This window comes from Asterias amurensis, chromosome 17, assembly GCF_032118995.1.
Source record: "Asterias amurensis chromosome 17, ASM3211899v1".
Classification (NCBI taxonomy): domain Eukaryota; kingdom Metazoa; phylum Echinodermata; class Asteroidea; order Forcipulatida; family Asteriidae; genus Asterias; species Asterias amurensis.
In genome coordinates, this window is record NC_092664.1 from 4,746,118 (window position 1) to 5,899,550 (window position 1,153,433).

At 38.8% G+C, this 1,153,433-nt stretch overlaps 33 protein-coding genes, 3 long non-coding RNA genes and 3 other non-coding genes across 71 annotated transcripts; 19 read left to right on the forward strand and 20 right to left on the reverse strand.

The window, feature by feature from the left end:
• Positions 1–21,884: 21,884 nt before the first annotated feature.
• On the reverse strand, positions 21,885–23,645 carry LOC139950081 (uncharacterized). The gene has a single exon (XM_071948713.1). The coding sequence runs from the start codon at positions 23,643–23,645 to the stop codon at positions 21,885–21,887; it is 1,761 nt and encodes a 586-aa protein (XP_071804814.1).
• A 10,866-nt stretch (positions 23,646–34,511) lies between these two features.
• On the reverse strand, positions 34,512–41,295 carry LOC139949431 (uncharacterized). Its single transcript, XM_071947759.1, has 2 exons — positions 41,183–41,295; positions 34,512–38,703 (listed from the first exon to the last, which is right to left on the reverse strand). The coding sequence occupies exon 2, from the start codon at positions 38,670–38,672 to the stop codon at positions 36,963–36,965; it is 1,710 nt and encodes a 569-aa protein (XP_071803860.1). The 5' UTR covers positions 38,673–38,703; positions 41,183–41,295; the 3' UTR covers positions 34,512–36,962.
• Positions 41,296–118,502: 77,207 nt separating this feature from the next.
• LOC139949771 (uncharacterized) lies at positions 118,503–147,546 on the reverse strand. 4 transcript variants are annotated; one of them, XR_011787572.1, is made up of 18 exons: positions 147,429–147,546; positions 144,319–144,649; positions 133,882–134,006; positions 132,396–132,513; positions 130,535–130,624; positions 129,732–129,859; positions 128,924–129,051; positions 127,855–127,959; positions 126,968–127,092; positions 125,471–125,597; positions 123,643–123,766; positions 122,599–122,702; positions 120,717–120,840; positions 120,236–120,356; positions 119,925–120,011; positions 119,508–119,631; positions 119,180–119,274; positions 118,503–118,946 (listed from the first exon to the last, which is right to left on the reverse strand). It is a non-coding gene; the product is annotated as an uncharacterized lncRNA (long non-coding RNA). The 4 variants fall into 4 exon arrangements; XR_011787575.1 differs by lacking the exon at positions 125,471–125,597; XR_011787573.1 differs by lacking the exon at positions 122,599–122,702.
• A 1,682-nt stretch (positions 147,547–149,228) lies between these two features.
• LOC139949849 (uncharacterized) lies at positions 149,229–155,503 on the reverse strand. 5 transcript variants are annotated; one of them, XM_071948397.1, is made up of 3 exons: positions 155,386–155,503; positions 154,574–154,712; positions 149,229–151,975 (listed from the first exon to the last, which is right to left on the reverse strand). In XM_071948397.1, exons 2-3 carry the CDS (start codon positions 154,599–154,601, stop codon positions 151,692–151,694), a joined length of 312 nt encoding a protein of 103 aa, XP_071804498.1. In that variant the 5' UTR covers positions 154,602–154,712; positions 155,386–155,503; the 3' UTR covers positions 149,229–151,691. The 5 variants fall into 5 exon arrangements, with proteins under 5 accessions (XP_071804498.1, XP_071804500.1, XP_071804502.1 ...); XM_071948399.1 differs by having other exon boundaries at positions 155,378–155,495; XM_071948401.1 differs by having other exon boundaries at positions 155,382–155,486.
• Positions 155,504–155,673: 170 nt separating this feature from the next.
• LOC139949846 (uncharacterized) lies at positions 155,674–168,172 on the forward strand. Of its 2 annotated transcripts, none has more exons than XM_071948393.1 (6): positions 155,674–155,850; positions 157,538–157,867; positions 158,600–159,025; positions 159,961–160,353; positions 161,734–161,793; positions 162,768–168,172. In XM_071948393.1, the coding sequence occupies exons 2-6, from the start codon at positions 157,711–157,713 to the stop codon at positions 164,543–164,545; spliced, it is 2,814 nt and encodes a 937-aa protein (XP_071804494.1). In that variant the 5' UTR covers positions 155,674–155,850; positions 157,538–157,710; the 3' UTR covers positions 164,546–168,172. The 2 variants fall into 2 exon arrangements, with proteins under 2 accessions (XP_071804494.1, XP_071804495.1); XM_071948394.1 differs by having other exon boundaries at positions 157,541–157,867.
• A 9,778-nt stretch (positions 168,173–177,950) lies between these two features.
• LOC139950083 (uncharacterized) lies at positions 177,951–184,775 on the forward strand. The gene is made up of 3 exons (XM_071948714.1): positions 177,951–178,008; positions 182,458–182,468; positions 182,997–184,775. Exons 1-3 carry the CDS (start codon positions 177,951–177,953, stop codon positions 184,773–184,775), a joined length of 1,848 nt encoding a protein of 615 aa, XP_071804815.1.
• Positions 184,776–191,884: 7,109 nt separating this feature from the next.
• On the forward strand, positions 191,885–198,988 carry LOC139950008 (uncharacterized). The gene is made up of 2 exons (XM_071948626.1): positions 191,885–192,015; positions 196,651–198,988. The coding sequence occupies exon 2, from the start codon at positions 196,678–196,680 to the stop codon at positions 198,466–198,468; it is 1,791 nt and encodes a 596-aa protein (XP_071804727.1). The 5' UTR covers positions 191,885–192,015; positions 196,651–196,677; the 3' UTR covers positions 198,469–198,988.
• A 10,689-nt stretch (positions 198,989–209,677) lies between these two features.
• On the forward strand, positions 209,678–230,874 carry LOC139949847 (uncharacterized). The gene is made up of 2 exons (XM_071948395.1): positions 209,678–209,893; positions 226,653–230,874. Exon 2 carries the CDS (start codon positions 226,680–226,682, stop codon positions 228,480–228,482), a length of 1,803 nt encoding a protein of 600 aa, XP_071804496.1. The 5' UTR covers positions 209,678–209,893; positions 226,653–226,679; the 3' UTR covers positions 228,483–230,874.
• LOC139950084 (uncharacterized) lies at positions 223,358–224,890 on the forward strand. Its single transcript, XM_071948715.1, has one exon. The coding sequence runs from the start codon at positions 223,358–223,360 to the stop codon at positions 224,888–224,890; it is 1,533 nt and encodes a 510-aa protein (XP_071804816.1).
• Positions 230,875–233,702: 2,828 nt separating the features above from the next.
• On the reverse strand, positions 233,703–330,187 carry LOC139949845 (twitchin-like). Of its 3 annotated transcripts, none has more exons than XM_071948391.1 (72): positions 326,153–330,187; positions 321,318–321,656; positions 319,369–319,446; positions 317,161–317,295; positions 316,742–316,848; positions 315,641–315,776; positions 311,364–311,408; positions 308,721–308,769; positions 308,096–308,174; positions 307,408–307,675; positions 301,664–301,675; positions 297,411–297,686; positions 296,805–297,068; positions 295,605–295,877; positions 294,886–295,170; positions 294,002–294,301; positions 293,270–293,572; positions 291,584–291,886; positions 290,542–290,823; positions 289,328–289,515; positions 288,333–288,447; positions 287,407–287,594; positions 286,708–286,822; positions 285,376–285,657; positions 284,200–284,502; positions 282,258–282,560; positions 281,518–281,805; positions 279,954–280,253; positions 279,009–279,311; positions 276,984–277,147; positions 276,306–276,459; positions 275,237–275,518; positions 274,060–274,356; positions 272,652–272,954; positions 272,069–272,238; positions 271,765–271,888; positions 271,051–271,202; positions 270,253–270,400; positions 269,525–269,673; positions 268,979–269,129; positions 268,152–268,256; positions 267,431–267,628; positions 266,382–266,493; positions 265,283–265,455; positions 264,146–264,274; positions 263,614–263,760; positions 262,950–263,105; positions 259,332–259,624; positions 258,826–258,985; positions 257,597–257,708; positions 256,624–256,796; positions 255,645–255,923; positions 254,309–254,599; positions 253,308–253,355; positions 252,489–252,542; positions 251,655–251,739; positions 250,205–250,405; positions 249,091–249,229; positions 247,466–247,665; positions 246,688–246,825; positions 245,677–245,797; positions 245,047–245,146; positions 244,551–244,668; positions 243,657–243,829; positions 243,204–243,237; positions 242,349–242,487; positions 241,565–241,748; positions 240,164–240,349; positions 239,741–239,827; positions 238,128–238,415; positions 237,111–237,227; positions 233,703–236,183 (listed from the first exon to the last, which is right to left on the reverse strand). In XM_071948391.1, exons 1-72 carry the CDS (start codon positions 329,841–329,843, stop codon positions 235,951–235,953), a joined length of 16,677 nt encoding a protein of 5,558 aa, XP_071804492.1. In that variant the 5' UTR covers positions 329,844–330,187; the 3' UTR covers positions 233,703–235,950. The 3 variants fall into 3 exon arrangements, with proteins under 3 accessions (XP_071804492.1, XP_071804491.1, XP_071804493.1); XM_071948390.1 differs by lacking the exon at positions 301,664–301,675 and adding an exon at positions 304,051–304,125; XM_071948392.1 differs by lacking the exon at positions 301,664–301,675.
• On the reverse strand, positions 329,942–362,829 carry LOC139950085 (muscle M-line assembly protein unc-89-like). Its single transcript, XM_071948716.1, has 14 exons — positions 362,673–362,829; positions 356,165–356,486; positions 355,412–355,442; positions 354,172–354,476; positions 344,697–345,018; positions 343,705–344,006; positions 342,391–342,509; positions 337,874–338,066; positions 336,859–337,109; positions 335,374–335,447; positions 333,966–334,132; positions 332,775–332,837; positions 331,011–331,117; positions 329,942–330,190 (listed from the first exon to the last, which is right to left on the reverse strand). The coding sequence occupies exons 2-14, from the start codon at positions 356,466–356,468 to the stop codon at positions 329,942–329,944; spliced, it is 2,487 nt and encodes an 828-aa protein (XP_071804817.1). The 5' UTR covers positions 356,469–356,486; positions 362,673–362,829.
• Positions 362,830–367,486: 4,657 nt separating this feature from the next.
• Positions 367,487–376,888, forward strand: LOC139949567 (uncharacterized). 3 transcript variants are annotated; one of them, XM_071947962.1, is made up of 7 exons: positions 367,487–367,600; positions 368,403–369,057; positions 369,436–369,501; positions 370,999–371,097; positions 372,301–372,417; positions 372,857–373,031; positions 373,539–376,888. In XM_071947962.1, exons 2-7 carry the CDS (start codon positions 368,467–368,469, stop codon positions 373,637–373,639), a joined length of 1,149 nt encoding a protein of 382 aa, XP_071804063.1. In that variant the 5' UTR covers positions 367,487–367,600; positions 368,403–368,466; the 3' UTR covers positions 373,640–376,888. The 3 variants fall into 3 exon arrangements, with proteins under 3 accessions (XP_071804063.1, XP_071804064.1, XP_071804065.1); XM_071947963.1 differs by having other exon boundaries at positions 367,488–367,600; positions 368,407–369,057; XM_071947964.1 differs by having other exon boundaries at positions 367,492–367,600; positions 368,439–369,057.
• A 149-nt stretch (positions 376,889–377,037) lies between these two features.
• Positions 377,038–398,614, reverse strand: LOC139949566 (uncharacterized). 3 transcript variants are annotated; one of them, XM_071947960.1, is made up of 16 exons: positions 398,485–398,614; positions 394,702–396,448; positions 394,035–394,206; positions 393,207–393,380; positions 392,345–392,423; positions 391,571–391,722; positions 390,513–390,675; positions 388,965–389,009; positions 387,656–387,859; positions 385,402–385,793; positions 384,233–384,698; positions 382,705–382,971; positions 381,725–381,926; positions 379,807–380,557; positions 379,030–379,408; positions 377,038–378,484 (listed from the first exon to the last, which is right to left on the reverse strand). In XM_071947960.1, exons 2-16 carry the CDS (start codon positions 396,399–396,401, stop codon positions 378,348–378,350), a joined length of 5,283 nt encoding a protein of 1,760 aa, XP_071804061.1. In that variant the 5' UTR covers positions 396,402–396,448; positions 398,485–398,614; the 3' UTR covers positions 377,038–378,347. The 3 variants fall into 3 exon arrangements, with proteins under 3 accessions (XP_071804061.1, XP_071804060.1, XP_071804062.1); XM_071947959.1 differs by having other exon boundaries at positions 392,315–392,423; XM_071947961.1 differs by lacking the exon at positions 388,965–389,009 and having other exon boundaries at positions 392,315–392,423.
• Positions 398,615–403,255: 4,641 nt separating this feature from the next.
• LOC139949861 (stromal cell-derived factor 2-like) lies at positions 403,256–411,845 on the reverse strand. Its single transcript, XM_071948419.1, has 6 exons — positions 411,724–411,845; positions 409,258–409,373; positions 408,027–408,109; positions 406,744–406,883; positions 405,230–405,311; positions 403,256–404,123 (listed from the first exon to the last, which is right to left on the reverse strand). The coding sequence occupies exons 1-6, from the start codon at positions 411,812–411,814 to the stop codon at positions 403,976–403,978; spliced, it is 660 nt and encodes a 219-aa protein (XP_071804520.1). The 5' UTR covers positions 411,815–411,845; the 3' UTR covers positions 403,256–403,975.
• Positions 410,253–410,335, reverse strand: Trnal-uaa (transfer RNA leucine (anticodon UAA)). Its single transcript has one exon. It is a non-coding gene; the product is annotated as a tRNA-Leu (tRNA).
• Positions 410,647–410,729, reverse strand: Trnal-uaa (transfer RNA leucine (anticodon UAA)). The gene has a single exon. It is a non-coding gene; the product is annotated as a tRNA-Leu (tRNA).
• Positions 411,041–411,123, reverse strand: Trnaf-gaa (transfer RNA phenylalanine (anticodon GAA)). The gene has a single exon. It is a non-coding gene; the product is annotated as a tRNA-Phe (tRNA).
• A 5,035-nt stretch (positions 411,846–416,880) lies between the features above and the next one.
• Positions 416,881–485,469, reverse strand: LOC139950191 (calmodulin-regulated spectrin-associated protein 1-B-like). Of its 7 annotated transcripts, XM_071948834.1 has the most exons (20): positions 485,375–485,469; positions 484,104–484,316; positions 452,367–452,465; positions 451,312–451,527; positions 448,870–448,955; positions 447,359–447,515; positions 446,499–446,640; positions 444,617–444,841; positions 442,632–442,806; positions 440,357–440,518; positions 438,028–439,421; positions 436,046–437,541; positions 433,938–434,065; positions 433,271–433,367; positions 428,991–429,135; positions 426,560–426,670; positions 424,507–424,842; positions 420,032–420,150; positions 419,206–419,369; positions 416,881–418,173 (listed from the first exon to the last, which is right to left on the reverse strand). In XM_071948834.1, exons 2-20 carry the CDS (start codon positions 484,218–484,220, stop codon positions 418,050–418,052), a joined length of 5,493 nt encoding a protein of 1,830 aa, XP_071804935.1. In that variant the 5' UTR covers positions 484,221–484,316; positions 485,375–485,469; the 3' UTR covers positions 416,881–418,049. The 7 variants fall into 7 exon arrangements, with proteins under 7 accessions (XP_071804935.1, XP_071804928.1, XP_071804929.1 ...); XM_071948827.1 differs by having other exon boundaries at positions 436,046–439,421; XM_071948828.1 differs by having other exon boundaries at positions 436,046–439,421; positions 485,371–485,468.
• Positions 485,470–486,835: 1,366 nt separating this feature from the next.
• Positions 486,836–487,534, reverse strand: LOC139950086 (uncharacterized). Its single transcript, XM_071948717.1, has one exon. It carries the CDS (start codon positions 487,532–487,534, stop codon positions 486,836–486,838), a length of 699 nt encoding a protein of 232 aa, XP_071804818.1.
• A 97-nt stretch (positions 487,535–487,631) lies between these two features.
• On the reverse strand, positions 487,632–488,504 carry LOC139950087 (uncharacterized). The gene has a single exon (XM_071948718.1). It carries the CDS (start codon positions 488,430–488,432, stop codon positions 487,632–487,634), a length of 801 nt encoding a protein of 266 aa, XP_071804819.1. The 5' UTR covers positions 488,433–488,504.
• Positions 488,505–490,815: 2,311 nt separating this feature from the next.
• LOC139949568 (uncharacterized) lies at positions 490,816–515,087 on the reverse strand. Of its 3 annotated transcripts, none has more exons than XM_071947966.1 (13): positions 514,898–515,087; positions 508,511–508,657; positions 506,870–507,618; positions 505,598–506,809; positions 505,271–505,407; positions 503,806–503,906; positions 502,569–502,705; positions 501,773–501,964; positions 500,802–500,939; positions 500,003–500,138; positions 499,501–499,592; positions 498,714–498,844; positions 490,816–497,604 (listed from the first exon to the last, which is right to left on the reverse strand). In XM_071947966.1, the coding sequence occupies exons 1-13, from the start codon at positions 514,977–514,979 to the stop codon at positions 497,454–497,456; spliced, it is 3,405 nt and encodes a 1,134-aa protein (XP_071804067.1). In that variant the 5' UTR covers positions 514,980–515,087; the 3' UTR covers positions 490,816–497,453. The 3 variants fall into 3 exon arrangements, with proteins under 3 accessions (XP_071804067.1, XP_071804068.1, XP_071804066.1); XM_071947967.1 differs by having other exon boundaries at positions 505,598–505,801; positions 505,898–507,618; XM_071947965.1 differs by having other exon boundaries at positions 505,598–507,618.
• Positions 515,088–515,340: 253 nt separating this feature from the next.
• On the forward strand, positions 515,341–543,253 carry LOC139949710 (kelch-like protein 17). Of its 2 annotated transcripts, none has more exons than XM_071948205.1 (9): positions 515,341–515,436; positions 527,820–528,014; positions 528,814–529,201; positions 533,612–533,740; positions 534,446–534,954; positions 535,616–535,847; positions 536,846–536,986; positions 537,888–538,080; positions 538,609–543,253. In XM_071948205.1, the coding sequence occupies exons 3-9, from the start codon at positions 528,919–528,921 to the stop codon at positions 538,829–538,831; spliced, it is 1,710 nt and encodes a 569-aa protein (XP_071804306.1). In that variant the 5' UTR covers positions 515,341–515,436; positions 527,820–528,014; positions 528,814–528,918; the 3' UTR covers positions 538,832–543,253. The 2 variants fall into 2 exon arrangements, with proteins under 2 accessions (XP_071804306.1, XP_071804307.1); XM_071948206.1 differs by having other exon boundaries at positions 527,820–527,994.
• Positions 543,254–543,452: 199 nt separating this feature from the next.
• LOC139949713 (E3 ubiquitin-protein ligase RNF217-like) lies at positions 543,453–567,167 on the reverse strand. Of its 3 annotated transcripts, XR_011787566.1 has the most exons (7): positions 567,045–567,167; positions 554,452–555,217; positions 553,645–553,837; positions 552,325–552,526; positions 551,243–551,441; positions 544,493–550,626; positions 543,455–544,288 (listed from the first exon to the last, which is right to left on the reverse strand). XR_011787566.1 is itself a non-coding variant. In XM_071948211.1 (6 exons), the coding sequence occupies exons 2-6, from the start codon at positions 555,192–555,194 to the stop codon at positions 550,509–550,511; spliced, it is 1,455 nt and encodes a 484-aa protein (XP_071804312.1). In that variant the 5' UTR covers positions 555,195–555,217; positions 556,277–556,423; the 3' UTR covers positions 543,453–550,508. The 3 variants fall into 3 exon arrangements, 2 of the variants coding, with proteins under 2 accessions (XP_071804312.1, XP_071804311.1); XM_071948211.1 differs by lacking the exon at positions 567,045–567,167 and adding an exon at positions 556,277–556,423 and having other exon boundaries at positions 543,453–550,626; XM_071948210.1 differs by having other exon boundaries at positions 543,455–550,626.
• Positions 567,168–570,409: 3,242 nt separating this feature from the next.
• Positions 570,410–577,516, forward strand: LOC139949714 (E3 ubiquitin-protein ligase RNF217-like). 3 transcript variants are annotated; one of them, XM_071948213.1, is made up of 6 exons: positions 570,410–570,549; positions 571,379–572,158; positions 572,408–572,606; positions 573,207–573,408; positions 573,737–573,944; positions 574,511–577,516. In XM_071948213.1, the coding sequence occupies exons 2-6, from the start codon at positions 571,401–571,403 to the stop codon at positions 574,587–574,589; spliced, it is 1,446 nt and encodes a 481-aa protein (XP_071804314.1). In that variant the 5' UTR covers positions 570,410–570,549; positions 571,379–571,400; the 3' UTR covers positions 574,590–577,516. The 3 variants fall into 3 exon arrangements, with proteins under 3 accessions (XP_071804314.1, XP_071804315.1, XP_071804313.1); XM_071948214.1 differs by having other exon boundaries at positions 570,416–570,553; XM_071948212.1 differs by having other exon boundaries at positions 570,416–570,553; positions 571,383–572,158.
• A 107-nt stretch (positions 577,517–577,623) lies between these two features.
• LOC139949719 (uncharacterized) lies at positions 577,624–584,773 on the forward strand. Its single transcript, XM_071948219.1, has 5 exons — positions 577,624–577,719; positions 578,617–579,477; positions 581,465–581,512; positions 582,252–582,394; positions 582,880–584,773. Exons 2-5 carry the CDS (start codon positions 578,635–578,637, stop codon positions 582,956–582,958), a joined length of 1,113 nt encoding a protein of 370 aa, XP_071804320.1. The 5' UTR covers positions 577,624–577,719; positions 578,617–578,634; the 3' UTR covers positions 582,959–584,773.
• LOC139949709 (scoloptoxin SSD14-like) lies at positions 583,359–608,816 on the reverse strand. Of its 2 annotated transcripts, none has more exons than XM_071948203.1 (14): positions 608,560–608,816; positions 601,701–601,891; positions 600,332–600,483; positions 599,527–599,650; positions 598,596–598,663; positions 597,238–597,311; positions 594,883–595,079; positions 594,094–594,181; positions 592,939–593,069; positions 592,526–592,602; positions 590,240–590,395; positions 589,097–589,211; positions 587,991–588,231; positions 583,359–587,637 (listed from the first exon to the last, which is right to left on the reverse strand). In XM_071948203.1, the coding sequence occupies exons 1-14, from the start codon at positions 608,636–608,638 to the stop codon at positions 587,471–587,473; spliced, it is 1,860 nt and encodes a 619-aa protein (XP_071804304.1). In that variant the 5' UTR covers positions 608,639–608,816; the 3' UTR covers positions 583,359–587,470. The 2 variants fall into 2 exon arrangements, with proteins under 2 accessions (XP_071804304.1, XP_071804305.1); XM_071948204.1 differs by lacking the exon at positions 608,560–608,816 and adding an exon at positions 603,844–604,197.
• Positions 608,817–609,198: 382 nt separating this feature from the next.
• LOC139949708 (nucleolar transcription factor 1-like) lies at positions 609,199–627,374 on the forward strand. Of its 2 annotated transcripts, XM_071948201.1 has the most exons (20): positions 609,199–609,492; positions 612,513–612,593; positions 613,235–613,407; positions 613,959–614,039; positions 614,488–614,643; positions 614,788–614,852; positions 615,360–615,489; positions 615,914–616,024; positions 616,703–616,830; positions 617,018–617,165; positions 617,860–617,901; positions 618,549–618,635; positions 619,600–619,758; positions 620,345–620,400; positions 620,677–620,782; positions 621,045–621,155; positions 621,636–621,688; positions 622,280–622,469; positions 623,368–623,472; positions 624,272–627,374. In XM_071948201.1, the coding sequence occupies exons 1-20, from the start codon at positions 609,477–609,479 to the stop codon at positions 624,731–624,733; spliced, it is 2,460 nt and encodes an 819-aa protein (XP_071804302.1). In that variant the 5' UTR covers positions 609,199–609,476; the 3' UTR covers positions 624,734–627,374. The 2 variants fall into 2 exon arrangements, with proteins under 2 accessions (XP_071804302.1, XP_071804303.1); XM_071948202.1 differs by lacking the exon at positions 619,600–619,758 and having other exon boundaries at positions 609,200–609,492.
• Positions 627,375–627,517: 143 nt separating this feature from the next.
• On the reverse strand, positions 627,518–638,835 carry LOC139949715 (KICSTOR subunit 2-like). Of its 2 annotated transcripts, none has more exons than XM_071948215.1 (12): positions 638,750–638,835; positions 637,605–637,773; positions 635,807–635,950; positions 634,600–634,763; positions 633,437–633,523; positions 632,208–632,400; positions 630,938–631,036; positions 630,103–630,197; positions 629,500–629,665; positions 628,911–629,006; positions 628,159–628,270; positions 627,518–628,033 (listed from the first exon to the last, which is right to left on the reverse strand). In XM_071948215.1, coding segments are annotated over exons 1-12 (1,392 nt in total). In that variant the 5' UTR covers positions 638,752–638,835; the 3' UTR covers positions 627,518–627,968. The 2 variants fall into 2 exon arrangements, with proteins under 2 accessions (XP_071804316.1, XP_071804317.1); XM_071948216.1 differs by having other exon boundaries at positions 638,421–638,829.
• A 322-nt stretch (positions 638,836–639,157) lies between these two features.
• On the forward strand, positions 639,158–647,377 carry LOC139949716 (DDB1- and CUL4-associated factor 13-like). The gene is made up of 10 exons (XM_071948217.1): positions 639,158–639,550; positions 640,325–640,524; positions 640,973–641,080; positions 641,815–641,904; positions 642,239–642,394; positions 643,208–643,368; positions 643,703–643,867; positions 644,743–644,878; positions 645,328–645,491; positions 645,725–647,377. The coding sequence occupies exons 1-10, from the start codon at positions 639,481–639,483 to the stop codon at positions 645,810–645,812; spliced, it is 1,338 nt and encodes a 445-aa protein (XP_071804318.1). The 5' UTR covers positions 639,158–639,480; the 3' UTR covers positions 645,813–647,377.
• A 633-nt stretch (positions 647,378–648,010) lies between these two features.
• Positions 648,011–661,881, reverse strand: LOC139949711 (T-complex protein 1 subunit alpha-like). The gene is made up of 12 exons (XM_071948207.1): positions 661,716–661,881; positions 660,775–660,860; positions 657,823–657,951; positions 657,374–657,471; positions 656,714–656,824; positions 656,093–656,274; positions 654,779–654,905; positions 653,868–654,043; positions 652,571–652,694; positions 651,811–652,003; positions 651,255–651,418; positions 648,011–650,278 (listed from the first exon to the last, which is right to left on the reverse strand). The coding sequence occupies exons 1-12, from the start codon at positions 661,783–661,785 to the stop codon at positions 650,098–650,100; spliced, it is 1,641 nt and encodes a 546-aa protein (XP_071804308.1). The 5' UTR covers positions 661,786–661,881; the 3' UTR covers positions 648,011–650,097.
• Positions 661,882–662,557: 676 nt separating this feature from the next.
• Positions 662,558–670,877, forward strand: LOC139949720 (enoyl-CoA hydratase EchA19-like). Its single transcript, XM_071948220.1, has 7 exons — positions 662,558–662,798; positions 663,344–663,508; positions 663,994–664,088; positions 664,648–664,792; positions 665,338–665,487; positions 666,118–666,258; positions 666,990–670,877. The coding sequence occupies exons 1-7, from the start codon at positions 662,672–662,674 to the stop codon at positions 667,079–667,081; spliced, it is 915 nt and encodes a 304-aa protein (XP_071804321.1). The 5' UTR covers positions 662,558–662,671; the 3' UTR covers positions 667,082–670,877.
• A 145-nt stretch (positions 670,878–671,022) lies between these two features.
• Positions 671,023–684,440, reverse strand: LOC139949718 (SH3 domain-binding protein 5-like). The gene is made up of 7 exons (XM_071948218.1): positions 684,355–684,440; positions 677,434–677,496; positions 676,523–676,651; positions 675,983–676,144; positions 674,897–675,027; positions 674,634–674,676; positions 671,023–673,978 (listed from the first exon to the last, which is right to left on the reverse strand). Exons 1-7 carry the CDS (start codon positions 684,394–684,396, stop codon positions 673,310–673,312), a joined length of 1,239 nt encoding a protein of 412 aa, XP_071804319.1. The 5' UTR covers positions 684,397–684,440; the 3' UTR covers positions 671,023–673,309.
• Positions 684,441–709,699: 25,259 nt separating this feature from the next.
• Positions 709,700–808,466, forward strand: LOC139949707 (regulating synaptic membrane exocytosis protein 2-like). Of its 2 annotated transcripts, XM_071948198.1 has the most exons (20): positions 709,700–710,129; positions 730,018–730,225; positions 735,466–735,501; positions 753,229–754,825; positions 756,438–756,709; positions 770,105–770,324; positions 774,132–774,255; positions 774,670–774,758; positions 775,633–775,787; positions 776,677–776,810; positions 777,303–777,468; positions 778,331–778,571; positions 782,830–782,976; positions 783,476–784,387; positions 785,067–785,364; positions 794,556–794,782; positions 796,277–796,415; positions 797,625–797,842; positions 798,451–798,590; positions 798,799–808,466. In XM_071948198.1, the coding sequence occupies exons 1-20, from the start codon at positions 709,906–709,908 to the stop codon at positions 799,003–799,005; spliced, it is 5,754 nt and encodes a 1,917-aa protein (XP_071804299.1). In that variant the 5' UTR covers positions 709,700–709,905; the 3' UTR covers positions 799,006–808,466. The 2 variants fall into 2 exon arrangements, with proteins under 2 accessions (XP_071804299.1, XP_071804300.1); XM_071948199.1 differs by lacking the exon at positions 735,466–735,501 and having other exon boundaries at positions 775,609–775,787.
• Positions 808,467–810,006: 1,540 nt separating this feature from the next.
• LOC139949712 (uncharacterized) lies at positions 810,007–813,345 on the forward strand. Its single transcript, XM_071948208.1, has 2 exons — positions 810,007–810,107; positions 810,586–813,345. The coding sequence occupies exon 2, from the start codon at positions 810,850–810,852 to the stop codon at positions 812,410–812,412; it is 1,563 nt and encodes a 520-aa protein (XP_071804309.1). The 5' UTR covers positions 810,007–810,107; positions 810,586–810,849; the 3' UTR covers positions 812,413–813,345.
• A 1,818-nt stretch (positions 813,346–815,163) lies between these two features.
• On the forward strand, positions 815,164–823,628 carry LOC139949920 (uncharacterized). The gene is made up of 3 exons (XM_071948496.1): positions 815,164–815,328; positions 817,082–818,318; positions 819,496–823,628. The coding sequence occupies exons 2-3, from the start codon at positions 817,179–817,181 to the stop codon at positions 819,832–819,834; spliced, it is 1,479 nt and encodes a 492-aa protein (XP_071804597.1). The 5' UTR covers positions 815,164–815,328; positions 817,082–817,178; the 3' UTR covers positions 819,835–823,628.
• Positions 823,629–825,938: 2,310 nt separating this feature from the next.
• On the forward strand, positions 825,939–841,282 carry LOC139950009 (chitinase domain-containing protein 1-like). The gene is made up of 12 exons (XM_071948627.1): positions 825,939–826,263; positions 826,902–827,057; positions 828,503–828,635; positions 829,902–829,946; positions 830,876–830,982; positions 831,940–832,001; positions 833,330–833,422; positions 835,328–835,423; positions 836,028–836,183; positions 837,589–837,663; positions 838,881–838,923; positions 839,767–841,282. Exons 1-12 carry the CDS (start codon positions 826,141–826,143, stop codon positions 839,863–839,865), a joined length of 1,188 nt encoding a protein of 395 aa, XP_071804728.1. The 5' UTR covers positions 825,939–826,140; the 3' UTR covers positions 839,866–841,282.
• A 167,197-nt stretch (positions 841,283–1,008,479) lies between these two features.
• Positions 1,008,480–1,012,599, forward strand: LOC139949804 (uncharacterized). Of its 2 annotated transcripts, XR_011787581.1 has the most exons (7): positions 1,008,480–1,009,423; positions 1,009,808–1,010,030; positions 1,010,218–1,010,416; positions 1,010,604–1,010,802; positions 1,011,216–1,011,414; positions 1,011,828–1,012,026; positions 1,012,440–1,012,599. It is a non-coding gene; the product is annotated as an uncharacterized lncRNA (long non-coding RNA). The 2 variants fall into 2 exon arrangements; XR_011787579.1 differs by having other exon boundaries at positions 1,010,218–1,010,802.
• A 214-nt stretch (positions 1,012,600–1,012,813) lies between these two features.
• Positions 1,012,814–1,014,904, forward strand: LOC139949805 (uncharacterized). Its single transcript, XR_011787582.1, has 4 exons — positions 1,012,814–1,013,049; positions 1,013,235–1,013,429; positions 1,013,764–1,013,892; positions 1,014,161–1,014,904. It is a non-coding gene; the product is annotated as an uncharacterized lncRNA (long non-coding RNA).
• A 14,477-nt stretch (positions 1,014,905–1,029,381) lies between these two features.
• On the forward strand, positions 1,029,382–1,047,840 carry LOC139950089 (chitinase domain-containing protein 1-like). Its single transcript, XM_071948719.1, has 14 exons — positions 1,029,382–1,029,583; positions 1,030,024–1,030,181; positions 1,033,166–1,033,351; positions 1,033,604–1,033,759; positions 1,035,202–1,035,334; positions 1,036,607–1,036,651; positions 1,037,578–1,037,684; positions 1,038,563–1,038,624; positions 1,039,902–1,039,994; positions 1,041,899–1,041,994; positions 1,042,582–1,042,737; positions 1,044,143–1,044,217; positions 1,045,435–1,045,477; positions 1,046,327–1,047,840. Exons 1-14 carry the CDS (start codon positions 1,029,382–1,029,384, stop codon positions 1,046,423–1,046,425), a joined length of 1,611 nt encoding a protein of 536 aa, XP_071804820.1. The 3' UTR covers positions 1,046,426–1,047,840.
• Positions 1,047,841–1,153,433: the final 105,593 nt, after the last annotated feature.

A 1,153,433-nucleotide genomic window follows, 5' to 3' on the forward strand; every position in this document is an offset into this window, starting at 1 on the left:
AGTTGAGATCCATTTCCTTATTCTTAAGTAGAATATCTTTCTTTTTTTTTGACCACCTCATTGATGTGTGATAAGCACTGTATACTCACTACTTTCAGAGTCATGTGGGGAGAAAAATGAACCTCGGACAGAAGATGGTTCTCAATTAGTTCTCATGAATGAGATTCTGAACATGGTGTAAGGATCATCATTGGTTGGAATCCCACTGGATTTCACTTTCACCTCATCTTACTCTTTCTCATCTTTGTTCTTTACAGAAGGAGAACTCAAGTCTAGTGCAGTGTCTTGAGGATGAGGAGTGTGGGAGTCTAAAGCTGAAGCAGATGATGTCACTGCTGGAGCATGAACTAGACCTAAGAAATCAGATATGAGATGAGAGGAACCATGTGGTATGTCTTAATTAGAGTCAAGAAATAGGAGTGCAGACAAATCCACTGCAAAATGACATTTTGCTCATTCTAGAGTAGATCTTAACTGCTAGGCTAATGAGCTCACCCAGTGACAAGGAGCAAGTTTGAATCATATTGAAATACTGAGGCAGTTGGGATGGTAGTCCACCTTCCTAATTCTAGAGTAGATCTTAACTGCTAGACCAATGAGCTCACCCAGTGACAAGGAGCAAGTTTGAATCATATTGAAATACTGTTGGGATAGTAGTCCACCTTCCTCATTCTAAAGTAGATCTTAGCTGCTAGGCCTATGAGCTCACCCAGTGACAAGGAACAAGTTTGAACCATATTGAAAAACTGAGGCTGTTGGGATGGTAGTCCACCTTCCTCATTCTAGAGTACATCTTAACTGCTAGGCCAATGAGCTCACCCAGTGACAAGGAGCAAGTTTGAATCTCATTGAAATACTGAGGCAGTTGGAATGTTAGTCCACCTTCCTCATTCTAGAGTAGATCTTAGCTACTAGGCCTGAGCTCACCCAGTGACAAGGAACAAGTTTGAATGATATTTGTTAACTTTGGATAATGATAATTATTTTTGTAATGAAAAGGGGACATTTGGTTTTATCTTTGTGATGCTTACACTCTGTGGAGTTTGCTTTGTTCTACATATATTTAAGAAAAATCATTTTCTTGAACATTGTAAAAGTTACTGTGTTGACATTTGAAAGTCCTTGTAGTTTTTCAATGCTGTACATTAAGTGGACCTCTTTTGTTCCTCATTGTTCAAGCTTGTATCACAAGCTGTCTCTGTCTTGGTTTTTATTCTTGTTTTCAAACATTATTGCACAAACTTATCATTCTAGTCTACTTGTCTAACCTCAATCCCAAACTTCTTGACCCCAACAGTTAAAGTTTGGTCGTCAGGGAACCAATCAGGCTGTGGACTGTGGTGCCTGGGATACTCATTGGTTGCAACTCCGGCCAGAAGTCCAACGAGATTATTGCTGCAGTTTGGGTGAGAGGAGAGCACCAGGGTTTGAGTCTCTAATTGGAATCTGGATGAAGCTGTTCATGCATCAACCAATAACTGAGTTTGTGCTGCTGGAATTGGATTAGCAATGAAGGCGTACCATGGACCCCAAAGTACTCCATAGCCATTGCTGTAGCTGAGAAGGCAACTGTAGTGGTCTTGCAGCAGGCATTGCTGCAGTTGCTGGTGTTGCTGGCATTGCTGCTCAGAATGCCAATAAAACAACACAAGATGAGGATACTAAAGATGACAACCATGAAGCCTACATGGTAGGGATTTACCTTTTTACACTCATGTGTGTTAGCACTGTATACTCAGTACTTTCCCGAGTTCTTTGGAAAAAAAATCACAGGCATATTACTCGGGTGGGATTGGAACCGACAACCTGTGTAATTCTAGAGCAGTGTCTTTTACCAACTAGACCATTGAGATAGCCTGGTAGCTAATATGCTGAGTAAAAAGCCTGTGATTTTTTTTTCATAGAACCCACTGAACATACAGTGCTGCTAACACACATCGGTTCATTAGGGTAAGCAAAATAAATATTAATCAATATTCTTTATCCTCGATGCAAATTTCCATCTATGGTACAATATAATATTAAAGACACCAAATAAACCAAAAACTAATGATGCACCATCCCTTTATGATATGTTTCTTGACTACCAGAGGAGTGAAATGTACTCTTCCAATAACCAATGATTCTACAACCCCTTTAAGATATGTTTCTTAATAACTAGAGGATTGGAATGAATGTACTCTTTCAAAAACCAAAGGTGAAAAACCCCTTTAAGATATGTTTCTTGAAAACTAGTATAGAGGATTGGATGAATGTACTCTGACAATAACCAAATGTTTCATGAAATCTAGAAGACTTGACTACCACACCCCCCCCCCCCCCATTAAAAACCTTGTACATAGTTAGTCTTAGATGTATGCTAATATTTATGTATTTACATTATCAATGAACAATTGGAGGGTGTAAAGTAATGAAGTGTTGATTTGTTTACACACTAGGTACCAATTGTTTGTGTAGCTCTTGTTCTAAAAAGGGCTTTTTTTAGTCCGAGTGTTTTCCGACTTTTATCTCTGGCTTGTTCCGAATCTAAAGAATATAGATCTTGACCCACTTTCATAAAGACGTGAACAGTTGCCAAGCACAAAAAAGCTTGCTTAACAGAAAGTGGTTACCAGCCAAAATTCCATAAAGTTTCGTTGCTGTAACTGGTGCCCAACTCGTGTTTTAAGCAGTATTTTCAGCTTGAAGGCAGTGGACACTATTGGTAATTACTCAAAATAATTATCATAAAACCTTTCTGGATTACGAGTAATGGGGAGAGTATAAAAGTAGTTGATAGTATAAAATATTGTGAGAAACAGCTCCCTCTGAAGTGGCATAGTTCTCGAGAAAGAAGTAATTTTCCACGAATTTGATTTCGAGACCTCAGTTTTAGATTTTGAGGTCTCGAAATCAAGCATCTGAAAGCACACAACTTCGTGTGACCCTGGCGCAACAAGGGTGTTTTTTTTTCTTTTTGTCGCAACTCCGACAACTGATTGAGCTCAAATTTCCACAGGTTTGTTATTTTATGCATATTATGTTGAGATACAACAAGTGTGAAGACTGGTCTTTGACAATTACCAATAGTGTACAGTGTCTTTAAACAGCTTTATAAATTGAAAGGTTTTTTTTGTCAGGGCGGTGGTTTAGGAATGGTTCTTGATTGTACAGTGCTTACCAATAAGTTTCATATTAGACAATAAAGGACTCAACACTGGTGTTCATCACTGGTGTTAATGTTACCTTCAAGGCCCAACTTCATGGAGCTGTTGAGCAGAAAACACTGCTTAACAAATTTCTTTTCTATAAGCATAAATTGAGTGGGGCAGCAGTCTAATGTAATTTTGGCTGGTTACCTGTTTCTGCTAAGCAATACTTTTCTGTGCTTAGCTAATTTTGTTGTGCCTTGGTAACTTTTGACTTAATTATACTGCTGTTTTAATGTCGCTGTTACTAGCATTTACCACTATCTTTGGGGTTAAGGTTAAATCAATCAGCAATTCATCATGTCATGACACAACAATTTTATTTGTCTTTAATTCAAACCAGAGTAAACCAATAACAAGATAAACAAGACTATTAGACTGTGGGCGTCGGGGACCCGACTGTTGCAGCAAAGTCAATAATGCCATAAACATTCTCAGGTTGGTCTTAATTTAAACGATCAAAGTTCAGTCATTCAACAGTTTTCTTTTATTTAACCCGGTTCGGTTTCTTTACAAACTTTATCGAAGTAGCAAGAAATTATTGCTGTGCCGAATTGATTGAATTTAAATAAATAAGAAATTCACAAAGTTGTTTTTGTTTTCCCCTCGTGGTTATTTTCTGTATCGGAAAGCCAAGCCGTTTTTGTTCTTCCGTTTTGTTGATCTTTATTGTTGATTTTGTTTTACTTTTTATTACAATTTTAGTAATCTTAGTTGCTATTCTCTGTTGTTTGGCTATTGAGTTATTCTTGTTGTTTTATCTGGTTCTGGGTTTTGACGTTTCATTCTCGGTTTTGTTTCGGTCATTGGGGAGGAGTGAAGACGCCGTCTGAAAAAAACGGAAGGAGAAAAAAAACTTCGTTGAGCATAGAGGGAGCAAAAAGTTTCAGTTGAATTTAAAAACCTTTGAATATTTCGATTGTTCCATGAGCACTAAATATAATTCATCACTACAACTTCACTACAGATTTAATTGTACGTTATTGATGACTTGTATACACAACTAAGTCAGCCTTCTGTGTGTGTTTTCATTCAAACGAGGACTTAGTCAAATCTGGAAATATACAATTTTTATACTACTACGATTTGATGTATACACTGTATGTTATTTTAATGAAACTTGTTATTCATCAACTAGAGAAATGGGTTTCAAAAGTCTTCAAATTTAATTATTACCTTAGCTACACGTCTATAGACTGGCCCCTTCTTAGTCATTTAGACCCTTTCCCATCACACATGCGTAGGGAACCAGACCCAACGTTCTATGGCCATTGTAAACAACGTGCCTGCATCCTGTCTGTTAATTTTCGTATAGAATGCAATGTTTTCTGAGCTGACGAAGTGTTAAACTGGGAGGAGGAGAAATATGAACGTAACTTGCTTCAAACCAGATGGTTATATCTCAGTGTGAGTCAAGTAAGGTCCATGGAAGAGAGCAATTGAAATACATCAGGTACGTGAATCAAATTCAATTTGTAGAAATGTGCGCGCGCTCAATTAACAACTCAAAAGGGCGCCCTCTGTTTATTACTTTTTCGTAGGTACTTTTTTGAAACATGTCGTTGGTTCAAACTTAAACCCCTCCCATCTATTTGAAACCTATACCGAATGTGCACGTTTTCAAACTTACCGAGTAAGCCAAGCTTTTGAAAATGTCCTTAGAGTGTTTATCTATAAGTGTGCATCTTAGTAGCGCCAAAAAAAACAAGTCCATAACGTCAGATGCTGGTCTTGTTTAGAGTGAAGCAGTTTGTCCTTGAGACAGTTCCTTCGCTTAGCATGCTAAGGAACAGGAGGTAACTTTTTAGCTTAGTGGTGGTCATTGACGTAACCAAACATTTCCAATTGGAAGGGCGGGGGAGGGGGCAAGCGGGGGCAAAGACATAATTCACGGGTTGGGGCTTTGATGTATTGGACCATTCATGTTGAGGTGTTTTTGATCTCTTTTGGGGTGGGTGCACGGGGCCAGGGTTCTGCTGCCGCCCTCACCTTCATTGCGCCGCGGGTGCTGGTTAACATTTTTGGTAATCTTTGAAACTTGCCTCGGAAGACATCAGGTTAGAGAATCAAATCCTAAAGTAAACATTGAAATGCATTTTCGTGTAGACATATTAAGTGCATGGACAGACCTATATTTGCTGTATAAAACAATATTTTAATTGCACGAAATAAAACCTTGTAAAAACTAAATATTCCGGAAAAAAAGTTTACTTCCAAAAAAGTATTTTAGTACAATAAATTACTAAACCTTAAAATATTTTAAAAACGCTGGTCCATTAATGAATTTTTCTTCTCCAGTGTGGCTTTGTATTTTGGTAAATAGATTGATTTCTTTTTAAGTAAAAAAAAAATACTGTAACATCAAAAGGAAATTTGTCTTTTCGGCGAGAACGGCATTCGAACTCGGACATGTCGTCTGAAGTGTGATAATCACTGCACCTTAACTCATTGAGCTAGTGTGGTAGTGCTTTTACTAGAGTATTATTGAAGTCTCTTATGGTCTGTTGTTCACGTCCCAGTGATCAAACGACCCTCCCATAATGCACCTGGATTTATTTGCCTTTATCAGATTAAAAACCGGGTCTGGCAAGCACCAACGTGCTAGGGCGATTCGTTAGGCGCTGGTACTGTCTCTGAATTCCGAATCGGTATGAGCCACCGGTTCCGAGTTCGATCCCGGCCCCTCGCAATAATACGAAACAAGGCATTAATTACTGGGAAAGACACCAGTATGGTTTGGGAGCCGCTTTGTTTACCCTGAGCGAGGGGGGCAAGGACTGCTAGGGTTGAGAGATAGGGAAGGATATACTGTGAAGTCGGTTGTCATACCAGAAGGGTGCTATATGGAAGCCGGTAAGGGGCCTCTGTTAGTGGTTTATGTGTTGCGCGGACCATAAATTGCAATGGGGGAATAACCCGAATCGCGGCTCCTGAATACCTGACAAATCGCAGAGTAACTTTTTGTTTTTTATTTTGATAATATTTTTCTATTCCGTGTTGTATGTTTTATTTAACTAGAAAGATCGACGGCTAAGAGAGACACAGTCCCAAACATACATCAATTGACGGGGAAGATAAAAAAACAAATTAAATAATAATTATCTCGTCGCGACAATTTATTTTTAATGTTTGTTTGGGTATGTTTGGTGTAAAAAAAAACAATTAGGCGTTTACCACCTCAAGCAATTATCGAACAAACAGATGTTTAAAGACCTTTTGTAATCCTTTGTCGTTTTTGGACTGTTTTAAAGTTTGAATCATATAGTATAAAACAGAACTCGGGTAAGTACTGAGTGAGTATACAGTGCTAACACACACCGATTGGGTAAAAAACCAAAATTAATATCCTTTATCCTCGATGCAAACTTAACTTATATTAAATTGTTTGCAGTACCAGCTGCTAAAACATTGGATTCGAAATGCCTCAAACTACCGGGCAATGTCGGTGGTCTAGTTGGTAAGACACTGCGCTAGGATGTCAAAGATCGTGGGTTCGAATCCCAGCCGAGTCATATGCATTTATTTTTATTCTATTTTTTTAAACAGAACTTGGGTATGTACTTAGTTTTTTTTACAGTGCTAACACACATCGGTGTATATGGGTAAAAACCAAAAATAGTTAATATTTGTTATCCCCGATGCAAATTTAACTTCTATTATATATTATAGGGTTGTACAAAATATGTGAACACTTTATTTCATCATGGGTTTTTCTTTCGAGATATTCTCGAAACTCTGGTGCAAATAATGTCCACTCAAGAAGAATAATCCTTTTAGGAATACACAATCTGAGAAGCGTTTTTAACTCATAGGGAGAAAAAGTAATAATTTGTTCCATTTGCAGTACTTTGAAGTAAAACTACTCTGAAATGCATTACATACTACCCAAATCTGCTTTACTTCTCTTTATACCACGTAAGTTTTCATGCAAGCATTTTATAAGCATAATACTTACATCCTGTTTTCTATACTTTCCACCCAGGTTTAATTAAAAAGGAAAACCGTTCTTTTTAGAACTTAGAAGTCTCCCGAAAAATCCGATAAATCTACTCTGCGGTAGTATAACAATAGCAAGGCAGTTCTCTAAAAGAACAAACTCCATCTGGTGTGTAGACACACACATGATGTTACAGCAAACCAAATTGATACCTCATCACCATGCAATGCCTCAAATCATATATTTTATTTGTTCATTATTATATTTCCAACAAACGTATACTCAGCAAGGAATATTTATTTTAGCATTTCCGTAATGAGCAGAAACTACTTGACTATGACCTCCAAATTCCTAACAACGTTACCAACCTACCCCCCTCCCTTTGGTCGCGAGTTTTAACGAGCTAAAAATGCTGTCCCAAACAAATGTCAAAACCTTCTCATCAGTATAATTTACATGGGGAATCTGGCATCCTAGACTGTAGCCGGAAAAAACTTAAACCAAGGGTTGACAACATTACAACATGTAAGGACTGAATCTGTCTATGTCCCCGTTAGATACCCTGTATAACGAAGTAAAAATGAGACCGTTAAGTTGACATAGCGCCCTCAATTTGCTCTGTTTTCGTCGACTTATGTATTGTTCTTTTCAGTCGTAGGGAGTCATAGAGTTGTATGAGTCCTACAATGACCAATGTGATGATGAGTTGAAATTCTGGAATTCTATATTATTTAATTATTCACAGTTTCAATTCTGCTGTTGCCAGTACAAACAAGCTTCACACAAATAATTGCCAGTAAATTAAACAAAGTTTATATTGGAGAAGATGCTATTAGGCAAACCAATGAGCTTTGCACACCGTTACGTGCAACGACGGGCCGAGCACAAAACAAACCATTTACTTAGTCTCGTTATAAACACAGTTAGAACTATATTTATGGAAAGGAAGAATATTCCTGAATTAGTAACGTGAGACCTTACCGTAGGCTGACGTTGCCAGTAATGGGTTAACACAGACTGACCAATGTTCACTCGATGTAATGTGTTTGTGCACGGAAAGTAGCCTATGGTTTTACATTGCCCTCATTGTAATGATTTTGCTGCCAATACTTTTAAGATAAATCTCCCGAAGAAGTTGCAAATCCCGATATTTACACCCTCAAATTAGTTATTAGAAGGAGAAGCTGTCAGGTACGAGTCGGTCAACTTTGCGACCTCCCTTATACCAGCCCGACTTCTCGCCGTACACAACGCAAAAACCACGGCGCTCGGACTCGCTCAATCAAACCTGAGTAATTTCAAAGTCTAACCATACTCTCATAAAAAAAACATGTTTTGTGGGAGAATACGGAAATATCAAACAGCTAATGTAACTTAAATCATTGTCACAAAAAAGAAACAAACAAAAAATCATTGACTATGACCACCAAAATCCAAACTACGTTACCCCCCCCCCCCCCCACCCTTTTACGGCCTAAAACGGTGTCCCAAACCAATGTTGTCAAAACCTTCGCATCAGCTCAATGCTTATTTTAGCACTTTTATTACATGAGGAATCTGGCATCCTACACTGTAGCAGGTTAAATCTTTAACTAAGTGGTTGACAACATTACAACATGTAAGGACTAAATATGTCTATGTCCCAGCTAGATACCCTGTATAACGTTGTAAAAATGAGACCGTTAAGTTGGCATAGCGCCCTCAACTTGCTCTGTTTTCCTCGATTAATTCATTGTTCTTTTCAGTCGTAGGGAGTCATAGAGTTGTATGAGTCCTACAATGACCAATGTGATGTTGAATTGAAATTCTGTAATTCTATATTATTTAATTATTAACAGTTTATATTCTGCACTGTTGCCAGTCCGAACAAGCTTCACACAAATAATTGCCAGTAAATTAAACAAAGTTTTTATTTGAAAAGATGCTATTAGGCAAACCAATGAACTTTGCACACGGTTACGTGCAACGACGGGCCGAGCACAAAACAACCCATTTACTTAGTCAGCAAATGTGATTTAAATCATTGTCACAACAAACCAAAACAATAACTACTTGACTATGAAATTCTGGAATTCTATAATTATTCACAGTTTATATTATGCGCTGTTGCCAGTCCAAACAAGCTTCACACAAATAATTGCCAGTAAATTAAACAAAGTTTATCTTGGAGAAGATGCTATTAGGCAAACCAATGAGTTTTGCACACGGTTACGTGCAACGACGGGCCGAGCACAAAACAAACCATTTACTTAGTCTCGTTATACGCAAAATTAGAACTATATTTCTGGAAAGGAAGAATATTCCGGAGTAGGAACATGAGACCTTATCGGTGGCTGACGTTGCCAGTATGGGTAAACACAGATTGACCAATGTTCACTCGATGTCATGTGTTTGTGCACGGAAAGTAGCCTATGGTTTTACATTGCCCTCATTGTAACGATTTTGCTGCCAATACTTTTAAGATAAATCTCCAGAAGAAGTTGCAGATCCCTATATTTACACCCTCAAATTATGTTATTAGAAGGGGTAGCTGTCAGCTACGAGTCGGACAACTTTGCGATCTCCCTTATCACAGCCCGACTTCACGCCGTTCACAACTCAAAACCCACGGCGCTCATGCTCGCTCAAACCTCAAGTAATGTACGTAGTCTCTTACCATACTCTCAAAAAGAAACCTGTTTTGTAGTAGAGTACTGGAAATATCAAACAGCAAATGTGATTTAAAGCATTGTCACTAAAATAAACTATAACAAACTACTTGACTATGACCACCAAAATCCAAACTACGTTACCCCCCCCCCCGGCCCTTTTTTACGGGCTAAAACGCTGTCCCAAACAAAGGTTGTCAAAACCGTCTCTATATCAGTATAATGCTTATTTTAGCACTTTTTTTACATGGGAATCTGACATCCCAGACTGTTGCCGGCAAAAACTTAACCAAGGGTTGACAAAACTACAACATGTAAGGACTGAATCTGTCTAGGTCCCAGCTAGATACCCTGTATAACGTAGTAAAAATGAGACCGTTAAGTTGGCATAGCGCCCTCCCTTTGCTCTGTTTTTCTAGATTTATTTATTGTTCTTTTAAGTCGTAGGGAGTCATAGAGTTGTAGGAGTCCTACAATGACCAATTTGACGTTGAATTGAAATTCTGTCATTCTATGTTGTTTAATTATTCACAGTTTATTAGACCATGTATTTTATATCCATCTCTAAGCTTGCTCAACGAATTAACAACCCTGGCTTACAATCTAAACCGTATAATTTCGTTCTTGTAATTTTTAAATTTTCAAAAAGTCCGGATTGAGATACGTATCATCTTGAAGCGATTAAGTTTCCCATCAGACATACCGACCTTCCAGGCCCCTTGCTCACGGTCAAGGAAATACTGTCGCTTTTTGAGATTTTCAGGGCAGTAAATCTAAGATGTCTCGACTAGATAGTCGTACTTTTTTGGGACCGTTTAACTGACATAGCTCCCTCACCGGGCTAAGTCATTATCCATTGTTCTTGTCGGGGCTTTTTGTTCAAGAAGTTGATGGAGTCCCATGAGGTCCAATGTGATTCGGACTTTAAGTTATATTTCATTCTAAGGGAAATCATTAGCTTGGCCTCCATTGTTTTTTCCTCTCAGCCTCGATATGAAGGTGCTAAGACAGAGTGAAAAAATTGTTGTTTTTTATAAGTAAATGAAGAAGTGGGAAACTTTCTGTAATGTGAAATGGAATATATGCCGACTGTATACGTGTGTGTACTTCTGAAGAATTTAACTGGTATTTGAAAAACTTATTGTTCACGCCTTAAAAGAAAACAAAACAAAACAAAGTTTCCAATAATTTTGCTCATCAGCAAATTAATACGGGGCGACCCTTCATAAATTTGGCGAATTTACTGCTAGTATTACTTCAAAAACATAGCAATTGGATAGTTAGAAACTGCTAGTGCTAAAACCAATTGTAATCAAACCGAGGCAGAAAGGGAAATTGGTCTGGTCCCTTAGTTGTAACTTCGAAATCCGTATATGTTATTGTTATTGCAGTCTGGATCACGGGGCGACAAAGAAAGATGGAAGGTGCTTCGGTTATGGCTCAATGGAGATTGGTTGCTGTTGATACTTATCATGTGGTAAGTCAAACAAGATTTTTTATTTTACAATATGAAAGCCCAAAATAATTACATATCTAGTCAAATGCTGAATGCTTTGGAAAGTATAGACTTTAGAATCCCACTTTGAATCTTATTATTATATGCAATGAAAGTTATATAATACTAGAATGAATGTTTCAGTTTGCATTGTTCTGATGTAGCAGTCAGTCTGTACTATTCTGAGATCGTACAGCAAGCTATTGGTTAGCCCGGTATGCTTGCGTTCATTGTGAATAGCATCCAGTGCCAATTGTATTTTAACAATGGTCTGTCTGCCAAGAGTGCCAGCTCTACATTACTTCCAATATAGCTATGTCAGCCACTGCTAGTACCAGAAAGGGTTCTTAGGCTGGCTCAGGTGTTTTGACCCTTAACCTCAAAAGAGCAAATAAGTGTATCCAAACTTATATGGAAGGAATAATGTCTGCCCCCCCCCCCCTTTTCGTTCATAACAAAAACAATTAATTTAAAACAATGCTTAAAAGCTTTAGTTATGTTTTAATACAATTAGTTGTCAAAGTATTTTCCTGGCGTAAAATAAAGGTATCCAAACCTATAAGAAAGGGATATTGCCTGGCCCTTTTCTTGTTATGTATTTGACACTTGCGTTTGCTTCGAGGGACCGTGTTCACATAGGGACCGTAACAAACCTTTTGTGGATATGATTAAAGGTTGCCTGAACATAGCATTGTACTGGTCTGGTCTGTTATATAACACTACAAAAGATGGTTTCAGCTGGCATGATGTGTTGCCAGTTCCTCTGTAACTAGGCTTTGCTTCCTATAGATATGTAGATCACTGCCAGTAGTACGAAAAGGCACTTTGGCTGGCTTGGATATATATATGAACACAGAAAAAGGAAGATACCAATGTCCACTGATAACTATACATCTTTGAAAGTTAATTCATAATAAACATTGAATTGTACTCTCAAGCTTGTTTTTTTCCTTATAAATCACTCATAAATTAAAACAGTTCTTAAAAGCTTGAGTTTAACTTTGCAATTTTTTTTTTGGTCTTGTTTTTTTTCTCCCATGAAATAAGTGATATCCAAACTTATATGGAAGGAATAATGCCTGCCCCCCCCCCCCTTTTCGTTTATTAAAAAACATTAGTTTAAAACAATGCTTAAAAGCTTGTATTACGTTTCAATATAATTTGTTGTCAAAGTAGTTTCTGCGTTGAAATAAATGTATCCAAACCTATATGAAAGGGATATTGCCTGGCCCTTTTCCTGTTAAGTATTTGACACTTGCATTTGCTGCGAGGGACCGTGTTCACATATAGGGACCGTACCAAACTTTGTTGGATATGATTAAAGGTTGCCTGAACTTAGCATTGTACTGGTCTGCTGTGTTATATAACACTGCAAAGGTTGGTTTCAGTTGGCGTGGTTTTTGAACAATGGTGTGGTTGCCAGTTCCTTTGTAACTAGTCTTTGCTTCCTATAGATATGTAGATCACTGCCAGTAGTAGGAAAAGGCACTTTGGCAGGCTTGGATTTAATAACACAGAAAAAGAAGAAACCAATGTCCAATGATAAACTCTTTGAAAATTAATAGCAGATTAAAAATCGAATTGTACTCATGAGCCTTTGCTTGCAAAAATCACTAATAAATTAAAACAAATCTTAAAAGCTTGAATTTAGTTTTGGAAATAAGTGTATCCAAACTTATATGGAGGAAAAGTGCCTGCCTCTTTTTTTTGTTCATGAAAAAAACCTTAAATTTAAAACAATGCTTAAAAGCTTGCGTTTAAATATAATTTTTTGTCATAGTATTTTCCTGGCATTAAAATAAATGCATCCAAACCTATATGAAAGGGATATGACCTGGCCCTTTTTTGTTCAGTATTTGACACTTTCATTTGCTTCGCGGGACCGTGTTCACATAGGGACCATAACAAACTTTTTGTGGATATGATTAAAGGTTGCCTGAACATAGCATTGTACTGGTCTGGTCTGTTATATAACACTACAAAGGTTGGTTTCAGTTGGCGTGGTTTTTGAACAATGATGTGGTTGCCAGTTCCTTTGTAACTAGTCTTTGCTTTCTATAGATATGTAGATCACTGCCAGTAGTACGAAAAGGCACTTTGGCAGGCTTGATAATAACACAGAAAAAAAGAAACCAGTGTCCACTGATAAAATCTTTGAAAGTTAATTTCATAATAAACATTGAATTGTTCTCTCAAGCTTGGTTTTTTTCCTAATATAAAATTACTTATAAGTTAAAACAGTTTTTAAAAGCTTTAATTTAATTTTGCAATATATTTTTGTGTCTTATTTTTTTTTTCTCCCATGAAATAACTGATATCCAAACTTATATGGAAGAAATAATGCCTCCCCCCTTTTTTCGTTTATTAAAAAACATTAGTTTAAAACAATTATGCTTAAAAGCTTGAAGTACGTTTCAATAAATTTTGTTGTCAAATTAATTTCTGCGTTGAAATAAATCTGTCCAAACCTATTTGAAATGGATATTGCCTGGCCCTCTTGTTAAGTATTTGACACTTTCATTTGCTGCGAGGGACCGTGTTCACATATAGGGACCGTACCAAACTTTGTTGGATATGATTAAAGGTTGCCTGAACTTAGCATTGTACTGGTCTGGTCTGTTATATAACACTACAAAGGTTTGTTTCAGTTGGCGTAGTTTTTAAACAATTGTGTGGTTGCCAGTTCCTGGTAGCTAGTCTTTGCTTCCTATATATATGTAGATCACTGCCAGTAGTACGAAAAGGCACTTTGGCAGGCTTGGATATAATAACAAAGAAAAAGGAGAAACCATTGATAACAATTTTGAAAGTTAATTTCATGATAAACATTGAATTGTACTCTCAAGCTCGTTTTTTTCCCAATAAACCACTTATAAATTAAAACAGTTCTTGAAAGCTTGAATTTAATTTTGCAAAATATTTTTTTGTCTGTTTTTTTTCTCCCATGAAATAAGTGATATCCAAACTTATATGGTAGGAATAATGCCTACCCCCTTTTTTTCGTTCATTAAAAAACATTAGTTTAAAATAATACTTAAAAGCTTGAATGACGTTTCAATATATTTTGTTGTCATAGTAATTTCTGCGTTGAAAAAATGTATCCAAACCTATATGAAAGGGACATTGAACCCTCAAAACACCATAGTTAGCATAAGGGATTCTTCTATGCATGCGTCTATGTGAAACCATAGCTAGCAGGAACACGTACAGAGATTCAGTCTTTATGGATCTAATATTACAATTTGACAAGCAGACCATTGTTTAGCGAAGAATGCTACGATTCGGAATTCTATAGATTGAACACTGCATAACCATGCCAACTGACACCACCCATTGTGTTGTTATATAATTATCATAGCATCGAACTGTGCATGTTAAGGTGACTCAGGGAAATGCTGATAAGTTTCAGCAACCTTTAATCCTATGATTCCACAAAATGTTTGGTATTGTCCCTATGTGATGGACAGGATCCCCAACAGCAAAATACAAAGTGTAAATCACTGTACAAATCTAGTGTCAGGCCCTGAGATTCGTTCCAATGTCGGTTTCGATAAATTCGTTTAAAGAGAGAATACATGTCATAACTATTCAAATATTATATTCATAGCTTTGAAATACGACTTGAATTTTTATACATTTGATATCATTTTTTAACACACTTTTCTGTGAGAATATAACGCAAATATTTGTAAAGCTTTTTTTTCAAATAATTTTGTTGATGGTTTTCTTCCCCTTTTCTCATAAACAAAAAGTCGGTAAAATGTATCCCTTTTGCAGACCCCACCGACAGAACAAATTGTACATAAATTTCAACTTTGAATGGTCTTCAATGATATGTTCGTTGATAAAATCTAAATACTTTTTATCAAAAACAAACTTATTGAAACTTCTTATTGAATCTTTTTAAGAAGTATAAATATGTCAAGCGATTGTTTCTTTAGAATTTCCTACATTATCCAAACCGAGGTTGGAAGGAAGTTTGCCTGACACTACGTTCAGTAACTAATAATTGACAGTTTTAATTGCTGTGAGGGACCGCGTTAAGGATCGTAACAAACTTGTGTGGAGGCGTAGAATTAAAGGTTTTCAGAAACTTCGTATGTCACAGGTCCTTTCACGAACCCACGTTCAATGCATGGTACATTTACGTCTACATATTATATGCAATGATTATATGATAGATACAGACTACAATAAATAAACTTTAAAGATCGAGTTGCCGCTGTTATGCAGTACTCAATCTACAGAACTCTAAATCTTGACTACAAAGAGCAATCCTGGGTTAGCTTTGACCTGACGTGCCTTGGTTCATTGTTAATAGCATCAAACAACAATCTATTGAAGGAAATTCAACCACAATGCATTCTATAGAGGTCTCTAAACAGACCGCTTGCCAATTGCAATGTTCATCTGAACCAGTGTAACCAATATCTCTACGTGTTCTTGTTTCATCTAGCTCATCCATTGCATACAAAGACCAAGCTCTTTGCAGAACTTTTTTTTTCTTGGGTTCACAAACTTCGTCTTCATTTTGTCAGCCCTTTTTGTTGGAGAAATCTCCTCCCGTATACTGAGCCTGTTTCTTTCTTTTTTTCTGAAAGTCCAAACACAATTGTAGAATCACTTAAACTTGTTTAAATTGCTGATAACTAAATGTATTAATGATTCAGTTTTGATAGCTACGGTAATCAAAAAGTGCTCATTAACGTGACCGGCTTACTGTTCCTTTAACCCCCCCCCCCCCCCCCCCACACACACACACCTAGTGGATGGTGGCGGGTACTCACCACACACAATAAACTCCCATATCAACCAACGATATTTAAAAATATTCAACCAATATTTAAAGTCTCCCAGCCTTTTGAAAACCTGTCGAACATTTTTTTTCGACAAATAAACTACAAATTTCCTTTAAACTTTTGGGGGTCAGCCGTTTTGAATGTTTGCTAATTACCCGAAGAAAAGAATACCGAAAAACTTTAAAGTCTAAATTAAAAATGTATCCAGTCTTCTCAAAAGTTGAAGCACAGAACTTCTTCAGGTTTGGATAGATTGTTGTACATCATGACCCCAAAACGTTATTATTCAAAAGAAATTCTTGTTTGTGTTAGTTTGGTGCGCCCCTGGATGGAGAATCAAAGCAATTTCAGTATACCTCCCTCTAGTGGCGCAGCAAGGCTGTGGGCAGGGGACCAGTCTACTGTCAGACGTGGTACCCCGCCCATCTTGTCTAGCTTGTTAACATTACACTACTAGTATGGTAGTAGTACTACTCAATGGTCATGTACATGTGCACAAACAGAAACACACGGAACAAATGACACCATCACACGCCACTTTTTAGGAGTTTTTACGCTAAGTTGAGAGACTGCAGCCAACATTTTAACTGAAACTACAAATGGTATGTACTTGTACTTTTATTTGTACATAATTCTCTGCCCCTCCTTGTCACGTTTAGACTACTTTTTTAGTAAGGTTTTGTGTTGGACTACCGACCTAGTCCCTCGTTGCATAACGCGGCCGTCGTGCATAACGCGGCCGTCGGAGTTCAGCAGTTGTAAATGTGATAGTTCTCTTTCCCCATACCATAGAGCTAGGACCCCACTGGTACTATGGTAGCTGTAGTGGTATTTGTAGGCTAGCAGTAGGACGTCTAATGTTATTGATCTGATGTTCTGTCAAATATTCTCTACAATCTGACAATTCACGGCAATTTGTTTATATTTGTACCTGTTTGATGAGAAGGTTAAAATTCTGTTTATTTTAAAAGGAAGGAATCTTCTTTTTTATATCATATAGACCATGTTGACCACTCGTAAGTCTGAAATTCGGACCTTGATTTTGTCACAAGTGAAAGCTATTTTGTTTATTCATACATTGAAATGAGGTATCTGGCAAGATATCATACACAATGTTGACAGCCCATGCCTTTCCAAATCGACTGTAGAATATTTTGAGCATGGAATGTCAGCATTGTTAAATAAAGTATTTCCAAATGATCTAATGTTCATGTTTGCAGCAAAAGAAAATACAAATCTGACAATTAAAAAATGTCAACAATTATATTAAGAGACATGTCAGTTAACCAATGTTTAAACATTTCAAAAGAAATGCAGTTAAGTAAGGATTATTTTGTAATAAAAAACTTCTGCAACACCTGGTCATCACAATAAGAGTAATCTGTGTTTCAAATTTCCAGAGAAGTATTTTCCCTTAATCATCAAGGTTTGCGTGATGTCCCTGAATTTTCCAATAACCTGTAAGTTAACCTTTGACACGAGTCGTACCCCCTCTGTTGTGTGGTGATAACAGGAATAACAGCGTTTTGGGGATTGTTCATAATTATTTTTTGGGATTGTTGTAATTACATTTGTTTAGAAAAATCTAGGAAACCACTAGGCTAAAATAAAAACAACTGTTTTTCGAGCGATAAATCAAGGAAAAATTTGACACCTCGTTCGACCACTAGAGGTCGACTGTCAAATGGCTGTCAAAAACGGGCATATGTGTTATTTACCAAATTGTTATTTTCTTGTTGATTTGTTGCTCAATGGTTTGTGTTACATTCACAACAAGTAGCAAACCTTTCATATTATGACCTAGTTTTGTCAACGTTGTTGTTTTAATAGGTGAGCTTGGTTGTCAGTTTGATGCAAGTTTCTGCATCTGGAATGGGTGAGACTCAAGAGACTGTGGACTGGTGTTGGGCGCTTCAATGCCAAGATGTAAATGTTGAACCTTGCTGAGGATCCAGCCTGTGATTCACACAGTCATATTGACCAGCAACATCTCCAGTATACCTCAGGTGAGTTTAGATTATTTTATAGAGGTCTTTTCATTGGTTATGAAGCATTTTTTTGTCACATTCTGTTTTTAATTTGGAATCATGTACAGTGGTAGCAAGAAACCCATGAGGGTTTACTTGGACCCTTCATGTACATGTACATGCACTAGATAATGTCCAAATGTTATAAAAGTGTTGGTCAGTCCAGTAATGTGTTGCGATGCGTTTCTACTTTATTGTGTTTAAGATCAAACAAGTGTCACACGCTTTTCGAGTCTTGGCTGGTCTTGGCACTGATTCACTCAGTTACATTGTTTGTAACTGACTCATTGTTACAGAGTGATACCTCATTTTGTACACAGGTCACCGCCTTTCTGCAGTTCAACATGGTTATTTACAATGAATGTGAAGTAGACAACTCTGTGTAAATGCACTTTTTTATGGAAACATTTAATCCGTTGAACATTCCTTTCACAAGTAGTGGTAGGGAAAATACATCATTAGATCATGCAAACAATAGACCGATCAGAGCAAGAGGTTGTTATTTTCAGTGAATTATTTCAATTCTGATGTGAATGTTGCCTGATGGTAGATGGGGAGGAGGTAACACCAGACAGGCACTCCAGAGTTGTGTCAAACCAGTATCTGAATTAAGCACATGAAAAGCATGACTGTTGCAGTCGAAAGATTGACTCTGGAGCGCCTTGGTTTCAGACGTTGATCTTGTCATGAGCCGAACCTACATGTGTGTATGTAAATGTTATGTTAAGTTCGCCTGTCTGAAACCAAAGTTTACTTGGGTCGACCTAGAGTCGCTCCTAATCTTTTCGGTGCGTCTCTGGAGCGCCTGTCTGAACCGGGTGTAAAAGTCACTGAAATGGCGTAACAACATTAAAAGGATTGATATTCTAGAGACCAATAATCAATTACTTGTGTGTCACCTAGAGAGGTGAGATCTCACAGTCAGTAGTGTTCATCTACATTGTACATTGTACAGTTGTGAATGTGTTGTACATGTACACTAAAAATTAATGTGGATACATGCAAGGTTGTAGCTAGGGCAAACTGGATGCCGGCTAATTTTGTCGAAAGAACATGGTCGAGAGGGTTGGTGTACATGTAGGGGCAGCGTAGCGCCTCACAACCCGGTGGGATCAACAGGGGCAGCGTCTTTGGAAGCTGAAGATTTTTAGGTTTTGTTTAAGCTTTGATGGGTTCCCCAGGCTCTCTCTTGCCTATTTGTGCCTTGACATAGCCATTGTCAATGGAAAAAACATGTCCAGGGAGCCATAGAAAATAAATACTTACTAAGTTTTAAAGTAAAATGTTAGGGTAAAATACATAAAATTAATATTCTGTTTACGATTTAAATCCCATCTCAAAATAGGGTAGGTAGACTACTAGGCAGAATTTGTGAGTGTTGAATTTATCAATTGAAAAGCTTGCAGTTGCATATATTCATCAGAAGGCAATGCAGAGTTGAGAGACAAGTTCAGAAACATAGGATGACGGGACACATGTCCGATCACTGTCGCAAAATCTAGACTATTCCATTTCAAAAAGGAGCACATTAGTAAAATAGAAAAGCCATGTTTCACTGAGTTGTATTCATTGACAATTTCTTAACGAAGTGCATTCAATAAACTCAAAAATTGATTCTTGTCTTTTCCTTTTTTTTTTCCAACAAGTATTAATAGACAGGAAAATCATCTAAATAAAATTCTAAATAAAAATTTAATGCAACTTCGACGACTCCACCAACATGGTCCGCCCATCAGAATAACTTTGTTTTCAACCGCCCGCCGGGCGAGTCAACCAAAATTCTTGATCGCCCGCAGGTTTTTTTCACTAGCCTGCTGCATGTATGGTACAAAAAAAAATTGAAACTAAAAAAAAATATTTAAAAAAACACGGAAGTGAAGTCCCTAAAATTGGACGACTTTATCTCTTAATTTATGCCCTAAATTATCAACAACCATTTGAATGAACTTGTTGTTTGAGAATTGTTTGTTTTGAACATGTTCTGATATCCGTTTGCAACAAAATCTTCGTGAATCAACGATCGGTCAACAACACACATTGAGAAATAATTCAATGAACTTTGGCCAGCAACGCCCTCTGTTGGCAGAAGTTGTCCATGTTACTAGAACTCCTCCAAGGCTGTGCATTGTGCATACAGTCTGCAGGCGTGATGCACAACGTTTGCCAATTCTTTACTCCGTTCGTGAGCGTGTGTTGTGAAGAAGGCTAGCCAAGAAGATCATGAATATGGATTTATTAACAGCCATCAATGGCCAATCACAGCGTGCGGAATCTTGGTTAAGCTGGACTTCGGACTGTGTGTGTTATGTGCTGTGCATGCTGCATGAACCAGTGGGTGACCGTGTGAGTATACCATGTGGTTTTGTGCATCATGGATACTACACGCACGCCGGAGATTGTGCGTGCTTTTTTCAGTACTCCATGAACTCGCAGCATTCAAGCGGCTTATTTTTAAGCAACAATCACGGAGAACATCGCGGTTTTGGAGAGAAAATTGTTTTGATTGTTTTTACAGAAATAAAATACACACCTAATTAGGAGTTTTACAGGATTGTTTTCTTTATTTTTCACTTATTTCAATGGCATTTAAAACAGTTTCACATAAATTTATGCCGGTCGGAGTTTGATATTTTTTGTTGGATCCCGGTCGGCAAAAGCTGGGGCCGGTGATAGCCGACCGGCTCCGACCGTGGTAGCTACAACCTTGGTCCACTGCCTTTAAAAGGATTGATATTCTAGAGACCTAATCAATTACTTTTGTGTCACCTAGAGACCTGAGGTCTCAAAGTCATCAATAGTAGTAACATGGAGCTTGTACAGTTGTGTACATAATTAACATTACTGTGGAATGTGTACATTCACATGTTCTTAATATAATTTAACTTGTGTATTTTTACTTGTATGCATGGTGTACATATATTGTACAGTGTACATTCAAGTGTGCTTCTAAAAAACAGAATATCAAATCTTTTATTTTGGGAATAACAGTGTGAGGACTGGTTGGTGGCTGGCCGCTGTTAATGGACCAAGTTGGAGGCACAGTCCATTTACAGCGGCCAGCCACCAACCAAAGTCATAACCATGCAGTGAAGACCAGGTCCTCACACTGTTGTTCTCATTGATAAAATATCTTTTCATGAAAAACCAGTTAAAACTCGTCCAATGTAAAAAAAATTCTTTGTGTTTACTGTTGAACTCATGTTAAGGAGCCACATTTTACTGTCAACACTTTACTGTACATTGTAAACAAGATCATATATGGACATGGGTTTTTACTCGCGCACCTGTTACATCAGAATTGCTACAATTCCTTTGCGTATGCGCATGTGCACGAATAAAGATGAATAAACATGCGATACACTGCAAAGAGCAATACTAGTTGTACACAATGTATGCTGGTTTAGAGGCATTTATTTGCTAGTTTTCAGAACCAGTCTTTATATTATATGTTAATAAACCCCCACACGATTGGGTTTTGACCAATTAGAGTATGTTAACTGTTAACCTTGGCTGTTCTTGGTTTGGTCGTGTTTTGAATTTGGCACTGTTTTCCCCCAAAACTGAAGTATATTAATATTTCGACTGGTTTCAGAAATAAATGCGAAAACCCAAACCCAAGTGGTTAAAAACAAATAGTTTTATTTGCTTGTAATCTCTCACATGTTTGTGTATCTGATGTGAGTGAATGTATACTTTTGTAGGAGGCTAATATTTATTAATTTATATGTTGTCCAAATGTTTACTTCAGCTTGAAAGTTAATGTGGTCCAGCATAGTGTTTGTTGATGTCTTTACTCATGTTGATAGATTTGAACTGAATTGTATGTAGCCACAACCAGATCACCAGCTGATGTGAATGTGATACCGTTGGGTTTAGCACAAGCCTTGATGATACATCCAATGAACTTGCCATAAGGACTGTAATAATGGATATCACCTGATGATGAGAATGGTCCTCTCCTTACAGCAACATAGATGCTCCCATCCTTGACACAACACACACCATGAGGCCACCCAGATTGATTGATATCTACTGAGAATACAATTTCACCATCGTAGGTTACTGATACCAACTTATTGTCATCCGAGTTGGTGTAGATGAGTTGCTGTTTGTAGGTAGTCAAGTATTCACCAATACCTGGAGCAGGCAGTGTTCTGATGAGGGATCCATCTGGTTTGTGTAGAGAGATCTTGTCTTCATGACCCACTGCTATCAGATTGATGTCATCCACTGCAATACATGATGGTTTACTGCCTGGATTGAACTGATGGAGGAGCTGATAATTCCTGCTGAAGATCTTGACAAGTTCATCATCTAGAACAATGAGCTCATCATTCTTATTCACAGTCACACAGGTTGGTCCGGTAATACCTTTGATTTGTAGTTCTTGTGGAATGAAAAAGGAATGAGGATTGCTCTCTGCTGGTATTGTAATTAAGCTTTTATTGTGCCGGTGTAGAGCAACAATATCACTATTAGAGTATGCAGCAACATGCCTTGCAGGAATGCCAACTAATGCTTGTTGTTTGATGTTCTTGTATTGTTTAATTTCTGTTTTTAAGATCCACTTATCTTGTTTGAAGTGTTTCATGGATTGAAATGATGGCTTTCTAGCCTTAGCAGAATTTGCCTTCAGCACCAGTTTCCCTAGTGAGTTCTGGCCTTCTTTAAAGTCTATATAAGTCAACCCATCAGGTACTTTTGTTGATTTCTTCTCTCTGTATTCTTTGAGGTCTTGTAAGAGTTGTTCTATGTGATGTACAATCTTGATCTGTTGATCCATGAGTTGATTTACCTCATCCTGCTTGTGCTCTGCTTTGTTTATCTCTTTGCTGTTTGTAGCTCGTGCAGTTTGCATTGTCTTGACTCTGTCTTTATAAATCTGTTCTGCCTCTTGTATCAGTTTCTGCTTCTCCTCTCTGATCCTGGCAGCCTCTTTGGCAATCTCCTCATCAGCCTTCTTGGAGATTTTCTCTTTGGTGGCAGCATACATAGAGTCTAATGTCTTACGGGACATGTCTATTTCTTGAATAGCAATGTTGTAGGATTTGATTGTCTGTCTTAATTCTGCTGCAAGTTCTTTGGCACTTTGTTTGCATTTGTCTGAAGCTTCATTAATTTCCATCAGAGAATGGGATTGATGGTCTCTTATGATGCAAGTTGTGCATATCAACTTGTTGCAATTGTTACAAAACATAATGACATCTTTGTCAGTATGCTTGCTACATTTAGTATCAAGTTGTTTTCCAAGAAGTTGTTTCAGTTGAGTTTCCTGTTGTTTAAAAGCTTCTATCAGTGAAAGGGTTTTAAAGTCTGCTTTCAGACCATCAATGCCATTTTGTTTTAACACAGTTTCTTGCCGACACACCGGACATGTCAGTTTATTAAAGCTTGGACTATTCTGTCTGAGTTGTTGAAGACATTCAAGACAAAATGAATGAGAACACTCCAGTAGTTTGGGTTGCTTGAAGCGTTCACTACAAATTGGACATTCAAGATGATCCTGACTTATCTCTGCTAGCACTGACTGAGCTGTTATATTGGATGCCATTTTGTTGGAAGTTGCTTCAAGGATGATCTGTGAAGTAAAAGAAGAAATTTACTCAATTAGATGAGATCCTTCTACATATCCCAGTAGTTTCCTATTCAATGCAAGACTTGAATTCTTGAACATATTACAATCCTTGGCATAACAGATTTTTAGATTTAATGTTTTCACAAGAGGTTGTTTTGTTTTGAGCTGTTATATTGGATGCCATGCCACTTGCTGAATTGTTGTGCTGTGAATTAAAAGAGAAACCTAGCTTAAATAGTTCAGTGTTTGATACCATCAGTGGAAGACTCAATTACAAAGTAATATTCTACTTGGCATTAGGCATTAGCTGATTAGGGCTTGAATTTCACACTGGAATAACATGCCAGAGGATGGTAGTTTTGGTATCGAGCCATTAAACTTTTGACAGAACAAGCTCAGTAGTCTTGTGTTTTTTAATTGAACATCAATGAAGCATATTACCTCACTGTGTAACATCTTAAAGGAACACGTTGCCTTGGATCGGACGAGTTGGTCTATAAAAAAGCGTTTGTAACCGTTTGTTATGAAATGCATATGGGTAGAAAGATAATTTAAAAGTAGAATACAATGATCCACACAAGTTTGCCTCGAACTTGCGTGGTTTTCCTTTTACTGTGCGAACAAACACGGTCGGCCACTTATGGGAGTCAAAAATTTGACTCCCATAAATGGCCGACCGTGTTAGTCAACGAAGTAAAAGGAAAACCGTGCAATTTCGAGGCATGTTTGTGTGGATCATTGTATTTTACTTTTACAGCATCTTTCTACCCATATGCATATTATAACAAACGCTTTTCAAACACCAACTCGACCGATCCAAGGCAACGTGTTCCTTTAAATTGCTGACTTTGAGTCTGAGGCAACTTATTTCAGTTCTACTGAGTAAAGTAGGCTTTACTTCATACTTATGAAGACAAATGAAACCAATCTTCTCTAAAATGTCTTAGCGCTTGGTCGAATTAAAAAAATATGTTACCTTCAATAAGGGAATAAAAGGGTAGCGACGAGTTCTTAAACGGCCTTTTAGTACTGGCAGGGTCGTTGCCGTGTGATTATCGCACGGCAAAGACCCTGCAAGATTGTAAATAAGGAAATAAAAGGGTAGCAACGAGTTCTTAAACGGCCGTTTTAAACCGGCAGGGTCGTGGCAGTGTAATAAAGGCCCGAGCCAAATGCGAGGGCTTTATCTCATGGTCACGACCCTGCAAGGTTTTAAACAGCAGTTTAAGAACGAGTCATTACTCTTTTTTTCCCATTCATGAATGCCTTTTTGGTTAACAGGTGTACTAAAGTAAGAGACTCTGTGAAACTTATCCAATTGCCGATGTCCTTGATCTCTGTACGTGTGTTGCATTTTTATGATTGAGACAGTTTTCGGATATGCTTCTTGCGTGTAGCAGTCTTGGTGCAAGACGTTTCACGTTTTCCTTTCACACACAGTACACAGCGCGGCAAACACACAGGGCGGCCAACTTTGTAATTTGCTTTATTTTCTTCTTATACATTTTATAAATGGATGCTTTTTTTTTCTTCTTCAATTTTCCAAAGAGGCCATCATATTTGTTTACCCGTACATGCCTTACTGTGTAGAGGCCTTTTTGCCTACAGGTGACCTCAATCCTCCAATATCATTCTATCCTATGTCACTCTGTTCCTATTGGTTTGGACTTGGATAAGATTGGGGTGTCATGCTAGTGGGGCTGATAGGGATTCAGGGGGAATGTTGCCTTTGATGATCCAAGCGAAGAATGTTGCACATGTCATGAGTAACGCTTACTAAAACCTGGTCCCATTCTTACATGAACCATCCCCCCTAATGTTTCACTCAGTCATTAACGGTTTGCAATGGTTCTTAATGTATAGTCCCATCTAAGGATGGACCAAGGAGTTCTGCTAGACATGTGACTTGAACGAACGGTTCTAACAAACCTGGCAGCCTTGATCTATGCATGGAGGTAGAACTATTTCTACCTCCACACTTGGCCACTGATCACTGCATCGAATGCACCCGGTCTTGTTGAACAGACAAATTTTCTTAAAACAATATGGCGGCTCTGATGGGCGGACAAGGTTGGTGGAGTCGTCCACGTAGCATAAAAACTGTTTATTTTTGAATGATGATTTTTCCTGATTTTACTTGTGCAAAAGAAATCAAAACATAAAAAATGAAATGACAAGAGTCAATTTTGGAGTTTATTGAATGCACTTTGTTTGTAAATTGTCAATGAATATCACTCAGTGAAATATGGCTTTTCTATTAAACAAATGTGCTTCCTTTTTTAAATGGAATAGTCTTAATTTTCCCTACCTACCTACCCTATTTTGAAATGAGACGTAATGGAAAACAGAATATTTTATTTACCTTTTAAGTAATGACTATGTCAAGGGCACAAATATGGCCAGGAGAGAAGAGAGCCCCGGGAGTCAAACACAAAAATCTAAAACCCTTCAGCTTCCAAGGGTGCTGCCCCTTGACCCCACCAGGGACCCTTAAGCAGACCCGGCTTGTGAGGCGCTACGCACCCCCAATACACCCCAACCTGGACAAAATTAGCCAGCATTGCCCTATGCTACAACCTAGGACTTGCGTGTGGGTATTTTTTGTGTAATCCTGCTCTCTGATTATTGGCAGTCTTGCCTTTTGCCTTGCTGTTTGTTTCAACATAAAATTGTCACCCTCGGGCCCCTGATGGTTAAGGTACAATAGTTTCATCATACATGTAGGGCGGGGTCAACTCAAGTATTGAGTCTTGGACACAAGGTTCCATGCATTGGCTAAAAATGTAGTCAGGTTGCCATCCAACACAATGAAAAAAGCAGGCGAAATGCGATTGCAAAGTAGCTGACTTCTGGGTACCAGTCACTGCACACTTTTTACACCAAGCATCGATCTTTGATAAAATACTAGCGTGTAATTTCAAGGTGCACTGAAATGGTGTATTGTGTTTATAATTTTGTAGTTTTTGTCCGGGCACTGACAATTTTGCCAAGCAGCAAAACGACCAAAGTTGTTCCATGATCTGTAATAGATAGCGCTCGAGCCGCTGATTAAAATTGGGATTGCCCAATTGCAGACAAGCGACTGATATTAACTGATGAACTGCATTGAAATACATCTACCAGGCAATCCATGAAGCTTCTTATGGGCCTCGTGTTGATAATTATTCAACTTAGCCCAACAAATAACTTGGTAACAGAGCTGTTGATAGTTGAAAACATTCTGAGAAACGGCTCTCTCTGAAGTAATGTAGTTTTTGAGAAAAAAGGTAATTTCTCTTTCAAATATCAAAAGACTTCGGGCCTGGAGCCTTTTATTGGGTATCTGACGCACACATTTTCCTGCAACTTGGATGTCAGCTTGGTCTCAATTTCCACAGATTTGTTATTTTGTACCAATGTACTGAGAATACTGGTCTTTTACAATTACCAAAGGTGTCCGTGGCCTGTAAACATACTCAAACAAAATAACTTTTCAAGTAGCAAACCACAGGGGAAACTGACTGGCATCTTGCCATCGTATGTTTAAGTCCCGCTCGTGTAAATCTTTCTTTTTTCGACCCAAATTCTTTGAACATTACCGAGTTGTTTTCCCCTGGGGTTTATAATTTGACAGTTTATGCCAATGTTCTGATAACACTGCAGTAATTATCAAAGATCATGGTCTTTGATAAATACCAAAGGTGTCTGGGGCCTTTAAACATACTACCAACAAAAAACAATTTCAAGTAGCAAACCACAGGGGAAACAGACTGAGCATCTTGCCTTAACTTTCATCCTAGATAGTTTAGTTGTTAAAGACTGCCACTTTAAACCAGAGGCTGCATTTTTAAGTCCTGCTCTTACAAATACATGTAGTTCTTTGTAGGACCCAAATTCTTTGAAATGAGACCCCCTTTTCCCTGTGCTTCATCTTGATAATTGACATAATTTGTCACATCCCTTTAAAGTGATCCCGTTGCTGCAGCTTCCCAGGTTGTATTTAAACTGAGATTTGATTCTTGGCTCAACTGCAGTTACATGTTGAATGGCTTCTGACTGGCACCACTAAATTTCCCTCCGTGTGCAAAGTTTACAAACTTTAATTCCAAATATTACTTACCAGTATTTGACAGAAGAATGTAACATAAAACACAGCAAAAATCCTTAAAGTTGAAGAGGAAATTCCAGCAATGATCTGTTTAATGTTGGCACAACACACTGAATGGTGTCACACTGTATTTCCATAGAGTTACATACATGTAGTTCATAGTTGCACTTTGGAAAACACGCCCCTATTCATTACTGTAAATGTGGAAATTCCAGTTTCTTAATTTAGCTCTTGTTTGTAGCAGTGTTATGGTAGTGTACAGTTCTACTTACACGTATACTGCACTTAGCGCATATTTACACACTGAAATGATATCAATCTGAAAGTTCCTGGTGTCTACATGTGAGAGTGAAAGTTCTACATGTACATTACTGGGACTCAGTAACTAATCAATAACAGGTTGTTGAACATTGGACCAAAGCATACTGCAATACTGTCTTGTTTTACATTCAGATAGCATCTTTTTAATAAAAGCGTTCATTAAGACACTTCATTCAATGTTTATTCATCTTGGCAGACTGATTCTAATGTATTTGATTGAAAATAAGAAACTGTAAAATGTTACTCTTGTTGCTTGAGTTAGCTATTGAATATAGACTTTCATTATTCATGTTTGAAAATCACATTTATAATGCACTGCTGTTTGCTGCTTGCTCGAGTTTATTTATTTTTTACAGCCACATCAAATACTTAAAATGTTTTAAATATTTCAAAAATAAATAAAACAAATGCAGTTGTCTGATTTGAAGTCCTTTAGCGTTGCGCTTAATTTCATGACGGAGCATAGACATGATTGTTGGTTTTGTACAAATCATTTGTTGTGGATGTTAGTCTTGTGTTACCCATAGTCATTGGCAATACACATACACACTAAAACTGTGGTGCATACCATGAATACCAGTTTGACAACCTTTGAATCCCTTATTTGAACCCTTCTTCTTTACTCTGATCCTCTTTTATCTCAGGCTTTGCTCCTCATCTTGGATGCCCATAACCATGGTAACCCAAGACCCATAAGATCCTACTCAGTCTCAGACTCCCAGGGTAGATGCTGAAGACTCTGGCAATGAAGCTCTGAAGACACTACAGGGAGAGTTGAAGATGTACAAGAAACAGGAAGCTCACAATGAGAGGTAAGCAATAGTCATCATTTACTGTGAATGTTTATTTCATGTTGACATCTCTCATCACAGACTAACAGATCTTCTTGTTTGTCACAGACATTTTTATTCATAGCCAAGAAATGTTTGTTTGTTTGTCTTTGACATATCTTAGAGGATGATATCTAGAATTGGTTTGATTTTAGAAACTTCTCAAACAAGAACAAACTGAAAAGGTTATTATGAGGTGCCTGACTGCATGGCATAATAAAAACTGTTTTCAGGTGTACTCGTTTTCTGTTGTAAGTAGTTGGTAACTGGTAAACATCATGAAACATGGCTTGGAACTACACATGTATGCAGACGACACTCAGATTTACACATCTATCTGCCCTGTCAAGTCTTCTGAAGTCCTTCAAAATGTATCAAAAGTCGAAGACTGCATAACTGAGGTACAGGCCTGGATGTCAACTAATTTCTCAAACTCAACGCTGACAAGACCGACGTAATAGCGATCGGTTTCAGAGCACAACTCGCCAAGTTTCATCTTCAATCAGTTAAAGTTGCAGGAGTTGATGTCTTAGTCGAAACCAAGCCAGTCAGAAATCTTGGAGTCATGTTTGACCCTGCAATGACTATGTCCGCGCAAGTTTCAAGCATCATCAAGACTGCCAACTTCTACCTCACTAACATCGGCAGGGTCCGCAGACTACTGACTGTCGACGCAACCAAGCTTGCAGTGCACACTTTGGTCACTTCAAGACTCGACTATTGCAACAGTCTTCTGATTGGAATCAGCCAAAAACTCAAAAGGAGGCTAAATAGAGTGCAACGAACAGCTGCCAGACTCATCACAAAGAAATGCAAGTTCGACTCTATCACCCCGGAACTCATCAAACTACACTGGCTCCCAATCCAACAAAGGATCGACTTCAAGGTCATCGTTCTCATGTTCAAGGCCTTACATCAACAAGCCCCTCATTACATCATAGAAGTTCTGCAAGTTGGTGCTGAACGGAGACTCCTTCGGTCAAACAGCTCCTGTTCACCATACTTTGTAGTTCCAAGAACAAGTCACATCACTTTTGCCGATAGAGCCTTCTCGGTATATGGACCCAAACTCTGGAATAAACTTCCCAATCACATCAGGGACACAACATCACTCAACACATTCAAGGCACTTCTGAAAGCCCACTTGTTTCAGGTAACGTCCATTACCGATATATCGAAAATTTAATATCGAGTATACTCGATATATCGAGTATTTCCCGCGCGCAAGATGAAGCCTAAAAACAGCACTTGGTATACTCATGGCGAGTAGACTGACAGTTTAATAGGGTTACATTTAAACCTATTTTTGGGAGCACCGACCTTGTTTGTAGTTAAAAAATTTCAAATTGCGTAGTCCCGCGCCCCGATTATTTCTGGTTTTACAACAAAGTATGATCGCCGCTACCGCTGGCTTGGCCAATATTGGTGAATGCTCACCACAATTCTCGATTCGTGATTGGCCATGATTGACCGTCTCAAAATGACACAGAGCCTTTGTGAGTTGCGTGACTCGCCGACATTAAGGTGTCAGTTGCCGATGCACTGACGTAAAAGTGTCAATCAAGTTGTCCGACGGGCGCGCGGGCGGGCGGCTTTGGGTTGAGATCTTTGGTACGATGTGGAAAAAAAAATTGGTGCGACAGGCCCGCTGTTCTATGTGGAGAGTGAAGTGTGTTAGGGGAGCGTGGCGCTTCAAACTTCAACACTAAATGAATTAGTTACTAAACTTTTTCAGAGTCTAATGCCCTCAAAAATAACGACAATTCACGGCAATATTGTTAGATACATTATAAATGTCCACTGGTATGTTACACTACCTTTACGGTTGAAAATGGTTGAGATAATCATCGAAAAAAAAATCACTAGAAAGTCCCGCAAAACACAGACCTACCATTCCGCGCTCACAATATACAACGCAAACAGCATGCAGTCACATAGTCTCCAATAAAGGCTCGTAGCACTTAGCATTCTATAAAGGCATGAAACATTGAATGCTAGAACGCCCTCTATTGTCAAAATAACGCAGTGCATCACGCGATACCGCGTTGACAAAAGACTGCACTTGTCTGTGCATGCTTGGGCAAACGGGTTTTCCCCCCGAATTGCAATAACCACACACGCTGGTGTGCACGCTTAAACCGTACAACACCATAGTCTTCGCTGGTACGCACGGAATAGCCGCCGACAACGTGGTCTGCGAAGCATAGTTCCTCGGAAATGTTAGCTTGTTTACGAACACAACGTGTAGGCTTTGTTTGACCAAAATGACGCCATTACGATACCTTGGATTGATAGAAAGATTATTTTTCTGTGTAACGTAAGATTGTTTTCTTCCTTATTTTGTTATGTCTTATTGATTCGGGGATTTTTTTGCGGGGTATTTTTGCAAAGTAGCGGTGGTTTCTTTTGAGGTTTTATCGTACGCTCGCCGCGGGGTCGTGAACTTCTGCGGCGGGCCAGCGGCTGATGGCGAAATCCCAAAGAACAAGCAGACATTCTTGGTTGTAAAACGTATTTTATTTAATACGGCAACTCAAAATGATGAAACTACATAACGACGACGGCTTTTCTAATACTCAAACACAGATTTCTCTTAAATAATCGGACACTCTTTTGGTATTTTCGATATCATTTAAGAACATCGAAATTTTCAAAACATCAAAATTTTCGATATATCGAAAATCCGATATTACGATATGATTATAAAAGTGACATCGGCGATTTCGTTGTTAAAAAAATATCGAGTTTTTGAGTATTTTCGATATATCGACGGACGTTAGTTTCAGGAGGCCTACCATCAATGACTTGTTATTTCATCTGTGCCTCAGCGCCTCTGAGCAAACTTTTGATTTAGGCGCTATACAAATTACCTTTGATTGATTGATTGAAAAATGTGTAATAAAATACTTCCCAAAGTCCTGTTATTAGTCCTGGGTGGCACGGTTGGCTCGTGCGTAAAGCGCTCGCCTCTCACCAAGGTGACCCCGGTTCGATTCCCGGTCGGGGCCATATGTTAGTTGAGTTGTGCGTTGGTTCTCTGCTGTGCCAGGAGGGTTTTCCAGACTATCCGGTTTTCCTCCCTCAGGAAAAAATCAAACACTTTCGATCTTGGCTGTGCTCCTTGGTCATAATGGGTTGATGTAGCTGGCAGCTGAATGCGCCCTTGCATGCCTGCTTCTCGACCACGTTGTAGCCGCGTCCTTCGCAATTCAGCTCTTAGCTATGAGTAAGGACTAGCCCCCCAAATTATTATTAATTATTATTATTATTAATAGAAATTGAAAACTCTGAATGTGGAGGGCAAAGTTCAAAGTGTTGTCGACTTGTACGTATTTGCTACGAAATGTTGTGACTAAGTGCACCACAATCCAGTGCTTGTGTTTCTGATCAGCAGAGTGTTGATTTGAGTCCCAGTCTTGTGACTTGTGTAAGCAAGTCAGTCTTGTGACTTGTGAAAGCAAGTCATGTAGCTATTGTTGGATCGGATTGGTTTTGGGAATCAAATGTAGGCCGTATGAACTGTGTTTGGGGGAGGGGAGGGGGACTGAATATGAAAGCAAACAGTTAGCACTTAAATAATGTTGGCCACAATTCAAGTTTTATACAGCTTCAGCTTGGAGCGTGATGTTTTGATTGTTATGGTAGTATTTCGTTTGTTAATAAAGCCGAGTACAGCTTGTCAGCAGTAAGCTTAGGCGGTTCCAGAAATTTGGGGCTCGGTTCCGGTTCCGAAAAAAAGCTCGGTTCTGAGACATACCCGGTTCCAATTCAATATAAAACATAAGTCGCCCGTCCCGAGCTCACACACACACAATTGAGCCGATCTATTTTAACTGAAAATAACCAAGTTAATCAGAAGTCGGTCCCAAGCTCACACACACACAATTGGAGCCGATCTATTTTTAACGAAAATACCAGAATACCCACCCCAAGTCAATCAGACATCGTGCCACCGAGCACCTATTCTCCCTGCATTTAAACAAGTCTTTGATTTAGCCGGCAGTACGTCAATAGTACAGTACGTCCGTAGTGCAGTACATCCGTAGTGCAGTACATCCGTAGTGCGGTACATCCGTAGTGCAGTACATCCGTAGTGCATGCAGTGTGTCGTCTCTGTACATACAAGTGTACATGCCTGTACATGCCTGTACATGCATACAGTACTGTGTGTTTTGTGCATGGGGCAAGCTTTTATGAATATGGATATATCGGCAGCCAATCACAACGTGTTGTCTATACATGTACATGTATATGCATGACATGTACATGCATACATGTGGTGGTTGTAGAAGATGCCTATGTGTGTGCACTGTGTATGCAGCCACATGTGATTGTTGATACTCATGTCGGCTTGAAGCCTTTGCACACTGTATCTGCGGTCACCGCTTTCAACATCAAGCCTCAATTTCTAGAGCCGGTTCGTGGCAGGATCGGCTCCACAGAGCCTTTTATAATTGAGACTCGGTCTTTTAAAATCGGAACCAACAAAAGCGGGTACCCGGTTCCACAGAAGAGTGGAACCGCCCGTCCGAGTTTCAATTTGGAACCGGGTAGAACCGGGTAACCGAAGGAGCCGCCCAAGCTTAGTCAGCAGTTTTGGGATATCATAACAAAGCAAACCTTAATTTAACCACGACTTTTGTCCCGAGTTGAGATTTTTATCTTACTAACTTCTTTTTTAAAGGATCTGTATTTGTTTTTGTAATGACTCTAAAAGATTAATGGCAATAAAAACTTCCAACAAAAAGTATAGATTATAGATAGTATAATGCATTTGGAGAAAATAAGTTCACTTCAAAGTACTGTAAGTTTGGTAAAATATATCACCATTTATCCCCAAATAACGTGGAACAAATTGTCTACATGATGACTTTGTAAATAATATGTGAATAATATTGATATTTATTCCTCCAGTCTATCCTTACTTCTCATAACTGTAAATGGTTTCAACTTCCTCAAATTCTACCCAGAGTTTCCCTTGCCCTCGTTAGAGCATAACTTAAGCTACAAAAAGGACTGATTGTGCAAACTGTGAATCCTTTTAAAATGTGACACAATGTACAATGTATGTTCCTGAGATTGTGTTTCCAGTCAAAATGGCATTTAAAGGCACTGGACACTAATTGTTAAGTAACTCAAAATAATTGTTAGAGTTCAAAATTTCTTGGTAACAAGCATTGGAGAGCTGTTGATAGTATTAACATTTTGAGATTCTCGCTCTGAAGTAACATAGTTTTTGAAAAAAAATAAAAAATTCTCGCTAAAATATTTGAATCGAATTCGTGATCTGAGCAGCTGAGATCTCGAATTCAAGCATCTGAAAGCGCACAACTTGTGCGACAATGGTGCTTTCCTCCATTATTCTCTCGCAACTTCGATGACCAATTGAATTCAAATTTTCACAGGTTTGTTATTTTATTTATATGTTGAGATACCCCAAATGAGAAGACTGGTCTTTGACAATTACCAATATATCCAGTGCCTTTAAGAATGAAAAACACGTGCATGTATGTGTACTACAGGGCAATATAAACTGTGCACTCTAGAGCTACTTGCTGTTGTAGACAAAGATCAGACAAACAACCATTTATATAGATCAATGGCCAGATTATCAGTTTATTGGAGTATGGCTGCTGATAATGAACTTGGACTTAAATCAAAAACAATTTGAAGTACATCTAGCATAAACAAACATGTAGTACAGTGAATAGGTAAATATATGTAGCTGTACTTACATGTAGTCAGATTTCTGCATTTTGCAATACTTTTACATAGGCGAGCAAATTGAGGTGAATTTTTATTTATTTATTTATTTTGTTTTTTTCGGGGGGAGGGGGCACGGAATGTTAAAAACACCAAAAAGCGAGCACTGAAATATTTTAAATAAGACTTTATAAGATAAGTTTTCTTTATAAACTCAATAACAATATGACAATGATTTCAATAAGAACTTCAAACTGTTTTTATACGTCAACACTTTGTGTTGTGTAAACTTTGCTTCAGTGTTTTTCATGCATGTTGACAAATGATACAGGAGCTTATACATTTATGTCCAGAATGGATACCATTTAGCTGATTTAGTTGTGGATTAAACTAAATTAGTGCCTGCAAAATTGCGCTATTATTACGCACAATGTGCTCATGTCACTCCATTACCATAAACCAGCAATTTTACTTTATACATAAAGTAAAATTGCTGGTTCATGGTGAAGGAGTGAAATAAAAATAGAAAACAAAAGAAAACCAATACATTTTCCCTCAAATAAACTTGTATTTTACATAATTTTAGACCAAATAAAACCACTTTATATTTTGTTAATACATACATTGCTCTTGCTTAATCATTTTAACTACGTACGTTAGGTCACTCAGTTACATTGTTTGTAACTGACTCATGGTTACAGAGTGATACCTCATTTTGTACACAGATCTGCACCTTTCTGCAGTTCAACATGGTTATTTACAATGAATGTGTAGTGTACAACTCTGTGTAAATGCATTTTTTATAGAAAAACTGAATCCCCTGAACATTCCTTTCACAAGTACATGTAGTGGTTGGGAAAATATATCATTAGGTCAAGCAAACAATAGACCAATCAGAGCAAGAGGTTGTTATTTTCAGTGAATTATTTCAATTCTGATGTGAATGTTGCCTGATGGTAGAAGGGGAGGAGGTAAGTCACTGAAATTGCATAACAACATTAAAAGGATTGATATTCTAGAGACCAATAATCAATTATTCTTGTGTCACCTAGAGAGGTGAGATCACAGACTCATCAGTTGTAGTTGTACATTAAACAGTTGTATACACAAACTTAATGTGTGTGTACACAGTACATGTACATTCACATGTTCATGATATACACATAACTGCATGGATGTATATGTGGTAAATTGATCTACAGTGTCCTTCTAGAAAAATCTGAAATCTTATACTCCACATTTCAATTTTGTTTTTCTTATTAGTTTGTTTGTTTGAATCAATTACTATCACTATAACAAGCCATCTTGTTTTTTGACTGAATATGTAATGCCGTTTTAGTTTTGTTTGATTACACTTTACACTGGCATCCAAATATACAAATAGATCAATTAAGATACAAATAATAAAAATCTGTAGTCTGTAGAATCTGTAGTGAGAATGATTTAGAAAAGTAAAACACAATGTGGCCCAATATCATAATTTAACTTTGTTTGCTTTCACCAAGGTACACCCTTCATACCAATTTATTTAAATTTCATGTTTAACATGTTATAATATCACTTCTTCATGACACATTGTTTTGGGGTTTTGAAATATTCATTAGTGGATTCTAGGCTGGACATATAGTCACTCAGTTACTACCAAACACAACATTTCTTTTGGACACACTAGGATCGGTCGACCCCCTGTTGCTGCATTGCCCATGTTCGAGTTGGACTAAAACGGCATTTTGATATAACACACTACATGTACCAAAACAAATTCAGAACCACCAATTGAACTTTGGGGGAAATTTGGTGAAAACCATTCCAGAACCAAACTGGTTGAAATATACAATTCAATTTCTTTCTGAAAAGCATCAACAATATCTTTTTGCTTTCTTGTTAGTACATTTTTTACTTCCCTGGCCAAAAGATAATTTTTATTATTTAGTATTGATCAAAGTACTATTTGAACAAATTATTCTCATGATGATATTACTATTCTCAATAATGAAGTATAAGTTGAATCAAATAATCAGGATATCACAATCTATAAACTGTATCATTAAATTTGGGTTGCAAAATATTTGTCTTCTGAGTAAGTTTTTTGCTGCATTGAACTCTTCATGCCATGAATGACATTGCATTTTATTACAAAAATTGCTGTCTTTACTTGATGTAGTATTTTTGTCATTTTCAAACCCATGCGGTGAAAGTTCAATAACGTTTATTTTGTGTTATTTGTCACATGTTTTCAGAGCTGATGTGAATGAAATAATATTTTGTCAGAAGATAATGATTTTTGTTTTATCCAAATGTTTATCTCAGCTCAAATGTTATTGTTGTCAAGCATAATGTTTGTTGATGTCTTTACTCATGCTGATAGATTTGAACTGATTTGTCTGTAGCCACAACCAGATCACCAGCAGGTGTGAATGTGATACCATGGGGTTTAGCACAATCTTTGATGATACATCCAATGTACTTGCCATCAGGACTGTAATGTTGGATATCACCTGATGATAGGACTAGTACTCTCCATACAACAACATAGATGCTACCATCCTTATCACAACACACACCCTGAGGCAACCCAGACTGATTGATATCTACTGAGAATACCATTTCACCAGTGTAGGTTACTGATACTAACTTCCTGCTATTCCAGTTGGTGTAGATGAGTCTGTGTTTGTAGGTAGTCAAGTATCCATCAATCCCTGGAGCAGGCAGTGTTCTGATGAGGGATCCATCTGGTTTGTGTAGAGAGATCTCTGCCTTGTCATAATAACCCACTGCTATTAGATTGTTGTCACCCACTGCAATACATGATGGTTTACTGCCTGGATTGAACTGATGGAGGAGCTGATAATTCCTGTTGAAGATCTTGACTGCTCCACTTTCTAGAACAAAGAGCTCATCATTCTTATTCACAGCCACTCTGCTTGTTCTGGTAAGACCTTGGATTGACAGTTCTTGTGGGACAACATAGGATTGAGGGTTGCTCACTGCTGGTATTGTAATCAAGCTGGTATTAATCCAGTTTGCCACAACAATATCACTATTAGAGTATGCAGCAACATCCCTTGCACGATTAACCCTCACCATGTTTTGATTCATGTTCTTGTATCTATTAATTTCTGTTTTCAATGTCCATTTATATTTCAGCACCAGTCTCCCTAGTGATTTCTTGTCTTCTTTAAAGTCCATATAAGTCAACCCATCTGGTACTTTTGTTGATTTCTTCTGTCTGTATTCTTTGAGGTCTTGTAAGAGTTGTTCTATGTGATGAACAATCTTGATCCGTTGATCCATGAGTTGATTTACCTCATCATGCTTGAGCTCTGCTTTGTTCTTCTCTTTGCTGTTTGTAGCTCGTGCAGTTTCCATTGTCTTGACTCTGTCTTTATAAATCTGTTCTGCCTTTTGTATCAGTTTCTGCTTCTCCTCTCTGATCCTGGCAGCCACCTTGGCAATCTCCTCATCAGCCTTCTTGCTGATTTTCTCTTTGGTAGCAGCAAACATAGAGTCTAATGTCTTACGGGACGTATCTATTTCTTGAATAGCATTGTTGTAGGACGTGATACTCTGTCTTACTTCTGCTAGAAGTTCCGTGGCATGTTGTTTGCATTTGTCTGAAGCTTCATTAATTTCAATCAGAGGATGGGTTTGATGGTCTTTTGAAATGCAAGTTGTGCAAACCAACTTTTTGCAACTGTTACAAAACATAATAAGATCTTTGTCAGTATGCTTGCTACATTTGGTTACAAGTTCTTTTCCAGGAAGTTGTTTTAGTTGAGTTTCCTGTTTTTCAAAAGCTTCTATCAAGGAAAGGGTTTTAAAGTCTGCTTTCAGACCCTCAATGCCATTTTGTTTTAACAGAGTTTCCTGTCTACACACTGGACATGAAAGCCTTGTAGTACTTGGACTATTCTGTCTGAGTTGTTGAAGGCATTTATAACAAAATGAATGAGAACACTCCAGTAGTTTGGGTTGCTCGAAGCGTCCACGGCAAATTGGACATTCAAGATGATCCTGACTTATCTCTGCTAGCATTGACTGAGCTGTTATATTGGATGCCATTATGATTGGAAGTAATTGCTGAAACGTGAAACTGTGAATTAAAAGAGAAAAAAAAAACTAAGTAAGTTCAATGTATAATACTATCAGTGGAAGACATGATCTTACCTGCCTTAAGTAGTTAGTCAACACTTTATACAATCACTGACTACAAAATGAGACATGCTTGTCAGAAATAACTTTCTACTTTGTTTATTTACTTCTCATAAGTTTAACAAAGGTCAGACATTTTTATTGTCGTTTTTGTAATTTTACAAAGAGGCTATTCAAGCATATTTGTTTACTTGTACATGCCTTACTGCGTAGAGACCTTTTGCCTACAGGTGACCTCAATCCTCCGTTATCATTCTATCCTATGTCACTCTATTCCTAATGGTTTGGACTTGGATAAGATTGGGGTGTCATGCTAGTGGGGCTGATAGGGATTCAGGGGGAATGGTGTCTTTGATGATCCAAAAAAAGAAAGTGGCGCAGAGATTTTGTCATGAATTAGAATAAAAAGTAATTTTTGAAGTTCAAACTAGCTGCCATTGATTGTTGTTATACATTTCCTGTTTAAAAAGACAAATATGTGTTTGTTTTTTTGACAGTAAAATCTCTCATGACACGCTCTGTGTGCCACATTCCATCAAAGGCACAATTCCATCACCATTCTGCCGTACTTAGCCTGAACCAGTGTTGCGTGATAATTTATTGTAATTTTGGACAACAACGCCTTAGTCTTTCTGAATCCGTTACACACACTAACACGAATCATTGTTATTTAATGTATGATATATTGAAGACAGTGTTGGTTTCTACACTAGCTTTAATTAAATTTAAAATCTGAGTATTAAAATCTGAGTATTAAACTCCGAGTAGAAAAATCAATTACACTAGCTGAATTAACTACTGTTTTTAAAAGCGTAGTGTGTAAAAACTCTGTTTCTGTGCTAGACAGACACGCAAAAATGGTAACTTGCAAACTGAAAGTTGATTTCAAGTTCAATATTCAGGATACAATACACCCACATAGACATACAACAATGGCGCATGTATAATGTAGGCCTACCATGTACCAGTTGGATATTTAGTACACGGTTCGGTTATTTTTTTGTATGCTGCACCTAGCTGTTGGTTGTTTCTTTGTATGCTGTACCTAGCTGTTGGTTGTTTCTTTGTACGAGTCAACCAGCCTAAAGTACTCATTTTGTGACTCTAGGAGGTAATCAAAGTTTGAAGTGAAGTGAAAGTTGAAGTTTTAAAGTTTATATTTTTGAGTTCAACATTACAACAGACATGTACATTGCACAGTCAAACTAAAAGACTGAACCTAACGCTTGTTTCACTTTCTCCTAAGTAATGAGTTGAATGAGAAACTTTGAAAGTTCTTCAGTCGTTTCCACGAGCGATGGACTTTCCTTTTTATGATGATGTATCAACTTGGAACTTTGGCCACTTACAGGCAGATTGATAAGAAAGAATGAGTCTCAGAAGTATGACACTGGTGCCTGTTGAATGAGCTAAAACAGCTTTTGCATAAAATCTTCTTGTATAAAATATTGCCCCTGACACTGACAGGCAGATTCATTTAAAATAATAAAACTCATCATGAAAGCATTGAGTGTCCATAAGTTCTCTTTCAACTGATGTATCAACATGAAACTTGTATCAAATCTTGCCACTGACATAGTATAATATAACTCATCATGACAGCAATAAAGTTCTCTTTGAAATGATGTATGGACATGAAACTCGATCAAATTGTGCCACTGACTGGCAAATGTGTATGAAAGAGTAAAACTCTTAAATTAAGACAATGGTTCTGGTTGAATGAGCTAAAGCAATAGAACAAGTGCAACTTGCATACATTTATGATTATCTTACTACCAAGACGGGGAAATTATAGTTCATGTAGTGTTAATTATTTTCTGGCTGAGTACATTTCTAAGATTTGTGACTCTACCTGTACAAACAAACTGCAATCACCTGATGTATGCAATGTATTAGGTGTATGAATTTAATCATATGTTCCTTGTCTATGTGTTTCTCTACTTAGTCTACCCATGGAGGTAGAATTAGAACAATTCAACCTCCATGGTCTACCCTACTGTACAAGACTGTAGGGATTCATACAGACATCATCATTGGTACTGTTCAGTATCACTTTGAATGCTGCCCTCATACGGCAAATATATTGACACCATAACTTTGCTGTGCTGATTTTGGTGCCCTGCGGCCTATACACATATCAGCTTATAATGCCACAGATTCGGCTTTCTGCAATTCATGTGTCTACTAAAACAAACTCATTATCCTTAAACAAAATCTGACAAAATCAACTCTGATAATAATAAGCTGAAAATAAGAGTAAACTGTTGGGTAATGTACTAATCCTCTTTTGAGGTAGTGTTGGCTTTGAAAAGCCCTTTAGTTTGGTCTTGACTTTTCAAACAGTTCACTCTGCTAGTCTAGAGCAAAGAACATCACTTTAACTCGAACCCTGATTCTGACTAATCTTATAATCAACTTACTTGAATTATGACAGAAGAAGATGGCTAGAAACACAGCATCCAATCTGTTAGATGAGTAGGATATTCAAGCAATGATCCGTTGGACTATTACACAGTGACACTCCCTACCTGGTACTAGTATAAGTCTGACTGTGAACATTGCAAAATGTGGAAATACCAAATTCTATATTTAAGTCTTTGTGTTGTGTGAATGAAGTGTAGTATGCATGGATAACTTTGAGTCAGCTTTTCAGATTCAAACTAGGCAGGGTATTCTTATGATAAATACCAATATTGTACTGTTGTGTTCAGGTCACTAAGGTCTTACATGTATATACGCTGTTTCTATGGTTTTTGAAATGAGTGGGTGTATGGGGCTTGGGTTTGTTATTGTAGGATCACCTCATTGGCTGTACATTGCGCATTGTGTGTAGGTTCTGTCCCAACTTAAGAGTCATCCCAACTATAGTTGGGACTAGTCCAACTTGTGTTATGATGGGTGCATTGTGCCTGTTTCTTTCACACAAGCAGGCAAACCCAGTTATACTCAAGTTGGGACTGGTCCCAACTATAGTTGGGTTGATTCTAGAGTTGGGACGGGACCAACTTGTGTTATGGCGGGTGCATTGTGCGCAGTTTCTTCACACAATCAGGCAAACCCAGTTAAACTCAAGTTGGGACTAGTCCCAACTATAGTTTGGTTGATTCTAGAGTTGGAATGCAACCCCCATGTACTTGGTTTGTACTACTAGTACTACTGCATTGTGCGCCTGGAGCATCAAATCAATGTTGGCTGTTGGTTATTAGACCTTGTACCAAATGCAAAACTAAGTCTAATTTCACAAAATGGGGTGATATTTTGAAACTTTTATGCATATCTAGACAAAATTATTAGACAGACAAGGAAGATGTTTGGGACACAACAAGTTTGAATCATATTGAAATACTGAGGCAGTTGAGATGGGCTAGTCCATTTTCCTTATTCTTGAGTAAAAAATTACCCGCAAGGCCAAAAGGCTCACTCAGTTACAATGAGCAAGTTGTAATCATATTGAAATACTGAGGCAGTTGAGATCCATTTCCTTATTCTTAAGTAGAATATCTTTCTTTTTTTTTGACCACCTCATTGATGTGTGATAAGCACTGTATACTCACTACTTTCAGAGTCATGTGGGGAGAAAAATGAACCTCGGACAGAAGATGGTTCTCAATTAGTTCTCATGAATGAGATTCTGAACATGGTGTAAGGATCATCATTGGTTGGAATCCCACTGGATTTTACTTTCACCTCATCTTACTCTTTCTCATCTTTGTTCTTTACAGAAGGAGAACTCAAGTCTAGTGCAGTGTCTTGAGGATGAGGAGTGTGGGAGTCTAAAGCTGAAGCAGATGATGTCACTGCTGGAGCATGAACTAGACCTAAGAAATCAGATATGAGATGAGAGGAACCATGTGGTATGTCTTAATTAGAGTCAAGAAATAGGAGTGCAGACAAATCCACTGCAAAATGACATTTTGCTCATTCTAGAGTAGATCTTAACTGCTAGGCTAATGAGCTCACCCAGTGACAAGGAGCAAGTTTGAATCATATTGAAATACTGAGGCAGTTGGGATGGTAGTCCACCTTCCTAATTCTAGAGTAGATCTTAACTGCTAGACCGATGAGCTCACCCAGTGACAAGGAGCAAGTTTGAATCATATTGAAATACTGTTGGGATAGTAGTCCACCTTCCTCATTCTAAAGTAGATCTTAGCTGCTAGGCCTATGAGCTCACCCAGTGACAAGGAACAAGTTTGAACCATATTGAAAAACTGAGGCTGTTGGGATGGTAGTCCACCTTCCTCATTCTAGAGTACATCTTAACTGCTAGGCCAATGAGCTCACCCAGTGACAAGGAGCAAGTTTGAATCTCATTGAAATACTGAGGCAGTTGGAATGTTAGTCCACCTTCCTCATTCTAGAGTAGATCTTAGCTACTAGGCCTGAGCTCACCCAGTGACAAGGAACAAGTTTGAATGATATTTGTTAACTTTGGATAATGATAATTATTTTTGTAATGAAAAGGGGACATTTGGTTTTATCTTTGTGATGCTTACACTGTGGAGTTTGCTTTGTTCTACATATATTTAAGAAAAATCATTTTCTTGAACATTGTAAAAGTTACTGTGTTGACATTTGAAAGTCCTTGTAGTTTTTCAATGCTGTACATTAAGTGGACCTCTTTTGTTCCTCATTGTTCAAGCTTGTATCACAAGCTGTCTCTGTCTTGGTTTTTATTCTTGTTTTCAAACATTATTGCACAAACTTATCATTCTAGTCTACTTGTCTAACCTCAATCCCAAACTTCTTGACCCCAACAGTTAAAGTTTGGTCGTCAGGGAACCAATCAGGCTGTGGACTGTGGTGCCTGGGATACTCATTGGTTGCAACTCCGGCCAGAAGTCCAACGAGATTATTGCTGCAGTTTGGGTGAGAGGAGAGCACCAGGGTTTGAGTCTCTAATTGGAATCTGGATGAAGCTGTTCATGCATCAACCAATAACTGAGTTTGTGCTGCTGGAATTGGATTAGCAATGAAGGCGTACCATGGACCCCAAAGTACTCCATAGCCATTGCTGTAGCTGAGAAGGCAACTGTAGTGGTCTTGCAGCAGGCATTGCTGCAGTTGCTGGTGTTGCTGGCATTGCTGCTCAGAATGCCAATAAAACAACACAAGATGAGGATACTAAAGATGACAACCATGAAGCCTACATGGTAGGGATTTACCTTTTTACACTCATGTGTGTTAGCACTGTATACTCAGTACTTTCCCGAGTTCTTTGGAAAAAAAATCACAGGCATATTACTCGGGTGGGATTGGAACCGACAACCTGTGTAATTCTAGAGCAGTGTCTTTTACCAACTAGACCATTGAGATAGCCTGGTAGCTAATATGCTGAGTAAAAAGCCTGTGATTTTTTTTTCATAGAACCCACTGAACATACAGTGCTGCTAACACACATCGGTTCATTAGGGTAAGCAAAATAAATATTAATCAATATTCTTTATCCTCGATGCAAATTTCCATCTATGGTACAATATAATATTAAAGACACCAAATAAACCAAAAACTAATGATGCACCATCCCTTTATGATATGTTTCTTGACTACCAGAGGAGTGAAATGTACTCTTCCAATAACCAATGATTCTACAACCCCTTTAAGATATGTTTCTTAATAACTAGAGGATTGGAATGAATGTACTCTTTCAAAAACCAAAGGTGAAAAACCCCTTTAAGATATGTTTCTTGAAAACTAGTATAGAGGATTGGATGAATGTACTCTGACAATAACCAAATGTTTCATGAAATCTAGAAGACTTGACTACCACACCCCCCCCCCCCCCATTAAAAACCTTGTACATAGTTAGTCTTAGATGTATGCTAATATTTATGTATTTACATTATCAATGAACAATTGGAGGGTGTAAAGTAATGAAGTGTTGATTTGTTTACACACTAGGTACCAATTGTTTGTGTAGCTCTTGTTCTAAAAAGGGCTTTTTTTAGTCCGAGTGTTTTCCGACTTTTATCTCTGGCTTGTTCCGAATCTAAAGAATATAGATCTTGACCCACTTTCATAAAGACGTGAACAGTTGCCAAGCACAAAAAAGCTTGCTTAACAGAAAGTGGTTACCAGCCAAAATTCCATAAAGTTTCGTTGCTGTAACTGGTGCCCAACTCGTGTTTTAAGCAGTATTTTCAGCTTGAAGGCAGTGGACACTATTGGTAATTACTCAAAATAATTATCATAAAACCTTTCTGGATTACGAGTAATGGGGAGAGTATAAAAGTAGTTGATAGTATAAAATATTGTGAGAAACAGCTCCCTCTGAAGTGGCATAGTTCTCGAGAAAGAAGTAATTTTCCACGAATTTGATTTCGAGACCTCAGTTTTAGATTTTGAGGTCTCGAAATCAAGCATCTGAAAGCACACAACTTCGTGTGACCCTGGCGCAACAAGGGTGTTTTTTTTTCTTTTTGTCGCAACTCCGACAACTGATTGAGCTCAAATTTCCACAGGTTTGTTATTTTATGCATATTATGTTGAGATACAACAAGTGTGAAGACTGGTCTTTGACAATTACCAATAGTGTACAGTGTCTTTAAACAGCTTTATAAATTGAAAGGTTTTTTTTGTCAGGGCGGTGGTTTAGGAATGGTTCTTGATTGTACAGTGCTTACCAATAAGTTTCATATTAGACAATAAAGGACTCAACACTGGTGTTCATCACTGGTGTTAATGTTACCTTCAAGGCCCAACTTCATGGAGCTGTTGAGCAGAAAACACTGCTCAACAAATTTCTTTTCTATAAGCATAAATTGAGTGGGGCAGCAGTCTAATGTAATTTTGGCTGGTTACCTGTTTCTGCTAAGCAATACTTTTCTGTGCTTAGCTAATTTTGTTGTGCCTTGGTAACTTTTGACTTAATTATACTGCTGTTTTAATGTCGCTGTTACTAGCATTTACCACTATCTTTGGGGTTAAGGTTAAATCAATCAGCAATTCATCATGTCATGACACAACAATTTTATTTGTCTTTAATTCAAACCAGAGTAAACCAATAACAAGATAAACAAGACTATTAGACTGTGGGCGTCGGGGACCCGACTGTTGCAGCAAAGTCAATAATGCCATAAACATTCTCAGGTTGGTCTTAATTTAAACGATCAAAGTTCAGTCATTCAACAGTTTTCTTTTATTTAACCCGGTTCGGTTTCTTTACAAACTTTATCGAAGTAGCAAGAAATTATTGCTGTGCCGAATTGATTGAATTTAAATAAATAAGAAATTCACAAAGTTGTTTTTGTTTTCCCCTCGTGGTTATTTTCTGTATCGGAAAGCCAAGCCGTTTTTGTTCTTCCGTTTTGTTGATCTTTATTGTTGATTTTGTTTTACTTTTTATTACAATTTTAGTAATCTTAGTTGCTATTCTCTGTTGTTTGGCTATTGAGTTATTCTTGTTGTTTTATCTGGTTCTGGGTTTTGACGTTTCATTCTCGGTTTTGTTTCGGTCATTGGGGAGGAGTGAAGACGCCGTCTGAAAAAAACGGAAGGAGAAAAAAAACTTCGTTGAGCATAGAGGGAGCAAAAAGTTTCAGTTGAATTTAAAAACCTTTGAATATTTCGATTGTTCCATGAGCACTAAATATAATTCATCACTACAACTTCACTACAGATTTAATTGTACGTTATTGATGACTTGTATACACAACTAAGTCAGCCTTCTGTGTGTGTTTTCATTCAAACGAGGACTTAGTCAAATCTGGAAATATACAATTTTTATACTACTACGATTTGATGTATACACTGTATGTTATTTTAATGAAACTTGTTATTCATCAACTAGAGAAATGGGTTTCAAAAGTCTTCAAATTTAATTATTACCTTAGCTACACGTCTATAGACTGGCCCCTTCTTAGTCATTTAGACCCTTTCCCATCACACATGCGTAGGGAACCAGACCCAACGTTCTATGGCCATTGTAAACAACGTGCCTGCATCCTGTCTGTTAATTTTCGTATAGAATGCAATGTTTTCTGAGCTGACGAAGTGTTAAACTGGGAGGAGGAGAAATATGAACGTAACTTGCTTCAAACCAGATGGTTATATCTCAGTGTGAGTCAAGTAAGGTCCATGGAAGAGAGCAATTGAAATACATCAGGTACGTGAATCAAATTCAATTTGTAGAAATGTGCGCGCGCTCAATTAACAACAACTCAAAAGGGCGCCCTCTGTTTATTACTTTTTCGTAGGTACTTTTTTGAAACATGTCGTTGGTTCAAACTTAAACCCCTCCCATCTATTTGAAACCTATACCGAATGTGCACGTTTTCAAACTTACCGAGTAAGCCAAGCTTTTGAAAATGTCCTTAGAGTGTTTATCTATAAGTGTGCATCTTAGTAGCGCCAAAAAAAACAAGTCCATAACGTCAGATGCTGGTCTTGTTTAGAGTGAAGCAGTTTGTCCTTGAGACAGTTCCTTCGCTTAGCATGCTAAGGAACAGGAGGTAACTTTTTAGCTTAGTGGTGGTCATTGACGTAACCAAACATTTCCAATTGGAAGGGCGGGGGAGGGGGCAAGCGGGGGCAAAGACATAATTCACGGGTTGGGGCTTTGATGTATTGGACCATTCATGTTGAGGTGTTTTTGATCTCTTTTGGGGTGGGTGCACGGGGCCAGGGTTCTGCTGCCGCCCTCACCTTCATTGCGCCGCGGGTGCTGGTTAACATTTTTGGTAATCTTTGAAACTTGCCTCGGAAGACATCAGGTTAGAGAATCAAATCCTAAAGTAAACATTGAAATGCATTTTCGTGTAGACATATTAAGTGCATGGACAGACCTATATTTGCTGTATAAAACAATATTTTAATTGCAAGAAATAAAACCTTGTAAAAACTAAATATTCCGGAAAAAAAGTTTACTTCCAAAAAAGTATTTTAGTACAATAAATTACTAAACCTTAAAATATTTTAAAAACGCTGGTCCATTAATGAATTTTTCTTCTCCAGTGTGGCTTTGTATTTTGGTAAATAGATTGATTTCTTTTTAAGTAAAAAAAAAATACTGTAACATCAAAAGGAAATTTGTCTTTTCGGCGAGAACGGCATTCGAACTCGGACATGTCGTCTGAAGTGTGATAATCACTGCACCTTAACTCATTGAGCTAGTGTGGTAGTGCTTTTACTAGAGTATTATTGAAGTCTCTTATGGTCTGTTGTTCACGTCCCAGTGATCAAACGACCCTCCCATAATGCACCTGGATTTATTTGCCTTTATCAGATTAAAAACCGGGTCTGGCAAGCACCAACGTGCTAGGGCGATTCGTTAGGCGCTGGTACTGTCTCTGAATTCCGAATCGGTATGAGCCACCGGTTCCGAGTTCGATCCCGGCCCCTCGCAATAATACGAAACAAGGCATTAATTACTGGGAAAGACACCAGTATGGTTTGGGAGCCGCTTTGTTTACCCTGAGCGAGGGGGGCAAGGACTGCTAGGGTTGAGAGATAGGGAAGGATATACTGTGAAGTCGGTTGTCATACCAGAAGGGTGCTATATGGAAGCCGGTAAGGGGCCTCTGTTAGTGGTTTATGTGTTGCGCGGACCATAAATTGCAATGGGGGAATAACCCGAATCGCGGCTCCTGAATACCTGACAAATCGCAGAGTAACTTTTTGTTTTTTATTTTGATAATATTTTTCTATTCCGTGTTGTATGTTTTATTTAATTAGAAAGATCGACGGCTAAGAGAGACACAGTCCCAAACATACATCAATTGACGGGGAAGATAAAAAAACAAATTAAATAATAATTATCTCGTCGCGACAATTTATTTTTAATGTTTGTTTGGGTATGTTTGGTGTAAAAAAAAACAATTAGGCGTTTACCACCTCAAGCAATTATCGAACAAACAGATGTTTAAAGACCTTTTGTAATCCTTTGTCGTTTTTGGACTGTTTTAAAGTTTGAATCATATAGTATAAAACAGAACTCGGGTAAGTACTGAGTGAGTATACAGTGCTTACACACACCGATTGGGTAAAAAACCAAAATTAATATCCTTTATCCTCGATGCAAACTTAACTTATATTAAATTGTTTGCAGTACCAGCTGCTAAAACATTGGATTCGAAATGCCTCAAACTACCGGGCAATGTCGGTGGTCTAGTTGGTAAGACACTGCGCTAGGATGTCAAAGATCGTGGGTTCGAATCCCAGCCGAGTCATATGCATTTATTTTTATTCTATTTTTTTAAACAGAACTTGGGTATGTACTTAGTTTTTTTTACAGTGCTAACACACATCGGTGTATATGGGTAAAAACCAAAAATAGTTAATATTTGTTATCCCCGATGCAAATTTAACTTCTATTATATATTATAGGGTTGTACAAAATATGTGAACACTTTATTTCATCATGGGTTTTTCTTTCGAGATATTCTCGAAACTCTAGTGCAAATAATGTCCACTCAAGAAGAATAATCCTTTTAGGAATACACAATCTGAGAACCGTTTTTAACTCATAGGGAGAAAAAGTAATATGTTTAAATAACTGCAGAACTTTGAGGTAAAATTACTCTGAAATGCATTACATACTACCCAAATCTGCTTTACTTCTCTTTATACCACGTAAGTTTTCATGCAAGCATTTTATTAGCATAATACTTACATCCTGTTTTCTATACTTTCCACCCAGGTTTAATTAAAAAGGAAAACCGTTCTTTTTAAAAATCCGATAAATCTACTCTGCGGTAGTATAACAATAGCAAGGCAGTTCTCTAAAAGAACAACTCCATCTGGTGTGTAGACACACACATGATGTTACAGCAAACCAAATTGATACCTCATCACCATGCAATGCCTCAAATCATATATTTTATTTGTTCATTATTATATTTCCAACAAACGTATACTCAGCAAGGAATATTTATTTTAGCATTTCCGTAATGAGCAGAAACTACTTGACTATGACTTCCAAATTCCTAACAACGTTACCAACCTACCCCCCTCTCTTTGGTCGCGAGTTTTAACGAGCTAAAAATGCTGTCCCAAACAAATGTCAAAACCTTCTCATCAGTATAATTTACATGGGGAATCTGGCATCCTAGACTGTAGCCGGAAAAAACTTAAACCAAGGGTTGACAACACCACAACATGTAAGGACTGAATCTGTCTATGTCCCCGTTAGATACCCTGTATAACGAAGTAAAAATGAGACCGTTAAGTTGACATAGCGCCCTCAATTTGCTCTGTTTTCGTCGACTTATGTATTGTTCTTTTCAGTCGTAGGGAGTCATAGAGTTGTATGAGTCCTACAATGACCAATGTGATGTTGAGTTGAAATTCTGGAATTCTATATTATTTAATTATTCACAGTTTCTATTCTGCTGTTGCCAGTACAAACAAGCTTCACATAAATAATTGCCAGTAAATTAAACAAAGTTTATATTGGAGAAGATGCTATTAGGCAAACCAATGAGCTTTGCACACCGTTACGTGCAACGACGGGCCGAGCACAAAACAAACCATTTACTTAGTCTCGTTATAAACACAGTTAGAACTATATTTATGGAAAGGAAGAATATTCCTGAATTAGTAACGTGAGACCTTACCGTAGGCTGACGTTGCCAGTAATGGGTTAACACAGACTGACCAATGTTCACTCGATGTAATGTGTTTGTGCACGGAAAGTAGCCTATGGTTTTACATTGCCCTCATTGTAATGATTTTGCTGCCAATACTTTTAAGATAAATCTCCCGAAGAAGTTGCAAATCCCGATATTTACACCCTCAAATTAGTTATTAGAAGGAGAAGCTGTCAGGTACGAGTCGGTCAACTTTGCGACCTCCCTTATACCAGCCCGACTTCTCGCCGTACACAACGCAAAAACCACGGCGCTCGGACTCGCTCAAACCTGAGTAATTTCAAAGTCTAACCATTCTCTCATAAAAAAACATGTTTTGTGGGAGAATACGGAAAGATCAAACAGCTAATGTAACTAAAATCATTGTCACAAAAAACAAACAAACAAAAAATCATTGACTATGACCACCAAAATCCAAACTACGTTACCCCCCCCCCCTTTTACGGCCTAAAACGGTGTCCCAAACCAATGTTGTCAAAACCTTCGCATCAGCTCAATGCTTATTTTAGCACTTTTATTACATGAGGAATCTTGCATCTTACACTGTAGCCGGTAAAATCTTAAACTAAGTGGTTGACAACATTACAACATGTAAGGACTAAATATGTCTATGTCCCAGCTAGATACCCTGTATAACGTTGTAAAAATGAGACCGTTAAGTTGGCATAGCGCCCTCAACTTGCTCTGTTTTCCTCGATTAATTCATTGTTCTTTTCAGTCGTAGGGAGTCATAGAGTTGTATGAGTCCTACAATGACCAATGTGATGTTGAATTGAAATTCTGTAAATCTATATTATTTAATTATTCACTGTTGATATTCTGCACTGTTGCAAGTCCAAACTAGCTTCACACAAATAACTGCCAGTAAATTAAACAAAGTTTATCTAGGAGAAGATGCTATTAGGCAAACCCATGAGCTTTGCACACGGTTACGTGCCACGACGGGCCGAGCAAAAAACAAACCACTTACATAATCTTGTTATACACAAAATTAGAACTATATATCGGGAAAGGAAGAATATTCCGGAGTTAGAAACGTGAGACCTTACCGCTGACTGACGTTGCCAGTAATGGGTAAACACAGATTGACCAGTTTTCGCTCGATGTCATGTGTTTGTGCACGGAAAGTAGCCTATGATTTTACATTGCCCTCATTGTAATGATTTTGCTGCCAATACCTTTAAGATAAATCTTCCGAAGAAGCTGCAAATCCCTATATTTACACCCTCAAATTATGCTGTTAGAAGGGGTAGCTGGCAGCTACGAGTCGGACAACTTCGCGACCTCCCTTATCACAGCCCGAATTCACGCCGTACACAGCGCAAAAACCACGGCACTCAGGCTCGCTAAAACCTCCGTAATTTACGTAGTCTAACCATACTCTCAAAAAGAAACCTGTTTTGTAGTAGAATACTGGAAATATCAAACAGCAAAATGTGATTTAAATCATTGTCACAAATAAAAAACTTATTGACTATGACCACCAAAATCGTACCTACACCTCCCCCCTCTTTTACGGGCTAAAACGCTGTCCCAAACAATGTTGTCAAAACCTTCTCATCAGCTCAATGCTGATTTTAGCACTTTTATTACATGGGGAATCTGGCATCCTAAACTATAGCCGGCAAAAACTTAAACCATGGGGTTGACCACACTTCAACATGTAAGGACTGAATCTGTCTATGTCCTCGTTAGATACCCTGTATAACGAAGTAAAAATGAGACCGTTAAGTTGACATAGCGCCCTCAATTTGCTCTGTTTTCCTCGCTGTATGTGTTGTTCTTTTCAGTCGTAGGGAGTCATAGAGTTGTAGGAGTCCTACAATGACCAATGTGATGTTGAATTGAAATTCTGTAATTCTATATCATGTAATTGTCCACAGTTTATTTTCTGCACTGTTGCCAGTCCAAACAAGCTTCACACAAATAATTGCCAGTAAATTAAACAAAGTTTATCTTGGAGAAGATGCTATTAGGCAAACCAATGAGTTTTGCACACGGTTACGTGCAACGACGGGCCGAGCACAAACAAACCATTTACTTAGTCTCGTTATACGCAAAATTTGAACTATATTTCTGGAAAGAAAGAATATTCCGGAGTAGGAACATGAGACCTTATCGGTGGCTGACGTTGCCAGTATGGGTAAACACAGATTGACCAATGTTCACTCGATGTCATGTGTTTGTGCACGGAAAGTAGACTATGGTTTTACATTGCCCTCATTGTAACGATTTTGCTGCCAATACTTTTAAGATAAATCTCCAGAAGAAGTTGCAGATCCCTATATTTACACCCTCAAATTATGTTATTAGAAGGGGTAGCTGTCAGCTACGAGTCGGACAACTTTGCGATCTCCCTTATCACAGCCTGACTTCCCGCCGTTCACAACGCAAAAACCACGGCGCTCATGCTCGCTCAAACCTCAAGTAATGTACGTAGTCTCTTACCATACTCTCTAAAAGAAACCTGTTTTGTAGTAGAGTACTGGAAAAATCAAACAGCAAATGTGATTTAAAGCATTGTCACTAAAATACACTATAAAAAACTACTTGACTATGACCACCAAAATCCAAACTACGTTACCCCCCCCCCCGGCCCTTTTTTTACGGGCTAAAACGCTGTCCCAAACAAATGTTGTCAAAACCGTCTCTATATCAGTATAATGCTTATTTTAGCACTTTTTTTACATGGGAATCTGGCATCCCAGACTGTTGCCGGCAAAAACTTAACCAATGGGTTGACAAAACTACAACATGTAAGGACTGAATCTGTCTAGGTCCCAGCTAGATACCCTGTATAACGTAGTAAAAATGAGACCGTTAAGTTGGCATAGCGCCCTCACTTTGCTCTGTTTTTCTAGATTTATTCATTGTTCTTTTAAGTCGTAGGGAGTCATAGAGTTGTAGGAGTCCTACAATGACCAATTTGACGTTGAATTGAAATTCTGTCATTCTGTGTTGTTTAATTATTCACAGTTTATTAGACCATGTATTTTATATCCATCGCTAAGCTTGCTCAACGAATTAACAACCCTGGCTTACAATCTAAACCGTATAATTTCGTTCTTGTAATTTTTAAATTTTTTAAAAGTCCGGATTGAGATACGTATCATCTTGAAGCGACTAAGTTTCCCATCAGACATACCGACCTTCCAGGCCCCTTGCTCACGGTCAAGGAAATACTGTCGCTTTTTGAGATCTTCGGGGCAGTAAATCTAAGATGTCTCGGCTAGATAGTCGTACTTTTTTGGGACCGTTAAACTGACATAGCTCCCTCACCGGGCTAAGTCATTATCCATTGTTCTTGTCGGGGCTTTTTGTTCAAGAAGTTGATGGAGTCCCATGAGGTCCAATGTGATTTGGACTTTAAGTTAAATTTCATTCCAAGGGAAATCATTAGCTTGGCCTCCATTGTTTTTCCTCTCAGCCTCGATATGAAGGTGCTAAGACAGAGTGAAAAAATTGTTTATTATAAGTAAATGAAGAAGTGGGAAACTTTCTGTAATGTGAAATGGAATATACGCCGACTGTATACGTGTGTGTACTTCTGAAGAATTTAACTTGTATTTGAAAAACTTATTGTTCACGCCTTAAAAGAAAACAAAACAAAACAAAGTTTCCAATAATTTTGCTCATCAGCAAATTAATACTGGGCGACCCTTCATAAATTTGGCGAATTTACTGCTAGTATTACTTCAAAAACATAGCAATCGGATAGTTAGAAACTGCTAGCGCTAAAACCAATTGTAATCAAACCGAGGCTGAAAGGGAAATTGGTCTGGTCCCTTAGTTGTAACTTCGAAATCCGTATATGTTATTGTTATTGCAGTCTGGATCACGGGGCGACAAAGAAAGATGGAAGGTGCTTCGGTTATGGCTCAGTGGAGATTGGTTGCTGTTGATACTTATCATGTGGTAAGTCAAACAAGATTTTTTATTTTACAATATGAAAGCCTAAGATAATTACATATCTAGTCAACTGCTGAATGGTTTGGAAAACAACTGCGTGGCGTGTTTTTTCCTTAGTGACAATCAAGAGCGTTTAGGGACTGTGACAAACTAGTAGCCGTATGGCTATGTATAGACTTTAGAATCCCACTTTGAATCTATTATTCTATGCAACGAAAGTTATATAATACTAGAAGGGATGTTTCAGTTTGCATTGTTCTGATGTAGCAGTCAGTCTGTACTATTCTGAAATCGTACAGCAAGCTATGGGTTAGCCCAGTATGCATGGGTTCATTGTGAATAGCATCCAGTGCCAATTGTATTTTAACAATGGTGTGTCTGCCAATAGTGCCAGCTCTACATTACTTCCAATATAGCTATGTCAACCACTGTTAGTACCAGAAAGGGTTCTTAGGCTGGCTCAGGTGTTTTGACCCTTAACCTCAAAAGAGCAAATAAGTGTATCCAAACTTATATGGAAGGAATAATGTCTGCCCCCCCCCTTTTTCGTTCATAACAAAAACAATTAATTTAAAACAATGCTTAAAAGCTTTAGTTATGTTTTAATACAATTAGTTGTCAAAGTATTTTCCTGGCGTGAAATAAAGGTATCCAAACCTATAAGAAAGGGATATTGCCTGGCCCTTTTCTTGTTATGTATTTGACACTTGCATTTGCTTCGAGGGACCGTGTTCACATAGGGACCGTAACAAACCTTTTGTGGATATGATTAAAGGTTGCCTGAACATAGCATTGTACTGTTCTGGTCTGTTATATAACACTACAAAAGATGGTTTCAGTTGGCATGGTGTGTTGCCAGTTCCTCTGTAACTAGTCTTTGCTTCCTATAGATATGTAGATCACTGCCAGTAGTACGAAAAGGCACTTTGGCTGGCTTGGATATATATATGAACACAGAAAAAGGAAGATACCAATGTCCACTGATAACTATACATCTTTGAAAGTTAATTCAAAATAAACATTGAATTGTACTCTCAAGCTTGTTTTTTCCTAATAAATCACTCATAAATTAAAACAGTTCTTAAAAGCTTGAGTTTAACTTAGCAATTTTTTTTTTGGTCTTGTTTTTTTTTCTCCCATAAAATAAGTGATATCCAAACTTATATGGAAGGAATAATGCCTGTACCCCTCCTTTTTCGTTCATTAAAAACATTAGTTTAAAAGCCTGAATTACGTTTAAACATAATTTGTTTTCATAGTATTTTCCTGCCGTGAAATAAATGCATCTAAACCTATATGAAAGGGATATTGCCTGGCCCTTTTTTGTGAAGTATTTGACACTTTTATTTGCTTTGAGGGACCGTGTTCACATAGGGACCGTAACAAACTTTTTGTGGATATAATTAAAGGTTGCCTGAACTTAGCATTGTACTGGTCTGGTCTGTTATATAACACTACAAAGGTTGGTTTCAGTTGGCATGGTTTTTGAACAATGGTGTGGTTGCCAGTTCATTTGTAACTAGTCTTTGCTTCCTATAGATATGTAGATCACTGCCAGTTGTACGAAAAGGCTCTTTGGCAGGCTTGGATATACATAATAACACAGAAAAAGAAGAAACCAGTGTCCATATACTCTCTGAAAGTTAATTTCATAATAAACATTGAACTGTACTCTAAAGCTTGTTTTTTCCCTAATAAATCACTCATAAATTAAAACAGTTTTAAAAAGCTTGAGTTAAATTGTGAAATATACTTTTTTGGTCTTGTTTTTTTCTCTCCCATGAAATAAGTGGTATCCAGACTCATATGGAAGGAATAATGCCTGCCCCCTCCTTTTTCGGTCATTAAAAACATTAGTTTAAAACAATGCTTAAAAGCTTGAACTACGTTTCAATATATTTTGTTGTCATAGTAGTTTCTGCGCTGAAAAAAATGTGTCCAAACCTATATGAAAGGGATATTGCCTGAACCTATTCTTGTTAAGTATTTGACACTTGCATTTGCTTCGAGGGACCGTGTTCACATAGGGATCGTAAGAAACTTTGTTGGATGTGATTAAAGGTTGCCTGAACTTAGCATTGTACTGGTCTGGTCTGTTATATAACACTACAAAGGTTGTTTTCAGTTGGCGTGGTTTCTGATTGGTGTGGTTGCCAGTTCCTTTGTAGCTAGTCTTTGCTTCCTATAGATATGTAGATCACTGCCAGTAGTACGAAAAGGCACTTTGGCAGGCTTGGATATATATAATAACACAGAAAAAGAAAGATACCAATGTCCACTGATAAACTCTTTGAACATTAAATGCAGATTAAATATTGAATTGTACTCATGAGCCTTTTTTTGGCAAAATTCACATATAAATTAAAACACATCTTAAAGCCTTGAATTTAGTTTTGGAAATAATTGTATCCAAACTTATATGGAAGGAAAAATGCCTGCCTCTTTTTTGTTCATGAAAACAAAAATTAATTTAAAACAATGCTTTAAAGCAAAGCTTGAATTACGTTTAAATATAATTTGTTGTCATAGTATTTTTCTGGCGTGAAATAAATACATCTAATTGCTTGGCCCTTTTTTGTTCAGTATTTGACACTTGCATTTGCTTCGAGGGACCGTGTTCACATAGGGACCGTAACAAACTTTGTTGAATATGATTAAAGGTTGCCTGAACTAAGCATTGTACTGGTCTGGTCTGTTATATAACAATTCAAAGGTTGGTTTCAGTTGGCGTGGTTTTTTTAACAATGGTGTGGTTTTCAGTTCCTTTGTAACTAGTCTTTGCTTCATATAGATATGTAGATCACTGCCAGTTGTACGAAAAGGCACTTTGGCAGGCTTGGATATATATAATAACAAAAAAAAAGGAAGAAACCAATGTCAACTGACAAACTCTTTGAAGATTAATTGCAGATTAAATGTTGAATTATACTCATGAGCCTTTTTTTTTTTCTTTGCAAACATTCACATATAAATTAAAACAAATCTTAAAAGCTTGAATTTAGTTTTGGAAATAAGTGTATCCAAACTTATATGGAAGGAAAATTGCCTGCTTCTTTTTTTTTGTTCATGAAAACAAAAATTAATTTAAAACAATGCTTAAAAGCTTGAATTACTTTTAAATATAATTTGTTGTCATAGTATTTTCGTGGCGTGAAATAAATGCATCTAAACCTATGAAAGGGATAGTGCCTTGTCCTTTTTTGTTCAGTATTTGACACTTTCATTTGCTGGAGGGACCGTGTTCACATAGGGACCGTAACACACCTTTTGTGGATATTATGATTAAAGGTTGCCTGAACTAAGCATTGTACTTGTCTGGTCTGTTATATAACACTACAAAGGTTGGTTTCAGTTGGCGTGGTTTTTGAACAATGGTGTGGTTGCCAGTTCCTTTGTAACTAGTCTGTGCTTCCTATAGATATGTAGATCACTGCCAGTAGCGCGAAAAGGCACTTTGGCAGGCTTGGATATATATAATAACACAGAAAAAGAAGAAAACAGTGTCCACTGATAAAATCTTTGAAAGATAATTTCATAATAAACATTGAATTGTACTCTCAAGCTTGTTTTCTTCCTAATAAATCACTCATAAATTAAAACAGTTCTTAAAAGCTTGACTCTAATTTTGAAATATATTTGGGATTATTTGTTGGTCTTGTTTTTTTCTCTCCCATGAAATAAGTCATATCCAAACTTGTATGGAAAGAATAGTGCCTGCCCCCCTCCTTTTTCGTTCATTAAAAAACATTACACTAAAAACTTGAATTACGTTTCAATATATTTTGTTGTCATAGTATATTCTGCGTTGATTTTTTTTTTATACAAACCTATATGAAAGGAATATTGCCTGGCCCTATTCTTGTTCAGTATTTGACACTTTGGTTTGCTTCGAGGGACCGAGTTCACATAGGAACCGTAACAAACTTTGTTGAATATAATTAAAGGTTGCCTGAACTTAGCATTGTACTGGTCTGGTCTGTTATATAACACTACAAAGGTTGGTTTCAGTTGGCGTGGTTTTTGAACAATGGTGTGGTTGCCAGTTCCTTTGTAACTAGTCTGCGCTTCCTATAGATATGTAGATCACTGCCAGTAGTACGAAAAGGCACTTTGGCAGGCTTGGATATAATAACACAGAAAAAGAAGAAAACAGTGTCCACTGATACAATCTTTGAAAGATAATTTCATAATAAACATTGAATTGTACTCTCAAGCTTGTTTTTTTCCTAATAAATCACTCATAAATTAAAAAAGTTCTTAAAAGCTTGAGTCTAATTTTGAAATATATTTGGGATTATTTGTTGGTCTTGTTTTTTTCTCTCCCATGAAATAAGTCATATCCAAACTTGTATGGAAAGAATAGTGCCTGCCCACCTCCTTTTTCGTTCATTAAAAAACATTACATTAAAAACTTGAATTACGTTTCAATATATTTTGTTGTCATAGTATATTCTGCGTTGATTTTTTTTTTATACAAACCTATATGAAAGGAATTTTGCCTGGCCCTATTCTTGTTAAGTATTTGACACTTTGGTTTGCTTCGAGGGACCGAGTTCACATAGGAACCGTAACAAACTTTGTTGAATATGATTAAAGGTTGCCTGAACTAAGCATTGTACTGGTCTGGTCTGTTATATAACAATTCAAAGGTTGGTTTCAGTTGGCGTGGTTTTTTTAACAATGGTGTGGTTGCCAGTTCCTATGTAACTAGTCTTTGCTTCCTATAGATGTGTAGATCACTGCCAGTAGTACGAAAAGGCTCTTTGGCAGGCTTGGATATATATAATAACACAGAAAAAGGAAGATACCAATGTCCACAGATAAACTCTTTGAAAATTAATTGCAGATTAAAAATTGAATTGTACTCATGAGCCTTCTTTTTTGCAAAATTCACATATAAATAAAAACAAATCTTAAAAGTTTGAATTTAGTTTTGGAAGTAAGTGTAGCCAAACTTGTATGGAAGGAAAAGTGCCTGCCTCTTTTTTGTTCATGAACACAAAAATTAATTTAAAACAATGCTTTAAAGCAAAGCTTGAATTACGTTTAAATATAATTTGTTGTGAAAGTATTTTCCTGGGGTGAAATAAATACATCTAATTGCTTGGCCCTTTTTTTGTTCAGTATTTGACACTTGCATTTGCTTCGAGGGACCGTGTTCACATAGGGACCGTACCAAACTTTGTTGAATATGATTAAAGGTTGCCTGAACTAAGCATTGTACTGGTCTGGTCTGTTATATAACACTACAAAGGTTGGTTTCAGTTGGCGTGGTTTTTGAACAATGGTGTGGTTGCCAGTTCCTTTGTAACTAGTCTGCGCTTCATATAGATATGTAGATCACTGCCAGTTGTACGAAAAGGCTCTTTGGCAGGCTTGGATATATATAATAACACAGAAAAAGAAGAAAACAGTGTCCACTGATAAAATCTTTGAAAGTTAATTTCATAATAAACATTGAATTGTACTCTCAAGCTGGTTGTTTCCTAATAAATCACTCATAAATTAAAACAGGTCGTAAAAGCTTGAGTTTAATTTTGCAATATATTTGTTGGTCTTGTTTTTTTCTCTCCCATGGAATAAATGATATCCAAACTTATATAGAGGGAATAATGCCTGCCCCCTTCCTCCTTTTTCTTTCATTAACAAACATTAGTTTAAAAGCTTGAATTACGTTTCAATATATTTTGTTGTCATAGTATATTCTGCGTTGATTTTCTTTTTTTTCCCAAACCTATATAAAAGGAATATTGCCTGGCCCTATTCTTGTTAAGTTTTTGACACTTTCATTTGCTTCGAGGGACCGTGTTCACATAGGGACCGTAACAAACTTTGGTTGGATTTGATTAAAGGTTGCCTGAACTTAACATTGCACTGGTTTGGTCTGTTATATAACACTACAAAGGTTGGTTTCAGTTGGCGTGGTTTTTGAACAATGGTGTAGTTGCCAGTTTCTTTGTAACTAGTCTTTGCTTCCTATAGATATGTAGATCACTGCCAGTAGTACGAAAAGGCACTTTGGCAGGCTTGGATATAAATATGTAATAAAACAGAAAAAGGAAGATACCAATGTCCACTAATAAACTCTTTGAAAATTAATTGCAGATTAAAAATTGAATTGTACTCATGAGCCTTCATTTTTGCAAAATTCACATATAAATAAAAACAAATCTTAAAAGTTTGAATTTAGTTTTGGAAGTAAGTGTAGCCAAACTTGTATGGAAGGAAAAGTGCCTGCCTCTTTTTTGTTCATGAAAACAAAAATTAATTTAAAACAATGCTTAATAGCTTGAATTACTTTTAAATATAATTTGTTGTCATAGTATTTTCGTGGCGTGAAATAAATGCATCTAAACCTATGAAAGGGATAGTGCCTTGTCCTTTTTTGTTCAGTATTTGACACTTTCATTTGCTGGAGGGACCGTGTTCACATAGGGACCGTAACACACCTTTTGTGGATATTATGATTAAAGGTTGCCTGAACTTAGCATTGCACTGGTCTGGTCTGTTATATAACACTACAAAGGTTGGTTTCAGTTGGCGTGGTTTTTGAACAATGGTGTGGTTGCCAGTTCCTTTGTAACTAGTCTTTGCTTCCTATAGATATGTAGATCACTGCCAGTACTACGAAAAGGCACTTTGGCAGGCTTGGATATTTATAATAACACAGAAAAAGGAAGATACCAATGTTCACAGATAAACTCTTTGAAAATTAATTGCAGACTAAAAATTGAATTGTACTCATGAGCCTTTTTTTTTGCAACAATTCACATATAAATAAAAACAAATCTTAAAAGTTTGAATTTAGTTTTGGAAATAAGTGTATCCATACTTGTATGGAAGGAAAAGTGCCTGCCTCTTTTTTGTTCATGAAAACAAAAATTAATTTAAAACAATGCTTTAAAGCAAAGCTTGAATTACGTTTAAATATATTTTGTTGTCATAGTATTTTCCTGGGGTGAAATAAATACATCTAATTGCTTGGCCCTTTTTTGTTCAGTATTTGACACTTGCATTTGCTACGAGGGACCGTGTTCACATAGGGACCGTAACAACTTTTTTGTGGATATCAGTAAAGATTGCCTGAACTTAGCATTGTACTGGTCTGGTCTGTTATATAACACTACAAAGGTTGGTTTCAGTTGGCGTGGTTTTTGAACAATGGTATGGTTGCCAGTTCCTTTGTAACTAGTCTTTGCTTCCTATAGATATGTAGATCACTACCAGTTGTACGAAAAGGCACTTTGGCAGGCTTGGATATATATAATAACACAGAAAGATGAAAACAGTGTCCACTGATAAAATCTTTGAAAGTTAATTTCAAAATAAACATTGAATTGTACTCTCAAGCTGGTTGTTTCCTAATAAATCACTCATAAATTAAAACAGTACTTAAAAGCTTGAGTTTAATGTTGCAATATATTTGTTGGTCTTGTTTTTTTCTCTCCCATGGAATAAATGATATCCAAACTTATATGGAAGGAATAATGCCTGCCCTCCCCCTCCTTTTTCTTTCATTAACAAACATTAGTTTAAAAGCTTGAATTACGTTTCAATATAGTTTGTTGTCATAGTATATTCTGCGTTGATTTTTTTTTTTTTTTATTCCAAACCTATATAAAAAGGATATTGCCTGGCCCTATTCTTGTTAAGTATTTGACACTTTCATTTGCTTCGAGGGACCGTGTTCACATAGGGACCGTACCAAACTTTGTTGGATATGGTTAAAGGTTGCCTGAACTTAGCATTGTACTTGTCTGGTCTGTTATATAACACTACAAAGGTTGGTTTTAGTTGGCGTGGTTTTTGAACAATGGTTTGGTTGCCAGTTCCTTTGTAACTAGTCTTTGCTTCCTATAGATATGTAGATCACTGCCAGTAGTACAAAAAGGCACTTTGGCAGGCTTGGATAGATATGTAATAAAACAGAAAAAGTAAGATAATTATGTCCACTGATAAATTATTTGAAAATTAATTGCAGGTGTAAATATTGAAATTTACTCATGAGCTTTTTTTTTTTGCAAAATTCACACATAAATTTAAACAAATCTTAAAAGCTTGAATTTAGTTTTGGAAATAAGTGTGTCCAAACTTATAATGGAAGAAAAAGTGCCTGCCTCTTTTTTTGTTCATGAAAACAAAAAAATTATTTAAAACAATGCTTAAAAGCTTGAATTACGTTTAAATATAATTTGTTGTCATAGCATTTTCCTGGCGTGAAATAAATGCATCTAAACCTATAAAAGAGATAGTGCCTTGCCCTTTTTTGTTAAGTATTTGACATTTTCATTTGCTTCGAGGGACCGTGTTCACATAGGGACCGTAACAAACTTTGGTTGGATATGATTAAAGGTTGCCTGAACTTAGCATTGTACTGGTCTGGTCTGTTATATAACACTACAAAGGTTGGTTTCAGTTGGCGTGGTTTTTGAACAACGGTGTGGTTGCCAGTTCCTTTGTAACTAGTCTTTGCTTCCTATAGATATGTAGATCACTGCCAGTACTACGAAAAGGCACTTTGGCAGGCTTGGATATTTATAATAACACAGAAAAAGGAAGATACCAATGTTCACAGATAAACTCTTTGAAAATTAATTGCAGACTAAAAATTGAATTGTACTCATGAGCCTTTTTTTTTACAACAATTCACATGTAAATAAAAACAAATCTTAAAAGTTTGAATTTAGTTTTGGAAATAAGTGTATCCATACTTGTATGGAAGGAAAAGTGCTTGCCTCTTTTTTGTTCATGAAAACACAAATTAATTTAAAACAATGCTTTAAAGCAAGGCTTGAATTACGTTTAAGTATATTTTGTTGTCATAGTATTTTCCTGGGGTGAAATAAATACATCTAATTGCTTGGCCCTTTTTTGTTCAGTATTTGACACTTGCATTTGCTACGAGGGACCGTGTTCACATAGGGACCGTAACAACTTTTTTGTGGATATCAGTAAAGATTGCCTGAACTTAGCATTGTACTGGTCTGGTCTGTTATATAACACTACAAAGGTTGGTTTCAGTTGGCGTGGTTTTTGAACAATGGTGTGGTTGCGTTCCTTTGTAACTAGTCTTTGCTTCCTATAGATATGTAGATCACTACCAGTTGTACGAAAAGGCACTTTGGCAGGCTTGGATATATATAATAACACAGAAAGATGAAAACAGTGTCCACTGATAAAATCTTTGAAAGTTAATTTCAAAATAAACATTGAATTGTACTCTCAAGCTGGTTGTTTCCTAATAAATCACTCATAAATTAAAACAGTACTTAAAAGCTTGAGTTTAATTTTGCAATATATTTGTTGGTCTTGTTTTTTTCTCTCCCATGGAATAAATGATATCCAAACTTATATGGAAGGAATAATGCCTGCCCTCCCCCTCCTTTTTCTTTCATTAACAAACATTAGTTTAAAAGCTTGAATTACGTTTCAATATAGTTTGTTGTCATAGTATATTCTGCGTTGATTTTTTTTTTTTTATTCCAAACCTATATAAAAAGGATATTGCCTGGCCCTATTCTTGTTAAGTATTTGACACTTTCATTTGCTTCGAGGGACCGTGTTCACATAGGGACCGTACCAAACTTTGTTGGATATGGTTAAAGGTTGCCTGAACTTAGCATTGTACTTGTCTGGTCTGTTATATAACACTACAAAGGTTGGTTTTAGTTGGCGTGGTTTTTGAACAATGGTTTGGTTGCCAGTTCCTTTGTAACTAGTCTTTGCTTCCTATAGATATGTAGATCACTGCCAGTAGTACAAAAAGGCACTTTGGCAGGCTTGGATATATATGTAATAAAACAGAAAAAGTAAGACAACTATGTCCACTGATAAATTATTTGAAAATTAATTGCAGGTGTAAATATTGAAATTTACTCATGAGCCTTTTTTTTTTGCAAAATTCACACATAAATTTAAACAAATCTTAAAAGCTTGAATTTAGTTTTGGAAATAAGTGTATCCAAACTTATAATGGAAGAAAAAGTGCCTGCCTCTTTTTTTGTTCATGAAAACAAAAAATTATTTAAAACAATGCTTAAAAGCTTGAATTACGTTTAAAAGCTTGAATTTAATTTTGCAATATATTTGTTGTCTTTTTTTTTGCCTCCCATGAATTAAGTGATATCCAAACTTATATGGAAGGAATAATGCCTGCCCCCCCTCTTTTTGTTCATAAAAACCCATTAGTTTAAAACAATGCTCAAAAGCTTGAAATACGACGTATCAATATATTTTGTTGTCATTCAATTTCTGCGTTGAAATAAATGTATCCAAACCTATAAAAAAGGAATATTGCCTGGCTTTATTTTCTTCAGTATTTGACACTTGCATTTGCTGCGAGGGACCGTGTTCACATATAGGGACCGTACCAAACTTTGTTGGATATGATTAAAGGTTGCCTGAACTTAGCATGTAACTGGTCTGGTCCGTTATATAACACTACAAAAGATGGTTTCAGTTTCATGGTTTTTAAACAATGGCGTGGTTGGCAGTTCCTTGTAGCTAGTCTTTGCTTCCTATAGATATGTAGATCACTGCCAGTAGTACGAAAAGGCACTTTGGTAGGCTTAGATCTAATAACAGAAAAAGAAGAAACCAGTGTCCATTGATACAATCTATAAAAACTAATTGCACAATAAATGTTGACTTAAGCTTGATCATTGGGAGGTGGGGGAGGATTTCAACCCTCAAAACACCATAGTTTGCAAAAGGGCATCTTCTATGCATGCGTCTATGGGAAACCATAGCTAGCAGGAACACGAACAGAGATTCAGTCTTTATGGATCTAACATTACAATTTAACAAGCAGACAAATGCTTAGCGAAGAATGCTACGATTCGAAAGTTGGTAAAATGTATCCCTTTTGCACACCCCCACCGAGGGAACAAATTCCACATAAATTTCAACTTTGAATGGTCTTCAATGAAACGTTCGTTGATAAAACCTAAATACTTTTTATCATAAACAAACTTATGGAAACTTATTATTGAATCTTTTTAAGAAGTATAATTAATATGTCAAGCGATTGTTTCTTTGGGATTTCCTGCATTATCCATACCGTACCGAGGTTGGAAGGAAGTTTGCCTAACACTTCGTTCGGTAACTATGGGTGCGTTCGTTTAGCTTCCCTGGGTCGACCCCGGTGTGTTGCGTTTTTTTCTTCCAGGACGAACGTGGGTAATTATCTGCACACATTCGTCCTGGGAAAAAACCGTCACACACCGGGGTCGACCCAGGGAAGCTTAACGAACGCACCCTAACAATTAACAGTTTAATTGCTGCGAGGGACTGCGTTAAGGATCGTAACAAGCTTGTGTGGAGGCGTAGTATTAAAGGTTTTCAGAAACTTCGTTTGTCACAGGTCCCTTCACGAATCCACGTTCAATGCATGGTACATTTACGTCTACATAATTTATTATATATTAGATATAGACTAAAATAAATACACTACAATAAATGATCGAGTTACCGCTGTTATGCAGTACTCAATCTACAGAACTCTAAATCTTGACTACAAAGAGCAATCATGGTTTAGCTTTGACCTGACGTGCCTTGGTTCAAAGGAAATTCAACCACAATGCATTCTATAGAGGTCTCTAAACATGCCGCTTGCCAAATGCAATGTTCATCTGAACCAATATCTCTACGTGTTCTTGTTTCCTCTAGCTCATCCGTTGCGTACAAAGATGAAGCTCTTTTTTTCTTGATTTCACAAATTTCGTCTTCATTTTGTCAACCCTTTTTGTTGGAGAAATCGCCTCTCGTATACGGAGCCTGTTTCTCTTTTTCTGAAAGTCCAAACACAATTGTGAAATCACTTAAAATTATATGTTTAATTCTTTAAGCCCATTGAATATAAACTTGTTTAAATTGCTGACAACTAAATTTATTAATGATCCAGTTTTGATAGCTACGGTAATCCAAAACTGCTCATTAACGTGACCGGCTTTCTGTTCCTTCAACCACGCCCCCCACACCTAGTGGGTGGCGGGTTCACCACCACACAAAATAAAATCCCATATCAACCAACGATATTCAAAAATATTCAACCAATATTTAAAGTCTCCCAGCCTTTTGAAAACCTATCGAACATTTTATTCCGACAAATAAACTACAAATTAATTTCCTTTAACTTTTTGGGGTCAGCCGTTTTGAATGTTTGCTAATTATATTACCCCAAGAAAAAAATACCAGAAAAGTTTCAAGTCTAAATTAAAAATGTATCCAGTCTCCTCAAAAGTTGAAACTCAGAACTTCTTCAGGTTTGGATAAATTGTTATAAATTATACACAATCTATTATTTACATGACTCAAAAACGTTAGTACTAAAAAAAACCTATGGTTTGTCTTAGTTTGGTGCGCCCCTGGTTGTAGAATCAAGGCAATTTCAGTATACCTCCCTCTAGTGGCGCAGCATGGCTGTGGGAAGGGGACCAGTCTACTGTCAGCTGTGGTACCCCGCCCCTCTTTTCTAGCATGTTAATCAATGGTCATGTTATTGTACAACTACTCAATGTACATGTACAGTACATGTATATGTACGCAAACAGAAACTCAAGGAACAAGTGACTCCAAAATACACCTCTGTTTTTATGAGTTTTGACGCTGAGTTGTGAGACTGACATTCAACAAAATAACAGTTGACAATTTAAATGGTAATGTACATGTACTTATTTGTACGTAATTCTTTGTTCCTTGCCTCTCATTGTCACGTTTTAGTTTTTAGCTATTAGTTGGACTACCGACCAAGTCCGTGGCATAACGCGTCGGCAGCAGAATCCCATCTACATGTAGCCCTAGTCCAGTACTTTACTGCAGAAAATCCAATGTAGATGTAGTGGCATGGTATTGGTAGGCTAGGAGTAGGACGTCAATGCCATTGCACTGACGTTATGAGAATAAATATTCTCTGCAATGTGAACACACAATTCATCGCAATTTGTTTATGTTTGTACCTCCTGTTTAAGAAGGTTAAAATTGTGTGTGTAAGCCATTGGACACTTTCGGAACAGAAAAAAAGTTCACAGATAACTTCAATTCAATTCAATTCAACTCAATTCAATTTTTATTTGTCCCACCATGTAGGAAACTCTGTTTGAATACATGCAATACAGAAATAAAAATAAAAAACACACAATCATATATAAACTACTGGAAATATTAATTAATCAGAAAACTACATTACTAATAAACCACAATTTAATTATACTGAAAACTACATCTAAGCAGAAAGTAAACAAAGTAGTTAAACACGGTTGAGGAGACGGACGGAGTATGGGATGAAGGAGTTGAGGTACCTGTTTGTTTTGCACCTAAGTGACTGCCATCTCCTACCACTTCTAAGTTTGATGAAGAATTTGTTTAATGGATGGTTGGTGTTACATACAACTGCCTCTGCTTTAGATAGAATCTTATCTTTGCAAGTTTCATCAAGATTGATGTCTATCCCTAGGATTGTTGATGCTTGTTTCACAACCTGTTTCATTTTACCAGTATCTTGTTTTCTTGCTCCATTGTACCAAACCACACAATCATGAGTAATAGCACTTTCAATAACAGATGAGTAAAACAGAATCATAATGTCCTTGTCTACATGAAAATAATTCAATTTACGCAAAAAATACATTAACCGACAGCCCTTTGTGATGAGCGCTGAGAAATGATTACTCCAATTCAATTGATTGTCGATTATTGTACCCAGGTATTTGTAGTTTTGCACAATGTCAATATCCTGTCCAATGAGGCTAATACTGTTTGCTGAAGGTTCACCTCTCTTAATATGCCTGAAATCAAACACAATCTCTGTTGTTTTTTGAGGATTCAGAATGAGATAGTTATCATTACACCACTGGCTAAAGTTCTGTATCGCTTTCCTATATTCCCCCTCCTGCTGGTTGTTTATGAGTCCAAGAATAACTGTGTCATCGGCATATTTGAAAATTTTCACTGAACTGAGGTTGGATGTACATTCATTTGTGTAAATGATAAACAATATGGGTGAAATGACACAGCCCTGAGGTGAACCAGTGTTACGAACTATAGAGTCGGAAAGAATGTTGTTTACTTTAACCTTTTGGACTCTTGCTGAGAGAAAGTCCCTTATCCAGAGAATTAAAGATGGTTTTACGCCTAAGTGTTCGAGTTTCTCCAGTAACAAAGTTGGTTGCATCGTGTTGAAAGCCGATGAGAAGTCAATAAACAGAGCCCTTGCATAGCACTGTTGTTTGTCCAAATGTTGGTAAATTTCGTGCGTGAAACTCAGAACAGCATCCTGGACTGATTTATTTGGCTGGTATGCAAACTGGTAGATGTCGAGTTTCTCCTGAATAGGCTGGATGAGGTTATGTAGAATAATCTTCTCCAAGCATTTCATCACCACAGATGTAATTGCTACAGGGCGGTAGTCGTTGTTCTCCGACGCATGTGGTTTTTTAGCGACTGGTGTTATGATGGCTGTTTTCCAGCATAGTGGCAATGCTTGTTGATCAACTGACATCTGAAACAACTCTCTATATGGAGTTGCGAGTTGTCGTGCACAGCATTTGAGAGTTCTTCCCCGTATTTCATCAGGTCAAGTAGCTTTATTTGGGTTGATTAATTTGAACTGTTTGACGACTTCCCTCTCCTCTATCGAAATTGGCGTGTCGTCCATTTGGCGTAAATCATCGCTAATCAGATCAAGTGTAGTCGACATGTCGATATTGTCAAATCTGCAATAGAACTCGTTTAAGTCGTCAGCTTTCTGTTTTGAATCATCAATATTTTGAAACCCCTTATTCTTTGGCGTTTTATAGTCTGTTATCATTTCCAAGCACCTCCATGCTCCTTTAGGGTTATTGTTTTGGAAGCAGTGTTCAAGTTGTTGACGATATTTTACTTTGGCAAGTCTAACCTCTCGTCTAAAGATCCGATTAAGATCCTTAACCTTTGCATGATCCCCAGCTCTGTGTGCTTGTTTTCTTTCTTGCAGAATAAGTTTGGCTTCCTTGGTCAGCCAAGCCTTATTGTTGGGGTATTCTGTAATAGTTTTCGTTGCAATGTGCTGACTTTCGCAAAAACGGACATAGCAATTTACCACATCAGTTTGTTTGTTGATATCTCCACCTGAACTCAAAAGTACATCCCAGTCAGTGATTTCAAAGGCCGTTTGGAGTCTGTCCACAGATTCGGTGTTCCACAGTTGAACTGTTCTCTTAATCTGCTTTTCCCTTTTCAGTTGCTGCTTGTACTTTGGCAGTAGATGAATAACCTGGTGATCCTAGTTACCAAGACTTGGTCGTATAACTGCTTTATATGCTTCCTGTATTGAACAATAGCACCGATCTAAAATGTTTTCCCCTCGTGTTGGTCTATCGATGAATTGGTGGTAATGTGGTAAGCACCGATCAAGGAGACAATGATTAAGATCTCCCAAAACAATTGTTGGTGAAAGTGGAGATTGATTTTCCAAGTGCTGTACCTGATCATGTATCACGTTTGCTGCTTGTTCTGCATCTGCATCAGGGGGCACGTATACCAGACAAACATGAACTTGTGGAAATTCTCGCGGGAGGTAGAATGGGCGGAATGAAATGCAAAGAAGTTCGATATTTGCACTACAGAATGACGATCTCACCGTAAAGTTATTGCACCATAGTTTGTTGATGTAAACACACAAGCCTCCACCTTTAGTTTTACATGTATCCTCGTAGGATCGATCCTGTCTAATTGCAACAAAACCAGGAATGTCGATCAGGTTAGTAGGGGTGTCTTTATTTAGCCATGTTTCTGTAATGCAAATTATCCCAGAGTTGCGATATTCATTTTCATACCTCACGTTACCCCGTAGTTCATCCATTTTGTTATTGATCGGTCTGGCATTGCTGAGCGTAATGGCAGGTAGCGGTGGTCGTACCCGTTGTCGTATTCCCCCTCTCCTACCTCGACGATGTTTATGTATTGGTGGTTCATCCCCTTTCAAGGGGACCCAGTCTGGCAGATTGGTAGGTTTAATCTTCGAGAGAGACTCATCGGCAAGATGTAGTAGGTCATGGCGGCCATATTGAATCAGTCTATGCGATGGGTCTGGTAATCCATAGCAAACAGCATTTAATCCTGGAGCTGCCAGGAAGCTACAAACTACTCCAATCCAGATCCAGAGGGTTGTCAAGTTGTAAATGAACATACTGACCAGAAAAGTTTCTCCATCCAAAACGTAATAAATAGGAAAACAAGACAAAAACGACAGACAGATTGTTGCATGTATCCTGGTCGCCGTGGAACAGCGCCCTCCGGTTTACAGAAGGCTTTACGTCCTGTCAAATGGACCCTACCGAGTTTACAAGTAGAAGTAGAAGGTGAAATTTCTCTTGAAATATTATTCCATGAAATGCGTTACTTTTTTAGAAACGCTAATACAATATAAATTCTTGGAATTGAGAATTACATATTTATTTTAAACGCATGTCATGACACGACGAAGCGTGCTGAACGTGCGGAAACAAGGGTGGGTTTTCCCATTATTTTCTCCCGACTCCGATGACCAAATGAGCCTAAATTTTCACAGGTTTGTTATTTTATATATAAGTTGTGATACACGAAGTCACGTGTGGACAACACTGTTTACCGAAAGTGTCTAATGGCTTTAAGGCATATTCTTTTTATAGTACATGGACCATTTGTAAGTCTGAAATTCTGACACTGATATTGTCAAAATTAAAAGCTATTTTGTTTATAAAAATAAATTGTAATGTACTAAGAGCTACATGGCATGATGCCATACACAGTTTTGACAGCCATAGCCTTTCAGTTTCAACTGATTTTAGGTATGGAAGATTTTGAGTATTGAACGTCAGCATTGTTGACGGACTTCAACAACCACTTAGATAATAGAGGTCACATGCGCAGTGGGGGATGTTGACAAATACTTAAAGTCACCTGGAAGTGGTATTTTGTCAATTTAAAACAAAGCTTTTGTCACTATTCATTGTGTTTTGATGAGTGGAATGTGAATAAACAGTTAACTAAGGTTCTAACAAGTTAGTTCTTATCTGATTTACAAATTTAAGAGTCGGCCCCCAACCAGAGAGGTCACTGTTCGTGACGTCAATCGAGGAATTTGAAGAGAAAATGCTGCACAGCGTTGATAAAGACATAGGACCGGACCACTAGGCACTATTGCTCTTGTGAGGCTGACCAGCCATGCAGACTGACCCATCTTTAGTTGTGTTGCTGCATCCAGCAGCAATACACTTGGTCGGCATTGCTGGGAAAATGCAAGAAACTATTTTTTTAGAAACCTACAACCTCACAACTTGGACTTCGGTACTTTGCTTGTGTGTTTACTATATGCATCAAGGCGAAGTCTGCCTCGATTGACGTCACAAAAGGGGTAAGCAACAGAAAATCAAAATTCCGACAAAAAAAAAATAAAAAAATCGGTCAAAAATGTCATGTCAATTAACTAACTTTTACACATTTAATACTGTTTTGGGTTTGAATGAATATTTCAAGCAGTCTTTGCTTGTGGGGAACAGTTGGTATGTCTCTTGCATACTATGAATTGTATCTGGATTGGCGTGTTACCTGTTGTTATGTAGATACATACATACATACATACATACATATACATGTAGGGCATTTATATAGCGCCACTCTGTCAAGAACGCAGCGCATTAGATGGGATATAGAGAATGTTTGGTACACTTCTTAAATGTTCGAAGAGAGTCGGATTTCCTGATCGAGGGGGAGAGTGCATTCCAGGTGTGTGGAGATGTGCGCCTTGAGGCCGACTTAAGAAGCTTGATTGAGTTAGGTTCCATGAGATTATTCCTACAATGTACCAGGAAAAAAGCTTGACCATGGCATGGTGGAGCGTCAAGCAACTTAAAACTACCCCATGCACAGAAGTGACAGAAAGTTGATGATAATCACATACGACGGGGAAGTAATTGCGTATATTAAGAGCGCCCTCACACTGTCAAACATACAGGGAAGGCTGAATGGTTTGTGTAACCTAGACTAGTCTGGCCTGTCGTTATCCGCAACATCAGAATCAGTGATTCCATTGCTTACAATGATGTCATTGGATAAACGTGCAGTGACTAAAAGCTTACTGTATCTGTTTTTTGATTGGCCAGAGGTAATGTTTGTGCAGCTGACAAACATCACCTTGAACCAATCAAAACACTGATATGGAAAGCTTACTTTCGGTCGTCTGCATGCTGTGTCCGCGTGTTTTATGTACAGTACATGAACATGCATGTGTGCAGTACTTGCATGTAAGGTTGGTGTAGAGTTGACGGTGTACATGTTTGTCTATGTGAAATTAATGTAGGTGAAAGGTAAAATTTGACAGGGATTACCCTTTGCTACAGTCCACTCTCTGGTGTTTGTTATGAGCCTTTTTTTCTTTTCTTTTTTTTCTTCAGTCGTGCCACGCATCTGGAACTCTTTACCACTGAATCTTCGATCTTGTCTTTGTACCGCAAAATTCAAGTCTCTTCTCATAAACTTATCTTATGTCACAGGTTTTCAATGACTAATTTTGTTGTGTCTGTTTTTCTTTGTGTTGTGTTTTGTTTTGGTTTTACTGCGCCTTGAACACCCAGCAGGGTGGATATTTGCGCATTACAAGTCTTATTATTACTATTAATATTCAAGAGTGACGTCAGGTGTTAAAGGCAGTGGACAACTGTTGGAATTAACTCAAATGTAATTATTAGCATAAAACCTTACTTGGTAACAAGTAATGGGGAGAGGTTGATGTATAAAACATTGTGTGAAATGGCTCCCTTGGAAGTGACGTAGTTTTTGAGAATGAAGTAATTTTCCAAGAATTTGATTTCAAGACCTTATATTTAGAATTAATTCGAGGTCTCGAAATCAAGCATCAGAAAGCATACAACTTAAAGGATGTTTTTTTCTTTCATTATTATCTCGCAACTTCGACAAACAATTGAGCTCTATTTTTTACAAGTTGGTTATTTTGTGCATACACGGATGTTGAGATATACCAAAAGAGAAGACTAGTCATCGACAATTACCAATAGTGACCACTGACTTTAAAGCTATGTGTAACCGTGCACAACAATTAGCAAACTTTTTATTTATGATTTTCTCTGTAAACGTTGTTTCCATAGGTTAGTTTGGTCGTCAGTTTGATGCATCTGGAATGGGTGAGACTCAAGAGACTGTGACTGGTGTTAGGTGCTTCAATGCCAAGATGGGGAACCTTGCTGAGGATCCAGCCTGAGCCTCACACAATCACACTACATATTGACCAGCAACATCTCCAGTAAACCTCAGGCATGTCAGGTGAGTTTAGAACATTTCATGATTTATCTCTTTCAATACAGTGAACACGTTTGATAATTGTCAAAGACCAGTCTTCTCACTTGGTGGGTGTATCCCAGCATAAGCTTAAAATAACAAGCCTGTGACAATTTGGGCTCAATTGGTCATCGAAGTTCCGAACAAATTATGAAAAAAAAACCACCCTGAAGTACTCCATGTCACCTCACAGTTCCGAACAGCACAACCTATTGCACACATCTCCGTTGTCCACGACAACATCACCCCATCAAAGACGGTTAGAGATCTTGGAGTCACCCTTGACCACCAATTCACTTTACAACAACACATCAAGAAAACATGTCGCTCCGCTGCCTTTGGAATCCACAAGATCGGAAAGCTTAGACGCTACTTGGACCAAAGTACCACTGAACGACTGGTTCATGCTTTCACCACATCCCACGTTGATTAATACAACAGTCTCTACCTCAATCTTCCTCAATCCCATATTGCTCCCCTCCAACGAATACAGAACTCAGCAGCTCGTCTAGTTTCTCGCACAAAGAAATCAGATCACATCACTCCTGTTCTGCGCTCCTTACACTGGCTCCCTGTGTCTCAAAGGATCCAATTTAAAGTTCTCACTCTTGCCTACAAAGTTAAACATGGTCTAGCCCCTAAATTTATCTCAGAATTACTTAGTCCCAAAAATCAACTTACAACTCGTCTTCTTTGATCATCTTCTACCGCCCACCTGGAATTCAACTCTGGTCCTATCCCTCGCACTCGCTATGGAAACCGATCCTTCTCCATCGCCACTCCCACTCTTTGGAACATTCTCCTTCATATTCGACGTTGCACCATCGAATAATTGCATTGACTGCCCAATATAACAAAAGGCTTCACCTGATAAACTGTAATATGCCAACCGCCTGTGCTGCTGACATCACCGAAACCAACGATTGCATTGACATTGTTGGAGAATACATAGCTTCAAAACCAAGCTGTGACATAACAGCATTCATTGGCGACCTCAACGCTGATCTTCCACCTAACGGATTGACTGTTAAGAACAGCTACCATCGTCCAGCTCGTGCCAAGCGAATGACACCTCATGTTGAAGCTGTCTTGAACTTTGTTGTTAGCAGTGATTTGGTAGCATGCAACGGCTTTATGCGACAACCTCGTACCCATCTTCCAACCTTCTATGGGCCTAGGAAATGTAAATGTCGTCTAGATTACATATTCATTAACAAGAAATGGACACGTCTGATACGCAAGGTGCGCAACATCAGGCCACATTGCGTTCGATCTGACCACACACTTGTAACGTTACTGCACACTTAGTCTTCGACTATGGAGGACGACGAAACATGCCAAGAAAGAATGCCACCTGTCTGGTCTGCTTTGAGGAAGCCTGCCATTCGACACGGCTTTGTCAACGAAGTCTTCCGGAAGCATGACCGAATGCTAGGATACGCGGACTACACTGAATTGGTTAGATACACTGCCTCCAGAGTTCTACCTAAGCGCCGACCTATGCCAAGGGTCTGCTTATGGGACACAGATCCAGAAGTGGAACAAGCCAGACATCAACTTATAGCTGCACACCAATCAAATCAAAACTCAAATCACGGACAGTTTGAGTCAAAACTCGAAAACACCTACAAGCGACGAAAGGATGATATCATAAACCAAATATCCACTGAGATCTTACAACATCATGAAGCAGGTTGAAGCCAAGCAGTCTGGCAAGCTGTCAACAAGATCACCGGCAGAAAAGAGCGGCCCAATGCCATCGTTGCTGCTGAGTCTGTGGCTAACCGATTGACAAAGATTGCTGGCTACTTCCGCAGGCTCCTGAACGTGCAGCCCCTTGACCTCGAACTGTCACCACTCACTCACCTACCCGCGTCACCTGTTTTAAATATTGGTGAAATTACAATTGCAGAACTCCACAAGGCCGCCCAACAGACTCCCCCTGGCAAGGCGTCTGGTCCTGATGATCTGCCATCCGACAACGTTGGCGTTCTACCACTGCTGGAATGTGTTGTGCCCATCATTAACAGCGTTCTAGCCGGTAGCGACCCTCCACTGGAATGGCGCTGATCTGTCATCGTAGCCATTCCCAAAAAGGGGAACAGCTCGCACCTAACCAACGCGGACTCAACCTCATGTCAGTTTAAGCCAAAGGCTTTACTATTCAACCAGCTGCTACTGGTCTGTCTTCGAGAGCGGCTAGAGACCCTCATCCTACCATTGCAGTCTGGTTTCCGACCCAATTGCAACACTGCTGAACAGATAGCATGTCTTCAAATGGCAATTGATGCGTGCCGCTCATAAAAGCGGAGTATGGTGGTAAGCTTTGTCGACTTTTCCAAAGCATTTGACTGTGTCGACCGCGGAGCCCTGAGACAGATTCTATCAATTCTACGGCATACCAACAGCTTTCATCAACGCAATAATGTCACTGTACACCAACACATCTGCATGTGTGCACACATCCTCTGGTTGCACTGACGAGTTTAACACGACATCTGGTTTGCTCTAGGGAGATACTTTGGGGCCCTACTTGTTTGTCATCGTCACGGACTACATCCAATAAAACTGATCCTCTAAAAACACACTTATTTAAATCCATCTAGTCTATTCAGTTTCTGCTATTTCATCCCACTTTCAATTGTCTTTCTTTTGTTATCATACACTTCCTGTTCAGCGCTTAGAAACCTTGTATTAAGTGCTATATAAATGCATGTTATAACTATTATTATTATTATTATTTTCAGATAGAAATGAAAGACCTCTGGCTAGAAGTCTTTTAATATTTTAGTGAGAAATTACCTCTTAAGTATTGCATTGTGTAAATTTATCAAATGCCGCCCCCCCCCTAGTTTTTGACCACCTTTGTAATGAAGCTTAAGTATTGCTTTGTGTAAGACCAAACCCTGTGTCCTGCCATGGACATCAATCCTTTGGGTGACGGGAGACACACGTCCCCCACTTTTTAAAGGGTGGGGGACACTTTAACAAATGCCGCCTCCCAGTTTTTGACAAGCTTTATGATGACTCTCAGGTGTTGCACTGTGTAAGACCAAACCCTGTGTCCTGCCATCCGCATCAATCCTGGATGAATCAAAATTTCCCTATTAACCAATTCAAATGTAACCATCAGTGATGTTTTGCAGCTCATTAAGTGACAAGAAGTACATGTATCAATACATCACTGCCTATGATAGCCTGGCTGGGATAATGAATAATCTTATATTGGTTTGACCCTCTCATTGATGTGTGATAAGCGCTGTATACTCACTGCTTTCAGAGTGTTGTGGGGAGAAAAATGAACCTCAGACAGAAGATGGTTCTCATGAACAAGATTCTGAACATGGTGTAAGGATCATCATTGGTTGGAATTCTACTGGATTTCACTTTCACATAATTTTACTCTTTCTCATCTCTGTGCTTTGATCGTCCAAAAGACCGTTTACCGGATATGACTGAAACGCTACCTCCCCCATTTGAAATAACACTCACAGACACTCGTCGTGTCCTACGTCAGCTAAAACTCAACAAGGCACCTGGACCAGACGGCATCACCCCACGACTTCTCAGATCTTGTAATGACTTTTTATGCAATATTTTATGTAAATTATTCAATTGGTCTTTGAAAACTTGCCATGTTCCAAATGTTTTTAAAAAATCGACCATCATTCCTGTGCCAAAACGTTCACCAGTTACTTGCCTTAATGACTACCGCCCTGTAGCTCTAACTTCAATTGTTATGAAATGCCTTGAAACTTTAATTAGCAACTTCATCCAATCTCAGCTGCCGCCTAAATTAGACCCTTTCCAGTTTGCGTACAAGGCTAACAGGTCAGTTGACGATGCAGTATCATGGTCTTTATTCAGAGCATCTCAGTTCCTCGATAAGAACGTCCCTAACTATTGCAGGATTTTATTTGTGGATTATAGTTCGGCGTTTAACACCATATCTCCTTTTAAATTGTATGATAAACTTATAACTTTGAATTTTAACCATTCTTTGTGTCGTTTTTTATTGGATCGCTCACAGAAGGTTAGAATTGGGCAATGTTTCTCTAAGTCACTTGTCCTAAGTACAGGAGCGCCACAAGGATGTATTTTATCTCCAATGCTGTACTCATTGTTTACGCATGATTGTGAAGTAAACTCTGTTAATAATTTTATGGTAAAATATGCTGACGACACTACATTAGGTGGACTAATTTTTAAGGACAATTCCATGTATTGTGATGAAGTTAATCATTTAGTTCAATGGTGTCACGAAAATAACGTAGAATTAAATGTTCAAAAGACTAAGGAAATTATTGTAGACTTCAGAAGAAATCCAGACAAAGTTGAGCCGCTAAATATTAATGGATCCGAAGTGGAAATTGTCGACTCTTTTAAACTTCTAGGAGTGCACATATCAAACGATCTTAAGTGGGTGACTCATGTTGATTCCATTGTTAGGAAGGCCCAGCAACGGTTGTTCTTTCTTAGAAGATTGAGGAGTTTTCGTGTCAGCCAAGATTTGCTGGTAAAGTTTTATCGGGCAGTTGTTGAGAGTATTTTGACACTCTCGATCACTGTCTGGTATGGCAACACCACGGCAGATGACCGAAAACGCCTCAATCGTGTAGTCGGTACTGCTAGCTTTATCATTGGTCGTGAGCTTCCTGCTTTGGATAAACTTTATACTGCTCGGGTTCTGAAGAAATCTAGATCTATTATTTCGGATGAATTTCACCCTGCGAACAGTTTGTTTGAATTAATGAGATCAGGTAAGCGATATAGAGCGATCAGAGCCGACTCCAACCGTACTCGCAATAGTTTTTATCCCAGTGCAATAAGGTTACTTAATGATTAATACTTTTTAATTTGTTTTGGGGGTTTGCAATTTTGTTACTGTTATTGTCTCTCTGCATATTGTGCGCATACTGTTTATTTGTTCGTTATTGTATGCCTATGTGGTTTCAGGGTTTTCTGTATTTTTTGTAATTTTTGATTGTTAATATTTTTAGACTCGCAAGCCGAAGTGAATTTCACTGTATATATATTTATATGTGTGACAATAAACAATTGAATTGAATTGAATTCTTTACAGAAGGAAAACTCAATTTTAGTTCAGTGTCTTGAGGATGAGGAGTGTGGGAGTCTAAAGCTGAAGCTGATGATGTCACTGCTGGAGCATGAACAAGACGGAATAAATCAGGTATGAGATTAGAGGAACCCTAAATAATAATAATAATAGTTCTTATATTGCAAATTATTTCACAATAACAGTATCAATGCACTTTACATAAGTGCCCTGGGGTGGATTGCACAAAGAGTTAGGACTAGTCTTAGTCTTATAACGAGTTAGGACAAAGAATAGCTATACGTTTTTAATATGTCTTAGGACTAGTCCATAGTTAGGACTAGTCCTAACTCTTTGTGAAATCAACCCTAGGTCATTGGGCCGATACAACTCCTTTAATTTTGCTCAGCTTCCTGGGGAGTACAAACCGGGGCAGTTGTAGCATTGGAGCGGCCTTTTCATACACAATATCCACCAACTCCCGCAGGTACCCATTTATACTACTGGTTGAAGAGAAGCAATTAAAGTGAAATATCTTGCTCGAGGACACAACTGTCATGTGACCAGGATTCGAACCCGATGGCTTAACCATCCAAACTTGAGAACCTGTGATGGTGTGTCTAAGAGTCGCGGAATAGGAATGCAGACAAGTCCACTGTCAACATTCTGCTGCTGAGAGTATTGGTGATAAATATTTGTTAAACGTAACATGTAAGGGACAAAGTTTAAGTTCCTTCAAGCAAATCCTGTGCTTCCTAGACACAACATATCTGCAAGTACAGTTTCAATACCACTAAAGAAGACTTGTGCATTGTCAGTAAAATTGTATTGTTGGGAGTAGATCTTATCTGCTTGGCCAATGAGCTCACCCAGTGACAATGAGCTCACCCAGTGTGGAAATGTAGTAGCTGAGCGGTTAAGAGCATCAAATTCAAATGCTGGTGTTTCTGATCAGCAGAGTGTGAGTTTGAATCCCAAACCGTGACACTTGTGTCCTTAGTCAAGACAATTAACTATTGCAGTCCTTCGGCTGGGACATAGCGCCGTTGGTCCCATGTGTTGTGTAAACGCATGTAAAAGAACCCAGTGCACTTATCAAAAAGAGAAGGGGTTCGCCCCAGTGTTCGTGGCTGGATTGGCCGCATATTGCAGCATAGTGCACCACAGCACCTTGTAAACCATTACATGGTGCTAAGGATTAGGTCATATATCTCAAACTTCATCCCACTCCTTGCAGTAATAATGCTTGGCGCTTTGTAACCTTTGGCAAAAAGGCGCGTTATAAATACGATTATTATTAAGGAGCAAGTTTAAATCAATGAAACACTATGGTAGTTGAGATGGTAGTTCATCTTCCACATAGTTGTTCAAGTACCTACATTGTGTGGACCTCATTTGTTCATCACTGTTCAATCATTTATCACAGTGTTGCCCTGTCTTGGTTTCTCTTCTTAATGTCAACCCTTATTGCACTAACAACATCGTACTAGCATGACTAGAGCAGGTTCGAGTGTGCACCATGGTTAGTTAAAGGTTTGACTCAAACCCAGGCTGGTCGACCATTGGTTGACTACTGTGGTCCACCATTTTGAACCAGCCTCGAGCCAATGGTTTCTTTACTAGTCCCAACAACATACTCCATTATAACATGTGTAAAGCTCAGAGGGGAACCAGTGTCACTTTAGCTAAAAGGCGGAAGGTTGACTAGACTTCCAAAGTGAGTCGTTTGAGTGAGTGCGTCACTGCGCATGTACAATGCTAGTCAGTAGTCAATCACAAGTCGACTAAATATGCCCACTCAACTTGCTCCTAGTGTACTAGTCTAACCTCAGTCTCAAACTTCTTGACCCCAACAGTTACATGTCAGAGCATTATACCTTCAGAGAGAAGAAGGACGTGAACTATTGGACTGATGATGAAGTTTATGAAGGTGGATGAGGAGACACAACTGCATCACAAAATGAACGAGGTACATACTTCCACAGTTTATGCTTAGATTGTGAGAAATATGTTCATTTCTGTAGAAAGAAGTACACACAAATTCTCATCTTGTGAGAAACAAGTTCATTTCTGTAGAAAGAAATACATAAACACTATGGGTCTACTTCTCTCATAAGAACCGAGTATTAGTACTAACTGGTAGAGTCAAATTACTATTTGCATATTTACTATGCCACCGAGTAAATTTGCTGAGACTTTTGCATACAATAGCGCCCTCAACCTTCTTACCCACAATGCCTCGCGACATGCAAGCTACGATATTTTCCTCTTTTCTCTTAGCCACATCAATGAGACATTGTCAAATAATAATGCCTCAACTTATGACATTAACCATGTCAAACTTGTTTTTAAGTACTGCCAATATGCATTCAAATTTTTGAAGGTGAAGTGTACCTTTGGTTTTTGGAGCTGTGAAGTGTATCAATCCTACACAACACAATAAAACTAACCCATGAAAAATTCATGACAAAAGGTTGTCTAGTTTTTGAGATATGGCTGAAAATCCTGAGCGACTGCCGTGAAGGAAGAATAATCCCTGATAGAACACAATCTGAGAAGCATTACTGTAAATGACGCTCCTTATGTTCAATTTGTTACTCATTGCCTTGGTGCCCTTGAAATTTAAATTATCTTGATAGGGTGCCCTTTACCAAGTACACAATGCCTTGGTGTCCTTACCTTTTTAAAAATGAAACATACAGCCCGGTCTTACCATACGTCTTTATTGTCACTAATTTTTAGAGCCAATACAAATCATAACAGGACCCTTTAGATCAATTAAAAAACATGATCAGCCTATCTAAAGCTATAAAGGTGAATCCTTAAAAGATTTAGATTTTATATTTTCCAGTAAGTTCTTATTTCATTAACGTTCCTTATGTTCACAGGTTGGTGTACAAATTGATATTATGAAGAATGAGATAAACCGCCACACTAAGTATGGTCATCAGAGAACCAAACAAGTCTGAGGACTGATTGACTGAAGTGCCTGGGGTACTCGTTGGAATGTATGTACTCTCCAACAAAACAATTTTGTTATACCTTGGTAACATAGTGTAAAGTTTGATTGGTCGAGAACCAATAACGTGCTGTGCAACAAATACACACGTACCACGGCTGCACAGCGCGGCGGGTAACATGAGTGATGTTAACCGGTGTACAGTACCTTGATCGTTCCCAGCGTTGGTCGATTTCAAGCGCTTAGTACAAAACAGCCGCAGGTTTCGAGGGAACAGTGAAGATTAGTTTCTTGTTTGAACAACTGTATACTGTTTGTCTGCTATTAAACTTTTCATACTCCTGGGAATTAATGTTTGAAGATGACAACATAACTTTGAGAAGAGGAATAATCATGTTACCAAGGTATAACAAAACCATTGTTGCACGCTGTGATTTGGGGTCCATGGGTTTTGTACACCCTCAGGGGGAAAATGGCACCCTCAACTTCGCCACTATTGCCATTTTCCCCCTCGGGTGTGAAAAACATAATGGACCCCTCTCACAACGTGCCACGATTGTATAATGTATCATAGAGGATTGGAATGAATGTACTCTTCTAATAACCAATGATGTACCAGCCTTTTATGGTATGTTTCTTGAAAACTAGAGGATTGGAATGAATGTACTCTTCCAATAACCAACGATGCACCATCCCTTTATGATATGTTTCTTGAACACTAGAGGATTGGAATGAATGTACTCTTCCAATAACCAACGATGCACCATCCCTTTATGATATGTTTCTTGAACACTAGAGGATTAGAATGAATGTACTCTTCCAATAACCAATGATGTACAACCACTTTATGATATGTTTCTTGAAACTAGAGGATTGGAATGAATGTACTCTTCCAATAACCAATGATGTACCATCCCTTTATGATATGTTTCTTGAACACTAGAGGATTGGAATGAATGTGCTCTTCCAATAACCAATGATGTACCATTCCTTTATGATATGTTTCTTGAAAACTAGAGGATTGGAATGAATGTACTCTTCCAATAACCAACGATGTACCATCCCTATATGATATGTTTCTTGAAAACTAGAGGATTGGAATGAATGTGCTCTTCCAATAACCAATGATGTACCATCTCTTTATGATATGTTTCTTGAAAACTAAAGGATTGGAATGAATGTGCTCTTCTAATAACCAATGATGTACCATCCCATTATAATATAATTCATGACAATTGGAGGATTGGAATGGACCAATCTTCCAAAAATTAATGACGTACCGTCCCTTTATGATTTTATTTTGAAAACTCGAAGATTGGAACGCATGTAATCTTCTAATAACCAATGATGTACCATCCCTTTATGATATGTTTCTTGAAAACTAGAGGATTGAACTGAATGTACTCTCCAAAATTACAAATCATAACATGCACATTAACAAAGTTTCAAAGACAAAGTACTGGTTATTGGTAATTGGATAATTTGTTTCCATCTGAAGCTCACTGATTCTTAAGTTCATGCCAGTACCATTGCAACCTTCCAGAAAAATATTTTTATCTGAAATCTTACTGATTCTAAAATTCATACCAGTACCAATCCTCCGGAGAATTATTTCCATCTAAAAGCGCACTGATTCTAAAGTTCATACCAGTACCAACCCTCATGAGAAATGTTTCATCTGAAAGCTCACTGATTCTAAAGTTCATACCAGTACCAATCCTCCAGAGAAATATTTCCATCTGAAAGCTCACTGGTTCTAAAGTTCATACCAGTACCAACCCTCATGAGAAATGTTTCATCTGAAAGCTCACTGATTCTAAAGTTCATACCAGTACCAATCCTCCAGAGAAATATTTCCATCTGAAAGCTCACTGATTCTAAAGTTCATACCAGTACCAATCCTCCAGAGAAATATTTAATCTGAAAGCTCATTGATTGTAAAGTTCATACCAGTACCAATCCTCAAGAGTAATATTTCCATATGAAAGCTCACTGATTCTAAAGTTCATACCAGTACCAATCCTCTTGAGAAATATTTCCATCTGAAAGCTCACTGATTCTAAAGTTCATACTAGTACCAATCCTCCAGAGAAATATTTCCATCTGAAAGCTCACTGATTCTAAAGTTCATACCAGTACCAATCCTCTTGAGAAATATTTCCATCTGAAAGCTCACTGATTCTAAAGTTCATACTAGTACCAATCCTCCACAGAGAAATATTTCCATCTGAAAGCTTACTGATTCTAAAGTTTATACTAGTACCAATCCTCCAGAGAAATATTTCGATCTGAAAGATCACTGGTTCTAAAGTTCATACCAGTACCAATCCTGAAGAGAAATATGCCCCGGGCATAGTCAATCGACTATGCCTGCCCTGAAAATAACGGTCGCAAATAGTTCGCTCCTGTGTACTGTATGATATGTTGTACATGTATGACTAGCGTTCCGTGATGCAGACGATCTTTCATGTAGTCAGTGTTGTTGATTGGAAGAATCTGTGTTCGGTATATAAAAGAAATATTGACTGCTTAATAATCGGGGCACTGTTAAAATTATAGGCCCTCGGTGATGTCAAAACCATGACTATGCCCTCAGCTTTGCTTCAGGCATAGTCATGGTATTGACATCACCTTGGGCCTATAATTTTAACTGTGCCCCTCATAGCAGTCAATATTTCCATATTAATACATGAAAAGTTTATGTAGAATTCCTACATTAGTGTTAACTGCATGTTACAGAACCAGTGCAAACTTTTGAGTGAACAAATGTAATGTGTTTTTAATACTATTTCAATGTTTTTCAGCCCAGTGTAGGAAATAATATAGTTTCTATGAAATTTGTTGATTCAATGTATCGACATTATATCACTTAATATTTAGGTGAGAAAATTGAATAATCTGTTGCCCACCGTTCTTACCAAACAAAAAATACCTACATGGTATTACTGCAAAAATTAGTTAATGGCTTGACGTTTTGACTCGTGCAGAGTCTTTCACAAAGGCTAAAGACAACAAGACTCTGCTAGGGTCAAAATGTCAGGCCAGTTACTAAATTTGGCAATTATTATAAATACAACACCGATGTCATATGTTGCTCAGATTTGTTCTTTTTTGCCAATAAGTATGAAACGTATGTTGAGAAATTTATGAAAATGGACAGATCAGCCAACACATTCGATTCGGCTGTGATTGAAACTACAACTTTTCTAAAGTTTTAGCACCCGAACATGCTCCAACCTAGAGTGATTATGTTGTTCATGGAGCATCTTTACTTGTATATTGTAGATGCAATATCGCTAACAATAAGGGGTTTTATAAAGACAAGAGGAGATCTGTTTGCTGATTACAAGGTTGTTTATTTTGATGCCAACAATTGATTTAAATTGATCTTTTTTCTTAGATTTTGTTAAAATTTGTGTGTACCTTTAATGTTTATTAAATCGAAACTCAAACTGCAATGTGGTTGTTTTAATGATTTTAAATAAACCATAAAACATGAACCAACTCTTTTGATTGTCAGATCTCTCTCTACTTTAAGTATTGTCTCCAGTCATTTGCTCTTTAAAAATAGTACAAAAATAAAAAGATCAAAGGTAAAGTAAACCATCTATGAGTAAATCAATGGTTTCTGAAAGAGTACATTTATTCCAATTCTCTAGTTTTCTAATCCATATCGAAAAGGAATGGTACACTAATGGTTATTGGAAGAGTACATTCATTCCAATCCTCTAGTTTTCAAGAAACATATCATAAAGGGACGATACATCATTGGTTATTGGAAGAGTACATTCATTCCAATCTCTAGTTTTCAAGAAACATATCATAAAGGGACGATACATCATTGGTTATTGGAAGAGTACATTCATTCCAATCCTCTAGTTTTCAAGAAACATATAAAGGGATGGTACATCATTGGTTATTGGAAGAGTACATTCATTCCAATCCTCTAGTTTTCAAGAAACATATCATAAAGGGTTGTACATCATTGGTTATTGGAAGAGTACATTCATTCCAATCCTCTAGTTTTCAAGAAACATATCATAAAGGGATGATACATCATTGGTTGTTGGAAGAGTACTTTGAACAATCACCATTCTCTGCTTACGTGCAAGTGCTGAATCCCAGCGCTAGCTGTTGAATGCCTTGTAACATAGAGTATGCAGGAGCGCAAGCCACGTTTTCCTGCTAACCTGTGAAATACTATTGACGTAATCACTGAATTCCCTTCTTCCACAAGCGCCAATTATTTGCTTACAATTTAGTGGAAATTGGGTGCTATTGTAAAATAACTTGACATTTTGATCAGTATGCTCTGATCGTATTTGACACATCCATACATAGTTCGCTGCTAGATTCAACTAACTCTAGCTACCGGCCAATCTCAGGCTTTTTCAATCACAACATGAACCTACTCCTAGCAGATACCCATTTAAGTCCAATTATAGTGAAGCTCAAGAACACAAGTGTTATGACCAAGAGTTGAACCCACATCCAGGGCCAAAATGCATAGTAAACTTTGCTGTGCTTACTGTAGCAGAAAAATGGCTTAGGTGTAAGCATATTTCACAAGTGAGCAAGAAGATAAGGCAGATCCAGCTTGCCCATTCACAATGGATTTGTTGGAAAGGTACAGAAACTTGTACTGATCATTCCCATCCCTTTAACAAAACACTCCGTACAACCAACCTGTGAAAATCACATGGGAACACTGGCAAAATTTACTCGGTCCACAAAACAGTAGAACAAAGATTTACCAGGGTAGAACAAAGATTTACCAGGTCAGCCAAGGCGTGTTTTTGTAGAAAGGGTGGGAGGGGGTGTAAAACTTTGTTTGATGTACTACGCTACGATCTACACCTAAATGTACCTGTTGCATTCTACTAAATCTCATGAGAACACGCGGAAGCAATCATTTTTTGGTTTGGCACTTGTTAAGGTCTTTTTGCAGATATCCAAAATTGACTGACACACTGGGGGCCAATGTAGTAAAATAATATACTGGGCACCACAAAATATATTACTCATATCAGCAAACAGAGAGGTTATAGGGCCCATTTTCATGACTCGCTGCTTAACTTATGTAAAGAATCGATACTTTCAAAGCAAGGAATTCTGCTCACAAGTCAAGCGAATTTCACCGGTTAGCAGGTTTTGCTTGTGCTCATGAGTATACTCTATGTTACTAGGTATTTTGCACTTGCACAGCTTGTGCAGAGTTTTTGTGGTTTTACATGTACAGTAATTGAAGAATATTGATCCTGAATGTAGAATCCGGCCTTATCAATGCCACGAAATTGGGCCCTAAGGCCCTTCTTAATACAGCTTGTAAACCCGAACACTTGCTAACCACAGACAAAAAATTGCTAGGCCAAGATTCTTTTTAAGCAGTGTTTTCCTGCTCAACAGCTATGTGAAAGTAGGCCCAGGTGTGTAGAATTATGCTTAGCATGGAACAAAGTTCCTCAGAAAAGACAGACATATAAGGAGATCAGGAGCCCTTGATGCGTACATAGTCCCTAAAGGTTTATATTTACAGCAAGTATTTACTTCTTTGTGTAGGATTCATCTGACTCAATTGTTTGGCTGTGGTTTCTTACGATTCTGATATTGGAATTTTCCTCGCCCGGCCGCACTTGACATCTCATTGTCACTCTTGGGATTTCAAGAAGGAGCAATGTCAACTCATCATCTGAGGTATGTACATTGTAGGTCTTATGTCATGCAGCTGATTAAAGGCAGTGGACACTATTGGTAATTACTCAAAATAGTTATAAGCTTAAAACCTTACTTGGTAACGAGTAATGGGGAGAGGTTGATAGTATAAAACATTGTGAGAAACAGCTCCCTCTGAAGTGACGAGTTTCTCGAGAAAGAAGTAATTTTCCAGGAATTTGATTTTGAGACCTCAGATATAGACTTTGAGGTCTCGAAAACAAGGGTGTTTTTTCTTCCATCATTATCTCGCATTTTCTCTGACCAATAGAGTCAAAACTTACTCAGGTTTGTTAATTTATGCAAATGTTGAGATACACCAAGTGAGAAGACTAGTCTTTGACAATTACCAATAGTGTCCAGTGTCGTTATGTAGTGGCGATAATCTGAACTCGGATCATTCAAACAGGCATAGTATGATGAAAGTTAAAGCGCTGAACTGTAGCAGCACTAGTTGTACTGATTAGTAACTTCACTCCTATGCTCCAGCCACTGTAGGTCATCCATGTGATGGCACTGGTTGCGCTGATTAGTAAACTCTCTGATTAGTAAACCTTATACCAGCCACTGTAGGTCATTCATGTGACGGCACTAGTTGCGCTGATAAGTAAACTCACTGCTACACTCCAGCCACTGTAGGTCATCCATGTGACGGCACTAGTTGCACTGATTAGTAAACTCACTGCTACACTCCAGCCACTGTAGGTCATCCATGTGACGGCACTAGTTGCACTGATTAGTAAACTCACTGCTACACTCCAGCCACTATAGGTCATCCATTTGACGGCACTAGTTGCACTAATTAGTAAACTCACTGCTACACTCCAGCAACAATAGGTCATCGTGACGACACTAGTTGAGCTGATTAGTAAACTCACTGCTACACTCCAGCCACCATAGGTCATCCATTTGACGGCACTAGTTGCACTGATTAGTAAACTCACTGCTACACTCCAACCACTGTAGGTCATCAATGTGAGGGCACTAGTTGCACTGATTAGTAAACTCACTGCTACACTCCAGCCACTGTAGGGTCATCCATGTGACGGCACTAGTTGCACTGATTAGTAAACTCACTGCTACACTCCAGCCACTGTAGGTCATTCATGTGACGGCACTTGTTGCACTGATTAGTAAACTCACTGCTACACTCCAACCACTATAGGTCATCCATTTGACGGCACTAGTTGCACTGATTAGTAAACTCACTGCTACGCTCCAGCAACAATAGGTCATCGTGACGACACTAGTTGAGCTGATTAGTAAACTCACTGCTACACTCCAGCCACCATAGGTCATCCATTTGACGGCACTAGTTGCACTGATTAGTAAACTCACTGCTACACTCCAGCCAGTGTAGGTCATTCATGTGACGGCACTTGTTGCACTGATTAGTAAACTCACTGCTACACTCCAGCCACTGTAGGTCATCCATGTGACGGCACTAGTTGCACTGATTAGTAAACTCACTGCTACACTCCAGCCACTGTAGGTCATCCATGTGACGGCACTAGTTGCACTGATGAGTAAACTCACTGCTACACTCCAGCCACTGTAGGTCATCCATGTGATCTCACTAGTTGCACTGATTATTAAACTCACTGCTACACTCCAGCCCCTGTAGGTCATCCATGTGACGGCATGAGTTACACTGATAACTAAACTCACTGCTAAACTCCAGCCACTGTAGGTCATTCATGTGATGGCACTAGGTGCACTGATTAGTTAATTTGCTCCAGCCACTGTAGGTCATTCATATGACGGCACTAGTTGTGCTGATTAGTAAACTCACTGCTTCACTCCAGCCACTGTAGGTCATCCGTGTGACGGCACAAGTTGTGCTGATTAGTAAACTCACTGCTTCACTCCAGCCACTGTAGGTCATCCTTGTGACGGCACAAGTTGTGCTGATGAGTTAACTCACTGCTACACTCCAGCCACTATAGGTCATCCATTTGACGGCACTAGTTGCACTGATTAGTAAACTCACTGCTATGCTCCAACAACCGAAGGTCATCGTGACGGCACTAGTTGAGCTGATTAGTAAACTCACTGCTACACTCCAGCCACTATAGGTCATCCATTTGACGGCACTAGTTGCACTGATTAGTATAATAAACTCACTGCTGCCCCCCAGCCACTGTAGGTCATTCATGTGACGGCACTTGTTGCACTGATTAGTAAACTTACTGCTACACTCCAGCCACTGTAGGTCATTCATGTGACGGCACTAGTTGCGCTGATAAGTAAACTCACTGCTACACTCCAGCCACTGTAGGTCATTCATGTGACGGCACTAGTTGCACTGATTAGTAAACTCACTGCTACACTCCAGCCACTGTAGGTCATCCATGTGACGGCACTAGTTGCACTGATTAGTAAACTCACTGCTACACTCCAGCCACTATAGGTCATCCATGTGACGGCACTAGTTGCGCTGATAAGTAAACTCACTGCTACACTCCAGCCACTGTAGGTCATTCATGTGACGGCACTAGTTGCACTGATTAGTAAACTTACTGCTACACTCCAGCCACTGTAGGTCATTCATGTGACGGCACTAGTTGCGCTGATAAGTAAACTCACTGCTACACTCCAGCCACTGTAGGTCATTCATGTGACGGCACTAGTTGCACTGATTAGTAAACTCACTGCTACACTCCAGCCACTGTAGGTCATCCATGTGACGGCACTAGTTGCACTGATTAGTAAACTCACTGCTACACTCCAGCCACTGTAGGGTCATCCATGTGACGGCACTAGTTGCACTGATTAGTAAACTGACTGCTACACTCCAGCCACTGTAGGTCATTCATGTGACGGCACTAGTTGCGCTGATAAGTAAACTCACTGCTACACTCCAGCCACTGTAGGTCATTCATGTGACGGCACTAGTTGCACTGATTAGTAAACTCACTGCTACACTCCAGCCACTGTAGGTCATCCATGTGACGGCACTAGTTGCACTGATTAGTAAACTCACTGCTACACTCCAGCCACTGTAGGTCATCCATGTGACGGCACTAGTTGCACTGATTAGTAAACTCACTGCTACACTCCAGCCACTGTAGGTCATTCATGTGACGGCACTAGTTGCGCTGATAAGTAAACTCACTGCTACACTCCAGCCACTGTAGGTCATCCATGTGACGGCACTAGTTGCACTGATTAGTAAACTCACTGCTACACTCCAGCCACTGTAGGTCATCCATGTGACGGCACTAGTTGCACTGATTAGTAAACTCACTGCTACACTCCAGCCACTATAGGTCATCCATTTGACGGCACTAGTTGCACTAATTAGTAAACTCACTGCTACACTCCAGCAACAATAGGTCATCGTGACGACACTAGTTGAGCTGATTAGTAAACTCACTGCTACACTCCAGCCACCATAGGTCATCCATTTGACGGCACTAGTTGCACTGATTAGTAAACTCACTGCTACACTCCAACCACTGTAGGTCATCAATGTGAGGGCACTAGTTGCACTGATTAGTAAACTCACTGCTACACTCCAGCCACTGTAGGGTCATCCATGTGACGGCACTAGTTGCACTGATTAGTAAACTCACTGCTACACTCCAGCCACTGTAGGTCATCCATGTGACGGCACTAGTTGCACTGATTAGTAAACTCACTGCTACACTCCAGCCACTATAGGTCATCCATTTGACGGCACTAGTTGCACTAATTAGTAAACTCACTGCTACACTCCAGCAACAATAGGTCATCGTGACGACACTAGTTGAGCTGATTAGTAAACTCACTGCTACACTCCAGCCACCATAGGTCATCCATTTGACGGCACTAGTTGCACTGATTAGTAAACTCACTGCTACACTCCAACCACTGTAGGTCATCAATGTGAGGGCACTAGTTGCACTGATTAGTAAACTCACTGCTACACTCTAGCCACTGTAGGTCATCCATGTGACGGCACTTGTTGCACTGATTAGTAAACTCACTGCTACACTCCAACCACTGTAGGTCATTCATGTGACGGCACTTGTTGCACTGATTAGTAAACTCACTGCTACACTCCAGCCACTGTAGGTCATTCATGTGACGGCACTTGTTGCACTGATTAGTAAACTCACTGCTACACTCCAACCACTATAGGTCATCCATTTGACGGCACTAGTTGCACTGATTAGTAAACTCACTGCTACGCTCCAGCAACAATAGGTCATCGTGACGACACTAGTTGAGCTGATTAGTAAACTCACTGCTACACTCCAGCCACTGTAGGGTCATCCATGTGACGGCACTAGTTGCGCTGATTAGTAAACTCACTGCTGCACTCCAGCTACTGTAGGTCATCAATGTGAGGGCACTAGTTGCACTGATTAGTAAACTCACTGCTACACTCCAGCCACTGTAGGGTCATCCATGTGATGGCACTAGTTGCACTGATTAGTAAACTTACTGCTCATTCCAGCCACTGTAGGTCATTCATATGACGGCACTAGTTGCACTGATTAGTAAACTCACTGCTACACTTCAGCCACTGTAGGTCATTCATGTGATGGCACTAGTTGCACTGATGATTAAACTCGGTGCTACACTCCAGCCACTGTAGGTCGTTCATGTGACGGCACTAGTCGCACTGATTAGTAAACTCACTGCTACACTCCAGCCACTGTAGGTCATTCATGTGATGGCACTAGTTGCACTGATGATTAAACTCGGTGTTACACTCCAGCCACTGTAGGTCATTCATGTGACGGCACTAGTTGCACTGATTAGTAAACTCACTGCTACACTCCAGCCACTGTAGGGTCATCCATGTGACGGCACTAGTTGCACTGATTAGTAAACTCATTGCTACACTCCAGCCACTATAGGTCATCCATTTGACGGCACTAGTTGCACTGATTAGTAAACTCACTGCTACGCTCCAGCAACAATAGGTCATCGTGACGACACTAGTTGAGCTGATTAGTAAACTCACTGCTACACTCCAGCCACCATAGGTCATCCATTTGACGGCACTAGTTGCACTGATTAGTAAACTCACTGCTACACTCCAGCCACTGTAGGGTCATCCATGTGACGGCACTAGTTGCACTGATTAGTAAACTCACTGCTACACTCCAGCCACTGTAGGTCATTCATGTGACGGCACTTGTTGCACTGATTAGTAAACTCACTGCTACACTCCAACCACTGTAGGTCATCAATGTGAGGGCACTAGTTGCACTGATTAGTAAACTCACTGCTACACTCCAGCCACTGTAGGGTCATCCATGTGACGGCACTAGTTGCACTGATTAGTAAACTCACTGCTACACTCCAGCCACTATAGGTCATCCATTTGACGGCACTAGTTGCACTGATTAGTAAACTCACTGCTACACTCCAGCCACTGTAGGTCATTCATGTGACGGCACTAGTTGCACTGATTAGCAAAATCACTGCTACACTCTAGCCACTGTAGGGTCATCCATGTGACGGCACTAGTTGCACTGATTAGTAAACTCACTGCTACACTCCAGCCACTGTAGGGTCATCCATGTGACGGCACTAGTTGCACTGATTAGTAAACTCACTGCTACACTCCAGCCACTGTAGGTCATTCATGTGACGGCACTAGTTGCGCTGATAAGTAAACTCACTGCTACACTCCAGCCACTGTAGGTCATCCATGTGACGGCACTAGTTGCACTGATTAGTAAACTCACTGCTACACTCCAGCCACTGTAGGTCATCCATGTGACGGCACTAGTTGCACTGATTAGTAAACTCACTGCTACACTCCAGCCACTATAGGTCATCCATTTGACGGCACTAGTTGCACTAATTAGTAAACTCACTGCTACACTCCAGCAACAATAGGTCATCGTGACGACACTAGTTGAGCTGATTAGTAAACTCACTGCTACACTCCAGCCACCATAGGTCATCCATTTGACGGCACTAGTTGCACTGATTAGTAAACTCACTGCTACACTCCAACCACTGTAGGTCATCAATGTGAGGGCACTAGTTGCACTGATTAGTAAACTCACTGCTACACTCCAGCCACTGTAGGGTCATCCATGTGACGGCACTAGTTGCACTGATTAGTAAACTCACTGCTACACTCCAGCCACTGTAGGTCATCCATGTGACGGCACTAGTTGCACTGATTAGTAAACTCACTGCTACACTCCAGCCACTATAGGTCATCCATTTGACGGCACTAGTTGCACTAATTAGTAAACTCACTGCTACACTCCAGCAACAATAGGTCATCGTGACGACACTAGTTGAGCTGATTAGTAAACTCACTGCTACACTCCAGCCACCATAGGTCATCCATTTGACGGCACTAGTTGCACTGATTAGTAAACTCACTGCTACACTCCAACCACTGTAGGTCATCAATGTGAGGGCACTAGTTGCACTGATTAGTAAACTCACTGCTACACTCTAGCCACTGTAGGTCATCCATGTGACGGCACTAGTTGCACTGATTAGTAAACTCACTGCTACACTCCAGCCACTGTAGGTCATTCATGTGACGGCACTTGTTGCACTGATTAGTAAACTCACTGCTACACTCCAACCAGTATATAGGTCATCCATTTGACGGCACTAGTTGCACTGATTAGTAAACTCACTGCTACGCTCCAGCAACAATAGGTCATCGTGACGACACTAGTTGAGCTGATTAGTAAACTCACTGCTACACTCCAGCCACTGTAGGGTCATCCATGTGACGGCACTAGTTGCGCTGATTAGTAAACTCACTGCTGCACTCCAGCTACTGTAGGTCATCAATGTGAGGGCACTAGTTGCACTGATTAGTAAACTCACTGCTACACTCCAGCCACTGTAGGGTCATCCATGTGATGGCACTAGTTGCACTGATTAGTAAACTTACTGCTCATTCCAGCCACTGTAGGTCATTCATATGACGGCACTAGTTGCACTGATTAGTAAACTCACTGCTACACTTCAGCCACTGTAGGTCATTCATGTGATGGCACTAGTTGCACTGATGATTAAACTCGGTGTTACACTCCAGCCACTGTAGGTCATTCATATGACGGCACTAGTTGCGCTGATTAGTAAACTCACTGCTGCACTCCAGCTACTGTAGGTCATCAATGTGACGGCACTAGTTGCACTGATTAGTAAACTCACTGCTACACTCCAGCCACTGTAGGGTCATCCATGTGACGGCACTAGTTGCACTGATTAGTAAACTCATTGCTACACTCCAGCCACTATAGGTCATCCATTTGACGGCACTAGTTGCACTGATTAGTAAACTCACTGCTACGCTCCAGCAACAATAGGTCATCGTGACGACACTAGTTGAGCTGATTAGTAAACTCACTGCTACACTCCAGCCACCATAGGTCATCCATTTGACGGCACTAGTTGCACTGATTAGTAAACTCACTGCTACACTCCAGCCACTGTAGGGTCATCCATGTGACGGCACTAGTTGCACTGATTAGTAAACTCACTGCTACACTCCAGCCACTGTAGGTCATTCATGTGACGGCACTTGTTGCACTGATAAGTAAACTCACTGCTACACTCCAACCACTGTAGGTCATCAATGTGAGGGCACTAGTTGCACTGATTAGTAAACTCACTGCTACACTCCAGCCACTGTAGGGTCATCCATGTGACGGCACTAGTTGCACTGATTAGTAAACTCACTGCTACACTCCAGCCACTATAGGTCATCCATTTGACGGCACTAGTTGCACTGATTAGTAAACTCACTGCTACACTCCAGCCACTGTAGGTCATTCATGTGACGGCACTAGTTGCACTGATTAGCAAAATCACTGCTACACTCTAGCCACTGTAGGGTCATCCATGTGACGGCACTAGTTGCACTGATTAGTAAACTCACTGCTACACTCCAGCCACTGTAGGGTCATCCATGTGACGGCACTAGTTGCACTGATTAGTAAACTCACTGCTACACTCCAGCCACTGTAGGTCATTCATGTGACGGCACTAGTTGCACTGATTAGTAAACTCACTGCTACACTCCAGCCACTGTAGGGTCATCCATGTGTCGGCACTAGTTGCGCTGATTAGTAAACTCACTGCTGCACTCCAGCTACTGTAGGTCATCAATGTGAGGGCACTAGTTGCACTGATTAGTAAACTCACTGCTACACTCCAGCCACTGTAGGGTCATCCATGTGATGGCACTAGTTGCACTGATTAGTAAACTTACTGCTCATTCCAGCCACTGTAGGTCATTCATATGACGGCACTTGTTGCACTGATTAGTAAGCTCACTGCTACACTCCAGCCACTGTAGGTCATTCATGTGATGGCACTAGTTGCACTGATGATTAAACTCGGTGCTACACTCCAGCCACTGTAGGTCGTTCATGTGACGGCACTAGTCGCACTGATTAGTAAACTTACTGCTACACTCCAGCCACTATAGGTCATCCATTTAACGGCACTAGTTGCACTGATTAGTAAACTCACTGCTACGCTCCAGCAACAATAGATCATCGTGACGACACTAGTTGAGCTGATTAGTAAACTCACTGCTACACTCCAGCCACCATAGGTCATCCATTTGACGGCACTAGTTGCACTGATTAGTAAACTCACTGCTACACTCCAGCCACTGTAGGTCATTCATGTGACGGCACTAGTTGCACTGATTAGCAAAATCACTGCTACACTCCAGCCACTGTAGGGTCATCCATGTGACGGCACTAGTTGCACTGATTAGTAAACTCACTGCTACACTCCAGCCACTGTAGGGTCATCCATGTGACGGCACTAGTTGCACTGATTAGTAAACTCACTGCTACACTCCAGCCACTGTAGGTCATTCATGTGACGGCACTAGTTGCACTGATTAGTAATCTCACTGCTACACTCCAGCCACTGTAGGGTCATCCATGTGTCGGCACTAGTTGCGCTGATTAGTAAACTCACTGCTGCACTCCAGCTACTGTAGGTCATCAATGTGAGGGCACTAGTTGCACTGATTAGTAAACTCACTGCTACACTCCAGCCACTGTAGGGTCATCCATGTGATGGCACTAGTTGCACTGATTAGTAAACTTACTGCTCATTCCAGCCACTGTAGGTCATTCATGTGACGGCACTAGTTGCACTGATTAGTAAGCTCACTGCTACACTCCAGCCACTGTAGGTCATTCATGTGATGGCACTAGTTATACTGATGATTAAACTCGGTGCTACACTCCAGCCACTGTAGGTCGTTCATGTGACGGCACTAGTCGCACTGATTAGTAAACTTACTGCTACACTCCAGCCACTGTAGGTCGTTCATGTGACGGCACTAGTCGCACTGATTAGTAAACTCACTGCTACACTCCAGCCACTGTAGGGTCATCCATGTGACGGCACTAGTCGCACTGATTAGTAAACTCACTGCTACACTCCAGCCACTGTAGGTCATTCATGTGATGGCACTAGTTGCACTGATGATTAAACTCGGTGCTACACTCCAGCCACTGTAGGTCATTCATGTGACGGCACTAGTTGCCCTGATTAGTAAACTCACTGCTACACTCCAGCCACTGTAGGGTCATCCATGTGACGGCACTAGTTGTGCTGATTAGTAAACTCACTGCTGCACTCCAGCCACTGTAGGTCATCAATGTGAGGGCACTAGTTGCACTGATTAGTAAACTCACTGCTACACTCCAGCCACTGTAGGGTCATCCATGTGATGGCACTAGTTGCACTGATTAGTAAACTTACTGCTCATTCCAGCCACTATAGGTCATTCATGTGACGGCACTAGTTGCACTGATTAGTAAACTCACTGCTACACTCCAGCCACTGTAGGTCATTCATGTGATGGCACTAGTTGCACTGATGATTAAACTCGGTGCTACACTCCAGCCACTGTAGGTCGTTCATGTGACGGCACTAGTCGCACTGATTAGTAAACTTACTGCTACACTCCAGCCACTGTAGGTCGTTCATGTGACGGCACTAGTCGCACTGATTAGTAAACTCACTGCTACACTCCAGCCACTGTAGGGTCATCCATGTGACGGCACTAGTCGCACTGATTAGTAAACTCACTGCTACACTCCAGCCACTGTAGGGTCATCCATGTGACGGCACTAGTCGCACTGATTAGTAAACTCACTGCTACACTCCAGCCACTGTAGGTCATTCATGTGATGGCACTAGTTGCACTGATGATTAAACTCGGTGCTACACTCCAGCCACTGTAGGTCGTTCATGTGACAGCACTAGTCGCACTGATTAGTAAACTTACTGCTACACTGCAGCCACTGTAGGTCGTTCATGTGACGGCACTAGTTGCACTGATTGGTAAACTCACTGCTACACTCCAGCCACTGTAGGTCATCCATGTGACGGCACTAGTTGCACTGATTAGTAAACTCACAGCTACACACCAGCCACTGTTGGTCATCCATGTGACGGCACTAGTTGTACTGATTAGTAAACTCACTGCTACACTCCAGCCACTGTAGGTCATCCATGTGACGGCACAAGTTGCACTGATTAGTAAACTCACTGCTACACTCTAGCCACTGTAGGTCATCCATGTGACGGCACTAGTTGCACTGATTAGTAAACTCACTGCTACACTCCAGCCACTGTAGGTCATTCATGTGACGGCACTATTTGCACTGATTAGTAAACTCACTGCTACACTCTAGCCACTGTAGGTCATCCATGTGACGGCACTAGTTGCACTGATAAGTAAACTCACTGCTACACACTAGCCATTGTAGGTCATCCATGTGATGGCACTAGTTGCACTGATTAGTAAACTCACTGCTACACTCTAGCCACTGTAGGTCATCCATGTGATGGCACTAGTTGCACTGATTAGTAAACTCACTGCTACACTCTAGCCACTGTAGGTCATCCATGTGACGGCACTAGTTGCACTGATTAGTAAACTCACTGCTACACTCCAGCCACTGTAGGTCATTCATGTGACGGCACTAGTTGCACTGATTAGTAAACTCACTGCTACACTCAGCCACTGTAGGTCATCCATGTGACGGCACTAGTTGCACTGATTAGTAAACTCACTGCTACACTCTAGCCACTGTAGGTCATCCATGTGACGGCACAAGTTGTACTGATTAGTAAACTCACTGCTACACTCCAGCCACTATAGGTCATCCATTTGACGCCACAGTTGCACTAATTAGTAAACTCACTGCTACGCTCCAGCCACTGTAGGTCATCCATGTGACTGCACTAGTTGCACTGATTAGTAAACTCACTGCTACACTCCAGCCACTGCAGGTCATCCATGTGACGGCACTAGTTGCACTGATGAGTAAACTCATGGCTACACTCCAGCCACTGTAGGGTCATCCATGTGACGGCACTAGTTGCACTGATGAGTAAACTCACTGCTACACTCCAACCACTGTAGGTCATCCATGTGACGGCACTAGTTGCACTGATTAGTAAACTCATTGCTACCCTCAAAGTTGCATCATGATGGAAGTATTTTTTTAAATCAATATTACGAGACAAATCATGCATCTAGTGTAAAATTGTAATCGCTTTTGATTTCATATTTTCTGCAGATATCTTGTTCAAGAAGTTATTTGGCTGTTGCCGTTGACTGATGTTACATCTTTAAGGAGATACTGAGCTGCCTCTCTGAGTGAATTCAATTTTCTTCACTGCTGGTAAGTCTTGCATTAATTTGTTTTATGTACTAACGCTGTGTCTGTCTCTTTTGGTTTTTGACTCAATACAATTTGATCTGGTCATGAGCTAAACTTATAATGTCAATATTATGTAAAGTTAAGACAAATTTTTACTTGGGTGGACCTATAGAGTCGCTCCTAAACTGTTTGGTCTGTCGTTACTCTGGAGTAGCTATCTGAACCGGCTGTAAGGTCTTCCTGTACTAGTTTAGCCCCATCTCTACCCGCTTCCACCATCATCTTCAAAATTCTGAGAAGGATATGTTTGGTCTCAACGCTATGACTTAGCTGCTCTTGTCATCAACTGGCGACTGACAAATTTAAAAAAGTAATGCCAACTTTTTATAACGCAATTTTAAAGAATGACCATCGCGCTTCAAACACTATAACCACTTTTCACTGGGCCATTTATTTCATTCCCTACACCATCTCAGCTCCTTGGGGAGTATAGAGGCGGTGCTGACAAGTATGTATCATCTCAATTTACTGTTGGGTGGAGAAAAGCAATTTATGTTAAGTGTCTTGCTCAAGGACACAAGTGTCATGACTGGGATTCAAACCCACACCCTGATAACTCGGCCATCGGAACTTGAGTCCGTTGCCCAGAAACCTGTCAGCCACCTCACGCGAATACATAGGAGTGAGCAGGAAAAGCCTCGTTCAAGCAGTTACTTATCTCACTAAGGGAATGTTCAGATAGATAGGTGGACCCCCATGACTGGGAGTTGAACCCAAACCCTGATGACTAAGCCATCACAACTCGAGTTTGATGCACTATACAGCTCGGCCACGACTTGGCAATACATAATTAACAGAAAATTTTATTTCAAATGTTTTCTTATCGCACTTAGTGTTCATTCAGATCATTCTGAACAGAACAAATCTACTCTGCAGAAGTGCCTCAATATGTAGGATGAGTTTTAATGAGAAACACTTTCTACTTGGAGACAGTGGAAAATACACAGTATTAACACAGACTAAAAACACTCTATGCAATGCATCAAATGTAAGATATCAAAGTTACATCATGATGAAAAGATTGATTGAAATCAACCAGTTTACAAGACATATCATTCATCTGTTTGGTTATCAATTGTTAACAGCTTTTTATGTTTTCATTTTTTCCAGACATCTCGTTCAAGAAGTTATTTGACTGTTGCCATCGACTGATTTTACATCATGAAGGAGATACTGAGCTGCGTCTGAGAGTGAAGTCAACTTTCTCCACTGATGGTAAGTCTTGCATTAATTTATTCCATACACTTAGGTTGTATATCTCTCCATTGGTTTTTGACCCAATACAATTTATAAGACTGTTTCAGTCGTTTGGAACAACTCTGGAGTGTCTTGGTTTCAAACAGCGGTCTGGTCATGAGCCAAACTTATAATGTCTGGTGCACTATGCAGCTTGGCTATGACATGCCAATACATAGGAATTAGCAGTTAAAGTTCTCTCAAACGTTTACTTATCTCACTAAAGGATTCAGATAACAACAAATCTATTCTGCAGGAGTGCATCAGTTTTCATGATGAGTTTTTATCAGAAATATTTGATACTTAAAGACAGTGGACAATACACAGTGTTTAACACAAACCAAAACCACTTGGTTTTGCGGAGCATCAAAATTTACAAATCAAAGTTGTACCATGGTTGAAATATGGAGTGAATACAACCCGTTTACAAGACATGTTATGTATTTCTGATCAATTATAAACAGCTTTTTATGTTTCATATTTTTCAGACATTCTGTCCAAAAAGTGATTTGCCTGTTGCCATTGACTGATGCTACATCATAAAGGAGATACTGAGCTGCCACTCTGAGTAAAGTCAATTTTCTTTACTGTGGGTAAGTCTTGTATTTATTTATTCCATTAACTTCGGTAGTCTTTCCTTTGGTTTTTGAACCAATACAAATTAAACGACTGTTGCAGCCGTTTTGAACGACTCTGGAGTGTCTTGATTTCAAACAATGAACTGTTGATGAGCCGAGCGTATATTTTCAATATTGTGTAAAGTTTGCCTGTCATGAACAAATATTTATGTGGTCTAACCTAGAGTCGCTCCTAATCTATTTGGTTTGACGTGACTCTGGAGTGGCTGTCTGAACCGGCTGTAAGATCTCCCACAGTATTAGTTTGGCCCCATCCCTACAGACATCCACCATCATTTCATAATCATGCTCAACATTCATGAGTAGGATATGTTTAGTCTCAATGTTTTGACTCACCTGGTCCAGTCACTGTCAGGAGACTGACACGCCTACACCTCGACAGTAGTAATACCAACTTTAATATAGCGTATTTACAGAGAATATTGCACTTACATTACATGTATAACCTCTGGTCATTCTCCTGAAGATGAGCTGAGTATACTGTTGGGAACGTAAAGACCAAGCCAGCTCGTTTCAGAGCAAAAACTCACTTAAAAGAGATTTACACATCGTTGTATCCGCAAGCGTGCTATTTATTTATAGTTTCTTCTTATTTATCCACACCATGCAAAGCTTCAAACTAAACTTATTATAACAACTGGTCACTGGGCCATTTATTTCATTCCTCAAACCATCTCTGCTCTCTTGAAAGTATACAGCCTGTGCTGCCAAACATTTAGCACACTAAGCTTAATTAATCTCCCTGCTCTCAAAGGTATCCATTTACTCCTGGGTGGAGAGAACCAATTAAGGACAACGTCTCGCTCTAGTACCACAAATTAATTGGTGTAGTTTGTAACATTTACATAAAACACAAAAATGGTTTGAAAAGATGTTACCCTTGGGTGCTGAGAAGCAATGATGGTTAAGTGTCTTGCCCAAGAACACAAGTTTGAAACCCAAACCCTGATGACTAAGCCACCATAACTAGAGTGTGGTGCACTATACAGCTTGGCTATGACATGCCAATACATAGGAATTAGCAGAAAATCTCTTTCGAACGTTTACTTATCTCACTATGTGATCATTCTGATAGTGATGTCAACCCCCCCTCTAGAGAACATATCTATTCTGCAGAAGTGCATAAAGTTTTAGGATAAATTTGTTTCAGAACAATTTTCTACTTGCAGTCAGTGAACAATACACAGTGTTTAAACAAACTAAATAAAAACACTTGGTTTTATTGCGGAGCATTCACATTTACAAACCAAAGTTTTACCATGGTTGAAATATGGAGTGAATACATCCAGTTTACTAGACATGTCATGTATTACTGATCAATTATAAACAGCTCTTCATCATTCATATTTTGCAGACATTCTGTTCAAAAAGTTATTTGACTGTTGCCATTGACTGATGTTACATGAAGGAGAAACTGAGCTGCCTCTCTGACTGAAGTCAACTTTCTTCACTGCGGGTAAGTCTTGTATAATAATTTGTCCATATCTCTCTCCTCTGACAACTCTACTCTACGTAGTAACGATACCTACTTTTTGTTAGGACATTGTTACCCCTGGTCAGTAAACTCACTGCTACAATCAAGCCACTAGAGGTTACCATGTGACGGCACAAGTTGCGCTAATTAGACAACTCACTGCTACACTCCAGCCACTGTAGGTCATCCATGTGACGGCACTAGTTGCACTGATTAGTAAACTCACTGCTACACTCCAGCCACTGTAGGTCATCCATGTGACGGCACAGGTTGCACTGATAAGTAAACTCACTGCTACACACCAGCCACTGTAGGTCATCCATGTGATGGCACTAGTTGCACTGATTAGTAAACTCACTGCTACACTCCAGCCACTGTAGGTCATCCATGTGACGGCACAGGTTGCACTGATAAGTAAACTCACTGCTACACACCAGCCACTGTAGGGTCATCCATGTGACGGCACTAGTTGCGCTGATTAGTAAACTCACTGCTACACTCCAGCCACTGTAGGTCATCCATGTGACGGCACTAGTTGCACTGATTAGTAAACTCACTGCTACACTCCAGCCACTGCAGGTCATCCATGTGACGGCACTAGTTGCGCTGATTAGTAAACTCACTTCTACACTCCAGCCACTGTAGGTCATCCGTGTGACGGCACTAGTTGCACTGATGAGTAAACTCACTGCTACACTCCAGCCACTGTAGGTCATCCATGTGACGGCACTAGTTGCGCTGATGAGTAAACTCACTGCTACACTCCAGCCACTGTAGGTCATCCATGTGACGGCACTAGTTGCACTGATTAGTAAACTCACTGCTACACTCCAGCCACTGTAGGTCTTCCATGTGACGGCACTAGTTGCACTGATTAGTAAACTCACTGCTACACTCCAGCCACTGTAGGTCTTCCATGTGACGGCACTAGTTGCACTGATTAGTAAACTCACTGCTACACTCCAGCCACTGTAGGTCATCCGTGTGAGGGCACTAGTTGCACTAAGCTTAATTAATCTCCCTGCCCTCAAAGGTATCCATTTACTCCTGGGTGGAGAGAAGCAATTAAAGGCAATGTCTCGCTCTAGTACCACAAATTAATTGGTGCAATTTGTAACACTTTTATTAAACAAAAATGTTTAGTTAAGATTGTTACCCTTGGGTGATAAGAAGCAATTCTAGTTAAGTGTCTTGCCCAAGAACCCAAGTTTGAAACCCAAACCCTGATGACTCAGCCACCATAACTAGAGTCTGATGCACTATGCAGCTTGGCTATGACATGCCAATACATAAGAATTCGCAGTAAAAGTTCTTTCAACGTTTACTTATCTCACTTAATGATTCGTCAGATAGTTATGTGCCCCACCTCCTCAAAACAACAAATCTATTCTGCAGCAGTGCATTAATTTTCAGGATGAGTTTCATAAATATTTGATACTTAGAGACAATGGACAATACACAGTGTTTAACACAAATATGGATTGAAATCAACCAGTTTACAAGACTTGTCATGAATCTGTTATCAATTTTTAACAGCTTTTAATGTTTTGTATTTCTGCAGAAGTCTTGTTCAAGAAGTTGTTTGGCTGTTGCCATTGACTGATGTTACATCATGAAGGAAATACTGAGCTGCCTTTCTGAGTGAAGTCAACTTTCTTCACTGCAGGTAAGTCTTGCTTTAATTTATTTCATGAACTTCGGTTGTATCTCTCATCTTTATATCCCTGTTGCAGTCACTTGAAACAACTATCTTGAGCGTTTTGGTTACAGACATCGATATGGCCATGAGCCAAACTTATAATTCATAATAATAATAATAATAATACACGGTTTTTATATAGCGCTTTTTCACGGGGTGTCTCAAAGCGCTTCCGACATTATTACCCCTGGTCACTGGGCCTTAAATCATTCCTTAAACCATCTCAGCTCCCTGGGGAGTATACAACCTGTGCGACGATTATTTGCGCTACTCGGCTAAACCAATCACAAAAACTATCTCTGCCCTCACAGGTACCCATTTACCCCTGGGTGGAGAGAAGCAATTATAGTTAAGTGTCTTGCTCAGGGACACAAGTGTCAAGACCGGGATTCGAACCCACACTCTGCTGAACATAAGCATCTGAGCTAGAATTCGGTGCTCTTATCCACTCGGCCACGACACCCCACAATTACAATTCAATGTCATGTAATTTTAGTGTTAGTTTTAAATGAAGTGTTATTTTATTGAAGTGTCTGGCTCAAGGATACAAGTGTGATGACCTGAGTATTATAAGTTTGGCTCGCCTGTTCTGGTCATCGTCAGGAGACTGATGAATCAGAACATGAGAACCATGCACTTAACCACTCGCCCACAAACTCATCCTACACATTGGTGCACTTCAGCAGAATAGACTTGCTGTTCCAGTATATAGAAATTAGCAGGAATAGCTCTTTCAAGCGTTTACTTATTCACACTTGGATTGTTAAGATAGCTGTATGGATCCCCCTTCAAACAACAAGTTCTTTTCTGCAGCAGTGCATCAACCTGTAGGATGAGTTTGTACCAGAATTGTTTTCCACTTGGAGACAGTGGACAATACATAATGTTTAACACAAACCAAAACCACTTGGTTTTGTTATGAAAAAGCCGCTTCGGAGTTCCAGCTGCGCATGTCTGTTACTGCTGACAACGGACTTTGTCTATCTCCCGTGACTTTTTGACACTACCAGCGGGTATTGACATTCCAAAGTGGGTTATGAACGCTGATCAACGCTGATCTAATTGATTGAAATAATTAGCCAGTTTAAAACAAATGTTATGCACTTGTGATCAATTGTTAAAAGAACATTACAGCATTGGTAAGAGAAAAATTTGTCTAATTGTCACAGGTTTACATAAAATATAAATGGTCTACTGATGAAGAAAACTTCCCTTCAAATATGTTTGTCTGTAGTATCATATTTGATGAGAAATAAATAAAACTAATTTTCCTGCTGGGGTTTATCGCTCAGTGAGCATTTTATTCTTTTAATCGATGTCATTCAAAATGTGTAATCATTTTTTTATACTATATTCTCGTGACCCAGATGGCTGATCAGTCCCAAACTTCTACATGTTTTTCAAAAGTGTAACACTGTCATCAACTGTTATGTTTATAGCAAAAACCAATTCTGTAATGATCCTTTACAACTCTTTTTATGTTTCCTACTTTCGCAGACATCTTGTTCAATAAGTTATTTGACTGTTGCCATTGACTGATGTTACATCATGAAGGAGATACTGAGCTGCATCTCTGAGTGAAGTCAACTTTCTTCACTGCGGGTAAGTCTTGCATTAATTCAACTCTATCACCTCTACACTCCCCAGTAATAATACCTACTCTTATATAGAGCATTTCCCAAAAGATTATCAATGCGCTTCGAACATTATAACCCCTGGTTACTGGGGCATTTATTTCATTCCATAAACCATCTCAGCTTCCTTGGAAGTATAGAGCCTGTGCTGACAAGTATGTAGCACACCAAGATTAAACAATCTCTGGCTTACAGGTACCCATTTACTTCTGGATGATGAGAGGCAATTATAGTTAAGTGTCTTGCTCAACGATACAAGCATCATGACCTGGATTGGAACCCAGATTCATAATCATCTGAACAATCTCTTAGTATGGTAAGATTGGTCTGTCCGCTCGCCTTCTGTAGTCGTTGTCAGGAGACTGACGAATCCAAACTTGTGTCAAATGCAATCAACCTCTCTGCCATGGAGAAGCCAGTACATATATATTAGTAGGAGAAGCCTCTTTTCAAAAGTTTACTAACCTTACTTTAGGGATCATTTAGACAGCTATGAAGGCCCTCCCCCTCCTTACAGAACAAATCTTCTGTGCAGAAGTGCCTCAATTTGTGGGATGAGTTTGAACCAGAAAAGTTTTCTACTTAGTGTTAACCAACACAAACTAAACTAAACCTACTCCTTTTTAGAACCACCCAAACCCATCTCAAACCTTTCTAGATCGAACTTCCATTATGCAAAGTTTAAAATCAGACAAAACTACTTGCGGTTTTTGCAAAAGTTGCATTATGATAGAATTATTGGTGAAAATATTGATTAAAATTAGCCAGTTGACAAGACATGTCATGCATCTTTAATAAATTTTTTAACAACTCTTCATATTTTCATATTTTTCCAGATATCTTGATCGAGAAGTTATTTGACTGTTGCCATTGACTGATGTTACATCATGAAGGAGATTTTGAGCTGAGCGAAGTCAACTTTCTTCACTGAGGGTAAGTCTTGTATTTATATATATTTCATACACTTCGTTTGTATCTCTCTCCTTTGTTTTTTTTTACCCAATACAATTTGTATCCCTGTTGCAGTCACTTGGAACGACTATCTTGAGTGTTTTGGTTTCAGACGTCGATCTGGTCATGAGCCAAACTTATGTAGTCAATCTTATGTTATTTTAGTGTTATTTTAGTGTAGTATTATTTTAGTGGCATGTCTGGCTCAAGGATACTAGTGTGATGACCTGGATTCAAACCCACTTCCAACTGGAAATCATCTTCACATCCCTTAGTTTACTAAGTTTGGCTCGCCTGCTCTGGTCATCGTCATGAGACTGATGAATCAGGACATGAGAACCATGCACTTAACAGCTCGCCCACAAACTCATCCTACACATTGGTGCACTTCAGCAGAATAGACTTGCTGTTCCAGTCTAGAGGAATTAGCAGGAAAAGCTCTTTCAAGCGTTTACTTATTCACTCTTGGATTGTTAAGATAGTTGTATGGATCCCCCTTCAAACAACAAGTTCTTTTCTGCAGCAGTGCATCAACCTGTAGGATGAGTTTGTACCAGAATTGTTTTGTACTTGGAGACAGTGGACAATACATAGTGTTGAAACAAACCAAAACTACTTGGTTTTGTTATGAATCAACGTTGATCAAAGAAAGACTAATTTATTGAAATAATTAGCCAGTTTAAAACACATGTCATGCACATGTGATCAATTGTTAAAGGAGCATTACAGAATTGGTGAGAAAAACATGTTGTCTTATGATCACAGATTTACATAAGACTTTAGACGGTCTACTGATGAAAAAAACTTCCCTTGAAATATGTTTGTCTGTAGTGTCATATTTGACGAGAAATAAATAAAACTAATTTCCCTTCTGGAGTTTATCGCTCAGTGAGTATTTTATTCTTTTAATCGCTGTCACTCAAAATGTGTAATCATTTTTTTGTACTATATTCTCATGACCCAGATGGCCGATCAATCCCAAAGTTCTACAGGTTTTTTAAAAGTGCTTTACAATGTCAGAAACTGTTACGATAGCAAAAACCAATTCTGTAATGTTCTTTTACGACTCTTTATGTTTCATACTTTTGCAGTCATCTTGTTCAAGAAGTTATTTGACTGTTGCCATTGACTGATGTTCCATCATGCATGACCTGGATTCGAACCCATATCCAAATTCATTATCATCTTCACAATCTCTTAGTATGATAAGATTGGTCTGTCCGCTCGCCTTCTCTAGTCGTTGTCAGGAGACTGATGAATCCAAACTTGTGTCAAATGCAATAAACCTCTCTGCCACGGACAAGCCAGTACATATAAATAAGTAGGCAACGCCTCTTTTCAAAAGTTTACTAACCTTACTTAGGGATCATTTAGATAGTTATGAGGACCCCCCCCCTTCCTTACAGAACAAATCTCCTCTGCAGAAGTGCCTCAATTTGTGGGATGAGTTTGAACCAAAAAAGGTTTCTACTTAGTGTTAACCAACACAAACCAAAACTACTCCTTTTCAGAACCACCCAAACCCATCTTAAACCTTTCTAGATCGAACTTCCAATATGCAAAGTTTCAAATCCTACAAACTACTTGGTTTTGCAAAAGTTGCATTATGATAAAAATATTGCTGGAAATATTGATTTAAATCAGCCAGTTTACAAGACATGTCATGCATCTTTAATAAATTTAAAACTCTTTATGTTTCATATTTCTGCAGACATCTTGGTCAAGAAGTTATTTGCCTGTTGCCATTGACTGATGTTACATCATGAAGGAGATACTGAGCTGCCTCTGTGAGTGAACTCAACTTTCTTCACTGCGGGTAAGTCTTGCATTAATTCATTCCATACACTTTGGTTGTATCTCTCTCCTTTGACAACTCGACATTATGCAGTAATAGTACTTCTCTTAGATAAGGACATTATTACTCCCTGGTCATTGGGCCATTTATATCATTCCTTTAACCATCTCAGCTTCTAGGGGAGTATACAGCCAGTGCTGCCAAAGATGTAGCGCACAAATTTAAATCTCTTGAGCAAGACAGTTAACCACTTGCTTCTCTCCACCCAGGGGGTAAAATGGGTACCTGTGAGGGAAGAGATGGTTTATGTGAATGATTAGCTTGGAGCGCAGTTACTCGCAGCACTGGCTGCACACTCCCCAGGGAGCTGAGATGGTTCAAGGAATGAAAAATATGGCCCAGTAACCAGGGGTAATAGTGTAAAAAGCGCTTTGATACGCCTTTTGGGCTGTGATAAAGCGCTATATAAAAATCACTTGTTATTGTTGCAGACAAATTTACCCGAACCTAATTGTTTCATATTAATTTTGGCATACCTCAAAAGTGCTATTGGTGTTAATACAAACCAAAAACACTCTGATTTTACGATGTATCAAAATTTAAAAAAATCTAAGGTGCATCATGATGGAAATATTGATTGAAATCAGTCAGTTAATAAGAAATGTCATGCGTCTTAGATCAATTATTAACAGCTTTTAATGTTTCATATTTCTGCAGACATCTTGATCAAGAAGTGTTTGCCTGTTGCCATTGACTGATGTTACATCATGAAGGAGATACTGAGCTGCCTCTCTGAATGAACTCAACTTTCTTCACTGCTGGTAAGTCTTGTATTTATTTTTTCCATAAACTTCAGTTATATCTCTCTCCTTTGGTTTATGATCCAATACAATTTATAAGAAACATAGTCAGGCATGATATTGAGTAGGACATTCCAAGGGCTGACTACATTTACAAATGGTTTATGCTTGATCAGACATTTCAGGGTAGTATTTTGTCACAGTTTTCCAGTTTTTTCCAAGAGCAAAATGTTAATTTGAAATTGGACGAAAGTAGGAAGATTATCATGCCTGAATAGTTGGCCAAGTTCAAGTGGAATTAAAGCATATGTAAACTGCAGTAGTTGCCAAAGAATAGTATTTGTTTGTTATGTGAATGAACCAAGTGTACATGAATACAAACCTGTGAAAAGTTAGGCTCAATTTATCAATAGCCAATATGCACAATAGCCATTCAAAAAATATACTGCAAAGTTGGCAAGTAAAACAGGCTGCCAAAATGGCCACCATGCTGTAGTTTACATGCAACTACATGTATGGCAGGTTTTATAGTTTTGTACCACATTGTTTTAAAATCAGTGCACAATGATGGTTGTTGGTGTTGTGTGCACAAACGCCATCTACATGGATATTCCTAAATTAGGACGAGTAACTGGTCCTAACTCGAGATAAGACTTGGTTTTACTGCGCCTTGAACACCCAGCAAGGTGGATATGTGCGCATTACAAGTCTTATTATTATTATCATTATTATTAGTCCTAACTCTTTGTGAAATCCACCCCAGGCTGCCAAAATAGTCACCATCCTGTAGTTTACATGTAAGGCAGGTTTTATAGTTCTATACCACATTGTTTTAAAATCAGTGCACAATTGTTTTGGGGAAAATGTATTCATTATCCCTGTTTTCGAAAAAAGTATGGCCACGTCAGCAAAATATTTCATGGAAGGTTTCCTTCTGCAGCTGAAATCACTGATGTCTTTCAGAGTGCTTCAGGTTGGATTAATGACTTGGACATTTTTAAAAAAATTGTTATTGGGTGTATTAAAAAGGTATTTATCTGAGGGGTTTTAGACTATTTGAAAGGGATTATGTTGACCATTTAAAAAAGATTGTCTTCACCTACAATAATTATTGTACACTAATAGCACATAATAGATCTAGTCATTCAATTGAAAGACTACACTGTCATACTGTATATTGCCATTCAATCTGTTCTGACACTCCAAAATGTAATATATGAGTTCTCTATTAATACATATAGGACGCTTGGGACACGTCACAGCTAGACTTTGCACTTTAAAAAATGTTTTATTATGTTCGTTATAAGTACCATTATAAGCTCGCACCCCAACATGCGAATGGCTACGAATGTCAAATGATTTTTAGCCAACAGATCTTAAAAGCAACTGGACACGTTTGTAATTATCAAAGACCAGTATTCTCGCTTGGTGTATCCAACTTATGCATAAAATACAAAATCTGTGAAGATTTGGGCTCAATCGGTCATCAAAATTGCCAGAAAATACTAAAGAAAATATACCCACAAATGAGTAAGGCTGCAGGTCTTTCTCAGATTCCGATATTTTTGTGAGAATTTACCTCTTTCCTCAGAGGGAGTCAATTCTTCACTAGACATTTCATGCTATATAATCACAGTTTTTCAGATTTTTCAAAGGGCAAAATATTAATTTGAAATCGGATCAAAGTAGTAAAATTATCATGCCTGAGTAGGTGACATCCCCCTGCCAAAACTATGCAGTTCAAGTGGAAATAAAGCATTGTAAACTGCGGTAATTGGCATAGACTAGTATGTGAACAAACTACCCTCTCCCTGTCCCAAGCTAAATTGAACATTGTGATATTTTCATAAGTTCAAGGTTGCATTCATCAGTTCACGATATTTCTATTTATATCAATCAATTGTCTCGAATATGAGGTGAATATGTACTTTTATGATTTCAAGTTTTTATTCTGTCTAGTGCTTTTAGAAAAGTTTTTCAAATGTCACCAATTCAGCAACTTTTTAACAGTCAACACATGGGGTATGTCTGAGAATATGCTGGGGAAAAATAACAACGCCAAAGCTTGAATTTCAGTAGCCAAGGGTTGCTGTGAAAAATTCCCTTTAAATTCACGATTTTTCTGTATAGTTATCAATTAATTGTATCGAATTCGTGGTGAATTATGATCATGTTTTACACTGCTTGCTCCTCGCCGCAGCGGGCGCTATTTGTGTAAACAAACCAAGCCCAGAACCTGACGTCATCATGTAAAAACAAGTTGTTACAATGTATAACAAAACATCGAATCTATTGATGTAATACATTTACATGTTGCGGTCCATGTGCGGCACGCTGGTCTTTGATGTGAAAATGTGGCCGACAAATTTGATCTTTGCGGTTGCTACTGTTTCGTTCCCGCTACGCACGAAAGGTTACTTTGGGGGTACGAACGTTTATCATTCAACCATCTTCTTTACTACAAACAATCCTTCTTGCAAAACTAAAATAGAACCCAAGTACAACAGATTTCATGTACCGGAAAATACAGTATCCACCCACCCTTCGCTTTGAAACACAACTCGAGAAAAACATATAGGACAAACTTGTATCTACTGTGCCTACTTTGCCGTGCTCCGACATGTCCGAGAAGACCGTGTTTGCACCAAGTCAGTGCCCCGTGCAGAAGCCCCCCAACCCAGCCGGGCGAGGGCCCTGCCAGCCCACCCTCGGTCGTGCTTTAAGAACATGTTAACAAAGCAGCAGCACTTCTATACAAAAAAACCCAAAGTGAAACAAAAAGGCCATCGCTTCTGTAACAAGCCCCGGCACTTATTTATGTATTTATTCATTGTGTTGCTATAAAGTATTTTGGGAGAGCTGTCAAAAAACGCACCCCCCCCCCAACAAATAAATAAAATAAAATAATTGTAAAACGGAGACGATGTTTAATTTTGTGTACACCCCAAAACGTTTTAGATAGTTTGAAATTATTTATTTTGTCCTGAATAAGTCATAATAGTTTATATAGTAATTGATTACTTGTTAATTATGACATCATCATTAAAGGATTCCACCGCGCCATCCAATGTCATCACGTCTAAACAAGTTGTTACAGTGTATAACAAAACACAACTCCAAATGCTTGCCGCGCCGCCAGAGAACTTAAAATTATTCATAAACTTATTCCCGGGTTTCCGCTGACTGGTCCAACATTCCCAGATAAAACCAATCAGTTTAAAGAACAGCAGCTTAGTTTGCTTATGAATAATTCAACAGCTCCCAGATCTAACCAATCAGTTTAAAGAACAGCAGCTTTAGGATGCTTCTGAATAATTCAACAGCTCCGTCATCTAAGTAACCAATCAATTTAAAGAACAGCATATTAAGGATGCCTCTGAATAATTCAGTGGTGAACTCCCATCCATTACTGCAATGAAAAGAGCATTGTGTTTGAGTATGTCTGGCGCTCGGTCGGAAAGGTTGAACAAGAGCTGCAACCGTTTACCGCTTTAATCCTATTGAAGTCTCTCTAAAAATAGCCTGGGTTTCAAATGAAGTTAACTTCTTTACTTTGTGTTACAGACAGCTGGTTTTCGAAAACGCCCGTTTTGAAAAGGTGTCCTTTGTGTGGAAGAGGGCGCTTCACCGTGCGGAGACCGTATAAAATGCCAGGTCCTTGGCCCATTGGTTTCATTCTTGTTCTGATGCTGGTCGTGTACGGTGCCTTGCCGATGCTCTTGATGTCCTGAGCATGATGATGTCAACCTTTGGGTCTCTAACGGTCTCAGTCTGTACCATTGACACCCAAGCTACACCAACATGTAAGTTTCTCTCCTCATTTATTTTATCAACTTGTTTATTCTTCAATATTTTAAACATCTATACTATCTTTCTCGTACCGTACTCAAGTGTAGCATTCAATATATCAACTTGTCTATTCTGTAATATTTTAAACACTTTATACTACCATTGCATTTGCTTGAATAAAATATCTTGAAACTCTGCAACCATTTTGAAACTTTGCAACCAATGTTTTTGGTAGAAATGTCTTAAAACTTTGTAACCACTTGCATTCATTAATGTCTGAAATTGCTGCTCTTCGCTGTCAAGCTTGTAAATTTCTAATTATCTACAATGCCTCTTCAGTGAAGTTGTACAAGTATATCGCAATTAAATATACTTGTTATTTGCAATGGCATTCACTGTACTTTTCTGAGCTTGATGGTGTTGGCTTCAAACTGCATTTAGATTTGGTTGAAATTGCTCTGAAACATTACCACAATTTGCATTTAATTTTGTTTGAAATTTTAAAAATTTAGTTGAAACTCCTATTGCTGCGACTGTAAATGCATACTAAACTGTATTTTTCTGGCCGACTTGTGAACCAAATTGTCTGTGATTTTACTATGCTTTAGTGAGATTGTACAAATGTATTGAATTGCAATGAAATTCACCATGTAATTTCTTTTTCAATTTCAGCCGACCCTCTGCCCTGAAGGATGTCCGCCCCAATCCAACTTCAAAACATTGTAAGTTATTTTTCGTTTTACATCACACAATGCGCATCAACTTGCAACAAATTGCATTTATATTTGCTTGACATTGCTTTTACTGCATATACGTTATATTGAAATTGCTTTGAAAAATACCGCAGATTGCTTTGAAACATAACTACAGATTGATTTTGTTATTTTTTATTTGCTGTGAACTGCATTTCTATTTGCCAAAATTGCTCTTGTTGCCATGCGCATGTGAAATTACTTTTGAAACATAACCAGACTTTGCATTCAAGTTTTTTTTTAATTTGTTTATTTTACTTTGCACCAACCTATATTAATATTGGACTGATATTGCTTTCAAACCCAACTACATATTGCATTTAGTGTTAAACTTTGTTACACACTGCATTTATATTTAATAATTGGTTAAAATTGCTACCGCTGGAAACTGCATTTCTAGTTTCAGATTGCTTTAAAACATGGCTGCAAACTGTTTTTTTGTTTTTCTTGTTTGAAATTTGTATTGCTGCATTTGTGTTTGGTCGAAATTCCTATGCTTTTTATATTTGCATTGAAACATCACTACAATTTGCATTTCAACTTATTTAAATTGTAAGCTTAAATGCTTTTTTTCTCTGTTGATTTTCTATTGCTGCGAACTGCATTTATACTATGCTGATATTGCGTTGAAACATTACCACATATATTGCATTTGAAACTGGTTGAATACTTTGCGGCCACTTGCATTTGAATTTGGTTAAATTACTTTGAAATCGCCTTCAAACATTACCACTTCTGAATTTTTTTGAACTTGTAAAAACTTTTGCTACAAACTGCATTAGTGTTTGGTTGAAATTGCTTTTGCTGCCACTTGCATTTAAATTTCGTTAAATTACTTTCATATAGCTTTCAAACATTACCACAGATTGCTTCTGAATTTGTTTAAACTTGTAAAAACTTTTGCTACAAACTGCATTATTATTTTCTTGGAATTGCTTTTGCTGCCACTTGCATTTTAGTTAAATTACTTTGAAATAGCTTTCAAACATTACAACAGATTGCGTCTGAATTTGTTTGAACTTGTAAAAACTTTTCGTACAAACTGGATTATTGTTTGGTTGAAATTGCTTTTGCTGCCACTTGCATTTAAATTTCGTTAAATTACTTTCATATAGCTTTCAAACATTACCACAGATTGCTTCTGAATTTGTTTAAACTTGTAAACTTTTGCTACAAACTGCATTATTATTTTCTTGGAATTGCTTTTGCTGCCACTTGCATTTTAGTTAAATTACTTTGAAATAGCTTCAAACATTACAACAGATTGCGTCTGAATTTGTTTGAACTTGTAAAAACTTTTTGTACAAACTGCATTATTGTTTGGTTGAAATTGCTTTTGCTGCCACTTGCATTTAAATTGCGTTAAATTACTTTCATATAGCTTTCAAACATTACCACAGATTGCGTCTGAATTTGTTTGAACTTGATAAAACTTTTGCTACAAACTTTTGTTTTGTTGGAATTGCTGTTGCTGCCACTTGCATTTTAATTTAGTTAAAATACTTTGAAACGGTTTTAAACATTACCACAGATTGCGTCTGATCTGTTGAACTTGTAAAATACTCTGCTGCAAACGAAAGTTAAATTTGTGCTAGTTGCATTTGAATTTGATTGAAATATTGTTAAACTTTGGTGCAGACTTGTTTTGGTTGAAATTGCTATTGCTGCAAACTGCATTTATGCTTACTGCACCTTCTTAATATATTTGGCTGAAATTGCTTTTGCTTCATTTGCACTTGATTGAACTTTCATTGAAATATCTCCTCAGTTTGTGTTTTAATTTGTTTGAAATAGCTTTTGCTGCAATCTGCAATTATACTTGGTTCAAACTTTGCATCTAAAAATTCTGCTAAACTTCCACAGAAATTGCATAAAACTTCGCTATAAATTTGTTTGGATTTGCATCAAATTTTGTGGAAACTTGTGTTATAATATTGCTGAAAAATTTCCAAAAAACCTTGCTAGAAATTGAAACTTTGTCTCTTTTCAGTAGGCTTTGCTTGCATTAATTATACACTGGGTACAACAGTTTTCTTTATTGTTAACTGGTTTCTATATTCTATCATACAGGTGGTATTGAAAAATGCTGACTTGCAAATGTGTTGTGGTTCTGGTTCGTCATTAACCCAAGCCATCAAGAACTTGCTGTTGAAGAGATGAACAAGACTCTACAACTGTTGCAGTCCAAGATTTGAATGTAAAACTTTTAAACATTTAATGTCTATATATTTGTATCTAAAAATGTTTGGATTTGTATCGCATTTGCTAGAAATGGCTTTAACCTTTGCTGAAAATGGCGTCAAACATTGCTAGGAACTTTGTTAAAAATGGCCCCAAATTGTGCTACAAATTGCTAGAAATGTTGGTTAAAATATGCCACAAACTTTGCATAAAATAGCGTTAACCTTTGCTAGAAATTGCATCAAAATTGCGTCAAACTTGGGTATTGCATCAAGATTTCCTTAAAATTGCATATAATTTGTTTAATAAAATGCATGATCATTTTGATTACAAGAGACTATGCCAAAAACTTTACTAGAAACTTCACTTTGCTGAAACTTGTGTCAAACTCTGCTGAAAACAGCATAAAACTTGCCGCTAGAAAAATTTTCACAAAAATGCTGTTAAACTTTGGTTAACATGGCGTCTAATTTGAGAAGTTGCTAAAAACCATGCTAAAACCTTTGCTAAAAATTGCTACAAACTTTGTTTACAATGGCGTGAAACTTTGCTGAAATTGCATCAATTTTGCTAGAAATTTTGCTTAAAAATGGCGTCAAACTTTGCTAGAATTTGCAAGAAACTTTGCTTCAAACTGCATCGAACTTTGCTAGAATTTGCAAGAAACTTTGCTTCAAATTGCATCGAACTTTGCTAGAATTTGCAAGAAACTTTGCTTCAAATTGCATCGAACTTGGCTATTGCATCAAAATGTGTTTGAATTTTGTTTAAAAATTTCTGTTAATTTTGAATTAAGAAACCATGCTAGAAACTGTCAAACTAGAAACTTTGCTGAAAATGGTGTTAAACTTTCCACAGAATTTTGCGTAAAATGGTGTAAAACTTTGCTAGAAATGTTATTAGACTTTGCAAGATACTTTGCCTAAAATGGCGTGAAACTTTGCTAAAAATTTGCATCAACCCCTGCTAAAAATGGCGTCAAACTCTGCTAAAAATTTACATCAAAATCTGCTCGAAATTTTGCTTAAAAATTGCGTACAACTTTGCTAGAAATTTTATAAGACTTTGCAAGATACTTTCCTTAAAATGGCGTGAAACTTTGCTAAAAGTTTGCATCAACCTCTGCTAAAAATGGCGTCACACTCTGCTAAAATATGCAAGAAAATTTGCTTCAAATCGCATCGAACTTGGCTTGGCTATTGCATCAAAATGTGTTTGAATTTGGTTTAAAAATGTGTGTTAATTTTTAATGTAAGAATCTATATGCTAGAAACTGTGTCAAACTGCTAGAAACTTTGCTGAAAATGGTGTAAAACTTTCCCAAGATTTTTTCTGAAAATGGCGTGAAACTTTGCTAAACATTTGCATCAAAATCAGGCATCAAACTCAGGCATCAAACTCAGCTAAAATTGCGTCAAACTTTGCTTAAAAATTGCATCAAACTTTGCCAAAATGTGTTTGAATTTTGTTTATAAAATGTTTGATTTAATTTTGATTGAAAAATTCCCTTCATTGTATTGTAAACACTTTGTTTAATTTTGCATTTAAATTTTGCCTAAATTTTGACTTTAATTTGAATATACTTGTAACTACTTGTCTTTAACTTGTTTCACAAAATGTACTTTTTGAAACTACAATAAACTTGTTACTTTTCACTCATGTCCTAGCACTTTATTTCACAAGTCTGACTAATTTCCAGAGTAGTTCCGCCAAATCAGCAAGTAACTTTTCCAAAAGTTACTTGCTGATTTGGTGGAACTACTTCAAATAATTTTAAATAATTTTTTAAATAATATAATAATATATATATACATACATAAAATAAAATAAAATAAAATAAAATAAAAATGAAAATTAAAGAAAAATAAAACGGAAAAACACCAATAAATAGCCTAAAAATTTTTTTTCCAAGAACAATAGGGATTAAAAATCGCCGCGCCCTTCGGGCGCATCCTGCGGGGCTTCGCCCCGCCGCCCCAGGGGGGCTCCGCCCCCCTATCCCCCCGGGCTAGGATGGTGGGAGGGGATGGCTAGGATGGTGGGAGGGGATGGCTAGGATGGTGGGAGGGGATGGCTAGGATGGTGGGAGGGGATGGCTAGGATGGTGGGAGGAGATGGCTAGGATGGTGGGAGGGGATGGCTAGGATGGTGGGAGGGGATGGCTAGGATGGTGCTATTACGCTTTTTAGACAGTTGGCATTCCTGTTCCCGATGGCCGTGGATAGTGTACCGTCGCTTTTTAGACAGTTGGCATTCCTGTTCCCGATGGCCGTGGATAGTGTACCGTCGCTTTTTAGACAGTTGGCATTCCTGTTCCCGATGGCCGTGGATAGTGTACCGTCGCTTTTTAGACATTTGCCATTCCTGTTCCCGATGGCCATGGATAGTGTACCGTCGCTTTTTAGACAGTTGCCATTCCTGTTCCCGATGGCAGTGGATAGTGTACCGTCGCTTTTTACTCGGTTTGTATTCCTGTTCCCCATGGATAGTGTACCATCGCTTTTTTTTTCCCCAGCCGTTTTACCCATAATGCACCCTGATTTTAAAACTTCTCCATTCAATTGTTCTTCCCATTACTGGCACATTTAATATAAATTAAGTTTTCACACAACATATTCAACACTTCTCATTTCACTTGTTTATACTTCATTATTATTTATTCATTTTTTTATTACTACTCATTACAATCATTTCGGTTTATTTTACAATGGAAAATTACTTTAATCAACTTAATCGTCATATTCCTGTGTAGTGCTTGCGTTATTAATCCTCTGTCCGATATTCACGTTCTGCCTTGACTGTTTCACATCATACTCTGACAATGCATTATTCATCTTACAGTTACACATGCCTTAACCATGTTCTCTAAATAGTTCAAACTACATTCCACTATTAGTTCACAGGTAACAGGCACCTTGACGGCTATGTTCAGTCTACGTTTCCAAACTATATCTGACAGTTGCGGAGTCATCCGTTGCAATCTCTCTTGTACAAACGTACTCTTCCATTACTCAACAATCTGCAAAGAAAATAACACACGTATTTAGACAATTGATTGCAATATTAACATAATCATCGCCTTTTGGCAGAAGTCTTTCAGTACTTAAATCCATCGGAGTTCAGCAAATAAACTCACACTTTGTCAACTGTTACTTTAGAAGCACCAGACACAACGGTCATCTCTGTTGGTTGTCGTCACAAGTCTTTAAGGTTCGCCAGGGGACTGGTAACTAATCGGGAATTTTAACATACCTCATGCAAGGAACCAGTGACGCATGGAAGTCCAAGACATAACGATCCGGGTTGATCACAACATCTTCGCTTGCGGCCTTGATAGTATCAACAATCTGCAAAAGAAATAACACACACTTTTTAGATACTTCATCACAACATGACGATATTCAGCAGTTCTACAGCTACACACACAATTTGTCAACTGTTTCTTTAAAAACAGCGGACTCGGACCCAAAAACAGTCATCTCTTCTCTGTTGGTTGTCGACGCATGTCTTTGCAGTTCACCACTAGCAGGGGACCGATGATAACTAATGGGGTATTTTAACTGAATTGTTTTCAACATACCTCATGCAAGGAGTGCCCCATCGAGGTCCAAAACGTAACGATCCGGGTTGATCTTGATAGCAACATCTTCACTTGCATAAAGCTTGTGGCCGTAATAGATATTCTTCATCAATTACTCAACAATCTGCAAAAGAAATAACAAACACTTTTAGACACTTCATTGCAACATGGAGATAGCCATGACGTTTCTGCATCAACTCTTTCGATACTTATGCCCAGTGAAAGCAATGTTCAGGAGTTCAACAGCTACACTAAGGACATGCACTATTTGACGTTGATTACTTTGAAACAGCAGACTCGGACCCAACAACGGTCACCTCTTCTCTGTGGGTTTTCGTCACAAATCTTTGCATTTCACCACTGGCCGGGGACCGATGATAACTGATGGGGCATTTTAACTGAATGGTTTCAACATACCTCAGGGAAGGAGTGATGCATAGCGGTCCAAAACAATCTGGGTTGACCTTGAAACATCTTCAGTCACTTCATCAATTACTGAACAATCTGCAAAAGAAATAGCAAACACTTTAAGAAACTTCATCGCAACATTAAGATAATCATAACATTTCGGCATTTAGTATTTCTACACTTGTGCCGAGGGAAAGCAACATTCAGGAGTTCAACAGCTACACTAAGGACATGCACTATTTGACGTTGATTGTTGTCACAAATCTTTGCCGTTCACCACTAGCAGGGTACCTATGATAACTGAATGGTTTTCAACATACCTCGTGGAAGGAGTGATGCATAGCGGTCCAAAACATAACAATCCAGGTTGACCTTGATAGAAGCATCTTCACTTGCATAGAGCTTGTGTCCGTGATAGATGCTCATCAATCAAACCATAATCTGCAAACAAAATAAGATACACCATAATAAGCAGTACGACAATGTTTGGCAGAGAGAGTATGCCTCTGATAGGCCAACAGGGACGCTGGCACAAGCGTCCCCTCGCTCAGAGAATCCTGCCCCATGCAGTAAGTAAGAGAGAGTGTGCCCTAGGGCAAATAATGTGCCCACTGCCAAAGTCGGGCCAGGAGTATGCCTACGTTGGGCCAACAGGGACCATCAGAGGGCTACCACTAGTGGTCTGGGGGTCCACCCTCAGCAGCTGACTTAGGTCCAACGGCGGTCAGAGGGCATTTGTTTGAGGTTCACCACTTCCAGCTTACTGAAGAAGGCCAAGTACAAGCAACGGTTTCAACATACCTCATGCAAGGAAGGAGTGATGCACAGCAGTCCAAAATATAACAATCCAGGTTGACCTTGACAAGCATCTTGTGATAAAGCATGCTTTTGTTCCGTGACAGATGGTCTTCAGTCAAACCATAATCTGCAAACAAAATAAGATACACCGAAATAAACACATTGAAAGAAGATATGAGAGTATGCCCTCCGCACAAAGTAGGGCAGAAACCTGCCCCATGAAAAAGCTTGAACAGGGAGTTCACCCTTTGCACAAAGTCTGATAGAGAGGGTGCCCTCTGCACAAAGTTTAGCAGAGAGTGTGCCCATTGGACAAAGTCGGGCAGAGAATGTGTCAACTGCACAAAGTCCGACAGAGAGTGTACCCTCAACATAAAGTCAGGCAGAAAGTGTGCCCTATACACAAAGTAGGGCAGAGAGTGTACCCTCAGAACAAAGGTGGACAGAGAGTCATGCCCTATGCACAAAGTAGGAGAGATAGTGTGCCCTCTACACTAAGTAGGGCAGAGAGTGTACCCTCAGAACAAAGTGGGACAGAGAGTGTGCCCTTTGAACAAAGTAGGGCAGACAATGGTGCCCTCTGCACAAAGTAGGGCAGAAAAGTGTGCCCTCTGCATAAAGTCAGACAGAGAGTCCTGCCCTATGCACAAAGTCAGACAGAGAGTCCTGCCCTATACACAAAGAAGGGCAGAGAGTGTGCCCTATACACAAAGTAGGGTAGAGAGTGTACCCTCAGAACAAAGTGAGACAGAGAGTCCTGCCCTATGCACAAAGTAGGGCAGAGAATTGTGCCCTATGCACAAAGTAGGGCAGAGAGTGTACCCTCATAACAAAGTGGGACAGAGAGTGTGCCCTCTGCACAAAGTCAGGCAGAGGGTATGCCCACTGCACAAAACAGGGCAAAGAATGTGCCCTTTGCACAGAGTCGGACAGAGAGTGTACCCTCACCACAAAGTCGGACAAAGAGAGTCCTGCCTTATGCACAAAGTAGGGCAGAGAGTGTACCGTCAGAACAAAGGTGGACAGACAGTCATGCCCTATGCACAAAGTAGGAGAGATAGTGTGCCCTCTACACTAAGTAGGGAAGAGAGTGTACCCTCAGAACAAAGTGGGACAGAGAGTGTGCCCTTTGAACAAAGTAGGGCAGACAATGGTGCCCTCTGCACAAAGTAGGGCAGAAAAGTGTGCCCTCTGCACAAATGCCGACAGAAAGTGTACCCTCAACATAAAGTCAGACAGAGTCCTGCCCTATACACAAAGTAGGGTAGAGAGTGTACCCTCCGAACAAAGTGGGACAGAGAGTCCTGCCCTATGCACAAAGTAGGGCAGAGAATTGTGCCCTTTGCACAAAGTTGGACACAAAGTCTACCCTCATAACAAAGTGGGACAGAGAGTCCTGCCCTATGCACAAAGTAGGGCAGAGAATTGTGCCCTCTGCACAAAGTTGGATAGAGAATTGTGCCCTCTGCCCAAAGTCGGGCCGAGAGTGTGCCCTCTAGACAAAGTAGGGCACAGAATGGTGCCCTCTGCACAAAGTGGGACAAAGAGTGTGCCCTTTGCACAAAGTAGGGCAAATAATGTGCCCACTCCACAAAGTCGGACAGAGAGTGTGCTCTTTGCACAAAGTAGGGCAGAGAGTGTGCCCACTGCCAAAGTCGGGCAGAGAGTATGCCTACGATGGGCCAACAGGGACCATCAGAGGGCTACCACTAGTGGACTGCTGGCACAAGCGTCCCCTCACTCACTAGAGGTCCACCCTCAGCAGCTGACTTAGGTCCAATGGCGGTCAAAGGGCAGACATTTGTTTGAGATTCACCACTTCCAGCTTACTGATGAAGACCAACAACAAGCAATGAGGCATTTTAACTGAACGTTTTCAACATACCTTGTGCAAGGAAGGAGTGATGCACAGCAGTCCAAAATATAACAATCCAGGTTGACCTGGACAGAAACAATCTTGTGATAGATGCTCTTCAGTCAAACCATAATCTGCAAACAAAATAAGATACACCGAAATAAACACATTGAAAGACGATATGAGAGTATGCCCTCCGCACAAAGTAGGGCAGAAACCTGCCCCATGGAAAAGCTTGAACAGGGAGTTCACCCTATGCACAAACTCTAATGGAGAGGATGGGGCTGCACAAAGTTTAACAGAGAGTTTGCAAAATGCACATTGACGAGTAGAGAGTGTGCCCATTGCACAAAGTCGGACTGAGAGTGCTGCCCTAGTACAAAGTAGGGCAGAGAGTGTACCCACTGCACAAAGTCCGACAGAGAGTCCTGCCAACTGCCCAATGTCGAACAGAGAGTGTGCCCTCTTAGTACACAAAGTAGGGCAAACAATGTGCCCTATGACAAAGTCAGGCAGAGAGTATGCCCAGTGCTCACTGCACAAACTAGGGCAAAGAATGTGCCCTTTGCACAAAGTAGGCCAGAGGGTGTACCCTCAGAACAAAGTGGGACAGAGAGTCCTGCCCTATGCACAAAGTAGGGCAGAAAATTGTGCCCTCTACACAAAGTAGGGCAGGAAATGGTGCCCTAAACCCAAAGTAGGGCAGAGAATGGTGCCCTCTGCACAAAGTCAGACAGAGAGTGTGCCCTTTGCACAAAGAAGGGCAAATAATGTGCCCACTGCACTAAGTCAGACAGAGAGTGTGCTCTTTGCACAAAGTAGGGCAAAGAATGTGCCCACTGCCAAAGTCGGGCAGAGAGTATGCCTACGATGGGCCAACAGGGACCATCAGAGGGCTACCACTAGTGGACTGCTGGCAAAAGCATCCCCTCACTCACTAGAGGTCCACCCTCAGCAGCTGACTTAGGTCCAACGGCGGTCAGAGGGCGTTTGTTTGAGGTTCACCACTTCCAGCTTACTGAAGAAGGCCAAGTACAAGCAATGGGGCGTTTTAACTGAACGGTTTCAACATACCTCATGCAAGGAAGGAGTGATGCACAGCAGTCCAAGATATAACAATCCAGGTTGACCTTGACAAACATCTTGTGCTAAAGCATGCTTTTGTTCCGTGATAGATGCTCTTCAGTCAAACCATAATCTGCAAACAAAATAAGATAAACCGAAATAAACACATTGAAAGAAGATATGAGAGTATGCCCTCCGCACAAAGTTGGGCAGAAACCTGCCCCATGAAAAAGCTTGAACAGGGAGTTCACCCTATGCACAAAGTCTGATAGAGAGGGAGCCCTCTGCACAAAGTTTAACAGAGAGTGTGCAAAATGCACATTAACGAGCAGAGAGTGTGCCCATTGGACAAAGTCGGACCGAGAGTGCTGCCCTATGCACAAAGTAGGGCAGAGAATGTGTCCACTGCACAAAGTCCGACAGAGAGTGTACCCTCAACATAAATGCAGGCAGAGAGTGTGCCCTATACACAAAGTAGGGCAGAGAGTGTACCCTCAAAACAAAGTGGGACAGAGAGTCCTGCCCTATGCACAACGTAGGGCACAGAATTGTGCCCTCTGCACAAAGTTGGATAGAGAATTGTGACCCCTACACAAAGTAGGGCAAAGAATGTGCCCTCTGCACAAAGTCAGGCAGAGGGTGTGCCCTATGCACAAAGTCAGACAGAGAGTCCTGCCCTATGCACAAAGTAGGGCAGAGAATTGTGCACTTTGCACAAAGTTGGACAGAAAGTGTGCCCTCTGCACAAAGTTGGATAGAGAATTGTGCCCTCTGCCCAAAGTCGGACAGAGAGTGTGCCCAGTGCCCACTGCACAAAACAGGGCAAAGAATGTGCCCTTTGCACAGAGTCGGACAGAGAGTGTACCCTCACCACAAAGTCGGACAAAGAGAGTCCTGCCCTATGAACAAAGAAGGGCAGAGAGTGTACCCTTTGCACAAAGTAGGGCAAAGAATGTGCCCTTTGCACAAAGTAGGGCAGAGAGTGTACCGTCAGAACAAAGTGGGACAGAGAGTCTTGCCTATGCACAAAGTAGGAGAGATAGTGTGCCCTCTACAATAAGTATGGCAGAGAGTGTACCCTCAGAACAAAGTGGGACAGAGAGTGTGCCCTTTGAACAAAGTAGGGCAGACAATGGTGCCCTCTGCACAAAGTAGGGCAGAAAAGTGTGCCCTCTGCATAAAGTCAGACAGAGAGTCCTGCCCTATACACAAAGAAGGGCAGAGAGTGTGCCCTATACACAAAGTAGGGTAGAGAGTGTACCCTCAGAACAAAGTGGGACAGAGAGTCCTGCCCTATGCACAAAGTAGGGCAGAGAATTGTGCCCTTTGCACAAAGTTGGACGGAAAGTGTGCCCTCTGCCCAAAGTCGGGCCGAGAGTGTGCCTTCTACACAAAGTAGGGCACAGAATGGTGCCCTCTGCACAAAGTGGGACAGAGAGTGTGCCCTTTGCACAAAGTGGGGCAAATAATGTGCCCACTCCACAAAGTCGGACAGAGAGTGTGCTCTTTGCACAAAGTAGGGCAAAGAATGTGCCCTATGCACAAAGTGGGACAGAGAGTGCTGCCCTATGCACAAAGTCGGGCAGAGAGTGTGCCCACTGCCAAAGTCGGGCAGAGAGTATGCCTACGATGGGCCAACAGGGACCATCAGAGGGCTACCACTAGTGGACTGCTGCCACAAGCGTCCCCTCGCTCACTCGGGGTCCACCTTCAGCAGCTGACTTAGATCCAATGACGGTCAAAGGGCAGACATTTGTTTGAGGTTCACCACTTCCAGCTTACTGATGAAGACCAACTACAAGCAATGGGGCATTATAACTGAATGTTTTCAACATACCTCATGCAAGGAAGGAGTGATGCACAGCAGTCCAAAATATAACAATCCAGATTGACCTGGACAGAAACAATCTTGTGATAGAGAAAGCTTTTTTTCCGTGATAGTTGCTCTTCAGTCAAACCATAATCTGCAAACAAAATAAGATACACCGAAATAAACACATTGAAAGAAGATATGAGAGTATGCCCTGTGCACAAAGTACGGCAGAAACCGGCCCTATAAAAAGGTTGAACAAGGAGTTCACCCTCTGCACAAAGTTTAACAGAGAGTGTGCAAAATGCACATTATGAGCAGAGAGTATGCCAATTACACAAAGTCGGACCAAGTTGCTGCCCTATGCACAAAGTAGGGTAGAGAGTGTACCCTCAGAACAAAGTGGGACAGAGAGTCCTGCCCTATGCCATAGTAGGGCAGAGAATTGTGCCCTTTGCACAAAGGTGGACAGAGAATGGTGCCAAAAGTCGGACAGAGTGTGTGCCCTCTACACAAAGTAGGGCAAAGAATGTGCCCTCTGCACAAAGTGGGACAGAAAGTGTGCCCACTGCACAAAGTCGGGCCGAGAGTGCTGCCCTATGCACAAAGTCGGACAGAGAGTGTACCCTCAACACAAAGTCAGACAGAGAGTCCTGCCCTATGCACAAAGTCGGACAGAGAGTGTGCCCTATACACAAAGTAGGGTAGAGAGTGTACCCTCAGAACAAAGTGGGACAGAGAGTCCTGCCCTTTGCCATAGTAGGGCAGAGACTTGTGCCCTTTGCACAAAGGTGGACAGAGAATGGTGCCCTCTGCCGGGCCGAGAGTGTGCCCTCTACACAAAGTAGGGCAAAGAATGTGCCCACTGCACTAAGTCAGGCAGAGAGTATGCCCAGTGCTCACTGCACAAAGTAGGGGAAAGAATTTGCTCTTTGCACAAAGTCGGACAGAGAGTGTACCCTCAACACAAAGTCAGATAAAGAGAGTCCTGCCCTATGCACAAAGTAGGGCAGAGAGTGTACTGTTTGCACAAAGTAGGGCAAAGAATGTGCCCTTTGCACAAAGTATTGCAGAGAGTGTACCGTCAGAACAAAGTGGGACAGAGAGTCCTGCCCTATGCACAACGTAGGGCAGAGAATGGTGCCCTCTGCACAAAGTGGGACAGAGAGTGTGCCCTTTCCACAAAGTAGGGCAGAGAGCGGTGCCCTCTGCACAAAGTCAGACAGAGAGTGTGCCCTTTGCAGAGAGTATGCCTACGTTTGGCCAACAGGGACCATCAGAGGGCTACCACTAGTGGACTGCTGGCACATGCGTCCCCTCACTCACTGGGGGTCCACCCTCAGCAGCTGACTCAGGTCCAACATCGTTCAGCTACTAGTCTATCATCGGTCCTCTGGTGGCTGCTGACACATGAGGACCGTTGGTCAGCGGTCAGACATTTGTTTGAGGTTCACAACTGGCACCTCACTGATGAGGGACCAATTACAAGCAATGGGGCATTTTAAGTGAACGGTTTCAACATACCTCATGCAAGGAAGGAGTGAAGCATTGAGGTCCTAAACATAACAATGCGGGTGGACCTTGATAGAAACATCTTCAGTTGAATAAAGCTTTTGTTCATCATAGATGCTCTTCATTCACTCCATCATCTGCAAATAAAATAAGATACACCATAATAAACACTTCATCCAAATGGTCCAATATCAGCTGCCATCAGAGTCAGGCAGAGCGTATGCCTACGATGGGCCAACAGGAACCATCAGAGGGCTACCACTAGTGGACTGCTGGCACAAGCGTCCCCTCACTCACTGGGGGTCCACCTTCAGCAGCTGACTTAGTTTATAATCAGTCCTGCTGGTCAGCGTGCAAAACATTTTTTGGACAGAGAGTGGGGCCCTCTGCACAAAGTCGGGCAGAGATTGGCCCTTTGCACAAAATAGAGCACACAGTGTACCATATTCACAAAGCCCCATAAAGAGTGTGCTATTGGAACACAGTAAGTTAAAAAGTGTGCCCTCTGCAAAAATTCAGTCAGAGATTCTACCCTCTTCACAAAGTTTGGCAGAGAATGTGCCCTCTGCACAAAGTTTGGCAGAGAGTGTGCCCTCTGCACACAGTTTGGCAGAGAGTGTGCCCTCTTCACAAAGTGGGACAGAGAGTGTGCCCTCTGCATAAGGTTGGGCAGAGAGTGTGCCCACTGCACACAGTTAGACAGAGAGTGTGCCCACTGCACACAGTTGGGTAGAGAGTGTGCCCTCTGCACACAGCTAGGCGGAGAGTGTGCCCTCTGCACAAAGTTGGGCAGAGAGTGTGCTCTATGCACAGTGTCAGAAAGAGAATGTGCCCTGTGCTCGCTGCCGGTGGACCAATGACAAGCAAAGGGCCATTTTTACTCAAGTGTTTCAACATACCTCACACCAGGAGTGATGCATAACAATCCAAGTTTAAGTTGGTAGAAACATCTTTAGTTGAATAAAGCTTTAGTCCGTGATAGACGTCTTCAATCAAACCATAATCTACAAACAAAACAAGACATACCGTAATAAACACTTTCAAAGAAGACACAACAAATTTGTTGTTGACGAAGAATTTAGCCACTACAACAAAGACCTGGTACACTATCGACTGTCATTAGAGGTATACCACTAACAGACGTTTTTCCACTCAATGGTGGTCCGGCAGCAGCCTGCGATGGGCCAACGGGAACCATCAGGGGGCTACCACTAGTGGACTGCTGACACAAGGGCCCCTCGTTCACTGGGGGTCTACCTTCAGCAGCTCACTTAGGTCCGATGACAGTCAGCTAAGTTTACACAAAGTTGGGCAGGGAGTGTGTCAACTGCACAAAGTCAGGCACAGTGTGCCCTCTGCACAAAGTCGAGCAGAGATAGTGCCCTCTGCACAAAGTCAGGCAGAGGGTGTGCCATATGCACAAAGACAGAAGGAGAGTGTGTTATGCACATAGTCAGATCAGAGTGTGACCTTTGCACTTAATCAGGCAGAGAGTGTGCCCTTTGCATTTCCGTTTGACTATTTAGTCAAACGGAAATGTGCCCTCTTTGCAGAGTTGAGCAGAGAGTGTGCCAAGTGTATAATGTTTGGCAGAGATGTGCCCTATGCTTAAAGTTGGCCAAGAGAGTGGCCTTTACACAAAGTGGAACAGAAGTGTACCCTCTTTGCAAAGTCGGGCAGAGAGTGTGCCCTCGGCACAAAGTTGTGCAGAGAGTGTTCCCAATGTCGGGCAGAAAACGTTCCCTCAGCCAAAGCCAGGCAGAGAGTGTGCCCTGTGCACAAAGCCAGGCAGAGAGTGTGCCCTGTGCACAAAGTCGAGCGGAGAGTGTTCCCTTTGCACAGAGTAGAACAGAAATTATACCATTTGCAAAAGGCGTTTTTGTGTTGGTGGACCAATGACAAGTAGATCCCATGTGGACTAGATGGGGCTGAATGGTATGATATGGTAAGTATAGAGTTTTAATATACCTCAGACAAGGAAGAAGTGATGCATAGCAATCCCTAACATAACAATCCAGGTTGACTTTGATAGACACTTCTTCAGATTAAGAGACCTCTTGTCCATAATAGATACTGCTGCTCAACCAGTGAATAATCTGCATAAAAAATAAAATATAGTGATATTAATATTACATCAAATGTCATAATGCTTGAAGACAATTTTAAAAACTTGTTTGGAAATGATTTGGTTGCAACTTGCAATGCCCTAGAGTAGTGGCACAAAAAATAGTGGAAAAGGTTTAAACATTACAACAAAAACTATGAGTAGTTTTGAGAGTTGACACAATCAGTTCCTATGAATTGAGCACTACAACATCAACTTGGAATGGTCCAGAGAGATGGCAAACTAATAGCCTTGCAACTTAAACTTCTAAATAATTTGGGCATGCTTTCAAGAGATGGAAAACAATTATTCCGGGAAAGATTTGACACTTCAACATCAACTTGCACTTGCAATGTTTTCAGAGATGGTAAACCTAGAAAACATGAGCCTCAAGGAAACTAAGACAGCACAATGCTGGCTCTTGAAACAAATTGAGAATGAAATGAATTCAAGAGATACTGGTCTGATATTGCTTTTTATAGCACAAAATTGGGTGAGTTGAATTGTAAACCATAATTTCAACACAATTTTCCAGAAAATGATGTCCCACTTTTATCTTATGACATTCAGTCTTGAATACATGTTGAGGATCACTATCTTTTAGCAAGTGTACATGACAAGTGTAGCCGTCATACACGCATTCAATGTGTTTAGTGTAGGGTTTCAACTTACCTCAGACAAGGAGAGAGTCATGCATAGCGATCCCAAACATAACAATCCAGGTTGACCTTGATAAAAACATCTTCAGATGAAGAAGGCTTTCGTCCATGATAGATACTGCTCTTGAACCAGTGAATAATCTGCAAACAAAACAAGAAACACTGTCAATAAACATTTCATCAAAGGTCATCATGCTTCGGGAAAATTTAAGAAACAACATCGGCAATAATTTCTGGAACAATAAGAGCCTCCAGAAAAACCAAAGACAGCACTACAACTACATGTGTTTTAGGAAAATTCAAGAGACTGAACAACATCGACCTTTGAACCAATTTACAATTAAAAACAAAATTTGGATTGAATGGTTTCGAGAGATGCCACAATATTGGTTTGAAAAGGGTTTGTATACTACATAATTAAATTGGAATAGTTTATTATAGAGAGTACAGATGGTAGAAAGCTGGTTGAAAGAATCTGGAAACTAAAACACAAACCAACAGGAACAACCAGAGGGCTGTCGCTAGTTAACTGCCACAACAAACGTCCCCTCGCTCGCTGGCGGCCCACCTTCAGCAGCCCACTTACATGTAGGTTCGACAACAGTCAGCTATTAGTCAATCAAAGGTCCTCTGTCGGCTACTGACACAGGAGGGACGTTGGTCAGCGGGCAGACATTTGTTTGCGGTCCACCAGTGACAGCCACTGTCAGCACACTGGCAGTGCCGTCAGTGGACCAATGATGAGCAGATTGCGGCTTGCAAACTGGGTGGGGCTGAATGGAAATTGGGCATGTTATGCGTAGGGTTTCAACTTACCTCAGACAAGGAAGGAGTGATGCATAGCAATCACAATCATAACAATCCAGGTTGACCTTGGTAGATACTGCTCTTCAACCAGTGAATAATCTGCAAACAAAATACAGTGACATAAAAAATTGTACCAAATGTCATCACGGGAAAAATTTAAGAAACAGTAACTAGTTTTGTTTGGACATTAGTTTTACAGTACAACATTCACTTGGAAAGATTTTGAAAAGTTGCAAAAGAAAATGGCTGATGAAACAGCAAACAACCAGCACAAACTTTTGCCTGCTCACTGGTGGTCCACCATTGGCTTGCCAATGGAGGGCTAATGCTGAGGGCAACAGGGGGACTATCAGAGGGCTACCACTAGTGGACCATCGGCACAAACTTGTGCCTGCTCACTGGTGGTTCACCATCGGCTGCCAACGGAGAGCCAATGCTGAGGGAAACAGGAAACTATATCAGAGGGCTACCACTAGTGGACCATCAGCACAAACTTGTGCCTGCTCACTGGTGGTCCACCATCGGCTGCCAACGAAGGGCTTATGATGAGGGCAACAGGGGACTATTAGAGGGCTACCACTAGTGGACCATCAGCACAAACTTGTGCCTGCTCACTGGTGGTCCACCATCGGCTGCCAACGGAGGGCTTATGATGAGGGCAACAGGGGACTATTAGAGGGCTACCACTAGTGGACCATCAGCACAAACTTGTGCCTGCTCACTGGTGGTCCACCATCGGCTGCCAACGGAGGGCTTATGATGAGGGCAACAGGGGACTATTAGAGGGCTACCACTAGTGGACCATCAGCACAAACTTGTGCCTGCTCACTGGTGGTCCACCATCGGCTGCCAACGGAGGGCTTATGATGAGGGCAACAGGGGACTATTAGAGGGCTACCACTAGTGGACCATCAGCACAAACTTGTGCCTGCTCACTGGTGGTCCACCATCGGCTGCCAACGGAGGGCTTATAATGAGGGCAACAGGGGACTATTAGAGGGCTACCACTGGCAGACCATGCACCAGCACTAACCTTTGCCTGCTCACTGGTGGTCCACCATCGACTGCCAACAGAGGGCTTATGACGGGTCAACAGCAGACCATCAGAGGGCTGCCACTAAGGGGACTGCTGGCACAAATTTGGCCTGTTAATAATAATTATAATAATAATTTGGGGGGCTAATCATCCTTACTTGCAGCTAAAAGCTGAATTGCGAAGGACCCGGCTACAGCGTGTTCGAGAAGCAGGCATGCAAGGGTGCCTTTGGCTGCCAGCCACATCAACCTATTATGACCACAGAGCACAGCCACGATCGAAAGTGTTTGATTTTTCCCGAGGGAGGAAAACCGGATGGTCTGGAAAACCCTTGTGGCACAGCAGAGAACCAACGCATAACTCAACTCACATATGGCCCTGGCCGAGAATCGAACCGGGGTCATCTTGGTAAGATGCGAGCGCTTTACGCACAAGCCAACCATGTCACTGGTGCTCCGCCTTCGACTGCCAACAACATCAGCGGACTGTCAGAGGCCTGCCACTAGCGAACCACAGGCACTAACATTTGGCCTGCTCAATGGTGGTCCTCCCTCCAGAGTTGATTAGGGCTTATGATTGGCCAACAGGGAAAATCAAAGGGCTAACACTAGTGGACCACCGGTCAGTTGTTAGTCCATCAAAGGTCCTCTGTCGGCTGCTGACACAGGAGCACCGTTGGTCAGCGGGCAGACATTTATTTCCGGTCCAAAAGTGGCAGCCACTATCAGTATGCTGGGGGTGCCAAGGGTGGACCAATGAATAGCAAATCAAGGCTTGCGAACTAGGCTGGGCTGAGTGACAATGGAGCATACTAAGTGTAGGGTTTTAACTTACCTCCCACGAGGATAAGCAAATTCCAAACATAACAATTCAGGTTGACCTTGATAGAAACCTCTTCAGATGAAGGAAGCTTTTGTCCATACTAGATACTGCTCTTAAACCAATGAATAATCTGCAAACAAAATAAGAAACTGTGTTAATAAACTGTTCATTAAAGGCCATCATGCTTCCAGAAAGTTTTGAGGGGACTAGACAACATGAGCCTCCATCAAAACCAAGAATAGCACAACAGTGGCTCTAAAAACAAAATTGTGTTTGAAACGCTTATGAGAGGTGGCAGAATATTGACTGGAAAGTGATTTGTTCAGAACAAAAGGGTTCAAGGGAAAGCATAAAACAGATTTTGGAAATAAGTCTGAGGTTATTGGCTTTCACACTTTATCTTTGTAGAGACAATTGTCAAGAGATGAGACATTCAATTTTTGAAAGGATTTGAACAAAAACTTGGATTGGTTTCAAGAGATGGCACAAACATTGTTCTTGTGGTGTAACATCAACTTCAAATGATTTTAAGGGATAAAACAAATTGGATTGGGATTTGGAATGGTTCTATAAAAGCAGTGGACACTTGGTTATTTCTCAAAATAGCATAAAACCCTTACTTGGTAACGAGTAAAGGTTGGTAATATAAAACATTGTGACAAACGGCTCCCTCGAAAGTTATGTAGTTTTCGAGAAAGAAGTAGTTTTCCACGAATCTGATTTCGAGAACTCAGAATAAGATTTTGAGGTCTCGAAATCAAGCATCTAAAAGCACACAACTTCATGTGACACGGTGTTTTTTCTTTCATTATTATCTCGCAACTTCGACAACCAATTGAGCTCAAATGTTCACAGGTTTGTTAAAAGACTGGTCTCTAACATTTACCAATAGTGCCCAGTGTCTTTAAGAGATGCAGAAAAATGGTTTGGGAAAGATTTGTACAGTACAAGATAATATTGGAGTGTTACAAGTGATGTTACAACATTATTTAGAAACTGACTTCAGCAGTAAAACATGAACTTGGAACAGCTTTGAGAGAAGACACAAAACATTTTTTGAGGAAAATACTTGGACACTACAACAAAAACCTGGTCCACCAACGACTGCCGACAGAGGGCTCAAGAGGAGCCAACAGCAAGCCATCAGAGGGCTACCGCTAGCGGATAACTGGCGAGAACTTTTGCCTGCTCAATGGTGGTCCACCGTCTATGATAGGCCTATGATGAGCCAACAGGGACCATCAAGGGGCTACCACTAGCTAACCACTCGCTCGCTGGCGGTCCACCTTCAGCAGCCCACTGAGGTCCGACGACGGTCAGCTATTGGTCCATCATCAGTCCTCTGTCTGCTGCCGACAAAGGAGGATCGTTGGTCTGAGGGAGGACATTTGTTTGCGGTCCACAAGTGCCAATGAGGGGCCAATGAGGGGCAGATTGCTTGTGGACTGGGTGGGGCTGGGTGGCAAAGGGGCAAGTTAAATGTAAGGTTACAACATACCTCATGCAAGGAAGGAGTGAAGCGTGGCAGTCCAAAACATAACAATCCAAGTTGACCTTGATAGAAACATCTTCAGTTGAATAACGCTTATGTCTGTTGGCAGATACTCTTCATTAACTCCATATCTGCAAACAATATAAGATACACCATAATAAATGCTTCATCCAAATGGTACTGCGTGAAGATGAAATGTTTTTAAGACATGGCACACTCTTAGTTTGAACATTATTTGTACTGTATAACAACAATCGGTCCACTGTCGATTGTCGACAGAGAGCTCATGATTGGCAAAAAGCGAACTGTGAGAGGGCTGCCACTAGCGGACAAACTTTTGCCTGCTCAATGGTGGTCCACCGTCAACTGCCGACAGAGGGCTTATGATGGACCAACAGCGGACTGTGAGAGGGCTGCCACTACAAACCACCGGCACAAACTTTTTCCTGCTCACTAGTCGTCCACCGTCGGCAGCCGAAAAAGGGCTCATGATGGGCCAACAGGGACTATCAAAGGGCTACCATTAGTTGACCACTGGCACAAATGTTCCCTTGCTCACTGGCAGTCCACAGTTGCAGGTGCGCGATCGACCGCGCTCCTCCGTGATCATTACGGTGTATTTTATTTATAACACAAAAGCAGATTTCACACCAGTCGTAAAGAAACATAAAAGAAACATTGAACGCTACAGGTCGCTTTGGAACGATGCACTAGCGTGATATTAAGCGCCCTCTATTGGTAAAATCTACGCGAACCAGCAATAAATGCATTAAGACAAGACTCGACGTGTCACGTGGGAGTTTTAGCGCATTTCCAGGCGGCGCAAATGCAAGGGCGAAGCGCATATCATCAGCTGCGTAGCTCAATCAACATCTGCAGCGCAATTAACAGATTGCTAGCTTAACGAACTCGCAGCCGGGTACATTACGACACGTACGTACGTACATACACACACACGATGCTGTATACACGCGGTCCGTGCAATACTAGAACCACTGCTTACTAGATCAACCATGGATCAACGACGTATTTTCACGTAAGAAAATGTGAATTTTCTAATGCTTTATATCAAATGTGAAAACATTTTAGAAAAAAGGAAACAAAAAACCTCAAAAGCGGTATTTTGTCACACGGGAGTGGGATCGGGGTTGTTTTATTTTATTTTGTCTGTAAATTTTGTTTGTGTACGTCCGAGTCCGATCCGACCTGACCATTTTTTTTAGTACAAACTGAGTATGCAAGTCAAACAAATTGAGCTCCTGGACAATCTGAGAAGAGTGATTTTTTAGGAGCTCAAATTGAGCTCCTGAGTATTCTCAGAAGAGCGACTAAAAGAGCTCCTTCTATTTCTATAAACGAAGGTCTGTATCTACTTGCCATGTAGAGTTTGTTCTTAGAGAACTGTCTTGCTTTTTTTCTACTAACGCGGAGTAGACTGTTCAGGTGTTCGGGAGACTTCTCAGATCTGAAAAGAACTGACCTGCTTTTTAACTTTTACCCAGGCGGATGGTATAGAAAATAGGCTGGGACTACTACTTTAGCTTATAATCACATACTACCGCGGAGTCAGTTCTTAAATTGGTCTCAACGTTTCGACTAGCTTGCTCTAGTCATCGTCAGGATGACAATGACTAAAGCACAATTACAAACATCTGGATTGATTTCAAGGATGGCACAATATTGGTTTCAAAATTATTTGTAAAGTATAATTGTTAATTTGAATATAGACCTGGGGTGCGCTCCACTCGCGCAAACGACTCGCAAATGTTCGCGCAAACGTTTTTTATCTTTTGAACGATTGGTGCGTATACGCGATGTCAATATGGCGGCGCCCTGGAATGAAGATGGCGCGCACCATACGTTTTTTTTTTTTTTTTACTTTGTTTTTGCTGCAATAGTCCTCTCTTTGACATCATTACATCAACTAATTAACTTTGTTATTCCAAATCTGCATTATCATCCACCGAAAATAATATCTAATTATGTTTGTGACAAAGAAACAATACGGTATGCTTGTCCGCCATTTTAAAAACCACTCGCCAACACCTCCGAAGTATGTTCGCCTAAAGTTGCCAACGTTCGCCAACGGTGGCAGCGAACAACTCGTTCAACTTGAAATTGTTGGCGAACGTGCGCAACTGTTGGCAACGATTGCGCGAGTGGAACGCACCCCTGGACAAGTATCAAGAGATGGAATGTAATTTTTAAGAAACAGATTGAAGAGCCAACAAAATTGAATTGTTTTGAAAGATGACACATACATTGTAACTTGTTTGGAAAGATTTTAGACAACACAACTTCAACTTGGAGTAGTTTTTGGAGGTGGCACAAACTATGATTGGTTTTGAGAGACAACACATAATTTGTTCGGACACTGCATCAAAAAAAAACCTTTAATGATTTTGAGAGATGGCTTAACATTGGTTTAAGAAATGGCTTAATTTGTGAGAGTTGACACAGAAGTAGTTCCGAGATGATACAACATTGGTTTGGTAATGAGTTTAGCATTATACAACATCAAGTTCTGGTTCAGAAATTTGTTTAACAGTACAACATAAACTTGCAATGGTTTCAAGAGACAGTGCAAAACTGGTTTAGGAAAGATTTGCACAGGAAGTATAACATGAAGTTGATGGCACATGATTGATTTGTTTTGAAATTATTTTTACAGCAGGCCCCGCACTTCAATCTTGAAGGGGCACAGCAATTTCCTTCAGGTAAGGGGGCACCTCTATGGGAAAAATGTAAGTTTGCATTGAAACTTTGCAAAGGGCACCACAGTAAAAGAACAGGGCACCACGGCAATTGCTGTGGGTGTCGTGGGTAAACTCAAAGCTTCGTACAGTCAACCAAAACTTGGAATTGTTTTGATAGATGGCATATCATTTTGGAAATGACTTTGATACTAACGTCCGTCGTAGTGATTTTTTTTTTACCGATATATTGAAAATTTAATGACGAGTAAGTATACTCGATTGTAACAACAAATTGCCTTGTGCAAGATTAAGCCTAGAAACAGCGCTTAATAATACCAAAGACCGACAGGTTGCATATTGGGTTTTTTGACTTGAACCTTCGCGTTATCCTTCGCACTTGTTGTTTTTCCAAACAATACCAAATTGTGCCGCCCCGCCCGGCTTAACTTGGTATTTTGAGAACAACCCCATCTTGGAAAAATGTAATGTAGTTTCAAGAAATGACAAAAAAAATGATTTGAACATAATTTTGAATAAACCTGGATTGGTTTTAAGAGATGGCAAATAATTGGTTTAGAAACAATTTGTACGATACAAAATCAATTTGGAATGATTTTGAGAAATGGCACAGTACTGTTTGAAAATAACTTTAACAGTAAAACAAAAACTTGGAATGGTTTCGATCGTTTGCACAATTGGTTTGGAAATCATTTGTACAGTTCAACCTCAACTTGGAATGGTTTCCATAGATGATGCAAAATTGGTTTGGAACCGTTTTAAACAACATAACTCATCTCCGCCTAGCTGTTCTGTGTACATGCCTAAAAGTAATGGTCTTAAGCTCTTTTTCACGCACACAAACAACGGAGGGTCATACAGTAAATTACATAAAATTTATCATGTTTCAGAATGTCAATAGTACAATCATTACAGTAGAACAGTGGCTACAAAATGTTGATTCTTAATTTAAAATTCTCTGTTTGTTATTGACAAATGTTTTTATTTAGAGTATCCGATTTTATAGGCCTTAAAATGGTGGATTACATGTCCTGTAACACAAAGCAGCTTACCTAAATGAGATCTTTTCAAAGTTGAACAAATTTGGCCATTTGATTTAAGAAAGTGTCAGGAAAACACATTTGTTATCTCCGTCGATAAGTGTGTTTTTGTAGTGTATTATCCTAAAGTATTCCTAGTGTTGTCCCGCTCGCCTTTCCTTTTATTTATTATAATCACGGCATTTCCGCTAAGCAGCCAAGACAGTGGGCATTGGCTGCTTAGGAGATTCTCGTAGTGAAGACCGTAGGGTTATTTCTGATCCTGTTTCCTTTGAGTTCAGTTCGAGTTTTATTTTAGTTCTGCTCATGTCATTTTTGTGAGTCATCTCCCAGAAGTAACCTTTTCTTGTTTGCAACTGTGTTATTGACTTTCCTTATGTATAGATATCTTTATTAAACCTTCCCAGACAAAACTTTCCGTATGTACAAATTTCTCTGTTCGGTAAGTTCGGCAAGTGATGAGAGCTAATATATCGATACAGCCTGATGCAATGGTAGCGAGGCTGTTATACAATTAACTGATGAGCCTAATATTGGTACTTAAAGACACTGGACACTATTGGTAATTGTCAAAGACCAGTATTCTCACTTGGTGTGTCTCAACATTTATGCATAAAATAACAAGCCTGTCAAAATTTGGACTCAAACGGTCGTCGAAGTTGCGAGAGAATAATGGAAGAACAAACACCCTTGTTGACAAAATGTGCACTTTCAGATGCCTTGAATTCGAGCCCTCGTTACCATACAAGTTATAATGTACAATTATTTGGAGTAATGGCCATTAGTGTCCAGTGTGACTTTAACTTTGAATAAAACACTATGAACAGATTGAAACAAAAGAAAACAATATTTCAAGTTTAATTTGATTCTTGGTGAATTGAGTTTTAGGTTTTCAGAAGTTTCTGCTTACATTTAAAGGCTGTGGACACTATTGGTTATTACGCAAAATAATGATTTTACTTGGTAGCAAGTTATGTTGAGAGGTTAATAGTATAAAACATTGTGAGAAAAGGCTCCCTCTGAAGTGACGTAGTTTTCGAGAAAGAAGTAATTTTCATCGAATTTGATTTCGAAACCTCAGATTTAGAAATTGAGGTCTCGATATCAAGCATCTGAAAGCGCACAACTCCATGTGACAAGGGTGTTTTTTCTTTCATTATTATCTCCCAACTTTGATGACCGATTGAGCTCAAATTTTCACAGGTTTGTTATTTTATGCATATGTTGAGATACAGCAAGTGAAAATACTGGTCTTTGACAATTACCAATAGTGTCCAGTGTCTTTAAGGTGTTTTAAAAAACTTGCACAGTACAACACAATTTGGAAGGGCTTCCGGAGATGACACATATATTTTTTGGAAGTTATTTGGACACCATAACATAAGGCTGAATTGATTTCAAGAGATGGCATAATATTGGTCGAAAACGATTTGTTTAACAGTTCAACAGAATACTTGGAATGGTTTCAAGATGGCACAAAGTGAGAAATTATTTGTAAAATTTTACTTAAACTGGGAGCAGTTTGAATTGTCATGAATGGTTTGAAAACAATTTGGACACTGAAACAAAAACCTGGAATGAATTTGAGTGATGGCACAATATTGGTTTGGAAAAGATTTTTAGCACAACCATATACGAACTTTGGATGGTGTTGAGAGATGAAACAAATGTTTAATTAGTTCAGAAGAAAATTTGAACAGCACAACTATAGCTGGAGTTGTTTTGAGAGTTGTCAAAGAATTCATTCAAAGAATTCATCCATATCTCAAGAAATACACGGCCGTTTTATAGACTGTTTGTAGTTATAGACTCCTTAGGGATAGGAGATAAGATTAATTAGTAGTTAAAAAGCAGGACACTTCTTTTCAGAATTGAGAAGTCTCCCGAACATCCGATACATCTACTCCGCGGTAGTAGAATTAAGCAAGACAGTTCTCTAAGAACAAACTCTACCTGGCAAGTAGATACACAAATGGTGTTACCGCAAACCAAATATATATTGAATCCTCACCATGCAATGCCTCAAATCCTACATTTAAAGTCCAATGCGAACACAGCTTTACTCCAGTGTTCTATTTTATTTGTAGTGATTCAAATGATTTCAGACTTATAACGGCTTTATAAACTTAAATTACATCGATCTAGAAATCAAAATGCCGTGCAAGTCGATCAGCCTGGTTTGGAGTAGTTTAGAAAAGATCAATCAAGTGTGAGGTGTTAAAGACACTGGAGACTATTGGTAATTGTCAAAGACCAGTCTTCTCACTTGGTGTGTCTCAACATAAATGCAAAAAATAACAAACCTGTGAAAATTGTAGCTCAATTGGTTGTCGCAGGTTGCGAGATAATAATGAAAGAAAAAACACCCTTGTCCCACGAAGTTGTGTGCTTTCAGATGCTTGATTTCGAGACCTCAAAATCTTAATCTGAGGTCTTGAAATCAAGTTCGTGGAAAATTCTCGAAAACTACGTTACTTCAGAGGGAGCCGTTTCTCACAATGTTTTACTCTATCAACAGCTTTCCATAACTTGTTACCAAGTAAGTTTTTATGCTAACAATTATTTGGAGTAATTACCAATAGAGTCCAGTGCCTTTAAACCTGCAGCGCTACTCAAAGCTTCAGAGGAGGATCTACCGGGGCTATGCCGAACCACCTAAAATGAAACATCCCTCTGGGCAATTCCAAACAAACATGGACATGACACCAACAAATCAATTTTGTGTCACAACTTTCTTTCCACTTAGAAGTTATAGCTAAAGGCCCTGTCACACCTACATGAAGACGTTTTAGCAAGCGTATGAGAACGTAAGACAATTTTGGCGAATACGCCGAATAAGTTACGGGTAAGTTTTTTATAAGTTACGAGCTCGCTGAAACACACTGTACGTCGTAGTACGGCGAGGTCGTCCACAAATTTTGTGCATGCACAAAAATTCTCGACATGTGCCAGCGTGTGGTTCATAAGTCTCGCATAAGTTGTAGTTGCGTTAGACGATCATTCACACACTTACTTGTAAGTTAATCATAAGTCAATGAGACAATGTCTAGCGTACCAAAAACGTATCTCTAACCTATAAGTAACGTGCTTTGAACCTCAGCGAACGTATTAGACGTGTTCCGGACGACCAGAGAATTTACTAAATAAGTTTCTAACATACAGCTACCCTATAATGGCGTATTGGCAGCATTTATGTTAATCGATTTATAAAAAATGGGTTCGCATGAGGATTACTACGATGCAGTTTTTATTGCAATCGTCGAGAGGTACCCTCTTCATGTGATCGTCGGCAAAACGCTGCCACGCGCTATGCAGTAGTCAGACTACTGTAGGACATGAGTTGTGAACGCCGGAAACACGCTGAGCGAAGCGTTCTTTGTAAGTTGCTAATACGGTATGCATCTTATAGGTCCAACTCGTTATGACTACGCTTTGTATACGCTCAACGCTGAAAAATTGATTGAAAGTTCAGCATATGCCAGCGATTTAGAGAAATTTGTATACGTCGGCACACGCTTGCTAAAACGTCTAGGTGTGACAGGGCCTTAACATATAAAATCAATTTATTTAAATTGTTGACAAATAACGAACCCAATTTTGCCAAATAAGTACTCAGCTTGGGCTCAACGTAGGCTTGGCTAAATTGAATGGAAAAACTGTGATGCGACTGACCGTAATACGACTAACAATGGTTTTGACGTATACCTAAAAGTTCAAGCTACTGACCATATTTCATAAGTATCCTGTTTGAGACTCCTGTATAAGAGTTGTGTTTTACATGTAGTAAAACTTTTGCAAGTTTTTTTAGTTTGCGGAAACTTTTGAATTTTGATAAGTGTATTTTTACCATGTCCTTTTTGTGTAATGCGACTGACCGCTTTTTACAGTGTTATAACATGCAGAGCACAAAGCCCACAACATTTCTAGTATCATCACTTCAAAGCCTTGGGTGTCAACAAATCAGTCTAGAAACTAAGTGGTAAAAATATCTCACAAAGAACTACACGCACTAGCACCAAGATCAAGAAATGACACAGAAAAGTGGAATGTGACTGACCATAGAATTGCCCCTTTGCATCTGCAGCCAGAGAGAAAACTGCAAGAAGTACGAGTAGCGAGCTACTTTAGGGTCGTTTCTGAGGCGGGAATGGTTGTAATCATACAAGAACTAATTAAATTACCAAACTGATTCCAGAAATGATAGCCGGTGAAAGTTTAACAATGAGCTTGGTGGAAGCTGGGGGATTACGAAAGTTGCTGGAATATTTGGAACCAGGTTGTACCGAACCATGTCGTAAAATCAATGACAGCCCAGCTCAAAATGATGTTCGAGAAAAAAAAGGAGAGCCTTGGAATAAAGTTAGAGGATGTTGAGAGCACTGCCCTCACAGTTGACTGCCGGATAGAGAGGGGTACATGACTGTGACAGCTCATTATGTTCAAGACTGTCAACACCACTCCGCCGTCTTGGATACGCCCCCAATGGCCAAACTCGACAACGATAACACCTGCGACAAAGGGGCACAGCGACACACAGCACCAGCACAGCAGTTGAAGACTGTTGCAGAACGGTGACAAATAGCCAACAAAATCAGTGCTGTAGTCCATGACAATGCATAAAAAAAAAAAAGGATGTCGGAAGCCTGGCCCAAGATGTCATTAGAACAGTCATCTGTGGGGCAAACCGCCTCTCTAGGCATTTCAAACAAAGCGCAGTGCAAACAAAGGCTTAAGAAGCAAGACAACAACAAATGGACAGTCCCAAGCATCAAAACAGTCATGGGTGGGGCAAATTGCCTCGCTGGGCATTTCAAACACAGCGCAGTGTAAACAAAGGCATTAGAAGCAAGACAACAACAAATGGACAGTCCTAAGCATTGAAACAATCATCGTTGGGGCTTATCGCCTCGTTGGGCATTTCAAACACAGCACGGTGTCAACAAAGGCTTTAGAAGCAAGACAACAACAAATGGACAGTCCCAAACATCAAAACAGTCATCTGTGGGGCAAACCGCCTCGTTGGGCATTTCTAACACAGCGCAGTGTCAACAAAGGCTTTAGAAGCAAAACAACAACAAATGGACAGTCCCAAGCATCAAAACAGTCATTGGTGGGGAAAACCGCCTCATTGGGCATTTCAAACACAGTGCAGTGTCAACAAAGGCTTGAGAAGCAAGACAACAACAAATGGACAGTCCCAAGCATTAAAACAGTCATCGGAGGGGCAAATCGCCTCGTTGGGCATTTCAAAAACAGCACAGTGTCAACAAAGGCAGTGCGGTATAATGGGACACTTTAAAACTGGGAAACCGTCAAAGCCGGTGTCCCATAAGGTACCAAAATTGGACCGATCGCCTTTTTGGTCATGTTTAATGATTTTGTCACTGATCATCAAGAGGTTACTCACTATAAGTATGTAGATGACATGACCCTTAGCCAGTCTTTTAAAAACTCTGAGAATGCTATTGGTTTGCAAAACGAATTAGACTGTCTCCAACAGTGGGCTGACACTAACAACATGAAAATTAATCCTCCCAAGTGTCAAGCTTTGAGCATTTGTTTCCAACGCACCCCAGCTGTACCACCTAGTTTCCATATTGGTAATTCAGCCATCACTAACACAAGCTGTATGAAAATTCTTGGGGTTCACCTACAGAGTAATCTTAAATGGGATACCCAGATAAGTTCAATGTGCAAAGCCTTCAACTATAAATTGTACCTTCTGCGCCAATTAAAACGGTGCTGCACTTCTATTGCTGATTTGTTGAGTGTATATATTATGTATGTTAGACCAACTACTGAATATGCTTGCCCAGTCTGGTATTCAAGCCTCACAAAGTCTCAACTTGGATGCCTTGAAAAGTTGCAGCGCAAGGCTCTTCGTATTATCTTGTCCTACGATTACTGTGAAACTAAGTCTTTTGCTGAAATTTATTCCCAGCTTGGCCTCCCTGCCATGGATGTTAGACTTGAGCAGCTCTTCGTTAATTTTGGTAAATCCCTCCTCACTTCTAACAGATATAAACAATGGCTTCCCCCACCTAGAAACAACAACCTGAGAAATTCCAATAAACTTTGTACAATTACATGTAGGACTAACCGTTTCAAAAACAGTTGCATCCCTTCCCTAGTTGAGCTGCTCAATCACCAATAATTGTTCTGGCCTGTAGATAACTTGTTTTCATTGTGTAAATATTTGTAATGTATATACTTACAGTTTTTAAATTTTATATTCTCATCTACTCTATTTTTATAATCTCGTATTGTATATTTGCTGGTTTTTGATGTTTGAATGTATTTTTATATTGTAAACCTAAACACAATTCAGCCTTTTGGCTGCTACGTTTGATTTTTAATAAACCAATAATAATAACAAAGGCTTAAGAAGCAAGACAACAAAAAATGGACAGTCCCAAGCATCAAAACAGTCATCAGTGGGGCAAATCGCCTTGCTGGGCATTTCAAACACAGTGCGATGTAAACAAAGGCTTAAGAAGCAAGACAACAACAAATGGACAGTCCCAAGCATTAAAACAGGCGTCTGCGGGGCAAATCGCCTCGTTGGGCATTTTAAACACAGTACAGTACATTTTTAGACATCAAGGCCTATTCAGTTAGTAAATGACTCGTTTCATGCTGTATCTGGGGCGGTCATGAGTCAATGATATTTAATGAAACATTTGACTTACCTCTTCATGTTGGATTGGGAGCCAAAGCTTGAGTTCCCTGCAAGCATGTTCCCTGAACAGTCATCAGCCAGGGGTCACTAGGAGCCGTACATCATGGAGCTTGGTGACCACTGATCCATACAGCTATCATTGTGCGTTGGATCCAGCCAAGTGTCTTGAGAACTTCAGTTCATCTTCTACACACCTTACTGCATGTCCAAGATTCGTTAATTGTTCGATTTCAGCTTCTCAAACTGTGTTTCCACGTCTTCATATCTTCACCCTCCTGCATGTCCAAGATCCGTTAACTGTTTCATTTCCATTTCTCAAAATGTGTTCCACGTCTTTATATCTACAATGAAAGCAAATAACGGTTCAATTTAGCTTTCAGTTAACAAAACAACACATTAAGAATTTGACAGGCCTGATACTTCAAGGAGGCAACGAAGGCGATTGCCCCCATCCATGACTGGGAAAGAACCACAAGCGGGACCTGCGGGACACTGGAAAACATGAGTTATGGGCAAACAGTGGAAAGCAAAGAACAAACCCAACGCACCTCACCGATTGCGCTACCAACATCACGTGACCTGAGAAAGGTAATACACATCAACAGACACGGTGTACTGCATATCAAAGTGGGTTAAAACAAACAATATTATTGTTGCATTTGTTTGTTCAATCGCTGAACAATGCAGTTCCACCAACTAGGAAATTCTACGAGAATGTTCTCACGATGCCATTGAATGTCTGGAATCCAAATAAGGAACGGAAACCGAAAAAGCTAAACAATTCAGCAACTGTGCAAAGGGCACCCTCAATATGTAAGTTTAACACAAAGTAAAAATGCAAACTTTGAAGAGTTTAGTACAAAAAGTGTCAATAAATCAAAGTGCTGTAATCATGCACTCAGTGCATTAACACTGTGGGTGATGGTGCATGCGCGGGTTGTATATATTGTACAATGTGAAAATGTCAGGCATGCACACAATGCACGCCTTAAGTTACACTGCATCTGATTGGACTAAAGTTTTGATGTTTTCACTGTTATCTCCTGTCCGACGAAAATATTCAACCAATCACAGCGAAGTTGATAAACAGTGTAGAATAATTAAAGTGGAAAATGTCGGAAACCCCACCTACCCAAGTTATTTAGTTATTTATTTATAAATAAGGGCGTCTCACAATCAGTGTGCAGAGTTGTTTATTGGTAGTGTGCCGTGTAGCCCACTTTATCTAAAATGCTGCGTTTTTGAATTGTTTTGAAAAAACATTTTGCATGATCGTCTGATGAGTTCTTGTAATCATTTAAAATGAAATCACAATGATTTTGAAGACAAATGAATAAAGTTAGGAACACCAAGCACTCCGTTCTTGTACATCTTTTTAATTTTTTGTGACCACTTATTTTGTGTAGAGATACTGATTTTCCGAATGTACTTTGAGTGCGTATTTATTACCGAGCGCAAAAAAGAGACTACTTTTCTATATGATGCGCGCAATTTCCAAAGTTGCACAATTATGTTTTAACTTGTGCCGATTATTATTTTTCGCTCGAAATCTACGGCATTGGATTGGTCTAAGGAAAACTTTACGTATAGCGCCACCATATTTTAGTTCGATATGAAATAATGTAGTATATAATTTACCTCAATAAGATATCCCTTTTTGTAAAAATAAGTAAAACATTAGGCGCAGAAATGTCCAGGTGAATTATCAGTACTCAGTAATTAAAACGCCTTATTCAAGAAACAAATGTATCAATCGTTAATACGTTTACGTTTACATTGGTTTAGGCCAAATAAATAAAAAATACCAGTTGATCGTCCGGATTTATCAAAAATGAGGAGGATGAGGGCCTTATTATTTACTATTCACTATTTTTTTCCAAGATGACCGCCAAGTATTCCAATTTCAACAGGCAACCAAATCTTCAGTTTGAAATCACCGCTAAATTCCTCTGTTTGTTGCACTAGGCCCCGGGTTAACAGGGATTATTACACTAAGGCCAATTAAAAAAACATCAGATGATCGTCCAGATTTTTCAAAAAAGAGGAGGATGAGGGCCTTTTAGTCACTCCCAACTTCACTCCAGTCCAGGCTAGGCGCACGCACACTTTCAGAGGGATGACGGAAACTTTGTACCTTTGCCACTTCCTACCCTGGACACTTCGTACCTTCGGGACACTTCGTACCGTAACCAAATTGGTCACTTTGTACCGTGGGCGGGGTACAAAGTGACCATCAGCTGAGTCACTTTGTACCCAGTAGCCGAGTCACTTCGTACCTTCATTAATCCTCAATAATTTAATGTTCGTTGAGAAAAATATTAATAATATTTAATGAATTATAATTTTTGTCTGAATACGTGAATGTCATTTTTAATGTGTAATTAATATTTTGTATTTAAGTTAATTACCGCCAAGGACAACATCTTCCGCCAATATTTTTTACGAATATTTTAATGTCGAACAATCACGCAATTGTCAAAATGGTTCGTTGGTCCCAACAAAATAGTAACAGTTGGTTTGATTTGATTTTACAAAATAATCATAGCACAAAATAATCATAAATAATGCAGAAATCCTGAATTAGTACGAAGGTAGGAGGTGACTCGTAAGAAGGTAGGAAGTGACTCGTGAGAAGGAACGAAGTGACTCGTGAGAAGGTACGAGGTGTCCAAGGTACGAAGTATCCAAAGTCACTTCGTACTTTTCAAGCATGGAGGTAGAAACAGAGGAATGCCACGGTACGAAGTGGCAAAGGTATGAAGTGTCCTGACACCTTTCAGAGAAAATGTATTTGTAAACAAAGTAAAATTATATAATACTAACATGACACATTTTGTTGGTTGCTCAACCTCCCCTGTTTTTATTATTATGAAAAAAATACCTTTATAACCCCAATCACGGTATAGGGTAACCCGATCCTCCTGTGTACAACAAGTAACTTTGGGCTGCACGTAGTATGACGTACATGTACTGACATACTGTCTGTACGCTTACACAACAAAAGTGCACATATTGAGAAGCAACGCATCGCAACTAATCCGAGGTTTTTTTGTTTCATATTTCACGTTAAATAAAGCTTTAACTTGACAACATACAACTCAAAATGATTCCTCAACTTACATTTTATCCATGAGACAAACAACTGGACGTCAACTCGCTTGCTGAAACCGGGAAATTCCAAACCAAAACGGCAAACGAAATCAGCGGTTTCTCCATTCACGGCGGCCATGTTGTAAATTCTCGAAAAAAACGACTACGTCACCAAACGTCACAATGAAGACAAAAGATAGCACCGACCTCGTTCCACTGGAGGGGGCCCGGGGTCGATCTTACCGCGCCCTTTTCCCCCACGCATGCCCTTTCTCGGTTATACCCCCCCCCCCCCCCCCCCGAGTATATAGCGCTGCTTTTGCGATGTGTTAATTTGGGTCAGGGTGGGGGGGGGGAGGGAGGACCTGATCCCCACATATAAGTGCAGATACACTAAGTGTCGCCCCCTATCAACAAAACCCTTGGCCCGCCCCTGCAAGCAACTTCAAGAAAAAGGGTATATGGCCCAAAGATAGGACTCTTTCTGCTAAGCAACAAATAATAAGCGAGATGTCACAGATAGTGACATGTCAAATGAATTCTGTTCGGCATATTTGTGTTAAAGCAGCTCATTGAAATTACTATGATATTATGTTTCAGCTGGAAAGCTTTTTGAAATTGGGGCCCTAGCCTGTGCCTGATCTTTTGAATAAGGCCTGTAGACTGAAAAACTTTCTTTAAGCACATTAAAATCATGCTTAACAGAAATAGCTGGTTATCTTACAAAATGCAATCAAGTTAGTGGTCCCTCTCTCATTTCTTGCTTAGCAAACACTTTGGCTGTAAGTAATTCCCTGGTCTTTTGTTATCTATAACATAGGTGTTTTTATAGGAGCCAAAACATTATTTGTGTTGTAGTAAAACAGCATTTGACTGCATTAAATGCTGACTGAAGTTTCTGTTTCCGGCTCATTGACCTAAAACAGTTTTATTTAAACTTTAACTGTTTTTTTTTTATAGATTAAAGAAGGTTAGTTTTCAGACCATTCAAAACCACAACAGTGAATGGTGAATCAACTTGTTCAAAAGAGCCACCAAAAGTAGGAGGGTTAAAGAAAGTTAGCTTTCATTTCACATTGTACATGTTTTGCCCAACATTTTCTCATAATCATCAGCCAACTACAAAGAATTGCTAGATTGTAAAACACTACTTAAATTTAGAGAAATCAAAGAAGATTCTAGACACAATAACTGCAGTCAATGCACACACATTTTCAAAGCTGACTTCATTATCTTTATTTTGGTCACATCTTGAACTTCAACATTGGTCAATTGAAGATAAAAGTGTTGAGTTGTAACAGTGTAACAAATTCAATTAGAGTTTGTTTAGGAGAAGGAATCAGCTCTATTAAAAGGCACTATTTTGAAGCATACTTGAACTTGACATCACTTATTATTATTAATGTTTTTTAACTAATACACATCGACCTTACTTTAATTACAAATTGTAAACATTTAGCTTCACAATAATTACAAGAAAATCATTCTTTAAACTTTAATACCTTTTCATTGAAATGTGTACCTAGCAAAATATAGACTGTTCTTATATTTTGTTTTCTCTGTTGTTAAAAATATACAACTATGAAACTTGGCACTAAAGTTTTTAAATTTTGAGTAACATTTCTTGCTTGAATGAATGTATTGTAGCGAACATACTCCTTCATTAATTTTAAGAATGATTCAGCTATTGCAACAATTACCGTTAACAAGAAACAAAGAAATTGCAAAGGGAATATTAATTATGTAACAATTAAGGCTCCTAGTGTAACAATGTTAAATCTCTGAACTCTTATTAATTGCATTGTACAAAGTTGATTTTAAAATTGATAAGTGTCAAGCTAACCAAATTCAAGAACAAGCGCTTATATGACGCAGGGAAATCAGAGTTTACGTCAAGCATATTTCTCAGGTTAAAGGGAAATTTTGATTTGCCAGTGTGCGTGCATACTTCACAACACTAGGCATTCTTTGCTTACACAGCTACTGCAGAAACTTGGCACTTGCACAGTAGCAATGGTTGATTGTAAGCACAGAACTTGGTGGTAAGCAGAGCCATGAAATTGAGCCCCGGTCAACAGCAGTAAGTGTTTTTACTACACTCAATTTATAAGTTGCTTCTCCAAGTTCATCATTTGCTATTCAACTATATATATGTTTCTTTAATTAACAAATTTCCTGAATATAATAAAGTAGGAGTGGGGGGAGGGTTACAAAATCAACAAGATTGGCTATGTCCTGTGCCCAATTTCATAAAGCCTGTAAGCAAGCAGGAAATAGTATTGCTTAGCAGAAACAGGTTTCCAGTCCAAGTTACTTTAAGTTTGTATTGTTATGGCTGTGCCTGACTCATTTTATGCTTAGCATAGAAAGTTGTCTACTCCTAACAATGGCAACTGTTTATCGTTTACCTTTGGTGACTTTATATGAAAAAGGTAAATTTAATATAGTATTTAAAATTGCATAATGCACATGATGCCCAAGTGATTATGAATTATAGATTTTGAAACAGTAAACAAGTACATTACGTTACCACGTCTAAAACTGGATACGTACATATCAAATTTAACTTTAACTACAAAGAAACCTCTTGTATATCTTATTTAAAGGCTCTGGACATTATTTTTCAAAATCCAGTATTCTCAATTGCTGTATCCCAACGCATTAAATAACAAACCTGTGAGAAATAATACCTGTTTCTCAAAAACTACATTATTTCAGAGGGAGCCATTTCTCACAATGTTTCATACTATCAGCAGCTCTCCATTGTTCATTACCAAGTAAGTTTTTATGCTAACATGAGTAATATTACTAACAGTGTCCAGAGCCTTTTAAACATAATTCATGTAAACATAACATTTCAATCAAGACGAACCACTCAGAGCTCTGCAACATTGCTGGTTATGTACAACTTTTTGCAGGCAGTCAGCAGCAATAAGACAAGCAATGTAAAGTAGGTATGATGTGTCCGTCATTATAACATATCAAAGTCTTATATAGCCGCGTATCTACCAAACAAGGTACTTAAGGCAGTAAGTATATACAAACTTTCAGAAAGATAGGTTATTGCAGTGATGAATTTTGAGACCAAATTATGTAGCACCTTAAAGGGTTTACAAGGTGCTACAGCAGCCTAAGCCAGTAACACCGGAACGAAGCAATGGTTAAGTGTCTTGCTTAAGGACACAAGTGTCCTGGCTGGGGATTCGAAACACCAGAGTTTGAATTCGGTGCTCTTAACCGCTCAGCAACGACACTTCCAAGCGTTAAAGTTGTAATTCTCTTTTGTTTTATGGCAAAGATGATATTTTGTGAGGCCGATCTGTGTTTTCAAATCACCAGGGCCACTTTTAGGTTCCAAACTTGATTATTAGGTTATGAAACTGTTGTCTGCATACATTTTCTAATATAAACATGAAGACAATTTTATAAAGGACATTATGATTATTATTATTATTACTCAACAGCAAAATATACTGATATTACACATCACATTTAAGATTCAAAATGATTATAATAATTTGTGCTCACATCAAGCCAGCATTATTGCAAGCCATGCGTCCTAGTATTGTTCAATTTGAATCAAACTTGTTTCACTTCAAACTCCTTTGATTCTTTCCAAAGAAATAACACTCACTTCTAACCTAAGTTACTCCAGTTTGTATCATTGTTAATTGTGTCATGCAAAATGTGCAATATTTTTTTTTCTCTATTTTCTCGTAATCTCAAAATTCTACAGGTTTGTCATTTGATGTATATGGTGAATTACATAAAGACCTTACACTACCAGCAACTGTTTTGTTAGCTAAACACTTTTCTGTGATGTTCATTTAAGGATACTCAGTTGGATGAATAATAGGATTTGAGGCATTGCATGGTGAGGTATCAATATATATTTGGTTTGTGGTAACACCATGTGTGTATCTACTTGCCAGGTAGAATTTGTTCTTAGAGAACTGTCTTGCTTTATTCTACTACCGCGAAGTAGATGTTCGGGGTTAATGAGACTTCTCAGTTCTGAAAAGAACTGTCCTGCTTTTAACTATTACCAGGGCGGACGGTATAGAAAATAGGCTGAGACTACTACTTTAGCTTATAGGATCGAGATTAACTGTACTACCGCGGAATCAGTTCTTAAATTGGTCTCGAACATATCGACGAGCTTGCTCTGGTCATCATCAGGAGACTGACGATGGCTAGAGCATGAATAATGTTTACAAACAACTGAGTGCGATTATGAATGTAATTTCAGTGCCAGGACAAAGTGTCAATGTATTTCTCATCCAGAAACTTTGTTTAGCCACGAGGTGGAGATTGGCGGCGTATTTTGATTTCAGTCTTTGCAATACGAGAACCATTCCATTCACTAGCTCTAATGACTCGTTTGAATGGACCAATAGTATCACCAGGTTGGATATATTCAGCATTAAGGTTATTGTCTACACCAGGTAAACCAGAGCATCTATTAAACCACCAACCTCCTTCAGTATTCAGACTTGGGAAGTTTGTTTCATCTTGGTTAACGTCTGTGTTATGGTGAATGCTGAAGGCTTGATTGTTGGCCATCTCAAGAATACCACCTGAAAAAAAAAGAATTGTACAAAAACAAACAGACTTTAAATGAATTTGGACAATTAAATTTTATTTATAGTGGACACTATTGTTAAAGCCATTATACACTTTCGGTAAACAGTGTTGTCCAAGTCCCACACTTCGTGTATCACAACTTATATATAAAATAACAAACCTGTAAAAATTTAGGCTCAATCGGTCATCGGAGTCGGGAGAAAATAGCGGGAAAACCCACTCTTGTGTCCGCACATTTCGCCGTGTCATGACATGTGTTTAAAATAAATCCGTAATTCTCGCTATCGAGAATTGATATTGTTTTACTGTTTTCTCAAAAAGTAAAGCATTTTATGGACTAATATTTCAAGAGAAGTCTTTCACCATTACCTTCTGTAAACCCTGTAAATTATTTGTAAATCTGTGAACTTTAAAAAAAATTTCTGTACCGAAAGTGTATAATGGCTTTAAAGGAACACGTTGCCTTGGATCGGTCGAGTTGGTCTTTGAAAAGCGTATGTAACTGGTTGTTAGAGAATATATATGATTAGAAAGATATTTTAAAAGTATAATATAATGATCCACACAAGTATCACTCGAAATTGAGTGGTTTTCCTTATACCTCGTCGACAAACAATGTCGGCCATTTATGGGAGTCAAATTTTTGACTCCCATAAATGGCCGACCGTGTTAGTTCGCAAAGTAAAAGGAAACCCACGCAATTTCGAGGCAAATGTGTGTGGATCATTGTATTCTACTTTTTAAACATCTTTCTAACCATATGCATTTCATAACAAGCAGTTACAAACGCTTTTCAAAGACCAACTCGACCGATCCAAGGCAACGTGTTCCTTTAGTTACTCAAAATAATTATTAGCATAAAACCTTACTTGGTAACGAGTAATGAGGAGAGGTTGATAGTATAACATGTATAACACATTGTGAGAAACAGCTCCCTATAAGTGACCTAGTTTTCGAGAAAGAAGTAGTTTTCCACGAATTTGATTTTGAGACCTGAGAATTAGAATTTGAGGTCTCGAAATGAAGCATCTGATCATGAAAGCACACAACTTCGTGTAAAAGGGGTGTTTTTTCTTTCATTATTATCTCGCAACTTTGATGACCAATTGAGCTAAAATTTTCACAGGTTTGTTATTTTATGCATATGTTGAAATACACAAAGTGAGAATACTGGTCTTTGACAATTACCAGTAGTGTCCAGTGCTTTGTATGACATCAGATTGTCACAAGTTGTAGACTGGGGCTCTATGTTCATAACTGTATTATTCCTGAGTGCAGTCAGACTGCAGACTTGGGGGATTTATTTTCTCTCTCAGCGTTTCAAGCCACTTTTAAAAACTGATGAACCAAATCAACTCAAGTAAGACCAATATTTTTAAACTGCAGGTTTTTTTTTATGCCTTTGAAGTGTTCAAAACTTTGTGTAGAATCAGATTAGATTTTACTCATACTATTTATAATGGTGCAAGTATGCTCTTGCAACATCAAGGTATGGTACATGTTTACAATCAAACACCCTGTACAAACTCCTAGATTTCTCAATCTCATAAGGGCTTCAAAAGTTGAGTGACAACATGAATTTTGAATTGGGACTGTAATAATGCTAGCTTCTTATATAGCGCTTTATCACAAACCATATGGGCATATCAATGCGCCCGGTATTTTGTACAGCAAGGAATGTTGAGGTAAGTTTCGAAGTTTGTGACCATGTCCTTTATATTGACCCATTTCACCTGACGTCATCATCAGAATAATCTTGGATGCGCCATTTTGGTGGTCAATGTCAACGTGTGTTATTCAGAGAAGTGCGCATTTTAGGCGAGGCGGCGTTTACACGTAAACCTATTGACCACCAACATGGTGAGCGTGGCATCAGTCGCCGTGTGTGACGCACGTGCAAGGGGTCAATAGCAGCATGTAATGTTTTACAAGGTGCTGTGGTGCAATATGCTGCCAATCAGACCAGGGGTCGATTTCACAAAGAGTTAGGACTAGTCCTAGGGGATTAACAAAACGTGTGGCTAGTTCTAAGTTAGGACGAGTAACTCGTCCTAACTCAAGATAAGACTAGTCTTAACTCTTTGTGAAATCCACCCCAGTAACACTGGGGCGAACCCCTTCTCCTCACAATTTAAGTGCACTGGGTTCTTTTCTGTGCATCACACAACACACAGGACCAACTGCTGTACGTCCCATCCGAATGACAAAGCAAAAGTGTCATGCTGAAGGACAAAAGTGTCAAGACCAGGGCTGGAACCGACCCTCTGCTGATCAAAAGCATAAGCGACACACACAACTGTAGTCATGATCATAACGACTGTCCCCTGTGTCTCACATGGAATTATGAACTCTAACCCAGTTACAGCATGCAGGCCTTAGAGCACAAAGGGTGCAGTCATTACTATATTGTGATGTACTGGTCAGCAAGCACACATAGTGACTGGGTTACAGTTCATAATTCCATGTGCAGTCACAGCCTGTTGTGACAAAACAGTCCCCCTTTTAAACAGTGCCTTTATAGGTCGAGAGATGAAAACACCAACAATGAGCAAAAACAAAAAACATGGATTAGAATTAAATAATAAACCTACTTCTGCATCCAATGAGTTCAATACGCATTGCTGGATGTCCCTTGTAGTTGATTGGTCTAATACGGATGAAGCGTGCTCTGATTGGCTGCTCAAATTTGTTAGTAACCGGTGTTGATTGGTCAGTGTTACCACGAAATGTCTGCAAAAAAACACAAAACGCGTGCATGTTCAGTGAAAATTATCAAACAGTTAAACATATCATCAAAGACTGGTTCATGAAGTTAAAACAACCTTGTTATTTACATTTCCCATGCAGACTTTTGACATCTTATAATAATAACACCATTTATATAGCGCCTTTGCCTACAGGTTGCAAAGCGATCAGTGAATGACAAGAAAAAAACAACAACAATGGGAATGAAATAAAAAACCAAGTGAAAACCATGACCAGGCAAAGCCTCAGCATTGAGCTAAACAAAGTCCTGCAAAAGCCTGTCTCTCTGGGACGAGAACGTGCAGGCCTGGCTGGGTGAGATTTCTGATAATACCTTCCCATCACACCAAACTCATCCCCACTACGTTTTGAAAATTGTAGTCTCAGTGCGAACGAGTTCGGAGTGATAGGGGTGTAAACAGCAATGTTTGGTGGAAGAAATTTACTAATTCAAAGTTTTCTTATGCGTTTTTGTTTTTAAATCCAATCAGTTTCTGCACTTGGGATCAAAGCATAACTAGTGTTCCATGTTTACAATGAGTTTACGGAAGAAGTCATGTTCAAGAGTCAGATTTACAGAGTCGTTTGCTCAGTTTCAATTTCATTTAAATTAATTACTTACTTGATCTGTCCTTACATCACTTACTTACTTACTTACATCACTGATCTTACTTATTCCGGGTCTTACGATGTGTACTCATTCTGTTCAAGCTTCTGCTCAAGGATCTGCTCCTATGCTTTAACAGTTTTACACACGCAAGCCCCATACACTCATTCATTCAATAAGTATAGAACCAGCCAGTGTAAATACATGTAAGACCTTAGTGACCTGAACACAACAGTACAATATTGATATTTATCATAAGAATACCCTGCCTAGTTTGAATCTGAAAAGCTGACTCAAAGTTATCCATGCATACTACACTTCATTCACACAACACAAAGACTTAAATATAGAATTTGGTATTTCCACATTTGCAATGTTCACAGTCAAACTTATACCAGTACCAGGTAGGGAGTGTCACTGTGTGTGAAGTAGTCCAGCGGATCAATGCTTGAATATCCTACTCATCTAACAGAGTGGATGCTGTGTTTCTAACCATCTTCTTCTGTCATAATTCAAGTAAGTTGTTTAAGTTTAGTCAGAGTCAATCAGGGTTTGATTTTAAGTGATGTTTTTCTCCCAAAGACGAGCAGCCAGAGTATACTGTTTGAAAAGTCAAGACCAAACTGGTACTTTTCATTGCCAACACTACCTCAAAAGAGAATTAGTACATTACCCAAACATTACTATTATTTACATATTCTTAGGGATGATTCTGTCCAAATTTTGTTTGAGGAATAATTAAATTGTTTTAACAGAGACTCCAGAAAAGAACGCTGAATCTTTGGCCGAATAAGCTGCCAGGTGTAATAGGCTGCAGGACACCAACATCAGCACAGCAAAGTTATGGTGTCAATTTATCAGCTACAATAGGACACAATGTTGTACCCAATTATGTCTGTATGTTTTTATTAATGAATCCCTCCAGTATTGTCTCACTTTCGAACTACTATATTTAGCTACATGTACCGTTGCGGTCTGTCTGTGTGGTTGTATTGTAGGATGGTGTGGTTGTATTGTATGATGATTATTGAACTTGATGTCAACTTTCATTTTCCAAGTTACCATTGTTGTCTACTGTGTTGCACTCCTATACAAATCCTATACAATTATATACACATCTATGGATGCAGTAGGACCTCTAGCTTCAACATAAATTAGAGCAGTCAAAGAACATGTAGGTTGTGTTGTCTCATGTTTTAGTATTTTTAACAAGGGGTTTTGTTTCCAAATTTCACTTTTGACTTTAAAAATTAAATATTAATTCATGGCACTTCCTAATACCAGTGTAAAGAAGAATACATGATACACCTAGCCCTATATAGGACTCTTCCTCTGTACACAGATACAGAGTCCTAACTATTGAGGCCTGTTTCTGGGGCGGACAAATTTCAAAGCTTTATAACTCAAATCTTACCTGCAACAAGCCACTAATTTCAACCGATTCACATTCCATGGCAGCATACATTTTTCTGCGGTGGGTTTTGGTCCTCATATTTTCCTCACAAATCCGTCATTTTCGTGAAATAATGCAGCTCCCAACTTTAAAAAATTCCCGTTTCGATCGTTTTCTCACAGTGTTGTCTGTTGTCGTGCGTGTGGGTATACATTTGCGTGCAAGACGCATGATGCAAGACGCATGAATTCTTGGTCACTGTATCTTGACTGCACAGCGTTAACACGCAACACAATTCAAAATTAGCGCGTCGTGCGTCTTGCGTACACACCGCAGACTGTGAGAGTACGAACAAAAATGGGAACTAACTTTGGGAGCTGCATTATATTTCATGAAAATGACGGATTTGTGAAGAATAACTTACGATCAAAACCCACCGCAGAAAAAATATGCTGCCATGGAATGTGAATCTGTTGAAATTGGTGCTTTCTTGCAGGTAAGATTTGATTTATGAAGCTGTGAAAATTTTCCGCCCCAGAAATGTTCTTAGATGTCCAGGACGTCACTGTAGTACAATACGAAAGTGTAAGGCCGCCAGGGCTAATGATACACCATTCTTTGTCTTCTTCCGAAACTCAAAAGCTGAAACTATGGAAACTCAAAGTTTGATAATCAGTACATGTCATGGAGCTAAAAGTATGCAGTGTTATAACTCATGCAGTTGCATAATGCATGCATGCAGTCTTACCATACGTAATCCAAAAACACTTTTGATTCTTGATTCTTTATTTCATAAGTTCTTGTTTTTAGCAGATGCTGATAGAAGAGTGCAAAATGCCCAGCTCATCCCTGGAATAGCTCAGTGCTTATTCCAACCTAGAGCTCTGACATCAGCAAAATGGATGGACTAACACAGAGATTGAAACTGAGCAGTGTATTGGAAGTGCTGTAATTTCCAGTAAAGAATACTGCATCAATTAATAATGTCTGAAGGCAGTGTAATGGATCTACCTGGTGGTACAGCACAAGTATCAACAAAGTCTGCCCGGCCAGCTATCACTGCTGTCACCACAAATGTGATAATTGGTGACAGCAATCATTCCTTTGTTTTGGTTCAACGTGATGCTTTAAACATAGTTGGTGAGTAAAAAGAAATCGTCACATCACAGGTATGCGATTTTTATTGGATTTAGGGGAAGTCATTTTACTTGTTGTTTTACTTGTTGCCTTTTATTCACATGATCGACAAAGAAACTTCATAAGGAAGTTGAATTTTGAAGTGCCATTTACGCTATAGGTACCACTGGTTCAAAAAGGATGCTATTGGAAACCTGTCATTAATTTTGTGGTGTCAAGGAAAGGAAATTATTAAAGATTCACCACCAATCCACCGGTAAATTTTACGTAATTATTAAAATTGTTAAATCAAATGCTGCTAGTGGGGCTGTGTGTGTGCGCGCGCGCATGCGCAGACAAAAATGGGAGTTGTAACACAAATGAAACCTTTTGTTTAGAGCCATTCAGCCATGGCAGACTCTTGATATCAGAAGATTTACTCCAAAGCATTAAGTGAATACCTTGCAGTAAAATATTAAGTTTATTCACACAGAATTTAGAAGAGGCTGTTGTTAAATGCTTCTATTTGGAAAGTGATGCTTTTACTTTTTACTTATACTTGTCAGTATTTACTACTTTTTATTCAACTGACCATTTGGGCTTAAAGAAAATTTGTTGTTGTTGTTGTTGTTTGTTTATTTGTTTGTTGCTTTTTGGGAGTGGGGGAGGCTCCAGGGTGAGATCAACCTTTTCATATTATGATCAACGCCAAACACATATTCAACTTGTCAATATTTCAAATTATTATTATTTTAGAAACAGACAGGAAGGACCAAATTATATCTTCTGGTGACCCGACAAAGAGATTTCCTCCACGCATGTCAGAATGGACGAGGGATGATGTCAGCAATTGGATGAAAAACTGCCTTGCAATACGAGAGCCCCAAGCAGAAGAATTTGCTGAAAAAGTTACTAATGGCAATTTGTTGATATCGTACAATGCAGTAAACCTACAAAGAGATGTTGGGTTTACAAAAAATGAGGTGGATCGTTTTGTGGAGTCAAGAAATGCTTGGTTATCTAAAGACACTATGTTGAGCACAGTTTCTGAAACAGCTGGTGGGGCTTCCAGTCTGGGACATCAGTTGAATGTGACATATAACATCGCAATGCAAAATGCTAAGGACTGTATTGTCATCATTGGGGACAACCAACCGGAAAACCAGGACCGACCTTTCGTGGGTAAGATAAAGTTATTTGTAATTTTTACTTGTGCAATGGCTGTAAAGCAGCGCCCTTAGTGTTTATTTGGATGATTTGAGTTAGTTCTGCAATGAAAAGTAGAACTCCATGCTCTATTGGTTTTATAAAACTGATTATTAAAAACTATCACATAGTGTAACCGTGTGTGTATGTTAAGGTAAAGTTAAGTTATTTTAAAGTAAAGTTTAATAATGTCTACACAGAGATAAATGTGGGGTCATCTAAAAACAGTTAAATTTTGGCTTGAAGTTGTTTTACTTAGTGTTTTATTAAGGGTCTATGTCTAATGCATTGGGCTTAGAAGTGATTAAGTTCTCCACAAAATACATTAAACAATAATACCAAACTGACACTCAAGAAGTCAACCATAAACGTAACGGTGTAATTATCTTTGGATGATGTCACGCACGGTTAAGACCCTAGGGCAAAGACAGGTTTGAAGTTTTTTAATTTTGAGAATCAGTTTGGTAGCGGCCTCCCTGAAGGTCTGTAAACTTAAAAACACAATTTGGGAGATTACAAGCAGGGTCACTCTATTGATTTTATCCTTACACTAACATGTTTGGACCAAGTCCCTGTCTAATGTAAATACATCTTTGTTTTGGGTGAACGGCCTTGTGTAACAAAACGATTATTACTGGGTTTGGCACAAGTTTGTTGCTGGGAAAGAAGCCTGTTATTATGAAGAGTTGTTTTAGTTGTGTCGTGATTACTGGTACAGTCATTTGTAATTATATGAAGCAGTGTATCAGGTTGCCGGTAGATTTGCGCAAAAGATCTATTAATCAATCTTCATTTATTATTCTTGAGTACAAGTGTTGAGGGAAGTACAGTACCGTAAATAAAAATAGCTCATCAGTCCCAGTAACACATGTTCCCCTTCTTTCTTTCTTGCTTTCTTTTTTTCATTACAGACACACCCGTCAAAATGCATGTCGCAACTGATCCAGTAGACTTTGCAAGGCAAAAACTAATTTACCAAACTACCTACCTGTTTATGCAGAGAGCAGCGCAACAGTTGGGCATTAAGGGGGTCCAAGGAATCATCAACGCCATTGAACATGAAGGTGGATGTTCACTGAAGAGGATAGAACGGAGTTCAATAAGATTCATTGTACGGTTTTATTCTCAAGAAAGTCTGGCCAAGTTCAATGGGCAATGCTTGAACGGTGAGCTAGCCAAGACATTTACAGCTCACCTGATTACCGATGGTGACATAAGGAAAGCTTCTGGAAAGGAGCTGAATATTCGCTTGACCATCAGAGACACTGACTACAGAGAGGCACTGAGAATACTACACCCAAGCAGTGAGTATAAATCTAGGTTATTCTTAGTGTATGTTACATATGTTTATGAATATTCTCCATCATCCAGGTATAATATTGAAAGATTTTAGAACTGGACAGACTGTTTTGTGACTGACGACAGTTTCACACACATTCCTGGGTGCATCATCAGGCGGACTGATGTTTTCTAGCAGCAAAAGGTTGGTGACCCATTTCGGGGTCACTGAACCGTGCAGACGTCAAGGGATCTTCTTGATATCTGCAGTATAGCCCCCGCCATCGGCACAGACCACCTTCTCTATTTAGCGATGGTGCCTCTCTATTCACGTAGATCACCTCTTTCACCCCTCTTTCAAACCACCTTGACTCTCTGTCCAAGATGACACTGTCCTCGTTGTTAAAGGAGTGGTTTTAGGTGTTTAGGTGCTTAAAGATGCTGAAGTCTCCACAACCTGAGCTTGCCATCTGTGTTGACACATACGCTAAATAGCAAGGGTCTGTTTAGTTTCCCTGTTATGTACAGCTCTTCACATCCACGATCTTTAGACAGAGAGGCAAGGTGGTTTGAAAGGGGGGTTTAGAGTAGAAGTGGTCATGAAAGCAGTATCAGATCACGTGCTACAGCAGCGGTAGCACTAGTCGCTGCAGCGCTGCAAAAATAAGCTTTACAAACAGCAAGAAAACTATCGTAGCAACCAAGGGCTCGAGTTAAAGCTGTGTATTGAGAGGGTTCGATAGACGCCCTTTTCAATCCAATGTAGTGCAATGGAGCACAGCCAGATGTGAAGTCCTGTCTGGCAGTGGCACCCGGTCTGCATCTACAGCTTCTTATCGCAAGCTGTTGCAAATCTCTCAATAAGGCACTGGTCAAAGTAACAACTTCAGCAACTATCTGGCAATAGTAATATATATAGTCAATAAATAGTTAAGATGCTTTTTTGTGTCCTATAATTGTATTAATTTTGGTTTTTACCCATACACCGATGTGTGTTAGCACTGTATACTCAGTACTTCCCCAAGTCCTGTGAAAAAATATCACAGGCATGTTACTCGGGTGGGATTCGAACCCATGACCCTTGCAATTCTAGAGCAGTGTCTTACCAACTAGACTACCAAGGTTGCCCGGTAGCTAGAGGCAGTTCGAATCCTATGTTTTGGCAGCGGGTACCACAACGATATAATAGATGTTAAGTTTGCATCGGGGATAAAGAATATTAATTTTGGTTTTTACCCATACACCGATGTGTGTTAGCACTGTATACTCAGTACTTCCCCGAGTCCTGTGAAAAAATATCACAGGCATGTTACTGTTACCCACCCGGGTAAAAACCAAAATTAATATTCTTTATCCCCAATGCAAATTTAACATCTATCCTATAATTGTGTTTCATGTATGTTTAGAACCAGAAATTGACCATACAGAAGAACCAATGAGCTCAGCTGGCATCCCCTCAACAGAAGGTAAGAAGACATAAACACCCTTGACATTGGTTTTAAGCATTTTAAAATGCACCTTAGTTGCAGCACAATTACTACAAACATCAATAACATAAGCAATAAAGGCATTTTTATCCTGTGGCTTGTGGGAGCAGATGGTTTGGGCAGTTGTAGTGTTTGTGGTGTTTTTTTATTTGGTTCTTAGTTTGTTCTAAACTTATCTTTCATCAGTCTTCTTAGAGTTTAAAACAGGGTTAGATAACGTTGTCCTCTAATCGCTGGAAAGGGGATAAATGCAGTGATATAGGTTGAGATGATCTGTTGGTTACTCGTTTTTTATTTCTTTGATGGTTTGGTTACAGACCTTTAACTATTTTTGTTGTTTTTCTTAAAATATTTTTAAATAAAAAAAGGTATTAAAATACTTTTTGTTTTTCGCTGTAAAATTGTATGTATAAATCTAGTTTTATCCTTATAAAGTTCTGTATTTTTTATTGTTCTGTTTTGGAGCTGTCATCAATGGTTAGACATGTAAATATTGTCCAATTTCATCTTCATATCGGACAACAAATGAATTGAGTTGAATAATTAACCAAGAGCAGAAATATTATTGGTCACCAGCAGTATAACCACTCTTAAAAATCTCCCACATGACCTGGAATCTTGGTCAAAATGACCCAAAAATTCATCATTGTGATGCAAAATTTGAGTTGAAATTACATTTTTCAACATTCCTTAGGTCAGAGTGACCCACAGGTCAAGACTTCCTGGGAACCAGAATGGGGGTCATTACTTATAGTCCGAAAAGAGTTAGATCATCAAGGCCAAAGCCTGAAAATAGCTCAAAACAGATAGTTTCAAAGCAAGAAACAGAAAAAAATTCACAAAAACCCCAATGTGTCATGAAATCAGTAATTCTAATTTTGCTTATTGACAAGAAACCAATATTGTCATCAGACTTTGATCTTTTTTGGTAAATTTTCTCTTTTAAATCACAGCTCAACATCACAGCAAAGTTACGATCAAAATGGCATCCAATATACCAGCTGAGTCAGTGCTAGACGAGATAAGTCAGGATCATCTTGAATGTCCAATTTGCAGTGAACGCTTCAAGCAACCCAAACTACTGGAGTGTTCTCATTCATTTTGTCTTGAATGCCTTCAACAACTCAGAGAGAATAGATCAAGTACTACAAGGCTTTCATGTCCAGTGTGTAGAAAAGAAACTCTGTTGAAACAAAATGGCATTGACGGTCTGAAAGCAGACTTTAAAACAAGTTCACTGATAGAAGCTATTGAAAAACAGGAAATTCAACTGAAACAACTGCTTGAAAAAGAAGTTGTTACGAAATGTAGCAAGCATACTGACAAAGATCTTACTATGTTTTGTAACAATTGCAAAAAGTTGATATGCACAACTTGCATTTCAAAAGACCATCAATCCCATTCTCTGATTGAAATTAATAAAGCTTCAGACAAATGCAAACAAAGCGCCACAGAACTTGCAGCAGAATTAAGACAGAAAGTCGAAACCTACAACATTGCTAATCAAGAAATAGACGAGTCAATCAAGACGTTAGAATCCAAGTATTTTGCCACCAAAGAAAAAATTTCCAAAAAAGCAAATGAGGAGAAGCAGAAACTGATGCATGAGGCTGAACAGATTTATAAAGACAGAGTCAAGACAATGCAAACTGCAAGAGCTACCAACAACATAGATATGAACAAAGTAGAGCACAAGCAGGATGAGGTAAATCAACTCATGGATCAACGGATCAAGATTGTACATCACATAGAACAACTCTTACAAGACCTCAAAGAATACAGAGAGAAGAAATCAACAAAAGTACCCGATGGGTTGACTTATATGGACTTTAAAGAAGGCCAGCAATCACTAGGGAGACTGGTGCTGAAAGATGAACAACAAGTAGAATCAGCAACTTCTGCTCAGTCTAGAAAGCCAACAATGCAATCCATGAAACACTTCAAACAAGATAAATGGACATTAAAAACAGAAATAAATAAATACAAGAAACAACGGATGGTGGAGATTTGTGCATTGGTTGTTGCTGCATACTCTAATAGTGATTTTGTTGTGTCAGACATGCTGAGTAAAAGCTTGATTACAATACCAGCAGAGAGCAACCCTCAATCCCCTTTCATTTCACAAAAACTATCAATCCAAGGTATTACCATCAGATTCAGCAGTATAACTGTGAATAAGAATGATGAGCTCATTGTTCTAGATAGTGGAACAGTCAAGATCTTCAACAGGGATTATCAGCTCCTCCATCAGTTCAATCCAGGCGGTGAACCATCATGTATTGCAGTGGATGACAACAATCTCATAGCAGTGGGTTATTATACCAAGGCAAAAATCTCTCTACACAAACCAGATGGATCCCTCATCAGAACCCTGCCTGCTCCAGGCATTGGTGTATACTTGACTACCGACAAACATCGACTAATCTACACTACCTTAGATGACAGTAAGTTGGTATCAGTAACCTACAATGGTGAAATGGTATTCTCAGTAGCTTTCAATCAGTCTGGGTGGCCTCATGGTGTGTGTTGTGACAAGGATGGGAGCATCTATGTTACTGTATGGAGAGAACCAGGTTCATCATCAGGTGAGATCCATCATTACAGTCCTGATGGCAAGTACATTGGATGTATCATCAATGATTGTGATGATCCCTCTGGTATCACATTCACACCAGCTGGTGATCTGGTTGTGGCTACAGAAAATTCAGTTCAAGTCTTTCAGCATGAGTAAAGACATCAACAAACATTATCCTGAACTTTATAAACAATAGCATCCTGCAAAAATATCATTTCACTCACATCAGATAAGCAAGCATGCGACAAAAAACTTGAAAGAAACATTATTGTACTTCATCACTTGGGTTCAGAATTCCCAATTTTTACAGGAACAACCCCCAAGATTAATTTTATGAACCAATTTGTTATTTTTGGGGAACACAGTGCAAAAAAACACAAAAAAACCCACTCTTAACCAAATTAAGACAGCAAGCATTCTTATAAACTGCACCTCCATTCATGGCATTAAGAGTTCCATGCAGTAAAACTGTTGGATTTGTAAATTTTGATCTTGATATTTTGATTATTGGGCAAAGCAAACACAGTACAACTTTTACTTCATCAACGAGAATGGTTTTAATAGCTTGACAATAATCTCATAATGCAATAAGTGTTTCTTGGAAACATTTGTTTAAATAATCCACTGAGCCTAACAGGTTTCAAATAATACAGTTAACTTTACACACTGGTTTGTAAAAAGAAAATGTTTTTGCTATAAAAATGATGTTTTGGCCGGAGAACCATGAAATGCTGAGTAAAAACATTTATTGACAAGAGAGCAAAAAGATGTTTTTCATAAATAAATTACATTTTATATTCGCATAAATTTCAGAAAGAATGATAACATTTTTGAGGATGACATACAAATTCTAATTGTTTTTAAGGAACAGAAACAAATTTCAACTAGACATTGAGAGTTTGTCATGACACAAACTCTAGGTGTTCGGTTTCCGGGAGTAAAATAAGGGCTTGGTATAAAACGGAAATATTGCACCTTGCTTTGTTCACAAGATTTGTAATAAATGATGAAAATTGCAAAAGTTGTCAAAACAACATCATGACGTCATTTAGAATTCAAGAAGTTAATGTCCTTGACTATGGATACACCAAGTTTCCACTCAGTCAAACTTTTGGTTTGGCAGAAATACATTGAAAAGTACTCTTGACGTCATCAAGCTAAGACTCCACAGATAAGTTGCTGTTTTAAAGGAGATTATAGGTATGCCAATTTTGAAACAATTACCATAAACTCTGCCACAGACATTACAGTAGAAGTGTATTTTGAGATGTTTTTAATCTGCTGTTAGAGAGCGCTCTTACATTTTGTGACATCATCCGTACTATTTTTTTAAACCATACCTTTGGGGCAATGTTTTTCAGTAGAAACCAATCAGTGGGGCAGCCTGGTGGTGTGTGTTGTGACAAGGATGGGAACATATATGTTCTTGAACAGAAAGGACTCATATTCTAATAATGTCATCACTTGATATCCATCATTACAGTCCTGATGGCAAGTACATTGGATGTATCATCAAGGATGGTGCTTTTCCCTACAGTGTCACATTCACACCAGCTGGTGATCTGGTTTTGGCTACAGAAAATTCAGTTCAAATCTATCAGCATGAGTTAAGACATAAAAAAAACTATGCTGGATCACAACAACTTTCAAGCTGAGATTTACATTTGTGTGACACGAAGTTATATAATATAAAGCATCCAGACTCAATACCATTTCACTTCAGAAAAAAAAAAGTGAAAAATAAAACTATGGTAAATGTTTGATTTTTTTTTTAATTTGTGACTGGAACTAGTATAGCAGGACCAATTTGTCGTGTAGGGAACATCAGTGCTCATATGAAAACATGACTAAAACAGGCGAACCTAATCACTGTGACTAGGTGATACAAAAGGTGTATCATAAGTTATAATACTCCTATTGCTTCATAGCCACCAATTGTTTCTGAAAATAGAAACTTTGCTTGGCTGTTATTCTCCCGCTTCTTTCTGGATCCTTCCCTTAATCCCTTTCCACTCCCTTTTTCTATTAATGGATATGTATTTGTATGTACTTGTTTTATGCCTCTGAAGAAGGTCCGGTTTGGATCAAAAGCTAAGGCCATCTACCCTATTCATTATATATATTCCCGGTCACCAGGATTTTTCTGTCTGCAACTCAACGGTTTCAACAGACCCTCCACAAGTCGTAGTAAGAAACCTTTATTTCTCTGTTGTTGTATCCCTTCGGGGTGATCCCATTGATTTGCTTGTATTTTGTTTTTAATTGTCCTAACCATATCCATTTTATCTTTTCCCACTCCCTACCTGTTCTTTTCAGAACAATTTCTAACATTTTTTCCTGACTCTACATATTATTAATAAATCATTATTTTTCACCCTATAGGTTTGTAAATACAACTTAATATTTTTTGTTGGCAGGTTTTTAACCCATTTGTTTTACAGGATTGGGTTAACCCCCATTTGTCACAGGTTTGTGTTAACGTTTTCCTTTTCAGGTTTGTACATAACTTATTTTTTTGCAGGTTTTATAACCCTTTCTTTAACAGGGTTGTATTTACCCCCATTTTTTCACAGGTTTGTGTTAACATTTTCCCTTTCAGGTTTGTACATAACTTGATTTTGCAGGTTTTATTACACGTTCTATTACAGGGATTTGTTAACTCCATTTTTTCGCAGGTTTGTGTTAACTTTTTCCTTTCAGGTCTGTCAATTAATTATCAATTTTGTTCAGGATTTATAACCCGTTCTCTCCACAGGAATGATTTAACATATTTCCCCTTGACTGCATTCCCCCTTATCCATTATGGCACTTGCTCCTGACACCAAGTGCATTTTCCGGAAAAGGAAAAGAAAAGGAAAAGAACACCCGTTACTTGTCACATCTTGATAACAACCATTTTTATCGCTTGTCCCGTATCATTCCTAAAGGCCTACAGATCAAGTGTACCCCTTTCTTTTGGGACCTTGACCCATCCTTTTTGAAGAAACGAAACAAGACACTCACTAACACGTCAATTCATTGATAACCAGTTGCTTGAGATAACAGACACTGAGTCTCAACTCCAGGAGTCATGCTCTATTGAAGAGTATGAACAGTTACAAGAAACCATACTGTCTAACGTCAAACACTTAAGGTCCACTCTAATGGACAAACAGAACAAGAAACGTACGAATGTCCAGGCTAACCATAAGAAACACATTCATAGACGTTTCCACAGTAAGAGAGCAACCATTGCTCCTCCTACTGTTAGGTCGCAAGAGACCAGTACTGTAGTTAACCTGTCTGACATGAAGTAAAGCAGCTTTTGACTCTATAAAGCATTTTGAGAATCATTTTATTTTGAATCTGAGAAGCCCTGACAGTATAATGGTTTACAGAATATGTTTTATTTTTAACTTCATGCCTGGACATAATCCCTGGCGATATCTCAAAAACATGACCACCCATTGAAATGAAATGTTCACAGCTTACATGTCATTTTCTTGAATATATTTAAGTTGGATATTAAGTATTCAAGAGATTGTCCCAAATAAAAAAATGACCACCCATTGAAATGAAATGTTTACAGCTTACATGTCAGTTTCTTGTATATATTTAAATTGGATATTAAGTGTTCAAGAGATTTTGCCTACAACAATACAGGCATTAACAAATACGTATAGACTACACAATCCCTGTACTGCAGAAACATGCAGATTTGTGTAGTTAGTTTTCAACAAGATGACTCTCTGTTACCATGATCATGGTAACAGAGAGTCATCTTGTTGAAAACTGTTACCAAAAGAGTAACAGAGTGAACTTTTTAACTAAGTTTTTATTACCAGGCAACAGCAATACGAAGTGTCCAAATTAAAAGTAGTTTAATAAGGTCTATAAGTGAAGTTGATTTTTTGAAAGAAAAATTGATTGGTCTCATATTAAAAAAAGGCTTTTTGGTAACAAAATGAAACATTTTTGTTAATAAAAACTACAACCTGGTATGTAAACAAGTCTACATGGAACTTTATTACCCATGGTTTAGCGTCGAGTATAAGCCACGCCTGCAAAGCATGTTTAGCCAATCACAATTGGTCGCTGGTCGCAAGTGCTAATCAGCATATCTGTCGTAACCAGTTACTTTTGGTCGCAAGCGCTAATTTGCATTACAGTAACCAATTGCTTTTGGTCACTGGTCGCAAGCGCTAATTAGCATTTTTTGTAGCAGCCAGTTACTTTTGATCGCGAGTTTAATTTGCATTACAGAAATCTATAAAAGGCGAGCGTTTTACGGCAGCCGTTTGTTGTTAGTTCATGACTTGGACAGACCCGGTGAAGAAATAGGACGGTCGCCGCATATGTGACAGCCGCTAGCAAGACATTTTACATGTAGTTCTTCATCGTCATCCCCTAGATATACTACCAGTTAATTAATTGTGTTTGACTGAATAAAGACCCTTCAATATATAAAACCCTGTAGAAATGGAAGAATAATTAAAGAGAAGAGAGAATAAATGAGCAGATATTCCGGTTGAATTGAAAGTAAACCCTTACGCTTCGGAGTGAACAGTCTCTTAAGAGTTCTAGGGCCAATAACACTTCAGCCTTTAGTCAGCCTTTAGTCAGCCTTTGCAGCCTTCATCTTCAGCAGGAACCAGTCGTCGTCCCACCCCTTCCCCCCTTCTATGATCAATTCTCCCGTCCCTTTTACTAAGTGATCAAATAATAGTGACTGTTGTCCACCCCTCCCCTGGGCCCAATAAGTCCCAATATTCCCCGAATACCAAGAGAAGTTTGACGACCGGCAGCCTGCCCTCTGACGTTGTGGAACTCAGTAGCCTGAAACTTCACTGCTCGACATTAACGGTGCGGACGTGCCCGTTACAATACCTTAGAATTTGTCATCCTCTTTCCAAAAGAGGACGTGCATAAATCAAATTTTGAAAAAAATAAATAAAAATTAAACCCTTTAGTATGATTTGCAGCCCAATCTGTAGAAGCACCTGGGAGTTTTTGTAACACAAACAGACACGTTACTTGCATTAGTTTATAAACTAATAATTTTATTGTGGATTTAGCATATCAATTTCAAGCTGCAATTATCTTGGTTGTTTTTTAATATCAAATATTAGGCCATAATCATTTGGAATTTGTTATCTCCCCTAACCATAGATTCTAGTAATTATGTTTAAATTTTTTTAATTTTAGATACATGTCCTAACAAAATAGTTTTGAAGCTTAGATTGATGTAAATTGTGTAACAGACAGCTGTAAATTTGAAAAATGGTGTACTCTTATTTGACTTATGACTTATATGACTTATTTGATGCTGGACTGCCTAATAAATTTTTTGTTAACATTTCCGAGGAACATTTAAAAAAAAATTAAATTCTATGCTGGAGAAAGTCATTCCATGCATGTGACTCTTGTTACTGTTGTTAGTCATGATAGCCTAAACCAGGGATCGACCTTGCCAGTGGTCCGCTGGCCAAATGGCAGTTGAAACTGCGGCAGACCAGCTGAAACACCTTCCTGAAAATATCAGCAGCAGTACTACAGAACTCTGACTATTTATTTATTATTTTAAGGTTTGGATAAAATGTAAAAACATTTTACTTGATGTTCAGATAAAACGTAAAGCCAATCACTCGGATGTGCCGCGGAACGCTGGCAAACATTCAATCACATACACAGCGCAAGATCCTATGCGACAGCACACACACAGAAATCGTTTTTAATTTACAGGCTTGTAGTCTTTCTATTACTTTACGTGTGACAATAAATATAGGATTTGAGGCATTGCGTGGTGAGGTACCAATATATGTTTGGTTTGCGGTAACACCATGTCTGTATCTACTTGCCAGGTAGAGTTTGTTCTATTAGAGAACTGTCTTGCTTAATTCTACAACCGCGGAGTAGATTGTTTGAGTGTTCGGGAGACTTCTCAGTTCTGAAAAGAACTGTCCTGCTTATTAACTATTACCTGGGCAGATGGTATAGATATAGGCTGGGACTACTACCTTAGCTTATAGGATCGTAATTAACTGTACTACCGCGGAGTCAGTTCTTGGGTTGGTCTCAACGTTTCGACTAGCTTGCTCTATATAGTCATCGTCCAAAAACATTCAATGCTATGAGGGCATTTCAGAACAACGCGATAGAATGTGAAAATAGGCGCCCTCTATTGGTGAAGTTACGTGATCATATACAAAACTAGTTTCAACCACCTTGACAAAAGAACCCACACAGCAATGTCACGCACATTCTGTCAACAACTTAGTCAACGGCGGAGCAGAGTTTCGTGGGAATTTCACGAAAAATCTAAATTTTTTACGAAAATGTTCATTCTACAAAAATTACCAATGATAGGAACGTTTTGTCTGAATCCTTCTTCTATACTTCTATTAAGACAGCATAAAACATCATGAAATAAGTATTTAACTATGCTCACCTCCATAAATGGGTTAAAACAGTGACATTTCCGACGTTTAAAAAAAAAATATTACGAAAGTTTTCCTTCTACACATAGAGTCAATCACGATATCAAAAGAAAAAAGGATTTGCCATCTTTAAATTAGATCTTTTTTATGAATGAACCGAGTGACACTGTCAAAAACTAATATCAATCCGCCCATACGCCACCCGGTTTCCTAACACACGGTCACAAGATCTCGATCACAAATTGACAGCACAAACGAACACATCCTCTAGCAGCAACAAAAACCCACAAAAAACAGTGCCCTCTATCACTATTAAGCACGGTTAATTTCGGATAGTTGGATTGCGGTTAACCGAACACTTACAGTTGCCTAAACTATCCTTTACGAAGGGGAAACCATTAACAGACTTAGGAAAGTTGAGGAAATGCCCAAAATATCCTAGGACAAGAAACACAGTCACTATACTTGTATTCCTAATGATAGTTAAGGAAATGCCCCAACCATCATAAGAGGAAAAACACAGTAAACATGTCTTTATTATTCATAGGATGGTTGAGGAAATGCCTCAACCATCCTAGGAGAAAAAAACACAGTTGATATGTCTTTTTTAATCCTAGGGTGGTTAAGGAAATGCCTCAACCATCCTAGGAAGAAAACACAGCTAGTTTGTGTTTGTTTTTATTCCTAGGATAGTTAAGGAAATGCCTCAACCAGCCTTTGATAAAAACATGGTTGATATGTATGTGCGTTTTTGTTTCTAGGACAGTAAAGGATATGCCTCAACTATACTATAAAAAAAGACTTTGATTAAAAGTTTTTAAAATCCTAGTTGAAATATTTGATTACATGTATTATCAGTGTAAGTTTAAAGTAAATCTTTGGGCGTTAATGTTTTGTGTATTTAAAAAAGTACCCAAACCCTTTATCAAACTGTGTCCTGACGACAGTATGAAACAATGACTAGATAGCATAAACAGCTAAGATTGATCTTTGCTGTGAACAATCTTAATTGCTAAAGACCCTGTCACACCTTGACGTTTAAGCCAGCAAATACCGACGTATGAAAATTTTGTCGAACACACTGGCGTACATCCAATAAGTTATGGGTGAGTTTTTAATAAGTTAAGAGCACGCTGAAACATGCTGATATATCGTTGTAAGGCGAGGTCGTCGAGAAATTTTGTGCATGCACAAAAATTCTTGACGTATGCTAGCGTGTGGCTCATAAGTTCCGCATCAGTTGTAGGTTGTACGATCGTTGACACACATTCACACACGTTACTTGTAAGTTATAACAACAAGTTGATGTACAACGAGATGATACATGTATCTAACCATGTAGGAAGAAAGAGAATGACCCAAAACTTATTCTAACCTATGAATAAAGTGCTTTGAACCGATATCGAGCATATGACGTGTTCCGGACGACCACAGAACTTACTGAACGTCTTTCTATCTGTCAGCTACCGTATAATGGCGTAGTGGGTTCGCAGGAGGATTTCTACGATGTCAAATGCAGTTATTATTTCAACTGTCCAGAGGCACCCTCTTTGTAGGCTACTACATGTACATGTGATCGTCGGCAATACGCTGCTGCGCGCTGTGCAGTTGTTAAACTATTGTAGGACATTATTTTCAATCCTGTCAAAACTTAAGTGCATGTTACCCGCAGCAGAAATCTCAATCCTCCTATATAACCCTAACCTTAAAGCCGTTGGTCCCATGTGTTGTGTAATGCATGTAAAAGAAGCCAGTGCACTTTACCTAAAAGTGAAGGGGTTTGCCCCGGTGTTTCTGGCTGTGGATGCTGTATGCCCTGTAGCACCCAGTAAACCCTTATTAGAAGTTGCTAAATAATTGGGTCTCAGAACTCATCACTGCAATAACCTATCTTTCTGAAATTTTGTATATACTCAGACGCGCTATATAAGACTTAAACATTATTATTATTAGCTGTTTCCTAGCTCAGCACAGCGAAACAGCTCTTGTTTTTGTTTGCGGGATTGGGTTGGAATAAATCAGGTCTTCATTTTATTTCATGTGCATGACCTCACATGACCTCTACTTCCGGTCCATACCGGAAGTGCCGTCTAATTAAAAAATGTCAGTGTCTGGCAATGGTGGGCAGTTAACAAAATATAATGATGACGTCACAATACGCAACAGCGCCCTCAAATTCAGTTTACTAATTTGAAAATGTTACAAACGAAACAGCTATGCACAAATGCAATCATGTCTAGTTATTATTTACACTTTTCTAAAACAATCCCCTGGCTTTGAGAAATTAATTTTATTAACAAGAAAAAACTTACCTATTGAGCAGTCATCTCCTGTGTAGGCATCGTCACAGTTACAATAAAAGGTACCAATAAAAAAAACCTCATGACACGTTCCTCCATTCATACATGGCTGAGATGAACACACATCTGATGAGTCTACACAAATCAAACAAACATTGGTGATCAAATATTTATTTTCATGAATAACTTGCATATCCTGAAACTTACAATTATTTACAAGTAACAATTGTTGATTTTGAGTCTGATAAAATACCTTTCATTTCTATATTGAGTGCTGAAAACAAACAAAATCATTCTTCTCTTTTTATTCTCTTTTTACCCTAAATTTGGGAAAGGTTGTTCATTACCACAAAATTAGATGTCATGTTCATGCCCTTGCTTAGTAGAGCAACCTGAATAATGTTTTATGCCTGTTGTTGGTAGAAGTTCCTGGTTCTCTCTTCATCTTTAATTTCTTTTATTTTCACTTTTGTTATGAAATATTAAAAGACTGGAAGACCACCTTAAGGTGAGAGCAGAACGTTTCAGTAGAACCAAATCAACTGTCACCAAGGACACATTGTCACCTACTTATGTTGTATAAGATCTAATCTTAGTGTAAATTTGTATTACTCAATCATTGTACGTTTGTTAAACCAACTCGGTATATGAAGTGGTTGATAGTTTGGTCATTAAATCACTTTGTTGCATCTGAGAAAAATCAGGCTTTTTGAGTAATTTATGTTCACGGAGAGTTTGGAGATTTTTTGGATCGTAACACCCCCTTCACAGTATCTACAGTTAGCCAATGGTATTATCCATGAATGCTTCGATGTTGACAGGGTGTTGATGTTCTTTTAAAATCAGTTGATTGTTCCTTTGCTTTGTCTTGTTTGGTGACATTTCTCCGTGTAAGTTATACTGAAATAACATTTTTTTAAATGGTGTTTGTACTTTTCAACATGATAGCAAAAATAAAAATGTAACCCGAGACAATAAAGAAGCGCTCAGTTTTAGATGCAAACAGAATTTCCCAATGTGGGGAAACCCACAGAATCAGGTAGTGGCTGAAAAACCTTTCAACAAGCAAGGTTTGTATACCAACTACGGTCTACTTAAAGACCTGCTTGAACGAAAATGTCAAGTTGTGAACTTTGCTGAATTCCACTTAAAATGTTTTTGATGAATAAGGAAATCGAGTCATATGATTATAAATAGGTTTCAATTGTGTAAAAAAAACAATCATTTTGTATGCCCTTGTCCAGAGCTTTTCTGCGAGATTTGCGAAAAGCCCCGTTACGTAATCACCCTCAAAACGTCATAATTAGATAAAGCCGCTTTGTTGCAGCGTGGATGTATAACAAAGCAAACTCCTACAAATGACGTCAGCGGCATTGTCCTTTGACGCCCGCTCTCAACGGCAGAAGTGTTTTTAGTTTTTCAAAAAACCTTTAGGTAGGGGCCTGATTTTTTAATCGATAATTATGAAAAGTTCAGAAGTGTACACATATCACAATTACATTAAAATGGTGAACAAGTGCATTATAAACAGGTAAAAATACCATTTCTTTTGAAAACATTCCGCTCAGGTAGCTGTTTTAAGGTGAGGCAAGAAATGAGCAACTAAGCCAACCACCCCACCCCACCCCCCATAAAAAAATAATAAAGATAAATAAACAGGAAAAAGATGTAGGAAAATCCCCTGTAGTTTAATACAAAAGATCTGGGCCCACTTTCATGGCTCTGCTAACCACATGTTTCTGCACTTAGGACCACCATTGCACGGCAAGAGCCTTATTTCTACGCTAGCTGTGTAAGCGTAGAATGCCTAGTATCGTGGAGTACGCATGCACACAAGCCAAAATTCCAAAAATGATATACGCTCGATGTAAGGCCAGAATTCCCTGCTTCCGAAAACATTGATACTTTATGAAAAACAGAGCCATGAAATTGGGCCCTGGTCTGAAGAAGGATTTCAACAGGGGAGGGTCAACTGATGCAGAAAGGCAAGGAAAGGAATCACTGGGTTAATGACACTACGGGTACATTCTCAATATAGTTACAACAAACTTCATCAAGCTTACCTTTGTTGTAGACTCGTCTTACTTGACTTGACTCCTGGTGGTTTTTTTTTTAATTAGAGGTTGGCACCTTCTTCACTTTCTGTAAAAAAAAAAAAAAATGTGTTTATATAAAAAGTGATTTATGTATTAGGCTTAAAGGTACCAAACTCAAATTTTACTTGGCGCTCGCTTCAATAAAAAAGTTCCCTCTACCGCTGGAGTCGGTGCAAGTTCAAGAAAATGAAAAAATCCTATGTCTATGGAAAGTTACTGAAATGTAACTTCCATGGTTGTTTTTCTGTAACTAGAGTATATGCATACACACAGACATGTACCAATGCTGTTTATCTGTATGGTTGCGGTTTGCAAGTAACCTTTGCTGCATGTCTGTGTTGCACTAATACACAGTTCCTACACAAAGAGTAAATATATAGCAACATGCTTAAACAGTAGTTGAAGCAGGTAGTATAGGTTGCGTTTTCTGATGTACTGGATTTTTCTACTCGGAGATTTAAATTCATTATATTATGAGCTGTTCAGATCTTTTTGACGTGTCTTTCATCAAAGAAAGTAGCGTCATCCTCTCAAACATGTGACATTTCTAAAGGAGCATGAACAAATGATGTCACGGCCACGCCCGCAATCCGACGCGTTGCTTAGCGTGACAACTAAAACAAAAGAAAACCTCAACCAAGTGCCATGCGTTTCCCGCAACCAACCAGTCTTAGAATCATGTATAACAAAGTAACAGTGGTGTTGGCCAAATACCAGTGTTTAGTATGGTAAACCTGAGCTACACTGTAGACAGCAAAAGACACCAACAATAGAGTTCAATTCATTTTTTTCTTAACCTCCAGATATTTTTCTACAAATCTCTTGGACTATTTTTAAAAGTTTGCTTAAAGGCAGTGGACACTATTGGTTATTACTCAAAATAATTATTATCATAAAACATTACTTGGTAAAGAGTAATGGGGAGAGATTGATAGTACAAAACATTGTGAAGTGACGTAGTTTTCGAGAGAGAAGTAATTTTCTACAAATTTGAGGTCTCACAATCAAGCACCTGACAGCACACAACTTTGTGTGACAAGGGTGTTTTTTCTTTCACTTTTATCTCGCAACTTCGATGACCAATTGAGCTCAAGATTTCACAGGTTTGTTGTTGTATGCATATGTTGAGATACACCAAGTGAGAATATCGGTCTTTGACAATTACCATTAGTGTCCAGAGTCTTTAATGAGAGGGCTATGGAAAGGATTAAGATAGGAGTAATGAACAAAGAAGGACAGGGTGACGAATGGGGACGAAATCAAGAGTACAAGATATTATTAAGACCATTAAATCAAAGAAGTGGAGATGGGCAGGTCACCTAGCAAGGAGGCATGACAACAGGTGGGCATGCAAAACAACCAACTGGACTTCAAGAAACTGGACAAGAAAAAGAGGGCGACAAAACAGATGGAGATAATAACTTAGTACATACAGGGGTATTGCTTGGCAACAGACAGCGCAGGATAGAGTGAGATGGAGAATTGGTGAAGAGGTTTTCCTCCTGCAGTGGAGTGAAACAGGCTAGACAGACAGACAGACAAATTTTATGTTGTTTATTATTTGTTTCAAAAAAATAAACAAGTGACAAGTAATTCATGATTTTATTTTGTTTTATTGCTATAATTAATTAACAACACTATGAAGCAAACAGAAAAACCAAGATTCTTTATTTCACTTGTATTTTTCTTATTTGTTTCTTCAAAGGTAACATGGAAGCGGCTGATTAAGTTTCAACATAAATGCAGTCTGGATAAATTGTTCAGAGATGAATTCAAAATCATAAAACACATTCAGTAGGGTTTTCCAGTGTTCTTCAATCCAACAAGCAACAATATTTTGATATGCTACCAAGTCAACATTTAACAATGTATAACTTCCAATGTTAAGGTCATTGTCAAGTCAGTGTGTATTGCAGTATGACATGTTGGCTACCAGTACATATAGACTGATTCAGTATTCTTATGATAATAAGCTACATGGCCAACTTGACAGCACAAAGGCTTAATATAGAAACAAGAATTTCACATAACAGTATATAAAAGGGCTTGGTGTGTCATCGCTGAACAATGTACAGAAAGAAACCACTCAGTGTATTGTGCCAACATCTAACGGATCAATGTTGGAATTTACTCTTCAACTACAAGATTTGATGTTTTATGCCATGTTCTTTCATTAACAACCTGTAAGTTATATTTGTCCTTTTGTTTTGTCCAATACAGGATGACATTTTAAAATGTTTATGAGATAATATTACTTACGGCATTAATTTGTTTCATAGTGGTATCGAAAAACCAAATTCAAAAACATACAAATGGGTGATTCCAAGCAAACATGGCCATGACACCAAAAAATAAAAATTGTGGCACAACTTTCTTTCCACGTAAAAGTTATAGCTAACATATGAAAGGAAACAGACATTAACTTTTTTTACACACTCATGCCCTACCCACAATGCATTTTTCCATGCTGAAAACTATAACATGTGTTGTACATGTGCCACTCCAATCTAGTTTCATCATTAACATATGAAACAAAATAAAGAAAAGCAACATTTCTGATTTACTCAACAAATTGTGGACATATGTACATGTTGTGCCATTGCCTAGGCTGAAAAAGCAGAATGATGTTAAAATACAAGGAATTCAAGAAGAGCACAGAAAAATCTCCCAAAAGAGCAAACAAAAGCAAAAAGCTGATGTCCTCTTGCCACCATTTTCCTTCAGAAAGAAGAAACATGATAACTACAAAATGGGTAGCAATGCATGGTCAGTGGTGTGTGGTGTGACATGCAGTGAAATGTATCCAGGTAAAGTCGAGGAGATGGGTGATCAAGAAGGTTTTTTGTTTTGTTTTATACACTTTTTCGACACAAAACAAATTGTTTGTTGCATTGAGGAACCTGTGATAACCAACAAGGCCATTTTAAATTCACAGTCCACTTTTAAACAATAACCCAAACTTTGATTTTTCAGGGACATGGTTACATGTATGTAAGTCACTTTAAATCTGCGATTTTATTTTTGTTCAATTCCTACATACTCGGCAAGATATTTAACATTTTATGTTGAATGCACAACTCTGAAAATAAAGGTGGTCAGTAAAATGGGAAATATTAATATTTCCGAAAAAAGTAAGTTTGCTTTTCTAATAATACACATTTCAGCCTTGTTTCTATGATTTTTAAGAGAAAAGGCGTTATCATTTTAGTTAAAACAAGTGAAATTAGTTTATTTTGTTTGTTGATAAGGAATGAACCCAATTTTGCCAAACAAGAACTCAGTTTGGGCTCCATTGGGCTTGGCTTAAGTGGCCGGACAAACTGTAATGCGACTAACCGTAATGCGACTAACCATGGTTTTGCCAAGTAAACCTAAAAGTTCAAGTTGCTGACTATTTATAAGTATCCTGTTGGATACTAATGTATAAGAGATGTGTGCTAAATGTAGTAAAACCTTTGCAAGTTTTTTAGTTTGAGGAAACTTTTGAATTGAGACAAGTGTATTTTTTATCATGTCCTTTTTGTGTAGTGCGACAAACCGCTTTTTACAAAGCTATAACATCCAGAGTACAACGCCCACAACATTTTTAATATCATCACTTCAAAGCCTTGGGTGTCAAGTACAAATCAGTCTATAAACTTAGTGGAAATAATATCTCACATAGAACTACTAGCACCAAGATCAAGAAATGACACTAAAAAGTGTAATGCGACTAACCATGGAATCGCCCAAATGCAAGCCAAGTATGATCTGTATTGTTTTTAAAAATCAACACTTTTTTTTACAAACATCATATATAGCAAAACTCCCAACCACTATACCTTGACTTGTACAGTCCCTTAGCAAAAAAAGGTATGCAATGATGATGGCTATATGATTGCAAATAAACCAACTACTCCTTTTGGAAATGTTTTCGGTTTTAAGAGCTAACAATTTGGAGGGCTAATCATCCTTACTCGCAGCTAAGAGCTGAACTGCGAAGGACGCGGCTACAACGTGTTCGAGAAGCAGGCATGCAAGGGCGCCTTTGGCTGCCAGCCACATCAACCCATTATGACCACGAAGCACAGCCAAGATCGAAAGTGTTTGATTTTTCCCGAGGGAGGAAAACTGAATAGTCTGGAAAACCGTCGTGGGCTGTCGTGGCACAGCAGAGAACCAACGCACAACTCAACTCAAATATATGGCCCTGGCCGGGAATCGAACCGGGGTCACCTTGTTGAGAGGCGAGCGCTTTACGCACAAGCCAACCGTGCCACCATGTGTGTTTGAGAAAATATCTGCTATCCTTGAGTCAGGGAGAACATGTCTGCGACTGTATATTCAGTTTGTGATGACACCATGTGTACAAATGTATAATACACTTTGCTGGGTAGATTTTATTTGTTGAGAACAATTTCTTGCTATTTAATCTACTGCCACATAGCAGATTTTAGGAATTTTGGAGACTATAGGGCGCTTGCACAGCGTTCGGGGTCACTGGTTCTGGAGGCTGGGGGAGTGCGTTTTGGCGACCCAAACCAAGAACAGTACATGTGTGTGATACAGCGTGGAGCTAGCTTTGCTTGTCCTCCACAACGCAAACACAATGGCAAAGGTCAAACAATTGACCTTTTGACCTTTCGTGCAAGGGCCCTATAGTGAGTTCTGAGTAGTCTCCTGAGTCTACTCTACGACAGTAGAATACATAGCAAGACAACTTCTGAAAGAACAAAATCAACACAGCAGACCAACTACATTCAAATTTCCTTTGCTGAGTAAGAATTGAGTGGGGCACTGGTGGCTACAGGAAACTTGATGAAACATTGGCTGGAATTCAGTTTCTGCTAAGCAGGATTCGTATGTGTTTAGCAAACTATTGTGCTTACTGGTTCATTGAAATTAGGCAGGCTACAGTATAGAATCATGCTAAGCATTAATACATACTCAGTTTAACAGCTTTGAACAGATTTTTCGAATCTACACTTGACTTCTTAAACTATCGATTTGTTACAAACTATTGTAAACAGTACACACATAATGACTGGCAATGAGGTAGTAACTAGTGTACGTCTATTCCCCACAGGGACTTTGATTGACCAAAAGAGGGACCTATTTCCCGAAGCCGAAGGACAAGGGAAACAGGCCCTTCTTTTGGTCACTCATACAGGCCCGAGGGGAAAAAGACGTACACTAGTTACCAAATTAATCCAGTCAATACGTGTTTGACTTAAATGTGAAATAAGAACAAAACTCTGGAAAAGAAAGGAAGTTTTTGTAGTTGCTGTTCATGCTTCAAGTTAAGAGAGGGCGCTGTAACAAGGCACTATTTTCAAAGACTAGTGCCAGGCGGGCACTATTCCCCCCCAAAACAGGCGTGCGATCAGTAGACTATAATTATTAGTTCACCCCAGGTGACTGGTTTTTTTTAATCAACCAGAATACAGCCCAAGCATGAGGTGTGTTATAATTCAAATTATTGCCTTTTCAAATTGAAAGATAACATGATGTGCAACAAAACACAGCTGAAAACATGTTTCAAATTACAATAACATTCTCCAGTTACAAAATTTCTTTTTAGTAAAAAAAGAGTTAGAGTTAATTGACTGGGCAAACTGACATTGTACTCGATAACGTTGCAAGCACTATAAAGTATGTGTATATATATTTTTCAAAATAGTTATTTAATGTGACAAACCATTGTTTGAAATTAGATAACCAATCAAGTGTTGTTATTGTTATTGTTATTTATAAAGTGTAGATTCATGACAACAATGTACACTCGCCTACAGGTCGTACATTATACCCATGAATCAACACTTTCTTGTCCGTTCTCTTTAAAGGCACCGAACACTATTGGTAATTACTCAAAATAATTGTTAGCATAAAAACTTACTTAGTAACGAGCAATGGAAAGCTGTTGATAGTTTAAAACATTGCGAGAAACAGCTCCCTCTGAAGTAACAAATGTTTTGAGAAAGAAGTAATTACTCAATAAATAATTTGAATTGAATTTAATTCAAGACCTCAGCTGAGGACTCCAATTCAAACATCTGTAAGCATAAAACTTGTGCGACAAGGGTGTTTTTCCTTCTTCTATTCTCTCACAACTTTGACGACCATTTGACAGGTTTGTTACTTTATGCATATGTTGACATGACTGAGATATACCAAGTGAGTGAGAAGACTGGTCTTTGACAATAAGCAAAGGTAGGGGCTTCCAACATATTTCTGAGGGGAGGGGGGGGGGGGTGCAACCGGTGCACCCTAAAAAAACAAGGTTTAACAATCTTTATTTGAGTACAGACAAGATCATTCATTGGTTGTTTTGGAAAAATTAAGCTTTGATTTCTCTTTGTGTAGATCATTTCCTCCTCTGTAATATTTTGTTGTAGACTGACTGTATGTAAAACAAGTTCATGTTATGTAGGGTTGATCTAGTAATATTTTTATTACTGTAAAATCGTCAGTAGTTTCACAAAGGGCCATGCAGTCAAAAGTGTATTTTGGGGAAAAACAGTGTTTGAAGTCAAGCTAGTTTTGAAAAAAAAAACGGTTGTTAGACTATTCAAGCATTAATCTTTGAAACTTTTTTGGGGAAGTAGACAGCTTGTAAAAATCCTTTTTCAATTTTGTCCAGAATAGATTAATTAATGAGTGTTCATTTATTTAACAAAATTGTCCCTTGTTAAAAAAGTGCAAAAAATTCTCCTTCATGAAAAAACTGTAGGTGAAAACGCGAAAAGCCAGAGCACCCACTTTTGGCACAGTGCCAGCAGTAAAAAACAAGGCGAGAGCAGTACACTTTTTTCTATTCTAATGAGAATGTATTTCCAGATTTTGGCAATTTATGGGGGCCATGCGTAAAATCCTTAAAGTCACCTGGAAGTGGTATTTTTTCAAAATAAAGCTTTTGTCACTAATATATGTGTTTTGATGAGTGGAATGTGAATAAACAGTTGACTAAGGTTTTAAAAAATCAGTTCTTATGTTATTTACAAATTGAAGAGTAGACCCCGACCCGAGAGGGCGCTGTTCGTGACGTCAATCGAGGCAGACTTTGCCTGTAATGCGTAGAGTAAACACAATTGCAAAGTACATGTACGGACCAAGTCTGCCTCGATTGACGTCACAAAAGGGGTAGGCGGAGTCAGCCCCCAAACAACTTTATATATTTATTAAACATATAAATCGTGACAAACAATTACTATAAAAATTGTTTTATTGTTCGTAAGCATATACTCTTATGTTTGAAAGAAAAAAAATTCTATTTCCAGGTGACTTTAAGGTAAAAGTTTTCGGCCTTTTATGAAAATCCCAAAGCCAGAGCACTCATGATTGGCACTGTGCCAGCCACATCTTCAACACGGGTGCCTGACAAAAATCTTTTTGGCTTTTCATAAAAAATGCTATTCCAGAATCTTTTAAGCTTTTCATTTTTCATCAACAGAGCATAATTAAGAAACTAGACGATTTTCGATCTTTACCTTTGTAAATTCTGATAAGGTGCAACTACATAAATAACACCAACAAAATCAAAACGAGATTTGTATCAATTTTTCATGTTTTTGGCTCTTTGTGAAATTGCTGACGACATATGCAGTTTAGGGTGAAAACATTGATTAAGCATTGATAGAATATAGAACAAAAATACAGTTTAAAACAATGTGTCAGGAAAGTAGTGAATTTTAAAACCCTTAAATGTATGAACAGGAGTTTATTATGTTAAAAAAATCACATCTTGCATTGATGAAGAAAGTACTGGCATGTAGAAGGATCTCATCTAATTGAGTCAATTTCTTCTTTTACTTCACAGATCATCGTTGAAGCAACTTCCAACAAAATGGCATCAAATATAACAGTTCAGTCAGTGCTAGCAGAGATAAGCCGAGATCATCTCGAATGTCCAATTTGCAGTGGACGCTTCACGCAACCAAAACTACTGAAGTGTTTTCATTCATTTTGTCTTGAATGCCTTCAAAAACTCAGACAGAATAGTCCAAGTCCTAGAAAACTGTCATGTCCAGTGTGTAGAAAACAGACTTTGCTGCAACAAAATGGCATTGATGGTCTGACAACAGATTTTAAATCCATTTCCATGATAGCAGCTTTTGAGATGCAGGAAACCCAACTTAAACAGCAGGAGTGTAGCAAGCACACTGGCATGGATCTTGTGCTGTTTTGTGAATCATGCAAGAAAGTGATATGTACAACTTGCATTGCTAAAGACCACAAAATGCACCCTGCAATAGAACTAAATGAAGCTTCGGAAAAAAGTAAGCAACATGCCACAGAACTTCTAGCTAAAGTAAGAGAGAGTATCAAAGCCTTCAATATTGCTATTCAAGAAATAGATACGTCTCGTAAGACATTAGACTCTATGTTTACTGCCACCAAAGAGAAAATCACCAAGAAGGCTGATGAGGAGATTGCCAAGGTGGCTGCCAGGATCAGAGAGGAGAAGCAGAAACTGATGCAAGAGGCAGAACAGATTTATAAAGACAGAGTCAAGACAATGCAAACTGCACGAGCTACAAACAGCAAAGAGATGAAGAAAGCAAAGCTTAAGGAGGATGAAGTTGTTCAACTTATGGATCAACGGATCAAGATTGTTCATCAAATAGATCAACTCTTACAAGACCTCAAAGAATACACAGAGATCAAATCCACAAAAGCAGTTGACGGGTTGACTTATATTGACTTTAAAGCAGACCTGAAATCACTAGGGAGACTGGTGCTGAAATATGAACAAGTAGAATCAGCCAAGGCCACAAAGCCAACAATTCAATCCATGAAACACTTTAAGGATAAGTGGACATTGAAAACAGAAATTAATCAACAAAAGAATATAAAACAACAAATTCACGATACATTTCCATTTCGAGTTGCTGTACGCTCTAATGGTGATATTGTTGTGCTAGACACGCCATTGTTAATGGGTCCAGTTTTGTATATAATATCAACAGAGAGCAAGTCACAATCCCCTGTCATTGGACAAGAACCAACAATTAAAGGTCTTAAAGGAACAACCAGTTTGGCAGTGAATAAGAATGATGAGCTCATTGTTCTAGATGATGAAACAGTCAAGACCTTCAGCAGGAATAATCAGCTCCTCCATCAGTTCAATCCAGGCAGTAAACTATCATGTATTGCAGTGGATGACAACAATCTGATAGCAGTGGGTTATCAAACAAAGGCAGAGATCTCTCTACACAAACCAGATGGATCCCTCATCCGAAGACTGACTGCTCCAGGGATTGGTAAATACTTGACTACCTACAAAAAGCGACTCATCTACACCAACTGGGATGGCGGGTTACTAGCCATAAACCACAATGGTGAAATGTTATTCTCGGTAGATATCTATCAATCTTTGTCGCCTCGTGGTGTGTGTTGTGATAAGGATGGGAGCATCTATGTTGCTGCATCGAATCATCTAATGTCAGCTTGTATCCAACAATACAGTCCTGATGGCAAGTTCATTAGATGTATCATCAAGGATCGTCAGCCTCAACCCTATGGTCTCACATTCACACCAGCTGGTGATCTGGTTGTGGCTACAGACGAAGCAGTTCAAATCTATCAGCATGAGTAATAAACAATATGATAGACCACAACAACATTCAACCTGAGATAAACATTTCGGCAACATAAACTTATTATTCAACATCCGGAAAAAATATCATTTCACTCAATAATAATCAAAGTGATAAGAACTTTTTATGTGGTGCATTTTAAAATAATAATACTAATAATAATGATAATAATATCAAAGTCTTATATAGCGCACATATCTACCAAACAAGGTACTCAAGGTGCTGAGTATATACAAACTTTCAGAAAGATAGGTTATTGCAGTGATGAATTCTGAGACCCAATTATTTAGCACCTTATAAGTGTTTACAAGGTGCTATGGCGCATACAGCAGCCACAACCAGGAACACCGGGGTGAACCCCTTCTCTTTCTGATAAAGTGCACTGGGTTATTTTACATGCATTACACAACACATGGGACCAACAGCTTTATGTCTATTCGGAAGGACAAAGCAATGGTTAAGTGTCTTGCTCAAGGTCACACGTGTCACTGCTGGGGATTTGAACCCACACTCTGCTGATCAGAAACACCAGAGTTTGAATTCAGTGCTCTTAACTGCTCGGTCACGACACTTCCAAGTAACCGTATCAGTAATCGTATCAACGAGAAATAACCGTATCAATGGGATTTACATTAGTGCCCTGGTCATTGGGCCAGTAACGTTCCTTCAATCTTGCTCTGCTCCCTGGGGAGTAAAACAACCCTGGGCAAGCTTAGCACTTCAAGGCTTTTTCATAAAAAAATATCAATCTCTGCCCTCGCAGGTACATTTGTACCTCTGGTGGGGAGAAGCAACTCAAAGTAAAGTGTCTTGCTGAAGTACACAAGTGTCATGACCATGACACTTGGATCTTGTCTTTGTACCACAAAATTCAAATCTCTTCTCAAAACTTATCTTATGTCATCCCAGGTTTTCAAGAACTAATTCTTTTGTGTCTATTTTTCTTGTGTTGTCTGTTTTTCTATTGTTTTGTTTTTGGTTTTACTGCGACTTGAACACCCAACAGGGTAGTTGTGTGCATTGTTGTACTATATAAAGATAAATATATTTCACCTCTCTAGGTGACACAAAAGCTGTATCATTTATAAACATAAGTAAGTTCCCCTTGTGGTTTATACTTGAATATAATTTGTAGTTATATAGGTTAAATCAAGTTTTAATTCTTTACGATTTAGTGGTGAAATTTTAGTCACTTAACTCCCCCTATAGCGCAAGTAAAACTCATCAAAACATTAATGGAAGGAATACAATTGATTATCACTTTATAAAACTATTGGCAAGGAAAACTTATGGTTAGAAAGTAAAGCAGCTTTCAATTGTATAAAGCTTTTAAAGAATCATTTCACTTTGAAGTTATGTGGTCAAGCAATATGAAGTATAAGAATCTTAAGCAGTTTTATTGATCTATTATGTGGTTTTGAGAAAGATAAATTCATTGGTCTCATTTTTTTACACTTTTCCCACCAAAACACACATTTTGGTAACAGAGTGTCAACTTTTGTATAGGTTAATTTCAATTTTTTCAATAATAACAACATCTGATACAAAGAAGAAGTTGTTTCAGAATTTATTATCGTTTCACTGTGGATAAAATTAGTTTGTCAATTACAGTTTGGTCAACTGTTTGGTTGTTTTTTTTTAATACAAAAAATTACTGATTTGGAATGGGTTTTTTTCTTCAGTAACCATAGATTCTGATAGTTCTGTTTAAATTGGTTTAATTTGAAATACATATCCTGACAATGTAGCTTTTCAGCTTGAATTTGATGTCTACTTTTAAACAGACTACTCTAAATTTGAATGTGGGATACTTGGTCCTACGATTCTGGACTGACTCTTAATAACATTTTTGTTTGTATGCAGATTGTTTTTTTTTTTCAAATAGTTAAAAAACAAAAGTAGGTATTAATGTTTGGTGTTGAGTGCAACACTGAAGTCATCCCATGCATGTGACTCTTGTTACTGTTGTTGGTCACGGCAGCCTTAACCAAACTGTATGTTATTGCAGTTTGTTTGTTTGTTTGTTTGTTTGTTTGTTTGTTTGTTTGTTTGTTTGTTTGTTTGTTTGTTTGTTTGTTTGTCAATGGTTTAGTCCATCTTTGATTTCATCACCCTGGTGTTCTCTAAAATTAGTTAAGGATCAAGTTGTTTTGCCTGAGCCAGAGAACTTTTGTTGCTACCCTTTAATACTTTTTGGACCATACTACATTTCATGTACCTTTATTTAGTAATGATGTTATTCTTCCATTTTTTTTCTTATATTCTAAGAGATGTACATCACACACAATCGTAGTAAGGACATAAAAGGGTAGCGACGAGTTCTTTCACACCGGCAGGGTAGTGGCCGTGGGATAAAGGCAAGGTTTTAGACGGTAGTTAAAGAACGTGTCACTACTCTTTTAATCCCATTCATAAATGCCTTTTTGGTTAAAAAGCATAATAAAGGAAGAAACCCTGTAAAACATGTACGTATTCCGACAACCTTGAGCTCTGTACGTGTGTTGCATTTATGACTGAGACAGTTTTCAGATAAGCATTCATGCGCATAGTAATCTTGGGGCTAAATGTTTTTCGCATTCCTTTCACACACACCGCAGCCAACTCACCGACAGCGCCTGTAACGAGAAACGTCTTGCACCACGACAAGCGTGTAGTATCCGACATCGGAGCAAGGGGAAATGACGACAGTGAAATAAAATGCAACTTGTTAAGTTTGTTCACGTGTTGGATGTTGCTACAGCTATGTTCGCTTGTGTGTACAACAGTACCATGATTGAAAGTGCATGACAAGTAGACTAGCGCCCGGGCTGACCGGTCGCACAATGGTGAATGCGCATGACAAGTAAAATAGCGCCCTGGCTACCCGGGCACTATTCTACTTGTCATGCTCATTTACCATGTGTTTGAATACTCTTGAAAGTAAATAGCCAAAAAAAAAACTGGCGTGTGATGATAAATGGACCAGTGAGAACTGGACTCTCGGTCATGAACATGTACATGTATGAGATATAGTAACATCAGTTAAATAATGATTTGGTTCCCCTTACCTGTTTCCATGAGTTAGTCTTCATCACCAGCAGTTTGTCAGCACAATAAATCTCCAATAGCACATCATCATGCACAAGCAAATCCATCACTGAGTGTCACTGAACACAACTGTTGGTTTGAGAGGTTAAGATATAATCAATTACATTATCAGTAACTTATTAAATCAACTGGTTTGGCAGACATTGAAACATTGCAAGGCTCTAAATTGAAGTGCATAAAAGTGTGGTGACAATTAAGTCTCTAACAACACAGTCAAATAGTAAAGATTGCATACTCTTCCAGAGCAACTGTAAACATTGTCATAAAAATCATCAAAACCAGTCGGGTCTGATTTTTGGTGTCAGTTGAAAGGTTAAATTCAATGCAGTTTTAATTGAATATCATGTCAAAACTCAGGGTTGAACTGGACATTGTCTGTACCAAAATGTACATTAAAAAAAACATTCCCTAATACACAGACCATCCCCCAGTTGTTGCACAAACAAGGATTAAAACATTACCAGAAATTTGTGAACTGTACCTCTGCGCATGCGCCGACTTCCCTCAAGCATCCCCATTGGGTTTACACAAGTGTGTACATAAAACGACCGCATGATCGCTTTAGACGCTGAAACTACAAAGTGTAACTAGCCTACGTGAAAGACAGATGTTTCATGAAGTTCCTTTGAAATTTTTGGGAAAATCGGAGGAAAAAACTAATTGTACATCATGTGTTTGAAATTTAACGAGCGTATTTCAATGCAACCGCAGTCAAACCAGGCCTAGAACAAACCAAAACATAAAATTACACTTTTTAAAGTAAACAAAGCCATATCAACGACTGTTTGGGTTGTTGTTGCAATAAGCGAAGTTGAGGCCAATATTGTAAATTGTATTCACAGGATATTTTTTTACGATTTAAAGAAACTTCATCATTGTACATCGGGATGTTGAAAATGGGCTATATTCTCAAAGGTAAAGTTCTAGAGCTCTTCTTTTTTAGACCCCAAAGTGCATCAAAGCGCCATGTTAACCGTTCGGCAGCAACAACCCTCGATACTAAAAAAACATGTAACTCGAGGTTTACACATGCTAGTGGACTACATCAAACAGCCGTAGATAGAGCGCAATCTGATTCTTACGTTGGTCTAAAAATATCATGGTCACCATTGAAAAAAAATCAACTTACAAAGGTTCAAAGGTCAAACATAATATCCCACATTCACTAGCAACGCACTTTATCCCGACATGTCTCTGTGTGTGTATGGCAGTATCTAATGTACAATGTATTTCACGCACAATGTACACACACCAATGTCGACGACGAATGTCCTAGCTTTTCACAACGTTACTGGTTTTTTTACACACGGAATAACATGAATTGAAAGGAGATGAGATTGAAATATAGGTAACGAAGTTATCCCTATAGCATTGGATTTATTTCAAAGGTACAATTGATCGGTTTCAATAACTTTTTGAACATTAAATTAGGATGGATGAAAGTTTATAAAAGTTTATTGTGCCGTTGTGGGCGCCGCCATTTCTTTTTGATTCGCTAAGCCCTGCACGTGACCAAATACGCAGCGCCCTTTATCGGATGGTCCAGTTCACAAACTTCTGGTAATGAGAGCTGCCTCCATTGTTTTTTAATTTTATTCTGTTTAAGGGAGGCAAGTTCAAAATGCTAGTATACATGTACCATGACAGGTTATTGGCACCAGACACTAATGGTAATTGCTCAAAGTATTTGTTGGCATAAAAACTTTCTAGGAAACAAGCAATGAAGAGCTGCTGATAGTTTAACATCAGAACATTGTGAGAACTGGCACCCTCTGAAGTAACATAATTTTTGAGAAAGAAGTTATTTCTTACTAAACTATTTGAATTGAGTTCCAGACCTAAGTCGAGTTCTCAAATTCAAGCATCTGAAAGTGAGATGACTGGTCTTTGACAATAATCTAAGGTGTCCAGTACCTTTAAGGCCAAGGTTTTCACCTAATAACAGTGAGACAAATCATAAGTTCTCAAAGAGAAACAAAACTCAACCAAAGATAATTGTTTGATGTTTGTTATCTTTAAATCAAGTAAGGGTTTCATTGTGACAGAAACTTCCTCAACTTTGAGAATTTTTTGGAAAGCTCAACAAAATAATACTGTGCAGAGACCCCAGTAATAAAGTAAATTTTTTAAACTAGTGCTACGGCTGCATGGGTTTAAGGTAAGGGCTGGGTCTAAGGCTAGGGTTAGAGTTTGGGGTTAAAAGTTTGGGGGAAAAAAACGTATGTTTATATTAATTTCCATGTCCTGTAATGTGGTGATTGCAAGTTCCATGAGTTGTGGAAGCATTGAGACTAAAGAGAGGTGCTAAAAATTCATACATAATGAATTGTGGAAAAGGTGGTTCACTTATTGCAGGGGTATTGAAACCTTCCAGTATGTAGGATGAAAATCAACTGATGCAGTCACGCAGTATGCAATTGTATGTTCTAAACTGGACACTGGACATTTATGATGCCATTTGCAACCCCCCCCCTTTTAAAGCCTTTCCACATGGACCATCCTTTTATTGGCTGCATCTCAACTTTTTTGTTACATTCAGCTGCTGCTTTTTTCATACCATTATTTGGCCATTGTTTTTTAGTTTGTAATTTACTCATCAATGACCCCTTGATCCATTCCCACTTTGTCCACTGGTTCATCCAAAGCAAGTTCAATTGCTGCAATGGACAAAAAAAGAAAACAGAATTTGTTTTAAACTTGTCTACGGTGAAGATTCACATGTTCAAAGATAGATGAGCCTTTAAAGTCACCTGGAAATAGAATTTTTCTTCTTTCAAACATAAGAGTATATGCTTATGAACCATAAAACAATTTTTTTAGTAATTGTTTGTCACGATTTATATGTTTAAAAAATATATAAAGTTGTTTGGGGGGCTGACTCTGCCTACCCCTTTTGTGACGTCAATCGAGGCAGACTTTGCCTGCAATGCGTAGAGTAAACACACGTGCAAAAAACATGTACGGTCCAGGTCGTGAGTTTGTGCGTTTTAAATAAGTGATTTTCTGCATTCAGCAGCAATACTCCTGGTCGGCATTGCCGGATAAATGCACCCAAAAAAATGTTTTTGTAATGTACAAACTCACGACTTGGACCGTACATATACTTTGCAAGTATGTTTACTCTACGGATCGCAGGCAAAGTCGCCTCGATTGACGTCACGAACAGCGCCCTCTCGGGTCAGGGCCTATTCTTAAATTTGTAAATGACATAAGAACTAATTTTTTTAAACCTTAGTTAACTATTTATTCACATTCCACTCATCAAAACACATATATTAGTGATAAAAGCTTTATTTTGAAAAAATACCACTTCCAGGTGACTTTAATAAGCACAGTATGGCCCAGAACGCTTTCACACTTGCTTTCCTAAGAACAACTTGCATCAACCTGGCCCACAAATCAACAGTCACAGATCATTCATTCTACAACTTATGAGGAGCTAAAAATCTACATGGAAAACAGTTACTGTCATCTTGAGAAAAAACCAAAAACCAAAACATGGATTTCTAAAGATACGGAGTGTAACTGTAGAGTTAGGTCTAGCAAAGAGTGGGAGTCAACTTTGGGGATAGGATTAGGGCATAAAGAGCTTGGTCTGGGCCTCTGAGAGCTGCATGGACAAAAGTTTTTTATATTTGTTTTTAATAATCACCCAAAACTGGGGATACAAATTATGGTAATCAGTTTGGCACCCCAATTTAGGCCTATTTAGTGTTTGTTTGGTTGTCTGCTGCTTAGAAAATCTTCCCATTAAGGGAACTCTGCGAGCTCCCACAATAGAATACACGTAAATTCTAAGCTGGAAACAGCCAATCTCTTTCACAATACACACACAGTCCCAGTTTTATATGAACCGGTCAGAGGTTAAGGTTATTGTCAAGTTAATGTGTAATGCAGTGAGTACTGTACAGTTAATGATAATACATCACACAGCACAGTGTACAACACAAAAGCTAAATATAGACACGGGACATCCTACATATGAGAAATACATAGGGCTTGGTGTGGCATCGTTGAACGATATACAGAAAGCAACCATTCAGTGTGTTGTGCCAACGTCTAACGGATCAATGTTGGAATTTACTCGTCAACTACAAAATTTGATGTTTCATGCCAGTTGATGTTCATGCCATGTTCTTTCATTAAAACCCAGTAAGTTATATAAATGTGTTGTATTTTGTCAAAATAAGGGTTTACATTATAAAATGCTTTAGATATCATTTCTTTCACAGCAATAATTTAGTGTGTATGAACAACCAAATATAAAAACTTAGAGACTCCATCCAAGTAGTGGCCTGTTGCTTTTTAAAACAAGTTGTACAGACATGTACTGCATCTTAGATGAAACAGCAAAAAACCCTCAAACACCACAGCATGACTTGTACAGCCGATATCGTGCAGCCGATATTGTGCACCATGTACAAACAAGACAAAAACCTTGAGATAGTGGCTTTCAATGAATACAGAGATGATGTATTATTGATATACAATGGCAACAGAAACACAGCAGATTTTATTAACTTGTAGTATGATGATAAGTCTGCACCCAACTTGTTTAGGAGTATTCTTTCACTTGGAGAGCTTCATAATATCATTTACAAATAAGTCTGTGAAGGGAAATGTACATAATAATTATTGCATATGACATGGAAATATTCATTTACTTATAAAGGTAATTTTTGTGTTTCAACACAATATATTATGGTACACGATAAGTCCAAGACACTGCTCTAGAATTGCATGGGTCGTGGGTTCGAATCCCACCCGAGTACATACCTGTGATATCGTTGCGGTACTCGCTGCCAAAACATAGGATTCGAACTGCCTCTAGCTACAGAGGGCAACCTGGGTAGTCTAGTTGGTAAGACACTGCTCTTGAAATGCAAGGGTCGTGGGTTCGAATCCCACCCAAGTAACATGCCTGTGATATTGTTTCACAGGACTCAGGAAAGTACTGAGTATAGTGCTAACACACATATCAGTGTATGGGTGAAAACCAAAACTAAGTTAATGTGTATACTTTAGAGTATACAGGTAGTTATAATGTAGGTAATTGATAGTTGTCATGTAGGTACAGAGACGATTGATATAGGCTTGAAACAATGGTTAAAAAACTACAGTATACTTTGCCTTATTTTTCAAACATTTTTTTCTTCTTAACGCACTGGTTCCCATGAATTCCCATTTAATTTCCCCTAATGATCTCAACCAAGGATCTAGTTTACAATTCTGAACCCATCAATCTTAAATTTGTACACTGGACTTGTTTGCATTGTTTAAACGGAGAGAAGTCCAACGTTTAAGCCTCATACAATATCCCAAAACCTGTTAAACAGAAAATGCTGCTTAGCAAATTTCTTGACTGAGCAAAAAATGAGTGGGGCACGTGTTGCAACAGTATAAACTAATGATGGAATGTTGACGGGTAACTGACTTACTTATGTTTAAGGAGAATAGGAATACAGTACAAATTATGCTAAGGAATCAAAATAACTGTTCAGCCAATGCAGCTCATCAAACCTCCAATGAACTGTTGGCTGGTAAACAGTTTCTGCTAAGCAGGATTGTTCTGTGTTTAGCAAAGTTGTATGTTAAGGTTTTTAGAAATTGGGCCCTAGGCTACACCAGACAACTACATGTATGCTAGCATTCAAAAATACTCAGTCTAATAACAGTTTTGTTACAGTAAAAGGAAACTTATCCATTGAATTCAAAATTGTTGTCCTCTGCTCAATTTGACAGGGGTGTCACAAGGCTCATTGAGTTATTCTCCCTTCAAATATAAACACCTTTTCACCCATGTAAATTTCCAAAGGTTCCAGCATCAACCTTGAACAAATGTCCCTACAACTCTTGGTTAAGACATGGAGGAAGGAAGAGAAGGAGTATGAACGACCCGCCAACCGCAAAGTAACAAAAGAAACGCTGCACGACCAATTAACTAGAGGGATTAGATCTCTTTGTACAGAAGGCTTGGTACCGCCATTCTGCACTGTTGCCTGCATGTAAAGTTTAATCACTGGAGAAAAGAATTGCGAAAATACACAGTTTTCGCATGCGCAGTGTGTTTTCTTTGTCTTTCATGGATGCGCACATGGTAGAAACGATTGCGTTGCTTTTTCCCAGTTCTTTTGTTTTTTTTTCACATGAAAATCGGAGTTGTAGAAGGTGAGTTGTGATTGACTTCTTCATTTACCGTTTGTGGTGTTTTCGTAGAAATATCATAGCATATTTTTACATTTTTGGAAACTTTCCGGTCACTACTGGTGGATCAAAGTTTGGGTATAAGCACACGAGGGTGGTTGGTATTCAATTGTGTTTTTCGTTTTGGTGACCATGAGTGGCCAAAAATTTTATCAGGTCTCCAAAAACTAGTCTTTTCTGTATTATATCCATACGACATACAACTCCATAGTTGCGGGAAGAACCAAGTGCGCACGCACAAACTCACATACACCAGGTCGCCCATTGTTTGTGTAAGGTATGTGGGTGATTACGAGGCCTCGTTAAGCGACCGCGGTACCACAGGTTCGACTTTTGAAGTCCCTTCGTTCGAACTCCTTCTCTTCCTTCCTCCATGGTTAAGAGTACTATTTTTTTCAGGTCATTCAAAAACAACCCATGTCAACAACCCCAAGCTTTAATATCCAGGCCAAAATGCTTTGGGCCACCCATTCACAAAATTACAATAAACATTCTCTGTCCACTTCCCCCATGACAACAAACATTCTTCCCCCCCCCCCCCCCCCCCCCCCCCGTCCCCTCGCTCAATGTTGATGGGAGCGCCAAAGACTGTGCAAGGAGAGCCAGAAGAGCAAACATTGAAAGGGGGGGGCATGGGGCCATGGTGCAGGGGCCCAAACGAGATATGGCCTAAATTGTCTCAGATTTGTCAGCGTGAAGTAAAGAAGTAAAAAAAGAAAAAAAGAAAAAAAGAAGACAAAAAAAGGCTTTAACAGACAATAAAAGTTTATGATGAGTACAGCGTTTACCCTTTGGGCACAGATTAATTTTTCAAACAGCACAAAAAAAAAAGAACATACTCAACCATGTTTTTTCCCACAAAAATTCAATAGCACCCCATGTTGACCACCACACCAAACAAAAACTCAACAATCGCTCGAAACAACCAGATGAGGGCGGTATGTACAGTATGGGGGTTGTAGTTTTAAAGTTATGACTGTTTATAAAAGTCCAACTTGACGTGTTTCGTGGTGGTTGCTCTGATCGCCATGTGCACCAATGGGTTAAAACAATATTCAAAACAGCAAGAATGTTTTGTTGGGGGGGGGGGGGTTATCAATGTTCCTTTCTTGCTGAGACTGGCAAAGAGAGCCAACATTGAATAGGGGCATGAAGACCGTGGTTTGGGGACCCAAAGAGATTTGGCCGGGATTAAAGGTCACAATTGGTCCAAATTTGACATTGTACCCTTTTTATTTTCGCTAGTATAAGTATCGGATTCTTTAGGGTCTACAAATATTCATGAGGCAGTTGTTCGTTGTCTATCTATATTCGGGGGGGGGGGTGTAAGTGCACCCTTCATGGAAGGAAAAAAAGTAGCACTCTCTATGTTTAACGAAATAGAATATATTTTCATGGACCATTTTGCGAATTATAATTTCTTTTGGTGCATGCTATATTTGCAATCAAATTGGCCCAGTGGTTTTTTCCCTGTCTTTCACCCTCTGTGGACCAATTTGTACCCGACTCCTCCTGGCATATCCCTGCATCCAAGTTTAAAAAGGTTATTGGGTTTTTGTGCACAGAGCTGTCAAATAGAAATCACAACTTATAACTGGTCAATTGACCCAAGACTCGTACATGTACCCAACCTGAACAAGTTTGGCACCATCGGATGGCGATTTTATAGGGCTTTCATCTTGTACAAATTGTCACCTGGAAGTGGTATTTTGTCAAAATAAAGCCTTTGTCACCAAAATATGTATTTTGATGAGTAGGATATGAATAAACATATAACTAAGGTTCTAAAAACGTAGTTTCCATTTTATTAACAAATTTAAAAGTAGGCCCGACCCGAGGGGGCGCTGTTCGTGTTGTCAATTGAGGCGCGATATTTGAAGCTTGACGCTCGAACCGTTTGCTGCACAGCAATGGAAAAGGCGTCGGGCCAGACCACTTTGCAAACTGACCCCATTTTTAGTTGTTTTGCTGCCTCCAGCAGCAATACACCTGGTCGACATTGCCAGAAAAATGCAAGAAATAAACCTTTTTTTGAAACGTAAAAACTCACGACTAGGACTTGCATGTACTTGCACGTACGTGTGTTCGATGTTTGATCGAAGCAAAGTCGATTGACGTCACAAAAGGGGTAGGTGGAGTAACCCCCAAACAACTTTATCTATTTTTTTAACATATAAATCGTTACAAACAATTACCCAAAAAATTCTTTTATTGTTCATTAACATATACTATAATGTTTGAAGAAGAAAAGAATTCTATTTCCAGGTGACTTTAATATTATGACAATTCTCTAGGCGGGGCCAGCAGACAGGAAGTGGACCTACTACCCCTCCAAAATGTATCCACTTGGTGTATGCGTAGGGGCCATACACACAGTGCGTGTGACACAATAGAAAAGCCTACTTGATTGGTCGTCATAGAAAACAAAACAAAAAACAATGCGATATGCAATCCTTAAATCTAAAAAATCTTTAACTTTATGCCCAGGATTGTAATATGTTAAAGAAATCATTGATAAGGAAACTACTGGGATATGTAGAAGGATCTCATCAAATTGAGTCAATTTCTTCTTTTACTTCACAGATCATCGTTGAAGCAACTTCCAACAAAATGGCATCCAATATAACAGCTCAGTCAGTGCTAGCAGAAATAAGTCAGGATCATCTTGAATGTCCAATTTGCAGTGGACGCTTTAAGCAACCGAAACTACTGGAGTGTTCTCATTCATTTTGTCTTGAATGCCTTCAACAACTCAGACAGAATAGTCCAAGTACTACAAGGCTTTCATGTCCAGTGTGTAGACAAGAAACTCTAATAAATGAAAATGGCATTGATGATCTCAAAACAAATTTAACAGTCCTTTCATTGATAGAAGCAATTGAAATACAGGAAACCGAACTGACACAACAACAAAGAAAACCATTACACAGTCAGGAGTTTGTTTCCAAGTGTAGCAAGCATACTGGCAAGGATCTTATCATGTATTGTGAAACATGCAATAATCTGATATGTACAACTTGCATTGCTAAAGACCACAGAATGCACCCTGTAATAGAACTGAGTGAAGCTTCAGACAAAAGTAAACAACATGCCACAGAACTTCTAGCAGAAGTAAGACAGAGTATCACAACCTTCAACATTGCCATTCAAGAAATAGACATGTCCCATAAGACATTAAACTCTATGTTTGCTGCCACCAAAGAGAAAATCACAAAGAAGGCTGATGAGAAGATTGCCAAGGTGGCTGCCAGGATCAGAGAGGAGAAGCAGAAACTGATGCAAGAGGCAGAACAGATTTATAAAGACAGAGTCAAGACAATGAAAACTGCACGAGCTACAAACAGCAAAGAGAAAAACAAAGCAAAGCTCAAGCAGGATGAGGTAATTCAACTCATGGATCAACGGATCAAGATTGTACATCATATAGAACAACTCTTGCAAGACCTCAAAGAATACAGAGAGAAGAAATCAACAAAAATACCTAATGGGTTGGCTTATATGAACTTTAAAGAAGGCCAGAACTCACTAGGGAGACTGGTACTGAAAGATGAACGACAAGTAGAATCAGCAACTTCTGCACTGGCCAAAGATCTAACATCACTATCAAGGAAACACTTAAATCAAAATAAATGGACATTAAAAACAGAAATTTCTAAATACCAGAACAAAAACCAAAAGATGGTGAGAATGCGTGCAAGGGATGTTGCTGCATACTCTAATAGTGATATTGTTGTTCTAGATCAATACCGTAGCTTGATTATAATACCAGCAGAGAGCAATCCTCAATCCTATGTTGTCTCACAAGAACTATCAATCCAAGGTATTACCGCACCAAGCAGAGTGACTGTGAATAAGAATGATGAGCTCATTGTTCTAGATGATGAAACAGTCAAGATCTTCAACAGCAATTATAAGCTCCTCCATCTGTTCAATCCAGGCAGTAGACCATCATGTATTGCAGTGGATGACCACAATCTGATAACAGTGGGTTATGAAGACAAGGCAGAGATCTCTCTACACAAACCAGATGGATCCCTCATAAGAACACTGTCTGCTCCAGGGATTCGTGGATTCTTGACTACCTACAAACAGCGACTCATCTACACCAACTGGGGTGGCAGGAAGTTAGTATCAGTAACCTACAAGGGTAATATGGTATTCTCAGTAGATTTCAATCAGTCTGGGTTGCTTAGTGGTGTGTGTAATTGTGATGAGGATGGAAGCATCTATGTTGCTGTAGTAGAAGGACTATTCTCATCAATCCAACATTACAGTCCTGATGGCAAGTACATTGGATGTATCATCAATGATTGTGAAGATCCCTATGGTCTCACATTCACACCAGCTGGTGATCTGGTTGCGGCTACATCCAACTCAGTTCATATCTATCAGCATGAGTAAAGAACATCAACGAACATTATGCTGGACCACAATCACAATAACTTTCGAGCTGAGATAAACATTTCGACAACACATAAATTACAACTGATCATCATTAGATGATCAGTTGTATCGTTTATAAATAATAGTCAGTTCTGTGGTTATCAGTTTACATAGTATATAATTATAAAAGCTCAATCAAATTTAAATCCTTTGAGGTTTTGTTGTGGGATTTCTGTGACTTAACAACCCCTCTAGCAACAGTAATACTCATCAAAACTTTAGTGAGAGGCATACGTTGGTAATCATTTATAAAATTATTGGTACTATAAACTTTCAGCTAGTAGTAAAGCAGATTTTGATTCTATGAAGCATTTTGAGAAGTTATGTGGTCAAGAAAAATATGTCAGTATTTAAACACCTACCTGACCGGAATGTTTTCAACGGAAATGGTATTGTAACTTGTTTATAATGCACTTGTTCACCATTTGAATGTAATTTTGATATGGTACACTTCTTAATTTTTTGTAATTATCAATTACCACCTGATAAATATACACAGACACAAGGATTTGTTGTTGTAGTGAACTCTGCCAAGAGTTAATTTATTCCGTACTCTGAATTCGGTGGTAAAACGCCCATTCATAATAATATAAGGGATTTCCCTTTATTTAATTCCATCCAGTGATATCCACACTCATAAAGAAGTATACCAGTTCCCATTATAATACACTTTGCGACCAATTCGCAAAGGGTCCCAATCCCTCACTTTGCGAACGGTAAATTTCCAATCCGCAAAGGTTCCCACTTCTCGGCGATTTGCCAAAGAAGGTACCAGACTAATTACAATTATTATAATTATAAATGCACTCATTGACTGGAGAAAACTCCGGGTCAATGAGGTTCCCACTTCCAGCGAGTTGCCAAGAAGGTACCAAATTAATCTACTTCTTTATATACAATCACATCATTTTATTACCACCATATTTATCCATATCAATTCACATAAATGAATTTACCACTTCCTCACAGGCTACAATGCCTATTAGCTTCTTGTTGATAGGAACAACCTAAACTTACCGCCAAAGCAAATTTTGATATAAAAATTTGCCCAAACACCCCCCCCCCCCTTTTTTTTATTTTTTATTTTTTTTATTTTTTTTTTTTTTTTTATTTTTTTTTTTTTTTTTTACAAAACTTTCTCCGAGTGTCAACCCGTCTGATAAATTTTGATGGAACCAAATGAATCATGTCTTGCCAGTACGCACCTTCCGGGAAGGGTTAATGAGATGGGGGTGTTTTATAACAGGTGCGTTTTGCATCTCCCGAAGTATCTTCTTTGCATACATATTTAAATCCCAAGTGCAGCGTTTTTCTGCCCTCCTTTAACTTTACCTTGATACTTCACCCTTAACAAAATGTCTGACCAAATTAACCGTGTGTTGGGTAGGATGTTCCTAATTACCTTTAGGCTCTCTTTACCCTATGTCTACTCTGTCCCGAACTTTCCTTCAAGATATCTTTGGTCCTTAGATATAACACTATTGTCGTCGGGACCTCGCCTTTTGCCAGGTATCTACTGAGCCTAGTACCAGCCGTCCAGGCGTGCCCCAGACACGTCTTTCCATGTCACTTGTACCACCACTGTGTCGCTGCTGTGGCAAATTATACTGTCCCGGTATCCACGTTCTTGCTTCGGATTGATGAACATCTTTAGGCTCTCTTTACCCTATGTCTTATCTGTCCCGAATTTTCCTTCACGATATCTTTGGTCCTTATATGTAACACTATTGTCGTCGGGACCTCGCCTTTTGCCAGGAGTCTCCTGAGCCTAGTCCCAGCCGTCCAGGCGTGCCCCAGACACGCCTTTCCATGTCACTGTACCTCCACCGTGCCGCTGCTGTGGCGAATGATACTGTCCCGGTACCCACGTTCTTGCATCGGATTGATGAACATCTTTAGGCTCCCTTTTACCCTATGTCTTATCTGTCCCGAATTTTCCTTCAAGATATCTTTGGTCCTTAGATGTAACACTATTGCCGTCGGGACCTCGCCTTTTGCCGTATCTCCTGAGCCTAGTCCCAGCCGTCCAGGCGTGCCCCAGACACCCCTTTCCATTTCACTGTACCACCACTGTGCCGCTGCTGTGGCGAATGATACTGTCCCCGATAAACATCTGTATAAAAACAAATTCAAAGAAAAACAGCCTGGGTAATCTGTTCTGACCAATATTTTATCTTGTCAAAGTCTTGTATGTAGTTGAAAATGTTGTACACAATTTGTTAACAACCAACTCAACATTCACCAATCTTGTAAATGATTATTTATCTTAAACGGCAATATGCTAATTAAAGAAGCGGTTGTCTACACTGCTTATTTATGACCTTGCTACAAGCTACCCCTTTTTAGACAATTGAAAACATTAAGTCTGGCCTAATGTAGGATTCAAGTGCTCCAGACTTCCATCTCCCCATACTTTTGATTTGTTCCTCCCGAACCCCAAACATATCCTGCAACTATGAAATGAAAAGGGTGTGGGGTTTACCTGAAGGCCTTAATCCCTACTTTAAGATGTGATTAACTTGTCTGGCTGACATAGGGTCCCCCCTCAATGTACAAACGGTGAAGTATTGGCATTCCTGTCAATAGAAATGATTGAACTTTACCCACTTGATCCGTTTTTGAATATCTTAGAACTACTTGCAAATTCCCTTCCTGATTAAAGGAAATATCACCAATACGCAACGCCCGGGAATTTGCCATCGTGAGTTGTAAACTCACTCACCCTCAGAATAACCGAAAAGGGCAACCAAGAATGCTGCTTTTAACAGCAGAGCTTCATATGCTGATTATACTTTAAACATTAACTATGCTACTTTAATAAAGGTCATATAAGTCAAATATGGTATGTCTGCAAGCTATGCTGCAACCGGATGAAGATGTCTGCAAGCTATGCTGCAACCGGAGCAACTCATAATCATTCATCTTCTCTTTTCATCTTCACACTCTTCTACGTTTGCATCGAACATTTTTGTCTTCACTGTAAAAATTACACCCTGTAATTGAACCTATTTTTAATCATGCATCTTGTCATTTCATGTGTATGCTCTGTTACATTTTAATCCAACATTATAATGGGTTACTTTTTGTAACCACTTTACGAATTGTTATCTTCACTGCCAATAATTACACCCTGTAACTTGAATAACCGGATCACTCGATCATTTTTAATCATGCGTCTTCTCATCTCATGTACATACTCTGTACGTTTAGTCCCACATTATAATGTTTGTTACTTTTTGTAACGACCGAATTTTCGTCTTTACTGACAATAATTACACCCTGTAACTTGAATAACCGGATCAATTGATAATTTTTAATCATGCGCCTTTGTTGTTCAAATACGTAAGCTTTACGGTTTAGCCCGCCTCCATTGTTCGTTACATTTTGTACCGACATTTTTACGACACAACGTGTCATTGCCATGGAACATCAGTGCTGTGTTGACCGCCAGATACGAAAAACCAACCGATATTGGAAACGTACACCTGATCTATGCAAATCAACGCTTTCAGGTTCAAGCTAGTACTGACCTCCCTGCTAAGCTATGGTAGCTGCTACTGTTACCGATGATACTTAAACTATATAACGACTAAAAAAAAGACTAAATTAACAAAGCTTTAACGTGTATATTGATAGCATAGCCAGATAAGCCTTACCCTGGGTACCGCACCCAGTCCTATTCAATGTTCCCGCCAAACCATTGAACCGTGTAACTCTTTATACTTAACAAGTATAAAGCAGATTTATTCTAATTCGCCTCAGGACCCAACCGAATAATTCAATATTTTGCAGACTGGCGGTAAAAACTAACCAGACTGCTCAGCACTGGAAATGTAATGGAACATCTTGAATCTTGCCGAGGGTCCAAGCGTCTACAATCCTCTTTCATCTTGGAAACAATGAAACTACCCTTGGGATCCTCCCATTTGTGCAATTTATGAACATATGAAATATAACTGCAAGCATAGCGAATCACACTGGATTCACCAACTCAAGACAGTCAAGTCCTTTGGACTAAACATAAACACTGGTGTTAAATAAATTCCCGTTACCCCCACTTCACTTCTGCTTGAGAACTATAATGTTGTTTATATTCTGTAACTCAAGTATAAATTAATTTTTTTTTAAAGTTGTTCTTATATATTTGTTACTATAACTATCTCATGTAAGTAACCCCCCTTTTTTCCACAGGTCCCTCATACCTATTTTTAATACCATCGTACTTTTGATCTTGCTTTTCTCTATGAATTGACCATTGTTAATTGCATCATGATGCAACTTGTTCTCTAGTTCTACCCTTTCATGTTTCCCTGCATTGTTAACGAACGATGCATTTACCACTTTTATGGTCCAGTAATCCATCCTTTCATATGAAACCTCCTTTGTCCTCGCCACTCTACTCGTATTGGTTCATAGCCCCCAATTGTTTCTGAAATAGAAACTTTGATTGGCTGTTATTTTCCCGCTTCTTTCTTTCCCGCTTCTTTCTTTCTTTAATCCATTTCCCCTCTCTTTTTCTATGAATGGATATGTATTTGTTTGTACTTGTTTTATGCCTCTGAACTAGGTCCAGTTTGGATCGAAAGCTAAGGCCATCTATACCACCCTATTCATTAAACATATGAAATACCAGATACGTATGTACAAATGGAAGAAGATGCAAAGGTCTTTAATTTTAATATTATGCAATAGGCTACCCCTTGATTTATGGAAGCTGGCCATTTAGTGCCTAATAATGATCAATCATTCCGAAAGGTCATAATGAAACTTGGTATTGCCCTTCTATTCTTTATGTACCCTTTGTTCTAGAGCTTGATTAACACATGGTGCTGTGACGTGCAATGCCCATAATTCATCGTCAATTATGCCCATGATCTAACTGGTGTTAATTGCTGCCTCATTCTAAAAGTGCGCCATCCCCCCTTATTGGACGAGCTGCTGCTCTCTGTGCGTACGATCTGACACTATTTCAATAATTCTATGTGTTCTATGGAGATGAGCTCGCAAATACACTGCTACATAAGTCAAAAATGCAGAGGTCCATGTAATGTATAGAAGTAATTGGACGCCTGTGTTTATTATCTTTCCATATTATAAAACCCCCCTCGTTTACAGCCAGCAAGAATTATTGTGTCTTGACCGCTATTTGTACTAATATAGGGTCACTCTGCTTTATAAGATCACAGCGAAATCCACAAACTCGCTATGAATAATCTTAAAAATTTTAAGGTTAGCGGTAGGCTATTTGTACTACTATAGGGTCACTCTTCTTTGTAAGATCACAGCAAAATCCACAAACTCGCTATGAATAATCTTAAAAATGTTAAGGTTAGCGGTAGGCCCTCGCCCAATTCGCTACAAACCGATATCAATGGATTAAAGGGAGTTGACGGTTAATTCATATGCTGCATGTTATCCGCCATCGGTATGCTTCAAGAGCCCGCTGTGCAATCAATGGACCCCCACATGCAACTGCTCCCTACTGTACTTATTTTGCACCCTGCATTTGAAAGTTGGGCACCACCCAGTTCTATTGAAGATGATGTCCCTCCTAACCTACTACATGCCCCATCCCTGTTATGTATGGAATACCCTGAATATTGACTAGAGTTTGCCAAGTTGTACACTAAACTACTAGGCTTACTTATTCCTGATTGGCCTGACTGACACAAGCTCTGACTAACTTTCATATTAAACGGCAAGCTGCCAGAAAAATTATGATTGTCCGCCCTTTCTTGTCCTTGTGTACCTGTACTCATGCTTTGAGAATGTTGGTCCGTTATACACCGAGTTACGTGTAAAGGCCATGAAATATCCTGACTATTAATCTGTGGGATGTTCGCAATTATTGGCCCTTTATACATACTAGATGTTTGAAACCTTTCCGTATTCACGGTACTCGTGTTACCTACTAGCGTTACTGTTGGGGCTGTACTTGCCCCAGCATTAGGTCTGAAAATGTAGCGACTCACCCGATTTGCCCGGCTAGTAAGCCATCGGCTTCACCACTCTCTGTAGCCGCCCATCTTCGCCCTCCTCATCAGGTATCACTTGGATTTCTTCAATGCGGTTCCCACTTCCAGCGAGTTGCCAAGAAGGTACCGAATTTTGCGAAACTATACAATCTATCTTAACTCCTGGGTGGCAGAATATTCAATGACGGTTCCCAGAAAGACATGCACCCTTTCCCCAAATGCATTGCTTTGGTTGGTTGAAAAGAACAATGGAACCACGTCTGAATGCGCCCTGACAATCCCAATCGCTTATAGCCCCGACTGTGCAACCTGACTATAATTATGCATATTTCCTGGTGTTAAATCGGTTTACTGCGTTACGCATTAAACCCTATTAAAAAATCAGGCCACAACTAAAAACATTTCTGCCAATGAGAGCACGCGTCGAAGGACAATGCCACTGACGTCATTTGTGGGAGTTTGCTTTGTTATACCTCCATGCTGTAACAAAGTGGCTTTACAAATTGAAGCTCCTAACTATAACAATCTGTGGTTGATTATGTAACAGGGCTTTTGGCAAATCTCTCAGAAAAGCGCTGGACATGGGCATTCGAAATGATTGTTTTTTTACACAATTGAAATTTCTATTTATAATAATATGACTCGATTTCCTTATTTATTGAAAACATTTGAAGTGAAATTCAGCAAAGTTCATGACTTAAAGCAGGTCTTTAAGTTTGAATTTGAGAAGAGATACTGACAGTAACGGTTTTCAGATTATGTGTTCCGAATATGGATTATTCATCCTGTCTGGACATAATCACTCTGAATTTAGAGCGATGTTTCAAAAACAGGAATATTCATTGAAATGAAATGTTCTAAGATTAAATGTAGTTTTCTTGTATATATATCTGTAACAGAGTGACCTAATTGACTTAGTTAATAATAATCATAACAACCGTATTTATAGAGCGCCTTTTCCAAAGAAAATTATTACCAATTTATCTCCAGTAACCATAGATTTTTTTCATTATATTTAATATTTTTTACTTTTGAATACATGTCCAGGCATTGGTGTTTGAAGCTTTGCATGGTGTGGAGAATAAGAGTGCCTAAAAATAAAAATAAGAATAGTAAACTTGCCGGTACAACCATGAGTAAAATCTCTTTTAAAGGAATGGTGGCTCCGAAAAGAGTCGGTTTGGTTTTATACGTTTCAAACACTATGCTCTGCTCATCTTCAGGAGGAACATTCCTCATTCTCATGAAGATGAGCAGAGTATACTGTTTGAAATATCAAGACCAAACCGGCTCTTTTTAGAGCCACTACTCCTTCAAATGAGATTTTACTCATTGTTTGCCCGCAAGTTTATTATTCTTATTTATATTTAACGTTACTCTTATGTCCGGGCAATATAGCTTTGCAGCTTTAATTTGATGTCAACTTTGTAACAGGTAAAATGTTTGGTGTTGAGTGCAACCCTGGAGAAAGTCATCCCATGCATGTGTGACTCTTGTTACTGGTGTTACTCACAGCAGCCTTAACAATTAATTTCGGATCAAGATTTTTTGCCTAAAGCTAGAGAATCTCTGTTGCTACATTTTTAAAGGCACTGAACACGTTTGGTAATTGTCAAAGACCAATATTCTCACTTGGTGTATCCCAACATGTGCGTAAAATCACAAGTCTGGAAAAATTTGGACCCAATTGGTCATTGAAGTTGCTGTACAAAATAGTGTGCTTTCAGATAGGAATAAAAGGCTTCTGGCCAGCAGTCATTTTATTATTTAAGTGAGAAACTACCTCTTTCTCAAAAACTACATTACTTCAGAGGGAGTCGTTTCTCAAAATGTTTTATACTACCAACAGCTCTCTGTTGCTTGTTACAAAATAAGGTTTTATGCTATATTTTTAGTAATTAACTAACGTGTACAGTGCCCTTAATACCCTTTTGGACTATACTGCATTTCACGTACTCTTATTTAGTTTGTATATATATTTTTCTTCCAATTGTTTTTTTTCTGAATATGTTCATGGCACACAATCTTTGGTTAATGTAACAATAATCAGTCATTAATTGTTTTACCTACATATATAATTTAAGTAATTCTTAATTTGTATGCTATATTTTTTTTCTATCATAGTTATAACTAGCAGAGAGTAAACATTGAAATAAATATTATAATACAAATCACCGCTTTGTTTAATTTCTCTTGTCACTGGGTGAGCTCATTGGCCTGGCAGTTCTACTCTAGAATGAGGAAGGTGGACTACCATCTCAACTGCCTCAGTATTTCAATATGATTCAAACTTGCTCCTTGTCACTGGGTGAGCTCATTGGCCTAGCAGTTAAGATCTACTCTAGAATGAGGAAGGTGGACTACCATCTCAACTGCCTCAGTATTTCAATATGATTCAAACTTGCTCCTTGTCACTGGGTGAGCTCATTGGCCTAGCAGTTAAGATCTACTCTAGAATGAGGAAGGTGGACTACCATCTCATCTGCCTCAGTATTTCAATACGATTCAAACTTGCTCCTTGTCACTGGGTGAGTGCATTGGCCTAGGAGCTAAGATCTACTCTAGAATGAGGAAGGTGGACTACCATCTCAACTGCCTCAGTATTTCAATATGATTCAAACTTGCTCCTTGTCACTGGGTGAGCTCATTGGCCTAGCAGTTAAGATCTAATCTAGAATGAGGAAGGTGGACCACCATCTCAACTGCCTCAGTATTTTTCCCAGCATGACTACGAAGGTCTTTATTGAAAAATTATAAGTGTATGTGCAGGTGCTTAGGCAAGTACAATCTTTTTGTAAATAAACGTTTAAGCGAATATAGAAACTCAATGCAGTTTTAATTGAATATCATGTACAAATTCAAGGTCGAACAGAAATGTACATAAAAATCCACATGTAAAGCCTAATACAATACCTTCTCCCTGTTGTTGCACAAACGAGGATTTAAAGAGATCAATAAACTGCCTCCATTGCTTATCATTCTATTCTGTTTATGAGAGGCTAGTTCAAAATGCTTTTATACCATGGCAGATTATTGGCAACGGACAATAAGGGAATCAAGTGTGGTAAAGAGGTTTTAAAATAGTGGTTTAAACCCGCCGAACGATTTTATGAGTATTGGTTATTACTCAAAATATTTGTTGGCATAAAAACTTTCCTGATAACGAGCAATGAAGAGCTTATGTTAGTGTAAAACATTCTGAGAAACAGAACACTCTGAAGTAATATAGTTTTTGAAAATGAAGTAATTTCTCTCTAAAATATTTGAATTATATTCAAGACCTAATAAGCTGAGTTCTCCAATTCAAGCATCTGAGAGCACACTTGATCAACAAGGGTGTTTTTTCTTCCACTATTCTCTTGGAACTTTGACAACCAATTGATTTCAAATTTTCAAAGGTTTGTTATTCTATGCCTATGTTGAGATACACCAAGTGAGATGACTGGTCTTTGACAATAACCAGTGGTGTCCAGTGCCTTTAAGGCCAATGTTTTCACCTATCAACAGTTAGACAAGTGATAAATTCTCAAAGAGAACCAAAACTCAAAACAAAAATTGTTTGACACTTGTTGTCTTTAAATCAAGTACAGGTTTCATTGTGACAAAAACTTCCTCAACTATGAGAATTTTTTGGAAAGCTCAAAAAAATAATACTGTGCAGAGACCCCAGTAATAAAAGTTATTTTTTTTAAACCAGTGCTACCGCTGCATGGGTTTAAGGTAAGGGCTGGGTCTAAGTCTAGGGTTAGAGTTTTGGGATTAGAACTATTTTATATTAATTTCCATGTCCCGTAATGTGGCGATTGCAAGTTCCATGAGTTGTTGAAGCAATGAGGCTCAATAGAGGTGGTGGAAATTCATACACAATGAATTGTGGAAAAGGTGGTTTACATTGCACTGCAGGGGTATTAAAACCTTCCAGTATGTATAACCAACTGATGCAGTCACGCAGTATGCATCATTGTATGTTAATAACTGGACACTGGACATTTATGATGCCATATGCAACCACCCTACCCCTATACATGTACTCCCCTTTACATAGCCTTTCCACATGGACAGTCCTTTTATCATGGCTGCATCTCAACTTTTTGTTTTACATTCAGCAGCTGTTTTCTTATACCAATCTGTGCCCATTGTTGTTTAATTTGTCATTTACTCATCAACAGCACCTTGATCCTCTCCCACTTTGTCAGTCATAGATTGATTAAGATAAATCCCAAAAGGACCACTTACCCTTTCATGGAATGGAGCTCCAAGAGATCGCAGTGCCATCCATCTTGTGAACAACCAACATGCAGACTCTATTATCATGAAGTGTGAAGTTGCTGACTGCCCCATATCCACTGGTTCATCCAAAGCAAGTTCAATTGCTGCAATGGACAAAAAAAGAAGACAACATACGTTTTAAACTTTTCTAAGGTGAATATTTACATGTATAAAGATAGATGAGCCTTTAACGAACACAGTGTCGATCAGATCGCTTTCATACTTGCTTTGCTAAGAACAACTTGCATCAACCTGGCCCACTAATCAACAGTTACAGGTCATTCATTCTACAACTTATCATGGGCTAAAAATAAAAACGAAACGAAAACAGTTACCTGTAAAATGTTTTAAAAATCAGCTTTACAAAAAAGAACCTGAAACATGGAGTTCTAAAGAAACAAAGTGAAACTGTGGGGCTGGGTCTACAAGGGTGAGAGTTAACTTTGGTCTGGGGGCTAGGGTAGGGCCTAAAAGGGCTGGGTCTGGGATTCTGGATGAGGGCTACATGGACAAAACTTATTTTTCCAAAGTTGTTAATATTCCCCCAAATATGGGGATACAAATTAGGGTTATCAGTTTTGCACACATCTGGAAGATCTTTCTATATAAAGAAAACTTAAATCATTATAATAATATAATGTAAATTAAATCACTTTTCTTTGTGTGTGGTAAAAATAAAATAAATTAAATGAAATTAAATGAAATGAACTTGGCAAGCTTTAATGTTAGCAAGCTCGTAGAACAGGATAGGCCTACATGTTAATGCCAAGCTGGCAACAGCCAATCTCTTTCACAATACAAACATACACAGTCCCACTTTAATATGAAGCGGTCAGAGGTTAAGGAATGTCAAGTCAGTGTGTACATGAAATGCAGTATGAATATCTGTACAGTAAATGACAATACATCACATACACAGTGTACAACACAAAGGCTAAATATAGAATTGGAATTCTCACATAATTTATGTTAATAAAGTAATACATAGGGCTTGGTGTGGCATCGTTGAACACACAGAAAGCATCCACTCAGTGTGTTGTGCCAACTAGCGGATCAATGTTGGAATTTACTCTTCAACTACAAGATTTTATGTTTCATGCCAGTTGATGTTTCAAGCCATGTTCTTTCATTAAAAACCAGTAAGTTATAAATATGTTGTTTTGTTAAAATAAGGGTCACATTTTAAAATGCTTTGGGATATAATTCGTTACAGCAATAATTAAGTGGGTATGAACAACCAAATTAAAAACAATGGCCTGTTGCGTTTTAAAACAAGACATATAACGAGTGTACCGCATCTTAGATGATAAATTGTACACATTGTACATGTACAGCAAAACCTTCACACACCACAGCATGACTTGTACAGCCGATATTGTGCAGCATTTCCATGTACCTGTACATGAACAAAAAGGACATAAAACCATGAGATAGTGTATGGCTTTAAATGAATACAGATACATGTTTGATGTATTATTGATATGGCAACCAAAACACAGCTTTGATGGATTTTATGTTTGGGAGTATTAGTTTGGAGAGCTGCACAATGTCATTTTCAAGTACATGATAAAGTCCGAAGGGGATCGTACATAGAAATTATTGCGTATGAAAATGTACAAACTATTGTGTATTAATACAATATATTATCATACACAATAAGTCCAGAGTCAACGTGTATACTTGAGTGTAGTTATGATGTATGTGTTGTCATCTATGTACATAATTATTGTCATGTATGTACATAATTTTTATAGGATTAAAACAATTAAATGGTTTAACCATTTTAAAAAAAAACAAAAAAAAAAATGTTTACTGTGCCTTTAATGAAAACTAGCGGGATGCCGCGCTTCGCGCGGCACCCCGCTAGATGATGGAAATCCTTTACACAAGTATTTCGAAGTGTAATGTGGGTGAGGGTGTTATACGTCTCTCTCAATATTTATGCATGGCGTCATAATTCTAACCCAAAATGAAGCTATTTCGCACATCCGCCACAACTTGCAGTGGCTGCGCCCACCTCGTTTTGGGTTAGACGACGTACCTTATGCATACTTCTAGAAACTATAAGGCTCCCCCGTGAGCCTTATAGGGGTCTAATATTTTGGGCCTCCTTAACACTACACGTTTTTCAAATCAGCGTTGATAGGTGAAACTGACCGTTAGCCAGCAATAACTAGTAGTCCAGCTGCTAAGGCCCATTATGTGGACAAATTGTGCACTTTGTGGTAAAAGCATGAAACTTCCTACAATTGTCATATACACCCTGGAGATCATTTTAAGACTTGGACCCATCTTGGATCTCACCCATTTTAGGGGTGGGGCTAAGTTTTAAGAAAGTGGGGGGTAACAAATTTAATATGTCAGTTTTGACTATTTGAAAAACAATTCTGCTCATTTTTTAGACTAAAATACATGATAACAGTTCAATAATTATTTGGAAATTAATAACTGTCTTGAATTCTGCCCATTTTGTGGGCGGAGTCATATTTTTAAGAAAGAAGGGGGTACAAAAATGTAATAATGTTAATTTTGACTAAATTTGCTTTTCTCTGCTCATTTTTTTTAGACTAAAATACATGATAATAGTTCAATAATTATTAAAAAATTAATAACTGTCTTGAATTCTGCCCCTTTAGTGGGCGGAGTCGTATTTTTAAGAAAGTGGGGGTAAAAAAATGTAATATGTTAATTTTGACTAAATTTGCTTTTCTCTGCTCATTCTTTTAGACTAAAATACATAATAACAGTAAAATAGTTATTTAAAAGTTAATAACTGTCTTTATTCCTGCCCCTTTTGTGGGGGAGTCACATTTTTTGAAAGTGGGGATAAAAATAAAACATGCCATTGTTGTACTGATACATGCAAAACCGTGTAAATTTTGTACTACACTACCAAAACTTTCCCCACACACTCAATATACATTCATAATGCTTGCATTTCCTTTTTAAAAAACCTCGTCAAAAAATGACATTTTCACGTCCCACGATACATAGCGTTGCTACAGCACTATAAGTAAAGCGAGTTTTCGGAACATGCTGTGTGCCACAAATCTAATTTATTTTGTTTTTGGTTTTTTTTTCAGGGGGGGGCGGTAAGAGTGTAGGCCTCTTTTTAGTTTATTCTCATCTGAATTGGTCTTGTAAACTTTCTGGTCAATAGGCTGCACGTTACGGGAGCACTTAACTTGAACGTCAAAAAAGTGTTTTGTTTATTGTCACTTTGGGCTTATTGCATCTCGCGAAATTTTAACGACAAACGACACAATTTCTGACCGCGTTCATGTTCACGCTGCTCTAGGAACAAACCTCCATACATCCATATCTCTGGAACCCTATATCGTACAAACTAAATAAAAACGATAAATTCGTCCTCACTCCTTAATTTTCTCTTACCAATTTCACTTTCAGAAAGCATGTCAAGTTATTTTTAGGGTTTGTTACGTCCAGTTTGGGTCAGTAGACAAACTCCTAAAAATGTACCCCATTCAGCCGCATGAGGTCTCTTTTGTTAATATTATCTCCAGTAACCAACCCGACAAGCCGATTGCTAAATTAGGCTACAAAATGGATTAGGCAAAATGTACATTCTGAGACCTGACCGACACACTGCTCTAACCAATGTTGTGAATGGACTTATTCAAAAGGAAACTTATTGTCGTTTTGCTTAACAACTTTGACCAAATGCAAAGTTCTTTTTTACAGCTTCAAAACAGCCTTTGACATACATGTATAAGTTTCATAAACTTCCGTGATGGGGTAAAGTCTGAAACTGCAACACTATACCTCCATGAACAGACCGTATTCTAAAACAGTATTCATGTACTCATTTGAGTTTACTGGCAAAAGATAGTGTCCATAGTTTTAAACAGCAAGATACGTTTTGCATCAATAGTGCAATTTCTGTATGGAGATTTTTGTAAGTCCGAGGTCGCCACCCAATTTCAACTTAAAGTGGTCCCACGGCCACCTCCTTCACCAAGCAACAGGTGGCCTGTCTCAAAACCAGACAACACACCACTCACAATACACTGACCAGAATGTAAGGAGAGGTTAGGCTCTTTGTGTAAGCCCCCCCCCCCCAACCCCAAAATGTTATTAATTGTAAAGTTCCCTTAGACACCTTCCAACCTATAACCGGCCCTACCCAATGTTTCAAAATTATAAAGCTTCCGTTTGATCCCATCCTTGTCCATCATGATAATTCTCATGCCGTTTGGAAGTGAATGTTTTTTTATCAATATTCTCCATTTAATCTTTTCAACAAATGAGTCACCTACTTAAATGAGTCACCTGTCAGAAGGATTTCTAGGAAGTCTGATAACAACATCGACCAGTGGTTGACACATGGTCGCCTGCGAAACATCAATCTGTGAGTTACTTCATTCATTCATTCAATGCAAATTTGTGAGATTTGTTTCGGTTTTGTCCTGGCACCCAGCCTCTTCGACCCTGTGCGTCAATGAATGCACCAATCCGGAGAACCATGCTTAGTACAACATGAAAGTAACCCGACCATGCAAAAAGGGCGGATCGAATGGCGGGTGGGCGGGCAAGGGGCAATGAGTGAACCAATCCGGAGAACCATCTGCGAAACACTGTCCAATGAGCCGCCTGTCAGAAAGATTTCTAGGAAGTCTGGTAACAACATCGACCAGTGGTTGACACACGGTCACTGCCCAAACTTTCTCCAATCAGATGACTTGTAAGTGGGAGTTTGGGTCAGGGTTTTATAGACTTGCAACCCGACGTCTGAAACCACACAAACGTAATGAATTCCACACACTTAATCATGTTGATTTCCACAAGGATGCCATGCCACTGGACCTTCTAATTTCCAATCCAAGATGGCGCGGGTTACGCTTTTAATAGTATAGATTTGAAACATTTTAATTTTTTATTTTTTCATATGACAATATCGGATCCCATCAGTTTCCATTTTATTTTCAAATATGATCTCAACCGAGGATCAAATTAACAATTCTGAACCCATCAGTCTTGGAATTCTGAACATAAGGAATATTTAACCATCGCTTCAAATTCCTCCATCAGGTATAATTATGAAAATAGTTTGTCTTTATCAAATGTACTGTTTGCACTTGTATAGGACCTTTATGCCCTGGACTTTTCTGCGTTGTTTAAAGACAGAGACAATTCCAACCTTAGCCTCATACAATATCCAAAAACTGTTAAGCAAAAAATGCTGCTCAGCAAATTTCTTGGCAGAGCAACATATTAGTGGGGCACGTGTTGCAACAGTATAAACTTATGATGGAATGTTGATGGGTAACCGGTTTCTGCTAAGCATGGTTTTTCAGTGCTCAGCAAGATATTGTGTTAATAGGCTTTATGATTTGGGATACAGTACAAAATATGCTAAGCAATCAAAAATACTGTCCAGCCAATGCTCAGGAAACTTTTTTGCTGAGAAAAAATTGACACCGGTAGGGCACCAGTGGCAACAAAGCTTAATGAACTGTTGGCTGGTAAACTGCTGCTAAGCAGGATTTTTCTGCGTTTAACAAAATTGTATATTTACAGGTTTTAATAATTGGGCTCTAGGCTACACCTGACAACTATGCTAAGCATTCCAAAATATTCAGTCTAGCAGCTTTTTACAGAAAAATAGAAACTTATAATCCATTGACTCCGAAATGTTTGTCCTTGAAATCAATTTGACTTAGGGTTAGCCCGAATCTCCCTTTAAAGATAAAAACTTCTTCAACTGTGTAAATCTCAAGAGAACTTTTTTGAGGGCGTACATGTAGGTCATCCAAAAATAACCCCAGACAACAACCCAAAGCTACAAAATCCCGACCAAAATGCTTGGGCCACCCATTCACTACATACCAATAAACATTCTCTGTCAACTTCCACCATGACAATAAACATTCTGTTCCCATCCCCTCACTCAATGTTGATGGGAGTTCAAGGAGAGCCAGGAGAGCAAACATTGAAAGGGGGCAAGTGGGCCCATGTTATTTCTACCTCCATGCTGGGCCATGGTGCGGGGGCCCAACGAGATATGGACCGGATTGTCTTGAATAAAAATGAACAAAAAAATAGAAAAGAAGGCTTTAAAAATAGTATCAACAGTAAATCTTCATTCATAATAATACCCAAGATAGTTTGCTATTTCTATTGGTGGAGAGCGCGTCACGTGGGGTGTCTAAACGACTGATAAAGACATACATTAGCTAGAGCTGTTTAATTAAGACCATGGCCCAATTTCATAGCATGCCTTTCCGTGTGCTTATGGTTAGCAACGCCATGAAATGGTAATCGCACAGTAAGCACAAAATCGGCTACTTATAAGCAGTGCTATAATATTAGGCCCAGCTGGCTTTGCGTTATGGGTGCACAAGCTCATGTCTGCCAATAAACTAACGCGGAAAGCACTTCATAGCTATTAGTACCAGCGCCTGATCTCATTTGTAAAAAAAATTATGCGAAAAAAAAAATTAAAAACTTGTCTATAATTATTTCTAAAATTGTCCACTTTTTTACTAAAGGCCATTTTTAAGAATGGGAGTAAAAAAGTAGTGACTTTGTCATAGACGATCGTTTAAAACCTTATAGGGCACGACCCTGCCTGTTTTAAACGGCCTTCTTCAGGAACTGGTCGCCTAGTCTTTTATTCCCTTATTTGTTGCTGAGTATGGCGCTAAAACATTATTCAGAACAGCAAGGATATTCTTGTTTGGGGGGGGGGGGGCTGACTATGAATGTGAACAACGGTCAATGTTCATTTCTTTGACAGTGTAGAATTATTTAGGGCCTATGAATTGTTCCAGAGGATGTTTTTCTGTTTTCATTTTATTTAGGGGAGGGTGGGGGGGGGGGTGTGGGCTAAGTGCGCTCTTCATGAAAGGAAACAAAAAGTAGCACCATTTAAATGGGACCCTGACAAAAGCAAATAAACTACAACAGTCTGATCATCTCACCTCTCTATGTCCCACAAAAATTGTATCGTTTATAAATATTAGTCAGTTCCCATTGTTTATAAGTTAATGTAGTTTATACGTGTAAGTATAGAAGTAAGTATAAAAGTTAAATCAAATTTGAATCCTTTGAGGTTTTGTTGTGACATTTATGTGACTTAAAGACACTGTACACTGTCGGTAATTGTCAAAGACCAGTCTTCTCATTTGGTGTACCTCAACATGTGCATAAAATAACAAACCTGGGAACAAGATAATAATGAAAGAAAAAAACACCCTTGTCACTCGAAGTTGTGTGCTTTCAGATGCTTCATTTCGAGAACTCAAAATCTAATTCTGAGTTCTCAAAATCAAATTCATGGAAAATTCTTTCTTTCTCAAAAACTACGCTACTTCAGAGGGAGCTGTTTCTCACAATGCATTATACTATAAACAGCTCCTCATTACTCGTTTTCAAGTGAGATTTTATGCTAAACATTATTTTGAATAATAACCAATAGTGTCCACCACCTTTAACAACCCCTCTCGCAGTAATACTCATAAAAACTTTAATGAATGGCATACTTTAGTAATCAATTATAAAATTATTGGTTTTTATAAACTTTCAGTAAGAAGTAACAAAGCAGATTTTGATTCTATACAGCATTTTGAGAATTATTTCACTTTGAAGTTATGTTGTCATGGAAAATATCTCACTAATTTAGCTCAACAGTTTGAATTTGTGTGGTCTGAATATGGATTATTCATCCTGCCTGGACATAGTCATTCTGAATTTTAGGGCGATATCTCATCAACATGAACACTCATTGAAATGAAATGTTCGAAGATTACATGTAGTTTTCTTATATATATATCTATAGTTAAATTAGATCAAATGGAATGTTCAAGAGATTCAATTTTCATCCAATACATGCAGTAATACAAATAATTGTAGACTATACATTCACTGTAACTGAAGAAAAACGCAGAATTGTGTAGTTTTTCAACGAGATGTCTCTCTGTTACAGTGACTTTGTTATCAAAAGAGAAACAGAGTGAACTAATTGACTTAGTTGTTATTACCATTTTATCTCCAGTAACCATAGATTATATGGTAATTAAGTTTGTAAGAATTTAACTTTGGAACACATGTCCGGGCCATATAGCTTTGCAGCTTTAATTTGATGTCAACTTTGTAACAGGTAAAATGTTTGGTATAAGAGATGTCAAAACATAGGATTCGAACTGCCTCTAGCTACCGGGCAACCTCGGTAGTCTAGTTGGTAAGACACTGCTCTAGAATTGCAAGGGTCGTGGGTTCAAATCCCACCCGAGTAACATGCCTGTAATATTTTTTCACAGGACTCGGGAAAGTACTGACTATACAGTGCTAACACACATCGGTGTATGGGTAAAAACCAAAATTAATAAAATGTTTGGTGTTGAGTGCAACCCTGGAGAGAGTCATCCCATGCATGTGACTCTTACTGTTGTTAGTCACAGCAGCCTTAACCAAACTGCATGTTTTGGAAGTTTGTTTCGTTTGTTTGTTTGTTTGTTTGTTTGTTTGTTTGTTTGTTTGTTTGTTTGTTTGTTTGTTTGTTTATCAATGATTTGCGGATCAAGATTTTTTGCCTAAAGCTAGAGAATCTCTGTTGCTACTCTTTAAAGGCACTGAACACGTTTGCTAATTGTCAAAGACCAGTATTCTCACTTGGTGTATCCCAACTATGCATAAAATAACGAGCCTGGAAAATTTGTATTCAATTGGTCATGGAGTTGCAAGAAAATGATGAAAGAAAAATACCCTTGCTGTACAAAATAGTGTGCTTTCAGAAAGGAATAAAAGGCTTCTTCTGACCAGAATAAATTTAACTAAAAAATTACCTCTTTCTCAAAAACTACATTACTTCAGAGGTAGTTGTTTATCACAATATTTTATACTATCAACAGCTCTGCGTTGCTTGTTACCAAGTAGGGTTTTATGCTTAATTTTGAGTAATTACCAAACATGTACAGTGCCCTTAATACCTCTTCGGACTACATGTATACTGCATTTCATGTTCTCTTATTTAGTTTGTATACGTTCATGGCACAGTCATAATCTGTGGTTAAAGTAACAAGAATCAGTCATTAACTGTTTTACCTATTTTGCTTTTCTATATTTTAAGTAATTCCTAATTCGTATGCTATAATTCCAAGTTATAACTAACAGAGAGAGAGAGTAAACATTGAAATAAATATTATAATTCAAATCACAGGTTTGTTTAATAGCTCCTTGTCACGGGGTGAGCTCATTAGTCTACATGTAGTGGTTAAGATCTACTCGAGAATAAGGAAGGTGCACAACCATCTCAACAGCCTCAGTATTTCAATATGATTTAAACTTGCTCCTTGTCACTGGGTGAGCTCATTTGCCTAGCAGCTAAGATCTACTCTAGAAAGAGGAAGGTGGACAACCATCTCAACTGCCTCAGTATTTCAATATGATTTAAACTTGCTCTTTGTCACTGGGTGAGCTCATGGGCCTAGCAGTTAAGATCTACTCTAGAATGAGGAAGGTTGACTACCATCCCAACTGCCTCAGTGTTTCAATATGATTCAAACTTGCTCCTTGTCACTGCCTAGCAGTTAAGATCTACTCTAGAATGAGGAAGGTGGACTACCATCTCAACAGTCTCAGTGTTTCAATATGATTCAAACTTGCTCCTTGTCACTGCCTAGCAGTTAAGATCTACTCTAGAATGAGGAAGGTGGACTACCATCTCAACAGTCTCAGTATTTCAATATGATTCAAACTTGCTCCTTGTCACTGGGTGAGCTCATTGACCTAGTAGTTAAGATCTATTCTAGAATGAGGAAGGTGGACTACCATCACAACAGCCTCAGTATTTTCCCAGCAAAACTAAGGAAGTCTTTATTGAAAAACATAGACAAATTGATTATCTTTTGCAGTTATAATATCCAAATATAGCTTACTAAATACATGTATAATACTGTGCATAGACCCCAGTAAAGTTTTGTTTAAACCAGTGCCACGGCTGCATGGGTTTAAGGTAAGGGCTGGGTCTAGGGCTAGGGTTAGAGTTTGGAGTTAAAAGTTTTTTTGGGGAAAGCGTATTTTATTTATTAATTTGCATGTCCCATTCTGGGGCGATTGCAAGTTTCCATGAGTTGTTGAAGCAATGAGGCACCAGAGAGGTGGTGGAAATTCACACACAATGAATTGTGGGAAAAAGTGGTTCACTTATTGCAGAGGTATTAAAACCTTCCAGTATGTATGATGTAAACCAACTGATGCAGTAACGCAGTATGCGTCAACATTAATATTCTTGGGGTTGAACAAAGAATTGACTAGCTGTCGCTTCCAAGGTTGTATCGTAATTTGGGTGTGATCCCTGGCTACACAGCTATACGGTTGTATGGCTTCTGACTGGCACCCCCAAACAAAGATATTGACAAAATAGGGACACAGCCAACATAGGGCTAGATAGCTCAGTTGGTAGAGCGCCGCCACGTTAATCCGGAGGTCGTTGGTTCGAATCCCACTGTAGTCAATTCTTTGTTTAACCCCATAAATCATTTCAAAATTTACCCAGTCAGTTTCCCTTGTGGTTTATATTGATAACATCAATATTCCTCTTCTCGAAGTTCTGTTGTTATCTTCAAACATTATTACGACGGAGTATTCATTGTTTAATAAGCACATCAACTCCATGCAAGAACTAAAACAGTCAGTTCAGAGAGTTGTGCACGAATTCCTTGTGCACGTGCATCACGTGCGTATAAACATCATGGCACAACATACACAACACATGAGTCACATCAAGAAAAAGTCCAAGACAATTGTTTGAAACAAGTATTGAGAATAATCACGTAATGATCGATAGTTAACACATCTTGAGAGCAACTGAGAAGTAGAGAACAGTGTTTTTTTGCGCATGATTGTAATGACTGATCTTAACTTACCAAGTTTACTAAGTTGTTTAACTGCGAGCCAAGATCAAGTCCAAGGAGGAACGAACGAGGGTCAAACTAACCAAATGTAAACACTGACAACAAAGTTCAGAAGCAAATAAAAGCAGCAAACACTACGAGTCGTCGTGCTTCGAGAATCCGGAATAAACTACACATGTTGACATGAAGAGAAAAATTTTTATTGAAAGATGTACCTGAAAGACGTAACAAACCAAAAGGAGACTTTGTGTCATGTCACGAACAGCGCCCTCTCGGGTCAGGCTTTTTTTCAAATTTGTAAATAACATGGATTTTTTTTTTTTTAACCTAAGTTAATTGTTTGTTCATATTCTACTCATCAAAACACATATTTTAGTGACAAAAACTAAGCTTATTTTGACAAAATACCACTTCCAGGTGACTTTAAATAATGTATGTAATTTTGAAACCTGAGAGGTTTACTAGGCAGGGTTTAATCTTCCCAAAACTTATAGGCCTGGTGTATGAATAATTGTTATAAACAATTGTATTTACTGGGATTACTCAGAACAGCAAATTGAAGAAACACATAAGAAGCAAATAAAAGTGACTTACAATGTGAATAGTTAATGATATGTACACCACCTTAAACTGTGAATGACTTTAATTAATGTCCGGAATTTCCAGGGAGATAACCGAAAAGCTAGAAGAGACAGCTTTTTAGGTGTTCGGGCCAACAGCCTGGAACACCTTCTATTTTTGTCTGGTTTTTTTTGTTTTTTTTATTTTATTATTTTATTGACACTTCTTCTTCTTCTCTACGTCCCTTGTCCGCTAACAGAAACATCTTTCCAAAGAACTGTTTTTCATGCGTATGAGCGCAGCGAAGGAGCATGAAATGGATAGTTAAGGAAATGCCCTGTTTATCCTAAGAGGAAAAACACAGTTAACATATATCTCTGTTATGCGTAGAATGGATGAGGAAATGCATAAACCATCCTAGAAAAAAAACACAGTTCACATGTCTTTTTTCTTCCTATGATGGTTGAGGCATTTCCTGAACCATCCTAGGATTAAAAAACACGTAGCAACTGTATTTTTTCTCCTAGGATGGTTGAGGCATTTCCTTAACCATCCTAGCAAGAAAAAACATTGTACATGTATTTTTTATTCCTATGATGGTTAAGGAAATGCCTCAACCATCATAGGAGGAAAGATACAGTTGCTATGTGTTTTTTAATTAAAGGATGGTTTAGGAAATGCCTCAACCGTCATAGGAAGAAAAACAGATGTTCACATGTATTTTATACTCCTAGGATAATTAAGGAATTGCCTCCACCAACCTAGAAGGAAAAAACACCTACTCTGTATTTGTTTTTACTCCTTAACTAGGATATAGTTAAGGAAATGCGTCAACCATCCTACATGTATGCTATAAAAAGGACTGTGAAGTTTTTAAAATCCTAGTTTACCTGAGCAAGTTATATTGGATTATTATCTTTCAACAGTGTAAGTTTTAAAGTAAATCTTGAGGCTTCAGGGTTGAAGTCTTTCTGACAGATTCAAATACTTTACTGCGCAATTACCTCTTTTTTCAAATCCTACGTGACTTCAGAGGGAGTCTTTAATTCTCACAATGTGTTAGACCATCAACAGCTCTCCATTGCTCATTATCAAGTAACTTGTTATGCTAGTATGTATTTTAACAGCTTCGTTACAAGCCTAGCTTCTGTAGTGTGGGGTCATCAGTAAAAGAGTGTAGGGGCACCGGTAAAGAGTATGGACAGCTGTTTGTTGGACAAAAACAGTTTTTAAAAAAAATGTTTTAAAACGGTCAAGCTGTCCCAGTTCACACATCAAGTGAATTGTTTGTAGTTGTATTTTGTCGTGCACTTTGAGGCATTCTAGACTTGCTGTCAAAGCCCAGTCCCCTCTTCACCACACATTCATAACTGGACAATGGACATTTATGATACCATATGCAACCCCCTCCCCCTCTCTATACTCCCCTTTACATAGCCTTTCCACATGGACCATCCTTTTGATAGTTGCATCTCAACTTGTTGTTACGTTCAGCAGCTGTTTTCTTATACCATTACTTGCCCATTGTTTTTTAATTTGTCATTTACTCATCAACAGCCTCTTGATCCTCTCCCACTTAGTCAGTCATAGATTGATTAAGATAAATCCCAAAAGGACCACTTACCCTTTCATGAAATGGAGCTCCAAGAGATCGCAGTGCCATCTATCTTGTGAACAACCAACATGCAGACTCTATTATCATGAAGTGTGAAGCTGCTGGCTCCCCCATTTCCACTGGTTCATCCAAAGCAAGTTCAATTGCTGCAATGGACAAACAAAATTTGTTTTAAACTTTTCTAAAGGTGAAGATTTACACATGAGCTACATGTAATAACGAACACGTGTCGATCAGAACGCTTTCATACTTGCTTTGCTAAGAACAACCATCAATCCTTATTGATTTTCTATTGTTTTTTTTGTATAATGTTTAATATATTGCTTTTTCTATTATAAACGCTGTGATATGGTTTTACTATGAATAATAATACTAATAATAATAAAAATGACGGAATGTTGATGAGTAACCGGTTTCTGCTAAGCAGGGTTTTTCAGTGCTCAGCAAGATTTTGTACTTACATTTGTATATGCTCTATGAATTGGGATCAGTACAAGATATGCTAAGTAATCAAAAATACTGTCCAGCCAATGCTGCTCAGCCAATGCTGCTCAGCAAACACCAGTAGGGCACCAGTGGCAACAAAGCTTAATAAACTGTTGGCTGGTAAATAGTTTCTGCAAAGCAGGATTTTTCTGCGTTTAGCAAAATGGTATGATTACAGGTTTTTAGAAATTTGGGCCCTAGGCTACACCAGACAACTACATGTATGCTAGCATTAAAAAATAGGCAGTCTAACAGCTTTTTACAGTAAAAGGAAACTTATCCATTGACTCCGAATTTGTTGCCTCTGCTCAATTTGACAAAGGGGTGTCACAAGGCTCATTGTTAATCTCCCTTCAAATATGAACACCTCTTCACATGTACATTTCCAAAGGTTTCAGCATCAACTTTGAACTTATGTCTCTACACATTTAACACACGGGCGCTGTTCTAGCTGCTGCCACTTTTTCTGCTCTGATACATCTAACAATGTTCACCTACTTTGCAACTGTTATTTATCTCATCATTAGAACATACTGTTTGTGTTCACACAGCCCACCCACGGGACAACTTTCACTGCCAAGTTTTGCTGTTGAAATGATGAAAACAAGATGATGATTTTGTATATATGTCTTGGTGTGAGTTTGCTATATCTACGCAGTGTCCACCATAACCAGTGTGCAAATACCACCCATTGTGCAACTTTGATCAACTGTGACAAAGGACTGGACACTGGAGTCAACCCTACTGGAGTGTACACCTAATGTCTTCAAAATTCCTTGGACATCAAGACAATGTGTCCTAGGCTATTTCAGTATTTCCCGGCAGAGTTGAAGTCTATGAAACATATGAACCATGGAAGTGACTATTCAATTGCACCTGACGTGGTGCTAACACTGAAAGACTTAGGTATTTGGCATCCCCGAAGCCGCCGTGCTGGCAAAAGAACTCATAGAACTAAGAGACACAACAAAAATTCCTCTGTGTCATCATACAATAATGACACAATCTGTCAAAGATCAACTGTGTGGACCTCTGTTTCTGATCAATGTCAAGCCAGATTTTGTGCTATGAATGCACAATCTCTTCGCAACAAAAGAACCGAGTTTGTTGACTTTGTGTTAACCCACAAGTTGGATTTAGTAGCTATTTGCGAAACATGGTTCAAAGATGGGGATAATGTTGTTATCAAAGATATTACTCCTGCAGGTTGCGAACTCAAACAAGTGCCACGCCCAAAACCAAAACGTGGAGGAGGAGTTGCTCTACTCTACAAGAGTGGTTTTACAGTGCGTTTTCCTGTCATCGCTATTGAACCAACATCGTTTGAGTTCCTGTCAACTGAACTAATTAGTTCAAACCAATCATTGTCTCTTACTATTCTCTACCGCCCTCAGCAAAAATCAACTGGATGTACTTTCACTGCATTTTTGGAGGAATTCTCACTATTGGTCGAAAGTGCTGTGATAAACCCAATGCCACTAATCATTGCAGGGGACTTCAATGTACACGTTGACAATGCTAATGACAGAGATGCTAACACTTTCAAGGAGCTTCTGTATGGCAGTGGCCTTCAACAGCATGTTGACACTGCAACGCACAAGAAGGGGCATACCTTGGACCTTTTCATCACAAGACTTGCCGACCTGCATACACCTATGTGGAGTGATCTGAACATAATTGATGGAACTTCAAGTCATTTTGCTATCACTGCCAGGCTTCACCTTAAGCGACCAAGCAACACCAAAAAAGCCATACCTTCTCGCAATATCTGCAATATTCAACTCGCTAATTTTTGTGATGATATTGAACCCTTAAACGATATTGTCAATGCAGGAAAAAACCACAAATCATCTGCCCAAGTTGAACAATACAATGGTATTCTATCACGTGCTCTTGATAAGCATGCTCCAGTTAAGCAGAGGTCTATAACCCTTCACCACAACTCTCCATGGTGCACTGACGCAGTCAGAGCTGCCAAGAAGAAACGTCGCCAGATCGAAAATAAGTGGAGACGCACACACTTGGAAATTGACCGCCAACTCTACTGCGAGCAAAAGAAATTGGTAATTCATCTAACCGAACGAGCCAAATCCAATTACTACAATGAGCTTTTTGCTGACCATCGCAAGGACCAGAAGCAGATTTACCGCCTAACTGACAAACTTCTTCACAAGAACAAGAGCTCGCCCGTCCCTTTTGCACGAGTCCAGTACAACCTTGCCCATGAGTTCTGCACTTTCTTCACTGACAAGATCAAGCGAATCCGTGATGGTCAGGAGACTGTTCATACATGTGAGCCACATGGCTCTGATGGGCATGCATCATCAAAACTTAATGCATTTGACGACGTGACTGTTAAAAATGTTCACGCCACTCTCACAAAGTCACCACCCAAGTCGTGTAACTTGGACCCCATCCCAGCTAAGCTTCTCAAACAATGTGAAATTGCCATTCTCCCTGCTAAGACTACAATAATCAACACCTCTCATAGATCAGGACAAGTACCTCCCTCATTGAAAGTAGCCCAAATTCAGCCCACCCTCAAGAAAGCAACATTGGATCCCAATGAAATGAGCAACTATCGGGCAGCATTGGGTTAATTCGCAAGTACATAAACACACAGACTGCGGAAGTACTCATTCACTCCCTTGTCATGTCAAAGCTGGACATGTGCAACTCCCTCATGTATGGTGTAAACAAAACACAGCTCTCTCGAATGCAACGTCTGCAAAATATGGCTGCTAGACTGGTAACTCGGTCACCCAAGAGCTCACACATCACCCCTATCCTAAAGCAACTCCATTGGCTTCCAGTTGAGCAAAGGATAGTCTTCAAACTCGGTCTCCTGGTCTTCAAATCATCGCACAACATGGCACCATCCTACATCTCAGATCTCATCACTCCATATGCACCTTTCCGCAGTAACCTAATAGATCAGCCGATCAACGTCTCCTCGTAGAACATATGGCAAAGAACACATGGGGAGCACGTTCTTTCTTGGTTACTGCGGGGAAGGTGTGGAATAGTCTTCCCTAACACATCAGGACTGCAAATACAATATCTTCATTCAAAACTGTCCTCAAAACCCACCTCTTTGCAGTTAAACAATGACCAGCGACTCTCTACAAACTTTTTCTGTTTCCTTTCTTTTGAACTGTTTATTTTGTATCCTGAGCGAGCGCCATGAGCGCCTTTTGGTGGCGGATACCGGCGCTATGTAAGACTCCACTATTATTATTATTATTACACCTCTTGGTTAAGAGAACTATTTTTCAGGGCGTACATGTAGGTCATCCAAAAACAACCCCAGTCAACAACCCCAAGCTACAATCCTGGCCAAAATGCCTGGACCACCCACTTACTACATTACAATAAACATTCTCCCCTCGTCCCCCTGCCCTGCATGTTGATGGGAGCAACGTAGACCGTGCAAGGAGAGCTGAAAGGGGTCATGGGGCTGAGAAGCGGGGACGCAAACAAGATATGGCCGGGATTGTCTGAAATTTGTCAGCGTGAATGAAAAATAGATACAAACAACTAGGAAAGAAGGCTTTAAAAATAGTATGAATGTGCACAGACAATAAACATTTATATCTTGCTGAGTACAGCGTTAACACCCTTTGGTGCACAAATTTTTTTTTTCAAAAGCCCCCAAAACAGAATACATTTAACCATGTTTTTCTAAAAAAAAATAATCAATAGCACCCCCTGTTGACCATCACATCAAACAAAAACTCAACAATCGCTCGAAACAACCAGATGAGGGCGGTATTTACAGTACTACGGTGAGTGCGCCCTTCATGGAAGGACGCAAAGTAGCACTCTCTATATTTAACCAAAGACAAGATTATTTCTATGGATCATTTTGCGGACTATGATTTCTTTTGGATTTGAAATCAAATTGGCTCAGCGGTTTTTTTCCCTTTCTTTTACCTTAGTGGACCCTGATTCAAATCATCGGCCAAAGCCTTGCATGTGGAATGTGTTTTGTGTCCCTACCTCATTATATGGGTTTTCCCTGACTGGGGTTTCCCTCCCACATCTCCAACTTTACATACCTGCTCAAGTATGGCAACCTGCTAAAGAGGCACCAAGTCTTATATTCTTTGATCTTGTGATATGTCTGTAACTGTATTGACATGCAGTTTAGGGTGACAGTGTAAATTACCTATGTGATTGGTCATCATAGAACGTAGAACAAAAATCAAAACGTGTTATGAAATCAGTCTATTTAAAAATCTTTAACTTTATGCCCAGGATTGTAATATGTTCATGAAATCACATCTTGCATTGATGAGGAAAGTACTGGGATATGTAGAAGGATCTCATCAATATGAGTCAATTTCTTCTTTTACTTCACAGATCATCATTAAAGCAACTTCCAACAAAATGGCATCAAATATAACAGCTGAGTCAGTGCTAACAAAGATAAGTCAGGATCATCTTGAATGTCCAATTTGCAGTGGACGCTTCACCCAACCCAAACTACTGGAGTGTTCTCATTCATTTTGTCTTGAATGCCTTCAACAACTCAGAGAGAATAGTCCAATTACTACAAGGCTTTCATGTCCAGTGTGTAGACAAGAAACTCTGTTAAATGAAAATGGCATTGATGCTCTCAAAACAAACTTAATAGTTCTTTCATTGATAGAAGCAATTGAAACAAAGGAAACCCAACTGAAACAGCAACAAGGAAAACAAGTACCCAGTCAGGAGTTTGTTTCCAAGTGTAGCAAGCATACTGGCAAGGATCTTATCATGTATTGTGAAACATGCAAGAAACTGATATGTACAACTTGCATTGCTAAAGAACATAGAATGCACCCTGTAATAGAACTGAATGAAGCTTCAGACAAAAGTAAACAACATGCCACAGAACTTCTAGCAGAAGTAAGACAGAGTATCAAAACCTACAACATTGCCATTCAAAAAATAGACATGTCCCGTAAGACATTAGACTCTATGTTTGCTGCTACCAAAGAGAAAATCTCCAAGAAGGCTGATGAGGAGATTGCCAAGGTGGCTGCCAGGATCAGAGAGGAGAAGCAGAAACTGATGCAAGAGGCAGAACAGATTTATAAAGACAGAGTCAAGACAATGGAAACTGCACGAACTACAAACAGCAAAGAGAAGAACAAAGCAGAGCACAAGCAGGATGAGGTAAATCAACTCATGGATCAACGGATCAGGATTGTTCATCACATAGAACAACTCTTACAAGACCTCAAAGAATACAGAGAAAAGAAATCAACAAAAGTACCAGATGGGTTGACTTATATGGACTTTAAAGAAGGCCAGAACTCGCTAGGGAGACTGGTGCTGAATGATGAACAACAAGTAGAATCAGCAACTTCTGCTCAGGCTAGAAAGCCAACATTTCAATCCATAAAACACTTCAAACAAGATAAATGGACATTAAAAAGAAAAATTGATAAATACAAGAACATGAAACAACAAATGGTGAAGATTGATCGTGCAAGGGATGTTGCTGCATACTCTAATAGTGATATTGTTGTGGCAATTTGGAAAAATACCAGCTGGATTACAATACCAGCAGAGAGCAACCCTCAATCATCTGTTGTCTCACAAGAACTATCAATCAAAGTTTTTACCAAATACACCAGTATGGCTGTGAATAAGAATGATGAGCTCATTGTTCTAGATACAGAACCAGTCAAGATCTTCAACAGGAATTATCAGCTCCTCCATCAGTTCAATCCAGGCAGTGAACCATCATGTATTGCAGTGGATGACGACAATCTGATAGTAGTGGGTCACCATACCAAGGCAGAGATCTCTCTACACACACCAGATGGATACGTCATCAGAACACTGCCTGCTCCAGGGATTGGTGGATACTTGACTACCCACAAACAGCAACTCATCTACACCAACTGGAATGACAAGAAGTTAGTATCAGTTACCTACAATGGTGAAATGGTATTCTCAGTAGATATCAATCAGTCTGGGTGCCCTCTTGGTGTGTGTTGTGACAAGGATGGTAGCATCTATGTTGCTGTATGGAGAGGACCATTATCATCACCAGGTGATATCCATCATTACAGTCCTGATGGCAAGTACATTGGATGTATCATCAAGGATTGTGCTGCTCTCAATGGTCTCACATTCACACCTGCTGGTGATCTGGTTGTGGCTACACTCAATTCAGTTCAAATCTATCGGCATGAGTAAAGACATTTTCTGAACAACAACAACATTCAAGCTGAGATTTACATTTGTGTGACATGAAGGGTATGTTCAGTCAGCGTACTAAGTTAGACCCGAACCGTTTTAACTTTTACGAGCAGCAGGGGGTGATCGTAAAAATAACACCCCTTTGCGTCCAGACAGCACTGAGTTAAACCCGATCCGGTTTATCTTTGGTTTTAAGAGGTCAAAGAAAACGCGACCGGGTTACTCTAACATCCTGTTTATTGTCCTGTTCATTGGTCACCGTGTGTTTACTAGTGATTCTGGAGGTCAATGGGTTGCCTGTTGTGAGTTAAACCGGATGTGGTCTTTTTTATTCTGTCCACACACAGTGTTAACAGATAAACCCGAAGCGGTCTAAAGATAAACCCCCTCCCTGGACGGTTTATCTTTTGTGGATTGAACTCAATTCGGACTAACTTTAGATCCGTTCAGACACACTGAGTTGAACTTGATCGAGTTGAACCATGAGTTAAACCAACTTTAGTACCGTGTCTGAACGCACCCCTAGAAGTTAGTTTGCATCCAGACTAAATACCATTTCACTTCAGACAAAAGAAAAAGGTGAACAAAAAACCATGGTAAATGTTTGATTATTTTTATTATTTGTGACTGGAACTAGTAGCAGGACCAATTTGTCGTGTAGAGCACATCAGTGCTCATATGAAAACATGACTAAAACAGGCGAACCTAATCATTGTGACTAGGTGATACAAAAGGTGTATCATAAGTTATACAGTTCTTACACGGCCGTTTAAAACACAGGGTCGAATTGCCTTTAGCGCACGGCTACGATCCTGCAAGGTTTTAAACGGACGTTTAAAGGCAGTGGACACTATTGGTAATTGTCAAAGACCAGTCTTCTCATTTAGTGTATCTCAACATATGCATAAAATAACAAACCTGTGAAAATTTGAGCTCAATCGGTTGTCGAAGTTGCGAGATAATAATGAAATAAAAAAACACCCTTGTCACACGAAGTTGTGTGCTTTCAGATGCTTGATTTTGAGACCTCAAATTCTAAACTTGAGGTCTCGAAATCAAATTCGTGGAAAATTACTCCTTCCTCGAAAACTACATCATTTCAGAGGGAGCCGTTTCTCACACTGTTTTATATTATCAACCTCTCCCTATTACTCGTTAACCAGTAAGGTTTTATGCAAATATTTATTTTGAGTAATTACCAATAGTGTCCACTGCCTTTAAGAACGAGTCACTACTATTTTATTCTCATTCATAAATGCCCTTTTGTTAAAAAACGTAAAAAAACCACTATTACAGACACTTTGACAGTTGAAAATTTGATTATGCGTGCATGCTTAGAAATATATTGCGCGTTGTTACTAATAGCTATGAATTGTGTTCCGCGTGATAATCTTGCGCGCCTGACACGCGGAACCAGCCGGTTATAAACACTGGTCATTATCAACCGTTTAAACACCCCCACGTGACGCGCACTCCACCAATAGGAGTAGAGAAACTGTCTGGGGTATTTATGAATAGATATTATTCAGTCTCCCTTGTGGTTTATAACTTGAAATAGTTTATAATTTTATAGTTTAATCAAATGTCAATCCTTAAAGATTTGGTTTTAACATTTGGGGACTTAACTATCCCTCTAGCGCCAGTAAACTCATCAAAACTTTAATGGAAGGTACTTTTTAAAGTTATAGGCAATGAAAACTTTTGCTTAGAAGTAAAGCAGCTTTTGATTCTATAAAGCATTTTGAGAATCATTTCACTTTGAAGTTATGTGGTCACAGAAAAAACGAAAGTAATTATGCCCAAAATTTTGAATCTGAGAAGCTGACAGTATAATGGTTTACAGAATATGTTTTATTTTTAAACTTCATGCCTGGAAATAATCCCTGGCGATATCTCAAAAACATGACCACCCATTGAAATGAAAAGTTCACAGCTAACATGTAGTTTTCTTGTATATATTTAAATTGGATATTAAGTGTTCAAGAGATTTTCCCCAACAATACAGGCATTAACAAATACGTATAGACTACACAGTCCCTGTAACTGCAGCAACATGCAGATTTATGTATTTAGTTTTCAACAAGGTGACTCTCTATTACCATGACTTTGTTACCGAAAGAGTAACAGAGTGAACCTTTTTAACTAAGTTTTTATTACCAGGCAACAGCAATTTGAAGAGTCCAAATTAAAAGTAGTTTTATGAGGTCTATATTATGTGAAGTTGATTTTTGGAAAGAAAAAATGATTGGTCTCATATTAAATTTCTCAATCATGTCAATCAATAAGGAAAAAAGCTTTTTGGTAACAAAGTAACAATTTTTTGTTAGTAAAAACTACAATTTTTTATATAAAAAAAGTCTGATGAAAAGAGCTTCTTTAATATGCACTCGCGATGGCGTCCTTTCACGAGGCCAGGCCCATAACCTGGACTTTTATAAATTTATTTTCTATTTAACTTTATTTTATTTGTTTATATATTTTATTTTTTTTTTGGGGGGGAGGGTCGGCGTTGAAATGAAAAAAGGGTAATAGGCGCGTTAGGGTAAGAATTGGGCGTTTCATGGGCTAAAGTAGCAGCTTGGCCCCCAAGCGAAGTGAAGGTCGTAAAATTGCGTTTTGGACGATCTTTCTCCTTAATTTCTGCCCTAAATAAAAGTGTTTCCATCAACAGCAAATTTTATGGATTAGTAATTTGAGGATCGGTTTAATAGAAATGGCCAGGCATGAGAATCTTCTGGTTTTAACTGGGATTCCAGTATTTTTCCCTTTCAAATTTGTGGTCTTCAAGTACAGTGTGAATATGATATAAAACAAAAATTGAGGGCAGGGTTGGTTGTATGGAATTTGTAAGTCCGCCCCAAACAAATTCTGATGACGATGCAATTTAACCTAACAATGCTGTTTTTATTGGAAACTACTTGGGAAGTGGATCAGCTGTTGAAATTTAATAGAAGTATTTGGTTGATAATCATAGTAAAATATAGTACAATTTTTCTATAAACCTGATGATTACAGGTGAGAAATGTTTGAAAGATATAAGGAATTAAATGTGTAACATTCATCTCGCTTGCAACAAGCAGGTGCGTCACTCACCGATGCTTTCACTAGGCAGGCTTCATCTTTGCAGTGATCTGAAGCTTTTTACGCTTGTAAAAAAGGCAACATTTTTGATGAGCCAGGCATTATCGTACACTAGAGGGTTGAAGTAAACCATGAACGAGCCACTAGCACCCGAAAGGGGCGATACTACAGTCTCGGTGATTGTGATGGGGATGTAGCCTTGATGGCAAAGACAGGTTTTAACTGAACTTGAGACTCTCGTGGTGAGCGGTGACAAACGGGGCCTAAATTTCCTTTGTTCTCTTTTAATGTGTGAGAAACCTCATACATAGCCAGATTCTACAATCTTACGAATCCCAGTCAAACTTCACTTCACCATGCGTTTAATAGGGGAACTTTTCCTCACCAATTTGTTGGGAATATCTGTGTCAATATGAAAACATGACTAAGCCATGTAAACTCAAGTAAAAGACAACGAACATTCTCTTAAAATGCACCACTTCAAAGCAGAAAAAAGCCATACAATTTTGGTAAACAATATTTCTTAAATAAATGCACGGACGTCACCGTTCAACTACCTGCCAACAACGTGGTGTCTGTGAGCGTTTGCAGTGTGTAAGCCATCATAGAAATCAAACAAGGAATGTGTGCATTGATGTCAGTCAATGCACACATTGAATGTGTGCATTGACCGTCAGTACAGTCACACTAAAGTAAAAGCCACAAAGGAGTTATTTGGGAGTCCATTATTTGGTTTGTATGGTTCGTATGGTATTAAAAAATCTTCATCTCCACTGGTACTCACAACTCAGCAAAGTCCACACTGTCACTACAGACATAACACTTGACAGATGCGGACAGTGACACTGACAGTGACACAGGCCAGGGGGCAGGGACAGTTTTAGCCCCACTTGTGTGGCCAATTGGCCAAAGGCTAGCTGAATCCTAAGAATTCAAGGATTCAGCTAGCCTTGGCCACACAAGTGACAAGTGGGGCTACTTCTACTTCTACTTTTAACTTTTAGGACCTACATGTACTATTCTGACAGTTTTTGCTTAATTTTTAAGTTTGGACTTGGTAAAGTTTTAATGAATAAAATTCTATAAAAAGTAATTCCTCAACTAACCTTTTTTTCCATGAGGTAGAAACCTGGCCGTCACTTCGCCTGCTGAAGCTGGGAAGTCTCAAACCAAGACGGCAAACGTAGTGAGCAATTTTCCGGTTTGCATGGTTGATCCTCTCCTGCCATGCGGCCACACTGTGTGTGTGTGACTGTCATCCATCATTGTCCATGGTCCAATCCACATGATCCAATTCCAAGTCCAAAACGAAGCAATGAAAAATCAGGGATTAAACGACTTAATAGCGACTAAATTGAGTGCTCGTGTTACAAAACCGACTTAAGAAGTTCACCATCATGGCAGGTCTTCATAAATCCACCTCCATGAAGAAAAAAACAAATTAAAGATTGACATTTCGGAGACTGATGTTTACGTTTGTAGCTTACTTCGCTGACGGTCGTTCTTCTCTGATAATTTAATGGTCAGAATTAATTGAAGGCAGCGCACTGTTCACTGTTAAAACGAGAAATGGCATAAAGACGTCTGGGCCTAGTCTGTCAGAAGCAGACGACATTTCGCTATCATTTTGCAAGACTGGTCCCCCGTCTTTAGCCACATAAAGACTGGTACTTGCATTTTAGAACCAGCGATTTTATTGGATACAATGATTTCATTGGATAAACTTGCAGCGACAGCTGTCCATGGGTGTGTTTTGATTGGTCGGAGGTGGTATTGGTTCAGCTGACACTCATCACCTCGGACCAATCAAAACGCAGATATGGAACGCTAACTTTCGGTCGTCTGCATGCGCTGCAGTGTCGATCTATGTACAGTACATGTACTTGCGTGTAATGTTTATGTAGAAAATCAATGTAAAAATTTTAATAACGAATTAAATCAATGTGATTTAACATTTTAACTATTAAGCATTTTAAAATGATTTCTTAAAAATGTGAGCACTTTTTTTGAAGAATGTTACTGATGCATTTGGCTTTAATTTGGGGTTTTTAAGCACAAGGACGTTGAACAAAAACCGAAGATAAACTTTGCCTTTAAAAAATAGTTAAGACAAAAAACTCTTTCAGAAACACAAAATGTTTTACTGTTTTTTATATTTAATGTATGACTATATTTTTTAATTTTTGAATAAATAGTTATAATATTGCTGCATCAAACACTGCAGTACTTTTTAGAAAGCTTTGAGTTAAAATGTTACCACCTACAAGAGGGGCTATTTACAATCCCAAAAATTGCTTCTTGTGTCGACTAAAATACTGGCCGCTGAGGGCATTAACATCAGCAGCAATTTGTTATGTTTCATTAAAGGGAAGACGAATAAATTTGTCTTGACAAATACAACAGAAACACTGCTTATTTTGTTTTTAGGTGAAAATGAGCACCCTGAGTTTTGCATAAAGGGCGCTGTGCAAAGAATTTCTACTACTACGCAATAAGTAATATTTCTATGCATCCGAACTGTTCCTTTAACTTCCTTATCTTTCCTAATGATTTTAAGAAACCTTTTTCCCAAAAATGAGAAGAAAAAAAAAAGATTTCCGAATCATGATTTACTGGCAATTCCAATTGAATACCACACAGAAAATACAACAAACCATGTTTTATTTCTACCAACTACTCTTCAACAGTCGAATCTTAGCCAATAAAATATTCCAATGTGCCTCAAAGATCTACTACGCATTTCCTACACAAACCATTCAGTCGCAGGTATACTTAATTTACTCTAAATTGCAGTTACATAGCAAAGTGTATGTAAGAGCAGCCTACACAATTTGCACGAATCATTGACTCGGTAAAGACTTATGTCACAGAATCTTTTTCAGGCTTTCTTCATAACATCAAATCTTGTATGATCTTTAAGGCATGTTACTCCGCCTTTCTGCACCTGTCAACCTCCTCAGATGATAAAGAAGGTGCAATATTATTTCAACACATTAGTATTAAAGATGTAATTACTTTCATAAAAGACCTCTGAGGAAGTTCTTACCAGCCTTTCTTATATCCATAAGCACTCAGTCCAAAACAATGAACAAATGTCCGAAATGTGACAAATGCCAATAAAACCAAGTCAATGTTCACAAATAAGCATTGCACAGCAAATTCAATATATTTACTTCTTTTTGTAAATATTCATGAAAAACAACTCCTCAAACTCAACTTTTGTTGTCAAACATTTAACTGAGTTTGAGTACAAATGAAAGTAACAACAGAAAGACAAAGAAATAAAACATTCAAAACCTGCGTTATGCAAGCTTTGTAAGATTTCATCAATATTTTTTTTACAACAAAATTGTTACTGCACTTTTTCATTCCTACATGCAGTTTTCTTCTAAAACTGTTTCCAATAGTTGTAAAAAAATCCATCACAAGTTGAATGCATCATATTGGGTTGTGAGTATAAACTTCAAGCTGTTGGTTTTATGTGTAAATATTTTCTTTCTTTTTTAAATAAAGAATTACTGTACTGTTCACAAAAGTACCAGCTAGGCATTTTACACAAAGCCTCACCACCAACTTTGCCAACACAACTCAAATGAGTGAGCAGTCACCATGTGATGCATTCTTGATATTATTTCAGCTATTTCTATTTTGTTGTCGTCTTTCCTCACTCATCTACCAAGAAGACAACATCGTTTTTAGTTTTAGGGAGGTTGTGACTTAAATAAAACACTTCAGTTTCATTTGCTGAGTGCATTGACTCATAGACGATTATTGTCACCATACTCTCTCAATGGAAGCAGTCTTGTACCCTGAACAGAACCCCTTTCACCCAATGAGGGTATACAATGGGTCTCGATCAAGGTATACTGAACAACTATGGATAGTACACTGGGGGCTTATGTATCATCCATAATTCCACTCACAAGTTCTGCTACAAAAACTACCCAATTTGGGATATTGGTCGACCCTGATTGGTACTCCTGTCCCCTGATTGAGATATAAATTATTCACAATTGGGATATCGATCAATCTAATTGGTAATCCTATCCTCTGATTAAGATATAAATTATTCTCAATTGGGATATAAATAAATCCTAATCGATACTTGTATCCCTGATTGCGATAAAACTTATTCCCAATTGGGCAGGCTTAAATCCAGTCCTTACATGTACATCTCCAGATGTAAGAATTATGGTGACACTACGAGTTGAATAACAACACACAATCAACAAAAGAAATTGTAGCGTTGCTACAAGAATTTCTAAATAACTACTCAAATACCAATGGACGGTTTTCAGAAAATTTCCCAATAAGGGTGTCCGCAAAAAACCTAGTTAAGATTTCGTGCGAATAACTTTTTTTCTAAGAAGGACAAGAGGCGGAGTTACTCGACAGATTTGAGCAACTCCTCTATGTTGACAGGCTCAGCATCATCAAGAACCACCTGAAGAGAGAAGGATGTCTGACATTCTCCAAATGCATTCTTAGCTTTGAAGGTGTACTTGCCAGTGTCTGTTGATAACGCCATCGGGATCTCAAGACGGTACTCGTTGTCTTCGGATACCAGAGAGAAACGACCGCCATCTTCAAGAGCGCGGTCATCTTGAAGCCAGAACACTGCAAGAATGAATCAATATTATACATTAGGGCATCGGGTATCATCATACCCACATTCAGATCATTAGGGACCATTCAGAAAAGTTTTGTTCTTGAAATTGCGGGTGGGTGGGTCAAAAGATAAAACTTGTATCAACATCCATACAGCCCTAGCTAGGAATTTGAACCAGAGCCAAAGTGGTGAGAGGCGAGTGCTTTATGCACTTGCTACCAATGCCACCTAAGGAATGATGTCTCTAGCCCAATGACTGGGGTCACATTGTTCATGTGCTATGGGTGCCAAAAACTGGCAGATACAAGCCCAATATAAATATTCATATCATCAATATTCATATCATCATGTTAGTATATCATTCAATTCAATTAATTAATTGTCCATTAAAAAGAGAAAATATTGATAAAAGTTCCAAAAGAGAACACTAAAAAATAGTTATAATGATCAAACTAAATTTACACAAACAATGATGAAAAATAAGCTAAAAACTTATTTGGGGTTGAACAAAGAAAATAACTTTGGTTCAAAAAGTGAGCACATGCAAATTTCGGCTTGCGCGAATTTCAAAACAAGCCATCTTCAAAGATTGCATCACAACTACAGTTGTTTGAAACGTCACGACTTTGACGTAATTTCGGCGCAACCGATGTCGTGGATTCGATGTCACATCAAACACAAATAAGGCTCGTCAACGCTTTACCCTTTTCATCAACCTTATAGGTAACGCTTCACACAATTGTTCAAAAAGAACCTAACGGCTTAACTATAAAAACAAATAATTGACCTCAGGCTTCGACATAGAAACGGCGTCGATATTTTGCGACCTCTGAGGAGGGTGGGTCCACGCTTCAAATTGACCCCTGCATTAGAGTTCTGAATCCCAAACCATATATTCCAAGAACCAAACACTCATTGATAACGGAAAGCTTTACCTTCATCAGCAGCTTCCATTAGCTTACAGTAGAACTTGGCACTCAATCCTTCATCTACACTAACAGGCTCTGGCTGGACGACCATCACTGGACCTTTATACCCCTCTGCAACTCCAGCTGAAAATGGTATATGAATATTCAGTTATGTAAATTTATTAGGGCTCTGCATGGTCTCCATGAAAATTATCAGACCTATCTTTGCGCGTCTAATCCCGTTTGTGTGTTATAAAAAATTATATCCCCACCAGCGGTATTATTGGAATGTTTTTGAGTAATCCTTTTCCTTTGAAAATATAGTTGCAACACTGATATCCTGCTTTCACAAAAGACAGACACCAATCACTCTCATAATTAGATCCAGGATTTTTTGTTGTGTATGCCACATTTGTAGGTGCCTACCCGAGCACTCTACACTCTATACTGTTTATCTCTACGACCTTCTTATATTTGCTTGTTACATGTTCCTAAGTGAAGTACTCCATTGGGCGATAGGTTTTCACGGGTTGGACCCACACTCTTGAATGATTTGCCTCTTCAAGTTTGCAACATCTCTAGTGTCGATACATTCAAGATTAAGTCGAAAACCACCTTGTTTAATGTCGCTTAATATGTAATTGCTGGTTGAGAATACCAGTCTTACATTTAGGCTTTGCAGCTTCCATAACAAATATAGGATTTGAGGCACTGCATGGTGAGGTATCAATATATATTTGGTTTGCGGTAACAGCATGTGTGTGTCTACTTGCCTGGTAGAGTTTGTTCTTAGAGAACTGTCTTGCTCAATTCTACTATCGCAGAGTAGATTGTTCGGGTGTTCGGGAGACTTCTCAGTTCTGAAAAGAACTGTCCTACTTATTAACTATTACCTGGACGGATGGTATAGAAATAGGCTGGGACTACTACTTTAGCTTATAGGATCGTAATAAACTGTACTACCGCGGAGTCAGCTCTTGGGTTTGGTCTCAACGTTTCGACTAGCTTGCTCTAGTCATTGTCAGGAGACTGTAACAAACTTACCAGATTCATTTTCTCCTGCTTGCTCATCCATCGTTGCCTCCTCTACATTAGCATCATCCTGTATAATGATCTCCATCTCTCCAGTATCCTGTACCTCTTCAATGAAGCCTCCTTCTTCATCTTCATGTCCTTCCTCATCTTCGGCCTCCTTCTTACGGGCCATCATTCCCTTGAAGCCGGCCTGGATCGTCAAGGCAGCCTTCTCTGTTTCAGGATCTCCCAAGTCGATGTCTATTTCTGCTGATGCTGAGATCTCAAACTGGCCACCGCTCTCTTTTCCTTCGGCATCTGGATAAAAAGTGTTTTAAATGCAGTGGACACTATTGGTAGTTACTCAAAATAATTATTAGCATAAAACCTCGCTTGGTTGTTTGGTAACAAGTGAAGTAATGGGGAGAGGTTGATATTATAAAACATTGTGAGAAACAGCACCCTCTGAAGTGACGTAGTTTTCGAGAAATAAGTAATTTTCCATAAATTTGATTTTGAGACCTCAGTCAGATTTAGAATTTGAGGTCTCAAAATCAAGCATCTGAAAGCACACACTTTTGTGTGACAAGGGTGTTTTTTCTCTTATATTTATCTCGCAACTCTGACGACCAATCAAGCTCAAATTTTCACAGGTTTATTTTACGCATATGTTGAAATACACAAGTGAGAAGGCTGGTCTTTGACAATTACCAATAGTGTCCACTGGCTTTAATATCATGACTTGCTGGCCTTTGTTTCTTTCTTATCCTAGACTCGAAACCTTACAGATTTGATTTGAGATTTGATTCCGCAATCCTGTATGGAATGTATCCTAATAAATCAAAGGCTGAGTTGCAAAATCTAAAACAGTTATTATGAAAAAAAAATTAAAAAACACATTTTTATGTCGTTTTTGTCATTGTGCCCTTTTGTGCCTTTGTTATTTTTATTGTCTGGATCGCATTTACATAGTGATTATTGCCTGGAAATAAATAAATAAATAAATAAATAAATAAATAAGGTTATTAAAGGGAAGGTACACGTTTGGTAATTACTCAAAACAAATATTAACTTAAAAACTGACTTGGTGACGTGCATTGGAGAGCTGTAAATAATATAAACCTTGTAGGAAACGACTCCCTCTGAAATAACGTAGTTTTTGAGAGAGGTAATTTCTCACTAAAATAACAAAAGACTTCTAGCTAGAAGTCTTTTTTTTCTATCTGAAAGCACACAAATTCGTCCAACAAGGGTGTTTTTTCTTTCATCATTTTCTCGCAACTTCGAGATCGATTGAGCCCAAATTTTGACAGGCTTGTAAATTTATGCTTATGATGGGATACACCAAGTGAGAAGACTGGTCTTTGACAATTACCAAACGTGTACAGTGCCTTTAACAAACAGCAAATACAAAATAAAATACAAGAAAGCAAACCAATATATGAAGTATCACTAACAGTGATATTACAACTCAGGAGGTTTACAAACTCTGTACATCACTAGAAATTAAAAGGTTTGGACACAATATGGACTGTTTCTTTCTCCCGTTGGTAACATCTTTTACGAAAATCTGTAGGCTCACAACGATGTTCAAAGTATCCTGAAGTCTCGAAGAAAATCCTGAGAACAACCTTTCAACTTACCTTTCTCAAATGTTTCTACTCCATACACTTCTTCTTGTTTCTCTTTCCTTTTCTCTCTCTTTGTTCTTTGTCCTCCATCTTCCGTCTCTGCATCAAAAAGATAGTCAAGAAAAATTTAAAACTCACTTTCTAGAAGTGTAAACAATTCGTCGGTCGCACAAAGCTAACTGCTGATTACACAAAGACTAGAAGAAGTATTGCGTCTAGTTACTGAATCATAATTCTTTGATTTGTGCAAATCTTAGGTGTTAAACCAATGTTTGTATGAGAGAGATTGGCTGTTGCCAGCTCATTGTTTATATCCCCTTGTGGGAGTTTGTGGAGTTCCCTTGATGGGAGATCATATCAAAAATATTTTAAAAATAAATAAAAAAATCACATTTTTCAAGAAAATAATTTGGAAGGCACTGCAACTTAACTTACCCACAATGGACTCAGAGGAACTTTCTTTCTTATGCTTGTACTCTCGGAATCCTTGTTGGATTGTCTTAGCGGCAGACATAGTATCATCTTCTGTTAGTTCCTCTCGCCTCTTTGAACGACGTACTGAAGAACTAGAACTAGAACTGTACTCAGTGGTGCTGCTGGCACCTCCTCTTCTAGAACGATCTGTTAGGAAAGTCGCAAAAAGTGATGAACTAGAACTAGAACTATATTCAGTAGTACCACTGGGATATCTCTTTGATGGCTATCTGTTAGGAAAACCGCAAACGATGATAAACTAGAACTAGAACTATTCTCAGTAGTATCACTGGGATATCTCTTTGATGGCTATCTGTTAGGAAAACCGCAAACGATGATAAACTAGAACTAGAACTATACTCAGTAGAACCACTGGGATGTCTCTTTGATAGCTATACCTATTAGGAAAGTCACAAATAATGATAAACTAGAACTAGAACTATACTCAGTAGAATCACTGGGATGTCTCTTTGATAGCTACCTATTAGGAAAACCACAAACGATGATAAACTAGAACTAGAATTATATTCAGTAGTATCACTGGGATGTCTCTTTGATGGCTATCTGTTAGGAAAACCGCAAATGATGATAAACTAGAACTAGAACAATACTCAGTAGAATCACTGGGATGTCTCTTTGATAGCTATCTGTTAGGAAAACCGCAAATGATGATAAACTAGAATATATATTTGTGCTATATATTTAAGTGTGAATTAATACAAAAATACATACATGTATGCTCCATACCACCACTTTAACAGATTGCAAAACAAGTTTTTTTAAAACTTAGACTCGAATTTCACATTCGAATCTAAGGTCCAGGTAAAAGTGTCTCCACTTAATGAAGTAGGTTTTGATAATCAATCTAACTAAAATCTTGGGAAATTTGATTGAGCAACACTAATCAAGTTTACATTTACTTTAAGCCTTCAGGCATGTTTTCTCAATACTATTTTAATGGTAAAAGTTATCCCCTCTTTTATATTTTATAATAATAATGATTTATCCATTTATTATGCACAATTTCATAAAAATACGTACAGATGTGCATCACACAAGTGCGCGAGGGATACAGAAAAATATAGCGCTTCTACGTCCCATATCCAACCAGGCGAGCTACATATCATTGTATTCCATGACCCTGAGTGTGATTACGTATTTATCTTCAAGCAAACTTGGCGTGCAATTAGAACACACAATTGGGCCGTGCAATAAAGGCTTATACATGTACCACACTTCTTGTTGCCATGGATCGACCAATCAGAATCAAGGATTCAAGCCTACCTGAAGATTACTTGTATTATAGGGAGTTTGTGAGAGACTGACAAGTCAGGAGCTTGGTGGTGGGGTTAGTTTTATTACCTTCCACACTGATGACACATTCCGTTTCTTCAGTACCCATACAGTTCTGTGCGATACATGTGAATCTACCGCATGTTTGTACAGTAGCACGGTCAATCTCCAGTACAGCCATACGATAGGAGTATTCCTGCTTGAAGTCTGGATGAGCCTTAGGAATATCCTCACCATTTCTCATCCAAGTTACCTGAAATAAATCAATGGTCATCATCATCATTATCATCACATCGGTGTTAAACACATTGTCAAGTCTGTTCTGGGTTGGCCTACTTTCTCCTTGTGGCCCTCCTCCACTTGGCCCTGTCCATTGCGTCCCTTGCAGCAACTCCAAGCAGTTGCATGTCATTATCATTCGACACCTTCATGCTTGCCCCCCAGCTTCCATCAGCAAGGCCATAATGGAATAGGTTCTCTTCAGGTTCTGAGTGGCCTCAATAATAACAAGGTCTTATATAGACGCTTTTTCACAATAACCGTCTCAATGCACTTTACAAAAGTGCCCTGGTCATTGGGCCAATAACAATCGTTTAATATTTCTCAGCACCAAATTGTGAGCGACTGTAGCACTCCAAAGGAATTTTCATACACAATATCAACCTTCACCCTCGTAGGTACCCATTTATACCCCTGGGTGAAGAGAAGCAATTATAGTAAAGTATTCTGCGCAAGGACACAAGTGCCATGACCGGGTTTCGAACCCACACTTCGATGACTCAACCACCAGAACTTGAATTTTGATGTTTTTAAGCAAATGAATTAGGTTCCCTTCAGATCTGAGTGGCCTTACCTTAGGCTCTGGGTAACCAGCAACGATACAGCTCAATCTGACGCTAGTTCCTTCTTGGATGGTCCGTGGTCGAAGACGGAATGTGAAGAGTGGTTTAGAGTCTGGCCGAGCTGGTGGCAAGGCTTGCTGCTCAACGCGTCTGCCATGAAAAAAAATCAATTGATATCATAATTTTACCTGCAATCACCATATGAGATAAAATACTGTAACAGGTGTCAGCGTACTTAAGAACCCACTCTGCAGCAGGGAGGTTATTAACAAGAAGTTCCCTCGACCCACTTAAGCGAAAGAAGTAGTCCTGGCTGATTTCCTACCCTCGGTCCAGGTATAGACGATGTGACCTCTGACGTCACACGAAAACCATAACATGATTCGCGCGCATACCGCCGGGCAAAACCTTTGTGTTTTGGCAGCCAGCTAGAAAGTGTATGCAATCTTACTATTACTACGCAACTCAGTGCCCGGCGAAACATGACGTATGTAGTGTTTTGTCAACAGAGGGCGGTTTGAATGTAAACATAGGTCACATCGTCTATAGTTTAATTCAGGACTGAGAAGTCTTCTGAATTAGAAACAATCTACTCCGCGGTAGTAGAATACAAAGCATGACAAGTTCTCCAAAGAACACAATTTACTTAGCAAGTAGATACAAATGAGTGGAAAACCTATACTGCATTGTGCGAGTTGAAACATATTGCAGCTCCTAAAATAGCGCTGATGTACAAGTTTGAAGTTGTCAAAATGCATTTTTGTGCAAGATCAATATTTTGTAAAATCAGTATACAATGTTTTTGCCTTCACACAACAATTTCTTAGTTTAATTTCTATAAGGACATTATAAAAATAAATCATTACCTTTTTCTTGTGACTGGATGCTTCATTGGATCAGCTGAAAAAGAGGTCAAATTTATAAGCGTTAAAAACTGAAAAATCAGACAAATCAATGTATATGTGAATTTTGTTGGTCGACTTGAGGCTTTTCCCTTGAAATTAATATTTCTTTTTGGTTTTCCTCCCACATCTTAAAGTGAAATTTCCTTCCTACTTCCTTCTATCCAAAAACTGTCTCATAACATGCACCACACATAACAGAGCTCAAGAACGTCGGAAAACAGATAAGTTTTTACGCCTTTTAACCAACATGGCATTTATGGATAGGATTAAAAGAGTAGTGACTGGTTCTTAAATGATTGTTTAAAACCTTTCAGAATCATGACCATACATTAAAGGCCTGGCCACGACCCTGCCAGTTTTAAACGGCCGATTAAGAACTTGTCACCACTCGTTCATTCCCTTACTCATACTTACGTTCAACAGCCAGATGAGATTCCTTAGTGAGTTCTCCGTACGAGTTGACCGCTCTAACCATGTACTGACCAGCTTCATCCAGCTGCACACGACTAACTACCAGCTGGTAGTTCACATCATCATATTTAGACTTGTACTTGAGGCTCTGCTTCAATTCCTTGTTATCCTTGAACCTAGGTTTGTACAAAAGTAGACAATCTGTTAGTAATAGTAATAACTTGTCCTAACTTAAGATGGATTTAATGCATTCTAAAGTCTATAGAGGCAGAACTTAACTCGTTCGAAACTTTTAGATTAATCCTAAGTTTGAAAGAATTTGGTAAAATTAACGGCTGGTCAGTGGGCCTTAAATCATCTCAGCTCCCTGAGGAGTATACAACCTGTGCAACAAATATGCGCTACTCTGCTACATCAATCACAAGAACCATCTCTGCCCTCACAGATACCCATTTACCCCTGGGTGGAGAGAAGCAATTCACCAGCAATTATTGAAAAAAAAATCAGGCCCCAACCTCAAGATTTTGAAAAACTAAAAACACTTCTGCCATTGTGGACGCGCGACAAAATGACAATGCTTTGACGTCTTGCTTGGGAGTTTGCTTTGTTATACCTCCACACTGCAACAAAGTGGCTATTAAAATTGGAGCTCCCAACTATGACGTACAGTATAATGAGTGATTACATAACAGAGCTTTTTGCGAAACCTTTAGAAAAGCGCTGGATAAGGGTATTCAAAATCCTTGTTTTTTTTACACAATTTAAATCTACTTATAGTCATATGACTTGATTTCCTTATTGATTGAAAACATTTTAAATGAAATTCAGCAAAGTTCACGACTTGACATTTTCGTTCAAGCAGGTCTTTAAAGACTGACACTGATTTGTAATATTTACCATGATACAACGGGATCTGATGGTGCAGCGATGACGCAGTTGAATGTAGCATCACGATCCTCCATTGCAAATGTATCAATGGGTCTACGGACAAAGCGTGGACGCGCTTCTTTGCGTGCTACAAGAAAAGTCAAACAAAAAGGTTAAGTTTCGTCAACAATTTCACTGTTTACTGCATGTAAGTTTTGATGTTTTTATTTCTATTGTATTTATTATTCTTGTGTAAATTTTACTGGAGTTTTAATGCATACTCTGCTCATCTTCAGGAGATGGGTTTTAGTTTATATCAATAATTGATGAACTGAAAGTTCAGGAGATGGTATAATGTATAGAGAAAACATACATGTAGCACAGCTATTAAGTTGCAATAAGCATATTGTGTGCATATTGTAATGAATTACAGCATTGAAATAAATGTTACTGATGATATTCTGGTACTAAAAAAGCATCTATGTTTTTTTATTTATTGATTTATTTGTCATCACATCAGACTCACACATTGAAACTTCAATGACGAAGTCGGTGTCCAGGGGTCTTCGTCTTCTATGTCCACTTGTGTTGGAAATCCGTCCAATACCAAGGGATTGGGTACCGGGCTAAAAAAACAATAACATAATTATACAGGTAAATAATAACCATGGGTACTTTTAAAGCATTGGTCTACGCCCAAAAGGCACTCATGGCGCTCACTCATGATCATGTTGATACAAAAAAACAGTCAAAAATAAAGGGACAGAAGTAAGCCTGTTGAAAGTCGCTGGTCAACATTCAAAAGGTTGAGTTTTTAGGGCAGTTTTAAAAGATCATGTTGTATCAGCAATCCTGATGTGGTAAGGAACACTATTCAACACTTTTCCTGCAGTAACTAGGAATGAGCATGCTTCTAAAAATACTGATGTTGGAGATCTTCAATTCAATTCAATAATTTGTTGGCCATTAAGAAGATAAAAATGGAAAATTTACATGTCAAAACATTGATAAAAAGCTCCGAGACGGAAAACAATAAATACAGAAATATGTAAAAAACTATGATTTAAATAAACACTAATGAAATATCTAGTTTATATGAGTCAAGGGTCGCTACTACAAAGAGGGTTTAGATACAATGAGTTGACCTTTGACCTACCATCCATCCAGGTCGTTCTAGAAGAAGCATATGTCTATCTATAGGAATACGATTCCTGTTCCATTTACCGCAGTCTTTCAGCCATGGATGATCCAGAGCTTCATAGGCTGGGATTCTCTGCCTGTAAACACAACAAGTTACTTTTGAATCAAATATGCCCAGAGGTAAGTGTGGTATAGTAGCTTTAAGTTGCGTGCCATTTTAAAATTTGCGCACGCGCTGTTGAGTTGTTGTAATCAGTTATAAGAGTTGAGTTGTGAGAAAGAGTTCATTCCAGCCATGGAACAATAAAGTTGACTTTAAATGTTGTAAACGTACATCAAAACTTGCGTCAGTCATTTTCGGGATTAGGACATAAACATTAGTCACCTTAAAAAAGCCCTTTTCACACTTCTCTATTCTCGTAGATGCCCCCAGGGAATAACGGCAGGCCTTTTCATGCTATGCTCGCTTTACCCCTGGTCTGCTCCAGCAATGGGCATACCCCAGGGAACTGCCACCCCTGCTCTGGAGTAGGGGTAAGCGGTTAAACCCTGGGGTGTTCTTATAGATCGTCAACCGAAACCCCGTGGCATATAGGGACACAGTGTGAAAGTGAGCTGGGGTAACCAGGGGGTAAAAAAAAGTCCTGGGCTCCTAGGGCTGTATTCTACAGTGATAAGAGGTACAGCCAGAAAAAGGGCTTCCCAGCCCATTTCATATGGGCCTTGTCGCAAATACCCATTGCGCAAGTGCTAACTGTTGAATGGGGTGCATGCTGGTCTAGCTAGCGATCAAACTTGATTGCTAGCTAGACCAGCATGCACCTCATTTCACGCCTCACACGGGAGTACCGATTATTTATGAAAAAAGTCAATGGGCTTATGAGGGCACTGTGTCAAATGAAACTCAGCGATTTAGACCTTCTGGAAAGGAAAAATGAAATTGCGAATGAGCAAGTAAGAGGGGTTGTGTGTACTTTCTTAAAGTTCATCACCAAATATAAAAATAACAAACTTGTCATCGACTTACTCTGTGTCAACAACGAGGAGTTTGCTGATGAAATCTTTAGCTTCATCTGAGATGTTACGGAAGGCTCCTTGGTCAAAGTCAAAGCGCCCTCGCTTGATCTTCTCAGCATCATGATCGAAGGGGTGGATGCCACTCAAGCTAAGAACAAACAAAAAAGGAAAAAGGAATATTTTTGTAATGTTTGCAAACTGGCAGAATGTAGATTTCAAGCTACATGTGATTAGAATAAATTCAACCTGTGGAGTGACATCACTTGAAGGCACTGGACTTGCTTAGTAATTGTCAAAGACCAATATTCTCACTTGATGTATCCCACCATACATGTCTGCACAAAAGAGAGTTGACACCAAAAATTATGCGGGTTGTTCATTGGCGCGTTCTGTATTGTGTAAGAAACTTTGAAAGTTTCACTGGAAAAATTTTGACCATACAGGCATGGTCGATTTTTTTCCTTTTGGACCAAAAATCCAAACTCGCCAAATTCTCTATCAATCTAAACATTTTGGTTGTTTACCCAGTCTCAACTGATAAAATGTCTTCGGTAGTCCGTTCTGTATCACTTGGAACTATTAAAACAATCAGTAAGCTGAGGCTACGCGCACATTTTTGAGCACAGAGAACAGCTATTGTCCAATGAACTGCCTCCTTTTTAAGAGTGTGACGTCATATGCAATGGGTCTATACCCCCGTGTGGGAGTTGCCCTTGACTGGAAGACCTAAACAAACAAATAAACAAACAAACAAACAAACAAACAAATAAACAAACAAACAAACTTACAGCATGTAGACTATAACTCCAACCGACCACATGTCATTAGAAAAGCCGACAGCTTTGCCGTTGAGCAGCTCAGGTGATGAATATTCAGGTGACCCTAATGCGACCTTTACCCTCTCCTCTGGGTTCAGCTTGGTGGCCATACCAAGGTCAATGATTCGGATGTTGCTGCTTTTCTTTGTCTCGTAAATAATGCTTTGAGGCTGTGTGAACAAAAATCATCAATGGATAATTGTTGAGAAAGAGTTACAGGTAAAACAACACACATGTACAAGTAGGCACTGTGTACAACTTTGGTAATTGTCAAAGACCAGTTTTCTCACTTGGTGTATCCAAGATATGCAAAAAATAACAAATTTGTGGAAATTTTGAGTCCCTTGGTCATCAAAATTGAAAAATAAAAGGGGGAAATGTTAAGGTCCAATGAGATTCAGAGAAATTTCCCCTCAAAAACAATAGAATCTATGATGAATAATTTCTTAGAATTCTGCAGATTGGTGCGACCAGAGAAGCAGTTGGTCACCTCGCACAGCATGATTAGGTTTGACATTCTGTAAAAACACTTGGACAGTTCAATAATAATAATAGGTTCATATAAAGCGCACAAATCCTATAGAGGTACTAGATCGAGCACTTGTGAGACAGAATAGGGAGTTGGAATCAATACAATTCAATTTTGAGCAATTTCTTGATTGTAGCAGCTAAGGTAGAAGCCAAGATGTTGTAGGGAAGATCGGTTCAAAGGGTAGGGGCCAATATAACCAAAGACTCCTCCGGAGCAGGTACATGTAGGATTATTAAGGTGAGTGGGTCATGAATTGATCGTAGTCTACTGTCCCCGTGATAAAATGGTACAAGCCTAGAAAGGTAAGATGGAGCCTGGGAGTTGACGGATTTCAAGATAATCAGGAGGAATTTGAATTTGATTCGTTGTTGGTCAGGGAGCCAGGGATACTCAGAAAGTAGACACTGCATTCAACTTATCTTTCGCATGTGACTGTTATAAACTGCTCACAAAAAGTAAGGAAACTTTTTTCAATCCAGTATATTTGTTATTATTTAATACTCTCTTTGTATGTGGTATATATCATTGCAAAGCTGAACTGTTCCTCTTTAAAATGATACCATTTCTTTATCAATTTGCCTACAAATCAGCATTAAGTTGACAAAAACCAATCTATGACCTTACCCAGTGGAAGTGTCCTGGCTGAGCTGTTAAGAGCACCAAATTCAAACTCTGGTGTTTCTGATCAGCAGAGTGTGGGTTTGAATCCCCAGCCGTGACACATGTGTCCTTAAGCAAGACACTTAACCATTGCTTTGTCCTTCAGATGGGACGTCAAGCCGTTGGTCCCATGAGTTGTGTAGCGCATGTAAAAGAACCCAGTGCACTTATCAAAAAGAGAAGGGATACGCCCCGGTGTTCCTAGCTGTGGCTGCTAAATGCGCCGAAGTACCTTTCACACCATTATAAGGTGCTACATAATTGGGTCTAAGAATTAATAACTTTCAATAACCTCTCTTTCTGTATAAATGTATATACTAAGCGCCTTGAGTGCCTTGTTGATAGATACGTGCGCTGTTTAAGACTTTGATATTATTATTACCGCTAAAGCTGTACAACTTACTTTAAGATCTAGATGCATGTAGTTCCTAAGATGAAGGTAGTTGAGACCCTCCAAGACTTGCTTAGTGTATCTAGCAACCTCCTCTTCCGATAGTTGGTCTCTGTCTTTAATTCGGTCAAAGATGTCACCACCACTCAAGCTGCAAAAGAGGATTCACTTATTAATTTAAGCCCCTTTGAGTCTATGCCTTCAGCTCCAGATTGAAGCCATGGTTTTGAAAAGCCATAGTTGCTAAAGGAGCTACCTTTTTCCTTGCAATTTAGGGCCTACATGTATGCAAGAAAAGTTTTGAAATTGAACTTGGCTTTTTCCTCCAGTCGTCAAAGACTATGTTCTTCTCAGAATTTAAAGTGTATATCATCACAAACACTTTTGACCAATGAAAAGGTGACTTTGGTAGAATTACACCAACAAAGCATGCTAGGACGAGTGATATACATGTTAAGACATCTGGGCCCTATTCATAGAGCTGCTCAGCACAAAAATTTGCTTAGCATGAAATGTCCTCCTTGATGTAAACAGGATTACCAACAAAATTTCCATTTGTTGCATATTTCTTGTTACTGGTATTCAGCTGTTGTTTGCTTATCCTGAAAATCATGTGGAAATTTGGTTGGAAATCCTGTTTTTATCAAGGAAGAAATTTCATGCTAAGCAAATTTTTGTGCTTAGCAGCTCTATGAAATTGGGCCCTGCTCTTGAATGGCACAGATCGGGAGTTGGAATACCACCCAAGTTATATGCCAGTGTTTTTTTTTTACAAGGACTGGGAAACAGCTACAGTACATACAATTTATTGGATGTTAAATTTGCATCGGGATATAGACAACCTTTCAGTTTGAGACATACATTACCAGCTGCTACATGTATAATGTAGGATATAAACTAACTCTACAATCTTGATGGTAAAGTGCTCTAGAATGGCAAAGGTTATGGATTAAAATCACACCCAAGTGATATGCCTGTGGGTTTTCTTTTCTTCACAGGACTTGGGCAAGTACTAAGTATACAGTGTTTACGACACTGCCATGTGTGGGTAAAACAAAATAAGTGTCAAAAAAGCATGGCAATCTTTTGATAGTATAAGAAGTTCCTATGACAAAACACTACTTACAAGTCCATGATCATGACCATTTGATTGTCAGAATCGTAGGCATCATGAAGCTGTAGAAGTCGCGGATGCTGGAGGGCGCTCATCGTGTCCATTTCATGTTTGATGTATTCTTTATCGGATGATTCAACATCGATGAGCTTCCCGGCAAAGTTACGCCCGGTCGGTTTCTCAAGACAGCGTTGGACGACTCCATAATCACCCCTAAAATAAAATCAGTTTAGTTTTTAAATCATGAGATTTATATTGGCCAGTAGAAAAAAAAACCAGGAGAATTTTACTGTAAAAAAGCTTAAAAGGAAACGTATACCTCGGGAACTGTTCGGTCTTTTTATCCTATATAAATGTAGATGTATGCAATAAAGCTAATTTGTAAAAACTTCCTTGCTTCTGAATTCAATTATATTAAGTCAGTTTTCCTTGTAGTTTAATATTTGATATTTGATATTTGAAATAATACACATCCCTTTAAAGTGATCCCCTAGCTGCTGCTTCCGAGGTTGTATCATAAACTTAATAATAATACTAATAACCAGTTTCAATACAGCGCTGTTCACACCCGAAGAGCATTTCAAAGTGCTTCCAACATTACCACCCCTGGGGTCGATTTCACAAAGAGTAAGGACTAGTCTTATCTCGAGTTACTCGTCCTACCTTAGGACTATCCATGCAATTTGTATATCTCCTAGGACTAGTCCTTAGTTAGGACTAGTCCTTAGTTAGGACTAGTCCTAACTCTTTGTGGAATCGGCCCCTGCCGTCGATTTCACAAAACTTTTTCTAACTTAAGACTAAAATTAGGACGATTCCCAACCCTGCACTGTACTATATGCAGACCTTACGATAAATCCTAAGTTAGGACGAGTTGACGAGTTACTCGTCCTAACTCGAGATAAGACAAGTCCTAACTCTTAGTGAAACCGACCCTTGGTCACTTAGGTGTGATTCCTGGCTACATAGCAGTTACAGGTTGTAAGCTTCTGACTGGCACCCCGAACAAAGATACTGATAAGATAGCGAGACCACTAACATAGCGCTAGATAGTTCAGTTGGTATAGCACTGGTACATTAATCCAGAGGGTGTTGGTTCAAATCCAGCTCTAGTATTTTCTGCTTTTGTTCAATCCCAAATTATTTTACAGTACACCCAGTCAGCTTCTCTTGTGGTTTATTAACCCAATTCACATGACGTCATCATCAGAATAATCTTGGATGCGCCATTTTGGTGGTCAATGTCACTTTGCGTTCATCAGTGAAGTGTGCTTTTCAGGCGACGGGCTGTTTACACTTAAACCTAATGACTACCAAAACTGTGAACATGGCACAGTCGCCGCGTGTGACGTAGTGCAAGGGGTCAATATCTGAAGACCACAGGCTCAAATCCCACTCTGGTCAGTTTTCTTTGTTCAAACTAAAATTAGCAAAAAGAAACAAAGGTCTTCAAAAATCTTACCGTCCAAGTTCTTCCCCAAATTCATAACGATCTCTTGGAGATGTCTTGCGCAGTTTGACTTTCTTGGGTGCGAAACTCTCGTCAACTGTAAACATTTTGGACAAGTTTTGAATGTGTTAAAAAGTGGGTTGGATACTTCATATACATGTATGTAATAATTCATTCATGCTAATAATAAAATCAGTACAAAATAGTTTAAACGATGAATGAAAATCAAATTAATTAATCCTTTAAGTTACAAAACAAAGTGCCGAAATTGGAAGATACTATAAATAAAAAAGTTACCCTGCGGGTACAACCATGTGTAAATCTCTTTTGTGATAGTGTTTTTACAGAATGTTGCACATATTCATTAAATTTGGGATCTGAAATAAGCACAGGTTATTTCAATGACTTGTGGGGTTTCTAAAATTTCCCTAGAATTTGAGAGTATTTCAAAATGGAATAATATTTCTCTGGAGGATTGGTACTGGCATAAACCTTACAATCAGTGAGCTTTCAGATGGAAATATTTCTCTGGAGGATTGGTACCAGTATGAAATTTAGAATCAGTGAGCTTTCAGATGGAAATATTTCTCTGGAGGATTGGTACTGGTACGAACTTAAGAATCAGTGAGCTTTCAGATTGAAATATTTCTCTGGAGGATTGGTACTGGAATGAACTTTAGAATCAGTAAGCTTTCATATGGAAATATTTCTCTGGAGGATCGATACTGGTATGAACTTTAGAATCAGTGAGCTTTCATATAGAAATATTTCTCTGGAGGATTAGTCGACTTTCAGATTCAAACTAATAATCTACTTGTTTTTGTAACACTCTATTTTATAACTCACCAATTGAATCATAGTCGTGAACTTTTGGCAATCTGCGCCTTTGTGGTTGCATCTCTGAAAAGAAAGAGATAATCAAAATGTAAAGAATGAAAAACTTTAACTAATCTCTACACAGACTTCTATAATAGTATTGTATCTCTAACCCAGAATTCTAAAATAATATTGCAACTGCAAGCTAAGAAACACAACAAGCAACTGAAGAATATTTGCAAGTATTACAATATATTGTAAAACAAATATTTTAAAGCATAGATTTGTCAATAAATGTGACAGAAGTCATGTTATACTGTTAAAAATAGATGATTTTATTAACTGACTCAGATCTGAGTAGCTTAGTCAGTAATGATGACTATCTTTTAGCCAACTTGGCCAGCCAGGTATTTTGTCTTCTTCTATTTTATTTGTCAATATAAACCACAAGGGAAACTGACTTGGTAATTGACAAAATTGACAAAAAAGGGAGACTGCCAAAGGGCTAGATAGCTCAGTTGGTAGAGCGCCGGCACGTTAATCCGGAGGTCATATGTTCGCATCCCACTTTAGTCAATTCTTTGTTCAACCCCCCAATAAATTATTTTTTAATATTACATAATAATAGTAATAAGCTGGCATTTGAAGAGTGCCTTTCCCAAAGGTTGTGTCAGTAAGAAAAAGTTATTTAACAAAATCATATATGTATTTTTTTTTAAGAAAATGAACTTTGATTTGTTTTGATTCACCCACCCACAACTTCCAAAGAAAGACTAATTGAAAGATTTTAACATTGAGTATTCTGAATGGCCCCTTGTTTTATAATTTCTCTCTAATAAATAAACTCACCCGATTCTTCTTCAGCTACAATTTTCATCTTGATCGGCTTCTCTGGTTCTACAAACAAAAACAAATCAAGAAACGGTTATCATGTCTGTATAAAATAAATTGCTGTTTTGAACTAATAATTGTTTTATTCTTATTGCACAATTGGAAGCTGAATTTCTGTTTTTTTTTACAATTCGGACAATAAAACATTATAGTGCTAATTCTAATTCTAATTCTAATCTGTACCCTTTTCGAGTAATACTAATTAAACATACATGTATACAGAAATTAAAGTGCTTTACAAAAATAACAACAACAATAAATAATAACAAAGTTTAATAAAGTGCACATATCCACAAAAGCGCTCAGGGCGCTATTACAAAGAAAAAGAAAAAAAAAATCAGATTAAATACAAAGGAACGACATGAGGTGTGTTTTGAGAGATGCTTTGAAAGAGGGAATAGAAGTAGATGTTTTGATGTGAAGAGGTAGTTGATTCCAGAGATGTGGTGCTGCCACAAAAAAAATATCTGTCCCCCCAAGGTTCCATGAGATTTGATTTCTTGATGAAGATATTTAACAAAGCAAGTAGGCAAAGAAGCAAACAATAAGAAAAACAAAAACAAATAGTATTTAAAGGCAGTGGACACTATTGTAACTACTCAAAATAGTTATTAGCATAAAACCTCACTTGGTAATGAGTAATGGGGAGAGGTTGAAAGTATAAAACATTAAAGTGACGTAGTTTTCGAGAAAGAAGTAATTTTCCACGAATTCGATTAAGAGACCTCAGATTTAGAATTTGAGGTCTCGAAATCAAGCATCTGAAAGCACACAACTCCGTGAGACAAGGGTGTTTTTTTCTTACATATCTCGCAACTTTGATGACTGATTGAGCTCAAATTTTCATAGGTTTGTTATTTTATGCATATGTTGAGATACACCAAGTAAGAAGACTGGTCTTTGACAATTGCCTATAGTGTCCACTGTCTTTAATGATTGAAAACAAACTCAAACCTTACCTGGCATAGTGATAGTATGAGACACCTCAGCGTGTTCACTGGAACCAATCGTATTCTCAGCTCGTACTCTGTACTTATATTCCTTATTTGGAGTTAGCATGATAACTACATGGCTCGTCAGACCGGATGTGAATCCCGCGCGACTCCATGACTCTGCTCCCCTCTCTCGTTTCTCTAAGATATACGCATCGATACGACAACCACCGTCATCAGCGGGCGCTGTCCAGTTGAGTTCGACTGACTCATGGGATACGTCAGAGGCTTGGAGATCAGTTGGAGCTAAAGGAACATCTAAAATGAAAGGAATATGGAAACTTAAAAATAAAGTCTAATATTTTTATTCATTGATGCAAACGTTGCAATAGACCATATCGAATACGATGTCACCGTTCAAATATCTGCCCTATAACATGGGGTCTGTACACGTGTGTGTGCATGCAGATGCTGTAGAAATCAAACTGGGAATGCTTCGTGCTGCATGTTTCACTGATATACGCGTTTGGATGCGATACGGTTTGCCCTACAAGATGGCGACTTTTATAGCAAAAAAGGAGTTCTTCAATGTAGTCTAAAGACCTTTCCATTGTTGATAAACAAACCGCGCTGGTTGGCATGACTGGCCGAATGTTGGCAAAACATTCAATTTTGTTAACATATGTTCGACCAAATTCCAAATTTGTTTGCAAACTTTCAATAAAATATCTCCTATGATTGGTTGCTTTGTACCCAACAAATTCAACACTGATTTGTGAATAGTTGTGTGACATTGTTACAAACTGTGGCCATCTTTTTTCGGTTTGCATTTTTAGGCCTTGCAATAGTTGCAAACCTCAATTGGCAACAACTCAGGCTGTAAATGTTGCAATAAAAACGTCTTTCAGCCATTTTTGCAACATATACTTTGAATATTGTTCGGTACATTGACTTGATTGGTCAGAAGTGAACACTTAAATTAAAATTCTCCAGACTAAAGACAGTACTTGTTGGATTGTTTGTTTACAGCCATCAGGTTCCAATTTCAAAAAATCCTGTAAGCATAAAAACTTGCTAAGCACAGAAAAGTCATGCTTAACAGAAATTGAATCAATTTTTAACCATTACACCCACTCACTTGGTTCTTAGCAAAGAAATTTGCTAAACAGTATTTTATGCCTAACAGCTTTATGAAATTGGGCCCAGAACTTTGAAGTTTGATGCACTGAACCACTTGGCAATAATTCGCCACAAGACGGGCCAGGACGAAAGATTTAACCAAGATGATGACAGAATCACAACTATGTTACATAATAAACCATTTTATTGAGTAATTAAAGCAAAATCCAACTTGAATCCTTACCATGAACGGATACATGTATGACTGCAGAATCGCTACCGACTTCATTCTCAGCAATGATCTCATACTGTCCGCTATCCTTCCTGGTTGCACTAGCCACAGTCAGGATAGAGTGCCTGGTAGCATCTTCAATACCTCTGGAGATGGATCTACCATTCACAGTCCATGAGGATTCAGGCTTAGGATAACCAGTGACGGGGATCTTCAGTTTGATGTCTTCAGTCTTCAAGAAGGTTACGACAGTGTCTTCAAGTCGGGCTGGAAGTCGGATTCTTGGGGCAACTGTAAAAAAAAAAATTAAAAAATTAAAAATAATGATAGTAATAATAAATTTTCATCACAGCCCAAAAGGCGTATAAAAGCTTCTGCAGTGTTACCGCTGGTCACTAGGCCATACATGTATATTTCATTTCTTAAACCATCTCAGCTCCCTGGGGAGTGTGCAGCCAGTGCTGCGAGTAACTGCGCTCCAAGCTAATCATTCACATAAACCATCTCTTCCCTCACAGGTACCCATTTTACCCCTGGGTGGAGAGCAGCAATGGTTAAGTGTCTTACTCAAGGACACAAGTGTCACGACTGGGATTCGAACCCACATCCCGCTGACTTTACCACCAGAACTTATTCCGATGCTCTTATCCGCTCAGCCACGTCACCCCAACATAAATAAATACATCTTGGAATGAAGCGTTCATAAAAAAGCAAACACAAAAAGGAAGTGTTTATAAAGTTGGGTTGGTGTAGTGGTGTCTTGCCTCGCCTTCCACCTGTGGGATCCTGGTTCGAATCCCAATAGGGGCACTATGTGGATTGGGTTTTCAGTCCCTACTTGACTGTGTGGGTTTTCCCTAAAATACTTCTCAGAGCCACCACTACTCACTAAAGAGATTTTTACAAGATGGGTCACTTAACCTTACTTACTTAGTATTTTGTTTTCACAATGCATAGCCTTAAGTCTTATTATTATTAGTTGTTATCTTACATTTGACAACGAGCTGTCCTCTGCTGAGCTTGCGTCCTCCTTTGTTTCTAATCTCACATGAGTATTCCTCGGCATCCTCTGGTTTGACATCGTTGACAGTCAGTGTGGCTGAATTACCGTCAAGCTCACCCTGATACTTATTATTATTGAAGATTTCACGAGTTCCTTTGAACCTAATGCATGAATACAGAATCAATTCAAAAACATGAATGTAATAGTTAGGGTACAAAAGCCAAGGCTTCCCGTATCTTAAAGGGCCACGTTGCCTTGGATCGGTCAAGTTGGTCCATGAAAAGCATTTGAAACCGTTTGTTATGAAATTGATATGGTTGAAAAGATGTTTTAAAAGTAGAATACGTAAAACGATCCTATCAAATATGCCTCGAAATTGCATGGTTTTCCTTATACTTCTTGAACTAACACGGCATGCCATTTTGTGAAAATGGCTGATCGCGAAGTACAAAAGGAAAGCCACGCAATTTCAAGGTTTGTTTGTGTGGATCATTATATTCTACTTTAAAAAAAACTTTCTAACCATATGCATTTCTTAACAAATCGTCCGATCCAAGTAACGTATCCCTTTAAGTTTGCCCTTCTGACTTAGTTTTGCCTACTGTTTATAACTGTCACTGTTAATATTTATATAACACCAATGATAAACATATCGTATCATAACAGAGCAACACGAAATACATGTTTATTGAATTAAAGTTGAATTTTATTTAATTCGGTTTTAACCTTGCATATTATGTATAAAATTAGCACTGTACAATCAGTACTTTCCACACTTCTGAGAAAAAAAATCCTGCCCAAGTAATTTGCCTGTGTGCTTCATTTTTGAAAGGGCAAGGGCATCAAGGCATTTTCTCCTTGGTAAAGGGCACCCAACAAGGAAATTGTAAAGACATTTGTATACAATGGTGATGATCTTGTAAACATTTGTTGATGGTATAACTATTATTAACAAACTTACCATTTGACGTCTGGTTGAGGTTTACCGCTGAACGTACATTCAAAAGATACGGTCCTACCCTCATGGGCTGTGATGTCTCTAAGACCTTCAACAAACTTAGGTCTTATCACCTCTGAAGAAATCAAACACAAAGTATTGATGTTGATAAACGTACTACTGTACGTAAAAAGCAGCAAAATCACAAAAACACTTAAGACATACATACAAATAAATAGTGGCAACATCAATAAGGAGTCGTTCACAATTATCAAGATTTTTACAAATGTACAAACTACACTAACATGTATGCAACATCCCCCCCCCTCCCCCTAAAAGTGTTTCAAGAACTATTTGGGTTTTTTTCCCCCAGACTATTTTACATCTAGATACTTGAATGCAAACACCGTTTATTATACATAAATTATACAAACATCTTAAAGCCATTGGACCCTTTCGGTAAACAGTATTGTCCAAGTCCCACACTTCGTTATACTGTTATCCCTGCGTATAAGCAGGCTTATCGGACTTTCAAAAGATTAAACAAACATTTATAACAAAAATCACTGCGTCTATTTTATCGGGGCAAAAAAAGGCCATGAGGCTATATGTAAGTTTTAATAGTTTTAAAACAAAAATTCAGAAAACGGAAGTGTACGGTAGGCATTTACCCGTTCCCTGCCAGTGTACGATTTGTACCCTTGTAAAAATGTTGATAATTGTAATAAATAGTGGCAAAAACACTCATCAAAACACAATAATAATGTGGCTTAATAAATAAACACTCACTCACAAAAATTGAAGCAATTTTTTTACTGATTTTGCAGCTGTGTATTTGTAACTTTATTTATTTATTTATTTCTTTCTTGTTTATCCTGGGAAATCCATCCAGTAAGAAAAACTCACAGATCTCCCATGGATCCCAGCTAATAACAATCTACAGAAGTGCACTTAAGATAAAGTATTACAAACTTTAACATTGCAGATCACTTTTATATCTCATAACCTTTTTCACACCACAGCAATTTAGAAGGAGATCCCTCACTTAATATGAGCATGGTTGCACTTTGTGTGAAAGGGCAACAATGTCTTGAATTTCCAAGCTCCCTCGTGAAACCTCAAAATTTGCCGTCCTTTATGGACAGTATAAACCTGGTTGTCATGTAATACGTGGTGCAATTTCACAACCATGCTAAAATTAAGCGAGGCTCCCTTGCTATATTGCTGTCGTGTGGAAAGGGCTTTAGTCTCACCATTTGGATCTTTGACCAGGACAGGGTTGCTTCCTACAGCAGGCTCACTGATTAATCCAGCCTCGTTGATTGCAAAGACTCTAAAGTCATACTCTCGATCCTCAATCAGATTAGGGATGGTGTAGACTAACTGCATGACTGGGCCACGGGTCACTTGAACCTAGGGATTAAAGTCAGATTAAGAATGGAGAAGAATATAATAATATTAATAATCATAATGGGAGGCTAATCATCCTTATTCACAGCTATGAGCCAAATTGCAATGGAGCAGCTACAACGTGTTCGGGAAGCGGGCATGCAAGGGCGCCTTTGGCAGCCATTTACATCAACCCATTATGACTTGGAGCACAGCCAGAGATCGTAAAGTGTTTGATTTTTCCTGATGAAATTTTGCCAAGATCAACCATGGTAAGGTTGTGCTTTTCAATTTGGAAGAGTTAAGTAAAATCGACGACAGTTCACTTGAGCCTAAGGGATTGGATTAAAACAAGATCAACGTTTCTTACCCATCTATCATTTCCACTCTCAGTCTTTTCAATGGTATACCCAGAGATTGGGCTGCCACCATCTGAATGAGGCCTGGTCCACGTCAACACCACAAAGTCCCTACCAATAGAGCTGACGTCTGGCTCCCCGGGTTTACCTGGTGCATCGTAGGGACTCTTAGCAACAATTGCTCCATCACCAGAGAGTGGTTTACCGACACCGATCTCGTTCTCCGCTGAGACACGAAGCTCGTAGGGTACGCCCGTTTGAAGGTTGGGTACTGTGAAGTGAGTCTCGGTCACATAACTGGAAACTGAAAAAAAATAATGGTGGTATTACAGTTAAGCCCAGTCAGACTTCCTGGGAATGCGAATGCGAAGCAAATTTTGGTGACAACGGTAAAATGCGCTTTGCACAAAGCGTTCGCAGGAAGTATCAACTGGACTTAAGACAGTCCATGGATAAGAGCAAGACTGCAGCAACTATCAGTCAACGCTTCTCCTCTTATTTACTCATTTCATCCCATCACATTCCAAATTCAACTCCAAAATCCAAGTGGATGATTTGACAAAGTTAAATAAGGTATTAACATTCAGAGGACTTAAAGACTGTATACTTATTAAAAACAACGAACTAAGGGTTCTTGGTCTCGATTCCCTTGGTCTCGATTCCCTTGGTCAAAAAAAGTCGTTCAATGTGGATTTCCAGACTCTCTACATCACCACAAACACATAGAACATACCCTTGGCCTTAGTCTCCCTTTAGTCTGGAGGATGAAGCCCCATAAACCTCCTGGGTGCTACATACACAATTCACAGGATTCACAAACACTCTACATAACCACAATACTCTAATATTCCAATGATGTACATTGTAACATACTCTTTCGGTAAGATGTCAAGCTTTACAAGTTAATGTACCTTGCTTTGTCAAATTATCCCTCAAGATACTCGTTTGAGGAACGTGAGATGGGTGCCAAACTGACAATAGCAGCTCCAGTTCACACAAACTTCTACGGTCAACGTTCCTTCCAATATGCTTCACCTAGACTATGGAACTCTCTCCCCAACAATCTCAAAGACTGTGCCACACTAGAACAATTTAAATCACAACTTAAAACCCATCGCTTCAAGCACAGAAGCGCTTAGAGACTTTATTTTGTATTATGCGCTATATAAGAACTGTTTATTATTATTATTATTATTAATAGGCTCAATAGTAATATAAAAAAATAATACTAGTACCGTAATTTTCGGATTATAAACCGCGGTTTATATGTTGATTTTGACATTTTTTTGAACTCCTGCGGTTTATTCTCCGGGCGGCTTGTAAGCCGACGTATAAATATTTAAGAGAAAAAACGGCATTTTTAAAAAGAAAGATCGTTTGTAAAATATTCTAAATAATGTTTTTTTTTTCTTAAACGAGAACAAAAACCTGCCTGTGTGATGACAAAAACCTGTTGAAAATCCCACCACAATTGTATTCCATGTTTCCTTTGTAAAACCATGTAAAACGTTTATCAACCGCCCTCAGCTAGCTAGCTCCCCCTCTCAGCGCAACTCGGGTTAGACTAGATTGGTGCCCGTCTATTTATCCTAGCGATCTCTACATGCTGACGTCAGACATTCAAGCTATACTCGTGTCTCAGCGAAATAGACTCGTCCCCTGTCTATTTTTCCCACGATCTTTATATACTGACGTCAGACATCCAGGCTACACTCGTGTCAGCCAGCGGTTTCTTCAGCTCAACCACGCACACCGCAACAGCAGAATGGTGAATGGACGTACGCAAAGAACTATGCCGCTCCGGGGGGATCAAACAAAACGTTTTCAACCTGCCCTGATTGTTGAGTCCAGTAACATTGGGAATTTTATTTCCAGGTGGCGCAAATGCGAGGGCGTAGCGCAACCCGTCGGCGAACATCGCTCAATACGGTGCCACCAACATCTGTTGTGCAATCTCGAGATTGAGCAGCGCAATTAACAGATTGCTAGCTTTACGAACTCGCATGTGTGTACATGTGCTTAATGTGCACGCTGCATGATACATTACTACATACACACACGCTACGTCCGTCCGCCCGTCCGTCGTTGCAATAATCTGTTGTGTGGATCCTCGTTGTGGGACTACAATAAAAGGGAGGGAGAAACACCGGCCAACCACCCTACTTTAATTCCCTTATTGAAAGACCCATTTCAACCTTATTTCCCGTCTACTCCGATGTTTAATAAAAGTGAATCCCCTGTCCTTGTGATTACGCAAACAATAAGGTAGCGCATTTTGTTTCATTACTACCGCTATACGATAAAGGTGAGGGAAAAACTTTAGCCGTCCACATTGTTATTTCTTTTATAATTATTTTATAAAGGAATTTTGCATGTTTAAAAAATGTTCCTATATACATTGTAAACAGAATTAACAGTCATATACAATACTCTCGTTTGTGTTGTGGTAGCCCTGAAAAGGACCGTTTGGTTTTGGTTTTGTCTATTTTCTATTTAAACAAATAATAAACGTATTTTCAGTTGTAACTTTCATCCATAATTATCCAACACAAACAATGATGTGGTCCCGCAAAGGGGGTGCTGCCAGCTTACAAAAAGAATGCTATCCTATAATAGATCATTTCAATTACGATCAATAGTGTAAACTTCAATACATTTCCACTTTAATTACGACGCAACTCCCACTTTGCGGCAACTATACAATACTGACTGATGTGCCGCCCGCCTGTCACTGCACATCGCCACACAAAGAGGACCGCAAACAAGCACGGCCCCTAAGTGTTCACGCATGCGGTGATTGGCCGTTTGATGATTGGCCGTTGTTGATTGGCCGGTGATAGTTCCATTCATAAAATCTTGGCTAGACTTCGGACGGATCGAGTAGAGCGGCTGCCCATTGTACAACGGGGAGCTTGAACGTCTGACCCACGCTTTGAGGCTCGGGGCCCAGTCTAATCAAACATGAACAACTTTTGTCAACAGAGGGCGATGCGATGCAGGGCAAAGTTCAACTATTTCTCGGTGTGCGTTGTCGACCGATCTTTGATTCACGGAGAGTTTGTTGCCAATGAAGTTCACAAAACATGGCCAACACAACCGATCATCAAATCTCAAATTCTTGAAAAGGGTTGTTGATGGACAAAAAATATAACTCAGGACTGATAGTATGAGATAAAAAAAATCACCCGTAACGCGGCAGGTTTGCGTACTTCACTTCCGTGTTTTGAGGTTAGTTTTTTCATGTTTTTTTTATTTTGATCGCGGTTTATACGCCGCGCGGCATATACGCCGACATCTAAATATTTTTTTGTATATTTTGAGGAAGTGCGGTTTATACGCCGCGCGGTTTATAATCCGAAAATTACGGTAACAATCCTGTCACATCACAGTCCAGCCAGGGCCAAACTTCATAGAGCTGCTTTTAAGCGTAAAATGCAAAATAGCTAAGCATAGACAAATTATGCTTATCAGAATAACGTAAACAGTCAAACTAACATGTCACAAGTTGTGACTGGTATTTTTTGAATTTCTGCTTAGCGAAAAGGTGTTAAGCAATATTTTCTGCTAATCAGCTCTATGAAATTGGGCTCAGACCTCATTATCTTTCCAGTTTGAGGTTACACCCCTACCTGGGATCCAGTCTGATGTTCCTTCTTCCTTTTTCTCCACAACGTAAGACTTGACTGGGAGTCCTCCATTATGAGATGGGGGTTTCCATGATATTTGAATGGAGTGGTTAGTCACTACACCAACCTCCAGAGGGCCTCTTGGTGCACCAGGGGCATCTAGAATCGAGAAGCGAAAAGGCACGTTAAAGGCATTGGACACGTTTCGTAAATACTCAAAATATATTTTGTTGTAGTTGCTTACTCTTGGGACTAGGCAAATTCTGAGACTGAGCTTTTGCAGCAGCAGCAGCAGAATAATAAACAGTATTCCTGACAGTAAAAAACACTTTGATTCATTACGCGCTATACAAGAATGGCTCATTATTACCTACAAATTTAACTGTTGTCTTTATCCATGATAAATTCTCTACACTTCTCCAATTTGATAGAATAACTAGTAGTTTGTCTTCTTGTTGAGAGAGACACACCCGATCTGTTAACATTCAATCGCAACCTCAAGACTTATCTTTTCAATCTGACCTTCAATCAACCACCATAGGGACTTCACAGCAACCAGCGTCTTTGAATGGTCTTCAGATACTGTGCGCCTTATAAATGTTATGCTATTATTACTATCTTAAACAAAAATGTAGCATTATATATTTACAAGTAGTTAAATATTTACCCAGGACTTTGACGGTGAAGGAAGCCGTGTCCATTCCAGCATCGTTACTGATGTTAACCTTAAAGTTTGCATTATCAAGTGATTCTGCCTCCTTGACGCTCATGACGGCGTAATCATCAAAGACATTCACCTTCACTCGGCCTTCCTCTGAAGAAAAAATGTTACACATATTATATAATTAAGGGAATCAATGTGTGGTGAAGAGGTTTCAACTAGTGGTTTAATCCCAACGAGGTCTGGTTCTTGATAATTTTACCGAGACGAAGTCGAGGTAAATTATCAAGAACCAGGCCTCGGCGGACTTTTACAAAATGAGGCATGAGACCCTTTTAACGATATTTTGTGTGATAATTCTATGTAGTCCTATTTTGGGGGGAAATTTTCTCTATGAAATATAAGCATTTTTGGCATATCCACCACATGTGCTGCAAATAAGAAGGATGCAATAAGAGTCACAACACAAACCACCCTGGCGCCAATTTACTTGTTTTCATTTTCGAGAAAACAAAAATAAAAAAATAATAATAATTACCAACTGGTTCGCCATCCCTCGTGCAGCGGGCAGTGACCTCCCCTGTAGCAGTGAATGGAATCTTCATCTTGAATGGCTGGCCTACTTCAACTGTGATATCACGGGGGACCATTCCAACTGAAGGAGCCACTGCAGGGGAAATAAATAAATAAACGTTTATTTCAAAATGAATGCTCTTTTGAATCAGCATTCAACAGACAAAAAGGTAATTAAATTTCACCAGTTTAGCATTCGCTGGTCAACTAAGATCTCCCAAAAGCCAAAAGCAAGAGATTGATTAAAAACAATCAGTTTCATCAATTGTAAATTACAGTAGAAATTGAACTGAAGAAAAGTGAAAAGTAGTCTTGAATGTCTTTATATGAAGTATAATGACTAAAAATTTACTTGGATGAGTAGAACCAAATCATGTGTACACTAAACAAACTTGAATCCAGTAGTAGCTTTAAGCAAGCTCAAGGAACATTGTTTTTCAGAGAGACAATTTATTAAAACTCCTGTAGAACACATCATGTAGAGAATACATTCACTGCTTCATGTTGGCGTGTAGTTCCATTTAATTGCATTTATTAATTCTGGTTGTGAAGCCAAGGACTCTCAGAAAAGCCAAGAACCCAATTGGGAGAAGACAATAATGGTTTGGATGGTCGAGCAGAATGCACTACCTTCCCAACGAACATTGACGTCAGAGGTTTTTGTATTTTTTAAACTACGCAAGTTCGCCCCAAACAGGGCCAAAAGCCACTCTTGGGTATGGGGCTAAAAAAAAAGGGGGGGAAAGAACTCAAGGGAGCTGAAGGAATGAATTGAAATTCCTCCTAAAACATTCTAGATTGTAGGATGGAGGGAAACATGCACAAGGCGGGAGTACCAAAGAGATGCACTACGTGGAATAAAGCTGCTGGAATGGCTCCTTGTTCTACATGAACATCTCAGCAGATCAAAGAGTGTATGGGTGAGAAGAAGCAGAAAGTCTGGTTTATAGCTCAATAAGGTTAAAACTTACTGTGACCAACAAGTTTAACTTTGCATTTCTCAGTGCAGTTCTTATTGCTAGCTTCACATGTAACCCTACCATCCCAACTGTTATACCAAAAGTAGACAAATGAAACTTTGATGTCAGAGGTTATAACTTACTGTGAACAACAAGTTTAGCTTTGCATTTCTCAGTGCCGTTCTTGTTACTAGCTTCGCAGGTGTACTCTCCAGAATCGGCATCTTTGAGGTCATTCAAGGTCAAGAGGAAGACTTCATCATGCTGCCGAGCACTCACCCTCGCACCAGAGAAGATCTCAAGACCGTTCTTATACCTGGTGTCAAGAAGATTTGTGTAATCCTTTAAAGGCACTGGACACTATTGGTAATTACTCAAAATATGTACAGGTGTATTAGCATAAAAACTTCCTGGGTAATGAGCAGTAAGAGCTGTGTGGTTAGTATAAAATATTGTGAGAATTGGGTCCCTCTGAAGTAACAGAGTTTTGGAGAAGGAGGTAATTTCTCATTGAAATCATACAATACTTTAGGCCTGAAACCTTTTATGAGGCATCTGGGAAAGCACACAAAATTGTGTAACAAGAGTGTTTTTTCTTTCATTATTAAAGCACACAAATTTGTGTAACAAGGGTGGTTTTTTTTCACATTACTTTCGTGCAAATTCAAAGACCTATTAAGTCAAAATTTTCACAGATTTGTTATTTTGTGCTTATGTTGGTGAGGATACTCGTCTTTGACAATAACCACAAGTGTCCAGTGCCTTTAATCATTTGTTTCTCTTTTCATAATAGGTACATGACAAAGATTGTCAATATCCAAGGATATTAATTTTGGTTTTTATCATACACCGATGTGTGTTAGCACTGTATACTCAGTACTTTCCCGAGTCCTGTGAACAAATATCACAGGCATTTTTTACTCGGGTGGGATTTGAACCCACGACCCTTGCAGTTCTAGAGCAGTGTCATACCAACTAGACTACCGAGGTTGCCTGGTAGCTAGAGGCAGTTCGAATCCTATGTTTTGGCAGCGGGTACCGCAACAATATAAGAGATTTTTGCATCGGGTATAAAGAATATTAATTTTGGTTTTTACCCATACACCGATGTGTGTTAGCACTGTATACTCAGTACTTTCCTGAGTCTTGTGAAAAAATATCACAGGCATGTTACTCGGGTGGGATTCGAACCCACGACCCTTGCAATATCCAAGGAGTAATGTCCAACTTGGTGAGACTTACCATTTGACAGTCGGTTCTGGATTACCACTAACAGCAACTTCAAACCTTGTTGTATCCCCTTGACATCCTGTGATGTTCTCAGCTCTTCTATCAAAGAATGGAGCCGTTCCCTCTGTAACAATCGACACAGCAACATATCAATGCAAAAAAAAAATCAATAAAAAAATCATTTAAAACTAGACATGCGATTGTCACCCCCCTTCCCCCCCCCCCAAAAAAGGGGGGGGGGGTTCTGTTGGTGGTACAAAAAAAAAAACTTGAATATACAAAATGCTCAGTTTAGACAAAAACCCAAAAGACACTTTTTGAAATTGCCATTTGGACATGTTGAACCTTATGAAGAAAGACCATAGCGGGATATGACGACAGTGGGTTTCATGATACATGGGTGTTTTAAGTTGGATCTGCTGGTCCTACAGTTAGAATGTTTTCTTAGCTTTAATGTGTGACTCTGAGTATGTTACTCACTTGGAGTAGTTACAATCAACCTATTGTACTCATATCCAGTAACTATTCAATTACTCAAATACTCATTGAATGCTTCCTTAGCCTTGATGGGTGATTTCCAGTTGTTAGCTTACTCAAAATTGTTCTATTCTACAGAATTTAATTCGTTTTACCAACTCATACTGAGTGAGTAAATTACTCAAATACTCACTGAACGCTTCTTGAGCCTTGATGTGGGTTTCTGAGTACTTAGCTCAAATGAAGTAGTTTTATCGTATCAATCAATCAATCAAACGTAATTTGTATAGCGCCTAAATCAAAGGTTTGCTCAAAGGCGCTGAGGCACAGAAGAAATAACAAGTCATTGATGGTAGGCCTCCTGAAACAAGTGGGCTTTCAGAAGTGCCTTGAATGTGTTGAGTGATGTTGTGTCCCTGATGTGATTGGGAAGTTTATTCCAGAGTTTGGGTCCATATACCGAGAAGGCTCTATCGGCAAAAGTGATGTGACTTGTTCTTGGTACTACAAAGTATGGTGAACAGTACACAATATAATCCGCTTAACCTACTCATACTGAGCGACTCAATTACTTGAATACTCACTGAATGCTTCTTTAGCCTTGATGGGTGTTTCTGAGTGGCTTGGCTCACTTGGTCCTGCAGCATTCTCAGCAATAACTCGTACCTCATACTCTTTCCCATCCTCGAGCCCATCCAGGGTGAATTTGGGTTCCTTGAGTGGGTACCGGTTTGCCTTTTGCCATGTGGGCGCACCAATCTCACGTTTCTCAACCGTGTAGCCTGAGAAACAAATTAACAAAGTTGAAGTTTATTTACAATGCAAAGCTTTAAAGGGACACGTTTTCTTTATTTTAATTTTTTTTATGCAAGTCGCCAGACACACAAGGCCTGAAGGCCACTTCAAGGTGTGGGCTACAATTATTTTGTTCCAGAGGCCGTTGCCACGTACTCCTAGGGCTGAAACAGGGTTACCCCTTTACAGTCCATATGGAAGTAGGCTTGTTTATCATCAGTCTGAAGCCTGGCCGGTAGAGTAGAAAGCACTACCTCCCCAATTTTACGTAGCAAGTGTCACAAACGGGATTCAAACCCACACCCTGGTGATCAAACACCAGAGCTTGAATCAAGTGCTCTGAATCGCTCGGCCATGACACGATCTTGGATCGGGCAAGTTGGTCTATGAAAAGTATGCGGCGAGAGCAATGTGTTTATGAATATGAAGTTATTCTTTGGAATAGGAGATCTCAAAAGTCGCAAGAATCTCATCTCTGCAAAGTTTGTCTTTATAAGCGAAGTTACTTACCAGAGATACGACTGCCACCATCTGAAGCTGGTGCTGACCAAGTCAGATCAGCAGAGTTTGGAGTAACACTCTCTACTTCAGGTACACCTGGCTTGTCAGAAACAGCTACACGCAAAAAACAATAACAAGTCTCAAAGGGTTCATTACGAAAGTGAAAATTTTAACTTGAAGCTGAACCTAGTGTATAAAGCTGTTAATTCCAAAGTTGTCTTATGGGAAGAAAGGCATGCCAACTTTCCAAACAGTAATATCCATGTTTACAGTGCAGAAACAGAACTCACACCCGGTGCTAATTCAAGCTGGACTAAATTTTGGTCTCAAGTAATAAACCACAAGGCAAACTGACTGGGTAGGTATTCACTGATTTGGGTTAAAGACACTGGACATTATTGGTAATTGTCAAAGACCAGTCTTGTCACTTAGTGTATCTCAACATATGCATAAAATAACAAACCTGTGGAAATTTGAACTCAATTGGTCATCCAAGTTTCAAGATAATAATGAAAGAAAAAACACCCTTGTCACGCAAAGTTGTGTGCTTTCAGATGCTTGATTTTGAGACCTCAAAATCTAATTCTGAGGTTTAAAAATCAAATTCCTGAAAAACTACTTCTTTCTTGAAAACTACGTTGCTTCAGAGGGAGCCGTTTCTCACAATGTGTTATACTATCAACCTCTCCCCATTACTTGGTACCAAGTAAGGTTTCATGCTAATAACTATTTTGAGTACATGTAATTACCAATAGTGTCCACTGTCTTTAAACAAAGAAACGTTTGTGAGAGTTATTAGATATTTTGAAAGAGACAAAACCTAACAGTGAACTTACAGTATTGAGGTTTAGGGATGACAGCGTTGGATGGTCTACTCGGGGGACTCAGTCCAGCCGAGTTCTTAGCAATCACTCGGAACTCATACTCATTCGTCTCTTTCAGATTACTCAAGGATAGCTTGGTGTCCTTTACCAAGTAACTATTGCACTGTTGGATACAATCGAAAGAGAGTATTACCAGGCTTAGTTACTTAAGATAAATTTTGTTTTCAGCAGCGGGTACAGCAATGATTTTAATAGCTGATTTGTTTTTATCAGAATAAATAATATCTTCATTTGTTTTTACCAATACTTGAATGTGTATTATTACTTGAAACTTTCTTGAGTCCAGTGTAAAAAAATCCCTAGAATTAATTAGGTGGGATTCAAACCCAAGACCTTTGTCATTCCAGACCACAACTATACACTGTGTTTACAGTGCTTAACACAAATCAGTGTATGGGTAAACTCTGATAATAGTACCAAAAAATTGTTATTTTCTTTTTTTTGTAACCCAATCCAGATATCATTGATGCAGCCATGATGACTTAAATAGTAACCTACCTGAACCCAATCCATATCTGGTTCTCTCTTCTCAACATTATATCCAGCGATCTTTGCTCCTCCATCATTAAGAGGTGCTTCCCAAGACATGCTGACGAACCCTCGATCTACCTCCTCAATCACAGGCTTACCAGGGGCATCAGAAACATCTGAATATCAGAAATGAAGATCAACAACCAAATTGTGGTAACAACATTTTAAGTTACATGTATCACACAAGCCTGAGTGGAATACAGGAAAGTAAAGCGCTTCTGAGCACCATATATCCAATACGGCCGAAGGACGTGTTGTATATTGGACTCAAACGCGCTATAATTCCAGTGCCTGTGGAATAACAATTTGACACAATTGCGCAACTTTTGAATTTTTATTAACTTATAAGCTCTATCAGAAAAACAAGCCTGCATGAAGGTAAATAATCGTTTCTACTTTCATGGTGTAGAATGAGTTTTTATGTACTTTTTTTGTATGCAAGTTCGCCCCAAACAAGGCTAAAAGCCACTCTTGGTAAATGGCTTCTAAAAGAACAATACGAAAGATAAAACTAAGTCATGAGTTAAAGGTAGGAATTGATGTTGCTCTTTAAACATTTTAGATTGTAGGATGGATAGAAAAATGCACAAGGCAAGGAGTTCCAAAGAGATGCAATACGTGGAATAAAGCTGTTGGTTTATCAATTCAGTTAAATTAATTTTACTGTCAAATTGAAACTACGTCCAATAATTTACCGTATGGGTTCTTAGCGACTACTGCTGTGGATTGTTCCAATGGTTCACCGACACCATACTGGTTCTCCGCTCTGACACGGAAGAAATACTGCTGCCCTTCATCGAGATCTCCGACGTTGTAGTTTGGTACTCGAACAAAACTAGTCACCTAGAAAGAATCAAACAGAAAACAGTAACAAAAGACCTCTAACACAGTAGTTTTTCTAACACAGTAGTTTTGCTTTGCAAAAAGATTTTACAGAATGTTTTTGTTTAAGCAGCTGGGCCCAACTTCAATGAGATGCTTAAGCACAAAAAGAAGCTAAGCACAAAACAATAATGGCTACCACAAACAGGTTTCCAGCCCAAATACCAATCTCATATACAATTAATGAATGGTTTTCTGCTAAATTGTTTTAGCAGAAATTTTTCAGCCATCATTTTCTGTTTTAGAAGATCTTAAAAAATCTTGCCAAAGGATTTGAAACAAAATGATGCTAGAACAAGCAGCACTGCCTGACTGCTCGATTCAGACACACTGTACATGTATATGACATGAACCCAATTTCATAGAGCTGCTCAGCACAAAAGATTTGCTTAGCATAAAATTTCTTCCTTGATAAAAACAGCATTACCAACCAAATTTCCTTGTGGTTTTCAGGATTTATAAGCAAACAGTTGAATACCAAAAACAAGCAGTATGCAACAAATGGATATTTAGTTGGTAATCCTGTTTTAATCAAGGCAGAAATTTCACGCTAAACAAAATTGTGCTTAGCAGATCTATGAAATTGGGCCATGATCAGACCAAAATCCTACCTTGTTCCAGCTACGCACACCTTCTCTCTTTTCCACCACGTAGTTGGTGATACGGCTACCTCCATCATCCTTGGGTGGGTTCCATGCCAATTTGGCTGACTCTGCTGTGACATCAGTTACCTCTAACGGGGCCTCTGGAGGACCAGGCTTGTCTATAAACACAAATAAGCAGCAATGATTGAACAAACAACTTCCAGAGTCATTTTCCATTAGTCAATCAGGGTGAACAAAGAAGCATTGACTAGAACAGGATTTGAAACTGTGACCTCTTGAATAAAGGGTTTGATACCTTTTGTAGATAACAATTATGGCCAAGACATGAATCCCTACTCACTGTAAATGAAGATGTACGTAATATAATTCACCTGAAGAAGTTTCAGCTTCTTAAGTACATGTAGTCGAGTTTTTTAGAGAACAAAAATTAAAAAACACAGACCAATGTTTTTTAAGAGTCGAGTAAATCTGTTGTACATGCTATAATAATTGTTGTCGCAATTCGTGAAATTGTTTTACTCATTTCTCAAAAACTAGCAAGTAATATTTCAAGGGAAGCTTTCTACCATCACTATATTTCAACCGTGTAAGTTTAAATATAAATGAAAAGTCAATACATAAAAAAGTAAAAATTGGTAAGAACTCATCACATAGTTATATAAGAAAAGAAAATTATAAAGATCATATATCGATAAGTCTAGTACCTAGTTTCCTACTTACCTACAACAGTGACTCTCAGACTGCATGTATCAGCACCTTCATTATTTCTCAATGTAACTGTGTATTTCCCGCTGTCAGAGCGCTCAGATCTCTTGCATGAAATGGTTTCTGTTTCAGGGCTTTCCTATAATAAATGAACAAGAACATTTTCATATGTTCATATTTTCAGGTCCACCAAATGTAAGATGCCTATGATTTTTTTTCACATAGCTCAGGAAAGTACCGAGTATGCAGTGCTCAATAGACATCAGTGTACGGGTAAAAACAAATTAAAAGCACAGATTTGTTGTAATATTTGACGTACCTCTACATTGAAGCGACCACCAAAGGAGACCTCGGCACCACCTTTATCGTCTTGTGTCATAGTGACATGAGGTGCTGGAGTACTCTCAAATGGTATATCAACTCTGAATGGCTCACCGGCTAGAACGGTCACGTCTTTACTGCGGGAATCACCACGAATCTTAGGTTTCACTGTAACAATAAAACAATACATTGAGCTTTTAGATAAAAGCTGCTGTAACAGTGAAAGTCAGAATATCTGAATTATATTATTGAAAACTATAGAAAATAATAGGACAAAAAAGGGACAAATGTGAGGGTAGATCAGTTACAGAAGGCGGCGCTTTCAAGAACAGCAAGGATCCTGAGAAAGACCCTTGAGATCTAAGGACTACGAGCATAAGAAGACCTAGCCTTGGAAGAATTGTTAAAAATCTGACTAACTAGATTTAGTTTGAATGTGGACAAAATACCATTGATCTTCCCTAAATTCAGACCAGTGCCTTTAAAGATTTGTTATCTTAGGCATATGTTCGGATACACCAAGTGAGAAAACTGTTCTTTGACAATAATCGAACACATCCATTTCCTTTAAGGAATGGTACCTGAGGGTGGAGCAGCCGTGATGGCTTCACTAGCTTCACTCGGTCTTCCCGGTCCAGCCTCATTCTGAGCAGTCACTCTGAACTCATACTCTGTTCCTTCGTTCAGCTTCGGCACAGAGCAACTCGTGTCCTTCACTGGCGCCCTGGTAGCAGGGGACCACTTTGTCATACCAGCTTCACGTTTCTCAACGATGTAGCTTGAGATGGGGTTGCCACCGTCGTGGGTTGGTGGCTTCCATGCGATGCTGATGGCTGTGCGGTCGGTGTGGGTTGCTTGAGGGGCTTGGGGGGCTCCAGGAGCATCTGAAGAGAAAAGCAGATGTCAATCCTAAATTATTATTCTACTTCCCTTAAATGGTTTGAAGAAAACTTCCCTTGAAATTAAACTAGTGCTGCAGTTTTTGAGAAATGATTAAAACAATGTCACAAAAATGAGTTTTGTCTCATGACACGATAATCATTTGAGCATGTACAACGTATTTACCAGTACTGGTATTTATGCGACTCTCCTGAAAACTTTTAAAGCAAGTCTCATTAACCTTATTTATTTACTTATTTATTTACTTATTAATTGTGAAGCCAATGACTTTCAGAAAAATGACAAAGAAGGAAGTTTCAGTTTTAAAAATGGCCACAGGATCTCCTCTCACCCCATAAGAATGGATAAACCAGTGGTCGGGTTGGCGTACAGGTATCTTTCCGCACCTTCCACCTCTAGGACCCCGGTTCGAATCATGCCAGGGGCCCTGGATTGGGTTATCAGTCCCTACCCGACTGCTTGGGTTTTGCCCTGGAATACATCTCGGGGGTTTTTCCTCCAACATCTAAAATGGAAACTTCTTTCCAGGCCCCAATTTCATAAGCACAAACAGTAGCTAAGCATGAAAAAAATTGAATACGCTTACTAGAATAAGGTTACCAACGAATCTACCTTGTCACAAAATGTTTATTTTCCGAATGGTACCTTGCTCATTTCTGCTTAGCAGGTGGACACTACTGGTAATTACTCAAAATAATTAATAGCATAAAACCTCATTTGGTAACAAGTAATGGGGAGAGGTTGATAATATAAAACATTGTGAGAAACGGCTCCCTCTAAAGTGAGGTAGTTTTTGAGAAAGATGTAGTTTTCCATGAATTTGATTTCAAGACCTCAGATTAAGAATTTGAGGTGACAAAATCAAGCACCTGAAAGCACACAACTTAGTGTGACCAGGGTGTTTTATCTTTCATTATTATCTCGCAAGTTCGAGTAAAGTGATTGATGTCACTTTTTTAAGAGTCAATGGCTTTGTTACCAGTACGAATGAAAACAAAAGAAATAAAACAAAACCTATCCCAGGTATTTATGAATGTAATTTCACTATTTCACTATAACTGCCTGATTTTTTTGTCCAAAATAACTCACCAAATGGATGTTTAGCAATGATGGGTTCACTCAGCAATGGCTTACTAGAGCCATACTGGTTCTCAGCACTGACTCTAAACATGTACTCAGTCCCTTGTTGTAGATTGCGTACTTTGATGTTCGGTGTAGCGCAGAAACTGCTGACCTTACTCCACGTGCCGGTGTCGCCATCTTTCTTCTCCACGATGTAGTTCTCAACGTCGTCTGGGCCGTCTTTAGGTGGTCTCCAGGAGAGGGAGGCAGAGTCTGGGGTGATGTTGAACACCTTGAGGGGACCCTCGGGGGTATCGGGCGCATCTGGGGGTAGGAATGGGATAAATTGTGTGCCATTGTTTAAAGGGTTGGGGTACATCTGGGTTTAGAATGGGATCAATTGTGTAACAATAGTAAACCGCTTGAGGGGACCCTCTGGGGTATCGGGTGCTTCTGGGGTAGGAACGGGATAAATTGTAAGTCATTGTTTAAAGGGTTAGGGTACATCTGGGTTTAGAATGGGATCAATTGTGTAACAATAGTAAACCGCTTGAGGGGACCCTCTGGGGTATCGGGTGCTTCTGGGGTAGGAACGGGATAAATTGTAAGTCATTGTTTAAAGGGTTAGGATACATCTGGGTTTAGAATGGGATCAATTGTGTAATAATATTAAACCAATTGAGGGGTTCCTCAGGGGTTATGGGTGCATCTGGGGGTAGGAATGGGATAAATTGTAAGCCATTGTTCAAAGAGAAGGTATACCTTTGGTAATCACTCTCAAAATAAATGGCAACAAAAACTCACTGATTAGAAGCCTGCAACAGCTTTCGATATTACAAAGCATTTTGAGAATCATTTTACTTTGAAGTAATGTGGTTGTACCCCCAAATTTAAATCAGCGAAGCGCTTCTGTCAAAAACATCTCATAGATTGTGAATTCCTATTAGGGATTATTCTCCCTGTAAGGACGTAAATATTCGCTCTGAATTTTTTTAGGTATCTCAAAAATTGCAGGTTAGTTTTATTGTAAATTGTGTATAGGATTAAAACAATCGAACAGTTAAAAAAACCAAAGGTATACTTTGCTCTTAAAACGCCTACTGGAGCAAACAACAAAAATGCTACTTTACTCGTACATGTATATAATATAATGTTTTTGTTTATACTTTCTTTCAATCATGACGACACAGCTCCTTTAACTTACCCAGAACAACCACTTTGACCTTTCCAGTATCACTCCCAGCGCTGTTCTTCAGCGTGATAGTATAGCGCCCTCCATTAGAACGACGCGCGCTCTCAACAATCAATGCAGTCACATCATGAGTTGATTTAATGATCGAACGACCATCCTCCTTCACTGGAGCCCCGTTCAGCTCCCAGGTTATTTCAGGTTTGGGTACTCCCGTGAAGTTAAGCTTGAGGTCGAAGCTATCACCACCTTTGACCTTGATGTCTTTCAGTGAGGAGATGTCCAAGACGGGACGCTCTGAAAAGTAGAAAACAAAGAAGAAAGACATTGTAACGGCGGTGCCAATCAGCCAACAGAGGGTGCTAAAACAACTCTACAGAGCCTCTACAAGGGCCGTAGCCTGAACATCTGACGTCACATTTCGAGACTCCTGATTTACTCCACACCTCTGCTGTTGAGCCGACATACATAATCACCTTTGACCTGGCTTAATTTCACATGGCCTTCATAATCCAGAGATTTGCAGTCAAATCCGATGTACATACAAATAAAGCCAACAGATGTCCTTATCCTTATCTTAAATGCTGATTTGGGAGCCAATGCCAAGACCAGAGGCAACTGAGGCCATGACCTCCTTCCCCTCCCTGTAATGTCAGGCTGGTTTTGTTCCCTTTTTTCAAGTACTAACCAATATTAATAACCAGTTTTTATATAGCACTTTTCACACCCGAGAGCTTCTCAAAACGCTTCTGACATTATAACCCTTGGTCACTTAGCCTTAAATCATTCCTTAAACCATCTCAACTCTCTGGAGAGTATACAGCCTGTGCAACAATTGTGTGCGGTACTAGGCTAAACCAATCACAAGAACCATTTAGTACCCATTTACCCCTGGGTGGAGAGAAGCAACTATAGTTAAGTGACTTGTTCAGGGACACAAGGGTCACGGCTGGGATTCGAACGCACATTCTGCTGAGAATTACAGTTCCTAGTTCTTTTATGCCAACTAGGAATCAGTGCCAATAAGGAATATTCTATCATTGCATTAGTGTAAGGATCCCATTTGGGCTGTTGTTATCTTTACCTGGTCTATCTTCAGCAGTCACAGCTGGTGTTGGTGTGCTTGGTTTGCCCGGCGGCCCAGCCTCTGTATTGGCTCGTACTCTGAACTCATACTGTTCCCCCTCTTCAAGATCAGGTACTATAGCTTGCTCTTCATTTGGTGATACTTTGACAGCCTGCAATAAAAGTAAACAATGAGCTGAATAAACTTATGTATTGATGTCATCCAGCTGCCATCTTAGAGTTAAAACGATGACCAACGGCGCACAGGTTTGGCCAATGAACGGCCGCTTTTTTACTTCTAGGTAATGGCGCCCTACAGATATGACTCATGTGCATAAGGTCTATAGATTGATTGCACATAGCGTCATTGACTGCCATGTTTGATTATTATAAATAATGGAAAAGTTTCACCCAATGATAGCCTTTCGTGCGTGCGTGTTTCATAAATTTGCAGTCCATCTATTGAAGCATAAAACTAAGGCAAAACACTACACTAGGGCCAATATAACACAAAAACGCGTGAGGTCTGGAAATCAATTCAAATATTTTAATGAGAAATTACTACTTTCTTGACACAATGTATTCTACTATCAACAGCTCTCCATTGCTCAATAGTTTTTATGCTTACAATTATTTTCAGTAATTACCAATAGTGTTCAGTACCTTTAAACTTGAATGAATGTTAAGTTTTATTTACCTCTACCCAGTCACCCTTGTGACCACTGTCTGGAACCTTGCGTTTCTCAACCACGTAGTCAATGATTTTAGATCCACCATCAGACACTGGTCTTGTCCAAGAAACACCAACGTGATCCTTGCGGACTTTATCAACTGATGGACGCCCTGGTGCATCAGCCGGCACTAAAAGACAAAATATGGAACTTTATTATATATAATGAGTAGGGTAAATGGCCTTAGCTTTCGATCCAAACCGGACCTTCTTCAGAGGCATGAAGAAGAAGAATTTTATTATGTAACATGGGTCAAGGGATGAATAGTCGATATTAGCTCCCCAAGGTATTGGAAAATGACAAACTAGTTTCTGAGGCGAAACTGAGAGAAACTAGTTTGTCAACTCCCAATACCGTTCCATGATCATACAGCACATGACAAGTAGAATATCACCCAGGCTGCCCAGTAACGCACATGGTAAATGTGCATGACAAGTAGACTAAAAAGACAGTTTCTCTACTCCTATTGGTGGAGAGCGTGTCACGTGGGAGTGTTTAAACTGACCAGTGTTTATAACCGGCTGGCTTCCGAGTGTCGGCGCGCAAGATTATCACGCAGAACGCGCAATTCATAGCTATGTAACATTTATCAATATAAACCACAAGGGAAACTGACTGGGTAACTTTTGAAAAGATTTTTGGGGTTGAACAAAGACTTGACTAGAGTGGGATTCCAACCAACGACCTCCGGATTAACGTGCCGGCGCTGTACCAACTGAGCTATCTAGCCCTATATTGGCGGTGTCCCTATTTTTCAATATCTTTGTTCGGGGGTGCCAGTCAGAAGCCATACAACCGTTAACTGCCGTGTAGCCAGGGATCACACCCAAATTACGATACAACCTGGGAAGCGGCAGCCAGGGGTTCACCTTAAGGGGATGCGACTTTTTGTTTCAGATATCAATATAAACCACAAGGGAAACTTACTGGGTAACTTTTGAAAAGATTTTTGGGGTTGAACAAAGAATTTACTGGAGTAGGATTCGAACCAACGACCTCCGGATTAACGTGCCGGCGCTCTACCAACTGAGCTATCTAGCCCTACATTGGCGGTGTCCCTACCAATATAGGGCTAGATAGCTCAGTTGGTAGAGCGCCAGACTCCGGTGAATCCACACCATCCTGTGACTGCAACAGAAGTTGAATTCGATGCTCTTAACCACTCAACCATGACACTCTATACTCCATGCATAGAAAATGGATTTTTTTTAAAGTCTAAGAAAGAATGACTCTATGTAGAATTTGCGCTTATGGCTAAGGCTACAACCGGATCCCCGCGCCATCATGTGTTGAAGTATAGGATGTCCTTAGTAACACCCTCAGCAACAGCCCCATCTTGGCCCCTTCATGGCAAAACAGCCCAACTAGAAAAATGACATTTTTTAGGGCAAAACAGCTTATCTGCATTAGTTCATGCAAAGGACGGATTTGTGAAGAATATATGAAAACCATAGAGTTATAAGAATGAGAGGGCGCACTGGCCTATATATGTGACCCGGCATGCGCGCAGGCGGCCATTTTTTACGTTGACAAAACAGCCATCTCACAGCGGCCATTTGTAAGTTGAACAAACAACATCGCGTTCAATAAAAAAACCTCAAACGTGTATTTCATATTCAACGCGCATATAGAATGGCGCGCTTGTCATCTTGTGGTCCCGTCGTGTTTGTGAAAGCACCATAACCAGTGCGCCCTCTAGTTCTTATATAACTCTATGATGAAAACCAAAACCCACCGCAGAAAAATGTATGCTACCATTGAGTGTGAATCTGTTAAAATTGGTGGCTTCTTGCAGGTAAGATTTGAGTTATGAAGCTTTGAAAATTTTCCACCCCAGAAACAGGCCCTAATATGAAGCACTCTGTATCTGTGTACAGCACAGTGGAAGAGTCCTATTATATAGGGATACATGTAGGACGACCCCCAGACCATCCAGACAAAGTAGTTAACAAAAGGAACAAACACACACAAAGTATAAAAAAATATCTTACGAATTGGTGCTTTGGCAACGACGGATTCCGTAGCTCTGCTTGGCTTCCCTGGTCCTGCCTCATTCAAGGCAATCACTCTAAACTGGTACTCTTGCCCCTCTGCAAGACCAGGTACAGTGTAGTTCTCCTCCTTGGTTGGGTAAGAGTTAGCTGGTGACCATTTATTGCTGTCTGTTGGCCGGTACTCAACGATGTAACCAGTAACTGGGCTACCACCATCATTGAGAGGGGACGACCAGCTGAGGGCCGCTGAGTTACGATCGACAGCATCGATCTTAGGTACACTGGGTGAATCAGGCTCATCTAGAATAAAAGTTGAGAGTTCTCGTTATATTTAGGACTTGAAACTTTGCATAGTGGAAGTATAACTAAGAGAGATTTGCTGTAACACCATGCGAAAGTCTCTTTTCTGAAGAAAAAAACCCCGATGTTAAACGACTCAACGTTTCAATCAATTTGTCTGACCGCCTTCTTCGTTCTCCAATGGTTCTCCTAAAGATTATCAGAGCATAAGGATCGAAACCTTAAGACAGTAACCACCATTTTATTTCACTGGAACCAACACTATTCAAAAAGAGCTATTAACATGGTGTTAAAAATTTCAGTGGGCATGCAAGCCTAATGAAACAAGACCCATGAGCAGAAAAACAGGCTACCAGCCATAATGGTATGTATTGTTCATTTATACTTGGTTCCTGCTAATCATCATAACTCATACATGTATGTTCAGCAAATCTAGCTTATGTTCCAATGGGCTGGGGTAAAAACAAGCATGATACTTGGTCATTGGAAAAAAGGTAGGTATGTTTTATCAAGTACAAGGGCTGGCCTACTGTACACAAGGTTTAGGCTCTAACACACTTGTAAGGGCCTATTTATAATAAACAAAAATTAAGGGTATATAATTTTTGCCTATCCAACAACAGAGTTCAAGGGGTCACTTACCGAAAGGCAGTTTGATCTTGACCTGTCTACCATCCAGAGGCTCGCTGACTCCGTACTGATTGACGGCAGAAACACGGAACGCGTAATCGTTATGATTGATGAGATTCTTGACGGTGTATCCGCCCTGAGATGCCGAGCTCGTAACCTTACTCCAGTTGTCACGGTTACCGTCACGCTGCTCGATGACGTACCCGGTGATGGTTCCATTCCCATCATGCTCTGGGGGATTCCAAGTCAACTTGACCGAGTCCTTCTGGAACTCGGAGTAATCTAACGGAGCCTTGGGCGCAAGAGGAGGGCCTTAGAAGGAAAACACAACATCAGAAATTAAATACTTCACACTTTTTATCTTTGGTTACAAATTGTACAGTTTGGGGTGAATAAAGAAAATTCGACAACAACAGGATATGAACCAGCAACCTCCAGATTATCAACTTGACCGAGTCCTACTGGAACTTGGAGTAATCTAATGGGGCCTTGGGCGCAAAAGGAAAACAAAAAACTACTTCACACTTCTTATGTATCTTTAGTTACAAACTATACAGTTTGGGGTATATCCAGAAGAGGAACTTGAACCAGCAACCTCCAGATAATCAACTTGACCCAGTCCAACTGATCTAGTGGAGCCTTTGGGCGCAAGAGGAGGGCCTTAGAAAGAAAAACACAACATTAGCGTTTATATATTTAACATTTCTTATCTTTGCTTACAAATTATACAGTTTGGGGGTACATGTACATATAAAGTAAAATTTACTAGAAGAGGATTTGAACCAGCAACCTCCAGATTACCAATCTCTAGTGTCCTACCTACGGAGCCATTCTGCAAAAAATGCTTCATTGTACACTAGAGTCAACATTTCATAAATACTGAACTGTATGGCAATGAACCAAATCTATCCACTAAAATACAACAGTGCATCTGAGACTCGCAGGGCACTCATACAGAAACATCAAAGAACTCAGATTATCACCTGGGGCCAATTTCATAGAGCTGCTTAAGCAAAAAATGTTGCTTAAGCAAAATAATCCACGCTTAGTAAAATCAGAATGCCGGCTAAGACTCCACTCAATTGTTATGCTAAGTAAACAATAGCCCAATACCAGTCACAAGCAGTGTACATGGCATGAAATTTTGGGCAGTAAAATGTCTAAAATAAGCAAGCTATTTTCGTGCTTAACCAATTCTTTTGCTTAAGCAGCTCTATGAAATTGGCCCCTGGTCACCAAAACATGGAAGGAGAAATATGGGAAGACAGGAGCTCAGCTATGGGTGCATTCCCTTATCTTCCCTGTGTCCTATATTTAAAGGAACACGTTGCCTTGGATTGGTCGAGTTGGTCTTTGAAAAGCGTTTGTAACCGTTTGTTATAAAATGCATATGATTAGAGAGATATTTTAAAAGAAGAATATAATGATCCACACAAGTATCACTCGAAATTGCGTGGTTTTCCTTTTACCTCGGGGTTGGGGGAGGACAAGAACAAAACTAAAATTCTTTTTTTTTTAGGGCAAAACAAAACGGAGAGACCACATCTCGGTTATTTATTAAAAATGAGACACTTACTGAGGACAGTGACTGTGAGAGAGACAGAATCCGTCCCTGAATCATTCTCCAAGGTGACCTTATATTTCCCGCTATCTCCTCTCTCTGATGCTTTGTTTCTCAGTGTAGCTACCTCCTCCGTTATCTCAACCTCTACGTTTGGTGAGGTCTTCAGCTCACGGTTGTCTTTGTACCAGATGGCGTCAGGGGCAGGGCTGGCTGTGAAGGGAACCTTGATATCAAAAGGCTCTCCCTGTTTGACTTTGATATCACGAAGGCTGAAGGCGTTGGTGTCGATGGTAGGTTTCTCTGTGTGTGGATCAAATAATTATATCGTCAGATCTAAGGGCCGTGTGATAGCAGGCAATGCATTCCGCACTGATGCTAGAGATACCTAAGAAGCTAAGTACCTGGATTGCAGACAAAAGTGTCAAATTTCCCTAATGCGTGCTTACGTCCAAAGTGTATGTTTACTCGCGACTTACTACACTACTAGTGCAGTTTGGCGCATCAATGATGCAGTGATCCCGTAGGTGGTGGGGCATATTCGTTTGACTTTGACTTTTATCTACTGTTTCAATTTTAGGGGGTCAAACTGGCACAAAAGGATGGTAGACATGTTTATGAACGAATGCGTAAGCAAACATGTGCACCATCATTTTGTGCATGTATTGGAGGAAAGAAGACGCGCGTGCATGGAAGTGTGCTGAGCATCGTGCAATGGGTTTATAGGGACACAAAAGAATGTAAGAAGTATTTACCGAATTCTGGTTTGGCCGTCATGATATCCGACTCAGCACTAGGTTGACTAGGTCCGGCCCGGTTCTCAGCAACAACTCTGAATTGATACTGACGTCCTTGTATCAAGCCAGGTACACTGAACTTGGTGCTCAGGATTGGAGACTTGTTGACCCGAGACCAGCGAGATGCTTTGGGTTCCTTCTTCTCAACAACGTAACCAGTGATGGCATCCCCGCCGTCGGAGACCGGTTCGGACCATTGGAGGTCGGCGCGGTCGCGATCATAACTGACGATCTTTGGCTTTCCTGGGGCATCAGGTTCATCTGGATTGTAAGGGTGGGGTAGGGAAAGTAGGTCGATCAAACCAAGGTCCATTACATGAATGCCCCATTAAAAGAGAGAGGCTAAAAATGCACATCCTTTTTGCCTGGCGACTTACACCTGTTATCGCCATGTTATTTCAGTTTTAAAACATGTGATTTAATAAGATTATGCACAAGCAAGTAGTGCTGCAGATTGCACCAGGCAGATTAACAACTTATCTACACTGTACTAAATGTGATGACCCAAGTAATTAAATGTAAACGCTGAAAAGGCTGTATACTTTCTGCGGCCAAATTTGGAAATTAATTAATTTTAATGGAGCTATCCCGTAATGCATACTATATATTCACTCAAGAGCTTATTGGCTCAAAAACAAGTTAGGATGTTAGGAAACATTTATTAAGATGTTCAATGCAAGAAAACTCATGTTAGGAGAATCTAGTGATCCTTTTAGGATTTAATTTAATTATTTAAAAATGAATAAAGGCAAAGAGTGTGTTAGTAGAATTAATCTTACACATTATACATGTAGGCCCTTTCGAATCCACGGCTTCGACTCAGGCTAGCTTTGCTCAGCGGTTGTTTTGACAATTGCACATGCTTTGAGACGTGTCAGGGCTTCAAACGAGAGGACGTAGCCTGAAGCCGAATCCAAAGCCGAAGCCGTGATTTCGAAAAGGGCCATAGAAACAACACAGGAAGTTCTAATAACATTGAATAAGGGCAAATATTGTTTGAGAAAAACAGGTTGTTTGAGCAGAACCGATCTTTCAAATAGAGAGATGCGGGAACTTAAAATAAAGGCAACGATTGTGTTAATTGAGCAAGTTCTAACAAAGGTAAGATTTTTTTAGTAGAATAAGTTGTGTTAGTAGAACATCTAATAAAGACAAAAAATATTTTAGTACAACAGGTTATGTAGAAGCGATCTTACAGGCGTAGAGATAAAGAAAGTTTCAATAAAGGAGAGGATTTTTTTAGTAGAGCAGGTCAGGTTAGTAGTACCAAACTTACACTTGTTGAGAAAAAGAAAGTTCTAAGAAAGGTTATTTTAGTTTTTATAATGGTTATTTGAGCTCTTGAAAATGTTATTTTAGTTCTTATAAAGGTTATTTCAATAGAACAGGTTGTTAGTAGAACCAATCTTACAGATGTAGAGATACAGGAAGTTCCAAGAAAGGTTATATTTTAGTTCTTATAATGGTTATATTAGCTCTTGTAAATGTTATTTAAGTTCTTATAAAGGTTATTTTAGTAAAACGGGTTGTTAGTAGAACCGATCTAACATATGTAGAGATACAGGAAGTTCAAAGAAAGGTTATATTTCAGTTCTTACATGTATAATGGTTATTCTAGCTCTTGCAAAAGTTATTTTAAGTTCTTATAAAGGTTACAGTAGAACAGGTTGTTAGTAGAACCAATATTACAGATGTAGAGATACCAGAAGTTCAAAGAAACTTTAGTTTTAGTAGAACAGGTCGTGTTAGTGGAAGCAATCTTACAGATGTAGAGATACCAGAAGTTCAAAGAAACTTTAGTTTTAGTAGAACAGGTCGTGTTAGTGGAAGCAATCTTACAGATGTAGAGATACAGGAAGTTCTCCCGATAAAGGCAAAGATCGCCCTTGATAGAAATTACCGTATGGATTCTTAGCCGTGATTGGCGCCGATTCCAATGGCCCACTGACTCCACCATGAGCATTCTCTGCCATTACACGGAAAACATACTCCTTCCCTCTGGACAGCTTTGGCACGGTAAAGCCGGGTGATTGGACGAAACTGCTGCACTTTGTCCAATAGTCATCGTCAGATTCGCGTTTCTCAACGTGGTAGTTGGCGATCTCGCTACCGCCATCGTCTGCTGGTGGGTTCCAGCTAAGGCGGCAGGATTCATTGGTGATGTCGGTGACTTGGAGAGGGCCTTCGGGTGGGGAAGGCTTGTCTGAAGTGAAGAATAAAAATATGATTAATATTTATCTTATGGGTTATGAGGCATTGCATGGTGAGGTATCAATGTATACTTGGTTTGTGGTAAAACCATGGGTAAGTCAAATAATCTTTATATTACTAAATAATTGCATATTATATATTTCTCGCCATAACTCTTAATGTTTTGATATGGAGCTGATCAACTCATGTAATTGCCTTTTAGGATAATTCAATTTTTTTTAAATGAATTGAATGAATGTCTACTTGTTCGGTAGATTATGGATTCTTATGGTTTCATATAGACGATGACTGTAAAATACATTTTGTCTATTTTAATGATTCAATGCTGTTTTCATTATAACATCTAACACGTTTGCCCAATATCTCACCTCTGAACTTTGATTCAATACTTGTGTCTGTAAACTCACAAGCAGAGACACCCTTTACCACGCGTGTAGCCTCTTGATTTTTTCATCAGATTTGATAGATTACATTTTTGAGGATTTTTATGATCTAATTTATTTGTTTTATTGTTTTATTTCCAGGCAAACAGTACATACATATCTAAACACCCAAACGTATCCATTCTTGGACCAATCTAAGTACATGAACTCTCCGAGGTATTTATTAAAGGAATGAATAGATTACTCGCTTTAATTAATAGATATCAATTGTATCCCACGATGTAAATTCAAAGACATGAGCTTGCACGCCTTACGCGCGAAGCCAGCCAGTCTTTAACAGCTCTAGCTATGTCTTTATCAGACATTTAAACACCCTCACATGACACCTTCTCCACCAATAGGAATAGCGAAATCGTGTGGGATATTTATGAATAATCGTTAATAATCAGTTATTTAAATTCTACTGAGAAAAAAGTTCTCACCAAGAATGTTCACATTGCATTTGGCGTTCAGTGTTCCAGAGTCGTTAGTAAGAATCAACTCATACTCTCCAGTATCGTCCCGTTCCGTTTCACGTACTCTAACGGTCGTCAATTCATCGGAGTTGTCGATGACTACACGGTCTGATGGCTGGAGCTCGCTGCCATTCTTGTTCCAGGTCACTGTTGGTGGTGGGCTGCCATCGAAGGGGACTTGAAGTTTCAACTCTTGACCGGAGCGGATCTTGACATCCTTCAGACGGTCAATGCGAAGAACAGGTTTGGCTGCAAGAGTTTGAAAAAATGTTATAAAACATCGGGACCAATTTCAAAGACAAACTTCTTAAAGGGAGTGTACACTTTTGGTAAAAACTCCAACAATTAATAACTATAAAAAACTGACTTGGTGAAGGAGCACTGGAGATCTGTTGATATTATAAAACATTGTGAGGTAGTATTACAGAAAGAGTTTATTTTCCATCATGAAGCCTTTCTTAAATGAAAGCATACAAGTATTTGCAACAAGAATGTTTTTTCTTTAATTATTTCTTGCGACTATGATGACCAAAAAGCAAAAAAAAAAGCTTTGCACAAATCAATTATGGTTACCAAATTAAGTTTACCTGGACATTATTGGTAAGCACTAAAAAATAATAGTTAGCACAACATTTTAAGTGGTAATGAGTAATGGAGGGTTGTTGAAAGTATAAAACATTGTGAGAAACGGCTCCTTCTGAATTAACAACAGTTTTTGAGAAAGAAGTAATTTATCACTGAAATATTTGAATTGAATTTAAGACCTCAGCCGAGGTCTCGAAATCAAGCATGTGTACATTGTATGAAAGCACACAACTTGTGCAACAAGGGTGTTTTTTTCTTCCATTATTAACTCGCAACTCCGACGACCAACTGAGTTCAAATTTTTACAGGTTTGTTATTTTATACATACGTTGAGATACACCAAGTGAGAAGACTGATCTTTGACAATACACCAATCCATCAAGCCAGGCCCAATGATCATTGACCAATCACAACGGCGAAATCTGATCACCATTTGAACCGTTTGGTGATCTTTGCACTAATGGTGATCGGGTTTCGCGGTTGTGATTGGTCAACTGGTAAGGAGGCGGGGCGTAATGGATCGGTCTATTACTAAAGGTGTCTGGTGTCTTTAAAGAGACTCAACCATTTTATTTCAAATATCAAAGAATAAACCACATGGAAAACTGCCTGAGTAAATTTAAAGAAAAATGGGTTGCACTATTAAGAACAAGTTGCAAGAGTGGGACTTGTACAGATTTAGTAAGCATGATAAACTTTGATACGAATACTTACAGAATTTAGCCTTGACGAGTTTGGGTTCTGAGACCTTGCTTGGTTTGCCTTTGCCTGCCTTGTTAACGGCACTGACACGGAACTCATACGTACGACCTTCACCCAAATTAGGAACCTGTGAATAAAGTACATTAATAAATCAAAACCAAGTAGGATTTTGAACTTGAAGGGAACACAATCTAGAGAAGTGGTTGGGTTGGTGCAAAAAAGGATTTCTGAGCTATTTCTTTATCAAGTTTTTTCAATTCTGAATAGTGGTAACGGAAAGCGTGCCTTCACAATTGCCATGTCCACTCTCTGGACAACCTTCGCGTCCACATCTGGTCACCAGCATGCAGACACATGACAACACGCAATTGCTCAAGAATTGTTCCGGTTGCTCCGGTGGCACGATGGCTTAAAAGCAGTGATTTTTAGGTTGGCGCCTTTGTTTGTTCAGATTACACGGACAAGGCAGCGCTTAAGTAGCCCACAAAGGAGTGAAGAATTAGTGTTTGCGATCTAGCTCAGGTCAATACTTTGCTGTGGTATTTGGCCAACACCTTTGTTCCTTTGTTATACATGGATTCTCCCTGTAGACCGGGCGATTGCGGGAAAACGGGTGACACTGCTAAGGTTTTCTTTTGTTTGAATTGTCACGCGAAGAAATGCATCAGATAGCGGGCTTACTCGTGACATAATTTATCCATGCTCCCTTACCTTGAAGTGGTTTCCTCTAATTGGTTTATCCGTTGCATCCATCCAGCGAGTACTGGCTTTTTCTTTCTTCTCAATGACGTATCCTTCGATATCAGCCCCACCGTCATCCTCTGGTGGGGACCATTCCAACTCCACAAAGTCATGGTCATAGTCAGTCACCTCTGGCACACCAGGCGCACCGGGCTCATCTGGGCACAAACACAATAATATTAAGAAGTGATTTCTGGCTACATGTAAATGGGTGCCCTGGGTTCAACTGGGTTAAAACACAACAATATTAAGAAGTGATTTATGGCTAAATAGGTGCACTTGGCTCATCTGGGTACAAACAAAAAAATATTAATCAGTGATTTCTGGATAAATAGGTGCACTGGGCTCAACTTGGTTCGAAAACCAAACTATTAAGAAGTGATTTCTGGCACACTAGGCCCACTGGGCTCATCTAGGTACAAACATAATAATATTAATCAGTTATCTGTGACACACTGGGCTCATCTGGGTACACATAAAAACATATTAATCAGTGACCCCCGTCATACCAGCGCACCAGGTTCATCTGGGTACAAATACAATAATATTAAGAAGTAATCTGTGGCACCCTGGGCTCATCTGGGTACAAGTAAAAAAGTATTAATCGGTGACCTCTGGTACACCGGGTGCACCAGGTTTATCTGGGTACAAACGCAAAAATATAAGAAGTGACCTCTGGCACACTAGGCGCACCAGGCTCATCTGGTCACAAACAAAACAATTTCCATCAATGATTTATGGCCAAATGGGTACACTGGGCTCATGTGGGTACAAAAAATAAAAATATTAAGAAGTGATTTCTGGCTAAATAGGTGCACTGGGCTCAACTGGGTTCAATTCAAGCTTGGGATTTACACCCATAACCCAACAATTGAAAGGACAACATAGAGACTTACCATATGGGTTCTTCGCAAGGACAGTGTGTGGAGTCTCTAGTGGTTTGCTAACACCAAAGCTGCTCTCTGCTGCAACACGGAACATGTACTCAGTTCCCTCCTGCAGCTTGGTAATCTGTCAACATCAACAACAGAACAATTAGTTTTAGTTTAGGGAAAAGCAAATTATTCATTCCAATCTTCCTGTAAGCGAAGTATAAAGGCCTGCCGCCGATTTCACAAAGAGTTAGGACTCGTCTTATCTCAAGTCAAGACGAGTCTTAACTTGGGATTTATCTTAAGGTCTGCATGCTACAGTGCAGGGTTGGGACTCGTCCTAGTTCCTAAGATTAGTTTTAAGTTAGGAAGAGTTTTGTGAAATCGACGGCAGGTCACATGGGGCAGTCTACAGGCAGACAGTTCCAGGCAATTTCCAAAGAAAAAAACATTCAAGTGTTGATTTTCACATATTGGCCTTTGGAATAAAAAGATTGAGATAAAAAAAACTCTTTAGTACTGCCAAAGTGTTAGTTGCCTCCAATTTCCCTGTACAAATTGCCCGGTGTACGTAACAAGGCATACAGGTGGCCAACTTGTTTATAATAGTTTGTGTTCTCCTATAAACCGATGTGTGTCAAGCATTGTATATACTCAGTGCTTCAGCTGCCTGCAGAAGCAAAAATCCACAACCATACTACTCAGGTTGGAATTGAACCCTAATACCCTATATTATAGATCAGATATAATAATAATAATAATACCAGAGTCTTATATAACACGTACGCATCTAAATGTACATGTACAAATAAGATACTCAAGGCAAATTCCAATCAGCCAGTTTCGATCCTGCAAATATATAGCAGCACTTACTGCAAGTTGAGTATAGAATGCTCATCACACGACACTGGTATGGTCATGATGGTAAAACCAAAATCTAGTTCTTTATCTTTCATGTACATTGTCTTTTTCTACAATGACATTGTGACAACATGTTAAGAAGCAAGTATCCACTATACCTTGACTGTGGTGTCTTTTGTGGTGTCATTGACAACTGACCAACCAGATCGCTTGATGTCTCTCTTCTCAATAACGTAGTTGCTGATTGGTTGACCGCCATCGTCTGCTGGTGGTTGCCATGTCAACACGCAAGAGCTGGCTGTGACATCACTGACATCAATGGGACCTTTTGGTGGACTTGGTTTATCTTTTTGAAAAAATATCAATGAATGAAAATAATATTTGTATATTGTCCGACGTAAGAGACCTGAGATCCCGACCAAAATGCTTGAGTTATTTGACAACCCAAGTCAAAATTCCAATTGAACCGTGTTAAACTGGGTTGAACCAGTTGGGTTTAAAGGCACTCAACACTATTGGTAATTATTAAAAACAATTGTTGGCATAAAAACTTACTTGGTAGCAAGTAATGGAGAGCTGTTGACAGTATAAACATATTGTGAGAAAGGGCTCCCTATGAGGTAACATATTTTTTGAAAAAGTAGTAATTTCTCACTAAGGTATTCAAATTGTTTTTCTTACATTATTCTCTCGCAACTTCAACCACCAATTAAGCTCAGATTTTCACAGGTTTGTTATTTAATGCATATGTTGAGATACACCAAGTGAGAAGACTGTCCAGTGCCTTTAACCAGTTGGAAACCACTTAATAAAATAGTTTACACAGTTAAAGGGATGGTACCTGTTTGGTAATTACTCAAAACAAATATTAACTTAAAAACTGACTTGGTAACGAGCATTGGAGAGCTGTTGATAGTATATTAAAAGACTTCTAGCTAGAAGTCTTTTATTCCTATCTGAAAGCACACAAATTCGTCCAACAAGGGTGTTTTTTCTTTCATCGTATTCTCGCAACTTCAATAACCAATTGAGCCCAAATTTTCACAGGCTTGTTATTTTATGGTTATGATGGGATACACCAAGTGAGAACACTGGTCTCTGACGATTACCAAACGTGTACAGTGCCTTTAAAACCAGGTGGGTTAATATGGACAAAACAAGTTGGTTTATACAATTAAAACATAAGTTGACACAGTTCAAACCAGTTGGTTTTATATGGAAATTGGACACTATCAAGTTAAACCAGTTGACCCAGTTAACTGGGTTCAACATGCCATTTTGACTGGGGAATATTCCATTGTAAAAAAGATCTGTTTACTAAATGCACTTTACAAGAATTTACTTCAGAACCAAACATTAAATGGAAACTCACCAAGAACATTTACATTAGATGTTCCTTTCTCGGTTCCAAACGGATTAGTCACAACGACCGTGTACACGCCGGTGTCGCTGCGTCTAGCGTCCATGACAACCAGCTCAGTACTGGTTGGTGCCCCGCGTACTTTGGTTCTCTCATCAGGGATGATCTCATCCTCATCTAGGGTCCATGATGCCTTGGGTGTTGGGGTACCAGTGAAGGCTACTACCAGTTTGATGTTCTGGCCGGCTTTGATGGTCAGGTCCTTGAGCTGGGAGACGTCCAAAGATGGAGGAACTGGGGGCGCATTAAGAAATTTTATTGATAGAGGGCGCTGTCCAGCTGCTGCTCGTTACATTTTTCATAGCCTGAACATCTATTGTCCAATTTGAGGCTTGTGAATTATTCCAGATACCAGGCTTGAGCCAGCATCCAGATCTTTACGAATGTGCCATTGATAACCCTTCCATTTCACATGGAGATTTGCAATTAGTTCCTATGTATATCAGTGGGGGGGCGATCACAGGGATCACTGACCGAATCAGACTAGTGTCAAATGATACAGAAGATACTAATGAGTACATTTTGTCAGTGCGGACTGGGTATTAGCAAAAGTTTAAGATTTATAGAGAATTTTGTGAGTTTGGGTTTTTGGTCAAAAATCAAAAGAAATCTGTGATGCCGATATGGGTCGAATTTTCAGATTTGGGATGAAACAATTTTCGGTGATTTTTTGCTTTCAAAATGATACAGAAGATACTACCGAAGACTTTTTATCAGTGCGGACTGGGTATATAAGCAAAAGTTTGAGATTTATTGAGAATTTTGCGAGTTTGGGTTTTTGGTCAAAAATCCAAAAAAATCTGTGATGCCGGCATGGGAATGTATATTATGCATAAAACAACATAACATGCATACATGTGTTTTGGGGTTGTTTTTTTTTGCTCTTGTCTGGTGAACTTCTTTATTCAACTTCTTGTATTCACTCCTTTGTAATTGTTATTTGTTTGTGTTTTGGTTAAATAAATGAACAAATAAATACAAATAAACAACTTACTTTCTGGATCTTTAGCCACAACCGGCGGTGACACAACGCTAGGCTCACTCATCCCAGCCTCATTCTCAGCCAAGATTCTAAACTCATATTCCTCCCCTTCAACAAGATCAGGCACTTTGAACTTGGTGTCTTTGATGGGCTTCTTATTGACTCTCTCCCATTCGCCGGTCTGAGGATTCTTCTTCTCAACGTAGTAGCCTTTGATCGGGCTGCCTCCGTCGTCTTCAGGTTTATCCCAGGAGAGGGTGACGGAATCTTTAGTGACGTCTTCAATAACGGGTTGACCTGGTGGTAAGGTCGGGTCTGAGGGCAGAGGAAAATCAAGGTTCAAGTAAAATATCAACCTAGCAAGTGACGTCTTCAATAACGGGTTGACCTGGTGGTAAGGTCGGGGAGAGAGGGATTTAACAAGGATCAATACGTGGCATTATATTATGGAATGGTTTGAATTACTCGCTTAAATCTTCAATCTTTCTACCTGCATTCAAAAGAAAATTGGAAGAAAGAAAAAACTTCTTGATTTTCTGACCTGGTGTTCATCAAATTCACCTTCTTACATTCTCCTAATGTAATAATCTCTATAGACTGTAGAACCTTTGTTTAAATGAGACAATATAATTAGCTGTTGTAAACTGCTTATGTACCAACCAAAAGGACCTTTGGTAAAAATGCAAATAACTAAATGGCTAATGACAACACAACAAACATCAACTGGTATTTAATTGCAATGTAAGCAGTCAAGTGGAAGCCATCATTTACAGATAGAATGACCTTGTATATTCCAGTGCATTTCTCGGTAGGCAATACAATACTGGCCGTATGGGAAAGTTTATCTTTTGAATCGCAAGTTATGAAAAAATGAAAGCTGTACAACATAATATGTTCAGCTCCCTGGGAAGTCCACAGCCCTGGGGCTCTGAAAGCTTTTTCAAACACAATATCATCATCTACTCTCACAGGTACTCATTTATACCCCTGAGTGAATAGAAGGACTTATACTGAAGTGTCTTGCTCAAGGACACAAGTGTCATGACAGGGATTCGAACCCACACTCCGATTAATAAACCACCTGGGCCAAACTTTTTAAAGCCTGTAGTGTAAGCACAAAAACTTACTAAGCACAGAAAAGAACCATTAACAGAAATAGGTTATAAAACAGCCAAATTCACATTGAGTTTACATTGGTGACTGGTGCCCCACTCAATTTTTTGCTCATCACAGATGTGTCAAGCAGTATTATCTGATGTTAAATTTGCATCACAGATAAATAATACTCATTTTGATTTTTACCATTACACCAATGTGTGTTAGCACTGTAAATACTCACAGGCATATTACTCGGGTGGGATTCAAACCCACAAATTATCTGCTTGACAGCTTTAGGAAATTGGGCCCAGCTTGAATTTGATGTTCTAAACTGCTAGATCATGACACCCCATAAATGAGTTGGGGTGGTTCTGAAAAGAACCGTTGGATTAACTCGACGTTTCGATCAGTATGCTCTGATCGTACAGAGCATACTGATCGAAACGTCGAGTTAATCCAACGGTTCTTTTCAGAACCACCCCAACTCATTTAGAGACGGTCATTACATGGTGTTACCGCAAACTCTTCTATGTCTTATTTCCACCATGCAAAGTTTCAAATCCTACTTATGACACCCCATGTTGGTCATTTGAAACTTACCGATTGGTTCTCGAGCAAGAGCTGGTTTGCTTGGTTTACTCGGCTCACTCTCACCAGCCTTATTCACAGCAATCACTCGGAACTCGTACTCAGCCCCTTGACTGAGCGACGGAACCTCGAATGAGTTTCCCTTGATCGGTTCCTTCTTAGCCTTAGACCAACGTGGGGAGCCCACTTCACGTTTCTCAATGATGTAGCCAGTAATGGGGCAGCCCCCGTCAAAGTCAGGTGGGGACCATTTGAGCTCGATGCTACCGTCGTGAGTATCAACAACGACGGGTGGTTCCATTTGATCAGCGGGTTCTAAAGTAGGAAAGAAATGCCGGTCCAGGGTGTAAAGGGAAATATAACCTTATTTTAAACAGGGTTTGATTTGGTTACTAGACCTTTATATAGACTGTGCGAGTCTCACATGTATAAAAAAAAAAAACATCTTGAATGAGACTATATTTTACTATGAAATCAAATCTTCTTTTTTAATTCAATTCTTGAAGTTACAAAATACCGAAGCACTTTTTGTATAATGCAAATAATTTGTTCAAAGTAACAATGACACAAAATTTTGGAGCCTGGCTTGTAGAGCAGAAAGCACTATACCTCCCCAACCAAATATGTTTTAATAAGTGCCTTGATCAATGGCATGACAGGGTATTGAACCCACACTTTGCTGCTGCCAACACCACAGCTGGTGTTTGATGAATTCGACCAAGATAAAATAAATGAAGAGCTTACCGAATGGTTCCTTGGCGACCTGAGGCCTGTCACACTGAGTCGGTTCACTGGTACCCACTTCATTAACCGCAGCAACACGGAATATGTACTCTTTCCCTTCAGTCAGATCGGGAACAGTGAACTCCGGCGATGGCACACTATCATCGGCGATTGCCCAATCACCACGCTTTGTTTCTTTGTACTCGACGATGTAGTGCGAGATCTGGCAGTTACCGTCATCTGTTGGGGGCTTCCAAGAGAGGGAGACAGAGTGCTCGTCGTAGCCGACGATTTTAACATTCTCAGGTTTCTGTGGTTTGTCTAGGTAATAATAAAAGCAAAACTTATAACCTGCACATCCACTGATTGAGTGCCAAGGGTGCCTACAATTATACAACACAAAACTTACAATAAGTTATGAAAAGAGCCAGTGTGATCTCAGAGTTTTGAAAGGTACATGATGCTCTTCTTCCGGAGAAACAAAAAATGAGCAGAGTGTACTGTTCGAAAACGTCTAGACCCCACCAGCTCCTTTTAGAGTCATTTTTTACACAAACAAAACTGAATACAAGGCTGTACCCGCAAGTTTACTATTATTAGTTACATCTTACGCTAAAGTTTTTCTATATAAATAATGTTTTTGTAATGGATTTCATAATCGCGCTATTATGTACCTAACTGGTGGATTGCTATTTGTTTTGTCTATTTAAAATATGTTTGTTCATTGGTGTTTGTGCTTGTTTTTTGATACAGTGCTTTTTTAAAGTCTTGTGTAATTTTCTGTTTACTTCTGTGTATTGCTGTTTTTTTTACCAACTGTAAACCACTGTGCAGCTCAGCCTTCAGGCTGCAAAATGGTGTGAATAAACCAATAGTAATAAGAAGAAGAAAACCTATCAACGTACCAATGACGGTGATCTTGAAGTTGGCTGTCTCAGTGCCGTGCTTATTAGACACATTAACCGTGTACTCATTGGTATCGTCACGATCCGTGTGCGTTATCAACAAAGTAGCGTTCTCAGGCATTGTCACCATCTGTGTGCGGTCATCTGGAACCAAACTCACTCCTGGTTTACTCCATTCTACTTTAGGTGCTGGAGAGCCGGAGATGTCTAAGTTGACCTCTACGGGTTCACCGGCTTTGACGACGATGTCTTCCATGTCAAGAGGCACTTTGAGGGTCGGTGGTGCTGAAGAAAATAAAAACCATATTTTTGTTTATTAAATTTGGTTTCATCACTTAAACCGATGTGTGTAAGCACTGTATCATCAAAACTTTCCCCGAGTTCTGTGACAAAAACGGGCATTTGAACCGACGACCCTTGCAATTCTAGAGCAGTGTCATACCAACAAGACCACCATGAGTGCCTGTAGCTAGAGGCAGTTCAAATCCATGGAGATCGTTGGTTCATATCTTGCTCAAGTCACTTCTTCTCTGTCTAACCCAAACTCACTCAAATTTACAATGTCACATTACCTTAACATTGTGTAAATTATTATTTGATGGTTAATCCAAAGGACATACGTAGGTTCAAAATCCTGCTCTAGACCCAATTTCTCTGTTCACTTGTATAATAATAAAAAAAATTAAAAATAAAACCTGTCTTCAATCTTCGCTTCTTACCTTGAACTTTGAGGTTAGAGCGTGTGGCCCTAGTCTCATCCAGAGCGCAGGCGTAGTTTGCTTGATCCGATGGTCCCACATCTTTGATAATCAGTTTCCTGGTGTTACCGTCTGCAATCACCTCGTACTTGTCATCGTCAGGCTCCAGGGGTTGCCCGTTCTTAAACCAGAAGACCTCGGCTTCAGGACTGTCAACCTCGGTGGTGAATTCAGCGTCTTCGTGAGCAAAGGCTTCGGTTTCTTCTGGGAGATTCCCGGAGAAGTTTGGTGGCTCTGAAAGCAAATGAAATTACCATAGTTTACCCTTAACTTGCCTCGGCTTAAACAGCATCCTTACTTTTTATATTGCTACATTTTTTCAGTATCATTGTCCTAGGTCATGTTTACTGTTTGATTGTTTGTTTGTCCTACTATAAATATGTCCTAATGATTCTGTTTAATCCTTGGGGGAAGCATAGGAAAATGTTACTGAACACAAGGGCAGACCAACATAGCATAAGGTTTAATAAGAGTTTTTAGGCTATTTAATGGGAAGGTATATTTGGGAATTGTCAAAGACCAGTCTTCTCACTTGGTGTATCCCATTTTTAGCATAAAATAACAAGCCTGTGAAAATTTGGGCTCAAGAAAAAACACCCTTGTTGGACGAATTTGTGTGCTTTCAGATAGGAATAAAAAACTTCTTGCTAGAAGTCTTTTATTATTTTAGTGAGAAATTACCTCTTTCTTAAAAACTACGTTACTTCAGAGGGAGTCGTGTCACACAATGTTTTATAATATCAACAGCTCTCCAATGCTCGTTACCAAGTAAGTTTTTAAGTTAATATCTGTTCTATCAAACGTGTTCCTTCCCTTTAATCATATTTTTTACTTTAATACCAAGAGCAATCAGAACAATCAGACTTAAGTACAAAGAATGTCATGCCTGTTTTAGTGAGTACGGAGATAAATATTTCAGTATCAACATGAATTGGTGGCAGTGTACTATCCATTGTTCTCGATAATGTGTGCATGCTCAGAACTACACACCGGAAGTTTACCTGGTAAGTTTGCTGCCACCCAGTATCTCAAAGTAACAATTAACTTAGTCATTCCAAATGATTCTGTCTTTTTTTCTTTTTCTTTTTTACGGAAAATAAAGAGGGAATTTCAGAGGGAAATATTTGACAAACGAGTGTCCGATAATCTACATGTACGCACCAGTAACTGATAACTTTGCCTTGGACTCCAAAGTGGTGAACTTAACGGTGTACTCCGCAGCATCATCAAACGTTGCTTTGTAGAAGACCAACTTGCGAACACCTTTGTCCGACTTACTGACCACTTGATCGTTAAGAGTGACCGGCTTGCCGTCTTTGAACCACTTGACTTCCGAAGTGAAGTCCGAAATCTCACATTGAAGGGCGCAGGATCTACCTTCGACTACAGATACTGGGGATAACTCCTTCACAAACTTGGGCTTTGCTGAAATACAGAGGAGAAAACTATTACAAGTGTGTGTCTTATATGACTTTAATATCAGAATAATAATCATAATTTGTGAGGCTAATCTTTACTTGCAGCTGAGAGGCTGAATTGCGAAGGATGCGGCTACAACATGTTTGAGTCACAAAGAAGCAAGGGTATCTTTGGCAGCCAGCCACATCAACCCATCACAGCCCGAGATTGAAATATTCAATTTTTCAGGAGGGAGAAAAACCGGGGGGCCCGGAGACAAACCCTATCTTAATTGTCTCAACGTTTTGACTTGCTCTAGTCATCATCAGGAAACAATAATTATTACTATTTTTATTTTTATATTCTTACTTTTGACAGTCAGATCAGCTCGACTGTATAATCCAAACACACTGATAGCGATCTCCCCTTGATCCGCCGCTCTACAATCCTTCACAATCAGAGTGTGTCTACGACCCAGACGTTTCACCTCACACTTTTTATCTCGAGGTGGGACCTTCTCATTGTTCTTATACCAGGCCAGATCCATGCAATCTCCAGACAGCTCGCAGCTGAACCTTGCATCTTGCCCTTCGTGGACTTCGATGGGCTTCAGGAGAGTCACATAATCTACCTTTGGTTTGCCAGCTTCAAACAAAAAGAGAACCGCTATGTTACTTTTTACGCTTACTAGTATTTGGTCTCACTCCTCATGCTGTGTGCTGGTTATTGAATTTCTGTCATGATAGATGAAATTGGTAAGCATGAGTCTCTGCTAAGCATGTTTTACCAGCTGTAAAGCCCATCAATTACCAGGTATTTCACACTGGTAGTAGAAAGACATGCTTAGCAGAAGCCCATACTGTTTGAAATCACAAAGCGAAAAACATGCGTCCAAAATAAAATGTTATTGGAATAGAGTGGTATCACGTCGTCGGTGCAGGGGAAAACCGATTAAGAAATGGCCATGTCCGAATCAATCCACTACGGCTACAGCTACATGTATGACTAATGGCTGCAACAACAATGATAGCTCTTTTCAGCATTCAAGCCATGTCCAAGTTGGCGGCTTTGGCTGTTGACCCCTTGCGCACACAGCACACGCGGTGACTGTGCCACGCTCACCATTTTGTTTGGCATTTGGTTACCGTGTAAACGCCGCGTCGCCTTTAATGCGCACTTCACTGTATAATGCAGTGACATTGCCCACCAATATGGCGGTTCTAAGATTATTCTGATGATGACGTCAGGTGAATTGGGTCAATAGCTGGATTACTGTGTCATCGTACAGTGAAGTATAGTAAGCCATAAGCAACACTCTTAGCAACAGCCATAGCCGTAGCCGCCCATTCGGATCTGATCTAATACTCTTTATCCTGATGCAATTGTTTCATCTGTTAGATTAGACTGCATCCTATAAAAAGAATCCATGGAATGAAAAGGGGCTGAGTAAGGTACTAGACAATCGACCTGATGATGCAAACAAATCCACTTCATGTAATTTCTTAAAGTGCAGTTAAAATTCAAAACTCAAATTTGTGTTTAACGAAATGATGTAAGAAGTTTGTCTAAAAAAGGAAGGTGTAAACGTATGACTGATAAAGAAAGTAAGGAGTTGAAACCAACGGTTCTTTTCAGAACCACCCAACTCATTTAGAGATAGTCATAACATGGTATTACCGCAAACCTTTCCATAAAGAAGGCTTTGTTTCGATAGAATGTTTTGAAGTATTTATTTCCTCTTTATAAAATAATGTGTGAGTTTTATGTGTGATTGGAGTGGTCAACTGTGGATAATTCTTCGGTTCAAACAAACTGTTTTCAAACCATTTGTATAAAATATGATAAGATATTGAATATAGTGTATGTAGCATCAGGCCTAGAAAATCATCTTTGAGAGGGCAAGGCAATGTAAAGTATGAAATTTCAGACAGAAATATTTCAAGGGATGTTTTCTACTATCATCATCATTAGACCGCGTAAGTTTTATGTAAATCTGTAAATCTTCACGATTTTTGTTTCTTACCAATTCTGTAACGTTCCTTTAAGAGGGCAAAGCAATGTTCATTTTGCAAAGAGCACTACCATTGACAAAATCTTAAAGTCTATGGGAAACTTTTGACTGGGCACCAAGGCCAAGTCCAGGGGCAATAGAGGTATCTGTGGCCTCTGTGTTATTCCAGCAGCCGATTTCACGAAACTTTACGCAACTGTGTAAGTCCACTTGGCGCAAGTTGCTCCATAAACATAAAAGTTGCGTAAAGTTTCAAGAAATCAGCTGCAGATCTGTAACTTGGACTTAGCAAGTGCAGATGTAAAAACCAGAGAGAAAAACCATTCAATAATTACCAGTATTATTACTAATATATCACACGTATGCGCTTTCACTGCAGATTGCATTGTTGTGCATGAAAATGTGTTGAGTGCTAAAACCGTGTTTGACTTTTAAAAAAAACGCCGGATTGGTGGAAAGGAGAAAGGATAGGATGACAGGAGGGTAGGTATAAAGAAGATGAGGAAGACAGTAGTAAATGATTAGAGAAAAGCTGGGGGAAAAAAACAGGAACAGAAAGGGAGGAAGATGGAGAACTATAATGGAAGAGATATTTAACCACTTTACGCCTATGGCATATATCCCTTAAATTAGTCTTCACCTGGCTTATGGCAAAGATTTTTGTCACCCTGAACAACTTTGGAGAACTCTAATTTTGTTGCAGTTATTTCAACGGTAGACTTGTATACCCACCCAGACATTCCATTGTTTAGCATACACAGGCATTCACCAACTATGATGCATGTACATGTATGCTTCATTTCCACCATACAAAGAGGGACAAAAGTTCTGGAGTTCATGTTCGCAATCTCCCTTTTTCTGGAAGTAAGTGTGTAGTGCCCACTTCCAAACCGTTTTCTTTTTATTATACAATTGTGACTTACAAGAATGGGCAAGCTTTCACCATTGTTGTATTTGGCTCAAAAGTCTGGGTGTTCTGAAAAGGCAAACTATCGGCCGTGTCTTACGGCCGAGGTCTGGCAAATCATTCCTCATGCCTCTCGCACGAGAACAACATTTGCCGTCTTTCTGAAAAAACACTAACACGGGGAAATTTTTTCGGAATAGCGCCTAAAAAAGATTTAAAGGGGCAAGATGAGTGAGGGGATTAGAAGGAGAGGACAAAGGAGAGGAGAAAGAAAAATAGCAAGAAGGATAATAGGAAGGAAAAGCAGGTGACGCGTGTCATGTATAAAAATAAAAAGCTAATAATTTAGCCTTTGAGAAAGACTCTGCTAGGGTCAAAGCGTCAGGCCATTAACTATTTTTCGCAAAATAAAAAGCTGTGTATGTGTGGCACTGTTTGTAGAATGTTAAAAAGGATCTCCATGGTCAAATTCAGTTTTGTGATGCACTCGTTTTCAAATAGATAGTGTCGTCAATGTCAATTCTCCAATCTCACACTAAATTGGTGCAAAATATCATTTTATTTCTACTCATTGTGAACGAAGTTTGAAACATGCCATCATCAGAAAGCAAAACCAAATAGGTCTGAGGAATTTGTTGGCGCCAGTTAAAAGGTAAAATTAGATTGTATATTATCACAATCCAGGAATGCACTAAAAAGAAAATGTAGATACAAGTTTAGACCAAATATTTGAAATATGGTATCATCAAATGTTTTGGGTTTTGACAAAAAATACATGTGAAAGGTAGCGGGTGGCATTTCATACCATTTTTACATGAGGTTGGAAACTAAATTTGACCTAATTGGAGCCCCTCTTTAAGGTGCTAGTGAGATAAAAACGCTCGCGTGAGAATGTGACCTAATACATACAGCAGCCATCTTGGTTCTATATCAAAGAGTACAATGTAACAACGATGAGGTTACAAAGATAAAATAGTCAGGACCCTTTTTTGTATCATAAGAATAAAGCATAGGACTGACATGAGGTACCTGACATGCCTGACAAGAATGAACTGTGTCTGTTGTATTACATTACTGTAAGGCCTACATGACCTTGCTGCAGAAGCCAATAGACTTCGGCTGTGGCTTGAGACCAGTGTCTCTGTATAAACCCATGGGAGACTTTTGGACAGTCCTTTTTTCACACTTCTTGCCAGTAGTGCTTGTGCTCAGACCTAACGCGCGCAATACTGACTATGTGCGTGCGTGCTCAGAGCCGCAAAAGGACCGTTATGTCTGCTGACGCCAGCGTCTCAAAAGTCTCCCATTGATCGGAAATCAGACTGCAGCAGGAAGAATGTCATGTCTGCAGCCACTACAACCTAGCCAAAGCCAATAGACTGGTGCCTAGACACTGATTGATGAGTTGACTGTATGCTTTGAGAAGGGAACTAGACTACAGTCTAAAGCCATTTACAACATAGCCAAAGCCCTTTCAATAGACTGGTGCCTAGACACTGATTGTCTGGTTGACTGTACTCTTTGAGAAGGAAACTAGACAACAGTCTAAAGCCATTTTCAACATAGCCAAAGCCTTTTCAATAGACTGGTGCCTAGACACAGATTGTCTAGTTGACTGTACTCTTTGACAAGAGAACTAAGATAGCTGCTGTATAAAGACTTTGATTGACTCAGATCAAACACACACTTTAAGAAGATACTTACGTGGTGGGGCCGCTGTGTGGATTGTTATTAATGGTATCAAGAGAGAGAGAGAGTTATTTGGAATAGAGGAAAGGATAGGAAGAGACATGGATAGAAACAATCAGAAATTATGAAAGAAAAAAAACAAGAATAAGACAGGAAACACTCTACAGGAAAGCTTCATTTACGAATTTGGCCAACAAACTCACAAGCTATACTTTGAGTGAGTGGGTGTTTTACATTGTCATTACTTGGGTCATTAAAGTTAATGGATGAGCAGTTAATCTTCTCAGCAGCACTATTTGATCCAATTATAAGATTAGGATCCATTGGTTGGACAATGAGTTACATGGAGATAACAGGTGTGAGTTGGTAAAGATTAAAAGGATGTATTATTCTGGCCTCTTTCTTTAATGGAGCTTTCCTGTAACAACAATGGTACAACTTTGACCATCACATTAGCAGTTTTTCTATTTGCTTTTGTTTATTTTTTAGTACAGTTCCTGTGGCTTCAGGCAGTTGCAAGAAAGCCATTACTAAAAACCATTGAAGTAACTGCTAATGTAACAGATGTAAAGTGACCTTTTATTATGTTTCCTGTCGTAAACAAACTAAAAATAGATGGAAATAATGGCCAGTTGTCCAGATGATTCCCTGAGAGACATCTAATATTTCAGTTTACTTGGAAAAAAATGACATCGCTAACAATTGTCAAAGAAATCTATCAAATATGGTCACCTTTTGTCAATTGTTTGTTTTCATTTTATTGGTTTTTTGTAGTGGGTCACTAGAAAATCTTAAATGAGCCACAAACTATGGTTAAGTGTGGTTATTTTCAGGGTTTTTCCCCCCCAAACTAAGCCTCTCAACAACTTTACAGGAATGTCCTTTTTCCAAAAACCAACACGATTCTTTTACAAGACATAAAATTACCTTATGTATAATTTGATTCATGAAGTGGGACTTAGTTGCTTTTACCCAAACTCTTTAAATTTGTTTATATTAAACAGCAAGAAATCATTTTCATGTGTACAACTGGCCATTTAAATCAGATCAGCGACAAAATAGTTCAGAAAGTAGAAAAATACTGTCAAGATAAAGATTGATAAAAGAACAATAACTTGAAAGTGTCAAAATAACAAACCTTAACCCGTGACATCATGTCACCTCATGCATATTCATCAAGACAAAGCAGCATGCTCATCATCAACACAAAGCAGCATGCATATTCATCGAGACAAAGCAGCATGCATATTCATGAGCAAGCTGGGGATATTATGAAGGCACAGATAAAATGGATGTAAGCATTTAAAATAAGAACAAACTACAAGCAAAATGGCAAGCAATCAGACAGTTTTCAGTTTGTTTTTTCTTCTTCTTTTGCCCAAGGAAATTCATTTCAAACTATTCCTCGATAGGATTTTATCCCTAAGAAAAAACCTGTTAAGCTAATTTTTAATTTAGGAAAATTTGTTAACCTTGTTCTCAAATGGTTTCCGAGATTACTTTGTCTACAAATAATCTTTGATACCAGAGGGCTCAATTTCATAGAGCCGCTTCAGCAGAAAATAAGTGCATTAAAACGTTCTGCTAAGAATAAGTAACCAGGATACCAGTCACAGATTGTGCATATTATGACACGTTACTTTGACTGGTAATTCCTGTAAGCATAACGACTATTGTTTGAGACAGTTCTCCATTTGTTGTTTCTTTAACATGCCTTTTTGATACACATGTACAATACCAGCAAAGCACACACACAAAACAAGGGCCAAATTCAACAGTTTTCAGCCAAATTTCAATCTCTTGAGGATTGTCAAACCTTGAAAATAATGACTTCGCTCAAGAATTACACTAAGAATTTCGAAATCGACCCATCGACTGACTTCGACCCATATAACCACGAAGCACAGTCAGATATTAAAGAAAAACAAAAAAAATCCAGAGGAAGGAAAATCTAGAGGGCTCTGATAATAGACCCATGACATAAGAGAGAGCCATTGATTAACTCTTCTCACATAATGGCCTTTGCTGGAAATCGAACCAAGGTCACACTGGTGAGAGGTGAGTGCATTATGCACTAGCAAATAAGCAACCCAGACAAAGATGCATAACTTATATTTTTGCGATAGTATTGTATCTTGTACTGTTTGTTAAAAAATCTTGGCCGAATAAATAATAATAATAATAATAACTTCAACATGAACTATATCAGCAAAAGAATTGGTACATGAACCTTCAACATGACACAGTAGACAGTATTGGTATGCTCGTTTTCACACAAAACATGTTTGGTTTAGCTCGCAGAAGTCCATCACAAAAATCCACTACTTTTTAGATTTGGGATTAAGTGTGAGTTACCTTCAAAGATTTGACAACCCTCTCTGAAATCAAAACAAGGATCGTACCCCCCTTCGGCAAAAACCCCTTAGCAACCATAGATGAATACTCCCTGTCTGATATGGTTGCTAGGCAACGGTGCACTGTGGGAAGAGAAAGCAGCCAAAAGCAACAACGTGGGAAGGGTTCAGCCAAGGACAGACAAAAGCAAAGAGGAGTGTAGAGTGAGAAGGAAAAAGCAGAATGAAGCAAATTAAATTAGTTAATATTTAAAAGCAGATACAATCATTGCACAGCCAGAGTGAAAAGTGCTTAGCTATAAGAGATGTTGCACAGCCAGTGCGGGGGAAAAAATGCTTAGCTTTAAGAGATGGTACACCATTGACAATCAACAAGAAAACCTCTTCTTATTAAATCATCAACTTCTGCCCTATGTTTAGCTGATGCTTTACTATTAATTTATAAGGTAAAACATATGTAACTACTTAGTGTAATAAGTGGAATGCTCAGTTTCAAATCCTACTTTTGGGAGATATTCCAACAACTCATGAGGGATAAAGCAACCTGGCACCATTTCATCAAAGCTGCTTCTACTATTCCGTCCAAGGACGAAGGATGATGTTACCACAAATTTTGTATCTCTACCATGCAAAGTTTCAAAACCTACTCATGGGAGATATGTCCATGGTGTTACCACAAACCTATCTAGATTGTATCTCCACCATACAAAGTTTCAAATCCTACTCATGGGAGATATGTTCATGGTGTTACCACAAACCTATCTAGATTGTATCTCCAACATACAAAGTTTCAAATCCTACTCATGGGAGGTATGTTCATGGTGTCACCACAAACCTAATCTAGATTGTATCTCCACCATACAAAGTTTCAAATCCTACTCACGGGAGATATGTTCATGGTGTTACCACAAACCTAATCTAGATTGTATCTCCACCATGCAAAGTTTCAAATCCTACTTAAGAAAATATTATTATTATTATTATTATTAATATTATTATTATTAAGGTAGATATTTCCATAGTGTTACCACAAACCTAATCTAGATTGTATCTCCACCATACAAAGTTTCAAATCCTACTCATGGGAGATATGTTCATGGTGTTACCACAAACCTAATCTAGATTGTATCTCCACCATACAAAGTTTCAAATCCTACTCATGGGAGATATGTTCATGGTGTTATCACAAACCTAATCTAGATTGTATCTCCACCATACAAAGTTTCAAATCCTACTCATGGGAGATATGTTCATGGTGTTACCACAAACCTAATCTAGATTGTATCTCCACCATACAAAGTTTCAAATCCTACTCATGGGAGATATGTCCATGGTGTTACCACAAACCTAATCTAGATTGTATCTCCACCATACAAAGTTTCAAGTCCTACTCATGGGAGATATGTTCATGGTGTTACCACAAACCTATCTAGATTGTATCTCCACCATACAAAGTTTCAAGTCCTACTCATGGGAGATATGTTCATGGTGTTACCACAAACCTATCTAGATTGTATCTCCACCATACAAAGTTTCAAGTCCTACTCATGGGAGATATGTTCATGGTGTTACCACAGACCTCTCTAGATTGTATCTCCACCATACAAAGTTTCAAGTCCTACTCATGGGAGATATGTTCATGGTGTTACCACAGACCTCTCTAGATTGTATCTCTACCATGCAAAGTTTCAAATCCTACTCATGGGAGATATGTTCATGGTGTTACCACAGACCTCTCTAGATTGTATCTCCACCATACAAAGTTTCAAATCCTACTCATGGGAGATATGTTCATGGTGTTACCACAGACCTCTCTAGATTGTATCTCCACCATGCAAAGTTTCAAATCCTACTCATGGGAGATATGTCCATGGTGTTACCACAAACCTATCTAGATTGTATCTCCACCATACAAAGTTTCAAGTCCTACTCATGGGAGATATGTTCATGGTGTTACCACAAACCTATCTAGATTGTATCTCCACCATACAAAGTTTCAAATCCTACTCATGGGAGATATGTCCGTGATGTTACCACAAACCTATCTAGATTGTATCTCCAACATACAAAGTTTCAAATCCTACTCACGGGAGATATGTCCATGGTGTTACCACAAACCTAATCTAGATTGTATCTCCACCATGCAAAGTTTCAAATCCTACTTAAGAAAATATTATTATTATTATTATTATTATTAATATTATTATTATTAAGGTAGATATTTCCATAGTGTTACCACAAACCTAATCTAGATTGTATCTCCACCATACAAAGTTTCAAGTCCTACTCACGGGAGATATGTCCGTGATGTTACCACAAACCTATCTAGATTGTATCTCCACCATACAAAGTTTTCAAATCCTACTCATGGGAGATATGTCCGTGATGTTACCACAAACCTATCTAGATTGTATCTCCAACATACAAAGTTTCAAATCCTACTCAATGGAGATATGTCCATGGTGTTACCACAAACCTATCTAGATTGTATCTCCACCATACAAAGTTTTCAAATCCTACTCATGGGAGATATGTCCGTGATGTTACCACAAACCTATCTAGATTGTATCTCCAACATACAAAGTTTCAAATCCTACTCAATGGAGATAGGTTCATGGTGTTACCACAAACCTATCTAGATTGTATCTCCAACATACAAAGTTTCAAATCCTACTCAATGGAGATATGTTCATGGTGTTACCACAAACCTAATCTAGATTGTATCTCCACCATACAAAGTTTCAAGTCCTACTCATGGGAGATATGTTCATGGTGTTACCACAAACCTATCTAGATTGTATCTCCACCATGCTTAAGATGGAGTTGATAAAAAATCAATTCCATAGGTCCTAAATTTCGATATCTTAATAACTCAAGTAGTTGTGTACCCCCCTCCCCCCACTCTCACTTATAAACCATGGAGATTCTAATTTTTAAACGATTGACTTCTAAAAATAATTATTTGAATGAATATCTTTAGTCATCAATGTACCATCTCTTTACATTTAAAAAATAAAATCAACATTCAGCAAAAAAAAAAAAAAGGCAACATAAAATCTGCTCAGCAAGATAATGATCAATAAATAGTAATTATTTTATGCAAACAGACAAAGCCCACAAAGAAAGAGAAAAAGTTTCATTCCAAAGAAAAATACATGTTTATTGTTATCAACAGTTTTGCTTTGACGAAGTACAGCAACAATCAGTAGATTTCAATGCTATTCCAAATCAGTAAAGCATCTGTAATGCTTCGGAAAAAATGTATTTGAAATTAAGAAAATGATTTTGTCATTCCAAAATGCTTAACAACAGAGAGCAGCATTGCAAATTCATATCTTTCATTTATTCAACAAAAAACCCACTTAATTGAGTAAAAAGGACAACACAGAGGATCTCGAAACTTACCATCAACGACGACATTACATTTGGACTCAGCATAGTCACCAAACTTCACCGTATAATTTCCGCTGTCGGACGTTTTCAAGTCGACAATCGTCATCTCATAGTCATTGCCAGCACTTTTGATCTTGTACTTCTTACTGGCAGTGATTTCTTTGTCATCTTTGTACCATGTTGGTTTGACGCCCAGTGCCCTAGCACCGATCTCCAGCTTAATTCGACCGTCACGCTCATTTGCTCTGGTGGACTTCAGCGGTCTCGTTATCTCAGCCCCCTGTCATTAAGAAATAAGGCCACTTAAAGGTGTGGGCTACAATTATTTTTTCCAGAGGCCGTTGCCACCTACTCCTAGGGCTGAAACAGGGTTACCCCTTTTACAGTCCATACGGATGTAGGCTTGGGTATCATCAGTGATCAAACACCAGAGCTTGAATCTGGTGCTCTTAACCGCTCGCTCATGACATGCAGAGTTTGTTCAAGTCCGGTCAGAACACTTATTGTTGTGCCTTCGGATGGGACGCAACGGTGTAGGTTGTGTTGTGTAATGCTCGTAAAAGAAACCCAGGTGCACTTATCCAAATGAGAAGGGGTTCGTCCCGGTGTTCTTGGTTTAATCGGCAGCATCTTTGACTTCAGCTTGTCTTTGACAATAACCAATAGTGCCCACTACCTTTAACAAGAGCCAAATGCTTACCTCTTTCTCAACTACGTCAGTATCTTTGAGTGTTCCCCAGTCTGGTACCTCAACCTTAGACTCTCGACGCTCTACCTCTCTGAAAAGGGTATCAAACAAACAAGTTGTCATCAGAGTAAAGTGTTTTTCGAACAATGATTGAATAAATTTAATGAGAACATGGAGTGTCATGGCCGAGCTGTCTAGAACAGGGAATTCAAGTTCTGCTGGTTTAGTCCATTGGAAAGTGGGTTGATCTTAAATACAGACCTTTCTATTACAACCTCACAGCCCAAGACTGCCAACCGAGGTTGGAAAACTATGAAAACCACAAATGCAAAACAAAAACAGATGGCAATAGTTTGTAACAATGTCACAAAACTATTCAAAAATAGTGTTGAATTTGTTGCAAACAAAGCAACCAATCATGGGATTGTTTTTATTAAATTAAAAGTTTGCAGAAAATGTTGAAGCTGGTTAAAGCATCTGTTAACACGATTGAGTGTTTAACTAACATTCAGCCAGCCAAACCAACCAGCGCTGTTTGTTTATGAGCAATGGAAAGCTCTATAATTGCTTCTCTTCACCCAGGTGTATAAATGGGTAAAGATGGCCACTGTATACTACAATTATTCTACTTGGATACCTGTGACGTAGCATAGCACGGAAGTCAAGCTCTTCAGTGGCAGGTTTCTCTAAAAAATGGAGAGGAAAAACATATTATTTTTAATTAATCATCTTAATTAGCCATCTCAATTAACCAGCTTAATACTATTTATTATTCAACTGTGTGAATACAGATTCCCCACACAGCAAATAGTTTTGCCATTTCAAGATATAGTTGGATTTAAAACTTTGCATGGAAATACTCGCACAATCTATTAATGTTCAGCAGCACCATCATTTACATTAAAATCGCTCATAAAGTGTGGTGTTTCAGATATCAACCTTTTGTTTATTTTACTCAAAGAAAAATTCACAAACTGATCATAAGAAAGAAAGTGTGTGCGACATACTTTTTGATACCATTTGATGCTCTTTCAGAGCAAAGTTTGAAACTAAACACATCGGACATAAACAAGTATTTAATCTGTACATGCCAAAGAGGAATTTTTTCACAAGTCAAAATGTCACAACCGATACCATTTTGATTGAATATCATCAAAAATGGAATGAAATGAAAAATCTCTATAAAATATAATGCACAGATTATATTTGAAATTTGACATCAAACAGTTTTTGGACATCCGAAAAACTGTACCTGAAGGGTATCAAAATATTTGAAATGTGAAATCATTGAACATTTGTGGATGCGAAAACTGAACTTCAAGGGTATCAAACACAGTGGCATTGTACACCATCTTGAAATGAGACTAGAGATTTGAAATGCGTTTCCAAATTTCCATAAGGAATCTTATTGGGAAAAAGAGTGCATTACAAAACTAAATTTGATCTTGGACGCCCTTTTTAAAAACACTTTCAATGTGTTTGAGATGTGTATACAAACACAACAAATTAAAAAGGAACAAATTAATGTGATTAACAGATTGTGTGACTAATCTCGTTTTGAGTTTGTCGCGTGAACCAAGAACAATTGACTATAGACTGGGATTTGAATCAGCAATATTCTGGGGTATGTTCTGGTGCTCTACCAACTAAGCTATGTAGATGTCCGCGGCCACTATATTTTGTCAATATCTTTGTTCAAGGGCACCTATTCTGATCTGATACATAAATTAAAAGTTTCAACACCCTTCTCAAAATAACTTTGTAGGGTTATAAACATTATTATCGTCAAGTACGCGCTAATCCTCCAATCAGATTCGCAGAATGGAGTGGTGATAAAAACCTATATTGCACGGCTAATATCACTACCATGCGTCTTGTGTGTTCTATGTCATGCGCCAAGTTTGCTTGAAGATAAATACGTTATCACACGCGCGCCCTCGTGGAAGTACGGAAAATATAGCGCTTCTGCGTCCCAAATCATGAGACGCAGAAGCGCTATATTTTTCCGTATTCCACTCGCGCTTGTGTGATAACTTATATTTGCAAAACACTTTAAAAATTACTTACCACTTTTTAAATTTTATCTTCAACAGTAACATTGATATGGACAAACCAGCAAAAAGCTTTTGTTAACCTTAACTTGCTTACGGTAAATACATGTAAAATGCCAGATTGTAATGACAGAATCAGCACCTTCATATGTGCTGCATTTTCTATTTTATATTGGTTGTTGGTTATTAAAAACCCCATCAAATGCGGTAGCTTTAGTCAAAGTTTTATGGCGAATAAAAGAGAAAACCATGAAGAGAAGACAGTATTAGATGTGGAAGGAAAAACCCCCAAAAATTATTCCAGGGAAAATCCTCGCTATCAGTTTAAGATTGAAAATCCAATCCTCATAGTGCCCTGGGAAGATTCGAACCAGGGTTCTTGAGTTGCCAATCTCCAAAAGCATGTTTTGTTCAAACAACATCGTACAGGACAAAAAAAGGCTTTTTGCTGACTTACCCTGACTTAAACTTAACTTCATTCTTAAGGCAGTGGACACTTTTGGTAATTACTCAAAATATATATCAGCATACAACCTTACTTGGTAACGTGTACATGTATGCATTACAATGTAGTTCTATAATATTGTGGAAATGTTTTGTGGAAATAAATGTAAATGTAAATTGAAATTGAAATTGAAATTGAACAGGCAACAAAGATCTATTTGTGACGGTCATAGAAATTGTACCCCCCCCCCCACTGTTATTTTTATTGCACTTACTTATTATGTAACATTTAATTATTCAAGAGAAGCGCCCTCTCATGAGAAGCATTACAAATTCGCGCGCTTCCGCCACCCTCATAATGATTCCAGCGAAGACCTGACAACATGTATTTTGTCTTCATCTGTTTCAGGTAATAATCTTTTGGTTTATTTTCATACATTTTCCCTCTAAATAGTATAAAACAAAGTTTTTGAGAAAGGTAATTTCTCACACTTGAATCTGAGAAAGACTTCAGGCCTGAAGGCCTTTTTAGGCATCTGAAAGCACACACAAATTGCGCAACAAGGGTGTTTTCTTTTACTATTTTCTTTCATCCTTGATGACCAATTGAGCCCAAATTATCACAGATTTTCGATGTTGTGCATATGTTGAAATACACCAAGTGAGAATGCTGGTCTTTGACAATTACCAAACATGTCCAGTGCCTTTAAATCAGTCACAACTTATATTAAAAATAGGAAAATATTCATACTTTATTTTTTTTACATAATTATTTAATGGCACACCTTCATCCTCTGCTGCTTGCTCTTCCTCAGTCTTGTCCGGGTTGTCTGTTTTTTTTTTCACAGGGCAAAATTCGGCAACAGATTTCAAAAATGAACAGGCCTCAGTTTTACAACAATGGGTTTATTTGTAAGCTGGTTTGAGTTTTGCGAAAACTCAGCCCCATTTTGGCAGCATTAGTTTATTTGTAATTTTTGATTTTAGCAAAAGCTCAATAGTAGCGGGTTTAAAAACTTCTTCAAAGTTAATGTCAGCCATCCGTGACCTTGTGCCGTTTTGCTGGAGACACACTCTAAAAACTCTGATTTAAACTTCAACCATTTCTGGGTCAAATTAGACCAGAGTCTGTGTCAAATTTACCCAAAAATGTGTCAACCTGATGCAGAATCAGAACTAAAATCCTATTTGATAATCAGTTTCCAGGTCAGTCTGATCCAGAAATGGATCAGACATCTTTGGACCCAGAATTTGGTAAATTCTGACCAAGGAATGTTTAGAGTGCATACTGCCTGGAAGCTAAGCTTTAAAAGCTTGACTGACAAAATGATTCAGAAGTAACGAAAAAATAGTAAAACTTGCGGCTACAACCATGTTTTAAATCTCTTTTGTGTGACTGTTGGCTCCGAAAAGTGCCGGTGTGTTGGTCTCAAAGTTTCGAACAGTATACTCCGCTCATCTTCAGGAGACAAAATGGTGCTCGGTTTCCAGTTACAAATTTAGTTAGTTGTAAAAAATTTGATCGAAACTATCAGCAAAGAAGTTTCTATTTGCTTTCTGATAGCTTCATAACAGTGTAAAACTGAGACCTGTCGTATCTGTGCACTGTGCATAGTGGAATCGGTGCCAAACGCGTATCTTTCATTTCATACTACTCTCAACTAGACTTCACTTCCTCCTTGTTGTATTTTAATGTCGCGCCATGGTGTTAGCCAGAATGGTGCCTTTTGTCACATTCAATTTGACATAGACAAAATTTATGTTCTTAAAATTAAAACAGCCATCATTTTTTTTCTTCAAGTAATGGAACTTAAGTCTTTATAATTTTATCAAAATTATTTAATTGTTATGCTTAACGGTATTTCATTTCTAAAAGAATTCCATTGAAAGTTTCAAATCTTTTCTTTCTTAAGTCAGCCATCTTGAAACCAAGCCTAACAGACTCAACAAGTCCACTACTGTTTGGTCAGAAAAGCCTTGTCGTCACGAAAATGCTCATTCAAACTACGCTATCCTCTTCAATAGATGTTAAAGGCCATGTAAAAGGGTCCAAAGTAACGGCTTCTGCAGTCTCTATTGACCCCTAGCAATAGCGGCCATTGCTGTGGTCAAAAAATGGAAATGTGCAGTGCGTACTCGCCACACACATTTCTCAGCCAGTGATATGTCATTCTTTGACCTCAGTGAGAATGCTGTTTGAGCTTGTGATGCCATATGCAAGGGGTCTATAGTCGGAACTTCAAAAGGAACTTTAAAAACTCCAGGTACAGAATTGCAGTTTCTCAAAACAAAAGACAACCCCCCCCCCTTCTTCTCTGTTCCTCATATTTGTAAAAAGTAGGGTGTTGCTGTCCCAGACAACTTCCATAGCCAAAGCGGATTCGTTCGGATTGGCTAATGGGCTTGAAACATCAAGCTCTTCCAAGCTCTTCAATTCAAGGTGATTTTGTAAATAATATTTAATCATTCCAGCTAACACCATGACGCGACGTTTACATCACTAAATGAAGGATCTTTTCTTAAGACACAGCAGTTATTATTAGTACAAGATCCCATTCTGATTTTGAGTTTCATAGACCCTTTGCATTGGCCGACGTCACTGTAGCCAAACAATGGAAACGTGCATGCGTGTACGCGATGCGCACAACTCTCAGCCAATCGTTATTGACCTCAGTGAGGGCGCTGTTTTTGGCTTCTGACGCCATAATATGCAAAGGGTCTATTTAAAGGAACACGTTGCCTTGGATTGGACGAGTTGGTCAAAACAAAAGCGTTTGTAACCGTTTTTTATAAAATGCATATGGTTGGAAAGATGTTTTAAAAGTAGAATACAATGATCCACACAAGTTTGCCTCGAAATTGCGTGGTTTTCCTTCTACTGTGCGAACTAACATGGTCGGCCATTTATGGGAGTCAAAATTTTGACCCCCATAAATGGCCGACGGGTTAGTCGACGAGGTAAAAGGAAAACCACGCAATTTCGAGGCATGTTTGTGTGGATCATTGTATTCTACTTTTACAACATCTTTCTACCCATATGCATTTTATAAAAAACGGTTACAAACGCTTTTCAAAGACCAACTCGACCGATCCCAGGCAACGTGTTCTTTTAAAACAAAACGCACTGGAGGAGAAATCTGGCTGATTATAGTACAAAATTGCGGTGCAAATTGCCACAGCAATATGCTGGTGTCAAAAATGAAACACATACCATGCAGTTTTTACCTAGAAGCAATTAAAACATACTTTCTTTAATTAAATAACCAGATTTTAATCTGGTTATTTGTCTTCAGTAACTCGAACCTTCTTAGTGAGTAAAATACAGTTCCAGCAACTGGTAACTTCTCATTGGTAACTCAAAACTCACTGATGAGTAAATCACATTTTCAGATATGGCTAAACCACCTGAACAGTTTTTTTTGTATTTTTCTTGGCGAGTAAAATTCAGTTCCAGAAACAGGTAACTTCTCTTTGGTAACTCAAATCTTATTTAGATATGGCTAACTCGCTTCCTCAGTTTTGACTGTGTAGTTTTATTAATTTTTTAATGAGTAAAACTCAAACTGGATCAAAACTCATTCTGTCTTAGTACAACGGGACTCAAAACATAACTTGAGATGACTCTATGAAAACTTCAAATCTCATACTCATACGCTTCTGATAACAAATCGGAAACCAATTTCTCAACTTGCAAAGTCATAACTCAGTTGAGTCACATAAACATCTTTATAACTCAATACTCATTTTGTGACTCGATACTGACTGGTTAGTTCAAGTGGTTACTCAACACAGCACTGTATCAGATTGTTGCATGGTCCTCAACATGCAATGGCTACCTCGCTAACTCTTGCACACAAGGCAATGTAACTCAAAATGAGGCCAACTTCCATACTAGACTGGTACCTATAAGGTTGTGATATGACATCGCAATATGCTATAGGTACTAGACTAAGTTATTTACAATGTTAAAACCCAGTTGTGTTGATTGGAAAAACCTTGCGGATGTGATACAAGCTAGCTGAAAATAAAGCCCACACACGGTCTATAACTATTTTAACCATTTTTTAGCTGTGTATGTGCCATTTCCAGTTATTATTCACAGATCAGTGCAAAAAAAATGTGCATTTAGTCACTGTTTGAGGACACGTTTCAATTTTTACAGAAGTTCAATGAAAGATTTGAAACATGATCATTAAAATTTCAAGACGTTTGCAGGATGTCTAGTTTTTGTTTTGCAATTTTTTTGAAACTTCAACATTGAAAAGTGTCCTCTTTTTAGTTTTCTTGAATACCTGTTGGAAAGAAAAGGGAAACTTGTAACAACAATGTTTACTTGTTCAAAAAAGTCAGTCCACAGAAACCCCTGATACTTCAGATGAAATCTCTTACAAATTGTTTTTGAAAAAACTAAAATCAAATTAGAAAATACCCCAAAATGTTTATGAAAAACTTGGGCACCAGTTGAAGAAAAAAGAAGAAAAAAAAGAATAAGCTTTCAAATTTCTTGGCCTGGTGTAACGTAATGAGCAAAATAAAAAAGGAACCCTGACCCATGATTCAATGAATTTCCTGGGGTGGGGGAAGGGGGCAGAATCACATTTAGGTGGGGTGAAACATTTAATCCACCAACATCCGGCTCTAGAATACCAATACAATCCATAATCCATAATCATAATAAAGAGCGCCCTCAATACAATTAAAGCCAAATGCAAATACATTGAGTAGAGTCAATAAAAGGACAAGCAAAATCTTTGATGAATAGACCCTTTCCAAGAAATATGCTAAGTACATTCACCCATGCGTACAGACACTATTGGTTGCCAAACGCCATAGAGATGTGCACTAAGCAGACGCACAATCGCGTCTTCATCACGCCACCATTAGCCGCATACAAAACAGTGCATTAGTTTCTCATTTTTCCACCCAGATATTCGATTGACATAATTCATAGGAAGGGTCTATTTCCTCCATCGAGAAGAGTGTTTCTAAAATCCTTCCAACGATACCATAGATCCCTGTTATTAATAAATCTTAGAACGAGGTCAATCTAATAGGTACTTACGGGTCACCATGAGGGAGAAGACGCGTTCATCCTTGCCATTAGGATTCTCAACCTTACAGCTGAACTTCCCGGTATCCGACATCACCGTCTTCTTAACTTCCAGAACATGGACATCGCGCTGGTCAAAGTATTTGACCTAAGGTTGAAAGAAAAAAGGAACAACTCGCATTATAATAAATGAATATTCATGATTCTGATCAAAACCTCATGAATATTCAGATTATGAATATGGATCATTATTAAACATTAACCAAAGTATTTGACCTAAGGTTGTGAGGTAAAGAACAATCTCTCATTATAATAAATGAGTATTCATGATTCTGATCAAACCCTCATGAATATTCAGATTATGAATATGGATCATTATTAAACATTAACCAAAGTATTTGACCTAAGGTTGTGAGGTAAAGAACAATCTCTCAATATAATAAATGAGTATTCATGATTCTGATCAAACCCTCATGAATATTCAGATTATGAAATTGAATACACATTCACAAAAGTATATGTTCCTCATTATCCCTCATTATAGTAATTGAATAAATGGCAGGCACTACTCGCTGCTGATTGGATAGCCAATGTGACAAAGTGGAATGGCGGAAGTGTGCCAGAGCTGAGAAAAGCGGCGACTGAAAGAGAACAGTTGACACCAGGAATGCACCCCCATTACAATCTGAGGACGAGGCACCCACAGACCCAAGTCTACGCCAAATGATGATGATAATAATAACATCTAGTTCTTATAATGTAGACAGTACATTTCACAACAGCGTCCCAATGCGCTTTACATTAGTGCCCTGGTCATTGGGCCAATAACATTCCTGTACAACCTTGGCAACTCTAGCACTCTGAAGGCTTTTTCAGTCAAACAATATCAACCTCTACCCACGCATGTACCCATTTATACCCCTAGGTGAAGAGAAGCAATTAAAAAAGCATCTTGCTCAAGGACACAAGTGTCATGACCAGGATTTGAACCCACACTCTGATGACTTAACCACCAGAACTTGAACTCATTGCTCTCAACCACTCAGCCATGGCACCCTCAGCGTGTGATGATCAGTAATGTGAAAAAAATGATTTATTAAATTTTTAACTTACAGCGTAGCGATTCTTAAAGCCGTCATTAATGACGTTGGTACCCTTATACCATGTGACCTCAGGTTTAGGGTTGCCTTCAACCACAGCTTCAAACTTCACCGACTGACCTAATGGTAAACAAAAAAATGAAAACAATACATCTAATCCTTTTCCAGGATATTGAAAAAAAATGTAAACAAAAAACACAGGCACATTACTCTGGTGGGATTCATAAATTCCTTACAAATCCGTCCTTTTCGTGAAATATGCAGCTCCAAACATTAAGAAATTCCCATTTTAATCGTATTCTAACAGTTGTCTGCCTTGCGTACGCATGCATTTGCATGTAAGACGCAAGACATAAACAAACTGACTCTGTATCTGTGTACTATACAGAGAAAGAGTCAGGGCTAGCCCCGAACCATGTGACAAAAGTTTACCTTCCACAACTTGTACTTTGCAGGGTGATTCAATGAACGAGGGCGCAAATCCCTCATCCTTCATCTTCACAGCTGGTGGAGGAACGGCAGGTTTGATGGCAGGTGGTTTGACTGCTTGACCTGACCTCTTGAACCCTGACACGGATGAATAATAAACAATACAATTTGCATATTAGTGGAACAGCAAACAAACAACCATGCTTCATAATAAAACACAAACACACACACCTAGTCAACCTGAAAAAGCATGGTAGCATGCATATTCAAAAGCCAATTCAAATTCTGCTTGATCATCCTTTCAAACAAAGACTACATTTTGTGAAACAATAAAATAATGATCAGCTTCTTATGAATGATTCAGGTCATGTTTAATAGCAGCTTTGTTGTATGAGACTAATTAGAATAATTTGTTTGATGAACAATAATGATAATTGCTACATTTTGATGTTTCTTAAGGCTCTAAGAGTGGTGATTTTGGGTTCACATCCCATGTTATCAAAATATTTACAGTAATTGAGGCGACTCTTATCCAATCATGTACTGTGAGCAAGAGGAAACTTTTCTTGCAGCTGTTTATAACCTTTTTTCTGAATTATCAGTTAAGATTATTTTTAAATCTCACAGAATCCAATTAACGAGTTATGGAAAGAACACAGATCGGTAAAAACCCTAAAAATTTAAAGTTTTTTTCTCAGCAAATAGCAGTGTATTCAGCTCAAACTTTCTTGACTTTGACTGCATCTTTTTTATTAAAATTCTTAACAAATAAGCATTACGTTGACAAAAACCCAACTATGACCCTACCTCAACACAATTAAACGGTCGATTTGTAAATACTTACCCATGAGGCGTTTTTTTCACCCTACATCTATGTTACATAATCTCACTACTTCACCACGATGTACAACACAACAAAAAATTAACAGAATTTCTCAATCACAAATATTTTTCAACAAAGTTGACAGTTCTTCGTCTAACACATGAAAGAAGACAACATTATTTGTGGGACTTTTCACACAAAATATTGATGAAAAGTGTTTTGCAGCAGCTAAACACATTGGGATGACACACGGCGAGGATTTTTGAAAAGTCAAGAAGCATTTTAAACAACTCATTTCAACAAACATACAAAGTTTTTGGGGAATTTGACAAACTTTCAAGTGTGGCTCAACTTTACATACAAACTGTTTATTCCAGCATTGTCACTTAATTTCAAGAAATGTTTTAAAAACAATAACGAGTGACAAAGATCATGTAACCTGTGACATCATTTGTTTACAAAAGAGCCACACAGCTTGGACTTCCTGCAGGCACAATTTGTACAAAGACCATTGGAAGAAAACATTAAATCTTATTTAATATTTTAGAGAGATGCACTGTATGATTTTTATCAGGCCAGAAGTTTCATCTGAGAAATTTGGTAAGGACATGTTCGTTTTGCAAAATGTAATTCAACTGGTAAATTTTTATAGTCTGCGGAAAGTTTTTGAAGGGGCACTAAGGCAAAGACCAGGGGCAACACAGGTCATGACTTTAGTGGCCTTTACGTTATTTCAAGCATGACTTTCGAGGGGGCAAATCTTCAAACTTTTTCAGCTGGTATTTGTATGTCTCTTGAGTTGATGGAGAAGTTAAGCCACCAAATGTCAAATTTCCCATAATGACACGTGCAGTATTTTGCCTTGCTCTTTTTGTAAACAAAGGAACCGTGGTCTATAGGTCATCACTAGTTACAAAAAATTGGCTGGAATAGTTAGTTCCATCTACTATTCTTTAAGCAAACGCCTAACTGGATTTTTCTTAATTTTGCTTCTCCAATCATTTTCTTATCAATCATTTTCGTGAAGATGTTAGCAAAATGGTAAAAATGATTTCTGATGACAGGTACTCCTACCAAGGTTTCAGCAAGTGACATTTAAAATTCTTAGCAGATAGCTTTTGAAAGTAACTTGTTAGCATTGCTTTCATAATCATCGCATAAAAATACAAACCAAAAACAATGTTGATTCCATGGCCATGGCAACGCAATCTAATCTCTTCATTCAATGCCAACAAATACAATAACAGAAGCATGCAAGGATGTCTTTCGTGTGTGTATTTATGTCAGTGTTTGGTTGTGTGTCTGTCACAGGGGGTAGGGGGGAATTCCACACCACCACAAAGTAGCATCAAACAGTTGACGTTAGTCACACCACTGGCAAAATTCACCTTCGTCTTCTGTGGGGGTCTTATCAAGGGGGGCGCTCTCTTCAATCCCTGGCTTTGATTCTTGGATGGGCTCTTCATCTGTTATCACATGAGGGCAGCAGACAGGTTTGGTTGTAAGCAATCACGATTATTAAATGAGATAAAGTATGACTTCTTTGGGGCCAATCTCTATGGCTATGACATTTTTGTGTCAGAGTAACTTGTTTTTTGTAAGTTTAAAGGGAAGGTACACATTTGGTAATAACTTTTAACATTAAAGGGCAGTACAAACCTCTTGCTTAGACGTACAGTAGCTCTGATACTTGTAGTACAAAGCATTTTGAGAAACATTTCTCTTCTAAGTACTGGGGTTGTGGAAAAACATATAACGTTTTTCTCCCCCCTAATTTGAATATGAGAAGCATTACTGACAGTAGCATCTCTCAGATTGTGAATTCCAATAATGGATTATTCCTCCTGCGTCGACATAATCGCTTCAGATTTCCAGCGATATGAAAATTTTACAGGTTAGTTTTATTGTATTTTCTTTACTTATAAATGGTAAAAACAATCAATTGTTTCAAAAACCAAAGATGTACTTTCCCTTCAACTATGGAATGTAAAGAAAGTTTACAGGCAACTTGCACGAAGGGAACAATGCAATTTACATTTCAGAGAACAATATTTGTATAATGCATTCGTAATGATAGAAAAACAATGAAAAAGGAGAAATGCATAAATATGTTTAAGTATTACAGCCGAGAAAAGGAAATATAAACAAAAGAATAATTGATAAAGCATAAGAATTCTCGTTTTAAGGTTGTCTAAGCTTTATAAATGTTACAAAATGCATAGAATACAAGCAGAATAAATAGAGTTTCTGTAAATGATGCAATTTTTCATTCAACTGTCGCAGCATTCAAGAATAGGAAGTTTTCGTTTTCGACGACAAATGGTTCTGCAACAGTATGTAGTTTTTCAGCCATCATTGTCGTTTTCAGCACACTGCATATTCATCCCAAGTACTGTCGTAGAAATTGAGGGACAACCGTCCTCAAAGCCGATGCATGCGCAGAAGACGCCAAATGTCATCATTACCATCTTAAAACCATCCGTCGTCCAAAACCGAAAGCTCCGTACTGTTAAGCATATATCTACATAAGGTAAGCATGGTGATAATGATGAAGCAAAGTACCAGCCAGGCATAATGTGTGCATTTCAAGTTGGTAACCTATACCACCGTGGTAGGTTTCCATTCACTCAGTGATTCCGCAAATATGAGATTATTTTGTTCTTCTATGAAGCAGTTTTTCCGAAGAATGTAAGGACTTTATAGACATACCTGGGTGTCATTAATCTGTGTTTTGTTTCCCATGTCTACCATGTCTATAAACCAATAATGGTTGCTGGTTCTAAAAGGCATCTGGACATGTTTGGTAATAGACCTTTTCGCAAATACTGGGGCGCGCGCGTTATGCTTGGAATTAGGTGCATTGTGGTCTAGCTGGTGATCATATTTGATCCGTATCTATCCCACAATGCACCTTATTCAACAGTCTGCGCTTGCGCAATGGTATTTGCGAAAAGGTCTATTGTGAATGACCAGTTTCTCACTTGGTTTTTCTGAACAAATGCATTAAAATAACAAATCTGGGACATTTTTACTCAATTGGTCATCGAAGTTGCAGGAAATCAATGGGGAAAGAGCCATTGTTGCAAAAGTGTTGTGCTTTCAGATGCCTCAGGAAGGCTTCAGGCATGAAGTCTTTCTCAGGGTCAAATATTGTAGTGAGAAATTACCACTTTCTCACACAAACTATGTCACCTAATGAGGAAAACGGAGGGCAACCCCTGAGTGCTTTGAGACTAGACTGCACGAATTTAACAAAGGGCGGTATATAATATAAGTGATAAAATTGTACATACATGTATCATGAAAGGTTTGATTACACACATTGTTATTAACATACCTAGGTAGTCCGTGGCAGACATCCGCCGCTGTTTAGGAGCTGAATGGGTCTCTTGTACCTGCTGGGGAATGATTCCACCCTCTGGACTGATCTCAATTTCCATAGGAGTAGGTGCAGATTCAGCAGGGGTTTGATCCATTGGTGTAATAGCCTCCTCAACTGGGGCGGTTTCAGGCTCTGGGGCGGTCTTTGGCTTTGGGGCAGTTCCTGGTTTAGGGGCAGAGTCGGGGGCAGTTTCTGGTTTAGGGGCGGAGTCAGGTGCATCACCAGGGCGTGGCTTCTTCTCTGGTGGAGCTTCTTCATCTTTCTTCGCGGGTGTTTTGGGTTTGGGTTTGTGATCTAATCAAATACAAAAATAGTGAAGCAAGTTTCAATATGGTAACCAGGGAAATTATGCAGTGATTTAGAAAGGGCATTCATGGGAGAATTTGTAAGACCATGACACAGCAGTTTTACCAGGTAAATTTCCATTGTTTAAGTAGTTTTCAGAAACGAAGGAATCAGCTGTTAAGTCTGATGCCACCTAGTGTCACCAGAAGTCTCCCACAAGAAACCAATGAGCATGTTTAAAGGTAGGGTCATAGACTGGTACATACTCAATAATTAATTACCCTAAAAATATACTTGGTGAGAAGCACTGCAGCTGTTGAGAGTAATAACTATTTTGAGAAAGGATTCCCTTCGTAGTTTTATGGTTTGGATAATTTTTCTCCCCAAAATTTAATCTGAGAATATTTCTCAGACTTCAGAGGGTTGGTGTCCTTTTACTAAAGCTACAGCCAGAGAACCGGATGGTACCTGCTGTCACCTACCTACACATTGATGGAATCGACACTCGTATGAAAATACCATGTACACACTGTATACAAATGAGTTACTTTTACTGCATCTTTCACCGTAACTTTGCCTATTTATTTTTGTTGACAAATCAAATCTTTGACCCTACCATTAAACTGTATCTCAATGAATCAAAATAGCTTCTGACATAAACCAAATTATGCGCTCAACAGCTTTGCAGGTAAAAGGCTTCAGCCAGTAACAGCAAGCCTGCAGCAACACACTTTGCTCGTTTTTTCAAAGATTTCTAATTCTAACAAATTTTCAGATTCCTCCATATAAGCTGCAGTACTAAAACAAGGTGTGCACTTCTGCTGATCAAACAATAACATTCATCAGTAAAGTTCCTTGATGTACTCTTTGATCAGATACTAAAAAAGAGAGGAAAATTTAACTACATTTTTCATAGATGAAAATAGCGACTTAATCATTCATCTGAACCTAGTGCAAAATTGGAATCTACGAATGCAAAGAGAGACACGGAAGTCATACATAATGCATTTTATTGTTGTGTCAGTCTAGTATCTTGATTTTACAGAAATGTGTATCGCGCACAAAAATGCTCAAACAAAACTTTTGTATCTCGGCATGTACTTGTTTTGTGCTTACATCCAGGCTTTTAAATAAATATTATGATATTATTTTGATAATACAAATCTTGGGTGTATGATGAAAGTTTTTTTTTTGAAGATACAAGGTTATTGCACTGACACAACGATGTCTTTGCATTTTTACCAAATAAATACACATGACCTCATAACATTTTAACAAACTGATTTTTGGACAAGAGTGTAGTTTTTATGACCTTGTTTTAATAATGATGTGAATATGGATTTGGTGACTTTCTGAGCAGAACAGTGACCATTATCATTGAACATTTTAAACATAAAATAGCTTTGAAAATCTGACAATTTCATTAAGGGAAAACCCCAAGAAAGACGCTGGAATAAAACATCTGTTTCATCGCACCTCCTATCTCTATGTAATTTCTTTTCCAAACATTGGACTTAATTGGATCATGCACAAACCAGAAGGACTGCTGACAGCCCCATGCAGATTAACTGCTCATCCATTAAGTTTTGACACAATTTAGTCCATGAAAACACACCCACTAGTGAAGAGGACGAAAGTTTCTGAGTTTTTGTGGCGAAACTTGGACAATCTTTCATGGAGCTTTCCCAAAATGTTAATCACCAACGAATCATAATTGACAGCCATATTAACATACCTGCCAGCTCTCCTAGAAAATACAAAGAAGGTTATTTAATGCTATACTTACAGCCATTTTAATGACAATTATTCAGGAATTATAATTTGGTCATTTTATAGAGTGCAGTTTCGTGTGCTGACATGCAAGTGCTGCATTCACTGTTCCTTAAGTGCGATACATAACCGTATGAGAAAAATGTACATTTTGTGGTCTTGGTTTTTACAAAATGAATAATGGCATCAAGATGCTGATTGGGTATATGTTAGTTTGGATTGTTGATTGAGGATTGATGACTTGGATTGTTGGTTATGAATTATTAATTGTGGATTGTGGAGTTTGAGGCATTGCATGGTGAGGTATCGATAAACCTAGCTAACGGGCAACCTCAGTAGTCTAGTTGGTAAGACACTGCTCTAAAATTGCAAGGGTCGTGGGTTCAAATCCCACCCGAAAATGCCTGTGATATTTTTCCACAGGACTTGGGAAAGTACTGAGTATACAGTGCTAACACACATCGGTGTATGGGTAAAAAAGAAATGAATATCAATATAATGTTGGTTTACGGTATTAACACCATGCATACCTACCAGGGCCCAAGTTCATGGCTCTGCTTACCGTAAGCATTGAATCGGCGCTTACGGAAGCAGGGAATTCTGTGCTTACGGCAAGCATATTTCACGGGTTAGCGGTGAATTTTGACGTCTGCACTTGCGTACTCCACGTTACTAGTCATTCTACGCTTACAAGGCTAGCGCAGAAATTCGGCGCTTGCACGTAAGCGGGGAATCGTGATCGTAAGCGCAGAAGTTGGTGGTTAGCAGAGCCATGAAATTGGGCCCAGATAGATTAAATCTCCCAAATTCTGAAAATCTACTCCGCGTTTATAAAAAAAGCCAGACAAGTTTTCAAAAGAACATAATATACCCAAGTAGGTGCACCCATGGTGTTACCGCAAACCAAATATTAATTGATTGTGGATTGTGGATCAGGAAGTATGAGGATTGGATAGTTGATTGTAGATTGTTGATTGGGAAGTGTGGATTGTGGATTGTGAATTGTTGTGGATTATTGACCGAGAGGCAAGGGTTTTTTATGTTTGATTTGGGAGGCACAGGGTTAGAACTCATCATTGATTATTGATTGGGAGGCACAGGGTATGATTGTTAATTTGATCTGTGAGTAAGTAATGTTGATGTTGAAATTTGATTGGCGCAATGTGTGAATTTGTGATTCAAAGACAGTTGATTCTAAATGAACTAGGTACTGGATGGTTGATAGATGAAGAGTGCGGATGTTTGTTGGTTTGAGTACTGGATGGTTGCTGGATGAAGAGTGTGGATGTTTGTTGGTTTGAGTACTGGATGGTTGATAGATGAAGAGTGTGGATGTTTGTTGGTTTGAGTACTGGATGGCTGATAGATGAAGAGTGTTGATGTTTGTTGGTTTGAGTACTGGATGGTTGATAGATGATAAGTGTGGATGTTTGTTGGTTTGAGTACTGGATGGTTGATAGATGAAGAGTGTGGATGTTTGTTGGTCTGAGTACTGGATGGTTGATAGATGAAGAGTGTGGATATTTGTTGGTTTGAGTACTGGATGGTTGATAGATGAAGAGTGTGGATGTTTGTTGGTTTGAGTACTGGATGGTTGCTGGATGAAGAGTGTGGATGTTTGTTGGTTTGAGTACTGGATGGTTGATAGATGAAGAGTGTGGATATTTGTTGGTTTGAGTACTGGATGGTTGATAGATGAAGAGTGTGGATGTTTGTTGGTTTGAGTACTGGATGGTTGATAGATGAAGAGTGTGGATGTTTGTTGGTTTGAGTACTGGATGGTTGATAGATGAAGAGTGTGGAGGTTTGTCGGTTTGAGTACTGGATGGTTGATAGATGAAGAGTGTGGATGTTCATTGATTAGTTGCTGATTGGTCGGTTGGTTGGGTAGGCACTTGATTGGATGGTAGGAAGGCTGGATGCTGGGAGGGTAGCTGGCTTCCTCAATTAGAAGCGGCGCAATAATTAATTCAACTTAAAAGCTGCAAAAAAGATACTGCTCAGAACAGCAATGTACCATGTTAACAATGCATTTTATATCCAAGCTAATATTTTGAGCATGATAAAGTCATCAGCATTTCTGAAATAAAAAGTTTGACATTAAAACAATACATCATGCTCAATTGTTTCTGTAAGAAAAAGATTAATCATCCAGAGTGTGCAACTTGCTTGAAAAGAAAAATGAAGTAATTGCAACAAAAAGATGAGTCATTCAATTACTTGTATGAATTTTTCAACAACAAAACAGATTAGGTTGGGGGACAGGCAAGAGGCTTATTGGATGTTGTTTAGAAAGGTAATTTCCATTGGTCAAGAATCTAGCCAGGTCAATGCAAGGTCATTTAAGGTCAGAAAAGAATGACCTGTATTGCTCACATTAGGGTCATATATTGCCGGCAGCTCTTGAACATTTAGAAACAACAAAATAACCAAAGAGAAGTGGAAAAGTAAAAAAATAATAACAATAATAAAGGCAGATTGACTCAAAAGTACTTAGACCATTAAGTCTTGATGTATTGCTTTTGATGCATTTCAACATTCAACATTCACTGGCATTTAACAAGAATCAGACAACATGCTACCAGCCTCAAAATAAAAATGACAAGAAATTAAACAGAATACACAAGGCTAGAAAAGTAAGAAATGCATGGAAAGAAGCATCCGGAACAAAAGTTGCCATTGCCAAGCAAGTTTGTAACATCCATGCCGTGACCTATAAACTTGATCCTGCTTGCCTTTTTCCTCAGGTTTGATCTTTTCAGGGGTTGGCTTGGCGAACTTATCAGGTTTTAAATCCTCTGGCTTAACCTTGGCTTGTTCCGGCTCTTGTGGCTTGGGCTTTTCATCTTTTGGTTTGAGCTGAGGCTTGGCGAATCTGCCAGGTTTGGCTTCTTCTGGTTCTGGTTTTGCAAACTTTCCAGGCTTAACTTCCTCTGGCTTAGCATCCTTTGGTTTGACACGTTCTGGCTCTTGTGACTTGCCTGGCTTCTCATCTTTTGGTTGTAGTTGGGGCTTGGCAAATCTACCCGCTTTGACTTCTGGTTCTGGGACTGGTTTAGCAAACTTGTCAGGTTTCACCTCTTCTGGTTTAGGTTTCTCATCTTTTGGTTTGAGCTGAGGCTTGGCAAATTTGCCAGGTTTTACTTCTTCTGGTTCTGGTTTTGCAAATTTTCCAGGCTTGACTTCCTCTGGCTTAGCATCTTTGGGCTTGGCAAATCTACCAGGTTTGACTTCTGGTTCTGGGACTGGTTTAGCAAACTTGTCAGGCTTCACCTCTTCCGGTTTAGGTTTTTCATTTTTTGGTTTGAGCTGAGGCTTAGGGAATCTGCCAGGTTTGGCTTCTTCTGGTTCTGGTTTTGCAAACTTTCCAGGCTTGACTTCCTCTGGCTTAGCATCTTGAGGCTTGGCAAATCTACCCGGTTTGACTTCTGGTTCTGGGACTGGTTTAGCAAACTTGTCAGGCTTCATCTCTTCTGGTTTGGGTTTTTCATCTTTTGGTTTGAGCTGAGGCTTAGGGAATCTGCCAGGTTTGGCTTCTTCTGTTTCTGGTTTTGCAAACTTTCCAGGCTTGACTTCCTCTGGCTTAGCGTCTTGAGGCTTGGCAAATCTACCCGGTTTGACTTCTGGTTCTGGGACTGGTTTAGCAAACTTGTCAGGCTTCACCTCTTCCGGTTTGGGTTTTTCATCTTTTGGTTTGAGCTGAGGCTTAGGGAATCTGCCAGGTTTTACTTCCTCTGGTTCTGGTTTTGCAAACTTTCCAGGCTTGACTTCCTCTGGCTTAGCATCTTTGGGCTTGGCAAATATACTAGGTTTGACTTCTGGTTCTGGGACTGGTTTAGCAAACTTGTCAGGCTTCATCTCTTCCGGTTTAGGTTTTTCATCTTTTGGTTTCAGCTGAGGCTTTGCGAACTTTCCAGGCTTGACCTCCTCTGGTTTGACTTCTACAGGTTTAACTTCCACTGGTTCTAGGACGGGTTTGCTGGGTTTGTCATCTTTAGGTTTCAGCTGAGGCTTAGCAAATCTGCCTGGTTTTTTTTCTTCTGGTTCTGGAGCTGGCTTGGCAAACTTGCTAGGCTTAACTTCCTCTGGTTTAGCAGCTTTTGGTTTGACCTGTTCCGGCTCTTGTGGCTTGTTTGGCTTCTCATCCTTTGGTTGTAGTTGGGGCTTGGCAAATCTACCAGGTTTGGCTTCTGGTTCTGGGATTGGTTTAGCAAACTTGTCAGGCTTCACCTCTTCCGGTTTAGGTTTCTCATATTTTGGTTTGAGCTGAGGCTTAGGGAATCTGCCAGGTTTTACTTCTTCTGGTTCTGGTTTTGCAAATTTTCCAGGCTTGACTTCCTCTGGCTTAGCTTCTTGGGGCTTGGCAAATCTACCCGGTTTGACTTCTGGCTCTGGGACTGGTTTAACAAACTTGTCAGGCTTCACCTCATCTGGCTTGGGTTTTTCATCTTTTGGTTTCAGTTGAGGTCTAGCAAACTTTCCAGGCTTGACTTCCTCTGGTGTAACCTCGACAGGTTTAACTTCCACTGGTTCTGGGACGGGCTTGCTGGGTTTGTCGTCTTTAGGTTTCAGTTGAGGCTTAGCAAATCTACCAGGGGTTTTTTCTTCTGGTTCTGGAGCGTGTTTGGCAAATTTATCAGGTTTCACCTTCTCTGCCGGTTCTGGTTTGCCTGGTTTTTCATTTTTCGGTTTTAGCTCAGGTTTTGCAAACTTCCCTGGTTTTACCTCCTCTGCTTTGACCTCTGTTGGCTTGATTTCCTCTGGTTTGGGTTTGTCTGGTTTTCCATCTTTCGGTTTTAGCTCAGGTTTTGCAAACTTCCCTGGTTTTACCTCCAAGGGTTTGACCTCTGTTGGCTTGATTTCCTCTGGTTTGGGTTTGTCTGGTTTTCCATCTTTCGGTTTGAGCTCAGGTTTTGCAAACTTCCCTGGTTTTACCTCCTCTGGTTTGACCTCTGTTGGCTTGATTTCCTCTGGTTTGGGTTTGTCTGGTTTTCCATCTTTCGGTTTGAGCTCAGGTTTTGCAAACTTTCCTGGTTTTACCTCCTCTGGTGTGACTTCTAAAACAAGCTCCACTTCTTCTGGCTTGTCAGGTTTTTCTTCCTTAGGTTTGAGCTGAGGTTTTGCGAACTTCCCAGGCTTTACCTCCTCTGGTTTGACCTCTGTTTGCTTGATTTCTTCAGGTTCCAGTTTGCTAAGTTTTTCATCCTTTGGTTTGAATTGTGGTTTTCCAAACTTCCCAGGTCTGTCCTCTTCTGGTTTAACTTCCAGTTCAAGTTCAACTTGCCCCAGTCTTCCTGATTCTTCAGCTGTCCTTGTCTGCTGAAGTTTTTGAAACTTTCCTGGTTTGATCTCCATCTCATCTGATCTGATCTCAAGTAGTACCTCTGTTTGTTCTCGTTTGCCAGGTCTGCTCTCTTCTGGTCTGGTAAACTTGCCAGGTTGGACCTCCATCTCATCTGATCCGAACTCCAGTAAGACCTCGGGTTGGTCTCTTTGGACATGTCTGGTCTCTTCAATTCTGGTAAATTTGCTCGGCTGGACCTCCATCTCATCTGATCCGTACTCCAGTAAGACCTCAGGTTGGCCTCGATGGACATGTCTGGTCTCTTCAATTCTGGTATATTTGCTAGGTTGAATCTCCATCTCATCTGGTTTGATTTCTAGGAAGACCTCTGGTTGGTCGCGTTGGACGTGTCGGGTCTCTTCAATTCTGGTAAATTTGCCTGGCTGGACCTCAAACTCATCGGTTCCGAACTCCAGTAAGGTCTCGGGTTGGCCTCGCTGGACGTGTCTGGTCTCTTCAATTCTGGTATATTTGCCAGGTTGAATCTCCATCTCATCTGGTTTGAATTCGAGGAAGACCTCTGGTTGGTCGCGCTGGACGTGTCGGGTCTCTTCAATTCTGGTAAATTTGCCTGGCTGGACCTCAAACTCATCAGATCCGAACTCCAGTAAAGTCTCGGGTTGGCCTCGCTGGTCGTGTCTGGTCTCTTCAATTCTAGTATATTTGCCAGGTTGAATCTCCATCTCATCTGGTTTGAATTCAAGGAAGACCTCTGGTTGGTCGCGTTGGACGTGTCGGGTCTCTTCAATTCTAGTAAATTTGCCTGGCTGGACCTCAAATTCATCGGATCCGAACTCCAGTAAAGTCTCGGGTTGGCCTCGCTGGACGTGTCTGGTCTCTTCAATCCTGGTAAATTTGCCAGGCTGGACCTCCATCTCATCTGATCCGAACTCCAGTAAGACCTCGGGTTGGCCTCGTTGGACATGTCTGGTCTCTTCAATTCTGGTAAATTGGCCAGGTTCAATCTCTGTCTCATCTGGTCTGATTTCTAGGAAGACCTCTGGTTGGTCTCGCTGGACGTGTCTGGTCTCTTCAATTCTGGTAAATGTGCCCGGCTGGACCTCCATCTCATTCGATCTCATCTCTAGGAAGACCTCTGTTTGTTCTCGTTTGCCAGGTTTGCTCTCTTCTGTTTTGGTAAATTTGCCAGGTTGGACCTCCAACTCATCTGATCCGAACTCTAGTAAGACCTCCGGTTGGTCTCGTTGGACATGTCTGGTCTCTTCAATTCGAGTAAACTCACCAGGCTGGACCTCAGTCTCATTCGATTTGATCTCGAGTAAGACCTCTGTCTGTTCTCGACCACCATCTTTGCGGTCTTTTGGTTTAGGAGCAGGTTTGGGAAATTTGCCGGGTTTACCCTCTTCAGGTTCATCTTCGTCAGGTTCTTGACGTCGTTTAGCAGGTTTTCCAGCTTTGCCAAAAAGATCTGTAGAGGGCCATTTGTGAATGCATACACTGAGAAATATTCTTGTATTCTTTGTGTTTCAGTCTTATTTTCCAACCTTGAAAATTTGAAAATTGATTTGTTGATTCTTGAGGTAGATAACTGTGACAAGTGTAAAAGCGATTGACAGACAACTAAGTGAAAGTGGTGCATTGAACGATTACTTGTGAACTAACTCAACAAACAAAACACCTAAATCAAGGTTCAGCCATGTGGTCAAAATAGTATGGTCCCCTCTTTGTATTGTAACAGTAATCTTTACTGTGATTGCATACAGGGACTAAGACAACACTAGGTGAAGCATGATTAGGGAAAATTGCAGTAAATTCTGCCTTCCACAGAAAGAGTGCTTTGTGAACTACAAAAGAAATTACTAACGTTAATGCTTGGTGCCCAGCAATAGACAATTACACACACATCAGTTTCTCTGAAATGAACTAACTTTCTACAGGATCACCCAATGCCATATGTACCACATTTGTAACAGACAGTTGAGGTTGAAGCCAGTACAATACTAAGCAATTAGCATGTACTACACTCAATCCCTCACATGAGCGCAACACATTTGCATTGCAGCACAGAGAAAAAAATAGCACACCAAGTAAAACTTTGTTTTTACAGGTTGTTTTGCTGGGATTTCTTTAAAATCTCATCAACTCTTCTGGTTCAAAATGACTACACGTAACTTTGTGAACCCAGAGAATGTGACATCTTGAAAGAATTTCTTTCCTTTATTATGAACTTTGGGCTTGTTGTAATTTGCAAGCAGTGTGTGTAATTGTCTCAACTGAATTAAGACTACACTGATCTCCTTTGGAAGAAAAAAAATGATGCAATGCTTGCCTGATTCATCAAATTCCATAAGGACTTCTTCTAATGTGTCAACTTTCTGTACTTTGTTGACTACATCTGTGAATAATCATCAATGCAATCAATATTATAAACTAAAATATAGATTAAAATCAGCCCATAGATTGTTAGCAATGCTTTGAGTGTCTTCCTCATAGAATCACAAACTGCACAAAATCCAACCATTCTGAATTTGAGAAATGATCACTATCCTTGAGAAACATTTTCCTAGGGCAAAATAAATTGCTGCAGAACTTTTGTTTTTTGTGTACGAAATGTTTCAATACTCTTTTATATTTTGCCAAATTTAAGCTTCTTTTGAACTCTTATGTTAGCAAATTACTCTCATTTTCATAGGAGGAAGAAAGTGTTAGAGTAGTTAAGTCAGATTGACTAAGAGCTGAATGGTTTAATGACTGTTAAGGATTAGAGGGATTCACAGAACAGAGCACCACAGAGAGTCTGCTTCAGGAAAAACAAAATCCCTCACTAAAACATATTGAACCTGCATTAGTTCAATAAGAGAAACTCATTTATACATTGAAAGATACAGTTCACCTTGACCAAACTGAACCCTCATTTTTGACAAGCTGTTTTCTGTGGCGCAGAAAACAGTACCTATTGACCCCTTGCACGCGCGTCACACGCGGCGACTGGTGCCACGCTCACCATGTTGGTGGGCAAGTTAGGTTTACGTGTATTAACGCCACGTCGCCTAAAATGCGCACTTCACTGCATAATGCACAGCATACTCTATGCATAGAGTTATATATGAAAACGCACAGTGAAAATACCCACCAGTATGGCGCATTCAAGATTTTTCTGATGATGACGTCAGGTGAAATGGGTCAATTGTGCCTTTCATTGGCCTCACTCATGCCTGACATTTCTATTATCGTATGTGTTAGCTTTCACAGCATATTGACTGCCTTTGCTGCAAAACAACTTCTCCTGTAAAAAACTCTTGGTGGTGCTCTATATTATTAGGGGAGACATCCTTCACCAACCACTGGATATCCACCAGTGTTCTGTAGGAGCCGATGGTTTTCAACAAAAGGGTTTGCCAGCTCATGAATATTTAAGCATAAAAGAGGCTCATCCCAGCTTTGGAGGGCTCAAACCACAGGTTTCAGTTACCACACACAAAAGAGTTCAGTAGTTCTGGTAGGTAAGCCTCTTCTTCTGTCAAGGGATTGTTTGATAAACAGAACCCTGATTCTGGCTTATCAGAGGATTACAACAGTTTATCATGGGTGTCCATATCATGAGCTGAATAGCTGGACATGTAACAGTCCTGTTATCTGAGTTTGACTCTGTCTGGCAGTGTGAATATTCTCACAGCTGTGACCACTGATCTGTAGGGAATGGGCTCATTTTAGAGAAAGTAAAACCCCTTTCACAGCAAGGGCCCCCCTGCTGAGTTGTAATATGGTCGTAAAAAAGAATCAAAATGCACCTCTTGTGAAAGGACAACAATTTTTTCTGCTGTCCAAGTTCTCCTGCAAAACCTTGTGAAACTTGGCTACATTTTACAACCATTCTAAAATTAAGCAAGGGACCCCGATTAAATTGCTGTCGTGTGAATAGCACTTCAGTAACCAGTGGAAATCCAGGGGTTGGGGAAGGATGTCTCCCCTTATGAATCCTGAATGTATGATTGGAATGGAAGTGTCATGAAGAGTGGAATGAAAGAATGAAATATGAGACGCCATCTTGCCTTCAGGTTCCGGAGCAGGTCTCTTCATTGGTTCATCTTCAGGCTTCTTCGTTGGCATGTAGTCTTCAGATAAAAATTACTAGGGTTAGTTTTAAACCTATCTTCTCAACTTCAAACAGGAGACAAATTCCATGACTAAATATCGGCACATAAACATGGTTTGCCCTTAACGTTTTCAGTGACTAGCCAACAGGACCAGTTTGCTTGGCATCTCACCAGTCCAAAACCTTTTTCACTAGTCAATATTTCAAAGGAAATAGGGAAGCTTTTTAAACCCGATCTTGCCAGCCGGACCAGTGAATTTTGCCTGGTCCTCTGGTGTTTTAACTGGCACTTGGCCAGTGGACCACTGTTAATGGAGAACGTGGATAAAACGCTCATTATATTCATACGCTGGATTTCTACACTCAAGAAATCTTCAGTTATTCATTTTACAAAAGGTCCATAGAGCTACATTGGCTAGAGCACTAACTCCCTGTTAGACACATACACATTTATTTCTAGGTCCTGAAAACACAGATGTTTCATGTATATGCGTGACTACCGAATGTGTTAATTTCAAGAGAACATTTTTACCGCAAGAATTTAGCAATAAATTGTTCACATACATGTCAGTTTGCTACGCAACTCAATGTAACTTTGGGAGCGTTTCAAGATGGCACCTAGAAAAAGTTCACAAGGAAAAGCTAGCTACATCAAAAGGGGATACAATTTGGTAGCAAAACTCTATCAATAGGTGGTGACTTATCAAGCAAACTCTGGAATGTTTCTTTCTTAAATCTAAAATGTGTGCAAGATTGTAGAAAACTGTATTGAAACCTCAGGCAGATTCAAATTTCATGACATTTTCTACAGTAAACAATGAACATGCATTAAAAAAGCTGGAGCAATAAAGAAAGGAAATGTGAGTATGCAGCACTCGAGCATGTCAACACACTTTGGGTTCAATAACTAAAAGTTTAAGATTTTTATCGTCTTTTAAAATACGGAAAACAATTTACATTGATTTACACCTTAACTAACTTTATCGAGAACTAATTTGCAGCAATGATAATCACAATATACAAATTTCATATACTGAAGTATAAAGTCAATATTTAAAAATAAACGGTAACAAAACCCTAACACCTTTCGAATAGTATAGAAAATAATAATTAACAGAGAAAAAAATAAAGATGATTGATTTCTTACCATCAACGTAGAGTTCTGCAATGGACTTGGCTTCTCCTTTAGGACCAAACGCAACAATGGAGTAATCTCCACTGTCTCTAGTTGAGGTCTTCAAGATGCGCAAGATGTAAACGTCGCCCTCTTTTGTCTGCTTGATAGAAGTGGAAGGTCGGATTTCCTTTCCATCTCTTCACAGAATAACAAGCAAAATGTCAGATCATTAACATTTCTATTTTTCCAAAAAAATTATGCCAAAAGGAAGGTAATATTACAGCAAAACTGTGGGGCCTTCGCGACCAAAATTAGTTTGACCAAAAGGTGCTGAATAGAAACAAGGTCTTTGGTATGTTTTATACTTTTCTACTAATGTGCAATCTTGAGCATTATAACGGCCGGCCTTGTTACACTATGATCGCCTTACCCCCCAGTCTGCCCCAGCATTGGGCATACCCTGGGGAATAGCCAGCCCTGCTCTTGATTAGGGAAAAGCTGTAATACCATGGGGTATTCTTGAAATGTGTGGCCGGAACCCCCTGGAATAGGGGCATGGGGAGAAAGTAAGCCGGGTTAATCACATAGTAAAAAAGGTCCTACGGCCTCCCCGGGGCTGTATTCCACAAGGAAGAGAGAAAGGTCTTGTGGTTTTTGTCTTGATGGTTTTTGTGGAACTAGTAATTTAAAAATTTAAATATAAATTTACTTTTTTGCCTATCAGCCGAAATATGCGTGTATTGGTTCAATTTCACAAAGAGCCAAGATTGATCGTAACTTCAAATCAATCAGAGTTGCTTAGTAAAGTGTGATGTCACAATGTAAATCACTATGGTGATACTGACAATTTGTCTTGCGATGGATTTCATTGCTTTGTGAAATTGACCCCTGATTCACAGGTATTGACTAGATACATGTACACTAGCTGGTGGATGGGGAGAACCCTGGTTACGTTATACAATTGTTACACGCTGTGAAGGGGGTCCGTGGTTTTTTGTACACCTGAGGGGGAAAATGGCACTCGAGGCGAGGCCAAACATTCCTCTTCTCAAAATTCTGTTGTCATCTTCAAACATTATTACGACAAAGTATGCATAGCGTAATAAGCAGACGAACAGTTGTTTGAATAAGAAACAAATCTTCACTGTTCCCTCTAACCAGTGGTCGTTTCATACTAAGCGCTGGTAATCGACCAACGGTGGGAACGATCAAGTTGATGCACATCGGTTAACAACACTCATGTTACCCGCCACGATGTGCAGCCATGGTACATGCGTATTTGTTGCACGGCATGTGATTGGTTCTCGACCAATCAAACTTCACAATTTGTTACTGAGGTATAACAACTGTCTTTGTATCACATCATGTCATTGGTTCTCGACCAATAACACTTCATAGTTTTTACTGAGGTATATAACAAATAAACTTGTTGACTTACCTGTACCAGATGACCTTGGTTGGTTTGCCGCTGACCTTACATCTGAACTCAACACTCTTGCCATCTTCCACATCCTACAAATAAAAAATAAAAAATAAAAAAATGAATTATACTTTATCTTATCTTCATTTACTTTATACATTATCTTGACCTTGTCACACTTTTTAGTCTCGGTCTTAGTTTTAGACCTGTATGTTATGAGTGCCATTGTCCATCAAGTAAAGTCTATGTTACCATGGGCATAAAACCCACAGTTGGTGACACAAATTTACACCATTGTCAGGTACAGTCTTCAAGTTTGTCTCAATGATGCATTTTTTAGGCTCAGTCAAGGTTGAGGTCTCAGTGTGTGTTGGTCAATAGAGCTGGTTGGTTCAGTCGCTTTTTAAAAATGAATAGACTGATATAGACTGATATTGAATTTTATTTCTGTCATCCTAAGGTCTCATTGTTTGCCTTTGATCTACAGGTCTCATACAGTATTTGTCCTAATTTTTTTGAGCTACAATTACAATCTTTATTCTCTTGACATTTACTCTCAGTCTTGGTCAAAGTCTCATAATTTGTTTTGGATTGATGGGTTTCAGTGCTAATAGACCGATCCATTAAGCTCCACCTCATTGCGTATTGACCAACCACAACCCATTGCACAACCAAAAGTCTGACAAAATAAAGTCTGACATGCGTGCGCATATGCTTGGCGCTCGCGTCAGAGTTGTGCAGAATGGCATTGGAGAGGCTCACGTGTTCTTGCTAACACGTGCGTCATGGGCGGAGCCTAATGGATCGGTGTATTGTCTCAGACCTACAAATCTCAGTGTTAACTTACTTGAACCCACAGGTCATGAGTGTTATTCAAGCTAACACCTACATGTCTCAGTTTTGGTTGTTTTGGTCTTGGTCCTACGTGTACATGTCTCGTTTAATTGCCTCCTAAAAGTATGAAGGTCATCTGTCTTGGACCGACAGCCAAGAGTGCTAATTACCGAGGACCTACAGGTCTCTGTGTTTGTCCCAATTGTGTAAGTTAAAGTGTTGCTTCTTAAGCCCTTTTCACACGACAAAGTCGAACTAGGGCCCTTGGTCTCGGGCGCCACTTGTCTTGACCAAGGACGTTGCCCAAATTTAAACAGGACCTTTCACTGTGGTACTGTGGTGCTAAAGGTCAACATTGTTTATTGTCCATTTCACTGATATCCGCAGCGCTAGCATAACATCACTAATGCACGTGTTGGTTATCAATAATTTTCTTGCGCTGTCATGAAACGGCCGCCCCCCAAAAAAAAAAACATTTTTGGGGACAAAGAATAAATGTGTAGTTATGATCAACGCCCGAAATATTCTATCCAAACTTGTCCCAATTCTATAAAGCTTAGTCGTTGATGTTGACGTAACCTGAACGTCTCAAGCCTACATGTATTGGCTAGAACACCATCTCTTCGTCATCAGTGATATAATAATCCCACATGTCTACCATGCACTCACCTGATCCTTCAGTTGCTCAGTGATAACCAGACCAGAGTCCGTCTCTACTTTCACCTCAGTCACGTCAGGTCCTGTACTACTCAGCTCAATCTCCATGGGACCACTGGGTTCTTTATCAGGCATCAGAAGCTCCAACATCCCAAAGTCTGGCCCTAGATCAATCATCTCAGATGCTCCAGGAGCAAAATCCATATGGACTCCCTGGATTTGGGTTGCTAGCTCGTATTTGCGGGGGAAACGTTTGTCTTTCACTGAAGCAATGAAAAAAAGGAAAGTTAGATAATTGTTACAGTTGCAGTTGATCTTTATGAGTGTCAATCTTGAATCACTGGAATATATTAAAAACAACTAATAATAACTACATGTAGTTCTTACAAAGCGCATTTGACGTAGCAATGTGCTAAACATTAGTGTCCTGGTCATTGGGCCAATAACATTCCTGTAATCATTCTCAGCTCCCTAGGGAGTATATAGCCCCGGGCAACCGTAGCACTCCAAAGGCTTTTTCAATATCAACCTCTACCCTCGCAGGTACCCAGTCTTGCTCGATAACACAAGTGTCATGACTGGGATTCGAACCCACACTCTGATGAGTTAACCACCAGAACTTCTTCTTTTATAATGTTCCTAGATGTACCCTGTGGTGGTGCAATTTTATGTATTTCATCTGTGCAATTTTTACCAACATGTTTACCTTGTAATGCCACATTATTCAGCTTCAGGCTTCCAGTTGGTTTTTTAATCAAAATGAATGAATGAATGAATGAATTAATGTATTTGAACTCAATGCTCTAAACTGGCCAAGACACCATACAATGTCTTCAGGAAACTCCTTTGGTTTCTTGATGGTTTTCTTTCAGTTTAATCTAAAAAAATCCAGCACTGAATATCTGCCCTACCAGTGTAAGCGAGAAATGCCTAATAATCTGCATACCAGTGAAATATTGAGATGAATTCCTCAAATAGAACAGGCACTTGATAAAAAATAATATAACAGAAAATAATTGTAAATTACCTTCAAAGTTGACACTAATCGTCGATGAAGCTTTTCCTTTCTCATTCTCAGCGACCAATTGGTAGCTCCCCATGTCTTGGTTGGTAACCCCAGACATGTCGAGTACCAAGACATAGATCTTTCCCTGCTTGGTGGTACGAGTGCGGTAACGACCAGCATCTTTCAACTCTTTGTTGTTGTAAAACCATGTCACCTATTCATTTCATTGAAACAAAAGAGATCATAATGAGTATTATAACACCCCTTACAAATAATCTGCCTTTTCATTGGTTTAGAGCGCGTCACATGATATGTCTTAGTTTTACTAGACGGCGGCCGTGTGATAGTGCATCGTTTGCTGTTTGATAGTCCGACGACTATCACACGGCGTGCAGTACCCAGACGTCTTTTTTACCCACCTCGAACCCAATCAGTTGTGCATCTGTGTATCTGAAACGCGTGTACGAACGTTACGTGTACGAAGATGATAAATAGTCTGTTTGGGTGTTATAAAATAAATATTGACTGCTTTAACTTGTGCTATGGCTAAAACTATGACTCCCTTGGTGATCCCCGGACCGTTCCGTTTTCCCTCGGCTGTGCCTCGGGAAAATAGAACGCTCAGGAGACCACCTCGGGAGTCGTAGTTTTAACCATAGCACTCGAAGCAGTCAATATTTCTATACTATTATACTGAGTAGAATTATCAATTATTACACCAATAATAATTTTACATTATTAAAATTTCATCCTCTGAAACTATATTATTTCTTTACTATAAGGGCCTATTATTCAGAATAGTCCGATTGTAAAACAAAATTGATTTTCTTTTTCCCTCTTTTCTTTCTGAAACTGTACACTTGACTTTGTAACTTTGTAATAATTGAATGAAGACTATCATGCAGCCATTAGTGTGGCTGAAACTGGTAAGCAGTGTTGTAGTTAGGGCAATTGTAGTGGTGGGGATTCTGATTCGAAAGTTGGCAAAGTCTAGAGATGTCGAGCATCGCACGCAGCATGTCACGGACTGACCATGCAGGCATAGGGAATGGGTATGGCCTCTATAGGGGTTCAAGTGACAACACAGTTTGCTGCTGGTTTGTATTACAATAACACACTAGACTTAGTAACAGCTTGAATGAAGACTATGATTCGGCCTGTAGTGTGGCTAGACACTGGTTTGTATTACAACCCTAAACTTTACAATAAACTTAGTAACAGCTTGAATAAAGACTATCATTTACCCTGCATTGTGGACAGCATAGACATTGGTTTAAATTACAACCCTTATTAAAACTAGACTTTCCAACGACTTGAATGAAGCTGTGATTGAGCATTTGAGCCAGCAGTGTGGCTAGACATTGGTTTATATTACAACCCTAAACTTTACACTAGACTAAGAGACAGCTTGAATGAAGACTATCATTCAGCCTGTGTTGCAACCCTTCGACTAGACTTAGTAACGACTTGAATAAAGAGTATGATTGAGCCTGCAGTGTGGCTAGACACTGGTTTGTATTACAACCCTTAAAACAAGAATTAGTAACGGCTTAAATAAAGACCATGATTGAGCCTGCAGCATGGCTAGACATTGGTTTGTATTACATGTACACTATACTTGGCAAAGGCTCGAATGAAGACTATGATTGAGCCTGCAGTGTGGCTAGACACTGGTGTATATTACAACCCTTGAAACAAGAATTAGTAGTGGCTTGAATGAAGACTAACATTAAGCCTTCAGTGAGGCTAGACATTGGTTTGTATTACACTATACTTGGCAAAGGCTTCAATAAAGACTATGATAGAGCCTGCAGTGTATGAGTGTGGCTAGACTTGAGTTTGACTGTACATGTACATGTACACCAGTTGAACCATCTGGCATCCCTGCAATGTGAGTTATCTCTGGAATGCATTGGCCACCTCATCCCCAGGGTAGGGATAAACCAGTCATCTCTCTGCTTCTCATCATCATTGAATTCATAGGAATGTAAGGATATCATCATCGTAAGGGGATGAAGATAATGTGGCATCCTCATAGAAGTGACTGAGGAGATGGTCCCACTGAACAATTTCCCTTGTATAGCAGAGCAAAATGCTACACAAATTGTATGCAACTAAAAATCCACATACACTACTCAACATTAGCATTCTGTGTACACAAATCAAGTTCAATCTAAAAAAAATTACAATTCAATATTAATTTTGCTGATTTTTCTGAGAGCCCAAAGTTTGGAAATCAGACTAAGGTAGAAAGAAATGCTTCTAAAAGGAAATGATGGGTGTTTGCTTCTTGAGTTGAAGCACAATATCAGAGCACAAAACTTGAACTGATGTTCCGGATGTTATAAAATGTCAAAAACTCGATTGACAAACAGTTTTAGAGAATCAATTTCAAGTATCAAGTTAATCAAATAACCATCATCTAGCTGAAACGAAACTGTTTGTGAAATTGTCTCATTTCATGATTGATAAAAAAAAAAGGGGGGGCTCTTAAGGAATTCACTTCAGGGAAAACAAATTCTGCGGTTGCTCTGTCACCGAATGACTGCTAAATAATTGACCAGCCGTCGATTTCACCAAACTCTTCCTAACTTAGGATCAATCTAAGGACTTAGGACGGGTTCAGTTCCGTATCAAAATACGTAGGACGCATTGAAATCATCCTAATTTAGGCAGGTTACTTGTCCTAACTCGAGATAGGATTGATCCTAGCAATTTCGTGAAATCGGCTGCAGGTCCAAATAATTGACCAGGTCAGACGTCCGTTATAAACAGGATACAGGGCTTCCAATATTCATTATAATAAAACGTATTTGTATAGAGCCTACTTCAGGCCAGCCTCTAAGCGCTTTTAGAAGAGAGTTGTAGATTAATGTTATAACCCCTTGCAATCAGGGACCAATTGCATGGCTCTGCTTACTGCCGAATTCTGCGTTTACGATCACGATTCCCCGCTTATGTGCAAGTGCTAGCCTTGTAAGCATAGAATTCCTAGTAACGTGGAGTATGCACACGCAGAAGCAAAAATTTGCAGCTAACCTATGAAATAAGCTTGCCGTAAAGCACGTAATTCCCTAGCTGCTCCTGTAAGCGATTTTGTGCTTATGAAATTGGGCCCAGGGCAGTCGTGTACACTCATCAAGGAGATAATTTCAGTTGCATTCAACGAAATAGAAGGTCTCCATAATCAAAGAGACCCTCAAATCTGTTCCTCAGAACGTGGAAAGATTGGTTTATTTTCAGTGAATTTTCTGCAGAATCAGGAAGAGTTGGGAGCTCTGTATACATCAACCCATTATTTTAATTTTGTTTCAGGAAAAATCTTAACGAGTACAAAAGGCTGACCTAAATGTGCTTTAATGCAGGCTTTTGTAAATTTTTCAGGTAAATCAATAAAACAAATTCCTGCTGATGCTTCTGAGAGCAAAACAAAATTCCAGTGGCTCAGCAATGATCATCAGGGTACCAGTTACAGATAATATACAGCTATATTGACTGGTGTCTTTTTCTTCTCCCTAGCAAAACCACATGACTGTGTTTATATCGGATCTGTCTGTGAATTGGCTTTTGCTCAAGGCGTTAACATTCTTGTTTATGCAAGTGGGTCACATATCTCCATGACTTATTTCACTCCACACATTATAGCTTTTCAAAACATAAGATAACAGCTGCTTGAGCAGAGACTATGATACCAATGGGACATTATGGAACGTTAAGTATGCTAACTTAATATGGTATGTCGCCTTTGATGCCACTATCTGGTTTCACAGAGGACTTCAAACAGCTTCAAGTTTTACAGATGTTCTAAGTACACATAAACTTACGTGCAATGATTTACTTACTAAAGGATTCTAATTGTATCTGATTACTTCATTAAAAGTAACATTTAACAATATTGGTTAAACTGAACATTGAATAATTTAATTTAATTAAACTCTTGTTAATTTAAACTTTGATTCAATACACTACCACACCTTTACCATGTTAACATTATTTAAGAAGAATCTGGTAATAAATCCATATTTAGTTAAACTCTGGTTACCTAAACTTTGACCAAGTTCAAGCAGCGACCATTTGTCAATCAAGCGCTTCAAGACATGGTGTATAAAGCGCTATATATATAAAAACCGAATATTATTATTACTAGTTGATGATCCAGCATGCAATACATCCTGGGTACCAGGCAAAATCACACAATGGACGACAATTGTCAACTATTGTGATCTTGCTCTTTGATGAAACTTAATTCTAGTTTTAACTTGGTTATAACTAGAATGTTCTGTTTTAACACTAAAATTTGGTAGTAGATGAGCTTGAGTTAAATTCATTCTAGTTTAACTTGTATGTTTTAGTTTCAACAAACATGGGTTTAAGTAAACTTGAGTCGAACACAATATTGGTTTAACTAAATGTGTCTGTATGGTTTTCAGTAATTTCGGCTGAACTAAATTTTTGTTTAATTGGGCTTGTATGTTTTGGTTTCAACAAACATGGGTTTAGGTAATGTGAGTTGACCTCAGCTTTGATTTGAAACTAACCTTTGGTTTAGGGTCAGCCATGACTTTGCATTCCATCACAAGACGCCGTCCTCCATCTTCCTGTTTAATCGTTGGCTTCTCAATGAATGTAGGGGCTCCATCTTTGTTAGCTTCACGTACTGTTTGCAAACAAAAACAACAAGAAAGTCAAATTATACCATCATCATTTCCTGAAGATGACCAGAGCCCAATTTCATGACTCTGCTTACCGTAGAATCAACGCTTAGGGTAGCAGGGAATTCGGCACTAATACATAAGCATATTTCACGGGTTAGCAGGAGATTTTTTGCTTTTGCGAGTGGGTTCTCAATGTTACAGAGAATGGTGACCGTAAGTGCAAAATTCGGTGGTAAGCAGAGCCATGAAATTAGGCCCAGAGCACTCTGGTCAAGACATCAAGACTCTATTGCAGGTTCCCTCCATGCACAAGCTGGCACATCGGGCTGATACCCATGATTTGTGTGGCACTACACGCCAGAGTAGTGGCGCGTATACGCGCATATTTCGACAGACACGCAACAAAAGAAAACCACATACAATGTTCCAAATTGCAATTGGCTTTCAAAAACCAAGATAAACACCAAGAACAACAGATTTTTAAAAAAACTTGTTTTCAATTCAGAGTGCTTTGGCCTAACTTTCTTCCAGAATTTTGGTCCAGAATGCCCCCAGTTTTGAAAAACTCTTGGGAGAATTACTGTTTTTAACCCCAGGCCTTCTCAGAACCCTAACTACTCACAAATGAGTCTTTTGGAAACTTTTAAAAGTTCAGCAAGGCCAAGACCAAGACAGAGACAATGGTCGCCATGGCCACCGTGTAATTCAAGGCATGCATTGTGCTTTGAACATCATCACCTGGTAACTGGGCCACTATTTTATTCCTTAAATCGTCTCAGCTTTCTTGGGAATATGTACAGCCTTGTGCTGCCAAATAGAACACCAAACTATAGAACACCCTCACGACTTTGGCCAACAAAAGTTGAGCCTGATGCACACTATGGATGTAACCACTCGGACAGGATAGTTTAAGTTTTATTAAAGTTGAACAAATTAACTGTGGTCATTGCTTTGTGGAGAGATCACTTCTGTTGACAAAAGGTATAACCTTGCGCGCCTAGAATAACCTGGAGGCAAAGAGGTCATGGTCTCTGGTCCTGACCTTAGTGCTCACTTCAAAAGTTTCCTATAGATTTTAAAATTTTCTAATGGAAGTGCTCTTTGCAAAATGAAAATGGCCTTGCCCTTGAAATTCCTGGCCTTAACCGGAACCTGAGTTGTGGAAGATTGAAAATTAAAGAATTTTGATTAACTTACCATCAAAGTTGAGATTGATAGTTGTTCGGTGTTCTCCAACCTCGTTTTTGGCAAACACAAGATAGGTGCCTCCATCTTTAGGTGTGACATCACTGACGCTCAGCTCCAGGGCGTACATATTGACTCCTTTAGGCGTTAGCTTCATGCTATAACGGCCACCTACAGGGATGCGCTTGTTTCCGCACAGCCAAATGATCTCTGGTTTAGGATCAGCAGTTAGCTGACAATCGAAGAAGACCGTTTGGCCGTTGTCGGATTGACGCATCATTGGCTTGCCAATGAAGGAAGGGGCGGTTCCTTTGCTGTATCAAAGAAAAGGAGTCAAAAATCACAAATAGTTGATTTTAAAATCAGACTAGCAGGCATATATTTGGTACCAAGAAAAAAAAGTAGGAAAACCTATTTAGTATACATGTGTATGCAGGGTGTAGGCTTAAATAGTTTTAAGATTTTTCCAAGGGCGAAAGAAAATCGGACATCAGACTAAAGTGGGAAGAATTCCATGCCTGGACTAGGCAGTGTGCCTCGAGGAAAGACCAATTCCTCAAATGTTCTCCCCTCCTATGTCACTCCACAAAAGATTTGAATACCTGACGCTGTGAAACGAACTTGTTAAAGGCAGTGGACACTGTTGGTAATTACTCAAAATAAGTATGAGCATAAAACCTTACTTGATAACGAGCACTGGAGGACTTTCTCCAGAGAACGATCAGAGCATACTGATCGACACGTCGAATGAGTTTGGGTGCTTCTAAAAAGAACCGTTGATTTCAACTCAACGTTTCGATCAGTATGCTCTGATCGTCTTCTGGAGAAAGCTTGGCTTTGATGCTGCATACTGCTTCAGTAATGTGGATGCTGAATAGCTGAAAAGTATTTTTTTTTCTGACAAAATTGTTTGTACAAAACAGACCCAAAGTGGTTAAAGGTTGATTTGAATTTAAGATAAAATTGAAGGATATGAGTTTTACAGGAAGGCAAGAAAGACTCACACAGGAGGCTTAGCTGGCTCTTCCCCTCCTTCAAAGTTGAGGTCAATCGTTGATTTAGCGTCGCCGTGCTCGTTCTTGGCCATGATCTTATACTTCCCAGCATCCTTTCCAGACACGTCGGTAATCTCCAGCTCGATGAAGTAAACGTTGTCATCCTTCTTGACCTTCATGTTATAGCGCCCTCCGTGTTTGATGAGGACGTCGTTCTTGTACCAGGTCAGCGTGGGTTCAGGGTCGGCGGTCAGCTCACACTGGAAGGTCAGGTGGCGACCGTCGGGAGATTGATCTATCTTTGGTTGCACGGTGAAGGACGGGGCACCAGCTACCATAAAGACAAATGGAAGCATGAATGAATGAATAAACAATAACATAGGGGCCTATGTTGGTATCAACAACACTTGGTTCCACAGATCACATATCATTCATTGATTTAGATGGCACACAGGTTACTTCGGTCAGGAAGTGTCGTAATTTGGGTGCAATATTTGATGATAACTTCACTATGGACAGTTTTGTTTCACAGAAATGCAGATCAGCATCTTTTGTACTTCACAAAATTGGGAAAATTCGCAATCTGATAGATAAACTCACTACTGAACGCTTGATTCATGCTTTTGTGGTGTGTCATCTTGATTTTTGCAATAGCCTCCTTTCTGGGATTTCGGCTCGTCAAGTGCAAAAGATGCAGGTTGTGCAGAACTCTGCAGCTCGTCTTATTTATCGTATTAGGAAACATGAATCTGTGTCTGTTATTCTAAGAGACTTACACTGGCTACCTATTCACTCTCGCATTTCGTTCAAAATATTGTTGTAAGCAAATGGATGTTTTTATGATTTTGCGCCTCCTTATTTGACAGAGCTGTTAAAAAAACATTGTACACACCTTCTAGAAATCTTCGTTCTAATAAGAAAAAGTTGTTTGTTATTCAACCAGTAATGACCAAATCATATGGTGAACGCAGCTTCGTTCACACTGCTTCTACCTTATGGAACAGCCGGACAGCCTCCCGGAACATATAAAAAACATTGACTCCATTATTAAGTTAAAGATTGCTTTAAAGACGCACTTATTTAACATTTAATTCATCCATTTTGTTTGTTACCCAGTACATCTTGTCTTTGTATTCTGTTGTGTTTTTCTCAAGAGCGCTAAGGGACATGTTTGATTTCTATGTGTTATGTGCTATATAAGAATGGTTAATTATTATTAATTATGTAACGTATATGTATCCTGGGCCCAATTTCATAGAGCTGCTAAGCACAAAAATTTGCTTAGCATGAAATTACTTCCTTGATAAAAAACAAGATTACCAACCAAATTTCCACATGATTTTCAGTGTAAGCAAACAGCAGCTGAATACCAGTAAAAAGCAATGCAACAAATCGACATTTGGTTGGTAATCCTGTTTTTATCAGGGAAGAAATTTCATGCTAAGCAAATTGATGTGCTTAACAGCTCTATGAAATTGGGCCCCTGGTGGCTAGATCGCATTACAATATCATTATCCCAACATCTTTATTAGATAGAGTGCAGAATATCCTGGGGATGGGTGGTAGGGCTGAGCTGCACTGTGGGTATAGGGGAGACTCTAATTCCTGGGGATGGGTGGTAGGGCTGACCTGCTCTGTGGGTAGGGGAGGCTCTAATTCCTGGAGATGAGTGGTAGGGCTGAGCTGCACTGTGGGTATAGGGGAGACTCTAATTCCTGGGGATGGGTGGTAGGGCTGAGCTGCTCTGTGGGTAGGGGAGGCTCTAATTCCTGGGGATGAGTGGTAGGGCTGAGCTGCACTGAGGGTATAGGGGAGACTCTAATTCCTGGGGATGTGTGGTAGGGCTGAGCTGCACTGTGGGTATAGGGGAGACTCTAATTCCTGGGGATGCGTGGTAGGTCTAAGCTGCTCTGTGGGTATAGGGGGGTGGACACTTATTCTCAAACGTTTGGGGTTCATTGGTACACACTATTAGTATCCGAAGTAATAAGGCTACACTAAACTGGCAGCAACAGTCCTTACACTTCCCACGATTGGCCGTGTACACAACACAGCGTATAATGAACACGCACGCTAAGTGCATATAAAGACCCCACTAATATACCCTTCACAGAACCCGTCCTCATAGTAGTTAAACCTCGACGGAATTTCTTCAAATTTTTAGAATCTATTAATGAAGAATGTAGCTTAATAATTAATATTTTTTCATATTTTTCCTATGTATAGTTGTCAACTTATTCAAAGTTAAAGTCATCTCAAACGTTTGGGGCTCATCGATTTCCAAGTACCGCCAATACAGCGTATAGTTAACAGGCACGCTGACTGCATGAAAAGACCCCACTAATATACCCTTCACAGAACCCGTCCCCAACGTATTTAAACCCCGGTAGAATTTCTTCAAAGTTTTAGAATCTATTAATGAAGAATGTAGCTTAATAATTAATATTTTTTCATATTTTTCCTATGTATAGTTGTCAACTAATTCAAAGTTAAAGTCATCTCAAACGTTTGGGGCTCATCGATTTCCAGTACCGCCAATACAGCGTATAGTCAACACGCACGCTAACTGCATGAAAAGACCGCACTAATATACCCTTCACAGAACCCGTCCTCAAAGTATTTAAACCCCAATAGAATTCCTTCAAAGTTTTAGAAACTATAAATGAAGAATGTAGCTTAATAAATATTATTTTTTCATATTTTTCCTATGTATAATTGTCAACTTATTCAAAGTTAAAGTCATCTCAAACGTTTGGGGCTCATCGATTTCCAGTACCGCCAATACAGCGTATAGTCAACAGGCACGCTAACTGCATGAAAAGACCGCACTAATATACCCTTCACAGAACCCGTCCTCAAAGTATTTAAACCCCAATAGAATTCCTTCAAAGTTTTAGAATCTATAAATGAAGAATGTAGCTTAATAAATATTATTTTTACATATTTTTCCTATGTATAATTGTCAACTTATTCAAAGTTAAAGTCATCTCAAACGTTTGGGGCTCATCGATTTCCAGTACCGCCAATACAGCGTATAGTCAACAGGCACGCTAACTGCATGAAAAGACCGCACTAATATACCCTTCACAGAACCCGTCCTCATAGTAGTTAAACCTCGACGGAATTTCTTCAAATTTTTAGAATCCATTAATGAAGAATGTAGCTTAATAATTAATATTTTTTCATATTTTTCCTATGTATAGTTGTCAACTTATTCAAAGTTAAAGTCATCTCAAACGTTTGGGGCTAATCGATTTCCAAGTACCGCCAATACAGCGTATAGTTAACAGGCACGCTGACTGCATGAAAAGACCCCACTAATATACCCTTCACAGAACCCGTCCCCAACGTATTTAAACCCCGGTAGAATTTCTTCAAAGTTTTAGAATCTATTAATGAAGAATGTAGCTTAATAATTAATATTTTTTTCATATTTTTCCTATGTATAGTTGTCAACTAATTCAAAGTTAAAGTCATCTCAAACGTTTGGGGCTCATCGATTTCCAGTACCGCCAATACAGCGTATAGTCAACACGCACGCTAACTGCATGAAAAGACCGCACTAATATACCCTTCACAGAACCCGTCCTCAAAGTATTTAAACCCCAATAGAATTCCTTCAAAGTTTTAGAAACTATAAATGAAGAATGTAGCTTAATAAATATTATTTTTTCATATTTTTCCTATGTATAATTGTCAACTTATTCAAAGTTAAAGTCATCTCAAACGTTTGGGGCTCATCGATTTCCAAGTACCGCCAATACAGCGTATAGTTAACAGGCACGCTGACTGCATGAAAAGACCCCACTAATATACCCTTCACAGAACCCGTCCCCAACGTATTTAAACCCCGGTAGAATTTCTTCAAAGTTTTAGAATCTATAAATGAAGAATGTAGCTTAATAATTAATATTTTTTCATATTTTTCCTATGTATAGTTGTCAACTAATTCAAAGTTAAAGTCATCTCAAACGTTTGGGGCTCATCGATTTCCAGTACCGCCAATACAGCGTATAGTCAACACGCACGCTAACTGCATGAAAAGACCGCACTAATATACCCTTCACAGAACCCGTCCTCAAAGTATTTAAACCCCAATAGAATTCCTTCAAAGTTTTAGAAACTATAAATGAAGAATGTAGCTTAATAAATATTATTTTTTCATATTTTTCCTATGTATAATTGTCAACTTATTCAAAGTTAAAGTCATCTCAAACGTTTGGGGCTCATCGATTTCCAGTACCGCCAATACAGCGTATAGTCAACAGGCACGCTAACTGCATGAAAAGACCGCACTAATATACCCTTCACAGAACCCGTCCTCATAGTAGTTAAACCTCGACGGAATTTCTTCAAATTTTTAGAATCTATTAATGAAGAATGTAGCTTAATAATTAATATTTTTTCATATTTTTCCTATGTATAGTTGTCAACTTATTCAAAGTTAAAGTCATCTCAAACGTTTGGGGCTCATCGATTTCCAAGTACCGCCAACACAGCGTATAGTCAACAAGCACGCTGACTGTAATAACAGATCCCACTATTATACCCTTCACAGAACCTATCCTCATAGTATTTAAACCTCGACAGAATTTCTTCAAATTTTTAGAATCTATTGTTGAGGAATGTAGCTTAGTATATAATTTTTTTCATTTGGGGCTCATCGATTTCCGTGTACACAGGGGGCTATTTTCACTCGTGTCACCTAAGAGCTTCAACTTTCCGAAAACTTTGACCAGCCGTCTTCAAAAGTTGAAATATCGTCATCGGCCGCAGTAAGCACAAGCATAACACTTATACAGTCGATTCGATATCTTAAAAGCACATCATTATTCTGATGGATGAAAACAAAGTGTCAACGCTTGAACAGTCTTTTGTGGGCCAACAAAATGAAAAAGAGAGGAGGATTAACTAATAATGCAGCGTTCTTACTTTGTATGATTCAATGTATACATTGAAAAAAAAAATGATTAATAAAATATTGAAAAAAGCGTTCACATTATTATTGTTTTTTATTTTGTTTCTATTATATTTTATGAAAAATTTCCAGACTTCCACAACATTTTTGGAAACAACTATTTCTTTGAGGGGCTTGTATTGAAATGAACTTCTTAAAAATTAGGCTTAAGACTAATACAACATTATAAGGTTTTTATATAAATACGAATCCTATATTTTACCTAATGTTTACAGGTAAACAAAAAATAATGGGATGCTTTCAAGATTTGTTTTCATATGGTGCTAAAACATTTCGTTAAAATAGCTATAGTGTCCGCTAGTCATACGTCCTCCACGAAGGCGGTGTGGACCGTCAAATATTGATAATTTTAAAATGCAAGCTTACGAAGTTGCAACATTACAGGATTCTCCATTTTCCTTACAGATACCAGTACTTGACAGACGTCTTGGTTTTAGAAGCCATAAAGCATCTTTTTCACAAGGTTGCAGTCTTGACGTCTCTGACCAGAAATGCAGTCAGCGTGCCTGTTGACTATACGCTGTTTTGCGGTACTTGGAAATCGATGAGCCCCAAACGTTTGAGATGACTTTAACTTTGAATAAGTTGACAATTATACTTAGGAAAAATATGAAAAAATATTATTTATTAAGCTACATTCTTCATTAACAGATCCTAAAACTTTGAAGAAATTCTACCGAGGTTTAAATACTATGAGGACGGATTCTGTGAAGGGTATAATAGCGGGGTCTTTTCATGCAGTCAGCGTGCCTGTTGACTATACGCTGTATAGGCAGTACTTGGAAATCGATGAGCCCCAAACGTTTGAGATGACTTTAACTTTGAATAAGTTAGCAATTATAAATAGGAAAAATATAAAAAAATATTATTTATAAAGCTACATTCTTCATTAATAGATCCTAGAAATTTAAAAAAATTCTGCCGAGGTTTAAATACTATGAGGACGGGTTCTGTGAAGGGTATATTAGTGCGGTCTTTTCATGCAGTTAGCGTGCGTGTTGACTATACGCTGTATTGGCGGTACTGGAAATCGATGAGCCCCAAACGTTTGAGATGACTTTAACTTTGAATAAGTTAGCAATTATAAATAGGAAAAATATAAAAAAATATTATTTATAAAGCTACATTCTTCATTAATAGATCCTAGAAATTTAAAAAAATTCTGCCGAGGTTTAAATACTATGAGGACGGGTTCTGTGAAGGGTATATTAGTGCGGTCTTTTCATGCAGTTAGCGTGCGTGTTGACTATACGCTGTATTGGCGGTACTGGAAATCGATGAGCCCCAAACGTTTGAGATGACTTTAACTTTGAATAAGTTGACAATTATACATAGGAAAAATATGAAAAAATATTATTTATTAAGCTTCATTCCTCAATAAAAGATTCTAAAAATTTGAAGAAATTCCGTCGAGGTTTAAATACTATGAGGACGGGTTCTGTGAAGGGTATATTAGTGCGGTCTTTTCATGCAGTCAGCGTGCCTGTTAACTATACGCTGTATTGGCGGTACTAGGAAATCGATGAGCCCCAAACGTTTGAGATGACTTTAACTTTGAATTAGTTGACAACTATACATAGGAAAAATATGAAAAAATATTATTTATTAAGCTACATTCTTCATTGATAGATTCTCCAAATTTGAAGAAATTCCATCGAGGTTTAAGTTTTATGAGGATGTGTTCGGTGAAGGGTAAAATAGTGGGGTGTTTTTATGCAGTTAGCGTGCCTGTTAACTATACGCTGTATTGGCGGTACTGGGAAATCGATGAGCCCCAAACGTTTGAGATGACTTTAACTTTGAATAAGTTGACAACTATACATAGGAAAAATATGAAAAAATATTATTTATTAAGCTTCATTCCTCAATAAAAGATTCTAAAAATTTGAAGAAATTCTACCGGAGTTTAATTACTCTGAGGATGTGTTCGGTGAAGGGTATAATAGTGGGGTGTTTTTATGCAGTTAGCGTGCCTGTTAACTATACGCTGTATTGGCGGTACTGGGAAATCGATGAGCCCCAAACGTTTGAGATGACTTTAACTTTGAATAAGTTGACAACTATACATAGGAAAAATATGAAAAAATATTATTTATTAAGCTTCATTCCTCAATAAAAGATTCTAAAAATTTGAAGAAATTCTACCGGAGTTTAATTACTCTGAGGATGTGTTCGGTGAAGGGTATAATAGTGGGGTGTTTTTATGCAGTTAGCGTGCCTGTTAACTATACGCTGTATTGGCGGTACTGGGAAATCGATGAGCCCCAAACGTTTGAGATGACTTTAACTTTGAATAAGTTGACAACTATACATAGGAAAAATATGAAAAAATATTATTTATTAAGCTTCATTCCTCAATAAAAGATTCTAAAAATTTGAAGAAATTCTACCGGAGTTTAATTACTCTGAGGATGTGTTCGGTGAAGGGTATAATAGTGGGGTGTTTTTATGCAGTTAGCGTGCCTGTTAACTATACGCTGTATTGGCGGTACTGGGAAATCGATGAGCCCCAAACGTTTGAGATGACTTTAACTTTGAATAAGTTGACAACTGTACATAGGAAAAATATGAAAAAATATTATTTATTAAGCTACATTCTTCATTAATAGATTCTGAACATTTGAAGAAATTATACCGAGGTTTAAATACTATGAGGACGGGTTTTGTGAAGGGTATAATAGTGGGGATCTGTTCTTGCACCGCGGAGCCGTGCTGGCGCCCTCTACTGGCTGATATGTGTAACATCGCACTGTGACTGTTGCATGAAAGGCAGACAAATAGGCAGCGCCTAACGACTTGTCATCAAGTCTACTGGCTGATTGGCACGCACGAATGTTACAGTATTCACTATACGCTGTATTGGCGGTACTTGGAAGTCGATGAGCCCCAAACGTTTGAGATGACTTTAACTTTGAATAAGTTGACAACTATACATAGGAAAAAGCTGAAAACAGACTATTTATTAAGCTACATTCGTCATTAATACTTTCTTAAAATTTGAAGAAATTCCGTCGAGGGTTAAATATTATGAGGTTGGGTTATGTGAAGGGTAATAGTGGGGTCTGTTCTTGCAGTCAGCGTGCCTGTTGACTACACGCTGTATTCTGACACGGAAATCGATGGGCCCCCAAACGTTTTAGTTGGGACTAGGTGAAGTTTAGCAATAACATGGGACATGGTCAATATTTCCTTCGGATACTTATTAGTGTGTACCAATGAACCCCAAACGTTTGAGAATAAGTGTCCACCGTATAGGGGAGGCTCTAATTCCTGGGGATGGGTGGTAGGGCTGAGCTGCACTGAGGGTATAGGGGAGGCTCTAATTCCTGGGGATGGGTGGTAGAGCTGAGCTGCACTGAGGGTATAGGGGAGACTCTAATTCCTGGGGATGTGTGGTAGGGCTGAGCTGAACTGTGGGTATAGGGGAGACTCTAATTCCTGGGGATGGGTGGTAGGGCTGAGCTGCTCTGTGGGTATAAGGGAGGCTCTAATTCCTGGGGACACATGGTAGGTCTAAGCTGCTCTGTGGGTATAGGGGAGGCTCTAATACCTGGGGATGGGTGGTAGGGCTGAGCTGCACTGAGGGTATAGGGGAGGCTCTAATTCCTGGGGATGGGTGGTAGAGCTGAGCTGCACTGAGGGTATAGGGGAGACTCTAATTCCTGGGGATGTGTGGTAGGGCTGAGCTGCACTGTGGGTATAGGGGAGATTCTATAAGTGTATTGTTGATCTTGTTGGTGAAGGGTTGAGATCAACTATACAACCTCAATCACAACACATTTCTATAACCAGACCATTGTAACACTGAGCTGATGCATTTTAGTGAGAAACAAGTTTGGGGTAGAGAGTTACAGACAACAGTACAATACTTTGTATTCATATCAAGTGATCCCTCTGCTGCGGTTTCCTGGATATTTTGAAAAATTTTGTGTGATCCCTGGCTGTATGGCAGTTACAGGTTGTATTGCTTCTGTCTGGCACCCCAAACCAAAGAAAATTATTGATAAAAAAGGGACCGTAACTAGATAGCTCAATTCGTAGAACTCTAGTGGTTCGAATAAAGCAAGACACTTAACCATTGCTTCGTCCTTCGGATGGAACGTAAAGCCGTTGGTCCATGTGTTGTCGAACGCATGTAAAAGAACCCAGTGCATGAACTTATTGAAAAGAGAAGGGGTTCGCCCCGGTGTTCCTGGCTGTGGCTGCTGTATGCGCCGTAGCACCTTGTAAACCCTTATTTAGGTGCTAACTAATTGGGTCTCATAATTCATCACTGCAATAACCTATCTTCCTAAAAGTTTGTATATACTCAGCGCCGTATGCGCCGTAGCACCAGGTGAACCATTACATGGTGTGCTAAGGATTAGGTCTCATAATTTCAAAATCTTCGTCCCACTCACCTTGCAGTAAAAATAATTGTCGCTTTGTACCCTTTGGAAAAAGTGCGTTATAAATATGTTTATTTGTTATTATTAGTAAATATTTCTTTCATCAACCCAAACTTACTTTGGAAGTTCAACTTGATAGTATTGGTTGCCGTTCCGAGTTTATTGGTAGCAACAATCTTGTACTCTCCCCCATCTTTCTCCGTGACGTCGGTGATCTCTAACGACATGAAAAAATACTCCCCATCCGGGTTGCACATCAGCTTAAAGCGCCCGCCATTGCGTAGAACGTTCGTACCGCGATACCATGTGATCTCCGGCTCAGGGTTGGCCATTAGTTCACACTCGATGGTCAGCTTGAGGCCGTCATCAGACTGTCGCATCTTGGGCTTCATGGTGAAGTTTGGAGCCAGACCATCGGCATCTCTGTAAAGTTATAGTTTTCAGAAGGATTTAAATACTTAAATTCTAAACAAGTGCAGAAGCTTTAAAGGGATGTGCCTTTTCATTTGTGTTTTTTTTTAAAACAGAAGTTTATTCAGTGCTTTGTGTCATATTCATTGTGTACTGTTTAACTGTCAGTGAAATAAGGTTACAACTCCATAGTGCAACAAAGTCATGTAAAGTCATATCTCGCAAGAAAACACACAACAAAGTCACATTTAGGTATCCATTGACTATGGGTGTCTATCTGGGTAATCAAAATATTAAGTTTTCTAAAACTCTTGTTTTTGCGTAAACCCTATTTTAGGAGATAAGACATTAAAAATAGGTCCTGACTAAAATACTAATGGTGTTCATTGCTTGCATTGGTCTTTGCAACATTTTAGTTAAAATTAAATTACTATTACTTAAATGGAAACTGCTGAGGCTTTTGGTGAGATTTTGTTCACAAGATTCTTTTCTTAAAATATAGGATTTGAACTTCCTCTACTTGTAGCTACCAGGCAATCTCGGTAGTCTAAAGCCCTTTTCGTACGGCAGCAATTCAGCAGGAGTCCCTTTCATAATTTCAACATGGCTGTAAAATTTTAAAAGTACATTATTGTCCTTTTACACAAAGAGCATTTGGTCAAATGTCGTAACCATGCTAAAATTAGGCAAGGCACCCGCATTTTATTGCTGTCGTGTGAAAGTACTTTCGGTGAGACATCTGCTCTAGAGAGGCTTTAGGATGTGGGTTTGAATAATTCATGTCCACCTGTGGGTTTTATTCACATGACTATGGAAAGTACTGAGTATATAGTGCTTTCACCCATGGGTAAAAACAAGGCGCAATACTTTGTATACTAATTAATGTTCCGAGGTCAATAATTAAAGATTAAAATAACAATTTAGCTTAGGACAAAAATTAAACTCACCCCTGTTTTCCTTCCCCTCCTTCTTCCTCCTCTGTTGAAAATAAAAACAAAATCACACATCAATAAAGCATTGCCAAGTGGGGTTGGGGTTAGATAGTAACCTTTTCAGGCATGATATTTGCTCCTTGCTGGAACTTTTTTTTGACTGAAAAGTACACTTATGGTGTCAGCCGAAGTAGAAATAATATCAATGCTTGCCTTTTAGTGGTAACTTTAATGGTAACAGTTGTTTTGTGCTCAGCTAGTAGGCTTTAGTGGCAACTTAAGTGGGCAAAATTTTGTTTGTGCTTAGCTGATAACCTTCAAAAAATTGTGTACTTCTAAGTAAATCTAAGTGAGTTGAAGGCTTGCCTCAAACAATCTGACACATGCTTAATACTTCTTAGGATTCAATCATGAATAATCATCGAGTATGTTAACACTTCTTATGATTCATTCATGAATATTCATCAGGTATGTTAACACTTATTAAGATCTATTGATGAATATTCATGCAGTATGTTAATTATTATGATTCATTCATAAATATTCACTATGGTATGTAATACTTCTTAGGATTCATTCATGAATATCCATGAGGTATGTTAACACTTCTAAGGATTCATTCATGAATATTCATGAGGTCTGTAACCTCTTTAGGTTCAATCATGAATATTCATTAGGTATGTTCTTACTTATTAGGATTTATTCACGAATATTCATTAGGTATGTAATTTATACTTCTCAAGACCCTAAACACTACTTTATACTCACCGCCAAACTTGAGGTTGATAGTGGCGCTGGTGCTGCCAGACTTATTCTCAGCGACGATCTTATAATTCCCTGCATCCTCCCCAGATACATCCTCAATCTCCAAAGCAACCACGTAGTCGTCCTTGTCTGGTTTCGTTGTCATGAAATAGCGCCCTCCATCGCGTAGTGCGCGATCGTTCAGAAACCATTTGAAGTTTGGGCGAGGCTCTCCGGCGATGCGACAGGAGAACTTCAAGACGCGACCGTCGTCGGATTGGTCGAGGATTGGTTTCTGGACGAACGTGGGTCCTGATTCTTTCACCATTGTGACTGATGAGATAATCTGTAACAAGAAAGAAATATTGGTCATGATCCCTGTTTGACACCCTGGGGGATAAGGTTTATCGCAAATAGCAAAATATCTAGAGAGGGCGCTGTTGAACCCACACAAAGGTATAGGCGTTGCGTGCGCGAATCGTAGAAACTGCATTCCTTCCCACAATGCATTGTGTTTCTGAATCGCGATAAACCTTACTAACACATCACAGATACTCAGGGCTCGAAATTAACACTGAATCGCAGGCCTGAGGTCAAAGTTTTTAGCATCGGGCCAGTAAACTCATGACTGGACAAGTCCGATGGTCTTGTGTTTTTGTTCAAATTTTGTCCGTCAGTCTAATAAAGATCTTTTGTTTCTGTTGAGCAGTGAAGAATACTTGCCCATTGATAACAAATGAGACCAATCTTCTGTTAGTGCATCTAGTTGAAATGAAGTAGTTCCCAGACGCGTGTCCATATGTTTGTACACAAAGCACGGATTGGGGAACCATTTTTTGTAGTTCCCAGACGCGTGTCCATATGTTTGTACACAAAGCACGGATTGGGGAACCATTCTTTGTAGTTCCCAGACGCGTGTCCATATGTTTGTACACAAAGCACGGATTGGGGAACCATTCTTTGTAGTTCCCAGACGCGTGTCCATATGTTTGTACACAAAGCACGGATTGGGGAACCATTCTTTGTAGTTCCCAGACGCGTGTCCATATGTTTGTACACAAAGCACGGATTGGGGAACCATTCTTTGTAGTTCCCAGACGCGTGTCCATATGTTTGTACACAAAGCACGGATTGGGGAACCATTCTTTGTAGTTCCCAGACGCGTGTCCATATGTTTGTACACAAAGCACGGATTGGGGAACCATTCTTTGTAGTTCCCAGACGCGTGTCCATATGTTTGTACACAAAGCACGGATTGGGGAACCATTCTTTGTAGTTCCCAGACGCGTGTCCATATGTTTGTACACAAAGCACGGATTGGGGAACCATTCTTTGTAGTTCCCAGACGCGTGTCCATATGTTTGTACACAAAGCACGGATTGGGGAACCATTCTTTGTAGTTCCCAGACGCGTGTCCATATGTTTGTACACAAAGCACGGATTGGGGAACCATTCTTTGTAGTTCCCAGACGCGTGTCCATATGTTTGTACACGAAGCGCGGATTGGGTATCTTTTCTTCCCAGGACGAACGTGTGCAGATGGTTCTACAAGTTTGTCCTAGGAAAAAAATCTGCGCACGGTCGGGAGACAATCGGCATATCGGCATTAGCGGTAAAAGAGCATTAGTTGAGAAAATTCACATGCAAAATTCACTTGATTTTTACTCAAAATCTGTGATACCTATTTGAACAATTCCAAGTGTAGTGCTATCTGCAACTTCTGAAGCATTAGATGGGTAAGTTTCATGATGCAGAACGTTGCAGATGGTTTTTCAAGAAAGCGAAAGGTTTTGATATCACTGGTGCTGGGGCCAAGGATACGGAGTGGATTGGACCGATTTATGGGGCTAAACAAAATCATGCTTACCAGAACAGTATAAATTTAAAAAATTCGACCCCAGGCTACTTCTATCTAGAAACTATAAGGCTCCCCTGTGAGCCCACAGGGGAGCCTTATAGTTTCTAGAAGTAACCCCAGGTTACTCCTAGAACTATTTCGGTTTCGTCCGGCTATCGTCTCCCGTAACGGGAGACGGACGGAGTAACCCCAGGCCTAGACCCAGTAACTGGGGCGCTGTACTCCTTTTAAACAATTTTTGACTTCATCTGTCGTACTAGAAGTCAAAAATTGTTTAAAAGGAGTACAGCGCCCCAGTTACTGGGTCTACCCCAGGCCAACCAACATTCAACAAGCCAGGGCCACGTTTAGCATTCTTTACTGAAACCGCTCAGTTTAACGAATAAAAAAGTTGTGGCGGGATACGGGAATTTGTCAAAACAGATTCTGCGTAAAATGTAAAATTTGTGAAAACAAAGACACATTAAAATAATTTTTCACGAAACTGATTCAACGTAATCTTCAACCAAAATAAGAAGAGGAACCTACCGGTACCGTTTGTGTGTGCTGAACGAAACCACCGAATTAACAATAGTATTTCCATCTTAAATGAGACACCAACACACTCTAAAACGTCTTCAAACATTTCAGTAGTCATTCAAGGGTTTGTTTCCAAGCAGCAAAGAACGTCAAGAATAAAAGTTGAGGCTAAAATTACAGTTTACAGCTGGTTTTGTTCTCGTGTTGTTGTTTTTTAAGAAACGCGCGTGGTATTTGTATGGTGACTGGCTATTGGACTCAACACCGTTAAAAAGAAACGGATATTAAAAAATTACTTGGGTTACCAGACTACATGTGAGCTGTCAGTCGCGCTGTCAGTCAGAATTAAAGGAGCAAACGGTCAATTCAAGAGCCAATTGTTTTTAGTCCTCTCTTTGTACAAATCGATAAATTTAAGCGGCGGCCTTTTCAGTTCAAATGGGCCCAGTTTCATAAAGTTGTTAAGCAGAAAACACTGCTCAGTAAATTTCTTTGCTAAGGAAAAACGAGTAGGCACTTTTGCACAGTGTCAATTACATTGACAATTATGATATTTTTGCTTTAACCAATTTGATTTGTTCTTTTTGTGCATACAGGCTCTATGGAATGCGGCCTCTAGATTTGCTTTAGCAGAAAATATGGAAGTTATGATCAGGGTTTTTATACCAGTCACAAATCATGATTTGACCGGTAATCTTATTCTTGTAAGCATTTTTCTTCTTCTTTTTTGCGTGTTTTTTTATTTTTTGCGTGTGCTTACTGAGTTCCATGGCATTGCATGGGCACCTCGTTGAGTTTGAATACTATGTTCAATGTCTGTAAACATATAGTAAGTGGAACCCTTTGGAAATCTTTAATTGCCGGTGTTACACTAACGCAGCGAGCAGCTCGACGTGCCTGATAATGGCCCAGCTGGTTGTGATTTAGGCTAACCGTAAACATTTTGACAATTTAATGTGTATTTTCCTTCATTCATGCTACAATTGAATAATCAGAAATGTCTAGGTATTTTGTAATGATCTGTATTTTTTTTGTATCCGAAATAGCTTAATAATGATCTTCAAATAATCGAGAGGAAAAAAAATGTGGGGAAAAAAATGGGGAAAGATGGGCTTTGTTTTAAGAGATGTTTAATTTGGGATATATGCCTAGAGGACATTAAAGGAACACATTGCCTTGGATCGGTCGAGTTGGTCTTTGAAAAGCGTTTGAAACCGTTTCTTATAAAATGCATATGGTTAGAAAGATGTTTTAAAAGTAGAATACAATGATCCACACAATTTTGCCTCGAAATTGCGTGGTTTTTCTTTTACTTTGCGAACTAACACGGTCGGCCATTTATGGGAGTACGATTCCCATAAATTGCTGACAGTGTTAGTCGACGAGGTAAAAGGAAAACGACGCAATTTCGAGTGATACTTGTGTGGATCATTATATTCTACTTTTAAAATATCTCTCTAATCATATATGCATTTGATAACAAACGGTTACAAATGCTTTTTAAAGACCAACTCGATCGTTCCAAAGCAACGTGTCATACACCGATGTGTTACTGTATACTACTCTTGTTGTAATTTCAAACGGTATGAAGCCGCACTCTATCGCAAAGGGTTGGGTATTCAACAACAATATTTTTTAGAATTTTCATAACCATATTCATCAACATTCATATACACAACAGTCATCAGTGGAGTATGGGCTGGTTCCAGCGCTTCCCAGTGAGTCCATACCACACATAACACGATGTGTCACATCTCACTCATAATAATCATGGAGCCTCTGTCGATGAAAGGAATTTTGGTCGGCAATAATTTTAAGTAATGTGAACGTTCTACAAAGAATGCGAAAACAATCGCAGTTTATTCAATTTGTCTCGATACTCGGAAGTTCATATAGTTTTTGCTAAATTGACGGAAGTGCTGACACAGATAATTTTGCTTTTAAATAAGCTATAGTTCCTTTAATCCATGTTTGACCTCTATGAGCTGCACCATACCGAGCGAAGTGTTTACGAAGTAAGACGCTTCCAATTAAGGAAATGGGGGAGGCATTGCGCTTTATCAAGCGGTCTGAACTAACATTGGGTTATTCTTTGACTGAAAGTAGTGCTATTTCATAATTTTGCCATAGCTTTCAGCCCCTTTAATTATGGCACAGTGTTTACAAAGTAGTTAGACGCTTATTAATTAGGAAATGGGGGGCGCCTTGCGCTTAATCAAGTAGTCATGAATCACCTTGTTGAACCAAACGTCGGGGTTTGAATAAACATAGCAGTTGTTTAAAGGAACACGTTGCCTTGGATCGGTCGAGTTGGTCTTTGAAAAGCGTTTGTAACCGTTTTTTATAAAATGCATATGGATAGAAAGATGTTGTAAAAGTAGAATACAATGATCCACACAAACATGCCTCGAAATTGCGTGGTTTTCCTTTTACCTCGTCGGCTAACACGTCGGCCATTTATGGGGGTCAAAATTTTGACTCCCATAAATGGCCGACCATGTTAGTTCGCACAGCAGAAGGAAAACCACGCAATTTCGAGGCAAACTTGTGTGGATCATTGTATTCTACTTTTAAAACATCTTTCCAACCTTATGCATTTTATAAAAAACAGTTACAAACGCTTTTGTTTTGATCAACTCGTCCGATCCAAGGCAACGTGTTCCTTTAATAGAATGTTAGTCGTGCTGTTTTATATTTTCTACATAGCTATAGGCCCTTTAATGCATGTTTCACCTTCACGAGCTGCGTAGGCCTACTGTACTGAGCAAATAGCTTTTGTTTATTTGACTGAAAAGTAGTGTACTTTTCATTGTGTTATAGCTTTACAGTCCCTTTAATTTACGTTCGACCTCTATGATAAGCCGCACCAAGTACAATGTTTACGAAGTAAGACGCTTCAAGGAAATGTGGGAGGCCGGCCCAGTGCATATTCAAGCAATCCGAACCTGACCTTGGGTTGTATACACAATAATGGGAATTCATGTTTAAGTCTCTAAGTAGTACCTTTAAGCAATCGGTGATTAACCAATTATGGTCAGCAAGTTTTTAAATTGGTCCAGGGTATTATGCCATCAGGGGGGATATAAATCAACTTCTCCAAAATATTCTTTGCAGATGTTAAAATTATTTTCAATTACAAGATATGATCAGTTCGTGTGGTCCATTAGGTAATATTAGCACCTCTCCAAATAATAATTTGTAAGAAAGAATATGCGTTTTCATTATGTGAATGTTGCGTAAAGTAGGGCTATTAAGTTGTTTGTGCATTTTAATATTTCAGACACGCAAACCAAAAATAAGTTTCACTGTATATTTTAATTGGAAATAATGTGACAATAAAACAACTATACTATACTAAATTATTTAGTTTGATTGTAAATAATGCTGTATAATACTGAACGCCAAAAAATGTCTGCCTAAAATATCCAAAGTTTCAAATTGGGTGAACTTTCCTACTAAATAATGATATTTTGAATGCGCATAATGAACTTAGATTCTGTAAACAATATTTGATATATCATTGGTGAATGCTTCGAAAATAATGTTTGTGGAAATTCCCATTTTATTTTTAGAGAACAACTTTTATTAGTATAGTTACTCTCGGCTATAAATATAACGCTAAATATAGTTTGCAACAACAAAATGAGTGACGCTGGTATTTGACATGAAATGAAAGTCATAAAAATAATACACAGATTTAAATCGAATATTGTGATCCTCAATTGCCCCCCCCCCCCCAACTACATTTTTATTTGAGTGATTTTTGCTCACATTCAGCTCTCTATTGATGCCAAAAGTAGATCAAAAGTTGGATTTTAATTTGGTTTAGAAAGAGGGCGTGTCTTCTTCCTCAAGTTCCATACATCTCACCTTCAAAATGTTGCTAAAAACTTTAGTGAAAAACAAAATGAAGTCGGTATTAATTCTAATGAATACTTTGTTTTCGTACAGCTGAAAAGAACTATAAACTAGTTCCTAATCTCTATTGATGCATGCACTTTGTTGAAATATCATCAAAAATGATGCCCAATGGCTTGTACATAATAGCGAGCTGCAAATTCCAAGCATAGTTTAAGCCAAGTCATAGGGGAAAATCGTACACACCCAAATATCAGACGTGTACAAAATATAGACTTGTAGTTTTGTTCAACTTACCGATTGGAGTTGTTTAGAATCTCCTCATATCCAATTATAAAATAGAAGTTTGTGTGTTAAATATCCAAGTTGTTGAGCTTTCTTGAAGATGCTGAGAAGAAGACGGACGATGAGCAAGCAGAGAGAGCATCCAGAGATGGTCTCAGACACACAGAGAAGCAAGACGATGCGCAGAACAAGGGAGAATTCCTGTGGAATTTTCTTGGCGGCCCTGGACCTAACTGCGCATGTTTCTTATAGTGATACCATTAGGTTTGCTGAGATATGCTCGAGCTTACCTTAAATGGTTCGCGCGCTGCTGGACGGTAAGACACGGTCATGTATTAAAGATAAGACTCATTTTGTAACTTTGATATCCGTGTATTAACCTCACAATGATAGTGTAATTGCTTGTGTTTGTGTTTTAGTTTGTGTGTACAGTAAAACATTAATTATGCAACGCCTTTGATTGAGGGGTTTCATCATATTTTTATCATGTATTTTCTATTGTAAAGCTTTTAATAACTATTGTAATATTTTAACGTTTGTGAATTGTGTCGCAATTCAGAAGTATGCTGCGATGACATTTTTAAATAAATAAACCATAAACTAATAATTTTAATTTGTCTTAAATGCCTGTAATGTTAGACATCAGCTTGCTGTATATGGAAGCAGTTTACCCGTGAATTTCTATAACTTAATCCAAAACAGTATTATACAGAATGTTTATGAATATTGTTCAACTTCGATCCCTGGTAGTAGTGTTGGAAAGGCCTGAGGAGATACGCTGGGGGAATTTAGTGTCAACTTACCCTCTAGCGCTATAAAGGGTGGTGATTGCTCGCAGACAAAAATCTAAGACGGGGAACTATGGTATGAAAAACTTGGTGCGTGTTTCAAGGCTATGCCCTGTTGCCTAGGTCGGTGAGGGAACATTATAATTGTTACCGTGACAATCTATTTTCCCCAAATATACGCTACCTTGGTGGGGTTGATCGCAAAAACACTTGAAAATACACCACAATGTGTATAAAATAACTAATGTCGTTTTTACTATATTTTTCTGCTTCGCAGATGGTAGAAGAAGAAAAAAAGTATATTAGCTCGATTTGTTGCACTGTACGAAAGGAACAGGAATGAATGATGTCATTTAATTTGCTCCATGATCTAATCGACCCCCTTTTTTTTACAAGCTAGGCCCTTATTACTTCATACGGCCGAAAAATAACCTGAGACTCTCAATATTGCATTAGTTTACTTAAAGGCATTGGACAATGGACACTATTGGTAATTACTATAATTTTTATCATAAAATCTTACTTGATTACGAGTAATGTGAAGCTGTTTATAGTATAAAACATTGAAGGAAACGGCTTCCTCTGATCTGAAGTAGCGTTTGATTTCGAGACCTCAGATTTAGAATTTGAGGTCTCGATATCAAATTCGTGGCTTCTGAAAGCACACAACTTCGTGTGACAAGGGTGTTTTTTCTTTCATTATTATCTCGCAACTTCGACGACCGATTGAGCTCAAATTTTAACAGCTTTGTTATTTTATGCCTATGTTGAGATACACCAACTGTGAGGAGTTTGACAATTACCAATACATGAGTGTCCACTGTCTTTAAAGTTAACAAAGCACGGCATTGCATGCATTAACAGCTTACAGCATGCCATAAAATTGTCTTCTCTTTAATATTATAGTTGCTCCCTTATTCTGGTCTTGTCCAATCGTAGAGGATTAAGAAATTATATGCTAACCAGAATAAGGTTTCCAGTCAAAATATTACATCATTTTATACGCACCGTTTTGGGACTCGTGGTATCCTGCCTATTTTTGCGGTGGCAGAAAATTATTAACACATTAGTATAAAGCATTTTAAGAAACTTTTCACAAGGTTCTGCGGCATAGGCCTAGACCTTCCATTCTGCCACCATATTGGTCATGTTCCCTGCTGTTTCCAATGACAATAATGAATGCTAACATTCATTGCGCATGGCACCAGACTATTATATCGTCCAGCCTCAGTTTGGTTACAATGAGTTGGTGTGGAGTAAAATCAGCAGTCCTTGCCCCCCCCCCCTCTCGCTCAGGGTAAACAAGGCTTTCAAACTTTCAAAGGTTTGTTATTTATGCATATGTTGAGATACACCAAGTGAGAAGACTGGTCTTTGACTACCAATAGTGTCCAGTGTCTTTAAATAATGTTCACTAACAGCACTGCCAGATTAGCTCAGTGAGTTGAGAGGCAGTGATTGTCAAACTTCAGATGACGTGTCTGAGTTCGATTGCCGGCCTCGCCCCAAATCGGCATGAATAAATTAACATTTTAAATTACAGTAACTTCTTTTAATTAAAAGTCCCAATATATTTACAACAACACATATCTACAAGGAAGAAGAAAAATCTCCTCCTAAACAGACTAGAGTTTGTTTAAAAATACACGGCTTAGTAATTAATTGGGTTTCTGGAAGTGTATTTGGAAAACTTACAAGGTATTAATTTACAATTGATGTTCAGCAAATTAAATAGGCCTGTTCGCGCACTGGTGTCAACTAGAAAAAACACAAAATGCCTTTATTATGTTTTAGGATTTTAAACCACCACCTATGGCGCAATGGAGGTGAGGGCGGGGCAGTAGCAGAACCCTCGCCCAACCACCCAAATAAGATCAAAACACCCCAAATAAATGGTTTAATAAATACATCAAAAGCCCCCCCCCCCCACACCCCACCGTAAATTGCGTTTTTGCCCCCTGCCCCATGAAGATGTCACAAACAAGTAAAAAGATACCCGCGTTTTCCTTCAAAACATCAGATGTTACGTTTATAAGCGCTACCAAAATGTGCACCTACCCCTTACAGAATTGGGTTTTTGGCTAACAAAACGGTTGATGGCAGTAGGAAGTTCGTGTAACCAGTATATACTGTACATAAACTGACAAACATGTAGAAGTTTGAGATCTATCAGCCATCTGGGTCACGAAAAGATCCAATAACCGATTAAATATTTTGCATGACATCGATTCAACAAATAATAATAAAACGCTCACCGAGCAATAAGCTCCAAACCGTAAATTAGTTTATTTATTTATTATCAAATATTACATTTCAGACAGAAATGTTTCAAGTGATGTTTTCTAATATCATCATCATCAGACCGCGTAAGTTTTATATAAATATAATATGTGGTCTTAGACGAGTTTTTCTTCTTGCCAATTCTGTAATAATTCCTTGTTTAAGCACTCTTCATTATTTTCAGCGGTACGCACACAATTCATGTGACTTCTTCTGAAAATGTTTTTAATTAAAATGTTGGTATTGTGAGCCTCAAATCGATAAAAGTGTTACACGATTATGGCCTACGAGTTCTGCAAAACAAAAAGTTGCTGAAGCCTGGACAAGCTAAATCAAGAGAGGGCGCTATGTAAAATTAACGTTCATGAAAACATAATAAGACAGTGGTTGGTTGAAGGTATCCAGGTTGATTGCATTGGGCTATTAGGATAAATACCGTTGTAATTGTAAGTCCCAAAAGCTCTCTGAAAAATTGATTTAATTGTAAAGATGACCAATGTGTCAGGATAGGGGTAAAGTAATAAATTAATAAGGTATTGGTTCTATTTCACTGTTATGTTTGCTCTTGGTTTTTTTGTGTTTTTTTTGTGTTTTATTTTACAGATGTGTTTAATCTCAGCAAAGTGAACACAAAACTTTGCAATGTTCTGAAGACGAACGTTGAAACTTCATTAAATTGTAGGTCTCTGTTAAAGGCAGTGGACACTATTGGTAATTCCTCAAAATAATTACATGTATTAGCATAAAACCTTACTTGTTAACGAGTAATGGGGAGAGGTTGGTAGTAAAATGCCTTGTGAGAAACGGCTCCCTCTGAAGTGGAGTAGTTTTCGAGAAAGAAGTAATTTTCAACGAGTTTGATTTCGAGACCTAAAGTTTAGAATTTGAGGTCTCGAAATCAAGCATCTGAATGCACACAACTTCGTGTGACAGGGGTGTTTTTTCTTTCATAGTTATCTCGCAACTCCGATGGCCAATCGAGCTCAAATTTTCACAGGTTTGTTATTTTTATGCATATGTTGAGATACAGCAAGTGGGAAGACTGGTCTTTGACAATTACCAATAGTGTCCACTGGCTTAAAAGGCACTGAGCACCTTTATTGTTAAAGACCATTTTTTTCACTTGGTGTATCCCAACATATGCATAAAATAAGAAATCTGTGAAAGTTTTGGCTCAAATGGTCGAGAAAATACTAGAAAATAATGATTAGAAAACACCCTTGCTGCACAAGGTTGTGTGCTTTCAGATGCCCAAAAAGTATTAAAATGCCCCAGGAGGCCTGAAGTGTTTGAATATTCGAGTTAGATTACCTCTTTCTCGGAACTACATTATTTCAGAGGGAGTGGTTTCTCACAATATTTTATACTTTCAACAAGTTTTTTGTTAACAATTATTTTGAGTAATTACCAATTTAGTGCCAGTGCCTTTAACATTGCCTAGTCAATAAACAATCATGCAACAAAATTAATAAAACTTGTGGTAAAAAGTGGTTTTGTACACAGAGTGTCTGTTCGTGTCGTCAGTGACAACACGGCATGGACGTGGTAAACACTATCATTAAAAAATAACACTATGTCGCCATAAACCTTCAAACATTGCATTACAAACTTGACCTTTTGTCACAGAGTCATCGAACTCTTCCATATCAACGTAACAACACGACAACTGCGTTTCTCTCTTTGAAAGTGCGGGACAAAGTCCAACAATTTCCGCCCTTGTTCGGGAATTCGTGATTAATTTTTTACTAATCAGTCTGTACAAGCAGGTACAGCCGACATTTTGTTTTTGCGCAGTTAGCAACTACTACCCCACGATCAGTGACTAGTATTATAACCAATGCCTTAAGACTCTGTGAGTCTTCTTTGAACACGGTAAGTGTTATTCTTTTTGGACATTTTCAGCTTTGATACTACTTCCCCCCCCCCACGGGTATGGTTTGAAAATTACTGAATTTGGTTGATAAATTATTGATAAATATTGACATTTAAAACAACATCAATTAGTCATCCAAAATTGTTCTTGTTGAGAAAGTGAAACGTAAATTGTAATAGGACATAGTATTTTTGTCAATAAAAGTGCATTTATTTTTAGCATTATTAGCAGTTGGGCTAAGCAAAGGGGTTGTGTAGTTGTTATAAAGCTGTTGAATGAGTCTTCTATTATACACGGAAAGTGTTATTACATAATTTATGAACAGATTTGGTCGCCATGATAGGGATTGAAAATTACAGAACAAATTAAAGTTTATAAGTGATCAATTTTGAAAATTCTAAATAGCACCAACGGGTGAACTCTATTTGTTTTCTTTCTTTTTTAGTGTGAAACAAAGTCGGCCAGAGGTAGTTTTAATCATAGCGTGCACTTAATTGTGCATTGTAGTTACAAAGTGTACAAAGTGTGTTCACGTATGTCATTTGGTCATGTTCTTGTAAACCACAAGAGTCACGAATGCATTATTAAAAATTAAAAAAATAACACAACAGGTAAAAGCAGACTTCCCCTCAACTCAAGCCTCGGTTTGGTTATATTGATTTGAGTGGGGGATCAAGATGGCCACACCATGATAAATGTCTATACGCATACAAGTGAATATTTAACGTAAACCTATTGATTTATTAAGATCAGTGGAAGTAACTTTCAATCATAAATCTTAAAACCTCTTTATATTTTTAGGCAGTTACTTGTTTACTCGTTTACATCGATCCTTAGCCTTTTAACGAAGGCAAATTAGTCCACAATGAAACCACCATCAGAACTAACACAGATTGAGCTTGACCATCCAGCCACGCCTCAACACCAACGAGCCTCACGTAACCTACAACAGGCCCCGCCCATACAACAGGTCCAACCCATCTTCCAGACACCGCCCATCAACCAACTGACCGCACCTAGTAACCCTCATGACGCCCCACCTAATCACCAACCTCCGTTTGTTGCTGTGTCGTGTGAACCCCCGTTTTCTGCTCAGAATGTGATGTCCTCATCAAACACACAGCAGCCACGGTATAATATACCACACTACTCCGTCGCTCCAAATCAACTGCAGCAGCAGCAGCTGCAGCAACAGCAGGTTTGTTTAATGCAACAGCCCTACCAGGTGACCACATCAGCACCTATTGGTACACAGCAATACCAAGCAAACCAGTCAGCGGGTATCCTCTACAGCCCGGTCATACCTGAGGCTTTACGATACCAAGCTAAGTCAGCTAAAACCCTGGGTATTCTACAGATCATCACGGCTGTGATGTTCGTGGTATTTGGAGTCATTGCCATTGTGATGGGGCAATGGGTCGCTTGGATATGTATTCCAATCTGGACGGCCTTTTTTGTAAGTAAAATAAATCAAATAATTATAATTTTTCCGTGCTACACTTTTACTAGTGAGACCCTTCATCCAACTGTCCAAGACTGATGATTTATTTATTTATTGTCCTTGAATGATTATTATTGTGATAATTTCTTTTATATTACGCAAACGAGTCCTTATAAATTAAAGAATTTTTGTCATCTTTCCAAATCAAATTTATTTTAAAAACCGTATATCCTATACGTGTTATGAATTATCGGCGAGGATAAAAACAACCCTTTTGTCAGCTCTACCGCCCGCTGTAGGCTTACCTTGTGACAACTCAAAAGACAGACAGATGTCTATAACTGTTTAAAATCATTGACATTCTTTTATTTAGCTAATTTCTTTTGTTCGTAGCTTTACCTGCCGGCAGGAATACTTGGTGTTATTTCAGCTAAACCAACGAGCATGCAAAGTTATGTGGTAAGTAGGAACAAATCGCGCGCAAAAGTTCAAAAGTCACTTCTTTATTGTTAGTGGACAACGTAAAGGGCGCCATCTACAGTCTGTACATCAAGATGTTCCGTGTTCTTAATGAACTTTAGAAAAGAAATTCACCCACAGAACGGCAACACTAGTATGACTAATATTAATTTGATGCATTTCTACGATTCTACAGACGGCAAAGAATAAAAAAAAAAAAAAATGCGGACATGTGATAACAGAAACGGCCCCAAAAGCCCTTGTATGCCTTGATAAGTGTGCAAAAGCAGACATTTTGAAGAACGGATTGCACATCCCACAGCGCCATTGTAAATTTACGGTATTGTGCATTCTAAATTGTTACGTAACCAGATAAAGATTAAAATAGAAAGCAATAATCTTCATTTGATGTACATGACATAAGGCACTGTGTCACAGTCTGCGTGCCCCTCCCCCATTCCTACTACTATGTTCTGTGAATGTCAACATTTCTTTACAGGTTGGTGGAGCATGGTGAGTAGGCCTTTAGTCCTTTACAACAGGAAAATAGTGTGGTCAAAAGTATTGACACATTTTGAGAGACACTCGCTGAAGCTAGTGTCACAAACCTGGCATAAAATAGCAACTTCTCAAAAGACAGAAACTATAACAACTCAAAAATACTCACTGTGTGTTCCTAACGATGTGGTCTTGCACATAGTGTATCCTTTTCCAACGGAGATAGTCAAACTCACACGCAAAAAGAAGACATTTTGAGTTCCAATCATTGCTAAACTTATTCTTTGCATGATTCAGCAAATTTATAATGTGCCGGAAAATGGATGTCAAACATTACTACGCCAATTTTGGGAGTTTTACAGAAACCCTTTTTTCAAAACGTAAATAATAGCAATACAAACTTAAACTATGAACAAAAATAACCTATGAATAATAGGAGTCTATAAACTAATTGCGATGAAAGACCAAAACCACATTTTAAAAGTTAATTTGGAACTATTTTGTGGTAACACAACTAGTGTGCTGCGTAAATCGCCCGTGAGCGGGAGGTTCAAAGGTCAAACAGAAAACGCACGAAGTTGGCCCTTTTCGAAACGACGGTTTCAATTTGGGCTCTGGCTTAGAAGCAATCACTTATTTTGGAAGCATGTGCTTTCGGTATAGGGTTTTGAAGAGACGGACAGAGCCTGTGAGCAGGACACTTGCTTTTCAAAAAGGGTAATTTCTGTTTGATACAGCAGTTTCTTTTTGTGGAACTTGTGCAGTGCTGAACTTGGGGATCAAAAAGTAATCACAGTTCAAACAAATTAAACGGGTAGGCCTAGGCCTAAACCAAAATTAATATTAATAAAAAAATATTGCGAACAATGTTCTGCTAATCAGAAATGAGCAGGATATCAGTCACAAAGTGTACATTGTATTTGTGGCAGGTAACCCTATAGGTGCTTAACTGCTTTTTAGGCCCTATTTTTTAACAGATTTAAGTTATTTTGTTTTCAGATTTCTTCGTGCATGTTCTTGTCATGTTTGGCCGCCATAGCAGCAGTTGGCACCGCCATTGTGATGATCATCAGTGGCTTCAATGACTTTTATTTGATTGTAAGTAAATAAGATATTGATTTATACATAGGCCTATTTAAGTGTGGACAATGGTGTAAAGCCTTTGATGCAACTTTTCGGATGCCCACAACATGTGTTTTTTGGGGTGTGCCCGCCATTTTACTAGTAAAAGTTTGTTTACTTCGTTAAACTTTGTCACTTCCATGCTCACTCTCTTTGAATCAAGATAAGGTACATTAGACCTACTGGTTATATTGATAAAGTGGATAACAATGCTCCATTAATGCGTTTAAATACTTGTTTCCATCAAGTTATAGGTCCCTACATGTATAGTAGTTGTTTTACTGGTAATATTGATAAAATCGATAACTTTGTAATTCACAGAAGCTTTGATCTTGTTTGAATGAAGATAAGGTACAATTCGTGATATTGATAACACTGTTGATTCAAAGATGTTTTAAGTGCATTGGTAATATTGACCAAAATCGTTGCTTCATGAAAATGCATTACCACCCACATGAATCAAGATAAAGTGCAGTTTTGGTAAAACCTAAAAGGAACACGTTGCCTTGGATCGGTCGAGTTGGTCTTTGAAAAGCGGTTTGTGACCGTTTATTATAAAATGCATATGGTTAGAAAGATGATGTAAAAGTAGAATACAATGATCTACACAAATATGCCTCGAAGTTGCGTGGTTTTCTTTTTGCCTCGTCCAATAACACGGTCAGCCATTTATGCGAGTCAAAATTTTGACCCCCATAATAGTTCGCGACGTAAAAAGAAAACCGTGCAATTTTGAGAGATACTTGTGTGGATCATTATATTCTACTTTTAAAACATCTTTCTATTCCATATACATTTCATAACAAACGGTTTCAAATGCTTTTTATAGACCAACTCGTCCGATCCAAGGCAACGTGTTCCTTTAATAAAAATCAAATTATTGCTTCAAAAAATCACAATGGTAATGAGCTGATCTTATCACCAGAATAATCTTAGATCTGCAGTTTGGTCAATGGAAATAATGTGTTATACAAGGAGTGCGCACCTTAGGCGAAGGAGATTTTACACAGTAGTTACCATAATTTTAACATGCACTTCAACTCCCAAAATGGCAAGCTTGACAGACTTTAGCAAGTGAGGTTGCGGTGCAAAGGGTATTACATAAGTATTTTACTGTCTTTGAATCAATATAAAGTACAGCCTTTTTAACTAATGTAAAATATGTTTGTTTTTTGACAGCCTGGGAATGTGGTCATGGACACACTGATTGCTCTCCTTGCCCTGGGGGAAATGATCCTAGCCATTATGCAAACATCCTACTGCTGCAGAGCACCGAACAAATGCTGTGGAACAAAGGTAATTCAAGAGGTATATATACCTCAAAATTAAAATACAGACTACATGTACATGTACACATGTATACATGTACACTACATGTACATGTAGTCTGTATTGTAACCTTGTTTCAAACTGAAAGAGGTAGACAAAACTGGGCAACCAAGGTGACCTCAAGTTATGAAGGGCGTAAGAACACTATGTGGACTTACATACGTCCACAGTGTTTTGGCAGTGGTGGAGAGTGTTTTCATTAGTGAACCACTATGTGGACTTACATTTGTCCACATAGTGTTTTGTACAGTGTTGAAGATTGTTTACCTTAGCGTATAGAATAAAGGAAGGTCCACTGAGTGTATGCAACACGAGCTGTGTGAACGAAAGGCATAACTCCATTAACTCCACCCAAATAGAATTTCTCAAGTTTGTCATGTGTTTTCATTGTTTTTTTAACGTTTAGGGTCAATATGCACCCCAAGTTTACCACACAAATCCATGTAATCAGACAATGACACCAGTTGCCCGGTATCCAGCAGAGGTTATGCAACAGCAACGCAGAAACTACCATGTCCAGAGTACAGTCCAACTAGCCCAATGGACAATGCGCTCACCTAACAGTGGTGAGCAAAATCAAGGTAACACAAATATTAGAAACTTTTTTATTCATTTGATTTGATTTGACCAACATCCAGATTAAAATGGTTGAAACTTTGACTGATTCATGACATTCTTAACCAAGGCCAAATCATCCGAGTGTGGGTTCAAAGCCCAGTCATGACACTTGTGTCATTGAGCAAGATGCTTTACTATAAATGCTTCTCTTCACCCAGGGGTATAAATGGATACCTGCAAGTGTAGAGGTTGATACTGTGTATAAAAAAAAAACTTATCGCCAAACAGCTGCTATGGGGTGTATACTTCCCGGGAGCTGAGAGCGATTTAACAAAATGTTGTTATTGGGCCAATGACCAGGGCACTAATGTATAAAGCACATTGAGACAGCTATTGTAAAATACGCTTTATAAGATTTAGTTATTGAATCAAGATAAGGTATAACAAAGTTTACTGCTTGGAAAATCTTAATTAGCCAAGTTCTTTCATATGCATGTTCATGATGTTTTTGTTTTGCGTTTGATACCTAGACTTCTTGACGAACCCTAATGGGAATGCTGATGATCTAACACAGCCTCCGAAGTATACGGACGCCCCACCAGCCTACAGCAGCAGCGTGGCAAACATGTAACAATCTTGACTAGAAGTGGAATACTAACTTGATTGGGGAACAGGTACCCAAGGAAGGTATACGAGTACCAAAAGAAGGCATATAAGTATCCAAGGAGGGTATACAAGTACCCCAAAACGGCATACAAGTATCCAAAGAAGATAAAATATATCCCCATTTAGTTCTATTCTCTCCACCAGTAAGCAATTTGAGTTTGATTTTGGCTAATGTCTGGTACACTGACTTGATTATGCATCTTCTGTATAGGTGCTTTGTAACATTTGGAAAAAGGCACCTCATATAATAGAAGTTATCACACAAGCGCTTCTGCGTCCCATATCCAAGAGGCCGAAGGCAGAGTTGGATATGGGACGTGACTCGTTATATTTTTTCGTGTTTCACGAGCGCGCGTGTGATAACAAATTTATCGTCCAGCCTCACTTGCAACGCGCAAAATTAAAAATTTCAGAGCTTTATTTCACGCGCACAAAGTTTAGAATGTAATTTTTGCACTGTCCGTATACGGAGCGTGACAAAATGACATTTCACAATACGCACTGTGTAATAAAAACAGAGGAAATAGGATATAAAACAGAGGTCGTAGCATATATGTTTTTATCCCCCTAGTAGTTCGAGCTTCTGATTGGTGATGGTGGATTAGCGCGTACTGGAAGATAAATGCTGATATGTATGTATGTATGTAAATGAACACTCAAAATTGGATTCTCCAGACTAGAAACTCTTGCCATGTATATGTATTGATGTGGGCAAGCTAGATGCAAGAACCAAAACTCAAACAGGTCACACAAATTCTACTAACTGGCTAATGTTCACTACTGTTGAGTTTGTACCTAAAAGATGGCGAACATTGAGACTTTCAGAGAAGATTGTGGGAAATTTGTGACGCCATTGCAATCCACCTATGAAACAGGCCCACTATGGTTCAATTGGTGTGATGACAGTTATAAGAAATGTGAATTTCTGCACCTGTACAAAAATTAATAGCTTTATTTTATGAGTAGCTAAAAATTACTCAAAGAATTATTTATTTTTCGAAAGATTATTTTAAATAATCTTTAATACCAGAAAAAGAAATACAATTCACTGAAATTTAAGAGATGTGTGTAGTATATGAAGTGTGTAAAAGACAAAAGGTTTCAGTCAGTGAAATATTTATCATTCATTTTCAAATTGGCAAATTTAAGTTGCTTGGGATTGAACTTACGAACTGAAGATAGACTAATCTTGGTGATGGTTCAATGCATAATCAAGACACTAATAACCATGATTGCTTCTCTTCATATTGGAGTATACATAGGTAAGAAATCAACAATGAGGTTTTAACACTGGTTTGGCATTGAGCAAATGAACTAAAGATAGACTAGCCTTAGTGATGGTCCAATGCATAACCAACATTGAGCTCGTGTTTGTTAGCAGGACACTAATAACCATACTTGCTTCTCTTCATACTGGAGTACAAATAGGAAAGAAACCAACAAGAAAGTTATTATAGAGAGAAAAACAAAGACAAATTTACTTTGTAACCTTATCAGTTATAGCATGGCATATATTTATCAATCCTTTTTCAAATCAAAACTGCTAAACCGAGCGCAATGGTTTGGCATTGAACTAATGAACTGAAGCTAGACTAATTTTGGTGATGGTCAAATACAAAACCTTAAGTCCCTTTGCTTGTACTGTGTCTGTAAGCAAGACACTAATAACCATACTTGCTTCTCTTCATACAGGAGTATAAATAGATATGAACTCATCAAGAGAGTTATACCTGAGAGAAACACAAAGAAGAATTTACTTTAAAATTTTATAAATTATAGCATGACATTTATTTTTTACTACAGTTTCACTACCCTTGTAATAAAATACATACATCATCCAAACTTGAATGTATTTATTTTGTTTATTTCACCGTTGTAGTCTGATGCTTTTTTGGTTAAAGCAACAGAAAATGCTTTAAAGTACAAAATTTATACAAAAGCATTTACAAAAAAATACAGTAAAATATTGTGACTGAGGCCTAATTTACTTACAATCCAGTAAGCTGGTAAATCCTATTCAGCAATAATGAGCTTTTCAGCCATTATGCTTTGTACATTTACACCAACACAACCGCTGTTTAACAATAGCAGTAAGCAAAGTTGTGCGAACTATAACAGAAAAATTTGCGACAATATCTTTGTCAAATACACATTATGCACAGATGATTGCCATTGTAGGTAGGGCCATTTAAAACTGTGTATTAGACCCTTCTCATGAAATTTTTATGCTAATTACATTCACGCATATTGGTTAAAAAACGTCATAGAGATGTGTACTCGGCAGACGCACAATAGACCCTTCCCATGAAATATGTAAATTGCACATAGCGCGTGCGCACTAATGTTTTGGTTGGCAAAATGACGTTTGCCAAACAACAGGGTCTGTGCGCATGCGTGAATGTGATTAGCATATTTCATGGGAAGGGTCCATTGCATCAGCGTCATGCAGACATTAATTAGCCTCATACAAAGCAGCGTGATGTTCCCTCATTTGCTAAATAAATGTTAATGCGCACGCACTATGTGCAATTTACATATTTCGTGGGATGGGGCTGTTCTTTCTAGGCACAGGCTTACTGAAAAATGAATATGTAAATGTATAACTGTTTCATATTCATGACCATTATGCATATTCATGAATGACAGAGCTTGTACTTGGTTTATCTCTACATGTTGTACTTTGGCTATTGCTACTTGTGTAAATAAATGTTCAAGCACAAATACAACATGCATAAACATGTTGTGTATTTATCACTAAAAGTTTGTTCTCTGACTGTTGTTATACAAGAACATGCATATACATTATCGTCCAGTTTCAAGATTTTGTGGATTGCACAAAAAATTTACTAGAGTGGGATTCGAACCAACGACCTCCATATTACCGAGCTGGCATTCTACCAACTGAGCAATCTAGCCCTATATTGGCGGTCTCTCTATTTTGTCAATATCAGTATCAAGATTGTACAAGAATGTTGTATCTCCCATGGAAATGCTCCGCGTGAAGCTGCATATCTCAGTGCCTATTGTTTTCTGTGTACATTTGATGTATTTTCAGTAAGATACAATGCTTTGAAACTAATGTGATGTACATGTAACTGTTATTTATGGGGGTAGGAAATGGACCCTTCCCATGAAATATGGTAATTACATTCACGCATGCGTACAGACCCTGTTGGTTGGCAAACACCATAGAGTTGTGCACTAAGCAGACGTGCAATCGCGTCTGCGTCACGCACCCATTACCCGTGTACAAAACAGCGTGATGTTCCCTCAATTTGCCAACCAAAACGTTAGTGCGCACGCGCCATGTGCAATTGACATATTTCATGGGAAGGGTCTATTGGCTGGGACTACTACTTGTGCTTAGTGGATCGAGGGGACTTCTCATTATAAACTCCACTACTGTGAAATGAGTTTTCTCAATTTAGCTCAACATTGGACTAGTATGCTCTAGTCATTGTCAGATGACATAGTACTCACAATATGATACATTTCACCCTGTGAAGTGTTTTCAAACATATCATATTTCTAATTGCCTTGATGTATGCTTAAAAAAAAACATGTGACGAGAAGTGTTCCTCAAAAATCTATAAACAAAAAGGTTTGCAATCAATCAAAACTTTAATGTATAAAATAATATTTACAAGTATTTCAGCTTCTACTTGAAGCCCCTTCATGTCAGCTCTCTAGCTTAAAATGAAAGCACGCTTAATTGGTCCAGATCATTCTGAAAACAACTGGCCCCAATTTCATAAAACATGTAAGCAGCCATTTTGTGCTTATGGAGCGTCCCTTAGCAGAATTTCTTTTTTATAAAGCTGTTTACCGCAAGCAAGGGTAAATGCTGGCTATTGAGTGGTAAACACAAGAGTGATGTAACAGTGCAAATCTATGGTAAATTTTCTGCTTACTTGAGAAATCATGGTGCAATACAGTTTCTGCTTGGTTAACCACCAGAATTCCAAAAAGTTTGCATTGTTGAAACTGGTGCCCCACCATCTGTTTGCTTAAAGCCATTATACACTTTCGGTAAACAGTATTGTCCAAGTCCCACACTTCATGTATCACAACTTATATATAAAAATAACAATCCTGTGGAAATTTAGGCTCAATCGGACATCGGAGTCTGGAGAAAATAACGAGAAAACCCACTCCTGTTTTCGCGCGTTTCGCCGTGTCATGACATGTGTTTATAACAAATCCGTAATTCTCGCTAACGAGAATTTGTATTGTTTTACCGTTTTCTCAAAAAGTAAAGCATTTCATGGACTAATATTTCAAGAGAAGTCTTTCACCATTACCTTCTGTAAACCCTGTAAAATATTTGTAAATCTGTGAACTTTTTTTTTTCTTCTGTACTGAAAGGGTCCAATGGCTTTAACAAAGGAATTTGCTAAAGAAGTATTTTCAGCTATATGGAATTGGGCAATTTTTGTGCCGACAGACTTTTATGAATTTGAGCCCATGGCCAAGTTTCATGGCTCTGCTTACCATAACCAGAGAATCAGCTCTTACAGAGGCAAGGAATTCCATGTTTACTTCAAGCATATTATTTCTTGGTTTAGTAGGGGAATTTTGCTTGTGAGTGTTGTCCTCCATGTTACTAGGCATTCTCCACAGCTTTATGCAATTGGGCCCTATTTTCTTCCTGAATCCCAGCAACAGGGTCAACTCTAAATGGAAACAAGCTTACTGACTTGGTCTAGATCATTCATAATGACACGGATTGTCTTGGTCATCAGCACTGGGTCAGTTGGAGTATACTTGACGTCCTTGGTTCCTGTTGACTGTGCAAACGAAACCTCCATCGCTGAAACACAAAAACAACGATTTGTTGTTGTTAAAGCCCTAACTTAAAGACAAAAGTTACTTCTCTTAATTAGTAAAAACACCAGGGTCCAACGATTCTGTACATGCACAAACTAGCGTACCTGACCAATACACGTACATTTCAGCCGATGCAGAAAACACAAAAACACATTTTTAATTTTTTTTTACACTTAACTTCCTAAAAATCATCGAGAGAAAACCATATAGAATGCTTCAGTTTGCACACTAGGACTTTTAAAACCAAGATAAACACAAAGAATAAAATTATTCCAAATACCTCGTTTTAATTTAACAAGTTTCGACCAATCATCCAAAAATGTAAGCCCAGAATGCCCAACAGTTTTGAAAATCCTTGGGATAACCCTGAACACATGACCACAAAGAACAGCCAAACACATTTGACTTTAAAACAAAACCCAACAAGTATATCATCTGCAAAACTTTTAGTTTTAGTGCATTCTTAAAGTATATTCTCATCAAACTCTGCCTGCAGCCAAACATAATCTTTCAAAATATCTTTCTTACCTTCTATCTGTTCTTCTACCAAGTCCATCCTGCGTTTTAACTCCTCCTCAACGCACACAATGTGATGCAACAAATGCATCTTACACGCTGTGACTGATGCAGTTTGGTCACTTGAGGGCGCTGTGACAGATCCGCCGTCCACAATTTGTTCACCAGTGGGAAGTGTTAGTGATTTCCCTGCCATAGTTTGATTGAGAGAAAGCGGTGTGTTGTGTCCGCCTGACACAGCTTGGCCACTAGAGGGCGGTGTGTCTGTCTGGCTTGGCACTGTCTGGTCACTAGAGGGCAGTGTGACTGGTTTGCTGGATGCGGTTTGGTTACTTGAGGAAGGCTTGGTGTCTACTTGGATGGCTTGTTGTTGAGGAGTTTTAACTGGCGACTGTCGAAATAAAATATTGATAATTATATTTATGCCACTGAAATATTTCCATCTGAAAGCTCACTGATTCTTAAGTTCATACCAGTACCAATCCTCCAGAGAAATATTTCCATCTGAAAGCTCACTGATTCTAAAGTTCACACCAGTACCAATCCTCTGGAGAAATATTTCCACCTGAAAGCTCACTGATTCTAAAGTTCGCACCAGTACCGATCCTCCAGAGAAATATTTCTATGAGCTCACTGATTATAAAGTTCACAAATCACACAAATGCCTGACATTCATTTTGATGTAGAGTTGGATATTGAAGAGAACTGTAATTGGAGCAGCTCTTCAGAAAGTAGCAGATAAATAAAAATTAAAGTTATTTCCGAATCTAAGCTGGTACTCTGCCTTACCTTAACTGGCGTCCACACACTGCTTCCTTTCACAGTCACACCAGATGGCATCAATTTACTGACGTAGTTAATAAGGGGCTCGTCATCAGATAAATCCCCACTTCCCTTCTCAGCATACTTTGGGGCATTGTTCACTTTCCCATCATGCTCTGATTTCACTGGTGCCCCTCCTTCACTGGTGACATTTATGTCAGTGGCAGCATCGGGAACGAAACAGGCTGTTGGAATCCCAGTGGGTTTTGTAACGGAAGGTTCACTCTTAGGTATGTGCGTTAAAGGCTTAACCTTGTGAACGACGTTGCCAAACGATTTTACCAAACCCGAACTTCCCGACGGTCTATTCTCATCCGACACTTCGTTAACAGTTTCTGGGCCAGCAACAGGGCCACCCGGTCTCTGACTATACTGCCCCGAGCTCAACATCGACCGCAGACTTTTGAAAATATTCCGTACATCTTTTGGTTTGTCGCCCTCTTGTGTCCGAGCATCATCAGCCTGCTTTGGTTTCTCACTATTGCTCACATCGCTAAGACCCCCTATGCTGGTATCATTTTGCGTCAGACTATCCATCAGTACATCACTTCTAAGCGACTCAGTGAGGGCGCTATTTTCAGCTGATGTTAACTGAAGGTCGGTGTCATCCAAACTGCTGTGCAGAGTCAGGCTCTGACTGGATTCATCCAACTTGGAAGTCTCGTCTTTAAGGCCCCAGTGATACGACCATAACTTCAAATCTGGGTGATTAGTGCTCCTGTTGGTCAGAAAAACAAATGAATAACACTTTGAATAACACTTTTAGAAAGCTCTGGAAGTGCTATAAAAATATTTTGAGTTTTTGAGATAAACCCCTGCAGGATGAAAACTTAATAAACAAAAGATGACAACAACCTGATATGATTTTACTTGGGATAAGGACATCCTTTAAAAGAAAGATGTCGTGGCCTGATATATTTTATCTAGGGTAAGATGTCGTCATCCCAAGACAAATTATCTCGGGATGACAACATCCGGAACGTAGGGTGTCGACTTCTCAAAATAATTAATCACAGGAAAAACAACCTTCAATTTTTCAGAATGTCGTCATCCCAAGAAAAAATATATTTGGAAGTAAAATTCTACTTCCAAGATGTCGTCATCCTGAGATAAAATTATCTCTGGCTATCATCATTCTATTTTCAAGAAGTCGCACTCCTCAGATAACAATATCTTGGTGATGAAAGTCTACTTTCAAGATGTCATCCTGAGATAAAAATTATTTGGAAGACCCACACGATAAACATTTTATAATACAGCTATAATCAGAAAAATGTTATCCTTTTTTCAAAGTGCGTGCATGAACACCTGTTAAACCATTGTTAAAGGCAGTGGACACTATTGGTAATTACTCAAAATAATTGTTGGCATAAAAACTAACTTGGTAATGAGCAATAAAGAGCTGTTGGCAGTATAAAAAGTTGAAAAACGGCTCCCTCTGAAGTAACGTAGTTTTTGAGATAGAAGTAATTTTCCACAAATTTAATTCAAGACCTCAGATTTAGATTTTGAGGTCCCGAAATGAAGCATCTGAAAGCACACAACTTTGTGTTTACAAGAGTGTTTTTTCTTTCATTATTATCTTGCAACTTCGACGACCAATTGAGTTCAAATTTCACAGTTTTGGCATTTTTTCTTCCATTATTATCTACCAACTTCGACGACCAATTGAGTTCAAATTTCACAGGTTTGTTATTCTGTGCATGTTGAGATACACCAAGTGAGGCGACTGGTCTTTGACAATTACCAATAGTGTCCAGTGTCTTTAATGTGCATGCAATACATGGAAACCTCGATTACGCGTCAGGTGAACATACAAAGTTGGTGAATCAATTTATGCATTCGTAGCCATTCGTTAACCTCTCTAGTATTTTGTGCAACTTACTTTAATATTTTGATTTTATGCTGCAGAGTATCCAGTGCCTCAGTGACATTCAACATGTCTGCCATGAGCTGATGAGTCTGAAGCATAGACTCAGTCAGGCTCCCTGCTTCCTCATCAGGCTCTTTGGGTTTGATTAGACAGGGTAGCTTACCAGTCTGAAACCAGTCTATATTGTAGCGATGTCTGGCATGAGTACGAAGGTCTAAATAGAGTAAGAAATTGAAAAACGGAAAACAAAGTTGAATAGATGTTAAATTTGCATCGGGATAAAGAATATTCATTTTGGTTTTTACCCATATTCACCTACGTGTGTTAGCACTGTATACATTTACTCAGTACTCGAAAAACAAAGTTATTATTAAGAATTCTTTGACGTATGCATCTACGATAAAATTAAAAAAATTCTTTAATACTTTGTAGGAGTAAAGGAGGGTGGAGGTTGATTTTGTGTTTGTAGAAGCCAATAGCCAACGCCATACTGCAGCTCAGGGCTGTATATGTATACTCCCCAGGGAGTTGAGAGAGATTAAAGGAATGTTATAGGCCTAATGACCAGGGCACTAATGTAAAGCGCATTGAGGCGTTATTGTGACTGCGCTATAAAAGAACTAGTTACTTCTACTACTATTGTGGGGTATCGTAGCCAAGTGGTTAAGAGCACCAGATTCAAGCTCTGGTGTTTGATCAGCAGAGTGTGGGTTCGAATCCCAGCCGTGACACTTGTGTCCTTGAGCAAGACACTTAACCATAAGCTTCTCTCCACCCAGGGGAAATTGGGTACCTGTAAGGGCAGAGATGGTTCTTGTGATTGATTTAGCCGAGTAGCACATTTGTTGCACAAGGCTGTATACTCCCCACCAGGGAGCTGAGATGGTTCAAGGAATGATTTAAGGCCCTGTGACCAGGGTTAGCACTTTGGGATGCCCTTAGGGCATGAAAAGCGCTATATAAAAACTAACTATTATTATTGTAATACTTACTCTCCGGGTGCGTGCAGAAGTTACAGATATACTGCTTAGGAATAGTATGCTCTGTTAATCCAACACAGCCGCCATGTTGCCAACCAAAACACGTCTCACATTGAATCATAAAACCTTCCTCTTCTGGGTTACGACATATACAGCTAATCATCTCCTTGGGTCCCCCATCCTCTGTAGCGGAAGAGTCCACACCGCCTGATGCAACCAGCTGACTTGCATCTGGGACATCAACACTTTGAGCTGGGAAACGGGGGAGGTTTTTACCACCTGAGAGTATGAGGAGGGGGGATAATAATAATAATATAATCATATAATATTGAAGTCTTATATAGCGCACGTATCTACCAAACAAGGAACTTAAGCACTGAGTACATACAAACTTTCATAAAGATAGGTTATTGCAGTGATGAATTCTGAGACCCAATTAGTTAGCACCTTATAAGGGTTTACAAGGTGCTATGGCGCATACAGCAGCCACAGCCAGGAACACCGGGACGAACCCCTTCCCTTTTCGATGAGTGCACTGGGTTCTTTTACATGCGTGAGACAACACATTGGACCAATGGCTTTATGTCCCATGGGAAGGACGAAGCAATGGTTAAGTGTCTTGCTTAAAGACACAAGTGTCACGGATGGGGATTCGAACCCACACTCCGCTGATCAGAAACACCAGAGTTTGAATTCGGTGCTCTTAACCGCTCGGCCACGACACTTCCATAAGAAACATAATCAAACAAAACTTTTAACAACTTTTCTATCATTAAAAGAAAATAAATTAACAAAGATAAAAATTTGATTGAAAATAATGAATACAGTTGTAGGGGAATTAAATTACGAAACATTCCACCAACTTAAGAGATATCAACTTAAGAGATATCAATCATTCTCCCTAGATAATATCTGGGGCTAACATTTTTAAGAAAAGTAAGGTCCCTTTATTTTTCTAATGTCAGCTTCATTTTATCAATAAGAAATTGGCAAACAGATTCAAAATGTTAAACAGTTAAAGCCCCAATCACACTAAACTCAATCTCACTACGTTCTTAAAAATGTAGCCAAACAGGCTTAAGCTGTATGCAAACGGATTGGACTTATTAGCAATTTTTACTGTCTGATTCTTAAACTTCATGGATGGGCTCGGACAGGTTTGATCTTGAAGGTGCTTCAAAAAAATTTTGGGGAACCATCCCGTTCTGCAATTAGACGGAGTGGCAAAAGACTGAAAATTAGAAGGACGTACTATGAATTGCCGTACTTGGATCGTACTATGGAAGTGCTTGACCTGGTGCGATCGGGAGTCATGTGGATGTACATTTACACACTGACCAGGTCCGTTTGTAGCAACCTTTATTATGTTGTTGACAGACAGACCCTTCTCTGACCAGAATTTAAGTAATTAGCATCACATTATAGATATTTCCAGCCAGACCAAACCCGTTTTATGATTTTCTTAGGACGGGTTCGGACGTTAAACATCCCAACCCTACTTGATGAAACTTCAAAGTCCATGAGTATGAATCAAACGTACCTTTTGATGGTCTACCTTTTGATGGTATATACTTTGAGGTCCACTCCATGACGCTATCTGCGCTCTGTTCCGGTAACTCCTGCGATCCTTTACTTTGCTTCTGAAGTCGCCGTTCCTTCGCTCTGTCTGCAATCCGCCGTCGATTGCTACGACTTTGCTCTCGAGTACGACGATCACGACTCCTTGCCTTGTGACGCTTGTGCTTCTTATGTGTCTTGTTGCGCTTATCCTTCTTGGAACCACCGGATGCAACGGCGTCCTTCAACGCCTGGATTATATCTTCATCCGGGATTTGACCCTTGACCTCTTCCTTGACCTCGGGCTCTACTTTGACCTCGGGTTTGACCTCAGGGATGACCTCTGGGGTGTCAGAGGGCTTTGGTTCAATTGGTTCTAATTTAATTTCGTTTTCTACGGTTGGAGCTGGTGCGCTGGGTGGAGGTTGAATATCGTCTTTTACAACGTCCTGAAACAGAACCACAAGAAATAGAACCTTATCATGATGAAAATGATTTTACAAAAATAAAAATAACAAGAGATGTAGTGTTTGTGAAAAAAACACTAGGTGTTCAGGCTTCATCAGGGTCAGTGTTTGAATGAATGAAAAGATTGTTAGCATGTCAAAATTCAAAGAAATCAAAGTAAAAAAACACTACATTTATACCTTTAGTTTTTAATTCCACATTTGAACAAAAAAAATGACTGGTCGGCATTTGAACCAACGACCTCAGATTTAACGTGCTGGTGTTCTACCAACTGAGCTATCTAGCTAAGTTGCATCCCCTTAAGGTGATCCCTCTGCTGCCACTTCCTAGGTTGTATCATAAACTTGGGTGTGGTCCCTGGCTACAATACAGTTATCAGTTAGTACTGTATGTCTTTTGACTGGCACCCCCGAACAAGAAGTCAAAATAGTTGACCTTTAGTTGAGCATGGTGTACACTCGAACTTGCACAATGTACAAAGTGGACAAATAGTCAGGAGAAAATGTGGAGTTTTCTTCAACAAGATTTGGCATTACGTATTTGATAGTTTCCAAATAAGAAAATAGAATTAGCCGTTTCAAACTGCTTACCAACCAAAAAAACCTATGGTATAAATGCAAAAATGACCCGACGTTTCGACCCTAGCAGAGTCTTTCTCAAAGGGCTAAAATGTCTGACACACACCTTGCTTACAATGGGTTTATCATCCTTCACAGTCCCTGAAACCCTCCGCGACCTCTCGCTGACCTTTGGCGTGACCTCCGACCTCTTGGGTGATACCAATGCAGGAGCGGGTGAAGGTGGGAGCATTATTGGATTAGCCGCAGGTTCCTCGATGGGGACTATTGGTGGCTCTTCTTTCTTAGCAACAGCCAAGAGCTTTTGTTTTATTCGTGATGATTTAATGGACTGGGCAAGACGCTTTGTTGTTGTGTCTTGCGTTGATGATAGAGGGCGCTTGTAGACGCTCGTCATGATACCAGGAGCTGAAGATCGTTGTCGACTGGTGACCTTCGCTGGTGCAGAATCTAGACTCTCATGACGACGGATCTTAGAAGCTCCTGTAGCTATGGTTGCTATAGACAAATGTAAGGAATGAAAAAACAAAGTTAAAAGTAGTTCCATTTTGAGTTTGAACAAAGAAAAATTTACTAGAGCAGAATTTGAATCAGTGACCTCCGAATTAATGTGGCAGTCCTCTACCAACTGAGCTATTAAGGTGGGTGGTCTCCCTATTTAGGTGTTTATGCAGCAGCATAAACACCCATTAGTTTTTTCCAGTATCTTTGTTGGGTGGGGTTATTGACAAAACAATTACATGTATAAAGATTAGACAAATTAAGGAAACCACAAATATTAGGAATAGAAAGCCTAGTTGGTAGAGCGTGGGCACGCTAATCCGAGGGTCGTTGGCAAGTCCTACTACAGCCAAATTTTCTTTGTTACACCCAAAATTAATTTAAACTTACTAAGTCAGTTTCTCCCAGTGGTTTATTACTAGATTATGAACAAGTTGTTTGTAAACCACATATACATGTATGCTTTAATCTAGGCCGACAAAAGAGGTAAGGAAAGATATGATATTATGATACAGTAGGCCTATAATTACAACATTAAATAAGACACTTCTGAAAAAATCTGAAAATAAAATACATGTACAGTGTACACCAAAAGAAAGAGTATGTTTAAAAAGGTATTTGACAAGACAATGAAAATTGTAAGCATTTAATTAAAAACTACTTTGAGACCAAAACAGTATGGAAGGAAAAAAAAGTCTGAGCAAAAAACTGACTGAGACAGTGATAAACCATAAGTGATTATAATAATATACATATTAGGCCTAAGCATAAAATATTGCTCATATGATCAATGCGGTATCTTAAAAGCCAGAAAAGCTCCGGCAGGAAACCGATTTTGTAAACAACGATGACAAGTTCATAATATATAGCGCCAAAAAAAAACATCATTGTGAGCAGGTATCAAATCATTTCACAACAACGTTATTGACAAATAATGATAAAAAAGAAACAATGTAGAAATAGAAAGTACATGTAAAATTCATGTGAATTCAACAATTATGCATAGTATAAGTCTGCATTTAAAAGTAAAACAATGCAAACAAGTTTGTAACAATTGAGTTTAGGGAAGAATATTATGGAGAGGGATGGTAGAAAAGGGTTGTGTAGAACAGTTGGGGATAGTTCGCTCAATTGAAAACATGATAATGAAACAATGAAACTTTAATTGTCAGCAAGTAGAAGGAACATCAAACAACATTATAGTGGTCAAAAATAATGATAAAAAGAAGCACTGTAGAAATAAAAAGTACATGTAAAATTCATGTGAAATTCAACAGCAATGCAAAGTGTAGGTCTGCATTTATAAATAAAACAATGCAAACAGGTTTATATTGATTGATTTTAGGGAAGAATATTAGGGAGGGAGGGGGGTGGAAGTGGATAGAACATTGGAGGAAAACCAGTTCAATGATAACAACAAGTAGAAGGACATTTTTAAAAACAATATAGCGGTCAAATTCATTTCACACATAAAAGATAAAACAATGCAAATATTAAGTCGGTTACAATTTATTTTAAGGAAAAACTTTGGGGAGGGGACGGTAAACTAGCGCTCTATGAGAAGTAACTATAATTTATTTCTTAAAGGGGAGTACCCTTTGCAAAATGAAAATGGCCTTGCCCGTTCAAAAATAAACTGACATACAGACCCGAATTAAAGGTTGAATGGTGGATAGATTTTAAAGTTAATTTTGGTTTAACCCTTAAACAGATGTGTGTAAGCACAGTAAACTCAGTACTTTCCCGAGCTCTGTGAGTATACAGTGCTAACACGATCAGGTAAGGGTAAGAACCAAAATTAATATTCTTTATCCCAATGCAAATTTAACATCTATTAGACTTCAAATGAGCATACTTACATGTTGATAGCCTCTTACGGCTTCTGGTCACGGCATTCTTAGCAGCGGTGTGAGCCGATGTACTAGTAGCCGGCTTGTTGATGTGGTAATACTTCTTGTGGTACTCTAACAAACTGGCTTTACGGAATCCCTTCCCGCAGTCCGGTACCTCACACTTGTATTTATTGTGATCCAAATCAATCACTAACTCCTTAGGGGCAATCACTGGGGGAATGAAGGTCAGAATATATTAAATAAAATAATATTTAATAACACTTTAAATTTATGCCGCGATTAAAGGGTTTGGGTACTTTTTGTATTACACAAAACTCCTTAGGGGCTATCACTGGGGAGTGAAGGTTAAAATATATTAAATCAAATAATGTAATTTAATAACACTTTCATTTATGCCGCGATTAAAGGGTTTGGGTACTTTTTGGAGGACACAAAACACAATGTCCACAGATTTACTCTAACATTATTTTTGTGACGTTGCAGGCCTGTATGCTTTGTTTTGAAAGGGCGAGGGCACAAAGGCATTTTCTCCATAGTAAGGGGCACCCTATGAGGAAATTGTAAATTTCTACTGAAGCATTTCAAGGGCGCCAAGGCATTGACCGGGGGGCACGGTGGCATTCGTCTTCGTTGCCTCCGTGAAGTATCAGGCCTGCAACGTTCACTCATTCCTCAAAAACTACAGCACCTCAGCAAGTAACATTTTTAGGGAAGCTGGTAGCCAAAGTATACGTAGTATTAATTACTACTGTATATAAATGTAGATGTTTACAATAAAATTCCAAAAGGTGGTCAACGAAAATTAGGAGCAAAAATATCCATTCAGTAAGAATAATCCTTATGAGAATACACAATCTGATATACACATGACTGCGGTAGCACTTTGAAATGTGAAGTCATTGAACAGTTTGAGATATAGACAAAAAATGCGCTTAAAGGGTATCAAACACAGTGGCATTTTACACCATTTTTATGTGAGCTTAGAGTAGAGACTCCACCTCCCCCCCCCCCCCAATTTCACAAGGATTCTATCTATAGGAAAAAAAACCATAAGAAAACCAAATTTGACCTTGGAGTCCTAATGTTATTCATGCAGCAAAATAAAACCATGCAAAACTACATTAGAAATATTAAAAGAAATAATATAAAACATGCTTCGCAATTATAAGTTACAGCATGCATTGATTAAAGTAAATCATAAGTTTTATAAGTTTGTCTTTCCACTTCCTGAGACAATTATGACAAAAAAAAATAATCTGCATATTAATGTAAATATATGTCTAATCATGTGTTTACAATTAGCCAATCAACTTACATCGTCTGGGGTCTCGGATGAGTCCAGAGTTTTTGTCGAATATCACTGAAAACAAAAAACAAAAATAGACTTAATAAGGTGAGGCTTGCGGTAACATCACGTGAAAATCTCTTTTGGGAGTTGAAAAGAGCCAATGGTTGACAAATCAGTGTTTCGATCAGTATGCTCTGATCGTCTTCAAGAGAATGCTGGACTTTGTTTCTAACTATGCTGCTAAGCTGCAGAATCCAGAATTCTCCTGAAGACGATCAGAGCATACTGATCGAAACTACCGGTTCTTTTCAGAACTAACACTACTCAAAAGAGATTCACACACCGTACTACCGCAAACCTCGCCTTATTATACTTCCAGCATGCAAAGTTTCAAATCCTACTTAAAAAAAAAAATTGGCTCGGTACAGTCCTCAAATATTAAGGAACGTTATAAGAAAATAACAGAAATGTATTTCTTATTTGGCAATAATAATTTGGGAGGCTTATCATCCGTACTCGCAGCTTAGAAACTGAATGACAAAGGACGCGGTTACAACTTGTTTAAGAGGCAAGTAGCAATGGCCCCTTCAACCCATGAACACTAAGCACAGCCTGAGATTGACAGTGTTTGAGGCAAAGAAAACCGGAGCCGGGAATCAAACCAGGGTCGCATTGGGGAGAGACGAGCTTTATCATGCACTAGCCACCCATGCCGACCGGAATCTATGTTTAAACTGTGTTTTTATCATCTATTGTTAAAACAAATTTTTTGAAACCATTATTTGTTTTGATTAAAATAGCCAACCACAGAACAATAAAAACAACACAAACAGAACACAAATATTAATACCCAGTAACAGAAATAGGGTCAAATTCAAACAATACCAGCATGAATCAACGAAGCAAATCAATTAGCAAAGCAACATTATTGAGTTATCATAAATTGACAATGGAAGTGGGGGTCAAAAAGACATTTTTTTTTAAATCAGTAATATAAATTTTAATTTGTGATAATCATCACACAGTTACATTTCAGTTTTTGAGAAGTTAAACGTGCAATCCAACAACATTTCTAAACAAATCAAATAAAAAATATTTGTTAAAGGTTAAAGGAGCACTCCATCAAAAATGCAAGCAAAAATTAAAAACTGCACATTTTTTTTAAAAATAAAACAGCATTAACCAAGACATGACAATAATACTCATGGTATCTGCTAGAATAGAAATTCTGCTAAGCACGAGTTTGAAATTGTCAAAAGATCACCCGCATGTACACACAAAATTTGTACATTGTACAATAAAGTATTTTCTTCGCAGAGCTTTTTCATGCAAGATACATGTACTATGCTTTCAAAATGGAGATACAACTTTTGCACTTATGTGATGATTTTGACAAATTAAAGGTGCACTCCGCCCCGGGTGCTTAAAAATGAATAGTGTTATGATACAAAACCATCATTATTCTGGAAAAAAAAATAAAAAATACTCCAACAGAAAGAAAAATAATAACAATAAAAAAAATGTTTTGGTGAAACAAAATTTATATGTGACAGGATAATATGTGAAATGACTTACATGGTTCCCGATAGCGTTTCTTTTCCGATGCTCTATAATCTAATGCCGACATTATGAGCTCATTGGTCTCCGACGATGTTGGGGACGGAAGATCAACCAATGCTTGAGGAGGAGTAGGGGGATTAATGACGGGATCAGCAGCCGGCTTAGTAACCTTTGGTACCTTTAAGGGATTAAGATGTTGAGAAAATAAAATTAGCTGCATAAAATATTTAATGGCCTGACGTTCCGACCCTAGCAGAGTCTTTCTCGAACGCTAATGATGTTGTTTGAATTACTACCTCAACCCTCCTACTAACTGACAGTTTAGCCAACTTCAAGTCAGATGACATGTTGCAGCGCCAAATTTTCTGCACTGGCCAACAGCGAATGTTTTTCAATGTCCAGAGCAACTTCAGAGCGCCCTAAACAAATTTCAACAACCTTCCTTCTGTCTGACCAAATAATATCATCCACTGTAAGCCAGCCTGCAATATGATTTTATGTGGTGAATATATCAACCAATAAACAGCCAACCCTCCTACTGTCTGACCATTCAATACCACAGTCTTGAATGATAAACTACGACAGCCTGCCATTTAATGTTATGTAGTGAATGTATCAACCAGTTTACAGTCAACCTTCCTACTGTCTGACCAATAAATACCATCCACTGAAGTTTTGATTAATAAACTAAGCCAGCCTGTGATATGATATCATGTGAAGGATGCATCAACACAGTACACAGTCAACCCTCCTACTGTCTGACCATTCAATATCATAGTCTGTGTTTTGAATGACAGATAATTTATGACAGCCTGTATGATACCATACTGTGAATGCTTCAACACAGTACATGGTCAACCCTCCTACATCTCTCTGAACATTCAATTTCATCCGAATGACAGATAATTTAATTTATGACAGCCTGCAATATGATATCAATGTGAATGCATCAACACAGTACACGGTCAACCCTCCTACTAACTGACCTACTATCTGACCTCCTACTGTCTAATGGGTTTCAAATTATATTGTTGAATGATAGCCAAAGTTTCTTTTTTGAATCTCTAACGTACCTTAGTCGCTACTGGCGGTTGCGCTTTTAGAGTTTCAGGACGACTTCGTTTGATTGGTTGAGAAGTTGATGATGTAGAGGAAGTTGTTGATGGATGACGTCGTTTCTGGGCAGGGGGGACAGGGCTAGAGGGTCTGCTACCAGATAATGAACCTGATGATTAAACAAAATTCATTTGAGTGAATGAAACTTATGGCTTGGATTGGGTCTATGAAAAGCGTTTGAAACCGTTTGTTATAAAATGCATGGTTAAAAAGATGGTTTAAAAGTAGAATATAATGATCCACACAAATATGCCTCGAAATCGCATGGTTTTCCTTTTACTTTGCAAACTAAACACGGTCGACCATTTTACAAAGTCAAAAACTTGACTTAACAATGTTTTTTGTTTTAGGGTTTGTACTTTATTCAGGCATGCAACTCTTCAGCGGACAAAAACGCTGAAAATAATTTTCCAATTGATCGCATGTTCTGCAGCAACATGAAGCTAGGTAATGGGCATTTTCGTCTGGTTCACCCCGCATCCCAATATACAACAAGCAATAAAAACACTAAGGAGCCAGACTGTACAAAAAATGGTGTGGAAGGTATGCTGTTACGAGGAGAGCCTGTGTTTTTTCGTAGCAGCTCCATTTCATGAAACTCTGAGAATCGCGGATCTGCGAAAGAGTTGCATGCCTGTTTATTGTTTAAGATTCTAAATGATTTTGCTATTCTTTTCAGGGGGGGGCATCTCAGCGGATACCTTTTGAAACTTGGTCTCTCCTAGATTTACCCTCAGGTTCCTCTTTATGTGACTTCCGTTTCTTGTTCAAGAGAGCTCTGAACTGATGCTCCAAATTACTGAAGAAATCCTGTGTGGAATAAAAACAAAGGGTGTCATTATTCAGGGCTGGAATGTGGCGGGAAAATCCAAAAGATCGCAGGGCTTGAAAAAAAGGGGGAAAAAGGACTTCTACACAGTTTAACAAATAATCTTATTTTAGTTGAAAAAGCAGTTAGATAAAATTGATCTCATTTGCTTTCAAATCTCTTATTTGGTTTATAAGTAGGTATACTTCATAGAGTTATATAAAAGAACTAGTGGGCGCACTGGTGATGCTTCTTGCACAAACACGACGGGACCGCAAGGAGACACGTGCTACATTCTGTACACGCGTTGAATATGAAGTACACGTTGGAATTTGTTTTTATTGAAAGTGATACTGTTTTGTCAACTTGAAAAATGGCCGCACAAACACACGCTGTGCGTTGCCTGTTTTGCCAACTTAGAATACGGCTGCCTGTCGGGTTGCGTATAAAGGCCAGTGCGCCCTCTAGTTCTTATATATAACTCTATGGTATACTTCCATACTCGCCGGACTTGTCCAGTGATGAGTTTGCTAGCCCAATGCTAAAATAACTGGCCTTGAGCCTGCGATCCAGTGTAAGATCTTGTACTCAACAAACTAAAGGACTTTTTATTTATCATTGACACAGAGTTTGTTTATTGATTATACAGTCACAACATTGAGATGTCTGCTACATCAGTGGTGTTCAAACTGTTGTTCATAAAATGGACACAAAAATATTGTGTACCAATGATTGTGGTCGAGCACAAAGACAAACTTTTAAGTCTAAAGTTAGTATATCTTCACCTGTGATTTGAGGGAGTCCGGCATATCTCGTACATTAATCCCCATGACAACCTTCTCAATCCCATCATAGAATAAAACACGGTATGAGCCATTGGTTTTTATTCCTAGGATCTTGGCTGGATAGTAACGGCAATCAGACCAACGAGCCAAAACTTCATTTCCGATCTTGTAGCCCTGAAAAAAGAGAAAGCAAAAACGTTTGTAAAGAAATTTTACGGAAACAACCTACTTCAGTTTAAAGACACTGGACAACTTTAGTAATTGTCAAAGACCAGTCTTCTCACTTCGTGTATCTCAACATAAGCAAAACATAACAAAACTGTAAAAGTTTGAACACCCTTGTCACACAAAGTTGTGCGCTTTTCAGATGCTTGATTCCGAGACCTCAAAATCTAATTCTGAAGTCTCAAAATCAAATTCGTGGACAATTACTTCTTTCTCGAAAACTAAGTTACTTCAGAGGGAGGTGTTTCTCATAATGTTGTATACTATCAACAGCTCTCCAATGCTTGTAACCACGTAAGTTTTTATGTTACAATTATTTTGTGTAATTAACAATAGTGTCCACTGCCTTTAAATGCACATGTAGAAATAAAACATCACTACATGCACAGAACGTTGTAATTTGATTGGTAAAACAAAATCATGTACAGTGTATCATTCTTTATTCTTTATTAATTAAAGGTCACCTATTTTACGGAGGAAATAATGGCAATTGTCTTAAAAACGAAGCATACAGTCCTTGGTCAGTACAAACCCTGTCTAAATTTAAATCAAGTATACAGTGAACCATTAATAAGCTTTACAACACTAGCTACATGTACATACCCCTAATGCTTTGACTTCTTTAGCGACTTCTTTACGAGCAGACACTCTCGCTAAAGGTCGCAACCGGTCACTTTCAAACCCCAGCCATTCATCAAACCGGGAATTCCATCCTTCAAAGTGAATCAGGACTGTTTTATCAACTTCATCTAGGTTGACAATCTTGGCTGTGTACCTAAACAATGTCATACAGAGAGAAACAAATTATCAAGGGTAAAGCCCTGTTCACACGACAGCAATTTAGCAGTGGTCCCTTGCTTGTGAGCAATGGCTAAGAAATTCCATCATTCAAAGTGAACAAGGACTGTATTATCCACTTCATCTAGGTTGACAATCTTTGCTGTGTGAGAAACAATTTATTAAGATTATGTGTCTATGCTCCCGCATTCATTTCTGAGGGCCGTAACAGGCCTTGAAATTATTGTATTTGGCAACTGTCAACTCAAGTTCATACCTTGATGGAATTTGTTGCATTTGACTGAGTTCATGGTCCCTCAGTCATAGCAGCCAGGTATCCACTTCTGTGCATACTGTTGCACTTAATAGCAGGGCAAACACCCTTGCTCAGTTTTAACAAAAACAACATGCCTGCACAATGCAACAAAATCCCTTGTTAATGTAGAGGGACCCGAATGGAGGTAAAGACAAACATAATGAAAATGCCTCTTACCATTTCTTAGAGTAGTCCATGGCTTCGACCTTATTGCCCGGTTGCAGAAGAACGCCACTTTTAGAGATCCGATACTTCTTGCCAGTTAATGTCCGCCCTTCATCGCTCTTGGATCTCTCTCGGGGTACAGACCTCATTCTAGACCCTCCTTCTACCCTGGTCTGCTCATCGGATTGATCCGTAAAGTATCGCCTTCTGTTTGTATCTTTGGTCTTCGGTGACTGATTGAAAGTAAGTCCCTCAAAAACTTTAAAACCTTCAATGTTCTCTGCTTTCTGACTCTCCAAGAATATAGATTTTCTTGATCGCCGTCGCAGTTCAATACTGCCTTGCTCTGATTGTGGACTTTCCTTCTTGACTTGCTTGTTATCTTGGGAGACTGTGGGTTCACTTGACGTCTCCATCTTGTTCTTTTTGGGAAACCATGGCGCCCTATCCTTGCTGCTTAATTTGGTGTCAGAAGCGGGATCAGTGGATTCAGGCTTTGCTTCACCAACATCAGTATCGATTTTGAGTTCTGGTTGGCTGGTTGTCTCATTCGATTTAGAGGTCGTGATTTGGTCGGCTGATTTCATAGGAACTTCTTCTTCAGTGGATTCTTTAGCGGCTTGCTCAACATCGATAATTGTAGAAGAGGAATCCGAGCTGAAATTATCAAGTTCTGGTTGCTTCGAAGAATCTTCTTCATCATCTGTCAAGTCGATGATGATGACATCTGCTTCCTCCTTCTCTGGAAGGGGTTTAGAATCGAACTTGAAGAGTAGCTTACTAGAGGGCTCCTGCTTAATATCTTTTTGCTTTTTCTGTTTTGAATCATCAAGATTCTTGTAAGACGACACTACTGATTTCTTGCTATCCGTCAGGTCAATAACCCCAGTGCTAACGGTCTTCTTAGGGGCTTCAAGGTTCTGCAGCGTTGCTTTGAAAGCATCTTCAAAAGATTTCAGCCGTCTGGAAAATATCTCTTCAGGTGGTGGGACAACGTTTGGTATAGACTGGGTGGAAGTTGAAGCTATTGACGTCTTGGCTTTGCTACTTGGTACTGGAGTAGTCTTTATGGTGCCCAACCTAGACTCTAGACTCCTGGCCCCAGAGTCAATCTTGCTACGTTTCTGCGTCTCTGAAGAACTTGTTCCTTGGGCATCTTTCGTTGTATCACTGCTCTCACTCTGATTTGCTCTCTCCTTTTTACTCGTATTTTCTGAGCTTTCGTCCAACACACTCGATGAACCATCCGTCTGATTATCCAAGACATGTTCTTCTGATGAAGTTTTCGACGCAACTTGTATGGAAGAATCTAAGTCATTAGTTTCAGAACTTTTCTGATCCAAAGATCTGTCAGTGTGTTTATCATCATCAAGGCCTTCTTTCATGGTTTCTGTCTGAACCAAAAGAATGTCTGGAACCGTTTCCTGAGTAGATCCAGAACTTGGCATCTCAGGTGCTTTCTGATTTGAGATTCCCTTTTCCGAACTGATCGACTCCATATCTGCTACGACTACATCATCCTCGGTAGATTTGACGTCATCAATACTGCTCGATTTTTTAGCCACTTCTTCTGGTTCAATGTCTGAAGTGGCCTCAACATCAATATCTCCGGCCATTTTTTCAGGTGAGGAAACATTAATTAGGCTTTGATCATCCCTTGGAGAAGGTCTAAGCATTCCACTTGCTCCCAAAACGTTGGATTCAGCATCCATATTGTTTGCTTGGAATGTCTGGTCAGCAAATTCCTTTACAGTTTAACCTAAAACAGAAGAAGAAAAAGAACTTCAAAAGCACATGTACAACATTGGTAATTTTCTGCACTGTGACAGTAAACTAACATAATGAATTAACAAACCTGTGAAAGTTTAAAAAGAAACATTACAGAATTGGTTGCTGGCACTTTATGTTATCCACCATACATAAACTGACAAGCCTGTAGAAGTTTGAGATCAATTGGCCATCCCGGTCAATAAAAAATAGTGAAAAACTGATTACACTTTTCGCATGAATAAGTGAAAATGAATAAAACGCTCACTGTGTGACAAACACCAAACGCGAAATTATATTATTTATTTCTCATAAAATATTAAATTTTAGACAAAAATATTTCAAGAGATGTTTTTAACTATCCTTATCATTAGACCGTGTAAGTTTTATGTAAATCTGTGATCTTCACAATTGTTTTTCTCTTACCAATTCTGTAACGTTCTGTTACATGACTAAAGCTCAATCCGTCATGTATCAGAGTCATGAGAAAAATAGCTAACACCCCCATTAAATATTTCCATTGTTTTCAGACACCAGGGCCCAATTTCATGGCTCTGCTTGCTTACCGTAAGCAGGGAATCGGCGCTTACGGAAGCAGGGATTTCTGTGCTTACGGCAAGCGTATTTCATGGGATAGCGGCGAATTTGGGCTTCTGCGCGTGCGTACTCCACGTTACTAGGCATTCTACGCTTACATGACTAGCGCAGAAATTCGGCGCTTGCACGTAAGCGGGGAATCGTGATCGTAAGCGCAGAATTCGGCAGTAAGCAGAGCCATGAATTTGGGCCCAGGTTTTGGCCAGACAAGTGCGATAAAGAACAATTGTTCGACTTATTTCCTAAAAACTAAATCATTTCAAAGAAAGCTACCTCAAGGAAGGTTTCCTACTATAACAATATTTTATAAAAAAATCAGTGAAATTGTTTTCAATCTTGCTGATGTTTTACAAACTGGCATGTCATGGCTGAGCGGTCAAGCACACCCTAACTTGACCCATGTGTCACCATTATTGCTTCATCCTTCGGATTTGAATAAAGTCATAAATAAAAACCTGATCACCAATATAGAATTTATAACTCTGATATTTTTACTGAACACTTCGTCTCAAACATGCGAGTGTGAAACTTTCATTCAAAACAAGCAGAATTAATCAAATTATTATGTGAGAAAGAGCAAAAAATTGTCAATTGTCTGGGGAGATGGCACTGCAACAGCCATGTTTTTGCCATGCACTAACTATCTGTGTTGCCTGGGATGGCATGCAGGTTGTGACTAATGTATTATATATGCACCGATCTAAACTTTGCTGTGACAGAGCCAAAAGCTGCAATAAAAGTGGTTATTCATAATGGTTTAAAAGTATTCTGAGATAATACATGTAAAGCGAATTCCATGTAAAGTAGGGCCTGGATCTAGAGGAGCTGCAATGAAGAAAATAAAAAAATTAAATTTCCACAATCCTGCCACCACTTTTTCATTCGCTAATCATCATGAATTGAAAAATTGGTGTCAGGATAAGAAAATCTTTCTAAAAAATGGGGACTCCAGTCAGACCTTGAGTCCATGTCACTGACTGAGCTGACTAAAGACACTGACGATACAGCTAGCACTGTCGCAGTCGACCAGAGCAAACGGAGTCTTTAACATAATTACAACTTTTAATATACTTAATAATAGTAATTATACTAACTAAAATTAAGAACATGTCGTCAACAGTCACAGTGTGACTGTGTGAGTGAAACAACAAACTACAACTTCATCCCAATTAGTAAGCCCAGTTATCAAAAAACCCATTTCCACATACATCATTAAAATATTATTTCAGATTTTCAGGTGGTTTGGTCGTCCAAAAATTGGTACGAGTTGGTACAAGCTCCATGGTACAAGATACCCCCGTGCCGACCGAGTGATGAACAGAGTCAGACGCGTGACGTACCTTTTAGTAAAAGGACATTTCGTCTCCCGTGTGCCTTAACAATCAAAATATGTCATTTTAACACTTTACAAAGACATTTTGAAATACTCACAATGTACTCAATCATGAACTCTTTCTTATGAGTGATTTAAACTCCAGTAAGTGGGACTATTTTCAAGGAAACTATCCAGAGAATGGGGGAGCTCTTTCCCGCGACGCGAACACCACTTTTTATTGCACCGCCATGTTTAATATGAAAGACTACAGGATTTCTGACGAAAGGTGGCGCTGTTCATCGCCAAAAGCATAATTTCCACCTTTTGCTAGTCCACCTATTTCCACCTTATGCTGAAGCTAGTCTTTTAAGGAGTGTATTAAATGTTAAATAAAATAATCGAAATGGTGTCTATGGACAATTTACACATCTCAAAAACGTTGTTTGTAAACCATAAAAAAAAGTGCACTTACAAATCATGGTTTATAAACCATGATTTTTGAGTGCACATTTTTTATGGTTTGTAAACCATGTTTTGTGAGTGCACGTTTTTATGGTTTATAAACCATGATTTTTGAGTGCACGTTTTTATGGTTTATAAACCATGATTTCTGTAGTGCACATTTTTTATGGTTTGTAAACCATGATTTGTAAGTGCACTTTTTTTTATGGTTTACAAACAACGTTTTTGAGATGTGTAAATTTTCATGGTTTATAAACCATGTTTTTTAAGAAGTCTCAATTTTCATGGTTTATAAACCATGTTTTTTAAGAAGTCTCGATTTTCATGGTTTATAAACCATTGTCACAAACCATGATTTTATGGTTCATTTGTTATGGTTTATAAACCATGATTTGTAAACCACGATTTTTATCTTAAATTTTCATGGTTTATAAACAATGTTTTTAGATGTCTCAATTTTCATTGTTTGTAAACCATGATTTGTAAACCATGAATTTGCTTTATTTTTTATGGTTTATAAAACATGTTTTTAAGATGCGTAAATTTTCTTGGTTTATGAACCACGATTTGTAAATGTTTTTTGTATGTTCATGGTTTGTAAACCATAAACTTAGACACAACAAATACTTTACTGGTATGTAAACCATAACAGGATTTGCCAACAGTTTCTATGGTTTACATCTAATTGCTGTAAACCATGGTAAAAACAAGCCTTAAAAGTGTCAAACAATTAATGGACAAACGGCGCCCCATATATGAAGCGGTCATTGGAGTCCATGAAAAAAAAAAAAGGAAAAAAAAACAGGGCAAAATTTCATAAAGCATGCAAGCACAACAATTTGCTGTGCAGGTTTTTTAAGCACAGTCAAATATTGCTTAGCAGAAACGGGTTCCTAGCCAAAATTCAATACAGCTTACACTGTTTTCATTGGTGCTTCACTCATTCATTGCTTACGTAGACATTTCCTGAGCTAATAGTTTAGGAAATCGACCCTATAGGTATTTTAACTCAGTTTTAGTCAATGAAGTTTTAGTTTAGTTTAGTAAGATCAATTGTTTTACTCACATCTCTCAACATATTGAGCATTCAAGCAAAATAAATAAAGTCTTTTATATGTAAGAGGCCATTCAGATGTTGTCCCCAGAATTGTGGGGTGTCAAAATAAATAACGGAAAACCAAATTTTAATTTATGATTAAAAATACAGTATTTCCCAGATTTTCAAGAGGAAACTTTATTAAAGCAAACCAAAACTTTAAGAAAAAGATAGCAACACAAAAGCTTCTAAGTGATGATATATTTATTTTGCAAATACACGGTGTTACCAAGTGGAAAAAGGAAATAATAACGTATTAAATAAAGGTTACTCCTCAACAGAATTACATTCCTAAGCCCACATGTAACACCTTTACGTTTTTACTTTAATCGAAAGGATGACGTACATAGGGTAAACCGGAATAATGTTAAACAAAAATGCTGATAAGTATGACAATTCAACAAACTTAAATAAACAGAAGCTTCCAAAGCCTTAAACTGGACCCCTGTCTTTAACCTTATGGATAAAGACATGTATTGGCTTTACAGAACCAGTAATTTCATTGGATAAATAATGATTTATTTGGCTATGAGGTGCAGTGACGAAGCTTCTATATCTGTGCTTTATTGGTCCGAGGTGATGTTTGGCAGCTGCACTTTTGGTCATCTGCACTAAGCAGACATTGTTTTATATGTATACATGTACATGTACATAGGAGTTCACTGTGAATCTCCATGTGAAATGATTGCGAGGTCAAAGGTGCTTATGAAAGGTGCTCTTTGACGTTTCTGTTAATCTGGATTAACTGGACAAGTCTACTTAAAACTGAACTCATATTAATGTAGTTATTACTAGGTTAAAACTGAACCTTACACAATGAAACAAACCCCAATGCTTTATGCTTACTTAAAGACAGTGGACACTATTGGTAATTGTCAAAGACCAGTCTTCTCACTTGGTGCATCTAAACATATGCATAAAATAACAAACCTGTGAAAATTTGAGCTCAATTGGTCGTCGAAGTTGCGAGATATGAATTTAATAAAAAACACCCTTGTCACACGAAGTTGTGTGCTTTCAGATGCTTGATTTCGAGACCTCAAATTCTAACCCTGGGGTCTCGAAATCAAATTCGTGGAAAATTACTTCTTTCTCGAAAACTATGTCAATTCAGAGAGAGCCGTTTCTCACAATGTTTTATACTATCAACCTCTCCCCAATACTCATTAAGTGAGGTTTTATGCTGATAGTTATTTTGAGTAATTACCAATAGTGTCCACTGCCTTTAACATCCAAACTGTCCTCTTGTCACAATTTATTTAGTTTCCTCTGGCTGGCTAGTTCAGTCTTGGAAAATAGCCCTGTTCAATATGAATTATGAAGCGCAAAAGTTGACAGACAAGTGAAATGAAAATCTAACTGTTCCTGCTGGCTAGTCACTGAAAAAGTTAAAGATAAACCCTGCTTTGGTACATTATACACTTGTGAAAAAGTTGCTAAATGTCTGTCGCGGTGATAGCATTCCGACTCTCTCTCCGCGCGATTCCAACTTTCTCTGCGATTCCTGCGACACTGGCAGTATTCTTGCGAGCTTGCTGGCCCCCGCGAGACCACTGCTCTCGGGACTACAGTCCCATTTAATGGGGGAGTAGTAGTTGTGCAAGAGCAGTGATCTAAGGAAACCTGAATTATTACGCCACACCACGACTCGACTATCTCACCGCGACAGACCATTAACGACCCGTCCACAAGTCTAGTACATTAAGGTATAACCTTTGACCTACTGCTGGCGAGCTGCATCAATAATGAGTTATAAAATGTAAACAATCACATACATCCAAGTATAAAAACAAGTATATGTATGCAGGACCTTGGCACCAACTTTGGCTTCAAAAATCTGAGTCAAGAACAGGTCAAAAATTCAATGCACAAAACGCTTAAGTAAAAACTACAAGACAGAACCGTTAGTGAACTCTACGCTCTAGAAAATGCTGAACAAAAACGTTAGACTGAACTATCTGAGGGAATAATAAACCATTGGTTAGCCAATTCTCTACAACTCTACAAGACAAACGTCAGGTTTGCAAGGCACAACGGCCTGGTCTAGTTGGTGTCAGAAACAATGATAATAAACAGTTACGTTTCATAGCTCATCATTTTTAATAACTAATTAGAACTTTTGATGCTCTGTCCAGATCCCAATTTCATTACTCTGCTTACCATGAGCAAAGAATCAGCGCTTACAGAAGCAGGGAATTCCGCACTTACATCAAGTGTATTTCACGGGTTAGCATGGAAGTTTGTCTGTGCACGTGCATACGCAAAAGTTACTAAGCATTCTTCACTTACACAACTAGCGCAAACATTTTGCACTTGCACAGCAAGCTGAGAATGGTGAAGCACAAAATTTGACACTGAGCAGAGCCATGTAATTTGGCCCAGGTCTTCTGTTGCCCAGGTCTTGGGCAAAAATTGTTCCAATAGAAGTGCCTTTTTGCAAAACGAAAACAGCCTATTCCTTTCAAAGATGAAACTGTTCTTACCTAGTTGCGCAAACACAAGATTTTAACTCGAAAAATTCTCAACTATATGATGGAATAGCAAATTGCAACAAAACAGAAGGCATTTTGTGGTATTAAAACTCTTTATGAAAACACAACAAATTCAAAGTCAACTTGCTCCTTCTGATCACGACTAAACAAATCAAAATTTATTTTTAGGTTTGTGAGGAATAAAGTCTCGACCTAAAACATCAGTGATCCATAGTGGATTGTTTATGCCAGCTCATAGACCTTATCGCAAATATGCCATTATGCATGGAATGAGGTGCATGTTGGTCTAGCTAGCAATCGAGTTTTGTCGCTAGCTAGATCAGCATGCACCTCATTCAACAGTTACCCTTGCGCAATGAGTATTTGCAAAAAGGTCCATTGTCATTCACAACAGCGCCCTCTTATGGCATGATTTAACCACTTCGACCAGCTTTTACTAACCCTTTGGGGAACCTACAGCATTGAGTTAACTTTTCTTTTTCTTTTTTTTCTCCAAAGACTTTCCTAGGGAACTAACCAGTGCGTGATCAAAGAAGAAAATTTACATAAATTGTTATTGTTAACATGCATGATCAAGAGTCAAATAATAATGTATGCACATATAATTGATCTGACAAGATTTTCAATAAAAACACAGGATTATACACCAAAAAAACAAAACAATTTATAAACCGAATCCTACTCAGTGTGCATTCAAAATGAAATATTACATCACGTTAGTCAACCCAGTTATACTGTGATGAACTTTTGTAAACAATTATTGTATTTGCATTTTTTTCAAACACCCATTTTTCATTTCTTTCAAGTCCAGGGTCAAATTTCAATGCTCTGCTTATAGCGGTTTTCTGCACTTACAGCTCCATGTAAGACACATTTAAGCCATTTTGAGATAGAGTAGAAATATTATTATTGCACTTTTTGTTTTGGGAAAATCTGTCAGTACACACCCACACAAGATCGTCTTCTCCTATAAGCGTTCACCATATCTCAAAAAGGCTTATTGGCTGTAAGCGCAGAATTCCACAGTAAATGGAGCTGTGAAATCAATCCCTGATCTGGGGCTCAGTTTCAGCAAATGTTAGGGGAGGACCAGTCAATAACAATATACAAGACGCGGTATTTTGGTAGGTTACCTGTTACTAGCGAGCATGATCTTTTTGTGCTAAGCAAATTTGTACATATCTGCTTAGCAGCTTGATGAAGTTGGGTTACGGTTAAAAGATTGGAGGACCAGTCAATAACAATAGTATACACGCCATGGTACTTTGGTAGGTTACCTGTTTCTAGTGAGCAGAATTTTTCTGCACTAAGCAAATTCACACATATCTGCTTAGCAGCTTGATGAAGTTGTGTTGTGGTTAAAAGATTTGATGTAATTTGTTAGAATTTATCATCGTCTCGAAGTTCTCTATCCCTGTCTAGTCAATAAGCACTAAGCAAACTTGTACATATCTGCTTAGCAGCTTGACGAAGTTGTGTTATACGGTTAACAGATTTGATATTACTTTTTTAAAGGATTTATCATAACTCATCTCGGAGTTCTCGCTCCCCGTCTAGTCAGTCACGGCCGCTCGTCTCCGTTGGTTTCAAGTAAACTCCCTCCATTGCTTTCCAGAAGTTGTTCTGGTTGGCGTTCGGTACTGTTACAATCTCTCTCTGACCGTGGATTGGCCGGCCGTACACATCACCGGATACTGTTAAATAACTGGTAGGGAACAAAAATAATAAGAAACTGTTATGGCACTTCTTGAACTTTATTCGTCTTCTTCAATTATCGATTCTAATTGTGAAGCCAAATACTTCCAGAAAAAAATAACTTTAATCACTACACTAACCAAGAACCACATCATTGGGAAGCTGTTTTCAGATGCCATTTCTATCCCAGTGGTAAGTGTTAGAAAGTATCTCTGTTTTATTTGAAATATGGACTATTGAAAATGTGATAGACTATTGAAATAACAAGTTAACTGGTTCTGCTGGCCAGTCACTGTTAGAGGTTAAGATCAAATCGTGCACTAAGTAATTGTCGACCATCAACCCATATCTGGTTTCAGAGGGCATCCCAGAGAGAGATGAAAGGCTTTATGACAGTGTAGTTTAATCCATCTTTACAAAATACTGGCAGTATGTGAAAGGAACAGGTCTTCATTAAAGGCATTAGGCACAAGTCCATCTGAGTAAATCCACGACAACCGAACTATTACCATAGGGACTCCATAAAACAGTGGCCAGTGTACACGCAATCCTCAACAATGTCTCACCACATGTGGCTTGTTACATGATTACCGCATGATTTTACGCATAATTATGTCCTCCGAATAAACAGGTAAACTTTATTCACTAATTTTATTGTATAAAGAGTATAATGTCTTGTCAAAGCTAGGGTCATAGATTGGTAAATGCCGTTGCTACCAGGAATGCGGTTAGTACCCGCTGGCACCTCGTTGAAACTGGATGAAGTCAACATTCTTATAAATACAAATACTATGGTGAGAGTTTGTGGCTGTTTTCTCAGCAAGTAGACACTGTATGGACCTTATGCATTGACCGCAATCTCGGAGGTAAAACGGTGACGAAACAATTGACACCCACAGATTTGTATGCGCGGCACACAGGATTGGCCAATGAACAACCTCCTTTCGACCTCTATGTGAGGGCGCCCTACTGAAATGACGTCATGTGCATTAAATCTGTTCAGCTGAAACTTTCACCTTTTATTGTATCTTTCTTTGTAGTTTTGCCTAATCAGCATTACATTGTCAACAACTATCTAAATGTGTGACCCTACCTTAAGGTCATTCTGCTACCTACCTGTTTGTGACGACATGTTTCAAGCGTACCATAAGATCTCTCTCCCAGTAGGTTGTCGAACATGTGATTACCCAGTTATCACCTTCATGAGAAAATAAATTATTAACATTTTTATACTCAATAATATATTTGACAGACTTAATAGGGGACGGTTTATCCAAGGAGGTCAAGGGACAAGTTGTCCTATAACGCAGCCAAGTAAGTAATAAAATAATAATAATAACATATATTTTATACCGCGCTTAAAGGCAGTGACACTATTGGTAATTACTCAAAATAATTATTAGCATAGAACTTTACTTAGTAATGAATAATGGGGAGCTGTTGATAGTATAAAACATTGTGAGAAACGGCTCCCTCTGAAGTGACGTAGTTTTCGAGAAAGAAGTAATTTTTCCACGAATTTGATTTCAAGACCTTAAATTTAGAATTTGAGGTCTCGAAATCAAGCATCTGAAAGCACACAACTTCGTGTGACAAGGATATTTTTTCTTTCATTATTATCTCGCAACTTCGACAACCGATTGAGCTCAAAATTTCACAGGTTTCTTATTTTATTTGTAGGTTGAGATACACCAAGTGAGAAGACTAGTCTTTCCCAATTACCAAAAACACTAACTATTTAGTTAGTGTTTCCAAGCGCTGTGGTGCTGGTGTCCTAGAAGACGCAAACCACCGCAACAACACCAAATACAAAGCTCCAAATTAAACAAGTAATATATTTTTTGTAATTTTTTTTACACAGGGCTCAAATTTTACACTGGATCATAGGCCCCAGGCCAGTGGTTTTAGTGTGGAACAAGTAAACTTATTACTCGACAAGTTAGCCTGTCTTGTGTTTTACAATTGAATAACAACTCCTCGAGCAATAATGCAGTAACACTTCTCAGGTTCAAACTTTAGGCATAAAAACTGTTACCTCTTTACATAACCACAATAGTTCTAGGTGATTGTTTCTCAAAATACTACATACAATCGGAAGCTGGTGTGGGCTTTTAACCAAGGGTTATTCTTGCCATTAATTTTAAGAGTGTTCACTAAACAAACACCATCCCTTTAAAGGGGAGGTACACGTTTGGTAATTACTCAAAACAAATATTAACTTAAATACTGACTTGGTAACGAGCATTGGGGAGCTGTTGGTAGTATAAAACATTGTGGGAAGCGAATTCCCATGAAGTGACGTAGTTTTTGAGAAAGAGGTAATTTCTCATTAAAATAATAAAAGACTTCTAGCTAGAAGTCTTTTATTCCTATCTGAAAGCCCACAAATTCGTCTAACAAGGGTGTTTTTTCTTTCATCATTTTCTCGCAACTCCGATGACCAATTGAGCCCAAATTTTCACAGGCTTGTTATTTTATGCTTATGATGGGATACACCAAGTGAGGACACTGGTCTTTGACAATTACCAAACGTGTACCTTCCCTTTAAGCAGCCCTATGTAAATGTGCCCAGATTTACTCAACATTCATACGAGAGTTTCCAAGATTTCTTGAACCCAAACTGAACTTACCGTTGTCTCCAACTCCTTCTTCACCGAAGCCACTGACTTCTTGATTATGAGAAAGCGGAGATGAGAAAGTATGACTATGAAGGTTACGTTTGGTCTGTAGATGCATTAGCCTGATCGTACTGCCACATTTAACTGGGGTCCTACAACAAGAAAAAACACATCTTATTATAAATAACTGAGAAGGCCTAACTTATTTCCTTTATGAGTTCTCAGGCTAAAACTATTATGAATTGTGCTGCGAAGTACATATTCTGTGCTTTTAAGTTAAAGGAAACCCAAACATAATTTAATATTTGTTTTTGCTAACCTCTCCTTCCTTGTTTTATTATAAGTTTAAATTGTGTTATTGTTGTAACCCTTCCCCAGGATATGGGGTTTGTTTAGTTTTTTGGAATAAAATTCAACACAAGACGATGCAATACAATTTATAGAAATAACACAGCATTTGTAGAGCACACTTTCTCTGTTTAACATTCAAAGGCACCAGTCTAGGTCATTCAAAGATTTCTCAGTGTGTTTAAATGACAATTTGAAAAGATGTGTTTTAAGAGAGTTTTGGAAGTGAGAAAAGTCGCATGTATCTCAGATATTTAAGATATTTAGGCAGAGAGTTCCAGAGGCAGGGAAGGGGGAGGGGCAATGTTTGAAAAGGCCCTATCACCATAAGTGGCAAGGCGAGTCCGGGGAACAAACAGCATGCTGCCCGATGACCTCAGACGGTAGGGTAGGGAGGTAGGGAGGCAGCTCTGAAGGTAGGGAGGGGCTGAACCATGTAGAGCTTTGAATGTCAGGAGGTTGATCTTGTACTGAATTCTGAAACTAATGGGTAGCCAATGTAGATTGTGTAGGATGAAAGAGATATGAGAAGACAATTACCAAACTGGAGTCCAGTAACACTAGGGTCCTGTGTCATAATCACACAGGGGGCATGTCATAAACACTGGGGTCTTAAATTATAATAACAATAATTTATTACATTTGAAGTGCACCCACATCATCCAAGGATTTTCAAAGACACATACCTTTACAATAAAAAATTCTTTTAAAATTACATCAAAATATGAAAATATAACCAAATAAAAAAATTCAACCAAACATAAAATTACACTTCAATGAAAATGAAAACCATGGTCCTACATGGGGAAAACTACAGTTAGTGTTATAACTTCGAACTAACGCACTTGCGTAAAGTTTCATGAAAATCGGCTTAAGGGTGCTACGTAAAACTAGACATTCCCATGGAGAGGAATTTTCCAATCAGTGATTCTGGGTACCAGACTTACCCTCTACTACATGGCTGATCCTGTTTGCCTTTTACTTGCCAAAAACTATTTGTATCTGCAACTGGCTCAACTCCCGTCACCGACTACAACAAAAACACAAACATTATTTTAAATAAAAAAATGATACACTCAGGCCTGCTGCTTTCCCACCATGACTTAGCCACTACAACTTGAATATGGTACACTAGAGGCCTGGGCAACTAGTGCAACTAGGACCTGTCTAAGGAATGCCACAAAAACATCTTGAAAATTAGGACGAACAACATATTGTTATCATGTAAGAATTGTGGCCTATGTTTCTGTTAATGCTTTGTATGTCGCTGCAGTGCATAGCCTGTTATGTTATATAGACTCCAAGCGCTGGCCCAAAATCCGACATGTTTTCCGCTTTTTTTCTCCCTTGACCCGCCCACATGCCTAATTATGTTGCAATGCATATTGGGTATTAATTTTTTTTTGAAGCCATGTAGTAAATTTCACTAGTCGCTAAGGAATAACTAGTGCACTATCTCTCAATTGTATGTAAAACGATTTACCAGTTGTCGTTTCAGCTTCATTAGTCATCAAGTTTTTGTGGAAAAGAAACCACGAAGCAGTGATTTCAGGAGAGTCACATAAATACGCTGTACACGTTAAAACAATTTTTGTCTCACTGAGACAAAAATTCATTCCGTGAAAATGTCTTACTCATTTCTCAAAAACTACATGAGCACCTCAGCAAGAATCATTTTAAGGGAAGCTTTCTACATGTACCATCATTATCTTCCAACCGTGTAAGTTACATGTAAATCTGTAGCATTTGTGTTTTGTGTCCAACAAAAAGTACCCTATGGCAGTGGACACTATTGGTAGTTATTCATTATAATTGTTAGCATAAAAACTTACTTGGTAACAAGCAATAGGGAGCTGTTGATAGTATAAAACTTTGTGAGAAACGGCTCCCTCTGAAGTAACGTAGTTTTTGAGAAGGAAGTAATTTTTCACTTTGTTTATTTTGAGACCTCAAAATTAGATTTTGAGGTCTCGAAATCAAGCATCTGAAAGCACACAACTTCGTTTGACAAGGGTGTTTTTTCTTACATTATTATCTCGCAACTTCGACGACCAATTGAGTTCAAATTTTCACAGGTTTGTTGTTTTGCGCATATATCGAGATTCACCGAGAGAGATTTGTCTTTGACAAATTACCAATAGTGTCCACTGCCTTTAAGTTCTCCTAGTTGTAACTCACCTGTTGTCCACTTCCTGAGCCATATCGTATGTCATGTGAATGAAGTCTGACGTTATGTCTTGTGTTAAGAAGTTTAATAAGGGACCCACAGGTTACATACTCATACTCAAAATCATCTGCAAGAAACAAAAACGAGAAAACCAAATAATGACATGAAATATACACATACTTGAATAGTCAGAGCAATTGTTGCATTACATCAATTTGAATGGGTATTTTTTGTCGAAAATCTTAACTCCAACCTAAACCACAGGGTTAGAAAGCAAATCTCACAATAGACCTTTATCATGGTGCAGCCTTCTTGAATTTCTCCCATTGATATCAATGTTACCAAACTGAGGCTGGAAGAACAAAATAGTCTGGTTCTTAATTGTCGTTGCCTGTGCATCGCTCACTATTCTTGATTATTACCATTCATTATCATTATTCGATACGGGGTACATGTACATGACCAAGATGGAGGCATTAGGATAAAGGTCTATTGAGCAAATATCAAATTTAGCCCATTTGTCGGACTATTGACCATATTTATCAATTTTTTGAGACTTTTTGCGACAAAGTCGCGACTATTTAAGGCGCGACTAGTCGAGTAGTAAACTTTACTAGTCCAGTTGCCTCCCATGTCGTTGCCTGTGCATCGCTCACTATCCGTTCTTCAAGCATGACCAAATAAACTTGAGTATTCCAAAACCATGGTGTGGTGAGTTTGTTTATTTCAATAGACAAATACCACAACCACCTTCCTCAACACAAGGAAAAGAAGATATTTCGAATTAAAAAAAAAAAAAAAAAAAAACACTCAGAGGGCAGGATTCGAACCTGCAAGCAAGGGGCGAACAACATCACCAGTAAATTTCACTCAAATAAACTTGAATTGAATATTCTGAAACCACTATGTGGCGAATTGGTTTGTTTCAAGTGTAGACAAATAACACAGCCACCTTCTGCCACACAAGGAACAGAAGATATTTCGCTTATAAAAAAAAGAAAATACACACAGAGGGCAGGATTCGAACCCGCGAGGGGAGAACCCCATCAGATTTTAAGTCTGACGCCTTAACCACTCGGCCACCTCTGCAACTCTGAAACTTCCTGTAAATTTTTGATATATATGGTTGTTTCCATTTGAGAAGAGAGGGTATGGAATAGTAAATCCAAAATCTCAACCATATTGTGTTTTATTTATTATACACACAGAGAACAAGATTCGAACCTGCGAGTGACGAATCCCATTACCAGAAAATTTCACTCAAATATTAAACTTGAGTATTTCAAAACTATTGTGTGGCGAATTTGTTTACTTCAAGTGTAGACAAATACCACTTGTGGTAACCACCTTCCTCAACACAAGGAAAAGAAGATATTTCACTTATAATAAAAAAAAAAACACGCAGAGGGCAGGATTCGAACCCGCGAGGGGAGAACCCCATCAGATTTTAAGTCTGACGCCTTAACCACTCGGCCACCTCTGCAACTCTGAAAATGCCTGTAAATTTTCGATATATATGGTTGTTTCCATTTGAGAAGAGAGGGGTATGGAATAGTAAATCCAAAATCTCAACCATATTGTGTTTTATTTATTATACACGCAGAGAACAAGATTCGAACCTGCGAGGGACAAATCCCATCACCAGAAAATTTCACTCAAATATTAAACTTGAGTATTTCAAAACCATTGTGTGGCGAATTTGTTTATTTCAAGTGTAGAAAAATAACACTTGTGGTAACCACCTTCCTTAAAACAAGGAAAAGAATATATTACGCTTATAAAAAAAAAAAAACACGCAGAGGACAGGATTCGAACCTGCGAGGGGAGAACCCCATCAGATTTTCAGTCTGACGCCTTAACCACTCAGCCACCTCCACAACTGGAAAAACTTGTCAAAAATGGTATGATATATTCAAAATTTCTATCCACCACTTTGTTTGTGTCTTATTTATTTATTTTTAACGTGCAGATCAAATTTGTTTGTATTTATTTTCTTGACATAAAAACCTGTTGGTTTTTTCATGCAGAAATTGGTAAATCTGTACCACAATTTGAGTGTCTAAGAAGCGCCCTCTGTTTAATAGTTGACTGATCCTACAATCCCTACATCAGTACGTATTATTATTTCTTTTTTGGTCATGTAATTGTTTTGTAATTTCGAATAATTTCAATTTCTAACTAACAGATCATTTTCTATATTCATCATAACCAGAATACAAATGATAATCGGATTTCCGTATTTTGCCACCACTTTTTCACAAATGTTTACAAAAAAGGAACATCAATTGAGTAAAAAAAAATTTTTAACGACGACTGACGAGCGGCGGTTGCTGCGTAGTTGAATGGAAAACGAAATACCACCCTCAAGCAAATTGAGAAATGTTGAGTTGAGGGGAAAAAATCAACACATTTATCACTGAAAGAAAAGGACAATCCCAGTCCAATAGCATTAAAAAGAAAAGTAACATAATACTTACCAGCTTTGGCTACAATAAAGTTATTTTCTGAGAATAGAACGAAGATAAAAAGAGCGCAAAAGGCGCTGAAAATTCTGGTCAGTTCCTCCATTTTGTCGGTTTCTGTGGGTGTCGAAATCTATCTCCTGGTACCCGCATATCACGTTGCCAATTACATTACGTGTAGTACACGTGTTTGCTAACCAACGAACCGGTTTTTTTATAACAGGTTTAAAACACATAGATGATGACAATAAAAAAACCTTCGAATTACACATTAAAAATTGATCAACCAAACAACAGCATTTTATTTTCGAAAACAAATGCTCATTACAGTACCATTTAAAAGAAAAAAAGAGGTTAATTTTATTATAAATATGTTGAATTGTTCAATTTGTGTTTTACCAAGAACTACTTGGTGATATATGAACTGAAGGGACACGTCAGGTTGAACTCTGACCTATTTCCGGGTCAAAGGAGCAAAGGAGGTGTGTGCTGCGCATACGTCGCATTGTTGGGGTCACAAAATGTAAACAAACCCCCAAATATTGTGCACCGAGATCACCCAACACGTGTGGAATGTTCGTTGAAATGGACGTCTGTGTTCGTATTGTACCAGCCGCTATGAGTTAAACATGTACTGAACTTCAAACCTGCGTATACACAAAAAGATGTGAATAAAAAAAAATCTTGGGTTGCTAATGCTAGCCACTAGCTAGCTAGGAAGCTAACTCGAGAGAGCATGCATGGTGCAAGGGATGCAACATGTACATTGCAAATCCAAAGAAGTTACACGGAGTGACAGACATGACAAGATTTGAATAAGCTCACTAAACCATGCTAACACAAGTGTATTATTCCTTCCTCCATGGTGTTATTATAGACTCAACTTGAGTAGGTAAGCCTAATGTGAACGAGTTGTTTTGGCTGCTTATGACTGATAACTCTCAAACTGCCAACCATTTCATTCCAATTTAACTGAAACAACAAAGTGATGCGACAGACCTCCTTGCTCCTATAGCCTACTTTACTGTGACTGAAAGTACATCTGCAACAAAAGATTAAAGATGGCCGAGTCGGATTATTCTGAAAATGAGAGAACCACCACTAGCGGCCAGTGCGAACAGATCCAAAACAGAATTGCAGCCTGGAAGCCGTAGAACAGAAACACAAAGACAAGCAACTCATAAATCCCTTCTCAGAGTGGGAAGGGGCATCAACTCGCCAAAAGCTTCGTCCAGATGATCCCGAATACGCACACCCCGTTTCTGGGAGTATGACCGCCATGCGAGGGCAGGCTGCTGGACAACGCATCTCGGGCGAAATCCAAAATCTAATCCGTATCATTCGGAATGTCGGACAGAAAAGCAATGACGATGGATTGTATCGGGTGACGTTTGGGAAACTTTTTGAGGTGTATGTTACAATCTCGAACAAGCTGGTGGGAATTTTACTGCGTGCGCGGAAACAAGGACAAGTTCAATTTGAAGGAGAGATGCTCTGGCAGGGAAAAGATGATCGTGTGGTTATAACACTTCTGAGTACCTCAGAGGAAGATAACAGTTAATCTTGAGCATCAGAGAGCAACGTACCACCCAGAAGAACTGTTTGGTTTTATTTGTCCACTCATCCTGATCAGATATTAGCACTCTGCACTAGGTCACCTTGGTCCATCCATAGCAACGGAGGAGTCCAACAAGGGCTACTTGGTCCAGTGGTTAGACTGCAGGATCGACTTGCAATTACCAGAACGCTAACCGCTGATTTCACAATAAAAAGATTTTAAGTATAGTCGCCTAGTTAAGTATAGATCGTGAGCATCAAATGTTTGATCTAGCCATGCTACAAATTAGAATGCAATTGGGGTTTTTATCGTAAAATGTAAATCTTGCATGTGAGTTCAGGCCTTGAAAATCCGCTCTTGAAGGGCAGGCCTGGAATTTCATCTTTGAACATGTTGGAAGGGCAAGGCCGATTTCATTTTGTAAAGGGCACTTCCATTGGAAAATTTAATGTCAATTCCAGACCTGGAAGGGGGACAGCATTCAACAGCCACTGCCAGAAACACCGGGGCAAACCCCTTCTCTTGGCGATAAGTGTTCACTGGGTACTTATACGTGCATTACAAAACACACAGGACCTACGGCTTTACGTCCCATCCGAAGGACGAAATGCTAGTGCTTAAGTGTCCTTAAGTTTTTATCTTGCCCGATTATTACAAAGTATTTTATAAGAAAACCAAGTTTCACACATGTATTCTTTAATATCACAGACTTTTTTATTTAGTTGGCCAAGCCATAACAAAGTATATACATAAATCAATTTGAAGCCGATGTATTTTTATTGTACGTTTCATCTTTCTAACCCTACACATTTTGCTTGCTTTATATACAAATGCTTTAGTGAACTCAAAACCCTGAACAAAATGTATAATTTAGAAATGATATTTGCAATAAATTTATAGGCAATTTTTAATACAATTTTAATAAAGTTAAAAAATACAACTGCAATCTGTGCAATTTGTTTAAAGCTCCAAAAGAAAACAAAGAAATAAATAGTAAACACTTTAAGAGCCACAGAAGTAAACACAACAACAATTTATCATTTTTGTTGACGTTTTACCTCTTTCATTGAAACTTTGGTTTCCTTCGAACTATTCACACAAACATCGTTTAAACACTCTAGCATTAACATATGTTATACATTTCATAATAGCTGTCTCATACATATTTATGAGCTGATACCATTTACTGATTGGTTGGTACAACACTTTTCCTCAATCGTACATATTTTAAGTTAGCATAACAATACTTCAAATTCCTTCAACGATACTACTATTATTTTAAAGAATTTCTTTGGGAAATGGAATATGCGTTTACTTAATAACCAAATACACAATATTTTATTTTGATATTTTAAAAACAGACTTGATATATAGCCCAGCTTATGAACTTGTAAACATTTTCTTTAAGCGTGGAGTAATTTTAATACAACAGAATCCCCTCCCAAAAGACGGCTTCACAAAAATGCAACTTTTTGCCAGGGCCCATTTTCATAAAGCTGTTGAGCTGAAAATGATGCTTGGCAAGTTGTTTTGCTTAGCAAGAAACTAACAGGGTACCGGTTGGTGCAATGGTAACTATATGGTTTTCAGTCTGGTACCTTATTTTTGATTAGCAAATTTTTGTGTGCTTGTATGCTTTATATTCTGTGATGCAATCAACTTCTACTGACTGTAATAAACGCGTTTATTGTTGTTGAATTCAATTTGTGTATATTTCTTCGAGAAGTTGGTGTGATTACATGGTCCCATACATTTTTTTCAGTACATAAGAAACCTAACAAAAAGACACATTGAAATACTCCACAGTGGCACAAAGCAAAAACTATGCTGATTGGATGGGAAATACCATTTCATAGATCATGGGTGTGTCATTTGTTAAAAGTAAAAATTCACAATTTTGTGGAGTATTTTCAAAAAGTTTTTTACAAATTGAGCAAATGCCCTCTCAACATTGCTAGTGATAAGAAATTCATTAAACTCTACTAGCTTTGAACTTGGTAACCTTTAACAGGCAATCTCATCCCACTTGCTAGATCCAGGCCATCAATATCTGATCTACAAATAGAAATAGAACGCGGAGAACAGCAAGTGTGACATTGTGCATGCGATGTCGTTGTGAGACCAAATTTGTAGTTGCGCGTGTATGGCACAATTAGCATATTATGTACATGACTGTTTTGCCAAACACATCCGTCAGTGATATTATTTTGCCATACAGTAGGCGTCATGAACATTGACCAATAACGTACAAACGGTTTATGTGCATTGCCATACCCGATCATTTTGCCATACATGCGTGTCACCTGGTGCGATATGCCGCGTCCATAGACGACCCACTGGGCGGTCGAGCTTGGCGTTCTCCGGGTTTTATTTCTATGGCTCTATGCCAAAATCGCCGACCCCTATTTAAAGAGACCAATTCAATGCATAGAATGGCTGAAAGAAATCGGAAACTTCTAAAACCAACATACAAACGTTGTCGTTGTTGTATAACAAACTAAAAAAACAAAAATTCTCAAAAGACTTGCATAAGCCTAATAGCCAACACCTTCATCAGCCTCTGTAAAATTATACGGAAAAAAAAAAAAAATTCTTTTATGTTTTTGTCCATTGACCTTTTCTTAAAAAATCAGTGCATGCTGGTTTAGCTAGCGATCAAGCTAGACCAGCATGCAACTCATTCAATGCCACGAGTATTTGCAATAAGGTCTATCAAAGGTCTAACTTGTATGTGAGAAATTATAATACACAATCCAATTATAATTGACCATAATTTTAAAAAACCTTGTGTTTTATAGCAAACTTTGAGGGACCTTCAAAAATACCCTTTTTAATGATTGAAGTTATAAATATTACTTTAGACCAAAAAAGACTATAATTCGCATAAATAATGCCGAAATAAATTACCAAAACGGGGAAGGGTTTTTACGCTGGTATATAGAATCTACCATAATGCCTGACCAATAACTGCTTACAAATCTAAGCCTTTTTGAGATATGGCAGACACAGCACTGTATGGTTTGGGTAAATTTGTGTCAGTGTATACACCCAAAACAAACAGTACACTCCCATCACGTCCGCCATACTGTTCAACTAACCAAGAACTATCAGGAGCCTGACCAATAGAGTATAGGTCAGGATAAGTCAGGCTGGATCCAAATTTATGGCTACGGCTATGACTGTTGCTAAGGGTGTTGCTAAGGAGGATTTATACCTCACTTGCATGATTGAGCCGCAATCCACTCATAGCCATAGCCGTCTGAAGTCATTAAGCCGAATTACAAATGCTTTTACATGTTTAGAAACTGCTTGTCATTTGTATTAAATTTATTTTTAAATTGGCAAAGTTTTCTTCCAAAATACCAAATAACTTGATTGTACAATACCTTGTTTACAATTCTGCAGCAGAAAACTATAAAATATTTTAAAGTTCGCTATTATTTTGAACAATCTGTTTACCGTTTAATATAACAATTACGACTTTGCAACAACTATACAACATTGCACTGGCATATATGTATTATGTTTTATGATATATGGTAAGTTATTTGTTAATGTTAATTTACTAAACGGCACTTGAACAAAGCATTTCTTTTCTTTTTTAGAAAACTCACAGAAACAACTTGGAATATTTTGTTTATTTGTATATTCATACAACTTCTCCCTTTAATACAATGAAATTATTTGTTAAGTGTGCCTTCAACTTTATTCTTTGAATGTTTGTTTAGAGCTTACAACCTCGAACATTTTGTTTTTTGTATTTATAATATTCATATAACTTGTCCTTGTATTGAGAAACTTTTTACTGTGTTTTAATGCAATGAATTTGTTCTTACAGTGTATCTTCAACTATTTTGTTTTATAATTGATACGGCATACAACAGCTTCAATGTTTGCTTTATTGCAGACTACAAAATGCCACCAATATAATTTTCTTTTAAACACAATGAATAGAGCTGTTTAAGCAGAAAATGTGACGTCATGCACCTCGAGCCAGCCCCAAGTGACCCGTTCCACAAGCAGGGCACTTGGGGCTTACCCAGGTGATTCCCTGGAATGACGTCAAAGCTATTCGAATGTACCGGGGGCAGACCGGGGCCACCCAGGGAAGCAAATCGAACCCACCCTGTATCGCCACCATGCAAAGTTTCTACTTTTGTGTGGCATAGAACTAGAAGCCTCTGAACACAAACACTTTCAGAAGACTGATGGATATTCACACTTCCGACAAATTGTCAAAAATATTACCTCAAAATGTATAGAAGAAACGTTTTGGAAAAAAAATCTGGACAAAAATAATGAAAAAAGGGTTCAACAAACAGTGTATATATCACTATAATTATGCGCTAAATGTTATCAAGCACAATACAATTACTGGAATCTGTTTACCAAGTCAAGATGCAAAGTCTTTACAAAGTCTTTAAATTCTTACTGGCTTCGAGCTAAACTTGATAACAAAAAAATCAGCTTAGCAAATTTTGTGATATTGGGCAGTGGGTCAACGAGCAGTTTATCATAAGAAAATTTTGCTTAGCACAAATTATCTTGCTTAGCAAATGACTTGTCACCAGTCAAAACATCATTTAATTCACTGGTAGTGACTGGTCCCCTACTAGTTTTATTCTTAATGAATTATTTGGCGCATGGTGTTTTTCTTAACAGTTTTTTTTTATGACACTGAACCATTCCACCTGGAGAGACTGATGCAAGTTAAATATTCTATTACCTTAAATATATCTACAATGAAACTACAGCAACTGTCTGACCAATCAAAGTCAGTGACTCATCTTTTCTTTGGCGGTCCTTTTTTACTCAGCCAATAGGAAGATCCGATGGTTAGACCATCGACCGATACAGACATTGTCTTGGAGGGAATCTTGCTGAACTGTTTACTTCCGGAATTGTATCTGAATGTCACAAACGAAAAACAAAATCAATAAACGTGTGAACAAACTATAATAATAATAATAATATTGAAGTCTTATAAAGCTAACGTAACTACCAAACAAGGTACTCAAGGCTCTTAGTATATACAAACTTTCAGAAAGATAGGTTATTGCAGTGATGAATCCTGAGACTCAATTATTTAGCCCCTTATGAGTTTACAAGGTGCTACGGCGCATACAGCAGCCACAGCCAGGAACAACGGGGCAAACCCCTTCTCTTTTCAATAAGTGCAATGGGTTCTTTTACATGCGTTACACAACACATGGGACCAATGGCTTTACATTGTTCGTCCCATCCGAAGGACGAAGCAATGGTTAAGTGTCTTGCTTAAGGACACAAGTGTCGCGGCTGGGGATTCGAACCCAAACTCTGCTGATCAGAAACACCATAGTTTGAATTTGATGCTCTTAACCGCTCGGCCACAACACTTCCATTTATCTCATCGAAGAAAATGAGAAAGAACAAAATCAGGGGAATGCCTTCTCCTAAGGAGGAGCATTAGACTCTACTACATCTAAACTCTGACTTAATATTTGAAATAAAAAAGTTGCAACCCCTTAAGTTGATTCCTCTCCTGCCGCTTCCCAAGTTCTATCGTAAACTTTGGTGTGATCTTCGACTACACGACACGACGGTTGTATGGTTTCTGACTGGTGTGTCCAAACTACTTCTGATAGTGCCTTCTTTTGAATCAACCCCTTCCAACTATGTTAAATTTCTATTTGGTTGGGTGACGGAATCGAGTTAATCCCAAGGTCGTAGATTCGTATACCGCTCTAGCAATTTTTTCTTGTTCAACCCAAAATACTTTCAGCCAGTTTCCCTTCTGGTTTACTATTATTAGTGTAAAGAGATTTCACTAACATTGCTAATAAAAAGTTTTCCACATCTTTCAGGTTCTACAGAGAGCACTACTTTTGAGGACCCCCTCCCCAAAGTAGTACTTCTCAACAATTTTCTCAACATGAAAGATCTCATGACTGACTACTCACTTGTATAGATTCTCATACATCTTTTGAGTAATATGTCTGGGACCGACACCAAAGAGTTTCCAAAGCTCTTCAGTGTCTGGTGAGTAGCTGTAGACTGAGCGGAATTGGAGCTGGGCGTCACGGAATAAGATGATGAAATGTTTAGCATCAGCCTTGGCTAGCTCCTGAGAAAACAATTTAATAAAAGTAATAATAGAATACTTTAAAAGAACAATATACATACATGAACATACAACAAACACCCGTAAAATGTCAAAACCTTAAAACCTTACTTGGTAACGAGTAATGGGGAGCTGTTGATAGTATCAAACATCGTGACAAACGGCTCCCTCTGAAGTAACGTAGTTTTTGAGAAAAAAGTATTTTTCCACAAATTTGATTTTGAGACCTCAGAATTAGATTTTGAGGTCTCGAAATCAAGCATCTATGAAAGCACACAACTTCGTGTGACAAGGGTTTTTTTCTTTCATTATTATCTCGCAACGACGACCAATATTGAGCTCAAATTTTCAAATGTTTGTGATTTTATGCATATGTTGAGATACACCAAGTGAAAAGAGCCGTCGTTGACAATTACTAATAGTGTCCAGTGTCTTTAAACCATCTCAGCTCCCTGGGGAGTATACAGCCTTGTGCAACATTAATATGCGCTACTCGGCTAAATCAATCACAAGAACCATCTCTGCCCTCACAGGTACCCATTTACCCCTGGGTGGGAGAAGCAAGTGTCAGGACTCCCGAACCCACACTCTGCTGAACAGAATCACCAGAGCTTGAATTTGGTGCTCTTATTCGGCGCTCAGCCACGACACCCTACACGACTTACCTCTAAGACTTTATCTTTATGGTCCTTATTGACCTCTCCAGCAAGCACACAATGAGAGATAGCATTTGTGATGATATGACGATTCGACTTAGTGGTTGGTTTCACGTATAACTTGGGACCTGTCAAATTCAAACACACAATCAACAAATAAATAACTATACAATAAACCTGGCTCTCGGTACCATGTACATGTAAATGCTTCACGTAGCTACGGTGTCATTAAAGGCCAATTGGAAGCGAAAGTTTCTTCGAGCAAGAAATATAAATTAGACAAATGAGGGAATCTTGCATTACTTAAGCCGTACCCGAATAAGCCATTTGCGAGTTAGATTTGAATAATGTATGGTACAATGACTTGCTTAGTCACAATCTGTCGCTTACTTTTGAATTCCTCAGACTATAGAGACAGTTGCTATGTTAAATGGTTCGGTGGCAAACCTTTGCATAGCAACCTCCAGATGAGCAAACCCTAGAGACATTGTGCTATGCACATCCATTCAGGTAGTGTATGGATGTTCGCCGTCTCTTACGTAACTACGCAAAAGCTTGCCCCGAATCATGTGACATACATGTAGTAACCGTCTCTATAGGCTGAGGAATTCAAATTTATGTGTAACAGACAATATTCCAATCTAACATGCAAATTGCTTATTGGCAGCTACAGCTGTGGCTCCAACTGTTACTAAGGGCGTTACTAAGGACCTGCTACAGACAATGTGACCTGTGACATCACATGTTTACAAAAGAGCCACAGAGCATGGACTTCCTGCAGGCACGATTTGTACACAGCTCAATGGAAGAAAACATAAAATCTTATATTTTATGGAGATTGCACTGTCTAATTCTTATGATGGAAGGGGGGCACATCTCAAAACTTGCCCAGCTTTTACTTTTATAACTCTTGGATTTACAATGTATGTGGAAATTATGACAAAAAATGTCAACTTTCCCATACGACCAGTGCAGTATCTTGCCTGCCAGAATACCCAAATAATGCACAAGGTCACACTTAATGTAAATAAAGTTCAGATGGTCTATACTTCAATGCATGATGATGAGGTGATAGAGTCAAAGGCATAAATGTAGCCGCCAATTTGGACTTGGACTTAGCTTCATGCATCTCTTCATGCAAGGGATAAACTTGACTTGGTTTAACAAACGAGGTATTTCAGTTCAATGTTCACATAACTTTTAAACAAAGAGAGTGATGGGACTTGTTATAGAGGGAATGCACAGTACGACATTAAAAATGGATGGATTGCACATGTAGCATCATCGACCGAATGGAAAAGTGCACATGTGAATGCGCTGTGCAAGACTCTCAGCCAATAGACCTTTATCACACTGTGACCAGCTTGGTCATGTTCCCTGTTTCCAATAACAGTAATGAATGCTAACATTCATTGCGCATGGCACCAGACTATTTTTTTGGTCCAGCCTCAGTTTAGTTACATTGAGTTGGAATGGAGTGAAATCAAGATGACCACACGTGATAAAGATCTATGATAGCCTTTCACGCGTGCATGTTTCATAAAAGTTGGCAGTCAATGACATCATGTGTAGTCCATCTATGTATTGTTCTATTATTCCCTTTTCTAAATCCTTTTTTATTCACTTTGCCCCTTTAAGGGACCCAGTTTAACAAAGAAAAAGCATTGGGTAAAAGTCCCCACAGCTCTGTTAAGCCAGAACACAAGTTTATGTACACTGATCAATTTATTCGATCATGCGTGGACATGTATTCAATCGGGAATTTCGCAAAATCTCAAAAACGAAACCACCTTTTTAAATGAACTTTTTACATGTTAGTTTTGTTGTATACATGTACATCTACGTTTATTAAAACAATCAACTGGTTTGAAAAACCAAACGTATACTTTGCCTTTAAAGGAAGATACCGTACAGCTTAGGTTGATCTACCATCTTGAAAATGGCAGTAATGTGTTTGTTACAAACGTGGTGATTGGTCAAATACTAAACACTGAAACAGCTGATTGGTGGAAATAGTTTGAATGCTGGGAGAGTCTGAAGGCATAGCATGAAGAGAGGATGTACAGGTAGAGAAATAGACAGCAATATGAGCCTTGTCTGGGGTTTCTTTACACATGGGTTTATATTATAGGTAATGGGTATAATGGGTGGAAAGGGGAAATCAAGATCACTGGTGTCTAAATCATGGGTTACAAAGTGCAGAATGGGTATAATGGGTGGAAAGGGGAAATCAAGATCACTGGTGTCTAAATCATGGGTTACAAGGTGCAGAATGGGTATAATGGGTGGAAAGGGGAAATCAAGATCACTGGTGTCTAAATCATGGGTTACAAGGTGCAGAATGGGTATAATGGGTGGAAAGGGGAAATCAAGATAACTGGTGTCTAAATCATGGGTTACAAGGTGCAGAATGGGTATAATGGGTGGAAAGGGGAATTCAAGATCACTGGTGTCTAAATCATGGGTTACAAGGTGCAGAATGGGTATAATGGGTGGAAAGGGGAATTCAAGATCACTGGTGTCTAAATCATGGGTTACAAGGTGCAGAATTGGTATAATGGGTGGAAAGGGGAATTCAAGATCATTGATGCTGGTGTCTAAATCATGGGTTACAAAGTGCAGAATGGGTATTGGGTGGGATTGGATATTCAAGATCATAGGCGCTGAGGTCTGACTCATGGGTTATTAGGGGACAAAATGGGTATTGGGTATAAGGGGAATTGAAAAATCATGGGTGCTTACTAATGTCTGAATCATCGGTTATGAGGGGACAAAGTAATAATAATAATAATAATAATTTGGGGGGCTAATCATCCTGTACTCCTAAGAACAGAATTGCCAAGGACGCGGCTACATGTTCGAGAAGCAGGCATGCAAGGGCGCCTTTGGCTGCCAGCCACATCAACCCATTATGACCACGGAGCACAGCCAAAGATCGGAAGTGTTTGATTTTTTTTCCCGAGGGAGGAAAACCGGATGGTCTGGAAAACCCTCGTGGCACAGCAGAGAACCAACGCACAACTCAACTCACATGGCCCTGGCTGGGTATCGAACCTTGGTGAGAGGAGAGTGCTTTACGCGCAAGCCAACCATGCCACAGAATGGGTATTGGTATAAGGGGAATTGAAAAATCATGGGTGCTTATGTCTGAATCATCGGTTATGAGGGGACAGAATGGGTATTGGGTATAATGGGTGGAAAGGGGAATTCAAGATCATGGGTTCTGACGTCTGATTCTTGGGTTAATAGGGGACAGAATGGGTACTGGGTACAACAGGAATTAAAAATCATGGGTGCTTATGTGTGAAGCATGGGTTATGGGACAGAATGGATACAGGGTATAATGGGTGGAATTTGGAATTTGGAACTCAAGATTATAGGTGCTAATGTTTGAACCATGGGTTATTAGGGGAGAGAATGGGTATTGGGTATAAGGGGTGGAATTGAGAATTAAAGTTCCTGGGTGCTCATGGGTTTCGAGGGGACAGAATGGATACTGGGTATAATGGGTGGAATTTGGAATTTGGAACTCAAGATTATAGGTGCTTATGTTTGAATCATGGGTTATTAGGGGAGAGAATGGGTATTGGGTATAAGGGGTGGAACTGAGAATTCAAATTCCTGGGTGCTCATGGGTTTCGAGGGGACAGAATGGGTACTGGGTATAAACAGATGGAATTGAGAACTCGGTGAAATCTGTCTTTATAATTTCACTCAGTTTCGCCTTGTGTAATAAAATGTTCCAGATTTCACCTTTCGATTATATTCTGCGTCCATGCACTCATGCATCCAATATTTCTATATATAATAAGAGGCAAAGAACTTTCTGGGGTAAATGGGAAAAACAGGTAAGACCTTTATATTTGAAAGACGGATGTGGAGGGATATAGGGATCAATACGTTTAAAGAGATGCAGTGTCTAAAATGAATGCATTCACTGGGAAACCATCAAGGAACCAGACTACCACAGGGGGCAAAGGTCAAACACTAATTTGAAGATGTATTTTGGGGCAACGCTTTTGCAATACATCAAGCGTGCATGTCTACCACTGATACAAGTATGCACACAAAATAATGCAGCATAGTCACAAGCGTTTACATGCAAGGTTTAGGGTGAGGTAAAACGGGACATTAAATAACACTTTGATTGTCTCTGTAGGGTTCTCTGTGTGTTCAGCCAGACTCTGCTCTCAGGTTCCTGTATATACACATGTTCCCCCTACTTTTGTTGTATGCTATAAAGGTGTAATGTAAAGGCAAAGCTTGCTACACAGCGATATTTGGATATGGGGGTCCTGTACAACAGAACAAACATTGCAGACAACTATAGGGATCACCAGTAAACCATAATGAAGCTCAACCATGCAAATCAAATCAACTCAAAATGGCGTCAAAGGCTTTTACATGCAGGGGGTTGGGAGTCCAAAACACACAGGGTGACAAAACGTCGAATTAGCAGACACAATAAATCACGGTCCACAAACCCTGGTAGTCCACGGCTGCACCACCGCCTCCCGAGCCACTACTGTCCAGCGAGACGACACTGGCCGCACACGACCCCGTGACCTTCTCCTCCAGATGACCTTTGACAAGCGGCAGTTTCTCCTTCTTACCATTGGGCTCCGGGCTATTGGGCTCTTTGACCTTAATGACCTTAGGGGATTCGGGCGGTGGTTGCTTGGCAACCTTTTCGGGAGACAGTTGAGGAGGGGATTTCTTCACCGCTTTTGGGATTTTAGTACCAGCAGCGCCTTTTTTAGTTTCGGGCGGGACAGTCTGCTGATTGGGTGGTGAAGTGGTTGGCTCAGGCTCAGTTTTTTCTGTGAGGGTTGTGATATGATAGTGAAAGTTAGTGCAAAATGTGTAAATAAATATGCATAGGCAGAGGTTATGAAAACCCATTCTGAAAGTGTGTCACCCAGCAGCCTGTCTTCCAACTTCCAAACAAAAACATGTCCTGTAAAGTGAGAGTCTTTTACTTGAAATGTGCCAGACGATGACAATTTGATCTCTAAATGGAGCAACAAACGTTGTCATTATTTACAAAGGACTATTCTTCAGGTTTCTAGGCCATTCGAATATTATTAGTTCAGGCAGTCAGAGTGAAGCAAATGACAATGAGTAATGAAATGAATTAACTTGTTCAAGATGAGCAGAAGAATCTGAAGTCATGGTGACATAGGGTGACAGTTGGTGACAGTTGGTGAGAGATGGTGACATTTGGTGACATTTGGACAGTACGTCCAATGAGTGAGTTTTATACCTTTTTATTAACTCTTAGTTTGAATGACAGCTTTTGGGATAAGTTTACTCGAGATAGTTTGACAATGAACCCTGAAACAGCCCAGGAATACCTCAAGCTGAGGTGTTTTCAACCTGATTTATTTTGCGATTCTTGCTAAAACAGGTTATGTTCCCGTCAGGAAGCCTGATCAGAAACACCAGGGCCAAATGTAACAGAGCTGCTTAAGCACAACAAATTATGCTTACCAGAATATGGTTACCAGCCAAACGACCATGTCACATGTACAATTTGTGACTGGCTCATTTCCGCTTAGCAGAAAATTGTTCAAAAATATTTTCTGATAAAACAGCTACAGCTGGGCCCCGGACCTGTCTGATGTGCTTGACCACTCAAAAAAACGACTCGCCAATTAAGCGGCACCATGATTTGAAAACGCTGCTTTTAAAGCGAACACTCCTGAACTTTTCACATTTACTCAAATAAGGAGCACACTCATTTATGCAAATATATTGAAATGAATATGCAAATATTTAAATCAGTAAATGCAGATTTTGGCAATGAACTTTGTTGCTTTGCAAAGGAATTTAATTTTGTGGCAAACTAAAAGTTAACTTAAAAGGAAAACAAATTAATGTTAGAAAAATATGGGAAAAAGTATGGACGACATTTTAAAACACTCTTTATTGGGATGGTTTCGATAGCATCATTGAAATTAAGACTAAAAGTCACTGGACACATTTGGTAATTGTCAAAGTCCAGTATTTTCACTTTGTGTATCCCAACATATGCATACGAATAATAACAAATCTGTGAAAATTTGAACTCAAATGGTCATCCAAGTTGCAAGAGATTAATGAAAGGAAAAACACCCCTGTTGCACAAATTTGTGTGCGTGTAGATGCCTATAAAAGGGTTCAGGCTGAAAGTCTTTTAATATTTTAGTGGGAAATTACCTCCTTCTCAAAAACTACGTTGTTTTATACTGTGAACAGCTCTCCATTGCTTGTTACCAAGTAAGTTTTAATGCCAACACTTTTTTTGAGCAATTACCAATAGTGTCCAATGCCTTTAAGGCACAGTCAACTAAAGTCACTGTTCGGGCTGAAACGGTTAATTCTGTACACTGAAGACTGCACTGATCTTCAAAAACCTTCATTTAATGAACCCAAACATGGGCAACGCAATGGAGGAAACAATGTTAGAAACATGAAAGAAAAACTCTGTTAGTATGAAAATAACGATGACTTGTGAGTGGATTAGCGATGAGCTGAAAGCACTCCACGCAAACATACCCGGCGCTCCGCCACCACTTAAACCCCCATGTGGCGCTTGACTGCCACGCGAGGGCCAACCACTATCGTCACTAGAGGGCGCACTCAGTGTGAAGGATTTCTTCTGGACACCTGGTAGTTGAAATGGATGTAGAAGGCCATATTGGAACTTAATATCTTCTTGCTTTGGGCTATGGCTGTTTGGTATAGCCAGAATGCTGATGCAGTGATCTGGATAAAAACTGTAGCCAAAGCCGATGCTTTCAGCTAGCGCTGTATGTTGTATGCAATTTCATGAATTTGTGTACTTCAGAATTCTGTACCTATTAAGCCCATGAAATCACATGCTTTAATGGAAGATATGTGTTCGGTCATCACCTAATCATTTATAGCAATAAAAATTGTTGGTTAGAAGTCTATAGCAGCGATTGAGAGTATATGTAATAAAGCATTTTGAGAAACATTTCACTTTGAAGTAATGAGGTTACATGTATGTAAAAAGATAACAGTTTTTATACCCCAAATTTGAATCTGAGAAGCGTTACCGCGTAACAAATCTCAGATTGTGAATTCCTATTAGGGATCATTCTTTCTGCATGGATAGTTTCACTCCAGATTTTCAGCGATACCTAAAAAAAAATCACCACCTTTTGAAATGACATTTCCAGATGTTAGTTTTATTGTATAGATCTTATTTTTATAGAATCAAAACAATCAAATAGTTCCAAAGAAACAAAGGAATACTTTGACTTTCAAGGGCGCTAAAAGCGCAGAATTCGGCCCATAAAAACACACGCTTTACAGGGCGCAGCACGCTGCAGAAATCTGTGGTGAGCAGTGCCATAAAATTCCATCCATACCTACAATGTAGGCACATAATTAATTCATTTGATAATTCCTCATTCCAACAATTTGCAAATTATTCTCCCAAAAGTCATTTCCTTTCCATCGCTCCAAATCCATAACTGTGTTTTGTTTTCCTCTTCAAAAATGCAGATTAAAAAGAAAAATCACCAAAATGCGTAAATGCTTTGAAATGCAACATACAAAAAATAAAGGGAAGGCAGCTGGCATTCAAGTACAAATGACCTTTGACCTAATGAAGTGTGTCAACATAAATTATTATTTAAAATTATGTGGTTAATAATTTGTAATTTTTTCTGTACTTATAAAGGATTGTTCACTGTTATTTCTGTCGGCGTGTTTGTGACACAGTTTTGTTAAATTGTCCAGTTTTTGGTTCACCAAAATAAAATTTTCAATATGCCCTGACTTGGCTTGAATCCCAATCGAATAATATGCCTGGATTTTTTTTTACACAGAACTCGGGAAAGTACTGAGTATATAGTGCTATAGGGTAGAAACCAATTAAAATGCCCTGACTGATTGCAATGCAAAATGTTGTTGCCAGCCTCGCTACCATGGGCAGCAGCGCGCCATATCGATACCTCTCGTCACTAACCCCTGGAAGGAATGTGCTGAAAAACAACGGTACCAAAAAGTGACTGCTTTGTGCGCACACTTGTTAAAAACTTTCCAGAAGTTGTGGGGTGCTTGTAGGATGCTTAGTTCACATGTCAAACTCATTTTCACGCAATCCACTTCAAACGAATCATGTTTTAAACAGTCAATCTACACTGCACGCTATTAGATATACAAGTATAAGATGAAATAATGAGAGGCGACCAGTTGCTCTTTGACTTGATGCGTCTTTTGACAGCGCGCTCTGCGTAGACTCTAAAGCCCGGTTCATACTTCCTGCGAATGCAAAGTCGAAGCGAATGTTGACGTCACAAATTCGCAACAAATAATTCGCAGCAGTTCAACTCTGCTCAACTCACTTGGGAATATCGCTGCGAAAGGAAAGTTGTGACATCACACTCACGTCAAGTTCACGTCGCATTCGCATTTGCAGTTCATGAAGTATGAACCGGGCTTAACACAGAATGGATCAACAATAGGACGAATTAAAATATCCAAAAAAGTTGGATATTATTTAAAGGCACACTTCCAGGGATTGTAACCGAGCAAAGCATTCTTGGAAAAAATTGCGCTGCCACATTGTACACCTATAGCATTGAGGTTGGGCTTCTGCTGATCAAAATGGATATATGACCTTTCACCTTTGACATGATATGAGGTCAATGGTGACACACAGGGTGAGGAGAATTTTTTTTTACAAGACCAACATTCTGTTCTGAAAAAAAACAAAGCGATTCTGTTTCAAACTTTCTTTCGGAAAACACGAACGAAACTTGTTGAAGAATTGCAAGACAGGACACCTTCACAATTTCCTCGGCTAAAACTTCTTCTAAGTATAATATATGACCCTGAATGCAAATTCGTGACTAAGAGGTCAAAAGGGGTCAAAAGGGGTCAAGAGGTCAAATCGGGGTCAAGAGGTCAATTGGGTTAAACGTCTCTGACATTTGACCCAACATAAGGCACTTACTGTATTCAGCGATGTCTTTGTCATGGCCGTAGCGGCTTGTTGCCGGCCGAGCATAGTCAGTTTGATCCTCTACAACGCAAGATTTAGGGCGTGGTTTTGACGATGACTTCGTCCGCCTCACTGGGGCAGGTGGTTCATTCTCTTGCTGTAAAATAAAAAGGTACAAGAAGATAGAATCAACAGTACGTTTTTTTTTATATAGAGTACTCTGCATAAGTCTCGAACACAGATGGATCAACCGCAGGACTACCTGAAGATACTGTACACTATTGGTAATTGTCACAGACCAGTCTTCTCACTTGGTGTATCTCAACACATGCATAAAATAACAAACCTGTAAAAATTTGAGCTCATTTGGTTGTCGAAGTTGCGAGATAACTTTTTAGATGCACTAATTTTATAAGTAATACATGTCATTCCTCATGTGAATGCACAGTGGTTTAGGACCAAGACATTTCATCAAAAAAATATTCCCAGTTTTTGTTCATGCTTTTACTGGACATATCTAATAAAACTTTTCAACTTTAAAAACAACTAGACATGATTGCATTTGTGCTCAAATGCATAGCTGTTTTGTTAAAAACATTTTCAAATTCCTCAACTGAATTTGAATTTCTTTTTTGTATTCAAATGCAGTTATGACCAATCCAGTCTTTTTTTTATATTTTTTTTTAAAGTTATACCATGTTCAGGTAGCAATTTTTGACTTAAAGGTGCAAAATTGAAAAATTCTTAAAAAATCAAGTGATGACGCCATTATGACGTCATTTCACAATTCACAAGAACTTGCCAATATCTAACAGCCTATTAAGTTTCAACATGATCGCATCATTACTTCGGGTGTTATACGAGTTCAAAAAGTGCACCTTTAATGCCACGTCACGTGAACCCACATGACGTCATTGATCTGAAACTTCCCACATTATGATACCTGCCTGACAATCAACATACATGTAGTGCATAACTTTTGAAGTGATTACACAAAACTTCACCATACACATCTTCAAAAAGTCTATTTTGAAGAGTTTTCAACCGTCGCTAGAGGACGCTAATGCGTTTTGTGAACTGCCCAGACACTAAGACCCCGTTTCCATTGGACCCCGCATTGATCTCCCAATTCGAGAAAAGGGCGATCAACACCCCGAAAGGGCGATCAAAGGGCGATCAACGAGAAACAGGCTCTAGTGGGAACGCGAGGGCGATCAGGATCTGACCGTGCAATTTTGATCCTCCTCAGGAGTAGGATTAAAGCGGGATCTGATCGCCTTTTGGATTAATGGGCGATCAAAAGTTTAGTGGGAACGCAAAGGGCGATCAGACCCCGCAGCTTGCTAGCGAAACAGTGTTCTTTTGAACCCACTTCCGTTCCCAAAAAGGGGGATTAATGCGCGATCATACTCAAGTGGGAATGCTACCGCGATTTCACGTCTGCAACAAATTTGTTGCGGGATCCCGATCTCGCAATTGTGGATCCAGTGGGAACGCGGTATAACAGCATTGAAAGCAACTTCATAACTTTTGCCACTTTTGAATTAGAGGGCACTTCCGGTTTCGACCGAAAGTAGAGGTCATGTGAGGTCACGCACACAAAACAAAATGAAGACCTAATTTATCCCTACCCAATCCCGCAAACAGAAACCTTGTGGCTGAATTGATATAGATTCTCAAATATTTAAAATAAAACAGCTTTAAGATGAGGTCATGTGACAGGTGATGACGTCATCATGACATCATTGCTTAAGGATCATCATACCACCAATACTTTTCATATGCCAGCTTATTTCTAAAATTGTCATACGTCGGCATATGCTGGCGTAAACATCAAGGTGTGAGCATTTAAGATTGACTCACAGTTATGATCAATCTGAAAAATAATACGAATACCAAAACTCATTTAGCACCCTAATAATGTAGACATGGTCTAGGACGCTGACCATAGAACTATAGCAACGGGAGTAAAAGTTCTTAGAAACATTCAACCAGTTAATAAACGAGCTCTTAGCTCTTTATGATATCTAGTCATGAATTGTCGTCAAGACACAGTTTAATAAAGGGTTTGGGTACTTTTTGGAAGTCACCAACAATAAATGTCCAAAGATTTACTTAAAACTTACACTGTTTTAAGATGATAAGCAAATAATACTTGCTCAGGTACATGTAAAACTAGGATTTAAAAAACTTTTAATCAAAGTCTTTTTTATAGCATAGTTTAGGCGAACCCTTTACTGTCCTGGAAACAAAAAAACACATAGATATCAACTAAGTTTTCCTCATAGGATGGTTGAGGCATTTCCTTAACTATCCTAGGAATAAAAACAAACACATAGTAGCTGTATTTTCTTCCTATGATGGTTGAGGCATTTCCTTAACCATCCTGGGATTAAAAAAGACATAATAACTGTGTTTTTCTCCTATGATGGTTGAGGTATTTCCCTAACTATCCTAGGAATAAAAAATACATAGCAACTGTGTTTTTTTTCTAGGATGGTTGAGGCATTTCCTCAACCATCCTATAAATAATAAAGACATGTTAACTGTGTTTTTCCTCTTAGGATGGTTGGGGCATTTCCTTAAGTATGTTTCTCCTCCTAGGATATTTTAGGAATTTCCTCAACTTTCCCAAGTCTGTTTATTGTTCCCCCTCCCCCTTAAAGGATAGGTTAGGCAGCTGAACTGACATTTATTTTATCCTGGAAGAAATTTAATTAAATAAGGTGGATTCCGTATAGGATAATGCCCGAGGTGCGCGTCATTCGTACCCATTCACCGAGGGCATAATGCGACTTAACCCACACCTGTGACGTCATGCTATTGTTAAAATCGCTCCATTATTTTGCATGAATGGCGCGATATTGTTTAATTTTTAAGTCAATTGTTTGTATGTATTACGTAAGCTTGTTCACTCCAGTGAACACCACTGGTGGTGTGTGAACAATGGACGAAGACCAACATTTAGGAAATAATGCTCATTCCTTCGATAGCGGCATCATAGATCGGGAGCGAAAGTGGCAGCAGATAAGTGATTTTGTTTCTTGACTTTAAGTGAATTTATACAAGTTAGTGATAGAAACAGACTATCAGATGATGTTGTAGCCGACTTTCTCGGTCTACAAAAAACCCAAAAGGTGAAGATAAAAGAAGTGACCTACCCGCATACAAGCCTGTAGTTTCAGATTTGTTTTTAATAAACAAATTTAAGCTACCTTTATGATCAACAATTTCAGTTGAATTCCTGTTATTTTATGATATTGAAAAAAGTATCTTTGCAATCTTAAATTTTAGGGACTTTACTCACCATGTTATGTATGATAAATTAAGCATTTTGAATTAATAAAAACAAAAAACAAAAATACTGGTTAAAATGAAATTGATTTATCTGACTTTAAGACCTGCTTAAATTACTGTTGTAGTTCTATAATTATTTTTTAACATCTCAGCTAAATTATAACTTAATAATGTAGCTGTTCACTTGTGGAAAGTGTTAACGATCATTTTGCAATACATGTGTAGCTCTATTAACCTGTGTTAAAAACCATTAAAAACAAAATAGTATATGGTCCATGGCGTCATTGACTTCATTTACTTTATTCCCTAACTCTTTTATGCACAATGGGTGAATAGATGTACCCATCGCGCCATTCGTGCAAAATAATGGAGCGATTTAACAATAGCATGACGTCACAGGTGTGGGTTAATAAATAATAAATGTCTTAATACTATACCAGTTTTTATCGAGTCAAGAATAATTGTAATATTTATATGCCTTTTAAATTTGCCTATTTGAGATAGATCGTGTAGGTCGATCAGGATAAAATTGTCTTCCTTAAGCTTTTATCAGCCATGTGAAATTATAGTGGTGCCATTTTGTATTATACCATGTTTTGCAACACATCGTAGGTGCTGCAGTTTTTGAAAAATGAAAAGAAAAAAAAAAAACAATTTCACCAAAATAATTTTCACCCAGTGAGTCAAAAATTATTTTAGCATGTACAGCACATTTACACGACTATCCTGAAAACATTGCCCTGTGATTCTCACTTTTTTTCTTCAAAAAAACACTTAAAGCTGAAACTTCCACAAGTAAATTATAATTTATCACATACATCTTAATTTCACTCACAGTAAGTATGTTACTGTGAGTGATGTTTATGTTACCGAACCAAGGCTGGAAGAACAAAATAGTCTGGTTCCTACTTGCAAAATGACTATTAGCATTCATTATTCTTATTTCGATACGGGGATCATGACCTAGATGGAGGCAGCATGATAAAGGTCAATACCTGTTCCTGTAGTTTGCGTTTCTGGTAGTTAAGTCTGATCTGCTCCCTGCGTGCTTTCTCTTCAGCCTTCTTGGCTTCTATCTCATCTTGCTTACGCCTATTAACATAAATATAACAATATCAAGTTTGGTTTGATTTTTTACGGCCTACCATTATTATGTATTTTGTGCTATAAAGTATTGGAGAATTAAAGTCAGTACAGGAGATTATTGTTTTTTAGTTTTTTTTTTACTTAATGATTCTTTTGAGTATTTTGGTGAGAGCTTGTCCTTTTTAAAGGAACTGGACACCTTTGGTAACTGTCACAGACCAGTCTTCTAACTTGGTGTATCTCAACATATGCATAAAAAACAAGCCTGTGAGAATTTGAGCTCAATTGTCGCACAAGTTCAGATGCTTGAATTCAAAACCTCAGCTGAGGTCTCAAATTCAATTCAAAAATTTCAGTGGGAACTTACTTTTTTCTCAAAAACTACCATACTTCTGAGGGAGCCATTTCTCACAATGTTTTATACTATCAACAGCTCCCCATTGCTCGTTACCAAGTTAGTTTTAATGCTTACATATATTTTAAGTAATTACCAATAGTGTCCAGTGCCTTTAAATAGACAACCGCCCTCCTTCCTGTGACTCTACAGTAAACAGCATTATGTTCTACATCTATTACCTTTGTTGTTCTCTTTTCTTCTCCATGTCCGCCTCTCTCGATGCCCTCTTAGCTCGCTCCTCTTCTTGCTTCTTGAGACGATTCTGAAGAAACTGCATCTTCCGTTTCTCAACTTCATCCGCCTGATCCTAAAATAATAATAATAAATAATAATAATAATAATTTTTTGTTGATAAAGCGCCTTACATAAAAAAAAATCTCAGTACAGAATTTGTTTACATATTATAAACATTAAAGGAACACGTTGCCTTGGATCGGACAAGTTGGTCTATAAAAAGTGTTTATAACCATTTGTTATAAAATGCATATGGTTGGAAAGATGTTTTAAAAGTAGAGTACAATGATTAACACAAATTTGTCTCCAAATTGCTTGGTTTTCCTTTTACTTTGCGAACTAACACGGTCGGCCATTGTCATTCGTCGAGGTAAAAGGAAAACTGTGCAATTTCGAGGCGTGTTTGTGCGGATCATTGTATTCTACTTTTACAACATCTTTTTACCTTTTGCATTTTATTAAAAATGGTTACAAACGCTTTACTTTTCAAAGACCAACTCGACCGATCCAAGGCAACGTGTTCCTTTAAGCCAAAAAGAATTAAGCAAAATACAGCAAGATTACATTGTACCGACAAAAATGCAAACAATGAGATACAACAACGAGATACACCAACATGAAATTCAGTCAATACATGTACATTGGGATTTAAATTTCCAAAACTCAAAACAGTGAGAAATTTGTCTTTTTCAACCAAGGGGCCATTCAGAATAGTCAATGTTAAACAAATTTTATTTTAAAATTGTTTTAAAGGCAGTGGACACTATTGGTAATTACTCAAAATAAGTATCAGCATAATACTTCACTTGGTAACGAGTAATGGGGAGAGGTTTATTATAGTATAAAACAGTGTGAGAAACGGCTCCCTCTGAAGTGACGTAATTTTCGAGAAAGAAGTAATTTTCCACGAATTTGATCTCGAGACCTCAGATTTAGAATCTGAGGTCACAAAATCAAGCATCTGAAAGCACACAACTTCGTGTGACCAGGGTGTTTTTTCTAACATTATCTCGCAACTTTGAAGACCAATTGAGCTAAAGTTTTCACAGGTTTGCTATTTTATGCATATGTTGAGATACACCAAGTGAGAAGACTGGTCTTTGACATTTACCAATAGTAATAATAATAATATCGAAGTCTTATATAGCGCACGTATCTACCAAACAAGGTACTCAAGGCGCCGAGTGTATACAAACTTTCAGAAAGATAGGTAATTGCAGTGATGAAATCTGAGACCCAATTATTTAGCACCTTATAAGGGTTTACAAGGTGCTATGGGGCATTAAGCAGCCACAACCAGAAACACCGGGGCGAACCCCTTCTCTTTTCGATAAGTGCACTGGGTTCTTTTACATGCGTTACACAACACATGGGACCAACGGTTTACATCCTACGTCTTTAAACCAACCGCATACCCCAAATTTTGATTTTTAAATATTGAACGGCTTCATAATATAACATACAGTGAACAAAGAAATACCTCAACTGAACCAGATATTTTAGATCAAAGGTCTCCAACATCAGTAGTTTTCAATGGTTTTTCTTGGCTTGAACAAACAACTTTGTAGTTTAAACGGGAATGAAACTGTTGTTCTTGGCAAGTTAGGTATTTTTACTTCTTCTTTTTCTTTTGTTAATTAATTATAACAAAATAACAATTTATAAACTGAATTTAAAAAAAATTGTACTTTGACTTTTGTGAATGGCCCCTAAAGACAATCCACTGAAACAGGACAGTTGGGTGACTTGCTTTTTCCAATAGACAGAGTCCTTATGAAAATGGTGAAAAAATACAAGTATCTAACCTCACGTTAAAATGGTGTAAAATGTCACTGTGTTTGGTACCCTTCATGTGCACTTTTTTGTCAAAATCAAAAAAAAATTCAAACATATGGTCTGCACATTTTTATACCAAGAATTTTCAGTTCATTCAAGAATTCTGATGCTATTCAATCAAAAGCAGCATTGAATTTTAGCTTATGACAAGCGCATAAAATTCTCTTTGGGATGTACAGACCATTATATTTTTGCCACAGAGAAAAATACAACTCACTGATTCTGCAGCGACCACAAATCCCTTTGCCTTCTGCTCAGAATCGTTCGTTACATCAAGAGAGATATTTCCAGACAGGTCTAGCGGACGGACAACCATTTTCTCTTCGTCTGTACTATAGTCATCATCCTCTTCACCCTCTCCGACAATTTCATAAACAGAGTTTCGCTTCTTCTGCGTCGACGAACTTGAATCTTTACGATTCCTCTGCCTTTTTTGTACTTTGGGGGCGTCTGGTGATTCAGGGGATTTCTCAATTTTGGATATTTCCGCCATCTGATTGGATAAACTTGCCACAGTTGGGAGGGGTGGTTGATGCTGATTGGTCAATGAGTCGGCATTTCGCGGCTGCTCATTGGCTGGAGTGGATGCTAAGATCTTGGTTTGATTCTGCGGGGTGTCATTTTTTGAGATTTCAATATTGTGTTTGATTGGGGATGGTTGGGATGGGGGTATGATGTACGTGTTGTCTGGTTGTTTGGACGGGACTTGATTGGCCGGGTAGGGAGATTTTATAACTTGAGATTGGTCGATGGATCTTGTGATTGATCCTAACCCTTGTTGGGGAGGTAGCCTTTGTACTGGGCCAACGGGACGAGGGCTTTGGGCGTCTGCAGGACGAGGGCTTGGGATGTCTGCGGGACGAGGGCTTGGGATCTCCGCTCCGGCCATATCATAGAGGGGATTCTCATGAAGGACGAACGATTCAGGTTCTTTGTCGGCTTGTGATAAGTAAAAGCCAGAGGGTTCAGGAGGCACTTCACTACCGGAGTGTAAAACGAATGGCTTAGAGTCTACTGGAGGGGCTTGTTGTGGGGAGATACTTCGCTCACTTGGGGGTCGAGGAGACTCCATGACGCTTCGCATCTGCTCCTGACGCAACGATAACCTCTGGATTTCATTCTGCAATTGGGATAGATTGGCGTTGAGTTTCTCTAGAGAGTTGTTGTACTCATCTGAAGTCATATGCGGTGAATGTGATCCCGAGCTTGAGCCCGGGCTGGCTTTACCAGTAGGAATGTCTGGGATACTCTGGGGCGACTCAGGCCGAAGGGGTAAAACCTCAACGGGTTGGGGCGTCGGAGCAGGCTTCTGAATTCGGGGGCTGTCACCCGATTGGCTTGGGACAAGTTTCTCTTTATTCGAGCCGAGATCAGCAAAGGTTATTTTGCCTTCTTGTTGAGAATGGTTAAATCTGGATTTCGCGATTGAACTTTCGATCTCTTCTCTCGAGTAAAGGTCTTTCGGTTTTTCACCACGAAATTCCTCAGCCGCGATTGGTTGATCTTCAATAGCATTGTCTCTCGGCTTCTTCTGATTGGCTAGGACCTGCATGAAGGCAGCTTTTCCAATACGCTGCCTTTGTTTACTCCACTGGCGCTCCAACTTGCGTTTATCAGAGTCCATGAAGCGTCGCTTCTCTTCCAGCTTGGCCCGGAGTTGGGAGAATTCGCCAAGGCCGGACTGATTGTTATGCTGGCTAGGGTTCCCACCACCTGTGTTAATGCCACACAAAGGAGTTTGTTTTGAGTTAGCACCCCAGGTGGTAAGCACCTGGTTGTCAAGCTCATGATTGGCTGAATCTAATGGCATGCATGAATTCTCTACTATGATTGGCTGATTAGAGGGAGTTAAGTCTGCTTTTGAATGCATAACTAATGAGCTATTAGGAATCACACTAGGCTCTAATTTGTCAATAGTCAGATTAGTGTCCAACAGGAGGGAGGGCTCTAATTTCTCAGTCTCTTTTTCTTCAGTGAGATTATCTTGATCAGCATTGGCAAGTGAGGAGGTAGATTTTAATTCTAGTTCTGAGATAGAGGTTGACACTTTGTTAGGGCTCAGGTTGGTGTCAAAGGTCATTAAGACTGGTTTGGGGACACCATCGCCTGATTCCTTCTGTGTCTCGTCTGCATGCAATTTAGAGGACTCTGTCTCCATGCTTGAGGGTTGGGGAATGTTATCATTGGAAGTTACCATACCTGCGTTAGGCACCCTCGGGGAATCCGAAAAGGATTTGCCGTGCCCGTCACCACCTGAATGCAAAGCGTTAGGTTTGAAAGCGGTTTCATGCACATGTGGATTGGATTGATCATGCGTTCTTGGGGAAGAATGAGGATAGGGGTGTGGGTTGCTTGAAAACCTTTCGGTAGGGTGAGAAGCTGAATTAGGATTTTGTGAAGGTGCAGCATGCAAGTTAGGGTGAGCGGAGGAATGGCGGGGGCTTGCTTGGCGGTTGTAGGATTCTTCGTCCTCATCCTCCATCCCCTGAAGCTCAGCTAAAGAAGAGACGACTGGAATGCCGGCTTCAAAAGCCGTAGATGCTGTGTGCTGTTTGTCAGAGACAGTAAAGCTACTACCGGTACCAGTCCTAGTAAGAGAACTACTGTCTACGGATTGCTCAGGCTGAAGAAGGTGAGTGTGGATGAAGAAGGCTTCCCCATGCTTAGCCTGAGTGACATGCGGCTCTTGAGAGTTGGTGTCAGGAGTGGGATTGCCCTGTGGTGCAAAGGCAGGTCTTGGCTTCTGCCAGGCAAAACGCTGCTGCTGCTGTGCGTAATCCCCAGCAAGGGAATCTGCAATACTCTCACCACTCAGTGGGGTTGTAGCATCGAGACTCTCTGGCGACTCCTGATCCGGACCTCCTTGCTTCCGTGACCAGGTTGTCATGCCACCTCCGTTAGCATCTGGCAACCTCCCATGGTTGTCCTCTCGAGGGTTACGGCCAGTCCGCCGACCCTCCCCGCTTTCTTCTTTCTTATTCATGCTGTTTGACTTCTCCTTCAGAGGTTTGACAACAGCAGGTAGGAGTCTCTCAGTCCGTTTCATTTCAACCGGCTGAATATCAAGTTTCAAACGTCTCCTGGAGGGTGTCTCAGAACTCTTTAGCAACTCCTGCTCGACAGACTGCTCAAACTCTCTATTATTAGCTGTTCTGAATGTTTCATTCCTCAAAAGTGATGAATGGTTGCCATTTCCTCGCCGCGAGTCTGATTGGCCATTTCTATTCCAATCGCTACTATCCTTCGACGACATACTACTCAGAGGTGTCACTGTGAACTCTGGATCAGTCAGACGCCCATTTTCCTCCGTGGATGCTCTTTGTTCTAACTCCTCATTCACTTGACGGGCTACCGGCTTCTCACTCCGCTGTGAGATCCGAGACAACGCAGACGTCAAACTCTCAACCTCCAAGTCGTCTTCGTTCTCAAAGTGAGATGAGGACTGTTGGTCGTGATCGTTCACTTTGGGTAAGCGTCCATTTCGATTGGAGAGAGAGTTTAGTTCTGAGAAGCTTTGGCTGTCGTTGAGATCACTGTCAATGCTGACATTTGCCAGGAGGCTGCTGGTGTTGCTGTCTCTCATAGACTGCGATCTGAAAACACAGAACAAAGCAAAACCATTATTAAAGTGAAACACCAACATGCAAAGTGATAAAGAAATGCAGAAAGAAACAATATCTTTGAGCAATCATTTCACACAGAGATTCGCAGTCAATTCACACGTACATGTACACAAAAATAGTGAGTCAAACAACTTTACAAGATGTACAAACGTTTATTCACATGCTGCATGCAGACAATTGACAAGTGCAAGCTCACAGACTTTATAACCTTGAACCAATCATAGCGCAGATTTGGAAGAGCTATACACCACAGCCGTTTATCCAATGAAATCATTGGGCTTGTAAGACCAGTGCCTGTCTTTTATCTTCTGAACAAAGACAGGGGACCAGTCTAAGGACTCTCATGCACTACTTGTATCACCCGTGAACCAACAAGGACTACTCGTATCACCAGAAGGTCAACTAGACTGGTCCCCTGTCTCTATTTGGCATTATATACAAGCCTCAAAGTATGACAGCTAAGGGCTAACATGCACTACTCCTATCACCAGGGCCCACTTTCATAGCACTGCTAACAGTAAGCAAGTTTCTGTGTTTACTGTGCTTACTGTGCTTATTCCTAAGGTTAAAGTGTATTTCTCAGGTTAGCAAGAAATTTGGTAGCCAGCTTACATCTTCACCATGGATTGGTATTATGATGTTATCATTTTTATGCAGCTAGCACTGGTAGGTTAGCATGCCTTTTAGTGTGCTTACGGTCAGCAGCGCTATGAAATGGAAATTGCACAGTAAGCAGAAGATCAGCTGTTAAGCAGCTCTATGCAATTGGGCCCAGGCTTAAAGGTCAACATGCAATACTCCTATATCAAGAAGTTCGGCATGCAATAGTTTAAACAAAGAGGGCTTGCATGGACCAGTTTTCACCACTAGAGGGCCTGATTAGAAATGAGGAGAGTTAGCTGTACCTATCCCTGGATTCATCATGACCTTGCCAAGCCAGTATGGACTGTTTAGCTTCTAGATTCTCCAGAGAGCTCGCCCGTCTTATACTAGCAAGGTCGTCTTGGTCAGAAACGGCGCCTTCTCTTTGCTTTCTGTCACGCTGGATTAGCAGTGAGTGGGATCTCCTAAGGAGTAAGTAGATAATTCAAAAAAAAATTTGCTGATAAAAAAAACTAGGTGAGAGTGCTTTATTTATACATGTGCAGGCCTTGCCAACGATACCACATCAACTGCTGTGGTGGCTAGGGTCCGATGTCATAGAGCTGCTTAGACAAATATTGCTTAACAAATGTCTGCTAAGCAACAATAAGCATACCAGTCACATTTTGTATAAGGTGAAAATCTATTTTAGCTATTCATTATGCGTTTTACCCATATATGTATTTTACCTGGTAACCTTTTTTCTGGTAAGCATTATTTTGTTGTGCTTAGCTAGTTTGTGTGCTTAAGCAGCCCTACAAAATTGGTTTTGCTGTGGTGCCCTTTGCAAAATTTTGTTACACATTTGCATTTTCCTCATAGAAGTGCCCCTTCTCAAGGGCAATATTACAGTGCCCCTTCCAGAGGGAAGTTCAATTGGCCTGCATATGTGTGAGTGTAGAAATGGTAGTGTTTGGATCAGTGATAATAATAGTAGTAACTTGTGAGGCTTAACATTCTTACTCGCACCAATAGACCTTATGTACATGACGTCATTTCAGTAGGGCGCCCTCACCTAGAGGTCAAAAGGAGGTTGTTCATGGCCAATCCTGTGCGCCGCGCGGACAAATCTGTGCATTTAGATTGTTTCGTCACTGTTTTTCCTCTAAGATGGCGGCTGGATGACGTCAATGCATAAGGTCTATTGGTCGCTACAGCTACGGCTACGACAGTTGCTAAGGGAGTATCATACTAGCTTCAAGTTATTAGGTGAAAAACTTTATATTTGTCTACGTGATCATTCAGTTCCACATTATTACCATTGCTGGTCCGGTCTAGGGACAATAAAATTTATCACAAGACAAATTTTCAGTATCACCAAAGTGATTTGTATTGTGACATCACACTTTTCTTAGCAACTACGATTGATTTGCAGTTACGATCAATCTTAGATCTTTGTGAAATCGGCCCCAGGGCCCAATTTCATGGCTCTGCTTATTTGTACATGTACATGTAAGCAAAGAATCGGCAGAAGCAGGGAATTCTGTGCCTACGGCAAGCAATTTTCACAGGTGAGAAGGGAATTGTAGCTTGTGCGCATACGTACTGTACTTCCTGCAGTGAAGCAGATGATGTTGGTGAGAGGTGTACTGTAAATGTCAAATTCAGTTCTGTCTTAACCTTGTTCCTAGTGGATCGATCTCACCACATTGTTTTTGACCAGCATCCCTTGCTCGCTCATAACCCATGGAATGGATTAAAAATATGCAAAAATCTAGCACATTTTAAGTAGGTCTATAATCAATCTCTACTCTACCCTCTCGCTCAAGTGTGGTTCCCTCCAATTCTTCTTTGATCATGTGATATGTCAGTAACTGTGTGCAGTTTAGGGTTACCGTGTAAAAACAAGATTCATCTTAAATGGAATCGCGTCAAAATGCTGGCTGTTTCACACAGGCATACAAACTGTCCTACAAACGCCATTCAATCGCTCAAAGGTTTTGAACGAGCGTGCATGCAAAGTAGTCACTTTTAGGAGCCAATCAGCTTTGTTTGTCAGTACATCCCTACCAGGAGTTAGTAATGACAGGCATTGATACGGCGCGCTGCAGCGCCCTCTAGTGGTTATAACATTCTAGTACTCACAATTCTAACTAACAGGCTGTGGGGAATTATCTAAGAACACGTACAATGTAACAGTACAATGAATGCTAAATATCCAAACAAAATGTGAACTCAGCCAAAGATCTGAAGATACAATAAAAAAAGGTTAAATACAATTCAATATCAGGGGCCATTCAGAAAAGTCAATGTTTAAAAGATTTGTTGTCTTTGAAATAATAAACTCAAAATTAAGTTTAATGATATATGTAAAAACAAAAAGAACACAAAATATCAAGCTGGCCAAGATTGTCAATTTCGTTAATGTTTCAATTACAAAGTCGTTTGTTTTAGCCAGGAAAATGCTGCATGTGATAAAATAGTATCTGAGCGCATACTTGTATAAATGCAGAAATCCGTTCCGTTATGAAGATCTGATATCTTTGCACTAACACAAAAATTTCAAAAGTTGAAAAGTTTGATCAAATGAAGACTTACTGCGGAGTTCCTGAGTTGATACGATTGACCTCAGGGTTACTAGCAGCACTGCGGAGTTCAGTCCTCGCATACGGAGACTCACTTTGGAAACTCTTCTTGGTCGCTGAGCTGATTGGTAGAGGAGGTAACTGCTGGACCCTCGACCTTCCTTCTGGGGTGGCTGGAACTTTTTGTCCTGAGAAAAAAAGTGAAAAGCTTCTTGTTAAAGGCAGTGGACACTATTGGTAATTACTCAAAATAATGATTAGCATAATATAACCTTACTTGGTGACGAGTAATGGGGGGAGGTTGATCGTATAAAACATTGTGAGAAACGTCTCCCTCTGAAGTGACATAGTTTTCGAGAAAGAAGTCATTTTCCACAAATTTGATTTCGAGACCTCAGATTTAGAATTTGAGGTCTCGAAATCAACCATCTAAACGCACACAACTTTGTGTGACAAGGGTGTTTTTTTCTTTTATTATCTCGCAACTTTGACGATCAATTGAGCTCAAATTTTCACAGGTTTGTTATTTTATGCATATGTTGAGAAGACTGGTCTTTGACAATTGTCTAGTGTCTAGTGTCTTTAATAAGTAATTTGCGAGTTAGATTTGAATCATGTCTGGTACAATTACTTGCTTTATAGTCACAAATTATTGGTTACATTTGAATTCCTCAGACTATTGACCCATTTCACCTGAGGTCATCAGCAGAAAATCTTGAATGCGCCATACTGGTGGGCAATTTCACTGTGCTTTTTTGGTATACAACTCTAAGCTGCGCGTTATGCAGTAAAGTGTGCATTGTAGGCGACGCGGCGTTAGTACACGTAAACCTAACTGCCCACAAACATGGTGAGCGTGGCATTGGTCGCCATGTGTGATGCGCGTGCAAGGGGTCAATAGAGACAGTTGCTATGTCAAGTGGTTCGGGGTAAGTTTTTGTATAGCAGTCTCCAGATGATGAGCAAACCCTGGTACCATTGTGCCATGCACATTCAATCAAAATGGTGTGCGGGTGTTCACCATCTCTTACATAACTTTGCAAAAGCTTGCCCCTGAACTATGCGACATATAGCAACTGTCTCTATAGTTTGACAAATTCAAAATTAAGTGGTAACTTGTGACGAAACAGGTCATTGTACCAGACAATATTCAAATGCAAGAAACAAATAGTGAGCGCTTTGAGACGCCCATCGGGTGTGATAAATTGTTGAATATAAACTCAATATTATCGTAATTATCAATATTAACTAAAAGAAGTCGCGGAGGGGTGAACATCATGTTTCTACGCTCTCTGCTCTCTACGCCAAAGTAATCCACTGCTCTAGATCTATGAAACATGGCTAGTAAAATTACTAGGAAAGAGGCAGTGATTCAGGAAAAAACCAGTGACATTCAAGATATTTTTGCAGTAATTATGGACTTTAAAACGTTACACAGCTGGAAGGTTGCATAGTTGAGAGGATTGACGGATTTGCAGCTGACATTAAAGACACTTGACACTTTTGGTAATTGTCAAAGACCAGTCTTCTCATTTGGTGTATCTCAACATATGCATGAAATAACAAACCTTTAAAAACTTGAACTCAATCGGTTGTGGAAGTTGCGAGATACATGTAATAATGAAAGAAAAAAACACCCTTGTCACACGAAGTTGTGTGCTTTCGATGCTTGATTTCGAGACCTCAAATTCTAAATCTGAGGTCTCGAAATCAAATTCGTGGGAAATTACTTCTTTCTCGAAAACTACGTTACTTCAGAGGAAGCCATTTCTCACCATGTTTTATACTATCGACCTCTCCCCATTATTCGTAATCAAGTGAGGTTTTATGCTAATAATTATTTTGAAAAATTACCAAAAGTGTTCATTGCCTTAAAAAACCTTACACAGCTGGAAGGTTGCATGGTTGACAGGATTGACAGATTTGCAACTGACATTAAGCGAACACTAGAGGGGGTTACAATACAATACAATAAGTAAATTACAATTATTATTTTACCTTGTTCCTGATTGTTATCTAGATGCGGAGGTCTCTCGACCTCAAAATAATGAAAGAGTTCAGAGAAGAGAGCGAGAATGTTGACTCTCAGGACCTCTGGGGAATATAAGAGATCCTCAAACGTGAAATGGTGCGTATCGGGAAGATTCTTTTCCAAAAACGCTTCTATTTGCTCCAAGTTGTGGACTGATTCAGCAAACGAGACACTTTCACGAAGGTCGACATCTAAGATGTGAAAAACCAGAACGCATTAATCATCATTAATTTGTCCAAATGATAGATCCTAGAGCTATTCTGAGGAATTTCTTTTCTATGTTAAAATGCTACATTGGAAAATGTCATATTCAGATGTAACCTTTTCTTTGACCCCTTTAGGTAAATGAAGTGGATCCAATCTTGCAGACATTTTTGGTACAAGTCGCTGATGATCGCTATGGCATGTATGGTTTTTACCGTGTTTAAAGACTCACTTTAACAAATTGCTTCATGCATTTCATTATTTTAGATTGCGCACAGAGGCTCCTGCATTATGCGCTGTACAAATGTCTTGTATTATGATTATTATCTAAATGACCAAGACTGGGGCAGAGCGATAATCACATGTAGGTAACTTTCTCATGCATCACTGATTTAATGATAAGTGCATCCTATTCTTTAATCCATTGGGAAATCGTTTTTCCTTTTGAATTCAGAGAGGAGGGAGGGAGCTGGTGAAAAAGTACCAATTGCTCAAATTTTATGACGAAACCATATTTATGTCCGTACCAGGTTATGTCCTGAAGTGAAAAGGAACAAATACATGTATAGTTACATCATGCATGACGTCACGCTTCAGTGGTTTTATGATAATTAGACACTCGTTAATGGACATGATGGATGTCATTGGGAAAGCCTTTGTGGAATTGCCCAGTGTAGTCCAGGAGAGCAACCGGAAAGCAGGAAAACCGAACAAAGGTCTCTGGGTTTTTAATGCAAGCCATAATTTGTGTCGTTGACTTGATATATGAAGGATGTCTCTTGCTATCCATTAAGAACGGGTACAATAAATTGTCTTGAGAGGGGTGGGGGGGGGGGATAAAATATGTAGAATGAATCATGCACAGACGGAACAGCCTGAGATATTATTGCCTTGTTACGTGAACAACTTAGGATTTTTTATGACTTGCTTTTTTTTTGTGCTTTCTAACACCCTCTCTCTCTCTCTCTATTCATGAATTTCCACTTCACTGTTTATGTTACACTTTAATACCTGTTCTTGTTTGTTGTGTTGTCATTTAGCCTTTGAGAAAGACTCTGCTAAGGACAAAATGTCAGGCCATTAATATTTTGTTTTTTTAAAAACAGTTTTATTTTGCAGTTAATTGAAGGTATTACACAGGATTGGTAGAGCTGGCAAAACAATAGTAGAGAGTGTTCAGCGTGCTTCGGCCAAACGTCAAAAAAATTGGATCCGGAATACCCTATTTTTGAAAAAAAAATCCTGCGGAGAACCCTGATTAGTCAATAAGCACAATCATGTCTCTTGTTTGAGGTGGGATTCGAACTGAGGTTCACACTGGTGAAAAGGCAGGGAAACAAACCACTGACCCAACCGGGGCCCAATTTCATGGCTCTGCTTATCGCCATATCCTGCGCTTGTGATCACCATTCTCAGCTTACAATGCAAGCTGTGTGAGCGAAGAATGCCTAGTATCGTGAAGTACGCAAGGGCACAAGCAAAAAATCCTGCTAACCCGCGGCATACACTTGATGAGAGCGCAAAATTCCCTGCTTCCAGAAGCATCGATTCTTTGCTCATGGTAAGCAGAGCCATGAAAATGGGCCCCGATTCCTTGCTAAGTGACAATTTGAAATCAGGAATGTGATGATTGTTGTTACTTACCGTCCAGTGAGAAGAGATGCGGACAGTAGTGATGGATCAGCAGACATAAACACCGACCATCTGATATATCTTTAGTTACATTCTTAATGGTTGGAACACACGGAGGCTCCTTGGGTTGAAGCTGTTGGCGTCTCATACGAACCTAGAAAGAAAAAAAACATTAATTCTTTATTAATAAATTCTGCCTGTGAAACTATAAACACTATACTAGCCAAGAACCCATTGGAGAGAAGACAAGAATCCTTCCTTTAATTTTGAGATGTCGAAGGAAAATAGTTCGAGGGAAAACCCATGCAGTCAGGTAGTGACTGAAACCCACTCAACACAGTGCCTCTAGTGAGATTGACTATATGGAAGCATGCACTGGAGCAAGGTCGACTATGGTCAATTCGAGGGCTCGGGAACAGTTTCTGGTCAAGCCTAGAGCAAGTTTGAGTGTGCACAGTGGTTAACTAAAGGTTGACCATTTTGACTCGAACCCAGGCAGGTCGACCATTGGTTGACTACTGTAATCGACCATTTGGAATCAGCCTTGAGCCCATGGTTTCTTCACTGGTCCAAACAGCATGTTCCATTCTAACATGTGTTAAGCGCAGAGGGGAACCAGTGACACTTTAGAGAACAGGTGGAAGGTTAACTAGACTACCAAATGAGGCGTACCGGTGGGTGCGTCACTGCGCATGTGCGTTGCTAGTCTGTGGTCGACCACTGGTGACTAAATGTGCGCACATGAACTTGCTCATAGTCGCTCACCCGAACTTGCTCATAACAGTTGCTTGCTAAAATGGCGCCAAGTGCACCTTTCACATTACAGCCTGAGTTCCCCCTATAGATGTATTTTGTTCTTCTAGGTTTAATACCTTCTGTACTTGAGCCTGTGATTGCTGTTCCTGCTGACTCCGTCGTTCTCTTTCCATCCGGTAAATCTCAGCTGTACATACTTTATTCACCCAGAAGATCAGGGCATTCTCGAGGTCGAAGGGCAACTCACTGGATGCATTGAAGGTCGTAATACGCCTACGGAATCATTCAAAAAGTTAAACACTTGTTTCACTAAAAAGTTGTTGACTACTTCTTTCGAGTTCAATATCTACTCTTCAAATGTTTGGGGCCACTCTAAATAAAGTAATACAAAGATCATTTTTGAAATAAAGCTGGTACGCACTTGAAACACTTGCTTCTTAACACAGAAGACACTTCATAAAATGCCTGGATGAAAGACTGAGCGAAAGTTACCAGAGAAGGGGCATAAGCAAATCATATGCAATTAATAATTACTTAGCAAAAACTTGTGAAGTAAAAAATTCTGCTCAACAGATACATGTATTTGGCCAACACTGGCCCATTCGAATTCCTGAAAACCATTTCTGGGTCAGTTTTAAATAGTTTTGGGTTAAAGGGAAGGTACACGTTTGGTAGTTACTCAAAACAAATATTAACTTAAAATCTGACTTGGTAATGCGCATTGGAGAGCTATTGATAGTATAAAACATTATGTGAAACGACTCCCTCTGAAGTAACGTAGTTTTTGAGAAAGAGGTAATTTCTCACTTAAATAGCTAGAAGTCTTTTATTATTGTCTGAAAGCACACAAATTCGTCCAACAAGGGTATTTTTTCTTTCGTCATTTTCTCGCAACTTCGTTGACCGATTGAGCCCAAATTTTCACAGGCTTGTTATTTTATTGTTATGATGGGATACACCAAGTGAGAACACTGGTCTTTGTCAATTACCAAACATGTACAGTGCCTTCAAACAAAGAGAAACCAACAAGAGTTAGTTTTCGACCTATGTTGACAACTCCCTTTTTTGTCTGTATACTTCGGGGTACCAGTCAGAAACCATACAACCTTTAAAGGGTTTGGGTGCCCACTGATTTACATGAAACTTACACCGTTTGAAGATAATGATGGTAGAAAGCATAATGTACCTTAAAATATTAGATGCTGAGGTTCTGTAGTTTCTGAGAAATGAGTAAAAAAATGTCATGAAAATACGCTTTTACATGCTAAAATAGTTTTTGTCTCATTATCAGTGAGACGAAAATTACTTTCATGACATTGTTTTTCTCATTTCTCAAAAACTACAGCACCTCAGCAAGTAATATATTTTCAGGGAAGCTTTCTTCTATCATTATCTTTAAACTGGGTACGTTTAGTGTCAATCTGTGAACATTGTTTTTTTTTTTCCTAATAATAGTACAAAGACCCTTTAACCGCCGTGAAGCCAGGGATCATACTCAAGTTTATGATGTACAACCATTTGCCCCCATTTTACTATCTATTAAAAAAGTGCTTCACACAAATTAACTTGACCTTTGGGCCCCTCTTTAATAAAGAGTAATGAACAATGAAATGATTGCCGTAGTTACCTGACAGCTTGCACGATCTTCTCTATATTGACTACTTCTCCAGTGAATGCCGTCATGATGGCATCCATTACAGCTAGATGAGCATTCTAGGATCAGAAATCAAGGAACAAGGAGATCAATTACATGTGATACAAACGGAGTAAATGCACAGCTTTATCAGACATCGGTGTTGGGCATAGAAAAGAAATAAAGAGGACAACGGTCTGGAATTGGGGAAAACACAATAATAATATTGAAGTCTTATATATAGCGCGCGTATTAAACAAGGTACTCAAGTCACTGGGTATAAGTATACAAACTTTCAGAAAGATAGGTTATTGCAGTGATGAACTCTGAGACCCAATTATTTAGCACCTTATAAGGTTTTACAAGGTGCTACGGTGCATACTGCAGCCACAGCCAGGAACACCGGGGCGAACCCCTTCTCTTTTCGATAAGTGCAATAGGTTCTTTTACATGCATTACACAACACATAGGACCAACGGCTTTACATCCCATCCGAAGGACGAAGCAATGGTAGGACACAAGTGTCATGGCTGGGGATTCGAACCCACACTCTACTGATCAGAAACACCAGAGTTAAGACACTTCCAATAACCCCGGGAAAAGGGAGGTTAATGAGTAATTTTTTACCCTCTTTCCGTTCTCTTTGAACTGATCAGGCAACAAAAGGATACCCAATATTGCCACACTGTACACTAATGTACATGTTATAAACTATTCTAGTCTTAGCGTGAAAGTTCATCTGTGTTGGTAGTTAGATACAATTTGGTTTAAAATTTCAGGTATGAAATTATTTTCAGCGTTGTGATCAAGAGTTAAACCAAATTGTAATCATTCTAGTCATTGTGAAAACAGTGGTTTTAGCTTGGTATGATTCAAACCCACAACCTTGTGATTGCAAGTCCGGCAGTCTTACCACTCAAGAGCACAGTGAACTAAAATCGAGTAATGACCCCATACCAAATACTGCCACACTGTACACTACATGTTATAAATCATGTAAATTGACCCATAACCCCCGAGGGCTGTATGTAGTCAAAGCTAACAAGATCTAACAATCTCTTCATCTGGTCCTTCGCATTGTCAGGATGTTCAACTCTTCTTTCACAGGAAATTATTATCCGACTAATGGGAAATCCAATCATCAAGAAGTAGGGCAATGATACCACTAGGTTGGCATTTGTCTAGGGCCCAGTTTCATTGATCTGCTTAAGCAGAAAATATTGCTTAATGGTTTTCTGCTTAGCAAAAATCACCAATCATAGATTGTACATGTAGTATGTTGGCTGGTAACCTTACTCTGGTGAGCATAATTTTGTTGTGCTTAGCTACTTTTTAGGCAAAGCAGCTCTATGAAATTGGGCCCAGGAATCACAACCAATTTGAAGCGCACTTAAAAGGGTTTTTTTCTTGAGAAAGGGGTACAGGCCTCAAAATAATCCACAGCACCCACAGCAATTGCTGTGGTGCCCTAAGCCCAATTTCACAATGCCGTTTAGCAGAAAGTTCTGCATTTGACACATTTGTTAACTAAGCAAAATTTGAGTGGGGCACCAGTTTGAACCATGTTAACTTTATTTAATTTCACTGGTAACCAGTTTCTGCTGAGCAATTTTGTCTTTGCTTAACACATTTTTTTGTGTACAGGCTTAATGTTTTTTTGCAAAATTCAAATACAAAGTAAAATTTTCCTCATAGAAGTGCCCCTTCAAGAGCAAATTTCAACGCCTGGGGTGTGTTCGTGCTTTTACCAAGTGCTTGGATTACAAATGGGATTGTAATGTTATAAGGTGGCAGATGTTTTCTTGGATCTGAAATTGGGTTCCTGTAGTCCATTGTGATGAAGCTGGCATGTTTTTCTTAATAGCTACATTTGTACCTACATGTAGGCTTAGTCATGTACAAAATTTGCCCTTACAATGCGAAATCATGAGCTAGTATGTCTTGGTTTGTAGTACAATAGAGTCAGGTGTGCCCTGGGGCTTCTGATATGTACAAGCTTTTTACCACATGGGCTTTATGAACGTGACCTACTCACACTGATGAGCAAGCACCAAGCCCCAAAGTGAGTAGCAAATGGGGGGGGGGGGGGGCTGAGCGAGCGCGTGGTTTATAGTGTGGTTTAGAGTCCCGGTCGTGACACTAGTGCAGTATAGCAAGACACTTTTAAACTATTATTACTGCGCCCTTCAGATGGGACATAAAGCCGTTGGTTCCTGTCTTGTGCAAAAGAACAACATCAGGCCCCAGTTGGGTGGCTCTGCATACCGTAATACCGTAAGCAATAATTGCCATTTACGAGCGCAGGGAATTCCGCACTTACACCAGGCATCACATGTTAGCAAGAAATTTCTACTTATGTGCGTGTGTAGTCCCTGCTTACACAGCTAGCCCAGAAGCAATGAATGGCGATCATTTTACCAAGTTCTCTTTATTTACCAATTTGATTCTTTGCGTCTGAGTCAGGACGGCTTCAGTCACTGGGATCCGTTTGTCGTCCGTCACGTAAATCCCTCGTCTTGCTAGTCCTTGTATGACACTCCAATGTCCCTGCCATTGATGCACTGAGGGAGGGAAGATACTGGCACATGCTCGACTGTACAACTCTCCTGATGATAGCTGGTAGATGACTGCTGGACGAAGGTGATCCTCACCCTAAGGAGAAAAAAAATATAAACATTTAAAAAGTAAAAGAGGGCATTCGTCTTTTTTTTCAGGATGCTCTAACAATGTACTATCCCGTGGCAACCAAATGCTTTACATATGTACCCATCTGCCCATAGCAATAGCAGCTAAGTGGCATCCGATCTTCAAGGCACAGTATATGGATGGGATATTATCAAACAAATATTGACTGCTTTTACTGGTGCTATGGTTAAAACTACGACGCCCTCAGTTATCCCTGGAGCGTTCCATCGCCCCAGGGATCACCTCAGGTGTCGTTGTTTTCACCATAGCACCAGTATAAGCAGTCAATATGTGTAAACTAGTTACTGAATCACAATTTCTTGATTTGTGCAACATGAATCATGAAAATAACCTACGTTTGTATGATAGAGATTGGCAGTGCCAGCTTGGCATTTATATCCCATTGTGAGAGTTTGCAGAGTTCCCTGGACAGAAAGATCATTAAGACAGACAGACAGAAAGACAAACAGACAGAAGTGGACATTGCTGAGTACCAGCGTACTGATGTAGTCTAAACACTCGAAGTCACACCTCAAGGCTCAAGAATTTATCAAGGTCAATCCCGCCCATAATCACCTTTAACCTACACTCATTTTGCAAGGAGAAAGCACACCGCCAAACGTCACCTCGGACCAATCAAAGCACAGATCTATGGAAAACTTACTTCACTGCACCTTTATCCAATAAAAACATTGTGTCCAATGAAATCCAGTGAAATCAATAGTTCTTAAAAACAAGACAAGGGACCAGTCTAAAGAAGACGTAGACATGAAACAATGCTCTGGGGATGAGGTTGATAACCTTACCTCTTTATCTTTGAAGAATGGTGTTCTGATGTCTGGTGGTACAGTAGAGCTGCTGTATGCTTTACATACTAACCATCGTATTGAAGCACAAAGCTTGGCCTGTGTAGCAAGCAGAAAACACAAACAAATTAACATCAACGCATTTTTAAGGGTTTGGTTTTTGAACAGTCATTACCAAGCATGATATTTTGGTCCTTGAAAAAAAAATAGGATGATTTTGTCAAGTACATGTTCAAGGGCTGACCTTCAAGTGTACATCGTAAGGTGTATGCTATAAAGGAACACATTGCCTTGGATCGGTGGAGTTGGTCTTTGAAAAGCTTTCTGTTTTAAAATCGATATGGTTAGAAAGATGTTGTAAAAGTAGAATACAATCTTAAACAAATATGCCTCGAAATTGCAGGGTTTTCGTTTTACCTCGTCGACAAACACGGTTGGCCATATATGGGAGTCAAAAATTTGACTCCAATAAATGGCCGATCGTGTTAGTTCGCGACGTAAAATGAAAACCATGCACTTTTGAGTGATACTTGTGTGGATCATTATATTCTACTTTCATAACATCTTTCTAACCATGCTTTTCATAACAAACTGTTTCAAACGCTTTTCATAGACCAACTCGTCCGATCCTAGGCAACGTGTTCCTTTTATAGACTTTTCTGGCATAATTAATCATAATTTTTCAGGGCAAACAAATTCAGAAGTGTAGAAATATAAAAATTACATAAAAATAATAAACAAACATTACAACAATAGGTTGATATTTAATACCATTTCCGTTAACATTTTTTTCTCTATTGGATGTTTAACCATTCCATTGCATTATGCAACTGTAAATGTTTTAATACCATTTTAAAGTAAAAAGCTTCATGTGATATTTGTACAGGACACACAAGTTCTGACACAATATTATTGTGCCAATTCATCAAACGAGGTCCACATCTTGCTTAGTAACATGCATGGCCGCGACAACAAATGGTTACCATAGCAACACGATGCCCTAGACCTGAAGTAGTTTGTCTGGTACTCATGGACGCCAAGTCACCATGAAGGTTACTAGCCATTAATTGTTCAGATGATTAGTAAAAAATGACAAAGTACTTCCGTCCAGTCTGTCCAGCAGGCCAGTACATGTACAGGCAATAGCTAAATAATTTGAGGGAAGAATGCAGAATCTACATTTAATTTCTAATTTGGCATTCTTTATAACGAAAATATTACCCTCAAAGAAATCAATATTAAATATTTCTACTAGAGGTTAAGAGAGTGATGATTCAATTAAATTATTATTTATGGTTGAACAAAGAAAAATTTACAACATGTTCGTAGTGGATTTGAACCAACAACCTCCGGATTAAAGTGCCAACTAGTGGGGTCTTGTATTAGTGAATATCTTTGTTCGGGATGCCAGTCAGAAGCCATACAACAGTTAACTGCCTACAGCCAGGGATCAAACCCAAGTTTGTGATACAACCTGGGAACGGCAGCCTATGGATCACTTTAAGGGGAAGCAAAAGCTTTGATCAAACCAAGTTTCCGTAGACTTTTAATATTTTCCAATGGAAGTGCTCTTTGTAAAACGAAAATGGCCTTGCCCTCTCAAAGATCAAATTACCGTCTTCAAAAACCTGTCTGGAAATAAGTAATGATGTACAGTACGCTTTATGTAGATAAAGCACTTCATATAATATTAATATTAATTTTCAACAGGGTTTTCATCCAATAAGAAAACTTTATTATTTTTGGCAACTGGATTAATTTAAACCACTAATCATCTCTCTACAAATGCGGTTTTAATCATCATGTCTTTAAGACTGTTCCCATGACAACATCTGTCTGGTTGCCATAGGATTGTCTTAATAGATTAGTACTATACAAAGGTGATTGTAGTTATCATGCACATATCCATGCCATCTACACAGTACATTGTTACTTTGTTTTTGAAAGGGCACAAGCACAATTGCATTTTCCCCTTGGTAGGCTTCATGTTAAAAGCAGAGGACATTGTAGCCCTGGCGGCCTTACACTTTCGTTTTGTACTACAGTGACGTCCAGGACATCAGGGTACATTTCTGGGGCGGATGTTTTTTCACAGCTTCATAACTCAAATCTTACCTGCAAGAAAGCACCAATTTCAACAGATTCACATTCCATGGCAGCATATGTTTTTCTGCGGTGGGTTTTGATCGTCATATATTCTTCACAAATCCGTCATTTTCATGAAATAATGCAGCTCCCAACGTTAAAGAATTCCCATTTTTGTTCGTACTCTCAGTCTGCCGTGTGTACGCAAGACGCACAACGCGCAAATTTTGAATTGTGTTGTTGACGCTGTGCAGTCAAGATACGGTGACCAAGAATTCATGCATCTAAGCTTGCATCATGCGTCTTGCACGCGAATGTATACGCATACGCATGACAACAGACAACACTGTGAGAAAACGATCGAAACGGAAATTTTTTAACGTTGGAAGCTGCATTATTTCACGAAAATGACGGATTTGTGAGGAAAATATGAGGACCAAAACCCACCGCAGAAAAATGTATGCCGCCATGGAATGTGAATCTGTTGAAATTAGTGGCTCGTTGCAGGTAAGATTTAAGTTATGAAGCTGTGAAATTTTTCCGCCCCAGAAATGGGCCTCAATAGTTAGGACTCTGTTCCTGTGTACAGAGAAAGAGTCCTATATAGGGCTAAGGACATTGGTAATTATACAAAATAATAATCAGCACCAAACAATAAGTAATGGGGAGAGGTTGATAGTATAAAAACATTGTGAGAACGGCTCCCTCTGAAGTGACGTAGTTTTCAAGAAAGAACAAGTAATTTTCCACAAATTTGATATCGAGACCTGAAGTTTTGAATTTGAGGTCTCGAAATCAAGCATCTGAATTTCTGAAAGCACACAACTTCGTGTAACAAGGGTGCTTTTTTCTTTCATGTATACTCGCAACTCCAACGAGCTCAAATTTTCACAGGTTTGTTATTTTATGCACATGTTGCGATACACCAAGTGAGAAGACTGGTCTTTGAAATTTACCAATAATGTCCATTGTCTTTAAGGGCACACTCTCAAGTCTACGAGGAGATTGCAAAAATTTCTACTGGAACATACATGTAAGAGGGACACCAAGGCAATGGCCAGGGGCAACGGAGGCAAAAATGCACCTCTGTTGGCTACATGTACACTGTACATGAAGCATCAGGCCTTCATTGTAGTTTAGGACTAGTCTAATTTTTAACAAAACAATACAACAAAAAGACAAAATTTAATGGTTATTTCCATTGTTATTTCGATGGAAATTTGAGAGTTAATTAAAAAATAAATAATTCTATCATCATGTCAGATTCTCTTTAGTATACATGTAAGCCTGCTTACATACGTACATTCACATATTGAAACACATAGTCAAAATGGATACAGGTACCCAGACGGTGGCATAATCCCCATACAGCCAGTGTTGGACAAGACAATTTAGTCAGGTCCCCTTTAATACCATAGAATCAGAATTCATATTTGAAGTTGGATACAGGGACCCAGATTGTGGCATAACGCCGGCAGTGTTGAAAAGACAACAGTCAGGTCCCTTTTTGAATCATAAGAATAAAATTAAAAAAATGTTCACAACATAAATAAAGGGACCCAGACAATGGCATAATGCCCCCAGTGTTGGACAAGACAATAGTCAGGTCCCCTTTCGCACCATAAGAATTGGTATTCATATTCAAAATGGATGTTACAGGGACCCAGATGGCGGCATAATGCCCACAGTGTTCAACAAGCCAATAGTCAGATCCCCTTTCATATTTATAAGCAGAATTAGTTATTTAAATTGGATTATGGGGTCCCAGACGGTGGCATAATGTCCAAAGTGTTGGCAGTTGGACAACAATATAACCAGGTCCCATTTTATACCAGGGCCCAATTTCATAGCGCTGCTTAGTGGCCAATTTTGTGCATACTGCGCAATTTCTATTTCATATCGCTGCTAACCGTAAGCACAAGAAAAGGCATGCCAACCTTTTCGTTGTCACAATGCAAATCCACGGTAAACATGCAATATGGCCGCCCAATTTTTCTGCTAACCTGTGAAATACGCTATGGCTTAAGCAAATTTTTCTGCTACAGTAAGCACGCAAATTTGCTTACTGTTAAGCAGCGCTATGAAATTGGGCCCAGAGCTGCCAACATACGTACATCTTGCAAACAGGGAGATTTTGTACAACATTCAGTGAGATATTTAAAATACATTCAACATACTGTAATAGGGTAAAAGTTTCCATAATCACAGAGATTTTCAATTTTTTTTTCATCAGAGCATAGAAAGATTGGTTAATTTTCAGGGAGATTTCTGCAGAATCAGGGAGAGTTGGAGGCTCAGTCTGTCATACTTGCCATCAAAATTATAATTCATATTCAAAATGGACACAGGGACCCAGATGGTGGCATACGTGTAGTACGCACACAGGCTAGTAAACAATACATGGTTAACAATTCCTAACAATCGCACAGTGGAATGTGTCCATGCAGTACACATGTACAAGGCCATCCCCATCGATAAACAAGCGGAGTTTAATTGAAACTGAATGTGGCTTGGAGATTGAAGAAATAATATCCAGTCTATTGCCGTACAATAATATGGCCTGACAACCTCCGGGTTTACCACAGTCTGCTTTGGTCACATCTGTGCAATCGTGAAATATGCACATTTAAAAATAGAACAGGGCTCATTCTTAAAGGGAAGGTACACTATTGGTAATTGTCAAAGACCAGTGTTCTCACTTGGTGTATCCCAACTCAAAGGCATAAAATAACAAACCTGTGAAAATTTGAGGTAAATTGGTCATCGGAGTTGAGAGAAAATTATGAAAGAAAAAACACCCTTGTTGGACGAGTTTGTGTGCTTTCAGATAGGAATAAAAGACTTCTAGCTCTAGAAGTCTTTAATTATTTTAGTGAGAAATTACCTCTATTTCAAAATCTATGCTACTTCAGAGGGAGCCGTTTCTCACAATGTTTTATACTATCAACAGCTCTCCAATGCTCGTTACCAAGTCAGTTTTTAAGTTAATATTTGTTTTGAGTAATTACCAAACGTGTACCTTCCCTTTAAAGGGAAAGTGTGTTCGGTAACCACTCTAAAAATGAATGGCAATCAAAACTTATAACTATTGGTTAGAAACGTACAGCAGCTTTCGATAGGCGTAGTACAATGTACATAAAGCATTTTGAGAAACATTTCACTTCAAAGAAAAGTTTGTATGCACCGGAATTTGAATCTGAAAAGTGTTACTGCAGTAATAGGTCTCAGATCGTGTATTCCTATCAGGCCATTATTCTAACTACATATTCACTCCGGATTTTCAGCGATCTAAAAAGTGACCACCTTTTGAAATGAAATTTGTTAGTTTAATAGTGTGTACAATTAATAAATTTATAAATAATGTAGGATTGAAACAATTTAAAGCCATTGGACCCTTTCGGTATAAAAAAAAAAGAAAAAAAAAAAGAAATCACAGATTTACAAATAACTTACAGGATTTACAGAAGGTAGTGGTGAAAGACTTCTCTTGAAATATTATTCCATGAAATGCTTTACTTTTTGAGAAAACAGTAAAACAATATCAATTCTCGATAGCGAGAATTACGAATTTATTTTAAACACATGTCATGACATGGCGAAACGAGCGGATACAAGGGTGGGTTTTCCGGTTAGTTTCTCCCGACTACGATGACCGATTGAGCCTAAATTTTCACAGGTTTGTTATTTGATATAGAAGTTGTGATACACAAAGTGTGGGCCTTAGACAATACTGTTTACCGAAAGAGTCCACTGGCTTTAACAGTTGAGTTCCAAAAACCAAAGGTGTACTTTGCAGTTAAAGGTATTTTACGGGATTGGTAAGGATAACAAAATCATTGGTATGAAAGCTTCCTGATTGTGAAGTTCATACACGTACTAGAACCAAATCACAAATCCGACACAAAAAGTCTCAATTCAGACTAAAAGTCTGAAATTTCTCACCCTTGGTTACATGTGTATAAAAACATTTGCCTCACAACCAAACACTCTAGACTTGCTTTGTCAAATCAAATTTCACAAAATTTGTCGAAGTTGTTTTCCCCTTCCCTTTTTTGTGGGGAGTAGTTCTTACAAATTATAGAAATCCACTTCTTAGTAAGATTATGTTAGGCCTAAGCTCTATATAATAGAACACTTGTTGATATAGCACCACATAATGCGTATTGGCACACCTAAACGACCCTACGTAAACAAAACAAGGCCAGTAGTATTAATCTCGCAGCCAATATATCTGCTAATCACAACAATTGGTGTTGTTCATGATTGACCTCTGACCTCTAATATACATGCGCAATAAATTGAATCATAAAAGCTGCAATACATTTCTGGGACGAGTACAATACAGCACCTACGTGTATGCAAATGAATCTAATGTGAGAACTACATGTATTTAATATGACGAATACATTATGGCGTTGAATCTACCAATAGCTTGTTTGTTGGAAATAATATTTTCCAATTGAAATGTACAGTACACACCTTTCTATGTACATGTACACAGTACAGCAATGTCAGAGCCCACGTTTTTGGCAACCAAGGTTGGCAAACTATTAAGCGAAGCCATAAATGCAAAGCAAGTTTGTGACAATGATACAAATATTTTTTTTAAATGTTGAATTTGTTGTAATGCGTACAATGTACAGGTACACTGTACACAGATATTTTTTAACTGAAAGTGTGCATAAATTTTTAATCTATTTACATACTATGTAGTAGGAACGGCTGGTTCTACATTTTGCTAAGTTTGGCAAAATGCATAAATTTAAAGAGTACAGACAATTTAAAGTCATGGAAAATATAGTTAATGCTTCAATTGAAAAAATCCACAAAGTGGTTGTTTTTTTATAACTTTTTGAGTTATGGTGTTGGATTTTATGAGGGTGAGGAAGGACCCTAGTAAATCACTCAATGGAAAAGATTAAGGAACAATACAAAAATATTATATATAGTCCCAAAAAGTCATTAAAGACAGTGGACACTATTGGTAATTGTCAAAGACTACTCTTCACAGTTGGTGTATCTCAACAAATGCATAAAATAACAAATCTGTGAAAATTTGAGCTCAATCGGTTGTCGAAGTTGCGAGATAATAATGAAAGGAAAAAACACCCATGTCACACAAAGTTGTGTGCTTTCAGATGCTTGATTTCGAGACCTCAAATTCTAAAACTGAGGTCTCGAAATCAAATTCATGGAAAATTACTTCTTTCTCGAAAACAACATTACTTCAGAAGGAGCCATTTCTAGCAATGTTTTATACTATCAACCTCTCCCCATTACTCGTAATCAAGTAAGGTTTTATGAAATAATTATTTTGAGTAATTACCAATAGTGTCCACTGCCTTTAAACAATCTCAGTACTATGGGACCTGTTCCAATTAAAAAAAAATTAAAATTTTAACAAGATTTTTGTTTGGTTTTTAATCTCTCACGATACAGTAACCTGGTTGCCAAAACTGCCCCAAATACCTGAACACTGTAGAACAAAAGCTGATCAATGGTCTTGCAGAAGTTAGTGGAGAGCATTGTTTGACGTTGTTTGGTAACAAAATATTGAAACTGTTGATGAAATGAAGCGTGTGACGTGGTTGAGGTCAGAGTGGTTTTCGCTGTCAATGAAAATTTGAGGACGTTTTGTGGGTAGGTTTTTTCTGCGGACTCTGCAAGAAACTAGACAGCTCTGGACCAAATTGCCTAGAGCCTCTTACAGGCCAAATACTTCATGGAGGAAACGAAGGCTATAGCCTCCATGCCCCCTGGTTATTGCTTTGGTGCCCTTGAAATGCTCCAGTCATGAGAAAAATGCCTTGGTGCCCTTGCCCTTTAAAAGAGAAGCATACATGTACATGCCTGCTCTTAAAGGGAAGGTTCACGTTTGGTATAGTCACTCTTAAAATTAGTGGCAATAAAAACTTTTGGAAGAATACAACACCTTTCAATAAAGAAAGCATTTTGAGAAACATTTCACATCAAAGAAACGTTTATGTCAGGTACATTTATCAGACTGTGTTTTTTAATTCTGGAATTACCATTCCTGCATGAAAATAAACGCTCTAGATTTTTGGGAATATCTCAAAAACGCTATCATCTTTTGAAATTAAATTTTCACAGGTTAGTTTTATTGTAAAAAAAAACAAAAACAAAACATGTGGACAGTTAAGCAAACAAGGGTACTGTAAGAACTCTTTAATGAACATAGAGGCTCCTGCATAAAAGCAATGTGTCATGATTATAAAAGTCTCAGGACTATTGGGCTACATGTATGTATGTCTAACGACTGAAGTATTGTTACATGATCAGGAAAATGAAAGCAATAAGCCTTTTTGAGGTATGACGGACGTGATAGGAGTGTACTGTTTGGTTTGAGTACATACACACAAATTTACCCAAACCTTATAGTGTTGTAGCATTGTGTCCGCCATTCTCAAAAAGGTTTATGGGGGGGCCTATCCTTCATCATGGTACATGTAGAACATTATGTCTAGACCTTGAACTCCACTCTTGAAGGGGCACATAAATTCACCCTTGGTAAGGGGCACCTGTACATGTATGAGGAAAAATGTCAATTTGTATTGGAATTTTGCGAAGGGCACCACGGCTGTGAATGCCGTGGGTTAGTTCAAGGCCTGAAGTCTGAGTATTGCATGGTGGTTGTACGTCACACACATGTACTGAATAGTTGTGTGCATGTTCATGATTTGAGGACACGTACACCGTATGGTGATTGCTCAGACAGCGTAATTAATTCCTGATGAACAATGACTCACGACTACTCGCTAGATATGGATATCTAAATACAGCATCTCAGACTTGATAAACAAATGTAACGAATAACAGAATATAGGAAAAACACTCATACAATTAGTATTTAGGGTGTTTCTCAAATGACTGCTGATTAATTCAAATGACTAATTAATTCAAGTACGAGTAGACCTTGTGGGATTTATGAAGCACATAGTACTACATGTACCAGGCGTTGCGCTTCATGTAAGGTTTTTGTAATGAAGCCACCATGCTACATGTAGTAAAAATTTTCTTGGCCACAGTAAGCCAGATTTTAAGCGTGTATTTTCATAATTGTATCTTTCTTATGGTAGTGATCACAACCAGTTCAATGGTCAAATGAGGTTAAATGCATACTTATTCAAACACCCACAAATAAATTAAGACTTTTCAACAAATCATTGTTCATTCTGAAACTTAGGAAAAAATGTGGGCATTTTGAACAAACACATTGCATAGATTTTTGACAGTTGAGAAGTGAATGTTTACTAGTTGCCCGCAGCAGTTTCATGTAACACCAGGCTAAGTGTGAGACATGACTGTAAACTGTGCATGAGATTGAAACGGAAGTCCATGAAAATGGATGTGTAAAACAAACATGGCTTTAAATGGGGAAACTTGGTCAAGCTCCCTGTCTACAAACACACAAGAATACATACCTGTACAGTGTATAACAAGTGGGGACCAGACTTTTATATTTTAAACGTCTGTTTTGCTGTATTGCTTTAAATGTTAAAAAAAAAAAAAAAAAAAAAAACAGTCACATCTATTTTAGGTTATGATTAGAGTTAATTTAACACTGAAGGCCAATGTAGATCTAGGTTACTGTACATACTGTACTTGTGTAACATGTTAATATGAATACCAAATGAATCATGATGACAGAAAACATGTCAAATGAAGAATTGGTTTACACTGATTTCTAGCCTTGATTTTGTTCTACTGCATTCTAGCCTTGATTTGGTTTCACTGAGAGTTCAAGCCTTGATTTGTTTACATGTACGTTAAATTCTAGCCTTGATTTGGTTACACTGAATTCTAGCCTTGATTTGGTTATATTGATTTCTAGCCTCGATTACTTTGCACTGAATTGAAGCGTTGATTTTGTTACATAAAATTCTAGCCTTGATTTTGTTATATACCTTGACTTGACACAGAATTCAAGCATTGATTTGGTTACACTGAAATCTAGCCAAGTTGATTTCGTTACATATAGAATTCTAGCCTTAATTTTGGTTACACTGAATTCTAGCCTTGATTTGGTTACATTGAGTTCCAGAGTTCATATTGAAATAAAGAGTTCTAGCCTTGATTTGGTTCGTTGAATTCAACTCATACCTTGATTTGGTTACATTAAATTCAAGCCTTGATCTGGCTCTAAAATTTAATTCAAGTCCAATTTGGTTACATTATTGGAGTGAATTTTAAGACTCCATTATAAGTAGTTCCACCCACTGAAAACTTAAGATGGGCGAACATATTTCGATCGGTGGTACATTCTCTGACAATTTGCAAGAGAAGGTCTTGTGATGTAATGAAGCATACAGGTGTACGTGAACATACGAGAACCAGCGTAAACCAGCGTAGCATTAGCGCTACACTGTGGATGAGTCATCTTCTCAACACATAAATCAAGATACATAATGTGAACATCAACACTTGTAAGATTTAAAGGAGAGCTACACAATGTACGTGTCCTGCTGGTAGGCTCTGTATACAAACTACAAACACCAAGGAAATGAAACCAAAGAACGATCGTCACTGTTTGTTCATGGTTTGTTTCATTGCTACAATTCCCCCCCCAAACTGTGCACACTAAAATAAAAGCGGATCATCATCTACCTGTTTATAATGTACATTGTACAGGTCTCCATGGCGCGAGTCTTAACCATTGGTACAGTAGCTGGATCCATAATCTGTACAAAATTCTTTGGCGATAGAATTGTTCTGGCGCTTAATGCAAAATTGATTAACTTTACATTTGAGTACATAGCCGATTAGCCACGTATCAAGAGGGACACATTGCCTTGGGTCAAGCGAGTTGGTCCATTAAAAGCATTTGAAACCTTTCGTAATAAAATGCGTATATGGTTAGAAAGATGTTTTAAAGTAGACTATGATCCACTAACGCTTTTCATAGACAAACTCGCCCGATCCAAGGCAACGCGTACCTGTATGCATTAGTTTGATCTCCATAAACTGAAACGCATGTATGAAACCCCAGAATAACCTTAACTGTTTATTCACGGTTTGTTTCATTCTTACTACAATTCCTTACAAATATATACACTAAAAATAAAACTGTTCATTATCATACTATGAAAAAATTCTACTACAGTGTAAGTACAGCTGGTTCCATAATCTGTTGTACGAAATACTTGGTCAAAAGAATTTGTTTTGCAATTGTATGTATGCAATGTTGATTTACATTATGTTAAGTATTTATAGCAGATTAGCCGTGTATTTAATATGCATTTGATTTTCATACACTGACACTCTGTGTAATTACTGACTGCACGTACACACATCTATTCACCTACCAAGGTCATTCAATATAAATAACTTGCTGTATTTGAAACATTAAAATGTAAAATGTTTATAAACATCTGGTGACTGTATTTCTGGTTTTGTTTTGAAAATTCCGATGTGAAAATCTTTTCAAATACACGATGAATTTTACTTCCTTTTTTCTGTGCATGATTCACATTTTTATAAACACGTACAAAGACAGACATTATTGCAATATTCACAACTTACACTAACACTATGGGCAAATTCGATCAGCGACCATTTGTCAACCACCAGTCAATGTTCCATGGTTACCTACATGTATGCATGAAATACATCCTGGGTACCAGGCAAAATCGCCCAATGGTCGACAATAGTCCAACTTTAGTCTACCTTGATCGAACTTGCTCCATACTGTACCTCAATGTAACAGTCAGGCCTGATACTTCCAAGGAGGCAACGGAGGCAAAATCGCCTCCGTGCCCCCCTAGTGCTTTGTTGCCCTTGAAATGCTCCAGTAGAAACTTACAATTCCCCCATACTGTCATAGGGTGCCCTTAACCAAGGAGAAAATGCCTTGGTGCCCATGACCTTTCAAAAAACGAAGCATACAGGCCTGAAATACACTTCCAGAATTAATTTTCTCTGTGCATGATACAACATGTCACTTCCAGACAGCCATTGCATTGTTCACAACCGAGACTAAGACAACCTCATTACAGCAGGAATCAAAACCACCTACTGCCCACATTATAAGTTATCGATCCTCATGAAATATAATACATGTATGATATTATAAAACTATAGCCTAGTACATTCCCCTGACACAATCATTACAATCCAAATGGGGAACATAACCTTGAATTACAGGGGGGTCAGAAGTACTGACATTTACTCTGTGTTGTGAGACATATTAAAGGAACACGTTGCCTTGGATCAGTCTAGTTGGTCTTTGAAAAGCGTTTGTAACTGTTTGTTATAAAATGCATTGTTTGGAAAGATATTTTAAAAGTAGAATATAATGATCCACACAAGTATCATTCGAAATTGCGTGGATTTCCTTTTATTTCGTCGACTAACACGGTGGCCACTTATCCATAAATGGCTGACCGTGTTAGTTCGCAAAGTAAAAGGAAAACCACGCAATTTCGAGGCAAATTTGTGTGGATCATTGTATTCTACTTTTAAAACATCTTTCTAAAAACCATGCATTTTATAACAAACGGTTACAAACACTTTTCAAAGACCAACTCGACTGATCCAAGGCAAAGTGTTCCTTTAAAGGCACCAGAGATATTTGGTACAGCAGTTGTCAAAGACCAGTATCTCACTTGGTAAAATAACAAATCTGTGAAAATTTGGGCTCAATTGGTCATCGATGTTGCGAGAAAATAATGAAAGCAAAAACACCCTTGTGGCACAAATTGTAGAGCCTTCAGATGCCTGAAAAAAGCTTCAGGCCTGAATATTTTAGTTAGAAATCAAATGTCTTTCTCAAAAACCAAGTTACTTCAGAGGGAGTTGTTTCTCACAATGTTTTGTAAGTGTACAACAGTTTTCCGTTGCTCGTTACTAAGGAAGTTTTTATGCTAAATAATCTTTTTAGAAATTAACAAATGTGTGCAGTGCCTTAAAACTCCTGTGCTGACGATACAGTCACATGATTGGTACATGACTGACAGGTAACATTCTGTGCTTTTCACCTGCAGTATTATTTTGTAGGTTTCTTTTTCTTTTTTTTTTCTTCTTGAATGATGGTTTTCCTTATCGTTGCCACGACGAAAGCGCCATGAGCGGCACTGAATGATGAATTCGAGCGTGATATACAATTATGAAACTCTGACTAGACAAAAGAAAGACCACAAAGGTTCTCATAATTAGTTCCGATGCTTGACGAGGTGTGAACAAATTGAGCAATTACCATGATTCTCATAACTTTGACCGTGAGCGACCGTTAAAAATATGCCACGGTTCAGTATGCTGGATTCTGAAAACGCTCAGACCCACTGAGCCAATGTATAATGCGAACCATGGACAAACAATGGTGGCTACCTGGAGTGTTTATTCTTGTATAACAACAGGAAAAAGGTCTTGAATCAGGGGCTACACAATAAATCCCGGAAAGGGATATTACAAGGCATGTTTTCCAGGACCTGTTGTCCCTCATTTAAGGATGAAATTAAGCTTACATCTACACGTATTGCAGTACACTACATACATGTACAATGTACATGTACACCTGCCTCAACAACATGCTACCTTACACACAGGAAAATCTGGGTGGATATAAATGTCAGCCATCCGGCTGTCATTTAACAACATTATTTTGGGTTTAAACAAATACGAATTGACTGGAGCAGGACTTGAACCAAAACCTCCGGATTAACGTGCCAGAGTCCTACCAACTGACCTAGTATATAGCCCTACATGTTGGTGGTCTCCCTATTATTAGTCAATCTTTGTTTGGGGTGCCAGTCAGAAAATGGCACACACAAACAAGCTTGGGCGATATCACGATATTATCGAATATCGCAATACTAATTTGGAAACGATTTCGATATCGAATCGATTTGGTTTTAATCGAAATATCGATATATCGTGATATGTCGCTATATATCGTGATATCGATTAAGTATCGCAATATCGCGATGTATTTCCTAGCTGAGACATTTTGCACCCCATAGGTTTGGAGTAAAACCAGAAGAATAGGTCATTAGAACACCTCTCTATGACTATGACTGTCTCTTCTACAACTTTCACTGGGAGTTTGAAGACTGATGATGTCAAATTTCATCAATCACGATTATATCGAATAGCGCGATATATTGTCGGCGATATATCGTGAATAAAATAAATCGATATCGCCCAAGCTTACACAGTAGGCCTTATATTAGGCATCTGACATCAAAAACCATGGCTTCATGTAATGTACTGTACAGGTATGCACAGTCGCCACTCCACTATGAAATGTCAAGTGCTAAATTTTACATACTAGTCCACATTGTGGGTTTAACTAAAAGGTTTGAATTGTGTAAACCGTGACAGATGAAACATAATACATCCTTTAGGGACCTGTATCAATACATACGCAGAACCTCCTCATATTAAATCCTAAAGTACGCTACAGTACGTATGTAACTGTAGCAGGCCTGTATGCTTCGTTTTTGAAAGGGCAAGGGCACCAAGGCATTTTCTTCTTGGTAAAGGGCACCCTATGATGAAATTGCAAATTTCTACTAGAGCATTTCAAGGGCACCAAGGCAATGACCAGGGGACACGGAGGCAATCGCCTTCGTTGCCTCCGTGAAGTATCAGGCCTGCTGTAGCTCTGTTTGTTCTGATTTAAGGGTGTTAACTTAATCGATCAAAACCAGGTCAGACTAGGGGATGTACATTCAAACACTCCAAAAAAAATATAATCGGTAAAAATTCATGATTCTCATCTGAAAACGAAGAAATATTATGAGCATTTTATAAAAAAGTATAAGTTGTACTGCGCAGTTAGCCCTTGGGGCAAGTTGAGAAGTGGTGTTTACAACATGTAGCCCACAGCAGTTTTTACTACCCAGACAATGTCTGAACCCTGATCTGATCTATAAAGTACATAAATTGTTAAGTAGAGACCTTGTGGGTCATTTGATTCCTTGTAATACAGACTTGATTGAACGCCAGTTTTTATTGATCTCAAAATGGATTTTAATACTGCTAAATTATATGGACACTAACCACAAGATCTATGCAGCACTTCCGTGTTAATGGAAATTAACATCAGATAAGTTCTAATGCCAAAAGATCAGTTCACAAGATCTTAAATAAAGGTAGTATACTACAGTGTCAATTGTGTCAAGGTTTTTAAGCTCGATGGCTTTTCACTATTTTCTACTGACTCACTGTGCGGCGGATTAAATCAAAATTTCCACATGTTTGTTATTTCATGGTTGATCACACAAAATATGAAAACTGTCTGCGACTATTCTACTATACTAATCCTGTATAACACAGGTACAGTACTGTACCATACACTATGTACAATTGTATTGACAGCCATGTACACTCACTCTGTAACTGGACATACGTAGTATTTCCATATTGATTCGAATGTAATTCCACATGTAGGCCTACACCTCTTCCCCAGACCTGTGTACACTTTTTGCTGGGTACAATTCCATGGCTCCGCTTACCGCCAAACTCTGCGCAAGCTTACGATCACCATTCTCCGCTTGCAGGGCAAGCGCCGAATTTCTGCACTAGCTGTGTAACATGGACTACGCACGGCCTGCACTGCACTATGCAAGAATTCCCTGCTACATGTAACCCTTGAAATATTGCTTGACGTTAACGCATAATTACCTGCTTCCGCAAGCGCCGATTATTTGCTTACGGCAAGCTGAGCCACGAAATTGGGCCCTGATGTCACACTTCCAGGCTTGCGAATTATGCCAGAGATCTACATGTACTGTTGAGACCACGAATGGCGTTCAAATCACCTTTGACATTGCAACATTTCACATGGCTTTCACCATGTTTCTGGAGATTTGCAGTTAAATCCCACATACGTACATATGTCACGGGTGCGATGCGACCCCCCCCCCCCCACGTTTATTTTTATGTTACGTAATCATTTGCTTTACTTGCATGGCTAGCGCCCTCTGCGGGCTGCTTTCCGGTTCAAGAGCATTCTGTTTTGGGCCGAAGACCTTAACTGACGTCTTTGCGTGTCTTCACCCAACAGGTAAAGATCTTGTTATATTTTGCATTTAAATGTTTTCCTAATTACTACTTAGATTAAATAGTGTGTAATAAGCACTATCCTCAAGTCTCAATTTGTTTATAGAATGTTGTTGACTTTAGTGGATATCTGGTTGCTTTTGCAACATCACGCTAGCTATTTATTGATTTGCGGTGTTTAGATATATTTATTACCTCTAGAGCCTTTCCTAATAATCTTAGCAGTGTTACTGAATGTAACATTTTGGAGATCCTTTAGTTTATTTTATCATTGCTTCTGGGATTGGAAATAACCTGTTTATATTGCATTTCACCGTTAATTTGCCTTAAATCCAAGATGGCGGTCGCGTCCTTAATTTTGGCGCGAACCGCGAGTATTGTTTTATCGTTTCATTGTTTATTCTTTTAAAGTTTAGTTTATGTAATTATTATTGTATATTTTGTATGAGCATTCTGTTTTGGGCCGAAGACCTTAACTGACGTCTTTGCGTGTCTTCACCCAACAGATTCACCGTTTACAGATCTCAATAAAACTAAAGAGCTACTATATGATCAGACTTGCCGTTTCATGCCCGTACTTATTCCAAGGGTCACATTTGGTGGAGAATCCGGGCACGGGCATATCGACGACGGCATCAAGCATCACTTGATCGTCAGAGTACATTATACCCGTCAATCTTGTGACCGGTACAGATTACCCCATCAAGACGTTGAAGGCATCCCCAGCCAGGACAGCCGGGTTCCAGCGGGCAGAGCGGCCTTCCCCCCTGAACCCTGCCCCGCGGATCGGAGAGACCCTCAACACTCCAGACGTGAAGAATTTTGGACCGCCGTATCCTTACCATCGGACTTGGATCACCCGTGATTGAGCAACCTTATCCAGCCTCTTCAACGCCCCTGAGTGCCGGATGTTTTTTCTTCACGATCGGAACTGTTGAACATTTTCGCCAACATCAAGAACAAGTTTATCGCGGTGTTCTTGAACATTTTGCCAATAATAAAAATTTGCAGATTTCACGAACTCTCGCAAAGAATTCGATCGCCTCCATTTTGGACAAACTCATAGTTGTTTAAACTCATACGATCGGGAAAGCACCATCATCAGGACAATAAACACAATAGCATTGTCACACGGACTAAAGACCTCCTTTGTACTCTTCCACTGTGCCGATTAAGAGTGCGTTCGGTTGTTACCACCAGACAAGCAGCTGATGAACAATTCCCATTATGAACATTGACATTATTGGAATTTGATTGAATCAAGTCTCAATTGTATTTTGGATTCGGATTTGGTATTGTTGGTATTGTTAGGAGTCATTAATCTTGTCTGGCATTTAGACAGGTGTCCACTTAATGGGAGTAGGTACTTAAAGTTCTCATTCAGCTGAAAAGAACTTTAATCCATACATTGTTGTTTGCCTTTGGCGATGCTAAATTCCTGGGGTGTAAAAGAACACCTGTAAATTCTTTTGTATTGTATTTGAGACATTTTGATTGTCCAGCTGTGTGAAAGTTTCTCTTTATTACCTCAATTGGGTAGAGATAATTGAAGTCATTTCCTTCAGAATTGTCGCACGAAAATTCCATTGTTTCTGGTACTTCAATTGCGTACAGAATTTTTTCTTCTTCTGAATATTGATGTGTTCCAATTTGCATTCAAAGATTATATTTTGCTATTGCTGATTTGTTTTTGCATTGGTTACATTGATTGCATTTCATGATTGCTTCAGTTGGATTGATATTATCATTTTTTCTGACAGCCATTTTACATTTTGTGAAGGTATTGCATTGATGACCATTTTTGATACTTTTGAATTGTGTTCTTTTGCATACTTTGTCACTCTGTATTTTATCTTTGGACTGTGTTCTTGGAAGCATGTCTGACGAGGAAGAATTCCAATCGTCCACAGCAGCATTTGGTCACAGATCATCTCGTCGAACTCTTCCGAACAGACCTCAACATACCTCTCCCTTCCAAGAAGAACTAGGCGACATCCAGCAAACAACCGATCGCATGCTTTCGCAACTGGGAAACATCGAGCGAAGACTATCCCGAGGCTCACTGCATCAATCAGTTCCAGGTACTCATGCACAACGGTCAACTCCAATGATGTCTACCACATTGCCAAGGCAAGGGTCTTCTTCAAATGACTATCCTTTGAGGTCTAGCCAAGCGCCGAGGCAAGGTTCTTCTTCAACCGACTATCCAGTTCTCACACCTCAGAATCACCACCTACCTGACCGCAACTCCACTACGCTTTCATCTCATCACCGTTTACTTCCATCACATCAAGTGAAAAGTGTACCTATGTTTACAGGGCGTGACCAAGGTGCAACAATCGCCATTGAAGATTGGGTCCGAGACGTGAATTATCTCATCGAAACTACTTCGATGCCTGAAGAAATCCAGTTTTCTACCATCGTGAGATATCTTGGTGGCGCTGCAAGAAAACTTGTACTCAATCTCCATCCAACACATCAGACCCCAAGCCACGCCTTTGCAGAACTCAAAGCACAGTTCGGAGATGTATTCCTGACTGGTGATCCATTAGCCAGCTTCTATGAGCGTGTGAAACATCCCACCGAACTACCGAGCATCTACGCCGTCGAACTAGAGGCAACGCTGAGAACCATAGAGGAAAAGTCAACCCTAAGTCGCCCTTTTCCTAATAGAAACAGTATGCTGACGCAACAATTTATGAGAGGCGTCAAAGACGAGAAAGTTACACAGAGACTCGCACCGATGAAGCCCAGAGATATGACGTTTCGGGAACTTCAAATTGAACTTCGTCAACTGGAACGAGAGTCTAGGATTGCAGCAGCTGCAAAGACAGGAACCAAGCTTCAAGCTCAACAATTGCAGCAGATTCGTCCTCCATATCAGCAATCCTCACCGAAAGTGCCAGATGTCAAGAGCCCCAAACCAACTACCGATCATGATGTGTTACAAGAACTTCTCGCCACTGTCCATCAACTAGCTCTGAGGGTAGATCATATCTCTCATCAAACTCCACGTGGACCTCAGCAACCAAGAACAGACCAACATGCCTCTGGTCAACGAGTGTTCTACTGCCACAGATGCGGCAATGAAGGTCATATTGCCAAAGGATGCAGAAGTGCCCCTTTAAACTCCAACGGCCCACGGCCAATGGGCAAGCCGTCAGAGGCCGGGAATCAGCGAGCCCAGTAGTAAGTTCTCCTTCAAACACTGCACCACGTCTGTCTTCAATATGCCACGGTGGTAACATACCTCTCCATCACCAGCAATTGATTGGTCCAACAAACGAAGACGTCGTCAACGTTAATGGTGTGAACTACACTGCCCTAATAGACTCTGGCTCCCAGATCACGTCGATAACGGAAGACATCTTGAGGCAAAACCCTGAGCTCCAGAACATGGAAATTTCTCCTTCAGAAGTCTCCATCGAAAGTGCTAGTGGGCACAGCGTTCCTCACCGAGGTGTCATCCCTTTAACCATCACTATAATGGACGTCGTCTACAAGGATGTTCCTACATTTGTTGTACAAGCAGACAGTTACCGTAGAAACGTTCCAGTCCTCATTGGTACTAATGTCATCAGAGCAGTGAAGAGAGACCATCAAGTGACAAAGAGTAATAAGTTCCTGCCTCCGAAGAGCTCTGCATGGTATGCAGCCTTCAACAGTATTTCTGCTTCAGAACCTGGTAGCCACAGCGACGGTACCATCGGCTACGCTAGGTACATCGGCCGATACCCCCGAGTGATACCAGCAGGCCAAGAAGTAGACATCATTTGTCAGGCACCCCCTGGCAAAGGTCCGTACACTGCAGTAGTTGAAAACTTTCCTCGAAGCTCTTCATCTTTAAAAGTTAGCAACCTGGTCACAGATGTTGAATCTAACTGCCAAGTACCCGTGAGACTTTGCAACATCTCCGCCAAGCCCATAACCATCAAACGCAACTGCAAACTCGCACAGCTAGCATACATCCAGCGCATTGATGATCTACCACTCAATGAAGACTACGAAACGTTACAAGCTAGACAGGAAGACGAAGATGTTTCTCCTTCTTATCAGCTGAGCCAAGTCCATGAAAGTCCAGGAGATGTTAAACATACACCACTTGTTGACCTATCCAAAGCGAAGTTAGACAGCGAGTCACAAAAGCAGCAGCTAGAGAGTCTCCTTCAGAATTACTCTGACGTATTCTCATCCAGTCCCCTGGACTTTGGATGTACGTCGACGATGAAGCACTCCATCCCACTCATAGACAATCAACCCTTTCGACTTCCTCACCGCCGAATTCCTCCTTCACAATACCAAGCTGTCAAAGATCATCTCAAGGCCATGGAAGAAGCAGGTGTCATCCGCAGAAGTAACAGTCCATTCGCCTCACCGATAGTGATAGCCCATAAGAAGGATGGTTCACTGCGGATATGTATTGACTATCGTCGCCTGAACAGCAAAACTGTACGTGATGCATATCCTCTCCCTCGCATCGATGAAGCACTGGACGCTCTTGGAAATGCTCAACTCTTCACCACTCTAGATCTCACATCAGGCTACTGGCAGGTTCAAATGGAAGACGAAGACATACCTAAGACAGCGTTCACTACCCCCATGGGACTATTTGAATGTAATCGGATGCCCTTCGGCTTAGCAAATGCCCCAGCTACATTCCAACGTCTGATGATGACTTGTCTCGGAGAGCAAAACTACGTCACGTGTCTTCTCTACCTCGATGACATCATCATATTCTCTGCCAACTTCGAAGACCATCTCGACCGCCTCTCTAAAGTGTTCTCCTGTTTGAGGCAACACGGTCTGAAACTGAAGCCGTCCAAGTGTAACCTCCTCCAAGAAGAAGTTAGATACCTCGGACACATCGTTTCGAACAAAGGCATTAGTACTGATCCAGAGAAGACGCAACAAGTAGAGCACTGGCCAACCCCCACTAATCGCAAGGAACTACAACGCTTCCTCGGCTTCACTGGCTACTATAGAAGATTTATTAAAGGATACTCACACGTTGTCTCACCTCTCTACAAGCTCACTGCTGGTGACCCAAGACGAAAGAAGAAGAATACCAAAAACACCTCTCCATCTGTAACCCCACCTTTCATCTGGACAGAAGAGTGTCAGAACGCGATGGACATGTTAAAGCAGTACTTGACATCTCCACCGATCCTCGCCTACGCCGACTATTCACTCCCGTTTATACTCCAGACCGATGCATCAGGAGTAGGGCTCGGAGCTGTCCTCAGCCAAGTCCAAAATGGAACAGAGAGAGTCATCGCTTACGCAAGCAGAGGACTCAACCCCGCCGAATCTCGCTACGCAGCACATAAGTTAGAATTCCTAGCCATGAAGTGGGCGATTACTGACAAGCTACGAGACTATCTTCTGGGCAACCAATGTACCGTGCTGACAGACAACAATCCTCTCCTTTATGTCACTACATCTGCCAAACTAGATGCGACAGGCCAAAGATGGATTGCGGCACTATCTCAGTTCAATTTCACTGTTAAATACAAGCCCGGAAAGAACAACGGAGCGGCTGATGCACTCTCTCGCAAATCGCAAGCTGATACTTCAAGAAGTCTCTTGTCATTCCAAAAGGATGCAATCACAATTCCTCCCCACATCGTGCAAGCTATCTGCAACAGTCACCCACCCGAAACAACTCCCTTCATCGAACCTCCAATTGCAAGATGCGATGTCATGACACAGAGTCACACGTCACTCCCATCAAATGAGTTGCCGAGACTACAAGAGAAAGACATCATATCCGCTCAGAGAAGTGACACGGACATATCCAGAGTCATACACTATCTAGAGAAAGGAAGAAAACCAACCAGAACAGAGAGGAGTTGTGAAAAGCTCGGATGCCTCATGTACCTAAGACAATGGGAAAAGCTTCACATGAAAAACGGCGTACTCTATCGTCTCAGAAAGACCCATGACGGATCAACAGCTGAACAGCTTGTTCTCCCTGAACAATTTCGAGACACAGTAATGACATCACTCCACAATGATTTCGGTCACTTGGGCTACGAAAGAACGCTCGACATCGCAAGAACCCGCTTCTTTTGGTCCAAGATGGCAAGTGACATCAAAACTTGGTGTGAACAATGCAAGCGATGCTGCCTAAGAAAAACTCCGTCTACAAAAACGCGTGTACCTTTGGTCAGCATCACCACAACTGAGCCTATGGAATTACTCTGCATCGATTACCTCAAGCTGGAAAGAAGCAAAAGTGGCTATGAAAACATTTTGGTAATCACAGATCATTTCACCAAGTATGCCCAGGCGTTTCCATCTCGCGATCAGAAGGCAGGCACAGTTGCTAAGATACTCTGGGAAAAGATAATACAGCACTACGGATTTCCTGTACGACTACACGCTGATCAGGGTCGCAACTTTGAAAGCCAACTCATCCGAGAATTATGCAAGATCTGTGGCATCAAAAAGAGCCGAACTACCCCGTATCACCCTCAAGGAAATGGCGTCACAGAGCGTTTTAACCATACGCTCCTTAACATGCTTGGGACATTAGAAGAAAATCAGAAGAAAGACTGGAAGCAATACGTCGAAATAATGACACACGCATACAACTCCACACGTCACGACTCCACCGGTTATGCTCCGTTCTACCTGATGTTTGGTAGACACCCAAATCTACCAGTCGACTTGATGTTTGGACTCAATTCCACTCAGAGAGAGTCTACTTCAAACTATGCGGACTATGTAGAGCAGCTGAGAGAAAGACTACAGAAATCATACACAAGGGCCAGCGACTACGTCAAACAAGCGCAGTCGAAGCAGAAACGCCTGTATGACAGAGGTTCCTCCATCGCTCCTCTACGTCTAGGTGACAGAGTCCTCATCCAAAACAAGAACCTCATTGGCACATGCAAATTAGCCGATAGATGGGAATCACAGCCCTATATTGTGATTTCAAAGCACAAAGATCTACCTGTGTACAGCCTCCGCTCCCTCGGTGACGGTAGAGAAAGAACTGTGCACAGAAACATGCTGACTCCATGCATGTTTCTCCCACTAGAAGAGAACAACACAACAGCCGATGAACCACATCAGGAAACCCAGTTAGAGTCAGACGAACATCAGGAGAGTGAGAAAGTTCCAACTATCATGGATCATAGTGAAACTAGCGACGAAGAGATAGACATAGACTTCATCCCAGTAGAAACTGAATCTTCGTCAATGTCTCCTTCACTATCTCCGTCACTATCACCTCCTGTCCTCACACCAATCATAGATCTTGAGCCAAGCAATGTCGTTGAAGTTTCCCCTCCTGTCGCACCACCGCAACTTACCCCTGAGTTACTGGAAACCCAAACTATTGATGTTACAGATGAGTCGAACGACACTGAAAGTACGGTATATCTTTCGCCACCGAGCCCTAGACCTATCAGAAACAGACAGCCGCCCACAAGGTTTACCTATGACTTCATAGGTCAAACCAAACAACTGCAAGCACGAGATACATCACGCCAAGAAAAGATATGCAATGGACGACGACTGTTCGACAAGTGGAAAGAGCCTACTATGGCTAAGACAAGAAGAAAAGCTTGTCTGCGTCTCCTTCTGCAAGAACACAGTTCCATCTAATAACCCCCCCCCCCAATTGTATATACACTGTATTATTATTGATTGTAACTCAATGAAGATAACAAAGTATTATTTAAATAATACTGTTATAGAGAGAAAGAAACAAAAAATCTCTCTGAGTTATGTTCATTTCGTTATAATTGTTACTTTCAATGTGTCAAGATATTGAAGTTGTAATGTAATTAACTTCTGCATTAAGTTTTGTCTACCAAAATGACAGAGTCTTTTTTGAAGGAACCATTTAGAGATGTATTTAAATTACTGGTGTTCTGCTCCTTAGTTATAGAATACTTACCTTTTTGTTGTTCTAACTAAATGCTTGGAACACCAGAGTTTTGTTTAAAGGTTGGATGGTATGGAAGACATTTGCCACCATTTTGTTTTCATAAGTTGTAAAATTTCCATTGTGTAAATATGTAACATAGGTTATGTTAGTTGCATGCCGAGGACGACATTTTTCTCCAGGGGGAATAATGTCACGGGTGCGATGCGACCCCCCCCCCCCACGTTTATTTTTATGTTACGTAATCATTTGCTTTACTTGCATGGCTAGCGCCCTCTGCGGGCTGCTTTCCGGTTCAAGAGCATTCTGTTTTGGGCCGAAGACCTTAACTGACGTCTTTGCGTGTCTTCACCCAACAGGTAAAGATCTTGTTATATTTTGCATTTAAATGTTTTCCTAATTACTACTTAGATTAAATAGTGTGTAATAAGCACTATCCTCAAGTCTCAATTTGTTTATAGAATGTTGTTGACTTTAGTGGATATCTGGTTGCTTTTGCAACATCACGCTAGCTATTTATTGATTTGCGGTGTTTAGATATATTTATTACCTCTAGAGCCTTTCCTAATAATCTTAGCAGTGTTACTGAATGTAACATTTTGGAGATCCTTTAGTTTATTTTATCATTGCTTCTGGGATTGGAAATAACCTGTTTATATTGCATTTCACCGTTAATTTGCCTTAAATCCAAGATGGCGGTCGCGTCCTTAATTTTGGCGCGAACCGCGAGTATTGTTTTATCGTTTCATTGTTTATTCTTTTAAAGTTTAGTTTATGTAATTATTATTGTATATTTTGTATGAGCATTCTGTTTTGGGCCGAAGACCTTAACTGACGTCTTTGCGTGTCTTCACCCAACAGATTCACCGTTTACAGATCTCAATAAAACTAAAGAGCTACTATATGATCAGACTTGCCGTTTCATGCCCGTACTTATTCCAAGGGTCACACATAGATCATAACCTAACCATACTTGCAGATGTAAGGACAAGGGAGAGGACCAGCCTATCTACACAACCTTTTACCCAGTGACCTCTAGCTTGTACATGGATGTGATATCATGCATGCAGGCTATTTAATTAAGATAAAAATACATCCACAGTGATTGACACAGTGTACATTACATACTGTACAATCATCATCGTTTAGAACAAGAGGACGCACTGGTGATGCTGCGTGCACAAACGCAACGGGACCGCAAGGAGACATGCGCGCCATTTCGTAAGATGAACTTTGTACGGGCATTGTGAAATACACGTCGTGCATGTTGATAAATACACGCTATGCAATGCTGTTTTATCAACTTAGAAAATGGCCGCACATCGGGCCGTATCTAGGCTTTTGCTCCTCTACTTCTTTTATACTCTATGATAATCATACGTATACATAATACTTGTAACAAACATTGATCAGGAGGATGGGTACATTGCACAGTGACACAAATTACAAGACACCGTATGGTGTACATTTCAGCCAACGAGGAAAACTGACTGGGTAAATTTGTTAACTATTTTGGAAAGAACAAAGAAGAAATAACTAGAGGACTTGAACCTGGACTTTTGCAAGGTGCGTTTATAAATTGAAAACAATATCAATCCACACACACATAGTGTTTTAAGTCCGATTCATACTTCCTGCAAATGTGAATGTGATAGGAATTTTGACGTCACAAATTTGCAATGAATTATTTACAACATTGTGTTCATTAAACTCCTGCGAAAACAGCATCAAAATTCGCTTTGCAATCGCAGGAAGTATGAACCAGGCTTTCACCGTAGGGGTGTGTCTGGGTGTCTTTTAAATGCCCTGTTTTAAATTTGGCCGACCTGTTTTATCTGTCAATTAGTATGCCAGAAATGGTAAAAAATACAGTGTATTGTGACAATTTGTTCACAAATTTCCAGACAGTTGGGGCACCTCTTTACCCAACCCTGGCTGAAACTTTACATGACAATGGCCCAAAAAGTACAATCAATCCAGTTTACAGTGAATACTATTATCATAATGACATGATTGATTGTCATGACTGTAGGCCTAACGGTGTGTACTTATTCCTTAGTGTGGATAGCAAATTACACACAAAACTTAATCCAATTTGTGCTCACAAACAAATATGCTGTCAATATGTTCAACAAGGTCACTGCTCATTCCAAGTTCACCTTACACACTACATAACTTAAGTCACATACATTACTGTAGTACCATTTGTAAAATAAACATCCAACCTTATGTTATGACAACTATAACACAATATGTACCTTATCAGCCCTGTCCATACTGCCACATAAATTCACTCTTTCCTCTCCATCAACAAGCTCTAAAATCCCTCCGCAAGTTCAACCAGTATGCCCAAGATCTTCCCAAGAAACTGCTCATGAAATTACTCCGTAATTAGATCCAGAAATATTGCTGTTTGTGTTAGACACTCAGTCAACCGTGCACGGGTTGTTTGAATATGGATGGGCTTGTGCATAGGGCAGTGGGGTGCTACAGTATGCTACGGTGGGACGGTTATGAATGGCCGTCCCCTCTTATTGACAATGGGTGACTAGAGAGGGTTGAAGTGGCGCCCTTTTGAGTTAGCTGTCAAATAATCTGAGAGATGACCTTTGACCGTGATTACAGTGGGTAATGAGGCTAGACATGCACAGGGTGCTAGACTTGAGGATTAGGGTTTAGTGTGGGACTTCAGGGCCAGACTAAGTTCTATAATTAGATATGCAGTCATAACATTGTGGTTAATGGGAACAAATAAGATTGTTTATTAACTGCTAACATGTAGTTAAGAACTCTCAGGAATTATTTGGGAAGATGACTGTTACGTAAAAATGTTTAGCCAATCTGAGCACCCATTCTTTAGACCCAATAAATTCTCTCGAAAACGGCGTGATAAAATCTGTCACTTACATGAAAATGAATTAGTAAGAACAACAACAAACTTGGGTAGTGCAAAGAATTTAAAATGTTAAAATTTAGCACTTTAAGAACAATGACAATATTTATAAATATAGGCCATGTAAAAACAAGTTAAAAATTGTAAGCGGGTCAAAAGAATTATCTGGTTTTACTTATATGAGACAGTACTTTGTTCTTGTGTTATGAATTGAATCTTGGGTTGGGTGGGTGGGTGGGCAAAGAAATAAGGGAAAAAATGTATACCAGAAAACACAGGGACAAACCCTTCTCTTAACAATTAACTTACTGGGTTCATTTAATGTTGTGCATGACACAACACAAAGGACCAAAGGCTTTGCGTCCAATCCGAAGGGCGAAGCAATACTAAATAGGCCTAATGGTTTATAAGCGCTTGCTCTAAAGGACACAAGCGTCAAGACCGAGACTTGAACCCACACTCTGCTGATCAGAAACACCAGAGCAAGAGTTCAGTAGACTTTGATGGCAATAACTCTGAATAACCTCGGAGCATGATTAAATATTGACATTAAAACCCTTGAAGGCACATCCAATGAACACGTGTACAGTGTATCACTGTATGTATATTAATCATTAATAAACCACTAACGTGAATTGGTGGTGTGCATTTATAATTTATGTGCAACTACAGCAAGTCTAAAAACACAACATTTTGATGGTTCAGCAGCTGGTTAATATTTGTGTCGGTTTCAAGGGGGCTATTTTTTCCTCAGATTACCAGCCTAAATACCAAATGTATGTAACTGGTATCTTGTTTATTTGTTATCACATACTGTGTAGCAGAAAAAAAAGGCAATGAGCAGGGGCATGGAGGCAAAATGCAAAAATATCACAGCTCAACGTGCCCTTCATAAAAATGAAAATGGCCTGGCCCCTTGCAAAAAAGTATTGTCCTTTTCTTATAAAATATTTGTAATTACAAACTTTTATGTAAAATTGCCAAATAAATAATAATAATAATAAAAAGTGAAATTCCAGGGGCCAATTGTACAAAGAGAGAAGACTGAAAGTTAATTGCAAATAGCTCTTATTAATTGCTTCTAAGAAGCAAAAGGTGACGTCACTACTAAAGAAACTAGTCAAAATGTAAACCAAATAAATTAGGTTTGGGGATATTGTTCTAAGAAAATTAATTTGAATACTCTTATATATAAAAATGGTAATACTGACAACATATCTTACAGTCTTAAGATATGAAATTAAGCACTTATTTCTTGCTTTGGTTTCACACTAATTAAAACAGTGACATTCAAGACTGTATTTTCCATACAATTTTATAAGAAGATTCGTACCGTAATAACTGCACACTAACTGCCTGATAATCAAGCAGATACAATAAGTGTGGGTGAATTTGTCAACCAACAAAACAGAAGCCTCTTCTACTCTCCTTGGACGTAATGTACTATCTGCATTGTAGTCATGGTAATAGTTGTTCTGGTGGTACAATGTAGTGGTACAGCATAATGCAGCTTTAGTTTTTGATTGGGGCCGACTTGTGTGACATAAGTACCAGCAATTTTTGTCATGCAAAGTGCAAACACTATGACACAAAAGATCGTTTATTTAAAGAATAAATTTTCGGCTCAGTGATGTATGGTCGTTCATTGCAATTTCATGTTCATAATAATCAAAAGGTTGATACGGTGAAAAATGTGTAGGCCTAAACTGTAAGTTTGAAAAAATATTAATCAAAATCCAGTGACAAACAGAATGAATGAAAAATGTTATTTCTTCTGGTACATGTAAAACTTAGCTGGTAATGTTGGGGGAAAAAACATGGTTTGTTTCAGTGTATCCTCTACTACTGTATTTTGGTACTTTTACTCTGCTAAAAGTCTCCAGTTCTTGACCTTAAACTGTAAATCTGAATTAAATTCAAAATTTCTTTTGATTGCAACTAAAGTATGAAATTACAAAGCGTAACGTAAAAAAATCAAACAAACATAGTGTACCTGGGAGGTTAAATACCGTACATATTTTACACTTAAGTGCCCACTGCATAAAATGAAACTGTAACACTGAACTTACAGGTAACTTTTGACTTCAAACAGAAACAAAACTACTTTGATGTGAAGGCACCACTGATGAAACATTTTGTTTCACTTGAGGTTGCCTCCAATGTACGTTCTTTAGGTAAGATTTAGACCGAGAAAGGGATTTACTTAATATGCATCAAGGATAAAACTTTTTTGTTTTACATGGTGCAAAAAAACACTGGTTATAGGACTGAGGCTATATAGGGTAAAGGCTGTAGGGTAACAAATATATTGGTCTTTTTCTAGCATTCTAGTTTTTGTAACTGTCAGAAAAGGCAATTCTTAGTAACTCAACCATTACATCAAAGTTCTTAGGCGTGACTTTATCTGTCAAAATATCCAGGAATTTCTATTCAAACCGAATGGAATCAACAGTTGCCACCAAACTCAACCTCCAAATAGGGGAGCGGTGGTTTAACAAAGCCGTGTGGAATGTCAGTATAATATTTAGAGTTTTCCAGTTGAATGAAGCAATGTCTATTGTTAATGAATAGCCTTGGTTCAAGTTTATTGTGATTCTATTGTTGGGGAGTGATTTTTATCATAAAGGTTGCATACTGTGTGACACAATGGAAAGTGACACAGATGGTGTGTGCATGGCTGGATTGTTGAAGCAGGGTTGTGACACAGTGAAAGTGACAATGTGAAAGTATTGCAGGTTTTATCATGTCAGATCTCGTATTTAGAACGCGTTTCTGAGACGAGAGTTATGTAGGTCTCTAATAGACTAATGTTTTTTGGCACGTCGAACAAAGATATTGACAAAATAGGGGACCGCAATTATCTAGGGCTAGATTTGGTCGAGCGCCAGCTCCTTAATCCGGGGATCGTTGGTTCATATCCCGCTCTAGTCAACTTTTGTTTCAACTGACAGTTTCGAACTAAACCAATTGTCATGTAAATGTTTTTGTTGTGCTTTACAGAATTGTCTTGTTTTCTGAAATATAAATAAAGTGATTCAAAGAAGACATTGCCTTGGTGCCCCTAAAAATGTTCCTTATTTCCTCTCTACCAAAAAGAAACCGCCTTGTGTGTCCCTGCCTTTTCAAAAACAGTCCTGCAAACCCAATTGTAAGGGGCGGTTGGGGGTGTGGGGGTTCACCTTAACAACTAGCAAACAAATAATTTAGCTTAAATTAACCAAGGCAAGACCTGGACATGTGTATTTTAAAATACCACTTGTATAGATAACAACAAATCTAATATTAAATAAAAAATATGCAAATCAACCTCTCTAAGCATGGAGGAATAAATTAGAATCCTCCATGCTCTAAGCACCTAATATATGGGGAAAGGCTTTTCAGCATGTGCTGACATCCTACCACAAGGGCATTGCAACAATTTGCAACCCAAACAGATCCCCCCTGGTGCAGGGTTTTAAAGAGCTACATTTGCAAGGCCTAATGTACTGAGGATAAAACCCTACATTTTTCTAGTCCAGCTAAACCACTTGGGGTGCACTCAGGGGTGGTATAGTATTGTTATTGTTAACAGCTTAACTGTTTGGAGCTTCCCATACCATGGACCATAATAGACTGAATGGGTTATTGTTGTTAGCCAGGATTTGCACACCATTAAACTGGTCAATACTTCCCAAATACAGCCATTGGTTTTGTATGGCTTTGGTTAATGGGTTAACTGCATGGCCAAACCCTTGCTTTTCATGAGGCTATGGTAGTGCATGTAAAAGAACCCAAAAGAACACTTCTTGGTTGGAAGAGTTAAGCCCGGTTCATACGTCATGCGAATGCGAATGCGAAGCGAATTTGACGTGAATTTGACATCACAACCCTCCTTTCGCAGCAATATTTGCCAGTGAGTTAAAGGCCTGCTGCGAATTGTTCGTTGCGAATTTGTGACGTCAACATTCGTATCGCATTCGCAGGAAGTATGAACCGGGCTTTAGGGTTAACCCTGGTGTTTCTGGTTCACATAGCAAGCACCCTTGTTTACAGGTTTCCTCATGCTTGCAAGCTACAGTGATTAAGCTCACTTATGAGCAACCTTGTTTCATTAACAGAAATAATAACATACTATGTTCAACATTTTACCATGGAAGTGCAGGGGTTAACCCAGGTGTTTCTGGTTCACATACCAAGCACCCTTGTTTACAGGTTTCCGCAGGCTTGCGAGCTACAGTTTACTTATGAGGCATCATTGGTTTTATTACCAGAAATATGTAAAAAATAATATTAACACAACCGATTCGCCTAGCGACATGGTTAAAATGAGCTGCCAAATATGACCATATTGAGTAGAAAACTCCCCTGATAAACACAAATTCACTTTGATTCACACACAAAAACTGCAACAAAAATAATAATCCACCATTCCAATACAATCGTGAATAGGTACGAATCACTTTATCATAAACAAAATATACTGCAAAAAAGTAGTAGTTATTGGCCTTTGTTTCGACCCAAGCAGAGTCTTCTTCGAAGGCTCAATGTCGGAACAAACATAAGTTGTCATTTAGCCTTTGAGAAAGACTCTGCAAGGGTAGAAACAATAGGCCAATAACTAAAATTTGCATTTATACAATAGGTCCTTTTGGTTGTTAAGCAGTTTGCAACAGCTAATTATATTTTCTCAAAATAATAAACTGTCAGATTTTAATACGGCGTTTCAATTTATTTTAGACTAACATGTAAAGTTTGGTTCTAAGGAATGATTAAAGCTTGAAGGGGGTGTTATTTCAAGACGAAGAACTCACAAAAGTAATATGAATTTAAACATGGTTCTGGGCTGGTTTAAACTTAAAACACTTACCTTTTTAGAATTGTATTGTCCAACGGGTAAAATCTCGGGTGTATTTGAGGATCCTTTGTAACTGTGAGCTGAACTGCTCGATGAGTTTCTTGTACTATTTGCGTAACTTGACGCCATTTCTCATGAAAATACACGGTTTACTCATAAGATGATAAAAATCACATCACATTGGCAGAATAAGTGTGTCCATTTGCGAGTAACGTAACATGCTTCCTGCAATAAAAAGAAAGAACAAATTTGTAATACAGGTAGGCCACAACACAGACTAAAAAAGGCAAGATATGTTAAGATCTACAAGAACAGTTCCACTCTAGGAAGGAGGAGTATCAAGTGCGCAACTTTGTTTGTAGCTGAAGAAATATTTATGCCATCTCTCACGTCGGCTATTGAAACAATGTTGGCCAATAACATTAACAATGGACCGGTAGACAGCACACACAGTCAATGAAAGACAAATTTCAGGGGAAAAATGAACCACCACTTTTCCACTCATTTTTACAAAAAGGGATATCTCATTTGAGGTAAATATTAGACACTAAGCTATATTATTTCATATTGAATGAACAAGTGGTGGCGTGATACAGAAACCTCTGCCAATGAATCCCAGATGATTTTTCCACTTGAAGTTTAATTTATTCTCTTCTCTATCAATTATTATTATTTTAATAGTAAACTGGCTGGGTTTCAGTTTTCAGTTATTACTTTTGACACACCCACAAACATAGCCAAACTTGTGTGGCCAATGATAGCTGAACAGCTATCCTTGGCCACACAGGTGGGGCTACCACCAACACTGCAAAACGTCAAAAAAAGTCTGACATTCACTTACTTAGTCATTACGCCAGTCATGTTAGTGCTGGCCTGCTGCTGGTTGGATGGAGGAGTCCACCAATACATATTTTGAACACAGAACAGTTCAGACGAATTACACAAAAAACTCAAATGAACAAAAAACTCATATTCAATTCAATACACCTTCTCTTTAAATTATTTAAACAAACAATTTAACACAAAACCTAGGGGAATAAAGGGCATTAAGTCCACTTCGTAATTCCGGCTGGATAAAACAAAAACAGTCAGACCCAGAGCTGAGCAGAGCCAGAGGTCAACCCCCAGGCGTTGCACTGGCTTGGAGACTGTCGCTTGTTTCCAAAAAAATCGAATCCCCAATTTTGCCCCCACACACTTGTCAATTATTGAGGACAAATGTATTTTCATTAACTTTTTGAGGGTATGTGATTGCATAATAAATGAACATTAGGTATACCTACGTGCACAGTGATTCCATCATAACAAGGACCAATTTTACATCGGAAACGCTCGAAAAGCAGCAAGTATTGAAATCATCACACTTTCCGTCAAAAATAACGTTTCGGAAATCAATAATTTTGAAGTCTGAACAACTGCACATAGCAGGTAGGAACACGTTTGTTTTGAAGCTGGGAACCAGACTAAGAATCTGCCCACATTCTTTTACACGGGGGTTTAATCCATTCATTGGTATCCTGCAATAATACGTGTAGTGGAATGTTTGATTCTTGGACACCAGCTTTAATTAGTTTTGAGATGGAAAAACTTGTCTGCTTATCAAACATGTAATGGGGCAATTATTGGTAAAAGCCATCAAGCGAAGTCGTCTGCGTTTCAGCTTTGGTTCGTTTAACAATATTTCCCTTTTAAAACGGACAAATAAAGTATATTTTTCATCTTTATCTTTTGGCAACAAAAAACATTTAGAAAATCAGACTGAACATTAATTCTTGAATGGAAAAACTTTAACGTTGGTGGCGGGCTTTACATTTAACGGTCAGCTTATCAACATTGGGCAAATCGGTAAAACGTCGTCTGCTTTTCGGCTTTCTTTCGGTAATTCAGATTTCCATTTTAAAATCGACGAATAAAGTTTTTTTTCATTTATTTTGCAAACAACTTTGAGTACCAGGCTGAACATTTCATTTATACTATATTCTAGCAGTTTTGTTTTGAGTTATGTCGACTATTCACAACTTGGATTTCAATGCAGGTACCAGTTTCTGCTTCGTACCCTGGACACTTCGTACCTTCGGGACACTTCGTACCGTACCCAAATTGGTCACTTCGTACCGTGGGCGGGGTACGAAGTGACCATCAGATAAGTCACTTCGTACCGTCAGCCGAGTCACTTCGTACCTTCAGTAAAATTATAAAAGTATATAACTGAATACCTCATGAATTGTTATTAATGTCTAAAATGTGAAAGTCCTTGTCAGTGTGAAGTTTAAAATATCATAATTTAATATTGTAACATTCGTGCGGATCAGCCATTCGTTCCAGTCAGCCATAGAGGGCGCCGCTCCGCTTGAAGTTTTTGAGGCCCGGTGTACATTACGTCATCCGATGTTTCCGGATATATAGGAAAAGATGGAATACCAGTTTTTCAGTTAAAAGATATATTTTTTCAGTTTTTTACCAGTTTTTCAGTTAAAAGATATATTTTTAAAACGTGTTCTACTATGATTGTTATTACTAGAATTTTTATTATGATTTATTTATTAGATATGGACTGTAAATTGAAGTTCATTAAAAATAATGATTACTGTTAAAAATATTTGTGGAATATCCTTGGGGTTGTGAAGTGTTGGGTGTTTCTTGTAAGTTTTTTTGAACGACAAATTGAATTTTATCTCTTTTTGAATATGTGTGGCTCTGAGAAGAGCCGGTTTGTTTGTGGTATACACCGTTTAGATGGCCGTTTAGATTGCTGGACCGTTGAGATGGCTACACGCTGACAGGAGGGACGACGTCGTTATGCGGCCAGACTCGTACTGGTCCCAGAGTGCAAAAACCCGACCTTGGAGTCTCTGATATTTTTGCCTCTGGTAACGACGCAGCTTGGACTCCTTTACCAGCCTAATCTGGATAGTGACGAGGGATGATTCTTGATGAAGTAGCTGGATTAACTTGTAAAAGTGCACTCCGTGGTTGCCTGCCTTCTGGTTGATGCGATGATGCCAGCCTTCGACGTCGTTGTTTGTTCTGATGCTCCGCATGAAGGCTGACCATGATGCGGGGTCCCACTGGTTGCTGGCCATCCAGGTTCGCTCGATGTAATCTGGTGCCTTGGTCTTCTCTTGTAGTTTCTTGAAGGCTTCAGGGATGTGCTCTGAAGGCAGGAACGGTAGTGCCATGAGTTTCTTGATGAAGGTGTGCACCCCGGCGTTGGACTTGAAGGGTACTACCAGACCCAGGGCTTGACACTGGCGCCAAACCGCTTGAGTCCAGTGGAATAGGCACCCCTTCACAGCTACATGTGGAAACACTCTGCGTACCGCTGACCAGACTGCCTTTTCGAAGTCGACGACTACCTCTGCCAGGTTCTGGCCCCCGGGTGGCAGCTTCCGCTTGAAGGTCTTGAGTATTTTCTTGTAGTCTGCCTTCGTCCGGCTTCCCATAAAACAGTACGCTAGAGGGACCTGTTTCTGCTCACCAGAGTCACCCTTGGCAAATGCGTGAATAGTGAATAGCTGATAGAACGGCCGCTTAACTATCTTAAACGTGCCGTCCAAATACCAGGTCTTCGCCCTGTCGAGAGCCGCCATCTGTTCTGAGGTTGCAAATATTACATGTCGGGACTCCCCGACATGAATATCCTGTTGGAGAAACCCCTCTGGGACGCTCGAAGCCTTGGTCTTGAGGTTCTTGGGGCCGCTGTCTTTGCCGGGCTCTGTTGGCAGCTCTTGTGAGATTGCTGGGTCTTGGGCAGTTAACAGGAGCATCGGCGGGCACCATCTTGGTGAGAACTCCTTCAACGATGTCGCTGGCTGGGCGGAAGACGTTGTCCTTGGCTGCCTTCTTTACTGCCACCTTGACAGCAACAGCAACATCTCCTACGGCAGGGTGATGGTGATGCTCGTTGCGACCAAACTTGAACCGATCACCATTCTGAAGGACAGAAACGGGGCAACGCTGGGTCTTACTCCGCAAGCCACACACCCATGCAGAGAATGGAGAAGTGGGGTCCTTCTTCCATTTCATGGTGTATGTGTAGCCGTTGGAGTCAACCAGAATGTTTTTTCCCCGGACTGTACCTCCAGTGGTGATCTTGAAGCTGGTAACAGGAACATCACCGAGTCCCTCGAGTTCTTCATGAAGAGTTGGGTCGGCAATCGTGGCTTCCTCTTGTTCCTGCGGGATTTCGAAATTGTCACTCAAGTTAAATGAAATTTCGTTATCCACAGCCATGATCTGGTCAGACTGCCGAGTACTCTCAGCCACTGGGGCGTCAGAGAACTCGGAGTCTGTACCAGAGCATGGCTCACAGATCCAAGCAGGGCTCCACGAAACCGACATCAACTCAGCATAAGTCTCCCGAGAGACTCCAGTGTTGCAGGTTCGATGCTGCCACCGCTCACACCGCTCACATTGAAGTGCATGCTGGTTTGACCGAACATGTTTAACACATACAATGCACGGGAATCAGTGAGCCATCTTGATCTTGGTCTTGATTCTTGGTCTTGATTCTTGGACTTGAAGCTTGTTCAATTGATTCTTATGTTTTGGCGGTGTTGTGTGTGTGGGTCATTAGCTGTAATGGGTCATTAGCTGTTAATGTTTTGTTAACCACTGGTTTGCAAAAACCCCAACTCATCGATCACGAAGCGCATCATAATCAGTTGACAAGTAATTAAATAAAACACCATTTGGGTTTGATTCATTTTTATTTCATAGCCTACCCATCACTATCATTCAACATGACGGTAAATAAATAAAACATTATTTGGATTCGTTTTTATTTCATACTCATCACGAAGCGCAACATAATCAGTGGATAAATAATTAAATAAAAAAACATTTGGGTTTGATTCATTTTTACTTCATAGCCTACTCATCACTATCGGTCAACATGTAAACAAATAAAACACCATTTGAGTTTAATTCTTTAATTCACAGCTACATGTGGAAACACGTAATATTATTATTAAGTAATTAATGCACAGCGCCCTCAATCGGTGCAATAAGTCTATTGGCGACACTAGCAATGTGACCCTTCAGTTGATGCAGAAGGATATCCATGCAAAATTTAGAAACTATGCAGAAATCCTGAAGGTACGAAGTGTCTCGTGAGAAGGTACGAAGTGTCTCACGGGAAGGTACGAAGTGTCTCGAGGGAAGGTACGAAGTGTCTCGAGGGAAGGTACGAAGTGTCCAAGGTACGAAGTGTCCAAAGACACTTCGTACCTTCAAAAGGTACGAAGTGTCCAGGGTACGAAGTGGCAAAGGTACGAAGTGTCCTGACACCGTAAGCATAAATAAAAGAGCAGGATTCCAGTCACGAAAAAGTTGTACATGTTGAAAGCTATTTTGACTGGTAACCCAATTCTGGTAAGCGTATTGTTCGGCTTATAGTTGGGTTTGTGCTTTTAAATTAGCTAAAGCTCTATGCAATATTGGGCCCTGTATGTAGGCCCTACTGCTGGTAGGTATATAAGCCTACTGCGGATTTGCTTTTGGATAGCCGGGCGTTCGCCTTCTGTATTGAGTTTTATGCCGTTTGTTTTTTGTGTTTGTTTGGTCAACTAAACTAGAGTTCAACTACTAATCAAGCTCAATAAAAACACCAATTTACCATCAATTCATACACTAGGAAAACCACATATTTTAGGGAAATTAATTTCAATTTGACCTATTAGTATATGTTGACCAATTAATTTGAAGAAGTTGTTAAAACAACTTCAGATTTGGTAAATATTTCGCTGACACTTACCCATTACTGTATTTCTGCTATCAACAGGCTTCAAACCTCCCCCAATTCCTTATCCTCGATGGCAACCGTATGTAAAGAGCGTTAGCCATGATATAGTGCACCAGGTCCAATTATCTGCCTTACAATGGTGCTCGATTTTGGATTTGACCGATCCCCATTGTGTATTCATAATGTGCTTGGAATTTCAAGAATTCTTTAGAAGATTTTAGGGGTACATCTACAACAGACCTTTCAACACACTGTATATCTTTCAGTCACAATCTCGTATTTCCCAACCAACTTTGGAAAACTACGGGAAGCCATAAAAAAAACAAAAAACAGGGCCAAATTTGATAGAGCTGCTAAGCACAAACATTTGCTTAGCATGAAATTTCTTCCTTGATAAAAACAGGATTACCAACCAAATTTGTATTTGTTGCATATTGCTTGTTACTGGTATTCAATGTTGTTTGCTTATCCTGAAAATCATGTTGACATTTTGGTTGTCCTGTTTTTATCAAGGAAGCAATTTCTTTCTAAGCAAATCTTTGTGCTTGACAGCTCTATAAAATTGAGCCCAGACTGTCATAGTTCTGTAGTAATGTTACACAAACCTTCACCAAAGTGTTGAATTTATCGGCAACAAAGCAACCAATCATGGGAGGTATTTGTTTTTGTAACTAAAAGTTTGAAGAAATAGTTGAATTTGGTTAAATCCGTTAACAGGATTGAATGTTTCGCCAACATTCAGCCGTCCATGCAAATCAGCAGGAAGGTAAACAAAAAGTAGATAAGCGCAATACAAATATGCTTACAAGAACAGAGTGACAAATTATATGGGCCAAATTTATAGAGCTGCTTAGCAGATGATTTTGTGCAAAGCTTTCAAATTATAATTACACTATGTTTAAACAAAATTATTACCTATTCTGTATAATACCTTAAACAAAACACAATACCAACAAGTATAAAATCAGTTTCACTTTTTTTATTTAGGAAAATACAATGTAAAGTATTGTTTACTTGTCCCTTGAAAGATTAATTAATTAAAATAAAGTAACAACAAAATTTAATCAATGGTTAGTTACAAATTGTGATTGGACTAGCTTATTCATGAAAACGAAACTGATCACTAGTTATTATTCAAATATGCTACTAAGAAAATATGAATAATGGTATTGGTCAACCAATTATATAGTGGCATTAGTACATCATTATGAATTATTCAAGAGACAATTACAAACATTCCAATTAACAGGATATAATTTGGGTGGTTTGCGCAATGCAGCTCATTTGCAATGGGCAAGCCTTAGTTGTACTTACTGTTAAATTAAAACAATCCCATAATTTGTTCGCATGATTTAAATTCATTGTTCAATTATTGTTAATCATGATTTTTCTAGACTAGAATATTAGTATCGCACCAGCTGCTTTTTAAAATTGATTATAAAAGTTATTTATGAAATGAATGCAATGAAACTTAAAAATGTTCCCAAAATATGAACACTGAAATTTGAGCACACCATTAGACATCATAAAATTGTCAAAAGGTCCACCAGGCTAATTTGGTTTCGAAAAGCATCTCTTTTTCATTTGAATTACAAATGAGTTAAAGCCATTGGACACTTTCGGTAAACACTATTGCCCAAGGCCCACACTTCGTGTATCACAACTTCTACAAAAAAATAACAAACCTGTGAAAATTTAGGCTCAATTGGTAATTGGAGTCTGGAGAATCAACGGGAAAACCCAACATTGTTTCCGCACGTTTCGCCGTGTCATGACATGTGTTTTAAATAAATCCGTAATTCTTGATATCTAGAATTGATATTGTTTTAATGTTTTCTCAAAAAGTAAAGCATTTCATGGATTAATATTTCAAGAGAAGTCTTTCACCATTACTTTCTGTAAACTCTGTAAGTTATTTGTAAATCTGTGAACTTTTATTAATTTTTGTCTGTACCGAAACTGTCTAATGGCTTTAAAAAGGTAATGGACTAGTAAAATGACAAGCTAACTGGTCCTGATGGCCATTAACAAAGCTAAGAGCAAACCATGTGCCCCATGGTAGAGGTTAAAGGCACTGGACATCTTTAGTATCTCAACATAATGCATAAAATATAAGCCTGAGAAAATTTGAACTCAATTGGGCGTCGAAGTTGCAAGAGAACAATGGAGGAAAAAACACCCTTGTCACACAAGTTGTGTGCTTTTCAGATGCTAGAATTCGAGACCTCAGATAAGGTCTCAAATTCAATTCATATAATCTAGTGAGAAATTACTTCTTTCTCAAAATCTACGCTACTTCAGAGGGAGCCGTTTCTCACAATGTTTTATACTATCGACAGCTCCCCATTGCTCGTTACCAAGTAAGTTTTATGCAAACATTTATTTTGAGTAATTACCAATAATGTCCACTGCCTTTAAGTTAACATGCAAGTGTAAATTTTGCACCAAATTACACTTGTATACAAATATACCTTGCCATGAAATAATTTAAACGCAACACATGAACCAAAAATAAGTAGGACAGTTTGATTTTGTGAAGTTTTGGAAACAAGGGCACCAAAAAAATGTTGAAAATTAACACCAATTCAAAAGTTCTGCTTTATCTTTTCAGAACCACCCATAAAGTAACAAGATGATGAATATATTTTTTGTTAAAACCAATTCTTAAATTGCAGACCATAATACAAACGAACTTTCCTTCAGTTTTTGCTTGAACCAGAATACCTGTAAATTTGAATAATCTACCTTTGTTTGTTTCTGAACTGCACCTTAATTCATTACAAGAACCTCAATAATTAGGACGGATAATTTTGAAGATTAAAGATGGGCTCCAAGGTGAAACTCAGTTTTGTAGTCCACTCAGTTTCCAATAGATAGAGTCCTTATGAGAACGGGAGAAATAATAGAAGTCTCTAAACTTGCATTAAAATGGTGTAAAATGCCACTGTGTTGGATATTCTTAGTGAAATTGTTGTCAAAATTCTAACATGTTTGATTATGTCACACTCCAAATGTATGGTCTGTACAATATGTTTTACAGAAAAGTTTCAGTTTATTACTGAATGTTGACGATATTCAATCAAATGGCATTGAATTGAAACTTTTTGACTGGTACAACATTTCCTTTTTGAAATAAACAGACCCATTTGTTTTCTATGGCGGACATTACTTGGCATTTACAAAATTTGCTCTGAAAGAGTATCAAATCAAATGACTACTTACACCTCTTTAACATGCGGTTAGAGACTTGTAATTTCACCCACTTTTACGAGGACTCTATCTATTGGATGATGAGTGCATTAAAAAAATCAATTTGACTTTGGAGTCTTCTTTACAAATAGCACAGAATAAACACAATGTTCAAGTCAATCACTAGCATTGTAATCAAAATCCAGAGTCAATCAAAAAGACTTGTATGTAAGTATAAATTTCAAGACACGATTTGAATTTAAAAAGGCCACTTTAGAGAATGAGGGCATTTTAATTTGGCACCATTTGGTTTGGTAAATCTAATTGTATACACCTGAACTGAACCAAGCCCTTATAAAGACTAATGGACGATTAGTTGGTTAGGAATCACCAATATTTACTTCTTTAAAAAGTGATAAGTAAATATAGTGTGAGAAAAGAAAGTGTGTGGTTTTTTATTTCTTAGAAAGCTTGAAGATTGGAATGAATGAACTCCTCTGAAACCATTGATCAACAATACTAAATTGTCATAGGCAAACCAATAGTTAGTGGCCTGACGTTTCGACCTTAGCCGAGTCTTTCTCGAAGGCTAAATGAAAGACTCTGCTAGGGTCGAAACATCCAGTCATTGACTTTTTGGTTGGCATTTATACCATAGGTCCTTTTGGTCGGTAAGCACTTCGCAACAGCTAAGTCTGTTTCCTCATAAATATAAACAGTCCGAAAAATATGTGGACATTTCCTATTCAGTCATTCAGAACTCTGTTACCTGATAAAACAACCAAAAATAGACTTTGAATCTTGCAAAAAGATCCAACAACGTAAAACTGCTTGTGAGAAAATGTGTTTGAAAGAAGTCAAAAGACATAAATACCTTGCAAAAAGTAGAGTTGAAATGGTTTCAACGATTGAAAAAGTTATTTTATGGCAAATAATGCTTATTAGCAGCAGCAGTACCAGTGAAGAAATCAACTACGACTTCACTGAGCAGAAATGGTTTACCAGCCAAAATAGCATATGACAAATAATGCTACTTTCATTTTTAGTTCAGTGAATAGTTTTCTTTAAAAAATGTTGTAATGAAATTTTGAAAAGCAAGTCTTTACAATTCATCTTACGTTAGAAAAAAACGTAGTCCTGGCCTGAAGTTTCATCTTTTAAAAGGCAAGGCCATTTCCATTTTACAAAGGGGCACTTACATTAGAAAATCTTAAAGTCTATGGGACACTTTTTAAAGGGGAATCAAGGCAAAGACCAGAGGCAATATTGTTGTACATAATAAGTGTTTTTAAGAAAAGTTGAAAAAGACTTTCTCAAATTTTGTAATTTTTTGTAAAAAAAGGTAAATTTACAATTTGGATTTTTATAGCTCTCATACCTAAAATATGGAAGACTTTTGCAGCTGGAATACAAAATGAAAAGACTGGTTGGTATTTTTGTTAAAGTCTGTTACCATAAAAAACCTTTCTTAAACTGATCCCAGTTGGTATTTTGTTTAAGTCAACTACCGTAAAAAACCTTTCTTTCATAAGTCAACTACCGTAAAAAATCTTTCTTTCATAAGTCAACTACTGTAAAAAACCTTTCTTTCATAAGTCCACTACCGTAAAAAAACACCTTTCTTTAAGTAATCCCAAGCATGTTTACTGGGAATTTTCACACACTTGTCAACATCTTTAAGCACTTGGTGAACACCAAAATGTTTGGACTGTAACAAAGTTTAGCTTGTTCTCTTGTTTTGCTGCATTACAAAAAGCCTATAAAAATCGGTCAAAACCGAGGGAAGGATTTTGAGAATATAGGGTGAGTGGAAAACAACACAAACCAGTGCCTAATTTCATAGATTTGCTTAAGCAGAAAATTATAATGAACACCTTTCTGCTAAGCAACAGAAAAAAGCCTAAAGCTCATATCTGAAAAAGACTGGTACCATTTTGGTGGTGGGTATTTCCCACTGTACATATCAGACCAGGCACCAGACCGTAACTATAAAAAAAAGACTCTTTTGTCAACCCTGTTAGGAAAACTTAAGTAACAAATGTTTTTTGACTTATCATGATGTCTAACCCTGTAAATATAAGCTGTGAATTATAAGCTGTGAATATAAACCGTGGCCAACATACAAATCCAGGCCTTTTGTACATAACAATTGTTTGTATCAGAGAAGTTGAAAACGACTTCCTCAAATTTTGATATTTTATCATGATGTCTAACCCTGTAAATATAAGCTGTGAATAAAAAACAATTGAATGTTTACCTTTTTGTTTACCCTGCTGTACAGACTGTGTTCAATCGCCCTATTAGGATACATAACAATCCATAGTGAGACTAATTAGTTTAACCAGTTCGCTTTGGGGTAAAAATCCTTTTTCCTTAACCCATTTTTCTTTTCCGAATATTTTCACTAAAACAAACCTAACTTTTTTTATTGACAAAATCCCGAAGAAAAAATGAAAAGCCTCATGACAACACATTATAATCCGTCTCGACAAAACATTGTCTGGTATTTAAAAACAACAAGGTGCCATTGGACAGAAAATACTGCTTAGCAGATTGCCATGCTAAGCAACAAATGAGTGGGGCACCAGTCACAAAAATGTAAACTTAATCAAATTTTAGCTGGTAACCAAATTCTGGTTAGCAATATTTTTCTTTGCTAGCAAGTTTAAAGGCTATATGAAATTTGCCCCAGGTCTCTGATAAACCCCTAGGCCCAAATCTAGTTTTTATGTCCTCTAAAGCAAACTGGTTGAAAAGTATCTCTTAACGACAAACAAATTTGTAAAACAATTACAAAGGCACTGTTTACAAAGCAACCAACAAATTGAAATATAACATTTGTTTTTTTTGGAACGTCTAACTACTTTAAACGAGGATGAAAATATATCTTTCTATATGATGGTATGTTAAACAAAGGCATAGTGTTGATGCCCAAAATCTACACTAAAGATACTACTAGCACACATGACAAAAAAAAAAGGCAACAAGAATTTATTTTTACAATAGATTCTGTACAATTGCGGGAAGCACTTTGGCTAAGAAAAGCTTGTCCTTATGAATGTAATTTTTAATTTTTTTTACATCTTTGAAAAAAAAAAAAAAATTGTCACAAAGTGTAAAATTCGCTAGGAACTCTATACCTGGGGCCAGATCTACAGTTATTATAACAAGTAAGGGGTATCCCATACTACCAAGAATGTACTGGACACACTTCTAAGTAGACTGTTTAAATAAAATTGTAATAAACTACAAGGGAAACTGACTGGGAAAATTTAGGTCACATTACTCTATTCCCCGGGGGCAACAGCCGGCCCTTTCACACTGGGATCATTTTACCCCTGATCTACCCCGGCATACCCGGGGAATAACCATCCCTGCTCTGGAGTAGGGATAAGCAGTAAAAACCCTAGGGTATACTAATAATAATAATAACAAGTTCTTATATAGCGCATTTCACAATAAACTGTATCAATGCGCTTTACATTAGTCCCCTGGTCATTGGGCCAATAAACATCCCTTTAATCTTTCTCAGCTCCCATTAGGGAGTATACAGCCCCGAGCTGCCGTGGCGCTCCGAAAGCTTTTCATTCACAATATCAACCTCTACCCTCGCAGGTACCCATTTATGCCCCTGGGTGAAGAGAAGCAATTATAGTAAAGTATCTTGCTCAAGGACACAAGTGTCACGACCGGGATTCGAACCCACACTCCGGTGAATTAGCACCAGAACTTGAATTCGATGCTCTTAACCACTCGGCCATGACACTCTACGTGCAGCCAAGAAAACCAGTAGGCGGGGACAGTGTGAAAGTGCGCTGGGGTAACTATGGGGTAAAAACTTCCAGGGCCTCCCTAGTGCTGTATTCAACAGAGATAAGAGGTAGAGTGAAAGGGCTTTTAGGAGACAAAGAAAAAAATAACTTGAATGGTTTTTGGACCTGTGACCTCTGACTGACAACTGAGCTATCAGGGGCACCAGTCAGAAGCCATACAACCTTTAACTTCCGTATAACCAGGGGTCGATTTCACAAAGAACTTAGGACTAGTCCCAAGTTAGAACTAGTCCTAGGAGATATTAAAAACTTGAGGCTAGTCCTAAGTTAGGAGGAGTTACTTGTCCTAGCTCGAGATCAGACTAGTCTCAACTCTTTTTGAAATCCTGGGATCATACACAAGTTTCCTTAATTCAAGAAACCTCAACCCCTAAACCAAAAGTCGATCGGCCCAATCGTCAAAGCAACATGAATACATAAAAGCCCTTAAAACGCCAAAATAGGGGTGCGGTGATATTAAAACTCCCAAAAGTTTTAATCACACTTGCAGGTTTACTCAAAACGGTGACCACTTTAGCGACGATCCAAAAAACACTCAACAAACGTACAAGTGACTTACGAGAACAAGAAACGGACTCTCTACTGCTGGGTGAAAATCTAGATTGCTGTTAGAGTCTGACGTTGGGACTCAGTAAGGTCTGGATGCCACATATCCACAATGAGGATAAGACGTATGGCTTCACTGTCTTGCCAGACTTCATGCTCAAAGGAGTCATCGAAGATCATCAGCTTACCTTCCTCCCACGTCCTGAGGACAAATCAAAACCAAGTATATGGTCATTTATTTATTCAAACTCCCTTCAAAACTTATATAGCACACGTATCCACCAGTAAGGTCCTCAGTGGGGGCAAAGTAGTGCGTGGGCAGTGGGGGCAAGGGAGGAAAATGTGCTCCACAGAAATCTTCCGGTGTCAATGGGGTGCCCAATTTTTTCAACACAAGACAAGTTGAAACAAACCCCCATAATTTTGTTATACTCAGTAGACCTACCTACTAGTTTTTATACCACGATGTGATCTGCTTCTTATTATGTTATAATAATGGAAGATGTGGTAATGCAGACGATGCCAGCATGGCTGAGGTTTGTTCAGCTACTTGCTGGAAACCATCCAAATCCCTCCAGCCAATGTTTCAGCATATGGCTTAATGCAAATAAGGTCATACATGTATCAGTGTTTTTTTAACTTGAACTTAAATACTCTGAATGGGGACCAAAAATTGTCTTCCCCCCCCCCCCCACTCCCCCAGAAAGCTGGTTAAGTGCCTAAAAGATACTCAACACGCTTCAACAAACGGAAACATTTAAACAACACACTGGACCAACAGTTTTATGTGCTCTTAACTGCTCGGCTGATGACACCCCAATCCCCATAGAACAACTCCTGGGCCGAGTTCGGCGGTGTGTTCTTGGATGCTTGAAAACAAGACGGATCGCTGTTCTTGTTTTATCCGCTCAAACGACGATGTGATAAAAGCGCCACCAAAAGAGGTTTGATACTGGTCATGTGACAACGTGGTTCGTCAGCTAAATAGGATGTTTTTTAACAGTTGGAAACCCGACAGTAGAAAAGAGACCACACTTTCATTATTTTCTTTGGGATGACTATTAACTTTCAACTTATCAATATTAACTTGAACAATCTATTTGAGAGTCATTTTGCATCTAATTTACTTATTCTCTTGATGCTGTACTGCCATTTTGTAAAGTGTTGTTCTCGAAACCCCCGATGAAAGGTGGTGTGTGATCTTGTTCCGAGTGAATCATTCTCGGGTCATGTTCTCATCGTTCAGGCGTGAAAACAGCCCACTCGGGCCAAGAACACACCGCCCGAACTCAGCCCTGATGTCTGACTTACCTTGTCTCTTGAGCCACTCTGATCTTAGCACTGTCAGGTACAACCAAACCAAGATGGCCTCGTAAGCGACAGTTAGTCGGACCACAATGAGGCCATACGTGAGTTCCAGGCTTCATCACGGAAAACTTCACCTAGACACAGAAATTAAAAAACAAATCATTTATATCTTGTAATAAATGAGAAAGTTTGACGGGCGGTAAAAAAGCTTGGGGAATCAAGCAGGCAACAAGTTTCTTGTAAACACGGACTTAAAACCTGGTGTGGCGTTTCGCATCGCAAATAAATCTCTTGACACCTGGTCAATGTCAGGCAGAGCATCGCACACACTCGGCGGGTGCCCGGCCAACAGAAGACTACAAGTTTATCAGTTTATCAATTACAGTTCATCACACATAAGCAGGACATCGTATGAGTGCTTGCTGGAAACAGGCCGAGAATTCAACCCATTTTCTGACATGGCGGCATGCAAGACACTTCAAATTATGACTGTGCCCGTCCTATCGAACCATCTTTCGCCAACCTCTACACGTGCGCCAGTCGATGCCTAGAAATCGCACATGCCGCCCGGCCTCTGCTTTAATTGTGGTTTAGGTATCAGCTTGCAAACCCCATGTCACATACAATTATATCTAATGTTATATATCTCTGGTGAAACAAAATGAACTTAGTCACTGTAGCTTGCAAGCCTGGGGAAACCTGTAAACAAGGGTGCTTGCTATGTGAGCCACCAGGGTTAACCCCTACTCTTTCATGATTAAGTGTTCTGGGTTCTTTTATGTGCACTTACCTGTCCTCTTTTACATCCACTAGATTGTGTAATGCTATCAATTATTGCACATGTTTTTGGCGTCTTCTCACAGTTCTCATCAACCTTTTTACCTGAAAGATAAAAAGAAATACAATTTGTAATTTATGTCCCTGGACACGACATGACTTAAGAAATTGTTAATAAGTTGCCTAGACTAATAATCATGATTATAATGATATTGATAATGATAACTTAAGTAGGATTTGAAACTTTGCAAAGGCCTATCCCTGCTGGCATTGGTTATGTTTTGGTCTTTTCAGGAGACAAAAGGCTCTAATATAACTGACAATACAACCATAGAAAAAACACAAACAAAAGACAACTACATGTAAGACACAAAAGAACAATCCCATGAACACAAGTAAATGAAGAAAAAGCACTGGTTAAAAGTTAAACAGATACCATGCAGTGTATGGAAGGTTTTTTTTAGCCATCAATAACTTAATTATAACATAAGTGATAATCGGTTAAACCTGCTCACCTTGCCGATACAGTAAAAATATATTCCATTCTCCTGTGTTCCTTAAGTTTTCATCCTCTGGAAGGAACGATGCCGTCTCCTTGTCTAGTACATTCAGCCCCTCATCTCTAATGGCCTCCCAGTTATCTTCAAGTTTCTGAGCAAAGAAATTATAGCAGATGTCATGGAAGGAGCGCCAAACATAACAGATATAAGTAAGATTAATATCAGCCAGTTTTATAGATCAAGGACTGTTCTTGAAGTTGTACCATTTAAAGGAATAATTTGATGGTTTCTTAACATAGATAATAATAGATCTGGGAGTAGTAAGTGTTACTCACTAAAGGCTATATCGGGACCAGACTAAAACATGTCGGTCTCTATTAGTTTGAATTGGTTTGCCAGTATAGTTGTAAATAGTTTACTTTGAAAGTTCTTATAATTGTTTTCTTCATTAAAATATTATTATATACTGTTTATTATTTTGATATGATTATTTTCTGTATCGAAGACGCAATCAACTTCAGTTTCTGTGTCTTCGTTATTTTCAGAATCAACCTTCAGACTACAGTTCAGTTCATTGTCCGTTTCCCAATTCTCTATTTGACGCTCGGCCACGACAAGCCACATTCCCTATATCAGTAATAGACCGTATTGAATAACCCCTTTTTTGCTATGAAAGATGCCATCTTGCAGAGTTTACGATTTGATTTCTACGGCACATGCACGTGCACACACTTGCGCACAGACACCATGTTGTAGGTCAGATATTTGAATGGTGACATCATATTCAATACGGTCTATACTAGAAATGAATTACCTTAGCAGCATCAACAAACTGTGCTTCTTGATTAGTCCACCATGGCTGAGCAGTGATACCGTCAACATTGTAGATTGAGCGTTGATAACGAGATGTAAAATGACCTTTCTCAACACCAGCATCAAACACCTTGTAAGCCTGTGTTTAATAATTCAGAATTTAAGAATTTAAAAACTTATTGTCAGTGTCTGCATCATAAAAATACAGACATTTATTTTCCAATGGCACATAAGAATCGAACGTTCATCCAGTTAAAAAACAACAATTTATTAAAAATTTATACAGGGATTAAAGAGACAGAAATATACACACTCAAACTAAAACAGCCACCTAAATACTAAGAAATTTAAAGGGAAGGTACACATTTGGTAATTGTCAAAAACCAGTCTACTCACTTGGTGTATCCCATCATAACCATAAAATAACAAGCCTTTGAAAATTTGGGCTTAACTGGTCATCAAAGTTGCGAGAATTTGAAAAACACCCTTGTTGGACGAAATTGTGTGCTTTCAGATAGGACCAAAAGACTTCTAGCTAGAAGTCTTCTATTATTTTAGTGAGAAATTACCTCTTTCTCAAAAACTATGTTACTCAAGAGGGACTCGTTTCCCACAGTGTTTTATACTATCAACAGCTCACCAATGCCTACACAAAGTCAGTTTTTAAGTTAATATTTGTTTTGAGTAATTACCAAAACGTGTACCTTCCCTTTAAATAGCATTCAATAATAGGGAAAACCGGCAGTAAACAAACCTGCAAGTGATTTGGATTTCTTGTTTTAGTGCAAAAGGAACATACCCCATCAGCCCGGGAAAGGGGTTACACCAATATTTAAAATAAAACAAATGATATTTACATCAATCAACCAATCAATCATCAGAAATCAATCAGCTTGAAATCAGGAAAGAAATCCTGACAAATAAAAAAAATCCGGAAAAATGTAAGAGATTTAAAGTGAAACAAAACGTTACCTCTTCAATTTGTCCTTCTCTGAACAAAGCATCTCCCAGATGGACATAATATTTCCCCTCGTTTGTACCCTGCTCTCCTGATGCTATACCCTCGGTCAACAATGGAATAGCCTCCTTGAAGTTGTTCTCTGCCTTGAGTATGAAGCCAACATGGACCTTTGCAAAACCATCAGAGGGTGCCAACTTCAAAACCTGTTGAAATGGGGGTAAACAGTTGAATATAATAATCAGAGTTTAGTCAGATCCTTTGTTTAGTGCCAACATTGTAAATGAATTACTATAAATGTACAACACAAAAAGATTCTTGTCACACAGTCACGTGTCATCCAATATGGATAATTATTGGACACTAAGAAGTGTCATTTCCCAAATAATCGTTCCCACCTGGCCCAATTTCATGACTATGCTTACTGCTTAATTCTGCGCTTACTGTGTAAGAGCCGAATTTCTGCGCTAGCTGTATAAGCAAAGAGTGCCTAATAGGGTGGAGTTCGCATGCGCTTCAGCCAAAGTTCCCTGCTAACCCATGAAATAAGCTTGACGTTAGCGCAGAGTTCCCTGCTTCCGTAAACAGGAGCCATGAAATTGGGCCCCGTTTGTCCAATTGAAGCGTGTCATGATGGACAGGGAGTCATGATTGACAGGGATGGACAAGGTTGGTGTCAAAAAGAAAGGACAAGGTTGATGTCAGAATGAAAGGTCCAGGTTGGTGTCAGAAAGAAAGGCCAGTCCAGAAAGATTGGGCTCCCATGTGTAGTAGCAAAGTACAAATATGTTTGATGTAATGTTGTGTTACCTCCTGGAAGATTGGTTTAGCCTGTGTGTTTCTCCCTGCAATAAGAAGTGCCACGCCCAGTTCCTTCTTCATCTGGACATCCATAGGGAAGAGGATTGTGCCTTCTCTCAAGACTCTGGCTGCTTGAATTGCTTTACCTGCAAGAAAAACACAACAACAGAGTTCACTCATCTCAAAAATTACCAGTCTAGTTTGGAGGGCGATGGTAGATAGCTAGCCTAGCGTGGATTTCACAAAGAGTTAAGACTAGTCTTATCTCGAGTTAGGACGAGTTACTAGTCCTAACTTAGGATGACCAATACGTTTTGTATATCTCCTAGGACTAGTCCTAAGTTAGAACTTGTCCTAACTCTTTGTGAAATCGACCCCTGAACATCTGACGTCACACTTCGAGGTTCGTGAATAACGCCAGAGAACGGCCGTCCAGCCAGCGTGTACACTCACCTTTGACCTACATTCTCATTTCACATAGAGATACGCACTCAAATTCTATGGCGGTCGTGATAGGAGTGTACTATTTCAGGCATCTATGGAAAGCTCATGTCACTGTGCACGTTTATCCAACGATATCATTGTATCCAATGGAACCACTGGATCTGAGTAGCACGTACCTGTCTTTATCAGCAAGGATATTAAAAAGACAGGGTACAGTCTAGTAAACAGCCAGCTTGGAGGGCAGGCTCTAGCGATTTACAACCTAGCATAGTACATTATCCACTATCGATAACTAACGTCTTTGGCCAAGACTTATGGTAGCGAGGTTGCATTGATCACATCTTGGGCCAAGACTAGAATCAATGGCACGCCTATGTGAGTGATATTAGAGTGAGAGTTGCGGCAAGAAATTTTACAGGTTTTAATTTTTGACCGGAATACACTATAAATGAAAAGATGCATGGAAAATGAGTTTTGGTCTGACCACTGCAGTCTCACTCAGTTGACTGAATTGAGGCCCTACAATCAAGGTTATTTCAACGAATGAGGCTAGTGCTAAGCTTGTCTTTCTCTCTCAAAAATAGCTTCACTTGATTTCAACAAAACACTTTAAATTAAGCTTACTGTTCCGTGATCAACGAATGACAATTCTTGATTGGTTGTTTTATTGTATTAATGTAGTCACCGGTTAACATCTGCTGGATATGGAGGAATGTTCGTTTTTGTCTGGAACACGCCCAACTTTCGAGACGCCCCATAAGGAGTGTGACGCTTTGAGGTGGGTATACAAAGCATTACTTACCCATGAAGGTGAGTCTGTTAGCTTGGCGAGACAGAGCAAGCCTCTTCAAAACATCTGGGCAATCTTTGGCACTTGTCACCTCTCCATATGCCACTATGGCGCTGTGTTACACAAGAAGAAAATAGAACATTGATTTTAATGGAATGGTGTTTACACTAATCTATCGTACCGTTCAATTAAAGTAATCGCACAACATCGGTTAACAGTATTGTCCAAAGGCCCACACTTCGTGTATCACAACTTATATATAAAATAACAAACCTTTGAAATTTAGGCTCAATCAATCATCGGAGTCAGGAGAAAATAACTGGAAACCCACCCTTGTTTCCGCCAATTTCGCGGTGTCATGACATATGTTTAAAATAAATCTGTTATTCTCGATATCGAGAAATGATAATTGGTTTTTATGTTTTCTCAAACAGTAAAGCATTTCATGTAATAATATTTCAAGGGAAGTCTTTCACCATTATATCTGCAAACCCTGTATGTTATTTGTTAATCTGTGAACTTTTAATTTTTTGCTGTTCAGAAAGTGTCCAATGGCTTTAAAAGTAAGCACAGTGTATCATTGGGAAAAATCCAAGGCAATGTACAAGGAGGAAAGAGAGGCAGGCAGAGAAAAAGGTGGGAGGAAAACATCATGCAGTGGACGGGCTTGACGCTGAATGACTGCCCCAGATCGTGAGGGGTGGAGGAAACTGATCGACAAAATGTTCAAGGGGTGCCCCCATGGTCAGAAGACTACGGGATAGGTAACAGGTAACAGGAAAAAATCAACAGGCATTGTCTTTGCTATTTGTGATCAGGGCCCAATTTCATGGCTCTGCTTACCAACAAATTCTGCGCTTACGCTCACCATTCTCCGCTTGCTGTACAAGCGCAAATTTCTGTGCTAGCTGTTTAAAGCCATTGGACCCTTTTGGTTCAGAAAAAATAATAAAAGTTCACAGATTTACAAATAACTTACAGGGTTTACAGAAGGCAATGGTAAAAGACTTCTCTTGAAATATTATTCCATGAAATACTTTACTTTTTGAGAAAACAGCAAAACAATATAAATTCTCGTTAACGAGAATTACGGATTTATTTTAAACACATGTCATGACACGGCGAAACGCGCGGAAACAAGGGTGGGTTTTTCCGTTGTTTTCTCCCGACACCGATGACCGATTGAGCCTAAATTTTCACAGGTTTGTTATTTGATATAGAAGTTGTGGTACACAAAGTGTGGACCTTGGACAATACTATTTACCGAAAGGGTCCAATGGCTTTAAAACGAAATGCCTAGTAACGTGGAGGAAATGCTCCAGTAGAAATTAAAAATTTCCTCAAAGGGTGCTCTTCACTGAGAAGAAAATGCCTTGATGCCCTTGCCCTTTCAAAAACGAAGCAACAAATCCTGCATTGTTCACCTTTCAACTTTTAGTTTCAAAAGTTGGGTTATTACTCTAAAGTTATTACTTACGCATTAAGGATGTCGTTACTACGGCGTACTTCTGAGAGCATGTCCAGTGACCTCGCTCTCCCATAGCGAACTCTAGGGCTGTCTGAATGGTTCACAAGAAGAGACTCAAACTTCCGTAGAGCTTTCTGGTTTTCTTTCTGCATGGGAGAAAAAAATGGTTTTCTTTGGCAAAGTCCACAACATCATAGCAATAGATCTACATTATTTCATTTTAATTCATGTATTAAAAATGGTTGGAATGGGCAACTAAACTGATTGCCTACCTAAAATTTAAGAGCTGAAGTATGTACTTTGACCAATGTTTGAGGAAAATGTAGAAATATTTACCTGCTCTAGTAAAGCTTCTCCTTCTGCAAGGTCTTCGAGGATTTCACGGTCAGCATCTGTAATCAGATCATCAAGACTAAAGGGCTTCTTTGCCTCAGTTTCTGTGGCCTCTTCAATTAGTTCTTCCTTGACCTCTTCAACAGCTTCTCCCTTGACCTCTTCTACAGCTTCTTCCTTGACCACTTCGACAGCTTCTTCCTTGACCTGTTCTACAGCTTCTTCCTTGACCTGTTCTACAGCTTCTTCCTTGACTTCTTCTACAGCTTCTTCCTTGACCTCTTCTACAGCTTCTTCCTTGACCTCTTCTACAGCTTCTTCCTTGACCTCTTCTACAGCTTCTTCCTTGACCTCTTCTACAGCTTCTTCTTTGACCTCTTCAACAACTTCTTCCTTGACCTCTTCTACAGCTTCTTCCTTGACCTCTTCTACAGCTTCTTCCTTGACCTCTTCAATGGCCTCTTCCTTGACCCCTTCTACGGCTTCTTCCTTGACCTCTTCAACAACTTTTTCCTTGACCTCCTCTACAGCTTCCTCCTTGACCTCTTCTACATTTTCTTCCTTGACCTCTTCAACAACTTCTTCCTTGACCTCTTCTACAGCTTCCTGCTTGACCTCTTCTACATTGTCTTCCTTGACCTCTTCAACAACTTCTTCCTTGACCTCTTCAACAACTTTTTCCTTGACCTCTTCTACAGCTTCTTCCTTGACCTCTTCTACAGTTTCTTCCTTGACCTCTTCTATAGGTTCTTCCTTGACCTCTTCATCAACTTCTTCCTTCACCTCTTCTACAGCTTCCTCCTTGACCTCTTCTACAGCTTCTTCCTTGACCTCTTCTACAGCTTCTTTCGTGACCTCTTCTACAGCTTCTTCAATGACCTCTTCAACAATTTCTTCCTTGACCTCTTCTACAGCTGCCTGCTTGACCTCTTCAACAGGTTTTTCCTTGACCTCTTCTACAGCTTCTTCCTTGACCTCTTCTACAGCTTCTTTCGTGACCTCTTCTACAGCTTCTTCAATGACCTCTTCAACAATTTCTTCCTTGACCTCTTCTACAGCTGCCTGCTTGACCTCTTCAACAGGTTTTTCCTTGACCTCTTCTTCAGGTTCTTCTTTGACCTCTTCAACAACTTCTTCCTTGACCTCTTCAACAACTTTTTCCTTGACCTCTTCTACAGCTTCCTCCTTGACCTCTTCAACAACTTCCTCCTTGACCTCTTCTACAGCTTCTTCCTTGACCTCTTCTACAGCTTCCTCAACGGCTTCTTCCTTGACCTCTTCTACAGCTTCATCAATGGCTTCTTCCTTTACCTCTGCTACAACTTCTTCCTTGACCTCTTCTAAAACTTCCTCCTTGACCTCTTCTACAACTTCTTCCTTGACCTCTTCTACAACTTCTTCCTTGACCTCTTCTACAGCTTCTTCCTTTACCTCTTCTACAGCTTCCTCAATGGCTTCTTCCTTGACCTCTTCTACAGCTTCTTCCTTGACCTCTTCAACAGCTTCTTCCTTGACCTCTTCTTCAGCTTCTTCAATGACCTCTTCTACAGCTTCTTCCTTGACCTCTTCCTTGACCTCTTCTACAGCCTCTTCCTTAACCTCTTCTACAGCTTCTTCCTTGACCTCTTCTACAGCTTCTTCCTTGACCTCTTCAACAGCTTCTTCCTTGACCTCTTCTTCAGCTTCTTCAATGTCCTCTTCTACAGCTTCTTCCTTGACCTCTTCTACAGCCTCTTCCTTAACCTCTTCTACAGCTTCTTCCTTGACCTCTTCTACAGCTTCTTCCTTGACCTCTTGAATGTGTTCTTCCTTTGCCTCCTCGATGACCTCTTCAATCGGTTCTTCCTCGACTTCTTCAACTGGCTCTTCAACTTGCCTAACAGGCTCAATGGCCTCTTCAGCCACTTCTTCAGGTTGTGTCTCTACCTCTGCTGCGACATCTTCTTTGGGTTCTTCCGTTTGTACCTCAGGTGGTGGAGCAGGGGATTCCACATTCTTTTTCAGCAAAGCTAATTTCTCGCCTCCTAAGCGGAATAAACAAAATGTCAACATTAAATCACTTTTAAGATGGGTTGAAACTAGATTACTGCATCTCCCAATGTAAAGCCTCTGGTATTGCAAATACCTTTGAAACAGCTCAATAAGCACTGCTCCTATAGACCTTATATATTGCATTGACCTCATCCAGCGGCCATCTTAGTGGAAAAACGGTGAAGAAACAATCGAAACTAATAAACAGAATCGAAACAGAAGCTAATAACCCTAATGTCACATCACTTATGTTGTGTCATTCGTGGGAGTTTCGGTTTGTAAAGCTTCTTGATAACAACAAAGCATCATCCCACAGATGACTTCAACGTATTGTCATTTTGGCTCTCGCTGCCAATCGCAGAAGTGTGTTTTGTTAAACTTTGGGGTCTGATTATTGTATTGATGAGTACAAACAATTCAGAAGCGTAAAAATATCAAAGTTTCAATTGGATGATAAACAAACATACAATAAATAAACAAGTTTAAATTGCATTCCAATTACAACAACAAAATATTTTGGCCAGGTAGCTGTTTAACTCAAAGACCACGAGTAGAAAAACCCCCAATAAGAATTCTTGTTTCTACCGAAAGATTCTCATGCCTGCATAGCGAGACTTGGGCAAGCCTCTTTACAGGGGCAATAAAGGTGATTGCCTCCTTGCCCCTGGCCATTGCCTTGGTGCCGTTGAAATGCTCCACTAGAATTACAAAATTTCCCTCATAGGGTGCCCTTTACCCAAAAGAAAATGCCTTGGTGCCCTTGCTGTTTTAAAAACAAAACGTACAGGCCTGCTTAGGAAATAGTGCACATATAGTTACTTCCTGCGAACACTACCGATACCAATAAATATAATCTTTTTATCTATGTTTACTTTAGACACTTACCAGGAAGTTGTTCTATTTTGATAGCACCCAAAGCAATGGCTGCCGCTAGAGCTGCGGCTGCGACGAGAACGAATACAACCAGCTTCAGCAAGATCCCTGATGATGAAGGGTTGGCCGATTTGCTGCTTTTGATGTTCCGGTTCTTATCTGTAATCAAAGAGAAAATAAAAACAAATTTAATAGATGGAAATTTGCATCAGGGATAAAGAATATTAATTTTGGTTTACACATATATACACTACATGTGTTTTCAAGCACTCAGAATTTTCCTGAACTCTGTGAAAAAAATTCAACAGGCAAAATACTTGGTTGGAATTCGAACCCATGACCTTTGCATTGCAGAAGCAGATGTCTTATGACTATACAACCTAGCTAGCCTGCTGGATAGAGGCAGTTTGAATCGTAGGGTGCTAGCAGCGGGTGCTGCAAAGATTTAATAGATGTGAGTTTTGCATCGGGGATAAAGAATATTTATGTTTTTATCCTTACACCGCATAGTTTGGACCTCCTGGTGAATGGAGTCTATTGATCAAGAGTTGGCTTTAGAGTATTTTTTTAGCATGAAGAAACGTTCATTTTTGGAGTAAAACATTTCTTAATTTTGGAAAATTTGGACTTAACTGGTCATCAAAGTTGCAAGAGATTGTTACAGAAAAAAACTCTTGTTGCAAAAATTTGTGTGCTTTCAAATGCCTAATAAAAGGCTTCAGGCCTGAAGTCTTTTAAAACTTGAGACTTGAGTGAGAAACTACCTCTTCCGCAAAAACTAGGTTTCTTCTGATGGATCTGTTTCTCACAATGTTTTATACTATCAACAGCTCTCCATTTCTCATATTTTGATTAGTTACCAATAGTGTCCAGGTGCCTTTAATAAGCATTTCTCTTTTTGATGACCTTTCGATAATAACACATTATGAAATTGCAATTAATGACCTTATAGCACTGCCCTGACATTATGTTTTTCCAGTGAGCTGTGTCCAGGCTCTGTGGCTCTTTCATTCATAAGCTTATGATGTCACATGTTACCTCTCTGATGTTACAGAGCATGGAACATCTGTGCCTCTCCACACAGAAACTTTATCTTTAATGCTGTCCCTCACATGACAACATGCTGTATTATGTAACAACATGTGCAATCTTGGCTTCCTCTGGCCTTGTAAGTTAGACTGGCTGAGTCCTTGCTTTAAGGTCACAAATAACAAACTACAAGGGAAACTGTGACTGGGTAAATTTGAAATGATATGTGGTTGACCCATGGTTAAATAAAGTCAAATTGACTAGAGCGGGATTCTAACCAACAACCTCCGGATTAGCGTGCTCGCGCTCTACTGACTGAGCTTTCTATCCCTACGTGTAAGTTGGCGGTCAGCCTACTTAGTCAATATCTTTGTCCAGGGTGCAGTATGGTCAGATGCCATACAATTGATAACTGCAAATTAGGGAGACCAAAAACATAGGGCTAGTAGAAGCTCAGTTGGTAGAGCGCCGGCACGTTAGTTCGGACAATCAAAACATTTTTTTTTTTTTTTTTTTTTTTTTTTTGGGGGGGGGGAGTTATATTTAAAACACCAGGCCTCGAAATAACCCACAGCACCAACAGAAATTGCTGTGCAGCCCTGTACTTTAGCTGTGGTTCGCTGTACAAAGTTCTTATTAAAATTAATCATATTGTCATTAAAGTTGCCCCTGATTATTAGAGCAAATTCTGTGCCCCTTTAAAGAGAAGTTCAAAGCCAGCTGTAACACATTCATATTTAGGGCACAAATTAAAACAGCATCTGTAGTCTATTCAACCCTTGTTCTGTGATTCAACAATGTAATTTGGTTGGATTTTATTTGCAGTAATCTGAATAATCAATGATTTGTGTGTGAAGCAACAAGCCAGCTGGACTAGTTGAAGAGAATGTTGGCTGTTTTTTAGGTGTTTTAAAGACAAGGTCATAGATTGGTAGGCCTAAATACTAATAAAAAAAATCATCCAAAAATTTTGATGAGAGGCTTTGGGTTGTTGATAGTAGAAATAATTTTAGAAAGGATTCCCTTTGAAGTAATACAGGTCAATTAATAGTTTTTCAACTCAAAAACATATGAATCTGAGAAACAATTTATTTTTACTCAAAAAATGGCGGACCATTGTTCCTATCCCACTGGTTGATGTGTTTCAAGAGACAAATTTGTGCAACTAGTCTTGACAAAAATATTTGAAACAATTCCAGACATTTTGAGAAATTTTGCAATAGCCCTAGAGCTTAGGGTATGTTCCGTTACATTTTGGTTAATTTAGGTGCAGTATTTAACTGTTTTAAAAATTACTTCTGAGCCACACCAAGCCATTCATCCTGTAAAAAACCTTTTCAACATCAGACAATCACTGTATGGACCCATAAAACCAGACTGCAGGCAATAAGCATCTAGGGCTACAGTGTTTGGGTTGGTAGATTTATATATGTTCTTTTTGAGAACTTGTGCTGCTCATCATAGAGCAAGGTCCTGCTATATATTCTACTTCTATCTCCATGATTCTACAATCACAAAATAAATGTTTGGGAGTTCAGTAATATATAGCAAGACAAGTTCTCAAAAGAACATAATCTATAAGCAAGCAATATGGTGTTTCCGCAAACATACGTTGATACCAGGGCCTAAAATCCCATAGACAATGTACATATTTATTATGTAAGTTTTCCCAGAAAAATTCAAAGGTGTTGGACCCCATACTAGGGTACCTGGATGGGTAGACTGTACATTGCATAATAACCAGGTCAGTTCATAGTATAGTACACAAATTACAATATCATGAATATCTAGGTTGAATCAAGGAGCTACAGGGCTGAACAAAGACACACCCCTAGAGACCATAAAGGGTTTAAGGCAGACACAGACCAATCTGTTTACCAAGGTTTTTGGTTACGTAATAGGTACCCACAGAAAATGTGCTTTTATTGTCAGGGCCAGCCAACTAATAAAATGGCCCGACAAGTCATGGAGGTAGAAATAGACAAGTCTAGTGGTTTTGTGTTTTTCATTGGAACAACAACACCCCACTGCATATTAACATGTTCTCTTTTAAACCATGGAGGTAGAAATTCTCCTGAAATGTAGAACAGCCGCAATCATTGGTACACTTTTTGTTGCAATTTTCAACCAAATGAACAAAGGATAAAATGTTGAATAACTTTTTTAGACCTTGTATTCTTGTTTTCCTCCAAAATACTTCAGGAAAGAGTTTTGACTGGAGGTGGCAGACTAACTTTTCAATGAGAACAGCAACTTTAAATGTTGTTGAACAGGATTGAGTGATGGTTGATAGCTGGAGGTTGTTCCGATCTTTTTGTTGCAACCATGTCCAAGACTAATTGTAAATAGTTTAGAGAAAATAGTTCTTTGTTGGACCATGGACAAATGATCACTTTTTTTAATTCAACAAGATAACAGTTACATCAGGGGTTTTCAAACTCTCTGGGCAGATACAATAAGTGTTCCAATGATTGTGGCTGTGCATCTGTAGTTAAAGGCAGTGGACACTATTGGTAATTGTCAAAGACTAGCCTTCACAGTTGGTGTATCTCAACATATACATAAAATAACAAACCTGTGATAATTTGAGCTCAATCGATCATCAAAGTTGCGAGATAATAATGAAAGAAAAATAACCCTTGTCACACGAAGTTGTGTGCTTTTAGATGGTCAATTTCGAGACCTCAAGTTCTAAATCTGAGGTCTCAAAATCAAATTTGTGGAAAATTACTTCTTTCTCGAAAACTATGGCACTTCAGAGGGAGCTGTTGTTTCTCACAATGTTTTATATCATCAACCTCTCGCCATTACTCATTACCAAGAAAGGTTTTATGCCAATAATTATTTTGAGTAATTACCAATAGTGTCCACTGCCTTTGAACATATAAACTGTGTATATTTAAAAGGTGAGGACAAATGATGAAATAACAATAAAATTGTAATGGTTTTATAATGTGGATGTTTTCAACATGTTGACAAAATTTGCACTGGAAGGGTTATCAACAAAAGCATTTAATACGCCAGTTAAACAAAAGGTTAGAGAGTGTTTGTTGTCTTAATTGTTGTTTAGTCAAGATTTTATTGTAGCAGCGATATATTCTCAACAACAACAGTTTTGGTAAAGTTCTTTAAAGTTCAGAAAAAGAAAACAAAATATACAGAGGCGTGGCATTGTATCGACCATTGGCATTTTACACCAATTTAACACAGGGTTAGAGAATAGTGATTTTTTAGGCCCACTTTCACAAGGACTCTCTTGGAAAATAAGTCCATAACATTACAAAAACTGAATTCAATTTGCTGCCTTTAATGTGTGCCAGTTCAGCATAGCATGACCAGGTTTCTTTTAACTTCATTCTCTACACATTCGTGTTCCATTTCTTTAGTCTAGTCCACACCTCAAGTTGCCTTTTGTGCCTGGTGATGGGCGACCTCCATTAAAAGAAATTTATTAAAAAATAACCTTGGAGTGGTTGGAGCCCCTCTTTTTATGGCAATGTATATGGCCGAAACCGTTTGATGTACAAGCCACAAAACTAACCCGTATAAGTTTACTTTCAAAAGGTGGTAACGTTTTTGAGATGTTGAAGACATTCAGGTGCATTTAAGGTAAACGCAGGAAGGATAATCCATAATTGGAATACACAATTTGAGAAATGTTTCATGCAGAAAAGTTTCTCAGATTCAAATGTTTTTGAGACTACTCTTTCTCTAAAACCACATTCCTTAACAGCAATCCAGGGTCTCCCTAAAGTCTGCTTTGTACAAAATGTATTCAATGTCAACCTCCAAGGTACAATAATAAAAAATATTAAAAAAAAACCCAATGAATTACTTTAAAATAAACAACAAAAGAACAAGCTAACTGACAGGTAACTTTTTTCAGGTTGAACAAATAAACACTAACTAGAGTAGGACTTCAACGTATAATGTATGACCTCCAGATTAACGTGCCGCGCTCTACCAACTGAGCTATCTAGCCCAATGTCTCCTTCTTTTTACTATCTTTGTTCAGGGGTGCCACTAAGACTAAGAGGCCATTCACCATACAACCGCCATAAAGCCAGGGATCATACAGACCACACAATTTGTCTTTGTTAATTATACCAAACGGTTAAAAGTAGGAGAAAAAAATGTTGCTCTCTCCCATCCGAAGAAATAAATAAAATAATATCATGATTTGGAGGAAACAAGAGCTCCGACTTCAGTTCAATTGACCACTAGAACAGTGGATGTGGTAAATGCACAAACAATTTCCAAACTGAATAAACAGTGGATGTTTATTTACATAGATTTCGGAACAGTTTTCAGAATGTCCTCTTGTGGTTGGGCAGAGGCCATACTGTTTTGACACAAACAACCACTGGTCACCTAATTGTTAGGACATAAACAACCTCCAGTGATGGCATTGTTTTTTTACACACAATCATTGGCATTCCCTTCAACAATTTCAAACTTGTTTGTATGTTTGTTTGTTTGTTTGTTTAGATGATCTTCACATCATTCAAGGGAACTCAGCAAACTCACACAAGGGGATTAAAGCACTAAACTGGCAATAGCCAATCCATCTCACCTCAATCTCTTACATTGGTTTATAATACTGATTCTAATAATCATCACATTATGAAATGCACAAACAACTTTCAGTTTCAGTCTCAAAACAATCTTAAAACTTAAAAGATTTATAACAACTTTTTTTACCACCCTTGGAAAGATCTGAATATTTATCTTTTTCTTTTCAAACATTGTAAGCTTGGGTAATTGCATGGAAGAAGAACATTAATTGTCTTCCTACATCCATGGGTATTGTGGGGGGAGGGGCGAAGATGAAAACAAGACGGCTTGCCCGTTATATATAAATTATTGTGAAGAGGCTTGAGTGTTTTTAAAAGTTTATGTACAACTACAAGCTGGTGGACTTAGTAAGGTTAACTTGGAAGTTGTAAAAATGACATTGGCGGTACAAAAAAAAATTTACTAAAAAAACCCAATTGTCATTCATCTTAAGAAACACAAAATTGTTCCTGTCTGCTGTGAAAAAAAGGAAAAGGGTCCAAAAAATTTCACAAGACACAAACAAAAATAGGCCTATGTCTTTAAAATTTAATGATATAGCCATCACCATCATCATCGTGAGAAAATTTTCGGCAAGGAGTGCCAAGGCCAGGCCAAGAGACTAGGGCAACTTAGTCGCGATAAGACACACTGTTCGAACTACTTCTCTAAAAACTATATTATGGCTCCCCCGTAGTTTCTAGAAGTAGTACATTCGAACATCCGAACCAGCCATTGGTTAGCCCTCAACGCAGCAGCGCAGTGTACTTAAAGTTGAATTGAAGAGATTTATTAAAAAAAGAAAAGAAAACTCACCTTCTTTCGAAGCGCCTTTCGTAAATTTCGAGCCATTTTTGCTGACACCTTTTCTCTGCCTAGCTTCACCGGACTTGGCCATGACTACTGCAGATCGAAATCAAAATGTCAACAGCTCAAAATGTGTTTTTAGACCGAAGACTTTAAAAGCTCAACTCAGACTAAAGTAGCAGACGTTCCTACCACAACCGCTGCGTACACACACACGTACACATAACATCTCAATGACCTTTGACACACTGCTGACACGTGTGACACGCTGGCCATTATTTAGTATGGTACCCTTCCCTCTTTGATTATACCTATTGTACGAGCATAAAACGGATGCCATACAAATTCCTAAAAGGGCAAAAGTTGTTCATTCCGAATCTGTCCAACTGTGGATAATTATCAGGGCAATAAACAGTCAGTAGGTGGCGCTGTTCATTGTGTTGTCAACAGATGTCAGATTTGGAAGCGGGTGTGGACTACTTGAAAAACGTTGCCTTTCTACGCGTTTTGTTGACTTATTCCTGCAGGATCGGGGCTGAAACACAGAGGTAAGAATGTGATTGTGTGGCTGTCATGTTTTAAATGTAGAAGTTTCTGTAAAATATGAGATCTAAGTAGATTAAACGATGTCCAGGTGTTGACTGCCAATGCAGCTGGTCATCTGTCTGACTGTGTTTAAATTCAATCACTGTTGTTTCAATTTATCATGTCTGGTCCAACAACAGAGCAATGGATCATCTTTTTCTGAATACATAATGAGCATGTTTTCGGTGTGTGTCGCTACATAAGTTTGAATCATAGTTTGAGCCCTGCTCTTTACATGCTTTAGTTTGTTAGGCTCTACGTTCAGTGACATACAGTTCCCACTATGTATGTATTACTTAGTATTACAATTACAATTACAACATGTATTATTATGCCCATATGGGTAAGGACTAAGGTTTATCGCAAATGGCAATATATCAAGAGGGTGCTATTGAACCCACTCAAAGATATAGGCGGTGCGTGCGCGAGCCGTGCATGACAACATACACCGCATAGCAAACTGCCCCATCTGCCTACCCACAATGCATTGCAGTTGTGAATCGCGAAAAACCTTATTGTCCATGTATGTAGGCTTTTTTGTAGGGTATAGATTATGAATTTCAATTTTACTACAGTCGAAGCATCCTATCGTCTTATCGAAAAAAATCACACCAATTTATTTTTTTCGAGAAGTTGATGTGATGTAATTGCAAAGTCTGAAGTGACCTGAAGATACGAAGTGACCTAGAAGTGGCAAAGGTACAAAGTGACTGAGACATCCAGGGCTTTTAACAATCAATTCAAATAACTTCATTGGGGTAGTACTAGTACTTAGGCTACTACTGGGTGGGACTGTGTGGACTCCCATGATATAATCCATGATGAACTGGGACGGGTGCGAGCAGGTGGTCCACCAATCACTGCCTGTTTACACACGTAGCACCCTAGTTAGCCTAGCCTTATCCCTAAGCACCTTGGTGCAAATTACAATACAAGTTCAATTAAAATAATTACATCAAAATACAAACATTAAAGTTCTGCATTGCCGACTAATTGGTATCTTACTGTCTTTTTGACCTAAAACCTGATTCAAGTCCAAACAACCTTTTTAAAGTGCAGGCCTAGAATTTCATCTTTAAAAATACTTATACTTTTTAATAGGGTCAGGCCATTTTTTCATTTTGCTAAAGGCACTTCCATAGGAAACTGAAAATCTGCTCAAGTCTTAGTGTTGGACATTTTTGAGGGGGCACCAAGGCCAACACCAGGGCCCAATCTGCTTAAAAGTAGAAAAAGTTGCTTCCAAGCACAACAAGATTTTGCTAACCAGAAAAAGGTTACCAGCCAAACTACTAACTATTTTGTGGAGTGTACTATTTGGGGCTGGTATCATGCTTTTTTTCTGCCAAGCAGGAAAAAACAGAAATATTGGTATTCCACATACATAAGTTTGCCCCAAAATGGAAACTTTTGGATCATTATTATATAACATTGGTGTTTCTGGTTGTGGTTCACGACATGAATGCATTGTAGCAAGCACCCTTGTTTACAGGTTTTAACGAGGCTTGCGAGCTACAGGGATTAAGTTCACTTGAGTTATCCTTGGTTCCATCACCAGATCAGAATAATAAGAGCATGGACAGAGGTGTCCCCCCCCCCCACTGTTCCCATACTTGAACACACTATTTTTATCCTGAACGGAAATATCCCCCCCCCCCCCCCCTAAAATCCTCTAAAGAATTCCTGGGATTCCAAGCACACAATCAAGACAGAAGGGTACAACATGTTCCATGTGGAACACCAAATGCAAGAACAATACAATGCATGCAATGTGTTTGTTCACAAGTCATTTGACACTGTGCATATATGGCAGGTTCAGTTCACTAACTGTCTTTTTTTTTTTAAGGACTTTTAAAGGCCAAATATATAATTTTAAAAAAACATGTTTACCTTCCTGCCTTTGTGAAAAAAAGGAAGGAGGAGGGTCTTATTTTCTTCCTTTTTTAAATGGCCGCCCGACACATTTAAAAAAAAAAAAAAAAAAGCGTCCCTTGGCTTTTAATAGAAAATTCAACAGATTTTTTATGAGATTGATAAAATGTGTCCTTTTTTATGAAAAAGAGGGGGGAAAAGAGGCGGCCTCATAACAAGAAACATGCTTTTTGTTTGGCCTTAACCCTTCTTAAGATCAGAAAGCTTGTTTGGGTTCCAGCTTTTTGTAAGTAGCTCATCAAGTAGTTTATAATGAAAGAATTGTTGTCAAGAATGCAGCCACCTGATTGGCAGGATTGCCCTTTGTAGCAAAACCCGGAAGCTCATTAGTATGCAAAGAATAGCCTAGACATTGTCATTCATGACACCACATTATGAACAATGCTTGAATGTAGGGGGAAAATCCACACAACTTTAGGGCCTTGTTGTTCAGTGGTGCTGGACCAGTGGTTTCATCAAAATGAGAACAACATACCGATTCAGATTACCGAACCAAGTTTTTTCCGGGTTCTCCCCGTACGCACTAAGCTAAGTGTATTGGGCCAATATGCTTGATTTGTGTGTCAAAGCAAATATATTTCGGCAGATAAGTGAAAAAAAAGAGGTTTTATTTCATTTTATTTCAACAAAAAAACATCAAGAGAAAAGCATCCATATGGAATGTTCCAGATAGCAATGAGCTTTTCAAACCGATATAAATACCAAATGGCAAACATTTCAAACACCACGCTTCAACTAATCAACTTTCAATGTATTAGCGTGTTCCGGCCAAGCGTAAACAATTTAGGTCCAGAATGCCCCAAAGTTTTGGACCAACCTGGGGAGAACCTGTTTCATTTGAATTATTTTAATGCAACCAAGCTATAAGTAAGTGTTAAGTAATAGGCCTACTCAAATAAATTCAAAAGACTAAAAATATAAGATCTGACAATTGAAATGCTGACCAGCTTTTTGTCAACTTTTGTTTTTTTTGTAACATGAGTTAGTACTATGTATGTAACTGTAAAGAAATTTTTGTTATCAAAACTTCTCTTGTTGGCCTATAGATGCCTGAATAGTCTTGATTAAAACGATATTGCTAGTTTAGGCCTATTGCTCCACAGTAGAAAAAAAATGTTAAAATTTAAACCAGGCCTAGGTGAAAAAGACATTTCCCACTGGCAAACCATAGCTATAACCAAACCATAGGCCTAAATAGAGAATATTAACATAATGTTTCAAGTTGACCTTGTTGAACATGACACACAATGTATCATGTGGTGCATACAGTGGAACAAATAAAGACTCATTTCAATTGTAGATAACTTTTATGTCAGGTACAACACGTTTCTAATAATGGGTTCTTTCCAATTGGACTGTCAATAACATGATTGTTTTGTCCTCTGATTGGACATTAAGCCGTACTTAGGTCCTGTGTGCTAGGATTGGTAGTGCATGTAAAAGAACCGTTCTGATGTTTCTAGTTCACTAGCAGATCATTGTTTACAAGTTTCCTCAGGCTTGCAAGCTACAGTGATTCACACCCATTTCAGTTTCAGACATGCATGTACATGTACCAGAGTCACGCCAAAATAAATAGATTGGGAGCGACTCTAATTGACTAGTCACAACAGTCGATCTTTCAACTTTTAGTGATGTCCAGTCACTCCTTACTGTTTCAGACCCCACACTTTTCATGTACTTTATTCAGAATTTGGTTCGGTGGGACTCTGGAGCGCCTGTCTGAAACGGGTGTATTTTCTCTCATTATTCATCCTTGGTTTCATGACTGTGTCAGCTATATGGTAATAAATGGTGATAATAACAATAATACTGGTAGGGCAGATGGCCTTCGCTATTGATCCAAACCGGACCTTCGTCAGAGGTCAGAGTATAAAGCAAGGGTCAGAGGCAGTGTTGATGGTTGTAGCTAGACCAGTTTTAGTGATGGGCAATAAATCAAATTTTGTTGGAAGTCTACCAAGGGAAAGGAGATCAACAAAATTATTTGTGTTTAATTATGGGCCATTATTGTTGGAAGTGGGGCAAGGTTTTCAAACTGTTTATGTTATGGCGCCATGCAATTAGTAGAATCACCTTTTGACTTCTTTCTCTGTGACATTTGATACTCCTTATCATTAGCTGTGTCTTAGATCAATGCAAAGAGGACAATATTTGAAATCTGTGCTGGGCATTGTTTTTTGCTCAGAGTGCTGGGCAAAAAACGTGAGTCCTGGGCAGGCTTGCCCATCAGCACTGCCCAGCCTGGCTACAATACTGGTCAGAGGCATAAAAAAAGAAAACATTTAAACATTTGCAAAAAGAAGAGCAATGAGCAAAGGATTAAAGTAAGAAATGGAGGCCCCCCTATCTAAAAAAAACAGGACAATTTTAGCCAATCAAGTTATTTGTTTACGAACATACTCGCGTTTCTGTGCACCACACATCATCAACATGGCTTGAATTTAACACTGGATCGCAGGCCTGACGAGGCCAGTAAATTTTGAGTGTCGGGCCAGGAAAGCCTGTGACTTGAGTCACAAGTCCTGCTAGCTTGTGTTTTTCAATTGAGTAACAACACTTCACTGCGTAAAAATTGAAATAAATTATTTTCAAATGACTTTGATTCCCATCTTTCAGTTCTGTTGAATATGAAGTACAAAATACCAATTAAGACGAAATGAATTCATTTTTTTTCATTTCAAGATAATTATTTCCATTCCAACAGGTCAAAATAGCAATAACAAAGTACAGCAATGAGGAGAACTGGAAATGGGGGCATTACCAGAAAAGCTAAAAGCTTGTGGTAGGCATACCCAGCCCAACAAAAACAGATGAACATTCAAGGAACACGCTGCCTTGGATCGGTTCGAGTTGGTCTTTGAAAATCGTTCTGTAACCGTTTGGTGTAAAATTTATATGGTTAGAAAGATATTGTAAAAGAAGAATACAATGATCTACACATATATGCCTCGAAATTGCACGGTTTTCTTTTTACCCTGTCGACTAACACGGTCGGCCATTTATGGGAGTCAAAATTTTGACTCCCATAAATGGCCGACCATGATAGTTCGCGACGTAAAAGGAAAACCGTGCAGTTTCGAGTGATATGCACTTGTGTGGATCATTATATTCTACTTTTAAAATATCTCCCTAACCAAGCTGCATTTCATAACAAACGGTTTCAAACGCTTTTAATAGACCAACTCGTCCGATCCAAGGCAACGTGTTCCTTTAAAGGAGTATGATTGGTACAGATTCTAAAACTTCCACTTGGTACTTTGTTAAAATATAAAAGAGTTTTAAACAAGTTAAATGCATAATTTGCATCGGAAGTTTTTTTCCAGTTTTTTTTTCTTCTTCTGGTTTTGTAAGAAAATGTCTGGTCTAGTAAATATTTTGAGCTACAAGCCCAACAGTCTAGTTAGATTTTCCCTCCAAATTCAAGCCCTAATCAACAAGCTTTATTTATTATAATCTGCAGTGTGGTTCAGTTTAGCATTGGTGAACCCAACAAGCAAGAAACTGCCACGAAGGCACTTTGAACATAATTATGATACTTGTCTAAACCAAACAACCTGCATTTATAATTTCATCTGCGTTAATTTTAATAACTAAAACAACTTATAAATGCTGGTACAATACACGTTGCCCCTCAGGCCTGGATGGAATTTCATAAATGGTGTTTGAAGCTTTGCATGGTGTGGAATTTCATGTTTGAAAGGGAAAGGTCGTTCTTATTTTGCAAAGGGCACTTCCACTGGAAAATTGTACTGTGTTGAATGGGAAACTTTGGAAGGGGCACCCAGGCCAAGACCAGGGGCAATAGAGGTAGGATGCCTCAGTGGCCTTCTTGTAATTCCAGGCCTTGAACTCACGTGAGAGTCACTGTGCTTTCTGGTTTTGTTTGTTACAAGTTGTTTTGAACACGTTTATTAAAGTTTGTAATAAACAGTATCTAATAATAATAATAGCATATCTGCCAAAACCATGAAAAAGACAAATGCTCACCGGCGCTTTACATAAAATTTACATTAACCAATAAACGTTTTTAAATGAGTTACATGTTAAGGTGTCATCTCATTCACAATATTCTGACTTTAACCAGGGCTTGAAATTTACACTGGACTCTCGAGGCCTGAGGCCAGTATGTAGTGTCGGGCCAGTGAACTCGAGACTGGACAGGTCCGTGGTTCTTGAGTATTTCAGTTAAATAACTGGTACAATGTAACAGTAATGAAGCAATACTGGTTTAAAAGTGACTTTCTTTAAAGGCAGTGTACACACTTACTCAAAATAATTATCATCACAAAACCTCATTTGGAAACAAGTAATAGGGAGAGGTTGATAGTATAAAACATTGTGAGAAACGGCTCCCTCTGAAGTAATGTAGTTTTTGAGAAAGAAGTAATTTTCCACGAATTTGATTTCGAGACCTGAAGTTTAGAATTTGAATCAAGCTTCTGAAAGCACACAACTTCGTGTGACAAGGGTGTTTTTCTTTCAAAGTTTTCTCGCAACTCCGATGACCAATCAAGCTTAAATTTTCACATGTTTGTTATTTTATGCATTATATGTTGACCACGTGAGAAGACTGATCTTTGACAAGTACTGGTGTGTCCAGTGTCTTTACATATGCTTTTAAAGCCATTGGACACTTTCGGTAAACAGTGTTGTCCAAGGCCCACGCTTCGTGTATCACAACTTATATATAAAATAACAAAATTTAGGCTCAATCGGTCATCGGAGTCGGGAGAAAATAACTGGAAAACCCACCCTTGTTGCCGCACGTTTCGCCGTGTCATGACATGTGATTACTATAAATCCGTAATTCTCGTTGTCAAGAATTGATAATTGTTTTAGTGTTTTCTCTAAAAGTAAAGCATATCATGGAATAATATTTCAAGAAGTCTTTTACCATTACCTTCTGTAAACCCTGTAAGTTATTTGTAAATCTGTGAACTATTTTTTTTTTTTTTCTGCTCCGAAAGTGTCTAATGGCTTTAAACAAAAACCAGTTAAACGCATTGCCATTGTTACACAGTGGCAGAAAGTTGTTGGCATTTTTGGGGGGCAAAATCGCCCTGAAATTTGAGCTGTGTTTTTATTGACAACATGATCTAATAATTGACAACGTCTGTTCTAGGTTAGTCGCCTGAAAAATCATTGTTTCAAAGCACTTTAAATATTGACAGAAATAGTTATAAATGATTGATTGGTTTGTAGATTACATTTTAAATACATGAAGGGGAACAAAAACTTTGAAAGCAGAAAGTAACAAGTCAGTCTTCACATTGGTTTCAATCACACAAAATGTAGTCACTTTGTCGGCTGGTTATGAATTATTCATTGCATGTGTTACCACAGAGTCCTTTCTTTATAGCTCCATGGTACAATGTATGTGTAAGTAGACTAGGATAATATTATCATAGAGCTAGGTGTGATCCATGGTTATTTATATACCGCAGTTGAATTTGGTTGAAGGTTGAATTTGGCCTCTGACTGGCACCCCTAAACAAATATTGACAAAGTAGGGAAACCACCAATATAGGGCTAGACAGCTCAATATAGACAGCTCAGATGTAGAACACTCAGCAATCTTACTAGCTGACTACCATGACCATTATTGGGCACTAGGTGTATCTCCACCCCCATCTATTGTCCCCATAGTTTAACAACCTATTTTCTTCTGAATTAAGTCATAAATATTCTGGAGCTTGTATGCCCTGCTACCTTTGTTGAAACGTAACTAACTACATATAGGTTTTCTCAGTCAATTTCGGAAAAAGAGCAGCCAATTTAACCTCCAAGCTATTCTATTTCGGGCGAAATCGAATGCAACTGAAAAGGGTTATTCCATTTCATTTTATGGTTAGTCAAATGTAATGTTGCGTCATTCCACTTAATAAAATAGTCATTCAATATAACAATTCATCAAAGCAGCATTCAAATTTGCAGACGCTTCTTAAGGCGTGTGTGTCACGAAAAAGAATGACGATACCCTAAATTGAACAGAGTGCTAAAGGAATTTGACTCAACTCAAAACGAAATTGAATGGCCGAATTCAGAATTTGAAACGCAGTAACAACTGGAGAGGCAAAACAGCTTTAATTCGAACGCACAAAAATTAAATTTACTGCTGACTTGTCAATTTGACCGAGAAAACCTATAACAAAAACAAACCTCTTAAAGATGCTATGTCAGATTTTTGGCCAATTTAACCCAAAAATTTTGATTTAAAATTCAATAGGTATTTTGATGGGGGTCGAGAAAGTTACAAGCTTTCATTTGAGCCATTGCTCGAAAAAAGTCCGCCAATTATGAGTAGCATGGTGAAATAAAGTGCTCAAAATTAGTTTTTGTTGTGATCCCGACAATATATCACGTGACTAATTCTAATGCGTTTTATAAGAAACCTTTTAAATTTTTGTCATGGTTCCTGACCATTAAAAGTAAAAGTTATTTTTTAATGTTTTGGGCCAAAAATCTGACATAGCATCTTTAAATGTAGTCAAGAATCCAGATGAACTTATTTGATAACCTTGATTACAAGCACACAATGAAAACCCACTGGGAGGGGGGGTGGGGTGGGGAGGGGGGGTGGGGTGGGGAGGGAAGGGGTATGCCTACACCTTGAGCACAAAATGAGCAATTTAGATGTCTCGGGTTCAAATCCTGTTCCAGTAAATTGTTCTCTGTTCACCCCAAATCAAAAGTATCACACATAGTGCACCTTTAACAACATTTTGTTCACATTATTCTTATGTAAATCTGTTGCTGGAGGGTAGTGGAAAAAAACATGTCCATCATCCATACAAAGTGTTTGCAGACATACCATAACCCGTACATATTGCAGTAAAACAACACAAATGTCATAAATGGACTCCAAGTATGAATTACCAAAAAACTTAATTGGAAAAAGCACTATAAGCTGTTTCAAGATATTATGAAACATTGTTAGAGTTTTACTCCAACAAATTTGAATCTGAGACAGGCTTTGACAATGACAGTCCTCAGGCATCTGAAAGCACACAATTCTATGTTAACATTTGTAAGCCTGACGCAAGCACGGCCATCACTGACATACAAAATGAACCCCCTCTCTTCAATATGCCTGCAACGATTCTAGAGCCAAATTTTCTCCGTATAATGGCACTGTTGAACACATGTGTGTTGCATAAAATATGTGCACGCTAACGTCATATGGTTGTGCAATGTATAATGCATTGTCTTTTGGGGATGTGTTGCGCTGTCCATTTTAAAGATGTACGCTATAAATTCAATACTCAAAATTCTTAGTAGGCCTATACAATGTTTAATGTAAAATATAAATAAGTAAATTTATGCAAACTTTAAAAGGGTGTTTTTAACTACAATTTTAATTTGTACATCACACCTCTCCAATTTAAAGGTATTGGGTGTACTTTTGGTAATCTTCAAATCAAACTATGAACATTTTGGCTCAATTGATCAATTGGATTTTATTTATAAGTTAACTTTTTATAAATTTTTTTCTCTTCAGTGAGTTGTACTAACTCTTAATAAGTAAATTTACTCATTTATTATTGTTTATTATTTTGATTAGTTTCTTGGTTTAGTTTTTTGGTTTACCTTTTTTATCTTTATTTTTTATAAACTAATGATTTAATTTTAGGTTAATTATTTCCTATATAGAATGGTTTATTAAAAAATGTCATAAGCAGCCACATGCTGAATTGCAACAATTTACAATAAAAAGGGTAAACAATACAAAATTTGATAAAACAATTATACAAATTACATTAAAATTAAAAAAGAAAAGAGTATGTATTTTTATACTCTTTTCTTTTTTAATTTGTTTATGTGTTTAATCACGGTGAGATAAATTCAGCCAAATGGTTGAGTTTCAAGGGTCTATGAGTAAAAATTACTAGGAAAACAAATTTAAGATAGAAGAAAATATGACATTACAATTAGCATTAAAAACACTTTCATTTTGACAAACCTGATTCAACACTAATCCTAAATTCCAAAGACTTTTAAAGTATCCCGGTCCAAGAGTCCATAAATATATATCTCAGCTTTCACTCAAAACAACCCCAGATAAATTTTAACAACCTGTTTACAGAGTGCTTCACAAACAACCTACTACAAACAACTCCCCTCACTGTCTGCGAACTTGTTATAATTAAATATCGTGTTTAGAAAAGGAAGAGCCTACAACCACTATGAAAGTGATCTGGGCATGATATACAGAGGATCCTACATAAAACAAACATCCTACAGGCAACAAGATTCTAATATTATGATAGCACTGTTGACCAACTTATACAGAGTACACAGTAATAACAGGATTTGATTTGAACGATTAAAGGCACTGCAGCCGATTTCACAAATCGCTCGAGTTAGGACGAGTAACTATAGGCCTAACTTATGATTAATCTTAAGGTTGACATGCTACAGTTTAAGGCTTGGACTCTTCCTAAGTCCTAAGATTAATCCTAAGTTAGGAAGAGTTTGGTGAAATCAACGGCTGGACACTATTTGTAATGACTCAAACTAAATATTAGCATAAAAACTCACTTGGTAACAAGCAATGGAGAGCTGTTCATAGTATAAAACATTGTGAGAAATGGCTCCTTTTTATTAAAGTGGTGTAGTTTTTGAGAAGGGGTAATTTCTCACTAAAATATTAAAAGACTTCAGGCCTGAAGCCTTTTATTATGCATCTGAAAGCACTCAAATTAATTGTGCAATAAGTGTGTTTTTCTTTTGTTTTTCTCTTGCAACTTCGATGACCAATTTGAGTCCAAATTATTTTCACAGAATTGATAAGTTATGCATGTTGGGATACACCAAGTGAGAATACTGGTCTTTGACAATTACCAAAGGTGTCCAGGCTCCAGTGCCTTTAACAGAGTACACGGTGGGTGCGTTCGTTTAGCTTCCCTGGGTTGACCCCGTCGTGTGGCGTTTTTTCCTTCCAGGATGAACGTGTGCAGATAATTACCCAGGTTCGTCTTGGAAAAAAAAAACGCCACACAACGGGGTAGACCCAGGGCAGCTAAACGAACGCACCCAGTAATAAAAGAATTGATTTTGTAGGAAAGTACATGAAGTAGGGCCAGGCTGCAGGAAATTGGCAATATAAAACTAATATTGCTGTTTGGAAATTAAGAAATTGTTTATACTGCATGACATCATGATTAAATTTTCTCTGTTCATTCTCGAATGATTTTCCACGAACTCCTAAAGCTGCTTACGTACAAGAAATGGCTAAGCACAGCAGAACCTTGCTTACCAGAATTAAGGTTACCAGCCATATGGTACTGTCATGTGTACTATCTGTAACTGGTATTCTTGCTTGTTAAAGCACTGTTTTCTGCTTAAGCAGCTCTTTGAAATAAGCCCTGTTTTTCATTTTCTCTTTTGCATCGTTTCATGGATTTTCATTGATTTGATTTGGTTTGAATTTATTTGGATGAAATACAGCAAGAAACATGGCAAAAATACAATCTCAAGAACAGAGGAATATAACAGGAAAACAATAATTTAGTATAAAACGTGAAGAAGAAAAATAAATGACAGGACTATCAAAGGATGCCCTTAAAAAGCCAACCCCACCCCTTATGGGCCATTCAGAGTTTGTATTTATATTCTTTTCCAGAATTTGTCATAATTATTGGATTTTTTTCTGGGTGGGTGGGTCGAAAGGTATTACTGAAGATTTAAATTCAGTTTTTGTTTAAATCTGTTTTTATATTACAAACAAAAAGAGACCAAAATACCCAGCTGGTCAAGATCTTTATATTAAGTCCTGATTAAACTACAAAGTGTTTGTTTAAGCCAAGAAAAGCCATTTAAAACTACTGATGATGGGGACCTTTGACCTAAAATAACTGCACCATTTGAGGTACTATTTTGTTCTGTAGTGTATAGATTATTTGGGGTAAGTGGATGGGTCACAACAATTGTAAAGAAGATTTTTTTTTTAAATTGAATTTTTTTGCGTTAACTATTTTAAATGGCCCGAGAGACCCATTTCAATGGACTCTTCCCATGAAATATGCTAATCACATTCACGCATGCGTACAGACCCTGTTGGTTGGCAAACGCCATACAGTTGTGCACTAAGCAGACGCGCAATCGCGTCTGCGTCACGCACCCATTAGCCGTGTACAAAACAGTGAGATGTTCCCTCATTTTGCCAACCAAAACGTTAGTGCGCACGCGCTATGTGCAATTTACATATTTCATGGGAAGGGTCTATTGTGGCCATTGTTGGTTAATGGGGTCATTGTGGCCTCGGGGTCCATTCAAACTAAACTTGAATTCAATAGTTTTTAATCCACTACAGTTTATCCTTCATCAAGAGATGTACAGTGTATAAAGAATATTTTCTCAACTGCACAAAATTTAACCTGTTATGGTCTATTTTGATCATTTATATTTGCAGCACGGCCGTGGACGAATGACACGCCGACTGTATGGTGAATGTGTAATGAGCTGAGCATCCCCTCTACTAGACTCCACATCAATAGCTGTGAATTCTACGCTAAATTCACCATGAATCATGCATTTCCACAGTCATTATTAACGGGGAAAAATTCACATTGCAGTTGAGAGAAAATGTAAATTAGTTAGTCACGGTGTACGTAATCAAAAATCCCCTGTTGCCTTTAAATGCGTAAAAAGGTGTCATTATGATGATGTCATGTTATGAATATTCATGTATGGTGAACAGTTATGAGAAAAATACATGTGCCTTTGTCATGCACGTCTTGTTAAGGTTAGGCTAGGGGTAGAGAAATTAACGCCAAACCAAGTCTCGTCTGATACTCGCTAAATGCCATACAGTCTATTCCAACAGAGTGAACTCGCCAACCTTTAGAATTTCCAGTGAGAGGTTTCAGAGGGTTTTAGTTGATTCCTACGCATCAATCTAAATCGCGAGTCTCTGTGGAAAAAAGAATCGTTTGTTGTAACACAAGATTTCAGTGGGTTTTAGTTCATTTTTATGCATCAATCTAAAACACAAGTCTCTGTGGAAAAAGAATCGCTTGAAGAAAACGTTAATCAGAGAAACCTTTGTATTCCATTCTGCCAAAGATTAGCTTTGTTTTCTTCATTCAAGGCTAATAAACGTTGGCTGTTAACAATGCAGTGATTGATGCATCATCACCCCCCCCCCCCAGTAGCATTCAGGCGAAAACATTAATTTGTTGATAAAAATAAACCACATCGGAAGCCTGCAGGTAAAGAGCAGGCTCATACTTTGAAAGCTGTTACCATGGTAATGGATTCTTTATAATTTATATCGCACCCAAAAGGTTGTGGCATTGTTTCAAACCCAACTGTCAAAACTCTACCCTTGTTGAAGAAAAATATAAATTTGAAGGTTAGTCAATCATGCCAATGGACTCTCTATAATTTTGTATCGCACCCAAAAGGTTGTCGCATTGTTTCAAAACAAACTGTCAGAACTCTACCTTTGCCGGAGAAATATAAATTTGAAGATTGGTCAACGAGCAAGCTGTGTTCAGCGCCCAGCCTACATGCATCTCAAAATGATCCACTCCCGTACCTATACAATCACCTTGCACACGCACAGTGCCTTCAGCGTCATGAATGAACTACGGCAAAAACAAGACCTGTGCGATATCGTCTTGTGCCTGGAGGATCAGATTTTCCACGCGCATAAGGTCGTTCTGGCGGGGTGTTCACCGTATCTACGAGCGATGTTCACCAACGGGATGAAAGAAACGGCCAAGAATCACATTGAGATTCACGGAGTGGACCCGGTTGCCATGGAAATCATCTTAACATTTATGTACACAGGTAAGACAAATAGGATTTTCACGAGAAACACATTAGCAGGCCTTGAATTTCATTCTTGAAAGCGCACAGCAATTGTTCTCTGCCTGCTGGTATAAAGGCAACTTCTATGAGGAAAATTTTAAGATGTTCTTGAACTTTGCTTTGGGTTAAGTGGTGCATGTTGAAAAACAACAAATTTAAACTGGGAGAATGTAACATGTACACAGACAATCCTTGTTATAAAGAGCACTACATTAATTATATTTTTTCAGTTATGGTGGACACAACATAAGTTAAAGGAACATGTTGCCTTGAACTTTGCTTTGGGTTAAGTGGTGCATGTTGAAAAACAACAAATTTAAACTGGGAGAATCTAACATGTACACAGACAATCCTTGTTATAAAGAGCACTACATTAATTAGCCTTTTTGAGTTATGGCGGACACAACATAAGTTAACGGAACACGTTGCTTTGGATCGGTCGAGTTGGTCTTCAAAAAGCATTTGTTACTGTTATCAAATGCATGGGTAGAAAGATGTTATAAAAGTAGAATACAATGATCCACACAAACATGCCTCGAAATTGCACGGTTTTCCTTTTACCTCGTCGACTAACGCGGTCGGCCATTTATGGGAGTCAAGATTTTGACTCCCATAAATGGCCAACCGTGTTAGTTCGCAAAGTAAAAGGAAAACCACAAAATTTCAAGGCAAATTTGTGTGGATCATGTATTCTACTTTTATAACATCTTTCCAACCATATACATTTCTCAACAAACAGTTACAGACACTTTTTATAGACCAACTTGTCCGATCAAAGGCAACGTGTTCCCTTAACTGTTCGATTCACTGTTTGGTTCTCTGTTTAGTTTGGGTATGTTAATACAGACAAATTTACCCAAACCTTATAGTGTCCTAGTGTCCATGGCCTCTGTTGCCTAGGTCTGGGCCTTGGTGCCCCTTCAGGGTTCTCCTATGTTTTCTTTAAACTGGGGAATTCGGACCTAAATTTGTGGTTGTTTGGCCAAAGCATGCTGAATTGAAATAAGGTCTACAGAATGATTTCTACTTGGTGTTTATCTTTTACATAGGTAAACTTTCTTATTTTTACACTCACGAGGAGGAAACATTTGCTACCAGGTGTGTTAGTTGTTTCATTCCGAAATTATAACAAAATCATGCTTACAAAGGGTTTGAAATTTTTGCAGTCAACTATCTTTATAAAGAGAACTGTAAAGAGGTTACCAGTTACAGTGCATTCTGAAGTCTCTCATTATCTACACTTAAGTAAGCTTTCTAATAATCTGGGGAAATCTAAAATGTATACAGCCAACTCTCATTATATAAGCCAACCATGCAACCCGAATCTACCCATTACACATTTGGTGTTACCGCAAACCAAATACACATCGAAATCGAACAGAATTCAAAATAAGGGAATTGCTCTTGTTATTTAAATCACTTCTTTTAAATGCTTGAAAAGGAGCCTGTTGCCTTGGCAACAACATGACAAAATATATGGAAGTTAAATAAATTCTCTGATAATTTTGTAAATTGGCAATTCCAGGTGTGAGGAATTGCATGTTCCTCTCTGTGCCCAAAGAGGAACTCGTCTTAGTTTTTAAAAAAAACTTGAAACTGTGTCAAATCAATTTTGGTCTTCAGGCTAACTCAACCGCTCCCTGATTTCAACTCAGATTGATCAATACTGCCTGCCCAGGATAGCATTCACAAACAGTACTTGTGGCATGGTAGTTTAGCTGTTAACCTTGTTCTGGTAAGCATACTTTTGTTATGCTTAGCTACTTTTTGCGCTTAAGCAGCTCTTAGGTATCATCCAAATGCGAACTAAATCACTTTCTAAAAGAGAAATCTTAATAAAAAAGAACTTAATTGGATCAAAAAGACAGATATATGCCTATAAAAAACCCAAAGAAATATCATAATGAACTCTTATAAAACCACAATACATGTAGATACTACATGTACATGTATACTGGTGAAAAACACATTGTACATACAGCAGTGGATAGAAACAGTACATGTAAGTAACTGTTATATAATTGTGTGTAAGCTGTTATAAAAACATTACATAGGCTAGCTCCTACACTGTTATTAAAGCAATAACTATTATAAAAACATTGTGAGCCCTGTTATAAAACATTTTGAACCCTGTTAAAAATGATTTTATTTTTTTACAAAATAAAAGTATTGACAATTCGATGTACAGTTTCAAAAAATCTAATTAGGCACTTCTGCCCCAGGCAAAGAGAAGACTTGTTTTCCTTCTGGCTAATTCTGACGAAGGCTGTCAAGAGAATTTTGTTGTTTTCATTTGGTGTATCTCAACATACATAAATTTATAAACCTGTGAAAATTTGATCTCAATCGGGCGTCGAAGTTGCGAGAAAATAATGAAAGAAAAAACACTCTTGTCACATGAAGTTGTGTGTGTTTAAATTTGAGGTCTCAAAATCAAACTTGTTGAAAATTACTTCTTTCTGGAAAACTATGGCACTTCAGACAAGCCGTTTCTCACATCGTTTTATATTGTCAACCTCTCCCCATTACTTGTTACAAACTCATGCTAATAATTAGTATTTTGAGTAATTACCAATAGTGTCCTCTGCCTTTAACAGTCAATCATTCCTGTCCATATCTTGTGACGGCCGTGAAATAACCCACGGCACCAACAGCAATTGCCTTGGTGCACAGTACTTTTGCTGTGATGCCCTTTGCAAAGTTTCAATACAAATTTAAATCGTCCTTAAATAGAAGTGCCCCTTACATGTTATGGCCTAGCGGTTAAAGAGCACAGCACCAGATTCAAACTCTGGTGTTTCTGATCAGCAGAGTGTGGGTTCGAGAGTGGTGACACCTGTGTCCTAAAAGCAAGACACCATGATGCCTTGTCCCTCAGATGGGATGTAAGGCCATTGGTCCCGTGTGTTGTGTAACGCATATAAAAGAGCCCAGCCGTCGATTTCACAAAACTCTTTCTAATATATAAGACTAATCTTAGGACTTGTCCTATAGAAGTGCCCCTTACATGTTATGGCCTAGCGGTTAAAGAGCACAGCACCAGATTCAAACTCTGGTGTTTCTGATCAGCAGAGTGTGGGTTCGAGAGTGGTGACACCTGTGTCCTAAAAGCAAGACACCATGATGCCTTGTCCCTCAGATGGGATGTAAGGCCATTGGTCCCGTGTGTTGTGTAACGCATATAAAAGAGCCCAGCCGTCGATTTCACAAAACTCTTTCTAATATGAGACTAATAATCTTAGGACTTAGGACGAGTCCCAACCCTGCACTGTAGCATGCAGACCTTAAGATTAATCCTAAGTTAGGACGAGTTACTCGTCCTAACTCGAGATAAGACGAGTCCTAACTCTTGGTGAAATCGACCCCTGTGCACTTATTGAGAAGGCAGTTCGCCCCGGTGTTCCTGGTTTGATTGGCAGCATTGCGCCACAGCACCTTGTAAACCTTCTCATGGTGCTTTAAAGGAATAGGCCTCATACTTCAAAACCAAGCTCCACACCTTACAGGCCAAAATACTGAGCACTTTGATACACCCCTAGGGGTATGATAAAGCGCTATCTAAGAACATAGTATTACATGTATTAGTACTATTATTATTATTATTATTATTATTATTACTTTCACCAGAGGAAAGTTTCTGTGCTCCTTAAAAAACAAAATTCAAGGCATGTTGTCATGATACTATGATATTCATACAAGGTTTCTTGATTCAAGATTGGCCATTAACAAAACTACTTTTTTATTAACAGGAATGTTGTTGTTAAGAGAACATCAAAACGAAGAAACACAAAATAGAAAATGAGATTTGGGACTTATGAATGTACGACGGTATGCTACTCTTTACCACTGGAGGATGTTTTTCAAACAACATAACACTCATATTAATTTTTGTTTTTACCCATACACTAGTGTTAGCACTGTATACTCAGTAGGCATAGCACTCGGGTGGGATTCGAACCCACGACCCTTGCAATGAAATGAAATTCTAGAGCAGTGTCTTACCAACTAGACTTGCCCCAAACAGTTCGAAACCTATGTTTTGGCAGCGTGTAGTGCAACGATATGATAGATGTTATACTCGTTATAACAGGAGAGCAAAGAACCACAAAGTAGAAATGTGATTAAAGTAGAAACGAGATTAAAGTAGAAATAAGATTCAGGACTTCAGAATGTACTCTTAATTGGCAGAATCTCTTTATACAAAATAACAGTGCTCTTTATAACGAGGGCTGACTGTCCGTGCATGGTACCAATATTAGGGTCTAAATGTTGAACTGAATTGTTGGTTTAGGCGAATCATCTGTGTCCACTGTCTTAAAAAAAAAATGCATATCAATTCAAACTAGTGTGCGTTTTTTTTCACTTCCATTTTCTATGTATTTGGTACAGGACTCATTGAAATTAATGTGGAGAACGTACAGATCGTGTTAGCAGGAGCCAGCATGCTAACTATGGGCAGTCTTCGTAACGTGTGCTGCACGTTCTTACAGTCTCAACTTGATGCCAGTAATTGCCTTGGTAAGTGCGGTGCACTTTGATTCTTGAAACTATTCTGTTCTTTCCTTTGAAGTTCTCCACCGACACTTCAAGACATTTAATTTCTTGACATTTTCCTGGTTTTAGGATTCTCTCAAATTCTCGTTGAGCCTTCACATTTTCTTGAAGGAAGTAAAGCAATCATTAAAGTCCACATTGTGTTCAAACCTGTACTTTTGTCTTTCTGGTGATACATAGAGTCTGTAAACCTCCTGAATTGTAACATCTGGAAGGGTCTGGGTCTGAACTAAGGGGGAACCCAGACCTACAAATGCCATTTTACAAGACTTTACGGTCACTGAAGAGGTTACTGCCAAATCCAACTGTTGTAGAGAACCTGAGAGACAAGAAATAAACTTCCACACCTTAACAGCATAAACAGCCTTTGAAGTGATCTCATGAAAACTAGCCAAGTGGTTAGACTGCAAGATTTGCAATCACAAGGTTGTGGGTTCTAAGCCTACCAAAATAACGGCTGATTTCAAAATGACTTGAATAAGTATTGTCGTCTAGTTACTGAATCACAATTTATTAATTTGTGCAATTCATAATAATAGAGATTGAAACCAATGTTTGTATGAGAGAGATTAACCGTTTCCAGACTGGTTTTTATATCCCCTTAGGGAAGTTTGACAGGGAGATCATCTAAACAAACAAACTATTGACCTTTTAACCTTTGACCTCCAGGTATCCACTCATTTGCTGACATGTACTCCTGCTCCGATCTGGAAAACACGTCTCGACGTTTCATCTATCAACATTTCCGCGAGGTGATCCGTACGGAAGAGTTCTTTCTCCTGGCAGAGCAGGATGTCGTCAGTCTCCTGAAGAGTGATCAGCTTCAGGTGGATGGGGAAGAGGAGGTTTACGAAGCAGCGATCTCGTGGCTGAGCTACGACCTTCAGAATCGCAGCCGCTGCTGCTGCAATGTCTTACAGAACATCCGCTTTGCCTTGCTGGACAAGGAGTACCTCTTGAAAAGGGTCCACCAATCAGAACTCATCAATCAATGTTCAAAGTGTCGCGATAGGTTAGCCAACGCATTACGAATACGTAATGATAATCAGGCGTTAGCTCTGATAGGTAGTAGATCACAACCGCAGAGTATTTACGTCGTTGGAGGAAGGAATAGCGTGGATTGTCAGTTGAGTAGCTGTGAGAGATACGACGCGTCCAGGGATAGATGGGTCCCGCAGGTGAGTCCAGGGGCCTTCTCAAACCTCAGCTTAGGCTCCACCTCGCTGTTGGCTCTGCGCACATGGAAAGCGCAGAGAATGTGAACCGACCTTCAAGCCTATGCATTTTTGGAGCTGCATGTATTTCGTTTGCGGTGGCTCGAACATTAGCATCCATTGTTGGAGCCTGACATGCCTGAGCCGGAGCTCAAGCCGAGGTTTGAAACAGGCCATAAGAATCCCAAAGTTTCTTCATTCCCTTGATGGTAATGGTGTGTCCTGGCCGAGCAGTAAAGCACACTGGACTCAAGCTCTGGTGTTTCTGAACAGCAGAGTGTGGGTTCGAGTCCCAGTTGTGGCGCTTGTGTCCTTGAGTAAGACACTATTATTGCTTGGACAATGATCCACATGTGCTAGGATTGGTAGTGCACAAAAAAATTCCTGATCAATTATCTCAAAAGAGTAGGAGTTAACCCCAGTTTTTGGGGTCCTCAAAGAAAGCACCCTTTTTATAAGACCTCCAAACCTTATCTCCGAAACCGAGAATAAGAGTTTTCAAAATCGAGATCTTGAAATCGCCGTTGTTGAGACATCAACAAATTATTTCTTTAGACTTTACTCATTACTGATATTGATACTGATTCTACAACACCAAGTTGACTTTTAAACTTTTTGTTTACAGGAAAGCATGTCTATATCTCGTACGGCAGTTGGAGCAGCGACAGTTAACGGCATGCTTTACGCTGTGGGTGGTGAATGTGCCTTTAGTGGGAGCCGTGACGACCAAACAATGTACCTCGGTCAAGTCGAATGCTACGATCCACTTCGAAAACGCTGGAGCCCTCGAACAAATCTAAACGTACCTCGATCATTTATGGCCTTAGCGAGTCTGCATGGACTTTTGTATGCCTTAGGTATGTACATTGCTTAGATTGAGACAAATTTATAAGGAGTGACGCGGTAGAGCGGTTAAGAGAATTGGACTCAACCGTTGGTGTTTTTGAGTGTGGGTTCAAGTCCCGGTCGTGACACTTTTGTCCTTGAGCAAGCTACTTTTCCATAATAGCTTTGTTCCATCGAATAGTTTCTAGTTATGCTATACCTTCTTGTTCCATTGTCCTAGTTTGTTAGGTCGCGTCAGCTTTGTTTGTTATGTTTCCATTTCCTGTCTGTCCAGTAACATTCTGTTGAATCTAAACTTCTATTAAGAAGTTCAGTTTCTTGTTCTATAAAGGCATTTCGCTCAAGACTTGGTCTTTTGAATATGCCTCCTAATTTGGCTCTGTTCATTGTGTTTCGTCTAATTCTTATTCTAGTACATTGTAGTTCTTTATACATCTTTGATATTGACCTCTTTAGATAAATGTATGAACATTTTGCATTATAGAATGATTGTTGAGTTATCGGAGTTGAGTTAAGTTCAATTGAATTCATTGAAAAAGCTCACTTAAAGGAACTCGTTGCCTTGGATCGGTCGAGTTGGTCTTTGAAAAGTGTTTGCAACCGTTTGTTATAAAATGCATATAGGTAGAAAGATATTGAAAGAGTAGAATACAAAGATCCACACAAACATGCCTCGAAATTGCACGGTTTTTCCATTTACCTTGTACACTAGCTCGGTCGGCCATTTATGGGAGTCCGTGTTAGTTCGCACAGTAAATGGAAAACTACGCAATTTCGAGGCAAATTTGTGTGGATCATTGTATTCTACTTTTAAAACATCTTTCCAACCATCATTTTATTAAAAAAAGGGTTACAAATGCTTTTTATAGACCAACTCGTCCGTTCCAAGGCAACGTGTTCCTTTAACTTAACATTTCTTAATCACTGCAACACTTGGTTACCAGCCTAAACACCATGTAATTTACAATGCTAAATGATTGGTTTCCTACACTATTATCTTATTGTACAGGAGGAGAGAATGCTACAAGTAGTTATAACATCGTTGAGCGTTACAGCCTTAACAATGACAAGTGGCAGTTTATGCCCAGTATGAAGCAGAAAAGATCTGGATGTGGGGTAGCAGTGTGTGACGGCAAAGTCTATGTTGCAGGTAGAAACATAATTCTCTTCTTCAAATGTTTACAAAGTGATTCCTTAGGCAAGATGCTAAACTATTGCTTCAACCTTCGGATGTTCCTGGCTGGATTGGCAGCATATTGCGACATGCCACCTTGTAAACCATTACATGGTGCTATGTAAAAGGAGTAGATCTCATGATTCAAATGTACACTGTAGTCCCATCACACCTTGCAGGAAAATACTGCTTGTAAAAGCTCCTTGAGTGTCACTGAGTGATGAATAAAACGTGCGCTATATAAGAAGCCACTTTTGTTATTTCAAATAGTTAGATGGATTACTTCAAAATCTGTTGACGCCCTGTACAACTAGACCAGGCTTGAGATCTATCAGCAATACAATTCAAGTTCCTCAAACTTGCTTAGCCTTTTCCTACATAGCACCAAGACTCTTGAAATCACTTCCTGAAGACCTCAGATAAATGCACAGCATCACTCTCTTCCAGCAGAAGCTTAAAACACACTTGCTCATACTTGCTTTCCCAACAATTTAATAAATACTTCAACTTAATTTCTACTAGATTGGCGCCTTTGAATGGTTTACATGAAAGTGTGCCTTAAGGCCGAGTCACACTGCAGCGATAACGAAAACGATAATGATCTCGACGCAAAGAGAACGCATTCTGTTGGTTGAATTGCTCCACGCAGAATACGCACTCGCTCATTCAACCAATAGAAAGTGTTTTCGTTCTCAATTGTTGCAGTGGGACCAGGCCTTTACAATGCTGTAGTGCGCTCTATTACTAGACAGCTCAGTTGGTAGAGCGCAGCACATTATTCCAGAGGTCGTTGGTTCAAATCCAGCCCCAGTCAAATTTTCTTTGTTCAACCCCAAAGCGGTTTAATAACACGTAACAAATTCTCCCCTAACACCAGGTGGGTATGATAAAAGTTACCACACAGACCGAGCAAGCGTTGAATGCTTCGACCCCGAGACTGAGGAGTGGACGTTTGTAGCTGAGATGGAGAAGGCTCGATCCGGTCTAGCACTGGTTGCTATGGACCATTACATCTATGCCTTTGGGGGCAGACTGCGCCATACGGACCAGTATTTTAATATAGCAGAGAGGTGAGTTATAGAAGGTCGAAGGTCAAAGGTGGCTTTGATAAGTGGAACAGTTGAGCAGAAAAGTTACAAAAACAGATGGAAAGTTACAAAAGTTATAAAGTTAGGAAGATAAAAAGTCAGAAAGTTCCAAAAGTTGCAAAGACAGAGAGTTTCAATGTTTAAACGATTACATGTTGCTAAGTTTCAGGTTACGTAACAAAGTTACAACGGTTTCATGTTACAAAATGCCAAAGAAAGAACAGTCCAAAGTTAAACAGATTACAAGGTTACAGAACTACAAAGACAGAAAGTTACAATCGACAAAGAAAATTATTGTATCAAGGTAGCGTATACATTGATGAAAAAAGTGTTTCCTTATTCCAAAATCTACTGCGTTGCAGTAAAATAGATATCAAGACAAGTTCTCAAAGCACAAATCGATACAGCAAAGTAGTACAAATGATGTTACCACAAACTGAATATACATTGATACCTCACCCTGTAATGCCTCAAAACCAATAACTCCATGATTTTGTTTTATTCCACCAGGTACAATATACAAACACATCAGTGGTCTTCCATACGCTCCCTTCAAACAGCCCGAGCCTGGCCGGCGGTAGCAATCTTCGACAACAAGATCTACGTCATGGGTGGGTTCGACGGAACAAATCGTCTCCGAGGAGTTGAAATCTACGATCCCTACACGGATACGTGGACTGTGGCGAGTAACATGAATGTGGCAAGGGCGGGATGTGGTTCAGCTGTGGTCTAGAGATTTTAAGTGTGTGTATAAAGTCAATTCATACAACAACTCTATCAAGGATGCACTTAGATTATCAAATAAACCTTGCGGCCATATTGGCTCAACACTATCCTATGTGTAGACCCTAGGCCAAGGGAAGGGTGCTAGAGGGTTCGGTTTAAAAGGATGATGCAACCAGATCTGGTTGTTCACTTGTATTTGTTTTGACCCAATTCACCTGACATCATCATCAGAATAATCTTGAATGCGCCATTTTGGTAATCAATGTCACTGTGCATTAATCAGTGAAGTGCGCATTTTTGGAGACGCTGCGTTTACACGTAAAAAACTATTGACAAACAAAACGGTTAGCGTGGCACAGTTGCCGCGTGTGAGGTGTGTGCAAGGGATTAATACTTTCTCACCAGCAATCATCCACAATGTGACTGACTGGGCGGGAAAGCATCTGGCTGTACTACTGGGGTCTGAGTTTGGTTTGGTGTATAGTGAGAGTGAAAAAGAAAACAAAATTACTTAAAGCAAAATTTACTGTTCTGGTCGTGACTTTGGCACAGCACTCTGTGGATTACGTGGTTGTAGATTTAGCATTGTAGTAATGCATTTCAATTTCGGCAGTAAAGTCAATTAGTAAAATATACGGACGGTCATAACTCGAACACCGTCTGATATTCATACCCAAAACTTTACTAATAAAAAGGATCAAATTTATACATCAAGAGAATTTTGAAAGTTCAGCAGTTACTATTAGACTCAATTTGTAACATCATTTGAACACTAGCGAAAGTACTGCATCATCTGTGTCAAGTTTCCTGTATAAATGTACAGCAGCAATCAAGAATGCTGATTCTCATTGTACTAAAAAAGGGCCAGACTATATCTGCTTATAGCCTCAGTCTGGTTCATAGAGTTATATATAAGAACTAGAGGGCACACTGGTCTATGTACGCGACCCGGCATGCACGCAGGTGGCCATTTTCTAAGTTGACAAAAAAGGCACCCCACAGCATGTGTTTGTGTGGCTTTTTTGTAAGTTGACAAAACAGCATCGCTTAAAGTGTTCAATAAACACAAACTTCAACGTGTACTGCATATTTAACGCGCGTACATAATGGCGCGTGTGTCTCCTTGCGTTCCCGTCGCATTTGTGCAAGCAACATCACAAGTGCGCCTTCTAGTTCTTATATTTACTGTAACTCTATGGTCTGGTTACATTTATTTGCAAGTGGTCATAAACAAAATGGCTGACTCCAGTTTCATAAAGCTGCGTCAGGTAAATGTCGCTGAACACATTTATCATGAGCAAAAGGAAGCAGGATACCAGTCACAGAGAGTTCATGTGACATATCATTTTCACTGGTAATCGTATTTTAGTAAGCATAATTATATTGTGCTTAGCCACTTTCTGTGCATTACGCCGTGTAGCATTCTTCAAATGCATTTCTGAACAATTCTTTGTAGGTGCTTCAAATACAAGCAGTGTGTACTGAAAATTTGCCAAATAAAAAAAAAAACATTTACATTTTCTAAAATGTCATGTCAGATTTAAATAATTGCTAGCTTAGATTTGAGAAGGGGAGAAAAAAGGACTAGTTAGAATTTATGCTAAGAAGTATTTGTACAAGCCTCGTGTTTCCAGCATTCACAATGTCAATTAGTGTAACCAAATTTTGTATCGTGTTCAACAGACAAAGTTAAGCATTAGTTTTGGCATTGGGGTTCTAGCTGTGAATTTTGGATCTCAAGAAATAAATCTACCACCTTGTGTGGACAGAAGTGTTCAGAGCAGTGCTCGCAGCAGGTTATTTTTTATGTTGATTGGAACTTAATAAATATTGGAAGTGAAATAATGTTAGTCGCAAAATATTTTAAAAAGTAACACTGAATAGTGCACAAGTGCCCAGAATAACCATACATTATGGTTTGAAATAATTATGTAGACCTTAAGAATTTAAAAAGTAAGACATTTAAGAATATGATCACCTCTATATGAAGTGCCTTTGGTGTTGGACTTTATAGGAACACTGTAGTATGTACTCTCACACTAATTCTTTACCCACCTTTTAAGGTATGCCAATTTTAGGCATGAACCTTCTTCAGTATTACAGACAGTATTATCCTGCCTCACTAAAGTTTATCACTGTAGTCTTAGCACTGTCACATTTTTGGACTTAAAGGTGTTGTTAGTTCAAAGCTGACGGACAAATATAAGCAAGAGACTGTGTCACATAGACCTTTATCACGGTGAAGCCATCTTGAATTTCTTCCATTGATATCAATGTTACCAAACCGAGGCTGGAAGAACAAAATAGTCTGGTTCCTTTTTTCAAAATGATTATTAGCATTCATTATTGTTCTTCGATACGAGGAACATGACGAAGATGGAGGCAGCATGATAAAGGTCTATTGCTGTGCAAGTACTAGTCCATGCATGTACATTTTGTCCATGTTTATCAACACATTATAGGTACCTGGTCAACATGGTCATGAATTAACACAAAGAAACACCAGTTCAAGCTTGCACGCTGTACAAACACACACCTATGCATCACCACTCAAATAAAATAATGTTAGTATATGAATACTTAACGCAAAACCTTAGGTGCTGAGATCCATCCTGCACAGAGCACTCATGTGAGATATGACGTTATAACAAAATGGAGATACAACGTTGTTACAAAACTGAGATACAACGAACATAGCTGAGATACAAACTTGTTATAAAAACCGAGTTGTTATGTTGTTACAAAGCTGACAACATTGTTACAAAACTGAAACACAACGTTGTTAAAAAACTGAAATATAACCTTGTTAAAAAACTGAGATACGAAGTTGTTTTACAACTGAGATACAACGTCGTCACGAAACTGAAATACAACCAAACAAAACTGTGACAACAACCTTGCTACAAAACTGAGATACAACATTGTTGCACTCGAACACAATGATGTTTGTGAACTAAGTATGTTAGAACTACATGTAAACATGTTGATTATCACTTCAAAGAGAATTCTAAACACGACCTTGTTTTAAATTAAAAACTTGCTGCAGCATTCAACATGAAATTAAGTGTCGCCGAAAACATTTCACCTTCAACTTTTTATGCTGACTCCATTTACAAACACATTAAATAAAATGGTCATTAATTCTATAAAGGGTCAGACTCATAGGTTAATTACATTGTATGGTTTCCTATAAAAGCTATGGAAATGTTGTAGCGTTCAATTAGTGATGGGGTGAGGACACATATGTCAAACACAGATATTGAGGGTCCATCTATGTCTAGATAACTTTTGCACGTTAATCTAGAGGTCGCAGGTTTAAGTCCCGCTCTAGTAAAAAAAATTTTGTTCAATCCCAAATTATGTATGTGATTATAAAGTTAAGTTTGGAACGTTTCATTTTATGTTTGATTAAAAAAATCCCAAATTATATATGTGATTATTAAGTTAAGTTTGGAACGTTTCATTTTATGTTTGGTTAAAATCTTGATGATGATTATTGCTTTTGGTTCATTTTCCTTTGAAATATACAGCCTTGATGGGGATTAAGCTTTAGTCTTTAAGTTTTAAAAATGAAATACTCAACTCTTTATTTTAGATGCATTATGGCTTTGATTTTACGTCCCTATTCCATCAAATTCCAATATTAATAGAGGTTACTTTTAACTCTGTGTCGGGAGAATTTTGTGGTTTTTTTTGTCCTCTAGCAACTTGGTTAGCTCGGTGGTCTAGTGGTAAGTCATTTGCTCTAGCATTGCAAAGGTCATGGGTTCGAACTCCACATGAGTAACATATGCCTGTAGTCATGCGCTGCAATAGACTATCAAACAATATCCAAAAGCAACAAGTACCTAACTTGGTTAGAATATTCCTAATGTAATGCAAAGCATCATTTGATTTATTATGCTGTACTGAATCAAATCCAGTACACACTAACTCTAACGTCTAAAATAGTATTGTGTAATTTCATGCGTTTTACTGAAACTCTGAACTACATGTACGTACAGTCCGAGTCCTGTTATTCATGATGACTAGGGAGGGATTCGAACCCACAACTGTAGCATTCTCTCAATATTGCCTAACGGTACATTGATATCATGTACAAAACACGGACAACTCACGACACCTCAAAACAAAATTGAAGACAACTGAAGACCACTTGGTTCAATTTCATGTTGACTGCTTTATACATGTATTCTAACAGCCCTACAGCCCTACGTTTCGACAGCTTTCTCGTAGTTAATGTTAGGGTTAAGGTTAGGAATAGGAAATACACATGGTGTGTCGGAATTTGGGTTGTGAAAACATAAGTGTGTAACCATTTAATGACGCTGCTTACCCGCCAAAGAATGCTGTGCTTACGACACGCTTTAGACTGTGTACTTCTGTGGATCATAGCAGGGCGAAAGCGTGGAATGGCATGGTATAAAATCCTGTAGAATTATGTGCCTTACAGGGCTTGGTAAGCGCAGAATTCTGCAGTAAGCAGAGCCATGAAATGGAGGCCCAGAAGTGTCAGCGGAAAAATTTCCGTATCACGCCACCACTTTCCCTTTTTCATTCGATATGAAAGAATAAAGTATAATTTACCTCAATTAGATGGCAGGATGGTGGCAGGATACGGAAAGTTATTCGTTTTAGCAACAAAGACTATCAGAGAGGCCACGAATCATGCAATTTGCTTGTTTGGCTAGTGCTAGTTATGCAGTTTACAAACTCTCAAAGTATGCACACTAACTAATTTGATAATTACATGTAACTCACCAACTGTAGACTGTTGGACTATAGGTGTATGCTGTCCCCCATGCACAACATCATTGGCTTGGGCCATAAAACACACAGTACTCCTTCCAAACCACTGGCCGGACACTAGACAAGTGTTGGTCTGCTTGGCCTCATCCTCATGGCTGTGTAGTACTAAGTCCACCAATACACACAGTATCCACAAACTAAATGTAACTCACCAACTTGTGGACTGGTGGATGTGCGCTGTCCTCATGCATAAAATCCTTTGCTTGTCTATAAAACACACAGTACCTCTGGGCACTGGTGGAATTGTTCTGGCTGCATTATGAGTCCACCACTCCACACATACATGTACAGCAAGCACACAGTATCCACAAATTACACTGAGTATATCCACAAACTTCATGTTGAATGTTGAGTGTTGAACTAGATGCGCTGTTACTCATGCATAACATCCTTTGCTTGTCAATAAAACACACAGTACCACTGGGCACTGGTGGAATTGTTCTGCTTGACCTCATGGCTGCAATATGAGTCCACCACTCCACACATACATGTACAGCAAGCACACAGTATCCACAAATTACACTGAGTATCCACAAACTTCATGTTGAATGTTGAGTGTTGAACTAGATGCGCTGTTCCTCATGCATTTAACATCCTTTGCTTGTCCATAATACACACAGTACCACTGGGCACTGGTGGAATTGTTCTGCTTGACCTCATGGCTGCAATATGAGTCCACCACTCCACACATACATGTACAGCAAGCACACAGTATCCACAAATTACACTGAGTATCCACAAACTTCATGTTGAATGTTGAGTGTTGAACTAGGTGCGCTGTTCCTCATGCATTTAACATCCTTTGCTTGTCAATAAAACACACAGTACCACTGGGCACTGGTGGAATTGTTCCACCTGCCTCATGGCTGCAATATGAGTCCACCACTCCACAATAGTGTCCACATGCTGTACAGTTCTCACCATCTTGTTGACCGACTCACCAACTTGTTGACCAACTCACCAACTTGTTGACTGTTGGACTAGGTGTGCTGCCCTCATGCAAAACAGCATTGGTTTGGCCATAAAACACAGTACTCAGCTTCCCTCCTCTGGACACTCCTTTTGGCCGCATGGCAGGGCAGTACTGAGTCCAACACTCCATACTGTATCCACAATCCCACCAACTTGTTGGACTACATGTATGTGTCCTCATGCAATCACATAAATGGTTTGGCAACAAAACACAGTACTCCATTTTCCAAACCACTGGTAGGAAACTGATGGAATTAGTCTGTTTGGCCTCATGGCTGTGCAATACAAGTCCACCACTCCAAACAGTATCCACAAAGTACATGTACACCAACTCACCAACTTGTTGACTTTTGAAAAAAAGTGTGCCTGTCCCCATGAATTGAAGTTTCTCTGTAGTAGTGTGTTCTGACTTCCAAGTTGTGACAATCCACATACATTTCTCAAGCCAATGGACTATACTTTTGTGTGCCAGGCCTGTTCTTATAAGCAGTTTTAGCTTGACTAGCAGCATGAGGCAAGCAATCTCAACATCATGCATAACATCAACTACATGTCCCAAGCTGATTGACTAGCATGACTAGTGGTGGATTTGTATGACAGGCCCTATGCTTAGCAAAATTAATTTTGCTTTAAGCAGTATAATGACACAAGTGTGAGCTACAAACCAATGGTATGCTTAGGCCTTATGCAAAACACAATTGGTTTTGAAACGAAGAGAGTTGAAAACCAACGGTTCTTTTCAGAACCACCCCAACTCATTACAGATAGTCTTTACATGGGTGTTACCGCAAACCTTTCTTATGTTGTATTTCCACCATGCAAATTTCAAACCCTACAATTGGTTTTGCTAAAAGCAGTAACAACTCATCAAGAGTGTATACAAACTAATGATACCAGGCTTCCTGCCAAACACAATTAGTTTGGCTAAGCAGTAATGAGTCAATGTGTGTTACAAGCCAGGCGAGGCCTGATGTTAAGCACAATTTGTTTGGCTAAGCAGTAATGAGTCTAGTGTGTGTGTCTTAAAGACCAATGGTATGCCAGACCTCGTACTTAAAAACAGTTAGTTTGGCTAAGTAGAAATGAGTAAATGTGTGTTACAGACTATGGTAGGCCTCATGCTAAGCATAGTTTGACTAGTAATTTTAGTACCTCAAAGAACCTTCCACCAGTCAACTGATTTGGTGAGGTAACCACACCAAACAGTTGACTGATGGAAGGTTCTTTCAGAATCTGTTGCTATATGGTTTTGATGGATTTGGGTTCGTAAATTTTAATTGATGGAAATCCTTGTTGATGGATATTTTGTTACAAACTAATGTGACTGCTGTGAAAGTGGACAAGAAAGTATTCCTATACCTTAAACTTGATTGTAACAAACTGAAGAAAAAAAACTGCTTAACTTTGGTGCTGCATTTTATGAATTACTTTTATTTTCTTAAGACAGATTGATGTCATAAAAACTAGGGGTTAGTGGAGGGATGGCGACAGCTTATAGTTTAGAACTTTAATTGATGACCAACTTGGGACCCATGGGTGGAAGTACATGTTAAGGTCGATGTCGTTGGCAACAGCTGTAGCCACAGAGCGAGTTCGAGTGGGCACATTTAGTCAACCAGTGGTTGACTACTGACCAGCATTGTACATGCGCAGTGATCCACTCACTCGAACAATTCATTTGGAAGTCTAGTCAACCTTCCGCCTTTTCGCTATAGTGTCACTGGTTCCCCTCTGCGCTTTAAACATGTTAGAATAGAACATGCTGTTGGAGCCAGTGAAGAAAACATGGGCTCGAGGCTGGTTCCAAATGGTCGACCACAGTAGTCAACTAGTGGTCGACCAGCCTGGGTGCGAGTGCAAATGGTCAAGCTTTAGTTAACCCTTGTGCACACTCCAACTTGCTCAGAGCTGTAGCAGTCAATTCAGATACAGTCTGTTTCATTTTACATTGATATTAATTGGGGGGGGCGGGAAATGGTCGCCGCATAATTAATGTCTTACTCCATTTATTTTTGTCAGGAGAATAATTGCCAAAAAATATTCTGCATTGTTATGAAACCTTTCAGTTTGTGGAAACCTTTGATGAATTCATAGTTTAAAATTCTTGGAACAGATAGAGGCAAAAATGAAAGCACTCTGAACAATTAATTTTCTTCTTTTATTTGTTTAATTTTATTGCAACGCTGAAATGTAACATTGGTGTGGTCATCATCTATTTTTTTTAATTCTGTATGCAATTCGGTGGTGGTAATGTAAAATGCTTGTAAATATTTACGTCTTGTTTCAAAATTCGATCTGCACGCTTAGAGTCATTTATTTTTATGTACAAAAGAGATAAATAAAGAGGTTTTACTGTGTTTGAAATCATAAACATGGTGTTTTGGTCACTTTTTGTGTAACTCACAGAAATGCTTGTTTTCCTTTCTAATTTTCAATCACTGTTTACTGTATGAGGTAAATCCATGTCTTTTTGCTGATCGTTATAAGCAGCGCTATGAAAATGACTCCTAGACCTGATTTCATAAGGTTTTTACATGTTTAACGCAATCGCACAACATCGGTAAACAGTATTGTCCAAATGCCCACACTTCGTGTATCACAACTTATATATAAAATAACAAACCTGGGAAAATTTAGGCTCAATCGGTCATCGGAGTCGGGAGAAAATAACTAGCTTTCTCAAAAAGAAAAGTATTTCATGGAACAATATTTCAAGGGAAGTCTTTAACCACTACCTTCTGTAAACCCTGTAAGTTATTTGTAAATCTGTGAACTTTTATTTAATGGCTTCAAGCAGAAAATACTGGTTACTCAGTTTTGTTGTTAAGCAACTTTTGATTATACATTTCTGAAAGCAACTTTTGATTATACATTTCTGAAAATGTTTTCACACAAAAAACAAAACATTAATAAATAAAAACTAACATAAGACAATTTAACCTTGTTAAACAACTGTAAACAATAACTGAATAAATACTGATTGCAGGGCGATGAAAACATGTAAAGCAAAATATGAACCCATAAACTTGACTTAGTCATAGAAGGCAGACCTGAAATAACACACAGTCCATAGAAGCCACGACCTCGTTGCCCATGGTCTCATATGGGCCCGAGTGCCCCTTCAAAGGTTTCCCATTTAATTTAAGATTTTGGAAGTGCCCTTTTCGAAATGAAGATGGCCTTGCACTTTCAAAGATGAAATTCAAGGCCCGGAAAGGGTTTGCTTCAGTGTTTCTGACATGGTTGGCAGCACACCAAAACTACTCTTAATGCCAGAACAAAAAAAAATTATAATATTTTTAGTGCATGTACATTGTACATTATAACTAGACATCTAAACATAAAAATATTATATCACTGACATCAATCAAAAATATATGCATCTTTCCACTGACATCCTTCATAGGAATTAGCAAACATTTTATAAAATAAATTGGTGCTCATGAATTTTTAAATTTAGCTATTTTTGATTAACTTTTACGTTGACCTGATGTAAGAAAAATACTGAATAGCTACATAATATAAACATTATTATTTACCGTTTTTTTTTTAATGTTGATATTGAAAACATCTCAGTTTGAGTGAAAACGAATGGTTGAACCCGGTTGATTATCTCTTTCTATGGGTAAGCAAACTTCAATACTCATTGCCGAGCAGTTAAGTGCAGCGGACTTAAGTTCTGGTCGTTTAGTCAACAGGGTATGGGTCCGAATCCCTATCATGACGCTTGTTTTCTTGAGCAAGACACTTAACTGTAAATGCTTCTCTTTACCAAGGCGTAAAAACCAAGGGGTAAATGGATACCTGTCGGGGCAGAGATGGTTCTTGTGGTGAATGAAGGAGTAGATCTCATAATTCAAAAATCTAGTCCCACTGTACCTTGCAGGAAATACTGTATGTTTCAGCGCTTTGAGACGTCCTTCGGGTGTATAAAGCGCTATATAAATATCAACTATTATTTGTATTACTATTATTTAGCTTGGTGTGCAACATACTTGGCAGCACAGGCTGTATACTCCTAGTGAGCTAAGATGGCCTAATGGAATGAAATAAATGGCCCCCCAAATAGATTTGAGCGAATGAACTGTCTGGTCCTGAGTTTACAATACAAGCCCGATGCTTAGTTTGTTGGCCTCAGTATAGGTCTCAAGCCCGGGTGTCTGGCAAAAATATAAGTTAAACAAGTGTATGCTTTAACCTCTGGTCACACCTTTTATGTAATACTGTTATCTGCTTTCTTCAAGAAAAACAAGCAAACAAACAATCAAACAACCAACACAATGTCTCAAACAACATTTACAGGTTATCATTACAAAAATAAACTATTGAAGAAAAAGAAAAAATACATTGATCGATAAATCTTACAGGTTGCAACTTACATCAGAAAAGGTTGCAACTGACATCAGCATAGACAACTCATTTCTTTCATTTTTCTAAATAATACTTAATAATCATCTGTAAATCACAATATATATACATTATTAAACATTTGAACTGGTCATACACACCTAAATAGGCCAATCACAGATTTAGAAGTCTCGTTGAATGATTACAATGACATGAATGATTTGGAATACAAGAAAATACTACATGGTAAATGGGGAAAGAAGTGGCTCATATATAGTAACTTTTGGCAAGCAATCTTTTATTTTGGTTGAAGCAGACTGAAACATTCTTACAGCAACTCTCAATACTTACAATTTCGAAACACAGAGCGCCCTCTACAGTTTGTCCAAGTTTCGCAGCGCAACACTGAAAAAGGTTGTGCATTAACCTGGCTGTTTAACTTTGGGGTTTGCAAAGCAGCAAAGATATATTTTCTGTGTTTACGGATCATAATACTTTATGAGAGGCAAGTGAATATAAGTTTTGCGGCATCGCTTGGTGAGGTATAACCAGTTTGTAGTTACCTGGCCCGAGGTAGAAAATTGGCCGGGATTACAACTTTCGCTCAGTGGTTTGAGGGGACTTCTCAGTATTAAACTAATTCCTGCTGAGTGAGTTCTCAAGTCAGTATTGCTATAGAACCAATCAGAGCAGTGCCGACTCTACACCAAAACCTCTGAATCACTACAAAGAGACCAGCATCTCAAACACTCTTCAGTCGCCTGACGATGACTAGAGAAAGCTAGTTTGAAACATTTAATCCAATAAACCACCTGTGAGTTTAATTTAAATACATGTAAAGTCTGGTACAAGTTGTGTTTGATCACAAGCGACCCACTTAATTTGAATTCCTCGCACTACCAGGAAAGTTACTACGTCACATAAGGATGACTAGATTACGCTAGTTAAAAAGTTCAGACCAATTAACAGGGTTTGCCATTAATCTTTTTTAATGACCATCAGCGCTTTCACTAGTCCATATGGAAATATTAAACAAGGATGCTTTTTAACACTGAACAAGCAAGCAGACCTTTTTGGACCAAATTTTGACTGGTCCTCAGGCGTTTTAACTGTTGAGGAAAAACGCTGATTAAGAGCTCAATCTATTACGACGAATAACTTGTAAATATAATTTCACATTCATGTAAATCATTAACTGTCCGTGTGTTTCTGAGTTGTGAGTGAGACAGTGGTCGACCCCTTTTCAAGGAAAATGGACTTAATAAACTCTAGAGGGCCCACTTCATTATGATCACTCAAATTGTAAGTGATTTGGAATGATGAAATGTGTGGTTTTATTGGAAAGATTCGGAAATGAAATGTCTACAAGATTACTTCTGACACCTCTGGATTTACAGCACAGGGAGATACTTGATCCCTGGGATATAAATAGGAATATTGTAACAAGCACAATTGGGATGACCTACATGTACAAAAGATGTAAGTTTTAATAGACATTTAGGGATATTCCTAATCTTATTGTTGAGATTTTTACCAAGGGTAAAACAAATCGGGAATCAGACTGCTGGAATGTTCTCATGCCTGATGTCATCAACACATTCAGTATGTGGTTGCCATGGTGATGCTGGGAGGTTAACAGGGGTCGCTGAGCGGGGCGTCAATGAAGTTTTTCTCCTGAAAGAGGATGAAATAGGTCATTTAAAAAAATTAGATAATTTCAACGAGAATTTCAATTACAACTGTAGAACCACAACCCTTGCAATTCTAGAGCAGTGTCTTACCAACTAGACTACCAAGATTGCCCGGCAGCTACAGGCAGTTTGAATTCTATGTTTTGGCAGCCGGTACCGCAACGATATAATAAATGTAGAAACTAGAGGATAATGTACTTAATTTTGAGTTGAACATGACATGATGGAAACTTTATTTGGGACATGAAATGGTATAGCATAACTGTCAATGTGAAGGTCAGTGGTTCAAACCCCACTTTAGTTGATTTTTCCTTTTTCAATCCAAAACTGTTTCAAATTTACCCAGTCAGTTTACCAAGACCAGAGGTTGTTGGTTCAAATCTCACTTCAGTCAATTCGTCTTTGTTTAACCCCAAATTACCATCAAATGGGATGAAACTTTGAGCAGTTGAATGATATGTTTATCAAAACTAAAGGATAAGAAAAATTTACTTAAACAAAAAAAGTTATTTCCCTGAAAACTTTATTTCATTTGACAACATTTGAAAGATCGTAAATCCAGAGATTTTTCAATTTCAAAAATGTTATCTAAAACTCACCCGCTATACAACTCCTTTTTCTGGTCTAAATACTGTTGGTAAATTCTTGCTTCTTTTCTGAATTTTCTATGATGTTTTTTGCGTCTGTAAACTCGTCTAGCCCGTGAGGTGAGGTACCAAGGTCCAGCAGCCAGGAGCAAAACCCCAAGGAAACTTACGGCGACAGTCAGGCATATAGGAGCTACAAGTAATTGACAACCTGCAAAAAAAACCCGTAATATATACATGTAAGTTTCTAAACAAAGAGACAATTATTAAGAATTCACTTCGGTAGTGAAGTTTATAACGAGAAGTCCCCTCGATTCATTAAAGTATAGGCCAGGGGTGAGAGTCATTACTAACGAAAAAGTCTGAAACTTGGATACAAATTCAAAGGTATGTTGAAATGATGGCATTTCTACCGTTTGGTAACCCTTGGGGTTATAGAATCCAAGGAGCTTTTGGAAACAGTATCCAAAGCACTAGAGAAGTAGACCAATGAGCAGGATTTCATTATTTGTGGAAAAAATGGTGTCTGATATTTATCACCAGGCCGACATAAAAAGTCTGAATTCAGCCAAAAGTCTGAACAATCTCATCCCTGAGAGGCCTAGTAGTCTCGGCTGATTTTCAACCTTCTGCCCAGGTAGTAGTAAAAAAGTAGGACAGTTCTTTTCCAGAAATGAGAAGTCTCCTGATTCCAGAAAAATCTACTCCGCAGTGATAGAATACATTTAAGCAAGACAAGTTCTCAAAAGAACATTTAATCTACCCAGCAAGATACACACATTTAAGCCTTTTTGAGACATGGCGGACACAATGCTAAAACACTATTAGGTTTGGGTAAATTGGTGTGTAAACACCCAAACTAAACAGTGCACTCCTATTGCGTCCGCCAACCTCAAAAAGGCTCATGGTGTTACTGCAAACCCAATACTCATTTGATACCTCACCATGCAATGCCTCAAATTTATTATTCCACTAGCTCAAGGGAGTTCAAAGAATTCCACAAACTCTATTAAAATAAAATGTACTCTTGAAATGTTCCTTTTTCGTTGCGAAATATTACTTTTTGAGAAACTTATTGATATTGTATTTCTTACCAAATAGAGTTCCCCGGATCATGATACGCTTGACCGGCTCGTTGGGCTTGAATTGATACTTGCAGCCAAACACACTGAAGCGTGAAGAATGCTTCCCAAAATACCGCAAGCTATAAAAACGACCTCCACAGCTATAACAAAACGACGTAAAACAACGACTGCAAGTCATGTTGTCGCACCCAACACTTCGTTGTATATAAACCTGGGAAAGATACACAGAAAATGAAACACATGAATGTTTTATTGACAAAGAAAAATGATTTGGAGTTGAACAAGGATAAATTGACTAGAGGTGGATTTGAGCCTGCCACCTCACAATTAACATTCCAGCGCTCTTCTAACTGAGCTATCTATCGCTTATGTACATGTATGTTGGAGGTCTCCCTATTTTGTCAATATCTTTCTTGGGGGTGCCAGTCAGAAGCCATTCAACCTGTAACAAGTAATCTTCACATGTAGGTTTTGGGAGGGAGAGCCGCCCTCCCGAAGTTTAAGACTGCCCTGCCAAAGGACAATCAAACTGGGGACCTATAACAAAAGAGATTCGGGATCCACAGTTGGAAAACGTGTACAAAACCAATGGGAGCTGTCGAATACGCCTGTCCTGTCTGGTACTCTGGACTTACTAAAGCACAACTCATAACACTTGAAAGATTACAAAAAGGGGCTTTTCGTATCATTCTGGCTGGTCAGCCAAATACACCAACTTCATATGTGGAAATATGTCAATTGTTCAGTTTGCCTACAATCACTGATAGACTGAGTCATTTATTTGTCAATTTTGGTAAGACCAATTGTTTTAATCTGAAAACTACAGGCACTGGCTCCCACCAAACAAAAACAACAACTTGCGGAATGCCAACAAAATGTGCCCCCCAATCCCAAAATGTAGGACTGGTCATTACAAAAATAGTTGCATTCCATCCCTTGTCCAGGCACTCAACAATAGCTCTTGATTTGTGTTCACTCAGTTGGTATGCCTTTTGTCCCCATCCCTTCACCTTGTCCTTTGAATGTGACTTGCCGTGCAATTTTTTGTTTTATCTAATTCGTCACTGGCACTAGCCAGTTTGCTTTTTTAATGTACAAAAAAAAAATGGTATCTCTTAATGGTTTTTTGTCAATTTTAACATTTCTATTTTTTGTCTATGAATCTCTGTGTTTTAACCTCCATTCAGCTTGTAGCTGCGATGTTTGAATGTGTTTTAATAAACCACTAATAACAATAATTCAAGGCGTACATCAGCTGCAAAATGGGGCACACGGTGGCGGCTGCATCCCCAGATACCACAGAAAAAAATACCAGCTTTGTTGACCTACCTTGCATTTAGGGCATTTCTTAGCGTTGGGTTCACCAAAGTGTCTCTCCTTTGCCCATGACTTGAGTAGCCGATCCCCTTTGAAGTATTCCTTACATGACATGTTAGGATGCCACGGAGCGTGACAGCGGAAACACCACAGCAGGCCGCAGGCACAAGCCACTTTCTGCTCGTTCTGCCGGGTTTTAGGAGTCCTGCATTTCGGAGAGAACAAAAAAACTTCAGGTAATTATGATGACTGAGGGCAGAAGTTTTAGCGGTGCAGCAAAAGAATTTCCCTGGAGCCAGGCTACCTGGTAAGGGGGATGCTTTCCAGGCGTGGAGCTCACAATTAAGGCCCCCAGGTACCCCCCCCCCCCAATGTAGAAAACTTAAAGACAGGCTTTCACTTTGTATTCTTAATCGGTAACGTACATCAACAAACAGATACATCAACAAACAGATTCATTAAATAATGTTCTGAAAAGCCATTTGTGAGTAAGAATTGAATAACATCTGTGTCAAATGATTCAAGCTGAAATGGGTAGTCATGTAATAGACGGCAAACAACAATACACAATTTAGAATAAATGTGTATAGCATAGTATAATGGTACCAAGGTTTGCTCATCTGAAGCTTGCTAGATGTATAAAGCTTTCAATTTGACACAGCAACTGTCTCCATAGATTGAGGAATTCAAATTTAAGCAGTTACTTGTGACTAAGCAAGTCATTGTACAAGACATTATTCAAATCTAACTCGCCAATGGCTTATTTCATAGATTGGAACCGACTGCAAAATCATTTAACTCTTTGTATTGTTTCCTCACCTTATCATGACGTCAATATCAAAGTGTGCGATGCGGTTACACTGCGGACACGTCTTCTGACTCGGATCGCCGTTATCCTCAGCCAAGAATCGCAGAAACTTATCGTACAGCTCCGAACTCAAATGATGTAAGATCTCCTCCTTGAAGATGAAGCAGTGACAAGCGGGATTCAAGCAGCGGATGATGACAACGCGACGGTTCACCTTCTCTCTAACATACGTCTGGACGCAGAGATCGCAGATCGGCATGCTGCAGCAAGCGCGGAGATGCAACATCTTAGAGACAAGACAAACTTGACATTCTCCATATTCCTCCTCACCTTGTGGGAACAAGAACTTCTCAGGTCTCGCCGTCGGGTTTGGCTCATCAGCAGTGATCACAATATCTCCAAGACTATCTAAAGAGGCGAGGGACATTGAGCTGCAATCCTGAACGCAAGACTGACATCTCTTTGTTTGAGGCTTACCACGTCTTGAGTTCATCTTGTTGTCATCCTCGTCAGTGAAGTATCGGAATGTTGGACAAACACACAATCCGGTGCACTCCTTGCAGATGTGAGTGAAAGTGGGTGGGTAGCTCAGACTACGACGGAGCTGGTTTCTTGGACGATCTGATGTTGATGGTAATGAATTCAACTTGGCGAGAGAGTCTTGGATTATTTCTTGAATCAGTGCGACTGTCCCTTCTTGTTTCGGATCGGATGCTGTCTCTACAACTTTGTCCTGAGACTCAGCAGAATCCATCTTGGAGAACAAAGAGTCGGATTCTGCGGGGAAAAAAAAGGAAAAAAAATGTAGTATTAGTTTTACCCATTTTATACAACAATGTGGGTAAGCACTGTGATATATACTTAGTACTTTCCCGAGCTCTTTGAAAATAATCTAAGGATTATTACTCGGTGGGATTTGGACCCACAACCGTTGCAATTCTAGAGCAGTGTCTTACCAACTAACACACACAGTGTGTGTATCGGTAAAACCAAAATGAATATTCTTTGTCCCAATTCAAGCTTCCATTACTAAAAAAAAAAAGTTTAAATACTTTGCAACCTGCAATCGTGTCACTAGTTCTTTAAATACTTTGCAACCTGCAATCGTGTCAATAGTTAAAAGTCCCAAAACTTTGTTTTCTTAAACAATCATACAAAAACCAGGGGTTACGGAAGTAGGGAATTCCACCCTTACATCAGATTTCACAGATTAGCAGGTTGCTTGTGTGCAAGCATAGTCCACGTTATTAGTCCACATTCTTGACTTACTGTAGCTAACTCAGAAATTTTGCACTTAGCTCTGAAAGCAAAGAATGGCAACTGATCATATACAGTAAGCATGGAATTCTGTGCTAAGCAAAGCTCCGGCGGAACACAAGTTTAAATTATCGTTTTAAAGAACTCTTGTAAACTTTTTACCTGAATCAAGAATAGATTAGGTTTCCTAAACCTAATGACATTACCTTTGGAATCCCGTCAAAATTCTTGCATTTTGACATGCCCACATAAACATCATAGTACAAGCGCCATCATGATGTACAAGCGCTTCAAACTTTTCAACCAGCTTTTCTTTTCCAGAAATGTTTAACTTAATGTTTAACTTAATGTTTAATTTAAAAAATACTAAAACTTTAGGCAAACAATTCACAGGATGTCAACGAATAGAAAGTCAACAACTGAAGTGCAGTGCACTCTGAAGGGGTTTGAGCACCGAGCAGATTAAAAATGTATGGTAGGAAAAAATGGGATTACTATCTAGCCTAGGTGTAAGAGATGTTAAATTTGCATCGGGATAAAGAAAAACCAAAATTAATACCTAGGTGTACATGTACTTACCTGTAAATGTCAAATAAGGAAAAACAGAATGACCAGTTTCTTACAAATTTCAATCTTGCAGTACACTCAATCCCCAATAAGCTACTTAACGCTAACAGTACACTGCACGCCACAGCAAAGCACAGCCAGTGTTTGGTATACACTGTATGTAGACTGGCCACTATTGCACAGTCAAAGCTGTTTGTTGCAGTCTTTTATGGAGTCACCACTGATGCTATAAATAGACCAGACAATATTACTGATGATGTCATATCGCACACTTGTAGTATGGAACTTTGGTGGTAAACAAGAGTCTCTGTTAATGTGCATGAGTGTACATTGCTGGTGTGGCCAGGAATTACACAGAGGTCATGACCTCCGTGGCCCTGGGCCCAATTTCATAGAGCTGCTAAGCACAAAAATTTGCTTAGTATGAAATTTCGTCCTTGATAAAAATAGGATTACCAACCAAATTTCCATGTGATTTTGAGGATAAGCAAACAACAGTCGAATACAAGTAAACAGGCAATATATGCAACAAATGGAAATTTGTTGGTAATCCCGTTTTTATCAAGGAAGAAATTTCATGCTAAGCAAATTTTTGTGCTTAGTAGCTCTATGAAATTGGGCCCTGGTCTTGGCCTTGGTGCCCCATTAAAATGTTCCCATAGACTTCACAGATTTGGAGGTGCCTTTTGCAAAATGAAAGTGGCCTTGCCCTTTTTAAAATGTAATTCCAGGCCTGTGTTATACGAATGAAAATCACGAAATGTTTTTACATTTATTATACATACACACCAATTTAAAGGGGTTATTAATTGCCATACAATAGGGCCTACTGAACCACAAAGTCATAAATAACCAAAGTACAAACAGCCTGTACAGGAGATGTACAACTAGACTGCATGTACCCCTTTCTAGTAAATTATATATTGTTAATCATAAACCATAATTATTGCAGCACTTAACATCAATGACTACATTTGATTTAAGTGAGTCTCATGAAGTCTTATAAGACTGAAATGTGTAAAAATCCTTTTATTGGTTGTGTACAAATCATGCCTGCAGGAAGTCCAGGATATGTGGCTCTTGTAAACAAGTGATGTCACTGGACAATTGAAGCTTTTTAAAAATAGATCTGACCTATGCAACTATTGATTTTAACAACATAGAATCTTTAAGTCTACCCAAGCTTTCTGAACAATACTCAGTGTACGATACTCTGAATCACCGAGTGACAAGGAAGTTAACTGAGTAAACATTGAAAAAACCTCCATTGTAAAGCTAAAGGGGCTGTGTTGTTGATCATAGCACATCAGTTGCTGTACTGGCATTATGAACTCATTGACCTGGCAGTCATATCACAGGCAAGGTTGACGCCACAGTGGGCGATGCTGTCAGTTAAAGCCATTATACACTTTCGGTAAACAGTATTGTCCAAGTCCCACACTTCGTGTATCACAACTTATATATAAAATAACAATCCTGTGGAAATTTAGGCTCAATCGGACATCGGAGTCGGGAGAAAATAACGGGAAAACCCACTCCTGTTTTTGCGCGTTTCGCCGTGTCATGACATGTGTTTATAACAAATCCGTAATTCTCGTTAACGAGAATTTATAATGTTTTACCGTTTTCTCAAAAAGTAAAGCATTTCATGGACTAATATTTCAAGAGAAGTCTTTCACCGTTACCTTCTGTAAACCCTGTAAATTATTTGTAAATCTGTGAGCTTTTTTTTTTTTTTCCTGTACCGAAAGGGTCCAATGGCTTTAAAGGGCATACGTGTCATTATGACCTGACCTATTGCAAAACATGACTCTACATGTACATGTATGACCTCTTGTCCAGTTACTGAACACACATGCCCTGGCCGTCAATTCATGGCGACAGTCTCCCTTTAAGACCACCAATTCATTGTTGCTAAGTCCCAAGATTTGAAAATCTAAACAAAAAAGCTGCACATCCCTTTTTTGTTTTTTTTATATTTTACAATTTTCTTTTCAAAAGGACAAATTTTCTGTGTATTTATCATTAAACTTACTAATCTTTTGAGAACTTGTAACTACATGTACATAAAGTGGGTGTTGACTTTAACTTGAACTTGAATAATAGGTGGCCAGTTTGAATTAAAATGCTTGGCGACCGCCTTCGAAAGAAATAAAAAATAAAAAATAAAAAGGCGCTCATCCTCCTCTTTTTGGAAAATTCTGCACGATCAACTAGTTGCTCTAACTCCCAATTTCCTTTTCAGACAAAACACTCTTCGTCTCGGTAAAATTATCAAGAACCAGGCCTCGGCGAGTTTAAACCACTAGTTGAAGACCTCTTCACCACACATTGGTTCCCTTATAAAGAATTGAATAAATCTCACCTAGTGCATCTGATGATGTGTGTATTACGGTAGACGGAAAAGGAGACCCAGTAGAGGACCCTACGTCATCACCGTGATATGAATAAAACATTTAGGTAACCCTAACCCTAACCCTAACCCTAACCCTAACCCTAACCCGGTTTGCCTCAATTTTGATTTGACATCTGACCCGACATCAAACATGAATTATGCATACAATGTTTTATTCACACGACCAAAGTCCATGACGTACGTCCTCTACTGGGTCTCCTTTTCCGTCTACCGTGTATTACATGCAACTAAATACTTATACTGCGCACATATTTGTCAATAGACACTCCAGGCGCACAAAGCAAAAATTATTGGTAACATTTGACAGAATACGTGATTCTGTTTTAGAAAGAACGTTTGAACAAATATGTCTTTAAACTGGACTATCTGCACTGAAGGGATGTATGCATGTACAAAGATCTCTTGGGAGAGTGTTCCAAAACTCAATTTACACATGAAATGTCAAAAGTCAAGCAAAATGTCACTCTTTGTTACTAACTTTGACTATGGGGGGGGAGACACCTTGTACAGCTCAACCTTCTTTTGTTTCTACTAAGATCAATTTCATTGAAATGCCAGTCATTTACAATTTTCCAATTATGTAGGCTATCACTTGTTTGCATAATTTATATGACATTCCTTTTGTAATAACAGCTCAATTTATACAGCACATTTACACTTTTCAATTTCCTCTACATGATTGTAGCTGCGGGCAATCTCAGTGGTCGGGGCTCTGGAAAAATCAACAAGACTGCTGGGAATGACTGTTGTTGCCCAAAATGTTTACTCGACCAGAATGTGTTTACATTGACAATGAGTCAAAAAGGGAAAAAAACTCCATGACATTACGGCCTAGATATTCTTTTACTCTGAAAACAAGTATACAAAATTGACATGCGTAAAAGAAGATTGGTCTGATTTGGCTTTACAAAAAAGTATACTACCTCATTTCTCAATAGAATTGAAAGGTATTTTATAGCCTAAGACTCGAATTAGACACGATATTACACAGAATAAGACAATATTTGTTTACTCATTTGGGAGACTTTTGGACGGTCCTTTTTTACAGTTCTCGCCAGTAGTGCGCATGCTCAGACCTCGCGCGCAATACTGAGGGACCAACACACTATATGTCTGCTGCCACCAGCGTCTTAAATGTCTCCCACTGAAACACACAAGACCACTGAATAGGCCTGGGCGAATTATTTGAATATCCGGTTAATGGTGAATAGGTTTTCCTATCCGTAACCGCGAATGCCTTTTTTTTCTTAACCGGATATCCGCATAGGGCGCGAATACCTATTTACAAACTGGATAATTCTGTAATTACAACCGAGTAACCGGATATTCTTTAATATCCGAATATCCGCGGACGTCGGGCGACAACTGATATGAATGTTTTGTCTGAATCCTTATGAAACTTCTATTAAGACAGCATAAAACAGCATATATTAAGTATTTAACTATGCTCACCTCCGTGAAGAGTTAAAACAATGACATTTCTGACGTAATTTGTTCAAAGATTACAAAAGTTTTCCTTCACGTAGAGTCAATCACGATCAAAAGAAAAAGCAAATCACCATCTTTAAATTAGATCCGGTCATTTTTATGAATGAACCGAGTGACACTGTCTAAAACTAATATCAATCCGCCCAAAAGATCTCATTCACAAACGAACAGCGCCCTCTAGCGGCAAAAAAAAATAATTATTTTTTATGTTTAGCGGCGAAAAAACTATTCGAATATCCGGTTAATTTCGGATAGTTGGCCAGCGGTATCCGAATAACAAAATTTCACTATTCGCCCAGCACTACCACTGAACTGGTCCCTTTTTTCATGAGCCCACTTCCAAAACAAAATTGTTTTAAATTAAGTTTTGTAAAGGCCTTTCAAAGAATAATTTATTAGTTTTATTTTTATCTTTGCTGTAATTGGCGATTCATCCGATGTTGGTTTGAATAGTAATACAATACAAATGCAAATATAAATCACTGGCCAGGGTGACCCCTGAGGGGTGGGTGGTTCAGTGTGAATTGTTAGCCCTGATGAGTAGGCCTGGGCGAATTATTCAAATATCCGGTTAATGGCAAATAGGTTTTCCTATCCGTAACTGCGAATGCCCTTTTTTTCTTAACCGGATATCCGCATAGGGCGCAAATACCTGTGTACAAACCGGATAATTCTGTAATAACAACCGAGTAACCGGATATTCTTTAACTATCCGAATATCCGCGGACGTCGGGCGACAACGGATATAAATGTTTCGTCTGAATCCTTATGAAACTTCTGTTAAGACAGCATACAACAGTATAAATTAAGTATTTTACTATGCTCACCTCCGTGAAGAGTTAAAACAATGACATTTCTGACGTAATTTGTCCAAAGATTACACAAGTTTTCCTTCACATAGAGTCAATCACGATCAAAAGAAAAAGCAAATCGCCATCTTTAAATTAGATCCGGTCATTTTTATGAATGAACCGAGTGACACTGTCTTAAACTAATATCAATCCGCCCATAAGATCTCATTCACAAGCGAACAGTGCCCTCTATTGGCAAAAAAATATATATTTTTTTTATATATTTTTTTAAATAGCGCCCTCTCGTGGCGAAAAAAATTATTCGAGTATCCGGTTAATTTCGGATAGTTGGCCAGCCGTATCCGAATAACAAAATTTCACTATTCGCCCAGCACTACTGATGAGCATTGTCAGTGTTTGGGAACTGTAACCAAATAGGCTTAAATATTCTTTACCCCAAACACAAAACTATCATTAATCTAAATTGATCATATCTACATCAGCGTACTTGTAACTGTCAACTTCCTTGATAAGATAATTATGACAAGAGGTCCGTGAGGCAAAGGTGAATCATTTTATTTTAACCCGGATCTTCTCTTTCAATTGAAATTGGGCAATATGGAAAACCAGCTCTTAGTGACAAAGACCAGCTGGAACAAAAATGGCGACAGGTGATCTGTGGCCCTGTGCTGAAACTCATTTTAAACATTTTCAATCAGGTCAATCAATTTAGCTCACATGAAAGTAAGCAGATTTTAATTGGTTAACTGCTTTTCAGAAATATTCGGGTCATTCCGTGTCAAATCACCCAAAAAAAAGGCAATTTTAAACCCTACCCTCTTCAAATTTGCTCATATTTGGTTTAAGGGGGAATCGTGGCTCAACAAGCTCAAATTTCAAATTTCAGCTCCATCCGATAAACAGTTTTCGCGCTACGGCATGCTTTTTCTTGTTGATTTAGGTCAAAATGCGCCTGACCTCTGACATTCAACTGACCATAAATTGGTAACCTTTGGGTCAAATTGGTTGAAATTGGTGTCTTTGGAAAGAAAATTGTGTAAGCTTTCCAAATATGTCTTTATTTCTTTTGTAGGAACATGTTTAGGTATGATAACCTTTGGACCTCTACTTTGACCTTGAATTTGACCTTGTGGATCATGTGACCCGGCAACGAACTTCGGTGAAAATTTACCCTTACATGTTTTCTCCACAATATCAAATATGTAGAGATATAATATTTTTGGCTTGCTTTCAAGCTCCACTCAAAGTTGTCCTACTTCACTTTTCCTGTGCAAAGTACATGTACATTTGATACATGTCCATACGTATGTATGTCATGATTTTGCTTGGGGACCATAGCCTTGCTTGATATACATGCGTATGAACAGGTATGTATATGTACATGTACTTTGCATAGAAATAGGCAAGTAGGGCAACTTTGAGTGGAGCCTGAAGGCAAGTCAAAACTATTGTATTTCTAATTTTTCTATATTGTGGAGAAATTGTATAAGGGTAAATTTTCACCGAAGTTCGTCGCCGGGTCACGTGATCCACAAGGTCAAATTCAGGGTCAAAGTAGAGGTCAAAAGGTTATCACAACTAAACATGTTCCTACAAAAAAGAAGAAGACATATTTGGAAAGCTTACACAATTTCCTTTCCGAAGACACCAATTTCAACCAATTTGATCCAAACGTTACCGATTTATGGTCGTCAACTAGAAAGAGCATGCCGTAGCGCGAAAACCGTTTATCGGATGGAGCTGAAATTTGAAATTTGAGCTTGTTGAGCCACGATTACCCCATAAACCAAATTTGAGCAAATTTGAGGAGAGTAGGGTTTAACCCATTGGGTGATTTGACATGGAATGACCCATTCACCAAAAGCTTAGTTAGTGTTGTTACTATAGGGTGCGTTCGTTTAGCTTCCCTGGGTCGACCCCAGTCTGCCCCGGTACGTTCGAATAGCTTTGACGGGGCTAACCTGGTCAGCACCCATAGTATCATACTGTAGGGTACATGTATGTCATCAATCGTGTGTTTTTATGTGAGCAAAAAAGGCCAAAGGAATTACCCATGCAGGGACAATAAAGTTGGATTGTACTGTAACATCATTTGATTTGAGGGAGCTACAATTGTATGGCCACTTTGTTGCAACTATAAAAGAGGAACATCCCATCAATAACATCAAAGTATTAGTATTATCATTCTCCTGAAGACGAGCAGAGTATACTGCTCAAAACATCAAGACCAAACCGGCTCTTTTCAGAGCCAACACTCATTCATAAGAGATTTAATAAACATGGTTGTACCCGCAAGTTTACTACTTATTTATATAGTTTCTTCTTATTGTCATCTCGACGCCATCAGCAGCTGAATTGTACATGCTAAATTGAAGTTTTTTAAAACCTTCAAATTGAGGGCCTTATTTTTGTATCGATAAATACCTCAAAAAATTTTTTTTTTTAAGTACAATTAAATAAAAAACACATTACAAACAATTTACTTTCCCTTTTTGTACTACACATGTATGAACTGCTCAGTTAAAGAAAGTTGCTACTGTAGTGGATACGGAAATCTTTCCGTATTTTCTGCTCAACAGCTTTTGGGGGAAGGTGAAAATTGTTTGTGTTTTTTGTTTGTTGGTTAATCTCTTTTTATTCTATTCACTTTAAACAGACAGATAAAAAATGATCAATGGCCACTACAAAAAAAAATATGGGAAAGGTTTGCGGGATAACTTTCTGTATCCTACCTGCCACCACTTTTTCATTTGTTATGAAATAAAATAGTATCTAATTTAAAAGTCAAGTATTAAAAAAAAGGTACGAAAAGTGGTGTCAGGATTCGAAATGTTTCCCAAAAAATGGAACATTAATTGCAGATCAAAATAATACAGTACGAATGGGGGTGACATTCAGAGAAGGACAGGCTTTCTTCCGTATTTGGAGAACCAATGCGGTCAGACAGAAAGTAGTTAATTGATCCATGCTATACAAACAAGCATAGGGTAAGGACAGAGTTGTAAGCAAGCAATGAACAAGAAATTCCTGATAGGGGAACCAACGGTGAAACAGTGGAACCATGAGCCTTCCTCCATTGTGAAACAGGGAAACCACAGTCATAGTTCAAGCACTAATATGGCAGAAACCTCATTATATTTCTGGGAAGTGAAGAAACCAATTGAAGCTCACTCCTTGTCTTACAAGACGCGTCATGCTTGGGTTCAAATATAAACTAGTAGTAGTAGAAGCAGCTGTTTGGCCAATGTGAAGTTTGGTGTTTGTTAGGGTGTTTGTATGTTGTTTTTTTTTTTTTTTTTTCCATTATAAATGTTTAGAAAATGGTCAATAGAAAATGGCAAAAAGTTTTTGATTCGTGCCACCAATTTTTTATTTGTTATGAAATAAAATAGTATTACTCATACATTTTGTTGGAAACTTTTTGAATCCTCATGACACCACTTTCACCTCATTTTTGTAATGAGTTTAAAGTGGTGTCAGGATTCGGAAAGTTTCCCCCAAAATGTTTCATAAGTTGTAGACCATTTTTCAGTACGAATAAGGGGTAACATCCGAAGAAGGATTGGCCTTCTTCTGTATTTGGAGAACCCATCACATCAGACAGAGAGTAGTTTATTGCCCCATGGGCAAGCAAGCAATGAAAATGAAATTTCAGAGATAGGGAAATCATATTGTATATGTCTCTCTGACTAGAAACGATGGAGCAGTGAGGGAAATCAAATGGTGAAACGGTGGAACCATGGTGAGCCTTCCTCCATTGTGAATGATAGTAAACAACACCCCACTCAATCATAGTTCAAGAACTATGACAGAAAACCTCATTATATTTATGGGAAGTGAAGAAACACTCTACCTCCATGCTCTTCTATTTCTACCTCAATGCTCTTCCCTTACAAAAAAGTCCTATAGGAATCCTATAGGATCCTATAGGACTCTATAGAATCCTATAGGATTCCTATAGGACATGTAAAGGACTGTTAACATTCCTATAGGATTCTATAGGATTCCTATAGGACATGTAAAGGACTGTTAACATTCCTATAGGATTCTATAGGATTCCTATAGGACATGTAAAGGACTGTTAACATTCCTATAGGATTCTATAGGATTCCTATAGGGCATGTAAAGGACTGTTAACATTCCTATAGAATCCTATAGGATTCCTATAGGACATGTAAAGGACTGTTAACATTCCTATAGAATCCTATAGGATTCCTATAGGACATGTAAAGGACTGTTAACATTCCTATAGGATTCTATAGGATTCCTATAGGACATGTAAAGGACTGTTAACATTCCTATAGGATTCTATAGGATTCCTATAGGACATGTAAAGGACTGTTAACATTCCTATAGGATTCTATAGGATTCCTATAGGACATGTACAGGACTGTTAACATTCCTATAGGATTCTATAGGATTCCTATAGGACATGTAAAGACCTGTAAACATTCCTATAGGATTCAATAGGATTCCTATAGGACATGTAAAGACCTGTTGACATTCCTATAGGATTCCTATAGGATATGTATCCTCTGCTTACCAGTTATCACGCTATTATGCCTTTTTCTTTGAATTGGGAAAAAAATAATGATGCAATATATCAACCGATGCCCTAATTATCTTCATTTGTTAATACGAAGTATGCAAACATATATTAAAACTTGATGGACATTGAAATGTTCACACCACACACCGATCTTGGATGACTTCAACTGGCCCCATTTGTTTTGAGTTTTTCCTATTTTCACGGCAAACAAGAAAGTATGGTTTCCCGGTGAAGCCATACATGGAAGAAACATCTGCAGTGACTACAAGTGTTCTTTGAGACTCTGTGTATGACTGTATAGCCAGCAGTTGCCTTCATTTTATTCAAAATATTTTTTTATTAAATTTTTAAAATTACCATGGTAACTTGCAAAAAATTAAAAAAAATAAAAAAAAATAAAAAGTGTGAATAATTACTGGCTTCAAAATCTGATTTCTATTTATTTTTTTTCTACTTTTTTTCTTAATATTTATAATAAAGCGTATTAATAAACAGTGATAATTGAATCAACAAGCTGATGTTTAAATTTTAATATAAATAATAGTATTGATACGAGGGTTACAAAATAAAAATCTCAAAAAATATTAGAAAATGATATAAGGCACATGGCTTCTTTAAGCCTCTGTATTTTTCTTTAAGAATGCTCAGCAAAACATTCAGTCACATGATTTTGATCATCATGAATTGTGAATTGAAATAGCGTTTGATAAAACTTTTTCGGTGGGCAAATATTTTTTTATGGCCTCAACATTATGACATATTTTTGTACCTTGTAGAAATACCTAAAATACCAACTTTTTTGCATTTACAAGTGCAAATGACCAGTGGAGCCTTACGTGTTTCTAAGTTTTGGTCAAAGAAGAGGAGACTCTTTGCTTGGCAAATAAAACCACACAATTTTTATCTAGGGACTGTTTACATCGCGCACAGAGAGGTAAAAGATTTGCCACGATATTAGGGACACCTCGAAAACAGGACCTCCTACGATAAATGACGTAAACATTCCTGTAGGATTCTTATAGGGCATAAATGTGTCCTATAGAATTTATGTGTCCTATAGGATACATACAGGATTCCTATATAGACTTGTTTGATGATGGCTAAACAAAATACTCTTTCAGTGTCCTATACCATGGAGTCTATTTCTACGGATAACTTTCCGTATGGCGCCACCACTTTTTCAATATTCACTCATTTTTACACAAGGGAATATCTCATCGAGGTAAATTAGATACTATATTATTTCATATCGAATGAAAAAGTGGTGGCGCCATACGGAAACTTTTCCATCTCTACCTCCATGCTCTTACATTTACAAGACGCGTCATGCCTGGGCAATGTACGTAGTTCACTCACCGTCATGCCGTGACATGTGTGAGATTTTCGTTGACAACAAAGCACGTCATTTCCGCCGAACTACTGCAGAAGCAATGTCACCTTAAAAAACACATAGTTAGAACTGAAAATAACCCAATAAGGAACCTCAAAATCTCACAAAGAAAGTATAAAACTTACCTCAAAGGATGACTGATACATAAACGTCTTCACTTTTCCAATGTTGTTAATAAAAGAATAAAAAGTGTAACAATTTCGTCAGCGGAATTATTATCTGTGTTTTCTGAGTTGACTGAATTTTGTGTATGTAATAAATAGCTTGTAACATGCAGTTGACGCCAGTTGAAATGTGTGTTAAAAGTTGTTGTGTGAAGTACACGTTCAAAAAATTATGTCAGTCGGTGTGTGATGTGGGCGGGGCGGGGCATGAATCATTTAAAGGGGGTGTCCATGACCGCCCTCTACGGCGGACAGACGCCAGTTTTGTCAGGGCCCAATATTAATTGCTTGTTACTGGGTATTCAGCTATTGTTGGCTTTTTTATCCTGAAAATCACGTGGAAATTAATTTTGGTTGGTAATCATGTTTTTTATCAAGGCAAAAAATTAATTTCAGAAGCAAATTTATGTGCTTATAAAATTGGGCTCTGGTGGCTTAGTGAAATAGTACGGGGTGTTTTGTGTGCAGAGAAATAGCCGCGATCTCCGCTCGTCTTCCCAATGAAACTTTCTCACCACCACAACACACCAACGAATAGGCCTACAGCTTTAGCTCCAACGCTCACACACTTTTAATTCACCCAAGTAATGAAACTACGGAAGCGTTTATAGGCCCACCGAAAAAAAAACAATCGGGCTCCACTATTTCGCCCGGGCGGATTACTATTTCGCTCGGGCGGTTTACTATTTCGCCCGGGCGGTTTACTATTTCGCCCGGGCGGATTACTATTTCGCCCGGGCGGATTACTAATTCGCCCGGGCGGATTACTAATTCGCCCGGGCGGATTACGAGGCCGCATGTTTACACAGGGCTACATGTTTGATTTCACTTTTACCTTAACAAACATCACTGGATAAAAGTTCTCTTTAACCCCTTCCAGCCTCCTTTTTCTCCTTCCCCCCCCCACTCTTTCTTCCGTGTAAACGCGTTTAAACAACAAACATAAGATCTGTTCTAACCATTGCTTTGACTATTATTGGCAAACCACTAGTCAACATCAAACTGTCAGGGAATGGTTTATTACCAGAGACCACACCGATTATCAATCAATCAAATTGTTAAATTTATTAGGCGCTGTTTTTTTAGTCGATAATTTAAGAAAAATCAGAAGTGTACTCATGTCAAAATTACATTAAAATGGTGAACAAGTGCATTATTATCAAGATAAAATTTTCGTTGAATCATCTCATCTTTTTTTCAAAAGCCTACTGTACGGCGCCATGAGCAACGATTGTTGGATTAGCGCCTTATAAATTTAACAATTTGATTGATTGATAATCGGTGTGGTCTCTGGTAATAAACCATTCCCTGACAGTTTGATGTTGATTAGTGGTTTGCCAAATAGTCAAAGCAATGGTTAGAACAGATCTTATGTTTGTTGTTTAAACGCGTTTACACGGAAGAAAGAGTGGGGGGGGGGGGTGAAGGAGAAAAAGGAGGCTGGAAGGGGTTAAAGAGAACTTTTATCCAGTGATGTTTGTTAAGGTAAAAGTGAAATCATACATGTAGCCCTGTGTAAACATGCGGCCTCGTAATCCGCCCGGGCGAATTAGTAATCCGCCCGGGCGAAATAGTAAACCGCCCGGGCGAAATAGTAATCCGCCTGGGCGAAATAGTAATCCGCCCGGGCGAAATAGTAAACCGCCCGGGCGAAATAGTAATCCGCCCGGGCGAAATAGTAATCCGCCCAGGCGAAATAGTAATCCGCCCCGGCGAAATAGTAAACCGCCCGGGGCGAAATAGTTTCTCTCTTTATAATATTACCACCACCCAAAAAGCCTTTGCGACAGAGCGCGCCGTCTTTCCCCCCTTTTTTGACCGTTTATGAAGCATACTTTTTTCAATTTGCAAGTTCGCCCAAAACAAGGCTAAAACCCACTCTAGGAAGAAAACATAGAAATGTAGTAATTCAGGTGGAGCTGGGTAGGAATTGATATTCCTCTTAAAAGATGGCAGATCATAGGATGAAGGGGAACATGCACCAGGCAAGGAGTTCCAAAGAGAAGCAGTACGAGGGAAAAAGCAGTACCGTGGTGTTGCAGAGTTTATTTCCATTATAAATAGGGTCAATCTGTTGCGGTCGGGTCGGGAAAAAAACACTAAGATGTTCCTTCAAAGGAACACGTTGCCTTGGATCGGACGAGTTGGTAAAAACAAAAGCGTTTGTAACCGTTTTTTATAAAATGCATATGGTTGGAAAGATGTTTTAAAAGTAGAATACAATGATCCACACAAGTTTGCCTCGAAATTGCGTGGTTTTCCTTCTACTGTGCGAACTAACATGGTCGGCCATTTTATGGGAGTCAAAATTTTGACCCCCATAAATGGCCGACGTGTTAGTCGACAAGGTAAAAGAAAAACCACGCAATTTCGAGGCATGTTTGTGTGGATCATTGTATTCTACTTTTACAACATCTTTCTACCCATATGCATTTTATAAAAAAACGGTTACAAACGCTTTTCAAAGACCAACTCGACCGATCCAAGGCAACGTGTTCCTTTAAAAACAATCAGTTTGTTGAAGTTTGTGACGCACTCATTTTCATGAACTGACAAACAAGTATCTCACTTCTTCACAGCGAAAGGTGGGTAAACAATGAATAATGCCGTCCCACACCATCTACGGAAAAAAAGTTCATCTATGCAATTACGTCACGTCTCAAAGGTGTGATAATAATGTCCCGCCCCACACCTGCTTGTTTTTGTGCGGGATTTTTTTGTTACACAACTTAAAGGGAAGGTACACGTTTGGTAACTTAAAAACTGACTTGGTAACGAGCATTGGAGAGCTGTTGATAGTAAGTAACATAGTTTTTGAGAAAGAGGTATTTTTTCACCAAAATATTAAAAGACTTCTAGCTAGAAGTATTTTATTCCTATCTGAAAGCACACAAATTCGTCTAACAAGTGTGTTTTTTCTTTCATCCATTTTCTCGCAACTTCGATGACCAATTGAGCCCAAATTTTCACAGGCTTGTTATTTTTATGCTTATGATGGTATACACCGAGTGACACTGGTCTTTGACAATAATAATAATTATTACCAAACGCGTACAGTGCCTTCAATTCCAAGGATATTTCAATCGTGTAGACTTTAATCTTTTGATTAAAAAACAACAACTATGGTGTAATCAAGGAGGCAGACCTATTATTGTTAACGCCCAAATGACGTCAGTAAAATCTCACTCTGAAACAGCATCTTGCATCATAAACTGTTTCATCAATAATGAATAAAGATGACAACTGGCCACAAGAGGGCGCTATATAAGATTAACGTCAGATTGTTAGGGTCATTGACTTGATTGGTAAACAACTAATTCGCAGTGTGACGATGTAGTGAATTGGCGACGCTGCGTATGTCAAAAAATAAGAAAAAAACATTTAGGTAACGTTTGGGGTTTTCACTCAGTGTTGCTGTACGTCGATTTAATGATTTGTTGAACTAAATATGAGCTGAACGAAACAGGTAGGTTTTGTGTCATGTTTTTTTACAAAACGATTTGATTGATGAATTGTGTTAATAATAATAATTACATCGGAAACGAAAATTAATTGAGTTTTGAAATTGAATTTGAAATTGAATGCAGTTTCACATTTCTTTGCCACACCTGCTGAGTTATTTTAAGTGCATTTTCCATCTTAGTTTTAATATCTTACTTGTGAACAATCAGATAACTTGTTTTTGTTGTTATCAAAATATTATTATTAAAAACAACGAACAAACCGTTTCTGTACAGTTTTGTTTTAATCAAGCATTTATTGCTGATTGTCCAAATCCTAAATAATGAACATTAAAATAAATAATAAGAATAGCTAGTTCTTATTTAGCCTATTACAGCACAAATATACAATAACCGTATCAATGCGCTTTATTAATAGTGCCCTGGTCATTGGGCCAATAACATTCCTTTAATTAATCTTTTTGAGCTCCCTTGGGAGTCACATACAGCCCTGAGCTGCGGTAAGGCGCTAGCTTGTGGCTTTTTCAAACACAATATCAACCTCTACCCTCACAGGTACCCATGTATACCCCTGGTTGAAGAGAATCAATTACAGCAAGCATCTTGCACAACCCACAAGTGTCTAGTTGCGATAACGTAACCCTCCCCCCCCTCCCCGCCGTAGGGGTTATCGCAACTGACATGTTGCAAGTGTCATGACCGGGATTGGAACACACACTCCGTTGACTTCAAAACCACCAGAACTTAGTTTTCTCTAAACCACTCGGCCATGACACCCTAGAATGACATGTTCTTTCCTTAAATGTTTGCGTTTGTATTTTATTTGTTGATTAGATAGTGTTATGTACATGGCATTATGGATCAGGAAACATCTTCTGGAAACATTGATGCAACATCATCAGGAATTACCCAAAATGAAGCAACAGGAAAAATTAAAGACATAATCCAAGATTCGCTCGCAAAGTTGAATTTGCCGTCAACATCAAGTCATCCTAAAAACCAGCTACGTCGCAGTCTAAGCTACCCGTCCAACTTCCCTAAAATCTGTCAGGAATGCTCTGGATTATGCGTTTGCCCGACGCTTCATTATTTAACAAAGAACGATGTTAAGAATCTACGTCGCAGTAAGACAGTCCGACAAACCAAAATAAGTCTGCCTAGTGGCGAACGAATACACTGCCATAAGCAAGCATTTCCAAGTTTGCCTAAAACATCGGAGAGTACACATTTTATGAATCTAGTTCTTCTAGACTTTGAACCGAGGGTCGTTAACGATCGGAAAGTCCTGGAAGATTTAACCGAATATACAGAATGTCAAGTGTGTTATATCAAGTACAGACGGATACGCCAGCGGGAATGTTGTGGGATGCCAGTGTGTGAAGTTTGCATCCAGACGTACATCAGAGAGAAGGTGAATCGTCGCGTCGTCATCGTTCGCTGCTTAAATCCCGCTTGTCACTGCTTCATCTTCAAGGAGGAGATCTTACATCATTTGAGTTCGGAGTTGTACGAGAAGTTTCTGCGCTTCTTGGCGGAGGATAACAGCGATCCAAGTCAGAAGACGTGTCCACAGTGTAACCGCATCGCACACTTTGATAATGACGTGACAATCAGGTATACAAAATAAGTTTTTAGTGTCTCCTTGTCCTAACTCTTTGTGAAATCGACCCAGGGGACGGATTTCACAAAGAGTTAGGACTAGTCCTAAATTAGTACTAGCTAGGAGATATTAAAAACATCAGGCTAGTGCCAAGTTTGGACGTGTAACTCGGCCTAACTCGAGATAAGAGTAGTCTTAACTCTTTGTGAAATCCACCCCTGGTCATGGTTAACTAATATATCTATTGTACTTTCTGGACATAGGTCTAGTGCACAAAGATCCACGGCTGATGATCAAGAGGTAGCTTGCCCCTGTGGGTTATTGTGGTGTTACCGATGCCAAGCTCCATGGCACCACAACATGACTTGCCAAGAGTACATCAAAGGTGACCTGTTATTCAAGGAATGGGCTAAAGATCACATCAGAGGTCAAGCTAATGCCAAGAGATGTCCTAAGTGTAAGGTGGGTGGCCGAGAAACTGGTCATGCTTGTGTGACCCGACAAATTGATTCTTCGTACAAGTATAAGCAAGAACTTTGCTACTTTAGTTAACTTGAACTTCTCAATCAAGATATGAGTACTAAGGTATGGGCATGGAAAAGCCTAAAACTAAAAAGCAACAAACAAACATCCACTTCATGTTCAGTAACACACACAAATTACCAAGCACCAACAACGATATGCTTACCAAAATAAGGTTACCAGCCAAGCTATCATGCCACATGTACAATTTGTGACTGATATCCTAGGCCCAATTTCATAAAGCCATAAGCATAACAACTTGCTAAGGCACAGAAATATCTTGCTTACGAGAAATTGTTTTACTACTAATTTATTTTTATTATTATTATTAACTGCGAAAAACACGTCAAGCAGTATTTTCTATTTCATGAAATTGGGCCCAGCTCATTTCTGCCTAGCAGACAATTTGTAAGCAATATCTTCTGCTTACAAGCACCTCTATGAATTATGAAATAGGAGCCCTGAACTTCACATAAGAACTTAATTTCCTGTATGCATTAATAACTCAATTCTGTATATTGTTTTTATCTGTTTATTTAGGTGTACATACAGCGTAGTTCTGGGTGTGATACGATGACATGCAGCAGATGCCAGACACTATTTTGTTATCGTTGTGGAGGTCGTTACTATAGCAGCAAATACTTCGGCAACCACTTCTCCCGTTTGAGCGTGTTTGGCTGCAAGTATCGCTACCGACCTAACGAGCCAATCAAACGCAGAATGATAAGGGGAGTTATTTTCGGTAAGCTTGATGGATAATTAGAAAGTCCTATGATAATGCCACTGTTGTGTGGTGGATGCAGATCAAGACATGAAACAGCTGTAGATATGCAGAAAGTCAAACATTAAATGGCTGTATGGAACATTTTAATAAGAGACAAACCCACTTGCATGTGTTTAAATGTTTTTTCAGGTCCATATTTGTCACTTCTAATTACTTTAATTAATATCCTTGTGTAAGTACAAGACGTTTTTTGGGCCGTTGTCTAAGCAAGAAGACACTGAATTCAGCTGTAACTTTCACAGGACTAACGTTTTGGCATTTGATTTTCCCCATACATTCACGTCAGGATGTCAACTTCTTGCTGCACCAGTATGGCTGGCAGTAGTGGTTGGTTTAGGAGGTGTTCTCCTGATTGCAATCGGACCAGCCTACGCTGTTTACCGATTCTGCCGCCACTTCAAGCACAAACGATGCAAGCTTCGCTATCAACAACGCCAATTGGAGAATGCCTTACAACTGCGACTAGTTGAGGAAAATACAGGGTTTCGTACCGGGTAAGTAATTTTAATTTTGGTTTTTACCCATACACCCATGTGTGTTAGCACTGTATACTCAGTACTTTCCCCGAGTCCTGTAAAAAACAAATTGTTTTTGGATGGATCGGGAGGTGAATGAGATGTATAGATTACTTTGATTGGATCATCGGTTACTTTTTGGGCCAAATTTAAAACAGCTGCCGAACGGAAAAAAAGGAGCAAAGCACAACGAAAGTATGCTTCCCAGAATACGGTTACCAGCCTACATACAATCTAGCTGTGGCTGGTTTTCTGTTCATATTTGCTTAGCAGCAAATAATTCAGCAATATGAAACCCAGGCCTGATACTTCACAGAGGCAACAAAGGTGATTGCCTCTGCCACCCTCATTGTCTTTGGTGCCCTTGAAATGCTCCTGTAGAAATTTACAACTTCCTAGTGCCCTTTATTAAGGAGAAAATGCCTTAGTGCCCTTGCCCTTTCAAAAACGAAGCATATAGACCTGGAAATCAGTACATTGATTGTAGTTTTTTTCTGTTTTCTGTGTTTAATGTCGGATGTTTTTTCTTCTTCTTTTCTGGACAGACGTTCCGCGTCTAAAACACTGACACCAAGACCAGCCACGCTCATAGACCTGCCACCATCTCCATGGCAACCGTACTGAGATTAAAGTTGCAAGCCTCAACATTAATCTCCCGTACTGAGATTAAAGTCGCAAGCCTCAATATTAAAATGATCGACCTCAATGTTTGAAATAGAAGCGTAACTAGTAATAAAGATTTTAGAGCGTCAAAAGTGCACGATGGGAAATTCTGGCTGAAATGTGGGATGTGAACTGGACACCATTTCAGCAAGCAGCTCTTTCGATGCAATAATAGATCAGTGATTGAGGGCCAAATTTCATAAAGCCAAGCACAAAAACTTGCTATAAGCACAAGAAAATCTTGCTTAGCAAAAACAAGTTTCCAGCCAACATTCCATAAAATTTACACTGTTGCAACTGGTGCCCCACACATTTTGTGGTTATCAGAAAAATTTGTCAAGCAGTACATTTCTGCTTAACAGCCCAGGTGATCAGTGCTGTCTTTGACATAAGTAGATACTTGCTTGCTGAAATGGCGCCTGTGCATATCTTAACAATCCAACTAGAGTTCAAAAGTTCCTTCTTGCACCTCTGGTGCTCTACATGTGTTGTATCTTCGGTAACAATGACTTTGAAATTGTGTTAAATTTGCAGGGATATGTAATACAGGAATATATTGCCTTAAAACAAAGTTTGTAATAAGCGAGGAATTCAACCTCAAATGACAAAAACATGAATTAAAAAAATGAAAACTGTGGCGAAGGTTAAGCGTTAGTAAAGGCATGTAGTGCGTTCAGTGTGTAATGTTGAGTGAATATTTAAAGTTAATAGTAGGTCTGTAAAAAACAAAGACCAATTAGAGCATAAGCCTACTGTAGTATAAGGCTACATGTATATGCTTTTTGTGTGTGAGAACCATATTCACCAAAAAAATTGAGCTAGAATAATATTTTGAATAATCCTTAAACGAAGGTTGACCTGGTCAAGTGTAGCACTTCGTTCAATTTCATTGAAATGCATTTAAATTCATGTGTGTTTTACCTATGACAAATTTGTTAGCTACCTGCATTCCATATCGTTCTTCTCATTCAGGTTTGTTTCAGGCATTATCGTTTATAAACATTCAAGGCTACAAGTTCATCATTCTCTAGTTGAATTTTTACTGCCTATTTATGATGATGAAACTAAGTGTTTAAAGCCATTGGACCCTTTCGGTTCAGAAAAAAAATAAAAGTTCACAGATTTACAAATAACTTACAGGGTTTACAGAAGGCAATGGCGAAAGACTTCTCTTGAAATATTCCATGAAATGCTTTACTTTTTGAGAAAACAGCAAAACAATATCAATTCTCGTTAACGAGAATTACGGATTTATTTTAAACACATGTCCTGACACGGTGAAATGTGCGGAAACAAGGGTGGGTTTTTCCGTTCTCCCGACTCCGATGACCGATTGAGCCTAAATTTTCACAGGTTTGTTATTTGATATAGAAGTTGTGGTACACAAAGTGTGGGCCTTGGACAACACTGTTTACCGAAAGGGTCCAATGGCTTTAACCAGCCTCTTGTGGTTACCTTTTTATAAAATGGAATGGTCTTTGCGCGATCTATACACAGATTTGAATAAAACAAGCAGACAAATAGTATATTTTGATTGATAGTCACAGCCTCCAAAAACTGTGGTGTTTTTTTGCAAAATAAAAAAATGTGGACAAAATGAATGGCTATCTATTCACACACTTCAAAGTTAAAGGTGAAGAGCTTGGGATAACTTGATCCCCGCCGATGGGCGTACATCCAACAAATTTGGCCAACATGGGTCTTTTCAATGTACAGGTGCCGCCATTACTGTGGGCGCCACTGTCTGAACTAACTAATTAATTAGCAAACAATTGTCAAACCACAAATCGGCACACCTATACGTTTCTGTTAACCCTTTTGTGCACAAGGCCATCGCTAGCGACCACTAAAACCACATCAAATATGACTTTAGCAAACAGTCATCTTAAAAACTATAACCCTCAAATATACTACTTGCCCTCATTGTTTTGAGCGAGTGTTGAGCTTTCGATTGGGTGATGTTCAACAGGGGGTGCTATTGAAAAGTTTTGAGAAAAACACGGTTGAACATGTTATTTTTTTTCTTTTTAAAAAATTAATCTGCACAAAAGGGTTAGTGGATAAATTGAGCTGGATCTTATTTGACAAGTGAATGCTATAAACTATTGGGATTCATTGACTCCTTTTGACTGCATATGAATGCCAATTCAACGGAGTGTTCACTTTCAAACGAAATTGAATGAGCCAGGTGTAAATTTTTTACAGTTTTTGTTGAGATTGGTCGGTAAACAACAAAGTATAACAGCACTTCCTAATAGCATCGCACTTCCAAGTTAATTGCTTAAGAAAATAGATAAATAATAAACTAACTAATTTAGTATATTCATAGACTGTTCAAGTCTCATGAGTATAATGCAGGAAATATCAAGTTTGTTTAGAGTGAGTGATATTGTTTTTCTTTGCAATGAGCATCAGGGATGGATCTAGGATTTTCAGAAAGGGGGTTGCAAACTTTGAGAGCTATTTTAAAGTTAAACATTTCAATGATCCTGCTGTTGTTTTAATAAAGATAAGTTGATTATCTTAGTTATACTTCCACCATGCAAAGTTTCAAACCCTACTTGATTTTAAGATTTTGATTTGACAAATTCTAAACGGTTTACGTAAACTAGGAGTTTCAGTAGTGTTAAGTTATATTTGAGATGTATTTTCATGTTTTACAAAACAATTTGGCGAGATTTCACGAGATTACGATCGGCGCATCAGCCTTGTTGCGTCTCGCCGCACGCCCATTGGCTAGAAGTTTTTTGGTAGATACCATTTATAAACGGGTAACGGAAAAAACTAGGTTAATGAGTTCGACAAATTTTTCATTCCAATTATCAGTTAAAAGGCTTACATTGACAACTTAGTTGAATTTAATATATTATCCTACTAGTTAACCACAAAATAAATGATATGAATTGTGTTCAAAGTTCAAATAGAGTCACGCCATTTTTGTTTTCCTAAACTGAATTTTGGACCCACCCTCCCGACCACATGCACACAACCCAGGCCACACACACAACAAGTACACTACTTCCTTGGCAACAACATTGACGAAGTTATCTGAAAAATTAATGGTCGTTAATGTTAACATCTGAAAAACTACGTAAGTTTTCTTTAAGTTCTTCAACCTTTTAAACTTTTTCCGTATGCGTTTTTTTAGTGTAATAAATGTAGGATTTCCCAACAGTAACAGAGAAACATACAAATATTTGTTGAAGAAAGATGTTTGTTTGCCAACATCCTAAATAATTTGTTGAGGCTCGCACATTAGCTGGTCATGCATGATGCTGGTTATCGATCTTGCACTTTTTGGGGCGCCCGGTGTTTTGTTTCATCGATTTTTTCCCCTTGTTATGTTTACCATTGTGATCATTATAGATGAACACAAAAAAATTAACTATTTAAAGCCCCGAAGGAGATAAAAGTCAACATGAATGAATCAATAAAACCCAATGACTCGGGGTTGTTAGCGTGAATGTTTTGCTTTGCACACCGACCGACGGGGAGTCGGTCTCTGAAAAAAAACAACTTGCGACTATCTACATTATAATTATTTAGTATAATAAATCTACCATGTCTACCGCTTCATTTGTTCTTTTCTCCTCATCGTTTTTCAGTCAATGTTTCAACTTTCATTATTTTGTTAAGCTGTAGTAAATATCCAATTGACGTCATTTGATGCAAGCCTGGGATCGTGGTACAAATCTCGTCCACGTTAGGGTTTCCTTGCTTAATGGAAAGAATGGATTTACCTTGAAAATTGAACCCACCGACCGTGCGTAATGCATAATCAGACGCCGTGGAACAACGGGCAAGCATCTCCCTCGCCACGCTCCGTAATACTTAATGTGGACTGTGGTCATTTTAACAAAAGCGCTTTGTCATGTTTGTTTTTCACGAATTGACTTCACTGCTGTGTTTGATGACAATGACAGCTTACAAGTTTCTTTCTGTCTGGTAATTTCTTAAATTCTATTTTGTGACCTCACACTTCTGGCAGATTTTGGCTACACACGTGATGGGAAGCAGTGCAAGTACAACATCAATTCCAAATCAAGTCGGAGCAACTAAAACAGCAACTCAAAATCCCACCATTAAAGTACACCAACCAAACGCTGATCAGAAAAAGTCGCCTAAATCTGAGACTTCGTCCAACATGACTGAACACCGCCACAGTAAAGATATCGAGAGCGATGATGATGATGATGATTTTTTACCAAGCAAAAAATCAAGCTCTGATTTTGACGATGACGCTTTTGAGAAATTCTGCGGAGAGATTGATACTGTTCTGAAGGGGCATAGCTCAGTGATCGGAGCGTCACATAGAAAATCATCAGTTTCATCTTCTGTAAATTCCGGAGCAGGGCGAGCAGGAATTCCACCAGCGTCGCTGAGGAGAGAGGAATTTCCAAATCAAAGACAATTAAGTGGGACTTTCCAACAACAGCAGACTTTTCCGTTACACCAACAAGAACCGAGTCATCATTCGTATGAAACTCAGCATGCCTACCCTAGTCATGGAAAACTATCCCATCTCCAAGACGATCAAACAAAACACAAGGCTTTCTCCAACAAAGGTTCTCATCACGCACCAAGTCTCCCACCTCCGCTGTCAAAGAAAGCCTTAAACCCAGTGTCATCTTGGAAGATGCCGGAAGAGTTAGCGCAAAGAGAACAAGTTCTTAGAAACAGATTTGACGATACTTGGTATGCGGATGAAACGGCGTATGTAGGTGGGAGAAATTTACTGCAGGGGGGATCGCGAGATGGGTCGTTGATGAAGATGAAAAGGAATTCATCCCTCATGGCTAGCCAAGATGGAGGCAGCAGGGAATCTAAACGGAAAGAGGTTCCATCACAAGTAGGTTTTTAAGATTCTAGACTTCATTCTTGACAAAAGTCTTTTAATAAGTCCATTTATAATATCAGTTTAATTGCAAGTTTACTCAATTTAAAGGGGCTATATCGTCATGATCAAATTAGGCCGGTGGCTGTCCATAGCATTATGAACTCTCAACCCTGGGCTCGAATTTAGGGGAAAACTCCACAAGACTAGGGCTTGGAGCTCAAAACTTTTACTGGACCAGAGAATTTGTTACAAGATTGGAATCAAAATGAGAAGAACACTTTATCTACAGAGTTACAAATTTGAGCGATTTTTGATCAAGTCGCCATAGCACCTTTAAAGTTTAATTATCCTTTTCAGTAGTTAACAAACAAATACTTGTTATGGAACAAGTTAAACCAATGATACTGTGAGACATTACCCTAAAGTAGTGGCACATCTCACAAATATCTTTGGATAGGGGCTGAGAAAATTATGGAAAAGATGACTAAGCAATAATCAATCTTTTTTGTAATACACAACAATTTTTTGAAAGTTCTTTCATTCTTTATGGCACTCAAACGAAGGAGAAAACAAAATAGCTCATTAGCTAAAAAAATTGCATGACTGCTTATTGACATAATCATGCCAGCAAAAAATGCATATTATCGAGATGAGTTACCGTGGAAACAAATGTGCAACAAGACGACATTGTTTGCAATTAGTTGTTTTCTCTGACATTTGGCTTAATGTTTGTGTTTTAAGGATAGTGAGTGATTTTGAAGGAAATGTTTCCATGGAAACATGCTGCCCCAACCCTAGAAGGGGAAAGACCTTGCTGTAAATCATTACAGTACATTGTAGATGTTACCATGGAAACGGGGCACTCTTTCATTGAAGTGATTAAGGCTTCACTTTTGTGAGGCTTCACTCAAATGCAGAGAAAATTGAATTCCTGATAATATTTAAAGTTGTACTTATTTAAACTTTACATCTCTGGAATCAGCTAACCCTGACATACCTAAAATAATATTGACTCACTCAAAAGGCTCTCTAAACACACCTCATGTCAAAAGCATCTAGTTCCTCTTAACTGAATTTTATTTTGGTCCCTTTCCCCTTATTTTTTTCTTTCTTTTTCCTTCTTTGATACATTTCTTTTGGTTGACTCTTTGTGCTTTTATAAAACTTCAAACCAGCTGTTTTCTTTAGAGCCAACACTCCCTCAAAAGTGATTTAAATGCACTGAACACTGTTGGTTATTACTCAAAATTAATGTAAGCATAACAATGTAACTGGTAATGAGCAATGGAGCGCTGTTGACAGTATAAACATTGCGAGAAACGGCTCCCTCTGAAGTAACAGTTGAAATACTTCAGCTGAAGTCTTTTATTATGCATCTGAAAGCACACAATGTAATGTAACAAGGGTGTTTATTCTTTCATTATTCTCTTACAAATTCGATGACCAATTTAGTCCAAATGTTCACAGGTTTGTTATTTTAGGCATGTTGGGATAAATCAAGTGGGAATACTCGTCTTAAAGGAACACATTGCCGTGGATCGGACGAGTTGGTCTATAAAAAGCGTTTGAAACGATTTGTTATAAAATGCATATGGTTGGAAAGATGTTTTAAAAGTAGAATACAATGATCCACACATATTTGCCTCGAAATTGCGTGGTTTTCCTTTTACTTTGCGAAATAACACGGTCGGCCATTTATGGGAGTAAAAAATTTGACTCCCATAAATGACCGACCATGTTAGTCGACGAGGTATAAGGAAAACCGTGCAATTTTGTGTGGATCATTGTATTCTACTTTTACATCTTTCTACCCATATGCATTTTATAACAAACGGTTGCATACACTTTCAAAAACCAACTCGACCGATCCAAGGCAACGTGTTCCTTTAAATAATTACTAAAGGTGTCCTGATGGTTTTACCCTCAAGTTTACTATTTATTTGTAGTTAATTGTCATTACTTATACTGAACATTCTTTTATTTTATTTTATTATTATAGGAAAGGGAAGGTTTTGAATTTTCAAAATTCAAAGCAGTAAATAAAAAGGTAAGAAATGTTTAGATATATAAATAACGTGCCCCATCATGTGCTATGTCATAACATTAGACCCTATCCGTGGGTCAATGGTAAAGTTTGCATCTTATAACATCAATATTTATCAACTTTATATAAACAGACAATGTTGAGCGATCAGATCAAACGCAGTAGGGTTGAATTTCAGTTCATGTGTAGCCCTGTAAAACATTGCTCCAAGTTAGTTTGTGTAATTTGGTGTATTATTTTTGTGTGGTGAAATTCAGTTTAATTCTACTGTGCTAGTCCCAGTATGCTTAGCACAAGATTTTCCAATGGAGGAGCCTTTTGCAAAATGAAAAATGGCCTTGCCCTCTAAAATTTCATAGAGCTGCTCAAGCAGTAAAAAATACTTCAAACTTTCCACAAAGCAAAATAATCAAGTTTCCAGTAAAAAATCTTGTTTCTGATAAGCAGAATTTTTTTGTGCTTAGCTACTTTTTGTGCTTTCAGCAGCTCTAAGAAATTGGGTCTTTCACTTGTGAGTCAACCCAGGCCTTGAACTTCCTTACAGCAACTTCTATCTGGTAAGAGGCACTTATATAGGGGAAAATGTAAGTTTGTATTGGAACCTTGCACAGGGCACCACAGCAAAAGAAAGGGGCACCACAGCAATTGCTGTCGGCGCCATGGGTTGTTTCAAGGCCTGTCAACCTATACACATTTGCCATTCAATGACCAAAAAGTGACAAATAACTTTATTTTCTTGCAGTCCGACAGTAAGAAAATTGACAAACTCTTACCAGCTACCTACAAGGGATACAATGCACATATGACCCGGCAAGGAACTTTACCATCCCTGCATGGTGGTAGTTTAACTTCATCGGATCATTCCAGTACAAGCACTCCAGCAAGGTAAACTATTACAAAGGCTTCAACCCTGATCCTGTAGTAGTTAGACTGTAGGACTTGCAATCACAAGGTTTGGGGTTCAAATCCTATTCAATACAATTCAATAAACATAATGGCAGTTACAAAGGCAAGTACATGTTACCTGGAGCTTTCCCAGAGATAACAGTGGACAACTGTCACAGAGAAAGACCTCAAAAGACTGATTACACGTTAAAAGATCTATTGCTATGTATTGCTAATGTTTACAAAGTAGTCAGTAAAACTCTTAGCAACGTCATTATCATTTTCAATATGTACACAACTCAGGGCAAAATACGTAGATTCTTTAAATTGTTGATATCACAATAGTGAATTAATATTTTCTCCTAAGACCTTTTTGCTACTCTGATCACAGATGTAAGGATATTCAGGTTCAAATCTTACCAAGCTAACCACTGAACCGCTGTTATTTTGAGTGAAATAATTTGTCTTCTTTTGTTACCCCTTAGGTCGTCTTCAGGCAAGCAGTTAACCTACAACCCATCAGAAGAGGATCTCATTGCTTATATTGAGAAAGAGTTCTCCTGACTCAAACTATGTTTCAGGATAACAAACATTAATTGCCATATACTTGCCTTAATGTTTACTAAATGTCATCAAAGCCAGTAAGCGGAAATAAACGGAAAGAGTTATACAGAGCACATGGTACTCACTTTGGGAACCTCTTTCTGCTAAGCTTTGTGCTAAGCTTGGCAATAAAAACTGTGAGTGTTCTTAAATCAGGGCAAAATTTCATAAAAGCTGTTCAGCAGAAAATACTGCTAAGCAACCAGTCACAACAATGTAAACTTTGTGTAATTTTGGATGGTAAAGCCCGGTTCATACTTCCTGCGAATGCGAAGTTTTTGTGCTTGCAGGCTTTATGACATTGGGCCCTGGCCATTTTCCGAATGAGATTTAAATTCAATACAGTGCAAGGCCCTTGTACATTGTTTTTTACATTTTCTGCAATCTCTCTTGACTTGATCCAGATTTAAAGGTTTAGAGGTCAAATAAGCAAAGGTCAGTGACCTATGAACTTGAACGATGAGTATGGGTTTTTATGAACCCTACAGCAATCTAGTGAGGTTTGTGGTGTCGTGTACTGTGGAACCACATCTAATACGTGTAATAGTTTTTGTTTGACCATTTTTTGCTCTGTAAACGGCACTGGACAGATTTGGTAATTGTCAAAGACCAGTATTCACCCAAACACATTCATAGAATAAAGAATCTGTGAAAAATTAGACTCATTTAGTCATCAAACTTGTCAAAGAATAATTAAAAAACATCATAGTTGCATAGAAATGTGTGCTTTCAGATGCCCAATAACAGTGAGAAATTACCGTTTTCTTCAGAGATCAACAGCTTTCCATTGCACTTTACCAAGTAAGTTTTTATGCCCACAAATGTTTTGAATAGTTACCAATAGTGTCCAGTGCCTTTAAATTTTAAATTTAAGATATGTGTTTTAGAAGCACAAATTAATTCTTGCCACTTGTTTTAACACAGAATATTGTTATGTGGGTGAATTTTTGTTGTACCATTATTTATTCACATCATTCATTTCTGTACACTCATCACCATATGCCCACCCAAGTCCATCGTATTTTTAATCAATTTTTTTCAGATCCAAAAAGGGCTGGAAACCCCCCCCCCCCACAAAACTCACATTTTGGTTCAGGTTTTGTGTTCATACTCGGGCCTCGAAATAGCACATGTCATCCACAGCAATTGCCGTGGTGCCCCATGTTTTTGCTGTGGTGCCCTGGGTAAAGTTCCAACACAAATTTAAAATTTCCAGAGGAAAATTGTGCGCCTTCAAGAGCAGAGTTTAAGGCCTGAATAATACAACACAGTATGTTAACATTGAAGTACTGGAATATGTCAAATTAGGACATGACCTTACTTTGACCTTTTTGGTTCAGTGGAAGTAGGTCAAATCTTGCGGCCGATTGGTAACTCAGTATTTCAACCGCTCTTTAAGTAAATGGTTAAGTAAATCTAGGAAGAAAAGTGGTTAAGTAAATCTAGGAAGGAAAGTGGAGACTCAACTGTTCAAAAATGCAAAAATGATTTATTAATTAATTAGTTTAAAAAATCAAAAGTCTACCAACTGTGGGAGAGACCGGGAAAGAATAATGAAATACTTTGACAAGTCTGTTTCCAAGATAACCACACAATTATTCATAATCAACTCAAACATAAACATTAACCATATATACATTTCCCAAAGTGGTATATTTTGATCACATTTTATGAAAGTTTTTACAGAATTGTACGTGTTTTCAATGATACGTATGTGAATATTTGTATCTGAAAAGTGTTATTATTAAAAAAACGATGTTCAAAAAGTGTAAACGATGTTCAAAAAGTTGTAAGTGTGATTCTTTGTAGAGATTTATTGGATCCCTGTTCATCAAGGCAAATTATACCTTTAATAGTTGGAACCTTTCAGGGATAAAAATAAAATAATATATTTTTTTTTTTTTATATAGCGCTGGTATCTGCCAATGCAGATGCTTGCTTGCTCCAAAATTCATGCATTCTAGTCAGCTGAGCTCTGCTAAACGAGGCCAAAAGCCACTCTTGGTAAGGGGTTACAAAGAGGAAACGTTAATTTTTTTATGAGTCGGTTCAGATAAATATTTAACAAAAAATAGTTAATGGCCTGACGTCACCAAATGTTAGTTACCTGTTCATGTTTGTTGTGTTGTCATTTAGCTTTCGAGAAAGACTCTGCTAGGGTCGAAATGTCAGGCCATTGACTGTTTTTTGCATTTATACCCTCGGTCCATTTGGTTGGCAAGTTGTTTGCAACAGCTAATTTTATTTTTTCATAAATATTTGACATGTGCTCACAGTCAAAGAATGAACTTTGTTTATACTTTTTCGAGGTACCCTATTTTATTATTAATTTTCGGGGTACCCAATTCTCGTGGGTACCCTATTTTCTTGTGTACCCTATTTCCGTGGTAACTAATTTTTGAGGTATGCTATTTTCGAGGTACCCTATTTTCACAAGGTACCCTATTTTCGAGGTACTCAATTTTCAAGGTACCCTATTTTCATTGTAACCTATTTTCGATGTACCCTATTTTCACAAGGTACCCTATTTTCGAGGTACCCTGTTTTCGAGGTACTCAATTTTCGAGGTACCCTATTTTCATTGTAACCTATTTTCGAGGTACCCTATTTTAGCGGTACCCTTTTTTTGCAGTACCCTATTTTCGAGGGCTCCCTAATTTCGTGGGTACCTATTTTCGCAGTACCATAATTGTTGTGGGTACCCTATTTTTGCGGTACCCTAATTTCGAGGGTACCCTAATTCCAAAGGTAAGGCTTTAGTTCGTGAATTGAACCTGGGTCCACAGAAGTAAAAGGCACGGACAAAAACCTCTGTGCCAGCGACCCTCAAAGAAACAAAATTACTCACAGGAAAATTTGTCAGGATGTTTAAATTCTTTATTCAATTATATCATCATGTCGGGTTTTGAGGCTGTTGTCCAGTCTGTTCTGGGTTGGCCTCAATCATATGAAAGAAAGATAAATTTATAACCAGTTACTCTTAATTTTAATCTAGAAATCAATGCTTGTCAACGTAAAAACTTCCCTTTTGGTGATATGACTGCTTAATGCAAAGTACAGGGCAAGAAGTTAGTAAAAAAGAAATAAGTTATAATTTAAAAGCTCGCTGATAATTCAGTTTATACCTTTCTTCCAGAAAAATATTTGAAAATAAAAAAGTCAAGAAAACTGCATTCGAAATTGAAGAACCCTCAATTCATCATCACTTATTTTGGTAGCTACAATCAAAATAAATATGTATCGAACTTGCACAAAAGTCTTTTGTTTTATTTTTTACAAAAAAAGATAACTTGACTTGATGAAATGGTGGTTGAACAGATGGTATTTCTTGACAACTAGATTATTTGAATTAAATTATTATTCCAGTAACCAATGATGTACCATCCCTTCATGATATGTTTCTTGAACACTAGAGGATTAGAATGAATGTACTCTTAGTAATGATGTACCATTTCCTTTATGGTATATGTTTAGAAGACTAGCAGACTGAAAACTAAAGAATTGGAATGATCGTACTCTTTCTGAAAGCAGTCATGCAAATATCTTTACCAACCCACTACCATTAAACTTATAAAAGGAATCAAGATAATCTAATAATAGTTCCAACAGTATCACATAAAAAGTATAATTCAGAAATAATATTCACAATAATTCATTTTACAACATAGTACAAGATATTCATATAATAAATATAAATCTTTTAGACTAAAGTTATTTGCACATGTTTTATAATAATCAAAATACCCATATAAACCACAAATACTTTTCTAATTGAAAAGTACTTTAGAAAGTTTAAGAAGTAATTTTGTAAGAAAATGAAAGAGATTTCTTCACCAGTGCCTCTACCTAGACTAAGTAAGGCTTTTATATTGTCTAAACCAGTTCATGGGGGATGACTTGTATATCTGCCAAGTTTTTCTGGAATGGCATCTGGCAGACACTTAATAGACCGATCCAATAAGCTCCGCCCCATTGCGTATTGACCAATCACAACCCATTGCGCGACCGAAGGTTAAAAAAAATAAAGTCCGACGTGCATGCGCGTACGATTGGTGCCTACGGCAGAGTTGTGCAGAATGGCATTGGAGAGGTTCATGTGTTCTTGCTAACATGTACGCCGTGGGCGGAGCCTAATGGATCGGTCTATTACAACAGTTGTCATAGGGAAATCTGTCGGCTTGAGACTCTGCTCCTGAAGTTAACATGGGCTGGATGCGTATTCAGCTCCACCCAGGCATAAATTGATTTGTAACTGTACCACAAGTTACTTGTTTCATTATCGTACGACATCTTTTAGAAACCCCTTAAGTTTTTGCAGAAACACACAAACAGCTAAAGTAAAGATCGAGTGTTTCATACATAAAATCTATAGGCAGTGGGGTAACCAGCAGGGAAAGGGATGGAGAGGGGGGGCGGAGGATGGAGAGAGAGAGAGAGAGAGAGAGGGTGGGGCTATTTTCAAGTACCTTGTTTTTAATATTGTACTGCTTGAGCTCCATTTCTCCGTAGGTCAGACTGAGCGTACATGATGTCATTTTCTTTCATGATGGTATTTACCCTCGCAGCATCTTCGCTATCCATGTCTACTATTTCATGTCCAAGAGCTTGTAAATTCTGACGTATACTGCTTGGAAACCCATCTGTGTAAAAAAACAAACACCAAAAACAAACAAAGTTACGGCATTTTCTAAGTTGGGTTCATGTAATTCATAATATCATTACCAAAAAGAATAAAGTATTATAATAGGTCATATACGATCATCTCAACAGTCATTGCTTTCAACTACAGAAGCTTCTTTCATTTTTTATGGCCACAGATCATTTTTTTCTGCCGAACTGTTTCTTTGAAATGGTCTTCCTGTGCATGCATAGGCTATGTCAGGCTAGTTCTTAACAAGTTTTAAGTCTCTGTTAAAAACTCATTTGTTTGAAACTGCTTATTTGTAATCTGCTTATTTGTAATTGTATATTTTACTCATTGTATATTTTATACCTTCAACTTCTACTTCGTTAGGAATGAGAGGTGTGTAAACCCTCTTGGATTTCATTGTAGCGTTGTATAGCGTAGACTTAAATGCAAGGAGTTCCATAACGATTTGCGCAATACCAGACGTGATGTGACCACCGCCCTCGCCTCCCGTAGCGAAGCGTCTTGCACAGGCTGTGCTTGCGTTCCGACCCATGACTGGCGCCATGTGAGATTGAGGGCGCTTTCCTGGAGCGATGAAGTTCGCCTAAAGTGATTGATAAAAAGTTATTGTTAAGTTGGGTGTGATTCCTGGCTATAAGGCAGTCACAGGTTGAATGGCATCTGACTGGCACCCCCCCCAACACAATAGGGAGATCGCTAATATTAGGGCTAGAAAGCTTATTTGGTAAATTGCTAGTATTTTAACTTGGAGGTTGCTGGTTCAAAGCCTGCTTGTTCAACCCAAATTTTTAAAGAATTACCCAGCTAATTTCCCTCGTGTTTTATTACTGCCCAACCTCGGTAGTCTAGTTGGTAAAACATGGTTATAGAATTGCAAAGATTGTTGGTTTGAATCCCACCCGAGTAATACGCATGCAATTTTTTCAAAGAAAAAAAAATACACAGTGCTTAACACACAATCGGTGTAAGAGTAAAACAACCCATTATATTTGATAAAAACCTACTGGATCACAGGCCTTGTTTCAATGTAATATAAAGTTCTGTATAATTTCTTCTCAGATGCTACCACCTTATGTTCTTGTTGTATTTTGATATTGTTAGTGTGTTTACAATTCGTAAGGATAAAAAACACGGTTTAATTCTAGTTGGTACATGTAGCTAACTAAATATGAAATTCAAACAAGAAATTTAGTGTTGTCTGTGAAAAGTTTCTCTCTGAAATAAAGTAGTATTAAAAGAAAACAAGCCACAACTCTTATTGTGAAAACTGTGCATGGTTTTTCACTACTTTCTCCCGACTCACACAACAAATTAAGCTCAAATGGTTTCAAAGGTTTGTTATTTCATGTATGTGATTGATAAGATAGAACACTGTCTACAACTATTTTGTCAGCTCTAACAATCCTGTAAAATACCCAATAACTAATTTTAAAATAATGTTAACGAACCTTGCTTTTGTTTGAGGTTAACTCCTTCCCAAGCCAATTAAAATCATCCATTTGATTGTTTAGAATGACTTCACTAGGAGTCATCAGCAGAGATCCAAATGCTGTATTTATAGTACTGGGGTAAACAAAAATAAAACAAAATGATTAAAACATCAGTACCTAAAAAAAAATAGAATTACAAACAAGTGTCATTAAAAAAGCAATCAATCATTAAAGCCATTGGACCCTTTCGGTAAACAGTGTTGTCCAAGGCCCACACTTAGTGTACCACAACTTCTATATCAAATAACAAACCTGTGACAGTTTAGGCTCAATCGGTCATCGGAGTCGGGAGAAAACAACGGGAAAACCCCACCCTTGTTTCCGCGCGTTTCGCCTTGTCATGACATGTGTTTCAAATATTATTTTGTTGTTTTCTCAAAAAGTAAAGCATTTCATGGACTAATATTTCAAGAGAAGTCTTTCACCATTGCCTTCTGTAAACCCTGTAAGTTATTTGTAAATCTGTGAACTTTTTTATTTTTGTCTGAACCGAAAGGGTCCAATGGCTTTAAATCAATAAGTACCAATCAATCATTCAATAAATTTTATAAGTCAATAAATCATCAATTAATAAGTTAATAAGTCAATACAAAAGTCAATAAATCTATAATAAACCAATCGATCAATAAATAAATAAATCAATTAACTAATAAATCAATATGTTAATCAAGAAACAATCAACAAACCAGCCAACCAATCAATCAACAATGGACCTTTCAATCAATTAATTAATAAATCGATACGTTTATCGATAAATAAATAAATCAATCAGTCATTTAGTCAATAACTACAACAATGTTTAAAGGTACAAACATACATTACGTACGTTTTTAAGTAATTAAGACAAGACCAGCTGTATGCTTAGAACAGAAGATCCACAAAGATATGGATTGGATGAACAAAAAGTAAAGCTTGTCGATTGCAAACCCCCTCATTTGCATAAACACCTCATTTGTATAGATCCCTTATTTGCATAGAACCCTCTCTTTTGCATAGACCCTCATTTGCATAGAGACCCACACAGCAACAAGTGTCATTTCGAATTCACCCAGGTCCACCCAGTTCGAACTCTTTGATAACTTCTTTGATAATAAAACTTACCTTGTTACAGACACCATGTTGTTATCTTTATCAATGACTGATATATGACTGGTACCCTGTGTCTTTAGTATGCTTTCAGCATAGGAGAAGTAATAGTCTGGTGAATGAGTCATATCATCTGTAATGTGTGCATAGAGCAGTTCAGCATTGCTTTTACTGTAAAAGAAATAAATGATACAAATAAAAATGAAAACTTGTAAAATGAACAAATCCACAAAAGTGTTCATGGCGCTAAATACAAACATAAACGTAGGCCTATATACATGTACAATAACTAAAATGTAAGCGTAAGCCTAAGCTAGGATACATGTGGTAGAGAAATACAAAATAGTACATTATATCTAAAAAACAAAAACCATGAAGGGTAAAAAAACAAAACCATTTGATTAAGTACTTGATTGAAAAGTAAGTCTCAAGATATGTTTAAAACTAGGTGAATCAACATCGCGTGTAAACTCCCCTTGAGGTGACCCACCCCCCCCCAGCCCCCCTTCCCCCACCCACAGTGACACTTCCCTTGGGGTGGAACCTGGCTACATGACAGTTTATAGTTGTATGGTTTCTGACTGGCAGCCCTGAACAAAGACATTGTTAAAGTAGGAGGACTACCAATATTAGGCCTAGATAGCTCAGTTGGTACATGTAGAACAACTGGCATGTAAAACCTGGGCCCAATTTTATAGAGCTGCTTATAAAAGCAGAGAATAATGCCAAGCAATTTTCAGTTAAGCAGAAATGAGCAAGATACCAGTCACAAATTTACTTGTGACATGGTAGTTTTTTATGCTGGTAAGCATTATTTTGGGAAAAAAGCTTGGCTACTTTTGTCAGCGGCTCTACGAAATTGGGCACCGGAGGTTTAACAACCTTGAATCCAACACTAGTCCATTTATCTTTGCACACAAAATGTACTGTTAGAAATACAGTAAAGATACAAACATTGAAATAATAACATCACCAAATATGCAAAAAGATCAATTTAAAACAATTCAAAACATTCATATTTACAAAAACACAATTAAACACTGGTCAGAATATAACAATTAAATTATGCCATCAACAAATTATGGTCAGTTTCTCCCAGAAATAATAGAATAAAATGGCAAGTTCAAGGTAGATATCAATATAAAGCAGCAGTGTTTGAGGATTAAAAACAAATCAAACAGAGGTCAGAATAAAAAGAATTAAATTCATCAACGAGATCCGGTTAGTTTCACCTAAAACTGCACAGTTTGCAAATAAAAACATGACAATAAATGACAAAATCAAATGCAAAATCAAAATCGAGCAGTAGTGTTTGAGGATTAAAAACAGCAAACAAACTGTGTCAAAATATAAACAATTAAATTCAATGACAAAGTCTGCTCAGTTTCTCCTGAAAATGTAACAACTTCCAAACAAACACATGAACGTAAATGACAAATTCAGTATCATTTTCAAGCAATAGATTATGATCAAGATATATCAAAGTCCAGCAGAAGTGTTTGAGGATTAAAAGCAATTAAAAGCAATCAAACACAGGGAAAAATATAAACAATTAAAGTTTGCTCAGTTTTAAAAATATTACAATTTGAAAATAAAAACATGACAAGAAATGACAAATTCAGAATAATATTGAAACAGTAGATCTTCAAGGTTAAAAACATCAATCAAAATAGAAACAATTCTGTTATAAAATCACAGAGGTCATGATGCGAAGCAACAAATGAGAACAGTTTGCATTTTATTTCATGGAATTTAAATATTGAATCTTAAATAATATACACTGGATGCGAATGAGTGTATTTTCAAGGAGTATAGTCACATGTGAAATGTGGATTTTTCCAAAACATGTGAAACAAACCAAATTTTCCATTATTATAGTATGCGACAACGCATGAACGAAATGCATTCGATATTTTGTTTATACCATGCATCCTTGTCATTTGAATTTCTGTTCACAATTAACACAAATAAAACACAGAAACTTGCCACTCCACACTCTGAAAATTCTGAAGCGCCTTCTGAACAAAATGGACAACTCCATTTAGACACCAACCTTGTCCGGCATGACTCGAACTTGCCTTGTTTGGACAAACGGTCGGAAAACAAATACTTTGGGAATGCAGCATTATTAATATTGGCAAGCGCCTATCCAATATTAGATTTTGGATGATACGTGACGCTTTTTTGGAAAGCCATTGCAGAGCATCTGACAATTTGTATAAATATTGATGGGTGTCTCTACAATACTACATTTTAGATGATATCTGACGCGTGTTCCACCAATCAAATGACAAGTCTTACCTTATCATATTCTGAGTGTAGTTGACAGAAGAGGAGTCCCCAAGACCAACTTCCTGAGCTTTGACAAATTTTAGCGCCTGAAAGTGAAGGAGTAAGAATTCAAAGTAAGCATTATTATTTTGGGTGTCATGGCTGAGTGGTTAAAAGCATCAAGTTCAAATTCTGGTGGTTTTGTCATCAGAGTTTGGGTTCCGGCCGTAACATTTGTGTGCTTGAGCAATATTCTTTACTATAATTGCTGTTTACTCCCCAGGGAGCTTAGATGGTTGAAGGAATTACTGAAATGGCCCAATGACCAGAGGTAATAGTTTTGGAAGGGCTTAGATACGCCCTCCAAGTGTGTAAAATGCTACATCAAAACTTATTATTATTATTATTATTATTCTTCTTATTATTATTATTAATATTATTACCTCAATAAAACGATGATAATATAAAGCAGTATTTTGATCAGCCTGAGTCACGTTGTATAACTCTAGAATATTCATCAATGTAAGAAGCATCGGACCTCCGCTAGGCTGAGGTAAGGTCACAAGATTGTAATCTGAAGAGAAAGACACAACTCTATTGAAATAACATTTTGAATTGACGAATTGCTAGAATTCTAAGGTAGGGTAAAGTAAAAAAAAAAAGTATATTTGGTGGAGTGGCAGCACAATAATCCAGAGGTCGCAGGTTCACGTCCCACTCAAGTAAATTTTTCTTTGCACGACCTTAAAGCCATTGGACCCTTTCGGTAAACACTATTGTCCAAGGCCCACACTTCGTGTATCACAACTTCTATATCAAATAACAAACCTGTGAAAATTTAGGCTCAATCGGTCATCGGAGTCTGGAGAAAATAACGAGAAAACCCACCCGTGTATCCGCGCGTTTCACCGTGTCATGACATGTGTTTAAAATAAATCCGTAATTCTCGCTAACGAGAATTGATATTGTTTTACTGTTTTCTCAAAAAGTAAAGCATTTCATGGAATAATATTTCAAGGGAAGTCTTTTACCACTACCTTCTGTAAACCCTGTAAGTTATTTGTAAATCTGTGATTATTTTTTTTTTTTTTCTGTACCGAAAGTGTCCAATGGCTTTAAATCATTTTGAATTGATCACTTGTGCTTTTTATATTACTTGATCTTTGAAATAAAGCTGAACTCTGCTGTCGCTTCCCAGGTTGTATCGTAACCTTGGGTGTGATCCCTGGCTACATGGCACTTAACAGTTGTATGGCTTCCCACTGGCACCCCTGCACAAAGATAGGGCTAGATAGCTCAGTTGCTAGAGTGCCAGCACATTCATTAGAAGGTCTCAAACTCAAGTCCCGCTCTAGAAAGTTATTCTTCGTTCAACACAAAATCAAATAAACTAATACAATTACAATCTTACATGTAGATGAGTGAAGGCAAACACTGGTTTAGGTCCCAAAATTAGTAAAAAAAAGATTTACTCAGTTAGTTTCCCTTGTGTTTTATTTTAAATATTGTGATGTTAAAACACAATGTAGTTGATAACATTGGGAATCTGTGTAGTAATTTAACCGTCAATGATAGTCACTGACTGCAGGCAGACTCACCCCTGTAGGTTGTAGTTATAGGAGCCATGTCTCTCGTCTTGTAACCTCTTAGATCTGCCATCGTCATATTCCCTTCAAATTCATTAATCTGAAGAAGAAAAAACCCAAAAGCATGTTAAGTGACCTGAGGTGGTTTTCACAAAGAGTTAAGACTAGTCTTATCTCGAGTTAACTCATCCTAACTTAGGACTAGCCATACGTTTTTAACATCTCCGAGGACTAGTCTACGTTGGAAGATACGTGCGCTATATTATATGACCTCGATATTATGATTATTATTTAAAGAAATGCGTTGCCTTGGATCGGCCGAGTTGGTCTTTGAAAAGTGTTTGTAACCCTTTGTTATAAAATACATATGATTAGAAAGTAGAATATAATGATCCACACAAGTATAACTCGAAATTGCGTGGTTTTCCTTTAACCTCGTCGACTAACACGGTCGGCCATTTATGGGAAAGGCCAACCATGTTAGTTCGCAAAGTAAAAGAAAAACCACCTTTTACCTTGTCGACTAACACAGTCGGCCATTTTGTGACCGACCGTGTTAGTGTTAGTTCACAAAGAAAAAGGAAAGCCACACAATGTTGTGGAAAATTTGTGTGGATCATTATATTCTACTTTTAAAATATCTTTCTAATCAGATATGCATTTTATAACAAACGGTTACAAATGCTTTTCAAAGACCAACTCGACCGATCCAAAGCAACGTATTCCTTTAAACATCAAACAAAAAACAAACAAACAAACAAACAAAAACAAACACAAGGCAACTAATTACCCAAACCTTACCATATCTACGATTTCTCGAGCTGTTTTCCCGGTGTACAGCTCTTTCACCCCATTACTAGCAATACGCTCCAGTAAGTCAGCGTACCTTCTTCTGTACATTGTATCTCCCTTAGTTAAGGGATTACCAAGAGGCATGAAGGCTTTCCGTAGACTTCTTGCGGCAGGTGACGACATGTCAGTTTTCATGATACTTTGTTCTGTATGAGCAAATTTAAATGGATAAGGGTTTTTGATAATGGAATGAATGGAGCATTCCTAAGCTCTAATTTATTTAAAAACATCTGCTCTTCTAAATAAAGGATTTGAGGCATTGCAGGGTGAGGTATCAATATATATCTGGTTTGCAGTAACACCATGTGTGTATCTACTTGCCAGGTAGAGTTTGTTGTTAGAGAACCGTCTTTCTTTATTCTACTACTGTGGTTTTCGGAAACATCGATCCTGTGAAACACAGCTAATCTGCATGCTGGATGATCTTGCTAAGGGGTTGGACACCAAGTTGCAAATCGATGTGGTACTGCTGGACTACGAGAAGGCGTTCGACAAAGTGTCTCATCGGCACCTGCTGAAGAAAGTCCATCATTACGGTGTAAGAGGTAAGACACTGGAATGGATTACAGACTTCCTCCACTCCCGCAGTCAATGTGTTCTCGTCGATGGCCAGAAGAGCAGTGAAACCAGCGTCACATCTGGAGTCTCTCAAGGCAGTGTAATCGGCCCTCTACTCTTCTTAGTGTACATCAATGACCTGCCTGACTGCCTCTCAAGCTCAACAACTACTTGTAGGCTGTTTGCAGACTATACTGTTGTTTACAGACACATTTCTTCAATCGACGATGCCATCAGCCTCCAGAAAGATATCAACGCCCTCCAAGACTGGGAAATGAAATGGCTGATGCGCTTCAATTCAACAAAGTGCCAAGTAGTCAGAGTCACCAACAAGCGGATCATTGTCCATGCCTCTTACACCATCCATGGGCATACATGTACCTTGGAGGCTGTCAACTCTGCTAAATACCTGGGAGTCCACCTTGATCCAAAGCTAAGCTTCAACACCCATGTTGACAACATCTCAAAAAGAGCCACTAGCACCAAGGCCTTCTTCTCCCGCAATTTGGCACCAAGGCCTTCTTCTCCCGCAATCTGAGCCACAGCAGCCAGAAAATCAAAGAAGCTGTCTACACCACCTTTATTCGACCAGCAGTGGAATACGCAGCAACTTCATGGGATCCCCACACGCAACGTAACATCAAGAAGCTAAAGCAAGTCCAACGAAGCTCAGCTCGATTCGTCATGGGAGATTATAGAAGAACGAGCAGTGTTACCGCCATGCTAGATCACCTCGAATGGCCCTCTCTTCAGGAACGTCGTTACCAAAGCCGCCTTCAAATGATGTACAATAAGATTCAACTTGGTCGACATCCCTTGGAACACCCTTCTCACACATTCAACCACATCAACAAGAGGTCATGGCTCTTGTTTCACAATCCCACATACATGTACCAGCTCTTCAGTCTACGCCAGCTCCTTCTTCCCAGTTGATCCTGCGGCGTAACCGTCCCTTGACACTTTCAAGCTGGCGTTAAGGGACCCGCGGCTGAAGTAAACCTAATCTCCAGCTTTTTACTCGCACCTGTACATAATTCTATCTGCACCTGACACAAATTCCTGTTGCCTAAGTCAACACATGCGCTCACATGCAGTGCGTACATCTTCAACCATTTGAAGGCTGCACTTTATAAGGAAGAAGAAGAAGAAGGAGAGGATTTATCGGATGTTCGGGAGACTACTCAGTTCTGAAAAGAACTGTCCTGCTTTTTAACTACTACCCGGGCGGAAGGTATAGAAAATTGACTGAGACTACTACTTTGGCTTATAGGGTCGTAATTAACTGCATTACCGCAGATATGTTTTCAATCAATAAGGAAATACTATTAATAACTTTTATTTGTGTAAAAAAACATCTGTTTTGAATACCCTTATCTAGTGCTGTTCTGAAAGATTCACAAAAAGCTCTAACTCATCTTATGTCACAGTTGGGAGCTCCAATTTGTATAGTCGCTTTGTTGCAATGTGGAGGAATAACAAACAAACTCCCAAGCGGGACGTCAAAGCATTGACATTTTGAGGCATGCCGTCAATGGCAGAAGTATTTCCAGTTTTTCAAAACCTTGAGCCTCGGGCCTGATTTTTTAGTTGATAATTATGAAAAATTCAGAAGTGTACAAATATTGAAATTACACTTAAATTGTAAACAATAAACAATATAAAATAGCACTCGTTCCAAATTCGCTCTAGTAGCTGTTTACAAATGCTGAAAGTCTTACAAGGTAAGCAGAAGTAATCTTGACTTACCAAGAGAGCCAGTCACTTTAAATCCTTGCCTAGCTGCATCAATTGCTGGTTCAAAGAGCTCCTTCCATCTTATTCTACAATAGCAATAGAGCAAAGTAATTCAAATATATCTCTCTGGAACAATCTACCTCTTCTTCTCTGCCAAGCCTCATCCGCTCGTTCTTTCAAACAACTACTTAAAACTCATCTGTTCACTTCGTAATTCTTTTTCATTGAACTGATTACCCTGCTTCTCTACCTTAGATAGTCTTATTAGTGCAATCGTTGTGTAGATATATTGTACTCCATTTTTGTTTGTATTTGTATAAATGTCTTGCTTGTACAGCGCCATGAGCGTCATGCCTGATGGACCTGAGCGCTCTATAAGAGGTCATTAATGCAAAGCAAAGTCAAGGATGGTTTGCACAAATGAAGTCAAGAGTTTGGTCTCAAGAAACCTGATAAGAAGCATGTATTATTAATAATACTGGTAAAGGCCTGGCAATGAGACAATATGCAACATACAAAAAAGATGGCATTTGATTAAAGCCATTATACACTTCCGGAACAGAAAACAAAAAAAAAGTTCACAGATTTACAAAAAACTTACAGGGTTTACAGAAGGTAATGGTAAAAGACTTCTCTTGAAATATTATTCCATGAAATGCTTTAATTTTTGAGAAAACATTAAGACAACTATCAATTCTCGACAACGAGAATTACGGATTATAGTAAACACATGTCATGACACGGCGAAACGTGTGGAAACAAAGGTGGGTTTTCCCGTTATTTTCTCCCGACTCCGATGACCGATTGAGCCCAAATTTTCACAGGTTTGTTATTTTATATAAGTTGTGATACACGAAGTGTGGGCCTTTGGACAATACTGTTTACCGAAGGGTCCAATGGCTTTAATCATACTGTGAATAACGAACAACACAATAATAAACAAAGCAAAGATGAAAGGTTTAGAGGAATATTAGACTTGAAATCATTGCCTTCAAAGAAGATATTTCCCTGGGTTCAAAGAGTGACCCCAAGGTAAAGTTGAGCTTTATGATGCACTCATTTTTCAATAGACGCAGTCCTTACAAAAGTGCAAGTCACGCTAAAATGACGTAAATGCTATTTCATTTAGAACCTTCCAATGCAATTTTTGTCACACTTAAAGTTCATTTTTGCACAAAAATTGTTCAATTCATTCCTTTTTTAAAAGATATTTAATCAGAGTATCATGTTTGAATTTCCTGGCTACGGCTAGATCATCATGGTGACCATGCAATGAATCACATGATGCTCATAGCAACACCCTTAGCAACAGCCAAAGCCTTAGCGGTAACCACCCATTCAGACATGAATTATAACAGGGTTGTGCTTACTTTCCAAATTTCTCCCAAGCTCTTCTCATGCCATGGAGTTCTCCTGGTACAGTCACTGCCAAACCTCCCTGAAACATTCAAAAGATAATATCAACTGTTGATATCTTGCTTACCACTTCATGTCAGGGCCCAATCTCATAAAGCTGATTTAAGCGATTTCTTTGCTAAGCAAAAATTTAGTGGGCACCGGTCACCAATCTAAACTCGTGTATTGCCAAAATTTTCTTAACGAAGGCGATGGAGTGTTGCATACCGTGCCGATGGTTGATTAGACTTCAATTTAACTAGTTATTTCAAGCGAGTGCATCACCGTTGTTGCTAGTCAGTGGTCAATCCCAGTTCATCTAAAAAGTGCGCACTAAAACTTGCTCTGAATTATTGAGGCAAAGGAAGAGATGGCAGAGATGATTGAAATGTATCATTGTGTTGGGTGTCATGGCCAAGCGATTAGAACATAGATTTCAAGTTCTTGTGGTTCAGTCATCGGAGTGTGGGCTCGAATCCCGGTCGTGACACTTGTGTCCTCGAGCATGATCCTTCACTATAGTTGCTTCTTTTCACCCGGAGGTAAAAATGGGTACCTGCAAGGGTAGAGTTTGATATTGTGTTTGATAAAGCCACTGGAGCACTACAGCAGCTCAAGGCTGTATACTCCCCAGGGAGCTGAGAGAGATTAAAGGGACGTAATTGGCCCAATTACCAGCCGTCAATTTCACCAAGCTCATCCAAACTTGGGAATAATCTTAGGACTTTAGACACGTATCCATAGGCGTTAGGACGTATTGAACCAATTCTAAGTACTCGTCTTAACTCGGGATTGGATTAACCCTAGTGTTTTGTAAAATTGGCTGCAGGGCACTAACGTAAAGCGCATTGAAACGGTCTTTACAAAATGTGCCATAAGAACTAGATACTATTAATACCAACTCACCACAAGGGAAGCTCCAGGTTTATCGACAAACATTGTGGGTTGGGATCCTGCAGGGGCTGTACCACGGAAGTCAATACCAGTATATGCTGCTGATTGGGCATCCAAGACCAGCATAAAACCACCGCTGATGACAACAAAAGAAATCAAATAAAAACAATCAATAAACCACATGATGGGAAACTGACAGGGTAAATCTGTACATAATTAACTTGACCCGAGACTTGAACCTGCAATCTCCTGATTAGCGGGCACTCTACCAACTAATGTGACTACATGTACCAACTCGGCTACAATGTATGTAGCCCTATGTTGGAAGTCTTTGGGGTTGCCAGTTATCTAGAAGCCATTCAATCTGTGACTGAAGTAAAGCCAGAGATCGCAACCGTGTTTATAGTACAACCTGGATTCTGACTGGTGACCCGAACAAAGATGTTGACAAAAAAGGGAGATTGCCTACAATACATTGTAGAGGTACATATAGTTTAGTTTATAGAATGCCAGCACGTTAATCCAGAGGTCACAGGTTCAAATTACGCTGTAGGCCCTATTAAATTTGTATTTGTTCCAAATTCGGATCCACATATGGGCATACCCAAGTGGAAAACCCCCTCCCCACCTCAGCTCTTTAGTAGGGGTAAGCACAAAAACCATGGGGTAAAAACTCCTGGGGCATCCCCTTGGCTGTATTCAACATGGATAACATACAGGGCTTTCATGTGTTTGATAACTTATTCCTGAGGCTTATAAATGCATGTTATTATTGTTATTTTTATTACGATTGATTTGGAGTGATAGTTTGACTAACCCTCCAAGTCCAGAGCTTTGTGGGTTGACTACTCCTATACATAGCATAGCAGCGATGGCAGCATCCACTGCAGATCCACCTCGTTGTAGAATAGATACACCAGCAGCTGAACAGACACTATTACCAGTAGCTACTGCACCATGGGGTGGCACCTACAAGAAACAAGATCAAATAATTTTAATGTCTCAATGCTGAAAATTATACTTATCGATAAGATAAAGTGAGTAGGGTGAACGGCCTTAGCTTTTGATCCAAACCGGATCTTTTTCAGAGGCAAAACAAACAACATATCCATTTATAGCAAAAAGGAGTACAAAGGATTAAGAAAAGGTATCCAGAAACACTATACATTTTTATTACCATCCTGTCTTTGCTCCTGCTATTCCTAAAATGCCCATTGTCAGTTAACATCCCTTCATCTTTATAGATGAGATCAAGAATATTGTTTGGTTTTACCTAAATACCGATGTGAGAATTAATGGAGAAAAGCACTATATACTTGGTACTTGAAATCGTTAGTCTTGTGGAAAAAACATGTATATTACTCGAGTGGGATTTGAACCCATGACCCACTGCCATGACCCAGAAAAAAGATAATGTATGTCCAACCTGAAAGCTGTAGGGGGGAAGGACTTGAACGTTTTAACCTCTAGCCTCATGCAGGATTCTTCCTCTATGCTGTATACATATACAGAGTCCTATATAGGGCTGACCTTACATGTATCTCTCATTCATAAATACTTCAGACAGTTTCACTATTCCTATTCGTGGAGAGCGCGTCACGTGGGGGTGTTTAAACCTTTGATAATGACCAGTGTTTATAACTGGTTGTGAGCGGATACTTCGCGCTAGTCTTAGTGCAAGACAGTTCTTTTACGGGCGATGCGGGCACTGTCCGTAAGTTGGCCGCGCTGTGTGTGAAAGGAAAAAGCAACATGTTGAACCAAGACTATACGCGCATGCACACAAACGGAGCTGGAAACTGTCGGAAATAGGCGTCTCAGTCATAACAATGCAACACACGGACGTCGCATATGGGATATACATACAAAGCTCAAGCACGTTGGAAACTGATAAGTTTTACAGAGTTTCTTACTTTATTACGACTTTTAACCAAAAAGGCATTTATGAATGTGAATTAAAGAGAAGTGACTCGTTCTTTAACGACCGTTTAAAACCTTGCAGGGTCGTTGCCAGGTGATAAAGCCTTTATCACACGGCAAGACCCTGCCGGTTCTAAACGGCCGTGAAAGAACTCGTCGCTACACTTATATTCCCTTATTTTTAAAATGCAACCTCCAATATTTTTGCTCATGACCAATGTAAATGCAAAATAATATGCATGTATTCAAGTATGCAAATTTAATACCTGTGGTTCTCCAATGAGGATGGTGATTACCATAGCAGCTGTGATAGCCAGGGACACCACTACAGCTGATAAGATGATGACCTTTAACCCATCGAAGCCAAAGATGGTCTCAGCATGGATGGACTGCTGGGTGTTCAGAGGAACTTTCTCTTTCCTTACAGACTTCTGAGTGTCGATCAATGATGCTTTATCTGAAATCAAAATGAATATTCATGAGCTTGATTAGCTTGAACGAAGAGACAATACATCGACCCAATGTCATAGCACTGCCAACCATTTGGTGCTTGTGATTGAGCAAGAACATAAAGAGCTCTCTAATAATTCTAGTAAAAATGTTCTGAAAATAGTAAAGTCATTTTGATGTAAATGGCAACACCAGCAGAGTCAGTGACACTATCAGGGAAACCGTGTACTGCAAATAAATTGAGTGGTTTCCTGTAGCTTGCAATGCTATCATGATCTACACAACCACCACTATATAGAAATGAAATTGGATTACTAGATTAAATATTTTGGGCTGGTAAAATAACAAGTTTGAATAGGGCAGGACTTGAACCTGCGACATCAGGATGAATGTGCCAGTGCTTTACCAACTGGTCATCAATATCTTTGGGTGCGTTCGTTGGGACATCCCCGCTGCGTTAGAATAGCTTTTGACGTCATTCCAGGGTCTCACCCAGGTCAGCCCCCAGTGCCCCACTTGTGGAGTGGGTCACTTGGGGGCTGGCCCCAGGTTAACGACGTCACTACGAGAGCGGTGAGTGGTCGTTCGTTTAGCTCTTGTCAGGGGCTCACCCGAGTGAGCACCGCGAGGTAGACCTAGGGAAGCTAAACGAACGCACCCTTTATTCAGGGTGCCAGTCAGAAGCCATTCAACCTGTATCTGCTGTGTGGTCAGAGATCACAGTCACCAACGTTTTTGATACAACTTGTGAAGCAGTAGCAGAGGGATCACCTTGAGGGGATGCAACTTTAATTTCAAATGAAAAGCAGTAAACCAGATAAATTGTATATTAGTTTTTGGTTGAGCAAAGAAAACTGTAACCTCTGATCCAAGTTTTTATCTGATCTGATCTTATAAGGAATAAAAAAACATACACTACAGAGTTAGAAGATAAGTTAGAGCATGGTCTTTATGGTTAGAGAAAGATCATTGAGATCACCAGTTCTAATTAGAATCATCCGTCTCATTGTAACACGTGTGTATCTCAGGTTCAAGTGATGAACCCCTTGTCCCTACCACTCCTATGAGTATGAGTGAGCCTTATCTTTATGGTTGTAAAATAGACCTTGTAATATTTGTTTACAAATACATAGAGTGATCCAAGTGCATGTAAGAGCCTTTCTGTTTGCTAGGCGAGATACTACATTGCAGGCCTCAAAATAACCCACAGCACCATACAATGCGATAGCGAAATCCTCCATCCTCCCGATAGTCGTTGCTCCGGTCTACAATCTTCAAGAGGATTGAGGGTTTTGACTATCGCAACTTAAGACACCACAGCACTAGCCATGGTGCTCTATGCTTTTGCTGTTGTGCCTTATGCAAAGTTCCAATACAAATTTACAATTGTCCTCGTACTATACTTTAAAGGCGTCCCTTAACTGAGGAAAATTGCTGCGCCCCTTTAAGAGTGAAATTCAGGGTCTGCACTGGCCATATGGAAAACTTTGCTTCATGTCATAATTTTAATATAATTCACTAAGTTATAAAAACAGCTGTAAGAGGAACAAGGTCTGAGTAAAATTTGATAAAAACCAGACAGTGTTATGTAAAATCATGGAGCAATAAACTGATGTAAGCCTTTCAATGTTTTGATCCTTTGGGCTGTTTACAATTTGTGCCTGCAGGAACAGGCTCTGTATGTACAGCTGGAGAAGTCCAACCTGGGCTACATGTTGGTGACACCATGGATTGGAGGTAGATGGTTACATTACATGGTCTCCCATAGAGCAAAAACTACACCATACGTGTAGGCCTACATAACATACACACTGACTCTAACGTCTACGCAGGATACAAAATGAGACAGCCGACAGCCTCCGAGGTGTTACATCAATCAATAACCATTTAAGAATGCCAGTTACAAACTAGAAGTCCATTCCCTTGTCCAGTGTGTTCCTGAACTGAAAAGTAACAAACCTTTGGTGTTGAACTCCTGCTCTTTACTTCCCTCCTCCTCCATCAGTGTTGAATATCCTGTGGCCGCCATGACTCTATTCTAACAACAACCCCACAGCAAAAATCAATACAAAAAATTTAACCTTTTGAAACAACTCTCCAGCCCTTGTGTGCAGCAAGAGACAAGCGAACACAAACCAAAAGATGCCTGTCTTTCAGTCCATCGGAAAATCTATAATTCCATGCGGTTTTTTGAGCAAAACGAGCATCAACAGAGAAATTTGGTATTCAATATGCAACAAAACCATAGAGCAAGCCAATGCTGCTACAGCCAGTATAAAACCACTGGGTTGGTTGAATACCCGTCATCCCTGTATCAGCCAACACTAGGCCTTACAGCACAATTATTATGTTAATTTATACACAGTTGTGTATGTTGAGCGCATACAGAACCACCAGCATCTGTCCATACTGTAGCATTTATGGTTGAATGGTTTGAAGGATGGAGTGATGGATGGAGCACCAATAAAGCACTGACCTAATAAATGTTATTTTTTGTATACATGTAATCACTGCGCTTCCACTTAGGTATAGGGGTAAAAAAAAGGTATAGAAACTGCAAAATTCACTGACCTAAATTTGTAAAGCTGTTTTAATGTATTCTGTTGCTGTTCCCAGCGTCGAAAATAGGGCTAGAAAGAGTCAAATGTTCAACACAGCGGAAATAAAGAATTTAGTATGCAATTGCACAACCTGACTCAATTAAGTATCAATCTGGGAAGAAAAACCTGACAAAATGCACTGATTTTTCCTAAAATGAAATTATGCTGTCGTCTTTTACAAAGAATTTTAAGTACTTTCCCGGTCTCTTTCCGAGACTAGTGCTAGGGTTTCGAAATGTCAGGCCGTTAACTATTTTTTGCAGGTATAAACTTAATATGTGTACATTGTCACTTCCAACACTTCTTAATCAAGTCCATATTTCAGGGTGTCCAAATTGCTCTGCACAGGCTTAAAATGTTGATAATGTGGTCTACTTACTGTATCATGGCCGAGCGTATAAACGCACCGGATTCAAACTCTTGTGTTTCTACTCAGCAGAGTGTGAGTTCGAACCCCCCAGGCATGACACTTGTGTTTATGGGATACTTTTGAAGGGGCACCAAGGCCAAGACCAGGGCAATGCTATTCCATGCCTGGAAGAGCGATGAGAAGGGACTTTGATTTGTCTTTATAAGGGATTCTTCACAAAAAGACCGTTGATTTGAACTGGACAAGAAGGTAATTTTTATTTTACGCAGTGATCATAAAAAAAGTTCAATCCTCAGCAGACAAGGCGCATCGAAAGATAAGACGGACCAGCGTTTTGGGGGTCTAAAAAGTCAGATGAAAGACATGTGTTATCCGCAGGAAAATACGAGTTTGTTGAACTCAGCACATTAAATGTAAGTAAAAATATGACATAAATTTTTTTAAGACTTTTAAATTATCAATGTATTGATCAATATTATCCGAGTCCCAAGGTTTGTTGACTTTAATTATGTGACAAAGGATTCAGATTTTTTGAGATAAGAAATGTTGTACACAATTGTGTTAAATTACGATAAGACTGCCTACCGTACTGGGTTTAGAGTGGCACAAAGGTGGTCTCTGTTTCTAGTCATAGACTTGGTACAAACAGTCCCCACAAACTTCTAATTTTTTAAAAACATTGTGACCAGAGTAAACCATGTCTCCTCCTCAATTGTTGGTCCAACCCCCTTGGAGGCAGCCCCATCCCCTTGGAGGCAGGCCCCCCCCCCAGGAGCCAGCTCCAGTTCTAATAGACGGTAATTGGAAACAAATGTTTGGGGTGTTTAGGGTTCTTTTTGTCACATTGTATTAAATTTGATAATTTCATGCAAACAGTTTGAACAGTTTAAACTGGTACTAAAATTCTGGTAGTGAGTGTGAGTCCCCATGTATTGATAGAGTGAATAGCTCTTTAAATTACTCAAAATACATACTAGTTTAAAACCTCTGTTGGTAACAAGTAATGGGGAGAGGTTGATAGTATAAAACATTGTGATAAACGGCTCCCTCTGAAGTAATGTAGTTTTCGAGAAAGAAGTATATTTCCACGAATTTAATTTCGAGACCTCAAGTTTAGAATTTGAGGTCTCAAATCAAGCATCAGAAAGCACACAACTTCGTGTGACAAGGATGTTTTTTTCTTTCATTAATATCTTGCACCTCCGACGACCAATCGAGCTCAAATTTTCTTAGGTTTGTTATTTTATGCATGTTGAGATACACCAAGTGGGAAGACTGGGTCTTTGACAATTACCAATAGTGTCCATTGTCTTTAAATGGTCATGGATAGAATTAATCGTAAAGGTGGACTGGGGGACCACCCAAGTTGGGGTTTGGGGTGGGGGGGGGGGAGGGGGGGGGGCGGGAACTGCCAGATTTGGTCCCCTTCAGGACAGACCGTGGTTTCTCAGACTCCCCTGTAGTTTCCTGATCCTACAAAGGCCATGTAAATCTCAGATTCTGTAGCCTCCTACAGAAGCCATCTTTTAAAAGCTGCGTTCACATTGGACTTTTGGATCTGGTAACTTACCGGGTTACCGGCCCAGTAAGTTAACAGCTGTTTACACTTGGATTAATTTGTATCTGGTAACTTAACAGGGAAGGCACAACTCTTTGTTTTGAATCTGACTTCAAATACCTTCGATCAACTCCAGTGAAAAAACCCTGAAGATTCGAAAAGGACAGGCGTGGTCCGTGCTCCACAGCATGAAAAAGGTGTGGTCATCAACGCTGAGTGCCCGGCTGAAAAGATCACTATTTGTCGCAACAGTGGAGTCAGTGCTACTATACGGAGCCGAGACCTGGACCCTCACCACGAGGTGGAGAAGTCTCTGGATGGTTGCTACACCAGGATGCTGCGTATGGCCCTAAACATCCCCTGGCAGGACCACATGAGAAACTCCAACCTGTATGCTGGCTAGCCAAAGGCTACAGAGAAGATCCATGAACGCCGCCTCAAGCTTGCTGGACACCGTGTCAGCCACTCGGAGCTTGCTGCTTGCCCAACCATCCTCTGGGAGCCCACTCAAGGCAAGGCTTCGCGTTGGAGAAGTCGCTCTCCTTCATAGACACACTGAAACGAGACACCGGCTTGATCAGCGCTGAGGAACTATGCTCCTGCATGCTGGACCGGAACATCTGGAGAAAAATCACTGAGCAGGCTCCAGCTTCTAGATGGCGCTTGACTTGATGAATGAACAGGGGCCTTTCTCAAACCTCGGCTTGGGCTGTGGCTCAAGCTCGGGCTCCACGTGTTGCGTACTCAGTTGGAAATGCAGACTGCTTTTAATCTGGAGCAGCGCGTATTGCACGCAGTTGTTGGAACATCATCACTTAGAAATAAGTCATGTGACAGTATTGTGAAGTTACCGGAGTGGTGCTTTCGCATTGGACTTCTTGTCACCTGTTTGGTTAACATTGTTAAGTTACTGCGGCTCAAAGCGCCGTGGCGGTAACTTACTAGACCGTTAAGTTTGATACCTTTTAGAAGTATGTCATGTGACAGTATTTATTTATTTAAGTTACCGGAGAGCTGCGTTCGCATTGGACTTCTTGTCACCTGTTACGTTAACATTGTTAAGTTACTGCAGCTCAAAGCGCCGTGGCGGTAACTTACTAGACTGGTAAGTTACCGAATGTTCGTACTTGGACTTAATATCAGATAGCAATTTGCAGAAAGTAAAACTAGTTTAAGTCCAATGCAAACACGGCTTTAGATTCTGTAATCCCCTGCAAAGGCCATACATAGATTTCACATTCACTGATGTTTCTGATTAGCAGAGTGTGGGCTTGAGTCCCAGTCGTGATACCTGCGCTGTCTTTCGGATGGGACGTTTAAAGTCGTTGGTCATGTGTGTTGTTAACGTCAAAGAGTAAAAGAACCCAGTGCACTATCGAAAAGAGAAGGCGTGTTGGCCCTGGTGTTCCTGGTTCTATTGACTGCATATTGCGCCACTGTAGACCCAGTAACTGGGGCGCTAGATTCCTTTTTTTCGAAATTTTGACATTATCGGTCATAATGTTCGATAATGTCAAAATTTCGAAAAAAAGGCGCCTATAAAAATATACCGAGAAATCGAGAAAAAAAAGAATCTAGCGCCCCAGTCACTGGGTCTAGCACCACTGTACCTTTTTAATACCTTTACACGGTGCTTTACTAAAGGAAAAGGTCTCATACTTCAAATCATAGCTCCACATACCTTGCAGGAAAGATATACTATGCACTTTGAATTTGATGTTGATACGCCCCTCGAGGCCAGGGGAGATTAAATTAAGTGCTATATTATAACATGGAGGTATTTCTCCATGATTATATAAGAACCCAGTATTATTTTTCATACATATTCTCAGATTCGCTGACTCCTGGCCTAGGGTCATATTCTATCTATGGTTTCCAGCCAAAATGCAATTTTCAACATTCAACTAAACATAATTTCTAAGCTATCTGGCTGATCAGCAGACTACAGCAGTAGCACCACAGTCTACAGAGGAAAGCTGCCACATTCTACCTCCATGCTCCAAGCTAGCTGAGTTAACAGTTTTAGCCTGTGTGCCATTTTGTACACGGCAGTGATTTTTTGTTTCACATTCCTAAGTAGGAACGAAGAAGGAAGAAGGCGAAGGAGAAAGTGAAGAGAAATGTATACTTATTACTAGTAAACTCACCTGACACATACTCTTCCAGTTCGAATTCTTCCGTCGATTCACCGCCATTTAATAAAGCTTCATACTTGAATTCATTCATGTTGTCAGTGACCTCAAAACCCTCCCTATAAACCGTCAAGTTGTGGTGAAAACCACCATGCTCTTTTCGCTGAAACTGAAAGACACACGGCAACGAACATGTTGTTTTCCTACTCGGCCAAGTGGACAATGCCGTTGAGTTTACCAGTCCATCCCACGAGAGCTCCACACACAGTAGACGGCGGTGGACGGATGGCCGAACAGCTACCTAGCTCTCAAAATCAATTTATTATTTATTACAACTACCTCATGCATAATTCAGATCTTAGTTCTAGAATCCGATTGGCTGAAACGCGAGGTACTTAATAAATTATAATAAATGAATAAGTTGAATATACAACTTTCACAGTTTTGTCATATCAATTATCAAATATATTAAGTTTTATTTTCAAAATACAATGTGTAAAAAATATAATGAGAAATTATTTGGTACAGTAATAATATTTCTTTAATTTAGGAAATTTGAATTCGTTTTTTGTAAAAAGAATAACTATTATGTTTGAACGAGGATAATATCGTCCCGAACTCCACGTGAGGAAAAAACTCTTCTAAATGTGAAACAAACCGACTTTCACTGATTTTTTCTTCTTTTTACACCTAAAAACATCCCGTGGAACCCACTTTTCCCCAAAACAGTCACAAATATTTCAAAATCGTTGAAAATAACCCTGATTATTACGCACTACTTTCCTACAACGCATGACCCGCGAACGTGCTAGCACGTCAGCATTTTGAGGCGTTACAGCTACCGGGGCATCGCGGAGGAAGTTTAGCGGGCGGTGCCCGCTAGAGTTGACCCGGGAGCTCTTGGGGCTGATCAGCATTATCATCGCTTCATCATGGCCGACACCGAGGGTAAGTTCCCGGTAACATTTCCTCATTTTAAAACCCACAAATTTACCCTTTATTTTATCCAATAACCACTCACCCCTCCCATCAACATGTAATGGACACCTTATAGACCCGTTTAGTGGTGCATTTATTTGCGATTAGTGGGTTTTTCAACCAGTTTTGGCAGTTTTTATTTGGTGTTTTCAGCGGGTGAATTGTGGCTTGGCTGAGGCGGTAGCGCCACGCTGTTTTGGGGCAGGCAGGCATGACGCAGGTCCCCTTTCTACGTGGGGTTTGCCAGGTCTCATTGGCGGGCTTTGCAGCAAATGCAGCCGGGTGAGGTCCCTTTCTGCAGCGGCCCTTCTTGGCTCCAGGCACCGTGTTTTCCACCGCGGTCGGTGCTCTACTCACCGGGCCTACTTTTTAATGCTGAATGGCTGACGGTGAAGTGATTGTGTGTCATTGAATATTACTTGTCATTTGTAGTAATGGCAAAAATACGTAGTTTTTTCCCCCTTCTCTGTTTCTTAGAGAAGACCTAGTTGCTAAATGGAAAAAATAGGCAATTAAATTATCGCGCACGAATTGAAGTCGTTTAGCTAGCTGCGTTGACGGCCGTCTGGACTTGCCAGCCGTTTAATTTTCGGGCTTAAAAAATATACAGATATTTTTCATGCTGGAAAATTTGTTCGTGTTAAAAATGACACTTGTACAAATAAATGTGCAAATTTAAATAAAAAGGAAACCCGGTATATTCATTTAGGCCTACTGCTAATCAATACTGCATGCAGGAACTAGCGAGTTTGTTTTCATTTTTAAGGGATGTTATCGAAAAATCAGTGTTATTTTACTGAATTTTTAATGTTGTTGCCGTTTTTAGGTCTTGAAGAGAAATTTGCTTTAATAAGATATTGGATTGAAATTTTGGAATATATTACTATTATTAGACCCGAACCAGCCTGAATTTGTGTGTTTTTAATTAGTCACATTGTATGTCAAATTGGTACAAAATAGGGCATCTAAAGTAAAAAAAAAAAAAACCTTTGTTGTTATTTTATGTCGAAATCATAACACAACAATTTGCAAAATTGTAATTTACCAATGCTTTATCGGAGAAGAAAAGTTGTGAAAAAATTGCTCCCATGTTTGGGTTTGCCAACAAATAACCATGACCTTAAAACTGCATTTTTTAATGTCTTTAATTTTCCCCCAAAATATGCAATATGTTGTATCATGGCATTTAAAAAAAAAAATCTCTTTATGGGCCGCTCCAAGCCATCTTCCTTTGTGTCTAATTTATGATAAAAGATTACAAGGAAAAATAATACTTAAAGATTTTTAAGTTAAAATGTGGCAGTTATTGTACTTGCTCTGCCCAAAAATGGAATGAATTACATTTTTTTCTCTGTATTGTCCCCTCATACCCTGATGAATTCAAGAGCTATTTAAATCTGTTGTGTATAATTTTACAAAAAAATAATTCAAGGCCACCAAACTAAAAAAAAATCGATGTTTGTGGTTTGTTATGAAATGAGATTACCCAACCATGTCAATGACTATAGGATCCTTCCAAGATTGAACCCTAGTCCCTTGAGGCTAGTCTATTTTGCTATGACATGCCCCCAGCTCTCATGGCAGTCTGAGAGATCAAACTCAATTCAGTTCAACTCCTCCATGATTCAACATAATGTAATTTCGTGTCATCTTTAATCAATGGAGGCCGGGAATTAAAGAGAAATCTTCGTTTCAATTCCACTTATAAATTCTTATGATCGACATTGAACTGATTTTCTGTAGCCTGGGCCCATTTTCATAGAGTTGCTTAAGCAGATCTGCTAAGCAAAACTTAGCAGGATACCAGTCTTAAATTATACTTGTGACATGGTAGCTTGGCTAGTAACATTATTCTGGCAAGCATTTAAGTTTATTGTGCTTTAGCTACTGTTTGTGCTTATAAATGTTTACAACTAACCGGGCCCTAGGCAACAAAAGACTTGCTTAAGTCTAAAAAACATACAGCCTCACTCTGCATAAATTTGCATAAATTTAAAAGTGGAATTTGGCTAATTTACATAATTGCATAAACTGAAGAAATTGGGGAGGGGCTATTAATACAAGTTCACACCCTTTTTTGAATACTCAATGTTTAACTTTGAACTGCAGTCTTGAACATTGTGTTAAAATAGGTCATGGATTTTTTTTTCCCCAATGTATTGCCCATTAATATGCATAAATATAAAGATGAAAATCAAATGTGAAATTTTCAACTCATACAAGTGTTCTATTAATAACTGAGAGAACAGCAAATATCTGTTAATTATTTTCACGAGAATGTTTATTAAAGCCATTGGACCCTTTCGGTTCAGAAAAAAAAAAAAAGTTCACAGATTTACAGAAGGCAATGGTGAAAGACTTCTCTTGAAATATTATTCCATGAAATGCTTTACTTTTTGAGAAAACAGCAAAACAATATAAATTCTCGTTAACGAGAATTACGGATTTATTTTAAACACATGTCATGACACGGCGAAACGCGCGGAAACAAGGGTGGGTTTTTCCGTTGTTTTCTCCCGACTCCGATGACCGATTGAGCCTAAATTTGCACAGGTTTGTTATTTGATATAGAAGTTGTGGTACACAAAGTGTGGGCCTTGGACAATACTGTTTACCGAAAGGGTCCAATGGCTTTAATCAATCCATGTTTAGCGAGGTTAAAGCGAGTACTAACCGCATCTCTGGCTGCAGTATTTCCTGACAAATTTGATGAAAACGATTCAAATGTCTTAATAGGGTGAATAATAATCCAAATTACCATATGAAAAGGGTATCCTTCAAAATAGTTAAAATACCTAACAGCTACAGTGCTTCACACCAAGTTGGTATTTTTCACATTTGTGTTGTTGTTGTGGAGCTAGTCCCTCTTATTACATCATAAGAAGCTTAGTCTTTATGGTCATTTAGTTTTTGTGTATTTACCAATCTTTGATCTCACCTTCGACTTTGGGTTTGTAGGATTTATGATTATTTTTTAAATCTCTCATTAGGAGTTCGTGGAAAGAAGCGCTCTATAGCTGATTCACAGCAGCTTAGCGATAACTCACCGTCGAAGAAACATGCAAAGACAGGTAAGAATAAGGTCAAAGGTCAAAGTCAGTGAGCTGCAGAAATACACAAATCATATTAGTGTGTTGTCTCTTGGCTGAAACGTTTCCATGGAAACAGGGCTGTTCCCAGCCATAAATCCTGATGTAAAGTGTCTGTTCTAGGAAGCAGAAACAAGAATATTATCACTGACGCCACAAACTAAGTATTAGACCACCAACATAGGGTCGCATAGCTCAGTTGGTAGAGTGTCGGAAGGTTAATCCGGAGGACATGGTTCAAGTCCTGCTCTTGCCAGTCAATCTTTTTTTGCTAAAACCCAAGAGGATTAAAATATACCTAGTCAGTTTCCCTTGTGCTTTATTCCTTGATATTTAATATTAAAAAGTTGCATTCCCTTAAGGTGATCCCGTGGCTGCTGCTTCCAAGGTTAAATTTTTTACAAACTTGAATAATAATTGTAATTTAAAAAATAAAGCACCTGAAGCTTTGAAACTTCATTAAATTGTAGGGCGAATATTTTATAATGATTTGGTGTACACTGTGTAAATTCATGGTGTCAGTCACACTTGTTCAAATGAAATTCATTATTTATACGGAAATAGTGAATCTTTTGAAATGCAATACCAGGCAATAACCATGATTTCTTCCCTCCTTCTCTTAGTATTTTCACTTCAAGACCGCATCCAGCTTATTAACAACATCCAGGAGCACTCGCCCAAGACCGAGAAGCATTCTTACAAAGTTTGCATTGCCAAGATCGATTGGAGCAAAGTGGCTTTTGGTGACTTTACCTATGAGGTTTGCCAGAAGGAGTGGGACACCATACAGAATGAGGTATGTTTCAAGTACCTCAGATTTGAGGGTTGCATAAAGCGCGGTTCAGGGTCACCGTCGTCAAGTGGTCAGATCGCAGGATTTGCAATCAAAAGGTTGTGGGTTCAAATCCCCCTAGCTAATCGCTGATTCCATGATGACTAGAATAAATATGTCATCTAGTTACTGAATCACAACTTCTTGATTTTTAATGTTTGTATGAAAGAGATTGGCCGTTACCAGCTTGGTGTTTATATCCCCTTGTGGGAACTGCCCCATTCCCTTGATGGGAAGATATCCAAATAAACGAACAAACAGAAGGCAAAACTAATCACAATGAAATTCCAGGTCCGCAGATGGACCCATTGACAGTGTGTTTAACAGTCAAGCCTTAGCTGCTAAGCTAATAATGGCCAGGAAAGTTGATTGTGCTGCAAGATTGTTTTTACTTTTACTTACCTAATTTGTGTGTTAAACAGCGCTGTAACGGTGACGATTTGTCAGCTGTTATTCAGTTCAACCCGAGCAAAAGCTTTTAAAGTTGCATTGATTTTTTTGTTTCTTTTTTTTAGATTCGTAAATACCGAACCATGGCGGAGGTCATCACTGATGCACTTCAGGTCGTCCAGAATCCGTTCTCACATCGTAAACTGGTACGTAATTCCCTCAAAGGATCAAGAGTTTGGCTGGATTTATAAAATCAACAACTTAAAAATATTATATGTCTTAAACCAGGTTCATACTTCATCACGCGATACAAACTTTGATATCACAGCCCCGTTTTCCTTAACAAGAGTTGAATACAGAACAAGTCTTCTGAATTATTTGTTGCTAATTTGTGACGATAAAGTTAGATTGGCATGCGCAGGAAGTATGAACTGGGCTTTTTAGTACTTTAATTAAAAAAAGGATTTCAAAATTAACCTAAGATACTACTTCACTACTTGATTACTGAACATGCTTCTTCCTATGACTTTTAGTGAAAAAAAAACACCATGGTAATTAAAATAAAGCAACATGTTACACTATTTATGTAAATATATGCAAATTATTATATAGTTGGTTAATTTATGTATGAATAATTATCGATTTCGTTAACAGGTGCATCCTGACCTTCCCAAGCAACCTTTGACACCGTTCTTCATGTTCTACTCGGAGAAAGCCAAGAAGTTTAAGAAGAAGCATCCAGAGATGCCGCAGTATGAGATCTCAAGGTCACTGGCACTCAAGTTCAAGGAGCTACCAGAACACAAAAAGGTACACTTCAAGACGTTGTGTAGCAGTCATTCTGTGGACATTCCTTTGTTTTGTAGAGGTCACTGAGGCCAGTTTCTGATAGACTTCCAATACAAGTACCAATTGATATTTCTCATTGATTAATTCTTGTGTTTTTCATTTTAGGCCAAATACAACCAGAAATATGGCGATCAGAGGCTGATGTACCAGAAAGAGCTGGCCACATTTTTGTAAGTTTCTTTGTCAATCACTTTCTCATCTTGAACTACCTTTTAATAATAGTACATGTAATAATAGTGGCTTCTTACATAGCGCTCATACCAGCCACTCAGTGCGCTCAAGGTGCTTGAACATTCAGCATTTTCCTGCATGGTATTGTGGAGCTACGTTTTTGAAGTATGGGACCTATTCCTTTACACAGCAATTACATAATTACATGACAGACAACGAACACCCACACACAATTTTGAATGAACACAGTTCTAGATCAAAGTGTATGGCACAATGGTACCAAGGTTGTTTATATAGAAGTTGCAAAACAAAAGCTTTCCCTGAACTGAGTGGGATAGAAACTGTTGATACAGTCTGAGGAATTCAAATTTATGCGATACTGTTTGATTTCTTTAAAACAATACCAGATAACTCTATGGTTGTATTTTGATACAGAAGAATGGTAAATAAAAGCCTGATCAGTCATTGGTCAGTGCTGATTGTGTCTAATGAATATTCATTATCAGGGCGGAGCATCCAGAGTACAAGAAGGATTCAAGACACGGCGGGGGCGGGCCTAAGCCCCCTAAGCTTCTGAATCCATATCAGCTGTGGGCAAATAAAAGATTTGAGACGTTGCTGAGGGAAGACAAAGAGGTATGTACAAATCATCGACAAGTGAATCATTTTGAAATTACAGAATCATTCTTTTGTGACACCATTCTGTAGTGACAAATTCATTCTTCAGTGGTGTTCTGCGGTGGCAGAAACATTCTTTAGTAGTAGAATCATTCTATAATGACAGAATCATTCTGTAGGGACAACATTGTTCTGTATTGGTAGAATCATCCTTTAGTGGCATAATCATTTTATTATGACATACTCGTTGTATAGTGGCAGAATCCTTCTGTTGTCGTAGAATCATTCTGTGATGGCAGAATCATTCTGTTGTGACAGAATCATTCTGTAGTGACAAAATTGTTGTGTAGTGACCAAATTGTCCATCAAGTATCAAGCATTAGAATCATTGTGGTGATAAATTGAATAATGTATCATTATCGTGACCTTTGACCTGACACAGGTGACCAGAGGTCAACTTGACGCTCAGCTGAGAGAGGAATGGAAGATTATGGTAGACAAGAAACGAGTGAAGTGGATCAACAAGGCACTTGAGGAACAAGTCAAATATGTGGTAGGTTTTCTGATTAATAGTGTTACGATACAGTTATATCATTATAGCGCCCTCATTCATCTATAGTCACATGTGTATGTATGTTTGTGGCAGTCGCCATCTTTCATGTATGAATGATGGGATAGAATAAACCACATAGTTGACTTCCAGTAAATCCTTCTATTTGGAAGTGATTTAATTTACCAGCATAAAGCAAAACATAACAAATATCATTGTTTTTCTGGTAATAAAACTAAGGATGCCCCATAAGTGAACTCAATCACTTTCGCTCACAAGCCTGAGGAAACATGTAAACAAGGGTGTTTGTTAGTGAATCAGAAATACTGGGGTTAACCCCCTACTCTTCCATAATAAAGAGGCTTACATTATGCTTCGTTTTTGAAAGGGCAAGGGCAATAAGGCATTTTCTCCTTGGTAAAGGGCATTCTAGAGGAAATTGTTAAATGTCTACTGTAGCATTTCAAGGGCACCAAGGCAATGACAAGGGGGCATGGAGGCAATTGCCTTCCTCGCCTATGTGAAGTATCAGGCACGGGGTTCTTTTACATGCACTATGGTTAAGTGTCTTGCTGAGTTTGAGATTCATGGTGCTTTTTACCAGGAGCAGACTATTACATTGAATACATAACCTTTGACATGTCTGTAACCCACTGTTATTAACTCTTCAATACTTTGTAGAAAGAGATAGAGGAATACGTGGAGCAGAATCCTAACTTCAAAGTTCCTGAGATTAAGAAACCACTTCTCACCAAGAAAGAAGTCCGTCTCAAAGAAGGAGTTGACGGTAAACCATTCAAGCCACCTGCGTAAGTAAATTTTGGTTTTCAAAAACGAAAAAAAAAAAAAAAACCAAAACAGTATTCAACGTTTTATAGCACAAAATTACCATGAAGTCTGACATCGGTTTTGGAAATCGAGATAAAACCTTTTTGCAGTAATCGGGAAAAAAATATTTGTACTAACGTGATGATTTGTTCAACCTCTTGACTTCAGGAATGCGTACAATCTGTTTTGCTCTGAGATGTTGAAGCAGATGGGTCACATGGGATCCAACACTAGGGCCAAGATGATGGAATGCAGCGCCTTGTGGTCCAACACGGAGGTCAAAAAGAAACAAGACTACAAAGATCGTGTCGAAAAGGTTAGTTTAGCTGTTGTTCAATTCTGTGTCCTTTAAAGCAAGACCATTAACCATTGCTTCGTCCTTCGAATGAGACGTAAAGCCGTTGGTCCCATGTGATATGTTGTGTAATACATGTACAAGAACCACGTGCATTTATCAAAAAGAGAAGAGGTTCGACCCAGAGTTCCTGGCTGGATTGGCAGCAAATTGCGCCACATCACCTTGTAAACCATTACATGGTGTTATGTAAAAGGAGTGGACCTCATAATTCAAAAACTTAGTCCCATCACACCTTGCAGGAAAATACTGAATGTGGGAGCGCCTTGAGCGTCACTGAGTGACAAATACGCGTGCTATATAAGAAGCCACTAGTGGTTAGTTGTAGTTTGTGACGTCGTCTCACAAGATCAGAACTAAGATTTCAAATGAGGTGATAGTACCTGTGAATGAAGAGATAAATGAAGTAATTATGCCATCATTTTTTATGTGAATCAGTTTCTTGGGACATTCTTTCAATTTTGTTTTACCTCAAACCCCTGATTGTCTTTGGCTACAGACCCTCCCATATCCTCAAAAACACACTCCGCTCTATCATAACCCCAAAATAAAGAATGTGAACTTGTAAAGATAAGTCATTTTTATTGGTTGATTTAAAATGAAATGTATTTTCTACTACTGTTATTGTAAGTTTCTGTTTTGTTCTTGTTTGCAGCTTAAATCCATGTACAAAAGAGATCTGGATAAATACATAGAGGTATGTTGTAATGCTCAACAATATAAATTCAGGCCTTGAACTTTGCCAAGTTACACGATTTGGGGCAAGCTTTGCATAGTTATGTAAGAGACTACAAACACCCGTACACAATTCTGAATGAATGTGTATGGTACAATGGTACCAGGGTTCGCTCTTCTGGAGGTTGCTATACAAAAGCTTGCCCTGAACCATTTTTTACCTAGCAACTGTCTCTATAGTCCGAGTAATTTTAACTTGAGCGTTAACTTGTGGCTAAGCAAGTCAAAGTAACAGACAGGGTCCAATTTCATAAAGCTTGTTACGCAGAAAAAAACTGCTCGACAAATTTATTTGCTAAGCAAAATTTGAGTCGGGCACCAGTCACTACAATGCCCTGTGAAATTAGACGAAAAACATGTTTACCTTGTGTTATTTCTTGCCTGGAAGGAACTAGCTTCATACAAGATTCAATCTTGGAATTGAATGATGACTGGAGCAGGCTAGTTAATAGTTAATCCCGGCTGATTTTCTACCTTCCGCCCAGGTAGTAGTTAAAATGCAGGACGGGTTTTTTTTTCAGAACTGAGAAGTCTCCCGAAATCCGTAGACACACACATGGTGTTACCACAAACCAAATATAGTTGTTTCAATTCTTTTCAACTTAATAGAGTCTCCCTGAGGAAGAACGAGGGAAATACGCCGGCGAGCTCGAAGCCATCGAACGTCAGAGCAAGAAACAAACCAAGGCATCCAGCGTAAGAAACTTTCCTTCTTTATCGGCCATTTTTCTCTCTCACTGCTTTCAATGTGTATGTTGTGATATTGTACGCATGTAAATGATGCTAGAATAATGTGCTTTGCTTGCCTTGTTGCTATGGTAAACTGCATGCCACCATTTTGAATTTGTATCTAAATGTGCGCTCTCGAAGGTGCTCATATTTTCCAATGCGGTCATCTTAGCATTTGGATTATTGGGAAATAGCTTGATAACATGTATTGTATTTTTGCTTTCGTCTTCCGTTAAATGAGTCCAAGGTTACGTACTGCTATACCCAACCGCGGTCCCATGGGGCACGCTTGTTGTAAACGTTAGAGCGCTCTGTGACATGCTTGTAGGATTCTAAGAATAGTTGACCTTGAGTTTCTATATCTTCTGATCAGGTTAATATCTAAATTGGGATTATTATTAAACAAGTATATACATATATATCATTTCCTTTCTGAGGCCAACTGAAATGTACATTTGGAGAAGAAAGTTCCATTCAGGGAAGATGTGTATCCTAATCGGGAACATTTAGTTGTTCCTAATTGGATCAGTAATACCCCAACTGATAAAAGAGAATCTGGGAAGAAGTATACATAACCGGGATAGTTTAGTTATTGTTTCTTATTTGGGATAGTTATACACTAATTGGGAGAAGAGAGTTCCCATCAGTAGATTCCAATTAGGACAGTCCGGTTGTTCGAAACTGGGACAGTGATACTAATTGGGAGAAGAGAGCCCCCATCAGGGTAGAGTGTAAATCCCTATTGCGATACATGTAGTTTAGTTTCTTAATTGGGACAGTTGTACCTAATTGGGAGAAGGGTAAAAGTATACCCCAGTTGGGCTAGTAGTAACCTTTGGCTCATTTAATGGTGGCACCGTAATAAATGAATGTATCCCGCTGGTTTTGAGTTGCGCATTTCCCTCTCCCTCCGTCTCCAATTCCTGCCCAGTCTTCCTCCCGCCTCAAACCAAAGAAGCCCATCTCTGCCTTGTTCCTCTTCACTAATGAGCAACGACAAACTTTCAAAGGAGAAAATCCTGACATGAGCGATACAGAAATAACAAGGAATCTTGCTCGGCAGTATAGTGAGTTATCCGAAAAGAGTAAGGTATGTTGAAAAGAAAATGAGAGCTCACGAATTCTAAAGTTCATACCAGTACCAATCCTCAAGAGAAATATTTCCATCTGAAAGCTCACCGATTCTTAAGTTCATACCAGTACCAATCCTCCAGAGAAATATTTCCATCTGAAAGCTCACTGATTCTAAAGTTCATACTAGTACCATCCTCCAGAGAAATATTTCCATCTGAAAGCTTACTGATTCTAAAGTTCATACTGGTATCAATCCTCTGATGAAATATTTCTATCTGAAAGCTCACTGATTTTTAAATGGAGTTGCATGTCATGTGTCCGTTTATCTTTAGCCTCATTGGTCATTGGTATTAGGAAGGTGAGATTGAATACCTTGGCTACGTTAGATTGGATTTTTCTGCATTGGTTTTGGATGTGCTATCATTATGTGATGTACAATTGCTTGCAATAGCTGCATGTACAATGCTTTATTGTTTTGTCTTCTATAGCATGTATGCACGATCTCTTTTAATGATGGCACGCCCTTATCCAGATAGCTGGCTGTGTTTGGAACAACAATTTATTTGACATTTAAGTCATTATTTCTTTTGTTGATTTTTTAGGAGAAGTATCGTCGGAAAGCTCAAGAAGCTCGCAAAGAACAAGAAGAGGAATCTGAGTAAGAAATTATTTGACAGAGTTTTAATAATAATAATAATAATTACTAGTTCTTATATAGCGTACATCAAATAAACATCTCCCTGCGCTTTACATTGGTGCCCACCGCTTAGCGTAAAACATCTTGCTCAAGGACACACATGTCACAACCAGGATTCGAACCCACACCCTAATGACTTCACCACCAGAACTTGATGCTCTTACCCGCTCCGACATGACACCCTACCCCCTTCCTGGCCCCTTTTATTCAGACTTTGTTTGATCAAATTTGTTCTAGTGATGACGACGATGATGATGATGAAGAAGATGATGATGAGCCAAACAAGACGGGAGTCGGGATGTACATCAGTCACCATCTCGCCACATACATGTCAGAGAATGATGTGAGTTCAGAAAAATAGTCTGGTACCTTTGTATGAAATGACTCTCGTCTCTGAAACCCATAAATAGGCTAATATGTCTCACACTCTCCAGACTCCTGATGATGACTAAAGTAAGCTAGTCAAAACATTGAGACAAATTAAGAACTCACTCTGTAAGGGTGAGGTTTATAACGAGAAGTTTTCTCCATCCAATAAGGGAAAGTAGCAGTCCTGACAACAATGACCATAGGATGATGGTAGTTCATGTTCCTTTTGTTTTCAGATGAAGAAGACTCAAGCCACCGCCAAACTGAAAGCAACTTTTGAAGGTCTCAAGAAAAGTGAGCGAACTCCTTGGGTTCAAAAAGCAACTGAGAGCAACAAACAGGCAAAGGTACGTCAACGTTGCTCTAACTCTTTGCGCTTATGATCACCATTCTCCGCTAACGTGCAAGCACCAAATATCTGTGCTAGCTGAATAAGCGCAGAATGCATAGTAATGTCGAGAACGCAAACGCACAAGCCAGATTTCCCTGCTTACCAAAATACAAGAAATTTCCTGCTTCCGCAAGCTGCGATTCTTTGCTTATATGGTTTAAAGCAGAGCCATGAAATTGGGCGAAGAAGTTATGGTACCAACATTATCAATGTTGTTCTATATCTTCATACAAAGACAGTAAGGCAACCAGTCGGGCTCAAATTTGGGAGGAAAATCCTCAAGACTGCAGGGCTTGAAGCTTAACATTTTAACTGGATCAACATTTATTTTACAAGACCAGATTCAAAATGAGTTGAACAAGCACTAATAGAAGATCTAAATCTCTTTTAAGGGGATATGAGAAGCCACTATTATTATTTTTTTTTGTCTTTGCAGAGGAAACAACTTGACAGACAACTCCTGAAAGGTGAACCAGACAAACCCCTCAAGTAAGTAGCCATCTTGATTCAATGTCCAATATAATGTACAACTGAATCTCAAGCTACCACCTGCCTCCAGGAGCACGTTGCCACCTACTCCTGGGACTGAAACAGGGTTACCCCTTTCACTGTCCATAAGGGTGTAGGCTTGGACATCATCCGATGGGAGCAGAATGCAGTACCTTCCAAACTGTTTACAAAGTATTTATGGTAAAGTGCATTGCTCAAGGCCACAAGCGTCATTACTGGGAGTCAAACCCACACTCTGCTGCTGACAACACAGGGGCCAAATTTCATAGAGCTACAAAAAGTAGCTAAGAACAACAAAATCATGTATACCAGAATACAGTTACCAGCCAAACTACCGTGTCCAATTCGTGACTGGTATCCTGTTCATTTCCACCAAGCAAAAAGTTACTTTTTATAAGCAACTCTTTTAAATTTGGCCCAGAGGTTTGGATTGATGAACAAAACCACTCAGCCACTACACACCACAACAGAGCTTGGGTCTCGTGAACTAGACCGCTAGGCCATGACACACCAGAGTATCTTCTATTCAAGTTTTAATAAGTTTCCTGTCGTTCTTTATTAATCTTGCAGTAGCGGCTACCGCATCTTCACGGCTGAACATATGAGAAGTGACGAGATCAAAGCACTGCCGAGCACGGAGAGGATTAAGGCAGTCGCTGGGAAATGGCGGGACCTCTCGGCGTTTGGCAAGAAAAGATACGAAGCTAAGAAGGAGAAACTACTCAAGGATTACAAGAAAGAAATCGACAAATATAGAAAGGTAAGATGGGCTGTACAAATACACCCTCTTGTCACTATTTCCTTGTAGGGATGTGCTGACAAACAATTCCGATTGGTTCCGAGAATTACCACATTTACATGGTCAACCTAAACTGTATACAGTAAGGCATGTCACAAAATCAATAGAGAATGATAGGGGACCAGCTGCTCCATAGCTTGTAGTTTACCATCTATTTGCGTTCGCCCATCGAGTGGAATGGTGATTTCTTTTATGTCGAGTGGTGTCCGCGTTCAATGATGACTTGAGTGAAGTGTCCCCAGATTTCTTTGTCCTTTATGCATATTTCATCTGTCGTCACAAAACCATCGTCCTCTCTTATTTTTGTCTACATTGGTCGGGTGAGCTCGACCATGCTTAGGCTCCCAGAGCACAAGCTTGCTGACTGAAAGCTTAAGGTGATGACAGCGGTGCCCTGCGAACTTGGGCCTCAAAATAATTCACGCCACCCCAAGCAATTGCCCTGGTGCCCTGTGCTTTTGCTGTGGTGCCCTCTGCAAAGTTCCGTTAGAAACTTGCTGTGCCCCTTCAAGAGCGAAGTTTACGGCCTTATTAAGGAGTATTATATACTGTAATTGTGTTCTTAAGCATTGCTGATTGGTATTGTGTGTTGTGTAGCACCTGGAAAATAGAAGGGGGTTCGCCTGGTGTTCCTGGTTGGATTGGCTGCATATTGGGCCACAGCACATTGTAAACCATTACACGGTGCTTTAAAACGAATAGGTCTCATACTTCAAATTGTAGCTCCACATAAGAAAAAAATACTGTGCGCTTTGATACGCCCCATAGGGGTGTGATAAAGTGATATAAGAACCAAGTACTAATATTATTATATATCAATCGGAAGTCTAATACCATTTTATTATGAACACTTTCCCAGAAACTGAGCAAGGAAGATAGAGACCGATACGATGAACTGAAGAAAGCGGGACTTAGCAAATATTCCAGAGAAGTTACTAAGAAGAAGCCACCAGTCAAGCGAAAGGTAGGTTAAAATAAGGCGTTAGACTGGTCCCCTGCCTTTACAGGCACTGGTCTTAAAGACCAAATGTTTTCATTTGATACAATGATACACCTGCTGTGACGTAAAGCTTCCAATATCTGTGTTTTGATTGGTCGGAGGTGATGTGGTGTCATCTTGCACTTCCAATCCTCTGCAGCGTAAGTGTGCATATTGTTATTGTTTTCTATTCACTATGAAATACATGTGACTGTGTGAGTAGGTTTATTCAAACTGAGGACTTAAAACAAAAGAGGACAATAGGGTCCACGGTTCAGGAAAGGTCCACAGAGTATTTAACAAAAGAGGGACAATAGGAGGTCCACTGTTGCAGGCTTGTACAAACGGCTAGAGTCTGTGTGTGAATAGACCGATCCATTACGCCCCGCCTTCTTACCAGTTGACCAATCACAGCCGCGAAACCCGATCACCGATAGTGCAAAGATCACCAAAGGGTTCAAATGGTGATCAGATTTCGCGGTTGTGATTGGTCAATGATAATTGGGCCTGGCTTAATGGATCGGTGTATAGAATGCGAGATCAAAGGTACATTTATATGGATTTGTAAATCCGCTCAATGCTGGTTTCTGGGCGAAGATGTTCAGGCCAGAAAGGCTAGAATGGCGTAGGCTCTTAAGCAGTCTATTGTAACAATTCTATTGCGAGAACAACCATTAATTGCTTCATCCATTTCGATTAGCTGAGGGGATTCGAACCCACAACCTTGTGACAGTTCTCTTAAAACAATAAATAAAATATCTCAATCTCCTTCTTGATTCCATAGAAGAAGGCAGTCGCCTCTGATGAAGAAGAAGATGAAGACAGTGACGATGAAGAAAACTCCGATGACGACTCTGACGACGATTCATCCTCAGCGTCCTCCGGCTCGGGCTCTGAGGCCGCCTCAAGCGATGCCGCCTCGGACTCGGACGAAGAAGAAGAGGAAGAAGAAGAAGAGGAAGGAGATGGATCAAACTCCGGACAATCTTCCTCCGCATCGTCGTCATCTTCATCAGCGTCGTCCGGATCGTCCTCCTCAGAGGAGGAAAGTGGAGATGAAGAAGAAGAGGAGGAAGAAAATGCCGAAGAGGAAGAGACAAAACCAAAAGGAAAAGGAAAGAAGGGTAAAGAGAAGACGGTGATCAAGCAAGAGCCGAAGGAAAATGGTGAGAAGGATGAGAGTGGGAGCTCATCGGAAAGCGAGAGTTCGTCGAGCGAGGCATCGACGGAAGAGGATTCTGATTAAATTAGACATACACAAAAGGAGAAGAGGGTAAAGATTTAAGAAGAGTTGAAGGAAAACGGTGAGAAGGATTAGAGTGGAAGCTCTTTGGAGCAGGAGAGTTCGTCAAGCGAGGCGTCGACAGAAAAGGGTTCTGATTAATCAGTTCTAACACTTGTCCGATGTTATTTATAGGTTTTTATTTTTCTGTGAGTCTGTTGTGTTGATGTGGCCAAGCCAAGAAGTATCCACACTGGAGAAATTTTGTCAGGATGTTATTTGTTTTTTAAATGTTTTTTTTTGTTTTGTGTTTTGATCCGGACCAAAGGTGTATAAATGTTGAGTGATGACATTGTGTATGTGATGCATTGTGTGCACTAGAGCGTAAACCGTCCAATTTGTGTTACGTTTGCGACTCGTCTTCAATAGATTCGGGCACAAATTCATAAAACTGTTGAGCAGAAAATACTGCTTTGAAAGTAGAATATTTGATGAGCAAAGACTTATTGTTTTCTTCACAAATTATGTGGGACACCAGTTGCAACAGTGGTAGCTTTATAGAATTTTGGCCGGTACCCAGTTCCTGCTAAGCAAGATTTTCTGTGCTTAATACATTTTTGTGCTTACAGGCTTTATGAAATTGGGCCTGGTTGTAGTATAAGAGTATTGGCAACCATTTTTATTTTGTGATACTCTTTAAAGTCACCTTTGACCCAAGAAAAGCTGGTACTCAATGATGTTGAGAACCATTTAATGTTATCAGAAGATTGCAAACATTGACTGCACAAACTAAAGAGTGTTGTACCAAAGAATTTTGTCACAAATGATTGCACTCGTTTATTTTACAAGTGAAAAAAAGAACAAAGCACCCACGACATGTTAAATGTTGTCTCACTGGTTTTATGTTTTACTATTTACAAGATGTGAGGAAAAAAGGTTTTGTGTTGTGAAGTTGATCTCAAAGTTAAAGAAAGTATCAAGTATGTTAATTGTTTATTGTAAAACTATTATTACTATTATCATTGTGGACAGAAAGTGACCACGGCTTTAAGGAAAACTACTTTAGCACTGTAGATAATGTTTTGCCCCCCCCCCCCACCCCCACCCCTCCAAAGTTCCCTTAAATCAAAGCATTCATTTGAATGGAAACACATCTCGAGTTTTTTAAATGTTAATAACAGAGAATTAATTGAGTTTTAGAACATTTTTACTGTTGTGAGTTTGTTGGCACAACCCTAAAATAACTGGCATTGGGCCTGTGTTCAGTGTTAACTTCAAACCCTGGTTATCAACCGAAAATATGCAACCCCTAAATTTTACCAACTTTTACAAAACCAATGTCATAATTAAAGCGTTAAGCAGAAATACTGCTTAGCAATTTTCTTTCCTAAGCAAAAACTGAGTGGGGCACCAGTTGCAAATGTGTAAAACTTTAAGGAATTTTAGCTGGTACTCTGTTGCTGCTAAGCAAGATTTTTCTGTGCTTACATGCTTTATGAAAGTGAGATCATGTCTTTTCATATCACTGTGTCACTATTTTGGATCTTCTATGCACAAACCTATGAGACTCAAGACTGAGGCTCATGTCCAAGAATAGGCTGATACCCACAATGTGGGCAATAATTTGATGTTATTATCCCATGATGGTGTAGGGAACCATACTTGGAGAACTGCACACTGTGTATGTCTGTATGTACATGTATTTAAAATGCTTTTTATTAATTTTTGTGATTTTGTTATTTGGTAGCAGTAAAGCTACCGGTAAGTTGAAACAAAGAACATTGTGAAATACCAGAGAAGTTAAAACTAATGGTTATTAGAAGAGTGCTACTTTATTCATTGAAGTTATTAAGAGAATAATCTGGACTTCCATTTTACAACTTTAAAATTAAATTCTTAACAAAACAAAACTTAAAATCTCATGTCTTTGATTGTTACAAAAGAACGGAACATATTATTTTAAATATTGTATGGGTTTGTTATTGCTCAAACGTGACGCGCTAACAGCCAAACAACAAAAGACAATTGTTGAGTTGGTGCAAAAACGTTGTTACTCAGCGTGTACCTGTTTTGTGTGTTCATCTGACCTCTTTTGAACGTAATACATTGTTTTCACAAATTGTGCAGAACAAGTTATGGCTGTTTCAGGAGATACAACGCTTTTTTGCATTGACATGTTCATATGATTTTCACATAATAAGATCATTTTTTTTTTTTTTTTTTTAGAATTCCTCCGTTACTGTACAAATTTATAAAAATTATTGCCATGGTAATTCCATCTCCAAAAATTGTTTGAAAGCTGCAGCCTCTTTAAAGAAAAGAAACAAACAAAACGCCATATTTTTTCAAAAACAGATTTGAAGAAAGAAAGCCTAACTTTGTATTGTATCAATATTCAGGGCTGGGAGAATGTTCCAAACCCTTTTCGCCGATATGTTTAGTTTTTAATGCTGACAATAGTGTAACGTCTTAATGACTTGTTTCGGTCTACTTGTTTAATGTCAAAGTTGCCAAAAGATTATGGAAAATACTGATTTTACTGTTTTGTATTGTCTAAAAAGAGTAAACGTAAATGTCTCTGTGATTTTATTGTACTTTTGACAAACAAAAAGTGTTTAATAAACGAAAGGCTTTGGACATTTTGAAGTCCATGTTTAAATATTAATTTTGTTTCACTTGTCAAGTTTATTTTGTATGTAACTGCTCTTTGACCATGTTTAGACAGCGTACTCAATTAGACTTAAACCATTTTAATTTTACGAGCAGAGGGGGGCAGTCATGAAAATAAAACTAACTTACATCAGACAGTTTGACGATTTGGTTTTAAGAGGTCACACAGCACTGTGACCCAACACAACAAGATCCACTACAAGATTGTCGAATTTGTTCATCAGAACATGGAAAGATTGGTTTATTTTCAAGGAACTTTCTGCAGAATTTGCAGCTTCTTGCTTCTAAGGACAACAAAAAATTTAGGGAAAAACCTTTTTGCTTGGACAATATCAGTCCTACTTGTTGGTATGAAAAACGGTACTTGCGACTTGACTAGGCAATCAATAGTTGCGACTACGACACTAGTCGCCCAGGCTTAGTTTCAGAATATACGGGATCAAAGGTAACCTTTTGTACATGCAGTAAAAACATCTCCTGGATACCTGATTATCAACGCGATGACATTTTTTCAAGATGCACATTATTTAAATTCTATTTACAAGACACCAAGGACTAAGGAGTCTATTCTATTTACACATGGAGACCGTTACGTTTTAGCTCCTTGTCTTAAACTGCCAAATAATTTGTTGACCCGTAGCAGAGTTCCCATTTCTGTCAAAAAAGAAAAAAAAAATACCAAGTGCTAGAGTGTTTGTTTGAATGCAAACACTAGAATTCTAGTGCGACCGAGTTAAAAATAAATTTTGAGTGAAAAGTGGATGAAAAGATTGACATACCCTGTAGAAAGTTGTTGATCGTCGTGTCTCTTTCTGATTTCTTAGCCTCAAAGATAATCACCAGACTCATTTTGGTATCAACTCGACTTATGTAGTAAGTTATCTGTTGAGTCTAGATACCAGACATAACAGCAGAGCAAAGCATTAGTTATGATAAGACACTGAACATTACTATAAGTCAAGGGTATATGGTTTGGATTTTTCTTGCAAATTTTCACTGTGCTTCAATTTGATATTTGTGAAAATAGAAAAAAGTTTCTGGTCATCCAAGACACAGAAGAAATAAAGATTTAGCAATCAAAGGGTAAATGTAATACTTTCTTTATTTTTGTTTTCCTTTACTCAGTGAACACTTCCCCGAAAAACAAAACCACCCAAAAGTCCCCCAAAATAAAAAAAAGAAGAAAAAGCCCAGCACCCCCAAAAAGGTACATGCACACACAAAACAAATTAGTGTAAAGGTTGACCAAATGGCTTGAATTGTGCTACTACCCCGGCGTCCCTACCGGGCAGGCACAGCTAATGCATCTATGTACATTTTCTTTCATATATTCACCCCCTCATTAAATAATTCCTGATTACGGGCCCATTTTTACTTGCGTGAATTCAAACATGTCTGGGACCACTTTGGTCCCTTGTTCATTGCTTAAACGACTGAGGGCAGCAAACTTGCGCACTTTAGCAGGCCCCAATGTTGGAATATGCACAGGACTTGCACAGTCTATAAAACCTCCTCCATCCCTCCTTCATACCTTGTCATAAAAGTGTACATTCCTATCAATGGGTCCACTCTCAGCCTGGCTCGTCAACAACATCACCACATTGGGCCACAAATGAACAGGTCGCTCCTGAAAGTGTCAACAAAAACAGATTGATGGTTTAAAACAGAAAAATCACATCCCTGAAGATGTTTATAATAATAGTATTAGTGGCTTCTTATAGAGTGCTCAAATCCATCACTTAGTGAGGCTCATGGCGCTAGTACATATTACCCCTGGTCACTGGGCGATTTATTTCATTCTTTAAGCCATCTCAGCTCCCTGAGGAGTATACAGCATGTGCTGCCAAACATGTAGCGCACTGAGCTAAATCAATCACAAGAACCATCACTGCCCTCACAGGTACCCATTTACCCCTGGGTGGAGAGAACCAATTATAGTTAAGTGTCTTGCTCAAGGACACATGTTTCATGACCGAGATTCGAACCCACACCCTGATGACTCTAAGCTTAAATACACATGTAAAATGGCATACACTAGCCCATTTGAATATCCGACCCAAAATTGATTTGCAGATACCCATGAACTATGACCTATAGGTCAAAGGTCACTCAATACTTACCATTGGGTATGAGAAGATTGCAGGGTAGGAGTATAACCCCTTGGGTGGTTCAAAGAACGAGTTAGGGTGGTGGTACCCGTGACCTTTATAGGTGTCCTCTGACCCCCGCGTGTCGAATACTAATGAGACGTTGAGAGCGTCAGACTTCTTTTGAAAAGCCACGATTCTGTTGACAAAAGAAAATACAAAGTAATAAGCCATCACACAAGAAACTGAGCCGAAAACAATAAATTTGGCTTGAACAAAGACACATTTACAGAAGCAAGATTTGAAATTGTGACCTCAAATTGACATGCCGGCAATCTTCAAACTGAGCTATATAGTCTAGCCCAATATTGGCAGTCTTCCTAAATCTTTGTTCGGGGTGCCAGTCAAAAGCCAAATGATCACTAACTGCCGTTTAGCCAGGGATTACACACAAGCTTACGATACAACCTGGAAGCGGCAGCCAGGGGATCACCTTAAGGGGATGCAACTTTTTCATCTCAGATATCAAATAATAAACGTAAAGGGAAACTGACTGGGTGAATTTGAACCTACACCTACCTATGGGTGGGATCCGAACCCACTATGTAAATATTTCTTATAAACAAAGCAACTTACTTTGTGTAGTACTCAATAGAGAGATTTGATAGATGGGTTTTCATGTCTCCTGGTAGCGCTTGTTTATTCAACTGCTCATGGAAGTATAGACTAAACTGAAAAATAATCGAGAAATACTTATATTTAAACCCTGCCGTTCAGTATCAAACTATTCTCCTATGTCCATGGCCCAATTTCATTGAGCTGCTTAACAGCCAATTTTTTGCTTACTGTGCGATTTCAATTATAAAGCTCTGCTGATGAAAAGGCATGCTAACCTTCCAATGCTTACTGTATGAAAATGAATGACGTAACAATGAAAATCCATGAAGAAGGGGCAAGATGGCCGTCTAATTTTCTTGCTTACCTATGAAATACGCTTCTACTTTTAGAGCACATCTTTTTGCTACAGTAAGCAGGATAACTTGTTAATCACTAAGTAGCCGTTCATTATCAAACTGTTCTCCTATGTCAATGGCCCAATTTCATAGAGCTGCCTAGTAACTGATTTTGTGTTTACTGTGCGATTTCAAATTTTCAAAGCGCTGCTAACCGTAAGCACACATAAAGGCATGCTAACCTCTCGGGTGACTGTTTGAAAGTGAATGACGTAACAATGAAAATCCATGGTGAAGGCGCAAGATGGCTGTCTAATTTTCTTGCTAACCTGTTTCCCCATACAAAGAGAGACAACAGGTACTGGAGTTCAAGCACCAAATCTCCCTTTTCCTTGAGGTTATTGTGTAACCCCGATTCCAGACCTTCATCCTTTTGTTTTCGCCTACTCTTGTACTCACAGTTGCAAAATCAATTCCTATTATTACTGTTACCAACAATGTTGAAATTGGTTGCCTACCTTTGATAACTGTGAGGCTTGCAAGCGCACATACCAAACCATCAATGGCGGGATACCAGTTGCTTTCCCTGGTGCCAGTGTCTGAAGTTTCTTCTTTACCTATGAATAATTTTAAAAGAATATTGACTAGATTTTCGTTTTCAACAAGATAGAAAAATTTCTCCTAAAGATTGGTACTTTTTTTGTAAGAAAAGTTAATTGAAACACTAGGATTAATTCGATCTTGAGATACATGTATGACGAGTAACTCATCCTAACTTATGATAGGTTCAATGCATCCTGATGTCTTCGGAACTGAACCCGTCCTAAGTCCTAAGATTAATCCTGAGTTAGGAAGAGTTTGGTGAAATCAACGGCAAGACTACAAGATTTTTAACCTGATTGTAATATTTCTCCAGAGGATTGGTTCTTTTTGGTATGAACAATTCTTTGGCTCTGCAGCTGATTTGACAAAATGCTAGTATTAATCCTTTCTCGAGTTAGGACGAGTAACTCATCCTAAGATTAATCCTAAGTTAGGAAGAGTTTGGTGAAATTGACCGAAGGACTATAAGATCATTAGCAAAAATTGTAAGGATTTCACCAAATTGCTTTTGTACATTTCAGAGCTCCAGGTAAATTAAGTCTATTTTTCAAGATCGGTCTACAAAGTATATATTTATGTTTATCCATCAACATTATTTGTTGATATGATTTTGAATTAAAAAAGGAGCAAGATACACGCACAGTGATGCACTCGTTTGGAAGTTTAGTCAACCATTGGTACCTCGGTATTCAACACTCCATTGCCTTCCGCCTTTTTGCTTTAGTGTTACTGGTTCCCATTGCGCTTTACACATGTTAGCAAGGAACAGGCTATTGGGACCAGTGGCGAAACCATAGTCCTGAGGCTGGTTCCAGATGGTTGACCACAGTATTCAACCAATGGTTGACCAGCCCCGGTTCAAGTCCAAATAGTTATAACCTTTAGTTCACTGTTCATCAATTCAATTTAATATTGTTCTATTTAGGATCAGCTGGAGAGGAGAGCCTCCAGACAGGAACTTTGTTTCATTAAGACAATTCGTCGGCCTCCAGCTGTTTCTTTTTCTTTCCTGTTTTGAAATTGCTCATTGCTGTATTTTAAAATGTTTTGACCTAATTAATGTGCATTATTGCACCTTTTTATCTGCCCGAGAATTGAAATAAATGTATAATATATATCAAAACAATGGTGCAACCATGACCTCTTTGTCTTCAAACAGGTAAAACTTAACACTTTGAACCGTACCTCTCGTAGCTTGATAGCAGCTCCCCACTCATCGAGTTTCACTTGTGACTCATGTAAACTGAGTAACGACGGCAGGAAACTGAACATTGTCAGTTTCTCCAGACCTTTGAGTTGAGCGTGTAGAGCATCCAGCTCCAACGATAGATTGGCTCGGATTGAGCTCAGGATTGGATGATGGAACTGCTTGGCGTGTCTAATAATAACAATATCAATAATAGTAATAATAATAATAAATTCATCGACCGTATCCCAGGCAACATTAGCATCAACCTTATCAAGAAGATAGCACTACTCGGAACAGCCCACATACTACGTAGAATACTGTCCATTAAATAACATCACCCCTTTTTAGCGCCTCAGATTCTTAGTCTGGACCCAGCTCTATTGACCCCTTGCACGCGCATCACACGCGGCGACCAATGCCACGCTCACCATGATGGTGGGCAGTAAGGTTTACATGTATTAACGCTGCGTCGCCTAAAATGCACATTTTACTGCATAACGCGCAGCATAGAGTTATATATGAAAACGCATAGTGATATTGCCCACCAGTATGGCGCATTCAAGATTTTTCTGCTGATGACGTCAGGTGAAATGGGTCAATAGGATGTATCGTAGATTGCATTAAAGTAAACATCATCTTAATAACAATAACAATAGCAGGCATTTATAGAGCGCTCTTACACAGGGTACCACAGCACTTTACAAGAAACAAAACAATGTGAAAATAAATAATGGCACTAATAATGGGAAACAGTTTGTCTTAAGCAATCAACCATTCAGGGTGAGGGCCTAAATTGATTTGGGCTGTCCACCCAATTCAACTGCCACCAGGGGCGCTTTGCCACCTACTTCTTCGTCTGAAACAGTCCCCTTCACAGTCCGTTCGGATGCAGGCATGGGTATCATCCACTAGGAGTCTGGCTAGTGGAGCAGAATGCACTACCTTCCCTTTTGTTTACGAAGCAATTATGGATAAGTGCCTTGCTCAAGGGCACAAGTGTCATGAGTGGGATTTGAACCCACAAGCTAATGCCAACAACCCAAGAGGTTGAGTTCTCGAACAAGAACCCTCGGCCACGACATGACATGCCACAAAGACAAATATAGAGACAAACATACAGACTAACATACAGACAAAAATAAAGATGAACAGACAGACAAACAGACAGACAAACATACAGACAAACATAGATAAACAAACAAGTACCATAATGATTGGTTCTTACCTGGTTATAATACTTTCCACAATGGCTATCTGGTCTGCTACATTTATATCAGCTTTCTGCAGTCCCATATTACATAGCTTCTCATATCTATTACGATCAATGTATTAAGGGAAAAATAACATTCAAGAGACAAGGGACAAGGAAAACTAATCCTGCTGTTTACAAATCAGGGCTTTCTTATAAAGAGTTGCTTATACCCCATTCACACATAGACGGCGCTTCTACTGCGATGGAAAAGTGGCTGAGAGCATGGCCAATCCCGGGCCTATCGTGGGCCAAACATAAGAGGATCTCCATGAGCCTGGTTTGGTTGAGGTGTGATCTCCTAGGTCGGGAAGCTGCATTCTCTCCCCACGCTTATTTTGAATGTGTTCAAAATAAACATAGCTGATAAGCGGGTAGTGGGAATGCAAATATCATACAAGCAGCAAGGTAGCATCATGGTGAGATCACTGTGGTTTTAATAAAAACACAGCACCGTCGGCAACCATTTCAACTGTAGAAACCCACGTTTGGTGGGCATTGGTCTATGTGTAATCGAAGTGGCAGCGAGTCAGCAACACTTTCCACGTAGAAGTAGCACAGTTGTGCGCAGTCTTTAATTTGCCAAATTGCTTGAGTTTTACGGTGATTGTGCCCCAATTTTGTTGAGATCGGGGTGATCGGTATGGTCTTCGTAATCTAGGTGAATGGGGTATTAGGCACAATATTAGCCGAGTGCAAAACAATTAGTCTCCTGATGATGACTACAGAGAGCAAGCTAGCCGAAACAGTGAGACAAATTAATAACTCACTCAAGGCAGTAAAGTTTTTAATTTACTGCCTTGAGTGAGTTCTTAAACGACAAGTCCCCTCGATCCACATGGCGAAAGTAGTAGTCTCGGTAGATTTCCTTCCTTTTGCCCGCATCTGTTAATAAGCAGGACATTTTCAGAACTGAGAAGTCTCCCGAATTCCAAACCAAGAACCATTTCCCCAAAACCCCAAATCTACACAATAAAGAAGATATACTCATATACCACCAACCAAGTAAACATACAAGACAATCAAGCAATTTAGCAAATTAAAGACTCCACACAACGGTACTGCTTTTACGTAGAAATTGTTTTAAGGAGAATTGTTCAAAGGAATAAAACAAAAATGATAAACATCTGAAAAGATACAGTTCCATCATTTCTTGTCTAGCCTCGATGAAATGTCCGAGCTGCTCACAAAGATGTGACAAGAGTTTATCTTCAGAGCTGGCTGCTTGGCCACTTTGCTTCCCTCGTACCTCGACTCGGCGTAAGTCACTCATAGCTGATGAGAACTGCCATTTACCAGATTGCTATAAGACGAACAAATAGAAAAATCAAACTAAATAATAACTAGTCTTTATAGAGTGCATTTTACAATAACCGCATCACTGCACTTTATATTAGTGTCCTGGGGTTGATTTCACAAAGACAAAGCTACCTTAGAACTAGGAATCTTTAGAGTCATTAAAAACTTAAGGCTAGTCCTAACTTTTTTTAGTTATAAGTCTTGGTGAAATCAACCCTAAAGCCCAGTTCATACTTCCTGCGAATGCGAATGAGATACGAATGTTGACGTCACCAATTTGCAACGAATTATTCGCAGCAGTTCAACTTTGGTCAACTCACTTGCGAATATTGCTGCGAAAGGAAGGGTTGTGACGTCAAATTCATGTCAAATTCGCTTCGCATTCGCAGGAAGTATGAACCGGGCTTAAGTCACTAGGCCAGAAACATTCCTTTAACTTTCTCAGCATCCTGGGGAGTATACAACGTGGGCAGTCGTAGCATTCCAAAGGCTTTTTCATACAAAATATCCACCTCTACCCTCGCAGAGAAGCAATTATAGTAAAGTATCTTGCTCAAGGAAACAAGTGTCACAACCAGGATCCAAACCAACCCTCGCATGACTTAACCAACAGAACTTAAACTCTAACCCACACGGCCATGACACCCTAACTAACTTCCGATATTTAAATCCAACAATATATGATTCTGATTGCCTGGACACATCATCATAATTTCTTTGTTTCATATGGATGTTAAAGGTAGGGTCATAAAATGTTAACATTATTATTAAGGGAATAAAAGGGTAGCGAAGAGTTCTTAAACGGGTAGCGACGAGTTCTTAAATGGCCGTTTAAAACCGGCAGGGTCGTGGCCCTGCGACAAAAGCCTGAGCTGCGCATTCTCCACACACAGGCAGGACTCCCCACAATGTAAAAAACAAACAAATATCTCCATACTCTCCATGCAGGCAGTCTAGGTTCTTTCATTTGAAACTGTACCAAACTGGATTTACCTGGCCTAGGCAAAGCAAGACACAGACAGACAAAGTCTTCACTGGGTTACTTACATCTCGTCTGACAAACCATTTCTGCTCAAAGAAGGCAAGGTGCATGTACATCTTCTCTGCCGATGCTAGTACAGACAAGGCATTGACCAGGCTACCCCAGAGACTCAGCTGGGGTTGGGATCGAACAGCTTCCTTCTCCTGCTCCTAAAAAAGGAAAAAAATAATATCCATTAAGGGAATGAAAGAGCGGTGACGAGGTCTTAAACGTTCGTTTAAAATCATTCATGTTTAATTAAGGGGCCAAGTGGGGCCAGGTTTCCAAACTGTTCGTGTTATGGGGACATGTTTGACTGTGTTCTGTCTCTGTGTTTTAGATCAATGCACAGTGGACAATATTTTTTTTAATCGGTGCTGGGCGGCACAATGTATTTTGCTCAAGAGTGCTGGGCAAAAATTGTGAGTCCTGCGCAGGCCAGCCAAGCACCCCCCACTATAAAACACTGGTGCCGCTAAATCACACCCTCAGGTCAGGAGTTGGCAGTACCACTATTCATCATCTTCAGAAAACTGTTGACTCCGGTGAGCTGCCCAAAGAGTGGAAGACGGCAAGGATGACTCCAGTATTCCCGAAAGGTGCAAGGCCAAAACCCGGTAACTACAGGCCTGTCAGCCTTACTTGCATACCATGCAAAATACTGGAAACCATCATAAGAGAAAATAATGCTTTTAAACATACAAGAGACGTGAACATTTTTTAGGACAGTCAGCGTGGTTTCATGAAGGGCAACTAAACTTTTGACAATCCTTGAGAACATCGCATACAAATAAGACGAAGGCAACTGTTGGCGGAGATTTTCTGGACTACCAGAAGGCCTTTGATTTAGTGGAACATAGAAGGCTACTTTAACAAGTTCCAAGCCTATCATGGATATGATGGGAAAATACAAAAATGAATAGAATCGTTCCAGACGAGGACACAAACAGTTGCAGTCAGAGGTGCCTCTTCACATGTGGCAAGTATATTCAGTGGCGTACCCCAGGGGTCAGTACTAGGGCCCATCCTCTTTATCATTTACATCAATGATCTCCCGGACCATGTCAGTTGTAGTATACAAATGTTTGCAGATGATACAAAAATATACCACAGCATCAGAGGAGTTCGAAGATGTGGAGAATATCCAAGATGATTTTGAAAACTTACAGAAATGGTCTAACAAATGGCTGTTTCGCTTCAACGCTGGGAAATGTAAAACCATGCACATCAGAACAGGAAGCCCACAGACTGATTATCATGTTGGGGGACAACACTTGGATCAACAGTGGAAGAAAAAGAGTTTACCTAACACCAGACTTCAAACCAGGTAAACAATGCAGCAAAGCAGCAGTGAAAGGAATAAATTGTCTCAGGGTGGTGAAACGATCGTTCAAGTACATAGATACGGACAGCTTCAAGATTCTATACAAAACATACATCAGATCGTACATACTATATCCAATCATTGTGCCCATGGCTGGAAAAAAGATAAGCATATCTTTGAAAAAGTTCAAAGGAGGGCCACTAAGTTGGTCTCATCCCTAAGGGAGCTTCCATATGAAGAAAGAATGCAAGCTCTTGATGATCTGTATTCCCTGGAGAAGAGAAGAGAAAGAGGACACTAGGTCTCAATTTAAGGTGGACTGTTGAGCAAATTCTTTGATTTCACAAAGAGTTAGGAACATTCCTAACTTAGGACTAATGATAGGAGATAATAAAAACCTATGGCTAGTTCTTAATTAGGACGAGTTACTCGTCCCACCTCAGGATAAGACTTCTTAACTCTTTGTGAAATCCACCTCACTGGTCTGTTAAACTACTTACCACAAGTTCTTTTGCCCTGTCGTAAGCAAAATTGCTGAGTGCAGTAAAATACATATCCATAAACTGTTGCTCCATGGGTAGAATATGCTGCTGGCTACTTGAGAATGATGCTGCAAGAGCGCCCTCAGTGTTGATTGACATGGTGAGTGGTGACGATAAAACCGCGGACCTGTAACAAATTTAAAGGTCCGTGTTAAAAATGTCTTTAATTTCTCTGTTTTTCCTTAGTATAAATAACTAAATTTTTCAACAGATTGGACAACGATTTAGTCATTTTTATATTTAAGACTGTTGGACGATCACCCTAAACTACCATATAAAACATTGTTTCATTCAGGCAATTAGTACAAATGTTACAAATGTATAATTTCTGTCTACAATAATATTAATGTAACATTAAACGGTAAACTTTCTGTATCAGCCAGCCATACCTGCCATTACTTTTTCGGATAACTTTCCGTATGGCGCCACCACTTTTCATTAATTTTTACAAAAAGGGATATCTCATTGAGGTAAATTAGATACTATTTTATTTCATATCGAATGAAAAGGTGGTGGCGCCATACAGAAACTTTTCCACTTTTTCACTCATCATTTTTATCTAAAGGAATATCTCATTTGAATAAATTTAATTAGAATTAGATACTATTTTTGTCCAATAAATATATTGGAAAAAAATAAACCACAACCACAACCACAAGGGTTTTCAATATCAACCCCCCAAAACTATTTTTGTCATAACGAATGATGAAAAAATGGTGGCAGGATACGGAAATGTTTTCCTTCAGAAATACGCAAGGAACTTTTTTTACTCACTGTGGACTGTGTACTTTTTGTGGTGTTGTTTATCTAATTAAACATTCTCATGCGTCTGTGACTCTGTGGGTGAGCATGTGAACCATCTAAGGTCTTTTATTTTTATTTTTAGGTTAAGACTTTTTATGGAACATGGAGGAAGAAACTCTCCTCAAACTTCAAAGGAGGGCGCTGTAGTGTATCAACTGCGCGGAGAGAGGAGAGAAAACTTGCAGCAGAGAAACTTGGTCTAAAAGCTGTTAATTTATCGTAATAAGCAGAGTCCAACACGACTGATAATAGGTACAGGTTAGCACTGGCACTAGTCACAGGGCTGCAAAATGTTTTACATTTAAATCATGAAGCGTAGTTCACAGTTTCAGCACATGTTTGTGCCCAGTTTGTGCTTGTGCTTGCAACCACCGCTTTCATGGGCGCAGCCATCTTTAAAATTCAGGAATTGTGGGAGTTTAGTGGACATCTCCATTTTTATCTGTAGGGGTAACATAAAAGACAGCCAGCCCCATATTAATTATTTTTTAATTCAAAAGAACAAATTATAACACTTAATTTGAAAAAAAATAGTTTTTATACTTTATTTTTTTATGAAGAAAGGAGACACAAATTTATTTTTGCTTGATCATTGCTTCCCTAATATATTTAATGTATACTATTTCCCCCGTTGTTTAATGAAACAGCCCACTGAAATCGGTGAACTAAATGCCGTTTCCAGCGTGTGGCAATAATCGCATGAAATAACATGTGTTGATTTTTTTTGCGGACGTAGTTTTAATTTACTTACGATCACTTGGGATTTGGACTTGGTAGATTTCAAATACCCTGAACTAGTATCTACTTTCTAAAGCTTATTTTGAGTTTCGAATGATGAGATTTCGTGTGATTGATGATGGAAAGTTCGAAGCTGATCAGTCAGGAAAATCAGTAAATTAAATTTGATTGAGTGAAAAGTAAAACTAAAACTGCCTCCTGTTTGTGCAAGGAAGGCAGGCTCAATAACAAACAAGGCTGCAGTGCAATCACTTTTTATAATTTCAAAGCGACAGACGAAACAAACTTCAAGATGAAAGTGAAGATGCTAAGTCGAAATCCTGATGATTACGTCCGTGAGACCAAGAATGATATCCATAGAGGTAACGTGCAAAAACTGTAAAATTTAATATTAATATTATTAATAAAACTAAAAATAATAATTTAAAACTAATGTTTCTTTTTTAGGCCTTGTCAACTATTAATATTATTTTATAAATTGTTTTAAAAGTGTAATTGTGATAATTGAAACCCTCCATCCTCCCACAGTTAAAAAGGAGGGACAAGGGTTTACGATTATCACATCTATATATAAGGAGAGATGATCATAAATTAAAAGGAGGGTAGGCCTAATGATTTTCTTTTTCTTGCTTGATCAAAGAAAGAAGACCTGTACTGTTTTTGTAATGTGGACTGTTTATTCAGTTGATCATTTACCTGTAGATAATTGAAAGACAAAATAACCCCAAGCATCAGTTGCAGTCTATGGATTCATGCGTGCAGTAATCTTTTTTTATGAAGCAGTACTTGTAAGGAAGAAGTTATATTGGCCATACATGTAACAGTAATTATCCTTATCAATTACATGCTCTGATTTGTTTACACACAAATGTGAATTACATGGTATAACAAAATCTGCTAAAAACAATACTCACTGTTATTATTTATGCACTGGACTTTGGTTAAAAATGGCGATTGGTATGATAATGGAAACATTGGACATTCTTATTCAAGAGATAGCGCTTTTACATAAAATTGTCCTGAGGTGCTTTCGCACAATATTAATAATAATAATATAATAGTAATATAATTATTATTATTATTACAATATTATGATCAGTAAATACCAAATATTATGTAATTTCTTTTCGTTTTAGTTCCACGAAACTACGATCCATCGCTGCATCCTTTTGAGGCTCCAAGAGAGTACGTCCGAGCCTTGAATGCCACTAAGTTGGAACGTGTCTTTGCCAAACCATTCCTTGGATCATTGGAAGGTCATACTGATGGTGTTCATTGTATGTTTAAACATCCGTCGAGTTTGACAACACTGCTCTCTGGTGGATGTGATGGGCAGGTTTGTGAACACTTATTGAATCGTTGACTGCAACTTGGGGTCTGTAAATTGATTTGTTGGCCTGGAACTAAATTGAGGCCACTGGGAGCCATTTGGCCTCTGTTGCCGGGTGTTGGCCTTGGTGCCCCTTCATAAGTTTCCCATAGACTTTCCAATGCAAGTGCCCTTTGTAATATGAAAATGGCCATGCCCTCACAACGATAAAATTTCAGGCATGTATACAAAGATCGTAGCTGATTGGTAAAGTACACTTGGGTTAAGTTTAATTATGGGTTTAAATATCTTGAGGAGACATGGACCTTGGCCATCATTTGCTTCTCTTCACCTAGATGTATAAATGGATACCTCTATTACCTGATATGGTATATGTATTTGGTATCTGTATTTGGTAATTCGCTAAGCAGTTATTAGCAAAGAACTAAATGTTTTCCTCACCAATCTCTCGCAGGTGAAAATTTGGAATCTTGCGACCAGGAATTGCTTAAGATCAATCGCTGCCCATAGTGGATTTGTTAGAGGTGTCTGTACAAACAGAGAAGCTACAAGTATCTTTACTGTAAGTAACTTCAGTTGCCAAATTGGAATCATTTCTATTCTATGCTGGTATTCGCTGCAGCAAACTAATCATGATGACTGAAAACATAATTATTGTTCATTTCATTTCATCTTTAATTAGTCCTAACTTAGGACTAGTCCTAGGAGATATTCATACTTAAAGCTAGTCCTAAGATAAGTCGAGATAAGACTAGTCTCAACTCTTTGTAAAATTCACCCTGGACTCAAGCTCTGGTGTTTCTAATCAGCAGAGTGTGGGTTTGAGTCCCACTTGTGACACTTTGTGTCTTTGAATTTGAGCGAAACATTTTAGAACCAATATGGGACATGGAGCTGTATGTTCCGTGTACTAGTATTGGTAGTTCACGTAAAATAAACCAGAACATCCTTGTTTACAGGTTTCTTCAAGCTTGCGAGCTACAGTGCTTAAGTTCACTTATGAGGCATCCTTGGTTTCATTACCAGAAATATATGATAGTAATAATAATAATAATAATAATAATAATAATAATAATAATAATAATAATAATAATAATAATAATAATCAAATGTGAGCAAATTGTAATACACAATGTTGGTCCTAATAAATGATAAAGTGGCAGTCGGATAGAAATTTGTTTATTTCATTTATCTCCAAATCCTTTTTGGGATTTTCCATTATTTAGGAAGGTGACAAACTTCAAGGATACTAACAAGCAATCTTGGGTTTTCTCTCTCGGTTATTCCATTTTATAGGTAGGGGATGACCAGACAGTAAAACAATGGAGCATGGAGGCACCGTCTCCTGGGCAACAAGAAATACCTGTCAATACAATCATTGGAAAGGTAAAGATCTCAATTGCCAATCTGTATTGATTATCAATATATATTTTAAGCCAGAGTTGTTGTTGTTGTTGTTGTTGATTTGTTGTTGTTTTTGTTAATTTCAGACATTTGCACATGTGCATACAATTGCATTATATTGGCATATTACAGCCAATTGGTGTGGCTTTAGTCAAACAGTATTTTCTGTAATACAAGCTTTATGAAATTGGGCCCAGCTCTGTATGGTTGGTAAGTAGTTTACAACAGCTAAATCTATTTTCTCAGTTATGCGGTATAATGCAAACACCAACTGGCAAAAAATATTGTTTTTATTTGTTTTTTCCATCCATGACAGACTGTATTTCTCTCTATTGATCATCATTGGGAAGATGCCAAGTTTGCGACTAGCGGTCAACAAGTTGACATCTGGGATGAGCAGAGGACTGAACCACTGCGTTCATTCACATGGGGGTCAGACAGCATCCATAGTGTGAAATTCAATCCTATTGAGGTAAGTTATATCATCCATTCCTGGGCAACTTATTGATTTCTTACAACCCCTTCAAATTTTTCTTTTACAGAGCTAACAACTCTCCCTGACTCTGCAGAAAGTTCCCCTGAAAATAATCCAACCTTACCATTGTCCGTGGTGCATTCGACAAAGAGCATAGGGACCTCACGGTGACACATGTACATGTATGTGCTGTATAAGAATGGTTCATTTGCCTTTGACTGTTACAGAGTAACTTGATATGTGACTTTCTACATAAATACATCCCTGTTCATGTTCTTCGCTCCTCTGGACAATCCCTTCTGACTCAAACTATCTTTTCCACTAAATTCTATGTTCAAAGAGCCTTTCACTTCATTGCAACATCAGTATGGAATGACTTGTTTTGTTTGTTTGTTTTTTATTTCCAAATATCACAATAAATAATCATAAAACATACAAGACAAAAGAACTAAGGGTGATAAGAGGAGGGCACCAGGAAAAAGCCTAAGCTTGTACAGAGCCTGGACCCTTTATAATATAAATTAATTGGTTTTAGTTTATAACAATAACAATTCATATTCGTCAAGCTGCCTCTCTTCAGATCTTCAAGGGACTTTTAAAGACTCATCCTTGTTTGAATCTTTCTTTTGTATCAATTGCTTTTAGTACATATACCATTGTTTTATGTTTTGTGTTATGTGCATATAAATGTATGGTATTTTTATTAGTACTTTTTTTACTTCAGACATATATGCTTGCGGGATGCACTGCTGACCGTAATAGCATAGGTCTCCTGCATTACTTATCATACTATTCTTATTTGTTTTTCAGACGTACATGTTAGCGGGCTGCACCGCTGATCGTAACATCATACTGTATGATATGCGAGGATCTACACCACTACGGAAGTTACTGCTGAATATGCGAACTAACACCATAGCGTGGAATCCAATGGAAGCGTTTACGTTCACTGCGGCTAACGAAGATTACAAGTAAGTACGAATGTAGGGTGTCATGGCAAAGTGGTCTAGAACATCGAATTCAAGTTCTGATGGTTAAAGCCCGGTTCATACCACCCGCGAATGCAAATGCGATACGAAATTTGACGTCACAGCCGTCTTTGCTTCTTTGCTTCTTTGCTGGAATGTTTTACAGGAGTTGAAGACATTTCAACTGACAAGAATTATTTTAGGGTCGAATTGTCAGGCCATGAACTATTGCATTTATACCACCGGTCCTTTTGGTTGGTAAACAGTTTACAACAACTAATTCTATTTTCTCAAAATATGTAATAATAAATTGTTCGTATATTTTTCTTAATTACAGCCTGTACACATTTGACATCAGGAAACTGGACATAGCATTAAATGTTCACATGGATCACGTATCGGCCGTTATGGACGTGGATTATTCACCGACGGGCAAAGAGTTCGTTAGCGGAAGCTTCGATAAATCGGTCCGGATATTTCCTTCGGACAAAGGTCGCAGCAGGTAGGAATTTTACAAATCCTTAAGCAGTTCGCTTCAGGATTAGTGGAGCTAACAAGATAGTCATACACAGTGTTCATGTTTTGTGTGAACCAATACAAAACCTCGGGCTTAAGCTGCTGTGTGAACCAGGAGAAATTCATTTTAAAACCAATGCAAAATTTCCATCATGTAAATTAATCGTCCTTAATTTTGGCTGTAACGACCAAAATCAGCTGTTGCAGTTTTGTTAAGGGTTTCAGACACAGTTTTCTTGATTATGACTTTCGTTCAGAGAGAAATATTTTGCAGAAGATTGATTCTAATATGAACTTCATAACCAATAAGCTTTCAGACTTGAATTAAACAAGGATGGTTTTTACCCTTACTGGTTCAGACAGGGATGAGAAATCTCAGACTCTTATCTGAATTCAGACTTTTTAATTTAGCCAAGTGAAGAAAATCAGCCGCTATTTGTCCACCATAGGAAATAAAAAGAAATCCTGGTCTTTGATCTACTTCTCTAGTGCTGAGGACACCGTTCCTAAAAGCTCTGTGAAATCTTAATTCAATGTGGGAAACTTTAAGGTGCAAAAGCCATAAAAAGGTGGATTTGAAACTTTGCATGGTGGAAGTATAACTAAAAGAGGTTTGCAGTAACTCCATGTGTATATCTCTTTTGAGTAATGGTAGTTCTGAAAACAGCCGGTGGTTAAAGACTCAAAGTTTCGATCAGTATGCTCTGATTGTCTTTAGGAGAACGTACATACATGTACCTCTAAAAATGTTGACCCTAGTTTCAGAATATTAATTTGTAAACATATATTCCAGTTTAATTTATATACATATACATGTATGGTTTACCATAATTGAATATTCATATTATGTTAATGCCACAGGGAGATTTATCACACTAAGCGAATGCAGCATGTGACGTGTGTTAAATGGAGTCTTGACAATCGCTACATTCTGTCTGGTTCAGATGAGACCAATATCAGGATTTGGAAAGCTGTTGCTTCAGAGAAACTTGGAAAGGTAAATGAACGAAAAGTGGCGTGGCGTGTCGTGGCGAGCGGATTAGAGCACCGAAAGCAAGCTATGGTGTTTCTTCTTCTAAGTGTGAGTTCGAGCCCCGGTTGCGTCACTTGTGTCCTTATTCACCATTATTTGCTAAGAAATGTGACGTTCAGATGAGACGCAAAGCTGTTGGTCCAATGAGTTGTGTAATGCACGTAAAAGAACCCAGTGTTTGGCTGCATATTGCACCACAGCACCTTGTAAACCATTACTTGTAAAGGGTCTCGTACCTTGCAGGAAAGTACTGAATGTTGAGTGCCTTGAGCGTCACTTGGCAATGCCACAATGCACCGCTATGCATTGAACTTACTCAGTAGGGTTTCAAAGTAAGTGGTTGCCCGATCGACATTTCTTTTTTCACAAAAGAAATGGTTTTATTTTGACTGATTTTTTTTTTTAAATGTCAGTTACATAGGCGAGAAGTTGCAGCGGCCCAGTACAATGCTAAACTACAAGAGAAATTCCAGCATCATCCGCAGCTAAAACGAATCAAACGTCATCGTCACGTTCCAAGACCCATCTATCAAGAGACTAAGACCATCAGAGTACAGAGAGAATCCATCAAGAGAAAGTAAGTCAGAATCTCATCTTGGTTCAACTGTTTGTTTGTATGTATGTTTGTTTAGTTGTTTTTGTTTAGTTGTTTTTTATATAGATGATCAGGCCTGTATGCTCATATTTGAAAGGGGTTAAAGGGCACCCGACGAGGAAGTTGTAAATTTCTACTGGAGCATTTTAAAGGGCACTAAAGCAATGTAAAGTTTCAAACCATACTTTATTCTACATTTTTCTTTTCTTTTCTAGAACCCAGAACAGAAGACGGCACAGTAAAAAAGGAGCGGTGCCTCACGTCCCAGAAAGAACAAAAAGTATTGTCACAGTTGTGGAGTAAATTGTCATGTTTTTCAAGTGTTTAATGTCATTTCAGCGTATGAAAGGAATATTTTTGCTGCAAAGAAAAGTGCAAACATTTTATTTTGTGTGATGCAAGGTTTTTTCCTTCTTTTTAAGAGTTAAGAAGTGCAAAAGTTAATCTCATCATCATGTCGGTTTCAAGGCAGCTGTCCAGTCTGTTCTGTAGGCTCATTAAATTATCAATAAAGACACAATAAAAGTAACATGTGAATATTTCAGCTGAATACAGATGTCTTCTAGCTGACAAAACTGCAAAAAACTGTCACATTATTTTCAAAAAAACGTTGAATCCATCCATGTTTGAACAGCTAGGTGACAGCAGGTACCAACCAAATTCTCTGGCCACATATTATTATTCGCGAACGAACACCAACCCTCGGATATCTGAGAAATGATTCATGCATAATTGTTTCTCAGATTAAAATGAATCAGGGTGAAAAATAAAAAAAAAACATATTACTTCAGAGAGATTTTTTTCTCAAAATAATTTATACTATCAACAGTCAAGTTTTTATTCGCATTTTTTTTTTTAGTATTTACCAATCTACATGCAAGACCCTACTTTTAACGTTATTTTTTAGCTAAATTGGAGGATACACATTGTTTTCCAGATGAAACGTATGAGCACAGAGAAAAATAAAAACAATCATTAAGGCCCTGCAATTTCAAAACTCTGGTTAAATAATGTAAAAGAAAAATCAGCGCTTTCAGAAGCAGACATGCAAGCGTATTTCATAGGCTAGCAAGCTATTTGTAAGCATAGGTTACATTACTAAGCATACTTTGGCACAAAGTTAGCACAAGAAATTCTGCGCTTTTACTGTAAGCAGAGAAAGTTGACTGGCAAAGCACAGAATTCTTCAGTAAGCCCTGCTTGACAGCACCAAAGAAAATACTTTTTAATGTGCTCAAGCACTGTGTGATGCATGTTACATTAGTCACAAATGTCTGCTTAAAACCAATGCAATTTGTGTATCGTTTCAAATCATAGGTTCAGACCATGTTAACAAAAGTAACATTATGGTAAATCTTTCTGAGTAAAAAAAAACATTTACAACTGAAATGCTGAAAGTTGCTAAGTAAAAAAATAATGCTTAGCAAAAAAACAGACTACCAGTTAAATTATATGTATTGTGTTAATGTGCATTGCTTTAACAAGTTCTGTAATTTATGTTATGGCAGTACTGCCACAGCAGGATACAATTGCCCAAGTTTTTCTCACCAGATATGAAAAGACCAATGTTAGCCCTAATCACAACCGAAAGGAAAATTTTCTGAGACCGTGCACAAGCAAAAATCCATGCTTACCCGTGAATTATGCTGATGTAAGCGCACAATTCACAGCTTCCATAAGAGTCTTTGCAGAGCCATAAAATTGAGCTCTGGGCACAGTTGATACAAAGTTGCTATGGTGGGGTGGGGCTAAATGGGTTGGTCGATTGTTTGTGTAATTTGCCGATTATTAAAATGCCTTTCAATTATGGAGAAAATTATTTAAGAATAATGGTGATTTAATTAAACTTGACCTGCGATTTACTTTAACCAAGTGTGAATGTGTTTGAGTTTCTAAAAAGGGGTTTAACACCTCTATGTTCCGACACCCCTTGGACAACCCCAAGTTCTGACACCCCTATGTTCGGACAACCCTACGTTATGGGGCCATGCATAAGTTAAGCGGCCGTTTCACTGTGTTCTTTCTCTGTGACATTAGATACTGCTTATCACAAGCTGTGTCTCAGATCAATGCACAGTGGACAATATTTTGAAATAATCTAGGGAAAATGGAAAGCACAATGTATTTTGCTTGGAGTGCTGGGCATAAATTGCAGGTTCTGGGCGGGCCTGCCCAGCACTGCCCAGCATGGCTACAACACTGGTTGGAACAGTCACCATAAAACAGCTGTACATGTACACATGTGCATTTCCTTCAACTTCATTCATAACAAACACAAGTTACATTTAAGCTAATTCAGTAATTACTGCATAGTAATTTCAGAAGACAACTGCAATATACCGATGGCAGTTTCTACCCTAGCAGGTTAATTAACGACAACACAATATACATGTACAAATTGTGCCTGCAGGAAGTCGGGCTCCGTTAACATGTGATGTCACAGGTCAAACGTTTTTTAAGAGGAAACAACATTGAAAGATGAGATGATACAAATTTTACACTGAGATTGAAACCAGATTGTTTTATTATTGACGCAGAAATACTCATCTGCTTTACAATACTTCAGTACTTTCATTATAAGTTATCACACACAAGCGCTAGTGGAATACGGAAAAATATAGAGCTTCTGCGTCCCATCTCCAAACTTAAAGAGGCCAAAGGCCCAGTTGGATATGGGACGCAGACACGCAATATTTTTCCAGATTTCCACAAGCGCGCAAGTGATAACGTATTTTTCTTCAAGCAAACTTGGTTTTTATCATCACTCAATTCTGCAAATCTGATTGGAGGATTAGCGCCTACTTGAAGATAAACTACGGTATCAGCATTTAAAGACACTAGACACTATTGGTAATAATCAAAGACCAGTCTGCTCACTTGGTGTATCTCAACATAAGCATAAAATATTAAACCTGTGAAATTTTTAGCTCAATTGGTTGTCGAAGTTGGGAGATAATAATGAAAGAAAAAACACCCTTGTCACACTAAGTTGTGTGCTTTCATATGCTTGATTTCGAGACCTCAAATTCTAATTCTGAGATCTCGAAATCAAATTCGAGAGAAAATTACTTGTCTCGAAAACTACGTTACTTCAGAAGGAGCTGTTTCTCACAACGTTTTATACTATCAACCTCTCCCCATTACTTGTTACCAAGTAAGGTTTTATGCTAATAATTATTTTGAGTAATTACCAATAGGGTCCACTGCCTTTATGTGCGGACAATGCTTTATAGTCTTCATTCAAACCAGAATTTGGTTACTTTGTGCACCTTGTTTAATATTACAACCATGATAACATGACCAGAGACTACATTGGCTTGTTGTAGGGGAGACTACCCAAGGCTTGATACCAACTACACTATTTAATGGTGATGCATAAATACAGTCAATAGCACAGGACCAGTCATAAGGCACCCTTATTCCTACCTGAATCTTGAAATAATGAGAGTTCTTAGCATTTTTGCAAGGACACTTGTCCTGAACCTATTAGTATTTTTTATTTTATTTAGCCGAACAAGTACCTTTGAACCCCCACCCCATCCCCCTGGAAAAAACACCTACCCACAGCAAGCAGTTTACAATAACAGTGTATAATACAAAGAAATAATGCACGACGGTTCCAATGACTCGGAACAAGATGCAAGGCAAGTATGAGTGGTGACCATTTGTCAACCACTAGTCAATATTCCATGGTTACCTATGCATACAATACATCCTGGGTACCAGGCAAAATTGTCCAATGGTCGATTTTAGTCCCTCGCTCGAACTTGACCATGGTTGCTGATTATAGTGTTAAAGGTAGGGTCATAGAATGGGTTTTTTCAACAATACTGATTTATAGGCAACATTATCAAGAAAGATACAATAAAAGTCATATGAATACTGCGTCCCCTTGCAGCAAATATCTGTCACAATATTTTTACAAGAACGATGAGTCCATCCATATTTAGCGACATCGTATACCAGATGAACACCAACCCTCAGATAATATGAGAAACGATTCATACATAAAATGTTTCCAAGATTCAACTGTTTTTGGGAGACAAGTTAATCAAACCAGACTACTTTGAAGGGAATCCCTTCTCAGAATAGTTTATACAATCAACAGCTGTAGTGCTTCTCAATGGTCATTGTTTGTTGGAGTATTTACCAATCTATGACCCTACCTTTAAACCAAACCACACTCACTCCCTCATCTCAACATGTTATTCCGTTCTTTAGTTCAACAGAAACAAATTGCCTTGTCTGGCTCGTAAAAAAAAGAAAGATACTAATGCTAACAGTGTTTCATAAAGGCTAACAAACAATCTTGCTTAGCATGGAGAAATCTCGCTTAGCAAAAACAGGTTACCAGCCACAAAGTCATCACTGCTAACCAAAATTATTTCATGAAGCAAGTTTCACTGCTTACAGCTTTTTTTATTGAGCACAGCACATTGTTACTTTACGTCTGCTCATACGCAACAAATGTTTCTATTACAGTTTGTGTACCCAGGTAGGTTCACAGAAGCAAAAGTCACATTCACACATCAACAACACACTAACTTTTTAAGTAACATTTAATTTTATGCGATTATGTAAATGAGCATCAATGGCGTCCCATGGACTCTTGCTCGTCCGGTGCTAGCTTGATCATGTCGTCGATTCTAAGGATCGTGATTGCCGCCTCTGTGGCGAACTTCAGACACTTAATCTTACAGATGCCTGGCTCAAAGACGCCGGCTTTCTTATTATCTCTGACGACGCCTTCAACAAGATCCAGACCAACCCTGATTGAAAAGGAGAAATGAGAAACATTTTGAGCACTCGCTAATATTAAGATAATAATAATGCTGTATTTAGATAGCGAACAATTCATGAAAATAGGCTCTAAGGGTCCTTACACAAGTTATTACATACAGAAAACAGCTACAATAAAAAAACAGAACTATGAATACATGAAATAATAAAGTACATTACACAATTAGGTATTTTGTTAAATATACAATTTTTTCAAAATATACTAGCAATCTTATTTCTAAGCCTAACAAATAACACAAAATTAAATTCATACATTTGGATAATAACAATGAAAAGGTATTTGAAATGCGTCAAATCAATCTACATAGATGTTAAGGCACAAGAACACAATGAAAACAATATTCCAGAGAATAGAAAGCAAAACAACAATTAGGGAAAATAAACATGTACAATAAATAACAACAAAGCTATGAGTTATAGAAACACATATTGAAAAGGTGAGTTTTGAGAGTAACTTTAAAAGTTTTGAAATGCCATTTTCAATCATGATAATAGAATGTAATTTATAATGCGCCAAATCAATCCAAGAAGATGTTCAAGCCAGACACAGACAATGAAAACAAAAAACATTATGAATTATAAAAAATTATATCGAAAAGATGAGTTTTGAGAGTTTTGCAGGCCTGGAATAACACGCAGGCCACGGAGGTCATTGCCCATGTTGCCCCTGGTCTTGGCCTTGGTGCCCTTCAATAGTTTCCCATTAACTTTAAGATTTTCCAATGGAAGTGCCCTTTGCAAAATGAAAATGGCCTTGCCCCCTCAAAGATGGAATGCCAGCCCTGGTTTTGACAGGCCATTTTTTTTTTTAGAATGAGGAAGGATTCCAGTAAATGACGTACCATTTGAAGTCAGCGCGATCAGCTTGAACAATGAAAAGGTGAGGTTTGTCAAAGTGAGGAAGGATGCCAATAAATAACTCAACAAAGTTGGGGTTTTACGTACCATTTGAGGTCAGCACGATCTGCTTCCATCTGAGACGTGTTGTGGTAAGCGCGTAGCTTAGCAACAAGATCCACAGAATCCTTAGCAGCATTGACTGCTAGAGTCTTAGGAATGACCAACAGAGAGTTTGCAAACTCAGCGATAGCTAGCTGCTCCCTGGAACTCTGCAATATGGAAAGGTAAAGTCAAAATGTTAAATAAACAATCAATACAGTTTTAAGGTTTTATTAGTGTAAATATTGCTATACTTCAGAATGACATGTAATTCTGTAATTTTACAAAATATTGTTATGGTAATGAGCATGTTCGACTAAGCATGTTTTATGGACAATAAACATTGAATGAAATAATAATACAATACAACATAAATCCATCAGTATTAAACAAATAGGTGTAAAACAATACAGAAAATTACAGAAAAACTTTTGCTTAACAGAAACAGGTTACCAGTCAAAATTCCATAAAGTTAACATTGCTGCAACTGGTGCCCCACAAATTTTTCTGTGTTTTCTACTAAACAGCTCTTTGAAATTGGGGCCTGTTAGGGGAAACTCACCAATGACGTTGCAAGGTTCTCCAAGTAGATAGACAGAGCAGCTTCCACAGAGCCACCTCCTGTTACGACTGTCTTACTCTCTAAGACTCGTTTGACAACGCAGAGAGCGTCATGTAGAGATCTCTCCATCTCATCACACTGATAGTCATTAGCTCCACGTAGGATGACTGACGCTGCGTTTCGTACCTTGGGGCTAAAAGAATTAAGGACAAATTAACTTTGTTATTTTAATAAGCATAAGTGCAGTTACCACACATTGTCGGCTAAGGACCATTAGGCACGTTGTGGCCTAGCGATTAAGATAATCAGACTTAAGCTCTGGTGTTTCTGATCAGCAGAGTGTGGGTTCGAGTTCCAAACAGGTCATTGTCCCTAAGCAAGACACGAAGCATCATGATTTAAACCATGATGCTTTGTCCTTCTGATGGGACAGAAACCTGCTGGTCGCGTGTTTAATGTAAAGAGCCCAGTGAACTTATCAAATAGAGAAGGGGTTTGCCCTGGTGTTCCTGGTTTGATTGGCAGCATATTGCGCCACACCACCTTGTAAACCATTACATGTACACAGTGTTATGTATTAAAGGAGGGGATCTCATAATTCAAAAACTTAGTCCCACATTACCTCAGCAGGAATATACTGAATGTGCCATTTGTATGGATTTCATTAAATTGCTTTTATACATTTTTGAGCTCCTGGTAAATCAAATCCAATGATCAGAGAGGTTTTCAAAGTATTTGTCTCTTAGGGTTCTGAACCTACCTTTTGATCAAGATCAGTTCATCATCACAGACTCGTTCGACACAGACTTCTTCAGCCTGACCCAACATGGAAGCTTCAAATGTCTCCTCACCCTCCAGATTAGCAAGAGATACCAAAAACTGGGCTGTAAACAAGTAAACAAAAACAAATTATAAACAACCGCGTGTTGCACAAAAAGGAAATTTTGGGGTTAAACAAAGACCAGGGGTGAGAGTCATTACTAACGAAAAAGTCTGAAACTTTGATACAAATTTAAAGGTATGTTGAAATGTTGGCATTTCTACCGCTTGGTAACCCCCGATTCAAGGAGCCTTTGGAAACAGTATTCAAATCACCAGAAAAATAGACAAATGAACAGGATTTCTTTGTTTGTGGAAAAAAATATTGTCTGATTTTCTTCACCAGAAGACTGAATTCAGCCAAAAGACAAAACAATCTCATCCCTGAACGACACATTTTAAGTAATAAAGCACAAGGAAAATAATGTGGGGTTAATAATTTTTTCTAGAGCAGGATTTAAGCGCTAGTGTAGCAGGCGATTCTGCCACCCCCCTCCCCTCCCCTCCCCTCGACGAACTGTGCACAAAGTTCTTCTGATAGCACCCTCTTTTGAATAATCCTCCTTCTTACTTCAGCCCATTTTATATTCTATATGGGGGACAGAATATCTAGGGGACGGATTTCCTTAGGACACTGGCACTCTACTTATGTCACTAAAAATGTTTAAGAACCTTTCTATTGGATAATTCAGAGGTTAAGCTACACGATTTTGCATGTGTACGTGTACATGTACATGACACACATTGTCATAGTGCGTAGCGGCTACATGGGTATACGCCTCTCTTAATGCTTGAGTACGTGACAATTCTAACCCAAAACGAGGCCATAGACGCAGCCACTGCAAGTGGTGGCGGACATGCGCCTATAGCCTCATTTTGGGTAAGAATTATGACGTCATGACTGAGTATCAAGAGATGCTTATTACACCTAGACTACAGCGTTGGAGTGAAACACTAAATCACAAATTCACGCAAGGGCATCACCTGAACTTGCTCCTTATTGGTTATTAAGTCAACAATGTACCCAAATCAAATCAAGGAGTATGTTACGAGTTATCATACCCCCATTTGACAGTGACTTGGATGAGTCTATGTATGAGATATGCTCGTTCTTCAAACACCACTTATAAAGGTGATGGAGTGATTTTAATCTCAACAGTAACACTAATACACTACTATAATCAGTTATCATAACAGTGATATTTATTTTTACTAGCCAACTTATTTGCATAGCATACCTCCAGTTGCCTTGGCAATCCTTTTAAGATCTTGTTTCTTGCATCGTCTGACGGCCATGGCTCCAGCTTCCACAAAGTACTTGAGACATAAATCATCAATGCCTCCTGTGGTTAGAATCACGTTTGCTCCAGCATTGATTATTTTCTGTATCCTCTCCTTTGTGATATCGGACTCCCTGAAAAAGTTTAAATTAATAAGTTAATGTCAAAAACAAATCACCCCAAAACATAAAGTTTAAGGCAGGGTACACTTTTCACATTAAAACTACATTCTAACATGCCGGTCTTTGACAACCTTAAAGTAACAATAAAACGAGGCTTCAGTTTAGGTCAAATTGAAGATGCCATATTAAGCCATCAAAAATGTCTTAAGATACTCCAAAATAGAATAATAACAAACATATGTCAAATAAACACATATGAACTAATAATGCAGATGATATGCAAATAGAAGAATAATATACAAAACACATCCATAAAGCAATGCAAAAAGTTATAAAAATGAGAAAAGTTAACAAATGGTTTCAAGAAACCATACAATAGAATCCAACAAAGATACAAAAATGCAAAAGTAAATAACAATTCAATATAACAGCATACACAAACAACAAGACTACAAAAGTAACCTTGCAAAGCAATTGTTAAACTTTCAAACAGGGAAAAAGCAGAGATAACAGACAAAACAAAATAAAAATCACAATAAATTTGTTTAGCAATTCTGGTTATGAAGCCAAGGATTCTCAGAAAAGTGAACTTAAAGACTGAACTAGCCAAGAACCCAATAGAAAGACGGAAGTTTCAGTTGTAAATGTGCAAGGAATATCCCAGAGACCTATTTCAGGGAAAACCCACAGAATCAGTACCCTTGATCATGCTGCCTCTATTTTGGTCACAAGTATTCCACTACATACCTTTGTCTGATTGCATCCAATTTGGCTGGGTCTTCAACGATGACGTGGACACCGAGGTGCATCTTAGCTTTCTGTAGACTGAAGTCAAGACAAGCGATCTTAGCGTTGACCACTCGCTTCACCATCGCTGTAGAAAAAACAAAACATCTGTAGTTACATACATGTAAACATAGCAAAGTCAGAAATAGGGACATACCAAAATAATTTCAATGGATTCAGGCATTTGTAGGATCAAGAAAATTAAGATCACAGTTGGAATTTAATATGAAGGACAGCTTCATTACCAAATTCATATCTTGTTTTCCAGTTGAATTTAGAATTACAAGTTTTTCAGAATTAGGGACTGTATATATTTTTTTTGAGTAGGGATGGAATGCATGTTGTTAACAATCAGCTGTAGAAAACAAAGCATTTATTTTTAACAATCAGCACCCAAATAGACTTGGTATTATAAATAAATTCTTGTAATGCAACCAAGGATCCCTCATACGTGAACTTCATAATTGTAGCTTGCAAGCATGAGGAAACCTGTAAACCAGGGTGCTTGCTATGTGAACATGAAAAACCAGGGTTAACCCTAATTCCTCCACAATAAGTGTTCAGCGGTCGATTTCCAGAGATAGTTCTAACTTAGGACTAGTCCTAGGAGTTATTTGTACTTAAGGCAAGTCCTAAGTTGGGAAGAGTAACTTGTCTTAACTCAAGATTAGACTTAAGTCTTAACTCTTTGTGAAATCCACCCCTGGTTTTTTTTTTTGTGCACTACCAATACTAGTACAACCTACAGCTTTACGTCCCATCCGAAAGACAGAGCAACTATGGTAAAGTATCTTACTCAAACTTGGTATGGGAAAACAAGAAAGGTTTACTGTGAAGTATCATGTGTTATCGATTCAAACCAAAGGAAGGATTCAAAACTACTTTTGAAATAAAAGAATTGTATCCAGTCATGTCAGGGAATTCCATCTACATCATGATCAAACCCATTTGACAGTGACTTGGATGAGTCTATGTATGAGATATGCTCGTTCTTCAAACACCACTTATAAAGGTGATGGAGTGATTTTAATCTCAGGTTAATCGTTACAATCAACTGTTTCTCCTAGCCTTAAATACATATCGTTTGAGACAAGTACAAGATTTGTCAAGATCAGAAAACACATTCATTAGTTTCATTAATTGAGCCAAAATTGTCATAGCTGTGTTATTTATGCACATGGTGGAATACACAAAGTGAGAATACTAGTCTTAACATAAAGACAAAACCAAACACTAATAAGGAAAAACAACCCCAGACTCATCAAGTAAACTGACCTTGTGAAGCTGCCATACAGTTGAGTGCATATCCGTTCACCAGGACAGTCTCCTTAGCACTACGACCATGTGCTTTGAGAATATTAATGGCCTTGATAGGATAGCGTACGATACCCTTAGGGTCGGTCAGCTTGACTGCGTTCACAGCATCAACGATTAAATTAGCAAAGAAGTCAGAGTCGCTGAAGATCAAGTGGTTAAGGAAAAGGATATTTCACTACAGACATTAATACATCGGATCAAAGAAAAACATAAATCAATTTTACCCTACACCCAGACCTCAATCACCAAAGGCACCCAAAGCAATTGCCCGTACCTTGTAATAGTTTATAAGGTGCTGTGGTGCAATATGCTGCCAATCAAACCAGGAACACCAGGGGCAAACTCCTTTTTTTTAAGGTGTTTTATACAACACACGGGACCAACAGCTTTACGTCCCACCTGACAGAAGCAGCAATAATGGTTAAGTGTCTCAATAAGGACACAAGTGTCACAACTGGGACTCAAGCCCACACTCTTCTGATCACAAACACCAGAACTTGAGTCTGGTGTTCTTATCCTCTCTGCCATAAAACAAGGTCACAACAAATCAAAGGCTTAACAATTATAAATAAAGGATACCGTCCGATAAGCTTAGAGGACATGGACGTCTTAGCTGCGTTGATGATGCAATCTTTACCAAGCTCCTCTACACCGATGGTCAGATGCTCCTGGATATACTTACAAGCCTCCCTAGAATAGCAGAAAGAAACATGAAAATGTTTGGACAGAGTATCTAGATAACACATGAATGGATGAAGAAAGGATAACAAATTGACAAGCTAGCAACGCTAGGGTCTTATTCTGGAATAGGGTTTTGTCTATCACTTTAGAGAACATTGTTTTCATAGATCAATCCCTGGTGCCGATTGATTGATGACATTTAAAATAAGAACCAAGTAACTGAAAACACATTGAAAATAAATAGAATTACGGGTTAAAACAATGTGAATGAAATCCCTTTTGGGAGAAACGTTGGTTTTGAGAGGAACCATGGTAACAGTAGGGTTTCTTAAATTAAGCATTCAGAAATAGGTTTTGGGGTTGAACAAAGAAAAAATTACTAGAGCATGACTTAAACCTGTGACCTCTGGATTAACTTTTGGACGCTTTATCAACTGAGCTAAAAGTTTTAAGCGGTAAGTAAGTTTTTGGGCTGGGCTCTGGGATTTAGGAGCGTTAAAGTGAACTTATTGGTTATTGAGTTGTAAAGATGAAAAGTGAAAAGTCTTATATACTGACTTGCAGGCCAATCTGTATCCACTGATGATTGTAGTTGGATGAATCTTCTGTCTGACAAGCTCATCTGCATTCTTCAGCAGCTCAGCTGCAATAATAACCTGACCAGAGAAGAGATAAGAAATTAATCAATTAATAAAGCCCCTAAATCAAAGGTTTGCTCAAAGGCGCTATGACACAGAAGAAATAACAAGTCATTGATGGTAGGCCTCCTAAAACAAGTAGGCTTTCAGAAGTGTCTTGATGTGATTTAGAAGTTTATTAAAATGAATGGGACACCAGTCACAACAATATTAAAGGTCAAAACAAACAGCAATTAAATGTAACAGTACTGCCACCTTTTTACACAAAGGAAGATTATTAGGATTGAAAATTATAGAACAATTAATATTTTGGCCTTGGTGCCCTTCAAAATTATCCCATATATTTTTGTAAATACTTGAGTAGCTTACCACTGATGTAGTTCCATCTCCTACTTCCTGATCTTGAAGATCAGCTAGTTCTACAAGAACCTTGGCTGCTGGGTGTTCAACCTCCAGTAGCTTCAGAATTGTAGCACCATCATTAGTGACTGTCACATCCTACAATCAATCAACAAATCAATTTGTTATACCTCGGTAGCGAGCTGTGAAGTTTCGTTGGTCGAGAACCAATCACCGCTGCACAGCGCGGCAGGTAACACGAGTGATGTTACAACGACGAGTATCACTATCAGCGTGTTTCAGGGTGCTCTTAACTTATTAAAAACTTACCCATAACTTATTGGACGTACGCCAGCGTATTCGCCAAAATTTTGATACGTCGGCATATGCTGGCTTAAACATGAAGGTGTGACAAGGCCTATAGCATATAAGGCATAAAAAAAACCTGTTTATTGCCCTTTTCCGACCGATGGCAAAAAACAGAAATCCATGGTCGCATTATTTTTTTTTTCAAATGTAAAAAAGAGAAAAAAGTATTTTATACTTTGAATGCCCAATAAACGACAATTGACCCCCTTTTTTTTTGGAGGGCGGGCCGCCCTCTTAAATCTTTGGGCCGCCCTGCCAAAGAATTGGCCGCGCCCTGCCCAACAAATGACAAAAATACTATTTTTAGACTGCATTTAATACGATATCAACGAGTACCTGTCAAGCCAAAACCAACTCCAAAACTACAGCATCGGAAATGTGATCGTAAACATTAATGGTATAACACGGAGCAACGGCCACATGGTTCGTATCTGTCGACCACACCATGGAAATACCCACTGCATACTAAGTGCAAAAACAGTCCGCATGCTGTGATTGACCATTGATAGACTCCAACACATTACGCACATTCACAAGCTGAGAAAGAATTGCCACACAGTGTGCCGCACGCCTGTACAACGGTACAATGTACAGCCTTGAAGCATATTCAAACATGTATAACTTTCGCCAGTTGAGGGCATGCGCGATGTGGAGCAAAGTGCATTGATTAATATTGTTTGTTACTGATCATTGAATCTCGAGGCTTTTATTGCAAACGAAGTTCTTCACGCCGGAACCGCTAATCTCTAATTCATGAAAATGGTTTTTGATGGAAAAAGTATTATTTAGGGCCAACATTTGGGGATTTTTTCTCCTCTGACGTATAACCCCCCCCCCCCCACCCCTCAAAAAAACAAACAAAAAAGAAAAACAAAAAGAAAAAATGACCGGCCGACCCTCCAGATTTTTGTAGCCAAAAAGGCAATGAAAAGTTGTTGTTTTTATGCCTAAGATTGATTCACAGTTAAGATCAACCTTAGTTCTTTGTGTATAATTGTTTCATACTGTTTTCAAGACACAGTTTAAAAAGGTTTGGGTACTTTTTGAAAGTCACAAAACATTAACGTCCAAAGATATACTTTAAACTTTGTTGCATAAGGACCCGTGTTAACAGGGTCGGATTATTACACTAAAAAGATTTGCTGGTAGGCACTCACTATTGTTTTATGAAACAGACGGTTACACGTGTTCGAGAGCATCACGTTAGATTCGGGAAAAGCTCCTAACCCAGTCCTTTTGAAAGGATGCATTTAAAATAAAATAAATAATTTTTATTTTATTTTACAAAAACCGAAAATAGTAAAAATAGGATGCAGTCCCCAAAAAGGATGCAGGCGGGGACGATCAACTGGATTTTGTTGTATTTGGCCTTGCACTAGTTTAAGACAAATCAAATACTACTTGCACAGGTAAACTAGGATTTTAAAAACTTGTAATCAAAGTCTTTTGATAGCATAGTTGAGGCATGTCCTTTACTGTCCTGGAAACTAAAACACACATACATATCAAGTGTGTTTTCCTCAAAGGATGGTTGAGGCATTTCCTTAACTATCCTAGGAATAAAAAAAACACACATAGTGCCTGAGTTTTCTTCCTAGGATGGTTGAGGTATTTCCTTAACCATCCTGGAAATAAAAAATACATAACAACTATGTTTTTCCTCCCAGGATGGTTGAGGCATTTCCCTAACTGTCATAGGAATAAAAAAAGACATAGTACTATGTTTTTCCTCCTAGGATGGTTGAGGCATTACCTTAACCATACTGTGAATAAAAAATACATAGTGACTGTGTTTTTCTCCTAGGATAGTTGAGGCATTTCCTCAACCATCATATGATTAATAAAGACACATTAAGTGTGTTTTTCCTCTTAGGATGGTTCGGGCCTTTCCTTACTCCCAGGATGTTTTAGGCATTTCCTCAACTTTCCTTGGTCTGTTTGTTGTTTCCCCCACGCCAGCTAATTTGTCCTGCTGGATAATGGGTCCTAGGAAAAGCAGACAACAAGCCGACAACAAGTCTAGAGAGCCGACAACAAGTCTAGAGTGCCGACAACACACCGACAAAAAGTCTAGAGTGCCAACAACACACCGACAAAAAGTTAAAAATACCTCAAAAACAGCAAATAAACCAAAGTCTAATGTGTTTTTTAATATAAACATAAATGTAATGGCAAAACCTCACGAAAAGTCTACAATTTTAACCAGGAAAAAACCCACGAACATACACGGTGAACAATCAGACGCCATCTTGGCATAAAAACCGTGTTTCGACCAGTCCATTTTGATATGGGTAGATGTTGTCCGACCGCTCTCTGTGAAAGCTCAGGGTTTTTTTCTGGTAAAAAATTCAGCCTTTTTGTGAAGTTTTGCCATTACATATATCTATTTATATTACAAAGCATCTCCACGGGAATATAATCTCCTGCCACACTAGTTGTTAGTTGACGTTGTCAATTTGTCCAAGTCCATTAATACATTTCGTAGAAGATACAGTCTTTACTTCGTTAGGACTGTGGCTAGTCACTGAAAAAGTTATTGGCAAACCCTGAATGATGCAAAGTGGTTATTGTTAGGAGCCGGGTATAGGGATGGAGGGAAAGGAAGATACTTACTCCGACATCATCAACCAGCATCTTATCGAGGCCGACGGGTCCAAGAGAACTCTTCACAATATTAGCGACAGCTAACGCAGCAGTCACTGAAGCAAAGAATTACAAAACAAATAAATAATCATCAACAACAACAAAACGGATAAGTTGCAATCACTTTATCACTCATTTTTACAAAAAGTGATATCTCATTAATAGGTAAATTTGAGGAATTTGATACTATATTATTTCATATAATATTCCAATGAACTGTCAAATTGAGCTAAATTTAGTTCCAAATTAGTTCTTAAAAGGGTGAAAATCTAGGTATAATTTCACATTTTTGCCTAACAGATAATTCTGCACTTATGACCCAATGAATTGTGTGCTTCACAGGGGGCACCATAATAAGCAACCCATGAAATTGGAACCCTGATCACATGTAACTTTTCATGAGGCAATAAATCTACGCTAAAAAAACTTTTTTTAAAAGTCAAGCACCGGCTAGTGCTACTGCTATGCTAAGTCACAAGGAAAGAGGGTTCGCTTATCACAACAACGTTGGAAGCAATTAAAAAAGGACTGTTCAGTGCTGCCAAAACTGCTGCATTGGCTTTAATCTAAAAAAAAATTAAATTAGGCTGAACTTAAAAATTTCTCAAAAATAATTTTAATTTTAAGGAAAGTAAAATAACATAATGTAAACAAAAACAAGTACAATTAATTGTTAAAACATTCAAACGAAGTACAACTTTAAAAAAGCTGAAGAAAACAGAGCAGTTTTGTATTTTATATCACAAAAAAACAATCAATGAAATATCAATAGTGTCGGAAATACAAGTAATTTACGTTACATTGAATGTGTCATACCCAGATAAACACATTACCAGCAGAATGCAGTCAGCAAAAATTGTCATTCATTTCTAAATCACTAGAAATTTATTATAAATTTCATTCAAACTTACCATTTTGATTTCTGACTGTATCCCCAGAGGTTCTCTCCCCTCCCACTGACAGCATTTTTGCCGTAGACATTTTGAAAAACGTTCAAATTAAAGGTTTTGTGAGCCTTAATTTCCTATTTTGAACACAGTACCCGGGAAACAGCGTGCTGAACTAATATTGAAACTTTGGTAACGTGTAGTTGATGGCAATTGACACGGTGCAAATTTCTATTCAAATTTGTCATCTTTTAATCAAATTTCTAAAATAATTTCCTTATTATTCATTTGTTTACATCACAGAATTCTAATTGCTTATTTTACAAAGTTTATCTACGCAAATTTACGAATAATTAATTTAACATGAGCTGTACGTGCAAATATACACCGAGCCATACTTCACTGTTGTAGAACATGCTAGAAACCCACGTGATTAGTTATTCCGAAAATGGTCAATAAAGCCACACAAAAAACATAAAACCTAACTAAGATGTCCTTACGAAAAATAATTACAATATTATAAAACTAAATAGTCGTTTCGACTGTTATAATTATAGGAAACAATAAATTGTTTATTGCTCCATGGTTTTTACACTACAAAATTTACATTTTCTAAGTTGAGAATTTTTACTTATTGTAGAACAGGGGAGTTTCATATTTATCTTTGTAACAAGAATTCAAACTAATTGATAAATATTTTGTTTCAAAGAAGAAATAAACACGTAAGTATTTAAAAGTATTATATTAAACACATTATTTAAAAATGTTGCATTTTTTTACAGAAATTTATTAGAGAGTTTATTTGTTACTTTTGTTTTAACCCCTCTCTGCAAGTGGAACAGCCGCGTGTTTACATTTTTCGTCTGGCTCCCTGTCGTGACGCAGTGATCAGAAACACAGAATGTATCAGGGAACCAAGACAAGTGGACTTTAAATTAAGAAGCAGACGACCCAAATTCCAAGTTTTGACAGAGTAAGAAATGGCACATTTCTCGAGACTTTGGCTTTTAAGTCGACATTTATATCCACAGGCGACCATTAATAGGGTAGCTGGTTTGGTCAATTCCGGCTTGCAACGACGTTTTGCTTCATCTGCTGCAGAAACAGGTTTGTAAATTTCCCGAAATAAAAAAACATTGACTTGTTTTTGTTGTGTACGATTATTGTAAGAGAGTCTTAATCTCATCATGTTTACATAAGGTTTATTGCAATTACCGCCTGACTGATTTTCTGAATTGCCGAAAGGCACTTTGGGATGGGAAAAGGGGCTTCCCACAGTGCATTTCGGCCATTCAGCAAAATCAGTCAGGGGTAATTGCAATAAACCTTATCAAACAGTTGTTTGATTTGACAGCTGACATGGAAGTAGGGCATGATTTGCATACTTTAATAAGTAACCACTAATAAGATAAAGGATTGTGTTTTGTTCATTAAAAGTGCGTCATTTGAAATGTCATAAAACTTGTTGCAAGTTTTGTTGTGTGACTTCAATTATCAACAGAAAACTTGCAAACATGAATTTTATAGCTTGCTCTGTAAGATGAGAATTAAATAAAAACAAATAACAAATTAAAAATCCAAATGAAATTATAATAAATTTAAATTGAGATTTATTGTGACTAACATTGGTTTGTTTTGTTTTCATTATTCAGGGGAAACTGTTATTACTGAGAGACAAGACAACATCTTTCTAGTAGGAATAAACCGACCGGACAGTCGTAATGCAGTGAATCGACAGACAGCTTTACTCTTAAGATCAGCATTTGAAGAGTTTGATAAAGATCACAGCCTAAGTGTAGCTGTTTTCTATGGTGTTGGTAAGACCCCCCCCCCAAGTGTTAAGCAGTACAACAACAAGAACACAACAATACAACAACATAAACAACAACAAAATGCTGGTATTTGTACGTTTATAATTACATTACTTCGAAGTTAAATGTTTCTTCGGAATGCTTTATACTTCTGAAGCTGTTGTTGGCTTGAAACCAAAAGTTGTTATTGTCATTATTTTAAAAGCGATAACCTAACATTTACCTTCCCTTTTAGCACTCTATACTCAGTACTTTCTTTGAAAATGAGAAATTCAAATTAGCTGTTTCAAACTGCTTACCAACCAAAAGGACATGTGATATAAATGCAAAAAATAGTTAATGGTCTGACGTTTTGTCCATAGCAGATGTTTCTCAAAGGCTAAATGACGTCACAACATAACACACGTGAACAGGTAACTAAGTGTAACATGAAAATGCTCCCAGGAGTAAGACGGATTATGGAAATGAGTCTTATATGATTATTTGTACAGGTGGTAACTTTTGTGCAGGGATGGATCTGAAAGAGGTGTCATCATACCAAGACTTTGATTTGAAAGAAGTCAATCTGGATCCACAGGGACCAATGGTAAGAATACAAACATTTAAGATAACCAAAATTTTTCATTCATCAAACTTTTTTTCTGAAAATCCTACCCCAGATGATAATTGCAGTTCAGGAATGGTCAATCACTTGAGAGTTAACATTCAGGTTGACCCAGACAAAGAACTGACAAATGACATGACAATATCTTCCACCTCTAGGACCCAGGTTCAAATCACGCTGCGGCACTACGAAACAATCTCCTCACCATTCAACAAGACAATGTACCCAAGAACAGCCAGAGAACGGAACTTACTACCACCAGTTACCCCTGCAGCACCAGACATCAACTCCTGTATATCCAGTTTGGCTGAAATAAACCTCAAAGAAATTGTTAAGAATGCGCGTTTTAAAATTTAATCTACACTTATAAACTGACCCTGTGTGTGATAACCAGCCAACTGACCCTGTGTGTGATAACCAGCCAACTGGTTGTGTTTTTTCTTGCACAGTATCCCTGGGCAAGCAGAAGCAGAAGAAACAATTCATTCTTAGATTACAATTTCTCTAATAATTTGATTTGTGAACTGATCTTTCCTTGCAGGGTCCTAGTAAGATGATACTAAGCAAGCCAGTGATTGCAGCAGTGAGTGGCTATGCAGTAGCAGGTGGTATGGAGCTATCATTGATCTGTGATATGAGAGTAGTTGAGAAGAGCGCTACCTTCGGAATATTCAACAGGAGATTTGGTAAGTTTACTTAAGGTGGACATATTGCACTGTTTGGTTAGGGTAAATATGTCTGTCTATACCCAAACTAAATAATGCACTCCTATATGGTGTTCGCCATATCTCAATAGAGGTTAAAGCCATTATACACTTTCGGTACAGAAAAAGAAAAAAAAGTTCACAGATTTACAATTAATTTACAGGGTTTACAGAAGGTAATGTTGAAAGACTTCTCTTGAAGTATTGTTCCGTGAAATGCTTTACTTTTTGAGAAAACATTAAAACAATATAAATTCTCGTTAGCGAGAATAACGGATTTATTTTAAACACATGTCATGACACGGCGAAACGCGCGGAAACAAGAATGGGTTTTCTCGTTATTTTCTCTCGACTCCGATGACCGATTGAACCTAAATTTTCACAGGTTTGTTATTTTATATATAAGTTGTGATACACGAAGTGTGGGACTTGGACAATACTGTTTACTGAAAGTGTATAATGGCTTTAATGGTGCGCTTTCAACAATCATCGAATGATCAGCTTTTATTTGCCCCTCTACATTTCAGGGATCCCTCTGATTGATGGTGGAACAGTCCGTCTGCCTAAACTCATTGGTCTTTCCAGGGCACTTGATTTGATCCTAACAGGAAGACCAGTTGGAGCTGAAGAAGCTTATAGCTTTGGTCTCGCTAATAGAGTGGTACCTGATGGAGAAGGTGAGTTTGCATGCATTGAATGGGTGAACCAGACCTAATCATTATTGTCAGGTTGGCTTAGGGGTCTCTGCCATTAAAGTTTGTGGACCCTGGTTCGAATCCCACTTTGGATTGGAGCTGTTCATATGGATTGGGTTGTCCCCGTTTAGGTTTTCCTCTTGTGTCTAAAACATTTATTTTTCAACCTCTTCTCTTCACATGATCACCACAGGCCTACAAGTTACACAAGGTAATTTTGAGATCCATGGTTTCATTTCCAAAAGTGTAAAATATTTAAAACTTAATTTTAAGTAGTTTTGGGTTTGAACAAAGATTGACTGGAGCATGACTTGAACCGACAACCTCCAGATTAACGTACTGGCACTCTACCAACTGAGCTATCTAACCCTATGTTAACAGTCTCCCTTTTGGTCAGTGTCTTTGTTCAGGGTTGCCAGTCAGAAGCCATACAGCCTAAATTAACGATACAACCTGGAAAGCGCAGCCAGGGGATCACCTTTAAGGGGATACAACTTTTAATATAAGTAATAAACTTAAAACTTATTCCTTGCAAATTATTTAAAACAACTTATCATTTTGCTTTCTTGTTTACCAGATATGAAACAATCTTTGTCTATTTTTTGTTTACAGCACTTGATCATGCAATCCTTCTTGCCAAACAGATCGCTGCATTCCCACAGGGATGTATGAAAACTGACAGACGATCTGCTTATAATAGCTCCTTTGATGGCTCTACATTTCAAGATGCTTTGCATTATGAGTTTGATACCGGTAAGTCTTTATCAGTTTGTTGTGTCAGTGCAACAACGTTTTATCTCCAAAAAGACTTAGTTAAGGTTATTAAGAATATGGAGCTCTACAGTGGGCTACCGGTGGGCTACCTAGAGTTAGCACCAAGATTAGGGCAAGAAGGCTGAGACTAGCAGGTCACTGTCTCAGACATGCTGAGCTGGCAGTGAGCAAGCTTGTGCTTTGGGCCCCTACTCAAGGTCACTGTTCCCGAGGTAGACCACAAACCACCTATGTGGACACCTTGTGCCGGGACTCTCTGGACTGCGTCGGGAAGAGCTGCGTACAGCAATGGAGGACCAACATGTTTGGAGGGCCATCATCCGATGCTCCGCATCGACTGAATGAATGAATGAATGAATTAAGAATATTACCTGCTGTGGCCTACAAGTTTATTTTTATGTCAACAACAATGTGTGTAGCATATATTTTAGGCAGGTTATACAGCAATTAGTTAGCATTGGCAATTTCACCTATAATTTTACCAGCAGCATTGTCCAACTTCAATTCGTTAACCAACAGTTCTGGCTTGTGCTGTTTTCGCAGCGATATTCGTAAGAGAATTGAGCACAACTCAGCCCCTGCGAATTATTCATTGCGAATATGTGACGTCAACATTCGTACCGCATTCGCAGGAAGCATGCTCTGGGCTCAACTACAACTGTTTCTAAACAACTCATGCTTCTAAAATTTGCATTCCGTTTATTCCTCAGGTTCGGAGGTTCTTAGCACAGAGTCATTGCCGGGTGCAACACAGTTTGTGAAAGGAATGGGTAGAGGTGGATCTTTTGAGTCCCAAGAGTGAATAAATGCAAGTTTGGTGAAGTAATGCAACAGTTTATTAGCCAAACATGTTCAGAGTTGGGTTTTACTGTTATGTGGTTGAATTCAACTAAAATACTGAAGTGTTTTTTGTAAATATTAATACTAGCTTTCCTCTTGCAGAATTTATCCACCAGATATTGTTATTTTAACAAATAAAATAGGAATAAAATAGATATAACAGAATAATGTGCCAATAAATAAACTAGAAGTGCATCTAGGTGTATTGAGGAAGTAGCTAGATGGGGATGGACTCAACCTTGTTCCAAACAGGTATGATCTCAGATTTGAGTGTAATATTTCAATATTTTGTTTAACAGTGAAACTGTAAATTATTTTTTGAGTTTTTCATATATATTTTTTTAACAATATTGCTTAAAGCAGCCAAAAGATTGAAGGGTAAAAATCACACAGATCGCACAAAAATGATGCCCAATCGTTGCGATCAAATCAATCTCCGTGTAAGTACGCAAATAACTACATTTATCCTTCAAAATGGAGTTGCGTATAGTTCTTAAACTCAAGCGTGTGTAAAATATTTGTAGTTTTAATGTAGCAAGTTTCGTACATAATCAGGATTGTTTATCATTATAAGTGAGAAGATGTATATTTTTTGCTGTGTTTTAATTTCTGATTGTAATTAGAGACTTTAGTGTCGCTGCTATAAACCAGTTTCTTCACATCATTTTCTTGTGCTAAGCAAATTTTGTGCTTACACAGGCGGACTGTATGAAAATAAATGATCCAAATAAATGCAAATCCATAGTGAACGTGCAAGCTGGCCACCTAATTTTCTTGCACAAACCTACGAAATATGCTTACGCTTAAGCACATTTTCTGCTATAGTTAGCATAAAAACTTGCTTACCATTGAGCAAAACCCAATGCTATGAAATTTGCACAAGGTGATTTCCTGGGCCCAATGAAAGTAGCTATGCATAAACAAATTGTGTTCACCAGAATAAGGTTATCAGCTAAAATACCATGTCACATGTACATGTACAATTTGTGACTGGTATCCCGCTCATTATTGCTTTTAAAGCAGCTCTATGAAATTGGGCCCTGGTAGGCGAATGCTACACTGGTCATAATGCGAAATACTTCCTGTTGTAAAATACTATAAAAACAATTAAATACACAACTACTATTGTCAATGAATGAATATTAAAACTATAATTTTATTTAACAACGCAAGGTGACTTGGTGGAATACAAACCGTTAATACATTTATATATTATTACTATCTGTGTTATCAATGAATGTAAGAAATACAAAGGTATTAAAAAAGACAAGATAATAATAATGTTTCATTGTTACAATGTTAGCAGTCCATCCAGTGCTAGATATCATAGCCAAACATCACAACAAATTATACATCAACAAAATAAACAAATTATTGTAATAGTTCAACAAAAACTGACAGATGAAATTTCACATAATTTGGGGTTGACCAAAGAGAAGCTGACAGAGCAGGACTTGAACCAACCTCCTCCAAATTAATATGTCAGTGCTCTACCAACTGAGCTATCTAGCCCTATGTTGACCGTCTCCCCATTTTGTCAATATCTTTATTCGGGGTTCCAGTTAGAAGCCATTCAACCTGTAGTCGCCATATAGCCAGGGATCACCACACCCAAGTTTGCGATACAAACTTGGAAGCAGCACCCAGGGGAGACTGCCAACATAGGGCTAGATAGTAATCTCAGTTGGTAAAGCGCCTGCACAATAATCCAGAGGTTGCAGGTTCAAGTCTCGCTCTAGTCAATTTGTCTTTGTTTAACCCAAAGTTTTAAAAACGTTTCAAAGATCTCCCACCCACAGAAAAATAATGATTTACATGAAGAGATCTTCAATCTCAGAAGTTTTTGAATAAAGAAAATTAAACTTTGTCATCATTGATTAACTAACAAAACATTTTGCTCAAGAAAACTTGGCGATATATTTAATGTTTTTTTTAAGGGGATGTAAAAACGACAAGGTGAAGGGATTTTCAAGCAAATTTTGCAAAGTGAAATAAAATCTTAATAATGCTGAGAAAAACATGAAAAAAATCAACTATTAACAAGTTTTTAAGAATGCAAAGTTTCAAATGCAAGAATCACGAGTAACTTCAATCCCATTCATTTTCCTACAGTTCCAACTTGGCATTGGTAATCCAGAACCCAATTTCATAGAGCTGCTTAAGTACAAAAAGTAGCCAAGCACAACAAACTTATGCTTAGCACAATAAGATAACCAGCCAAATACCATTTCATATGCATCATTTGTGACTGGTATCCTGCTCATTTCTGCTCAGCAGGAAAATGTTGAGAACTATTATCTGCCTAAGCAGCTCTATGAAATGTGTCCCTGTACATTCTAGAGTTGTTTGTCTAGTTTATAATGAAACCTTTCTCCTGAAGATGATAAATGCAAAAATAGTTAATGGGCTGACGTTCCGACCCTAGCACATTCTTTCTCGAAGATTATAAACGCCACTTTTTGCACTTCAAAACCTCAACAACTACAGTGTAAAAGAGATAGTTCATGTACAAATGTACATAAAGTTAAAACTAACCTCTCTAGATTAAAGACAGTGGACACTATTGGTAATTGTCAAAGACTAGTCTTCACAGTTGGTGTATTTCAACATATGCATAAAATAACAAACCTGTGAAAATTTGAGCTCAATCGGTCGTCGAATTTGCGAGATAATAATGAAAGAAGAAAAAACCCTTGTGTCACGAAGTTGTGTGCTTTCTGATGCTTGATTTCGAGACCTCGAATTCTAAACTTGAGGTCTCGAAATCAAATTCGTTGAAAATTACTTCTTTCTCGAAAACTACATCACTTCAGAGGGAGCTGTTTCTCACAATGTTTTATACCATCAACCTCTCCCCATTACTCGTAATCAAGTCAGGTTTTATGATGATAATTATTTTGAGTAATTACTAATAGTGTCCACTGCCTTTAAATCAGCAAAATTTCAAATCCTACTCATGGGAGATATTTTCATAGTGGTATCACGAACCTCCCTAGAGGTCATGGCTCCCGATTCACAATCCCAAATACCAGCTCTTCAGTGTGAATGACAAATAAGCAAATTGGGTTTCCAGCATGTGTAAAAACTAAACAGTCTTAGTCGCTTATTTTCATACAAACTAAAACATCAGTACTATGATTGTACCTTTCTAACACAAAGCATGTCCTGCTTCAGATAAACAATCCTTGAATAATATTTCAGTTATTCAGAAAGCAATAAAATAATTCACTTGACAATTCAAAATCTGATAGTCATCCAGAAACTCATAATTTTCAAATATGCAGCAGCCTTCTTTAAATTCATTCACATCAGAGCATCTTTGGTTTCAAAAATCAATCGACAAAGTATTTCAATGGCTTATAAAGACAGCTTAAAAAAAGGAAACAAGTGATCTGTGCTAAAATTGAGTTCACATGAGAGTATACAGATAGTCATCATACAAAAAGAGGACTTTTCAGAAAGTTTCACAAAACGCCTTGTTAGTTTTATGTCATGTTGTCATTTGTGGGATCTTTGTTTTGTATAGTCCTTTTGTGCAATAACAAAGCAACGCCCCACAAATGACGCAAAATTATGTCTTTTTGACGCAGCCACCAAAGGCAGAAGTGTAGCTAGTTTTTTTTTTAAACCTTGTGGTTGGGACCTACTTTGTGTATTGATAATCAGAAATAGTTCAAAAGTGTAAAAATATCAAAATTACATTTAAATGATCAACAAACACATTATAAACAAGATTAAATAACATGCACAGTAACTTTTCACCACACTTTTTAACTTCATTGTGATGCTTTGTTTCATCATCAACAATGCATTGTAAGTCAATGTACATTGAAAACTTTTACCCATTGTCTTATCCCGCCCATAACAATAGAACAGGTTGAAATGTTAGAAAAATCTACAAACTACAATATTTCGTACATTATATTATTGCAATACTGTACAATCAACACATGTACACAGATACGAAAATACTTTTAATGTGATATCTCTGGCTACATACATACTATACACTATACATACCCTGTCAAATTATAACGGTTACAAATATTGAAAGGGCAAGTCCACCGTTATCATCATAACATTGACCACATCAGAAAGCCAGGTGCCTTTTAGAAACCTAGGCTGAAGCTCTGGCTCCAGTTCAGGCTCCATTATCAATTTTGAAGCAGTGTATATTGTGTATGGTGTTTACAACATCAAACAAAGCCTGGAGCTAAAGACACGTAAAGATTGATTTGGGTCTTTTCAAAACCTAGATTTGGGCTCTGGCTCCAGTTTGGGCTCCATCATCAATTTAAAAGCAGTGCATATTTTGTATGGTGTTTCCAACATCAAATGGAACCAGAGACAGAGACTAAGCAGAGAATTGGAAAATGCCTCTGAGTTTCTAGATCAAGATTGGGTGGTGTCTTCTATTTGGGCTCTAACATCAATTTTGGGCGAACTCAAGAGCCAGAGTTTAGCCCAAGGTTTGTTAAAAACCCCAGTTAACTGTCATGGTTTGATTTGCAAGAAAAATGCGTACTGTATCTCCGAACTTTCACTAGGACAGAGATATACTGTACAAGATCTCAAATATTGCTTTATGTTGTCTATATTTGCTGATCAGCTGTTTATGAGGTTGGTAATTGGGAAGCTTAACAGTAAATCGGGTGAGCACCAAGACTGGTCCCCTGTCTACATTCGTAAGGTAATGGTTTGTTATGATGTTTGTCGATTTAACTGCAAATCTCCAGAACCAAAAGAGTTATGTGAAATAATGCGAGGTCAAAGGTGACTATGCGTACATTGTAATTCGCGAGCTTTTAGGTGTGACATCAGATGTTCAGGCTAGTGAGCACCATACTTTAGACTGCAAAACTTGTTTGGTTGTGATGTTACTGACCAAATGCTAAAAGGAATTCCAAGCCCGACTGTGGTTATGGTTACAGGAATATCAATGGACTTGCCATAAAGAATTTACAGGTTGATTGGTAATTTGACAAGTTTAAGTGTTTTGGCACTTGTAGAGGTTTCATTTGTTTGTTAATACTGATATAAAGTGATTAAATGCTTTAAATACAAATCATTTGGACTACATGCTAACATGGCTAATGTAATCATATTAGAACATCATTTCTGAGTGTCTGGTGTTAACCCATGCACATGTGGCAATAAGTTTACAAGAGATATTTCTGTGGGGGTTTTTACTCTTGCTATGCTAAAGTTTTCCAAATAAGTGAAATGTCAAATGTAGAATTGGATAACTTGACCACGACCCGCTTGTGATTTTGCCTGCTTTTAAGCCCTTCATTTGCAAGCTTTTCTTGACCTACATTTTTAATGACCAGAACAACTTTGGAACGCTCTAAATTTGTTGCTGGCAGCCGGACGTTAGTGGTGTACCTAAAAATCCCAATGTCTCAGGGGGTAATTTTAAAAGGAGTTTGTCTGACTCTAGTCTAAAATACAACCAAAGTTGTTTCCATTTATACTGACATAAAAATCTGAATACAAGGTTTTCAAAGTGGAAAATAAATGTTTACTTACAAATAAAGAAATGTTTGGTTAAAATGCTACCAATCCCTTGAATAATGTGACACTTCTGGGTGATAAGATGTTGAAACCGCTCCTTTAAAATTAGCATAATTGTAATGAAGCTATCCTGATTGGTTCATCAAGAGTGGCAGATGACTTAAGAACCGTCCAATCATCCAGGCTGTAGTTCATTAACTGTCTACAAAGAAACCCTATTAAGTAAATCTATCTTCCTTTGTAATATAAGGTTTCCAGCAAAGTGCCAAGTATAGCACAGATGTTTGTAACCGATTCCTTTCTTGTTTACACTAGCTTCTTAAAAGTCATCAGGCCTGAAACTTCACAAAGCCCCTGGTAATTGCCTTGGTGCCCTTGAAATGCTCCAACAGAAATTAACAGTTTCCTCATATGGTGCCCTTTACCAAAGAGTTGGCGCCCTTACCCTTTCAAATATAAAGTACACAGGCCTGAAGTCATCTAAGTGAAAATAAATGCCACAAGTTCTTTTCAGTGACCACAAACATGAAAAATACTGAACAAATACTTCAACTCACTTAAAGACATTTACTTGAATAAAAAATAAAGCGAAGGAAAAATGCTGATGTTTATAAATTAAAGGTCAAACAAGATTTGAAGGTCAACCAAGGTGCAAAGGTCAAATAAGGTTCAAAGGTCAAACCAAGGATCCAGCTTTTTCATCTATGTCGCCAGCGATAGTCTGGCAGCTGACCTCTGACCTTTGCTCCTCCTCTTCCTGTAGTTTTATAATAACCTCCGCAGCGTCTGCAGTCTCTTTGGTGTTGTAGCTACTTTGACGTGAGTGACCGGGCGTTGAGAATGCTGAGTCACAGTCCGAATCACAATCATCCAGATTTTCGCAGGATAATCCCGATCGATAACTCGCTGTATCCGACATCTCATCCAATCTATCGATCGACCCGAATGCTTTGAGTATCGAGTGTGGATCTGGTGGTGACATATCATCCTCCTGCAAGCTCAGAGGTCTACGAAGCATGCGTAGCTTCGGCGGTCGTACGTACATATCGTCCTTACAGATTGACTCGGGAATGAAACCTTGCGGGGATCCAGGGCTCTCTTGGCATTGTGCCAGCGGGATCTCATAAAATGGGTAACTGTAACGGTTTGAGGGTACCTCTGCGGGTATCTCCGGGGTTGACTCTGCACCTACGCCCATCCCTCGTTCACCGAGCTTTGCGGCTTGGTAACGTCGTTGCTCATGTATTTCATCGCTGATTTGCTCTAGGTTGTGTAGAGCGTTGGAGTACGCCTCTTTGGAGTTCGTCACTCGCCCCTGTAACTCATGGACACGCTTCTGTAGAGTCTACAAATATAAACAAAATGTCCAGTCAGTTAAATCAAAGTGTATTCTTTCGAGACATGTCTGACATTCATCCTCTGGGGAGGCTTCTACACAGTATAATGAAGATGTAAAGTTAATAGGAAGATGATGTGTTAAATGCAAAACTGTCAACCCTCCTACTGTCTGACCATTCACTATCTGACATCTACTGTAGTTTAAAATGATTGATGTACCATGCAAGCCTGCATTATGATATCATTGGTGACTGCACTATTTGAGTACACACTAGTTCTCTGCACAGTGAGTACAATCATACACAACTCATGCATTTGAATTCACTAACAAATGCCACCAAGCATTGGAGGATTGAAAATTAAACTCTTGAGTTAAAGGTTTTTGATGTCTTTAGTAGACCAAGCTTTTGCAATGACATGAATCCTTACTCACTAAGAATGAAGATGTATGTAATATAATAAACCTTTAGAAGTTTCAGCTTCATTAGTCATCAAGTCAAATCACAGAGCAATGTTTTCAGGAGAGTCGCATAAATCCACTCTATATGCCAAAGTCAATAATGATTTCCCACCATTTCAATGTGGTGTTTGGTAGCACCCTTTAAGATCCATTATTTATCAAACACTAGACGTTGGATTCTGTTACTGTTTAATTTACTCACCTCAAGCTGAAAGTTCAACTTAGACTTCATTTCAAAGTAGGGTCTGAAAAACAAAAACATAAGAAGAGCTAAAATAAAGAAAGAAAAACACTTGAGTTGCACAAATGTTTGTGAAGTCTTGAAGTCTTTCTGGAATTCAAATATTTTAGTGAAAAATAAATTCTTACTCAAAACTACGTTACTTAGTCGTCTCTCACAATGTTTTATACTATCAACAGCTCTCCATTGCTCGTTACCAGGTTTAACTTGCTATTCTTGCCTACCTTGACTTGTTGATAGTTCTTCGTAATGATTTCTGCATGTTTTTCAGCTCTCGTTCCACTCGATGGAACTCACTGGCTGTCTGCATGTGTTCCTGCTCACTCACTCTCTTCTCTTGATCAGCTTCGGCAACCTATACAATTGAAAAATCACATCATTATAAAAAGACAGCCAGGTTAGCTCAGTGGTTTCTGTTTGGTAGAGGTTGATATTGTGTCTGACAGATTTTAAAAATATTATTGACCTTATGACCTGGGCCCAATTTCATAGAGCTGCTTCAGCACAAAATTCTGCTTAAGCAAAATAATCAATGCTTAGTAAAATCAGAATACCGGCCAAGACTCCACTCAATTGTTATGCTAAGTAAACAATAGCTCAATACCAGTCACAATCAATGTTTATGGCATGCAATTTTGGCCAGTAACATGTGTAAAATAGGCGAGCTATTTTTGTGCTTAACCAAAATTTTTGCTTAAGCAGCTCTATGAAATTGGCCCCAGGGCACTAATGTTAAGTGCATTTAGACGTTATTGGTTGATTGGTTCACTGATTGATTGACTAAAGCCCGGTTCATGCTTCCTGCGAATGCGAATGAATTTGACATCACAACTCTGTTTTTGCAGCAATATTCGCAAGAGAGTTAGGCACAACTCAACCCCTGCGAATTAAAAAATAAAATAAAAATGTATGCAAGTCGTCAGACACACAAGGCCTGAAGGCCGCTTCAAGGTGTGGACTACAATAAAAAAAAATTCCAGAGGCCGTTGCCACCTACTCCTAGGGCTGAAACAGAGTTACCCCTTTTACAGTCCATACGGATGTAGGCTTGGGTATCATTAGTCCAAAGCCTGGCAGTTAGAGCAGAAAGCACTACTTCACGACCTCAAGTGTCACAACCGGGATTCGAACCCACACTCTGCTGATCAAACACCAGAGCTTGAATCCGGTGCTCTTAACCGCTTCGCCATGACACGCCACAAATTTTTTCGTTGCGAATACGTGACATCAACATTCATAACTCATTCGCAGGAAGTACGAACTGGGCTTGATTGATTAGTGATTGATTGAATTTGAGCATGAGATTTTACCTTCATAGTGGCATGATTGAGCATTTCTTGCCAGTTGGCATCAAACTTCCTCCCTTCTTGGATAAGACCCTGCTCAGCTAGGTCCACCATCTCCTTAGCTGCAGCTAGCATGCTGTTAGCTCGCTCAAACCTCACAGCAGCTTTCTGCGTCTCTTGCTGACACTGTGTACACAAGAAGAAAAACGGCTGGATTAGCTCAAAGGGTGTACTGGTGCTTCAGTTTGTTGAAAGTCACAACCCTAGGGATGTTATAGGCTTTTTGAAAAAAATAATAACTATGAGCACAAAGCGTAGTGTTAAAAATGAAGATATCACATCTCTGCAACCCAGATTTTATAGATTTCAGGAAGCCTACTTAAAGACATTGTATACCTTTGGTTCTGGGAACCCTTAAATTGTTTAATTGTAAAATAAAGCAAGACAAGTTCGCAGAAGAACATAATCTACCTATTAGCAAGATACACACATGGTGTCATCGCAAACTAAATATAGTAAATAAAGTCTTAACAGGAAATGAGTAATTTTGGTTAACGAACTTACCTCTTTAGCTTTTTGTCTGGCTTCATAATACGGCCGTGCCTTTTCAATACAGCTGCCAAGTTTCTTAGAGATAGCATTGAGGTTATGGGTAGACTCAGTTAGTGACTGCCTGAAGAGTGCTCTAGCCTCCTGAGAACAATCACAGCAATTCATACAAAATGAACAATGTGAAGAAATGATTGAGAGAATAAAAGACTTGTGACGAGGTCTTGAACTGCCGTTTAAAACCTTGCAAGGTTATGGCTACGACCCTGCAAGATTTTACTTGGTCATGACTTTACAAGCTTTTACTCCACTATGACCTTAACCTTGGGGTTTTACTAATTTTATACAGATGGTGTTAATCATTAAGTGGGACTGGCATCCTGCTTAATTTTGCTTAAAAAATATGACATGTGACAACAACTTGCTATCACTGATACTTCACAGGAAACAAGTGTTTCTTTTCCAGATTGATGGGCAGGCCTGTATGCTTTGTCTTTGAAAAGGCAAGGGCACCAATGCCTCTTCTTCTTGGTTAAGGGCACCCTATGAGGAAATTGTAAACTTCTACTATGACCACTTCAAGGGCACCAAAGCAATGACCAGGGGGCACGGAGGCAATCGCCTTTGTTGCCTCTGTGAAGTATCGGGCCTGTGCTGGCTTCAACCAATTCTATGAAGTTGGGCCGACATGACAAACACTTGTGCAGACACTTACAATAATCCGAAAAATTTAAATGTAAGCGACAACTTGTGCCTATAATGCAAGTTATTGTACCAGACATTATTGAAATCCACCTTGCAAATGGCTTATTGGATTTGGTTAAACTGGAGTGAAATCTTCTTTGCTCGGGACGGTTAGTTCACCCCCAAAAAGTCCAAACGAACACGACTAAAGTCACTTCTGAATTTGTTGTAGCAATACTTACATCTAACTGAAGTTCCATAGAGTTGATTTCATCAGTAGCTGTGTTTAATCTTTCCAGCTCCAACTGTGAAATGGAAGAGAACATTATATTTAAATGTATTTCAATTATTCATTCCTATATAATTGTTATCCTTAAGCGGTCATCAGAACAGTATAAAAAACAACACAATTCTCAAAGAGCAAATCTAGAAATGGCGTTACTGTAAACTTAGGCTATAACATTGACTAGCGGGATGCCGCGCTTCGCGCGGCACCCCGCTAGGATATAAAAATCCTTTACACAAATATTTCGAAATGTGGGTGAGGGTGTTATACGCCTCTCTCAATATTTATGCATGGCGTCATAATTCTAACCCAAAATGAAGCTATTTTGCACGCCCACCACTACTTGCAGTGGCTGTACCCACCTCGTTTTGGGTTAGACAACATACCTTATGCATCTAGAAACTATAAGGCTCCCCCGTGATCCTTATAGGGGTCTAATATGTTGGGCCTCCCTAACGTTACACGTTTTGCAAATCAGCGTTGATAGGTGAAACTGACCGTTAGCCAGCAATAACTAAAGTTTCTTTTGTACTACACTACCAAAACTTTCTCCACACACTCAATATACATTCATAATGCTTGCATTTCCTTTTTAAAAAACATCGTCAAAAATGACATTTTTACGTCCCACGATACATAGCGTTGCTACAGCACTATAAGTAAAGGGAGTTTTTGGAACATGCTGTGTGCCACAAATCTAATTTATCTACTGTTTTTTTTTCGGGGGGGGGGGGGGGGGGGGCGGGGGTGGTAAGAGCGTAGGCCTCTTTTTAGTTTATTCTCATCTGAATTGGTCTTGTAAACTTTCTGGTCAATAGGCTGCATGTATAACGGGAGCACTTAACGTGAACGTCAAAAAAGTGTTTTGCAGGCAGAGATGCCAAGGCTAGCTATGTGTGAGATTTTTCAAAGCTCAACCCCCATCCCCCCGGAAAAAAATTGCCAGTTTAAGAAGGCCTTTTTAAATCGCCGCCCAACCTTTTTTTTTTTTTTTTTTTTACAAATTAATAAAACAATGTGAAATTTAATTGTGGACAAAAAGTGTTTCATAATGCATCAAAAGCCTCCTCAGAATAATTAAAACTCACTTGAGGTACACAGGAGATGTTGATGGTTAATGTGGAGGTTCGATTGTGTCAGATTATATCCTTCCAAACTTGAAAAAAATAGACTAAAAATGATGTCCAAAATCAATCGCTCACTTCTTCTGCCTGTTGTGTCTTCGCTAGTGGAGCGCATTTCAACGAATTTGCTAAAAGAATCGGAACAAACTTGTGCGCAATAAGCGTTTTGCGCTCTGCCGAATTTGAGCTGAACCTACTGGATGAGCAAAAGCGTGCGCAATCTGCAAATTTGCGCTCTGTTTGTACAAATTTTGTACAAAAAATGTCGTTAATTTTTTTTCCCGATCTCGCCCCAATAATGGTTGATGTGCGTGTGAGCGTGAGACAGAGCCCAAATGCGTGAGTCTCACGCCTAATGCGTGAGACTTGGCAGGTCTGGTTTTGTTTTATTGTCACTTTGGGCTTATTGCATCTCGCGAAATTTGAACGACAAACGACACAATTTCTGACCGCGTTCATGTTCACGCTGCTCTAGGAACAAACCTCCATACATCCCATATCTCTGGAACCCTATATCGTACAAACTAAATAAAAACGATACACTCGTCCCCACTCCTTAATTTTCTCTAACTTATTTCACTTTCAGAAAGCATGTCAAGTCATGTTTAGGGTTTGTTATGTCCAGTTTGGGTCAATAGACAAACTCCTAAAAATGTACCCCATTCAGCCGCACGAGGTCTCTTTTGTTAATATTATCTCTATCAGTAACCAACCCGACGGGCCGATGGCTAAATTAATCTTCATAATGGATTTGGCAAAATGTACATTCTGAGACCTGACCGACACACTGCTCTAACCAATTTTGTGAATGGACTTATTCAAAAGGAAACTTAATGTCGTTTTGCTTAACAACTTTGACCAAATGCAAAGCAAAGTTCTTTTTTTTACAGCTTCAAAACAGCCTTTGACGTGTGTGTATAAGTTTCACCATAGAGTAAGGAATGGTTTCACAATTCTACCGCCATGGTTAAACTCTGAAACTGCAACATTATACCTCCATGAACAGACCGTATTCTAAAACGGTATTCATGTACCCATTTGAGTTTACTGGCAAAAGGTCCAAGGTCGCCACCCACTGTCAACCTAAAGTGGTCCCACGGCGACCTTCTTCACCAAGCAACAGGTGGCCTGTCTCAAACCAGACAACACACCACTCACAATACACTGACCAGAATGGCTCTTTGTGTAAGGCCCCCCCCCCCCACCCCCAAAATGTTATTAATTGTAAAGTTCCCTTAGACACCTTCCAACCTATAGCCGGCCCTACCCAATGTTTCCAAATTATTAAGCTTCCGTTTGATCCCATCCTTGTTCATCATGATAATTCTCATGCCGTTTGGAAGTGAATGCTTTTTTATAAATATTCTCCATTTAATCTTTTCAACAAATGAGTCACCCGCAGAAGGATTTCTAGGAAGTCTGATAACAACGTCGACCAGTGGTTGACACATGGTCACCTGCGAAACATCAATCTACGGTACTTAATCCATTCAATGCAAATTCGGTCAAATTCGTGAGATTGGTTTCGGATTTGTCCTGGCACCCAGCCTCTTCGACCCTTTCGACCCTGCGCGGCAATGAATGGACCAATCCGGAGAACCATGCTTAGTACAACACAAAAGTAACCTGACCAAAAAGGGCGGATCGAATGGCGGGTGGGCGTTCAAGGGGCAATGAATGAACCAATCCGGAGCACCATCTGCGAAACACTGTCCAATGAGTCGCCTGTCAGAAAGATTTCTAGGAAGTCTGGTAACAACATCGACCAGTGGTTGACGCACGGTCGCCGCCCAAACTTCCTCCAATCACATGACTTGTAAGTGCGAGTTTGGATCCGGGTTTTGCAGACTTGCAACCCGACGTCTGAAACCACACAAACGTATTGAATTCCACACAAACAACCGTGTTGGATTCCACAAGGATGCCATACCACTGGACCTTCTAATTTTCAATCCAAGATGGCGCAGGTTACGCTTTTAATAGTATAGATACTCAATCACCATGGAATGCCACACAACCTATAAAATACATTATTTTTGGTACTTGAACAAAAATAGGGACATTTTACATTGTACATACACATGGTGTACACTTTAATAAACTTTTCATCTTATTGAATCATAACTTTTCTGGGTTTTTTCCCAAAGGTAAAAAAAATTAAAATTTGACTTAAGTAGGAAGGATATTATGTCTGCTTTACAAAGTATTTGATTTTGATGAAGTTCAATACTGTTGATTCATTTACTACATGAACTGATAAAGGCAAAACAGTTAAACTACCAACAAATAAATCTTACGTACAACATGAATGGCATGGTTTAATATGAATTGCCAAACTTTCTGGTTTGTTTTTGCAGCAAATTTCAACAGAGAATCTAAAAGGGTCTACAAAGTACAAACATCCACCTGTCCTTGATTAGACAATGTGGGTTACTCCTCATTGTGTTGTAACCCTCCATTCTACTGAAACCCAAATACCTACTGTTCACACAGTAGAATCCCCTTTGCAATTTTAGTCACTGACTCACTATTTTCAGGGTTACATTTGTAAATCATGAGTCAGTCCCACTAAAGAAAAAAGTCCGAGGGACTTTTCATTTGTGACAGCTGATAAAGTAAATTCGTTGGTACTGTGAGTGTGACATTATGTACAATGTACATACACCTGTGATTGAACTTATTAAAAAAGAAAGTTCACTTATTCAAATTGTATGATTGTACTACAGGAACTAAGACACCCTGTGCAGTAAAATGCGGTTACTTTGTACACAGTGATAAAGTGCAACCTTCCTGATAAGTTGAATGCAAACTGATAAATTAGTTTCCAAAACTTCAAAAGATATCTGCTGATGATTGAGAGCTATCAGGAAGAGAACAATGAAACAAAACTCCATAGACTTCCAATACTAAAATATTGTTATGCTCAATCTACTTATAAATGTTACTCCCAAAGCGCCATTACCGTACATGTACGATCCTTTTTATGTAATCATTTTATTTTGTAATATCATTTTTATATAATAAGATCCTTTTTTGTAAACTCACCAAGTGTCATCAATCTAACACCACAAACCATAATATCTCGAGAGGGTAATCACTCAGGAACTACTACTTAGCTTTGGGATGATACATGAACAATACCAAGGCAACACAAATCAGCATGATACATTTTGTTTGGTGTTTGGTGAGATAGACTTATTTATCAATTTTTTTTATTACAGAATTTTGAAAAACCTCAAAAAGCTCGGCAATTCAGGTTCAAAACACAAACGAACACAAGCACTGAAAGAGTAAAGAGAACTACATGTCACATGTTCATTCATTGGTTCATTCACTACCATGATGAGTAAATGTCATAGAGTTATATATAAGAACTAGAGGGGGCACGAGTGATGCTCCGTGCACAAACGCCACGGGACCGCAAGATGACAAGCGCGTCATTCTGCACGCGCGTTGAACATTAAATACACATTTGAGTTTTTTTTATTGAAGGCTCACGCGATGCTGTTTGTTCAACTTTGAAAATGGCCGCACAAACACACGCTGTGAGATGCAAGTTTTGTCAACTTAGAAAATGGCCGCCTGCGCGCATGCCGGAGCGCGTATATAGGCCAGTGCGCCCTCTAGTTCTTATATATAACTCTATGGTAAATGTCCATCTGTCTCTATCAAGAATAATGTAAGAGAAAGAAAGACTGCTTTAGACCAGTGCCAGCCTCGATGGAAGATTTCATCATTCTTATGAAAGACAGGAAAACATGAAGCGTGTGTTCAACTTCCTATCCCCTATGATTACAAGATATTACATGGGACCCTAAACATGTGCATATTTCATAAGCGCTATCACTATATCAGGTCTACTGATGCTGATAGTGATAGTGATACAAAACAAGTAGTTCATGAAGGTCATTCGGTTAATTGACAATACATTGGGGGCAGAGTGTACGACACAATTTCATCATTTAAATTATGTTAATTTTGCATTGGAAATTAAAAACACAGACTTTTTTTTTCTACACTAAAGAAATATGTCTAAAACTGTTGCCTTAAAAGTAAAATTCCTTTGAATTCGAGTTGTAGCTTCCTTTTAAGTTTTATAACAGTTGATATTATGACTGATTTCAGTCTTGGAAAATTAAATATGATATTTTTAAACACAATTTCTCCACTTTATAAATAGATAGGAAACAGGTTATTAATTTTTAATTGGCAAGTAGTTGGGAAATCGCCAAAAAACAAATTGTCACTGTAAACAATGTTGTAATGCATATATCCAATGCATTCTCACGAACAAACCCGGGGAAAAACAACCTTACATGCCAAGTCATGGTGGATAAATACGACCACAATGGCCCAACAAAACTCAACAATAATCAGATGATTATTTTGAGCTTGAGTGATTTTGAATCAACAAGTTGAACTGTTATTTCCCCAGGGCTCCCTACTAACAATCCAAATGCATGACATCATTTCATGAAACTCAGGAAAGTACCGAGTATACAGTGCTAACACACATCAGTGTATTCGATATAAAACCAAACTAATTTAATTTCATTTGTTGTGGATAAAAAACAAGTTTCAGAATAGAGTTTCAGACATTCAGGGCCTACGTACGTGTAGTTGAATAAAAATTTTACCGGTAAGCACTTTTTAAAAAGCTTATTAATATTAACAACAGAAAAAGGAGTGTAAGCAAAAGTGTATCTCATGCACAATCTCTGCTCTGAGAAAGACATTGCTACCATGGCTACTGGTCAAAACATCAGGGTCCATTTCACAAAGAGTTGGGACTAGTCATTTATACCATACTGTAGTTCATTTTTGTTGAATAGCAGTTTGCTACAGCTAATTCTATTTTCTCATAAACAATATAGAAGATTTGACAGTGCATAATTTGTTTGTGCATAATTTTTTCTTTGCAGTGTAGAAGTGAATTCGGGTCATCTCGTACCCAAGTCAACTCGTACCCAAGTCAACTCATACCCAAGTCAACTCGTACCCGAGGTACTTCCTACTTGGGTACGAGTTGACTTGGGTATGAGTTGACTTGGGTATGAGTTGACTTGGGTATGAGTTGACTTGGGTATGAGTTGACCCGTTTCAGTAGTACTAGTAGTCACTCATTTGCTTACAAGAATTGATGCAGTTCCTTTTGCTCTGCTTACAGTTTAGCAGTGTTACAACAAAAACTGTGCTAAGGTTTGCTTAGCACACAGAAAACATGAAAGCCTTTATAATATTAGCAGGGCTTGAACTTTTTGGAAAAATAGTATACACACGACTGATGAAGGGCTTGTTCTTGATTCTTAATCTTAGAAAATTAAGAAATTCTTCTTCTTCTTATCTTTATTATTATTATTAATATTATTATTAACTCTACGGAAAGTTATCCAAATTTAAAGATCTATCTTAACGTGTTGATGGGCGGTTACAAATTCAGGGACATTTAAAGCACGAGTCATCACAAGCAAACAATGGTTTCAATGCATTTGTTGCATTCAGTTCACACAATCAATCAATATAACACGGACCCATATAACACGCGCATTCCTTGCGCATACAAAACGAACAAAAGTGAAAACACAACAACATAAAAATTAATGTAGTGGTAGGCCTAATTCATCCACGAATTTACACCATAAATTTACCATGTCAATTATTCATACTTCATCCTACAATTACCTAGATTAAAAACAAATAAATGATCTTGCACTTGTGCTTGCATGTCCACTATTTAGGGGTTAAAATCTTACCTTAATTCGGGGGTCAATTCCTTCCTCCTCCGTCGCTGCCATTTTGGAAGTGATGCTAAATATTGATTGCGTGTTCAAAATAATGCCTACCCGACCCAACGCGTAGCATGTAGTGAAGTTTACCTTTGGCTCAAAGCCACTTCGTGACGTCAACGTGTTCTCAGTTAGGCGCCCATGTAGAAACAGCGTTTCGGCGCCCATCGATCCTCATTTTAATACTGGGGCCTTTCTCAAACCACGGCTTGGGCTCCGGCTCAGGCTCCGCGTGCTGATATCCGTTCAATACGCGCTGCTCAAACATGCAGGTTAAATGCAAGCTGCGTACACAGCACGCGGAGCCTAAGCCTGAGCCGGAGCCCAAGCCGTGGTTTGAGAAAGGCCCCTGGAGATCAATGGTTTCGCCCAAATACAGACCAACTTTGGCCCAACTAAGGTTGGAAACTATGGAAAGCCAAAAATACAAAAACAAAATATATGTATAATTGTTTAAAAAATACAGAAGCGTAATGCCGCCACATGAGTAATTTGTATACGCACACGATAAATCCAAACTTATTATGTTCGTGCACAATAACTGATTGTGTACGTACACAATAAATTAAAACTTTTATCATGTACGTACACGATAAATCCAAAGTTATCATATACACGATAACTTTGTACATACACCATAACTTATCATTTACGTACACGATAAATCGGGTTCTATTTCTATGGGAAAGCCATAATACAAAAAAAAATTATAAACATGTATAATTAATAAAAAATACGGAAGCGTATGGGAGACTTTCAGGACACTTTGTTGTGGCCGCAGACTTACTGGGTAAAATCCATTGTTCTCGATAATGTGCGCATGTTCAGAACTATATAATAACCCCTTAATAAAGCAATAGAGAGCTGTTGATCGTATAAAACATAATGAGAAACGGCTCCCTCTAAAGTATTGTGGTTTTCGAGAAAGAAGTAATTTTCCAGTAAAATACTTCAATTTGATTTCGAGACAACGAATTCGATTTCGAGGTCCCGAAATCAATGGGCGTCAATCTGCCTTGACAGATGTGTGTGTGTGTGTTGGGGGGGGGGGGGGGGGCATCGTAAGTGATAACATTTACGGCTCAAGGGCCGGGAATTTTGTTTTTGCATATTAGATGCTCTATGGTGCAGTCTTGGGAATATAACAGGCATAGTGAATGAAACAGAACAGTAGAACATTCTGGGTTAACATCATCTTCAGCCGCGGTGCGGATCTATGACACGAATTTAGGGGACAAATCTGTCAAAGAGTGAGCATGCGAGGTGCAACCTTAGGCCAATTTTGAGGGGGGGGGGGGGGTGGCATTTGAGTAAAAGGTAGTGCAGTGTCCGTTCCCCGCTCCTCAGAAAGTGGTGTAATCCGTTTCCCCAAGGATTGATGCCAATGGCGGGACACAGTGCATAGATGAGCTGGTCGAAAACTGGGGGGGGGGGGGGGGGTGGACATTTGCTATTGTGTCCCCCACCCTCCAAAAGGTGGTGGGGGATGTCACCCTCCCCCCCCCCCCCCCCATGATTGACGCCCATGCAATTGCGCTCAAATTTTCACAATTTTTTGCATAACGTTGAGATACACCAATTGAGAAGACTGGTCTTTGAAAATTACCAAATGTGTCCATGTCTTTAAGGCTCACCCGTGAGATTCAGATTAAGGTTTATTTTGTCTATCAAACTCGTTTAATTTAAATTTTAACTTTGTCTATCAAACTCGTTTAGCTTTATGATTTCACTGCTTGCCCGATGAGCTCTAAATTTAGACCTTCTGCCATTTTATACGTGTAAACTTTTGTTTTTGATTTGTTGTATATTCTTTTTAGCACACAAGACCTCGGGACTTTCAAGCGCCAGTCGAGGTTCAAACTCTGTTGGCGATGCAATGTCTATTACGTCATATGGATCCCAGTCTCATATAATTGCAAATCCCAAAATTTCAGCACCGACACGTTGGCGAAGTGGGTTGGCGTGCCGGGACTGTCTCACAACTCACGACAAACCATATTGCGGTATATGGGTGAGTTCGAGTCCCGTCTGTCTCTAATAAAGGTACGTGGCGTTTTTGCTGGGCCTGTCACCAGTATTGCCTGGGGTCAGCCACGTTTCCTCCCCTAAAGGGACAGGGCCCGCGGTGCTAGGGACCGAGATAGGGGAGGATGTGCTGTGAGTCGGTCGACACACCAGAAGGGTACTAATGGCAGCCGGTAAGGTACGGGTAAACGTCACGAAAGGACTACGGACCGAAATCGCGGCGCCTGAATGCCTGACATATTGCAGCGTAACTTTTAGTATTTTTATTCTAAATTCACATTTTATCAAATGTATGTCATAACAACAGTAAAACAACAACATAAAACAATATCATACAGAATGTGCTTTAAGTTTGATTCTTTTTTTTGTAATTGCAGTTTTTACAGGGTAGGGCCTCAACAAAAAGTTGTTGTTGTCAAATTTGAGATATTTTTGCATTTCGGGCGAGAAGACGGGGTTAAAGAGGCATCAAAATGTAATCCTATATTTACTACTAAACATCTTTTAATTTTGTTCATTTTTATTTAATTAGTTTATCTTTTCTTTTTTTTTTTGGGGGGGGGGTGGGTGTTGCCAATAAGTAAGCCAACTGTTTTTTTTTAAACTTGACTTTAAAGCTAATCATGTTACACTAGAATTGTAAATTCTTATATTGAATCCCGGTAGACCCTCGTGGCCCGACAAAGCTCCGTTCTTGACGAAATGGTTGGAGCAGAAGAGTTGGTACGGGCAGTGGAGAGCAGGGTATCGGCCGAGGGGGGGGGGGGGGGGGCGGGCACGGGGGTCCGGGCCCAGCAGCACCCACAACAAAGCTCAAGGCTCAACGCTTGAGATTTTTTTTTTTTATTGGGGGGGGGGGGGCAAAAATCTTCACTTTTTGTTAGGGGGTTCCAGTTATTATTATTTTTTTTTTAATCGACTTTTTAGAGGGCAAACTTTCATAAAAAAGTTCAAGGCTCAACTCTTGTGATTATTTTAATTTAGGGCAGAATTCTTCTAACAGTGCAATTAGCAAAATATGAATTCGACATACCATGGTTGAATTTGTTGCACTCATGCATTTTTTAAATTAAATTAATTTCATTTTTTTTTGGGGGGGGGTGGGGTGGGGGCAATTAGAAAAACCAGGTTTGTTCACTTGACTTTCAAGGATATTATTTTACAATATGGAATTTAACATTTTCTGATAACCCCGGCATCAGAGCTCCGTTACTGATGAAATGGTCGGAGCATAAGGGTTGGTAGTCCGGGCTTTGGAGAGCAGGGTGTCGACCGAGGGGCCATGGGGGTTCATGGCCAATTACGCGCACGGACAAAGAAAGTTCTCCGAGGTTCTGAAATTCGGCTGGAGTTCAGAGGCAAAAATCCTCAAGAGATACAGTTAACTTTTTGCGGCGCCCGCTAAACTCCGAGAACGGGTCGAGTTATGAGCAAGCCGGCTGGTGGGTGCTGGCACCCACGAGGGTGTTGGTGACTGAACCGAGAGACTCTTTTTTGGCACATAGTCCGGCGGATTGGGAGGGGTGAGTGGGTGCCCCCAATCCATAAGATGCTGGTATATTTGTTGTTGTAGTCCGGGCATTGGAGAGCAGGGTGTCGGCCGAGGGGCAATGGGGGTCTAAGGCCCAGAAGCACCCATGGTCTAAGGCGCGAGGGTCCTGCCCGATGGACCGGGTATAAGAGTTTGTTTGACAAATATAAATTATTGTATTTTGGCAAACTACCGACAAACACGTTCAAAAGAATTATGTGGACAAAAACCTACACCTATAAATTGGAAAAGACGGGCTTATTTATTCAATAATTTGAAAGAAACAAAAAAACACATCTTTTGGGGGGCGGTGTATGGATTTTTACTTTTTTGGAGGCCTCTTTGTTGGAGGGCAAACTTTTATAAAATTCGAAACTCAACAGTTTTAATTTAGGATGAAAAATCTTCATAAAATGGAAGGCTTATTTAATAAATTATTTATCAATTGGAAACGACGGGTAAATTCTTATTTTTTTTAATAATTTATTTTTTTATATTTTTTTGGGGGGCTAAGATTTTTGTTTCCATATTCTAGTCAACTTTTTAGAGGGCTATCTTTCATAAAAGTTAAAAGCTCACCTTTTTATTTTTGTCCAAAATCCTCAAACAAAAGACATATATAAATTGGAAACGACGGGTCACTTTTCTTTTTGGAGGGGGGCCTTGTTATCTTTTTTCGGAATCGACTTTTTTCGGAATCGAGGGCAAACTTTCAATAAAAAAAGCTCAAGGCTCAACTCTTGTGATTATTTAAATATAGGGCCGAATTCTTCTGACAGTGCAAAGCGCTTAAAAGCAATAAAGAAACCCATTAGCTTTTTTGACTTGACTTTCAAGGTAATCATTGTTCACTATAGACTTTAACATTTTTTATGATTACCCCGGTAGACCATCGTGGGGCCCGCCCCGGCATCAGAGCTCCTTTACTGAGGAACTGGTTGGAGCAGAAGGGTTGGTAGTCCGGGGATTGGAGAGCAGGGTGTCGGCCGAGGGGCCATGGGGGTTCATGGCCCAGCAGCGCCCATGGTCTGCGGTGCGAGAGTCGTGCCCGATGGACCAGGATGGAGTATGTTCGTTAAATATAAATTATTGTATTTGGGCAAATTACCGACAATCACGTTGAGAAGACTTATAGGAAAAAAACGGGTTTATTTATAAATTAATTTAGAAGAAAAATAAACCCATATTTTCTTTACTTTATTATTATTATTATTTATTTTTTTTTGTTTTTTAGGGGGGCGTATTCTTTTTACTTTTAAGAGGCTTCTTTTTGGGATGGCAAACTTAATTCGAAACTCAACAGTGTTGTCATTTAGGGTAAAATTTGTCTTACAATGCAAGGCTTATTTATAACTTATTTATAACTTTTATTTATGTATGTTTGTTGGGGGGGGGTGGCTGGGATTTTGTTTCCTATTTGTTTTTAAGTCAACTTTTTGGAGGGCAAACTTCACAAAAACTTTATAACTCAACTCTTGTGATTTTCAAAATACTCAAACACGGCATTTATAAATTGGAAACGACGGGTCACTATTTTGGTTGGCCGGGGGGGGGGGGATCTCTTTTTTTTTCAATCGACTTTTTGGAGGGCACACTTTCATTACAAAAAAGTTCAAGGCTCAACTCTTCTGATTATTTTAATTTAGGGCAAAATTCTTCTAACAGCGCAATGCGCTGATAAAGGCATTATGAGTTCGAAAAAAAACCTGGTGGAATTTGTGGCACTTATTTATATCCAAGGCAAGGCTTATTTTGAAAAAAAAGTATAATTTTACAAATTATTTATAAATTGAAAAAAGACGAGTCAATTTTTTTTTTCGAGGGGGGGGGGGGGGGCTGGGATTTGGTTTCCTATTTGTATTTGAGCAAACTTTTAAGAATCTTGAAACACCACAGTTTTATATTTAGGATGAAATTTGTCTTACAATGCAAGGCTTATTTAAACATTAGTTATGATTTATTTTTATAAATTTGAAACGACGGGTCAGTTTCCTGTTTTTTTTAGGGCAAACTTTCGTAAAAGGTTAAGGCTCAACTCTTGTGATTTGCTAAATTTGGGGCAAAACTCTCAAACACGGCATTTATAAATTGGAAACGACGGGTCACTTTTTTCGTTGGGGGGGGGGTCTGTTTTTTTTCTGTTCTTTTTCAATCGACATTTTGGAGGGCAAACTTTCATAAACAAAGTTCAAGGCTCAACTCTGGGAATTGTCTAGTTTGGGCAATATTCTCCTAACAGTGCAAAGCGCTTATAAAGGCATTGTGAATTTGACATAACCTGGTGGAACTTGTGGCACTGATTTATTTCTTCTTTATCTTCTTTTTTTTTTTTTTTTGGGGGGGGGGGGGGGTAATAAGGAAACCTGTTTTTTTTTCACTTGACTTTCAAGGTTATCATTTAACAACATAGAATTTAACATTTTATGATAATCCGTTAGACCCTCGTTGGGCCCGGCATCAGAGCTCCTTTACTGATGAACTGGTTGGAGCAGAAGGGTTGGTGAGTCCGGGCATTGGAGAGCAGTGTGTCGGCCGAGGGGCCATTGGGGTTCATGGCCAATATGCGGACAAATTATTAAGTAGGTTCTCCGAGGTTCTGAAATTCGGGTGGAGTTCAGAGACAAAAAGTCCTCAAGAAATGCGGTAGACTTTTTGCGGCGCCCGCTAAACTCCGAGAACGGGTCGAGTTCGGAGCAAGCCGGCTGGTGGGTGCTGGCACCCACGAGGGTGTTGGTGACTGAACCGAGAGACTCTTTTTTGGCCCATAGTCCGGCGGATGGGGAGGGGTAAGTGGGTGTCCCCAATCCATAAGATGCTGGTATATTTTTTTGTAACCATCAACCCCTGACGCCTGCGAGCTATATACGGCTGTACTAAAAAAGTCTCCCACCCCGGCATTAAGAATAAAAATTCGAAACTCTACAGTTTTAAACTTAGGGTAAATTCTTCATATAGGGCAAACTTTCATAGAAGTTCAAGGTTAAACTCTTGTGATTTTAAATCATAAAACAAGGCATTTCTAAAATGGAAACGATGGGTAAGCATTACTTAAATACGAATTCGACATAGCCTGGTGGAATTTGTGGCGCTCATCTTTAAACTTTGTTTATTAAGAGAGGGGGGGGGGGCAATGGGGCAATATTAGTTTTTGTTAACTTGAGTTTGAAGGTAATCTTTTCATAAAATACCATTTCAAATTTTATGATACACCCGGTAGACCCCTCATGGGGCACGGCATCACAACTCCGTTACTGACGAGCTGGTTGGAGCAGAAGGGTTAGTAGCCCGGGCATCAGAGAGCAGGGCGTCGGCCGAGGGTCCATGACGTGCGGTTTTATGACCCAGCAGCGCCCATGGTCTGGGGCACGAGAGTCTTGCCCGATGGATCAGATGGTGTATGTTCGTTCAATTTAAATTGGGGGTATTTATAGGCAAACTTATTTTCCGGATCAGAAAAAGTATGCCTTTGAATGCCTGCGCCTTCTTTCCCATCGTGTGGCGAACAATGAATGCGCTCCAAGTTCGACATTACTGGGCTTACAGAGAGAAGTAAATTTCTCCATCAAGTCAATGGAGAATTGCACATTAATTTTAAGTGCGGTAGTTGAAAGTTGAAGATTTGGTTGTTAAAGACGCATTATACATTTACTTTCTAACTGGTGGTAGCAGTTGCGTTTAGTTATTGGTTTAAATCTATCTTTAGCTTCTTTAGAGGGCCACTTTGTGCTTCATGGCCCCCGGGGGGGGGGGAATTGTTTACCTTTTTCTGGAAATTATATAAATTCTCTTGAAATTTGGCAAGGGGTAATTTGGGGACGTACTTGAAGCCATGGTGTGGAAGTAATTTGCAGACGTCGGACGTAAAGTAAACGTTTTAGTGAAGTCACGTCACACTAAGATCTGCATAAAGTAAACAATTATTTTAAAACGTTTCTAGTACGTCCGATGTTTCGAGAACTGGATAGAATAGTTTATGGGGGGGGGGGGGGGGCCGTATTCTTTTTACTTCTAGAGGCTTCTTTGGGGTGGCAAACTTTTATACAAATTTGAAACTCAACAGTGTTGTTCATTTTTCATTTAGGGTGAAACTTTTCTTACAATGCAAGGCTTATTTGTAACTTTTTAATAACTTGTTTATAAATTGGAAACGACGGGTAATTTTATTTATTTATTTTTGTTGGGGGGGGGGGTGGCTGGGATTTTGTTTCCTATTTTTTAAAGTAAACTTTATGGAGGGCAAACTTCACAACAAGTTTATAACTCAACTCTTGTGATTTTCAAAATACTCAAATACGGCATTTATAAATTTGAAACGACGGGTCACTATTTTTATTGGGGGATCTTTTTTTTCTCTTTTTTTCAATCGACTTTTTGGAGGGCACACTTTCATTAAAAAAAGTTCAAGGCTCAACTCTTGTGATTATTTTAAATTAGGGCAAAATTCGTCTAACAGCGCAATGCGCTTATAAAGGCATTATGAGTTCGACATAACCTGTTGGAATTTGTGGCACTTATTTATATCCTTTTTTGGGGGGGGGGGGCATTTGAGAGCAGTGGCGGTTTTATGACCCAGCAGCGCCCATGGTCTGATATTAGTCTGAGTAGAGTGACGCAAGGGTCCACTCTGCGACAGGGGGTTAAACCTTATAATATCAAAACTTTAGATTAGTATCAAAGCAAAGTATGACAACCCATGGAAATTCTTGCAATGTGAAGAAGCTTATACCTTTAGTGAATTAATTTTTGGTGATTTTAAGAAGAAAAACCCAATGGAGGTTTTGTATCTTTTGGTGACGTTTTGAGACATGATGAGCCAAGTAAAAACAGTACACGTATTAGCTTAAAGAAGAAAAAAGAAATTCGAAGATTTGTTAGAGCTGCGCTCTTTTTCTATTTATTTATATATTTATTTATTCCAGGATTTGTTGTTGTTTCTGATGTTCACTTGTACTTTTGTGTTTATATTGTTCTGGTTAATGTTATAACTAACTTGTGAAGTATTTGTCTCACTTTGGAATAATCTTGTAAAAAACTGTGCTCTTTTTCTATGTATTTATATATTTATTTATTCCAGGACTTTTTGTTGTTTCTGATGTCCACTTGTACCTTTGTGTTTTTATTGTTCTGGTAAATGTTATAATTAACTAGTGAAATATTTGTCTCACTCAAATTCTTAACTTGGTCATCTTGTTCACTTGACTGTGTAGCCATTCCCGAATTGTACCCAGATAAAGATGTGGAAAGCTACAGGACGAAGCCTTGTATTGACTTCTCGCGCTATCTGCCTGCTTGGGTTGTCTAATGCCATACGTCGTTCACTTCTGTGGCAACCAAGTCTATGAATGGGAGACTTTTTGAAAGCTCTGCCACTAGAGGGCAGCAGACCTACCAGGTAAGGGTGCACAACTCCTATAGCAAACAATGGTAAATGCTAAAAATTAAAAAAATACTCAAAAAACATTTAGAAGTCTCTCAGCCTCTTGAAAATTGAATCAGATACATTGTCATACAACTAATCTTCAGATTTCTTCTCAATTTTTGGTAGGTCAGCATTTTGGAATTTTTGCTAATATTACCCTAGAAGAAACACTCCAAAAAACTCATGCACACCGCTTGTTATCCTTGGGGAACTCGTGTCCAGTACGTCCTGTTCCAGAACAGTTTGGTTTATGCTGGCATTGTGTTATGAAAAACAAAATACAGTTTGGCTTAATCTAAAATACAAAATCAAAAACACGCAAAACACAAGGTATTTGCTGTCAGTGACCATCACTCATGCTTCTCCTATTCCTAAGTTGTTGACATTACCTGGTGAAGAGCGCCCTCTCTTGGTGATTGGCAAATAGTCTAAAGTTTCCCATTGAACAAGCTCAAGTACATGATAATACCACTGTTGTGCTTAGATTTGAACACCAACTTTCTGCACCTTGGCTGAATGTAGTTCGGGAATCTACTGATTATTTCTAATGTGACTGCCTGAGTGTTAACTTCTTGTAAAGTCTCCAATGATTAAGAACAAGAAAATCATTAATCATATTATCAGCAAGTTGTTGCATATCTTGGGGAGATTTAACTGGTCCACCCGATTTCAAATCTCGTAAAAGACGCTCTGTAACCAGATGAGGGTTACCAAAACGACTATCTAATATTGAACGAGCCTGATAATACCCAGTTTGGCCTCCTATTAACTGGCAACCTCTAATCGCCTCATGGCGGGACCTGAAGTGTATTGCATGAGCCGGGGCAACTTCAGGTCGGAGTCTTGACATATTTTGTCTACATTAACATAAAATGACCTAATGAACTAATGGAAATGCAATGGATTATCACTAAAAATCTGTAACTCTACTCTAGGGAGATGGCTGCGGAAAATTACATGTCTGAGAAGAACTAAAATAAACGCGAACAGAACAACTAACGAGGCATTGAATTATCATCTTTCATTTTGCTTCATGATTTATATAATATGAACACATTCCCACTATTCCTGTTGACCTGTTGTTTAAAAAACGTTGTTTCAAACCTGTTCATATAAGATGTCCATTTAGTAATAAGTATACCTTCAAGCGACTTTAGCTAAGAACAAAACCAATGCTACAGGGGCTCAGGTTTTTAAAACTGTTTTTTATATATTTATGTTTTTGTACACTATGTATTTGTAACTTTTATTTCAATTTTTCTTCTGCGAGGGGGTTAAAAACGTTTTTCCTATAACCTCTTCAGATATTGCCCACGTGAGGAAGTAGGGAAACAGCTTTAATATGTCTTACATTCCTAGCGAAATTTTTCATAAACATTGCGAAATTTTGGAAAAGGCACCATCCCTTTTTTAAAATCTATTTTTAATAAATAATTCTTCTTGATTTGTGATATTTTATCTCATCATTATATATTTATTTATGTATTCTTTGTTTTTGTTTTTTGGGGTATTATTTAGTATGACTGACTGTGTGATGCAATACATTCATGTAGATATTTAATGTTATTATAACCATTACTGTCTTACATAATATTATGAAAATAACGCTGTACAAAAATTGTCCTGTGCATGCCCGCTTGAACGCCCTCTATCGGTGGCATATTCGCGTGGTTTTACCAAAACCGAGCCCCCCCGCCCCTTCGTCACTGGTCCGTGCACCCCGATGCCAAGGCCCTTCCCCTTTCCTTATACAATGCTCAAAGTTTCACGGACAACATTTCTGCGACCGTAAAACACTAAACTCCTTCCGCGCAACTGAAAAAGTAGTGCGCCTTTGCTGTATAAACATTGGAAAACGAAACACAAACACAACGAGGTTTTCCCAAGTTGCTTTATTTGGATTACTTTTAAAGAAAAAGTCTTCACTTTTGTTAAAAACGTAGTTTTTGTTTTAAATTTTCAACAAGTAAACGCCGCGCGTAGAAATATAACCATGAGTAAACGGCCCACCGAGGCAAATCGTTTGTTTTTTATTTGACGTAATTAGCACACGCTAGAACGGATGTAACTACCCTGCGACTTCTTCGTATTCCACTGTCTTAATTTGCGGCAATTTTTCTAAAATTTGCCAAATTTGTCAAGCCATGGACTAAAGTCGACGCCTTAAATTATATAGACCAAATGGATATTTTCTGAAGCTGGAACTGGACAAGTAAAAAGGCTGAATTTCGGAACTGAAAATGTCGCGCCATCTCACCATTTTGTCCCTGTGCCGTCCGCCAATCGCAGGCTGGGGCTGTGCTGCAAGAGCATGACGTCGCTGTTGTTCGAGACGATGAGACCGTACCTCCCCGTACTACTAATGCGAGAAAAGACTTTGACTTTTGCTTGACGGCGAATGTTGTAGTGAAACTTGCACTCAAATTGTGTGCACCAATGAGAGACAGTTTTTTCTCCAAGCAGAAAGAGGAATAATTATTGTCGTCCTGGTTGCCTTCTTGTGTCAAGTTCAAGACAAGGTCAAGCCTGACCAGGAGGGGTGAGTCAATGAATCAACACAAAAAAACCACCAATACTCAGTAAGGCAGACAATTCTCATGAATATAGTGAGATAATGTTTCAATATTAATTTTACCGCAAATCTTAGGTGACAAACAAAATAATGCTTAGCTCTGTGTTGTTTACCCTGGTTTATTTTGTCAAAACACATGAAACACTTTTGAAAATGTTGTAATATGCATGATACACAGATTCACAAGCAAATTCTTCATAAACTCTAGTTTAATAAATGTCGTTCATGCTCAAAATCCTGCTCGTACACTAGTTTAACAATTAGTGTTGCTACAATCATTAGTTGTACTTTTTGCACAAAATGTGTGTATACATATGCTTCAGAATTACTTTGGTCATGTTAGAACTTAGCAAATTACATGTTTATTGTACACAAGTTGAAGCCATGTATAGCCTGAATTGGAATGTGGAAGCCCTATTAGCTATTGCTGAACTCGCAGTGTACACACCTGTCCACTCACGGACTGAACAATAGGGTGGAAGGTCGTGAACTATAAGCAAACCTGGCCAACTCAACCCATTGGAACTGATGTCATTCATTGCATCAACAAAAGAAATAGTAATACAATTTTCAAAGGAGACGAGAAAAAGAGGAAAACTGCATCAACGCACCTAACAGGATTATAGGGTCTATTGAATTGCATAACTTTTATTGACTGCAGGGAAAGCTGACTTTGGAACATTCCATTTGTTTATACGCAATGCGATGCAGGACAAAACTCAACACCAACAGTACAGACCCAAACAATACACCAAACGAACATTTAATTAAGTACACTAGACTTTAAATATTAAATACATTTTCTTAAGAAAAGTTTAAACCATGAATTTGTTTTGTCCCTTTCTTAAAGTAGAGAAAACAGTCAAAGGATAAGCCCAATTAGTTTTTTGTTTAAACTCAAGTTCCAAGTGGTATGGATTGAAAGATTGAGATAAAAATTGGACGAACGTGTGGCCTCCTGGAGAGGGAATAAATGTTTGTTAAAAGAGTGAAAACTCAAAGTATTATGAAATAATAGATTTATGAGGTAAACTAAATTGTAGAATTCTTAGGCTTACAGTTTTTAGTGTATAGTTAATGATCGAGATTGGATGAACAAGTAGCCTCCTGGAGAGGGAATAAATGTTTGTGTAAACGAGTGCATACACATTAGGAATATAACAACAGAACCAAACAAAATTTAAATAAAAATTAGAGTTATGAAGTATTAGATACAATTATTCTTAGGCTTACATTTTTAGGTCTATTTCATTAATTAAAATAGTTTCTCTCCTCTCACTTTCAAACTCTTACTAAGTCGTACTTTGAAGCCTTTCCCCCCTTTTTTACTCTGTTGATGTCCTTCTGATCAATTTCATGCTGCCCATCGTGGTTGCATAAAAACCACATAATCTTTCTTGGTTCTGAGAGCATTAATGCGCAGTACCCTTGTTCTGTGATCTTGTCTCATGTACACTCTTCGCCAATAAAAGTTGATCATTCTTTGTGAATCAGGTATTCACCTGTTTGCATTTAGGATGTATAAAGTATTTTCGCACACAATGTTTAGGATGTAATAGTGGAGCCTTATTGAAGTTGTCAATAGATGAAGTGTTGTGTGTAACATTTTGTATGGCGTGGTCTGCCATCGATGTGTCGAGGTTGTGAACTAGATGCCAATTTCTCTCTCTGATCTTTGTCTTTTCAAATCAACATAACGTTCTTCTTGCATGGATTTGAAGAAACTTTGGTGGTCTGCAATTGATGTCTTGAGTTCACGAAGACTCATCTGCCACTCTCTCGCTCCCTCCTCTCTGCTCTAAGTTGTCTTGGTCAACTTAACATTTTTCTTTGTGGATTCTTACTATGAAATTCCTTCATGTATGTATTTGCCACAATCTAGTCTCTTGTTTGAGGAGAATTGCAGCATCCGTATGACTTTCCCCTTCAACATTCGTATTATAGTAATTTTATAAGGTAAGTTCATGAAACTGGTGTTTTTAAACGTATTATTCTCATAATTCTTTCCCATGCTTAGTGTGTCTCAAATGTGGGTTTATATCTTGAAGTAGCTATAATACGTTTTTGCAAGTAAGAAATAAGTGTCTATGAATGTAAAAAGGTCGATCTAAAATACAGTTTGTCATTACTCTGTGACACTTCAAGAAAGCTAATAGAGCTGTCTTTCTCGCCTGTGAAATCCTTACCCACAGTTCTCCTTCAAACACTTCTTCTTATTTCTTCATCTCAGAGAAGCTCTCTGTCTTTGACCTAATTTTTGTGTCGGGAATAAAACCAACCCAAGGTAGGTGTATGTGTACATGAATGGGTATGTTTAAAGTGTCAGAAGGATTATTTACGATTTATTATGTAATTAGTTATATTATTTTAGTAAGTATGTTAGTAAGGTACAATTGTATATCAGTAAGCATGATAAGTATTAAGTAAATTGTTTAGTCTGTGTTGCAAACGGTTGTTTATTTATATTAATTGCTTAGTGTTTATTTTTTTAAAATTTTTGAGGGACATTTTCCTGTCTCATTTTACATGACTCTTGTCCCATTCATGTGAGACAATTTTTTGCACATTGGAAATCCTTACTTCTTAAATAGTTTCTCTTTCCTTTCTCTCTGGAGTTGAATCTCTGTTTCTTTAATGAACTTTCATGACAATCTGACTTTCAGGGTTGTTCAAGGTAAGTTTCTGTATGTATGGGTGTGTTAACCAAATGTTAGAAATATTTAAAAAGTGGTTAAAATGGTTGTAAGTAGTTAATAAGGTAAAATATTATTAGTAAGCATGGTAAAGTGTATGATATGGTGCAAAGTATTTGGTTTTTATATGTTTTCCCCTTTAGACGCTTTTCCTGTCTCATCCCATGCATCTCTAGTCTTTAACCAAGTGATGTTACGAGACAGTTTCTTTGGGCTGTCATCTCATTGTGGAAATCCTTTCTTTTGTCTTATCTTATAAAAATGTCTCTTCTCAATCTATGGACCCTGGATCTCTTTGTCTAAGATGCACTCCCGGTGACAATTCGCTTTTGTCAGGGATAACTAACTCAAGGTAAGGTTTTTATACATGTTCGTGTATGTTTACCAGTGTCCGAAATATTTACAACTTGTTATGTTTCTGGTAATACCTTATGTGTGCTCTGACTATAAACAGTAAAATGTTAGTGGTTAATATTTGTTGTAAGTAATTAATACGGTACAAGTACAGCAGTATTAGCATTGGGGAAGTGTAGTCTATCGTAGATACAAATTATTGTATATATATATTTTGTGGGGATTTATTATTTTTTCTTTTCTCCCCTCCCTGAAAACTTGTCCTTTCTCATCCCATGCCTCTTGTCGTTAGCTTATCGATGTGCGATAGCTAAGAGACAGTTTCTTCTTATCTTATTTTTCTTATCTTACAAATGTAAGAGACATTTATAAGATAAGAAAAATATGGACCATGGATCCTTTTTTAAGATGCAGTCCCCATCCCATGGTATTTTTCTTGTCGTGAATAACAAAATTGAGGTAAGTTTCTGTACATGTATGGGTATCACATAATTGTCTCACAATATGGTAATATTGGGTGTATTGTATAATACACACAAGTTCATTTGTTAATATTGTGTAAGTATTTAACGTAAAAGTTTATCAATATCAAGTACACCAAGCTTGATAATTGAGTAAGTGTAGTCTATGGTGCAAATTATTGTTTGTTTACTTTATTGTTTTAATATATTTATGAAACACTTCCTCTTTCTTGTCTCTATAAGCCCCAACGGTCGGTGTAAAGACACTCAATTTCTTTGAGTTGTCATCTCACTATATCCTCTGGTAAATATTGTGTATGTGTAGACAATGTATTGTTGAGATTAATATTTGGAATATATAAAGATGTCTTATATACATTGTGAAGCTTGCATTAACCTTCTACTTGTATTCTTTAATCAAGTGAGGTTTGCGGTGACGCCATGTGCATAAATATCTTGTAAGTAATGGTGGTTCTGATGAGAGCCGGTGTTTAAAAAACTCTACGTTTCGATCATTATGTTCTGATCGTCTTCAGGTCACAGTTTCAGTATGATGTATCAATTACCTCTCTGTCACTTCAAGACGTATCTATTGATTTGTCAAGTCCTAACGCTCATATCCTCTCCTGTGTTTGTAAAACCCATCTTGATGGATGAGAATTAAGAAAGAAAACAGATGGTGCACAATCTATTTTCTGCCTCAATTCAGATTCCCTTCACCTGCAAACCCATTTCTTACATTCATTTCCGAATCCTTGGCCTTGTCATGAATCAGGTAAGTGTGTGCAAATAAGGAATGAAGGCATTCCGTACACAATGGATGGTAGCTTTATTTACGCAAATGGAGGATAAAAGACACATTTTGAAACATGCTCGTGACACAGAAAGGACACAAATATTATTAGGATAAAACAATATTTGATTCTGCGCCAGGGAGATACATGGAACGACAAGGGTGTGAGAACAAACACCAGGTCTTGAAATCTAAATTGGACGCCTTCTTTAGTTTCACTTCGATTTATCTATCGACAGATGAACACGTCCAGTGCCTTGATATCATGTACTTTCAACTTCAAATATAGCAATTCTTTCTACCCTTTCTACTCTTTTTTTTTTACTGGGTTTGAAGCCCCTGAACTCCCAAGTGCTAAATCTAGCACTTTTTACTTTTCTCATTTTTTTTGTGCTGGGTCTGAAACCCACAATTAAATAATTTCATGTATTTATATAACTAAATAGGTTCGCAAGTAATTATTTAGTTGATTAATAGTTAATTAAGTATACAAATGAGGAGTGAATTAAAGAGCATGTGAATGGATGGATGCATTAGGTTGCTGAAAATTGTAGAATGGAACTTGAGTTAATTAATTGTACTAAATAACACTTAAACTCAAATCCAGGTTAATAAAAAAATGTCCACCAAACATAAAAATCCAAAACAAACATTCATGCAAGTAACAACAGCAAACGCATCGCATTGCTAACGCGAAAACACAGCTTCGGACAATATGAAGCCCTCGCGTGCTCAAATATGGAAACTGAACTGAATTTGTAGTTTTGTGATGCTGCACCATGAACATTAATTGACTCAGAGCACTGGTCAAAATGTGACATCTCCAGCAGCGTCAAATCGACCACGCCTATGTCATGAGTTTTTGTCACACCCACAAAAACATCATCAACGCGAGTTGTTCACTCATCAAGGACCACGCCGATCAAAACAGAGAGAAAATATCAATGTGAACGCGACATTTATCCACGCGCCCATCAAAGTTAACCAACAAATCATCAATGTGAATATGACAGTCAACCACGCCCATCAATGTTAACCAACAAGTTGTCAATGTGAATGCGTCAATTAACCACGCCAAATGTTAACCAACAAGTTGTCAATGTGAATGCGTCAATTAATCACGCCCATCAATGTTACACAGGAAGTTGTCAATGTGAATGTGTCAGTCAACCACGCCCATCAATGTTAACCAACAAGTTGTCAATGTGAATGCGTCAATTAACCACGCCCATCAATGTTAACCAGGAAGTTGTCAATGTAAATGTGCCAATCAACCACGCCCACCAAACAAAAACCAAGAATTCATCAATGTGAGTGTGTCATTAACCACGCCCAGAAAGGATCATGTTGATGCATCTGTAAGTGCTCCCAAGAGAAATGATGGCCCAAAACAATTATGACACTTTATCATTGCTTATCTAACTTTTCAGTAAAACAGGCTGAATAAAAGTTATATTTCTTGTGTGTCAAAACGCGAGTAGAATGCAGTTTGTTTACACTTTTTTTACTCTAGTTTTAAGCTGGTGTTATTTACATAAATTGGTATCAAATTTCGCAATACAATCTTTAAGGTCGTTGTCACAACTTTAATGTAGTGGATAGCTATTGTGTTAATATTGCCGCAGGCCAAGAGGTAATTATGTGCAAAGTTTACCACTCTTCAGAGCTATTGCGTCACCACAGTCGCATAGTTGGACATCGACACAGAACGTAACGTCGAGGGCGCACTTGTCACATGGAAACAGCTTAATTTCCAAAGGAGAACATATTTGTATGTTTACAAAAAATGAACAACTTGGGGAGTAACAAGGAGTGTGTTGAACATTGAGAACATTTGAAACTATAACCGCAGTAATTATCTTCCATCCCGCTGTGAAGATTTAATCCTATGTTAAAATTTTATCCAATCACATCACACGACACCAAAAACCATACCTTTACACGCATGGAAACGTTAGATTTATAAACAAATTCTTTATTTTTGTTTAAATAAACTGTTAGCTAAAACAATTATTAACTGAAGGATGAGAATGTGAATGTGTTGCGATAAACAGTAAATGATAGCAAATAAACCAAAAACTGTAAATATTAATTAGTTCATAAACGAATTAATAAATAAGTAAATAAAACAAAAGGGTAATTAGAATAGTACAAGGTCCTGTGCTGTTCTCAGTAGTGCCGAAACATGGCGAATAGATCTTCAAAGCTCCTTTGCTCTTCATCAATCTACCGACCTTGGGAGAAAACGAGAAAAACGAGAAAGGCTGTCAGGTTGCTGCAGTTGTCTTTCTTTGCCTTCAATCTCTAGGACCCTGGTTCGAACCACGCCTGAGGCACTACATGGAATGGGTTTTTAATCCCTACTGACTGCTTGTGTTTTCTATGGAATAATTCTCTGTGGTATTTCTCCTACATCTAAAACTGAAACTTCCTTCTTTGTCTTTTTTCCATTGGGTTATTGGCTAGTACAGGGAGTGAATCCACTTTTCTGAGAGTCCTTCTGTAGGACATAAATTAGAATTAATCGAAAGTCCGAGGAATTGATGGAGACTCATCTTGTCTGCTTAACTGTTTACATTATGCCATATCTATTAATTTATTGATAGTATTTTAAGCAAAAGTAAAGGCAAATATCAAATAATAAATAATATCAAAAAGTAACATATAACACCAAAATAATTCAGGGTGTGAGAAGTGTGAATGTTTGGTTGGTTCGACTAATGAGTAATATTTACTACTTTCAATAAACTGTTCATTAATAGTTGTTTTAAACCAATACTAAGGTCATTCAGCCAAACATAATTTCATAAAAAAACACAATTCATCGTCAACACGCGTGCCAAGCGAATTTTACAGGGTAAAGGAACAATGAAGATCAACAATTAACTTTATGTCTTGCGGAACACTTTGTCAATGAGGAATTTCTCGATGGATTTGAACTTCAAGAAAATCAGCAAGAAGCTAAAATGGATATAGCTTAAACTACTTTGCTTCAGACTCAAGATATTGATAAACTAATTGTACTGTATATCTATGTGGAAAAACTCAATGGATATTAACTCACTGGATAATTACACTGGACACAACTCAATGGATATTACGTCACTGGATATGATATCTGGACACATGGGCCTACCTCACTTCAAGTACCATCACGAGCAGAGACTACAGTGACCACCTATGAAACCTCCAAGTCATTACATACTTTTAAAAATGTATAAACAATTGTTTCAAATATTCTATTGTATTTGTATAGTTTAAATTAGTTACTTTATGGAAACATTATTTCCAAACTAGAAACAGGTGAACTGATCTGGACATCATTATTGGATGAGTAATTTCTTACATCGAGACTTGTGTTATTCACAATGAAGAAAACAGCAAACCAATCTTCAAACAAGGAGCTGGAAGTGACATACACACCAGGACATTATTTCAAAGGAACAGTTTTGATAGTGAACATTTGACTCTATAGAAAGCAGCAAAAAGACCAGTTGACAAGGAAAATGTCAAGGACAATACTTTTCGAACTTTATTCGCCATCCGAACAAGCGCATCGCAAAAATATATAATACAAATTAAACACTTTAAGATTTGAAACAGTCATACAAACATTAACAAAAACGAATACAACATCTAAAACTAATTGGCTTTGATAAATTTTATTAAAAATTTAGTAAAACGCGTGTTTGACATCAGATGTATGAAAGAGATGGGTTTCGTGTGTGTTAGTGGATTAATCACATTTAAATAAACAAACTAAAATAGTGTACATTTTAGAATTATGTTAAAGGAAACAAAGCTACTTTGGGTGAAAATTTCTCAAGGAATAACGCATGTCTTCGTTTTGTCAAGTTGTACATCGCTTCCTCTCCTATATAGACAAGGATTATATTCCTTATCCCCAGAATTGCTGGTCTGACTACTTTTTCATAAAGACAACTTCGTTCTATGTCAAAGTTCCCCATCTCTTTTCAACTTTCTTCTTGTATGTATTCCAGTACTGTATATCTTTGGAGAAAACTGGTGTCTTGATTCAAAGTCCTTTTCAACCGTTCACTAATGTGGACACGTGCACCAGGTTAGTTTTCTCTTATAGGACACTAACTCCTTCTGCCATCTTAAGGTATTCTTTTTCATCTTGAAAGAGAAGACACCTCGACAAAAGTCGGTTTGTTGACCTTCAGAGACGGCTTCACAATGATTGCAGAAAAGGTAAGTGTTTGGAATACGGGTACTACAGGACGAAAACTTCGTCGTCTTCTTTCTTTACCAAATACTCTGATCTTACAACTTCCTTCGTTCCTGGCTGTGAAATCCAGCATTCACCCTTAAAGATGGCGTCAGATTATTCCTCCGCCTAAGCTAAATGGCAAAACTTAAAACATCTCAAGAAAGCTTCTACACCAGAGTGTTTGATGCCAAGAGGGACGATCTACTTCAGATCCCATGCTAAGCGAAAAGATGTTCTTAAGTATAGGCTCAATTTTGCCAGAATTATTTTTTCATCTTATTGCGGAGGGGGAGGAAATCTTCAAGATGGACAGGGATGCGAGCTTAACCAAAGGGAGATAAATTTTACTTGTATGTCACATGTAAACTCGTCTCATTGCATAGTTGCCAGGCTGGGGAAAATGTTGACATAAACAAGGCTGACGAGACAGGACTCTTTGACAAAAAGGAACCAAAAAGATCATCTTGGGTAGAGACAGAGTCCAGATGATGATCCCTACACGAACACACCGTGCAAGGAAACATTCTTGTCACGTTTATGGCGGTCCGGAGAAGTATTACTATTAGTCTCACTATCAGAAAACAAGCGTTTTAATTTTATTTATTTATATTATATATATATTTTTTACAATAATTGTATTTAGTTTAAACTTAACAAATCTGTGAGTGACAACTTGATACGATAAGAGTACTGAGTGAGTGATGAAGCTGAAATGTCTGAATCGAGTGATTGAATGAATTTTGGAAGTGTGATCTAAATGATTAAACTAAACTAAAACAAAAACGCAACGTTTACAAACATCAAACATTGCTCATTTCAGTCAAACAGACAACAACTTCTTACGTCAACACGTGACATCACATAAGCGTTTGTGCACTGCAAATTGGAATTAAAAACATTACGTCATCGCGTGAGCCTCAATGGATGGACCAATCGGGATCGCGATTGAGAGAACTCCGCGTCACTCCATGAACACACGCTCTGGAAGTTAAAGAAAGTTGTGCTCCGATGCTGTGGATTTGTTGGAATAGCAACTTTGTCTGAGGATTATAACATTAATATTGCCCTTTAATGCAATAACTGTTTTTTAATAATTGGAAAGTTATTAGTAAGCATAAGCAAGAATGATGAACATCAATAAGCGAGAGAGCTGTTGACATCATGCATGAAGTTAATAAAATATCATGTGTTTAAAAAAGTAATTACTAATGTAAGTTTTATTGAAAAATGTTGAGTTTTTATAAGTAACGTGAGTTCACCAAAATGTCGAAAATGGAAGAAGTCACAAACAAAATATTTTCTTCCAACTATTATAGGTTGTAATGGAGGCTCTGTGCAGCCAAATTGTGTTATTTGCGTTTGGTTAGAAAATCGCACCGTACAAAATGGTGTCATCTTAGGGTTCACTATGAGTGTCATAAGTGTGAAAGTCATAAATAAAGTGAGTTTGATTTCAGGAAATAGTTGTCTTTAATTCATGGTTTTCCCAAGAACACGGTGTCTACTGAAAATCGCTAAATTTCGAGCGAATAAAAAAATATACCTCTGGAGAATGTAAGGCTAATCGCGCGGCGCAAATACCGGAATTCCAGTGCAGAACTTGGTTAGAAAAACAGCATTGTGGTCAAGGAACGGTGTACTTCATCGAATTCAAGGTAATAAACATTACGTATTTTCTTTAGTTGTCTTAGGCCTAATTTAAGTCTGGGTTTTCCAGGCTAGATAATTAGTGGTGAGCATAGGCCTATTAATCGATACTGTTAGATACTGTTAGATTTGTTAGGTGTGAGGAATTGGGCGGCTGTGTGGGGAAAAGGAGGAGGCCGTGTCCAAAAAAAATATCAATTTTTGTTTCACTTTTACAACTTGCGAATCATTGAGTGTTGTTTTATTGTAAATTTATGAAGAGTATAGGCCTGTGTTAGAAGCTCGATCGAAAACAGTAATTGTTTGCAAACTTTGACAACTTTAGGGACGTAGTTGAAAACATGGTGAGCAAATAGGTAATTGGTATTGACATGACTAGCTTAAAAGTCAAAGTAAACAAAAAATCGGTTTCCAGATTGGTCACCACCCCAAAAATAACAGACCCCCCCCCCAAAAAAAAAAAAAAAAAAAAAAAAAAATAATTGATACGTTAGTACATTAAACATTTAGTACCACATAAATCTCAAAAACTTACGGTTTTCATTGCTAAGTAAAAGTAGTAATTTAAGTATAGGACACATCATGTTAATACTTAAATTAAACAAAATTACGAGTTTCCATCGGTTAGGGATAACTTTTTTTTAATCAAACAGTTAACACATTCTCGTTGTTATTTTATTTATTTATTTATTTATTTACTTATTTATTTACTTATTTATTTTATTTTATTTGGTAAGGGGTGGTTGCGCATTTTGAAGTATATGTTCGTTTCTAAATAGTGCTTTTGAATAATAACAACTGTTGACGAACCCGTTATGATGCACACAATTTCTAAAGTATATTTAAAAGAATTATTTTGGTTGCATATTATTTTTTTATTTAACGTTTGTATTACTATTAATCTCTCTATCTTTTACTGTGTTGTGACATAGGTTAGGTAAAAGGTACCTGCATGCTCTCCGGTGCCCGAACTCCCGACCATTCTGCTCCAACACTGGTCCTCGCTCAGTGCCCACCATGACTTCAACTACATGTACGTACTTAAAATACCCCCTTGCCAAATTTCGGCAAGAGTTAAACAACATGTAATGGAAATAATAATGGGGATGGAAACATCTTGATAAGATACATCCAGCCCCGGGAGCCAATTTGGCTCCCATGCTTTGTGCACTGCTTGGTCCGGGCAATGCTCGGCATATGTATTGCCCCTCAGCCGATACCCTGTACCCGGTGCCCGAACTCTCGACCTTTTCTGATCCAGCCAGTTTGTCGGGAACGAAGTTCCAAGTGTCTTAATTAGAGTTTAAATCGATTTAAGTTTTGTGTATTTTATTTTGTTTACACTTGCCCCTGACATTATGTGAAACATAATGTGTGTGCTTGTACAGGTATAGTAAGTTATGATGGTTGACTATTATACCTACTCATAAAATATCTCAAAAACAAATTAAAAAACAATTCACATGTACCTGCTGCAGTTATCCTGTGTTACATTAAATAACCCAAACATTACACAGTATTACCTATGGGAATAAGCCTTGTATTGCAAGAAGAATTTTGCACTAAATTGAAAACAAAGAGGTGAGCCTTGAACTTTTATAAAATTTTGCCCTCCAAAAAGTTACATAAAAAAAAAAAAAAATGTAATGCCCCCAAAACCCTCTTCTCGTATTGATAAACCCAGTTTCATTTCACATAAATCTTGTAAACGTGAATGTCAGTTATTTTGCCCAAATAATATAATATAAATAAAATTTGAAGAACATTACTCCATGCCCATATCCGGTCCATCGGGCAGGACCCTTGGCGCATCAGGCCCTTGGGCGCGGCTGGCCCCTGGACCCCCATTGCCCCTCGGCTGACACCCTACTCTCCGGAGCCCGGTCTCCCGACCCTTGTCGGGAACGGAACTACGCCGGGCCCCATGATGGTCTACCAGGGTTCATTATAAGATTTAAAGTTCTAGTGTAACATGGTTAGATTGAAAGTCAAGTTTACTAAAGTGTTTTAACTATAGGTTGTCAACCGAATCAGCCGTTGCGTTTTTTCATAAGTTGTCGGGATAAATTGAATGATTTACTTTGAAGAGAAGAGAAAGAAAAATGTTTTCAGGACACCATCATTTTGTAAAGTGAGGAACGGACGGCTGTGTGGGGAAATGGAGGAAGCCGAGTTAAAAAAAACAACAACAATATTTTCACTTTAACAACTTGCGAATCACTGCTTGTTTTTAATTATCCATTTTTGAAGATTAGGCCTATGTTAGAAGTTCGATCAAACAATTTTGTGTGTGCAAACTTTGAAAATTAGGGACGTAGTTCAAATCATAGTATACGCAAAAATAGGAAATTGGGCGTGAAATAAACGTGAATTAAACATTCGAAAATAAATAAGTCCTGAGTTTAAAGGGTTTCAATATTGGTCACCCATTATACCCAAAAAACAATAAGAAACAAAACCATAACTGCGTGATCTTCTTTGACGGACTCATCTGGTCTACATTTGTTTTTATCAACCAGAAGGCCATTTTACTGGAATAAAACAACATTAGGAACTGTGCAAAATTTGTGGGTTGACCGTTGGACACAGCCTTTCAAAGCTATTATTATTGAGTGCAATAAATATTTCACACAAACTTCTCGGGTTTAACCTGTTGAGGGCGGGCTTCTAACCTGTCCACAATTATTTGAGCAAATCCGCGCTCAACTTGATTTACTAACCATCTGCCAAAATGTGTATACCAACGTAAAAATAAACTATAGCCCCCGCATAGAAGGAAATCAAAACTTTAAGTTCTTTTACAATCGAATTGATTGTAAACGATACTTTTAAGTGCTTTAATGAATTAGAATGAATTCCCTTGTAAAAAATAACAATTATGTCAGGCTATAATCAATTGGCCCTATCTATAATTAATCAACATTTCATATTCAGTTTTGCAAGGTTTCCATTGGAAACATAAGACATGACAAGTGGACAGGCTCGCATTCTTAGTATTTTTGTAATAAGTTAAAAAACAATTAATATAAAACGTGAACAGATGGTAAGAGGGTAAAGTTTCTCCGTTGTTGTGTCGATTTCGCGGAGTTATTACATTGGCATGATTAATTATGTTAATCTGTGTGTAAAGATATTCAGTACAAACCAACCAAAACACACATTACAATTTCACAAAACTTGTATTAAAATAAAAAAACACGCACCATATTAATTTTTGTTTGAGTGGCAAGTGGCCACGTTTTGTTGACACCCTCGATCGAAGGCACACCCAAAATGCGGCATTTGTTGTCAGCGTACATATTCGTGGTAGGCAAACGTACCGGCCAAATTAGTTTCCTCCCAAAACGCTAGATGTTTTCAAAACAAAATAGAAATCAAGTCAAAAGTCATTTTTCTTGTAAAGGAGACAGCGCGCGCCACATTATGAATGTGTCATAAATAATTAATATCATGCAAATTAACAATGCCGTGTGTGTCTTAATTTTTTGCGCATAGCAGATGCGCCCATCTCTTTCTACGTACATATGTACATGTACTGTACGATGTCGTGTGTTGTGCATTATACGCTGTGTGTGTACTTCGCTCCTGAACGTATTGCCACAATGCCCAACACCTATGGGGCTCCAAAATGATGTATTTCACCATAATTCACGCCTAGACAGCCAACCTAGACGCCATTATGGACTAAAAAGGATTCTTAACTGCACATTGGAAGGGACTCATTCCGCTAAGAACCCGCAATAAGCGAGTTTTTGGACCGGGAATAGAGGCGAGTCGTGAGGGAAAATCATGGCGACTCCACAAGGCAAAACGTCCGTGAACAGCAAGCCTGTCGTGCAAGCGCAGCCCGTGAAACCGAGCGGTGCGGCCCCGGCACCGGTCACCTCAAAACCCGCTACACCGGCCCTCCCTGAGCTCGATCTATCACACCTTTCCGAGGAAGAACGACGACAAATACAAGCTGTTTTGGACAGGCAAAAGCAGGAGGAGGAGAGAGAGGCTAAATTAATACGGTTAGTTTATCTTTAAAGTAATGAAATAGTGTTGTGTCCCTGCTTTTATTTTGTGACTCGGACCTGAACCGCGCCATACTGGAATATCGATTGCATAGCTTTTGGATAACTTTCCGTATGGCGCCACCACCTTTTCACTCATTTTTACAAAAAGGGATATCTCGTTGAGGTAAATTAGATACTATATTATTTCATATCGAATGAAAAAGTGGTGGCGCCATACGGAAACTTTTCCTAGCTTTTAGTGTAATAACGTGTTAACTGGTTCCATTTTAACCATTCAATTATTATATAAAGTCACTATGTTTACATGTTGAAATATCCACAAGCGAATAGGTGAGCAGGCTTTAAACACGAACTAAAACCCCTTTGAACTGTCATTAATGCAGTTTACTGAACCGTGCACAAAGTATTTCAGCCAAAGTTCACGAAATAAATGTTCATGAGCTAATTCCAGCTTCAATTTTTGTTTTAAGTGAACTTATTGTTTGCATGCGCTAACAGGTTTGTTTTACTTTGTATGGGATAGTATTCTAGCATGACAGGTAAATTACTTATTTTGAATAAGTACTTGAAAGTAGTAATAAATTATTAATTTTAAAATGAAATCATACATTAGGCCTCGGCTATTCATTTTATTTATAAAGAATAACATTTTAATGGCCTCATAGTACAGCACACAAATCTATCATGAAGGCTCAAGGCACAACAGAAACATTTTACGTGCATTACACAGCACACAGGACCAACGTCTTTTCATCCCTTCCAAAGGACGAAGCAATAACGGTTTAAAAAACACTTAAAAGTGTCTTGCATTATAAGGACACAAGTGTCATGACAAGGACTTGAACCCACACTCAGCTGATCAGAAACACCAGAGCTCAAATCCAGTGCTCTTGATTGCTCAGCCATGACACGCCATTGGTTAATTTGTCAAATAAAGTTTTTAATTTTTAAACACTATTATTTCTTTTCAATTTTTTTCTTCAAATTGGATCATAATTTATTTTTCGTTATTACCATCAAACTATCTTTAGTTATAAATGCCCAGCCTGTACTGTATTTCAACATCATTTTCTCATAATAAACTGTGCCAAAAGTTGAACAATGTATGGCATGTTACTAATGGCCATTATTGTGTTTATTATCATTTGAACATATTGTACAAACCCATTTTTATTACTATTTATAAAAGAAAGAAAATATGAGTAGACCCATAAGGCACGGACAAGGCAAAAGTAAGACAATTAAGTGTTGATTATAAATTGGAGTTGAGAAAAGTGCAAGTAAACCGCCGTTCATTGTTGTGAAAGACTGTCTAGCTTTTCTGCATTACTGGACAAACATTCAGCTCATCAGCAACTTGTCATGTGAAAGCAATTTGGTGAGAATGGTGGGTTAAAGACTATTGCAGTCAACATCAGTAAAATCACGGCATGTCGTTATGACCTGGTAATTAATGAGCGTTAACGAGGAGTGGTCCTGAATATTCCTTATAGAATGCAAAAAGTAGGATGGAATTGGTTTTGGTGTCTTATTTTAATCCTCTAGTTTTCAATCAATCAAATTCTGTAATTTCTTTTTAACTTAAACAATATTCAAAATATTTGAGGGTTTTGCGTTTGCTCATAGGCCTCTGATTGTATAACAATATAGACCTCTCCAACAAGGTTTTAGCCAGAATTTGGTATAAGGGTGTCCAAATTTGCTGGAAATTTAAAAACCATGTTTCAATATTGCTCATTAGGCCTACAATACTGTTTTAATGGCAGATAAAGCAAACAATGCTCTCTGGTATTTTGGGACAGTTTCTCATAATTCTGTGTACACAGACACAGGCTGGCTGAAATCGTGACGCTAGTGGCAAATAAACTCACTTTAAATTTAGTGTTTTATAAATCGTGTTTTTTTAGTGTTACCTTCAACACTATGTTCACATCAACCTCTGAATATTTTGAGTGTGTTTTTGTCTCATTAAAAGAGCTCTAGATGAAAAGTCTTAGTATGTGTGATTGTAGCCTATATACCAGCACATTTTAATTGATTCCATATCAAATGGTTGTTGTGACCCTTTTTTTAAACATAAAACACCGTACAAACAGTCGTGATAAAAGGCAAAACCGTGACCAAAAGTAAATTGAACAATCAAATCAATCAATCAATCAATCAATTATGTACCCAGCCTATTGACCAATCGGAATGGATGTTTTTTTATACTACCTTCATAAATGTATTTACTGTGTTTATAAGAAACCACGATAAAGTGTGTCATTGCGCATGTTCGTTGCTGGTCAGTAGTCGACTAATCTGGCACTCGAACTTGGTCAGTGCTCTCAGTATGTGTTTCTTCATTTACAATGACCATACTTATTGTAGTTTGAACGTCTAAAGGTCTGTGTCCTTTTTCAGTGTAAAAAAGTATTTTGCACTCAGACACTAGACACTTTAATCAATGCAGGGCCCATTTTCATTAAGCATATAAGCACAACAACTTGCTAAGCACAGAATAGTATTGCTTAGCAGAAACAGGTTACCTTCTGACGTCCTTAGCTGTTGAGCATACAATGTGCTTTTTTATGAGACAGTTTTCGGATATTTATTTGTGCGGGTAGTATGTTGTGGGCTAATCTGTGCAAAGTTATCCAGAAACAACCGGTTATAAACAGCGTCAGCTGGTCAGTATCAACTGTTTAAACACCCCCACGTGACGCGCTCTCCACCAAAACTGGTTGGAATAGCAAAACTGTCTTGGGTATGAATAACAAATAAAATGTTAATGTTTTTAGTTGTTACACCCTTTGATGACTTTGTTTTAATTTTAATAGTTTTTCTACATGAAGATGCAACTAGTCAGTAATATTGTTTCTTTTGGGAGAGAGGGCGAGGGAGGGAAAGGTCGTTACAAATACTCCCTTTAAATACCAGCATTAACAAATCGCAAGCAAATAATTTATTAAGTTACAGTAGGCCCTACACTGTAGCAATTTCTGACCCCTAAAGCATTTGTGTACGTGCAGTTGATAATGATACATCTATTATGGAAACTGTTAAAGAACAGCTTTTACCTTGAAATTTGACACAAATAATTGATTGGCATTGTGTACTTTTTCTTGACTTAACCTTCATCTACCCTGGGTTGTCAATGTATACCGGTAGGCCCCTACAGTAATTCAAACTTAATGAGTGGCGTGTCATGGCTGAGCGGTCAAGCATGTTGGACTCAAACTCTGGTGTGATCGGCTGAGTGGAGGTTCGAGTCCCAGTCTTGACACTTTTGGCCTTTCAGTAGACACTGTTATTGCTATGCTTCCTCCGTGAGATGGGACATAGGCCTACATAAAGCTGATGATGTATGTTCCTATTATGTTTAAAAGTAGTGTAATATAGAAAAACCCAGTGCCTTATCGTAACACCTGACTGCGGCCATGTCGGCCATTTTGGAAGTTAAAAGCGTTTGCATTATGCTGCATCAACTTCAATTAGTAACACAGAACTGTACTTCATGAACTCCCAAAATGGTGCAACTATTTTCTTCACTTACTGGACAAGCACCAAATTTCTGCACTAGCTGTGTAAAAAGTAAGTAAAGAATGTTTACAAAATATGAATACATAGTAACGTGGGGTAGGCACGTGCACTTTAAGCAAAAACTATTGCTTCTTGTGTCATGAAACATGCTTGAAGTAAGCGCCTAATTCCCTGCTTCCGTAAGGGCCGATTTTTGCTTTGGTAAAAAAACCCATAAAAACAAGTATGTAGATGAAGTTGGGCCAAAGGATCATTTTCATGAAAACTTTGGTAATAAGCACAAAACTTGCTAAGCACAGAATAGTAACTGCTAAGCAGAAACAGGTTACTACTACTAGCCAAAATAACATTTTAAGTTTGCATTGTTGTGGCTGGTGCTCCACTAAGCTTTTGCTAAGCAAAGAAATTTGTCAAGCAGCTTTCTGAAATTGGGTCTGGCAGGTAACTGTTCAAGTGAGGTTATGGAATTTGAATCAACGCTTATTATTGCACAAACATACCATCCATTTAACACACACAGTTTGAAGCAATATCTCTACATTGAAGACTCATTACGTATCCAGACCTCAATGCAGGCAAAATGATATGGAACCCGTCAGATCTCATATTATCCCAGTATGCAGCGTGTGAAATTAAGGGTTGTCCAGTTGCCCCGGGCAACTTATAAATGACTGTGGCAACATGTAAGAGAACTGTGTATGGGTCACCCTGGGAGGTAGATTGGTGATTGCCCTGTGGTGCTTGTACGTAGCTCCTTTAGGCCTAATTTGTCATTTGTTAATTTTGATGAAGGGAGGCATTTTGGTAATGAATGTTCATTATTTTTTGCGCAAGATTAAATTCGATTTTGGTAAGTAATGGGTAAATTTGCAAGATGGTTTGAAAGGAGCTTTTGGAAATGGTACGTTGTCAGTGGTACTGAGTGAGCGAATAGAATTAGCTACATGTAGACCGCAAACTGCTTACCACCAACCAAATAGACCTGTATGGTATAATGCAACAAATAGCTTTGGCCTAGATATGGACTGATGTTTCAAACCTAGCAAAGTATTTCTCGGGGAAGACTCCGCCAGCATTTTGAGAAATATTAAACTCCAAAGTTAATGGTTGTAAAAGATATTCAACTATGTATGTTTTCTTAGTTTCCAAATAAAAAAAAACAGTGCCCAAGGTCAGGTTAATAGCTTGACAAATTTCTCTATGCTACATGTAAGCACAAATGAGTGGGGCACCAGCCTCAACAAAACAAACTTAACGTAATTTTGCTAAGTAATACTATTCTGTGCTTAGCAAGTATTTGTGCTGACAGTGTTTATGAAATTGTGCCCTAACTGCCATCAGAATAAGGGCATCGTAGAGTTTAGACGGAGTCAATGCATTATCTTGCCTTAGACACTTAAATACCATATTCCCTGCTTAGCAAGTTTTTTTGTGCTTACAGGCTTTCGTGAAGTTGGGGCTCACTGTCATCAGGAAAAGGGCATGGTAGAGTTTGAGAGAGTCAATGCGTTATCATATTGCCTAACACACCATGTGTGCTTGACATTTTGCGTGTCCTAGTCTCTTCAGACTCATTTGCATATATTGGAAAGTCTGTAGCGTGTGTATGTGTGCTAATACTGCATCTTGGTTCTAGTGGGGAGGAGCAGATGATGAAGGCCACCAACAAATTAAATCTTGTTTGTGGGGGTCAGGAACTGATCATGTTGATGATGATTTCAAGCTTATAAATTGTAAATGTTTATGCCAGTTTATAATTTGATAAGGGACAAGGGATTTTTCAGACCATAGGCATTTTGGACCAAAATATTTGAAGTTTTTGCTTTAAAAAGCAAAGTGAATTAAAACAAGTTGAAACAAGGTCCTCTGTATGTTTTTACTTGGGCTTTATCTTTTTCTTTACTTGGGTTTTTGTATTTGTGTTGTATTTTTTGTACTCTGTCAAGTTCAGTCTCAAGTTGTCCACTCCTTGCCTTTAAAATTGTTATTATTGTTGTTTGAATAATTTACCAGAATTCAAATGCATGGTGTACACATAGGGTGCCAGACTAGACTGCAAAGGATAGGTTGTGCTTCATTTGGACTGAAAATGTATTTCTCAATACCTGTGTGTCTTGCCACCCCGGTTAGAAATTTGGTTAAACTCCAATTATTGGCTAAGAGTTACCGCGTTATCAAATCAGAAGCAACTGTTCTGAAAAAAAAAAAAGTTGCTGGATCAATTAGGCTTGGTTTTGAGATGTTGCCTTCCATAAACTTCACAGAAATGTCGACAGAATTCTTGTAAAAATGAAAAACCTTGAAGCATACTAATCCAATAACATTGATAAAATTATAAAGACTAAGTTCCATTCCCTGAAAATAAATTGAAGGCTGTATATTTTTAGAGCATTCATTTTCAGGAGATGTACCTACGTCACAAGCCTTTTTTGGTACTGACCTGTTTTAGCGTAGCTCTCGGAAATTGTTTTGTCAACAAATTCATTGTCAGAAACTTGTTTCTGCACAGGGTTTTGGAAGTGTTTCACTGGCTTCTGGAATATTCTTTGAAAGTACATACCTGTACTGTAAAAGTTAACTTCTCTTGAAAACATTCTCTCAAGAAACGGACAAAAACCCAAACAAAAACACAAGCAGAACATACATTGTGATGTCCAAACAATGCTTGTGACTTACATGTACACACATGCCTGCAGTTGAGATAATTGAGTTTTGATTTGCATAATTAAATCAATCAGAATGGTTATTGTTAGAACTGAGGAGTCTTGGACTCCAGCCAAGAAGGTTGCATTGTGGGCAATTTGGGTGGATCTTTACAAAAAGAAATAAAAACAGTTAAGTGTTCTGACTTTTTTTAAAACTAGCATTCTTAGAAAGTTTGGTACTAGCCTGATAAATTATACATTTTATGTTGATAACTTTTGAATAAAAAATTAAGTTTCCATTTACTCTTATAAAATGTACTTTACATTGTATTACTTAGCTGAATCTACAAATAAAATAAAAATGCAATTGTGTTTTTATTGCGATTCAAATAAATCAGAACCTTAGAGGTACTGTATGCTTGAAGAGGTACAATTATAAATATTTCTCAGAAGATTCAGGTTTTGTGAGCGTCAGTCCTCAGTTTGAAGTTCTCAGTTGTGTTATGGATATTTATAATTCTGTCTGTGGGATTTGCTCTGAAAGAATAATGGAAACAATGGAACTGAAACAATACATTTGGTTTTGCAGGCAATTCGTCCTTCGGAAGGGACGTAAAGCCGTTGGTCCCATGTGTTGTGTAACGCATGTAAAAGAACCCAGTGCACTTATCGAAAAGAGAAGGGGTTCGCCCCGGTGTTCCTGGTTGTGGCTGCTTAATGCGCCGTAGCACCTTGTAAACCCTTATAAGGTGCTAAATAATTGGGTCTCAGAATTCATCACTGCAATAACCTATCTTTCTGAAAGTTTGTATATATACTCAGCGCCTTGAGCACCTTGTTTGGTGGATACGTGCGCTATATAAGACTTCGATATTATTATTATTATTATTATTAAGTGATTTCTCAGGATTTTTTTCTTCTTCTGATTTCTGGATTTTCTCAAAAACTCCTTCAGCCTACTGAAGAAGTAAAGTGACCTCAAAACTAAGGAAGTGAAAGTCAATATTGTGTCAAAACCTGTACTTTTGTCTTTCTGGTGGTACATAGAATCTGTAAACCTCCTGAATTGAAACATCTAGGTCTGGATATAGGGGTATCTAGGCTAGCAAGCCCTTTTCAATAACTTTCACTTTGGCAAATCTCATCTCTGGCTTTGCACTATTCATAAACTTCTGTGTGGGCGAGGATCAAACATAAAATAAGATTGAAGTCGTTGAATTTATAAAATGTGGAATGTTTTTTAAAAATGTGGAAGTGTTATGGCCAAGCGGCTAAGAAAACAAAATTTAAACTCTGGTATTTCTAATCAGCAGAGTGTGGGTTCGAGTCCCAGTCGTACACTTGTGTCCTCATTAAAATCAAGGCACTTACACAATGTACATTGTAACCATTGCTTCGTCCTTCGGAAGGGAAGTAAAGCTGTTGGTCCCATGTGTTTTGTAACGCCTGTAAAAGAACCCAGTGCACTTATTGGAAAGAGAAGGGGTTCGCCCTATTGTTCCTGGCTGTGGCTGCTGAATGCGCCATAGCACCTTGTAAACCCTTATAATGTGCTACATACGTTTAATTGGGTCATAGAATTCAAACCTTCAATAACCTATCTTTCTGTAGCAATGTATAAGGTAATAATGGTAGAAATATAAGACTTTGATATAATATATTATGTGTTAGAGTGCAACCTGGGTCTTACAGTTGCTGAGTCAAAGGCTAAATAAATATGTGACTTGGCAGTTTTTAATAATTCATTGCATTTTTAATGTGGTTGCGTGGTGTCATGTTTGTGTCATCTCCTATCTCTCTTGCATCACACTGCGTCCTACATGTATTGAAGCAGATGCCAAAGTACATCTTATTAAAGAAAGGGCAAGGTATCTTGAAGTTGCTGTGACACCTCGATAGAAGCTTGTTGCGCTCGTGTTTTTAAGAAAACGAATTCGTATCCATGGATGGGGGGAGCCAATTAATTTGTCTGGCGCTGTAATTTATTTGTGAGAATACCGTTGTTCAGCGAAACCCTGACTACGATAATAAACAAAGAAAATAATAGTAATAATAATTTGGCTCTGTATCACTCATATCCATCACTCAGTGACGCTCAAGGCGCTTCAATATTCATTATTTTCCTGCAAGGTATGTGATGTCGGACTATGTTTGAGTAAAAAATGATAATAGAGCACCATGTAATGATTTACAAGGTGTAGCGGTGCAATAAGGTTTTCCAGAAAAAGCACTAGGATTTGTTGTTCTATTTCAAGAAAGGATTATGTGTTTCAGGTCTGCTTGATTTGTTTTTTGTTTTAAAAGGGCAAGGACACCAAGGCATTTTCCAATGGTAAAGGTCACCCTTGAGGAATTGTAAATTTCTACTGGAGCATTTCCAGGGCACAAGGCAATGACCAGGGAGTATTTTCTATCTATTGTAGCCTCCATGAATTATTAGTACTGTGTTTACTGTTGATTCCAAAATCTCGTCCAGAAGCCAAATTCTCGTCCGTTATGCTTAAAATCTCGGACTACTGGACTTTGAGCTAAATACAATAATAAACAATTGATTTCTTGTAATCCTCATTTGTTTGTACAACAAAAGGACAAAGGTCTGGCGACTCAAATTTCCATGTATCTGTTTGTGAAATGCTGCAGCCAGAGATGAATTTGGTACCTGCTGTGACCTTGCTAAGTTTGAATAGATACAGCTATGCCTGGGCAACAAGTGTGATTAGTGGCAAAGTCGCGAGTTGATACTACCATTTTTTCAACTACTCGGTTTTTCATGTCGCCACAACTACCACAAAAATAGTCGCGGCTTAATACTTGGTGACCAATTGTGTCAATTATGACTACATGTATCAATGACAACGAAACACTATCAGACATCAGTGACACAATCCTTCAATCCTTTCAGCATGAATTATACTATTGCTCAGGCGGCAAACAATATGCCGCAATGCATCTTGGGAATTAAGACTAGTGTCCAGTCTAGACGTGACTAGTTGAAGCACGACTACATGTAGTTGAGTAGAAAATTTCACTAGTCGCCCCGAGGCTTAGCCGTAGGCCATGGCCGGAATATTGGCCTCGGTATGTTGGAAATCTCGGACCACCGGACTTACATGGTATTCCGATGAGCTGGATACAATGAAAAACAATTGATCTGTTGTAATCCTCATTTGTACAACAAAAGGACCATGGACTGGAGATTCAAATTTCTTTGGTGTCTCATTGTGACCTCGCTTAGCTTGATTTGATTTCTTTAAGAAAGTATTGACAGTTCGTTTTCTCAACAAGTATCCTCTGTTTTCAACTGAAACCTTCACAAGCGACTTTCATTGTATCTTTTGATACTTTGCCCAATAAATCAGCATCGCTGATAACAAGAAAACCAGATGATGACGCTTATATGTATCATTGTAACTTACAGTCGCCTAGATAAATTTATAATAGTAGTCCCGGATATCTAATATCTGACTCTGTAATACTTTTTTCAAAGGATACACTGAAATTGACATGAATGAAACATAAAATGTGTCCTATTTGAAGAATAGATACCCGAGCCTCACTGGTTTGATCACTGCTTGAAAAGGATAGTAGCCTAGACCCCCCCCCTCCCCCAGTGAGTTGTGCTCTCATGGCAAGAAGCTCTTTCATATCTCCTGCCTTCCTCCCACTCTCTTCTGTCTCGATTGTAGTGTTAGCCAGAGGAGTGTCTGAGTTTCTTTTGGGCACCATGCTTTAAATTTGGACACCCTGTTTTACATGTTGTACCTGTCATTTACATGAAAATGTATTGTAAATTAACAATTTTGGTTTTTAAATTTTCAGCAAAGTTGGACACCCTCATTTGTTGCTAAAGCCTAGTATGGGAAAGTGTTTGCCGTATTACTTGTCAAATGCACTTTTATTGAACCAAAAACCTTGGGTAAGTTGTTCTAAAGTTGATTACATCACATAGCTTTTCTCTTTGAAGCATAATAAACAGGAAATAGGTGACAAGTAATTCGACAAGGATTTTAGCCAGGATTTGGTAAAAGGTTTGATCACTACATGGAAAAAGGACAATAGCCTAGAACAGCCCCCCCCCTCTTCCTCGGATTGTGGGTTGTATGGCAATGTTGTGCTGTCATGCCAAGAAGGTTTTTCTCCATGTACATGTATGTTCTCCAGCCTTACCTCCCACTCTCTGCGCTGTCTCTGATTGCATCCATAACTCCTCTCCCTAAATGCCAGAGGTCCTTGACAGGTGGTTCTGGTTGCCGTGGCAACAGTCATCCATGTTTTGTGAAAATGGGGACGTTTTGTTCGGCTGGCAGGGCTGTCTGTCTGCATTAGACATCGGGTAATGCTGTAATTGCACTTAGACACATGGAAATGCTTTAAGGAATTGTTTGCGTTTATCATATCTACATTTTGAGGCTGATGGAGGTTGCTGGTCATGTGATTAGAGTGCATTTGCATAACAATAGATCCCACTTAAGACAAAAAGGTTTTGACTCTGGAGGATTGTTTGTAATTCAGATTTGTTTCGAATTTAGAGGTATGGTCGTTGTTTGGTTTTGTCAACAGGATATACAGGATTGTTTGTTAGGCAAAATTATCAAGGATGCATTTAAAGTCACCTTTGAAAGGTTGTGTGTCTATACTTGTTGAGAAAACAGGAACAATTTTCATGGTTATTTCACACAAACATCATTCGATCCACATTTAGCGAGGTGACATGTAAGATTTGAAATGTGTATTGTTGACTCATAAATGTATCTTTCTGATGTACAACAGTATTAGTTAGTGATAGCAATCCAACCAGTTTAATGGTCAAATGAAGACTTTGCATTCACACCATCAAAAATAAGTAAACACAAAGGTAGTGGAGTGGACACCTTTGGTAATTGTCAGAGAGAAGTTTTCTCACTTGGTGTATCCCAACTTATGCATAAAATAACAAATCTGTAAAAATTTTGACTTAATTGGCCATCTGAATTGCAAGAAAATAATGAAAGAAAAAACACCTACATATTTGTATGTTGCGCAGTTTGTTGCTTACAGATGCCTAATAAAAGGCTTCATGCCTCAACTCTTCTAATTTTGGGAAAAAACTTTGTTACTTCAGATGGAGCTGTTTCTCGCAATGTTTTATGCTATGAACAGCTCTTCATATTACTTGTTACCAAGTAAGTTTTTATGCTTACATTTATTTGGAGTAATTATCAATAGTGCCAAGTGTCTTAAAAAAACCCTATTATTTACATATATGTAAAGAAGAAAAACGGGCATTATAAAACAAGTAGGTTGCACAACTTTTTAGCAGCCCACCGAGAAAGTTGAGAAGTGATGTTTACCAGCCCTTGGCAGTTTTTACAAGAGTGCGCGGGGCTTGTGTTAACGGTGAGGCCTGCATTATGCATATAAATTATTTGAAACGTTTTCAAATAATATGTTAAGAATTCAGACAAGTTTCCTTTGTGGTGTCACTCGTCAGAGGATAGTCTTCAGGAAAGAAAAAAAATTGTAAAAATAATAAAATAGCTATCTAAGCGCAAATATTGACTCTCCTAGTCAAGTGCACTTTCTTATTAATAGTTTTTGTTGTCATCGTCATGTACAAAAAAACCTTGTCAAAAATATCCTGTGTTCTGTGAACAAATTGGCCAGGCTAGAGAAGTGTCTTTGTTGTCCTTGACGACTCAAAAGATTCATTTTCTGACGGATATGAAGGATTGAGATTTTTTTGATGAGGAGGATTATAAAATGTGAGGGATTGAAGTGACTGTACTTCTAAGGTAGACTAGCTAATCACGTAGGAGGTGCAAGGCATGATGAGTAGAGTGTTTTGTAGAATCATTTTAGCAGTCGGGTTCGAGTCAACGGTCTGTACGAAAGCAACAGTTTGTTTATTTCGGTTGGATACATTTTCGTGAGTTGAGACTTTGTTTGGTCGTAAGATGTCATCCCTCCAAAGGTAACGTTAGTAAGAAACTATTAGATGTTAAATTTGCATATGTGCAAAAACAATAGTTTACGTTCTTTGGTAAATTCTGTACATTTCGTGAGTAAAGTCTTTGTTTGGTTGGCATAATTGTACATTAAGATGTTGATTTCCACAATAAAAAGGCAAGGGCAGCAATGCATTTTCTCCTTGGTAAAGGGCACCCTTCGAGGAAACTGTAAATTTTCACTGTCAGAGCATTTCAAGAGCACCAAGGGTTTTCTCCTTGGTAAAAGGGCTCCCTTAAAGGAAATTGTTTAAATTTTTTAATTGAAGCATTTCAAGGGCACAAAGGCAATGACCAGGGGACATACATGTAGAGGCAATCGCCTTCGTTGCCTCTGTGAATTATCAAACGCGGATAATGACTAGTTGTTGTTTTGTCAAAAACACAGCTATACATACGTCAAACGATTGCAAAAAGTTCACCATGGTTCGTTGCAGAAACCTTTGCATGACAGAAGGTAACGTCATTCATCAAGAATTTTTGATGTCAAATGTATGTTGAATTTACATAATTTGTGAAGTTCAGTATTACAGCTGACCTGGTGGGTTTATAGAGGAGAGAGAGAAGGCACCGGACACTACTGGTAGAACAATTGTTAGCATGAAAACCTGAACGGAGAGCTGTTGATAGTATAAAAAATTGTGAGAAACGGCTCTCTTTGAAGTAACGTACGTACAGTAGTTTTCGAGAAGGAGGTGATTTCAAACTCAAGGCTTCAGGCCTGAGGTCTTAAAAAAATGTAGGCGCCTGAAAGCACACATTTGTGCAACAAGGGTGTTTTTACGTTCATTATTCTCTTGCAACTTGATGACCAATATATTGAGTCAAATCTTTCATTTGTTATTTTATGCATAGTATGTTGGAATACACAAAGTGAGAATACTTGTCTTTGACAATTATCCAATGTGTCTAGTGCCTTTAAGTACCATAGAGTTCTAAGGTGTTTCGTTAGGCTCTTTAGTTTTTGAGGCCTTGCATCGCTAGGTTTCAAAGTATATTTGGTTTGCAGCAACACCATATTTACATGTAATGTACTGTGTAGCTTGCTGGATAGATAAATGTTTTTTGGGAATTAAGTCCTTTTTTATATTCTGCTTAAAACATTGTGCTTTTTATTATTCAAGAATTTGTTATCAAGTACTAGACCACAGGGGAAACTGATTGGGTACATTTTAAATAATTTTGGGCTGAACAAAGAAGAAATTACTTGAGTGGGAATTGAACCAGTGACCTCCGGATTAACTAAGCTATGGCCATCCTTATCAGGGATCGAGTTTGCGAGGGAAAAAAATCCACGCGATCATGGCTTCTGTGTAATTCTAGACCTATTGTGTCATTTAAAGTCACAATGTTAACTACTATTATTTTGCACAAATTTTATTTATCAATGATCCTAGGCAAATGTAAGTTCCTGATGTTTTTAAATTAAGTTGGTACGCATGACAGTCAGTTAAAAAGCACATATAAATATTTAAAATATTCAAAAATATTATAGTTTCATCATTTTTATAACGTGTACATAAAATGTATGTGTTTTTATTGAACATAAATTGTGAAACACATATTGTAAGACTTTTTTTATGACAAATGAAATAATACTTAGGGCTTTTTTTGAATAGATTTTAAACACAAACCCTGTCCAAACATTTAAGTACTTATACAGTAATAATTCCACAGACTGGTTGAAGAAAAAAACATCACACTTCAATCCCAGAGATGACATCAAAATTGTTTTTAATGTCAACCACGATGAAGCATTTATGCAGGACCGTTCCATTAGCCCCATGGGGGATGCTTATTCTACTTCTATTTATAACCCATCGCGGCGAATTTGCATGATGGTCGGTAATGTACATGTACAGTAGATCGCATCTACTGCGCTGGGTTCTGTAAGCAGGTGAATATAGCCAGCGCCTGTGTTTATCATTTTGGGGTATGGCTAACGAACGAGGCTGCGTTTCGGTTGTGTGGCTGGCAGTTTGCAATTCTCTTCATATCATTATCAGCCTTTCTACTGTAATGTTATAATGGCAATGTATAGTACTACACTGTACATTACCGGATTTTATTTTATATTGATTTGGTACCAGGCTAGATACATTATTGTCCACGAATGTATGGTTAAAGATTCACCTCATTGGACTAATTCAGAAAAAAGATAAATAGTTAAATTTAATAGGTGTTCAATTTCTATCATCAGGGATAAATAATATTCTTTGGTTTAAGTTTTTCACTGATGTGTGTCCAAATTTATTTTGTGATCCCCGGGTATCTGTATAGTCTCGGACAAGTCTCTAACCTTACCTCATGTTTAAAGGGAGGCGAGGGTATTGTTAGGTAATAACTCTGAACATTTATGGCAACAAAAATCTTTGGTGAGAAGCCTACAGCAGCATTTGATAGAAAAAAAGCATTTTGAGAAAAATTTCACTTTGAAGCAATGTGGTTATGCCCCTAATTTGAATCTGAGAAATGTTACTGTCAGATACATTCACACTGCATCACTGCTCTGGATTACATTTTTACATGATTCAAAAATATGAACCGTTCCAGAAACAAAAGGTTTACTTTCATTGTAAGCACTTTATAATTAAGCACTTTTCCTTAAAAAGTAAAAGGTTTACTTTCATTGTAAGCACTTTATAATTAAGCACTTTTCCTTAAAAAGTAAAAAGGTGTTCACATGTCCAGGAAGAAAATATTCAAAAATTCTTTCAAATCCCTCATTATATTTTGAATAAAGCTACACAATTTGTTCCCGTATCATTGGAAATGTTTACAGCTTTTTTCTTTTCAGAAGTAAAAACAATTATCTTCTGTAAATGAACTCTTGACTTTCACGTTCAGAGAACAGATTCAATTCATCATTAAAAAGCTTTTTGGTGGTTGATAGTTGACACTTCAAATGCTGCAAGCTAAAGAGTTCATCTTAACTTTCTTACCAATTCTGAAAAGCAGTAAATTATATTTTTGATTTGTTGAAAGAGTTTTTTTTAAATGTACAATGAAACGAAATTTCTATTTTTTTTTAGAACACCAATAAACTCTGTTGCAAAGCCCCCTCATTTATACAAATTATTGCTGATTTCCAGCAGTTTATTTCTGTAATCTACTCATTTTAAATATTTCCGGTATTTCAAATCAATGGACCCTCACAAGCATTTAGCAAAGAGCATTTAGGACTGTACCCCTAGGCCTGGAGATACCTGTATAGAGAAGATGATGAACGCAACATTCAGTGTTTTAGATGTGGGAGGAAAACCCCAAATAGGGAAAACCCACACGGTCAGTTGGGGACTGAAAACGTAGTCCATTCTGAGAATCTGGTGTTACTGACCCGAGGCTGGGTTTGAACTGGGGTCTGCTGAGATTTACAACAGGGCAAGACACCACTATGCTAACCTTAATCCCTCTCAAAGATTTTTAGTCAATTTGGCATTTAGTTTTATAGCCTTTTTTCTTAAAATGGTATGGACATTTTAAAATGGCATTTTAGCACCCACTTGTTAAAACTTTGATTGACCACAATTGACACTTGTAAACAGGGGCAAACTTCATGTAGAAATTATTGCTCAGCAACAGTTACATGTAGCATGAAACCAGTCACATAAGGCTTCTAACAAATGAATTGTGTTGCGCTCAATAGTTGCTTTTTGTGCTTAAAAAAACAAAAACCAGTTTATATACTTTGTAGATATTTATTTATTAAAATAATAATAATAATAAATTTATTAATTAGTTATTAATTTATTATGATTGTATATTTCTGGTGATAAAACCAAGGATGCCTCATTAGTGAACTTAATTACTGTAGCTCTCAAGCCAGAAACACCAGGGTTAACCCCTACTCTTTCATGGTGTTCTGGGTTCTTTTACAGTACGTGCACTACCAATCCTGCATTTAGTACATTGGACCTCAATATTTAGCTTAATTTCCACACTAAAGAACAAAGCAAAAATAAATATGACTTGCTAAAGGACACAAGTGTCATGACTAGGACTTGAACCAACACCTGCTGATCAGAAACACCAGAGCTTGAGTCCAGTTGTCTTAACCGCTCGGTTGCAGGTGGAAGCTTTATGATTTATTAGATTGCAATGCTTACATTTTCTGAACCATAAATTAGATGCATTCATTAATTTCCTGTCATAAATATTATAATTGGAGCTTTTTTGAATCGAGTTATGTTACAATGTGAAGTTCAATGAGAGTTCTCATGAACTGAAATGTACTATAACGATGAGTTATGATGATTATTATTATATTTAAAAAGATATTATAAATTAGGATTGGTAGATCTATGTAGAGCTGACAAGCAAAGTCAGAGACATTGTTCATGATTTGTGTGATCCACCAATGAAATAGCAATCCTGTGAATGTTTGCTTGATCCATTGTGTGAGTTAGATGAAAGTAGTGAAAAATCATATCGCACACAATTTTCAGAATGGAAAGACATTTTCATCCTTTTACGTTTTGGTACCTAACACTCAAAATCAGCTGATTTTATTTTATTTTTTTAATATATATATATATTTTTTTTAGGTTTTCATATACAGTTTTTTTGAATCATTTCAGAGAGTTCTATTTCTCAGAAAAATGGTTCTAGTAAGATCTTCAAAAACAGTAAGCCTCCACAATAGACATAAACAGTTCTCTGTTTATTTTTTACCAATCCTCTATGATACTTTTTAAAGGCGTGGACAAGCCAGAAGCCTCCTATACTTGTAGAGCAGAACCTTTGCCTGTTAAAATATTTATGTTTTATTCAAGATTCAAATAGGCATGGTAAAACGTCCAAAGGAAGAGGAGAAATAGTGACAAATTTAAATGAGCTTTAAGGGGAACATACATATTTTTTGAACTATTTGATTGTTGAGATATTCTTAAAATGCTTTGTATTATCGAATGCTGCTGTAGGCGTCTTTTAAACCAATAAGTTTTTTTTGCCATTAATTTTAAGAGTGATTATCAGTAATACCTTCCCTTTAAGTGTCCCATGTCAGTTTATCTCTCTGTCCCTAAATGAATTCCATGTCTGTGATGATATGTAAAAACCCTGATATTTTAGATCTAGACAAAAAAACATACTGCATAATCCAAGGCTGGCTCTTTTCTATTTTTAGTACAGAATAAATAAACTTGCGGAATCCGTAATAACAAATGACGCGAATCCAGAATGCTTGAAATCATGGTGAAATACCAAAAGTGACGTGCGAGAGTGTTAAACTAGTTGACATATTTTCATTTTGTAATAATTCTCCCCCCTGACAATTTAAAACAAAACAACATTAAGGAAGCCATGGCTCGTTAGTGATATCTCATTTATATGCAAATTAGACTCATGGTCAGTGGACAATCTTGGGTTCAGCAGACGTAATGACGTAGATCACCGTAGGCACATATTATGCACATACTGTGTCGCCTTGACTGCAAAATAAAAAAATAAACAGTGCAAATATTTTACTGGGTAATTGTTCAACTAGATGTACATCATGCTTTCTGTAAAAAAGGAAACAATTTATTTAAAGTTGAGTATTTAAAGCTAATTTCCTATATTTTAATTTAACTATGAGAAGATTGTTTGTCAAAATGTAATCCTTGGTAGTCCCCCCTGAAAATTTAATAGTCTTAAATTAAAACTGGCTTGAAAGTCAACTCTAGCTCATCAAAACTGGCTATTGAAAGGGGATTGTACATTATTTGTTTTTGGAAGAGTTCATTTATTTATGTTAATCCTCGAAGTGTTCAAGAAACATAAGGGATGGCACATCATTGGTTTTACTTTTTGGCCCCCCGAAAAAAAACATTTGTTGAAAATATTTTGAGTTTTGTGCTGGCCTGATGCTTCACAGGGGTAATGGGGGCAATTGTCTCTGTTGTCCCTGGTCATTGCTTTTGTGCCCTTTGAAACATTTCAAAAGTAATTTATTTACGATGTTCCTCATATACACGTAGAGGTGCCTTGAAGAAGAAAACGCCTTGGTGCCTTTGCCTTTTATTTTGTTAACATCTGTACACCAACATAAAATTATCTGGCTATACATCCTATAGGCCTACACAATCATTTATATTTTGTTATTACATTGTATACATACGGATGTAAAACATAGATGTAATGGTATTTCACTTTTTCTTTTAGCACAGTGCTAATTAATTGACAATTTGTTTGTTTACAATCCTTAGAAAATGTTTAATTATGGGTCTAAATCCCTTCAGGATGTGGTTGTTTCTAACCATTATGTTCAACCATCTCTAATGTAAAATCGTTCTCTAATAGTGAGATCATTTGGATAGACATTCTTCAATGACATGCTGGCACTACACAGAGCTGTGAAAATGCACCCAAGCCATCTGTATACCTCTTGTACTTGGCTTAGACACAAACGGGCTAACACTTCCAATATTACCTGCCATTCCTGGTCCGTTAAATTCTCATGTCACTACACCCCCCCTACCTTCGGAATCAATTATGTAAATGAGGCTAGAGGAGATGGGAATTGTTGCAGACACCAGGTTTGGTTGTGAGCAATATACATAGAGTGAATAATATAACACTAGTGGTAAATGACAAGCTGCTACCAATCTATGTAGCACTGTGGTATGGTATAAGCCTATTGATTTTTATCAGCAAGGGGTTGCCCATATTATTCTGTCAAAGCATTTACTGTACAGGGCTTTAGTGAGTGTCATATAAAACTAGGGTACATATATTCATAGTTCACCACCACATGTGAGCATAAATTTAGCAAGTGTCAGGTTTTTTATAGAATTAGCATGACACGAATTACAAAGAGTAGGCCTACCCACTCATCTACTACAGTCACGCTAGCAGTTTGTCCAATGGTTGTACGTGTAGCTTTTTGTATGTGTTGCCGCAAGTCAATAGACATGCAAGCTTTTACTCAGAACATTTTGAGTAGATTAGAGAATTATTAATTTTTCAATTACTTTCAAATTTTAATAATTTTTTTTACGTAAAACGGATGAAATTTTTGTTTTTGTTGTGTAAACGCATTACAAACCCAGTTACACTTGTTGCTATAAGAGGGTTTGCCTTAGTGTTTCTGAACTTGCAACAGTACCTTGTTTACCCTCATAATGTGCAAGTGTTGCGACTGACCAGGGCGGGATTTGAACCCACATTTTGTATATAACAGAACTTGAGTCCTTCGCCCTAATACCACTCAGCGACGACATGCTAAATATGAAATAAAATAAAGACACAAATTCCTAACTGTTTTTTTTTAAATTCTGATGAAGTTGATCTGACATTGTGGAAGGTGTCTGGTGTTTCTGATCAGAAGAGTGTGAATTTGAGTCCCAGTTGTTATGTGTCCTTTTTAAAAGCAGGACACTTTTATGTACTATTGCTTCGTCCATCAGATGGGACCTAAAGTCGTTGGTCCCGTGTGTTTTGTAAAGTACATAAAATAACCCTGGGCACTTATTGAAAAGAGAAAGGCTTCACCCCGGTGTTCCTGGCTGGATTGGCAGCATACTGCTCCACAGCACCTTGCAAACCATAACATGGCGCTATGTAAAAGGAGTAGATCTCATAATTCCAACGTAGTATCACATACATGAACATTTGTGTACCTTTCAGAAAATACTGTGTTTAAACGCGTTAAGATGCCCTTTGTTGTATTTAGTGCTATATAAAAATCAATTATTATTATTATTATCATTATTATTATTATTATTATTTTTTTAAACACTTTTGAATCAACAGAGCCTTAAAAGATGATCTTGACCGCGTCCAGCAGACAACTCAAGCTGTTGCCGTGGAGAACAAGACAAAAGGCGTTCCTCAAAACGGAGCAGTTTGCCAAATCTGTCACAAGACCAAGTTTGCTGATGGCGTTGGTCATTCGTGTAGTTACTGCAATCTGAAATCATGTGCACGGTGCGGAGGTCGAGTTACACTGAGATCAAATAAGGTGAGGATTTACTGACAGAGGAAATACTTTTTATTTATTTATTTCAAACGGTATTTAACGAGGGTGACACATACAGCACAGGTGATCATTTAGGGCCCTCATGGAAGTAATCTACATGCAGGAATCATCTAACATTTCACCTGACTTGTTAAATATTGGTGTACAATATGAGGCATGGAATATTGGAGAACAACATTATTTATTTTTCGAGGTCTTGAACTTTGCTCCTGTAGGGGCGCAGCAATTTAGCTCTGGTAAGGGGCACATCTATGAGCAATTTGTATTGTAACTTTGCATAGGGCACCACAGCAAAAGCACAGGGAACCACAGCAAATGCTGTTGAAGTGCCGTGGGTTATTTTGAGACCTGTTTTTCTGTAGATTAGTACTGGTGATGGCAGCCAGAGCAGCTTATGTCATGAGAAGAGATACTTGGTTGTGTACTATAGATTGTGCAAGTCTCGCACGGCGTATTCAAACATTTGGGGACTCCTTTGATCCCACATACATAGCTTTAGGAAACAGACTGGCGTAATGTTTGCGAGACTTGCACAGTCCTTAGGGGCTTCGCAGATTTGACCTTTGAACAAAAATAGGTAAACCAGCAAAGGCTATTTTGAAAATGTTGAACACTGCTTTGCACGGTTTACTAGGTTAAGGAGTGATGTCAAAGGTCACAATGCAAAGACAACCAGACCCACGTAGTCACTCCTAATTCAAATGGATGCAAAAAAGGATGCCAGCAAAAATGAGTGCCATCAGAAAACACATTGTGTATAAAATCACATCCCATTCTTGTTGTTTAAAGGGGCTGTATACGCTCCTGGGGGTAATTTATAAGCAAGAATTTATTTGGTAATTATAAATGGTAAATGCACCTTTATAATGAGTTGCCTATAATATGCCTAAGGTATTTGGCTTGCAATCTTAAATTTCAGAATCATTGTAGACGCAGGCCTGAATGCTTGAAAGGGCAAGGGCACCAAGGCATTTTTCCTTGGTAAAGGGCACGCTATGAGGAAGTTTCAAATTTCTATTGTAACATTTCAAGGGCACCAAGGCATTGACCAGGGGGCATGGAGGCAATCGCTTTTGTTGCCTCCATCATGAATTGTCAGGCCTGTCTGAAGACTATTATAGGCCTACATGTACAAAGCCCTGTTCACACTACTAGGAAATATGTTTGACCCCAGGGAATTCCTTGGAGTTAAAACCCACTATTCACCCTGTGTTCGTTTCACACTTGCAAGTTTTTCTTTGTTCAACCCTTCCTCCATGGTTCAACCCACGTTATCATAATTGCTTCTTAAAAAGTTCAGAATGTAGTGCATTCTGCTTTAACATGTCTAGCATTCAGGCTCCTACACTGTATGTGGATAGTATCAATGCCTACATTCTTACTGACTGGCAACATACCCCTAGTGACAGTTGATTTGGGTTGACAGCCCAAATCATTTTGGTGCTGTCCTCACATTGAAGTTACCCGGTTGGACTTCTGATGTAAGGCGATATCTCATAACAAAATAAAGTTTGTCTCAAAAGAAGTTTTATCTCAAAGTCAGTGCTACTTACAATCCAACACTTTGTCAAAGATGATAAAAAAGAAATTGTACTTGAGTTTGTTTTAAAAACAAATATAGCAAGAAGCAGAAGTTACTCATTATTTCACTGTTGTTTATAAAAGAGGTGTCTTCTTGTCTTTTTTTGTAACTGCAACAAAAAAGTGGACCCATTTTTTTTACACACCTGTATTTGGAACAAATTAAATTAGCTGTTGCAAACCATCCAAAAGGACCTATGGTATTTACACGAACAATAGATAATTGCCTGAGTTTGGACCTCGGCAGAGTCTTTCCCCTTTTGTCTCTTTCATCCCTTGCTTTGTCTGTGTGCTTTCTGCCTCTCTCTCTCTTTTCATTTCTTTCCACTTGACTGCGTCTGTTACACCAGTATACCTGTTTATGTGTGTTGTGGTGCCATTCAGCCCTCGAGATGCTAGGGTCAATATCTCAAGCAAGTAGCTATTTTTAGCTTGTATTTGAAAACCGTGTTAACTGTACTGTAAAGCCAGGTTTAAAAATAGGATTTTGTATCTAGTTTTAGCAGTTAATTAACTAAAGATAATAATGGCTTATTCACCCAGAAACCTTAGCTTTAACATTGCAATTTGCCTAGGAATTTGTGTAAAGGGTGGAACATAATCCAGCCTATAGGTTATATTATGGAAATATTGACTGCTATGAGGGGCGCAGTTAAAATTATAGGCCCATGGTGATGTCAAAACCATGACTATGCCCGAAGTGATGCTGAGGGCATAGACATAGTATGATGTAAATGGTCAAGGCACAGTTTTCATGAAGCGGTATTAAGCAGAAAATTCTTGGCTAAGCAAGAAATGACCATGGTACCAGTCGCATCAATGGTAACAGATCTGGCTGGTGACTTCACTTTGTAAAGCAAATTTGTATTGTGCTACTTAAAGCATAGAGTAAGGCTCAAAGCATGTTTTTGTGCTTACAGGGCTTATGAATTGGGCCCAATTTGTGGGTCGAGTACATGTATGATGACCCAGGCCGATGGTGACCCGCCCTCATTACAGAAGGATCATAACGGCAGATTGTTGACTTGATGAGCCGTGATTACACGGTCTGTGTCCAGATTTCTTTGATTTACTATTCATTGGAACCAACCCGGAGGCACTGTCCCATTAACTCACTACCATTAATTACAACTGCTAATGACATTAATTATGCATGGGTTTTAATTTGCTCATGACTTATTCATCACTTTGTAAATCAAACGTTTATTGTGATTTTTTATTCATGATGTGCGTTCTGAAGCTTCTGTGTTGTCCGACAAGACTTATTCTTTAGCAAGATGCAAAGACTTATTCAAGCTCTCAATAAAGCATGTCCCAACCCAAATACAGTAGAAAATTTACATTTTTAAAAACTTATAACAATTGATCAGAGCTTTTGCATCAAAGGTTACTTCAAAGGGAAAGTACAATGAGTAATTTATGTCTTCTGTTTCAACCCCGAACAAAGGTATTGACAAAATAGGGAGACTACCAATATAAGGCTAGATATGTAGCTCAGTTGGTAGAGCGCCAACACAGTAAACCGGAGGACTTTGGTTCAAATCCTGCTCTAGTAAACTTTTCTTTGTTCAACCCTAAATGTTTTATATCTTGTCACCATATTCATAAAATTTGTATAGTTCGGTAAGTTTTAAACATAGGACGATCTCATTGAAATCAATATTTTATTAATGGGGGCATGTTTCATGTGCACTAGCCAGGTGCTACAAGGTAAACATTTTTGTCTGACTTGGGTTTGTGGTTGTCATGGTTGTGACTCTTAAGGGCTTTAAGGGGTAGATCTTAATTGGTTATTGTCACATTGCAATGATTTAAGAGGCCCTAAGATATCAAAACCTCTGTTGCATAGACCTACAAGGAGATGTTTCATTCCTACCTCCCCCATCCAAATCTCCTCCCCATTCCTAATCTCAATATCCTTTTCTACATCCTCTTTCCTACATCTCCTTTCATAAAATCCCTTCCCCCTTTCCTACATAGATCTCCTTTCTTAATTCCCATTCTTACATCCCCTTTCCTGATCACTTTCTTAATTCCCCTTTCCTACATCCCCCTGTCCCACTTCCCCTTTCTTAATTCTCATTTCATAATTCCCATCCTAAATCCCCGTTCCCTTTATTCCCTTTCCTGATCCCTTCTCTATATCCCCTTTCCTACATCTTCTTCCCTACATCTCCTTTCCTACATCCCCTTTTCTAAATCCCCTTTCCTAAATCCCATTTCCTGATCGCTTCCCTACATCTTCTTCCCTACATCTCCTTTCCTACATCCCCTTGTCTAAATCCCTTTCCTAAATCCCCTTTCCTGATTGCTTCCCTACATGTACATCCCCTTTCCTACATCCCCTATCCTGATCGCTTCTCTACATCACCTTCCCTCCTCCCCCTTTCCTACATCCCCTTTCCTAAATCCCCTTTCCTGATCTCTTCCCTACATCCCCTTTCCTACGTCCCCTTTCCTGATCCCTTCCCGACATCCCCTTTCTTAAATCCCCTTTCCTGATTGCTTCCCTACATGTACATCCCCTTTCCTACATCCCCTATCCTGATCGCTTCTCTACATCACCTTCCCTCCTCCCCCTTTCCTACATCCCCTTTCCTAAATCCCCTTTCCTGATCTCTACCCTACATCCCCTTTCCTACATCCCCTTTCCTGATCTCTTCCCTACATCCCCTTTCCTGATCCTGTTCTTAAATCCTCTTTCCTGATCTCTTCCCTACGTCACCTTTCCTACATCCCCTTCCCTACATCCCCTTCCCTACATCCCCTTTCCTACATCCCCTTTCCTACGTCCCCTTTCCTACATCCCCTTTCCTACGTCCCCTTTCCTACATCCCCTTTCCTAAATCCCCTTTCCTGATTGCTTCCCTACATGTACATCCCCTTTCCTACATCCCCTATCCTGATCGCTTCCCTACATCACCTTCCCTCCTCCCCCTTTCCTACATCCCCTTTCCTAAATCCCCTTTCCTGATCTCTTCCCTACATCCCCTTTCCTACGTCCCCTTTCCTGATCCCTTCCCTACATCCCCTTTCCTACATCCCCTTTCCTGATCACTTTCCAGATCCCCTTTCCTGATCCTGTTCCTAAATCCCCTTTCCTGATCCCTTCCCTACATTCCCTTTCCTACATCCTTTTTCCTGATCCCTTCACTACATCCCCTTTCCTGATCCTGTTCCTAAATCCCCTTTCCCGATCTCTTCCCTACATCCCCTTTTCTACATCCCCTTTCCTGATCACTTTCCAGATCCCCTTTCCTGATCCTGTTCCTAAATCCCCTTTCATGATCCCTTCCCTACATTCCCTTTCCTACATCCCCTTTCCTGATCACTTTCAAGATCCCTTTCCGTAATCCCCTTGCCTGATCCCATCCCCACATCCCCACATCCCCTTTCCTTATCCCCTTTCTTGATCCTTTTCCTACATCCCCTTTTTGATCTCCCTTTTCCCACTTCCCCTTTTCTAAATACCCTTAACTTTTATTTCCTCTTCACCGTATTAGCAGTGGAATTACGCCCATGCTCAGATATATATAAAAACTCAATTAAAATAATTAGAAGCTTTAAAACACACCTATAAGTATAATTTACATCTTCCCCATTTTCATAAAATGTCATACTTTTCTCCTTTGATATTCAAGCCGCCAGAAAAAGTCACCCCCGCGGTGCGACCAAAGGTATAATATATGCAAAATTTATTCCTTTTTGAGTTACCCCTTTACTCTTTTTAACGTCACCTTAAACCTCTCACAGTTCTGTTATTCTTGATTTTCTCTAATATTTCTTTTTACTGAAGTGTGCATGTTTGAATGATTTATATCTGTGTGTTGAGATATTGCCTAACACTGTTGTGCCACTCACAAAAAGGTTGTTGACTAAACTAACCCAAACTGGTATACATCTACCCTGATTTGAAACTCCTGCTTTGCAGATGGTAAGCAGAGCCAGAAAAGTTATACCCTGATTGGTCTCCTCTTCTCCAGTTGAGAATATGAATTGTCCAATGAAGACACAAACTATTTAAAAACCAAACTATTTAAAAAGGATATCCCAATTTCAATATACTTGCACCCTGATTGGTGTTCTCTTTTCCAAATTAGGATATTGTCTCAATTAAGAAACACTTTAATAACTTGCAAAGTATCCCAACCAGAATATGTATATATCCAATTGGGCACTACCTAGTAAGCTCAGAATGCTGCAATAATCAGATCAGTCTACCTGATTCAGTCCCATATGCTTAGAGTCGAATATGATGGAGTGGTAGAAAGGTTAAGCAATAGCTTACACAGTGGTATAAACTCACTTGTAGTTGAAGAAAATGTTGTGCAATTAATTTAACCCTTATATACATGTACATGTACCTCTCACTTATTCTTTAGAAATAAACACATACCTCTCACTTCCTCTTTAGAAAACAAGGCCAGAAAATAAACTCTGATGACCTGCCTTCACAGAATGTCAGGAAAATTGTACGTTATCAATAGTTATGTTCTTATAGACAATAGAACTCAAGACATGATGTGAACAAAAATGTCATGTGAATTTTTAATGGAGTTCTCAAAATTGTATGATATCTTAATCTGCAAGTCTTGGATAGCAACATAAAGTTTGCAAAATCAGAGTTTGTTTTCGTATGGTCTTATTTATTAGCAAGATATTTCTTTTATATGCAGGCCAGGAACTTCAATTCTAGGGATAAGTCTTTTTTGTTCTGAGAAAAGGACACCTTTAAAAACTTTTGATATATTTGGATGGGACACAAAGATCAAGACCAGGGCAAACTTGGCAATGGTATTTTACAGACAAAGTCTGACAAAGTAGTCACAGTGTACATGTTTTCTGTGATCAACACAGCATGAAATGATAAACCTGTGAACATTTGGGCTTAATCCCTTTGTGTGAGTCAAGAGAAAATAGTGAAAAACCATGCAGAATCTTCAGCATGTAACACATTCTGTTAACTTTTTGTTAACAAGCTGACAACCGAAAACAGCCGTTGCATTTTTTAAAGGTTTTTAGATACATTTTTTGGTTTAACATGACTTCTTTTCAGAGGAAATGTTCCTTGGAAAAAAATGTTTCTACATGTAGTATGAACTTCATAACCAGTAAGCTTTCACACTAAATTTAAACAGTGAGGTATTTTATCCTTACCAATTCTGTATAATACCTTTTACACAACATGAGGAAAATAAAATCACATACTTTTAAACTGGGCTCTAAAAGTGTTTAAACACGCACAAGAATTGCACAGTTTATAATATCTATAAGCCTTTATGAACATCCAGGCCTGCATGACACTTTCACTGGTCACTTACTAGCAATAATAACAATTTAGAATCCACATAATTAGTGAAGTACATGTAATACGGCTGAACACCAGCTTTTGGTTTTATTTTTTAGAATGGTTGGCTTCAGATTAAAAGATATACATGTACCATATATTTTAATAGTAACGTATGATTGGTTTTTGATAAATGTATAGCTATAAGTCAGTAGACGGTTTCCAATTCTGCTATAACATTCTTTCAAAGACTGTTTATACCTCTAGTAAAATGTATATTACTAGACATTCTAATTGCTGTCTTAATTATCACATGCAAAAGTCTTCTCAGTAAGCAGCAATTCATATCAACTCTTGCCAAAATACAAAGATACAAAATTATAAATAGAATACATGAAAAGAGGCAGAGAGAGGCAGAAATTATTAAAAGAGAGCGATAAATAAACTACATAGAGAAGTAATTAACTGACAGCAATCAACAAGCTGTAGATTTGGGTCATAATGATAACTAAGATTTCAGTTAGTTTTCCTATTTTGTGTGATCATGTCTCGGTGCCGTTTGGGCAACATTTTATCTGTAACTTACATTTTAAGGTATTGTAAGTGAACAATTTGAACACACATTGACATAAAACATGTGATCAAGGTAGCTGGTCTAGATATATCTATAAAGTCCCGCGACCAAATGTTTATAATACCTACAAAACATTTAATCAGTGAGTTTGGTTGAATTAATTATTTAAACTCTTTATTTTTGTGAAACCTTTTATCTATAACTCTGTTGTAAGAAATCAATCCTTTACCCCCGCATATTCCCCGCTGACATTCGAATTGTAGTGAATGTGGGCGTACAACAACCCTTGTAGCCCTGGAACAAAAACACCCTTTTACCCCAGAACACCCAATCTAATTTCAGTAAATGCAATTTGATCCATCCGCCTATTTCTATGTCCGTAACCAGTGTTTCTAAAAGCAATTAATTTAAGTTGAAATTGTAGTTGTGTGCAACTGAAGTGCATCGTTCACAGATCAGCTCTCTTTGGAAACCCACTCATCCAAATAGGCTCAAGTCGTGCTTGCGTCCCGTCCAACCCTGAAAATATGATATAAAAAAAAAAATTAAAAAAAACGCTCTTATGATATAGGCTAAGAAAAGGAATTGTCACACATAACGCATCCCAGTGTAGATTAAAATGTCATGACCCGCTGGCATTTTGTGGTCGGCCATCGTGAAACGCTGACTGTGAGTTAAAGCCCACCCAGGGATCTAGTATCCGGGGCTGTGTTACTGACAGCGACTATGATGCGTGTATGATCATAAGAATAAACCGCAGCCAAATGAAGGCGTTATTTTATGATTAGGTTCTGCGTGTATATGACTATAGTAGGTCACCTAGTGGGCTGTGGTAAATAATGAGTACATGTAGATTGCTGGGTGGGAGATTGACGCATGTATTACTTGGGACTCTTAATCAGCACTGTACAATAAGTAGTCTGATAATCTTTAATAACGGCTTCACATGATTTAAAATTGTTGTCTTGGAAATTATGATATTTTTCTTATTGAAGTCTGTGGTATTACTTGGACTCTTAATCAGCACTGAGGAGTCTTATAAATTTTCAAGATTGAATCTTTAATAACAGCTGTACATGATTTTAGTTTTTTTTAGTCTTGGAAATTCTATGTACAGAATTAAGGAGTGATATTTTTCATCTTAAGTCTGATTTCTGATGTACTTAAAGTACTTGGGACAAATCTGAAAAACTGTGACTACAGGCCTTGAATGTACAATCCTACACCATGTTTACATTTAGGTCAGCCTTTTTACTCCATCAAATATTTCTACTTTTTTGGTCAAGTACCAAACATCATACAAATCCGTTTTTCCCCCAACAAATGACAAAAGTGGATGTACATGTAGCCTCATTCTCTACTTACATTTGTGAGTCAGCGTAATTAATACATGTCCAGGCCTGATACTTCATGGAGGCAACGGAGGCGATTGCCTCCGTTGCCCCTTGTCATTGCCTTGGTGCCCTTGAAATGCTCCAATAGAAATTTACAATTTCCTCATAGGGTGCCCTTTGCCAAAGAGAAAATGCCTTGGTGCCCTTGCCCTTTCAAAAACGAAGCATACAGCCCTGCATGTCATGTCATGTTATATTTTTATTAAAACATAATTTCTCTAATGAGTTTTCCAGAAACCAAAGTAGGAGATAATCAAACCGCTAACATTGTTTTCATATCAGAGCAACTTAAGTCTAATATAAATACCGCACTTATCCGTCCCCAATTTTTAATAAATTCCATCCGGCGGTTTTGAGCTTGGTGACTCCATGCCGACATGTTCCTTATTACTTTGGCCTAGAATTTAAAGGGTTGCCAAGTTTTGGTTTTTTGTTCTGAATTATCTATAAGCAGGTAAAGCAGCAACGAAACCAGGGTAATATTTTGTTGGTGGCACAAGGCGATCACTATTTTTTATTAATATATTGTTTTTCATCAACTTTTTTTTGTGGGAGGGTGGGGGGGGGGGAGGGAGGGGGTTCTAGGCAATCTCTTGCATGTAGATAATGTTTACCTTACCATGAAATCACGAAAACAGATGTGAACTTAGGGTTTTGAGGCATTGCATGGTGAGGTATCAATATAGATTCAGTTTGCAGTAACACCACATTTTGATTTGTAGGTTTGTTCTTTGAGAACTTGTCTTGCTATTTATTCATCTACTCTGGAGTAGATTCGGAATTTGGGAGAGTCCTTAGAACTGATAAGAACTGATAAGAACTGTCCGGCTTATTGTGGGAGGAAGGGATCCACTAAGCAAAAGTAGTACTCCTGGCCAATTTTCGTTCTTCCGCCCAGGTAGTAAATAAATGCAATGACACCTTTGGTAATTGTCAAAGACCAGTAATCTCACTAGGTGTATCCCAACATATGCAGCATAAACTAACAAACCTGTGAAAATTTTGGCTCAATTGGTCATCTAAGTCACAAGATATAATGAAAGAAAAAAACCCATTATTGCACAAATTGGTGTGCTTTCAGATGCATGAGAAAGACTTCACGTCTTTCTGAAACTCAAAAAAGGTTGGAAAAATGTTACTTATTTCAGAGGCAGTGGTTTCTCACAATGTTTTATAATATCAACAGCTCTCCGTTGCTCGTTACAAAGTAAGCTTTTATGCTACAAAATATTTCAAGTAATTACCAAACCTGTTCAGTGCCTTTAAAGCTGAGCCACATACTAATTACTCATAATGGTTGATCTGTTGAGATAGATTATGAGTCAAGACTTGACTAACATAAAGTATATTGACATAATCAATCCTAGCCAATGCGATATCCATCCTTGATACACATCTCATAAAATCTCCCGGCTTTTAAGTCTTCACAAGAAAAAATGTCGGGCATCTGACAGGGATTATGGAGCAGAGTTTGACGTGATGTATTTGTGTTTGACAACCTGCACAGAGCAGGAATGTGTTTTTAAATTTTTTTTGACGAGCATTTGCATGGATCTGCTTTTATTGACATCATGGTTCAGGCTTGTATGGTTCTTCAGAAAAACTGGAGGCATTTACAGAAATTGTTGCAAGTATTGTATTTCATGTAATAAAATATTTTGAATAATAATGTCTTAGTTGTAGAGCAGTAGAAAGCCGCCCGGCCCACTTGCTTGGAGCTGCTAAGGCATAAAAAAGCACCTCAGCACAACTGAAAAATGCTAACCATAATAAGGTTACCAGCCCAAACTTCTATGCACTGTCTTGTACTGGTATCATGCTACATTGACCAATTTGATAGAGCTGCTTAAGCACAAAAATTAGCTAAGCCCAGCAAAATATGCTTACTGGAATAATGTTAGTGGCCAAAAAACCATGGCACATGCACCATGTTTGGCTGTATTCTGCTAATTTTTGTTAAGTGCAAAATTGCTAGAGAAGACAAAAGGCAATTAAATCATTAAAAAGCTATAATAAATAAAATGAGCATTCATGGAAACGGAGCACTACTTATTTATATTTTTTGCAAGTCAAGGTAGGATGTGGTTGCTATAACTTGATCCTGGGTGAAACAAGTAAGGAATTTAATTTCACTTCATAGTCATGACTCTTGTAATTCTCAATTAGTTATTGTGTTAAACATATGCCCAAGGTTAGATATTTCCAGACATGTTAATGTAATAATACAAGCAATTACAACATTCAGCACCCCCCTCCCAAATGGAAAAAATATTACCTCAAACAAACTCTCTTAAGAAATATTGATAAACCATTAACATTTACACAAAATTAATTGCAATAAGGAGAGTAATTAGGAGAGAAAACAAAAGCGTGACGTCAATAACAAAGGGTTCGGAGTGTCTGAAACAATCGGAGTTATAGCCGGCCGCTATTGTATGCAAGATCATTAACTGAGCGCCATTGCAGACCTCACATTTTATACATTGACGTCAGACCTATAGGTCTGATGAAATTATCATGTGCCTGAGAGATAAATCGGTCTGGCTCCGGGGAGAGAGTAGATGCAGAAGCCACAGACTCTCTGACGTCACTGTGTCACTAAGGGCATTACTATGGACTTGGAGCAGGGCCATGCAAATTGAAAAACATGGCTCTTGTCTCTATAAATCAAAAATTCAACTAGACTGTAGGTTTAGTTCATCTTGCTCATTACATGCATCAGATAAAACAATAAAGATAGCATCACAATGAGTTGTAAAGGCATTACAATAGACTTCAAACTACAATGGAGCAGAGCCATGTAAAAAGAAAAATATGGTTCTTGTCTCTCCAAATCACTATAATTCAAGTAGTCTTTAAATTTAATTTGCCTTGCTCATTATATCTATTTTTTTTAAATTTATTTATTTCATTCAACATTGACAGTGCAAGCGCCAAAATCTGCCGTCCCTTTATGATATGTTTCTTGAACACTAGAGGATTGGAATGAATGTACTCTTCCAATAACCAATGATGTACCATCCCTTTATGATATGTTTCTTGAATACTAGAGGATTGGAATGAATGTACTCTTCCAATAACCAATTATATACCATCCCTTTATGATATGTTTCTTGAATACTAGAGGATTGGAATGAATGTACTCTTCCAATAACCAATTATATACCATCCCTGTATGATATGTTTCTTGAAACTAGAGGATTGGAATGAATGTACTCCTCCAATAACCAATAATGTACCATCCATTTATTATATGTTTCTTGAATACTAGAGGATTGGAATGAATGTACTCTTCCAATAACCAATAATGTATCATCCTTCCAAAAACCAATGATGTAATAAAATGTCAACGGATAAAATATTAACCTCTGAAGCTCGCAGCTATTGAACATGTGGCAATAGCAACTAACGCTCAGTTTCAATGACCTTGAGGTTGGAAATGTAAATGAACTACGTTGATGATCATCCATGCTTTAAAGAATCAGTAATGGTAATCAGGTTTTGAAGCTGACAAAATAGTTGAAGACAGTGATATTGCTCATGTTTTGTGTGATCAACTAAACATGAAATGAAAAAACGGGAAAATTTTGACTTACTTCTGCTGTGTAAGTCAGGAGAAAATAGTGAAACCATGCACAATTTTTAGCATGTAAAAACAATGTCATTAGTTTCTGTTTGAATAACCATAATCAGTTGTTGTCTTTTGGGGGTTTTCAGATACAGCTCTTGAATATGACTTTGTTCAACGGGGGAAACATGGTGCTAGTACGAACTTTGTGATCAGTAAAATTTCAGACTAAAATGATGTTTTAATCCTTACCAATGCTAATGTATATAAAACCTTAAAGAACATATTTATAAACATAAAAACATGTCATAAACTTCCAACATTTAAATTTAACACTACATGAAGCGTAACATAAACAAGGGGGGTACAAGGGGGTGCGTCATTTTTTTTCTGGGTAGGGGCACTTTTGCAATTTTCTTAAGCAGGCCCCTTTTCAGCAGTTTATTAATGTCTTTTATTATTTTGTTATGGAGGTAAAAACAAGTACAATGTTTGCCTGTAAAGAAAACTGTAACATTGAAACTACTAGCCATGAAAACTTCTAAAATCTTCTCGATTTTAAAGGTGGCCCAGGTGGGGGGAGGGGGGGGGGGCTTTTGCCACACTCTTTCTTAGGTATGCCACTGAGTACAACATGCAAAAAAGGAGATTAGTCAAGTAAATTTAGTATAAAATTGCAAATAAAAGAAAGTATGCAGTTCACTTAAATCAAAGAATGACATGAAATGGAAACCATAACTAGTGATGTTTTATAGGACTGCCAACATAGGGCTGGATACACTGTAGCTCAGTTGGTAGAGCGCCAGCGCGTTAATCTGGAGGTCAGAGACTCACAGGTGCAAGTCTCGCTCTCGTCAAATTGTCTTTGGTCAACCCAACGATTTTTTTAATTACCAGTCTCTTTTGGTTTATTGAAGACTTTTTTTTGGTGATTGTGATATGGGTTCACAAGAATGGTTCACTACTTTTATTATTATTATTATAACATAAAACAATTAAGATTAGTGTTCTAATTTGTGTCCACCATACAATTGAAAATATTAGGAAATACTTATGTGAAAATAAAATTAGCTGTTGCAAACAACTTACCAATCAAATGGACCAAAAAATAATTGATGGCCTGACGTTTCGACCCTAGCAGAATAGCAGAGTCTTTAAGACTTTTTCGATTAAGACTCTGCTTGGGTAAAAACGTCAGGCCATCAACTATTTTTAGAACTACTTATGTCTCAGAAATCACCCCCCCCCCCAAAAAAAAAAAAACAAAACAAGAAACAGCCAGAATACATGTATGTCTCCTTATTGCATCTTCAAATTTTCTAAGAGTGGTAAATAAATTAACAAATGTTGTTCTCAGCCGTTGTTTAGTACCACATCCAAAATAAAATAACACCCAACAAAATAAAACAATTAAACAATGTTTTATACAATCATTCAATTACATCAAATGGAAATTCTGCTGGTTTTCTCTTTGAACTAATGGTGAAAATAATTGCCTCATAAATTAAACTGTGAATAACTGTCATATCAATCACAAATGAAAAATAAATACACGGTTCTCGGAAATCACTCGGCATCTGTCGTCATTAAATATAAAAATAGATTTCTAATTAGTGGAAGTGTTTGGGGATTTTTTGACTGTTTTCGAAAAAGAAAAAAAAAAGTTGTCATGATTAAAAATATTAAGAATTTGTCTTAAAGTTACAAATTAAAAATAAAATTGTTAATGATGATATTATATTTAACTTATGATTATAATTTGTGCAGTCAAAACATTACAAATGAAATGCGCCATTTTTTGACCACTCTCAATAGTTTTTTATCACGTTTGATTGTTTATACATTTACAATGTATCATGATTTAAGGCATTGCATGGTGAGGTACATGTATCAATATAAATTTGGTTTGCGGTAACACCATGTGTCAGTTTCTTCCTGCCAGGTAGAGTTGTTCTTAGAGAACTGTCTTTCTTTATGCCTGTGCGGGGTATATTTATCAAATGTTCGGGAGACTTCTCAGTTCTGAGTTTTTTTTGGGGGGTGGTATTTACCGTTAAGCCAACCCATCTGCTATTTCCCATCTTTCCTACACAATTTTGTCATACATAAATTGTGTCATGAATTTATTGATCGTCTTCATTTGGGAGTTGAAATGGTTTCCTGCAGTGTTGTCATTCTTGTTACCACAACAGAACAATCCAGACACGTTCAGTGTTTACAATTCCAATATTTATTGATCCCTGTACAAATTTTAATTTAATGCACACAAGTTGATATTATTAATGTTAATACTCTAGGCCTTTATGCTTCATTTTTGAAATGACAAGGGCACAAAGGCATTTTCTTGTTGGAAATGTAAATGAACTGCTTTGATGATTATCCATGCAACAAATAATTAAATGGACATCAGTATTCATGTTCAGTTAAATGCACCATGAACACTATTGACAATTGCTCAAAATAATTGTTACCATAAAAGCTTACTTGGTAACAAGCAAATAGTATAACACATTGTGAGAAACAGTCTGCTCCCTCTGAAGTTACATAGTTTTTGAAAGGGCAAGGGCACCAAGGCACTTTCTCCTTAGCATAGGGTACTGTATGAGAAAATTGTATGTTTTACTGGGAGCATTTCAAGGACGCCAAGGCAATGACCAGAAAGGGGGGGGGGGCATGGAGGCAATTGCCTTTGTTGCCTCTGTGAAGTACCAGGCATTTTTTCTGACCATATAACAATTGCTGTCGGTCATTCTTTAATTAAATCATGCATTATTTGGGTCTGAAGACAGGATAGACAACTTTTTATGCGAATTATCAGAAATGAAAGTGATGAGCACAAGTCGGCCATTGATGGATTGAAGGATTGTTGCATTTCATGTACATGAAACATGAACAGTGTTTACACTTGGTTGTCGGTCATTTATTATTTACTGATATTAATGTCAATGTATACTATGTATGCTGTCAGTCAGTCTTTAAGTCAATATTGCAAACCGATTTTTTTATTTTTACAAATATTGTTTTGGGTCTAAAGACAGGATGGACATTCTGTTATGTTAACTAGCAGAAACTAAAGTGAAGAGTACATGTCAGTCAATGATATTGAAGGTTGAAGGTTGAAAGTTTGAATGGAGTCGCAATTCATGGACATCATTAGAGAAAATGAACAATCCTTAAAATACTTTGTTGTCGATGAGTTATTCTTTACAGATGTCACTCATAAATTTATACCAATTAATTTTAAGTTGCATTTCTCAGATTGTATCATTATTTGTTTTAATAAAAACCAAGAGTGCCTCACACAAGTAAACTACTGCGCCTTGCAAGCCTGAGAAAACCTATGAACAAGGGTGCTTGCTATGTGAAGCAGAAACACTGGGGCAAACCCTTCTATTAGGGATAAGTGTTCTGGGATATTTTACATGCATTAAATAACACACAGGAAATGGCTTTACGCCCCCTCAAAAGGACAGAGCAATGATGATTGTTTTTCTTGTCAAGGACACAATTGGCATGACTGGGACTCGAACCCATACTCTGCTGATCAGAATCACCAGAGCTCGAGTCCGGTGCTCATCTACTCAGCCACAACACGCCATACTATAACAGTGTTTAACATGATAAAAGTGACTGCAAACTTTTCAATTCCAATAATGGTTAATCGTCTCTCTTGTCAAGGACACAATTGTCATGACTGGGATTCGAACCCACACTCTGCTGATCAGAATCACCAGAGCTTGAGTACGGTGCTTATCTACTCAGCCACAACACGCCATACTATAACAGTCTTTAACATGACACAAGTGACTGCAAACTTTTCAATTCCAATAATGGTTAATTGTCCCTCTTGTCACGGACACAAGTGTCATGACTGGGATTCGAACCCACACTCTGTTGATCAGTAGCACCAGAGCTTGAGTCCGGTGCTCAGCCAACATAATTTAACCTCAACCCATAACAAATTATTGAGTTATATATCTGAGGTCTTCCAATCCATTTTTTCTGAAACAGTTCTTACTGGTTCCTGCAAGGAAATAAATTTACAGAAATGTTTCTTGGTTTTTTCCAAATTGTGAAACAAAAGATCAAGAACATAATACTTGTTGTCCGATGGTGTTTAATTTGATTAAGACTTTTAAAAACCTTTTTAAATGTGCTCTGTTGCAGGATGACTAACTGTGTGTAGGACATTAGCATAAGATGCAATCATTTAATTAACATTATTGTTTAACTGTCATTTTCTTAATTACCTTTTACTTGATTGATGTTAGGCCAGCCATACATGTCGTGCCTGCTCTCTCCACACTGTAATGGTTTACATTGTCCTAATGGTGTTGAACTATAGATGCTTGATGTAGGCTGGGTAATTTGCTTATGAGTAACAATATCAATTATGTACAGATATTGATACCAACATGTCTTCTCTTATAAACTAGACTTGATTCAAGTAAGACTTTTGATTGCAAAGAGAACACTTTTATCCATCATTTAAAGTCAAGGAAATAGCCTTTAGAAGATCGAACATTTCACCTTCGCTAACTCCAATTGCCGCAATCAAAATAAGCCCATTAGTATTTAGTATCCACAATAAATATTGCCACTTTTTTGTAAATTATTCAGTTCCATGTAAGATTTAATTTGTATTGTACTCTAACACCGATGTGTACTTGGTTCATCAAAGAAAACACACAACCCTCAGGCATATTACTCATGTGGGATTCGAGCCTGCAACCTTTGCCAGCAACATCAGGGAACCCCTTTTCTTACCACTATACCACAGTGTTTGCTAGGGGCTATAGTCAGAGTTTAAATCCTTTATTTTAGCAGCGGATACCACAACAATTTAATAGATGTTAAAATTTGCATCAGGGGTTAATAATATAATAATAATAATAATAATAATAATAATAATAATAATAATAATAATAATAATAATAATAATAATAATAATAATAATAATAATAATAATAATAATAATAATAATAATAATAATAATAATAATAATAATAATAATAATAATAATAATAATAATAATAATAATAATAATAATAATAATAATAATAATAATAATAATACTATAATACTTGTAAAGCGGTAAAGCGCAACATATCCACCTAACAAGTAGGCGCTCAAGGCGCGACGAAAGGAATAATAAACAGAAAAACAAGGCACTGTGCACTCCATACATGTATGTTTTACATTCAACTACAAATCTAAATCATCTATCGATTTCTCATACCAATAATTGATAAGTCTGAGATATCCACTCAGCATCAGTAATCCCTCTTCACCTTGTTTAGATAGCCTTAATGGTCAGTCTATGTATTAGACACAGAGTCATCGATATATTAGTCACACCCACAGGGGTATCGCGCGACCAAAGCTCCATGGCTCTACCTACTCTCTAACCTGATTTTCTCAAAGAGTCGGCCAATTACTGATATAATTTAACTGAAAATTGATATTTGAAATCACATCTTCTATACCCAGTAGGATTCATGGTCTTTGATAATTAGAAAATTGGTCACGAAAGGAATGGAAAATCATGAATTCTATGATTGAAAAGTGACCATCATTGTGGATTTTTAAAACCAAATATTGCAGATTTAGTTCAACGGATGTTGTGAAGCACTTGAATCGGTAATATGCATAAATGCCATTGCAACAATATACCGCTATGTATCTGGGGAAACTGAGGACAGTTAAAAAGAAAATTATAAAATGAATATCTTGAAAACTGGAGGATTGGAATGAATGTACTCTTCCAGTAACCAACGATTTACAATTTACTATCCCTTTATGATGTGTATGATATGTTTCATATGATTGGAATGAATGTACTCTCCCAAAAACCAATGATGCGCCATCTCTTCATGATATTATAAATTTCAGGGCGTTATTTCATGACAAGCATGACGAACAGCATGCACGCCCACAAAGTTTTGAAAGTAATTTTTGCACTGACCATACATTGACACTCGCAAGACGCAGATTGCAATATAAAAAATGGGTGAAGGTTATGGCTTATTATCACACTTCAATTCGAACATCTGATTTGAGGATTAGGGCGTACTGGAAGATAAATGATTTAAGCACAAGATGATTTGGGATAAATGTTCTCTTAAAACAAAACCTGCCAAAATTTACGCCATGCTGTAGTTTAAATACGTGGCTGAGCCTTGTTTTATAGTTGTGTTCCGCATTGCTTGTAAATCTGCGTAACATGATGAGTGACAGGGATGCTTGGCAACAAAATTCCCCTAGAACCTCTGGCGTGCTGATCATGCGCTTATATAATAATAAATATATTATTAGTAATTTATTTTTAATGGTCGCGTCTTGCTTACAAAAATCTCAAAAAGCTGTACAGATTTTACGTATTAACATAAAGCTAAAAAAAAAAGCAAAAGAACCCCACACAAAAACACTGCATGATTACATTGTTGTACAATTAGACCGACACAGCTACAAACAATAAGATAAAACAACAATACAACAATGAGAAAAAGTAATACTGAGATAAAATTAATATATTGAACGTGCATAGGGGCTATTAATGGGTTTAAAAATGACCGTTAAATTGTGTCCATACAGTATGTCAAATATCATCTTAAATTACTAGAAACTATTTCAATCAATTTCTACTTGAAGTTTATATTTTTTTATATAAATCTAACTCTATGACAACAACAGGCAGGAATTCCTTTCAATAAATAATTCATACAAATAATAATTGATATGTTAATGATATGATACACACTCAGCCAAAGCCTAGTTTTTTTCCCCCTACGCTTCATTTGTGAGCCCATCCCTCTCCGTCCGTCGTCGAACTGTGTCGACTTTTCAAGCAAATCAGTTCTGCTGGGTTTATCCCCCGCATTTGGAAGTGATGGATGAATAGCAAAGACTGGGCGTTATGAGTGTTACATGCAGACGTTTTATCAAGGCTTTTCCAAGAAATAGTATCAGCCCACTTTAGTATTTGACAGGTTGTTGCTGCGGCAAATCTTGTGTATTCAATGAATAAATGTATGTAATGAATTTGATAATTAAGAACATGGTGGAATTCATTTCAGATGACAATATGGATAATAACAATATTGCATGGCGCTCTAAATTATTTATTTATTTTAAAATGTCATCGCAGCATACTGCTGAATTGCGACATAATTCACAATTGTTAAAAACATTATATTAAAAAGCTTTACAATAGAAAATAAGGAGAAAAAACATCTAAAACTGTAAAAGTTCACTGAGCACAAGTTGCCATGGTGCTGCCTCGCTAAGGGCGCCCTCAAAAATAAGCAAACACATGAGTGATTCATTAAATCAGTGGACACCTTTGGTATTTAGAACATTCTTCTCACTTGGTGTATCAGATACAGTATGCATAGAATAACAAACCTATGAAAATTTGGACTCATTTGTCTTCGAAGAAAAAACAACCTTGTTGCACAAGTTGTGTGCTTTCAGATGCCTTGAGTTCGAGAACTCAGCTGCGGTATCGAGTTCAATTCAAATCTTTAAGTGAGAAATTACTTCTTTCTCAAAAACTATGTTGCTTCAGAGGGAGCCGTTTCTCACATTGTTTCATACTACCAACAGCTCTCCATTGCTCGTTACCAAGTAAGATTTTGTGCTCACAAATATTTTGAGTAATTACCAAAAGTGTCCAGTGCCTCTGAACAATGGGGTTTGAGAGATTTCTTGAAAACTGCTAGTGAGTTAGATACCGTAGGGTAAATTGTTCCTGGGTGGAAGCTTTTGTCACCAGTGACAGTGTTTTGGGCACGACGAGTAATTTAGTATCTGTAGACGATCAGAGGCTTTTGGTTGGCTGGTACAGTTGAATGAGAAAGTGTGAGACATTTGAAAACCAGGCTTCGTATTTTGAAGCTAATTAAGTTAATGATTTTATGCCCTTCTTTAGGTAAACATGTTCCCTTTTTCTAGGTAAAGAAGGGCATTAAAGGTTTACGTCCCTCTACAAGGCAAAAAAGGGCTCATAGGTTTACGCCCTTCTTTAAGGCGAAGATGGGCACAAGGCTTTTGTGCCCTACTTCAAGGTGAAGAAGGGCATAAAGCTTTACGCCCTGCTTCAAGGCAAAGAAGTGCATAAGGCTTTAAGTAGATAGGGTAAGCGTAAGGCCTGAATTTAAATCACGTGACGTGCTTGTATGGAAAGTCGTATACAAATATAAAATGGTTTGGAGTTGGACGGTCGATATTAGCTCGCTAAGGTATTGGAAGTTGACAAACTAGTTCTAAATAAAGCAGTTACAGGTTGTCGTAGGGCTTCTGACTGGCACCCGAACAATTGGCAAAATAGGGAGACCGCCAATATTAGATAGCTCGGTTGGTAGAGCTTGTTAATCCAAGAGTTGAAGGTTCTTCAGTCCATAGAGTGGTATTCTAGAAGACAAGTGCACAATTTAGGGGTTACTTTAACCAAGCTCATTCCCCTGGTAATGACTTTAACTTTTGCTCCAAAGCATACTAGCAGTACATCACTCTTTGAAGAATGAAGTTTAGAACATAGGGAGGGGGTGTGTTAAGAGGAATGCTTGTGAATCAAGTATGTGCTGAAGAGTCAGGTGCTTAGAGGAGTCCAGAGTAATAAGGCTCTTCATTCGGCGGTTGGACCCTGAGGGTATGCATCTACAAATACTGCCGACTTTGCTTACACAATATGCAGTACCACTGAGGGTGCAGTCATAATCATATTCATGCATTGAATTTCTAATCAATAGGCGATTTTTTTAAAAGGATAGTCCGTTTGAAAATGAAAATATTTGATGAGTTGTATTTGAGAGATTCTGAAGTCTTGAAAATGTTTACCCTGAATCTTAGTTAGAGATGTATTATCTGCTAAGCACAGTGGCGTTTTGTAAAGCAGATTTTAGAAAGGTACCAGCCATATACAATGTGCGCATTGTGGCTGGTAATCTATTTTAGCTGAGCAACAAATTTTCGTGCTTTCAAGTAGCTCTTGTAGGTCTGGTTCTTTGGCCGATTTGTGTCTAAATATAAACATTTTTTTAAAGTAAATTTTAGAACGCTTTCACTTAAAGCCATTATACACTTTCGGTAAACAGTATTGTCCAAGTCCCACACTTCTCAAAAGTAAAGCATTTCATGGACTAATATTTCAAGAGAAGTCTTTCACCATTACCTTCTGTAAACTCTGTAAGTTATTTGTAAATCTGTGAACTTTTTTTTTTTTTCTGTACCGAAAGGGTCCAATGGCTTTAAGGTACGGCATGAAATAAAATCTACTCTTGATCTCTGGTTGGTTATTAAAAACAAACTAAATTAATTCCTTTTCTCAGACACCAAACATTATCTCAGGACTCATGTCCACCAGCCATGTACATGTACAAACAATTTTACATTTATTAAGTGGGTTGTCTGTGGTTACGCTAAAGTTTTTCATTTTGTAACTGCATAGTTCATCAAAATTCCTTAATATGTAGGAGAAACAAATCAAACATTTTTGGGGTGAAAATCAGGTCATGCAACTTTAAACCAGCTCTATGAAATTAACCCCATTTCAACCTTTTTGTTGAATTTTCATTATGTTTAGATTTCTGTAACGGCATAAATGCATGCCCAGAGATTGTGAGGCAAATTATTTGAAAGAGGACATTATTACGTTAAAAGTTATTACCTTATAATACATGTTAATATCAAGGTGTGTTCAGAACGCCACTCATCATATAAAATATTCAACATGCCCTTAAAAGATTGAGCATAAAATACAAACATAAGCTGCAAGACTTTATGTAAAAACAATAAATTTAAACAGCCTTATATAAAAAATAATCCAAAACAAAATGCAACAATTGTGAAGGAATATTAAACATACATTACAATACTGGAACTGAATGCCTCACCAGACATTGTGGGCAAAATTTGTTGTCATTAAAAGAACTTCCCAAATATTTACTTAAAATAGATACAGAAAGAAATTTTAAGGGTACTTGCCAAAGATTATAGATTGCCCTCAGCGCAAGATGGGGAACTCGGCTGAAATGTGGAATGTGCGCTTGACGCCATACCAGCAAGCAACTTTTTTGATGCAACAAATAAATCAGTACAGACAATGGCCATTGCCATCAATGATATATTAAAAACTCTTGCTCACTGAAATGGCTCTCATGTGTATTTCCCATTCTAACAACAGATCAAGAGCGCCAGTTTCCCATCTTTTACCTTATATATAAATAAATAAAAATAAACAAACAGAAAAAAAGTGCAAACTTGATGGTAGATAAGTTGCACTATTTATTGTTACTATAGGAAAGCTCTATTAAAGAAAGGGCCAGGGTTACACATCCTTTTTATCTTTACCAATTCACACCTGTGAGGTGATCCATGTGCTGTCACTTTCCCGTTACAGGTTGAATGGCTTCTGAGATCACCAGGTCTAGATACATCAGTTGGTGCCAGATAATTAATCCGGAGGTCCCTGGGTGGTCAAAGTCCCACTCCAACTTTTCTTTGTTCAACCCAAAAGTATTTTTTTATTATGATTAAAGACAACTTGAGTTTTTTTAAAACACAATTCTTGTTATTTTGCAGGTTCTATGGGTCTGTAAACTATGTCGCAAGAAGCAGGAATTCCTGACAAAGACAGGCCAGTGGTATCATGGTCGCCAGGGAAAACCTCAATCATTAAACATCGATGCTGCAGCAATGTCCGCAGACGGCAACAGCAAACCCTCCACACCACAATCCTCTAAAGATGGTAGTCAACAACTTATCAAACCCCAGTCGGAACAAACTATACACAGTGCTAAACCTAATAACAATAACAACAAGGAGAATTTGGGAGGTGTGCAGCCGCCACGGTCACGTTCGACAACACCACACAGTCAACTTACAAGACAGTTATCTAAGAATGAGGAAGAAGGCCCTACAACTAACTCGAAACCTGGACATAGACCTCATAGTAGAGAAGGTGGTAAAAGACCAGGTCACGATGTTGAAAGAACGCATAATGCTAGAAACGATCCAAATTATGATCCATCAAATGATGGGCATTTTCAAGATCGGAGGAGAGAGTCTAGATACTCAATGCGTGATCGGACTCCCGACCGGGACCGTTCTACGAGCAGTGAGCGTACCACGATGACAGAGCGCCATGGACGGGATCCAGCCAAGTATAGTGGGCGCGAGAAGCAGTACGGTCCTGACCGTGAACACTTTACCGAGCAAGAGCCTCGTCGATTTCAAAACCAAGATCATTTTAGGGATCATGGGCGATATGTTGAACATGAACGGGAGCGTTATGGTCATGGATATGAAAACCAAGATCGTCGTGCATATCCAGATGATAGGTATTATTCAGCAGATAACGAGCGAGGGCGCCATTACTCGAAAGAGCCACTGACGCGACAAGTAAGCGGGAGAACTTTAGATCGTCAGCGGAGGATGTACGGAGATGAGCCGCCGTCTCCTCACTATCCACATGAACGGTATCCGGAGCATGCTGGCTCTGATCGGGAAAGAAGGGACGTTGATCAAAGAGAAATCGACAGGAGGGAATTAACCGACCATCGGGACATGGATCGCAGGGATGTACCAGAACGTCGAGAAGGTGTCGGTGCTCAAATTGAACCCCGTGAATTCGAACGTCATCCGAGTGAGCGTAGGATATCGCGCGCTCGGCGAGACCGAGAACGGAGCCCAGGGGATCCCAAACGGACATCTCCTAGGAACGATGAGAGATACAGTGAAGAATACCGGCGTGGTGCTCCGCAATATCCCCCGGAAGTTGTGTCTCAGAAACGACCAAGCAGCTCTCCACGGCACAGTATCACCGTGGAGGATGTTGACGCACAACGTGAACGTCTTCTCCTGGCCGAGTCCTATGGTGCTGCGAGTCGGATTCCGGAATTAGGCCCCAAGCAACATTTAGACCCCAGCTCTGCAGCGATGAAGGCAAACAAACAGGAGACGAGGAACAACAAAGCGGACTCAATGATTAGGAATGATTCCTTGAGTTCAGATCAAAGTGAGTGTGTTCGACCACCACCCCCTAAGCCTCATAAGACCAAGATATCACGCAAGAGGAGGCAGTTCTCACTGAGTAGTTCGGAGGAGGAGATTCGGTCGACACCAGAGTACACCAGCTGCGAGGAAGGAGAAATCGAGAGTGAAAGTGTCAGTGAAAGAGGTTTGTGGTTTTTCTTTGTTTCACTTATAAACTCTTCAAATTTTAACTTTTTAGGATCAGGGTCATTTGGAGCCCATAGCAGCCTCAGACACAACCAGTGCCGAAAGTTTGTCCCTTCAATGGCAAGGCAGTTTAGCTTTGAGAGAAAATTATAATTTTGTGCCAACTGTCATTCTGTTTGCAAGATACAAGCTTAACAACAAAACCCTACGAGAGTTTGCTGACAACAAAACAATCTTTGGTTTAGAAGTGCCTGTTTAGTGTAGTTCTACTGATCTCAACTGATAATGACAAGCCATTGTAGAAAAGAATTTGCTTATCTTTAAGTTTGCTTTAACAAAATTGACAGTCATTCCTCATCTCTATTTCGATGACAATTCAGTGTGTCTTATGTCTTACCAGTCATCTGAGAGTTTTAGCAAAGCTAGATGTGGAGCTGATTCTGCAAATGAGGCACATAGAAGAAGAAAAAAAAGAATCAAAATTGATGAGGCTGTTTCTTTAGCATTGCTGACTAAAGCTAGTCTAACCCAGATCAGAACTCTAATCTCAATTCTAGTCATTAACCTTAACCTTAACTAAATGCTTGTAATTGCAGCGCCACCCCTTACCCCTAGCCCCAACTCAACTCGCCCCCAAACCAACCCAATTTCATCCCTAACACTTACCTCATCACACCGCTTACCCCAACCCCATCCAGCACCTAACCCCAACACCAACCCCACCGCTAACCCCCAACCCCATCTCAACCTTGACTTCACCTTAACCCCAACTCCAGCTCCAAGCCGACCACTAGCACCCCAAACCCAACCCGAATGCCCCAAACCCAACCCCACCCCTAACACCCCAACCCCACACCTTACGCCCCAACCCCAACCCCACTTCTAACCCAACCCCAATTTCAACCCCACCCCAATCCCAATTCCAATACAACCAATAACCCAAATCTCATCACACCACCCCCTAACCATAAACCCAAACCCAACCCATCCCTCCCCGCCCCACCCCAAACTTCACCCTTAATCTCATTCCCAATCAATCCAACTACCGAACCCAAACCCCAACCTCAAGAAGGAAGCATTTTATCATTCTTTAAGTTGAAACCCAAACCAAGTACCTTTTCACTAAAGATTCATTATGTACAGGAGAACCTGAAGCGTGGGAGGACAGGTGGTCACATGACCAGGACGGGCCGTCACTTACCCTGGTGAGACCATATGACATGATGATGTCGTAGTGATGTCATCAAGTGTCATTATTTAACTGTACGATTTTGTTGTCATTGTGAAAGACTTTGTGGGAAATAATTGCTACATGTAGGTTTGTTATATTTCATGCGTGTTAGCATGAAGAGTCTCAAAAAAACCCCTACAAAACACGAATTTATAGTTCAAAAAAACCCCAAAACAAAACAAATTGTTACTTCAGTTATCTTTGATTTGGTAACACAGAAGATTGTCATTTTAACTTGTGGAATCATAAATTTAGAGACTTTAGCAAATTTGCCACAAGGTTTTTCACTCCTCAGCGATGTTGTTATACTTGCAACTCTCTGTACACTTTTTGTTTCTCATTTCCCCTGCTCTTCCAATCATTGCCACTACCCCCTCAGGTTCTGGTGAACTTGAGATAGGGACCAGTGGTGCTAACAGCAGCAAGGATAAGACCATGCATGGTAGCCGTGGCGCCCATGTGGACCATGGCGACCACCATTCCGAATCGGAGATCGCGAGTTCGGCCAAAAAGAAAATAGTTCGGTTTGGCCGGGGGGAGGGCCGTTCCATGGAGGAAGACACAGAATGGTCGGAGCCTCAAATTAAAGACTCTGGGGTGGATACTGGTAGCAGTACAACACTAAATGAGGAGCACAACCTTGTTCCCAAGGTTAGAGCTTAGATCCACCATTTTAAAGTGAACCTTTTTTAGTGGACTCAAACTCTATTTTTAAGTCACACAGTCTTTGGTTGTAGTGAAATACACACACACACTGCTGTAGATTTCCTGGCACAAAATCACTCGCAACTCCATTTCACTAAATCTCTCGTCAATTTCGTAGCGCATACTCTCAACTAATTTGGTTGTTGGAAAGCTTGCATTTTGACAAGGTCGCGCCGAACCAAATTCTGATTTAAAGTACATGAAAAGTTTGACCTCTGATACAGTTAGGAACGACTGGACACAGAAGAAGTCGAAAGATTGACTGTTGCAGTCGTTCAGAGCGACTTTGGAGTGCCTTGGTGTAAGACGTTGATCTTAAAACCTGTCTTTAACAAAATTTTATTTGGGTCGACCTAAGTTCTGCTTAGTTTGGCGCAACTGTGGCGCGCCTGTCTGAAACTGGTCTATCAAACCAGAATCAGTTTATTCCAACGAGGGTTTTCACTTATTTAAACTTCACCTTTGTCAGCCAACACTTAACAGCCAGAAATGAAAGATTTTTTTCGCTGCTCACCATCTTTTATTATCCACCAAAATGAACTGATGTGCAAAATTGCTTGTGTACTAAGTGATGTTGTTGGCTAGTAAGCAGAGTACCAATTGAGAGATGCATTTCAGCGAGATTTTAAGAGATTGTGCAATGGAGCTAGAGTCGTTGCATCATGTGTTCGTGTAGAAACAATTATTATGTTGCACCTCATGTCATTTTCCATCATTGCTTTTGCTATTCCTTTGTTGCATCAGAGATACTCATGAGTATTTTCCAGTTGTATATTTTTTCTGTTTTGTGTCATTTCATATCCTCAGACCATCTTATTATATACCCTCCTATTCGAACCTCTGAACTGCATGATTTGAAAAGTAATACAATACCAATGATTACGTTTACCGTTACCGTACCCCACTGTACCTCACTGTGCCTCACTGCACCACACTGCACCTCATTTGAACTCAGATGGCCCCACATTGCACCACAATTCACCCCAAACTATCAAGTAAACATGCATAAAAAAATATTTAAAAAATTGATGAAATGAGATAAAGCAGAAAATGCTTTTCATGAAAAATCAAATTGATAAGTGTGAAATGAGGCGAGGTACACTTGTTTTACCGTGTATATTTGTTTCTGTTAACTACCGAAAAAGTTAATGGTTCGTTCTCATTTTAAAGGAGACAAGACTATTTCATACAGGTGTATAGTTTAGCAAGTTAAAATAAAAATAGCCAGTAAGATGCCTTTACCATAAAAAATATCTAGGAATATTTGAAGTGCTCAAGGTAAACGCTTTGAGTATGTTGTAATGTATTGAGGGTAAAATGAGTTACTTCGTGTTTAGTGAGAGTATAATTAGGTACAGACTAAGAAATGCTAAGGTTACAATGAGGTAGGTACTTAAAGTGAACAGTTTGAGTAATGAATTGAGGGTAATGAGGTACAGGGTTCACATATCTACACAGACTAGGTTGGGTAACTCTGTTATTGCAGGGAAGGGGGTTATTGGAAAGTAAAATAAAAAGGAGGTTTCATTAGTGTTAACCTTATCATTAGGAGGCTGCGTATAGGCACAAGCTTACCCTAGATGATTTGAAACACAATGCTGCTTGCAAGTATTTGTACTGGGGGCTCTTTTTGATTTAATAATAGTTTTGTTTTTTCCTTTTTTGTTTAGTTCAATTCACTTTTCAAATATTTCAAATACTTCAAATACTTTTTTGTCCAGTTATTTTATTATTTCTTTATTTGTTTGCGTTTTGTCAGAGTTCGTAATATTTGCTCAGCTCATTACAAACATTATTTTCTAGTACATTGTAGTTGGTAATTACGTTTGGGGTGGGGTTAGGGTGGACGAACCATAAGCAACCCTTTGTTACATGCATTTTATTGCATGTGATCCTTGGCTACTTAATTATTTATTTATTTAAAATTATATTTAACGAGGGTGACCCATCTTAACACAGCTGATCATTTGGGCCCCTCACATTATATATAAAAAACCATCAAAGATAAAATTAATACAAACAGTAACAAGCTATACAATCCAGTTAAAAAAAATAAAAATAGGGCGACTGACTGCCAACATAGAAAGTGGAAGTTTCGTGGCCGAGTGTGGGTTCAAGTCCCAGTCCTTAAGAAAGATACTTTACCATTGCTTCGTCCTTCGGATGGAGCGTAAAGCCATTGGTCCTTAGTGTTGCATAATGCATGTAAAAGAACCCAGTACACTTATCGAAAAGAGAAGGGGTTCTGCCCGGTGTTCCTGGTTTGATTGGCAGCACATTGCGCCACAGCACCTTGTTAACCATGGTGCTATATAAAAGGAGTAGACCTCATAATTCAAAAGTAGTCCCTCAATCATAAAATGCAGAAAAATACTGTATGTTAAAGCCGCCTGAGCGTCACAGAGTGACAGATGTGCCACTATATAAGAATTTACTGTTATTATATTACTATAGACAATGTAGGTTAGTTGGTTTAGCGCTGGCACATAAATCCGGAGGTCGCTGGTTCAAGAAAAATTTTCTGTTTTCAACCTAAAAAGACACATTTTTTTTGCTAATCTTTAAGACCTTAGTGTTAAGCATGGAGACAATGATTACTAAACCCAATGATGTCTCATGATGCACGCATTGTCTTACCCATCTCTCATCTTCCCCCATCTTCCATGTTTCCAAACCAAAAACGCCGATTAATACTTCCTGCGAGTGCGAAGCAAATTGTTACATCACAGCTCTTTTGGGCAGTGACTGAATCAATCGTTGCGACTTTGTGACCTTAAAATTTGTGTCGCATTCACATTTGCAGGAAGTATGAACCAGACTTGAGGCTGGTACATACTTCAAGTCAAATCAAAATGTTCTTCCGTCTTGTTGAAATGAAATGGGGATGGAGTCGTCCTACTGGATTGGTTGGAATGTTGGTCCAATAACTCCAATCGTTCACCTTTGCATTGAATATGTACTGGTCTAACCGGGTCATCTTGAAGTACTGATATTTTTCTGTATGAAGCATTCATTTTAACGAAAATGGTCACTCTGTAATTCACACCCTTTTAAACTTGGACACGTGATTGATAATAAATTATTAAAATTTCAAAATGGAGTGTGAACAAATAAATTAGCCAATGCATTTTAAAACAGTTGGATTGTGATCAGCTTCTCACAACCTGGTTTCTTTTATTTGAATGGCTTTTTACAGTCTTCATAAATATCAAGAATGATGACCCCATTTGTCCCTATGTATTCTCCCGCAGTCATTACATTTGCATGTATTTTTGCATCTTGACAAGCTTGTAGCATGTTTTACCATAAGTCATCTTTGAAAACGTAATACTTTCTTCTATAAATTAAAAACATGATTATTTTAATGTTTTAATCTAGACATAGACCATTTCACCCTGTACTTTACATGTACTTCAAATACATACTTTTGTTATTCATGTTAAGGAACTAAATATTAGGAATTATCTACTAAGTAAGTAGAATAATTAGCAAGACAAGTTCTAAGAACAAATTTGCACAGCAAAGTATAAGATATCCTGCACATGGCGTTACCGCAAACTATACACATTGATACCTCAAAATGCCTCAAAACCTATTCATACATTATATACATCAAAAAGAAAGAAAATCAGTTATATTATTGTTGAAATATTATTATTTTGAAATGGTAATGATTATCAAGAACACTTGATTATTTCCATTTGAAAGCTCACTGATTCTAAAGTTCCTACCAGTTCCAATCTTCCAATGAAGTTTTCCAACTGACATTTCTGAGAGTTCACTGATTATAAAGTTCATGGACCATTACCAATCCTCCAACAAAATATTTCCATCTGATAGTTCACTGATTATAAAGTTCATACCAGAACCAATCACAATTTCTTTTAAGATGTTGAAACCAATGCTTAAAGTTGCAGTTGACAGGAATAATACAGCGAATGTTTTATAACGAAATCTTCTAAAGACTTGCAGGAAATAAACACATTGTTAATGTTGTCAAGTTCTTTACATGCGCTGTGATCCTTGTGGGGCAATTTTAAAATGACCATGTACACAGTTTACAAGAGTTTCTTAAGTTCTGTTTTTTTAACCATCTTTATTCTAGGGGGGAAGTCTTTTGTACGTTGCGTTAATTCAGAATTCTTGATATTTATAAAGACCCTCTTCCTGAACTCTTTCCATTCAAAGACTTCTTGTGTAACACTAAAAAATATCTGGGCGACAAATCTTTTCTTCATATTTAAATGAATCACTCAGACAAAACACACACAAATCAGCGATGAAATAAATGTCCTAATACCGAATTTGCAATCCATTAGTAAATTTACTTCAGGGAAGATTTCTAAAGAAATACTTTGCGCGGAAGCACGTTAAAAGCAACGACAAGAAATTACACACAAACAGTTTCTTAAAACATCCATACAATTACAAATTATATTAAGGTCGAAAAGATGTACATGGTAACAAAAAAGACTTGTGTTAAGACTGTCACTTCTTTAAATTCACCCAACCTCCCTCTGTCAGTCTTATGTATACAAACCACACTTGGTGAATAGAGTGCTCGCTAATGAGTCATGTTCAGAGAATTTAATTTAGTAACCATATTTGGCCCACTGGGGATACATAAAGTATTTAATATTTTCCAAATCTAGTCCAAGGTATACAGTTCTTACACACTTCGATGTAGGGGTAAACCCAAATTATTATTGTTTATCCCTGATGCAAATTTAGGATCTATTATATCGTTGTGGTACCCGATGCTAAAACATAGGATTCGAATTTCCTCTAAAGCTACTGGGCAATCTCGGTGGTCTAATTGGTAAGACACTGCTCTTAATTGCAAAGGTAGGTTTGAATCCCAACCGAGTAAATATGCCTGTTTTTTGTTTTAACAGGACAAGGGAAAGTACTGAGTATGCAGTGCGTACACACATCGATGTCAGGGTAAAACAAAAAATAATAAATCTAGTCTAGTGAAAATTTTAAGATGTACAAATGAATCATCAGATTTTGTCACCAAATTGATGGTAAAAAAGTAATAAAACCCTAAGAAGTTTGCAGTCAAAAATTGAGGCAGTACATGTTGTAGTTCCAAGAACAGGGCAGGGAAAGTCACAGAATCATCTTCTCACTGCTCAGTATTTAGAAGTCCTTGGAAAAATTTTGTTATTATTATTCTCATCTGTTACAAGTTTGGTGTATTTTGCAGAGGATGAAACTACCTTTCAAAATGATTTGCACAGTTGTATTGTTTGCTTTTCCAAATTGGAGCTTTGAGGTTGGAAACATAAGACAGATCAACTCAATTTAGAAATCAGGGTTTGTGCGGGAAATAAACGCTTGTGTTGACACTTGGTGGCGCTGTTTATAGAATGGCGTTCTTGTTGTGTTGAATGTATGCAAATGTATTTTATGTTTAGCTGGTTTGAAACTTCTTAGGGTTTTATAACTTTTTACCATCATCATCAAAATTCCTTTGGAGAAAAAAAATCTGATTATTTTGGTCTTCGAGAGAAATACAATGGTCCTTTGAAAACTGTGATGGTAGATCTTTACCTGCACTGCGCCATCTCTCCGACTTTGTTTAAAAATCTATAGCAATCTCTTAGAATCTTAAGTGTAAGTTCTTGATTGCTGAGCATAAAGTAGCAGGGAGCCAGCTGCAATCAATCCACTTTGTATGGTTATTTTAATCGGTAACCGGTTTCAGCGACACAAAGTTGTTCTGTGCTTAGCAACGCTTTAAAGTCTTTGATAGGACTATCAAATACCTATGACTAAGCATCACTATGCCTGGTCATTGAGTCATTGGTATTTTAAGTAACCAAAGAAAAGAAAATCTTCACAAAATTATCTGATTGTTTCCCGGAAACTCTTGAACAAAACTGTACATGGTTTGCTGAAGGCATTTACCTTCCTAACAAAACAAATTAGTGAGTGTGACTTTCAGCTTGGTAAAGATTGTAAAGATATAGCTTACTCATCGCTGTCTTGTTATCTAAGATGTTAGAAATTTGCTGTGTTAAAGATTCATACTTTACCACAAATATAACTTGTCTTTATGCTGTACCCTTGAAAAAATACTATTCACAAAGTTCTGAATATTTTATTATGAGGGTGAACCTTCTTCCGTTAATGATACATGTAAATACAAATGGTTCTTTTACGTACTTGCATTACACAACACATGGGACCTTGGACTTTCATTCTGTTCAAAGGACGAAGCAATAATGGTCAAGTGTCTTTTTAAGTGTCCTGACCAGGACTCGAACCCACACTCTGCTGATCAGAGACACCAGAGTTTGAGCCAGTTGCACTTGACTGTTTTCTCTCTATATAAAGACACACTACTCTTTGACCTACTTCTCTAGTTCTTTCTACAAGTTGGCAACACCATCATCTCAAAATTCCTCTTAAAATTCAGAGCATGGTTTCAGAAATTTTGCCTCGCTGAAGATTCTCATTCCATTGCTTAATTTCACAGAGCTCCTAAAGCACAGAAACTAGCTAAGCATAAAATTTGGCAGTAAAATTTGGCTTAGCATAGAAAGGTTATCATTTCATTAAAATACCATTTCACATATATATAGCATCTGTGACTGATATCTTACTTAATGTTGCTTAGCAGACATTGGTTTCACACTATTTTCTGCAAAGCAGCTCGCTGAAATTGGACTCTGGTTCTGTTAAGCCAACTGTTTTCTGTTGGAAACAGACCAAGGTGTGACTCTAGCATTGAAATAAAACGGAATTGATCCTATGCTCTTTATATCTTGTCAACGGTTCACCTTGATTGGTCTGCTCCTTAATGACTTTGTACGTAACATTCTAAGAAACGTGATCTTCAGCTTATTACTCTGGCATTTATAAAAGGTCATATCATTATCCAGTAGGTAGACACATTAGGGGCGTTCATTTACTAGCACATTGTGTCGTTGTGTCCAATGCTGTAATGCAGAGATGCCAAGTTTACAGATCAGCTACATTTAGGTCTGAGATTTTTGAGACTCCCTCTCCCTAAAAAAATTATTATTTTGATTAGGCCATTTTTTAAATTTGGGATTATGGAATCGCTGCCAGAAAAAATCATGTTCTGGAAAAAAGAAAGAAAACAAATCCAAAACATTTTGGAGGTAGCAATATGTGACATTCATACTCGCTCTCATAAAAGTTTCTGTGTTTGAAACCCTGAATGATTTAAAGTTTAACCAATCAGTTTCCCTGGTAGTTTAATATTTTAAAATAATGTTAATAGGGGGCCTAATGCTTCTTTGTATAGCACTTTTTCAAAGCTATAAATTATCAAGCGTGCCATACAGTAAAATAAAAAAATTCTAATAGATATACAAATCAAAAGAATGACAAGAAAAATGGTCAGTAAACTTCATAATTAGTAAGCTTTCAGACTAAAATTAAGCACCTTCAAATTTTTACTCAATCCAGTGATCGCATTATGTGGCTGACACCATGGTTAAATTGCTCTTTGTCTAAAACTCATTCAAAGTGACATAAATTTAATCCTGCATTAACAACTCTACAAATATCTGATAATCTTCCTTTTCTCAGAACTTTTTCTGATAATTGTGAAAATTATCATACCACGACTAGATTTTGGTTTACATGACCACCTTAGAGTCATGATTGACTAGTCTATATATTACCACTCAATTCATAACGTCTGTGTAAGGACATCGCCTCGGTATCCCCCGGCAACCAAAATGGCCGGCATAATTTAGGGAACGCATCTCATGCGAACCGGAAACACGCCGTGTTCAAATCCCTCGTAATCTCCATTTTATCATAAATTGAGTCACTAAAAGCATTTTGGGCAAACAATTGAGACAGTCGCTCTCAGCGAGCGAGACATCTAATGAAATTCGCTTTAGATATTTCGCAAGAGGGTTATCCGATAATTTTATTTTACTGGGGCTTTTATTACTGCGTGGTGGAGGATCTGCCATGTAATCGTGACGGACAGACTTTGTTTTGAATATGGCGTTAGCAACGAGGTTAAGGATGCAAGGAGGCTGATTTAATGTAACTTAGAATTGAATTATTATCTACAATCATTCACCAAGGCATAGTCACGATTCATGACTATTTCATACTAAATCGTCAAATTGGTTCGTCTTCGTTCAAAACAGCACACTGATGGTTATTTATTATTGTCATGTCCAAAAAAATCAAGAATCGCATCCCCAAGGTGATCCCCTGGCTGCTGCTTCCGAGGTTGTAACATAAACTTGGGTGTGACCCCTTGCTACATGGCAGTTACTGGTTGTATGGCACCCCGCGCAAAGATAGTGATATAATAATAGGGAGACCCCAAATTATTTTAAAAATTACCCCTCAGTCTACCTTGCGGTTTATTACTTGATATTTAAAATCACGAATCATTTAGCAGACAATTTGTAAAGTCAACTTTGGCCCTACAGGCCTGGGCCGCACTTCATTGCTGTGCTTACTGAATCAGCGCTTACGGAAGCAGGGAATTCTGCGCTTACGTCAAGCTTGTTTCTTGGGTTTGCAGGGATTTTTGGCTTGCATACGTACTCCACATTACTTGGCTAGCGCAGAAATTCAGCGGTTGCCGTGCAAGCTCAGAATGGTGGTCGTAAGTGCAGAATTCGGCGGTCAGCAGAACCATGAAACTTTGCCCCATTTTCAAGGTAGAAATAGAAGTAGAAGGAAGTAGCAATAGAAAATTAAGATACAATCCAACATATTGAAATACTATCAAAATTCCACCACTGCGAAAAAAAAGAAGAGAAAACTAAAATAAGACGGTTGAGCCTTACTCATTGACCGTACGATTAGACACTCTCATATTATCCTTAATGAACATTCTGGCTGCACCCCACCCTTAGCACTAGAAGTCCTTACACTATTGCTAATTAAACATAACCATTTAAGCGTGACGCACTCGGCCTTATGCATGCTCATCCACTGCATCACAGAATTAAGTAATAGTCTTTACATTAAAGGAGCACTCTCACACTTCATGAAAATGCTTTTAGACTTTAAAGGAGCAATCTTTTATTTTGCACTTTCATCACGCTTAAAAAAAAACCCACTTGTGCAATACCAAATATCATGTAATGACAACTGTAAAACTCAAAGGGAACAAATCAAGTGAATAACTGTTTGTTTCTAGGTTTTTGTTTATTTATTTTATTATCTTCAAAAACTCTTTTAGAAGCAATCATCAGATCATTTGATTTATGAATTTTCTTTTAATTAAGTTGGCTTCAAAAAATGTAACTCACTGAAACTGTTTGTGTTCGTCTGAAATTGGTGTTGTATTTCTAAAGATACAGGATATTTTTGATGGTTCTTCATTTAGTCACACAAACTATGTAATTTTTTAAAGCTAAAAACCAAAGCAAAACAAATGTTCACAGAATAAGCAGTGAAGGGGGGATTTGTTGTGCCAGTCAAATGGTCAAATCCAATGCTGTTTGTATTGAATAGTTATCAACATTTTTGAATGAACTACAAATTTGCCATACAAAAACCGACAGATTATTTGAATTGTGACATCAAAATAATTTTTGAAGTTTACTACAAAAAATTGCACTTGAAAGGTATCAAATACAGTGGCATTTTACACCATTTTACTTGAGGTTAGAAACGTCTAAGTTTCATCATTTCCTTTTTCCCCCCTTATTGTGGTCATAAAACTGAATTTGACCCTTGCCCCCTCTTTAGAAAATACACAGATTATAAACAATAACAATCCCCCAGTAAGACATTGATGTTATCCAATCGCATGAGACAACGCTAAGCAATTAAATATTACACTCTCCACCATGTTAGGCAATTCTCTCACTAATATCCCCTTACTCATCAATTAAAAGCACAACCACTCAAAGAAATGCCATTCTCTCCACAATGAAAAAAACCCCACACACATCATGAGCATTTAATTTACTTCCAATTAAATTTATCACAAGTCCGTACATAAACCTCACAAGGACAGCGGTAAGGGAAATATTGACAATAATGGGCGATGGACTAAAATAATGTTTGAAATATTAATGGAGAGTGTTTGGGGGGGGGGGGTGTGAGATAAAGTCTTAGTCATGGAGTGAATGATAATGGACTGTGGTTGTAGGAGAAAGTTGTTGACTAAAGGGGAGGTCAACACAACACATTATGCAGTGTCTATTTCTATTCTTACATGTATAATCCGCGTACACTGATTGTCTACTTGGCTATCTAATTGAACCTTAGTGACATTTTAAAGTGAAGGTTTACGTTTGGTAATCACTCTTAAAGTTAATGGCAGTACAAATCTTAAGCTGAGTGGTTAATTTATAATAAACAAAAGTAAGAAAAAATACACCAACCATAAACATAAATAAAATAAATGTCAGAGTAACATTCCATTGGTGATGGTACATCTTTGAACATAATTAATATATTATTACATTTTTTCAGTTTAAAGATTGAAACAAAATTTACCATAAAAGGTCATCAAGTAAATTAACAAAATTGCAGGGCATTTTCCAGTACATTTGTTTAACCCTTACACCGATGTGTGTAAGTACTGTTTACTTACTACCTTCCTGAGTTCTATAAAAGAAAATCACAGGCATATTACTGGGGTGGGATTCCAACCCAACAATAATTATCTAACATCATAAAGTTTGCAACAATCATAATTTGTATATAGGCCTACATACACATATTTGAAAGAATTAGGTGGTTTTTGTCCTCATTTATAGTTTAAACTAATATCATAAAGTTTCCTCACAACAACAAAACAAAAACTTAAATAGGTACAAGTAAACAAAAGTAGAAGAGAGTAACAATAATAAATGCACAGAACTTAGCAGACTGCATGTATCTTGACACCTGTCGAGAAATCACTAATCTCTTCAGTTGACACCATTTTTGAAACTCCCCCGACAGTGCATTATCAATGCGTGTCGTGCATATTTTGACGCAAATTTTAAAATGAGTCAGATCAAGATTTGAGCATAAAAAAGCTTTAAATCAATCAAAATCCCTTCCACAACTCACAAAGGCTGTGTCTTAAACAGCGACTTCGGCTATAGCAACGGCTAGATCACACATGCTAGTCTTCAACACTGGCAGACAAGCTGATCTAGCTGTAGCTGCAGATGAAGTTGCCATGTCTGAGTTAGTGACTACAGCTACGGCTACAACTGTTACTTAAGGGCGTTGCTATAAGGATGTTTTATACTTCAGTGCATGATGACATAGGGAACCAGCCCGGTAGTCATAGCCATAGCCCATACATTGTAGCCACCAATTCAGACACGGCCATCAAATGCCTTATGGAGATCAGTGAATGTACATGTACTAGTCAGTTCAACACATTTGTACTCTGTAGGCATGATATTCTTCCTACTTAAGTCTGTTTTTCAATTTTGTTGCCCTTGCAAACAAAATTGTGATTAAATAGCATGAAATGTATAGAGCATACACCATGTACATGTAGGTCAGTCCTTGTACAGTGATATATTCCTAATTTTTCCAAATACCAAAATACTTATATTATGCCTAACTTTGTCACTTCATGAGTTTCAGGACTCACAATCTTCATTCTACCGTAGATTCATATCCATAGAATCATGTTTAGTATCAGAGAGGTTATGACCAGGCTATGAAGAGACACCACCACTGACCTATGACCTGAGTGCACTGCATGCTGGGTAGAAGTCAGTTCTTAGTTGCCATTGGCTGAGATACATTGTTGCTTTTGGGGGATGGTCGCCATGCATGCGTCAAGTGTCCTGCTGCTGTAGTGTGGTCAAATTGCATTTTCCTTTTCACCCGACTCCCAAACTCCCTCCCACAATTTTTACCATTTCATTTGTAGAAATTGTCGAGTTGTTTATCGTTCTCATTGCATTTCCATTTTTTTTAAAAGATATTTATTGTGTATCTACATGTATTAATCTTGACTGAGGTAGTCTTATGGATGGTGGTCGAATAGAAGGCCAATTGTGGCCGATGACAGCCATTTGGTGGCCCTTAGACTGTGACCATAGTCCAATTTCATAGAGAGCAGTCCAATTTCATTTATACAGAATACCAGTCGCGAGTTGTACATGTAACATGGTAGTTTGGCTGGTAACCTACTTATGGTAAGCATAAGTTATTGTGCTTAGCTACGTTTGTGTTCAAGCAGCTTTATGAAATTGGGCCCTGATATGACTGGTCATTTGGCACAGCCTTAGGGTGGTCAGTCTTTAACAATTATCCTCTTAACCTGAGCCCAATCTGCTAAGCACAAAAGGTAGCTCAGCAGAAAAATTGCTGACCAGACTGAGGTTACCAGCCAAACGTCCTTATCACATATACAATTTTCACTGGTATCCTGCTCCTGCTAAAAGCAGCTCTTTGAAATTCAGCCTAAATGCCGCCCTATAAAAGTAGAATCCAAAGACTACCTCACTCAAGATGTATTTCCGACATCATTTACCATCAAAACACCATGGAAATATAAAGCATTATCATGCACCCATTGGCAAGTTGACATGGTGTTGAAACTGACGATTCACTTTATTTTTAACTTTCACTTTAAATTTCAAGTATGTTTAAATAAAACTACGATTAAATCCACTGTAGGCCTACTCAGTAGTCTATTAAAGGGCAGGTAGAAAAGTGACAAGAAAAAGTCTACAAATCACTTTTGCCCTATGAGCATGTTTTGACAAATCTTGTCATTTTAAAGGCACCTTTAATGAATATTCATTTTGGTTTTGTCCAATGTACACCATCGTGTGTTTTGCACTGTATACTCAGTACTTTCCCAAGTTCTGTGAAAAAACACACAGGCATATTATTCGGGTGGGATTCAAACTAACAACAGTTTCATACCAACTAGCTGATGAGTTTCTAAGATTCCATGGTGTTATGATGTCAATACATGGCGATTTCAAATTTTCAAATTTTCAGAGTCAGTTTAGAAACAAAACCAGTGGTCCTGCAGTAACAAATTATTATTCCACTTTTTCACGAGTCAGCGAAATACAGTAGAATAAAGAGAACAGAATTCACAATATCTTTTTAATATTTCAAACTTAAATGATAAGTTTGATTGTTAAACAGAGAATATTCTTGAAGATTTTGTATTTTTACACTCATCTTTTCTTATTACTTGAGAAAAATATTCTGTGTGTGCAGCTTGATTTGTTTCTAAACTGACCATCTTGTTTGTAATGATTATAACAAAATTAAATTTTCTAAATGTTTTCCATTTATCTTTGATTTAAATCTGTATCCTACTATTTGCATCATTTTAATCTTATATAATCACTTTGAATCCACTAACCTTTGACCTCAACAATGTTCCTCATGAATATTCAGCACCCGGTCACATGGGCAGCTGACCTTGACAACAACAGATTCATCGGTCACATGATACTGAAGAAGAGCCAGGGAGACACGATGACACCACAGGATTCCAGCGCAATTTTGGGGTTACAGGTCAAAGGTGGCAAGATGAAGGAAGCCGGCAAGCTCGGAGCATTCATCTCAAAGGTCAAGCGAGGGAGCATTGCGGACACTGTTGGTCATCTACGAGCAGGTATGTATAAGAATGCAACCATGTTCCTAGGGGTGGTCGATCTTGCTGCAACATTCTTTTTCACTCTCAGTGTGGGCTTGCCACTCATAACCAAATGGCCCAATTTCATAAAAGTAGCTAATCACACAATTGTGCTTACTACATGTAGATTAAGGTTACTAACTAAACTACATTGTACCATATCACATGTAAAATGTCAGCTAGTATCCTGCTTGTTTTTGCTTAGCAGATTATTGGTAAGCACATCTACTAAAGCAGCTGTATGAAATTTGGCACTGATATTGGTTTAATAAAATGTACCATAATATGAGACATTTTAATTAGGCCTGTGGCTGATCTATGCGAACACTTGTATGGTAAATCGAAAAAGAGGCATCAAGTCAAAGAGCAACTGGTCCTCTCTCATTCTGCAACTCTTGTGACATCTTTAACTGTAAGCAGTTTAGGGTGACCTTGGCAATGAAAATGGCATGGTGCTATGTAAAAGGAGTAATACTTCAAAAGTAGTCACATAGGAGTGTGACAATTATATGTAAGTGTCACTCTTAACCCATGGCCCAATTTCATAGAGCTGCTTAAAAGCACAAAAAGTAGCTAAGAACAAAATTATGCTTACTAGATTAAGGTTACCAACTAAACTACTATATGACATGTAGAATGTGCAACTAGTATCTGCTTGTTTGCTTAGCAGATTATAAGTTCTCTGCTGAAGCAGCTCTATGAAATTGGGCATTTGTATTGGTTCAATAAAATTTGACCCTGTAGCATTTGCACGGCCATTTTGAGTACATTTATCCATGTTATAACAGCTCTGACTACACCCCATGGCATCCCTAAACTACCTCGTTCGTCCAACTCTGCCCTAAATATTACACCGTGAACTTCACAGAACTGTTCTTTATATCACCCACTATTGCCTTCCCTAGAGCCAGAAAAAAGACGGTCACAGACGACGTAAAGGAGTTCATATAAAGCCCGGTTGATACTTCATGCGAATGCGAATAGGAAGCGAATTTGAAATGAATTTGACGTCACAACCCTCCTTTCGTAGCGATATTTGCAAGTGAGTCGAGCAGAGTTCAACTACTGTGAAATATTCGTTGCGAATTTGTAGCATCAACATTCGCTTCGCATTCGCATTCGCAGCTTTACTCTGGTCGCCTGTTTGCATTCCGTAAAGAAAATATTTCATCGTTTGTTTTTGTAAAAAAAATTTATTCCACTCCTCTGGCTCACGAAAACATATCATAAAGTGATTATACATCTTTGGTGTTTCAGAGAGTATGCATTCATTCCAATCCTCTAGATTGCAAATAAACATATCATAAAGGGATGGTACATCATTGGTTATTGGATGAGTACATTCGAGCCAATCCTCTAGTTTTCATCATTGCCTAAACTAAACAACAGCTTTTCCTATGTGATTCCTAATCCTATACATTGTCTTTAAAGACACTGGACACTATTGATCATTGTCAAAGACTAGTCTTCACAGTTGGTGTATCTCAACATATGCGTAAAATAACTAACCTGTGAAAATTTGAGCTCAATCGGTCATTGAACTTGCGAGATAATAATGAAAGAAAAAACACCCTTGTCACACGAAGTTGTGTGCGTTTAGATGGTTGATTTCGAGACCTCAAGTTCTAAATCTGAGGTCTCAAAATCGAATTCTTGAAAAATTACTTTAAGAAAGGTTTTATGCTAATAGTTATTTTGAGTAGTTACCAATAGTTTCCACTGCCTTTAAGTTTGTACGATGTACATATGCACACCATCTTATAATGAACTTATGCACTAATGTATAGGCACAAACATCAACTACATGTTATAAATGTCAAAGTGGATCATGTGAATGGCTGCGTTGTTGCGTGTTACGAATGGACAGTGATTGATCGCGCACACCAGTTCCCGTGGGAAGGTTGAAATTGCTTTTTATTGCAGTCCACAAAATATAAAGTAGCTGAAAAATGTTTAGTCATATAGTAGCAATTATATAGACTACTTTGGGTTAAAACAATTTTTGGGAATCGCCTGATTTGTTCCTATTCATTGTTTCTTTAATTAAAGCTGCTCTCATTTGGAAAGAAATTGTAATCAATCATCAGAGCTCTTTGCAGGGGCACATCCTCTTTTGAAGTTGTGTTTTATTGTTTTTAGTGTTGTGAGAAAAAATGGATCCACAAAAGTGAGTAGCACTGTGACCTGTAGGCCTGAAGATACTTGTGTAGAGAAGATGATGGAGAAATGTTAAGTTTTAAACATGTGAGGAAAATCCCAAGTGGGGGACCTACTTAATCAGGGCCCAATTTTATGGCCCTCTCTCCATATGAAATTAGACCCAGGTTTGACTGAAGACCCAATCCTTGCAAGGCTCTGGTCCAAGTAGGGATTAAGGCAGGCAAGAAACCATAAAACATATCACAAACAATCATAGGTTATCATAGTACATCTAAAAAAAGGTTTAGATACTGCTTTTGGCAAATTTTAATATTTAGTTTGGGTTTGAACAAAGAAAAATTGAGGAGTGGGACTTGAACCAACAACCTCTGGATTAACGGAACAGTGCTCTACCAACTAATAATTGAGAGGAAAAATTCCATAACATGTTTGCCCTTACAAATGCAACTTGCTAGCTTGTTCTAACCTCCAACTATGGGGTGAAAATGACTTTCATCACTCAAGTGTGGATGTTGTGATAATGGGTCTTGAATGTTCATGTTGCCACGGTAACAGACGATCACTTACCCATCAGGAGAGCGTAAACCTGCAATGATTGTTTTGTTTGTAGGGTTCATTTGACACGGATGATGAGGTTTTATAAGTAGTCCCCTGGTTGCCATGGAAACTGGTAATAAAACTTCCCGTCCACACATCAATTATGTAGCAGTAGATTACGGCCCGTGCTCGAGCAGTCATCGCCGCTTCGCAATCAATTATTTTGTGAAGTATTCAGTAGGTCATCTTTTACTCCTGTGAGAAAACTGTTCAAAAGTTTGTTTTTATTTGGATCAAATACGAATTAACGCGTGTAGTTTTCTAGGTGTTTTTGCAACCTGGAAACTTCATGATTGTTTCAATAGGTATTAAATTTGCATCGGGGATAAAGATTATTCGTTCAGTACTTTCCTGAGTTCTGTGATAACAAAATCACATGCATATTATTACTCGGTGGCAATCGAACCCATGACCTTTGTCTATACGAACTAGTAGACTACTAAGATTGCTTGGGTGCTGGAGGTAGTCCAAATCCTATGTTTAAGCAGTGGGTACCGCAACGATTTAATACATGTAGCTAATGATTGATTGTTGTTAGATGATGTCTACAAATTTGCAAAGTTGTTGTTGTTGCTGTTGTTGTTGTTTTTAAAACAGATTAAGAATTAGCTGTTGCAAAATGCTTACCAACCAAATGGTATAAATGCACACAAAATGCTAATGACCTGAATTTTTGACCCCAGCCTGCCAGCAGAGTCTTTATCGAAGGCTAGATGTTAATGCTTTTAAACACGTTGTCATTTAGCCTTGGAGAATTGAAGCTAGCTAAGGTCAAAACATCAGGCCATTAACTAATTTTTGCAATTTAATAATTGAAGAGCATTTTTGTTCTTACTTTTTTTTCAAGAGACAATAACTGATATGGATCATGGGTTTTTGACAGGATTTTTCATAATTGGGGGGGGGGGGGGTGGGGTGTCATTCTGGACCCAAATGTTTCAACTTTGCCTGAAGCATGATTAATTGAAACAAAGTTCTCTGAATGTTTGTCTCTTGATTCACGTTAAGTTTTAAATTTTGACTGTACAGGTGACGAGGTACTCTCCTGGAACGGACAAAACCTACAAGGGAAAGATTTCAATGAAGTCTACACCGTCATCTTTGAGTCTAAGAGCGAGCCTCAGGTGGAACTGTATGTGGCTAGACCAATGGGGTAAGATCAACTCATTAATGACACTTTTAATTTTGGGTTTCTGAGTTCTTGGAAGCATATTACTCGAGTGGGATTCGAACCCACGGCCTTTGCAGTTCTAGTAGATGTCTTACCAACTAGACAACAGAGATTGCCTGGTTGCTAGAGGCAGTTTGAATCATACATTTAGGAACGGGTACCGCAATGATTAAATAGATGCCTGACTTGGTCCATTAACAGCGCCAGCCACCAACCTGGTCATTACCAAGCAGTGAAGACCGGGTCCTCGCACTTTTATTCCCTAAATAGTAATAACCTTAATCTCCTACTGTGGCAGTCTTTCTTCTGTTCCGTCATGCCCAGTGATCAACTGCAAGTTTAATATCACAAATAGTTCAAGATATATATATATTTTTTAATGTTTGATTTCTTCAGGAGTGACACAGACCAGACGACAAGAGAGAAGATCGCTCAGCAATTCCGATCCAATCGGCCAGATTCCATCACTAAACGATCAAGTCAAAGTAAGACATTTTATCTCTCAACAAAAACTGTTTTCTTGTGTCTTTTGAAACAATTTCACTGTCGAGTTGGACACAATAATTGTTTCTTGAAATGAGTTTCTTCTTATTTCAATAATATAGTTTTTGTTGGCAGTCTACCTGCCAAACAGAGATGTTTACCAGACATGCCAACTCTCTGACTCTGCAGAAAGTTTCCAGAAAATTAATTAATGTTTAAAAACGTCCTAGAGTAGGGAAAGTTTGTTCCTATTATCTTGATTGTAAGTATAAACATTATCTCCCTGGTTGTTGTACAAAATCTCCCTGGTTGCAGATGCAAATGATAACAGCTCTGTTAAATGCTTATTAGGACGTATCCCATTTGGCTGCTACGGCTAGAGCTGCAACTGTTGCTAAAGGATGTCCTATACTTCTTTATTGTAACATCTTACTCATTCTGAAATTGTAAAAAATGTTTGTGTTTATAGTCTTTGCTGGAAACCATGAAGAGCGCTGCCAACGGTAGAAGAATTGCCTCTATGCCCCCTGGTCATTGCCTTGGTGCCCTTGAAATGCTTCAGGAGAAATTTACAATTATCTCATAAATCAAAGGGTGCCCTTTACCAAGGAGAAAATGCCTTGGTGTTCTTGCCCCTTTCAAAAATGAAGCATTTACAGGCCTCCATGTTACTATGGGCATTCTGTGCTTAAATACAAAGATAGTGTAGAAATTTGGTGCTTGCCCTGCACCGAAGAATGCTGATCGCAAGCACAGAAGTCTGCGGCAAGGAAAGCTATAAAACGTGACCCTGTTGTTATCCTGTTTGTTGTTACTATACTTGCCGAGTCTATTACGTTGTAAGATGTGTAGGTGTTTCTGTTTGTGCCTGTACAGGCTCCAGTGGCTATGAGTCCACAACTAAACACAAAGAAGAAGAAGAGATACCACCTCAGGTACGACATAAGAGACCCTCAGTGACCATCACATCACCGGGTAGTCCTGGTATGACTAGACGTAATGGATCACCGCTGGTTCATGGAGAGCTACAGGTTCGTTAACTTCAATTCAATTCAACAACATTTATTTCCAATTCACATAATATGTGTGCCGGTTGTATACAAAATGGTGATTTACATTCGAACAGAATACACTAATGATACTGTTTTATAGTAGGAATGAGGCAGAGTTAGTGAAATGGAGGCAACCCTTGGTAAGCCTTTGCTTGATTCGGTAATGCCATACAGGACAAGACAGACAACGAACACAAAAGGCAAAAACATTTACAGACATTCAGACAGACAAACTCAAAATCAGCAAACTTCAAAATCAATAGCATTGAGTAAGTTAGAGTGCGCATCATGGTAAACTCAGGGTTGACTATTTAGACTATAACACAGGGTGGTCGACCGTTAGTTGACTACCTGTGGTCGACCATTTGGAACCAGCCTCAGGACCAAGGTTTCTTCACTGTTCCATGCTAACATGTGTAAAGCGCAGAAGAGAAAAAGCGGAAGGCAATGGAAGTGTTGAATACCATGGTACCTATGTTTGACTATACATTAGGCTTCCAAACGAGTTGTTTGAGTGAGTGTGTCACTGCGCATGTGTGTTGCTAGTCAGTGGTCAATCAAGTCGACTAAGTGAATGCACTCGAACTTGCTCCTTGTTGCCCTTATAATAAGAAATGTTTTGGGGTTAAACAAAGACAAAATTGACTGGGGCCGGATTTGAACCAAGGACCTCTGGACTAACATGCCGGCATTCTTTGTTGGCGGTCTCTCTATTTTGTCAATATACTTGTTCTACCTGTGAGGGCAGAGATTGTTCTTGTGATTGATTTAGCTTATTAGCTCATATTTGTTGCACCGGCTGTATACTCCCCAGGGCTTAGGTTAGCATAACTGACTTATGAGGACTTTTGGTTTGTCTTGATTTCAGATGAAGTTGTGGTACGACAACGCTAGCTACCAAATAGGTGTAACAATACTCAGTATACAAGGACTACAGCCGAGAGAGAAGACTGGAGACCTGCGGAATCCTTATATTAAGATGTACCTACTTCCAGATAGGAGGTAAGAAACACAGTTTTAGGCCGTGTCTGAATTGGACGCTACAGCTGACTTTCCGTGTCATTATGCATTGAGGTATAGACTCATTGTAAAACATGCAGCGCACTTGCACATGATCTCCTGTCTGCCATTTTGGGGGTCATTGGAGAGTTACTGCATCTGTACATGTACATATGGCCCCAAAATGTGGAATAAGTTTCTTACACAGTCAGAAACGCCAGCTCACTTGCCTCATTCAAGACACTCCTTAAAGCTCACCTGTTCTAGCAGACTTACTAACCGTTCAACTGTGCCTCATTGCCTTAGAACAGACTTTTTTACTTTTGCACCTATGTTTGTACAAATGACGTTTGATTGATTGATTGATTTGATTGCATCACAATCACAAAACTGAATTTGGTTGTTGTGAAAGGCCCTTAAACTAATCATTAAAATAATAATTGTGTCAAATTTATGTAATTCCTGATTTTTGGTTTGTTTATTCTGTTTCCTTAGCGACGAGAGTAAAAGACGCACTAAAACTCTCCACAAAACTCTCAATCCCAAGTGGAACCAGACCTTCCTGTATGGGCCGCTCAAGAGGTCAGAGTTCAAAGGTAACACGCTGGAGGTCACGGTCTGGGACTTTGAACACTATGGTGCTAAAGAATTTATGGGGGAGGTGAGTAGATTTAATATTAATAATAGTAATTGTCCAATCTTTGCCACAGTCTCCTGACCATGACTAGAGCAAGCAAGTTGAAAAAGTGAGTCCAATTAAGAAATCACTTCGCGGTAGTGAAATTAACAACAGGAATTCCCCTCGATTCACTAAAGCTAAAGTATTAGTCTTGGCCTATTTCCTATCTTCCGCTCAGGTAGTACTTAATAAACAAACAGGACAGTTCTTTTAAAAACTGAGAAGTCTCAGTTAACATGGGCTTTGTCCATGTACACAGTTGTCCAGAAATCTCCGGGGGACAGAATTTCCTGTCACACCGGCTTGTTGCTTTGGAGGTTGTAGGTTCATACCCTGCTCTAGTAAATTTGTCTTCGTTCAACCCCAAATTGATTAAAATTCACTCAGTCAGTTTGCCACGTGTTTTCTTAACGGTTGTATGGCTTCTGACTGGCCACCCCTCAACAAAGATAATGACTAATAGGAAGACCGCCAACATAGGAGCTATATAGCTCAGTTGGTAGAGGGCCAGCATGTTAATACTAATAAACAATGGAATCAAAGTCTCTACCAAACAAGGTACTCAAGGTGCTGAGTATATACAAACTTTCAGAAAGATAGGTTATTGCAGTGATGAATTTTGAGACCCAATTATTTAGCAACTTATAAGGGTTTACAAGGTGCTACGGCGCATACAGCAGCCACAGCCAGGAACACCAGGGCGAACCCCTTCTCTTTTCGATAAGTGCACTGGGTTCTTTTACATGTGTTACACAACACATGGGACCATCCGGAGGTCGTTGGTTCAAGAACCACTCTTGTCAATTTGTGTTCATTCAACCCCAAATGGTTTCTTTTCTACCAGGTGATGTTAAATCTTGAGAACTCCCCATTGGACGATGAGCCTCACTTGTACGCACTCCGTAGCCACAATAAGCAAGTCCCTCTTCCCTTGGCTTCCCCGGTACCCGCCCGCCATCAGATGAAACACTCACATCGTAACAGCGACACAGGGAGCAGGGAGCAGTTATCATCACCAGCCTCCGTTGGCCGAGTCACGGATAGCGAGTTCTCGGACTACGACGATGGTATTGGTGTTGTGACAGGTGAGAATCTTGTATTGGAATTGTTACAATCAAGTTTAGGGTATTCAAGAAAACCCATCATTCGTGGACATGTTTGGTAATTGTCAAAGACCAGTTGTCTCACTAGGTGTACATCCCAACACATGCATAAAATAACAAACCTGTGGAAAATAGGGCTCAGTTGGACATCAAAGTTGCTAGAGAATAATAAAAGAAGAAAAAAAAACACCCTTTTTGAAAATTTTTTGTGTGCTTTCAGGTGCTCAAGAAAAGCTTGAGGCCTCAAGTCTTTTATTATTTGAGTGAGAAATTACCTCTTTCTCAAAAACTATGTTACTTCAGAAAGAGACGCTTCTCAAAATGTTTTAAACTATCAACTTGTTACATTTTTTTTGCGAACAATTATTGTGTCCAGTGCCTTTAAGTTTGCAAGTATTGAATGAGTAACCCTGCATGTGCGCAAGTGTTCTCTTTCCAAGCTATAATTATCCCTTAAAAGCGCCCTTGTGTCGTAAATTGATTAAATGAGAAGCAGGGAAATTGCTTTCGCAATTCACATGAAACATGAACTGGGCTAAAATGTACTACTAATCATTGATGGATAGTTTTAAATCTACTTCTTAACTTAATTGACTTCAAAAAAAGTACATTTTATTGTTATTATGTACACGTACTGCTGGTTATGAAACTAAGAACGCCTCATAAGGAAACCTGCAGCTCCAAAGCCTGAGGAAACCTGTAGGCAAGGGTGCTTGCTATATCTTATAAATAGGACTTCTTCAACTGGTGATTTTGCATATTTCCAGTAAAGTTGTTTTCATTAATTTGAAGTGACTAACACAAAGGAAAAACTTTCCCTAGTTTCATCCTAACATTCCTTCTGCATCCCTATGACATCCTAACTGGTACCCTTCCCTGATCTAACGTCATTTAATATCTGCACCATATCATAGGATCATCAGTTGTTGGCGTCGGTGATGGTGCCTCTTCGCTTGGTGAGCGTTGCTGTACGCCACCAGTGAACGAAGGTGACTAGCCAATCACATTGTGGCATCTCACCCCTGACCCTAACACTCTCCTAATCCGTAACTCTCACCTCTAGATAGGAACCCCATAATTTTATACCTTCCCATTTTTGTTGAATCAACATTATAGGCCGTACGTACGGAATAAGACGTCACCACACAAATACCTGCCCCATGACATGGCGTCTGTGAGTGTGTGCGTGTGGGTTTGCGTACGTGTGCCGTAGAAATCAAACTGGGAATGCTGCGTGCTTCATTGATATACATGTTGAGATGCGCATACGGCTTGCCTAGCAATACATTTTTGTCATTAAGTATTTTCTGCTTAACATCTTTTTGAAATAGGGCTCAGGTCTGGGATAAAGATTATTATTTGGTTTTACCTATACAGTGATTTTTTTTATCTCAAGTCTTTTGAGCAAAACACGGACATTAATCAGGTGGGATTTGAACCACATCAGTGTATGGGTAAAACCAAATATTCTGATTCCTGATGCAAATTAAAAATCTATTAACCCGTTGCGTTACCAGCTGCTAAAATATTGAATTTAAACTAGTTCTAGCTACCAGGCAATCTCAGTGGTCTAGAGGTAAAACTTCTGCTCTAGAGTGGCAAAGGTTGTAGGTTCGAATCCCACCCGAGTAATATTCCTGCTTTTATTTTCCCATGACTCAGGAAAGCACGGAGTATGTACAGTGCTTTAGAAACATGAGGAAAACCAAATAAAACAATGAACTTTTACTGGTCCTAAATCTTTTAAATGACTTTTTTCAAACTGAAGTTACTAACACAAATGAAGATCTGAAGGTTTACTGTTTTCCTTTAACTTTCCCTGGATTCATCCTAACATTCCATCTGCATCCCTATGACATCCTAACTGGTACCCTTCCCCGATCTAACGTCATTTAATATCTGCACCATATCATAGGATCATCTGTTGTTGGCGTCGGTGATGGTGCCTCTTCGCTTGGTGAGCGTTGCTGTACGCCACCAGTGAACGAAGGTGACTAGCCAATCACATTGTGGCATCTCACCCCTAACCTTAAACCTTCACATTTAGATCTGTAGATAGAAATTTCATAGTACTATTGTTTTGTTGCATCAGCACTTTTCTTTTCTGTCATCAGTAACCAGTGTTTATGATATCATCCTAAATATTATTTTATTTGAAGATGCAGTGCTCAATTTTGGCTCTATCAGCTAAGTTCCTAGTTCAGTTGATGATACACGTATCTACCCGTACATTTGTAACCCTGTTTCAGCCCCAGGCATGCCAGGAGTAGGTGGCAATAAGCTCCTGGTGGCAGTAGCCAGTAGCCCCCTCTCCCAGTGCATTACGCTCTATCAGCCAGGCTCCTAGTGGATGATATCCTTAAAGGCCTGTGAGGGGGTAACCCTGTTTCAGCCCCAGTAGTGGGTGCCAATAAGCTCATTGTCGCAGTAGCCCTCTCCTAGTGCATTCACAGCCAGGCTCCTAGTGGATGATACCCATGCCTATGTCCTTAAAGCCTGTGAAGGGGGTAACCCAGTTTCATCCCCAGGAGTAGTCGGCAACATGCCCCTGGTGACAGTTGATTTCAAGGAGGTTTAGCCCAAATCAGTTGAATAGCCCTCCCTCACCTTGAAGTGGCTGTCCTGCCTTGCTACCTCATAAAATTAATACTAACAAAAATCATCACTTCTAACATTTCCTTTGTTGGACAATTTCAAGTACGACCTCAAATCAAATAGTAATTGAATCTGGTTTGCTGGAGCACTGAGTATGCATCTTGAAACTTTTGTACATTTCACTGTTAATTTATTTCTTTCCTTCACTTGATGTTTATTTTGCTATCATTGAAAAAAAACAATATTTTTTTTAAAATGATTAATTATCATCCTTTATTCAATTCTAACTACTTCATTTTAAAATAGATTTTGAGTTTTAGTGATTGTCATTTTATCCCTTTTTAATTGTAAGACATTTGGGGTACCCATTTCCTTTTTTTGTGTTTTTGTGAATTATCTGGCGTTTTCATATTTGTTCACTTTTTTTGTAGCTGTTTATTGTCTTCCAAAGCTTTGTTATTGTCATTGAGCTTCCAACTCTCCCTGGTTTCCCCAGACAGTGAAAATCAAACCAATCTTTCCATGTTCCGATAAACAAATTTGAAAGGCTCCCTGATTATGGAAACTTTTATGGAGAGTGTATTTTCTTAATTTCTCTCACAATTTGGGGTGTTTTGAACCTAAAATCTTGTTGAGGTGTTTCAATATAATGTATACACTTTTTAAAAGTATTTGTCAGAAAACAAAATGTCCCTGGCTGATTTGTGTTGCCTTGGTACATCCCAAAGTCAATAGTATTTCTTGAGTGACAATGTCCTCTCGTGATAACGTGTATATTTTGGGTTGTACTGTACACTGACAACACTTTTTTGAGCACATAACTTAGATCAGACGTGTGCGATACAGAATACAACAACTAAATTGTATATAGGACCTTCTAAAGTATTGGAAGAGTTAATTTTTAATGTTACTTGTCAGTTTTTTTTTTACAGTGATGTGACTCTACAAATATCAAAAATTTTCACTAAATAAACACAATGCACCTGCAAAAGTCTTGCTTGCTAGTCTGTGTGCACATCACATACAGCACGCAATTACCAATAGCTATCCCGATGCAAGTTAATTTAACATCTCTTAGCTATACAGTAGTTTTACTCCACTAATTTGAGTTAAAACTCAAGACTAACATTTGAATTTCTCAGACTATAGAGACAGTTGCTACATGTATGTCAAATGGTTTAGGGCAAACCTTTCGTGTCCTAGCAACCTCCGGATGAGCAAACCCTGGTAGGCCTACCGTTTTGCCATACACATCCATTCAGATAGTGTATGGTTGTTCATAACCGTCTCTTACGTAACTAAAGCTTGCCCCTAATCATGTGACATAGGAACTCTCTCGATAGTCAGAGGAATTCAAATTTAAGTGGTAACTTGCGATCAAGCACGTCATTGTACAAGACAATATTTAAATGTAAGGCACAAATGGCTTAGAAGCAAAGGTTTCCAGTGGCCGACTTCGCAAGACAAATTGTCAGTATTACCACAGTGATTTGCATTGTGACATCACACTTTACAATGTACTTAGCAACTACGATGGACTTGCAGTTAAGATCAATCTTAGCTCTTTGTGAAATAGGCCCCATGTGCCTTTAAAGCTCGAGAATGTTGAAGGAAACTCATGGTTTTTATATTGGTTGTCCTGCAGGCTCTTCTGTTGTTGGGGTTGGAGACGGTGCAAGTGTTTCATCTCTTGGTAGTAGTTGCAGTCCACCACCGGCGAGCGAAGATGATAGGCCGCTCAATGATCAAGACTACCCAAGATCACCCACGGCTCAACGACGTTCTGGTATTGGTTAGTTAACTCGCTTAATTTTACATCTTCAAGATACTCAATGTTAAACAATTTCAAAACTATTCATTTTGCGTTTTGCCAATACATGTACACGTATGCACCTTTGTGTGTTAGCACTGTATCATCATCATCATTGGTTTTAAGGCAGTTTTCCATTCAAAAAACTTGTGTCCCTCATGAGCTTCTCTCCACCCAGGGGTAAATGGGTACCTGTGAGGGCAGAGATGGTTCTTGTGATTGATTAAGTCAAGTAGTGCTTGTTGCAGGGGCTGTATACTCCCAAGGGAGCTAAGATGGTTTAAGTAATGTATTAAATGGCCCAGTGACCAGGGGTAATAATTTTTAAAGCGCTTTGAGACACCCTTCGGGTGTGAAAAGTGCTACATGTATATAAACAATTACTATTTTTAACATTATTATTATGTGACATTAAACACCATTCCTGTACTTCGTCTTTAAGTCATAATTACCCTGTTTTTTGTGTGGTTTCTTTGTTTAGTGATACCACCTCAGCCAGAGGAACTATCTTCCCATCGGAGAGAACGTCGAGGCTCGGCAACGACTCTAGCTGTCCCAGAGAGGGCGTCGAGAAGTCGCCCTCGTAGCCCCTCACCAACCAGACGAGAGCGCGAACGCATGAGCACCGAACCTGTAGATGTTTATAATAAGCACCAAGATATGCCATCCAGGTTTGCTAATTATGCCGAAGAGAATGTCAGACAGAATAGACAATCACCGCCGGTTAGAAATCAACGAGATCATGATCGGAGAGAACGGGATCGAGATGGTCGGGATCCAAGAGATTCGAGAGATCCGAGGGATCCAAGAGATCCGAGAGATTTGCGAGAGCCAAGAGATTCTCGTGATCAACGAGATTCCAGAGATCTGCGAGATTCTCGTGACACGCGAGATTCAGCTAGAGATCTACGAGATCCAAGAGATTTGCAAGATTCGAGAGATTTGAGAGATTCAAGAGATTCTCGTGATTCAAGGGATATGCTTGATCAACAACCTCGCAGTATGGACCTTCACAACCGACGGGAGCCACTTGATCAGGAGCTGATAGAACGTGAGATGCGCGACTTGCGGGATCGATCCCACCGAGCTCTATCTCCGCCCGATGGGTACGATTATGATCGACGGAGCGGAAGGCGATCACGTTCTCCCAGCCGGCGTGGAGATGTTCATCACAACGACCCTCATCGGAGAACTAGGTCAGAGGCCAGAGGTGAATTGGACTATGACAGACAGTACAGGTCACATGCGCGTCCAGTAACGTCAAACATCGATGCTTCCAGTCTGCCAAACTCTCCAGTCCATGGTGGTAGAGGGAGCCCTTTATCGACGCCTTCCACACCGAGAAAGCATAGACAGTTGCCACAAGTTCCAGCTCATCTCAAATCAGATAAAGGTAAGAGGAGCACAACACGTAACTTTAACTGTTTCTCTTAACCCATGAGTACTAATAGGAAAAAAGAAATACATATAATTTTTTCCCAGTCATTTTCAGCAGATTTTTCATTTTTACACTGCAGACATTATAAAACCAATTTGCATGTTCAGTTGAAACCATCATTCAATTTTGACTTTGAGGCATGCAAATTTATATAGCATTTATTTTCAGTTAAACTTACACGGTTCTTTTTAGCAATGCATAATCAGCCTTCCATTCACCAGAGTTAAGCACTTTTATTTCAGTGAAAGTCAGTTGAATGGATTGTTGAATGGATTGTTAAAATCAAATTCAAGTTCTGGTGGTTAAATCATAGGAGTATGGGTTCAAATCCCAGTCATGATACATGTTTTCTAAACCATTTCACTATGATTGCTTCATTTAGTGGTATAATTGGGTACCTGCGAGGGTAGAGGTTGATATTGTGTTTGAAAAAGCCATAGGAGCGCCACGCTAGCTCAGGGCTGTATACTCCCAGGGAGCTGAGAAATATTACAAGATGGTTATTGGCCTGTTGACCAGGGCAATAATTATACCTTATTGTAATATATGCTGTCTAAGAACTAGTTATTATTAATATTTTTATCATTAAATTCTAAATGTTTCATTTTTTTTTTATTTGACGTTATTTTCCCAGGCACGGCTGAGTTAGAGGAGCGAGCTCGCCAGATTAAACAGAAGATGAAGTTAAACCAGTACAAGCAAGCAGTGTCGGCAAACACTCTCTCCCCTCACGGATCAGTCTCTACAACATCGGGAGGACCGATCCTAGAAGCCCCGCCTCACCCTCGCAGAAAGCAAAGCCCTGATAATATCTCCATTAAGTCATCGGACAGTAACGTGTCGAGTACGAGTGATGTGTCAGCGATTACTCAAGCCAGCACAGCGAGTGCTTTCTCTACTCAGTCAGAGAGGCGGCCTACAAGAAAACTGAGGTAAGCTTGAGAGCGAGTGTAGAGACTCATGAGAGCAAGTATTAAGACTCGGAAGATTGAGTGTTGAGACTCAGTGAGCTATTGATCGAGATCAGGCAGTGTGTTCTTGGACGCTCAAGAATACCTAGCATCGCTGTTCTTGTATCTTCCACCCGAACGATGATGATGTAGTGCCACTTGGTACAATGTTGTTCTCGATTGATCAATGCTGAAAGGTGGTGTGTGATCTTGTTCCTGAATGTTTTGTTCTTGGTTCGTGTTCTCATCGTTCCAATGTGCGAACAGTGCACTCGGGCCAAGAACACACTGCCCGAACTCAGCCATTGGTTGTGAGTGTTTATGAAGGATGTACACGTGTGTCTATGATTCAACCTGGGAAGCGACAGCAGAGGGAGCACTTTCATTTCAAACATCCAGTATTAAACCATGAGAGAAATTGACTGGGTAAATTTTTAATAATTTGGGGTTGAACAAAGAACAAAATTGACTGAAGCAGGACTTGATCTGTGCTTGTTATCATTAGAGCTAGATAGCTCAGTTGGGTTAGAGTGCCGGTGTGTTAATCCGGAGGTCGTGGGTTCAAGCCCTGTTTTTTTTTTTTTCATTTTAAAATCCAAACTTTTTTCTGATGTTTTTTCAGTGGTTCAGGCTTTCAAATTTGTAGGCCTATACATCTTGGTTTAAATCTAGTTGACAAGTCACAAGCAAATGAGAATTGTTTGATAAGAATGAATACACGAGTTGTGATGTCAAATACTGTTTTGCTAAGTCTGAAAAATAGGAAGTAATCAACTGATATATTTGAGTGAGATTTTGAAGAGAGAGTGTTTGAGTTTGTCGTGAGAGTGTTCATATTAACTACTAATGCTTTTTCTGATGACTACCACCACCATCCACACTAACACACTCTAACACAACCACAACATTAAAGAGGGGCTGCAAGGTAAAATTCAATTTTGTGATGGATTATTTTTTCAATAGATAGAGTCCTTCTGCAAATTGGGCCTCTTAACCGTCCTACAGGTGTAAAATGTGAATGTGTTTAAAACCTTTCTGGTGCGTTTTGTTTTCAAAATGCAAAACTGTTTGATTACGTCACATTTCAAATCTTCAGTCTGTACATTTTTAGGTCATTCCTGATTTCTTAGGATATTCAATCAAAACATCTGAATTTTGCTCATGACTGGCGCAACAATAAAACGTTTCTACTTTTTTCCAAGAACCAAATATTTGCCTGTTGAAATGTACAGCACCCATTTGTTTATGCTGTTTGAAGACATCATGATTCAAACTTTGCTCTCAAAGAGTTACATGTATGTTAAAGACCTTTTCCTCACCTTCATGAAGACTCTTTCAATTGGAAAACAAGTGCATCACAAAACTCAATTTGACCTTGGGGCCCCTCTTTATAAGCCACACATTGCAGTGAGTTTACATACACTTCATTTAAATCAATTCTAAACATACCATCTCCTTTTAAAACGTTGCCATGCTCTTTTGGCATATGTAAATGCTTTCAAGGTTTCGTTTTCTTAACTGCTAACAGTATTTCTATATAGCAGCACAGACTAGGTTTGCGGTGACACAATGTAAGAAAACTCTTTGTGAGTAGAGAAGAGCTTTTTTTTTCCCCTTCTTTTTTTACTGCTCAACGTTTTGGTCAGTGTGCTCTGACTGTCTTATAGAGAATTACCACTACTCACAAAAGAGATTTTTACATGCTGTCACCGCAAACCGCACTTACTTTTAGTATTTTCTACCATGCATAGCCTTAAGTCTTACCACAAGCTAAATTATAAAAAATGCTTTCTTGCAAACATTTATCGTATTAAGCCCAGTTAATGCTTTCTGCGAATGTGGAACAAACTTGAAGGCACAAATTTGCAATGAGCAACTCTTGTGAAACCTTCCAAGCTAAAACAGAGTGTTGATGACAATTTAGCTTCGCACGAAGCATTGGCAGGAAGTATGAACTGGGCTTGACATGTACATGTAGTATGCAAATCGCGATTATAAGTAGAGTTACAGATTCATGAATATGCATCAGGCTAGCTAGGATTGCTCCATTATATTGAAGGGAAGGTCAAAAATATTTAGTGAGGAGAGACCTGTAAGATTAACACGTAAAGCACCATTGGTTATTTAAATGTACCAATGTTTTTCACCTGTAAAAGCTGAAAGGTATGTGTTCCCTCAGACAAGAAATTGCTGTTTTTGCCTAAGTTTAAAAACAAGGTTTTCTTTAAAATGTTGTTATCTTAAGTATGTTATAAATTAGGTTTTCATATTATGCGTAATGTTAGATAATGTTTACAGGTTTTCTTTTTATAAATGTGGAAAATATTATTGAAAGTTCAAGAGACAGCGCAAAGTTATGAAATGTAAGGGACAGGAAGGCAAGTCAACGTTTATACACAATTCTGTGTTGGATACTTGGTGTCCACTGGCCAGGTTCAATGCTCTATACACGAACGTTCCCGCTTCAATGACACATGGCATGCAGGTATCAAGTGCATGTACATCGTTGTATTAAGTATTATATGGGCATTGCGATTCTTCGATTCTTCAACCTTGTAGTACAATGACAGTTCAATTACAAGTGTCCATTAGAGTACTGTCACATTACACTTTGACTGGCCGGGATCTGTGGCATAACCAAGCTCTCCTAAACTTCAGTCATGCATCGCGAATATTTTCCAGATGATAGTACACCAACCCTGGACAGACTAGGTCTTCACTGGCCATCTTCAAGTACGTCTCTCCCATTCTCATTAAAGAAATCAAGATAGCAACCTTCCTTCATCTCTTAAGATCCGATGCTCAGCATTATAAGACCCTCAGCCTCTTTTCCTATATGTTACCCTTCTTATATATCTCTGTATACTGTGGCATGTTTGTAAATCTTTGTGAGGTTGTAAGATGTAGTGGTATTTGTACATCATCAGACCCAATGCAAAAGCGCAGAGTTTTGGCTGCTACCGGAACACTAGAGGACCATGTACATTGTACTTGCTTATGCAAAATGCAGTATTTTGATTCAATCACAGTTGTGTCCGCCAGCAAGGTAGAATCCTTGAATAGGATTGGTCAATAGCGTGCACCAATAAGGCAGCCTTATCTGCCAGCAAGATAGAATCCTTGGTTTTGATTGGTCAAAAGCTGCAGGATTTATTCTGATATCCTACTCCAAAATCCCTAAGAAAAATTATTGTAAACAATAGCAATTACATATTTATCAACTTATTGCAATGTTGACAATGGTTGATTAACTTGGTTCAAGATGGACTATCAAATTCTATTATAATCATGGTTAGTTAGTTCATTAAACAGGGCTTAGTTTGATCATATTTAGCTAGTTTCAACTTAACTGTCATTGAAACTCCATCTAGATTACTGCCTAGGTTTATTGGATAACCCTTTAGAGGACATTCATTTCTGAATCATAACAAAACGCCCAGACATTTCTATCATTGTGAATTTCTTCATTTAAGTTTTGTGTTTAAAAATTAAAATAGTATGTTAGCATACTACATCTGGATAATTTCATATTATCTGGACATGACCTTTACACTTTGACCTCTTTATGTGAATGAAAGGGAGTCAAATCTGGCAGCCATTTGCGGCTGCTATTGGCATTTTGGTGCAAGCTGCTTGTGGCCACAGTGGTCTCCAAAGGGTTAACTACAGCTAACAGCTTTATGTACTTTCATTATTGGTGTTGGTTGCTTTATTAGGAAACTCAATCTTATAATTCATTACATTTCATCTCAAATAGTCAAAACTTTTTACAGGGCTTTAATTTAGTGGAAAATTCCACAAACTTTAGTTACTTACTATCGCTCAACTTTAATCCCATCCTACAATGCATGTTTTTCTTCTTCTATTTCTATTGCATGGTTGTGTGTACAGTGGAATAGGAGTTGGTCATGATACATTTCTATGAATGTTAAGTTTAACTGTGAAGTCTTGTGCTTATTTTACCAGTTTTAAAACTTTAAGGCTTGCTTTACGGATTGTATATGTTTGGTAATTGAAACCCGCTGTTTTGTTTCAATCCTATATAGTTGTAAGATACCATAAAATATATCTGTGAAAATATCATTTCAAAAGGTGGTAGCATTTTGAGATATTGCAGAAAATCCAGAGCGATTATGTCCATGCAGGAAGAATACTCTGCAACTTGAATACACAATACGAGAAATGTTACTGTCAGTTACACTTCTCAGATTCAAATTTTTGGGGCTGAAAGATGATGTTCTTCATAACCGCAGTACTTCGAAGTGAACAGTTTCTCAAAATGCATTAGACTTAACCAAAGCTGTTGTATACTTCTAACCGAGTAATCTTTTACTGCCACTCATTTTCAGAGTCATTACCGAACGTATCAGACCCTTTATAACTAGGCCTGATGTTGGAATAAGCACTAGACTTGCACAGTTTGTTCCTGTATTTATACACAGATATGTCAGATATATTTTCCCCTTTTTGTTAACTTTGATACCACTTCAACTGTAAGATTATCATTACAATCATTGTATTATATGTCCCTTTACTTGTTATTGTGGAATTGCCCCAAAGGAATTAATCGCATTTTGAACGTAATCTTTGTTATTTTAATATCAGCCATGAGCTTGGTTTTAATTGATCCACTTTCTAGTTGACAATCAGAACAGAAGATATTTTTTTTCAAACTGTAGAACCTTTAATGGTTTCAAAAGTCTATTTGTGTTTTTTCCAACAATCTTAAAACGTCACTCAAATGCCAAGGCCTCTGTGCCCCTGGTCTTGCCCCTTCAGACGTTTCCCCATTGACTTTGAAGACTTTCCAAAGGAAGTGCCCTTTGCAAACATGTAAATGGCTTTGACCTTAAAGATAAAATTCACTGCCTGTGTGGCCTGTATTTAAAATGTCTGAATTTTGTGTGATCACATTATGATCACTTTATTTTCAAATTTCCAGTAGTACTAAATACACCCTTTTTTTTTGGGGGGGTGGGGTTCGTGTTTGTATTTCATTGTGTGTACAATACAAACAAGCCAAAAGTTTGAACTTGAACTGGAAACAAATGTTGACATATCTGATATAAATGCAGTATTTTCTTTGCATGTTGCATGTATACTTGATAAGAATGAGTAGCTTTCAGTTATGCTGCATGGTTGTGTTGTGGAGTGGTTCTTATAGTATAGTAATGGTGTGCAAATAGTAATTTTTGTTTCCCATGTGGTGTACACCCCTCCCCTATTCACTGAAATGTTCACTCAAGAATGAACCTAGAAATTTAATTACTTTATTTGAATCCATTTTTTTTACAAGATTTACTGAAATCATTTTCATTGCTTCTTGAAGCTTTTCTTCTGCAAAATAATCTCATAAACAAATGAAAAATTAAATATATTTTCAATTTTTTTGGGGATATATATATCATTTGTTGTTGAGACAAAACGAGTGGCACAACTCCCTAATGAGAAAGAAATGGGTTAAATCTTATGGATTCTCATGTTTTGATGTAGCCTGCTCAGAATATGTTAGCTTGCTTTGAAATGACAGTGGGTTTTAAAAGATGTTAAATTTGCATCAAGGATAAAGAACATTATTTGCTTTTACTCGTACACCAATGGGTGGAAAGTGCTTTGAACAAATCTACATGCATATTGCTTGGGTGAGATTCAAACCCAAGACCTTTTCCATTCTTGGTTTGTTCACAATGAATCAAACAGTGTTAGAAATGTTTTTTTTTTTCTGAAAAAGAAAGGTTACTCTCCAGTTAGTGAACATTTTAGATATTACTTTGTATATTTGTAGTGTCCCAATACCTACCATTTCTTATATCCTTTCCCAACTTTCTATTGCCAATCATATCTTTTCTATGTTACCTTCCCATAATGCATTTCCTGCTGAGTTTTCTTTTCTCATGAGGCCATATTATCAGAACTCATCATGTCAAAACTTACAGAGAGAAAAAAGCGACCAGCGAGATGATGATTGAGGCAGGCACCAGATCATTCCAGTCACTGCTGAACCAGACTACTCAAAGTTTCATCTTGGATTGTCAGGGGTCTTCAGTCGGTAGTAATTATTTATATTAGAAACAGAAAATTAATTTAAAAAAAGTTTCATCCTGCTAAATTTAGACTGGTTTATGCAAATGTTTTCTTGAATTGAAAGGAGATTAGGGCCCATTTTAAGGAGAAAACAGTGCTTTTAACAATGTTCTTTTGACAATGTTTGAGGTGCCCTTAACTATGGACAAATTAGCTCGCCCTTTTAAGATTGGAGTATCAATCAATCAGAGGGAATTTATATAGCGTCAAAATCAACAAAAGTTGTTCAAAGGCGTTCAATAGGCAATGGAGGCAAATGCCCCATACCCCATGTCATTGCCTTGGTGCCCCTTGAAATCTCTGTGAACAAGTGTTGAATGAGCCCTTTGCTGAGAACAAAATTACCTTGTCCTTTCAAGAATGAAGTAGCAGACCTTCCCTTGTGCGATGAAATCATTGACCCAAATCATTTCCAACTTGACCATTTTAGCGTAACACATCTGTGTAATTTAGTAAACCGTTGCCAATAAATATTCCAGGGGCCGCAAATAACCTATTAATATCATTGAGTTATAGAATAAATAATGGCACTATGGACTGCTGCGAACAGCTGTTATCATGTACTTTAGGTTATATGGGATCTGAGGCATATTGCATGGTGGGGTATCAGTATATAGTTGGTTTGCGGTAACATCATGTGTGTATCTACTTGTACTTGCTAGGTAGATTATGTTCTTTTGGGAACTTGAGTCTTGTTTAATCATTGTTAATACTCTACTACTGCGGAGTAGATTTTCAGAATTTGGGAGACTTCTCAGTTCTGAAATGAACTGTCCTGCTTTATGATTCCCGGTTAATTTTCAAATAATGTTTAATTGTAAATGCTCAACTTTGACCAACAGTAGTGTTGAGTTGGTATTGGTTTAACTAATTTATAAGTCAGTTGCAAGTGGAAGTATGTATTTTACATGTATGTCAGACAGGGCATATAGCACTGTTCAAATTAGATATTAATTGAAAATAATGTTATTAATTTTTCACATATAATATGTCAATATGCAGAATGTCTGACATTTATACCGCAACAACGAAACATTAAATAACAATTATACTTATAAAAAAAAAACATACTTCTATAGGGCATCGCACAAATGTCACAAGCACTTTACAAAAGAAATGAGAAATATGGTTATACTTGATCAGATCATTTACTCATTCAAATACAAATATGTAAACTCACAAATAAATTTCAAGTGTTAAATTTTTGTGTACCTTAGCTTGCAACTTTCCAGCTTCAAAGTTGCATAACACCCCATCATGTCGAACTCGTTCTCACTCTGTTCTGAAAAATGTATTATTGGTGCAAGACATTGTTAAGCCCGGTTCATACTTCCTGCGAATGTGAATGCGAAGCGAATGTTGACGTCACAAACTCCCAACGAATAATTCGCACCAGTTGCCCTCTGCTCGACTCACTTGCGAATATCGCTGCGAAAGGAGGGTTGTGATGACGTGATTCACGCCAAATTCGCTTCGCATTCGCATGAAGTATGAACCGGGCTTTAGTCACACTATCACTCAACTATCGCGATCCTGCGCTCGCTCCCGCCCTCCTCGCTGCTAACATTACTATCATCTTGCAACATTGTTGCTATATTGTTCAGAATGTAGTGAGAACAAGTTTGGTGTGATGGGGGTATTAGGAACACTGTGACATGGTCCTAAGATAATCAAGGGTGGATTTCACAAAGAGTTACTCCTCCTAACGTATAGGACTGGCCTTAAGTTTTTTATAAGTAAAGACTACTACAAAGTTCTTTGTGAAACCAACTCCAGCTCTCTCTGATTCTGCAGAAAGTTCCCTGAAAATAAACCAATCTTTTCATTGTTCTGATGAACAAATCTAAAAATCTCCTTGATTATGGTAACCTTAGCTGTAAAAATCTGGTAAGATTCATACAAACTAAAAACAGTTTATGACTAGTCCAAGTGACATGTTGAAAGTAATTCTAAATATCTCCCTGATTGCTGTACAAAATCTTCCTGATTGCAAGATCCTGGTTGGCAGCTCAGACATGACTAGTTTTGAGAATTGGTTTATTGAAATAAAGATCATTCTCACAGCTTAAAAACAGCTTATGACTAGTCCAAGTGACATGTTAAATCTTCTTTGCAAAATTCAGAACCAAAATATTAATTCTGTATTGAAGTCTATTTTTAATGTTCTATGTGTTTTTATTGATGTTGCACGTTTTGAGCACCCAGCACTTTTATTCTTGTTGACACAAACTACAGACCAAAGTTAAATTTTCCAATACAGTATTTTTCCACCAGCTTAATTCCACCGACTCACTGAGTGTTCGGGTGTATATATTTTACACAGCTTTCAAGCATAACAGTACTTCTAAATTTAATACGTTGGACCTTGATATCAAAAAAATATTGTGGAAAATAAAGACTTTATAAAAGCACAAACATTTTGGAAAAAATAAAATTTTCGTGAGCAAAAAAAGGAAGAAAATTAAACAAGAACAAACTAGTACTTGGTGCAACCATGTGTAAAGTATGTTTTGCGAAGAGTGTTGGCTCTGAAAAAAGCTTCTAATAAGGTATTGCTGTTTGGATACTCTGCTCGCCTTCAGGAGAATAAAAATTGAACAGAAACTTTTACTACAAAAACACAAAGAAATCAAATCAACAAACTTAAAGAAACACGTTGCCTTGGATCGGACGAGTTGGTCAAAACAAAAGCGATTGTAACCGTTTTTTATAAAATGCATATGGTTGGAAAGATGTTTTAAAAGTAGAATACAATGATCCACACAAGTTTGCCTCCAAATTGCGTGGTTTTCCTTCAACTGTGCGAACTAACATGGTCGGCCATTTATGGGAGTCAAAATTTTGACCCCCATAAATGGCCGACGTGTTAGTCGACGAGGTAAAAGGAAAACCACGCAATTTCGAGGCATTTTTGTGTGGATCATTGTATTCTACTTTTACAACATCTTTCTACCCATATGCATTTTATAAAAAACGGTTTCAAACGCTTTTCAAAGACCAACTCGACCGATCCAAGGCAACGTGTTCCTTTAATACTGAATTGAAGTTTTGTTTCCCCCTAATTTGTTAGTTTCCGTTCTTTTCCTCAGTGCCTTTACTGCTAAAATGCAAGAGACTGCCCCTCTGAAGAAACCATTGAACCGGAGTAATAGTAGTGCTGATATGTACATGTACGATCGCAACGAGGGCAGTATATCGGACTCGGCTGCGGAGACCAATTTACAGGAGGGGAAGAAGCGACGAGCGAGCATCGGCTACAAAATGGCATCTTTAGTCGGTCTGTCTAAGAAAAGTAACAGTACTTCAAATTTAGCAGGTATGTCACTTTGATATTATTATTTGACTATCAATAATAGTAGTTACAATAAACAACATTAATTGGGCTCTTAGTACGTGTGTTTCTAAGCACACATTCAGACCTACATGTGTGTACTTCTTTTAACTTAGAATCAACCATTAATAACATAGCATATACTGCATTGCAGTGTGGATTGCTGACAGTGTGTGGGCATACGAGTGTACATGTACATCCGCATAATATTTGAAAAGAGGACTGGACAGTTTTATGTCAAATTCAATTAAACTCAAGTGCATTTAAAAGGTATTATACAGGATTGGTAGGGATATAAAACGCTGTTTAATTTTAGTCTGAAAGCTTACTGGTTATGAAGTTCATACCAGAACCACTTTTAGTGTGTGAAATATTACCCTATTAAATGAAATCATATTCAAGAAACTATATTATGGATACCTTAAAAACAAAAAAAAAAAACAAATCGAACTGATTTAGTTTTTACAACCCAAATTAAGGACCATTGGTTTAAACTCTACATTATTTTATTTTTTACTATTTTCTCCCGACCAACAACAAAAAATTTAAGCCCAAATTTTTACAGGTTTGATATTTCATGAATGGTTGATCACACAAAACATGAACACTGTCTGCACCTTATTAATTTATCAGCTGTACCAATCGGGCATAACACTTTTTTTTAAAGATCAACTTTTAAAAGAAAAGGAGATACATTGTACAACCATATAATAATGCCATAGATTGCAGAGTAGCGCTTTTAAAAATATAGATAAAACTAAAGATTAATGTTAATTGGGCTTCATGCTCGCAAGTATTCAAGCTCGCTTGCTTTTGCGCTTTACACTCACGAGCTCAGTTTTTTTGCTCAACAGGCTATGACATCCATGGTTTTACAAAAGACTTTGTGTGTGTTTTGTTCGGAACATTATCATCTTCTAAATTTCAGTCAGAAATGTTCAAAACTTTTTGGGTTTTACGTAATTGATTGAGAGATTCAGTACTAAAGTTGTGTGCAGCCAGTTTATGTCACCTCATATTTTCTGTCTGCCCATATTTGAACTATTGAGGATGCCCATATGGCTTGGATATATGAGCTGGACAGGTTGGATCCAGTTTATGAGGAAGCTCAGTCTGATGTAGTTTTGAGCCATGTGTGACGCGTTTTGTTCTGAAGGCTGTTGTGGCTTTGCTTGGTTGTTGCTGGTTTTATCCGGTAGGAGCTGGTGTGATCTGGCTGGATATTATGTATTTTTTTTATGTGTTGGAGTCCACTGTGTCCACCTTTTGATGGTGAATTTGTTCATGTCTGACAGTTTGCTTATTTGGATCCAATAATGGTTCAGGTTTAGTACAGTCTGGTTTGATTTGGTCTGAACTACATGTAGTACCATCTCAAATGTCATTTAATATGCCTGTATTCTGTACTTCATCACTTCACAGTTGTACAAACCCAGGTAAACTCTGGTTAACATTGTCATTTGCTTTTTTCCTGAACAGGCAAGAAACCACGGAGTAGCATAGTGCGTAGTGAAGAAGTGGGCTTCGCTGCTGAGATGAGAAACCGTCTACAGAAACAAGCAAGCCGGGAAAGCACTGATGGGAGTGTATGTAGCTTCAGCAGTGACAGCTCTAGCCAGTAAGTAGTACCTAAAGGATAGCTAACCCACTTGCACCTACAGGTACCTGTTAGTGTGATTTTTGTTGGTGTCATCAGGTAGTACCAAAAGGTGCCCTTGTATTATATAATAAATGTTATAACACCCCTTGCAAGTATTCTGCCTGCTCATTGGTTTAGAGCGCGTCACATGACATGTCTTAGTTTTGCCAGACGACGGCCGTGTGATAGAGCGTCGGTTTGCCATGCGCTAGTCCAACAGACTAGCACATGGCGTGCAGTACCCAGACGTCCGTTGCGTATACTGGGATGATAAATTAATAGTCTGTAACCATTTCGGATTGCGCGACACTACATGCAACACAGTAAGTAAAAGTGTTTGCAATCTGTATTCGCGTCGTCCGTGGATTGTAGCATTCAGGTCTGTAACTTAATAATAACAGTACAGTATTTAGAAATGTTTGGGGTGTTATAAAACAAATATTGACTGCTTTTACTCGTGCAATGGTTAAAAACTATGACTCCCTCGGTGATCCCCGGAGTGTTCTATTTTCCCTCGGCTTCGCCTCGGGAAAATAGAACGCTCCGGGGATCACCTCGGGAGTCATAGTTTTAACCATAGCACTCGAAGCAGTCAATATTTGTATACTAGTTGCTAACTTGTACCTACCCGAGGATCTGTTTGAGGCTAGTTACCTAGTAGAAGAATACTATTACCTAAAACACAAGCACTGACAAGTATCAATAAATGTGTTTGTTGTACTTTAAGGTACCCATGTACATGTATTTATATTAATTACTATTACCTAACCCGGATGTACCTACAGGCACCCATAACTGATCAAGTTTTATTTTACAGAGAACATGCCTGAAAGCTACCCATGATTTGCACTGAAAGTTTCAAGTTATTTTTATTATTTTTTGTTTGTTATTATTACTTTTTAATAGATAAAGACACTTACTTATCCTCAGTTGCTGGTCCCCGATGCTCGAACTCTCTACCTAATCACATTCGCAGCATCAACTCACTCCAGACTTTCAAGACCCTATTTTCCTCTTTTGTTATAGGTCCTGCTTTCAATGTGTTTCCCTACTCAGGTAAACTCTGATTAACATCGTTTTCTGATTTGCTTTTTCCTAAAACAGGCAAGAAACCATGGAGTATAGGATATAGGTTCCCGTTTTGACACAATTCGGCTATTATTATTTTTATTTGTTTATTCTTTTCAGGTTGTGGTTACCAGGTAACTTCCGTATGGGTCCTGAGGGGCAGTTCGACGGGTTCCTTGAAGGATTGGGACCAGCTCAGCTTGTTGGTCGTCAAGTCTTAGGCTCACCCTGTCTGGGAGATATCCAGATTGGACTGGAAGATAAACGAGGCTTGCTAGAAGTTGAAGTCATCCGAGCAAGAGGATTGATGTCAAAGTCATCCTCCAAATTGTTACCTGGTAGGATATTAATCCATTAGTAAACTTTACTCTTTAAAACTTGTAAAGGGAAGGTTGTTTGGTAATCACTCTTAAAACTAACGGCAATAAAAACTTTTTTAGAATTACAGCAGCTTTCGATAGTGTATAATACCTTTTTTTATATTACTATTATTGGTTTATTAAAAATGCAAACATGGCGGCCAAAAAGCCGAATTGCGGATGCATATATACAAAGAGTAAAAATAAAAAAATTATTACTATAAATCTATTAAAATTTAAGAAAAAAACCAACATTTTTGAGAATCATTTCACTTTAAAGTACTGTCGTTGGGAAAAAAGATATCAGTTTTTAGTCCCAAAATTTGAATTTGTAAAAAGATGCGGTCAGAAATGTTTCTCAGATTGTGTGTTCCAAGTAGGAATTATTTGTGAATTCTTGCTCTTTGATCTAGTATAGTGCTGTGGATACTGTTTCTAAAAGCACTTTGGAATCTATAACTCCATTGGTTACCAAAAGGTTGAAATGCCATCATTAAACCTCGTCTAATTTAGACAATAGTTTCTCCCACCCCTGGGCTGATTGTGAGAGTTTCATCTTGATGTATTTCCTTTTTTGTCGCTCCTAGCTCCTTACGTCAAGGTGTACCTTATGGATGGAAAACGTTGCGTAGGTAAAAAGAAAACCAAGATTGCGAGACGGACTCTAGACCCACTCTATCAACAGGTGCTACAGTTTGAAGAAGACTATCACAACAAAATACTACAGGTATGCGACCTCTTTAGATTGACCTCTAAAACTTATCTCAGAGAGTGAAGGTTTCATTATTCAAACGTAGTTCCCACATACCTTGCAGAAATATACTGAATGTTGAAATACTGAATGTTGAATCGCCTTGAGCGTCACTGAGTGACAGATATGAGCGCTCTATAAGAAGCCACTATTATTATTATTCTTATATTTATTTTGATTACAGATCACTGTATGGGCAGACTTTGGTAGAATGGAGCGAAAGGTCTTCATGGGTGTGGCTCAAATCATGCTTGACGACCTGGATCTGTCTCATCCGAGTATTGGTTATTATAAACTCTTCAATACGTCATCCCTAGCTGAACTACACGGCCATCGAGCATCTATCTCATCATTAGAAGGATCCATGACATCACTGGCTAGTGCTAAGTAACCTAGTTTTATAACTAGTTAACTAAATCACCATTTAGTTCTCTAAACCACCGGTGTTGAATAGCCAAGTTTATTTAAGGGTCCATGACATCCGTGGCTAGTGCTGAGTAACTTGGTTTTATAACTAGTATAACTAAACCACCAGCGTTGAATATGGTTCATGGAGAATCATGACATCCCTAAATAGTGCTTTTAGTAACCTGGTTTTGTAACTAAACCATCAACTAGTTTTCTAAACCACTGGTGTTGAATAACCAAGTTCATTTTGAGATCCATGAAATCCCTGGCTTATGCTTAGTAACTTGGTTTTATAACTATGTACCTAACTAAACCACCAGCAATGAATAAGGTTCAAAGAGGATCCATGACATCACTGGCTAGTGCTAAGTAACCTGGTTTATAAACATGGTCATTCTAGTTAACCAACTAGTGATTTATTCACTGTTTGCTCTGGTTAATTTATATTATCATCCTGGTTATTCCCAGTGGTAAGTTAACTAGTTGCGCTGGGTAACTAAACCTCTCTGAGCATGTAAAAGAGTTTCTGCTTAACAGAGTTCATAACCTGGTTTACTTTATTTAAAAAAAAAAAAATACCAGAGCCTGTGAAAAACTACCTGGTGACTTCTGGAATTGAACCGTTATGGTCACAGATTACCAATATAACTGACAAACCTGGTTAAAAAGTTACCCTTTGGCACATCACCCATGCATTGCTCATGACAAAAATGGGTGGTTCATCTTGCCCAGTTAAACCTTGTTAAATAACTCATGGAAGATGGAACAATCCTTGATTTGCTGAATTCACCGATTATCCTGGTTAAGAAAGTCTGTGTTCACATCATGTCATCACTAACAACCCTCGCTAGTGTCGCTGGTTTACCATGACGAGGTTATTTTTTACATGCAATGACTTAACGTGCACTGCACAATAACACACAGGCCGTTGGACTCCCAAATTGGCACAACCAAGATTTATGCAGGTGATGACATCGGGGCTCAATTTGAAGGCTCTGCTTACCATTGAATTTGGCTCGATCATAACTCCTGGAAGTGTGACTGTGAAATATCCAACTATATTTGATATTTTGATTAGTCCTTTGGTTGATCCGTTCTTTGTTACACAGAGAACACAATAAAAAGATAGAACAACTGGTCCCCTTATTCTACCTTGATCATATGACATGTCTAACTGTAGGGTTAGGGTGACCATTGAAAAACATGATTTATTTAAAATGAAAATCCTTGCATTTTGAATTAAGCACCCCACAAGTGCCCTACAGGTATTGCAAAGTTTTCAACAAGGGTGCGCGCGGAGTAGTCATTTTCTGATAGCCAGTGTTATTCAGTGCTTCTCTTCCAGGGGTTAGTGACTAGAGGTATCGATCTGGTGCTGTCCATGGTAGCAAGGTTGTGCAGTTTGTCACTGAACCATGTCTTTGGTGTTAATCTGCTGAGCTTCAACACTGTGTATTGACCCCTTGCACGTATGTCACACGCGGCGACTGTGCAACGCTCACCATTTTGTTGGTCAATAGGTTTACGTGTAAATGCTGCGTCGCCTAAAATAAGCACTTCACTGAATAACGCACAGTGACATTGCCCGCCAGTATGGCACATCAGGTGAATTTGGTCAATAAGGGTTCTAGTCAGAGACAACTTAACACACAAGAATCATGTCTCAACATGAAGTTTGAACGCTGATATCTCACAATATGTAAATATTAAGTAGCACTCATCATACATATTCATTTATGCATGGTATTCAAATTTTCTAGTTGTCCAATCACAGTCAGGCATGTAATCGAAAAACAAATGAAAAAGTGAGTTAGTGGAAGAAAAAAACGAGATCTTTTAAATAATGTACCATTTCTTTGTAAAATAGTAAAGGAAAAAACACACTGCAATACATCTATGACTCTATGACCTTACTTTGCCTTTTGTCATAATAAAAAAAAAGTATATATAAATCGTTCAAATATTAGTAAAAATGTCAAGTATGCGTTGAATTTACCCACCAAACGTGAGAGATAGTTGGTATACATGTATGCGAGAACAGATGAATGATTTCATGATAGAATTTATGTACAGAAATAACCGTTTTTTCATGTCTTTCAACTTATTTGTGCAAAGGGTTTGTGGAAAGGATACTGTGTGATCTTTGCTCTAGTTGGCTATCAGCACTCCGCTCCACTTCTCCACTTTTTTCCAGTATTCTTTGTAAATTTTAAAAATATGAATATTTATTCAAATTTATTCAAATTTATCACTACCCCTGAGTGACAGGAGATGTGCATGAACACTCATGTTGCATGTTGCACTAAGCTGTTTTGAATTGCTTAGCGTTTATTGTTTCAGCAAAGTAAACAAAAAATGGTTATATTTTGGGTAATCAATTTGAAAACCACTTCGGAATTGAAGATCCCAAAAAAATTCTGAGTTAAAGTTTTGAAATATTCGAAGGGGGACAGTTCTGATTTGAGATTTTCTCAATTTCTTCAATTTCTTGAAGTGTTTTACCAAATACCTCTTTGATCACATTTCTACATAACTAGACAAAACTTTATGCCAAATTTAAAAATAAAACATACATACGATCTTGACCAGATTAATGCATACAATTTTGGTTTTATTTTCTACTATAATGTCATTAGTATTTACCGGTTTCACATATTTATTCTAAGTATTTGAATTCTAATCTTTTTAAAATCTCTTTTACCAGTATTTAGTAAGGAAATACTTATCTACATTCGTAATATTGTATACCTATCTAATACCCGGGCCCAATTTCTTAAAGCTTTTAAGCAGAAAATACTGCTTAGCAATTTGCTAAGTAAAACATGACCGGGCACCAATCGCAACAATGTAAACTTTGTGGAATTTTGGCTGAGGACCTGTACCTGCTAAGCAAAATTTTTTTCTGTGCTTAGCAAGTTTTTGTGTTCACAGGCTTTATAAGATTAGGCCCAGAGATTTTACCTTGTTCATACCCAACTAAATTGACGCACAATTTAAAGACACTGGACACCTTTGGTAATTGTCAAAGACCAGTCTTCGCACTTTGTGTATCTCAACAACAAACCTGTAAAAATTTGGACTCGGTTGGTTGTCAAAGTTGTGAGAGAATAATGAAGAAAAAACACCCTTGTCGCACAAGTCGTGTGCTTTCAGATGCCTAGAATTCAAGACTTCAGCTGAGGGCTCGGTCAAATTCAATTCACATATTATTTTAGTTAGAAATTACTTCTGCCTCAAAAACTACATTACTTCAGAGGGAGCCGTTTCTCACAATGTTTCATACTATAAACACATCTCTCCATTGCTTGTTACCAAGTAATTTATGCTGACCATTATTTTGAGTAATTACCAATGGTGTCCAGTGCCTTAAAGGCCCAGGTTGTTATGTTAAGTTTCATTTGCTGTGTTTGCTGATAGTTAAGTTAAGATGATTTAAGGAATCGTGTATCATACATCTTAGTGAGCTGGGCTCCTACATGCAAGTTTACAGTTTGAACTTCTGTTTTTTGTAATGGAATGATTGTGGAGTGATTTACTATTGAGCTGTGCTCAAAGAATCATAAGGGCTGAAACTAAGTCATGATGAAAAACAAATCCAGTTATATGAAGGATTATTTACCACCCGAAATGACTTTACCTCCGCCACCTCTGTGAGACCCTGTCCTGTGTAACCTATTCTTCATTTGACTCATACATTTTAAAAATTAATATTTACAACAATACTGGTGTCTTCTTATGCAGCGCTTGAACTTAACACTCAGTGATGCTCATGGCGTTCCAACATTATTACCCCTGGGGTCAATCTAACAAAAATAATCCTAACTAGGAGCCTATGCCTCTTTAGGAGTTATTAAAAACCTAAGGCTAGTTCGAAGTTAGGACGAGTAACTTGTTCCTAACTCGACATAAGACTAGTCTTAACCCTTTGTGAAATCCAATGCTTGTCACTGGACGAACACCCACAGGGTCATGAATCCCTGGGTCGAAAAGAAATTGTAGTTAAATGTTTTGCTCAAGGACACAGGTGTTATAACTTGGATTCGAACTAACACCATGATAACTCAACCAGTAAAACATAGCTTGGCTCGGCCACAACACGCTAATCATACATTTTCAAAATTATTAGTGCAACAAAAATATCAACCTGAAGAGTGACTTTTGTGATTATGAGTACAAACGTGTACTTCTTGAGTATGAGTGAAAATAATGATATGCTGTTCCTGTAGTATCTCCTATGCAATTCAAAAAGGCACACCCATCAGGAAATCGTTAAAGATATCAGGATTTACTTTCCTAAATAAGAGAAATGATATTCATTTTGGTTTTACCCTCATACACATATGTGTGTTAGCACTGTATTCTCAGTACTTTCCCAAGTTCTGTGAAAAAAAAATCACATGAAAATTACTTCGGCTGGATTTCGAACCCACCACCTTTGCATTTCTAGAGCAGTGTCATACCAACTAGACCAACAAGGTTACCCGGTAGCCAGAGGCAGTTTCAATCATATCTATTCATCATTACATTTGGTATGAGTTGCATAATTCACATGTACCCCAAGCAAGCCTATCCTTACCTTGACCAAACTATACATAAATCACATCAGTGCACATAGCTTTGTGTTGCAGTCACTTTGTGGACATTCCTTTGTTCTATACACATAAGGAAAATTATATTCTGTTTTACTACAGAACACTGTGTGGACCTGTCTAAGTCCATGAAGTGTCCCTACATACAGTGGACCCCTGTTGTTCTCGGGCCCACACTTTGTATGTACTGTTATAACACTCCAACAAACAGACTATTCAAAAATAAAGCAAACAAAATCTGCATGAGTGTTCAAGTGTTCAACCCTTTCTGAGCCACAATGGTATAACAGAAGAATCACTTCAAAAGTTTAGACACATATCAACCTTTTCACCCATCTTTTCCACCTGATATTTCCCCATCCTGAAGTCCCCCCCCCCCCCCCGACTGGCTACTCCCCCACTGGCTAACCCACTGGCCAACCCACTGGCCAACCCACTGGCCAACCTCTCCCCACTTACCCCCTAGTTAATAAAGTTTTGGACTGAAAATTACCAACCTTTTAATTAAGTCACATTTTTGGATCATACTTAATCACAGCAGCTGCAGTTAATTATTTTGTCTTAGTTAGAAAGGGTTTGTCTTTTTTCCCTGGCTGTACTTTTTTCCACAGTTTGCGTCTGGAGTAAACGTGCAACTTAAAAAATGTGTTCAGATATTGTACATTTTACATATTTCTTGGCAATACATACTTTAATATTGTAAAATGAGGTGTATTTTGTAGTTCGAGTTGTTCTGATGTTTTTGTGGAACTAACTTTGGAAATTTGTTGGTGTATTTTTTAAAGAGGACAAATCTATAATTAGGTGCAGAAGGGTTGACACGATTGCAGCCTTACAATATTGGGTTTAAGTACATCTTTTCACATCGGGCCCGAATTTATTGCGCTCCTAAAAGCACAAAAAGTAGCTAAGCAAAACTGAATTATGCTCACCAAAATTTGGTTACCAGTTAAAATGCTTTTTCTGATTTACAATCAGTAAGTGGTATCCTGCTAATTTTTCGCTAAGCAGAAAATTGTTAAGCATTATTTACTGCTTTAGCAACTCTAATGGGCCCTAGCTAGAGTTGTTGTATTTTCACCAATCAGTGATCAATGTTGGTAACTCGTTAAATTTGACTTCAACTTTGAATATAAGATTTATTAATGCTGTTTTAAGTCAACTCCAATTCTCCTAATTATAGATTTGGTCACAATAACTTTTTACTGTAACAATCCTTTAAGTTATTTTTTGAAGCAAAAAGTTCCCTTCATTTAACTCAATTTCTTTTTAGACGTTTAAATACCGTCTTTGTAATGTTATATATTCACCCTGAAAACTCAGTGGAGTCTTCCAAACTTCCAAGCGAAATTGAATTGTTTCATTCAGTATAAGCTTTAGGAAGATTCCATTGAGTTCTAAAGGGTGGCAGTATTGTGTATCAAGTATTTATTTAAACGTAATGATTATAAAGAGGTGCCCGAAGTGTTATGTAACGACGAAGGGTCTCCATGTTGCCTAAAAAATGATTCCACAATGTAGCTCTAGAAAATAATAGGATATATCAATTAAATATCAATAATAATATTCAGTAGATGTAGAACAGCAGATTGTAGTGTAGTAGAATAATAATAAAATAATCACTTTTTACCATTAGTATATTTTAACATTTTATATATAAACATATTGATGTGTGTAAATTATACATAAATGCTATTGTTTCTGGATATAACGCCATTAGACAAGATATTACTGTTGTATCGTAGTCATTCATGAATAATGTAGCAACCTCATGAATGTGAAATTATCTTATGAATATGTAATTAACTTCTGAATATTTATGACATGGCCTATATGTGCGGTGTTCTTGTGTAATCTTTCACTATTAACAGTTTTAAATATTAACTACTGTACAGTTTTAAATGACAGTGTATAATGTAAGAATATCCTTTCAGAGTTTTTAATTTCATTTGAATGGCAATGAATATGCAATGAATGGTGAATGGTTATGTAGCAATAGAACAATATGCTATTGTATGAGCTTGCCCTTTTTAATGTGTAAAATTTCTAATGCTTCTTCCTCCTTAACAGTTAAGTATAGTCTCCGACACCAGCCGCTCACTCTGTGTTTTATAAATGCTTTACACAGATTTAACTTCTAATTGCACTATAAGAATGCCTAATTTGTTTTTATTACTTTTCTTACTGTTGTGTGATATTGCAGCATTTATAAAATGGTTGCTTGGTTGTTAAAGGTGTTACTTTGATGCACCTATGCTACTTGTAGACCCAAGGAGTATGTATGACAAGCCTAGTTCACTTTGACAATTTTTCTGTCAGATTCAATTTTAACTTTGCATGGCTCTCCATACATTGGAATAACATGTGCCTATTGCAACTCGCCAGAATAAGGATTCAGTTGTGGATTGATTGTCGTTGTCTTTCAAACACACATGTGGTAACTGTCTGTTTCAGTAAAACATCTAAATTTACGCCTGAAATGAGAGAATAACAAGACTTTGCAAACATTTGCACGATGTTACATCTCCTAATAGAGACTTTTGAATGCTAAGGTTGGAAGGAATCGGCTAAAGTTTATGTCAATTCTGAGAGCAGTTGATGTACCTCGAGGTACTACCTTGCTACTCTGCTGCCACCTAGTGTCCATGTATGGTCCCCGCTTTAGAAGTGTTCCAACTATAGTTGGACAGCCCAATTATAGCTGGGATCCAATGATCTGTCATCACTTGCAGGGAAATTTAACACTATCACTTTGGCGATCCAAGCTTCATTTGGGCTGTCTAAAATTATTACACCAGAATTAACTTTTGGTATGAACTTATGAAAGTTCAACAATTCAAATTTAGAAATCCTCAAAGAAAATATTCCAGTTGCAGCTTTTTGATGAATTTTGCACTTCCATGGATATATTTTGTATGTTTTGTTAAAAAGTAGACTTCAAGTCTGTTATCAAAGTTACGTACTTGATTCGTTTTTTAGAAGACTCTTGCAACACTTGCTTCAAGACCTTCACTTGTTTTTGATTGTAAATCATAGAAATAATCATTTGGTGAAGTGTGAACTACATCAATTGACTAACAAGAGCGTCGTCTATGAATCCAAAGTGATTGTTGTGTCGCTCAATCTCCCTAATTAGCAGTTTGTTAATTAGTGCTACCTATCCATAATGATAATGTAAGTTCACACTGTATGCATTGTTAACTTTATCAGGTACACTATTATAAGCAATCCATTTACCATATACATGTATTTGACTTCTAACTAACGGGACCAAACTAAACAAATATTTAAGTGAAAGAAGGAAAAAGATGATGTGAATTTTCCCAGTTTTGTGTTAGCGTTAGGATAATAATAGGTACACTGCTGGATTGTCTGTACTTTTACTAATACTTAGTTTACTAACTTTATCCCCCAGTTAGTCTGGTTATCCTGGTGTAGTTAACAGTTGTTTAAACCAAGTTAACACAGATTTATCACAAGCATATGTGTTTATAACTGTTCAAAGACTGCTGGTTTGTCTGTACTTTGTACAATGTTCAGCTGTATCTTTAATCTTGTATAAACCTTCAACTTTTGATCTTTAACTTAATTAAATTAAACAGTTTTAACAATCCAAGTTAAACAAACCAAGTAAATTTTTTGGTTTAGTTGTGTTTACTTTTAGATGATGATTTGGGGGTTATACATAACTAGCCTGGCTATGCAAGTTAGTAAGGATAGTTGAGTGTTTAAGTTAACTTGTCCACTTTTAAGAGTTTTACCTGATTATGTGTAATATATTTCACAATACATATTCAGTTAGGAATGTATGTATGAAAAATGCAATATCCCTTGGAATAGTACCTTGTTTAAAGTCATTACAGTCTGTGGTTATGTTCAAAGTACCCGTCTACAGCATCTATCGCATTCCAGTAAATATCAACCAACATTGGAAATATTCACAAGCTTTCCCCAAAGGACTTTATTTATTTTAGAAGGCCCTAAATAGAAAAAGTGCAATGTTCAAATTGTAGTAAGCTACATTGTATACCACATTCATATCTAGGAATGAAAAGATGTTTATGCATTGAGTACCTTTTTTAGATTTGTTTCCATATTTTAAACCATAATCAAAACAAAGTGTATGACTTTGTCAAAATGATTTAATGTTACAATAATAAAAAATATCCTCAAAATATGTTTAAATGTCCAACAAAGTATATAAATCAATACTTTTAGATGGGAGTGAAAGGGTTGATTTAAAATAAAAACTTAATAGATAGATTTGGTTCATTTCAATATCTTCAACCATTTTGTAATTTGTATTTAAAAAAATTCAATTTCAAAGTACCAACTAATATATCCATTAAATTCTCATTTTAATTCTGCATTTTGTTTCACTTTTTGTAATGTATTTGAATGGGCATATTTTAAAAGAAAATAAAATACATTAAATTTGTGAGTTGTAATCAAAATGTATTCCATGTAAACATTCTACACTATATCCAGAGTTATCAAGTTTAGTCATATTTTGTCTGTACCTATTAAACAACGGAGTATAACAATAGTAGTATTTTCCATTTTACACAAGGGGTGTTTCTGTGAGAGTAACCAATGAAGTGTTGTTGAAAAATTTGAAACATAATAGTCCCGTTATTTCTTATTTATCTATTGCTCAGTGCCCATGAATTGAATGGAATGGTCTATAATTGGACTAGACCATTCTGTTTGGGATTTGTAAACATGTATTCAACAAGGGAGGTATCAAACTAATTTAACGTAAACAAGTTATGTTCTCTTTTGTTTATTTGCCATGTGAGCTACGTACCTACTTCTTAATTAAATAAAATCATTATCATAATTATTACAAATGAAACTTAGTTTGGTTTGAGTTTTCTTGTGTGTCTCAAAAGATTTATATTGGGTTTTAAAATATTGTCTTCGCTTTTATCATTACCACTTACCCTCTCCCAATCCGTCGGACTTTGGGCCAAAAAGGGTATCTCGGCTCGCTTTCGGTCACCAACACCTGCGTGGGTATGGCAGCACCCACGATCCGGATGCTCAGATCCGAATTCCCGTTTTCGGAGTTTAGCGGGCGCCGTGAAAGACCTACCTTATCTCCGCCCCCAGAGGACTTTTTGCCTCTCTGAACGCCACCCGAATTTCAGAACCTCGGAGAACTCCCTTCTAGTTGTCTGCATATACTGGGCCAAATTTTCGCCAAAGTCCGAGAACTTTCGCAATTTCTCGTCCGGCCCGCCGGTGAATAAAAAATTCCGCGAGGAGTACCTTCTGCCGAAAAATTGTCAAAGTCCAAATTTTGTTTTCCAATTTTTTCCCCTCCTGTCCGAGGCCTACATGGGTGCGTCGTCACGAACCGATGGCGAGGGCAAAAGCTCGTCTCTTCCCGGCGGGACCTACGCCCCAAATCGGTAGTTTTTACGCAACCTTCGGGCACATGCGCCGCCGCGGCGGCATCACCCGGGGAGCCCTTGATCGCAGGGGGGGGGGGGGGGGGGGGGGATCACTACGTCCTCTTTCATATTGTGCGATCACAAAAGTTTCCCGAATCGGACAAGGCCGTCGGGCTGGGAGAGGCAGATCGCGGACACCCAACCATCGCCAAGAGCCCGAGGTAAGAGGATATCCCACAAATCCACTCGATGTCGGGTTGGAAGACGTTTAGGACGGCCGTACAGGCCGCAAGCAAACGTCGGGGGACAGGGGCTAGGTGGTTATACGAAAAATCATTAAGTACAAAAATTGTTTGTACTTAGAAATTAGACGTAAGATGTTATTGATTGGGGGCGCCCACTTACCCCTCCCCATCCGCCGGACTATGGACCAAAAAAGGTTCTGTCGGTTCGGTCACCAACACACTCGTGAGTGGCAGCACCCACGAGCCGGCTTGCTCTCAATTCCACCCGTTCCCGGAGTTTAGAGGGCGCTCCCGCGGAAAGCCTACCGTTTCTCTTGAGGACTTTTGCCTCGTTTGCTCTTCTTTTGCCCTTGTGAACATGAATGGAATATCTCTTATTAGCCTATATACAGTTTTGCTCTTATTATATGGTTTTGCCCATTTGGTCATAATAATTAAGCCCCTCATATACGGCGTTGGATTTACAAACGATATCCCCCCCCCCTCTCCTCGTGTTAAAAAAACCCCAGATTGACACGCCCATACGAGTACCCATCTTAGTTCGCTTCAGTACGAGTTGACTACTTTACGTTGGACGAGTTGACATTATTACCCGCGTGTTTACAATGCTTGCAGTTGATAACAACTGGACACTCGGTACTGGACACTCGGTACTGGATCAACCTCGTACTCAATTATTTATTATGCGGTTCGTGCTGCCAACACGTAAAATTCAATGAGGGAATGAACACAATTGTAGAACAAAAAAGTGCAAGGTGATGAGATGTATAAGATCTCTTTCTTCGCAAATCCACAATCGTGAGCTTGGATAGGATCGTCTCAACCTTCCCTTTCTTCTCTTCTTGCCAGAAACAGGTAAGCTGTAAGACTCTTTCTGACAAATAACAATGAAATGTATGTATTTTTATTTAACACTTAGCCGCAAAAATAGTTATAGTTGCAATAGGTTTGACTTGAGAGATCGGTCGATCATTTCATTTCTCTTTCTTCACCATGTTCACAATCACTACCACTGGTCTGTTGTTGGACTAGTACAGTAGTAGTAGTAGTAGACTAGTTATTTTTTACTACTACAGTATAGATGTTAACACTTTTTTTAGATTCGACTTGACTTGTGTCAAGCTCGGACATACCATACCATGGACCATGGAGGTAGAATGCATACAAACAAACTCTTTCAACACAGGGTCCGTTAAATTAAAGCTGTTTAGTTAGATATTATTTTACATAGAAAAGAAGAGTAGCGTCCAAAAGAGCTCTGTTTTTCACAGTTTTATTGTCTGCTCAGCATCTTAACAGTTTTATTCTTTTTGTTTGTTATTTTCCCCAACAGAAAGTTACCTACATGTAAGCTCTTCATTTTTGATAGTTTGGCTCTGACAGAAGATTATCCGATAAAAACACCAGGACATTCTTCTCTACTTCTGGTAGGAGTTGTAAACATTACCTCTACTTAAAAATTCAGCATATTTATAAACAATCAATCAGCAACCATCGAACTGCGTAGATTTCTTTCGCTATAAGTTGCGCAAGTGAAGGCATTTGTTTTGAATACAGACTGAGGTTTGGGGTGTCGCCTACAAAAAGTTGAAAGGCGATGGGTGATAGTGCAGAGAACATAGATGCAGAATTGACAACAAAACAACCTTCCATTCTTGAAGCAGCCCTCACCAGTAAGATTCCATATCTTTGTAGCATCTCAGACGTTAGTTACCTCGACCCTTCAGAACTTCCAGCCCCTCCGAAAAAGAAATATGTATGTGGCGTTTGTAACTATACCTGCAAGCAGCGAGGACATCTTGAACGACACCAAAGAGTTCACACCAAAGAGAAACCATTTTCTTGTGACCTCTGTGAAAAGACCTGCTCCACAAAAGCCAATTTGAAACAGCACAAGACAACCCACTCGCATGAAAGACTGTTTGTTTGTGGCGATTGTGGTACAGATTTCTCCTGCAGTGCTGGTCTATCTCAGCACAAACGCCGTGTCCATTCGGGTAACAAACCCTTTGTTTGCGACTTTTGTGGTAAAGCTTTCCCGTTCAGCAGTGGACTTGCAAAACACAGACGAAGCCATACTAAAGAGAAACCCTATGCATGTGATATTTGTGGTAGTTCTTTCTCACAGAGTGGGGGTCTTCAAAAGCATCAAATAGTCCATACCAAAATCAAACCATATGTTTGTGGATTGTGTGGTAAAGGCTTTCCATTTAGAAGCAAACTTGCCGAGCATCAACGGATTCACAACCCAGAGGATGCATTGGCGTGTGACCTTTGCGGGAAAACTTTTATTTACGGCAGCAGACTGTCCGAACATAAGAGATCCCATACTCTAGAGAAACCCTATGTTTGTGATATCTGTGGTAAAGCCTTCCCCCAGAGTCATCGTCTAGCAATTCATAAAGAAATCCACTCACAAGACGGACCACTGTTCTGCGATGTTTGCGGTAAATCATTCGCACACAGGAGCCGTCTCGTTGAGCATACACGAATTCACACCGAGGGGAAATCATTTGTTTGTAATCTATGCGGGAAAGCTTTCCCATGGAGCAGTGATCTCATAAAACATAATAGAACACATACTAAAGAAAAACCTTTTATTTGCGATATCTGTGGTAAAGGGTTCAGTGTACGAGGAAGTTTGACAACTCACTATAGAATCCACACACAGGAGAAACCTTTTGTTTGCAATTGTGGAAAGGCTTTCGCTTGGATTAGTGGTCTAACGAGTCATCAGAAAATCCATTCCAAAGACTCGTCTTGTAGTAGTTATCGTAATGACAATGAAAATAGTGAAAATCAAATCAACAAAGAACCAACATGTGTAAAGGTTTGTGACAATGAAAATAGTGAACATCAATTCAACGAAGAACCATTTACATGTGTAAATGTTTGTGACAATGAAAATGGTGAACATCAAATCAACGAAGAACCAATTACATGTTTAAATGTTTGTAACAATGAAAATAGTGAACATCAAATCAACGAAGAACCAATTACATGTTTAAATGTTTGTGACAATGAAAGTAGTGAACATCAAATCAATGAAGAACCAATTACATGTGTTAATGTTTGTTACAGTGAAAATGGTGAACATCAAATCGAGGAAGAACCAAATACATATGTAAACGTTTGTGAGGAAAATTCCTCAGATAGATAAAAAAGAAAACAGGATATCTCGCCAGTTCAAGTAAACAAAACAGAATGATGAATTCTCTCAATTTATCCAACAATGTATTTTTTGTAGGATCCCCACTGCTGTACTGTCTGAATCCTTCTAAATCGACTGTTATTGTATACTGTAAAATTTTGTAGGATATCGCCTCAATGATCCTCCAAAATCAAACGATACGAGTTTATAATGGATCCCTACCGCCTCATTCCCCCAACTCATTCGTTTGAAGGGCTTGAAATGTTAGAAATTCAATGTTTCTATGCAACCACAAGTAATCAAATTCTACAGTTTTATGCCTTGAACTTACATGTAGTTTTTGAAGATGAACATCAACTTTTTACTGCGTAAGTCCACTTGCGCAACGTTTATGGCTCAACTTAACGCAATAAAAGTTGCACAAGGGGACTTACGCAGTTGCGTAAAGCTTTGTGAAATCGGCTGCAGGGCTGTATTGGAACTTTACAAAGAACGCCACAGCTAAAGCACAGGGCACCATGACAAAATGCTTTGTGTGCTGCAGGTCAATTCAAAGGCTATGGTCAACCTTTGTTACCAAGAGCACTGGTATAATGAGGTTCTACTTGTTTCTTAAGTCCCAAATCTAATTTCTGCTTAAATTTTTATTTGTTTACTGTCCTCTTAAAAGAGGTAATTGGGCCTATCTCACCAATCATGTTATAAAAGACTTGACTGTAATGAGAGAAGATGTACCTGTAATGTGTCGCCAAATTGCAGAGGTGTATTATGCCACGTTACGTTGACATGCCTCCAATTATGTTCAAATTCTCAATTCTGAACCCAAGATAATGTATGACATTACCAGTTGTCAAATATTTCCATATGCAACCTTTTGTATAATAATTAGATGCTCATATGATATTTGTTGTGAATAAACAAGTAATAAGTTTTGCATGAGAATTTGTCGGATTGTCTCTTTTTGTGCTATTGTTGCAACTAAATCTAAGAAAATTTAACTGGCTGTTGCAAACTGCTTATCAATCAAAAAGACCTACATGTATGTATGGTATAAATGCGAAATTAGATAACAGCCTGACGTTTCGACCATAGCAGAGTCTTTCTCAAAGGCTAAAAAAGGCCTTCAAAAAAGACTGCTAGGGTCGCAATGTCAGGCCGCCAAATATTTATTGGAACTAATTATCTAAAGTAAAGTCAAACAATAAAGGGGGGGGGGGGACTGTCATCATGATCAGCAATTCTGTATTGTGGCAGGGGCAAGGGCACCAAGACATTTTATCCTTGATAAATTGCACCCTATGAGGAAATTGTAAATTTTTACTGGACCATTTCAAGGGCACCAAGACAATAAGCCATCCCATGGGGCATGGAGGCAATGGCGTTTGTTGCTTTCTTGATGTGTCAGGCCTAAACTTGAACCCAGTTACTGTATGTGTGCGCTCTGGCTGTCACATAAAATAGGGCAACTGAATGAGAGGTGACAATTCCATGTACAGTCACAGGCCTGCTGTGATCATGGCAAAAGTCCCCCCTTTAAAGGCCCCTTTAAAGGACTGGTCCTATCTCTCAGCATTGCCTAGGAATAGTCCTAAGTTAGGACTACCTTTGTGAAATCCACCCCTGGACACGGTTGGTAATTGTGAAAGACCAGAATTGCATAATATTCTGTGAAAATTTGGACTGTGAGAAAAGCCACCCTTGTTGCATTTAGTTTGTGTTTTCAGATGGCTGAGAAAGGCTTCATATCATACTCAAATATTTTTAGGGAGTACCTCTTATTCTAAAAACTGTTCATTGCTCCAGAGGGAGCCCTTTCTCCAGTTTTTTATACTATTAATAGCTCTCCCTTTGATTACTTAGCAAGTTTTATGCATAAACATGTGGAGCTCCCAAATGTGTGAAGTGCTTTGATCTCAGTTCGGTGAAGTTCAACAAACTCATTAATAATTAAGTAATAATAATGTAATAAAAAAATCGCCATTTTCTTTTTTGTTTTATCGGTATTTTTGAAAGGGTTTTGAAATACCTGGAATCATTTATGATAGTAATAAATGTAGTTCTCTGAAAAGCAACTTGTTTCTCAACTGACTTTTCATTCTGAGGTGACGAAAGTTCAAGGGCTAAACTGGAATTATGATTTATAATCACTTCTTAATTAGTGAACAGGGCAATGAAGTACACCTTCTGTTAGAAGTCTACAGCACCTTTACAAAGCAATTTGAGAAACATTTCACTCTGAAGTAATGTGATTATCATTCTACATCAAGAATTCCCCCCAAATATCATTTGATCAGAATTCGTATTCTAAGAGAACTCAATTTGGGACAAGGAGGGGGGGGGGGGGGGCGGTGTGTTATGGGGTCATTGCACTTTGCTGTGTACACCAAGGGTGTTTACTTAATAAACCTGATGATGTCATTTAGAAAAAACCCATATGCTATTTTTAGGAATACGTGCCGAAGTGAAAATGTCTACCCAATTACTGATAGAAGCCGCTACCCACGCCCCCCCCCCCCTGACTCGAGTTTTCGAGATATTTTGGCTTCGGCTTTGGCCCCTGGCTGCAAAAACAATAGTGAAGAAGAATGATTGGTCGTCCTTGGTATTAGCATGGAGGAAAAAATAAGACACAAACCACAGCTTTAGCCGCCGAAGCCGAGCCACTCTCGATAGCGTCCATTTGATTCTCAATCCGTCCTAAATTTAATGTACAGGGCGCCCTCCTGCGAAAAGTGGATACTTGGTTGTGAAGAGAATTACAATAACGAACAGCCAGCCGTGTCTTTGCTGACCGAGAGCTTTTTCAGACCCTTTTCCTCCATGGTTGCCCAACTCAAAATACTTCTATCGTGACTAAATTTGACAGCTGGAATAAACAAGGTTATTGCAGCTGATGTTTACTTTGTCACACACAGTTTTAACAAGGTGAGTTAAAATCTGACACTGAACAGTGACCTACGTGTTCCACCATAGTTGGTAATGGTTGCATTAATAACGTAACCCTCCTGCCGGCGGCGTAGCCGGAGGGTTACGAAGCAGACGCAATGTGAGCAGGGCGAAATGGTTAAAAACAGCAAGTTAGTCAGCAGATTTGCTCCATTTTTACCACTTTTGAAAATCATGACACATATTCTAGAAACACGAACTTGATCCTCGATGTCTAATGAATCCTACAATGTCACTCAAAACACCATTGATTATTGAGGAAATAATTTGAAGAAAAGGCACAAAAACTTACCAGATTCCCGAGCGAAAGACCCAGGTTGAAAATTCGAACCTGAGGGGGGCGGAGCTTCGGCTGTTTGCGCACGTCACGGACTCCCTGCGTGTGTGGGGTGCATTCTGTATCCCTGCAACTGTGCAGCCGTAGTCTTGTATGTACATGCAGTGACATGCGGAATTCAGAGAAACAGAGCGCCTGCTAACTGCTAACGTTCGATTATAACAGGCGTGTAAAGTTTTTGCCGTGCATAGATCGGAAACGTTGATGTGTGTGACCGCGCAACATCAATGGTCTTGGATCAAGACTACGCCTACGGCTACACAGTTACCGGGATACAAAAAAACCAGATCCAGGACAAAAACTTACCAGATCCCGGAGCGAATTCCCAGGTTCATATTTTGAACCTGTCGCATCGCTTTGTCAAACGCATTATTTTGTTGTTGGGTTGTCCGGTTGCATTGCACGCTGTTCACTCATAATGGCATACACGCACGCACTGCAACATTGTAACACCCCTTTTACAGAATGGTTTAGCCCAACAACAAAATAATGCGTTTGTTAAGTGATGCGTCAGGTTCAACATATGTACCTGGGAATTCGCTCCAGGATCTGGTAAGTTTTTGTCCACTTTTCTTCGAAATTTTTTCTAAATGGTGTTTTTGAGTATTATGGCAGGCTGTATTTGACATTGCGGATTAAGTTTGTCCCCTTAGAATTTGTGTCATGATTTTTGAAAGTGGTAAAAATGGGGCAAATCTGGTGACTAGCTGTCGAAATTGTACGTGTTGTACCAGATTAACTGTTGCCGCTCGAAACAATCTCGTAACCCTCCGGCCTGGCGGCCCTCGGGAGGAGGTTTACGTTAGCGCAACTACCAGTACAGTAGATCGAAAACTGGTTGAGATGCAAATGAGACGGACTAAACGATTCTGTATATTTGAGAAACGGGGGGCATCGTAAATGAACAGCACACATGCACTGTCTGCACTGCCTTTTAATCACCCCTTTCAGCGGCTATACATGAGTCAACATTTAAATAAAAGGATTGGGATTGGGAAGAAATGCTAAGACTGCATTGACAAAGTCTGCTGCAGAAAGAAACAATATTGCCAGCCCCGACACACCTGTACTCCAAGTACTCCAGTACCAACTCAATTGTAGTAATTAATTGTGTCAACTGGTCAATGTCATTTTGTTGAGGGAGCCAGACAAAACCTTGTTTTCCTTCAAGGAGCACCACTCGGCCAGAACAGACCATAAAACAAAAAAAAGTTAAATCTTTTTAATATTTTAGGGGTCGGTTTCACACAAAGAGTCAAGCCTAGTCGTCTTGAGTTACTTGTCCAAGTACATGTAGTTCTAAAGTTAGGACTAGTCCCATTTCTTTGTGAAATCGACCCCAGATCATTCAAGTTGTTTATATTTAATTTGGCATTTTTATTTGTGTTTTTACAGGTTCGGTGAATCTTCTTACATTTGTAACTGAAGTTTACATCTCATCAGATTGTGATTACTCCATCCATTGGTTCATCTGTTAAAGACAATTCTCAAGATGTCTGAGTTTTGTGTAAAAGAGTTCAATTCCAGTAGATTGGATAATAGGCATGATAAACTTATAAAGGAAGACAGTTTGGAGACAGACGCAATGCCTCTAAATGAGTCCATACCAAAGTCTCAAGAAATGTGCCGTCAAGTGCAACCACTTTCAGATCAAACAAACCAGCCTGATCAAGAAAATGACACCTCTTCGGAAAACAATCTTTGCGATGAAATTAAGAAAATGCAGATAACTTCACATTGCGCCGATGCAGATGATACACAGAAGAAGTTCCCAACTCTAGCACAGTCCAAGGGGCAGAGTTACGAATCCGTTACACCTGACTTGCTTCAACATGAAATCAGGAGAGGGGAACACCGAGGTCATGATGTAGGAGGAGCTGATTGTGTCAGAGCGAATGCAGGTGAAACTAACCGGTTTTCATATCAATCAGAGATGGAGGCGAAAGCTCAAGCTATTCCCTTTGATGATGATGAGACCCAAACAGCTACACCCCAAGAATCACTGCCTTCCACCACACCTAAAGCCACCAATGCTACATCTCGGACGCCTCAACAAGACAAAGTGCCTGTCACTCCAACACCAATCCAAGAATCAGCATCTGAACCACTGCTAAAACCAATCGCCCAGAAACCTCCAGAAGAAGATGATGAACATTATGACGTTTTGCTGCTGTACAGTGAGCACGACCAGAGTGAAGCCGACCAGTTCATTGATATTGCCAAGAAAGCAAACTGGAAAGTTGCCACACCTGATGACTTTCGTCCAAGTCAGACAAAATTCAAATCTTTTGAAGATGTGTACAACAATAGCTCTTATACTGTTCTTCTTCTTACTACCAACTTTTTGGCCGATTTTTGGTGTGAACATCAGTATCAAGCAGCACTCATACAGTCTATAGAAAACCCTAGTAAGAAAGCCACAGTGATACCTATTATTTGTCAGTATCGGGACCTCAAGTTACCAATGGAGTTAAGTGTTTTCACGTCTGCAAAACTAAAAAATCCCAACATTGAGAAAATCCTTAAAAGGTGCATTAAAGTAGAGAAGAGACGGCATAGAGAAAAGGAAGCTGGATTGACTCCGACAGATGCCGCACCAAACTACATGCATGCCGCACCAAACTACATGCATGTAGGTAATTGTTAGTTGATTATTTTGTCAAATTGTGGGGCGTCATTACACACAAGGATTCTTGTTTGCATTAATCCTGATCTTAGAACACTGATTGGTGAATTGTGAAGATGTCCATGCAAAATAATTTAACTGATCTTTAGACTGTTACCATTCTCCTCACCTCACATTATTTATGAGTGTTTTTTTCTTTCTTTATTTTCTTGCAATCAATGACCAATTGAATCAAAATGTTCACACATTTGTTATTTTATGGATGTTGGGGGATACACCTAGTGAGAATACTGGTGTTTGACACTAACCAAAGGTATCCAGGGGTCTACATCACAAAGAGTCTGGACTAGTCCTACCTTAGGATTAGTCCTAAGAGATATTAAAAACTTCTAGCTGGTCCTAACTCGAGACAAGACCAGTTTTAAAGGCAGTGGACTCTTTTGGTAATTACATGTACTCAAAATAATTATTGGCATAAAACCTTTCTTTGTGACGAGTACCTGGGGAGAGGTTGATGGTATAAAACATTGTTAGAAACGAATCCCCCTGAAGTGCCATAGTTTTCGAGAAAGATTTTCCACAAATTTGATTTTGAGACCTAAAGTTTAGAACTTGAGGTCTCGGAATCAACCATCTAAACGCACACAACTTCGTGTTGCTAGGGTTATTTTTCTTTCATTATTATCTTGCAACTTCGATGATTGATGGAGCTCAAATTTTCACAGGTTTGTTATTTTATGCATATGTTGAGATACACCAACTGTGAAGGCTAGTCTTTTTCAATTACCAATAGTGTCCACTGCCTTTAAAGCCATTGGACCCTTTCGGTACAGAAAAAGAAAAATAAAGTTCACATATTTACAAATAACTTACAGGGTTTACAGAAGGTAGTCAGGTAGTGGTGAAATACTTCTCTTGCATCATAATTACATGAAATGGTTTACTTTTTGCGAAAACAGTAAAACAATGTATCAATTCTCGTAACGAGAATTACGGATTTATTTGAAACACATGTTATGACACGGCGAAACGCGCGGATACAAGGACAATACTGTTTACCGAAAGGGTCCAATGGCTTTAACTCTTTTTCAAATCCACCACTGTGCCTTAAACTTCTTCAGTTCTCAAACAAACATGCACCTTTTTATGAGTATTAAACCTTTTTTTCTTGTTAATCTTTCAGCCAAAAGATGAGAGTATGGATGCCATTTACCATAGAATGAGGCCTGAACTCCAACCTGGAACCTCTGCAGCTCAGATCATGACAACTCAATGCTTCAGCGAGCTCTGTGTCCGCCTCGACGCTCCTGATGCCTTGGAGAATGACTGGCGGAGATTGGCAACTAATGTTGGATTCAGCTCAAATTCGGGATTGAATCAAGAGAAGAGCCCCACTGCCAAAATCCTTGAGTGTTTCTTCCAGAAGGAGATTGCGGGACAGAGAAGCAAGGATAAAATTCGAAAAAGGTTGAGGCAAGTTTTGAATGAAATACATAGGCCGGATGCAGCCGAGTTGTTATAGAAGGATGGGACATACTTTGCAAGCACGGAATTCCTGTGCTAGTTATGTAAGCAAAGAATGCCCATCATTGAGTACGCACACGTGCAAGCCAAAATTCCCTGCTTACCCATGAAATACGCTTGACTAATGACGTATGTGTGTAAGTGAGAATTCCCTGCTTCCGTAAGCGCTGATTCTTTGCTTACGTTAAGCAGAGCCATGAAAGCAAATTTGTACTCAATTGCTCATCGAAGTTGCAATCAAGCTTGGGCGATATCGATTTATTTTATTCACGATATATCGCCGACAATATATCACGATATTCGATATAATCGCGATTAATGAAATTTGACATCATCAGTCTTCAAACTCCAAGTGAAAGTTGTAGAAGAGACAGTCATAGCTTAAGAGAGGTGTTCTAATGACCTATTCTTCTGGTTTTACTCCAAACCTATGGGGTGCAAGATGTCTCAGCTAGCAAATACATCGCGATATTTAATCGATATTGCGATATATCGCGATTATCGCAATTATCGTGATATATCGCGATATATCGATGTTTCGATTAAAACCAAATCCATCCGATATCGAAATCGTTTCCAAATTAATATCGTGATATTCGATAATATCGTGATATCGCCCAAGCTTAGTTGCAATCTGAAAACAATGAAAGAAGAAACACCCATGATATCAGACTTTTAAAGTACGATATGATCTTGCTTTGAAATATGCAAAACAAATAATAAAGAGTAATTAATTACTTTATTTGTAAAGTATAGATTCAAAGCATTTCTGTTTAAATAAATGGTGTAATATTGTATAATTATTTCATAGTGTAAATTTTACTATAACTCCATGAATTTTACAGAATTTCTGATATAGGTTGTTTTTGCTTCATATAATGTAAGCTGTGTGAACATATATTATACAATACAATGTATATATTTTTTGTTTAAATGTAATTCTAAATTTAAGGAGTTTAAAGATTTTTTAAAGGTTTTTTGGTTTGAGTTCAAACTGCTCAAAGCTTTTGCAATGGAAGTGCCCTTTGCAAAATGAAAATGGCCTTGCCTTCTCAGAGATGAAGTTCCAGGTCTGACTGCAGGTTCAATGGATTCTGACTGACACACCTGAAAAAATATGGAGACCAGCAACATTGTTCTATAAATATTTTTGTCTGAGAAGTAATTATTTGAAAAATTGCTGCTTCATACATACTCAATAAGACATGTTTATTTCTAAATTATTAATTATGTAGAATATGGTGTAACTGATAGTCAAGTGTCGTGGCTGAGCAGTCTTCATGTAATGCACTCAAGTCCTGGGCCCAATTTCTTAAAGCCTGTAAGCACAACAACTTGCTAAGCACAAACTAGTAGTAGAAACAGGTTACCGTCAGTTCAAATTGTTGTGGCTGGTGCCCTTGTTTATGTTTGCTCAGCAAAGACATTTGTCAAGCAGTACTCTGCCAAACAGTTTTATGAACTTTGGCCTTTGGTCCAAATTCATGGCTCTGTGTACTTATAAGCAGAGAATCTGTTCTGACAGAAGCAGGGAAGTCCACACTTACATCAATTGTCACAAGTTAGCAGGGATTTTTTGCTTGTGTGTATGTGTACTCCACATTAGTAGGCATTCTACACTTACACAGCTAGCGAAGAGTTGGTGCTTGCCATGTAAGCTAAGAATGGTGATCCAAACGCAGAGTTTTGCCAGAAATTACTGCTTTTAAAAAAATTGTCTTTGTTAAGAAAAAATTAATGGGGCACTAGCCACAACAAAGTAACAAGGTAACCTGTTTTTGCTAAGCCAGATATTCCTGTGCTTAGTAGGTTTTTGCTTAAAGGCTCTATGAAATTTGGGTCCTATTGCAAGCTGTTGCTATTAGAGTGTGGGTTGGATACCCGGTCATGACACTTGTGTCCTTGAGCAAGACAATAAATCAAAATTGCTTCGTTCTTCAGACAGGATGGTCCTACTTGTTGTGTCATGCACGTAAAAGAATTCATTGTACTTATCCTTAAACATTTCTGGCATGGTTGGCTGCAGATTTCACCACATCACTTTTTGGGTACCAGTTCCCAGGTTGTATGGTTGTGTGGTAAACTTGGAGCAAGTTCGAGTGTGCACAATGGTTTAACTAAAGGTTGACCATTTGCACTAGAACCCAGGCTGGTCGACCATTGGTTGACTACTGTGGTCGACCATTTGGAACCAGCCTGGAGCCCATGGTTTCTTCACTGGTCCCAACAGCATGTTCAATTCTAACATGTGTAAAGCGCAGAGGGGAACCAGTGACACTAACGCGAAAAGACGGAAGGTTGACTAGACTTCCAAATGAATCGTTCGAGTGAGTACATCACTGCGCATGTGCGTTGCTAGTCTGTGGTAGACCACTTGTAGACTAAATGTGCATACTCGAACTTGCTCCTTGTTGTGATCCCTGGCTATGGACTGTGCAAGTCTCGCGCAGATTTGAACTTCCGGGACCATTGTGGTTCCAACCTTACAGAGTTTTATGTTGGGGAGATTTTGTTTCGTCCATTACTTTAGTTTAATTTAGTTTATGACTATAAAAATGACATATTATGTTGGTAAAAATGTAATACTAATTAACATCATATATAAAAGTAAAAATAAAGTCAACATAATAACGAAGAAAAACCGATATTTAAACTTGACCTCAGGTCATGTTACTTGGTAAAAATTAAGAACTTGTGCCAATCTCCAATCACAAAACTTACGCAGACGCTTGTTTTGGTCGCGCGGGGTGAAAAGCTTTTTTATTGGTCATTTAAGCGTCGGCTTCCTATTTAAACTGCGTCTCGCGTTTATCTAACGCCCTTGCGACCATCGTGCGTCCGCATTTAAGCCAGCTTTGAGTAGTTTCACATTTGGGCGTAGATTTACAAAAGGGGTTTCAAAAAATTTAAGGTCAAACAAACATCCTTGTCCCAGAGTTTTACTTTTGTCTATACATAGACTTTAACCGATAATTGTGTATTTGTTTAAAAAGTTAAAACTAATTTAAACAAGCTCTATATGGTATTTTTGTTGTTCAGATTCGGCATTTAGAATAAATTAAAGCAAAGACTTGATTCATAAAAAAATGAAGTTCTTCAGTTGTCGTGTCTGCTCCGGTGCGCGCGAGACTTGCACAGTCTATATACACCACTTACAGTTACAGGTTGTACAGATGCCTGGCACCCTGAAACAAAGACAATGACAAAATAAGGAGACCACCAACATTCGGGCTAAAAGCTCAGTTGGTAGAGCGCCAGTACTTTAATGCGGAGGTTGCAGGTTCAAATCTTGCTTTTGTAAAGCAAAACAATTGTTCAACGTAAATTTATGTGCACATGTATTAACATAATGACTTTATTTTATTTTTTGAACCAATCACTCTCATAATTTAAAGGTTTTATACAGGATTGGTAAGGATGCAAAACGTTGTTTCATTTTAGTCAAAAAGCTTACTGATAATTAAGTTTATATGTACAAGAACCTCTTTTTTATGAAAAATATATATGAAAATCTATTAAAAAAACCCAGAAAATGTGCATTGTTAGTAACAAACAAATTAAAATAAGTTTACATGCTGGAAATTGTGCATGTTTTTCAACTTTTTCTCCTGAATGACACTGGATTATGCCCAAACTTTTATAGGTTAGTTATTTCCATTTATTTGGTTGATCACCCAAAAGATGAAATTGAAATGAACACTGTCTGCAACTGTTTAGTTAGCTCAACCAATCCTTTAAAGTACATTAAGAAATGCTGTAAAGTAATTTGGCTGTAGAGAAATATTTTGCAAATAAAAGGTTTAATGAAATTAAACAATACCAGTTATTGTGATTATTGTTGTTCATTTTGCACTACTACAAAGTTGATGTGTTATAGCGATGGTGATTGTAAATTTTAACTAAGTGTTTGTTTGTTTGTTTATTTGTTTGTTTGTTTGTTGGGACGTTTGTTTGTGTGTTTGTTTTTTTGTTTGCATATACTCAGCTAGTCTTCGGAAAATAACAGAAGTGTTGGTTTTGAAAACTTCCTCAATGAACACATGTAGGCCTATAGGTTTGACTCACACCAAAGATGCTTGCCCATTTCCTTGGTACAATTGTGAAATGTGTACCAATGTCTTTGTTCACTGATTGTTTTCGTTTGATCCTTGGATAAATTTGACTATCAATTAGTTTGTAGGCCTACTCGATGATGAAATAATAATTTTCATAAGATTTCAACTCGGCAAGGGGGGGGGGGGGGTGGAGGTGGGGGTCTGGCATCAGGGTGCACGGACCAGTGACGAAGGGGGGGGGGGGAGTTTGGTAAAACCATGTGAATATGCTCCGATAAAGGTGTTTCGGGCAGTGCTGGGCACAGGCATAATGAACCTGTAGGTATTATTATGTATGCGGTGTTGTGCTGGGCGGGCGCCTGCCCAAGACAATATTTGCCCAGCAATATGTCATATTATGTAAAACAGTAATGGTTATGATGACATTAATTTTCTACATGAATGCATTGCATCACAAAGATAGTGATTAACTATAACTTATCATTAAACACATGATTAAGAATGATATTAATAATTAATAATGTTAGTAATAACCATTACATTCCCTGACTAGGGGAAGTTTCTCTTTGAATGCTTGCGCCTTCTTACCCATCGTAGCGAAGAATGAGTGCGCTCCGATTCAAGAAGTCTTTCATTATACTGGGCTTACTTAGTGGAGTTTATTTCTCCCTCAATTTTTGATATGCGGTCCCGAAATAAACCGTTTGAAATCACACTCTTCGTGTGTGATGTGACAAGGGTGTTTTTTCTTCCATTTTACGTGGCTCTGCTGCCGAATTGCCGAATTGTCAGCTGAGTCTGCTGAGAGCAAAAGCGTGCCCAATCTCCAAATAATGGGTCGTATGAATAAAAAGTAGTACTTACTTTTACTTGAAAATTTGAAGTATTTACTACCATCCATATGAATAAAAGGAAGTAAAAACTGTTACTTAAAAGTATTTACTAAAATGCTAAAAGTATCTACTTTTACCAAAAAGTAAATTCTTTTAATTTCAGCACTTACTTACTTCCATATGAATAAAACGGAGAATATACTACAAAATGCAAGTAAATACTAGTGATTTTTCAAGGTAGCTCCAGAGCTACCTTGGGCACAGAAGTAAAAGGCTCGTCCGAAGAAATGACAGTGTTTATGAATGTTCCTCACAGCATAATTGTTTTAGTCCAAAGGAAAGACATCACTGAAATATTAAATAGACACATACACAGTGTTTCACAACAGAAACAATACACACAAACTCAAACTGCTTTTAATCAAACTTGTTTATATATTATGCTGAGGATAAAATAAAACCGTTTGTAAAAAAAAACGTTTTGTATCATTACAGTATAAGCTTTTTAAAAAGATATAAAGCATTTTTTCAACTCAGAAATGAATGCCTCGATCATTAAGGCTTATTGTTCATAAAATCAGAAGAAGTAATTTTTTAAACAATTAAATGCATTTCAATAGAATGTTGTTCGTGTTATTATTAAAACTTGTAAGTTTAATTTAAATAGCTATGCTCATATCCAGCTCTCATCTTCTCTATACAGCGCTGTCATGCACTCCAAGTTTCAAAAGCTTAACAAAAACGTTTTTATTCTGTGTGTCCATGATGAGTCGTCTTCATCAAAATGTTGTCAGAATAAAAACCTCATGGCTGACTTGAAGATTTCTATGTTTCTATTAAATCAAATGCTGCTTTGGCTGTGTGTGAGCGCGTACGTAGACGTGAATGGAAGTTGTAATACAAAGGAAACCTTTTGTTAAGAGCCATTCAGCCATGGTATATCAGAAGTATTTATTTAAGCATTAAGTGAATACTTTGCAGTAAAAGAATAGGTTTATTCATACGGAATTCAGAAGATGCTTTTACTGAATGCTTCTACTTGGAAGTTTATGCTTTTACTTTTTGCTAGTACTTGTCAGTAAATACTACTTTTTATTCATACGACCCACTGTACTCCTATTGGTCAGAAATTGTAAATAATGCCAGTTAGCCGCGTTGATGTATCCGGCAGGATATTTTGCTGACTTAACCAACGTCACGTGGGTAGAATGTGGGCGTGACTATTTTACAAAGATGGCGGCGACCATGATGGCTCTAAAAATTACGTTCTCTTATTTTAGCAGAATGTTGTTGTATGTTTAGTCGTCAAATACCCTTTTTCAGATCGCAGGGTTCAAGTAAATAGCAGGATTACTTCCTGCTAGTAATATTAATGTTTCGTCAGAGAAAAGTATATGAATATTTTGTGCAGCAGAGATGAAATATTTCACCGTGTTTTTGCTGTGTGATTTGTTGGCGATTTGGTCATGCACGTACACGGTTGTTTACGGAGGAGGGCCGCCGAAACATAAAGACAAGAAACAGAATGACAAAAACCAGGTAATGTACTGCCTTCGTAACCCACATATATGTGTACTGAGTAAAATAAAATAAAAGTAAATCTTCTAAAAGGTCAAGCCATTATTATTATTATTATTTTTTACAAAAAAAAACTACCGCACCATTTGATTCACCGAAACAGAGGACGAGGTTGACCGTTCATTCAAGCATGGTTCAAGTTGGCTTGACTTGGCCATCAGTCGACATGGTCGAGTTGTCTCAAAGTCAAGTTTTCTGAACTGTCGAGTTGTCTGAACGGTCGAGCTGTCTCAATCGTTGAATTGTCAGAATGGTTGAGTTGTTCGCCCATTCAGTTCAGCCAGTTGAGGGTGTGCATTAGTAATGTTAATGGCTATAATGCTCTCATTTTCATTCGCGTTATCAAGGTAAGTGTGATCGAGCCTTTACACTTGGTGCTAAGACTAAAAGAAGGGGTTTGCACAGGTGTTTCTGGCAGTGGCTGCTGAATGCACCATAACACCTTGTAAAGCCTTTAAACTATATTTATAAAGTGCTACATTCTCGATGTCATAATTCATAAACTTCAAAGCCTGTCCTTTTTGTTGAAGCACCTTGAGCAACTTGTTTGTGCCATAAGACTCCAATATAATTATTATTATTTATTTTGTCACTTACAGAAAAATGTAAAATTGTCAGACAAAACTGTTGAGGAGCGTGGTTTGATTCAAGAGAACCCACGAACCAAGGACATCTTGAATGAAAATGCCAACTTCTGCCGAAGAAAAGTGGAAGAAAGAAACTTCAAAGGAGAAATGCTTGGCTATGTGACACCGGTACGTTCAACAAATAATTCAAGTTTTTTTTATATTGCCTGTATTCGGGATGTGAAACTATAAAGAATGGAAATTCTTTTCAACTGAACAATGAACATTTCTTCTTTTCTTTGAAAGATTCTGCCTTGTGTTAGATTTTTTTAGTGCGCATCACATGAATTTACCTTTTTTGACCCACAGCAAGTTACATATACTGTACCAATAGCAACCGAGTATACCATATCAACCGATGTACTATACTCGTAACAACCAATGTACTATGCCATACACAACAGCAGCTTCTTGGTCAATGAACACTCTTTTAAAAAAATATTGACTGCGTTGTTATTTTCCCGAGGACTTTACCTCAAGTAAATACCTCTAGGGAGTATCGTAAGAATTGTTGTTGTAACCGTATCAAACTCAGTGAGTATGTTTGTATACTAGGTCTGGCTGCACCATGTTGTTGAGAAATTAAGAAGACTACTAGATCTTAAAGAATCCAACATTGGTGTACTATGTGTTATAATAATAATAATAATAATAATAATAATAATAATAAGAAGAAGAAGAACACTTATAGTGCGCCAGTATCCACTACAAGTGACGCTCATGGCGCAAGGAAGAAACACAAAATGAATGAAAAGCAGCTGTGAAAAAGTGGGTTTTAAGGGCCTCTTTGAACTCATGAATAGAAGACATGTTACGGATATTAAGAGGCAGATTATTCGAAAGTAAAAGACCAGCATGAGAAAAAGCCCTGTCACCCCAATTGTTGTGGGTTTGGGGAACAACCAGCAACGAAGAAGTGGATGATCTAAGACATCTATAGTCAAAGTCCACCCAAGAGCCTTAAACTTGTCGTACTGGTTCCACAGGAGTTAAACTATCAGATGATCAAAGTTTCAAACAATATTCAATGCTTATATATGAGAAATGTAATAATGACACCATAATAAACGAGAGCAGTGTGAGAGGGCAACACGGAGGCGTACACTACTCTGTATACATGGTATATAACAGCAGGCCTGGAGTTACATGCACGCAGGCCACTGATGAGGCCATGCTCTCCTTTGGCCTGGCTTTGGAGTCGGTGCTCCTTCAAAAGTTTCCCATATACATACATACTTTAAGATTTTCAAAAGGAAATTGTGTCCTTTGCAAAATGAAAATGGCCTTGCCCTTTCAAAGATGAAATTCCAGCCCTGATACAGACTGAAGGAGAAAGCCTTATCACTTGCATATTAATGTGGGATCAGAAGTTTCAGAGTTTTGTTTTATATTGGTTGGACTTGTATGTGTTTTTCTTTATAAAGTAATAATTTCGGAAAGCATGCTGGGAACTTGGACATCATCTGGACATGTTATTTATATTTCACCTCAAAAGTTTGAGAAAAGCTGTAAAGTTGAGAAATGAAAAGTACATGTGTGAGAAAATTGTAGTAACTTATTTTATCTATTTACAGTGGAATAATCGTGGTTACGACATTGCCAAGATATTTGGAGGGAAGTTTACGGTGATTTCTCCAGTGTGGCTTCAGGTAAAAAGAACATCCAGCGATAAATACATCATCAATGGAGGTCAAGATATAGATAAAGGTAAACAAAAAAGCTTCTCCATATAATTATATCTTTGACCAGTTTTAATTTTATTTTAGTTTATTTGTTTTTTCATTTATTAATTTTTGGGTTACCTTTTACACTGATGTGTATAAGCAGAATATACAGTATATTCGGTACTTTCCAAAGTTCTCAAGTGTGAAAAAAACCACAGTTATATTTACTTGGGTGGGATTCAAACCCAGGACCATTGCAATTCTAGAGCAGATGTGGTACCAACTAGACCACCAGTTTGCAGCTGCCATTTTGCCAGGTAGCTAGAGGTAGCTAGAATGTTTTATTTTGGCAGTGGGTACTGCAACGAATTTACAGATTTTATAGATGTTAAATTTGCATTGGGATAAAGATTTAATAGATGTTTCGGTGCACCTGGCACTTTCCTCTTTGTTTGCTTACTGTAGTTGCGCAGTTACTTGTGCTTTACAACATTTATACTACTCGACGGGCATACTTTTAGACCATTCCTCAAACCCTCTCAACTCCCTGTAAAACATAATAATAATAACATAAAATTTATTAGGTACACAGTATCTGGAATGGCACCATTCAAAGGCGCCAGATGCTAGCATAGCAGACAAATTGAACAAATGAGTCTTGGGGTTGTGTTTGAACGTTGATAGATCAGATGTGTCCCTCAGCTCGTCTGGCAAGGAATTCCAGATACGCGGTGCACAGCTGGAAAAGTTGCCAGACGAGTTTTGGGAACATAGAGTATGTGTGATGATGATGACGATCTAAGGCCTGGTCTGATGTTACGTTGTTGTAGAAGATCTGTAATTTAGCAAGGTGCTAATCCATTGAGGGCCTTGAATGTGAGAACCAAGATTTTTAATTGTACTCTATGTTCAACAGGAGGCCAGTGGAGATTATATCAAATGGGTGTTATGTGCTCGGAAGACAACCACAAGCTGCTTAAATTAGCTCTAAGGGTTTAACCCAACTCAACACTGTCTTAGTACTCTCAGGTTCCCTTTTAAACACCTAGGTGAAGAGAAGCAATTATGGTAAGGTGACTTGCTCAAGGACATAAGTGTCATGACCGGGAGTCAAACCCAAACTCCAATGACTCACTCATTCAGAACTTGAGCCGGTGCACTAGACATATCGTCAAACAAATTCCCCCCAAAATATGAAAATCTCTCAAAATTGTTTTCTTTGTTAAAAGTTTAAATTGTAAAGGTATGAATTAAAACGTATGATTATGTATACGTTTATGAACTTCTTTTTCTTTTGTATTTATTTCAGAATGGGTCAAGATTGTCAAGAAAGGAAAGCGCTCCGTTAAAATATGTAAGGTTTGCTTCTGAAAATGTGAAAAGTAGGGCAAGTGTGTTATTTGTTATTACAAATTAACAACTCACACTATAACAACTTTTCCACCACATTGCTCCTGCTTTGCCACATTGCTTCTGCCTTGCACAATGAGAGCACATTTATATGTTCGTATATTTGTCTGCCATTTTTGGGAGTAAAAATGTACCCGAAGGAATAGACTTCCAAAATGGTGGAAGTTGTAGATCTATGCTCATTTCTTGGAGGTGCGTTCCACATTGTGCAAAAGAGGTCAATGCTTGTATATGTTTTGGTTTAGACATTGCGGAAGACACAAAGCTATGTTCAAACAGTAGATGAGTATAAACCCTTCTTGCAAAGGTTTAGTTTCAGGGTACATTTTTATAAAGGTGTTAAAAGCACTGAACACTTTGGGTAATTATTGTCAAAGACCAGTATTCTAACTTGGTGTATCTCAACATTTGCATAAAATAACAAATCTGTAACTCAATTGGTCCTTGAAGTTGCAAGAAAATCGTGTAAGAAGAAAAAACATTGTTGCACACAATTGTGTGCTTTCAGGTGCCTAAGGAAGGCTTCAGGCCTGAAGTATTTTAATATTTGAGTGAGAATTTACCTCTTTCTCCAAAACTAAGTACTTCAGAGGGAGCCATTTAAAAAAAATGTTTTTTTACTATCAAGAGTTAGTTACTAATAGTATCCAGTGCCTTTAAAAGACTGATCTCCTTACATCTGTTACATGTTTGTACCCAATCATATGTGCCATCTGTTTTAAGCTACCCGCACCCACATTCAAGCAGCACCTTCTTTGGACAATTTTTAATCATTATTCAAAACCCATCTGTTCTGTCAGTCTGGTTATAGGGCTTAGAAACTTGGATATTTTGCACTCTATAAATGATGTTATTATATTTATCATTGTACAGATCCTAGACTCCTATTTGATCAATGGACTAAACATGACTTCATCGCCGTGTTTCAAGAAGAAACAGAACTTCAAGCTCTCGCTAAAACCATCTCAGCATTTTACAAGGTGTGGTGTTATTTATGTACCCCCAGTAGAAAAGAAGTCCTCTTTGTTAGGCCGTATCTTAATTGATGGCTGTTGCTACACTACGGCTATGACTGTTGCTATAGTTGTGTTGCAAAGGACATCCTATACTTTAACGCATGGTGATGAGGAAATCTAGCCATAGCTTTAGCAAGAACATACCTGTCTCGATGCCTGCACATGGAGACGATTTCACTTCTCTTATTTATTGTACCTGGCCAAGCGGATAAGCGCACGATCTCAAGCTCAGGTGCTTCTGTTCAGCAGAGTGTGGGTTCGAATCCCGGTCGTGACACTTGTGTCCCTGAGCAAGACACTTAACTATAATTGCTTCTCCCACCCAGGGGTAAATGGGTACCTGTGAGGGCAGAGATGGTTCTTGTGATTGATTTAGCCGAGTAGCGCATATTAATGTTGCACAGGGCTGTATACTCCCCACCAGGGAGCTGAGATGGTTTAAGGAATGAATTAAGGCCCAGTGACCAGGGGTAATAATTTGAAGTGCATTGGGACGCCCTCCGGGTGTGAAAAGGGCTATATAAAAAGGGGTTATTATTATTATTATTATTATTATTATTATTATTATTATTATTATTATTATTATTATTATTATTATTATTATTATTATTATTATTATTATTATTATTATTATTATTATTATTATTATTATTATTATTATTATTATTATTACCTAGATCTGGCCTAGATGTAGTTCTCTGCACAAATTGCATCTTTTGTTTACGTTAGAGTATGGTAGTGCTTTTTAACTTTGCCCTCGTCATTAAAGCCCCAAGGTAAATTATATTACATACAGCACCATTCACAGTGAGTAGGGATTCATGTCATGGCAAAAAACTACAAAATGTATCAACACCCCTTAAGTGATCCCTGGGGTGAAATACTTCATTTAATCCTTCTTTGTTTTTTGTTGTTTGGTAGAAACATAATTTTGATGGAGTTGTCCTTGAGGTCTGGAGTCAACTTGGGGGACAAGCAAGAATGTGAGTCAATCTTTATAAGTTTTGCAAAAACACCATGTGTGTACATGTATCTACTTGCTAGGTCGATTTTGTTCTTTAGAGAACTATCTTGCTTTATATTCTACTACCGCAGAGTAGAACTTCGGAATTCAGGAGACTTCTCAGTTATAAAATGAACTGTCCTGCTTTTTAACTACTACACTGTGCATGTACACGCACCTGGATGGAAGGTAGAAAATTGGCCGGGTCTACTACTTTAGCTTTGAGTGGATCGTTATTAACTTCACTTCCACGCAGTGAGTTCTTAATTGGTCTTAACGTTTCGACTAGCTTGCTCTTGTCATCGGCAGGAGACAAGTTGATCTTATTGTCATGGTCAAATAATGTGCCACCAGTATGCCCGACCTAGTTCCTCCTTTTAGGGCAAATTTCACAAAAGCCTGTAAGCACAGAAACTTTTTAAGCACAGGCAATCATTGCTTGGAAGAAACTGGTTACCAGCCAAATTTCCGTAAAGTTTACAGCGCTTAGAAACCTTGTGTTAAGCGCTATCAAATGCATGTTATTATTATTTATTATTATTACATTGTAGTGACCGGTGCCCCAACCATGTTTTGCTTAGGGTAGAAATTTGCTAGGCAGTATATTCTGCTTATCAGCTTTATGAAATCGGGAAAACGGTGAACACCCATACAAGATTCTATATTGATGTGTATAGCACAATGGCTCTAGGGTTTGCTCATCTGGAGGTTGCTATGAAAAGGTTTGCCACCGAACCATTTAACATAGCAACTGCCTCGACAGTCTGAGGAATTCAACTTTAAGCAGTAAATTTGTGACTAAGCATGTCATTGTACCAGACACTATTTTAATTTTAAATCTTACTCGCAAATGGCTTATTATATTTCATAACCCATCTCGCCCTAATCTTTGCTCCTCTCAAGACCCATTTTTGCTTACCATTCCTAGGACCCGTAGCAAATCTGGCGATCGCACGTTCACTGTGACTGCAAGCACAGAATGGAACAAAACCCCTTCTTTCATTAAAGCCAATAAATCCACAGACCAATTTAAAAAACTTCTGAAAACACATCTCTTCCCTGTTTAAGCTTTTCTCTTTTTTTCATGCTTTTCAAACATTGAATATGTGTAGCTTTTCCGATAAGATTTTGTTTTGTATTGTGCATTTTTAGTTTTATAAGCGCTGTGATGTAGTTTTCTATGGGGAGCATTTCTAAATACCTGTTATTATTATTATTAATATTATTTTTATTATTAATTTAACTATCATTTTTTAGGAGAACTTTTGAGTCTAATCGTCCTTGTTTTTCGTTTTGTTTGATATGCAGGGAGATGCAGCACTTAGTGGTTGACATAGCAGAAGAAATGCACAACTCAGATATGAAATGTGTACTTGTTATCCCACCGCCTGTCATGCAGAGGTAAATATGTATTTTAAATAATTTGGTTTGGGACAAAGAAAGTAGACTGGAGCAGAACTTGAACCCGAAAACGACCTCTGGAATAACTTCTGTGCATTTACCAATTGAGCCATCCAGCCCTATGCTGGCCATCTGCCTATTTATCAGTTAGTTTCCCTACTCGATTTTGATGTCCTGTTTTAATTTTCGCTCTGAGAGACTATCAAATAAAACAACATTTTACATCATTTTAAGGTGAGATTAGAAACTTGTAATGTTTTGCCTAACTTTTTGAGTTTGGTGCTCGGTCACAACTCAAATGTTTCGCATATATCAAGGTGCAAGATGTTTGTGTTGAGTTAGTCAACCTTTATGATAATGCCATAGGCCCCCATACACTTTACACACACATGTCAGGACTATTCCATCGATAGAGGGAGTTTCTGTAAGCGCAAAGGTGCGGTGAAGGATTACTATCGTTTAATAGTAATGTGCGCAGTGAGGAGAAAAGTGGTGCAGGGGATAATATTAATAAAAATTAATAGTATAGGTATTTATATAGCACCTTTAACACAGATCAAAGTGCTGAACAATAAATAAAACAAGAACAATGCAAAGGAAAGAAAGATAAACAAAACAACAAAGGATTAATGGTGAGGCTGACTGAAAAAGTAGGTTTTGATTTTTTTTTTTAATGGCAGTTTAGAAGATGATACCCTGATGAGTTAGGGTAATTTGTTCCATTCCTTCGGCCAAGCTAAAGAAAAAGACTGGAGCCGGCAGATCGAGAAGGCCTGTGCTCACAGAGAAGGGATTTTTCAGAGGAGGACCGCAGACCTTCTCTGCCAGGGGTATAAGAAGACAATAGAAGAGAACAGGGATTGCGATAGTTGAGTGATAGTAAAAAACAATGTCTTGCACTAAGACTAACATCAGCTTGAACCCTGATATTAAAAAATACAACCCTTGCATATGATGCCACAAACTCATAAAGCGCACCCGCTCAGGTCAAAGGAAAGGTACATGATTGGCTGAAAGTTGTGTTTGGGGCGAACTCGCTACACTGGTTCCCTGTCTTTATCCGCATTGATAAGCCAGGTACAGTACTTACTTTTTAGAACTGGTGATTTCATTGGATACACTGTCATTCGAGTGTTTTGATTGGTCCGAGGTGATGTGCGTGAAGCTGTCAAACATCACCTCAGACCAATCAAAACACAGATATGGAAAGCTTTACTTTCCATATGTACTGCATGCAAAGTCCACATGTGTTTATGTACAGTAAATGTACTTTCATGTAATGTTGGTACATGTATGTAGAATTCAATTGTGTGTGAAATGAATGTATGTGAAAGGTGATAAGGGACTGGGGTTGACCTAGGCTAGAGGCCACTCTCTGGTGTATTCATGAGCCTTAAAGTCAATGGACACTTTCGGTACAGAAAAAAAATAAAAGTTCACAGATTTGCAAATAACTAACAGGGTTTACAGAAGGTAATGGTGAAAGACTTCTCTTGAAATATTATTTCATGAAATGCTTTACTTTTTTGAGAAAACATTCAAACAATATCAATTCTCGATACCGAGAATTATGGATTTATTTTAAACACATGTCATGACACGGCGAAACGTGCGCAAACAAGGGTGGGTTTTCCTGTTATTTTCTCCCGACTCCGATGACCAATTGAGCCTTAATTTTCACAGGTTTGTTATTTTATGTTTAAGTTGTGATACACGAAGTGTGGGCCTTGGACAATACTGTTTACCGAAAGTGTCCAATGGCCTTAAAGTGTGATGTCAGATGGTGAGGCTACATACTCGCTTGCACCTCCATTGTTTTGACTCAGTGATGGCGGCATACCCAAGGGGAAACCGGGGTTATTTGGGGTCTAACAATATTTAATGAATATTTTTTATTATTTTCAGTGGTCCTGGTATGTTTTCTGCTAATGATTTCAAAGTGCTGTCACCGATTGTAGATGGCTTTAGTTTGATGACGTATGATTATTCCAGTGCTCAATCGTAAGTCCAACTTCAATTTGTCAATTTATCTTTTGTGAATAGCTACATGTAGTATGTTGCAGGCAAAATATCATAAAATGGTTTTTGTCAACATTATCGGAAAAATTTTAAAGAAAGATACAAAACGAAAGTTTATTTTTCAGCTGAACTTGTTGAAAAAGAGCAATAAACTGTCAAGGTATTCTCACAAGAATGTTGAATAGGCCATTAATGTTCAGCAAGTTGACAGCAGGTACCAAGCGTATCAAATTGTTCAGTGTTTTATTCTGCAAGGTATGTGGAGCTATGTGTTTGAAGGATGAGACCGCTTTTTTTTTAGCACCATGTAACGGTTTCAGGGTGCTGTGGGGCAATAAAGTCAGGAACCCCAGGGCAAGCTCCTTGTCTTTAGGATACATGTAAAGTGTATTACACATCTCACAGGACCAACGTAGAGGGACGTGGCAAAAATAGTATCCTTCCACAGGACACAAGTGTCATGACCGCGACTAGGACCCACACTCTGCTGATCAGAAAGACAAGAGGTTGAGTTCGATGCTCTTATTTGCTCAGCCACAATTTGTTCTGGACCTCATTTTAGTTTGTATTTTTTGTACCATTTCAGGCCAGGACCTAATTCTCCCATTGACTGGGTGAGATCCTGTGTGAAAGATATCACGCCTGATCCCAATCCTGAAGAAAGAGCTAAAATTCTACTGGGGTTGAACTTCTATGGCTATGATTATGGCCCACAGTCTGCTGAAGCTATGATCGGTCCAAGGTAGGCAGAACATTTGAAATAGAACTTAGAGATTGATGCTTGTGTAGCTATTGTGTGTATATGATCTGGACCCAATTTGATGAAGCTCTTTTAAAGAAACTGGACACCTTTGGAAATTTTCAAAGACCAGTCTTCCCACTTGGTTTATCTCAACATATGCACAAAATAACAAACCTGTGCAAATTTGAACTTAATCAGTCGTCGAAGTTGAGGGATAGTAATGTGAGAAAAACACCCTTGTCGTACTAAGCTGTGTGGCTTCAGATGCTTGACTTCGGGACCTCAAAATCTAATTCTGAGGTCTTGAATTCAAATTCAAATATTTTAGTGGAAAATTACTTTCTCAAAAACTATGTTACTTCAGAGGAAGCCGTTTCTCACAATGTTTTATACCATCAACAGCTCTCCGTTGCTTTTACCAAGTAAGTTTTATGTTAACAATTATTTTGAGTAATTACAAATAGGGTCCCGTGCTTTTATAACAGAAAATACTGCTTCAAACAATGTCTTTGCTGAGCAAAAAATGAGTGGGGCTTCAGTCACAACAAGTAAACTTTATGGAGTGGCAGCTGGTAACCTGTTTTGCTCAGTAAGATTTTCCTGTGCTTTGGAGATTTTTGTTATTTCATAAAGCTGTTTTGCAGAAATTACTGTTAAACAAACTTCTTAGCTAATGTATGAGTTAGGCACCAGTCACAAGAACATAAGCTTCATGGAATGAAGAATTTTGATACAATAAAATCAACAGGCATATTACTCAGGAGGGATTTGAACCCATGACCTTTACCATTCTAGGGCAGGGCCCAATTTCATAGCGCTGATAACGGTAAGCAAATTTGCGTGCTTACTGTAGCAGAAAAATTTGCTTAAGCCTTAGCATATTTCACAGGTTAGCAGAAAAAATTTGGGTGGCCATATTGCGTGTTTACCGCGGATTTGCATTGTGACGTAATTTATTTTCGTGCGGTAAGCACCGAAAGGTTAGCATGCCTTTTCGTGTGCTTACGGTTAGCAGCGCTATGAAATAAAAATTGCAAAGTATGCACAAAATAGGCCACTAAGCAGCGCTATGAAATTGGGCCCAGATGTCTTACCACCTAGAGATAGCTGGTAGTCTAGGGACAGTTTGAATCCTGTATTGTGGCAGCAGGCATCGTCACAACATAATTAGTGCCAAAATTGCATCAGGGATAAAGAATATGGTTTATTCATACACTGATGAGTACAGCATTGTCTACTGAGTCTTTTCCGGAATTGAGTAATATGCTTGAAAAATACTGAGTACACACATCAGCAAATTTGGAATCAATAAAAAAAGATTGATCATAAACTAATTAAAGCAGCAGCTGACTACTGATGTTTTTCAAGTTTACAAAATTTGTAATTTTATTCCTTTGACTTTCAGGTATCTAGAGCTATTGAAGAAGCGGAAACTAAAATGGAACACAGCACAAGCAGAACATGTCTTTGATTATAAAAAGTAAGTCGTTTATTAATCATCTCAAGATTGTTAATAATTCCTTCTCTAAACCTGCCCTGAATACAAATTTCCGGAGTTCGAACATTCTAGCTGAATTGAGTTTGTTTCTCATTTTTTCTTGATTCAGTTCTGTACATTATCCCTTTATTCTTATGTTTGAATTTGAAAAAAATCTAGAAAACACAAAAGAAATTAGATTTTTGATAGGTCGAGCATATGATCTGTTCAATAACTTGTTGATTGAAGGGAAGGTATTCATTTGTAAATCACTCTCATAGAGTATGTTCAGACAGCGTACTAAGTTGGACCCGAACCGGTTAAACTTTCGAGGTGGTTGTAAAAAGTTGTTCCCCTTGCGTTCAAGACAGCAGTGAGTTAAACCCGATACGGTTTATCTTTGGTTTGAAGATGTCGAAGCCAGCGCAACCCTGTTTACTCTATAACATCCGGTTTATTGTCCTGTTCATTGGTCACTGTGTGATTACGGAGGTCAATGGGTCCTCTGTTGTGAGTTAAACCAGATGTGGTCTTTTTTATTCTGTCCACACACAGTGTTAAAAGACAAACCCGAAGCGGTCTAAAGATAAACCCCCTTGCTGGACGGTCTATTTTTTGGGGTGAATTTGATTCGGTCTTACTTTAGTACCGTTCAGGCGCACACAGTTGAACTCGATCGGGTTGAACCATGAGTTAAACTGTCTTTTAGTACTGTGTTTGAACTACCTTAAAGAGAATCATTTCACTTCAAAGTACTGTGGTTATGTGAACAGCCGTCGATTTCACCAAACTCAACGTAACTTAGGATACATCTTAGGACTTGGGACGAGTTCAGTTCAGCATCTGAAGACGTTAGGATGCATTGAACCCATCCTAAGTTAGGACGGGTTACACATCCTACCTCGAGATAGGATTAATCCTAGTGTTTTGTAAAATCAGATGCTGATAAAAAAATTTGCCCCTAAATATGAATCTGATAATTGTGGACATACTTTCTCTGGATTTTTGGTGATAGTTAAAAAAGCGTCCTCCTTTTGAAATTGAAATGAGATTTTCACACGTTGGTTTAATTGTATACACCTACATTTCTACATGTATATCGCACAGTTCCAAAACCCAATTGCCTTTAAGAACAAAATATGATAATTATTGTATTATTATTGTGTTTGACATGCTTACAAGAGCTGATTTATTAATGCAATTGTTTGTCTTGTTTACAGAGATGGCCCGTGGGTTCATCAGGTTTATTATCCGTCCCTTAAGGTGAGAGTTTTTACATCATCTATCATCTATGGGGTGGTATGGTTGGCTTGTGCGTAAAGCACTCACCTCTCACCAAGGTGACCCCGGTTCGATTCCTGGCCGGGGCCATATGTGAGTTGAGTTGTGCGTTGGTTCTCTGCTGTACCACAAAGGTTTTCCAGACCATCCGGTTTTTCTCTATCGGGAAAAAAAATATCAAACACTTTCGATCTTTGGCTGTGCTCCGTGGTCATGAGTTGATGTGGCTGGCAGCCAAAGGCGCCCTTGCATTCCTGCTTCTCGAACACATTGTAGCCGCGTCCTTCACAATTCAGCTCTTAACTGCGAGTAAGGATGATTAGACCCCCAAATTATTATTATTATTATTATTACTATAACTAAACCACCCCATCATGCCAAAAATAGTGACAAACTATGTTGCCGGTTTCATACGCCCCAGGGTGTGATAAAGCGCTATAATAAACTCAGTTTTAAAATTATCATTAGGTCCTGTTGATTTGGTGTTTAACATAGACAAATTGACTTGAGCGAGACTTGAACCAGTGACCTCTGAAACAGTGCCAGGGCACTACCAACTAAATCTACATTGTATCTAGCCCTATCTTTTTGGCGGTCTCCCTATTTTGTCAATATCTTTGGCGGGGGTTATTCAGAAGCCATACAACCTTTAACTGCCAAGTTGCCAAGGATCACACCCAAGCTTAGGGTACAACCTGGGACCGACAACCAAGGAATTATATTAAGGGGTTGCAACTTTTTATTTAAGATACCAAACAACAAACCCTATCCTAATAACTAACCAGACTTATTCTTTTTGCTTTTTCCCTCCCTATATCTTTATAGTCTATTGAAGTTCGTCTTAAGTTGGCAGAGGAATTAGGAACTGGAATATCTATATGGGAGCTCGGACAGGGATTGGATTATTTCTATGATCTACTTTAAAGGCACTGGACACTATTGGTAATATTAGTCTATAACTTACCTGATTATGAGCAATGGAGATCTGTTAATGTTATGAAACATTGTGAGTAACAGCTCCCTTTGAAGTAATGCAGTTTTGAGAAAGAGGTAACTTTTTATAGTCGTCCGAAAGCACACAAAGTTGAGGTTTTGTTCTTCATATTTTCTCAGATACACCAAGTGTGAATAATGGTCTTTCACAATTACTAAAGGTGTCCATACAGTGCAGTAACAATTAAGGTGTGTCACACTTGCTTGGGGATAACTTGAAAAGAAAAACAAAACAGCATTTTTGTTTTTTCATTATTGGTTGATTTGGGAGTCCTTTATCTCACAGTAAAATTGATAAGTCTTTGACTTGCAGTTGTTGTAGTTCTTAAAGTAGGGTCCTAAATATATGGAATTTATGCTGTTTTTCAAAAATAGGTGTTTATGTTGTCGGGTAGACATTGACAATATCAGCAAAGCTAGATCTTTTTTCCATGAGCAAGTTTTGATTGTATGTTTGCTTCTTTTTTTAAATTGATTTGTCTACCAGCAATGAGTGCGTCAAGGCCCATTGACTAGAACGTTACGCTGAAAGTATTTGTTATTAACATTAAACCTCAAACTGTGATCTTATGCTTTTGTTCCATTGCTTTTTTATTTTGCACCAATGGTGCGATCACTACCTTTAAACCTACCTTAACAGTTTTGTTATTAAGCCGTTAGAGACCATAGGGGCCACAAGTGGCTTGCACCAAGTTACCAAAAGCGGCCTCAAACAGGTGCTAGATTTGCAGTGAATGATTCAGAACAGTTGACTTGTGCTGAACTCCTGCCAAAAAACTTGCTATGAAAACAGCCTTGTGATGTCAAAATTTGCTTCGCATTCCCATGAAGTATGAACAGGCTTTAGGGTAAGATTTTTGTATTGTAAAGGCAGTGGACACCATTGGTAATTACTCAAAATTATTTTTAGCTTAAAAACTAGCTTGTTAATGAGCAAAAGAGAGCTGTTGAGAGTATAAAACCTTGTGAGAAACGGCTCCCTTTTGAAGTAACATAGTTTTTTGCGAAAGAAGTAATTTTCCAAAAATTTCATTTTGAAACCTCAAAGTTAGATTTTGAGGTCCCGGAGTCAAGCATCTGAAAGCACACACCTTCGTGTGACAAGGGTGGTTTTTCTTCCATAATTATTTCGGAACTTTGACAACCAATTGAGTTCAAGTATTTACAGGTTTGTTATTTTGTGTATAATGTTCAGATACAACAAGTGAGAAGACTGGTCTTTGACAATTACCAATAGTGTCCAGTGTCCTTAACTGTTAGCAAAGTGAAAGTCTTGAAGACTCAACTCCAAGTGCCTCTTGTTCTTAGCTTACTTGTTTATAAACAATTATGTTATTTGAGGAAAAGTTAAGGAGGAGTAAATAAAAAGGCTGATCAGAATTAAACTATTGCATCCACTTTTGTTTTATTTTCAGGGTTATTTGTAAAACATTAGTTTGTTCATCCTGTCAATTTATATTTGATCCAGAACTACTTTTTGTGCTGTGGAGAAAACCCATTTTTGGAAACCGCTTCACTTTGCTTTCCTATTACAATAAGTTGCAGGGCTGTAAATAATATTCAAAAGTTTGTACTATTGCATTTTTTTTCCCAATTTTATAAACCATGCTTTAAGCATAAACATTTGCTAAGCACAAACAGAAGTGTGCTTAACACCATGGGCGTCAATCTGGGGAGGGACAGGGGGACAAGCCCCCCCCCCCCCACACACACTTTTGAAGGGTGGGGGGGGGGGGGGCACAATATCAAATTGCCATCCCTCCCTGCCCTTGTCATGTTTTTGACCACCTTTATCATGAAGCCTAAATTTTGCACTGTGTAAGACCAAACCCTGTGTCGCACCATGTACATTAATCCTGGGGACAAAGGATGACACAACTTTTTGAAGGGTGGTGGACACTATATCAAATGTCCCCCTCAAAATTGTCCCTTTATTGCACCACAGAGCATCTAAAATGCACAATTTTCCCGGGCCCTTGATCGGGTCCGCACCCATGCTGTAATGGCTTCTCACACGCATGCTCCATCGTTGGCAGATTTGCACCTCCCCCTTGAAATAGTGGAAAGGCCGTGTCTCCCTACCCCACCCCACTACATTTTCGAGGGGTGGGGACACAATATCAAATGTCCCCCGTGTCTCTGGTCCACTTTTATCATGAAACTCATCTTTTGCAGTGTGTAAGACCAAACCCTGTGTCCCGTCATTTCCCCCAATCCTGGGTTGGGGGGGGGGGGGCACACAATGTTCCCCAGTTTTGTTGAATCGTGTGTCTTGATGCTACTCTCACACTTGGGCGATATCTTGCGAATATGAATGTTTGAAATTCGCGATGAATTCGCCCAAATGTTGCAATTTGATCGATGGCGAATTACCCTCTTCACAACATTCGCTGAATGTACGAAAGCGCTTCGCATTGCCCCTCTCCGAGAGTGGCGAATGTTACATGTGTCAGTGTAATTTTTATGTCGCCCGATAGAGTACAAGTATTTTTTCCCCTCATGCCTATACGCAAAGCGAAGGAGCATGAAGATTGAGTTTTGTTCGGTGGGAGGACATAATGCCGTGACTGGGCGCCATTCCTATCGACCTGGCGGCCCTGCATTTTCGTGTTCTTAAAAATACAGTGTACGGAATTACAGCACAGACAAAGAGTTCTATACAGGTCTTCCATTCCCATTTCATTGAAGCGTTACCCGGCGTATATATAAGCTAAGGAGGCGCTAGAAGATTTAAGTTTGGGCTGTCTATATAAAAGCACAAAAATGGCTTGACCTGAAAATATGCATAGTTTGCATAAATTGTAAGTTGTAATGTTTGTTTTCTATTTACACAAATTTATTTATACATAAGCCATGTAGTAAAAGTTATATAATTTTCCCCTCAAATTTCAAGCAAAATGTCTCTTGAAACAACCCAAAACAAAGTATCAAATAATTATGCAGAAACAAGGAATCACGGAAAATATGCATAATCTACAAATTCTAAATTGCCATTTCGTCTTTAATTCCACAAGTGTATGTGTGCACACGTCCTGGTAGGTGTAAAATTGATATCATTGTTATATCAAATTTTACAACTATCAGGGCATGTTTAGGGAGGTTCAAACTTTACAAAATTAAAATTATAGCCCAGTAATGGGGGTTCCAGTATTGTTTAAATAAATTGTATTACTATAAGACTCTGTGTGTATTGAAATGCAGTAAAAATTATTGGAATATATTGACTGTCCCTTTAAAACATGTTTGATGCCTTGGACCGGTTACCACTAGGTCGGAATGTGTTAAGGAGGTTCCAAAATGTACTTTTTAGTTCTATTGTAGATAGGCTACTGTATGTTTTACTTCACGGTGACGTGCTGTCTCTGTATGTTATTTGAAACCTTGCGTATAAACAAACAGTCCACTACACATACCCATTTTTGCATTGATAATGGAAGTCCAAGCATTTCCAAAATCTGAAAAGGCCCAAATTCTACTGCTCAAATTTTGAAGGCTTATTGTTCCGTTTCGTTGGCCAGTAGCTCTCTGAGATTGCAACGCAGAGCATGTACAATGCAAAACTTCCTGGGCCTTTGGCTTAGCGCCCTGCTTTATCGCAGGCTCCATCTTTAACAGACTTGCCCCCCCCCCACCTCCACCAACCCCACCCCCTCCAACCCAATTAAATGTCTTGTCTTTGTCCGCCCTAGACGATGCTGGTGATGATAGGGATGAAACGCCATCTGAGCATATATAATGCAGAAACAATATCGGATATTACGAAGCTACATTGAGTTGTTTTTTAATTTTAAATACAATGACCATGATAGCAAAAAAAGTGCACCATAGCTTGAAATAGGCATTAAATTCCACTATCTGGGAGGGGGACGTCACCCCTCAGACTCCCTAGATTGCCATAGAGAGCATCTACGGCCTAAACAAACAAAAATGCCGGCCCTAAAGCGGGCCCCGGACCCCAGGCCGTAAATGTTATGCGTCCCCCATCTTTCAACGCGGATTGACGCCCCTGCAGCCAAGTATTTATTCCAAGAAGTAGGGGGCCCTAGGGATTGCCTTTGCGTTGAAATGGAAATCGCACAGTAAGAAAAAAATATATGCCGTTAAGCATCTATTATACTTGTCCCTATTTCACAGAGCATGCAGGCACTATACACAAATGTAATTACATAAAAGTATTGCTTAGCAAAAACAAATTATTTGCAAAGGTTACATTAAGTTTGCATGTTGTGGCTAGTGACCGACTTTGCTTAGAAAAGAAATGTTTCAAGCTTTGTTTTCTCCTAAAGATTTGCTATGTGATTTGGCCCAGATCGGATCTCAGGTTCCAGATCCACCAAAATCGGGTGCGACATGAGTTTTTTTTACCCATATACTCAGATGTGTGTAACAATTCCTTGTAAACTCGGTACTAACCGAGTTTTGTGAAAAAAAATAAGGCATGTTACTCGGGTGAGATTCGAACCCACGACCTTTGCAATTCTAGAACAGTGTCATACCAACTAGACCACATTGCCCGGTGGCTATGCTGTATAGAGTCAGTACGAATCCCATGTTTTAGCAGCGGGTACTGCAAACGATTTATTATGTTTAATTTGCATCGGGGATAAAGAATATTAATATTTTGGTTTTACCCATAGTCCTATACACCGATGTGTGTTAGCACTCAGTACTCATTACTCAGATTTATTATTACATCCTTCCACCGTGGTTAATCTCAAAACGAATTGGTGCCTTGCCAACTTCTCACTAAAGCTGTGTGACATCTTAAAGTTTGTCCCGTTGTTACACAGAGAATCTGCGGGTACCACAACATCAGCGTCCATTGATTCCAATAACAAGTCAAGGAAATAGTTGACATTCCTAGTTCAATGAAGCATAACCCTGTAGTATACAAGAGGCGCTAAAAGAATAGGTCTTGCCGATATACGCCAGAGGATACACCTCAATACCGTGTACATTAGTAAATCAGTACTACCGAGAAACGATGTATAATACAGATGAGTCGACTTGCCATTCTACATATTAATATTGTCAGCATTATTTCGACCGAAAGTTCCAGTCGATCACAAACGCAACAACAAACGAGAATGATGTAAGATTCAAAGAGCTTCGAGCGGGAGAGGCACAACAGCTTACAAAAAAGGAAAATAGCAACGTTCTCTTTCTGCGGACAGTTGGAAATTTGGTTGGGAAAACTGACACAAGTAAATCTGGTTGGATAACCATCCAACATCTAGAGAGTGGGGAGAAAACCAGCATTTCCTCAGAGGACAGACAGAGAGTTTTAGCATCAGAGAAGGCATCCAAGAGAGAAATCGAGCTATAAGAAGGACCATATGTACCAAGATGGCTACAAGACACTTTCTGCAAACCGTGATCCGCTTTGAGGTAATGAAACAAAACCTTTTTAACCGATATTCTTTGTCGGCTACTACACCAATTCTTTGGAATCAGACTGATGTGTCAGTGTAATTTTTATGTCGCCCGATAGAGCAAAACTATTTTTTCATGCCTATACGCAAAGCGAAGGAGCATGAAGATTGAGTTTTGTTCGGTGGGAGGACATAATGCCGTGACTGGGCGCCATTCCTATAGACCTGGCGGCCCTGCATTTTTGTGTTCTTAAATACTGTGTACGGAATTACAGTACAGACAAAGAGTTCTATACAGGTCTTCCATTCCTATTTCATTGAAGCGTCACCCGGCGTATATATAAGCAAAGGAGGCGCTAGAAGATTTAAGTCTGGGCCATCTATATAAAAGCACAAAAATGGCTTGACCTGAAAATAGTTTGCAAAAATTGTAAGTTATAATTTTTGCCTCTATTTTATATTTACACTAATTTATGTATACATAAGCCCTTAAGTAAAAGTTATATAATTTTCCCCTCAAATTTCAAGCAAAATGTCTCTTGAAACAACCCAAAACAAAGTATCAAAATTATGTAGAAACAAGGAATCGCGCAAAATATGCATAATTTACAATTAATTCTAAATTACCGTTTCGTCTTTATTTCCAAAAGTGTATGTGTGCACACGTCCTAGTAGTTGTAAAATTGATATCATTGTTATATCAAATTTTACAACTACCAGGGTATGTTTAGGGAGGTTCAAACTTTACAAAGTTAAAATTATATCCCAGTAATGGGGGTTCCAGTAATGTTTAATTAAGAGTCAGTTCAGGTAAATAGTTGACATACTTGCTCACGGTCAAACCTGCGTCATTCTGGCATGTCCCCCAATTCAGATTTCAAAGTTTTAGAGCGGCTTCCAGACTTCTTGATACCGAAAATTAAAAGTAGGCGGCTGTGCTCCGAAACATTTTTGTGCACAGAGAAAATCAAAAGTACAACGGGTCAATTTGACCCAAAATCATTGCTCAATCTAAACAAGTTTAGCACCATTGGATGGACAATTTCAAGGGCTTTCCTCTCGTACAAAAATTACTGCTATGGGGATTTTCAAAGTGAAGCTAGAGGCCAGGGAGTAGACCCGACACACACCGTAAATTGTGGATATTTAATGCATGATACACACGGTACAAACTGCGTCTAGCTGAAAGTATAGCTGAAAGTTTTTATAAGTCCGGGCTTTTTTTCAACGCATATATTTGTTTTCTCCAATAATCACCACATGCCGTGTGTATCATGCGTTAAATATCCACAATTTACGGTGTGTGTCGGGTCTACTCCCTGGCCTCTAGCTTCACTTTGAAAATCCCCATAGCAGTAATTTTTGTACGAGAGGAAAGCCCTTGAAATTGTCCATCCAATGGTGCTAAACTTGTTTAGATTGAGCAATGATTTTGGGTCAAATTGACCCTTTGTACTTTTGATTTTCTCTGTGCACAAAAATGTTTCGGAGCACAGCCGCCTACTTTTAATTTTCGGTATCAAGAAGTCTGGAAGCCGCTCTAAAACTTTGAAATCTGAATTGGGGGACATGCCAGAATGACGCAGGTACAAACTGCGTCTCTCTATCGTTTTTAGTTCCAGAATAATTCAAAAGTATAGCTGAAAGTTTTTATAAGTCCGGGCTTTTTTTCAACGCATATATTTGTTTTCTCCAATAATCACCACATGCCGTGTGTATCATGCGTTAAATATCCACAGTTTACGGTGTGTGTCGGGTCTACTCCCTGGCCTCTAGCTTCACTTTGAAAATCCCCATTGCAGTAATTTTTGTACGAGAGGAAAGCCCTTGAAATTGTCCATCCAATGGTGCTAAACTTGTTTAGATTGAGCAATGATTTTGGGTCAAATTGACCCGTTGTACTTTTGATTTTCTCTGTGCACAAAAATGTTTCGGAGCACAGCCGCCTACTTTTAATTTTCGGTATCAAGAAGTCTGGAAGCCGCTCTAAAACTTTGAAATCTGAATTGGGGGACATGCCAGAATGACGCAGGTACAAACTGCGTCTCTCTATCGTTTTTAGTTCCAGAATAATTCAAAAGTATAGCTGAAAGTTTTTATAAGTCCGGGCTTTTTTTCAACGCATATATTTGTTTTCTCCAATAATCACCACATGCCGTGTGTATCATGCGTTAAATATCCACAATTTACGGTGTGTGTCGGGTCTACTCCCTGGCCTCTAGCTTCACTTTGAAAATCCCCATAGCAGTAATTTTTGTACGAGAGGAAAGCCCTTGAAATTGTCCATCCAATGATGCTAAACTTGTTTAGATTGAGCAATGATTTTGGGTCAAATTGACCCGTTGTACTTTTGATTTTCTCTGTGCACAAAAATGTTTCGGAGCACAGCCGCCTACTTTTAATTTTCGGTATCAAGAAGTCTGGAAGCCGCTCTAAAACTTTGAAATCTGAATTGGGGACATGCCAGAATGACGCAGGTACAAACTGCGTCTCTCTATCGTTTTTAGTTCCAGAATAATTCAAAAGTATAGCTGAAAGTTTTTATAAGTCCGGGCTTTTTTTCAACGCATATATTTGTTTTCTCCAATAATCACCACATGCCGTGTGTATCATGCGTTAAATATCCACAATTTACGGTGTGTGTCGGGTCTACTCCCTGGCCTCTAGCTTCACTTTGAAAATCCCCATAGCAGTAATTTTTGTACGAGAGGAAAGCCCTTGAAATTGTCCATCCAATGGTGCTAAACTTGTTTAGATTGAGCAATGATTTTGGGTCAAATTGACCCGTTGTACTTTTGATTTTCTCTGTGCACAAAAATGTTTCGGAGCAACACCGCCTACTTTTAATTTTCGGTATCAAGAAGTCTGGAAGCCGCTCTAAAACTTTGAAATCTGAATTGGGGGACATGCCAGAATGACGCAGGTACAAACTGCGTCTCTCTATCGTTTTTAGTTCCAGAATAATTCAAAAGTATAGCTGAAAGTTTTTATAAGTCCGGGTTTTTTTTCAACGCATATATTTGTTTTCTCCAATAATCACCACATGCCGTGTGTATCATGCGTTAAATATCCACAATTTACGGTGTGTGTCGGGTCTACTCCCTGGCCTCTAGCTTCACTTTGAAAATCCCCATAGCAGTAATTTTTGTACGAGAGGAAAGCCCTTGAAATTGTCCATCCAATGGTGCTAAACTTGTTTAGATTGAGCAATGATTTTGGGTCAAATTGACCCTTTGTACTTTTGATTTTCTCTGTGCACAAAAATGTTTCGGAGCAACACCGCCTACTTTTAATTTTCGGTATCAAGAAGTCTGGAAGCCGCTCTAAAACTTTGAAATCTGAATTGGGGGACATGCCAGAATGACGCAGGTACAAAGTGCGTCTCTCTATCGTTTTTAGTTCCAGAATAATTCAAAAGTATAGCTGAAAGTTTTTATAAGTCCGGGCTTTTTTTCAACGCATATATTTGTTTTCTCCAATAATCACCACATGCCGTGTGTATCATGCGTTAAATATCCACAATTTACGGTGTGTGTCGGGTCTACTCCCTGGCCTCTAGCTTCACTTTGAAAATCCCCATAGCAGTAATTTTTGTACGAGAGGAAAGCCCTTGAAATTGTCCATCCAATGGTGCTAAACTTGTTTAGATTGAGCAATGATTTTGGGTCAAATTGACCCGTTGTACTTTTGATTTTCTCTGTGCACAAAAATGTTTCGGAGCACAGCCGCCTACTTTTAATTTTCGGTATCAAGAAGTCTGGAAGCCGCTCTAAAACTTTGAAATCTGAATTGGGGGACATGCCAGAATGACGCAGGTACAAACTGCGTCTCTCTATCGTTTTTAGTTCCAGAATAATTCAAAAGTATAGCTGAAAGTTTTTATAAGTCCGGGCTTTTTTTCAACGCATATATTTGTTTTCTCCAATAATCACCACATGCCGTGTGTATCATGCGTTAAATATCCACAATTTACGGTGTGTGTCGGGTCTACTCCCTGGCCTCTAGCTTCACTTTGAAAATCCCCATAGCAGTAATTTTTGTACGAGAGGAAAGCCCTTGAAATTGTCCATCCAATGATGCTAAACTTGTTTAGATTGAGCAATGATTTTGGGTCAAATTGACCCGTTGTACTTTTGATTTTCTCTGTGCACAAAAATGTTTCGGAGCACAGCCGCCTACTTTTAATTTTCGGTATCAAGAAGTCTGGAAGCCGCTCTAAAACTTTGAAATCTGAATTGGGGACATGCCAGAATGACGCAGGTACAAACTGCGTCTCTCTATCGTTTTTAGTTCCAGAATAATTCAAAAGTATAGCTGAAAGTTTTTATAAGTCCGGGCTTTTTTTCAACGCATATATTTGTTTTCTCCAATAATCACCACATGCCGTGTGTATCATGCGTTAAATATCCACAATTTACGGTGTGTGTCGGGTCTACTCCCTGGCCTCTAGCTTCACTTTGAAAATCCCCATAGCAGTAATTTTTGTACGAGAGGAAAGCCCTTGAAATTGTCCATCCAATGGTGCTAAACTTGTTTAGATTGAGCAATGATTTTGGGTCAAATTGACCCGTTGTACTTTTGATTTTCTCTGTGCACAAAAATGTTTCGGAGCAACACCGCCTACTTTTAATTTTCGGTATCAAGAAGTCTGGAAGCCGCTCTAAAACTTTGAAATCTGAATTGGGGGACATGCCAGAATGACGCAGGTACAAACTGCGTCTCTCTATCGTTTTTAGTTCCAGAATAATTCAAAAGTATAGCTTAAAGTTTTTATAAGTCCGGGTTTTTTTTCAACGCATATATTTGTTTTCTCCAATAATCACCACATGCCGTGTGTATCATGCGTTAAATATCCACAATTTACGGTGTGTGTCGGGTCTACTCCCTGGCCTCTAGCTTCACTTTGAAAATCCCCATAGCAGTAATTTTTGTACGAGAGGAAAGCCCTTGAAATTGTCCATCCAATGGTGCTAAACTTGTTTAGATTGAGCAATGATTTTGGGTCAAATTGACCCTTTGTACTTTTGATTTTCTCTGTGCACAAAAATGTTTCGGAGCAACACCGCCTACTTTTAATTTTCGGTATCAAGAAGTCTGGAAGCCGCTCTAAAACTTTGAAATCTGAATTGGGGGACATGCCAGAATGACGCAGGTACAAAGTGCGTCTCTCTATCGTTTTTAGTTCCAGAATAATTCAAAAGTATAGCTGAAAGTTTTTATAAGTCCGGGCTTTTTTTCAACGCATATATTTGTTTTCTCCAATAATCACCACATGCCGTGTGTATCATGCGTTAAATATCCACAATTTACGGTGTGTGTCGGGTCTACTCCCTGGCCTCTAGCTTCACTTTGAAAATCCCCATAGCAGTAATTTTTGTACGAGAGGAAAGCCCTTGAAATTGTCCATCCAATGATGCTAAACTTGTTTAGATTGAGCAATGATTTTGGGTCAAATTGACCCGTTGTACTTTTGATTTTCTCTGTGCACAAAAATGTTTCGGAGCACAGCCGCCTACTTTTAATTTTCGGTATCAAGAAGTCTGGAAGCCGCTCTAAAACTTTGAAATCTGAATTGGGGACATGCCAGAATGACGCAGGTACAAACTGCGTCTCTCTATCGTTTTTAGTTCCAGAATAATTCAAAAGTATAGCTGAAAGTTTTTATAAGTCCGGGCTTTTTTTCAACGCATATATTTGTTTTCTCCAATAATCACCACATGCCGTGTGTATCATGCGTTAAATATCCACAATTTACGGTGTGTGTCGGGTCTACTCCCTGGCCTCTAGCTTCACTTTGAAAATCCCCATAGCAGTAATTTTTGTACGAGAGGAAAGCCCTTGAAATTGTCCATCCAATGGTGCTAAACTTGTTTAGATTGAGCAATGATTTTGGGTCAAATTGACCCGTTGTACTTTTGATTTTCTCTGTGCACAAAAAAGTTTCGGAGCAGAGCCGCCTACTTTTAATTTTCGGTATCAAGAAGTCTGGAAGCCGCTCTAAAACTTTGAAATCTGAATTGGGGGACATGCCAGAATGACGCAGGTACAAACTGCGTCTCTCTATCGTTTTTAGTTCCAGAATAATTCAAAAGTATAGCTGAAAGTTTTTATAAGTCCGGGCTTTTTTTCAACGCATATATTTGTTTTCTCCAATAACCACCACTGTACATGCCGTGTGTATCATGCGTTAAATATCCACAATTTACGGTGTGTGTCGGGTCTACTCCCTGGCCTCTAGCTTCACTTTGAAAATCCCCATAGCAGTAATTTTTGTACGAGAGGAAAGCCCTTGAAATTGTCCATCCAATGGTGCTAAACTTGTTAAGATTGAGCAATGATTTTGGGTCAAATTGACCCTTTGTACTTTTGATTTTCTCTGTGCACAAAAAAGTTTCGGAGCACAGCCGCCTACTTTTAATTTTCGGTATCAAGAAGTCTGGAAGCCGCTCTAAAACTTTGAAATCTGAATTGGGGGACATGCCAGAATGACGCAGGTACAAACTGCGTCTCTCTATCGTTTTTAGTTCCAGAATAATTCAAAAGTATAGCTGAAAGTTTTTATAAGTCCGGGCTTTTTTTCAACGCATATATTTGTTTTCTCCAATAATCACCACATGCCGTGTGTATCATGCGTTAAATATCCACAATTTACGGTGTGTGTCGGGTCTACTCCCTGGCCTCTAGCTTCACTTTGAAAATCCCCATAGCAGTAATTTTTGTACGAGAGGAAAGCCCTTGAAATTGTCCATCCAATGGTGCTAAACTTGTTAAGATTGAGCAATGATTTTGGGTCAAATTGACCCTTTGTACTTTTGATTTTCTCTGTGCACAAAAAAGTTTCGGAGCACAGCCGCCTACTTTTAATTTTCGGTATCAAGAAGTCTGGAAGCCGCTCTAAAACTTTGAAATCTGAATTGGGGGACATGCCAGAATGACGCAGGTACAAACTGCGTCTCTCTATCGTTTTTAGTTCCAGAATAATTCAAAAGTATAGCTGAAAGTTTTTATAAGTCCGGGCTTTTTTTCAACGCATATATTTGTTTTCTCCAATAATCACCACATGCCGTGTGTATCATGCGTTAAATATCCACAATTTACGGTGTGTGTCGGGTCTACTCCCTGGCCTCTAGCTTCACTTTGAAAATCCCCATAGCAGTAATTTTTGTACGAGAGGAAAGCCCTTGAAATTGTCCATCCAATGGTGCTAAACTTGTTTAGATTGAGCAATGATTTTGGGTCAAATTGACCCGTTGTACTTTTGATTTTCTCTGTGCACAAAAATGTTTCGGAGCAACACCGCCTACTTTTAATTTTCGGTATCAAGAAGTCTGGAAGCCGCTCTAAAACTTTGAAATCTGAATTGGGGGACATGCCAGAATGACGCAGGTACAAACTGCGTCTCTCTATCGTTTTTAGTTCCAGAATAATTCAAAAGTATAGCTGAAAGTTTTTATAAGTCCGGGCTTTTTTTCAACGCATATATTTGTTTTCTCCAATAATCACGACATGCCGTGTGTATCATGCGTTAAATATCCACAATTTACGGTGTGTGTCGGGTCTACTCCCTGGCCTCTAGCTTCACTTTGAAAATCCCCATAGCAGTAATTTTTGTACGAGAGGAAAGCCCTTGAAATTGTCCATCCAATGGTGCTAAACTTGTTTAGATTGAGCAATGATTTGGGGTCAAATTGACCCGTTGTACTTTTGATTTTCTCTGTGCACAAAATTGTTTCGGAGCACAGCCGCCTACTTTTAATTTTCGGTATCAAGAAGTCTGGAAGCCGCTCTAAAACTTTGAAATCTGAATTGGGGGACATGCCAGAATGACGCAGGTACAAACTGCGTCTCTCTATCGTTTTTAGTTCCAGAATAATTCAAAAGTATAGCTGAAAGTTTTTATAAGTCCGGGCTTTTTTTCAACGCATATATTTGTTTTCTCCAATAATCACCACATGCCGTGTGTATCATGCGTTAAATATCCACAATTTACGGTGTGTGTCGGGTCTACTCCCTGGCCTCTAGCTTCACTTTGAAAATCCCCATAGCAGTAATTTTTGTACGAGAGGAAAGCCCTTGAAATTGTCCATCCAATGGTGCTAAACTTGTTTAGATTGAGCAATGATTTTGGGTCAAATTGACCCTTTGTACTTTTGATTTTCTCTGTGCACAAAAAAGTTTCGGAGCACAGCCGCCTACTTTTAATTTTCGGTATCAAGAAGTCTGGAAGCCGCTCTAAAACTTTGAAATCTGAATTGGGGGACATGCCAGAATGACGCAGGTACAAACTGCGTCTCTCTATCGTTTTTAGTTCCAGAATAATTCAAAAGTATAGCTGAAAGTTTTTATAAGTCCGGGCTTTTTTTCAACGCATATATTTGTTTTCTCCAATAATCACGACATGCCGTGTGTATCATGCGTTAAATATCCACAATTTACGGTGTGTGTCGGGTCTACTCCCTGGCCTCTAGCTTCACTTTGAAAATCCCCATAGCAGTAATTTTTGTACGAGAGGAAAGCCCTTGAAATTGTCCATCCAATGGTGCTAAACTTGTTTAGATTGAGCAATGATTTTGGGTCAAATTGACCCTTTGTACTTTTGATTTTCTCTGTGCACAAAAATGTTTCGGAGCACAGCCGCCTACTTTAAATTTTCGGTATCAAGAAGTCTGGAAGCCGCTCTAAAACTTTGAAATCTGAATTGGGGGACATGCCAGAATGACGCAGGTACAAACTGCGTCTCTCTATCGTTTTTAGTTCCAGAATAATTCAAAAGTATAGCTGAAAGTTTTTATAAGTCCGGGCTTTTTTTCAACGCATATATTTGTTTTCTCCAATAATCACGACATGCCGTGTGTATCAAGCGTTAAATATCCACAATTTACGGTGTGTGTCGGGTCTACTCCCTGGCCTCTAGCTTCACTTTGAAAATCCCCATAGCAGTAATTTTTGTACGAGAGGAAAGCCCTTGAAATTGTCCATCCAATGGTGCTAAACTTGTTTAGATTGAGCAATGATTTTGGGTCAAATTGACCCTTTGTACTTTTGATTTTCTCTGTGCACAAAAATGTTTCGGAGCACAGCCGCCTACTTTTAATTTTCGGTATCAAGAAGTCTGGAAGCCGCTCTAAAACTTTGAAATCTGAATTGGGGGACATGCCAGAATGACGCAGGTACAAACTGCGTCTCTCTATCGTTTTTAGTTCCAGAATAATTCAAAAGTATAGCTGAAAGTTTTTATAAGTCCGGGCTTTTTTTCAACGCATATATTTGTTTTCTCCAATAATCACGACATGCCGTGTGTATCAAGCGTTAAATATCCACAATTTACGGTGTGTGTCGGGTCTACTCCCTGGCCTCTAGCTTCACTTTGAAAATCCCCATAGCAGTAATTTTTGTACGAGAGGAAAGCCCTTGAAATTGTCCATCCAATGGTGCTAAACTTGTTTAGATTGAGCAATGATTTTGGGTCAAATTGACCCGTTGTACTTTTGATTTTCTCTGTGCACAAAAATGTTTCGGAGCACAGCCGCCTACTTTTAATTTTCGGTATCAAGAAGTCTGGAAGCCGCTCTAAAACTTTGAAATCTGAATTGGGGGACATGCCAGAATGACGCAGGTACAAACTGCGTCTCTCTATCGTTTTTAGTTCCAGAATAATTCAAAAGTATAGCTGAAAGTTTTTATAAGTCCGGGCTTTTTTTCAACGCATATATTTGTTTTCTCCAATAATCACGACATGCCGTGTGTATCAAGCGTTAAATATCCACAATTTACGGTGTGTGTCGGGTCTACTCCCTGGCCTCTAGCTTCACTTTGAAAATCCCCATAGCAGTAATTTTTGTACGAGAGGAAAGCCCTTGAAATTGTCCATCCAATGGTGCTAAACTTGTTTAGATTGAGCAATGATTTTGGGTCAAATTGACCCTTTGTACTTTTGATTTTCTCTGTGCACAAAAATGTTTCGGAGCACAGCCGCCTACTTTTAATTTTCGGTATCAAGAAGTCTGGAAGCCGCTCTAAAACTTTGAAATCTGAATTGGGGGACATGCCAGAATGACGCAGGTACAAACTGCGTCTCTCTATCGTTTTTAGTTCCAGAATAATTCAAAAGTATAGCTGAAAGTTTTTATAAGTCCGGGCTTTTTTTCAACGCATATATTTGTTTTCTCCAATAATCACGACATGCCGTGTGTATCAAGCGTTAAATATCCACAATTTACGGTGTGTGTCGGGTCTACTCCCTGGCCTCTAGCTTCACTTTGAAAATCCCCATAGCAGTAATTTTTGTACGAGAGGAAAGCCCTTGAAATTGTCCATCCAATGGTGCTAAACTTGTTTAGATTGAGCAATGATTTTGGGTCAAATTGACCCTTTGTACTTTTGATTTTCTCTGTGCACAAAAATGTTTCGGAGCACAGCCGCCTACTTTTAATTTTCGGTATCAAGAAGTCTGGAAGCCGCTCTAAAACTTTGAAATCTGAATTGGGGGACATGCCAGAATGACGCAGGTACAAACTGCGTCTCTCTATCGTTTTTAGTTCCAGAATAATTCAAAAGTATAGCTGAAAGTTTTTATAAGTCCGGGCTTTTTTTCAACGCATATATTTGTTTTCTCCAATAATCACGACATGCCGTGTGTATCAAGCGTTAAATATCCACAATTTACGGTGTGTGTCGGGTCTACTCCCTGGCCTCTAGCTTCACTTTGAAAATCCCCATAGCAGTAATTTTTGTACGAGAGGAAAGCCCTTGAAATTGTCCATCCAATGGTGCTAAACTTGTTTAGATTGAGCAATGATTTTGGGTCAAATTGACCCTTTGTACTTTTGATTTTCTCTGTGCACAAAAATGTTTCGGAGCACAGCCGCCTACTTTTAATTTTCGGTATCAAGAAGTCTGGAAGCCGCTCTAAAACTTTGAAATCTGAATTGGGGGACATGCCAGAATGACGCAGGTACAAACTGCGTCTCTCTATCGTTTTTAGTTCCAGAATAATTCAAAAGTATAGCTGAAAGTTTTTATAAGTCCGGGCTTTTTTTCAACGCATATATTTGTTTTCTCCAATAATCACGACATGCCGTGTGTATCAAGCGTTAAATATCCACAATTTACGGTGTGTGTCGGGTCTACTCCCTGGCCTCTAGCTTCACTTTGAAAATCCCCATAGCAGTAATTTTTGTACGAGAGGAAAGCCCTTGAAATTGTCCATCCAATGGTGCTAAACTTGTTTAGATTGAGCAATGATTTTGGGTCAAATTGACCCGTTGTACTTTTGATTTTCTCTGTGCACAAAAATGTTTCGGAGCACAGCCGCCTACTTTTAATTTTCGGTATCAAGAAGTCTGGAAGCCGCTCTAAAACTTTGAAATCTGAATTGGGGGACATGCCAGAATGACGCAGGTACAAACTGCGTCTCTCTATCGTTTATAGTTCCAGAATAATTCAAAAGTATAGCTGAAAGTTTTTATAAGTCCGGGCTTTTTTTCAACGCATATATTTGTTTTCTCCAATAATCACCACATGCCGTGTGTATCATGCGTTAAATATCCACAATTTACGGTGTGTGTCGGGTCTACTCCCTGGCCTCTAGCTTCACTTTGAAAATCCCCATAGCAGTAATTTTTGTACGAGAGGAAAGCCCTTGAAATTGTCCATCCAATGGTGCTAAACTTGTTTAGATTGAGCAATGATTTTGGGTCAAATTGACCCTTTGTACTTTTGATTTTCTCTGTGCACAAAAATGTTTCGGAGCACAGCCGCCTACTTTTAATTTTCGGTATCAAGAAGTCTGGAAGCCGCTCTAAAACTTTGAAATCTGAATTGGGGGACATGCCAGAATGACGCAGGTACAAACTGCGTCTCTCTATCGTTTTTAGTTCCAGAATAATTCAAAAGTATAGCTGAAAGTTTTTATAAGTCCGGGCTTTTTTTCAACGCATATATTTGTTTTCTCCAATAATCACCACATGCCGTGTGTATCATGCGTTAAATATCCACAATTTACGGTGTGTGTCGGGTCTACTCCCTGGCCTCTAGCTTCACTTTGAAAATCCCCATAGCAGTAATTTTTGTACGAGAGGAAAGCCCTTGAAATTGTCCATCCAATGGTGCTAAACTTGTTTAGATTGAGCAATGATTTTGGGTCAAATTGACCCTTTGTACTTTTGATTTTCTCTGTGCACAAAAATGTTTCGGAGCACAGCCGCCTACTTTTAATTTTCGGTATCAAGAAGTCTGGAAGCCGCTCTAAAACTTTGAAATCTGAATTGGGGGACATGCCAGAATGACGCAGGTACAAACTGCGTCTCTCTATCGTTTTTAGTTCCAGAATAATTCAAAAGTATAGCTGAAAGTTTTTATAAGTCCGGGCTTTTTTTCAACGCATATATTTGTTTTCTCCAATAATCACCACATGCCGTGTGTATCATGCGTTAAATATCCACAATTTACGGTGTGTGTCGGGTCTACTCCCTGGCCTCTAGCTTCACTTTGAAAATCCCCATAGCAGTAATTTTTGTACGAGAGGAAAGCCCTTGAAATTGTCCATCCAATGGTGCTAAACTTGTTTAGATTGAGCAATGATTTTGGGTCAAATTGACCCTTTGTACTTTTGATTTTCTCTGTGCACAAAAATGTTTCGGAGCACAGCCGCCTACTTTTAATTTTCGGTATCAAGAAGTCTGGAAGCCGCTCTAAAACTTTGAAATCTGAATTGGGGGACATGCCAGAATGACGCAGGTACAAACTGCGTCTCTCTATCGTTTTTAGTTCCAGAATAATTCAAAAGTATAGCTGAAAGTTTTTATAAGTCCGGGCTTTTTTTCAACGCATATATTTGTTTTCTCCAATAATCACGACATGCCGTGTGTATCAAGCGTTAAATATCCACAATTTACGGTGTGTGTCGGGTCTACTCCCTGGCCTCTAGCTTCACTTTGAAAATCCCCATAGCAGTAATTTTTGTACGAGAGGAAAGCCCTTGAAATTGTCCATCCAATGGTGCTAAACTTGTTTAGATTGAGCAATGATTTTGGGTCAAATTGACCCTTTGTACTTTTGATTTTCTCTGTGCACAAAAATGTTTCGGAGCACAGCCGCCTACTTTTAATTTTCGGTATCAAGAAGTCTGGAAGCCGCTCTAAAACTTTGAAATCTGAATTGGGGGACATGCCAGAATGACGCAGGTACAAACTGCGTCTCTCTATCGTTTTTAGTTCCAGAATAATTCAAAAGTATAGCTGAAAGTTTTTATAAGTCCGGGCTTTTTTTCAACGCATATATTTGTTTTCTCCAATAATCACGACATGCCGTGTGTATCAAGCGTTAAATATCCACAATTTACGGTGTGTGTCGGGTCTACTCCCTGGCCTCTAGCTTCACTTTGAAAATCCCCATAGCAGTAATTTTTGTACGAGAGGAAAGCCCTTGAAATTGTCCATCCAATGGTGCTAAACTTGTTTAGATTGAGCAATGATTTTGGGTCAAATTGACCCTTTGTACTTTTGATTTTCTCTGTGCACAAAAATGTTTCGGAGCACAGCCGCCTACTTTTAATTTTCGGTATCAAGAAGTCTGGAAGCCGCTCTAAAACTTTGAAATCTGAATTGGGGGACATGCCAGAATGACGCAGGTACAAACTGCGTCTCTCTATCGTTTTTAGTTCCAGAATAATTCAAAAGTATAGCTGAAAGTTTTTATAAGTCCGGGCTTTTTTTCAACGCATATATTTGTTTTCTCCAATAATCACGACATGCCGTGTGTATCAAGCGTTAAATATCCACAATTTACGGTGTGTGTCGGGTCTACTCCCTGGCCTCTAGCTTCACTTTGAAAATCCCCATAGCAGTAATTTTTGTACGAGAGGAAAGCCCTTGAAATTGTCCATCCAATGGTGCTAAACTTGTTTAGATTGAGCAATGATTTTGGGTCAAATTGACCCTTTGTACTTTTGATTTTCTCTGTGCACAAAAATGTTTCGGAGCACAGCCGCCTACTTTTAATTTTCGGTATCAAGAAGTCTGGAAGCCGCTCTAAAACTTTGAAATCTGAATTGGGGGACATGCCAGAATGACGCAGGTACAAACTGCGTCTCTCTATCGTTTTTAGTTCCAGAATAATTCAAAAGTATAGCTGAAAGTTTTTATAAGTCCGGGCTTTTTTTCAACGCATATATTTGTTTTCTCCAATAATCACGACATGCCGTGTGTATCAAGCGTTAAATATCCACAATTTACGGTGTGTGTCGGGTCTACTCCCTGGCCTCTAGCTTCACTTTGAAAATCCCCATAGCAGTAATTTTTGTACGAGAGGAAAGCCCTTGAAATTGTCCATCCAATGGTGCTAAACTTGTTTAGATTGAGCAATGATTTTGGGTCAAATTGACCCGTTGTACTTTTGATTTTCTCTGTGCACAAAAATGTTTCGGAGCACAGCCGCCTACTTTTAATTTTCGGTATCAAGAAGTCTGGAAGCCGCTCTAAAACTTTGAAATCTGAATTGGGGGACATGCCAGAATGACGCAGGTACAAACTGCGTCTCTCTATCGTTTTTAGTTCCAGAATAATTCAAAAGTATAGCTGAAAGTTTTTATAAGTCCGGGCTTTTTTTCAACGCATATATTTGTTTTCTCCAATAATCACCACATGCCGTGTGTATCATGCGTTAAATATCCACAATTTACGGTGTGTGTCGGGTCTACTCCCTGGCCTCTAGCTTCACTTTGAAAATCCCCATAGCAGTAATTTTTGTACGAGAGGAAAGCCCTTGAAATTGTCCATCCAATGGTGCTAAACTTGTTTAGATTGAGCAATGATTTTGGGTCAAATTGACCCTTTGTACTTTTGATTTTCTCTGTGCACAAAAATGTTTCGGAGCACAGCCGCCTACTTTTAATTTTCGGTATCAAGAAGTCTGGAAGCCGCTCTAAAACTTTGAAATCTGAATTGGGGGACATGCCAGAATGACGCAGGTACAAACTGCGTCTCTCTATCGTTTTTAGTTCCAGAATAATTCAAAAGTATAGCTGAAAGTTTTTATAAGTCCGGGCTTTTTTTCAACGCATATATTTGTTTTCTCCAATAATCACCACATGCCGTGTGTATCATGCGTTAAATATCCACAATTTACGGTGTGTGTCGGGTCTACTCCCTGGCCTCTAGCTTCACTTTGAAAATCCCCATAGCAGTAATTTTTGTACGAGAGGAAAGCCCTTGAAATTGTCCATCCAATGGTGCTAAACTTGTTTAGATTGAGCAATGATTTTGGGTCAAATTGACCCTTTGTACTTTTGATTTTCTCTGTGCACAAAAATGTTTCGGAGCACAGCCGCCTACTTTTAATTTTCGGTATCAAGAAGTCTGGAAGCCGCTCTAAAACTTTGAAATCTGAATTGGGGGACATGCCAGAATGACGCAGGTACAAACTGCGTCTCTCTATCGTTTTTAGTTCCAGAATAATTCAAAAGTATAGCTGAAAGTTTTTATAAGTCCGGGCTTTTTTTCAACGCATATATTTGTTTTCTCCAATAATCACGACATGCCGTGTGTATCAAGCGTTAAATATCCACAATTTACGGTGTGTGTCGGGTCTACTCCCTGGCCTCTAGCTTCACTTTGAAAATCCCCATAGCAGTAATTTTTGTACGAGAGGAAAGCCCTTGAAATTGTCCATCCAATGGTGCTAAACTTGTTTAGATTGAGCAATGATTTTGGGTCAAATTGACCCGTTGTACTTTTGATTTTCTCTGTGCACAAAAATGTTTCGGAGCACAGCCGCCTACTTTTAATTTTCGGTATCAAGAAGTCTGGAAGCCGCTCTAAAACTTTGAAATCTGAATTGGGGGACATGCCAGAATGACGCAGGTACAAACTGCGTCTCTCTATCGTTTTTAGTTCCAGAATAATTCAAAAGTATAGCTGAAAGTTTTTATAAGTCCGGGCTTTTTTTCAACGCATATATTTGTTTTCTCCAATAATCACCACATGCCGTGTGTATCATGCGTTAAATATCCACAATTTACGGTGTGTGTCGGGTCTACTCCCTGGCCTCTAGCTTCACTTTGAAAATCCCCATAGCAGTAATTTTTGTACGAGAGGAAAGCCCTTGAAATTGTCCATCCAATGGTGCTAAACTTGTTTAGATTGAGCAATGATTTTGGGTCAAATTGACCCGTTGTACTTTTGATTTTCTCTGTGCACAAAAATGTTTCGGAGCAACACCGCCTACTTTTAATTTTCGGTATCAAGAAGTCTGGAAGCCGCTCTAAAACTTTGAAATCTGAATTGGGGGACATGCCAGAATGACGCAGGTACAAACTGCGTCTCTCTATCGTTTTTAGTTCCAGAATAATTCAAAAGTATAGCTGAAAGTTTTTATAAGTCCGGGCTTTTTTTCAACGCATATATTTGTTTTCTCCAATAATCACCACATGCCGTGTGTATCATGCGTTAAATATCCACAATTTACGGTGTGTGTCGGGTCTACTCCCTGGCCTCTAGCTTCACTTTGAAAATCCCCATAGCAGTAACTTTTGTACGAGAGGAAAGCCCTTGAAATTGTCCATCCAATGGTGCTATACTTGTTTAGATTGAGCAATGATTTTGGGTCAAATTGACCCGTTGTACTTTTGATTTTCTCTGTGCACAAAAATGTTTCGGAGCACAGCCGCCTACTTTTAATTTTCGGTATCAAGAAGTCTGGAAGCCGCTCTAAAACTTTGAAATCTGCATTGGGGGACATGCCAGAATGACGCAGGTACAAACTGCGTCTCTCTATCGTTTTTAGTTCCAGAATAATTCAAAAGTATAGCTGAAAGTTTTTATAAGTCCGGGCTTTTTTTCAACGCATATATTTGTTTTCTCCAATAATCACGACATGCCGTGTGTATCATGCGTTAAATATCCACAATTTACGGTGTGTGTCGGGTCTACTCCCTGGCCTCTAGCTTCACTTTGAAAATCCCCATAGCAGTAATTTTTGTACGAGAGGAAAGCCCTTGAAATTGTCCATCCAATGGTGCTAAACTTGTTTAGATTGAGCAATGATTTTGGGTCAAATTGACCCTTTGTACTTTTGATTTTCTCTGTGCACAAAAAAGTTTCGGAGCACAGCCGCCTACTTTTAATTTTCGGTATCAAGAAGTCTGGAAGCCGCTCTAAAACTTTGAAATCTGAATTGGGGGACATGCCAGAATGACGCAGGTACAAACTGCGTCTCTCTATCGTTTTTAGTTCCAGAATAATTCAAAAGTATAGCTGAAAGTTTTTATAAGTCCGGGCTTTTTTTCAACGCATATATTTGTTTTCTCCAATAATCACCACATGCCGTGTGTATCATGCGTTAAATATCCACAATTTACGGTGTGTGTCGGGTCTACTCCCTGGCCTCTAGCTTCACTTTGAAAATCCCCATAGCAGTAATTTTTGTACGAGAGGAAAGCCCTTGAAATTGTCCATCCAATGGTGCTAAACTTGTTTAGATTGAGCAATGATTTTGGGTCAAATTGACCCGTTGTACTTTTGATTTTCTCTGTGCACAAAAATGTTTCGGAGCACAGCCGCCTACTTTTAATTTTCGGTATCAAGAAGTCTGGAAGCCGCTCTAAAACTTTGAAATCTGAATTGGGGACATGCCAGAATGACGCAGGTACAAACTGCGTCTCTCTATCGTTTTTAGTTCCAGAATAATTCAAAAGTATAGCTGAAAGTTTTTATAAGTCCGGGCTTTTTTTCAACGCATATATTTGTTTTCTCCAATAATCACCACATGCCGTGTGTATCATGCGTTAAATATCCACAATTTACGGTGTGTGTCGGGTCTACTCCCTGGCCTCTAGCTTCACTTTGAAAATCCCCATAGCAGTAATTTTTGTACGAGAGGAAAGCCCTTGAAATTGTCCATCCAATGGTGCTAAACTTGTTTAGATTGAGCAATGATTTTGGGTCAAATTGACCCGTTGTACTTTTGATTTTCTCTGTGCACAAAAATGTTTCGGAGCACAGCCGCCTACTTTTAATTTTCGGTATCAAGAAGTCTGGAAGCCGCTCTAAAACTTTGAAATCTGAATTGGGGACATGCCAGAATGACGCAGGTACAAACTGCGTCTCTCTATCGTTTTTAGTTCCAGAATAATTCAAAAGTATAGCTGAAAGTTTTTATAAGTCCGGGCTTTTTTTCAACGCATATATTTGTTTTCTCCAATAATCACCACATGCCGTGTGTATCATGCGTTAAATATCCACAAGTTACGGTGTGTGTCGGGTCTACTCCCTGGCCTCTAGCTTCACTTTGAAAATCCCCATAGCAGTAATTTTTGTACGAGAGGAAAGCCCTTGAAATTGTCCATCCAATGGTGCTAAACTTGTTTAGATTGAGCAATGATTTTGGGTCAAATTGACCCTTTGTACTTTTGATTTTCTCTGTGCACAAAAATGTTTCGGAGCACAGCCGCCTACTTTTAATTTTCGGTATCAAGAAGTCTGGAAGCCGCTCTAAAACTTTGAAATCTGAATTGGGGACATGCCAGAATGACGCAGGTACAAACTGCGTCTCTCTATCGTTTTTAGTTCCAGAATAATTCAAAAGTATAGCTGAAAGTTTTTATAAGTCCGGGCTTTTTTTCAACGCATATATTTGTTTTCTCCAATAATCACCACATGCCGTGTGTATCATGCGTTAAATATCCACAAGTTACGGTGTGTGTCGGGTCTACTCCCTGGCCTCTAGCTTCACTTTGAAAATCCCCATAGCAGTAATTTTTGTACGAGAGGAAAGCCCTTGAAATTGTCCATCCAATGGTGCTAAACTTGTTTAGATTGAGCAATGATTTTGGGTCAAATTGACCCTTTGTACTTTTGATTTTCTCTGTGCACAAAAATGTTTCGGAGCACAGCCGCCTACTTTTAATTTTCGGTATCAAGAAGTCTGGAAGCCGCTCTAAAACTTTGAAATCTGAATTGGGGGACATGCCAGAATGACGCAGGTACAAACTGCGTCTCTCTATCGTTTTTAGTTCCAGAATAATTCAAAAGTATAGCTGAAAGTTTTTATAAGTCCGGGCTTTTTTTCAACGCATATATTTGTTTTCTCCAATAATCACCACATGCCGTGTGTATCATGCGTTAAATATCCACAATTTACGGTGTGTGTCGGGTCTACTCCCTGGCCTCTAGCTTCACTTTGAAAATCCCCATAGCAGTAATTTTTGTACGAGAGGAAAGCCCTTGAAATTGTCCATCCAATGGTGCTAAACTTGTTTAGATTGAGCAATGATTTTGGGTCAAATTGACCCTTTGTACTTTTGATTTTCTCTGTGCACAAAAAAGTTTCGGAGCACAGCCGCCTACTTTTAATTTTCGGTATCAAGAAGTCTGGAAGCCGCTCTAAAACTTTGAAATCTGAATTGGGGGACATGCCAGAATGACGCAGGTACAAACTGCGTCTCTCTATCGTTTTTAGTTCCAGAATAATTCAAAAGTATAGCTGAAAGTTTTTATAAGTCCGGGCTTTTTTTCAACGCATATATTTGTTTTCTCCAATAATCACCACATGCCGTGTGTATCATGCGTTAAATATCCACAATTTACGGTGTGTGTCGGGTCTACTCCCTGGCCTCTAGCTTCACTTTGAAAATCCCCATAGCAGTAATTTTTGTACGAGAGGAAAGCCCTTGAAATTGTCCATCCAATGGTGCTAAACTTGTTTAGATTGAGCAATGATTTTGGGTCAAATTGACCCTTTGTACTTTTGATTTTCTCTGTGCACAAAAAAGTTTCGGAGCACAGCCGCCTACTTTTAATTTTCGGTATCAAGAAGTCTGGAAGCCGCTCTAAAACTTTGAAATCTGAATTGGGGGACATGCCAGAATGACGCAGGTACAAACTGCGTCTCTCTATCGTTTTTAGTTCCAGAATAATTCAAAAGTATAGCTGAAAGTTTTTATAAGTCCGGGCTTTTTTTCAACGCATATATTTGTTTTCTCCAATAATCACCACATGCCGTGTGTATCATGCGTTAAATATCCACAATTTACGGTGTGTGTCGGGTCTACTCCCTGGCCTCTAGCTTCACTTTGAAAATCCCCATAGCAGTAATTTTTGTACGAGAGGAAAGCCCTTGAAATTGTCCATCCAATGGTGCTAAACTTGTTTAGATTGAGCAATGATTTTGGGTCAAATTGACCCTTTGTACTTTTGATTTTCTCTGTACACAAAAATGTTTCGGAGCACAGCCGCCTACTTTTAATTTTCGGTATCAAGAAGTCTGGAAGCCGCTCTAAAACTTTGAAATATGAATTGGGGGACATGCCAGAATGACGCAGGTACAAACTGCGTCTCTCTATCGTTTTTAGTTCCAGAATAATTCAAAAGTATAGCTGAAAGTTTTTATAAGTCCGGGCTTTTTTTCAACGCATATATTTGTTTTCTCCAATAATCACGACATGCCGTGTGTACCATGCGTTAAATATCCACAATTTACGGTGTGTGTCGGGTCTACTCCCTGGCCTCTAGCTTCACTTTGAAAATCCCCATAGCAGTAATTTTTGTACGAGAGGAAAGCCCTTGAAATTGTCCATCCAATGGTGCTAAACTTGTTTAGATTGAGCAATGATTTTGGGTCAAATTGACCCGTTGTACTTTTGATTTTCTCTGTGCACAAAAATGTTTCGGAGCACAGCCGCCTACTTTTAATTTTCGGTATCAAGAAGTCTGGAAGCCGCTCTAAAACTTTGAAATCTGAATTGGGGACATGCCAGAATGACGCAGGTACAAACTGCGTCTCTCTATCGTTTTTAGTTCCAGAATAATTCAAAAGTATAGCTGAAAGTTTTTATAAGTCCGGGCTTTTTTTCAACGCATATATTTGTTTTCTCCAATAATCACCACATGCCGTGTGTATCATGCGTTAAATATCCACAATTTACGGTGTGTGTCGGGTCTACTCCCTGGCCTCTAGCTTCACTTTGAAAATCCCCATAGCAGTAATTTTTGTACGAGAGGAAAGCCCTTGAAATTGTCCATCCAATGGTGCTAAACTTGTTTAGATTGAGCAATGATTTTGGGTCAAATTGACCCTTTGTACTTTTGATTTTCTCTGTGCACAAAAATGTTTCGGAGCACAGCCGCCTACTTTTAATTTTCGGTATCAAGAAGTCTGGAAGCCGCTCTAAAACTTTGAAATCTGAATTGGGGGACATGCCAGAATGACGCAGGTACAAACTGCGTCTCTCTATCGTTTTTAGTTCCAGAATAATTCAAAAGTATAGCTGAAAGTTTTTATAAGTCCGGGCTTTTTTTCAACGCATATATTTGTTTTCTCCAATAATCACGACATGCCGTGTGTATCATGCGTTAAATATCCACAATTTACGGTGTGTGTCGGGTCTACTCCCTGGCCTCTAGCTTCACTTTGAAAATCCCCATAGCAGTAATTTTTGTACGAGAGGAAAGCCCTTGAAATTGTCCATCCAATGGTGCTAAACTTGTTTAGATTGAGCAATGATTTTGGGTCAAATTGACCCTTTGTACTTTTGATTTTCTCTGTGCACAAAAATGTTTCGGAGCACAGCCGCCTACTTTTAATTTTCGGTATCAAGAAGTCTGGAAGCCGCTCTAAAACTTTGAAATCTGAATTGGGGGACATGCCAGAATGACGCAGGTACAAACTGCGTCTCTCTATCGTTTTTAGTTCCAGAATAATTCAAAAGTATAGCTGAAAGTTTTTATAAGTCCGGGCTTTTTTCAACGCATATATTTGTTTTCTCCAATAATCACCACATGCCGTGTGTATCATGCGTTAAATATCCACAATTTACGGTGTGTGTCGGGTCTACTCCCTGGCCTCTAGCTTCACTTTGAAAATCCCCATAGCAGTAATTTTTGTACGAGAGGAAAGCCCTTGAAATTGTCCATCCAATGGTGCTAAACTTGTTTAGATTGAGCAATGATTTTGGGTCAAATTGACCCGTTGTACTTTTGATTTTCTCTGTGCACAAAAATGTTTCGGAGCACAGCCGCCTACTTTTAATTTTCGGTATCAAGAAGTCTGGAAGCCGCTCTAAAACTTTGAAATCTGAATTGGGGGACATGCCAGAATGACGCAGGTACAAACTGCGTCTCTCTATCGTTTTTAGTTCCAGAATAATTCAAAAGTATAGCTGAAAGTTTTTATAAGTCCGGGCTTTTTTTCAACGCATATATTTGTTTTCTCCAATAATCACGACATGCCGTGTGTATCATGCGTTAAATATCCACAATTTACGGTGTGTGTCGGGTCTACTCCCTGGCCTCTAGCTTCACTTTGAAAATCCCCATAGCAGTAATTTTTGTACGAGAGGAAAGCCCTTGAAATTGTCCATCCAATGGTGCTAAACTTGTTTAGATTGAGCAATGATTTTGGGTCAAATTGACCCGTTGTACTTTTGATTTTCTCTGTGCACAAAAATGTTTCGGAGCACATCCGCCTACTTTTAATTTTCGGTATCAAGAAGTCTGGAAGCCGCTCTAAAACTTTGAAATCTGAATTGGGGGACATGCCAGAATGACGCAGGTACAAACTGCGTCTCTCTATCGTTTTTAGTTCCAGAATAATTCAAAAGTATAGCTGAAAGTTTTTATAAGTCCGGGCTTTTTTTCAACGCATATATTTGTTTTCTCCAATAATCACCACATGCCGTGTGTATCATGCGTTAAATATCCACAATTTACGGTGTGTGTCGGGTCTACTCCCTGGCCTCTAGCTTCACTTTGAAAATCCCCATAGCAGTAATTTTTGTACGAGAGGAAAGCCCTTGAAATTGTCCATCCAATGGTGCTAAACTTGTTTAGATTGAGCAATGATTTTGGGTCAAATTGACCCGTTGTACTTTTGATTTTCTCTGTGCACAAAAATGTTTCGGAGCACAGCCGCCTACTTTTAATTTTCGGTATCAAGAAGTCTGGAAGCCGCTCTAAAACTTTGAAATCTGAATTGGGGGACATGCCAGAATGACGCAGGTACAAACTGCGTCTCTCTATCGTTTTTAGTTCCAGAATAATTCAAAAGTATAGCTGAAAGTTTTAATAAGTCCGGGCTTTTTTTCAACGCATATATTTGTTTTCTCCAATAATCACGACATGCCGTGTGTATCATGCGTTAAATATCCACAATTTACGGTGTGTGTCGGGTCTACTCCCTGGCCTCTAGCTTCACTTTGAAAATCCCCATAGCAGTAATTTTTGTACGAGAGGAAAGCCCTTGAAATTGTCCATCCAATGGTGCTAAACTTGTTTAGATTGAGCAATGATTTTGGGTCAAATTGACCCGTTGTACTTTTGATTTTCTCTGTGCACAAAAATGTTTCGGAGCACAGCCGCCTACTTTTAATTTTCGGTATCAAGAAGTCTGGAAGCCGCTCTAAAACTTTGAAATCTGAATTGGGGACATGCCAGAATGACGCAGGTACAAACTGCGTCTCTCTATCGTTTTTAGTTCCAGAATAATTCTAAAGTATAGCTGAAAGTTTTTATAAGTCCGGGCTTTTTTTCAACGCATATATTTGTTTTCTCCAATAATCACCACATGCCGTGTGTATCATGCGTTAAATATCCACAATTTACGGTGTGTGTCGGGTCTACTCCCTGGCCTCTAGCTTCACTTTGAAAATCCCCATAGCAGTAATTTTTGTACGAGAGGAAAGCCCTTGAAATTGTCCATCCAATGGTGCTAAACTTGTTTAGATTGAGCAATGATTTTGGGTCAAATTGACCCTTTGTACTTTTGATTTTCTCTGTGCACAAAAATGTTTCGGAGCACAGCCGCCTACTTTTAATTTTCGGTATCAAGAAGTCTGGAAGCCGCTCTAAAACTTTGAAATCTGAATTGGGGGACATGCCAGAATGACGCAGGTACAAACTGCGTCTCTCTATCGTTTTTAGTTCCAGAATAATTCAAAAGTATAGCTGAAAGTTTTTATAAGTCCGGGCTTTTTTTCAACGCATATATTTGTTTTCTCCAATAATCACCACATGCCGTGTGTATCATGCGTTAAATATCCACAATTTACGGTGTGTGTCGGGTCTACTCCCTGGCCTCTAGCTTCACTTTGAAAATCCCCATAGCAGTAATTTTTGTACGAGAGGAAAGCCCTTGAAATTGTCCATCCAATGGTGCTAAACTTGTTTAGATTGAGCAATGATTTTGGGTCAAATTGACCCTTTGTACTTTTGATTTTCTCTGTGCACAAAAATGTTTCGGAGCACAGCCGCCTACTTTTAATTTTCGGTATCAAGAAGTCTGGAAGCCGCTCTAAAACTTTGAAATCTGAATTGGGGGACATGCCAGAATGACGCAGGTACAAACTGCGTCTCTCTATCGTTTTTAGTTCCAGAATAATTCAAAAGTATAGCTGAAAGTTTTTATAAGTCCGGGCTTTTTTTCAACGCATATATTTGTTTTCTCCAATAATCACGACATGCCGTGTGTATCAAGCGTTAAATATCCACAATTTACGGTGTGTGTCGGGTCTACTCCCTGGCCTCTAGCTTCACTTTGAAAATCCCCATAGCAGTAATTTTTGTACGAGAGGAAAGCCCTTGAAATTGTCCATCCAATGGTGCTAAACTTGTTTAGATTGAGCAATGATTTTGGGTCAAATTGACCCGTTGTACTTTTGATTTTCTCTGTGCACAAAAATGTTTCGGAGCACAGCCGCCTACTTTTAATTTTCGGTATCAAGAAGTCTGGAAGCCGCTCTAAAACTTTGAAATCTGAATTGGGGACATGCCAGAATGACGCAGGTACAAACTGCGTCTCTCTATCGTTTTTAGTTCCAGAATAATTCAAAAGTATAGCTGAAAGTTTTTATAAGTCCGGGCTTTTTTTCAACGCATATATTTGTTTTCTCCAATAATCACCACATGCCGTGTGTATCATGCGTTAAATATCCACAATTTACGGTGTGTGTCGGGTCTACTCCCTGGCCTCTAGCTTCACTTTGAAAATCCCCATAGCAGTAATTTTTGTACGAGAGGAAAGCCCTTGAAATTGTCCATCCAATGGTGCTAAACTTGTTTAGATTGAGCAATGATTTTGGGTCAAATTTACCCTTTGTACTTTTGATTTTCTCTGTGCACAAAAAAGTTTCGGAGCACAGCCGCCTACTTTTAATTTTCGGTATCAAGAAGTCTGGAAGCCGCTCTAAAACTTTGAAATCTGAATTGGGGGACATGCCAGAATGACGCAGGTACAAACTGCGTCTCTCTATCGTTTTTAGTTCCAGAATAATTCAAAAGTATAGCTGAAAGTTTTTATAAGTCCGGGCTTTTTTTCAACGCATATATTTGTTTTCTCCAATAATCACCACATGCCGTGTGTATCATGCGTTAAATATCCACAATTTACGGTGTGTGTCGGGTCTACTCCCTGGCCTCTAGCTTCACTTTGAAAATCCCCATAGCAGTAATTTTTGTACGAGAGGAAAGCCCTTGAAATTGTCCATCCAATGGTGCTAAACTTGTTTAGATTGAGCAATGATTTTGGGTCAAATTGACCCTTTGTACTTTTGATTTTCTCTGTGCACAAAAAAGTTTCGGAGCACAGCCGCCTACTTTTAATTTTCGGTATCAAGAAGTCTGGAAGCCGCTCTAAAACTTTGAAATCTGAATTGGGGGACATGCCAGAATGACGCAGGTACAAACTGCGTCTCTCTATCGTTTTTAGTTCCAGAATAATTCAAAAGTATAGCTGAAAGTTTTTATAAGTCCGGGCTTTTTTTCAACGCATATATTTGTTTTCTCCAATAATCACCACATGCCGTGTGTATCATGCGTTAAATATCCACAATTTACGGTGTGTGTCGGGTCTACTCCCTGGCCTCTAGCTTCACTTTGAAAATCCCCATAGCAGTAATTTTTGTACGAGAGGAAAGCCCTTGAAATTGTCCATCCAATGGTGCTAAACTTGTTTAGATTGAGCAATGATTTTGGGTCAAATTGACCCTTTGTACTTTTGATTTTCTCTGTACACAAAAATGTTTCGGAGCACAGCCGCCTACTTTTAATTTTCGGTATCAAGAAGTCTGGAAGCCGCTCTAAAACTTTGAAATCTGAATTGGGGGACATGCCAGAATGACGCAGGTACAAACTGCGTCTCTCTATCGTTTTTAGTTCCAGAATAATTCAAAAGTATAGCTGAAAGTTTTTATAAGTCCGGGCTTTTTTTCAACGCATATATTTGTTTTCTCCAATAATCACGACATGCCGTGTGTATCATGCGTTAAATATCCACAATTTACGGTGTGTGTCGGGTCTACTCCCTGGCCTCTAGCTTCACTTTGAAAATCCCCATAGCAGTAATTTTTGTACGAGAGGAAAGCCCTTGAAATTGTCCATCCAATGGTGCTAAACTTGTTTAGATTGAGCAATGATTTTGGGTCAAATTGACCCTTTGTACTTTTGATTTTCTCTGTACACAAAAATGTTTCGGAGCACAGCCGCCTACTTTTAATTTTCGGTATCAAGAAGTCTGGAAGCCGCTCTAAAACTTTGAAATATGAATTGGGGGACATGCCAGAATGACGCAGGTACAAACTGCGTCTCTCTATCGTTTTTAGTTCCAGAATAATTCAAAAGTATAGCTGAAAGTTTTTATAAGTCCGGGCTTTTTTTCAACGCATATATTTGTTTTCTCCAATAATCACGACATGCCGTGTGTACCATGCGTTAAATATCCACAATTTACGGTGTGTGTCGGGTCTACTCCCTGGCCTCTAGCTTCACTTTGAAAATCCCCATAGCAGTAATTTTTGTACGAGAGGAAAGCCCTTGAAATTGTCCATCCAATGGTGCTAAACTTGTTTAGATTGAGCAATGATTTTGGGTCAAATTGACCCGTTGTACTTTTGATTTTCTCTGTGCACAAAAATGTTTCGGAGCACAGCCGCCTACTTTTAATTTTCGGTATCAAGAAGTCTGGAAGCCGCTCTAAAACTTTGAAATCTGAATTGGGGACATGCCAGAATGACGCAGGTACAAACTGCGTCTCTCTATCGTTTTTAGTTCCAGAATAATTCAAAAGTATAGCTGAAAGTTTTTATAAGTCCGGGCTTTTTTTCAACGCATATATTTGTTTTCTCCAATAATCACCACATGCCGTGTGTATCATGCGTTAAATATCCACAATTTACGGTGTGTGTCGGGTCTACTCCCTGGCCTCTAGCTTCACTTTGAAAATCCCCATAGCAGTAATTTTTGTACGAGAGGAAAGCCCTTGAAATTGTCCATCCAATGGTGCTAAACTTGTTTAGATTGAGCAATGATTTTGGGTCAAATTGACCCGTTGTACTTTTGATTTTCTCTGTGCACAAAAATGTTTCGGAGCACAGCCGCCTACTTTTAATTTTCGGTATCAAGAAGTCTGGAAGCCGCTCTAAAACTTTGAAATCTGAATTGGGGACATGCCAGAATGACGCAGGTACAAACTGCGTCTCTCTATCGTTTTTAGTTCCAGAATAATTCAAAAGTATAGCTGAAAGTTTTTATAAGTCCGGGCTTTTTTTCAACGCATATATTTGTTTTCTCCAATAATCACCACATGCCGTGTGTATCATGCGTTAAATATCCACAATTTACGGTGTGTGTCGGGTCTACTCCCTGGCCTCTAGCTTCACTTTGAAAATCCCCATAGCAGTAATTTTTGTACGAGAGGAAAGCCCTTGAAATTGTCCATCCAATGGTGCTAAACTTGTTTAGATTGAGCAATGATTTTGGGTCAAATTGACCCTTTGTACTTTTGATTTTCTCTGTGCACAAAAATGTTTCGGAGCACAGCCGCCTACTTTTAATTTTCGGTATCAAGAAGTCTGGAAGCCGCTCTAAAACTTTGAAATCTGAATTGGGGGACATGCCAGAATGACGCAGGTACAAACTGCGTCTCTCTATCGTTTTTAGTTCCAGAATAATTCAAAAGTATAGCTGAAAGTTTTTATAAGTCCGGGCTTTTTTTCAACGCATATATTTGTTTTCTCCAATAATCACCACATGCCGTGTGTATCATGCGTTAAATATCCACAATTTACGGTGTGTGTCGGGTCTACTCCCTGGCCTCTAGCTTCACTTTGAAAATCCCCATAGCAGTAATTTTTGTACGAGAGGAAAGCCCTTGAAATTGTCCATCCAATGGTGCTAAACTTGTTTAGATTGAGCAATGATTTTGGGTCAAATTGACCCTTTGTACTTTTGATTTTCTCTGTGCACAAAAAAGTTTCGGAGCACAGCCGCCTACTTTTAATTTTCGGTATCAAGAAGTCTGGAAGCCGCTCTAAAACTTTGAAATCTGAATTGGGGGACATGCCAGAATGACGCAGGTACAAACTGCGTCTCTCTATCGTTTTTAGTTCCAGAATAATTCAAAAGTATAGCTGAAAGTTTTTATAAGTCCGGGCTTTTTTTCAACGCATATATTTGTTTTCTCCAATAATCACCACATGCCGTGTGTATCATGCGTTAAATATCCACAATTTACGGTGTGTGTCGGGTCTACTCCCTGGCCTCTAGCTTCACTTTGAAAATCCCCATAGCAGTAATTTTTGTACGAGAGGAAAGCCCTTGAAATTGTCCATCCAATGGTGCTAAACTTGTTTAGATTGAGCAATGATTTTGGGTCAAATTGACCCTTTGTACTTTTGATTTTCTCTGTACACAAAAATGTTTCGGAGCACAGCCGCCTACTTTTAATTTTCGGTATCAAGAAGTCTGGAAGCCGCTCTAAAACTTTGAAATCTGAATTGGGGGACATGCCAGAATGACGCAGGTACAAACTGCGTCTCTCTATCGTTTTTAGTTCCAGAATAATTGAAAAGTATAGCTGAAAGTTTTTATAAGTCCGGGCTTTTTTTCAACGCATATATTTGTTTTCTCCAATAATCACGACATGCCGTGTGTATCATGCGTTAAATATCCACAATTTACGGTGTGTGTCGGGTCTACTCCCTGGCCTCTAGCTTCACTTTGAAAATCCCCATAGCAGTAATTTTTGTACGAGAGGAAAGCCCTTGAAATTGTCCATCCAATGGTGCTAAACTTGTTTAGATTGAGCAATGATTTTGGGTCAAATTGACCCTTTGTACTTTTGATTTTCTCTGTGCACAAAAAAGTTTCGGAGCACAGCCGCCTACTTTTAATTTTCGGTATCAAGAAGTCTGGAAGCCGCTCTAAAACTTTGAAATCTGAATTGGGGGACATGCCAGAATGACGCAGGTACAAACTGCGTCTCTCTATCGTTTTTAGTTCCAGAATAATTCAAAAGTATAGCTGAAAGTTTTTATAAGTCCGGGCTTTTTTTCAACGCATATATTTGTTTTCTCCAATAATCACGACATGCCGTGTGTATCATGCGTTAAATATCCACAATTTACGGTGTGTGTCGGGTCTACTCCCTGGCCTCTAGCTTCACTTTGAAAATCCCCATAGCAGTAATTTTTGTACGAGAGGAAAGCCCTTGAAATTGTCCATCCAATGGTGCTAAACTTGTTTAGATTGAGCAATGATTTTGGGTCAAATTGACCCTTTGTACTTTTGATTTTCTCTGTACACAAAAATGTTTCGGAGCACAGCCGCCTACTTTTAATTTTCGGTATCAAGAAGTCTGGAAGCCGCTCTAAAACTTTGAAATCTGAATTGGGGGACATGCCAGAATGACGCAGGTACAAACTGCGTCTCTCTATCGTTTTTAGTTCCAGAATAATTCAAAAGTATAGCTGAAAGTTTTTATAAGTCCGGGCTTTTTTTCAACGCATATATTTGTTTTCTCCAATAATCACCACATGCCGTGTGTATCATGCGTTAAATATCCACAATTTACGGTGTGTGTCGGGTCTACTCCCTGGCCTCTAGCTTCACTTTGAAAATCCCCATAGCAGTAATTTTTGTACGAGAGGAAAGCCCTTGAAATTGTCCATCCAATGGTGCTAAACTTGTTTAGATTGAGCAATGATTTTGGGTCAAATTGACCCTTTGTACTTTTGATTTTCTCTGTGCACAAAAAAGTTTCGGAGCACAGCCGCCTACTTTTAATTTTCGGTATCAAGAAGTCTGGAAGCCGCTCTAAAACTTTGAAATCTGAATTGGGGGACATGCCAGAATGACGCAGGTACAAACTGCGTCTCTCTATCGTTTTTAGTTCCAGAATAATTCAAAAGTATAGCTGAAAGTTTTTATAAGTCCGGGCTTTTTTTCAACGCATATATTTGTTTTCTCCAATAATCACCACATGCCGTGTGTATCATGCGTTAAATATCCACAATTTACGGTGTGTGTCGGGTCTACTCCCTGGCCTCTAGCTTCACTTTGAAAATCCCCATAGCAGTAATTTTTGTACGAGAGGAAAGCCCTTGAAATTGTCCATCCAATGGTGCTAAACTTGTTTAGATTGAGCAATGATTTTGGGTCAAATTGACCCTTTGTACTTTTGATTTTCTCTGTACACAAAAATGTTTCGGAGCACAGCCGCCTACTTTTAATTTTCGGTATCAAGAAGTCTGGAAGCCGCTCTAAAACTTTGAAATCTGAATTGGGGGACATGCCAGAATGACGCAGGTACAAACTGCGTCTCTCTATCGTTTTTAGTTCCAGAATAATTGAAAAGTATAGCTGAAAGTTTTTATAAGTCCGGGCTTTTTTTCAACGCATATATTTGTTTTCTCCAATAATCACGACATGCCGTGTGTATCATGCGTTAAATATCCACAATTTACGGTGTGTGTCGGGTCTACTCCCTGGCCTCTAGCTTCACTTTGAAAATCCCCATAGCAGTAATTTTTGTACGAGAGGAAAGCCCTTGAAATTGTCCATCCAATGGTGCTAAACTTGTTTAGATTGAGCAATGATTTTGGGTCAAATTGACCCTTTGTACTTTTGATTTTCTCTGTGCACAAAAAAGTTTCGGAGCACAGCCGCCTACTTTTAATTTTCGGTATCAAGAAGTCTGGAAGCCGCTCTAAAACTTTGAAATCTGAATTGGGGGACATGCCAGAATGACGCAGGTACAAACTGCGTCTCTCTATCGTTTTTAGTTCCAGAATAATTCAAAAGTATAGCTGAAAGTTTTTATAAGTCCGGGCTTTTTTTCAACGCATATATTTGTTTTCTCCAATAATCACGACATGCCGTGTGTATCATGCGTTAAATATCCACAATTTACGGTGTGTGTCGGGTCTACTCCCTGGCCTCTAGCTTCACTTTGAAAATCCCCATAGCAGTAATTTTTGTACGAGAGGAAAGCCCTTGAAATTGTCCATCCAATGGTGCTAAACTTGTTTAGATTGAGCAATGATTTTGGGTCAAATTGACCCTTTGTACTTTTGATTTTCTCTGTACACAAAAATGTTTCGGAGCACAGCCGCCTACTTTTAATTTTCGGTATCAAGAAGTCTGGAAGCCGCTCTAAAACTTTGAAATCTGAATTGGGGGACATGCCAGAATGACGCAGGTACAAACTGCGTCTCTCTATCGTTTTTAGTTCCAGAATAATTCAAAAGTATAGCTGAAAGTTTTTATAAGTCCGGGCTTTTTTTCAACGCATATATTTGTTTTCTCCAATAATCACCACATGCCGTGTGTATCATGCGTTAAATATCCACAATTTACGGTGTGTGTCGGGTCTACTCCCTGGCCTCTAGCTTCACTTTGAAAATCCCCATAGCAGTAATTTTTGTACGAGAGGAAAGCCCTTGAAATTGTCCATCCAATGGTGCTAAACTTGTTTAGATTGAGCAATGATTTTGGGTCAAATTGACCCGTTGTACTTTTGATTTTCTCTGTGCACAAAAATGTTTCGGAGCACAGCCGCCTACTTTTAATTTTCGGTATCAAGAAGTCTGGAAGCCGCTCTAAAACTTTGAAATCTGAATTGGGGGACATGCCAGAATGACGCAGGTACAAACTGCGTCTCTCTATCGTTTTTAGTTCCAGAATAATTCAAAAGTATAGCTGAAAGTTTTTATAAGTCCGGGCTTTTTTTCAACGCATATATTTGTTTTCTCCAATAATCACCACATGCCGTGTGTATCATGCGTTAAATATCCACAATTTACGGTGTGTGTCGGGTCTACTCCCTGGCCTCTAGCTTCACTTTGAAAATCCCCATAGCAGTAATTTTTGTACGAGAGGAAAGCCCTTGAAATTGTCCATCCAATGGTGCTAAACTTGTTTAGATTGAGCAATGATTTTGGGTCAAATTGACCCTTTGTACTTTTGATTTTCTCTGTGCACAAAAATGTTTCGGAGCACAGCCGCCTACTTTGAATTTTCGGTATCAAGAAGTCTGGAAGCCGCTCTAAAACTTTGAAATCTGAATTGGGGGACATGCCAGAATGACGCAGGTACAAACTGCGTCTCTCTATCGTTTTTAGTTCCAGAATAATTCAAAAGTATAGCTGAAAGTTTTTATAAGTCCGGGCTTTTTTTCAACGCATATATTTGTTTTCTCCAATAATCACCACATGCCGTGTGTATCATGCGTTAAATATCCACAATTTACGGTGTGTGTCGGGTCTACTCCCTGGCCTCTAGCTTCACTTTGAAAATCCCCATAGCAGTAATTTTTGTACGAGAGGAAAGCCCTTGAAATTGTCCATCCAATGGTGCTAAACTTGTTTAGATTGAGCAATGATTTTGGGTCAAATTGACCCTTTGTACTTTTGATTTTCTCTGTGCACAAAAATGTTTCGGAGCACAGCCGCCTACTTTTAATTTTCGGTATCAAGAAGTCTGGAAGCCGCTCTAAAACTTTGAAATCTGAATTGGGGGACATGCCAGAATGACGCAGGTACAAACTGCGTCTCTCTATCGTTTTTAGTTCCAGAATAATTCAAAAGTATAGCTGAAAGTTTTTATAAGTCCGGGCTTTTTTTCAACGCATATATTTGTTTTCTCCAATAATCACCACATGCCGTGTGTATCATGCGTTAAATATCCACAATTTACGGTGTGTGTCGGGTCTACTCCCTGGCCTCTAGCTTCACTTTGAAAATCCCCATAGCAGTAATTTTTGTACGAGAGGAAAGCCCTTGAAATTGTCCATCCAATGGTGCTAAACTTGTTTAGATTGAGCAATGATTTTGGGTCAAATTGACCCTTTGTACTTTTGATTTTCTCTGTGCACAAAAATGTTTCGGAGCACAGCCGCCTACTTTGAATTTTCGGTATCAAGAAGTCTGGAAGCCGCTCTAAAACTTTGAAATCTGAATTGGGGGACATGCCAGAATGACGCAGGTACAAACTGCGTCTCTCTATCGTTTTTAGTTCCAGAATAATTCAAAAGTATAGCTGAAAGTTTTTATAAGTCCGGGCTTTTTTTCAACGCATATATTTGTTTTCTCCAATAATCACCACATGCCGTGTGTATCATGCGTTAAATATCCACAATTTACGGTGTGTGTCGGGTCTACTCCCTGGCCTCTAGCTTCACTTTGAAAATCCCCATAGCAGTAATTTTTGTACGAGAGGAAAGCCCTTGAAATTGTCCATCCAATGGTGCTAAACTTGTTTAGATTGAGCAATGATTTTGGGTCAAATTGACCCTTTGTACTTTTGATTTTCTCTGTGCACAAAAAAGTTTCGGAGCACAGCCGCCTACTTTTAATTTTCGGTATCAAGAAGTCTGGAAGCCGCTCTAAAACTTTGAAATCTGAATTGGGGGACATGCCAGAATGACGCAGGTACAAACTGCGTCTCTCTATCGTTTTTAGTTCCAGAATAATTCAAAAGTATAGCTGAAAGTTTTTATAAGTCCGGGCTTTTTTTCAACGCATATATTTGTTTTCTCCAATAATCACCACATGCCGTGTGTATCATGCGTTAAATATCCACAATTTACGGTGTGTGTCGGGTCTACTCCCTGGCCTCTAGCTTCACTTTGAAAATCCCCATAGCAGTAATTTTTGTACGAGAGGAAAGCCCTTGAAATTGTCCATCCAATGGTGCTAAACTTGTTTAGATTGAGCAATGATTTTGGGTCAAATTGACCCTTTGTACTTTTGATTTTCTCTGTGCACAAAAATGTTTCGGAGCACAGCCGCCTACTTTTAATTTTCGGTATCAAGAAGTCTGGAAGCCGCTCTAAAACTTTGAAATCTGAATTGGGGGACATGCCAGAATGACGCAGGTACAAACTGCGTCTCTCTATCGTTTTTAGTTCCAGAATAATTCAAAAGTATAGCTGAAAGTTTTTATAAGTCCGGGCTTTTTTTCAACGCATATATTTGTTTTCTCCAATAATCACCACATGCCGTGTGTATCATGCGTTAAATATCCACAATTTACGGTGTGTGTCGGGTCTACTCCCTGGCCTCTAGCTTCACTTTGAAAATCCCCATAGCAGTAATTTTTGTACGAGAGGAAAGCCCTTGAAATTGTCCATCCAATGGTGCTAAACTTGTTTAGATTGAGCAATGATTTTGGGTCAAATTGACCCTTTGTACTTTTGATTTTCTCTGTGCACAAAAATGTTTCGGAGCACAGCCGCCTACTTTGAATTTTCGGTATCAAGAAGTCTGGAAGCCGCTCTAAAACTTTGAAATCTGAATTGGGGGACATGCCAGAATGACGCAGGTACAAACTGCGTCTCTCTATCGTTTTTAGTTCCAGAATAATTCAAAAGTATAGCTGAAAGTTTTTATAAGTCCGGGCTTTTTTTCAACGCATATATTTGTTTTCTCCAATAATCACCACATGCCGTGTGTATCATGCGTTAAATATCCACAATTTACGGTGTGTGTCGGGTCTACTCCCTGGCCTCTAGCTTCACTTTGAAAATCCCCATAGCAGTAATTTTTGTACGAGAGGAAAGCCCTTGAAATTGTCCATCCAATGGTGCTAAACTTGTTTAGATTGAGCAATGATTTTGGGTCAAATTGACCCTTTGTACTTTTGATTTTCTCTGTGCACAAAAATGTTTCGGAGCACAGCCGCCTACTTTTAATTTTCGGTATCAAGAAGTCTGGAAGCCGCTCTAAAACTTTGAAATCTGAATTGGGGGACATGCCAGAATGACGCAGGTACAAACTGCGTCTCTCTATCGTTTTTAGTTCCAGAATAATTCAAAAGTATAGCTGAAAGTTTTTATAAGTCCGGGCTTTTTTTCAACGCATATATTTGTTTTCTCCAATAATCACCACATGCCGTGTGTATCATGCGTTAAATATCCACAATTTACGGTGTGTGTCGGGTCTACTCCCTGGCCTCTAGCTTCACTTTGAAAATCCCCATAGCAGTAATTTTTGTACGAGAGGAAAGCCCTTGAAATTGTCCATCCAATGGTGCTAAACTTGTTTAGATTGAGCAATGATTTTGGGTCAAATTGACCCGTTGTACTTTTGATTTTCTCTGTGCACAAAAATGTTTCGGAGCACAGCCGCCTACTTTTAATTTTCGGTATCAAGAAGTCTGGAAGCCGCTCTAAAACTTTGAAATCTGAATTGGGGGACATGCCAGAATGACGCAGGTACAAACTGCGTCTCTCTATCGTTTTTAGTTCCAGAATAATTCAAAAGTATAGCTGAAAGTTTTTATAAGTCCGGGCTTTTTTTCAACGCATATATTTGTTTTCTCCAATAATCACCACATGCCGTGTGTATCATGCGTTAAATATCCACAATTTACGGTGTGTGTCGGTTCTACTCCCTGGCCTCTAGCTTCACTTTGAAAATCCCCATAGCATTAATTTTTGTACGAGAGGAAAGCCCTTGAAATTGTCCATCCAATGGTGCTAAACTTGTTTAGATTGAGCAATGATTTTGGGTCAAATTGACCCTTTGTACTTTTGATTTTCTCTGTGCACAAAAATGTTTCGGAGCACATCCGCCTACTTTTAATTTTCGGTATCAAGAAGTCTGGAAGCCGCTCTAAAACTTTGAAATCTGAATTGGGGGACATGCCAGAATGACGCAGGTACAAACTGCGTCTCTCTATCGTTTTTAGTTCCAGAATAATTCAAAAGTATAGCTGAAAGTTTTTATAAGTCCGGGCTTTTTTTCAACGCATATATTTGTTTTCTCCAATAATCACCACATGCCGTGTGTATCATGCGTTAAATATCCACAATTTACGGTGTGTGTCGGGTCTACTCCCTGGCCTCTAGCTTCACTTTGAAAATCCCCATAGCAGTAATTTTTGTACGAGAGGAAAGCCCTTGAAATTGTCCATCCAATGGTGCTAAACTTGTTTAGATTGAGCAATGATTTTGGGTCAAATTGACCCTTTGTACTTTTGATTTTCTCTGTGCACAAAAATGTTTCGGAGCACAGCCGCCTACTTTTAATTTTCGGTATCAAGAAGTCTGGAAGCCGCTCTAAAACTTTGAAATCTGAATTGGGGGACATGCCAGAATGACGCAGGTACAAACTGCGTCTCTCTATCGTTTTTAGTTCCAGAATAATTCAAAAGTATAGCTGAAAGTTTTTATAAGTCCGGGCTTTTTTTCAACGCATATATTTGTTTTCTCCAATAATCACCACATGCCGTGTGTATCATGCGTTAAATATCCACAATTTACGGTGTGTGTCGGGTCTACTCCCTGGCCTCTAGCTTCACTTTGAAAATCCCCATAGCAGTAATTTTTGTACGAGAGGAAAGCCCTTGAAATTGTCCATCCAATGGTGCTAAACTTGTTTAGATTGAGCAATGATTTTGGGTCAAATTGACCCTTTGTACTTTTGATTTTCTCTGTGCACAAAAATGTTTCGGAGCACAGCCGCCTACTTTTAATTTTCGGTATCAAGAAGTCTGGAAGCCGCTCTAAATCTTTGAAATCTGAATTGGGGGACATGCCAGAATGACGCAGGTACAAACTGCGTCTCTCTATCGTTTTTAGTTCCAGAATAATTCAAAAGTATAGCTGAAAGTTTTTATAAGTCCGGGCTTTTTTTCAACGCATATATTTGTTTTCTCCAATAATCACCACATGCCGTGTGTATCATGCGTTAAATATCCACAATTTACGGTGTGTGTCGGGTCTACTCCCTGGCCTCTAGCTTCACTTTGAAAATCCCCATAGCAGTAATTTTTGTACGAGAGGAAAGCCCTTGAAATTGTCCATCCAATGGTGCTAAACTTGTTTAGATTGAGCAATGATTTTGGGTCAAATTGACCCTTTGTACTTTTGATTTTCTCTGTGCACAAAAAAGTTTCGGAGCACAGCCGCCTACTTTTAATTTTCGGTATCAAGAAGTCTGGAAGCCGCTCTAAAACTTTGAAATCTGAATTGGGGGACATGCCAGAATGACGCAGGTACAAACTGCGTCTCTCTATCGTTTTTAGTTCCAGAATAATTCAAAAGTATAGCTGAAAGTTTTTATAAGTCCGGGCTTTTTTTCAACGCATATATTTGTTTTCTCCAATAATCACCACATGCCGTGTGTATCATGCGTTAAATATCCACAATTTACGGTGTGTGTCGGGTCTACTCCCTGGCCTCTAGCTTCACTTTGAAAATCCCCATAGCAGTAATTTTTGTACGAGAGGAAAGCCCTTGAAATTGTCCATCCAATGGTGCTAAACTTGTTTAGATTGAGCAATGATTTTGGGTCAAATTGACCCTTTGTACTTTTGATTTTCTCTGTGCACAAAAATGTTTCGGAGCACATCCGCCTACTTTTCATTTTCGGTATCAAGAAGTCTGGAAGCCGCTCTAAAACTTTGAAATCTGAATTGGGGGACATGCCAGAATGACGCAGGTACAAACTGCGTCTCTCTATCGTTTTTAGTTCCAGAATAATTCAAAAGTATAGCTGAAAGTTTTTATAAGTCCGGGCTTTTTTTCAACGCATATATTTGTTTTCTCCAATAATCACCACATGCCGTGTGTATCATGCGTTAAATATCCACAATTTACGGTGTGTGTCGGGTCTACTCCCTGGCCTCTAGCTTCACTTTGAAAATCCCCATAGCAGTAATTTTTGTACGAGAGGAAAGCCCTTGAAATTGTCCATCCAATGGTGCTAAACTTGTTTAGATTGAGCAATGATTTTGGGTCAAATTGACCCTTTGTACTTTTGATTTTCTCTGTGCACAAAAATGTTTCGGAGCACAGCCGCCTACTTTTAATTTTCGGTATCAAGAAGTCTGGAAGCCGCTCTAAAACTTTGAAATCTGAATTGGGGGACATGCCAGAATGACGCAGGTACAAACTGCGTCTCTCTATCGTTTTTAGTTCCAGAATAATTCAAAAGTATAGCTGAAAGTTTTTATAAGTCCGGGCTTTTTTTCAACGCATATATTTGTTTTCTCCAATAATCACCACATGCCGTGTGTATCATGCGTTAAATATCCACAATTTACGGTGTGTGTCGGGTCTACTCCCTGGCCTCTAGCTTCACTTTGAAAATCCCCATAGCAGTAATTTTTGTACGAGAGGAAAGCCCTTGAAATTGTCCATCCAATGGTGCTAAACTTGTTTAGATTGAGCAATGATTTTGGGTCAAATTGACCCTTTGTACTTTTGATTTTCTCTGTGCACAAAAATGTTTCGGAGCACAGCCGCCTACTTTTAATTTTCGGTATCAAGAAGTCTGGAAGCCGCTCTAAAACTTTGAAATCTGAATTGGGGGACATGCCAGAATGACGCAGGTACAAACTGCGTCTCTCTATCGTTTTTAGTTCCAGAATAATTCAAAAGTATAGCTGAAAGTTTTTATAAGTCCGGGCTTTTTTTCAACGCATATATTTGTTTTCTCCAATAATCACCACATGCCGTGTGTATCATGCGTTAAATATCCACAATTTACGGTGTGTGTCGGGTCTACTCCCTGGCCTCTAGCTTCACTTTGAAAATCCCCATAGCAGTAATTTTTGTACGAGAGGAAAGCCCTTGAAATTGTCCATCCAATGGTGCTAAACTTGTTTAGATTGAGCAATGATTTTGGGTCAAATTGACCCTTTGTACTTTTGATTTTCTCTGTGCACAAAAATGTTTCGGAGCACAGCCGCCTACTTTTAATTTTCGGTATCAAGAAGTCTGGAAGCCGCTCTAAAACTTTGAAATCTGAATTGGGGGACATGCCAGAATGACGCAGGTACAAACTGCGTCTCTCTATCGTTTTTAGTTCCAGAATAATTCAAAAGTATAGCTGAAAGTTTTTATAAGTCCGGGCTTTTTTTCAACGCATATATTTGTTTTCTCCAATAATCACCACATGCCGTGTGTATCATGCGTTAAATATCCACAGTTTACGGTGTGTGTCGGGTCTACTCCCTGGCCTCTAGCTTCACTTTGAAAATCCCCATAGCAGTAATTTTTGTACGAGAGGAAAGCCCTTGAAATTGTCCATCCAATGGTGCTAAACTTGTTTAGATTGAGCAATGATTTTGGGTCAAATTGACCCGTTGTACTTTTGATTTTCTCTGTGCACAAAAATGTTTCGGAGCACAGCCGCCTACTTTTAATTTTCGGTATCAAGAAGTCTGGAAGCCGCTCTAAAACTTTGAAATCTGAATTGGGGGACATGCCAGAATGACGCAGGTACAAACTGCGTCTCTCTATCGTTTTTAGTTCCAGAATAATTCAAAAGTATAGCTGAAAGTTTTTATAAGTCCGGGCTTTTTTTCAACGCATATATTTGTTTTCTCCAATAATCACCACATGCCGTGTGTATCATGCGTTAAATATCCACAATTTACGGTGTGTGTCGGGTCTACTCCCTGGCCTCTAGCTTCACTTTGAAAATCCCCATAGCAGTAATTTTTGTACGAGAGGAAAGCCCTTGAAATTGTCCATCCAATGGTGCTAAACTTGTTTAGATTGAGCAATGATTTTGGGTCAAATTGACCCTTTGTACTTTTGATTTTCTCTGTGCACAAAAAAGTTTCGGAGCACAGCCGCCTACTTTTAATTTTCGGTATCAAGAAGTCTGGAAGCCGCTCTAAAACTTTGAAATCTGAATTGGGGGACATGCCAGAATGACGCAGGTACAAACTGCGTCTCTCTATCGTTTTTAGTTCCAGAATAATTCAAAAGTATAGCTGAAAGTTTTTATAAGTCCGGGCTTTTTTTCAACGCATATATTTGTTTTCTCCAATAATCACCACATGCCGTGTGTATCATGCGTTAAATATCCACAGTTTACGGTGTGTGTCGGGTCTACTCCCTGGCCTCTAGCTTCACTTTGAAAATCCCCATAGCAGTAATTTTTGTACGAGAGGAAAGCCCTTGAAATTGTCCATCCAATGGTGCTAAACTTGTTTAGATTGAGCAATGATTTTGGGTCAAATTGACCCGTTGTACTTTTGATTTTCTCTGTGCACAAAAATGTTTCGGAGCACAGCCGCCTACTTTTAATTTTCGGTATCAAGAAGTCTGGAAGCCGCTCTAAAACTTTGAAATCTGAATTGGGGGACATGCCAGAATGACGCAGGTACAAACTGCGTCTCTCTATCGTTTTTAGTTCCAGAATAATTCAAAAGTATAGCTGAAAGTTTTTATAAGTCCGGGCTTTTTTTCAACGCATATATTTGTTTTCTCCAATAATCACCACATGCCGTGTGTATCATGCGTTAAATATCCACAATTTACGGTGTGTGTCGGGTCTACTCCCTGGCCTCTAGCTTCACTTTGAAAATCCCCATAGCAGTAATTTTTGTACGAGAGGAAAGCCCTTGAAATTGTCCATCCAATGGTGCTAAACTTGTTTAGATTGAGCAATGATTTTGGGTCAAATTGACCCGTTGTACTTTTGATTTTCTCTGTGCACAAAAATGTTTCGGAGCACAGCCGCCTACTTTTAATTTTCGGTATCAAGAAGTCTGGAAGCCGCTCTAAAACTTTGAAATCTGAATTGGGGACATGCCAGAATGACGCAGGTACAAACTGCGTCTCTCTATCGTTTTTAGTTCCAGAATAATTCAAAAGTATAGCTGAAAGTTTTTATAAGTCCGGGCTTTTTTTCAACGCATATATTTGTTTTCTCCAATAATCACCACATGCCGTGTGTATCATGCGTTAAATATCCACAATTTACGGTGTGTGTCGGGTCTACTCCCTGGCCTCTAGCTTCACTTTGAAAATCCCCATAGCAGTAATTTTTGTACGAGAGGAAAGCCCTTGAAATTGTCCATCCAATGGTGCTAAACTTGTTTAGATTGAGCAATGATTTTGGGTCAAATTGACCCTTTGTACTTTTGATTTTCTCTGTGCACAAAAATGTTTCGGAGCAACACCGCCTACTTTTAATTTTCGGTATCAAGAAGTCTGGAAGCCGCTCTAAAACTTTGAAATCTGAATTGGGGGACATGCCAGAATGACGCAGGTACAAACTGCGTCTCTCTATCGTTTTTAGTTCCAGAATAATTCAAAAGTATAGCTGAAAGTTTTTATAAGTCCGGGCTTTTTTTCAACGCATATATTTGTTTTCTCCAATAATCACCACATGCCGTGTGTATCATGCGTTAAATATCCACAATTTACGGTGTGTGTCGGGTCTACTCCCTGGCCTCTAGCTTCACTTTGAAAATCCCCATAGCAGTAATTTTTGTACGAGAGGAAAGCCCTTGAAATTGTCCATCCAATGGTGCTAAACTTGTTTAGATTGAGCAATGATTTTGGGTCAAATTGACCCGTTGTACTTTTGATTTTCTCTGTGCACAAAAATGTTTCGGAGCACAGCCGCCTACTTTTAATTTTCGGTATCAAGAAGTCCGGAAGCCGCTCTAAAACTTTGAAATCTGAATTGGGGACATGCCAGAATGACGCAGGTACAAACTGCGTCTCTCTATCGTTTTTAGTTCCAGAATAATTCAAAAGTATAGCTGAAAGTTTTTATAAGTCCGGGCTTTTTTTCAACGCATATATTTGTTTTCTCCAATAATCACCACATGCCGTGTGTATCATGCGTTAAATATCCACAATTTACGGTGTGTGTCGGGTCTACTCCCTGGCCTCTAGCTTCACTTTGAAAATCCCCATAGCAGTAATTTTTGTACGAGAGGAAAGCCCTTGAAATTGTCCATCCAATGGTGCTAAACTTGTTTAGATTGAGCAATGATTTTGGGTCAAATTGACCCTTTGTACTTTTGATTTTCTCTGTGCACAAAAATGTTTCGGAGCAACACCGCCTACTTTTAATTTTCGGTATCAAGAAGTCTGGAAGCCGCTCTAAAACTTTGAAATCTGAATTGGGGGACATGCCAGAATGACGCAGGTACAAACTGCGTCTCTCTATCGTTTTTAGTTCCAGAATAATTCAAAAGTATAGCTGAAAGTTTTTATAAGTCCGGGCTTTTTTTCAACGCATATATTTGTTTTCTCCAATAATCACCACATGCCGTGTGTATCATGCGTTAAATATCCACAATTTACGGTGTGTGTCGGGTCTACTCCCTGGCCTCTAGCTTCACTTTGAAAATCCCCATAGCAGTAATTTTTGTACGAGAGGAAAGCCCTTGAAATTGTCCATCCAATGGTGCTAAACTTGTTTAGATTGAGCAATGATTTTGGGTCAAATTGACCCGTTGTACTTTTGATTTTCTCTGTGCACAAAAAAGTTTCGGAGCAGAGCCGCCTACTTTTAATTTTCGGTATCAAGAAGTCTGGAAGCCGCTCTAAAACTTTGAAATCTGAATTGGGGACATGCTAGAATGACGCAGGTACAAACTGCGTCTCTCTATCGTTTTTAGTTCCAGAATAATTCAAAAGTATAGCTGAAAGTTTTTATAAGTCCGGGCTTTTTTTCAACGCATATATTTGTTTTCTCCAATAATCACCACATGCCGTGTGTATCATGCGTTAAATATCCACAATTTACGGTGTGTGTCGGGTCTACTCCCTGGCCTCTAGCTTCACTTTGAAAATCCCCATAGCAGTAATTTTTGTACGAGAGGAAAGCCCTTGAAATTGTCCATCCAATGGTGCTAAACTTGTTTAGATTGATCAATGATTTTGGGTCAAATTGACCCGTTGTACTTTTGATTTTCTCTGTGCACAAAAATGTTTCGGAGCAACACCGCCTACTTTAAATTTTCGGTATCAAGAAGTCTGGAAGCCGCTCTAAAACTTTGAAATCTGAATTGGGGGACATGCCAGAATGACGCAGGTACAAACTGCGTCTCTCTATCGTTTTTAGTTCCAGAATAATTCAAAAGTATAGCTGAAAGTTTTTATAAGTCCGGGCTTTTTTTCAACGCATATATTTGTTTTCTCCAATAATCACGACATGCCGTGTGTATCATGCGTTAAATATCCACAATTTACGGTGTGTGTCGGGTCTACTCCCTGGCCTCTAGCTTCACTTTGAAAATCCCCATAGCAGTAATTTTTGTACGAGAGGAAAGCCCTTGAAATTGTCCATCCAATGGTGCTAAACTTGTTTAGATTGAGCAATGATTTTGGGTCAAATTGACCCTTTGTACTTTTGATTTTCTCTGTGCACAAAAAAGTTTCGGAGCAGAGCCGCCTACTTTTAATTTTCGGTATCAAGAAGTCTGGAAGCCGCTCTAAAACTTTGAAATCTGAATTGGGGGACATGCTAGAATGACGCAGGTACAAACTGCGTCTCTCTATCGTTTTTAGTTCCAGAATAATTCAAAAGTATAGCTGAAAGTTTTTATAAGTCCGGGCTTTTTTTCAACGCATATATTTGTTTTCTCCAATAATCACCACATGCCGTGTGTATCATGCGTTAAATATCCACAATTTACGGTGTGTGTCGGGTCTACTCCCTGGCCTCTAGCTTCACTTTGAAAATCCCCATAGCAGTAATTTTTGTACGAGAGGAAAGCCCTTGAAATTGTCCATCCAATGGTGCTAAACTTGTTTAGATTGATCAATGATTTTGGGTCAAATTGACCCGTTGTACTTTTGATTTTCTCTGTGCACAAAAATGTTTCGGAGCAACACCGCCTACTTTTAATTTTCGGTATCAAGAAGTCTGGAAGCCGCTCTAAAACTTTGAAATCTGAATTGGGGGACATGCCAGAATGACGCAGGTACAAACTGCGTCTCTCTATCGTTTTTAGTTCCAGAATAATTCAAAAGTATAGCTGAAAGTTTTTATAAGTCCGGGCTTTTTTTCAACGCATATATTTGTTTTCTCCAATAATCACGACATGCCGTGTGTATCATGCGTTAAATATCCACAATTTACGGTGTGTGTCGGGTCTACTCCCTGGCCTCTAGCTTCACTTTGAAAATCCCCATAGCAGTAATTTTTGTACGAGAGGAAAGCCCTTGAAATTGTCCATCCAATGGTGCTAAACTTGTTTAGATTGAGCAATGATTTGGGGTCAAATTGACCCGTTGTACTTTTGATTTTCTCTGTGCACAAAAATGTTTCGGAGCACAGCCGCCTACTTTTAATTTTCGGTATCAAGAAGTCTGGAAGCCGCTCTAAAACTTTGAAATCTGAATTGGGGGACATGCCAGAATGACGCAGGTACAAACTGCGTCTCTCTATCGTTTTTAGTTCCAGAATAATTCAAAAGTATAGCTGAAAGTTTTTATAAGTCCGGGCTTTTTTTCAACGCATATATTTGTTTTCTCCAATAATCACCACATGCCGTGTGTATCATGCGTTAAATATCCACAATTTACGGTGTGTGTCGGGTCTACTCCCTGGCCTCTAGCTTCACTTTGAAAATCCCCATAGCAGTAATTTTTGTACGAGAGGAAAGCCCTTGAAATTGTCCATCCAATGGTGCTAAACTTGTTTAGATTGAGCAATGATTTTGGGTCAAATTGACCCTTTGTACTTTTGATTTTCTCTGTGCACAAAAATGTTTCGGAGCACAGCCGCCTACTTTTAATTTTCGGTATCAAGAAGTCTGGAAGCCGCTCTAAAACTTTGAAATCTGAATTGGGGGACATGCCAGAATGACGCAGGTACAAACTGCGTCTCTCTATCGTTTTTAGTTCCAGAATAATTCAAAAGTATAGCTGAAAGTTTTTATAAGTCCGGGCTTTTTTTCAACGCATATATTTGTTTTCTCCAATAATCACGACATGCCGTGTGTATCATGCGTTAAATATCCACAATTTACGGTGTGTGTCGGGTCTACTCCCTGGCCTCTAGCTTCACTTTGAAAATCCCCATAGCAGTAATTTTTGTACGAGAGGAAAGCCCTTGAAATTGTCCATCCAATGGTGCTAAACTTGTTTAGATTGAGCAATGATTTTGGGTCAAATTGACCCTTTGTACTTTTGATTTTCTCTGTGCACAAAAAAGTTTCGGAGCACAGCCGCCTACTTTTAATTTTCGGTATCAAGAAGTCTGGAAGCCGCTCTAAAACTTTGAAATCTGAATTGGGGGACATGCCAGAATGACGCAGGTACAAACTGCGTCTCTCTATCGTTTTTAGTTCCAGAATAATTCAAAAGTATAGCTGAAAGTTTTTATAAGTCCGGGCTTTTTTTCAACGCATATATTTGTTTTCTCCAATAATCACCACATGCCGTGTGTATCATGCGTTAAATATCCACAATTTACGGTGTGTGTCGGGTCTACTCCCTGGCCTCTAGCTTCACTTTGAAAATCCCCATAGCAGTAATTTTTGTACGAGAGGAAAGCCCTTGAAATTGTCCATCCAATGGTGCTAAACTTGTTTAGATTGAGCAATGATTTGGGGTCAAATTGACCCGTTGTACTTTTGATTTTCTCTGTGCACAAAAATGTTTCGGAGCACAGCCGCCTACTTTTAATTTTCGGTATCAAGAAGTCTGGAAGCCGCTCTAAAACTTTGAAATCTGAATTGGGGGACATGCCAGAATGACGCAGGTACAAACTGCGTCTCTCTATCGTTTTTAGTTCCAGAATAATTCAAAAGTATAGCTGAAAGTTTTTATAAGTCCGGGCTTTTTTTCAACGCATATATTTGTTTTCTCCAATAATCACCACATGCCGTGTGTATCATGCGTTAAATATCCACAATTTACGGTGTGTGTCGGGTCTACTCCCTGGCCTCTAGCTTCACTTTGAAAATCCCCATAGCAGTAATTTTTGTACGAGAGGAAAGCCCTTGAAATTGTCCATCCAATGATGCTAAACTTGTTTAGATTGAGCAATGATTTTGGGTCAAATTGACCCTTTGTACTTTTGATTTTCTCTGTGCACAAAAATGTTTCGGAGCACAGCCGCCTACTTTTAATTTTCGGTATCAAGAAGTCTGGAAGCCGCTCTAAAACTTTGAAATCTGAATTGGGGGACATGCCAGAATGACGCAGGTACAAACTGCGTCTCTCTATCGTTTTTAGTTCCAGAATAATTCAAAAGTATAGCTGAAAGTTTTTATAAGTCCGGGCTTTTTTTCAACGCATATATTTGTTTTCTCCAATAATCACGACATGCCGTGTGTATCATGCGTTAAATATCCACAATTTACGGTGTGTGTCGGGTCTACTCCCTGGCCTCTAGCTTCACTTTGAAAATCCCCATAGCAGTAATTTTTGTACGAGAGGAAAGCCCTTGAAATTGTCCATCCAATGGTGCTAAACTTGTTTAGATTGAGCAATGATTTTGGGTCAAATTGACCCTTTGTACTTTTGATTTTCTCTGTGCACAAAAAAGTTTCGGAGCACAGCCGCCTACTTTTAATTTTCGGTATCAAGAAGTCTGGAAGCCGCTCTAAAACTTTGAAATCTGAATTGGGGGACATGCCAGAATGACGCAGGTACAAACTGCGTCTCTCTATCGTTTTTAGTTCCAGAATAATTCAAAAGTATAGCTGAAAGTTTTTATAAGTCCGGGCTTTTTTTCAACGCATATATTTGTTTTCTCCAATAATCACCACATGCCGTGTGTATCATGCGTTAAATATCCACAATTTACGGTGTGTGTCGGGTCTACTCCCTGGCCTCTAGCTTCACTTTGAAAATCCCCATAGCAGTAATTTTTGTACGAGAGGAAAGCCCTTGAAATTGTCCATCCAATGGTGCTAAATTTGTTTAGATTGAGCAATGATTTTGGGTCAAATTGACCCTTTGTACTTTTGATTTTCTCTGTGCACAAAAAAGTTTCGGAGCACAGCCGCCTACTTTTAATTTTCGGTATCAAGAAGTCTGGAAGCCGCTCTAAAACTTTGAAATCTGAATTGGGGGACATGCCAGAATGACGCAGGTACAAACTGCGTCTCTCTATCGTTTTTAGTTCCAGAATAATTCAAAAGTATAGCTGAAAGTTTTTATAAGTCCGGGCTTTTTTTCAACGCATATATTTGTTTTCTCCAATAATCACCACATGCCGTGTGTATCATGCGTTAAATATCCACAATTTACGGTGTGTGTCGGGTCTACTCCCTGGCCTCTAGCTTCACTTTGAAAATCCCCATAGCAGTAATTTCTGTACGAGAGGAAAGCCCTTGAAATTGTCCATCCAATGGTGCTAAACTTGTTTAGATTGAGCAATGATTTTGGGTCAAATTGACCCGTTGTACTTTTGATTTTCTCTGTGCACAAAAATGTTTCGGAGCAACACCGCCTACTTTTAATTTTCGGTATCAAGAAGTCTGGAAGCCGCTCTAAAACTTTGAAATCTGAATTGGGGGACATGCCAGAATGACGCAGGTACAAACTGCGTCTCTCTATCGTTTTTAGTTCCAGAATAATTCAAAAGTATAGCTGAAAGTTTTTATAAGTCCGGGCTTTTTTTCAACGCATATATTTGTTTTCTCCAATAATCACCACATGCCGTGTGTATCATGCGTTAAATATCCACAATTTACGGTATGTGTCGGGTCTACTCCCTGGCCTCTAGCTTCACTTTGAAAATCCCCATAGCAGTAACTTTTGTACGAGAGGAAAGCCCTTGAAATTGTCCATCCAATGGTGCTATACTTGTTTAGATTGAGCAATGATTTTGGGTCAAATTGACCCGTTGTACTTTTGATTTTCTCTGTGCACAAAAATGTTTCGGAGCACAGCCGCCTACTTTTAATTTTCGGTATCAAGAAGTCTGGAAGCCGCTCTAAAACTTTGAAATCTGAATTGGGGGACATGCCAGAATGACGCAGGTACAAACTGCGTCTCTCTATCGTTTTTAGTTCCAGAATAATTCAAAAGTATAGCTGAAAGTTTTTATAAGTCCGGGCTTTTTTTCAACGCATATATTTGTTTTCTCCAATAATCACCACATGCCGTGTGTATCATGCGTTAAATATCCACAATTTACGGTGTGTGTCGGGTCTACTCCCTGGCCTCTAGCTTCACTTTGAAAATCCCCATAGCAGTAATTTTTGTACGAGAGGAAAGCCCTTGAAATTGTCCATCCAATGGTGCTAAACTTGTTTAGATTGAGCAATGATTTTGGGTCAAATTGACCCTTTGTACTTTTGATTTTCTCTGTGCACAAAAAAGTTTCGGAGCACAGCCGCCTACTTTTAATTTTCGGTATCAAGAAGTCTGGAAGCCGCTCTAAAACTTTGAAATCTGAATTGGGGGACATGCCAGAATGACGCAGGTACAAACTGCGTCTCTCTATCGTTTTTAGTTCCAGAATAATTCAAAAGTATAGCTGAAAGTTTTTATAAGTCCGGGCTTTTTTTCAACGCATATATTTGTTTTCTCCAATAATCACCACATGCCGTGTGTATCATGCGTTAAATATCCACAATTTACGGTGTGTGTCGGGTCTACTCCCTGGCCTCTAGCTTCACTTTGAAAATCCCCATAGCAGTAATTTTTGTACGAGAGGAAAGCCCTTGAAATTGTCCATCCAATGGTGCTAAACTTGTTTAGATTGAGCAATGATTTTGGGTCAAATTGACCCGTTGTACTTTTGATTTTCTCTGTGCACAAAAATGTTTCGGAGCAACACCGCCTACTTTTAATTTTCGGTATCAAGAAGTCTGGAAGCCGCTCTAAAACTTTGAAATCTGAATTGGGGGACATGCCAGAATGACGCAGGTACAAACTGCGTCTCTCTATCGTTTTTAGTTCCAGAATAATTCAAAAGTATAGCTGAAAGTTTTTATAAGTCCGGGCTTTTTTTCAACGCATATATTTGTTTTCTCCAATAATCACGACATGCCGTGTGTATCATGCGTTAAATATCCACAATTTACGGTGTGTGTCGGGTCTACTCCCTGGCCTCTAGCTTCACTTTGAAAATCCCCATAGCAGTAATTTTTGTACGAGAGGAAAGCCCTTGAAATTGTCCATCCAATGGTGCTAAACTTGTTTAGATTGAGCAATGATTTTGGGTCAAATTGACCCTTTGTACTTTTGATTTTCTCTGTGCACAAAAATGTTTCGGAGCACAGCCGCCTACTTTTAATTTTCGGTATCAAGAAGTCTGGAAGCCGCTCTAAAACTTTGAAATCTGAATTGGGGGACATGCCAGAATGACGCAGGTACAAACTGCGTCTCTCTATCGTTTTTAGTTCCAGAATAATTCAAAAGTATAGCTGAAAGTTTTTATAAGTCCGGGCTTTTTTTCAACGCATATATTTGTTTTCTCCAATAATCACCACATGCCGTGTGTATCATGCGTTAAATATCCACAATTTACGGTGTGTGTCGGGTCTACTCCCTGGCCTCTAGCTTCACTTTGAAAATCCCCATAGCAGTAATTCTTGTACGAGAGGAAAGCCCTTGAAATTGTCCATCCAATGGTGCTAAACTTGTTTAGATTGAGCAATGATTTTGGGTCAAATTGACCCGTTGTACTTTTGATTTTCTCTGTGCACAAAAATGTTTCGGAGCACAGCCGCCTACTTTTAATTTTCGGTATCAAGAAGTCTGGAAGCCGCTCTAAAACTTTGAAATCTGAATTGGGGACATGCCAGAATGACGCAGGTACAAACTGCGTCTCTCTATCGTTTTTAGTTCCAGAATAATTCAAAAGTATAGCTGAAAGTTTTTATAAGTCCGGGCTTTTTTTCAACGCATATATTTGTTTTCTCCAATAATCACCACATGCCGTGTGTATCATGCGTTAAATATCCACAATTTACGGTGTGTGTCGGGTCTACTCCCTGGCCTCTAGCTTCACTTTGAAAATCCCCATAGCAGTAATTTTTGTACGAGAGGAAAGCCCTTGAAATTGTCCATCCAATGGTGCTAAACTTGTTTAGATTGAGCAATGATTTTGGGTCAAATTGACCCTTTGTACTTTTGATTTTCTCTGTGCACAAAAATGTTTCGGAGCACAGCCGCCTACTTTTAATTTTCGGTATCAAGAAGTCTGGAAGCCGCTCTAAAACTTTGAAATCTGAATTGGGGGACATGCCAGAATGACGCAGGTACAAACTGCGTCTCTCTATCGTTTTTAGTTCCAGAATAATTCAAAAGTATAGCTGAAAGTTTTTATAAGTCCGGGCTTTTTTTCAACGCATATATTTGTTTTCTCCAATAATCACCACATGCCGTGTGTATCATGCGTTAAATATCCACAATTTACGGTGTGTGTCGGGTCTACTCCCTGGCCTCTAGCTTCACTTTGAAAATCCCCATAGCAGTAATTTTTGTACGAGAGGAAAGCCCTTGAAATTGTCCATCCAATGGTGCTAAACTTGTTTAGATTGAGCAATGATTTTGGGTCAAATTGACCCTTTGTACTTTTGATTTTCTCTGTGCACAAAAAAGTTTCGGAGCACAGCCGCCTACTTTTAATTTTCGGTATCAAGAAGTCTGGAAGCCGCTCTAAAACTTTGAAATCTGAATTGGGGGACATGCCAGAATGACGCAGGTACAAACTGCGTCTCTCTATCGTTTTTAGTTCCAGAATAATTCAAAAGTATAGCTGAAAGTTTTTATAAGTCCGGGCTTTTTTTCAACGCATATATTTGTTTTCTCCAATAATCACCACATGCCGTGTGTATCATGCGTTAAATATCCACAATTTACGGTGTGTGTCGGGTCTACTCCCTGGCCTCTAGCTTCACTTTGAAAATCCCCATAGCAGTAATTTTTGTACGAGAGGAAAGCCCTTGAAATTGTCCATCCAATGGTGCTAAACTTGTTTAGATTGAGCAATGATTTTGGGTCAAATTGACCCTTTGTACTTTTGATTTTCTCTGTGCACAAAAAAGTTTCGGAGCACAGCCGCCTACTTTTAATTTTCGGTATCAAGAAGTCTGGAAGCCGCTCTAAAACTTTGAAATCTGAATTGGGGGACATGCCAGAATGACGCAGGTACAAACTGCGTCTCTCTATCGTTTTTAGTTCCAGAATAATTCAAAAGTATAGCTGAAAGTTTTTATAAGTCCGGGCTTTTTTTCAACGCATATATTTGTTTTCTCCAATAATCACCACATGCCGTGTGTATCATGCGTTAAATATCCACAATTTACGGTGTGTGTCGGGTCTACTCCCTGGCCTCTAGCTTCACTTTGAAAATCCCCATAGCAGTAATTTTTGTACGAGAGGAAAGCCCTTGAAATTGTCCATCCAATGGTGCTAAACTTGTTTAGATTGAGCAATGATTTTGGGTCAAATTGACCCTTTGTACTTTTGATTTTCTCTGTACACAAAAATGTTTCGGAGCACAGCCGCCTACTTTTAATTTTCGGTATCAAGAAGTCTGGAAGCCGCTCTAAAACTTTGAAATATGAATTGGGGGACATGCCAGAATGACGCAGGTACAAACTGCGTCTCTCTATCGTTTTTAGTTCCAGAATAATTCAAAAGTATAGCTGAAAGTTTTTATAAGTCCGGGCTTTTTTTCAACGCATATATTTGTTTTCTCCAATAATCACGACATGCCGTGTGTACCATGCGTTAAATATCCACAATTTACGGTGTGTGTCGGGTCTACTCCCTGGCCTCTAGCTTCACTTTGAAAATCCCCATAGCAGTAATTTTTGTACGAGAGGAAAGCCCTTGAAATTGTCCATCCAATGGTGCTAAACTTGTTTAGATTGAGCAATGATTTTGGGTCAAATTGACCCGTTGTACTTTTGATTTTCTCTGTGCACAAAAATGTTTCGGAGCACAGCCGCCTACTTTTAATTTTCGGTATCAAGAAGTCTGGAAGCCGCTCTAAAACTTTGAAATCTGAATTGGGGACATGCCAGAATGACGCAGGTACAAACTGCGTCTCTCTATCGTTTTTAGTTCCAGAATAATTCAAAAGTATAGCTGAAAGTTTTTATAAGTCCGGGCTTTTTTTCAACGCATATATTTGTTTTCTCCAATAATCACCACATGCCGTGTGTATCATGCGTTAATAAATATCCACAATTTACGGTGTGTGTCGGGTCTACTCCCTGGCCTCTAGCTTCACTTTGAAAATCCCCATAGCAGTAATTTTTGTACGAGAGGAAAGCCCTTGAAATTGTCCATCCAATGGTGCTAAACTTGTTTAGATTGAGCAATGATTTTGGGTCAAATTGACCCGTTGTACTTTTGATTTTCTCTGTGCACAAAAATGTTTCGGAGCACAGCCGCCTACTTTTAATTTTCGGTATCAAGAAGTCTGGAAGCCGCTCTAAAACTTTGAAATCTGAATTGGGGACATGCCAGAATGACGCAGGTACAAACTGCGTCTCTCTATCGTTTTTAGTTCCAGAATAATTCAAAAGTATAGCTGAAAGTTTTTATAAGTCCGGGCTTTTTTTCAACGCATATATTTGTTTTCTCCAATAATCACCACATGCCGTGTGTATCATGCGTTAAATATCCACAATTTACGGTGTGTGTCGGGTCTACTCCCTGGCCTCTAGCTTCACTTTGAAAATCCCCATAGCAGTAATTTTTGTACGAGAGGAAAGCCCTTGAAATTGTCCATCCAATGGTGCTAAACTTGTTTAGATTGAGCAATGATTTTGGGTCAAATTGACCCTTTGTACTTTTGATTTTCTCTGTGCACAAAAATGTTTCGGAGCACAGCCGCCTACTTTTAATTTTCGGTATCAAGAAGTCTGGAAGCCGCTCTAAAACTTTGAAATCTGAATTGGGGGACATGCCAGAATGACGCAGGTACAAACTGCGTCTCTCTATCGTTTTTAGTTCCAGAATAATTCAAAAGTATAGCTGAAAGTTTTTATAAGTCCGGGCTTTTTTTCAACGCATATATTTGTTTTCTCCAATAATCACCACATGCCGTGTGTATCATGCGTTAAATATCCACAATTTACGGTGTGTGTCGGGTCTACTCCCTGGCCTCTAGCTTCACTTTGAAAATCCCCATAGCAGTAATTTTTGTACGAGAGGAAAGCCCTTGAAATTGTCCATCCAATGGTGCTAAACTTGTTTAGATTGAGCAATGATTTTGGGTCAAATTGACCCTTTGTACTTTTGATTTTCTCTGTGCACAAAAAAGTTTCGGAGCACAGCCGCCTACTTTTAATTTTCGGTATCAAGAAGTCTGGAAGCCGCTCTAAAACTTTGAAATCTGAATTGGGGGACATGCCAGAATGACGCAGGTACAAACTGCGTCTCTCTATCGTTTTTAGTTCCAGAATAATTCAAAAGTATAGCTGAAAGTTTTTATAAGTCCGGGCTTTTTTTCAACGCATATATTTGTTTTCTCCAATAATCACGACATGCCGTGTGTATCATGCGTTAAATATCCACAATTTACGGTGTGTGTCGGGTCTACTCCCTGGCCTCTAGCTTCACTTTGAAAATCCCCATAGCAGTAATTTTTGTACGAGAGGAAAGCCCTTGAAATTGTCCATCCAATGGTGCTAAACTTGTTTAGATTGAGCAATGATTTTGGGTCAAATTGACCCTTTGTACTTTTGATTTTCTCTGTGCACAAAAAAGTTTCGGAGCACAGCCGCCTACTTTTAATTTTCGGTATCAAGAAGTCTGGAAGCCGCTCTAAAACTTTGAAATCTGAATTGGGGGACATGCCAGAATGACGCAGGTACAAACTGCGTCTCTCTATCGTTTTTAGTTCCAGAATAATTCAAAAGTATAGCTGAAAGTTTTTATAAGTCCGGGCTTTTTTTCAACGCATATATTTGTTTTCTCCAATAATCACCACATGCCGTGTGTATCATGCGTTAAATATCCACAATTTACGGTGTGTGTCGGGTCTACTCCCTGGCCTCTAGCTTCACTTTGAAAATCCCCATAGCAGTAATTTTTGTACGAGAGGAAAGCCCTTGAAATTGTCCATCCAATGGTGCTAAACTTGTTTAGATTGAGCAATGATTTTGGGTCAAATTGACCCTTTGTACTTTTGATTTTCTCTGTACACAAAAATGTTTCGGAGCACAGCCGCCTACTTTTAATTTTCGGTATCAAGAAGTCTGGAAGCCGCTCTAAAACTTTGAAATATGAATTGGGGGACATGCCAGAATGACGCAGGTACAAACTGCGTCTCTCTATCGTTTTTAGTTCCAGAATAATTCAAAAGTATAGCTGAAAGTTTTTATAAGTCCGGGCTTTTTTTCAACGCATATATTTGTTTTCTCCAATAATCACGACATGCCGTGTGTACCATGCGTTAAATATCCACAATTTACGGTGTGTGTCGGGTCTACTCCCTGGCCTCTAGCTTCACTTTGAAAATCCCCATAGCAGTAATTTTTGTACGAGAGGAAAGCCCTTGAAATTGTCCATCCAATGGTGCTAAACTTGTTTAGATTGAGCAATGATTTTGGGTCAAATTGACCCGTTGTACTTTTGATTTTCTCTGTGCACAAAAATGTTTCGGAGCACAGCCGCCTACTTTTAATTTTCGGTATCAAGAAGTCTGGAAGCCGCTCTAAAACTTTGAAATCTGAATTGGGGACATGCCAGAATGACGCAGGTACAAACTGCGTCTCTCTATCGTTTTTAGTTCCAGAATAATTCAAAAGTATAGCTGAAAGTTTTTATAAGTCCGGGCTTTTTTTCAACGCATATATTTGTTTTCTCCAATAATCACCACATGCCGTGTGTATCATGCGTTAATAAATATCCACAATTTACGGTGTGTGTCGGGTCTACTCCCTGGCCTCTAGCTTCACTTTGAAAATCCCCATAGCAGTAATTTTTGTACGAGAGGAAAGCCCTTGAAATTGTCCATCCAATGGTGCTAAACTTGTTTAGATTGAGCAATGATTTTGGGTCAAATTGACCCTTTGTACTTTTGATTTTCTCTGTGCACAAAAATGTTTCGGAGCACAGCCGCCTACTTTTAATTTTCGGTATCAAGAAGTCTGGAAGCCGCTCTAAAACTTTGAAATCTGAATTGGGGGACATGCCAGAATGACGCAGGTACAAACTGCGTCTCTCTATCGTTTTTAGTTCCAGAATAATTCAAAAGTATAGCTGAAAGTTTTTATAAGTCCGGGCTTTTTTTCAACGCATATATTTGTTTTCTCCAATAATCACCACATGCCGTGTGTATCATGCGTTAAATATCCACAATTTACGGTGTGTGTCGGTTCTACTCCCTGGCCTCTAGCTTCACTTTGAAAATCCCCATAGCAGTAATTTTTGTACGAGAGGAAAGCCCTTGAAATTGTCCATCCAATGGTGCTAAACTTGTTTAGATTGAGCAATGATTTTGGGTCAAATTGACCCTTTGTACTTTTGATTTTCTCTGTGCACAAAAATGTTTCGGAGCACATCCGCCTACTTTTAATTTTCGGTATCAAGAAGTCTGGAAGCCGCTCTAAAACTTTGAAATCTGAATTGGGGGACATGCCAGAATGACGCAGGTACAAACTGCGTCTCTCTATCGTTTTTAGTTCCAGAATAATTCAAAAGTATAGCTGAAAGTTTTTATAAGTCCGGGCTTTTTTTCAACGCATATATTTGTTTTCTCCAATAATCACCACATGCCGTGTGTATCATGCGTTAAATATCCACAATTTACGGTGTGTGTCGGGTCTACTCCCTGGCCTCTAGCTTCACTTTGAAAATCCCCATAGCAGTAATTTTTGTACGAGAGGAAAGCCCTTGAAATTGTCCATCCAATGGTGCTAAACTTGTTTAGATTGAGCAATGATTTTGGGTCAAATTGACCCTTTGTACTTTTGATTTTCTCTGTACACAAAAATGTTTCGGAGCACAGCCGCCTACTTTTAATTTTCGGTATCAAGAAGTCTGGAAGCCGCTCTAAAACTTTGAAATATGAATTGGGGGACATGCCAGAATGACGCAGGTACAAACTGCGTCTCTCTATCGTTTTTAGTTCCAGAATAATTCAAAAGTATAGCTGAAAGTTTTTATAAGTCCGGGCTTTTTTTCAACGCATATATTTGTTTTCTCCAATAATCACGACATGCCGTGTGTACCATGCGTTAAATATCCACAATTTACGGTGTGTGTCGGGTCTACTCCCTGGCCTCTAGCTTCACTTTGAAAATCCCCATAGCAGTAATTTTTGTACGAGAGGAAAGCCCTTGAAATTGTCCATCCAATGGTGCTAAACTTGTTTAGATTGAGCAATGATTTTGGGTCAAATTGACCCGTTGTACTTTTGATTTTCTCTGTGCACAAAAATGTTTCGGAGCACAGCCGCCTACTTTTAATTTTCGGTATCAAGAAGTCTGGAAGCCGCTCTAAAACTTTGAAATCTGAATTGGGGACATGCCAGAATGACGCAGGTACAAACTGCGTCTCTCTATCGTTTTTAGTTCCAGAATAATTCAAAAGTATAGCTGAAAGTTTTTATAAGTCCGGGCTTTTTTTCAACGCATATATTTGTTTTCTCCAATAATCACCACATGCCGTGTGTATCATGCGTTAAATATCCACAATTTACGGTGTGTGTCGGGTCTACTCCCTGGCCTCTAGCTTCACTTTGAAAATCCCCATAGCAGTAATTTTTGTACGAGAGGAAAGCCCTTGAAATTGTCCATCCAATGGTGCTAAACTTGTTTAGATTGAGCAATGATTTTGGGTCAAATTGACCCTTTGTACTTTTGATTTTCTCTGTGCACAAAAATGTTTCGGAGCACAGCCGCCTACTTTTAATTTTCGGTATCAAGAAGTCTGGAAGCCGCTCTAAAACTTTGAAATCTGAATTGGGGGACATGCCAGAATGACGCAGGTACAAACTGCGTCTCTCTATCGTTTTTAGTTCCAGAATAATTCAAAAGTATAGCTGAAAGTTTTTATAAGTCCGGGCTTTTTTTCAACGCATATATTTGTTTTCTCCAATAATCACCACATGCCGTGTGTATCATGCGTTAAATATCCACAATTTACGGTGTGTGTCGGGTCTACTCCCTGGCCTCTAGCTTCACTTTGAAAATCCCCATAGCAGTAATTTTTGTACGAGAGGAAAGCCCTTGAAATTGTCCATCCAATGGTGCTAAACTTGTTTAGATTGAGCAATGATTTTGGGTCAAATTGACCCTTTGTACTTTTGATTTTCTCTGTACACAAAAATGTTTCGGAGCACAGCCGCCTACTTTTAATTTTCGGTATCAAGAAGTCTGGAAGCCGCTCTAAAACTTTGAAATATGAATTGGGGGACATGCCAGAATGACGCAGGTACAAACTGCGTCTCTCTATCGTTTTTAGTTCCAGAATAATTCAAAAGTATAGCTGAAAGTTTTTATAAGTCCGGGCTTTTTTTCAACGCATATATTTGTTTTCTCCAATAATCACGACATGCCGTGTGTACCATGCGTTAAATATCCACAATTTACGGTGTGTGTCGGGTCTACTCCCTGGCCTCTAGCTTCACTTTGAAAATCCCCATAGCAGTAATTTTTGTACGAGAGGAAAGCCCTTGAAATTGTCCATCCAATGGTGCTAAACTTGTTTAGATTGAGCAATGATTTTGGGTCAAATTGACCCGTTGTACTTTTGATTTTCTCTGTGCACAAAAATGTTTCGGAGCACAGCCGCCTACTTTTAATTTTCGGTATCAAGAAGTCTGGAAGCCGCTCTAAAACTTTGAAATCTGAATTGGGGACATGCCAGAATGACGCAGGTACAAACTGCGTCTCTCTATCGTTTTTAGTTCCAGAATAATTCAAAAGTATAGCTGAAAGTTTTTATAAGTCCGGGCTTTTTTTCAACGCATATATTTGTTTTCTCCAATAATCACCACATGCCGTGTGTATCATGCGTTAAATATCCACAATTTACGGTGTGTGTCGGGTCTACTCCCTGGCCTCTAGCTTCACTTTGAAAATCCCCATAGCAGTAATTTTTGTACGAGAGGAAAGCCCTTGAAATTGTCCATCCAATGGTGCTAAACTTGTTTAGATTGAGCAATGATTTTGGGTCAAATTGACCCTTTGTACTTTTGATTTTCTCTGTGCACAAAAATGTTTCGGAGCACAGCCGCCTACTTTTAATTTTCGGTATCAAGAAGTCTGGAAGCCGCTCTAAAACTTTGAAATCTGAATTGGGGGACATGCCAGAATGACGCAGGTACAAACTGCGTCTCTCTATCGTTTTTAGTTCCAGAATAATTCAAAAGTATAGCTGAAAGTTTTTATAAGTCCGGGCTTTTTTTCAACGCATATATTTGTTTTCTCCAATAATCACCACATGCCGTGTGTATCATGCGTTAAATATCCACAATTTACGGTGTGTGTCGGGTGTACTCCCTGGCCTCTAGCTTCACTTTGAAAATCCCCATAGCAGTAATTTTTGTACGAGAGGAAAGCCCTTGAAATTGTCCATCCAATGGTGCTAAACTTGTTTAGATTGAGCAATGATTTTGGGTCAAATTGACCCTTTGTACTTTTGATTTTCTCTGTGCACAAAAAAGTTTCGGAGCACAGCCGCCTACTTTTAATTTTCGGTATCAAGAAGTCTGGAAGCCGCTCTAAAACTTTGAAATCTGAATTGGGGGACATGCCAGAATGACGCAGGTACAAACTGCGTCTCTCTATCGTTTTTAGTTCCAGAATAATTCAAAAGTATAGCTGAAAGTTTTTATAAGTCCGGGCTTTTTTTCAACGCATATATTTGTTTTCTCCAATAATCACCACATGCCGTGTGTATCATGCGTTAAATATCCACAATTTACGGTGTGTGTCGGGTCTACTCCCTGGCCTCTAGCTTCACTTTGAAAATCCCCATAGCAGTAATTTTTGTACGAGAGGAAAGCCCTTGAAATTGTCCATCCAATGGTGCTAAACTTGTTTAGATTGAGCAATGATTTTGGGTCAAATTGACCCGTTGTACTTTTGATTTTCTCTGTGCACAAAAATGTTTCGGAGCACAGCCGCCTACTTTTAATTTTCGGTATCAAGAAGTCTGGAAGCCGCTCTAAAACTTTGAAATCTGAATTGGGGACATGCCAGAATGACGCAGGTACAAACTGCGTCTCTCTATCGTTTTTAGTTCCAGAATAATTCAAAAGTATAGCTGAAAGTTTTTATAAGTCCGGGCTTTTTTTCAACGCATATATTTGTTTTCTCCAATAATCACCACATGCCGTGTGTATCATGCGTTAAATATCCACAATTTACGGTGTGTGTCGGGTCTACTCCCTGGCCTCTAGCTTCACTTTGAAAATCCCCATAGCAGTAATTTTTGTACGAGAGGAAAGCCCTTGAAATTGTCCATCCAATGGTGCTAAACTTGTTTAGATTGAGCAATGATTTTGGGTCAAATTGACCCTTTGTACTTTTGATTTTCTCTGTGCACAAAAAAGTTTCGGAGCACAGCCGCCTACTTTTAATTTTCGGTATCAAGAAGTCTGGAAGCCGCTCTAAAACTTTGAAATCTGAATTGGGGGACATGCCAGAATGACGCAGGTACAAACTGCGTCTCTCTATCGTTTTTAGTTCCAGAATAATTCAAAAGTATAGCTGAAAGTTTTTATAAGTCCGGGCTTTTTTTCAACGCATATATTTGTTTTCTCCAATAATCACCACATGCCGTGTGTATCATGCGTTAAATATCCACAATTTACGGTCTGTGTCGGGTCTACTCCCTGGCCTCTAGCTTCACTTTGAAAATCCCCATAGCAGTATTTTTTGTACGAGAGGAAAGCCCTTGAAATTGTCCATCCAATGGTGCTAAACTTGTTTAGATTGAGCAATGATTTTGGGTCAAATTGACCCGTTGTACTTTTGATTTTCTCTGTGCACAAAAATGTTTCGGAGCACAGCCGCCTACTTTTAATTTTCGGTATCAAGAAGTCTGGAAGCCGCTCTAAAACTTTTAAATCTGAATTGGGGACATGCCAGAATGACGCAGGTACAAACTGCGTCTCTCTATCGTTTTTAGTTCCAGAATAATTCAAAAGTATAGCTGAAAGTTTTTATAAGTCCGGGCTTTTTTTCAACGCATATATTTGTTTTCTCCAATAATCACCACATGCCGTGTGTATCATGCGTTAAATATCCACAATTTACGGTGTGTGTCGGGTCTACTCCCTGGCCTCTAGCTTCACTTTGAAAATCCCCATAGCAGTAATTTTTGTACGAGAGGAAAGCCCTTGAAATTGTCCATCCAATGGTGCTAAACTTGTTTAGATTGAGCAATGATTTTGGGTCAAATTGACCCTTTGTACTTTTGATTTTCTCTGTGCACAAAAATGTTTCGGAGCACAGCCGCCTACTTTTAATTTTCGGTATCAAGAAGTCTGGAAGCCGCTCTAAAACTTTGAAATCTGAATTGGGGGACATGCCAGAATGACGCAGGTACAAACTGCGTCTCTCTATCGTTTTTAGTTCCAGAATAATTCAAAAGTATAGCTGAAAGTTTTTATAAGTCCGGGCTTTTTTTCAACGCATATATTTGTTTTCTCCAATAATCACCACATGCCGTGTGTATCATGCGTTAAATATCCACAATTTACGGTGTGTGTCGGGTCTACTCCCTGGCCTCTAGCTTCACTTTGAAAATCCCCATAGCAGTAATTTTTGTACGAGAGGAAAGCCCTTGAAATTGTCCATCCAATGGTGCTAAACTTGTTTAGATTGAGCAATGATTTTGGGTCAAATTGACCCTTTGTACTTTTGATTTTCTCTGTGCACAAAAAAGTTTCGGAGCACAGCCGCCTACTTTTAATTTTCGGTATCAAGAAGTCTGGAAGCCGCTCTAAAACTTTGAAATCTGAATTGGGGGACATGCCAGAATGACGCAGGTACAAACTGCGTCTCTCTATCGTTTTTAGTTCCAGAATAATTCAAAAGTATAGCTGAAAGTTTTTATAAGTCCGGGCTTTTTTTCAACGCATATATTTGTTTTCTCCAATAATCACCACATGCCGTGTGTATCATGCGTTAAATATCCACAATTTACGGTGTGTGTCGGGTCTACTCCCTGGCCTCTAGCTTCACTTTGAAAATCCCCATAGCAGTAATTTTTGTACGAGAGGAAAGCCCTTGAAATTGTCCATCCAATGGTGCTAAACTTGTTTAGATTGAGCAATGATTTTGGGTCAAATTGACCCGTTGTACTTTTGATTTTCTCTGTGCACAAAAATGTTTCGGAGCACAGCCGCCTACTTTTAATTTTCGGTATCAAGAAGTCTGGAAGCCGCTCTAAAACTTTGAAATCTGAATTGGGGGACATGCCAGAATGACGCAGGTACAAACTGCGTCTCTCTATCGTTTTTAGTTCCAGAATAATTCAAAAGTATAGCTGAAAGTTTTTATAAGTCCGGGCTTTTTTTCAACGCATATATTTGTTTTCTCCAATAATCACCACATGCCGTGTGTATCATGCGTTAAATATCCACAATTTACGGTGTGTGTCGGGTCTACTCCCTGGCCTCTAGCTTCACTTTGAAAATCCCCATAGCAGTAATTTTTGTACGAGAGGAAAGCCCTTGAAATTGTCCATCCAATGGTGCTAAACTTGTTTAGATTGAGCAATGATTTTGGGTCAAATTGACCCTTTGTACTTTTGATTTTCTCTGTGCACAAAAATGTTTCGGAGCACAGCCGCCTACTTTTAATTTTCGGTATCAAGAAGTCTGGAAGCCGCTCTAAAACTTTGAAATCTGAATTGGGGGACATGCCAGAATGACGCAGGTACAAACTGCGTCTCTCTATCGTTTTTAGTTCCAGAATAATTCAAAAGTATAGCTGAAAGTTTTTATAAGTCCGGGCTTTTTTTCAACGCATATATTTGTTTTCTCCAATAATCACCACATGCCGTGTGTATCATGCGTTAAATATCCACAATTTACGGTGTGTGTCGGGTCTACTCCCTGGCCTCTAGCTTCACTTTGAAAATCCCCATAGCAGTAATTTTTGTACGAGAGGAAAGCCCTTGAAATTGTCCATCCAATGGTGCTAAACTTGTTTAGATTGAGCAATGATTTTGGGTCAAATTGACCCTTTGTACTTTTGATTTTCTCTGTGCACAAAAAAGTTTCGGAGCACAGCCGCCTACTTTTAATTTTCGGTATCAAGAAGTCTGGAAGCCGCTCTAAAACTTTGAAATCTGAATTGGGGGACATGCCAGAATGACGCAGGTACAAACTGCGTCTCTCTATCGTTTTTAGTTCCAGAATAATTCAAAAGTATAGCTGAAAGTTTTTATAAGTCCGGGCTTTTTTTCAACGCATATATTTGTTTTCTCCAATAATCACCACATGCCGTGTGTATCATGCGTTAAATATCCACAATTTACGGTGTGTGTCGGGTCTACTCCCTGGCCTCTAGCTTCACTTTGAAAATCCCCATAGCAGTAATTTTTGTACGAGAGGAAAGCCCTTGAAATTGTCCATCCAATGGTGCTAAACTTGTTTAGATTGAGCAATGATTTTGGGTCAAATTGACCCTTTGTACTTTTGATTTTCTCTGTGCACAAAAAAGTTTCGGAGCACAGCCGCCTACTTTTAATTTTCGGTATCAAGAAGTCTGGAAGCCGCTCTAAAACTTTGAAATCTGAATTGGGGGACATGCCAGAATGACGCAGGTACAAACTGCGTCTCTCTATCGTTTTTAGTTCCAGAATAATTCAAAAGTATAGCTGAAAGTTTTTATAAGTCCGGGCTTTTTTTCAACGCATATATTTGTTTTCTCCAATAATCACGACATGCCGTGTGTATCATGCGTTAAATATCCACAATTTACGGTGTGTGTCGGGTCTACTCCCTGGCCTCTAGCTTCACTTTGAAAATCCCCATAGCAGTAATTTTTGTACGAGAGGAAAGCCCTTGAAATTGTCCATCCAATGGTGCTAAACTTGTTTAGATTGAGCAATGATTTTGGGTCAAATTGACCCTTTGTACTTTTGATTTTCTCTGTGCACAAAAAAGTTTCGGAGCACAGCCGCCTACTTTTAATTTTCGGTATCAAGAAGTCTGGAAGCCGCTCTAAAACTTTGAAATCTGAATTGGGGGACATGCCAGAATGACGCAGGTACAAACTGCGTCTCTCTATCGTTTTTAGTTCCAGAATAATTCAAAAGTATAGCTGAAAGTTTTTATAAGTCCGGGCTTTTTTTCAACGCATATATTTGTTTTCTCCAATAATCACGACATGCCGTGTGTATCATGCGTTAAATATCCACAAATTACGGTGTGTGTCGGGTCTACTCCCTGGCCTCTAGCTTCACTTTGAAAATCCCCATAGCAGTAATTTTTGTACGAGAGGAAAGCCCTTGAAATTGTCCATCCAATGGTGCTAAACTTGTTTAGATTGAGCAATGATTTTGGGTCAAATTGACCCTTTGTACTTTTGATTTTCTCTGTACACAAAAATGTTTCGGAGCACAGCCGCCTACTTTTAATTTTCGGTATCAAGAAGTCTGGAAGCCGCTCTAAAACTTTGAAATCTGAATTGGGGGACATGCCAGAATGACGCAGGTACAAACTGCGTCTCTCTATCGTTTTTAGTTCCAGAATAATTCAAAAGTATAGCTGAAAGTTTTTATAAGTCCGGGCTTTTTTTCAACGCATATATTTGTTTTCTCCAATAATCACGACATGCCGTGTGTATCATGCGTTAAATATCCACAATTTACGGTGTGTGTCGGGTCTACTCCCTGGCCTCTAGCTTCACTTTGAAAATCCCCATAGCAGTAATTTTTGTACGAGAGGAAAGCCCTTGAAATTGTCCATCCAATGGTGCTAAACTTGTTTAGATTGAGCAATGATTTTGGGTCAAATTGACCCTTTGTACTTTTGATTTTCTCTGTGCACAAAAAAGTTTCGGAGCACAGCCGCCTACTTTTAATTTTCGGTATCAAGAAGTCTGGAAGCCGCTCTAAAACTTTGAAATCTGAATTGGGGGACATGCCAGAATGACGCAGGTACAAACTGCGTCTCTCTATCGTTTTTAGTTCCAGAATAATTCAAAAGTATAGCTGAAAGTTTTTATAAGTCCGGGCTTTTTTTCAACGCATATATTTGTTTTCTCCAATAATCACGACATGCCGTGTGTATCATGCGTTAAATATCCACAATTTACGGTGTGTGTCGGGTCTACTCCCTGGCCTCTAGCTTCACTTTGAAAATCCCCATAGCAGTAATTTTTGTACGAGAGGAAAGCCCTTGAAATTGTCCATCCAATGGTGCTAAACTTGTTTAGATTGAGCAATGATTTTGGGTCAAATTGACCCTTTGTACTTTTGATTTTCTCTGTACACAAAAATGTTTCGGAGCACAGCCGCCTACTTTTAATTTTCGGTATCAAGAAGTCTGGAAGCCGCTCTAAAACTTTGAAATCTGAATTGGGGGACATGCCAGAATGACGCAGGTACAAACTGCGTCTCTCTATCGTTTTTAGTTCCAGAATAATTCAAAAGTATAGCTGAAAGTTTTTATAAGTCCGGGCTTTTTTTCAACGCATATATTTGTTTTCTCCAATAATCACGACATGCCGTGTGTATCATGCGTTAAATATCCACAATTTACGGTGTGTGTCGGGTCTACTCCCTGGCCTCTAGCTTCACTTTGAAAATCCCCATAGCAGTAATTTTTGTACGAGAGGAAAGCCCTTGAAATTGTCCATCCAATGGTGCTAAACTTGTTTAGATTGAGCAATGATTTTGGGTCAAATTGACCCTTTGTACTTTTGATTTTCTCTGTACACAAAAATGTTTCGGAGCACAGCCGCCTACTTTTAATTTTCGGTATCAAGAAGTCTGGAAGCCGCTCTAAAACTTTGAAATCTGAATTGGGGGACATGCCAGAATGACGCAGGTACAAACTGCGTCTCTCTATCGTTTTTAGTTCCAGAATAATTCAAAAGTATAGCTGAAAGTTTTTATAAGTCCGGGCTTTTTTTCAACGCATATATTTGTTTTCTCCAATAATCACGACATGCCGTGTGTACCATGCGTTAAATATCCACAATTTACGGTGTGTGTCGGGTCTACTCCCTGGCCTCTAGCTTCACTTTGAAAATCCCCATAGCAGTAATTTTTGTACGAGAGGAAAGCCCTTGAAATTGTCCATCCAATGGTGCTAAACTTGTTTAGATTGAGCAATGATTTTGGGTCAAATTGACCCGTTGTACTTTTGATTTTCTCTGTGCACAAAAATGTTTCGGAGCACAGCCGCCTACTTTTAATTTTCGGTATCAAGAAGTCTGGAAGCCGCTCTAAAACTTTGAAATCTGAATTGGGGACATGCCAGAATGACGCAGGTACAAACTGCGTCTCTCTATCGTTTTTAGTTCCAGAATAATTCAAAAGTATAGCTGAAAGTTTTTATAAGTCCGGTCTTTTTTTCAACGCATATATTTGTTTTCTCCAATAATCACCACATGCCGTGTGTATCATGCGTTAAATATCCACAATTTACGGTGTGTGTCGGGTCTACTCCCTGGCCTCTAGCTTCACTTTGAAAATCCCCATAGCAGTAATTTTTGTACGAGAGGAAAGCCCTTGAAATTGTCCATCCAATGGTGCTAAACTTGTTTAGATTGAGCAATGATTTTGGGTCAAATTGACCCTTTGTACTTTTGATTTTCTCTGTGCACAAAAATGTTTCGGAGCACAGCCGCCTACTTTTAATTTTCGGTATCAAGAAGTCTGGAAGCCGCTCTAAAACTTTGAAATCTGAATTGGGGGACATGCCAGAATGACGCAGGTACAAACTGCGTCTCTCTATCGTTTTTAGTTCCAGAATAATTCAAAAGTATAGCTGAAAGTTTTTATAAGTCCGGGCTTTTTTTCAACGCATATATTTGTTTTCTCCAATAATCACCACATGCCGTGTGTATCATGCGTTAAATATCCACAATTTACGGTGTGTGTCGGGTCTACTCCATGGCCTCTAGCTTCACTTTGAAAATCCCCATAGCAGTAATTTTTGTACGAGAGGAAAGCCCTTGAAATTGTCCATCCAATGGTGCTAAACTTGTTTAGATTGAGCAATGATTTTGGGTCAAATTGACCCTTTGTACTTTTGATTTTCTCTGTACACAAAAATGTTTCGGAGCACAGCCGCCTACTTTTAATTTTCGGTATCAAGAAGTCTGGAAGCCGCTCTAAAACTTTGAAATCTGAATTGGGGGACATGCCAGAATGACGCAGGTACAAACTGCGTCTCTCTATCGTTTTTAGTTCCAGAATAATTCAAAAGTATAGCTGAAAGTTTTTATAAGTCCGGGCTTTTTTTCAACGCATATATTTGTTTTCTCCAATAATCACGACATGCCGTGTGTATCATGCGTTAAATATCCACAATTTACGGTGTGTGTCGGGTCTACTCCCTGGCCTCTAGCTTCACTTTGAAAATCCCCATAGCAGTAATTTTTGTACGAGAGGAAAGCCCTTGAAATTGTCCATCCAATGGTGCTAAACTTGTTTAGATTGAGCAATGATTTTGGGTCAAATTGACCCGTTGTACTTTTGATTTTCTCTGTGCACAAAAATGTTTCGGAGCACAGCCGCCTACTTTTAATTTTCGGTATCAAGAAGTCTGGAAGCCGCTCTAAAACTTTGAAATCTGAATTGGGGACATGCCAAAATGACGCAGGTACAAACTGCGTCTCTCTATCGTTTTTAGTTCCAGAATAATTCAAAAGTATAGCTGAAAGTTTTTATAAGTCCGGGCTTTTTTTCAACGCATATATTTGTTTTCTCCAATAATCACGACATGCCGTGTGTATCATGCGTTAAATATCCACAATTTACGGTGTGTGTCGGGTCTACTCCCTGGCCTCTAGCTTCACTTTGAAAATCCCCATAGCAGTAATTTTTGTACGAGAGGAAAGCCCTTGAAATTGTCCATCCAATGGTGCTAAACTTGTTTAGATTGAGCAATGATTTTGGGTCAAATTGACCCGTTGTACTTTTGATTTTCTCTGTGCACAAAAATGTTTCGGAGCACAGCCGCCTACTTTTAATTTTCGGTATCAAGAAGTCTGGAAGCCGCTCTAAAACTTTGAAATCTGAATTGGGGACATGCCAAAATGACGCAGGTACAAACTGCGTCTCTCTATCGTTTTTAGTTCCAGAATAATTCAAAAGTATAGCTGAAAGTTTTTATAAGTCCGGGCTTTTTTTCAACGCATATATTTGTTTTCTCCAATAATCACCACATGCCGTGTGTATCATGCGTTAAATATCCACAATTTACGGTGTGTGTCGGGTCTACTCCCTGGCCTCTAGCTTCACTTTGAAAATCCCCATAGCAGTAATTTTTGTACGAGAGGAAAGCCCTTGAAATTGTCCATCCAATGGTGCTAAACTTGTTTAGATTGAGCAATGATTTTGGGTCAAATTGACCCTTTGTACTTTTGATTTTCTCTGTGCACAAAAATGTTTCGGAGCACAGCCGCCTACTTTTAATTTTCGGTATCAAGAAGTCTGGAAGCCGCTCTAAAACTTTGAAATCTGAATTGGGGGACATGCCAGAATGACGCAGGTACAAACTGCGTCTCTCTATCGTTTTTAGTTCCAGAATAATTCAAAAGTATAGCTGAAAGTTTTTATAAGTCCGGGCTTTTTTTCAACGCATATATTTGTTTTCTCCAATAATCACCACATGCCGTGTGTATCATGCGTTAAATATCCACAATTTACGGTGTGTGTCGGGTCTACTCCCTGGCCTCTAGCTTCACTTTGAAAATCCCCATAGCAGTAATTTTTGTACGAGAGGAAAGCCCTTGAAATTGTCCATCCAATGGTGCTAAACTTGTTTAGATTGAGCAATGATTTTGGGTCAAATTGACCCTTTGTACTTTTGATTTTTCTCTGTGCACAAAAAAGTTTCGGAGCACAGCCGCCTACTTTTAATTTTCGGTATCAAGAAGTCTGGAAGCCGCTCTAAAACTTTGAAATCTGAATTGGGGGACATGCCAGAATGACGCATGTACAAACTGCGTCTCTCTATCGTTTTTAGTTCCAGAATAATTCAAAAGTATAGCTGAAAGTTTTTATAAGTCCGGGCTTTTTTTCAACGCATATATTTGTTTTCTCCAATAATCACCACATGCCGTGTGTATCATGCGTTAAATATCCACAATTTACGGTGTGTGTCGGGTCTACTCCCTGGCCTCTAGCTTCACTTTGAAAATCCCCATAGCAGTAATTATTGTACGAGAGGAAAGCCCTTGAAAATGTCCATCCAATGGTGCTAAACTTGTTTAGATTGAGCAATGATTTTGGGTCAAATTGACCCTTTGTACTTTTGATTTTCTCTGTGCACAAAAAAGTTTCGGAGCACAGCCGCCTACTTTTAATTTTCGGTATCAAGAAGTCTGGAAGCCGCTCTAAAACTTTGAAATCTGAATTGGGGGACATGCCAGAATGACGCAGGTACAAACTGCGTCTCTCTATCGTTTTTAGTTCCAGAATAATTCAAAAGTATAGCTGAAAGTTTTTATAAGTCCGGGCTTTTTTTCAACGCATATATTTGTTTTCTCCAATAATCACCACATGCCGTGTGTATCATGCGTTAAATATCCACAATTTACGGTGTGTGTCGGGTCTACTCCCTGGCCTCTAGCTTCACTTTGAAAATCCCCATAGCAGTAATTTTTGTACGAGAGGAAAGCCCTTGAAATTGTCCATCCAATGGTGCTAAACTTGTTTAGATTGAGCAATGATTTTGGGTCAAATTGACCCTTTGTACTTTTGATTTTCTCTGTGCACAAAAATGTTTCGGAGCACAGCCGCCTACTTTTAAGTTTCGGTATCAAGAAGTCTGGAAGCCGCTCTAAAACTTTGAAATCTGAATTGGGGGACATGCCAGAATGACGCAGGTACAAACTGCGTCTCTCTATCGTTTTTAGTTCCAGAATAATTCAAAAGTATAGCTGAAAGTTTTTATAAGTCCGGGCTTTTTTTCAACGCATATATTTGTTTTCTCCAATAATCACCACATGCCGTGTGTATCATGCGTTAAATATCCACAATTTACGGTGTGTGTCGGGTCTACTCCCTGGCCTCTAGCTTCACTTTGAAAATCCCCATAGCAGTAATTTTTGTACGAGAGGAAAGCCCTTGAAATTGTCCATCCAATGGTGCTAAACTTGTTTAGATTGAGCAATGATTTTGGGTCAAATTGACCCTTTGTACTTTTGATTTTCTCTGTGCACAAAAATGTTTCGGAGCACAGCCGCCTACTTTTAATTTTCGGTATCAAGAAGTCTGGAAGCCGCTCTAAAACTTTGAAATCTGAATTGGGGGACATGCCAGAATGACGCAGGTACAAACTGCGTCTCTCTATCGTTTTTAGTTCCAGAATAATTCAAAAGTATAGCTGAAAGTTTTTATAAGTCCGGGCTTTTTTTCAACGCATATATTTGTTTTCTCCAATAATCACCACATGCCGTGTGTATCATGCGTTAAATATCCACAATTTACGGTGTGTGTCGGGTCTACTCCCTGGCCTCTAGCTTCACTTTGAAAATCCCCATAGCAGTAATTTTTGTACGAGAGGAAAGCCCTTGAAATTGTCCATCCAATGGTGCTAAACTTGTTTAGATTGAGCAATGATTTTGGGTCAAATTGACCCTTTGTACTTTTGATTTTCTCTGTGCACAAAAAAGTTTCGGAGCACAGCCGCCTACTTTTAATTTTCGGTATCAAGAAGTCTGGAAGCCGCTCTAAAACTTTGAAATCTGAATTGGGGGACATGCCAGAATGACGCAGGTACAAACTGCGTCTCTCTATCGTTTTTAGTTCCAGAATAATTCAAAAGTATAGCTGAAAGTTTTTATAAGTCCGGGCTTTTTTTCAACGCATATATTTGTTTTCTCCAATAATCACCACATGCCGTGTGTATCATGCGTTAAATATCCACAATTTACGGTGTGTGTCGGGTCTACTCCCTGGCCTCTAGCTTCACTTTGAAAATCCCCATAGCAGTAATTTTTGTACGAGAGGAAAGCCCTTGAAATTGTCCATCCAATGGTGCTAAACTTGTTTAGATTGAGCAATGATTTTGGGTCAAATTGACCCTTTGTACTTTTGATTTTCTCTGTGCACAAAAATGTTTCGGAGCACATCCGCCTACTTTTAATTTTCGGTATCAAGAAGTCTGGAAGCCGCTCTAAAACTTTGAAATCTGAATTGGGGGACATGCCAGAATGACGCAGGTACAAACTGCGTCTCTCTATCGTTTTTAGTTCCAGAATAATTCAAAAGTATAGCTGAAAGTTTTTATAAGTCCGGGCTTTTTTTCAACGCATATATTTGTTTTCTCCAATAATCACCACATGCCGTGTGTATCATGCGTTAAATATCCACAATTTACGGTGTGTGTCGGGTCTACTCCCTGGCCTCTAGCTTCACTTTGAAAATCCCCATAGCAGTAATTTTTGTACGAGAGGAAAGCCCTTGAAATTGTCCATCCAATGGTGCTAAACTTGTTTAGATTGAGCAATGATTTTGGGTCAAATTGACCCTTTGTACTTTTGATTTTCTCTGTGCACAAAAATGTTTCGGAACACAGCCGCCTACTTTGAATTTTCGGTATCAAGAAGTCTGGAAGCCGCTCTAAAACTTTGAAATCTGAATTGGGGGACATGCCAGAATGACGCAGGTACAAACTGCGTCTCTCTATCGTTTTTAGTTCCAGAATAATTCAAAAGTATAGCTGAAAGTTTTTATAAGTCCGGGCTTTTTTTCAACGCATATATTTGTTTTCTCCAATAATCACCACATGCCGTGTGTATCATGCGTTAAATATCCACAATTTACGGTGTGTGTCGGGTCTACTCCCTGGCCTCTAGCTTCACTTTGAAAATCCCCATAGCAGTAATTTTTGTACGAGAGGAAAGCCCTTGAAATTGTCCATCCAATGGTGCTAAACTTGTTTAGATTGAGCAATGATTTTGGGTCAAATTGACCCTTTGTACTTTTGATTTTCTCTGTGCACAAAAATGTTTCGGAGCACAGCCGCCTACTTTTAATTTTCGGTATCAAGAAGTCTGGAAGCCGCTCTAAAACTTTGAAATCTGAATTGGGGGACATGCCAGAATGACGCAGGTACAAACTGCGTCTCTCTATCGTTTTTAGTTCCAGAATAATTCAAAAGTATAGCTGAAAGTTTTTATAAGTCCGGGCTTTTTTTCAACGCATATATTTGTTTTCTCCAATAATCACCACATGCCGTGTGTATCATGCGTTAAATATCCACAATTTACGGTGTGTGTCGGGTCTACTCCCTGGCCTCTAGCTTCACTTTGAAAATCCCCATAGCAGTAATTTTTGTACGAGAGGAAAGCCCTTGAAATTGTCCATCCAATGGTGCTAAACTTGTTTAGATTGAGCAATGATTTTGGGTCAAATTGACCCTTTGTACTTTTGATTTTCTCTGTGCACAAAAAAGTTTCGGAGCACAGCCGCCTACTTTTAATTTTCGGTATCAAGAAGTCTGGAAGCCGCTCTAAAACTTTGAAATCTGAATTGGGGGACATGCCAGAATGACGCAGGTACAAACTGCGTCTCTCTATCGTTTTTAGTTCCAGAATAATTCAAAAGTATAGCTGAAAGTTTTTATAAGTCCGGGCTTTTTTTCAACGCATATATTTGTTTTCTCCAATAATCACCACATGCCGTGTGTATCATGCGTTAAATATCCACAATTTACGGTGTGTGTCGGGTCTTCTCCCTGGCCTCTAGCTTCACTTTGAAAATCCCCATAGCAGTAATTTTTGTACGAGAGGAAAGCCCTTGAAATTGTCCATCCAATGGTGCTAAACTTGTGTAGATTGAGCAATGATTTTGGGTCAAATTGACCCTTTGTACTTTTGATTTTCTCTGTGCACAAAAATGTTTCGGAGCACAGCCGCCTACTTTTAATTTTCGGTATCAAGAAGTCTGGAAGCCGCTCTAAAACTTTGAAATCTGAATTGGGGGACATGCCAGAATGACGCAGGTACAAACTGCGTCTCTCTATCGTTTTTAGTTCCAGAATAATTCAAAAGTATAGCTGAAAGTTTTTATAAGTCCGGGCTTTTTTTCAAAGCATATATTTGTTTTCTCCAATAATCACCACATGCCGTGTGTATCATGCGTTAAATATCCACAATTTACGGTGTGTGTCGGGTCTACTCCCTGGCCTCTAGCTTCACTTTGAAAATCCCCATAGCAGTAATTTTTGTACGAGAGGAAAGCCCTTGAAATTGTCCATCCAATGGTGCTAAACTTGTTTAGATTGAGCAATGATTTTGGGTCAAATTGACCCTTTGTACTTTTGATTTTCTCTGTGCACAAAAAAGTTTCGGAGCACAGCCGCCTACTTTTAATTTTCGGTATCAAGAAGTCTGGAAGCCGCTCTAAAACTTTGAAATCTGAATTGGGGGACATGCCAGAATGACGCAGGTACAAACTGCGTCTCTCTATCGTTTTTAGTTCCAGAATAATTCAAAAGTATAGCTGAAAGTTTTTATAAGTCCGGGCTTTTTTTCAACGCATATATTTGTTTTCTCCAATAATCACGACATGCCGTGTGTATCATGCGTTAAATATCCACAATTTACGGTGTGTGTCGGGTCTACTCCCTGGCCTCTAGCTTCACTTTGAAAATCCCCATAGCAGTAATTTTTGTACGAGAGGAAAGCCCTTGAAATTGTCCATCCAATGGTGCTAAACTTGTTTAGATTGAGCAATGATTTTGGGTCAAATTGACCCTTTGTACTTTTGATTTTCTCTGTGCACAAAAAAGTTTCGGAGCACAGCCGCCTACTTTTAATTTTCGGTATCAAGAAGTCTGGAAGCCGCTCTAAAACTTTGAAATCTGAATTGGGGGACATGCCAGAATGACGCAGGTACAAACTGCGTCTCTCTATCGTTTTTAGTTCCAGAATAATTCAAAAGTATAGCTGAAAGTTTTTATAAGTCCGGGCTTTTTTTCAACGCATATATTTGTTTTCTCCAATAATCACGACATGCCGTGTGTATCATGCGTTAAATATCCACAATTTACGGTGTGTGTCGGGTCTACTCCCTGGCCTCTAGCTTCACTTTGAAAATCCCCATAGCAGTAATTTTTGTACGAGAGGAAAGCCCTTGAAATTGTCCATCCAATGGTGCTAAACTTGTTTAGATTGAGCAATGATTTTGGGTCAAATTGACCCGTTGTACTTTTGATTTTCTCTGTGCACAAAAATGTTTCGGAGCACAGCCGCCTACTTTTAATTTTCGGTATCAAGAAGTCTGGAAGCCGCTCTAAAACTTTGAAATCTGAATTGGGGGACATGCCAGAATGACGCAGGTACAAACTGCGTCTCTCTATCGTTTTTAGTTCCAGAATAATTCAAAAGTATAGCTGAAAGTTTTTATAAGTCCGGGCTTTTTTTCAACGCATATATTTGTTTTCTCCAATAATCACCACATGCCGTGTGTATCATGCGTTAAATATCCACAATTTACGGTGTGTGTCGGGTCTACTCCCTGGCCTCTAGCTTCACTTTGAAAATCCCCATAGCAGTAATTTTTGTACGAGAGGAAAGCCCTTGAAATTGTCCATCCAATGGTGCTAAACTTGTTTAGATTGAGCAATGATTTTGGGTCAAATTGACCCGTTGTACTTTTGATTTTCTCTGTGCACAAAAATGTTTCGGAGCACAGCCGCCTACTTTTAATTTTCGGTATCAAGAAGTCTTGAAGCCGCTCTAAAACTTTGAAATCTGAATTGGGGGACATGCCAGAATGACGCAGGTACAAACTGCGTCTCTCTATCGTTTTTAGTTCCAGAATAATTCAAAAGTATAGCTGAAAGTTTTTATAAGTCCGGGCTTTTTTTCAACGCATATATTTGTTTTCTCCAATAATCACGACATGCCGTGTGTATCATGCGTTAAATATCCACAATTTACGGTGTGTGTCGGGTCTACTCCCTGGCCTCTAGCTTCACTTTGAAAATCCCCATAGCAGTAATTTTTGTACGAGAGGAAAGCCCTTGAAATTGTCCATCCAATGGTGCTAAACTTGTTTAGATTGAGCAATGATTTTGGGTCAAATTGACCCTTTGTACTTTTGATTTTCTCTGTGCACAAAAAAGTTTCGGAGCACAGCCGCCTACTTTTAATTTTCGGTATCAAGAAGTCTGGAAGCCGCTCTAAAACTTTGAAATCTGAATTGGGGGACATGCCAGAATGACGCAGGTACAAACTGCGTCTCTCTATCGTTTTTAGTTCCAGAATAATTCAAAAGTATAGCTGAAAGTTTTTATAAGTCCGGGCTTTTTTTCAACGCATATATTTGTTTTCTCCAATAATACGACATGCCGTGTGTATCATGCGTTAAATATCCACAATTTACGGTGTGTGTCGGGTCTACTCCCTGGCCTCTAGCTTCACTTTGAAAATCCCCATAGCAGTAATTTTTGTACGAGAGGAAAGCCCTTGAAATTGTCCATCCAATGGTGCTAAACTTGTTTAGATTGAGCAATGATTTTGGGTCAAATTGACCCTTTGTACTTTTGATTTTCTCTGTGCACAAAAAAGTTTCGGAGCACAGCCGCCTACTTTTAATTTTCGGTATCAAGAAGTCTGGAAGCCGCTCTAAAACTTTGAAATCTGAATTGGGGGACATGCCAGAATGACGCAGGTACAAACTGCGTCTCTCTATCGTTTTTAGTTCCAGAATAATTCAAAAGTATAGCTGAAAGTTTTTATAAGTCCGGGCTTTTTTTCAACGCATATATTTGTTTTCTCCAATAATCACGACATGCCGTGTGTATCATGCGTTAAATATCCACAATTTACGGTGTGTGTCGGGTCTACTCCCTGGCCTCTAGCTTCACTTTGAAAATCCCCATAGCAGTAATTTTTGTACGAGAGGAAAGCCCTTGAAATTGTCCATCCAATGGTGCTAAACTTGTTTAGATTGAGCAATGATTTTGGGTCAAATTGACCCGTTGTACTTTTGATTTTCTCTGTGCACAAAAATGTTTCGGAGCACAGCCGCCTACTTTTAATTTTCGGTATCAAGAAGTCTGGAAGCCGCTCTAAAACTTTGAAATCTGAATTGGGGGACATGCCAGAATGACGCAGGTACAAACTGCGTCTCTCTATCGTTTTTAGTTCCAGAATAATTCAAAAGTATAGCTGAAAGTTTTTATAAGTCCGGGCTTTTTTTCAACGCATATATTTGTTTTCTCCAATAATCACCACATGCCGTGTGTATCATGCGTTAAATATCCACAATTTACGGTGTGTGTCGGGTCTACTCCCTGGCCTCTAGCTTCACTTTGAAAATCCCCATAGCAGTAATTTTTGTACGAGAGGAAAGCCCTTGAAATTGTCCATCCAATGGTGCTAAACTTGTTTAGATTGAGCAATGATTTTGGGTCAAATTGACCCGTTGTACTTTTGATTTTCTCTGTGCACAAAAATGTTTCGGAGCACAGCCGCCTACTTTTAATTTTCGGTATCAAGAAGTCTTGAAGCCGCTCTAAAACTTTGAAATCTGAATTGGGGGACATGCCAGAATGACGCAGGTACAAACTGCGTCTCTCTATCGTTTTTAGTTCCAGAATAATTCAAAAGTATAGCTGAAAGTTTTTATAAGTCCGGGCTTTTTTTCAACGCATATATTTGTTTTCTCCAATAATCACCACATGCCGTGTGTATCATGCGTTAAATATCCACAATTTACGGTGTGTGTCGGTTCTACTCCTTGGCCTCTAGCTTCACTTTGAAAATCCCCATAGCAGTAATTTTTGTACGAGAGGAAAGCCCTTGAAATTGTCCATCCAATGGTGCTAAACTTGTTTAGATTGAGCAATGATTTTGGGTCAAATTGACCCTTTGTACTTTTGATTTTCTCTGTGCACAAAAATGTTTCGGAGCACATCCGCCTACTTTTAATTTTCGGTATCAAGAAGTCTGGAAGCCGCTCTAAAACTTTGAAATCTGAATTGGGGGACATGCCAGAATGACGCAGGTACAAACTGCGTCTCTCTATCGTTTTTAGTTCCAGAATAATTCAAAAGTATAGCTGAAAGTTTTTATAAGTCCGGGCTTTTTTTCAACGCATATATTTGTTTTCTCCAATAATCACCACATGCCGTGTGTATCATGCGTTAAATATCCACAATTTACGGTGTGTGTCGGGTCTACTCCCTGGCCTCTAGCTTCACTTTGAAAATCCCCATAGCAGTAATTTTTGTACGAGAGGAAAGCCCTTGAAATTGTCCATCCAATGGTGCTAAACTTGTTTAGATTGAGCAATGATTTTGGGTCAAATTGACCCTTTGTACTTTTGATTTTCTCTGTGCACAAAAATGTTTCGGAGCACAGCCGCCTACTTTTAATTTTCGGTATCAAGAAGTCTGGAAGCCGCTCTAAAACTTTGAAATCTGAATTGGGGGACATGCCAGAATGACGCAGGTACAAACTGCGTCTCTCTATCGTTTTTAGTTCCAGAATAATTCAAAAGTATAGCTGAAAGTTTTTATAAGTCCGGGCTTTTTTTCAACGCATATATTTGTTTTCTCCAATAATCACCACATGCCGTGTGTATCATGCGTTAAATATCCACAATTTACGGTGTGTGTCGGGTCTACTCCCTGGCCTCTAGCTTCACTTTAAAAATCCCCATAGCAGTAATTTTTGTACGAGAGGAAAGCCCCTGAAACTGTCCATCCAATGGTGCTAAACTTGTTTAGATTGAGCAATGATTTAGGGTCAAATTGACCCTTTGTACTTTTGATTTTCTCTGTGCACAAAAATGTTTCGGAGCACAGCCGCCTACTTTTAATTTTCGGTATCAAGAAGTCTGGAAGCCGCTCTAAAACTTTGAAATCTGAATTGGGGGACATGCCAGAATGACGCAGGTACAAACTGCGTCTCTCTATCGTTTTTAGTTCCAGAATAATTCAAAAGTATAGCTGAAAGTTTTTATAAGTCCGGGCTTTTTTTCAACGCATATATTTGTTTTCTCCAATAATCACCACATGCCGTGTGTATCATGCGTTAAATATCCACAATTTACGGTGTGTGTCGGGTCTACTCCCTGGCCTCTAGCTTCACTTTGAAAATCCCCATAGCAGTAATTTTTGTACGAGAGGAAAGCCCTTGAAATTGTCCATCCAATGGTGCTAAACTTGTTTAGATTGAGCAATGATTTTGGGTCAAATTGACCCGTTGTACTTTTGATTTTCTCTGTGCACAAAAATGTTTCGGAGCACAGCCGCCTACTTTTAATTTTCGGTATCAAGAAGTCTTGAAGCCGCTCTAAAACTTTGAAATCTGAATTGGGGGACATGCCAGAATGACGCAGGTACAAACTGCGTCTCTCTATCGTTTTTAGTTCCAGAATAATTCAAAAGTATAGCTGAAAGTTTTTATAAGTCCGGGCTTTTTTTCAACGCATATATTTGTTTTCTCCAATAATCACCACATGCCGTGTGTATCATGCGTTAAATATCCACAATTTACGGTGTGTGTCGGTTCTACTCCCTGGCCTCTAGCTTCACTTTGAAAATCCCCATAGCAGTAATTTTTGTACGAGAGGAAAGCCCTTGAAATTGTCCATCCAATGGTGCTAAACTTGTTTAGATTGAGCAATGATTTTGGGTCAAATTGACCCTTTGTACTTTTGATTTTCTCTGTGCACAAAAATGTTTCGGAGCACATCCGCCTACTTTTAATTTTCGGTATCAAGAAGTCTGGAAGCCGCTCTAAAACTTTGAAATCTGAATTGGGGGACATGCCAGAATGACGCAGGTACAAACTGCGTCTCTCTATCGTTTTTAGTTCCAGAATAATTCAAAAGTATAGCTGAAAGTTTTTATAAGTCCGGGCTTTTTTTCAACGCATATATTTGTTTTCTCCAATAATCACCACATGCCGTGTGTATCATGCGTTAAATATCCACAATTTACGGTGTGTGTCGGGTCTACTCCCTGGCCTCTAGCTTCACTTTGAAAATCCCCATAGCAGTAATTTTTGTACGAGAGGAAAGCCCTTGAAATTGTCCATCCAATGGTGCTAAACTTGTTTAGATTGAGCAATGATTTTGGGTCAAATTGACCCTTTGTACTTTTGATTTTCTCTGTGCACAAAAATGTTTCGGAGCACAGCCGCCTACTTTGAATTTTCGGTATCAAGAAGTCTGGAAGCCGCTCTAAAACTTTGAAATCTGAATTGGGGGACATGCCAGAATGACGCAGGTACAAACTGCGTCTCTCTATCGTTTTTAGTTCCAGAATAATTCAAAAGTATAGCTGAAAGTTTTTATAAGTCCGGGCTTTTTTTCAACGCATATATTTGTTTTCTCCAATAATCACCACATGCCGTGTGTATCATGCGTTAAATATCCACAATTTACGGTGTGTGTCGGGTCTACTCCCTGGCCTCTAGCTTCACTTTAAAAATCCCCATAGCAGTAATTTTTGTACGAGAGGAAAGCCCCTGAAACTGTCCATCCAATGGTGCTAAACTTGTTTAGATTGAGCAATGATTTAGGGTCAAATTGACCCTTTGTACTTTTGATTTTCTCTGTGCACAAAAATGTTTCGGAGCACAGCCGCCTACTTTTAATTTTCGGTATCAAGAAGTCTGGAAGCCGCTCTAAAACTTTGAAATCTGAATTGGGGGACATGCCAGAATGACGCAGGTACAAACTGCGTCTCTCTATCGTTTTTAGTTCCAGAATAATTCAAAAGTATAGCTGAAAGTTTTTATAAGTCCGGGCTTTTTTTCAACGCATATATTTGTTTTCTCCAATAATCACCACATGCCGTGTGTATCATGCGTTAAATATCCACAATTTACGGTGTGTGTCGGGTCTACTCCCTGGCCTCTAGCTTCACTTTGAAAATCCCCATAGCAGTAATTTTTGTACGAGAGGAAAGCCCTTGAAATTGTCCATCCAATGGTGCTAAACTTGTTTAGATTGAGCAATGATTTTGGGTCAAATTGACCCTTTGTACTTTTGATTTTCTCTGTGCACAAAAAAGTTTCGGAGCACAGCCGCCTACTTTTAATTTTCGGTATCAAGAAGTCTGGAAGCCGCTCTAAAACTTTGAAATCTGAATTGGGGGACATGCCAGAATGACGCAGGTACAAACTGCGTCTCTCTATCGTTTTTAGTTCCAGAATAATTCAAAAGTATAGCTGAAAGTTTTTATAAGTCCGGGCTTTTTTTCAACGCATATATTTGTTTTCTCCAATAATCACCACATGCCGTGTGTATCATGCGTTAAATATCCACAATTTACGGTGTGTGTCGGGTCTACTCCCTGGCCTCTAGCTTCACTTTGAAAATCCCCATAGCAGTAATTTTTGTACGAGAGGAAAGCCCTTGAAATTGTCCATCCAATGGTGCTAAACTTGTTTAGATTGAGCAATGATTTTGGGTCAAATTGACCCGTTGTACTTTTGATTTTCTCTGTGCACAAAAATGTTTCGGAGCACAGCCGCCTACTTTTAATTTTCGGTATCAAGAAGTCTGGAAGCCGCTCTAAAACTTTAAAATCTGAATTGGGGGACATGCCAGAATGACGCAGGTACAAACTGCGTCTCTCTATCGTTTTTAGTTCCAGAATAATTCAAAAGTATAGCTGAAAGTTTTTATAAGTCCGGGCTTTTTTTCAACGCATATATTTGTTTTCTCCAATAATCACCACATGCCGTGTGTATCATGCGTTAAATATCCACAATTTACGGTGTGTGTCGGGTCTACTCCCTGGCCTCTAGCTTCACTTTGAAAATCCCCATAGCAGTAATTTTTGTACGAGAGGAAAGCCCTTGAAATTGTCCATCCAATGGTGCTAAACTTGTTTAGATTGAGCAATGATTTTGGGTCAAATTGACCCGTTGTACTTTTGATTTTCTCTGTGCACAAAAATGTTTCGGAGCACAGCCGCCTACTTTTAATTTTCGGTATCAAGAAGTCTGGAAGCCGCTCTAAAACTTTGAAATCTGAATTGGGGGACATGCCAGAATGACGCAGGTACAAACTGCGTCTCTCTATCGTTTTTAGTTCCAGAATAATTCAAAAGTATAGCTGAAAGTTTTTATAAGTCCGGGCTTTTTTTCAACGCATATATTTGTTTTCTCCAATAATCACCACATGCCGTGTGTATCATGCGTTAAATATCCACAATTTACGGTGTGTGTCGGGTCTACTCCCTGGCCTCTAGCTTCACTTTGAAAATCCCCATAGCAGTAATTTTTGTACGAGAGGAAAGCCCTTGAAATTGTCCATCCAATGGTGCTAAACTTGTTTAGATTGAGCAATGATTTTGGGTCAAATTGACCCGTTGTACTTTTGATTTTCTCTGTGCACAAAAATGTTTCGGAGCACAGCCGCCTACTTTTAATTTTCGGTATCAAGAAGTCTTGAAGCCGCTCTAAAACTTTGAAATCTGAATTGGGGGACATGCCAGAATGACGCAGGTACAAACTGCGTCTCTCTATCGTTTTTAGTTCCAGAATAATTCAAAAGTATAGCTGAAAGTTTTTATAAGTCCGGGCTTTTTTTCAACGCATATATTTGTTTTCTCCAATAATCACCACATGCCGTGTGTATCATGCGTTAAATATCCACAATTTACGGTGTGTGTCGGTTCTACTCCCTGGCCTCTAGCTTCACTTTGAAAATCCCCATAGCAGTAATTTTTGTACGAGAGGAAAGCCCTTGAAATTGTCCATCCAATGGTGCTAAACTTGTTTAGATTGAGCAATGATTTTGGGTCAAATTGACCCGTTGTACTTTTGATTTTCTCTGTGCACAAAAATGTTTCGGAGCACAGCCGCCTACTTTTAATTTTCGGTATCAAGAAGTCTTGAAGCCGCTCTAAAACTTTGAAATCTGAATTGGGGGACATGCCAGAATGACGCAGGTACAAACTGCGTCTCTCTATCGTTTTTAGTTCCAGAATAATTCAAAAGTATAGCTGAAAGTTTTTATAAGTCCGGGCTTTTTTTCAACGCATATATTTGTTTTCTCCAATAATCACCACATGCCGTGTGTATCATGCGTTAAATATCCACAATTTACGGTGTGTGTCGGTTCTACTCCCTGGCCTCTAGCTTCACTTTGAAAATCCCCATAGCAGTAATTTTTGTACGAGAGGAAAGCCCTTGAAATTGTCCATCCAATGGTGCTAAACTTGTTTAGATTGAGCAATGATTTTGGGTCAAATTGACCCTTTGTACTTTTGATTTTCTCTGTGCACAAAAAAGTTTCGGAGCACAGCCGCCTACTTTTAATTTTCGGTATCAAGAAGTCTGGAAGCCGCTCTAAAACTTTGAAATCTGAATTGGGGGACATGCCAGAATGACGCAGGTACAAACTGCGTCTCTCTATCGTTTTTAGTTCCAGAATAATTCAAAAGTATAGCTGAAAGTTTTTATAAGTCCGGGCTTTTTTTCAACGCATATATTTGTTTTCTCCAATAATCACCACATGCCGTGTGTATCATGCGTTAAATATCCACAATTTACGGTGTGTGTCGGGTCTACTCCCTGGCCTCTAGCTTCACTTTGAAAATCCCCATAGCAGTAATTTTTGTACGAGAGGAAAGCCCTTGAAATTGTCCATCCAATGGTGCTAAACTTGTTTAGATTGAGCAATGATTTTGGGTCAAATTGACCCTTTGTACTTTTGATTTTCTCTGTGCACAAAAATGTTTCGGAGCACAGCCGCCTACTTTTAATTTTCGGTATCAAGAAGTCTGGAAGCCGCTCTAAAACTTTGAAATCTGAATTGGGGGACATGCCAGAATGACGCAGGTACAAACTGCGTCTCTCTATCGTTTTTAGTTCCAGAATAATTCAAAAGTATAGCTGAAAGTTTTTATAAGTCCGGGCTTTTTTTCAACGCATATATTTGTTTTCTCCAATAATCACCACATGCCGTGTGTATCATGCGTTAAATATCCACAATTTACGGTGTGTGTCGGGTCTACTCCCTGGCCTCTAGCTTCACTTTGAAAATCCCCATAGCAGTAATTTTTGTACGAGAGGAAAGCCCTTGAAATTGTCCATCCAATGGTGCTAAACTTGTTTAGATTGAGCAATGATTTTGGGTCAAATTGACCCGTTGTACTTTTGATTTTCTCTGTGCACAAAAATGTTTCGGAGCACAGCCGCCTACTTTTAATTTTCGGTATCAAGAAGTCTGGAAGCCGCTCTAAAACTTTAAAATCTGAATTGGGGGACATGCCAGAATGACGCAGGTACAAACTGCGTCTCTCTATCGTTTTTAGTTCCAGAATAATTCAAAAGTATAGCTGAAAGTTTTTATAAGTCCGGGCTTTTTTTCAACGCATATATTTGTTTTCTCCAATAATCACCACATGCCGTGTGTATCATGCGTTAAATATCCACAATTTACGGTGTGTGTCGGGTCTACTCCCTGGCCTCTAGCTTCACTTTGAAAATCCCCATAGCAGTAATTTTTGTACGAGAGGAAAGCCCTTGAAATTGTCCATCCAATGGTGCTAAACTTGTTTAGATTGAGCAATGATTTTGGGTCAAATTGACCCGTTGTACTTTTGATTTTCTCTGTGCACAAAAATGTTTCGGAGCACAGCCGCCTACTTTTAATTTTCGGTATCAAGAAGTCTGGAAGCCGCTCTAAAACTTTGAAATCTGAATTGGGGGACATGCCAGAATGACGCAGGTACAAACTGCGTCTCTCTATCGTTTTTAGTTCCAGAATAATTCAAAAGTATAGCTGAAAGTTTTTATAAGTCCGGGCTTTTTTTCAACGCATATATTTGTTTTCTCCAATAATCACCACATGCCGTGTGTATCATGCGTTAAATATCCACAATTTACGGTGTGTGTCGGGTCTACTCCCTGGCCTCTAGCTTCACTTTGAAAATCCCCATAGCAGTAATTTTTGTACGAGAGGAAAGCCCTTGAAATTGTCCATCCAATGGTGCTAAACTTGTTTAGATTGAGCAATGATTTTGGGTCAAATTGACCCGTTGTACTTTTGATTTTCTCTGTGCACAAAAATGTTTCGGAGCACAGCCGCCTACTTTTAATTTTCGGTATCAAGAAGTCTTGAAGCCGCTCTAAAACTTTGAAATCTGAATTGGGGGACATGCCAGAATGACGCAGGTACAAACTGCGTCTCTCTATCGTTTTTAGTTCCAGAATAATTCAAAAGTATAGCTGAAAGTTTTTATAAGTCCGGGCTTTTTTTCAACGCATATATTTGTTTTCTCCAATAATCACCACATGCCGTGTGTATCATGCGTTAAATATCCACAATTTACGGTGTGTGTCGGTTCTACTCCCTGGCCTCTAGCTTCACTTTGAAAATCCCCATAGCAGTAATTTTTGTACGAGAGGAAAGCCCTTGAAATTGTCCATCCAATGGTGCTAAACTTGTTTAGATTGAGCAATGATTTTGGGTCAAATTGACCCGTTGTACTTTTGATTTTCTCTGTGCACAAAAATGTTTCGGAGCACAGCCGCCTACTTTTAATTTTCGGTATCAAGAAGTCTTGAAGCCGCTCTAAAACTTTGAAATCTGAATTGGGGGACATGCCAGAATGACGCAGGTACAAACTGCGTCTCTCTATCGTTTTTAGTTCCAGAATAATTCAAAAGTATAGCTGAAAGTTTTTATAAGTCCGGGCTTTTTTTCAACGCATATATTTGTTTTCTCCAATAATCACCACATGCCGTGTGTATCATGCGTTAAATATCCACAATTTACGGTGTGTGTCGGTTCTACTCCCTGGCCTCTAGCTTCACTTTGAAAATCCCCATAGCAGTAATTTTTGTACGAGAGGAAAGCCCTTGAAATTGTCCATCCAATGGTGCTAAACTTGTTTAGATTGAGCAATGATTTTGGGTCAAATTGACCCTTTGTACTTTTGATTTTCTCTGTGCACAAAAAAGTTTCGGAGCACAGCCGCCTACTTTTAATTTTCGGTATCAAGAAGTCTGGAAGCCGCTCTAAAACTTTGAAATCTGAATTGGGGGACATGCCAGAATGACGCAGGTACAAACTGCGTCTCTCTATCGTTTTTAGTTCCAGAATAATTCAAAAGTATAGCTGAAAGTTTTTATAAGTCCGGGCTTTTTTTCAACGCATATATTTGTTTTCTCCAATAATCACCACATGCCGTGTGTATCATGCGTTAAATATCCACAATTTACGGTGTGTGTCGGGTCTACTCCCTGGCCTCTAGCTTCACTTTGAAAATCCCCATAGCAGTAATTTTTGTACGAGAGGAAAGCCCTTGAAATTGTCCATCCAATGGTGCTAAACTTGTTTAGATTGAGCAATGATTTTGGGTCAAATTGACCCTTTGTACTTTTGATTTTCTCTGTGCACAAAAATGTTTCGGAGCACAGCCGCCTACTTTTAATTTTCGGTATCAAGAAGTCTGGAAGCCGCTCTAAAACTTTGAAATCTGAATTGGGGGACATGCCAGAATGACGCAGGTACAAACTGCGTCTCTCTATCGTTTTTAGTTCCAGAATAATTCAAAAGTATAGCTGAAAGTTTTTATAAGTCCGGGCTTTTTTTCAACGCATATATTTGTTTTCTCCAATAATCACCACATGCCGTGTGTATCATGCGTTAAATATCCACAATTTACGGTGTGTGTCGGGTCTACTCCCTGGCCTCTAGCTTCACTTTGAAAATCCCCATAGCAGTAATTTTTGTACGAGAGGAAAGCCCTTGAAATTGTCCATCCAATGGTGCTAAACTTGTTTAGATTGAGCAATGATTTTGGGTCAAATTGACCCTTTGTACTTTTGATTTTCTCTGTGCACAAAAAAGTTTCGGAGCACAGCCGCCTACTTTTAATTTTCGGTATCAAGAAGTCTGGAAGCCGCTCTAAAACTTTGAAATCTGAATTGGGGGACATGCCAGAATGACGCAGGTACAAACTGCGTCTCTCTATCGTTTTTAGTTCCAGAATAATTCAAAAGTATAGCTGAAAGTTTTTATAAGTCCGGGCTTTTTTTCAACGCATATATTTGTTTTCTCCAATAATCACCACATGCCGTGTGTATCATGCGTTAAATATCCACAATTTACGGTGTGTGTCGGGTCTACTCCCTGGCCTCTAGCTTCACTTTGAAAATCCCCATAGCAGTAATTTTTGTACGAGAGGAAAGCCCTTGAAATTGTCCATCCAATGGTGCTAAACTTGTTTAGATTGAGCAATGATTTTGGGTCAAATTGACCCTTTGTACTTTTGATTTTCTCTGTGCACAAAAATGTTTCGGAGCACAGCCGCCTACTTTTAATTTTCGGTATCAAGAAGTCTGGAAGCCGCTCTAAAACTTTGAAATCTGAATTGGGGGACATGCCAGAATGACGCAGGTACAAACTGCGTCTCTCTATCGTTTTTAGTTCCAGAATAATTCAAAAGTATAGCTGAAAGTTTTTATAAGTCCGGGCTTTTTTTCAACGCATATATTTGTTTTCTCCAATAATCACCACATGCCGTGTGTATCATGCGTTAAATATCCACAATTTACGGTGTGTGTCGGGTCTACTCCCTGGCCTCTAGCTTCACTTTGAAAATCCCCATAGCAGTAATTTTTGTACGAGAGGAAAGCCCTTGAAATTGTCCATCCAATGGTGCTAAACTTGTTTAGATTGAGCAATGATTTTGGGTCAAATTGACCCGTTGTACTTTTGATTTTCTCTGTGCACAAAAATGTTTCGGAGCAACACCGCCTACTTTTAATTTTCGGTATCAAGAAGTCTGGAAGCCGCTCTAAAACTTTGAAATCTGAATTGGGGGACATGCCAGAATGACGCAGGTACAAACTGCGTCTCTCTATCGTTTTTAGTTCCAGAATAATTCAAAAGTATAGCTGAAAGTTTTTATAAGTCCGGGCTTTTTTTCAACGCATATATTTGTTTTCTCCAATAATCACCACATGCCGTGTGTATCATGCGTTAAATATCCACAATTTACGGTGTGTGTCGGGTCTACTCCCTGGCCTCTAGCTTCACTTTGAAAATCCCCATAGCAGTAATTTTTGTACGAGAGGAAAGCCCTTGAAATTGTCCATCCAATGGTGCTAAACTTGTTTAGATTGAGCAATGATTTTGGGTCAAATTGACCCGTTGTACTTTTGATTTTCTCTGTGCACAAAAATGTTTCGGAGCACAGCCGCCTACTTTTAATTTTCGGTATCAAGAAGTCTGGAAGCCGCTCTAAAACTTTGAAATCTGAATTGGGGGACATGCCAGAATGACGCAGGTACAAACTGCGTCTCTCTATCGTTTTTAGTTCCAGAATAATTCAAAAGTATAGCTGAAAGTTTTTATAAGTCCGGGCTTTTTTTCAACGCATATATTTGTTTTCTCCAATAATCACCACATGCCGTGTGTATCATGCGTTAAATATCCACAATTTACGGTGTGTGTCGGGTCTACTCCCTGGCCTCTAGCTTCACTTTGAAAATCCCCATAGCAGTAATTTTTGTACGAGAGGAAAGCCCTTGAAATTGTCCATCCAATGGTGCTAAACTTGTTTAGATTGAGCAATGATTTTGGGTCAAATTGACCCTTTGTACTTTTGATTTTCTCTGTGCACAAAAATGTTTCGGAGCACAGCCGCCTACTTTTAATTTTCGGTATCAAGAAGTCTGGAAGCCGCTCTAAAACTTTGAAATCTGAATTGGGGGACATGCCAGAATGACGCAGGTACAAACTGCGTCTCTCTATCGTTTTTAGTTCCAGAATAATTCAAAAGTATAGCTGAAAGTTTTTATAAGTCCGGGCTTTTTTTCAACGCATATATTTGTTTTCTCCAATAATCACGACATGCCGTGTGTATCATGCGTTAAATATCCACAATTTACGGTGTGTGTCGGGTCTACTCCCTGGCCTCTAGCTTCACTTTGAAAATCCCCATAGCAGTAATTTTTGTACGAGAGGAAAGCCCTTGAAATTGTCCATCCAATGGTGCTAAACTTGTTTAGATTGAGCAATGATTTTGGGTCAAATTGACCCTTTGTACTTTTGATTTTCTCTGTGCACAAAAATGTTTCGAAGCACAGCCGCCTACTTTAAATTTTCGGTATCAAGAAGTCTGGAAGCCGCTCTAAAACTTTGAAATCTGAATTGGGGGACATGCCAGAATGACGCAGGTACAAACTGCGTCTCTCTATCGTTTTTAGTTCCAGAATAATTCAAAAGTATAGCTGAAAGTTTTTATAAGTCCGGGCTTTTTTCAACGCATATATTTGTTTTCTCCAATAATCACCACATGCCGTGTGTATCATGCGTTAAATATCCACAATTTACGGTGTGTGTCGGGTCTACTCCCTGGCCTCTAGCTTCACTTTGAAAATCCCCATAGCAGTAATTTTTGTACGAGAGGAAAGCCCTTGAAATTGTCCATCCAATGGTGCTAAACTTGTTTAGATTGAGCAATGATTTTGGGTCAAATTGACCCTTTGTACTTTTGATTTTCTCTGTGCACAAAAAAGTTTCGGAGCACAGCCGCCTACTTTTAATTTTCGGTATCAAGAAGTCTGGAAGCCGCTCTAAAACTTTGAAATCTGAATTGGGGGACATGCCAGAATGACGCAGGTACAAACTGCGTCTCTCTATCGTTTTTAGTTCCAGAATAATTCAAAAGTATAGCTGAAAGTTTTTATAAGTCCGGGCTTTTTTTCAACGCATATATTTGTTTTCTCCAATAATCACCACATGCCGTGTGTATCATGCGTTAAATATCCACAATTTACGGTGTGTGTCGGGTCTACTCCCTGGCCTCTAGCTTCACTTTGAAAATCCCCATAGCAGTAATTTTTGTACGAGAGGAAAGCCCTTGAAATTGTCCATCCAATGGTGCTAAACTTGTTTAGATTGAGCAATGATTTTGGGTCAAATTGACCCTTTGTACTTTTGATTTTCTCTGTGCACAAAAAAGTTTCGGAGCACAGCCGCCTACTTTTAATTTTCGGTATCAAGAAGTCTGGAAGCCGCTCTAAAACTTTGAAATCTGAATTGGGGGACATGCCAGAATGACGCAGGTACAAACTGCGTCTCTCTATCGTTTTTAGTTCCAGAATAATTCAAAAGTATAGCTGAAAGTTTTTATAAGTCCGGGCTTTTTTTCAACGCATATATTTGTTTTCTCCAATAATCACCACATGCCGTGTGTATCATGCGTTAAATATCCACAATTTACGGTGTGTGTCGGGTCTACTCCCTGGCCTCTAGCTTCACTTTGAAAATCCCCATAGCAGTAATTTTTGTACGAGAGGAAAGCCCTTGAAATTGTCCATCCAATGGTGCTAAACTTGTTTAGATTGAGCAATGATTTTGGGTCAAATTGACCCGTTGTACTTTTGATTTTCTCTGTGCACAAAAATGTTTCGAAGCACAGCCGCCTACTTTTAATTTTCGGTATCAAGAAGTCTGGAAGCCGCTCTAAAACTTTGAAATCTGAATTGGGGACATGCCAGAATGACGCAGGTACAAACTGCGTCTCTCTATCGTTTTTAGTTCCAGAATAATTCAAAAGTATAGCTGAAAGTTTTTATAAGTCCGGGCTTTTTTTCAACGCATATATTTGTTTTCTCCAATAATCACCACATGCCGTGTGTATCATGCGTTAAATATCCACAATTTACGGTGTGTGTCGGGTCTACTCCCTGGCCTCTAGCTTCACTTTGAAAATCCCCATAGCAGTAATTTTTGTACGAGAGGAAAGCCCTTGAAATTGTCCATCCAATGGTGCTAAACTTGTTTAGATTGAGCAATGATTTTGGGTCAAATTGACCCTTTGTACTTTCGATTTTCTCTGTGCACAAAAATGTTTCGGAGCACAGCCGCCTACTTTTAATTTTCGGTATCAAGAAGTCTGGAAGCCGCTCTAAAACTTTGAAATCTGAATTGGGGGACATGCCAGAATGACGCAGGTACAAACTGCGTCTCTCTATCGTTTTTAGTTCCAGAATAATTCAAAAGTATAGCTGAAAGTTTTTATAAGTCCGGGCTTTTTTTCAACGCATATATTTGTTTTCTCCAATAATCACCACATGCCGTGTGTATCATGCGTTAAATATCCACAATTTACGGTGTGTGTCGGGTCTACTCCCTGGCCTCTAGCTTCACTTTGAAAATCCCCATAGCAGTAATTTTTGTACGAGAGGAAAGCCCTTGAAATTGTCCATCCAATGGTGCTAAACTTGTTTAGATTGAGCAATGATTTTGGGTCAAATTGACCCTTTGTACTTTTGATTTTCTCTGTGCACAAAAAAGTTTCGGAGCACAGCCGCCTACTTTTAATTTTCGGTATCAAGAAGTCTGGAAGCCGCTCTAAAACTTTGAAATCTGAATTGGGGGACATGCCAGAATGACGCAGGTACAAACTGCGTCTCTCTATCGTTTTTAGTTCCAGAATAATTCAAAAGTATAGCTGAAAGTTTTTATAAGTCCGGGCTTTTTTTCAACGCATATATTTGTTTTCTCCAATAATCACCACATGCCGTGTGTATCATGCGTTAAATATCCACAATTTACGGTGTGTGTCGGGTCTACTCCCTGGCCTCTAGCTTCACTTTGAAAATCCCCATAGCAGTAATTTTTGTACGAGAGGAAAGCCCTTGAAATTGTCCATCCAATGGTGCTAAACTTGTTTAGATTGAGCAATGATTTTGGGTCAAATTGACCCTTTGTACTTTTGATTTTCTCTGTGCACAAAAAAGTTTCGGAGCACAGCCGCCTACTTTTAATTTTCGGTATCAAGAAGTCTGGAAGCCGCTCTAAAACTTTGAAATCTGAATTGGGGGACATGCCAGAATGACGCAGGTACAAACTGCGTCTCTCTATCGTTTTTAGTTCCAGAATAATTCAAAAGTATAGCTGAAAGTTTTTATAAGTCCGGGCTTTTTTTCAACGCATATATTTGTTTTCTCCAATAATCACCACATGCCGTGTGTATCATGCGTTAAATATCCACAATTTACGGTGTGTGTCGGGTCTACTCCCTGGCCTCTAGCTTCACTTTGAAAATCCCCATAGCAGTAATTTTTGTACGAGAGGAAAGCCCTTGAAATTGTCCATCCAATGGTGCTAAACTTGTTTAGATTGAGCAATGATTTTGGGTCAAATTGACCCTTTGTACTTTTGATTTTCTCTGTGCACAAAAAAGTTTCGGAGCACAGCCGCCTACTTTTAATTTTCGGTATCAAGAAGTCTGGAAGCCGCTCTAAAACTTTGAAATCTGAATTGGGGGACATGCCAGAATGACGCAGGTACAAACTGCGTCTCTCTATCGTTTTTAGTTCCAGAATAATTCAAAAGTATAGCTGAAAGTTTTTATAAGTCCGGGCTTTTTTTCAACGCATATATTTGTTTTCTCCAATAATCACCACATGCCGTGTGTATCATGCGTTAAATATCCACAATTTACGGTGTGTGTCGGGTCTACTCCCTGGCCTCTAGCTTCACTTTGAAAATCCCCATAGCAGTAATTTTTGTACGAGAGGAAAGCCCTTGAAATTGTCCATCCAATGGTGCTAAACTTGTTTAGATTGAGCAATGATTTTGGGTCAAATTGACCCTTTGTACTTTTGATTTTCTCTGTGCACAAAAATGTTTCGGAGCACAGCCGCCTACTTTTAATTTTCGGTATCAAGAAGTCTGGAAGCCGCTCTAAAACTTTGAAATCTGAATTGGGGGACATGCCAGAATGACGCAGGTACAAACTGCGTCTCTCTATCGTTTTTAGTTCCAGAATAATTCAAAAGTATAGCTGAAAGTTTTTATAAGTCCGGGCTTTTTTTCTACGCATATATTTGTTTTCTCCAACAATCACGACATGCCGTGTGTATCAAGCGTTAAATATCCACAATTTACGGTGTGTGTCGGGTCTACTCCCTGGCCTCTAGCTTCACTTTGAAAATCCCCATAGCAGTAATTTTTGTACGAGAGGAAAGCCCTTGAAATTGTCCATCCAATGGTGCTAAACTTGTTTAGATTGAGCAATGATTTTGGGTCAAATTGACCCGTTGTACTTTTGATTTTCTCTGTGCACAAAAAAGTTTCGGAGCAGAGCCGCCTACTTTTAATTTTCGGTATCAAGAAGTCTGGAAGCCGCTCTAAAACTTTGAAATCTGAATTGGGGGACATGCCAGAATGACGCAGGTACAAACTGCGTCTCTCTATCGTTTTTAGTTCCAGAATAATTCAAAAGTATAGCTGAAAGTTTTTATAAGTCCGGGCTTTTTTTCAACGCATATATTTGTTTTCTCCAATAATCACCACATGCCGTGTGTATCATGCGTTAAATATCCACAATTTACGGTGTGTGTCGGGTCTACTCCCTGGCCTCTAGCTTCACTTTGAAAATCCCCATAGCAGTAATTTTTGTACGAGAGGAAAGCCCTTGAAATTGTCCATCCAATGGTGCTAAACTTGTTTAGATTGAGCAATGATTTTGGGTCAAATTGACCCTTTGTACTTTTGATTTTCTCTGTGCACAAAAAAGTTTCGGAGCACAGCCGCCTACTTTTAATTTTCGGTATCAAGAAGTCTGGAAGCCGCTCTAAAACTTTGAAATCTGAATTGGGGGACATGCCAGAATGACGCAGGTACAAACTGCGTCTCTCTATCGTTTTTAGTTCCAGAATAATTCAAAAGTATAGCTGAAAGTTTTTATAAGTCCGGGCTTTTTTTCAACGCATATATTTGTTTTCTCCAATAATCACCACATGCCGTGTGTATCATGCGTTAAATATCCACAATTTACGGTGTGTGTCGGGTCTACTCCCTGGCCTCTAGCTTCACTTTGAAAATCCCCATAGCAGTAATTTTTGTACGAGAGGAAAGCCCTTGAAATTGTCCATCCAATGGTGCTAAACTTGTTTAGATTGAGCAATGATTTTGGGTCAAATTGACCCTTTGTACTTTTGATTTTCTCTGTGCACAAAAATGTTTCGGAGCACAGCCGCCTACTTTTAATTTTCGGTATCAAGAAGTCTGGAAGCCGCTCTAAAACTTTGAAATCTGAATTGGGGGACATGCCAGAATGACGCAGGTACAAACTGCGTCTCTCTATCGTTTTTAGTTCCAGAATAATTCAAAAGTATAGCTGAAAGTTTTTATAAGTCCGGGCTTTTTTTCTACGCATATATTTGTTTTCTCCAACAATCACGACATGCCGTGTGTATCAAGCGTTAAATATCCACAATTTACGGTGTGTGTCGGGTCTACTCCCTGGCCTCTAGCTTCACTTTGAAAATCCCCATAGCAGTAATTTTTGTACGAGAGGAAAGCCCTTGAAATTGTCCATCCAATGGTGCTAAACTTGTTTAGATTGAGCAATGATTTTGGGTCAAATTGACCCGTTGTACTTTTGATTTTCTCTGTGCACAAAAAAGTTTCGGAGCAGAGCCGCCTACTTTTAATTTTCGGTATCAAGAAGTCTGGAAGCCGCTCTAAAACTTTGAAATCTGAATTGGGGGACATGCCAGAATGACGCAGGTACAAACTGCGTCTCTCTATCGTTTTTAGTTCCAGAATAATTCAAAAGTATAGCTGAAAGTTTTTATAAGTCCGGGCTTTTTTTCAACGCATATATTTGTTTTCTCCAATAATCACCACATGCCGTGTGTATCATGCGTTAAATATCCACAATTTACGGTGTGTGTCGGGTCTACTCCCTGGCCTCTAGCTTCACTTTGAAAATCCCCATAGCAGTAATTTTTGTACGAGAGGAAAGCCCTTGAAATTGTCCATCCAATGGTGCTAAACTTGTTTAGATTGAGCAATGATTTTGGGTCAAATTGACCCGTTGTACTTTTGATTTTCTCTGTGCACAAAAATGTTTCGGAGCAACACCGCCTACTTTTAATTTTCGGTATCAAGAAGTCTGGAAGCCGCTCTAAAACTTTGAAATCTGAATTGGGGGACATGCCAGAATGACGCAGGTACAAACTGCGTCTCTCTATCGTTTTTAGTTCCAGAATAATTCAAAAGTATAGCTGAAAGTTTTTATAAGTCCGGGCTTTTTTTCAACGCATATATTTGTTTTCTCCAATAATCACCACATGCCGTGTGTATCATGCGTTAAATATCCACAATTTACGGTGTGTGTCGGGTCTACTCCCTGGCCTCTAGCTTCACTTTGAAAATCCCCATAGCAGTAATTTTTGTACGAGAGGAAAGCCCTTGAAATTGTCCATCCAATGGTGCTAAACTTGTTTAGATTGAGCAATGATTTTGGGTCAAATTGACCCTTTGTACTTTTGATTTTCTCTGTGCACAAAAATGTTTCGGAGCACAGCCGCCTACTTTTAATTTTCGGTATCAAGAAGTCTGGAAGCCGCTCTAAAACTTTGAAATCTGAATTGGGGGACATGCCAGAATGACGCAGGTACAAACTGCGTCTCTCTATCGTTTTTAGTTCCAGAATAATTCAAAAGTATAGCTGAAAGTTTTTATAAGTCCGGGCTTTTTTTCAACGCATATATTTGTTTTCTCCAATAATCACCACATGCCGTGTGTATCATGCGTTAAATATCCACAATTTACGGTGTGTGTCGGGTCTTCTCCCTGGCCTCTAGCTTCACTTTGAAAATCTCCATAGCAGTAATTTTTGTACGAGAGGAAAGCCCTTGAAATTGTCCATCCAATGGTGCTAAACTTGTGTAGATTGAGCAATGATTTTGGGTCAAATTGACCCTTTGTACTTTTGATTTTCTCTGTGCACAAAAAAGTTTCGGAGCACAGCCGCCTACTTTTAATTTTCGGTATCAAGAAGTCTGGAAGCCGCTCTAAAACTTTGAAATCTGAATTGGGGGACATGCCAGAATGACGCAGGTACAAACTGCGTCTCTCTATCGTTTTTAGTTCCAGAATAATTCAAAAGTATAGCTGAAAGTTTTTATAAGTCCGGGCTTTTTTTCAACGCATATATTTGTTTTCTCCAATAATCACGACATGCCGTGTGTATCATGCGTTAAATATCCACAATTTACGGTGTGTGTCGGGTCTACTCCCTGGCCTCTAGCTTCAATTTGAAAATCCCCATAGCAGTAATTTTTTGTACGAGAGGAAAGCCCTTGAAATTGTCCATCCAATGGTGCTAAACTTGTTTAGATTGAGCAATGATTTTGGGTCAAATTGACCCTTTGTACTTTTGATTTTCTCTGTGCACAAAAAAGTTTCGGAGCACAGCCGCCTACTTTTAATTTTCGGTATCAAGAAGTCTGGAAGCCGCTCTAAAACTTTGAAATCTGAATTGGGGGACATGCCAGAATGACGCAGGTACAAACTGCGTCTCTCTATCGTTTTTAGTTCCAGAATAATTCAAAAGTATAGCTGAAAGTTTTTATAAGTCCGGGCTTTTTTTCAACGCATATATTTGTTTTCTCCAAAAATCACGACATGCCGTGTGTATCATGCGTTAAATATCCACAATTTACGGTGTGTGTCGGGTCTACTCCCTGGCCTCTAGCTTCACTTTGAAAATCCCCATAGCAGTAATTTTTGTACGAGAGGAAAGCCCTTGAAATTGTCCATCCAATGGTGCTAAACTTGTTTAGATTGAGCAATGATTTTGGGTCAAATTGACCCTTTGTACTTTTGATTTTCTCTGTGCACAAAAATGTTTCGGAGCACAGCCGCCTACTTTTAATTTTCGGTATCAAGAAGTCTGGAAGCCGCTCTAAAACTTTGAAATCTGAATTGGGGGACATGCCAGAATGACGCAGGTACAAACTTCGTCTCTCTATCGTTTTTAGTTCCAGAATAATTCAAAAGTATAGCTGAAAGTTTTTATAAGTCCGGGCTTTTTTTCAACGCATATATTTGTTTTCTCCAATAATCACGACATGCCGTGTGTATCAAGCGTTAAATATCCACAATTTACGGTGTGTGTCGGGTCTACTCCCTGGCCTCTAGCTTCACTTTGAAAATCCCCATAGCAGTAATTTTTGTACGAGAGGAAAGCCCTTGAAATTGTCCATCCAATGGTGCTAAACTTGTTTAGATTGAGCAATGATTTGGGGTCAAATTGACCCGTTGTACTTTTGATTTTCTCTGTGCACAAAAATGTTTCGCAGCAACACCGCCTACTTTTAATTTTCGGTATCAAGAAGTCTGGAAGCCGCTCTAAAACTTTGAAATCTGAATTGGGGGACATGCCAGAATGACGCAGGTACAAACTGCGTCTCTCTATCGTTTTTAGTTCCAGAATAATTCAAAAGTATAGCTGAAAGTTTTTATAAGTCCGGGCTTTTTTTCAACGCATATATTTGTTTTCTCCAATAATCACCACATGCCGTGTGTATCATGCGTTAAATATCCACAATTTACGGTGTGTGTCGGGTCTACTCCCTGGCCTCTAGCTTCACTTTGAAAATCCCCATAGCAGTAATTTTTGTACGAGAGGAAAGCCCTTGAAATTGTCCATCCAATGGTGCTAAACTTGTTTAGATTGAGCAATGATTTTGGGTCAAATTGACCCTTTGTACTTTTGATTTTCTCTGTGCACAAAAATGTTTCGGAGCACAGCCGCCTACTTTTAATTTTCGGTATCAAGAAGTCTGGAAGCCGCTCTAAAACTTTGAAATCTGAATTGGGGGACATGCCAGAATGACGCAGGTACAAACTGCGTCTCTCTATCGTTTTTAGTTCCAGAATAATTCAAAAGTATAGCTGAAAGTTTTTATAAGTCCGGGCTTTTTTCAACGCATATATTTGTTTTCTCCAATAATCACCACATGCCGTGTGTATCATGCGTTAAATATCCACAATTTACGGTGTGTGTCGGGTCTACTCCCTGGCCTCTAGCTTCACTTTGAAAATCCCCATAGCAGTAATTTTTGTACGAGAGGAAAGCCCTTGAAATTGTCCATCCAATGGTGCTAAACTTGTTTAGATTGAGCAATGATTTTGGGTCAAATTGACCCTTTGTACTTTTGATTTTCTCTGTGCACAAAAATGTTTCGGAGCACAGCCGCCTACTTTTAATTTTCGGTATCAAGAAGTCTGGAAGCCGCTCTAAAACTTTGAAATCTGAATTGGGGGACATGCCAGAATGACGCAGGTACAAACTGCGTCTCTCTATCGTTTTTAGTTCCAGAATAATTCAAAAGTATAGCTGAAAGTTTTTATAAGTCCGGGCTTTTTTTCAACGCATATATTTGTTTTCTCCAATAATCACGACATGCCGTGTGTATCAAGCGTTAAATATCCACAATTTACGGTGTGTGTCGGGTCTACTCCCTGGCCTCTAGCTTCACTTTGAAAATCCCCATAGCAGTAATTTTTGTACGAGAGGAAAGCCCTTGAAATTGTCCATCCAATGGTGCTAAACTTGTTTAGATTGAGCAATGATTTTGGGTCAAATTGACCCTTTGTACTTTTGATTTTCTCTGTGCACAAAAAAGTTTCGGAGCACAGCCGCCTACTTTTAATTTTCGGTATCAAGAAGTCTGGAAGCCGCTCTAAAACTTTGAAATCTGAATTGGGGGACATGCCAGAATGACGCAGGTACAAACTGCGTCTCTCTATCGTTTTTAGTTCCAGAATAATTCAAAAGTATAGCTGAAAGTTTTTATAAGTCCGGGCTTTTTTTCAACGCAAATATTTGTTTTCTCCAATAATCACCACATGCCGTGTGTATCATGCGTTAAATATCCACAATTTACGGTGTGTGTCGGGTCTACTCCCTGGCCTCTAGCTTCACTTTGAAAATCCCCATAGCAGTAATTTTTGTACGAGAGGAAAGCCCTTGAAATTGTCCATCCAATGGTGCTAAACTTGTTTAGATTGAGCAATGATTTTGGGTCAAATTGACCCTTTGTACTTTTGATTTTCTCTGTGCACAAAAATGTTTCGGAGCACAGCCGCCTACTTTTAATTTTCGGTATCAAGAAGTCTGGAAGCCGCTCTAAAACTTTGAAATCTGAATTGGGGGACATGCCAGAATGACGCAGGTACAAACTGCGTCTCTCTATCGTTTTTAGTTCCAGAATAATTCAAAAGTATAGCTGAAAGTTTTTATAAGTCCGGGCTTTTTTTCTACGCATATATTTGTTTTCTCCAATAATCACGACATGCCGTGTGTATCAAGCGTTAAATATCCACAATTTACGGTGTGTGTCGGGTCTACTCCCTGGCCTCTAGCTTCACTTTGAAAATCCCCATAGCAGTAATTTTTGTACGAGAGGAAAGCCCTTGAAATTGTCCATCCAATGGTGCTAAACTTGTTTAGATTGAGCAATGATTTTGGGTCAAATTGACCCGTTGTACTTTTGATTTTCTCTGTGCACAAAAAAGTTTCGGAGCAGAGCCGCCTACTTTTAATTTTCGGTATCAAGAAGTCTGGAAGCCGCTCTAAAACTTTGAAATCTGAATTGGGGGACATGCCAGAATGACGCAGGTACAAACTGCGTCTCTCTATCGTTTTTAGTTCCAGAATAATTCAAAAGTATAGCTGAAAGTTTTTATAAGTCCGGGCTTTTTTTCAACGCATATATTTGTTTTCTCCAATAATCACCACATGCCGTGTGTATCATGCGTTAAATATCCACAATTTACGGTGTGTGTCGGGTCTACTCCCTGGCCTCTAGCTTCACTTTGAAAATCCCCATAGCAGTAATTTTTGTACGAGAGGAAAGCCCTTGAAATTGTCCATCCAATGGTGCTAAACTTGTTTAGATTGAGCAATGATTTTGGGTCAAATTGACCCGTTGTACTTTTGATTTTCTCTGTGCACAAAAATGTTTCGGAGCAACACCGCCTACTTTTAATTTTCGGTATCAAGAAGTCTGGAAGCCGCTCTAAAACTTTGAAATCTGAATTGGGGGACATGCCAGAATGACGCAGGTACAAACTGCGTCTCTCTATCGTTTTTAGTTCCAGAATAATTCAAAAGTATAGCTGAAAGTTTTTATAAGTCCGGGCTTTTTTTCAACGCATATATTTGTTTTCTCCAATAATCACCACATGCCGTGTGTATCATGCGTTAAATATCCACAATTTACGGTGTGTGTCGGGTCTACTCCCTGGCCTCTAGCTTCACTTTGAAAATCCCCATAGCAGTAATTTTTGTACGAGAGGAAAGCCCTTGAAATTGTCCATCCAATGGTGCTAAACTTGTTTAGATTGAGCAATGATTTTGGGTCAAATTGACCCTTTGTACTTTTGATTTTCTCTGTGCACAAAAATGTTTCGGAGCACAGCCGCCTACTTTTAATTTTCGGTATCAAGAAGTCTGGAAGCCGCTCTAAAACTTTGAAATCTGAATTGGGGGACATGCCAGAATGACGCAGGTACAAACTGCGTCTCTCTATCGTTTTTAGTTCCAGAATAATTCAAAAGTATAGCTGAAAGTTTTTATAAGTCCGGGCTTTTTTTCAACGCATATATTTGTTTTCTCCAATAATCACCACATGCCGTGTGTATCATGCGTTAAATATCCACAATTTACGGTGTGTGTCGGGTCTTCTCCCTGGCCTCTAGCTTCACTTTGAAAATCTCCATAGCAGTAATTTTTGTACGAGAGGAAAGCCCTTGAAATTGTCCATCCAATGGTGCTAAACTTGTGTAGATTGAGCAATGATTTTGGGTCAAATTGACCCTTTGTACTTTTGATTTTCTCTGTGCACAAAAAAGTTTCGGAGCACAGCCGCCTACTTTTAATTTTCGGTATCAAGAAGTCTGGAAGCCGCTCTAAAACTTTGAAATCTGAATTGATGGACATGCCAGAATGACGCAGGTACAAACTGCGTCTCTCTATCGTTTTTAGTTCCAGAATAATTCAAAAGTATAGCTGAAAGTTTTTATAAGTCCGGGCTTTTTTTCAACGCATATATTTGTTTTCTCCAATAATCACGACATGCCGTGTGTATCATGCGTTAAATATCCACAATTTACGGTGTGTGTCGGGTCTACTCCCTGGCCTCTAGCTTCACTTTGAAAATCCCCATAGCAGTAATTTTTGTACGAGAGGAAAGCCCTTGAAATTGTCCATCCAATGGTGCTAAACTTGTTTAGATTGAGCAATGATTTTGGGTCAAATTGACCCTTTGTACTTTTGATTTTCTCTGTGCACAAAAAAGTTTCGGAGCACAGCCGCCTACTTTTAATTTTCGGTATCAAGAAGTCTGGAAGCCGCTCTAAAACTTTGAAATCTGAATTGGGGGACATGCCAGAATGACGCAGGTACAAACTGCGTCTCTCTATCGTTTTTAGTTCCAGAATAATTCAAAAGTATAGCTGAAAGTTTTTATAAGTCCGGGCTTTTTTTCAACGCATATATTTGTTTTCTCCAAAAATCACGACATGCCGTGTGTATCATGCGTTAAATATCCACAATTTACGGTGTGTGTCGGGTCTACTCCCTGGCCTCTAGCTTCACTTTGAAAATCCCCATAGCAGTAATTTTTGTACGAGAGGAAAGCCCTTGAAATTGTCCATCCAATGGTGCTAAACTTGTTTAGATTGAGCAATGATTTTGGGTCAAATTGACCCTTTGTACTTTTGATTTTCTCTGTGCACAAAAATGTTTCGGAGCACAGCCGCCTACTTTTAATTTTCGGTATCAAGAAGTCTGGAAGCCGCTCTAAAACTTTGAAATCTGAATTGGGGGACATGCCAGAATGACGCAGGTACAAACTGCGTCTCTCTATCGTTTTTAGTTCCAGAATAATTCAAAAGTATAGCTGAAAGTTTTTATAAGTCCGGGCTTTTTTTCAACGCATATATTTGTTTTCTCCAATAATCACGACATGCCGTGTGTATCAAGCGTTAAATATCCACAATTTACGGTGTGTGTCGGGTCTACTCCCTGGCCTCTAGCTTCACTTTGAAAATCCCCATAGCAGTAATTTTTGTACGAGAGGAAAGCCCTTGAAATTGTCCATCCAATGGTGCTAAACTTGTTTAGATTGAGCAATGATTTGGGGTCAAATTTACCCGTTGTACTTTTGATTTTCTCTGTGCACAAAAATGTTTCGCAGCAACACCGCCTACTTTTAATTTTCGGTATCAAGAAGTCTGGAAGCCGCTCTAAAACTTTGAAATCTGAATTGGGGGACATGCCAGAATGACGCAGGTACAAACTGCGTCTCTCTATCGTTTTTAGTTCCAGAATAATTCAAAAGTATAGCTGAAAGTTTTTATAAGTCCGGGCTTTTTTTCAACGCATATATTTGTTTTCTCCAATAATCACCACATGCCGTGTGTATCATGCGTTAAATATCCACAATTTACGGTGTGTGTCGGGTCTACTCCCTGGCCTCTAGCTTCACTTTGAAAATCCCCATAGCAGTAATTTTTGTACGAGAGGAAAGCCCTTGAAATTGTCCATCCAATGGTGCTAAACTTGTTTAGATTGAGCAATGATTTTGGGTCAAATTGACCCTTTGTACTTTTGATTTTCTCTGTGCACAAAAATGTTTCGGAGCACAGCCGCCTACTTTTAATTTTCGGTATCAAGAAGTCTGGAAGCCGCTCTAAAACTTTGAAATCTGAATTGGGGGACATGCCAGAATGACGCAGGTACAAACTGCGTCTCTCTATCGTTTTTAGTTCCAGAATAATTCAAAAGTATAGCTGAAAGTTTTTATAAGTCCGGGCTTTTTTTCAACGCATATATTTGTTTTCTCCAATAATCACCACATGCCGTGTGTATCATGCGTTAAATATCCACAATTTACGGTGTGTGTCGGGTCTACTCCCTGGCCTCTAGCTTCACTTTGAAAATCCCCATAGCAGTAATTTTTGTACGAGAGGAAAGCCCTTGAAATTGTCCATCCAATGGTGCTAAACTTGTTTAGATTGAGCAATGATTTTGGGTCAAATTGACCCTTTGTACTTTTGATTTTCTCTGTGCACAAAAAAGTTTCGGAGCACAGCCGCCTACTTTTAATTTTCGGTATCAAGAAGTCTGGAAGCCGCTCTAAAACTTTGAAATCTGAATTGGGGGACATGCCAGAATGACGCAGGTACAAACTGCGTCTCTCTATCGTTTTTAGTTCCAGAATAATTCAAAAGTATAGCTGAAAGTTTTTATAAGTCCGGGCTTTTTTTCAACGCATATATTTGTTTTCTCCAATAATCACCACATGCCGTGTGTATCATGCGTTAAATATCCACAATTTACGGTGTGTGTCGGGTCTACTCCCTGGCCTCTAGCTTCACTTTGAAAATCCCCATAGCAGTAATTTTTGTACGAGAGGAAAGCCCTTGAAATTGTCCATCCAATGGTGCTAAACTTGTTTAGATTGAGCAATGATTTTGGGTCAAATTGACCCTTTGTACTTTTGATTTTCTCTGTGCACAAAAATGTTTCGGAGCACAGCCGCCTACTTTTAATTTTCGGTATCAAGAAGTCTGGAAGCCGCTCTAAAACTTTGAAATCTGAATTGGGGGACATGCCAGAATGACGCAGGTACAAACTGCGTCTCTCTATCGTTTTTAGTTCCAGAATAATTCAAAAGTATAGCTGAAAGTTTTTATAAGTCCGGGCTTTTTTTCAACGCATATATTTGTTTTCTCCAATAATCACGACATGCCGTGTGTATCAAGCGTTAAATATCCACAATTTACGGTGTGTGTCGGGTCTACTCCCTGGCCTCTAGCTTCACTTTGAAAATCCCCATAGCAGTAATTTTTGTACGAGAGGAAAGCCCTTGAAATTGTCCATCCAATGGTGCTAAACTTGTTTAGATTGAGCAATGATTTGGGGTCAAATTGACCCGTTGTACTTTTGATTTTCTCTGTGCACAAAAATGTTTCGGAGCAACACCGCCTACTTTTAATTTTCGGTATCAAGAAGTCTGGAAGCCGCTCTAAAACTTTGAAATCTGAATTGGGGGACATGCCAGAGTGACGCAGGTACAAACTGCGTCTCTCTATCGTTTTTAGTTCCAGAATAATTCAAAAGTATAGCTGAAAGTTTTTATAAGTCCGGGCTTTTTTTCAACGCATATATTTGTTTTCTCCAATAATCACCACATGCCGTGTGTATCATGCGTTAAATATCCACAATTTACGGTGTGTGTCGGGTCTACTCCCTGGCCTCTAGCTTCACTTTGAAAATCCCCATAGCAGTAATTTTTGTACGAGAGGAAAGCCCTTGAAATTGTCCATCCAATGGTGCTAAACTTGTTTAGATTGAGCAATGATTTTGGGTCAAATTGACCCTTTGTACTTTTGATTTTCTCTGTGCACAAAAATGTTTCGGAGCACAGCCGCCTACTTTTAATTTTCGGTATCAAGAAGTCTGGAAGCCGCTCTAAAACTTTGAAATCTGAATTGGGGGACATGCCAGAATGACGCAGGTACAAACTGCGTCTCTCTATCGTTTTTAGTTCCAGAATAATTCAAAAGTATAGCTGAAAGTTTTTATAAGTCCGGGCTTTTTTTCAACGCATATATTTGTTTTCTCCAATAATCACCACATGCCGTGTGTATCATGCGTTAAATATCCACAATTTACGGTGTGTGTCGGGTCTACTCCCTGGCCTCTAGCTTCACTTTGAAAATCCCCATAGCAGTAATTTTTGTACGAGAGGAAAGCCCTTGAAATTGTCCATCCAATGGTGCTAAACTTGTTTAGATTGAGCAATGATTTTGGGTCAAATTGACCCTTTGTACTTTTGATTTTCTCTGTGCACAAAAAAGTTTCGGAGCACAGCCGCCTACTTTTAATTTTCGGTATCAAGAAGTCTGGAAGCCGCTCTAAAACTTTGAAATCTGAATTGGGGGACATGCCAGAATGACGCAGGTACAAACTGCGTCTCTCTATCGTTTTTAGTTCCAGAATAATTCAAAAGTATAGCTGAAAGTTTTTATAAGTCCGGGCTTTTTTTCAACGCATATATTTGTTTTCTCCAATAATCACCACATGCCGTGTGTATCATGCGTTAAATATCCACAATTTACGGTGTGTGTCGGGTCTACTCCCTGGCCTCTAGCTTCACTTTGAAAATCCCCATAGCAGTAATTTTTGTACGAGAGGAAAGCCCTTGAAATTGTCCATCCAATGGTGCTAAACTTGTTTAGATTGAGCAATGATTTTGGGTCAAATTGACCCTTTGTACTTTTGATTTTCTCTGTGCACAAAAATGTTTCGGAGCACAGCCGCCTACTTTTAATTTTCGGTATCAAGAAGTCTGGAAGCCGCTCTAAAACTTTGAAATCTGAATTGGGGGACATGCCAGAATGACGCAGGTACAAACTGCGTCTCTCTATCGTTTTTAGTTCCAGAATAATTCAAAAGTATAGCTGAAAGTTTTTATAAGTCCGGGCTTTTTTTCAACGCATATATTTGTTTTCTCCAATAATCACCACATGCCGTGTGTATCATGCGTTAAATATCCACAATTTACGGTGTGTGTCGGGTCTACTCCCTGGCCTCTAGCTTCACTTTGAAAATCCCCATAGCAGTAATTTTTGTACGAGAGGAAAGCCCTTGAAATTGTCCATCCAATGGTGCTAAACTTGTTTAGATTGAGCAATGATTTTGGGTCAAATTGACCCTTTGTACTTTTGATTTTCTCTGTGCACAAAAATGTTTCGGAGCACAGCCGCCTACTTTTAATTTTCGGTATCAAGAAGTCTGGAAGCCGCTCTAAAACTTTGAAATCTGAATTGGGGGACATGCCAGAATGACGCAGGTACAAACTGCGTCTCTCTATCGTTTTTAGTTCCAGAATAATTCAAAAGTATAGCTGAAAGTTTTTATAAGTCCGGGCTTTTTTTCAACGCATATATTTGTTTTCTCCAATAATCACCACATGCCGTGTGTATCATGCGTTAAATATCCACAATTTACGGTGTGTGTCGGGTCTACTCCCTGGCCTCTAGCTTCACTTTGAAAATCCCCATAGCAGTAATTTTTGTACGAGAGGAAAGCCCTTGAAATTGTCCATCCAATGGTGCTAAACTTGTTTAGATTGAGCAATGATTTTGGGTCAAATTGACCCGTTGTACTTTTGATTTTCTCTGTGCACAAAAATGTTTCGGAGCAACACCGCCTACTTTTAATTTTCGGTATCAAGAAGTCTGGAAGCCGCTCTAAAACTTTGAAATCTGAATTGGGGGACATGCCAGAATGACGCAGGTACAAACTGCGTCTCTCTATCGTTTTTAGTTCCAGAATAATTCAAAAGTATAGCTGAAAGTTTTTATAAGTCCGGGCTTTTTTTCAACGCATATATTTGTTTTCTCCAATAATCACCACATGCCGTGTGTATCATGCGTTAAATATCCACAATTTACGGTGTGTGTCGGGTCTACTCCCTGGCCTCTAGCTTCACTTTGAAAATCCCCATAGCAGTAATTTTTGTACGAGAGGAAAGCCCTTGAAATTGTCCATCCAATGGTGCTAAACTTGTTTAGATTGAGCAATGATTTTGGGTCAAATTGACCCTTTGTACTTTTGATTTTCTCTGTGCACAAAAATGTTTCGGAGCACAGCCGCCTACTTTTAATTTTCGGTATCAAGAAGTCTGGAAGCCGCTCTAAAACTTTGAAATCTGAATTGGGGGACATGCCAGAATGACGCAGGTACAAACTGCGTCTCTCTATCGTTTTTAGTTCCAGAATAATTCAAAAGTATAGCTGAAAGTTTTTATAAGTCCGGGCTTTTTTTCAACGCATATATTTGTTTTCTCCAATAATCACCACATGCCGTCTGTATCATGCGTTAAATATCCACAATTTACGGTGTGTGTCGGGTCTACTCCCTGGCCTCTAGCTTCACTTTGAAAATCCCCATAGCAGTAATTTTTGTACGAGAGGAAAGCCCTTGAAATTGTCCATCCAATGGTGCTAAACTTGTTTAGATTGAGCAATGATTTTGGGTCAAATTGACCCTTTGTACTTTTGATTTTCTCTGTGCACAAAAATGTTTCGGAGCACACCCGCCTACTTTTAATTTTCGGTATCAAGAAGTCTGGAAGCCGCTCTAAAACTTTGAAATCTGAATTGGGGGACATGCCAGAATGACGCAGGTACAAACTGCGTCTCTCTATCGTTTTTAGTTCCAGAATAATTCAAAAGTATAGTTGAAAGTTTTTATAAGTCCGGGCTTTTTTTCAACGCATATATTTGTTTTCTCCAATAATCACCACATGCCGTGTGTATCATGCGTTAAATATCCACAATTTACGGTGTGTGTCGGGTCTACTCCCTGGCCTCTAGCTTCACTTTGAAAATCTCCATAGCAGTAATTTTTGTACGAGAGGAAAGCCCTTGAAATTGTCCATCCAATGGTGCTAAACTTGTTTAGATTGAGCAATGATTTTGGGTCAAATTGACCCTTTGTACTTTTGATTTTCTCTGTGCACAAAAATGTTTCGGAGCACAGCCGCCTACTTTTAATTTTCGGTATCAAGAAGTCTGGAAGCCGCTCTAAAACTTTGAAATCTGAATTGGGGGACATGCCAGAATGACGCAGGTACAAACTGCGTCTCTCTATCGTTTTTAGTTCCAGAATAATTCAAAAGTATAGCTGAAAGTTTTTATAAGTCCGGGCTTTTTTTCAACGCATATATTTGTTTTCTCCAATAATCACCACATGCCGTCTGTATCATGCGTTAAATATCCACAATTTACGGTGTGTGTCGGGTCTACTCCCTGGCCTCTAGCTTCACTTTGAAAATCCCCATAGCAGTAATTTTTGTACGAGAGGAAAGCCCTTGAAATTGTCCATCCAATGGTGCTAAACTTGTTTAGATTGAGCAATGATTTTGGGTCAAATTGACCCTTTGTACTTTTGATTTTCTCTGTGCACAAAAATGTTTCGGAGCACAGCCGCCTACTTTTAATTTTCGGTATCAAGAAGTCTGGAAGCCGCTCTAAAACTTTGAAATCTGAATTGGGGGACATGCCAGAATGACGCAGGTACAAACTGCGTCTCTCTATCGTTTTTAGTTCCAGAATAATTCAAAAGTATAGTTGAAAGTTTTTATAAGTCCGGGCTTTTTTTCAACGCATATATTTGTTTTCTCCAATAATCACCACATGCCGTGTGTATCATGCGTTAAATATCCACAATTTACGGTGTGTGTCGGGTCTACTCCCTGGCCTCTAGCTTCACTTTGAAAATCTCCATAGCAGTAATTTTTGTACGAGAGGAAAGCCCTTGAAATTGTCCATCCAATGGTGCTAAACTTGTTTAGATTGAGCAATGATTTTGGGTCAAATTGACCCGTTGTACTTTTGATTTTCTCTGTGCACAAAAACGTTTCGGAGCACAGCCGCCTACTTTTAATTTTCGGTATCAAGAAGTCTGGAAGCCGCTCTAAAACTTTGAAATCTGAATTGGGGGACATGCCAGAATGACGCAGGTACAAACTGCGTCTCTCTATCGTTTTTAGTTCCAGAATAATTCAAAAGTATAGCTGAAAGTTTTTATAAGTCCGGGCTTTTTTTCAACGCATATATTTGTTTTCTCCAATAATCACCACATGCCGTGTGTATCATGCGTTAAATATCCACAATTTACGGTGTGTGTCGGGTCTACTCCCTGGCCTCTAGCTTCACTTTGAAAATCCCCATAGCAGTAATTTTTGTACGAGAGGAAAGCCCTTGAAATTGTCCATCCAATGGTGCTAAACTTGTTTAGATTGAGCAATGATTTTGGGTCAAGTTGACCCGTTGTACTTTTGATTTTCTCTGTGCACAAAAATGTTTCGGAGCACAGCCGCCTACTTTTAATTTTCGGTATCAAGAAGTCTGGAAGCCGCTCTAAAACTTTGAAATCTGAATTGGGGGACATGCCAGAATGACGCAGGTACAAACTGCGTCTCTCTGTCGTTTTTAGTTCCAGAATAATTCAAAAGTATAGCTGAAAGTTTTTATAAGTCCGGGCTTTTTTTCAACGCATATATTTGTTTTCTCCAATAATCACCACATGCCGTGTGTATCATGCGTTAAATATCCACAATTTACGGTGTGTGTCGGGTCTACTCCCTGGCCTCTAGCTTCACTTTGAAAATCCCCATAGCAGTAATTTTTGTACGAGAGGAAAGCCCTTGAAATTGTCCATCCAATGGTGCTAAACTTGTTTAGATTGAGCAATGATTTTGGGTCAAATTGACCCTTTGTACTTTTGATTTTCTCTGTGCACAAAAATGTTTCGGAGCACAGCCGCCTACTTTTAATTTTCGGTATCAAGAAGTCTGGAAGCCGCTCTAAAACTTTGAAATCTGAATTGGGGGACATGCCAGAATGACGCAGGTACAAACTGCGTCTCTCTATCGTTTTTAGTTCCAGAATAATTCAAAAGTATAGCTGAAAGTTTTTATAAGTCCGGGCTTTTTTTCAACGCATATATTTGTTTTCTCCAATAATCACCACATGCCGTGTGTATCATGCGTTAAATATCCACAATTTACGGTGTGTGTCGGGTCTACTCCCTGGCCTCTAGCTTCACTTTGAAAATCCCCATAGCAGTAATTTTTGTACGAGAGGAAAGCCCTTGAAATTGTCCATCCAATGGTGCTAAACTTGTTTAGATTGAGCAATGATTTTGGGTCAAATTGACCCGTTGTACTTTTGATTTTCTCTGTGTACAAAAAAGTTTCGGAGCACAGCCGCCTACTTTTAATTTTCGGTATCAAGAAGTCTGGAAGCCGCTCTAAAAATTTGAAATCTGAATTGGGGGACATGCCAGAATTACGCAGGTACAAACTGCGTCTCTCTATCGTTTTTAGTTCCAGAATAATTCAAAAGTATAGCTGAAAGTTTTTATAAGTCCGGGCTTTTTTTCAACGCATATATTTGTTTTCTCCAATAATCACCACATGCCGTGTGTATCATGCGTTAAATATCCACAATTTACGGTGTGTGTCGGGTCTACTCCCTGGCCTCTAGCTTCACTTTGAAAATCCCCATAGCAGTAATTTTTGTACGAGAGGAAAGCCCTTGAAATTGTCCATCCAATGGTGCTAAACTTGTTTAGATTGAGCAATGATTTTGGGTCAAATTGACCCTTTGTACTTTTGATTTTCTCTGTGCACAAAAATGTTTCGGAGCACAGCCGCCTACTTTTAATTTTCGGTATCAAGAAGTCTGGAAGCCGCTCTAAAACTTTGAAATCTGAATTGGGGGACATGCCAGAATGACGCAGGTACAAACTGCGTCTCTCTATCGTTTTTAGTTCCAGAATAATTCAAAAGTATAGCTGAAAGTTTTTATGAGTCCGGGCTTTTTTTCAACGCATATATTTGTTTTCTCCAATAATCACCACATGCCGTGTGTATCATGCGTTAAATATCCACAATTTACGGTGTGTGTCAGGTCTACTCCCTGGCCTCTAGCTTCACTTTGAAAATCCCCATAGCAGTAATTTTTGTACGAGAGGAAAGCCCTTGAAATTGTCCATCCAATGGTGCTAAACTTGTTTAGATTGAGCAATGATTTTGGGTCAAATTGACCCTTTGTACTTTTGATTTTCTCTGTGCACAAAAATGTTTCGGAGCACAGCCGCCTACTTTTAATTTTCGGTATCAAGAAGTCTGGAAGCCGCTCTAAAACTTTGAAATCTGAATTGGGGGACATGCCAGAATGACGCAGGTACAAACTGCGTCTCTCTATCGTTTTTAGTTCCAGAATAATTCAAAAGTATAGCTGAAAGTTTTTATGAGTCCGGGCTTTTTTTCAACGCATATATTTGTTTTCTCCAATAATCACCACATGCCGTGTGTATCATGCGTTAAATATCCACAATTTACGGTGTGTGTCGGGTCTACTCCCTGGCCTCTAGCTTCACTTTGAAAATCCCCATAGCAGTAATTTTTGTACGAGAGGAAAGCCCTTGAAATTGTCCATCCAATGGTGCTAAACTTGTTTAGATTGAGCAATGATTTTGGGTCAAATTGACCCTTTGTACTTTTGATTTTCTCTGTGCACAAAAATGTTTCGGAGCACAGCCGCCTACTTTTAATTTTCGGTATCAAGAAGTCTGGAAGCCGCTCTAAAACTTTGAAATCTGAATTGGGGGACATGCCAGAATGACGCAGGTACAAACTGCGTCTCTCTATCGTTTTTAGTTCCAGAATAATTCAAAAGTATAGTTGAAAGTTTTTATAAGTCCGGGCTTTTTTTCAACGCATATATTTGTTTTCTCCAATAATCACCACATGCCGTGTGTATCATGCGTTAAATATCCACAATTTACGGTGTGTGTCGGGTCTACTCCCTGGCCTCTAGCTTCACTTTGAAAATCTCCATAGCAGTAATTTTTGTACGAGAGGAAAGCCCTTGAAATTGTCCATCCAATGGTGCTAAACTTGTTTAGATTGAGCAATGATTTTGGGTCAAATTGACCCGTTGTACTTTTGATTTTCTCTGTGCACAAAAATGTTTCGGAGCAACACCGCCTACTTTTAATTTTCGGTATCAAGAAGTCTGGAAGCCGCTCTAAAACTTTGAAATCTGAATTGGGGGACATGCCAGAATGACGCAGGTACAAACTGCGTCTCTCTATCGTTTTTAGTTCCAGAATAATTCAAAAGTATAGCTGAAAGTTTTTATAAGTCCGGGCTTTTTTTCAACGCATATATTTGTTTTCTCCAATAATCACCACATGCCGTGTGTATCATGCGTTAAATATCCACAATTTACGGTGTGTGTCGGGTCTACTCCCTGGCCTCTAGCTTCACTTTGAAAATCCCCATAGCAGTAATTTTTGTACGAGAGGAAAGCCCTTGAAATTGTCCATCCAATGGTGCTAAACTTGTTTAGATTGAGCAATGATTTTGGGTCAAATTGACCCTTTGTACTTTTGATTTTCTCTGTGCACAAAAATGTTTCGGAGCACAGCCGCCTACTTTTAATTTTCGGTATCAAGAAGTCTGGAAGCCGCTCTAAAACTTTGAAATCTGAATTGGGGGACATGCCAGAATGACGCAGGTACAAACTGCGTCTCTCTATCGTTTTTAGTTCCAGAATAATTCAAAAGTATAGCTGAAAGTTTTTATAAGTCCGGGCTTTTTTTCAACGCATATATTTGTTTTCTCCAATAATCACCACATGCCGTCTGTATCATGCGTTAAATATCCACAATTTACGGTGTGTGTCGGGTCTACTCCCTGGCCTCTAGCTTCACTTTGAAAATCCCCATAGCAGTAATTTTTGTACGAGAGGAAAGCCCTTGAAATTGTCCATCCAATGGTGCTAAACTTGTTTAGATTGAGCAATGATTTTGGGTCAAATTGACCCTTTGTACTTTTGATTTTCTCTGTGCACAAAAATGTTTCGGAGCACACCCGCCTACTTTTAATTTTCGGTATCAAGAAGTCTGGAAGCCGCTCTAAAACTTTGAAATCTGAATTGGGGGACATGCCAGAATGACGCAGGTACAAACTGCGTCTCTCTATCGTTTTTAGTTCCAGAATAATTCAAAAGTATAGTTGAAAGTTTTTATAAGTCCGGGCTTTTTTTCAACGCATATATTTGTTTTCTCCAATAATCACCACATGCCGTGTGTATCATGCGTTAAATATCCACAATTTACGGTGTGTGTCGGGTCTACTCCCTGGCCTCTAGCTTCACTTTGAAAATCTCCATAGCAGTAATTTTTGTACGAGAGGAAAGCCCTTGAAATTGTCCATCCAATGGTGCTAAACTTGTTTAGATTGAGCAATGATTTTGGGTCAAATTGACCCTTTGTACTTTTGATTTTCTCTGTGCACAAAAATGTTTCGGAGCACAGCCGCCTACTTTTAATTTTCGGTATCAAGAAGTCTGGAAGCCGCTCTAAAACTTTGAAATCTGAATTGGGGGACATGCCAGAATGACGCAGGTACAAACTGCGTCTCTCTATCGTTTTTAGTTCCAGAATAATTCAAAAGTATAGCTGAAAGTTTTTATAAGTCCGGGCTTTTTTTCAACGCATATATTTGTTTTCTCCAATAATCACCACATGCCGTCTGTATCATGCGTTAAATATCCACAATTTACGGTGTGTGTCGGGTCTACTCCCTGGCCTCTAGCTTCACTTTGAAAATCCCCATAGCAGTAATTTTTGTACGAGAGGAAAGCCCTTGAAATTGTCCATCCAATGGTGCTAAACTTGTTTAGATTGAGCAATGATTTTGGGTCAAATTGACCCTTTGTACTTTTGATTTTCTCTGTGCACAAAAATGTTTCGGAGCACAGCCGCCTACTTTTAATTTTCGGTATCAAGAAGTCTGGAAGCCGCTCTAAAACTTTGAAATCTGAATTGGGGGACATGCCAGAATGACGCAGGTACAAACTGCGTCTCTCTATCGTTTTTAGTTCCAGAATAATTCAAAAGTATAGTTGAAAGTTTTTATAAGTCCGGGCTTTTTTTCAACGCATATATTTGTTTTCTCCAATAATCACCACATGCCGTGTGTATCATGCGTTAAATATCCACAATTTACGGTGTGTGTCGGGTCTACTCCCTGGCCTCTAGCTTCACTTTGAAAATCTCCATAGCAGTAATTTTTGTACGAGAGGAAAGCCCTTGAAATTGTCCATCCAATGGTGCTAAACTTGTTTAGATTGAGCAATGATTTTGGGTCAAATTGACCCGTTGTACTTTTGATTTTCTCTGTGCACAAAAACGTTTCGGAGCACAGCCGCCTACTTTTAATTTTCGGTATCAAGAAGTCTGGAAGCCGCTCTAAAACTTTGAAATCTGAATTGGGGGACATGCCAGAATGACGCAGGTACAAACTGCGTCTCTCTATCGTTTTTAGTTCCAGAATAATTCAAAAGTATAGCTGAAAGTTTTTATAAGTCCGGGCTTTTTTTCAACGCATATATTTGTTTTCTCCAATAATCACCACATGCCGTGTGTATCATGCGTTAAATATCCACAATTTACGGTGTGTGTCGGGTCTACTCCCTGGCCTCTAGCTTCACTTTGAAAATCCCCATAGCAGTAATTTTTGTACGAGAGGAAAGCCCTTGAAATTGTCCATCCAATGGTGCTAAACTTGTTTAGATTGAGCAATGATTTTGGGTCAAGTTGACCCGTTGTACTTTTGATTTTCTCTGTGCACAAAAATGTTTCGGAGCACAGCCGCCTACTTTTAATTTTCGGTATCAAGAAGTCTGGAAGCCGCTCTAAAACTTTGAAATCTGAATTGGGGGACATGCCAGAATGACGCAGGTACAAACTGCGTCTCTCTGTCGTTTTTAGTTCCAGAATAATTCAAAAGTATAGCTGAAAGTTTTTATAAGTCCGGGCTTTTTTTCAACGCATATATTTGTTTTCTCCAATAATCACCACATGCCGTGTGTATCATGCGTTAAATATCCACAATTTACGGTGTGTGTCGGGTCTACTCCCTGGCCTCTAGCTTCACTTTGAAAATCCCCATAGCAGTAATTTTTGTACGAGAGGAAAGCCCTTGAAATTGTCCATCCAATGGTGCTAAACTTGTTTAGATTGAGCAATGATTTTGGGTCAAATTGACCCTTTGTACTTTTGATTTTCTCTGTGCACAAAAATGTTTCGGAGCACAGCCGCCTACTTTTAATTTTCGGTATCAAGAAGTCTGGAAGCCGCTCTAAAACTTTGAAATCTGAATTGGGGGACATGCCAGAATGACGCAGGTACAAACTGCGTCTCTCTATCGTTTTTAGTTCCAGAATAATTCAAAAGTATAGCTGAAAGTTTTTATAAGTCCGGGCTTTTTTTCAACGCATATATTTGTTTTCTCCAATAATCACCACATGCCGTGTGTATCATGCGTTAAATATCCACAATTTACGGTGTGTGTCGGGTCTACTCCCTGGCCTCTAGCTTCACTTTGAAAATCCCCATAGCAGTAATTTTTGTACGAGAGGAAAGCCCTTGAAATTGTCCATCCAATGGTGCTAAACTTGTTTAGATTGAGCAATGATTTTGGGTCAAATTGACCCGTTGTACTTTTGATTTTCTCTGTGTACAAAAAAGTTTCGGAGCACAGCCGCCTACTTTTAATTTTCGGTATCAAGAAGTCTGGAAGCCGCTCTAAAAATTTGAAATCTGAATTGGGGGACATGCCAGAATTACGCAGGTACAAACTGCGTCTCTCTATCGTTTTTAGTTCCAGAATAATTCAAAAGTATAGCTGAAAGTTTTTATAAGTCCGGGCTTTTTTTCAACGCATATATTTGTTTTCTCCAATAATCACCACATGCCGTGTGTATCATGCGTTAAATATCCACAATTTACGGTGTGTGTCGGGTCTACTCCCTGGCCTCTAGCTTCACTTTGAAAATCCCCATAGCAGTAATTTTTGTACGAGAGGAAAGCCCTTGAAATTGTCCATCCAATGGTGCTAAACTTGTTTAGATTGAGCAATGATTTTGGGTCAAATTGACCCTTTGTACTTTTGATTTTCTCTGTGCACAAAAATGTTTCGGAGCACAGCCGCCTACTTTTAATTTTCGGTATCAAGAAGTCTGGAAGCCGCTCTAAAACTTTGAAATCTGAATTGGGGGACATGCCAGAATGACGCAGGTACAAACTGCGTCTCTCTATCGTTTTTAGTTCCAGAATAATTCAAAAGTATAGCTGAAAGTTTTTATGAGTCCGGGCTTTTTTTCAACGCATATATTTGTTTTCTCCAATAATCACCACATGCCGTGTGTATCATGCGTTAAATATCCACAATTTACGGTGTGTGTCAGGTCTACTCCCTGGCCTCTAGCTTCACTTTGAAAATCCCCATAGCAGTAATTTTTGTACGAGAGGAAAGCCCTTGAAATTGTCCATCCAATGGTGCTAAACTTGTTTAGATTGAGCAATGATTTTGGGTCAAATTGACCCTTTGTACTTTTGATTTTCTCTGTGCACAAAAATGTTTCGGAGCACAGCCGCCTACTTTTAATTTTCGGTATCAAGAAGTCTGGAAGCCGCTCTAAAACTTTGAAATCTGAATTGGGGGACATGCCAGAATGACGCAGGTACAAACTGCGTCTCTCTATCGTTTTTAGTTCCAGAATAATTCAAAAGTATAGCTGAAAGTTTTTATGAGTCCGGGCTTTTTTTCAACGCATATATTTGTTTTCTCCAATAATCACCACATGCCGTGTGTATCATGCGTTAAATATCCACAATTTACGGTGTGTGTCGGGTCTACTCCCTGGCCTCTAGCTTCACTTTGAAAATCCCCATAGCAGTAATTTTTGTACGAGAGGAAAGCCCTTGAAATTGTCCATCCAATGGTGCTAAACTTGTTTAGATTGAGCAATGATTTTGGGTCAAATTGACCCGTTGTACTTTTGATTTTCTCTGTGTACAAAAAAGTTTCGGAGCACAGCCGCCTACTTTTAATTTTCGGTATCAAGAAGTCTGGAAGCCGCTCTAAAAATTTGAAATCTGAATTGGGGGACATGCCAGAATTACGCAGGTACAAACTGCGTCTCTCTATCGTTTTTAGTTCCAGAATAATTCAAAAGTATAGCTGAAAGTTTTTATAAGTCCGGGCTTTTTTTCAACGCATATATTTGTTTTCTCCAATAATCACCACATGCCGTGTGTATCATGCGTTAAATATCCACAATTTACGGTGTGTGTCGGGTCTACTCCCTGGCCTCTAGCTTCACTTTGAAAATCCCCATAGCAGTAATTTTTGTACGAGAGGAAAGCCCTTGAAATTGTCCATCCAATGGTGCTAAACTTGTTTAGATTGAGCAATGATTTTGGGTCAAATTGACCCTTTGTACTTTTGATTTTCTCTGTGCACAAAAATGTTTCGGAGCACAGCCGCCTACTTTTAATTTTCGGTATCAAGAAGTCTGGAAGCCGCTCTAAAACTTTGAAATCTGAATTGGGGGACATGCCAGAATGACGCAGGTACAAACTGCGTCTCTCTATCGTTTTTAGTTCCAGAATAATTCAAAAGTATAGCTGAAAGTTTTTATAAGTCCGGGCTTTTTTTCAACGCATATATTTGTTTTCTCCAATAATCACCACATGCCGTGTGTATCATGCGTTAAATATCCACAATTTACGGTGTGTGTCGGGTCTACTCCCTGGCCTCTAGCTTCACTTTGAAAATCCCCATAGCAGTAATTTTTGTACGAGAGGAAAGCCCTTGAAATTGTCCATCCAATGGTGCTAAACTTGTTTAGATTGAGCAATGATTTTGGGTCAAATTGACCCGTTGTACTTTTGATTTTCTCTGTGCACAAAAAAGTTTCGGAGCACAGCCGCCTACTTTTAATTTTCGGTATCAAGAAGTCTGGAAGCCGCTCTAAAACTTTGAAATCTGAATTGGGGGACATGCCAGAATGACGCAGGTACAAACTGCGTCTCTCTATCGTTTTTAGTTCCAGAATAATTCAAAAGTATAGCTGAAAGTTTTTATAAGTCCGGGCTTTTTTTCAACGCATATATTTGTTTTCTCCAATAATCACCACATGCCGTGTGTATCATGCGTTAAATATCCACAATTTACGGTGTGTGTCAGGTCTACTCCCTGGCCTCTAGCTTCACTTTGAAAATCCCCATAGCAGTAATTTTTGTACGAGAGGAAAGCCCTTGAAATTGTCCATCCAATGGTGCTAAACTTGTTTAGATTGAGCAATGATTTTGGGTCAAATTGACCCTTTGTACTTTTGATTTTCTCTGTGCACAAAAATGTTTCGGAGCACAGCCGCCTACTTTTAATTTTCGGTATCAAGAAGTCTGGAAGCCGCTCTAAAACTTTGAAATCTGAATTGGGGGACATGCCAGAATGACGCAGGTACAAACTGCGTCTCTCTATCGTTTTTAGTTCCAGAATAATTCAAAAGTATAGCTGAAAGTTTTTATAAGTCCGGGCTTTTTTTCAACGCATATATTTGTTTTCTCCAATAATCACCACATGCCGTGTGTATCATGCGTTAAATATCCACAATTTACGGTGTGTGTCGGGTCTACTCCCTGGCCTCTAGCTTCACTTTGAAAATCTCCATAGCAGTAATTTTTGTACGAGAGGAAAGCCCTTGAAATTGTCCATCCAATGGTGCTAAACTTGTTTAGATTGAGCAATGATTTTGGGTCAAATTGACCCTTTGTACTTTTGATTTTCTCTGTGCACAAAAATGTTTCGGAGCACAGCCGCCTACTTTTAATTTTCGGTATCAAGAAGTCTGGAAGCCGCTCTAAAACTTTGAAATCTGAATTGGGGGACATGCCAGAATGACGCAGGTACAAACTGCGTCTCTCTATCGTTTTTAGTTCCAGAATAATTCAAAAGTATAGCTGAAAGTTTTTATAAGTCCGGGCTTTTTTTCAACGCATATATTTGTTTTCTCCAATAATCACCACATGCCGTGTGTATCATGCGTTAAATATCCACAATTTACGGTGTGTGTCGGGTCTACTCCCTGGCCTCTAGATTCACTTTGAAAATCCCCATAGCAGTAATTTTTGTACGAGAGGAAAGCCCTTGAAATTGTCCATCCAATGGTGCTAAACTTGTTTAGATTGAGCAATGATTTTGGGTCAAATTGACCCTTTGTACTTTTGATTTTCTCTGTGCACAAAAATGTTTCGGAGCACAGCCGCCTACTTTTAATTTTCGGTATCAAGAAGTCTGGAAGCCGCTCTAAAACTTTGAAATCTGAATTGGGGGACATGCCAGAATGACGCAGGTACAAACTGCGTCTCTCTATCGTTTTTAGTTCCAGAATAATTCAAAAGTATTGCTGAAAGTTTTTATAAGTCCGGGCTTTTTTTCAACGCATATATTTGTTTTCTCCAATAATCACCACATGCCGTGTGTATCATGCGTTAAATATCCACAATTGACGGTGTGTGTCGGGTCTACTCCCTGGCCTCTAGCTTCACTTTGAAAATCCCCATAGCAGTAATTTTTGTACGAGAGGAAAGCCCTTGAAATTGTCCATCCAATGGTGCTAAACTTGTTTAGATTGAGCAATGATTTTGGGTCAAATTGACCCGTTGTACTTTTGATTTTCTCTGTGCACAAAAATGTTTCGGAGCAGAGCCGCCTACTTTTAATTTTCGGTATCAAGAAGTCTGGAAGCCGCTCTAAAACTTTGAAATCTGAATTGGGGGACATGCCAGAATGACGCAGGTACAAACTGCGTCTCTCTATCGTTTTTAGTTCCAGAATAATTCAAAAGTATAGCTGAAAGTTTTTATAAGTCCGGGCTTTTTTTCAACGCATATATTTGTTTTCTCCAATAATCACCACATGCCGTGTGTATCATGCGTTAAATATCCACAATTTACGGTGTGTGTCGGGTCTACTCCCTGGCCTCTAGCTTCACTTTGAAAATCCCCATAGCAGTAATTTTTGTACGAGAGGAAAGCCCTTGAAATTGTCCATCCAATGGTGCTAAACTTGTTTAGATTGAGCAATGATTTTGGGTCAAATTGACCCTTTGTACTTTTGATTTTCTCTGTGCACAAAAATGTTTCGGAGCACAGCCGCCTACTTTTAATTTTCGGTATCAAGAAGTCTGGAAGCCGCTCTAAAACTTTGAAATCTGAATTGGGGGACATGCCAGAATGACGCAGGTACAAACTGCGTCTCTCTATCGTTTTTAGTTCCAGAATAATTCAAAAGTATAGCTGAAAGTTTTTATAAGTCCGGGCTTTTTTTCAACGCATATATTTGTTTTCTCCAATAATCACCACATGCCGTGTGTATCATGCGTTAAATATCCACAATTTACGGTGTGTGTCGGGTCTACTCCCTGGCCTCTAGCTTCACTTTGAAAATCCCCATAGCAGTAATTTTTGTACGAGAGGAAAGCCCTTGAAATTGTCCATCCAATGGTTCTAAACTTGTTTAGATTGAGCAATGATTTTGGGTCAAATTGACCCTTTGTACTTTTGATTTTCTCTGTGCACAAAAATGTTTCGGAGCACAGCCGCCTACTTTTAATTTTCGGTATCAAGAAGTCTGGAAGCCGCTCTAAAACTTTGAAATCTGAATTGGGGGACATGCCAGAATGACGCAGGTACAAACTGCGTCTCTCTGTCGTTTTTAGTTCCAGAATAATTCAAAAGTATAGCTGAAAGTTTTTATAAGTCCGGGCTTTTTTTCAACGCATATATTTGTTTTCTCCAATAATCACCACATGCCGTGTGTATCATGCGTTAAATATCCACAATTTACGGTGTGTGTCGGGTCTACTCCCTGGCCTCTAGCTTCACTTTGAAAATCCCCATAGCAGTAATTTTTGTACGAGAGGAAAGCCCTTGAAATTGTCCATCCAATGGTGCTAAACTTGTTTATATTGTGCAATGATTTTGGGTCAAATTGACCCGTTGTACTTTTGATTTTCTCTGTGCACAAAAATGTTTCGGAGCACATCCGCCTACTTTTAATTTTCGGTATCAAGAAGTCTGGAAGCCGCTCTAAAACTTTGAAATCTGAATTGGGGGACATGCCAGAATGACGCAGGTACAAACTGCGTCTCTCTATCGTTTTTAGTTCCAGAATAATTCAAAAGTATAGCTGAAAGTTTTTATAAGTCCGGGCTTTTTTTCAACGCATATATTTGTTTTCTCCAATAATCACCACATGCCGTGTGTATCATGCGTTAAGTATCCACAATTTACGGTGTGTGTCGGGTCTACTCCCTGGCCTCTAGCTTCACTTTGAAAATCCCCATAGCAGTAATTTTTGTACGAGAGGAAAGCCCTTGAAATTGTCCATCAAATGGTGCTAAACTTGTTTAGAGTGAGCAATGATTTTGGGTCAAATTGACCCGTTGTACTTTTGATTTTCTCTGTGCACAAAAATGTTTCGGAGCAAACCGCCTACTTTTAATTTTCGGTATCAAGAAGTCTGGAAGCCGCTCTAAAACTTTGAAATCTGAATTGGGGGACATGCCAGAATGACGCAGGTACAAACTGCGTCTCTCTATCGTTTTTAGTTCCAGAATAATTCAAAAGTATAGCTGAAAGTTTTTATAAGTCCGGGCTTTTTTTCAACGCATATATTTGTTTTCTCCAATAATCACCACATGCCGTGTGTATCATGCGTTAAATATCCACAATTTACGGTGTGTGTCGGGTCTACTCCCTGGCCTCTAGCTTCACTTTGAAAATCCCCATAGCAGTAATTTTTGTACGAGAGGAAAGCCCTTACAATTGTCCATCCAATGGTGCTAAACTTGTTTAGATTGAGCAATGATTTTGGGTCAAATTGACCCGTTGTACTTTTGATTTTCTCTGTGCACAAAAATGTTTCGGAGCACAGCCGCCTACTTTTAATTTTCGGTATCAAGAAGTCTGGAAGCCGCTCTAAAACTTTGAAATCTGAATTGGGGGACATGCCAGAATGACGCAGGTACAAACTGCGTCTCTCTATCGTTTTTAGTTCCAGAATAATTCAAAAGTATAGCTGAAAGTTTTTATAAGTCCGGGCTTTTTTTCAACGCATATATTTGTTTTCTCCAATAATCACCACATGCCGTGTGTATCATGCGTTAAATATCCACAATTTACGGTGTGTGTCGGGTCTACTCCCTGGCCTCTAGCTTCACTTTGAAAATCCCCATAGCAGTACTTTTTGTACGAGAGGAAAGCCCTTGAAATTGTCCATCCAATGGTGCTAAACTTGTTTAGATTGAGCAATGATTTTGGGTCAAATTGACCCGTTGTACTTTTGATTTTCTCTGTGCACAAAAATGTTTCGGAGCACATCCGCCTACTTTTAATTTTCGGTATCAAGAAGTCTGGAAGCCGCTCTAAAACTTTGAAATCTGAATTGGGGGACATGCCAGAATGACGCAGGTACAAACTGCGTCTCTCTATCGTTTTTAGTTCCAGAATAATTCAAAAGTATAGCTGAAAGTTTTTATAAGTCCGGGCTTTTTTTCAACGCATATATTTGTTTTCTCCAATAATCACCACATGCCGTGTGTATCATGCGTTAAGTATCCACAATTTACGGTGTGTGTCGGGTCTACTCCCTGGCCTCTAGCTTCACTTTGAAAATCCCCATAGCAGTAATTTTTGTACGAGAGGAAAGCCCTTGAAATTGTCCATCAAATGGTGCTAAACTTGTTTAGAGTGAGCAATGATTTTGGGTCAAATTGACCCGTTGTACTTTTGATTTTCTCTGTGCACAAAAATGTTTCGGAGCAAACCGCCTACTTTTAATTTTCGGTATCAAGAAGTCTGGAAGCCGCTCTAAAACTTTGAAATCTGAATTGGGGGACATGCCAGAAGGACGCAGGTACAAACTGCGTCTCTCTATCGTTTTTAGTTCCAGAATAATTCAAAAGTATAGCTGAAAGTTTTTATAAGTCCGGGCTTTTTTTCAACGCATATATTTGTTTTCTCCAATAATCACCACATGCCGTGTGTATCATGCGTTAAATATCCACAATTTACGGTGTGTGTCGGGTCTACTCCCTGGCCTCTAGCTTCACTTTGAAAATCCCCATAGCAGTAATTTTTGTACGAGAGGAAAGCCCTTACAATTGTCCATCCAATGGTGCTAAACTTGTTTAGATTGAGCAATGATTTTGGGTCAAATTGACCCGTTGTACTTTTGATTTTCTCTGTGCACAAAAATGTTTCGGAGCACAACCGCCTACTTTTAATTTTCGGTATCAAGAAGTCTGGAAGCCGCTCTAAAACTTTGAAATCTGAATTGGGGGACATGCCAGAATGACGCAGGTACAAACTGCGTCTCTCTATCGTTTTTAGTTCCAGAATAATTCAAAAGTATAGCTGAAAGTTTTTATAAGTCCGGGCTTTTTTTCAACGCATATATTTGTTTTCTCCAATAATCACCACATGCCGTGTGTATCATGCGTTAAATATCCACAATTTACGGTGTGTGTCGGGTCTACTCCCTGGCCTCTAGCTTCACTTTGAAAATCCCCATAGCAGTACTTTTTGTACGAGAGGAAAGCCCTTGAAATTGTCCATCCAATGGTGCTAAACTTGTTTAGATTGAGCAATGATTTTGGGTCAAATTGACCCGTTGTACTTTTGATTTTCTCTGTGCACAAAAATGTTTCGGAGCACAACCGCCTACTTTTAATTTTCGGTATCAAGAAGTCTGGAAGCCGCTCTAAAACTTTGAAATCTGAATTGGGGGACATGCTAGAATGACGCAGGTACAAACTGCGTCTCTCTATCGTTTTTAGTTCCAGAATAATTCAAAAGTATAGCTGAAAGTTTTTATAAGTCCGGGCTTTTTTTCAACGCATATATTTGTTTTCTCCAATAATCACCACATGCCGTGTGTATCATGCGTTAAATATCCACAATTTACGGTGTGTGTCGGGTCTACTCCCTGGCCTCTAGCTTCACTTTGAAAATCCCCATAGCAGTAATTTTTGTACGAGAGGAAAGCCCTTGAAATTGTCCATCCAATGGTGCTAAACTTGTTTATATTGTGCAATGATTTTGGGTCAAATTGACCCGTTGTACTTTTGATTTTCTCTGTGCACAAAAATGTTTCGGAGCACAGCCGCCTACTTTTAATTTTCGGTATCAAGAAGTCTGGAAGCCGCTCTAAAACTTTGAAATCTGAATTGGGGGACATGCCAGAATGACGCAGGTACAAACTGCGTCTCTCTGTCGTTTTTAGTTCCAGAATAATTCAAAAGTATAGCTGAAAGTTTTTATAAGTCCGGGCTTTTTTTCAACGCATATATTTGTTTTCTCCAATAATCACCACATGCCGTGTGTATCATGCGTTAAATATCCACAATTTACGGTGTGTGTCGGGTCTACTCCCTGGCCTCTAGCTTCACTTTGAAAATCCCCATAGCAGTAATTTTTGTACGAGAGGAAAGCCCTTGAAATTGTCCATCCAATGGTGCTAAACGTGTTTATATTGTGCAATGATTTTGGGTCAAATTGACCCGTTGTACTTTTGATTTTCTCTGTGCACAAAAATGTTTCGGAGCACATCCGCCTACTTTTAATTTTCGGTATCAAGAAGTCTGGAAGCCGCTCTAAAACTTTGAAATCTGAATTGGGGGACATGCCAGAATGACGCAGGTACAAACTGCGTCTCTCTATCGTTTTTAGTTCCAGAATAATTCAAAAGTATAGCTGAAAGTTTTTATAAGTCCGGGCTTTTTTTCAACGCATATATTTGTTTTCTCCAATAATCACCACATGCCGTGTGTATCATGCGTTAAGTATCCACAATTTACGGTGTGTGTCGGGTCTACTCCCTGGCCTCTAGCTTCACTTTGAAAATCCCCATAGCAGTAATTTTTGTACGAGAGGAAAGCCCTTGAAATTGTCCATCAAATGGTGCTAAACTTGTTTAGAGTGAGCAATGATTTTGGGTCAAATTGACCCGTTGTACTTTTGATTTTCTCTGTGCACAAAAATGTTTCGGAGCAAACCGCCTACTTTTAATTTTCGGTATCAAGAAGTCTGGAAGCCGCTCTAAAACTTTGAAATCTGAATTGGGGGACATGCCAGAATGACGCAGGTACAAACTGCGTCTCTCTATCGTTTTTAGTTCCAGAATAATTCAAAAGTATAGCTGAAAGTTTTTATAAGTCCGGGCTTTTTTTCAACGCATATATTTGTTTTCTCCAATAATCACCACATGCCGTGTGTATCATGCGTTAAATATCCACAATTTACGGTGTGTGTCGGGTCTACTCCCTGGCCTCTAGCTTCACTTTGAAAATCCCCATAGCAGTAATTTTTGTACGAGAGGAAAGCCCTTACAATTGTCCATCCAATGGTGCTAAACTTGTTTAGATTGAGCAATGATTTTGGGTCAAATTGACCCGTTGTACTTTTGATTTTCTCTGTGCACAAAAATGTTTCGGAGCACAACCGCCTACTTTTAATTTTCGGTATCAAGAAGTCTGGAAGCCGCTCTAAAACTTTGAAATCTGAATTGGGGGACATGCCAGAATGACGCAGGTACAAACTGCGTCTCTCTATCGTTTTTAGTTCCAGAATAATTCAAAAGTATAGCTGAAAGTTTTTATAAGTCCGGGCTTTTTTTCAACGCATATATTTGTTTTCTCCAATAATCACCACATGCCGTGTGTATCATGCGTTAAATATCCACAATTTACGGTGTGTGTCGGGTCTACTCCCTGGCCTCTAGCTTCACTTTGAAAATCCCCATAGCAGTACTTTTTGTACGAGAGGAAAGCCCTTGAAATTGTCCATCCAATGGTGCTAAACTTGTTTAGATTGAGCAATGATTTTGGGTCAAATTGACCCGTTGTACTTTTGATTTTCTCTGTGCACAAAAATGTTTCGGAGCACATCCGCCTACTTTTAATTTTCGGTATCAAGAAGTCTGGAAGCCGCTCTAAAACTTTGAAATCTGAATTGGGGGACATGCCAGAATGACGCAGGTACAAACTGCGTCTCTCTATCGTTTTTAGTTCCAGAATAATTCAAAAGTATAGCTGAAAGTTTTTATAAGTCCGGGCTTTTTTTCAACGCATATATTTGTTTTCTCCAATAATCACCACATGCCGTGTGTATCATGCGTTAAGTATCCACAATTTACGGTGTGTGTCGGGTCTACTCCCTGGCCTCTAGCTTCACTTTGAAAATCCCCATAGCAGTAATTTTTGTACGAGAGGAAAGCCCTTGAAATTGTCCATCAAATGGTGCTAAACTTGTTTAGAGTGAGCAATGATTTTGGGTCAAATTGACCCGTTGTACTTTTGATTTTCTCTGTGCACAAAAATGTTTCGGAGCAAACCGCCTACTTTTAATTTTCGGTATCAAGAAGTCTGGAAGCCGCTCTAAAACTTTGAAATCTGAATTGGGGGACATGCCAGAATGACGCAGGTACAAACTGCGTCTCTCTATCGTTTTTAGTTCCAGAATAATTCAAAAGTATAGCTGAAAGTTTTTATAAGTCCGGGCTTTTTTTCAACGCATATATTTGTTTTCTCCAATAATCACCACATGCCGTGTGTATCATGCGTTAAATATCCACAATTTACGGTGTGTGTCGGGTCTACTCCCTGGCCTCTAGCTTCACTTTGAAAATCCCCATAGCAGTACTTTTTGTACGAGAGGAAAGCCCTTGAAATTGTCCATCCAATGGTGCTAAACTTGTTTAGATTGAGCAATGATTTTGGGTCAAATTGACCCGTTGTACTTTTGATTTTCTCTGTGCACAAAAATGTTTCGGAGCACAACCGCCTACTTTTAATTTTCGGTATCAAGAAGTCTGGAAGCCGCTCTAAAACTTTGAAATCTGAATTGGGGGACATGCTAGAATGACGCAGGTACAAACTGCGTCTCTCTATCGTTTTTAGTTCCAGAATAATTCAAAAGTATAGCTGAAAGTTTTTATAAGTCCGGGCTTTTTTTCAACGCATATATTTGTTTTCTCCAATAATCACCACATGCCGTGTGTATCATGCGTTAAATATCCACAATTTACGGTGTGTGTCGGGTCTACTCCCTGGCCTCTAGCTTCACTTTGAAAATCCCCATAGCAGTAATTTTTGTACGAGAGGAAAGCCCTTGAAATTGTCCATCCAATGGTGCTAAACTTGTTTATATTGTGCAATGATTTTGGGTCAAATTGACCCGTTGTACTTTTGATTTTCTCTGTGCACAAAAATGTTTCGGAGCACAGCCGCCTACTTTTAATTTTCGGTATCAAGAAGTCTGGAAGCCGCTCTAAAACTTTGAAATCTGAATTGGGGGACATGCCAGAATGACGCAGGTACAAACTGCGTCTCTCTGTCGTTTTTAGTTCCAGAATAATTCAAAAGTATAGCTGAAAGTTTTTATAAGTCCGGGCTTTTTTTCAACGCATATATTTGTTTTCTCCAATAATCACCACATGCCGTGTGTATCATGCGTTAAATATCCACAATTTACGGTGTGTGTCGGGTCTACTCCCTGGCCTCTAGCTTCACTTTGAAAATCCCCATAGCAGTAATTTTTGTACGAGAGGAAAGCCCTTGAAATTGTCCATCCAATGGTGCTAAACGTGTTTATATTGTGCAATGATTTTGGGTCAAATTGACCCGTTGTACTTTTGATTTTCTCTGTGCACAAAAATGTTTCGGAGCACATCCGCCTACTTTTAATTTTCGGTATCAAGAAGTCTGGAAGCCGCTCTAAAACTTTGAAATCTGAATTGGGGGACATGCCAGAATGACGCAGGTACAAACTGCGTCTCTCTATCGTTTTTAGTTCCAGAATAATTCAAAAGTATAGCTGAAAGTTTTTATAAGTCCGGGCTTTTTTTCAACGCATATATTTGTTTTCTCCAATAATCACCACATGCCGTGTGTATCATGCGTTAAGTATCCACAATTTACGGTGTGTGTCGGGTCTACTCCCTGGCCTCTAGCTTCACTTTGAAAATCCCCATAGCAGTAATTTTTGTACGAGAGGAAAGCCCTTGAAATTGTCCATCAAATGGTGCTAAACTTGTTTAGAGTGAGCAATGATTTTGGGTCAAATTGACCCGTTGTACTTTTGATTTTCTCTGTGCACAAAAATGTTTCGGAGCAAACCGCCTACTTTTAATTTTCGGTATCAAGAAGTCTGGAAGCCGCTCTAAAACTTTGAAATCTGAATTGGGGGACATGCCAGAATGACGCAGGTACAAACTGCGTCTCTCTATCGTTTTTAGTTCCAGAATAATTCAAAAGTATAGCTGAAAGTTTTTATAAGTCCGGGCTTTTTTTCAACGCATATATTTGTTTTCTCCAATAATCACCACATGCCGTGTGTATCATGCGTTAAATATCCACAATTTACGGTGTGTGTCGGGTCTACTCCCTGGCCTCTAGCTTCACTTTGAAAATCCCCATAGCAGTAATTTTTGTACGAGAGGAAAGCCCTTACAATTGTCCATCCAATGGTGCTAAACTTGTTTAGATTGAGCAATGATTTTGGGTCAAATTGACCCGTTGTACTTTTGATTTTCTCTGTGCACAAAAATGTTTCGGAGCACAACCGCCTACTTTTAATTTTCGGTATCAAGAAGTCTGGAAGCCGCTCTAAAACTTTGAAATCTGAATTGGGGGACATGCCAGAATGACGCAGGTACAAACTGCGTCTCTCTATCGTTTTTAGTTCCAGAATAATTCAAAAGTATAGCTGAAAGTTTTTATAAGTCCGGGCTTTTTTTCAACGCATATATTTGTTTTCTCCAATAATCACCACATGCCGTGTGTATCATGCGTTAAATATCCACAATTTACGGTGTGTGTCGGGTCTACTCCCTGGCCTCTAGCTTCACTTTGAAAATCCCCATAGCAGTACTTTTTGTACGAGAGGAAAGCCCTTGAAATTGTCCATCCAATGGTGCTAAACTTGTTTAGATTGAGCAATGATTTTGGGTCAAATTGACCCGTTGTACTTTTGATTTTCTCTGTGCACAAAAATGTTTCGGAGCACAACCGCCTACTTTTAATTTTCGGTATCAAGAAGTCTGGAAGCCGCTCTAAAACTTTGAAATCTGAATTGGGGGACATGCCAGAATGACACAGGTACAAACTGCGTCTCTCTATCGTTTTTAGTTCCAGAATAATTCAAAAGTATAGCTGAAAGTTTTTATAAGTCCGGGCTTTTTTTCAACGCATATATTTGTTTTCTCCAATAATCACCACATGCCGTGTGTATCATGCGTTAAATATCCACAATTTACGGTGTGTGTCGGGTCTACTCCCTGGCCTCTAGCTTCACTTTGAAAATCCCCATAGCAGTAATTTTTGTACGAGAGGAAAGCCCTTGAAATTGTCCATCCAATGGTGCTAAACTTGTTTAGATTGAGCAATGATTTTGGGTCAAATTGACCCGTTGTACTTTTGATTTTCTCTGTGCACAAAAATGTTTCGGAGCACATCCGCCTACTTTTAATTTTCGGTATCAAGAAGTCTGGAAGCCGCTCTAAAACTTTGAAATCTGAATTGGGGGACATGCCAGAATGACGCAGGTACAAACTGCGTCTCTCTATCGTTTTTAGTTCCAGAATAATTCAAAAGTATAGCTGAAAGTTTTTATAAGTCCGGGCTTTTTTTCAACGCATATATTTGTTTTCTCCAATAATCACCACAGCCGTGTGTATCATGCGTTAAATATCCACAATTTACGGTGTGTGTCGGGTCTACTCCCTGGCCTCTAGCTTCACTTTGAAAATCCCCATAGCAGTACTTTTTGTACGAGAGGAAAGCCCTTGAAATTGTCCATCCAATGGTGCTAAACTTGTTTAGATTGAGCAATGATTTTGGGTCAAATTGACCCGTTGTACTTTTGATTTTCTCTGTGCACAAAAATGTTTCGGAGCACAACCGCCTACTTTTAATTTTCGGTATCAAGAAGTCTGGAAGCCGCTCTAAAACTTTGAAATCTGAATTGGGGGACATGCCAGAATGACACAGGTACAAACTGCGTCTCTCTATCGTTTTTAGTTCCAGAATAATTCAAAAGTATAGCTGAAAGTTTTTATAAGTCCGGGCTTTTTTTCAACGCATATATTTGTTTTCTCCAATAATCACCACATGCCGTGTGTATCATGCGTTAAATATCCACAATTTACGGTGTGTGTCGGGTCTACTCCCTGGCCTCTAGCTTCACTTTGAAAATCCCCATAGCAGTAATTTTTGTACGAGAGGAAAGTCCTTGAAATTGTCCATCAAATGGTGCTAAACTTGTTTAGATTGAGCAATGATTTTGGGTCAAATTGACCCGTTGTACTTTTGATTTTCTCTGTGCACAAAAATGTTTCGGAGCAAACCGCCTACTTTTAATTTTCGGTATCAAGAAGTCTGGAAGCCGCTCTAAAACTTTGAAATCTGAATTGGGGGACATGCCAGAATGACGCAGGTACAAACTGCGTCTCTCTATCGTTTTTAGTTCCAGAATAATTCAAAAGTATAGCTGAAAGTTTTCATAAGTCCGGGCTTTTTTTCAACGCATATATTTGTTTTCTCCAATAATCACCACATGCCGTGTGTATCATGCGTTAAATATCCACAATTTACGGTGTGTGTCGGGTCTACTCCCTGGCCTCTAGCTTCACTTTGAAAATCCCCATAGCAGTAATTTTTGTACGAGAGGAAAGCCCTTGAAATTGTCCATCCAATGGTGCTAAACTTGTTTAGATTGAGCAATGATTTGGGGTCAAATTGACCCGTTGTACTTTTGATTTTCTCTGTGCACAAAAATGTTTCGGAGCAAACCGCCTACTTTTAATTTTCGGTATCAAGAAGTCTGGAAGCCGCTCTAAAACTTTGAAATCTGAATTGGGGGACATGCCAGAATGACGCAGGTACAAACTGCGTCTCTCTATCGTTTTTAGTTCCAGAATAATTCAAAAGTATAGCTGAAAGTTTTTATAAGTCCGGGCTTTTTTTTCAACGCATATATTTGTTTTCTCCAATAATCACCACATGCCGTGTGTATCATGCGTTAAATATCCACAATTTACGGTGTGTGTCGGGTCTACTCCCTGGCCTCTAGCTTCACTTTGAAAATCCCCATAGCAGTAATTTTTGTACGAGAGGAAAGCCCTTGAAATTGTCCATCCAATGGTGCGAAACTTGTTTAGATTGAGCAATGATTTTGGGTCAAATTGACCCGTTGTACTTTTGATTTTCTCTGTGCACAAAAATGTTTCGGAGCACATCCGCCTACTTTTAATTTTCGGTATCAAGAAGTCTGGAAGCCGCTCTAAAACTTTGAAATCTGAATTGGGGGACATGCCAGAATGACGCAGGTACAAACTGCGTCTCTCTATCGTTTTTAGTTCCAGAATAATTCAAAAGTATAGCTGAAAGTTTTTATAAGTCCGGGCTTTTTTTCAACGCATATATTTGTTTTCTCCAATAATCACCACATGCCGTGTGTATCATGCGTTAAATATCCACAATTTACGGTGTGTGTCGGGTCTACTCCCTGGCCTCTAGCTTCACTTTGAAAATCCCCATAGCAGTAATTTTTGTACGAGAGGAAAGCCCTTGAAATTGTCCATCCAATGGTGCTAAACTTGTTTAGATTGAGCAATGATTTTGGGTCAAATTGACCCGTTGTACTTTTGATTTTCTCTGTGCACAAAAATGTTTCGGAGCAACACCGCCTACTTTTAATTTTCGGTATCAAGAAGTCTGGAAGCCGCTCTAAAACTTTGAAATCTGAATTGGGGGACATGCCAGAATGACGCAGGTACAAACTGCGTCTCTCTATCGTTTTTAGTTCCAGAATAATTCAAAAGTATAGCTGAAAGTTTTTATAAGTCCGGGCTTTTTTTCAACGCATATATTTGTTTTCTCCAATAATCACCACATGCCGTGTGTATCATGCGTTAAATATCCACAATTTACGGTGTGTGTCGGGTCTACTCCCTGTCCTCTAGCTTCACTTTGAAAATCCCCATAGCAGTAATTTTTGTACGAGAGGAAAGCCCTTGAAATTGTCCATCTAATGGTGCTAAACTTGTTTAGATTGAGCAATGATTTTGGGTCAAATTGACCCGTTGTACTTTTGATTTTCTCTGTGCACAAAAATGTTTCGGAGCACAGCCGCCTACTTTTAATTTTCGGTATCAAGAAGTCTGGAAGCCGCTCTAAAACTTTGAAATCTGAATTGGGGACATGCCAGAATGACGCAGGTACAAACTGCGTCTCTCTATCGTTTTTAGTTCCAGAATAATTCAAAAGTATAGCTGAAAGTTTTTATAAGTCCGGGCTTTTTTTCAACGCATATATTTGTTTTCTCCAATAATCACCACATGCCGTGTGTATCATGCGTTAAATATCCACAATTTACGGTGTGTGTCGGGTCTACTCCCTGGCCTCTAGCTTCACTTTGAAAATCCCCATAGCAGTAATTTTTGTACGAGAGGAAAGCCCTTGAAATTGTCCATCCAATGGTGCGAAACTTGTTTAGATTGAGCAATGATTTTGGGTCAAATTGACCCGTTGTACTTTTGATTTTCTCTGTGCACAAAAATGTTTCGGAGCACATCCGCCTACTTTTAATTTTCGGTATCAAGAAGTCTGGAAGCCGCTCTAAAACTTTGAAATCTGAATTGGGGGACATGCCAGAATGACGCAGGTACAAACTGCGTCTCTCTATCGTTTTTAGTTCCAGAATAATTCAAAAGTATAGCTGAAAGTTTTTATAAGTCCGGGCTTTTTTTCAACGCATATATTTGTTTTCTCCAATAATCACCACATGCCGTGTGTATCATGCGTTAAATATCCACAATTTACGGTGTGTGTCGGGTCTACTCCCTGGCCTCTAGCTTCACTTTGAAAATCCCCATAGCAGTAATTTTTGTACGAGAGGAAAGCCCTTGAAATTGTCCATCCAATGGTGCTAAACTTGTTTAGATTGAGCAATGATTTTGGGTCAAATTGACCCGTTGTACTTTTGATTTTCTCTGTGCACAAAAATGTTTCGGAGCAACACCGCCTACTTTTAATTTTCGGTATCAAGAAGTCTGGAAGCCGCTCTAAAACTTTGAAATCTGAATTGGGGGACATGCCAGAATGACGCAGGTACAAACTGCGTCTCTCTATCGTTTTTAGTTCCAGAATAATTCAAAAGTATAGCTGAAAGTTTTTATAAGTCCGGGCTTTTTTTCAACGCATATATTTGTTTTCTCCAATAATCACCACATGCCGTGTGTATCATGCGTTAAATATCCACAATTTACGGTGTGTGTCGGGTCTACTCCCTGTCCTCTAGCTTCACTTTGAAAATCCCCATAGCAGTAATTTTTGTACGAGAGGAAAGCCCTTGAAATTGTCCATCTAATGGTGCTAAACTTGTTTAGATTGAGCAATGATTTTGGGTCAAATTGACCCGTTGTACTTTTGATTTTCTCTGTGCACAAAAATGTTTCGGAGCACAGCCGCCTACTTTTAATTTTCGGTATCAAGAAGTCTGGAAGCCGCTCTAAAACTTTGAAATCTGAATTGGGGACATGCCAGAATGACGCAGGTACAAACTGCGTCTCTCTATCGTTTTTAGTTCCAGAATAATTCAAAAGTATAGCTGAAAGTTTTTATAAGTCCGGGCTTTTTTTCAACGCATATATTTGTTTTCTCCAATAATCACCACATGCCGTGTGTATCATGCGTTAAATATCCACAATTTACGGTGTGTGTCGGGTCTACTCCCTGTCCTCTAGCTTCACTTTGAAAATCCCCATAGCAGTAATTTTTGTACGAGAGGAAAGCCCTTGAAATTGTCCATCTAATGGTGCTAAACTTGTTTAGATTGAGCAATGATTTTGGGTCAAATTGACCCGTTGTACTTTTGATTTTCTCTGTGCACAAAAATGTTTCGGAGCACAGCCGCCTACTTTTAATTTTCGGTATCAAGAAGTCTGGAAGCCGCTCTAAAACTTTGAAATCTGAATTGGGGACATGCCAGAATGACGCAGGTACAAACTGCGTCTCTCTATCGTTTTTAGTTCCAGAATAATTCAAAAGTATAGCTGAAAGTTTTTATAAGTCCGGGCTTTTTTTCAACGCATATATTTGTTTTCTCCAATAATCACCACATGCCGTGTGTATCATGCGTTAAATATCCACAATTTACGGTGTGTGTCGGGTCTACTCCCTGGCCTCTAGCTTCACTTTGAAAATCCCCATAGCAGTAATTTTTGTACGAGAGGAAAGCCCTTGAAATTGTCCATCCAATGGTGCTAAACTTGTTTAGATTGAGCAATGATTTTGGGTCAAATTGACCCGTTGTACTTTTGATTTTCTCTGTGCACAAAAATGTTTCGGAGCAAACCGCCTTCTTTTAATTTTCGGTATCAAGAAGTCTGGAAGCCGCTCTAAAACTTTGAAATCTGAATTGGGGGACATGCCAGAATGACGCAGGTACAAACTGCGTCTCTCTATCGTTTTTAGTTCCAGAATAATTCAAAAGTATAGCTGAAAGTTTTTATAAGTCCGGGCTTTTTTTCAACGCATATATTTGTTTTCTCCAATAATCACCACATGCCGTGTGTATCATGCGTTAAATATCCACAATTTACGGTGTGTGTCGGGTCTACTCCCTGGCCTCTAGCTTCACTTTGAAAATCCCCATAGCAGTAATTTTTGTACGAGAGGAAAGCCCTTGAAATTGTCCATCCAATGGTGCGAAACTTGTTTAGATTGAGCAATGATTTTGGGTCAAATTGACCCGTTGTACTTTTGATTTTCTCTGTGCACAAAAATGTTTCGGAGCACATCCGCCTACTTTTAATTTTCGGTATCAAGAAGTCTGGAAGCCGCTCTAAAACTTTGAAATCTGAATTGGGGGACATGCCAGAATGACGCAGGTACAAACTGCGTCTCTCTATCGTTTTTAGTTCCAGAATAATTCAAAAGTATAGCTGAAAGTTTTTATAAGTCCGGGCTTTTTTTCAACGCATATATTTGTTTTCTCCAATAATCACCACATGCCGTGTGTATCATGCGTTAAATATCCACAATTTACGGTGTGTGTCGGGTCTACTCCCTGGCCTCTAGCTTCACTTTGAAAATCCCCATAGCAGTAATTTTTGTACGAGAGGAAAGCCCTTGAAATTGTCCATCCAATGGTGCTAAACTTGTTTAGATTGAGCAATGATTTTGGGTCAAATTGACCCGTTGTACTTTTGATTTTCTCTGTGCACAAAAATGTTTCGGAGCAACACCGCCTACTTTTAATTTTCGGTATCAAGAAGTCTGGAAGCCGCTCTAAAACTTTGAAATCTGAATTGGGGGACATGCCAGAATGACGCAGGTACAAACTGCGTCTCTCTATCGTTTTTAGTTCCAGAATAATTCAAAAGTATAGCTGAAAGTTTTTATAAGTCCGGGCTTTTTTTCAACGCATATATTTGTTTTCTCCAATAATCACCACATGCCGTGTGTATCATGCGTTAAATATCCACAATTTACGGTGTGTGTCGGGTCTACTCCCTGGCCTCTAGCTTCACTTTGAAAATCCCCATAGCAGTAATTTTTGTACGAGAGGAAAGCCCTTGAAATTGTCCATCCAATGGTGCTAAACTTGTTTAGATTGAGCAATGATTTTGGGTCAAATTGACCCGTTGTACTTTTGATTTTCTCTGTGCACAAAAATGTTTCGGAGCACAGCCGCCTACTTTTAATTTTCGGTATCAAGAAGTCTGGAAGCCGCTCTAAAACTTTGAAATCTGAATTGGGGGACATGCCAGAATGACGCAGGTACAAACTGCGTCTCTCTATCGTTTTTAGTTCCAGAATAATTCAAAAGTATAGCTGAAAGTTTTTATAAGTCCGGGCTTTTTTTCAACGCATATATTTGTTTTCTCCAATAATCACCACATGCCGTGTGTATCATGCGTTAAATATCCACAATTTACGGTGTGTGTCGGGTCTACTCCCTGGCCTCTAGCTTCACTTTGAAAATCCCCATAGCAGTAATTTTTGTACGAGAGGAAAGCCCTTGAAATTGTCCATCCAATGGTGCTAAACTTGTTTAGATTGAGCAATGATTTTGGGTCAAATTGACCCGTTGTACTTTTGATTTTCTCTGTGCACAAAAATGTTTCGGAGCAAACCGCCTACTTTTAATTTTCGGTATCAAGAAGTCTGGAAGCCGCTCTAAAACTTTGAAATCTGAATTGGGGGACATGCCAGAATGACGCAGGTACAAACTGCGTCTCTCTATCGTTTTTAGTTCCAGAATAATTCAAAAGTATAGCTGAAAGTTTTTATAAGTCCGGGCTTTTTTTCAACGCATATATTTGTTTTCTCCAATAATCACCACATGCCGTGTGTATCATGCGTTAAATATCCACAATTTACGGTGTGTGTCGGGTCTACTCCCTGGCCTCTAGCTTCACTTTGAAAATCCCCATAGCAGTAATTTTTGTACGAGAGGAAAGCCCTTGAAATTGTCCATCCAATGGTGCGAAACTTGTTTAGATTGAGCAATGATTTTGGGTCAAATTGACCCGTTGTACTTTTGATTTTCTCTGTGCACAAAAATGTTTCGGAGCACAGCCGCCTACTTTTAATTTTCGGTATCAAGAAGTCTGGAAGCCGCTCTAAAACTTTGAAATCTGAATTGGGGACATGCCAGAATGACGCAGGTACAAACTGCGTCTCTCTATCGTTTTTAGTTCCAGAATAATTCAAAAGTATAGCTGAAAGTTTTTATAAGTCCGGGCTTTTTTTCAACGCATATATTTGTTTTCTCCAATAATCACCACATGCCGTGTGTATCATGCGTTAAATATCCACAATTTACGGTGTGTGTCGGGTCTACTCCCTGGCCTCTAGCTTCACTTTGAAAATCCCCATAGCAGTAATTTTTGTACGAGAGGAAAGCCCTTGAAATTGTCCATCCAATGGTGCGAAACTTGTTTAGATTGAGCAATGATTTTGGGTCAAATTGACCCGTTGTACTTTTGATTTTCTCTGTGCACAAAAATGTTTCGGAGCACATCCGCCTACTTTTAATTTTCGGTATCAAGAAGTCTGGAAGCCGCTCTAAAACTTTGAAATCTGAATTGGGGGACATGCCAGAATGACGCAGGTACAAACTGCGTCTCTCTATCGTTTTTAGTTCCAGAATAATTCAAAAGTATAGCTGAAAGTTTTTATAAGTCCGGGCTTTTTTTCAACGCATATATTTGTTTTCTCCAATAATCACCACATGCCGTGTGTATCATGCGTTAAATATCCACAATTTACGGTGTGTGTCGGGTCTACTCCCTGGCCTCTAGCTTCACTTTGAAAATCCCCATAGCAGTAATTTTTGTACGAGAGGAAAGCCCTTGAAATTGTCCATCCAATGGTGCTAAACTTGTTTAGATTGAGCAATGATTTTGGGTCAAATTGACCCGTTGTACTTTTGATTTTCTCTGTGCACAAAAATGTTTCGGAGCAACACCGCCTACTTTTAATTTTCGGTATCAAGAAGTCTGGAAGCCGCTCTAAAACTTTGAAATCTGAATTGGGGGACATGCCAGAATGACGCAGGTACAAACTGCGTCTCTCTATCGTTTTTAGTTCCAGAATAATTCAAAAGTATAGCTGAAAGTTTTTATAAGTCCGGGCTTTTTTTCAACGCATATATTTGTTTTCTCCAATAATCACCACATGCCGTGTGTATCATGCGTTAAATATCCACAATTTACGGTGTTTGTCGGGTCTACTCCCTGGCCTCTAGCTTCACTTTGAAAATCCCCATAGCAGTAATTTTTGTACGAGAGGAAAGCCCTTGAAATTGTCCATCCAATGGTGCTAAACTTGTTTAGATTGAGCAATGATTTTGGGTCAAATTGACCCGTTGTACTTTTGATTTTCTCTGTGCACAAAAATGTTTCGGAGCACAGCCGCCTACTTTTAATTTTCGGTATCAAGAAGTCTGGAAGCCGCTCTAAAACTTTGAAATCTGAATTGGGGGACATGCCAGAATGACGCAGGTACAAACTGCGTCTCTCTATCGTTTTTAGTTCCAGAATAATTCAAAAGTATAGCTGAAAGTTTTTATAAGTCCGGGCTTTTTTTCAACGCATATATTTGTTTTCTCCAATAATCACCACATGCCGTGTGTATCATGCGTTAAATATCCACAATTTACGGTGTGTGTCGGGTCTACTCCCTGGCCTCTAGCTTCACTTTGAAAATCCCCATAGCAGTAATTTTTGTACGAGAGGAAAGCCCTTGAAATTGTCCATCAAATGGTGCTAAACTTGTTTAGATTGAGCAATGATTTTGGGTCAAATTGACCCGTTGTACTTTTGATTTTCTCTGTGCACAAAAATGTTTCGGAGCACATCCGCCTACTTTTAATTTTCGGTATCAAGAAGTCTGGAAGCCGCTCTAAAACTTTGAAATCTGAATTGGGGGACATGCCAGAATGACGCAGGTACAAACTGCGTCTCTCTATCGTTTTTAGTTCCAGAATAATTCAAAAGTATAGCTGAAAGTTTTTATAAGTCCGGGCTTTTTTTCAACGCATATATTTGTTTTCTCCAATAATCACCACATGCCGTGTGTATCATGCGTTAAATATCCACAATTTACGGTGTGTGTCGGGTCTACTCCCTGGCCTCTAGCTTCACTTTGAAAATCCCCATAGCAGTAATTTTTGTACGAGAGGAAAGCCCTTGAAATTGTCCATCCAATGGTGCTAAACTTGTTTAGATTGAGCAATGATTTTGGGTCAAATTGACCCGTTGTACTTTTGATTTTCTCTGTGCACAAAAATGTTTCGGAGCACATCCGCCTACTTTTAATTTTCGGTATCAAGAAGTCTGGAAGCCGCTCTAAAACTTTGAAATCTGAATTGGGGGACATGCCAGAATGACGCAGGTACAAACTGCGTCTCTCTATCGTTTTTAGTTCCAGAATAATTCAAAAGTATAGCTGAAAGTTTGTATAAGTCCGGGCTTTTTTTCAACGCATATATTTGTTTTCTCCAATAATCACCACATGCCGTGTGTATCATGCGTTAAATATCCACAATTTACGGTGTGTGTGTCGGGTCTACTCCCTGGCCTCTAGCTTCACTTTGAAAATCACCATAGCAGTAATTTTTGTACGAGAGGAAAGCCCTTGAAATTGTCCATCCAATGGTGCTAAACTTGTTTAGATTGAGCAATGATTTTGGGTCAAATTGACCCGTTGTACTTTTGATTTTCTCTGTGCACAAAAATGTTTCGGAGCACATCCGCCTACTTTTAATTTTCGGTATCAAGAAGTCTGGAAGCCGCTCTAAAACTTTGAAATCTGAATCGGGGGACATGCCAGAATGACGCAGGTACAAACTGCGTCTCTCTATCGTTTTTAGTTCCAGAATAATTCAAAAGTATAGCTGAAAGTTTTTATAAGTCCGGGCTTTTTTTCAACGCATATATTTGTTTTCTCCAATAATCACCACATGCCGTGTGTATCATGCGTTAAATATCCACAATTTACGGTGTGTGTCGGGTCTACTCCCTGGCCTCTAGCTTCACTTTGAAAATCCCCATAGCAGTAATTTTTGTACGAGAGGAAAGCCCTTGAAATTGTCCATCAAATGGTGCTAAACTTGTTTAGATTGAGCAATGATTTTGGGTCAAATTGACCCGTTGTACTTTTGATTTTCTCTGTGCACAAAAATGTTTCGGAGCACATCCGCCTACTTTTAATTTTCGGTATCAAGAAGTCTGGAAGCCGCTCTAAAACTTTGAAATCTGAATTGGGGGACATGCCAGAATGACGCAGGTACAAACTGCGTCTCTCTATCGTTTTTAGTTCCAGAATAATTCAAAAGTATAGCTGAAAGTTTTTATAAGTCCGGGCTTTTTTTCAACGCATATATTTGTTTTCTCCAATAATCACCACATGCCGTGTGTATCATGCGTTAAATATCCACAATTTACGGTGTGTGTCGGGTCTACTCCCTGGCCTCTAGCTTCACTTTGAAAATCCCCATAGCAGTAATTTTTGTACGAGAGGAAAGCCCTTGAAATTGTCCATCCAATGGTGCTAAACTTGTTTAGATTGAGCAATGATTTTGGGTCAAATTGACCCGTTGTACTTTTGATTTTCTCTGTGCACAAAAATGTTTCGGAGCACATCCGCCTACTTTTAATTTTCGGTATCAAGAAGTCTGGAAGCCGCTCTAAAACTTTGAAATCTGAATTGGGGACATGCCAGAATGACGCAGGTACAAACTGCGTCTCTCTATCGTTTTTAGTTCCAGAATAATTCAAAAGTATAGCTGAAAGTTTTTATAAGTCCGGGCTTTTTTTCAACGCATATATTTGTTTTCTCCAATAATCACCACATGCCGTGTGTATCATGCGTTAAATATCCACAATTTACGGTGTGTGTCGGGTCTACTCCCTGGCCTCTAGCTTCACTTTGAAAATCCCCATAGCAGTAATTTTTGTACGAGAGGAAAGCCCTTGAAATTGTCCATCCAATGGTGCTAAACTTGTTTAGATTGAGCAATGATTTTGGGTCAAATTGACCCGTTGTACTTTTGATTTTCTCTGTGCACAAAAATGTTTCGGAGCAAACCGCCTACTTTTAATTTTCGGTATCAAGAAGTCTGGAAGCCGCTCTAAAACTTTGAAATCTGAATTGGGGGACATGCCAGAATGACGCAGGTACAAACTGCGTCTCTCTATCGTTTTTAGTTCCAGAATAATTCAAAAGTATAGCTGAAAGTTTTTATAAGTCCGGGCTTTTTTTCAACGCATATATTTGTTTTCTCCAATAATCACCACATGCCGTGTGTATCATGCGTTAAATATCCACAATTTACGGTGTGTGTCGGGTCTACTCCCTGGCCTCTAGCTTCACTTTGAAAATCCCCATAGCAGTAATTTTTGTACGAGAGGAAAGCCCTTGAAATTGTCCATCCAATGGTGCGAAACTTGTTTAGATTGAGCAATGATTTTGGGTCAAATTGACCCGTTGTACTTTTGATTTTCTCTGTGCACAAAAATGTTTCGGAGCACATCCGCCTACTTTTAATTTTCGGTATCAAGAAGTCTGGAAGCCGCTCTAAAACTTTGAAATCTGAATTGGGGGACATGCCAGAATGACGCAGGTACAAACTGCGTCTCTCTATCGTTTTTAGTTCCAGAATAATTCAAAAGTATAGCTGAAAGTTTTTATAAGTCCGGGCTTTTTTTCAACGCATATATTTGTTTTCTCCAATAATCACCACATGCCGTGTGTATCATGCGTTAAATATCCACAATTTACGGTGTGTGTCGGGTCTACTCCCTGGCCTCTAGCTTCACTTTGAAAATCCCCATAGCAGTAATTTTTGTACGAGAGGAAAGCCCTTGAAATTGTCCATCCAATGGTGCTAAACTTGTTTAGATTGAGCAATGATTTTGGGTCAAATTGACCCGTTGTACTTTTGATTTTCTCTGTGCACAAAAATGTTTCGGAGCAACACCGCCTACTTTTAATTTTCGGTATCAAGAAGTCTGGAAGCCGCTCTAAAACTTTGAAATCTGAATTGGGGGACATGCCAGAATGACGCAGGTACAAACTGCGTCTCTCTATCGTTTTTAGTTCCAGAATAATTCAAAAGTATAGCTGAAAGTTTTTATAAGTCCGGGCTTTTTTTCAACGCATATATTTGTTTTCTCCAATAATCACCACATGCCGTGTGTATCATGCGTTAAATATCCACAATTTACGGTGTGTGTCGGGTCTACTCCCTGGCCTCTAGCTTCACTTTGAAAATCCCCATAGCAGTAATTTTTGTACGAGAGGAAAGCCCTTGAAATTGTCCATCCAATGGTGCTAAACTTGTTTAGATTGAGCAATGATTTTGGGTCAAATTGACCCGTTGTACTTTTGATTTTCTCTGTGCACAAAAATGTTTCGGAGCAAACCGCCTACTTTTAATTTTCGGTATCAAGAAGTCTGGAAGCCGCTCTAAAACTTTGAAATCTGAATTGGGGGACATGCCAGAATGACGCAGGTACAAACTGCGTCTCTCTATCGTTTTTAGTTCCAGAATAATTCAAAAGTATAGCTGAAAGTTTTTATAAGTCCGGGCTTTTTTTCAACGCATATATTTGTTTTCTCCAATAATCACCACATGCCGTGTGTATCATGCGTTAAATATCCACAATTTACGGTGTGTGTCGGGTCTACTCCCTGGCCTCTAGCTTCACTTTGAAAATCCCCATAGCAGTAATTTTTGTACGAGAGGAAAGCCCTTGAAATTGTCCATCCAATGGTGCGAAACTTGTTTAGATTGAGCAATGATTTTGGGTCAAATTGACCCGTTGTACTTTTGATTTTCTCTGTGCACAAAAATGTTTCGGAGCACATCCGCCTACTTTTAATTTTCGGTATCAAGAAGTCTGGAAGCCGCTCTAAAACTTTGAAATCTGAATTGGGGGACATGCCAGAATGACGCAGGTACAAACTGCGTCTCTCTATCGTTTTTAGTTCCAGAATAATTCAAAAGTATAGCTGAAAGTTTTTATAAGTCCGGGCTTTTTTTCAACGCATATATTTGTTTTCTCCAATAATCACCACATGCCGTGTGTATCATGCGTTAAATATCCACAATTTACGGTGTGTGTCGGGTCTACTCCCTGGCCTCTAGCTTCACTTTGAAAATCCCCATAGCAGTAATTTTTGTACGAGAGGAAAGCCCTTGAAATTGTCCATCCAATGGTGCTAAACTTGTTTAGATTGAGCAATGATTTTGGGTCAAATTGACCCGTTGTACTTTTGATTTTCTCTGTGCACAAAAATGTTTCGGAGCAACACCGCCTACTTTTAATTTTCGGTATCAAGAAGTCTGGAAGCCGCTCTAAAACTTTGAAATCTGAATTGGGGGACATGCCAGAATGACGCAGGTACAAACTGCGTCTCTCTATCGTTTTTAGTTCCAGAATAATTCAAAAGTATAGCTGAAAGTTTTTATAAGTCCGGGCTTTTTTTCAACGCATATATTTGTTTTCTCCAATAATCACCACATGCCGTGTGTATCATGCGTTAAATATCCACAATTTACGGTGTGTGTCGGGTCTACTCCCTGGCCTCTAGCTTCACTTTGAAAATCCCCATAGCAGTAATTTTTGTACGAGAGGAAAGCCCTTGAAATTGTCCATCCAATGGTGCTAAACTTGTTTAGATTGAGCAATGATTTTGGGTCAAATTGACCCGTTGTACTTTTGATTTTCTCTGTGCACAAAAATGTTTCGGAGCAACACCGCCTACTTTTAATTTTCGGTATCAAGAAGTCTGGAAGCCGCTCTAAAACTTTGAAATCTGAATTGGGGGACATGCCAGAATGACGCAGGTACAAACTGCGTCTCTCTATCGTTTTTAGTTCCAGAATAATTCAAAAGTATAGCTGAAAGTTTTTATAAGTCCGGGCTTTTTTTCAACGCATATATTTGTTTTCTCCAATAATCACCACATGCCGTGTGTATCATGCGTTAAATATCCACAATTTACGGTGTGTGTCGGGTCTACTCCCTGGCCTCTAGCTTCACTTTGAAAATCCCCATAGCAGTAATTTTTGTACGAGAGGAAAGCCCTTGAAATTGTCCATCCAATGGTGCTAAACTTGTTTAGATTGAGCAATGATTTTGGGTCAAATTGACCCGTTGTACTTTTGATTTTCTCTGTGCACAAAAATGTTTCGGAGCACAGCCGCCTACTTTTAATTTTCGGTATCAAGAAGTCTGGAAGCCGCTCTAAAACTTTGAAATCTGAATTGGGGGACATGCCAGAATGACGCAGGTACAAACTGCGTCTCTCTATCGTTTTTAGTTCCAGAATAATTCAAAAGTATAGCTGAAAGTTTTTATAAGTCCGGGCTTTTTTTCAACGCATATATTTGTTTTCTCCAATAATCACCACATGCCGTGTGTATCATGCGTTAAATATCCACAATTTACGGTGTGTGTCGGGTCTACTCCCTGGCCTCTAGCTTCACTTTGAAAATCCCCATAGCAGTAATTTTTGTACGAGAGGAAAGCCCTTGAAATTGTCCATCAAATGGTGCTAAACTTGTTTAGATTGAGCAATGATTTTGGGTCAAATTGACCCGTTGTACTTTTGATTTTCTCTGTGCACAAAAATGTTTCGGAGCACATCCGCCTACTTTTAATTTTCGGTATCAAGAAGTCTGGAAGCCGCTCTAAAACTTTGAAATCTGAATTGGGGGACATGCCAGAATGACGCAGGTACAAACTGCGTCTCTCTATCGTTTTTAGTTCCAGAATAATTCAAAAGTATAGCTGAAAGTTTTTATAAGTCCGGGCTTTTTTTCAACGCATATATTTGTTTTCTCCAATAATCACCACATGCCGTGTGTATCATGCGTTAAATATCCACAATTTACGGTGTGTGTCGGGTCTACTCCCTGGCCTCTAGCTTCACTTTGAAAATCCCCATAGCAGTAATTTTTGTACGAGAGGAAAGCCCTTGAAATTGTCCATCCAATGGTGCTAAACTTGTTTAGATTGAGCAATGATTTTGGGTCAAATTGACCCGTTGTACTTTTGATTTTCTCTGTGCACAAAAATGTTTCGGAGCACATCCGCCTACTTTTAATTTTCGGTATCAAGAAGTCTGGAAGCCGCTCTAAAACTTTGAAATCTGAATTGGGGGACATGCCAGAATGACGCAGGTACAAACTGCGTCTCTCTATCGTTTTTAGTTCCAGAATAATTCAAAAGTATAGCTGAAAGTTTGTATAAGTCCGGGCTTTTTTTCAACGCATATATTTGTTTTCTCCAATAATCACCACATGCCGTGTGTATCATGCGTTAAATATCCACAATTTACGGTGTGTGTGTCGGGTCTACTCCCTGGCCTCTAGCTTCACTTTGAAAATCACCATAGCAGTAATTTTTGTACGAGAGGAAAGCCCTTGAAATTGTCCATCCAATGGTGCTAAACTTGTTTAGATTGAGCAATGATTTTGGGTCAAATTGACCCGTTGTACTTTTGATTTTCTCTGTGCACAAAAATGTTTCGGAGCACATCCGCCTACTTTTAATTTTCGGTATCAAGAAGTCTGGAAGCCGCTCTAAAACTTTGAAATCTGAATTGGGGGACATGCCAGAATGACGCAGGTACAAACTGCGTCTCTCTATCGTTTTTAGTTCCAGAATAATTCAAAAGTATAGCTGAAAGTTTTTATAAGTCCGGGCTTTTTTTCAACGCATATATTTGTTTTCTCCAATAATCACCACATGCCGTGTGTATCATGCGTTAAATATCCACAATTTACGGTGTGTGTCGGGTCTACTCCCTGGCCTCTAGCTTCACTTTGAAAATCCCCATAGCAGTAATTTTTGTACGAGAGGAAAGCCCTTGAAATTGTCCATCAAATGGTGCTAAACTTGTTTAGATTGAGCAATGATTTTGGGTCAAATTGACCCGTTGTACTTTTGATTTTCTCTGTGCACAAAAATGTTTCGGAGCACATCCGCCTACTTTTAATTTTCGGTATCAAGAAGTCTGGAAGCCGCTCTAAAACTTTGAAATCTGAATTGGGGGACATGCCAGAATGACGCAGGTACAAACTGCGTCTCTCTATCGTTTTTAGTTCCAGAATAATTCAAAAGTATAGCTGAAAGTTTTTATAAGTCCGGGCTTTTTTTCAACGCATATATTTGTTTTCTCCAATAATCACCACATGCCGTGTGTATCATGCGTTAAATATCCACAATTTACGGTGTGTGTCGGGTCTACTCCCTGGCCTCTAGCTTCACTTTGAAAATCCCCATAGCAGTAATTTTTGTACGAGAGGAAAGCCCTTGAAATTGTCCATCCAATGGTGCTAAACTTGTTTAGATTGAGCAATGATTTTGGGTCAAATTGACCCGTTGTACTTTTGATTTTCTCTGTGCACAAAAATGTTTCGGAGCACATCCGCCTACTTTTAATTTTCGGTATCAAGAAGTCTGGAAGCCGCTCTAAAACTTTGAAATCTGAATTGGGGGACATGCCAGAATGACGCAGGTACAAACTGCGTCTCTCTATCGTTTTTAGTTCCAGAATAATTCAAAAGTATAGCTGAAAGTTTGTATAAGTCCGGGCTTTTTTTCAACGCATATATTTGTTTTCTCCAATAATCACCACATGCCGTGTGTATCATGCGTTAAATATCCACAATTTACGGTGTGTGTGTCGGGTCTACTCCCTGGCCTCTAGCTTCACTTTGAAAATCACCATAGCAGTAATTTTTGTACGAGAGGAAAGCCCTTGAAATTGTCCATCCAATGGTGCTAAACTTGTTTAGATTGAGCAATGATTTTGGGTCAAATTGACCCGTTGTACTTTTGATTTTCTCTGTGCACAAAAAAGTTTCGGAGCACATCCGCCTACTTTTAATTTTCGGTATCAAGAAGTCTGGAAGCCGCTCTAAAACTTTGAAATCTGAATTGGGGGACATGCCAGAATGACGCAGGTACAAACTGCGTCTCTCTATCGTTTTTAGTTCCAGAATAATTCAAAAGTATAGCTGAAAGTTTTTATAAGTCCGGGCTTTTTTTCAACGCATATATTTGTTTTCTCCAATAATCACCACATGCCGTGTGTATCATGCGTTAAATATCCACAATTTACGGTGTGTGTCGGGTCTACTCCCTGGCCTCAAGCTTCACTTTGAAAATCCCCATAGCAGTAATTTTTGTACGAGAGGAAAGCCCTTGAAATTGTCCATCCAATGGTGCTAAACTTGTTTAGATTGATCAATGATTTTGGGTCAAATTGACCCGTTGTACTTTTGATTTTCTCTGTGCACAAAAATAATTCGGAGCACAGCCGCCTACTTTTAATTTTCGGTATCAAGAAGTCTGGAAGCCGCTCTAAAACTTTGAAATCTGAATTGGGGGACATGCCAGAATGACGCAGGTACAAACTGCGTCTCTCTATCGTTTTTAGTTCCAGAATAATTCAAAAGTATAGCTGAAAGTTTTTATAAGTCCGGGCTTTTTTTCAACGCATATATTTGTTTTCTCCAATAATCACCACATGCCGTGTGTATCATGCGTTAAATATCCACAATTTACGGTGTGTGTCGGGTCTACTCCCTGGCCTCTAGCTTCACTTTGAAAATCCCCATAGCAGTAATTTTTGTACGAGAGGAAAGCCCTTGAAATTGTCCATCCAATGGTGCTAAACTTGTTTAGATTGAGCAATGATTTTGGGTCAAATTGACCCGTTGTACTTTTGATTTTCTCTGTGCACAAAAATGTTTCGGAGCACATCCGCCTACTTTTAATTTTCGGTATCAAGAAGTCTGATAGCCGCTCTAAAACTTTGAAATCTGAATTGGGGGACATGCCAGAATGAATCAGGTACAAACTGCGTCTCTCTATCGTTTTTAGTTCCAGAATAATTCAAAAGTATAGCTGAAAGTTTTTATAAGTCCGGGCTTTTTTTCAACGCATATATTTGTTTTCTCCAATAATCACCACATGCCGTGTGTATCATGCGTTAAATATCCACAATTTACGGTGTGTGTCGGGTCTACTCCCTGGCCTCTAGCTTCACTTTGAAAATCCCCATAGCAGTAATTTTTGTACGAGAGGAAAGCCCTTGAAATTGTCCATCCAATGGTGCTAAACTTGTTTAGATTGAGCAATGATTTTTGGTCAAATTGACCCGTTGTACTTTTGATTTTCTCTGTGCACAAAAATGTTTCGGAGCAAAGCCGCCTACTTTTAATTTTCGGTATCAAGAAGTCTGGAAGCCGCTCTAAAACTTTGAAATCTGAATTGGGGGACATGCCAGAATGACGCAGGTACAAACTGCGTCTCTCTATCGTTTTTAGTTCCAGAATAATTCAAAAGTATAGCTGAAAGTTTTTATAAGTCCGGGCTTTTTTTCAACGCATATATTTGTTTTCTCCAATAATCACCACATGCCGTGTGTATCATGCGTTAAATATCCACAATTTACGGTGTGTGTCGGGTCTACTCCCTGGCCTCTAGCTTCACTTTGAAAATCCCCATAGCAGTAATTTTTGTACGAGAGGAAAGCCCTTGAAATTGTCCATCCAATGGTGCTAAACTTGTTTAGATTGAGCAATGATTTTGGGTCAAATTGACCCGTTGTACTTTTGATTTTCTCTGTGCACAAAAATGTTTCGGAGCACAGCCGCCTACTTTTAATTTTCGGTATCAAGAAGTCTGGAAGCCGCTCTAAAACTTTGAAATCTGAATTGGGGGACATGCCAGAATGACGCAGGTACAAACTGCGTCTCTCTGTCGTTTTTAGTTCCAGAATAATTCAAAAGTATAGCTGAAAGTTTTTATAAGTCCGGGCTTTTTTTCAACGCATATATTTGTTTTCTCCAATAATCACCACATGCCGTGTGTATCATGCGTTAAATATCCACAATTTACGGTGTGTGTCGGGTCTACTCCCTGGCCTCTAGCTTCACTTTGAAAATCCCCATAGCAGTAATTTTTGTACGAGAGGAAAGCCCTTGAAATTGTCCATCCAATGGTGCTAAACTTGTTTAGATTGAGCAATGATTTTGGGTCAAATTGACCCGTTGTGCTTTTGATTTTCTCTGTGCACAAAAATGTTTCGGAGCACATCCGCCTACTTTTAATTTTCGGTATCAAGAAGTCTGGAAGCCGCTCTAAAACTTTGAAATCTGAATTGGGGGACATGCCAGAATGACGCAGGTACAAACTGCGTCTCTCTATCGTTTTTAGTTCCAGAATAATTCAAAAGTATAGCTGAAAGTTTTTATAAGCAAAACATGAAACTGTAGCCCATGATTAGCGCTTTCTGTTGGTGTATAGTATGTGCGAATCCAATAATGTCTTGGATATGATATGGGCCTCCGTGTAGTGTCATTATTTTGGAGAAAAACTTACTTTTTTAGCCTTTTTCTCCTTTAGGGTGAGGGGTAGCTTTTTCGACGCCCTTGTTGCGCAGATTTATGCGTCAGACACGAAACAAATATAAACGTGTAGCCCTTGAATAGGGCTTTCCTCTGGTGTATAGTATGTGTAGATCAAAACATTTCTTCGGGTTCAACATAACCTTTGTACTTTGAATTTCTCTCCAGAATGGCTAATATTGACGTCCGGAAAACACTCTTCGTGCCAACCATTTGGAGTAGGCTTGCTCAAACGTTTTTTTGAGCACCACGGAGTTGATGGAGGGTCTACGCAAGTTGATTATCGGATGCGGTATTCTTCAAGCCACACACAGGTACCCTGATTTTTTCTCTAGCCTACCATGTTCAGGAATAATGGTCAAGTTCACAGACTCTGAGCGAACTTGTATGCCAACCATTTTCGGCACCCCGTTGCCTGGCGTTTTCAAACTTGCCCAAAATGGCCGAAAATGGCTCCCTCCTTTGTCGGCTTGCATCGCTTAGATCTAAGCCACAGACCCAAACCAAAGACATGAAACTATAGCCCATGATTAGCGCTTTCCGTTGGTGTATAGTATGTGCGAATTCAATAATGTCTTGTTTATAATATGGGCCCCCGTGTAGTGTCATTATTTGGAGAAAAACTTCATTTTTTAGCCTTTTTCTCCCTTAGGGTGAGGGGTAGCTTTTTCGCCGCCCTTGTTGCGCAAATTTAAGCGTCAGACACGAAACAATCATAAACGTGTAGCCCTTGAATAGGGCTTTCCTCTGGTGTATAGTATGTGTGGATCAAAAAATTCTTCGGGTTCAAAATAACCTTTGTACTTTGAATTTCTCTCCAGAATGGCTAATATTGACGTCCGGAAAACACTCTTCGTGCCAACCATTCGGAGTAGGCTTGCTCAAACGTTTTTTGAGCACCACGGAGTTGATGCAGGGTCTTCGCAAGTTGATTATCGGATGCGGTATTATTCAAGCCACACACAGGTACCCTAAATATTTCTCTAGCCTACCAAGTTCAGGATTGATGGTCAAGTTCACAGACTCTGAGCGAACTTGTATGCCAACCATTTTCGGCACCCCGTTGCCTGGCGTTTTCAAACTTGCCCAAAATGGCCGAAAATGGCTCCCTCCTTTGTCGGCTTGCATCGCTTAGATCCAAGCCACAGACACAAACCAAAGACATGAAACTGTAGCCCATAATTAGCACTTTCCCGTGGTGTAAAGTATGTGCGAATTCAATAATGTCTTGGATATGATATGGGCCTCCGTGTAGTGTCATTATTTCGAGAAAAACTTACTTTTTTTGACTTTTTCTCCCTTAGGGGGAGGGGTAGCTTTTTCGCCGCCCGTGTTGCGCAGATTTATGCGTCAGACACGAAACAATTATAAACGTGTAGCCCTTGAACAGGGCTTTCCTCTGGTGTATAGTATGTGTGGATCAAAACATTTCTTCGGGTTCAAAATAACCTTTGTACTTTGAATTTCTCTCCAGAATGGCTAATATTGACGTCCGGAAAACACTCTTCGTGCCAACCATTCGGAGTAGGCTTGCTCAAACGTTTTTTTGAGCACCACGGAGTTGATGCAGGGTCTTCGCAAGTTGATTATCGGATGCGGTATTATTCAAGCCACACACAGGTACCCTGATTATTTCTCTAGCCTACCAAGTTCAGGAATAATGGTCAAGTTCACAGACTCTGAGGGAACTTGTATGCCAACCATTTTCGGCACCCCGTTGCCTGGCATTTTCAAACTTGACCAAAATGGCCGAAAATAGCTCCCTCTTTTGTCGGCTTGCATCGCTTAGATCCAAGCCAAAGACACAAACCAAACACATGAAACTGTAGCCCATGATTAGCGCTTTCCGTTGGTGTATAGTATGTGCGAATTCAATAATGTCTTGGATATGATATGGGCCTCCGTGTAGTGTCATTATTTGGAGAAAAACTTACTTTTTTAGCCTTTTTCTCCCTTAGGGTGAGGGGTAGCTTTTTCGCCGCCCTTGTTGTGCAAATTTAAGCGTCAGACACGAAACAAATATAAACGTGTAGCCCTTGAATAGGGCTTTCCTCTGGTGTATAGTATGTGTGGATTAAAAAATTCTTCGGGTTCAAAATAACCTTTGTACTTTGAATTTCTCTCCAGAATGGCTAATATTGACGTCCGGAAAACACTCTTCGTGCCAACCATTCGGAGTAGGCTTGCTGAAACGTTTTTTTGAGCACCACGGAGTTGATGCAGGGTCTCCGCAAGTTGATTATCGGATGCGGTATTCTTCAAGCCACACACAGGTACCCTGATTATTTCTCTAGCCTACCATGTTCAGGAATAATGGTCAAGTTCACAGACTCTGAGCGAACTTGTATGCCAACCATTTTCGGCACCCCGTTGCCTGGCGTTTTCAAACTTGCCCAAAATGGCCGAAAATGGCTCCCTCCTTTGTCGGCTTGCATCGCTTAGATCCAAGCCACAGACCCAAACCAAAGACATGAAACTATAGCCCATGATTAGCGCTTTCCGTTGGTGTATAGTATGTGCGAATCCAATAATGTCTTGTATATGATATGGGCCCCCGTGTAGTGTCATTATTTGGAGAAAAACTTCATTTTTTAGCCTTTTTCTCCCTTAGGGTGAGGGGTAGCTTTTTCGCCGCCCTTGTTGCGCAAATTGAAGCGTCAGACACGAAACAATCATAAACGTGTAGCCCTTGAATAGGGCTTTCCTCTGGTGTATAGTATGTGTGGATCAAAAAATTCTTCGGGTTCAAAATAACCTTTGTACTTTGAATTTCTCTCCAGAATGGCTAATATTGACGTCCGGAAAACACTCTTCGTGCCAACCATTCGGAGTAGGCTTGCTCAAACGTTTTTTGAGCACCACGGAGTTGATGCAGGGTCTTCGCAAGTTGATTATCGGATGCGGTATTATTCAAGCCACACACAGGTACCCTAAACATTTCTCTAGCCTACCAAGTTCAGGAATAATGGTCAAGTTCACAGACTCTGAGCGAACTTGTATGCCAACCATTTTCGGCACCCCGTTGCCTGGCGTTTTCAAACTTGCCCAAAATGGCCGAAAAAGGCTCCCTCCTTTGTCGGCTTGCATCGCTTAGATCCAAGCCACAGACACAAACCAAAGACATGAAACTGTAGCCCATAATTAGCACTTTCCCTTGGTGTAAAGTATGTGCGAATCCAATAATGTCTTGGATATGATATGGGCCTCCGTGTAGTGTCATTATTTCGAGAAAAACTTACTTTTTTTGACTTTTTCTCCCTTAGGGAGAGGGGTAGCTTTTTCGCCGCCCGTGTTGCGCAGATTTATGCGTCAGACACGAAACAATTATAAACGTGTAGCCCTTGAACAGGGCTTTCCTCTGGTGTATAGTATGTGTGGATCAAAAAATTTCTTCGGGTTCCAAATAACCTTTGTACTTTGAATTTCTCTCCAGAATGGCTAATATTGACGTCCGGAAAACACTCTTCGTGCCAACCATTCGGAGTAGGCTTGCTCAAACGTTTTTTTGAGCACCACGGAGTTGATGCAGGGTCTTCGCAAGTTGATTATCGGATGCGGTATTATTCAAGCCACACACAGGTACCCTGATTATTTCTCTAGCCTACCAAGTTCAGGAATAATGGTCAAGTTCACAGACTCTGAGGGAACTTGTATGCCAACCATTTTCGGCACCCCGTTGCCTGGCATTTTCAAACTTGACCAAAATGGCCGAAAATAGCTCCCTCTTTTGTCGGCTTGCATCGCTTAGATCCAAGCCAAAGACACAAACCAAACACATGAAACTGTAGCCCATGATTAGCGCTTTCCGTTGGTGTATAGTATGTGCGAATTCAATAATGTCTTGGATATGATATGGGCCTCCGTGTAGTGTCATTATTTGGAGAAAAACTTACTTTTTTAGCCTTTTTCTCCCTTAGGGTGAGGGGTAGCTTTTTCGCCGCCCTTGTTGTGCAAATTTAAGCGTCAGACACGAAACAAATATAAACGTGTAGCCCTTGAATAGGGCTTTCCTCTGGTGTATAGTATGTGTGGATTAAAAAATTCTTCGGGTTCAAAATAACCTTTGTACTTTGAATTTCTCTCCAGAATGGCTAATATTGACGTCCGGAAAACACTCTTCGTGCCAACCATTCGGAGTAGGCTTGCTGAAACGTTTTTTTGAGCACCACGGAGTTGATGCAGGGTCTCCGCAAGTTGATTATCGGATGCGGTATTCTTCAAGCCACACACAGGTACCCTGATTATTTCTCTAGCCTACCATGTTCAGGAATAATGGTCAAGTTCACAGACTCTGAGCGAACTTGTATGCCAACCATTTTCGGCACCCCGTTGCCTGGCGTTTTCAAACTTGCCCAAAATGGCCGAAAATGGCTCCCTCCTTTGTCGGCTTGCATCGCTTAGATCCAAGCCACAGACCCAAACCAAAGACATGAAACTATAGCCCATGATTAGCGCTTTCCGTTGGTGTATAGTATGTGCGAATCCAATAATGTCTTGTATATGATATGGGCCCCCGTGTAGTGTCATTATTTGGAGAAAAACTTCATTTTTTAGCCTTTTTCTCCCTTAGGGTGAGGGGTAGCTTTTTCGCCGCCCTTGTTGCGCAAATTGAAGCGTCAGACACGAAACAATCATAAACGTGTAGCCCTTGAATAGGGCTTTCCTCTGGTGTATAGTATGTGTGGATCAAAAAATTCTTCGGGTTCAAAATAACCTTTGTACTTTGAATTTCTCTCCAGAATGGCTAATATTGACGTCCGGAAAACACTCTTCGTGCCAACCATTCGGAGTAGGCTTGCTCAAACGTTTTTTGAGCACCACGGAGTTGATGCAGGGTCTTCGCAAGTTGATTATCGGATGCGGTATTATTCAAGCCACACACAGGTACCCTAAACATTTCTCTAGCCTACCAAGTTCAGGAATAATGGTCAAGTTCACAGACTCTGAGCGAACTTGTATGCCAACCATTTTCGGCACCCCGTTGCCTGGCGTTTTCAAACTTGCCCAAAATGGCCGAAAAAGGCTCCCTCCTTTGTCGGCTTGCATCGCTTAGATCCAAGCCACAGACACAAACCAAAGACATGAAACTGTAGCCCATAATTAGCACTTTCCCTTGGTGTAAAGTATGTGCGAATCCAATAATGTCTTGGATATGATATGGGCCTCCGTGTAGTGTCATTATTTCGAGAAAAACTTACTTTTTTTGACTTTTTCTCCCTTAGGGAGAGGGGTAGCTTTTTCGCCGCCCGTGTTGCGCAGATTTATGCGTCAGACACGAAACAATTATAAACGTGTAGCCCTTGAACAGGGCTTTCCTCTGGTGTATAGTATGTGTGGATCAAAAAATTTCTTCGGGTTCCAAATAACCTTTGTACTTTGAATTTCTCTCCAGAATGGCTAATATTGACGTCCGGAAAACACTCTTCGTGCCAACCATTCGGAGTAGGCTTGCTCAAACGTTTTTTTGAGCACCACGGAGTTGATGCAGGGTCTTCGCAAGTTGATTATCGGATGCGGTATTATTCAAGCCACACACAGGTACCCTGATTATTTCTCTAGCCTACCAAGTTCAGGAATAATGGTCAAGTTCACAGACTCTGAGCGAACTTGTATGCCAACCATTTTCGGCACCCCGTTGCCTGGCATTTTCAAACTTGACCAAAATGGCCGAAAATAGCTCCCTCTTTTGTCGGCTTGCATCGCTTAGATCCAAGCCAAAGACACAAACCAAACACATGAAACTGTAGCCCATGATTAGCGCTTTCCGTTGGTGTATAGTATGTGCGAATTAAATAATGTCTTGGATATGATATGGGCCTCCGTGTAGTGTCATTATTTGGAGAAAAACTTACTTTTTTAGCCTTTTTCTCCCTTAGGGTGAGGGGTAGCTTTTTCGCCGCCCTTGTTGTGCAAATTTAAGCGTCAGACACGAAACAAATATAAACGTGTAGCCCTTGAATAGGGCTTTCCTCTGGTGTATAGTATGTGTGGATTAAAAAATTCTTCGGGTTCAAAATAACCTTTGTACTTTGAATTTCTCTCCAGAATGGCTAATATTGACGTCCGGAAAACACTCTTCGTGCCAACCATTCGGAGTAGGCTTGCTGAAACGTTTTTTTGAGCACCACGGAGTTGATGCAGGGTCTCCGCAAGTTGATTATCGGATGCGGTATTCTTCAAGCCACACACAGGTACCCTGATTATTTCTCTAGCCTATCATGTTCAGGAATAATGGTCAAGTTCACAGACCCTTAGCGAACTTGTATGCCAACCATTTTCGGCACCCCGTTGCCTGGCGTTTTCAAACTTGCCACAATGGCCGAAAATGGCTCCCTCCTTTGTCGGCTTGCATCGCTTAGATCCAAGCCACAGACACAAACCAAAAACATGAAACTGTAGCCCATGCTAAGCGCTTTCCGTTGGTGTATAGTATGTGCGAATCCAATAATGTGTTGGATATGATATGGGCCTCCGTGTAGTGTCATTAATTGGAGAAAAGCTGAATTTTTTAGCCTTTTTCTCCCTTAGGGTGAGGGGTAGCTTTTTCGACGCCCTTGTTGCGCAGATTTATGCGTCAAACACGAAACAAATATAAACTTGTAGCCCTTGAATAGGGCTTTCCTCTGGTGTATAGTATGTGTGGATCAAAAATTTCATCGGGTTCAAAATATCCTTTGTACTTTGAATTTCTCTCCAGAGTGGCTAATATTGACGTCCGGAAAACACTCTTCGTGCCAACCATTCGGAGTAGGCTTGCTCAAACGTTTTTTTGAGCACCACGGAGTTGATGCAGGGTCTCCGCAAGTTGATTAACGGATGCGGTATTTTTCAAGCCACACACAGGTACCCTGATTTTTTCTCTAGCCTACCATGTTCAGGAATAATGGTCAAGTTCACAGACTCTGAGCGAACTTGTATGCCAACCATTTTCGGCACCCCGTTGCCTGGCGTTTTCAAACTTGCCGAAAATGGCCGAAAACGGCTCCATCCTTTGTCGGCTTGCATCGCTTAGATCCAAGCCACAGACACAAACCAAAGACATGAAACTGTAGCCCATGATTAGCGCTTTCCGTTGGTGTATAGTATGTGCGAATCCAATAATGTCTTGGATAAGATATGGGCCTCCGTGTAGTGTCATTATTTGGAGAAAAACTTACTCTTTTAGCCTTTTTCTCCCTTAGGGTGAGGGGTAGCTTTTTCGCCGCCCTTGTTGCGCAGATTTATGCGTCAGACACGAAACAAATATAAACGTGTAGCCCTTGAATAGGGCTTTTCTCTGGTGTATAGTATGTGTGGATCAAAAAATTTCATCGGGTTCAAAATAACCTTTGTACTTTGAACTTTACTCCAGAATGGCTAATATTGACGTCCGGAAAACACTCTTCGTGCCAACCATTCGGAGTAGGCTTGCTCAAACGTTTTTTTGAGCACCACGGAGTTGATGCAGGGTCTCCGCAAGTTGATCATCGGATGCGGTATTATTCAAGCCACACACAGGTACCCTGATTATTTCTCTAGCCTACCAAGTTCAGGAACAATGGTCAAGTTCACAGACTCTGAGCGAACTTGTATGTCAACCATTTTTGGCACCCCGTTGCCTGGCGCTTTCAAACTTGCCCAAAAAGGCCGAAAATGGCTCCCTCCTTTGTCTGCTTGCATCGCTTAGATCCAAGCCACAGACACAAACCAAAGACATGAAACTGTAGCCCATGATTAGCGCTTTCCGTTGGTGTATAGTATGTGCGAATCCAATAATGTCTTGGATAAGATATGGGCCTCCGTGTAGTGTCATTATTTGGAGAAAAACTTACTTTTTTAGCCTTTTTCTCCCTTAGGGTGAGGGGTAGCTTTTTCGCCGCCCTTGTTGCGCAGATTTATGCGTCAGACACGAAACAAATATAAACGTGTAGCCCTTGAATAGGGCTTTCCTCTGGTGTATAGTATGTGTGGATCAAAAATTTCATCGGGTTCAAAATAACCTTTGTACTTTGAATTTCTCTCCAGAATGACTAATATTGACCTCCGGAAAACACTCTTCGTGCCAACCATTCGGGGTAGGCTTGCTCAAACGTTTTTTTGAGCACCACGGAGTTGATGCAGGGTCTTCGCAAGTTGATTATCGGATGCGGTATTATTCAAGCCACACACAGGTACCCTGATTATTTCTCTAGCCTACCAAGTTCAGGAATAATGGTCAAGTTCACAGACTCTGAGCGAACTTGTATGCCAACCATTTTCGGCACCCCGTTGCCTGGCATTTTCAAACTTGCCAAAAATGGCCGAAAATGGCTCCATCCTTTGTCGGCTTGCATCGCTTAGATCCAAGCCACAAACACAAACCAAAGACATGAAACTGTAGCCCATGATTAGCGCGACCGTTGGTGTATAGTATATGCGAATTCAATAATGTCTTGGATATGATATGGGCCTCCGTGTAGTGTCATTATTTGGAGAAAAACGTACTTTTTTAGCCTTTTACTCCCTTAGGGTGAGGGGTGGCTTTTTCGCCGCCCTTGTTGCGCAGATTCATGCGTCAGACACGAAACAATTATAAACGTGTAGCCTTTGAAAAGGGCTTTCCTCTGGTGTTTAGTATGTGTGGATCAAAAGAATTCTTCGGGTTCAAAAAAACCTGTGTACTTTGAATTTCTCTCCAGAATGGCTAATATTGATGTCCGGAAAACACTCTTCGTGCCAACCATTCGGAGTAGGCTTGCTCAAACGTTTTTTTGAGCACCACGGAGTTGATGCAGGGTGTCCGCAAGTTGATCATCGGATGCGGTATTATTCAAGCCACACACAGGTACCCTGATTATTTCTCTAGCCTACCAAGTTCAGGAATAATGGTCAAGTTCACAGACTCTGAGCGAACTTGTATGTCAACCATTTTTGGCACCCCGTTGCCTGGCGATTTCAAACTTGCCCAAAAAGGCCGAAAATGGCTCCCTCCTTTGTCTGCTTGCATCGCTTAGATCCAAGCCACAGACACAAACCAAAGACATGAAACTGTAGCCCATGATTAGCGCTTTCCGTTGGTGTATAGTATGTGCGAATCCAATAATGTCTTGGATATGATATGGGCCTCCGTGTAGTGTCATTATTTGGAGAAAAACTTACTTTTTTAGCCTTTTTCTCCCTTAGGGTGAGGGGTAGCTTTTTCGCCGCCCTTGTTGCGCATATTTATGCGTCAGACACAAAGCAATTATAAACGTGTAGCCCTTGAATAGGGCTTTCCTCTGGTGTATAGTATGTGTGGATCAAAAAATTTCTTCGGGTTCAAAATAACCTTTGTACTTTGAATTTCTCTCCAGAGTGGCTAATATTGACGTCCGGAAAACACTCTTCGTGCCAACCATTCGGAGTAGGCTTGCTCAAACGTTTTTTTGAGCACCACAGAGTTGATGGAGGGTCTCCGCAAGTTGATCATCAGATGCGGTTTTAAACAAGCCACACACAGGTACCCTGATTATTTCTCTACCCTAGCAAGTTCAGGAATAATGGTCAAGTTCACAGACTCTGAGCGAACTTGTATGCCAACCATTTTCGGCACCCCGTTGCCTGGCGTTTTCAAACTTAACCAAATTGCCGAAAATGGCTCCCTCCTTTGTCGGCTTGCATCGCTTAGATCCAAACCACAGACACAAACCAAAAACATGAAACTGTAGCCCATGATTAGCGCTTTCCGTTGGTGTATAGTATGTGCGAATCCAATAATGTCTTGGATATGATATGGGCCTCCGTGTAGTGTCATTATTTGGAGAAAAACTTACTTTTTTAGCCTTTTTCTCCCTTAGGGTGAGGGTAGCTTTTTCGCCGCCCTTGTTGCGCAGATTTACGCGTCAGACAAGAAACAATTATAAACGTGTAGCCCTTGAACAGGGCTTTCCTCTGGTGTATAGTATGTGTGGATCAAACAATTTCTTCGGGTTCAAAATAACCTTTGTACTTTGAATTTTTCTCCAGAATGGCTAATATTGACGTCCGGAAAACACTCTTCGTGCCAACCATTCGGAGTAGGCTTGCTCAAACTTGTTTTTTGAGCACCACAGAGTTGATGGAGGGTCTCCGCAAGTTGATCATCGGATGCGGTATTATTCAAGCCACACACAGGTAACCTGATTATTTCTCTAGCCTACCAAGTTCAGGAATAATGGTCAAGTTCACAGACTCTGAGCGAACTTGTATGCCAACCATTTTTGGCACCCCGTTGCCTGGCGATTTCAAACTTGCCCAAAATGGCCGAACTTGGCTCCCTCCTCTGTCGGCTTGCATCGCTTAGATCCCAGCCACAGACACAAACCAAAGACATGAAACTGTAGCCCATGATTAGCGCTTTCCGTTGGTGTATAGTATGTGCTAATCCAATAATGTCTTGGATATGATATGGGCCTCCGTGTAGTGTCATTATTTGGAGAAAAACTTACTTTTTTAGCCTTTTTCTCCCTTAGGGTGAGGGGTAGCTTTTTCGCCGCCCTTGTTGCACAGATTTTTGCGTCAGACACAAAACAATTATAAACGTGTAGCCCTTGAACAGGGCTTTCCTCTGGTGTATAGTATGTGTGGATCAAAAAATTTCGTCGGGTTCAAAATAACCTTTGTACTTTGAATTTCTCTCCAGAATGGCTAATATTGACGTCCGGAAAACACTCTTCGTGCCAACCATTCGGAGTAGGCTTGATGAAACGTTTTTTTGAGCACCACGGAGTTGATGGAGGGTCTCCTGAAGTTGATCATCGGATGCGGTATTATTCAAGCCACACACAGGTACCCTGATTATTTCTCTAGCCTACCAAGTTCAGGAATAATGGTCAAGTTCACAGACTCTAAGCGAACTTGTATGCCAACCATTTTCGGCACCCCGTTGCCTGGCGTTTTTAAACTTGACCAAAATGGTCGAAAATGGCTCCCTTTTTTTGTCGGCTTGCATCGCTTAGATCAAAGCCACAGACACAAACCAAAAACGTGAAACTGTACCCCATGATTAAGGCTTTCCGTTGGTGTATAGAATGTGCGAACCCAGTAATGTCTTAGATATGATGAACGTGAAACTGTAGCCCATGATTAGCGCTTTCCGTTGGTGTATAGTATGTGCGAATCCAATAATGTCTTGGATATAATATGGGCCTCCGTGTAGTGTCATTAGTTGGAGAAAAACTTACTTTTTTAGCCTTTTTCTCCCTTAGGGTGAGGGGTAGCTTTTTCGCCGCTTTTGTTGCGCTGATTTATGCCTCAGACACGAAACAAATATAAACGTGTAGCCCTTGGAGAAAAACTTACTTTTTTAGCCTTATCTCCCTTAGGATGAGGGGTAGCTTTTTCGCCGCCCTTGTTGCGCAGATTTATGCCACAGACACGAAACAATTATAAACGTGTAGCCCTTAAAAAGGGCTTTCCTGTGGTGTATAGTATGTGTTGATCATAAAATATCTTGGGGTTCAAACTAACCTTTGTACTTTGAATTTCTCTCCAGAATGGCTAATATTGACGTCTGGAAAACACTCTTTGTGCCAACCATTCTTAGTAGGCTTGCGTTGACTTTTTTTGAGCACCTCGGAGTTGATGGAGGGTCTCCGCAAATTGATTATCGGATGCGGTATTATTCAAGCCACACACAGGTACCCTGATTATTTCTCTAGCCTACCAAGTTCAGGAATAATGGTCAAGTTCACAGACTCAGAGCGAACTTGTATGCCAACCATTTTCGGCACCCCGTCTCCTGGCGTTTTCAAACTTCCCAAAATTTGTCAAAAATGGTTCCCTTTTTTGTCGGCCTGCATCGCTTAGATCCAAATCACAGACACAAAACAAAAACATGAAACTGTACCCCATGATTAAGGCTTTCCGTTGGTGTATAGAATGTGCGAACCCAGTAATGTCTTGGATATGATATGGGCCTCCGTGTAGTGTCATTATTTGGAGAAAAACTTACTTTTTTAGCCTTTTTCTCCCTTAGGGTGAGGGGTAGCTTTTTCGCCGCCCTTGTTGCACAGATTTTTGCGTCAGACACAAAACAATTATAAACGTGTAGCCCTTGAACAGGGCTTTCCTCTGGTGTATAGTATGTGTGGATCAAAAAATTTCGTCGGGTTCAAAATAACCTTTGTACTTTGAATTTCTCTCCAGAATGGCTAATATTGACGTCCGGAAAACACTCTTCGTGCCAACCATTCGGAGTAGGCTTGATGAAACGTTTTTTTGAGCACCACGGAGTTGATGGAGGGTCTCCTGAAGTTGATCATCGGATGCGGTATTATTCAAGCCACACACAGGTACCCTGATTATTTCTCTAGCCTACCAAGTTCAGGAATAATGGTCAAGTTCACAGACTCTAAGCGAACTTGTATGCCAACCATTTTCGGCACCCCGTTGCCTGGCGTTTTTAAACTTGACCAAAATGGTCGAAAATGGCTCCCTTTTTTTGTCGGCTTGCATCGCTTAGATCAAAGCCACAGACACAAACCAAAAACGTGAAACTGTACCCCATGATTAAGGCTTTCCGTTGGTGTATAGAATGTGCGAACCCAGTAATGTCTTAGATATGATGAACGTGAAACTGTAGCCCATGATTAGCGCTTTCCGTTGGTGTATAGTATGTGCGAATCCAATAATGTCTTGGATATAATATGGGCCTCCGTGTAGTGTCATTAGTTGGAGAAAAACTTACTTTTTTAGCCTTTTTCTCCCTTAGGGTGAGGGGTAGCTTTTTCGCCGCTTTTGTTGCGCTGATTTATGCCTCAGACACGAAACAAATATAAACGTGTAGCCCTTGGAGAAAAACTTACTTTTTTAGCCTTATCTCCCTTAGGATGAGGGGTAGCTTTTTCGCCGCCCTTGTTGCGCAGATTTATGCCACAGACACGAAACAATTATAAACGTGTAGCCCTTAAAAAGGGCTTTCCTGTGGTGTATAGTATGTGTTGATCATAAAATATCTTGGGGTTCAAACTAACCTTTGTACTTTGAATTTCTCTCCAGAATGGCTAATATTGACGTCTGGAAAACACTCTTTGTGCCAACCATTCTTAGTAGGCTTGCGTTGACTTTTTTTGAGCACCTCGGAGTTGATGGAGGGTCTCCGCAAATTGATTATCGGATGCGGTATTATTCAAGCCACACACAGGTACCCTGATTATTTCTCTAGCCTACCAAGTTCAGGAATAATGGTCAAGTTCACAGACTCAGAGCGAACTTGTATGCCAACCATTTTCGGCACCCCGTCTCCTGGCGTTTTCAAACTTCCCAAAATTTGTCAAAAATGGTTCCCTTTTTTGTCGGCCTGCATCGCTTAGATCCAAATCACAGACACAAAACAAAAACATGAAACTGTACCCCATGATTAAGGCTTTCCGTTGGTGTATAGAATGTGCGAACCCAGTAATGTCTTGGATATGATATGGGCCTTTGTCGACTTGCATCGCATAGATCCATGCCACGGACACAAAACAAAAACCAATAACTACTTTGTTCGTGTAAAATTTTTTATATCTGTCTTTATCTTTTTAAGAGAGCCACTTTGTACTTCGTGGCCCCCGGGGCTGGATGTAACTATTAAGATGTTTACATTTGCGTTTTCTTTTTACTTTTTTTAAAGAATATTTGACCAGTGTCGAATGTTGGCAACGTGGTTTTTTAGTACGTAGTTGGTGTCATGGTGCGAAAAGTTTTTGCAGGACGTAAAGTTAAAGGTTTTATAATAATTATTATTTATGCAAATATTTAGTCGCTAGAGTTTGCCAAATTACCATTTTACCAAGTTTCCATATACGGTTAAATATTTTTCAACCAAAAATACTGTTTACGTAAAGATTATGGTGATATACATACAGCCCGGGGCTACGAGGTAAAAGGGCCATGGTAGACCACTTTTGCTAATCAGTTGCACGGAAGCTGTAATTTTGCTCATACATAATATAATTGCAGGCGTTTGTGCCGACTGAATTATTCATTCTTACAAATGTCATATAATAAGCTTGGGATATAATATATTTATGCCGATGCAATGCAGTTGACTTTTCCCTTGAATAGAGAACTACAATATTTCCCTGTCTATATCGGATTTATGAAATGCAGATGAGTAGTATCTGTTCAAAAATGACTTTGCCTTCTCTAATTTGCAAATCTTAAATATAGAAATATACAATAAAATTATTAGTTGTGAACGTTGCTTTTCAAAAGGTGTGTGTGTTATTGAGATACCGTCGAAAATGTGGCACGATTATATGCATGCACCCTATCGGTAAAGACATTCACCTATGTTTCTTATTTAGTCGTTAGAATAGCTTTTTTATCTGTCTTTTGCTTTTTTAGAGAGCCACTTTGTACTTCGTGGCCCCCGGGGCTGGATGTATGTTTACATCCGCAGTATGGTTTTGTAGTTTAATATTCGACCAGAGACGACATTTGGCAAGGGGGTATTTTGGGTACGTAGTTCTAGTCATGGTGCGAAAAAGGGGGTATTTTGCAGAAATCGGACGAGGGGTAAACGTTTTAGACAAATAATTCGTATTCATGCAAATTTTGGTCACGAGAATTTATACATTTTTGGGCAATTCTGCCTAAAGTGAGTAAATATTTTTAAAAACTTTCATTTCACGCCCGATTGTCTATTTACCGGGGGTATATGCTACAAAAACATATTTTGATAGTAATTACAAATAGTGACTTTAACAGCTATATATGAAATTACCCCCTGGATGTATAACTCCGTACGTCATTTCAGAGCTGACCAATCATAACGCAGAAAGTAAAGGCCCACAAAGATTCCATTGATCGCTACTACTATAAGATCCCAGTGATTAAGACGAGCGCTTTTGGGATCCAATTTCTTTGTTATTTTGGTGTGGGGCTTGCATGCTCCTTGGCTAATTTGAATGTGAATAGCCCAGTTGTAAAAGTGTTACAATAGTTCTTCTCAAGTAAGCACGTGATTGAGTGGAAATTTCTGCTACGAAACCTGCACACGGCACGGTTGAGTGACTCGACGATATGCCGCGGTTGGGAGTGTTTGTTGGTGGACCTGTGTGCTGTGCTGTTTTGCTTTGCTTTGCTGTGCTATGTTTTGTGAGTACTGGTTTTTCTTCGATACTTTCCAGGTTTCTATAGGACTCCTAGAACTATAACGACAACATAAATTCATTCTGCAACATATATATAACTATCGACCGTCTCCTCGAACCTTTATTACACATTTCCTTTTGCACACCTGCAGTTTTGAAACTGGATATCTCAAAAATAAGTCACTAAGTTCTTGTCATAGTGAGCTCAGCGTGGGTCCAGGGAAAACAATCCAGCCCGCCAAAAAAAAGTGCAAAGGAAATTCTCACCGTTATCACATCACTGTTGAATAGTTGACAACGGTAAGCATGACAACACTTCACATAAATACAGTTCGGACATACTTTGGCTTCCAGTAAATCCAACTTATAAATCTTTGTGAGCTACTATATTGAGTATGAAATAAACCACAGGCGCCGCACTCTAATACTACTTATGCTAATTGTATAAATTAAACAAATTTGTATAGGATATAGTGCAATATATATAATTTATATAATTAAACTATATAAATGTATAGTTTTTATATAAATATATATTTCCACAGGTTCCTCATGCCTATTTGTAAAAAATCGTACTCTCCTTTCCTGGACCATCCTCTCCACACTTTACTCTCATTGGTTCATAGCCACCAAATGTTTTCTAGAGACTTTGATTGGCTATAATCTAACCTTTTTTTCGGGATCCTTCTTTTATTACCTTTCTCCTCTTTTTCTATGGACATGTAAATGTTTAAACATTTATAAATATACATATATTAAAGGTCTATTACTTAAAAAAAATAAGAAAATTAAGAAATTGTACGAAATATGTAAAGTCTATTCATCATAAAAATGTATTTAAAAATGTATTAAAAAAATGTAAACAAATTACAAAATCTATGTAAATTCTATGTATTAAACAAAAAAAAATAAAAAAAATAAGAAAAATTAAAAATCGTGTAAAGTCTATTAATTATTTATCAAAAAAAAAATAAGAAATTGTACGAAATATGTAAAGTCTATTAATTATAAAACAAAGTTAAAAAATGTATACAAAAAATGTATTAAAAAAAGGTATAAAAAAATACAAAATCTATGTAAAGTCTATGTATTATAAAAAAAAAATTAAAAATTAAAAAAATTAAAAACAATGTAAAGTCTATTAGTTGTTTAAAAAAAAGTGGAAAAAATGTATAAAATGTTACTAAATATTTAAAGTCGATTAAGTATTAAAAAATTTAAGTTTACAAAATGTATAAAATTAAAAAAAATTGAGTAAAATTTAAAAAAATGTATAAATGAAACAAATCACAAATCCAAATTTAAAAAAAGATATAGAAAGTTTACAAAGTCAAGCTAAAAAATTATAGTTTATGAAATAATTAATTCTAAAAAATATATAAAAAATTACAAAATATTTTAGGTGTTGGCGAAACTATGGCTCTCTCTCTATGCGTTCGTGTAAAAGAGCTGCATCCGTGGGCGTCTAGTTCGAGCGTCAGCAAAACCGAAGAAGACTTTACATTACCGCTCTTTGTGCCGCGCAACTTGTTTGAGCTACCTTCCCGCCTGAGCTGTGTTTTGCAGTAGTCATTAGTGTGCGCGTGATACGTTGCTTTGGGGATTTAAAAATATGTTTTAGTGATTGTTTAATGTTTATTATGATTAGCGCCGCGTTACCCATCCGAGCTTCCTTCTCGTCCGAGCTGTGTAATCAATAGTAGGGGTTTGCGCGTGTTACGTGTAGTCATTATAATGAATCCGAAATACAAGACCCCGAGGTCAACTCAGTACCATAGAGCGCGCAAAAGAAGAGACCCCAATTATTTGACACCTAGTATTTTAGCTCACAAAAAGATATACGTCGGTCATGTCTTTACAATGAACACCTTGTACACCCTTACACCAGCAACAGTTAAAACAACACGCATGCTAAGTTCATGTCTTTCCCCAACGGAACATTGTCATGACCTTTCAGCAGGGGCTCGCAACAACACAACTCCACAATGATGCTGTGTTACAGCACCCCAACAAACACATTACTAACAAGATGAATAGCATTTCCATGCCAACATTCTTGTTCTTAAGCACCTTGTGCCGGCTCATTAAGGTGCTTAATAATGCAAAAACTATACTAAAAATGCTCCTTAGTTTATCACTTCTCTGATTTCTGTTGTCTAACTTGGAAATGTCACCCTTTTTCCCTACATGCAATGACTGAGTCTGGTGACCTGGTATGGAGTCCTTCTCATCTCCACATGCCCTGCAACCTCTAGAATCCTGTTGATGATAAAGCGGTACTCAATATACTTGGACACATCTTTAATTCATGGGAATCTACTGAGTTGCATTACCACAGAGGGATCTCGTCCACCTAGAAAGGTACATTATCAACCTTACTATCACTAATTTATTTATAACTGCTATACTAACCAAACTTGCACGTCCTACCCATTGCGCAGCGTTGCACACTAACCTAAATCTACTAAGCTCATATCCCAGCATGCTTGCATGTGACATCTTAATCTCTAACTCCACACCATCCGTCATTGTTTACACGTCATGTAACAACCACGCACGCCATTTTTTCACACCTGACAATCATAAAGTTAACATGAATAACTCTGTTTCGAAGTGCACTTTTCTCACTGTTTATGTTTGTCTTTTATTTTCTACGGCGACGGTGAATGGAACCATCTGCCTATTGGAGTCCAATGGAAACTGCACACGCCATCCAGGTCCGGCCACGAAGACATCAACGGGAGCTGTGTACGCTGTGAGGAAGGCAACAGCACAAGGTAAGTTTATTTTCAGTTTAATTGACAGCTGGGGAAGTAATGAGGGACCATAATTTGTTCAGATTTATCCTAAAAAAAAAGATTTTGTTTAAATTGAAAAAAGGGACTCCATGGTCAAGTTTATCTTTGTAAATCACCAATTTTCCATTTGCGAGAGTCCTCATGAGTATGGGGAGGGGGGTTAGATTATGAGTGTGTAAACTTCGTAAAATGCTTTTCTATTCGAAACCTTTCAATTACGATTCAAATTCATTTGGGTTGAAATTTGAGTTGAAATTCAACAGAATTAATCAAAAGGGCCCCAAGTCTATGCTTATGCATAGACCCACATAGAGACATGCAGTGTTACACTTTTTGATTTGACTCGATTGATATTTTATTCAGGAGTCTGCAGTTCTGCTGGGGATGTGCTGCTACCTGCTGCTGACAACATCCCAGAAGGTGCCTGGCTAAAGCCACATCCCAGAGGGTGCCTGACTACAAGCCACATCCCAGAGGGTGCCTGACTACAAGCCACATCCCAGAGGGTGCCTGACTACAAGCCACATCCCAGAGGGTGCCTGACTAGAGGACATCATCCCATGTGATTGAAGCACATCAAACATTGGTAGATGGCTAGAAAATGATCTTGTTAATTCAAGGGGTCTCGGTTTAAGACTTGGTCCCTCTTAGAAAACTTTTTGGTTTAGACCCCCAAATGGTGTTGGAAGTCCCATCCCCTACATGGTTCCTTTCCGTAATATGCCTTTACAAGTGCTTGCCCTAGCCAAGTTGTTTTGTTTGGATCTTTTTAGTGCCTTACTACGAGCCACATCCCAGAGGGTGCCTGACTACGAGCCACATCCCAGAGGGTGCCTGCATGACTACGAGCCACATCCCAGAGGGTGCCTGACTACGAGCCACATCCCAGAGGGTGCCTGACTACAAGCCACATCCCAGAGGGTGCCTGACTAGAGGACATCATCCCATGTGATTGAAGCACATCAAACATTGGTAGATGGCTAGAAAATGATCTTGTTAATTCAAGGGGTCTCGGTTTAAGACTTGGTCCCTCTTAGAAAACTTTTTGGTTTAGACCCCCAAATGGTGTTGGAAGTCCCATCCCCTACATGGTTCCTTTCCGTAATATGCCTTTACAAGTGCTTGCCCTAGCCAAGTTGTTTTGTTTGGATCTTTTTAGTGCCTTACTACGAGCCACATCCCAGAGGGTGCCTGACTACGAGCCACATCCCAGAGGGTGCCTGCATGACTACGAGCCACATCCCAGAGGGTGCCTGACTACGAGCCACATCCCAGAGGGTGCCTGACTACAAGCCACATCCCAGAGGGTGCCTGCCTAGAGGACATCATCCCATGTGATTGAAGCACATCAAACATTGGTAGATGGCTAGAAAATTATCTTGTTAATTAAAGGGCTCTCGGTTTAACACTTGGTCCCTCGTAGAAAACATGTTGGTTTAGACCCCCAAATGGTGTTGGAAGTCCCATCCCCCTCAAAGGTGCCTTTCCTTCGATAAATGCCTTTAAAAGTGCTTTAAAAGTCAGTTTAAGCATTTTTTTAAGCAGTAGTCCTGTGATGATCATCTGGGACCAATTTTATTGAGCTGTTTAGGCAGAAAATATTGCTAAAACAGTTCTCTATTATTTTAAGACTTGGTCCCTCTTAGAAAACTTTTTGGTTTAGACCCCCAAATGGTGTTGGAAGTCCCATCCCCTACATGGTTCCTTTCCGTTGATATATGCCTTTAAAAGTGCTTGCCCTAGCCAAGTTGTTTTGTTTGGATCTTTTTAGTGCCTTACTACGAGCCACATCCCAGAGGGTGCCTGACTACGAGCCACATCCCAGAGGGTGCCTGCATGACTACGAGCCACATCCCAGAGGGTGCCTGACTACGAGCCACATCCCAGAGGGTGCCTGACTACAAGCCACATCCCAGAGGGTGCCTGCCTAGAGGACATCATCCCATGTGATTGAAGCACATCAAACATTGGTAGATGGCTAGAAAATTATCTTGTTAATTCAAGGGCTCTCGGTTTAACACTTGGTCCCTCGTAAAAAACATGTTGGTTTAGACCCCCAAATGGTGCTGGAAGTCCCATCCCCTACAAGGTGCCTTTTCTTCGATAAATGCCTTTAAAAGTGCTTTAAAAGTCAGTTTAAGCATTTTTTTTAAGCAGTAGTCCTGTGATGATCATCTGGGACCAATTTTATTGAGCTGTTTAGGCAGAAAATATTGCTAAAACAGTTCTCTATTATTTTAAGACTTGGTCCCTCTTAGAAAACTTTTTGGTTTAGACCCCCAAATGGTGTTGGAAGTCCCATCCCCTACATGGTTCCTTTCCATTGATATATGCCTTTAAAAGTGCTTGCCCTAGCCAAGTTGTTTTGTTTGGATCTTTTTAGTGCCTTACTACGAGCCACATCCCAGAGGGTGCCTGACTACGAGCCACATCCCAGAGGGTGCCTGCATGACTACGAGCCACATCCCAGAGGGTGCCTGACTACGAGCCACATCCCAGAGGGTGCCTGACTACAAGCCACATCCCAGAGGGTGCCTGCCTAGAGGACATCATCCCATGTGATTGAAGCACATCAAACATTGGTAGATGGCTAGAAAATTATCTTGTTAATTCAAGGGCTCTCGGTTTAACACTTGGTCCCTCGTAGAAAACATGTTGGTTTAGACCCCCAAATGGTGTTGGAAGTCCCATCCCCTACAAGGTGCCTTTCCTTCGATAAATGCCTTAAAAAGTGCTTTAAAAGTCAGTTTAAGCATTTTTTTTAAGCAGTAATCCTGTGATGATCATTTGGGACCAATTTTATTGAGCTGTTTAGGCAGAAAATATTGCTAAAACAGTTCTCTATTATTTTAAGACTTGGTCCCTCTTAGAAAACTTTTTGGTTTAGACCCCCAAATGGTGTTGGAAGTCCCATCCCCTACATGGTTCCTTTCCGTTGATATATGCCTTTAAAAGTGCTTGCCCTAGCCTAGTTTTTTTGTGTGGATCTTTTTAGTGCCTGACTACGAGCCACATCCCAGAGGGTGCCTGACTACGAGCCACATCCCAGAGGGTGCCTGACTACGAGCCACATCCCAGAGGGTGCCTGACTACAAGCCACATCCCAGAGGGTGCCTGACTAGAGGACATCATCCCATGTGATTGAAGCACATCAAACATTGGTAGATGGCTAGAAAATGATCTTGTTAATTCAAGGGGTCTCGGTTTAAGACTTGGTCCCTCTTAGAAAACTTTTTGGTTTAGACCCCCAAATGGTGTTGGAAGTCCCTTCCCCTACAAGGTTCCTTTCTTTCGATAAATGCCTTTAAAAGTGCTTGCCCTAGCTAAGTTTTGTTTGTGTGGATCTTTTTAGTGCCTGACTTCGAGCCACATCCCAGAGGGTGCCTGACTACAAGCCACATCCCAGAGGGTGCCTGACTACAAGCCACATCCCAGAGGGTGCCTGACTACAAGCCACATCCCAGAGGGTGCCTGACTACGAGCCACATCCCAGAGGGTGCCTGACTACGAGCCACATCCCAGAGGGTGCCTGACTACGAGCCACATCCCAGAGGGTGCCTGCCTAAAGGACATCATCCCATGTGATTGAAGCACATCAAACATTGGTAGATGGCTAGAAAATGATCTTGTTAATTCATTGGGTCTCGGTTTAAAACTTGGTCCCTCTTACAAAGCGTGGTGGTTTAGACCCCAAAATGGTGTTGGAAGTCCCATCCCCTACAAGGTTCCTTTCCTTTGATAAATGCCTTTAAAAGTGCTTGTCCTAGCCGAGTTTTTTAAATCTTTTTAGTGCCTGACTACAAGCCACATCCCAGAGGGTGCCTGACTACAAGCCACATCCCAGAGGGTGCCTGACTACGAGCCACATCCCAGAGGGTGCCTGACTACGAGCCACATCCCAGAGGGTGCCTGACTACAAGCCACATCCCAGAGGGTGCCTGCCTAGAGGACATCATCCCATGTGATTGAAGCACATCAAACATTGGTAGATGGCTAGAAAATTATCTTGTTAATTCAAGGGCTCTCGGTTTAACACTTGGTCCCTCGTAGAAAATATGTTGGTTTAGACCCCCAAATGGTGTTGGAAGTCCCATCCCCTACAAGGTTCCTTTACTTCGATAAATGCCTTTAAAAGTGCTTTAAAAGTCGGTTTAAGCATTTTTTAAGCAGTCGTCCTGTGATGATCATCTGGGACAGTTCTCTATTATTTTATGCTTGGATCCTTTTTGTGCCTATAAGCATCTCTATGAAATTTGCCCCTGATGATCTATGTCTTTATATGGTTTGTACTAATGTAGTACATTGTAATGCTCTTTCAGATGATTGTGACGACTGCTTTCCAGCCATCCCGTCAACATGGACCATGAAGATGTGACAGCACAGTACAGAGAGAGATACATCATGTTCTTGAGGCAGCTACATACCAGGGTCCCAAATGGAATATGAAGGTAAGATGTCTTTTAAGTTAAGCTTGAGTTGAAAGTTTAGAAATCCATTAAAGTGCATAAAATAGACATTTCTTGGGTCTCACAATTAAAGTTAGTCCCATTTACCTTGCACGGATACTGCATGTTTAAAGGCCAGGAGCGTCACTGAATAAGGGATATGCATGCTTTATAAAAAGCCATTATTGTTACTATTATGCACAAATCTTCGATCTTTAAATCCATGTCGCAATCTAACTGGTTTATTTTTCGGTTTTTGATCATATTACAGGACTAACGCAGTCGAACAACTTTGAGTTGGACACATCAAGATGCTGAGCCACCTTATGCAGTACCATTAAAAATCAGCATAGCATACAACATCATCATCACCACCTCATCTAAGGCGTCATGACAACAGATGAACACATTGTCAACAGAATGCAACCCACGTACACGAATGAGACGAAGAGACAGACCAAGTTGGCGTTAGATGGATGACATCAAGCAACAAGCACAAGAAAGATCAAGGTGGAATGGTGATGAAGAAGCCTTCCTTCTGCAGTATGGAGCCACATAGGCTAGATATTATGTCACTTAACAATAACAAAAAAAAGATTTGTGAGGATTTCACATTTCGTTGGCCTGTTTAATTCATTCTTGGAAGTATATGTGCTTTTAGAAATATTGTCAACATACTTGAAATGAGGTACTTCATTACAAGTATGTAGACAGAATACATAATAAACTTGTATCGAGGTACTATACAAGTTCATGTGTTCACATACAACAATTGCATGTTTGTAATGAGGTACTTCATTACAATCATGTAATTATAACATGCTTGCAATAAAGTACCTTACTGCAAGTATGTAAAAGTTTCATGTGCGTAATGAAGTACCGCATTACAACCATGAAACAAGTTAAGTTAATTTGTAATGCAGTTTGCTAATTACAAAATACGAAGTAACATAATTTTATTTGTAGTAAATTCATAACAAATAAAAAGAGAATTTTTAAGTGTTTATTAGACATTAAGTTTTGTATTGTTACTACTTATTTTGAATAATGAATCAAATATAAAATGTAACTTTTGTAATGTGTCATTCTGTCTATCAATTATTTATAAGTCTAATTAGTTACATGGTATTTGTTCTGGGGTAGCTTACATGGTGGCCACCATGGTTTTTTGTTGGTAACTCTGAATAAAGCTTTTAATGTGAAAGGTCATGCCATTGTGTCGTGTGAAAATGGAGGTTGGTTAAGAGTACTCATTAAACGAGTTTATTTAAGTACAAGGGTCATGACAATGTCATAGAGTACTCATTAACGAGGTTAATTAATAACAAAGGTCATGACAATGTCATAGAGTACTCATTAACTACGTTATTTAATTACAAAGGTCATGACAATGTCATAGAGTACTCATTAAAGAGGTGATTTAATTACAAAGGTATTGACAATGTCATAGGGTACTCATTAACGAGGTAAATTAATACCAAAGGTGATGACAATGTCATAGAATACTCATTATGAGGTTAAATAATTGCAAAGGTGATGACAATGTCATAGAGTACTCAATAACAAGGTTAATTAATTACAAAGGGAATGACAATGTCATAGAGTACTCATTAACGAGGTTATATAACTACAAAGGTGATGACAATGTCATAGAGTACTCATTAACGAGGTTAATTAATTACAAAGGGAATGACAATGTCACAGAGTACTCATTAACGAGGTTAATTAATTACAAAGGGAATGACAATGTCATAGAGTACTCATTAACGAGGTTAATTAATTACAAAGGGAATGACAATGTCATAGAATACTCATTAACGAGGTTAATTAATTACAAAGGGAACGACAATGTCATAGAGACCTCATTAACGAGGTTATATAACTACAAAGGTGATGACAATGTCATAGAGTACTCATTAACAAGGTTAATTAATTACAAAGGGAATGACAATGTCATAGAGTACTCACCAATGAGATGATTTAATTACAAAGGTATTGACAATGTCATAGGGTACTCATTAACGAGGTTATTTAATTACAAAGGAAATGACAATGTCATAGAGTACTCATTAACGAGGTTAATTAATTACAAAAGGAATGACAATGTCATAGAGTACTCATTAACGAGGTTATTTAATTACAAAGGGAATGACAATGTCATAGAGTACTCATTAACGAGGTTAATTAATTACAAAGGGAATGACATTGTCATAGAGTACTCATTAACGAGGTGATTTAACTACAAAGGTGTTGACAATGTCATAGGGTACTCATTAACGATGTTATTTAATTACAAAGGTATTGACATTGTTTAGCTGTATAGAGTACTCATTGACAAGGTTTAATAATTTCAAAGGTCATGACATTATCTGTATAGAGTACTCATTAACAAGGTTTTATAATTACAAAGGTCATGACATTGTCTTAGCTGTATAGAGTACTCATTGACAAGGTTTTATAATTACAAAGGTCATGACATTGTCTTAGCTGTATAGAGTACTCATTAACAAGGTTTAATAATTACAAAGGTCATGGCATTGTCTTAGCTGAATAGAGTACTCATTAACAAGATTTTATATTATAATAATAATATAAAATACTAGTGATAAATAATTTTCAAAGAGGGGTAACATTACAAATAAGCAACTGTTGTAATGGTTACACACTCAAACTTATTACGATCCCTTTGGTGGGGTGGGAGATGACAACCTTCACGTGGTCCACCCTGTTGTTAACTAATTGTCATCAAACAATACAGCTGTATATACGTATGTATATATATCTATGCATTTAATCAATATACCCCATCAGGCTCGATGAACTTTCAAGAATGTTCATGATCAGTCAATGACCATGCCTAAAACAGTTCATAACATGTTCATAGAGCAGATCATGAACCAAGTTCAAGAACTGTTTATCTGTTCAATTGATGGACGTTTGATAGGGGAACAAAAGGGAAGCGACAAATTCTTTATTGGCCCTTTAAAACCAGCAGGGTAATTGCCAGGTGATAAAGGCCCGAGCAGATGGCGAGGGCCTTTATTGCACGGCAACATACGTTTAAGAACAAGTCACTACTCTTTTATTCCCTTTTGTTAAAAAGCGCGCTTAGAAATAGATATGTGTGCGCACTTACATTACGCCCTGTTACTAAAAGCTATGAATTGCGTGTTTGGCATGAGTATATTGGCGTACGTGCAAGCCTGACACGCGGAAACCAGCCGGTTATAAACAGCTCCAGCTGGGCCCAATTTCATGGCTCTGCTTACAGTAAGCAGAGAATCAGTGCTTACCGAAGCAGGGAATCGGTGCTTACCGAAGCAGGGAATTCTGTGTATACGGCAAGCGTACTTCACGGGTTAGCGGAAAATTTTGGCTTTTGCGCGTGCCTACTCCACATTTCTAGGCATTCTGCGCTTAAAAGGCTAGCAATGAAATCCGGTTATAAACGGCTCCAGCTGGGCCCAATTTCATGGCACTGCTTACGGTAGGCAGATAATCAGCGCTTACGGTAGCAGGGAATTCTGCGTATACGGCAAGCGTATTTCACTGGTTAGCGGCGAATTTTGGCTTTTGCGCATGATGTTTCTAGGCATTCTACGCTTGAAAGGCTAGCAAAGAAATCCAGTTATAAACAGCTCCAGCTGGGCCTAATTTCATGGCACTGCTTAGGGTAAGCAGAGAATCAGCGCTTACGAAAGCAGGGAATTCTGTGTATACGGCAAGCGTACTTCACGGGTTAGCGGAAATTTTTGGCTTTTGCGCGTGCCTACTCCACATTTCTAGGCATTCTGCGCTTAAAAGGCTAGCAATGAAATCCGGTTATAAACAGCTCCAGCTGGGCCCAATTTCATGGCACTGCTTACGGAAAGCAGAGAATCAGCGCTCTCCGAAGCAGGGAATTCTGTGTATACAGCAAGCGTATTTCACAAGTTAGCGGCGTATTTTGGCTTTTGCGCATGCCTACTCCACGTTTCTAAGCATTCTACGCTTAAAAGGCTAGCAAAGAAATCCGGTTATAAACAGCTCCAGCTGGGCCTAATTTCATGGCACTGCTAACGGTAAGCAGAGAATCAGCGCTTACGGAAGCAGGGAATTCTGTGTATTCGACAAGCGTATTTCACCGGTTAGCGGCGAATTTTGGCTTTTGCGCGTGCCTACTCCACGTTTCTAGGCATTCTCTGCTTAAAAGGCTAGCACAGAAAGCTGGTTATAAACAGCTCCAGCTGGGCCCAATATCATGGCTCTGCTTGCTGTAAGCAAAGAATCAGCGCTTACGGAAGCAGTGAATTATGTGTATATGGCAAGTGTATTTCACGGGCTTGCGACGAATTTTGGCTTTTGCGCAAGCCTACTCCACGCTTCTAGGCATTCTACGCTTAAAAGCCTAGCTCAGAAATTTGGCGCTTGCACGTAAGCGGGGAATCGTGATGGTAAGCGCGGAATTCAGCGGTAAGCAGAGCCATAAAATTGGGCCCTGGTCATTCTCAACCATTTAAACACCTCAGGTGTAGCGCTCTCAACCAATAGGAGTAGCGAAACTGTCTTGGGTATTTATGAATGGATTTTTATAAATTTCATGAATTTCAGTAAAACTTCCGTCTAAGCTTTCTTAGTTTGCAGTTTATTAACTTTAATGCATTATCATAACTCGACTGTGTATCAGCTCCCTAGCATTATGTTATTTTTAGTATCCGTATGTCATTGCTGGTAATGCTCATTAACATAATTATCAATCATATTACTTTGAAGTGTTTTCTTTTGCCATTAGGTCTAAGCTATAGTAAGTTTTAAAATGTTCAATTTGTGTTGCCAGGTTTTTATTCATTCAAACTTACATTTATCTTCATGAAATCAAGTACAAATAATTGGTTTTGTAAAGGATAACCAATAAACAAAGCTGTTTATTGAGGCAGAGAAAAATATAGCTTAACATTCAGTGTACAAGTATGGCTTTTGAGTAAAATAAATGCATTGGTCATGTGAAACAGGAAGCAACTGTGTGATGTAGACTGATCATTGTTAAAAATAGTAGAAATACCCCTGCCCTGTAAAACAACCGTGCATTGTTTTGTCAAAATGTCAAAGGAAAAGGGGCCTGTGTGAATTATGATTTGTTAACCTATAAAAAATCCGGAAAAACCTTAAGTTATTTGGTTTGTATCCCACTCCAGTGAATTTGTCTTTGTTCACCCCAAAATCATTTACAATTTGCCCAGTCAGTAATTTCCTTTGATATGATTTGAAACTTTGCACGGTGGAAGTTTTATTAAAGAGATAGTACACAGTAAAACATCTGTTTTGAGAAGTGTTTGTTTTAAAGACCGTTGGTTAACGATTCTTTATGCCAGAACTTCAAACATAGAATTAATCTGCAACAAAACATTTCAAAAAGTGATTGCGTTTTTTAAAAACCTGTGTAATTTGTGTCAACATGGAAAGAATTTTCCCTTTATATAGGAATACAAGCTGGAAAGTATTACCGCTGTAACGATTCTTATGTTCAATTTGTGAGAGGGGTTCAAAATTGTTACTCCTTTTTCATCCACATAATGTACAAAAAAGATGAAATGTTTCTCAAAATGCGATTATCTAAAGCTGTTTACTAAGCTTCACCGCAGTTATAAGTTTTTACTGACCCATTATTTGAAAGTTGAACATTATCTATAGGAATACAATCTGGGAGGCAATAAATGCACTGCACACGTTTGGTAATTGTCAAAGACCAGTATTCTCACTTGGTGTATCCCATCATAAGCATAAAATAACAAGCCTGTCATAATTTGGGCTCAATTGGCCATCGAAGTTGCGAGAAAACATTTGGTGTGCTTGCAGATAGGAATAAAATACTTCTAGCTAGAAGTCTTTTAATATTTTAGTTAGAAATAACCCCTTTCTCAAAAATTACGTTACTTCGGAGGGAGTCGTTTCCCAGAATGTTTTATACCATGAACAACCGCTCTCCAATGCTCGTTACCAAGTCAGTTTTTAAGTTAATTGTTTTGAGTAACTACCAAACGTGTACCTTCCCTTTAACGCTTCTCATTTTAATTTTTTGGGAGAATAAAAATAGGAAGGATAATCCCAATAGGAATATAATCTGAGAAGCATTACCGCGGTAATGCGTGTTATGATCGGGGGGGGGGGGGTCAAGCGTTTGTAACAGGAAGCGAAGTATAATTTGTTTATCTAAAACTTGCACTGTAGGGCTTACTATCCAACTGCTGTAGGCCCTACTCCTCACCGCATGTATAAAGTTTTATGGCATTCCAGAGTTCAATATGGTCCAACTGGAAAGAATTTAGTCAAATTAGGATACAATAGGGATACAATCCGAGAAGCGTTACTGCGGTAATGCTTTTATATTCAATTGGGGGGAGGGGAGGGAATAAAAAGTGGTACCCCGTTTTCCATACCCGGACGTAAATGTTCTTCTTAAACGATGCATTGTACTATCCAAAGCTACTTCTTACCACTTAAATTTTTTTCCACTGGTTTATCAGAGTTTCATTGTCATAATGGGAAGAATAGTTCCTATAGAAACACAATCTGAGAAGCATTACCGCAGTGACGCTTCTTACATTGAATTTTGGGGTCGCCAGAAGCCATTGGACACTATTGGTAATTGTCAAAGGCCAGTCTTCCCACTTGCTGTATCTCAACATAATATGCATATAATAACAAACCTGTGAAAATTTGAGCTCGATTGGTCGTCGGAGTTGCGAGATAACTATGAAAGAAAAAAAAACACCCTTGTCACACAAAATTGTGTGCTTTCAGATGCTTGATTTCGGGACCTCAAATTCCCCATTACTCATTACCAAGTAAGGTTTTATGCTAATAATTATTTTGAGTAATTATAGTGTCCACTGCCTTTAAGCTATTTTTCTGTGCTTAGCAAGTGTTTGTGCTTCCAGGCATAATGAAATTAGGCCTACGTTCCAGTCTATTTCCTGGCAGGCAATACATTCCACTGCTCATATTATGAAAAATGCTGTATAATAACGACCAAATAAATAGAAGGCTGGATTTCTGCACAAAAATATTGGAAAAAGTCATACAAATTGAATTTTGATAGCGCCCTCTATTGACAGGCTAATTTCATTATGATTCAAATTATATCGCCAATTGTTCTTCACCAATGTTCTCCAATAATTTCACGAAATCGCCTTAAAAATCACAGATTATTCTTCATCCATCAACCAGTTAATTCTCGCCCGTCCGTGCAGTATAAAAGTGAGTAGGACTTTTCTTATTTTGTTATCTCTAAAGATGGGATATTGGTATTTTTTAAGTATGGGGCTCGTGATCAGTGTGACTGTGATGATCAATCATTGATGGTTTGCTGCGTGCATGGGAAAGTTTGTTGTTTACCAGTTACGATATGGTAGTGTTTTACCGTAGTTACAGAAGTTCCGGAGTACCCAGTCATCAAGTGCAGTCATTTGACCAGTTCGGGATCATTGACCAGTTCGGGATCACTTCAACTTTGCAATAACCAAATAGTTATATCACTTCTCATTATTACCAATTTCTGTTGATAAATGTGAAGATTAACACCCATTAAACCAACAAACCCAAAATAAGGTGCCAAACATCATCAGCAAAAAAATTATGGCTGTTTTCCTGAAGGTTGTCTGCGAAATTTATCATTTTTTTGTTTAAAAATGTTGGTTGAAAAACACTGTTAAAACTTCTTACCTTTAGAATTGGAGTGCGGGGGCAAAAAATATTTATGTAAAATGATAAAAATGTGTAAAAAAACATTCCTGTAAATACTGTGCAGACATCTTGTTTTTTTGAGGAGACGAAGTTACCAAAATCTTCTTTAAGGGGGCAACTTACCCTTGACCAGTTCGGGATCACTCAACATCTCATTGCGTCAAATGGTGCCGCACTAACTTACTAAGTATGGTAAAATCATACTACTGCAGTAGAAAGTTTATTCAGATGATTTTGAGAAACATTACTTCAACAAATTCTTTTAAAATTTTTTTTTTTTTGAGAAATTTAAACTTGGAGGGGTCGATAATGCTTTTTAGGTTCGCTTCACTTTTTCATTTGCCTTTGCTGTTGTTTTGTGGTTTTGTCACTGGGTTTTTGCGCTGCTATTGAAGACACTTGCATGACATTCACTAAACAAATGAAGTCCAAGTCCATGCCAACACACCTCTGAAGTTTTGTGTCCTTGAGAGACAGTTTTATGAATGGGAGTATGGGTTTGCAATAAAGGGCACTCTACTGATTCAGAATAGATTCAACTGATCCTGAACTGGTCAAACAGGTGACAATACTTTTCTTAAAGCCTCTTCAAAAGAACTAATCTTTTTGTGTCAGTGAATACTTGGTGAGTTTTATGTCATGTTTAGGTAAACTGATAAACTTTTTTGTTTAAAATATCAAAGAGATTGCAACAAAAAACAATGTGAATTCAAAAAGTGATCCAGAACTGGTCAAACGACTGTGGTTGATTATTAAGGTTACTAGTGCTGTGTTTCTTCTCTTTGGGCCTAATAATCCAGTTGATCTCATTGTTTTGTGTACATGCTGTATTACCTATATAACAAAAAAATATTAATAATTGACACTAGGCCTAGGCCTGTTTCGTTGTCTACGGATATGTGATGTGTGCTTTGTTTACCCACGCCTGCTTCTTCTATTCTGTGGAAGAGGTAAAGACATCACCAATCAGTGGTAAAGCTCGTTCATTTCAACAATGGATGAAGGTAAGTGAAGATTGAACAACTTCTTTCCAATTTTCTCATTTTGCTTTCACCTTTTTTGTTTACAGTACAGTACTCTTGATGTTGGAACTGTAATACTTACCTTCATTGGTGATGATCAGTGTTGTAGCCATGGTGGGCGACGGTGGGCGGGCCTGCCCAGTACTGACATGTTCCGCCTGGCACTTCAGCTGAAAAACAGACTGCCAATACCACAACTAGTTCCAATGGTAGGTCTTGTATTGCATAATGGTCATCAGCCAGTGAGGCAGTTGAACATCTTCTGTGATTAATTTGTGGGCAGAAGTTTTATTGGGCTCTTAAAGTCACCTGGAAGTGGTATTTTTTCAAAATAAAGCTTTTGTCACTAATGTGTTTTGATGAGTGGAATGTGAATCAGTTAACTAAGGTTTTAAAAAATCAGTTCTTATGTTATTTACAAGTTTAACAGCAGACCCCGACCCGAGAAGGCGCTGTTCGTGACGTCAATCGAGGCAGACTTTGCCTGTAATGCGTAGAGTAAACACGATTGCAAAATGTACGGACCAAGTCGTGAGTTTGTACTTTTAAAAACAAAAAAAAAATGTTTTTTTCCGGCAATGCCGACCAGGTGTATTGCTGCTGAATGCAGAAAAACACTTTTTGAAATGTACCAACTCACGACTTGGACGTACATGTACTTTGCACGTGTGTTTATTATACGCATTGCAGGCAAAGTCTGCCCCGAATGGCGTTACAAAAGGGGTAGGCGGAGTCAGCCCCCCAAACAACTTTATATATTTTTTTAACATATAAATCGTGACAAACAATTACTAAAAAAATTATATACTCTTATGTTTGAAAGAAAATAATTCTACTTCCAGGTGACTTTAAGTTTGTACAATGATGCTTTAAGGCAAAATGAGTTGTCTTTCGACCCTTGTCATTTTTTATTTAATTTTTGGAAATCTGAAAAGAGCAAAAGCTATACTCTGCTACTTTGAAAACTCTAGGTTTATACAACCTTTTGTTCAAAATTTATGAAAGGAGATAACACCAAGAGATCTGAGCAACTGAAAAAGGTTGAAAGCCCTTTCTGGTTTAAAACCCTTTACATCCACAGGTATGAACTGCTAGACAAATTGCTTAGGCCTGCAGACATCCCGCTCCTCCGCCCCTTTGACATTATATCGGAGGAACCACCTGCAACCAAGTGGAAATGACCAAAAACACTTTTCCAAAAACAAAGTGTCACCCGCCAGACAAATGTTTTGCTGCATTTGGCCTGGCAGACGCTCTGCTCCCCCCCCCCAACTTTGTATAGGGAATGGTGTTATTGGTCATTTCAACTTGGTTTATGTGGCTCCTCCGATGTTTAACCTGGGGGTTGGGATAGGAGGAGTCTGGCGGGCCCAATGCAGCAAAAACCTTGTCAGGCGGCTGATACTGGTTTGGGGAATAGTGTCATTGGTCATTTCAACTTTGTTTGAGGTGGTTCCTCTGATGTTAACTTAAGTAGGGGGGGGGGGTGTCGGGCGGGCCCAATGCAGCAAAACTTCTGTCAGGCAGCTGAATACTGGTATTAAGAATAGTGTTAATCGTCCTAATTCTCTATGGTCATTTCAACTGCGTTTCAGGCTGTTCCTCTGATGTTTAACCGGGGGGGGGGGGGGGGGGGGTGTCTGGCGGGCCCCTGGATGCAGCAATTTTTTTGTCGGGCGGCTGATACTGGTATTGGGAATAGTGTCATCATTTGTCATTTCAACTTGGTTTACAAGGGGGTCTGATATTTAACGTGGGGGGGGGGGGGTCTGGCAGGCCTAATGCAGCAAAACCTTTGTCTGGTGGCTGATACTGGTATTGGGAATAGTGTCATCATTGGTCATTTCAACTTGGTTTTAGGTGGTTCCTCAGATCTTTAACCCAGGAGAGGGGGGGGGGGGGTGTCTGGCGGGCCCAATTCAGCAAATCTCAAGTCTGGTGGCTGTTACTGGTATTAATTATAGTGTTATTGGTCCTTTCTCTATCTGGTCATTTCAACTGCGGTTCCTCTGTTGTTTAACCCAGCTACTAGCATACTTGTTGTTATTAAATTATGGGCTCTTACGTTTTAAAAGAATACCAGGTCGACGCGTGGGGCCAGGGCTGGAGCTCCAGAAAGGGGGTGTTTTTAGAATTATGTATTTCAAGAGTATGAGTATGGATTTCACTGAGTATGGATTGAATTTTTGGTGCATCTTCATAAACCCTTGGAGTATCAAGAAGACGACAGGCCTAACCATGCCGGATTAACATGAGTTGAGATTTGTGAGTTTGGTGTTATTTACCGAGCTTTGTTTGTTTTGATTGGCCGTTTGCAGGGAAGAGGTTGAATCAAGGAAGAGGCTGAGTGAGAACAATGCAGAGGACTTGAAGCATATGGATAAGAGACAACCAGGAGCTCCACACAGGTTATTAGATTTGGAGAAATCTTTCCATAAAGCTTTGTCCCTTTTTATTGAAACTGTACTTAGTTTTCGTCCAATACCAATCCATCAAGTAGTTTATTTATTTGTTTATTTATTTATTCACCCAGGCTTTAAAAACTTCAAAACACACAGCAACAATAAGTAGAAATGTATAACTTTTGCATTATTAGTAAAATAATTAGAGACATATCAACAAAAAGCAAGCAGAAGCCTATAGGGATTGCCCAATAGGGAACCAAATCACTATTCAGTTCTTGAATTGGTCTCAACATTTTGACAAGCTTGCTCTAGTCATCGTCAAGAGACTGACTCCGGGGTAGTGCAGTTAATTATGATCCTATAAAGCTAAAGTAGTTGTCCCAGCCAATTTTCTATACCTGCGCCAGGGTATATTTACAAAGCAGGACAGTTCTTTTCAGAACAAGTTTCCCCAAAATCTGATATTCTACTCTTTGCGGTAGTAAAATAAAGCAAGACAGTTCTCTAAAGAACAAACTCTACCTGGCAAGTAGAAACACACATGGTGTTTGTTACCGCAAACCAAATATATATTGATACCTCACCATGCAATGCCTAAATTCTTTTGTACCCTTTTCACTGATGAAAGAGGTTTCTAAAAAAAGTATTGCCTTGTTAGTGATTTCCAATCCATGTTTAGTTTCACCTCACATGTAGGTACTTTTTTCCCCAAAAGACTTCGTTGGATTAAAACACAAGTGCTTTATTTGTCTTTAAAAAGACAAATAGGTAATTAATATCTGCAAATTATTTTTTATGGCCCATCAAAATGAACTAGGCATTTCTGAGCTTTTAAGAAACTGGTGATTGTTAAATGTAATACTGTAAAAAATTAACTATGCCTAGTGATCAAATGCACACAAAACATGCAACTACACATGTAGATCATTCAGACTGAATTTATTCGTTTAACAGCAGCTGATGTAAATTTGTCCGATATTTGTTGTCTATTGTAGGTTGCGTAGAGAAGCCCTACAGAAGTACATTCGGCGAGCAGTAGCGTCTAGACAAACGGTAAGTACAGTCTTATGATTTTTCTCCTGTAGATGATCAGCGTATATTAATAGAAACATGAGTCTTTAACCAATAGTTCTTTTCCTAACCAACACTATTCAAAAAGAGACTCACATGGTGTTATCGCAAAATGTTCTTATAGTTATAATTCCACCATACAAAGTTTCAAATTCTACTAATGGTGGTGGGCATCAAATAGGTGGGGGTGGGGTGTGACAAGGGGAGAGGGGCACAATATCAAATGTCCCCCCCCCATCTTTTTGACCACCTTGATCATGAAGCCAAAGTATTGCACTGTGTAAGACCAACCCTGTGTCTCGCCATGGGCATTAATCCTGGGGGCTAAGGATGACACAACTTTTTAGAAGGGTGGGGGACACTATATCAAACGTCCCCTCTCAAAATTGACCAAAGATTGCACCACAGAGCATCTAAAATGCAGAATTTTCCTGTGCCTATAGACGATGTGACCTCTGACATCACACGAAAACCATAACATGATTTGCGCGCATACTGCCGGGCAAAACCTTTGTGTTTTGGCAGCCAGCTAGAAAGTGTACGCAATCTTACTGTGACTGCGCAACTCAGGTGCCCGACGAAACATGACGTATAGAGTGTTTTGTCAACAGAGGGTGGTTTGAATGTAAACATAGGTCACATCGTCTATAAGCGGGCCTGGACCCTATAAGCTATTTGGCTTCTCACACGAATGCTCAAACATTATGATTGATGCCATTGACGGGACACAGGGTTTGGTCTTATACGGTGCAATACTTGAGTTTCAAGATAAAGACACGTCATTAGATACGGCAAACATTTGAGTTTATGCCCTCCACCCTTCAAAAATGGGGGGGGGGGGGGGGGTGGGGGGGATAGTTCCTATCACTGTTTCAAGGGGGAGGTGCAATTTTGTCAACGTTTGAGCATTAGTGTGAGAAGCCAAACAGCATCTAGGATCCAGGCCTGATTAAAGGCAGTGGACACTATTGGTAGTGACTCAAAATAATTGTCAGCCTAAAACCTCACTTGGTAACTTGCAATGGGGAGAGGTTGACAGTATCAAACATTGTGAGAAACGGCTCCCTCTGAAGTGTCGTAGTTCCCGAGAAAGAAGTAATTTTTCATGAAATTCATTTCAAGATCTCAGATTTAGAATGCAAGGTCTCGAAATCAAACATCTGAAAGCACACTACTCTGTGTGACAGGTGTTTTTTTGTTTTGTGCATTAATATCTCGCAACGAACGATTGAGCTCAGATTTTCACAGGTTTGTTATTTTAGGCATTTTGAGATACACCAAGTGAGAAGACTGGTCTTTGAAAATTACCAATAGTGTCCAGAGTCTTTAGGCAAGCCTGGACTCATGCCGTAAAGATTTCACACTCGCATGCCACTCTTTGACAGATTTGCCCCCTACAACTTGTGTCATGTAGATCCGTACTTGAAGATGCTGTTAACTCAAAAGGTTCTACTGCTGCTCACATTTTAAAGGCTTTGCTCTATTCCATTCTTTTTGCCTCTTGTTGACAGTTGCCCTAAGATTGCACCACAGAGCATCTAGAATGTGAACTGTTCCCAGGCCCCTCAAACGAGCCCGACCCACGCCGTAAAGGTTTCACACGAGCATGCTTATAGATCCCCACATGAAGATGATGTTAACCAAAAAGGTTATACAACTGCTGCTCACATTTAAAAGGCTTTATAAATGTTCTGTTCCATTCGTTTTGCCTATTGGCCTAAGTTTGCACCAGAGAACACCTTGAATGCAAAGTTTTCCCAAGTTTTTTTCCGAAAAAGGTTTTGCGTTCCGCTTTATAGCATGCTCCATCTTTAATTGGTTTGCCCTACCAACAAGCCCCCACCCCCTTTATAGAATTTCCTGTCTTAATCCACCCTTGACGATGCTAGGAATGAACCGCCGTCTGAGCATTATATGTAGAAATAATTTGTATACGCAGCTATAACTGAGTTGGTTTTTAGCTAATAACCAGGATAGCAATTAAATGGTGCATCATTTGTCATAGCTCGAAATAGCCATTAAATTCCAAGATCTCAGATGGGGCACATCTTCCCTCAGACTCATAAGATTGCACTAGAGAGCATAAATGGCCTTAACATTTTCCTGGGGCCCTTACTCGAGGCCGGACCCCACGCCGTAGATGGTATGACTAACGATGTTCCTCCCCCCATCTTTCAAGACAGATTGACGCCGATGCTAATGGTCACTCTAAAGAAATTATAACATTATAAATGTGTTCTCATTTTCTCAGTTGCACAAAACCCAAGAGAGCAAAAGAGCTGAGCTGGAGAGTCAAATGAAGGATAACAGGAAGCGGAGGAAGACTGTGTAAGAGACACTGTTTTTTTTCTTATTCAAGATTACATCTCAGCAACACCGTACTTAAGGGTTTGGATACCTTTTGTACAAAACAAAACTCAATGTCAACAGATATACATTAAACTATCCGGTTTGAAGATAATGGTGGTAGAAGGCTTCTAAAATATTACTTGCCTTGCTGAGGTTGTAAGTTTTGAGACATGAGTAAAAAAATATTATGAAAGTAGTTTTCGTTTCATGAAACAAAAGTGATCTTAGCATGTAAAACGTATTTACGCTACTCTCCTGAAAACCTTGCTGTTTGATTTTGCCTTTTGTTTTCTTCGCAAAACTTTAAAACTAATGTTGCTAAAATTGTATAATACATGTACATCATTACAGTGCATAGGGATTTATGTAATGGGCAAAATTGTTATACAAAAGGTACCAAAACCCTTTAAAGATACAACTTTGTACTTGTTTTTGAGATCGTCATTCCTTTTATCGATTGTCCCTGAATGAGAATGCATTTATTAACTGAACCATTTCTGGGTTTATAATTTGTTTTTAACCTTTATACTGATGTGTTTTAACCACTGTACCCTGTGAAAACAAATATAATATGCAAATCACTCGAGTGGGATTTGAACGCGCGACCTTTGCATTGCTAAAGCAGATGTCCTACAACTAGACCACCGAGCTAGCCCGATGGCTAGAGGCAGCTCAAATCCTGGGTTTAAAAAACTGACTGACCCATAACCCTATTAACAATAAATAATTGTAGTGCCAGTAGTGAAAATTCGTGTTGTTTCTTTCCAAATTGCTTGTATTAGAAATGTAAAGTTATTGTGTAATGTTTATTTTCATCTGCAGCACGCAGCAGCGCTGGAGTGGGAGTGAAAAGATCACCTTTTGTCACAACAGTGGAGTCAGTGCTACTATACGGAGATGAGACCTAGACCCTAACCACCAGGATGGAGAAGTCTCTGGATGGTTGCTACACCAGGATGCAGCGTATGACCCTAAACATCCCCTGGCAAGACCACATGAGAAACTCCAATGGCTGGCCAAAGGCTACAGAGAAGATCCGTGAACGCCGCCTCAAGCTTGCTTGGCACTGTGTCCGCCACTCAGAGCTTGCCCCTTGCCCAATCATCCTCTGGGAGCCCACCCAAGGCAAGGCTTCTCGTGGGAGAAGATGACTCTCCTACCTAGACACACTGAAATGAGACATCGGCTTGACCAGCGCTGAAGAACTACGCTCCTTCATGCTGGACCGGAACATCTGGAGAAAAATCACTGAGCAGGCTCGAGCCTCTAGATGGCGCTTGACTTGATTGATTGGGAGTATGATTCAAACTGTGAGCAGCTCAACAGGCCTCATCCAAAACACCTGTCATCATAGTCCATAGTGATGGTACCCAAGCCCATCAAGAGAGCCCCATAGTCTGCCGACCAGAACACCAATGGGAATCTTGAGGTTCAGGTGGTCACCAAGCAAAATCCTAAGGAGAGGTCAGATAAGACTGGTGAGGTCAACCATTTTGAAGTCCAGTCGCTCAGACGACATCATTTTTGTCACAGTGATGAATTTGGTAATGCTTCACCAAAGTCAGTCGGTTCAGAGCCTCCATCGCCAACACGATCAACGGAGAAATCTCCAAGAAAAGATGCTGTCATCCCATCACCTTGGGGTTCACCACAGAAATCCCAAGGTGATGAGCTCTCTGCAGCGTTTCCTGGTCATCACACCAGAAGCATCAGCCATAAGAAAGTACCGGAAGAAGGCGTCAATCCCGAAGTTTTTTAATTAGGTTTTATTGTTTTGTTATTCTTGAGTTTTATACATATTAACTGCAACAATGACGCTACAGTTGTACCAGTTGCTTTAAAATGTATTAAACCACCTCAGATGTATAATTATTTAACTTGGCTTTTAAGACACTGGACACTATTGGTAATTGTCAAACACTAGTCTTCACAGTTGGTGTATCTCAACATATGCACAAAATAACAAACCTGAGAAAATTTGAGCTCACAAAGTTTTATACTATCACCCTCTCCCCATTACTCATAATCAACTGGTATGCAGTGCTGACCCCTAAATGAATTAGCACCGTGGACTTGTTAATATCAAATTATGTGACAGGATGCCATACACAAAGCAGACCCTTTCCATAAGGGCATGAATACAACAACAAATTAAAACAATTATATGATGTTATATGGGATAGTAGGGTTTGTATAAAAAGCAAAACTTATAACAAGGAACAAAGTTAACTTACTGTTTTAAAGGCACTGTACACATTTGGTAATTACTCAAAATAGGCCTTTCTTAGCATAAAACATTACTTGGTAACGAGCAACGGAAGACTGTAGATAGTATAAAACATTGTGAGAAACGACTTCCTATAAAGAGATAATTTCTCACTAAAATAATATATATAAAAATTGGCCAGAAGCACACTATTTTATACAACAAGAGTGATTTTTTCTTTCATCAGTTTCTTGCAACTTCAATGAACAGTTGAGTCCAAATTTCCACATTCTTGTTTCTTTATGCATATATGTTCGGATACACCGAGTAAGAATACTGGTCTTTGACAAAAACCAAACGTGTTCAGTCCTTATTGGTTTTTTTTTTAATTAAGATGCGTACTACCTGTGATAGTATTAACAAACCATGCAATGTACTTGTACAGTAGCATTAACATCAGTGCCCAATTTCATATAGCTACTTTTAGCAAGCACAAACCGTAGAGTTATATATAAGAACTAGAGCGCGCACTGACCTATATACGCGCCCCGGTATGCGAGCAGGCGGCCATTTTTTAAGTTGACAACACAGCTATCTCACAGCGTGTGTTTGTGCGGCCATTTTGTAAGTTGAACAAACAGCATCGCGTGAGCGTTCAATACAAAAATTCAAACATGTATTTCGTATTCAACGCGCGTGCAGAATGATGCGCTTATCATCTTGCGGTCCCGTGGCCTTTGTGCACGAAGCATCGCTCGTGTGCCCTCTAGTTCGTATATATAATTCCATGGCACAAACACATTTCTTGTTACCAGACTAAAAAGATACCAGCAAGGAACCATGTCACATGGTCCATCTTTTGCTTGTTTCCTGCTTAAATTTGCTCAGCAGACAAGGAAATGTTAAGCAAAATTGTCTGTTTAAGCAGCTACATGAAATTGGCCTGCAGTGCGTTATCAGTATCAGTATTTTTCAGCATTATTGTTTTATTTTTAAGGTTCTGGTTTTTGTTTGTTTTTGCATTTTATTTGTTTCCCGAACTTAACTATAGTTTTACAATTGGTGTCTGAACTCAAACTTCTAGAAAGTTATTATTCTATGCTATCTATTCTGGGGGAGATTTATGAAATGTTATTGCTGTTTCAGATCTGTAGAGTATTGAGCTTAAAGCTTTTAGTATCTTATTATATAAGTTATCACACAAGCGCGAGTGGAATACGGAAAAATATAGCGCCTCTGCGTTCCATATCCAAAGAGGCCGAAGGCCGAGTTGGATATGGGACGCAGACGCGCTATATTTTCCGTATTTCCACGAGCGAGCGTGTGATAACGTATTTATCTTTAAGCAAACTTGGCGCGTGACATAGAACACACATGATGCATGGTAGTGATATTAGCCGTGCAATATAGGTTTTTATCACCACTCCATTCTGCCAATTTGATTGGAGAATTAGCGCGTACTTGAAGATAATTTCAGTTGATGTTGTATGCTATGTTTAATTAAAAGTACCACTTGGTGATCTTTAAATGAAAAACCAGAGTAGAACCATAGTTTCATTCTACAATCAAGCGTTCGTTACATTGTATAAAGTACTAAAATATGTAGTACAAAGCCTTTATATGAAACCAATTGATGGTACTTTTAATAGCGAATTATTAGGTTGACCCTGAAGGCACTGGACACTATTGGTAATCACTGTCAGCATAAAGACTGACTTGTTAAAGAGCAATGGAGAGCTGTTGATAGTTTAAAACATTTGAGAAATTTTTCCCTTCTGAAGTAATGAGAAAGAAGTAATTTTCCACTAGTTTATGAACAAAAAAATGATTTCGGGACTTACAATTTGTTTTAAGGTCTCAAAATCAAGCATCTAAAAGCACAAGAGATCGTGTAAACAAGGGTGTTTTTCTTCCATTATGTTACTACTTCGACGACCAATTGAGTTCAAATTTTCACAATAACCAAAGGTGTTCAGTTTCTTTAAGGGGTCCAATTTACACATCTATTGATATTCACTCTTCACAACAAACAAAACTACTACAACAAAGTTTCACAATTTGTTTTCACATTTTGGTGAAAGTTCCACATTTACTTGTTTGTTATTAAATAAAATAAAGTAGGCCCCCATAGCTTATTTTACTCAAACGAGATTTTGCATTTGACAACAATGGGTAATTAAAAATGGCATTTGGATAAGAAGTTGGACTTAGAAAGTTTCCCGCTCTTTTTGAGTGTGATGGTACGACCTGTCCTGGTGTGTCATTTTGTTATCTAAACTAAATTAAGGAAGCAATGAGTGAGTGTTCTGAGGAATCCATCCCTGACCTGACGCTGGCTTTCCTGTGCAAACGTTGTTTTCATGATCTCGTTGGATAAAATTACACAATTTATTGTTTTTAGTTATTTATAAAAACTACCGCACCATTTGATTCACCGAAACAGAGGACGAGGTTGACCGTTCATTCAAGCATGGTTCAAGTTGGCTTGACTTGGCCATCAGTCGACATGGTCGAGTTGTCTCAAAGTCAAGTTTTCTGAACTGTCGAGTTGTCTGAACGGTCGAGCTGTCTCAATCGTTGAGTTGTCAGAATGGTTGAGTTGTCCGCCTATTCAGTTCAGCCAGTTGAGGGTGTGCATTAGTAATGTTAATGGCTATAATGCTCTCATTTTCATTCGTGTTATCAAGGTAAGTGTGATCGAGCCTTTACACTTGGTGCTAAGACTAAAAGAAGGGGTTTGCACAGGTGCTTCTGGCAGTGGCTGCTGAATGCACCATAACACCTTGTAAAGCCTTTAAACTATATTTATAAAGTGCTACATTCTCGATGTCATAATTCATAAACTTCAAAGCCTGTCCTTTTTGTTGAAGCACCTTGAGCAACTTGTTTGTGCCATAAGACTCCAATATAATTATTATTATTTATTTTGTCACTTACAGAAAAATGTAAAATTGTCAGACAAAACTGTTGAGGAGCGTGGTTTGATTCAAGAGAACCCACGAACCAAGGACATCTTGAATGAAAATGCCAACTTCTGCCGCAGAAAAGTGGAAGAAAGAAACTTCAAAGGAGAAATGCTTGGCTATGTGACACCGGTACGTTCAACAAATAATTCAAGTTTTTTTTAAATTGCCTGTATTCGGGATGTGAAACTATAAAGAATGGAAATTCTTTTCAACTGAACAATGAAAATTTCTTCTTTTCTTTGAAAGATTCTGCCTTGTGTTAGATTTTTTTAGTGCGCATCACATGAATTTACCTTTTTTGACCCACAGCAACCTAGTTACATATACTGTACCAATAGCAACCGAGTATACCATATCAACCGATGTACTATACTCGTAACAACCAATGTACTATACCATACACAACAGCAGCTTCTTGGTCAATGAACACTCTTTAAAAAAATATTGACTGCGTTCTTATTTTCCCGAGGACTTTACCTCAAGCAAATACCTCTAGGGAGTATCGTAAGAATTGTTGTTGTAACCGTATCAAACTCAGTGAGTATGTTTGTATACTAGGTCTGGCTGCACCATGTTATTGAGAAATTAAGAAGACTTCTAGATCTTAAAGAATCCAACATTGGTGTACTATGTGTTATAATAATAATAATAATAATAATAATAATAATAAGAAGAACACTTATAGTGTGCCAGTATCCACTACAAGTGACGCTCATGGCGCAAGGAAGAAACACAAAATGAATGAAAAGCAGCTGTGAAAAAGTGGGTTTTAAGGGCCTCTTTGAACTTATGAATAGAAGACATGTTACGGATATTAAGAGGCAGATTATTCGCAAGTAAAAGACCAGCATGAGAAAAAGCCCTGTCACCCCAATTGTTGTCGGTTTGGGGAACAACCAGCAACGAAGAAGTGGATGATCTAAGACGTCTATAGTCAAAGTCCACCCAAGAGCCTTAAACTTGTCGTACTGGTTCCAGAGGAGTTAAACTATCAGATGATCAAAGTTTCAAACAATATTCAATGCTTATATATGAGAAATGTAATAATGACACCATAATAAACGAGAGCAGTGTGAGAGGGCAACACGGAGGCGTACACTACTCTGTATACATGGTATATAACAGCAGGCCTGGAGTTACATGCACGCAGGCCACTGATGAGGCCATGCTCTCCTTTGGCCTGGCTTTGGAGTCGGTGCTCCTTCAAAAGTTTCCCATATACATACATACTTTAAGATTTTCAAAAGGAAATTGTGTCCTTTGCAAAATGAAAATGGCCTTGCCCTTTCAAAGATGAAATTCCAGCCCTGATACAGACTGAAGGAGCAAGCCTTATTAAAACTTGCATATTAATGTGGGATCAGAAGTTTCAGAGGTTTTTTTTATATTGGTTGGACTTGTATGTGTTTTTCTTTATAAAGTAATAATTTCGGAAAGCATGCTGGGAACTTGGACATCATCTGGACATGTTATTTATATTTCACCTCAAAAGTTTGAGAAAAGCTGTAAAGTTGAGAAATGAAAAGTACATGTATGAGAAAATTGTAGTAACTTATTTTATCTATTTACAGTGGAATAATCGTGGTTACGACATTGCCAAGATATTTGGAGGGAAGTTTACGGTGATTTCTCCAGTGTGGCTTCAGGTAAAAAGAACATCCAGCGATAAATACATCATCAATGGAGGTCAAACTATAGATAAAGGTAAACAAAAAAGCTTCTCCATATAATTCTATCTTTGACCAGTTTTAATTTTATTTTAGTTTATTTGTTTTTTCATTTATTAATTTTTGGGTTACCTTTTACACCGATGTGTATAAGCAGAATATACAGTATATTCGGTACTTTCCAAAGTTCTCAAGTGTGAAAAAAAAAACACAGTCATATTTACTGTGGTGGGATTCAAACCCAGGACCATTGCAATTCTAGAGCAGATGTGGTACCAACTAGACCACCAGTTTGCAGCTGCCATTTTGCCAGGTAGCTAGAGGTAGCTAGAATGTTTTATCTTGTCAGCGGGTACTGCAACGAATTTACAGATTTTAAAGATGTAAAATTTGCATCGGGATAAAGATTTAATAGAATAGATGTTTTGTTGCACCTGGCACTTTCATCTTTGTTTGCTTACTGTAGTTGTGCATTTACTGGTGCTTTACAACATTTATACTACTCGACGGGCATACTTTTAGACCATTCCTCAAACCCTCTCAACCCCCTGTAAAACATAATAATAATAACATAGAATTTATAAGGCACACAGTATCTGGAATGGTACCATTCAAAGGCGCCAGATGCTAGCAAGCAGAAAAATTGCACAAATGAGTCTTGGAGTTGTGTTTGAACGTTGATAGATCAGATGTGTCCCTCAGCTCGTCTGGCAAGGAATTCCAGATACGCGGTGCACAGCTGGAAAAGTTGCCAGACGAGTTTTGGGAACATAGAGTATGTGTGATGATGATGACGATCTAAGGCCTGGTCTGATGTTACGTTGTTGTAGAAGATCTGTAATTTAGCAAGGTGCTAATCCATTGAGGGCCTTGAATGTGAGAACCAAGATTTTTAATTGTACTCTATGTTCAACAGGAGGCCAGTGGAGATTATATCAAATGGGTGTTATGTGCTCGGAAGACAACCACAAGCTGCTTAAATTAGCTCTAAGGGTTTAACCCAACTCAACACTGTCTTAGTACTCTCAGGTTCCCTTTTAAACACCTAGGTGAAGAGAAGCAATTATGGTAAGGTGACTTGCTCAAGGACATAAGTGTCATGACCGGGAGTCAAACCCAAACTCCAATGACTCACTCATTCAGAACTTGAGCCGGTGCACTAGACATATCGTCAAACAAATTCCCCCCAAAATATGAAAATCTCTCAAAATTGTTTTCTTTGTTAAAAGTTTAAATTGTAAAGGTATGAATTAAAACGTATGATTATGTATACGTTTATGAACTTCTTTTTCTTTTGTATTTATTTCAGAATGGGTCAAGATTGTCAAGAAAGGAAAGCGCTCCGTTAAAATATGTAAGGTTTGCTTCTGAAAATGTGAAAAGTAGGGCAAGTGTGTTATTTGTTATTACAAATTAACAACTCACACTATAACAACTTTTCCACCACATTGCTCCTGCTTTGCCACATTGCTTCTGCCTTGCACAATGAGAGCACATTTATATGTTCGTATATTTGTCTGCCATTTTTGGGAGTAAAAATGTACCCGAAGGAATAGACTTCCAAAATGGTGGAAGTTGTAGATCTATGCTCATTTCTTGGAGGTGCGTTCCACATTGTGCAAAAGAGGTCAATGCTTGTATATGTTTTGGTTTAGACATTGCGGAAGACACAAAGCTATGTTCAAACAGTAGATGAGTATAAACCCTTCTTGCAAAGGTTTAGTTTCAGGGTACATTTTTATAAAGGTGTTAAAAGCACTGAACACTTTGGGTAATTATTGTCAAAGACCAGTATTCTAACTTGGTGTATCTCAACATTTGCATAAAATTGGTCCTTGAAGTTGCAAGAAAATCGTGTAAGAAGAAAAAACATTGTTGCACACAATTGTGTGCTTTCAGGTGCCTAAGGAAGGCTTCAGGCCTGAAGTATTTTAATATTTGAGTGAGAATTTACCTCTTTCTCCAAAACTAAGTACTTCAGAGGGAGCCATTTAAAAAAAATGTTTTTTTTACTATCAAGAGTAACAATTATTTTGAGTAGTTACTAATAGTATCCAGTGCCTTTAAAAGACTGATCTCCTTACATCTGTTACATGTTTGTACCCAATCATATGTGCCATCTGTTTTAAGCTACCCGCACCTACATTCAAGCAGCACCTTCTTTGGACAATTTTTAATCATTATTCAAAACCCATCTGTTCTGTCAGTCTGGTTATAGGGCTTAGAAACTTGGATATTTTGCACTCTATAAATGATGTAATTATATTTATCATTGTACAGATCCTAGACTCCTATTTGATCAATGGACTAAACATGACTTCATCGCCGTGTTTCAAGAAGAAACAGAACTTCAAGCTCTCGCTAAAACCATCTCAGCATTTTACAAGGTGTGGTGTTATTTATGTACCCCCAGTAGAAAAGAAGTCCTCTTTGTTAGGCCGTATCTTAATTGATGGCTGTTGCTACACTACGGCTATGACTGTTGCTATAGTTGTGTTGCAAAGGACATCCTATACTTTAACGCATGGTGATGAGGAAATCTAGCCATAGCCGTAGCAAGAACATACCTGTCTCGATGCCTGCACTTGGAGACGATTTCACTTCTCTTATTTATTGTACCTGGCCAAGCGGATAAGCGCACGATCTCAAGCTCAGGTGCTTCTGTTCAGCAGTGTGGGTTCGAATCCCGGTCGTGACACTTGTGTCCCTGAGCAAGACACTTAACTATAATTGCTTCTCTCCACCCAGGGGTAAATGGGTACCTGTGAGGGCAGAGATGGTTCTTGTGGTTGATTTAGCCGAGTAGCGCATATTAATGTTGCACAGGGCTGTACACTCCCCACCAGGGAGCTGAGATGGTTTAAGGAGTGAATTAAGGCCCAGTGACCAGGGGTAATCATTTGAAGTGCATTGGGACGCCCTCCGGGTGTGAAAAGGGCTATATAAAAAGGGGTTATTATTATTATTATTATTATTATTATTATTATTATTATTATTATTATTATTATTATTATTACCTAGATCTGGCCTAGATGTAGTTCTCTGCACAAATTGCATCTTTTGTTTACGTTAGAGTATGGTAGTGCTTTTTAACTTTGCCCTCGTCATTAAAGCCCCAAGGTAAATTATATTACATACAGCACCATTCACAGTGAGTAGGGATTCATGTCATGGCAAAAAACTACAAAATGTATCAACACCCCTTAAGTGATCCCTGGGGTGAAATACTTCATTTAATCCTTCTTTGTTTTTTGTTGTTTGGTAGAAACATAATTTTGATGGAGTTGTCCTTGAGGTCTGGAGTCAACTTGGGGGACAAGCAAGAATGTGAGTCAATCTTTATAAGTTTTGCAAAAACACCATGTGTGTACATGTATCTACTTGCTAGGTCGATTTTGTTCTTTAGAGAACTATCTTGCTTTATATTCTACTACCGCAGAGTAGAACTTCGGAATTCAGGAGACTTCTCAGTTATAAAATGAACTGTCCTGCTTTTTAACTACTACACTGTGCATGTACACGCACCTGGATGGAAGGTAGAAAATTGGCCGGGTCTACTACTTTAGCTTTGAGTGGATCGTTATTAACTTCACTTCCACGCAGTGAGTTCTTAATTGGTCTTAACGTTTCGACTAGCTTGCTCTTGTCATCGGCAGGAGACAAGTTGATCTTATTGTCATGGTCAAATAATGTGCCACCAGTATGCCCGACCTAGTTCCTCCTTTTAGGGCAAATTTCACAAAAGCCTGTAAGCACAGAAACTTTTTAAGCACAGGCAATCATTGCTTGGAAGAAACTGGTTACCAGCCAAATTTCCGTAAAGTTTACAGCGCTTAGAAACCTTGTGTTAAGCGCTATTAAATGCATGTTATTATTATTTATTATTATTACATTGTAGTGACCGGTGCCCCAACCATGTTTTGCTTAGGGTAGAAATTTGCTAGGCAGTATATTCTGCTTATCAGCTTGAAATCGGGAAAACGGTGAACACCCATACAAGATTCTATATTGATGTGTATAGCACAATGGCTCTAGGGTTTGCTCATCTGGAGGTTGCTATGAAAAGGTTTGCCACCGAACCATTTAACATAGCAACTGCCTCGACAGTCTGAGGAATTCAACTTTAAGCAGTAAATTTGTGACTAAGCATGTCATTGTACCAGACACTATTTTAATTTTAAATCTTACTCGCAAATGGCTTATTATATTTCATAACCCATCTCGCCCTAATCTTTGCTCCTCTCAAGACCCATTTTTGCTTACCATTCCTAGGACCCGTAGCAAAACCCCTTCTTTCATTAAAGCCAATAAATCCACAGACCAATTTAAAAAACTTCTGAAAACACATCTCTTCCCTGTTTAAGCTTTTCTCTTTTTTTCATGCTTTTCAAACATTGAATATGTGTAGCTTTTCCGATAAGATTTTGTTTTGTATTGTGCATTTTTAGTTTTATAAGCGCTGTGATGTAGTTTTCTATGGGGAGCATTTCTAAATACCTGTTATTATTATTATTAATATTATTTTTATTATTAATTTAACTATCATTTTTTAGGAGAACTTTTGAGTCTAATCGTCCTTGTTTTTCGTTTTGTTTGATATGCAGGGAGATGCAGCACTTAGTGGTTGACATAGCAGAAGAAATGCACAACTCAGATATGAAATGTGTACTTGTTATCCCACCGCCTGTCATGCAGAGGTAAATATGTATTTTAAATAATTTGGTTTGGGACAAAGAAAGTAGACTGGAGCAGAACTTGAACCCGAAAACGACCTCTGGAATAACTTCTGTGCATTTACCAATTGAGCCATCCAGCCCTATGCTGGCCATCTGCCTATTTATCAGTTAGTTTCCCTACTCGATTTTGATGTCCTGTTTTAATTTTCGCTCTGAGAGACTATCAAATAAAACAACATTTTACATCATTTTAAGGTGAGATTAGAAACTTGTAATGTTTTGCCTAACTTTTTGAGTTTGGTGCTCGGTCACAACTCAAATGTTTCGCATATATCAAGGTGCAAGATGTTTGTGTTGAGTTGGTCAACCTTTATGATAATGCCATGGGCCCCCATACACTTTACACACACATGTCAGGACTATTCCATCGATAGAGGGAGTTTCTGTAAGCGCAAAGGTGCGGTGAAGGATTACTATCGTTTAATAGTAATGTGCGCAGTGAGGAGAAAAGTGGTGCAGGGGATAATATTAATAAAAATTAATAATATAGGTATTTATATAGCGACTTTAACACAGATCAAAGTGCTGAACAATAAATAAAACAAAACAATGCAAAGGAAAGAAAGATAAACAAAACAACAAAGGATTAATGATGAGGCTGACTGAAAAAGTAGGTTTTGATTTTTTTTTTTAATGGCAGTTTAGAAGATGATACCCTGATGAGTTAGGGTAATTTGTTCCATTCCTTCGGCCAAGCTAAAGAAAAAGACTGGAGCCGGCAGATCGGGAAGGCCTGTGCTCACAGAGAAGGGATTTTTCAGAGGAGGACCGCAGACCTTCTCTGCCAGGGGTATAAGAAGACAATAGAAGAGAACAGGGATTGCGATAGTTGAGTGATAGTAAAAAACAATGTCTTGCACTAAGACTAACATCAGCTTGAACCCTGATATTAAAAAATACAACCCTTGCATATGATGCCACAAACTCATAAAGCGCACCCACTCAGGTCAAAGGAAAGGTACATGATTGGCTGAAAGTTGTGTTTGGGGCGAACTCGCTACACTGGTTCCCTGTCTTTATCCGCATTGATAAGCCAGGTACAGTACTTACTTTATAGAACTGGTGATTTCATTGGATACACTGTCATTCGAGTGTTTTGATTGGTCCGAGGTGATGTGCGTGAAGCTGTCAAACATCACCTCAGACCAATCAAAACACAGATATGGAAAGCTTTACTTTCCATATGTACTGCATGCAAAGTCCACATGTGTTTATGTACAGTAAATGTACTTTCATGTAATGTTGGTACATGTATGTAGAATTCAATTGTGTGTGAAATGAATGTATGTGAAAGGTGATAAGGGACTGGGGTTGACCTAGGCTAGAGGCCACTCTCTGGTGTATTCATGAGCCTTAAAGTCAATGGACACTTTCGGTACAGAAAAAAAATAAAAGTTCACAGATTTGCAAATAACTAACAGGGTTTACAGAAGGTAATGGTGAAAGACTTCTCTTGAAATATTATTTCATGAAATGCTTTACTTTTTTGAGAAAACATTAAAACAATATCAATTCTCGATACCGAGAATTATGGATTTATTTTAAACACATGTCATGACACGGCGAAACGTGCGCAAACAAGGGTGGGTTTTCCTGTTATTTTCTCCCGACTCCGATGACCAATTGAGCCTTAATTTTTACAGGTTTGTTATTTTATGTTTAAGTTGTGATACACGAAGTGTGGGCCTTGGACAATACTGTTTACCGAAAGTGTCCAATGGCCTTAAAGTGTGATGTCAGATGGTGAGGCTACATACTCGCTTGCACCTCCATTGTTTTGACTCAGTGATGGCGGCATACCCAAGGGGAAACCGGGGTTATTTGGGGTCTAACAATATTTAATGAATATTTTTTATTATTTTCAGTGGTCCTGGTATGTTTTCTGCTAATGATTTCAAAGTGCTGTCACCGATTGTAGATGGCTTTAGTTTGATGACGTATGATTATTCCAGTGCTCAATCGTAAGTCCAACTTCAATTTGTCAATTTATCTTTTGTGAATAGCTACATGTAGTATGTTGCAGGCAAAATATCATAAAATGGTTTTTGTCAACATTATCGGAAAATTTTTAAAGAAAGATACAAAACGAAAGTTTATTTTTCAGCTGAACTTGTTGAAAAAGAGCAATAAACTGTCAAGGTATTCTCACAAGAATGTTGAATAGGCCATTAATGTTCAGCAAGTTGACAGCAGGTACCAAGCGTATCAAATTGTTCAGTGTTTTATTCTGCAAGGTATGTGGAGCTATGTGTTTGAAGGATGAGACCGCTTTTTTTTTAGCACCATGTAACGGTTTCAGGGTGCTGTGGGGCAATAAAGTCAGGAACCCCAGGGCAAGCTCCTTGTCTTTAGGATACATGTAAAGTGTATTACACATCTCACAGGACCAACGTAGAAGGACGTGGCAAAAATAGTATCCTTCCACAGGACGACTAGGACCCACACTCTGCTGATCAGAAAGACAAGAGGTTGAGTTCGATGCTCTTATCTGCTCAGCCACAATTTGTTCTGGACCTCATTTTAGTTTGTATTTTTTGTACCATTTCAGGCCAGGACCTAATTCTCCCATTGACTGGGTGAGATCCTGTGTGAAAGATATCACGCCTGATCCCAATCCTGAAGAAAGAGCTAAAATTCTACTGGGGTTGAACTTCTATGGCTATGATTATGGCCCACAGTCTGCTGAAGCTATGATCGGTCCAAGGTAGGCAGAACATTTGAAATAGAACTTAGAGATTGATGCTTGTGTAGCTATTGTGTGTATATGATCTGGACCCAATTTGATGAAGCTCTTTTAAAGAAACTGGACACCTTTGGAAATTTTCAAAGACCAGTCTTCCCACTTGGTTTATCTCAACATATGCACAAAATAACAAACCTGTGCAAATTTGAACTTAATCAGTCGTCGAAGTTGAGGGATAGTAATGTGAGAAAAACACCCTTGTCGTACTAAGCTGTGTGGTTTCAGATGCTTGACTTCGGGACCTCAAAATCTAATTCTGAGGTCTTGAATTCAAATTCAAATATTTTAGTGGAAAATTACTTTCTCAAAAACTATGTTACTTCAGAGGAAGCCGTTTCTCACAATGTTTTATACCATCAACAGCTCTCCGTTGCTTTTACCAAGTAAGTTTTATGTTAACAATTATTTTGAGTAATTACAAATAGGGTCCCGTGCTTTTATAACAGAAAATACTGCTTCAAACAATGTCTTTGCTGAGCAAAAAATGAGTGGGGCTTCAGTCACAACAAGTAAACTTTATGGAGTGGCAGCTGGTAACCTGTTTTGCTCAGTAAGATTTTCCTGTGCTTTGGAGATTTTTGTTATTTCATAAAGCTGTTTTGCAGAAATTACTGTTAAACAAACTTCTTAGCTAATGTATGAGTTAGGCACCAGTCACAAGAACATAAGCTTCATGGAATGAAGAATTTTGATACAATAAAATCAACAGGCATATTACTCAGGAGGGATTCGAACCAATGACCTTTACCATTCTAGGGCAGGGCCCAATTTCATAGCGCTGATAACGGTAAGCAAATTTGCGTGCTTACTGTAGCAGAAAAATTTGCTTAAGCCTTAGCATATTTCACAGGTTAGCAGAAAAAATTTGGGTGGCCATATTGCGTGTTTACCGCGGATTTGCATTGTGACGTAATTTATTTTCGTGCGGTAAGCACCGAAAGGTTAGCATGCCTTTTCGTGTTCTTACGGTTAGCAGCGCTATGAAATAAAAATTGCAAAGTAAGCACAAAATAGGCCACTAAGCAGCGCTATGAAATTGGGCCCAGATGTCTTACCACCTAGAGATAGCTGGTAGTCTAGGGACAGTTTGAATCCTGTATTGTGGCAGCAGGCATCGTCACAACATAATTAGTGCCAAAATTGCATCAGGGATAAAGAATATGGTTTATTCATACACTGATGAGTACAGCATTGTCTACTGAGACTTTTCCGGAATTGAGTAATATGCTTGAAAAATACTGAGTACACACATCAGCAAATTTGGAATCAATAAAAAAAGATTGATCATAAACTAATTAAAGCAGCAGCTGACTACTGATGTTTTTCAAGTTTACAAAATTTGTAATTTTATTCCTTTGACTTTCAGGTATCTAGAGCTATTGAAGAAGCGGAAACTAAAATGGAACACAGCACAAGCAGAACATGTCTTTGATTATAAAAAGTAAGTCGTTTATTAATCATCTCAAGATTGTTAATAATTCCTTCTCTAAACCTGCCCTGAATACAAATTTCCAGAGTTCGAACATTCTAGCTGAATTGAGTTTGTTTCTCATTTTTTCTTGATTCAGTTCTGTACATTATCCCTTTATTCTTATGTTTGAATTTAAAAAAAATCTAGAAAACACAAAAGAAATTAGATTTTTGATAGGTCGAGCATATGATCTGTTCAATAACTTGTTGATTGAAGGGAAGGTATTCATTTGTAAATCACTCTCATAGAGTATGTTCAGACAGCGTACTAAGTTGGACCCGAACCGGTTAAACTTTCGAGGTGGTTGTAAAAAGTTGTTCCCCTTGCGTTCAAGACAGCAGTGAGTTAAACCCGATACGGTTTATCTTTGGTTTGAAGATGTCGAAGCCAGCGCAACCCTGTTTACTCTATAACATCCGGTTTATTGTCCTGTTCATTGGTCACTGTGTGATTACGGAGGTCAATGGGTCCTCTGTTGTGAGTTAAACCAGATGTGGTCTTTTTTATTCTGTCCACACACAGTGTTAAAAGACAAACCCGAAGCGGTCTAAAGATAAACCCCCTTGCTGGACGGTCTATTTTTTGGGGTGAATTTGATTCGGTCTTACTTTAGTACCGTTCAGGCGCACACAGTTGAACTCGATCGGGTTGAACCATGAGTTAAACTGTCTTTTAGTACTGTGTTTGAACTACCTTAAAGAGAATCATTTCACTTCAAAGTACTGTGGTTATGTGAACAGCCGTCGATTTCACCAAACTCAACGTAACTTAGGATACATCTTAGGACTTGGGACGAGTTCAGTTCCGCATCTGAAGACGTTAGGATGCATTGAACCCATCCTAAGTTAGGACGGGTTACACATCCTACCTCGAGATAGGATTAATCCTAGTGTTTTGTAAAATCGGATGCTGATAAAAAAATTTGCCCCTAAATGTGAATCTGATAATTGTGGACATACTTTCTCTGGATTTTTGGTGATAGTTAAAAAAGCGTCCTCCTTTTGAAATTGAAATGAGATTTTCACACGTTGGTTTAATTGTATACACCTACATTTCTACATGTATATCGCACAGTTCCAAAACCCAATTGCCTTTAAGAACAAAATATGATAATTATTGTATTATTATTGTGTTTGACATGCTTACAAGAGCTGATTTATTAATGCAATTGTTTGTCTTGTTTACAGAGATGGCCCGTGGGTTCATCAGGTTTATTATCCGTCCCTTAAGGTGAGAGTTTTTACATCATCTATCATCTATGGGGTGGTATGGTTGGCTTGTGCGTAAAGCACTCACCTCTCACCAAGGTGACCCCGGTTCGATTCCTGGCCGGGGCCATATGTGAGTTGAGTTGTGCGTTGGTTCTCTGCTGTACCACAAAGGTTTTCCAGACCATCCGGTTTTTCTCTATCGGGAAAAAAAATATCAAACACTTTCGATCTTTGGCTGTGCTCCGTGGTCATGAGTTGATGTGGCTGGCAGCCACAGGCGCCCTTGCATTCCTGCTTCTCGAACACATTGTAGCCGCGTCCTTCACAATTCAGCTCTTAACTGCGAGTAAGGATGATTAGACCCCCAAATTATTATTATTATTATTATTATTATTACTATAACTAAACCACCCCATCATGCCAAAAATAGTGACAAACTATGTTGCCGGTTTCATACGCCCCAGGGTGTGATAAAGCGCTATAATAAACTCAGTTTTAAAATTATCATTAGGTCCTGTTGATTTGGTGTTTAACATAGACAAATTGACTTGAGCGAGACTTGAACCAGTGACCTCTGAAACAGTGCCAGGGCACTACCAACTAAATCTACATTGTATCTAGCCCTATCTTTTTGGCGGTCTCCCTATTTTGTCAATATCTTTGGCGGGGGTTAGTCAGAAGCCATACAACCTTTAACTGCCAAGTTGCCAAGGATCACACCCAAGCTTAGGGTACAACCTGGGACCGACAACCAAGGAATTATATTAAGGGGTTGCAACTTTTTATTTAAGATACCAAACAACAAACCCTATCCTAATAACTAACCAGACTTATTCTTTTTGCTTTTTCCCTCCCTATATCTTTATAGTCTATTGAAGTTCGTCTTAAGTTGGCAGAGGAATTAGGAACTGGAATATCTATATGGGAGCTCGGACAGGGATTGGATTATTTCTATGATCTACTTTAAAGGCACTGGACACTATTGGTAATATTAGTCTATAACTTACCTGATTATGAGCAATGGAGATCTGTTAATGTTATGAAACATTGTGAGTAACAGCTCCCTTTGAAGTAATGCAGTTTTGAGAAAGAGGTAACTTTTTATAGTCGTCCGAAAGCACACAAAGTTGAGGTTTTGTTCTTCATATTTTCTCAGATACACCAAGTGTGAATAATGGTCTTTCACAATTACTAAAGGTGTCCATACAGTGCAGTAACAATTAAGGTGTGTCACACTTGCTTGGGGATAACTTGAAAAGAAAAACAAAACAGCATTTTTGTTTTTTCATTATTGGTTGATTTGGGAGTCCTTTATCTCACAGTAAAATTGATAAGTCTTTGACTTGCAGTTGTTGTAGTTCTTAAAGTAGGGTCCTAAATATATGGAATTTATGCTGTTTTTCAAAAATAGGTGTTTATGTTGTCGGGTAGACATTTACAATATCAGCAAAGCTAGATCTTTTTTCCATGAGCAAGTTTTGATTGTATGTTTGCTTCTTTTTTTAAATTGATTTGTCTACCAGCAATGAGTGCGTCAAGGCCCATTGACTAGAATATTACGCTGAAAGTATTTGTTATTAACATTAAACCTCAAACTGTGATCTTATGCTATTGTTCCATTGCTTTTTTATTTTGCACCAATGGTGCGATCACTACCTTTAAACCTACCTTAAAAGTTTTGTTATTAAGCCGTTAGAGACCATAGGGGCCACAAGTGGCTTGCACCAAGTTACCAAAAGCGGCCTCAAACAGGTGCTAGATTTGCAGTGAATGATTCAGAACAGTTGACTTGTGCTGAACTCCTGCCAAAAAACTTGCTATGAAAACAGCCTTGTGATGTCAAAATTTGCTTCGCATTCCCATGAAGTATGAACAGGCTTTAGGGTAAGATTTTTGTATTGTAAAGGCAGTGGACACCATTGGTAATTACTCAAAATTATTTTTAGCTTAAAAACTAGCTTGTTAATGAGCAAAAGAGAGCTGTTGAGAGTATAAAACCTTGTGAGAAACGGCTCCCTTTTGAAGTAACATAGTTCTTTGCGAAATAAGTAATTTTCCAAAAATTTCATTTTGAAACCTCAAAGTTAGATTTTGAGGTCCCGGAGTCAAGCATCTGAAAGCACACACCTTCGTGTGACAAGGGTGGTTTTTCTTCCATAATTATTTCGGAACTTTGACAACCAATTGAGTTCAAGTATTTACAGGTTTGTTATTTTGTGTATAATGTTCAGATACAACAAGTGAGAAGACTGGTCTTTGACAATTACCAATAGTGTCCAGTGTCCTTAACTGTTAGAAAAGTGAAAGTCTTGAAGACTCAACTCCAAGTGCCTCTTGTTCTTAGCTTACTTGTTTATAAACAATTATGTTATTTGAGGAAAAGTTAAGGAGTAAATAAAAAGGCTGATCAGAATTAAACTATTGCATCCACTTTTGTTTTATTTTCAGGGTTATTTGTAAAACATTAGTTTGTTCATCCTGTCAATTTATATTTGATCCAGAACTACTTTTTGTGCTGTGGAGAAAACCCATTTTTGGAAACCGCTTCACTTTGCTTTCCTATTACAATAAGTTGCAGGGCTGTAAATAATATTCAAAAGTTTGTACTATTGCATTTTTTTTCCCAATTTTATAAACCATGCTTTAAGCATAAACATTTGCTAAGCACAAACAGAAGTGTGCTTAACACCATGGGCGTCAATCTGGGGAGGGACAGGGGGACAAGCCCCCCCCCCCACACACTTTTGAAGGGTGGGGGGGGGGGCACAATATCAAATTGCCATCCCTCCCTGCCCTTGTCATGTTTTTGACCACCTTTATCATGAAGCCTAAATTTTGCACTGTGTAAGACCAAACCCTGTGTCGCACCATGTACATTAATCCTGGGGACAAAGGATGACACAACTTTTTGAAGGGTGGTGGACACTATATCAAATGTCCCCCTCAAAATTGTCCCTTTATTGCACCACAGAGCATCTAAAATGCACAATTTTCCCGGGCCCTTGATCGGGTCCGCACCCATGCTGTAATGGCTTCTCACACGCATGCTCCATCGTTGGCAGATTTGCACCTCCCCCTTGAAATAGTGGAAAGGCCGTGTCTCCCTACCCCACCCCACTACATTTTCGAGGGGTGGGGACACAATATCAAATGTCCCCCGTGTCTCTGGTCCACTTTTATCATGAAACTCATCTTTTGCAGTGTGTAAGACCAAACCCTGTGTCCCGTCATTTCCCCCAATCCTGGGTTGGGGGGGGGGGGGGCACACAATGTTCCCCAGTTTTGTTGAATCGTGTGTCTTGATGCTACTCTCACACTTGGGCGATATCTTGCGAATATGAATGTTTGAAATTCGCGATGAATTCGCCCAAATGTTGCAATTTGATCGATGGCGAATTACCCTCTTCACAACATTCGCTGAATGTACGAAAGCGCTTCGCATTGCCCCTCTCCGAGAGTGGCGAATGTTACATGTGTCAGTGTAATTTTTATGTCGCCCGATAGAGTACAAGTATTTTTTCCCCTCATGCCTATACGCAAAGCGAAGGAGCATGAAGATTGAGTTTTGTTCGGTGGGAGGACATAATGCCGTGACTGGGCGCCATTCCTATCGACCTGGCGGCCCTGCATTTTCGTGTTCTTAAAAATACAGTGTACGGAATTACAGCACAGACAAAGAGTTCTATACAGGTCTTCCATTCCCATTTCATTGAAGCGTTACCCGGCGTATATATAAGCTAAGGAGGCGCTAGAAGATTTAAGTTTGGGCTGTCTATATAAAAGCACAAAAATGGCTTGACCTGAAAATATGCATAGTTTGCATAAATTGTAAGTTGTAATGTTTGTTTTCTATTTACACAAATTTATTTATACATAAGCCATGTAGTAAAAGTTATATAATTTTCCCCTCAAATTTCAAGCAAAATGTCTCTTGAAACAACCCAAAACAAAGTATCAAATAATTATGCAGAAACAAGGAATCACGGAAAATATGCATAATCTACAAATTCTAAATTGCCATTTCGTCTTTAATTCCACAAGTGTATGTGTGCACACGTCCTGGTAGGTGTAAAATTGATATCATTGTTATATCAAATTTTACAACTATCAGGGCATGTTTAGGGAGGTTCAAACTTTACAAAATTAAAATTATAGCCCAGTAATGGGGGTTCCAGTATTGTTTAAATAAATTGTATTACTATAAGACTCTGTGTGTATTGAAATGCAGTAAAAATTATTGGAATATATTGACTGTCCCTTTAAAACATGTTTGATGCCTTGGACCGGTTACCACTAGGTCGGAATGTGTTAAGGAGGTTCCAAAATGTACTTTTTAGTTCTATTGTAGATAGGCTACTGTATGTTTTACTTCACGGTGACGTGCTGTCTCTGTATGTTATTTGAAACCTTGCGTATAAACAAACAGTCCACTACACATACCCATTTTTGCATTGATAATGGAAGTCCAAGCATTTCCAAAATCTGAAAAGGCCCAAATTCTACTGCTCAAATTTTGAAGGCTTATTGTTCCGTTTCGTTGGCCAGTAGCTCTCTGAGATTGCAACGCAGAGCATGTACAATGCAAAACTTCCTGGGCCTTTGGCTTAGCGCCCTGCTTTATCGCAGGCTCCATCTTTAACAGACTTGCCCCCCCCACCTCCACCAACCCCACCCCCTCCAACCCAATTAAATGTCTTGTCTTTGTCCGCCCTAGACGATGCTGGTGATGATAGGGATGAAACGCCATCTGAGCATATATAATGCAGAAACAATATCGGATATTACGAAGCTACATTGAGTTGTTTTTTAATTTTAAATACAATGACCATGATAGCAAAAAAAGTGCACCATAGCTTGAAATAGGCATTAAATTCCACTATCTGGGAGGGGGACGTCACCCCTCAGACTCCCTAGATTGCCATAGAGAGCATCTACGGCCTAAACAAACAAAAATGCCGGCCCTAAAGCGGGCCCCGGACCCCAGGCCGTAAATGTTATGCGTCCCCCATCTTTCAACGCGGATTGACGCCCCTGCAGCCAAGTATTTATTCCAAGAAGTAGGGGGCCCTAGGGATTGCCTTTGCGTTGAAATGGAAATCGCACAGTAAGAAAAAAATATATGCCGTTAAGCATCTATTATACTTGTCCCTATTTCACAGAGCATGCAGGCACTATACACAAATGTAATCACATAAAAGTATTGCTTAGCAAAAACAAATTATTTGCAAAGGTTACATTAAGTTTGCATGTTGTGGCTAGTGACCGACTTTGCTTAGAAAAGAAATGTTTCAAGCTTTGTTTTCTCCTAAAGATTTGCTATGTGATTTGGCCCAGATCGGATCTCAGGTTCCAGATCCACCAAAATCGGGTGCGACATGAGTTTTTTTTACCCATATACTCAGATGTGTGTAACAATTCCTTGTAAACTCGGTACTAACCGAGTTTTGTGAAAAAAAATAAGGCATGTTACTCGGGTGAGATTCGAACCCACGACCTTTGCAATTCTAGAACAGTGTCATACCAACTAGACCACATTGCCCGGTGGCTATGCTGTATAGAGTCAGTACGAATCCCATGTTTTAGCAGCGGGTACTGCAAACGATTTATTATGTTTAATTTGCATCGGGGATAAAGAATATTAATATTTTGGTTTTACCCATAGTCCTATACACCGATGTGTGTTAGCACTCAGTACTCATTACTCAGATTTATTATTACATCCTTCCACCGTGGTTAATCTCAAAACGAATTGGTGCCTTGCCAACTTCTCACTAAAGCTGTGTGACATCTTAAAGTTTGTCCCGTTGTTACACAGAGAATCTGCGGGTACCACAACATCAGCGTCCATTGATTCCAATAACAAGTCAAGGAAATAGTTGACATTCCTAGTTCAATGAAGCATAACCCTGTAGTATACAAGAGGCGCTAAAAGAATAGGTCTTGCCGATATACGCCAGAGGATACACCTCAATACCGTGTACATTAGTAAATCAGTACTACCGAGAAACGATGTATAATACAGATGAGTCGACTTGCCATTCTACATATTAATATTGTCAGCATTATTTCGACCGAAAGTTCCAGTCGATCACAAACGCAACAACAAACGAGAATGATGTAAGATTCAAAGAGCTTCGAGCGGGAGAGGCACAACAGCTTACAAAAAAGGAAAATAGCAACGTTCTCTTTCTGCGGACAGTTGGAAATTTGGTTGGGAAAACTGACACAAGTAAATCTGGTTGGATAACCATCCAACATCTAGAGAGTGGGGAGAAAACCAGCATTTCCTCAGAGGACAGACAGAGAGTTTTAGCATCAGAGAAGGCATCCAAGAGAGAAATCGAGCTATAAGAAGGACCATATGTACCAAGATGGCTACAAGACACTTTCTGCAAACCGTGATCCGCTTTGAGGTAATGAAACAAAACCTTTTTAACCGATATTCTTTGTCGGCTACTACACCAATTCTTTGGAATCAGACTGATGTGTCAGTGTAATTTTTATGTCGCCCGATAGAGCAAAACTATTTTTTCATGCCTATACGCAAAGCGAAGGAGCATGAAGATTGAGTTTTGTTCGGTGGGAGGACATAATGCCGTGACTGGGCGCCATTCCTATAGACCTGGCGGCCCTGCATTTTTGTGTTCTTAAATACTGTGTACGGAATTACAGTACAGACAAAGAGTTCTATACAGGTCTTCCATTCCTATTTCATTGAAGCGTCACCCGGCGTATATATAAGCAAAGGAGGCGCTAGAAGATTTAAGTCTGGGCCATCTATATAAAAGCACAAAAATGGCTTGACCTGAAAATAGTTTGCAAAAATTGTAAGTTATAATTTTTGCCTCTATTTTATATTTACACTAATTTATGTATACATAAGCCCTTAAGTAAAAGTTATATAATTTTCCCCTCAAATTTCAAGCAAAATGTCTCTTGAAACAACCCAAAACAAAGTATCAAAATTATGTAGAAACAAGGAATCGCGCAAAATATGCATAATTTACAATTAATTCTAAATTACCGTTTCGTCTTTATTTCCAAAAGTGTATGTGTGCACACGTCCTAGTAGTTGTAAAATTGATATCATTGTTATATCAAATTTTACAACTACCAGGGTATGTTTAGGGAGGTTCAAACTTTACAAAGTTAAAATTATATCCCAGTAATGGGGGTTCCAGTAATGTTTAATTAAGAGTCAGTTCAGGTAAATAGTTGACATACTTGCTCACGGTCAAACCTGCGTCATTCTGGCATGTCCCCCAATTCAGATTTCAAAGTTTTAGAGCGGCTTCCAGACTTCTTGATACCGAAAATTAAAAGTAGGCGGCTGTGCTCCGAAACATTTTTGTGCACAGAGAAAATCAAAAGTACAACGGGTCAATTTGACCCAAAATCATTGCTCAATCTAAACAAGTTTAGCACCATTGGATGGACAATTTCAAGGGCTTTCCTCTCGTACAAAAATTACTGCTATGGGGATTTTCAAAGTGAAGCTAGAGGCCAGGGAGTAGACCCGACACACACCGTAAATTGTGGATATTTAATGCATGATACACACGGTACAAACTGCGTCTAGCTGAAAGTATAGCTGAAAGTTTTTATAAGTCCGGGCTTTTTTTCAACGCATATATTTGTTTTCTCCAATAATCACCACATGCCGTGTGTATCATGCGTTAAATATCCACAATTTACGGTGTGTGACGGGTCTACTCCCTGGCCTCTAGCTTCACTTTGAAAATCCCCATAGCAGTAATTTTTGTACGAGAGGAAAGCCCTTGAAATTGTCCATCCAATGGTGCTAAACTTGTTTAGATTGAGCAATGATTTTGGGTCAAATTGACCCGTTGTACTTTTGATTTTCTCTGTGCACAAAAATGTTTCGGAGCACAGCCGCCTACTTTTGATTTTCGGTATCAAGAAGTCTGGAAGCCGCTCTAAAACTTTGAAATCTGAATTGGGGGACATGCCAGAATGACGCAGGTACAAACTGCGTCTCTCTGTCGTTTTTAGTTCCAGAATAATTCAAAAGTATAGCTGAAAGTTTTTATAAGTCCGGGCTTTTTTTCAACGCATATATTTGTTTTCTCCAAAAATCACCACATGCCGTGCGTATCATGCATTAAATATCCACAATTTACGGTGTGTGTCGGGTCTACTCCCTGGCCTCTAGCTTCACTTTGAAAATCCCCATAGCAGTAATTTTTGTACGAGAGGAAAGCCCTTGAAATTGTCCATCCAATGGTGCTAAACTTGTTTAGATTGAGCAATGATTTTGGGTCAAATTGACCCGTTGTACTTTTGATTTTCTCTGTGCACAAAAATGTTTCGGAGCACAGCCGCCTACTTTTAATTTTCGGTATCAAGAAGTCTGGAAGCCGCTCTAAAACTTTGAAATCTGAAATGGGGGACATGCCAGAATGACGCAGGTACAAACTGCGTCTCTCTATCGTTTTTAGTTCCAGAATAATTCAAAAGTATAGCTGAAAGTTTTTATAAGTCCGGGCTTTTTTTTCAACGCATATATTTGTTTTCTCCAATAATCACCACATGCCGTTTGTATCATGCATTAAATATCCACAATTTACGGTGTGTGTCGGGTCTACTCCCTGGCCTCTAGCTTCACTTTGAAAATCCCCATAGCAGTAATTTTTGTACGAGAGGAAAGCCCTTGAAATTGTCCATCCAATGTTGCTAAACTTGTTTAGATTGAGCAATGATTTTGGGTCAAATTTACCCGTTGTACTTTTGATTTTCTCTGTGCACAAAAATGTTTCGGAGCACAGCCGCCTACTTTTAATTTTCGGTATCAAGAAGTCTGGAAGCCGCTCTAAAACTTTGAAATCTGAATTGGGGGACATGCCAGAATGACGCAGGTACAAACTGCGTCTCTCTATCGTTTTTAGTTCCAGAATAATTCAAAAGTATAGCTGAAAGTTTTTATAAGTCCGGGCTTTTTTTCAACGCATATATTTGTTTTCTCCAATAATCACCACATGCCGTGTGTATCATGCGTTAAATGTCCACAATTTACGGTGTGTGTCGGGTCTACTCCCTGGCCTCTAGCTTCACTTTGAAAATCCCCATAGCAGTAATTTTTGTACGAGAGGAAAGCCCTTGAAGTTGTCCATCCAATGGTGCTAAACTTGTTTAGATTGAGCAATGATTTTGGGTCAAATTGACCCGTTGTACTTTTGATTTTCTCTGTGCACAAAAATGTTTCGGAGCACAGCCGCCTACTTTTAATTTTCGGTATCAAGAAGTCTGGAAGCCGCTCTAAAACTTTGAAATCTGAATTGGGGGACATGCCAGAATGACGCAGGTACAAACTGCGTCTCTCTATCGTTTTTAGTTCCAGAATAATTCAAAAGTATAGCTGAAAGTTTTTATAAGTCCGGGCTTTTTTTCAACGCATATATTTGTTTTCTCCAATAATCACCACATGCCGTGTGTATCATGCGTTAAATATCCACAATTTACGGTGTGTGTCGGGTCTACTCCCTGGCCTCTAGCTTCACTTTGAAAATCCCCATAGCAGTAATTTTTGTACGAGAGGAAGCCCTTGAAATTGTCCATCCAATGGTGCTAAACTTGTTTAGATTGAGCAATGATTTTGGGTCAAATTGACCCTTTGTACTTTTGATTTTCTCTGTGCACAAAAAAGTTTCGGAGCACAGCCGCCTACTTTTAATTTTCGGTATCAAGAAGTCTGAAAGCCGCTCTAAAACTTTGAAATCTGAATTGGGGGACATGCCAGAATGACGCAGGTACAAACTGCGTCTCTCTATCGTTTTTAGTTCCAGAATAATTCAAAAGTATAGCTGAAAGTTTTTATAAGTCCGGGCTTTTTTTCAACGCATATATTTGTTTTCTCCAATAATCACCACATGCCGTGTGTATCATGCGTTAAATATCCACAATTTACGGTGTGTGTCGGGTCTACTCCCTGGCCTCTAGCTTCACTTTGAAAATCCCCATAGCAGTAATTTTTGTACGAGAGGAAAGCCCTTGAAATTGTCCATCCAATGGTGCTAAACTTGTTTAGATTGAGCAATGATTTTGGGTCAAATTGACCCTTTGTACTTTTGATTTTCTCTGTGCACAAAAAAGTTTCGGAGCACAGCCGCCTACTTTTAATTTTCGGTATCAAGAAGTCTGAAAGCCGCTCTAAAACTTTGAAATCTGAATTGGGGGACATGCCAGAATGACGCAGGTACAAACTGCGTCTCTCTATCGTTTTTAGTTCCAGAATAATTCAAAAGTATAGCTGAAAGTTTTTATAAGTCCGGGCTTTTTTTCAACGCATATATTTGTTTTCTCCAATAATCACCACATGCCGTGTGTATCATGCGTTAAATATCCACAATTTACGGTGTGTGTCGGGTCTACTCCCTGGCCTCTAGCTTCACTTTGAAAATCCCCATAGCAGTAATTTTTGTACGAGAAGAAAGCCCTTGAAATTGTCCATCCAATGGTGCTAAACTTGTTTAGATTGAGCAATGATTTTGGGTCAAATTTACCCGTTGTACTTTTGATTTTCTCTGTGCACAAAAATGTTTCGGAGCACAGCCGCCTTCTTTTAATTTTCGGTATCAAGAAGTCTGGAAGCCGCTCTAAAACTTTGAAATCTGAATTGGGGGACATGCCAGAATGACGCAGGTACAAACTGCGTCTCTCTATCGTTTTTAGTTCCAGAATAATTCAAAAGTATAGCTGAAAGTTTTTATAAGTCCGGGCTTTTTTTCAACGCATATATTTGTTTTCTCCAATAATCACCACATGCCGTGTGTATCATGCGTTAAATGTCCACAATTTACGGTGTGTGTCGGGTCTACTCCCTGGCCTCTAGCTTCACTTTGAAAATCCCCATAGCAGTAATTTTTGTACGAGAGGAAAGCCCTTGAAGTTGTCCATCCAATGGTGCTAAACTTGTTTAGATTGAGCAATGATTTTGGGTCAAATTGACCCGTTGTACTTTTGATTTTCTCTGTGCACAAAAATGTTTCGGAGCACAGCCGCCTACTTTTAATTTTCGGTATCAAGAAGTCTGGAAGCCGCTCTAAAACTTTGAAATCTGAATTGGGGGACATGCCAGAATGACGCAGGTACAAACTGCGTCTCTCTATCGTTTTTAGTTCCAGAATAATTCAAAAGTATAGCTGAAAGTTTTTATAAGTCCGGGCTTTTTTTCAACGCATATATTTGTTTTCTCCAATAATCACCACATGCCGTGTGTATCATGCGTTAAATATCCACAATTTACGGTGTGTGTCGGGTCTACTCCCTGGCCTCTAGCTTCACTTTGAAAATCCCCATAGCAGTAATTTTTGTACGAGAGGAAAGCCCTTGAAATTGTCCATCCAATGGTGCTAAACTTGTTTAGATTGAGCAATGATTTTGGGTCAAATTGACCCTTTGTACTTTTGATTTTCTCTGTGCACAAAAAAGTTTCGGAGCACAGCCACCTACTTTTAATTTTCGGTATCAAGAAGTCTGAAAGCCGCTCTAAAACTTTGAAATCTGAATTGGGGGACATGCCAGAATGACGCAGGTACAAACTGCGTCTCTCTATCGTTTTTAGTTCCAGAATAATTCAAAAGTATAGCTGAAAGTTTTTATAAGTCCGGGCTTTTTTTCAACGCATATATTTGTTTTCTCCAATAATCACCACATGCCGTGTGTATCATGCGTTAAATATCCACAATTTACGGTGTGTGTCGGGTCTACTCCCTGGCCTCTAGCTTCACTTTGAAAATCCCCATAGCAGTAATTTTTGTACGAGAGGAAAGCCCTTGAAATTGTCCATCCAATGGTGCTAAACTTGTTTAGATTGAGCAATGATTTTGGGTCAAATTGACCCTTTGTACTTTTGATTTTCTCTGTGCACAAAAAAGTTTCGGAGCACAGCCGCCTACTTTTAATTTTCGGTATCAAGAAGTCTGGAAGCCGCTCTAAAACTTTGAAATCTGAATTGGGGGACATGCCAGAATGACGCAGGTACAAACTGCGTCTCTCTATCGTTTTTAGTTCCAGAATAATTCAAAAGTATAGCTGAAAGTTTTTATAAGTCCGGGCTTTTTTTCAACGCATATATTTGTTTTCTCCAATAATCACCACATGCCGTGTGTATCATGCGTTAAATATCCACAATTTACGGTGTGTGTCGGGTCTACTCCCTGGCCTCTAGCTTCACTTTGAAAATCCCCATAGCAGTAATTTTTGTACGAGAGGAAAGCCCTTGAAATTGTCCATCCAATGGTGCTAAACTTGTTTAGATTGAGCAATGATTTTGGGTCAAATTGACCCGTTGTACTTTTGATTTTTTCTGTGCACAAAAATGTTTCGGAGCACCGCCGCCTACTTTTAATTTTCGGTATCAAGAAGTCTTGAAGCCGCTCTAAAACTTTGAAATCTGAATTGGGGGACATGCCAGAATGACGCAGGTACAAACTGCGTCTCTCTGTCGTTTTTAGTTCCAGAATAATTCAAAAGTATAGCTGAAAGTTTTTATAAGTCCGGGCTTTTTTTCAACGCATATATTTGTTTTCTCCAAAAATCACCACATGCCGTGCGTATCATGCATTAAATATCCACAATTTACGGTGTGTGTCGGGTCTACTCCCTGGCCTCTAGCTTCACTTTGAAAATCCCCATAGCAGTAATTTTTGTACGAGAGGAAAGCCCTTGAAATTGTCCATCCAATGGTGCTAAACTTGTTTAGATTGAGCAATGATTTTGGGTCAAATTGACCCTTTGTACTTTTGATTTTCTCTGTGCACAAAAAAGTTTCGGAGCACAGCCGCCTACTTTTAATTTTCGGTATCAAGAAGTCTGGAAGCCGCTCTAAAACTTTGAAATCTGAATTGGGGGACATGCCAGAATGACGCAGGTACAAACTGCGTCTCTCTATCGTTTTTAGTTCCAGAATAATTCAAAAGTATAGCTGAAAGTTTTTATAAGTCCGGGCTTTTTTTCAACGCATATATTTGTTTTCTCCAATAATCACCACATGCCGTGTGTATCATGCGTTAAATATCCACAATTTACGGTGTGTGTCGGGTCTACTCCCTGGCCTCTAGCTTCACTTTGAAAATCCCCATAGCAGTAATTTTTGTACGAGAGGAAAGCCCTTGAAATTGTCCATCCAATGGTGCTAAACTTGTTTAGATTGAGCAATGATTTTGGGTCAAATTGACCCGTTGTACTTTTGATTTTTTCTGTGCACAAAAATGTTTCGGAGCACCGCCGCCTACTTTTAATTTTCGGTATCAAGAAGTCTGAAAGCCGCTCTAAAACTTTGAAATCTGAATTGGGGGACATGCCAGAATGACGCAGGTACAAACTGCGTCTCTCTATCGTTTTTAGTTCCAGAATAATTCAAAAGTATAGCTGAAAGTTTTTATAAGTCCGGGCTTTTTTTCAACGCATATATTTGTTTTCTCCAATAATCACCACATGCCGTGTGTATCATGCGTTAAATATCCACAATTTACGGTGTGTGTCGGGTCTACTCCCTGGCCTCTAGCTTCACTTTGAAAATCCCCATAGCAGTAATTTTTGTACGAGAGGAAAGCCCTTGAAATTGTCCATCCAATGGTGCTAAACTTGTTTAGATTGAGCAATGATTTTGGGTCAAATTGACCCTTTGTACTTTTGATTTTCTCTGTGCACAAAAAAGTTTCGGAGCACAGCCGCCTACTTTTAATTTTCGGTATCAAGAAGTCTGAAAGCCGCTCTAAAACTTTGAAATCTGAATTGGGGGACATGCCAGAATGACGCAGGTACAAACTGCGTCTCTCTATCGTTTTTAGTTCCAGAATAATTCAAAAGTATAGCTGAAAGTTTTTATAAGTCCGGGCTTTTTTTCAACGCATATATTTGTTTTCTCCAATAATCACCACATGCCGTGTGTATCATGCGTTAAATATCCACAATTTACGGTGTGTGTCGGGTCTACTCCCTGGCCTCTAGCTTCACTTTGAAAATCCCCATAGCAGTAATTTTTGTACGAGAAGAAAGCCCTTGAAATTGTCCATCCAATGGTGCTAAACTTGTTTAGATTGAGCAATGATTTTGGGTCAAATTTACCCGTTGTACTTTTGATTTTCTCTGTGCACAAAAATGTTTCGGAGCACAGCCGCCTTCTTTTAATTTTCGGTATCAAGAAGTCTGGAAGCCGCTCTAAAACTTTGAAATCTGAATTGGGGGACATGCCAGAATGACGCAGGTACAAACTGCGTCTCTCTATCGTTTTTAGTTCCAGAATAATTCAAAAGTATAGCTGAAAGTTTTTATAAGTCCGGGCTTTTTTTCAACGCATATATTTGTTTTCTCCAATAATCACCACATGCCGTGTGTATCATGCGTTAAATGTCCACAATTTACGGTGTGTGTCGGGTCTACTCCCTGGCCTCTAGCTTCACTTTGAAAATCCCCATAGCAGTAATTTTTGTACGAGAGGAAAGCCCTTGAAGTTGTCCATCCAATGGTGCTAAACTTGTTTAGATTGAGCAATGATTTTGGGTCAAATTGACCCGTTGTACTTTTGATTTTCTCTGTGCACAAAAATGTTTCGGAGCACAGCCGCCTACTTTTAATTTTCGGTATCAAGAAGTCTGGAAGCCGCTCTAAAACTTTGAAATCTGAATTGGGGGACATGCCAGAATGACGCAGGTACAAACTGCGTCTCTCTATCGTTTTTAGTTCCAGAATAATTCAAAAGTATAGCTGAAAGTTTTTATAAGTCCGGGCTTTTTTTCAACGCATATATTTGTTTTCTCCAATAATCACCACATGCCGTGTGTATCATGCGTTAAATATCCACAATTTACGGTGTGTGTCGGGTCTACTCCCTGGCCTCTAGCTTCACTTTGAAAATCCCCATAGCAGTAATTTTTGTACGAGAGGAAAGCCCTTGAAATTGTCCATCCAATGGTGCTAAACTTGTTTAGATTGAGCAATGATTTTGGGTCAAATTGACCCTTTGTACTTTTGATTTTCTCTGTGCACAAAAAAGTTTCGGAGCACAGCCACCTACTTTTAATTTTCGGTATCAAGAAGTCTGAAAGCCGCTCTAAAACTTTGAAATCTGAATTGGGGGACATGCCAGAATGACGCAGGTACAAACTGCGTCTCTCTATCGTTTTTAGTTCCAGAATAATTCAAAAGTATAGCTGAAAGTTTTTATAAGTCCGGGCTTTTTTTCAACGCATATATTTGTTTTCTCCAATAATCACCACATGCCGTGTGTATCATGCGTTAAATATCCACAATTTACGGTGTGTGTCGGGTCTACTCCCTGGCCTCTAGCTTCACTTTGAAAATCCCCATAGCAGTAATTTTTGTACGAGAGGAAAGCCCTTGAAATTGTCCATCCAATGGTGCTAAACTTGTTTAGATTGAGCAATGATTTTGGGTCAAATTGACCCTTTGTACTTTTGATTTTCTCTGTGCACAAAAAAGTTTCGGAGCACAGCCGCCTACTTTTAATTTTCGGTATCAAGAAGTCTGGAAGCCGCTCTAAAACTTTGAAATCTGAATTGGGGGACATGCCAGAATGACGCAGGTACAAACTGCGTCTCTCTATCGTTTTTAGTTCCAGAATAATTCAAAAGTATAGCTGAAAGTTTTTATAAGTCCGGGCTTTTTTTCAACGCATATATTTGTTTTCTCCAATAATCACCACATGCCGTGTGTATCATGCGTTAAATATCCACAATTTACGGTGTGTGTCGGGTCTACTCCCTGGCCTCTAGCTTCACTTTGAAAATCCCCATAGCAGTAATTTTTGTACGAGAGGAAAGCCCTTGAAATTGTCCATCCAATGGTGCTAAACTTGTTTAGATTGAGCAATGATTTTGGGTCAAATTGACCCGTTGTACTTTTGATTTTTTCTGTGCACAAAAATGTTTCGGAGCACCGCCGCCTACTTTTAATTTTCGGTATCAAGAAGTCTTGAAGCCGCTCTAAAACTTTGAAATCTGAATTGGGGGACATGCCAGAATGACGCAGGTACAAACTGCGTCTCTCTGTCGTTTTTAGTTCCAGAATAATTCAAAAGTATAGCTGAAAGTTTTTATAAGTCCGGGCTTTTTTTCAACGCATATATTTGTTTTCTCCAAAAATCACCACATGCCGTGCGTATCATGCATTAAATATCCACAATTTACGGTGTGTGTCGGGTCTACTCCCTGGCCTCTAGCTTCACTTTGAAAATCCCCATAGCAGTAATTTTTGTACGAGAGGAAAGCCCTTGAAATTGTCCATCCAATGGTGCTAAACTTGTTTAGATTGAGCAATGATTTTGGGTCAAATTGACCCTTTGTACTTTTGATTTTCTCTGTGCACAAAAAAGTTTCGGAGCACAGCCGCCTACTTTTAATTTTCGGTATCAAGAAGTCTGGAAGCCGCTCTAAAACTTTGAAATCTGAATTGGGGGACATGCCAGAATGACGCAGGTACAAACTGCGTCTCTCTATCGTTTTTAGTTCCAGAATAATTCAAAAGTATAGCTGAAAGTTTTTATAAGTCCGGGCTTTTTTTCAACGCATATATTTGTTTTCTCCAATAATCACCACATGCCGTGTGTATCATGCGTTAAATATCCACAATTTACGGTGTGTGTCGGGTCTACTCCCTGGCCTCTAGCTTCACTTTGAAAATCCCCATAGCAGTAATTTTTGTACGAGAGGAAAGCCCTTGAAATTGTCCATCCAATGGTGCTAAACTTGTTTAGATTGAGCAATGATTTTGGGTCAAATTGACCCGTTGTACTTTTGATTTTTTCTGTGCACAAAAATGTTTCGGAGCACCGCCGCCTACTTTTAATTTTCGGTATCAAGAAGTCTGGAAGCCGCTCTAAAACTTTGAAATCTGAATTGGGGGACATGCCAGAATGACGCAGGTACAAACTGCGTCTCTCTGTCGTTTTTAGTTCCAGAATAATTCAAAAGTATAGCTGAAAGTTTTTATAAGTCCGGGCTTTTTTTCAACGCATATATTTGTTTTCTCCAAAAATCACCACATGCCGTGCGTATCATGCATTAAATATCCACAATTTACGGTGTGTGTCGGGTCTACTCCCTGGCCTCTAGCTTCACTTTGAAAATCCCCATAGCAGTAATTTTTGTACGAGAGGAAAGCCCTTGATATTGTCCATCCAATGGTGCTAAACTTGTTTAGATTGAGCAATGATTTTGGGTCAAATTGACCCGTTGTACTTTTGATTTTCTCTGTGCACAAAAATGTTTCGGAGCACAGCCGCCTACTTTTAATTTTCGGTATCAAGAAGTCTGGAAGCCGCTCTAAAACTTTGAAATCTGAAATGGGGGACATGCCAGAATGACGCAGGTACAAACTGCGTCTCTCTATCGTTTTTAGTTCCAGAATAATTCAAAAGTATAGCTGAAAGTTTTTATAAGTCCGGGCTTTTTTTTCAACGCATATATTTGTTTTCTCCAATAATCACCACATGCCGTTTGTATTATGCATTAAATATCCACAATTTACGGTGTGTGTCGGGTCTACTCCCTGGCCTCTAGCTTCACTTTGAAAATCCCCATAGCAGTAATTTTTGTACGAGAGGAAAGCCCTTGAAATTGTCCATCCAATGTTGCTAAACTTGTTTAGATTGAGCAATGATTTTGGGTCAAATTTACCCGTTGTACTTTTGATTTTCTCTGTGCACAAAAATGTTTCGGAGCACAGCCGCCTACTTTTAATTTTCGGTATCAAGAAGTCTGGAAGCCGCTCTAAAACTTTGAAATCTGAATTGGGGGACATGCCAGAATGACGCAGGTACAAACTGCGTCTCTCTATCGTTTTTAGTTCCAGAATAATTCAAAAGTATAGCTGAAAGTTTTTATAAGTCCGGGCTTTTTTTCAACGCATATATTTGTTTTCTCCAATAATCACCACATGCCGTGTGTATCATGCGTTAAATATCCACAATTTACGGTGTGTGTCGGGTCTACTCCCTGGCCTCTAGCTTCACTTTGAAAATCCCCATAGCAGTAATTTTTGTACGAGAGGAAAGCCCTTGAAATTGTCCATCCAATGGTGCTAAACTTGTTTAGATTGAGCAATGATTTTGGGTCAAATTGACCCTTTGTACTTTTGATTTTCTCTGTGCACAAAAAAGTTTCGGAGCACAGCCGCCTACTTTTAATTTTCGGTATCAAGAAGTCTGGAAGCCGCTCTAAAACTTTGAAATCTGAATTGGGGGACATGCCAGAATGACGCAGGTACAAACTGCGTCTCTCTATCGTTTTTAGTTCCAGAATAATTCAAAAGTATAGCTGAAAGTTTTTATAAGTCCGGGCTTTTTTTCAACGCATATATTTGTTTTCTCCAATAATCACCACATGCCGTGTGTATCATGCGTTAAATATCCACAATTTACGGTGTGTGTCGGGTCTACTCCCTGGCCTCTAGCTTCACTTTGAAAATCCCCATAGCAGTAATTTTTGTACGAGAGGAAAGCCCTTGAAATTGTCCATCCAATGGTGCTAAACTTGTTTAGATTGAGCAATGATTTTGGGTCAAATTGACCCGTTGTACTTTTGATTTTTTCTGTGCACAAAAATGTTTCGGAGCACCGCCGCCTACTTTTAATTTTCGGTATCAAGAAGTCTGGAAGCCGCTCTAAAACTTTGAAATCTGAATTGGGGGACATGCCAGAATGACGCAGGTACAAACTGCGTCTCTCTGTCGTTTTTAGTTCCAGAATAATTCAAAAGTATAGCTGAAAGTTTTTATAAGTCCGGGCTTTTTTTCAACGCATATATTTGTTTTCTCCAAAAATCACCACATGCCGTGCGTATCATGCATTAAATATCCACAATTTACGGTGTGTGTCGGGTCTACTCCCTGGCCTCTAGCTTCACTTTGAAAATCCCCATAGCAGTAATTTTTGTACGAGAGGAAAGCCCTTGATATTGTCCATCCAATGGTGCTAAACTTGTTTAGATTGAGCAATGATTTTGGGTCAAATTGACCCGTTGTACTTTTGATTTTCTCTGTGCACAAAAATGTTTCGGAGCACAGCCGCCTACTTTTAATTTTCGGTATCAAGAAGTCTGGAAGCCGCTCTAAAACTTTGAAATCTGAAATGGGGGACATGCCAGAATGACGCAGGTACAAACTGCGTCTCTCTATCGTTTTTAGTTCCAGAATAATTCAAAAGTATAGCTGAAAGTTTTTATAAGTCCGGGCTTTTTTTTCAACGCATATATTTGTTTTCTCCAATAATCACCACATGTCGTTTGTATCATGCATTAAATATCCACAATTTACGGTGTGTGTCGGGTCTACTCCCTGGCCTCTAGCTTCACTTTGAAAATCCCCATAGCAGTAATTTTTGTACGAGAGGAAAGCCCTTGAAATTGTCCATCCAATGTTGCTAAACTTGTTTAGATTGAGCAATGATTTTGGGTCAAATTTACCCGTTGTACTTTTGATTTTCTCTGTGCACAAAAATGTTTCGGAGCACAGCCGCCTACTTTTAATTTTCGGTATCAAGAAGTCTGGAAGCCGCTCTAAAACTTTGAAATCTGAATTGGGGGACATGCCAGAATGACGCAGGTACAAACTGCGTCTCTCTATCGTTTTTAGTTCCAGAATAATTCAAAAGTATAGCTGAAAGTTTTTATAAGTCCGGGCTTTTTTTCAACGCATATATTTGTTTTCTCCAATAATCACCACATGCCGTGTGTATCATGCGTTAAATATCCACAATTTACGGTGTGTGTCGGGTCTACTCCCTGGCCTCTAGCTTCACTTTGAAAATCCCCATAGCAGTAATTTTTGTACGAGAGGAAAGCCCTTGAAATTGTCCATCCAATGGTGCTCAACTTGTTTAGATTGAGCAATGATTTTGGGTCAAATTGACCCGTTGTACTTTTGATTTTCTCTGTGCACAAAAATGTTTCGGAGCACAGCCGCCTACTTTTAATTTTCGGTATCAAGAAGTCTGGAAGCCGCTCTAAAACTTTGAAATCTGAATTGGGGGACATGCCAGAATGACGCAGGTACAAACTGCGTCTCTCTATCGTTTTTAGTTCCAGAATAATTCAAAAGTATAGCTGAAAGTTTTTATAAGTCCGGGCTTTTTTTCAACGCATATATTTGTTTTCTCCAAAAATCACCACATGCCGTGCGTATCATGCATTAAATATCCACAATTTACGGTGTGTGTCGGGTCTACTCCCTGGCCTCTAGCTTCACTTTGAAAATCCCCATAGCAGTAATTTTTGTACGAGAGGAAAGCCCTTGATATTGTCCATCCAATGGTGCTAAACTTGTTTAGATTGAGCAATGATTTTGGGTCAAATTGACCCGTTGTACTTTTGATTTTCTCTGTGCACAAAAATGTTTCGGAGCACAGCCGCCTACTTTTAATTTTCGGTATCAAGAAGTCTGGAAGCCGCTCTAAAACTTTGAAATCTGAAATGGGGGACATGCCAGAATGACGCAGGTACAAACTGCGTCTCTCTATCGTTTTTAGTTCCAGAATAATTCAAAAGTATAGCTGAAAGTTTTTATAAGTCCGGGCTTTTTTTTCAACGCATATATTTGTTTTCTCCAATAATCACCACATGCCGTTTGTATTATGCATTAAATATCCACAATTTACGGTGTGTGTCGGGTCTACTCCCTGGCCTCTAGCTTCACTTTGAAAATCCCCATAGCAGTAATTTTTGTACGAGAGGAAAGCCCTTGAAATTGTCCATCCAATGTTGCTAAACTTGTTTAGATTGAGCAATGATTTTGGGTCAAATTTACCCGTTGTACTTTTGATTTTCTCTGTGCACAAAAATGTTTCGGAGCACAGCCGCCTACTTTTAATTTTCGGTATCAAGAAGTCTGGAAGCCGCTCTAAAACTTTGAAATCTGAATTGGGGGACATGCCAGAATGACGCAGGTACAAACTGCGTCTCTCTATCGTTTTTAGTTCCAGAATAATTCAAAAGTATAGCTGAAAGTTTTTATAAGTCCGGGCTTTTTTTCAACGCATATATTTGTTTTCTCCAATAATCACCACATGCCGTGTGTATCATGCGTTAAATATCCACAATTTACGGTGTGTGTCGGGTCTACTCCCTGGCCTCTAGCTTCACTTTGAAAATCCCCATAGCAGTAATTTTTGTACGAGAGGAAAGCCCTTGAAATTGTCCATCCAATGGTGCTAAACTTGTTTAGATTGAGCAATGATTTTGGGTCAAATTGACCCTTTGTACTTTTGATTTTCTCTGTGCACAAAAAAGTTTCGGAGCACAGCCGCCTACTTTTAATTTTCGGTATCAAGAAGTCTGGAAGCCGCTCTAAAACTTTGAAATCTGAATTGGGGGACATGCCAGAATGACGCAGGTACAAACTGCGTCTCTCTATCGTTTTTAGTTCCAGAATAATTCAAAAGTATAGCTGAAAGTTTTTATAAGTCCGGGCTTTTTTTCAACGCATATATTTGTTTTCTCCAATAATCACCACATGCCGTGTGTATCATGCGTTAAATATCCACAATTTACGGTGTGTGTCGGGTCTACTCCCTGGCCTCTAGCTTCACTTTGAAAATCCCCATAGCAGTAATTTTTGTACGAGAGGAAAGCCCTTGAAATTGTCCATCCAATGGTGCTAAACTTGTTTAGATTGAGCAATGATTTTGGGTCAAATTGACCCGTTGTACTTTTGATTTTTTCTGTGCACAAAAATGTTTCGGAGCACCGCCGCCTACTTTTAATTTTCGGTATCAAGAAGTCTGGAAGCCGCTCTAAAACTTTGAAATCTGAATTGGGGGACATGCCAGAATGACGCAGGTACAAACTGCGTCTCTCTGTCGTTTTTAGTTCCAGAATAATTCAAAAGTATAGCTGAAAGTTTTTATAAGTCCGGGCTTTTTTTCAACGCATATATTTGTTTTCTCCAAAAATCACCACATGCCGTGCGTATCATGCATTAAATATCCACAATTTACGGTGTGTGTCGGGTCTACTCCCTGGCCTCTAGCTTCACTTTGAAAATCCCCATAGCAGTAATTTTTGTACGAGAGGAAAGCCCTTGATATTGTCCATCCAATGGTGCTAAACTTGTTTAGATTGAGCAATGATTTTGGGTCAAATTGACCCGTTGTACTTTTGATTTTCTCTGTGCACAAAAATGTTTCGGAGCACAGCCGCCTACTTTTAATTTTCGGTATCAAGAAGTCTGGAAGCCGCTCTAAAACTTTGAAATCTGAAATGGGGGACATGCCAGAATGACGCAGGTACAAACTGCGTCTCTCTATCGTTTTTAGTTCCAGAATAATTCAAAAGTATAGCTGAAAGTTTTTATAAGTCCGGGCTTTTTTTTCAACGCATATATTTGTTTTCTCCAATAATCACCACATGTCGTTTGTATCATGCATTAAATATCCACAATTTACGGTGTGTGTCGGGTCTACTCCCTGGCCTCTAGCTTCACTTTGAAAATCCCCATAGCAGTAATTTTTGTACGAGAGGAAAGCCCTTGAAATTGTCCATCCAATGTTGCTAAACTTGTTTAGATTGAGCAATGATTTTGGGTCAAATTTACCCGTTGTACTTTTGATTTTCTCTGTGCACAAAAATGTTTCGGAGCACAGCCGCCTACTTTTAATTTTCGGTATCAAGAAGTCTGGAAGCCGCTCTAAAACTTTGAAATCTGAATTGGGGGACATGCCAGAATGACGCAGGTACAAACTGCGTCTCTCTATCGTTTTTAGTTCCAGAATAATTCAAAAGTATAGCTGAAAGTTTTTATAAGTCCGGGCTTTTTTTCAACGCATATATTTGTTTTCTCCAATAATCACCACATGCCGTGTGTATCATGCGTTAAATATCCACAATTTACGGTGTGTGTCGGGTCTACTCCCTGGCCTCTAGCTTCACTTTGAAAATCCCCATAGCAGTAATTTTTGTACGAGAGGAAAGCCCTTGAAATTGTCCATCCAATGGTGCTCAACTTGTTTAGATTGAGCAATGATTTTGGGTCAAATTGACCCGTTGTACTTTTGATTTTCTCTGTGCACAAAAATGTTTCGGAGCACAGCCGCCTACTTTTAATTTTCGGTATCAAGAAGTCTGGAAGCCGCTCTAAAACTTTGAAATCTGAATTGGGGGACATGCCAGAATGACGCAGGTACAAACTGCGTCTCTCTATCGTTTTTAGTTCCAGAATAATTCAAAAGTATAGCTGAAAGTTTTTATAAGTCCGGGCTTTTTTTCAACGCATATATTTGTTTTCTCTGACCAATAATCACCACATGCCGTGTGTATCATGCGTTAAATATCCACAATTTACGGTGTGTGTCGGGTCTACTCCCTGGCCTCTAGCTTCACTTTGAAAATCCCAAAAGCAGTAATTTTTGTACGAGAGGAAAGCCCTTGAAATTGTCCATCCCATGGTGCTAAACTTGTTTAGATTGAGCAATGATTTTGGGTCAAATTGACCCTTTGTACTTTTGATTTTCTCTGTGCACAAAAATGTTTCGGAGCACAGCCGCCTACTTTTAATTTTCGGTATCAAGAAGTCTGGAAGCCGCTCTAAAACTTTGAAATCTGAATTGGGGGACATGCCAGAATGACGCAGGTACAAACTGCGTCTCTCTATCGTTTTTAGTTCCAGAATAATTCAAAAGTATAGCTGAAAGTTTTTATAAGTCCGGGCTTTTTTTCAACGCATATATTTGTTTTCTCCAATAATCACGACATGCCGTGTGTATCATGCGTTAAATATCCACAATTTACGGTGTGTGTCGGGTCTACTCCCTGGCCTCTAGCTTCACTTTGAAAATCCCCATAGCAGTAATTTTTGTACGAGAGGAAAGCCCTTGAAATTGTCCATCCAATGGTGCTAAACTTGTTTAGATTGAGCAATGATTTTGGGTCAAATTGACCCTTTGTACTTTTGATTTTCTCTGTGCACAAAAAAGTTTCGGAGCACAGCCGCCTACTTTTAATTTTCGGTATCAAGAAGTCTGAAAGCCGCTCTAAAACTTTGAAATCTGAATTGGGGGACATGCCAGAATGACGCAGGTACAAACTGCGTCTCTCTATCGTTTTTAGTTCCAGAATAATTCAAAAGTATAGCTGAAAGTTTTTATAAGTCCGGGCTTTTTTTCAACGCATATATTTGTTTTCTCCAATAATCACCACATGCCGTGTGTATCATGCGTTAAATATCCACAATTTACGGTGTGTGTCGGGTCTACTCCCTGGCCTCTAGCTTCACTTTGAAAATCCCCATAGCAGTAATTTTTGTACGAGAGGAAAGCCCTTGAAATTGTCCATCCAATGGTGCTAAACTTGTTTAGATTGAGCAATGATTTTGGGTCAAATTGACCCTTTGTACTTTTGATTTTCTCTGTGCACAAAAAAGTTTCGGAGCACAGCCGCCTACTTTTAATTTTCGGTATCAAGAAGTCTGGAAGCCGCTCTAAAACTTTGAAATCTGAATTGGGGGACATGCCAGAATGACGCAGGTACAAACTGCGTCTCTCTATCGTTTTTAGTTCCAGAATAATTCAAAAGTATAGCTGAAAGTTTTTATAAGTCCGGGCTTTTTTTCAACGCATATATTTGTTTTCTCCAATAATCACCACATGCCGTGTGTATCATGCGTTAAATATCCACAATTTACGGTGTGTGTCGGGTCTACTCCCTGGCCTCTAGCTTCACTTTGAAAATCCCCATAGCAGTAATTTTTGTACGAGAGGAAAGCCCTTGAAATTGTCCATCCAATGGTGCTAAACTTGTTTAGATTGAGCAATGATTTTGGGTCAAATTGACCCGTTGTACTTTTGATTTTTTCTGTGCACAAAAATGTTTCGGAGCACCGCCGCCTACTTTTAATTTTCGGTATCAAGAAGTCTGGAAGCCGCTCTAAAACTTTGAAATCTGAATTGGGGGACATGCCAGAATGACGCAGGTACAAACTGCGTCTCTCTGTCGTTTTTAGTTCCAGAATAATTCAAAAGTATAGCTGAAAGTTTTTATAAGTCCGGGCTTTTTTTCAACGCATATATTTGTTTTCTCCAAAAATCACCACATGCCGTGCGTATCATGCATTAAATATCCACAATTTACGGTGTGTGTCGGGTCTACTCCCTGGCCTCTAGCTTCACTTTGAAAATCCCCATAGCAGTAATTTTTGTACGAGAGGAAAGCCCTTGATATTGTCCATCCAATGGTGCTAAACTTGTTTAGATTGAGCAATGATTTTGGGTCAAATTGACCCGTTGTACTTTTGATTTTCTCTGTGCACAAAAATGTTTCGGAGCACAGCCGCCTACTTTTAATTTTCGGTATCAAGAAGTCTGGAAGCCGCTCTAAAACTTTGAAATCTGAAATGGGGGACATGCCAGAATGACGCAGGTACAAACTGCGTCTCTCTATCGTTTTTAGTTCCAGAATAATTCAAAAGTATAGCTGAAAGTTTTTATAAGTCCGGGCTTTTTTTTCAACGCATATATTTGTTTTCTCCAATAATCACCACATGCCGTTTGTATCATGCATTAAATATCCACAATTTACGGTGTGTGTCGGGTCTACTCCCTGGCCTCTAGCTTCACTTTGAAAATCCCCATAGCAGTAATTTTTGTACGAGAGGAAAGCCCTTGAAATTGTCCATCCAATGTTGCTAAACTTGTTTAGATTGAGCAATGATTTTGGGTCAAATTGACCCGTTGTACTTTTGATTTTCTCTGTGCACAAAAATGTTTCGGAGCACAGCCGCCTACTTTTAATTTTCGGTATCAAGAAGTCTGGAAGCCGCTCTAAAACTTTGAAATCTGAATTGGGGGACATGCCAGAATGACGCAGGTACAAACTGCGTCTCTCTATCGTTTTTAGTTCCAGAATAATTCAAAAGTATAGCTGAAAGTTTTTATAAGTCCGGGCTTTTTTCAACGCATATATTTGTTTTCTCCAATAATCACCACATGCCGTGTGTATCATGCGTTAAATATCCACAATTTACGGTGTGTGTCGGGTCTACTCCCTGGCCTCTAGCTTCACTTTGAAAATCCCCATAGCAGTAATTTTTGTACGAGAGGAAAGCCCTTGAAATTGTCCATCCAATGGTGCTAAACTTGTTTAGATTGAGCAATGATTTTGGGTCAAATTGACCCTTTGTACTTTTGATTTTCTCTGTGCACAAAAAAGTTTCGGAGCACAGCCGCCTACTTTTAATTTTCGGTATCAAGAAGTCTGGAAGCCGCTCTAAAACTTTGAAATCTGAATTGGGGGACATGCCAGAATGACGCAGGTACAAACTGCGTCTCTCTATCGTTTTTAGTTCCAGAATAATTCAAAAGTATAGCTGAAAGTTTTTATAAGTCCGGGCTTTTTTTCAACGCATATATTTGTTTTCTCCAATAATCACGACATGCCGTGTGTATCATGCGTTAAATATCCACAATTTACGGTGTGTGTCGGGTCTACTCCCTGGCCTCTAGCTTCACTTTGAAAATCCCCATAGCAGTAATTTTTGTACGAGAGGAAAGCCCTTGAAATTGTCCATCCAATGGTGCTAAACTTGTTTAGATTGAGCAATGATTTTGGGTCAAATTGACCCTTTGTACTTTTGATTTTCTCTGTGCACAAAAATGTTTCGGAGCACAGCCGCCTACTTTTAATTTTCGGTATCAAGAAGTCTGGAAGCCGCTCTAAAACTTTGAAATCTGAATTGGGGGACATGCCAGAATGACGCAGGTACAAACTGCGTCTCTCTATCGTTTTTAGTTCCAGAATAATTCAAAAGTATAGCTGAAAGTTTTTATAAGTCCGGGCTTTTTTTCAACGCATATATTTGTTTTCTCCAATAATCACCACATGCCGTGTGTATCATGCGTTAAATATCCACAATTTACGGTGTGTGTCGGGTCTACTCCCTGGCCTCTAGCTTCACTTTGAAAATCCCCATAGCAGTAATTTTTGTACGAGAGGAAAGCCCTTGAAATTGTCCATCCAATGGTGCTAAACTTGTTTAGATTGAGCAATGATTTTGGGTCAAATTGACCCTTTGTACTTTTGATTTTCTCTGTGCACAAAAATGTTTTGGAGCAAAAACGCCTACTTTTAATTTTCGGTATCAAGAAGTCTGGAAGCCGCTTTAAAACTTTGAAATCTGAATTGGGGGACATGCCAGAATGACGCAGGTACAAACTGCGTCTCTCTATCGTTTTTAGTTCCAGAATAATTCAAAAGTATAGCTGAAAGTTTTTATAAGTCCGGGCTTTTTTTCAACGCATATATTTGTTTTCTCCAATAATCACCACATGCCGTGTGTATCATGCGTTAAATATCCACAATTTACGGTGTGTGTCGGGTCTACTCCCTGGCCTCTAGCTTCACTTTGAAAATCCCCATAGCAGTAATTTTTGTACGAGAGGAAAGCCCTTGAAATTGTCCATCCAATGGTGCTAAACTTGTTTAGATTGAGCAATGATTTTGGGTCAAATTGACCCTTTGTACTTTTGATTTTCTCTGTGCACAAAAATGTTTCGGAGCACAGCCGCCTACTTTTAATTTTCGGTATCAAGAAGTCTGGAAGCCGCTCTAAAACTTTGAAATCTGAATTGGGGGACATGCCAGAATGACGCAGGTACAAACTGCGTCTCTCTATCGTTTTTAGTTCCAGAATAATTCAAAAGTATAGCTGAAAGTTTTTATAAGTCCGGGCTTTTTTCAACGCATATATTTGTTTTCTCCAATAATCACCACATGCCGTGTGTATCATGCGTTAAATATCCACAATTTACGGTGTGTGTCGGGTCTACTCCCTGGCCTCTAGCTTCACTTTGAAAATCCCCATAGCAGTAATTTATGTACGAGAGGAAAGCCCTTGAAATTGTCCATCCAATGGTGCTAAACTTGTTTAGATTGAGCAATGATTTTGGGTCAAATTGACCCGTTGTACTTTTGATTTTCTCTGTGCACAAAAATGTTTCGGAGCACAGCCGCCTACTTTTAATTTTCGGTATCAAGAAGTCTGGAAGCCGCTCTAAAACTTTGAAATCTGAATTGGGGGACATGCCAGAATGACGCAGGTACAAACTGCGTCTCTCTATCGTTTTTAGTTCCAGAATAATTCAAAAGTATAGCTGAAAGTTTTTATAAGTCCGGGCTTTTTTCAACGCATATATTTGTTTTCTCCAATAATCACCACATGCCGTGTGTATCATGCGTTAAATATCCACAATTTACGGTGTGTGTCGGGTCTACTCCCTGGCCTCTAGCTTCACTTTGAAAATCCCCATAGCAGTAATTTTTGTACGAGAGGAAAGCCCTTGAAATTGTCCATCCAATGGTGCTAAACTTGTTTAGATTGAGCAATGATTTTGGGTCAAATTGACCCTTTGTACTTTTGATTTTCTCTGTGCACAAAAAAGTTTCGGAGCACAGCCGCCTACTTTTAATTTTCGGTATCAAGAAGTCTGGAAGCCGCTCTAAAACTTTGAAATCTGAATTGGGGGACATGCCAGAATGACGCAGGTACAAACTGCGTCTCTCTATCGTTTTTAGTTCCAGAATAATTCAAAAGTATAGCTGAAAGTTTTTATAAGTCCGGGCTTTTTTTCAACGCATATATTTGTTTTCTCCAATAATCACGACATGCCGTGTGTATCATGCGTTAAATATCCACAATTTACGGTGTGTGTCGGGTCTACTCCCTGGCCTCTAGCTTCACTTTGAAAATCCCCATAGCAGTAATTTTTGTACGAGAGGAAAGCCCTTGAAATTGTCCATCCAATGGTGCTAAACTTGTTTAGATTGAGCAATGATTTTGGGTCAAATTGACCCTTTGTACTTTTGATTTTCTCTGTGCACAAAAATGTTTCGGAGCACAGCCGCCTACTTTTAATTTTCGGTATCAAGAAGTCTGGAAGCCGCTCTAAAACTTTGAAATCTGAATTGGGGGACATGCCAGAATGACGCAGGTACAAACTGCGTCTCTCTATCGTTTTTAGTTCCAGAATAATTCAAAAGTATAGCTGAAAGTTTTTATAAGTCCGGGCTTTTTTTCAACGCATATATTTGTTTTCTCCAATAATCACCACATGCCGTGTGTATCATGCGTTAAATATCCACAATTTACGGTGTGTGTCGGGTCTACTCCCTGGCCTCTAGCTTCACTTTGAAAATCCCCATAGCAGTAATTTTTGTACGAGAGGAAAGCCCTTGAAATTGTCCATCCAATGGTGCTAAACTTGTTTAGATTGAGCAATGATTTTGGGTCAAATTGACCCTTTGTACTTTTGATTTTCTCTGTGCACAAAAATGTTTTGGAGCAAAAACGCCTACTTTTAATTTTCGGTATCAAGAAGTCTGGAAGCCGCTTTAAAACTTTGAAATCTGAATTGGGGGACATGCCAGAATGACGCAGGTACAAACTGCGTCTCTCTATCGTTTTTAGTTCCAGAATAATTCAAAAGTATAGCTGAAAGTTTTTATAAGTCCGGGCTTTTTTTCAACGCATATATTTGTTTTCTCCAATAATCACCACATGCCGTGTGTATCATGCGTTAAATATCCACAATTTACGGTGTGTGTCGGGTCTACTCCCTGGCCTCTAGCTTCACTTTGAAAATCCCCATAGCAGTAATTTTTGTACGAGAGGAAAGCCCTTGAAATTGTCCATCCAATGGTGCTAAACTTGTTTAGATTGAGCAATGATTTTGGGTCAAATTGACCCTTTGTACTTTTGATTTTCTCTGTGCACAAAAATGTTTCGGAGCACAGCCGCCTACTTTTAATTTTCGGTATCAAGAAGTCTGGAAGCCGCTCTAAAACTTTGAAATCTGAATTGGGGGACATGCCAGAATGACGCAGGTACAAACTGCGTCTCTCTATCGTTTTTAGTTCCAGAATAATTCAAAAGTATAGCTGAAAGTTTTTATAAGTCCGGGCTTTTTTCAACGCATATATTTGTTTTCTCCAATAATCACCACATGCCGTGTGTATCATGCGTTAAATATCCACAATTTACGGTGTGTGTCGGGTCTACTCCCTGGCCTCTAGCTTCACTTTGAAAATCCCCATAGCAGTAATTTTTGTACGAGAGGAAAGCCCTTGAAATTGTCCATCCAATGGTGCTAAACTTGTTTAGATTGAGCAATGATTTTGGGTCAAATTGACCCTTTGTACTTTTGATTTTCTCTGTGCACAAAAAAGTTTCGGAGCACAGCCGCCTACTTTTAATTTTCGGTATCAAGAAGTCTGGAAGCCGCTCTAAAACTTTGAAATCTGAATTGGGGGACATGCCAGAATGACGCAGGTACAAACTGCGTCTCTCTATCGTTTTTAGTTCCAGAATAATTCAAAAGTATAGCTGAAAGTTTTTATAAGTCCGGGCTTTTTTTCAACGCATATATTTGTTTTCTCCAATAATCACGACATGCCGTGTGTATCATGCGTTAAATATCCACAATTTACGGTGTGTGTCGGGTCTACTCCCTGGCCTCTAGCTTCACTTTGAAAATCCCCATAGCAGTAATTTTTGTACGAGAGGAAAGCCCTTGAAATTGTCCATCCAATGGTGCTAAACTTGTTTAGATTGAGCAATGATTTTGGGTCAAATTGACCCTTTGTACTTTTGATTTTCTCTGTGCACAAAAATGTTTCGGAGCACAGCCGCCTACTTTTAATTTTCGGTATCAAGAAGTCTGGAAGCCGCTCTAAAACTTTGAAATCTGAATTGGGGGACATGCCAGAATGACGCAGGTACAAACTGCGTCTCTCTATCGTTTTTAGTTCCAGAATAATTCAAAAGTATAGCTGAAAGTTTTTATAAGTCCGGGCTTTTTTTCAACGCATATATTTGTTTTCTCCAATAATCACCACATGCCGTGTGTATCATGCGTTAAATATCCACAATTTACGGTGTGTGTCGGGTCTACTCCCTGGCCTCTAGCTTCACTTTGAAAATCCCCATAGCAGTAATTTTTGTACGAGAGGAAAGCCCTTGAAATTGTCCATCCAATGGTGCTAAACTTGTTTAGATTGAGCAATGATTTTGGGTCAAATTGACCCTTTGTACTTTTGATTTTCTCTGTGCACAAAAATGTTTTGGAGCAAAAACGCCTACTTTTAATTTTCGGTATCAAGAAGTCTGGAAGCCGCTTTAAAACTTTGAAATCTGAATTGGGGGACATGCCAGAATGACGCAGGTACAAACTGCGTCTCTCTATCGTTTTTAGTTCCAGAATAATTCAAAAGTATAGCTGAAAGTTTTTATAAGTCCGGGCTTTTTTTCAACGCATATATTTGTTTTCTCCAATAATCACCACATGCCGTGTGTATCATGCGTTAAATATCCACAATTTACGGTGTGTGTCGGGTCTACTCCCTGGCCTCTAGCTTCACTTTGAAAATCCCCATAGCAGTAATTTTTGTACGAGAGGAAAGCCCTTGAAATTGTCCATCCAATGGTGCTAAACTTGTTTAGATTGAGCAATGATTTTGGGTCAAATTGACCCTTTGTACTTTTGATTTTCTCTGTGCACAAAAATGTTTCGGAGCACAGCCGCCTACTTTTAATTTTCGGTATCAAGAAGTCTGGAAGCCGCTCTAAAACTTTGAAATCTGAATTGGGGGACATGCCAGAATGACGCAGGTACAAACTGCGTCTCTCTATCGTTTTTAGTTCCAGAATAATTCAAAAGTATAGCTGAAAGTTTTTATAAGTCCGGGCTTTTTTTCAACGCATATATTTGTTTTCTCCAATAATCACGACATGCCGTGTGTATCATGCGTTAAATATCCACAATTTACGGTGTGTGTCGGGTCTACTCCCTGGCCTCTAGCTTCACTTTGAAAATCCCCATAGCAGTAATTTTTGTACGAGAGGAAAGCCCTTGAAATTGTCCATCCAATGGTGCTAAACTTGTTTAGATTGAGCAATGATTTTGGGTCAAATTGACCCTTTGTACTTTTGATTTTCTCTGTGCACAAAAATGTTTCGGAGCACAGCCGCCTACTTTTAATTTTCGGTATCAAGAAGTCTGGAAGCCGCTCTAAAACTTTGAAATCTGAATTGGGGGACATGCCAGAATGACGCAGGTACAAACTGCGTCTCTCTATCGTTTTTAGTTCCAGAATAATTCAAAAGTATAGCTGAAAGTTTTTATAAGTCCGGGCTTTTTTTCAACGCATATATTTGTTTTCTCCAATAATCACGACATGCCGTGTGTATCATGCGTTAAATATCCACAATTTACGGTGTGTGTCGGGTCTACTCCCTGGCCTCTAGCTTCACTTTGAAAATCCCCATAGCAGTAATTTTTGTACGAGAGGAAAGCCCTTGAAATTGTCCATCCAATGGTGCTAAACTTGTTTAGATTGAGCAATGATTTTGGGTCAAATTGACCCTTTGTACTTTTGATTTTCTCTGTGCACAAAAATGTTTCGGAGCACAGCCGCCTACTTTTAATTTTCGGTATCAAGAAGTCTGGAAGCCGCTCTAAAACTTTGAAATCTGAATTGGGGGACATGCCAGAATGACGCAGGTACAAACTGCGTCTCTCTATCGTTTTTAGTTCCAGAATAATTCAAAAGTATAGCTGAAAGTTTTTATAAGTCCGGGCTTTTTTTCAACGCATATATTTGTTTTCTCCAATAATCACCACATGCCGTGTGTATCATGCGTTAAATATCCACAATTTACGGTGTGTGTCGGGTCTACTCCCTGGCCTCTAGCTTCACTTTGAAAATCCCCATAGCAGTAATTTTTGTACGAGAGGAAAGCCCTTGAAATTGTCCATCCAATGGTGCTAAACTTGTTTAGATTGATCAATGATTTTGGGTCAAATTGACCCGTTGTACTTTTGATTTTCTCTGTGCACAAAAATGTTTCGGAGCAACACCGCCTACTTTTAATTTTCGGTATCAAGAAGTCTGGAAGCCGCTCTAAAACTTTGAAATCTGAATTGGGGGACATGCCAGAATGACGCAGGTACAAACTGCGTCTCTCTATCGTTTTTAGTTCCAGAATAATTCAAAAGTATAGCTGAAAGTTTTTATAAGTCCGGGCTTTTTTTCAACGCATATATTTGTTTTCTCCAATAATCACGACATGCCGTGTGTATCATGCGTTAAATATCCACAATTTACGGTGTGTGTCGGGTCTACTCCCTGGCCTCTAGCTTCACTTTGAAAATCCCCATAGCAGTAATTTTTGTACGAGAGGAAAGCCCTTGAAATTGTCCATCCAATGGTGCTAAACTTGTTTAGATTGAGCAATGATTTGGGGTCAAATTGACCCGTTGTACTTTTGATTTTCTCTGTGCACAAAAATGTTTCGGAGCACAGCCGCCTACTTTTAATTTTCGGTATCAAGAAGTCTGGAAGCCGCTCTAAAACTTTGAAATCTGAATTGGGGGACATGCCAGAATGACGCAGGTACAAACTGCGTCTCTCTATCGTTTTTAGTTCCAGAATAATTCAAAAGTATAGCTGAAAGTTTTTATAAGTCCGGGCTTTTTTTCAACGCATATATTTGTTTTCTCCAATAATCACCACATGCCGTGTGTATCATGCGTTAAATATCCACAATTTACGGTGTGTGTCGGGTCTACTCCCTGGCCTCTAGCTTCACTTTGAAAATCCCCATAGCAGTAATTTTTGTACGAGAGGAAAGCCCTTGAAATTGTCCATCCAATGGTGCTAAACTTGTTTAGATTGAGCAATGATTTTGGGTCAAAGTGACCCTTTGTACTTTTGATTTTCTCTGTGCACAAAAATGTTTCGGAGCACAGCCGCCTACTTTTAATTTTCGGTATCAAGAAGTCTGGAAGCCGCTCTAAAACTTTGAAATCTGAATTGGGGGACATGCCAGAATGACGCAGGTACAAACTGCGTCTCTCTATCGTTTTTAGTTCCAGAATAATTCAAAAGTATAGCTGAAAGTTTTTATAAGTCCGGGCTTTTTTTCAACGCATATATTTGTTTTCTCCAATAATCACGACATGCCGTGTGTATCATGCGTTAAATATCCACAATTTACGGTGTGTGTCGGGTCTACTCCCTGGCCTCTAGCTTCACTTTGAAAATCCCCATAGCAGTAATTTTTGTACGAGAGGAAAGCCCTTGAAATTGTCCATCCAATGGTGCTAAACTTGTTTAGATTGAGCAATGATTTTGGGTCAAATTGACCCTTTGTACTTTTGATTTTCTCTGTGCACAAAAAAGTTTCGGAGCACAGCCGCCTACTTTTAATTTTCGGTATCAAGAAGTCTGGAAGCCGCTCTAAAACTTTGAAATCTGAATTGGGGGACATGCCAGAATGACGCAGGTACAAACTGCGTCTCTCTATCGTTTTTAGTTCCAGAATAATTCAAAAGTATAGCTGAAAGTTTTTATAAGTCCGGGCTTTTTTTCAACGCATATATTTGTTTTCTCCAATAATCACCACATGCCGTGTGTATCATGCGTTAAATATCCACAATTTACGGTGTGTGTCGGGTCTACTCCCTGGCCTCTAGCTTCACTTTGAAAATCCCCATAGCAGTAATTTTTGTACGAGAGGAAAGCCCTTGAAATTGTCCATCCAATGGTGCTAAACTTGTTTAGATTGAGCAATGATTTTGGGTCAAATTGACCCGTTGTACTTTTGATTTTCTCTGTGCACAAAAAAGTTTCGGAGCAGAGCCGCCTACTTTTAATTTTCGGTATCAAGAAGTCTGGAAGCCGCTCTAAAACTTTGAAATCTGAATTGGGGGACATGCCAGAATGACGCAGGTACAAACTGCGTCTCTCTATCGTTTTTAGTTCCAGAATAATTCAAAAGTATAGCTGAAAGTTTTTATAAGTCCGGGCTTTTTTTCAACGCATATATTTGTTTTCTCCAATAACCACCACTGTACATGCCGTGTGTATCATGCGTTAAATATCCACAATTTACGGTGTGTGTCGGGTCTACTCCCTGGCCTCTAGCTTCACTTTGAAAATCCCCATAGCAGTAATTTTTGTACGAGAGGAAAGCCCTTGAAATTGTCCATCCAATGGTGCTAAACTTGTTAAGATTGAGCAATGATTTTGGGTCAAATTGACCCTTTGTACTTTTGATTTTCTCTGTGCACAAAAAAGTTTCGGAGCACAGCCGCCTACTTTTAATTTTCGGTATCAAGAAGTCTGGAAGCCGCTCTAAAACTTTGAAATCTGAAATGGGGGACATGCCAGAATGACGCAGGTACAAACTGCGTCTCTCTATCGTTTTTAGTTCCAGAATAATTCAAAAGTATAGCTGAAAGTTTTTATAAGTCCGGGCTTTTTTTCAACGCATATATTTGTTTTCTCCAATAATCACCACATGCCGTGTGTATCATGCGTTAAATATCCACAATTTACGGTGTGTGTCGGGTCTACTCCCTGGCCTCTAGCTTCACTTTGAAAATCCCCATAGCAGTAATTTTTGTACGAGAGGAAAGCCCTTGAAATTGTCCATCCAATGGTGCTAAACTTGTTTAGATTGAGCAATGATTTTGGGTCAAATTGACCCGTTGTACTTTTGATTTTCTCTGTGCACAAAAATGTTTCGGAGCAACACCGCCTACTTTTAATTTTCGGTATCAAGAAGTCTGGAAGCCGCTCTAAAACTTTGAAATCTGAATTGGGGGACATGCCAGAATGACGCAGGTACAAACTGCGTCTCTCTATCGTTTTTAGTTCCAGAATAATTCAAAAGTATAGCTGAAAGTTTTTATAAGTCCGGGCTTTTTTTCAACGCATATATTTGTTTTCTCCAATAATCACGACATGCCGTGTGTATCATGCGTTAAATATCCACAATTTACGGTGTGTGTCGGGTCTACTCCCTGGCCTCTAGCTTCACTTTGAAAATCCCCATAGCAGTAATTTTTGTACGAGAGGAAAGCCCTTGAAATTGTCCATCCAATGGTGCTAAACTTGTTTAGATTGAGCAATGATTTGGGGTCAAATTGACCCGTTGTACTTTTGATTTTCTCTGTGCACAAAATTGTTTCGGAGCACAGCCGCCTACTTTTAATTTTCGGTATCAAGAAGTCTGGAAGCCGCTCTAAAACTTTGAAATCTGAATTGGGGGACATGCCAGAATGACGCAGGTACAAACTGCGTCTCTCTATCGTTTTTAGTTCCAGAATAATTCAAAAGTATAGCTGAAAGTTTTTATAAGTCCGGGCTTTTTTTCAACGCATATATTTGTTTTCTCCAATAATCACCACATGCCGTGTGTATCATGCGTTAAATATCCACAATTTACGGTGTGTGTCGGGTCTACTCCCTGGCCTCTAGCTTCACTTTGAAAATCCCCATAGCAGTAAATTTTGTACGAGAGGAAAGCCCTTGAAATTGTCCATCCAATGGTGCTAAACTTGTTTAGATTGAGCAATGATTTTGGGTCAAATTGACCCTTTGTACTTTTGATTTTCTCTGTGCACAAAAAAGTTTCGGAGCACAGCCGCCTACTTTTAATTTTCGGTATCAAGAAGTCTGGAAGCCGCTCTAAAACTTTGAAATCTGAATTGGGGGACATGCCAGAATGACGCAGGTACAAACTGCGTCTCTCTATCGTTTTTAGTTCCAGAATAATTCAAAAGTATAGCTGAAAGTTTTTATAAGTCCGGGCTTTTTTTCAACGCATATATTTGTTTTCTCCAATAATCACGACATGCCGTGTGTATCATGCGTTAAATATCCACAATTTACGGTGTGTGTCGGGTCTACTCCCTGGCCTCTAGCTTCACTTTGAAAATCCCCATAGCAGTAATTTTTGTACGAGAGGAAAGCCCTTGAAATTGTCCATCCAATGGTGCTAAACTTGTTTAGATTGAGCAATGATTTTGGGTCAAATTGACCCTTTGTACTTTTGATTTTCTCTGTGCACAAAAATGTTTCGGAGCACAGCCGCCTACTTTAAATTTTCGGTATCAAGAAGTCTGGAAGCCGCTCTAAAACTTTGAAATCTGAATTGGGGGACATGCCAGAATGACGCAGGTACAAACTGCGTCTCTCTATCGTTTTTAGTTCCAGAATAATTCAAAAGTATAGCTGAAAGTTTTTATAAGTCCGGGCTTTTTTTCAACGCATATATTTGTTTTCTCCAATAATCACGACATGCCGTGTGTATCAAGCGTTAAATATCCACAATTTACGGTGTGTGTCGGGTCTACTCCCTGGCCTCTAGCTTCACTTTGAAAATCCCCATAGCAGTAATTTTTGTACGAGAGGAAAGCCCTTGAAATTGTCCATCCAATGGTGCTAAACTTGTTTAGATTGAGCAATGATTTTGGGTCAAATTGACCCTTTGTACTTTTGATTTTCTCTGTGCACAAAAATGTTTCGGAGCACAGCCGCCTACTTTTAATTTTCGGTATCAAGAAGTCTGGAAGCCGCTCTAAAACTTTGAAATCTGAATTGGGGGACATGCCAGAATGACGCAGGTACAAACTGCGTCTCTCTATCGTTTTTAGTTCCAGAATAATTCAAAAGTATAGCTGAAAGTTTTTATAAGTCCGGGCTTTTTTTCAACGCATATATTTGTTTTCTCCAATAATCACGACATGCCGTGTGTATCAAGCGTTAAATATCCACAATTTACGGTGTGTGTCGGGTCTACTCCCTGGCCTCTAGCTTCACTTTGAAAATCCCCATAGCAGTAATTTTTGTACGAGAGGAAAGCCCTTGAAATTGTCCATCCAATGGTGCTAAACTTGTTTAGATTGAGCAATGATTTTGGGTCAAATTGACCCTTTGTACTTTTGATTTTCTCTGTGCACAAAAATGTTTCGGAGCACAGCCGCCTACTTTTAATTTTCGGTATCAAGAAGTCTGGAAGCCGCTCTAAAACTTTGAAATCTGAATTGGGGGACATGCCAGAATGACGCAGGTACAAACTGCGTCTCTCTATCGTTTTTAGTTCCAGAATAATTCAAAAGTATAGCTGAAAGTTTTTATAAGTCCGGGCTTTTTTTCAACGCATATATTTGTTTTCTCCAATAATCACGACATGCCGTGTGTATCAAGCGTTAAATATCCACAATTTACGGTGTGTGTCGGGTCTACTCCCTGGCCTCTAGCTTCACTTTGAAAATCCCCATAGCAGTAATTTTTGTACGAGAGGAAAGCCCTTGAAATTGTCCATCCAATGGTGCTAAACTTGTTTAGATTGAGCAATGATTTTGGGTCAAATTGACCCTTTGTACTTTTGATTTTCTCTGTGCACAAAAATGTTTCGGAGCACAGCCGCCTACTTTTAATTTTCGGTATCAAGAAGTCTGGAAGCCGCTCTAAAACTTTGAAATCTGAATTGGGGGACATGCCAGAATGACGCAGGTACAAACTGCGTCTCTCTATCGTTTTTAGTTCCAGAATAATTCAAAAGTATAGCTGAAAGTTTTTATAAGTCCGGGCTTTTTTTCAACGCATATATTTGTTTTCTCCAATAATCACGACATGCCGTGTGTATCAAGCGTTAAATATCCACAATTTACGGTGTGTGTCGGGTCTACTCCCTGGCCTCTAGCTTCACTTTGAAAATCCCCATAGCAGTAATTTTTGTACGAGAGGAAAGCCCTTGAAATTGTCCATCCAATGGTGCTAAACTTGTTTAGATTGAGCAATGATTTTGGGTCAAATTGACCCGTTGTACTTTTGATTTTCTCTGTGCACAAAAATGTTTCGGAGCACAGCCGCCTACTTTTAATTTTCGGTATCAAGAAGTCTGGAAGCCGCTCTAAAACTTTGAAATCTGAATTGGGGGACATGCCAGAATGACGCAGGTACAAACTGCGTCTCTCTATCGTTTTTAGTTCCAGAATAATTCAAAAGTATAGCTGAAAGTTTTTATAAGTCCGGGCTTTTTTTCAACGCATATATTTGTTTTCTCCAATAATCACCACATGCCGTGTGTATCATGCGTTAAATATCCACAATTTACGGTGTGTGTCGGGTCTACTCCCTGGCCTCTAGCTTCACTTTGAAAATCCCCATAGCAGTAATTTTTGTACGAGAGGAAAGCCCTTGAAATTGTCCATCCAATGGTGCTAAACTTGTTTAGATTGAGCAATGATTTTGGGTCAAATTGACCCTTTGTACTTTTGATTTTCTCTGTGCACAAAAAAGTTTCGGAGCACAGCCGCCTACTTTTAATTTTCGGTATCAAGAAGTCTGGAAGCCGCTCTAAAACTTTGAAATCTGAATTGGGGGACATGCCAGAATGACGCAGGTACAAACTGCGTCTCTCTATCGTTTTTAGTTCCAGAATAATTCAAAAGTATAGCTGAAAGTTTTTATAAGTCCGGGCTTTTTTTCAACGCATATATTTGTTTTCTCCAATAATCACCACATGCCGTGTGTATCATGCGTTAAATATCCACAATTTACGGTGTGTGTCGGGTCTACTCCCTGGCCTCTAGCTTCACTTTGAAAATCCCCATAGCAGTAATTTTTGTACGAGAGGAAAGCCCTTGAAATTGTCCATCCAATGGTGCTAAACTTGTTTAGATTGAGCAATGATTTTGGGTCAAATTGACCCTTTGTACTTTTGATTTTCTCTGTGCACAAAAATGTTTCGGAGCACAGCCGCCTACTTTTAATTTTCGGTATCAAGAAGTCTGGAAGCCGCTCTAAAACTTTGAAATCTGAATTGGGGGACATGCCAGAATGACGCAGGTACAAACTGCGTCTCTCTATCGTTTTTAGTTCCAGAATAATTCAAAAGTATAGCTGAAAGTTTTTATAAGTCCGGGCTTTTTTTCAACGCATATATTTGTTTTCTCCAATAATCACGACATGCCGTGTGTATCAAGCGTTAAATATCCACAATTTACGGTGTGTGTCGGGTCTACTCCCTGGCCTCTAGCTTCACTTTGAAAATCCCCATAGCAGTAATTTTTGTACGAGAGGAAAGCCCTTGAAATTGTCCATCCAATGGTGCTAAACTTGTTTAGATTGAGCAATGATTTTGGGTCAAATTGACCCGTTGTACTTTTGATTTTCTCTGTGCACAAAAATGTTTCGGAGCACAGCCGCCTACTTTTAATTTTCGGTATCAAGAAGTCTGGAAGCCGCTCTAAAACTTTGAAATCTGAATTGGGGACATGCCAGAATGACGCAGGTACAAACTGCGTCTCTCTATCGTTTTTAGTTCCAGAATAATTCAAAAGTATAGCTGAAAGTTTTTATAAGTCCGGGCTTTTTTTCAACGCATATATTTGTTTTCTCCAATAATCACCACATGCCGTGTGTATCATGCGTTAAATATCCACAATTTACGGTGTGTGTCGGGTCTACTCCCTGGCCTCTAGCTTCACTTTGAAAATCCCCATAGCAGTAATTTTTGTACGAGAGGAAAGCCCTTGAAATTGTCCATCCAATGGTGCTAAACTTGTTTAGATTGAGCAATGATTTTGGGTCAAATTGACCCTTTGTACTTTTGATTTTCTCTGTGCACAAAAAAGTTTCGGAGCACAGCCGCCTACTTTTAATTTTCGGTATCAAGAAGTCTGGAAGCCGCTCTAAAACTTTGAAATCTGAATTGGGGGACATGCCAGAATGACGCAGGTACAAACTGTGTCTCTCTATCGTTTTTAGTTCCAGAATAATTCAAAAGTATAGCTGAAAGTTTTTATAAGTCCGGGCTTTTTTTCAACGCATATATTTGTTTTCTCCAATAATCACCACATGCCGTGTGTATCATGCGTTAAATATCCACAATTTACGGTGTGTGTCGGGTCTACTCCCTGGCCTCTAGCTTCACTTTGAAAATCCCCATAGCAGTAATTTTTGTACGAGAGGAAAGCCCTTGAAATTGTCCATCCAATGGTGCTAAACTTGTTTAGATTGAGCAATGATTTTGGGTCAAATTGACCCTTTGTACTTTTGATTTTCTCTGTGCACAAAAAAGTTTCGGAGCACAGCCGCCTACTTTTAATTTTCGGTATCAAGAAGTCTGGAAGCCGCTCTAAAACTTTGAAATCTGAATTGGGGGACATGCCAGAATGACGCAGGTACAAACTGCGTCTCTCTATCGTTTTTAGTTCCAGAATAATTCAAAAGTATAGCTGAAAGTTTTTATAAGTCCGGGCTTTTTTTCAACGCATATATTTGTTTTCTCCAATAATCACCACATGCCGTGTGTATCATGCGTTAAATATCCACAATTTACGGTGTGTGTCGGGTCTACTCCCTGGCCTCTAGCTTCACTTTGAAAATCCCCATAGCAGTAATTTTTGTACGAGAGGAAAGCCCTTGAAATTGTCCATCCAATGGTGCTAAACTTGTTTAGATTGAGCAATGATTTTGGGTCAAATTGACCCTTTGTACTTTTGATTTTCTCTGTGCACAAAAAAGTTTCGGAGCACAGCCGCCTACTTTTAATTTTCGGTATCAAGAAGTCTGGAAGCCGCTCTAAAACTTTGAAATCTGAATTGGGGGACATGCCAGAATGACGCAGGTACAAACTGCGTCTCTCTATCGTTTTTAGTTCCAGAATAATTCAAAAGTATAGCTGAAAGTTTTTATAAGTCCGGGCTTTTTTTCAACGCATATATTTGTTTTCTCCAATAATCACGACATGCCGTGTGTATCATGCGTTAAATATCCACAATTTACGGTGTGTGTCGGGTCTACTCCCTGGCCTCTAGCTTCACTTTGAAAATCCCCATAGCAGTAATTTTTGTACGAGAGGAAAGCCCTTGAAATTGTCCATCCAATGGTGCTAAACTTGTTTAGATTGAGCAATGATTTTGGGTCAAATTTACCCTTTGTACTTTTGATTTTCTCTGTGCACAAAAATGTTTCGGAGCACAGCCGCCTACTTTTAATTTTCGGTATCAAGAAGTCTGGAAGCCGCTCTAAAACTTTGAAATCTGAATTGGGGGACATGCCAGAATGACGCAGGTACAAACTGCGTCTCTCTATCGTTTTTAGTTCCAGAATAATTCAAAAGTATAGCTGAAAGTTTTTATAAGTCCGGGCTTTTTTTCAACGCATATATTTGTTTTCTCCAATAATCACCACATGCCGTGTGTATCATGCGTTAAATATCCACAATTTACGGTGTGTGTCGGGTCTACTCCCTGGCCTCTAGCTTCACTTTGAAAATCCCCATAGCAGTAATTTTTGTACGAGAGGAAAGCCCTTGAAATTGTCCATCCAATGGTGCTAAACTTGTTTAGATTGAGCAATGATTTTGGGTCAAATTGACCCGTTGTACTTTTGATTTTCTCTGTGCACAAAAATGTTTCGGAGCAACACCGCCTACTTTTAATTTTCGGTATCAAGAAGTCTGGAAGCCGCTCTAAAACTTTGAAATCTGAATTGGGGGACATGCCAGAATGACGCAGGTACAAACTGCGTCTCTCTATCGTTTTTAGTTCCAGAATAATTCAAAAGTATAGCTGAAAGTTTTTATAAGTCCGGGCTTTTTTTCAACGCATATATTTGTTTTCTCCAATAATCACCACATGCCGTGTGTATCATGCGTTAAATATCCACAATTTACGGTGTGTGTCGGGTCTACTCCCTGGCCTCTAGCTTCACTTTGAAAATCCCCATAGCAGTAACTTTTGTACGAGAGGAAAGCCCTTGAAATTGTCCATCCAATGGTGCTATACTTGTTTAGATTGAGCAATGATTTTGGGTCAAATTGACCCGTTGTACTTTTGATTTTCTCTGTGCACAAAAATGTTTCGGAGCACAGCCGCCTACTTTTAATTTTCGGTATCAAGAAGTCTGGAAGCCGCTCTAAAACTTTGAAATCTGAATTGGGGGACATGCCAGAATGACGCAGGTACAAACTGCGTCTCTCTATCGTTTTTAGTTCCAGAATAATTCAAAAGTATAGCTGAAAGTTTTTATAAGTCCGGGCTTTTTTTCAACGCATATATTTGTTTTCTCCAATAATCACGACATGCCGTGTGTATCATGCGTTAAATATCCACAATTTACGGTGTGTGTCGGGTCTACTCCCTGGCCTCTAGCTTCACTTTGAAAATCCCCATAGCAGTAATTTTTGTACGAGAGGAAAGCCCTTGAAATTGTCCATCCAATGGTGCTAAACTTGTTTAGATTGAGCAATGATTTTGGGTCAAATTGACCCTTTGTACTTTTGATTTTCTCTGTGCACAAAAAAGTTTCGGAGCACAGCCGCCTACTTTTAATTTTCGGTATCAAGAAGTCTGGAAGCCGCTCTAAAACTTTGAAATCTGAATTGGGGGACATGCCAGAATGACGCAGGTACAAACTGCGTCTCTCTATCGTTTTTAGTTCCAGAATAATTCAAAAGTATAGCTGAAAGTTTTTATAAGTCCGGGCTTTTTTTCAACGCATATATTTGTTTTCTCCAATAATCACCACATGCCGTGTGTATCATGCGTTAAATATCCACAATTTACGGTGTGTGTCGGGTCTACTCCCTGGCCTCTAGCTTCACTTTGAAAATCCCCATAGCAGTAATTTTTGTACGAGAGGAAAGCCCTTGAAATTGTCCATCCAATGGTGCTAAACTTGTTTAGATTGAGCAATGATTTTGGGTCAAATTGACCCTTTGTACTTTTGATTTTCTCTGTGCACAAAAAAGTTTCGGAGCACAGCCGCCTACTTTTAATTTTCGGTATCAAGAAGTCTGGAAGCCGCTCTAAAACTTTGAAATCTGAATTGGGGGACATGCCAGAATGACGCAGGTACAAACTGCGTCTCTCTATCGTTTTTAGTTCCAGAATAATTCAAAAGTATAGCTGAAAGTTTTTATAAGTCCGGGCTTTTTTTCAACGCATATATTTGTTTTCTCCAATAATCACCACATGCCGTGTGTATCATGCGTTAAATATCCACAATTTACGGTGTGTGTCGGGTCTACTCCCTGGCCTCTAGCTTCACTTTGAAAATCCCCATAGCAGTAATTTTTGTACGAGAGGAAAGCCCTTGAAATTGTCCATCCAATGGTGCTAAACTTGTTTAGATTGAGCAATGATTTTGGGTCAAATTGACCCGTTGTACTTTTGATTTTCTCTGTGCACAAAAATGTTTCGGAGCAACACCGCCTACTTTTAATTTTCGGTATCAAGAAGTCTGGAAGCCGCTCTAAAACTTTGAAATCTGAATTGGGGGACATGCCAGAATGACGCAGGTACAAACTGCGTCTCTCTATCGTTTTTAGTTCCAGAATAATTCAAAAGTATAGCTGAAAGTTTTTATAAGTCCGGGCTTTTTTTCAACGCATATATTTGTTTTCTCCAATAATCACCACATGCCGTGTGTATCATGCGTTAAATATCCACAATTTACGGTGTGTGTCGGGTCTACTCCCTGGCCTCTAGCTTCACTTTGAAAATCCCCATAGCAGTAACTTTTGTACGAGAGGAAAGCCCTTGAAATTGTCCATCCAATGGTGCTATACTTGTTTAGATTGAGCAATGATTTTGGGTCAAATTGACCCTTTGTACTTTTGATTTTCTCTGTGCACAAAAATGTTTCGGAGCACAGCCGCCTACTTTGAATTTTCGGTATCAAGAAGTCTGGAAGCCGCTCTAAAACTTTGAAATCTGAATTGGGGGACATGCCAGAATGACGCAGGTACAAACTGCGTCTCTCTATCGTTTTTAGTTCCAGAATAATTCAAAAGTATAGCTGAAAGTTTTTATAAGTCCGGGCTTTTTTTCAACGCATATATTTGTTTTCTCCAATAATCATGACATGCCGTGTGTATCATGCGTTAAATATCCACAATTTACGGTGTGTGTCGGGTCTACTCCCTGGCCTCTAGCTTCACTTTGAAAATCCCCATAGCAGTAATTTTTGTACGAGAGGAAAGCCCTTGAAATTGTCCATCCAATGGTGCTAAACTTGTTTAGATTGAGCAATGATTTTGGGTCAAATTGACCCTTTGTACTTTTGATTTTCTCTGTGCACAAAAAAGTTTCGGAGCACAGCCGCCTACTTTTAATTTTCGGTATCAAGAAGTCTGGAAGCCGCTCTAAAACTTTGAAATCTGAATTGGGGGACATGCCAGAATGACGCAGGTACAAACTGCGTCTCTCTATCGTTTTTAGTTCCAGAATAATTCAAAAGTATAGCTGAAAGTTTTTATAAGTCCGGGCTTTTTTTCAACGCATATATTTGTTTTCTCCAATAATCACCACATGCCGTGTGTATCATGCGTTAAATATCCACAATTTACGGTGTGTGTCGGGTCTACTCCCTGGCCTCTAGCTTCACTTTGAAAATCCCCATAGCAGTAATTTTTGTACGAGAGGAAAGCCCTTGAAATTGTCCATCCAATGGTGCTAAACTTGTTTAGATTGAGCAATGATTTTGGGTCAAATTGACCCTTTGTACTTTTGATTTTCTCTGTGCACAAAAAAGTTTCGGAGCACAGCCGCCTACTTTTAATTTTCGGTATCAAGAAGTCTGGAAGCCGCTCTAAAACTTTGAAATCTGAATTGGGGGACATGCCAGAATGACGCAGGTACAAACTGCGTCTCTCTATCGTTTTTAGTTCCAGAATAATTCAAAAGTATAGCTGAAAGTTTTTATAAGTCCGGGCTTTTTTTCAACGCATATATTTGTTTTCTCCAATAATCACCACATGCCGTGTGTATCATGCGTTAAATATCCACAATTTACGGTGTGTGTCGGGTCTACTCCCTGGCCTCTAGCTTCACTTTGAAAATCCCCATAGCAGTAATTTTTGTACGAGAGGAAAGCCCTTGAAATTGTCCATCCAATGGTGCTAAACTTGTTTAGATTGAGCAATGATTTTGGGTCAAATTGACCCTTTGTACTTTTGATTTTCTCTGTACACAAAAATGTTTCGGAGCACAGCCGCCTACTTTTAATTTTCGGTATCAAGAAGTCTGGAAGCCGCTCTAAAACTTTGAAATATGAATTGGGGGACATGCCAGAATGACGCAGGTACAAACTGCGTCTCTCTATCGTTTTTAGTTCCAGAATAATTCAAAAGTATAGCTGAAAGTTTTTATAAGTCCGGGCTTTTTTTCAACGCATATATTTGTTTTCTCCAATAATCACGACATGCCGTGTGTACCATGCGTTAAATATCCACAATTTACGGTGTGTGTCGGGTCTACTCCCTGTCCTCTAGCTTCACTTTGAAAATCCCCATAGCAGTAATTTTTGTACGAGAGGAAAGCCCTTGAAATTGTCCATCCAATGGTGCTAAACTTGTTTAGATTGAGCAATGATTTTGGGTCAAATTGACCCGTTGTACTTTTGATTTTCTCTGTGCACAAAAATGTTTCGGAGCACAGCCGCCTACTTTTAATTTTCGGTATCAAGAAGTCTGGAAGCCGCTCTAAAACTTTGAAATCTGAATTGGGGACATGCCAGAATGACGCAGGTACAAACTGCGTCTCTCTATCGTTTTTAGTTCCAGAATAATTCAAAAGTATAGCTGAAAGTTTTTATAAGTCCGGGCTTTTTTTCAACGCATATATTTGTTTTCTCCAATAATCACCACATGCCGTGTGTATCATGCGTTAAATATCCACAATTTACGGTGTGTGTCGGGTCTACTCCCTGGCCTCTAGCTTCACTTTGAAAATCCCCATAGCAGTAATTTTTGTACGAGAGGAAAGCCCTTGAAATTGTCCATCCAATGGTGCTAAACTTGTTTAGATTGAGCAATGATTTTGGGTCAAATTGACCCTTTGTACTTTTGATTTTCTCTGTGCACAAAAATGTTTCGGAGCACAGCCGCCTACTTTTAATTTTCGGTATCAAGAAGTCTGGAAGCCGCTCTAAAACTTTGAAATCTGAATTGGGGGACATGCCAGAATGACGCAGGTACAAACTGCGTCTCTCTATCGTTTTTAGTTCCAGAATAATTCAAAAGTATAGCTGAAAGTTTTTATAAGTCCGGGCTTTTTTTCAACGCATATATTTGTTTTCTCCAATAATCACGACATGCCGTGTGTATCATGCGTTAAATATCCACAATTTACGGTGTGTGTCGGGTCTACTCCCTGGCCTCTAGCTTCACTTTGAAAATCCCCATAGCAGTAATTTTTGTACGAGAGGAAAGCCCTTGAAATTGTCCATCCAATGGTGCTAAACTTGTTTAGATTGAGCAATGATTTTGGGTCAAATTGACCCGTTGTACTTTTGATTTTCTCTGTGCACAAAAATGTTTCGGAGCACAGCCGCCTACTTTTAATTTTCGGTATCAAGAAGTCTGGAAGCCGCTCTAAAACTTTGAAATCTGAATTGGGGGACATGCCAGAATGACGCAGGTACAAACTGCGTCTCTCTATCGTTTTTAGTTCCAGAATAATTCAAAAGTATAGCTGAAAGTTTTTATAAGTCCGGGCTTTTTTTCAACGCATATATTTGTTTTCTCCAATAATCACGACATGCCGTGTGTATCATGCGTTAAATATCCACAATTTACGGTGTGTGTCGGGTCTACTCCCTGGCCTCTAGCTTCACTTTGAAAATCCCCATAGCAGTAATTTTTGTACGAGAGGAAAGCCCTTGAAATTGTCCATCCAATGGTGCTAAACTTGTTTAGATTGAGCAATGATTTTGGGTCAAATTGACCCTTTGTACTTTTGATTTTCTCTGTGCACAAAAATGTTTCGGAGCACAGCCGCCTACTTTTAATTTTCGGTATCAAGAAGTCTGGAAGCCGCTCTAAAACTTTGAAATCTGAATTGGGGGACATGCCAGAATGACGCAGGTACAAACTGCGTCTCTCTATCGTTTTTAGTTCCAGAATAATTCAAAAGTATAGCTGAAAGTTTTTATAAGTCCGGGCTTTTTTTCAACGCATATATTTGTTTTCTCCAATAATCACCACATGCCGTGTGTATCATGCGTTAAATATCCACAATTTACGGTGTGTGTCGGGTCTACTCCCTGGCCTCTAGCTTCACTTTGAAAATCCCCATAGCAGTAATTTTTGTACGAGAGGAAAGCCCTTGAAATTGTCCATCCAATGGTGCTAAACTTGTTTAGATTGAGCAATGATTTTGGGTCAAATTGACCCGTTGTACTTTTGATTTTCTCTGTGCACAAAAATGTTTCGGAGCACAGCCGCCTACTTTTAATTTTCGGTATCAAGAAGTCTGGAAGCCGCTCTAAAACTTTGAAATCTGAATTGGGGGACATGCCAGAATGACGCAGGTACAAACTGCGTCTCTCTATCGTTTTTAGTTCCAGAATAATTCAAAAGTATAGCTGAAAGTTTTTATAAGTCCGGGCTTTTTTTCAACGCATATATTTGTTTTCTCCAATAATCACGACATGCCGTGTGTATCATGCGTTAAATATCCACAATTTACGGTGTGTGTCGGGTCTACTCCCTGGCCTCTAGCTTCACTTTGAAAATCCCCATAGCAGTAATTTTTGTACGAGAGGAAAGCCCTTGAAATTGTCCATCCAATGGTGCTAAACTTGTTTAGATTGAGCAATGATTTTGGGTCAAATTGACCCGTTGTACTTTTGATTTTCTCTGTGCACAAAAATGTTTCGGAGCACAGCCGCCTACTTTTAATTTTCGGTATCAAGAAGTCTGGAAGCCGCTCTAAAACTTTGAAATCTGAATTGGGGACATGCCAGAATGACGCAGGTACAAACTGCGTCTCTCTATCGTTTTTAGTTCCAGAATAATTCAAAAGTATAGCTGAAAGTTTTTATAAGTCCGGGCTTTTTTTCAACGCATATATTTGTTTTCTCCAATAATCACCACATGCCGTGTGTATCATGCGTTAAATATCCACAATTTACGGTGTGTGTCGGGTCTACTCCCTGGCCTCTAGCTTCACTTTGAAAATCCCCATAGCAGTAATTTTTGTACGAGAGGAAAGCCCTTGAAATTGTCCATCCAATGGTGCTAAACTTGTTTAGATTGAGCAATGATTTTGGGTCAAATTGACCCTTTGTACTTTTGATTTTCTCTGTGCACAAAAATGTTTCGGAGCACAGCCGCCTACTTTTAATTTTCGGTATCAAGAAGTCTGGAAGCCGCTCTAAAACTTTGAAATCTGAATTGGGGGACATGCCAGAATGACGCAGGTACAAACTGCGTCTCTCTATCGTTTTTAGTTCCAGAATAATTCAAAAGTATAGCTGAAAGTTTTTATAAGTCCGGGCTTTTTTTCAACGCATATATTTGTTTTCTCCAATAATCACCACATGCCGTGTGTATCATGCGTTAAATATCCACAATTTACGGTGTGTGTCGGGTCTACTCCCTGGCCTCTAGCTTCACTTTGAAAATCCCCATAGCAGTAATTTTTGTACGAGAGGAAAGCCCTTGAAATTGTCCATCCAATGGTGCTAAACTTGTTTAGATTGAGCAATGATTTTGGGTCAAATTGACCCTTTGTACTTTTGATTTTCTCTGTGCACAAAAAAGTTTCGGAGCACAGCCGCCTACTTTTAATTTTCGGTATCAAGAAGTCTGGAAGCCGCTCTAAAACTTTGAAATCTGAATTGGGGGACATGCCAGAATGACGCAGGTACAAACTGCGTCTCTCTATCGTTTTTAGTTCCAGAATAATTCAAAAGTATAGCTGAAAGTTTTTATAAGTCCGGGCTTTTTTTCAACGCATATATTTGTTTTCTCCAATAATCACCACATGCCGTGTGTATCATGCGTTAAATATCCACAATTTACGGTGTGTGTCGGGTCTACTCCCTGGCCTCTAGCTTCACTTTGAAAATCCCCATAGCAGTAATTTTTGTACGAGAGGAAAGCCCTTGAAATTGTCCATCCAATGGTGCTAAACTTGTTTAGATTGAGCAATGATTTTGGGTCAAATTGACCCTTTGTACTTTTGATTTTCTCTGTACACAAAAATGTTTCGGAGCACAGCCGCCTACTTTTAATTTTCGGTATCAAGAAGTCTGGAAGCCGCTCTAAAACTTTGAAATCTGAATTGGGGGACATGCCAGAATGACGCAGGTACAAACTGCGTCTCTCTATCGTTTTTAGTTCCAGAATAATTCAAAAGTATAGCTGAAAGTTTTTATAAGTCCGGGCTTTTTTTCAACGCATATATTTGTTTTCTCCAATAATCACCACATGCCGTGTGTATCATGCGTTAAATATCCACAATTTACGGTGTGTGTCGGGTCTACTCCCTGGCCTCTAGCTTCACTTTGAAAATCCCCATAGCAGTAATTTTTGTACGAGAGGAAAGCCCTTGAAATTGTCCATCCAATGGTGCTAAACTTGTGTAGATTGAGCAATGATTTTGGGTCAAATTGACCCTTTGTACTTTTGATTTTCTCTGTGCACAAAAATGTTTCGGAGCACAGCCGCCTACTTTTAATTTTCGGTATCAAGAAGTCTGGAAGCCGCTCTAAAACTTTGAAATCTGAATTGGGGGACATGCCAGAATGACGCAGGTACAAACTGCGTCTCTCTATCGTTTTTAGTTCCAGAATAATTCAAAAGTATAGCTGAAAGTTTTTATAAGTCCGGGCTTTTTTTCAAAGCATATATTTGTTTTCTCCAATAATCACCACATGCCGTGTGTATCATGCGTTAAATATCCACAATTTACGGTGTGTGTCGGGTCTACTCCCTGGCCTCTAGCTTCACTTTGAAAATCCCCATAGCAGTAATTTTTGTACGAGAGGAAAGCCCTTGAAATTGTCCATCCAATGGTGCTAAACTTGTTTAGATTGAGCAATGATTTTGGGTCAAATTGACCCTTTGTACTTTTGATTTTCTCTGTGCACAAAAAAGTTTCGGAGCACAGCCGCCTACTTTTAATTTTCGGTATCAAGAAGTCTGGAAGCCGCTCTAAAACTTTAAAATCTGAATTGGGGGACATGCCAGAATGACGCAGGTACAAACTGCGTCTCTCTATCGTTTTTAGTTCCAGAATAATTCAAAAGTATAGCTGAAAGTTTTTATAAGTCCGGGCTTTTTTTCAACGCATATATTTGTTTTCTCCAATAATCACCACATGCCGTGTGTATCATGCGTTAAATATCCACAATTTACGGTGTGTGTCGGGTCTACTCCCTGGCCTCTAGCTTCACTTTGAAAATCCCCATAGCAGTAATTTTTGTACGAGAGGAAAGCCCCTGAAATTGTCCATCCAATGGTGCTAAACTTGTTTAGATTGAGCAATGATTTTGGGTCAAATTGACCCGTTGTACTTTTGATTTTCTCTGTGCACAAAAATGTTTCGGAGCACAGCCGCCTACTTTGAATTTTCGGTATCAAGAAGTCTGGAAGCCGCTCTAAAACTTTGAAATCTGAATTGGGGGACATGCCAGAATGACGCAGGTACAAACTGCGTCTCTCTATCGTTTTTAGTTCCAGAATAATTCAAAAGTATAGCTGAAAGTTTTTATAAGTCCGGGCTTTTTTTCAACGCATATATTTGTTTTCTCCAATAATCACCACATGCCGTGTGTATCATGCGTTAAATATCCACAATTTACGGTGTGTGTCGGGTCTACTCCCTGGCCTCTAGCTTCACTTTGAAAATCCCCATAGCAGTAATTTTTGTACGAGAGGAAAGCCCTTGAAATTGTCCATCCAATGGTGCTAAACTTGTTTAGATTGAGCAATGATTTTGGGTCAAATTGACCCTTTGTACTTTTGATTTTCTCTGTGCACAAAAATGTTTCGGAGCACAGCCGCCTACTTTTAATTTTCGGTATCAAGAAGTCTGGAAGCCGCTCTAAAACTTTGAAATCTGAATTGGGGGACATGCCAGAATGACGCAGGTACAAACTGCGTCTCTCTATCGTTTTTAGTTCCAGAATAATTCAAAAGTATAGCTGAAAGTTTTTATAAGTCCGGGCTTTTTTTCAACGCATATATTTGTTTTCTCCAATAATCACCACATGCCGTGTGTATCATGCGTTAAATATCCACAATTTACGGTGTGTGTCGGGTCTACTCCCTGGCCTCTAGCTTCACTTTGAAAATCCCCATAGCAGTAACTTTTGTACGAGAGGAAAGCCCTTGAAATTGTCCATCCAATGGTGCTAAACTTGTTTAGATTGAGCAATGATTTTGGGTCAAATTGACCCTTTGTACTTTTGATTTTCTCTGTGCACAAAAATGTTTCGGAGCACAGCCGCCTACTTTTAATTTTCGGTATCAAGAAGTCTGGAAGCCGCTCTAAAACTTTGAAATCTGAATTGGGGGACATGCCAGAATGACGCAGGTACAAACTGCGTCTCTCTATCGTTTTTAGTTCCAGAATAATTCAAAAGTATAGCTGAAAGTTTTTATAAGTCCGGGCTTTTTTTCAACGCATATATTTGTTTTCTCCAATAATCACCACATGCCGTGTGTATCATGCGTTAAATATCCACAATTTACGGTGTGTGTCGGGTCTACTCCCTGGCCTCTAGCTTCACTTTGAAAATCCCCATAGCAGTAATTTTTGTACGAGAGGAAAGCCCTTGAAATTGTCCATCCAATGGTGCTAAACTTGTTTAGATTGAGCAATGATTTTGGGTCAAATTGACCCTTTGTACTTTTGATTTTCTCTGTGCACAAAAATGTTTCGGAGCACAGCCGCCTACTTTTAATTTTCGGTATCAAGAAGTCTGGAAGCCGCTCTAAAACTTTGAAATCTGAATTGGGGGACATGCCAGAATGACGCAGGTACAAACTGCGTCTCTCTATCGTTTTTAGTTCCAGAATAATTCAAAAGTATAGCTGAAAGTTTTTATAAGTCCGGGCTTTTTTTCAACGCATATATTTGTTTTCTCCAATAATCACCACATGCCGTGTGTATCATGCGTTAAATATCCACAATTTACGGTGTGTGTCGGGTCTACTCCCTGGCCTCTAGCTTCACTTTGAAAATCCCCATAGCAGTAATTTTTGTACGAGAGGAAAGCCCTTGAAATTGTCCATCCAATGGTGCTAAACTTGTTTAGATTGAGCAATGATTTTGGGTCAAATTGACCCTTTGTACTTTTGATTTTCTCTGTGCACAAAAAAGTTTCGGAGCACAGCCGCCTACTTTTAATTTTCGGTATCAAGAAGTCTGGAAGCCGCTCTAAAACTTTGAAATCTGAATTGGGGGACATGCCAGAATGACGCAGGTACAAACTGCGTCTCTCTATCGTTTTTAGTTCCAGAATAATTCAAAAGTATAGCTGAAAGTTTTTATAAGTCCGGGCTTTTTTTCAACGCATATATTTGTTTTCTCCAATAATCACCACATGCCGTGTGTATCATGCGTTAAATATCCACAATTTACGGTGTGTGTCGGGTCTACTCCCTGGCCTCTAGCTTCACTTTGAAAATCCCCATAGCAGTAATTTTTGTACGAGAGGAAAGCCCTTGAAATTGTCCATCCAATGGTGCTAAACTTGTTTAGATTGAGCAATGATTTTGGGTCAAATTGACCCTTTGTACTTTTGATTTTCACTGTGCACAAAAATGTTTCGGAGCAACACCGCCTACTTTTAATTTTCGGTATCAAGAAGTCTGGAAGCCGCTCTAAAACTTTGAAATCTGAATTGGGGGACATGCCAGAATGACGCAGGTACAAACTGCGTCTCTCTATCGTTTTTAGTTCCAGAATAATTCAAAAGTATAGCTGAAAGTTTTTATAAGTCCGGGCTTTTTTTCAACGCATATATTTGTTTTCTCCAATAATCACCACATGCCGTGTGTATCATGCGTTAAATATCCACAATTTACGGTGTGTGTCGGGTCTACTCCCTGGCCTCTAGCTTCACTTTGAAAATCCCCATAGCAGTAATTTTTGTACGAGAGGAAAGCCCTTGAAATTGTCCATCCAATGGTGCTAAACTTGTTTAGATTGAGCAATGATTTTGGGTCAAATTGACCCGTTGTACTTTTGATTTTCTCTGTGCACAAAAATGTTTCGGAGCAACACCGCCTACTTTTAATTTTCGGTATCAAGAAGTCTGGAAGCCGCTCTAAAACTTTGAAATCTGAATTGGGGGACATGCCAGAATGACGCAGGTACAAACTGCGTCTCTCTATCGTTTTTAGTTCCAGAATAATTCAAAAGTATAGCTGAAAGTTTTTATAAGTCCGGGCTTTTTTTCAACGCATATATTTGTTTTCTCCAATAATCACCACATGCCGTGTGTATCATGCGTTAAATATCCACAATTTACGGTATGTGTCGGGTCTACTCCCTGGCCTCTAGCTTCACTTTGAAAATCCCCATAGCAGTAACTTTTGTACGAGAGGAAAGCCCTTGAAATTGTCCATCCAATGGTGCTATACTTGTTTAGATTGAGCAATGATTTTGGGTCAAATTGACCCGTTGTACTTTTGATTTTCTCTGTGCACAAAAATGTTTCGGAGCACAGCCGCCTACTTTTAATTTTCGGTATCAAGAAGTCTGGAAGCCGCTCTAAAACTTTGAAATCTGAATTGGGGGACATGCCAGAATGACGCAGGTACAAACTGCGTCTCTCTATCGTTTTTAGTTCCAGAATAATTCAAAAGTATAGCTGAAAGTTTTTATAAGTCCGGGCTTTTTTTCAACGCATATATTTGTTTTCTCCAATAATCACGACATGCCGTGTGTATCATGCGTTAAATATCCACAATTTACGGTGTGTGTCGGGTCTACTCCCTGGCCTCTAGCTTCACTTTGAAAATCCCCATAGCAGTAATTTTTGTACGAGAGGAAAGCCCTTGAAATTGTCCATCCAATGGTGCTAAACTTGTTTAGATTGAGCAATGATTTTGGGTCAAATTGACCCTTTGTACTTTTGATTTTCTCTGTGCACAAAAAAGTTTCGGAGCACAGCCGCCTACTTTTAATTTTCGGTATCAAGAAGTCTGGAAGCCGCTCTAAAACTTTGAAATCTGAATTGGGGGACATGCCAGAATGACGCAGGTACAAACTGCGTCTCTCTATCGTTTTTAGTTCCAGAATAATTCAAAAGTATAGCTGAAAGTTTTTATAAGTCCGGGCTTTTTTTCAACGCATATATTTGTTTTCTCCAATAATCACCACATGCCGTGTGTATCATGCGTTAAATATCCACAATTTACGGTGTGTGTCGGGTCTACTCCCTGGCCTCTAGCTTCACTTTGAAAATCCCCATAGCAGTAATTTTTGTACGAGAGGAAAGCCCTTGAAATTGTCCATCCAATGGTGCTAAACTTGTTTAGATTGAGCAATGATTTTGGGTCAAATTGACCCGTTGTACTTTTGATTTTCTCTGTGCACAAAAATGTTTCGGAGCAACACCGCCTACTTTTAATTTTCGGTATCAAGAAGTCTGGAAGCCGCTCTAAAACTTTGAAATCTGAATTGGGGGACATGCCAGAATGACGCAGGTACAAACTGCGTCTCTCTATCGTTTTTAGTTCCAGAATAATTCAAAAGTATAGCTGAAAGTTTTTATAAGTCCGGGCTTTTTTTCAACGCATATATTTGTTTTCTCCAATAATCACCACATGCCGTGTGTATCATGCGTTAAATATCCACAATTTACGGTGTGTGTCGGGTCTACTCCCTGGCCTCTAGCTTCACTTTGAAAATCCCCATAGCAGTAATTTTTGTACGAGAGGAAAGCCCTTGAAATTGTCCATCCAATGGTGCTAAACTTGTTTAGATTGAGCAATGATTTTGGGTCAAATTGACCCGTTGTACTTTTGATTTTCTCTGTGCACAAAAATGTTTCGGAGCACAGCCGCCTACTTTTAATTTTCAGTATCAAGAAGTCTGGAAGCCGCTCTAAAACTTTGAAATCTGAATTGGGGGACATGCCAGAACGACGCAGGTACAAACTGCGTCTCTCTATCGTTTTTAGTTCCAGAATAATTCAAAAGTATAGCTGAAAGTTTTTATAAGTCCGGGCTTTTTTTCAACGCATATATTTGTTTTCTCCAATAATCACCACATGCCGTGTGTATCATGCGTTAAATATCCACAATTTACGGTGTGTGTCGGGTCTACTCCCTGGCCTCTAGCTTCACTTTGAAAATCCCCATAGCAGTAATTTTTGTACGAGAGGAAAGCCCTTGAAATTGTCCATCCAATGGTGCTAAACTTGTTTAGATTGAGCAATGATTTTGGGTCAAATTGACCCTTTGTACTTTTGATTTTCTCTGTGCACAAAAAAGTTTCGGAGCACAGCCGCCTACTTTTAATTTTCGGTATCAAGAAGTCTGGAAGCCGCTCTAAAACTTTGAAATCTGAATTGGGGGACATGCCAGAATGACGCAGGTACAAACTGCGTCTCTCTATCGTTTTTAGTTCCAGAATAATTCAAAAGTATAGCTGAAAGTTTTTATAAGTCCGGGCTTTTTTTCAACGCATATATTTGTTTTCTCCAATAATCACCACATGCCGTGTGTATCATGCGTTAAATATCCACAATTTACGGTGTGTGTCGGGTCTACTCCCTGGCCTCTAGCTTCACTTTGAAAATCCCCATAGCAGTAATTTTTGTACGAGAGGAAAGCCCTTGAAATTGTCCATCCAATGGTGCTAAACTTGTTTAGATTGAGCAATGATTTTGGGTCAAATTGACCCGTTGTACTTTTGATTTTCTCTGTGCACAAAAATGTTTCGGAGCAACACCGCCTACTTTTAATTTTCGGTATCAAGAAGTCTGGAAGCCGCTCTAAAACTTTGAAATCTGAATTGGGGGACATGCCAGAATGACGCAGGTACAAACTGCGTCTCTCTATCGTTTTTAGTTCCAGAATAATTCAAAAGTATAGCTGAAAGTTTTTATAAGTCCGGGCTTTTTTTCAACGCATATATTTGTTTTCTCCAATAATCACGACATGCCGTGTGTATCATGCGTTAAATATCCACAATTTACGGTGTGTGTCGGGTCTACTCCCTGGCCTCTAGCTTCACTTTGAAAATCCCCATAGCAGTAATTTTTGTACGAGAGGAAAGCCCTTGAAATTGTCCATCCAATGGTGCTAAACTTGTTTAGATTGAGCAATGATTTTGGGTCAAATTGACCCGTTGTACTTTTGATTTTCTCTGTGCACAAAAATGTTTCGGAGCACAGCCGCCTACTTTTAATTTTCAGTATCAAGAAGTCTGGAAGCCGCTCTAAAACTTTGAAATCTGAATTGGGGGACATGCCAGAACGACGCAGGTACAAACTGCGTCTCTCTATCGTTTTTAGTTCCAGAATAATTCAAAAGTATAGCTGAAAGTTTTTATAAGTCCGGGCTTTTTTTCAACGCATATAATTTGTTTTCTCCAATAATCACCACATGCCGTGTGTATCATGCGTTAAATATCCACAATTTACGGTGTGTGTCGGGTCTACTCCCTGGCCTCTAGCTTCACTTTGAAAATCCCCATAGCAGTAATTTTTGTACGAGAGGAAAGCCCTTGAAATTGTCCATCCAATGGTGCTAAACTTGTTTAGATTGAGCAATGATTTTGGGTCAAATTGACCCTTTGTACTTTTGATTTTCTCTGTGCACAAAAAAGTTTCGGAGCACAGCCGCCTACTTTTAATTTTCGGTATCAAGAAGTCTGGAAGCCGCTCTAAAACTTTGAAATCTGAATTGGGGGACATGCCAGAATGACGCAGGTACAAACTGCGTCTCTCTATCGTTTTTAGTTCCAGAATAATTCAAAAGTATAGCTGAAAGTTTTTATAAGTCCGGGCTTTTTTTCAACGCATATATTTGTTTTCTCCAATAATCACCACATGCCGTGTGTATCATGCGTTAAATATCCACAATTTACGGTGTGTGTCGGGTCTACTCCCTGGCCTCTAGCTTCACTTTGAAAATCCCCATAGCAGTAATTCTTGTACGAGAGGAAAGCCCTTGAAATTGTCCATCCAATGGTGCTAAACTTGTTTAGATTGAGCAATGATTTTGGGTCAAATTGACCCGTTGTACTTTTGATTTTCTCTGTGCACAAAAATGTTTCGGAGCACAGCCGCCTACTTTTAATTTTCGGTATCAAGAAGTCTGGAAGCCGCTCTAAAACTTTGAAATCTGAATTGGGGACATGCCAGAATGACGCAGGTACAAACTGCGTCTCTCTATCGTTTTTAGTTCCAGAATAATTCAAAAGTATAGCTGAAAGTTTTTATAAGTCCGGGCTTTTTTTCAACGCATATATTTGTTTTCTCCAATAATCACCACATGCCGTGTGTATCATGCGTTAAATATCCACAATTTACGGTGTGTGTCGGGTCTACTCCCTGGCCTCTAGCTTCACTTTGAAAATCCCCATAGCAGTAATTTTTGTACGAGAGGAAAGCCCTTGAAATTGTCCATCCAATGGTGCTAAACTTGTTTAGATTGAGCAATGATTTTGGGTCAAATTGACCCTTTGTACTTTTGATTTTCTCTGTGCACAAAAATGTTTCGGAGCACAGCCGCCTACTTTTAATTTTCGGTATCAAGAAGTCTGGAAGCCGCTCTAAAACTTTGAAATCTGAATTGGGGGACATGCCAGAATGACGCAGGTACAAACTGCGTCTCTCTATCGTTTTTAGTTCCAGAATAATTCAAAAGTATAGCTGAAAGTTTTTATAAGTCCGGGCTTTTTTTCAACGCATATATTTGTTTTCTCCAATAATCACCACATGCCGTGTGTATCATGCGTTAAATATCCACAATTTACGGTGTGTGTCGGGTCTACTCCCTGGCCTCTAGCTTCACTTTGAAAATCCCCATAGCAGTAATTTTTGTACGAGAGGAAAGCCCTTGAAATTGTCCATCCAATGGTGCTAAACTTGTTTAGATTGAGCAATGATTTTGGGTCAAATTGACCCTTTGTACTTTTGATTTTCTCTGTGCACAAAAAAGTTTCGGAGCACAGCCGCCTACTTTTAATTTTCGGTATCAAGAAGTCTGGAAGCCGCTCTAAAACTTTGAAATCTGAATTGGGGGACATGCCAGAATGACGCAGGTACAAACTGCGTCTCTCTATCGTTTTTAGTTCCAGAATAATTCAAAAGTATAGCTGAAAGTTTTTATAAGTCCGGGCTTTTTTTCAACGCATATATTTGTTTTCTCCAATAATCACCACATGCCGTGTGTATCATGCGTTAAATATCCACAATTTACGGTGTGTGTCGGGTCTACTCCCTGGCCTCTAGCTTCACTTTGAAAATCCCCATAGCAGTAATTTTTGTACGAGAGGAAAGCCCTTGAAATTGTCCATCCAATGGTGCTAAACTTGTTTAGATTGAGCAATGATTTTGGGTCAAATTGACCCTTTGTACTTTTGATTTTCTCTGTGCACAAAAAAGTTTCGGAGCACAGCCGCCTACTTTTAATTTTCGGTATCAAGAAGTCTGGAAGCCGCTCTAAAACTTTGAAATCTGAATTGGGGGACATGCCAGAATGACGCAGGTACAAACTGCGTCTCTCTATCGTTTTTAGTTCCAGAATAATTCAAAAGTATAGCTGAAAGTTTTTATAAGTCCGGGCTTTTTTTCAACGCATATATTTGTTTTCTCCAATAATCACCACATGCCGTGTGTATCATGCGTTAAATATCCACAATTTACGGTGTGTGTCGGGTCTACTCCCTGGCCTCTAGCTTCACTTTGAAAATCCCCATAGCAGTAATTTTTGTACGAGAGGAAAGCCCTTGAAATTGTCCATCCAATGGTGCTAAACTTGTTTAGATTGAGCAATGATTTTGGGTCAAATTGACCCTTTGTACTTTTGATTTTCTCTGTACACAAAAATGTTTCGGATCACAGCCGCCTACTTTTAATTTTCGGTATCAAGAAGTCTGGAAGCCGCTCTAAAACTTTGAAATATGAATTGGGGGACATGCCAGAATGACGCAGGTACAAACTGCGTCTCTCTATCGTTTTTAGTTCCAGAATAATTCAAAAGTATAGCTGAAAGTTTTTATAAGTCCGGGCTTTTTTTCAACGCATATATTTGTTTTCTCCAATAATCACGACATGCCGTGTGTACCATGCGTTAAATATCCACAATTTACGGTGTGTGTCGGGTCTACTCCCTGGCCTCTAGCTTCACTTTGAAAATCCCCATAGCAGTAATTTTTGTACGAGAGGAAAGCCCTTGAAATTGTCCATCCAATGGTGCTAAACTTGTTTAGATTGAGCAATGATTTTGGGTCAAACTGACCCGTTGTACTTTTAATTTTCTCTGTGCACAAAAATGTTTCGGAGCACAGCCGCCTACTTTTAATTTTCGGTATCAAGAAGTCTGGAAGCCGCTCTAAAACTTTGAAATCTGAATTGGGGACATGCCAGAATGACGCAGGTACAAACTGCGTCTCTCTATCGTTTTTAGTTCCAGAATAATTCAAAAGTATAGCTGAAAGTTTTTATAAGTCCGGGCTTTTTTTCAACGCATATATTTGTTTTCTCCAATAATCACCACATGCCGTGTGTATCATGCGTTAAATATCCACAATTTACGGTGTGTGTCGGGTCTACTCCCTGGCCTCTAGCTTCACTTTGAAAATCCCCATAGCAGTAATTTTTGTACGAGAGGAAAGCCCTTGAAATTGTCCATCCAATGGTGCTAAACTTGTTTAGATTGAGCAATGATTTTGGGTCAAACTGACCCGTTGTACTTTTAATTTTCTCTGTGCACAAAAATGTTTCGGAGCACAGCCGCCTACTTTTAATTTTCGGTATCAAGAAGTCTGGAAGCCGCTCTAAAACTTTGAAATCTGAATTGGGGACATGCCAGAATGACGCAGGTACAAACTGCGTCTCTCTATCGTTTTTAGTTCCAGAATAATTCAAAAGTATAGCTGAAAGTTTTTATAAGTCCGGGCTTTTTTTCAACGCATATATTTGTTTTCTCCAATAATCACCACATGCCGTGTGTATCATGCGTTAAATATCCACAATTTACGGTGTGTGTCGGGTCTACTCCCTGGCCTCTAGCTTCACTTTGAAAATCCCCATAGCAGTAATTTTTGTACGAGAGGAAAGCCCTTGAAATTGTCCATCCAATGGTGCTAAACTTGTTTAGATTGAGCAATGATTTTGGGTCAAATTGACCCGTTGTACTTTTGATTTTCTCTGTGCACAAAAATGTTTCGGAGCACAGCCGCCTACTTTTAATTTTCGGTATCAAGAAGTCTGGAAGCCGCTCTAAAACTTTGAAATCTGAATTGGGGACATGCCAGAATGACGCAGGTACAAACTGCGTCTCTCTATCGTTTTTAGTTCCAGAATAATTCAAAAGTATAGCTGAAAGTTTTTATAAGTCCGGGCTTTTTTTCAACGCATATATTTGTTTTCTCCAATAATCACCACATGCCGTGTGTATCATGCGTTAAATATCCACAATTTACGGTGTGTGTCGGGTCTACTCCCTGGCCTCTAGCTTCACTTTGAAAATCCCCATAGCAGTAATTTTTGTACGAGAGGAAAGCCCTTGAAATTGTCCATCCAATGGTGCTAAACTTGTTTAGATTGAGCAATGATTTTGGGTCAAATTGACCCTTTGTACTTTTGATTTTCTCTGTGCACAAAAATGTTTCGGAGCACAGCCGCCTACTTTTAATTTTCGGTATCAAGAAGTCTGGAAGCCGCTCTAAAACTTTGAAATCTGAATTGGGGGACATGCCAGAATGACGCAGGTACAAACTGCGTCTCTCTATCGTTTTTAGTTCCAGAATAATTCAAAAGTATAGCTGAAAGTTTTTATAAGTCCGGGCTTTTTTTCAACGCATATATTTGTTTTCTCCAATAATCACCACATGCCGTGTGTATCATGCGTTAAATATCCACAATTTACGGTGTGTGTCGGGTGTACTCCCTGGCCTCTAGCTTCACTTTGAAAATCCCCATAGCAGTAATTTTTGTACGAGAGGAAAGCCCTTGAAATTGTCCATCCAATGGTGCTAAACTTGTTTAGATTGAGCAATGATTTTGGGTCAAATTGACCCGTTGTACTTTTGATTTTCTCTGTGCACAAAAATGTTTCGGAGCACAGCCGCCTACTTTTAATTTTCGGTATCAAGAAGTCTGGAAGCCGCTCTAAAACTTTGAAATCTGAATTGGGGGACATGCCAGAATGACGCAGGTACAAACTGCGTCTCTCTATCGTTTTTAGTTCCAGAATAATTCAAAAGTATAGCTGAAAGTTTTTATAAGTCCGGGCTTTTTTTCAACGCATATATTTGTTTTCTCCAATAATCACGACATGCCGTGTGTATCATGCGTTAAATATCCACAATTTACGGTGTGTGTCGGGTCTACTCCCTGGCCTCTAGCTTCACTTTGAAAATCCCCATAGCAGTAATTTTTGTACGAGAGGAAAGCCCTTGAAATTGTCCATCCAATGGTGCTAAACTTGTTTAGATTGAGCAATGATTTTGGGTCAAATTGACCCTTTGTACTTTTGATTTTCTCTGTGCACAAAAATGTTTCGGAGCACAGCCGCCTACTTTTAATTTTCGGTATCAAGAAGTCTGGAAGCCGCTCTAAAACTTTGAAATCTGAATTGGGGGACATGCCAGAATGACGCAGGTACAAACTGCGTCTCTCTATCGTTTTTAGTTCCAGAATAATTCAAAAGTATAGCTGAAAGTTTTTATAAGTCCGGGCTTTTTTTCAACGCATATATTTGTTTTCTCCAATAATCACCACACGCCGTGTGTATCATGCGTTAAATATCCACAATTTACGGTGTGTGTCGGGTCTACTCCCTGGCCTCTAGCTTCACTTTGAAAATCCCCATAGCAGTAATTTTTGTACGAGAGGAAAGCCCTTGAAATTGTCCATCCAATGGTGCTAAACTTGTTTAGATTGAGCAATGATTTTGGGTCAAATTGACCCGTTGTACTTTTGATTTTCTCTGTGCACAAAAATGTTTCGGAGCACAGCCGCCTACTTTTAATTTTCGGTATCAAGAAGTCTGGAAGCCGCTCTAAAACTTTGAAATCTGAATTGGGGACATGCCAGAATGACGCAGGTACAAACTGCGTCTCTCTATCGTTTTTAGTTCCAGAATAATTCAAAAGTATAGCTGAAAGTTTTTATAAGTCCGGGCTTTTTTTCAACGCATATATTTGTTTTCTCCAATAATCACCACATGCCGTGTGTATCATGCGTTAAATATCCACAATTTACGGTGTGTGTCGGGTCTACTCCCTGGCCTCTAGCTTCACTTTGAAAATCCCCATAGCAGTAATTTTTGTACGAGAGGAAAGCCCTTGAAATTGTCCATCCAATGGTGCTAAACTTGTTTAGATTGAGCAATGATTTTGGGTCAAATTGACCCTTTGTACTTTTGATTTTCTCTGTGCACAAAAATGTTTCGGAGCACAGCCGCCTACTTTTAATTTTCGGTATCAAGAAGTCTGGAAGCCGCTCTAAAACTTTGAAATCTGAATTGGGGGACATGCCAGAATGACGCAGGTACAAACTGCGTCTCTCTATCGTTTTTAGTTCCAGAATAATTCAAAAGTATAGCTGAAAGTTTTTATAAGTCCGGGCTTTTTTTCAACGCATATATTTGTTTTCTCCAATAATCACCACATGCCGTGTGTATCATGCGTTAAATATCCACAATTTACGGTGTGTGTCGGGTCTACTCCCTGGCCTCTAGCTTCACTTTGAAAATCCCCATAGCAGTAATTTTTGTACGAGAGGAAAGCCCTTGAAATTGTCCATCCAATGGTGCTAAACTTGTTTAGATTGAGCAATGATTTTGGGTCAAATTGACCCGTTGTACTTTTGATTTTCTCTGTGCACAAAAATGTTTCGGAGCACAGCCGCCTACTTTTAATTTTCGGTATCAAGAAGTCTGGAAGCCGCTCTAAAACTTTGAAATCTGAATTGGGGGACATGCCAGAATGACGCAGGTACAAACTGCGTCTCTCTATCGTTTTTAGTTCCAGAATAATTCAAAAGTATAGCTGAAAGTTTTTATAAGTCCGGGCTTTTTTTCAACGCATATATTTGTTTTCTCCAATAATCACCACATGCCGTGTGTATCATGCGTTAAATATCCACAATTTACGGTGTGTGTCGGGTCTACTCCCTGGCCTCTAGCTTCACTTTGAAAATCCCCATAGCAGTAATTTTTGTACGAGAGGAAAGCCCTTGAAATTGTCCATCCAATGGTGCTAAACTTGTTTAGATTGAGCAATGATTTTGGGTCAAATTGACCCTTTGTACTTTTGATTTTCTCTGTGCACAAAAATGTTTCGGAGCACAGCCGCCTACTTTTAATTTTCGGTATCAAGAAGTCTGGAAGCCGCTCTAAAACTTTGAAATCTGAATTGGGGGACATGCCAGAATGACGCAGGTACAAACTGCGTCTCTCTATCGTTTTTAGTTCCAGAATAATTCAAAAGTATAGCTGAAAGTTTTTATAAGTCCGGGCTTTTTTTCAACGCATATATTTGTTTTCTCCAATAATCACCACATGCCGTGTGTATCATGCGTTAAATATCCACAATTTACGGTGTGTGTCGGGTCTACTCCCTGGCCTCTAGCTTCACTTTGAAAATCCCCATAGCAGTAATTTTTGTACGAGAGGAAAGCCCTTGAAATTGTCCATCCAATGGTGCTAAACTTGTTTAGATTGAGCAATGATTTTGGGTCAAATTGACCCGTTGTACTTTTGATTTTCTCTGTGCACAAAAATGTTTCGGAGCACAGCCGCCTACTTTTAATTTTCGGTATCAAGAAGTCTGGAAGCCGCTCTAAAACTTTGAAATCTGAATTGGGGGACATGCCAGAATGACGCAGGTACAAACTGCGTCTCTCTATCGTTTTTAGTTCCAGAATAATTCAAAAGTATAGCTGAAAGTTTTTATAAGTCCGGGCTTTTTTTCAACGCATATATTTGTTTTCTCCAATAATCACGACATGCCGTGTGTATCATGCGTTAAATATCCACAATTTACGGTGTGTGTCGGGTCTACTCCCTGGCCTCTAGCTTCACTTTGAAAATCCCCATAGCAGTAATTTTTGTACGAGAGGAAAGCCCTTGAAATTGTCCATCCAATGGTGCTCAACTTGTTTAGATTGAGCAATGATTTTGGGTCAAATTGACCCGTTGTACTTTTGATTTTCTCTGTGCACAAAAATGTTTCGGAGCACAGCCGCCTACTTTTAATTTTCGGTATCAAGAAGTCTGGAAGCCGCTCTAAAACTTTGAAATCTGAATTGGGGACATGCCAGAATGACGCAGGTACAAACTGCGTCTCTCTATCGTTTTTAGTTCCAGAATAATTCAAAAGTATAGCTGAAAGTTTTTATAAGTCCGGGCTTTTTTTCAACGCATATATTTGTTTTCTCCAATAATCACCACATGCCGTGTGTATCATGCGTTAAATATCCACAATTTACGGTGTGTGTCGGGTCTACTCCCTGGCCTCTAGCTTCACTTTGAAAATCCCCATAGCAGTAATTTTTGTACGAGAGGAAAGCCCTTGAAATTGTCCATCCAATGGTGCTAAACTTGTTTAGATTGAGCAATGATTTTGGGTCAAATTGACCCTTTGTACTTTTGATTTTCTCTGTGCACAAAAATGTTTCGGAGCACAGCCGCCTACTTTTAATTTTCGGTATCAAGAAGTCTGGAAGCCGCTCTAAAACTTTGAAATCTGAATTGGGGGACATGCCAGAATGACGCAGGTACAAACTGCGTCTCTCTATCGTTTTTAGTTCCAGAATAATTCAAAAGTATAGCTGAAAGTTTTTATAAGTCCGGGCTTTTTTTCAACGCATATATTTGTTTTCTCCAATAATCACCACATGCCGTGTGTATCATGCGTTAAATATCCACAATTTACGGTGTGTGTCGGGTCTACTCCCTGGACTCTAGCTTCACTTTGAAAATCCCCATAGCAGTAATTTTTGTACGAGAGGAAAGCCCTTGAAATTGTCCATCCAATGGTGCTAAACTTGTTTAGATTGAGCAATGATTTTGGGTCAAATTGACCCTTTGTACTTTTGATTTTCTCTGTGCACAAAAAAGTTTCGGAGCACAGCCGCCTACTTTTAATTTTCGGTATCAAGAAGTCTGGAAGCCGCTCTAAAACTTTGAAATCTGAATTGGGGGACATGCCAGAATGACGCAGGTACAAACTGCGTCTCTCTATCGTTTTTAGTTCCAGAATAATTCAAAAGTATAGCTGAAAGTTTTTATAAGTCCGGGCTTTTTTTCAACGCATATATTTGTTTTCTCCAATAATCACCACATGCCGTGTGTATCATGCGTTAAATATCCACAATTTACGGTGTGTGTCGGGTCTACTCCCTGGCCTCTAGCTTCACTTTGAAAATCCCCATAGCAGTAATTTTTGTACGAGAGGAAAGCCCTTGAAATTGTCCATCCAATGGTGCTAAACTTGTTTAGATTGAGCAATGATTTTGGGTCAAATTGACCCTTTGTACTTTTGATTTTCTCTGTGCACAAAAAAGTTTCGGAGCACAGCCGCCTACTTTTAATTTTCGGTATCAAGAAGTCTGGAAGCCGCTCTAAAACTTTGAAATCTGAATTGGGGGACATGCCAGAATGACGCAGGTACAAACTGCGTCTCTCTATCGTTTTTAGTTCCAGAATAATTCAAAAGTATAGCTGAAAGTTTTTATAAGTCCGGGCTTTTTTTCAACGCATATATTTGTTTTCTCCAATAATCACGACATGCCGTGTGTATCATGCGTTAAATATCCACAATTTACGGTGTGTGTCGGGTCTACTCCCTGGCCTCTAGCTTCACTTTGAAAATCCCCATAGCAGTAATTTTTGTACGAGAGGAAAGCCCTTGAAATTGTCCATCCAATGGTGCTAAACTTGTTTAGATTGAGCAATGATTTTGGGTCAAATTGACCCTTTGTACTTTTGATTTTCTCTGTACACAAAAATGTTTCGGAGCACAGCCGCCTACTTTTAATTTTCGGTATCAAGAAGTCTGGAAGCCGCTCTAAAACTTTGAAATCTGAATTGGGGGACATGCCAGAATGACGCAGGTACAAACTGCGTCTCTCTATCGTTTTTAGTTCCAGAATAATTCAAAAGTATAGCTGAAAGTTTTTATAAGTCCGGGCTTTTTTTCAACGCATATATTTGTTTTCTCCAATAATCACGACATGCCGTGTGTATCATGCGTTAAATATCCACAATTTACGGTGTGTGTCGGGTCTACTCCCTGGCCTCTAGCTTCACTTTGAAAATCCCCATAGCAGTAATTTTTGTACGAGAGGAAAGCCCTTGAAATTGTCCATCCAATGGTGCTAAACTTGTTTAGATTGAGCAATGATTTTGGGTCAAATTGACCCTTTGTACTTTTGATTTTCTCTGTGCACAAAAAAGTTTCGGAGCACAGCCGCCTACTTTTAATTTTCGGTATCAAGAAGTCTGGAAGCCGCTCTAAAACTTTGAAATCTGAATTGGGGGACATGCCAGAATGACGCAGGTACAAACTGCGTCTCTCTATCGTTTTTAGTTCCAGAATAATTCAAAAGTATAGCTGAAAGTTTTTATAAGTCCGGGCTTTTTTTCAACGCATATATTTGTTTTCTCCAATAATCACGACATGCCGTGTGTATCATGCGTTAAATATCCACAATTTACGGTGTGTGTCGGGTCTACTCCCTGGCCTCTAGCTTCACTTTGAAAATCCCCATAGCAGTAATTTTTGTACGAGAGGAAAGCCCTTGAAATTGTCCATCCAATGGTGCTAAACTTGTTTAGATTGAGCAATGATTTTGGGTCAAATTGACCCTTTGTACTTTTGATTTTCTCTGTACACAAAAATGTTTCGGAGCACAGCCGCCTACTTTTAATTTTCGGTATCAAGAAGTCTGGAAGCCGCTCTAAAACTTTGAAATCTGAATTGGGGGACATGCCAGAATGACGCAGGTACAAACTGCGTCTCTCTATCGTTTTTAGTTCCAGAATAATTCAAAAGTATAGCTGAAAGTTTTTATAAGTCCGGGCTTTTTTTCAACGCATATATTTGTTTTCTCCAATAATCACGACATGCCGTGTGTATCATGCGTTAAATATCCACAATTTACGGTGTGTGTCGGGTCTACTCCCTGGCCTCTAGCTTCACTTTGAAAATCCCCATAGCAGTAATTTTTGTACTAGAGGAAAGCCCTTGAAATTGTCCATCCAATGGTGCTAAACTTGTTTAGATTGAGCAATGATTTTGGGTCAAATTGACCCTTTGTACTTTTGATTTTCTCTGTGCACAAAAAAGTTTCGGAGCACAGCCGCCTACTTTTAATTTTCGGTATCAAGAAGTCTGGAAGCCGCTCTAAAACTTTGAAATCTGAATTGGGGGACATGCCAGAATGACGCAGGTACAAACTGCGTCTCTCTATCGTTTTTAGTTCCAGAATAATTCAAAAGTATAGCTGAAAGTTTTTATAAGTCCGGGCTTTTTTTCAACGCATATATTTGTTTTCTCCAATAATCACGACATGCCGTGTGTATCATGCGTTAAATATCCACAATTTACGGTGTGTGTCGGGTCTACTCCCTGGCCTCTAGCTTCACTTTGAAAATCCCCATAGCAGTAATTTTTGTACGAGAGGAAAGCCCTTGAAATTGTCCATCCAATGGTGCTAAACTTGTTTAGATTGAGCAATGATTTTGGGTCAAATTGACCCTTTGTACTTTTGATTTTCTCTGTGCACAAAAATGTTTCGGAGCACAGCCGCCTACTTTTAATTTTCGGTATCAAGAAGTCTGGAAGCCGCTCTAAAACTTTGAAATCTGAATTGGGGGACATGCCAGAATGACGCAGGTACAAACTGCGTCTCTCTATCGTTTTTAGTTCCAGAATAATTCAAAAGTATAGCTGAAAGTTTTTATAAGTCCGGGCTTTTTTTCAACGCATATATTTGTTTTCTCCAATAATCACGACATGCCGTGTGTATCATGCGTTAAATATCCACAATTTACGGTATGTGTCGGGTCTACTCCCTGGCCTCTAGCTTCACTTTGAAAATCCCCATAGCAGTAATTTTTGTACTAGAGGAAAGCCCTTGAAATTGTCCATCCAATGGTGCTAAACTTGTTTAGATTGAGCAATGATTTTGGGTCAAATTGACCCTTTGTACTTTTGATTTTCTCTGTGCACAAAAAAGTTTCGGAGCACAGCCGCCTACTTTTAATTTTCGGTATCAAGAAGTCTGGAAGCCGCTCTAAAACTTTGAAATCTGAATTGGGGGACATGCCAGAATGACGCAGGTACAAACTGCGTCTCTCTATCGTTTTTAGTTCCAGAATAATTCAAAAGTATAGCTGAAAGTTTTTATAAGTCCGGGCTTTTTTTCAACGCATATATTTGTTTTCTCCAATAATCACGACATGCCGTGTGTATCATGCGTTAAATATCCACAATTTACGGTGTGTGTCGGGTCTACTCCCTGGCCTCTAGCTTCACTTTGAAAATCCCCATAGCAGTAATTTTTGTACGAGAGGAAAGCCCTTGAAATTGTCCATCCAATGGTGCTAAACTTGTTTAGATTGAGCAATGATTTTGGGTCAAATTGACCCTTTGTACTTTTGATTTTCTCTGTGCACAAAAATGTTTCGGAGCACAGCCGCCTACTTTTAATTTTCGGTATCAAGAAGTCTGGAAGCCGCTCTAAAACTTTGAAATCGGAATTGGGGGACATGCCAGAATGACGCAGGTACAAACTGCGTCTCTCTATCGTTTTTAGTTCCAGAATAATTCAAAAGTATAGCTGAAAGTTTTTATAAGTCCGGGCTTTTTTTCAACGCATATATTTGTTTTCTCCAATAATCACCACATGCCGTGTGTATCATGCGTTAAATATCCACAATTTACGGTGTGTGTCGGGTCTACTCCCTGGCCTCTAGCTTCACTTTGAAAATCCCCATAGCAGTAATTTTTGTACGAGAGGAAAGCCCTTGAAATTGTCCATCCAATGGTGCTAAACTTGTTTAGATTGAGCAATGATTTTGGGTCAAATTGACCCGTTGTACTTTTGATTTTCTCTGTGCACAAAAATGTTTCGGAGCACAGCCGCCTACTTTTAATTTTCGGTATCAAGAAGTCTGGAAGCCGCTCTAAAACTTTGAAATCTGAATTGGGGGACATGCCAGAATGACGCAGGTACAAACTGCGTCTCTCTATCGTTTTTAGTTCCAGAATAATTCAAAAGTATAGCTGAAAGTTTTTATAAGTCCGGGCTTTTTTTCAACGCATATATTTGTTTTCTCCAATAATCACGACATGCCGTGTGTATCATGCGTTAAATATCCACAATTTACGGTGTGTGTCGGGTCTACTCCCTGGCCTCTAGCTTCACTTTGAAAATCCCCATAGCAGTAATTTTTGTACGAGAGGAAAGCCCTTGAAATTGTCCATCCAATGGTGCTAAACTTGTTTAGATTGAGCAATGATTTTGGGTCAAATTGACCCGTTGTACTTTTGATTTTCTCTGTGCACAAAAATTTTTCGGAGCACAGCCGCCTACTTTTAATTTTCGGTATCAAGAAGTCTGGAAGCCGCTCTAAAACTTTGAAATCTGAATTGGGGACATGCCAAAATGACGCAGGTACAAACTGCGTCTCTCTATCGTTTTTAGTTCCAGAATAATTCAAAAGTATAGCTGAAAGTTTTTATAAGTCCGGGCTTTTTTTCAACGCATATATTTGTTTTCTCCAATAATCACCACATGCCGTGTGTATCATGCGTTAAATATCCACAATTTACGGTGTGTGTCGGGTCTACTCCCTGGCCTCTAGCTTCACTTTGAAAATCCCCATAGCAGTAATTTTTGTACGAGAGGAAAGCCCTTGAAATTGTCCATCCAATGGTGCTAAACTTGTTTAGATTGAGCAATGATTTTGGGTCAAATTGACCCTTTGTACTTTTGATTTTCTCTGTGCACAAAAATGTTTCGGAGCACAGCCGCCTACTTTTAATTTTCGGTATCAAGAAGTCTGGAAGCCGCTCTAAAACTTTGAAATCTGAATTGGGGGACATGCCAGAATGACGCAGGTACAAACTGCGTCTCTCTATCGTTTTTAGTTCCAGAATAATTCAAAAGTATAGCTGAAAGTTTTTATAAGTCCGGGCTTTTTTTCAACGCATATATTTGTTTTCTCCAATAATCACCACATGCCGCGTGTATCATGCGTTAAATATCCACAATTTACGGTGTGTGTCGGGTCTACTCCCTGGCCTCTAGCTTCACTTTGAAAATCCCCATAGCAGTAATTTTTGTACGAGAGGAAAGCCCTTGAAATTGTCCATCCAATGGTGCTAAACTTGTTTAGATTGAGCAATGATTTTGGGTCAAATTGACCCTTTGTACTTTTGATTTTCTCTGTGCACAAAAAAGTTTCGGAGCACAGCCGCCTACTTTTAATTTTCGGTATCAAGAAGTCTGGAAGCCGCTCTAAAACTTTGAAATCTGAATTGGGGGACATGCCAGAATGACGCAGGTACAAACTGCGTCTCTCTATCGTTTTTAGTTCCAGAATAATTCAAAAGTATAGCTGAAAGTTTTTATAAGTCCGGGCTTTTTTTCAACGCATATATTTGTTTTCTCCAATAATCACCACATGCCGTGTGTATCATGCGTTAAATATCCACAATTTACGGTGTGTGTCGGGTCTACTCCATGGCCTCTAGCTTCACTTTGAAAATCCCCATAGCAGTAATTTTTGTACGAGAGGAAAGCCCTTGAAATTGTCCATCCAATGGTGCTAAACTTGTTTAGATTGAGCAATGATTTTGGGTCAAATTGACCCTTTGTACTTTTGATTTTCTCTGTGCACAAAAATGTTTCGGAGCACAGCCGCCTACTTTTATTTTCGGTATCAAGAAGTCTGGAAGCCGCTCTAAAACTTTGAAATCTGAATTGGGGGACATGCCAGAATGACGCAGGTACAAACTGCGTCTCTCTATCGTTTTTAGTTCCAGAATAATTCAAAAGTATAGCTGAAAGTTTTTATAAGTCCGGGCTTTTTTTCAACGCATATATTTGTTTTCTCCAATAATCACCACATGCCGCGTGTATCATGCGTTAAATATCCACAATTTACGGTGTGTGTCGGGTCTACTCCCTGGCCTCTAGCTTCACTTTGAAAATCCCCATAGCAGTAATTTTTGTACGAGAGGAAAGCCCTTGAAATTGTCCATCCAATGGTGCTAAACTTGTTTAGATTGAGCAATGATTTTGGGTCAAATTGACCCTTTGTACTTTTGATTTTCTCTGTGCACAAAAAAGTTTCGGAGCACAGCCGCCTACTTTTAATTTTCGGTATCAAGAAGTCTGGAAGCCGCTCTAAAACTTTGAAATCTGAATTGGGGGACATGCCAGAATGACGCAGGTACAAACTGCGTCTCTCTATCGTTTTTAGTTCCAGAATAATTCAAAAGTATAGCTGAAAGTTTTTATAAGTCCGGGCTTTTTTTCAACGCATATATTTGTTTTCTCCAATAATCACCACATGCCGTGTGTATCATGCGTTAAATATCCACAATTTACGGTGTGTGTCGGGTCTACTCCATGGCCTCTAGCTTCACTTTGAAAATCCCCATAGCAGTAATTTTTGTACGAGAGGAAAGCCCTTGAAATTGTCCATCCAATGGTGCTAAACTTGTTTAGATTGAGCAATGATTTTGGGTCAAATTGACCCTTTGTACTTTTGATTTTCTCTGTGCACAAAAAAGTTTCGGAGCACAGCCGCCTACTTTTAATTTTCGGTATCAAGAAGTCTGGAAGCCGCTCTAAAACTTTGAAATCTGAATTGGGGGACATGCCAGAATGACGCAGGTACAAACTGCGTCTCTCTATCGTTTTTAGTTCCAGAATAATTCAAAAGTATAGCTGAAAGTTTTTATAAGTCCGGGCTTTTTTTCAACGCATATATTTGTTTTCTCCAATAATCACGACATGCCGTGTGTATCATGCGTTAAATATCCACAATTTACGGTGTGTGTCGGGTCTACTCCCTGGCCTCTAGCTTCACTTTGAAAATCCCCATAGCAGTAATTTTTGTACGAGAGGAAAGCCCTTGAAATTGTCCATCCAATGGTGCTAAACTTGTTTAGATTGAGCAATGATTTTGGGTCAAATTGACCCTTTGTACTTTTGATTTTCTCTGTGCACAAAAATGTTTCGGAGCACAGCCGCCTACTTTTAATTTTCGGTATCAAGAAGTCTGGAAGCCGCTCTAAAACTTTGAAATCTGAATTGGGGGACATGCCAGAATGACGCAGGTACAAACTGCGTCTCTCTATCGTTTTTAGTTCCAGAATAATTCAAAAGTATAGCTGAAAGTTTTTATAAGTCCGGGCTTTTTTTCAACGCATATATTTGTTTTCTCCAATAATCACCACATGCCGTGTGTATCATGCGTTAAATATCCACAATTTACGGTGTGTGTCGGGTCTACTCCCTGGCCTCTAGCTTCACTTTGAAAATCCCCATAGCAGTAATTTTTGTACGAGAGGAAAGCCCTTGAAATTGTCCATCCAATGGTGCTAAACTTGTTTAGATTGAGCAATGATTTTGGGTCAAATTGACCCGTTGTACTTTTGATTTTCTCTGTGCACAAAAATGTTTCGGAGCACAGCCGCCTACTTTTAATTTTCGGTATCAAGAAGTCTGGAAGCCGCTCTAAAACTTTGAAATCTGAATTGGGGGACATGCCAGAATGACGCAGGTACAAACTGCGTCTCTCTATCGTTTTTAGTTCCAGAATAATTCAAAAGTATAGCTGAAAGTTTTTATAAGTCCGGGCTTTTTTTCAACGCATATATTTGTTTTCTCCAATAATCACGACATGCCGTGTGTATCATGCGTTAAATATCCACAATTTACGGTGTGTGTCGGGTCTACTCCCTGGCCTCTAGCTTCACTTTGAAAATCCCCATAGCAGTAATTTTTGTACGAGAGGAAAGCCCTTGAAATTGTCCATCCAATGGTGCTAAACTTGTTTAGATTGAGCAATGATTTTGGGTCAAATTGACCCGTTGTACTTTTGATTTTCTCTGTGCACAAAAATTTTTCGGAGCACAGCCGCCTACTTTTAATTTTCGGTATCAAGAAGTCTGGAAGCCGCTCTAAAACTTTGAAATCTGAATTGGGGACATGCCAAAATGACGCAGGTACAAACTGCGTCTCTCTATCGTTTTTAGTTCCAGAATAATTCAAAAGTATAGCTGAAAGTTTTTATAAGTCCGGGCTTTTTTTCAACGCATATATTTGTTTTCTCCAATAATCACCACATGCCGTGTGTATCATGCGTTAAATATCCACAATTTACGGTGTGTGTCGGGTCTACTCCCTGGCCTCTAGCTTCACTTTGAAAATCCCCATAGCAGTAATTTTTGTACGAGAGGAAAGCCCTTGAAATTGTCCATCCAATGGTGCTAAACTTGTTTAGATTGAGCAATGATTTTGGGTCAAATTGACCCTTTGTACTTTTGATTTTCTCTGTGCACAAAAATGTTTCGGAGCTCAGCCGCCTACTTTTAATTTTCGGTATCAAGAAGTCTGGAAGCCGCTCTAAAACTTTGAAATCTGAATTGGGGGACATGCCAGAATGACGCAGGTACAAACTGCGTCTCTCTATCGTTTTTAGTTCCAGAATAATTCAAAAGTATAGCTGAAAGTTTTTATAAGTCCGGGCTTTTTTTCAACGCATATATTTGTTTTCTCCAATAATCACCACATGCCGCGTGTATCATGCGTTAAATATCCACAATTTACGGTGTGTGTCGGGTCTACTCCCTGGCCTCTAGCTTCACTTTGAAAATCCCCATAGCAGTAATTTTTGTACGAGAGGAAAGCCCTTGAAATTGTCCATCCAATGGTGCTAAACTTGTTTAGATTGAGCAATGATTTTGGGTCAAATTGACCCTTTGTACTTTTGATTTTCTCTGTGCACAAAAAAGTTTCGGAGCACAGCCGCCTACTTTTAATTTTCGGTATCAAGAAGTCTGGAAGCCGCTCTAAAACTTTGAAATCTGAATTGGGGGACATGCCAGAATGACGCAGGTACAAACTGCGTCTCTCTATCGTTTTTAGTTCCAGAATAATTCAAAAGTATAGCTGAAAGTTTTTATAAGTCCGGGCTTTTTTTCAACGCATATATTTGTTTTCTCCAATAATCACCACATGCCGTGTGTATCATGCGTTAAATATCCACAATTTACGGTGTGTGTCGGGTCTACTCCATGGCCTCTAGCTTCACTTTGAAAATCCCCATAGCAGTAATTTTTGTACGAGAGGAAAGCCCTTGAAATTGTCCATCCAATGGTGCTAAACTTGTTTAGATTGAGCAATGATTTTGGGTCAAATTGACCCTTTGTACTTTTGATTTTCTCTGTGCACAAAAATGTTTCGGAGCACAGCCGCCTACTTTTAATTTTCGGTATCAAGAAGTCTGGAAGCCGCTCTAAAACTTTGAAATCTGAATTGGGGGACATGCCAGAATGACGCAGGTACAAACTGCGTCTCTCTATCGTTTTTAGTTCCAGAATAATTCAAAAGTATAGCTGAAAGTTTTTATAAGTCCGGGCTTTTTTTCAACGCATATATTTGTTTTCTCCAATAATCACCACATGCCGCGTGTATCATGCGTTAAATATCCACAATTTACGGTGTGTGTCGGGTCTACTCCCTGGCCTCTAGCTTCACTTTGAAAATCCCCATAGCAGTAATTTTTGTACGAGAGGAAAGCCCTTGAAATTGTCCATCCAATGGTGCTAAACTTGTTTAGATTGAGCAATGATTTTGGGTCAAATTGACCCTTTGTACTTTTGATTTTCTCTGTGCACAAAAAAGTTTCGGAGCACAGCCGCCTACTTTTAATTTTCGGTATCAAGAAGTCTGGAAGCCGCTCTAAAACTTTGAAATCTGAATTGGGGGACATGCCAGAATGACGCAGGTACAAACTGCGTCTCTCTATCGTTTTTAGTTCCAGAATAATTCAAAAGTATAGCTGAAAGTTTTTATAAGTCCGGGCTTTTTTTCAACGCATATATTTGTTTTCTCCAATAATCACCACATGCCGTGTGTATCATGCGTTAAATATCCACAATTTACGGTGTGTGTCGGGTCTACTCCATGGCCTCTAGCTTCACTTTGAAAATCCCCATAGCAGTAATTTTTGTACGAGAGGAAAGCCCTTGAAATTGTCCATCCAATGGTGCTAAACTTGTTTAGATTGAGCAATGATTTTGGGTCAAATTGACCCTTTGTACTTTTGATTTTCTCTGTACACAAAAATGTTTCGGAGCACAGCCGCCTACTTTTAATTTTCGGTATCAAGAAGTCTGGAAGCCGCTCTAAAACTTTGAAATCTGAATTGGGGGACATGCCAGAATGACGCAGGTACAAACTGCGTCTCTCTATCGTTTTTAGTTCCAGAATAATTCAAAAGTATAGCTGAAAGTTTTTATAAGTCCGGGCTTTTTTTCAACGCATATATTTGTTTTCTCCAATAATCACGACATGCCGTGTGTATCATGCGTTAAATATCCACAATTTACGGTGTGTGTCGGGTCTACTCCCTGGCCTCTAGCTTCACTTTGAAAATCCCCATAGCAGTAATTTTTGTACGAGAGGAAAGCCCTTGAAATTGTCCATCCAATGGTGCTAAACTTGTTTAGATTGAGCAATGATTTTGGGTCAAATTGACCCGTTGTACTTTTGATTTTCTCTGTGCACAAAAATGTTTCGGAGCACAGCCGCCTACTTTTAATTTTCGGTATCAAGAAGTCTGGAAGCCGCTCTAAAACTTTGAAATCTGAATTGGGGACATGCCAAAATGACGCAGGTACAAACTGCGTCTCTCTATCGTTTTTAGTTCCAGAATAATTCAAAAGTATAGCTGAAAGTTTTTATAAGTCCGGGCTTTTTTTCAACGCATATATTTGTTTTCTCCAATAATCACCACATGCCGTGTGTATCATGCGTTAAATATCCACAATTTACGGTGTGTGTCGGGTCTACTCCCTGGCCTCTAGCTTCACTTTGAAAATCCCCATAGCAGTAATTTTTGTACGAGAGGAAAGCCCTTGAAATTGTCCATCCAATGGTGCTAACCTTGTTTAGATTGAGCAATGATTTTGGGTCAAATTGACCCTTTGTACTTTTGATTTTCTCTGTGCACAAAAATGTTTCGGAGCACAGCCGCCTACTTTTAATTTTCGGTATCAAGAAGTCTGGAAGCCGCTCTAAAACTTTGAAATCTGAATTGGGGGACATGCCAGAATGACGCAGGTACAAACTGCGTCTCTCTATCGTTTTTAGTTCCAGAATAATTCAAAAGTATAGCTGAAAGTTTTTATAAGTCCGGGCTTTTTTTCAACGCATATATTTGTTTTCTCCAATAATCACCACATGCCGTGTGTATCATGCGTTAAATATCCACAATTTACGGTGTGTGTCGGGTCTACTCCATGGCCTCTAGCTTCACTTTGAAAATCCCCATAGCAGTAATTTTTGTACGAGAGGAAAGCCCTTGAAATTGTCCATCCAATGGTGCTAAACTTGTTTAGATTGAGCAATGATTTTGGGTCAAATTGACCCTTTGTACTTTTGATTTTCTCTGTACACAAAAATGTTTCGGAGCACAGCCGCCTACTTTTAATTTTCGGTATCAAGAAGTCTGGAAGCCGCTCTAAAACTTTGAAATCTGAATTGGGGGACATGCCAGAATGACGCAGGTACAAACTGCGTCTCTCTATCGTTTTTAGTTCCAGAATAATTCAAAAGTATAGCTGAAAGTTTTTATAAGTCCGGGCTTTTTTTCAACGCATATATTTGTTTTCTCCAATAATCACGACATGCCGTGTGTATCATGCGTTAAATATCCACAATTTACGGTGTGTGTCGGGTCTACTCCCTGGCCTCTAGCTTCACTTTGAAAATCCCCATAGCAGTAATTTTTGTACGAGAGGAAAGCCCTTGAAATTGTCCATCCAATGGTGCTAAACTTGTTTAGATTGAGCAATGATTTTGGGTCAAATTGACCCGTTGTACTTTTGATTTTCTCTGTGCACAAAAATGTTTCGGAGCACAGCCGCCTACTTTTAATTTTCGGTATCAAGAAGTCTGGAAGCCGCTCTAAAACTTTGAAATCTGAATTGGGGACATGCCAAAATGACGCAGGTACAAACTGCGTCTCTCTATCGTTTTTAGTTCCAGAATAATTCAAAAGTATAGCTGAAAGTTTTTATAAGTCCGGGCTTTTTTTCAACGCATATATTTGTTTTCTCCAATAATCACCACATGCCGTGTGTATCATGCGTTAAATATCCACAATTTACGGTGTGTGTCGGGTCTACTCCCTGGCCTCTAGCTTCACTTTGAAAATCCCCATAGCAGTAATTTTTGTACGAGAGGAAAGCCCTTGAAATTGTCCATCCAATGGTGCTAACCTTGTTTAGATTGAGCAATGATTTTGGGTCAAATTGACCCTTTGTACTTTTGATTTTCTCTGTGCACAAAAATGTTTCGGAGCACAGCCGCCTACTTTTAATTTTCGGTATCAAGAAGTCTGGAAGCCGCTCTAAAACTTTGAAATCTGAATTGGGGGACATGCCAGAATGACGCAGGTACAAACTGCGTCTCTCTATCGTTTTTAGTTCCAGAATAATTCAAAAGTATAGCTGAAAGTTTTTATAAGTCCGGGCTTTTTTTCAACGCATATATTTGTTTTCTCCAATAATCACCACATGCCGTGTGTATCATGCGTTAAATATCCACAATTTACGGTGTGTGTCGGGTCTACTCCCTGGCCTCTAGCTTCACTTTGAAAATCCCCATAGCAGTAATTTTTGTACGAGAGGAAAGCCCTTGAAATTGTCCATCCAATGGTGCTAAACTTGTTTAGATTGAGCAATGATTTTGGGTCAAATTGACCCTTTGTACTTTTGATTTTCTCTGTGCACAAAAAAGTTTCGGAGCACAGCCGCCTACTTTTAATTTTCGGTATCAAGAAGTCTGGAAGCCGCTCTAAAACTTTGAAATCTGAATTGGGGGACATGCCAGAATGACGCAGGTACAAACTGCGTCTCTCTATCGTTTTTAGTTCCAGAATAATTCAAAAGTATAGCTGAAAGTTTTTATAAGTCCGGGCTTTTTTTCAACGCATATATTTGTTTTCTCCAATAATCACGACATGCCGTGTGTATCATGCGTTAAATATCCACAATTTACGGTGTGTGTCGGGTCTACTCCCTGGCCTCTAGCTTCACTTTGAAAATCCCCATAGCAGTAATTTTTGTACGAGAGGAAAGCCCTTGAAATTGTCCATCCAATGGTGCTAAACTTGTTTAGATTGAGCAATGATTTTGGGTCAAATTGACCCGTTGTACTTTTGATTTTCTCTGTGCACAAAAATGTTTCGGAGCACAGCCGCCTACTTTTAATTTTCGGTATCAAGAAGTCTGGAAGCCGCTCTAAAACTTTGAAATCTGAATTGGGGACATGCCAAAATGACGCAGGTACAAACTGCGTCTCTCTATCGTTTTTAGTTCCAGAATAATTCAAAAGTATAGCTGAAAGTTTTTATAAGTCCGGGCTTTTTTTCAACGCATATATTTGTTTTCTCCAATAATCACCACATGCCGTGTGTATCATGCGTTAAATATCCACAATTTACGGTGTGTGTCGGGTCTACTCCCTGGCCTCTAGCTTCACTTTGAAAATCCCCATAGCAGTAATTTTTGTACGAGAGGAAAGCCCTTGAAATTGTCCATCCAATGGTGCTAAACTTGTTTAGATTGAGCAATGATTTTGGGTCAAATTGACCCTTTGTACTTTTGATTTTCTCTGTGCACAAAAATGTTTCGGAGCACAGCCGCCTACTTTTAATTTTCGGTATCAAGAAGTCTGGAAGCCGCTCTAAAACTTTGAAATCTGAATTGGGGGACATGCCAGAATGACGCAGGTACAAACTGCGTCTCTCTATCGTTTTTAGTTCCAGAATAATTCAAAAGTATAGCTGAAAGTTTTTATAAGTCCGGGCTTTTTTTCAACGCATATATTTGTTTTCTCCAATAATCACCACATGCCGTGTGTATCATGCGTTAAATATCCACAATTTACGGTGTGTGTCGGGTCTACTCCCTGGCCTCTAGCTTCACTTTGAAAATCCCCATAGCAGTAATTTTTGTACGAGAGGAAAGCCCTTGAAATTGTCCATCCAATGGTGCTAAACTTGTTTAGATTGAGCAATGATTTTGGGTCAAATTGACCCTTTGTACTTTTGATTTTCTCTGTGCACAAAAAAGTTTCGGAGCACAGCCGCCTACTTTTAATTTTCGGTATCAAGAAGTCTGGAAGCCGCTCTAAAACTTTGAAATCTGAATTGGGGGACATGCCAGAATGACGCAGGTACAAACTGCGTCTCTCTATCGTTTTTAGTTCCAGAATAATTCAAAAGTATAGCTGAAAGTTTTTATAAGTCCGGGCTTTTTTTCAACGCATATATTTGTTTTCTCCAATAATCACCACATGCCGTGTGTATCATGCGTTAAATATCCACAATTTACGGTGTGTGTCGGGTCTACTCCCTGGCCTCTAGCTTCACTTTGAAAATCCCCATAGCAGTAATTATTGTACGAGAGGAAAGCCCTTGAAAATGTCCATCCAATGGTGCTAAACTTGTTTAGATTGAGCAATGATTTTGGGTCAAATTGACCCTTTGTACTTTTGATTTTCTCTGTGCACAAAAAAGTTTCGGAGCACAGCCGCCTACTTTTAATTTTCGGTATCAAGAAGTCTGGAAGCCGCTCTAAAACTTTGAAATCTGAATTGGGGGACATGCCAGAATGACGCAGGTACAAACTGCGTCTCTCTATCGTTTTTAGTTCCAGAATAATTCAAAAGTATAGCTGAAAGTTTTTATAAGTCCGGGCTTTTTTTCAACGCATATATTTGTTTTCTCCAATAATCACCACATGCCGTGTGTATCATGCGTTAAATATCCACAATTTACGGTGTGTGTCGGGTCTACTCCCTGGCCTCTAGCTTCACTTTGAAAATCCCCATAGCAGTAATTTTTGTACGAGAGGAAAGCCCTTGAAATTGTCCATCCAATGGTGCTAAACTTGTTTAGATTGAGCAATGATTTTGGGTCAAATTGACCCTTTGTACTTTTGATTTTCTCTGTGCACAAAAATGTTTCGGAGCACAGCCGCCTACTTTTAATTTTCGGTATCAAGAAGTCTGGAAGCCGCTCTAAAACTTTGAAATCTGAATTGGGGGACATGCCAGAATGACGCAGGTACAAACTGCGTCTCTCTATCGTTTTTAGTTCCAGAATAATTCAAAAGTATAGCTGAAAGTTTTTATAAGTCCGGGCTTTTTTTCAACGCATATATTTGTTTTCTCCAATAATCACGACATGCCGTGTGTATCATGCGTTAAATATCCACAATATACGGTGTGTGTCGGGTCTACTCCATGGCCTCTAGCTTCACTTTGAAAATCCCCATAGCAGTAATTTTTGTACGAGAGGAAAGCCCTTGAAATTGTCCATCCAATGGTGCTAAACTTGTTTAGATTGAGCAATGATTTTGGGTCAAATTGACCCTTTGTACTTTTGATTTTCTCTGTACACAAAAATGTTTCGGAGCACAGCCGCCTACTTTTAATTTTCGGTATCAAGAAGTCTGGAAGCCGCTCTAAAACTTTGAAATCTGAATTGGGGGACATGCCAGAATGACGCAGGTACAAACTGCGTCTCTCTATCGTTTTTAGTTCCAGAATAATTCAAAAGTATAGCTGAAAGTTTTTATAAGTCCGGGCTTTTTTTCAACGCATATATTTGTTTTCTCCAATAATCACGACATGCCGTGTGTATCATGCGTTAAATATCCACAATTTACGGTGTGTGTCGGGTCTACTCCCTGGCCTCTAGCTTCACTTTGAAAATCCCCATAGCAGTAATTTTTGTACGAGAGGAAAGCCCTTGAAATTGTCCATCCAATGGTGCTAAACTTGTTTAGATTGAGCAATGATTTTGGGTCAAATTGACCCGTTGTACTTTTGATTTTCTCTGTGCACAAAAATGTTTCGGAGCACAGCCGCCTACTTTTAATTTTCGGTATCAAGAAGTCTGGAAGCCGCTCTAAAACTTTGAAATCTGAATTGGGGACATGCCAAAATGACGCAGGTACAAACTGCGTCTCTCTATCGTTTTTAGTTCCAGAATAATTCAAAAGTATAGCTGAAAGTTTTTATAAGTCCGGGCTTTTTTTCAACGCATATATTTGTTTTCTCCAATAATCACCACATGCCGTGTGTATCATGCGTTAAATATCCACAATTTACGGTGTGTGTCGGGTCTACTCCCTGGCCTCTAGCTTCACTTTGAAAATCCCCATAGCAGTAATTTTTGTACGAGAGGAAAGCCCTTGAAATTGTCCATCCAATGGTGCTAAACTTGTTTAGATTGAGCAATGATTTTGGGTCAAATTGACCCTTTGTACTTTTGATTTTCTCTGTGCACAAAAATGTTTCGGAGCACAGCCGCCTACTTTTAATTTTCGGTATCAAGAAGTCTGGAAGCCGCTCTAAAACTTTGAAATCTGAATTGGGGGACATGCCAGAATGACGCAGGTACAAACTGCGTCTCTCTATCGTTTTTAGTTCCAGAATAATTCAAAAGTATAGCTGAAAGTTTTTATAAGTCCGGGCTTTTTTTCAACGCATATATTTGTTTTCTCCAATAATCACCACATGCCGTGTGTATCATGCGTTAAATATCCACAATTTACGGTGTGTGTCGGGTCTACTCCCTGGCCTCTAGCTTCACTTTGAAAATCCCCATAGCAGTAATTTTTGTACGAGAGGAAAGCCCTTGAAATTGTCCATCCAATGGTGCTAAACTTGTTTAGATTGAGCAATGATTTTGGGTCAAATTGACCCTTTGTACTTTTGATTTTCTCTGTGCACAAAAAAGTTTCGGAGCACAGCCGCCTACTTTTAATTTTCGGTATCAAGAAGTCTGGAAGCCGCTCTAAAACTTTGAAATCTGAATTGGGGGACATGCCAGAATGACGCAGGTACAAACTGCGTCTCTCTATCGTTTTTAGTTCCAGAATAATTCAAAAGTATAGCTGAAAGTTTTTATAAGTCCGGGCTTTTTTTCAACGCATATATTTGTTTTCTCCAATAATCACGACATGCCGTGTGTATCATGCGTTAAATATCCACAATTTACGGTGTGTGTCGGGTCTACTCCCTGGCCTCTAGCTTCACTTTGAAAATCCCCATAGCAGTAATTTTTGTACGAGAGGAAAGCCCTTGAAATTGTCCATCCAATGGTGCTAAACTTGTTTAGATTGAGCAATGATTTTGGGTCAAATTGACCCGTTGTACTTTTGATTTTCTCTGTGCACAAAAATGTTTCGGAGCACAGCCGCCTACTTTTAATTTTCGGTATCAAGAAGTCTGGAAGCCGCTCTAAAACTTTGAAATCTGAATTGGGGACATGCCAAAATGACGCAGGTACAAACTGCGTCTCTCTATCGTTTTTAGTTCCAGAATAATTCAAAAGTATAGCTGAAAGTTTTTATAAGTCCGGGCTTTTTTTCAACGCATATATTTGTTTTCTCCAATAATCACCACATGCCGTGTGTATCATGCGTTAAATATCCACAATTTACGGTGTGTGTCGGGTCTACTCCCTGGCCTCTAGCTTCACTTTGAAAATCCCCATAGCAGTAATTTTTGTACGAGAGGAAAGCCCTTGAAATTGTCCATCCAATGGTGCTAAACTTGTTTAGATTGAGCAATGATTTTGGGTCAAATTGACCCTTTGTACTTTTGATTTTCTCTGTGCACAAAAATGTTTCGGAGCACAGCCGCCTACTTTTAATTTTCGGTATCAAGAAGTCTGGAAGCCGCTCTAAAACTTTGAAATCTGAATTGGGGGACATGCCAGAATGACGCAGGTACAAACTGCGTCTCTCTATCGTTTTTAGTTCCAGAATAATTCAAAAGTATAGCTGAAAGTTTTTATAAGTCCGGGCTTTTTTTCAACGCATATATTTGTTTTCTCCAATAATCACCACATGCCGTGTGTATCATGCGTTAAATATCCACAATTTACGGTGTGTGTCGGGTCTACTCCCTGGCCTCTAGCTTCACTTTGAAAATCCCCATAGCAGTAATTTTTGTACGAGAGGAAAGCCCTTGAAATTGTCCATCCAATGGTGCTAAACTTGTTTAGATTGAGCAATGATTTTGGGTCAAATTGACCCTTTGTACTTTTGATTTTCTCTGTGCACAAAAAAGTTTCGGAGCACAGCCGCCTACTTTTAATTTTCGGTATCAAGAAGTCTGGAAGCCGCTCTAAAACTTTGAAATCTGAATTGGGGGACATGCCAGAATGACGCAGGTACAAACTGCGTCTCTCTATCGTTTTTAGTTCCAGAATAATTCAAAAGTATAGCTGAAAGTTTTTATAAGTCCGGGCTTTTTTTCAACGCATATATTTGTTTTCTCCAATAATCACCACATGCCGTGTGTATCATGCGTTAAATATCCACAATTTACGGTGTGTGTCGGGTCTACTCCCTGGCCTCTAGCTTCACTTTGAAAATCCCCATAGCAGTAATTATTGTACGAGAGGAAAGCCCTTGAAAATGTCCATCCAATGGTGCTAAACTTGTTTAGATTGAGCAATGATTTTGGGTCAAATTGACCCTTTGTACTTTTGATTTTCTCTGTGCACAAAAAAGTTTCGGAGCACAGCCGCCTACTTTTAATTTTCGGTATCAAGAAGTCTGGAAGCCGCTCTAAAACTTTGAAATCTGAATTGGGGGACATGCCAGAATGACGCAGGTACAAACTGCGTCTCTCTATCGTTTTTAGTTCCAGAATAATTCAAAAGTATAGCTGAAAGTTTTTATAAGTCCGGGCTTTTTTTCAACGCATATATTTGTTTTCTCCAATAATCACCACATGCCGTGTGTATCATGCGTTAAATATCCACAATTTACGGTGTGTGTCGGGTCTACTCCCTGGCCTCTAGCTTCACTTTGAAAATCCCCATAGCAGTAATTTTTGTACGAGAGGAAAGCCCTTGAAATTGTCCATCCAATGGTGCTAAACTTGTTTAGATTGAGCAATGATTTTGGGTCAAATTGACCCTTTGTACTTTTGATTTTCTCTGTGCACAAAAATGTTTCGGAGCACAGCCGCCTACTTTTAAGTTTCGGTATCAAGAAGTCTGGAAGCCGCTCTAAAACTTTGAAATCTGAATTGGGGGACATGCCAGAATGACGCAGGTACAAACTGCGTCTCTCTATCGTTTTTAGTTCCAGAATAATTCAAAAGTATAGCTGAAAGTTTTTATAAGTCCGGGCTTTTTTTCAACGCATATATTTGTTTTCTCCAATAATCACCACATGCCGTGTGTATCATGCGTTAAATATCCACAATTTACGGTGTGTGTCGGGTCTACTCCCTGGCCTCTAGCTTCACTTTGAAAATCCCCATAGCAGTAATTTTTGTACGAGAGGAAAGCCCTTGAAATTGTCCATCCAATGGTGCTAAACTTGTTTAGATTGAGCAATGATTTTGGGTCAAATTGACCCTTTGTACTTTTGATTTTCTCTGTGCACAAAAAAGTTTCGGAGCACAGCCGCCTACTTTTAATTTTCGGTATCAAGAAGTCTGGAAGCCGCTCTAAAACTTTGAAATCTGAATTGGGGGACATGCCAGAATGACGCAGGTACAAACTGCGTCTCTCTATCGTTTTTAGTTCCAGAATAATTCAAAAGTATAGCTGAAAGTTTTTATAAGTCCGGGCTTTTTTTCAACGCATATATTTGTTTTCTCCAATAATCACGACATGCCGTGTGTATCATGCGTTAAATATCCACAATTTACGGTGTGTGTCGGGTCTACTCCCTGGCCTCTAGCTTCACTTTGAAAATCCCCATAGCAGTAATTTTTGTACGAGAGGAAAGCCCTTGAAATTGTCCATCCAATGGTGCTAAACTTGTTTAGATTGAGCAATGATTTTGGGTCAAATTGACCCGTTGTACTTTTGATTTTCTCTGTGCACAAAAATGTTTCGGAGCACAGCCGCCTACTTTTAATTTTCGGTATCAAGAAGTCTGGAAGCCGCTCTAAAACTTTGAAATCTGAATTGGGGACATGCCAAAATGACGCAGGTACAAACTGCGTCTCTCTATCGTTTTTAGTTCCAGAATAATTCAAAAGTATAGCTGAAAGTTTTTATAAGTCCGGGCTTTTTTTCAACGCATATATTTGTTTTCTCCAATAATCACCACATGCCGTGTGTATCATGCGTTAAATATCCACAATTTACGGTGTGTGTCGGGTCTACTCCCTGGCCTCTAGCTTCACTTTGAAAATCCCCATAGCAGTAATTTTTGTACGAGAGGAAAGCCCTTGAAATTGTCCATCCAATGGTGCTAAACTTGTTTAGATTGAGCAATGATTTTGGGTCAAATTGACCCTTTGTACTTTTGATTTTCTCTGTGCACAAAAATGTTTCGGAGCACAGCCGCCTACTTTTAATTTTCGGTATCAAGAAGTCTGGAAGCCGCTCTAAAACTTTGAAATCTGAATTGGGGGACATGCCAGAATGACGCAGGTACAAACTGCGTCTCTCTATCGTTTTTAGTTCCAGAATAATTCAAAAGTATAGCTGAAAGTTTTTATAAGTCCGGGCTTTTTTTCAACGCATATATTTGTTTTCTCCAATAATCACCACATGCCGTGTGTATCATGCGTTAAATATCCACAATTTACGGTGTGTGTCGGGTCTACTCCCTGGCCTCTAGCTTCACTTTGAAAATCCCCATAGCAGTAATTTTTGTACGAGAGGAAAGCCCTTGAAATTGTCCATCCAATGGTGCTAAACTTGTTTAGATTGAGCAATGATTTTGGGTCAAATTGACCCTTTGTACTTTTGATTTTCTCTGTGCACAAAAAAGTTTCGGAGCACAGCCGCCTACTTTTAATTTTCGGTATCAAGAAGTCTGGAAGCCGCTCTAAAACTTTGAAATCTGAATTGGGGGACATGCCAGAATGACGCAGGTACAAACTGCGTCTCTCTATCGTTTTTAGTTCCAGAATAATTCAAAAGTATAGCTGAAAGTTTTTATAAGTCCGGGCTTTTTTTCAACGCATATATTTGTTTTCTCCAATAATCACCACATGCCGTGTGTATCATGCGTTAAATATCCACAATTTACGGTGTGTGTCGGGTCTACTCCCTGGCCTCTAGCTTCACTTTGAAAATCCCCATAGCAGTAATTATTGTACGAGAGGAAAGCCCTTGAAAATGTCCATCCAATGGTGCTAAACTTGTTTAGATTGAGCAATGATTTTGGGTCAAATTGACCCTTTGTACTTTTGATTTTCTCTGTGCACAAAAAAGTTTCGGAGCACAGCCGCCTACTTTTAATTTTCGGTATCAAGAAGTCTGGAAGCCGCTCTAAAACTTTGAAATCTGAATTGGGGGACATGCCAGAATGACGCAGGTACAAACTGCGTCTCTCTATCGTTTTTAGTTCCAGAATAATTCAAAAGTATAGCTGAAAGTTTTTATAAGTCCGGGCTTTTTTTCAACGCATATATTTGTTTTCTCCAATAATCACCACATGCCGTGTGTATCATGCGTTAAATATCCACAATTTACGGTGTGTGTCGGGTCTACTCCCTGGCCTCTAGCTTCACTTTGAAAATCCCCATAGCAGTAATTTTTGTACGAGAGGAAAGCCCTTGAAATTGTCCATCCAATGGTGCTAAACTTGTTTAGATTGAGCAATGATTTTGGGTCAAATTGACCCTTTGTACTTTTGATTTTCTCTGTGCACAAAAATGTTTCGGAGCACAGCCGCCTACTTTTAAGTTTCGGTATCAAGAAGTCTGGAAGCCGCTCTAAAACTTTGAAATCTGAATTGGGGGACATGCCAGAATGACGCAGGTACAAACTGCGTCTCTCTATCGTTTTTAGTTCCAGAATAATTCAAAAGTATAGCTGAAAGTTTGTATAAGTCCGGGCTTTTTTTCAACGCATATATTTGTTTTCTCCAATAATCACTACATGCCGTGTGTATCATGCGTTAAATATCCACAATTTACGGTGTGTGTCGGGTCTACTCCCTGGCCTCTAGCTTCACTTTGAAAATCCCCATAGCAGTAATTTTTGTACGAGAGGAAAGCCCTTGAAATTGTCCATCCAATGGTGCTAAACTTGTTTAGATTGAGCAATGATTTTGGGTCAAATTGACCCTTTGTACTTTTGATTTTCTCTGTGCACAAAAAAGTTTCGGAGCACAGCCGCCTACTTTTAATTTTCGGTATCAAGAAGTCTGGAAGCCGCTCTAAAACTTTGAAATCTGAATTGGGGGACATGCCAGAATGACGCAGGTACAAACTGCGTCTCTCTATCGTTTTTAGTTCCAGAATAATTCAAAAGTATAGCTGAAAGTTTTTATAAGTCCGGGCTTTTTTTCAACGCATATATTTGTTTTCTCCAATAATCACCACATGCCGTGTGTATCATGCGTTAAATATCCACAATTTACGGTGTGTGTCGGGTCTACTCCCTGGCCTCTAGCTTCACTTTGAAAATCCCCATAGCAGTAATTTTTGTACGAGAGGAAAGCCCTTGAAATTGTCCATCCAATGGTGCTAAACTTGTTTAGATTGAGCAATGATTTTGGGTCAAATTGACCCTTTGTACTTTTGATTTTCTCTGTGCACAAAAAAGTTTCGGAGCACAGCCGCCTACTTTTAATTTTCGGTATCAAGAAGTCTGGAAGCCGCTCTAAAACTTTGAAATCTGAATTGGGGGACATGCCAGAATGACGCAGGTACAAACTGCGTCTCTCTATCGTTTTTAGTTCCAGAATAATTCAAAAGTATAGCTGAAAGTTTTTATAAGTCCGGGCTTTTTTTCAACGCATATATTTGTTTTCTCCAATAATCACCACATGCCGTGTGTATCATGCGTTAAATATCCACAATTTACGGTGTGTGTCGGGTCTACTCCCTGGCCTCTAGCTTCACTTTGAAAATCCCCATAGCAGTAATTTTTGTACGAGAGGAAAGCCCTTGAAATTGTCCATCCAATGGTGCTAAACTTGTTTAGATTGAGCAATGATTTTGGGTCAAATTGACCCTTTGTACTTTTGATTTTCTCTGTGCACAAAAAAGTTTCGGAGCACAGCCGCCTACTTTTAATTTTCGGTATCAAGAAGTCTGGAAGCCGCTCTAAAACTTTGAAATCTGAATTGGGGGACATGCCAGAATGACGCAGGTACAAACTGCGTCTCTCGATCGTTTTTAGTTCCAGAATAATTCAAAAGTATAGCTGAAAGTTTTTATAAGTCCGGGCTTTTTTTCAACGCATATATTTGTTTTCTCCAATAATCACCACATGCCGTGTGTATCATGCGTTAAATATCCACAATTTACGGTGTGTGTCGGGTCTACTCCCTGGCCTCTAGCTTCACTTTGAAAATCCCCATAGCAGTAATTATTGTACGAGAGGAAAGCCCTTGAAAATGTCCATCCAATGGTGCTAAACTTGTTTAGATTGAGCAATGATTTTGGGTCAAATTGACCCTTTGTACTTTTGATTTTCTCTGTGCACAAAAAAGTTTCGGAGCACAGCCGCCTACTTTTAATTTTCGGTATCAAGAAGTCTGGAAGCCGCTCTAAAACTTTGAAATCTGAATTGGGGGACATGCCAGAATGACGCAGGTACAAACTGCGTCTCTCTATCGTTTTTAGTTCCAGAATGATTCAAAAGTATAGCTGAAAGTTTTTATAAGTCCGGGCTTTTTTTCAACGCATATATTTGTTTTCTCCAATAATCACCACATGCCGTGTGTATCATGCGTTAAATATCCACAATTTACGGTGTGTGTCGGGTCTGCTCCCTGGCCTCTAGCTTCACTTTGAAAATCCCCATAGCAGTAATTTTTGTACGAGAGGAGAGCCCTTGAAATTGTCCATCCAATGGTGCTAAACTTGTTTAGATTGAGCAATGATTTTGGGTCAAATTGACCCTTTGTACTTTTGATTTTCTCTGTGCACAAAAATGTTTCGGAGCAACACCGCCTACTTTTAATTTTCGGTATCAAGAAGTCTGGAAGCCGCTCTAAAACTTTGAAATCTGAATTGGGGGACATGCCAGAATGACGCAGGTACAAACTGCGTCTCTCTATCGTTTTTAGTTCCAGAATAATTCAAAAGTATAGCTGAAAGTTTTTATAAGTCCGGGCTTTTTTTCAACGCATATATTTGTTTTCTCCAATAATCACGACATGCCGTGTGTATCATGCGTTAAATATCCACAATTTACGGTGTGTGTCGGGTCTACTCCCTGGCCTCTAGCTTCACTTTGAAAATCCCCATAGCAGTAATTTTTGTACGAGAGGAAAGCCCTTGAAATTGTCCATCCAATGGTGCTAAACTTGTTTAGATTGAGCAATGATTTTGGGTCAAATTGACCCTTTGTACTTTTGATTTTCTCTGTGCACAAAAATGTTTCGGAGCAACACCGCCTACTTTTAATTTTCGGTATCAAGAAGTCTGGAAGCCGCTCTAAAACTTTGAAATCTGAATTGGGGGACATGCCAGAATGACGCAGGTACAAACTGCGTCTCTCTATCGTTTTTAGTTCCAGAATAATTCAAAAGTATAGCTGAAAGTTTTTATAAGTCCGGGCTTTTTTTCAACGCATATATTTGTTTTCTCCAATAATCACCACATGCCGTGTGTATCATGCGTTAAATATCCACAATTTACGGTGTGTGTCGGGTCTACTCCCTGGCCTCTAGCTTCACTTTGAAAATCCCCATAGCAGTAATTTTTGTACGAGAGGAAAGCCCTTGAAATTGTCCATCCAATGGTGCTAAACTTGTTTAGATTGAGCAATGATTTGGGGTCAAATTGACCCGTTGTACTTTTGATTTTCTCTGTGCACAAAAATGTTTCGGAGCACAGCCGCCTACTTTTAATTTTCGGTATCAAGAAGTCTGGAAGCCGCTCTAAAACTTTGAAATCTGAATTGGGGGACATGCCAGAATGACGCAGGTACAAACTGCGTCTCTCTATCGTTTTTAGTTCCAGAATAATTCAAAAGTATAGCTGAAAGTTTTTATAAGTCCGGGCTTTTTTTCAACGCATATATTTGTTTTCTCCAATAATCACCACATGCCGTGTGTATCATGCGTTAAATATCCACAATTTACGGTGTGTGTCGGGTCTACTCCCTGGCCTGTAGCTTCACTTTGAAAATCCCCATAGCAGTAATTTTTGTACGAGAGGAAAGCCCTTGAAATTGTCCATCCAATGGTGCTAAACTTGTTTAGATTGAGCAATGATTTTGGGTCAAATTGAACCGTGGTACTTTTGATTTTCTCTGTGCACAAAAATGTTTCGGAGCACAGCCGCCTACTTTTAATTTTCGGTATCAAGAAGTCTGGAAGCCGCTCTAAAACTTTGAAATCTGAATTGGGGGACATGCCAGAATGACGCAGGTACAAACTGCGTCTCTCTATCGTTTTTAGTTCCAGAATAATTCAAAAGTATAGCTGAAAGTTTTTATAAGTCCGGGCTTTTTTTCAACGCATATATTTGTTTTCTCCAATAATCACCACATGCCGTGTGTATCATGCGTTAAATATCCACAATTTACGGTGTGTGTCGGGTCTACTCCCTGGCCTCTAGCTTCACTTTGAAAATCCCCATAGCAGTAATTTTTGTACGAGAGGAAAGCCCTTGAAATTGTCCATCCAATGGTGCTAAACTTGTTTAGATTGAGCAATGATTTTGGGTCAAATTGACCCTTTGTACTTTTGATTTTCTCTGTGCACAAAAATGTTTCGGAGCACAGCCGCCTACTTTTAATTTTCGGTATCAAGAAGTCTGGAAGCCGCTCTAAAACTTTGAAATCTGAATTGGGGGACATGCCAGAATGACGCAGGTACAAACTGCGTCTCTCTATCGTTTTTAGTTCCAGAATAATTCAAAAGTATAGCTGAAAGTTTTTATAAGTCCGGGCTTTTTTTCAAAGCATATATTTGTTTTCTCCAATAATCACCACATGCCGTGTGTATCATGCGTTAAATATCCACAATTTACGGTGTGTGTCGGGTCTACTCCCTGGCCTCTAGCTTCACTTTGAAAATCCCCATAGCAGTAATTTTTGTACGAGAGGAAAGCCCTTGAAATTGTCCATCCAATGGTGCTAAACTTGTTTAGATTGAGCAATGATTTTGGGTCAAATTGACCCTTTGTACTTTTGATTTTCTCTGTGCACAAAAAAGTTTCGGAGCACAGCCGCCTACTTTTAATTTTCGGTATCAAGAAGTCTGGAAGCCGCTCTAAAACTTTGAAATCTGAATTGGGGGACATGCCAGAATGACGCAGGTACAAACTGCGTCTCTCTATCGTTTTTAGTTCCAGAATAATTCAAAAGTATAGCTGAAAGTTTTTATAAGTCCGGGCTTTTTTTCAACGCATATATTTGTTTTCTCCAATAATCACGACATGCCGTGTGTATCATGCGTTAAATATCCACAATTTACGGTGTGTGTCGGGTCTACTCCCTGGCCTCTAGCTTCACTTTGAAAATCCCCATAGCAGTAATTTTTGTACGAGAGGAAAGCCCTTGAAATTGTCCATCCAATGGTGCTAAACTTGTTTAGATTGAGCAATGATTTTGGGTCAAATTGACCCTTTGTACTTTTGATTTTCTCTGTGCACAAAAAAGTTTCGGAGCACAGCCGCCTACTTTTAATTTTCGGTATCAAGAAGTCTGGAAGCCGCTCTAAAACTTTGAAATCTGAATTGGGGGACATGCCAGAATGACGCAGGTACAAACTGCGTCTCTCTATCGTTTTTAGTTCCAGAATAATTCAAAAGTATAGCTGAAAGTTTTTATAAGTCCGGGCTTTTTTTCAACGCATATATTTGTTTTCTCCAATAATCACGACATGCCGTGTGTATCATGCGTTAAATATCCACAATTTACGGTGTGTGTCGGGTCTACTCCCTGGCCTCTAGCTTCACTTTGAAAATCCCCATAGCAGTAATTTTTGTACGAGAGGAAAGCCCTTGAAATTGTCCATCCAATGGTGCTAAACTTGTTTAGATTGAGCAATGATTTTGGGTCAAATTGACCCGTTGTACTTTTGATTTTCTCTGTGCACAAAAATGTTTCGGAGCACAGCCGCCTACTTTTAATTTTCGGTATCAAGAAGTCTGGAAGCCGCTCTAAAACTTTGAAATCTGAATTGGGGGACATGCCAGAATGACGCAGGTACAAACTGCGTCTCTCTATCGTTTTTAGTTCCAGAATAATTCAAAAGTATAGCTGAAAGTTTTTATAAGTCCGGGCTTTTTTTCAACGCATATATTTGTTTTCTCCAATAATCACCACATGCCGTGTGTATCATGCGTTAAATATCCACAATTTACGGTGTGTGTCGGGTCTACTCCCTGGCCTCTAGCTTCACTTTGAAAATCCCCATAGCAGTAATTTTTGTACGAGAGGAAAGCCCTTGAAATTGTCCATCCAATGGTGCTAAACTTGTTTAGATTGAGCAATGATTTGGGGTCAAATTGACCCTTTGTACTTTTGATTTTCTCTGTGCACAAAAATGTTTCGGAGCACATCCGCCTACTTTTAATTTTCGGTATCAAGAAGTCTGGAAGCCGCTCTAAAACTTTGAAATCTGAATTGGGGGACATGCCAGAATGACGCAGGTACAAACTGCGTCTCTCTATCGTTTTTAGTTCCAGAATAATTCAAAAGTATAGCTGAAAGTTTTTATAAGTCCGGGCTTTTTTTCAACGCATATATTTGTTTTCTCCAATAATCACCACATGCCGTGTGTATCATGCGTTAAATATGCACAATTTACGGTGTGTGTCGGGTCTACTCCCTGGCCTCTAGCTTCACTTTGAAAATCCCCATAGCAGTAATTTTTGTACGAGAGGAAAGCCCTTGCAATTGTCCATCCAATGGTGCTAAACTTGTTTAGATTGAGCAATGATTTTGGGTCAAATTGACCCGTTGTACTTTTGATTTTCTCTGTGCACAAAAATGTTTCGGAGCACAGCCGCCTACTTTTAATTTTCGGTATCAAGAAGTCTTGAAGCCGCTCTAAAACTTTGAAATCTGAATTGGGGGACATGCCAGAATGACGCAGGTACAAACTGCGTCTCTCTATCGTTTTTAGTTCCAGAATAATTCAAAAGTATAGCTGAAAGTTTTTATAAGTCCGGGCTTTTTTTCAACGCATATATTTGTTTTCTCCAATAATCACCACATGCCGTGTGTATCATGCGTTAAATATCCACAATTTACGGTGTGTGTCGGTTCTACTCCCTGGCCTCTAGCTTCACTTTGAAAATCCCCATAGCAGTAATTTTTGTACGAGAGGAAAGCCCTTGAAATTGTCCATCCAATGGTGCTAAACTTGTTTAGATTGAGCAATGATTTTGGGTCAAATTGACCCTTTGTACTTTTGATTTTCTCTGTGCACAAAAATGTTTCGGAGCACATCCGCCTACTTTTAATTTTCGGTATCAAGAAGTCTGGAAGCCGCTCTAAAACTTTGAAATCTGAATTGGGGGACATGCCAGAATGACGCAGGTACAAACTGCGTCTCTCTATCGTTTTTAGTTCCAGAATAATTCAAAAGTATAGCTGAAAGTTTTTATAAGTCCGGGCTTTTTTTCAACGCATATATTTGTTTTCTCCAATAATCACCACATGCCGTGTGTATCATGCGTTAAATATCCACAATTTACGGTGTGTGTCGGGTCTACTCCCTGGCCTCTAGCTTCACTTTGAAAATCCCCATAGCAGTAATTTTTGTACGAGAGGAAAGCCCTTGAAATTGTCCATCCAATGGTGCTAAACTTGTTTAGATTGAGCAATGATTTTGGGTCAAATTGACCCTTTGTACTTTTGATTTTCTCTGTGCACAAAAATGTTTCGGAGCACAGCCGCCTACTTTTAATTTTCGGTATCAAGAAGTCTGGAAGCCGCTCTAAAACTTTGAAATCTGAATTGGGGGACATGCCAGAATGACGCAGGTACAAACTGCGTCTCTCTATCGTTTTTAGTTCCAGAATAATTCAAAAGTATAGCTGAAAGTTTTTATAAGTCCGGGCTTTTTTTCAACGCATATATTTGTTTTCTCCAATAATCACCACATGCCGTGTGTATCATGCGTTAAATATCCACAATTTACGGTGTGTGTCGGGTCTACTCCCTGGCCTCTAGCTTCACTTTGAAAATCCCCATAGCAGTAATTTTTGTACGAGAGGAAAGCCCTTGAAATTGTCCATCCAATGGTGCTAAACTTGTTTAGATTGAGCAATGATTTTGGGTCAAATTGACCCTTTGTACTTTTGATTTTCTCTGTGCACAAAAATGTTTCGGAGCACAGCCGCCTACTTTTAATTTTCGGTATCAAGAAGTCTGGAAGCCGCTCTAAAACTTTGAAATCTGAATTGGGGGACATGCCAGAATGACGCAGGTACAAACTGCGTCTCTCTATCGTTTTTAGTTCCAGAATAATTCAAAAGTATAGCTGAAAGTTTTTATAAGTCCGGGCTTTTTTTCAACGCATATATTTGTTTTCTCCAATAATCACCACATGCCGTGTGTATCATGCGTTAAATATGCACAATTTACGGTGTGTGTCGGGTCTACTCCCTGGCCTCTAGCTTCACTTTGAAAATCCCCATAGCAGTAATTTTTGTACGAGAGGAAAGCCCTTGAAATTGTCCATCCAATGGTGCTAAACTTGTTTAGATTGAGCAATGATTTTGGGTCAAATTGACCCTTTGTACTTTTGATTTTCTCTGTGCACAAAAAAGTTTCGGAGCACAGCCGCCTACTTTTAATTTTCGGTATCAAGAAGTCTGGAAGCCGCTCTAAAACTTTGAAATCTGAATTGGGGGACATGCCAGAATGACGCAGGTACAAACTGCGTCTCTCTATCGTTTTTAGTTCCAGAATAATTCAAAAGTATAGCTGAAAGTTTTTATAAGTCCGGGCTTTTTTTCAACGCATATATTTGTTTTCTCCAATAATCACCACATGCCGTGTGTATCATGCGTTAAATATCCACAATTTACGGTGTGTGTCGGGTCTACTCCCTGGCCTCTAGCTTCACTTTGAAAATCCCCATAGCAGTAATTTTTGTACGAGAGGAAAGCCCTTGAAATTGTCCATCCAATGGTGCTAAACTTGTTTAGATTGAGCAATGATTTTGGGTCAAATTGACCCTTTGTACTTTTGATTTTCTCTGTGCACAAAAATGTTTCGGAGCACAGCCGCCTACTTTTAATTTTCGGTATCAAGAAGTCTGGAAGCCGCTCTAAAACTTTGAAATCTGAATTGGGGGACATGCCAGAATGACGCAGGTACAAACTGCGTCTCTCTATCGTTTTTAGTTCCAGAATAATTCAAAAGTATAGCTGAAAGTTTTTATAAGTCCGTGCTTTTTTTCAACGCATATATTTGTTTTCTCCAATAATCACCACATGCCGTGTGTATCATGCGTTAAATATCCACAATTTACGGTGTGTGTCGGGTCTACTCCCTGGCCTCTAGCTTCACTTTGAAAATCCCCATAGCAGTAATTTTTGTACGAGAGGAAAGCCCTTGAAATTGTCCATCCAATGGTGCTAAACTTGTTTAGATTGAGCAATGATTTTGGGTCAAATTGACCCTTTGTACTTTTGATTTTCTCTGTGCACAAAAATGTTTCGGAGCACAGCCGCCTACTTTGAATTTTCGGTATCAAGAAGTCTGGAAGCCGCTCTAAAACTTTGAAATCTGAATTGGGGGACATGCCAGAATGACGCAGGTACAAACTGCGTCTCTCTATCGTTTTTAGTTCCAGAATAATTCAAAAGTATAGCTGAAAGTTTTTATAAGTCCGGGCTTTTTTTCAACGCATATATTTGTTTTCTCCAATAATCACCACATGCCGTGTGTATCATGCGTTAAATATCCACAATTTACGGTGTGTGTCGGGTCTACTCCCTGGCCTCTAGCTTCACTTTGAAAATCCCCATAGCAGTAATTTTTGTACGAGAGGAAAGCCCTTGAAATTGTCCATCCAATGGTGCTAAACTTGTTTAGATTGAGCAATGATTTTGGGTCAAATTGACCCGTTGTACTTTTGATTTTCTCTGTGCACAAAAATGTTTCGGAGCACAGCCGCCTACTTTTAATTTTCGGTATCAAGAAGTCTGGAAGCCGCTCTAAAACTTTGAAATCTGAATTGGGGGACATGCCAGAATGACGCAGGTACAAACTGCGTCTCTCTATCGTTTTTAGTTCCAGAATAATTCAAAAGTATAGCTGAAAGTTTTTATAAGTCCGGGCTTTTTTTCAACGCATATATTTGTTTTCTCCAATAATCACCACATGCCGTGTGTATCATGCGTTAAATATCCACAATTTACGGTGTGTGTCGGTTCTACTCCCTGGCCTCTAGCTTCACTTTGAAAATCCCCATAGCAGTAATTTTTGTACGAGAGGAAAGCCCTTGAAATTGTCCATCCAATGGTGCTAAACTTGTTTAGATTGAGCAATGATTTTGGGTCAAATTGACCCTTTGTACTTTTGATTTTCTCTGTGCACAAAAATGTTTCGGAGCACATCCGCCTACTTTTAATTTTCGGTATCAAGAAGTCTGGAAGCCGCTCTAAAACTTTGAAATCTGAATTGGGGGACATGCCAGAATGACGCAGGTACAAACTGCGTCTCTCTATCGTTTTTAGTTCCAGAATAATTCAAAAGTATAGCTGAAAGTTTTTATAAGTCCGGGCTTTTTTTCAACGCATATATTTGTTTTCTCCAATAATCACCACATGCCGTGTGTATCATGCGTTAAATATCCACAATTTACGGTGTGTGTCGGGTCTACTCCCTGGCCTCTAGCTTCACTTTGAAAATCCCCATAGCAGTAATTTTTGTACGAGAGGAAAGCCCTTGAAATTGTCCATCCAATGGTGCTAAACTTGTTTAGATTGAGCAATGATTTTGGGTCAAATTGACCCGTTGTACTTTTGATTTTCTCTGTGCACAAAAATGTTTCGGAGCACAGCCGCCTACTTTTAATTTTCGGTATCAAGAAGTCTGGAAGCCGCTCTAAAACTTTGAAATCTGAATTGGGGGACATGCCAGAATGACGCAGGTACAAACTGCGTCTCTCTATCGTTTTTAGTTCCAGAATAATTCAAAAGTATAGCTGAAAGTTTTTATAAGTCCGGGCTTTTTTTCAACGCATATATTTGTTTTCTCCAATAATCACCACATGCCGTGTGTATCATGCGTTAAATATCCACAATTTACGGTGTGTGTCGGTTCTACTCCCTGGCCTCTAGCTTCACTTTGAAAATCCCCATAGCAGTAATTTTTGTACGAGAGGAAAGCCCTTGAAATTGTCCATCCAATGGTGCTAAACTTGTTTAGATTGAGCAATGATTTTGGGTCAAATTGACCCTTTGTACTTTTGATTTTCTCTGTGCACAAAAATGTTTCGGAGCACATCCGCCTACTTTTAATTTTCGGTATCAAGAAGTCTGGAAGCCGCTCTAAAACTTTGAAATCTGAATTGGGGGACATGCCAGAATGACGCAGGTACAAACTGCGTCTCTCTATCGTTTTTAGTTCCAGAATAATTCAAAAGTATAGCTGAAAGTTTTTATAAGTCCGGGCTTTTTTTCAACGCATATATTTGTTTTCTCCAATAATCACCACATGCCGTGTGTATCATGCGTTAAATATCCACAATTTACGGTGTGTGTCGGGTCTACTCCCTGGCCTCTAGCTTCACTTTGAAAATCCCCATAGCAGTAATTTTTGTACGAGAGGAAAGCCCTTGAAATTGTCCATCCAATGGTGCTAAACTTGTTTAGATTGAGCAATGATTTTGGGTCAAATTGACCCTTTGTACTTTTGATTTTCTCTGTGCACAAAAAAGTTTCGGAGCACAGCCGCCTACTTTTAATTTTCGGTATCAAGAAGTCTGGAAGCCGCTCTAAAACTTTGAAATCTGAATTGGGGGACATGCCAGAATGACGCAGGTACAAACTGCGTCTCTCTATCGTGTTTAGTTCCAGAATAATTCAAAAGTATAGCTGAAAGTTTTTATAAGTCCGGGCTTTTTTTCAACGCATATATTTGTTTTCTCCAATAATCACCACATGCCGTGTGTATCATGCGTTAAATATCCACAATTTACGGTGTGTGTCGGGTCTACTCCCTGGCCTCTAGCTTCACTTTGAAAATCCCCATAGCAGTAATTTTTGTACGAGAGGAAAGCCCTTGAAATTGTCCATCCAATGGTGCTAAACTTGTTTAGATTGAGCAATGATTTTGGGTCAAATTGACCCTTTGTACTTTTGATTTTCTCTGTGCACAAAAATGTTTCGGAGCACAGCCGCCTACTTTTAATTTTCGGTATCAAGAAGTCTGGAAGCCGCTCTAAAACTTTGAAATCTGAATTGGGGGACATGCCAGAATGACGCAGGTACAAACTGCGTCTCTCTATCGTTTTTAGTTCCAGAATAATTCAAAAGTATAGCTGAAAGTTTTTATAAGTCCGTGCTTTTTTTCAACGCATATATTTGTTTTCTCCAATAATCACCACATGCCGTGTGTATCATGCGTTAAATATCCACAATTTACGGTGTGTGTCGGGTCTACTCCCTGGCCTCTAGCTTCACTTTGAAAATCCCCATAGCAGTAATTTTTGTACGAGAGGAAAGCCCTTGAAATTGTCCATCCAATGGTGCTAAACTTGTTTAGATTGAGCAATGATTTTGGGTCAAATTGACCCTTTGTACTTTTGATTTTCTCTGTGCACAAAAATGTTTCGGAGCACAGCCGCCTACTTTGAATTTTCGGTATCAAGAAGTCTGGAAGCCGCTCTAAAACTTTGAAATCTGAATTGGGGGACATGCCAGAATGACGCAGGTACAAACTGCGTCTCTCTATCGTTTTTAGTTCCAGAATAATTCAAAAGTATAGCTGAAAGTTTTTATAAGTCCGGGCTTTTTTTCAACGCATATATTTGTTTTCTCCAATAATCACCACATGCCGTGTGTATCATGCGTTAAATATCCACAATTTACGGTGTGTGTCGGGTCTACTCCCTGGCCTCTAGCTTCACTTTGAAAATCCCCATAGCAGTAATTTTTGTACGAGAGGAAAGCCCTTGAAATTGTCCATCCAATGGTGCTAAACTTGTTTAGATTGAGCAATGATTTTGGGTCAAATTGACCCGTTGTACTTTTGATTTTCTCTGTGCACAAAAATGTTTCGGAGCACAGCCGCCTACTTTTAATTTTCGGTATCAAGAAGTCTGGAAGCCGCTCTAAAACTTTGAAATCTGAATTGGGGGACATGCCAGAATGACGCAGGTACAAACTGCGTCTCTCTATCGTTTTTAGTTCCAGAATAATTCAAAAGTATAGCTGAAAGTTTTTATAAGTCCGGGCTTTTTTTCAACGCATATATTTGTTTTCTCCAATAATCACCACATGCCGTGTGTATCATGCGTTAAATATCCACAATTTACGGTGTGTGTCGGTTCTACTCCCTGGCCTCTAGCTTCACTTTGAAAATCCCCATAGCAGTAATTTTTGTACGAGAGGAAAGCCCTTGAAATTGTCCATCCAATGGTGCTAAACTTGTTTAGATTGAGCAATGATTTTGGGTCAAATTGACCCGTTGTACTTTTGATTTTCTCTGTGCACAAAAATGTTTCGGAGCACAGCCGCCTACTTTTAATTTTCGGTATCAAGAAGTCTGGAAGCCGCTCTAAAACTTTGAAATCTGAATTGGGGGACATGCCAGAATGACGCAGGTACAAACTGCGTCTCTCTATCGTTTTTAGTTCCAGAATAATTCAAAAGTATAGCTGAAAGTTTTTATAAGTCCGGGCTTTTTTTCAACGCATATATTTGTTTTCTCCAATAATCACCACATGCCGTGTGTATCATGCGTTAAATATCCCCAATTTACGGTGTGTGTCGGTTCTACTCCCTGGCCTCTAGCTTCACTTTGAAAATCCCCATAGCAGTAATTTTTGTACGAGAGGAAAGCCCTTGAAATTGTCCATCCAATGGTGCTAAACTTGTTTAGATTGAGCAATGATTTTGGGTCAAATTGACCCTTTGTACTTTTGATTTTCTCTGTGCACAAAAAAGTTTCGGAGCACAGCCGCCTACTTTTAATTTTCGGTATCAAGAAGTCTGGAAGCCGCTCTAAAACTTTGAAATCTGAATTGGGGGACATGCCAGAATGACGCAGGTACAAACTGCGTCTCTCTATCGTTTTTAGTTCCAGAATAATTCAAAAGTATAGCTGAAAGTTTTTATAAGTCCGGGCTTTTTTTCAACGCATATATTTGTTTTCTCCAATAATCACCACATGCCGTGTGTATCATGCGTTAAATATCCACAATTTACGGTGTGTGTCGGGTCTACTCCCTGGCCTCTAGCTTCACTTTGAAAATCCCCATAGCAGTAATTTTTATACGAGAGGAAAGCCCTTGAAATTGTCCATCCAATGGTGCTAAACTTTTTTAGATTGAGCAATGATTTTGGGTCAAATTGACCCTTTGTACTTTTGATTTTCTCTGTGCACAAAAATGTTTCGGAGCACAGCCGCCTACTTTTAATTTTCGGTATCAAGAAGTCTGGAAGCCGCTCTAAAACTTTGAAATCTGAATTGGGGGACATGCCAGAATGACGCAGGTACAAACTGCGTCTCTCTATCGTTTTTAGTTCCAGAATAATTCAAAAGTATAGCTGAAAGTTTTTATAAGTCCGGGCTTTTTTTCAACGCATATATTTGTTTTCTCCAATAATCACCACATGCCGTGTGTATCATGCGTTAAATATCCACAATTTACGGTGTGTGTCGGGTCTACTCCCTGGCCTCTAGCTTCACTTTGAAAATCCCCATAGCAGTAATTTTTGTACGAGAGGAAAGCCCTTGAAATTGTCCATCCAATTGTGCTAAACTTGTTTAGATTGAGCAATGATTTTGGGTCAAATTGACCCTTTGTACTTTTGATTTTCTCTGTGCACAAAAAAGTTTCGGAGCACAGCCGCCTACTTTTAATTTTCGGTATCAAGAAGTCTGGAAGCCGCTCTAAAACTTTGAAATCTGAATTGGGGGACATGCCAGAATGACGCAGGTACAAACTGCGTCTCTCTATCGTTTTTAGTTCCAGAATAATTCAAAAGTATAGCTGAAAGTTTTTATAAGTCCGGGCTTTTTTTCAACGCATATATTTGTTTTCTCCAATAATCACCACATGCCGTGTGTATCATGCGTTAAATATCCACAATTTACGGTGTGTGTCGGGTCTACTCCCTGGCCTCTAGCTTCACTTTGAAAATCCCCATAGCAGTAATTTTTGTACGAGAGGAAAGCCCTTGAAATTGTCCATCCAATGGTGCTAAACTTGTTTAGATTGAGCAATGATTTTGGGTCAAATTGACCCTTTGTACTTTTGATTTTCTCTGTGCACAAAAATGTTTCGGAGCACATCCGCCTACTTTTCATTTTCGGTATCAAGAAGTCTGGAAGCCGCTCTAAAACTTTGAAATCTGAATTGGGGGACATGCCAGAATGACGCAGGTACAAACTGCGTCTCTCTATCGTTTTTAGTTCCAGAATAATTCAAAAGTATAGCTGAAAGTTTTTATAAGTCCGGGCTTTTTTTCAACGCATATATTTGTTTTCTCCAATAATCACCACATGCCGTGTGTATCATGCGTTAAATATCCACAATTTACGGTGTGTGTCGGGTCTACTCCCTGGCCTCTAGCTTCACTTTGAAAATCCCCATAGCAGTAATTTTTGTACGAGAGGAAAGCCCTTGAAATTGTCCATCCAATGGTGCTAAACTTGTTTAGATTGAGCAATGATTTTGGGTCAAATTGACCCTTTGTACTTTTGATTTTCTCTGTGCACAAAAATGTTTCGGAGCACAGCCGCCTACTTTTAATTTTCGGTATCAAGAAGTCTGGAAGCCGCTCTAAAACTTTGAAATCTGAATTGGGGGACATGCCAGAATGACGCAGGTACAAACTGCGTCTCTCTATCGTTTTTAGTTCCAGAATAATTCAAAAGTATAGCTGAAAGTTTTTATAAGTCCGGGCTTTTTTTCAACGCATATATTTGTTTTCTCCAATAATCACCACATGCCGTGTGTATCATGCGTTAAATATCCACAATTTACGGTGTGTGTCGTGCGTTAAATATCCACAATTTACGGTGTGTGTCGGGTCTACTCCCTGGCCTCTAGCTTCACTTTGAAAATCCCCATAGCAGTAATTTTTGTACGAGAGGAAAGCCCTTGAAATTGTCCATCCAATGGTGCTAAACTTGTTTAGATTGAGCAATGATTTTGGGTCAAATTGACCCTTTGTACTTTTGATTTTCTCTGTGCACAAAAATGTTTCGGAGCACAGCCGCCTACTTTTAATTTTCGGTATCAAGAAGTCTGGAAGCCGCTCTAAAACTTTGAAATCTGAATTGGGGGACATGCCAGAATGACGCAGGTACAAACTGCGTCTCTCTATCGTTTTTAGTTCCAGAATAATTCAAAAGTATAGCTGAAAGTTTTTATAAGTCCGGGCTTTTTTTCAACGCATATATTTGTTTTCTCCAATAATCACCACATGCCGTGTGTATCATGCGTTAAATATCCACAATTTACGGTGTGTGTCGGGTCTACTCCCTGGCCTCTAGCTTCACTTTGAAAATCCCCATAGCAGTAATTTTTGTACGAGAGGAAAGCCCTTGAAATTGTCCATCCAATGGTGCTAAACTTGTTTAGATTGAGCAATGATTTTGGGTCAAATTGACCCTTTGTACTTTTGATTTTCTCTGTGCACAAAAATGTTTCGGAGCACAGCCGCCTACTTTTAATTTTCGGTATCAAGAAGTCTGGAAGCCGCTCTAAAACTTTGAAATCTGAATTGGGGGACATGCCAGAATGACGCAGGTACAAACTGCGTCTCTCTATCGTTTTTAGTTCCAGAATAATTCAAAAGTATAGCTGAAAGTTTTTATAAGTCCGGGCTTTTTTTCAACGCATATATTTGTTTTCTCCAATAATCACCACATGCCGTGTGTATCATGCGTTAAATATCCACAATTTACGGTGTGTGTCGGGTCTACTCCCTGGCCTCTAGCTTCACTTTGAAAATCCCCATAGCAGTAATTTTTGTACGAGAGGAAAGCCCTTGAAATTGTCCATCCAATGGTGCTAAACTTGTTTAGATTGAGCAATGATTTTGGGTCAAATTGACCCTTTGTACTTTTGATTTTCTCTGTGCACAAAAATGTTTCGGAGCACATCCGCCTACTTTTAATTTTCGGTATCAAGAAGTCTGGAAGCCGCTCTAAAACTTTGAAATCTGAATTGGGGGACATGCCAGAATGACGCAGGTACAAACTGCGTCTCTCTATCGTTTTTAGTTCCAGAATAATTCAAAAGTATAGCTGAAAGTTTTTATAAGTCCGGGCTTTTTTTCAACGCATATATTTGTTTTCTCCAATAATCACCACATGCCGTGTGTATCATGCGTTAAATATCCACAATTTACGGTGTGTGTCGGGTCTACTCCCTGGCCTCTAGCTTCACTTTGAAAATCCCCATAGCAGTAATTTTTGTACGAGAGGAAAGCCCTTGAAATTGTCCATCCAATGGTGCTAAACTTGTTTAGATTGAGCAATGATTTTGGGTCAAATTGACCCTTTGTACTTTTGATTTTCTCTGTGCACAAAAAAGTTTCGGAGCACAGCCGCCTACTTTTAATTTTCGGTATCAAGAAGTCTGGAAGCCGCTCTAAAACTTTGAAATCTGAATTGGGGGACATGCCAGAATGACGCAGGTACAAACTGCGTCTCTCTATCGTTTTTAGTTCCAGAATAATTCAAAAGTATAGCTGAAAGTTTTTATAAGTCCGGGCTTTTTTTCAACGCATATATTTGTTTTCTCCAATAATCACCACATGCCGTGTGTATCATGCGTTAAATATCCACAATTTACGGTGTGTGTCGGGTCTACTCCCTGGCCTCTAGCTTCACTTTGAAAATCCCCATAGCAGTAATTTTTGTACGAGAGGAAAGCCCTTGAAATTGTCCATCCAATGGTGCTAAACTTGTTTAGATTGAGCAATGATTTTGGGTCAAATTGACCCGTTGTACTTTTGATTTTCTCTGTGCACAAAAATGTTTCGAAGCACAGCCGCCTACTTTTAATTTTCGGTATCAAGAAGTCTGGAAGCCGCTCTAAAACTTTGAAATCTGAATTGGGGACATGCCAGAATGACGCAGGTACAAACTGCGTCTCTCTATCGTTTTTAGTTCCAGAATAATTCAAAAGTATAGCTGAAAGTTTTTATAAGTCCGGGCTTTTTTTCAACGCATATATTTGTTTTCTCCAATAATCACCACATGCCGTGTGTATCATGCGTTAAATATCCACAATTTACGGTGTGTGTCGGGTCTACTCCCTGGCCTCTAGCTTCACTTTGAAAATCCCCATAGCAGTAATTTTTGTACGAGAGGAAAGCCCTTGAAATTGTCCATCCAATGGTGCTAAACTTGTTTAGATTGAGCAATGATTTTGGGTCAAATTGACCCTTTGTACTTTTGATTTTCTCTGTGCACAAAAAAGTTTCGGAGCACAGCCGCCTACTTTTAATTTTCGGTATCAAGAAGTCTGGAAGCCGCTCTAAAACTTTGAAATCTGAATTGGGGGACATGCCAGAATGACGCAGGTACAAACTGCGTCTCTCTATCGTTTTTAGTTCCAGAATAATTCAAAAGTATAGCTGAAAGTTTTTATAAGTCCGGGCTTTTTTTCAACGCATATATTTGTTTTCTCCAATAATCACCACATGCCGTGTGTATCATGCGTTAAATATCCACAATTTACGGTGTGTGTCGGGTCTACTCCCTGGCCTCTAGCTTCACTTTGAAAATCCCCATAGCAGTAATTTTTGTACGAGAGGAAAGCCCTTGAAATTGTCCATCCAATGGTGCTAAACTTGTTTAGATTGAGCAATGATTTTGGGTCAAATTGACCCGTTGTACTTTTGATTTTCTCTGTGCACAAAAATGTTTCGAAGCACAGCCGCCTACTTTTAATTTTCGGTATCAAGAAGTCTGGAAGCCGCTCTAAAACTTTGAAATCTGAATTGGGGACATGCCAGAATGACGCAGGTACAAACTGCGTCTCTCTATCGTTTTTAGTTCCAGAATAATTCAAAAGTATAGCTGAAAGTTTTTATAAGTCCGGGCTTTTTTTCAACGCATATATTTGTTTTCTCCAATAATCACCACATGCCGTGTGTATCATGCGTTAAATATCCACAATTTACGGTGTGTGTCGGGTCTACTCCCTGGCCTCTAGCTTCACTTTGAAAATCCCCATAGCAGTAATTTTTGTACGAGAGGAAAGCCCTTGAAATTGTCCATCCAATGGTGCTAAACTTGTTTAGATTGAGCAATGATTTTGGGTCAAATTGACCCTTTGTACTTTTGATTTTCTCTGTGCACAAAAATGTTTCGGAGCACAGCCGCCTACTTTTAATTCTCGGTATCAAGAAGTCTGGAAGCCGCTCTAAAACTTTGAAATCTGAATTGGGGGACATGCCAGAATGACGCAGGTACAAACTGCGTCTCTCTATCGTTTTTAGTTCCAGAATAATTCAAAAGTATAGCTGAAAGTTTTTATAAGTCCGGGCTTTTTTTCAACGCATATATTTGTTTTCTCCAATAATCACCACATGCCGTGTGTATCATGCGTTAAATATCCACAATTTACGGTGTGTCGGGTCTACTCCCTGGCCTCTAGCTTCACTTTGAAAATCCCCATAGCAGTAATTTTTGTACGAGAGGAAAGCCCTTGAAATTGTCCATCCAATGGTGCTAAACTTGTTTAGATTGAGCAATGATTTTGGGTCAAATTGACCCTTTGTACTTTTGATTTTCTCTGTGCACAAAAAAGTTTCGGAGCACAGCCGCCTACTTTTAATTTTCGGTATCAAGAAGTCTGGAAGCCGCTCTAAAACTTTGAAATCTGAATTGGGGGACATGCCAGAATGACGCAGGTACAAACTGCGTCTCTCTATCGTTTTTAGTTCCAGAATAATTCAAAAGTATAGCTGAAAGTTTTTATAAGTCCGGGCTTTTTTCAACGCATATATTTGTTTTCTCCAATAATCACCACATGCCGTGTGTATCATGCGTTAAATATCCACAATTTACGGTGTGTGTCGGGTCTACTCCCTGGCCTCTAGCTTCACTTTGAAAATCCCCATAGCAGTAATTTTTGTACGAGAGGAAAGCCCTTGAAATTGTCCATCCAATGGTGCTAAACTTGTTTAGATTGAGCAATGATTTTGGGTCAAATTGACCCTTTGTACTTTTGATTTTCTCTGTGCACAAAAATGTTTCGGAGCACAGCCGCCTACTTTTAATTTTCGGTATCAAGAAGTCTGGAAGCCGCTCTAAAACTTTGAAATCTGAATTGGGGGACATGCCAGAATGACGCAGGTACAAACTGCGTCTCTCTATCGTTTTTAGTTCCAGAATAATTCAAAAGTATAGCTGAAAGTTTTTATAAGTCCGGGCTTTTTTTCAACGCATATATTTGTTTTCTCCAATAATCACCACATGCCGTGTGTATCATGCGTTAAATATCCACAATTTACGGTGTGTGTCGGGTCTACTCCCTGGCCTCTAGCTTCACTTTGAAAATCCCCATAGCAGTAATTTTTGTACGAGAGGAAAGCCCTTGAAATTGTCCATCCAATGGTGCTAAACTTGTTTAGATTGAGCAATGATTTTGGGTCAAATTGACCCTTTGTACTTTTGATTTTCTCTGTGCACAAAAATGTTTCGGAGCACAGCCGCCTACTTTTAATTTTCGGTATCAAGAAGTCTGGAAGCCGCTCTAAAACTTTGAAATCTGAATTGGGGGACATGCCAGAATGACGCAGGTACAAACTGCGTCTCTCTATCGTTTTTAGTTCCAGAATAATTCAAAAGTATAGCTGAAAGTTTTT

Coding starts and splice junctions, on each gene's coding strand:
- LOC139949568 (XM_071947965.1), bottom strand. CDS start 514,979: ATGGCCAAGTCCGGTGAAGCTAGGCAGAGAAAAGGTGTCAGCAAAAAT. Junction 502,706..503,805: donor TAACAGACTCACCTTCATGG/GTAAGTAATGCT, acceptor TTTTTCTTGCAG/GTAAAGCAATTCAAGCAGCC. Junction 498,845..499,500: donor GTGGATGTAAAAGAGGACAG/GTAAGTGCACAT, acceptor TTCTGTGTCTAG/GTGAAGTTTTCCGTGATGAA.
- LOC139950009 (XM_071948627.1), top strand. CDS start 826,141: ATGAAATATTTCACCGTGTTTTTGCTGTGTGATTTGTTGGCGATTTGG. Junction 832,002..833,329: donor CTTGGGGGACAAGCAAGAAT/GTGAGTCAATCT, acceptor TTTGATATGCAG/GGAGATGCAGCACTTAGTGG. Junction 836,184..837,588: donor GAAGCTATGATCGGTCCAAG/GTAGGCAGAACA, acceptor TTTGACTTTCAG/GTATCTAGAGCTATTGAAGA.
- LOC139950081 (XM_071948713.1), bottom strand. CDS start 23,645: ATGGCATCCAATATAACAGCTCAGTCAGTGCTAGCAGAGATAAGTCAG.
- LOC139949707 (XM_071948198.1), top strand. CDS start 709,906: ATGGCGACTCCACAAGGCAAAACGTCCGTGAACAGCAAGCCTGTCGTG. Junction 776,811..777,302: donor TACCTACTTCCAGATAGGAG/GTAAGAAACACA, acceptor CTGTTTCCTTAG/CGACGAGAGTAAAAGACGCA. Junction 778,572..782,829: donor TGGTATTGGTGTTGTGACAG/GTGAGAATCTTG, acceptor GTTGTCCTGCAG/GCTCTTCTGTTGTTGGGGTT.
- LOC139950083 (XM_071948714.1), top strand. CDS start 177,951: ATGGGTAGCAATGCATGGTCAGTGGTGTGTGGTGTGACATGCAGTGAA.
- LOC139949710 (XM_071948205.1), top strand. CDS start 528,919: ATGCATCTCAAAATGATCCACTCCCGTACCTATACAATCACCTTGCAC. Junction 529,202..533,611: donor CTTAACATTTATGTACACAG/GTAAGACAAATA, acceptor TATTTGGTACAG/GACTCATTGAAATTAATGTG. Junction 538,081..538,608: donor TATTTTAATATAGCAGAGAG/GTGAGTTATAGA, acceptor TTATTCCACCAG/GTACAATATACAAACACATC.
- LOC139949431 (XM_071947759.1), bottom strand. CDS start 38,672: ATGGCATCCAATATAACAGCTCAGTCAATGCTAGCAGAGATAAGTCAG.
- LOC139949715 (XM_071948215.1), bottom strand. Junction 634,764..635,806: donor AATGGTTTGTCAGACGAGAT/GTAAGTAACCCA, acceptor TTCGTCTTATAG/CAATCTGGTAAATGGCAGTT. Junction 633,524..634,599: donor AGACAAGAAATGATGGAACT/GTATCTTTTCAG, acceptor TGATCGTAATAG/ATATGAGAAGCTATGTAATA.
- LOC139949861 (XM_071948419.1), bottom strand. CDS start 411,814: ATGGAGGAACTGACCAGAATTTTCAGCGCCTTTTGCGCTCTTTTTATC. Junction 408,110..409,257: donor GCTCAGGAAGTGGACAACAG/GTGAGTTACAAC, acceptor TTTTTGTTGTAG/TCGGTGACGGGAGTTGAGCC. Junction 405,312..406,743: donor AGAAGGAGTTGGAGACAACG/GTAAGTTCAGTT, acceptor TTTCTCATGAAG/GTGATAACTGGGTAATCACA.
- LOC139949713 (XM_071948211.1), bottom strand. CDS start 555,194: ATGGATTCTGCTGAGTCTCAGGACAAAGTTGTAGAGACAGCATCCGAT. Junction 553,838..554,451: donor GATATTGACGTCATGATAAG/GTGAGGAAACAA, acceptor TCCGAAATGCAG/GACTCCTAAAACCCGGCAGA. Junction 551,442..552,324: donor GATCCGGGGAACTCTATTTG/GTAAGAAATACA, acceptor TTTTTTTTGCAG/GTTGTCAATTACTTGTAGCT.
- LOC139949847 (XM_071948395.1), top strand. CDS start 226,680: ATGGCATCAAATATAACAGCTGAGTCAGTGCTAACAAAGATAAGTCAG.
- LOC139949720 (XM_071948220.1), top strand. CDS start 662,672: ATGGCACATTTCTCGAGACTTTGGCTTTTAAGTCGACATTTATATCCA. Junction 662,799..663,343: donor TTCATCTGCTGCAGAAACAG/GTTTGTAAATTT, acceptor TTCATTATTCAG/GGGAAACTGTTATTACTGAG. Junction 665,488..666,117: donor AGTGGTACCTGATGGAGAAG/GTGAGTTTGCAT, acceptor TTTTGTTTACAG/CACTTGATCATGCAATCCTT.
- LOC139949709 (XM_071948203.1), bottom strand. CDS start 608,638: ATGAATGAATTCAAGTATGAAGCTTTATTAAATGGCGGTGAATCGACG. Junction 595,080..597,237: donor TAAAGTGACTGGCTCTCTTG/GTAAGTCAAGAT, acceptor TTGCTCATACAG/AACAAAGTATCATGAAAACT. Junction 593,070..594,093: donor TATAACTACAACCTACAGGG/GTGAGTCTGCCT, acceptor CTTTCTCTTCAG/ATTACAATCTTGTGACCTTA.
- LOC139950008 (XM_071948626.1), top strand. CDS start 196,678: ATGGCATCCAATATAACAGCTCAGTCAGTGCTAGCAGAAATAAGTCAG.
- LOC139949849 (XM_071948397.1), bottom strand. CDS start 154,601: ATGCGTATTGAACTCATTGGATGCAGAA. Junction 151,976..154,573: donor TGAACTCATTGGATGCAGAA/GTAGGTTTATTA, acceptor TTTTTTTTTCAG/GTGGTATTCTTGAGATGGCC.
- LOC139949711 (XM_071948207.1), bottom strand. CDS start 661,785: ATGTCTACGGCAAAAATGCTGTCAGTGGGAGGGGAGAGAACCTCTGGG. Junction 660,861..661,715: donor TACAGTCAGAAATCAAAATG/GTAAGTTTGAAT, acceptor TCTTTGCTTCAG/TGACTGCTGCGTTAGCTGTC. Junction 656,825..657,373: donor GGATACAGATTGGCCTGCAA/GTCAGTATATAA, acceptor CTGCTATTCTAG/GGAGGCTTGTAAGTATATCC.
- LOC139950085 (XM_071948716.1), bottom strand. CDS start 356,468: ATGGTGAAAGAATCAGGACCCACGTTCGTCCAGAAACCAATCCTCGAC. Junction 355,443..356,164: donor TATCAACCTCAAGTTTGGCG/GTGAGTATAAAG, acceptor TATTTTCAACAG/AGGAGGAAGAAGGAGGGGAA. Junction 330,191..331,010: donor TTCTTCCAAAGGAGATCAGT/GTAGTCTTAATT, acceptor GGCCCTCTACAG/ATCTTTTTGGCAAAGCTGGA.
- LOC139949712 (XM_071948208.1), top strand. CDS start 810,850: ATGGGTGATAGTGCAGAGAACATAGATGCAGAATTGACAACAAAACAA.
- LOC139949719 (XM_071948219.1), top strand. CDS start 578,635: ATGGGAAGCAGTGCAAGTACAACATCAATTCCAAATCAAGTCGGAGCA. Junction 579,478..581,464: donor GGAAAGAGGTTCCATCACAA/GTAGGTTTTTAA, acceptor TTATTATTATAG/GAAAGGGAAGGTTTTGAATT. Junction 581,513..582,251: donor TCAAAGCAGTAAATAAAAAG/GTAAGAAATGTT, acceptor ATTTTCTTGCAG/TCCGACAGTAAGAAAATTGA.
- LOC139949567 (XM_071947962.1), top strand. CDS start 368,467: ATGAAACCACCATCAGAACTAACACAGATTGAGCTTGACCATCCAGCC. Junction 369,058..369,435: donor CAATCTGGACGGCCTTTTTT/GTAAGTAAAATA, acceptor TTTTGTTCGTAG/CTTTACCTGCCGGCAGGAAT. Junction 372,418..372,856: donor ACAAATGCTGTGGAACAAAG/GTAATTCAAGAG, acceptor TTTAACGTTTAG/GGTCAATATGCACCCCAAGT.
- LOC139950191 (XM_071948827.1), bottom strand. CDS start 484,220: ATGGCGTCAAGTTACGCAAATAGTACAAGAAACTCATCGAGCAGTTCA. Junction 448,956..451,311: donor AGACGCAAAGAATCAAATTG/GTAAATAAAGAG, acceptor TTCTGATCCTAG/AATGCTCATCTAGCTGTAAT. Junction 442,807..444,616: donor AGATAACAATCAGGAACAAG/GTAAAATAATAA, acceptor TTTTTTTCTCAG/GACAAAAAGTTCCAGCCACC.
- LOC139949718 (XM_071948218.1), bottom strand. CDS start 684,396: ATGGCAGCGACGGAGGAGGAAGGAATTGACCCCCGAATTAAG. Junction 676,145..676,522: donor CCAGACAAAAAGCTAAAGAG/GTAAGTTCGTTA, acceptor TTGTGTACACAG/TGTCAGCAAGAGACGCAGAA. Junction 673,979..674,633: donor AGTTGAACTTTCAGCTTGAG/GTGAGTAAATTA, acceptor TTATATTTGTAG/ACTCTACAGAAGCGTGTCCA.
- LOC139950086 (XM_071948717.1), bottom strand. CDS start 487,534: ATGGGAAGCCGGACGAAGGCAGACTACAAGAAAATACTCAAGACCTTC.
- LOC139949716 (XM_071948217.1), top strand. CDS start 639,481: ATGAAAGTGAAGATGCTAAGTCGAAATCCTGATGATTACGTCCGTGAG. Junction 643,868..644,742: donor TCGGACAAAGGTCGCAGCAG/GTAGGAATTTTA, acceptor TTAATGCCACAG/GGAGATTTATCACACTAAGC. Junction 644,879..645,327: donor CTTCAGAGAAACTTGGAAAG/GTAAATGAACGA, acceptor TTTAAATGTCAG/TTACATAGGCGAGAAGTTGC.
- LOC139950087 (XM_071948718.1), bottom strand. CDS start 488,432: ATGTCGGTTTCGTGGAGCCCTGCTTGGATCTGTGAGCCATGCTCTGGT.
- LOC139949714 (XM_071948213.1), top strand. CDS start 571,401: ATGGATCAGGAAACATCTTCTGGAAACATTGATGCAACATCATCAGGA. Junction 572,159..572,407: donor GATAATGACGTGACAATCAG/GTATACAAAATA, acceptor TTCTGGACATAG/GTCTAGTGCACAAAGATCCA. Junction 572,607..573,206: donor AGAGATGTCCTAAGTGTAAG/GTGGGTGGCCGA, acceptor CTGTTTATTTAG/GTGTACATACAGCGTAGTTC.
- LOC139949845 (XM_071948390.1), bottom strand. CDS start 329,843: ATGAGATCGAATGAGATGGAGGTCCAGCCGGGCACATTTACCAGAATT. Junction 281,806..282,257: donor GACGGCCAAACCAGAATTCG/GTAAATACTTCT, acceptor ATCCACACACAG/AGAAACCTACCATCGACACC. Junction 271,203..271,764: donor TCTGAGAGTCACTGTTGTAG/GTAAGTAGGAAA, acceptor TTGTGTTTATAG/ACAAGCCTGGTCCTCCAGAG.
- LOC139949566 (XM_071947959.1), bottom strand. CDS start 396,401: ATGGATGCTGAATCCAACGTTTTGGGAGCAAGTGGAATGCTTAGACCT. Junction 384,699..385,401: donor ATAAACCCATTGTAAGCAAG/GTGTGTGTCAGA, acceptor GTTCTGTTTCAG/GACGTTGTAAAAGACGATAT. Junction 379,409..379,806: donor GTGTGTGGACGCCAGTTAAG/GTAAGGCAGAGT, acceptor TTATTTCGACAG/TCGCCAGTTAAAACTCCTCA.
- LOC139950084 (XM_071948715.1), top strand. CDS start 223,358: ATGAATGCACAATCTCTTCGCAACAAAAGAACCGAGTTTGTTGACTTT.
- LOC139949708 (XM_071948201.1), top strand. Junction 613,408..613,958: donor GGGACACCATACAGAATGAG/GTATGTTTCAAG, acceptor TCTTTTTTTTAG/ATTCGTAAATACCGAACCAT. Junction 615,490..615,913: donor TGCTGAGGGAAGACAAAGAG/GTATGTACAAAT, acceptor GACCTGACACAG/GTGACCAGAGGTCAACTTGA.
- LOC139949920 (XM_071948496.1), top strand. CDS start 817,179: ATGTCTGAGTTTTGTGTAAAAGAGTTCAATTCCAGTAGATTGGATAAT. Junction 818,319..819,495: donor CCGCACCAAACTACATGCAT/GTAGGTAATTGT, acceptor TTAATCTTTCAG/CCAAAAGATGAGAGTATGGA.
- LOC139950089 (XM_071948719.1), top strand. CDS start 1,029,382: ATGGAGAAGTCTCTGGATGGTTGCTACACCAGGATGCAGCGTATGACC. Junction 1,038,625..1,039,901: donor CTTGGGGGACAAGCAAGAAT/GTGAGTCAATCT, acceptor TTTGATATGCAG/GGAGATGCAGCACTTAGTGG. Junction 1,042,738..1,044,142: donor GAAGCTATGATCGGTCCAAG/GTAGGCAGAACA, acceptor TTTGACTTTCAG/GTATCTAGAGCTATTGAAGA.
- LOC139949846 (XM_071948393.1), top strand. CDS start 157,711: ATGTCTGAAGGCAGTGTAATGGATCTACCTGGTGGTACAGCACAAGTA. Junction 157,868..158,599: donor TGATGCTTTAAACATAGTTG/GTGAGTAAAAAG, acceptor TTATTATTTTAG/AAACAGACAGGAAGGACCAA. Junction 159,026..159,960: donor CCAGGACCGACCTTTCGTGG/GTAAGATAAAGT, acceptor TTTTCATTACAG/ACACACCCGTCAAAATGCAT.